The 1,055,520-nt window shown below is 38.4% G+C and overlaps 37 protein-coding genes and 1 long non-coding RNA gene across 63 annotated transcripts; 19 read left to right on the forward strand and 19 right to left on the reverse strand.

Moving 5' to 3' along the window:
• Positions 1-527: 527 nt before the first annotated feature.
• On the reverse strand, positions 528-36,637 carry mosmoa (modulator of smoothened a). The gene is made up of 3 exons (XM_038307772.1): positions 35,678-36,637; positions 17,109-17,321; positions 528-3,044 (listed from the first exon to the last, which is right to left on the reverse strand). The coding sequence occupies exons 1-3, from the start codon at positions 35,781-35,783 to the stop codon at positions 2,860-2,862; spliced, it is 504 nt and encodes a 167-aa protein (XP_038163700.1). The 5' UTR covers positions 35,784-36,637; the 3' UTR covers positions 528-2,859.
• Positions 36,638-38,892: 2,255 nt separating this feature from the next.
• On the reverse strand, positions 38,893-47,188 carry LOC119798362 (cytochrome b-c1 complex subunit 2, mitochondrial). Its single transcript, XM_038307789.1, has 14 exons — positions 47,077-47,188; positions 44,875-44,976; positions 44,628-44,777; positions 44,461-44,525; positions 44,312-44,368; positions 44,091-44,215; positions 43,249-43,346; positions 43,057-43,114; positions 42,824-42,919; positions 41,388-41,587; positions 41,132-41,212; positions 40,969-41,045; positions 40,728-40,881; positions 38,893-39,556 (listed from the first exon to the last, which is right to left on the reverse strand). Exons 1-14 carry the CDS (start codon positions 47,107-47,109, stop codon positions 39,473-39,475), a joined length of 1,380 nt encoding a protein of 459 aa, XP_038163717.1. The 5' UTR covers positions 47,110-47,188; the 3' UTR covers positions 38,893-39,472.
• A 1,270-nt stretch (positions 47,189-48,458) lies between these two features.
• On the reverse strand, positions 48,459-56,771 carry si:ch211-256e16.3 (kelch-like protein diablo). Its single transcript, XM_038307816.1, has 11 exons — positions 56,432-56,771; positions 56,213-56,347; positions 55,949-56,140; positions 54,858-55,001; positions 54,266-54,452; positions 51,403-51,549; positions 50,840-50,968; positions 49,798-49,974; positions 49,574-49,720; positions 49,331-49,496; positions 48,459-49,227 (listed from the first exon to the last, which is right to left on the reverse strand). Exons 1-11 carry the CDS (start codon positions 56,720-56,722, stop codon positions 49,071-49,073), a joined length of 1,872 nt encoding a protein of 623 aa, XP_038163744.1. The 5' UTR covers positions 56,723-56,771; the 3' UTR covers positions 48,459-49,070.
• A 5,125-nt stretch (positions 56,772-61,896) lies between these two features.
• anks4b (ankyrin repeat and sterile alpha motif domain containing 4B) lies at positions 61,897-66,979 on the reverse strand. Its single transcript, XM_038307718.1, has 2 exons — positions 66,611-66,979; positions 61,897-63,621 (listed from the first exon to the last, which is right to left on the reverse strand). Exons 1-2 carry the CDS (start codon positions 66,961-66,963, stop codon positions 62,484-62,486), a joined length of 1,491 nt encoding a protein of 496 aa, XP_038163646.1. The 5' UTR covers positions 66,964-66,979; the 3' UTR covers positions 61,897-62,483.
• A 1,587-nt stretch (positions 66,980-68,566) lies between these two features.
• On the forward strand, positions 68,567-75,535 carry LOC119798364 (peroxisomal membrane protein PMP34). Its single transcript, XM_038307795.1, has 9 exons — positions 68,567-68,854; positions 69,004-69,064; positions 69,632-69,698; positions 69,804-69,958; positions 72,794-72,910; positions 72,996-73,141; positions 73,230-73,325; positions 73,453-73,535; positions 73,616-75,535. Exons 1-9 carry the CDS (start codon positions 68,780-68,782, stop codon positions 73,758-73,760), a joined length of 945 nt encoding a protein of 314 aa, XP_038163723.1. The 5' UTR covers positions 68,567-68,779; the 3' UTR covers positions 73,761-75,535.
• Positions 75,536-76,621: 1,086 nt separating this feature from the next.
• On the reverse strand, positions 76,622-83,845 carry dxo (decapping exoribonuclease). Of its 4 annotated transcripts, none has more exons than XM_038307784.1 (7): positions 83,697-83,845; positions 82,498-82,951; positions 82,194-82,420; positions 78,411-78,630; positions 78,191-78,326; positions 78,002-78,096; positions 76,622-77,338 (listed from the first exon to the last, which is right to left on the reverse strand). In XM_038307784.1, exons 2-7 carry the CDS (start codon positions 82,947-82,949, stop codon positions 77,221-77,223), a joined length of 1,248 nt encoding a protein of 415 aa, XP_038163712.1. In that variant the 5' UTR covers positions 82,950-82,951; positions 83,697-83,845; the 3' UTR covers positions 76,622-77,220. The 4 variants fall into 4 exon arrangements, with proteins under 4 accessions (XP_038163712.1, XP_038163713.1, XP_038163714.1 ...); XM_038307785.1 differs by having other exon boundaries at positions 82,498-82,973; positions 83,697-83,838; XM_038307786.1 differs by having other exon boundaries at positions 83,762-83,837.
• Positions 83,846-84,436: 591 nt separating this feature from the next.
• On the forward strand, positions 84,437-86,884 carry LOC119798361 (serine/threonine-protein kinase 19-like). The gene is made up of 7 exons (XM_038307788.1): positions 84,437-84,584; positions 84,721-84,888; positions 84,979-85,121; positions 85,392-85,627; positions 85,752-85,849; positions 86,327-86,474; positions 86,647-86,884. The coding sequence occupies exons 2-7, from the start codon at positions 84,795-84,797 to the stop codon at positions 86,690-86,692; spliced, it is 765 nt and encodes a 254-aa protein (XP_038163716.1). The 5' UTR covers positions 84,437-84,584; positions 84,721-84,794; the 3' UTR covers positions 86,693-86,884.
• A 4,293-nt stretch (positions 86,885-91,177) lies between these two features.
• LOC119798333 (ras-related C3 botulinum toxin substrate 1) lies at positions 91,178-99,653 on the reverse strand. Its single transcript, XM_038307752.1, has 6 exons — positions 99,338-99,653; positions 96,450-96,521; positions 95,928-96,045; positions 95,676-95,738; positions 91,577-91,736; positions 91,178-91,479 (listed from the first exon to the last, which is right to left on the reverse strand). Exons 1-6 carry the CDS (start codon positions 99,370-99,372, stop codon positions 91,349-91,351), a joined length of 579 nt encoding a protein of 192 aa, XP_038163680.1. The 5' UTR covers positions 99,373-99,653; the 3' UTR covers positions 91,178-91,348.
• A 4,413-nt stretch (positions 99,654-104,066) lies between these two features.
• LOC119798314 (small integral membrane protein 10-like protein 2A) lies at positions 104,067-107,266 on the forward strand. The gene is made up of 2 exons (XM_038307720.1): positions 104,067-104,435; positions 106,185-107,266. The coding sequence occupies exons 1-2, from the start codon at positions 104,256-104,258 to the stop codon at positions 106,203-106,205; spliced, it is 201 nt and encodes a 66-aa protein (XP_038163648.1). The 5' UTR covers positions 104,067-104,255; the 3' UTR covers positions 106,206-107,266.
• Positions 107,267-119,071: 11,805 nt separating this feature from the next.
• Positions 119,072-164,539, forward strand: cyth3b (cytohesin 3b). The gene is made up of 13 exons (XM_038307764.1): positions 119,072-119,460; positions 145,004-145,086; positions 145,370-145,434; positions 147,409-147,475; positions 147,606-147,724; positions 148,162-148,242; positions 149,659-149,771; positions 153,834-153,982; positions 154,646-154,757; positions 158,962-159,038; positions 161,335-161,406; positions 161,499-161,653; positions 163,840-164,539. The coding sequence occupies exons 1-13, from the start codon at positions 119,442-119,444 to the stop codon at positions 163,910-163,912; spliced, it is 1,185 nt and encodes a 394-aa protein (XP_038163692.1). The 5' UTR covers positions 119,072-119,441; the 3' UTR covers positions 163,913-164,539.
• Positions 164,540-170,218: 5,679 nt separating this feature from the next.
• On the reverse strand, positions 170,219-179,736 carry LOC119798345 (voltage-dependent calcium channel gamma-5 subunit-like). Its single transcript, XM_038307765.1, has 6 exons — positions 179,607-179,736; positions 174,683-174,925; positions 173,862-173,948; positions 172,258-172,398; positions 172,009-172,154; positions 170,219-170,929 (listed from the first exon to the last, which is right to left on the reverse strand). The coding sequence occupies exons 2-6, from the start codon at positions 174,876-174,878 to the stop codon at positions 170,669-170,671; spliced, it is 831 nt and encodes a 276-aa protein (XP_038163693.1). The 5' UTR covers positions 174,879-174,925; positions 179,607-179,736; the 3' UTR covers positions 170,219-170,668.
• A 2,352-nt stretch (positions 179,737-182,088) lies between these two features.
• si:ch73-374l24.1 (protein kinase C alpha type) lies at positions 182,089-365,230 on the reverse strand. 2 transcript variants are annotated; one of them, XM_038307773.1, is made up of 18 exons: positions 365,064-365,230; positions 364,913-364,944; positions 312,025-312,107; positions 242,007-242,118; positions 237,885-238,013; positions 216,574-216,730; positions 216,325-216,459; positions 214,972-215,065; positions 211,870-211,899; positions 206,441-206,581; positions 206,162-206,335; positions 205,707-205,798; positions 204,985-205,047; positions 204,370-204,508; positions 193,332-193,412; positions 191,777-191,884; positions 188,102-188,242; positions 182,089-186,285 (listed from the first exon to the last, which is right to left on the reverse strand). In XM_038307773.1, the coding sequence occupies exons 1-18, from the start codon at positions 365,228-365,230 to the stop codon at positions 186,121-186,123; spliced, it is 2,043 nt and encodes a 680-aa protein (XP_038163701.1). In that variant the 3' UTR covers positions 182,089-186,120. The 2 variants fall into 2 exon arrangements, with proteins under 2 accessions (XP_038163701.1, XP_038163702.1); XM_038307774.1 differs by lacking the exon at positions 211,870-211,899 and having other exon boundaries at positions 186,121-186,285.
• LOC119798354 lies at positions 363,327-364,721 on the forward strand. Its single transcript, XM_038307776.1, has 3 exons — positions 363,327-363,486; positions 363,554-363,606; positions 363,677-364,721. The coding sequence occupies exons 1-3, from the start codon at positions 363,464-363,466 to the stop codon at positions 364,714-364,716; spliced, it is 1,116 nt and encodes a 371-aa protein (XP_038163704.1). The 5' UTR covers positions 363,327-363,463; the 3' UTR covers positions 364,717-364,721.
• A 3,410-nt stretch (positions 365,231-368,640) lies between the features above and the next one.
• Positions 368,641-551,187, forward strand: cep112 (centrosomal protein 112). Of its 3 annotated transcripts, XM_038307796.1 has the most exons (28): positions 368,641-368,720; positions 369,056-369,161; positions 370,672-370,862; positions 370,985-371,145; positions 381,304-381,388; positions 383,911-383,988; positions 390,470-390,520; positions 390,619-390,684; positions 405,880-405,966; positions 411,128-411,227; positions 411,563-411,681; positions 413,205-413,348; positions 420,645-420,799; positions 421,259-421,388; positions 421,476-421,568; positions 421,673-421,732; positions 422,754-422,833; positions 438,413-438,548; positions 444,723-444,830; positions 453,337-453,519; positions 459,969-460,199; positions 482,528-482,590; positions 492,131-492,280; positions 513,323-513,412; positions 526,208-526,309; positions 531,483-531,547; positions 533,120-533,175; positions 551,049-551,187. In XM_038307796.1, the coding sequence occupies exons 2-27, from the start codon at positions 369,062-369,064 to the stop codon at positions 533,121-533,123; spliced, it is 2,832 nt and encodes a 943-aa protein (XP_038163724.1). In that variant the 5' UTR covers positions 368,641-368,720; positions 369,056-369,061; the 3' UTR covers positions 533,124-533,175; positions 551,049-551,187. The 3 variants fall into 3 exon arrangements, with proteins under 3 accessions (XP_038163724.1, XP_038163725.1, XP_038163726.1); XM_038307797.1 differs by lacking the exons at positions 390,470-390,520; positions 390,619-390,684; XM_038307798.1 differs by lacking the exons at positions 482,528-482,590; positions 492,131-492,280; positions 513,323-513,412; ... (2 more) ...; positions 533,120-533,175; positions 551,049-551,187 and adding an exon at positions 460,566-461,069.
• Positions 551,148-575,636, forward strand: LOC119798366 (axin-2-like). 2 transcript variants are annotated; one of them, XR_005282709.1, is made up of 11 exons: positions 551,148-551,975; positions 554,581-554,712; positions 556,843-556,945; positions 558,900-559,040; positions 559,128-559,654; positions 559,807-559,983; positions 560,072-560,284; positions 560,717-560,842; positions 561,488-561,646; positions 564,361-565,319; positions 575,557-575,636. XR_005282709.1 is itself a non-coding variant. In XM_038307799.1 (10 exons), the coding sequence occupies exons 1-10, from the start codon at positions 551,182-551,184 to the stop codon at positions 564,485-564,487; spliced, it is 2,499 nt and encodes an 832-aa protein (XP_038163727.1). In that variant the 5' UTR covers positions 551,148-551,181; the 3' UTR covers positions 564,488-565,743. The 2 variants fall into 2 exon arrangements, 1 of the variants encoding a protein (XP_038163727.1); XM_038307799.1 differs by lacking the exon at positions 575,557-575,636 and having other exon boundaries at positions 564,361-565,743.
• A 46,211-nt stretch (positions 575,637-621,847) lies between these two features.
• On the forward strand, positions 621,848-656,303 carry tex2 (testis expressed 2). 4 transcript variants are annotated; one of them, XR_005282707.1, is made up of 14 exons: positions 621,849-622,233; positions 623,666-623,748; positions 636,082-637,798; positions 638,812-639,012; positions 642,163-642,526; positions 643,104-643,393; positions 646,026-646,169; positions 646,318-646,417; positions 649,137-649,257; positions 651,357-651,479; positions 651,735-651,944; positions 652,549-652,669; positions 653,065-653,272; positions 655,833-656,303. XR_005282707.1 is itself a non-coding variant. In XM_038307762.1 (14 exons), the coding sequence occupies exons 3-13, from the start codon at positions 636,104-636,106 to the stop codon at positions 653,209-653,211; spliced, it is 3,516 nt and encodes a 1,171-aa protein (XP_038163690.1). In that variant the 5' UTR covers positions 621,849-622,233; positions 623,666-623,748; positions 636,082-636,103; the 3' UTR covers positions 653,212-653,214; positions 655,833-656,303. The 4 variants fall into 4 exon arrangements, 3 of the variants coding, with proteins under 3 accessions (XP_038163691.1, XP_038163690.1, XP_038163689.1); XM_038307762.1 differs by having other exon boundaries at positions 653,065-653,214; XM_038307763.1 differs by lacking the exon at positions 655,833-656,303 and having other exon boundaries at positions 621,848-622,233; positions 651,363-651,479; positions 653,065-654,401.
• A 1,156-nt stretch (positions 656,304-657,459) lies between these two features.
• Positions 657,460-658,730, reverse strand: LOC119798337. Its single transcript, XR_005282705.1, has 3 exons — positions 658,506-658,730; positions 658,296-658,329; positions 657,460-658,213 (listed from the first exon to the last, which is right to left on the reverse strand). It is a non-coding gene; the product is annotated as an uncharacterized LOC119798337 (long non-coding RNA).
• Positions 658,731-658,788: 58 nt separating this feature from the next.
• On the forward strand, positions 658,789-686,265 carry LOC119798336 (serine/threonine-protein kinase/endoribonuclease IRE1-like). The gene is made up of 22 exons (XM_038307755.1): positions 658,789-659,073; positions 663,876-663,996; positions 665,591-665,624; positions 666,669-666,741; positions 666,942-667,014; positions 671,213-671,335; positions 671,634-671,735; positions 671,820-672,081; positions 673,558-673,636; positions 673,907-674,066; positions 675,319-675,434; positions 675,516-675,698; positions 677,569-677,833; positions 678,831-678,921; positions 679,013-679,202; positions 681,329-681,428; positions 681,520-681,719; positions 681,858-682,005; positions 682,160-682,287; positions 682,632-682,755; positions 684,899-684,966; positions 685,051-686,265. The coding sequence occupies exons 1-22, from the start codon at positions 658,996-658,998 to the stop codon at positions 685,522-685,524; spliced, it is 3,192 nt and encodes a 1,063-aa protein (XP_038163683.1). The 5' UTR covers positions 658,789-658,995; the 3' UTR covers positions 685,525-686,265.
• Positions 686,266-688,949: 2,684 nt separating this feature from the next.
• On the forward strand, positions 688,950-702,314 carry samd9l (sterile alpha motif domain containing 9 like). 4 transcript variants are annotated; one of them, XM_038307791.1, is made up of 3 exons: positions 688,950-689,021; positions 689,125-689,183; positions 697,342-702,314. In XM_038307791.1, exons 2-3 carry the CDS (start codon positions 689,180-689,182, stop codon positions 701,934-701,936), a joined length of 4,599 nt encoding a protein of 1,532 aa, XP_038163719.1. In that variant the 5' UTR covers positions 688,950-689,021; positions 689,125-689,179; the 3' UTR covers positions 701,937-702,314. The 4 variants fall into 4 exon arrangements, with proteins under 4 accessions (XP_038163719.1, XP_038163721.1, XP_038163720.1 ...); XM_038307793.1 differs by having other exon boundaries at positions 697,345-702,314; XM_038307792.1 differs by having other exon boundaries at positions 689,007-689,025.
• Positions 702,315-703,833: 1,519 nt separating this feature from the next.
• Positions 703,834-714,955, forward strand: gaa (alpha glucosidase). Its single transcript, XM_038307723.1, has 19 exons — positions 703,834-704,381; positions 704,643-704,794; positions 704,894-705,059; positions 705,197-705,293; positions 706,846-706,965; positions 707,075-707,193; positions 707,387-707,518; positions 707,753-707,863; positions 707,943-708,056; positions 708,182-708,266; positions 710,130-710,247; positions 710,390-710,523; positions 710,687-710,838; positions 711,999-712,147; positions 712,247-712,388; positions 713,173-713,271; positions 713,559-713,723; positions 714,336-714,488; positions 714,607-714,955. Exons 1-19 carry the CDS (start codon positions 703,860-703,862, stop codon positions 714,670-714,672), a joined length of 2,796 nt encoding a protein of 931 aa, XP_038163651.1. The 5' UTR covers positions 703,834-703,859; the 3' UTR covers positions 714,673-714,955.
• Positions 714,956-716,737: 1,782 nt separating this feature from the next.
• tbc1d16 (TBC1 domain family, member 16) lies at positions 716,738-758,548 on the forward strand. The gene is made up of 13 exons (XM_038307771.1): positions 716,738-716,946; positions 723,317-723,529; positions 726,678-726,840; positions 727,334-727,642; positions 738,304-738,498; positions 738,596-738,743; positions 738,836-739,000; positions 742,809-742,957; positions 751,795-751,929; positions 752,737-752,923; positions 754,522-754,701; positions 756,854-757,000; positions 757,816-758,548. The coding sequence occupies exons 2-13, from the start codon at positions 723,349-723,351 to the stop codon at positions 758,101-758,103; spliced, it is 2,247 nt and encodes a 748-aa protein (XP_038163699.1). The 5' UTR covers positions 716,738-716,946; positions 723,317-723,348; the 3' UTR covers positions 758,104-758,548.
• Positions 758,549-811,017: 52,469 nt separating this feature from the next.
• LOC119798334 lies at positions 811,018-830,382 on the forward strand. Its single transcript, XM_038307753.1, has 13 exons — positions 811,018-811,323; positions 811,433-811,476; positions 812,085-812,150; positions 815,090-815,156; positions 816,820-818,217; positions 823,383-823,413; positions 823,515-823,802; positions 826,079-826,265; positions 826,388-826,460; positions 826,601-826,644; positions 827,061-827,126; positions 827,465-827,531; positions 829,455-830,382. Exons 1-13 carry the CDS (start codon positions 811,255-811,257, stop codon positions 830,229-830,231), a joined length of 3,177 nt encoding a protein of 1,058 aa, XP_038163681.1. The 5' UTR covers positions 811,018-811,254; the 3' UTR covers positions 830,232-830,382.
• Positions 830,383-834,030: 3,648 nt separating this feature from the next.
• On the forward strand, positions 834,031-841,563 carry LOC119798328 (meteorin-like protein). Its single transcript, XM_038307743.1, has 4 exons — positions 834,031-834,229; positions 834,569-834,960; positions 837,631-837,690; positions 839,407-841,563. Exons 1-4 carry the CDS (start codon positions 834,147-834,149, stop codon positions 839,733-839,735), a joined length of 864 nt encoding a protein of 287 aa, XP_038163671.1. The 5' UTR covers positions 834,031-834,146; the 3' UTR covers positions 839,736-841,563.
• Positions 841,564-845,124: 3,561 nt separating this feature from the next.
• arhgap17b (Rho GTPase activating protein 17b) lies at positions 845,125-882,715 on the forward strand. 5 transcript variants are annotated; one of them, XM_038307734.1, is made up of 21 exons: positions 845,125-845,512; positions 852,434-852,473; positions 865,775-865,879; positions 866,341-866,417; positions 868,009-868,120; positions 868,314-868,390; positions 870,773-870,875; positions 871,167-871,235; positions 871,318-871,399; positions 872,318-872,445; positions 873,279-873,390; positions 873,485-873,566; positions 873,666-873,746; positions 874,927-875,040; positions 875,139-875,230; positions 876,431-876,566; positions 877,308-877,601; positions 878,163-878,278; positions 879,365-879,748; positions 880,303-880,354; positions 881,707-881,845. In XM_038307734.1, the coding sequence occupies exons 1-20, from the start codon at positions 845,460-845,462 to the stop codon at positions 880,308-880,310; spliced, it is 2,265 nt and encodes a 754-aa protein (XP_038163662.1). In that variant the 5' UTR covers positions 845,125-845,459; the 3' UTR covers positions 880,311-880,354; positions 881,707-881,845. The 5 variants fall into 5 exon arrangements, with proteins under 5 accessions (XP_038163662.1, XP_038163663.1, XP_038163660.1 ...); XM_038307735.1 differs by having other exon boundaries at positions 881,704-881,842; XM_038307732.1 differs by lacking the exon at positions 880,303-880,354 and having other exon boundaries at positions 881,704-882,715.
• slc5a11 (solute carrier family 5 member 11) lies at positions 880,713-891,444 on the reverse strand. 2 transcript variants are annotated; one of them, XM_038307739.1, is made up of 16 exons: positions 891,304-891,444; positions 890,737-890,886; positions 889,125-889,196; positions 888,828-888,932; positions 888,686-888,745; positions 888,481-888,585; positions 888,272-888,377; positions 888,105-888,185; positions 887,810-888,015; positions 886,302-886,437; positions 886,120-886,227; positions 885,873-886,023; positions 884,729-884,897; positions 884,433-884,648; positions 884,175-884,304; positions 880,715-884,096 (listed from the first exon to the last, which is right to left on the reverse strand). In XM_038307739.1, the coding sequence occupies exons 2-16, from the start codon at positions 890,884-890,886 to the stop codon at positions 883,864-883,866; spliced, it is 2,028 nt and encodes a 675-aa protein (XP_038163667.1). In that variant the 5' UTR covers positions 891,304-891,444; the 3' UTR covers positions 880,715-883,863. The 2 variants fall into 2 exon arrangements, with proteins under 2 accessions (XP_038163666.1, XP_038163667.1); XM_038307738.1 differs by having other exon boundaries at positions 880,713-884,096; positions 885,873-886,227.
• A 376-nt stretch (positions 891,445-891,820) lies between these two features.
• grid2ipa (glutamate receptor, ionotropic, delta 2 (Grid2) interacting protein, a) lies at positions 891,821-928,127 on the reverse strand. 3 transcript variants are annotated; one of them, XM_038307725.1, is made up of 23 exons: positions 927,679-928,127; positions 925,164-925,417; positions 924,746-925,078; positions 924,509-924,663; positions 910,713-910,988; positions 909,766-909,851; positions 909,543-909,612; positions 908,826-909,118; positions 907,972-908,127; positions 907,644-907,808; positions 906,539-906,642; positions 906,295-906,442; positions 905,535-905,863; positions 902,740-905,064; positions 900,450-900,537; positions 896,852-896,941; positions 896,574-896,770; positions 896,313-896,468; positions 895,674-895,760; positions 895,426-895,555; positions 895,223-895,341; positions 894,982-895,146; positions 891,821-894,247 (listed from the first exon to the last, which is right to left on the reverse strand). In XM_038307725.1, the coding sequence occupies exons 1-23, from the start codon at positions 927,758-927,760 to the stop codon at positions 894,167-894,169; spliced, it is 5,889 nt and encodes a 1,962-aa protein (XP_038163653.1). In that variant the 5' UTR covers positions 927,761-928,127; the 3' UTR covers positions 891,821-894,166. The 3 variants fall into 3 exon arrangements, with proteins under 3 accessions (XP_038163653.1, XP_038163654.1, XP_038163655.1); XM_038307726.1 differs by lacking the exon at positions 907,644-907,808; XM_038307727.1 differs by lacking the exons at positions 924,509-924,663; positions 924,746-925,078; positions 925,164-925,417; positions 927,679-928,127 and adding an exon at positions 916,221-916,693.
• A 2,971-nt stretch (positions 928,128-931,098) lies between these two features.
• e4f1 (E4F transcription factor 1) lies at positions 931,099-941,689 on the reverse strand. Of its 2 annotated transcripts, XM_038307756.1 has the most exons (14): positions 941,518-941,689; positions 941,137-941,255; positions 938,135-938,180; positions 936,899-937,080; positions 936,688-936,808; positions 936,449-936,601; positions 935,148-935,335; positions 934,835-935,071; positions 934,645-934,750; positions 932,990-933,207; positions 932,687-932,885; positions 932,433-932,596; positions 931,853-931,912; positions 931,099-931,699 (listed from the first exon to the last, which is right to left on the reverse strand). In XM_038307756.1, the coding sequence occupies exons 1-14, from the start codon at positions 941,672-941,674 to the stop codon at positions 931,334-931,336; spliced, it is 2,316 nt and encodes a 771-aa protein (XP_038163684.1). In that variant the 5' UTR covers positions 941,675-941,689; the 3' UTR covers positions 931,099-931,333. The 2 variants fall into 2 exon arrangements, with proteins under 2 accessions (XP_038163684.1, XP_038163685.1); XM_038307757.1 differs by lacking the exons at positions 938,135-938,180; positions 941,518-941,689.
• A 1,859-nt stretch (positions 941,690-943,548) lies between these two features.
• narfl (nuclear prelamin A recognition factor-like) lies at positions 943,549-948,740 on the forward strand. The gene is made up of 11 exons (XM_038307758.1): positions 943,549-943,668; positions 944,547-944,642; positions 945,092-945,235; positions 945,345-945,474; positions 945,559-945,693; positions 945,907-946,025; positions 946,635-946,764; positions 946,841-946,913; positions 946,996-947,133; positions 947,256-947,413; positions 948,154-948,740. The coding sequence occupies exons 1-11, from the start codon at positions 943,603-943,605 to the stop codon at positions 948,393-948,395; spliced, it is 1,431 nt and encodes a 476-aa protein (XP_038163686.1). The 5' UTR covers positions 943,549-943,602; the 3' UTR covers positions 948,396-948,740.
• Positions 948,741-950,199: 1,459 nt separating this feature from the next.
• Positions 950,200-958,306, reverse strand: LOC119798341 (hydroxyacylglutathione hydrolase-like protein). Of its 2 annotated transcripts, none has more exons than XM_038307760.1 (8): positions 957,930-958,306; positions 957,654-957,718; positions 956,429-956,546; positions 956,240-956,348; positions 955,989-956,092; positions 951,895-951,993; positions 950,663-950,742; positions 950,200-950,571 (listed from the first exon to the last, which is right to left on the reverse strand). In XM_038307760.1, exons 1-8 carry the CDS (start codon positions 958,032-958,034, stop codon positions 950,382-950,384), a joined length of 870 nt encoding a protein of 289 aa, XP_038163688.1. In that variant the 5' UTR covers positions 958,035-958,306; the 3' UTR covers positions 950,200-950,381. The 2 variants fall into 2 exon arrangements, with proteins under 2 accessions (XP_038163688.1, XP_038163687.1); XM_038307759.1 differs by having other exon boundaries at positions 951,895-951,996; positions 957,930-958,305.
• A 678-nt stretch (positions 958,307-958,984) lies between these two features.
• Positions 958,985-966,002, reverse strand: LOC119798370 (hydroxyacylglutathione hydrolase, mitochondrial-like). Of its 3 annotated transcripts, none has more exons than XM_038307807.1 (9): positions 965,838-966,002; positions 965,245-965,429; positions 963,199-963,263; positions 962,967-963,084; positions 962,773-962,881; positions 962,590-962,693; positions 960,791-960,892; positions 960,615-960,694; positions 958,985-960,512 (listed from the first exon to the last, which is right to left on the reverse strand). In XM_038307807.1, the coding sequence occupies exons 1-9, from the start codon at positions 965,902-965,904 to the stop codon at positions 960,413-960,415; spliced, it is 930 nt and encodes a 309-aa protein (XP_038163735.1). In that variant the 5' UTR covers positions 965,905-966,002; the 3' UTR covers positions 958,985-960,412. The 3 variants fall into 3 exon arrangements, with proteins under 3 accessions (XP_038163735.1, XP_038163737.1, XP_038163736.1); XM_038307809.1 differs by having other exon boundaries at positions 965,245-965,386; positions 965,838-965,926; XM_038307808.1 differs by lacking the exon at positions 965,838-966,002 and adding an exon at positions 965,717-965,828.
• Positions 966,003-967,351: 1,349 nt separating this feature from the next.
• Positions 967,352-968,365, forward strand: fahd1 (fumarylacetoacetate hydrolase domain containing 1). The gene has a single exon (XM_038307722.1). It carries the CDS (start codon positions 967,462-967,464, stop codon positions 968,122-968,124), a length of 663 nt encoding a protein of 220 aa, XP_038163650.1. The 5' UTR covers positions 967,352-967,461; the 3' UTR covers positions 968,125-968,365.
• A 14,737-nt stretch (positions 968,366-983,102) lies between these two features.
• Positions 983,103-999,490, reverse strand: LOC119798376 (heparan sulfate glucosamine 3-O-sulfotransferase 6-like). Its single transcript, XM_038307817.1, has 2 exons — positions 998,685-999,490; positions 983,103-984,283 (listed from the first exon to the last, which is right to left on the reverse strand). Exons 1-2 carry the CDS (start codon positions 999,185-999,187, stop codon positions 983,665-983,667), a joined length of 1,122 nt encoding a protein of 373 aa, XP_038163745.1. The 5' UTR covers positions 999,188-999,490; the 3' UTR covers positions 983,103-983,664.
• An 18,765-nt stretch (positions 999,491-1,018,255) lies between these two features.
• On the reverse strand, positions 1,018,256-1,020,775 carry LOC119798349 (methionine-R-sulfoxide reductase B1-A-like). The gene is made up of 4 exons (XM_038307770.1): positions 1,020,645-1,020,775; positions 1,019,102-1,019,244; positions 1,018,884-1,018,998; positions 1,018,256-1,018,711 (listed from the first exon to the last, which is right to left on the reverse strand). The coding sequence occupies exons 1-4, from the start codon at positions 1,020,697-1,020,699 to the stop codon at positions 1,018,692-1,018,694; spliced, it is 333 nt and encodes a 110-aa protein (XP_038163698.1). The 5' UTR covers positions 1,020,700-1,020,775; the 3' UTR covers positions 1,018,256-1,018,691.
• Positions 1,020,776-1,024,520: 3,745 nt separating this feature from the next.
• Positions 1,024,521-1,036,954, forward strand: LOC119798374 (testis-expressed protein 2-like). 2 transcript variants are annotated; one of them, XM_038307815.1, is made up of 12 exons: positions 1,025,434-1,025,574; positions 1,025,666-1,025,790; positions 1,030,476-1,030,676; positions 1,031,018-1,031,297; positions 1,031,403-1,031,578; positions 1,031,690-1,031,890; positions 1,032,410-1,032,509; positions 1,034,811-1,034,940; positions 1,035,045-1,035,182; positions 1,035,273-1,035,482; positions 1,035,569-1,035,689; positions 1,036,543-1,036,954. In XM_038307815.1, exons 2-12 carry the CDS (start codon positions 1,025,740-1,025,742, stop codon positions 1,036,687-1,036,689), a joined length of 1,755 nt encoding a protein of 584 aa, XP_038163743.1. In that variant the 5' UTR covers positions 1,025,434-1,025,574; positions 1,025,666-1,025,739; the 3' UTR covers positions 1,036,690-1,036,954. The 2 variants fall into 2 exon arrangements, with proteins under 2 accessions (XP_038163742.1, XP_038163743.1); XM_038307814.1 differs by having other exon boundaries at positions 1,024,521-1,025,790.
• Positions 1,036,955-1,037,307: 353 nt separating this feature from the next.
• On the reverse strand, positions 1,037,308-1,043,208 carry LOC119798335 (60S ribosomal protein L3-like). The gene is given in 11 exon segments (XM_038307754.1): positions 1,037,308-1,037,332; positions 1,037,334-1,037,368; positions 1,037,497-1,037,616; positions 1,037,745-1,037,840; positions 1,038,971-1,039,072; positions 1,039,201-1,039,361; positions 1,039,451-1,039,637; positions 1,040,080-1,040,215; positions 1,040,303-1,040,471; positions 1,042,366-1,042,558; positions 1,043,052-1,043,208. Coding segments are annotated over 11 exon segments (1,227 nt in total). The 5' UTR covers positions 1,043,055-1,043,208.
• A 2,187-nt stretch (positions 1,043,209-1,045,395) lies between these two features.
• ndufb10 (NADH:ubiquinone oxidoreductase subunit B10) lies at positions 1,045,396-1,048,023 on the forward strand. Its single transcript, XM_038307740.1, has 4 exons — positions 1,045,396-1,045,631; positions 1,045,735-1,045,873; positions 1,047,498-1,047,637; positions 1,047,877-1,048,023. Exons 1-4 carry the CDS (start codon positions 1,045,484-1,045,486, stop codon positions 1,047,963-1,047,965), a joined length of 516 nt encoding a protein of 171 aa, XP_038163668.1. The 5' UTR covers positions 1,045,396-1,045,483; the 3' UTR covers positions 1,047,966-1,048,023.
• Positions 1,048,024-1,049,306: 1,283 nt separating this feature from the next.
• rps2 (ribosomal protein S2) lies at positions 1,049,307-1,051,769 on the reverse strand. The gene is made up of 7 exons (XM_038307768.1): positions 1,051,662-1,051,769; positions 1,051,252-1,051,389; positions 1,051,086-1,051,175; positions 1,050,235-1,050,342; positions 1,049,826-1,050,159; positions 1,049,517-1,049,608; positions 1,049,307-1,049,431 (listed from the first exon to the last, which is right to left on the reverse strand). The coding sequence occupies exons 2-7, from the start codon at positions 1,051,384-1,051,386 to the stop codon at positions 1,049,351-1,049,353; spliced, it is 840 nt and encodes a 279-aa protein (XP_038163696.1). The 5' UTR covers positions 1,051,387-1,051,389; positions 1,051,662-1,051,769; the 3' UTR covers positions 1,049,307-1,049,350.
• A 404-nt stretch (positions 1,051,770-1,052,173) lies between these two features.
• On the reverse strand, positions 1,052,174-1,054,958 carry rnf151 (ring finger protein 151). Its single transcript, XM_038307769.1, has 4 exons — positions 1,054,705-1,054,958; positions 1,053,210-1,053,379; positions 1,053,021-1,053,117; positions 1,052,174-1,052,779 (listed from the first exon to the last, which is right to left on the reverse strand). Exons 1-4 carry the CDS (start codon positions 1,054,705-1,054,707, stop codon positions 1,052,309-1,052,311), a joined length of 741 nt encoding a protein of 246 aa, XP_038163697.1. The 5' UTR covers positions 1,054,708-1,054,958; the 3' UTR covers positions 1,052,174-1,052,308.
• Between the last annotated feature and the right edge of the window lie 562 nt (positions 1,054,959-1,055,520).

Genomic DNA, 1,055,520 nt, shown 5'->3' on the forward strand with positions numbered 1-1,055,520 from the left:
GAGACACTTCCTGTTTATATTCTGAAATCAGAAGACATTTAAAAATGGAACAACAGAAGTTGGTTAGGAGGAAAATACTTGATATGGTTGTTTACCATTAATACTTCATGGACTTTTACATATCATCATTAGTTGGTTTTTAAGAGGATTTAATGTGAAAGACCAAAACAATGTAATCCTTTATAGTAATTTTGAAGGAAAACAACATGGCTTGCTGAACTAAAAAATAAATTCCTTAAAAAGTTTGTAAGCATTTGTATTCAGCCTCGTTTGCTCTTATACAAAATAAAATCCAGAGCAAATAGCTGCCTTCAGAGGTTCCCTTATTAGTACAGAGTAGGACTGTAGCTAACGATTTTGCAAATCGATTACTCTGTGGATTTTTTTTCTCCGATTGATCAATTAATAATCGGATAGTCAAAAGTTCCTTAAAGAAAATTTCTAAAGAAATTAAAACAGGTGAAACTTAAACATTTCCACTTGAGGGGTGGATAGAGCATATTGAAAGACGAATTTTTTTTTTTTTTAATCTTAAATGCAAAATATTTATATATTTTTTTCAATTTTGATATAATTGCTGCTCTAAGTGGATAACTCGGTCAGCTAAAGTCATGTTTTACAGTCTCTATACTCAATTCAATGATTAATCAATAACTGAATTGGTTGAAAATTTTTTTCAATAATCGATTAATCACGATTAATCCGATTAATTGTTTCAGCCCTAGTTCAGAGTGTTTCTGTGTGTAGCTCCAGTGGTTCATCAAGGGCTCCAGATGTTTGCTGGAAAACAGAGAACACACAGCATCCTGAAGACGAATGGACACACTAAAGAAGTCCGAGGTGAAATTTTGAAGAGGGCTGGAGCTGAGTTCAGTCATAAAACTCCTTTACATCACCATTTCTCACAGCATGGTTCAAATCAACATCCAAAAATGTACCTAAATATCTCCATCATATGGGGGGGGGGGACTAGGATAATCTGTGGTAAAGACGGCTATTAATAATGGGGTTTTAACAGGAAGAAACTAATTACTTAAGAAAGAAAAAAAAAGTTTGTGCAGTTTCTTAAAAAGCTGACAAACAGCAAACAGGAGGAACAAGGCGTGCTGCTCAGATAAGAGCAGTTTTTAATTTTTGGCCTGCATGCAAACATTAGCTGCTGGAGAAAACCAACAGCTAAAATCATGTTTTAACACACTTTGCTAAAGAGAAAACATGAGAATGTTTTTCTTCAGCTGGGACATTGAAGTCAAGAAAGGTTAATGGAAAGATGGGAAAACCCAACTTCAAGTACAACAACCTTAACATACAGCCACAGTGGAACATGGCAGAGGCTGTATTGTTCTGTGGGGAGGCTTTAAATCAGCGAGGACAGAGAAGCTGGTCACAGTTTATGGGAGAATCTCCCACTTCACATTACGTCCATGTTTTGGTCACATCACATTAAATCTCCCTAAAACATGTTAAAGTTTGCGATTATAACCTAAAACATGGAAAACTTCTAGAGATACAAAGATTGTTGTACACCACTTTAAAAACTGTCTTTATAGTGTTTTAGTAAACTTTTTTGCAGTCGGATGTGTCCATTAAGTTTGGAACTGGGAGTGTAACAATCAACAGAGACACAGTGTGAATGTTGTGAATGTGTGTTTGTGCGAGCTGCTTTCACAGACGTCTCCAGCACTACTATGAAGCACAGTGCCATGCATGGACCTGACCTGCAGTCCCAGTGCCTTCACTGTTCTACAAAACATGACTAAAAAAAAAAACCTTCCCTGGCTCAATCATTTTCATTACCAAAGATTAAAGGAGAATACCACTGATTTTCAGCCTTTACATGTTTTTTTTTCTCCATAATTTTCTATTGGAAAAGTTCAGTACAGTCCATATTGTAGAAGTCCATCGCACCACTGCAGGAATATTATTTCCATTGTAAATGTAGCCATAAATTACAGAGATGAATTCCTGTTCAAAAAACGTATAGCTAAGGTGGTGGATGAGTATGACAGGTTTAATTAAGAAGTCCTAACGATTACTCTTCTGTAATATTTTTATGCATGGTCTGTGATTGAGTGGCATTCTCCTTTATGTAGGTTCACCTCCTGCTCTGAAACCCTTGGAGGTCCTAATAGGCTGGATAAGATGATGGGGAAGCACGCCTGCATCTATGTCTCACCCACAGCAGGCTGTGTGAAGCAAAACAGCTGCTCTCCTCAGCTGCACACCTGGAGCCGTGCAACACGGCAGGCAAAAAACACATATGTTCCTCTCACCTGATTCTGTTTAAACGATTCAGTTCTGAGAACCTAAACAATCCCAACGCTACTTCAGTGGAGAGGTGGTGGACCTGGAAGAATAAAGTAATAAATTGTACAGAAAAAAAGAAGAAACTGAAAACAGCAAAGAGAAGGTATAAATAGCAACCGATGCGGCCGTGATGAAGCAGATGCGTGTTGATGAGGAGGCTAAAAATCAAATCGAGGAGTGGTTGTAGTGGTCCTTAAGAGATGTGCGCCACCGTCCTTTGCTGCGGCTGCCATGACAGCGGCACATTGAGCACCCTTTCTTACAGAGCAACAACAGAGGGAGAAAGAGAGACGGCTGTATCTGAAATGATCAGCATTCAGCAGGGAACTGCGACAGCATCTCCCCTGTTGCACTCGCATCCCGTTTTAGTGTTCATTTAGTCATCTTTAAGTAGTTCTCCGTGGTGCTGCAGTCCCTTGAAACGTAAGGTCCGCACACTGTTGCTTTGAGGGCAAAAGTTTGTCGTTTTTTGATTTTCAGTCTAGTTTTGGGAATCCCATTATACTTTCAGAGCCTCTTGATTCAGTCCAGAGGCTGACAGTGAAAGAGTCCTCAGCCTGGGAGGCAAACCTTCCCTGCAAACAGCAGTCCCACTATGGTGAAGAAGATTGAAAGGACAAACAGCACGTATGAGGAGCCCACCACCGTGTTGTTGGGCAGCTTATATGGCTGACCTCCCACCTCGTTGATGTAGAAGCCTATGGGGAAGATGAGTGCCGCCATGCAGAACAGGATCACTGCAGGAAGGAGAAAGAGAGACCATTTGAATGAATTACAACTAGCTTGTTTTACAAACACAACACATTCAGACATCAATTGACCTAATTGTAGAATTAAATCTCCAGATCCATGAAAGTACATCATTGATTTGTTAACCATTACCAGAATGATCACAGGAATACAGCCATGATGACATTCAGAAGACGGGCTGTGTTTTTTGGTGCAAAAAGCAAAAACTGTTTAAACTGGTTCTGTACCAACACGGGTGGAAAGACCACTCAGTTAAAGGAATAGTACACCCAAAACATGATTAGCCTTCATTTTCTACTCACCCCCATGCTGAACAACACTCTGGAGTACTTTTTTGATATCTCAAATGCATCTGGAGATCTGGGAGGCTTCTTGCTGTCTGCTGACATTCAAATAATGGAGGTCTATGGTGACCGAGACAGAAAGGTCCATAAAAGTCCACAAAAACGTGTCAATATTCCTCCATACTGCTCGTCCAATGTATTCCAAGTTTCCTGAGTGGGTAGCATCCAGAATTTACTCGAAACGAAGTCATTTAGAATGTTTTTAGAGCATAAACAGTAGTGTATAGGATTTCCTGAAAGCGTGCACATGCGCGTTCACGAGTCTACCGAAGCCGGCAGACCAAACCAGCGCATTCAGCTCGGCAAAGAACTCATGCTCTTCCTCAACACTGAAGTCCTCAGACATTTTTCTTTCGTTGTTTCTTTCTTTGCACAGGTAAATGGCACATTTCTTCTTCTACGCTTGCATTATTGGAAGAGCAGACGCTGAATGCGCACTTCCATCTGGTTTGGTCTGCCGGCTTCCGTAGCGTCGTGAACGCGCCGGCGCGAGCTTTCAGGAAATCCTATACACTACTGTTTATGCTCTAAAAACATTCTAAATGACTTCGTTTCGAGTAAATTCTGGATGCTACCCACTCAGGAAACTTGGAATACATTGGACGAGCAGTATGGAGGAATATTGACACGTTTTTGTGGACTTTTATGGACCTTTCTGTCTCGGGCACAATAGACTTCCATTATTTGAATGTCAGCAGACAGCAAGAAGCCTCCCAGATCTCCAGATGCATTTGAGATATCAAAAAAGTACTCCAGGGTGTTGTTCAGCATGGGGGTAAGTAGAAAATGAAGGCTAATCATGTTTTGGGTGTACTATTCCTTTAAGGCAACATCAAAAACAGATTACAGTTCAAAATGCACTTCTGTGGTTTCCTGAGACTGCAATGACATAGTTTGTGAGTGTTTTTGTTATTGTGAAGGAAAAATAGCATGCAAGCAGGTTGGAGAATCATGTTTCAGTATCTTGAATGAGAGACCGGGCCACTTTACAGAATAATCCGTTTTTCCATTGCCACTCAAAAGCTTAGGGCTTTTGTAAATACGGTTATGAAGCAACCATTAAAGAGAAGGACATAGCTTTGAAATGGATAAACATACAACCAACGTGATTACTAAGTGGCATAAAGACAATAAAGCCAATGATGTACAGCTGATCTCAGCCTTGGAGAAAGTTAGAACAGAAGCTGTAGAGGTGAGTGGGACTAAAGCATCCAAACACATCAAAGATAAAATACCAGAAAACTACTGAAAAAACAGGATGAAACTATACAGTTTGAAATACTAAGGAAATGACTGCAAATATATGAAGTAAAAAAAAAAAAAAGTTACAAAAAGTTCTGAAACTTTATCATTCTGGTATTTTATACAGCCAAGCTTGCTTATCTTAACTTGACATAAACTGCAGAAGTTTAGTCTGATTTAAGGCCAGAAAATGAGAAGTAGTAGTTTCAACAATCCAGTGTAAAAACACATTTGATTTTAACAGCAAATTATTTGGTATCAACATCACCATGATTCTGAAATGTTGCATATGTGGGAAAACAAAATGTTGAAAAGCGAAGACTGACTTTCATTTGTTCATTTTCACAGAAATTTGTATTTATTATTACTTTTGTCAGATTTAACTTATTTCTTTGACATTTGTGGGTTTTTCTTTCATTAAACAAGGGGTGCCAATATTTTTGTACATATGGTGTAATCAATATTTGTTGGCCTATATGCATTTTTTTTTTTACTATGTAAACAAAATATATATACATTTTGAGGTTCGGTTTTACAGAACAGCTTTTTTTAGATATTCTCCGGAAACCTTGAAACTCTGCCCCAGCCTTCAAATGTTTCTCTCTCTGTCTGCTGGCTGGGCAGGAGTGTTTATGGTCACCTGCCTGCAACCACAGTCAGGGTGAGTCAGTGTGAAGCAGAATAGGCGGATGGTCCAGGTTTTCATAGCACTGACACAATATCCTATGCTAGACGATTTTTAATTTTTTTTAATATATATATATATATATATATATATATATATATATATATATATATATATATATATATATATATATATATATATATATATATATGTGAATATGTGTTGAAAACGTAGTTTCTGCAGCCATTGTGCTCTATAGAATTCAGTGCATCGCCCTGATTTCAGCATAATTCGTGTAACCAGATTTTGTTATGAAATGCGCTTGTGAGAACCCAGGGAGAAAGGAGCCTAGATGTCAGTCAAAGTGCAAATTGACTCAAAAAATTAAAGATATCCGCCTTATTTTAGCTTAGCAGTGACAATTTTAATTGTAACAGCCCACTATGTTAAAAAAGCCTAGTTTTAGTAAGAATCCTGAACTAAGACATAAAACAAAAGCCAGTTTCTTTTAGCTACTGGCTGCTAGGCTGGCCATGGACATCCATTTATCTTACCACAAGGCAAAGTGGCATGAGGCCAAATTTAGGTTTTTTATTTTACACTAACCCCACGTGTGTGGATCAAGGTTCCTTAATTTTAATCCTTGAGTTCCGGTCTCCTGCACCTTTTAGATGCGTCTGCGATCACACCTGAATGGAATGGCTGACTCATCTCCTCAGCGTGCGGTCAAGTTCTGAGTGTCTTACTAATGACCTTAATATTTTTCCTCAACAAAAACAGCATGCTGACAGCTATCACAAAGACACCTTTTCCTCCGACTGATTTTCTGATCAACACTCTGTATTGTCCATTTTATTTAGGGTCATTATTTAGTTTCCCTTTGGAATAAATAAAGCATTTTGGAATTAAATATCAATATCTTGAATGTTTGCATATATTCTACCATGACTTTGTCTTTTATGAAACTTTTCTTGTTTTATTTTGAAAGCTTAGACTGCTTCTGATAAGAGGTGCAATTATTGACTCTTTACCACAGATGCCCATGAATGTGCCTCATTATAAATGAATCCAACCTTCGTAAGGTTATTTCTTAGACACTATTGACATTTAAAAATATTTATTATATTGCTACATTTAAAAAAGCTTGTTGATAAGAGTCTTGAATTTGCAGTATAAAATTAGAAGGGATTAAACTGGATTTTATTTAAGTTTAATTCCTAAAAACTGTCTATTCCTTGCCATTATTGCTCATTTCACATTATGCTAAGAGCTTAGAAGAAGCTGCAAACCAGCTGTTATCTGTGGGTGGATTTTTAAAAAGATGAGCTCCTTTTAAATTTGGAGTTCACTGTACTCAGGGTCCTGAATATTAAACCTGCCTTAAAGGACTCCTTAGAGTGAGAGACTTAAAACAGCTCTATGAGGTGAATTTAACTCCCTTGCTAATATTCTACATCTATTTATTGAATAACGTATAACCAAAGCCTCAAGACAGTCAGAAATAAGATTAAAGGGATAGTTCGGGATTTTTGACATGAATCTGTATGGCATCCCCATCACCAGTGTCATGCAATCACACTGACTTACCCCTGGCAGCATCCTGTGAGCAGAGTTCTCGTCCAGCTTTGGTCAAGCCGAAAGTAGTCCGGCAGGTTTGCTAGACCCAGCGAAATAAAACGTTTCTCTTCCCAAAACATTATGTGTTCAAAAGAGCGATATTTTTGCATCCCAAAAACATTGTAGTGGAAAAAGTCACACGTCGTTATCACTTGGTCCTATTTTCTCTCTGTTCGTATCAGTGCGCGCGACACCATGACCTGACAGCTAGGGCCTACTAACCTGACAACAGCCAGATGCATGTCTCGCTCCGCCCAGCTAGGAGCTAGGCGTTTTTGGGATGCAAAAATATCGCTCTTTTGAACACATAATGTTTTGGGAAGAGAAACGTTTTATTTCGCTGGGTCTAGCAAACCTGCCGGACTACTTTCGGCTTGACCAAAACTGGACGAGAACTCTGCTCACAGGACGCTGCCAGGGGTAAGTCAGTGTGATTGCATGACACTGGTGATGGGGATGCCATACAGATTCATGTCAAAAATCCCGAACTATCCCTTTAAAGGCAGAAATAAGAAAACTGTGTCTGTGCTTTCACTGAGCTTTTTCCAATATAAAACGAATTAAGAGAAATTACCCGAGACAATGTTTATAAATTGTTTAAATATATTCATAATAAAAATAACAATAACTATAAAATCTTATAGTTTACAGGTTTATCCTCTTGACCAATACATTTTGTAACTAACAATTGAAACAGATACAGATTCCCAGACGGATTAATCATAATTAATAAATTATTGAAATAATTGTCAAATATTTTAGTGATTGATTAATCGTTAACTGGAGTTTAGAGACTCTAAAATATGTCTTTAGCTGACAGAGCAAACCACTTAAGCAGTAATTATATGAAAAATTGTTAAAAAATCCCTTTAGGATAAAAAAATGTTTTTTCCTCTGTCAGTGTGATCTATCCAGAACTCCTCAAGTGGACATTTTTAGCTTCACCTGGTTTAATTCTGTAAAACATCTTCATTAATTAACCTTTGGCTATCCGATTATCCGATAATCAACAAATTATTCAATTTGCAAAATAATCATTAGTTGCAGCCCTGGTTTATATTGTAAAGGGGATGCATTAAGTGCACTGGACCGGCCAATCTTACCGAAACTGAATTTCTCTTTGGGGATTAATAAAGTATAATTGAATTGAAAGCAAAGGTGAATCTTCAAAACAAAACAAAAACTATTGATCTGTAAGAAAAACAGGGAAAACGCACCTAGCAAGGGTAATCTAATTCATGCTAGACATTTCCATGGACAATAACAGATTTAGAACCAGGGATGCTTTAAGAGTGCTGAACCAACGCTCCATCTCACAGTCGATATACACAGATGGTCTATTAACCCTTTTTGCAGAAACAACCAGCCTTTTCAATGATTATAATGGCTCTTTCTTGTGTGATTGAGTGTTGAAGGGGAAAAAAATCATGAGTACACAAAATGGAATCAAAAAAACTAAATGACACACACACACACACACACACACCCCACTATTCCTTCAGTTAACCAGCAAATCAATGGGTGCCACTGGATATATAATTATACAATAATTATTATGAATCATTACTGATCGTTGCATTATTGAATAAAAAAAACAAAACAAATACTCACATGTATAAACTGGTTAAATATTCTAAGGATACATGATTAGGTGGAAAAATCTAATAAAGCTAAATCAAAACAACATATTAAATCAGATGATCAGAGATTGAATTAATCGCATGTGAATAACTTTTCCTATATAAATGAGCAAAAGAAAAAAAAAAAAACTAAAGATTATTTCCCCTGAGTTGTCCGTTCTTGTGTGCGTTTATAAACATTTCAGGAATGAATCATAGATGTCCAAACAACCAAATTACTAATGTTTGACACATAAAGAAGCACGTGATCTTCAAAATGAAAAATAGATACAATTGAGACCAAAAATTTGCCTAATTTAATTTTACAAATAGGCCACATCATTGGGAATGTCATTCACAGTGGTGTTTTGGGGGGGGATGATGATTAACTTGATTATTGTGTTTATTTTAACATGTTCTGAAGTAAGTGTAATACTATGGCAGGTGGAATCTGTAGCATTTAAAAAAGTCAAAGTAATGATGAAATCACTATAACAGCCATTTCATATGTTGTCTTTGAAAAAAGCATCATCTAAATAGGAACAATAGTTGGGTTTTCCCAAACATTTAGATGTTGATATTTATCCATCTATAATAATGTTGCTGCTAAAACCAACATTAGAAATAAACTTAGTGTCGTGAAACAAAATAAGATAATTATAATGAAGACCTTATGAAATGTAAGGAAGAGAGAGCAGCTGCTTTCTGCACTCAGCCTCTATGGCTGATTGATTATCTTTCACACCATGCAAAGGGTCAAAGTTCAACAAACCTGAACTTTGACAGTTGCAGGCATGCAGTTCTGAAGTTTCTGCACTACTTTGGGTGGGTGGAGCAGGTCAGACTAGACAGCGAAAGGTTGGAGCGCTTCATGACATCTCTACTGCGCTTGGAGCATTTTTAGGATGTGCTTTTTATTTTGTTCCCTCATTGAAAGAGTTGCTTGGTTGTTGAGTAAAAAAAAATACTGTGAGCAGATTTCAGAAAAGCTAGTTGTTCTTAGCTTGTGGTAAAAACGTGGCTCTACGTTCTGTATCAGGTTTTTTATATGTTGAGGTGCAGAAGATTTTATGCTGCATTTATTTTTTTATTATTATTATTCAGATGTAGGGGGTTTCACATTGTTTTGAGGCTGGAAACAGTGTTTTCTACCAGCGCTGCTGCGGTCATATTTAGCCGTCAGACGGAGCTGTGATGCCTCCATGTTCTTCAGGATCACTCTCCTTGTCTAAGCTTAAACTGGCCGATGGTTCGACCACACAAGTTCCAGACTAGATGTCCTGGAACAATCAGTTTTTACATCCATCTTCATTATAGAATGTTGAGCTAGCACCAAAGGTGTTCTCCCTCTGACGTCAGCATGCAGAGATTGATTTTTACTGGCTATAAATCAGAGTGCTGCTACTAAATCTAGGACATTTATGTTAAAAGACAAGCCTGTTTGATTCCTAATCGCACAGAATCACTTGGTATGTCCTGCTGCAGGATTTTAATGCCAAATTAGATTAAATCAAAATCAACAATTTAAAGCTCAACACAACTCCTATTAAATGTTACATAACAGGCAAGGACTTCATATGCAAAGATGCATGCATTAGGTCACATTTATGTGCAAACATGTTGCATCTATGCTTAAGGTAAAAAAAAAAAAAACTCCAATCATAACAGTCGACTAACAGCAAACAACAAGCAGAATCAGCTGGAGATGATTGCTAGGAAGGAATATGAAGAGAAATAAAGAGCAATTTGATTTACCAATCCCTAAATGACCATTTTCACTCAGATTTAAACATTCATGAAAAAAGAACAGCTTTTGATAGCTGGAGTATGAAATTAGAAAAATATGATTTCCTGGAATACATATTACAGAAAAGAAACAGTTATAAACACAGCTCAACAGCCCATTTAGAAACGGATCACCCTGGGATATTTATTTCAGAGATGGTGAATGGATTTATTTGTGAGGATAAAGGGCGTTCTGTAGCAGTTCGAATGTAAACAGCCAGTGCTATCCCAGTATCTGCTCAACATCGATGTCTTAGAGCTCTTGGCATAAATGGCATTGCTCAAAATGCCAAAGGTCGCAAGTTGATGAAACGCAGTAGAGAAAAAAGGAAAAGAAGAAAACAGGTAGGTGTATACACCACTGGCCAAAAGTATACCCCACTTTTCCAGCTTTTCCCCACTTTTATCATTATTTACCGTATTTTCACGACTATAAGGCGCACTTAAACGTCTTTTTTTTCCCTCAAAATGTGCGGTGCGCCCTTTGGTGCGGTGCGCCCTATGTGTGTTGTAACTGCGACTTTTGAGACCACCTCATTGAGGAGATGATGAAAGAGTGGCTGAATGTAAGGAGACCAGGTGTTTTTTTTTTCCAATCATCACCATCGCTGTTAATATGTGACTCCATGCGTGCCCATCTCACAGCTGATGTGAAAACATGGGGAAACAAATTAACGCTGTGCTCGCTGTTCAACCGCTCGACATCGGTGTGAACCGGACCCAGCAGGTGCAGCAGAAGCAGCGAGTTTACATGCAAAGTCAATGGTTGACGCGCGTATAGGTGCAGCAAAAGGTCCCGCAGCCTTTAAGCATCTGACGCGCCGCCAACGCGCTGCTGCTGCTCGAGATGGAAAAATTGAAGTTTTGCTGCTGGACACGCCGCATCAACCAATCAGAGAAGCTGATCTGGGAGCTGACAGCGAGACAGACACATCGCTCTGATGACATATGATATTAACGCAAAGAAAAGGGCTGGATGAATGAGGAGATGATGAAAGCGTGGCTGAGGGAGGTATATGTTAGGAGAACAGGTGTTTTTTTCCACGCATCACCATCGCAGTTAATCTGTGACTCCATGCGTGCCCATCTCACAGCTGATGAGAAAAACATGGTGAATCAAATGGATGCTATGCTCGCCGTTATCCCGGGAGGTCTGACAAAGGAACTTCAACCGCTCGACATCGGTGTGAAGCGCCCGTTCAAAGTAAGGCTGCGAGCGGCGTGGGAGCGATGGATGACCGACAGAGACCACAGTTTCAGGTTAAGTGGAAGGCAGCGCCGGGCAAGTTACGCCACCGTTTGCGGATGGATTGTTGATGCTTGGACTAACGTGTCTGCTGGCTCTGTTGTTCAAGCTTTCGCAAAAGCCGGCATTATTTCTGAGGAGCCGCGCGGCACGGAAAGTGACTCTGACAGCGAAGATGGGAAATTGGCATGTCTGATTTAGCACAGCTGTTTAATTCAGAAACAGAGGATGATGACTTTGATGGGTTTGATTACTACTCTGTAATAAATACATTAATAAAGCACAATCATACTCAGTTTTGCTCCCGCTCTATTTTTCTACCTGAAAACTTAATTCAACAGCAGCCTCTGGGCCGGGTCTCCTCCTCTTCACCGTGGCGGCTGGCAGGTGTTTTTTCATCTAAATAATCTAAATCTTGCAGCTATATTTGCTGTGATCAGTGGGAATAAAGTAGTTTTAATATGTTTTTAAGTGAGAAAGTCCACCTGAAAACTTCATAATTGCAGTCAGTTCATCCAGATTATCTATTTCTGTCGGAGGCGCTCAGACCCCCACATACCAGCGGTGCACCGACAGCAGAAATCCCTTCAACAGCAGCCTTTAGGTAGCCTCCAGATTCACCGCGGTAGCTGGCAGGCGTTTTTCATCTAAATAATTTTAGCTGCAGGCTTATACCGGTAATAAAAGCGAACAAATTCCGTCGGCAGGTTTCAGGATTTTAAGTTAATTTAGGAGTGACCACAGCGCTGTGTCATCTGCAATGTGTCTGTCTCACGGCCAGCACCCATGTTTGATTAATACTTTGTAATAAATACATGAATAAAGCACAGTCATACTCAGTTTTGCCCCCGCTGTATTTTTAAATACGCAGTAGAGGTATTTCCAGGTAGTAGAGGACATACCTGTATATAAAAAACGCGCCCTATAGTCCGGTGCGCCTTATGTGTGTGTTAAATACAGAAATGGGACACATAACTGAGAGTGCACCTTTTAGTACGGTGCGCCTTATGGTCGTGAAAATAAGGTAAGTTGGTATTTATATCCAATGATTACCTAAGACTGAAAAATAATGTAGATTTATAAAAAAATATATATATTTTTTTTTTTCTAGAAATAAAAAATAAAAATAAAAAAGGTTAAATAAGATATTCTGCAGAAATTGAGGTTGGTCAAGGCTTGTAAGCTGGTGCAAATTTCTACAGGATTTAAAACATTTCTTGATTGCTTACAACCCTCTCTTTCTGTCTGATTGCAGTGTTGAAACACTTTATGGTACCATACTTGCTAAGCATCAATTAAACAGCATTATACTGCGGGAAGTTGTGTGTTGTGACAAAAACATTGAGAAAAAGGCAATTATAGGGGAAAGAAAGTCAAGGTGTCAGTAACTATGTTTACATGCCGCACATTTTTCGAATGGTTTGGAAAGTATTCAGACTCAAAAACAAAAATAATCAGAATGTACCATTTAAATGGGCATAAGTAATATGAATAAAATGGATGATCAGACTAAAAATGTGTCATGTAAATTAGGATAGATTTTGTTAGAGCATCTAGCAACTCAAAGCGTTATTTTGCCCTGTTGACATGGGTAATAAGCTGATCCTGATGAGCGTTTACATGCATTCTGATCGGACTGTCCGTCCACATAAACCACCTAATAATCAGATTACAATTTGTCTTTATATGGATAAAAAAGCTATTGTGCTGGGTCAAAGGCTGTTGACGTGTACAAAGTGAGAGTTCTATCTGCTAATATGGCAACAACCAGACGGACAGATATTTGTTCATTTTCATCATTATAAGCCTGAAACTAAATAACATTTATTTACGAGGCAGAAATTGGTTGGTGATGAGAGAAAGAAACAAGCCAAGTCATGAAAATACAGCCTAGCATCCTTCAGCCTCTGCACAGAGTTAATTTAAGTGCATTTTCGTGATCTACTGGACATCTTAAAAGCCTGAGCTGATGACATGTGGTAATTTGCACACTTGCTGCTGGTTAAACTACAGTACAGCTTATCAGCTCCTCTAAGCGACGGAATCCTTCAGGTTTTTATGGACTTCACATAATCAAGGCAAGTTTTCACATCAGGAGACTCTTTACCCCTTTAAAAGTAAAGCCATTTCTGTTCTTTATCAGTAAAGTTAATCTAATCCAAATCAGAGATCATCTGAAGATAAAAAACAATATCTACCTATTACTAAATGCAGTAAACCAATAGCAAACCAAATTACTTCACAAAAAAACAACAACAAAGAAATAAAAAAGTCATAAATCTGGTAATTTTCAAAATACTTTGGAAAGAATGTAAATATAACAGATGCTTTTTTACCATAAAAAAAAAAAAAAAAAAACTTCAAATAATCCCCAAGAGAATACATAGTTTTGATTGACTAATTACACAAATGAGTTAATTGCAAACCAAAACCTATTAAAACTACAGTTCAAAGAGTCATGTCTTTGTGATTCTGTCGGTTCTAGTTTCCTTCATGGCTATCTGAGATCAGGTTCTGAGGTTCAGAGAAAGCAGCTCTACTGATCAACCAGGACTAATCCACCAATAAAAAGCAGGCTTTTGGACAACATAAAAATGTCTAAACAATTATGCAGCAAATTAGTTTACAGGAGTCTGAAGATATCCAGTCAACAGTTCTTCAGTAGAGAACACAGAGCCCCCAGGATGTGCTAAAATAAAAAATGATTTTCCTTTTCGCTTACACAAACAGCTGTGTTAGTTTAAATGCATCCAAAAATGATCAGAGAAAACCTGCTTAACACAGCTGTAGGCAACAGCTGTAAGTGACCGTCAGTTATGAACTTTAACTAAAAGCGGTTAAAGACACTGATGTCTCTTAACAGCAATCATCATTCCGCACAGCTCTGTGTACTATAAATCTGTCAGATGGTAAATAAATGAAAAATATGAAAGAAGAGTCTGATGTGATTTAGAAACCCTTTCGCAACAATAAAGCAGTTTTTTTTTAGTTATTGTGTTCAACTCACATTTTTCCCGCAAAAACACCCAGAGGGGTCCTAATCAGCATGATGGTTTACATGACTTGGTCTGCATTTACAAAACACCACCCTTTTCTAACAAATGATTGTGTAATCTGGTTATAAAGTAAATATCATTTTTAGCTCCAAACATCTGACTTTGCTTTTTATCTGATTTTTTTCAGATGCAATTGGAAGATTTTTTTGCTCAATAAGCTCAGAACCAAGAAAATATGCAGAATTTCACATAAAGCAATTAATTCAACTCATTTAAAGGTATAGTGGAGGATGTTCTTTTTCAGGCTGGATCATCAAAATAAGCGGTCCTCCTTATTATCAATCATTCTGGTGATATGTTTATGTAAGGGGTCCTATGTGCTCGTCACCATTTTCACTTACCGGTGGTGAGTCTGACATAGCGGAAAAGTTGCAAATATTCTATTGGAAAGTAAGCTTGTATGAGCGATGCAAACAGCTACCTTTACACAGAATGTGCACGAGGAAGCATTTGTTTAATAGGCGTTCCCTCTTAGGATCAGGTACATGAATGTCCATGTTTTTTTTTTCTTTTTTTAAAAATTTTGCGTAACTGTTACTATAATTTGTTGCATATTTAACAAAAATAATATGAAAGGGATGCTGCAAAGTAATGCATTTGTATGATGTACCTTACAGTGATTTTAAATTGCAGGGCAATTTAACAACATTATGTTATATCAATGTTTTTAACTTTCGCTGTTTCAGAACTGCTGAAACTTTCCTTTAAACAATCGGGAGAGTATCCTTTCTCAGGTTGAATTCATATTTAAGTTTGCAGTTTGACACAATGATTACCTTAAGGTGGAGAGTAGATTTATCTCAATAAATTGAGCAACTTACAGTGTATATTCCCTTAAAGAAGATCCCAGAAACAACATCTCCATGACCAGAAAATTCTCCGGCTGTCTAGGAGTTCAACAGCCATAGTGACCGGAATCTTATTGCAGACCACTGCCGGTCAGCTGGCTGAAAGAAGGCAATTTTCTTTGGCTTCCAAACAAAAATGTGTCTGTTTGGATACTAAAGCTCCATCAGTCATTCATGTTATGATGACACCGTTTCCTAGCTAAGGGCAGCATGTCTGTAAAGCAGGGTGGCTACCTGAACTGATAGCCTGACTACTTCCTCAGCCAATTGGAGCTTTTTAGGTTTGATTTACAAAGTGCAGAACTGGAAGAGGGACATTTTCTTCTCAATGAGTACATAGGCACAATAGCCTGCATGTATCTATTCTATAGTTTTGCTAAAGTCTAGGAATCTGGTTTGAAAAAACATTACCGCAACAATCATTTTCCTAACTCATCTTTAACAGCAGGAATAATTTTGGCTCTCCTCGTAAATAAAACAGTTTGGCCTCACATCTGACAACAAATTGGTATTAAGCATGCCTTATTTCAGGTACATTAGTTGCTTTATTTTTTCATTCTTGTGTGTTGTTTTGCATAAAGCAATATGACCTACACAATATTATCTTGGTTCGTAAAAGATTTTTTATAAATGCATTTTCTTGGAGAAAAAAAACTTACACATCTAAAAAGAAAAAAAATCAAAAGAACAAAAAACACTAGGGTCTATCTTCTATTCCAATACCTCAACAGATTTTGTCATCTGTGGTAGTCATTGAATTTTCATAGTCTGCCCCTGTAGAGCCTGTCAATAAATAAATAATGAAATCTAAGTTTAAAAGATGGTAGCAAAAAAAAACCCAAAAAACAATAATATAATATGTCAAGAGCCAAATTTGGGTTATGGGTTAGAGGTAATTAAGTAATTTGGATATGGAGTTTATTGGATGAAATTTAAACCTTGAGTAAGTGTTTCTCTCTAGTTATAGCTCCAGCCGCTCAGTCAGATATTATTCTGCTGCATCTGAGCAGAATCAGATGAGATCATCCACCACTTGTTTCTGCCTTTTAAGTTTCTCAGGGGGCATTTTCAGAGCTTAGAGGACATTTAAAAGTGTAAATTTACCACGTAATTAAGGAGTGTTTAGAAAACAAAATGACATAAATCTGCAATAGAGGTGGCAAAGAAAGAATAACTATCTAAGTGTTGATTTTTTTCCAACTTCTCAAACCTCTTTTTCTTTTTGTGTCTGAGCAATTTAAAAGAAAACATGCTTCCAGCCTTTGGACAATAATCGAGCCATTGTGGCTTCACATACCACTGCTCCATCTGTATGAGAGTGCTTGAAGCTTCCCTCAACTGACTGACCAATCAAATTCCACCAACCCACACAGCTTTGTAAAATCAGCCCTGGAACAACGCATGTGATGGATGAGTTATTGTTGAGCACTCCAAGAGCATCTATACAGATACAGAAAAAAAAAAACAAAAAAAACAAAGAAGAAAGCTTTATGGCTGAAGAACTGTGGTCACCGGTATATAGTATACGTATTTAGTCACCAAACAAGCTGCATTCCGACATCAATCTGCTAACAAAATCAAGGCTTTATATACATAATTAAACATTGGTTAGTTTAAAGTGTTAAAAACAATTTAATTCAAGGTGTATTTTACGGTTTTGTTGACTCACTGCCAGTAAAGGCGATCCAGCGGGCATATTTGGTGGCTTCTCGACGCCAATGGGACGCTACAAGCAGTCCACAGGTGACTGTGAGGGATATGATGCCCATGATGATGAAAAAGAGCGTAGTGACCCACTCAGGGGGCAGCCGCGGCGGGATACAGGTCCGCTCTCGTCCGTGTATGGTTTGACACTGCCGGACAAGGCCGACTGTGAGGGCACCTGGAATGAGGGATAAAACATAAAGAAGTTTGCTTTAATTCCCTTATTCAAAGTATGAATAAAAGAATGAATTAATAAAAAGGAAAATAAAAAGGAAAGAAATAAGAGTTAAAGCTGATCTGTCCCAGTGGGTGTCATTTTTATTTTATTTTTCTAAAAGATCAACAAAAACCAAGGTCCTTTTCTTTTTTTTATATTTAATCTAATTTACAGCTGTTAAGGATGTGTTGTTTAAAAGCATTATTTTCATATTTTATCATGTTACAGGTACATACTTCAATGTATTTATTGTGACATCAATTCACACAAAATAACGAAAAAGAAAAAATGAATTAAAGAGAGAAAAAATCTCTTGAACCCCCTTGTACTCGAACAATCCTAAATTATACCAAGAGCTCACCCGTTAGTATAATAGATAAATATAGCTGTTCTGTTTGGGCCTCTAGGGGTTTTTAGATCACATCATAAAAGGCACCTCATAAGACAGGTTTTGGTAAGGTTAAAACCAAGGTTAGGTTATAAAAATATTAATACCCTAAGGGCCGGATCTATCAAAGGTTTGCGTGTATTAAAACGTGAGCTATTTCACTGCGCACGCTAAAAAATGTACAAACTGATCTATCAACAGCGTGCTAAAAGCATTTGGTCTTTAAAACGTGCTAAATAGCGCCTCTGATCCATTTAGTACTTTTTCTGCAATGAATATGCAATATGGGGCGTTTACACGCAAAAGTGCGTCTTGTGGGAGGAGAACATGTAAATATATTAATTTAGCACTCGCAAAGAGATTTATCAAACCTGAAAGCAATTTTGCTAACGCTATCTGACTCTATATTTAACACGTTTCAAAAGAAGGTGCAAATGGTCTGCATGCGTAATTGCGCACACATGGCAGCGGTTATTGTCGCAAGAAGGAGACATGGAAATAAAGCAAGGAGACGCAGAGAACGCATTTTTTCACTCCGTGTGAATATTTTTGCAATGAACGAGGAAACGATCATCAAAACATATCGTTTATCCAGCATCGCCATTTTGGAGCTGTTGGGGGAACTCCGAATGGATTTGGAGCCAGCCACAAGGAGGACCCACGCAATACCAGATATCACAAAACTCCTTGCAACATTGCACTTTTTTGCATCTGGGTCATTCCAGCGTACGGTTGCAGCGTGAGCTGGGATCTCCCAATCTCGTTTTTTCAGAAGTGCTGTCCGACGGGGTCGGGGTTCTCCCCCTGCGCCTGTGGAGCAACGTGCCAAATGCTGCGGGGATCTCATCCACAGTCACAGGCCAATACAAAACACCTGTTTTTTTTTTGTTTTTTTTTTACTGCAGCACATACCACCTTAGGGAATAAAGGTTGCCAATTTATAAATATATATATATATATATATATATATATATATATATATATATATATATATATATATATATATATATATATATATATATATATATATATATATATATATATTTACCCATTTATTTTTTTTGTTGGGGGTCACTGTAAGATTTAAATTTCTTAATGCACTAGTCTGTACAGACTACAAACTACTTTGCCGCAAACCACAAAACGCGCAAAACCATCATTTAAATAGGGCGTCTCCAACAGTTTTGCACCTTCCACCAGTTACGCAATCACTCTTGTTAAATCACCCGCAAACCATGGTTCAGCCCCTCGCGCAAAATTCCAGTTTGCGAGCGCAAATTACTGCACGCAAAATTGGATCTTGATAAATCCGGCCCTAAATGATGAAAATTTCAGAAAAGAGTACTGTACAACTGAAAACGTACAAAGAAATGTCCGCCCACCTAAACCAACCGACCAAGCAAGGGCAGAAGCCGCCAAGAGGCCAATGAGAACTTTGGAGGAGCTGCAAGGATCCACATTTCAGAGGGAAATAATCTGCTGAAAGGAAAACTGCTAATCCGGTACTTCAAAAGTAAATTTGGAAAAGTGGCAAAAATTCAATTTCACAAGTCTTTTAGGGAACACAGTTCACATGGAAAGAGACCAAATAGACCTTTTTGACCTGATGACATTCCGTCTCTAGATATGCAAGGCTGACCAAAAAAAAAGGCCCTAGATGACTTACAGCTGAAGCTGCAGAAAAATGTGGTGGTATGAAGTGCTGAATAAAAAGGCTGAACCCAGGTTCATGCCACACTTCCATGTTTTTATTTACATAAATATACAGAAAGCCTCGTCTCTGTTTCATTCAGCTCCATCGTAGTCTACATAATACATTTAAATCTGAAGTTACACAGCGGAAAAATGCTGGAAATGCTTCAAGGTATATAAATACTTTTGCAAGGCGTGTATCAGAATCTCAATCCCTGCAGGCTAAAAAAGCTAAAATACTTTGTGTACAGTCAGAAAGGACTGTTTCATACCAAAGAAAATGGAGCCAGCACAAATAAGGTGAAGCCAGAATGGGCAAAAAAAAAAGACGATGTTTTCCATCATCATCTTTCAATCATTGTTACCGAGAGCAACATTTTCCACACTTGCAGAAAAGGCGAAGATGAAATCAATCCTGCCAGTTACTGAATGCATCCCACACAGCGGTGTCATTTCCAGTGATACCGGGCAGAACTGCAGCAGCTCTAAAAGGCTCAGTGAATATGAATGTGCAAGCTGTCCAAACTCAGCTAAAACTACCGGATCGAACCATCTACTGTCTGGCTTTATCTTCCCAGAGCTTGGATAAAGTATATGGAAACTGCAAGCACACATCGAAATGCTCCACTGTACTTATCTATCATTAATCAAGACAAGCAGTTAAATGGATGCATGCATCCGAACTGAGTCATGAGACGAGCTGGTGCTAAAAGCAAACCTTTGCTTCTATCGAGGCATCTTATTCAATTAAAAGCACAACCTCAAGGGAATTTTCTACCTGAGTAAGCAGAACAGCTTCACTTTGCTCAGTGTTTACCTCCCTGCTGACCACAGGTCTTGTTAAACAAAAGCTGGACTTTCTAGGATACAGCAAAGGGCATGTAGTACTGGTTGAAAAATAATGAACAAAAACGTATATGTTTCACCACTATGCATTGGAGCTTGAAGTTTTTAGGGCACATAAGCTATAATGTAACTCAATTCTTCACTAACAACCAGATCATTCCTGATCAGTCTGTCCCAGATTCTGAACACTCATTTTAGAAAGTTAATTTTCTTCAATACGATTCTTGGCCTAATAGTTCCTTAAAATTAACGCCATATATCTTTGGAAGATTAACCTTAAAAGTAAAGAAAGACAACCCATTACTAAACACCTGGCTTTTGATAGAGCACACAAAGTAAATGATGCTTCATTATTCTGCCTGCTAACAGAGTGTCTACACAGGCCGTCAAGTCAAAATGATCCATACTTTCCCAGGGTCGGATTTCAGCAGCTGTCAGCTCATTTTAGTCCAATATGATCGCTGAAGTCAAATAAATCTGAATCTTGACTGTAGGTTGGGTGGATGGATGAGTGAGTGAGTGAGTGAGTGAGTGAGTGAGTGAGTGAGTGAGTGAGTGAGTGAGTGAGTGAGTGAGTGAGTGAGTGAGTGAGTGAGTGAGTGAGTGAGTGAGTGAGTGAGTGAGTGAGTGAGTGAGTGAGTGAGTGGTTGGTTGGTTGGTTGGTTGGTTGGTTGGTTGGTTGGTTGGTTGGTTGTTGGTTAGATCTTTGTTTTCTTTATATGTTGGGCAGAAAGCCCAATTTTCCATAATTTTTCCACCTTTGAGTTTGCGTAGAAAAGTTCTCAAGAGCTGAGCATTTTGCTTTGAAATGTGCAAAATGTAATGACCAAAACCAGCTCTGCCGAAAATCAATACTACATTAAAGGCACAGCACGGACTTTGTGACCTAAAGAGTATGTACAACGCTTGAGACTGAGAAACTATGAGAGAACAAGACAAAGACAGACAGGAACCAGCACCAAGAAACACTCTTATACACCACACAACAAAGACTCTTACACTGTTAATACCATTGTAAAGTGCTGCTGAAGATTTTCAGTCATCCAAGTCATTGTCATTCCAAGTGGATTTTTTTTTTTTACTTTTTTTTTTGGAATAACCATTGAAAAGGGTATAAAACACTCAGATCATTATAAAAAACCAAGGGCATCATTTTCTAAAAAGTGCACAGGCAAGTCATGACCTCCCGGCTATATGAAGCTGGAAGACATAATTACAAATGGAGCACCATGAATAGGCATTAAGAAAATGTTATGTAGAGAGTTAGACAATGTTTCTTTATGTTTGGGGACCAAAATGGCTTATTTAATGCTACAAAAACTAAGGAACGTATTAATTTTTGTCTATAAAAACAAACTGAAGCACTTGTATCTGATTAGAAAAAAATAATCAGATAAAGTTGAGTCTTTTGTCACATTTTGTCTTATTTTTTAAAGAAAAGTATTTTAAAAAAATTACTAATCTTTATTTATTTAAATATGTGTAAAGATACTTTTGCTCAGAAAAGATGGCACCCTATGAAATGTGTTAAATTAATGTCACGTGAAATAGAAAACTTTAATTTTTCTGAAAGAAATTTTTTTTTTGTAAGGTAGCAGGGTACACCTTGGTAAAAGGGCATAATAAAAAGCTAACCAAATCTGCTAAAAATGATCAGTTATAATACGACAATACTTGTGCTAACTTAATTTTCACATTGGTACCACGTCTGCTTATCTGGACAGCTTCATAGGACTTTTTTTGCTAAACACGACATTTGTTGTTCAAGGACAAAACTAAGCAGCAGGCCTCTGTAGGCAGCATCATAAAAGTTGAGCAGCCCAGTAGGTGGGAAGAGGTTAGAATAGGACAAATCTGGAGTTTCGAGTTCAGCTTGTTAGTGAGGCTTGCAAATATCTTCACTTTAATTACTAGTTTAGAACTTTCTCTTTGATATATATGGGGCAAAATTCAACTGAATCGAGACCAAAAAATATGTTTTTTTAGATCCCATGTGCTCTCCTCAGCCCTGTGTGTGATGAGGGCTGTACGGACCTTACAGAGGAAATCCTGTCCCCTTTATAACGCCCAGTGAAAACATGCCTCTATAATACAGCAACCAGCTTCCCTGGCTCAGCCAGCTCAGGAAAACAATGTCTGTGGTTTAAAAGAAAAAGCCGTAGATGTATATGTGGCTCTACAGAACTGCAAGAACAGCAAGCTTTTTCATCTACAGGAATAAACCAATATCTGACATTGATATACTTCTTATTTTAGTACAAAAAGGCAACTAAAGTGATGTTTTCTCCCCTGCCCTCTGCTATGCCTCTGCAGATTTCCCTTATGAAATAACTAAAATAAAAAAATAAATAAAAGAACTGGACTAAACTGACACATAAGCCCCTTTGTTACTAAATAAGACTGGAGGTGAAGGAGGCAGAAAGCAGCAGGGACTGATAGACAAATGTTTGATTGCTGCAGGTAATAGAGGGAGTTTTATGACTGTTTTCCCTGGATCCCCTGACCTCCTGCTGTTTTACTGGCACTGTGTGGAATTCCTGCCATACAACAGGCAGGCACGCTATGCTAAACGGACGCAGGTGAGCAATTCAGCCAGCACCAAACAACACAAACTGGTTCTGTCTGAAAATCAGTGATAAACACTAATACTATAAGAATACTATAAAAAGTAGATACAATATGTGCAGCCATGACGCACCAACAATGACGCATTTTGCAGTTTTCTTTTCTCTTTTTCATGTCTGACTGACCCTACAAACAAAAAGGTCAAAATAAGCAAAACATATTCTCATAACAACAGTCTAAGATGCTTTTAACATCTTCCGTTCTATACCAATCTTTAAAGAAAGGGCTAAATAGTGTGAGACATCAAAAACTTCTAAGGCAGCAACTTTCACACCTCTGTGCTGCAACATCCCTGATAGAAGATCCAGTAAGGTGTTTTCTGAAGTGACAAGTGAGAGGGGCCCCTGTGCTCACACTGTAATAACAGGTGTAAACTCACAAAAAGAAAACATTAAACAACCATTTTCTGTAACACCCTGTTTGTTCACTATGATAGAAGGCACAGTCAGTAGTGAACACACACCTGTTTATTCTGGCATCTTTCTAGCCTAGTGTTGCACTGCTTTTTCATTGCATTTTCATATCTTGTAGTGTTAATAAATGTATTTTCTGAACGATAAACAATGGCTGCACATTAACAAGACTTATGAATGTGTGAACAAATTAATATGGGTATAAATTGTTAATTTTGATGAAAAAATGCACAAATAAATCGCCCTGAAACAAAGTCAACTTGAAGAAAAAATATATATACAATCCACTAGCCAGCTTCAAAAAAAAAATGCTCTTGTTTGAATAAATGACAGAAAGAAAAAAATAAAATCTTAGGAATGTGTAATATTTTCTAAATAGATTTCATATTACTCATATTTCCCTTGATGGTGGTTCTGTTCTGTTTGGGGAAGTTGCAATATGACAGTTACTTATCCTTAATCAAACTAAAATAATGTCATTTGCAAACTCTTACTGGAGTCAGAGAGTCACATTTTGTCCTAGCAAACATTAAATTAGACACTAAACAGTAACAGGAGATATAAAAGGCTCCCAGGACAAGTACAGCTGGGTGTCTGATCAACACTCAACAAGCCTCTTTTTGTACCCTTAGTAGGATGTGAAATGCTAAGTGGGTGTGAAATTTTTCAAAGGTTAAAATTTAAGGGAAATGGCCCGCATCTTAATTAAGCTGAAGAAGAAGAACAAAGGACGATATAAGGAAAAGGAAAAGATGAAATCTTTAATCCAACTCAATCAAAAATAGGATAAATTATTAGGCTCTAGGATACCATTATCCTTTATTCTATATTACATAAATTTCAAGATAAAGGCACCTGCAAATTAAGCAAAATGGTGGAATATAATCCTAAAAAAAGCAGAAAAATGCTCCAATACATTGCAAAGTCTCCAAATGGAAAAGAAGCACAACAGAGCGATGAGTAGCAATCCCGCTCATAAAGACTTTTCCTGTAGTCCGAAATCACATGCAACAAAAGTTTAATTTACTTATATAAAACTAATGACAGATGCTGGAAAAAAGACAACAATGAGCTTCATTTCATATGAGTGAAAGGATGTTGAGCTGCCTCCACACTGTAGATTTAATAGCAGCGAATTAAACAGGCTGCAGGAGGTGAAAAAACACCCTGCTAGCCTTCATTTTACTCAGCAATGAAAATGGGTGCAATGCTCCTACTGAAATGTTGGTAAATAACATGCTAATGTGTGCAATGTATCATACATTAAATTTCACCTTAATGAGATGGAAAAAAAGATCAATACTAAAAAGTTGTTTGTTTGTTTTTTAATTCACGAGTGAAAATTTACCAATAAAAGGTCGAACAAATATTCAGAAGTGCAGCATGATTATGGCCTTTGGCTTGAAATAAAATGTACACAATATGTATAGCCTATAAGTTTTCCTGGAACAGCTGTGCTCACTTTTATTTATAGAAAATAATGGTCAAATTTATGATTTTTGAGACCTTGCTCTTTTTCACGCCCCCATCATGCCCTGCTACCCAGCCGTCAGCTCTGCCTTCACTATGATCAAAACACTCCTCTCACCATGTCTTGGCCCAAATGAGAGGAAATAAGCGCCAGGTCCGCTCAACTGAAACATGATGATGCAGTCATTAGAGGAGCACCAGGGGTGCTGCTGTTTGCCGGCTCAGGAGGGATGAGTCAAAATGGCCTCTGAACTGTGGTGGGCGACACGTAGGTAAGGTAGGCAAGACGACTGATTTTTCAGGAGATGGAGCCTTTTAACAGCATCTACTTTTGTATTCAAGGTACTGGAATGAAGATCTAGAGACAAAATCTAGATACAAAATAAATGTAAAAAACAGGTATGATACGTGCCTTCACCATTAAAAAAGACTGGATTGTCTTGCAGTACGGGATTGTGTTTTTCATGCTTTTCAAAGATTAAGGAAATATAAAACATTGGTAGATTTTGCTCATCAGACTTTAGAGCAATATACACTATATTGCCAAAAGTATTTGCTCACCTGCCTTGACTCACATATGAGCTTAAGTGACATCCCGTTCCTAATCCATAGGGTTCAATATGACGTCGGTCCACCCTTTGCAGCTAGAACAGCTTCAACTCTTCTGGGAAGGCTGTCCACAAGGTTTAGGAGTGTGTTTATGGGAATTTTTGACCATTCTTCCAGAAGCGCATTTGTGAGGTTGCACACTGATGTTGGACGAGAAGGCCTGGCTCTCAGTCTCCGCTCTAATTCATCCCAAAGGTGTTCTATCGGGTTGAGGTCAGGACTCTGTGCAGGCCAGTCAAGTTCATCCACACCAGACTCTGTCATCCATGTCTTTATGGACCTTGTTTTGTGCACTGGTGCACAGTCATGTTGGAAGAGGAAGGGGCCAGCTCCAAACTGTTCCCACAAAGTTGGGAGCATGGAATTGTCCAAAATGTCTTGGTATGCTGAAGCATTCAGAGTTCCTTTCACTGGAACTAAGGGGCCAAGCCCAGCTCCTGAAAAACAACCCCACACCATAATCCCCCCTCCACCAAACTTTACACTTGGCACAATGCAGTCAGACAAGTACCGTTCTCCTGGCAACCGCCAAACCCAGACCCGTCCATCAGATTGCCAGATGGAGAAGCGCGATTCGTCACTCCAGAGAACGTGTCTCCACTGCTCTAGAGTCCAGTGGCGGCGTGCTTTACACCACCGCATCCGACGCTTTGCATTGCACTTGGTGATGTATGGCTTGGATGCAGCTGCTCGACCATGGAAACCCATTCCATGAAGCTCTCTGCGCACTGTTCTTGAGCTAATCTGAAGGCCACATGAAGTTTGGAGGTCTGTAGTGATTGACTCTGCAGAAAGTTGGCGACCTCTTCGCACTATGCGCGTCAGCATCCGCTGACCCCGCTCCGTCAGTTTACGTGGCCTACCACTTCGTGGCTGAGTTGCTGTCGTTCCCAAACACTTCCATTTTCTTATAATACAGCTGACAGTTGACTGTGGAATATTTAGGAGCGAGGAAATTTCACGACTGGATTTGTTGCACAGGTGGCATCCTATCACAGTTCCACGCTGGAATTCACTGAGCTCCTGAGAGCGACCCATTCTTTCACAAATGTTTGTAAAAACAGTCTGCATGCCTAGGTGCTTGAATTTATACACCTGTGGCCATGGAAGTGATTGGAACACCTGATTCCAATAATTTGGATGGGTGAGCAAATACTTTTGGCAATATAGTGTATATCGGATATCAGCACCTATGCTCATATTCATCCATAACCTAATTTCTAGCTACAATGCAAAAAGCTGAAATCTAACAAAGTAATTTTTTCTTAAAATACATGCCTTAGTTCTTGAATTGAGGAGGTACAGTAAGAAACTTTGCCAATGGAACAAGACAATTTACATTTAGAATAGGAAAAAAACATTTGCATTGTCTTATTTAAAGTGCATATTATCTAATTATCTTATTTTAAGAGTAAAAATACTAATTCCATTGTCAAATCATCTTATTTATCTACTCAAATTAAGGGGAAATACATTTAATTTGAGAAATTTTTACTTATTTCTAGATCGTTTTTGTAGTGCATAAATCTAAATATGCCATTACCTATCAGCTTAAATATCAGAAACCTTGATAATAATTATACAAACTTAACAACCTACAAATAACAGACACTGGATATTCACAACATGAACAATGAGATTGATGAGCATGGACACTTTAGCACTTTTTTTGAAATGAAGAAAAAATATATCAAATCCAAGCAGCAATCAATCTGTTGAAGAACTGTATGCTAACCATGTGCGGGTATGCCATGTATGAAGGAAAGACGCTCTAGTTTGCATGTCTTTGAAGACTGATGTCCGCCAACTTTCAGATTTCATCTCTGCCTCAAGTCATCGGCAGGGTTGTAGATTTGAGTCCATGATGAGATGATTAAGGTGTATTGTTAGTTGGAGCATATTTTAAAGGTTGCAGGACCCAGAGTTTACACACTGTGGTCCGAAATCCCTGGTGTGAGTTAGCATTAGCATATAGGTTGGATTAATAAAAACTGAGAAGTAGTATGGATCTGCCTCGGTAAAGGGATAAAATCCAAATACAACTGAATATCTATTAATAAAGACACTCAATCAAACGCACAAAAAATACAACTATATACTGGAAAACTTAAAATTATCACCCTAAAAAAACTGTTTTCAAAGAGGCAGATCATCATCATAACGGAAACTGCAAGCCAAACCTATATTTCTTTTTTAGAAAACTCTTGTAACATAGATTATGCATTGCAGAGGTAAGCATATATCATAACATATAAATCATAATAACTTAAGGAAAATAATAAGCATGTAGAGCCAATACTAAAGGTCATGGCATAGCATGAACCCGTGCATGTTTGGCTGTAATGATTGAGCGTTACCCAGAAATAGCACATCTTGCTAACCACTGAGCTTCCGTGAAATATGAGAGGAAAACAGGCTGTTCAACAACAGCAGAAATCCATCAGCATTTTTCACATATAGCATTAATAATGTATGTCTCTATGGAGAGCTTAATTAGTCATGAGCTAATTACCTTCTATAGAATATTAATGTGCACAACACAAACCCTCAAAGAATTTTACTCTGAGGTAACTAATAACCTTTATTAATAAAAAGTCTGATTCCTAATATTTCTACCAATGTAATACATGTTAGTTTAATCATGAAATATTCCTGCAGTCAAAAAAACTCAAGGTCACGAGAAACAAAAGAATAAGTAGCAGTAAGGATGCAACAGAAGATTTTCTTTTTCCACAGACCAAGTGCATCACCTGCAGGCTTATTTTAACATTTCAAAATGATCGTTTCTTCGCCTGAGGCTAATAAACATTTTCATGTCAACGACAGCACAGTGGGTTTCTCTCTTTTTCTGTCAATCTCTCAATTTCGGGTAAACTCCAGGTGAGAACTGCAGGCCTGTAGTCGGATGATAATGGCTGACCTGGTTCAGCTGCTCTGTAATAATGACACGGTGTGCCCTTGTGCTTTGAAAAAGGATGCTTAAAACAAGACAATTTAGTAGTGTCCCGTTTCATCTATTTTAGGTCTTATCAAAGTCAGAATGACTTTAGCAGCAAGTCTTCGGAGTATTTATTTATTTTACCTTCTTAAGGATTTGCTTAACGATTGCTTTATTACACTTAAAATAAGAATAAGATATAACCAAAGTAAATACGGAAAATCTGTCTGCAAAAGATAATATATTATGGGGTAAAAGGAGCATTTATTTTAACAAGGAGCTATGAGGAAAAACATTTAATCGTTTCAAAAGTTCTTTTTGTATTTATTTGACAGCCGGTCGCTAAGCAGGCTAGTATCACAGCTCTATAGCACGTGGCTGACATGACTGTGTCAATTTAGTACCCGATTGGTAAATGGAGCTGAAACAAGAGGAACATGGAGCTGATGAGTAACAGTAACCTGTAGATATTCTCTACATTCTAAGATTTCCTTCAATCCATACTAATACGAATAAAAACAATAATAATGCTGTAAAAGCATCACAGTGAGTTTTAATTTTAAAAAAGGTCTTGAATTACAGTCTAGATGGAGCATATGTGATAGCTGCAGTGATTTATGTTCTGAACCATTAAATCAAACATGAGGATATAAATGTACACCAGGCAGTCGCAGACATCGAGCCGCAGAAAATCGCAGTTTATGTCTGACACTGGTTTAACAATAGATGTGCCTAGAAGCTTTGCAGGAGATTGGCTTTAGCTGGTAATGCCAGAAATGTAAGGCTTTAGTTGAGATTATATTGTGCATCTGAATTCTGTCTTTACTGCAAAAGGTGCTGCAGCAATACCTCCTGTACCAGAGTTTTTAAGTGATCATAATGGCTAGCACAATGGGTATATGATTCAGTGACTATCTGTGCTTCTCTATAGAGCTTTACCATTGGTTAACCTGTGCTTCTAAGATTTAAAAGCTTTTCTTTCTGAATACCGTGGGAACAAAGTCAGTCAAATAAAAGCTTCTCGCACTAAGGTCTTACGACAGACAGATGCAGCGACAAAGTAAATAAGACAGAAGCTAAAAGCCTGAGGTCAGCTGAATAGCATGAACCATTTCTTTAAACCGATCATTAAAATAGTCTAAGATGTAAGATAGAAAACTTCTGGGAAATGATCAAAAGATTTAGTCAGAAATATCTAAACTCTAAACTGTCTTATTTCCATGCATTTAATAAAAGGAAAATAGTCCTGATGGTAAACTTATAGAGGGATAATTTATCCTCCTAGGTACAATCCATGCCACCTACATTCCTGACAAATTAAAATGAATGAAAATTATCCCTTCTATCTAAATATCCTCTACAGAGGATATTTTACTCTATATGTTAAAAGGAGCATTTGCATGACGTCTTGCTTGTTCAAAATAGGTGGTGCAATCCTGCAAAGTCAATGACTCAATACAGTCAGCTGAGTGTCCTTAGAAAACATTTAACCAATCTTGTATGATTTCATTAAATTGTCTTTATTAAATGCCTTGACATGACAAATGTTTTAAATTGGTATAAAATTTAATTGAACTGTTTTACATGTTGGGTCCATCTTGACCAGCTAGGGCCACCAGGTAGCCTAGCTGGAGAGATGAGCTAGTGTCTACCTAGCATGTTTGGAACTCTGAGGGGTCTTCCCTGCTAAATACTGAGCCGGTTTGCTGCAGGGGATAAGGGGGGAACTTTGAGCAATGTGCAAAAAAATTGCAAAAATATACATCAGGTAACAAAAGCTACATTGAAAGTGCTTATATATTAATACTTTTTCTAAAAAAAGAAAAAGAAAAAAAAAAAAGCTGTATCTAGGATACAAGCATGATCCGATCCACTGTCACAATGAGATTTGATGCCATCATCCATGTTAGATCAGGGATCAAAACTGAGGCCACAAATCCAAGGGCCTTTGTCTTATTTTTGACAATTGACGCTAACAGACCAAACAATGATGAACAATAGTTGCATAGTAATCCCAAACTATTATGTAATAAGAGGTTTTTATAAATATAAACAGACATACTTTCATATTTGGCTAGATGTCTACTGTGCAAGCATATGAGCAGAGCCTGCTCCAGAAGCCTGCAGATAGCCTGCAGCAGCAGAATGAGCAACATGCTTCTGTGGTTCTTCTGAGATATTTTTAGGTCTGAGAAGGAGAAATTAAAATACAGATGCTGGTTATGCATTCCTTGCAAACATTATTGAAATAAATGGAAACTACAACAAGGAGCTTTGGTGGCCACATCAGAACACAAAACACTGATTAAATCCAGAGAACAAGGAAGTTACAGTTAGTGATGCTTAAGTGCTAATCTGTAATGAAAAATAAAATCATCTTTTAACCAAGATTAGTTTCATTAAAACAGAAAACCACTTCCCGCTCAGCGAGACTCCTCCGTCTTTTGTCTCTCACATACATATGCGATTACAGATCTGCTAATTAATATTTAATTATCATTAACGGTAGAAAGGTTCATTAAATCAAACCGTTAGTGTTGCAGCTTTTCAGACCATTTACCCACAATAAACACACTGACAGCAAAATGTATTTAAAAATAACATTAAATCATTAATGCTGTTTGCAGCAAGATGTTGTACATCTTCTATGTCTGTTGTGAATAGTGTGATCTCTCTCATCATCATCTGATGGAGTAACAGCATCAGAGCAAATAACTTAAAGAAGCTCAACAAGCTGATAAAAAAGACCCACTCTGTTCTAGGAACTCCTCTAGAACCTCTTGAGATGATTTCAAGGAGAAGAATTCTTCATAAAGTGAAGAATAATATGGACAACAGTGAGGATCGTATTCAGAAGACTGTCAGTCAGAGGCTCCCGAGATCCGGTGGAAGACAGACCTCTACAATAGATATATCCTCCTTAACCTCTTAATATCCACCTCATTTCAGGGAAATTCGCCTATTTTGCATACCCAAATGGAAAAGCAAATAACTGAGGAACTGTAAACTACATGTGCAATACATTATTTGAAAGCAAACACCTTCTAGTTTCTGAATATATACATGAAAAGTGGGTGAGTAAAACATCCAAGCTTCATCAGTTCAAATATGACTCAAAGTTGTTTTTTTTATTCTCGAAAATAATAGGTCTTTTTTTCAACAGCAGTAATAAAGACATCCTTGCTTGTTGTGGCTGCTTTGTCATGCTACATTTCGACATGCTGCTATAATTGTGCTTTTGTGCTCGCTATGTCCATAAAATGAACTAGGTGGTTTAATTGTAGAGAATCTAAGCTTTCCAACGATGTCTAACATGTCTATATGGGTAAACACTTTACCAGTGTAATTTTCATGCATTCTAAGTTATCATTTGTAAACGCTTTTTTTAAAGCCATTAACATCTTAAACAACATCTCTAATTGAACAGTTATATAATCATTTAGCATATGTATTATGAAAATGTTGATTAATAGGATAAGGTACCTTTTAAAAATAACCTTTAAGCTGGGATTAAATAATTTCATTTCAACCATATTCCTGTATCAAGCTTAATTTAATTGGTCTGAATTTCATTCCGATGGTAAATGTTAAGCTTTCATAACCTTTATGAGGAAAATTATGTGATTTGATTAAAAATACAGTAAAACTTAAACAATAAAATAAAGGAACTTTTTAAAATTATTCTTATCTATGGAATGGGTTGGTATGGATGCATATAAACATTGTACAATAATGCATATTCAGATGTTTTAAAAGTCTGTAGCCTGTCTGAAGTGCACATTAACTTTCCACCTCTGGGTTTTTTAAATCTTATCCAGACATCTGCTACATTTGATATCAAACTTAGGAGTTTCCTAATTGAGATTCCCTCTTCTGTAAGCATTACTTTAGATTTTTAGACAAGGTTAGAGTTGGACTAAAGAATACAATTGAGCAAAAGATAGCAATAGTCTGAGGAAAAGGGCTTTCAGAGAGCCTGGAAGCTACTGATAAGACCATTATACAGTGAAAGGATTTGATGTCAAATGTAAAGTGCGTTATAAATAAAATTCATTATTATTATTATTAAAGGATGCTTCTTGGAAGAGGAGCATGAGGAGCAGTTTAGGACTTCTCTTACATCAGACATATATTTTCATATAAATCCAGTTTTGTACAAATTCTAACATTCAGCTTTCAATGCATATATGTAAATATCATAAGGGAAGGCTTTTAAGACAGATAGAGGATAACAATCAATCAAACCACTCTCAAAACAACGGAGAACAAATGATTCCCATTGCATAAAAATGGCACATTTGATACGCATTATTTAAGCCATCAAGGAAGAAAATGAGATGTGAAGAAGATAAATCTCAGTGCTTTCTCTCCCACACATGCGATAAAACAATTGACGACAGGACAAATCACAGAGAAAGACAGCCTCTGTGAGGGGAAGTGAGAGGAGTGACAGCAAGTTGGAAGTGGTTAGCTGGAAAACTTCCACTCCAATAAGAACTCCCACACCAACCCCAACACTGTGGTTTAAAAATAGCAAAGGTTCAATTTTCTGTACAAGTCAATTCAGCATTGGACATTTTGGAGAGCGGGACAATAAGAAGCTGGTTACACAACAAAAATCAAACAAGGTGCGCTGTGACAACAAGCCTATTTCATTACACCTTATTATTGCTTCTGCACAGATTACTTATGACACAAAGCTGAGGTCTGGTGGATGGTGTACCCTCCCTGACCCAGATACTAAGCTGTCATTCTGCAGAGAGAACAAAGAATAGCAGCTGTCCATCAATAGTCTAGACGGGTTTTCAGGAATGACACAAATAAAGCAGCACATCGGCCACCTACTCATATCTACCATCATCTCCAGCAACAAAAAACAACATCTGATTTGGCTGCCTGCATGTTCACAGATTCAAAAGTCAAAACATTGGTACCATACAGAGGAATATGGATAACTCTGAAAAAAGCTTTTTATCTATAAGCTGCTAAAAGATAAACGGTCTTAAATATGGATTGTTCTTCTACTTGTTCAAAATCTCCAACAATAAGCCTGAACACTGACTTGTTCATAGCAGTTCACTCTTCTTTGCAGTTTATCCAATTTGAGGTTCATCACCTTTATTACAATGATATTAGGATGTATTCTTGTTATTTATACATTTTCGATTTTACTTTGTTCACTGTAAATATAACGCTTGTCGCAAAAAGTACTTTAAGGGACAGACACTAAGAAAGTATATTATAGTAAGTAAATAAAAATGATTTATATATATAAGTATATATATAGAGTATTGTCACTTTTTTAAGGACAATATCATGTACAAGAGATGAAAATGAATGTAATCCTCTGCTAGATGTAGAAATGTATAGTACAACAAAGTAATTAAGAGAGTACCACTCTATATCCACCAATACATTAAAGCATATCATTAACTACTGACTCATCAAACTTAATTAAAAGTCATTAAAAGATCATCCAGAATGTTGATGTAGGAAAAGACCAAATTCTGAGGTTAGGAAGGGTTGATCAACTAATGCATCTGAAGTTTCTTCAAAAGAGCATCGACTTTAAAAAGGTCATTTTTATTATTTTATTGCCTGCCAAGTTAAAAGTATTATCAGCTGCTAATGCTTGTACTGGTCTATAGGGATTAGCATAGGAAACAAAAATAGTTAAATTATTGGCTACTGCAAATATACATTACAGCAAAAGGGGTCTTCTACATATAACCCATCCCTTAAAGAGCAGATAGCTTGCATCACCTTGGGAGAAATTTGAAGCTAAAGGTGTTGCTCTGGGATCAAGATTGGTAGTCTGTGGGATTTGAACAGATTAACACAAAATCTACTCTAACCACTAGGCCACAACTTCCCTTGTAAATGTAAGTAAGGTAAACATATTCTGTAAAAGAAGCACTTAAGAACTACAAGGGCAATAAATAAGTCCATTGTAAATGTCTAAATATCTTTCTGCTTTTGATTTAAAGAAAAAGACTCAGCTCTAGAAACAATAGGAAAAAAAAACATATGTAGCCAGGTGTAGCAGAAAAAAAAATCAGTTGATGTGAAGAATTGTGTGGGTATGGCGAGTGGGAGAGAACAGGAGTTGGAAGACGCGCCAGCAGCACTTTATAGGTCTGCTGTATGGGACCACTTTGCATTTAGAGTGACCTACGATGACGGCGGAAAGAAAGTTGTGGATAAAAGTGCAACAGTGTGCAAGCATTGTGCAACACATTTTGTTTATGCTAACAGCAACACGACCAACATGTCATGCTAACCCCGAAATCCCTCATACTCCGTCAGCGCTCCAGACCGCCTGCACAAAGCAAAGCCTACAGCCTCCTCTGAGTTCATTGGAGATCGTAGAGGGCATGCGCGAGATGATTAAATTCAAAGCAGCAAAACATGTGGAAATGATCCAGGGTTTCCGCGGATCATAAAAAATAATTACAATTTATTAATTGTTTTTGTATTTTTCATTAATTTAATTTTTTTTAATGGGATTTTGGGGTACACTGGAAAAAGGATCTAAAAATAAGTAGAAATGTCTTAAATTAAGTGTATTTACGCTTACTTTGAGTAGGTAAATTAGATAGTTTGCAAATGGAATGAGTATTTTTGCCCTTAAAATAAGAAAATTAGATAAAATGCACCTGAAATAAGACAATGCAATTGTGTTTTCTTATTGCAAGTGTAAATTGTCTTGTTCCTTGGCAAAATCTCTCTTTTACCTACTGAATCCAAGAACAAATACACTTATTTTAAGAAAAAAAAAACTTATCTAAATTTCGATTTTTTTTCTAGTGTAACAATGAACATATACCGAACCAAAAACCGTGACCAGGAAACCGTGAACCGAACCGTGGATTTTGTGAACCGTTCCACCCCTTATATATATATATATATATATATATATATATATATATAGACACACATACATACATACATACATACATACATACATACATACATACATACATACATACATACATACATGTATATACAAAGACATACTTTAATAATCCCAGAGGGAAATTACTTTGCTAAATATATAAATATATAGTATCGATTGCATTTAGTGTTGATTGCATTGGTACCAATAAAATAAATGTTATAACAGTGTTGTTACTGTAATATTACCTGAGCTTTGACCCCATGATAAAAGTTTTGAATCTATTCAATTCATTTATGTAGCGCCAATTCACACCACATGCCATCTCGAGGCACTTTACAGAGGTGATTCAATCAGATCCTACAGTCACTTTAAAAAGTGAAACAATTGTACTTTCCTGAACTAAAATTGTGTTATGAAGTTAAAAGGCAGTTGGTTTACCTGTTGATTCACCAGTGTTGATCCAGTCTGGGTTTGCAATGCTGGCTATTGCAAAGATATCTGCAGCCAGGAACAGACAGCCTGAAATGATCGTCAGTTTATCCATGTCGCCTGGAGAAGAAGCGAAGAGTGACCGGGGAGGGGATGAGGAGGGGCGGGTATTTAAAGGTGAACCCCCCGGCCTTTCAGAGACTCGGGGTGGGTTGTTATCTGTCCAACCTCGCCCCCTTCAACAGTCGCCTGATGCTGAGGTTCTGCTGTGCATTTCTGCAGCAACGTTAGCCCCTTCGCGTCAAGCAAGCGTGAGACCCCAGCTACAAAAGGCTCAGACGTGACGCACAAAAGCATCACATCTCAAAAGCCCCGGCTGAAGTCCAGTAATGCGAAACAAAGGCTCAGTCAGCGCTGAGGCCGCGGACAGCTCGTGTTGTGATTCGGAGCAGCCGCTGCAGCAGCATCGGGTACAGCTGCGGCTAGCAGACAGCTAGCTAGCTATTTCCAAGATTCGGGCTCGGTGAGCCGAGCTGCGGCCCAGAAGCTGCTCGATGGCATTTCACACACAATGTCACACCTACTGAGGTCCTGGGGATGCGGACGTTAGTTCCTACACTCCGAAATAGCCACCTTTCCACGCTAGGTTCACAGTTACCCGTCAGGAAAACGGGAACCCATCACCATGTCTTGCTGAATAGAGTCGGTTCTCCTTCTCCGCTGGAATAGCATCTGGTACTTTCAGTCCATTAGCCAGCCAGTTAGCTGCCTTCCTCTCCTCCCGCTCTGGACCTCTGCGAGACGTCTTTCGTTCCGACTGTGAGTTTAAGAGCTCCGGGATTAACGATGAAACGGTGTCGTTATTGTTTTGTTTTCCAGCCGTGTGCCCACCACTACCTCAGCCTCTCTTTCTGCCAAATTACATCAAACGAACCCCCCCCATACGCAGCCTCAAACACACACAGAACAGAGGGGGGCTGCAGCTCTCTTCTCGCGAGACTTTGGAAGAATGGGGGTTGTGTTTTCATGAGTCCCCAGGTTTGAGGCAATTATTCATCATATACAATGGTCCTATAATGAAAAACACAACAGCGTGTCACAAGTTAGAAAAAAAACACAAAATTCAGGCATACTCAGCCAAATGATATGGAAAACACAGGTTTTCATAAAAACCTGGCTTGTTTTTAAACCACACATATTAAACGGCACAATGTATACTGCAACACGTTAAGATTTTTTTCTAAAGTGGAAACAAATATTCTTGTTCATATTAAAGTGAAAAATCCAGTCTCTTCCAAATGTGTGTTTTATTGGGATTCTGAAAGACAAGTAGCCTGCATACAACATGAGGGAATGATACGTGGTAAAAAGCTTTTTTTTCTGCAAAAAGCTAAAACAGATTTGTATGTAGATGTTAGTACATAGATTGTTTATAGATGTTGGAGATCTGCCTGTTTTATAGTGTAGTCCTGTTTCTCTGACTGTGACTGGCTGGATGTGCTCTCTTCATCCTCTGACATGGGAGTTGACTCGGAGCTCTTCTGACTGCCTTTGTGTTTCCTGGGGCTGCCTTTTATAGAGCTTTTTGCATCTCTGCTTCTGTCTCCTTGAACCGCAGTCGGCCTCGGCAGATAGCCGCTCACACTGAGCCTGGTTCTCCTGGAAGTTTCTTCCTGTTAAAAGGGAGTTTTTCCTCTCCACTGTCGCTACAAGCATGCTTAGTGTGAGGGATTGCATTTGAGTCAATGAGTTGATGCAATCAACTTTCCTTAGATAGAAAACTTTCAATCAATTTGACTGCATGATCTGGTGAACTGTAAAATCCCCTGAGATGACATGTATTGTGAATTGGCGCTATATAAATAAACTGAATTGAATTAGTAGAAAACAATATGTGAACGTAAACTGTAAACACTGACCCACTGGTCAAAAGGGCACAAAAGTGCATGTGTTTCCTGTGGAGGATGAGGAGAGCCCACCTGCCCCAAACCATCCTCACCACCTTCTACAGAAGTACCATAGAGAGCGTTCTGACCAGCTGTCTCACTGTGTGGTGTGGAGGCTGCAGTGTCTCAGAGTGGAAGAACGTAATAACACTGGTGAGAACAGCAGAGAAGATCATCTGGGCTCCTCTTCCCTCCATAAGACTTTTCCTCCTAGCTCTGCGTGTCCCGAGCCCGTAACACCATCAATGGCCCCTCAAACCCCCACCATGGACTGTTCTCCCTGCTGCCCTCTGAGAAGAGGCTTTGCTGCATTGATTGCAGTACCAGCAGATTCCAAAACAGCTTCTTCCACACCGTCATCAGACTGCTGAACCATTGAGAAAACTAAATCATGTCACAGACTCTGCATCAAACTGACAACACCAATCCAAAACACTGGATGATTGCACCATATATATTTAATACTCTGAACTTCCATATCAATGCAGGGAGTTTTTTTTTTTTTTTGTACCATGTCTTTTCTCTGACACTGTTTACATTTGATCACTGCTGCACTTTAAGAAATGGAAAGGTCATGAAAGCTGTACAAAACGAAATTTCGGTTTGTACACAATGTGTATTAAAATGACAAAAGTTGTCCAAGTGAACAGAGATTTTTCACAGAAACACTGCCATTCATTCAGATTGAGGTCTAGAGTTGACAGTCTAACCCATAAATATATTATAAGAATCTGCCCCATTCTGGAGTTTTTTTGCAGCTTTTAATATATATATATTTTTTTGATTGTGCTTTATTTTCACTAGTCATTTATTTTGCTTCTTTGTACTTAAAATCAAACATCTTATTTTTCAGTTTCAGGGTGATGTTTTCCCCCATTTGAGCTGCGGGTGGAGACAGCTCCTGCAGTCACCAATTACCCCGTGGAAACTTCTCTAATTAATGCTTTCTTTGGTCAACTTATTTGCTAAGGCTGATGGGGAACTGAGCAAAGCTCTGAATACCTTTCATAACATGACACCGACTTAAACCTGAAATGTTGTTTAAGAAACCTTCCACATTGCTCATGCATTCATGTATATATATACATACAAATATATACACATAAAGTCAGTAGAATAAACCAAGAGTTTGTATCTATGAACTGTGAAAGGACAAATGAGAGGAATTATTTTTTAGGACTTCAGAATTAAAAGACTATATCATATAAACGTATTACGGTCAGAAAAATAACCCAAGACAGTTAATCTAACCATAAAGTTAAAAAACAAAAACAATTATACACTGAATCCAGAATGTTTTTATTTTCTTTATGTACATTTTGAAGATAATGACACTCTGAAGAACTAAAATGTCAAAGACCAAATGGCAGGTGTTAACTCTACTGACCAAAAAACCAAACATGGTGGAGCACGAATTTGGATCAAAAAAATCCCAAATTTGTTCAACACTCATACTTTATCTGTGTGCTTGCTTCTGGGTCCCTCCACTGGCTGAGGAACAAAACAAACCTTATCATGCATGGCAAGTGATTATTGGTAGGACACAAAAAAGCTTTCACCTCTAGTGCTTGCATAGTTTTGATGTCATGTAATACGCTGGTGGAGAATATGTTATTTCAATAATGACAGGGAGTAGATACGGTATCTGATTAGAACTCAATCACATTAGAATAGGGCTGATTTCAGATCAAGTTGCAGAATTTACTGCTAGTACTTTCATTTACATAGATATACAATTATGCTGCCAAAAACCCCCCATAAAAGATGAAATGCATTGTGATTCTGCAGCTCGCTTTCTTTTATTTATGCCGTTGCATCAACGCTGAGGTACAATAAATGATCTCTGTGATTTTATTTTTCATAATTCATCTACAAATGGTGTATTAACAAGGTGTCCACTTGCTGCCATGGTCTTCTTTCCATCAACAAATTTTTTGGCTGCCTACAAAGATAAAAGAGAACAGTTAGGGATATAATTAAAATGATTTATATTAAGTGCAATCATTTCAAAATAGCTATAAAAATCTAAATGCATTTATTGTTATAATCGAACCACAGTAAAGTTTTGCAGAAACTTCCAGCCTTGAGCGCACACATAATTAATAAAATTTAAAAAAGTGCCGCGTTAAAGTCTCCACAAGCCTTGAACTTTTCTACCATCACTATGACAACCAAAAGCAGGTGTGGGCCAGTTTAATTCACGTCTTTGTATTCAGTCCCCTTTAGGCTGATAAAAAAAATGAAATCTAAAATATCAAGAACATCCATGCAGTAAATGAGCCACATCTGGTAGTGCTGAGAGTGAAGCTCAGTGGATAGCAGCAGGTTTACTGTGAGGATTTCTTTTTTTTCTAAGTTTAAACTGAACCTATGTCTTTAAAAATATCTGTCTTTTTCTACACTTCTTTCCAACATTTTTTGTCTCCCTCCACTGCTGATAACCATACCTGGTACCCATATATCAACAGGGAAGGTTATAATTAAACTAAGACTAGAGCCAGATATTTGTCCTGAATGAACTTAAGAAGCTCGGTCCTTGAATCCCTCGAATAATTATAGTCCAGGCGTCAACATAATCTGCTGCAGCACTTAAAACTAAAACCATTTTAGTTATTCAGAATTTATTTGCAGGGTAAATGTTATCCACATCTCTGCAGAAGGCATTTGTTAATAAAAATAAGAGAAACTAGATTTCACTAAATATTGTTTTCAATAAATGTGTTACTTTCTTATAGAAAACAGAGAGAATGCAGGAGGAGAAATTTAAGAGCCCATGTTAAAAAAAAGGCAAGGACATTGGCTACTTGAGCACATTACAGTTCTGTTACCATGATAACACACCTGAGGTCAAATGAAGTAGCGGAGGCGTTGCGAATAAACAAAACATCAGTTATGAAATGTTAGTCCAAACGTTGCTTCTCAATGGTTTAAATTTGTTTTTCTCATCTCCGGTTTATTTATTTGTTTTTTCATCAAACCTCCTGCCTCCAAACACAATTTAGCCATTCACACATTTTTAAAGTGAATAAAATAAGGGTTGTGGGTCATATAAAAACAAAAATGGATAAGAATATTTTAAAACAACAACAAAAAAAAATCTGATGATCTCTTACCTTAACAACATCATTCTTGGTGATGGCATCTATGGCCTGGAGGACGGATTCAGGAGTCTTGTAGGCTGCAGTGCTCAGAGCCTGGGCCCCGACCTCCTCCATCAGGCCCTCAGAGCTCTCTATGGACATCAAATAATCTGCTTTCACCTGGTTCCTATACAAAACATAAAAAAAAAGACAGTTGAAAAAATGAAAATGTGTTTGCGTATGAAAGACAACAAATTTTTATCATTGAGCTCACTTTGCTCTGATGATGTCTGCCTCTGTTACGCTTCCCTCTGAAACACCTCTCACCTGGGCAATGGCAGCTCTTATGACCTGCAGAAACAAATACAGTGAGAATAAACTGCGTGCACATGACATCTGTCTTTTTTTATTTTTTTTTTACAAAATTAGCTTTTTACCTCTCCAGCAGAGTTAGCTTGTGCAATGGTATAGACGCCAAAAAGCCCAGAGTCCGAGTATGAAGCATTGAAAGCAGTGGCCTAAAGATAAAAAAAGAGGATACAGACATAAAGATGGTTGCCTTTAGGAAATATGCAACTTTAAATATCCTAATTTCCATGCACCAATAGACAATAAAAGAATATTCTACTGGAGTAAAAAGATAAAAGCTGCCATAAATCCACTGAATCGGACATCCACTGCTCCTCTGCTTACATCAAATGGCTGGGCTGTAGCTTTGGCAACACCCTGGCTCAGTTTACTGGAGAGGTTGGCGCCCCGCTTCACATGAGGACTAGCTCCCAGGATCCTTTGCAGCACGGTGAAGGCATTAGCTTCAGGGGTGCCCATCACACCACCCTCGCTAACGACCAGCGCATGGACCAGATCATCACCATTCTGCATGCGCAGTTCACCTTCATACAAATGAATAGCATTAATAAAACTTAGCTACAAACTTATGACATACATTATTTTTTTGCCTTAATCTATAAGTTTGCTGTTTGATTAAAAACATTGTTAAAGTGGATTGAGTGATGTATGTTTTCTCCAGTTACATGATCAAAATGAGACGATGTAACAAATGTTACACAATTCTCAATTTAAACAAAATGAGACATTCACTGAAGTATCAAGGTAATTATGGCTTCTCAATGTCCTACTGAATCAGTAAATGCATGCATGTATCAGCCAACACAAAAAAAACAATATCGATCAAGAAAATCAACCGACTGATGTATTGTATCTCTACTCTTAAATTAAATAAAAACATAACTAAAAACAAAAAATCTCGCACCTCCTCCATGCAGTGCCTTGACAAACCCACTAGGGGTTGCTATTTCACAATTAAATACCTCTGCTTTGAGGAACTCAGACCTCAAGACAAATGTTAACGTTTTAGGAGTTCAATGGTCACACTTTGGTGTTTTAAGGTAAAGAGACACGAACACAAATCCAGTCAGAAATTCACACACTCATCGGGATCATGAATTTCACTTTGGGCTTGAATTATCAGGGGTCTTTTTTTGTTTGTATTTTGGTTTCAGGCTGGAATAATGATTCAACAAATGAACAAAAACTGGATGTAGTTCTGGATTATATCTAATGTCCATCGGATTGAAACACACAAGCAAAATATTGAATGAATCCCAAACTTTTTAATAACCTGTGATTTACTGAAAGTAATGACATCTTTGTGGGACCCAGCTACAACTGTGGTTGAGTAAGGGGCTGCATCTCTCTATGACATCAGCCTGTTTTGTCCCTTCAAAAAACCCTTTTGATTCGGATTACTTTTCCTTGAACAGCTTCCTTTTTAGGTTTTAAGCATGATGAAATGCTGGGTCTGTAGAGGTAAGACACTAATTAACATTTTTAATGAAAGTGTGAAAATATTCAAGCAGGAGTTTGATTAAAACCCAGTGTTTTATTCCAACCCGCCTTGGAACATTAAACCAAGTATTTGTGGTTATGTTTTTATACATTTAAATCTGACCCTGTTTGGATTAAAGAAAATTGGCAGTAAATTTCATCTATTGCTGCCATTTATAAATACTAATAATGTTTTCTTATTGTAATATGCAGGTTACATGTTCAGTAAAGAAAACTGCAGTAAATACATCTCCAATGGCTCATTTTTAGCATGCATTTACCTCCACGGTATGCTGCTTTAGCCACAGGTGCTGCAGCTCCACTGTGAGCGCTCAGAAGACTCTCGCCCACCTGCCTCAGGACAGAGTGATTGACACCTGGGTACATGAATGGAACAGAGAGCCAGTTTTAAATTCATTATACTGATCAGTTCTAAGGTAGCAACCCCTTAGGACAAAGCTCAAATATTGTGAAAAAAAAGTAATCAGAGTGGCACAGACAAGATAGCACTTACCTACTCCTACAAGAGCCATTCTGCCAGTGGTAAAATTATCTTTAACAAAGGAGTGAAGCTACAGGGAAGAGAAGAATAAGCAGGAAATATATGTCAGAGTTCCACATAAACTACCAAACAACTTTATCACAGCTGCACAAGCTGCAAACCTTCATAATGATCATTCAGAAAAAAGAAACAAAAGATCCAAACCTGTTCAGAGGAGACACGACCAACCATAAAGTCAGGGCAGTACAGAGAGTTGGACAAGGCGTTCTTATATGCTGCTTCATGCAACTTCTCAATTATACCTTCAACAAAAAAAGGAAAAGAAACAAAAACAAAGACAAGGCTTTTAACAAAAGACAACGCAAAACCCCATTACGTTGAAGCGACAAACTTCAGTGTCAAAGAAAATCGAAGTAGTTTATGACCATGAGGTGGAAGGATTTTTTTTTTTATTAGAGAAATATCAGATACCTTTTGGATGAATTTAAATTTGCTTCACCCTTTGATTAAAGTCCTACATAACAAAACACAACCGCACTTTGAACACCAATCTTCGCATTGCTAAGTTCATCATTGATACCAATGGTTGTCCTTCTAAACCAAAGTTGGGGAAAAGAACAATAATAAATAGGTCCAAGGTAACTTTGAAGGATTTGCATCTGTGGAGTTGTGCTGTTGGTGGGTTTTTTTCTTCTGCAGACAACAACCCTAAACATGCAGCCATGTGGTTCAAACCAATAAAATGATCAAATGTTGTAGTCAAAGTTAAGATCAATGTTCAATTTGGAAACCAACAATTTTGGTAATCGAAAAGGTCTTTTTAATGCATCCAGAAAAATGGGGGGGAAAACCCTTCCCTACATGTATGAAACTGGTAGAATTATGCTCTAAAACATTCATAGCTGTATTAAAGAAGTTTCTGACAAACAGTTTTCCTTCCACTTTACAGTTATAGACTACTGTGGGTTGGTTTGTCATATAAAATCCAAATTAAACACAAGAGAGGTGTAACAAAATGCAAAAATGTTGAACAGTTTGCTACGCACTTATCTGTGGACACTGTTGAGCCAAAGCCTTGTCAACTTTCACCCTGGATGTCAGCTCATCTACCTCCCACGGCCGAAACTCCTGAGCTGTGGTCACGTTGACCAGAAGATCCAACAGTGAATGTCTACACAAGGTCAAACACAAAGAAATAAATCAGGTTTTACATATATATATATATATACACTGTGTGCAGTATATAGAAAGCAGAAGCAAAACATACAGGTCATCTCTCAGGCATTCTGCAGAGTAGATGATATTTTCTCTTGATCCTGTCACACTAGATGTAAAAAAAAGGAGAGCACAGTTGACTCAAAGTGCGACACTTTGATAATAATAAGCGATAAACTGTCATAGTGACTCTTTATTCACCTCAGGCTTCCTCCCAAAGCCTCCACACTGCGACAGATCTTAAAGGCAGATGCTCCTTTTGTGGTCTACAAAAAATAACGAAAGACAATGCATGCATTAGTCAGATGCTGAAACATCTTCTTTAAAGAAAAGAGTCAAATCCTCTCACACACTCTTATATACATTACCAGGTTAGCGGCAAGTCGCAGCACATGAGAAACACCCAAGTTCTCCACATTCTCATGACGACTCCCAGCTTTTACAAACACACCGACACTTGATAACGGGGAGTAGTTTTCCAGTGATGCTATCACCAGACCATTCGGCAGTTTCGACACCTGAAGGAGCAGAGAAAAACAGTGTATAAAATCAACCCATAGAGTTCCACTGCTTTTCCCATCACATTTCAGAAAAATTGAAGTGAGCAGCACCTACTTGGACATTCTGAGGTGGAAGAGGTGCAGCCTGGGCAGGTTTTACACTGGTGAGGGGTTCGATCAAAGATTGGCCGCGCCTGGTAGCAGCGTAGCAGCGTTTCTGTGGGAAACATGGACAGAAGATGAACTGTAAACATTTGCTCCATACTAGGGCTGAAACAATTAATTGGATTATTCTTGATTCATCGACTACAGAATTATGTCATTCAATGGAGTATACTCTAAAACATGCCTTTAATTGACAGAATAACCCACTTAACCCTCTGATGCATGAATTATGAAAGCCTTGATCAAGATTTTTACCTCAAGGTTTTTTCTTATTCTTAGGACATGAAAAAAATGTTTAACTTTTTTTTTTCCAAAAATATTGTTGTTTAATGAAGTTACAGATATGTCCACTGGAGTGGACAATGCGCACATGAGAACTCAATATAAAATATTGTGAATTTATTAAAAAAAAATAATGATCTAGTATTCTGTTGTAAAAAATGCAGACCATTGATTCATTTTATTTTGAAAAATATTTCAACATGTTTTGTTTAATTTTTTACATTATAAAGGCACAATTTTAAGAACCGAATAAGGAAACCAATGACACTCATAGCTTACTGAAGTGACTGAAATTCCTCAGGATTTGCTGCTGCCTTGAATGTCTCCTGAAGTGTACTAAGGAAGGGTCTTACAATGGGGAGCCTATATGTGTTTGCAGGGCGGAAAGGTTTCACTATAGAAACCATAGAATTAAAAAGATATTTACTTCGTAGTAGCTGTCCACTACAGTGACCACTATGCACCAGAGGGTTAAAGCAGTAATTATGTCAAAATTGTAAAAAAAAATAAAAAATAAAATATATGTAAACACTTTGCATTTAAGATAAAAAAAAAAAAAAACATTTTAATCTCTAACATTTTAGTTCCATCTGGTTTAATTTAGTTGGTTAAGTTTGGTTGTTTGATTATTAATCGTTTATTGAAAAAAACAATCCACAGATTAATCGCTTTGCAAAATAATCATTAGTTGCACTACTCCATATTTTCTACTACAAAGTTATGCATAAACAATCCTAAACTTAACATGAAAATATGCTTTTGAAATTCAAACATAAATTAGAGCAAAAAGATGAATATATCCAACAGCCCTCGATTTTACTTAAAAATACACTTCTCAAAAAGTTAAACTATCATTCAGAAATGTATGTATTAGTGCAATGTTTATTAAAAATCTAAGCCCAGATGTAAAACTAATTTAAAATCTGTTGCTATTTGCTAAGCTTGAAAACTTCTGTCCACATATGCTCTCAATTCGATCTGAAAGAGGTTGAGTTGTTTTATAAAGATAGAAAATAATTAGCCTTTAGAGATGGAAAGCTAGTAGAGAGATATCCCAAAGAACTAAACTACAGTGAAAGATGACCATACAAAGTTCTGACAACTTTTTTTTTTACTTGGAATTTTTAACTTAAAAAAAGAAAAACTTGAAAAATATACTTTTCTTGTCATTATCAGGCAATATTTGTTTTGTTCCATATCTTAAAACCCAACAAAACATTGTTATTGCTGAAGCATGACACACTTCAGGGGGCAAAAAAAGACTAAGGCACATAACTCTTTCTTTTTTTTTTTTTCAAATGTTTTTTTGTGTTAATAAAAGTCAAATAAACTGATTTCATACGTTGAAGCAATAGCAGCTCAGTTCCTACACAGTAAAGGTTCTTCACCTAAAATAACCCAACAGGTTCCCCTTATTGACATGTTGACTACATCCTGGGAAGATGATATGGAATAGCTGTTCCAACACATCAGTAGGTTGTAACAATGTTAGAAATATGTGATCTCAGTATTTCCCTCTGACAACCTTACAATTAGAACAACTAAAAAAGAAACGAGCTCAGAGATGACCTTCAGGTTGCAGCTAAGCAAAAGCAACGAAATCAAATTAAACAGCATCTATCCGTTACAGGATTTGTTTTTACTGTAGGGAACAACTACTGTTATCATGTAAAATTACTGGTCTGTTTAACTGATCCAATTACACAGGCTGGTTTTACTGAACATATGGGAAGCTAGTTAGCCATCTTGCTAATAGGTGGAGCTAAATGCTACTTCAACTTCTAACCAGGTTAAGAAAAAGAACTACACGTATTTAAGCCTTTCTTATTAAACTGCTAATAGATTAAAAAAACAACAACACAAAACTAACCGACAAATTGTTCAGAGAGCGGACTCCTTTCATGACTCCCGGTTCTCTCCTTCAGCCGGTAGAGAGACACATATGGCGGAGGACTGACCCACAATGCACAGCGCCTCACGTCACCCGGATTTCAAAATAAAATATTCGAAACAAATCTAATAAAAATTTTAATTTGTGAGTCCATTCCATGCTAGAATCGACACTTAATTTATATAGGTGATTTGGGTAAATGTTTTTTTTTTTTATTATTATTAAGAAAATATATAAGAGGAACATGTAAATGGTTTATATAACAAAATAGACATTTCTAACCATAGAAATAGATTAGAAATAACATGCTGACAAAAGCTTCTGGTTTACATAATCCCAATTCACCTAGACCAGCTTGTTTGAGACATTTTAAGGCTTGTAGATGAAAAAGCACCCTAGAGTGAAAATATATCAGGTGTCTATATGTGGTCATTATAAGTTGGATCTATATTGACTGTCTATGGTTATATCTGCACATTTTATCTATTTCAGACTTGAATGTTATATATATATATATATATATATATATATATATATATATATATATATATATATATATATAGCAGGGGGAGTCTTTTATTCAATTGCCCCTCTTTCGGGGCTTTTACATCTACTTGTTTTTAGTTTTTGATTATTGGTTTCTAAAAAAGAAAAAAACCAAACAACCAAAAGGATGAAGCACATGATAATATCGGTCAATGTAATTAGAGTACTTAGATGAATGTGTTTCATTAATAAAGGCATAAATTTCAATAACATTTGTGAAGAAAACACCAGAAAATAATTATAAATGTTAAAAATATTAAGCTTAAATAACTTAAAAATACTTTTAAAATGGTCTTTCATTTAATTAAACATCTTATGTTGTTACATAATACTGGTTTAATATATCCTGGAGTACTGATATGTTTCTGATACATTTCATCAGCTTTCATATACTGTCCAAAAATATATTAGCTTTTCTCTGTAATTTGAGACTGAATTCAAAAGTATAATACTTTTATTATATTCCACCAAGTAAGAATTTTATATTATACTTTGCTCCAAAAAAAAAAAAAAAAGTGTTCTTGAGGCTCTGTGCTGGAATTTTTGACAGACCAATTAAAGGGTGTTAAATGGCTTAGTGGAAGGATATTGCATTGGATTTCAATATAATGTCGAGCTAAATATAAATCTGGAAACAGTGCCATACTTTTGCATTCAGCCCCATTACTCTGACAGCCTTTCATAAAATCTAGTACATGCCACAGAACTTATACTTTAACAGAGTCCACATCTTTTATTTTGTAGATATAAAATTCTTTGGGATGGGTAAAAAAAATAAAAATAATTTTATAATGTGATATATTCAAACTCCCATGCAAATTTATATTAAAGTTATTTATTTACTGTAAATGAACTCTACATTCACCAACATGAAGGACTCGCAACATTACAAAAATAAATTCTACAGATCACAGGTTGAAAAGACAATCCTTCAGAAAATACAAAGTTTCATTACAAAAGACTGCTCACAGGTCCCCCTCCTTGCCTCGCACACCAATGGCAACATACCAAAAATAAAATAATTCACAATGTAGTGTACCCCACAGAACTTTAACATCTTTAGACAGGTCTTCAAAATACATAATACAGTATGTTGGCCAGAAACTTCTTCAGTTTATGGCACCCAGATGTCAACAAGGAACCGTAAATGGTTTAACACTGAACAGAGCAAAAGTCCATACTGGTGAAGAGACTGTGTGTCAGTAACTTGAGATCATGTAAGAAAACATCCTGGAGTAGCCAAAGTGACTCAGTGTAACTCCATAAGGCATTATATTTTAGAACCAACCGGAAAACCCAAGCTGCTCCTTTTGCGACTTCTCCAGGCTCCTTTGTCAAGCAGCCTCAACAAGCATGTTGTCATACGGTTGTTTGATGGAGCGCAAATTATCTTAAACCACTGAAGTGTTTCCACTCAATGTCAGGCTTCAGTTTTCACTTGGCGTGGCAGGACCACTGCTTATATGGACATTCTTCATCAGCTGCAGAGATGCACAGCTGAGCCAGCTACGACTGGTGGGCATCTCCCCGACAATCTCCCAGGCATCAGTTTCTTCACAGTACCGTTCAATAGTGTCATGATATCTGTACAAAGGATAAGAATAAAAAAAGGCAACAATGAAATTAGAAACTACAGATTAAGTATCTCTAAGAATTAAATCCTCAATTATAGAAAGGACTGACTCACCTGTCCCAACCCTCTTCACCTCCTAAAACATAAATCTTTCCATCCACTACAGCAGCCCCCGGCCGGTAGCGGCGCTCTTTCATGGGAGCGCACATCGTCCACTGATTGGTTTTTGGATTGAAACACTCGACTTTATCAGTGTTTTCAGTTGAGGCATGCCACCCCCCTAAAAAGCAACCATCTAATCAGAAAAGACCCCAACTTTGCAGGAAAAAACTAAAACAAGAGGAACGACAGCGTTACCTATAACGTAGAGCCTTCCTTTCAGCGTACAAGCAGCTGAACCAGACCGTGCAATCTGCATCGGGGCGACCTCTGTCCACACTGCAGTTTTGGGATTATAGACCTGAGCGAGGTCAGTGCCGTCTCCATCCTCAAGAACTGCGCCTCCTACCAGCATCAACAGAAAACTGTTATCATTTATATCCTTATGGTTAAACATTAAGAACCTTATACATGTTCCCTACCAGTGACGTAGAGCAAACCATCCAAGGCAACTACTGCAGGGCTTGTAACGGCCATTTTTACAGATGGTGTAAACTGCCAGGAGTTGGTGCGGGGATTGTAGCACTCCACTGAGCTCAGACGCCCTCGGCCCTCCCAGCCTCCGACGGCGTAAACAAAGCCATCCAGCATGGCCAGACCTGAAACAGACCTGCACTGTTAAAAGGCTTTTATTCAAACTGAACCACTCAGATTCATGCTTCAGAAGTGACCACCACAACACTGAGCAAGCCTTGTGCCAACAGTTTGAAACACATTTCTTTACTACGGTACTTAGACCCACTTTTAGCAGTGATTAGGGATGCGAGTCAAAAAAAAAAAAAATGAATGCTTACTGAAATAAATCAGCCTGCATCTAAAATCCCCAATATAAATGAGTCGATAGTAATAATCCACTTAGATTTAGCTCCTTTTAAAGTTTATGTAACATACTGGTTACTGACAAATGGGCAAGTCTTTCTGGTGCCAATTATTGATGACTTCCACTTGATCAAGACTTTTCTGACATTCCATAACAGAAAATCAGTGATAAACTAGGTATGTTTCATCCTGATATTGTTCAATATTGTATAGGTGAATAATCAGAGCTAAAATATCATATGGGAAAGACGAAGTTGCATTGGATTGTATAAAACAATCTTTAGTGTGTGTAACTCTCGTAGGGTTATCTACCAAAACATAGATGTGTAAAACGCTGACAAAAGGAATTTTAGTCGAAAGGTTTTGTGTTTATAGTTCATAATATTCATGAATTAAAACCTGACAGACTGAGGCAATTTAAGATCATAACAGCTTTCATATATAAGCAAAGCCTCCACAAACAATCAAACCATAATCCCAAGTGATTAGAAACATGTGCATTTAAAAAGGTCCAATGTGCCACCGTCTCTTCATAATCTGTCCTATAAGTTTTAATTTGTTAAGCTGGAATATATATGAATCACACTTTAGCAGAAGGTAAGCCGTTAGTACACAGCAGGAAATACTGTGATGAGGCTTTCCTACCCAACTCAGAGCGAGCTACATTCATAGGAGCCATCTCTATCCAGGAGTCAAAGCAGGGGTCATAGCGCCACATCTCTCTGCTGGCTGAGCCATCTGGGAACTCTCCGCCCGCCAAATATAGCGTCGAGTCTACGTAAGCATGGAAGAGGAACATGAAAAACAAACATTCATGCTGGAGATGATTCAGCTTAGTATTTAGCAAAGGAACAAGAAAGAGCAATTAACGATTATAATGCAAATCGATTGATCTGTCAATTATTTTTCCTTTATAATCGGATAGCCAAGTCTTTTTATGTAATTAAACCAGGTGAAACTAAAACTATTTCACTTTTTTTTATTTTTAAGGTTTTTTTATTATTTCTTTTTTTTTTTTATCTTAAATGAGATCTATATATCTTTTACAATTTTGATAAAATTACTGCTCTAAGCAGGTTTCTCTGTCAGCTAAAGGCAAGTTAAAGAGTCTCTATAATCCAGTTGACAATCAATCGATTACTAAATTAGTTGACTATTATTTAAATGATTGATCAACCCGATTGCTTCAGCTCCAGAGAGAAATTCACCTGAGACGACAAGACCGTGTTTGCTGACTGCGAAGGGCAGACAGGCCAGGTTCTTCCAATGGTTCGTCACGGGATCAAAACTCTCCACGCTGCGCAGCACCACCTTGTCGTCCTCTCCACCAACAGTCACGATCACCTCAACGGTTCCTGTTGACACAGCAACAAGTGGGAGAACATAGCTGAGGCCTTGTGGCTTTAGGATGTGAACAAAACCAAAAATGTCATTCATTCTCTGTGGAAAATACAATTTCACAGTTTATAGTAATTTCCCTTTTAGTGCCGCTGATGAATGAAGAATTGGACAGAAGTATTTTTAATTAAAATGCAAACAGGTAATACCTTATTTTTTTTTGGACCTGTCAAATTGAAAAATGACTTACTTTATTTATTGGATCACCTACACCTTTGCATGGTGATGGAGCTATAGTTCATTAAGTGGTGGTCCCAGAAAGTTGCGTTAAGGAACCAGTTTACTGCTTCTAGTGATATAAAATTGTTTTGCACTCACTCAAAGGAAGAAAAATAATATTAAAAGATAAACACAAAAACGCGAACTCGCAAACACATCTGTGACCCTAACCTGTCCAACAAGAAAGGGTGAGCAACAGCATGAGAAGAAGCCAGTAGGTCCTTTGGTAACTGAGGGAGCTGCAGTTCAGAGAACACGTCAAAAGTACAATTTTTTTTTTAATCTGGCTTATAAAAGCAAAGTATGAATGTAGAATCCCATTAACCATTAATAGGGCAATTTACCATTTTTGATCACTTGCATACCCCTTACAAATGGAGTCCCCCCCCCCCCCCCCCCCCCGTCCCTCAGTGAGTTCTAGAATCACAAGATCTATATCCATCCATTCATCAAAGATGCTGCTGCATGGCTGTACATCTTATTCTGGCATTTGACCAATAAGATGAATGTTTGAATGATATATTACCTACTGGAAATTGAGTTGGGGAAAAAAAAAGTTAGGAAAAAAAAAAAGTAAAAAGCTAATTGAAAAGTTAAAGGTAATGACCCTAGTTAATTATATTTAGATTTATAAACTAAAAGATATACACTCACCGGCCACTTTATTAGGTACACCTGTCCAATTGCTCGTTAACACTTAATTTCTAAGCAGCCAATCACATGGCGGCAACTCAGTGCATTTAGGCATGTAGACGTGGTCAAGACAATCTCCTGCAGTTCAAACCGAGCATCAGTATGGGAAAGAAAGTGGATTTGAGTGACTTTGAACGTGGCATGATTGTTGGTGCCAGAAGGGCTGGTCTGAGTATTTCAGAAACTGCTGATCTACTGGGATTTTCACGCACAACCATCTCTAGGGTTTACAGAGAATGGTCCGAAAAAGAAAAAACATCCAGTGAGCAGCAGTTCTGTGGGCGGAAATGCCTTGTTGATGCCAGAGGTCAGAGGAGAATGGCCAGACTGGTTCGAGCTGATAGAAGGGCAACAGTGACTCAAATAACCACCCGTTACAACCAAGGTGGGCAGAAGAGCATCTCTGAACGCACAGTACGTCGAACTTTGAGGCAGATGGGCTACAGCAGCAGAAGACCACACCGGGTGCCACTCCTTTCAGCTAAGAACAGGAAACTGAGGCTACAATTTGCACAAGCTCATCGAAATTGGACTATAGAAGATTGGAAAAACGTTGCCTGGTCTGATGAGTCTCGATTTCTGCTGCGACATTCGGATGGTAGGGTCAGAATTTGGCGTCTACAACATGAAAGCATGGATCCATCCTGCCTTGTATCAACGGTTCAGGCTGGTGGTGGTGGTGTCATGGTGTGGGGAATATTTTCTTGGCACTCTTTGGGCCCCTTGGTACCAATTGAGCATCGTTGCAACGCCACAGCCTACCTGAGTATTGTTGCTGACCATGTCCATCCCTTTATGACCACAATGTACCCAACTTCTGATGGCTACTTTCAGCAGGATAATGCGCCATGTCATAAAGCTGGAATCATCTCAGACTGGTTTCTTGAACATGACAATGAGTTCACTGTACTCAAATGGCCTCCACAGTCACCAGATCTCAATCCAATAGAGCATCTTTGGGATGTGGTGGAACGGGAGATTCGCATCATGGATGTGCAGCCGACAAATCTGCGGCAACTGTGTGATGCCATCATGTCAATTTAGACCAAACTCCCTGAGGAATGCTTCCAGCACCTTGTTGAATCTATGCCACGAAGAATTGAGGCAGTTCTGAAGGCAAAAGGGGTCCAACCCGTTACTAGCATGGGGTACCTAATAAAGTGGCCGGTGAGTGTAAGTGCCAGTATCAGCATTAATGCATGTAAGGTTATTTTGTACCAAAAAGAAAAAAATGTTTCTTTCACTTCTTATAGAAGCACTTTTGTTATTTTTCTTAATTTATTTGGGCCAGTTTGCGTTTATTACATTGACATTAATTTTTGCCATCAAAATATCGATATTTTTTTAATGTTACAGAGGTAATAAGGTCTTGTCCTGATTCCAATAACACTATTGACTTGAAAAGTTGATTTTTAAAGTATTTCACAGGGTGCCCTATAAAGGGTTAAAAGAAAAATGGCAGATCAAATTTGCAGTTTGCCACAAGCCATATAGGGGATGCAGCACAGAAGTAGGAGAAGCTGTCTGAGAGCACAGGAACCTTTTCTCTTAAAAACATAAAAAGCTTTGTGTGAAAACACCATCCTGATGAGGTGGTAAGTGTTCCTATACATGAACCAAGGATGCTTTTCTTAGCAGATAGTAAATGAGAAAATTGATAGAGTTAAATACCAGCCAACATACATTAGAAATTTTTTTGATAGAGCAGAATCCCCATAGGTGAAATCCAGACACCTTCGTTACAGATGTGACTGTCTGTACCTGTGAATCTACGGGGCCTCGCTCTGGAGCTGTAGAGCTCTCCACGGCGATCCTTTAGCAGCAGGTAATCCTTAGCTTCAGAGATGAGCTTCTGACAGGCCTGGTTCTCCTTCACAACATCTAAAGACTCGATTAAGTCATGGAGGTAGTACGGGCTGATGAGAGGCAGGCGGATGTGCTCGAGCACCTTGGAGGAACAAATTGAAGAGGAGACATCTTTAAGAAAAATAAATGAGGTTTCTACTTCGTAGTTTCATTTTAGCATGTAGCAACACAAAGAGGCAGAAATCCAGGTTAATTTTTATACAGGAAAATATATAATTAAAACAAAGTAGACTTCTTTTTATATATGTGATAAGAAAAAAGCCTCTGGGGAAATCTCAGTGCTTACTAATAATCCCCAACACCTGGATGGATGTCTTTGCAACTTAAAACAGCAAAGAGGAGTTTTCTTTCACATCACAGCTTAATGGAGGTAATTTTTTTGCTCTAAATTCTGTGTTGGTTCATAACTAATACAAAGAAATCAGGTGTGATCACAAAGCAGTGCGAAACAACCTGGAACATCACCATATCTCTAATGAAGCTTTACCTTTTCAAAGCCTTGCTTGCGAGTGGGACATTTATTCAACCACAGCATGACGGCCTCAAACACCATCTCCTCTTTTGGGACGTTCAGAAAGTCGCTCGAGATAATTTCTGTAAGTTTGTCCACACAGAGGGACAGGAACTCTTCCTAAAGAGAGAAGAATATGGAAGGATCAAACATTAGCAGCAGCCAAAAAACAAACTGTTGAATGTCAGTTTGAGACTGATTGAATTAAATAAATTGATTCCTTTCATATGGGATCCATCTGATGACAGTAGGACATCTATTTTTGTTACATTGCTGTTAATAAATACTGACCTAAATAATTATAGCTGTGGAATAACTGTACACACCCTGAAACTGGTTTGAAAAAACACCTATTAGAGGGTCAATTTTGGTCACAGAAAAGGTGCTGGTATGATAATGGTCAATATATGCTGAACGGACATAAAGTGCAATCCATTTGTAAGAGAGAAAAAAATAATGACAGATTGCTCCCAAGTCAGAATTAAGGGCAGATTATCCCTCTGCAACCACACACATCAAATGACGCTTGCGTCTGGTCGCGAACCAGTTTTGCTGGTATGCTTACTCCATTTCAAGTCAGAAATGCATGGAAGATGCTCCCGTTTTAGGGGATATTGCTGATACAATTTTACAAATAATTATTCTTACTCCATTTGGTGCAATAAAATAAACATCTTGAGGATCTTTGAAACTATGGAGATGCATCTATAGAAACTAGAAATGGTGGAAATTAGCCATAGAAAAGGGTTTTTAAAGATCCGTTCCAAATTAAAAACATGTCTAAACTGCTGGTATTTTATTGAAAAGGGCTTTTTGTTAGACTTAATGGGCAAAAGAGATTTCAGGTTTTATTTTGAATTTATCCCAAGTTCCAACTGTCTTTCTAAACCTAAAACAGCAACAACACTATTTTACAATATTTCACAACGATGGAAGTTTTAATGGCTTTTACAAACGGAAATGAAAAAAAAAAAAAAAAAAAAAAAAAAAAAAGGTGTAATTAACCGAAACTTTTCCAACATTGTGTCCATTATTTGGACCGTCCCATCTAAACACAAAACATTCACCTGTTGAGAAACTCTTCCAAAGTTCTCCACAATGTACTCCATGCTGTGCTTCTCCAGCTCCTTGCAGGAATGGGCCTCTGCAAAGCAGTGAATTCCCACACAGTTCGTCTCATCCATCTGACGCTCCATAAAGCGGCAGCAAGCCTCTCGAACAGCCATCACATCCAGCAGATTGGCAGCTGCCAGCAGCGCCTACACAGACGCACACCAGTCCTTAGCAGCAATACTTATTTATTTCTGAATGCACTTTAGTGAATATCTTACTTGCACATTTGCTTTAGTAATGAAGACCTCTGATGTGTATGCATAGGTCACCAGCTTGCCAATCATCTGGGGCTCAACCCCATTAATGGCAACACGTTCCTGCTTTGACTCTAGAAGATCAGCTGAAAACATTGCCTGCAGTTGGTAAAACACAAACACATCAAGCTCAGGATTTTCATAGAAGATAAAGTGTAATCTGTAACATTGTGAGATGTTTACCTGGAAGTAGGAGCTAAAAGATGCAAGTACAATTCTATGGCAGGGGAACTCCTGCCCTCCACAGCACAGGGTCACATCACAGAAGGCTTTGTTGAGCCGCATGCTGTTCAGGCCCCGCAGGACTGTGTTGGGATGCGTGGTTTCCACAAACAGGTAGTCCTCGCCGCTCTGAGGATCCGCAGGAGGCCCTGCGGCAGCGGCGGCGGTTTCTTCGTCCTCCAGAGCCTGGAGCATGGCGTTTCTGATGGACCTAAAAAACAACTGAGAGGCGACGGGCAGGACTTCGGCCATATGCGACTGTGCTAGGCACTCCTAAAGATGAAACACAGGCATGTGTAACTTAAACTTCATCTTAAAGGATCATTTAGGACAACTGTTCAATTATCACAGTTGAATTAAATAGAAAGTAGCTTTAAAATCAAAGGCGTATGGTTCGTTTGACTGAGAAGCTTTGAGACACTCACTAATGAGGCTTAGCTCAGATTCACCCGCGAAAAGGAGACACTTGATCGACCTAAACCTCTCCTAAAGCTTTGGCTCACATATAACATGAATACATATCCAAGGTGAAACCCTTGAGAACAGAAATATTCACAACATACACCAAGACAATCCAGTTCAGCTACGCCTCTTAAGTAAAGCCTCGCCCATATCCACTATAAACTCCAAGACGCACGATGATTGGCTGAGCTACGGTTACGCCTTCTAGCCGTACTAACCAATCACTGAGCTTAACAGAATCCATCCACCAATCGTAGCTCGAGAGATATTCCACTCGTTGAAACAGTTCACTGCTAAGTACTTCCGGTGTAGTTGAGGTCCATAGGTATTGATGTCAGTTTTTGCGGCTTGGCTCCATAGTTTTTGATTTTTCGCCCAATTAATTAAAACAGCATGGGACTAATTTACTGTTACCGAAAATAACAGGCATTGCAAAATGTAACATGGCATTTTTTATATATTACACATTCAGTGTCTAAAGTGTGGACATCATAGAACAAAATTCCAAAGATTTTAACATTATGACAATAGAACAATAGCTGAGAAAAACAGATAAATCTATACGAAAGAACAAATACATATTTTTTAAACATACATGCTAAAGTAACCTACTTGCACTGTGCACATACCTAAACTAATACTTTGTAAATGTTTATGCACTTTTATCATTCATTCACTTCCGCTGTCATATCTGGAGTTGAGATAGGGGACAAAACAGGTTTTAAAAAACATTTTTTTTTTTTATGCAAACTATTTTTCTTGGAATTTAATGTTTATCAAAAGAAATGTCATAGCTATTTAACCATATAAGAGAACAGGTTATAAACAGATTACCTTTAATAAAATAAAAAATTAGATCCAGCACTAAAATGGTGTTATCAGTATCGGCAAGTACCAACAAATAGGACACCGATTCCATTTTGAGAGCCAAAGGTTTATTCGACTATTTTCATCTATTCCAGGTAGGCAATAAAAAGTTCTACTGGATTCACTTTGTATTAGTCTTTTTCCTGCTTCACAAAGGTAGACAGCAGCTTGACAAAGCTATGATGGCAATTATTTTACATCCAAGTAGTATGCAGTTCTTTATATATATACACACACACATCAACTTCAAACAGGTGGTATCAGTATCGGCCAATACTGTACAGCCAGGTATCAGGTATTGGGGCCAAAAAAAGGGCATCGGCGCAACACTAATAAAAATATTTAACTCCAGAAGTCGATACCTGTCAACTCCGTCAGTCGCAATAAAAATAATGTCTTTTCTTTGTTGTTCTGTACCAATATTAACCAAATTCCTACAATGTGATCTAGTAACATTTATCTATCTATTGGCATAATAAATAAAAAAAATAAAACTTCTGTTGGGATTCAATTAACTCTATTCTTAAAACCCAAATCTTCAAAATGCCTTGGTTGTTAGTATTTAATTTTTATTTGAAGAATATAAAAACAACTTACTTGATTCATAAATACACAAAAAAGTTTTTCAGAATCTTTATTAGCTGGACAGCAGAAACTGCACAGACATTTTGTTTATTATTCAAAAATCACTAAACCATTCATCTGATAGTGTTGATGAAAAACTGACTGAGAAACAACAGCCAAAATGAGACTGTTTCAAACTATTCCAAACCTGATGCATTTCCCTTTCTCATTTTCTACATATCATCTTCTACTTTTTTTTTTTTGCCTTCCTCTCCTCCATGTCCTGCATATCAACTTCTTTCAGTCTTTTTCCTCCTTTTGAATTTGGGTTTATGGGTACATCTAATGTATTTCACTGGAAATATTAAAGAAAAGGATCATCCAGATCATATTCATGTAATATTTTATTGATTTAGTCCAAATCTTTTTTTGTTGTTTCAAATTAATATGTTTGTATGTGTAGGTGTGGGATACAATTTAAAAAAATATGGTAAAGGTTTTACTTTTTGCACTTATCCATTAAGCAACAGGCGTTGGGCATGCTCATGTTCAATGAACTCCATCACATCGCTGGCTATGGTTTATATTTCTCTTGCTCTTGACTGGATGTATTTGCCATGATTTTTACTATGATGTCTTGAACTCTGCAGAAACAGATATATTTTCTGGTATTTTTAGGTTTAACCTTTAATACTGGGCAATGGGGAAGAAGAAATTCCACTTTCACATCTCGGTGCTCAGAGTCCACAGAAATGATCTTGGCTAGCCAACAGTGGCCATCATACTCTACAACTAGCTGTTCTCCTTTATTGCTAACAGCAGTTACTCTTAGTACCTTCAGGACCTTTTTGGGGCACATTATCCAACTCTTCCTTCATCCATTCTTCTATCTCCATCTCCTCTTCCATTTCACTTCCAAACTCCTCAAACAACAATGCTTACAAAGTTCTTTTCTTCATTGCCCTTCTTGCATCACTATGTTGTTTCTCTCAACATTGTAAACATATGTTAACAGGACTAAAGCACTGGCAAACCAACATTTTGCTGCAAAAGCAATAAAGTTGTCTGTGGTAAATGCTGTTGTCATGTGTATTTTCCTCATTGAAGGAACTGGCTTTAGAGGTTTTATGAGAAGAGCATCAAATCTTTGCATCTTTTCCTCTTGGATGTTGAACGGCTGAACACCCATCAGACTGTTAGAGACCTTTATAAAATAGGTGTGTTTCCATCTGTCACATCATTTCCTCTCAAAACTAGGTTGCTACCTGTTCTTTTCACTGTTCACCAAATCCCATCTGGGGCACCCTTGCTATGGGAGGTGCTGTTTAGTTACCTTTTTGAGCCTGTTAAAAAGGTAAATTTTATTTCTGTTGAATGTCTTTCTGGTATTCCTTTTTTCCGGTTCATATCTAGAAGCCTTTGTGCTATTTCTATTTTTCTTACTCTGATCTAGCTGATTATCTGGTGGTGGGTCTGCTTGCAGGATTGCACTTTAAATGGACCCTCGCTTACTGGACCTGTTCTGTGCATCTTTCCAAAAATGTCTTTGTTGTCTCCTTGCCCTGTCCCCCATGTCGATTATTTGTATTATTCGTTTGTCTTGAATTCTCTTCTTGGACATTTATCTTTCCTTCTCTTGCATTTCATGTTTGCTCACTGGATCATTATTTATTTTATGCCTTCTTATTTGCTGATATTCTCTATTTCTTCTCCTTCGCTCCTGAACTGATAGTTTTTGTCTAGCTATCCTTTTCTGCAATACAAATTAAAGCAATAAAAAATATTCTAAATTTCAAGTGTAAAATCCAAATGTTAATTAACTGACTTCTGACATTCTTTAATTTACACCGATCAGGACTTCAGAGACGAGGTGGAGCAGCTGGTGGGCCGGTGCAGAGATAACAGCCTGATCCTGAATTCAGAGAAGATGAAGGAGATCATCTTGGACTTCAGGAGGAACTGGCCTAACTACGCTCCACTGCTCATCAACAGCTCAGCTGTAGAGGTGGTCAGCAGCAACAAATTCCTGGGGGTGCACATCACAGACTCACCTGGATTGTAAACACTACCTCACTGGTCAACAGGGCACAGAAGTGCATATACTTCCTGAGGAGGATGAGGAGAGCCCACCTGCCCCCACCCATCCTCACCACCTTCTACAGAAGCACCATAGAGAGCTTTCTGACCAGCTGTCTCACTGTGTGGTGTGGAGGCTGCAGCGCCTCAGACAGGAACAGGGTTAGAAGAGTAGTGAGAACAGCAGAGAAGATCATCAGGGCTCCTCTTCCCTCCATTAAAGACATTTCATCCCAGTGCTGCATGTCCCGAGCCTGTAACACCATCAGCGACCCCTCACAGCCCCACCATGGACTGTTCTCCCTGCTGCCCTCTGGGAAGAGGTTTCGCAACAGTCAATGCAGGAACAACAGAATCTGCAACAGCTTCTTCCCCACTGCCATCAGGCAGCTGAACTGTTGAAAAAAAAAACTCTAAATCAAGTCAAAGACTCTGCATTTAACTGATAACACCAAACCAAAAAAAAAAAAAAGTTTTTCTACTGCATTCTTGCTCATTTGTCTTTGCACTGCTCTGAACTTCCATTTTAATATGTTTTTGCACCATGTTTTGCCCACTGTTTACGTTTGATCACTGCTGCATATGAAATGGAGATGTTAATTTCACTGCTAAGCTGCTGCTCATTTACTGTCTGAAAGCTGTATACAAAAGTTGCAGCATCATTTGATCTGATACCATTTTTTCTATATCATGAAGCCATTGCAATCATACATTGGTCTGGACACTTTTAAGAGCTACTCTGTTTGTATAACTTTGTGCTTGTATAATTTACTGTGAAGCCTGCTAAAGGTTAAAAAGATGCACTTTGTGGCCATAGATGGATTTTATTTCTTTTTATTCATTATTTTATTTGATCCACCTTCAATCAGAAACATATGCTTGGATTGAAAAGGGAGCTGATTTATTAATTACTCTGACCTTCTATTTTACCCCTTTTTGATTTTTTTTTAAATATGTAGTATGATTATAATGAGTTATGGTTCCAGCTTATTCCTAAATTCCCTATTTTATACACTTGTCATCTAAATAAATGTACTGTTACTATAGTTAATAATTTTTCCCCCTAGCTTTTATTGTCTTTACACTGTCAATAGTACAGTGCAATGAAATTAACTCACTGCATTAAAGCCTTCCTCTTGGGGAAGAGTGAGCTGCCTTTGTGCGGCGCCAGGGGAGCAGAGTCAGCTTAGGGGTCTTTGCCCAGAGTGGGACCCAGAATGGACCCAGAGTGGCAGTCTGTGTGGTAGTGGAGCTTGAACTCAGAACCTCTCGATTCCAAGCACAATGCCCTAACCACTAGGCTGCCACTCCCCCTTGAGCTTTTTATATATACCGTATATATAAAAAAAAGTGTGAAACCTTATAAATGTAGACTGTCCTTTTATTTTAATCTGTTTTATCCTAAACTGTGGTTTGGGGCTCAGGTACTTTTTACAGAAGTCACACTAAACATGGAGTCATTTCATGGATGAGGATTAGTTAGTTTATTTCAAATATGATTTTAGAAATAAAAGAGCAAATGAAACAGAAATATAATAACACGCATAATCCATACAGATTTCACACTATTCACAGAAGAACAGCTTTATTACTAACATCCTAACATGCTATATTCATAGTGGTTTAAATCCATGGTAGGCGTAGACACACACAAATGCTGATTATTGATAAGATTATCTAAAATGAAAAAAGGAAATGCGATTTAATGCAACTGGAACATTTAAAGTCAATGTCTAGAAATTAGGATTGATTACATCTTGTCTATGTATTTGTAAGGCCCTGTTAGAAAAGGCATAATGCATTTCCTTCTCAACTTTCAAGGCTTGTTCAAGTTATTACTGATCCAGTTTTTATCTAATGAGAACTTAAATAGATTACATGCTGATAATTATCTATAAATGTTACACCTTGCATTTAAAATTAAAAAAATTTTTATTGGAAGAGTTTGTAAAATCATTATTGTACAAAAAAATCAAGATCTATAAAAGTTACAGACTTAGTTTTATTATAAAGCCACAGGATTTGAAAGTGAGGGGTATGTGGATCACAAGCTGCTGTCCTTTATGGTGCCGGGTTTATCCATTGCCTTTGCTCTGCGAGTGACAGCCTCTAAGATCTTCTTCCTGGGTCCCAGCTGGATGCGAATGCCTTTTAGGTCATCATCAGAGCAAAGAAGGAGGGCCTCCAAGTCCAAATGCTCTCTTTTGAAAGAGGGGGCAAATTCTGGCAAGGAGATGGCGGACAAGAAAACCTCCAAAGGAGATGTTTCCTCATCCTCATCATCATCCAGTCCCAGATCCTCTTGATCCCAAGGAAGGTCACCATCTTCTATCTCCCCAAAGCCTCCAGCATCATCCTCTGCCTCAAGCAAATGGTTCTCAACAAGGTAACCAAGACTTTCGTTATTCACAGAGGGAACAACATCCTCCGCCTCCATGTTCATCTTCTTCATGAAAATCAGGCCTCCAAACCCAGGTCGGTTAAAGATGGACTGTTTGGCATGGCTTGAGTCGTCTCCGGTGTCGTCATCTTCATAACCCCCCATCTCTCCTCTAAGCATCTCATTCTCATCTTGCTCATCAAAGACATCCAAAAACTCTGGTTTACCGGATGATTCATTCTCCTGTCTACGGAAGATGACATCCCCACCTCTTCCTGATCCCTGCAGCGTACCTTTTTCTTTCTTCCCTATCTTCTGGAGAGTGCCTTTAACCCTAGCTGTAAGGGAGCCAGATTTGTTTGCTGAAATAAGCTTGGAATATTGTTCATTGACGCCACCTGTGGTGCTGCCATCTGAGAAGGCTGATCCCATGCTCGCCTCAGAAACGGACCCATTCATGCTGCCACCTCTGTGCATTCTATCCATCTTGCTCTGGTGCCTCTTCTTCACCTTCTCGCAGAGTTTCACGCGTCTCTCTGCCTCTTTCTCGGCCTCTCTCTTCATGTTTGCTACCTTTTTTGGATTTTGGTTGGTTTGCTGTGAGGCGGCATCATCCAGGAAGCGCACACAGTCCATGCGGCCACGAGAAGCAGCAACGTCCATAGGTGTGTGGAAATCATTGTCCAGACTGAAAACGTTTGCTCCAAAGTTAACCAGAAAGCTGATGATGTGCATGTGGCCGTTAGCGGCTGCGAGGTGTAGCGGCGTGTTCCCCCAGATGTCACTTTTGTTGGGATCGCCTCTGTGAGAAAAAGGATGGAAAAAAATCAGCATTGTTGTTTTTACTTTGCTGAAATTGTGTTAACCCTGAGAGAGAGAAACAAGCAATTACCAGCTCATTTTAAAGACCAGAAGCCTCTTATTTATTATAACCCTACTAATTATTGATGCTAATATGCAAACAATTTGTCACACAATCTCTGCTCAAAACAATAAATCCAATATTCTTAGTATCTAAATTATAATATTACAGCCAAGGATGTAATATGTGCAGTAAATACCATGAATAAAATATAATCCATTGAAAAACAATGTGGCAAAGGACAGGCTGCTTAAGAAGATCAGCCTATGTTACATTAGAAAGGTATTTTAACTTTTTGAGGTTATCTATATCATGGTAAAACCGAGAATCAACGAAATCATTGTGTTTGTTTTTTTAAGTTTTTTTCCATTGATTTTTTGTGATTAGACCTACATAAATTAGTGCATAACTATGACTTAACAGGAAAATCAGAAGCATTTAGTCTATACAAGCAGAAACAGCTGCTGTACTCTTGAACAAGCTGTACAATAGGGGTGGGGTAGTGTGATCCCCCCCTCCATTCTGGACCCTGTTCATATATATATATAGATATATAGATATATCTATATATCTATATATATATCTATATATATATATATATATATATATATAGATATATATATATATATTTTTTTTTTTTTTTTTTTATTCCATCCATCTCACAATTAACTGTGTAAACTGATGAAAATGAACCTTACAGCAAACTTCTGCCACCATCCATTTAACAGTGGGTATGATCTGTTTTAATGTGCATTTTGCATGAAAATAAAAAACTGTCCCTCAGTGGCGATCCTACACCAAAAAGGGACCAGGGTGGGGCCGTTTTTTTTTATTTTTTATGGGGGCAGAATCCAAGGTAATAGTTCATCATTTGATATATTTAGTGAGACACAGATTCAAAGAGCCATTTGCAGCTCTGTAGACCCCGGATATAGCAGATGAAAAGTATGGATTTTCTTAATTCTAGGAGATCGTTTATCAGCCAATACTCATATGTAAAATGAATTGTATCCACTGATGTGAATGCTCTAAGCTTTTCATTTTGTTTTAAAGCTCTATCTTGTACAGTTAAAAAGAAGTTTTGGTTGTTTCACAATTTTTTTTTCAGTAAAATGACATTGAAACATTAAGAATGTGCTCTGTTATAAGATCTCAGTATCGGTCAAAATTAGAATGGCCATGTCAGGCATTTAAAAGGTCGGTTGTCGGTGAGAGCTTTTAAATCACTGTTGCAATAAAACTATGAAGGTACAAAAAAATGGATAGATGGATGGCTGGATCTTCACTCCAGGGGCCATAGCAGGGGTCAAGGCAGTTTTGAAGAGACACTGCCCCCTGCTGGCACTTATCTAGAACTGCACACAGTGTCTCCTAAATTACTTTTTGTTATGATGAAAAAAAGCAGAGAGAGCATAAAGTTGTCTTTCAATTTGCCACTCTTACGTTGAGACTATATTTGTGTTGTCAGCAGATTATCAAACCTGAGCTGTGGGTATATCGTCCAGAGTTACCATGGAGACGCCATTTATTGGTAGATTTGCAGTTTTATCCTCTTTCTATTTTCAGATAATGGATCAAGCACTGTATAAGCCTCATGCTGTTGCTGTAACCTTAATCTCTGACATATCTGTTGTGCTCCTTTGTCTTTGTGTTGCTACTTTTTCACTAAAACTCTCAAACAATCAGGTCCTCACACTAAAATTAGAATGCCCTGTACACTAATAAGAGGACTTCTGGATGCATGTAATTGCACTGGATTAATTTTAAATATATCTGTTATAGAAATATTATGTATCTTTATATATATACATATATCTATAGTCCATGGAGCACTGTTCATATATTAACCTGTATCAAAAATAAATTGAAGACACTCTTCCACTTTACCAATTTGCACTACTTTGTGCTGATTTCCACACATGTTCCCCAAATATGCATTTAAGTTACAGCTGAAATTTGACATAAAACTGGAAGAATCAGGTTTGGGTAGGTTTTGGAGCACATCTATATTTTTCAACGGTTAAGAAGATTTTTACATCACATAGTGTGACAAGTTTGGATGTTTCTCTGGAAAAGCTAAGGTGACGAGCAGATTGTACCTTGTTAGCCAATAAAGTTTTATTACAACTACTGGAGTGTAGCTATAAATATGCTGCAGGTTGGATTTTGTTTCCATAAAATGATACATAACCTGGCTGTATCGCTGTTCTGTAAGGCCTTATCACTTTCTGATCCTGCTTTGGTAAGAATGAGAATGACTCTTGTCTGACAGAGAGTACAAATAGTTGCAAAGGGAAATCTTGAAATCATAAGTTATGTGTTTATGAAAAACTCAACTATTCTAAAAAGGGAGTAAAGCTAAAACCAACTGGTTAGCTATTAGGAATTTCAACACACTTCCTTTTTGTCACAATAATCTAAGCCTCATTATTACTTTACTCCTAAATCTTATCATTTCCAGCTCTTGTTGTATGAAGGAAAATAAACAGGATGTTAACCCCATGCTTTACGTTAGCCAGCTTACATCCAACAAACTTTTTTAAACCATTTTCTTTAGGTATCGCACGTTTTATGTTTAAGTTCTGCTGTACTGACAGCGGGAAGCAGTGGGGGGTATGAATAGATGAAGGGCGTTATTGTTTTACTGCAAGAATTTGGATGACTACACTTTTAGGTCAGCTCATTAAAGAGAGGCGTACAATGAGCAAAATTTGTTTTTTTCTTCATGACACTGCAAGGATTTAAAAAAAAAATCCATCAAAAGTTAACATTTCTACTAAATCTACTTTCTTGTAGTCAATATTTGAGCATTAGGAGCCATTTTAAAGCTTCTGTGAAATTGCTAGAAATATACAAATAACTCTAAACTAAACTAAAAATGACTTTATCTACATAATCATTGTGAAATAAAAAGGTTTATCATGCTTACTCTCTGCTGCATATAAGCTGAAGAGCATCGACGTGTCCGTGAAAAGCAGCCAGCAGGGTGGGAGTCATGCCATCGTCATCAGGAGTGTTTAGATGCTTTCTTGTGGCCTCCTTCAGCAGGTCAAGGTTGCCATCAACCGCTGCTTTGTGGTACCGAGACATCTTTAGGTGCTTTTTCTCAAATTCCCTGCCACTTCTCCTCTTTTTGCTCTTCCCTGGTGTCTGATGAGTGACGATGACTGTGGACCCAAGCAAACAAAGTGATCGCTGGGCGTGAAAGCTGCTGAGCAATAAAACAAAAGCAAAGTCCAGCTCCCTGCTGTCAGAGGCCTCCCTTCCTGCTCCACTTATCATCGTGGTTACTCTGAGATCTCATGATCTCAAATAGAATATCAGAGCTTTCTCAGCTCCTTTATGGTCCTTATATAATACATAATTTAACATATATATTTCTTAGAAAGATTAAAAGGAGTTTTATGACTTAAAAACTCAAAAATATTCAAAAGGAATGTGATAAATATTCATATAAAAACAAATACAAAATCTCTACTGTAAAGCAAAATGCAAAGTGTAATCTATCTATCTATTAATAATAATAGAAATTTAATAATTGATTAAAATAATACAAAGAATGAAAGACCCGTTGCGAGACCCATTAAATGATAAATGATTAATAATCACACTTATTTTTAAATAGGCTACAGTTAAACATATACTTTCTACAAGCATGATTAAAATGTTGTAAACTGAGAGGGGAGTGATGGGCTAGTGGGTAGGACATAGAACTTGGAATCCTGAGGTTTGAGTTCTAGCCCCACTCCCACAGAGTGCCACTCTGGGTCCCTGAGGAAGACCTTTAACCCCACACTGCTCCCTGCACAATGGCACCCCACTGCTCCCCCAAGGGGATGGGTTAAATGCAGAGAGTTCATTTCGTTGCTGTGTACTTGTGACAGTGTAATAATGATAAAAGCTGGAAAAAAAGAAGATTTAGTTTATGAGGAATTTAAAAAGGTATTAAACAAATTTCAAATCAGATTGGTATGAAGAAAATCTGCAGAAATCAGCAAGAAAAAGACATTCCAAATAACTGCCAATACTTCCAGGTCAAATCTTCTGAGCAAGTTTACTCCCTAACAAGAGTGCAAGTCTTCAGGATGACAATATATATAGGAAAGACATGAAGCAAGAGAGAGCAAATGGAGAAGTACCAGGACTTCTGGAAAAATATAATTGAACAGGTGAGACTAAAACTGATTTTTTTGGACACCAGTAAATAAGGCATTTTTGCATCTAATCAAATATAGCATTCAAATCCAGAAAAAACACAATAATACTAACTGTGAAGCCAGTGGAGGTGTGATGATTAGGGAGTGTTGCACAGTGCAATCCAACATTCAGTCCATCACACACAAACCACATCCACACTCACTCTCTAACATCTAAGGGCATTTCAGAATCACCAATTAACCCAACGATCATGTTGTGTCTGTGGGAGGAAGCTGGAGTACCTGGAGAGAACCGTCACTTGTATAGGGAGAACATGCATGTATCCGAATTTGTTGGAGGAAAATATGGGGAAAAAAAGCCCTTGAAATAGGCTGAAAAATAAAAAAAAGTTTCAAAGTATAAACTGTTCCACTGTTATTGTACCCCTTTTTATGTTTTATTTTGTTTAACAAGTAGATCAGAGTTAATAAAGTGGCATACAATAAATTACTTTCTTTTTCAGACATTTAGAAAAAGGGGGTAAACGTTTAGCTGATAAAGTCAACAGCTCTTTTTTTTCTTTTTTAAATAAATTTAAAAATACATTTTAGAATAGAAAAAATATAATAATAAAAAAAATTAAAAAGAAATAATATAATGAATAAATAAAAACAGTCAACAGCTCTAAATGGTAATTACCCTCCTGTCCAGCAGGGGGCGTATTTGTGTAACAATGTGATTTACTGAAAAACCGAAGATGAGTTTATCAACTCTTTTATAATTTTCTGTTCCTCCTCCTTATCTTTGGCCTTCAAAACATCATCATGCAGCTCTAGCCGTAAAAAAAAAAAAGGAAAAAAGAAAAGTGTCCTTGTGTCTGAGCCCGGCCCCCACCAAGTTGTTCTGCCCGGGTCTCTTCCTGGTTACTGCCGCTCTTCCAGAGGTTGAAGACCCTGCAGAGATGTCCGACAATGGGGGTTCTGTTGTCGGCCTCCTGTCTTACGAGACACTGGTTCATGCGATTGCAGGAGCAATGGTAAGCTGGAGTTTTAAATCCTCTCCTGACATTTAACCCACGCTGACTTCCCCACGGAGGACAGAAGAAGTGGAAAACAGCGTTTTATGTGGGTGTGCTGCAGTGCTGTTGCTGTGCAGGTGGTGATGTTGTAATATCTTATCTTCCAGGGCAGTGTGACAGCCATGACCGTCTTCTTCCCTTTGGATACAGCAAAAAGCAGATTGCAGGGTGAGTTAGGGCTGTTATTATGCATCAATGTGTAAAGAAACTACACCTTCTCCCCAGTTTAAGTCCTAAACTATAAAGAATTAATGAAAGAAATCAGGTCTGTTTATGTTTTATAATTAATATAATCCAAAGTGTACCATAACAAAAAACAAAACATATATGTGCCCTTATCTATGAAACTAAAATCTATCCAACATCTATAAATAATAAAATGTCTGACATTGCACAGATATCTCAGCACCGCCCTCTGTAACATTACTTTATTGATGTTAAGGTCTGGACTTTGACTGGGCCATTGCAACACCATGATTCTCTACTTCTCAAATAATCTGTTGCTGCTGTGTTCTAGCTGTACACATAAAGTATAAGAAAATAACTTCTTCTCGTAAGGGTCATCTTGGTGGTACAAACTCTTAAACCAATAGCTTGTAGAGCGTCTGTTAAAAATGAGAAATTTTAAGCAAAGGTCATCTGCTGGGAGCAGACAGCTGATGAATTCCTTACAATTTATGATATTGTTGCTTTTCACAGGACTTGAATCCTGATATTCTAATGTTTTCTCCCCAGTGGACGACAAACGGAAATCTCAGTCCACTCCTGTGATTTTGGCTGAAATTACAAAAGAAGAAGGCTTGTAAGTGTTACTTCGTTGTCAAAGCTACAAAGTTTAAGTAGAAACAAGTGCAAAAAAAAAAATGCACAGAACTACATGTCTAAAGTTCTCAACCACTTCTCCCAGTTTGGCTTTGTACAGAGGCTGGTTTCCAGTCATCTCCAGTCTTTGCTGCTCCAACTTTGTCTACTTCTATACCTTCAATGCACTGAAGAAGGTAGCTGCATCTGGATCAGGCACGCCCAGACCTGGTAAAGACCTGCTGATGGGGATGGTAGCAGGTAAACACCATACAATTGCCACTTATTTTATGTGTAATCAACATGCTATAATGTTAAAGGATTTTGCATTTGTTCTATTTGCTTTGTTAGTTTTGGTTGATGTTTCTTGATATTACTCTGCATACTCCTATTGGAGTGAAATCAATGCATTTTTTTTAAACTTACAAAAATCTTGAAACTGACCTTTAAAGGAATAGTACACCCAAAACATGATTAGCCTTCATTTTCTACTCACCCCCATGCTGAACAACACTCTGGAGTACTTTTTTGATATCTCAAATGCATCTGGAGATCTGGGAGGCTTCTTGCTGTCTGCTGACATTCAAATAATGGAGGTCCATGGTGGCCGAGACAGAAAGGTCCATAAAAGTCCACAAAAACGTGTCAATATTCCTCCATACTGCTCGTCCAATGTATTCCAAGTGTCCTGAGTGGGTAGCATCCAGAATTTACTCGAAACGAAGTCATTTAGAATGTTTTTAGAGCATAAACAGTAGTGTATAGGATTTCCTGAAAGCGCGCACATGCGCGCTCACAACGCTACGGAAGCCGGCAGACCAAACCAGCGCATTCAGCTCGGCAAAGAACTCATGCTCTTCCTCAACACTGAAGTCCTCAGACATTTTTCTTTCGTTATTTCTTTCTTTGGGGTAAACAGCACATTTCTTCTTCTACGCTTGCATTATTGGCAGAGCAGACGCTGAATGCGCACTTTCATCTGGTTTGGTCTGCCGGCTTCCGTAGCGTCGTGAACGCGCATGTGCGTGCTTTCAGGAAATCCTATACACTACTGTTTATGCTCTAAAAACATTCTAAATGACTTCGTTTCGAGTAAATTCTGGATGCTACCCACTCAGGACACTTGGAATACATTGGACGAGCAGTATGGAGGAATATTGACACGTTTTTTGTGGACTTTTATGGACCTTTCTGTCTCGGCCACCATGGACCTCCATTATTTGAATGTCAGCAGACAGCAAGAAGCCTCCCAGATCTCCAGATGCATTTGAGATATCAAAAAAGTACTCCAGAATGTTGTTCAGCATGGGGGTGAGTAGAAAATGAAGGCTAATCATGTTTTGGGTGTATTATTCCTTTAAACGCTTCTAAACCAATATTTCACAGCAATTATGGCTACAAGGTTATCTAAGTATGTGTCTACCAGGTTTGCTCTTGAACAGATTGGGAGGTGTTTCTGAGATTAAGAGAAGTCCTATGCTTGTGAAATGGATTGAAAAAATCTTTTTTTTCTATTTGAGAGTTTTTTTGTTTTGTTTTGTAGCTACATGATAAAACTGTGGAGAAACAATAAAACTAGGGGAGTGGCAGCCTAGTGGTTAGGGCAGGGGTGTCAAACTGGTTCCAGAAAGGGCAGAGTGGCTGCAGGTTTTCTTTCCAACCAAGCAATAGCACACCAGACTCCAGTCATTTCATAATGTCATCATGTTCAGATTGGACTCACTTGATGAGATGATAGGAGTCTGGTGTGCTATTGCTTGGTTGGAAAGAAAACCTGCAGCCACTCGGCCCTTTCTGGAACCAGTTTGACACCCCTGGGTTAGGGCATTGGGCTGAGAATCTAGAGGTTCTGAGTTCAAGCCCCACTCCCACAGACTGCCCCTCTGGGTCCCTGAGCAAAGACCCTTAACCCCACACTGCTCCCCTGGCGCCACACAATGGCAGCCCACTGCTCCCTGAGGGGATGGGTTAAATGCAGTTCATTTCGTTGCTCTGTACTTGTGACAATGTAAGGACAAGAAAACACTGGGGACAAAAAACAGACATTTAATTACCCCAAATAAAAAAGGTAAGGGCAGGGGTTTGACTTTACTCAGAATTTCAATAAAATATGAATTTGAACAAAACCTTATTACTTTTGTAACATTTTTAGAAATCTATACATTTTCATGGCAAACATGAAGGTCAATGTAAACACCAGAAATGGTCACTTGGTCTAAAACAAAAACCAAAAACAAACAACAAAACAAACTATTTCTATTAGAAATTCATGAAAAACTTTTAAAAAGGGAAAAAAATATATTTTATTACAAAAAAATCAGAAAATTATGCTGATACAGCCACATATATATATACATGTTTGTATGTTTTTATCTGATTTATTTTTTAAGCTTAATTTACAGTAAGTAACATATTATAGTTTGCTGCATCCAAGGTCTCATCCGATTGGTCAAATGCCAAAATGACCTGTACTGTCGGTTGCTGACTGGTTGGATATAAATCCTGTGACAGCGGTGCACAAGTTACTAAAAACTTTGGTTTAGGGTTGAGATATGTTGCCATGAGAAAGTTTGACGCCTCCAACAGGTTTTCTTTCAAGATTCTGTCTTATTTAGCATAAATTTTTCTAATATGATCAGCTTCCCTACAGCTGTTGACAAAAAGCCACCCCGCAGCATGATGCTGCCACTACTATGGTTCTCTTAAGAGTTGTTGTTTAGGGCAGGCATCCCAATCCTCGGTCCTCGAGGCCCGCTGTCCTGCAGGTTTTAGAGGTTTCCTTGCTCCAGCACAGCTGATTTTAATTGAAAACTGATTAACAGGCTTTTGGTCTACTGCAATAATTATAATCAGCCGTGCTAAAGCAGGGAAACCTCTAAAACCTGGAGGACAGCGGGCCTCAAGGACCGAGGTTGGGGATTCCTGGTTTAGGGGGTTTTCAGGTGTTTCCTTTCTTATAGGCTAAAAGGTTTCACATGCCTGATCTGAGCAGAGCAGCTCAAGCATTTTAGGAAAAGCGTGCCCATAGCATGATACTGCCGCCAACATGTTTTAAAGTAGAGAAATGCGTCATCTGGCCTTTTTGTGTTCATGCAGGTGTGGTGAATGTTCTCCTGACAACTCCCATGTGGGTTGTCAACACCCGACTGAAGCTGCAGGGGGTGAGGTTCAGAAACGAAGACCTCCATCAAACCCAGTACAGAGGGATATTTGGTGTGTAAATAATATCTGTATTTGAATGAAAACACTTTGGATCTGCTTTTTTATTTTGCGTTGTCCAACACTTTCCACCTTCCAGATGCTTTCTCGCAGATTATCAGCAACGAGGGAGTAGGAACCCTGTGGAACGGCACTCTGCCCTCCCTCATTCTGGTCCTCAACCCGGCTGTGCAGTTCATGATCTATGAAGCTATGAAGAGGGAGGCCGGCAAGGGAGGCAGCAAGGTGAGAAGTTGCATTTCTCCTAGATTTTTATTGTATCATAGTCTAGCAATCACTGAGAACACTGTTGCATCTTTATCTCCTGGCCCAGATATCTTCAGCAAAGATCTTTCTCATTGGAGCAATAGCCAAAGCCATTGCTACCACAGTCACATACCCCCTCCAAACCATCCAGGCCATCCTGAGGGTAAATACGTCTTCTTTCCCTCTTCTTTTTCTCTGAATTAGCTACTATTTGTAGCTAAAATTAGGTGATTATGCCTAAAAATTCTAACTAAATGAAGTCCTTTAACTTTATTTTCCCTCCTTATCAGTTTGGTCAGTATAAAGATGACGGCAAAAGAGGCCTGATGGGGAGCCTCTCTAACATTGTTTCTCTCTTCATGGATCGTATCAAGTGAGTGCAGCTATGAATGGGTTCACAAAGCAGTCATGTCATCATGAAAACACGTCTCTGACGGTTTTGTGACGTTGCAGGAAGCACGGCTTTCTTGGTTTGTACAAAGGCTTGGAGGCCAAGCTGCTGCAGACGGTGCTGACGGCCGCCCTCATGTTTGTTATTTACGAGAAGATAACTGCCGCCACCTTCAAGGTCATGGGCCTGAACAAGCTGAAGCGCTGAGAGCTGCTGTGCCTGCTACTGATTCTTATTAACACTTTGAAGTGTTTAATCTTCTTTGGACTTGATGCGATTAAGGACACTGATTTCTGGGCTGCCTAAAATATTTATAATAATAGCTGACGGGTATAAAACTCCCTTCTGACAGCTCCTATCTATGCAAACACATCTTTCTTAAACTTGATTCACTAATTAAAAGCAAATATAAGAGAGATTTTCACTTAATTAAACTAAATCTAATAGTTTACAAACCTGTTTTTATAAAAAGCCATAGAGGCAGAAACTGTCGGTATCCCAGTACATTAGAAAATAAATAAAGGGCCAGTATTTCTGTTTGAAATGCCTAATGATCTATAATGAATCTGTGTGTCATTAGAAGTGTGCTGGACCTTAAGAAGCTAGTAATTATCTGTAGTCTTAATTAAAGGCACTGGACCTTGTCTTAACTGGTGCTTTAATCTCTAAAATACCAAGTTTACATTTTTCTACTTGTAAAATAATAAAATAGCCAGTGTGTAGATGTCGTGGTTATAAATGAGAGGTGATGCCTGTAATGGCTTTAATGAATTAAAAATTTAAATGCACTTTCCAGATCACCAATGATGGAAATCAGTTTTTAACAATACGTGCATGTATTTAAAGTGAATGTTAAGAGACATGAAGGCAGGCTGATGGTCTATGTTTTATTGTTATTAATAAGTGCCTAAAGATGTCATGCACGGGTGGGGGAGGGCTTAATAAGATGTTTTTTTTCTTCGTGTTTGTAACTTTCAGCATTTTGCCTCCATTAGTGAACATTTCTTGGTGCTGCAGTCATTTGTATCAGTTTAGTTTCTCTTACTTTGGTGAATGAAAGTTTCATTTTTCTCTGACTGGAACACTCCCAGATTTAATTTTCTGTATGCTGTTTGTTTGTTTGTAATGTTCTGTGGTTTAATGACTTTTCTTTGTGCTTAAGTGAAGCTTAACATTAACGCACAGAACTCAGACATATTTGCCTTTTACCAGCCAGGACCATAAGTTTCCGTTATTGCCTTATTTAAAACAGTGAAACTATTTGGTTTACTTAAAATGCTTATAAACAGAATTGATTTATTATCTAACTTTTTATTACAATTTTATTTTGCTTTTCAAAATGATTATGACGAGGGATCAATAAAAGTATATAAAAAAAAGAAGCTGATTTGTTTTTAATTTAAAAGTCCTAAAGATGAAAAAAAAAAAAAAAAAAAATCATCCCTGCAAAAATGAGGCTAAAATCCCACTGCAGGCAAATAGTACACAAATGTGATATTTTGGCCCACATGCAACTCATGTCTGTGATTTTCATAGCAATCTGAAAAAACCAAAGTGATCTGAGGCTTTTCTATTTGTGGTACCAAACGGTTAACAAAGGCTCTGCAGTCATGTTTCTCACTACACATTCACAGAGACGTCTGCAGAAGATGCAAAATCACCTACTGCTTTCAAAAAATTCTTGTTACTAGCTGTACTGTTTATTTTTTCTGACCCTGTTAGGTTTATTCAATGATGATTATAAAGTTAATGTGTGTGCATATAAAACATTGACGAAATGACATGCTTCACTCTCTTGTAATTCAATCAGAGCATTCTGTCTTATGACCTGATCAATTGTCCTGTCAGAAGAATACTTTGTTTTGTAACCCGCCCCATGTGTTATGATCTGTTAATAAAAAGGCTCTGCAGGAGGGGGTCCGAGAGAGAGTTGGAAAGTTGGGTTGCGGCTCATTTCTCCTGCAGGAGCTGTTAAAAATCTCTTTCCTGTGTTGACTCGGTTCCTCTTTAACAAACCTACATTTTTGAACCCAACACCATCCTTCTTTGTTAATGATTCATTCATGATAAGAGTTTAATAATCATACTGATACTGACATCCACTATTAGTTTTTTTGTTATGTTTTAAACAAAGCTTTATTGAATATGTTCAGTTCATTCAAGACGTCGGCCTTTTTCTGGGAATGCAGCTCGCAGTGAAGTGAACTGTTCAGACTGTAGTCTGAACGGGAACTAAATATCAAGGCCTGCTGTGTGAATACAGCCTGATAGATGGTTGTTATGAGATGAAAGGGTTATTAAATTAAATTCATGTCACATCAGTATTTTTCATATCAAGAAGTTAAAAACACTAAACAGACCAACTGATACATATTTTCTTAGGTTATTATAATATCAGTCTAATCGATAGCAGATATTTAGGGGCCAAATCAAAATCCCTGATGGCACAGTGTTAAATATCACACATGTATATAGGTATCTGAAATGTAAAAAGTTCTTCAAATTTATCATTTTTGCTACTGAAACTGATTTTTATTGTTGCCTTTTAACACTTATGGTTTGAATTTTGTTTTTATGGTGTTTTAGTTTTTATTACACTGTTTTAACCCCCTATTTTAGCACTTTGTAATTTAATACAGTAAATATTAAACAAAATTAATGGTATTTGGAAACAAAAAAAGCTAATTATACTGACATAAATCTAAAGGTTTGTGATGTTGAAATTAAAAGAGTTTGGGAAACAAAAGTTTTGGGAAGAAGTAATGATAGAAAACTAAGCTGACAAATAGAATATGGAAAAGGAAAAATGTCAAATTCAGAAGCAATTTTAAATAAAAAAAAGACATGCTTAATTTTAAAGGTTTGTATTCAATACATTTCTCCCTGATACACACTTATTTAAAATACCATGTGGAATAAAGGGGAACAAATGACAAAAATACCTTAAAAAATGCTGTGTTGCAACAAAAAAGAACCAGAATTCAAATATGAAAAAATATTTATAAGATATAGAATAATGCAATAAATGTACAAAGCAAAAAAAATAAATCAGTACCAGATTGTATTCATTTTTTTTATTGCAGAGTAAATATAATTTTAGGGATAAATGTAAATTCACTTTACAGAAAGTTAAAAAGGAAATCCAAATGAGACATATTTCATTTGCTGGAGTTAGAATGTGGAACACTGTTATTTTAGAGTTATTTACATCATATCTTAGTTTTAAAAAAAGCTGTGCACAACATTATATTTGAAAACTATGATTGTGAGTGAAGTATTTTTTCTTGTATTATTACTCAGTTTTTTTATTGTTAGTTGAAGCGTAGCTTAATTTTGTTGTATGAAGGCAGGCATTCATAAACTATTGCTTCAGCCACAGTATTATTAGCAACAGATCTTTGATGCGAATGGCAAATGGAAGGAAAGGGCAATACATGCACTAAACACGATCTCAAGGCATGGCTGCTGAATACATGAATAAATCAGCAAATACAAGCTCGTATCGGCCGATACTGATACAAGATAAAACCTGCAATATTAGATAAAGAAAGAAAAGCAACAGCCGGCCAACGTCTATCTCTAGGAAATAATTTAATTCAATAATTTCCCAGAATGCAGGAATCCTGGATGAGGATGACTGTGAGTGCCGTTAGTGCTGATGGTGATACTATGTAGATTCAGTCATTTCCTTAATGTACCAGTCAGGCAGGAAGGAAAACGGAGAGTCCCGGTGGACTGAATAGGTCACATCTTTGTGCGGCTCCCAGGAAAACAGGTACACGATGCTGGAAAAGAGATAGTTCATAATCATCAGACCAAACCAAGTTGTGCTGACTGTAGTCCATCAGTCAGTCAGTCCGTCAGTCCATCCATCTGCTTTATTCAGGGCCGGGTCACGGAGGCAGCAGTCTAAGCAGAGATGCCCAGACTTCCTGATCCACACACACTTCCTCCAGCTGTTCTGGGGGGACCCCGAGGCAACACCAGGCCAGCTCAGAGACATGGTCCCTCCAACGTGTCCCGGGCCTTCCATTAGGCCTCCTCCCAATTGGACATGCCTAGAACACCTCCTGAGGGAGGTGACCAGGAGGTATCTGAAACAGATGCCCGAACCTCCTCAAGGAGTCACCACAGCTGGCTCCTTTCCACATCCCCCCCACTGACTGTAGTGCTCTTCTAAATCAAAATCCAGTGATTTTTTTAATGGGTGGATTAATTATCAGTAACACCTGAAACGATGTAGTGCAGATTACCCACCCCTGCACGCTCTGCATTACACCTACCATCAAGAATTCTTCTGATCGTTTGTGTCTGCAGATCTGCAGCTCTGGAGCAGACTATGTTTGCTACTTTAAGGGCTGATTTTTCTACAGATTTTGCATCATCTTTAATATCTGTCTATTTGGTGAAAAAAAAAAAAAACAGAGTAGCTTTTCATCTTAACTCACCGAGGACTGTCCTCTGTCACTTCCCGCTTTAGAAAAGACAGGAAATCACAGCAGAAGTTCATGCACACTGTTGGCTTCCAGCAGTTATATTCATTCTAAAAAACAAAGATAACACTGTGAGATCTCAAACCAGCTGCTGGATTTAACTCCTCTTATGATGAGGAAAAAGTTTTTTAAAGCTTTTTGTACCTTGATGAGCTGGGAAATCTTGGAGATTTGGAAAGTCTCCACGGAAACTACGATCCCATCCTGATCCCTGAAGCCTGCAACCACCCGTGGGACTCCAGGGAGAAAAGACTGAGCCCACCATTTTAACAGCTTAAACCTGACACACCAACCGGAAAAAATAAAGTGCATGATGAGCAAGTATGTAGACACATCAAGTAAAGACTGGTGATATAATTACAACCTGTGGAAGTTGCTTTGCTGTTTAGGAGTGCAGATCTCTGCAGAGGTCTTCAGCTCCACGTAACAAGCAGGAGCAGCTGGAGCATCAGGATCTCTGACTCGACAATCCACCTCTCCAGAGAACAGAAGTTTGTGATCCGTGAGCCGGGTTTGGACCACGGTGCAGAAGGCTTCATTGGTGTTGACCACTCCGCCCGGGTCAGGCGCACTCTTTGGGTTATCTGCAGGTAAACGATAATCACTTTACTGGCAGTTCACAAGGTCTCCTTGTAAAAATTACAGATGTTTTCTCTCAGCTTTTCATTTTTCTCAGAGATTCAGGTTCTTAAAAACACAAAACAAACAAACATTGTTTATTATATCCAACTTTGTCAATGTTATGAGAACATATACACCACAAAAAATGTATTTAGATATAGGTTCCTTAATCTTAATACACTTGCTTTCCCTATGTTTTATATAATAAATTCATTTTAGCGTATATATACATTTCTTTGTGTTTGATTTAAAATATTTGCATGGTTAGAAACATGATATTTTTGAACTGCCTATTTTTTAACCTATCCTTTGTAATACTAGAGCTCTTAGGTTGTGGGTTTCCTTGTAATTCTTAGTATTATCTTAGTATAGGGAACTGTGCTTCTGCTGCAGCAGCTCCAAAGCAGACTCATCTTCTAGTTAAAGAAATAAGCTGCCATTAAAGAACAAACCTTTTGTATTATATACACAACCAAAATAGCATGTGAATTCCCAAGAGCCAGTTATTACACATTCAGCGTGGACCTAGGAACCTTCAGCAGGCTCTTGTTTCCATTACAACTGGTCCCTAACGGATTATTTTTTTCATTGACCGTTATAAATGTTGTAATATACCTTATCTTTTTACCTACTGTATAATATTGCTTTCCTCCTGCCTATTTAAATAAGTCAAATTTTACTTGTATTCTATCTTTCAAACATACGGTGACATTATCTTGTTAATCTGTCCCCAAATGTTTTATTAGTGAAACTGACATCGGGATATTAGCTGCTTTTTCCTGAGAAATTTTACTGTTGTCGCCATTTTACCATTTTATAATTAAAGCTACAGTGTGTAATAATTACAGGCATATAAAGTCAGAAATTTAATATATTATACATAACTATGTTATTTATCATCACCTATGAGCTCAGCCTTTTAACCATAATATTTGCGTTGCCTTAGAATTCGTTATTTATAATTACATAGGAGCGGGTCTCGCAGCCATGGAGGCTGACATCTTTGCGCTACGGCAGCGCAGAGGCAACAAACTAGCGATTGCGAGATCTCCCATGACGCTCAAAAATAACTACGGCAAGTTGAGAGAGATTAACTGAGACGGTACTGAACAGTAGATGGCAGTATTATGCCTGAGAAGCGTTTAGTCTGCCTGAAACCAAAGAAGAAGAAGAAGCAGGTATACTGCGCCTCAGTAACAAGAAAGGTGAACAAGGCGGCAGGCGTGAGTGACTTTGCAAACTGTTTGGCACTGTGTGGCCAAACATCAGACGAATGGAGGATCATGCCTACTCTGTATCACAACGAAAAGCGGCGGACACCGAACCCCCGTCATCTAAGAAGCGGAAACACGACGAGAATAAACGCAAGCGTGACAAGAAACGGCAAAAAACACGGATCAACATTGGCACGGCATTTACACGATGGAAGTCACTGATGGAGGAAAAAGGTTTTCAAAGTGACGCTCAAGTTGCCAGTTTTCTCTTGGACAGGTAATTAATCCTACACACACAATTGTCTAATATCACTGCAGTTTTTGGAGTACAGGATGCTCAGACCTGTCTAAAACAATAACATGCTGCGTGATGATGCTGTTACTCTCCAGTATACTTATTCAGCAACGTCCCTGACGTTTCACAGGTAATGATTCAGTAATTTTCTGTAAAATAATTTTCTGGATATATACCTCGGTTACTTCTCTCCGGCTCCTTTGGAGATCTTCAAGCCTTTCCTCCTCTGCTCTCACCCCGCTGGCTCCCCTCTCTCGCCTGGCCCTAGCTGCACGGCCTCCCTGCCTTCGCCCTCGTCCTCTCCCTCTCCCTCGCGTTGTAACCCCCGTGCCACCAAAATGACTTGGACTCTGTAAACGGGGGATATATATTCTTCCAGCGAACACAATCTCGCTGTTAAACTAATGACTACAATTACTTCGTCTGTTTATATCACCATGCAAAGCAGCTCACCAAGACGTCACAACGATGTAGAAAAAATAACGGGTATATTTATTATCTTAAGTCTACATGAAATCTATACCCTACACAGACTAATGAAATACTATCTGTAAAATTATCTATGTAAACAAACCTCATCACTTGAGAGGGTAGGTGATGTGGACGTCGTGGAAGACATTTTGTCCCGTAACGCTCGCCGTACTGTTGGGGGGGAGAAGCGGTGGGGGGGAGATGTTCATGTTGCTGCGGTCTGTAGTCTGACCGCTAGATGTCGCTGAAAATTACACACTGTAGCTTTAAGCAAATCCCACCAAATCTAAAAGACTGTAAAAAGCGTTTTTTTAGAATAAGCATGTTATGCCCAATAATATTTTGCACTAGTTGCTGAATCTATCTAATATTTTTTGATCTTTTTTGTATGTCTTTTTTATTATATATGTTTATTAAAGGAGAAGTTCGGTTTTTTACACTTTAAGCCCATTTTCTGTAGTGTCCAGGATGAAATCGAATGAAGGACACCAAAATTTTGACAATTGGTCCTGTCTCTGCTTTTTGGCTCATTTAGAATCAACCCCTGGCTGCTTTAGAATGGCTAGCATAGAGCATGTCCGATAATGTCCTTAAAACAACCTTAAACGTTCTTTTTTTAAAATATGCTACTCACCGGGTCGTCAGCGCTGTTCAATGACGTTCCAAAAAAAGTTTCGTAAAGAAAAAACGTTCCTGTAGTGTTTTATTTAGCATTTTGTAAATCCCATTGAGTTCTGTAGGAATAGTCAATTTTCCGCTGCCACCGGAAACGGAAATGGGGCCTGTTTACACAGTTGTAGTCTTTTCGCTTCACTCTGTGTACTCCGACGTCGAGGTGCTAACGTCTCTGTTAAACACTTTAAAAAACTCTGAAAATGGAATACGAAAGGTGGATTCTTGATTCTCGACGTCGGAGTACACAGAGTGAAGCGAAAAGACTACAACTGTGTAAACAGGCTCCATTTCCGTTTCCGGTGGCAGCGGAAAATTGACTATTCCTACAGAACTCAATGGGATTTACAAAATGCTAAATAAAACACTACAGGAACGTTTTTTCTTTACGAAACTTTTTTTGGAACGTCATTGAACAGCGCTGACGACCCGGTGAGTAGCATATTTTAAAAAAAGAACGTTTAAGGTTGTTTTAAGGACATTATCGGACATGCTCTATGCTAGCCATTCTAAAGCAGCCAGGGGTGGATTCTAAATGAGCCAAAAAGCAGAGACAGGAGCAATTGTCAAAATTTTGGTGTCCTTCATTCGATTTCATCCTGGACACTACAGAAAATGGGCTTAAAGTGTAAAAAACCGAACTTCTCCTTTAAATGGTGTGAATTTATACCATTTGTATATTGGTACATTTGCACATTGAACACAGCACCAATATTTTTCATTTTCTTGCTTGTGGTCTTTTCTGGAAACTGAGAGATTCAGATTTAAAACAGAATAAGAAATCCACATCATCAAAAACAGCAGAGCCTATGTCACTGAGAGGATAAAAACTCTCAATGATCAGTTTGTATTAACAATAAAAAAGCAAACCTACCTGCACACATGTACTGCTCAAACTTGTATCCCCAGTACATCATCTCTTTGTTCCGCTCTGGGCGGTTCAGGCGTTCTCTGCGAGCAGCTTCGGTTTCCACCTCGCTGATGTAGAGCGTGCCGTTAAATCGGGTCACAGCCAGCATCCAGCCCTCTTTCGTCTCGTACGGCGTAGTGAGCAGCTTGGTCAGGTGGCCCCTCCAGGTCACAAAGTCGAAGTCTAAAGGGCTGATTGGAGCAGAGTTGGGTCGTAATGACGTTTAGTATTCTACTTTTATTTTACATATTCTTGACCAAAAACTCACCATGAGGTTTTTTTCAGCTTTGACTTATTGGCTACTATCCACCGCAGGATATGGTCCAGCTTCTCCTTCACATTTTCATCCCTCTTTACATAACGCTCCCTATAACCATCCCTTAGATCAAAATTGGGATTTCTGTCAGGTTCCACATAGTATCTCATCTGCCTGTTGTCATTGAAAAACCTACGCTGAGAGTCCAGGGAGAAACACCCCACTTCCACTGGCTGCTTGTACAATGGAAAGTCTCTCTCATAGTGTTCCTTCTTTGTGCTTAAAGTCTGGGACCGGAGCGGGGTTTGATCTGGAGTTGCGCCCATCTGGTGCCTGTGGTGATTTGTGTGTCTGAAATGTGCATTGTCACGGTGGTTTATTCTTCTGTTATCTCCTTCCCGTCTGTGTGATGGGTAGTGGTGGTGGGAGTTGGTAAGCGGACTACGGGATCTGCGCTGGTCCATTCCTAATGCAGAAAAGAGCTTGATCTATGAGAGATACCAGTCATGCATTCAATTGTTTACATAAAAAAATACTTGGAAATGTGTTTTAGTTTCCAGATGTTTCTCAAAGAAAAGGAAATCCAAGAATTGTGAGCAACAAATTATCTAAAACTACATTGCAATACAAACCATAAATTAAATAAAAACACATTGAATGTCCTAAATGAAGGCCATAAATATTACCCCAATAAGCTGTATAAAATTAACCCTTCAACGTACATAAACAGGTTAAAGAAAGCAAAAAAAAATTAGACATTTAAAATGAAAATAGATTCATACAGTGAGGTATTGCAGAAGAAACTTAATATAATATAGAACAGAAATGTGCACATTTGTGTGAAATTATAGTAGTTAAATTTCAGTTTTGTCTTGATTGCCTTTGCGTTGTTTTATGTGGTTTACAGGTAGAAAGATTGGATTTTTTTAAAACAAACAAAAACACAGAACCGAATCAGCAATAATTAGCGTGATTAAAGAACACACCTTTTAAGGCTATTGCTCATACATTTAAAGCTTCGATCATCGGTCGATATTGTGTTTAAAAATTACCATTTATTAAGCTGCAGACAGTTCAGCAACTTTTAATCTGCCAATACATGTTTTCATCTGCTTGATTAAAATGTTGCGTTAGCTAAAGATTGTCTACACTGTATAATATATACTGGATGTTTTAAACAAGTCAAAATAAGAAAATTAATGGAAACATACCTTTAAATCAAAGTACAAACGAAACACTACTTATCTGTTCTTTATAGAAAGCTACATTAACGTACTTATTTATAAAACACTGGTCCGGAAGCGGTTCTGCTGGCTAGCTTTAAATGCTACAAACAAACGGTACGCAATTTCCGGTTGCTGTTCCACACCAGTCCATTAAGTGGCAGCCGCGACATTTTACCCAAATAGAAACGGCGTACGAGAGGGTTTAAAATGAGAAAAAAGGGCTTTAGAGGGAACAATAACAATTACAATTCCTTTTGAGAAAGGGGAAGGAAAATGGCAAAAGACGTGGAACAAAGATAAGAAAGGAAGATGATTGTATAAGGTACAAAAATCAGTGTCAGAAGGGAAGAAGTAATAATTATCAGATTAAGAGTGGATCAAACCTATTTAAATGAAAATTTATATTTAATAGGGAGGAAAAATAATGATTATTTTGAAAGATGTGAAGAAAAAGAAAATGTAGAAAATATACTGATTAACTGTAAAGCTTAAGAACATTGAAATAGAAAAGGATGGTGGGAAGGACAGGCCAAGAATGGAGCCTTAAAGGAATATTGGGAAATTAAGAAAATATAAAGGATGTTTACAGATTAAGGAAAGCATTATTTTTGTATCTACAGAATACAAAATAAAAAAAAAAATTAAAAAAAGGAATTTGATGTAAAGTAATGTTGCTACAGACTCATGTACAGTAGGTGGCCGTATGCGGCTTAAAGTTGCTTGTGATCCGCCATAATAAAAAAAGAAGAAGAAGAAGAGCGTTTAAAAAAAATCGTTATTTTTTCTTTGAAAGAATGAATTTATAAGGAAGTAAAGGGTTTTTTGATTTATTCGTTTTCAAAAAGAGGGTTAAATCTTTACAGCATTTACAAGGTAACTGTTTTAGGCCTTTGAGGAAAACGTTTGCTCTTATATTAGACGCGCTAACATTGGTAGCTGGGCTAAAAAAAGAAAACCTGCTGCTAATTTGACAGGATTTATGAAAAACATTCTTTCCAAACACATACATCAGGTCTGGTAAAGTAAGGAGCCGCTAAGCAGGGTCTGCGAATGTGATTTGGATGAAAGTTGGCGTATCTGGGAATGAATAGAAAACGCGCTCTGATTTCCGACACTTTCAAAGTGAAGAAAAGGAGAAATGGAACAGAAAAGTTCGGGGCTGTTAATGAAGGAAATGGTGAGTGTCCTTAAAAGCCCTTTGTAAAAACAAAAATGGATAAAACAAACTGCACCTGTATAAATGTTTTTCCCATATTTCACCTAAAAGGACCAGCTGACGTGAAGTCTACGCTGCAGTACCTCATGACATTGTTTCCTAGGAAGCTCTTTAACGATACCCTTCCTCCTATTGTACTGAAGCACCAGCTTTACAGCATCCACAATGACAAGACCCTGGTGGATAAAGAAGTGGTGAGCCAGCTTTTTAATCAGTGCACATTTTGCCAAACTACAGCTAAAAAACTGAAATAAAATGGTGCCTAAATAGAATAGCAGCTTTATTGTCCCACAATGGGAATATTCAGTTGCAAAAAGATTTTAGAAAACAAATTTGGAGCTTAGAAAAGTGTATATGTGTTTAAGAATAACATGATAAAAGCTTCAGAATATTGAAAAGAATTGTTTGATGTGAAATATTTTGCAATGCACATTTCCGATTGAAGCCCTGACCTTGCTGAACAGAATAAACTCCAGGAGAGTGGGGAGCTGCTGATCTTCCAGCTTGGGTTTGACACCGAAGCGTTTGGGCTGGTTTTTGCGTCAGACTACAAGGCCAAAGTGCTGGCTGGCCAAGAGGGGGAAGTAACGCAGACAACCGTTGAGAAGTTCTTGGAGAAAGTGGTTTCCTCCTGCACGGATCTGAGCTTCAGCAAAGACAAGATGATGAGAGAGTTTCTTTTCACAGATTCTGAGATAACGTACGAAGAATACTGGGATATACTGAGTTTTATTTATTTAGATTCTTAAAAAGAAATAAAAAATGAATATTTTTAGTTGTCATTAAATTCTCAGAGATTATTGGATTATTTTCTCACCATAAAGGCAACTGATGAAGTCGGGAGTCCTGACTGTGAGGGATGCTGGCAGCTGGTGGCTTGCTATTCCCAACTCTGGCAAATTCACAAAGTATTTCATTAAAGGTTGGTCCTAATATAATTATTAGACCCCCATTATATATTTATCTGATTTCTGCATCGTCTGCCCTTAGAGTTCCCAAAAAGTAAAAAAAAAACAATCCACTGGACTTTGTTTCCAGGTTTGAAGATGTTTCGCTTCCCATCCAGGAACCTTATACAATTCAGAATGTCAGAAATAGCATAGAGTTCAAGGCTTTATAGAATGGATCAAAAACGAAGCCAAAGCCTTCTAAGCCAAAACAAGGCTTTTTTGTTGGTCCACTCTATAAAGCCTCAAACTCAACGCTATTTAAGGCATTTTGAATTGAAAAAGCTTCCTGTATGGGTAGCAAAACGACTTCAAACTTGGAAACAAAGTCCAGTGGATTTTATTTATTTATTTATTTTTTTACTTTTTTGGAATGACTGTGACCTGAATTTTCACCAGCATATCTGCCCTTAGCGGTTTGCTTTGCATTGTCTGACACCTTTTCCTCTCAGGCCGTAAAGCGGTGCTTGGAATGGTGAAGAAGTCCAAATATAATGAAATGTTACAAGCCGACTTAGAGGAGCGACGCACCACCTCACAAGTGAAATTTCCTATCAAGTACCATGTCCATGACATTGTTGGGGCAGAGTTAGTAGAAAGGTAATATTTAGTCTTTTTTTCTTTCAAACCAATTGACAATAGTTGCGGATTTAGTAAAATGTTTAATACCAAGCTAAAATAACCCATCTGTCCTTTCTCTCTGGAATCTTTTAAGATTGTTCGGAGAAGGTTTAACTGATTTTCTAACTGTTTACGGTTTCTCTCTTTTCAGCATACCTACAACTTCGGGGACTTTGTTGCGATTTGCAGATTCATGAGGTTTTGACCAAGCAGATGGAGAGCTGCTGAAGATTAAAAATGTGAAAAACATCTGAAGACTTTTTCCAAGATGTAAAATTTGAGCCATATGTATTACAAACCCTTTGTAGATTAATGGATTGTACATTTTGTTCACATCACATTGTTACACGCTGGGTTATCTTATAATTAAAATTACTTTTGAGACGTTACCCTTGGATAAACATTTATTTACTAAACAAGAGTTACAATAAGTTGATTTTAGAGCTTATTTCTTTTATCTGATTATCCTTAATGCATACCAATGGAAAGGGGAAAAATAATTATGTGTGAAATAGATAAAAAGCTTCTATTGATGGTCTGTAGATGTTTTATAACTTAAGTATCTGCCAAGAAACAAAATTGGGCACTGATAAGTTAAAACTGAAAAATCCCCAAGAATAAAATACTAGAGCTGCAGTCCAGTCCACAGGAATGTAAAATATAACATTTCAATAAAACTAAACTTTGTATCTTTTTTCCCCCCAACGTTTATCTTTGTTTTTGACAATAAAAGAATCCAGCCCTCTGAGCATCGGCAAGGTACAGAACCAAAACAAAGGGAACACAGCAACCGGTTGTCGTGTTCCAAAAGTCAGACAGTTTTCGAGGCTAATTTATATGTTATCCATCTTTCTTTAAATTGGGCTTTTTTAATCTGAAAATGAAAGTAATTCTTTCCATAGTGAATATTTCCTCCACAATGTTCATCCACTGAGTATGGTTGGGTGGCTCAGGTCTGAGCCATCTTCTTGTTATGGCTTTCCTCCCCGCTGACAGTAATATCTTAACCAAATACTGATCACCTTTATTCACATTAGACTTAAGGCCAAGATACATTTTGGTAACAGTAAATGGAACAGAATACAACAGTACTTTGCACAGAGTGAGGTGGATAGAAGTAGGGATGCACGATATAATCGGCCCCCTATTGGTATCGGCCTTAAAACTGAATATGGGACATCGGCCACCCCACTGATATTTAACCCGATATTTGATCAGCTTCTGAGTTTCTAAAGTCTAAAAAAAATAAATAAATAAATACTACTTCTTCCTCAAAAACTTCTTTTTTACAGACTTAAAAACTTCTAAAGACGAGGGAAAAAATATTGATACATTAAAAATATCACTATATCTTCATATGCTGACATATTGCCATTTAAAAACACCATATCAATCTTTTTTACTAATGAAATATTGCTATATGTCATCGTTATGCTACGAAATCGCCCGAAAATTCACAAAATTTTTATATGTATCAAACTATTTTACTAACAAAATCTCACAAGAATTTGCAAAATATCACGAGAGTTTGTAACAGAACGATGAAATTTCACGAGATTTTGAAAGTAAAATAGATCGATACCGCGTTTTTAAAAATCAATTTGATATCAGCATATGAAAATATATTTGAGTATATTATTTTTTAAAGTGTCAGAAATGGATAACAAAACTGCTATTTTCAATGACTACTTATTTTTGTCCAGCTTTAACATCGGTATCGTTATCGGCTACATGAGTTTCAAAATATCGGATATCGGCCAAAATCCCAATATCATGCATCCCTAGATAGAAGGCCAGAAAGGTTTTATCTCAATGCATTTCCAGAAAACGTGCATGGTTGGCATCAGCAGTGCCACGTTGCCTCCAACACATTTGTTGGGTGGACAAATGTTTACTTTTAATAGATGGCGTGATAAAGAATCAAATAAAAATTTTCCAGTTAAATTCCCTCCATTTTGGTGAATTTATAGAAGTCTGAGACATCTCACAGATTTTATACCATTCTTCATTTGAAATTGTGACCATTGTTTCTTTATCCCACTTTGGTATACAGAGTTGTATTTTTTTTTTTACATTACAGGCTACTGTATAGCTGTGAGATAATCTTTTTGAGTTTTATATTGATATGCACCACACAATGTTTCCAGAACCGCATTAGGATCACTTCCATCTTTGATTTCTTTATTGTGATATTCTCTTAGTTGTAGGTATTGAAAGAATTTTCTATTATCAAGTCCGAATTTGTCTTTAAGATATTGAAAACTCCTCATTTCCCAGTAATTAAATAAATTACAAAAGGCTGTAAGCCAATATTTAAATGTTGGGTCATGCCTTCCTTGCCTGAAGTCTTTGGTTACCCATCTTAATATTTTTCTTCCTTTCTTCAACTTTGTCTTGCTACATTATACCAAATTTCCTTTGTGAATGGAGCAATTGGGTCAAATAACTCTATTAAATCTGTAGGTATAGTGTCCTCTGCCATGAGTGTCTGATTATTGTATCCAGGGAAGCTTGTCTCAGTCTCTTACCATCTGGCAAAATATCCAGGATCACACCAGCAACACAAGTAACGCAGTTGAGCTGCATAGAAATACATTTTCAGATTAAAGAAGGCCATGCCCCCCCTGTTTTTTTGCAATTGCAGTGATGAATACCTAACTGTTGCCCTCCCTCCATCCCAAATAAACCTCGCTAACAGCTTATCCCACTCTGAATTATTTCGGATGTATATTGATTGAGAGGGATTGAAATAAAGCAGACTTGGTAGGATGATCATTTTTACTACATGTATTCTATCAGTTAAGTCCAGTGGGTAAGTAGACCACTTTGTATCTTTTTCTATATCAAAAATAAAGTCAGATTTTTTTTTTTAAGAGTCATTTAAAAGGGTTTCACAGATTTTCCTATTCAAATACAAATTTAGTTTTTGCAGTTTTTTTTTATTTAATTGTTAAAAACATCTTCAGAAATATTAAGATATGATCACTACATCACTATTTAACCCTGATAAGTACACTGTTGAGTTTGAATTTGTGTACGCCTGTGCAAACAGGGTTAGATCAGAGGCATCTGGACTTCTGTGTTTTTCTGAAGATATTTTGACACTAGTTCTAAAACCCTGTGTGAACTGAAACTGGATAGCTGTCAGAAGCCTTGTTTCCTTCATTTTATGGTTGGAATTGCAGAGTTTGTGGCTTTATATACTGACTTTAAAAGCACTGCAAATACATTCTGTGCCAAATTCATACAATATTTTAATTCTGTCCAGTGTTTAAAAATTCTACTGTAGATACCAACAAAATACATGATCAGAATGTAATGCAAACCTTTTAAACCCCACTTTCACTTGCAATACCAACCACTTTGTTAAAACTGCAAAAATCACATATTTCCTTAATAACTATTTAGAATTAAAAGAAAACCAAGACTCCTGTTCTAAATAAAAGCAAGTATAACCAAGTGGTGAATAATGCGACTACAACAGAGGTGTTTTTACAGGAATTTATTGGCTTTTTCAAAAAGTGACAATAGTTCTTAATTCTTAAACTAAAGAGTCACAACATTGGCTTGGATAAAAGCACAGCTTGATTTCTGAATACCGATGAGCAACATGTACTTAACCCCTGATCTAGTAGTTCAAATACATTTTGTAAATAGGCAAAAAAAATATATATAACTGTAGCCATTCTAATCTTAGTTTTCAGTATATGATGCACAGACATGCTATCAGCATTAATTACAAAAAGCTAGGCTTGTAGGGAGATTAAGGTAGCGTTACCTGTGGAGGTAAAAAAAAAAAAAAAGGATATTCATAGTGTTAGTTAAACAATACAGTGAGCGTAACGTCTGAAGAAAGATACAAAATAGTCAAATCACGATTATAACAAAAAGATGATTACACTAATACACCATGACTGACAGTACTGTTACTAGCAGGCATAGATGCTCTTCATTGTGACATAGCTTTGCCAGTAGTGATGCTTGGAGAAAAGAAAATCAAAAGTGTTGCAGGAAAGGTATTCGGTAAATGCCCACAGAGCATTCAATTTGTGCTCTTCTCCCCCCCTCCACCATCACCATCTGAACATTTCTGTTCCAATATGTAATCATGTCAGCCTTCACACATACAGGCAGCCGTTCGGTTCAGAAACATTTGGGGAAAAGCAGAAAAGATAAACAACAAATTCAATTCGACAAAAATGCAGAAAATACTGGATTCTTTAAATTTTTAGGGGTTTTATAGCACTGTTGGTGGCGCATGTTTTCCAAGTCGTCTTAGGAGTCATGAGTCGTCCAAGGATTGACAAACTTGGATTTTTTGAAGCTATAGATTACCCACGATGCTCCCTGTTGACAAGGATGTGATAAAAATTGCCAATTTACAGAGAAGCTGAATGAACAGAAAACCTTTCAGATCGGAATCACCAGATCTAGTCTCTTTTTAGGCTAAAAGAACAGCTATTGTGCAGAATGTATTTGGCAATATTATTTCCCCTTACAACAAACAACCCGACTGTAAACAAATAAAAGGTCGACAACAGGTGGAAGAGGAAATTAAAGACACCCTGCTGCTTATTTTAGAAAACATCCAATTGATTTTAAAAGGCCTCGTAATGTTCATATTGTTACAGTCTAATATATTAAAGAGTTATTAGGACTCTTAGTCGTCAAAACCCTTCGCCTAAATCTGAACCTATGATTTATTTTCATGAAAACTGCTTGAGCTACGAGTAAGGACAGAATCGGAAGTAGATTGAATGTGAGTGTATACTGGTGTTTCTCCTGTGTCTTTAGCCACCCCTCTCCCCGCTAGCGTTCATGTTCCCCTGTATCCGTTTAAGCTGCAGGAGGTCTTAGAGGAGAGAGCACTTCTTGCCCTTCTTCTTGACGGGAGGGGGGCACAGAACGGCCCGGATGGCCTCGTCGAACACCGTTTTAAGGCCACGTTGGGTCAGGGCTGAGCACTCCAGGTACTTGACAGAACCTGTGGACCCAGAAGGAGGAAAGAGACGTTTATTTCTGTCATTTTATTTAGTTATAGAGACGTAACCAGGTCAAAAAGATCTTTAAATAGGTGTTACCAATCTCTTTGGCCATGGCCAAGCCTTGAGGATATGTAATGGGTGAAAGTTTCTTCTCCTTCAGCTTCTCCATGGTGTCCTTATCATCTCTCAGATCCAGTTTGGTGCCCACCAGGATGATGGGAGTGTTGGGACAGTGGTGTCGGACCTCAGGATACCACTACATGACAGAAATCAATAGTATTGTACCTTTTTTTTAAATGGACATATCTTTTTTTCTCAGTTTATTATTATTTTTCCTACCCAACATTTATTTTGATGGAGAAACAATGTTGGTGGTGTGATCATTTTTTGAAAGGTACATCAGTCCTATTTTCCATATCAGTGACTCCCTAATTCTAATCCCTAAATTCTGGATTTCCAAACACTTCCTTGACCACAGGTCCATAAAATCCACCACCTAGCTATGATGACTGCTTCTGTAAACATTTATACTGAGCAGTAAATATTCTCCCTCAACGAGTTGCTCCACTTGTTCCTGTGTAAAAATCAGAGCGGGGTTGGTGGATATCGGCACACATTAAGAGCTTCATGAATAAGCTTCTGTGAGAGCAGCCCGACATTAAAAAGTACTTTGCAAAGCATCCTAAAATGGAAAAAGTTAACTACTGCTGGGATTGGCAGCTGCAAAGAAAACCACATTAACCTGACTGCACTGCATAAAGTGCTATAATTTTGGTCCTAAGAAAAGGAGCAGAATTGTTCAGCACATCAAGACATTTTAGACAATTCCCTGCACCTAACATTAAGGGAACAATTTGGAGATACACCTTCCCACTCAATAAGAACAGTTTGTTTGAAACTGAAGAACTAAACCTTGTGGAAGGTCTTTCACTACCCGACCCTTTCCAGAAGCACTATCCGTCCTGCGCATGCGCGAACAGATATACATCCAGGTGTCCATAAATAATGTAAATACGGTAGTAAAACTACTTATTTCTATCCTTAACTCACCAAAAAAATGCTAATACACATCTTTAAAAAATGTTTTATGACTTCCGTGAGACAATTTTTATGCTTTTACATTTTATCCATCTAACCGCTTCTCTGACGTCATCACGGGACATGCTCAGGGCGGTCCGGCAAAATATGATTAAACCATGTTTATCTGTATTTTAGTTCTTTCCTTCTTTAGATCAGGCATTATATAGCATAAGGTTAAAAGCGAAACGAAAACATAAAACTCAAAAAGACTAGATTTAGATTTAAATCCAAAGCCGAAAAGGTTAGCCACCGGAAGTAGTGTAGGATCCCGTTTCCACTGCAGATCGGGCAGAGACGATGGTTAAACAGAAAGGATTTTAGAACGGCATTTACTTTCTCAGGAAATACATTACTAACGTTTAACACATTATATTTTAGTATGTTTACTATTTTTGGGGAGGGAAAACGTCATTTAGGTATTTTTAAAAGAAAATCGAAGACGACCCGGATGTATATCTGGATGCACATGCGCAGAATGGGCCGCGCTTCTGGGACGGATCGGGTAGTGACAAGGCCTTCTAAGACGATGTTGAATTTTTAGAGCAACAAAAAAAAAAATGGTGGACAGAAACAGATTGGATGTCACTCAAATTCATTCTGCAAAGACATAGTAAATCCAAATAAATATTTTTATAATCCGTGAAAAGAAGTCAATAGCAGAAAAAACAGTAGTAAAGCAGGGAGCCGGAAAACAAAAAAAAAAAAAAAAAATTTGTTTGTTTCCTTCTTAAACAGCTGAGGAGGAACTGCAGAAGCAGATAATAACTTCCTGTGTGTTTATCACCGGGAGAAACTCCCTTTACTTACAAGTAATCATGTGATCCACAACTGTAACCATATGTCCATCCAAAGTACTACAGTAAATGAACTACAGTAAAAACACCAATGACACAATATCTCTGTATGTGAAAGATTTAGAAGAACTAGTTATAAGACATACTAAATGCATCTACAGGTGCTGGTCATAAAATTAGAATATCATGAAAAAGTAGATTGATTTCAGTAATTCCATTTAAAAAGTGAAACTTGTATATTATATTCATACATTACATACAAACTCATATATTTCAGATGTTTATTTTGTTTAATTTTGATGATTACAAATGACAACAAATGAAAATCTCAAATTCATCATATCAGAAAATTAGAATATTGTGAAAAGGTTCAAAATTGATGGCCCCTGGTGCCACACTCTAATCAGCTAATTAACTCAAACCACCTGCAAAAGCCTTTAAATGGTCTTTCAGTCTAGTTCTATAGGCTACACAATCATGGGGAAGACTGCTGACTTGACAGTTGTCCAAAAGACGACCATCGACACCTTGCACAAGGAGGGCAAGACACAAAAGGTCATCGCTAAAGAGGCTGGCTGTTCACAGAGCTCAGTGTCCAAGCACATTAATAGAGAGGCGAAGGGAAGGAAAAGATGTGGTCGAAAAAAGTGTACAAGCAAGAGAGATAACCGCACCCTGGAGAGGATTGTGAAACAAAACCCATTCAAAAATGTGGGGGAGATTCACAAAGAGTGGACTGCAGCTGGAGTGAGTGCTTCAAGAACCACCACACACAGACGTATGAAAGACATGGGTTTCTGCTGTCGCATTCCTTGTGTCAAGCCACTCTTGAACCACAGACAGCGTCAGAAGCGTCTTGCCTGGGCTAAAGAGAAACAGGACTGGACTGCTGGTGAGTGGTCCAAAGTCATGTTCTCTGATGAAAGTAAATTTTGCATTTCCTTTGGAAATCAAGGTCCCAGAGTCTGGAGGAAAAGAAGAGAGGCACTTCATCCACGTTGCTTGAAGTCCAGTGTAAAGTTTCCACAGTCAGTGATGGTTTGGGGTGCCATGTCATCTGCTGGTGTTGGCCCATTGTGTTTTCTGAGGTCCAGGGTCAACGCAGCCACATACCAGGAAGTTTTAGAGCACTTCATGCTTCCTGCAGCTGACCAACTTTTTGGAGATGCAGATTTCATTTTCCAACAGGACTTGGCACCTGCACACAGTGCCAAAGCTACCAGTACCTGGTTGAAGGACCATGGTATCCCTGTTCTTAATTGGCCAGCAAACTCTCCTGACCTTAACCCCATAGAAAATCTATGGGGTATTGTGAAGAAGAAGATGCAATACACCAGACCCAACAATTCAGAAGAGCTAAAAGCCACTATTAGAGCAACCTGGGCTATCATAACACCTGAGCAGTGCCACAGACTGATCGACTCCATGCCACGCCGCATTGCTGCAGTAATACAGGCCAAAGGAGGCCCAACTAAATACTGAGTGCTGTACATGCTCATACTTTTCATGTTCATACTTTTCAGTTGGCCAACATTTCTATAAATCCTTTGTTTTTATTGGTCTTCAGTAATATTCTAATTTTCTGATATGATGAATTTGAGATTTTCATTTGTTGTCATTTGTAATCATCAAAATTAAACAAAATAAACATCTGAAATATATGAGTTTGTATGTAATGTATGAATATAATATACAAGTTTCACTTTTTAAATGGAATTACTGAAATCAATCTACTTTTTCATGATATTCTAATTTTATGACCAGCACCTGTATTGTAGCATTGTAAAGCTAAACACCATGACTCGAATACAAAGGTCTACTTAAACTGTGGTGTATATAAAGGCTCTTTGCTCCCTCGTCTCTAAAGCATAGGCTTACAAACAAGCTGTAACTGCTGCCCTCATTATTAGTTAAAAGTTATTTTTAATAATACAAAGCACATAATTTTTACCCAGAACCTTAAGACTAATTAAGGCTTTGCTAACTTTCTACACCCAATGCAGTAAATAAAGTACATAAGAGCATAAAACTACTTTGTAGTATACAGAATTAAACAATAATGAGCGATTTGGACCTTTGACTTCCCAGAAGTCATAAAGTTAAGTCTTTGTGTCCCAGTACTACATGCATAACCTAAACTGAATCACATAACTATCAGATATTTGCTGGACTTGAAGCAAAAAGCACCACAGCACTCTACTTTAGGTAATTACTGTGTATGTAATCCATAGCTTGTAATAAATGCATTTGAGGTCCTTAATCACATAATAATAGTTAATAAATACTTTTGCAAGGCACGCACACACACAATTACTTCTCACCTTGGCACGGACGTTTTCAAAGGAGGCAGGACTCACGAGAGAAAAGCAGATAAGGAACACATCCTGATAACACAAAGAAAAAAAAGAGCAATGAGTCTGAGATTTTCACCCGATGTTAAAGATTATCCTGATCAAGGTGTTTCTTTTTTTCCAAACTTCCTTGTTCCATTTCTTTAGCCGTTTGTTTCAAGTGGATTATTCACAGGAGTTAATAAGTGAGATATATTGTTAAAATATGTGGCCTTTTCGTACCGTCTGTGGGTAGGAAAGTGGGCGGAGTCTGTCATAGTCCTCTTGTCCTGCTGTATCCCAAAGACCCAGGTTCACTGGTTTACCATCCACCATAACATTGGCAGAGTAATTGTCAAAGCTGAGGAAAATGGTGTTCAAATGAGCAAAATACCATAAATCAGAATATATGGAAATTTTGTATTTCTAGAGAAAATAATGCACCTTTTTCCCAAGTTTTTAGATAAAATATCCTGCATATAAAATACCTATTCAGCTTCTTCTATAAACTAGCGTTAAAATAAACAAAGCACTTACTTCATCTGATAAGAAACGGGTTTTCATAATCACTTCCTGTAATATGTGTTTCCTTGAATCTCAACTATGTTACTTTGATTGTTACGTTAAGCAGACAACCGAACCCTCAGAGGAACACAGAAATGATTCACCGGCTACGTCAGAGACAAATGGTGGGGGAAAATAATCGACAGTAAAGTTGGTCATAAATAAATAAGCAGAAACTGCAGTGCAGTCTCAGACACTCACACTGTGGGGATGTACTCTCCAGGAAAGGCATTGGTGGTGTAACTGATGAGCAGACATGTCTTACCCACAGCACTGGAAAGGAGAAGGCACTTGATCAATGTTTAGGAGCATAACAAAACAATAACAGAAGCAAACCCCTTCCTAAACATACTGGTCAGAGAGGTTTTTACACTAATAATATAAAAGTTTTAGTTACAGTCAAAATAATTTAAAGATCCCCTGATGTTTAGCATTTGAGCAACTCGTACAAATAGCTTTTATTTTCTACTTTTAATATTAGCCTGCATTTAGAAACTTCACACCAAATTTTTAGAAATTCCCAGCACTTCTTATTTTATACTTATTTTTTTTATCCCATTAAATTTTCTTAAATGCATACATGTAAAACAAACTTGATTCTAATGTGCATCATTTACATACCTAAAGAATAACTTAATCTAAAATTTTACGGCTTTCTAGCAGGGCTGCAACTAACGTTATTTTTCCTAATCGATTAATCTGTTGATTATTTTTTCAATTAATCGATTAATTATCAGATAGCCAAAGGTTGCCTAAAGAAGACTCTTACAAAATGAAACCAGGTGAAACTGAACCTATTCCACTTGAGGAGTTCTGGATAGAGAATAATGACAAACGAAAATTATTTTATTTATCTAAAATCCACAATGTATATAATCCTTTTTACAATTTTCGTATAATTACTGCTCTAAGTGGGTTGCTCTGTCAGATAAAGGATGTTTTAGAGTCCCTAAACTCCATTTTACAATGAATTGATTATTAAATTACTTGACAATTATTTCAATAATCAATTAATCACGATTAATCTGATTAGTTGTTTAAGCTCTACTTTCTATTAATTTCTGTTTTCTAAATTGACTATCCTGCTCAACTTGATTTCTATGCCAGTATTACAGAAAACTATTAAGCTGATAGGTTTTAACATTGCTCATTTTTATGTTACACATATCCAGAGACAACAAATATACTGAAGTTAGCTTATAACTGCTTATTGCTGGTAGCAGTAAGAAAAGGACAAGGACAATTTCCCTCTTCTCTTCTTCCATGTATGTCTCCACTTTCTTTGTTTATTTTAAAACATCGATTTCATCAACTTTTAAAAATCTAGAAATAACCCCCCCTTCTATTTTTTAATGTTTCCTCGATAGATGATAGTGTTTCTTAAGTTCCTTATCCTCTACAACTGCTTTAACACTTTTTTATACCTTCCAGATTTTACAGTGCTTTTTTTATCTGACCAACTGTTTTAAACGTGTACAGTACTTCATGTTTCAGTTTTTTTAACCATAGGCCAACTTTCACAATCTGATGACACCTACAAGTCCTATTAAAGGCTCTTTCTTTGGTTCTTAAAACAGGATGCATTCATCATTTCCTTTTCAATACCTAAAGGGCTACAACAGCCAATAAATATGACAAAACTATTTTGATTTTCTTTTTACAAGGAATAAAAAAAACAAACACAAAAAACCCCATGCATCTGTTAATTTAATGAGGCCAGAGGTTTTAAAGCAAACAGAAACTTAAGGTATCACATTAGTTCCATATTTACATCAAATCATAAGTCTATAAATCTTTTGACAATATGCAATTTTATATACCAGAAGTCAGGATTAATACAATCACAATTTATTTGCACCTGGTTTACTAATCATAGAGCAGCTCGATTAAGGGAAATTGGATAGACTTAGATACTTGCTCCTTTCTTGGCAAAGATATTTAGATCCGTGAAATAAATTGTTTAGATATAACATTTTCAAATTAGGGTTTTAAATGGTGAATAAGTACAAACATCTTTCCAGAATTATTTTAAAAATTCTTAGTTTAGTAAAAAAAAAAAAAAAATTAATAATAACATGATTTAGAAGAATCACCAAGATAAAATGTTGCATTAAATTTTCTAGAACTGATTTTTTTTCTACGGAAGGCTGGAGGGACAAAATTCTTAATTATCCACTGAATTAAACCAGATTTGATTACCAACATACACTAACGTAAACCAAATAAAAATAGCAATGTAGAAACATCTCGAGTACCGATTAAAAATAAACAGATATTAAGCAGAAATGAGCCCTGATTACAGCACAGCAGGCCAATAAAAGCAGACAGGGATCGGTTCCTGTGAGACTTTCTCAGCTCCCAGGGGAACAGCTATTTCCCAATCACGAAACTTGAGCTTCCCTTTTAATCCGAATCGAAAAATGGCAATCTAAAATCCCAGAGATGACTGTTGTGTGGTTTTCACCACACCCTGGCCGAGAGGTTACATGATTAACTCCCACATACAGTTAAACATATGACGGAGAGTCCAGGCCAATGAGTTAAATTAATCCTTTCGACTCCAACCTGATTTACCATAAAATGAAAACACGCCCCATATAAACGCAAAGCGAAACAGACAGAAATATTTTCAAACCGAAAACATTCCAACTCCTTGTTTTTTTTTTTGTTTTTTTTTGTCCACTAAGTTTTGAAAAGAACCTAATAAATCCGGGTTAAAGTAAAATACACTAGCTAGGCTGTTATATCTGACTAAAACACCAGAATAGCCGCAGTAAAAGGTTAGCTCACTTCTTTTGGGCGAAAACAATTAAACTATATTATATAAGTATCTATATGTATTGAATGTCGAGAAAGTATGAATTAAAACTAAAAAAGGAAAACTTAAGTGAACTGAAACAGCAATGTGGGACCGATTAACAGGTAGTTAAAGCCTAGAAGCTAACTTTGTCCGTTAGGAAAACTGGGAAGCAAAGTGGTTTATCAACGGCCAGGCGAGTGACAACATCAAAGCTAACATTACAATTTAATCTTTAAACGCGAGTTAGTAGAAAAAAAAGCATGTATTGAGGTTAATTGTGTTAACTTACCCGTCTCCGACAACGACACACTTAATGGCCTGCATCGCCCGAGAGAGCCAGTTAGCTTTAGCTCAGGTTTCTTTTCCTTTGTCCGGAACTGCTCGTTGGAGAAACGTCCAAATAGGATCCCGCTAAACACCACCGTTGTTTGCCGTTGAGCTCCACTGATGTTAAAACCCCGTCAGAGCGACTTAAGCTAACTTAATTTGCACTTTATCTAAACTTTCCTCATAAATCCCCTCGCAACATTCCCATGCTTTCGTGCGTTGGCTATGGGAGCAATGGAGCAAAACAGCGGCCACCACCCCTGAGGTAGAAAAAAAAAAAAATGTAGTTGGCCACCAGCAGATGGAGCATCCGGTACACTGGTGTTGTGCAATAAGATGGTAGCACGACCAGAACTGGTCGGGCGCGTCCACGCGGGAGGAGAAGCTTGCTGAACTCAACCTGTCTGTGTTGTTTCAAGGATCTTTCTCTTGTTTGAAATGAAACAACATTTAACACCGATAAAAAAAAAGGTTATGACCAATATGAAGGGGATTAGGACCACTGAAAAAAATAAACAAAGTTAACAGATTTTTAAATATTATTTCGGTTTAATATGGGGAAAAATGTCAGAATTCTGACTTTAATTTCAGAATTCTGACTTAAATGTCCGAATTCCGACTTTAATGTCCAAATTCTATTTTTTTTTCCCTCAGAATTCTAACTTAAGTCTCAGAATTCTGAATTTAATGTCCAAAATCTAACTTTTTTTCTCAGAATTCTGACTTTTTTCTTAGAAATCTGACTTTTTTCCCCAGAATTCTGTCTTTAATCTCAGAATTCTATTTTAATCTCAGAATTCTGACTTTAATTTCAGAATTCTAACTTTAGTCTCAGAAATCTGACTTTAATGTCCGAATCCTAACTTTTTTCTCATAATTCTGCCTTTAATGTCCGAATTCTGTCTTTAATCTCAGAATTCTGACATTTTTTCTCAGAATTCTGACTTTAATCTAAGAATACTGACTGAATTCTGACAGCTAACAAACACGTTAGAATAAAGTCGTAACCATGTCTATTTTAGAGATTAGCTCTCTTGTTTTAATCACCTTCTGCTCTTCCATTAATGAAATAGCATCACCGGGGACCCCTCGGGCACGTAAAAAGTTGCCTAATTGCATCATTCCCCCCCAATGTGTTACTGGCTCCCAAACAACTCACATCTTTGTCAGTGAAGCTGAGTGCTCCCACATCCCTTCCTTCATGGTGTCCATCTACATTAAGATAAAAAATTCTGAGATTAAAGTCAGAATTCTGAGATTAAAGTCAAAATTCTGAGATTAAAGTCAAAATTCTGACTTATTTCTGTTATTATACTGAAATAAAATTTTAAAATCAGTTAACATTTTTTTGTTTTTCCAGTGGCCCTAATCCTCTTCCATAGACCAAGGTTACAGAAAAGGTGTGTCTTTTTTTCCCTTTGTCAGTTTTACATTTGCTCTCATAAATATCTGCAAATTTACATTCTAAATGGGGCTATGTCACTATGTCAATAAAAATAAACTTTTGTCAAAGTATCTGCACTAGCTCACTAAAATATAGGACCATTCTGGAACTTAACAGTACGGTGAAGGATGCAAATAAAATATTGAAAAGAATTTTTTTTGTACCTTGTTTTTTACAGGAGGTATTGATTATTTATCTTAAAAAAATGAAAGTGCAGATACTGCACAGTGTAGTATGCCAAATTTAAAGGAAATAATATAGTTTATTCACACACTGAATAACTTCCCTTAACTGACAAAATTAGGCCAACCTAACGTGCCAATAAGAGGTTATGGTTTAATATATGAATACTGAAATGTAATTTCTGCCTAAAATTGCTTATATTAGAGATATTAGACTTTATAGATCTTGCTGAATACAGCCTTTCCCATACTAAAAATATAAAAAAGTAGACCAAATATGACTATTTAACCAGCCAAAAAGTTATTATAGGCCCAAATCTTCTTTAGAATTAAATTTGCATTAAAATGACTTTACTTCTGTCTTTTAGATTTTATCCTTCATATTAGAGTGTACTGGCTCCTTTGCATGGTGTTTAATATTCCCCAAATAACCCAAGTTGACAGAACCTTTTCAAAATATACCTGCAGTTTTCTTTTCTTTTTTTTAATGATTTTTTTTTCAATGCTTTTGTCTTTTAACATTTTTCCCCATCTTGTACCATCTAACTTCACGAGCTTTTTAAAGTAAAATGCAATAAGGTTTACACACAACCCCCAAAATAAAATGGAAGTTGTACTAACGTTTTTTTTTTTTTTATTGTATTAAAAAAAGTTAATCGAGAAAGACCTTAATAATATCATTTTTATTGTGGATAATAGTGTTTGATTTTATAAACTAAATCACAGAGAAGGACACCATCTCTGGCTCCCCAAGCTCCTCCCACTCCGTGGGAACGCGCCCGATTAGTTTAGGCAGACATCACTTTAATGCATAACATCGGCCAGAACCGTCCAACTGTAGTCGCTGAAAGCTGATATGAAACAAAAAAACAGAACAAAACAGATATTCATTATATTTTACAAAAACATTTGGCCCATATGGAACACTGGCTTCTCCTCACTTGAAACTAGAACATTTAGACCAAGTATTTGTAAAAAAAAAAAAAAAAAAAAAAAAAAATACACGGACGGTTTAGGGTGTAACACAGAGAGGAAGTGACGCATGCGTCCCCATTGTGGAATTTTTTTTCAGCTGATATTTCCTGAGCTGTGCCTTAAAGGTACTACTTCAACCTCAGAGATCAAATCATTCGGAGATTAAACTGTCAATATAGAAATAAATGTAAATGTATTGGGATTAGGTGGGAAGAATATTTACTAAAAGAAACATATAATATCAGAAGTTTTGATTTCATATTCAGAAAAGTTAATTGGTGTCTCTAAATCATCTTTAGTTGTGAGTGTGTACTGAGAAACCAGGCTAACAGACAGTTCCAGTCAAACTGAAGGCTTTCGTTATTGTATTGTACATGTGACCACAATCATATGAAATCCCAAGGCACTTTACAGAGACAATGAAATCAGATCACACAGTTAGATTGGTAAAACAAAAAAAAGTTTCTGTATAAGGAAAAAAGCAGATTGCATTAAATCATTGATTTGCAGGACATGCTTCCCCTAAATTAATATGTGGTGACAGTATATATTCTCTTGCATTTTGTGCCTGACTCTACAGAAATCCTTCCCATCAAGCATGCATGCAGAGACAATGGAGAAGTAAAAATGCCGTTACACACACACACACACACACACACACACACACACACACACACACACACACACACACACACACACACACACACACACACACACACACAAACTGCAAAAAACTGCATTGCACATAAGAATACCTACATGGTAGTTGTAGCATTATACTCGGGGGTAGTCAAAGTCATCTTTTCTGTTTTCTTTTTTAAATTAGATTTAAAAAAAGAAAACAGAAAAGATGTGAACATAATGTAAATATTTTGGAGATCTTTTGCAAGGCGGAGGGGGGAAAAAAAAGAAGCCAGGTCTTCTTAATCACCATCATCTTCTTATGATTATTGGTGGGTGGCATCAAAGTTAAGATGCAAATAAATAAAATAACAAGTATCTCCATCTCAATTCCTGTTTTATTAAATGTTTTAAAGAAACGTGTTGCAAAAAAAAAAAAAAATTACTAATACAATTAATGGTTGTACATAAACAAAGCCAAATATATAAAGTAAAGATAAAAAACATTGAAATGAAATCAATAACAGGTAGTCTAGCTTAATTTCTTCCTGCGGCAGCTGAAATAAATTCAACCTGCCAAGGACAATGATGGTGCATTTCTACTCCTCCATCACTGAGTCAATCCTCACCTCCTCCATCACCATCTGGTACACTGGTGCCACCGCCAAGGACAAGGGAAGACCACAGCATGTCGTCCGCTCTGCAGAGAAGGTGATTGGCTGCAATCTTCCATCTCTCCAGGATCTGTATTCCTCCAGGACTCTGAGGCATGCAGGGAAGATAGTGGCTGATCCCTCGCACCCCAGCCATAAACTATTTCAATCACTTCCATCTGGCAGAAGGATGTGGTCCATCAGGACCAAAACCTCACGCCACAATAACATTTTCTTCCCATCTGCTACCAGCCTTATCAACAAAGGCCCAGAGACCCCCCATGACACTGCCTCTCTCCCTCCCCCGTTCAGAACCTAGAAGCTACACCAACATAGCATCTCAAGACCTCCTGCGCCACATTAACGCACAGTGTACTGTGCTTATATGTTTATATTACTGTTTTTATTGTTTTAAAGGCTGCACTTAAAAAAAATGAAATTGTCTAGAGAGCTGTTCTTAACAAAAATGTATTTTTGTTTACACTTGTGTATAAAGAAATGACAAAATAAATCTAAGTCTTATAGTACGTAGCTATATACTATATATTGTATATAGTATTGTATTTTCTATATTGTATATAACTATAGATCCTGTATTCTGTATATATATATCTAATTTGTCTGCACTATTTAAACCAATCAAATTCCTCTCAAGTGCAAACCTACTTGGCAAGAAACTTAATTCTGATTCTGATTCTAATTATTCTTTGATTGAATGCTGTTTTCAGTTAATAAAGTCTTACATTACTTATTGGATTTAATTTGTAAATGTAAGGACGTGCCTGCGAGTCCAAACTCAGGGAGTGAAAGCTCACATGCATTTTCACTTCCGTGTTGTGTCGAGTGGAGCAGCTCCGTCTGCCAGCAGCTGGTGTTTAAACATGGAGCTGGGTTTCTGTCAGCGATAAGAAACCATGAAGGGTCGCGCATCACTTGCTGCTTAAATGGCATCTTCTCGCCAGTCCGCCTAACCAGCCAGCCGAGCTCCCCGCAGACCTGGCTTACATGGCGGGTCTGTCTTATCTGGTGCTTCGGTTCTCGGGCTCCGCTGGTCGGACCTACGGAGTGTTTTGTAAAGGCTTGACGAGGACTTTGTTGATATTTTTTGATCTGGCATGGCGACTGAGAATCAGATTCCCCTATATATACTTAGTGGCTTCGATGGTGTTTAATGTCAGACTCCAAGTGAGTATTCCAGTACTTCCTTCTTGTTTACCAAAACTTCTGTTTTTGCAGTCCTGCTCGTCACCATGCCAACAGCTACTTCAAAGGCCTCCGCCAGGATTTATTTTTGTTGTCATTGTGGCTGATGATTAAACGTCAGCAGGGTTTTTAAAGAAGCGTCTGAGGGCAGTTAAACTATTATTTCGTTTATTCTGTGTATAATTAGCTTAATAAATAGATAAATTTTGTCCCAATAAATCCCATTGTAGAGCTGGTATGGGCCCCTGTGCTAAAAACACACTGAAAAATTAAAATATAGATTTTTTTTTTTTTTGAGAAATAAGTGAGGAAACTATGCAGATGCAATAAAATGCTTTAAGTTTGAATTAAGAAAGCATCACCTTCCATTACCTTATTTCAAGGGATATTAATTTAATATCTGATTATCTAATTTTAACAGGTAAAATACTTATTCCTTTGCAGATCATCTTATTTACCTGCTAAAACTGAGTGCAAATGCATCTTTTTTCGAGAAATATATACTTATTTAGATCAGTTTTTGCAATATAATACTAAATCAATTTTGTTATGGTGTTATTCACTGACAAAAGAGACCAAAACCAATTTAACATAAAAAAATTGATGCAAAAAATGGATGGAATGGTTGAAAAAAATGTTAAGAACCACAAGAACTGTAAATATACAGTTATTTGTTTAAATTACTATTTTTTTCTTTTTTTTAATGTTTTTATTATTTTTTTCCAGACTGCACTTTAAAAAAATTAAATTGTCTAGAGCTGTTTTAAATGAAATTTTGTTTTGTATACACTCGTGTATACAAAATGACAAAATAAATCTGTCTAAGTCTAAAGTCTAAGTCATTTAGCCTTTATAATTACCGTACACTTGGCTTTAAGTTTTGTTCATATTAAAATATGATCACAGTTTTCATCTGTTCAATGAGGGGTCTGCAACCCTGACTTTGCAGCTAGCTTCCTTAATATGCTAATCAATGCAGTGTTCTTTTTTCTGTGTGTGTGTGTTTGGTTGTTATTATTTTGCTAAACTTACAAGGCAGGATTATGCCAGACTTCTCCAAACGCTCTGGCCCTAAACTTTCTTTAGAAGTTGGCACTACAAGGCCTGGTTATTTGTTCCAAACAGGAAAACAAGCCCAAGCATCACAAGTGAGTTTTGAAATTAGAATTAATGATTTTTCTGGAAAATGTTCTTCAGCCTTATTGAAAATTAAATGAATATATTTGAAAATGTTTTAAAAAAGCTAGAAATTCTCATAAAATTAGCTATATTATATCCGGCTTATGCCAGATGCTAATTAGCAGCTTCAAAACTGTGCAAAGGGACATTTAACCAAATGTTAGAAGGGTGCCTGTAGACTTCAATTCTTAACTTGTGCAGATCAGAAAATCAAACCTTTAAAATGTGTTAAAAAAATTAATGTGTTGTTTTAAGAAATCCTTTAATTTAGCTGTTTAATAACCACACCCTTTACATTAATGGCTGACAAATAGAAAACAGTAAAAAAGTTATTTATTGAATCTATAGAATTTCTTTTCTTTAAATCTTATTAAATAGAAATGGTTAGTATACATAGCATAATACTACCACCACCATGTTTTACTCAAAGAAAGCGCAGTGTTGTTTTAAGGATTAAATTAAAGACCCATGTTTTTTATGCTGTAACACAGCTTTTTACTATTTCCATATTCTCCCGAATTAAATCTTAACCAAGTCTCTATCTTTTCACAGGTTCATATTGAAATCCACTGAAAACTTGTTTTACATTGGTAAGTGAAAATCCAGGACTACCATGCTTCAACCACTGAAAGACAAATCCAAACTGTTTAGTCCGAGGAGAGGACACCCGATCCTGAAAGCTGGTGTGACAATGCATTACAGTGAGGCGGCCGCTCCTTTTCAGCGGTCGTCATTCGAGCTCGGTGCCTTTGCAGATGAAGGACAGAACGGATGCTTTTACATGTGAGACATGGTGAAGGGATACGCGCCGGGAAAAGAGGCCTTGCAGCTGCAGAACCGGCACTTTCTTTGGGAATAACTCATGATATCAAATCATTGTAGCTGTGAAAATTTGTAGCTTACACTTTTTAGTCTGTCTATATGTCAGTCATGTATGTTTATCAATAGTGTTACATCTCAATACTGTAAACCTGGACACAGTAATTTACAACTGAAACATCTCAGCATGGCACAAACAAGCATGTTTTTCTTTGTCCTCAGCGACACTGAGGTTGGTTTTACCTAAGCAATGGTACACGCTGTCTTTGTGACGTTTACTTCAAATGGAAATCTTTCGAGTGCAGTAATATAGTGAGCGCCTGCTTGTCTTTTACTGGTGGTTGCACTCACAGCTCTTCACAGTCACTGTTTCTGCAAGATATAGAGGTGATCTTAGTTAAAAATGTATGCAAAGCATTTTAACACTACTCGAAGAAGTGATTGTGAGAATGATTCAATTCTGGGAGGAATAAATTAGTAAAACCACAGCTTTATGTCTTTGTGTAGTAAATGTCTGTCTGACTGGGCTAAAACTTTCCTTGTTGACAGAATGTATTTAGATCAATTTCTGTTTTATAAAATCTTTAAAGGGGAAAAGTTGTCTGTATCTAGGAAAAAAACATTAACAAATACAATAACTAGTTTGCTACATAAATAAAGCCAAAGAAAACAATGTTACTTATCTTTTCCCTTTTTAAGCAGGCAGTTGAAAGGTTCTGAGTTAAGAAGCTGACTGCAGGCCACCGGAACAGATGGTCGGGCTAATGGAGCTGCTAATAGCTTCTTGTACTACCTTATAAACTGCAAAAAAAAAACAACAACTTTGTTGTGTTTTATGTTTTGGTATAAATACTTCGACACCATATAGTTTTGTGGTTTCTCAAGGATATAATGATATAATTCGTTCCCATTAATAAACTTTATACTGTTTCAGTTTCAATTAAAATACCTCACCTTATATGCTTTTAAAACACACATACATAAATGTTATATATACATTTTTTTGCATGTTTGTCACTTTAAGGGCTTCAAAACAGTTAAGAAAATTTATTTGAGTAAAGACACTGGTAAACATACATGTTTTCTCTATTAAGGAGGGGAAACAATCCAAACTGACATGCTCCTCCTTTTTTTTTAAAGTGATTGCCCCTGAAAACTTCACCTCATAAGATCTATCTGTGGTGTAACTATTAGTTTCCCTCTACCTTAACTTTTTTTTTGTCTATCACCAGAAGTGAATTTTTTCCTTGTTCAGACCTCATTATGTCAGGGCAGCAAGTGGCCACAAGGGGGAGCCAGCCAATAACAAAAAAGATTTACACTCACCGGCCACTTTATTAGGTACACCTGTCCAACTGCTCGTTAAAACTTAATTTCTAAGCAGCCAATCACATGGCGGCAACTCAGTGCATTTAGGCATGTAGACATGGTCAAGACAATCTCCTGCAGTTCAAACCGAGCATCAGTATGGGGAAGAAAGGTGATTTGAGTGACTTTGAACGTGGCATGATTGTTAGTGCCAGAAGGGCTGGTCTGAGTATTTCAGAAACTGCTGATCTACTGGGATTTTCACGCACAACCATCTCTAGGGTTTACAGAGAATGGTCCGAAAAAGAAAAAACATCCAGTGAGCGGCAGTTCCGTGGGCGGAAATGCCTTGTTGATGCCAGAGGTCAGAGGAGAATGGCCAGACTGGTTCGAGCTGATAGAAGGGCAACAGTGACTAAAATAACCACCCGTTACAACCAAGGTGGGCAGAAGAGCATCTCTGAACGCACAGTACGTCGAACTTTGACGCAAATGGGCTACAGCAGCAGAAGACCACACCGGGTGCCACTCCTTTCAGCTAAGAACAGGAAACTGAGGCTACAATTTGCACAAGCTCATCGAAATTGGACAATAGAAGATTGGAAAAACGTTGCCTGGTCTGATGAGTCTCGATTTCTGCTGCGACATTCGGATGGTAGGGTCAGATTTTGGCGTCTACAACATGAAAGCATGGATCCATCCTGCCTTGTATCAACGGTTCAGGCTGGTGGTTGTGGTGTCATGGTGTGGGGAATATTTTCTTGGCACTCTTTGGGCCCCTTGGTACCAATTGAGCATCGTTGCAACGCCACAGCCTACCTGAGTATTGTTGCTGACCATGTCCATCCCTTTATGACCACAATGTACCCAACTTCTGATGGCTACTTTCAGCAGGATAATGCGCCATGTCATAAAGCTGGAATCATCTCAGACTGGTTTCTTGAACATGACAATGAGTTCAATGTGCTCAAATGGCCTCCACAGTCACCAGATCTCAATCCAATAGAGCATCTTTGGGATGTGGTGGAACGGGAGATTCACATCATGGATGTGCAGCCGACAAATCTGCGGCAACTGTGTGATGCCATCATGTCAATATGGACCAAACTCCCTGAGGAATGCTTCCAGCACCTTGTTGAATCTATGCCACAAAGAATTGAGGCAGTTCTGAAGGCAAAAGGTGGTCCAACCCGTTACTAGCATGGGGTACCTAATAAAGTGGGTGTAATCTGTTCTTAACAGAGTTGAAAGCTTTCTGTTTCAGGTTTAATTTTTTTTTTTTTTTTTAGAGAATGACAGGCATTATAAAAAGCATCATAATAGATTTTCTATTTTAAAATCATAATAAGACAAAGTCCTCTGCTTAACCAAACTGTCTAAAAGCTCATCTACAGAGGTAAAGGTCAAAGTAGAGGCAGTAGAATAAATCCTGTTAGGGCTTTCCCTAGCACCGTCCTTAAAGATGTATTCGTTATAATGTCCATCTGGCTAACTGAGTCATTGCTTTAAAACATAACACACAAGTGGTCAGATGAGGAAACACCTGTTTCAGTCACATTGGAAATGTTTAGACCCTTAGTGATGATCAAGCCCAAAATATGTCTTTGTGAGTTTGCTGTTTAACATGTTCAGTCAAACCAATATTTCCATGAGTTTCACATATTTCTATTGCCCTTCTGTGTTCAGCATATAATGGAAATGGTCAAGTATCCCCCAATAATTAAACATTCATAATCAACACATATTACAGCTATGAGGTATTTAAAAACAATGGGAAAATTGATTTTGGACTTAGGATGCTTGTAAATATTCAAGGACACAATAGTTTGAGCTGGGCTCTTTGAAAGGCCAGTATTTAAGAGTTAAATATCCCCAGAACCCCCCCCCTCTTTCCTTTGCTATCTGCTTTAATAAGGAAAGTTATAGTTGGGTATATTAACTCAATAAGAATGAGCTCCTCGTTAAATTCATAATGTTTAGATTATGGTCAGAAATTGTCATTAATTAAAAAAAATTTACCTGAAAAATATCTGATGCTCAGTAAAGTCAGTTTATATGACTGAGTGGCTGATATAAACTTTTCATCTGTCAATTTATTTCATTCGTTCTTTCTGTCACATGAGATCATGGAATCTTTTACAACCATTTCCCATCAGGGGGGAACATGTTTTTCCTGGGAGAAGTTAATGGTTCTAATTTGAAGGAAAACAATAAGGAGGTGGGGCTCTGTTGCCCTTTGGAAAATGCTTGTCTGGTAGCAGGGCCTGGACTATTGGGGGTTTTGAATGGGGAGGATATTAAGGTCAGGGTAAAGGTTAGAGTAGAAGGGGTATTACAGTTGGGTGTACTTCTACAATGCAATTTGGTAAGGAGTCCTTTTGTGATTATTTCTCTCTTTTAGCCAATTTCCTGGTTATCTCTGCCTCTGCTGGAGCTCTACGTGGCAGCCTTATCATTATTTTTGTTTTTCCATGCTGTTGTGTCTCATTCTCCATTCTCTGTTGAAGGTTGAGGCTACTGGCGGATAAATTACAGAATAGAGCAGATAAGACAGGAAACTCATAGCTCCAGACTTCAGAGATCATCTTTCTTGAAAATGTGTCTTCTCCCCCCAAAATTATTAAAATTGTCGATGAGGCTCTCAGATATTGTCATGCACACTTTTTAACTGTTTATTAATTGTCAAAGGTCAAAAAACAAGATCTCATCGCCACAGAAAATTAGTGCAAATGGTCCATTGACCAAGACCTCCACCCTTATTCAGCAGATGAATGAAATCCTCCTTCAGTACATTATAGTTTTTCTTGGCAACGTCATACATGGCTCAACAAAGTATGGTGAGATCTGGTGCTCTTCTGTGATTGCCAGAATATTTCTGAGATAATAACCCTATGTTACTGATACAAATCATAACTTACAGTATGTTTTTTCTTGTCACAAAATGATTTAATCCAATTCACAGTTGTGTGTCCATTATTAGAGTCTGTGTCGCCGTTTCTCATGCAGCTTAGGAGGAAACTAGTTAGATTAAAGATTACTCTCATTCCATTTCTTGTTCTCAGAAGATGGATAATTTTTTCTTGACAATAAGCAGCAACAAGAGGATCTAACAGGGTGCAAGGAGTCATAATTCCCATAGAAAATCATGGGTTGCAGAGTCGCAGCTTCTGCCATATGTACTTGTGAGGCGATATACAACTGAAACTACTTATATTAGATGGTAAATACTGTACAAAATAGAAAAAACACAAAAAAACACAATCAACCTAGAAAACCAGAACATTTCTCAGAATGTAGGTTAATACAGAGATAAAGACGTTGGACATTTTCTCAATGACAAACCACCAAAAACTGTTTTTACTATGAAAAGTCTCCTGACTTGAAAAATAACTATGTAATTACAGGTCATTTACTAATTGTAAGTCAGTCTATTACTTAAATAACCTGTTTCTGGAATGTAAATATATGCAATGACAAAATCACCAAGTGTCTAGGTATGATGTATATAATTTAAAAAAACACTTTTGTTTATTTGAATTTACATGAGAGATGATACATATTCTATGGGATTTTAGGTGCCATGATGAAGATCAATATGACCTATAAAATTAAATGAAAGGCATGGAGGAGGAGGAGAGAAGGAAGCAATGAAGGGAAAGAAAAATGTAAGAGAGGGAGGTGGGGTGGGGGTTTTATTTGCAGCAGTCAGTTTGCAAGCTTGAAGTAGGTCATACTAGAAGAAGTGATGCAAATACAGGAATATTTTGGTACATGTTAGTCAAATTATGATTGATTCAAATTTAAACTTTCTTGTTTGCATTTATGAATAAATGTTATCCAAATTGTGTGTCTGATTTTGGATTCAAATATGATTTCACATTCATATTGTGAAGCTTTTTAGGATTTTTTTTAGGATCTTTGTTTTCAGGGTAGGATGATGTTGGGATGCTCTCATGATCCACAGCCTTTTGTCATTTTTGTGCTGTTGAGTGTATTTAATAATGATGCTTAATATTTATCCTTTTTGTATTTTTCCCCCACAAATCTGAATATAACATATGTAAAACCAATGAGGCTATAGTTTGTAGTATGTTTTGTAACTGAGGCAGTTTCTAAAAGATTTATTGTTCTTCAGATATAGAAACTCACAGCTTTACGTTCAAGGTCTCGGACAAACACTGCGGCCTTTGTGAGTCCAAATAAAGACTTCACTCATACGTGTCCTTGGATCCAAAAAACTCCCCTGAAAAGTCAGCTCAATATTCCCCTTCAGTCAGATGGTGGCAGGAAAGACGTGTTCAAGGGTTCAGAGCTATACTTTAAATTTTAGAGCAGAGAGGAGGAAATCCTGCTACTCTGAGCGTCCTGTGACCTTTGACACGCACAAATACACTGCACTGCCCTAAAAATCACCCTTCACAGCAGGAAGGAAATGTAAGGAAAGGAAATATCCTTTCAATTGGCTACATGTGTCAAGTGATAAGATTTTTTTCATGACAATAAACCAATAAGTCTCACAAACAAACATTAATAAGAGCCATAATCTTGAAATTAAAGGGATAGTGGAGAATTTTTGCGAATGTTTAAAAAAAACCCCACCCTCTCCACTTTAAAAAAAGCACATGCACAACATGTATCCTCTCCAGAGAGGGAACTCCTATTAAATGTGTGTGAGAGCATGCACAAGTGCATTTCTCCTTGTGCACTCTCTGTTTAAAAGTTGCTGTTTGCATCACTCATACAAGCTTATTTTCCAAAACCAGATTTGAAATTTTTCCACTGTCAGACTTACCACCGGTAAGTAAAAAAATAGGGAAGAGCACATAGGATGGCCTTACATGAACACATCACCAGAATGATTGACAATTAGGAGGAGCATTTATTTTGATGATCCACTCGAAAAAAGAACATCCTCCCCTATACCATTTATCCAAAGGATCAAATCCTAAACCTTTCATTGGATGAATTTGATGAAATATAAGAAACATGAGGAGATTCATTAAGCAACAATACAGAAACACACTCTAACAGCCATCAGAGGATACAATCAAGGACGGTTATCTTACATTCTCATGACTAATGAGTGTTTAAGGTATTACAATATTTTCTAAATAATTTTTTATCAATGTTCATAAGGAATTAATCAGTCTCATTGGAGTTTAAAGGAAAATTTTACCACTTAATTTTGGCATAAATCTCTACTTTAGTGAGTAAATGGAAAGAAAAAGCGAGAAAAAATCTCGGAACCACTTTCTTCCTTCATCACTAGATTCCCAACCAAAGAAAGAATGGAGCCCCTCACTGTGGTTTGGAAAGAGAGCTGTTACCTCAATGATGAAACCAATTGGGCCTCTGGTCATGGAGTTGAACACTGCATGACCATCGCTCAGGTGGGCGGAAAGAGAACTGCGACACAAAAAAAGAGCTTTTTTGTTTCAGAACCAGGTTGGATTCAAACAGAGACCTTATAAAAGAAAGCGAGTAGTGACACCAAAAAGTATATATATTTTTTTTTTGCAATCATTTCTCTAAGCAACAACGGGTCATCTTACTGAAGCAGAACTCAGCAGTTCCCTGCAACATCTAAGTCAGCAAATCAGAGGGAGACTTGCAGGCAATGATAGGGCAGACAGGCAATAAAACTAAATATTCTATTCCAAACCATGGTGTTCCGTAGTAGACAGCCCCGTAACCAGCATTGAGAACACCGAGGTCATGTCCTCTGTATTTTCCCATTTTGTTAAATTTTTTTTTAATTCAGAGAAAAATGTCAAACTATATGATGAAAATTGTTCTGACTTCGATTGGTGTAAAGATCAGCACGTTCTCATTTGTTTAAAAAAAATAATAAAATAAAGTGCACAATATTAACCTCCTTGATGGGCTTGTGATTTAGCTCTCTTTATTCACGTTTCCAAAATATATTTTAAAAAGTCATCATTTTAGGACGTTTTTTTGGTCAAGTAAGATTTATCGCAATATTTGACCTTGGTATTTCAAAAATCCTGGTTAAGGATTACGGCTTCTCTACTCAATATCATCCAAATATCCCATTGAAAAAGACAGCTTTACATTCAATATTCAACATTTTAATATTTACAGAATCTTATGTATCTGTCATTAAGGGTTTCAATGCTACTTGGGCTTTTGAATAAGCAAAATATGATCGTCATCTCTATTGTCAAGCTTATCATAATTTTTGGTATGTTTTATCTTAAGAGAAACTTTTTACATCTTAAAACAGCTTTCATAAAAAAAAAGAACTTTTTTATTTGTCATTTTGGATATTACAATAAAGCACCTGAATAGTATTTTATTTATCCCTAAATCTAATAGTTTAGCAAAGATATTCTTAACTGACCTGCAGAAAAGCAGTTTAAGTAGTTGTGCATTTTCACATTTGGGCTGACTAGATAAAATTGTAGACATTTAGGGAATAAAAAAGACCTCATTTGCTAAGAGACAATTCAGCATCTTTGGAGATACATCTCTTCGGTGTAGGCTGGGAATGTCAGGAGGCTGATTGTATGAGTAATTACTAACATAAGGGGTAATGGGATCAAAATGGAAGAGGTGATCGCCCTCTGGGCATTTCTGTGGTGATTGGAGCATGTGAAGTACTTTGACTGCTCAATCAGGTCACGTGAAATCGGTCAGGAGCAGAGCAGACGTTTTCCATGATGGTTGGCCTAATCTGCCAGACATGCTCCTCCCTGAGGGTACGTCCCCTCTGCAGTTCGAGACACGAACCCACAAATGTTTACTTCAAGCCCCTTGAGCTAAGGTCACATTGGGGCTTCTGTTGGAAACACCCCTACATAGCCACGCTAACTTTAACCAAACTGAAAATTGATTGGATTTAATATTAAATGTAACATTAAATTTAATATGAACATCAATATCCGTTGACATTTCTTCGATATATAAATTAGGTTGCCTTGATTTAATAAGGCCTGTCAATCTAGGCCACACTGAGCTTTTTTTATGAGTCATGAACACATAATAATAATATTAATAATAAGAATAACACAGAAGCATTACATTTTGTTTGAAACAAAGTTGTTAATCTTGAATTGAACAAATAACATTTTCTAAGGATTCTGGCGGTTAAACATTTAACTCTATGGTTCTCTAGTTGTGGAACAAGGGAGCTGATGTCAGGATCAACTTTTAATGTAAAAATAAATCAATTTAAATCTAAGTAGCACAAACAGAAGGATTTTATTTGAAAAACGCAAAGATCTTTGATTCATACAAACAATACACAAAAGAAAAGTGAAAATATTGAGCAAGCCATCAGGTTGAACTTAATTGGATGACACTGAGCCTAACTACCCATGCTTTGTTTGAATATATTTGAAGTCCTAACTTGGGTCTGGGACTGAAACCTGACTGAACCATGTTGCAGAAAGATGGAAGACTGGTAGGACTAACTAATCGGTTAAAAGCAAAGCCAAATACCTCCACAAATCTGAGATGAAGAAGATAATGTTTTTATGCATTCGAATTCAGAAAGAAAGATACTTACATGGGTTATGCAGTACTAGGAATGTACCTCATATGTACCTATTTGACACTCTAAACATAGATTGGAATTTTAACCAATCTGGTTGGTATTTATGTGTCCAACCAATATTTTGGTTAAAACAATGAATATGTTTTTTAACTAGTCTGTAATAGAAAAAGGGGAAACCAATAAAAATTGGTCACTTTGACCAAAATATTGGTTAATTAGTGTAACATATTGAAAGCCTGGACCAGGGCTTAAACCATCAACCTTTTCATTGTTGGGCAAACTCCTCCTTCCAACACCACTGTCTATAATCTTGGTTTACACCAAGATTTGCATGCTGTTCATGTAACATCACTGTGATTGTTCTCTAGGTCCATAGCTATTACACACTACGCCTGACCACACCCAGACAGTCAGATTAGTAGACCATTAGTTACCAGTTTTATTGTTTGTTTGGTTAACCAGTTGAATTAGTTTATCTGAAACAAATGACTTGGTCATTGTCTGACCAATATATTGCTGAATCTAACCAAGATTGGTTTAGCCAACTAGATTGGTTGTATTTCAAACCAATCCATTCTAAGAGTGGAGATACCTCTGAATTCCAACCCAAAATTCTGACTTAGAAAAAAAGTGGAACACAGAAATTTAGTAACTTTATTCTAAACTGATGACAAAAAATCATTAGAAAATGTAATATGATGTATTCAATAGTACTGTAAGTTCTGGTATTCTAATGCAATTAAAGGTATTGTTGGGTGTCATAGTTTGCTTTGCAATCAGATGATTGTTGTAATATGTAGTTTCCAGTTTACCTAAAGTATAAATTATTTAGCACTTCAGGTAATGGTTATTCTTTTCATCCCATTATTTGGTAATCTTCATGTTAACAATAATCACTTTAAGCAAGCGTTTGTGTTAAAAACCTAACCGTGTATTTTAGGTGCTACACATAATAAACCTAGCTGCATTCAATCAATATAGCTGGTTCTGCACTAGGTTAGCAAAATACCTCAACTGGATTGTTCTGAATCTCAGTTTGTGTGTGTTTGAGTGTGTTCTGAAATGTTTCAGAACCACTAATGCAGAAATTTCATATAATACCTCAGGTTTAAGGCATACAACCTAATTACCAGCTATAGCTATAACACCTTGGTGTGCATACTTGCTATTTTCCATCAGTGCTGCTGGTGTGCAATGCATCGTATGCTTAAAAGAGGTGTAGGCAAACTAATTTTTGGCCCCAAATAAAAGTTTTTCTTCTGTAGAGTTTCCCTTAGTATATGTCATATCTTAATTTGTCCCATTTACTTTGAAATGTTTTCTTCCCAGGATGCTTTCTTCCCTATTAATCAGTTTTTTTATCCATGATTTCCTCTTACATAATAGTGTTAGGCTCCGGATGTTAGTCTCTTGTCTTTTTCCTCTTTGAAATAGAGCTGATTTTACTGGACCCCTCCATAATTATTTTGACATGCAAAACACAACAGTTTAAGCACTTGTTAATCCATTTCAGCATACCAAATTCAGCCTGATCAAATTGAAAAGGAGATTTTTTTTCTCATAAGCTGATACAGTAAATCACTCCTGCAGAAGAAATGGTGTCAGATGTACTGATTATATTATGGCTGGATAACATCTTTTATGTTTAGACTAAGGTGGAGACATTACTCTCAAAGTGACACCTATGAATAAACGAATGAATAAATTAAAACATCTGTTCATGCTTGACCGCTGGAGTAATGCACACAGGAAATGAGACCCCCTTCTTGCCTGTGGAAGGAGGAATGCAATAATTGAAGCCACTTGTGTCAAAGAAACAACCTCTGAAAATATCTCCAAGTGTGCATGTCAACCAGGAGGGTTCAAAATCTAAACTGGAAATATTCTTTCATACCGTCAGCTGTGATCTACTTGCGTGTCAGCGTGGCGCATGTTGGCTAGCAGCGATTTGTGCAGCGGAGTAGTCAAATTTTGATATTAAAAATTGAGAGTAAATTTGATAATTCACTTTTGGAGATATTTCCAGGCATCCGTGCTTCAAAGCACCCCAAAAAAAATCTGTCTAGTGTTGCATATTTAAGCACTAAAGCTAGTTTTTGAACCAAAATATTTACTGTAACCCATTTAGTAAAAACTGTAACACAAAGTTGGTGATATCAGATGTCCAGTGCATTTTATCAATTTTAAGAAATGTTATAACTTTTACAGTAATTGATTTATTGTGCAATTAAACTGCTTGATTTACAGGTTGAGATGATTTCATCTTATAAATAAAAAGATATATCTTGTAATTTACCCAGTCATTGTGCTCGTGAATATTTTCGCTGATACTTAATGTTTAACATTTTTATATAGTGTGCTGTTTTCTTATCTTCTTACAAAGCAAAGCCACAAAGTTGTTTTGCATTGGTAATAACTAAAATGATGAGTTTTCTAATTGATGCCAGGTATTTTTTTATTTGTTGGTTTGTTTCTAAATTAGTGAAGGTAACAGAACATCACTGTATGTCCATGTATGTCAGATAGTGACTTGACCATTATTAATCACATTCAAGTTCTTGTTTAAAATAGAGCCATTCATTCTACTTTTTATGATGGTCTGTTACAAGCCAAATTTAATCTTTTTTGGAGCAATATTTAATTTCATTGCTGCAATTTTTAGCTTTATTTAATTCAGAAATTTGAAAAACAAAATTATAAACTTTTCCTAAGATATAGTGAGTTTATAGGATTTAAGGGGGGAATGAGGCTTTGAGTCAAGTGACGGCTGATCGGCTAAGGTCACATTAGGGCTTCTGATTGAAAATTGATTGGATTTAATATTAAATGTAATGTTAAATTCAATATAAATGCCAATATCTGTTGACATTTCTTCAATATATAAATTTAGTTGCCTTGATTTAATAAGGCCTGTCAATCTAGACCACACCGAGCTTTTTTGTGACTCATGAACACATAATAATAACAATAATAACACAGAAGCATTACTTTTTTTTTTTTTTTAGAAAAATAAAATGACATTTGAGGGACAGTTGTTAATCTTCTCTTGAACAAAGAACATTTTCTAAGGAACCACAAAATTGTTTTGCAATGGTAATAACTAAAATGATGAGTTTTCTAATTGATGGAATGTATTTTTTTATTGTCAGTTTGTTTCTAAGTTGAAGGTAACAGAACATGACTGTATGTCAATGTATGTCAGATAGTGGCTTTGATGAAGACAAAAGTTTTGACTTGATCATTATTAATTACATTAAAATTCCTATTTAAATTAAAGGCAGGGCAAATTTATTTGTATAGCACAATTCAGTACAAAGACAACGCAAAGTGCTTTACATGATTAAAATATAGGAAAATAAACCAGAATTAAAGCAAGTAGGAAAAAAAGACAAACAAGAAAAAAAACAAGAAAGAACAATAAAAACAGTTGGACTAAAGAAAAAAAATTAAAGGCATTAATACTACTTTTTATGATGGTCTGTTACAATACAAATGTAGTAATAAAGTAAATGTAGTTTTTTTTTTAGCAATATTTAATTTCAGTTTATATTTAATTTAGAAATTTTGAAAATCCAAACTATAAAATTTCCCTAAGATATAACGAGTTTATAAGATTTAATGGGGAATGAGGCTTTGAGTCACGTGACGGTTGATCGATAATGACGCGCGCTTGGAGCTGTGCGCTGGGATTGGATAAAAACAAGAATCATCTTTAATTGGTTTCCTGCAGGAAACTTCAAAGTAAAAGCCTCTCGTTTAGGAATCTGTGCAGTGAATCCCTCTGCTTTTATTCCAGCGGCAGCTGAATTAAAGCTGGGCTTTGTTTCCGTTCAGAGCGCGGACAGCTTTGCTGCATCGGCCGCTCTCTCCGTACAAGTGGAGCGAAGGCGTAGTTAGAGGATAACCAGCGCGCACTGAGAGCCTAAAGACAACCTACCACCGCTGCAGAGAGCCTTCCCTCAGAGCCGGACGGACACAGCGGGGCCCTGAGGACGGGACCAGGGACTGTGTGTTTGTAGTAAATGGCCACATTTATTTCCTGAGGGGAGACGCTCCTGCCTGTTAGACTATAGACACGCCAAATGCATCCAGGAAAATAGGACGTTGGGTGTAATCCAAACGCATTGGAAGTTTCTTTGAACGATTTAGTTTATCCTGCTGCAGACATGGACGAAGATAATCAAGGTGAAGCCAGTTATTCGTTGCAGTTCTTTACTACTGAATTTTTTATTATTTTAACTATTATTACTGTATTATTCAAAGCATTGTTATTATATTTGATCTTAAATATTGCATACATCACAACAGAAATAGTATGTTTTTCCAAGATGTCATCTTAAATGGAAATCCCTGAAATATGATCATGCTGTGATAATTTCAAGTTCACTAAAACAGTTTCTCTCCGAGATGGGTTTAAGTGAGGTATAAAGGTTAAACTAGACTTGACAGGTGATGATAAAGACTCAGCAAAGCCATTTAGTGTGAATGGATAAGTATGGATGATTGACAAAGCATCACTGTCGTTACTGAAGACTCCCAGTGCTGAAGTGAATGGACTTGTTTTTTTTACCTTTTGCCAGCTGTGCTGCTCATTTGACTTTGGCCCCAACAGGTCTTCATAAGGTCACTGCAGCATATACCTTTGGGACAGGGATCCATTCCCAGATTTTTGTCTGAAAAAAGCTCACAGATAATCAAGGCAAGGCATCCAAAATAGGTCTTTGGAAAATGTCAGACTATATGCAGTTCAGTGTTTGGAAGAGTAGCACACTTTTAAACTAAATGCAGCTGTGCAAGCCTCAGTCCTCTGACTAAACAGTATGCAATGAAACTAGACCCATAAATATTTGTGCTGTAACTCTAAATATCCTACAGTCATGGCCAGTTTTGTATGTACAAATTCCCCATAACCTGATTTTGCACAGGGCATATGAGTTCAGGACTTAAATATTTAATAAAAAATATTTTATTAATATTTTTAAAAGTCTGGCCAAGCTAAAGTATTCAGTACTTTTCTAATTCTTTTTTATTATTATTATTTTTTAAATCACAAACATCATTTGGTTTCAATTGGATATAATGTCCCCTACCAGCTTTATGCGGGGCATAATTGCAAAGTGGAACACCAGTGATAGATGGGTGTCAATTTTTTATTTTTTTTTATAGAATTCTGATAATGTGGCAGCTATTTAGTAGCCTCATGAGACCATCCTGATCTCGCGAGCTTTCAAGGTTTCACTCGCAGATCAGTCTGGCTACTTTCCGTTAAAGAAAATTTGGAGCAGTTCACCAAATGAACGTCCAATCAGCGTTGGCTTTGAGGCGGGTTGAGGTGTGACGCAACGAGAAGCGCGACAGTTCAGTCTAAAGAACATGGCGGCTTCAGCTGATGAGACGAGCGTTAGCGTGGCTATCGAGCAACTTCAGCGGAAGGTTTCCAGATGGATATGCGGAGCAAATCCATCTTGGTCTTTTGCTCTTGTGCTGTCTTTCGGGTGTTGAGAGTGATATTGTCCTGCTCTCTTCTCATCACATGTCCAAAGCGTCTATATCTCCTTTGCATGAAAATTGGTTTCCATGCCGTCTTGATTGTATCAGGCAAGTAGTTAATAGTAGAAATGGTGTCAGGCCAGAGGATTTTCAGGTCCTCTAGGCGAGGGGGTTTGGCACAGACCTAACAATCCTACTCTAATGTTACGGAAACCACAGGCCTTGTAAGGAGGGCATGCATCAGAGATGCAAGGAGGCCCATTGCAACTTGCAGAGATGAGTATTTATTGAAGAGAAAGCCAACGTCCCGTTGGAAGTTTACTTATGGCCATGTCGGGTAGAAACCTCACTATAAACAAAACCATTCCTACGGTGAAACATCATTGATGGCAGGGTTATAATGTGGATCTGTTTTACTTCAGCAGTAATAGGAAAGCTGGTTAGATTCTGTTCGAAGGGGCATAAATCTAAACAAAGGACGTTCATGGAAGAAAACCTGAAGCGTTTACCAACTCAATAGTTCAAACTTCTTCATGAAAAAGTTGCACTTCTAACAGTAACATGCAACTTTGCCGAAAGTGTGCCCATCTTATTCCAGGGTAGATGTATCCCAAACTGCTCCTATTCCCAATTTAGCAAACTTTTTTAAGCTAGGTTATCATCACACACTCATAATCTGCAGGCGAGGCATCCTTACACCAGTGAACTCATCCTCATTCATAAGAGGCTGCTTTGCCCCACATTTTCCCTCTTATTAAAGTTGCAGGATATGACTAATTGCAGGAGTCATGCATATGTTGCACCTGGACATAACACTTAGATTGTGCTGTGTTCAGCCTGCCTGGCTTTAAGTGGGGGTGCTCATTGACGTGGCACCCCCTCAGAGAAACAAATGTTGCTTTGATGATCCACAAGAACTGTCAACAGCCTTGAGCATGTAAACACATTTATACAGAGTTAGTTGTAATAGCAGGATGAAACACACGCATAGTATTTTTTCTGTTTTCTCTCAAGACAGATATATGAATTCATGGATGCTGACCAGAAATGCCAGTGTGATGTTGAATATAAAAATGAACCCAATGCTGCCAAAAAATGCTGCAGAGCTCCAGTTTTTATTTTATTTTGTCTGCATGTTCTTTAATTTTGGTCTTATGATATGAACAAGCTCAAATCAAGCACGCCCACACTACAGACAGTAGCAGAATATGGAGCTGCAGGGAGGGAAAGCACAGAATGGGGAGTCATGCTGGGGACGATTAAAGCATTAAGCCCTTACTGGCTGATGCTGAAGGTAGGTGGCGGCCAGTTTGACAAGGTTCAGTATGAGCCTGTCATCACTCTTAACATTGCTCACAGTTCTTCAGGCTATAGTTTGAGAGTGATGGACGGCTAAATAGGGAGAGACCTAATGAGGCACCTACTGTCTTTGGGAAAACAGAGATAGAGGAGGGTGAAGATGGGGGCACACGTGTGCCACACAGGGTGATTTGTAGTTGTATATGTAGTTGTAACGGGGATGGTGCTATATCTTTTCGGTGAGAAGGAGGGGGCAGGATGAAGAACCTGAATCAATAGGGAAAATTGCCCATGAAGTAAGCAGCAAAAGGCGGTAAAACGCAATGGACAGAAGGTTCTTACTGTACCAATTCTACAGGGTTTCTGTCAGTAGAAATCCCTCTGCTCTGTCATAATTAACTCGGTGAACAGCAGTGACCTTCCATGTCAACCCTTCAAACCAGTTCAGACTTTCAACAGGGATTTGTTACTTTTCAACTTCTCCCTCTATGGTTTCCACCTAAGCCTGAAATAAACAGTTTGAAAAGGATTTGTGAAACAAATATCATGTTCTTTTAGCCAAGCAAGTAAGAGAACTGACACGTCTTAGGTTGTTCCAAATATCTAGAATGGTCTGAAATCAAGCTTTATCGGTTTAACTATTCAGTCCAAGAGACTTTGAAGAAGTTCAAAAAACTAATGGCATTCCTGTTCTTTTTAGCTTTTATGTTTGTTTTTGTTTGTTGAGTCTTTCTTCTATGTTAAAAGTATAGTGGAAAATCTTATTTTGGCTCTTTGTTCTTTATTGATTCTCCTAATTGCCAATTGTTAAATCCTCTTGATGCTCATGTGCACAGCTTGTCTTTAAATATGCTGTGAGCTTCAGTTTCAACCGTTCATTGTAGGTGCTCTGCTCTCACTATATATTTTCAAAATGGTCAAAAGTTGCAAGAAGTAAACAGTTTTCGAACTTTATGACAATAAGAGGAAGGCTTCAGAAGAAATAAATAAAATCGGAATGTATTTGGGAGATTCTGCCACCTGATAACGTTAGTAGTGGAAGAGCAGAAAGGATGGTATTTAGCAGTTATTCGAAAAATAATTTTCTTACCTATATATCTGGAAAAATAATCTACTTTACCTTGAAGAGAAAGTAGACTAGCTCGTCCAGTGGTGAGAAGGTTTATAATTTGGTTTCCACCTTCATCTGTGCAATTCTCCCTGGGATAGTCTTAAAGGTTTGCAAGTTTTCTTTTGTAATGTTCCAACGATACCAAAAAAATATTTTCCCTTTTTTTTGCCAGCCATTATATCAGCTTTGGCCGGGTTGAACCTTTTAAGTTTTGATCATTTTATACATGTCTTTTCACTTGTTACAGTTGTTAACAGCTATAATAGTGAGCAATCCAAGGATTTTATAGACAATTTCTAGTGCCATTCTTAAAAAGCTCTTTCAAGTTAATTTTTGAATTGGAAATAAAAGCAACTTGGTTATAATCTATCCAACCAGCAGGTTATCTGCTATAGAAATCACTCTATCTTCGAGCCTGATGAACTGGGAACTTGTTTTTGCTCGGGAGTAAAAAAATAACAGCTTGATTTCCTTCTTACACATATTGTATCACCTCTGACATCACTGATGCAAAAATGAAAGTACCTGTTAATAGAAATTAAAATGGATTGAAATGGCAATACATGGGTACGAAATAGGGCCTAATTGAAGGATTTTTTTGATAGCTTTAAAATTGATTAAAGTTTATTGATATAATCCCTTAAGTATTTAGTTTGACAACTGGAACTTTACCATCATAATGGCTGCTTTATGAATGAAGTTGTCCTTCAAAACTCCAAAAATAAAAGTCTACAAAGTTTTGTTCTGCCATTCAGAACAGAGCAGACAAAATTTAGCATCTTGCAATGCATTTAGCTTATTGATGAGCAATACAAATACCTATCCCTGCTGCTCTGGTGTCCACTTAAATTACCGGTTGAGCTGTGGATTATTATGCTAAACTCCTATTCTCTTACTGCTTCTGGCTCTAGACCACTCTGTTTTACACCCTGTGAAACCCACCATCTACAGTTTAGAGCTTTAAGTGTGTTTCAGTGTGGTTTGTGGGGCTTAATGGTATATTTTGGGCAAAAGCCGACTGCTGTGAGCTTGGCATTAAGACTTCAGTTATTCATTGCAGGCTGGAGGACTGAGCCAGCACTTCTTGCTTTTTTCAATTTATAAAGAGAGGGATTCGGTGAAACTTTACAAGAAACAAAAAATGATAAATATTACTCTCTAACCTGTTTAATTGTTTTGTCTACTTTGGAACTCTTTAGGAGGGTTTAAGCTGGTTTATCTGTTTCAAAGAGTTTTAGAGATCTGAAACTTTGAGGAAGCTGATAGAGGGCGGCTGAAGACAGAAAGAGTCTGTGTGCTGCCGGTGGAAAAACATGAGAGCCCTGCAGGATATCAGGGAGCAGCAGTGGAGCATGTAGCTCAGATGAGGGTTTCTTTAAAGTCATGCACAACACGAGGGGCCCTGACTGAAACACATTTTCAGGCTCTTTCCCTTACTATGATTTGCTGCAGGTAAAGGCTTTTTCAATTAAACACCTAGGCTGAACTCTGAATGTTGTTCAAACATTTGACTTTTCAACCTAAAGCTTTGGTATTTGTCTCCTCTCTTTAGACAGCATTATAGTGACAAAAAGTAACATTGTGCATGCTTTTAGTATGCAAATCCCTACATGTTGATATAGTGCAAGAAGAAATTATTTGATACTTGTCCTTGGAGTGATATTTTTTTTTGTATTGAAGTAGAAGAAGGCATCTGTATGTATCTATGTGGGTGTCTATGTATGTATGTATGTATGTATTTGACCATACTTTTTCCCTAGGCTTTGCCACTGTGAAATGCTGTGCCCATTTTTTAAAGATTAAATATAATACAACTTCCGATCAGGATTTTTTTTTTTTTTTATGAGCATAGCACAGGTTTCAGGTTTTCAGAGCATGTCTGCAAGTAAGGAGGTAAATGTGTTTTTAAAAAAGAAAATTCTGCGGCTGTTATGCTCATTATACATAGGTCAATGTGTCTGAATAATTTCATTCTTAAAGTTTTAGCATAACTTGTTTAGCATAGAGGGAATTACTATTATTTTTTAAGCTTACTCTCTGCTGTTAGGGCCGTATGAGCCGATGATATTATTAACGCCGCAGGGTTCATGTAAAAATTAGTTTTTAGTCCTGAATCTCCTTTGTCCCAGTGGGTAGTTTTATATTACAGCACAAAACTATGTTGGTATTATTTTGGTTCTTCCTTTTTCCAAGTCTGCTATTCTTCTGCCTGTCCTGGCCAAAAATCTTTCATTGACCTGTGCATTGTGAAACCAACATCTGTTTTAGAGATTCCTGAAAGATGGTTGCATTTTGCACTCCTGGCAATGTGACTCATCTCTGTTAAACAGTTTTTCTCCTCCTGTTTTGACAGTTGTTTATTCTTGCTCATCTCTCAGGCTGGTAGCTGTACACAGGCAATCCCACTCACCACAGCTCGGTCACTGCCTTCATGTTTCAGTGAGATGTTAAAGATGTCTGGCTTGGGTTGGGAGCTCTGTGTATGTGTGTGCATTTTCATCTCCGACCAAAAGGCCCAGTAACACAAAGGCCCCATTGTTGAGCCTCACTTTTAAAAAAGATATCTGATCGCATGTGATAATAACCCATGACGTTGTCTGGATGGCTTAAATGGCACTCTGCAGACTTACAGCACACTGACCCATATAGAAATCAAATGTCTGTGTCTTTTTTGCTTCCATTTATATATTTCAGGTAAACATCAAGTGGCTGTACATTTTGGACCTTGCTTTTACTTGGTAAATATCTTTGGTCGCTTATAATAAATGACTGATGGCTAAGCTTATTATTTATATTAAGAAAATGAAGGAATTAAATAACAGCGAAAGACTCTAAAGAAAGTTTCAGTTTCCTCTCTTCCAGTCAGGGCTGAGCAGTAAAGATCCACAGCTTAACACAGACTCACACTAGATTCTTTGTAACTTTAAGGCTATCGAGGGGCTCATAGACAGGATGGAAACTGGGTAAATTTTCTCCCTCTTAGAAAGAGTAGGCAGTGCTTGCCAAAACTTCTGAAAGTTATGCAGAAATAAAATTTAGACAAGTAGCACCCTGCTGTATTTGATGGACCCTTGTGGACTTCTGGGGTAATGGCCTCCATTAAAGGGTGCGTTATATGTGGATGTGTAAGCGAGGATAGTTCAGGTTTGTTGAAAAAAGAGAGAGAAGCAGAGCAGAGCTGGCAGGAAAAGGAGTTCTGGAACAGTTACATAAGAGCACAAAGATTTTTTAACCTACAGGAAAAAGGTGGATCCCTCAGAGAGTATTTCTGGATGCAAGACCTGCCATACTGCACACGTGACACATCAGTATGTAAATAGTACACCACGACCTTCATTGATGACTGGATTAAGGAAGTCTTAGATACCGGAGGCAACATAATTAAACCTAATGATAAATTGACTAATATTTTCATCTATTCATACAGTTAAAGGGCTGTGCCTTTGTTGATGTGACAGGGATACATTTGAGAACTGCAATTAAGTAAGTTGAACACTAGAGTAGCAGACCTGTGGCCTCTTAGGCTACTTAGTGAGAATTGCCTTGGATTTACCTGCATCTTTCTTCTCATTTCTTGAGATGATCATACCTGTTCCTGCAAAAAGAAAGCATCCAAGAATTACTCTGCCATTTCTATGTTTTATTTTGCATTCGGTTTCCTTCGGAACATGGAATTTGGAATTCCACCCATTTCGGATGTTATCATCCCAATAAATGGCCATTATTACCGGTAGCTGTTATGAGTCCTATAGGAAGGCTTCCAACTGCGCATCCTCTACCTTCTAGTAGGCTTCTAATGGCTGATAATATGCAGGTTATCATTGAAGGTAGCCACTTCAGCCACATCTAAAACCTTAAGGGTTACTTTCTATTTACATACTTTATACTTTTCCTCTACTTAATTTACAGCATACTTTCTCAAAAAATGTGTTTTAAAGCTTTACCTCGAGTCAATACCACATGCTTTATTCACACGGATTTAATGTGGTCTTTAAGAACACCTCAGTTGACAGAATATGAGATTTTTTTGGGAGGGGATTGTTCGATATACAATCAACTTTTTTACAAAAGATGAAGAAGTACTAAAATTATGTTCAGATTACACATAAAAAGAATTACAGTCGGGTTAGGATTAGGATTAATTCAGTGATAACAACTTACTGAGCCTACTGGTAGGTAGAAGCCATTCTATGGGACTGATAACATGTAATAACAGCCATTGAATGGGGTGATAACACCAAAAACGGCTAGGGGTTTAGTTACGGAAACTGAGGCAATGGCATTCCAGTTCCCACTTGTGGAAATTCACATATGGCCACTGCTAGAGCCATGTCAATTACCAAAGGAAAAAAAACAAACAAAAAAAACTGTTCAATGAGATATTCTGGTTATATAAATCGCATTTAAACATGTCTTCATAAATGCTGAATGGTAGTATGTGAATGACTAACTTTCATTTATGATGAAAACGAACAGCTACAATTAGGTAGAAAAGTAACCACTTTGGGTGACCTGATATTATGACTATCCAGGGTGTTCGAGGCGTTTTCGCTGCCAGTTGATTATTTAGAGATCATTTTAATAGGAGTGGATGCAATGAGCACATGATTAAAAGATTTATAGTTGTAAAAGTAAAGATTTTCTTGTACTTTGCACTTCTATGGTTTGTCGTCTATGTTGGTTTTATCACATACACTCACCGGCCACTTTATTAGGTACCCCATGCTAGTAACGGGCTGGACCCCCTTTTGCCTTCAGAACTGCCTCAATTCTTCGTGGCATAGATTCAGCAAGGTGCTGGAAGCATTCCTCAGGGAGTTTGGTCCATATTGACATGATGGCATCACACAGTTGCCGCAGATTTGTCGGCTGCACATCCATGATGCGAATCTCCCGTTCCACCACATCCCAAAGATGCTCTATTGGATTGAGATCTGGTGACTGTGGAGGCCATTTGAGTACAGTGAACTCCTTGTCATGTTCAAGAAACCAGTCTGAGATGATTCCAGCTTTATTTAGTAGCCATCAGAAGTTGGGTACATTGTGGTCATAAAGGGATGGACATGGTCAGCAACAATACTCAGGTAGGCTGTGGCGTTGCAACGATGCTCAATTGGTACCAAGGGGCCCAAAGAGTGGCAAGAAAATATTCCCCACACCATGACACCACCACCACCAGTCTGAACCGTTGATACAAGGCAGGATGGATCCATGCTTTCATGTTGTAGACACCAAATTCTGACCCTACCATCCAAATGTCGCAGCAGAAATCGAGACTCATCAGACCAGGTAATGTTTTTCCAATCTTCTATTGTCCAATTTCGATGAGCTTGTGCAAATTGTAGCCTCAGTTTCCTGTTCTTAGCTGAAAGGAGTGGCACCCGGTGTGGTCTTCTGCTGTAAAGATTCCCATCTGCCTCAATGTTCCACGTACTGTGCGTTCAGAGATGCTCTTCTGCCCACCTTGGTTGTAACGGGTGGTTATTTGAGTCACTGTTGCCCTTCTATCAGCTAGAACCAGTCTGGCCATTCTCCTCTGACCACTGGCATCAACAAGGCATTTCCGCCCACAGAACTGCCGCTCACTGGATGTCTTTTCTTTTTTGGACCATTCTCTGTAAACCCTAGAGATGGTTGTGCGTGAAAATCCCAGTAGATCAGCAGTTTCTGAAATACTCAGACCAGCCCTTCTGGCACAAACAATCATGCCACGTTCAAAGTCACTCAAATCACCTTTCTTCCCCATACTGATGCTCGGTTTGAACTGCAGGAGATTGTCTTGACCATGTCTACATGCCTAAATGCACTGAGTTGCCGCCATGTTGGACAGGTGTACCTAATAAAGTGGCCGACAAGTGTACATGTTAGACCATGTAGAAATATAAAAAAAAAAACAAAAAAAAAAAAACAACACAAGATGTTGGATGTCTAAATTGAGTAGCCATCAGCAGCTACACAGAAAACTTTGCCATTATCACAAGCTGCATACGACTCCATTAGTGTTTATGGGAACCAGCAAACAAGTCCGATTCTGTCCAAAAGTCCAACTGAAACGGTTCAATATGTTGCCTACTGTGTGTTTTCTTTCAGATAAACAGTAGTAGGAGGCCGGCTTCTAGTCTGTCACATCCCACATGCCCTCCCACTTCTAAAGCCTGGTAGACACATCAGCTGGTCTAGCTTTCTAGAGGACATTAGTAACACTCAGTGATTTACTAACACGGTTAATGTAACTGTAAACTATAACAGAACTCCCCCAGTCTGTGCAATGGTCCAGATTTAATATCCTGCCTCTCATGGCTTGTTTGTTGTAAGATCTTAAACTCTTATTGCTTTCATAGTGGGTGTAATTGCATTGGTGCAGTGAAAAGGTTGGATATTGTTTCAGCCTTGTGGTCTCAGTGCTACTGAGAGATACAGGAATTCTGTTTCTAACTGAGGAGGAGTACCACCAGTCAGCGTGTATTCTGTCTTTTTGTCTTTGCAGTTTTGCAGTTGTACCATTAGACGTTTATATATGCCTAGTGGATGGAGATGAAGAAGAGCAGCAGTAGAACAGTTTAAAAGTGCAACCGACAGCTGCAGTCAGATTCTTAAAGTAGGTTAGTGGCACAAGGCTCATCAAGGCTATGCTTGTCCCATTTTTCACTCCTTAATATTTACATAAGCTTTAATGCAAAACTAAGCATATATGCATGGTGTGTGTTATCATGTATTAATTTTGTCTTTCTGAGAGGATTAGTTAAAACAAATGTCAGAGAGCAAGTGGGGACATGGCAGACGGTTGATTATAAGTCAGGGATTGGTGCTCATGTAGGGAATTTTACCTAATATCATACAGATGCATACTAATATGATTTACCGGGTAAAGTTTTTGATGTATAGAGTTTTCCAGCCACCTTTTGTAAATAAGAAAACAATCATTCTATTCCTATACCATTTCACAAGTTGGAGACACAAAGAAAGGGGATTGTTTGTTTTTATATAACCTAGGTCCTGTCTCTACTTTAGCTCAGCTTGATCCTTAAGGACACTTAAGCCAAGCATTGAGTGTGTCAGCAATCGCTATAATAAGTGCTATCCAAATAGTGCTAACTAATTAAATTAGCATAGGGAGCTTCTGACTCTCTTAGCTGCTGCTAAGACCTATATGGTTGTTCACAGTTCTTTATATGACAGGGTGTATAGGCATAGCCCACCTCATGGAGTTGAAAAAAAAAATTTCTTTACTGTACTCCTTTGTAGGTTTTTACATTATTTACAGTATTTTGGGTTTTATAAAGAGCTTTAGCCATTAACAACACTTGTGTAGCTTTTGTTTTTTGTTCTAATTCTGTCCCTGAAGACTGTAGTCCCAATTTAACCAGCGTCATTCTTGTGTGTCCACTGGGTCATGATGTCTGTAAAGCTGAAGGCTGTCCCGATTCAGCACAGCAATTCGAAGCTCCTTTCCTGCCCTGGATAATGTTCTTGCTGTTGACTCCGCAATAGGCGAAGGGTTCCAAGACAGGAAAAAATAAGTATTTGGATCATACTTGCTAAATGTACTGTACTTATATAGCGCTTTTTCAAGAAAGAGGACCTGACCAAAGAGCTTTACAATATATTCAGTCATTCGCCCATTCACGCACACACTGAATGTGGCAAACTACATTGTAGCCACCCCTGCCTTGGGGCTTACTGACAGAAGTGAAGGCTGCCGTACACAGGCGACACCAGGCCCTCTGACCTCCATCAGTGGTCAGAAGGACTTAAGTCTTGAGATTAAGATAGTCAAAGAGAACCTTTTGATTATTGGTCACTTGAGTTATTTCTATTTTGACATCAATATGTTTTAAAGCCAGATAAATTATTTTCCGTTTACGTGAAGAATCCACCAGATTTGTTTTTAAAACGCCCTGGTGTTTTATAAAAAAAAAACCAAGCTATGTGCTTTCCATGGCTCTTTAAAGAGAACCAGGCCCACATCATGCAGAATCCACCTTACCTATTAGCAGGATGCTCTTTTACACATTTTTCCTTTAAGCTACTATGGGAGTTTATTATTGGAAACCTTAATCTTAGTGTCATCTGACCAAGGCACTCAGTTCGAGGTAACTAAAAGTGATTTTAAAGACTCATCCTGAGTTTTTTCTAGCCTTGTTCACCAAATACTTTTTCTGTAATGTTTTTCCATTATTGTGTTGACTGTATAGAAACGTTTAATCCAATAGCTCTTCTTTTTTAGCATTCTATAAAGATTAAAACAAGGCTTTGAAAACTTTTTTCAACTGTGTGTCATGAGTGGTTATGGGAAATAAATCATCACATCTATGAACACAAATGAACATTTTAATGGCATTAAACACTGTTATTAACCCAAAACAAGCTTAGGTTAAATGTTAGAAAGAAGCCCCTGTTGTATTTAGTTTGTGAGAATTGTTTGAGATCCTAAAATGTTTGGCAGTTTTGTGATACATCTCTTCCTAAATTTATTTTCCAAAATATTTTATGGACTTATGTGGATGTTTTGTAAATGTGATTATCAATTGAAACCTACATTTATTCTGGAGGGAGTTTGTTTTTTACTCTTCTTTACCAGGAACTCTGCTCCTGTTGAGATTGCTTTACATGCTCAGAAAAATGCGTGGTTAAAGAAATTTGATTTATATACACTCTGTGTATACCAAATGACAATAAAGTTTTCAAAGTCTTAAGTTTTCCTTTTTTCAGATAATTTATTACATATTGGGTCATCATTTTGCTTATCCCCAACTCTATGCCAATATAATAAACAAAAATGACCATGGGTATTGCTGTAAGGATTGTAAAATATTGAATTATTGGCCTTAGATGTGAGGGGCTTGAGAATCCAAAAGAGTACTGATAAACACTTGTTTTCAGCAAGACAGCTGCAGCTAAACTTATGACCCCTCTTGAGGAACTCTTACCCTCCCCTTGTTCTTTTGGATGCATACATTTTTCTGTGAATCTATATGCTGCGATCCTCGCAGTCGCAGCATATACAATGCTGCATCAGCTCAGAGAGACAAGGATTTGATATGACTGATAATCTGTGGATTGCAGTGGGTCATGACAGCTAAAACATCCCCCCACTCACACATTCATGCACAGGCACCAGCACAGTGCTGCTGAGAGTCAGAGTGATTTACTGTAGCTTCTGGACACAGGTTTCTTCACACATGCATTTAATCACCTTGTTGACCTCTGCCATGTTAGCTTTACATCACCATAACTGACTTGAGTGCTAAAGATATTTAAAACCTTTGCAGTTGTTTTATATGATGCAACTGTTTCTTCACTGATCTCTTGATCTTCTATCCAACATACTAATTAGGGCAGAATCTGTAAGAGGTGCTGAAAACATCAGCGGTGAAATCCTTGGAGATGCAGTTGTTGTCATGCCTGCAAGCTCTCAGGAGGCAGTGCACATGCCTAGTTTCAACAGAAGAAGGGAATAAATGTGCTGTACTTTTGTTTAGATGGGGACAGTAGATTTTAGACAAATATTTCAATATCCTTTCCCCCCTACTGCATTTGAAGAGGAAGTGAATGTTTGCACTTTTGTATTCCAGCCAGCTCCATCCTGTCTGCTCTGTCATCATTTACATGTCTCTGGGACATTAGGTTCCTCTTCTCCCTCTCTGGTAGGATCTGTTTAGACCTGTAGTTTTTTTTTTTTTTGTTTCTTTTAAATGAAATTACAAATGCTGATTTTATTCATATTCTTAACATGCTGAACACTATGGGTTAAATTTTTTTCGGTTTTCTGAGTGTTCATTTTACAAAAAGCTGCCCCATGTAGAAGTTAATTAAATGTATTTTTTATAAATTTAATCACTAGTTAGGTTTCTTTAGTTCTTGCTATTACAGTTTGAGAAGCAGCATAGTTAACTTTTTTTCTAGCGTGTTAAGGCTCAGTTATGCACGTACATTCTTCATGGAAATTAGAGAAATGATCAGCTTTTATCCTTTGTGTGACTTTCCACCCTGTACCTTATATTTTGGCTGACTCCAAATAATATATGGAAGTAGAAAACAGGTTTAAACATTTTTAAAGTCTTTTCTGTGCTAGAAAGACAGTAGTGTCTTTCCAGGAGTTTTTCAAAATATGCTGGTTGTAGTGATATTTATGGTATTTATCATAGAATATAGATTTTTATAATTCCAAACCCTTGGCAGTGAGAGCTTTCACTCATCCACCGTGTTTATCCTAACGGATAAATTATTCTTATTCTATTAGGTGTATGGTGAAACTCAGACTACATGGACGACATGTGGAGGGGCGTATATATATATATATGAACATGATAAGATGTTGCTTTCTCACCAATCTGCTAAATTTTAATTGTTGTCATGCGACCTGATACCTTTCTTAGAATGAAATGAAGAGGTTAACCAAAGTATTTCAAGACATGCAGTATCTGGAAAATTCCTGAACTTGAGACATAGTGATCTGATCCACCCACATATTTTGTCTCATAAAAATCCTGGCTTAGATTTGTGAACCAGTTATGTTTTTCTTTCCTCTCCTTTCTCCTTTTCCTTCTTCCTCCTGTCTATAAAATATGAAATAAACTATTCCTTCTTCTCAGCTAGGGAATTTCTGCATTTCATTTAAAAAAAAAATCCCTGTGTTGGGACATTTTTCATAGCTTAGGCTCGAACCAGTCTCAACAAACTGCACCATCCTTTCCCAGTAATGCTGGCTGGCTGGCTGGCTGGCTGGATGGATGGATGGATGGATGAATGAACTGATGGATGGATGGATGAACTGATGGATGGATGATGGATGGATGGTACATCGATGCATGGATGTATCGATGGATGAATGATGAATGGATGGATAGATGGATGGATGATGGATGGATGAATGGTAGATGCATGGATGGATGTATCGATGGATGAATGATGGATGGATGATGGATGGATGAATGGTAGATGGATGGATGGATGGATGTATCGATGGATGGATGATGGATGGATGGATGAACTAATGGGTGAACTGATGGATGGATGGTTGGATGATGAATGGATGGATGGATGGATGAACTAATGGATGAACTGATGGATGAACTGATGGATGGATGGATGAATGGATGGATGTTGGATGAATGGATGGATGAATGGATGGATGATGGATGGATAGATGGATGGATGGATGGATGGATGGATGGATGGATGGATGGATGGATGGATGGATGGATGAACTAATGAATGAACTGATGGATGGATGATGGATGGAGGATGACTGATGGATGGATGGATGGATGGATATATGGTGTAAATATTGGTAGAAATGAAAGAAAGTTTTGGGTCATCTCTTAGTAGGTGGGAGAAATTAAAAGCATTTTTATAATTGGTGGTGCCGTTTACTCTCTAGGGTTGTCAAAAATCGATACTCTGGGAAATATCAATACTTCAATTGTTATGATAACATTAATTTGCTACAGCATTAATACTAAAAAGAAGTATAGTTTGCATATTTTTGTCATAGTTTTTTTTAGATTTTCTGGATTGTTTGCACTAATAAAATAATAGCTCAGACAACTTTAAAATGTCTTATTGTGTTATATGTGGGCTTTTTATTTTGCATTGATGTGTTTACATATTTAACCAGCTTCTGTGATTATGTTGACAAAGCATGATCCATGTTGAGATTCAAATGGGTGACTTTTGTTAACATTATAAACAAATGTTTCATACCTATATTTGTGTTTTATTTTTTACCCCCATGGTATAAAAAACGGTATTTACTATCAAATATTTCCATCGGTATTGATATATTTCCATTGGTATTGATATATTGATATCAAGTATGAAAATTCTTCTATGAAAAGCCACAGAGATCTAGTGGAGTCAGCCCAAAGAATGTCCAGGTCTGAGGGTCAGACTTTCAGATAACCCCAAGAGGGGCCGTGTTATAAACAGAGCAGCAATAATGGCTTCACCATATTTAAGACCTGTATGTTTCTGTTCCTTATTTGAAGTTCATGTTAAGGGACACTATTTATAATAAAGTTGTTGTGCTGCAAAGAAATGATCTACCCTTTAGCCACTGAAACTAAAAGCACACTACAATCCCAGGTTTTTAATTCCTGGGACTTCCTGTGGAAATGGTTCTTGTAAAAGGTTCAAACAGTAGACTGCTGTTGTATCATCTGAGGTCATACTTTAGGAACAAGCACTGGAAAATAATTTTAAAAATATGATTAGACAAGTGTGATATTGTGTTGGAGGTGATGAGCTCAAATAGTGGACCTTTAATCAAATCTCAACCCACCTAACAGAACACTCTTTAGGGCAAAGTACGGCCCCAGCACAGGCATGCTTTTTGAATCAGGAGTAGGAGTTGTTGGGTAACCGTCAAATCCACGGTCAATTAGGGAAGTTCTTGTCTAGACAGGGTGAAAGATTGCTTGGAGGATTAAGTGCAATAAAAGATGTAGAAAGAAAAGTGAAGCTCAAGAAAAGATCACCTGACAATATCTCTGCTGTTGCCGTTGGTAATTAATGTAGTAAAACAACAGTATAATCCTTGGGTAGGATGACCCAGAAACAAACCAAACACTGGGGGGATTTTCTCATTCAAAGGAGAGAGGAAGCTTTAGAGTGGAGCATGGCATATGCAAGATATGATCATAAATAAGTGACTGAAACTAGTGGGTTCCGTGATTAGACTTTGCTGCTTCAAGGGGATTGTGTTATGGAGTTTCCATGCCTTTGAAGAATCAAAAAGCCTTCATTGTGTTTGATGTGCTCTCTAATTTCCTTTTATAATCTAATTTTTATGAAGGAAATGTTGTTTATCTGTTCTCTAACTGGCTAACTACAAGTGACAATTGAACGGCTAAAGAAATGTATTTATTTCTGTATAGAAGCAATACTTTGACCTGATTTAGAAATAATTAGATTAAAAAAAAACAATAAATTCACTCCCTAGGGTCAGTTACGTAGATTGTCTGTCTAAGATGTCACAAGTCTCTATATCAAAGATGCTTAAACAGCATCAGTTGTAATTTATCTAAAGTTGCAATCCATCTATCAGCATTACATAGTTCTAGTTCCTCCAGATGTGTGGATTTCCTTCCTGATTTAGGGTTTCCTTCCTAATTATTTCTCAGAAATGAGAGAAGCTATATTATTGGTTTGGTATTTGGTTTAATCTGATTTGCAAGAGCTTCTTAATCAAACTTTATTGAAATGGATGACTAGATAGCTTGTGTTTGAGTTTATTAAAATATAATAGCGCATAACCAATCTGTAGACCTGCATTTGATCCTGCAGAATCATATTCCTTCTTTATTCCTATTTCATGCCTAAAAAAAAAAGCTGGAACAATGAATTTGATGTAGTGCTAGGGATGGCATGGTCCCGAAGTCTACCTACACCTGACCACAGTATGTTTCATTTGGTCTATATGTTTCTTCATGTAAAATATGTTTCCTCATAGAAAGATACATTTACCACAGTTGTTGCAAATTAAATGCAAACTGGCATTTCATTTACCCCTGCTACTGACTTGGTTTTGCTAACCAAAAATTTATTTGTTTGGTAAAAAAATTATATATCTTTATTCGTCCTAAAATCCATTAGACTAGAGGTAGACAGTATGAAATAAAAATAACTAGAGCATAATCATTAAGCATTAAGAGAATAAATATAAGGTGAACATAACCAACCGGTTGGACCAGACTGGTTGGCTGTAGCTTCAGAAACGTCAGCTATTTTCACACTTGACTGATGACTGCTGTCATCAGTCAAGAGGCAGGAGTTTGCTAAAAGGCTGCCAGTTTGTGTGTTTGTTCATAAGTGCTTCTATACAAGTGTTTTGAAAGCTGTGAGCTGTTGCAGTTGTGTTAAACAAACTGCTAGGGCTAGTGTAGTTGCAATACAATTGTTTACAGTATAGTTAAAATGGTTAAAACATTGGAAATATTGAAGGACAACAGGAGACATGATCTCCCTTTTTTTCTTCTAAAGGAAACCCATGTCCAGACATGACATTTTTATACAAAGGTTTTTGTCTAGTTTATTCTCAAATCATCATGTGTTATCTTTGGTTGCAATGGAAACTTGTGTAAGTAGTCCATGGATGGACTGGTGTGGGGAAACCCCTCGTTATGCATGCATCCCTTCCATAGAACTATTGAAAGCTGGTCAAAAGTCAGGAAGTGTTTCCTTGGCTTTCTTTACTGTTATTTTAAATCAAAATATTATTTTTCTGTATCCTTTCTGCTGTGAGATACCATTAGTAATTACCTCCTAGTTTGTGTGTTTTTCTGTCTGTGTGAAGGATGACTTGAAAAGTTGTGGATGGACTGAAATTACATTTTTTTTTAGAGGTGTTCCTAATTCCACGGAACAATCGATTAAATTTAGGTAATAATCCAGCTCATAATCTGGAAAACATTGTAAGATAGGGTCATTTGGTGGAACAAGCAGTTCCCTACTAAACCAGAGGGTAGCAGCAGTGACTATTGACAGCATCAGCAGCTGACTCAAAAAGTGCATAGGTATTTTACTCTAGACAAAAAACAGCACTAGGGAATGGCGGCTGAACTTGAATGGCGAACCTGGTCGCAGCACAATGGCAGCCCAGTGCTCACCAAGGGGATGGGTTAAATGCAGAGAGTTCATTTTGTTCCTCTGTACTTGTGAGAGTGTAATGACAATAAAACGTTCGAAAAAAAGGAAGGGTTGTGTACTGCATATAGCTTATAAAGGTTCTTCAATACTTGGCCACCGCTCTCTAGCTCTGAGCTGAATGTTGACCCTTCCACACCCCCAAAAAACATTCTGGCTATGCCCATGGTGCAGAGCTCACCATTGAGGCTGTTTCTGGTTTGAACAAACTACCTGCATGTATTGGCAGGTTTTAACTGAAAATCATTTCCAACAAATTTTAAATGAAAAAGTCAGATTTCCAGGTGAACCTTGAAACTTACCTTGGCCAGTTGGAAATCTGCTGTTTTTGGTCATCAGCCAATTTATCTGGCCATTTTACATTAAATCAACACTAAAACCCCCTGACCTAACTGAATAAACAGGACAGACATTTACAATGAATAATTTCCCTTAGAACTAAAATAGATAAAACTCAAAATCTCTTGATGATCAAAATATAAATGTGTAGCAGAGCATGAAAAGGTTACCTAATCAAAGCCTCCTTTATTCTTGTAAGTAATTAGCATGTGGTCTCTCTTCCTATTTACAACCCCTGTGGATTTACAGCAGGAATGGACAATTTAGAGCAGGATTGGTCATAAGTTCCGGTTAAAATTAAGTCATAAGACATCATTACTGTGACTCCTGATTAATTGATTATATACAAACTGCCACAAGTACTGGGAATGATACGAATCAAACACAGGGCTAACTGTAACCAAGTTACAGCATTTTAGTTTATTTTCCCCAGTTGATTTTGGTATCTGATGAAAGTATCTAAATAACAGTTTTGTTGGTTTACTATGCAGCCACAAAATATATACTACCCTTATTGTTGTTCTTTATGAGGAAACATTAGCTCCTCTTGCTGTTTTTATGCATTTATGCTTGGCCATCAGCAAAAGGAAAAGGAGGCCAAGCTTGTTTGAAACATTATGATGATGTATTGATTGTCCTGGAACAGCAGCTCTCTATGCCCCAATATGAAACGCTGACCAGTGAGGCCTTGAAATTTTATGTAAATGTGCCTGGGCTTAAATTGGAAGTGTTTTTATATGACCTAATATGATTTTTTTTTTTTTTGCTTCTCTGGGTGTAAATCTGAAGACTTATCTAAATACTTTGATATTCTGTGGCTTTCATGAATGATGCATCAAATGTGTATTGTGTGTTGTACAGCATAGTTGCACAACACACACAATAATATCATTGTGTGTCTATTGAGATCATTTTTTCCCATTTTCTGGACCAGCTGAGAGCTTGCAGCCAGAGGAGGAGGGCTGGAGTGTTGTGCGTATTACAGACGTATTTGGCTTGCGGGGTCTCTTTGATCCACAATTATTGCCCTATGAGAAACTTTAGCAGAAGCTGAGAAATAAAAGTTAAAAAGGATGTAAAGATGACCAGCTGGGGGGTATTTGTTCCCATGTCACTCTTTGGTCTTTGCCTTTTTCTCTTGCTAGAGGGATCCTCTGCATCTCCTCTAAAAGGTGGCATTCAGTTTTCTAAACATTTTGACTTTTTCTGAGGACCTCCTTGTTTGGCAGCTGGTATTGGAGCTTTCAATATAAGTTTAAAGCTTTTGTATGTAAGTTTGTCAGCTGCACAGTTGGTTACAGGTTTCGGTAAGCATTAAGCTAGGCTGTTTAAGAAAACCCAAAGATTTACCAAGATATCAATTTAATATATTGTATATTAGATAACTATTATGTAAAATCACACTTCGAAATTAATGAGTAAATTGGGCTCATGTATTATTATAAAAATGATCGATCAATCTGACATAAATCCTTGTCTTTTTCCATTGTATGTGCAAGTATTTATTTTATAAAGACAAGGGGTTAAACTGTATCTTACCACTGTACTTTAATTCTATGAAAAAAAAAATGTCAGCAAAGCCAAATAAAAAAAAAAAAAACACAGAGAAACTATTATATTAATCAAAGTGTAAAGTCTTCATTTTTTAGACTTATCTTTATCATATATTAACTAATGAGCGTGATTGGTAACAAACCAGACAAAAGAAAATGCAACCAATGGAAAAAGAAAAAAAATCTTCTCTTTTTCAAAAATAAATAAAGCTATGTTAAGAACAATAAATGTTTTACAAATTATCATTACTTTTCCCACTATTTGAAGATCCTGGTTAATAAAGATTCCATTTAAGGCTTGTTTTCGCAACAGGATAATAAGCCCGATTTTCTGTCTGGATCTGCCCCTTCCAACATTAAGAGGTTGACCTAATGGTCATAATGCCCCTTTCGATAACCTTGATATATTGCTGCTCTGTGTGGTGTGTAAAGGGTCCTCTGGGTATTGCTCGGTGGAAAGTTGGGACCCACTGTATCACATAACAGGAAAATCAAACATGTTGAATGATCTTTTCCTGATATCTGAGCAAGTGTGATATTTCCCAGTTTACAGAGGGGATAACCTGATTAATGTAATATGTAGCCAATCAGAACATGTTTCCTAATAAAAAAATGCAACAACTCTCTAGTTTAGAGTCCCTGCTCATGCTGTCCACATTCCTTCAATCAATGCCTTTTCTTTCTTATTAGAAAATGTTTTTTCCATTAGTAATTAGTCCACAGTATTCCAAGTATTCCCTCTTTTCTCATCCCTCTCTCTGTTTATTGACTTTGAACTCACATTTGATCTTGTGATGTTTTGTGAGATTTCCTGTCTGCCATCTGGATTTTTCTGAATAAAATGTGTTGGTGTATCCTGGCCATGCGGCTGCACTTCACATTGTAGAACCAAACCTTTTATATGTTGAGGATTGTTTATTATGACATGCACTGTTTCTTTGGTTTTTGAAAATCCTCCGAAATTTTTAAAAACTTCTGTTAGGTAGCAGATATTGTCTTATTTGTGTATCACAATTAAATAAGAATCACTGGGTAGAAGGAAACAGAGTTATGGATACATTTCAGTAGGTTTCCTAAACTTGAATCTCACTGTGGTGAATAAACCTCAACAGTTTAGAATAGTGTAACAGTTCAGAAAACCTCTTTTATTTAATTAGAATGGTACATGAGTCAATAAACAGTGATTAAAAAGGACATCCAGAACCTATTTAATGGCTTTCAAGGAAAAACAAGATTTCCATCAGCAGAGTAAAGCCACTTAAAGGGCTAATTTGTCATCTGTACATGATAAGAGTAAATTATTAGGTCACGTTGCTTATTAGACTTAGTATTCATGAGGCAGTAACACTTAACCCACTTTGCGTTTTGTGAGTTTATAACCTAATGTAATGTAATTTTTTATATAGACTTTAAAATTAGTTGCTGTACTTCTATCTGTATCCTAAATTGTCAGTACTTTGAGCATTTAGTTTTAGTAAGACGGTCCACAGTATCTGAATCCATCTAGGTCGCCTGTTCTCATGACTTTGTGCCTACTTCCGATATCACAATCATGTCCTTCGGATATAATAGCCTAATAGTCTACGCTACTTCTGTCACTTTTTTCTCATGGCGCCAGACAAAGAAGGGGAATTTAGTCAGACAATGTGGAAAAGAAACACAGTAGATAAATACAGAGGGATGGAAATAACTGTCCTTTTTTTCCACCATTATTTACAGTCATGGGGGGGTGTGCCTGGATTGTAAAGCTGCTTAGTGGTATGATTTAGCTAGGGGATTTGAATCTGTGCTCACCCCCACTTCAAGCACCGGAGTGGAGGCGGAAAAGAAAGTGAGATTGAGGGGGAGTGTGTTCATGTGTGATAGTGTGTAATGGCGTTGGAGAAGTGCAATATGCTTTGGCTGTATGTTAAAATGACCTACTTCCTGTTAGCTTGCTCTCAAACCGATTTCTGTTTTCTGATGTGCAGAGGAACGTGGGGGAGGTTCTCCAAGGGGTCTATGTGGGGGTAGAGGTTGACGTGGCATGGCAAAATGAGGGATAAGTAGGTGCCCTTTGGGGCTTTCTATGTGGAGGGAAGTTAATGCAATGTGTGTGAAATGTTAATTCTCCACTCACCCTATATGTTATGTGCATTTAATGTTCTGTGAGCACTCACATTAAAGCAATTGTTGCATGATGGGATGCTCTCTGCAGCTTTAATTACCCCTAAATAGAGGTTGCTGACAGCTGACTATCAGTAAGGCAATATTTGAGGGAGCCAGTCTTGCCAGATGTCAACCAGTTGAGTGTAAATACAGGCTTTTCAAATTTACCTCTGTAGCCCAGCAGGAGAAACAGCCAACATGTAGAGGACAGTTCACTGATCAAATAAGACCTTGTTTGTCTTGTTGGAAAACGATGTGTTATGGTGCAAAACGTACACTGCACAGCAACCTAGACACACTACAGATATTAGAAAACGTGGTGATAGCAGCATCATGGTGTGGGGTTGATTTTCCTTTGCTGAGACATGAATTTGGGAAATTGAACTTAAATACAGAGCATTTCTAAATTCTGCTTTACACTTGCTCTATTCTAAATATTTGCTCAGTTTCAGTTGACTGCCTAACTGTTGAGTCACTTACGTCTCAATTTGTAAATTACCCCCAGCAAATCAACATTTGGTTGATTCTTTTTGGTAATCGTTTACAACAAGTTCAGCTGTCAGATTTACACGGATTTACATTAATTCCTAGTATTGGTCTTTATGACCAAAATGATGTGACCACCCCCACCCATCCCCTGCTGTGTGAGTGATATCATGATGTTTTTAGAAGCTTAAACTTATAAAGAAAAAAAAAACACATTTCATTTTTTGGTTGCTCCATTATAGGATGGTTTGGGAGGCTGGAAAGCACAAACTAAGTTGCTAAGGAAGGCCCCCCACATTTGTAGTTTTTATCAAACATGTATTGAGAAGGTCTGTTCAAATATTTTCCTTTTACCAATGTGAAAGCATTGACAACACTGTACATGGAGATGTTAAAGAAATGCATACTAATTAGTTAATGTGTTCCTATGTAAAAAATATAAATAGCTAAATAAAATGAACCTTGCATAAATCATATCTGTTGTTTTGTTAGATTTATGTGTTTATTTATATAGAAGGAAGGCTTTGGTTAAAATATTTTAATGCCCATTCCTTAATCTTCCTTAATGTAATTTTTCAAAGACATTTTAAAGAGATTCCCTCTTGAAAATTCTGTGAGGCATAAGGTTCTGACATTAGGCCAAACCAGAATTGTAGACCCATTAAGATATAGGAGGTAAACATAGTAAAAAGTATTTAGAGTTTTGTTTTATCTTTCCTCAAGAAGATTAAAAAGGAAATTATTATGGAATTTTATACTGAAACTTTTACAAAAAAACCCCAAAACATTTTGATTATTTACTCTTAAACTAGTTGACTGTATATATAAATAGTGAATTGCTGTTTATGCCGAAGATTTTTTTTTTCCTTGCAAGATATAATTGGTTAAATTGGTTAAAACCAATTGTTATTTTGTTTGTTCGTTTTGTTTTCTATTTAGAGTCACCTTTAACTATTCATATGCTTGCCGTTCATTAGAACCCTTGCAGTTACGGAGCTCATTAATGGACCATGGTTATCAGAAACTACACTGCTGGACACATCACATGCTTTATCAATAAATGAGGCATAGCTTTATAATACTCTAGCTTGTAGTATTTATATAAAAAAATACATTTTGCATAGCAGTTTTTAGAACCAGCTTGATTTGCATCTTTGCCTTTAAGTAAGATTTTACAGTTTTACTGCTGAGTCTTATGGGTTCTAAAGTATTTGTATGTTATTATGCAAATGTGTCCATTTTCTTGTAAACTTGTTTAATGCTGCAATATTTGGCCTCCAATCACCTCAGGGCTGCCCTCTGTGGGTTAATTGTTGGTTCTGATTAGATTACCTTTGCAAAATAATATTTTTGTATGTGAAGAAAATGCATAGTAACTGAAACAGGCAAGAAAAGTAAGAGTAAAAAATTCCCTTGACATCTGAAGAAATTGGATTATACATAGTCATTATTCTGGTTCATAAGAGATGAACTCATATGCCTTAACAAAGTCAGATGGTTAGTGTAAAATATGATTAGTTTCAATTCTTTAAAAAAAAATAAATGTTAAATGTCATATTTTTTCCTCCTATTTACCTAGAAGTCTCACTTTTCTTATCCATCAGTGCAAATTTAAAAATGTCAAGCTACTTTTTGTTTTTATCGAAACTGACCTCAGATAAAAACTTTTCAAATTTTTTATTTGAAAGGTGCATTCAAACATCCAAATAGGAAGACCAAACAAAACCGACAAGATGAAAAGAATCATAAAATACTTGAAAATACATAAAATTAAAAAAAGTGTGTTTTTAGGAAAATTGAGATCCTTTGTAGACAAACACATCCTGATTTAGCTTTTAAAAAGGCGTATTTCATCGATGACTACCCATTCTAACCTGTATTAAGATGTGTAATCCTCCTTTTCACTCTAACTCTACTACTTTATGGATAAAAATTGGTTAAAATTTGATCATAATGTCTAAAAAACACTTCATTATGCAACAGCCTTTAAGTAACCATTTATTAAATCATCAAAACTGTTTTTTGGAAAAGATTGAAAAGGAGAAGATGTTAAGGCTTGTAGAAAACTTTAACTTGGAGTTTAATTTGTACAATCAACCCAGGTGCGAAAGTGCTCTAATTGTAAGAGCAAAACTAAATGGCTAAAAACTAAGAGGGAACATGACTGAACAAACCATCTCTACAGTGGAAGATTGTGATGGCAGCTTTTCTCCAGCGGAGAGAGGAAAAGCTGTTATAAGTTCAAAGGGATATCAATACTTGTGCAAGGCGAGCTCTAAACTTCATATGATGATTCTACGAGCTTGGCGGCTCAAAAGCCAAAATGTGCTCCCCTCATAAGTGCAACCACCTGCTGGGCTACATTAAATTTGCAGGAACAGCATGATGCTGCAGTCTCCTCCTTTCCAATCTGTTCGCTGCATTTAATCCTTAACTTCAAAATCGAATCACACCTCCATTCATTGGCAGATTAATTTAGGTCAAATTTATGTCTTTTATATGAAATCACTGACCAGGTATACATTGCAGAGCTTAATCCCTGTGACTCCGACTGGCTGTTTGGAAGATGAAATAATTTAATCCATCGTCATAACCCAGCCCTTCTCTCTCACTCACATGCAGTTTAATTTTCCCCCCACTCTTTATTTTTTTTCAGTGCCCGAGGACCTGTCTTTGGAGGAGAGAGATGAGCTTTCCAACATACGTCGCAGAAAAAAAGAGCTTCTCGATGACATCGAAGTAAGTCACAAAAATTCAGCTGCAGTTGATAGCTGAGGGTTTTGGTGAACTATATCATTGTAAGACTTGATAGATGGGATAAAAATGTAGAAAAGTTTGATGTCATATAACACGATGATGCATGAAGCTTCTCTCGTATTTGCATGCAAGTAGTGACATCTAACATGTCACTTGTCTCTCAATTGAGTCACATAGCTTTACTTCAGAACACCAACATATTGCCTTATTGTAGATTAAATATATACTGTATGTAAATTAAATTGAGGCCTTTTTCTTATTGCAGCGGCTGAAATTTGAGATTGCCGAAGTAATGAATGAGATTGAACAGCTGACTTGTGTTGGGGAGAGGTGAGTTTGGGTTCACTTTTGTTCTTTATTTTAATTGCGATTATTTTACTTCTGCTCTGTAGAACAAACTATTTCACATGAGTCTGAGAGAAGGGATTATGTTAATTATAATGGAATTAGAATCGAATTGTAATATTTTGGGCGACACTTTCCTTTTTAAAATGGGAGGGTTACTGTATATAGGCCAGTGGTGTTTTTTATCAGAATCCCTAAAGAAAGTTTTGTGATTTTCATTTTGTCTGACAAATTCTGGCACACAAGAGGATGTTCAGCTTAAAATTAGGAGAAAGAGGCAGCTGCATTTATTGGATCTGCTTTGGAGCTTAAGTTTTTTTTTTTTTTTCAAAACTGTCGCTGTTTAGCTCCATGTTTGTTCCATTTTCTTTGGTCTTTTGTCCACTATGGTTAATTATGACAGCAGCATCACACCTGTCCTTATGTGTTTTGTGTCCACAGCTTAATCCTCCATTGTTTGGAGAGTACAGTGAAATAGCCCCTCACCTAAACCTTAATCAAACAGTCTGTATATGGCTGCTTTTCTGTGATTGGCTGGAGTGAGGCCATGTATCAGGCTGTTTGTATCTCAGGTGCAGCTGGTAAAACTGGGCTCAGGGTATTTTGGGTACAGGGAATCACTGAGGGCATAAAGTTGCACATTTTACTGGAGAGTGCCTTCAGTGTGCTTTTTAAAGCATTAAATCATTTAAATGGGACATAATATTCTTTCCAAGCTACAGCAGGAAGAGTTAAGCTGGTGGCATGAAATGTACTGTTGCCTTTATGCAGCAGTAAATTCTTGCAGCTGTCCCATGTAGTTTTTAAACTTTGTGTAAACTCAGTGTTCAATAGAGCCGTAAAACCTAGAGGACAAACAACAGAGGCACAACCAATCAAACTTTGGCAGCTGATTTCTGATCTTTTTTCTTTTCTTTGGTCTCCTTTTAGCAGTTCTCTATGCGAAACAAATTGGACTGGTCAATGAAACTTCTCAATACACAAAATTTTTCATAGATTTCATTATTTCTTCAATGAACTTTGATCCAAAACTAGAAGGCATTCTGGGCATTGGCAGTTGGTGGTTGGCTTAAACTTCAAAATACGGTAGATGTATACAAAAAAACAATCAAATGTATACTAAGTTATCACACCATTATTTATATGAATGCCAACAACAAAAAACTTTAAAAAAATTTCTTAAAAGTGCTTTAAATCATACCTGTCTAAATTCATGCTGGTTCAGATCCTTGTTGCTAAATCATTCTTTATAACAGATGGCTATAATGTCAGCCCTGTGGTGGTGTGCAAATAAAATTGCGCAGGAGAGCTGCACCCCAGGATGGTCCTATCTTTTTCATTGAAGAGGAGCTACTGTACATGTACAACTTTTAACAAGAGTCAATAGGCAGAGTTTTGCACCATAGGGCAGAAATACTTCACCAGTGCGACTATGGACAAAACAACTTTACGTCATTAAAGATTAGATATTTATCTTGCACATAAAAAAGATATATATTAATATATTTAGAAATATTTTAATTTTATATGTCAATTTTCTGATTCTGACCAGTGTGACTTTCATCATGTGTATTTAATATACAGCTTTTCATTCTAAAATCTGCTCACAGTTTGGTTTAACAGTTAAAGCTTGAATTACCTTTCATAAGCTATTCAGTTAATTACTGATTTTAAATCTCACACATTTTGCTTCTCTATCATTGGTCCATACAAAGTCCTCTTTCATCTGTCCTGTGGTCTTTGTTTATACTCTCCTCTTGTTCCTGCCTTCTCTGCTTCTGTGGCCTTACTGTTCGAATCACTGCCATGGCATAAGCTACATAATGCCTATTATGGCTCTTCTTGCTTAGTTGGGTTACAACATTATAATCAAGCTTTTTTCTTATGGATACCTTTTTCAGCTCTGTGAGGATGCACAGAATGTATTTTATAATACTTCTTTTAAATATGTATTCACAGCAAAACCTCACAAAGAAACAAACAGATTGCCATGGGAAGGAAAAAATTCAACATGGATCCTAAAAAGGTAAGACCTTAAACTTTGAATTAGTCTTCAAAAACAAAATAATTTTATTTGTATTATTTATTTGATTTATGGAAATAAAGGCAGCATAGTTTTCAAACCAGTCTGTAAGTAAAACTGGTTGTTTTAACAGGGGATCCAGTTTCTTTTGGAAAATGATCTTCTGCAGAACACCCCAGAGGACATCGCACAGTTCCTCTACAAAGGGGAAGGGCTCAACAAGACAGTCATCGGGGACTACTTAGGGGAACGGTAAACTCTCCAGTTTTCCTCCTGCTGTCTTTTTTACCTCCAGTTTTTTTTCTTCCTGTGTTTTTTGTGAGCTTTGGTTGCCAGTGGTCTGACCTATGCACAAATCTCCTGGAATTCTGTGCCCTGAATGTAGCAGGGCTCAGCCAGGAGATAGTATAAATAACAAAAAAAAGAAGAAAACAAAGGCAAAGAGAACATGTGGTTTTTATCTGAAAGAGGTAGAGCTGTCAAAAAACAACAGCCATAGTTATGAAGTTGAAATAGTTGCTCTAGCATGGCTGGAGGATTTAGCTTTTCTCAAAGATCACCAAATTGCACCCTTCTGCATTTCTGAAATAGAAATGCACTGAAGTGTTTGACTACATTTTGTTCTGCAATTAAATAAATTAAATCAGTTTATAAGATGCATGACATGTGATATGCATTTTTCTTCCTAGTGATGACTTTAACATCAAGGTCCTTCAGGCATTTGTGGAGCTTCATGAATTTGCAGACCTCAACCTTGTTCAAGCCTTAAGGTGAGAAAGTCAAGTACTGCCCTTTACTTCAATTCGTCCATTCAGTATTCTTATTGTTTGTTGGATATATACTTTACAGTTAGAACCCTTAATCAAGTGAACAATTATCTAAAAACAATTAGAGACTCCAGAGGACTCAAAGAAAAAAAAAGTTTAAAATCCTTTTTCATGTTACTCAGGAAATTGGCCAAAATAAGATCAAATCATATTTTTAATGAGGAATGTGACCATATCTCTATACCTTTAATTACCATTTGTATATGTATAAATTTTAAGGTAATAAAGATTTAATGTGGCACACAAATACCAAGTGGTGAATAATTATAAGGTCAAAGGAAAATGAGAAAGCTAACATTTGTTAAGCCTTTGCTTTATTTGCAGCTACAAGTTTGTCTTTACTGTTAGGATAATTGTCATTGATGATGTGTGAGTTTATTACACCTTAATATTAGCTGCCTGTTGTGTGTCAGAACTGATGTTTTCTCCAGTAGCTTATCTAATTAGGCCAGTTGCTTAATGTACAGTTATAATCTTCATTCTGCATGTGGCAAAGACTTGGGAATGGAATGAAAGCAGTGTCCTTGATCTAAGAACAAAGTTTAATATTGTAATATGGTTGAAGTCATGGATGTCTACTTATCTGCAAAGACTGGAGTTGTATAAAATGCTTCTTTAACTGTTTATCGGCCCCGCTTCAAGAGATTTGAGCCCAGTTGGTAAGCAGCTGCCTTCTGTAACTTGAAGCAACTTCTCTGATTTGAGTTAGATTATAAATTTTATCCAAATCTGTTGTCATGTCTCATGATTATGTAATACATGCACATTAAGAAGTGTTAGAGTTTATTCCGAGAGATCTCTTTTCAGTAAAAAAAACCTTACACTCTTTAAGTATTATGATGATGGTTTGATCAGTGTTTGGTTAAATATTCATAGCCTTGTAGATTTTGAAGTCTATGTCACATGTTCACCAGTCTTCATGAGGCTGTTTGTTCACTAATGTTCTCTATAACAAACGTTCTTGGCCTTCACAGACCAGTTACAGTTCTACTAGATTTTATTAACTGTTTTCCAATGGCAAGTGGTTTTTCTTATTTTGGGGTATTCCATTAAAATTGTGTCATTTTCTTTCCACATTAAAAATAAGCAGAACTTTATGTTGGTCTGCTACAGAAGACATTGGCTGCCTTTTTATGAGGCTGTAGTGAGTTCAATAAACGTCTGAGATGCTTTACAAGTCATCATGTTTCCAAATGTGTCCTCTGAAAGCTCATTTTTATATTATGTAAATAAAGGCTTCAGTTTGATTTGTAACTGAACAAAATTCTGCAAAGAAAACAGCCCTTGTTGATTCCGTCTCGTCTTGATATTAGATTTAGATAATAAGATGATAAGATCATGATGTTTCTGCTGTTGCAGGCAGTTTCTGTGGAGCTTCAGACTTCCTGGCGAAGCCCAAAAGATTGATCGCATGATGGAGGCATTTGCCTCCAGGTACTGCCAGTGCAATCCTGGTGTCTTCCAGTCCACAGGTACATACACACCTCAGCTTCCTCATGACTCAGTCTTGATGGATAAGACCTTTGCACAACTAGATCAATTAATTTGAGTGTTTTGTTGAATTTACAGCGGCCATAGTTTATCTTTTAACTTTTCAAAAATACCTCGACATCCACTTTCAGAAAAAATCATTATTCTTATTTCTCCTTTATTACTTCATTAGAGATAAATGAACAATTGTCAGATCTTCAGATTAAGTTAACATGTTGCTCTATAAGTGGCTTTCTCCCTGACCTCTGTGTAATCAGCATCTGTGTCTCCAGCAGTTATAGCGATATTGATTTCTGCTCAGTGGCGGTCATTAGTGCAGTTTTGTCTTGTTGCACCCGTCTACAGCCTCCTGTGTTCAGGTCGCAGCCCAGGTCATTAGTATTGATGCAGCAACACACCCTGGCTAAGTTATTGGTCATTTGGTGAGAACATAGTGGCCAGCATTATAAATCACACCTCAGAGGATGTGGACAGAGGCTGTCTGGATGGATGAGGTAGAGGAAGCTGTGCAGGAGTTATGATCTGTCTCCAATTGTGGTGTATGGGTTCAAATCCCCCTTCTGACACCAAATGTGAGGGATTTGCACAAACCACCTAGAAAACCACTGAAATTTTTTTAAAAGGGTCGTAATCTATTTAAAAAAAAGTGTTCAAAAAAACATAAACTGGGCCAAAAACAGATTTCAATTCAGGTACTAACATAAAGAACTCAAGCACAAACTGACCTATCAAACAAGACATGAGGGAAACTTAAATAGGTGCTGATCAGACCACTGTTGACACACAATGGGGATAACTGACAATCTAACAAACAAATGAACTTAATTACACAGAAAAATACTGGCCAGACACCAAGTACTTTTTAAATTTAACAAATTAACAAAACTACCCAAAACAAAGAATATCTAAACAAGTGGGCTCCGGTTTTTCCGCTCGCACTTCTCCTCTTGCCTATTTATTTTAATTGTAATTATTAATTAATTTATTTATTTACCTATTTATTTGTTATTTTTTTTTTTTTCTCTTCCTCGGTGGGGGGGAGCGGTTGCGGGCGGGTCGGTGTCTGGTGTCCGCTGTCGCATTGTGGGGGCCCCTTTTTTTTTTTTTTTTTTTTTTTTTTCTCTTTTTTTCTTTGGGGGGTTTGGCATGTCTGTTTTCTCGGGGGGCAGGCGGGCCTGCTGGGTGGGGGTCCTGCTGGCGGCGCGCCGCTGGTGTGTGGGGGTCCGGGCGGCTCCGGCGGGGGTAGTGTTGGGGGGCCGGTCTGGGCGGGCTGGCTGCGCTGGCTGGGTATTCGGGTGGGTTTTCCCTCCTGGAGGCATGGCGGGGCTGCTCTGTTCCCACTGATCGCGGCGGGTGGGGCTGCGGGGCGGGTGTGGGCCTGGGGTGGCTATGACCGGCGCGTGGTGGGGGGCCGGGGCGGCGGAGCTGCTCTGGCCGCGTGTCGGGGCCTGGTGCGGGCTGCGGGGGGGGTGGCGGACGTGGCTGGGCTGCTTTGGCATCGTCCGGTGGGGGGGCGGCGCGGTTCGCTCCGCTCTGGCTTTGTGCTGCCCCTCTGGCTGCTGGGGGGGGTGGTTGCGCCGGCTGCGGTCTGCTCCTCTTGCGGTTTTGCGCCGGGCGGCTTTTCTGCTCTCGGGCTGATTCTGTGCGCGGTGTGTTTCGTTGCGCGCTGTTGGCATCGGTCTTGGTGGGGTGGGGCTGCGCTTTTGGCCGGGGGGGCGTTTTGGGGGGGGTCCCGCGGCGCTCGTGGCCGGTTCGCGGCGGATGCGCATGGGCCCCGGCCGGGGGCGGGGCCGTCTTAGTGTTTTCCTGGGTGGTGCGGTCGCGGTGGGTGTTGCGGCCGGTCGCCGGGGCTTGGTGCTGGGGGGCGGGGCGTGTTTCGGTGCTCTGTGGGGCTGGGGCGTTTCGGTCGGCGCCGTGGGGGGGCTGGTGTTCGGCGCCCGGCCCTACTTCGGGGTGGCCGGCTGCCGGCGGGGCCCGCGGACTCGTCCCCGCGGCTCCCCGGGGCGCCGGCATGGCGGTGGCTGGGGGGCTTCCTCGTGGCTGTCTCTCCTCCTGCCTTGGTGGGGTCTGATTTCCGGGGCTGGCCCCGCCTTGGTGCCTTCGCTTCTGGGGTCCCCTTGGGCGCCTGGGGCTTTGAGTCTCCCGGCGCTGGACTCAGTGCTCTGGGGGGTGTGCCTCTCCGGCTCTCCACAACCACTATTGAGCATTTTTTTCTATGGTTAAAACTTTACATGCACAAGTTCACCCTCACAAACAACTACAGGTGCTAGGCTTCAGGTACTTAGAGATTCACTTCCAAACAGAAACCCCACATTCATATCTTCAGGTAACACAGAGTACATGTCAGACTTAATAATATTACTTTAGTGATAGTTTCAAGGTGTTTGCTTTATTGTATATCTCGTACCATGTTTTTTGGTTGTGCTGTTCTTTTTTCTTTTTTTTTTTTTTTTTCTCCATCTCATTACAGGTGTTGAAGCAGACTGAAAATGTTTTGTCATTGTCTCCTTCCTATCTCCTCTTTCTTTCATCTTTTGTCCTGTTTTTTTCTTTTTCTTTTTCCTTCTTCTTCTTCTGTTTTTCTGCTCTACTTACATTGCAGTGTCCATATGAACTGTAAAACTCCCTGCATAATTATAATAAAGCAATTTATATACATGAAACAAGTGGAGCGGTATGGCAATTGCGATACCGCTACACTTGTGAAAGTAAAATCTGTTGGGCTCCTTTTGGCATCAAGACAATTATTCTTATTGCCACCTTGCCAGACAGGACACTGTAAAAAAAAAAAAAAAAAAAAAAAAAAAAAAAAAAAAAAAAAAAAAAAAACAAGTGATAAACAAAATTTCCTTCCTATTACAACAAATATTGTGACCTGCTGACTAGCCTGCTACAGTACAACTAATTATGAAGAAAGCTGGAGCTCATTGCAACCATCAAGCAGTAGATCCAAATTAAAATGGCAACTCAAAGAAACATAAATGAATTGATTGCATTTTAACCAAAATATAACAAACTGACAAAGTTAACTAAATGTCAGGCTAATGAAAATATCTGAAATGTGCAACCCATTTTGAAAATGAAAAATATAAAACTTACCACACAGCTTTAGAGTGTGACAGCAGGCCGTCACATACCTCTTTCCAACTGGTTGAAAAAAAAAATTAATCCTGGGAACAATCGGGTTTCAGAGACAGTGGGAAGATGGGAAGAGCTAACTAACCTGTGTCAACCTTGGCAAAGTTGCTTGTCACTCAGCAAGCAACTTGGGTTAAACTTGCCTTCAATTGGCTCGGCTCTGATCAGCATACAGTGGGAACACCAGACCCGGGTCGATCTGCTAATTTACATGATGCCCTTAAACACAACGTTCCTACGTCCACACAAGCCAGTCGCGTCTGATCTAACAAGCCAAAACTACTCTGCTTACATTCCATAAACATGGCGAAGCACTGGTAAGAGGGATTTGGAGGGACTGAAGAACAAAATAATACAGCACACTTTATATGGGTCGGCTCCCTTTCATGTTGCTGAAACTGTTTGAAGGCGATTTTAACCCGGGTCACTTGCCTAGTCGTTTCACACGGGTCGACACAGGTCAGTGAGCTGATTGATTTTTCGACCATTGGGAAAGAGGTGTAAGAAGCCGTACAAATGTTTAAAGAATAACAATCGAATTAACACAACAGAAACTGAATCTTAATTTCTTGTTGCTGGCCACTGCAGGAGGTTAGAAAAAATGTACATATTTATGAAGATATCTGTTTTTATAAACAATTTATAAAAAAAACTACCTTTGTGGCATAATGCCTTACTGAGGACAAGCTGAGGACAGGCCTAATAGCGATGTTAATAAAAACTGATGAAAGGTGCTCCAGCATTTACTAAATGTATAAGGATTCTGCCATTAACACACTCATTAGAAATTCTATATTCTAATATTTAGTAGAAATAATTTTCATTATAGCAGTGCTTCTTTTTTCATGCGGTAGTCTCTTCCAGAGGCAAGACAAGTCCCTGAAACTGTCCAATTTCCTCCACAGACACTTGCTATGTCCTCTCATTTGCCATTATTATGCTGAACACCAGCCTTCACAATCCTAACGTCAGAGATAAACCCCCAGTGGAGCGCTTCATCTCCATGAACAGAGGGATCAATGAGGGAGGAGATCTCCCAGAGGAGCTACTCAGGGTGAGGATGCTGACTTGGTTGGTATAGCAGGACAGATTTACCCCTTGGTAAAGTGGTGAAGTGTTTACCTTTAGTGTTGATGCTGTTTTTTTTTTTCATTTGTTCATTTTTGTCACTATTTACCAGGCAAATAATTTATCCTAGTCCTTAATTCATTTTTTTAGGTTATGGTAAAAAGAATCCACCCACTTTCAGATGCATTGTTTAAGATTTACCAGGATCTTTTGAAACTGAAATAGTTTTAAAACGTCTTTGTAACTCTTCCCAGATTAATTGGGTGGCAGCAATTGCTTTGCAGATGTTATTGCTGATGTCTTTCCTCTTTGGCTTTGAGTTAAAATACACTTCAGTGCTTCAGAGTGGCAAAATTCTCCTACTTGCTGAAAACATAGAACCTGGTAGAGACAAGGATCCTTAGTGAAGTTCTCTGTTAATCCAGCAAATCTGTGATTATAAGACACATTAAGATAAATTAATCTATAAACTTTTTGCACCAGTGTATATCTGAATCTATTAAAGAAAAAATATTTTCCAACTGCCTGAGTTTTTAATTTAAAGCTCCTTTTCATGATCAGAGTTGTTTTATTGAGGTTTGGGGAATGCTTGCTGGTGCTGTAATTTGGATGTAAACTATATCCCTGCATTTCTCTTTTCCTGTGGTAGAATCTCTACGACAGCATCAAGAGTGAACCCTTTAAGATCCCGGAGGATGACGGAAATGACCTGACACACACGTTCTTCAACCCAGACAGAGAAGGATGGCTGCTTAAATTGGGTTAGTGTGAGTCTCCCTCCATTCAGCTGCAGGGACAGTGTGAGACATCCTGGATGAATTAATTTGTTTACTCTTGCATTTTATTTGCCTTACAGCTGGGGATTTTTTCTTTTTTTCTCCTAACAAAGGCTTAAACTGCAAAGTGTTGTCACGCTAGGCGGAAGTGTTACAGCATGGTGCACAGACCTAATGGCAGCAAAAGCTGTTTAAAAGGAGCTGTAATGATTAGCTTATTATTTTTGATGAAAAGAACTGTAAAGTAGTGATGTGAAAGACTGAAAGTATAATTTTAGATGGTGTGACGTCACATACCATCTCTCTGCATTGTTCTCCAGCCTCATTTTTAAAGGCCGGGCCGGCCCCTCCCTGCCCAGAGAGAGTGGCTTAGTGTACGGACAAAATGGCAGTGAGGGCGTCCAGCAGATTGAAAACATTCACCTGAGGACGACCATTTGCCAAAATGAAGTTCTTTTTCTAACAGCATGATAAAGTTACAGGTTACTCAATCCTTTATTGGACACATTCCTCTGAAAGGTGATATTCTATTTATCCTTTGCAAATATATGCATCCTAGGCGACAGGAGGAAATGGAGCAGGGGTGAAATGGTCTAGCTCAGAGATGTTTCTAGATGAGTGGTCAGAATAACAGTAAACCAAGAAGGAAGGCATCATAGTGACATGGCTCATTGATGTGTGGATGACGAGATGATCACAATACTTAATGAAGGTTTAAAAGGTAGCTTTTAAGATACAATTATACATTTCAGTCCACGATTTTAAATCAGAAAGGAGATTGGGCCCAGTATTTTAGACACTTTACATAGTTTTATGTAAACATCTTAACATATCCATAATCTTAAACTAATACTATTTCTGGCTGGCTTCCATATTTGTAGGCTGTTGCTCTTTGCCAACATGAAACACCAAATTCTGTGCTCTGCTTTGGTAATTCTCATATAATCTGCCCAGGCACCAGAAAGTAAACAGGTTACACACTAAAGTAGTTCTAGACCCTACCTTTTGGGTTTGAAAGAAGAAAAAACTTGATGAAGTTGTTGATGGAGGGGACCGATGGTTTATGAATAGAATAGAATACAATACAATAGAAAAATCCCTTTATTGTCCCACAATGGGGAAATTCTGGATTTTAGAGCAGCAAAAAGATAATACAAAAAATGGTCACACAAATTTGGTATAAGAATAACATACTAATGAAGAGTTAAAAAATAAACAAATGAAAGACTGTTGTAAAGTATTTTAACAATATAAATACTGTGCACCTGCAGAATAAATAACTAATATATAGCTGTGGACACAGTAATGGATATTTCAAAAATAGCAGCAACATCAGAGATGTACAAATTACAGTAGCATGTTATTTAAATGACTAAGGTAAAAACTGGGCAAAATCAGCATGAATGTAAGAACTTATGGAGGTTGTTGGGAGCATTGATGGTTATAGAGTCTTACAGCTGCTGGAAGGAAGGATCTGTGATAACGCTCCCTGATGCATTTAGGGTGCAGCAGTCTGTCACTATAGGAGCTGTCCAGTTCTGCAACAGCTTCACGAATGGGGTGGGAAACATTGTCCAACAGAGATGTTAATTTAGTTAGGATCCTGCAAGTAACATCCCCACAATGGGGAATTTTACTTACAGTACATCTTGGTTGACAGATGAGAAGGATAATAGTTAATTTATAGTAGATTTTTGTACCTTAAAGGAAATGTTTACTGATTTTTTTTTTTTTCAAATGCTGCTTATAAATGATTGATGTTTTATTTAAGCTGTTTTTTCAGTTGGTATTAAAACCAGGGTTTGCTTAGAAGCTGAATTGTTACTTACAAAGTGAATTGTGATAATAAGTCAACATTTTCAATAGAAAAACATCGATATTTTTTCCTGTAGCCCAGCTCTAGTACCACTTGATTATGTTGGAGAAATAAGAATATAAAAAGTTTTTTTCCTCCTACTTTTATAACTGTAAGGTTTTATTTGAGCATTGTAAAGTTAAATGTGTCGGGTTAAATCCATACTTTCCCTAAAACAATGGCAGCTGGAAGATGTAGCAACTACAGTAGTAGAGCATCTTTCAGACTGATAAGCTGTGCAAACAGATGGAAAAAAAAAAGAAAGAAAGATTTTAAAAAGCATGCTAGGACAATTCCCCAAATTATCCTTGGTGAATATGCTCAAACTCAGGAGAAAGCATATTTCTGAATCTGAAACAAAATGTGCTGCTTGCACTTTCTTGTGCTAAATGAAAATTAGTCCCTTCTTCTTTGATTTCCAACTTTTACTTTCGTATAAGCTGCATGTTTCAAAGCGTGGGGGAAAAGTAGCGGCTTATAGTCCATAAAGTAGGGTGATTTTGTTCTAGGTTGGAAACATTTATTTTCCTTTTCTTAAAGAAGTAAGAGGAGATGTTTTCAAAAAGGTTGTGTCATACACAAAATGATAAGAGCTCTTGATCAGGAAAGAACCAGTGCTTGTCTGCTTAAACAACCAACAGGTTGCTTAAATACATCAATGTTACTGCATGTTGGGAGCCTATATTGCATGTATTCAGGGTAGATTCATGACTTTAAGTGATGTCTGAATATTATTCCTAATGCCTCATGGCTTCATGTGTCCTCCCAGTCTGTCGTTGTAATGTTCTTAAATTACATAACTATTTAATCATGTCGGGTATTTTAGACCAAGTTTTATAGCTAAATATAAATAATATTTAGTAGCCAGGGTGCAGTTTTTTCTTGGGTTAAGAGGCAAACTCACTGCAGGTGGTTTGTTTTATTGCCCCATACATGCACCTGGTTTCGACCTGCACATTCCTCTAACTCTGTGTAATGTCTCTGAGGTCTTGTTCTGCTGGTGAGCTCAAATACAAACTGCCCCAGTGTGGTTCACAGACCTAACGTGATTATAATAGGGTACAGCTCCTCCCCGGAGTCATTTCCCAGCACCAGTTTGGACAATGATGCTCCTAATTTAACTCTCTAAAAATAAACCCTGGAGGATGCAGAGGAATAAATGCCTTCTTTTTGGTGGAAATTTCTGTGTAAAGCGGAAATTTGTCCATGCTAATTCAACAGCCAGACTTTATTCATACATAAGGCAGCAGATAACTTTTCAAATTATGTGTGGCCCTGTGGAGGCTCAGGGGATGGAAATGCTGCAGGGAAATCTAGAAAGTTTAGTCAGTGCAAACAATATTACAGGAAGCCCCAGATTTTGATTAGTATTTTTTTTTATATAACAGGTGCACTGATGTATGAAGACATTCATAAGGGCTCTGGTATTAGGGCTTCCGTTTTGTTTTTATTTTATATTTCTGCAGTTTTTTTCTGCTGATGTTGCCTGAGGCTGAAATCAACTTCAACCCGCCATGTTTGACTTTTGTTCTCTCTCTCCCTTTTTTTGTGTGCCAAAAATTAACACATGCAATGACAAACTTGCTGTGGGGTTTTGGTTTCTTTGTCAAAGTGTTTGCTGGTGTGTGCTCCTCTAGGCAGGTTTTTTTTTTTTTTTATACGATGTTGGGTTTATTTAAGCCTCTAGATGTCCACCTCTATCAAAAGAGATTATATCTTTTGTCTCTGAAAAATAAACAAAGAAAAAATAAGCAAAGTCAGTACCAATTTAAGATACTTGAGTCATTGTTTGACTATATTGTAAAGTTTAGAAAGTTTCCACATAAAACTGAATATTAGCTTTTCAAAGCCAGTTGACTACAGTTTTCTCCTTGTTGTTTGGTAAGAAGTCTTTTTCTATGCAGCAGTGATATGGAAACCATTTATCTCCCTAACACTAAACGCCAAAGAGTTCTGAGAAAATTACAATTTTTTTTAAACATTAAATGATTTTGTAACCTTATTAATAACTAACTATGATTTCCCCTCTAGGTGTGTTGTACTCTTTGTAAGGCTGAGCACTAACCTTTACTTTTGTTTCAAGAACAAGCATCCTTTATCTCCTTAATGCATCTAAAGGAAAACAGGCACATCATTTGTGTATGGAATTGAAAGGAAGTTATTCAATTGAAGAAGCAAATCAATTGTAGTATTAATGTAATTGTAGGGAAGAATAGGAGAAAAAATAGGTGGGCCTCATTAGAGCGACATATGCTGCTCTTTGTCCTTAGAGAGACAGCCAGTCTGTTTAGTGCCATTGTCTCACTTCCCGTTTCCTCTGTCTCTTCCTGTCAGGGGGTCGCGTGAAAACCTGGAAGAGAAGGTGGTTCATCCTGACGGACAACTGCCTCTATTACTTCGAATACACAACAGTAAGTCCTCCTCTGAGAGCACAAACTACGTATTGAGTTCAGGAATTGTATTTTGAATTTCATTTAAAAGCTTCCAGCTCACTACACTCACTTCTGTGGTAATGATGTTTGGTCTTTAAAGTAAGTAACTGAAATTTGGCAGGACACTTCTTCACATTTGAACTTTTTAACATTCTGATTAGGTGTGCAAGTTATCAATTTGTGAATTAATCTCAATTTTATATCTTTATATATCTTATAGAATAACTATTAATTGATAGGCTGCCATTTTCTTAAACACCTGAGTTTTCTCTCATATCAAGCAGATCTTTCCTTAGTAAGAAGGGACAATAAAAAAAATAGTACATTATTATATATTAACAATTTATTGTGAGAGCTTTAATAAACTCTGACATACTGCTAAGAGAGACATGCTGTTAGCAGAGCTTTTAAACGGTCGGCTCTGGTTGCTCTCAGAGGAATGTTAAAACTTGTCTCATGAAGTCCATTAGCACTCAAAAGAGTTCCCCATCTACTGTGCTAATTGCTAGCATTTCTTTTTCTATCATGTTAGAAGCATTATGCATGATACCATCCACTCGTCTTTAATCACATCCTCACCTTCCGAACACAGCAAAGAGGGTTACGCTGCTCCACCATGCAGCAAATTTAAATAGGCACTATTTAGGCAATCACTTAAGAAGTTTATCAAGTGTTTATATTTACAAGCAGAAGAGCATAAAGTTGATTCTGCATCCTTCTCACAATTAAACAGTGTAAATTATCCCGGATCAGACTTTTAATGTTTCTTCTTTTATCTCTCTTCTCTGGCATTAAATCACCATAAAATACAAGTAAGGTTCTTAGCAGATGACAGCCACACTACAACACATACCAAAAATCCTTTAAAGAGAAAGTTATCAGTTAACAGGATGAAACAAATTATAACAAACTATCTACCGACTTCTAATATAAAGTGGATTGTTTACATCTCTAATTTTGTCACATTGTAACCCCAAACTTCAACGTGTTTTATGTGACTGACCAACATCACTTAAGTGTATATATATATATATATATATATATATATATATATATATATATATATATATATATATATATATATATATATATATATATATATATATATATATATATATATATATATATATATATATATATATATATAAATAATAAAAAATAGTCAGTCATCTTTGAAAACATATTTTCAAGTCTAGTTACAGATTCTCCATTGTTTTTAAGTCTAAAGTTTAACAGGGCAATCATAGCATGAAATATGCTGTCATCTGAAACATTGCATTATATGTTCAGGGTCAGTCCTTGATTTGAAGGAGAAGCTCCACCCCAGTCTTCTGCCACCCTCAACGGATTTTATAGGATTGCCCTCCATCCATTCCCCCAATCAACTATGACCACCTTTCCTGCCCTTGCTTAAGAAAAGCAGCAATCTACCTTTAGGGTTTGCCATGGAGATCTGTGTTCAGGCTTGCATCACTGGACCTTGCATTTCTTCTTCTCACTGGACAGATATGCGGGGTGCACAAAGAATGGCTTACTTGTGGATCTTTGATACTTATCTAAAAGTACCGTGGGCATCTTACCTGAAAAGTTCAATGTCTGGCTTAAAATGATTGATTTATTACCAGGCTTCTTTAGAACTTAATGACATTTTTCTGAGGTATTCCACCTATATGATAAGGTTTGTTTGAATCAGGGAATTATCTAGTAGTGTGATGACTTCAGATGCCTGGTGTTGGACGCCTCTGTTCCCCCTCCTCCACACTTTTTTAGGAAATATAATTATTTTTTTCCCTTTGCTTTCCACCTTTAGATGAGGAATTATGCCCATATGTAAGGTTTAAATGTTGATAATTCTATTCTCTATGTTGCTATCTGCCTGATGTCAGCCCACTCTTTGTCTGTATGGGAGGATGTTTTATTAGCAGTTGTGTGTACTAACTGCTACATCAGCAGTGTCCCCTACATACCACGGTATTATCCTTCAGGACACTATGATTATATCCTGTCCTCTGTCTGACTGCTGGAAGTTCGCATTATCCACCTCGATATCTGAGCAGGAAGGACACGTGAAGCAGAGAACATGAGGCTGATTTGAGACCCAGATAATCATATCAAACTGGATTTCTTCCCTGTTTTTCATCTTAATGTCATTTTTACATTAAGAAATGACAGTAAGAATCTTTGTTTTTGATCTTTGATTATTAATTTTGATGAAATGTTCTATTCTCTACTCTTGTTTGGTTCACGTCCTCTCTCTTTTATTGACCTTCTATAGGACAAAGAGCCCCGTGGGATCATCCCACTTGAGAACCTTAGCATCAGGGAAGTTGAGGAACCCAGGAAACCTGTGAGTCCTATCTACCTCTTGGATAACAATTGTGGTTTCTGAAAAAAAATCCTTGGCAAAAGCTAATTATCAGCTTTTTTCTGTTGCAACAGAACTGTTTCGAGTTATATAACCCTAATCATAAGGGCCAGGTGATCAAAGCCTGTAAGACTGAGGCAGATGGACGTGTTGTCGAGGGCAACCATGTGGTCTACAGGATATCAGCGCCTACGCCTGAAGAGAAGGAGGAGTGGATAAAATCTATCAAGTGAGTTTCTTTCTGATATTGTTATAATCAACCTCAAAGATAATCATCTTTAAATGTTATTCTAGAAAATGTTGATTACTTCAGGGCAGGGGACTGTGCTTACAGGCTTCTTACACAAAATCTTCAAAGTTATCTGGTAAAAAATTACATTACACAATATAGGAATAAGCTCTATTTCAACATTTCTTTAATTTCACTTACCGGTATGTTAGTCATCTACAAGCTGCTGATAGTTTCAAGGTTGGACATTTTTTTTAGTATCTCCTGCAAATCTCTGATTTTGTTCCTTTTTCAGTTAGGCCGTATTACCCATTAATCCTGACTGATGAAAAAACTAATGAAGCTTATCCTGTTTACTGGATGTTTGATTTAACTCAGAATAGTTTGCCGTCTTTAAAGTGGACACAAACTGCAGGCAAAGAGATGCATGTAAAGTGCACTGAGAAAAGATGCATGGACAGTGCAGCCTTGTATTGCCTTTTTTCATTTTGTCACTCTTCTAACTTCAGTATGTTTTATGGGAAATTTATGTTATAGACTACAGAAACCAAGAGGTATATTTTTGTAAAGTAAAAAGAAAATTAGATCGAATAACCATTCTTTATGGCAAAGTAGCTCAGTTTCAGACAAATGATACATTTTTAAGATTCCCAGAAAATTCCTAATTTTACTGACTACGCCATTCTAACACATTTCTATGCTTTGATCTGAATAATCTGCTGTAACTTTGATTATTTGGTCGTTGTCCTGCTAGAAGGTGAACCCCGACCCCAATCTTAAGTCTTCTGCATCCTCTTAGAGCAGATTGTTTTCCATTTATCTCGCTCTATCTTCACATCTTAACACACAGGGATGATATTCAGTGTTACTTGTCCACAACCCTTAGAGTTTAAAATCAAAGCTAAGTATTAAACCTGACAGAGCACCTTTTTCGGTGTGTTCTTCCCTACATCTTGCATGCTAAACTGCGAAGGTGAGTTTTTATGTCCTTCTTTCATCAGTGGTTTTAGTTTTTGCAACTATTTGATGAAAGCCACCTGAGCAGTGGACTTCTGCAGCTCCTTCCGTGGAGTGAAGTCATACAGGTTGCTTTGTGCTGTAATACTCTGCAGTTCCTCATCCTCTTGTGCACAAACCATTAAAGATAACCTATCTGCATACTATGAAGTGATAGTGACTCTTTATGGCAGAGTGGGGTGGAACCCAGCAAAGCCATTCCAAACTAGGTTTGATGCTTTCGCAACCTCAAAGAGTTACAAGCAGCATCTTCACCAGAGGGGTCCAGAAGACTCTGGTCCTGGGGAGATGAAAGCGTTTTTATGGAAAGCGTTATAAAAAAATATCCGTTCTTAGGAAAAAATTATTGGATAAGAAACAAAGTGTCTGTTTGTTGTGGGTCACGAGTACACAGTTCCAGATTATAGTGAAACATCATTCATTCATTTCCTCAATTTTGATGTTCCATGAGATAAGTTAGCTTGTCAAAGACAGAAACGGGCAGTGGAAATGTCAGTAATCATGCTGCCCTTGCTTGTGCTTGATCACTCCACAGTAGAGTCATTGTTTCATTAGAAATGACAATTGGCTTTATGAAACAAGGGCACAGTCATGGTTTGCAGCATGTTTCTTGATCATGTGGCATTACAAAGGGAATCAGAGATAAGCACAGTGGGGGGTTTAGCCTCTTCTTGCTTTGTGCTGGTGCTAACAGGATTTAGCAGCCGTGAAACTGGGCTTCTCAGCTGAGCCCAACTGGCTTCCTGACTCACTCTCATTTGACGCTGCCTCTCCATCACTGCTCTTTACAGAGAAACAGCCAGTAATCTAGATCATAATTGCTTGCCCTAATTGAGGCCCAAAAACCTGCAGGGGAGCAAGAGGGAATGTGTGGGATTGTATGTTTTACTGCGTTCCTGGCAGAGTTCTGGAAGAGGGAACTAATAAAGAGGTTCTTCCAAATCGGAGTAAAAAAAAAAAAGCAACTCTGGATGGGAAAGGAGCTCATCTTCTGAAACCATGGAAACCTAACTAGGTCACTGCGCAAACTTTTTTTTTTTCTCGTTTTATGATCTGGTTGAGGCAGGGGTCTCCATAAATGTGTCTCATTTCCATATCAAAGATCTTTGAGACCCTCCTCTCATGTGGTGTTGTTTGTTTGATTACTGTCCTTTGATTGGCCTCTCCAGGGCAAGCATTAGCAGAGATCCCTTCTATGATATGCTGGCCACAAGGAAGAGACGCATCGCCAACAAGAAGTGAAGATAGACAATCAAATCAAGGTCCAAGGTGCTCCGTCGCCCTCTCCTTTGGTCTATGAAGAAATAAGTGGCATGCTGCCAAGCTGGTTCGTCTCAGAAACTCTCAGCAACTTGAAGACAAACCTTTGACGCGCTATAAGTCATAAAACGCTACTTGAAAGTGGAAAACTATTGAACCAGCCTGTTTGTGTCCCCTTCATGTCATTCACCCCAAACCTTACCTCCCCATTCATATTAAAATATATTTTTGTTTCTACTTAAAGCACAACTGCCATGTTTCAGGTGCACATGCATGCATGTGGGTTATTATTAATAACTATGTTTCTGTTCTGTATGTGTGTCCAACAGTGTGCATGTTCAGTTTGGTTTCTTACAGTGTGCGCCTCCAATGTGCTTTAAAAATGGTTTTTGGAAGCTAAAAACTAGAATTCAAGTTAGATCAAAAGAATAAACAGGGAAAGGAAACAGATGAACAACTCTAAGGGATGGCGATTGAGTCAGTTCAACGTAACCACAGCTGGACCGAGGGGTCATTTCATTCTGGTGCTTAGCTCTTCTCTCCAGGTGCCCTACTCAGAGTAACCTTAAAAAAAAAAAAAGGTGTCAAACGATCGCAGTCTAGATTCTTCTAGGCGGATTTCGTTCTTTTCTTTGGGAGCAGAGACTTAAAATGTGCACACTTTATATTTAACTAGTAATGGTGCTCTTAGATAAACCCTTAGACCTGAAGTTGTAATCCTTACCAACTACCAACTTCATAAAGAGAAGTTTTTTTTTTCCTTTTTAGCTTATTGCCTTTAAGACATACCATAGGATATTAGCAGCACTAAAAAGAGCTCGCAGGAAAGCAACTTATCTGTTTTTATGGAGATTTCATTTGAAATTGTCTTTGGCATCTCATTTTTCAAGTGTGGTTAGCATTAGCTTAGCATATTGCTAGGGAGGACTTAAACAGGCTTCTCCTTGTGTATTCCTTTGAGAATTTAGGTCCTTACCTTGACTAAGGTTTGCAAAACAGTGTCAACACTTTTGGACAATAGCCTGCTAAGCCAGTGACTAACTGGCCACTGCATACACTATGCTTGTTAGCCTTTCTGGTATCTGCTGAAAGTGTTACTCTCTCTCTCATTTTCTGGTAGGCCTATCCTCTCCAATACTGATAATAGCCACATGTGAGACTTCTTTAGTCAATTACAGTGTTTAAATCTAGAGATACAGCATGATCAGTAAGATTATAATGCATCTGAGGGAGAAAAATAACAAATTTTCCAATTTGGAATATTACAATTCAACTTTTTTTGGTGATATTTAATTAAAAGGTATCCCAAAATGTTTAAAAAGTTTAAAATGAAAAACCCCCTGTTAACTATTCCTGTATTTTACAACCTTTTAATGAGATGAAAAAGTGCCAGAGTTATGAGTTTTCTTTGGCTGCATAGAGCAGATATTTTTACTGTTTTTTTACTGGTACTTTACAGGTGCTGGTCATAAAATTAGAATATCATGAAAAAGTAGATTGATTTCAGTAATTCCATTTAAAAAGTGAAACTTGTATATTATATTCATACATTACATACAAACTCATATATTTCAGATGTTTATTTTGTTTGATTTTGATGATTACAAATGACAACAAATGAAAATCTCAAATTCATCATATCAGAAAATTAGAATATTACTGAAGACCAATAAAAACAAAGGATTTATAGAAATGTTGGCCAACTGAAAAGTATGAACATGAAAAGTATGAGCATGTACAGCACTCAGTATTTAGTTGGGCCTCCTTTGGCCTGTATTACTGCAGCAATGCGGCGTGGCATGGAGTCGATCAGTCTGTGGCACTGCTCAGGTGTTATGATAGCCCAGGTTGCTCTAATAGTGGCTTTTAGCTCTTCTGAATTGTTGGGTCTGGTGTATTGCATCTTCTTCTTCACAATACCCCATAGATTTTCTATGGGGTTAAGGTCAGGAGAGTTTGCTGGCCAATTAAGAACAGGGATACCATGGTCCTTCAACCAGGTACTGGTAGCTTTGGCACTGTGTGCAGGTGCCAAGTCCTGTTGGAAAATGAAATCTGCATCTCCAAAAAGTTGGTCAGCTGCAGGAAGCATGAAGTGCTCTAAAACTTCCTGGTATGTGGCTGCGTTGACCCTGGACCTCAGAAAACACAATGGACCAACACCAGCAGATGACATGGCACCCCAAACCATCACTGACTGTGGAAACTTTACACTGGACTTCAAGCAACGTGGATGAAGTGCCTCTCTTCTTTTCCTCCAGACTCTGGGACCTTGATTTCCAAAGGAAATGCAAAATTTACTTTCATCAGAGAACATGACTTTGGACCACTCACCAGCAGTCCAGTCCTGTTTCTCTTTAGCCCAGGCAAGACGCTTCTGACGCTGTCTGTGGTTCAAGAGTGGCTTGACACAAGGAATGCGACAGCAGAAACCCATGTCTTTCATACGTCTGTGTGTGGTGGTTCTTGAAGCACTCACTCCAGCTGCAGTCCACTCTTTGTGAATCTCCCCCACATTTTTGAATGGGTTTTGTTTCACAATCCTCTCCAGGGTGCGGTTATCTCTCTTGCTTGTACACTTTTTTCGACCACATCTTTTCCTTCCCTTCGCCTCTCTATTAATGTGCTTGGACACTGAGCTCTGTGAACAGCCAGCCTCTTTAGCGATGACCTTTTGTGTCTTGCCCTCCTTGTGCAAGGTGTCGATGGTCGTCTTTTGGACAACTGTCAAGTCAGCAGTCTTCCCCATGATTGTGTAGCCTATAGAACTAGACTGAAAGACCATTTAAAGGCTTTTGCAGGTGGTTTGAGTTAATTAGCTGATTAGAGTGTGGCACCAGGGGCCATCGATTTTGAACCTTTTCACAATATTCTAATTTTCTGATATGATGAATTTGAGATTTTCATTTGTTGTCATTTGTAATCATCAAAATTAAACAAAATAAACATCTGAAATATATGAGTTTGTATGTAATGTATGAATATAATATACAAGTTTCACTTTTTAAATGGAATTACTGAAATCAATCTACTTTTTCATGATATTCTAATTTTATGACCAGCACCTGTATATGATGGCAGTCCCAAATAACTGCCTCAAACTTACTTACCTCATGTTTTGAAGGCAAATGATTCTCAAAAATACCCGTCATAAGCTGATGTTAAGCTGAGATAATGAATGTAAAATATTTTAAAAGATCAGATTATTTTAAAGGGGAGTATCCTAGGGATTATGACTTCAGAGGCATTTTCAGAGCCTTTTCAGTCTAAAACAGGGGTTTTATTTCTTGCTCTGGAACAGCCCAGTTGGTGTCAGTCTGATTAAGCTTTTTCCAGTTTATTTTTATTTCTCTTCTGCATATGTTTGTGAAGTTTGATGTATTATTGTGATATTTTCTGCATTTGATCCTTGCTTGCTTTTCCACATAACCAGCTATATTCCCCCCCCATGTATTTATTTTCATCTTATGGAATTGTTTTATTATTACTCCTTGTAAATCTGATATAATGTATGCCTAAGTTATGTATGTGTATATATATTGTATAGGTTTCGGTGTCTTTGTTGTAGTATGCACACTCTGTGTAACATGTTTGCATCTTGCTAAAGTTTGGGGTCTTCTTTTCAAAAGCCTTAAACAATCTTTTGATAAAAAAAAGACACTTAAAGAAGTGATGAAGAGAATCTAGTTCAATGACTGTGACAAAGCTATTTAAAAGCCATGACTGATGAGAAAAAAAGATGGTTATATTTATGATATTGGGAAAGATTATAGTGAATATTATGCCTCATGTTATGGATGATAATATAACTGATTCAGATGTCAAAAATGCCAATAGTTTTGTATGTGATTGTACAATGAAATGCAGGCCTTGTGTAATAAGGGCATAATTTTATCTTCTGCAGCCATATGTGGAGTTGTGGTTGCATTAATTTTTTATATTCTCTGTAAGAACTGTTGGTCACGTTGTACATTACGTGTATCTACATAAAGTATACATAAAGCTTAAAGCAAACTCATGGGATATTTATTAATGACACTCATCCTGACCTACTTCTTTGCATAAACAAGGAGTTTTTTAATCATGTAATAGAAACCACTTTTCCATGAAAAGTTATTACCTTTCAGTTTTAGAGAAAAGGATGTGTAGCTTTATACAGCTGACAGAAAGCAAACAGGTGAGCAACAGGAAGCAGAGCAGGATGTTTAAAAAAAGGTGTTTCTGCAGAGAGGCTAGGCAGTAAATTAAGCAATGGCGCCCTCTATGGGCGGTTTGCTAAAAGTTAGAGAAGTGATATACAGAATTATTTAATTATACAAAATATAGAATTGCATCTGGATTGATTCACACACGTTTCAGCTTCACTTTTAGTAAAACAAAAAAAGAATTGTCAGTTTAACTACTGTTTGATGAATAACTAATCGAAAAAGAAATATATTTCCAGGTTAAGTTTTATCCATCCATCCATCCATCCATCCATCCATCCATCCATGATAACCCAAATACAAAAATCTAAACTAAATGAGCTTTGCTGCCACAGAGACTAATTTGTAAATAAAAGTTGTAAAAGCAGCAGCTCATAGCATTGAGATCAAATGCCACTGCTTACAGCGTTAATTACACCTGCAGATTTACCAGAATATAAAGACTGGGTTTATACCTGGTTGTTATCAAGGTGATTTACTATAAATATACAGTCATCTTTTAATATTCAACCGAATCTGTAGTTGTTATCTAATGTATTTTGATGCTATCAGGCATTCTCATAAGTTATATAACAAGCATATACAAATCTGTCTTATTGAACAGAATATTTTTCATAGAAACATTTTCTAGACTCCAACAAACAATTAAGATTTTTTTACAACCTATTACCTTACTAGATTCATGTTGTTTTAAATTGCTGATACTTGATAATAGCAATAGCATCACAAAAAATCTCTGATAATATAACAGGTTTGTAGCATCTTTCTGATAGAGAATGTAAAACACCACATTTATTAAAATAAAAAAAATAATGTAAATTACAGAAAAAGGGGTGATCATCTTAACAGAGACATTAGAGACTAGATCACATTTTACATTGTATTTGGACTTTATTGTCTTATGGAGTGATTATGAAGATCGTAAAAATGCATTTATCCCTCCAGGTTTGAAATTATTTTCCTTATGGGGAAAAATTCATACCGCTAATGTATTCTGCATCCTTTGGATACTAAAGCATAGTGATTGTTTTTACACATTTATTAATCCAGCTAATGACCTGAACGATAACATTCAAAAATACATTTTTTTTTTAATTTTTTTTTTTTACATTTTGTAATCCCTAACATCATAAAATCATACAAGTATTGTTAGTGAAAGATCAACAGAAATACATTCAAACAGTATAAATGGGGACTATCCATCCTAATTTCTTTTTAACGCTTTGTCTCTTCTTCATGGCATATCCTTAAAGCACCAGGAATCAGACCAAGTCCAAAGGTGAGGCTTACAGGTCTAATGAGGACAAAGACTGAACCAGGGTCACTAATCCAGGGTTAGTTCTGGGGTACATTCTTGCATATCTTGGCTTTTCTGTTCCAGAGATCTAGGAAGCTTTACTCAGCTCTGCTACTTAGCAGTGTTGTTTCACAGAGTAATTTTTAGCTTTATCTCTGCTTAGGGTAATGGTTTCCTAGTTTTACTCTGGATTGCAACTAACCCTGTTTTGTGAGATGGCACTTGGGGAACACAGCTAATCCAGGCATGTTTCTCTGCTAAATCCATCCTTACATGTAGAGGAATCTTTTCAGTTATTCTTTTTTTGTAGATATGTTACATTAAACTGAAAATAGGGGATGTGTTTTGTCTTTAACTGTGAAAGGCAGGCTTATTTGTATAGCACATTTCACTAACAGAACAATGAAAGTGTTGTACATCAAAAAAACAACAGAAAAATAAAACAGACAGAGGAAAGTGGCATGATGGGGCTGGTAAAGACGAGTTGGGCTTAGAGCCCAGCTAGTTGTTCTATAGACATTTTCACACATTGATATATGCAGCTTTTGCAGTTGCCTTGGCTTTTGGCTGTTTTTCTGAACAATGCCCATTTGTTATTGGTTCAGATTTATGGCATACTGTCCCCTCCATTGGATTTTTAAAATCTGCGATTTTTAGAAAAAGTTTTCTACCCTTGGAGGTCTATGTGGTTACTTCTGAGATTAAATTGTTTGCAATTGGACATGTAGTGATATATATATATATATATATATATATATATATAAGAGGGATTAAAAAAAAGTCACTTCCCAAATCATATTATTGAAATATCTTGAAAACCAGGCATTATTTGTTTAGCAGGTTTTAACCATGCACTGATCTGTGTTGATCTTTCACACCTAATCCTACTGAAATCCACCGAAGAGTGTAGTTCTACGAACATTAATGAGGAATATGATGCATTTTATGAGACCTTTACAAGGCACAGTATGAAGATTGAAAGGTATTTGATGGTCTACATATAGATACAAATTTATAAATAATTTCCAGCATACTATTTTGACCCAAAGTCTAAACGTAGTTCACTTAGTCTTTCAACTGTAAGTAGTTTAACAAAATAGAAAAAGAAAACTAAGAAGTAACTTTAAGAAAAAAAATCTATTTGGTTTGTCTTGTTACCAGAAATTAAACTCTTTGTTGACTCAGCAATTTGACTCTAGGAGATTTTATGGTGGCCTTCAATAGGCCTCTGGAGACTTAGCAGGGCGAGGATGACACCTGCTCATAGTCAGGACATTTGAGGAGAGCAGGGTAGTTGATGCTCATTTGAAATGAAGCATCGCTCGAGATATCTGAGGGGCTCCGTCCACGTGACCAGGACTCAGGGTGGAGGAACTGACCAGAGTGGTCAGAGCAGTTACTGTGCCTGGGTCGGTAGAAATTTGGATGGCGAGCCTGATAGATCTCCTCTGCTGTGTAGCGCTTCATAAACAGGTAGACTGACATGACTCCTGCACTCTGCAGTAGAAAAAAAAACAATTATTAGAAAACACTAGTTTAAAGATCTGTTGTGGGTCAAACTGAAAAATCGATTTACGAAATGTAATTCTATTCAATTCTTGGTTTTAACTTGAAAATGCTTTTACTGACTAAGGTTTATCAGGTCTAATACAGAACTGCAGCTCTTCCTTTTCACAACTAGATGTCAGTAAAGTCACCTCACTGATCACAGCTGATTCTATATATACTTTTTAGTAGAGATGATCTGTAGTGGTGGTAAGATGGAGAAATAATTTCTAGAGGATTGTTGGGTTATCTGTAGGGGGTGCTGCAAGGAATAAATGATGCACATTTAAAAGCAATGCAATGTGATGGGAAATAGAGATTAAAAATCACTTTGATTTAATGATCCAGTTCATATTAATCTGCATTTTGAATAAATAAATGAGCTGCAGCTTCTTTTAACCATTACCAATTAAATTAAATAACTGATGGTCCCAAAACAACAAAAAAATATATTTAAGGAAATCATTCACATTAAATGAACTTGATAGTGAACAAATAACTAAATCCCAATGTCAATATTTCAGTTAGATAACAGTTCAAAACTCCCTTAATCCAATGTGGATATAATTTATTAAATTATGGTTTCAATATGCTTAAAACAAGGTATTCACTTAGTATTTGTCTGCAGGTAAATAGCTTTTAGAGGCATCCATAGGTTATGGTCTATTCAAAAACAGTTTCAGTAGTTTGAGCTAATGGACAGTAGTGGAGAGATATTAAATATTTATTTAGAAATAGAGAAAAAGCTTTGTGACTTTAAAATAAGACCATATGAATTATATGTTTGATTTGTGCATTTACAAGTTTGTTTTTTATTCAAATCTTAATTTAAAATGGAGACATTAAGAATATTAATAGAAAAATATTGAAGATGGAGTGATACAATATTTAATATATACATCACAGTTTTATTTGAGTATTTATACATAGAGTTCAATATTTCTGCAAGTGTGTAAGCACTGAAATGATTTCTATTGAGACTGAAACTAAAATGCCATAAATTCAAAAGATTTTAAGGGTGATTTTTGTACCTCAGTGAGCAGGAAAGAGAGGGCAGCGAAGGCGAAAGACCAGCCATACTTATAGGAGAAAAAGGCCTCACTGCTCTTTGTTCTGTTGAGCATCTCATCGTTTATACTGGAGATGTACAGTACAAGACCCACCACCAGAGCCAGCCCTAAAATAAAGAGAATTTTTTTTTATAAACATGTTCAAAAATTAAGTGAATTATCTCAGAACTTTATAAAAAAAAAAAAAAAAACATCATAAGATCTGTTCACCAGAAAGAATGAAGAAGATTCCTGAGACAAACGCCAGGATGGTGCGGTGAGGACGGACGTGTCCAATGTTGTTTAGAACGAAACCGATGAACATAAAGAGGAGGCTGACTAAAGGAAAAGGAGTCGCTGAGCGGATCATCTCTGAGAAGTGGGAGATATATTTGAAGAAAAAAAGTTGTAGTTATTTTAAAGAATTTTATTTTAAAAGAAAATGAGGATAATGAAAAAGGAACAGCACCTGTCTTTGAATCTTTAAAAACATCCTGGACATTTTTGAAATAAGCTCATATGAAAATACATTTATATTAGGATTTTTGACAAACTAATAAAGATCCCTTCTAATTAACTTTAGGAAAGGCCTATTACACATCTTTTAGTTTAAAGATTTTGTATTCGCAAGCATATAGTCTAAGAGGATTGTGGTTGTATTTTGAGTTATGTCTCAAATTAATATCCTGACAAAAATCAAAAAGCAAGAATATTTTTACTACGAAAGGCAATAAATACACTATCCAGACTTTCTTTCTGTTAAAATGAAGTTTATGGGAGGATGATTTCGTATACAACAACAATTTCAAAATAATTATTTTTATTTGATCCGAGATCCTAAGATATGGGGATATGGGGATGGTTTTAATCACATAGAATGTGTGTATGAATGAATAGATTTTACAGAGATTGTCCAAAGAGGATTGGTCAAAGGTCTGTCTTAGTGCATGCCTCGTCCGTAAGAAATATTAGAGGAGAACACTAAGTAATGCTTTATCAAGTGGGTTGTGGTCAGTATTAACAGCAGACAGAGGAATTGACAAGGGATTTTTTTTTTTCTCTTTTAGAATAAAGACACTCAGGCTGTGTTTTTAGATATTTGTCAGTCTGCTGCAACACAGATGAAATATTTGCAATGGATTTTAATACAACTTTGCAAGTGGTGGGGAAAAAAAATTCAATTTACATTTCTCTAACACCTTTGTGAAATTCTTAAATATACATTCTTTTGTTCCCAGGAGACTGTTTTTAGCTTCTCCAATTCCATTAAGTTGGGATCCACTTGTCTCCCTTCCAAGAAAATACCCATTACTTGACTAAGACTTTTATGATCATTGTCTCAATTAATCCAAAGGGGAGATCTTGAAACCTGCGAGGCATCAAATTGCTCATTAATCTGATTTTAGTCTGCTTGATGACACATCAAACACTATGGAGATATTTTATTCTTTGGTTCAACTAGTTTTACGACTACAATTGTGTCCCGACAGAAAAAAGTCAGAGGATGTTTTTTTCCCTTTTTAACCCATACTGAAAATATCAGCAAAGCTAATGCCATGGCAATGTAAATCTTAAATTTGACCCCAGTTTCACTGAAGGACTTTTGCTGTTGTCTGCATGGAGGTAATAAGTATTCTAGAGAGGAAGCGGCAGAAACACAAGGTTTCTTATGAGTCATCTGTCTGGATGGTTTCAGATGAGGTATATCTGAATGGAGAAGCATTAGAAAACAACAGGCTTTCACCCTAGAATAATACTCCAGCTGGTTACACGAGTGCCCTGAACAGCACCACTGGGATGCATTTGCCCTACGCTTTGATTTCCTTCTTACTCACTGAGCACATTTCCTGTGGACTCTGACGTCAGCTGGAGGCTCGTAGGCATCATGTACTCAATGGTGAAGCAGCGGCCCAACTCCTCACCTGATAGAGAAGATGGAAGAAAAGGCAGAAGATTTAGATTTAATACAGAAAAAAATACGAAATACTGCAGAAAATGATTGGTTATATATATATATATATATATATATATATATATATATATATATATATATATATATATATTCAATGTAGTTTGAAAAAAGTATTTATATTCTATTGATTTTGCCTGGCAGAAAAGAAGCACTGAGGCGATAAAGTTTTACCTAAGTTTGTTTTCTCTAACCTTTTCATTTATCCAAACAGTTTCATAAATGTGCATTAATCCAAAATAATATTTGGCTAAATGTCCATTATAATGTTGCAGAGAAACTGTTTCTTTCTTTAAGTAGAAAAAAAAGGTATGCCAGATCTGGTTTGAAAGGTTTTGGCGGAGTTGATTTATTTTTGAAAATTTTGGTTTGGATCTGGTACCCTGAGAAGAGAACATATGATGTATCTCAGTCAGTGCAATGAAGTCAGCCTCAGGTATCCCTGAAACAGAACTCAGATGACTCCCAGTTATTGTGAATGTTGATTTTAAGACCACCAAAGCTGCAGTGGCTTGTCAACGCATCAGTAACAACAGTTATAACAAGATGAACATCTTTGAAAGCCAGAGTGTGAAATCCATTTTTAGAGACCCTGAATAGGAGATGGCTAATTGTGCAAATTCAATTTTTGATTAAAATAATCACAAATCTGTGCATCCCTCATTGTAGCATACAAATTTTACTAACCAGCCAGAAAGCAAACTCTCCAGAGTCCTGAGTGCAGTGAAGTCTTGATGTCAGCTGTCTGGTTCAGAGGCATGATGACACCCTCCTCCAGGTAGAGCCAGTAATCGGTGCTCACCGCCACCCCCAGCAACCCCAGGCCGCTGATTGCAAAGACACTGCTGAGCAAAGTCAAAGCCTTCCTGCTGCATGCACTCATGACTTCTGGAAGCTTGTCGTTAAAATGGAAAACTGGGTCCTGGAGGACTATGATGGCAGGAGGGAAGAAAAAAAAGCTTTACTGATCAGGTACTAAAGATAGATATATATATATGGAAAATCTTTGATCTTTTTCCATGAATAAAGGTTGGATATCCATCAGGGGAAATCTAAAATTAAAACTAAACCGATTTAATATTGGTCAAATAATCATGATAATAATAAAATGTTTTAAAAGAGCCATACATATAATTTAAGGTTAGTGTAAAAATGAAATCTGAACAAATCAACAGCAATTAAATCAGATAGTAAAATCAAATATGTTGTATGAGGCAATGAAGTTACAGGGATTAAGCTGTCCAGAATAGTTGGGTTGATTTTAACAGGAATAGCTTCTCAGTCCTAATATATATAACTAGTCATGGTAAATTGTGACCTCTAATTTTTCATATTTTTTTAAGTATTTAAAATAAATCAAATAATGAAAATAGCGGATAAAAGCAACATTTTGTCATGATCTTGGCACTGATGACTGGCTAACTCTGCCCGGTTGCTCATTACCTCTCATCTGATCTGCCAGTGGCGAGTGTTTTTAGCTTTCCTTTGTGGTTCTGATTACCTGATCCTGACCTGTTCTGCCTCTCAACTACTAAGCCTGCCTGTTCTTATTCTGATCTCTTTGTCTGACCTGACTTCGGACTCCTGGACCTCTGAGCCTGCCCATTCCTGTTCTCCTTGCCCGACCTTGCTTAGGACTCCTGGATCTCTGAGCATGCTCTTTCTTTCTTTTGTTCTGATTTGTTTGCCTGACCTGGCTTCTGACTCCTGCATGTTCTCAGGGGCTGGAGCATCTGGAGACACTCTGGGCGGTACCTGCTGCATCTCGATGGTGGCCCACCGGCTGGATCCTACCTGGTTCTCTTGCTATGGAATGAACTTATAAACCAGGTTGGGGACTCATTTTCATAATCTTCCTCTGTTAGAATTAAATGGTCACTAACCTGTGTTTTCCTCTCTCCAGAGTTTCCTGCCTCAGACGGCCTAGCAGCTGCTACTGCAGATCTGCAGCCCGTTTATCTTAATAAATGCTTTTTGAGTTATCCCACTGTCTATTTTGCCTCAATACTGGGTCCTTCTGTTCTGAATATTGACACATTTGTTTAAGAGTGTAAGGTGTTTATTTGATCAGGTAGGTAAATTGAACTTCTTTAGTTCTATTACAACTGAAAACTTGATTTTATTAACTTTATCAGAGAGAGACCAGCACAAAGCAACAAAGAGCTGTTCTCTGAAGACTTCAGAGGTCTGTTTAGGACCAATGAAAGAAGCAGGAATCCCAGGGATAAGGTTTAGGGGAAGTTTAAAGCAGGATTCGGTTTAGTACGCTATGTCATCTCACGGAGCTCTAATAAGGAAACAGCATAGCACCAGCAGACACATATCAATACTATATGACACCTAATGTTATAGGCAAGGAAAGCAGAGTTCTAATCAGTGAAGAAGAAGAAAGTAACTCTGCATGAGTTCAAAATATCAATTTCTCAAGCAGGACAGTTTGTCAACACAGCAACTGTGAACTGTGACAGTAAAATCCCTAAAAAAAAAAAAAATAATAAAGAAAACGTTTAAGGTTTTACAGATTTTCTGGAAAAAAAAAAGAAGATCAAAATCAGCAGGCTCTTCATACAGCCACCTCTATGAAGTTGGACTCGCAATCAGGTCTTAGATGTTTTTCTTCTTTGTTCAGCTTTGTGAGCTGAACTGAAGAACAAAAATGAAAAATGTGGGAGGACTGTGGGAGTGACAGATGACAGACGATTGACCTAAAGATGAAAAGCTCTGTGAGCAACAAGTCTTTGTAGTTACCAATCAGACCTTTTACACCATATTTAACTATCAGCTCATTAAAAAGAGGCAAATATATACCAATTACAGTCTTTAGTGTTTTCAGCTCATGTGCAAGAGACAAACCTTTACCATAACTGGTCTGTTTTTAACATTCTTTTCATGTCCTATCTAACTGACGTCTTACATATTAAAATGGAAGCCATATTTGAGGGTCTTGAGCCTTCAAAACAGAAGACGAAATACCGTGAATACAAATGCTTACAATATTTATTATCCAGAACCAGTTTTTGACATTTTCAGTCAGGAGAAAAAGCTAGTTTCACACAGGCATAATCAGTCTGCAGATCTGAATGAGGAATCACATAGAAGGATGTCACCTGAAGGTGAGGATTTAGATCATATATAAACCTGGGACAATTTACTTCAGTAAAGAGTATTGGGGGGAATAAAAATGTCACAGATATTTATTAGTTTGGTAGGATGCAGCACACATATAGATGCAGGATCATAAAACATATTTTTCTATCCTTAAGTGCATCTATTTCAGAGTCTTAAGACATTCATTAATCAGCTCCTATTATTCTTAAGGGTTCATAGGGTATTTTTGTAATGAAGAATACCCTTAGTTAAAAACGTTGAAGATTTAATGATTTAAGCCTGCTTTATAGATCTTAACCAATTATTTATATAATTTGACTTTCCGCCTTACTCTAACATGCAGGTTGTTGATGAGGGATGCAGGTTGACCTGCATCCCTCATCAACAGCCCTAAAACATCTTAGGCTTCCCTTCTGTCAGTACTAAAGTAAAAGAGGTGTATGTAATTATGGTCTTTCGGTATCTAAAGGAGAATAAATCTACAGAAACTAATGGTGTCTCTCCTCTTCACCTGAAAACCTGTGCTGACCAACTCACACTATCTTCACCCATATCTTTGACAGATATGCAAAGCTGTGTGAGTTTCCTTCTTGTTATAAATGCTCCACTATCCTTACAGGGAAACTTGCTGCCACAAGTTTTAGTGACATCTGGTCTATTGCTCAGATGCCTTTGGTTGCTAAATTATTGAAGTATTTGAACTATATCAAAAGTTAATACATTTAATCTATGTTCCTTTAGACTAGCTTGAAATACTTATGTGACAATCCAGAGCACACATCATAAAGCTATATTTGCATTGTATACAAAAGAGGCTACTGTTTTACAGGTCTTAACTAAGTCTTAAATCTTCATCTTCAAGCCTTAGTCAAGTCTCAATAAAGACAAGTAGCTTTCTAGTCAAGTCCCAGGTATCAAACTATAAATTTCAAGTTTTTTGAGTGTTTTTTTTTCTAATAAATGTTGAATTATAAGTTTTATGTTAATAATTAAGGGTATGTTCTTTTTTTAATTTGCATTTATCTCAACAGTTGTACCAATGCAACCCAACAATTGTGTGAAAGGTTTTCTCTATGCAACCTCAAACATCAAACTGGTGAGTTGTTCCACTTGCGTCTACGATTCTTTTTTGCATCTTTTAAATGTTGTTTTAGCTTTTGGTTTGATATATTGTAAATTATGTGTCCAAACGATGCTTATCTTAGGAACATTTCTGTTTTCAATTGATTTTGGTTGGGTGTGTTGCAGCGCATTCACATATAAAGAAAGTAGAAAGATAGAGAAATAGTCTGCGTTTATTAATAAGGGATGACTGAAGTCTTTTCAGGTAAACAAGTTCCAGTCCAATTCCAGTCCCATATCATGGATGTAAAAGTCTTAAAATTAAAGTCTCAGGAACTGTTATTTAGTACTAATTACATGTTTATGTCATTGGAGGAAACTCCTGGAAAAAGTCTTTCCTACCATCACAAACATTAAGATAAGCTACATTGATGTATATGAATTAGTATTGATTTGCTGCGTTCAGATTGGATTCAGATCAAATCATTTTACCACAAGCATTTCATCAGGATCTGTAACAACCAAATAGTGAATGTGTGGAAAAGCTCCTCTTTCCAACAGCTATGCATGGTGGGGGGTGTGTAATGCTGTGGGCCTGTTTCCCTTCCCTATAGGTATGAGTGTTTGAAATGTCAAGAAATCTACATAAAATAAGGGGAACTTTTAGTTTTCCCTAAAAACTTACATTTATTTATATTTTTTATTCCATTTTAAGTGAGGTCCATCCTACATGCCAGAAGTAATCAAACTAAGTTTCTGATCATTTGTCAAGATACAGGGATTATTTACCCTAATGTCCTTAAATTAAAGGCTTAACCTTTTCAGAGTCAGATTATAATAACAGATTGTTTGTGTAATAAGATTTCTTTTAATCTTAAAGGGGTTTTGACATATTTAACGGCAATGTCAGTCACTGTGTAAGGCACAGAATAAAACAGTAACCTTTGCAGATGTATCTGAATGAATTATGCCAGAGATCATAATATTTAATCTGTTCTTTAGAGAATTAAAACCTAGTTTCATGATTTTATGTTGATATCTCCATGATTCAGTGACAACATCATTAATTCATTTGTGTTACATCAACTTAATAGAATAGACATTTAGGTGCATGATATTCAACTTTTTTCCTACTGTATAAATGTATTTCTCTGGATGGAAATTTTTAGCTGTATGTCTAATAGAGTTGCTTGAGATTCATGCTACTGAGAATGTGCTGACCAGCAAGAAAAAATCAGGTACCTTAAGCAAAATATCTCATGGATTCAAGGTGAAAACATTATGATTCTGAATATGGCCAAAAGCATGCCACAAACACTTGTTTTAATGATTATGTCCATCCAGTTTTCTCCTCGCTGTTAGTTATGTGTCCAGCATAAATATCATGTGTCTCAAAGTTCCTAAAAAAAGCCATGGTGAAAGAATAACGAGGTAAACTTACCAGGTATCAATAAAATCCTTTAGAGAAAAGTAAGGAGACAGAGACGATGAATCAGCGTGTCGATGCTACAGTCAAACAGGAGAAGGCGGGCGGCAGAGGGAATGTTGCCTGGTCCTGCTCTGCTGCCTGATGTCTGTTGTTCATTGTTAAAATGCTTACAGAGGGAGAGAGAGAGTAGCAGAGCAGCTGTAGCTTCAAGGGGTTCACAGTTTATGAAAATTGAGAGAGCAGTGGTTACATTTGCTTAAGGTTACAGTGTCTTGATTACAGTTAAATTTAATCAGTAAAATGTCTTAATTATGCAGAAAAGAATAAAAGACTCACGGCAAATCCAGCACCAAGGTCAGCTCCAATGATCCTTTGAACTGATGTCGCACCATAATGATGGACTTTAACCCGACTCATAGAATATCTTGAAATATTGGCCCATATTTTCAAAACAATCATTAGATCAAACAGGGTTTTTATTACTTTTGGACCTGACTTGTAGCTTTTAAAATGGTTATTTCTGACCAACTGTTTGACGCACTTATCAACATTGAAAGAAGTCTTTAGCAAAGAAAAGTAAAATAACATACAATGCATACCAAAATAACTCAATTTTCCTTTAAGTCCTTATGGGCTTTGAATTAATATTATGGAAGGAAACCCATTTATTTAGATTTAAATGTGCAGTGACTGGCACAAATTGACCAATAATGGACACATAAACAAGATACAGTAATAAGTATAAACCAAAAATAACATTAGGAAAATTATGTATTTAAAATCTTTAAATCTGATTTATATTTTCTGTTTTAAAAGTATATTTCTAAATACAAATTTTGATCATACCAATTTAAAATAAAGCATTATTCTGTTTGAAAACACGCTCAGATTGTCAAATCTGCAAACACTGATCATTTCTGGGATGATGAAAAATGTACTTAAACAAACAGAATATCTGTAGGCAAAGAATGGACCTGATCACCCATTTCAAACCACCTTGCCATCTGCCAAAAAGTTATGTTGATATTCCTAAGAAATAAATAATGACCACATTATCGCAAATTTCCTGAACACATTTAAAATTCTCTTGAGAAAAGGGAGAAAGGACTTGGTATCAATTTGAAAAGAAAGTAATTGTGTATCACTTGAACACATTTGAACCAATTACTGTGCGCCACACACAAAAACAAAAAAAAAATTCATAACTGAATTCACATTATTTTATTGCTTAAAGCTCCGCAACATACAGTAAATGCTCCTCAAAAAGCCGCCCACTTCCAAAGCAAAGCAATATTGAGTGGTAAATGTGGAAATCAGGGGATCTCCTGCTGGTCCCTCAATGGACAGGAAGAAGAGCCAAATATGCTTGACTGTTTATGAGCCTATAAATTGTTTTTATAAAGGTTTTTGATTGTGCATCCTATATCTATATCCAATAGCTATGCATATATCTATTCAGCTGTGTGCAGAATATTGGTGGTGGGATCAGTGGGTTGAAGGTTTGGATAGTTATAAAGCCAAAGGATTGTGTTTCCTACCTGTTGCTGTCCGACCAGATTAGAGGAAAAAAATATATAGTATTTAGTATTTCACTAAGTTCTGGAACTGCTGTGGTCTTAGGTAAAATTAAGGTGAATTAAACTGTCTTAATATTCATTTTTATTAATTTAACTTTGATTACCTGTGGCATGTAGGATGGATCTCACATAAAATTGCATAAAAAATATAAATAAATTTAAGTTTTTAGGGAAAAGTTTTTATAAGTGAACCAGTTCTAGCTTGGATTTGTAGAGCCAGTTAATGCATGCAAAAGTTTTGTTTTTTTGCCTGCCTGTTTTTGAGAGGTTTATTGTATTGATTTAAAGCTACAATGTGTAATTTTCAGCGACATCTAACGTCCAGACTGCAGACCGCAGCAACATGAACATCCCCCCCCCCCCCCCACCGCTTCTCCCCCCCAACAGTACGGCGAGCGTTACGGGGCAAAATGTCTTCCACGACGTCCGCATCACCTACCTTCTCAAGTGATGAGGTTTATATACATAGATCATTTTACAGATAGTATTTCATTAGTCTGTGTAGGGTATAGATTTCATGTAGACTTAAGATAATAAATATACTTACTTTCGAGCGTAATGGGCGATCTTGCAATCGCTAGTTTGTTGGCTCTGCGCTGCCGTAGCGCAAAGATGTCTGCCTCCATGGCTGCGAGACCCGCTCCTATGTAATTATTAATAACGAATTCTAAGGCAACGCAAATATTAAGGTTAAGAGGCTGAGCTCGTAGATGATAAATAACATAGTTATGTATAATATATTACATTTCTGACTGTATATCCCTGTAATTATTACACACTGTAGCTTTAAATCGGAGAACAGAAATGTAGTATTTGAAAGGATGTTTCTAAATTAAACCCATGAAATCAATTATACAACACAATGAAAACAACCAACAGAACATTGTGCTATATATATATTTATATATATATAAGTATTTATATATAATTCATACTTTATTTGTACACAGTATCCGCCATACCACAAAAAACAGAGGAACAGGAAGATTCAGTTTACAAAGCAAGAACATTGAGGAAAACGTATAAACTGCTCTGGAACTATAACTGTGTCTTTAGCTTCATAAAAATTATTCAAAAATTACATTTTTTAAATCTTCCATCCAACATACTTTCTCAATATGAGATGTAAACATTCAGATTTGTTTAACAGATATATTTTTGGTCCAGGTATAAACAGTGCATTGAAACAGTATTCATACCCGTTGAACCTCAAACTCCAATTTATTAGGATTAGTTTTCATACTATAGGTCAGGATTTTTCGATTCCAGTCCACAAAGGGATGCAATCCCACAACTGTTAGTTAGGTCCTTGCTCCAACCTAGCAAAAACAATTATTGACCCATTTATTTGCTTCAGATGTGTTAGAGCCAGGGCACATCTGAAAGCAATAAGACAGTCAGGGACTGTAGCTCAATACTACTGACATATACCAACATTTCAAAGTGTATATTGGTGAATTAAAAAAGTAAAAATACAAACATGTTTAATCTTTTCACTAAATAAAACTAAAAAGTTCCAAATGCTTTTTATTCTGATACCCCTTAATAAAATCCATTGTTACTAACTGCCTTAAATATTCATCCAATTAGTTAAGAAAGTGTGTGACTTAAGCTTAGTGTAAATAAAGTACAGTAGCTCTCGGAGGATCCCAGTTAAGGAGAAGTTTATATAGAGGTTAGACAACACTATTTAATCAACCATCCATTGGACTGGAGGACCTGTAGATTTAATAAGGAGTCAATAAAGGAGTGACAAGAAGTAAACTGTTGAAAGAAAGCCTTTGGAAGTCTGATTAAAAATTTACCTCAACATGGCAGTCAGCAGACATGAAGGATCAATATTTAGATAAGACAAACACTGATAAAAGTAAACAGTTAAATACTGGGGTGACGGCATCATAATGAGAGGATGGGTTTCTTTGGCAGAGACTGGAAAGTTCGTCAAAGTTAATGTGAAGATAAATAAAGTTAAAACAAAAAGAAACTAGAAATGAAGCTGTTAGCACCTGCAAAACACTTAAAGGTATAGAGGAGGATTTTCATTAATTTTTGAAAAGACCCACCCTCTCCACTCCACTCCTGAGAGGGAACGTCTATTAGAGAGGGTGCACAAGCCCATTTCTCCTTGTGCACACTCACAATCAAACATTTATAAGAGTCATAATCTTGAGATTAATGGTATAGTGGAGGGTTTTCGCAATTTTTTTAAAAATACCCACCCTCTCCGTTTAAAAAAAAGCACATGCACAACCCTGTATCCTCTCCAGAGAGGGAACCCCTATTAAATGTGTGTGAGAGCGTGCACAAGCCCATTTCTTCTCGTGCACACTCTGTTTAAAGGTTGCTGTTTGCATTGCTCATACAAGCTTACTTTCCAAAGAAAGATTTGTAATTTTTCCACTTGTCAGATTCAACACTGGCTAGTGAAAATGGGGATGAGCATGTATGATGGCCTTACATAAACATATCACCAGAATGATTGACAATTAGGAGGACCACTTATTTTGATGATCCACCCGGAAAAAGAACATCCTCCACTATACCTTTAAGATCGCTGCAAAGTTGACCAATAGGAGAATTTCTAATTTACATATCCCCAGATCTACAATAGTTGAGTTTGAATAGGAACATACACATGTGTTAGTATGGTCTAGCCAAAGTCATGAGTTAAGATGGGTAAAATTAGTACTGAACCATTTTTTTTCAATAGCACCTTCAGAAATATGTTTACTTTAAAAAATGCTGATGTCCTCTATACTAATTTACCTCCTACAAATTCAATGCAAAGTCCTTGGTATGACAGACTAATGAGGGCTAATGTTCACAAATGTGTTTTATCTAGTCTGACTGAGTGGGTAAAGCTGTTACAGGGAATATTTACTACAAGAACAAAAAATATGTATAACATTTGGTCCCTCTCTAAGAGTAAAAATTTATCCTTTGCTGTTTTTAAGATTAAAATGTCCTCAATTAAGAGTTAGATTAATTAGAAGTCGCACATAAGATAAAACTTTCACTCATGCTTTAAGTTATATAATGTTTGGCCTGGAAATTTGCTCCCACTCATACACAGAGTATCACTTTTTCAACTCAAAGTTGATCCAAAACAGCAGTTTTGACAGATAATGCTTATAAACTCTTGACAAATTACCTAACCATTTTTTCTGTGTTGACATACCCCAAAAAGATGTGTCACTACATCAGTTCCCCTCTGCTCTACAAATATGGACCAGTTTGTGTTCCACTGTCACATAAAATACTAAAGAAGACATTTAAATTTGACAAAAAATGTTCAACGGGCATGAATAAAGTCACTGTAACAAAATCAGGAGGCTTTGTTTAATTTCAGTATTTTGTAAGAATCTATAAATTAGCTTTTTGAAAGATTTTCTATTGAAAGATAATTAACATCTCGCTGTAGCAAAAAAGACATAAATGTGTATTTGGCACCAGAGAATACAAATAGCTTAAGGGATTCTCATATCTTATTGATTATATCTGAGCTATTTAGCCAAACAGGTTAGATCACAAGACAGAGAAAGAGGAGAGAAAAAAATCAGAAAGAAAATACACATTGTTGGCTGTTTTTTTCATCCTGCACAACTCCACCATCTCTTTATCATGCAGGGGCCTTTTTTCATGCTGGGATCAGGCCTCGCCTCATGCATGCAAACGATATATATACAGACAACACATTTCAAACACAGGGTGCTTAGGACTCAGTTTGGAATTCGTTTTTTTTCTACAGAGGGAGTCGACCCTGTCAGGACCAAGGCAAGAGGGGCATTGGATAATCGCTCCACCAACAGGTAGTGCTGCATATTCTCTATATGACACTGAGTAGTAGAAAACAAAGGATAAATACTTGCTATACATACATATAAGACAAGGTTTGCTGATACCAAAGCTACCAAAGAATCAGCCAAACTTTAAATAGAGCTCTTTCCAAGACTAATCTAAACATAGAAATGTTCAAACCGTCTAAGGTAGTAAAATCACATTCAGTTTGTTGTATAAAATCAGAAAGTAACTTCTCTTCTTAAAACATATTTACACACAAAACAAAAAACAATATCGGAGTCTAAAGCAAAAGTCAAACACAAAAACCGAAACAAAAAGTTTTCGCAGTAGGAAACCTTTAATCTGATGAACACGAATTTCTTTTATCGGAACACTAAGTTTTACAGTCATACAAGACGTGAGCTGCATCCTAGACTCTACGGCTCACACAGAGTCAAAAAATAAGCATGCGACAGAGATCTGCTTTGTGCATATGAAAAAATAGCATCTTGCCGACTCGATTTTTTTCTGAATAACACTCATCCACTGCAGCTAGGATCTGTTGCGCTAAAAAGGAGCAGGACGGCTTGCAACGATAATACAGTTTGATTCAGTCTGTCCAGATCGAGACAGATATACTCTAGTAATACGTCATACAAAAAAAAACAGATACAAACAGCCTCTTGTTGAGGGGTTTTAGTAAACCGACAGGATAAGGAAAGGCCAAAGGTGGAAAATGAGGAACAAGAACTGCAATAGAAACATATCTCCATCTCTACTTTGGCACTATTGTTACAGTGTACTAACTCTTTCTGAGTGTAGAAATGTAACAAACATGTAGATAACTTTTAGGCAGAACAAGAAAAATGCTCCAGTCTTTTATGCATTGCAGGGATGCGAAGGACAACTGTATTGTACCTTTAACACCAAAAGAGATAGTAACTGATACTGAGACACATTCATTCACATAATTAAAGGCTGTAGGACGGCAGAAAACTACAGCTTGGAGTTTGGGAATACAGAGTTGGGCTGAATAACGCACAACAGGATGAGTCGGAAATTTCAGTGCCATGCCATTCTCCACCTTCCCTTAAATTGCATTATGTTCTGACGCAGAAACTAGAGGATCATTTGAGTCTGTTGACAGTAGGGCGTTGGGTATTTCCTCCTCATACCACGCTGTGCAGAGATGGATGGATGAACTGAGGGTTAATGAAGGAGAAGCCAGCAAACTCGCTCTGGTCGATGTTGGCAATGACCAGCTGGTCGGGAGGGGTCAGCATGGGCTGCGTACGCGTGAAGAACTTGTCAAAGTTCTCAGCTCCCTTTCCACACTAAAAGAAATGAGAGGAATGTTAGTATTTCAAACTTCAGAGAGTATAAATAATTAAAGATGGAAGCTTTTTCATGTTAGAGGGCTTCTCAAGGGGAGGGGATTCTGGGATAAATTTCAATGTTTCTTTAATGTCATTTCTATGAATGAACACCTTCTGACAAGCGTGGGAAGCCGTAACCCTCCCTCTTATATGTAGCCTTATATGGCATTATTGGGGTGATAATTATGCAGATTTTTTACATCTCTCATGAGTGTCCGCTCACTTATTCACAGGTGGACTGCATCAAGTTTATGGGGATCAGTTGTGATCATTCACTAAAGTTGAGAATGTTTGCTGAATCAGATGTCTGGGTTTGGTAAAAGCCCGCGGATGTAGAAAAAATAAGAGAAATATACAACTAGAATACGAAAATGTTGCATGAGGACCAATGTGTGTTCATATGTTTGGTAATAGTGAACAGAGCCTCATGATGATCAAGGATTAAAGCGGACGATTCAGGGAGAAAGAAGATGCAAAACATCATCACTTTGATTCCTCTGCTGTTTACTCAGATGAGACTCGACTTTGTCTCTAATATTCTCATTATTTACACTCTGATTTTTTCAAGACTGCAGAGAGAAGGTGCTGCAGCTGGTTGATTGATGGACCATTAAACAATCTGATCTATGACATGGAGGAAGCCAGAAATCTTAACAGACCTCAACAAAAAAGAAAGCTGAGCCATGCTTTACATTTGTGTTCTCATAATAGAAGGAATGAGAATTTCAGGTTGAAAAACAGCATCTATACTTGATGAGAGGCTGAATACTAATACACTAAAAACTTTTAGTATGTAAAAAAAACATTGCTTTTTCTGTTAGATAAAATTCCTATAATATGAAGTGATGATTTTTGTGTCTATCCTGTATTATTGTTCTATGATAAAAAAAAAATGTAAATACATAAATAAAAGGGGCAGGGCCACTTCTGTAAAGCATGTCAGATCAGAGTACTTAACATGTGATATTGACTTCTGGCACCTCGTTTTTCTAATGCTTCTACTCAGGAGACCTATAAGCATTCCTGATACGCCGCTCCATAATTTTACACTAGTAGAGCCATAAAGGCTCAGACAGATCCCATTTGCACTCCCTTCAGACCAATTTGTCCTGCAGCATTAGAGCTCACAAATGTAATAAGGCACACAGCAGCCCTAATGGATCCACCTGCATATAGAGGTGTTTTCTATTCCTTAGGTGTGAGTGGAGACAGTGACATCGACTGTGAAGGCTTGCATTTATTTTGTGTGGAAATAAAGGGAAACTGTACTATTTTTAACTCTCACTGAGCATTGAGGGGTTGAAAGAGGCGGCGGCCAGAAAACAGAAAAGGAATATTGTCTGTGACAGCAGGTAATACTACCAACTGAATAAACATGCTTAAAAAAGAAATGATTTCAAAGCTTTGTAACTTAACTTTACATGGGATGCTTCAGTTTTGTGTGTCTAAAATTAACGGTTTGGTTTTGATTTATAAAACATTTCTTTATTTGTAAATTCATTTTATCTAAAGTTGAGGCAGACATGAAAGGCTTGAGTATAAGGCTGTTGTAAGCTAAAATTTTGAATAAGTATTTTAAACTGCATAACAGTCGACTCTAAACCTGTTTTAAGAACTTTGATATTTTTGCAGCGATGTGTAAAAAAGAGAGCAAAGGACTGATGTTACCACCAAGGATAACTGCCTGTTATACTTGTTATAAAGTAAGTTAGCTGGAACTAATCATGGATTACCAATTTCAACCTCTGCTCAAACGCACATCCACCATACTCACCACTTTGGGTTTGAAAGGCGGCTGGATCTCTCTGTTAGCCAGGCGTTCCCAGTCGATGCGTCTGAAGAAAGCTTGCTCTCTGATGTCCCGCTCACCTTCCAAGCTGCAGCCGAGGCGCTTTGATGGATGCTTGGTCATCAGCTTAGGACAAAACAAACGAGAAGAGGGTGACGAAAGAAATCTAGCTTGATGCTTCAAAATAATAATGACACAGATGATGAAAAAAGAGAGACAGGATAGGCTGTACATAAATAGAAGACAGATTGTAAATAGGCTTAATCGTTACAGGTAGCACTAATGTTTCACAGATCTAGTGACCTTTAATTCAAACCATGAAAGATTATTTGTAATCTTTCATGGAAATCTATTATGTCGGTCGTTCTCAGACGATGAAACATATCTTATCTGACGCATTGGGATTCAAAATAATAAAGCTTTGTTGTTCTAATTAAAACCTCCATCAGACTGCAGCCAGATGGCAATAGAACCATTAGCTGTTTAGGGATTAACTTTGAAAGCTCAGATGCTAATCAGTAAATTATCATAATAAATAACTCTGTTGACAGCTTCTTTGTGGAACTGCAACAAAAGTACAAAAAAATTAATTTTCAGGTTAACAAGGATCCTTAAATGAAGGGGTAATTACTTTTCCAATGAATTCCTGTAACAGAGCCAGCTTCTTAAGCTACGTTCCCACTGCAGGCCTTGTTGCTCAATGCTGATTTTTTTTTCAGAAATCGGATTTTTTTGCGTTGCTGTTCACATTACCAAATATCTGTGACTTGTATGTGATCTCCTGTGTGAACTGTAGTCATACAACCTAAGGGTCCTGCATGCGCACTACAGGACGCAATGACGTCACAAGCAACCTTGCTCTGTGTTTACAAAAGTAAACATGGTAGTGCTGGAGCGCATCTAGAAATCTTTCCCAACCTTAAAAACACAATCTTTTCAAGATGGTTAAATATAAATACAACTCTCCGCATTATTGTCCACCATGGTTGTTGTTTTTCTTGCCGCTTCTGCATGGCAAGACGCAGAATAGTGACCATTGTCAGGTATTAATGATGCTCAGGTCAGATGAATACCACCTGCCTGTTCAGACACAAGTCGCATTTAAAAAGATGAGATACGTATCGGATTCAGGACCTCATAGCCAAGTGGCCTGGGTTGCATTGGAAAAAATTGGATCTGTGTTGTTCAGACTGCAACAAAAAGATCGGATACAGGTCGCATATGGGGAACAAAACTGATTTGGTCACTTCAGGCTGCAGTGTAAACGTAGCCTAAGCATATGTAAAGCTTTGCTTATCTCAATATAAAGAATATAGTATTATTTTATATATAAAATTTCAATATCTGGATATTGTTTGAATATGGAAATTGCCCAATGGACACACAGAGGAACCAAAACATAAATACAGTGATCTAAATGTTTTCAAATGTTGTTAATTTGACATACAGACAAAAACATTTTCTGTTACCTTTTTAAAGAAGACAAAGACTCATTGTTTTAGTGTTTTACTCTGAGAAATTAAGTTATCTTTCTTCATTTGTAAATTTACAAACTTTGTATGTATTTGAAGTGTAGCTTAATGCAGGCCTTTGACTATGATGAAAATTTTAAGTCTTTTCTAGAATTTTCATTACTTGTTATGAAATTTCCTCTTAGTTCAAATGTAGTTTTTAATATAAAAGAAAAGCAAGATGGGATCAAGGTTAATCATTACTTTGGTTTCATTATTGGTGTCAAGCAGTGAATGTTTACATTTTTATCTAAGATATTTTCATCTAAATAATGTTAAGCTTCCAGAGCAAAACTCAGGAAGCGAATGCGACAGAGAGTAACTTATATTACCCTTCCTGGCAGGATCTGCTTTTCTAGCGTTCACTGTAGGTTAAAGTTCTTACATGCATCTTTGGCGTTTGACCATAATTTAGCCAATAAAATAAAAAGCTGAATTCAAACTGTGCCTATATGCAAGGCTCATAATGCAACCCTGCAGTGTCGCCGCTACAGACTGAGTTCAGTCCTCAGAAGATACAAGCTTCTCTTTAAAATGTTAGATGTTGTCTTGATATAACTTTTACATTTTCTTTCCTTCCTATATACAATGAATAATAGATTTAATGGAAAAGTCTGGTAAAAAAAAAGAAGATAAATCTTCATCCCTGCTTTAAAAGCAACCACACATAATGTGTCCTTGCGAAGCCATTGCTTCGTCACAGTTTCAGATTCCTCTTTGCTTTTTGAAACAGAGGTACCAAGGTTGTAATCAATTTAAATGAAAGCATCTTTATTTGTAGCTCTTAATTTGGCTCATTTTAAGCAGCAAACAGACAGATAAATGCTGGCATGGACCAGACTGAAAAATGATACTAATACGTTTTTACATCTTAAAACATTCAAAACTATTTTTAAAACAGTTTATCTTATAAATAGGACAGGGCGGAGCTTTTTAAGAGTAAATTTGTCTGATTAAAAAAACTATCCTCAGTTAAATATAAATAAAAAGCCAAAAACAGTGTAAAGTGATGTCATTAACTTACTAATAAGGGGGAAAGTTATTCCGTCCAAAGCTGACCAAAGCTCAGTGAAACAGCACCACTAGAGTGAAAATTCATCTACATTGGTCAGCATTAAATGATGTTTAATAAATGTCATAGCTTAATCTCTGTATGATGCTTGATGCTTTTTAAAAACATAGAGACATTTTACATGATCTTATCTACAGTAATATACAAACACTGATGGATAAACTAGTTTTCATCTTTTGGAAATTAACATTTTATGGGTATTTAATTTACTTCCCTCTAAATTAAATAGATGTTCTTCCTCTAAAGAAAATCTTCTATTAGTCTACATATTTTTTTATTAATATTTTTTTCATGAAAAATTTGTTTCTAGAGCTGAGGTATGGACTTTATCTGCTGAGCCAAATGCAACACTGAAAGTAAAAAAAGAAAAAAGAACACAGGATAGATTTGCAATTCTCTCCCACTCTCCAATGTTGCTAAATAGAGTGAGCCGCAAGGACACTACGCTCCAAAGCATTGTCTCATACCTATCTCTACAAAATAAAAATTATGAAGCATGTCTAGCTACTGTTGTGTTTTGTCCAAATGTCATGAAGGGAATGGAAAAAAAAAAGTATGGAGGTGTGAATCTCTGGATGATTGTAAAGCTTCTGTTTTCAGGTTATGAGAGCAGTGTGTTGAAAATTTCCTGTCAAAGTAAAACATCTCATGTCACACTACAAACTCTCTTATGTAGGAAGGTGCTAAATTCAACTTATTATTTTCTCAGTTTCTATTTCTTCCAGATGAAAACCAACAGCTGAGGTCATAGAGATGGTCCTCCTAACTCTTGCATGTCTGAACAGTTTTCAAGCAAACTCCACTCTGCTTCATCATCAGACCCTGCAGCTCTGCAACAGGACCAGGCCTGTTTTATAACTATAACCTGGTGCCACTTTTGGAAGGTGACAGAGTGTTGCAGATCCATAGAAGGAGGATAATTGGATTTCAAATTGCTCTTTGTCATCTGTTTTTCTCCTTATTTTTAGATGTAAGACAACTGCAACATTTAGAAGTATTGTGTATCTTTATAAGGAGGGTTGCTTGGATATAATTTAAAATCTGTTTCTTTTCATTGAATTAATCCGCTCTCCTTACCCCTTTGCAGATGGACACTGCCTCTTTAGACATGGACTTTGGGTAGGACACATTGTGCTCCATGATAGATTGGAAGAGCTCGTCCTCGTCCTCACCATCAAACGGAGGCTAGAAATTAACAGAAGTAGCGTTAGACAGTACCTGCAATGGTGACAATTTACAGCTTGTTATGCTCTTCACTCAGAGGTGAAGTTGAAGGTGACACTGCTGCGGCACCAGAGGTGTCAAAGCATCTAAGGCTCTAAACAAAAGAAATATCTATCTATCTATCTATCTATCTATCTATCTATCTATCTATCTATCTATCTATCTATCTATCTATCTATCTATCTATCTATCTATCTATCTATCTATCTATCTATCTATCTATCTATCTATCTATCTATCTATCTATCTATCTATCTATCTATCTATCTATCTATCTATCTATCTATCTATCTATCTATCTATCTATCTATCTATCTAGTATGGTAAGTTTAAGATAAGTTATTTCTGTAAATAATGACATATATGAAACTGAAACTATAATTAACAGTACTTATTAGAATAACTCAAAGTTCAGTGATTATGCAGTGCTTAGAGTTATTCCTCCATTAATCAAGTCAAACAAAATCTTTAGTATAGAAAAAGAGAATTGTAATTATTTTCTGCAAAATTTATGGCAATTATAAAAATATAGGTTAGAAAGAGATAAATTATAAAAGGACTATAAGAAAACGAATAATTCTCAAGAACCCTTTTGTATATCAGACAACCATCTGCTGTAAAACAGAACATACATTTCCCAATTTTAATCAGTAATGGTCTATTCTCCCTCAATGTATTAAAACTTGAGAACCAATCAAGGTTTTACAGCAGTGAATAGTCATATTTTTCTCATCAGCTAATTTTTCCGCATGGGCAAATCTCTAAAAAATGTTTTTGGACACACTGGGTTCTTCGAAAAACCTCCTGTGTCATTATAACACTAAAAACATAATCTGCATGATGTTCCTTTGATTAAAAATAATAACTTTTACTTTTTTAAAATTATTTGATCTCTATCAAATCTTTTGCTTTCACCAACCATCAACAATGTTTTCAAGACTCTGTTCTTAATATTGAAAAGTTTATTGCAGGTTTCACCACTTTACTGTGAAACTGTGTGTTTACTGTAAAACCATTAAAATAGGATTTTAATCTATATTTACAAACCAAATACCAAAACTAGCATAGTTTAACAGTTGTTTATTTAAGCAGCTATACTGTATTTCTTACAATCTTTAGGTTTTCAAATCTTTACTGATGTGTTTTTAAAAAATACTTTTTTTTCAGATTATATTTACAATAAAATATATTTAAACTCGAAAACAGACATAAAAAGAGTCCAGGAACAATTTCTCAAACATCAACGTCTTGAAACAGGTTCCATATATAAAAAGTCAGACAGAAAACTGTTGAAAATAAGAGGAGTTCAATAAATGAAGGAAAATCCTGGATCATTGTTTTATAAAAAAGATGAAAATTGTGATTGAAAATCTTTGCAATAAAGCAGTGAAGAGTAAAAATGCTTTACCTGCCCGGCCAACATCTCATAGAGGAGAACTCCATAAGCCCACCAGTCCACTGATTTTCCATAAGGCTGGTAAGCTATTATCTAAGAAACAAAAGAGACAAAACCCTCATAAATGTATAAATATATTTGTTACCATCAGACCTCAGACAGAACAGATGTCGATGTTCTGTCAGATGAGCACATCTGGTCAGACCAGCATACCCAGCAAACCCACAGTCAATACCTATTTATCCCTTTAGTATAGCCCCATTTATCCCTGTAGTTTTTTGTATGAAAATTAGACTTAAAACTACCTCAACGGGCATGGATGCCTTTAGTCATGTACAAAAAAACTACTCAATTACTTATTTTTTGGTGATTTTTTGAAGCGTATGGTGATCTGACCTTAAATAGTTTTTTTCTACATGACTAAAGGCATACACGCGAGTTGAGGGAGTTTAAAGTCTATTTTTCATACAAAACTACATGGATAAGCACAAATCTGATGTCTTGCGCATGCCTATGGGTATGCTGGTCCGACAGGCTATGCTGATCTGACAAAACGGCGCCTCCAGAACCCCAGTGATATTCTGGGTACGGCCTGATCTTCTATGGTGTGGTCAGCAGGGGGTATATGGAAGCTCAGAGAGGGACAGGAGGAGACCTTCTAACAGATCAGAAGGGCTCTGTCATCCACTGTCCTTTGGGCTCCACTGAGGAGGTGGGTGAGACAGGGATGTTGTTACGGCCAGTGGCCTTTTCTGTGTTTGTGTTTATTTTATTTTTTTTTCAGAGGCCTGATCAAATTGACTGCACCTGGAAGTGGATGTTTTTCCTGTGACACACCTTGGGGCCTACCGTGATTGGATCACCAATTGCCGGCTCCACCAATCATTGTTGAGGCCTCCATTTAAAACCAAAGGACTTCCTAGGGGAAGGCGCGGCTGATCCTTTGTTCAGACAGCTTGCCATTTTGTGGGGTGTAGGTTTGACTGCTGTAAAACTGGTGTTAGCTTTGATAGCTTAGTCTGCTCTAACAGATTTTGTTCACCTTGATTTCTTGTGTAATTTGCTTTGTCCCGGTGGGGGAACTTTGAAACGCCGTTAGAGACTTGTATTTTAGTTTTGTTTAACTTGTTTTGAGAGATCATTTTTGTTTGGTTAAGTTCTTTGATTTACATCTTTGTTTTGTGGATTTTGTTTTAGTGAATACTCTGTTGTTGAGAGTCCCTACACTTTGATTAATAATTGTTACCCTTATTTGTTTATTTTGAAAAACTCCAAACAATAAATCCCTAAATTGTTAAAACCTTACCACCAGGGTTTCTTTAATGTTACTTCCTTTTTCCCTGGCTGAGCCGGGTCGTAACATTTAAATGGGGGTTTGTCCGGGATATGTTTAATACAATCCTGTGGCTACAGTTTAGGGAAATTTGTTTGGTTTTGCTGCTTGGGGGTTCCGCTGTAAGATCTGTGCTGTTAGTTCAGAAATGGCTCAGTTTAATATTGACCAGTTCTTGGAACAGCCTTCCTTTGAGCAACTTGCATCTTGTCGTAAAGCTGATTTGTTTGAGATTGCAAGTTACTTTTCCATTTCTCATTCCAGACAACTACTGAAGAAGGAACTAAGGGATCTAATTGTAAATAAACCGGTTGAGTTGAATTTGTTATCTTTGCCTTCACAGATCAAAAGCTCATCGGCTCTACCAACTGTTGCTGAGCCTGCTGCAGAGACGGAGTCTGCTGGCCCCTCTAACCTTGCAGAGAGACCTCAGGAGCAAACACCAGAGGGCGACATGAAGGTGGTTGGTGGGATTCAGACTCCTGTCACACTTCCTAGGTTTGATCCCCTCTCGGCTTCCTCTGGATCTGTTGGGTCCAAAGTTGATGCTCGCCTGAAGGTTCGTCTCGCCAGATTGCAAGCTGAGGCTGAGGAGAAGGCACAACTCAGGCAATATCAGCTTGAAATTAAGCGGTTGGAAATTGAGGCTGAAAAAGCTATTAAGCTTCGACAGCTAGAGCTTGAGTATAAGGCCAGATTTCCAATTCAAACAACCAGTGAGAGCCCTAGTATTTCTGGTGGGCCCTCTATTAGACCCTTTGACATTACAAAGTATGTTTCTTTAGTACCTGAGTTTCGAGAGGCAGAGATTGATTCTTACTTCTCTGCTTTTGAGCGCATAGCACAGGCTTTGCAGTGGCCCCCTGATGTTTGGTCTTTGCTGCTTCAGTGCAGAATCCATGGTAAAGCTCAAGAGGTTGTAGCCGCCCTCCCTCTTTCAGACACCCTAAAGTATGATGTGGTTAAAGCTGCCATTTTGAAAGCTTATGAGCTTGTACCTGAGGCTTACCGGCAAAAATTTAGGTCTTTTAAGAAAAGCCCCTCACAGACCTATGTAGAGTTCGCCAGAGAAAAGGGAAGTCTCTTTGACCGTTGGTGTGCTTCAAATAAGGTGACAAATTTTGACACTCTGAGAGAACTTGTTCTGTTGGAAGAGTTCAAAAATTGTCTACCTGAAAGTGTTGTTGTTCATTTGAATGAACAAAAGGTAAACTCACTGTCTTCTGCTGCTGTGTTAGCTGATGAGTATGTGCTTACACATAAGTCTACCTTTCAGTCTGTGCTCAATAGAAGTGTGTCTATAAAATCAGCTGTTGAACCACCCAAGTTAACTCCTCAAAAGAATGACAAGGAGTGTTTCTATTGTCACAAAACAGGTCATCTCATTGCTAATTGTTTAGCCTTGAAACGAAAAGAACAGAACACACAGTCCAAACCAAAAGGTGTGGGGCTAATAAGGAACCAGTCTCCTACCCCACGAAAGGCTGACCTTGGCTGTACTCCTGATCCGTGTTATGAACCTTTTTTGCTAACTGGATATGTTTCATTACCAGGAAAACTTGCAGATCCACATCCAGTTCGTATTTTGCGTGACACGGGTGCCTCCCAATCTATTATGTTAACTGACTCCCTACCGTTTTCTGAGTTGTCATCTTGTGGCTACAGTGTTGTTCTGCAAGGACTGGAAATGGGTTATGTCCCCCGGCCTGTACACTTGGTGCAGTTACAATCAGAACTGATTTCTGGTATTTTCCCCATTGCTGTTTGTTCTGAGCTTCCAGTTAAAGGTATTTCCCTTTTACTTGGTAATGATATTGCAGGTGGTAAAGTAACACCTTCCCTGGAAATATTAGACGTCCCCTGCTCCCGTCCTAAGAACGACGATGCAATACAGACTACTGTCTCTACTTCCTGTGTGCTCACCAGGGCTCAAAAATTGAAGAGAAACTCAGAAGAAAATGTAGACTTGTCTGACAGTGTGCTTATGTCAATCTTTTCAGAGGAGGAAAAAGTACCAGCTACAACACAGTTGCCCGCAGTCCCCCAGCTGAAACCTGATGTGCGACAAGCTGATTTCGGTTCTTCTCCCATCACCCGATCCCAGCTTTGTGCCGCTCAGAAGGTGGATCCAACTCTAAAAAGGTACTTCTCAGGTGTTGTAAGTGCTGACAAAGCTAGAGCTGAACAAGTAGCATTTTATGTAAATGATGGAGTATTGATGAGAAAATGGTGCCCTGTTGTCCTCCCTGATGCTGACTGGATTGTGGTACACCAAATTGTAATTCCATCAAGTTACCGCAAACACATTTTGGCCTTGGCACATGAAGGAAGCTGGGCAGGACATCTGGGGGTAACAAAAACTTATCAGAATGTTCTGAAACATTTTTACTGGCCCGGATTAAAAACAGATGTACGCCAGTATTGTCGCAGCTGTCATACCTGTCAGGTAACTGGTAAACCCAACCAAGTTATCCCTCCTGCTCCTCTCCATCCTATTTCTGTGGTTGGAGAACCTTTTGAGCAAATTATCATGGACTGTGTTGGGCCACTTCCACGCACAAAATCTGGTAATCAGTTCCTGCTCACCTTAATGTGTGCCTCAACTCGTTACCCAGAAGCAATCCCACTGCGTAAGATCACTTCCAGCTCAGTAGTAAAAGCGATGACAAAGTTTTTTTCCACCTTCGGCCTTCCTAGAGTAATTCAAACTGATCAAGGCACAAACTTTCAGTCTAAGCTTTTTACGCAAGTCCTTAAGGAACTGAACATACAGCATACAGTCTCCAGTGCCTATCATCCTGAATCTCAAGGAGCTTTGGAGCGTTGGCATCAGACGTTAAAGTCTATGCTACGAAAATATTGTATAGAAACAGAAAAGGACTGGGATGAAGGGTTACCTTTTGTTTTGTTTGCAGCTCGGGAGGCTATTCAAGAGTCTCTAAGATTCAGCCCAGCTGAGTTGGTGTTTGGCCATACGCTCCGTAGCCCTCTAAAAATCCTTAAAGAGAAAATCTTGGAGATAAATGTTTCTCCCCAGGAGAACATTTTGGACTATGTCTGCAAGTTCAGAGAAAGACTGCATCAGTCTTGTGCTTTTGCAAAAGAAATATTAGGGGAGTCTTAAAGGTCCATGAAGAAGCATTATGACCAGTCTGCCCTGTCTCGTTCTTTTGCCAAGGGGGAAAAAGTCCTGGCTTTACTACCTGTTCCTGGTTCTACTCTTTCTGCCAAGTTTTCAGGACCTTATGTGGTTCAGGAGAAGTTGAGTGAGACAGATTATGTAATCAGCACTCCTGAAAGAAGGAGAAAATCTCGGGTCTGTCACATAAATATGTTAAAGCCGTACTATTCTCGAGACCCAAACGGTAATCCTGACCGTCAAACAGGTCAACCTTTACCTTCAACTTGCTCCTCAGCATTGATTGTAAGGGAGTGTTCTGACTCTGCTGTAGAGGATGGTTTAACATTGCGTTCCATTTCTTACCAAAGCTCACGATTGTCAAACTCTGAAATGTTGAAGGTCCTACCTAACCAGCTTTCACATTTAACAGAGGAACAAAAAAATGATATTATTGTCTTGCTCAATAGTTACCCAGAACTGTTCCGTGATGTGCCAACACAAACTTCAGTGCTTAAACATGACATTGATGTTGCTGGGGCCAAGCCAATAAAGCAACATCCGTACAGAACAAACCCAGTTAAAAGAATCTTGATGAACGGTGAAACAGACTACATGTTACAACATGGGTTTGCTAAGCAAAGTTCCAGCCCATGGAGCTCCCCATGTCTTTTGGAGATGAAACCTGATGGCTCTCCTCGTTTTATAACAGATTTCCGAAAAGTTAATTCAGTTACTGTTATTGATTCATATCCACTTCCCCGTATAGAGGATTGTGTTGATACCATTGGTAATGCCAATTTTGTAAGTAAACCGGACCTATTAAAAGGATACTGGCAGGTACCATTAACTGACCGTGCATCAGAGATCTCTGCATTTGTAACACCAGATCAGTTTTTGCAATATACAGTCATGGCATTTGGCATGTGTAATGCCCCAGCCACCTTTCAGCGGTTGGTTAACACTGTTCTGTCTGGATTACCAAACTGTAATGCATATCTTGACGATCTCATTGTGTACACTTCTACCTGGGAAGAACACATAAAAATCTTAAAAGCTGTGTTCACTCGGCTTGCTGACGCTTCGCTTACTGTAAACTTAGCAAAGTGTGATTTTGGTAAAGCAACTGTCACTTACCTTGGTAGGCAAGTCGGCCGAGGACAAGTATGCCCTTTAGAAGCCAAAATAAAAGCCATCGTTCAGTTTCCTGTCCCTAGCACAAGAAAAGCCCTTCGCCGTTTCCTTGGCATGGCCAGTTATTACCGAAATTTCTGTCGAAATTTTTCAACGGTAGCCCACCCTCTCACTACTCTGCTGAGCCCAAAAGTAGACTTTGTCTGGACTCCTGAGTGTCAACATGCTTTTGAAAGTATAAAATCTCTTTTGTCACATGCACCTGTGCTTTCCTCTCCAGACATGTCAAAGGCTTTCAAACTTGAAGTGGATGCTAGTGCTGTTGGAGCTGGTGCTGTACTGTTACAGGAAGGTGGGGACGGAGCTGATCATCCCGTCTTTTATTTTTCCCGTAAATTTACACCCAGTCAACTCAATTACTCCATCATTGAGAAAGAAACTCTGGCTTTGCTACTTGCACTTCAACACTTTGAGGTTTACCTAGGGTCTAGCCCTGTGCCAATCACAGTATACACCGACCACAACCCCCTTGTTTTCCTTTCTCGAATGTACAACCACAATCAGAGACTCATGCGGTGGGCGTTACTGGTACAGGATTACCATCTTAATATTAAACATAAGAAAGGTGCAGACAACTTCTTAGCAGATGCCTTATCTAGAGTGTAGCTTATAGTTTCCTTCAGTTGGAAATGTTCCTCCCAAACCCTTTTAGGTTAGGATTTTAAGGGGGGAGGTGTTACGGCCAGTGGCCTTTTCTGTGTTTGTGTTTATTTTATTTTTTTTCAGAGGCCTGATCAAATTGACTGCACCTGGAAGTGGATGTTTTTCCTGTGACACACCTTGGGGCCTACCGTGATTGGATCACCAATTGCCGGCTCCACCAATCATTGTTGAGGCCTCCATTTAAAACCAAAGGACTTCCTAGGGGAAGGCGCGGCTGATCCTTTGTTCAGACAGCTTGCCATTTTGTGGGGTGTAGGTTTGACTGCTGTAAAACTGGTGTTAGCTTTGATAGCTTAGTCTGCTCTAACAGATTTTGTTCACCTTGATTTCTTGTGTAATTTGCTTTGTCCCGGTGGGGGAACTTTGAAACGCCGTTAGAGACTTGTATTTTAGTTTTGTTTAACTTGTTTTGAGAGATCATTTTTGTTTGGTTAAGTTCTTTGATTTACATCTTTGTTTTGTGGATTTTGTTTTAGTGAATACTCTGTTGTTGAGAGTCCCTACATTTTGATTAATAATTGTTACCCTTATTTGTTTATTTTGAAAAACTCCAAACATTAAATCCCTAAATTGTTAAAACCTTACCACCAGGGTTTCTTTAATGTTACTTCCTTTTTCCCTGGCTGAGCCGGGTCGTAACAGATGTTAACTAGGGTAACAGTCATCAGTCATGGACAGTGAGTTCACCCCTTGAAGACTGTGGATGCCTGAAGCAGCAGACTGCTTCACCCACAGTGTAGGAAGGAAAGAGGTCATTCACACCTAATGATGTCAGACCGCTATTAATTGTGTTGTGATACTGTTTACTGCCATTCACATGTTGCTTTCTTGCAACTGGGATCAATTATCCTCATACCTAATTCATTTGTAAAGAAAGGTTGAAACAGCATCATAAATCCCATTTCATTTTCCTCTTCAATTGCTTTTTTAGATTTTTCTGCAGAGAAGTAAAGATGAAAACTACAGGGTGAATAGATGAGGTCTTACATAGAAGATACTAAAGAAAAAATGAACAAAAGCCTTTTTTTTTTACCCCAATCTCAACTAATCAAACAGACCACCCATTAAAGCCAGCGAGTTATTTTGAGCTGCAGTGACAAAGGCAATAGCTCCTACCATCCAATTTCCCATCCCTCCACACCTCCCTCCCTCCCACACATGCTCTACACACAGACATAATAACCACACAGTTGCACAAGCATAGCGCTAAATTGCAGCTGCATTTGATTTTAACGCACAAATGTAGCATTTTCTACCGCTTCCAAATGGTTCATAAATTACACCTTGCTTCAAAAGCTTCCTGGATAAAGAAAGAAGCCTGAAATGTGGCTGCATTTTGGGCTATATAAGGAAATGGGGGCAAAATATAGTAAAGTACAGCACTGATGTACAAATCTAAATAACCTTTATTGCAAAAAAAAAAAAAAAAAAAAAGGTAGTCCTGAGGATTTCACAAAAAAGTAAGCTTATAAAAAGTAAAAATGAATCTTTTTTTGTAAAAGAGAAAAGTCTAAGAAGCATTTAAACCTAGCTAGAAATAAATGTGAAGGATCCTTTCGAAACACAAAGCATAATAAAGCAACAGAAGATGCATTAAAAAATACAGGCTGTTAAAAAAGAAGTGTCTGATTATGCTGCTTAACAGGATATAATAATTGCATTCATTCACACTAAAAGGACAGTACAAGGAAAAAACTTCAGCAAATTATGGATGGATTTAATTTTGTCCAGATGGTTAAAGGACCGACACGGATTACAAACACTTGTAGCACTAAAATTGACTTAATCTTTACCAATCATCCTGAACGGATCACAAAATCATACAATATGTTGACTGGTCTCTCAGATCATAACATGGTGCTGATAACAAGAAAGTTAACCAGACAGCGATTCTCAGCCTATTCCGGAAAGAAGGAGTTCATTGGCATTCCAAGGAACAAACAGGAACAATTTCACACTGCAATAAGAAATATGAACTGGGACATTTTACTATTGGATAATGAACTGGAAATAATTAGTCAGAAATTCACTGAATGCTTACAGACAAAAATTAATGAATTTGCAGTGACAATTAAACACAAAAGCAGAAAGTGTTCTCTTCCCTGGCTCAGTGACGACATCAAACAATTAATGAAAGACAGAGATAATGCCCTTAAAAAAGCCAATAAGTCCAAACTATCTTGTGAGAGACAAAAATTTGTTTCATTACGGAATAAAGTGACAAGTCAACTACGAAAAGCAAAGGCAGACTTTTTTATCACAATTATTAAAAACTGTCATGGAAACCCAAAAGCTATTTGGGAACAGATTAATAAATTAACAGGTAAAACTGTTTCCAGTAACAATTTAATACAGTTGAAGAACAATGGCATGCTTTTGCAGGATCAGTCTGATGTGGCACAGACACTAAATTAATATTTTGTTGATTCTGTTGAGACCATAGTCAAAAGTTTTCCTGTGAAATATAACAACATACCTGCCTTTAGTTCAGAATTGTTAATTGAGCCCCCACTAAATCCAACATCTGTATCCATATCCGATGTGGAAAAGGCAATTAAACAGCTTAAGTATTCAAGAGCAAAAGACGTGTATGGGATGGACACACACATGTTAAAACGAATAGGTCAGTCAATTATGGGTCCACTAACACATATCATTAATATGTCACTAGACCAAGGGAAATTTCCTGAGCCATGGAAATTTGCTAGCGTCATTCCCATATTTAAAGGTGGCAACTCTCTTCTGACATCTAATTATCGACCTATCAGCATTTTGCCAACAGTATCTAAAGTTTTTGAAAAACTGGTTGCTAAACAAATCATTAATCATCTTAATTGCAGTTCCTTTCCTTTACACTCAATGCAGTTTGGATTTAGGGTTAATCATTCTACAGAGACAGCAACAAGTTATTTTCTGGAAAAGGTTAAATCCAATATGGACAAAGGAAGGATAGTGGGAGCAATTTTTTTAGACCTTCGTAAAGCTTTTGATACAGTTAATCATTCCATTTTACTGTACAAACTCAGTACATTTAATTTTTCCCCCAAATTCATTAGCCTCATTAGTTCATACCTTTCATCTCGTTCTCAAAGTGTAAGAATTGACCAATACAATTCCACCCCCTTATTATTATCAACTGGTGTTCCACAGGGATCAATTGTAGGACCAATTCTTTTCAGTCTATATATTAATGATTTACCATCTGTGTGCAAGAACTGTGACACTTTGATGTATGCAGACGACACAGCTATCTTGGCTTATGGAAAATCCACAGAGGAAGTTGCCGCAAAACTAACTGAGGCCATGTCACTGATCTCAACCTGGCTTGAGCAATCCTGTCTGCAACTGAACATATCTAAAACAGTTACCATGTTTTTTTCAAAAAACAACCTCATAAATATAGAACCTGAAATTTTAATATCTGGAGAAAGATTACAGGTCGTCACTGAATATAAATATTTAGGTTTACATATAGATTCGCATCTCAATTTCAAAACTCATATCCAAAAGGTTCGTAATAGGATTAAGTTTAGTTTAGCAAACTTCAGATTCATTAGAGATTTTCTTTCAACTGAAGCTGCTAAATCATATTTTTTCTCCATGATTTTATCCCATATAACATATTGTCTAATAAGTTGGTCCAATACTCACTCTACTACAATAAAACCATTAGAAACATTATATAAACAAGCATTAAAAATACTGGATAAAAAACCTTACCACTACCACCACTGTAGTATTCTGAGGAAATATCAGTTACTTACATGGAACAATCTTATCAAATTCAAAAACATCTGTTTAATTTATAAAATCAGACATGGTTTAGCACCACCTCCACTATGTGACTTTGTACAGTTCAGATCCAGTGATGTCAGGGTAACCAGAGGGGCAGTGAGGGAAGACTGCATCATCCCCCGGAGAAAAACAGCCTTTGGTCAGGCTGTTTTCTCCGTAAGAGCATCTCAACAATGGAACACAGTGCCAGAAACCATCAGAGACTCTTTGTCATTCTCTTCATTCAAAAAGAATGCAAAAAAATGGCTTGTAGAGAGCCAAATTTGTGGGCACTAAGGTTTTTAGTGTGTATTTAAATAATTTTACAATATATTTTTAATAATTTTACATACATTGTACTTCTTAACCATAATGTTTTTATGTAATTGGTATTGTAATTTAATCTTGTGATTTTATACTTGTGTTTATTTTTAAGGTTGCCTTTTTAATATCTGGCTGGGGGACTACCGATGAAAATTAGCACTCCTTAGCTAACTCGGGTATATTTACATTGTTTTAATGTTTATTAATGTACACTGTCCCCTTTCAAATAAACAATAAATGAAATAAATGAAAAATGAAAAAAGCTTCAACCTGAATAAAACAAACCTGCTTTAAAAAAAAAATTTGCTCATCATCACAAATAATCCATCCCTTTATGATGTATATGTTTTCTATTATTATGTACTGCTTTAGTAATTTATATACTTTAAACCAAATAATCCAGTGACTCTTAATGTTTATTTTCTTATTTGATAGAAAGTCAGTTCTGTAGCATTTTAACAACACGTGATAGTAGCAGATTTGCAAATCTTATTTGGCTTGCGGTGATTGCAGAGTGACCCGTTGTTCTGGTTTTTATTAAATCTATTTTTTTAAGCACATCAAAGTTTTTACTTGGCAACGGAATACTTAAGTGTGAAAGAGAACGGCAATTTCATCTTTATTTTTCCCCCCGGGCGTCTCACCTCAGGTGCGATGTAGTCAGGGGTGCCGCAGAAGGTACGTGTGGACATTCCTTCATACAAGTTCTCTTTGCACATGCCAAAGTCTGCTATTTTAATGTGGCCCTCACAATCCAGCATCACATTATCCAGCTTCAAATCCCTGCAGCACAAAAAGCTTTATGAGAATTTACATTACTACCTTTTATTACATACTATTGCTGTTTGTTACCTTTAGAAAAAATCATGACATGAGACATGAATTAAACATGAAGTTAAGGCTGCATTGAATTTGACAATGAACTGAATAAAGCTATTAGGCAAACTATTCTATAACCAACGCCTAATGGATTTGGATCAGTTGAAAAAATTCATCTAAGCATGACCTCTTACTACTGACCTCCTTTATCTAAAAAAACAAAACAGATTTAATTCCAAAAATTCTCTGATAAGTTCTAAAACGGTGAAAACAGACCAAATCTAACCAAATCTAAGCATTATTTCTTCCTCTTGTTACCGCTCCTTCAAATTGTTTCCTAATCTTCTACTCTACCTGTTCCCTATGGGCGTGTTAAACAGTCAGTGTTTGACATCATGGTAAACACAAAGTTTTTTTTATCTAAAACTCCAAGAACCCACCTGTAGATTATTCCCTTCCGATGCAAGAAAAACAGACCATCTGCTATTTCAGCTGCATAAAACCTGCAAAACAGTTAAGATTTTTCAAAACAAAGACCTGAATTTTAACAATTATATTGCTTTGCATTCAGTTCCACTTTGATTCCACTTTCCACTTTCCTTTCACTTGTCTAATATCACAATGTATTTATTGTAAAATATAGAGACAAAGCAAAATAACAGATCTATTCTTTGTACAAAATGACCTAATTGGTGAACATATATCTTTCTTTAGATGTTCTATGTCGTTTAAAGAAACAGATCAATGTAGGAGGAATGTTTTTCTGAATGAATAAACCAGGCTTTAAAACATCACTAATAAACCAAGGTTGTGTTCTTTTATAATGATTCAGTAAAGAATCTAATCCAAATTGAGTCTCTTCGTTCTCTTTTACCAACAGCTTCAATAGAGGAAAATAAATTTTTTGATTCTTATAGTAAAAAATTTTTTTCCCACTATTAATATATGATAGAAGCTCAACCATGTCTACGTATGTGCGATAAATGTTTGCATATCTGTAATAAAAAAGTCTAAAAACATTAATATAAAGTATTCAAAACCTTGTTTTTTAAATATGCATGCAACTGCACAACAGAGTTCATCTGGAGGTTGAAGCTGCCTGCAGAATATTATTTGTGATTTGAAATTATGTGAGTGTGCATATTTCAGAGAGATTTCTTACACTGCCTGTGGCTCCTTAAACTTGCCCATACGCTGGATATGATACATAAGATCTCCTCCGTTAATGTACTCCATCACAAAGTAAAGTCGGTCCTATAACAAAACAAATAGCAGATGAACAAATGTGCAGCAGGCGATTTCTTATTGTAAATCATTTCAAAAGCTTAACAAGTACACAGCAGAAAGTAAAGCAAAGAGGGCTATTTTTATATTTCTAGTTTTTATTTAAAAATCCTCAGCCTGTCCCTGCACTTTCAATTTTCCCTGTAGGGATGCCGAGAGAGGAAAGAGTACAGAAATGCTGAGCACAAAATAGAAATGTAATAAGAGTTACACTGCTTCCTTTTAAATAGTTTTTTTTCTGGTCTGTAAGAACACGCTGTCACTGCAGGAGGCAATGTCAGCTATATTAGCTGTGACGACAGCAAGCTCAAGTATTTTGTTTCTTTAACCTACCACAGTTTGAAAGCAGGAGTGGAGCTGTGTGAGAAAGGGCGGCTTGTCTCTCAGTGCCAGGACCCTCTTCTCCACCATTGTACATTCCACGTCGTCGTCCTGGATCACCACATCTTTCTTCAGGATCTTTATGGCATAGAGCTCCTCTGTGGACTTCATCTCTGCCAACATTACCTGCATTTGAAAGGATCGGACCAGAGAGTTTATTAAAAGGCAAAACTTTGGTTGTTTTACTTAAACTTCTGATGATGATCTTATAATATATAAATGAGCTCTCACCTTTCCAAAGCTGCCTTTTCCCAGCAGGGCCAGAAAGTTAAAGTCACTAAGCCGGACCCTGTCCATGTTACCTGAGGGCAGACTGAACCGCCGGTGGTCTGTTGGTGTGATCACCTTTTTACCATGGCCTAGCTTGGCTTTCTGGTACATACAATACACACACACATAGAAAAAAAGGTTACGAACACCATTTAATAAATGTAGGTGTAACTACATTTATTATCCTTTTCTATAAGATAAAAAAAACAAGATTTCCACAAACAGTGAGTGCAGGACACGTGCATCAGCCATTAGAAGGTTAGACAAGCTGTTGATGCCAATCCAAAACGAGGATATATCCAATACATGAAATAAGATTTTGGTTGAAATTGATTAACTTAATAACTTGTCTTTGAGGAGAAGTGAAACCATGAAGTTAAGAAAAATCATTAAAAATAATTTAAATTGCAGCTAAACATTTCAAATTTTACAAAATACTATAAGGAGACTGACCAACCAAGATAAGTGAAAATTGTTAGGTAGGAATTTAAAGAAGAACCAAAGAACTAGAGTTATAACCCACGATCAACTCAGACAAAAACAGCACAGAAGCAGCCAAGAAACCAAGAATGACTCTGCAGGAGCTGCAGAGATTCACAGCCCATGTAGAGTGAGCATTGTCAATGCAATCAAATCTGGCTCTTGCTAAAGATTTTCAAGAAAAGTATCTCTTGCTTGCAGCAGGCCAAATCAGATCAGATATGCCCAAAACCTCTTTGCTCATATGCAAAACATTATGTGTTAAAGCAAGCTAACACATAGCCCTCTGCACAGCATGCTGTTCATCCATCTCTATGATCTCTTATACCAATCCTCCAGCTCCTTCTGGAGGCTCTTTACAGCTTCAGTTGGGATTCAAGATCTTTCTAGAGAATCTTCTAACATGCTCTTCTTCAAATCATGCTTTACAGCTTTTACTTTTGTGACATAAAATCACATAAACTCCCAATAAAATACACAGGTTAGAATTGGAAAGTGACAAAAAGTGAAAATATTCAAGGGTATTGTTTGTCAGCTTTTGAATATAATGCACCTACTACCTTCTGTTTTTTTTCCCCATCTGACTATGTTGTTGTTTTCTTAGACATCCTCAGACTAAGCAGCATCTTACTGTTGATGCCCTTTAGTAAAGGTGTCAGACGGCACTTTTAAGATGCTAGGATAATGATTAATTTTCTAAACACCTTCAAATAGATTGTTAAAATTAGACAGATATGACTCAGAAATGGTGCGCCAATGAGAGCTGTTACCATGATAAACAGGAAATTCAATATCCCACACAATAAATCTAATCAACAGAGGTGACATGGCATGGCAGCTCCTTAACAGTACGGCTTTAATAAACATTGACTATAAGGTCTTGGAAAATAATTCAGTGAAAATGCTTTTAACAACAAATAAGATTGTGTTTTAATGTCCAACAAAAAAGTAGTGCAGAATTGTTAGTTGTAAAATTCTGTAAAAAGTACAATCTGAAAAGAGTTGCATAAATCAAAACCTCCAGTGTCAAAAATGCAAAAATCATCTGCCACATTTAGAGCTGTAGGTATTTTGGCATGTCCCTGGAAAGGAAGACACCTACAATTCAATGTGCTTTGAACCATTAATTCACAGCTCTAGATTTGTGTTTATTAAAAGTTCAACCTTTACCCAAATCTTATGTCTTTTGCTGCTTCTCATCATTTCTCATTTAGTATTACCCTGTAAATAGCTCAAACTAATGTATTTAAATCAACTGCACAGCAGAGTGAAATCCCCCTGACCCTACTAGGATGGGGGACCTGACCTGCTTAAAAATCTATCCCTCAAATAGATTAGAACAGAATAGAATTCAACTTTATTGTCATTAGACTGTCACAAGTACAAAGCAACAAATGTCTATACATCTATCCAGAAGTGCTATACAGGATATAAATATGTATTTACATGTGTACAGAAACTATGTATCTATGGACTATAAATGGTATATTTACAGAGAGTAATTAAAAATTGGATACAAAATAAATAAATAAATATGGAGGCAATTAAGATTATACAGGTAAGTCAGGGTATGGATGATATATATATATATATATATATATATATATATATATATATATATATATATATATATATATATATTAGTGTGGTTATAATACAGGATAAATAATGACAGATAACAGCAGATAAAATATTTACTGATAATATAATAACAGTTATTTAAAAAGGTATTTCAACCACTGAATATATATAATTATAATAGATAAACCAAAACTTCAGCCTGCACCATATAGTTACTATGGGTGCAGGCTGAAGTTAATGTTTTGCCTTTTATGTAGACCACAAAAGTGAATGCAGAACACCGTTCTTCTATATTTATCATTGTCCTTCCACTTCAGTATTATGCACTACTTTGTGTTGCTTTAATATATATTAATTCCAATGAACAGAATACATATTAGTGGTTGCAATATGAAAAGAATGAAAAGGAGTCCGGTGGTTGAAATACCCTTTTAAAGCAACAAATGTTGATTGATGTCCGCTTATTACTTATATCTTTAACTGTTGCATTGGATCCAGATTTCAGCTTCTGTCATTAATGCTCAAGCATCAACCATAATGAGGCACTTCAAGTCTCCCAGTTCTTGACCCTTCAGCTTTCCTTCGCTCTTTCTCATCACTTCTGAAGTATTCTATATAAGACCAAAATATTTGGAATAAAAACAGTTCAGATGGCAGATCTCCGGATGAAAAATCTTTGAAAGTTTGATTATTTCTTAGAATCAACTCAGAGAGTTCACATTACCATATTTTTGTTGCTTACACCAAGCATACGCAATGTCTTTAAATAAAAACAAGAGTGTTCTTTATGATATTCTGTCTTTAAAATCCTCTTAGAGTGCACTTTTTTATTTGAGAGACACCTAGTGGTCATTTCTGAGATATAACTTTAATAGTAAAAAGAAGGGATCTTTCTTAAAAAACTATATAACTTTTAACACAACCCACATCAATAGTTTCACTTCAAACAATTACAGTACTTTGACCATTTCATCAAACCAGATGCAATGCAGCCAAACATGAGTCACACACGTACGGCATACTGCACACACAGCAGTCAAACTCAGAACCTGTGAATATACAATCAGGCAGTTACAATAATCAGTGTTTTTCCATGCTTATGGCCACACAGCCTTCTATAGTCCTCATCAGACTAGTAGAAGGAGGACAGTAATCACCCAGTGGGGAGGGGGATGTGGATCTATGCTGGCCAGTGGCTGTGCAGTCCAAGGTAAGGATGCTCCAAAACCAGAGGCCAGAGAGGACCACAAATTTACTAACAACAATGCTGTTTGGTTTTCATGTGTTTGATAAAAAATCCTTATGTATTAACAGTTGAAGCAGTGTAGCTGTTAGAAACAGCCTGATTAGGATGGTTCCTGTCTGGATATATACATATTTAAGAGCATCATTTGTTTATACTACATCAATAAACTTTTATACTGTCCCTTAAATCTGAACTAAGGGCCAAACATCATCATATTTAGAAGCCAGGAACATCAGAAAATGTAAAATCAGCCTATTTGTTCTTTTGTTTTGTTCTGTGGATAGTCATAGGTTAATGTATTGCATTTGTGGAAAAAAAAGATACTTTAGGGGGTGATGTGTGCTGCTTATTGTTGACACAGATGATGGTTATAGTGAGCTATTCCACAGCAAAGATCATTTGTCTCGGCAACTTGGATTAACTCTGTAGAATAAAGTTGATGAAGATGTTTCCAACTCTGTGATAAACCACAGAAACCAGTGGATCAGTGCATTATTATTGGATCAGTGCTGTGTGTGCAGTATATTATCTATTTTTTTTATCCATCATGTATCCTGTTTTTATAAATATCTTCTAATGTTTAAAGATAAAATTAAATCGGTAATCAAGCACTCTTCCTGCATCTTTTTAGCATGTCAAATAAATACAACCCTGAGTTGTTGTTGTTATTTTTCTCTGTGCCTGAGTCAAATGGGCAACAGCTAAATTAACTGCACCTACTGTCTGGTAATTAGTCTTTTAACTTAGAAAAAATACATATCTTAGACTAACTTTTACATGTTTTCAGAAATCTCAGTGGAGACCAACTTAAATGGGTTGAGTGACACCGTAGAATAATGTTTGGCTGCATCAGTGTAGTGTAATTAATCTCTAACAAGAATAACAGATCTATTATCTGGAGAAAAATTAGACTTACAGAACAACTTCATGTCTAGCCAGTACAAGTTATCAAAGTTATATAATTATCCAAGTTATAGGAGATGGTCACTAGATGGTCACTATTTCCAACGTTTTGATTTTTTTATGTTGTGTAACATATGTCTTAATATTGGACAAAAAAAATATTTTGATAAAAGCTTTAAGCCTCCAAATCGGGGAACATAAAAATAAACAAAAAAGATTACTTGTGCCTTTTAAAGGTATAGAGGACAATCTTTTATTTCCAGGGTGGATCATCTAAATAAGTGGTCCTCCTAATTGTCAATCATTTTGGTGTTATATGATTACGTAAGGCCGCCCTGCTTGCTCACCCAGTTAGCTATCTTTTTTGCGCATGAACACTTGCACACGCTGTCGCTACCCGACAGTGGCAAATAATAACAAAGATGGAGCAGGCACCCCGCGGTGGAGGAGGAATAACGTGTACAATGGAGTGATCATCTGTCCTACCGGCCAGTTAACTGAGTTTACTTTAAAGTCCACTATATAGCCCCCGCTGTATGTGGATACAGTTTGTATGGGCTATGAGAACAGCACATTTTAAACAGGGCGTGTATGAGAAGGAATGGGCCCATGCATTTTTTTTTTAAAGTGGAGAGGGCGGGTCGTTTAAAAAATCCTTTACAATACCTTTAAGCTTTAAGCTGTAGCTCTTCAAAAATGTTAAACCAGTATCATCTCGTTGGAATAGTACAAACTGTATCCTCACCCTTTGCCTGTTGGTTATTCTAAAAATCATCTTTGTCATTGATTGCTGCTGAGAAACTAGGACCTCAAATCTGCTTTGGAAATTCATCAAAGTACTTTTGAACAAATTGTGAGCTTCCTTAAATGTAAACAAATGTGGTACAATAATATCTTATCTTTCATTTTGACTATTGTGAATTTCCTCTCATAACAGAATTCAATTTTATATTCTATCATCATTATCTTACTGAAACAATGCATACATTTGCAATTTGATTAACAAAAACAAATGAGTTGGGTGCAGGTGTATTATTTGCACGATGGCCTTTGTTAGTAAATCAGATTAATTTGTGGAGTCCAAGCAACAATCCACAAACAATCCCAGTACAGCAGGGGAATAAGTGAAAAGCAAGCCGAAAAACACGAGAGAAACAGAAGCAGCAGGCAGGGGAGCTACCTTGAGATAGTGGATATTTAACTGGCAGGCCTAGAAGAGAGAAGAGACTCACTCATTAGTGGGCTAAACAATTAACCTAAGTGTGCAAGTCTGAATGACACACACCAGCAAAAACATGAAGTTATTACTCTGACGACTAGAAAATATTAAACCATAAAAAAAAAATCACATCTTTTGCATCCCAACCCTAGTTTCCATGGCAACCAGCGGTTGTGTGAAGATGTCAGCGACAAAGAAAGCCAAGGTTGGTCGGTTCGTACAGTATGAAGAAAAGAAGCAAATTAATACTCAGTTCCTGAGGGAGTGCTGTGAGAAGAAGGCATTTACATTTAGTATTAAACCCTGTACCTCTCAGACACAACCATTTCACCAACACACCAACCTTAAGAGTTGGAGTTTCATGAAATAACCTTCTGTCTCTCACAATTCTTGGGCTTCTTGCATAAGTCCCAACAAGTTCTGAACTCCTCGCTATAGTACCCCAGTAAATAAACTCAGGTATATGGAGAGGATGTGAGTTTTAATTAAGATTGGATTCTGTACAAGCAACCTCACTGATCTGCAGTTATCAAAGCAACCACTAGAGAGCAATAACAGGCTACAGTGTGTCCTTTAGATGTAATCGGAAGGATCTGCAGTTTATTTTTCTAGTGATTAAAAAAACATGAGAAGCAGGTGAAAATTTCACTTAACAACAGATATCAATTCAATAGACTATAGACTCTCTCAGTTTTTATTTTTGTTGAGAAGTAATAAAGAGAGAGACTGCAGGAAAGCAGAAATGAGTCTCCATATGTTGTGGGAAATGTTTTGAAAAAAGGCATGTGAATGGGTTAAACCTCTAAAATCAATCAAAGTGACCAGTCTTGAATCCAGATAGGAGGCCCCCTTAAACTTAGGTGCAACATTTCCAGTCTTTCAGATCTACAGTATGTAAGCTCTGTTAAGCATCCAGTGCCATTTAAAGTCATACCTGGTAGAGATTTAAACCCATAAAATAAATCCATCTTTATTGCAGCTGCATCATTTTGCACGGAAACCTGTTCTAATTTTTCCATCTATTTTTTTACTTGTTCAGTGGAAATACAATCAAAGTAGCCATTTACTGGCCCACCTTCAATAAAACTCCCTTTTGGAAAAACAACCAAAAAAAAGAAAAAAAGTACCTAGCTTTTCCATGACATGACAAGTTATAGTATACCGATAAAATTATTTTTGGCAGCTGTTATATGAGCAAACTCTACATATGATCATTTATCTTTTCCTGCAGGATTATGGTCTATGGATTTAGCAAAAGTTGATTTTTCTATGCTAGTGAACAATTTCTCTGTTGACTTGGTTATAAAATGAGAAGTCATTCTCCCTTTATTAATAGTTAAATAGTGCCTTTCCTGGCTTACAATTGAGAATAAACTGCTTTTTTATACACTTATGCTGTTTAAGTCAGTTTTTAGTAGTAATATTCCAGCTTTTATCCTTTCAAAAATTGTTTTTAGTATTTCTGTTCATGATCAACAATAGAGTTTCCCGTAAAGGGCAGCTTGTTTTACCAGGTCCAAAAACCAATGCTTTATTCCTTTTATTTATATACTGTAGATCATTACGTCTTTGGAATAATCTACCTCAATACATCTGCTGCAGTTGTAGCAAATAATCTTTTAAAAAAATTCTGAGACTCCATTTGATGCCCTGAAGTGTTTTTGTTTTATTGGGTGTTTTAATTTACTTTTTTTGTGCATTCTCTGATCATTTCTAAACTATTTGTTAAGAAATGAAATTTTTGGAAATGTAATATTTTGTGACTGTGCTTTGTATTGAATGCCTTTAATTTGGACCCCAGTAGACTAGCTGTTTGTCCTGGCAAAAGCTAATGGTGCTCCTTAATGAAATTACCCCAAAAAAGAAACAAAAAAAAAAAAAACAATTACAAGAAACCATAGACTTTAAAAGAGAGAGCCCATAGTACCATACATACACCTCTGTACTTTAAAGTGAGCTTAAGTTGCCTTTTCATCCATTTATTTGTGGTTTGATATGAAAAAAACTATTGTTTACTGTTAAAATCTCAGTTTTCATCTGACCAAAGTATACAGTCCTAACATGGTTTCAAAATGTTAAAGCAGAGTTAAACCAAATCAGAGCTTTAATGGCCACTAATGTTTTTATAGAACCTTGGTTAGGGGTATTACTGAGGTTTGAACCTTCCTATCAATGCTGCTTACAGTTCATTAATGGTCACAAGATCAATTTTAGTCCTCAAACCACCTAGTAGCCAGTGACTATAAGAAATAGGCAAATTTGTCACGTCATAATTGTCTTTATTTCAACAAATTTTTTTACTCAAACTTATATCCCCTAGATTGAGCACAGCTACATAATACAGGGAACCCACTTACACGATCCATTATATAACTGGGATTAATAGCATTTTTGGTTTATTTTGTCACTATAATATTGAGTATAAATGTGTAGTAGGAAAGGAATCTATGGTACAGCCTTGTGACAAAACAAATGAAGCTCTTAAAGTTCAATCAATGACGTCAGCCTGCAGTGATAAATAGGCTCATCTTAGAAAAGGTCAGAGTTATATCCAATAATCTATTATCATCATTATCTTATAAGGATAATATGTATGATAACTTGTTGAGAAGATATGTTTCAGTGAGTGACCTCAATATTTTTGCATCTATCTAGGTTATCAGTAGTGACAACCCTAAATGTCAAGATGGCTGCAACTTGTTACATGCAAGTTTAATGAAACTTTAATGGTGTGTCTATGATTGAGAGTAGATGCCTTTTTGCTTAAGACATTTTATACCGGGTTCCCACATTAATCTACAACAGGACTGACTCACACTTGCAAAAAAAAAAATAAAATAACAGATAATCTAAAGAACAGCTTCCATTCTAAGTATTTTACTTCATTTTTGTCACCATCTCTGTAGCACTTGATAAAAGAAAATAAGGGTATAGGATGATGTTTCCATAGCGACAAGAAAGAGAAGGACCTTATTTGTTAAAGCCCATATGAGCAGCTGAAAAAGACATTTGAAAATAATTTTTTTCCTTTCTCTTTAAAAAAAAAAAAACTAAAATGCCCACCTCAAACTTTTGTCGAAGCTCCAGATTGACGTCGTCTACCTCAGGAATGGGAACATTGTAATATTCTCCTTCCTCCTGGTTTAGGAGCTTGTACCTGACAGAGCAGAAAGGGGCGAGATAATCTTATTTCTTTAGCAATATTCTTTCATACCTGAACATACAGACTAATGTATTCCAATTAATCTTTGAATTCTCCCATCTGTCCTCCCACTCACACTTAAGTCTTTATGCTTCTGCTCTCTTTAATTACAAGTACTTGATTTCTATTTTCTGTATGTTTGCAGGGCTCTACTCTTTTGCTACATTGAGCTTGCTTCTAATTAAGGTCTAATGAAGTGTCATTTATAGGAAAGACTGCAGCTAAACACCCAAACAATAGTATTTTTTAAGCTGTCTGCCAACATTTGACACTTGTATTTCCTCAGTTTCCTTTTGAGCAGAAGCTATTTAAGCTAAAGCAGGAATGCTAATCTTGCTTCAAAGTGAGAAACAGCAGATCTACAGAGAGAAGCAATTGTCTCCAACAGGTTGTTTCTTAGATATTCTTTTATCTTCATACCAAACATGGGGTTTAAAATGATTAAAGAATGGTTGTGTTAATTAAAAACAGACAAAATTGGTGTTCTTCTGTTTCCATTATGTTGTAAATTACCTGAAAAAGTAACAAATGTCAAATCAAACTGGAACTTTGTGCCAAGTTTGTCTTTTATGGACTGAAACTGGTCTAAAAAAGGAGGAGAAGAAAGGCCTCAGAAGAGACAGATATGTCCCAGAATGCTTTGCGCGGAGAGCTCTCCTCGCAAAGCATTATGGGATTTACCGTCAGAGTGGCCCACTGTTATCACAGGCTTTCACTACCGACAGTGGCGACTAAAAACAAAGATGGCGCAGGTACCACACAGTGGAGGAGGAGTTACGTGACCTACGGGGACCAAAAAACAGTGATCATCTGTTCAAACGGTCAGTTAACTGAGTTTGCTATAAATTCCACTATGAGAGCAGCAACTTTTAAACAGAGCATGCGTGAGGAAAACAATGGGCTTGTGCAAGCTCTTGCACGACTTTAAAAGGCGTTCTTACTCGAGAACTGGTACAGGGACATGCATGTGCTTTTTTTTGTTTTTTTTTTAAGTGAAGAGGGTTGGTCTTTTAAAAAAATTGGGAAAATCCCCCACAATACATTTAAAGGATAAACTATTATTTTGAAATAAATCTTTTATTGAAAGATATGGAAGGGTTGGAGCAAAATTATTTCTTTTTAGCGTGGAGGTAAATGCTACAAAAATATGAATTTAAAGCAGCATGCAATTGAACAATATATAAAAAAAATTTTATGCTATCGGGGAAACTAACCATCCACAATGAGAAGCCTTGATGAGCTCAGAAACCCCAAATGACATAGAGCCCATGAAGTCGTTCCTGGTGGTTCTGTCCCAGTCCCATACTTCAATTGACAGACGTCGATCTTTATCTGATGCTTTCAGCTTACTGTACAGACATACACACACACACACAATCAAAAATGTATTCATAGTTAAATCTTTGCATTTTGATTTTACAGGAAGCTTTTAAATGATTTTCTAAAAGATCAAACTGACTCACAAGGTGAAGGACTCGTTCCAGCAGGGATTGAGCGAGGAACGGATGGTCCTGGTCTTCTGTTTGGTCTCGTTCTTTGGGTCTGGAATGAGCTTGAGTTTGACATAGGGGTCTGATAAACCATTTGGATCCATGGGAATCAGATTCCTGGCTTCACCCACTGGAAGGAAAATATAGACAGATTGGTGAATTTTACAGACATTAATCTTAGCAGCAAAGGAAAGCATCGTAAGTAGTTTTAGTTATTGAACTCATCTACATGATCAATAGCCAAAAGTGTATCTATTGAATGTGTTATGGAATCTGAATCCAATCGTGCACATAAATAATATATTTGTGTGTACAATTATAGTTCAATTCATGAGTAAAAATGAATTAGAATTTATATATTGACTGAGAAAGACAGAGGGAAAGGAGGATGACTTGGTAAAAGGCACTCTACTGTACTAGAACAGAAATCTAAACTTCATGATATCCCAGATGATATCCACTCCACCAGAGGATGTGGTGGAGTGGATCATTTACAATGATCAGCACCCTCTCCATCAGGCAGTGGTCAGAGAGCAGAGCACCTTCTCTCAAAGGCTGCTCCAGCTCTGCTGGCGAAGGGAAAGATACAGGAAATCCTTCCTGCCATATGTCATTTGATTGTACAATAAAAATAAACTCTTGTCTCAGCATGCAGTAACCGGCGCTACACTGTTCTCCATATAATAGATGAATTATAATCTGTTCACTGTACCATATACTTAATTCATTTTACTTATATTTTAACCAATACTGTTTATGTATACATTTTTATACTGCATTTAAATTGTAAATACTTCTAGATGTTATTTTATTTTTTACCTCATTCTGTTGTGACTGTCACTATGAGTAATGCTGCTGCTATGCTGCAATTTCCCAGCTTGGGATAAATAAAGGTCGTCCTTCCTACTATCTATCTGTATGTCTGTCTGTCTGTTTTCTGTCTGTTAGCCGTATACTGTAGTCGCACTAATTATGAACATTAATGTAGGCATGGGTTGATTTTTTGAGCTGCTTCATTGTTAAATTTTTTAAAATAAGTTTCAGATGCCTGAGAATGAGAATTAACCCAGGTGTGTTGAAAGTCATATCTTTTATTATTGTTGATAAATTTGAATAATTTTCACCTCTTTGATCAAGTGGCATTAAAAGCTCCTTCGATTAGTGTTTTTTATAACAGTTATAAAACTTTTAGCCGTTCTGTACAATGGAGTATTATGGTTATACGTAGTAAGAATCTTAAAACTACGAGACTAAAGTTGTAACATTATGAGAATGAAACCACAATATTGGTCGTAATAATGTTAAAGTCGTAACATTATTAGACGAAAAGACTTGTAAGAGTTTACATTGACATAGGCTACATCTTTAATCTCAAAATAATTAGACTTTATTTTCAAAATATTAGAACTTTTTTCTCTTTGTGTTATAACTTGATTCTAATAATTATTAATTTAATCTCTTAAAGATGCAGCTTTCAGACTGTTGGTATGGTCCTGATACCCCATCGTACATTTTTAACTCAGCAGCATTGTTTTCAGAAGATAAATTCATTAGGATTTATATCGGTTTGGTTTTTCAACATCACTTTCTACTACCGTACTCAAAGATCATTGTTCTTCTCTTATCAAGTGTTTCTGCTTTTTTCACCTCAGCTTTGTGAGGCTCTTTCATGTCCCTTGTCATGTTCAGTTCCCCCCATAATCAAAGGCTTCCTATCATCATCATCATCGTCATCATCATCGTCAATGTCAGAGAAGATGGAGGGAACTTTCTTCTCCGCTGTCACATCATCCGTCCTCAGAATGAGGGACTACTCTAAAGTCAGCGACATAATGCAAGTAACTGCCCCACTGTCACTTCACTACATACTTACCAAAGACAGGTAATTGCTGTAAGTCAGTGTCTTAATGCAATCTGCTGGGTTTTTGTTAGAATACTTTGGAATAAAAAGCTGAAACTGACTAAACTGTTTGACCATCAGGAAACATTAGAATATTTGTACTTAATTTGGAATATGCTTTTATGATGCCATTAAATTGACCTTTTATTTACGTGTTGTAAATTGGAGCATTATAAAGACACTTTGAATCAATAGTTGTTTCATTTCTATTTATTTTGTAGTAAACATCCAAGCATTTAGCAGTTCTCTTTGTGACAGGCACTCGTTATCACTTCCACGGGCTTCATTCTCACTTGAGTTGATGGACAGTTGTTCCACTATCATGCAAGATTTTTACTACAATACATCTGAACTGATCAAAATATTAAAACCTTATCTGATAAAACATTAAAATGTGATAATACATGTTTTCCTCCTCTAAAAATCCTTGAAGTCATTTTTACTGGCAAAAAAATGTGTTGCAGATTTTGTACAGTTTTGAGCAACAGTGTGAATTGCTGTTGAATTGTAGCAAGAAATGCATGATGCCCAAATTAGAGAACAGGTGATCATTCTTCCAATATAAAGTTTATATTTGAAAAATCAGTCAATCAATTTATTTATTGTCAACTACATTTTGCATTGTAATCGAGATTTAAGTTTCAGTTCCATATATCAGTAATATTGCTCTCCACTTGTTACTAGATTCCACTTTATTTGCCACTGCTGTAGAAGGATTGACAAGATATACCTGAAGCAGGTTTAACAAATTCAGATTCAACTCTCTGCAACTCTAAATTGATCTAGCCAAAAGTCAGGCACTGAGTGTTCGGTTTCACAACAGTTGCTACCAATTAGTTTAATCAATTTTAACTAGGTCCACCCAGAGTTATGCGCGTGCACAACAAGTATGAAAAGCCACTATCAGTGGAGTAGCGATCAGACGAGTCATCATGAAAAAAAAGAAACGGGAAGTGCTTGTTTCACCCCACTGGAACTAGAGATTTAAATGCAGAAATGCAAAACAATAACAAAGGAGCATGTGTTTCAAAGACAGAGAAACAGCGCTACAGCTACAAAGGAGAGGAAGGTGGCAAAGGAGAAGATTTTTGCTCGAGTATGCATGCCTAAGTTTATGAAGTGGTCTATGGCAGGCCGTTTTTAAATTTATCAAAAGCACACCTCTCTGTTGTTCCGTTTGATAAGATTCTTCCTGATCAAAATCAAACGCCTAGACCCAACTTTGATAATATATTTTCTAAATTACATTTTAGCAGCAGAAACAGAATTTTAGAAAGTAAAAAACAAAACAAAATTTTATTAGTAAGAATTAAGCTTTATACATCTAGAAATGATGGTCGTAATGAATGGTAGTAGATCAATGTATCTATTTAGGTTCTATTTATCTTCTGGCAGCAGGTGAAAAGGAAGCCTAAAGATGTTCTAATCTATAGAACCTGCGGATCATCTCATGGGTCTCTCCTCATTTTGATTCAGTCTTATTTTACACAGTAAAGTGGCTGTTTGCAGCCGTGCTTAGGACTTTATCATTCCAATAAATGGTTTTTATTAGCTGTTATCAGTACCACAGAATGCATTCAGATTGTGAAAGTAGGCTCATTAGGTTGTTATCATCGAGTGAATCTTAATCCTAACCCCAAAGTAATTGCTTTTCCCTCATGGAATTAATTAATCTATTTACATATAATCTGAAAATAATTTCAGTAGTTCTTCATGTACTGTAAATATTAAAAAAATAAAATAAAAAAAACGCATCTCGCTCATATTAAACAAACCAAAAAGAAGCAATCTCATGCCCTGTTAACTGAGTTGTAGAATCCTCTCCCTATAAATATTTAATTCTTTTGAAAAAGTGCCGATCATTCTTTAATAAGATCCTCGTCATCGGACATGCAATGTTTGTTTGTAAACCTACTGTGTCTAATGGACCGAGTGAATGATATATATATATATATTATGCACAAAACTAGGACAGAAATCTGACTAAATCAAGAAACAAAATGGCGTGATTGGCTGTAAGGAAAGCGGGGACAGAGGACACTTAGAGTTTATTGAAGAAAACCAGCTACCGACCAGGTTAGGTCTGGGGAGAATGTTACTATGGTGACTGAAACAGAGGTTGGGGAAATGCTCTTTCTGAACTGAAAAAGTCAGAGTTTCCTTGTTTTCAGGTTTAGACAACTTAGAGTTTTCAGTAAACCTGCTGTCTTATTGTCTGTTGACTACCGGTATCTTGGATTTGAGAAATGTTGTTGCACTTGCAGAGGATGGCCAATAGTTGGCAGTGTATTGCATACTGTACTGCAGTTTGTTGTAGTTTACACAGTTATAACATAAAAAAAAAAACACAAATAGAAGAAAATGGATTTCAAATAACTTTCTACTTCAGGGACTATTACATAAAGGACCAGTATGGCATCCACAGTGAGAGAATTGTCGTACCACAAAAGGATTTTTTGTACTTTCGTCTTTATACTGCTAAATTGTAAGTTTGCAAGCAGGGTACAAAATATTTTCTATGTTGCTGAATTAAATGTATTTCCGTGCATAGATTCCATTAGAAGAGGCACATATGCTTATAAGAGAAGCTGTGAAGCAATGCATACGGTTATAATTCCCTTAAGCTGAAGTGCGAAACAACACCATCAGGAGTGCAATACTAGTGGGTGTAAGGGCACAGGCACACAGAAGAAAGAAAACAGAGGCCAAAAATGATCTACAAGTGCGCCTCACTTACCCTGCCATGACAGGTGAAGACAATTATACTCTAGTCAGCAAAAACAGTGAATGAGGGTATTAGTTGTGAAGAGATGGTAAATGGTAGCTTGACATTTTTCTGTTACAAATACTGTAAGAGGAAAACCAACAAGGATCCAAAAACAGTTAAACAATGAGGGAAAGAGTGAAGGCCAATGTTTTTAACCACTTTCCACTTTTATAACACAGACAAATGTCACACTAGAAAAGTAATAAAAAGCAATAATAAAAAAATCCCTCAATATTCTTCCCCTAGAAAAGGAAGAAATGAAAAGCTCCACCAAAGCCGGGAGCTTAAAGGAATAGTACACCCAAAACATGATTAGCCTTCATTTTCTACTCACCCCCATACTGAACAACACTCTGGAGTACTTTTTTGATATCTCAAATGCATCTGGAGATCTGGGAGGCTTCTTGCTGTCTGCTGACATTCAAATAATGGAGGTCTATTGTGCCCGAGACAGAAAGGTCCATAAAAGTCCACAAAAACGTGTCAATATTCCTCCATACTGCTCGTCCAATGTATTCCAAGTGTCCTGAGTGGGTAGCATCCAGAATTTACTCGAAACGAAGTCATTTAGAATGTTTTTAGAGCATAAACAGTAGTGTATAGGATATCCTGAAAGCGCGCACATGCGCGTTCACGACGCTACGGAAGCTGGCAGACCAAACCAACGCATTCAGCTCGGCAAAGAACTCATGCTCTTCCTCAACACTGAAGTCCTCAGACATTTTTCTTTCGTTGTTTCTTTCTTTGCACAGGTAAACAGCACATTTCTTCTTCTACGCTTGCATTATTGGCAGAGCAGACGCTGAATGCGCACTTTCATCTGGTTTGGTCTGCCGGCTTCCGTAGCGTCGTGAACGCGCATGTGCGCGCTTTCAGGAAATCCTATACACTACTGTTTATGCTCTAAAAACATTCTAAATGACTTTGTTTCGAGTAAATTCTGGATGCTACCCACTCAGGACACTTGGAATACATTGGACGAGCAGTATGGAGGAATATTGACACGTTTTTTGTGGACTTTTATGGACCTTTCTGACTCGGGCACCATAGACCTCCATTATTTGAATGTCAGCAGACAGCAAGAAGCCTCCCAGATCTCCAGATGCATTTGAGATATTTAAAAAAGTACTCCAGAGTGTTGTTCAGCATGGGGGTGAGTAGAAAATGAAGGCTAATCATGTTTTGGGTGTACTATTCCTTTAAGGTGAACCTCAATGATTTTTACCTTCAATTTTTTTGTCATATTCAAGGGAAATGAAATCCAACATCAACAAAATTTGGTCAGCTTTTTAATTCCTACAATAAAAAAAAAAAAAAAGATACTGTTTGAGACTCTATGGAGAACAGGATGCGGGTCATGCACATGTCTTCTGGCAGTGTTGCAATTTTTTCCAATTTTGTGAAGATGTTGGAAAAAAAAAAAAAAAAGAAATTAGGATGCAGAATCCCACGAACCATACCGGCATTATGTTTTAGTTATGTAATGGGAGCAGAGATTCAGAAGAAATATTTTTATTTATTCAAAATTCTGTTGAAAGCAGAAAAAAGAACCCCTTACAGGGTAAAACTGGACGGACATTGTAGAATAAATTCACAGAATGGAAAGACTCACTTTTATAATACAGCTGCAACAAGACAAATTTGAAGATCTTTAAAAAAAAAAGTCAGTAATCCTTAATATACACTCCATTTTTTCTAAAGTTGTTATTATTTGTACCTTTTATTCCACTAATTGCTCACTGTTTAATTCATTTGAAATTTGAAACAGTCAGATGTATATCATCCAGAAAAACTAATAAGCAGGGCAAAAGTCATATCAGATAATCAGCCAGAAAAATGTCCAACCACAGTGCAACTGGAAGAATCTATCAATATTTCCAGTGGTGTGATTTAGGCGAGGCACAGCAAGTTTATTTGTATAGCACAATTCACTACATGGACAATTCAAAGTGCCTTACATGATTTAGATAATAAAATAGAAGAAAAATGCATAAAAACGCAGAATAAAAGAAAACAAAGATAACAAAAAAAAAAAAAAAATGAGTAAAACAAATAAACCGTATGGAACAATGTGCTCTGGTTAAATTATGTTAATATTGAACTTTTTTGGCTAATGTGTCAAAAAAAAAAGTATGCATTGTTTATTACGTTGAACATCACCATGTTAAGGCATGGTGGTGGAATTTTCTTCAGCAGGAACATGGAAGCTGGTCAGATTTGGTGGGAAGGACCCCGTTAAAACCAGCAAAAGACCTCAAGTGGAAGTTTAGCTTCCAGGAGGACAATGAGTCAAAACAAACAATAAGAGTTACAAGAAAATGGTTTGGATCAGCAGGTGCAAGTAAAAAAAAAAAGAATACTTAGTCACTTTTTCACAAACATTCACCATCCAGTGTGAATAGTTTGAGCTATTTTCCAAGACATCCATCTGAACAAAGGAGGTAGAGACATACCTCACAAGACTGTGCAGCTGTAACTGCAGTAAAAGGAAGTCCTAACAAGTACTGACTCATGCAAGCTGAATGCAAAGGAAATTATTTTTTTCATAACTAATTTTTTCCTTCGGTATCACAATTATAAGCCAATTTTAGGAGGCTGCAAAATCAATGACTCAATTTAATCGACAAGGCTATCTTAGTAAGCTTCTTAAGCAGTGGCATATAAACTACTTTGACTCCATCATATCATATATAATAATTTCATGCTGTATGTGTGTCTGATTGGATTAATCTAATCATGCATTTTTTTACAGTGGTGTTTTCTCATTGAATAGTGGGAAGGCTTAACCTTTCCTATCAATTTTATGAATTTATTGGTAAAATAGAGATTGTTAAATTTCATAAATGTTGTCATGAGCCTGCATTAAATATGAACTAAAAGGCACTTGATTTCATGCGTTTCATGCGTTCATTAATCAGCTGGTTATTTGGCTATTGGACACAATCTCTCTGCCGCTCTGGAGCAGCAGGACACTGCCTGTCAGCCCCAATGAGAGATATACCTGTTGAGGTTCTAGCCTTGGCCAGCAGTGAGATGGTAGAGCCCTGATCGGATAACACTCAAAAATATGTCCCTTCCAGTGAGGCTAAATGTGTTAGAGGGTGTACTGAGCATGGGCGGGTCCTGGATGTTGATTGGCTGACATACTTATTGATTTTTGGCCGACAGTGGTCAGACAGCGAGGGGGTTTTCAACCATTGGAGTTTTGTGTTTTTCAATATTTTTTAATCCAATACGTGACGTTTTGATTTAATTAACACCCCTTAACCTCCCCTGTTTAAGGGAGCAGCAGCCACCACAGATTAGCTGTCTTATTCAGTCACTTGGATGGAATCTGTTGTGTATTAGAGCCAAATAATTTTATTCCATTTTTTTTTTAAATTACATAAAATCTTTATACGATACTATTTAAATTTGAACTGTAATATAAAACAAAGTGAAAAGTTTAACAGGTATGAATACTTGTGCATTCACTTTAAATGTGCATCAAATTTAGTCTCAATCAATTTCCTCTCTACAGAAAGCCTAAAATGAAGATCTCTTCCTTCTGCAATCCTTCACGGAGACAGAAGAAAGCCTGCAGATGGATTACATCCTCACACGAGAGAGGCTTTGGAGAATCAGACTGTGAGGTATAAATAAACAAAGATGTTTATCATGTGCTCTAAGCAGTCTTTAAAAAACACCAAATGATTTTCAGACTTATCTCTGTTTGTAAACTGTTGCTGTGCCTTTAAGCAGTTTTTTTTTTATTTCTGCCTCATCTCCCTTAGATCAGCAACATGTAAAATACTTCTGCTTCAGTTTGTCTATTGATAAATGAAAAGCTGCCCTTCATTGTTTGAAGCTTGTCAAAGCAGCTTTTTGTCAGGGGGAAAACACAACTCCTAAAATTTTACTCTATACTTTGTGGATTTCTAATTCCTCCAACTTGCAAATGCAAATTTGTGAAATATTGAAAAGGAGAGTGACAGTCAACCTAGAAAATAAAATAAGTTAACCTCTTGCATGATAAAGAATAAAATATTTTTTTAAACTAGACTGAATCAGCATGTGGCTAAATTATTATAAGGATCAATAAAAAAAGGAATTTTATTTTGCATTTTGTGAAAAAAAAAATCATAAATAAAAACATTTGTAATCATTCATCAAAGGGTTGTTTTTTAGACACTTTAATGCTTCTTCAAGCTCTTGGTTCATGCAGCAGAGGGCAGTGTAGGTCATCCTGTAATAGTGAGATGTTTTTCCCAGAATTTATGAATGTGATGTTTTGATCCTACAATTGGATCCCTGTTTAAAGCCAATTCTAAACTCATCACATTTTTCAAGTTTCTTTCATTTCTCTTAGCGTCTCTCACTCTCCTGAAAGCCCACACTCAGCAAGGTTTTTTAAATAATAAAAACAAACAGGACATATTCCCTAAGTGCGTCGAGCAGAAGGAAAATCTCCACATCCCACGTTCTCCGAAGCCTTTCCTTCTGCTAGCTGTGGCGCCGTTAGCAGGCATCATTCACTTCCATGGCAACGCTGGCATCAGAAGAAATCAAAGAAACTTCTCCAAACACAAAAAAGCAAGTACACACTGACAGAAATGAGAACAAACACACACACAGAGGAGAATCAATGCTACAATTGCTGTTTTCAACCTGTGTTTGTCAAAGTAAAATTCCTCCTCCTTCATTCTGTCACTGCCATTCTATCTCACACATACAAACACAGGCGTACATACACAATGAAAGATCATCATCAAGGACCGTCTCTGGTGTCGGTTGTTGCTTAGATACAAAAAGAGCTGCTTGCTGTCTGTGTCCTGTGTTCTCCTTATGAGGTAGCTGCTAATACAATTACCATGTTTGTGTGGAATTTTAGTTTGTATTACTTGCTTTGGGCTGAGGCAGTCATGGTGTGCACACACCAGATGCATTTTTTTTTAAATCAATGTGCCACGAATCAAAGATTTGAGCAAAAGCATAAAATTATAATTGCTGTTGAACCTGCTAAAATATTAATTGCAGAAAAAAAAATCTGTAAATTTTCAATGCTCAGTTTCATCCTATTTTCTCTGATGCACCACAACTTTTCAATTAATCATCCCAAGAGTTCCACAGTAATCATTTCTATTGGTATATAAAACACATTTCCAGTATCAGATATTAGACATATTATGAAAAACCCCGACATTTGGCTAAAATGGAAGGGGGGCAAAAATAGGGCTGCAGTGGGCTGTCTGTATAATCTGAAGAAAAAGCAGGCTTTGCGTTTTAAATGTGTTGTTGCATAACAATGCCATGTGCAGCCAATGAGTGCCTGATAATCTTAGAGGGGGGAAAGCTGTACAGCCAAATGGGAACTGGATGAATCCCTGCTGAGCTGTGTCAGGGATCCAAACAGCTTCGTCATGCACTCAGAGGAGGCAGAGGGAGGAATCAGATTGAATTTACAACTCCTTTTTCTGTGGCATCAAATGTTGTGGAAGTATGATTGGTCTAACTTAGATGAAGAAGAAGACCCTTAGCAAGATTTACTTGAACTGAAAGAAAACACATGGCCAGCAAAAAGAAAATAAAGTGGGTATACCTAATATATCTAATTAATTTTTTTTTTTACAATGTTGATTTAAGTTTCTGCTTTTCGGTCACGACAATAATACATTAGACTACATTTTAGTAACAGACATAGATAACCTGAGAACATGCAAATGATGCAAATATTATTTCATTTGATAAGAGACAAACAGCTATCCTAACCAAGCTGCTCGTGTGAAAAAGTGATTTTCTTCTGTTGAAAACTTAGGAAGAAAGTATTATTTAACCCTTTATTCAGTTCAATATCATTAGGTACATAACAGTCTGGTTACTCTCTGAACTATAGAAATAAGTAAACATGACATAATTAGAAACTGTCTGGAAACATGAAGTAGCAACACATAATAGAGAAATGCAAGAAACGAATTTGATATCAGTCTGGAAAAGGGCTTTGGACTCCAGTGAACAATGGTGAGAACCAATATTCATTATGTTCCCTCTAATGGAGAAAACATGGAACAGTGGGGAAATTTACTCAAAAGGAACAGTGAAGGGGGAAAAAAGGAAAAAAAGGGGGGGAAAAAACAGAGAAAAAGCAATGCTGTCCTCATTTTCCTTAATAAAGGTTTGTGAAATTCATTCATTTTTCAATTTGATTCAGAAATAAGAAAGACTAAACAAGAAATATGTGCGACTAAGTGTCAAACTAAAAGCAGAAATTCAGAACAAACAAAGACCATGTTATACTGTCAGTATAACATGGTCTTGGTTGTCAAATATTTTGAGGTTGCTTTGCTTCTTCAGGACCTGAACAACTTTTAATTGACTAAACTGTGAATTTTGCTCTCTATCAGGACCTTTAGGTTATGTAAACAATATTGCCAAAAGTATTTGTTCACCCATCAAAATTATTGGGTCAATGTCAGCAGCTCAGTGAATTCCAGTGTGAGGTGTGATGGGATGCCACTTGTGCAACAACTCTAGTCATAATATATATCCCTTTGCAGAGAGTGGCAGCCTAGTAGTTAGGGTATAGAGAAAATATCGGTAACTTTCTGTAGAGTCAAACACAACATACTTCAAAACTTCATGTATTCTGAAGATTAGCTCAAGAACAGAGAGCAGATCGCTTCATGGAAGAAGTTTTTCCATCGTTGAGCAGCTGCATTCAAGACATAAATCACCAAGTGCAATGCAAAGCATGGGATGCAGTGGTGTAAAGCAGCCCGCCTCTGGATTCCAGAGCAGTGGAGATACGTTCTCTGGAGTGACAAATCTTCTGGAAATCCATCTGGAAATCTGTTGGATCAGTCTACGTTGGCGATTGTCAGGAGAACACTACAGTACTTGTCTGACTGCATGGTGCCAAGTTTAAAGTTTGGTGAAGGGGGTATAGTATAGGGTTGTTTTTTAAAGAGCTAGGGTTGGTTGCTTAATTCCAGTGAAAGGAACCATTAATGCTTCAGCACATCAAGACATCAAGACAAATTGCAATGGTTCAGTGCAAATAGGCATTTGAGCAAAAATGCGTTATTTCCTTCGGTTGAGAATGGAAATGAGATGAACTGAAAAAGCTAAAAGTTAAAGGTTCAGCAGCATTTGATACCCGATAATTTGCAATACTGTAGGTGCAGAGTTCGGTTTGTGGATCAAAGGTTCAACAGTCTGATGGCAGTGGGGAAGAAGCTGTTGCAGAACCTGGTGGATCTGCAGCGGATGCTGCGGAACCTCTTTCCAGAGGGCAGCAGGGACAACAGTCCATGGTGGGGGTGTGAGGCAGGTGTTCCAAAATCAGTGTGTTACCTCACAAAGCTGCTTCTGAAAGAATGCTCAAAAATTCTCCAAAACATACTCCTAAACCTTGTGGACAGCCTTCCCAGAAGAGATGAAACTGTTCTAGCTTCAAAGAGTGGGCCGATATCATATTAAGGCCCTATAGATTAGGAATGTGATTTCACTAAAGCTTATCTGAGTTATTGTAGGTAAACAAACACTTTTAGCAATAAAATGTTGTAACAGAGAACCAGTTGATAACTTTTTCTCCTTTTGTTTTTCTTCTGATGAAAACTAACCCAGCTCTTCTTTTACCTCTTCGTTTTTTTTAGCAAAATAAAATCCCTTTGAGCAAACTCAGTCTCAAGAAAACAAAAAAAATAACTCATGCCAACTCCTTTTCTGCCTTACATGTGCAGCATGAGTAACTACAATTAGCAGAACTTAACACTCATATTAATACAGTCATAGCCAAAAGTACCCAAAATCTCTATGTTTTGTAACCTGAGCCATTAGACTTCACCTTTGCTTTATGGCAAGGTGCTCCATCATGCTGGAAAAGGCATTGTTCATCACCAAACTGCTCTTGGATGGTTAGGAGAAGTTGCTCTCGGAGGACATTCTGGTACCATTCTTTATTCATGGCTGTGTTTTTAGGTAAGACTGTAAGAGAGCCGACTCCCTTGGCTGAGAAGCAACCCCACACATGAATGGTTTCAGGAAGCTTTACAGTTGGCATGAGACAAGACTGGTGGTAGCGCTAACCTCGTCTTCTCCGAACAAGTTGTTTTCCAGATGTCCCAAACAATCGGAAAGGGGATTCATCAGAGAAAATGGCTTTAGCCCAGTCCTCAGCAGTCCACCCTATACCTTTTGCAGAATATAAGTCTGTCCCTGATGTTTTTCCTGGAGAGAAGTAGCTTCTTTGCTGCCCTCCTTGAGACCAGGCCTTGCTACAAGAGTCTCCGCCTCACAGTGCGTGCGGATGCACTCACACCTGCCTGCTGTCATTCCTGAGCAAGCTCTGCACTGCTGGTAGCCCGTTCCCCCAACTGAAACACTTTTAAGAGACGATCCTGGTGCTTGCTGGTCTTTCTTGGGCGCCCTGAAGCCTTTTTGGCAACAATGGAACCTCTCTCCTTGAAGTTCTTGATGATGCAATAGGTTGTTGACTGAGGTGCAATCTTTCTAGCTGTGATTCTCTTTCCTGTTAGGCCATTTTTGTGCAGTGGAATGATGACTGCACGTGTTTTTTTTTTTAGAGATAACCATGGTTCACAGAGGAGAAACAATGATGCCAAGCACCAGCCTCTTTTTAAAGTGTCCAGTGGTGTCATTCTTACTTAATCATGACAGATTGATCTCCAGCCCTGTCCTCATCACCACCCACACCTGTGTTAATGGAGCAATTACTGAAACAATGTTAGCTGGTCCTTTTAAGGCAGGGCTGCAATGATGTGAAAATGTGTTTTTTGGGGATAAAGTTAATTTTCTAGGCAAATATTGTCTTTGCAATCAATTGCTGTTACGCTGATCACTCTTTATAACATTCTGGAGCATATGCAAATTGCCTTTATAAAAACTGAAGCAGTAGACTTTGTAAATATTAACTTTTGAATCATTCTCAAAACTTTTGGCGATGAATCTACATTTGATAAGGTAAATGAGATTCACATTATTTGCTAACAGCAATACATTAGTAATCATAACTTAACTATAAAATGCAACATAAAATATTGATAGCTGAAATTTTGTGGCAAGTGGTATACAATGTGGAAAGCCAACGCCGTCTCAACTTTCTACATTACATACAGCAACATGACTCAGTCTGAAAAATCAAGGTGAACTGAACACACAATAGGGAACTGGCAAGCGAATGGCCCCTCCATCTATTTGATGATCCAGTGAAGCAATGGGGCAATATTTAGCTACACTGTGCACAAATGACCAACATAAAAAATGTCACTTTATAGTTTTGGTATGAATATACCATTAGAAATCTTATACCTTTCTTGTATTTCATATCTGTCTATGTTTGTTTGTGAGTGCACATCTGACCTAATACTGTATTTCCTTGAATCTATTTAACTATATTAATGTTAAATCAATGCAACAATTGCTTCCATAGTGAGGAAACTAGTTAGTAATATGATATGCTATTATTTTTACCAAATAAGGCTTTAGTTCTATGAAACGTCGCATTGGGCAGAACAAATGTATTTCAGTTCAATGTGTTCTTTAAACCTGAGGCCTGCCTGTCGTCAGTGTGAAATCTCATCCTGGGTTAACTGCTGTGTAAACCTTCATCCTCAGGTGCTCTGTGTGTGTGTGGGCAGGTCATCCTGAGACATTACTTTCTAACACTATCATCGGAACGCCAGGAGAAATGTCAGCGGAAGCCTGTCGGCTTGTTCTGAAGAGAAATAGAAATTGAGAATAAGGTGGTGATAAGAAGGAGAGAAGAAGGGATTAAATAGGTGAACGGGAGAGGAAGACACTAAAACATGAAGAGATGAATCAAAAAAGACATTGTGGTGAAGTATAAAAGAATCCAAGACTGAAAAAAAGTTTTGGTACTAAAAAAGAATACATTTCCACATGGAAAAGGCAAGGAAAGCAAAAATAAAATTCAAACAAAAACAGCTAAGTGGTTATCAGGGGAAAAATGAGTGAAGAGACTGATGAGTGGTTCTGAAGGAGTCAAAGGAAAAGATGGACCAGAAAGCATGGAAAGTGGAGAAAGAAAAGTTGAAAGGCATAGACGGTAGGAATAACATAAGGAAAAAGAAGTGGAGGAGGTGTTTAGAGGTAGCAAGCCTGAGGAGATGAGTCTGTGTTCTTGGCCGGAAAGATTTAATCAAGTTCATGTTGGTGCGATGAACCGCAAAGGCCCGCCACTTGCATGCAGGAGCCAGAGGGGAGTTAGAAAACAAGCTGTGTCTCACTGTTCATATCACTGCCATTATTGAGGAAGAAAAAAATAAAAGAAAACAGTCAGGAACATATGTCTTTGGTGCATTTGTTCCCAAAAGCCTTATGTAAGATTTGTTTTTCCCTCTTCCCTATTGTAAACGGCCAATTATGTCCCATACATTACTGCAACATATCAGTATTATTAGTTTTTTTTTTTTTAGCTTGGGCTTTGGGAATCAATAGTATGCTTTTATATCAAGAGATTTACTGATGTCAAAAAAGAAAAGGTTTAACAGCACACTTTGGTGTTTTATAATCAGATTATAAAGAGACAGACAGGTTTTAGACTTTGTTCTCTGTGGGGCACATTCAATTAAAAATTTAGCTCATATTTTAAATATTAAAAAAATTGAAATATTTCTTTGTTCTTGCATCGCATCTTTTGAATGGATCCTTTTTAAATAGTCAAACTATTGTTGTTGTTTTTACTTCCTTTTATAAAACAGATTTGAGGATTTTGGGATCCTACTCTGCACCAGGTTATAAAGATGGGATCACAGCTGTCACAATGTTAAAAACTAAGGGAACCTTCAATATACTTCTGAACTTGCCACCTTGTCATGGGCTATGTTCACACTGCAGCCTGAAGTGACCCAAATCCGATTTATTTGCCCATATGCGACCTGGATCGTATCTTTTTATAGCTGTCTGAACAACACAGATCCGATTTTTTCCAATCCAACCCAGGCCACTTGGCTATGTGGTCCTGAATCCGATACAAATCAGATTTTTTCAAATGCGACCTGCGTCTGAACGGCCAGAATTCATCTGACCTGGCCGTCATTAATACAAAGATCACTATTCTGGGTCTTGCTACGCAGAAGCGGCAAGAAAAACAACAACCATGGCAGATGATGATGCGGAGAACAGCTTCTGACACACCTAAGTAAGTGCACGGTTTCTAGAGACTTTATAAATTAAAAAGAAAAGCTAATTTGGTACAATATCAAGTTCAGTCACATCTATGAGGTCCTCTGTACTATTATTGCAAAATGCATAAAGCCTCTAGAATTTTGTTTTTTTTTCTACATGTTGCAAATCCGTTTTTGCTACTTTTTAAAATTCTTAATGTTTTTTTTAAATACTGTATTGAAAATGTAATGCTCCAAGAGTAGTCCCAAGTAGTCAGGGAGTTATTATTAGCCCAGTCTTTTGAAAAAAACTGTCCAATTCCCCTTCCTTGTAAGGTAGGACAATGACATAGGATGCTGAGGTGAGTGTTTATCAATATTTCATGTGTGAAGAGTAACAAGATAGATGCTAATGACCATCTTTGGATAATTATTATGATATTAGATATAAATTAAATGCTAATTCTCTTTAACTTCAACCAGCTTCCAAGTAAAAACATAAATCCAGGCTTCCTGGTCTAGATTATTCAGAGTTGTGTTGAATTATTAGATTTCTATTGTGTCACACATGGCTTTGTGCATTTGGACCAAAAAGTTTACAAGTTTACTGTATCAGTGATATGATTTGTTGAAACATACAATTAGGAGCTCGCAAAGCTTCCTTTCAACTACGGCTCCTGCTTTCCAAACCTCCATAAAACCCAAGTTTGAGATCTGGACAACCAGCAATTGTCAGGTTGTGTCGAGGTTTTGAGGACCCAAATGCAGCCAGGAGTTGGCATGGATGAGTTTGGATGATTTAATAAAAGTTCAAGGGGAACAGAGGCAAAAATACAAAAACACTGAAAACCAAATAACCAATAACATCAGGGAAAATACTTGAGAGAAGCTAAATACTAGAAGGCAACAAAACAAACTTTTAGAACACACAAGAAACCAGCACTGAATGAAGGCTCTGATGTTCTTTTAAGCCAAGCACTATGATTGGAAAGATTATTTTCACCTGTGTAGGCTACCCAGGTTCTCCACAAAGATCCTCTATGGTAGAGATGCACAACTTGCACTAACCCACACGCAAGAACCCTGACAGCAATCATCTTATCCACACTCATTGGTGGATGCTATACATCAGGACATTTCTGAATGCAATAGGCAGCATGATAGTAAAGTGGCTAAATATCAAAGCATGCTTCTCTCAGAAGCATAGGATTATTTCACCGATTGATCACTATATCATTATCTAACTCTGCAATAGTCTTTTAAATAAATGTCCATTGAAAATACAATGAGGTTGTTTTTGCAACATTGTAAACATAAAAGAGTTTTTTCTATGAATTCCATTATTTAGTCTTTACATTTAAGCAAAAGTAAAGGATAATTGATGGAAGAATTATTTTATTATTTGGGAGTCCAGACTTGCTTTCTGACTTTTATCTAAATAAAAAATTTAGGTTTCTACAGATTTTTATCTGGTCTTAGACCAATAATTTAGTTTATTAGAATGCTATTTATTCCTTTGGATTTGTCATTGGTTGGTTTCAAAATGTTCACAATTTGTGGAGCTCACTTTTTTCTGTATTTTTAAATCCTTGTTAAAAAAATGCTCTATGATTCCAGCTGTGCACTGCAAAAAAACTGAAATGTAAATAAGTCATTGTTTCTTAAAATAAGTACATTTTTTCTAGAGTTGAGGATTAAAGTTAGACACTTTTCCAATGGAACAAGACAATCTCATTCAAAATAAGAAAAAAACAAATGCATTGACTTATTTCACATGCATAATATCTAATTATCTTATTTAAATATTAGTAAAATACTCATTCAGTTAACAAATCATTTCATTTACATACTCAAATTAAGGCGAAAATACACTTAATTTAAGACATTTTTACTTATTTCTAGATCCTTTTTGCAATATGTAAAGTCTTCATATTAAACCCATCATCTGTTCAATTACACAAACTTTAACCATCAATTTATTTTCGAATTTAAAATCGGTAGAAGGTGCCGCTACACACAGCGGCTGGCTTTGAGTTGAAATATAACAAATAAACAAGATATTAATTCAACGTGGCAGCTCAAAAAAAAAAAAAAAAAAAAAGATGAATTACAGTACTACAACAATGTATCTCCCTTTGGGATAAATATAGAATTTTTGAATTGAAATTGATCTTGGTTTTGAACACTCAAACGCAAACTGGAAGCCAGCCTAGTTTTATTTTGGACCAGTTCCACCAAATATTACTGAGGAAACCACGTCGACAACATCACCGCGGTCGCCATCCCAGTTAACACACTGCTGTGTTTGCTCCTTGTCCTTGTCACACCGCAGGATGATTGGCACACGGATGCAAACAAGACAACTGATGAGCAGTAAAATGAGTTAACATAGCAGCAGTTAAAAAAATAAAACTGCTTCAGCTCGGTCACATTTCAACAATAAGCAGATTTTTATAAAACCAATAGATTTAAATGCCAATCCCATTTGTCACTCTCCTCCCGCACAAACTAGTTTTTCCTCTCTTGTGCTTTTTGTGGAGGTAGAAATTATTTGTTTCTGATATAAATTCCCTCGACCCCCAGTTTTCCTTCATGCTGTTGTGTGTAAATGTGAGTTTGTAAGTGTGATGGCAAAGATGTGGTTGAAGTGACCCAGCAGTCATTTTTCTCTATACCTAAAGGAGTTTTTAACACAGGAGGGTTCTGCAGTGCAGGAGCTGCACTTGACTGACAGGTTAATTTAGAGGTGTGAAAAAAAACACAAGATTGCATTTATGATGCAAAAGATGGAAAAAGGCCACCCTGGCTTATCTTTTAGCCTGACCACAATGCATATTTTTTAAGCTGTTAAGCTTAAAAAATATGAAACAAATAAATAAGAAACAGGTGGGTTAGTTGGGTTAGGTTGCATCACAAGAAAAACAAAGAAATAAGAAACAGCTTTAAACCGTTTCTTAAAGCAGTAAAGTTGCTAATAAGCTGATAAAAATGGAATTGAGTTTAGAAACCAGTAACAAGGTTATTTTCAGGAATTTATTACAGAAAAAAATTTAACACGTGTCATAGGAATAAAAAGTATGATTAAGTACTGTAGTTCTGTTGATTCAAATTCATCTTACATATGAAGAGTTATCTATTTTAGTCAAACAAATAAAATGGAATTAATCAGCATCAAAGCAAAGGTTTTATTTTGCAAAGAAGGTGCTGGACTCAGGGTTGGAAGAGTAGAACATCCTCCTTTTTCTTTACAGTTGCAAAGACACAACAGTTTTACTGTTTTATGAGCCAAATCCTTTTCTGTTTTGTTTTTATTTGTGTTTTATTTATACCGTAATGTTTTAATGAGCACATTGGAACCAGTTGCTGGGTTACTACTGTCCACATTTTCACCTGTGTTGGCTTTAAATGCATGCCCCTTTAATCTTACAAAGTGTCTTTGACTCATACACCTGGAACAAAGCCGCCCATCTTTCCTATTATGGTTGCCTCTAACTCTTTTCAAGCACATTCTAGGCTTTATTGGCTCATTATGAACACTAATTCAATCTGGCCTGATGAGGTATTGAAGGTGGGTGCACATTGAACTATGGAACAGCAATATCATATCTAAGTAGAAGTTCAGATTTCTAGTCTCTTATTTGTCCGAACTGGACTGTTGATTAGTTACAGTTCTCTTAATGGCAGCTTTTGTTGAGACTGCTATTTTGGACTTATTTTGTCTGTTAAAATGAGAGGTGGCACATGGTTGCTTTTTGCCGTTCCATAATAGCTTAACTACATTTATTTTTGAGAAAAAATACTTATTTTGCACATCAATTTATGTTTCATTGGATTGTTTTGTATTCAGTTGAAAAATAACATTCATTGTACCACATTTTTAGTATACCCTTTTGTAAAGTTAGATCTTAATATTTATAGAACCCAATGAAGCAAACTATAACTGACTGGATATATACATTTAGGCACTTGCATGACGAGCATGCTTGGAAAGGCCCTCTCTCTGTTACAGCCCTTCAACTGATGATCATTACAGGAAATGATCTGAGAATCTAAAAGGCAGTATGGTTTCCCTCAAAATCCAGTTTCATAGCCCAGTTTCATTGCTATAACAGCAAGCAGTGGCGCCTTCCCAGTGACTGTAAAAAAATAACAGAAAACTTGACCAGGATGCAACTATCAATTAGTTATATTTCCTATTTAATGCCTGAAAAAGAGTTAATGGAAAGTCGTCAGTATAAGCTAGATGATTCTATAAAAGTGTATTTAGACATAGGCCAAAGACACGACATAAGCTTTTTAATAAGCTACAGTCAGTAGTCGAGTGGAAGGGTGGGATGAGGGGGAATGGATTCCTCCTGAAATAAAAACAATCAAAATCATCCCCCCTGTAAAAATGCTAACCCTCCATCATCTTAATTTTTTGAGCAGGGTAAATAATAAAATCTGAGGGCACAACTGTGCACGGAAACATGCAATGACACCACATGCTTGTTTATTTCAATTTGTCAGTGCAAGATTCCATAGGGAGCGGCATAAAATGCAGCGAGAGACCAAACCAGACGAAAGTGCGCATTCAGCGTCTGCTCTGCCGATAATGCAAGCGTAGAAGAAGAAATGTGCTGTTTACCTGTGCAAAGAAAGAAACAACAAAAGAAAAATGTCTGAGGACTTCAGTGTTGAGGAAGAGCATGAGTTCTTTGCCGAAACTGAATGCGCACTTTCGTCTGGTTTGGTCTGCCGCGGTTTCCGTAGACTCGTGAACGCGCTTTTAGGAAATCCTATACACTACTGTTTATGCTCTAAAAACATTCTAAATGACTTCGTTTCGAGTAAATTATGGACGCTACCCACTCAGGACACTTGGAATACATTGGACGAGCAGTATGGAGGAATATTGACACGTTTTTTTGTGGACTTTTATGGACCTTTCTGCCTCGGGCACCATACATGTAGACCTCCATTATTTGAATGTCAGCAGACAGCAAGAAGCCTCCCAGATCTCCAGATGCATTTGAGATATCAAAAAAGTACTCCAGAGTGTTGTTCAGCATAGTGGTGAGTAGAAAATGAAGGCTAATCATGTTTTGGGTGTACTATTCCTTTAATGGCAATCAAAAAGAATTATTAACTTTCAACAACATTAATTTGGAAACACATTAATTACAAGGTAATGTGTGTGAAAAGATAACATATTGGCCCTTTGTTGTTTATACACATAAAATGAGTACTTTGTCCATATGAAGTAAAATTTGATTTGAATACCTTAATTTGTACTTTTGCAAAATACTTATTCTTATGCAACTTCTTTTAAGTTCAGTTCATGTGATATTTGAATTGTACATAAATACAATTCAATATCCAAGGCAATATTAACAACCAACAAAGAGATTCCTTTTTATATTTTCAAATACTATATCTGAGACCTGCCGGCTAACGTCTCTAAGAGTCTGATATTCTTTAAAAGACTTGTTGACAGAAATAGATTAAAACCCACCTGTGACATGTAGCCTATCCCCGCTGACGTCGATCTTGAGGAAAAGGCGGCCGCGACGCTCAGTGTGATCCGTCCCACACAGGCTGGGCACATTGACTACACACTGCTTGTGCACGTTCATGTCACAGGCTACAAGGATACGAAGGACAAAGGGAAAAAACAGATGACTGAGTTTTAACTGAACAGAAGAGTTTGATAATGAGATAACAAGTGCAATGTTCAAATTTTATTTCTCATGTTAATAGATGGAGTCATCTTCTAAAAAAAAAAAATAAGAGTTGAGCATATAAAGATATAGATTAGTTATTTTACAATGTCTGGTTTTAATATTGTTGATACAATTTGCAAGATGCAGCAAGGAAAGCTCTGCCTATTAGCAGGAAGTACAAAAATAGCTTCAGGGTTTTCTTTTATGAAAGAAAAATGAAGTAGGATGCTTCACTAAAGGGGTTTAGGAAACATCAAAAACCATTTTAGCTTTAATAGATCATAAATCTGTGGCCTGATGAACATGAAACTTTGTTTTACAGCCTGGTCTTTACAGTATGAATATAGACCATTAGACCCATACAGCACTGCATCATTAACCTAATTAAAATAATGCTTATGTAACTGAATCAGAGGCTAATTCCACACGTTGACAGGAAAATGCTTGTTTATTTAAAAGTAGTTGGGTTTTTTTTGCAATATTTTGTCTTTGAAGTAAAGTTAAAGTATCGTGGAGCGAACTTAGAAAATCAGCTGGGCATCAGATTTCTTGTTTTCTCTCACTGTTCACAGCTGTAAAAGTTTATCGACTAAAAATATCCCCCAGACTCGTTAATGTTTTATCCTTCCTCGTGCTACAGATGGAAGTTATTCCCACACGTTCTGCATTATGAGATACTGTGATGGAATCATCTCACTGTGAGCTCACTGCTGCACTCTTCTGCAAGATCAAATGCGCTGACTGCTGGGAAATAGTTGGTTGTTATTCTCAACATTTGCCAATATTTGTACCCTAAAGAACCCAAAGGGAGGTTTTATAGCACAGAGCTTTGACACAGAAGACTCTGTAAGGCCACAATTCAAGAAAATTTTCTTTCACATTTAAAGCACATCTCTTTGCTACAACAGAGCTTTAGGGCCAGGCTAGAGATTTTTTTTTTTTCCAAGAATAAAGTTGCAACATTCTGAGAATAAAGTCGTAACATTCTGAGAATAAAGTCGTAACATTCTGAGAATATAGTCGTAACATTCCCGAGAATAAAGTCGTAATAATACGAGAATAAGGTCGTAACATTACGAGAATAAAGTTATAATATTACAAGAATAAAGTCAAAACATTACGGAAATAAAGTAGTAATATTATTAGAATAGAGTTGAAAAATACTGAGAATGAAGTCACAACCCATTTCAGAAAGAAAGCTTCAAGCTGCGATCTGCCGGAAACAAACAACATCCGGAGTCCACTTTGACATACTGCCCAATTTGATGCCGTGTGCTAAAAGATTTCCTTATTTGTCAATCCGATGCCAAAGTATAATTTTACATGATGCTCGACTTTCCTAATTTTAGGGAAAAAAGTGCTTCTTGCTTCAAGTTGTCATTAAAAAGAACTTTATTTTCTTAATAACATGACTTTATTCTCATAATGTAACATAACAAGAATAAAGTCGTAATGTTACTAATGTTATGAATCTATTCTCATAATGACTTTATTCTTGTAATTTTACAATATTATTCTGGCGAATTTATAATTTTATCCTTGTAATTTTATGACTATTCTCGTTGCGACTTTATTCTTTTAATTTTATGACTTTATTTTCATAATATTACGACTTTATTTTCAAAATAAAATATAAAAATATCTCTAGCCTGGCCCTAGTATGCCGTCGTACTTTCATTTTATGGGGATCTCTTTCCTACTTGTTTATTTTTGAAGCTGTGATAAAGAAAAGGGGAGATAGAAGATGTTGAGAAGCTCATAATAGCCATGGTCACCTCAGATTAATTTGTTCCAGAGTGGTCTAATCACCATATTGGATTAGGGAACCTCCAGAGACCACCAGATGGATGTACAGGGTATAATGAAGAGAAGGGCAGAGTGATGGATGAGGAGAAAGCTGCAACAGATGAGAGGACAGGGCACAAGAGTACAGTATGATGAGGGACAGAAAGGGGAGGAAAACATGAACAAAACTCCAGATTCTTCAAGATTGAACTTTCCAGAGCCTCAGTGATTTAACTCAATTTTTAAATGCAATGCAGAGAAGCAGCATGAAGGGTAAAGCTGATATATATGTTGTACTTAGCAAATGATAAAATAAATTAGTATAAGTATGGAAACAGAGAGTATGAAAAAATTGAATGATATAAACATAAGCAGCATGCTTTATATATATATATATATATATATATTTTTTTTTTTTTAACACATTAAGAATAATTGTCTTGATGCCAAAAAGAGCCCATCAGATTTTACTTTCACAAGTGGAGCAGTACGGCTATCGCAATAGTGTTCCGCTTGATTTATGCATATAAATACCTTTATTATAATTAATGCAGGGAGTATTACAGATTTTAGTATAGAACAGAAAAAGTAGAACAGGAAAGGCAAAACAGAAAAAAAGATTAAAGAAAGAGACATAAGGGGAGATAAAAGGGAGATAACGATAAAACAAAAAAATATATATATATATACTTTATGTTTTTTTTCTTTTAAGTAATTTAGTTGCTGTGGTTGAGATAATGTGGCATAACTAAAGTGCATTTATATCTATTAGATAAAGACTGGACATCGTTCCTTAGGGCGTTCTGGTAGACAGTAGGAATCACGTTCCATTAAATATGGCATATTGTTTATGATCTAAAGAAGCAAAGTAGCGGGAGAACATCTAACTGTAATCTCCATGTGGTTTATGATGTTCTTGAAGTCCCTGAAATTTTTGTCTCTTTTTCTATAAAATATTATCCCATAAACTCTGGGGATTATTAGGATATTTTTCATTAATGTGAAAAAGACGTCTGTGTTGTTTTTAGTCAGAAGGGGTTTTGTCATTGAAACTCTCCCAATGCCAACGACAATGTCACTGATGTCAATGTTTTGTTATTTTGGAATTAAGAATAATTACCTGATATAAAAACAACAAAAAATCGTTGTCATGGGTTGTTTTGGTAGGCTGGTCAGTCCTGGAATTGTTACCACTATGATGTTTCTATTTTTGGATATTAACCTAATGTTCAAACCCAGATCCTCAGGAAGCCCTGCTCTGCATGTTTTAGATGTGTCTTTGCTCCAGCTGATTCAATGGTCAATCCTCATCTGCATTATATCCAATGCTGCAGAAGTCAAAAATGTGTGGTAGCAAGGACACTTAAAACATGAGGAGTGGCGTTGAATATCATTTAAAAAATCATTACATTTCATCACATTTCTTTTTTAATGGTGTGTTGCCTTTTGAGATATTTTAACCTACTCTGTGTTGTTGGGTCGGTTATATTATAAAATCTAAAATAGTTTTTTTAATTATTCTATTATTTTGTTTATTGTCAAACAGGGCCAGTCTGATTTGAATGGTTTAAAAAAACCTAAAAACAAACAAATTTAAAGTGATATAAAATTTTCATGAATTTGTTTTTCCCTGATAGGAAAATGTGTTATAAGATCAGACACATTTAATTGTTATAAAACAACAAAAACAGGATATCTGTGATAATACCTTTTTTACAGCACTGTACAGATGGGACTTTGTTGATATAAAGTGTAAATGTCAATAGTCCAGCAAAAGAGCCTTGTGGAACACCAACCAACAGCTTTATGGGAGATGATCCAGGATTTTTTATCAGACTAATATGGATGGCAAAGGTCAAAAAAGGAAAGTAAATGGGAGAAACTATAATTTCAGTTCAGGAATTGAGGGCAGCAGCACAGACACCCAAAGAAAAGGGGAGAAAAGTGGAAAGTATGCAGAATGAATGTGATCACAGAGAGGTCTCAGTGGGGCAGAGCGATGAATTCTGTCTGGGCTGCAGCACCAGCTTATTCCCATCTGTTCTCATTTGGACCAGCTGAAGGAAAAAACCAGCACAGGATGTTCAACACAGGTGCAGCCACACACACCCACAAGGAGTAATACTCACTGTCACATTTCATCCCCTGGTGAATAAGCCCATACAGCAGCGATCCACAGTGGTCACAGAACGTGGGGCTGCCGTATGTGTGGATCTTGAACTTGTGCTTGCTTCTGGGGTCCTGGAATTACAGGAGACATGAGTAGAAAATAAAAATAACAGTTAGAGGACTCGCTGAGAGAGAGTTGTTTGCAACCCTTAAACCACATTGTGGGTAAAATGAAGATTCCCCGAAGCATAACAGGGAAAGTTAAAACTGGACTGAGGGACTTTTACATATAAATGAGCTTCACTTACATTCTGCTTCTCAACAAACATGGCTGAGTGAGCCTTTCAGCGTCAGCTTGCCAGAATTTTAAATCTGTTTCTGTGATGACATTCCCAGAGTGTTGCACCAGCAGCAATGCATTTCATATTTACCACATATGACAGTTTTGCCTCAGATGGAGAGGGGAGCAGCTTAATGAGGGGGGCAGCATATGATGCAGAAACTATGGCTTTAGATTTAAAAACCAGTATATATTTTGAAGCAAAATTTAAATCTACATGAAACCCACACCCCTGTCAGAACTTGTTCTGGCCCACAAAAAAAATAAATAAATAAAACAGCAAGTCTCAAGTCTACAAATACTAAAAAATGTTTTGAAATCATCTCAAAAAATACAAATTCAGTGTATTCAGGCTTTTCATTTATGAACCGCATTATACTCTTTTATTGATGTGTGATCTTAATCTTAAACAGGACAAACAACAATTAACTTACACCTAAGGAGAATTTTAGAGATCAATTAACATGACAGTCATGTTTTGGACTGTGGGAGGCAGCCAGAGTACCCAGAGAGAACCCACACATGCACAGGCAGAATATGCAAACTACATGCAGAAAGACCCCAGGCCAGGATTCGAACCCAGAACCTCCTTGCTGCAGCCCAATAAGCACAAATTGAAAAAATAATAAAGTTTATCTTTGGTAGGACAATCTGTAAAGGGAACTAAACTTTAAATTTAACAGGGAGAATATGGAACATATAAAAATATGTTTTATACTTTTATCTTTTATCAAAAAGATAACAGTATAAAAAAATATATACAAAAATAAATATATCCCTTTTAACCAGTTGCAACAGAACAGACCTGCTTTTGACGCATTATAGTAAATATATAGTAAAATTCAATCCCTAAACTAAAAAAAAAGTATTCAAATAACTAAATAAAAAATCTACATAGACCTTGACTGACTTAATGACCCTAACTCTAACAGCCAATAAGTAGAAAACCTTCACTTTTCATAAATATCTACTTAACACACAATTGAAAAGCCAGTTGGAAATCTATTTTCAGGTTTTAATCTATTTTAGAACCTGTTACCTTCTGGTCCAAATCATTAAAACTGGAAGCAAAAAACAAACAAACATACAAGTCATATTAAACATAAATAAGTTGCTTTGTCTTCTTTAAGAAAGAATTGTTTGTAGACGTTTCAACATTTACCATAAGTTAATTTTGTTTCCTCTCAAGAATACTTGTAGACCTAGCAAACATTTCAAATAAAAATTTTTTTGATAAACAATTTCAAATGTGTTCTATAATCTGTGTGGAAATATATAAGATGGATTGTGCAAAATTACACTTTGTCTGTGCATGTGGAAACAGTCTTAGAAATAAAGCACCGCTCCCTAATACAAAATGTATTCGCATTCAGATCTTTAGCACAACAGTGACAGTGAACTTAAACATAAGCGTTGCAAAAAGCATTGCATTTATAAAATTTATTTATGAAACTTCATGAAAAAAAACAAAAAACGGTATGCGTCATCTGTAGCTGAATGACTTTTCTGACACAATAGAAATGTGGCAATATTTAAAAAATTCTCTATTCATCCATTCATTTATTATTTCTCAGTTTTATAATAGAAACAAAAAAAAATTCCTTCATACCTCAATAACTTCTTTCAATCTTTGCGTATTCTGTGCATTATTGTAGGGCACATCATCAAACACAATGCCAATAGACCAGCCGCAGCTCCTACTGTACATCATGGGTCTTTGCATCTTTTACTCCAGGATCCCACATTAATGGAAAAATTAAGCAAGGACACTTTTTCTACGTTTGGCACAGTTCTTAACAGCTGGTTAAGGTGCGGTGATGTAAACTGTAATTAATGGTTCATGCTCCCCCACTTTAAAGAGCTCTGCCCAACAACACTTTAATACAACTGCAAAGAGCAGTTACATCACTGTCACCAGGTTTGCAATTAGGAACCTGGTCTGAAACATTTACTTCTTCCTTCTTTATTAAAATGTTTTTGAAAGTCTTCTAACATAACATTTCCAGTTATGCGTACAACAATTTGATGACAGGACAATTTTACTACTGTCTGCTGCCTAGCAACAGGAGGAGCATAAACTGGCAAACGGCTTGAGGTGTGCAGCTGGGAGAATTGTGCTCATTGGACGGTTCTATCAGAGGGCATCAGGTGAGATTAAATTAATGCAAACATTTTATTGAATATAAAGTTCTTCAAAATCAAATCCTTTGAGTCCAAGTAACTAGAAGTTGCACGTCCTTAGTGTGATGTTCTAATTTGAGTTCTTTTGTGATTTTACACAAAACAAGACGCAGGGTCGAAAGCTATTAAAATGGTAACTTGTGTGTGACTCAATATCGAGTAATGACTTGAGTACACACAATGGCAAATAAATAAAGACATCAAAAACAAACAGAAAACAACGAATTTACCAAAAATCAGCAATCAAAAAAAAAAAAAAAAAAAGTGACAAAGATTAAAACCAATAAATGAAATAACACAGACGAAGTTACCGAAAAAAACTGCAGAAAACAAAATAATAAATAAATAACTTCAAAATAAATACACTTCAGTCAGATACGCAAAAGTGGATTATAGCAGACTACATAAACTGGAATAAATCTGGGAGAGAGAAGGCATTTTGCCCCTCATACACACACATCTACAGTCTTGGAGACTTTACAATGAGATTGGCTGATCAGCGTGGCTAAGTCTCATTCAACATATACCGATTCATACATTTTTCTGTCTGCACTGTGTTAGCTGAGGTTAGCTAATTTCTGCAATCATTGCAAAACAAACATGGCTCTAATTAAAGCCCTGCAAATGAAGGTGGATAAACCCCCATCAGCAACGCCTCCATCATGATTAACTGTGTCAGAATGGCTGCATGTGTAATTATGCAGACCACCGACTGAGTTAGAAGGCGTACGTCGCTGAAGAGGGCCTTTTTTCCACAAGCCGACTGAATTAGGTAAACAACACGATGTCAGAGAGTGGGATAGAGAGGTGGTGTGGGGGGTGATGTCAGTCTTTTAACAAGGAAGGAGGTTTTGAGTACTACGATTCGACAGACAAGGGAATGATGAGTCAGAAGTGTAAAGCTCTCAGAAAAGTCTAATAGTAAAGGCCTATTTTCTGCACTGTTCCCTCAGTATTTGTTTATTGCTTTTCATTGTAATCATGCTCCTTTGACCGCTGTCATTCCTAATGAGCCTGTATTAAGAAAGTATTTAATTTTTCATTAGCAAGAAGTTTAAATCATGCTTGATTGAGTTAATTACAGCCAATATGGGATTAGATAGCAACAGAGGTCAAAAAGAGTTTTTGTTATTGTCCAGAAACTTTAAACATTACAATGTTTATATTTATTTCTATTCATATAAAGTAACTGTTTCTTTTCATCCTGGGTAAAATGACTTGCACCACTTGGATTAGTTGTGAGGATTTGACTGGAGAAAAATGCATTGGGAGATACAATCTTTGCAGCGCCTCAGGCTTCAGCATGTGTTAGAGCCTGCATGCCAACTTGCATTTCCTTCAGAATTTGTGCTGGAGCTCTTATGTTTGGAAAGACATTTAGAAAACAACAAACATACTGTAGTAGATTATATTTTAGTGTGAAAAAAGCAAATACTTTGAAAAAATAGCCATTACAAAGAAAGCAAAACCTCCCTTTTTTATGGCTTTTAGAATGCAAATTTCACTAGAACCCCAGTTCTAGACATTGCCTGCTGTAGAAATGTATAAAATAAGAGAACAAACCTGTTAATGGATGTATTATCTAAATAAGCACGGTGCTTATGACACACTCCATTACACACTGGTAGTTGTGTAATCTGACCATAATGTTAGTTGCATGCTCATAAAAAAAAAACTAATCTAGTTTTACACAAATGGAAAAGCTTCTTTTGTGCAATGCATGCTAAAAAAGGTTGTGTTGAAAACAAACCAAACAGGGATCAGGTCTGGGCATTTTTATCAGACTATCAAAGGGATCATTAAAGGCAGTTAGCCATTTCCTCTCCTATTTATGTAAATGCTTAGTGAGTATATAGATCTTTTTATCACTCTCCTCTAAAACTTACGATGTTTACAAATCACTTTTTCAAAGTCTAAATCACACCTAAAATAACTGAGTTGAATGCATCATCATTTATGGCATATTCTTTTTTTTCTTTAAGATGTTATAAAATGAACATTCAAAATGTTTTTTAAGCCTTTCTGCTTTTAAGGCATATCAGCTATTTATACAAGGAGTTTTTGAAGTCCCTTTGCTATGGAGGAAGTCTTTAAGAATAAGGTATTACTACATCATTTTAAAACAATGTTTAACTTCAGTTGACACTGTATTTTATTGCACTCTGCAGTGGCTGTTGAAAATGATCATGTCTGTTGCTAGCTAGATATTGTCTGAAGGAACATTTGTTGTCAAGAATCGTTACAAATCTGTAGATTGCGTGTTGGCCTAGTGGGTTAGACCAGTGCACTTCTGCTCTGAGAAGGTTGCAAGTACCCGGATCGATCCCCACTGTCTCCACTGTGGGTTCCTGAGTGAAAACCCTTAACTGCCGATTGCTCCCTGGGCGCCACACAATGGCATCCCACTGCTCCCCAAGGGGATGGGTTAAATTCAAAGGTAAATTTCTCCAATGTAAAGTTAAAGTTTACTTGCAGAGCCCTTTAAAACAGTTAAGAGCTGGAAAAAAATTGCTGACTATATCTAAAAAAACAATATGTATATAAAATACACCATAAAGATATACTGTAAACTAAGGCAATAATACGAATTTGTTTAAACGAAATGATCAAGGTTACAACAACTTAGTCCTGCTGTTAAAAGTAGGTCATGAGCCGTGTTTTAAAATTTGTCAGTGAACGAGCATCCCTAATTTGCGGAGCAGCAGTTGACAGAACTCTACACACATAAAATTGATGAATAATTTTTCCAAAGCTGAAATATTTTTTCCCCCAACTCTAGGTGGACAGAATGATATTTTGATTTAGAGTGGAAGCAGGTTTGCAGAACATAGAGATAGAGAGCGTGACATGTATGGTTGACTACTCACTTCACATTAAGAGACCACTGGCTGCATCTTTACTGGTCGGTTCAGATTAGTATATGTCAGCTGTCTTTATTTGTACCCAACAGTAAAAATAATAGCACTGCAAGATAAAATGACTGATAAAATGATGAAAAGTGGCTCAGCAACGTTCATTCTGAAAGGAACTTTAAAAAAAAAAAAATCTGATTTTGATTCTATGAAAAAACATATCATAATTTAGTTTAGTACAGTCCATAGACATTTCTTAACTTGTTTAAAACAACCCATGATATGTCCCCTTTAAAGCACATTGTCATTATATGTCAGTGATTATATTTTACTGTGTTATGGTTAGGGAGGGCATTTTAATAACACATTTAAAAACTTTCATTAAATTATATTAGATTCTCTGTTTAACTAGTATCAAAATGCATCTTTATTTGTGGTGCTTTACTGAATGTTACAAGTTTTATTGTTCCTTCAAAGTTATTGAACCCTATGATTTGCTAACTGAAGCTCAGAACAGGATTTCACACAGAGTTTGCTTCTAGAGGCGTCTTGTACCCCTTAGCCTGATGTTAAAGTTCAGTCATACATCAATAAGAAGATGCTCTGGGGCCTGAAACAAGACTGGAAGAAATTCGCTTCCACTGGGATGTGCTAACATGCATGTAGTGTCACCTTTCATACATTATTAGTATTAATTGTTTATCTGCAACAGCTCTTGAGTGTTTATACCATCTAATCATGAGTGTGTTTATGCAGAGACATGCAGGCAAAATGTTGCACAATCCTGATCCTAAACAGCTTCACTTTCATTCTTTCCTTGCTACTCAAACACAGGACATCATGCTGTGCTGGTTTGATGCTAGCAGACAAACCTGTGACTGTTTGCACTGAGGCGAGATGATGAGCCCTCAGAGTGAAACCAGGGCCACATCATGCAGAAGAACAAGGAGGAAGTCAAGCACAGTGACTCGAACATTATTCAGGCTAATTTTACCGAGGCATCTACAGATGTATTATTAACAGCAAAGTGCCATTTTCTATCAATGCCAAATGACTTGCATTATAAGCATAACGAGACAAGTTAAAGATTTGCATGATTCATTTCTTAATGAGGAGACATTACCTAAAATGACTCAACATACAGTACATACCACTAATGAGAGGGAATGTGATTCAACTGGTTCATTTTTTTTGTCATCATTGGTTTTTGATATCAGCAGAGTTAAGCTGTAGCTGATGGGGATCCATAATCCACCAAACAGTCTATGTGAGCTGTTAATATGATGCAACTGTTAACCGCCTTTATTTTTCTATAATGTGATACGGTCTGTTTCTTCATCAAAAATGTAATTCATTTTACCATAATATGTACATGATAATGATGTCAATTTCATCCAAAAACCCCTTTTACCAACTTGTAATCAATGTACACTATTTATTTTCAACTCCATCCATCCATCCATCCATCCATCCATCCATCCATCCATCCATCCATCCATCCATCCATCCATCTTATGCCTCTTATCCAAAGGGGTCCTGCGAGTAGCTGGTACCTATCTCTAGCAATCTACAGGTGAAAGGCAGCTTGTCTACGTTTACCCTGTACAACTCTCCTTAAACTAATAAATAACAAAATTCCTTAGAAAAAGAACTGGTAATTTCTTTTATACTTTTGAACATTTTCACCTTTTTCCATCCGCATGGCACATTCACATCTATATGTCCTCCTACAACACTAAGGGCACATTTGCTACATTTAAATGCGAAAGTTTTGGATCTTATCTAAATATTGGTTGAGCAAAAGTTCAAAATCTGTGTTCACATGGACACTAACTAAAATGATCCAATCATGACGTGTGAATACATGTACCAAATGTTTGATCTGATGAAATAATTTGGGCATGTGAAGAACTGTCATGTTTTTAATAAAGGTAGTAGAAGAAGAAGCTGCCTGTTTTGTAAATAAACCTGTCCACTTATACTCAACTTTACCTACAGTTTTTTTTCCTGTCCCACACATTTCCTTTTCTTTCTTCTTCAGTTGTGTCTGTTGATGTATTTTTTTTCCCAATATGGACCTTTGTCGCTTTGTACTTTTGTTTTTGGTGGTCATTTTAGGTAAAGGTATAATGAAGGATTTTCACAAAATTTTGAAAAGACCCCCTCTCCACTTAAAAAATGCAAAACCTTGTACCTGCTCCCAAGAGGGAACACCTAACGTGTGCAAGAGCATGCACGAGCCCAATACTCCTTGTGCACACAGTTTAAAAGGTGCCGCTTGCATCGCTTGTGGAAGCATACTTTCCAAAAGAAGATTTGCAATTTTTCCCGAATGTCAGTCTTACCACCGGTAAGTGAAAGTGGGGACGAGCACATAGGACGGCCTTACGTAAAAATATGACCAGAATGATAGAAAATTAGAAGGACTACTTATTTTGATGATCCAGCTGGGAAAAGATACTCCTCCCCTATACATTTAACGGCTCAGTAGTACCTTATGCTAGCTGACTATAAGCTCCATTTTGCATCATAGCCATATTAAAGGCTATGATGCAAAATTTATAGAATGTGGTGGTGGACAGACAACAAACTGTAGTGTGTGTCCTTTCAGCTGTTCCATATTCCATAATCAGGGTCACCACAGCAAGTCGTCATGCCTTGCTCACACACTAGGCAAAGTTTTCATGGTAACTTAACAAGCATAATTCGAATTGGGGTCCTTTACATTAAATTAGCAGAATTCCTGACTTTATAAAATTATTGTTTATTCTTTTAAGGTTTCTTTCACCATTAGACACTGTATCTATTTTTTTCCCTTCCATTAATAAATGTAAGGAATTTCTGACAACAAGAGTCTATATCTACTATGAGACATTTGAACAGCTGAGTTCAAAAAGTGCCCTAGCAAAATAAATAACATAATAAAAAATCCCTAATCAAAGATGTCCCAGTGGAAACAAAATAGACTGCATGCGAAGACTGCAGTGCTTAATGTTTTTCTTTCTCTCAGGAGAATTTAAAACAAAAAGATGTGGCTGCAATGAGCAAATAGTCTACCGTATTTTCACGACTATAAGGCGCACTTAAACGTCTTTTTTTCCCCTCAAAATGTGCGGTGCGCCCTTTGGTGCGGTGCGCCCTATGTGTGTTGTAACTGCGACTTTTGAGACCACCTCATTGAGGAGATGATGAAAGAGTGGCTGAATGTAAGGAGACCAGGTGTTTTTTTCCCACTCATCACCATTAATCTGTGACTCCATGCGTGCCCATCTCACAGCTGATGTGAAAAACATGGGGAAACAAATTAACGCTGTGCTCGCTGTTCAACCGCTCAACATCGGTGTGAACCGGACCCAGCAGGTGCAGCAGAAGCAGCGAGTTTACATGCAAAGTCAATGGTTGACGCGCGTATAGGTGCAGCAAAAGGTCCTGCAGCGCGTTTTGAGCCGCAGGTGCAGCACGTCGGGATCGTTTAAGTATCTGACGCACCGCCAACGCGCTGCTGCTGCTCGAGATGGAAAAATTGAAGTTTTGCTGCTGGACGCGCCGCATCAACCAATCAGAGAAGCTGATCTGGGAGCTGACAGCGAGACAGACACAGCGCTCTGATGACATATGATATTAAATGAAAAAGGCTGGATAGATGAGGAGATGATGAAAGCGTGGCTGAGGCAGGTGTATGTGAGGAGACCAGGTGTTTTTTTCCACGCATCACCATCGCTGCGTGCCCATCTCACAGCCGATGTGAAAAAAAAGGTGAATCAATGAACGCTGTGCTCGCCGTTATCCCGGGGGATCTGACAAAGGAACTTCAACCGCCCAACATCGGTGTGAAGCGGCCGTTCAAAGTAAGGCTGCGAGCGGCGTGGGAGCGATGGATGACAGACTGAGACCACAGTTTCACGATAAGTGGAAGGCAGCGCCGGGCAAGTTACGCCACAGTTTGCGGATGGATTGTAGATGCTTAGACTAACGTGTCTGCTGGCTCTATTGTTCAAGCTTTTGCAAAAGGAGGAGCTGCGCTGCACGGAAAGTGACTGACAGCGAAGAAGGGGAAACTGGCATGTCTGATTTAGCGCAGCTGTTTAATTCAGAAACAGAGGATGATGACTTTGATGGGTTTGATTAATACTTTGCAAAAAATACATGAATAAAGCACAAACATACTCAGTTTTGCTCTCGCTCTATTTTTCTACCTGAAAACTTAATTCAACAGCAGCCTCTGGGCGGGTCTCCTCCTCTTCACCGCGGCGGCTGGCAGGTGTTTTTTCATCTAAATAATCTTAATCTTGCAGCTATATTTGCTGTGATCAGTGGGAATAAAGTAGTTTTAATATGTTTTTAAGTGAGAAAGTCCACCTGAAAACTTCATAATTGCAGTCAGTTCATCCAGATTATCTATTTCTGTCGGAGGCGCTCAGACCCCCACATACCAGCGGTGCACCGACAGTAGAAATCCTTTCGTTCACCGCGGCTGCTGGCAGGTGTTTTTCATCTAAATAATTTAAACTGCAAGCACCAGGATGCCGGTAATAAAAGCGAACATATTCTGTCGGCAGGTTTCAGGATTTTAAGTTAATTTAGGAGTGACCACAGCGCTGTGTCATCTGCGATGTGTCTGTCTCACGGCCAGCTGCCAGGTTTGATTAATACTTTGTAATAAATACATGAATAAAGCACAGTCATACTCAGTTTTGCCCCCGCTGTATTTTTAAACACGCAGTAGAGGTATTTAAAGGTAGTAGAGGACATGTACCTGTCTATAAAAAACGCGCCCTATAGTCCGGTGCGCCTTATGTGTGTGTTAAATACAGAAATGGGACACATAACTGAGAGTGCGCCTTTTAGTACGGTGCGCCTTATGGTCGTGAAAATACGGTAATCTGACAGCGATGACTGATGTTTTGAGAATACCTTTAAACCGCACCGGCTCTGGTTCTGCAGTTTGTTTGTTCTTTAGGAGATTTTTAACTGAATCATTACAAAGGATTGCCAGTTTCAGCTTAATAAACATCTGTGATAGAGTTTAATAAGCAGAGAACACCCTTGCCTGCTCCTCCCTGCACATCATTATAGCACAAGTAATTTGAAATGAATGACCTACATGGTTCCTTTCTCATTCTTTTACTTTCCAATTGAGAATGAATCCTCATTTTGATTCAGTTAAGTAAGATTATAAAATTACAAATTAATACAGTTAGAAAAGAGTATTTATTTTGGTTTTCATTGTACCTTATTGGATAGTTTGAATTATGTTCTATCTTTGATAAGTAAATGAGCATTGGCAAAATAACCAAAAACCCTTTGTTCAGCATTTCTGATTATTAGTTATCTTTGTCATATAGATCTGTTTTTATATGTTCTACAACAATGAAGGGTATGACTCATCCATCGATTTATTGTCTTTATCTTAAACTCTTTTAAAATAGCTTCCCATGGGTACAATTCAGTGGTATTTTGATTATTTAATTTTGGTGATAGGTCTTTGAGGTTGAAAGGCCTCCTCTTATCTACCTTTCTTTTAGAAGTCGAATCCAGACTCAGCCGAGATGCTACAAAATGTATTACTCACATTTAAAAGAATGTTGTCGATAAAATTAATATCCCTCAAAACTTAAATCTGAAAACCAAATGAGTTATTTTGGGGCTTAACAAAATTAAGAGGCACTCGAATAAGATGTATAAACCTCATCTGACCACTTTTGTATCAAAAGTGGTCAGACGAGGATAAGCTCCTCCTCCATCTGTTGTGTGTGCTTTTACAGCTCTCTGACATTTTTTTAACCCATAATCCCTTTAGGTTTAGGACTAATAATGAAGCTTCATCTGCCCTTTTAAACAATGTTTTTGATGACTGCATCATATATCTATTTGGTTTAGCAAGTTATATTTTTTATCCTTGTAATGTTTTTGAATAGTCCCATCAAATCATCAAATGTTTGTTGAGACTTCAAATTAAATGTTATCACGAGCTGTCTACACATTGAACTGAGCATAAGTTATCTAGCACAGAAAAGATGGTTCTACATAGAACTGAATCAAGCAGACTAAATAGTGGTGGAAAGATTTTTTCACAACATAATTTGCCTTCTGCTTAACAAATATCCTGTTAACTTTATTGATGTATTGTTCAAAATCTAAATGGGATGCTTAGTGTTCCATTCTTTAGCAAAAAAAAAAAAATTCATGGTGTGCTTTGGTGTCGCAGTGCTTAGCACGCACAACCTGGACCTTAGGTCTCGACATGGCTGACCTGGGTTCGAATCTGACCTGCTCCCCCCCTATCTCGTACCACCACTGGCTTGAGAATAATCTAGCACTGATGACTGGTTTGAGGGCTGGTTAAATAGAAGTTGGGCAGGCTATTTTTTTCTTAAATAGAAGGTGGAGGAGGTGGATCAGATGAACAGCAATGAGAAACTGGGTGGAGTGTAGCAGGTGAATGAAATGAGTAATCAAGCCAGTCATCAGCGCCAACTTCATGATGTCAGACATAACTTTATACTCTGTGGTCTGTGAGGAACCGGAAGAAAGAAAGAAAGATCGGAAGATTGAAATTAAAATTATAGACAAGTATGTTAAAGGTAAAGGCTATAAGATCATCTCCAAGCAGGTTGATCTTCCTGTGACTATTTTGGCACATATTATTCAGACATTTCAGATCCATGGGACTGTAGCCAACCTCTTGACGAGGCCACAGGAGAAAAAATGACAAATCAAAGAAACAAATAATATGAATGGTTACAAAATAGCCAGAAAAACTTCTAAAGAGATTAAAGGTGACCTTAAAGCTCAAGAACTATCAGTGTCAGTCGGCAACATCTGTTGTTATTTGAGCCAAAGTGAACTTAAAGGGAGACAACCAACGAGGACATCATTGCTGAAAACAATTCATAAAAAAAAAACAGACTGCCAAACTACATGTTAACAAGCAACAAAGTTTCTGGGAGAATGTCCCATGGAGAGATCTGAATAAAATGGAACATTTTGCTAAGACACATCAGCTCTATGTTCACAGACAGAAAAATGAAGCATATCGAGAAAAGAACACAATCTCTACTGTAAAACATGGAGTAGCCTGCTGGTGGAGACTGTCAGTAATCCAGGTCGTAGCCATTCCAAAAAAGTTAGAAAAACAAGCCACTGGACTTTATTTCCAAGTTTGAAGAGATTTCTCTTCCCTTCCAGGAAGCTTTTTCAAATCAAAATGTCAGAAATAGCGCTGAGTTTGAGGCTTTATAGAGTGGACCAAAAACATGGAGTAGGACCCGGAACAAAAAACTGCAAAACAGCCCCAGAACATAAAGATGTTCTGGGGCTGTTTTGCAGTTTTTTGTTCCGGGCCTAATTAATGAGTTTATTTTTTTAAATAATTCGGTTGATGCATGATTGAAAAGCAATGTCGGACTTTCATTTGTTTATTCTTATATCTTATTTATTATTACTTTTGCCAGATTCAAGTTATTTCTATGATCCTTGTTGGTTTTTCTTTCATTAAACGAGAGATACTAACAATTTTGTTTACAAAGTTTCATATTTGAGAGTTATATGTAAACATTATGTAGGATGTTGAATTGCATTTCTTTGTATGTATTACAGTCCAGAGACACTATTTTATAGAATGTAACCCTTCTATTGTATTTACAAAGCAAGATCTCCTCATTTGCGTATTTGAATTCTTGCATCCACCCATTCTGTTTAGGTGTGTATATTGCAACTCACTTGTTCCACCATACATGCCAAAACTTAGGAGATAAGTATTCAGTATTTTTAAATACAAAGTATTTTAATTAATGAATTCAGTCATTAATTAATACCAAACATTTCATTACTTTGACTAGTAACCAAATTTAACCGTGCACTAACAGATATAACTTTGTTACTTTTTTGGAGAAGTAACTCTTACTATAACAAAATGTAAGTAACTTTTCAAACACAGGTTGAACATCAGTGAAAAAAAAAAAGTCTGATCAGGTTAAGTGTCATATTTGTTTTGTTGGCTAACAACAACTCTTAGCCTAGTTAGAACTCGTGCTGAAGATGATCTCAGACAGCTGTAAAAGCGAACTCTGGATTACATTACCCATTTAGTGACGAAGCAGCCCCTAAAGTTACATAGCAGAGAATCTGATTTGCATGGAGCATTGATAGCTGACAAGTGCTATATTTTAACCCATTTTTATGAGATATGTATCTGAAATTACTACTTGCATCTTAAGCGTTGCGTAAGAGACAAATTAATAATACATTAAATGTTTGCTAAAAATCATTCAGATATCTTATATTAGGAAAAAATGAAAAGAACAATAAAACACATAAAACTGATAATAAATCAAAAGATGAGGTTCATGCAGTGACTCTTTCTAAATGTATCAGGAAAAAAAGCATTTTGAGCAACAAAGTGAACAGCTGACCAGTTGCTATGGAGATAATAGGCTGGAGAAAATGTAGCAATAGATTGAGAGTCGATGGAGAAAAAAGATAAAGAAAAATCACTGAGCGGCTTAATAGCACCAAATCTACAGTCCTGTGGACATAAGACAACAAAAGAATCTAATTCATAAGCATATTGACAGAAGGAAGGTAAAAATAGAAACCAGATTGAGAGCTAGATTCATGTGATGAAATGTTCCCTGCATCGATCAAGACTTCTCTGAGAGCTTGTTTGGTAGAGCAGGAGTTCTCTATCAGATTAACTTGAGAGTCAGACAAATTAAACCGAGGCGTGCTTGAGAGACATTGGGCAACAGGGACCAACTACCTTAATACCTTTACTCCCAATTCACATCAGTAATGACCACTTATTGGCTAAATGAATGGACAAAGTACTGATTCTTAATTTAAAAAAAGTTTCACCAATCTCCCACCCTCTGTTTCACTGAAACTTTTCCATAGCACACACTAGACTGCACTCTACAGAAATGGTACAAGGCAGTCAGCTGTTTCATGCTGACCAGTGTGGATCTGTCTGAGAAAATGTTTTTACATGAATTAAAGTCTGTGAAATATCACAGTATTACAGAAGACGTGATAGTCTCTAGTCACTTTTTTTTATTAAACATTTTGTTATTTCAAAGAATCATAAAATAAACAAGTATCAGTTACTACATCTATGGGCATGAGGACAACTTATATACAGCATCTCATCATATAGTTACATATACATTTTATCCATTTTGTGTTCATGACCCTTCAATCTTACAACTTCAGATATCAGAGCTTTCCAGATCTGAGTAGAAGGGGCATCCCTACTGACGCATTTGGTCAATATATCCTTCAGAGCCAACATCAGGAGAAACTGAACATTCTCACTATGAGCTCTCAGGGGGTTACGTATAAGTCCCAGCAGACACATGAGTGGGCTAATTGGTGTTGCCTGTCCTATCACCCAACTGATTTCACCACATACTGCCTGCCAGAATACCCTTATGTTCTCGCAATCCCAAAGAATGTAATATCTAGTGCCTTTATTTAAGCTACATTTAGGATGATTTGGAGAAGCACCTGCTGTATACTGTATACAGTATAAAGGCATAGGTAAACATTGTGTAGGATGTTGCATCACATTTCTTTGTATCTATTAAGGTCTGGAGTCACTTTTTATAGAATGTAACCCTTCTACTGTATTTACCAAGCAAGATCTCCTCATTTGTTTTAGCAAATTCTTACATCCACCAAAAAGCTTTAACTTAAAAAGCTGAAAAAAAGCTCTTGTTGTTTCAATAGCTTTCAAAGATGCATATGCTGTTGTCACCATGGCATAAGGACTTTCTGATCAATCTAGAAATTAGAGATTTCTAAGCCGGTAGTCCAGATGATCAGGAAGAAGACAGGGTGTTACAGACCTGCTTTTTACTGCAGATTAGCATGTTTTTAAAGCTTCAGCTGCTGACTTTGATAGACTTCCTGCAATGCCACCTCTCATATCAGTTTTTGCTAGGACATATACAAGTCATACCTCCTTTAACTAACACCAGACACATATGGGCTAAGAACACCAGGGCTATTAAGATAATCTAAAAACCAGCTTCACATCTAAGGACCCAGCTGCAGCTTTTAATGCTTTAAAAACATAATCAACTACAAGTGACCTCAGATTTAAAAAGCAGCTATTTACGTCTCACTCTGCTGGCCTTTCTCCCCGACATCTGTGGTAATGAATTTATGAAGTGAAATGCATAAAAAAAATTTTTTTTGAGTGACTTGTTTTGAAGTAGCTGAAGGCATCTGGGTCCCTGCTGGAATTTCCTCTACTTCAAATATGTCTTTCCCTTTAGTAAAACAATGTATAAACCCAGGGTACAGACCACGAAGCAAAGTAGTTTAACACACCTCTCTGCAGCTTCTCCTCTGTTACCCACTCATTACTCTATCCAGACATTATCTTGCCCATGACGAAAATAAAATGAATTAGAAAAGAATCCTTAAGGAGTAAAGAATGACGATCTAAATAAAATATAAATAACTCTAATTTGAGAAAAAGTCAAAACTATGGTGGTTTATTTAGCATAAGATATCTTTCTTCAAGAAGTATGTTAATTATTAACTTGATTTGTGATAAACACATTGATTTATGTTGCTTTACAAAACTTGGCTGCAGCAAGAGGATTATGTGAGCATAAACGAGGCAACTCCCTCCAGATTAAAATTTTCACCTACCCAGAAATTCTGGGTGAGGAGGAGGGGTAGCAAAAATCTTTCAGTCTGACTTACTGATTACTCCAAAGGCAGTTCATAATCACAACTCTGTTGGACATTAAGCCCTTATTTTCCCTCATCCAAATTGCAAAGCAATAAAAACCTCTACTTTCTGTAACTTTGTATTGTCCACCAGGTCCTTGCTCAGAAATTTTAGATGAGTTTTCAGAGTTTCTATCTGATTTGGTGTAGAATACTGTCAGGATCATCATAGTGGGCGATTTTAACATTTCTCCTGACAGCATAATAGCTTAAATGCAGGCTTTAACACTATCTTAGACTTGATTAGTTTTGTTCAAAATGTAAATAGTCCTACATGTTCTCAACATCATACTCTGGACCTTGCGCTGACAGGTGGCATTAAATGTGAAGAAATAACAGCATTTCCTCACAACCCTGTCCTGTTTGACCACTTTTTATCAATCTTCAGGATTACTTTAACAGAGTTCTGCTCCCCAAAAGACGGTTTAACTTTAGCAGGCCATTATCAGATAATGCAGTTATAAATTTTAAAGAATTTGTTTTCATTTTTTTTCCTCTCCCCTGTGTGGCTAAGCAGTGCTACAGGGGGCAAAAGTTTAGTTTATTGCCCTTAACAGGTTGGTGATTTTGCTGATGGGGTTGCTAGTTCTCTACGTACTGCCCTAGACAACATGCCCCCTTTGAAATAGAAAAACGTACAAATAGAGAGCTGGTTCCCTGGTTTAATGCAGAGCTTTGCACTTTGAAGCAAAATGTCAGGAAAGGGAGAGAAAATGGCACTCTACATGCCTACGGGAATCCTAACTAGTCTGGAGAAAAAGTTTATAAAATTTGATTTTATGGGATTCTTTACAAATAAGATTGATTCTATTAAACATAAGATCATTAGCACCTCTCTACATATGATATAATTGTTTATCTGTAGAAGGTGAGGCAGCATCTGAGGTAGCCATAGAATCTCAACAGGGTTTAGACTGCTTTGATCCAGTTGAACTTTCAGAGTGAGCAAACCAATTATCTTTATCTGAGCCTTCATCTTGTATAGATGTTTTACATGTTAGATCCAGTTCCCACCAGGTTATTTAGGAAGAATTCCCTCTGACTTCCTTCTCCATTTTAGATGTGATTAATATATCCCTGTTAGAGGAATATGTACCTTAGGCTTTAAGGCATCTGTAATTAAACCTTTACTTAAGAAACCGTCTCTTGACCCAGATGACATGGTCAATTATAGACATACATCCAATCTTCCTTTCTTATCAAAAATTATTGAGTAAATAGTTGTTCTAAAGTCTGACTTTAGAGCTCATCATAGCACTGAAACAGCACTGGTGAAAGTCACAAATTATATTCTTATAGCCTCAGATAATGGACTTGTATCTGTACTTGTCCTGTTAGATCTCAGTGCTGAGTTTGATACATTTGCTCATAAAATTCTTTTAGAAAGACTTGAATATTTTATACTAATTAAAGGAACAGCACTAGACTGGTTTAAATCTTATCTGACAGATTTCAGTTTGTTCACATTATGATACATCTTCCTCATGCTCCATGCTTATATGTGGAGTACCACAGGGATCACTGCTAGGACCAATTCTGTTTAATATATATATGCTCCAAATTGGTATAATTAATGGACAGCATGGGATTAATTACCACTGTAATTTGGATGATACTCAACTATTTCTGTCTATGAATCCAGATTAAGATAATCCATTACATAGACTACAGGTATGTTTTGAAGACATAAAAACCTGGATGACTCTCTGCTTCTGAATGCAAACAAAACAGAAGTTATGGTCTTTGGACCAGAGTCTTTGAAAAAGAAGCCGATTAGTCAGTCAATTTATTTGGATAGGATTAAATTTATCTCAGCACCTGTCATTTAAATCACATATCAAAGAGTTTTCTAGAATTTCCGTCTTTCATCTGCGGAATATTGCAAAAATTAGAACTATTCTGTCCAGGTATGTTGCTGAGAAAGTAGTCCACATATTTGTTACTGCAAGGCTGGACTGATGTAATTCTTTACTATCAGGGAGTCCACAAATTGTAGTTAAAAGCCTTTAGCTGATCCATAATACTGCAGCCAGAGATCTTATGAAAATTAAAGACATCATATCTCTCCTCTTTTAATCCCAGATAGAATTTAAAAATGTCCTTCTCATATATAAAGCCTTAAATGGCCAAGCTTCATCTTATATCAAATATATGATTGTTCCTACTGTTCCTAACAGAGCACTTCACTCTCAATCTGTATGTTTACTGGTGGTTCTTAGAATTTCTTAAAGTAGAACGGGAGGCAGATTTTGAAGTTTCACTATAGGGCCCCCAAAATTCCACCAACACACAGCAATGTAAAGCAAAAAAAAAAAAGATTTATTTAAGCTCCAGCACAAAAGAAGAAAAAAAATCACGACTGGGTGTGGCTGAGTGAGCTAAGCTTGGTGGTGCATAGATGTGGGGGAAGTTCTTCATGTCTTTCAGTCCATTTCCACAGGCAATCCACCTCCTAAGGGTTAGCTTAGATCAGTCCAAAAAACAGGCAGAGGTTGAGGTCCAGCAATCCAGGGCAATCCAAAGGACAGGCAGAGGTAGAGGTCCAGAACAAACAGGTCAGGCAGCAGTCAAAAATGAGCAAGGCATGGGAGAATCAGGGAAACAGGGATAATAGCGAGGTCAAAACCAAAAGCACTAGAGTAAGAGGGTTCCCAGAAAACTACTGACAATGAATGTGTTCCATAATCTGGCACCAAAACTCCAAATGAGTGGGGTATATAATGGGGTTTACAGTAGGCAGGTGAGCTGAAAGATCAGGACAGGGCACAGGTAAATGGTATAAAGGGTAATTAGTGACATTAGCCAGTAAGGGACAACAGGACATGGCAAGGTGAATATTACAACAGACATATTAGTTATCAGGCTCCTCTCCTTTGGAACCAACTACCAGTTTTAGCCCTTAGAGTGGCTCAGGTTATCTTGAGCTATCTCTATAGTTTTGCTGCTATAGGCTTAAAATGCTGGAGGACATAGGGACCCCTTTTCATCATTCTGCTCCATTCTATCTCTATTCTCCCATGCTGCAGCATTTGTTAGTTATCCTCTCTCTGCTTTTTCTCATCATAGTAGCTTCATCTGGTATGTTACTGTTTGGCTGTGACATCATCTTGTGGAGCAATTTCAGCTATGCTGCTGCAGTCAACACCCTTGTTTATATATGTTGTAGCTTGAAATGTTTTTCAGTGTAGTTTCCCTTACTGTGACTAACTGTATGTGCTCTCTTTCATCCTCTTACATGGGAGTTGTCTCAGAGGTCATCTGCCTGGCTGTGTGTTTCCTAGATGGGGCTGCCTGTGGAGCTGATTAGCAGTTGCATTGATACAGTGGTATCTCTGCTTCTTTCTGTATGTCTGCTTCTGTCTCCCTAAAACCAAGTCAGCCTCAGCAGATAGCCAATCACACTGAGTCTAGTTCTGCCGGAGGTTTCTCCCTGTTAAAAGGGAGACTTCCTCTCCACTGTCGCAGCAAGTATGCTTGGTCGGAGGGATTGCTTTCAAGTCAATAAGTCGATGTAATCAGCTGGTTTTTTCCTTGGATAGAAAACTGTGCTTTGAGATGACATGTGCTGTGAATTCACACTATATTAATAAACTGAATTGTATGGAATATATAGACATTGTTATCTAATAGGTTTCAAAAGTCTTTATTGCGAGCAAAGTAGAACAAAAGACTAATATCATGTTTGTGTTTTCAAACTTATCAAATAAAGCTAATTGGGATTTCCTCCAGGCTAAAGGGTGGCAGTTTGGTTGAATGAAAAAAAAAACACCAACGGTTGTTTTTAGCTTAGAGGATCATCTATTTTCTGCTGGTAACATTGACCCAAAACAACCAATGCAGTCAGGCTCACCCCTCAGCCTGCTCTGAGTCGCCAAAACTCTGATGTTGAAGGGCAGATACTGCCTAATGCACTCAGTGAGTAGATTCAAAGCAGTTTGCCTTGATGTTCATATTTATACCAACTTTCCTTAGAGTAAGAAAAAAAGAGACTCAGAGTGGTGGAAGATGGATGTCAGAGATGAGGCTGTATTATACGTGCATATGACTATGTGGGTGGCTAAGTATAGATGACATTAACTGAATAAGCCCCCCATACAGGCACAGAGTCCCTGAGCAAGGCCATAGAGCTTCACTTGTCAGACCTCCAGTGATATCAGTTCTAATTAAAAATGATTAAAGGGACCATTTAAGAAGCTATTATTGAAGCTTAGGTTGCTGTTGGTTCAAGGGCCCAGTGGCACCAATGTATGGCAGCCTCGCCTCTGTCAGTCTGCTTCAGGCCAGCTGTGGCTGCAATGCAGCTTACCAGAAATACAGAAAGAAAGAGCGCCAGAAAAAAAGAAAGAAAGAATAAGAAAGAAAGAAAGCTTTCATATTGTATATTTAATGCATTGTCTACCCTATATGGCAAGTAATTTACAACATTTCACCTTCAAGTGTTTAACATAAAATAAAGATCACACAGCCACAACTCACTATAGCACATCTGTCATCGTTTTCTCACACATCCAGCAGTTGACTCAAAACTAGATTACTGTACACAGCCACCAGAGGCCAGGGTGGGAGTTTTGCTTCTCACCCGTCATTTGATTTGCTGCAAATCTGTCGCCTGATGCTGATGAACACTATGATGAAGCTGCGAGCCAACAACAGGTGGTGGAAAAAGTGACATTAAAGACCCTGAATGAGCAGTACATGAAGAAAAATAAGCATTGAAAGCTAAAGCAGAAATTATGAAACTACAAGGCTGCTAGATAAAAAGCAGCACAGCCAGCTGCTTTTAATTTGGCAGCCTGGCTTATGTTCTGTACATTAAAAGGGACTTTAAACGTGACTAATGTGACTGTTTACTGTCAGTAGGTTCACCTGAGTTCTCAAACAATGGCTGTTTTGACACTTAAACAGACAATCCATCAATTTCTTATCAAGCATCTCCTGCTCTGTCCCTTTCCACCTGCAGCCTCATACAGTATCATCCCTCTGAAGTCGTTCTGTTAAAGAAAATTCTGAAAAATTGAGATGAACTCTGTGAGTTTGCTTCGTGCACAGAGAACTTCTCTGTTTTAATATCGTGCTGTTTCTAACCTCGCTGATGTTATGTGAAGTGATGTTATGTTTATGTGTTTCAGCCCATGGCCTGCATGTCCTCCTGGCACTAAATCCTTGCCTCTTTCGTCTGTCATTCTTTGAATGCCCTTTCTGATTCTATGCCTTTCCAGTCTCGTTAGTGGATTAAACATCAAAATGCATTACAATGTCAAAAACAGCACGAACCTAAATGCAAATGTGTCTCCTATTGCATGCAAGCAGACCAAACCAGCATAAAACTAAGTTCACACACAAGAAACAGTATAGAAATCATTGTTACCTTTAAAAAATATTTTCTGATGTTATTAGTAAAATTATTAGAAAAATTACTTGGATGTTCTACTTGGCAACAAATTCTTTTTTTAAGTAAAATTGATTAAAGCGTATTCATTGAAGATATTACAATAGCTGTTGGTTAAATTAATTTTTTTAGTTATTCAGGGTAAAAATATTCATTCTAAAAATAAATATCTGCAGGATATTGTGATGGCCGGAAGCATAAATGCAAATTTTCTTCCTTTCTTGACATTTCCCTTACTGTGGTGTCCACAGCAAGTCATCCAAAACTATCTTGCTATGTGCAGAGAAAAAAATAAATCCATCTTCAAAAAGTAAAATACTTGCATAGTTTTTCATAATTTTTTTCAAATAGTCATTTGATTTTGAACCAGTGGTCTCAAAAATGAAATCTTTGAAGGCTACAGTAGTGTCCTCCAACGTTTATAGGCAAATGGCAAAACTATCTCACAAGAATTGACTCAAGCTATGGAGTGCTCTGCTGAGGAACTCATATTGGAATCAGAGTGCTGATGCTGAGATGTATTTAAAATTAGCAAGACTGCAGTCCTTGAGAATTGGAGTTTGAGACCACTGTTTTAAGGAGCTTGAAATAAATAAATAAATATCGTTAGGACTAATCCTGTTTAGGCTTCTTTTTTTAACCTGGTTTATCCGCCTCTGGCATGGTGCCTGCACTTGATTGAAGCATTTTGTTTTTGCAGTGTTATCATTTGTATGTTTTTGCATGTTTCCGTGTCAGTTAAATGTCTTTGATAATATACATTTTTGAATTTTTTAATTATTGCACATTTACTAGCTTTACTGATTTTACCAACAACTTTCTGCTAATGTAATAATTATCACGTAGGGATGATCTACAATCCTATTGTGAATCTCATAGAGAATCTAAAAAAGGAGCTTAAAAGTTATACTTAATGTTCTCAAGTGGTGCTACAATCTCAAAACACTTGGAGCTCATCACCAAGATGAATAATCAAAACACTAAACTGAACACACAAGTTGGCCAGCAATTATAAAACAGGTTGGTAGACGTCTATGAATATGTAGTTTTCAATTGAGATTGGTGTAAATAATTGTTACATTTATTTAATAAAATATAAAGTCCGATTTAAAAAAAAGATTCTTTGATATTATTTTATTATCGTTTAAGGGATGCCTGAATTGGTTTCTGATTGATTCATTCATGTGGATCGCAGTGGGGCCTATCTCCAGCGGTACCTCACAGGGAAACACAGAGATACACCATCATGCACACACACCCACAAACATACTTGTTCTGCTATATGTAGTGAGGACCATGTGTTGACTCCCATTGACTTCCATTGATTTTCAGTCATTTTCAACCCTTTCTATGACCTAACCCTAAACCTAACCATTACCAATGCATACCTCACCCTAACAAACCCACTTGACACCTTAGCCCTAAACCAAACCATGAGCAAAATAGCATGTGAGGACCAGTAAAATGTCCTAAGTTTGCAACAACTTGTCCTCATTTTGATGGTGAAATTGGAAAAATGTTCCTCACTCTGAGGGCTAGACAGGTACACACACACACACACACACACACACACACACACACACACACACACACACACACACACACACACACACACACACACACACACACACACTCACCCCTCTGGTCAATGTTACCTAAGGGTTACAGTAGCAGCCATTCAAAATGGCCCTTCTCAGCCGATTGGCTGCCAAATGGCAGCCCACTTCCCTCCAACCCCTATTGGAGGCATTTTTTTAAAAACTGATGTAAAGAGGATGGAAATTAACAAAAGGAAAGGTAAGTAAACCTGTTTATGGGGTTTCTTTGTAGTTTTTTTTTTTTAAACTAGACAGTGAACCGACCATCTGAAAGGCATCAGAAGACTTACAGATAATATTAGCACATCAAACACGTCTGATCTCTGACACTTTCCTGAAAAAAGCTGCTATTTAAAGAACATGCTCTTTATGGTTGACATTAAGAGATATTATCTATTTTATCCCAGTTTTGATGTTGCTAGTCAACATACCACTGTATACAATGCAGTTTCCTGCCTGCAAGAATGCTATCTTTGCATTTTTGAACTAAGTCAATGGAAAGTAAAATATTACATAATATTGTTTGAGTTTCATAAGGTTTTTTCAGCGGCTCATTAAAAAGCAGGAAATGCAGGAGCAGCTTAGAGTAACCCTCCAGCTTGTCCTACTGTTGTTGATAATAGTTGTCAGTCAGCTCTGTATCATCACAGAAGGACGTAATATGTCCTCGCCTACTGGAATCCCACATGCTCATCTACCTCTTTACACCCAATCTTTTTCTCATTAACAGCAGACCAATCTCACACTTATTGCGCTCATGATAATAGATGATGCTCATCACTCCCTCGGCCCACACTTCATGTTACCGCCATCTGTTTGAAGATGAAGGACGTGAAAGAGGAGGAGAGGCCAGATTAGGAGGAACCAGAAGCCTTAAGCAAAAAGAGGCTAACGTGCCATAAAATTGTAGTTAAGTGAACAGTTCTAAAATATATAAATAGAACTCAAACTGAGCAGACGCAGGTGTTGGGCTGTTAATCCTCTTCCCTTCGTGCTCTTATTAAGAGTCGAGGAGAGATCCAGTGATGGGATGCATTCAGACTACACCTCTGAACACACCCTTTCATCACATCTGCGCTTTCATCATCAAACACAGCCTTTAATTAGCCTGACTGAGATATAAGGCCTGATTTTTAATGCAAGTGCTTGAATGTCTGGTGGCCTTTGTCTGATTTATTAATACAAAGGCCGAGAGGGGTCCCTAACCTCTGAGAATTGGATCACTTCCTCTTCTACTCTTCCTACGTCATGCTGAAAGTTGGAACCCGATGATGCCTGGTGTTCTGTTAAGAGAGAGGTTTGAATCTATCAGTAGTAGAGAAAAGGACCCTTAAACAATGTGGCTTTTCTTTGCCTGAATATAATATAAAAAGAATGATGGGAGAAATTTGGGAATCAATACATATATTTAATCTAAAATGTACTTCGTAAGATAAACTTCTAAAAGCAACAGGAAAATAACCCTTCTTCAAAGTTCTTATCAATGTTTTATTTCTCATGCAGAGAAGGGATTAATTTATTTGACTGTTAATAGGAGTTTAAAGATACGTCTTGTTTTATAGAGCTTGTTTAATCAAACAGCGAGTATTTCTCCAACAATTTCTCCATTGTTCTTAGAATATATTAAGAGCCCTTATAGCTGATTACAAAGCTGTACAGCTTCAGGTCATGGTGTGAAAGCACAATACGATTTTAATTTTTTCCCCCCTCAATTAAGAAAAGTGTGCTTGAAAACTGCTTTATGTATGTTTTTTTTTTAGGTTATCTTTGGTACTGAAGTTTATTTGAAAATCTGAAAACATTTTGTTACAAAAAAATAAATCTTCAAAAGGGCAAACAATTTTTCACAACACTATAAGACATAAAAATGTGGTGTATTTTTACTTTTTCTTTAAAGCAGCACTAAGTAACTTTTCAGCCTTCATAAAATATTTTCCTATCATTTGTGATTATATGTTGACTTATGGTTGAATGAAACATCTGTCACGACCCGAACAGCTCTGTATTGCTTTTATTGGCAGTAAGGAACTTTGAGGGGGGTGGCAGGAAAAAACATTTGAGCAGAATCCATTTTTGGAGCTCCTAAAAGAACATTTCTGTGTGGATGTAAGAACAAAACAAGACTAAAAACCCATATTCACAAACTCTGTATTTAAGCGGATGGCAGCTACCAAATATATCAGCTAAACTGAGTTGAAGAGATAGAAGATAATATTCTAAGCTGAACTTAATTAATGTTGGTTTATATAATCCCAGCTCACGTTTAAACAGGTCGATTCTAGTCCAATGACACTACATTTCACACCATTATCAAGCAGATCAACATATTCTATTTAAATAAAAACCAAACATATAAAAAGATTTAAATCAAACTACAAGAATCTGATTCAATACAACTTTTACTTAGAGGTCACCAGCAGTGACGTCATCAGAGTTCCGTCCTAGCCTTCCAGAAAGATTTTCTGGTAACATGAAAGATTGCAAGGGATTTTTATTTCAATGTCGTTTGATTTTTCAGAACTCCCCCGGCAGCTTTTCCACGGATTACAAGAAAATAACCTTCATCCTTTCTCAGTTAACAGGAAGAGCCTTGGAATGGGCTCAGGCAAGATTTGCCGCTGACGATAGCTTAAACTGCTATTATTCTGATTTCATCTCTGAATTTACCCAGGTATTCAACCAAGAAACTGACCAAGCAATTGATTCTAGAGCTCTTTTCAATCTAAAACAGGGAAACTCTTCGGTGGCTGAATTCTCCATCAACTTCCGGGTTAAAGCGGCAGCTTCCGGATGGAACCAAAGCGCTCTGATGGGAGCCTTTTTCATGGCATTAAATGAGCACATTAAGGATGAGCTTGCAACCCTCGACGAACCAGCTACCCTCGAAGATCTAATTCGTCTCTCCATTAGATTGGACAATAGAATTCGTGCCAGAAACAGTTCAAGGAAGCAGGGGACTCTTTCTTCTGCCTCACATAACTTGACTTTTTGTTCTTCTTCTACAGAGCAGCCGTCCATTCGGAGACCTAAGTCCCAGTCTCTTCCGTTGCCCATTCAGGCCTCTCATTCGGGCGAAAGAGATGTCGAACCCATGCAGGTGGGACACACTAGGCTCACCCCAGAGGAAAGGCAAAGGCGTTTTCTAAGCAAATTATGCATTTACTGTGGTGAGAGTGGACACTTCATCGCTTCTTGTCCGGCTAAATCAAAAGCCTGGGCCCGCCAGAGGATCTGAGGAGTCTGGCGGGTCAAATTAACACTAAGAAATCTCCTCGACTGTTACTTCCTGCCACGTTGTTTTGTGCTAACCAAAGCCTCTCTTTTTCTGCATTCATCGACTCAGGCTGTGAACGGAACTTAATCGATTCTAACCTCGTCCAACAACTCCAAATAGAAACCATTCCTCTGACTCAGCCTCTCAGTGTATCCGCTATTGACGGAAAGAGACTCCATCAAGTTACCCATCAAACTCAGCCCCTCGAGCTACTTCTGTCAGGTAACCACCGAGAGACAATAACATTTTTTGTTTTTCCCTCTGCATGTTCCCCGCTGGTGCTTGGTTTCGAATGGTTGGAGAAGCATAATCCTCACATAAATTGGACTGAACGTCACCTGGAATCGTGGTCCATCTCATGCCATGAAACATGCCTTCATTCAGCTGCCCCCTTGGTGGGGTCTCCTAGAGGTGGGGGGGAGATGGAATCTCCTGACCTTTCTTCAGTTCCTTCTGAGTACCATGACCTAGCCCCTGTCTTCAGTAAGGTCAGTGCGACGTCCCTACCTCCACACAGACCATATGAATGCGCCATAGAACTTTTACCTGGTGCTCCACTACCTAGCAGCAGGTTGTACAATATTTCCAAGCCTGAAAGAGAGACCATGGAAAAATACATTAACAAATCATTAGCTGCAGGAATAATCCGCCCATCTTCCTCTCCTTTGGGCGCCGGGTTTTTCTTCGTGGGGAAGAAGGATGGTTCCCTGAGACCATGTATTGATTACCGAGGTTTGAATCAGATCACAATTAAGAACAAATACCCACTCCCTCTCCTCGCCTCTGCATTCGAACCCGTACAGCGAGCCACAGTGTTTTCGAAACTGGATTTAAGGAACGCTTATCATCTCCTTAGGATCCGAGAAGGAGATGAATGGAAAACAGCTTTCAAGACACCATTGGGCCAATTTGAATATTTGGTAATGCCTTTTGGTCTAACTAACGCTCCAGCCTGCTTCCAGGCCCTCGTGAATGATGTTCTCAGAGACTTTCTAAATGTATTTGTTTTCGTGTACATTGACGACATACTCATTTACTCCAAGAACCTCGATGAACACAAGAAACATGTCCGCCTTGTTTTGCAGAGACTGCTGGAGAACAAGCTGTTCGTGAAAGCCGAGAAGTGCGAATTTCACCAGTCTTCAGTCTCCTTTTTGGGGTTTGTGCTCGAGGGCGGCCAGGTAAAACCATCTGAGGACAAGATAAAGGCAGTTTTAGACTGGCCAGTTCCAGAGAACCGCAAACAGCTACAAGAATTTCAAGGTTTTGCAAACTTTTATCGTCGTTTCATCAGAAACTACAGCCAGACCGCCCTTCCATTAACTTCTCTGACCTCTGTCAAACGCACCTTTCAGTGGATGCCTGAGGCTCAGGCTGCGTTTGATAAATTAAAGTCTTTGTTTTCCAGAGCACCAGTGCTTATGCAACCTGACCCAGCGAAGCAGTTTATTCTCGAGGTGGATGCTCCAGATTCTGGAGTTGGAGCAGTCCTGTCCCAGAGACTAGACTCGGATCAAAAGATCCACCCTTGTGCATTCTTCTCCCGTAGACTTTCTTCGGCAGAGCAGAATTACGATGTGGGAGACCGAGAGCTTTTGGCCATCAAACTAGCGTTGGAGGAATGGAGACATTGGCTGGAGGGAGCTGAGCATCCGGTTCTTGTGTGGACCGACCACAAGAACCTGGCTTACATCCAGTCAACCAAGCAAGCAAATCCTCGCCAATCCAGATGGTCAATTTTCCTCTCTCGGTTTAACCTCATCATCTCCTACAGACCCGGATCCAAGAATGTCAAACCCGATTCTCTCTCTCGTCTTTATTCTTTTGATCATCCCGAGACGCCTGAACCAGTTCTTCCGGCTTCCTGCACAGTAGGGGGTGGTCAACTGGGAAATTACTGACCTCATCAACTCCGCCCTGGCCACTGAACCCGATCCAGGTAACGGTCCCACTAACCGAACCTATGTTCCATCTTCCGTCAGGTCCCGTCTCATCCAATGGATGCATGCCGCCAAGTTCTCTGCTCATCCAGGAGTCAGCAGAACAATAGCCCTGATCTCAAGACGCTTCTGGTGGCCCACCCTCCATAGAGACGTCAAGGAGTATGTGTTGGCCTGCTCCACATGTGCCCGTAATAAAGCCTCACACCAACCTCCTTCTGGCCTGCTTCAGCCGCTTCCTGTTCCCTCGCGTCCTTGGTCCCATATCGCCATTGATTTCGTCACCGGCCTCCCCGTTTCTCGAGGTATGTCCACCATTTTCACCATTGTTGACCGTTTCTCGAAGGCCTGCCATCTCATTCCCCTTAGGAAACTCCCCACGGCCTTTCAGACAGCCCAGCTCCTCATCAAACACGTCTTTCGTTTACACGGCATTCCCCAAGAGATCCTCTCTGACCGGGGTCCTCAGTTCATTTCCCAGGTCTGGAAGGCTTTCTGTTCAGCTCTCGGCTGCAAACCCTCTCTTACCTCTGGCTACCACCCCCAATCTAATGGTCAGACTGAGAGGATGAACCAGCAGTTGGAATCAACCCTTCGTTGCCTCACATCTAACAATCCCGTGGACTGGAGCCAATTTCTCCCCTGGATCGAATATGCGCACAACTCCCTCAGATCTGCATCCACTGGTCAATCCCCTTTTCAGGTTAGTCTCGGCTATCAACCTCCACTTTTCCCCGCAGACGAGAGAGAGATTTCGGTCCAGTCCGTTAATCAACACATCCGCCGCTGCCAGAGAATCTGGAGGGAGACCATCGCCACCCTCAACCAATCATCTGAGTCCATCAAATGCTTCGCCGACGCCAGGAGACGTCCCGCCCCCGAGTACACTGAGGGCCAGGAGGTATGGCTGTCTACTCGAGACATTCCCCTCAAGGGGATGTCTCGAAAGCTCTCTCCTAGGTTTATTGGCCCCTACAAGATCACCCGAGTCATCAATCCCTCAGCCGTCCGTCTCCAACTACCTCAGTCCCTCCGAATCCACCCTACCTTCCACGTGTCCCAGATCAAGCCTGTCTCCTCGAGCCCTCTGTGCCCACCGTCCGACTCCCCGCCACCCGCCCTGGAGGTCGATGGTCATCCGGCCTTCACTGTTCGTCGCATCGTGGACTCCCGTCGATGAGGTCGCGGATGGCAGTACCTCGTCGACTGGGAGGGCTACGGACCGGAGGATCGCCAGTGGGTTCCGGGCTCGTACATCCTCGATCCTGCCCTTATCGTGGAGTACGAGCGTTCCTGCCCTTCGACCTCTTCCGGACCGCCAAGGGGCGGTCGTTGAGGGGGGGTACTGTTGGGAGCTGGAGAAGTTCCACCTTTCTCCAGCAGAGTCCGCCGTGGATCCTCTGAGGGAGCCTCCTGCACAGCGGCAGTTCATCAAGATCATCAGAGGATCCACTACTTAAGCTGTCTTCAGACCTTGCCTCAACGCCGCAGTGTTGTTCCAGTTGGTCAGCGCTTAAGCCTAGATCCTCAGTGAAACTTATGACTTTGAATCCAGCCTGGATTCTAACCATTGTCTCTGTCTTCCAGGAAACCAGTGTCTCCTCTGAGAAGCTCAGGAAGAGCGAACCTGCCGAGCCGACCCTTTGAGCCAAACCTGAAGAATCCTAGAGAACCTCCAAGCAGCTCAGGGCTAAGAGCTGGAAAACCTAAAGCCAAGGTCTGTGCATTACTAGAAGTGAGACGCTGAAGCAGCTAGCGGACTCTGCTGATGAACCCCTCTCCAGATCCAACAGGGACTCTCCCAAAGCTAAACCTCAAGAACCCTCAAGGTACAATCAGTAGGCTTCAGGAAATCAAACCTCTGTTGGCAACGCTAACTGAACTGTCTCTCACGCAGACTCCGGTGAACCAGTATCCAGGCCCCGAACCCGAACCAGTACATTCTGTGTGCTTGAGCAAAATAAACTTGTTAAACTTTCATCCCTGTGTCCGTCAGTGGTGTTCTGCATACTTGGGTCGCTTTTAGTGAACCCATCATGACACATACAGTAAGATTCAGCTCATTAAAACATCAACTGGCATCTCTGGAAAAAAAGGCAATCTCATGGAGTGAATTACAATGCAGCAATTCTTTCAGCTTAACAAAATAGTGTCGATGTTTGAAAAGAGTCTGGCTGCAGACCTGCACAGTCAGGACCCAGACCTACACTGTCAGGACCCTTCGTTGCAGACCTGCAAAATAGGGTCACCTACACAGTCAGGACTGGAAGTTTATTGCAGAGGTTGTATTAAAATCCTTCAGGAATAGCGCCAGCACGTGTTTGCTGCCAGATTAAAGTTTATGACAGTGTTAAACTGAGCATAGGAGTAGTTTAAATTATACAGTAAGCAAAAATCCACATAGGAAAGCCAACCTCCATTGTCTAGAAAATGTCTTATAGACCAAATGCCCTTTTCCATCCAGGGATCCAAATAAAGAGACTTATTTCTATGTAGCACAGATCTATTAATCTAGATAGGAGCTTGGTAGGGTGTAAAATTGTGCGTGTACATAAGCATCCAGCATAACAACAATTGTTTGCGAAAGAAAGGTAGCTTCACTGGAAGCTAATCGATGGTAGCTTTTCCTTTAAAAAGGTTTCAAATCAACTCTGCTTTTACTTTGAAAGTCTTTGAATAAACTTCCAGTTCTAACAGCACAGGAGACTTTTTTGTTTTTTATAAACTTTATTCAAATAATGTAAGCACAAACAAGTAAGACCATTATAACAGTGCAACTCTGTAGGGGGTATAGTGGGGTAGATTTCGAAATGGAAATAGAAAGTAATATTGAAAAATAGAAAAAATTTATAAATATAATAATACAGGAGACCTGCCAGTGCAGCTCTGCAACTCTGGGTCCAGACAGTGCAGGTCTGCAGTTAGACCCATCTAAAATATTTAAGTGTTTTCCAAGTGTTAAAAATTAAACAATTACATTTAGATGTCCTAAACTTAGAATCTGCTCATTGACTAAAAATAAAGAAATATTGATAAAGGAAAAGCTCTGTGTTTACATTGTGAAGCTTTCTGTCTCTGGTTCTGTTTCCTGAAAAGAGAACACTTAGGACAAAATCTTTAAATAACACTTAATTATGTATATATATTAAATAACCATGAGACATGACAACAGATTTTGATAGAAATTGTAATCTTTCTCAGATTACATAAGTTGCTTAGAGTTACAGAAGGCAGCACTTACCAACTGGGCTCACATCTCGTGAAGTGGGCCCCGATAAACAGTTAGAGAAGCATTTTACACATCTCCAGTCTGCCACATCATTACATCAAACACGTTTGCAGATGAGGCTCCAGCCTTATCAAAATATTACACTTTGTTCTTAGCTGAAGGAAACTGCTCTCATTCCATTCTCAAATCTTTGCCACGTGCAGAATGAAGATTATAACTGTATATCCGGACAAAGGAACTGTCCTAATTAGACAAACTACTGGGAAAATCATCAGTTCTGACATGAGTCAGGCAGCTAATATTAGGGTGTAATAAACTCATACATCATCAATGATAATTATCCTAACAATTAAAAATATTTTCTACTTTTTGAAAAAAAAAACATCTTCACTGTTAGAACCCTTTATTAACAGTGTCTCTCCTGCTGTGTCTCTGTCATTTAGAAAATAATGAAATGATAAATTACAAAAACATCCTTACAGATAATTAACTAATTGAAACATCATAGCATCATGAAGGGCAAAGACCAAACCTAGGCAGTACTTAGTGGGCAGGTGGAGCTGAAAATAATGAGCCTAAAGCACACATGCAGAGAATAATTGCTGGCTAAGAATATCCATGAAATACTTGCTGCCGTTAAGTCCATGTCAGTCCAGCACTGAATATTTAAACACACTGTTTTACTGGAATTACTGAGTCTCCATTTCACAAGAACAGAAGCCAGCCAACTGAGAAATGCATGCTGTCATAAAAGTTTGAGAAAAAGGAGAGGGAAAGCAAACTTTTTAGTCTCATCTATCACCTGTTTTCCTCTGCAGCTCCTATTTTACCCCAGTGCCGTTATTAAGCTTTTCTCTTCCAAGAGAAGAGAACAAGTGGCTGTTGATATACCTGCACGTTAATCATGGGGAAATGGGAACAGTAACCAATGAGGACAAGTCCCAGGAGGACCTCTCAGGTGGAAACTATGCTCTAACGCTGCAGAGTATAAACCCTGAAAACAAAGATGTGAACATTCATAATTGCTGTAGCAAGAGCGAAAACAGGAAGAGGCATACAAACCATGCAATAATGGCATCTTAAAAAGCTAAACATAAATGATGGAAATGCTGAGTGTTAGGGCACCATTCTTTAAAAACCATGAGAAAAAAATGGAGGTTCTATATTTAACAAATTTATTGCTAAATTTGAGTCTTTTTTTCCCCTCATTCTCATTAATCCTGAACTGTTCATCAATACCATGTGCACAAACACAATGCAGTTCTCATATTCCCCTTGTTGTGGGAAAAATCTATTCAACTATTGCTTCCAGTTAAATATACGGAGATCGATGGATTTCACTCAGTCTGCATTTTATTACATCTTTGCAAAGAGAGAACAAGACATCATACCGTCCTTATTGCATATTAATCAGCCCTGCTCTGATCTGCCTGGCGTTTGTCTTACTTACTTATAATAATGGAAACAGTCAGGGTCAAAACAAATTACAGACACTTTGGTTAAACAATAACAGGTTATTATTAAGCCTTTAGCTCTGGCTTGTTATGGGAATAAGTATTTTTTTCAATGCAAACAATCCTGACTCAGACATTGTGTGCCTCACAGGTGAAACAGACTGAGTAAAAACATTTTTTGTGGATAAATAGAATAAATCAATATATGAAATAAGAGAAATCTACATTTTCTGACCACACCCATTAGGTAGAGATTCATGGTATCAAGAAAATATATTAGTTTAATGCAATTCCCAAAATTAGCAATGATCCCTTGAAGGTGTTGTGGAGGATCTTCTTTTTCCAGTTGGATCATTAAAATAAGTGGTCCTCCTAATTATCAATCAATCTGGTGATGTGTTTACTGTAACTAAGTGCTCGACCCCAGTTAGCTATCTTTTTCTGGGCATTCGCACTTTCAGGCGTATTTTTATGGTGAGCTGCGCTTTCATCCAGTCTTTGAAGCCCGCCTTTTTAACCGTGGTTCTTTGAAAATACCTGAGAGTCGTAAGAGGAAAAAGTGTCCACAAAGTGTATAAAAAGAAGAGAAAGAAGACCAGAGTGTTTTTGTGAGATTCTTTCACACTGAAATCACAGGTCGGGGTTCCCACTGATAACTCGGTTGTGAAGATTCTGCTCAACAGGTTTGGCATGCTATTTCAGGGATCCATTTAACATCACTACTAGTAAGTTATCTACTTTTATATTGTAACTTTCCAGGAAAGATAAGATTATTTATTTTGTACTTTGCTTCGTTCATGATTTTTTAAAATGGTCTGGTAGTCTTATTTGTGGGTAAACTTTATATATATAAAAATGGGTGAGATGAGATCCATCCGAGCGACCGTCTTACCATTGCGTACCCACACCTCCTAGAGGAGAAATGGGTTTGTGCATGCTGTCTCACACGATTAATGGGTGTTCCCTCTCGGGAGTGGGTAAAGGGTTGTGCATGTGCATTTTTTTTAAGTGGAGAGGGTGGATCTTTTCATATATTCATGAAAATCAACAACTATACCTTTAAGTCATGATTACTTACCTCTTTTGTCTCTTTTCTTGGTTTATTATCACATTGCGTGTCATAACGTTTCAACAGTTATAAATATACAGTTCATCAAATGAGGGCATGTAGGGAAGTTAGAGTCCAATAAAATGTTTAAATATATTATGAATATGTAGATTGTAAAGGTATGAAGCTTGGGGGAGGAATTTAGAACTGCCTTCCGGCAGTTATGGATGCCCTTTTTTTTAAAGATGTAATTAAGCCTCCTTGTATTGTCACAGTGGTGCTGGAGGTTTGACAGGACCCAAATGCCGACACAAATGCTTGAGGTGGTTATTTGAAGGTTTAATAACCAAAAGTTCAACAAAAGCAAAAATCCAAAACATAAATCCACAAAAATCAGAAAATACTGAAGGCCAGGAACACTAAAAACAAGGGGGCAACAAAATGACGACAAACCAGCAAAGAGTGACTGAACAGGAGGAGATTATATGGAAGAGAGGAACAAAGACCAGGCTAATTAGCAGATTGGGAGCAGGTGTGACTGAGGCAAGGAGGGAGTTGGGGAAAAGGAGACCGACACAAGAGGGCAAACAGGAAATATCTAAGAATTCTAATACAATCAAAAATACCAAAAATAATCTAAATAAGACCAATGAAAACTCAAAATAATACTTGGACAAAACCAAAACCATGACAGATATTTGGATGATGCTGGAAATTCAGTGTATTTGCAGTTCTACTGCGCTAAATCACCACAAACTCCAGTCTGTTTCATTTACCTTCTTAGAAAAGCAAGCTATGTTTTGTCTGTTCTTCTTTTCGTTATCACATTTGAGAAAGCGTTGACTTCAGAAGTGCACATGCACATGTGGTAATTCTACAGTTCCCACTTTTGTCATAACAGCCTTTTAAGAAAGAGATGTGACATCTGAGCATACTTCTAAAGAGCACAAGTTGTTGAAGCTGCAGTCACCTTTCCAATACAAGCAGTCTGAACTGATAGTTCTTTCTATGTCCTCTAAAATGTCCTATGTTAACAGTGATATTGCAGATTTTGATGTGTGTGGACAAGAGCATTTGTCTCTTTCTGACAGCTGAAGGTTTTTTGGAATTGGTAAAAATCATCCAGGACAGTGACCTCTAGTTTATGTATGCAGATGTGTTTCTTTGAATCAGTAAAGTATTCTTAATGTTCCAGGCATATCTAAGCTGCTGTATTGTGTAAGGATTTGATATAGAGGGTACTTGTAGATCAGACTTTTATTTGTACAAAACTGTCTAAGCCTAATTTAATGCAATTGTGCTTAATCAAATATTGTCCAGCAATATTTCAGGCCCTTCTCATGATATTTGCTGTTGCTTAATAGTTCTTACCAATATCATAGACAGTTAAGTGACTGAACCCCTAACTTAAAGATAAACACAAATAAGATGGGGCTTCTATAGCTCGTAATTCTCAACACTTGCTTCATGTCACGGTCAAAGTCTCCTAGGATCTGCTAATCATCAATTCTCTCACACATTCTTTATCTGCTGAAGTGATGATTGTGAGATGCACAGCTTTACACAAACTCTTATGCCAACAAACAAACCGCAGAAAAAGAAGCCCCAGATAATTACATACAAGAGCATAAGGTTTTCTCTGCACAAACGTCAATATCACTTCAGTTGAAATGAAACCTTCAAATACATTCTAATTCCTGTATTATAAAATGACCTTTTTCTGTAATAGGCCAAGAAGAGTTTGCCAACATTGCATTTATTTTCACTGTTTTAATTTTGGAATTTGTATAAAAGAAATGGATGGATACTGTCAAAAATATGGTAGATTTTTTTCTAAGTCTGTTAAACTCATAAATGCACACATTTCACTCAAAAGACTGGAATATTTAACACATGCAGATAACTATGAGACAAAAAAAAAAGACAAGTCAAATCAAATGGTCTCATATGAAACGTTTTCTTATGTGAAAGGAGATCCCTTCCCTGACCAAGACATGCTTGTTACATAAACAGATGCTCTGACGTTTTTCATCCCACCATGTCTCTCTGTGTTTGGTGTAATGTCATGTGTCCTAAAACCCTCTGACATTCAGAGTGTTGGTGTGATTGTGCTGATCCTACACGCATCAACATGAGTGGCTGTGGATTATATTAGATGCTCTGTGGTTGGCATAGACCCCACTTCAGCCTATGATGTTTCTGCTCAGTGTAAAAAAAATACAAGATTACAGTTGCTCCATTCCATCCTTTCATTACAAGTGGACATGAAGCTGGTCTAATATTATTTATGTTACAGATAATGTCTCTTTCTTTATTTTAAATCAATATGTCATGAAACTCTGCTTAAATCTACTTTCTATAGTTCTTGCTGATTGACTACTTTCACATTATCTGAGAAATGAGCGGCATTCAAATGGGGGCAAAAGTTCAACAGCTGGTCTGTCAGCTGGCTGCTAATCCAGCTGTTGAACTTTGAACTAGAAAAAGTAAAGTTCACATAAAGTAAATAAATTAAATACACTGAATTACCTATAAAACACAAAGTTATGATAAAATATGAAAAAATTAATAAAGAAACTAAATGTCATATATATATATATATATATATATATATATATATATATATATATATGTATATATATATATGTATATATATATATGTATATATATATATATGTATATATATATGTATATATGTATATGTATATATATATGTATATATGTATATATATATATATTAGGCTTGTCCCGATCCGATCCACGTATCGGATCGGGATGCCGATATTGGCAAAAAAATGCGTATCGGCAAAGCATGTAGACTTCCGATCCAGTTTAAAAAAAAAAATCCGGTCCGTATTTTCCAGTTTCGCCGATTGAAACGATCCATTCTACTATTTTGCGCCAGTGTTTCCCTGTTTTGCATTTTTATTAAAACTTACAGTAATACTTGCACCTATAACTGTTTACGGTTTTACTGTTCACTGTGCAATTTCAGATTGCTATTCATAATTTTGTCCAGTTTGTGTTTATCTCTTAATAAACAGGTAAGTTTGTTGTTACCAAGCATTGTGTTTTATTCAATCTCACCTAATTTAGCTGGCTAGATGTTATCAAGAGTACTAAAACCCTTTTCAACATGAGTCTTACAACTAAGGCTAAATACTTTAACTTAAACTTAAATGCATGCTTGAATAGGCTGGTATCGGCCAGTATCGGTATCGGATCGGAAGTCCAAAAACAATATCGGTATCGGATCGGAAGTGCAAAAACCTGGATCGGGACATCTCTAATATATATACACATACATATATATATATACATACATATATATATATACAAATATATATATATATATATATATATATATATATATATATATATATAAATATATATATATATATATACATATATATATATATATTAAAAGCAATTAATATTTAATTATTATTATTATATTATATTAAATTCAAATTCTATTATTAATCTATTTTGGGGATATTGTTAATTTCAAAGATTGCTGACTAATGACCCAATGGCCTGGATAAGGACAAAGCATTCACTGACTGCTTAACCAAAACACAAAGCTTCTATGCTTACAGATGCCACCTAAATGAAGAAACTAAAGGTATAATGGAGGATTTTCAAATTTTTTTGAAAAAAATTGCCCTCTCCACTGAAACAAAAATGCACATGCACAACCCTGTACCATCTGCCTAGAGGCAATGAAACACGTGCAAGACTGTGCTGTGCACAAGCCCATTTCTCCTCGTGCACACTCTGTTTAAAAGTTGCTATTTGCACTGCTAATCAAGCTTACTTTCCAAAAGAAGATTTGCTATTTTAGCCACTATGTCAGACTCACCACTGGTAAGTGAAAATGGGGATGAGGTACGACAGCCATATGTAAACATATCACCAGAATGATAAAAATTAGGAGCACCCCTTATTTTGATGATCCACCAGGAAAAAGAACATCCTCCACTATACTGTACCTTTCAGGATGAACAGAGTAAAATGAGCAGAGATGGTGGTATTGCTATAAATCCGGGGAAAGAAGATAGGCAAAGAGAAGTGAAAAAAACAAAGCACAGAAAAGGTCTGGGGAAAGATAAATTAGAAAGTATGGTCCATGTAGTTAAAATAGATTTATGTCATAAGGTTTCCCACTAATATCTAACCACTCCTGAAATGCAAGAGGATTCAATGTGTTCGGCTGAAGAGCATTCCCAAAAGACTCAAAGCCTTAATTATCAAAAAGTGAAAACTCAAGATAAGAATTGTTTTATTTTCTGTTTGCCTCCTTTTTCTTATCCTCCTCTGCTCTCTGTGTTGGTGTTAGAGGAGTCACCCCCAGTAATTGTTCAGAAGGGCCATCACTTCTGTCACTGCTGCTGAACATAGAATACTATTGGGGAAAAGTCTGCATCAGCATGTTTGCAAACAGCCTTGCAGGCCATTAAAAGAGGGAAAAGAAATGGAAGCAAAAAAACATCAACTTATTCTTTACTACATTTGTTATTTTCAAGAATTGCCTTTGATTTCAGGTAACGCACACTGGAGTACGGTGATGTATAAATAAACCCGCCTTGCTAAAGGGGTATAAGTGAAAACCTGAAGAAAAGAAAGGGAGGGAGAGTTAAAGGTAACATCTAAAATAAAATATCGCACTAGTTACAGAATTATAAGAAGAACGGGGGATTAAAGTAGAGAGATCTGCCTGAGCCTGTTATACTGTCGGGGGATATATCCCTATCCGTTCACACATTTTGTGGCAGAGCTGAAATCTAATCTTCTGGAGAAGCCCAGAAACCTAAGGAGATCAGACTAGGATGCAATGGGTGCAACTCACTAAGCCTTCAAATAGATGTGTCACTGTGCTCAACCTGGGACTTTAAAATAGCACCATGACTGTGCCTGTTTCCCTAGGACATAGATAAAAATGTCCAAATATCCCCTGATGGTGTTCTTTAGGTGCACGTGGGACTAAATTACACTCCATCCAGAACCCCACCTCGTATGCTCTCAATAATAAGATAAAAGCTTCCATTTGTACTTTGTTCAACTGCAGACTCACTTCAAGTGTTTGATAAACTATGTGAGGACAACAGGAAAAAACAGTGATGAGGGAAGATGAGAGAGGAGTAAGGACCACTAAGGTGACATGGCCAGCCAAGCAGCACAAACCGCTGAGGCTTCGTAGGGGAGATAGAGGCAGACAGAGTTCTCAGCATGGCTTCTCACCCCTGGCGCCTCACGGAGAAAATTGATTGCTCCTTTTAGCTTTACAGTGACCCAAGACATTTGCTTCACTAGGGCTTATAAATGTATAAAATAAAGCTCTCTTCTCGTTGTTCAGATGATAAATTTTGCCTCTAAGGAGCGATGGCAGAAAGGGAATGATACTAGGTGCTGATAGCATGTGAGGATCTCAGGGGACGAAGATAGGAAAACAGGAGCTCAGAGCTGGCATCTGGTTTCCTTTAGAAACACAAACCTCTGCTTCTGAAACATTAAAAGTTACTTTTATTAAAATCCCTGAAAATTCAGATTTTAATTTCAAGTACAAGGTACTAAAGTTAAGTGAAGAGAAAATTCAATCAAATAATCTTTCACTACTGTGTAAGTATTTGTGTTGGCTTTTACTTTGAAGTTTGTGGTTGAAGCTACAAGGGCTGTCAATAAATTGCGACTGTCTCGGTTCGATTTGCATGTGTTGTGTTTGGTTCATGCGCTGCTCCTTTTTCTCATAGGCGAAGCGTGTACACTCCAGAGCAGAAGGTGGCGGTACTGCGACCAAAGCCAACCACCAGTAGTAAACAAGAAGAAGAAGAAGCGAAGCAGCGTAGCAGGAAAAATGTGGAGAATTGTGTGGGTATGGCGAGTGGGAAAGAACAGGAGTTGGAAGACGCGCCAGCAGCACTTTATAGGTCTGCTGTATGGGACCACTTTGCATTTAGAGTGACCTACGATGACGATGGAAAGAAAGTTGTGAATAAAAGTGCAACAGTGTGTAAGCATTGTGCAACACGTTTTGTTTATGCTAACAGCAACATGACCAACATGTCAGGCTAACAATTAACATATACCGAACCGAACTGAACTGTGGATTTTGTGAACCGTTCCACCCCTACTGTTCACATTACTGTCCCAAATGGTGGCCTTGAAGTGATCCGCATGCGCAGAAGAACGATAACAAGACATGTCAGAAGTCAGTGTCTATGAATGGATTTAAAGCTGTTAGACAATGGAAGATACAGCAGACAAAGTGGAAAAGGGGACACAGGAGAAAGAGAGCTAAACTATTAATTACAGCTTTTGGAGGAGTCCAGGGAGCAGTCTGGGGTTAAGAGTCTTGCTCAGGTACACAGAGTGGTAGTCTGTGAAAGTGTGCGGGACTTGAACTCAGCACCTCCGGAACCCAAGCACAATGCTCTAACCAGTAGGCCACCACTCCCAAGTATAGAATAACATTATCTTCATAGTAATTCGAATCAGACAAGAGTCTGATTTCAAAAGATCTGAATCGTACTGTATTTAAAACCACATTCAAATAAGGCCCAGATCAGATCTGAACATGTCAGATTCCACGTGACTTGGCCTGATCACACAGGCACGAAAGAATCTCACCTGAGTCACTTCAGGGCCTGTATGAGCCAGATTTGTCTACAGCAGTGGTTCCCAAAGATTTTCTTCCTGGGCCCCCCTTTGGATAATAATAAAATGTCCACGCCCCCCCCCAAAAAAAAAATAAATAAATAAATAAACTGGGCACACACATCGTTCAACCAGATATAATAAACCTATACACATATTTTGTTTTCAAACTCCACTGAAGTTTATTTCACACTTCAGGTTGCAACAAAACAAACTACACACCATCTTTACAGTGGAACACTTTTGTGTAACTGTATTTTTTTCATAGTTCTATACTGTAGATTAGAAGAGGATTCTTTGTTGTCTGTGTTATTTTAAACATATTTCTTTTTTTTATGTGTAACAATATTTAACTTTGCTATCATCAATACATTAAAAAAAGTCTCTGTGCAAAATGGAGAGAAAACATTGAACAGCTCCCTGAGAGTTTTTTCTTTGTATTTTAATCCTCCCATCTTTTCAGTGGTTGTAGTGAGCCTGCTTGTTGCTGCAGATCTTCTCAAATCTGGGTTGCAGTTTTACAACTGTCCATTATGCTCAGTCAAGCAAGCAATGGTTTTTTTTTTTTTTCTTCATTCATCCATACCGCTTCCCGCGCCCCCCCTGCAATGGCATTGCGCCCCCCCTAGGGGGTGTGCCCCACACTTTGGGAACCACTGGTCTACAGTATGAAAGTAGCCTTAGAGTTTTAAAACTGCACATCAGAAGGTACCAATTTTTTTCGTTCTAAAGGTGACCTCTTACCAGTTGTTTTTTGTTAAGTAAAGATGGTTTAGCAATCAATTATGAACTTTCTTATACTTTAAACCTCTGACTGCATTCTTATATAATAAGTACTCTAAGTGGGTTACTCTATCAGATGCATTTTAAAGTCTCTAAACTCCAGTTAACGATTAACAGGATTATTCTGATCCAAATTGCAAGTGACAATAAATCTGAATGGACATGTGATTAGTGATAAGAGTAAGCTTCAAGGCGTTATGGAAGAAGGTTGTAGAATGTGTGAACAGCAGGAATACTGAAGACTCCTAAGCTGCAAAAGATATTCATTGATTTTTCCCATATGCCCACCTTCAGTCTACAAACAGTAACATGATTTAAGATCATCTATCTATCTATCTATCTATCTATCTATCTATCTATCTATCTATCTATCTATCTATCTATCTATCTATCTATCTATCTATCTATCTATCTATCTATCTATCTATCTATCTATCTATACCTTTGGAAACTGGTAAAGAAAGAGTAGAAAGCTAGAAAGAGTAAGTCTAGGTGAAAAAAAGTCATTAGAACAAACAAGTCAACAGTCAGATTGTGAGTCACTTTGACGCCAGAAACATGGTAGGTGATTGTATCTCTGCCAGATCGAATATCATCACACACGCCACAGAGGAACATGCGTATTTGAGCTGAGATTGGACAAAATCCTGTAATCCCACCCTTCTCCAGCCACCCCCTTCAGCAACTTCCCATCTCTTCTGTGGTCCCACCCTGCTGGTGACATTAAACACCGGGCTGCCTCCGCCTCCGCACCAAAGAATAGGTCAGCTCCCTGGCTGCTGCCTCCCAGCAAATTCACACACTTTACAAATGAACAAACTTACACAAAAACACACACGCATAATGGGAGTAAGCCTTTCTCACACACTCGTGTAAGCATGCATATATCTTGTACACTGTAGGTGTATGAATTATTTGTTTAATAAAAAAAAAAGTATCTTTATGAGCTAAATTACAAAATGCACCACTGAAGAATTGTTTAATAAAGTAAATCGTATAGGTGGTGTTGTGAAGCTAGAGACCAAAGGTTCAGTTGTGTTATATGTAGTTTCGTTAATGCCAATATCTTATGAGGTAATTTTCATAATATCAGAAATAGAAAAGCATTAGATTTCATCTCTTCCCAGGTAGTTTGTTTTTACTCTGACCAACTGAAAGCAAGATGAACAATAAATTAAATACAAAAAGATAAACCCCTAATTTGCAAAGGCTTGTGCAATATGGTTCTGAGGCATAAAGTCATCTTTGTAGGTAAGGTCATCAGCATTTTACTACAGTTTCAGCAGGCATCAGCAATAGCCCTTTTAATGACAGTTGTAGGCTGGCTTCAAAGAGACATCCTGGCATGGTCTGCCTTGATGGCTCACCTTAATTAACCATGCCTTTCACCTGCTTTACTCTGTCAAGCTCCTAATTGTCACTTATCTTATTCACCTGCCAGTTTCCCTTATATTGGGCTCAGTTCCAGCTATTGTGGCCAGATCATTGTTTGTTCCCTGTTTGCCTTCTGTTAGTGTCCTGTCTTTCACTTTTAGTTACTTCCAAGGTTCATGTCCCCATTTCCAGTAGGAGATAATTTTTTAGGCCATGTCTTCAGGCCAATTTAATCCTTAATCAGTGGTGAGAGTGTTTCAGCGTTTCCCGAGTGATTCTGTTTTGCTGATTCCGATCCCTCTCATGCACTGGTCCTGTCTGTCCCTGCCTGATCTTTTCACCTGAACCACGTTTGGACTCCTTCTGGATTCTGCCTCTGAGGTGCGTTTCTGTCTGAGCTGGATGCTCGACGCACGGGACTCTGAACCTGCCTTCACACTCTGATGGATTCCTAAAACCCGGATCTGTCTGTTCCTGAGTGGATCGGAACCCCTGACCGGACTGCAGACTCTTGGATTGCAGTACTGCTCCAATCCGATCTGAATCCCTGTCCAGGATCAGTTGCTGCATCGGGGACACTCTACATGGCACAGGACCGCTTCTCGTTGGCAGTGCATCGGCTCATCCTGCCTAAGGTTGAGAGGATGGACTGAACTGTTAAACCAGGTAAGTGACTAACTCTAATAATTAGCTTCTGTTCAGATGATCATGGTCCCTTACCTGTGTTTCTCCCTAAACCAGAGTGTTAGTGATTGGGCAGTGCCCCGCCCCCTCCTGCAGTCGCTACAGGTCTGCAGATCCTCAGCAGCCTGCTTCAGTTCTGTTTCAGTCTGTTTTTACTTTAATAAACATTTTGAACTTTCCTACTGACTATCTAACCTTGAATACTGTGTCCATCTGTCTTTTTTTTATGACACATCCAGTTTTCAATGAAATTGCTCTTATCATGTATGAATTTTTCTTTCTGATTTGCTGTTGCCTTTTTTACTGGATTTGTCAGTAAATTCTCCATATCCTATCACTCTTTTAGCCATCTGCTGAGTAAAAGAACAAAAGATCACAATCTCACACACATCGGTTAGTGAGATTTAGATAAACCTTTAATGATTGGAGTAAGGAAGCTTGTTTGTTTTTTACATGTGAACTCCATGTAAACAAACAAGACCCCTCTTAGGGTTTAAACTCTTCAGCTTCGTGTTGGAAGGCAACAGTGCAGCTAACCACACCAGTGTAGCCTAAGTGCACACAGTAACTTGAATTAAGACTTATATACACCTATAGACAATATTAGCTGTGCTGCCATCAACACCTTTGTTTAGAGATGTCTGAGCTTGGCCTGTTTTTCAGTGTAGTCCTGTTTCTGACTGACTGTGCTCTCTTTCATCCTTTGACATGGGAGCTGGCTGTGTGTTTGTTGGACGGGGCCGCCTGTGAAGCTGATTGAGAGTTGCTTTTTTTTTATCTCTGCTATCTCCTTGAACCCCAGTTGGCCTTCACTCACACTGAGCCTGGTTCTGCTGGAGGTTTCTTCCAATTAAAAGGGATTTTTTCCTCTTCACTGTCGCTATAAGCATGCTTAGTGTGAGGGATTGCATTCAAGTCAATGAGTCGATGCAATCAACTGGTTTTCCTTAGATAGAAAACTTTGAATCAATTTGACTGTACGATCTGGTTTAATTGTCTCTGCAAAGTGCCTTGAGATGACGTGTTGTGAATTGGCGCTATATAAATAAACTAAATTGAATTGACTTCTGGTTTAGTAAAAAAAACTGGTGCTAAAATAACTGCAAACACTGGCAATAAAGGAATCTAAGAGCAGGTATTCTCAATGCATTCAAAATAAATAACTGTGGCATTAAACCAGCGCAGGAACTGTTGGACATTATAAACATCACAGGACACTGCAGACCATACAGTCATAAGGTGGCAGCACATCTTTCTTTATTCTCAGTTTAAGTGTGAACAAAATGCCATGAAATAATATTGTAACTGAAAAACAGTCAGTTGTATAAAAGCCTCTCTGCAGATGTATTCATTGAGTGCTTGATTTAACTTAACAGTCCCTAAATGTTTAAAACATTCAAAAGTCTCAGGCTTCCTAAAACCCTGCAGATCCATAGTGCAAACATACACTAAAGGCACTGGGGTGTTTGCATCGAATTTCAATTTTACTGTACAGACACCTCACCCTAGAGGGAAAAGGCTGTTTCAAAGCATATCCAACAGCTTGAAGAACCAACTTAACAGCAATACCTTGATGTTCTAATGGTCTTTCAGTTTCTCTAAGACTGATCTATAGAAACCAGGGTTTCTACAAGTTTTTTTTTTTGTCAGTGTCTTTCTTTTCTTGGCATTGTTTTAACACAGACCAATGAAAGTAGTAAGGATAAAAAGAGATCAGATTACTACCACTAGTGTAGAGAATGAAGCCTGCTTCCACTACACCAGACCAAAGGAATCACCAGGAAAGAACTAAAAAGTGGTTGATTTGTTGAAGAATTATCTGATATTATTGTGACAGTGAATGTTTTCATCTTTAGTGGCCCTGCTAAAACTATTTTCAGTTTTTGATGTAATAATTTTTGCCAAAAATTTAGCTTAGTAGTTATGACCTTGAAAATACCTATTTCAATTAACATCATCAGGAACATGAGCCTACAGTAAAACCAAAGCTTATTTCATAATTATTAAATATGAACTGATATTCTCCAGCTGGTAGTTTAAAATAAACTCAGTCTGCTGAATAAACAGACATGTTTGCTACTGCTGACAAGATACTTTTCCAGCACAGCGTAGGTTAGAGCCAGAGAGAAATTACAACACCTCATACTATGAATGCATACCTCTAAAGCTGTGTGTCGACAGCTGAATTTCTCACAGCAAAGCAAGTGTTATTTCTCTAGTTCATCTTAATGGTGTCAATGTAAAAGGTAGACAGCTGCAGCAATGAAGGAGTGAAGAAAGGTCACCAGGGAGAGAAAGTAATCATGTGGAGTTTAATAAAATGGATATGCATTGGGATTTTATAGGAAAACATATGACAGGATTAACTTTCCTCTATTAGAAGCAAATCAGCTATAGATTAAAGTAACAGAGTTCAGAACTCAACTTTCAAAGACTCATCACATTAATTAGACGCTTAATATTAAAATGGGATGTATAAAAGTGTTGTTATACACAGCTATTATATTAATTCAGTTTGGACTCTGAGGTGCACATCTTTTGTTGGTAACATCTCTAACAGCCTCCTCACTGCTGAGAATGCAGGTTTTCATGATAATCCATCTTCCAAAGTTCTCCTCAGCAGGTAGCAGGACCTGGCAGCATCATTATTCTGTCTCTGCTAAAAAAGCTCCAATTTATTCTGCACTTGTCTCTATTTACAGTAAGTGTTTGTGTGTTTGGAATAATTACAGCTGAAATGAGTGCCGTAGACATTAAAAAGAAGATAAAAGGCTCCACTATGAAGATCGCAAAATTCCTCATGTTTCACTCAAGTTTTCTTTTTTTGACAAGGATGTAGCAAAGACTGTCGACTGTCAAGAATCTGCATTCATAAGACTTCATTACGAAAGCCTAACATGGTATCAGCTAGTTTACATAAGATGAAGGAGTTTTAAGGAAAAGTGGATGTTCTGCTAAAAGAGATCAAATTGGGTCAGTGTGAAGAGAACAGTGGGTTGCAGCAGTAACCTTAGAGACGTAAACATGTCAGACAGCCTAAACTCCTTGACAGTCTACCTTTCTGTGCAACTCCTTTTTCAGGAGCGACAAAGCAACAAGCAAGCTCAGACTGACATATCTGGGGCAGCTGGGTTGGTGTGAGTATGTGTGTGTGGGGGTGTGTGTGTGCTGGTGCATGAGTGTGTTTGTCCCTGACAGTGAGATGGACCACCTCTAGATGAAAATGCACTGGTCGAAGTTTAAAACTAGTTAACTTTAGAAATATTCAAATCAACCAAACTAATACTCAGCAGTATGCATTTATAACAGATCATCCTTCTAAATGTTGATTATTTGGATGTATTACCATCAAGAAAACTTGCATTCACTACATCATTGATTCCTCCCAGAGCAGCTGTGGCCAATGATCTTTCCATCATGTTTAGGGCCTGCATCAGGATCCTCAACCTTACTGGGAGTTCCTGGGACAGGAACCCCTTAGTTATCCAAATCCCCATATTCAGCTGACATAATGGAAATTGGGCTCATCCGCGATTTAAAAACTTACTTGACTCCACTGCGATGATGTGCAAAACTAGCTAATGAATTCTGCTCCGTCAGCACAACTCCAATTTAACAGAATTTTATAAGCTCAGACCTAAACCTGAGTTAAGTTCAAATAGGTAAGAAATAGTCAAATTATGCATATAAACCTATGTATTCAAATGAACTCTATTTTTCCCTTTTTCATAATCTGGCTATGCACCTCTGGCATGATCAGAGAGCAAAGTCAGAAGTGACCAAATGCAGAAATCTGAAGCACCTTTTTCTGTTCACCTCTGTCACATGAATTTGCACAGCTGGAGGCTTTCCCTACCTGCAGTAGAATCTGTCCAGCAGCAAGAGAACCAGGGTGCAGGTACAAGACAGCATAGTTGGTTATGGCTACAGCAGAATCTTTCAGTTTGTATTGTCAGAAATAAAACAACAGGGGAGAAAATGGCAAAACAATCTGAATTACATTACATAGCAAAGAGCCAAGCTGCAGAAACATCTGCACTCTTTTGTACATAAAAGGCTTAAATTTTCCCCAAAAAACTATATCCTTAATTAGCTAATCTAAGACGTGTAGATCACTTCTTTCTGGCAGGAGTCTGCGATCCATCAGAAATAAAGCCATAGAGCACAGGAACAGTGTCCTTTAAGCTGCAGCTAGACGGCAAACTGCATCCAAACCTCTGTACACAACTTCATTTTAGATCATTTGCACCGTTTTGAAGTCTGTGCATGCACAGTTAAAAGCATCTTTTCTCACTTGTTTATCAAGTTGGATGGAGTTGTTGGCATCGACATAAAACCCAGAAAAAAATCATTTGAAGCTACAACACTTGGCAATTAACTTAAAATTTGATTTGAAATTCCCCCAAAATGTTAATGCTGAACTCTAAGCTATGACTTCCATTAAGTTTGCATACAGTGACACCACACATTAGAGTAGGTACCTCATAATAAAAAAAACCACAGAGGAATAATCTGGTTACAGTAATTAAATTTTCACGATGAAGCGTTCTCTTTGGATCCTGCACCACAAGCAGAAAAGAAGAGAAATAAATGCTGAAATAAGGGGGCAGATATTCATGTACTATGAGTACCAGTGAAGATGCAGATGTCAAACAGAAGGACTGGACACCGACACTGACTTTTGGGCACACACATGCTCCAACAGGTGGAACGCACAATCACTGGTAGCAATGCAAGGCAGTCACACGTGCATGCCTCATCATGGACTGAAACAAAACACATCTTTGATCCAACAGTTCTCTAGAATGAGCTCTGTGCAATGAATGGCTTTTTTTTTTTCCCCCATCCCAACCTGGACTCCTTAAGGGGTCTGTATTTTGCTGAAGGTATTTCCCCTGGACAGCTCTCTTATTAAGCCTTTTTTCTTCCTCTTCTTCAAACTATTCACCTCCATCTCACTCCAGGCTGAAACCACCTCAACCCCCACTCCAAATATTTCCTATTATTCTATTGGCATAGGAGATGACACACAGAAGCTTTTCTCCCTTTCCTTTACCTCTAGCCCACATTATTCATCGCTCCTACTGGAATGTTCTGTTTCGTCTGGACATCCCTCATTATCCTCTTCTGCAACTCTCCCTGCCTCCTTAAAGGAATAGTACACCCAAAACATGATTAGCCTTCATTTTCTACTCACCCCCATGCTGAACAACACTCTGGAGTACTTTTTTGATATCTCAAATGCATCTGGAGATCTGGGAGGCTTCTTGCTGTCTGCTGACATTCAAATAATGGAGGTCTATGGTGCCCGAGGCAGAAAGGTCCATAAAAGTCCACAAAAAACGTGTCAATATTCCTCCATACTGCTCGTCCAATGTATTCCAAGTGTCCTGAGTGGGTAGCGTCCAGAATTTACTCGAAACGAAGTCATTTAGAATTTTTTTAGAGCATAAACAGTAGTGTATAGTACTTCCTGAAAGCGCGCGCCAGCGCGTTCAGGACGCTACGGAAGCCGGCAGACCAAACCAGATGAAAGTGCGCATTCAGCGTCTGCTCTGCTGATAATGCAAGCGTAGAAGAAGAAATGTGCTGTTTACCTGTGCAAAGAAAGAAACAACGAAAGCAAAATGTCTGAGGACTTCAGTGTTGAGGAAGAGCAGGAGTTCTTTGCCGAGCTGAATGCGCACTTTCGTCTGGTTTGGTCTGCCGCGGTTTCCGTAGACTCGTGAACGCGCTTTTAGGAAATACTATACACTACTGTTTATGCTCTAAAAACATTCTAAATTACTTCGTTTCGAGTAAATTCTGGATGCTACCCACTCAGGACACTTGGAATACATTGGACGAGCAGCATGGAGCAATATTGACACGTTTTTTGTGGACTTTTATGGACCTTTCTGTCTCGGGCACAATAGACCTCCATTATTTGAATGTCAGCAGACAGCAAGAAGCCTCCCAGATCTCCAGATGCATTTGAGATATCAAAAAAGTACTCCAGAGTGTTGTTCAGCATGGGGGTGAGTAGAAAATGAAGGCTAATCATGTTTTGGGTGTACTATTCCTTTAAAAAGGAACATGAAGGCCATCAGCTGTAGCATGCTCTCTCTGCTGTAGGACTCCCAAAGTTCCTCCTAATCTAATAAAACATTGACAGGATCTTGCTAACCTGCTATTTCTTTTCTGATGTCTTCCTTTTCTCTTATTATGCTTGTACTTTAAGGTCTTCCCTCTTTTTCAATCTTCTCTACAGCTTCTTTTGAACCACTCAATTAATTCTAAATGTCAGAAGCAGAACTTTGAAAAGTGCTCTCTCCAGTTATTAAAAATCAGGGCTAACATCTTAACTACAACGTACCTGCTTCCCATTACATTAAATAATTGGAACAAAGCAGGAACACTGCTAAGATGAAAATCCCTATTCCTCCAGAGTACCTTGACTTCTTTTAGTGGTTTTTAAAATCTATTTTTGGCTAATTTTACTATGTAACAATTTTGTTTTACTTCTTATAAGAGGTGTGTTTCAGGTGGATTTAGTTATCTTAGAATCAATCATATGCTTCAAAACAAAAAACAGGAATCTGTACCTTTGGATTTTTTCAGTCAAAATAACCATTTGTATTTTTCTGAAGCAATTTGCTCATTAATTTAATGGAGTGGAAGATTTCAGATAGTTGAATGTATTGCAAGTTTCTTTTTTTTCTAAGAATGTTTCAGATCAATCGAAGCACAATAATTATTCTTTTCCTCTCTTCTCCACAGCCGCTTGCTTTATGTGAGGAAAATATTTGAAAGTTTAATTATTAACTCTAATGCTGTATTCCAGTATTTTAACGACTTAAACTTGCAGACTACAGCAGTTTAGGTTGTATAGTTTCAGACCATTAAACAACACCAGACAGAGATATGACCAGAAAGCAACATTCTAGAACTGCGATCCTTAACCCTTTAAAGCCCGATCCCAGAATAAAACAAAACAGAAAATTACTTTTTTTCAGTTTGAATTCCTTATTTGGCCTTTTAACAAAATATGTAAAAAGAAAAAAACAGAAATACATTTTTGATATTAATAATTTATTACTATGCGATAAGTCAAGATTATTTTTTTTAGTCTTCTGCCCTCTGTAATCAGGTATATCTGATTGTGTACAATAGGATTGTGAGCAAAGTTTTTACCATTAAATTGTGTAAAAGGTTTCAGACGCAAAACATTTCAGAAACCGTATCTATCAAATATGATAAATTTGGCATTACAGGGTTAAGGAGGCTGCACGCCAGAGTAGCTCTGCTAGCATAACTCTGTTATTCTTTTTTTTTTTTTTATGACAACTTTAGTTTCTCTGATTGTGGATCAGAGTTTCTTTTTTTCTGATTTCTTTTGCTTCTGATCTTGAATGCTGTGAAATCAGAAGGATTATTACTGATATCTTTTCAGTTTGGATACTTGTCACGGTGCCTAACCACAGCAACAATAGCATGGTGATTTTTTTTAACACCCAGACACAGCTAGTTAACATCTCTAAAGCTCAAATAATACTTTAACTCCAAGTACCAGTTGAGTTAAAAAAGGAGGTGCCAAGGATTCAGAGCATGAGTAAGGAGATGAAGGAAGAACAAGAAATTTAAGCCGCCTCTTCCATCATGGAGAATGTGAAATCTTTAACAAACAAGTTAGAAGAACTTCGAGCCTTAGCAAGAACCCAGCCAGAATATCAGCAATGCAGCATTATGTGTTTTACTGAAACGCGGCTGTTGGATCTCATGTCAGACTCCTGCATCAGAGATTTAAAGAAAACTAGGAAGGTGTTTGGGTTGGCAGTGCTGAACAACAGATTGTGTGATCCAGGACATGTTACTGTGAAGATTTTTCACTGCAGCCCAGATATTGAACTGCTGGCAGTTGATTTTCAGCCATATTATTTGCCCAGAGAGTTTACCAGTGTTCAGTTAGTAACCGTTTATGTTCCATCGTCTGCTGTTGCCGACACTGCACGGGATGTAATTAGCTCCATCGTTGCAGACACAATAGCCAAAGGCATTTGTGGCATTAACTGTTGATTTCAATTACACCTTATTCCCTGCTACACTACCAACATTCCAGTTTGTTAGCTACTCTACCAGCGAAACCAAAACTTTGGACTTGTTTTTTGCAAATGTCAAGGACTCCTACATTTCTGAAGTAAGACCTCCTCGTGGGAAATCAGATCACAACTTGTTTTTCTTAGCTCAGATTATAATCCACTTCATAATAGACAACCTGCATCAAAAACAACTGTAAGGGGAGGATCACAGTACACTATTCAGCTTGGTTTACTTTGTAAGAAACATCAGCCGACTCAGGTGGATGTGCTAGTTTTTACACTGGTACTGGTCTGATCCGCTATTCAGCACACCTGTTTCACTCCTCCCTCACTGCAATTAACTGTTACTGGTTCCACCTGTTTTCTCCTGCTCATAACCCCGTGCAGATCAGCTGCCAGTGCCAGATTGTCTCAAGCCACCTGCATGAGCATTCCAGCATTCTTTATTCTGCTAATCTGTCCCCTTACGTGTTTCTGCTTTCTGTTACCGAGCCTGCCAGTTTCTGATTAAGCCTGTCTGCCTGGAGACCTGACTCAATCTGTCCTTGGACCTGCCTAGTGTTGCCTCCCCGGTTATCTGACCCTGCATGCCCGTAAGTACTGGATACGCCCCTGGAAAAACCCCAAATGGAGTATTCAGCCCCTCAGCAGTCTGGCCCGGAACCCTCTAGAAAACGCCCCTGGAGAAACCCCTAATGGAGTATCTGCCTGCCTATCGGCTGCCCAACGGTTTCCTCCCCAAGGCCCAGCCAAAAACAATATCCCACCACTGGACCTGTTATGTCCAGGCACATAAGACCCACAGTAAGGTTAGTGATCCAGCTTCTTACAACCAAGCCGTTACCATCAGCTGATCACAAACTTTTTGTTTCTGCCACAGGAGGTTTCTTGTCTAGGTGCGAGCAGCGTGCTCCTTCTCCCCTCGCTAGTTTTAATTCTCAATAAAGCTTGTTTTTAACATCACTGACCTGCGCTGGTTTGAATTCTGGGTCCAGTTCCGGTATGTTAAAGTGAGGCATCAACAATCACCTAGATCAAAGACCACCTGACAAACAGTAGTCTAATCCAGTAGTCAGCAGCACAGGAGCATAACATGGTACAGCACTTTCTCCATTCCTTTTTACCCTGCACACCTTTGACTTCCAGTATCATCTGCAGAAATATTAAGATGACTCTGCGGTCATTGGACGCATTAAAGGTGAACAAGAAGGTGAGTACAGAGAGCCGGTGAACCTGTTTGTGGCATGGTGCATGGTGATCCTGAATGTCAACAAAACAAGGTGATTGTAGATTTCAGAAGAAACAGGAACAAGTTCAAGCCTATTAACACCATGGGAGGAGTAGTGGAGGTGGTGGAGGAGTATAAACACATTTGTAATCATCTGGACAATAAACTAGACTGGAGATGCAACTGTGAAGCTGTCTAACAAAAAGGGACAGAGCAGGCTGTACTTCCTAAGGAAGCTTGGTCCTTTGCATTTGCAAAAAGATGCTACATATCTTATTTACATATCTCTGTTGTGGAGAGTGTGATATCTTCCTCTATCATCTGCTGGAGGAAAAAAAGCTCAACAGGCTCATATAGAAGGCCAGCTCTCTTCTACGAACTCCTCTGGAACCTCTGGAGATTGTTTCACAAAGAAAAAAGTGAAAAGTAAGATCATGAACAACAATGAACATCCTCTTCAGAAGATTTTTAAGCAACAACAACGTCTCTTCAGTAAGAGGCTTTTACAGATCCGATGCAAGACAGACTGGTACAGAAGATCCTTGCTGCCTACAGCTATCACCACCTACAATAACTGGAAGAAGAAAAAAACTACGGGTTACTGTAACATTTAATTTTCCTTATGGATAAACAAAGTATCTTGAATTTAATTTAACTGAATGAAAGTAAACCAAAAATACATAAAGATACAAAAGGCTTAGGTTTTCTTTAGTTTTCAGTAGATGAGTATCTTGTCTTTCCTAAATCTGTTAATTTGCTCAGATGTAATGGGTAAAAAGGAACAAACTAGTAACAAACGTTTACAAAATAAAAGTACCAAACTTAATGAAAGTTAAAAGAAAGTACAATACAAGTCTTGTACAGGACACTATTAATAATGTTGCTCAAAAATCAATTTCTGACACATCAATCACATAGGTACATTTTTCTTCTTAGAAATAATGGTTCTGTTTGAAAGAGAAACAGTTTTTTTTTCCAACTTTTGTTTTTTAATTTGTTATGGAAACACTTTTTGCAAATTGTAGTTGTAGTGTTTGGAAAAACTTAAGAGACCCCTAGTAATTACTTTTGTGCAAGAATTAGTAAATAAAGGAGTAATTGAATAATCAATATCAATGACAGATTGTTATAATAATAAAAAAATCCATTAGTAGTGTACCAACCTGCAAGCATTATAAGCCAGCTCATAAAACAAAATGCATGCTGCAAGAAGCAAATTGCTGCTTTATTGGCCCACTAACAGGCCTGTTAAAATTGCTCTCCACCCACCGCTCTGCACAGCCCCATGCTGCTGTAACACAGGCAGGCACTTGCAAAAGTCAGCTGGTAGCTGCTCGACAGGGCAGGCATCCCATTGGGTCTGTTCCGGTAAAGAGGAAATTTTTTTAGAGATGTAAGCAGGATGGTGGACAACATTAACTCAGAGGCCCGAGGTGAAGAGAAGCAGACTGCATGCATCATCAAGTCACTACTGTGTAAAACAGCATTTTAAAGATTTATATCTGTTGTTTAGGGGGCTGTGGGAGGACTGGATTTGCACATCCTTAATAATTAGACTCATATAAGGCTTGTGTGTGCTCTCATATATCTACTAATAATCCCCTTTTGTTTAGCCTTAGCGTCTCTACCTTTGGACAGCTGATGTAAAACAGAGGAGTTTCCCTTATCTAATCAACACATATGGAACCCATAAATAAAGAATGTCATTTTTATCTACTATTAAATCAACCATAAATAAAGCTGCACGCATTTTCCAGCAGTTAAAGCATGTAAATCCAATTACTTTAAAATTCCAAGCTAGAGTGTTCATTAAAAATATGCTCCATTTGTAACATATTAAGAAACAGAAATAAGTAAACTGCTTATTTTCTTTAAATGTATAACATTGTTTTGCATTCAAAATTATTGTACCCTTCATCTTATCCTAGAAATCAGCTGGATTCTTCCTGGGCATGAGTAGCGCTCACAGATGTAAGTGTTTACAGTGTTTCAGAGATCCTAAACACAATGTTATTTTTAGACAATTTTAAAAGAAGGGAGCATTCTGGGTTGTTCTGTATGGTATTCAGTCAAAATAGTTTCACAAAAGCTGTCCAATTTGTGAACATAAGTATTTTGTGTGTAATAAGGGGTTTGATGTAGGTAGGGAATAGGCTGTCAAGGTAGGGTGGAGGTTGGTTGAGGACCCAAATGCAGAGATGAGGAGGCAGACATGAGTTTAGCTGATTTAATGAACGTGGCAAAAAAACAAAAAACAGGAGACGCCAGGAAAAAACACAAATAAGGGCCAAAGTGACAACGAGAAACCAGCGATGAGGAACTGCAGAGCAGGTGTATATATGGGGGCAGCAAAAAGGATGGGCTAATGAGCTGATATGGAGCAGGTGTGGATATAAGTAATTAGAAGGAAGCTAGGGGAAATGAGACTGGCACAAGTAGGCAACAGAGAGTAACTAAAAAAAAAACAGATTATTTAAATATAACACAAAATGGAAATGTCCAATAAAACGGAATGATGTAAATAACTGAAAACTCAAAAAGAAGTCCAAAAGGGAGAGCCATGATATAGGCGAATAAAATTAGAAGGAAAAAAATGAAGAAAAATAGACATAAAAGATGATTATAGTATCATCACAGTTCTATTGTGTACATTATAATGTTTAACAGCAAAATTATGCTTGTAAGGTATAAAACTTTTTCTAATAATATTTCTACATTTTTTGGGAATAGAGGAATCAGAGGCAGCTAACAAGCACTGTTTTTAGATTGTCCTAAATTACATACGGTAGTCTAATGTTTGGCAACTGTTGTTACCTAAACATTAGGGATACCGTGTGTGAAATTTTTAGAGAGAAGCATTAAATAAAAAAGGACATTCTATGTTACCAGGTAAAGAATATGGTATGATGTGTTAACTACAGTATGTAGTACAGGGGAACATTAAAATGCAGGGTGCAAAACCTGACAGCACAAATTAGGGCTGAAAAAATTAATCGGATTAAACGTGATTAATCGATTATTGAAACAAATGTCAACTAATTTAGTAATCGATTAAATGTTAACTGGAGTGTAGAGATTATAAAACATGCTTTTAGCTGAGAAAGCAATCAAGTAAGAGCAGTAATTATATAAAAATTGTAAAAAAAAAATATGTAAACCTTTTGCATTTTAGATTTTTAAAAAAATATTTCATCTGTCGATATGCTCTATCCAAAACTCCTCAAGTGAAAAGTTTTTGCTCCACCTGGTTTAATCTCATAAAAAATCTTCTTTAAGGAACCTTTTGCTATCCGATTATTAATCGATTAATCAAAAAATAATCGCAATTTAATCAATTTTAGAAATAATCATTAGTTGCAGCTCTAATAAAAATATACAAAAGAAGAAAAGTATTAAAGCACAGGGCCTGCGATGGACCGCTACCTCCATACCTCCACTAATTTGGGCTGAATCCAATGTACAAGCAGCAGCCCATTTCCAGTTTCAATGGGCGGAACTTACGTGCTTTCACCAAATCACAAGGTGTTAGGAATCCAGTTTTGTGTGGCCTGTTTGTGTGTCTCCTTTTTCCACCACCAGGAGGTGCCCTGTCTTCGCTGTCCCTCCCTGCACACCTGCGGCTCGTTGGATCATTATCTGGAGGAGTATTTGAGCAGTGGACTGTCACTACCTCGACTCAAGAGTGTTAATGGATACCTACACCTTCTCTCCCCTGGAAGGATTAACCGAGTTACACAGAGCAGGGGAGGACCTCCACATGTTCCGTTCAAGTTCCTATCGGAAATCCAAGTGACAGTACACTCCATTGCTCCTCCGGGTCCTACGCTGGTCAAACCTATCCGCCCTCCAACGTGTGCATCTAACTCTGGATTCTCCACTCAGTCTGGATTCAAGGACTAACAAGGCCCCCCCTCAAACGTCAGTTCCAAATCACACTTGATATCAGAGCTTCCAAGATTCCCACAGAACCTGAACTGACCATTGAACTTCCCTTCTCACTTCCAGTTCCGGTTCACCAGCTCACTGAGTTCCAGATCCACTCCTGTAACTCCTTCAATAAAACTGTTAAAATTTTTCCGTGCTCTCTGAGTGGTTTCTCTGCATGTGGGTCAGATTTGTTAAACCGATCATTACACAAGGTTTATTTGTTAAACAAGGATCCATGAGAAACACATACAATTCTGAAGAGATATGCTGAGATGAAAAAATACTACAGTAACATACTGTAGAAAACTTTAAAATTGTAACATGTCTTGCTAGATTCCCACAATATTTTTCACTCGTATTTTCATGGCTAAGTAAATGTGTGCAATATCTCAATAAAAAAGAACTGTTGGTTGTTCAATTCTCACCTCAATAACAGTGTGTACAATATGCTAATTATCCCACCAACATTTTAACCAACCAACCCTTTAGCTATTAATGCAGTCAAGGCACTAACTACCCAGTTTAACTTCTTCATTTTTTTTAGTTAGCTTATTAACATAAAGTTTTAAGAAAGAACAACTTTCTCAATGACAGTGATCTATGTGGAATTACCACTGTTACGTTGTATGGGACATCTGGTCAGCCTAAAGTTATGCTGCTTACTACTTAACATAAAGACAAATTGGGATTTCTGACTAAAGAGTGGCCTCATGCCCACAGTCTCTCTGTGTTGTGGTCTTGCATAATCATACCGTCTGCAATCTAAAGAGCCGATCTGTTCCTCTGGATTATCTTCACGCAGGCAGACGTCCATCTTTAATTGACCTGCCTCGTGTACAGATTGCTGCTTTGTGTCGGGTTAATACTTATCAGCATCTTTTGCTTGCAGAGCTTCTGTTGATGTGCTGTAAAAGGGCCCGACTCTCAAAGCTGTAATACGCTCTCTGCACACTTCAGCATTAAAACTGGGAGGAATTTAGCATTGTGTAATACCCACTCAGTATACGCATTTAGCTCACATCACAGTTGCAACAGGTCACAGCTCTATGACCATAAAATATAAAGGCTTGAAGATGAAAAGCAAATGGTCCAAGACACTGCTAAGAAATAGGCTACTGCATTCCTGGACGGGCAAGCCTAAGGCTACCAAGGCCCTTTTATAAACCCTTCATGTGTGAGCAACGACAAACATACCTGAAATCACTTGGAAATGAAGGGTGGATTAAAATTTGCAATCAAGCATAAAACAGTCAATCAGCCCCCCAAAAAATGTTTAAATGTCAGAAAGAAGGGGATTACTTCCACAGTAAATGTATTTGGACATAAACTGCAACCTTACAGAGTATAAGACAACAAGGAGCAGCCAGCTGTCACAGCTGCCAGCAGGCAGAAGAAGAAGAAGAAGAAGGATGACACAAGGGATTTACCATGTTTAAGCTCAACAACTGTCAGTGTGTGGAAGTCAGGCAGCACACTGGAGAAACTTAATATTTTCCCACTGGGTTACAATGATGCTCTGTCTCTTATTCACCACATCTTTCATTCCATGCAACAGGACAGCCAACACTTGCTAATCACCATAAAGCAATTTGATCCATCTTGTTTTTACACATCATTAACCTGAACATTAACATGTATAATAAAACTTACATGCGACACCAACCACTCATGTCTGTTTGGATCAATTCTTTTGGTTCAGGTACATGTTATAAAATATGAGGTGGCACTGCTACCCAAAAGCATTGCTTTGAAAGCCAGTAAATATCAACTTTGAAAGTGCAAAGTCATAGAGGACAGAAACATATCAATTAGAATTCATGAAGGCAACTACAGAACGTTACAAAGGTAAGCCAAATACAAATCATGCACTATTGATTGTGAATCAAAGCTCTATTTGAATATCACATAACATTTTGTTTAAAGTATTTCATTTTGATCTTGCATATTTTTGTTCATGGAGGAACAGCAGTACATACGGCAAATCTCTCAGTGCCTCTTTGTTCATCTGTACAAAAAGAGCTAGTTCACTGCTCCATCTGTGTCTTGTTGCAAATCCCAGATTAATACATTTCCAACCCTGTAACCTGGTTTGTATTATACAGAATAATAATACTGTGTCTTCTTGGTGGTCACAGTATAAAGACTGATTATGTCCACAGAAAGCCTTTATTATTTTATCAGCCTTTATTATTAATGTTGCAATATCACTGTAAGCTAATACTAGTTGACTGTATACTCTCTTGACTGATTCTTATTTGATGTGCACAGTCACATGGATTATGTAATTGATTGTCCTCGAGTTAATTTACAGTCTGAAACATATGAAAATTTGGTACATGGTGTGCTTGGGTTACGAATGTGTGCTGTGAAGGTGGAGACTCAAATGGAGGTGGGTGTGCACACCACATAAGTATGTGTATAGGTGCACACTCACCTGTCTCTGATGAAAGAGTAAGGATGGGGCTGCCGTAATTTTGTTTGAACACTTCAATTCACTACGCTTCGTTTCATTTTGTTTTTCAGTATTCATTTGTTTCCTATATTAATTAACTGATCTGGCGTTGTTTGCTACAATCATCCCTGCTGCGCTGTCATAACTCGTGCTGGTGCTAAAAAACCAAACAAAAGCATCCTGGATGTCAGCGTTTCTGTAACAATAAACTAATAAGCGCGTCACAAATGGGGCGGTTTGGAAGCCGCAATAGTCAGGCTTTACTCAAACTTGCTACATTTGCAAAAAAACAGCTGTCCATTCAGCAGAACCTAACTGTAATGTCAGAGTTGCTAATAGATGAGTAAACTCTGAAAATCCGTTTGCAGAGAACGTTAATGGTGAACAGGATCAAGTCATCGAGAAGCTTTTTTGGTTTTTTATGTTTTTTATAATCAAACTCAAATACCTGCCAATAAAGCCTACTATAAATCGCAGTTCTCAGTGGAGTTAAGATCTTTTCTGGTCTTTGAGACACTTTATTAATGTAACTGCAATATGGTGCTCCATAGTAGTGAAAAAAATACAAATCCTCATCAAAGGCTACATTCACAAAGCAGCCTGCAGGTGAGACCCAAATAAATTTTTTTTTTGCCCATATACGACCTGTATCTGATCTTTTAATGACAGTCTGAAGAACACATATCCAATTTTTTCCAATGCGACCAAGATCACTTGGCTATGTTTTCCTGAATCCGATAAGAATATTTTCAAATTTGACTTGTGTCTGAACAGCCACAGACTCGTCCCCCATTTTCACTTACCAGTGGTGATTCTGACACCACCAGTATTGGAATAAATGCAAATCTTCTTTTGGAAAGAAAGCTTGTATGAGCGATGCAAACAACAACTCTTAAATAGAGCCTGCACAAAGAGAAATGGGCTTGCACATTTTCTCGCACGGATTTAATAAATTGCTAGCTTTCCCTCTCAGGAGTAGGTAAAGGGTTGTGCATGTGCATTTTTTTTTAAGTGGAGAGGGCAGATATTTTCATATATTCATGAAAATCAACAACTATACCTTTAAGTTATGATTACTTACCTATTCTGTCTCTTTTATTGGTTCATTATCACATTGCATGAAATCACTTTTCAGCAATTATAAATATACAGTACATCAAGTGAGGGCATGTAGGGCAGTTAAAGTCAAATAAAATGTTTAAATATATTATGAATATGTAGATTGTAAAGATATGGAGGTTGGTGCAGCCATAACTATCATTCTGGCAGTTATTGCTGTACTATTTCTTTTTATGGCTGCCCTATTTTTTTTTTGAATTTTTGTAATTAAGCCTCCTGATATTGGGATAATGATGGAAATTCAGTGGATTGCGCAGTTCTAGTGCTCTAAAACACCACAAACACTAGTCTGTTTCATTTACCTTCTTAGGAGAGTTTTTCAGAATGACAAAACCTGATAGCAAGCTATGTTTTGTCTGTTCTTCTTTTTGTTATCACATTTGAGAAAGTGTTGACTTCAGAAGTGCACATGCACATGTGGTAATTCTACAGTTCAGACTTTTGTAATAACAGCCTTATCAGAAATAGATGTGACATCTGAGTCTACTTCTAAAGAACATAAGTTGTTGAAGCTGCAGTCACCTTTCCAATGGAAGAAATCTGAACATAGTTCTTTCTATGCCATCTAAAATGTTCTATGTTAACAGTGAGATTGCACATTTTGATGTGTGTGGACAAGAGCATTTGTTTCTTTCTGACAGCTGAAGGTTTTTTGGAATTGGTACCTTTAAGGTATTTATGTCATGCAACCTAAAAAAAAAGAACTAGTATTAGTGTCCCTCTCATTCTCTCACTAATACTCTCTTTCCACAGTAGCTAAAAGCTAAAGTTGCATCTTACTGCTGATGACAGTGGCTGAGCAGAGTGTGTAGGTTTCAGCAAAGTCCGAGAGTCAATAGGCCCGAGAATGATGACTGCTGTAATGAGGAACAGAGGGCAGAGTGTAGCCACACCAGTTTATGCACACACCTGGTTAATGAGGCGTTTAGACGCCTCAAATGCACAAGTGTGTCAATGTGCTTCTCAGTTATATCATGGCAGGGCAAAATTAATGGAAAAGGGAGCAACATACATTACAAAAGAGAAGATAAATGACTCACTGCTCTTCTGACTGAACTGTATACAGCATTTGTGATTAAATAGTACAGAGTGAATGGCAGCTTAATAACGTTGTTGCAGTTATCTTTGGATAAACTGTTATTATCTGACCTGCAGGTACAGAGAACTGATGGAGTGCATACTTAGCATACTTTTAGAAGTATTATATTAGTGGTAAAGATAAAAGGGTCTTTATCACTAAAAAGAAAAACAACAAATCTAGATTTAAAGATATTTAAATCACAGATAAAGATTGACTAAAGTTATAGATCTTGTTAGGGACAATACTTTTATCTAAAATACAAAGATAACAAGAAGCTCATATTTCTGTGATTTTTATTTGTGTTTTCTTCTTGTTAGATTTTTGAAAAGTGATAATGATTATATACTGAATTTGTAAGCAAATAATAACAGATTTGGTTTCATGGAGGCACAATTGCAGGTCCCTTTTAAGCAAAACCATACATAATTTCTTTAGATTTTGTCTGACATTACAAAAGGGAGCAGTCTGTAGAAAGATTTCAGGTGGAAAATTATATATCTGGTCAATCTTTGGGTACAAACTCCAGAGACATAATCTGGCACAGTAATCTGTTCCAAAAAATATATTTCAGAATTGTGTCCAAAACCAAGGATCTACCAAAGATCACTTTGAACAAGAACAATAACAACAGATCTTGTCAATATGCTGAGTAAAGCAGCTAAAATATTTTTAGCTGTTTTAGGATCATTATCCACAGAAAAACAACAGCTGCATCAGCATGGGCTGACAGGCCATTAAGACAGGAAGAGGCCATTACTTTAAAAGCAAAATAAAACAGCCAGGATATGTTTTAGAAAAACAAACAAAAAAAAGATCTTAATTTCTTGAGTTTTTCTGTGGCCTGAAATTATGAAAAAGAAAAATGAAGCCACGATGACAACACAAAGGGGAGGCCTGCACACATGGGATCAGGTATAGTGGTGGCAGTAACATGTTGCCTCCTATGTTTTGCAGCAAGAGGAACGGATGCATTTCAGAAAATAGATAATGAAACATCATCAAGTGAAAATATCTCAAAGTAGAAAAGCACTAACACAGCGCAGACCTCTGCCAAGCAGTAAATTTTGTCCCATATTGTGACTTAAATCTATGGCTAAAACTCGTACATGTCTGGATGATTACCAAGTTTTAATGAATTTTTCCTTGGCATGAGGTGCACCTTTGATAACTATTTCCATAAAATCCTTTCATAAGTTTATAAATAAGGCATTGCATGTGTCTGCAGCCTCTGGTATTTGTTCTGCTCTCACCTTCATTCACTCTGCACTCTGCTTTCTGGTTTGATCAGCAGATTTAGACTTTGAGCGAGGTATGGCTGACCTTTCCTGACTTTTTGTCTTCAGTATAATACTTCTGGACTTGTTTGAGTCCGATGCTGAAGTTGGTAATAGTCAATGCTGCCACTCTCTGCTTTAGGGGGGAACTGCTTGTTCTGCCAAATAATGTTAAAGAATCCTTTAAAGAATTCCTGCATCCGCATTATGATGCTTATCATCGTGAAAATATAATGGGTTGTTCCTTGGACTGAGATGCTCCTTTGCTACAAATTTAGCGCTTTGGCGCTTGCAAGACGTGTTGCCACCCTCTTGGGGCTGTCAGCCACTCAGTGCAATTCTATATGGCGGGATCAATGAAGTAAGTGCCTTTATTCAATCATGACTGGCTAAATACCAGATATTTCACACATTTATTATATGTGAAAAATCGTTGGTACATCATTGTTTTGCTCTTCAGTCAATGCAGGGTATATTTATACACATGTCATGGTCCGGACCATTGATTCAGAGAACTGAGCAGGATGGACCATGCTTTACTATGCAAGTAACCCTGAAAATACGTATGATCTTTGGATACTTAATAACAAAATGAGCAGCAGGCACTTTTACTTTGGTTGCAGCTTGTGTGACCTCCTTTGTGGCTTTTATGCTTCAGTTGTGACTTTTTGTTTTGTTTTGTCGCTTTCTTGTCTGTAAGTTTTTAAAAATCCCTTTTTGTCATATTGGCTAAAACTGTCCCTATGCCCAGACAGCAGTACATGTGATATGTAACCTGTGAAAAAAACTGCTTCAATTGGTCCCGCATACTGCCTGTATTTCAATCTGGAAAGAATAATTCGGGACGAGTCAAAACAACCAATCACAGCCAGAGGAGCGTCTGATGGAGTGTCAATCACAGCACCCCCCCCCCCCCCCCCCCCCCCCCCCACCGCTTAACCTGCCGCAGCGCCCGGCTGCCGCAGTCAGGAGGACGCGCGTGGAAGTCATGGCAGAGCGACAGCCACCAGAGAAAGAGAAACTGCCCTTACTGCCCCTGCCGACAACTGCTTACATGGCAAACTTCGGTATAACCAGCATCTTATATCTAGCTGCTTGGAGGTGAGTGTTATCACTCTTACCGGTTCACACTCCATGCCGCGTACGCTGCTTGGACTCTTGTGGTCGCATGCGGTAGCCGCGCAGGTGCTGTGAGAGGGGTGGAGCTTGGAGGTGGGGCATGAGTGAAGCAGAGAGGGTGGGGGAGTGGCGTGAAACCTGTTTTTCTTCAAATTTTCAGTCGAAGTCTGCTCTCTTCTCAATGTAACAGACTGCAGCTTTAAAACAGGTGATATGTTAGCTTGTAAGGGATATTTAAATTACTGGTAACTAAAGAAGATGTGAGCTGGTTATGAATGTTATTTTCTTCTATTCACAAGTTCCAGAGAGATCCTTGACTCATAATACAGCTCTGTCTACCACCAACGCTTCAACATGTTGAATGAAAATTACAAAAGATGGAGGCAGAATGAAGAGAAAGGGGGAGGTGGCACTTGTCCTCCTGATGGTGATGCGAACATCTCTCCGTCTTCTCCATGTCACTGTGCTAGCAGATCAAAGCGTCTGTCGGACAGATGACGCCATTCACAGATCGAGGCTGACACAAGGGTCACTCTCCTCCCACAGTGCAAAGGGGCACTGTGTGTGCATGAGTAGAAGAGAAAGTGGCAACGTGTGTTAGTGTATTTCCAAGCCCAAAGCCAGATTCAGAGTCATGACACCACACACACTGATTCAGAAAGCTTTGGGGCAGAAAAGTAGGATGAAAAGAAGGAGGGATTTGTAGGCTTCACTGAATCATCATCTCACTATGAAGACAGAGACAAGTCCCAGTTCTACATGGAGATGCATATCATCAATCATATCAATGCACACTTATCTCCCAACCAAGAGTGCATATAATTAAGGGAATGAACGTGGCAGGTGATAAGGACTAGGACAGATTGGAATATTTCACATTATTAGACACTACTTAAAAATATATATATATATGAATAGGAGGAAAAAGCTATCAGAACCAACATATGAAAAAGGAATTTCACCCTAAACCTGTTCACGGTTTTGGGGGGTACAAGAGCTACCATCAAAGGTTTTTTGATAACTGACAGAATCATATCCATTAGCTTAATTGCTCATTTCATTTACCTGTCTAACTCTGCCCGGTTTATTATTACTGCTCATCTGATCCACCTGCTCCTGCCTCTATTTAAGTTTGGTCCCAGCCATCAATAACAGATTATTCTTGAGCCTTTGGTGTGAGAAATTTCTAGCGTTTCTTATAGTTTTCTGACTGCCTTATCCTGACCCGTTTCTTTATTCGGACCTATGACCCCGCCTGCCCGTCTGATCTGTTTGCCTGACCTGTCTTCGGGTTATGTTGGACTCCTCTTGTGGACTGAACCTGGATCTGCCTTCTGATTTTAATCTGGATTATCCTGCCTTCCTTTGTCTGCTTGAAACTGACCTCCTGCCAGTTCTGCAGCCTTCAAGGTTTCAGTGTCTGAAAATTTATGGCAGCACCCGCTGCGTCTTGTCAGCGGACCGGCTGGATCCTACCTCATTCTGTGGGCATTCTGTAAAACTAGGTTAGTAAGTCACACGTTCATAATCATCCTCCGTCAGATTATTGTGGTCACTAACCTGTCTATCTCTCCTGTAGAGGTTCCTGCCTTAGCCACTGCTGCTGCAGATCCACAAAGTATGAATCGTTGGTTTAATAAATGCTTTATATGTTATTATCCCACTGTCTATCTTGATTTGAATAATGGGTCCCTCTGCTGTCATTAGAAAAGCAAGTCATGTACGTAGATCCTGATGCAGCAGAGCATCCCCCGACTTTTAGAGTTGTTGTTGTGTATATTGTATATATACACACAGTATAGCTGTATGCATATATATATATATATATATATATATATATATATATATATATATATATATATATATAAACAGATATATGTATATATACACTTATAGACATATATATATATACACATTATATACACACACACACACACACACACACACACACAGTTGGATTATCACTAGTAGAGATTGGGTGTGTGGGCAAGTATATTGTTGTTAAGTTTTGATCTCAGCTGATCTTTTTATTTTTATATATATATATATATATATATATATATATATAGCTCAGTGGTGATAATTTAATCCAAATGTTGCATATTGCATTAACATTTTTTGAAACACATTAACATTACTAAAACAGGTGACAATAGCTGTTGTTAAGGCATTGGAAATAATAAACTCCAGTAATTGTGGCAAAAGTTCACCACAACACGTCTGTTCTGACTGAATGAATACCTTTCTCTCTTGACTCATGAGGAAAACCTCCTCGCCGTCTGCCCACTAACTATCCCTACTGTAAATTTGTTTGCCAATCAGCATTGAGAAGCCAGCTTCATGATCCGGCCCTGCTCAATAGATCCCCTAAGATGCTGAGCCTAAGTGGAAGTAAAGTATTTTGGCTATTTATCCAATCAGGGCTCTACTCTATGGCTCCCTAACTCAATAGATCAAGGCTCAGAAACGTGGTTATTGTGCTGGACCTGACAAAGAATGATTTGAATGCTTGAATTTTTTTTGCACTCTGTGTAAAGCATCAAATCCTGAGAAACCTTAATTTAGTTCAATTGTTAAGTATCTTTGCTGATAAATCCCATATCTTAATTAACCATTCAAAGCATTTCGTCCCTCAAAGACCTCCCCATAGATTCGGAGCTGCAGCAGTTTGAAAAATAATGGGCATAATAACGGGCATGCTAAGATTCACAATGGGAAGTCTAAAACACGGATCTAGGTGCGTTTGCAACAGAGATGGAGATGAAAGAGAAGGGAGAAATAGCTTTGCAGGCTGAAATACAGATGAGCTAATGAAAGCCAAGATTTGGACATAAAATACAGAAATAGGGGCAAGAGAGAAGCAAAAGAAAAGGCAAGATAGTTCATAAACAAAAGCTGCTTTAATTACACACCAAGAGTTGCCTTAGATGTAACAGTTTTAATTAAGTGTTTCCACTTCTGACCTTTTATCCTCTTTTGGGTTTATATAATGAGAGAAAGTCTAAAGAAAAATCTATGCAAAGACGATAAACATTTCATAAGTACTGCAGTTAATCAAGTATTTAAAGTAATGTCCTCATTATGAAAACTGTTTTTGGTTTTTGTCTGAAATTAACTCTTATTGTAAATATACATCTTTAGTGGCTTAGTCATAAAAACATGGATCAACATCACTTTTAGTCCAATGAATCGGAAGAAGCTGAAGCCTAACTGACCTTTGTTTTTTGGCACCATGGATCAGAGATGAGCAAAACTATAAGACATTACAGCAAATTGTTTACAGTAAGTGAAAGGAGCACTGTATTTCTATTGATAATGTCCTGTTAATCGCGGATTAAGGTAAAATAATGTTCTGAAGGATCTCTATAGCAGTATGAGCATAGCAAAACTTTGGTTTATTTGTTAAACCTGGCTTTATTATAATTTACCTTCAGGTTCCTGATCCTTTCTTAATCATCCTTTTGGATTGTCATTATTGGAGGTCGCACATCCACACTGGAAGGTTTTATAAAAATCTACAATATTGTGAGGCTCCTGTGCCTCTAACATCGGTTTCAGCATTGCTTTAAAGTCAGAAAAACCATCAAGTTTCCTATGATCTGATCAGTGTCATAAGAGGCTATGTCTGATTATCTGTACAAAACCCTTTGCACAATTAAGGATGACATTTGTAAAATCATTATGAAACATTTCTGAAAACCATTTTTTATAGCAGTTGCTCTCTCAGTCACTACTTTGAATGCTTTTTTAAAGGATTCAATTAAGGACTGATTGAATATCCTAGATGAGGAAGTATTTCAGAAGCTGGTACTTTATCTTCTTGTGATGGAGGTCCTAAAAAAACTCGAAAAATCCAGTAAGTCAAAGGTTTATTTGAAAAGAAGACATGAAATCAGCTACAAAATTCTATCCTCTATATGTATCTGTTAGACGTCATATGGAAAAAAAAGATGCATTAATGTTTCCCTTCTCCAGTGTCCTTATTACCAAATACTAGGCAAAGGTGCAAGTAAACACTTAAATGTATGCCTCCTTTTTTTTTATTTGATGTCATGTGGATCAGATGTTAAAATATTTCACTATAAAGAGGAGCCCGTATGTGTTAGCTGCAGACATTGAGACACAGTGCAACTTCATTACGCTGGTTAGCAGAGGTCTGCATGGTAGCCAATGTAACACATTAGAATAAAAAGAAACAGAAGCCAGCCTACCTACATTGCTACATACCCATCCATCCAAATATACATACAGAAATGCATGATTTACTAATCAATAAGTATCTACCACTATTTGACTTTTCTAGTAAAGAAAATAAACCTAAAACATGTATATTTTACAGTTTATCACAAAACATGGATTTATTTTATAAAACAGTTAATCAAGTAATATTGAAGATATGTTAACAAAAAATTAAGAGAAAAAGCATACAGACTATTTGAAAAATGAATGAAGAGCTTCTAAAAAAAAAACAGATTCCCAACTCTAATTGCCTGGTGTCTTCAAGCATTTGCATATATATATTCCTGCTATGGTTGAACAGCAGCAGTAGAAGAAAATTAAATCAGAAATTCTAATCAGTGCCAGTTACACGGTGGTGATGGTTTATGCAACAGGTGGCAAGCACTAAAAAAACAAGAATGTTTTTGCCTTTACTGCTGATTGCAATATCTTCTTTGTTTCAATCACTGCTAGAAACTTCAATGATGAAGGGCACAGGGTAATGTATCATTGTGAAGTGGGAGAAGATGCAAATTTTTGCTGCAGTTAAGGCTATATAAATGTATCACACATAGAGTGCCTTTAAAGACACAAGGTCACATAGTGATATACAATTTCAATCAAATGTATATTACACATATAATTTAAAAAATAAGAATATACACAATACAATCATGACTCTAAACCCCAGTAGTCCAAAAAGGTTATTAATAGTTTCTTATTCCCATAGGGTCAGTAGGCGGAGTTGTAGGAGCAACTTTAGGAGCCACAGATTGGAACACCCTTTACCTTTAGCTCTAAAGCTTTGTACAATCAGGAAATTCTTGGATTGAGTTGGAGGGCTATAAACTGCTCTGGGCTGGGTAAAAGCCAACACAGAAAACCAGGAAGGCTTTAAAACACATTCTGATATCTACAGAGGGCTTGTGTACAGAGTATAAAACCAATGTGACATGAGTGTGCTGACAGGATTAGAAGAGAAGTCAGGATTCCGTGTTCTGAATGGGCTGATTCATACAGACCGGTGAACAGAACATTGCAGTAGCCTGATTAAATAAATGCATGTGTCATTGGCTATGAACATTTGTTGCGTGTAAAATAGATCAATCTCAGTCAGATTAGATAGAAGTGTCAGTGGACATCGATTTTAAGCATAGCCACAAATTCTCGATTGGACTTCAATCAGGGCTTTGATTTGACCGTACTGGCAAATTTATGTACTCAGATTTAACCCTTTCATTGCAACTCTGGCTGCATGTTTTGGGTCGTTTCTGGTTGGAGTATGAACTCTTTTACACCCTTTAACAAGGCTCTCACTGTGAATTTGCTTCCACCTATATGCCAACACTTGCGTCCTCTCAAAGGTCTAATTAAGCAAACTTTATTCATCTTCAGTCTGATGTTAAACCTTACCTCTGAAGATCTGAACAGTAGGCCTTTTGGTGAACTTCTGAGACCCCTCCTGCAAATACGGTCCAGTATGACGTTGATATAAGCAAACTACTGTGCTGCATTCAGACCGCAACTTTCCAATAGTTGCTTTCTAAATGTATAAACAGGAGCAGCTTTTTTACAGAACTCAAACTTTTGCTACTGTTTACTAACTTTCCCAATTTGTTGGCGTGTCAGCAGACATCTGGTCTTTGGGTATCTCAGGCTTCTCTTGGGTGCTTCTCTGATTAAGCTTATTTAGACAAGTCTGCCATGTCTGTTGGTTTTTGCTAAGTCTGGTCTGGCGTTCGTTCCTCTGGTGGCAATGTATTTTATTTAGAGGTATCAGAGAAAAGGGGGTGGGATAAAGTTGTATTTTATATGTAATGCTACTTATCAAATTACAAAAATCACAGTAAAAAAATGTCAAAATATAATTTGCAAAGTGACTAAATGTAAAACCTATCATGCACTGCTGGGCAATTTATTATATTTTTTGACACACATTTCATCATAAATAATTTCTCTCATTGAATATAACTGAATATACGAACCCCAACATTGAACTTACATCTGTGTCAGGACCCTTATCGGCACCAGGACAGGAGAAGCCGACAAACTCATGGCACCGTTTGTGGACCACGAAACAACAAACTGAGGAAGAAAAGAAGGAGAAGGGAAAAATTATTTTAGTTTACTGATTTTCTCTAGATGATCTGCAGACCTTAATCTGAACAGGGGATTTCTAAGAACATAGTGTTTTAATCTTTTTCTATTTCATGTTCTTTTTACAGCAGAGTTTAGTCAAAAGAGAAAAATGCTTAAATGATCAGTATGCCAATTACCTTGTGAGTAAATGATTATCAATTAACATTAAACTGGGTTACAAAGAGAAACAATGAAGCAAATGGATGGAGACAAACAAATGCATGTCTACACCCACACTCAGTCCCGCAAGAACAAAACATGGAACATAATATTCTGTGTTCTTTAAATATTGTCTTCTTCTACTCTGTTGGGCTTGGTAGAAATTGTGTTCTTGTCTTCCACTGAACTGGGATCTATCCATCCAACATGTCACTCAGTGTGACATGACTAACACGGCACCTGACAGGTCTCAATGACATCAATAGTGACATTTACATTTGGACCTTGTTGCAGATCCAGAGGGAAGAGCAAAAACTCATGGACATCTGTGACAGCTTGCACACAAGCTGACTGTATTTTTCTCCATCATTATCTAAAATTTGCTATTCTTCTCTTCTTTTTTTTTTCTTCTTTAAATTATTTTCACAGGATCTGTCTGCTGCGCTCTCTGTCAAGCTGCCTGCCTGTTCATGTGTGCTTTTGTGATGTCTCACCACAGAATACGTGTGGTTTTTGTGTTTCCCAGTGCCAGCTTAGTCGCTGTTGCCAGACAATCTGACGGGTGCAGATGAAATAACAGAAAGTGGTTTACAAAGAAGTCCAAGAAACAGTGGGGGATTTCTCAGTCTGTGCAAAACAATGGACGGACAAATGGATGGATAAATGTACAAATGAATACATGGGTAGATGGATGACAGTACGGCTGCAGAATAAATCAAACATTGAACATTATCATTAATTTATGACATTTAATATCAATATCATGAAAACAGCTTAGAGTGAGACAAAGATCAGTTAACTCTATCCATTCAACCTTTCAGTAAAACTAATTCCAGTTTCAGAGTTCCAGTAGATTGTTTGATTATTCACTATCTAAAAATAGAAAAACAAGGGAACAATTAAATAACACATCCTAGATCTAAAGGAATAAAATATTCTCATTGAAAACCTTGTTTTATACAAAGTTGAATGTGCTGCAGCACAACCACACAGGAAAAAATCAATGGAAATCAAATGTATTAACCGATGGAAGCCTGGATTTGGAGTAAGACAAAATAAAGTGGAGGAACACACTACAGGCTGATATAACTTTGATGTCATGTCCTTAAACAGGTCAAAATGAGGCTCAGTATTGTGTGTGGCCTCCACCTGCTTGTATGACCCCCCTACAATGGCTGGGCATACTCCTGATGAGGGGACTAAAGCCCTGGACTAAAGCACTTGCCAACTCCTGGACAGTCTGTGATGCAATGTGATGTTGGTGGATGGATGGAGACATGATTTTCCTGATTAAGACAGGGGAATGGGCGAAGAATGCCTTCCACTTGCAGGAACTGCTGACACACTCCAGCCACATGAGGTCTAGAATTGTCCTCCATTAGGAGGAACCCAAGGCCATCCACACCAGCATATGGTCTCACAAAGGGTCTGAGGATTTCATCTTGGAACTTAATGGAGGTCATGATACCTCTGACGAACACATGGAGCACTGTGCGGAACTCAAAACAAATGCCACCCCACACCATTACTGACCCACTGCTAAACCGGTCATGTTGAAGGACTTTGCTGCCAGCAGATCGCCCACCACTGGCATTTTTTGGCCAATGCATAGCATCCTGCATGGTGAGAGGCTGTGAGCACAGCCACCATCTCTGGACGTCGGGCCCCCATACCATACTTATAAAGTCGGTTTCTAAATGTTTGTGCAGACACATGCACATTTGTGGACTGCCGGAAGTCATTTTGCAGGGCTTGTCCTGCAAACCTTTGTGCCACAGCTCGCATTGATGTCCCATCCTGGATAAGCTGCACTACCAGAGCCACTTGTGTAGGTTGTAGAGTCCTTTCATACTACAAATTGAATAGAGACCAAAACATCAGCCAGAAAGCATAGGTACAGTGAAGTGGTCCTTACTTGCAGAACCACTCCTTTATTGAGTGTATCTTGCTAATTGCCAATATTTTCCACCTGTTGTCTATTCCATTTGCACAACAGCATGTGAAATATATGCCACACACACACACACACACACACACACACACACACACACACACACACACACACACACAAACACACACATATATATATATATATATACACTATATTGCCAAAAGTATTTGCTCACCCATCCAAATTATTGGAATCAGGTGTTCCAATCACTTCCATGGCCACAGGTGTATAAATTCAAGCACCTAGGCATGCAGACTGTTTTTACAAACATTTGTGAAAGAATGGGTCGCTCTCAGGAGCTCAGTGAATTCCAGCGTGGAACTGTGATAGGATGCCACCTGTGCAACAAATCCAGTCGTGAAATTTCCTCGCTCCTAAATATTCCACAGTCAACTGTCAGCTGTATTATAAGAAAATGGAAGTGTTTGGGAACGACAGCAACTCAGCCACGAAGTGGTAGGCCACGTAAACTGACGGAGCGGGGTCAGCGGATGCTGACGCGCATAGTGCGAAGAGGTCGCCAACTTTCTGCAGAGTCAATCACAACAGACCTCCAAACTTAATGTGGCCTTCAGATTAGCTCAAGAACAGTGCGCAGAGAGCTTCATGGAATGGGTTTCCATGGTCGAGCAGCTGCATCCAAGCCATACATCACCAAGTGCAATGCAAAGCGTCGGATGCGGTGGTGTAAAGCACGCCGCCACTGGACTCTAGAGCAGTGGAGACGCGTTCTCTGGAGTGACGAATCGCGCTTCTCCATCTGGCAATCTGATGGACGGGTCTGGGTTTGGCGGTTGCCAGGAGAACGGTACTTGTCTGACTGCATTGTGCCAAGTGTAAAGTTTGGTGGAGGGGGGATTATGGTGTGGGGTTGTTTTTCAGGAGCTGGGCTTGGCCCCTTAGTTCCAGTGAAAGGAACTCTGAATGCTTCAGCATACCAAGACATTTTGGACAATTCCATGCTCCCAACTTTGTGGGAACAGTTTGGAGCTGGCCCCTTCCTCTTCCAACATGACTGTGCACCAGTGCACAAAGCAAGGTCCATAAAGACATGGATGACAGAGTCTGGTGTGGATGAACTTGACTGGCCTGCACAGAGTCCTGACCTCAACCCGATAGAACACCTTTGGGATGAATTAGAGCGGAGACTGAGAGCCAGGCCTTCTCGTCCAACATCAGTGTGCAACCTCACAAATGCGCTTCTGGAAGAATGGTCAAAAAATTCCCATAAACACACTCCTAAACCTTGTGGACAGCCTTCCCAGAAGAGTTGAAGCTGTTCTAGCTGCAAAGGGTGGACCGATGTCATATTGAACCCTATGGATTAGGAACGGGATGTCACTTAAGCTCATATGTGAGTCAAGGCAGGTGAGCAAATACTTTTGGCAATATAGTGTATATATATATATATATATATATATATATATATATATATATATATATATATATATATATATATATATACGTATATATATATATATATATATATATATATACACATATACATACATATACAAATATATACGATACTGCACTAAAATGGTGGTATCGGCAAGTATTGACAAATAGGGCACGAATACCAAATAGGGCACCAATACCTGTTTGAGAGCCAAAACTTTATTCAACTATTGTCACCTATTCCCGGTAGGCAATCAAATGTTGTACTGGATTCACTTTCTATTAGGCTACTCCTGCTTCACAAAGGTAGGCAGAAGTTTGACGAAGCCATGATGGCAATTATTTTACATCCGAGTAGTATGCAGTTCTCTATATACACACACACACACATCAATTTCAAACACATGGTATCGGTATCGGCCAATACTGCACAGCCAGCTTTCGGGTATCGGTATTGGGGCCAAAAAAATAAAATAGCATTTAAACTATATAATTAGGCATTTTGCCTACAATCTTTTGCCTTATAAATGTCCATAATACACCAAGTCCTTTTTCAGCTGCTGCTATTCTCTTGCAATGATTTACACAGACAAAAACCAGAGGTTGTTCAGAGCAACATTACTGTGTGTTTAAACTCAAACCAGCAGCAGAGGATCAACAGTGTGACAGCTGCATTGTTGGCATGAACAGCATGCCATGCACACACTTAACCCATACTCTGCACTGCCGGCTCAGAGGTAAGTCAGCCGTAGAGGAACTTCAAACCTTGACTCTGCCTCTGTATTTCCGCACAAGACTTCAAAGCAGAAATAGGTGCATAAGATCCAGATGGACAAAGCTTTAAAAAGCCTGAGCTTATACACAGCTTTAGGGTCCATAATATAATTTTTTACTACAGTACCAGGTACCTTAAACTTAGTTTACTGAACAACCCTGGTCTGTCAGCTAAAATCACAGATTCCAGGAGTTCTTGTGACACCGTTTGTTCTCTAATATTCTTTAACAAGCCTCTAAGGCCTTCTGAGAACAGTTATATCTATACTAGGAAATAAAAGGCACACAGGTGGACACTATTTGCACATGAGTGGATTTATACAGGGAATCAATTGTAGGCCATTAGATCTAGGGGAATTACTATAAATGGGGCACTCAAAAATGTTAGAAAAAGAAAGCATATGCAAGATTCATTACTTTTTCTACAGGATTATATATCAAATATATTGAAGCTCAATTTTTTGATATGACAAAATACAATAAACATTTAAAATGGTATGAATACCTTTTTCAAGGCTGAGTAAAAACACAAACATCCCAACTAAAATATTTCATTATATGTTTAACTTTGATTAATTTAAACTATTCTTTGTAAAAAGATAATGAAAACTTCCTAAAATTTCTTTCACCTTTTAAACCTAATGCTCTTTATTCATAAAGTTCGCTAGAAGCTAGCGATTTTAGTCCGATATCCTGCATAGCCATCCCACATCTGACCTAAATCTTTGCCTTCGAAGTTCAGAAGGGAAACTCCACCATCTAGAATAAACATTTTTTTAAACCGAATGTCATTTTATTGCGGGATAGCATGCAACCATCCGGTTGTCTTAGTGCAGCCTACGTACAGTACATCTATCATGGGTATTAATGCATCTTCAGAAGACTGCATCTTAGTTCTTTGCCATTGCTCACACCATGAGCCATACAGCCTACACCCCCATCCCCGCCTCTGTTGTTGACCCGTCTGAATGTCTCCTGATGAGTTAAGTGAAGTGACTCTACACTGATCTCAGTTCAGAGGTATCGGAGGGCCAGTAAGCGGCATGTAGAGGAAAGGATAAATCTAGCTTTGAGCAGTCTGTGTGCATCACTGTGCAAGAGTCGGTGTGCATGTTAGTGAAGCTTATCCAAGACAGAGACAGTATCTCTCTGTGGCTATAATCCCTGGCGCTGGCTTTTGGCTGCATGAACACACAATGAATCGTACAGAAATCTAAGCAGTCTTGAAAGCATGAAAGCCAATGTGGTGGAATGACTGACACCTAGATGCTCACTGCAAACTCATGAATGATGACAGTCACAGTTTCCCCCCTAGAAGAATTGAAAAACAACAAAAACAAGCAATGCTTTTCTTTCGCCTACTGGGATTTGAGTAGTGAATATCTATGAAATATTTTAACTTTTTTTTTTTTGTTATTTGGATTCAGGATTGTAGATCAAAATAGTTGTATTCATTTCCATGTCCTAGTTAAGAAAGAAAGGAAGGCAGATTCAGCTAAGAGTACAGCCAAAAGTTGCTGCAGATAAAGTAGACATTATGTTTGGTATGCTGAACTCTGGCTTCATCACATAACAACGGCCAACCAAGAAGACGGTAGCCAAGTCTCCAGCTCAAGTGTGAACTAATAAGGCAAAGATTATCTACTCAACAGAACATAGTTGTGATAAATTAGAGCCCAAATTCTCCCTTTACCCCAAATATGAAGTGATTGCTTTATAACTAATTGTGAAACAACAGTAAAGTAAATATAACACTACCATAACTACAATTCTTTCCAAAGAAAGTAAAGTTATTTTGACTTAATAAAAATTTTTATGATTTTTGGTCCTCAAAAGTCACTTCAAACCAAAACATTTAAACACTTTAAAAATGTTTTTCTCTATTATTCTTCATGCACTAGTGGTAAAGTCAGGAGATTTAAAAAAGATGAAAAACAAAGCTACACCAACATACTTTCTTAACTGATAACACATTATGCTAACAAATAATTTTAAGGTTTTATGGTCTGGCTGCTGACTCCGTTATGTCTGTGAATAGTGACAGCTGCTGCTCTCTTAACCTGGGGAGACTCAGTGTTGTTAATTAAATCCAAACGTCACGTATTGCATTAACAAATGTAGAAACAAATAAATCACATCAGTAAAAGGGGTGAAAATAGCTGTTGTGAAGCTCTAAAATAATGAATTACAGAAACCAGGGCAAGAGTTCAGCACAGGATGACTTTTCTGACTGAAGGATCACTTTTCCTTCTTGACTCATGAGTAAAATCTCTTCGCTGCCTGGTCACTGTCAGTCAAAAATTCTTTAGTATGTTGGCCAATCAGCATTGAGCCACCAGCTTAACAATCCGCCCCTGCTCCATAGACCCTTTGAGACGTTTAGCATCACTGAAAGTGATGTATTTTGCCGTGTAATCCAATCAGGGCTCTGCTTTCTCGTTTCTTACCTCAATAGACCGAGATTCCAACCTCAACAGGGACATTTCCCATAGAGGCTGACAGGCAGTGTCGTGCTGCTCCAGAGTGGAGGAGAGATTGCGTCCGAGAGCGGCTAAACAGCTGATTAATGCACAACATACTCATGAAATCAGGCGCATTTTAGCACATGTTTAATGCAGATTAATGACAACATTTATGAAGTTTTACAATGTATATTTAATAAATACTTTTAAGACATTTACAGGAAAGGTTTAGCCTCCCTGGTATTCATTGAGAAATTGCAACTAACTGTAATCTGCCATCTTTAAAATCCAAGATAGTCTGCCCCCTCGTATTGTCTATGTCTTGTTGGTGAAAAGTCCAAACATATTCATTTGATTTATTAAGTTAGAGATTTGCTTTCACTCATTGAGTGATGGGGCTTTTTTTTTTTGTTTTTTTTGTTTTTTTTTGTGAGGGAAAAGTGAGTTACAAAGTAACTTATAAGATTCAATAAACAACAAAAAGGCTAATTGTAATCTAATTTTTCCCCCCTCTATGATGACATATGAACGACCAGAACTGAACCTAAATAGTAAATAATTTTTTTTTTCAAAAACAGCCCCTATATGCGCCAAATAATGGATAATGTCTACAGTGACACAGATTTTAGAACCATGTTGTCAATTAAAATCTATGAAAGATTAAAACACACAAATGGAAGTTAGATAACGGTCCCAATCTTTCACATATCAAAAATTGAGAAGCTGCTTAGTTGGTGGCATTTTTTTTTCTTGTTTCATTTTGGATGCTGAGTGGTATAGCAGTCTCTCCAGAGGCTCCAATTGTGCTGAGCAGCAAAGTTTTGAAAATTCAGTGACAAAAAGACACATTCAGGGATATAATGATTAATTACTGAATTCTTTGTTGCGTGTGCTTAATTACACAACCCCACAGATAAGGGGCTTTTACATTATAAAGCAGCTTACACCACATAAATACACTGTTGTGTGGTAAGCCATGCTAAGAACTCAGAATGTCTTGCAGGATATGGTCATGACACTTACTATAGTTTTTAGATAGTTTTATGTTTTGAACAGCTGAGTCTTTATTAAGAAAAATAATGTTTAGTTGTAAGAATCCCAGAAACAATTCCAGTCTACCTCAATTCCCTAGAGCGCATCTAAACATGAGGAGAGGATGGCTTTGATTTGGGATCCAGGGGAAGAAAATGGAACAAAGGAAATAAAACCTTAGATTTTCTTAGGAAGGGCTGTCTTATAATGAATGTTCAAAAAGTGTCCAAAATTATTTTGTCTGCTAAAAAAAAAAAAGAGGCACTCTCTCCTCGTTTAAAGTGTTTAGTTGGGGAGAAGTTGGGTGACAGGTTTTTACCACCACTGTCTGTGTGCTCTTTTGGATTTACATTCAAAAAGACAGAAAAGCTTCCTCCCCATAAGCAGGCCAGTGATTGTGTAAAATGTTCTACCCCCTGCCAGCAGCCACCCTTTTGGTCCTTTTGATGCAGGTTTTCTATCATTTAAAGCAAAGAAAAATGACAGGGGAGTAGAGAAGAAGGGGAGGGGAGCGCTGAGAGAGGTGCATTGTCCTCTCCTGGTTATTTTTAGGTTTGATTCTGGGCAGGGCTAGAACAGAGTGTACTGAACCCCGGCATTGAGGAGAAGTGAGGGGAGACATTTCCTCTCCACACCTTGCCAGTGGACGCTAAAAATACATGGCCGGCATACGCTATACACACAAACAACATGTCTGAAGCCAGCATGCAGGGGAGTGAGAGATAGATGATGAATGAATAAAAACCCATTTCGGCAATAAGCCTGTATCCATTCGGAAAAGCACTAATGGAAAAAGTGTAAGGTAACCAGAGGTAGAACAATGCTTTTATTCAGGTGCAGGCTCCTGTCTGGTTGAAGATCTCATCACGTTTTGACAGTTTGAAGGTTTTAAAGTAGCTACATCCATCTCTGGTATACCATCCTACTCTTTTCCACATGCCTTCTGCTCCCACATACTTGATTCATTCTCTAAGAGCCATCCTGTTGTCTTTTATGGTATTGCACTTCTTTAACTCCATACTGGGAAAAAGTGCATAAAGGAGTATCTTCTTGGTGCAATAAACAATGTACATTCTACCTTTTATAAAGGTCACCAATCCTGAAATGTTAAACTTTTATCTTCATGTTTCAACACAATAAAGAGTGAGCTTTTAACGTCACATATCCCAAAATATGTAAAAATACATTATGTATTTTAAAAGTACTGGAGTGCAACCTTCCAGATTTTTTTTTTTTTTTTATTTGTCCAAACCAACTTCACCCATTTATAAAACATAACTACACCATAAATTAACTATAATGATTCACATTTTTTGGGCTACATTTTTAGACACCTAGACCTGTAGGATCAACAAATCACTTAAATAAAAACATGAAGTAGGCTAAAAGTTATCAAAAGCAACAAATAAAGTATCAATCCAAAGTGTTTTTGGTACCCACTGTATTAGTCTGAAATTAGAATACCAAACCACAGATAAATGTTAACAATGAAAATGGGTTGAGCAGCTGACCAATACTCCAAGAGCAAATCACCAGTTATTAAAATGGGCATTAAAAGTGTCAACATTTAACAATAAGAAAGAGACTGTGTGAAAATGGCATCTTAGTCCTGATCTCATGCTGCCTTCATGTGGTCTCTTAAACATGATCCTTACCACTTGTACAGTGGAAATCATGTTCAAATGCTTTTGTTGTGGTAGCGAAGAGAGACATGTTGAATCCATATATTATCCTGACCTTCTACTTGGGCAAGACGGTTGGACTTCCTATTTTATCGGCTACAGGAAGAAGAGGATGCATCAAATGTATTCACTGGCTGCTAGAGAACATCTGATAAAAATCAAATAATACTGGTGATTTCAAAAATGACAAAAGTTTGAATGGTGATACATTTTTTTAAATGTTTCTGTGAGAGCATTGTATAGGTCACAAACACTATAGGAGCGAAAGCTTAAGAATGCAGCATTCACTATACAGGATTGTTTCTCTGCTCTCTGCCATGTTGAAAGGTCAAAGTTTACCTCATCTGGGCAACTTGGGTATCATAGAAATTTCCAAGCTTCCCAGTGGAAATTATAACATGAGTGTGTGTTCATGTGCAGTTTTCATGTTGGCTTTTTGTAAATACCTTAATGCCATGTGAAAGCAGCATTAGACTTCTCTAAGGGGAGCTAAATACCACCCATAATAAGCGGGTGTGTTGTGAGCTACAAACTCCAGTGCGCAAATGCTGAGATGTGCAAACAAAATTAAAAAAGGCAGACTACTTAGTGTAAAAGTTCCTCTAAAAAAGATGAGGTTCTAAGCCATATCTTTTAAGGTAATAATGACAGTAAGTGTTAAAATAATACAAATGATAACACTACAGTCAGCAACAGACTGGTAACCTGTCTATGGTGTACCCCTCCTCTCACTCTTAGACTGCCAGAAATAGACAGAATAAGCAGGATAAGATAAATGGATAGACAAAGCATCATACAATAATAATCTCTCCCCTGGTTTTCACATATCGGTAATTATGTGAAACCCAAGGGAGGGAAAGTGGCACTGGAATGTATAGGTATGCGTTTGAACTTGGATGTACCAAAGTTACTAGAAAATATGAGAGTTATTTAGTGTGTTTTTGCAGAGTAAAAGACAGAAACTAAATATTGGGTGATTCAGAAATACTTCTATTAAAGTTGATCGTACTCCACTGTTTACAACACTCAGCACATTAAGCACCCCTTCAGTAGAGTAGTCATCTCAGCTCAGCAGATAATGATAGAAAGTCAAGTAGTATTTTTACAGGTTCTTTTATTGCTCATGTGCACTTTTTCCCTATTTAGTCTCGAAGTGTAGTTTAAAAAAACATGTAAAAGTACATAAAAGAATTGCACAAAAGTCCATATACTTGAAAGCAGAACATACTCAAGCCTAGGAAAATACGTTTTCTTACAATACATCCTAAATTCCGTATTGATTGATCATTAGAATAGTTTTTCTCATAAATATAGTCAAAGGAGAAAATAATTAAACCCATGCTGCTTCTGCAGGATTTAGGTAGGAAACTAGCAACCACATGCTGTTAGCAAAACTATGGTCCTCAGTAGTGGGAAGAATATTTTATGTTTTGGTGGTTTGATTTTCCATTTACAGTACAATGCATAAAATATATACAATGTGTTTCACTTTTTCTGCGTCATAAATGAATGAGAAACTGAACAAAGTTTCCTTTTATATTTTGACTCAAACAAATAAAACTACTTTAAACCAGAAGAAAAAAAATAATATTCAGTTTTGTTTCTATTTTTTTAAGATGTCACATGTTGTCATTTATTTAACAAGAGCACAAACTTGCAAAGTGCAAAGTCAGTAGGAGGGAAAGAAGATGTTCTGCAAGAAAAATGAAGAGATTTTGCAATCTCATTGCTCATGAGGTAGGAGTTAATTCTGAAACCGGTGGTTTGAAATACAGACCATTTAATCCATTTTTCTTGCTAAATCTCCTCATGTTTGTTGCGGAACATCCTCTTGCTTCCACATTTGTAACATCTGTGCAGAAACTTTGGTGAATGATAAGCCTTGTTTTACCACGTCTAAAACCGTAACTGAGTTAGGTTCCGAAGAGATTTTATTCTGGGCTTATGCAACTATGGCCACTTCAGTTTTGGTGCTGTTACCAAATAACAACATCCAGTCTCAGAGAATGAACAGTACTGATTTTTTTTTTTCAGTTTCTCTTTTAAGGCAATTTAATTTGATTGTTAACAGAAAAAAAATTCTTCTGTAAGTTTTGCTCATCCCTTTATGACAGAAAAAATTAAAAGCTTTTTGTATTGGAATTTCAATTTGTGTAATTTTGAAACAAAATTTAAATAGCCACTTACTTTTTGATAAAAACTATTGCTAGTTTTTGCACAAAAGGACATCAGTACTGACTTTGTTAGTCAGCCTGGATCCTGAAGTCCTTCTCAAACAGTTTTGTACAATTTGCAGTGAAATATGAAGCCCAAAAGGCTTAGCAATGAAAACAAGTTTCAGAATCCAATATTGATCTAACATCTTTGAAAATCCACCCAAGCCAGAACGTGAAATGTTCAGACACCCACAGGATTTCTGAGTCTAACGGCCTGCATCAGCGTGCCCCAAGGCAGCTGTGGCTACAATGCAGCTAGCGACCATCAGTGTGGGAATGTGTGTCTGCATTGATGAATGACTGAATGTGATGTAAAGCACTTTGCAGTCCCCTGACTTAAAAAAGCTCTATATAAGTACACACTGTTTTACCATACTGTATCTTGAAGTTCATACCTGTAAATTTTGAGAAATACAAGATCAGCTCTTTTTTTTTTTTTAAAGGCTGCCAAGAAAAGGTCTTATCTCTTAAAAAAACATAAGGATGCAAAGATTAACCTGAAGACTTCAGGTTAATATTTGTCCTATTAGGACAGATGAGTCAAAGTTGACCCCACCCAGCCTATTAACAAACACTCCATACCAGCTGTGCAGCATAGTGGTGGAGCGTCCATAATTTTTTATGTACACTTCTAGATTCCAAGTACACAACAAAATGCTTCTACAGGCTGAAACAGCAGATATTGAATGGAATCTCTCAGAATATCAGAAGTCAAGACCATAACCGAAGCTTGGCTAAATGGAAATCTTTACAGCAGTGTAATTACGCTGTAAAGATGAATAAACAAATTAATGACACACACATACTGTTAGGGATCCAATTGTGTGGTCTGTTTGTGTGTCTCTGTTTTCCACCACCAGGAGGTGCCCTATCTTGTCCCTGCCTGCACACCTGTGGCTTCGTTGGATCATTATCTGGAGGAGTATTTGAGCAGTGGACTGTCAATTAGGGGTGTGCAAAATAATCGTCATGATGATGCATCGTGATTCTAATTTCCGTGATCTACTGCATCGATTCTTGACGCCAAGTATCGATTATTAATTTAAAAAAATTAATAAACAAAATTGCATGAATGGTTGGCGAACATCAGCCAAAAACAAGTGGAATACAACTTCCAGTCCAGCAGATGTCACTGCGGATGTGTTGACGCCCGCTGCCTTGTGTCACAAGCATTTTTCCGGCCGCGGGATACTGCGCCGAGTCATTCAAAAACAAAACATGGAGGAGAAAATATTGCAATGCATCGCAATAATTCAAGTATCGTGATGCATCGTGATAGAATCGCATCGTGGCCTGTGAATCGTGATTCGAATCGAATCGTGACTTCTTTGGCAATACCCACCCCTACTGTCAATACCTCGACGAGTGTTTGCCAGTTTTGGGTACTCTAGCCAAGCTCAGTTTAGCAGAGTCTAACCTAGCTTTGTTTTTCTGAGTCTAACGAGTTTTTGTCTTTGCTCTTCTGCAGGAAGCTTTCCTGTGTTACTGGAATCCTGGACCTTCTCTGCCCTGGAAGGAAAATACTTAGTTACACTGAGCAGGGGTAAACTGCTCCACATGCTCCGTTCAAGTACCCATCGGATATCCGAGTGACAGTCCGCTCCATTATTCCACCGGGTCCAACGCTTGTCTAACCTGTTCACGCTCCAACGTGTGTACCCTTCTCTGGATTTACCACACAGTCTGGATTCAAAGACTAACAAAGCCCCCCACAAACGTCAGTTCACTACCTTGCATAATCTCAGAGCTTCCAAGATTCCCACGGAACCTGAACTAACCACTGAACTTCCCTTCTCACTTCCAGTTCCGGGTCATCAGCTCTCTGAGTACCAGATCCTACTCCCTTACTCCTTCAATAAACCTGTTAAACTTTTCCCTTGTTCTCTCAGTGGTTATCTCTGCATGTGGGTCAGATTCGTAAAAAAATCATGACACATACAGAAATATACAACTTCAGGTTTTGGCTTCTGCAGCCAGAAACAATGGGTGTACTGTAGGTTTTCATACAGGATTTTTGCAGTTTTGGCCTAATGTTTAATACATAATGTATTATACATGAGTGTCTCTATTGTGGGATTTTGTAAACTTATGGTTATGGTCAGATTTTAGATGTATGATGTTGAGACACAGACAAATATTTTGACATCATATTCTTTTTGTGACAAACTTCTTTGAAATCCTTTTTAATTTTGAGAAATGTTTGACTTCTTTGTTTCAACCCCAGGTTGGTTGAGGGTTTTAAAAAAAGGTCTTTAAATTAATTTTTTTTAATGAATCGTGGAAAGCTATAACATAGCTTTGACATAGCTTAGTACCCATTGGGTTTCTGTCCTCTTTCTATCATTGCTGTAAGTTACATGTAAGACGACTACATGCTGTATTTGAAAGCAATAGGGAGGAAATGAATGGAGTTTAAGCTACAACAAAGGGGGCTGGAAATTCATTTTTGACACATACATTTAATTATCCATGTTGTGGGCATATAAAGGTGAGAAATTGGGCTTTAAGAACACAAAAACTTGATACAATGGATATGCAACCTTGAAAGCAACAGAGCGGCTGCTCTCAAAGCCCAACGATGCAAGCTGGGAATAAAGAGAACAGTGATTAAAAGCGAAACTCTAAAGCAAAAACACAGTGAGATTTGATGATAAGGAAACAATAGAGATAATTTCTTTCTCTTGTGTTGACACATAATAAGGAAAATGTCCTAACAATCTCATTTGTTCAGCACAGAGAAACAAAACAACCAACCTCTCTTAACTGGTGCAACCAACGAGTTTATGTTCATTTTCTGTGGCAGGATTCATATCTCAGTGGGAATGAATATAGTTTAAATGGAGTCCAAGGTGAGTTTGGCCTTGTGTTGTTTGATGTCAGTGCCAGGTGGACCCAGCTCATCCCTATTCACACAGCTCTGCAGGATGACAGGTGATGGCAGATATCCCTTTGGCTAGAAGCCTTCTCAGATCTCTGTTTGATTACTCACGTCTGAACGGCTGGGTGCAGCAAACACAGTGGTGATGGTATCCCCAGGGGGAAAACTTCCTCTCTGTTTCCCATATTATTACTTACATCTCTCACTTTCACAACAAACACTTTAAAGCAGTAAAAATTCAAAATGTGCTGTGTGCCACTTATAAGCTCGTAAGTGATGATTATCTCCCCCTGAATTGTTCCCTAGTGGTTAAAGACAGCCTGCAAAATCTAAGCTGGCCTAAACTGTGAAGATATTCCAATAAGATGTGTGAAGGAGGCTTATTTCTAGTGTTTGAATCCACATTTACTGTAGAGGGTTTTTTCTTTGAAAACATTCCAAGACAAAAAAAAAACACTTTCACATTTTTGGTAAATAAATGTGGCTTTTAAAGCATGGTTTGGATTGAATATAGAATAATGCATAAGGTTCACTGTGATTGGTGTTTAAAGTGGCTTGCAGAGCTGCCTTGAATTTTTGCATGAATTAAATTGCCTTTTGTCATCCAGCTTTTTTGCCCTTAACATCCTCCGACTTAGGTTAAAGATTTGAAGTTAGCTTTCTGTGCTCTAATCCTCTTTAATATAAAAATCTTTAATATAAAAATCAGCACCCAGGTATTTAATTAGCATACAGGATGTGAATCTGGCATATCACAAAGACAAATAAAATGTAAGGGTTGGTGAATGTTGTTGTGGACCCAAATGCAGAGTAGAGGAGGCAGAGATCGTTTTAACAGTTTTAATGGTGGTAGAGAAATAACAGGCTGGGAACACAAAAGCCAAAAAATATAGATGCTGGTGAGAAAAATTCTTGAAGAAATTAACAGAATTCAGCACTGAGGAACTGCAGAGGAGGATAATATATGGTAGACAGAACAAAGAGTGGAGTAATGAGTTAATTGGGAGCAGGTGTGGACAGAAGGAGCTAGAATGGAACCAAGGGGAAAGGAAAGGGGCACCAGGGGCCAACAAAGAGTACCGAGGAAAAACAGGGTATAACTGTAACACAAAAAATGTGGGGGAGGAGTGGCCTAGCGGTTAGGGAATAGGGCTTGGAATCTAAAGATTCTGAGTTCAAGCCCCACTCCCACGGACTGCAATTCTTGCTCCCTGATCAAGACCTTTAACTGCTCCCCGGATGCCACACAATGGCAGCCCACTGCTCCCCGAAGGGATGGGTCATATGCAGAGGTGAATTTCTCCAGTGTGAGATTAATTAAGTCCAATTATTATTAGAAATAACTTAAATAAGGCTAAAAGGGAACAAGACCAATGACTACAATATAAGGAATAACCATAGCCAAGGAAAGCCTAACCTAAAGATAAGAGAATGAATAACGAATAACTAACTAAAACTAGACCAAACTGGTAGTAATAATGCTTAAAGATATAACAAGGTACAGTAAAACTAAGAATTCAAAAATGATATAAATCTTGACACTACAGAATAATAAAATAAAGCAAAACTGAGAGCCCAAAATGAAAGCGTACACAGAACATAGGGTCCAGAATGGCAGATCACAGAGACTAAGAAACAAGCCAGATGGGTCAGTAATAAGGTTATTCAAACTTCTCTTGGAGCCACTAATCAATCTTAACCTTGACTGTAAAGAGAAGCATTTAATAATGAAGCAGCCACAGTGCCATGGTGCCTCTGAAGGAGATGCAAAGTTCAATTGAGAGAATCTGTGAAAATGACAACTATTGTTTAGGCACTCAACAAATGTGACTTGAGTGAAAACCTAAAAAGCAACAATAAATGCAGATTAAAGTTAGCTAAAAAATCATGTAAGCAATATAGCAAACATTGTTAAGAAGATGCTTCTGTTGCATGAAACTTTATTGGAACTTGTTTTGACCTACAGGCCACCTCTTCTGAGAATATTCCTCATGCTGTGGGAATGCTTCTTTTCAGCAGGGAAGGTGGAAGTGGGTGGTAGTCAATGCGAGGATGAATGGAGAAAATGAAGGCAGAACCTGGAAGAAAGCCTGCTAGTTTGTAAAAGAATCAGGTCTGGAATAGAGTTTTATCTTCAATCAGGATAACAATCCTTAACACACACCTACTAATGTTAGAGGGGCCTAGTTAAAGAAAAGACCCAAACCCAACAGAGAGCCTGTGAAATCATTTGCATGAAGATTAACACTGTTCCTGGTGTTCACAGCTAGCAAAGAGTCACCCATGACATCCTCTCGCTATAGGGCGCTTCCACATGGGAAAGAACTGGACGGCCGACATACAAATCCCAGGAAAAAGGTTTGAGATTTCTTTTTCTTAAAATTTAAACACAATGTTTCAGTTTCCCTCCACTTAACAATAATCACATGTTGTATCAGTCTTGCACATAAAATCCAAATAAAATATAGTAAAGCTTGTGGTTATAAAAAAACATTTATTTTTCATTTTAAATACGTTAACAGTCCAATTAGACTTTTTCATGTCGTTATGCAAAATTAATACTATTATTTTCTAATACCTGCAGAAGAATTCAATATTGTATAAATATGCTGCCGTCCGTACAAGTACACACAATTTGACTTACAGTGGGGTTTAATAGAAGACAGATCATTTGTACTCACAAAAGGCATGCCCCCTGTAGCATTGATGGTATTTATAATAGGAAATGGCCACAGGTGGGACTGGATCAATTATTCCAAAATACAGGTGGGAGGTTTTGGCTGCCAGACATATCTGACTCACACAGGGGTATAGTGATGCTCCTTCATGAATTAAATATGACTCCTAGCACACACAGATCCCATAGGTTTGTTTATGCACACACATAAACACATATGTGAACCCACTTTGTGGTGCATTAGATGCTTGCACGCTAACATATGCACAGAAATACACACAGATGCCAAAGCTTGTTCCTGTTTGTTTTTTTTCTACAGACCTGCAAAAGCACTCACGTAAATACACTCAGTGCTACTCTAGCCCTCCTGTTTTATCTCTGTCAGATGATGCCCAGAACCAGCTGGTGAAACACACCAACTTTGCCTGGGTTTCTCATCTTCTCAGTCACACACACAGACAGACGTTGTGCGAAACATATAAACACACACCCAGCCAGTGATGAATCACCTGTAATGGTCTGCCTCAGATGTCACTCCCATCCATGCATCAAGTGTCAGAGTTGTAGTAATGTAATGAGTCGGTGCAGTCCGTGTAAAAGTTAAGGCACAGTTCCGCACACTGACAGGACAAACCTAGACTTTACAACAGACTGACTGTGAGTGTGAGGTGTGAACAGGTCGCACTGGGCACAAACACACACTCTCACACTGTCCACTGCCAGAGGTCAGAGATTTGGTTCCAATGACTCCTTATGCACAGCCTACACACAGACAGGGCGATCAGGCAAAAGGCAAAGGTCACGGCTAAGCCCAAGTCTGCTGCCTGGGGAAGAGCAGAAACTGCAGATCAGCATCAGAACATTCTCTGTTCCTGCAGCCATGTGCGTGGTAGACTCATTTGTCTGGAACCACTACAAATAAAGGTTACATTTTCCTCTTATATCAAATGTTCATTTCATTTTAGAATGTTCACGTATCAAAATAGTTAAATGTTTTGAATTGTGATTGCAAATGCATATAGGACTAAAAGAATGTTAGACCATTGCAGACCATAAGCCCCATTTAATACCCTTTAATACCGTGTCGAGATCGGTCCAAGCATAGAAAGTGAGATAATTGTTGAGAGTAAATGGCACGCAAAACTGAACTGGACCATGCCAGATACAACAAAACCACGCTGAACTAGTACTAGTTCATCAGTACGGCTCGGTACAGTTCAGTTCAGGATGAGCAGACCGTGTCATCCTTGCAGTCAGCCTCCGTAATCATGAAATTTCAGACATTCATAAAAATACTTGCTTTCCTACCATCCCACACGATTTCCAGTGATGATTCTGCTTAGCAGTGTGATGAGCCTCAATGTCTGTCATTGTTTCCTGCATCTTTAAGCCCTAATTAGACTATCTTTTGTCGTACTGACTTCCCAAAAGGCGACTCTGTCAAGTAAATTCAGCAAAGGCTGCCTTCTTCGCCTGATTCTCCGCAAACAACGAAATATCACAATAATAACCAAACTTCCTGAATGTAGATCGTCACTCGGAGGCTAGGAACATGAAGTGTAAACAGTCGTGTGGGGCACACTAGGTAAAAGGCTTACTGAAGCTACACATAATGTGGGACAAGAAAGCAACGACTAATGATTATACTCACTGGAAAAGGCTTGTTTGTCTGGAACTTTTAATTATTTCTTACTATTTATGAACTGAATTTCAAATTTTACTTCATGCTTTCTTGAAATTTTATTTAAACAAAATCTGTATAATACCTCTAATGCCGAGAATTCACAGTGCTCTAGAAATATTGGTTACAACAGCATCTTTCTCTGAAATTTAATCGATCCACGCAAATTAGTACATAAATGTGAGGTAAATTAGGAAAATAAATGTTTTTATTTACATTTAAAGGTTAGATATAATGTCAGCTACGTTCATTTAAAATTTAAAGCGACACATGGAGTTAAAGCATCCGGGCTATTTTGGGAAATATCTGCTACTGAATGAGGAACATAAGACACACAGTAACTTTTCATATAGATCTTTTCAGCAGAACCTGAAGGTACCTGCATGTTTATGAAGTTCTGTGTTATTTGGCTAAATAAAGGCTTCACTGCACATAAAATATACATTGACTGAATATAGTATTTTCCATTTGTTTCTATATATTATGATCACACATTTAAGGGGAGAGAAAAGTGAGGTTCTATTGTGAAGGATTGTAGCTTAAATTACCAAATGAACTTAAACTAGTTAATTTTTTATGTTTGTGAACAGAGTTTATTTTTGAAAATTTGAACTATGAACTTGAGCTAGTTAATTTTCAGCTTTATTGCTTTATAACGTAACTCTGCTTCTAAATTCTCCACAGGTTTCTTACGGAGATCTCTACTGTCTTCTTAGGGCATCATGATGCAGTTTGTTCTCTAACAAACGTCTGAGAGCTTCACAGACCAGCCAATAACAAATCGCTAGATGCAAATCTATTAACAATAATTATGTGACTTCTGACAGTAATTGGGTGCATAAGATTTTATTTGGGGACATCAGAAGAAAGGAGAATAATTACAAAAGAATGCTGGATTTTAAAGTTGGTTTTTGGAGTTTACAAAATGTAAAAGTTTGAGAAGAATAATTAAAAACAAATGTGCACAGTAATGCACAAGTGCCAAGTTTTTCCTTTAAAAAAGTAGAAACTGATTAATCATATTTTTTTTAAAAGGCATAAGAGGAAGAAGTCTTTATTTCAATTAAAACTTGTTTTAAAGCTCTATCTTTTTAATGTTTATTGCAGAGCTACTTCCCTTTACTTTATATTCTTCCAGCACATGGATTTTATAGCCAGTTTTTTTTTTTTTTCCTATAAAAAACATCAAAGATTTCTTGCTGTTCAGGGACTGTCCAATTGGCATCAGTGATAAATGCATGACGGCATAGCAACTGACTGAAAATATGTTTTGCAGGTAGCAAAATGGCAGAAGACTTTAGCTTTAACACCACCTTCCAGTCAGTGCTATTCCACAGAGCCTTGGTTAAGAAGCATTAATCATGGTGAGGTTAAATATGCATAAATTATTTCTCTCCCCACTGTGATGGGAGAGTCAGAGAAAATTAAGCTCAGGGTTTCTGGGCCTCAGTGACTATTAAACAGCAGGTTGCAGAAAGCTTTGAATACAAATTCATTTGACTGCATGTTCAACTGATGTATGCAGTGGCAAAAGAAACAGATTCAGTTAAAACAAAACTCTGACGGTCAAGGAATTTGTCACTTAGATTTAAAAGTTTAATTAGGATGAAAAGCAAAAGGAAAATGCAGAGCAGAGGGAAAAAACAAGATAAGGAAGATAACATCAAAGCCAGTGAAGCACAGAATATTAGAGGCTTCCTTTTCTGTCTCATTCTGCTGAGCTGATGAGGTGATCTTGGGTCAGCTGAGCTTAGTTTAAACTCTAACAGCAAAGAAGGCAAGAACAGTGGTGAGTCTGCTGTCACTCACATACTTAGAGGAGCATAGACGTACGCATACATACCATCAACACAAAAAAAATCTGCACAGACCTACAGAGATATGGAGATCAACAATGGACGTTCACGCATGAACAAACTCACAGAAAAAAATACAGTTTTTACAGACCTACAAACGCGCTTTTTGTCCCACAAGTGTTTAAGTTCAAACTAATTTGGATATAAGATGAAGGTACCCCTAGTAAATACAAGCAGTGGTTTTACTATTTAATTTATGAATGTATGAGAACCTTCTAAACCAATCTGGAAAATAAAATGTCAACTAAGCTTAATACCAGTTGTGGCATCCGTGCAGAAGCGGGTTACTATACCCAGAGGAAAATTTTATTGCTCAAAGCTCTTCTGTAGCTCATGAGACATGTTTTAGTTTCTCATTTTAGTTTCTATTTTGTCCCAAATATTTCTCATGTGTTTCTCCTAAAATTCACCATGAGAGGTGAGACGTTAACATCACAGTACAGGAGTCATCGTTGAGATTTAAAGGAGGCACCTTGCAAAACTTGAATTTACACACCTGTTCACACACACATGCTTGCCCCACACACCATCATACTAAGCCACACTGTAGATGCAGATACCCTGGAGCTGTTATCTTCACATACAGTTTAAGTCACTTGTCACACAATGACATTGAATGCTGCAGCCAGGGTTTGAACCCACAACTCTCTGGTTGCAGCATCCGACGCTACTGTCGCCCAACCAAGCGATAGCCAAAGAAAAGGCTAGATATGTAAATCGAGAGAGTGCCTCAACTTTGGTCATCAAAATTCATCCAAAAATGTGCATGTCTCTTTGTAGTCCTTACTTTTATTTATGCATTTTTGTTTTCTTTCAGTATGTGCAATAAGAGGCCGTGTTGCAGTTGATCTACAAAAATTGTTGTACAATGTGCATTCGTTAAGACGTGCAACCTGATTCGGATAATTGCTTTTCATAATGTCAATGTTTATGTTTGCATATAATCCCCCATGAATTTGTCCAGTTTGGTTATTAGAATATGATATAAATTTAAATGAAGGTACATGCAAAGAAGGTTTGCACACCCTGTCCACTGAAATGCAAACAAATAAATTTGCGCCTTCTTTGCAAATCTGCTCTGAATGTGCAAACATGTTCCCCCTTTTTTAAAACATTCAAACCTTTTGAATATCAGAACCTTAGTGTGTTATATTGTCATTGCACTGTTTATTGTTTACCACACATTTTACAGCTTGAATTTCATTACCCTTTAATTTAAGGTCACCTCCCAGAGGAGATGATTGAATATATCAGACTTAGTAGGAAAAATTGGAGATTCCATTTTTAAGACATCACCCAGCAATATTCATCTGTAACCTTCTTTGACCTCCTTGATGAGTAATCAATGATCTCCTGAACTTTTGAACGGCCGGCCAGTTCTGGTAAAGTCCACCACCATTACACATTTGCCAATTTTTTGTAAAATACCCATCTATGTGGTTCACCAGCATTCCTTTCATTTACGTGTTGTACAAACAATTAACTTTGAACACAAACAAAAAACACAGAAAAACAAGATTTCTGAAGGTGAAATCCTTGTCCATTGCATTTGCACAACCCCCCAGCCTAAGTTAAGCTGCTAGGAAGCGTATTTCAAACACAAAGAAGCTGCAGAAGCTCAGAGAAACACACTCATGCGTTATTGAAGTCAAGGGGTCTGAGTCAGAAATCCTGTCCAATGAAGCAGTCTGTAAACTGTAGTGTTGCTTCAGCCCCCTTAATGCTGATTAATGGTACTAGGCTGAGGGAGGGCATGACTCTTGTCATTACTGGGCATTTCAGCGTTTGACTAATTGGCCCAGTTAATCCACGCGCCTGGATCTATCCCCAGATAGAGCGATTACTCAGCCTTATGAGCGCATAGCTCAGATAGAATTTGGAGCTGAATAAGGAAAAGAAAACCGAAAGGCGGCAGCTGTGGAGGAAAAGCATTCTGGGCTATTTGCAGGACGCTTTCAATTAGCGCCTGGTGCCTCCAGCTAATTGCCAAAATGTTAATGATTTATAGTGTCTCTTCACTATTTTATTCAGTTTCAACAGAAGCAACTGCAGGCCAATAAGGTCATTCTGATAACATAAAACACATCAGTAGGAGTTCTTCTTAAGTAAGTCTCCAACAAAGACAATATTATTCAGCTCAATTATATGTGCAAAAGGGAAGATGACAAAAGCTTAAGCAAATGGCACAACCTTTACCTTTTTTTTATCCAATTCTGCTAAGTTCTTTACCACTCTGTCAACGAATACCTCATGACCTTTACTGCACAGATAGAAGAAGATGTCAAAAGGCTGGAAAAGCATGAAGCTGCCCTTTAAACTAGAATAAAATCACAGTATGCTCGATCCAAGCAAGTTAACGTCTCAGCCCTATACCTATTTTTACCAAAAAAAGGTTCACAGCTAGATCATTCTGGATTATACTCTGACCTTAACTATTAGCATCTAAATTGCTTTTTTTCTGAATAGTGGTTATTTTGTCACCAATAGTCATGTTAACATTTAACACAATACAGGAAGTAGAACAGAAGCTCTATTTAGAATATATTGGGACAACTTTATACAAAATCTTTGGGAATTTCTGGAGGACAGTGACTAAATGTGACCCAGCTGCCAGTCAGAACAATAAAATTGCTTGTTGAGACTGTAATCGGATACTTCTTTTTTTCTTTGAGCATATCCTGGCAAATTACTTGGCCAGGATATGTTTTTTCTCATTTTTTCTGCTCTTGCAGAAATATCAGTGTTTATTCCTAATTTCAGTTCCAGAAAATGTACACATACACTCACCGGCCACTTTATTAGGTACACCTGTCTCCAACTGCTTGTTAACACTTAATTTCTAAGCAGCCAATCACATGGCGGCAACTCAGAGCATTTAGGCATGTAGACATGGTCAAGACAATCTCCTGCAGTTCAAACCGAGCATCAGTATGGGGAAGAAAGGTGATTTGAGTGACTTTGAACGTGGCATGATTGTTGGTGCCAGAAGGGCTGGTCTGAGTATTTCAGAAACTGCTGATCTACTGGGATTTTCACGGACAACCATCTCTAGGGTTTACGGAGAATGGTCCGAAAAAGAAAAAACATCCAGTGAGCGGCAGTTCCGTGGGCGAAAATGCATTGTTGATGCCAGAGGTCAGAGGAGAATGGCCAGACTGGTTCGAGCTGATAGAAGGGCAACAGTGACTCAAATAACCACCCGTTACAACCAAGGTGGGCAGAAGAGCATCTCTGAACGCACAGTACGTCAAACTTTGAGGCAGATGGGCTACAGCAGCAGAAGACCACACCGGGTGCCACTCCTTTCAGCTAAGAACAGGAAACTGAGGCTACAATTTGCACAAGCTCATCGAAATTGGACAATAGAAAATTGGAAAAACGTTGCCTGGTCTGATGAGTCTCGATTTCTGCTGTGACATTCGGATGGTAGGGTCAGAATTTGGCGTCTACAACATGAAAGCATGGATCCATCCCGCCTTGTATCAACGGTTCAGGCTGGTGGTGGTGGTGTCATGGTGTGGGGAATATTTTCTTGGCACTCTTTGGGCCCCTTGCTACCAATTGAGCATTGTTGCAACGTCACAGCCTACCTGAGTATTGTTGCTGACCATGTCCATCCCTTTATGACCACAATGTACCCAACTTCTGATGGCTACTTTCAACAGGATAATGCGCCATGTCATTAAGCTGGAATCATCTCAGACTGGTTTCTTGAACATGACAATGAGTTCACTGTACTTAAATGGCCTCCACAGTCACCAGATCTCAATCCAATAGAGCATCTTTGGGATGTGGTGGAACGGGAGATTCGCATCATGGATGTGCAGCCGACAAATCTGCGGCAACTGTGTGATGCCATCATGTCAATATGGACCAAACTCCCTGAGGAATGCTTCCAGCACCTTGTTGAATCTATGCCACGAAGAATTGAGGCAGTTCTGAAGGAAAAAGGGGGTCCAACCCCGTTACTAGCATGGGGTCCCTAATAAAGTGGCCGGTGAGTGTATGTAGTGATGCATATTCATTAGGTGTTTCTAATAAAGTTATTGGTGGTGCAGACCTAACAGCATTTATTTCAGCAGAATTAGTGATTCTTATTTATGATTTTCCCTTTCCATTTGTTGTAATATAAACCACTTTAAGATATTTCAATCTGAAAAACTCACACAGAAAGAAAAGATAATTAGAAGAATTTTATTGATATGATAGTATAGTCTTTGGCGCTCAGACCTCGGCAGGAACATTAATGCTAAATTATGCTTTAACATGCATAAGTAGATGAATGAGAATAGGGATGTTCCCCCTTGGCCTGAAACTGGTGGTGGTTTAGTTCAAGCTGGTTAACAAGGTGATCTGCTTGAGCTGTATTGTGGGACCAGAAGACTGTGGGAGCTGACACCAGGACTTCACTCAGAGACTCAGGATATAGAGGTCCTGCTTGGTGATGCAGGTACCATGAACTGTCCATGATGAGCAAGCATGAAGCGACAGTGGAGAGGAAAAACTCCCCTTTGGGAAGAAACCTCTGGCATAACCGGGCTCAACATGGTGGTCTTCTGCCGGACCAATTGCAATGAGACGAGGGATGGTGACGACTGGGATTAATACTCTCTGATGAGGTTGAGGTAGAAGTCATGTCATGGAAGATGACTCAGCTACGATGGTGGAGAAGGGGATGGAGGTGGGTGAATTGGCCGTCTGAATCAAAATCTGACATCATGGGATGCTGATTGCGCTTGCTGGATAGCAGGCTGAGACAGGGATTTGAAGGTGCTTTTAAGGTGGATGCAGGATACTGATTGGGCTTCGTGGTGGAGTAGTTTGAAGCTTATTGGCTTGCATCAGAGGCGGATCAGCTTCTGATTGGATGGAGGTAAGCCAGAGTTTCTTCAATTGAACTTCCGCTAGAGCTTCATAAGATAAAAAAAAAATCATATAAAAAAAAAAAATAAATCACCACATCAACAGGGGTGGAGCTATAAGAGGGGCCAGGGATGGCCGTGTCCAACCTTTAGCCACCCCTATGAGGTTAATTAATGGTCCCATGTTTACATAATTAGCCACCTCCTGAACAAGCAGTTTGCCTCTTAACCAGACGGTGGCAGAAGTTATACTCTCAAGCTGAATCTCCTAACTGATTTTATTCATTGGGAAGTATGTTATCCATAAACCGAAAACAGAAACAGATTGCTAAGTTATTCATATTAATTTACTAACATTTACAAAATGTAGAATTCATTTATCAGTTTATGGATGGGAGTGCAAAGGTATGCGTCTCTGCAAGTCATCTAGAAGGTCGGATTCAAACCAGAGTTGGCCATGTCGAGGACTAAGGCCTCCGTACATGGGTCATGCTTGCTAACCACTGTGCCACCAAAGGAAGCCCACAGCTAAAACTATTTTATGTATGTTTTAATGTATATAAAGTCACTTGTATAATAGTTGTGCAAAAGGGCACGCACTGGTGGGAATCTCACAGAAATTGGCACGTGGGACAAACAATAGATAAAATGTTCAAAAAGAACTTAAATCCCAAAAAAACATTGCTCATAATCTTAAACTCAAACAGCATGGATGTGTAGAAATATGCATAAACTTACTAGCAAGGATTTTAGAAAAGAATGGTATGTCTTCAGTGACTTATGAGGTAAATATGGTAAATATGGTGTATTTATTTATTTTCCTAAGTTTTACAAATTGTGTTGATCATTTTGAGTTATAAAGCAGTTTATTATCTCTGGAAACATCACCTGATATTCCTCTAAGAGAGGAAACAGTAAATCCAATTCACCGAACCTTTGAAGGTCCCCAAGGTTTTTGGCTTACAGATTGCATTTGATTATTAATGCAAAAGGTTATAGATTTCACTCAGAACACAAGGCTGCATGCAAATCTGTATTTTCAGCAGTTTTTTTCTTTTTGTTTTTTACATGTCATAGCAAGGTTATCTAAAAACTCAAACTGAATCATGGAAGCTTGGGTAACAAGTGGCTTTTATCCCTGCAGAAAAGTAATTTAGCCAATCTCACCAATATATATGGTATTGACCTCACTTTCAGACACAATTACACCCACCTTCCCTTCTCTCTCTTTAGCCACTGTGTTCCTTGCTCTCCCTCCCTGTCTCTCCATTGAGGTGAAGAGCTGCTCTTATGGTTGAAGGTCTAATTTTGTCTCTACAGCTTCCACCTTCACTCTGTTTCAGCGGGATCTGCACTGTCCGTGCAGCCGGTGAGGATCAAAGAGTTGTTGACACACATTGAACTGACTTGTCAAAGCTGCCGTGTCTGCCTGACACTCAGTTTGTACTACAGAGCCTGCAAAGTGTGGCGCACTAAAGATCTCCTTTAGTAACATCTGCTGGATGGAAAAGGACTACGCTGGGAGTAACAGAGCGCACAGTGGCACTCCTCTACACGATATAGATGTGTGTGTACAGTAAGTGAGTAGGTGTGAGCTGTCCTGCAGATTGGTGCCATGTGCGGTTGGGATGATGTATGGCTTACTATTTCTGCTTTACAGAGAGAAATGAGAGCAGTTTGTGCAGAACCAGTAAAATGCATGTGGATAAATTAGCAATACTGATTTTTTTTTTTTTTTTTATGCTCCAGATACAGAGCATTCATACAGCAGTTAAACATTGTACAGTACAATTCTCTATTTGTTTTATTTTCCTATCTGTTATTTTTATACACTTTTTCTATGGTACACACTGTGTGACCAGTTCTACTTTAACCTTTTGGTGCTGTAACACCACAATTACCCCATTTTGGGACAATAAAGTCATTTTTATTTCTATTCCAACACAATCACGTAATAACAATTTTAAAACTTTGCTATTTAGCCACTCTTAAAAAAAACCTGCTAAAACTAGTTTTATGTTCCCTTTCTAAAAATAAAGACCTAAATCTACAGCTGAGACCAAAAATGACTCCTGCCAGGCAACCTCCAAGAGATAAAAGGAAAAAAAAAAAAGGGGGTTATTGTGGATAAAAATATCTTCCTGCTTTTATCTAGATGGAAAAGCAGAATGCTGTGTCTAAAAGTATGTATACCCTTCTCAATAATCAGTGGATTAGCCTTTATTGGCTACTGCAGTAACCTTTAAAATTGATGACAAGTGTTTTGCATGTTTCCACTGATATAATTTGCTATCAGCTTTAACCATTTTATGTTGGAATGTCTCCCTGCTATAACCCTTAACCTAGACTATAAATACATTTTTATTTTCTGAAATGGGTGAATTAAATCTAAATGTTCATGATATAATTTTTTTTTATTTGCTTTTGTTCTGCTTCTTTGTGGTCTAATTGATTTATTTGTTTAACAAATATTTTTGCTTTTATTCTGATTTTATTTTTATTCTCTTTTATCTATCATATAAAGCACTTTCAATTGTCCATGTATAGAAATGTGCTATACAAACAAAATTGCCTTGCCTAATTTCGGAGACTGTTTGGAGATATATTGAGCCTCATCCTTTCTAAATAGGAAAGACATGTTTTTCATTTAAAACATTATTCAAAATCAAAATATAAAATGGTGATAATGTATGCTATAACTCTATTTTTTTATTAATGAGACATCTCTGAGAAATCTGAGATGCTAGAAAATCCTATTCAGGCATACACATACAACTTTTAGAAAGTAGCAAATCTAAGCCATAATTCGCCATTGTATCTATTCCATATGCGAGAGTTTCCAAAGCTGCAGATCAAAGGACAAAATCCTTTCCCATCTAGGAAGCGCTCAGCCTGAAAAAACATGGTTGCATGAGGTTGAATCTCCCCTGTGGTGCCTGTTGCTATATTTGCCTCAAGAAGAGCAGTGAGGCTGGGAAAGAAGATGAGAAGATGCCACTGTGACCCCCCTCATTTAGACGTCTGAGCTTACAGTATGCCTTCTCCCTCACGTCCGTCGCCGCAAGAGCATGAGGTGAGGATAAGTCTACTGGGTTTCCATGTTTGTAAGACAGGGAATATTATAGAAGGAATGGATAAAAGCACAACTTTTTAAAAATTTTGTTAATGTTTTGTTTTCCAATGTAATATACAGTATGATATATATGATGTTATCTGCTTAAAAAACAATTTAGGAACTTTTTCCCCCTTATTGCCAAAATCTATATGCTTTTTAAAGGTGACGCAGAAATTTAACTATCAGGAGAATCATGTAATGCCATAAATTGGTAAAACTAATCCAAAGGCTTTAACTGAAGCAAAATATTACAGCAAAAGTTAATCTGCCTGCATTGTTGATTATGTTTTGTTTTTGTCCTCCTAATAAATTACTATAAAGGGAGTCTTTCCTGCTTTCTCAGCTTAGTCATTACTCTCCACCGTCACCCAAGGCTTGTCCAGGCCGAGTTACTATTGGTTCAGGCTATGAATAATGTTTTTTTTTCTATATTTTTTTTAAATGTATGTAAAGAAATACAGCTTTGGCTGTAAGTTGCAATATGAGGCAAAATGTGCTGCTTGGCGGAGGTCTGTACTCTCTAAATGCTTTTCTAGATCTTTTATTTAATTAACTGTTAAATCCATATTTTCTTGTTTCAAGAAAAAGTTACTCAATATTAAATTGTAAGCATGACCTCATTCTAAGATTGATTGATTAAGAGTTAAAGATCTGCTTTTTATGATTTTTTTTTATTTAATGAGTTAAACAGATTTCTTCTTCAAGGTCCAACATACCTTCTCGGATTTTAGTGCAAACACTATAAATACATGTGAACTTGTTTTTTTTAAACTTTGCGTTCTAAACTTCATATCAATCCAATATTTGCATGTATCATATATATCACCTATAATATCTTGTGTGTTCTGTGATAGAAATAGAAGCTTTGCTCCACTTAAGCAACAAAGCACAAATCTATAACTTTTAGCCAATTGGTCGAAAGCTTAAAAAAATGCATCCAAAAAAGCAACTGCTAATTAATTTTTTTATTTTTTTTTTTTTGCAGTATGAAAAAAAATGGGTATTTCAGATATATTCACTGACTAAAGCACAATTTAATAGCATTTGGTCTGTCCTAATCACACACTGCAAAAACAATCTAAAATGAGTAAAAATGTGTCAAAATAAGTGTATTTACCCTTAATTTGAGTAGGAAATAAGGATGATCTGCTTATGCAGTGAGTATTTTTACCCTTACAATAACATAATTAAATAATATACACTTGAAAAGAGACTGCAGTTGTTTCTTTTCTTATTTTAAATGTAAATTCTCTTATCCATTGGAAAAAGTGTCTCACTTAACTGCTCAATTTAAGAAAAAAAAATGCACTTATTGTAAGAAAAATTGACTGAGATTTAAAAAAATTTCAGTGCAAAAACAAATCAGAGAGAAGCTGGCTAAAAAGAAGTGTCCACCTGGTCCTTTTGGAAACCTGCTGGACATAAAGTAACCTTTGGAGTCAACTACAGAAATAAACTAATATAAAACTAAGTGAAATAACAATAGATCAGTTTAAAAATTCCAGATCAAACCCAGTTAAACTAATTTTATAAACAGGAGTTGTCTGTATTGTGACACAAGGTAAGGGTCACCTCTCCACATAACAATTTCAAAGTATAGTTTTAATAATACCTCCTCATAAGCTTTGGTTTAGGACATACAGTAAGACTGCAAAAATAATAGGATAATGAGAAAAAATATTAGTACTACAATTTAGTCTAAGTAGTGTTTTTAACTGCAGCCCCACAAATAAATAAAGACTTTAATTTGTTTACAGCTAATAATCTGTTTCCCGGGGTTAAATATGTTGACAGATGGGGCGTCAGGTAAAAAAAGACTGAGGTGAAAGGATGACTAAGAGCTGTGCTGCAGCCTCATACCAGGTGACCCTCAAACTGAGCTCCACACGCACAAATACAGAGATACACACAAACCGTCACACAGCGGGAGCAGGAAGGAGGCACACACAGTGCAGAAAACTGGAACACACATTCCCTCACCCTCAGCCTCTCCCTCACTCCTCCCTGCTGCTCTGTCTCCCTGCATCTTTGTCCTTGCACAAAAATAGCAAAAAAGATGGGAAAGTCCCATGTGTCCACCTTAGATGTACTGCCTTTTCTTTCTGTTATAGTGCATTTAATATGCACCTTAGTCAGTCCGCCTTTCCTCGAATAAACTTCTATACTAAACCCTATTTCACAAAATTTAATTGAAAGCTACTTGTGTCTTATAAATCCAAATATTTCTCAAAAAAATGACTGACCATTAGAAGTGCAGTTATGAATCAAAATCCTATCTACACCAAATAAGGTGCCGGATTTTTATAGAGCAAAAAAATCAATGAGAACATGATTAGGGCTGCACAATATATTAAATCCCCATGCTCCTTCCATTTCAGAACATGGGTGATCACGAAGGGCTGTAAGAAAGCAATATTTGGAAGACTATAATAGTTAAAGCACCAGAGTGGGTGAACTTTATTTAAGTTTAATCAGATTCCCTGGACTCGGTAGCAGGTGTTACAGTAACTCAATAACACTGAACGCTGAAACTAAATCAGAAGAATGCCGGAGCTTACTTGGAGCTAAAGCCTGAGCTTAAAACTGTGCTTTCAATAAACCGGGTCGGTTTTAGATACAAGGAGCCAGCTAAGAGCAAACTCATAGCCCCGTCACTGCAGAAAGTTATTCAAACAGATGACTTCCCCTACCCGATTTGTCCCAGAATCACTATTCGTACAATCAGCTCATTTACACATGCACAATTAAATATACATCCAGGTTTCCAAAAATACTGTAATTATGAAACTAAAACTACTTATTTCTATCCTGAATATCTTGAAAAAAAAATGTATGACTTTTCTGAAACAATCTTTACTTGTTTCATCGTTTAGATTATGCACTATATACCATATTGTTAACACAAAGGAAAAAAATAAAACAAAAAAAGACAAGATTTAAGCTTAAATCCAAAGCCGAAAAAGTTAGCGTAGGATCCCATTTCCGCTACAGATCAGGCATAGACGAGTGACAAAAATAGAATGGATTTTATATATATATATATATATATATATATATATATATATATATATTTTTTTTTTTTTTTTTTTTTTTTTTTTTTTGGGGGGGAGGTCTTTTTTACAAAATAAAATGAATTGATTGTGCATTTACAAATGTGATGCTACGGATCGTGCTTCTGGGACAGAAGACAACGACTGCGAGACAAAGAAACCTAGATGGAGGAAGTTCTAGCAGCAGAGATGCGAAACATTGCTGTACAAGAATTTATGATTATACAGCGACAAGAGTTATCAGTTACAACTGTTCAGCATATGGCGATATCATTACACACACTTGCGGAGTGTGTGTGATGATAGTAGGCTTATGTGCATGCAAGGTAAACTCTTGTTTGATCCAACAAAAAGGTGGTGCTATTGTAGCACAACCTTCTGGCTCCATGATGACGAGCTATCAAAACCGAAAAATTCTGAGTTTTGTTAGAAATGTTGTCCCATGATAGTGCCAGTCCAGTGGAAGAGGCCCCTTATTCATCAGAGAACAATAGTACAGGTGCTGGTCATAAAATTAGAATATCATGAAAAAGTAGATTGATTTCAGTAATTCCACTTAAAAAGTGAAACTTGTATATTATATTCATACATTACATACAAACTCATATATTTCAGATGTTTATTTTGTTTAATTTTGATGATTACAAATGACAACAAATGAAAATCTCAAATTCATCATATCAGAAAATTAGAATATTGTGAAAAGGTTCAAAATTGATGGCCCCTGGTGCCACACTCTAATCAGCTAATTAACTCAAACCACCTGCAAAAGCCTTTAAATGGTCTTTCAGTCTAGTTCTATAGGCTACACAATCATGGGGAAGACTGCTGACTTGACAGTTGTCCAAAAGACGACCATCGACACCTTGCACAAGGAGGGCAAGACACAAAAGGTCATCGCTAAAGAGGCTGGCTGTTCACAGAGCTCAGTGTCCAAGCACATTAATAGAGAGGCGAAGGGAAGGAAAAGATGTGGTCGAAAAAAGTGTACAAGCAAGAGAGATAACCGCACCCTGGAGAGGATTGTGAAACAAAACCCATTCAAAAATGTGGGGGAGATTCACAAAGAGTGGACTGCAGCTGGAGTGAGTGCTTCAAGAACCACCACACACAGACGTATGAAAGACATGGGTTTCTGCTGTCGCATTCCTTGTGTCAAGCCACTCTTGAACCACAGACAGCGTCAGAAGCGTCTTGCCTGGGCTAAAGAGAAACAGGACTGGACTGCTGGTGAGTGGTCCAAAGTCATGTTCTCTGATGAAAGTAAATTTTGCATTTCCTTTGGAAATCAAGGTCCCAGAGTCTGGAGGAAAAGAAGAGAGGCACTTCATCCACGTTGCTTGAAGTCCAGTGTAAAGTTCCACAGTCAGTGATGGTTTGGGGTGCCATGTCATCTGCTGGTGTTGGTCCATTGTGTTTTCTGAGGTCCAGGGTCAACGCAGCCACATTCCAGGAAGTTTTAGAGCACTTCATGCTTCCTGCAGCTGACCAACTTTTTGGAGATGCAGATTTCATTTTCCAACAGGACTTGGCACCTGCACACAGTGCCAAAGCTACCAGTACCTGGTTGAAGGACCATGGTATCCCTGTTCTTAATTGGCCAGCAAACTCTCCTGACCTTAACCCCATAGAAAATCTATGGGGTATTGTGAAGAAGAAGATGCAATACACCAGACCCAACAATTCAGAAGAGCTAAAAGCCACTATTAGAGCAACCTGGGCTATCATAACACCTGAGCAGTGCCACAGACTGATCGACTCCATGCCACGCCGCATTGCTGCAGTATTACAGGCCAAAGGAGGCCCAACTAAATACTGAGTGCTGTACATGCTCATACTTTTCATGTTCATACTTTTCAGTTCGCCAACATTTCTATAAATCCTTTGTTTTTATTGGTCTTCAGTAATATTCTAATTTTCTGATATGATGAATTTGAGATTTTCATTTGTTGTCATTTGTAATCATCAAAATTAAACAAAATAAACATCTGAAATATATGAGTTTGTATGTAATGTATGAATATAATATACAAGTTTCACTTTTTAAATGGAATTACTGAAATCAATCTACTTTTTCATGATATTCTAATTTTATGACCAGCACCTGTAGTTTAAGTTAAGGTAAGAGATAGGAACTATAAGCTCTAACAATTGGACAGAGCAATGCAGTACGGGTGGATAAATTCAAATAACCAATAAACCAATAGATTCATTTCTATGTTTTTCTATGCAGCCAGCCAGCTGTTTCACACAGGGCATGTTAATACATTGCATTGAAGATTGTCTTTATATTGTACAACATGTGAAAACAGGTAATGAGTATTTTTACAAGCTACAGAATTTGTTATCCTTAAAAATAATCACATATTTGCCAAATTGAACATTTAACAATGAAACTTACATAACAGTAAAGAGCTTAACATTAAAAGGTCAGTGACATTTTTTAAAATGTATTTTAGTCTAGGACATATGAAGTGTTCCTCCTGAAATTAATGCAGTAGAAAGACTATCAGATTCAGTTCCGGCGAGAAGGAAAGCCTTCTGCAAGCGCATCAGGCTCACCTTATGTGGGTCAAGATTGATGTTTCTGACTTAAACCCTTCCCAAAATAGCTGTGGGTGTAATCACCAACGAATTCATTAAGCACAGCTGGAGCGGCTCGAGGAGTTGAGGTGAGCACGTCTGTGCATAATTCCCCTGGGATGAGTCTTTGTGTCTAGTAAAAAAAGGTGGCTGAAAGCTGCACGATGCTCTAAAACAAACAATAGATTTATTGATCAGCTCACTTAAAGTCTGAAACTAAATGACACCGTTATAGATTGAGCTACTGAATACGGCAAAAATATGGGTCATCAGTTATGTTCTAATTATGTCCTTCGTATAAATTATTGAGTCAGTCTAATATGGATGAAGAAGGGTTCGGCATGCTGTCCTGTCCAGCACAGCGGATTTTCAGTGCATGCTCAGATTAAGCCAGACAGTACATGTGGTAGATTTATATATAAAATCCTGCTCTTTTTTGCATTTCTTCTCATATTTAATGAGTTTAGATTTTCAAGCAAATTTTAATATAATTAAAAGATCAAAAAATTCAAATAATCATTTCATTAATTTAGGTAAAAATCCAAAGTCAACAAGGCTTTATGTGAAAAGGTTTTTAAATCATGAAAAAAGTCGCAGGGAAATCATATTTAAATGGCAAATCATTCAGGCTTAAACATGTATATAAATGTACTCTTTATCAGAAGATATTGTCCCAAAATTTAGAAAATTTCTATAAAAAAAGAAATCCTGTTCATTATCTTATGCAGTTTGTTGCATGTTAGTTATACGTCAGCTTGTACACCTAAATTCGGCTAATCGTATATCAATGGTCATCTGTCATTCAAATTTTTTTAGACATAGCATCTTGATCTATATGTTGCAGCTAATATATGCAACGGTTAAAATAAGACATAAGAATCATTTACTTTACAATTGAGTTCCACCCCAATGTTCACAGGGATGGATGTCTTTGTCTTCAGCAGGCGTAGAGCTAATGGAACTCTCAGCGTTGCGAGGCAAAGGCTCAAACATGTATGGCTGTAAGCCTTCTACACCAAACTAAGCTTCTGCCGCCGTGGCGTCCTCTTCCACATCTTTGTCCCAACTTTCCTCCTCTAAATAAAAAATGTATGAGGAGGAGACTCATCCACAACCTCTGACACATTACTCTGCTCCTCTTGCATGTTTCCTCTGTCCATAGCGTTCCTTGACAGTGTTGTTTCTGAGTCACCAATTCAGTGCTACTTGGTCCGAATTTAATTTCCCATTGCAAACCTACTAGCACTAAGTTGCTAAATGGTTAGCAAGATGCTTCCGACAAACCGGCCACAAACTAACTTGCTTGCGAACCTTCCACCACAATAATCCCGCCCTCTTGATAAACAACCAATCACATTCACTTTATTCACTCATGCAAAGTCATGCACCACTCAGGAGACTTCCGAAATGCAACGGTTGGAAAGTAACCATATTTTATTATCACAATAAATTAATTCAAGCCCTTTTCTACTGCAAGACCAGCAGCATCAGAATCACTAAATCACGAAACAGTGATTTACGTTTCCAGGAGCTGCAAACCTACCAAACTACCGTACTAACTGCAAGAGCCCCCTGACAACTAATCCCAGTGGTCACAAAGGAACCCTGGAAAACATCTAAACTTTGGCTCCACTTTGCTATGGATTCAATTCGACAGTGACTTGACAATAAAGGCATCCATGGAGAAGTTTTGAAGCTAAAATAACTGCTGATCAAAAAGATCACAAAGGTCCATCTTATATCTCATCAAATCCTCTTGGTGGTAAGTATATGTCCTGCTGTGTCAGGTTTAAAACTGGCACAGCATTTTAGAAAAATAGAAAACATAACAACAATCAGACGGTCAGACAGCGTGCACAAGGAGAAATGGCTTTATGCATGCTCTTGCACGCGTTTAATAGACATTCCCTCTCAGGAGCGGGTACAGGGTTGTGCATGTTCTATTTTTTAAAAGTGGAGAGTGCTGGTCTTTTCCTTCCACAATACCTTTGAGCAAACAATATGAACCCATAACAACATCATCAATTTATAAAAATCGATAAGTAATATGGTGTGCAGGAGGTCAATGAAAAATTATGTTTTCCAATGCTGTACACATTTGTGTAATAAATAAATTTAAACAATAATTTGCGTTATAGGCATAAAAATCAGTGGTCATAACTTGCAACCAGCGTGGCGCGGTGCCAGGCAAACAAAGCTGCAGGTGTGTCTCGGATCATGGATCCCAAAGGGAAAAAAAGGAAGATAGATAATGAGAGAAGAGGATTCAAAGAATGGACTGAATCATTTGCTTTCATTATTAAAGTGGAAGGATTGCCTGCATTTTTGCTCTGTAATGAGAGGTTGTCAAAAAATAAAAATTTGGAAAGGCATTTCCAGGGAAGGCAAGCTAAATATGCAGCCGACCTCCAAGCCGGGAGTGAGACAAGCAGTGCGATTGCAGAACTTCTGGATAAATTAGAGCAAAGATAGATTTTAGAAGTGGATTGCATCTCCAACTCCACTACGGCTGCTAGTTTTGTTGAGGGGATGGAAAACCATCCACAGATCTATCAGGTAGCTCTCTGATGCAGAGATGTGAACTTTCTTCCATTTTCCCCCCAAATCTTAAAAAAAAAAATCACACCAAGGAACGATGGTGACGGAGGATGTGGGATTTTAGGGTTAGAGAGCACTGCTCTGATGGACTTCAGTTCCTACTTGGTTCCTCATGACTCTAAACTCCTCCAAACAGAAACATGTCCAACATAGAAAGATTCCTTTATCATGTTTCTATAATTTCATCAATTCAACAAAACCTAAACCGCTCAGTGAAGGGCGGTGAAGCTGCGCGCAGTGAGAGCGTTCACGGCTCCTCCCTCACCTCATGCTGCTATGTGACATTTGCTCCAGGATAAACGTTCAATCATGAATGCTTATTCTATATGTAAGCCCACACAGTCCTTTTCCATAGTGTGATAATACACTTGTTGACATACGAGGCATATATAAGACTTTTACATTTTTGCGGCTCCAGACAGATTTATTTTTATTTTTATTTTTTTTGGTCCAATATGGCTCTTTGATCAGTTTGGGTTTCCGACCCCTGAGTTAGGGTAAATGGTCGAAAGCACTAAAGACCTCTGAGTTAGGGCAAAGCACTAAAGAACTGGACTGCAGGATGTTTAATGTAATGAAATTAAGATTTTTTAAAGTGGCTTTGCAAAAGTCTGGACTTAAATCTGGTTGACCTGAAACTCTCCAATGTGTCTGAATTAGAACAATTCTCCAAGATTGGTTAGATACTGTGAAGCCAAGCTGGTCTGGATAGAATTCTTTCACTTAATAAATAAAATCATAATCTATAAATGTTTTTTTGTAGAAAAATAAAAAAAAGTAAATTGTTTAATGATCAAAAAATGTCAGTGTGAACAAAAGCAAGAATCTGTATGGAAGGAAATATGAGAGCAATTTAAAGATCTAAAAAGCCAACCTTCTGGAGAGGGGTCAGCTCTCTCAGAGACAAAGAGACATGCGGTCACGTCTCTACTACGTCTAGCCTCTTTGAGCAGAGATGAAATCACAGTGCAGTGCTTTTCCTTGCACTCAGATATTATTATATACATTTATTTCTTTGTTTTTTTCGGCAGAATACCTCCAAACGCGCTCTCTGCCTCCTGTGAGACTGCTCTCCCTAAGGCCTCCACAACTGCTCTTTGCCTTTGTGTTTTTAAAACACAGATTACGAGGGAACCAAATGTGTCATCACATTACACGGCATTGTGTCTCAGCAAAAACACACAGGCAGCTCCCTGACAATTAACTACCCACTCTCGACTGAGTAATGCCGCCGAGCCTCCAAAGAGACCCCTTTTTAATGTCACCAGATGACACCATGTTACACAAGCGCAACGCTGTGGCTCGGTCTGCTGAGGCAGCCTGCTGAAAGGAAAATATTGCACTTTGTACGGTCAGTGCAGCAACGACTTGGGATGAACTAGTGTGAAAGACAGCTAGAACTGCTTCCCCTGAGGGTTGTTTAGTGTGATCTGCAAGCCTGCCTCATTTAAAGCTTGACTGTCATCTTAAGTGATCACAGTCCACCTATATATGCTATTAGCAGCATTGTTGCAGGTATAGCAAAATATTTTATTTAAATAAATGGAACCTGAGGTGATGCTACACTATAATATTTGATCATCATTATGGGATTATTAAGAGGAAGTGGTTCTTAAAGGAGGACTATTCGCCTGGGGCTACTGCTGGCAAATATTTGGCAAGTGAGGGCGGGGAGCTGTCACCATGGCAACGATGGCACACCGTAGTGGAAATGTGGCAAAAGGATAGTTAACAGTTGCACTGATATGGGACAATAAAAAAGTTTGTCGAATAGATGACTATTGAAATTTCTTGTGGGGAGAGACAAAGAATTAAGAGTAAAGTACATCAGAAACTAAGCAGCAAGATAGCAAGCAGGAGCTTTTTAGCATTATATTCAAAAAGTATGAATCAATCGGGTCAAACATTATGTTTGTCAACAGGTGATGGATGTGATTGTGGACCCAAACGCAGAGTACAAGGAGGCAGAGATGAGTTTGTGCTTATTTAATGAAGATGCAAAGGCAAGAGAAGAAAAGTCCAAAAACAAAATAGAGAAACCCAAAAACCAGGAGATGTCAGGGAAAACACACATGTGGAGCAAAGATACAAGAAACCAGCAATGAGGAACTGCACAGGAGGTGTATATATGGGGGACAGAACAAAGAATGGGCCAATCAGCTGATATGGAGCAGGTGTGGATAGAAATATCTAGAAGAGAGCTAGGGGAAAGGAGACCGGCACAAAGTGGCAACAGAGTAACTCAAAAAATGCTTAAATATGACACAAAATGGAAACGAAACCAATGACCAACAAAACAGAATGACATAAATAACTGAAAACCCAAAAAGAAACTCAAAAAGAAGTTCAAAGGGGGAGAAACATAACATTATTACATTTTTGAGTGCATTTAAGGACACATGTTCAGTCACTCTGCATTGAACTGGAACTCTGGACAGCAGCATAACCTGCAGTTCAACTAAACTGACAGCCCCTAGTTGTTCTAGGACTTATCTAATGGCATAGAAGCTTTTGGAGAGTTGCAAGAGTTGTGTTTAAAAGTTTCAAACCCTCCCCCCAATTTAATGATGCTGTCCTCTAGTGTATTTCTTTCATAACTTGCAATAATACTACTACTTAATGCTTTTTGTAAACCTTTTAACTTCTCTTTATTTTTATTTTGGGCCTTTTTAACTTATTTTCCTGTTTTTTAAATGGATATGACAGCTTATCAGGCTAACGTTCGAGGAACGCTCAGACCTTAGAAGATGTTAATCGATGAATCGATGAAACATGAAATGCAATCATTGAAGATCCCACAGAGGACCTGAAGCACATTATTCTATTCTACTGTATGGAAGGTTTTCAGCCAATAGCTCTTTTGGTATCAAGCTTTTAGAGTTAAAGTATAATTTTATAAATTAAGATTGTCATGCAGTTTGTTTGCTGATAACATATTCTAAATATCTCATTTTAAGTTGTCCTTTGCCTAAATAGGGAGGCTGTAGCTTTCTTACACTCATATATTTATTAAACAAAGAGTAATTATTTACCAGTATCCATGTCTGTTATTCTAATGAATCTATCTTACGGCTAATGAAAACTCCAAATTCAGTTTCTTATGAAATTAGGGTGTTGCACACAATGGCTTTTTCAAATACACACATCTGTGGTGAGTGCAAAATTAATCAACTACTTTGTTGAAGAACCTTTTGATTCAATTCCAGCTCATTTTTCTTGATTTCACACTTAACATTAATTATAGTTCTCATTAGCATTAATTATAGAGAATCAGCTGAATCTGGAATAAAGTTCAACCATTCTAATAGAAATTTTCCTGCCAAAGTGGTATTTAGCAGAATGCTGTCTAAAGATTAAAATTATCCTGAAGAAAAAGTAAAGCCTGAAAAATGTGTATTGCACTGCAAACAATATGTAGAGTGAAGCGTTCATTCATGGCTAGAAAACTAAAGACGAGGAGGATTTTATTCATCAGCATCAGGGATTTTCATTAGCATCAAGGTCAGAGTAGACATAAAAATAAACAAAAGAATTACTTGATAGGAGAAAAAAAAAATAAATCAACGTTTTGGAATTGCCAAGCCTGAATTGGGAACTGATTACGACAGAAAATCTTCCTATTTGCTGTAAAAAAGCTGGAGAAAGGTAAAGGTGGCAGATATTACCAAGTAATGATGCATAATGTTGGTAGCTTCCTACCAAGAATGAAAAATAAATCTTTTTGTATTGGTGTAAGAACTGAAGATACATACTTAGATTTTGCAGCTATGAAGTATTTTCTTATTTTTTTCCTCAAAACATATAGACTTGTCTCAAAAATAAACCGTGCAGAAAAAGGTCATATGGTTTAAAACCCCAGTAGAGTAACTGGCTGATTTCCTCCAAGTAACGTATGCAAATGTTAACTTGTTTAAGAATTAAATGTCTAATAGGCTAAAATTTTAAAGAATGTTTTCCTATTTTCATTAGTGTCCCATAAAGAAAAGTTTAACACATATTCCACAGTGTATATTCCACCTAGAAAAAAGAAGGTTTTAGCTTTTAAAATAAAAAGTTATAAATGAAAAACTTTGAAAAAATATTGTAAACAGTTTGATACACTGTTTGGAACTCAAATTTAAAACATAATCAATCACACAATCTTTCATATTCTGTATCTGCAGGCAACTTGGAGTTTAAGTTATCTAAAACCCCCATGACACATGGTGCAGTGAAAACTCGAACCATGTTTAAAAAACATTGAATTCAAAAATACTTTATTAATCTAAAAGGGAAATTAAATGTTGCAGTAACTCATACATTATTTTTTTTAAACAGGTGTTGTAGGTGTTGATAGCTGTAGGCAGAAAGGATCTTGTGTATCGGCCTGTTTTGCACCAGATCTGGAGAAGCCTTTCACTGAAGACACTCTGTTGTTCTTTAAACATCTACTGAAGAGGATGCTCACTGTTGTCCATAATTTTCTTCATTTTATGAAGCATTCTTCTGAGTGAAATAATCTCCAGAGGTTCCAGGGGACTTCCTAGAACAGAACTGTCCTTGTTGAGCTTTTTTAAAGTCATTAGCTCTAATACTGTTACCCCGGCAGAGGATGGAAAAAGAGATCAGACTCTCCACAACAGACTTATAGAAGATATGTAGCATCTTTCTGCAAACACTGAAGGACCTAAGCTTCCTTAGGAAGAACATTCTGCTCTGTCGCCTCTTGTAGACGGCTTCACAGATGTGTCTCCAGTCTATTTTTTTGTCAAGGTGTTGAATGAATGTGTTTCTCCACTAAGCCACAACTGGCTAATAAGTCTGTTACTGGGAGAGTAAAACAGCAGTTAGGTTTGGAAGCATTGGCTTCAGAAATATCTGAATATATAACCTATCACCAACCACTGGCTTTCTGGTTTGTGGGTGGGAAACGTGAGAACCCATCTATGCACAAGGAAAACATGAAAACCACACACAGAAAAGCCCTGACTTAAATGGATTTAAAGCTTGAACGGCTCTTTGGCTCTATGCAGCCTGATTAGCAACAATAAAATGATTAGGAACGAAGAAAAAAAGTCAAATGAAAAAAAAGCATACAGAAATATTGATCAAGGTTAATAGGTTAAAAAAAAAAAAAAGGACGGCTTCATCTAAGAAAAGTATTAGAAAATAAAGTAAACAAATCATCTGTTAAAATAAACAGATGTTTTCCACAGCATCTTTCTGAAAATCTCCCAATATATAAATCTTTTAATAACGGCCATTAAAATATGAGTTTCTTAGAAGATCTAATGGTAGAAATGTTCAGGATTGTAGCCATCTTCAATCATGATTGATCAAAAGCTTCTTTCATGTTTCAAGCAACAACAAAAAAATCGACTCCACTGCAGTCTTGTTGATTAGCCAGCAAGGCTCATTTAGCATCATTCATCATTTATAGCAGATCAGGCCGATTTGATTTGTCTGCATTGTTATATGACCTGTTTTGTTTTATCTTAAGTTATGCAGAAAAGAGCAAAATGTAATTCATTAATCAATCAAATGACATTGTTGCACAAAAAAAGATACTTTTATACTTTACTTAACTTTTAACCTTAAAAAAGGGGTATTAATAAGTGACAATAATTCATGAGCAAATGTCTAAAAAAACAGATAAAAATGCAGTTTTAAGTTATACTTTTGGTCATATTTCCTTGTACGTCTTCCAAACAAACTGACACAGATATTTCTCCTCTCTGTCTCTGTTGCAGAGTTTTAATGAGGGTGTTTTGTCTGAAGCCCAAACTGTGGCAGTCTCTCTAAGGTGACATAAGGAAGTCTTGTGTCACTCTGTATGTAGGGGCGTTTTCTGGCACATCTACTAGAAGCCTGTTGGGCACACATTATGGAAGATCTGACAGGCCACCAGTTCAGCTTAGGGTGATTTTTTTCCTATCTGTGATTAAATAATTGAAAAGATTATTTTTAGGGGTTGATAAAACTGTTTGGAAGAACTGGAAGAATATATAATGTAGAGAAAGATCAAGACCAATACAGGTTAACACAAGTGGAAGGGTGACATGTGATAACATAAAACTCAGTCTGACACAGCCCAGATAAACTGTTGCCATGATAACAAAATGGAAATGTCCCACTTTGCTGCTACAGTAGCCAAACAGTGAGCAGAAGGGAAGTAAAGGCTGAGGGACTGAAGCGAGGTAATAAAACAGTTATTATTTTTATGTACTTTTAGTTTATTTGTATCAATCCCATCCTTAACTCTAAGACTGCTGGACCAAATAATTTAAGGAAAATTGAAAGGACCAATAAAGGGCCCTTTTTCTCAGTAAACATTTCAAGTGTCTGATCTAAAAGGCTTGTCCTTTTGCATGGATGCATATCATTAAACGTATATATGTTTGGTTTGTTGAAAAGGTTTCAATTGCTCTTTAAGTTTTCTGTGACGGATATCAGCGAGATTACATCTTTCAAAAAAAATATGTTTTAACTCTTGAGTTTCTTTGTTAGATAAAACTTACATTAATAAACACACAGACTAAATCAAGACTATAATGTTGGATTAAAGATTTTGCAAGTTTACAAGTTTCTTATAACCTGGATGCTGCTTTGTCTCTTAAGAATGTACTTAGTGACTCGAGTGCTGAATAATTCATGCATTTGTGAGTTAATTTAAGGAAACAAAAATTACTAAGACTATCAAAACTCATTGTTTTATATTTCTCAAGCGTGGTACAGTGATGCCATATTGGCTTGTCCATAAGTTTTATGGCTCAGTCATGTAGTGAGCCTATGCATTTAGTTGCAGTGGGAGCAGTTTGTGCACAAGTTTTCATGCAATATATTTGAGAGAACACCAGCGCATGCATGTAACGCAGGGAATGCAATACTTTGTATTGTTTTTAACTTTTCTCAATATACTTATAAGTTGAGGATCTCAAACTAATCCAAGGTACAGTATTTAAATTCTGTAACTGGAGGAAATTCTTAATTTTTTAATTCAATTAGGCGGACTGAAACAATTAATCATAATTAATAGATTATAAGAATAAACATCAACTAATTTATTAATAGATTGTAAACTGGGGTGTATACTCTAAAAAGTGCCTTTAGCTGACAGAGCGACCTACTTTGAGCAGCAATTATTCAAAATTGTAAAAAAAAAAAATGTGTAAACATTTTGCATTTAAGGTATAACTCGTTTTCGTCTGTCAATATGCTCTATCCAGAACTCCTCAAGTGAAAAGGTTTTAGTTTCACCTGGTTTAATTTCACAAAAAAATTTCTTTATTGAACCTTTGGCTATCCGATTATTAATTAATAAATCGATTTGCAAAATAATCGTTACTTGCAGCACTAAATTCAAAAATGAATATTTTTTGAAAAAAATAAATATTTTTTTAAGTTCTGTTATCTTTCTGTATTTATTTGGTTTATCAGCCAGAGTATTTTAATACTTTCAAAGTAAATCATTGTTACCTTTAGCACTGTATATAAAATTTGTTTAATATATGTCTTTTGCTTTTTACAGCTAATATACAAATTTGTTTCTTAAACCTTTCTAAGTCAGAAAATCAGTATCAAGTTGGCTAAAGCTATTTTTTTTCACGAGTTTTTATATTTCAATGAAAGTTGGAAGCAATTTTCACTTTGAAAATGAAATAAAGAAAATTATTAAATCACAGATTAAAATATTGGAAAAATTATGCTAAAATGATTATTATTTTAATTTATTTTAAAATCATGGATATATTCAGTATGCCCAACAAATCTATTATTGCTGGGTGTGTTCTCCAAACATCACAACAGCTTTCTTAATTGGGTCAATCTTATACAGTATGTAGAAATAAGATATGATTAAAAAAACTAACTATATGAAAAAAAAGACAAAGCTAAAGCTTGAATTTAGCTTAGCTTTGTAGCTAAACCAGGTGGATTACAACTTAAAATCTTGTTCCAATGCAGAACCTGTCTCAACCAACAGTTATGTTAGTTAATAACTTTAGTAACTTGATATACTGACTCATTAAATAACTCAGAACAACACATGTATGTAGTTCTCTCCCACACATGACAGATGAGTACAGCTAAAGGTTAAATGAACCAACGTCTTCAGTTATATTGAAGCTATAATCAAGTTAAAGTTTAACAACCACTTCAAAACAAACCCAGGCAGTTTCTAATCATTGTATCAGAAGTCCACAAACCATAATTCAGTATCAGAAATGAGAGCTGTGGTGTGGATTCAATTATATCTGATATCAATGGAAAACAGTCCAACTCATTAAGACATTCAGACTTTCTTTACGTTTGTATTAATTCACAGCAGGAGGCCCCTTCAAATTATTACAAAAGCCCTTCTGATGTAATATGATGTTTATTAGGACTCCCTTTTAAGAGTTGCTTAGTTCTCAGCCTCCTGTTCCAACACTTTTGCTCTTTGATTGGTTAATGAGGTGCACAGCTCCTTTCTGAGTGATTGGCTCCACACCTACTCTGTCATTAGGCCCTGGTGACAGTTTCTCATCGCAGATACGTCATGCACGCTAATGTCGCCCACGGTGCTGACAAATGCCCCCGGGGAAGGTGGAGCTACCTACACCTCACGCACTCATCTGTGCAAGTAATAAATACACAATAATTACCAGCTAATGAGAAACAGAATACCAGAGTAGGTATGTGAATTAGTTTTATAGGAGGCATCAAAAATGGGGCTGATTGTAGCTAAAGATGCGTCTCCATGGAAGCACAGAGCTGCATGGATACGGAAAACAGTGGAGGGAAGTAAAAGGACTGGTCTCCAGTCAGACAGTTATCTCTGTGTTTGCAATGCCACTCATTAATAAGAAATCTGTTACATTTGCCATTTAAAAATGTTAATGCAAGTCTCAAAGATAATGTCTCAATGGCACAGTTCCCTGTAGATATATTCAAATGAATCTTCTCATATTTTTCCACATTATAACCCTAATCTCCAGTGCAGTTTAATTTAATATTGTTGCAATAAACACACAACTACAGTATGAATTAGAATGAAAATGATACATGGCTTTCTAATTAGTTAAGCTCTTCTTAATTTAATATCTCAGAATAAAATCCAGGTACATCATTTCACAATGGTGTTCTCCCTGTGCAGTTTAATTTCCATACAGGGATTTTCTATTGTGAGTGTGAGATGTAAGTCGCATCAGTCAAAGTCGACTAGTCAAGGATTCCAATTTTTGGCAAATGTCTTAGAATGTAGTAATTCTTTAAATGGCATTGGAGGTTTGTGTATCTTCAACACAGAAACACAGCCAACAGACCAGATATAGTTGCTGAAAAAGGTTAAAGCTGATTTAGGCTATAAAACAACACTACGGTTGTTAAATCCCATGCAGCAATATTCAATCCATCATCCATGACTGGTAAAACACAGTTACCTATGAAGACATGGCAGTCTACCTGAACTGAGGCAATCGGAGCAAGGAGAGCATAAATCAGAGGCAGCCAAGAGACCCGTGGTTACTCTGAAAGCTGAGGGGATCCCCATTAAAGGTAGTAAAATGGGTTGATAAGACAAATCTTAGGCAGTCAGTTTAAGACACAATATCTAAAGTGTATTAAAGTGGTAGGAAGGAGAATCATACTGTGGGACACTTCAGCAGGTACAGGAAATCTGCTCAACCTGTAAAGCCCTTCAGCCTAGATGAGAGGTAAACTTTTCAAGAGGACTATCTACAGCAACTGCTACAGCGTAATGCCTTAGATAATTTACTAAATTAATGTATAAGGACACCCTGGGGTAAATTAAATACATAAATAAAAAAATAATCGGCTAGAAGATTTGGAGAGTTGCTTGGGCAAAGACATATTTTTGATCATATGAAGGTGAGCATGTCAGGCCTTTTCCCCTCCTGTTGCAAGTTAGAATCTCTACCAAAGCACTGCCTGATTCTATATTACCAGATTTTAATTGTACTGAAGTCGCATTCAGCAGCCACAATATAAACCACAGTTTCATCCTGCTCTCCTTCCTCTGCTCTGGGTGTTTTGCCTCTTCTCTTTCAAATCTTAGCAGAAGAAGCCAAAATGATTAAAAGCCAACTTTTGACTTCATAATCTCTGCACCCTCACACTTTCATCTATGAAAACTGCTTAATCCTTGTGTATTTATTTAGTCTGGCACCTATGCCTTCAACTCTTCCTGCTCCTTTGCTTCTTTCGACACTTTCAGCATTGTTACGCCTTCAACGCTTTGTTCTCCAACTGCCTCTCTCACAAACATCTTGCATCTTTTGTCCAATCGGAGGACTCTCCTCCCAGCCATGGGTTCTCAACTCTCCAGATGGCGCGGCCCTTTTCCACAGAAGCTCAGCTTCAAAGGCTGCAAAGGAGCAGGAGGAAGAGGCAATGGAAAAGAACATGAAGTACTTCACCTGACATGAAGTAAAAAGAGGAGGAACATAATTTTTAAAGGCTGATATATCCTAATAGTTTTGGTACAACATTTTTTAAAAAGTCAAATTTTAGTCTCAATAAGTCAAAACTTGTTACATTTATTTTCCATCCATCCATTTTCGAACACGCTTAATCCCAAGTGGGGTCGCTGGTGCCTTTTTCCAGCTGTCAATGGGCAAGAGGCAGGGTACACTCTGGACAGGTTGCCAGTCCATCGCAGGGCAACACTCAAAAGAATCATATATAGTGTTGTTTTCGGTTCAGCCATTTTCCCCACATAATGTTCTCTAAATAGCTCCATACATTTCTGTGCTTCATTTAACATCATTTCAACGCACCACAGAAATACTGAAACAAGTTTTTCTCAGTGAGTACCCCTTTGCCATAGAGAGATTTGCTGTTGTGCCAGTGTAGCAATTAGTCCTGGAAATAGCAGGAGGGTCCAATTGTTGTGTTTCTGACCAGGCGGTCAGTAGTTGGGTCTGAACAAGCTTTAAAATGCTGATTTATTAGTGCATCCCCAGTATTTATTGAGGAGGAGTAAGGAAAACCTTACTGCAAATACCCCCTAACAAGTCCTTATTGTCTTCAATGTAATTAGTTAAGTCTCTGCTACAGTAACATTAAAACTTAATTTACGACCAATTTAAATTAAAGAAATTTAAGTAAATGGACCATGGATCCAATTAGGTTTGTTTAATCACACAGAAAAAAATGTTACCTTCATTTTTCAGCGACAAATGTTTCTTTTTTCCAACACAATAACTGCATGAGTCACAAAATAACAAATAAGAATGAAAAACACAAGAGGACTGAGAATGGAAATAAAAAACAAGCACGTGGGCAGAGCAAAAAAGAGGAGTGCTGACGTCTAAATAATATTAGTGTGTAGTATAAAACTCAGCATGCCCATATGACAGGCTGTGTCACTGATGCTGATTCTCCACAGCAGATGATGCTACAGCCAAAAATGACTGCATACCAAAGTACTATACAGCATGCATAAATGACGCCACCTTCACATTCTTTCTAAAAAAAAATACTTTTTAAGTTCTATTTTATCCTAAAAATTAACAAAAGATGCATTTAAGAAGGTGAAAAGTTAACCAGCCCCTGCCACGGGGGCTGCATCAGCTCTGCCTACCACCCACACAATTCCCTTCAGTAATAAAAAAAAAAATCCTTTGACGTGGTCCTACTCCAACAGCAGTCTGCAACTCACAACTAAGCTGTAGAAGGGGGTAAACACATGAGAATTAAAAGAAAAAAACACACCCAAGCATGTCAATGCACAGCAAGAAACCAGAGAAAAAACATCATCTGTTAAAAACTCTTAGTCTACATTAGAGTCAAGTCTAATACACTGTTATCCTTATCGATATGGTCCTAAGGATCGGGATAAGAACCAGTGTTCATTAGGAATAGCAACTTAAGATAACATCTCTGCAGCAAATAATGTATTCTGCCAGCTGATGACCAAGAAAGTTAGGTTGCTGGGGCGCCAATAGTACCGCCCACTTTTGGCTATTATTCCACATAATACACAATCATCAGGGTTCCCACGGGTCCTTAAAAAGCCTTAAAAGTAATTGAATTCTTCAAGATAAAACTAAGGCCTTAATTGGTATCAAAATGTCTTAAATCAGTCTTTTGTCGGTCTTAATTTGTAAAACATCATAAATAGGATTATTTTTATCACGATTTATTTTTGTAATCTAAATAAAACGTTAAAATTGACAATTTGTTTTGTTTTGTTTTTAAATAACGACTCGCCATTATTGGTTCCGTCCCGATAGCGGAATCAATAAAAGCGTTGTTGCGGCCGGGACATTTGGGAGATGCACCATTAACTTTTTGTCTGGAAAATATGAGCAAGTGTAAATGTAACCAAAATTGTCTCCAGCCAAGAGTTTTCTCCATGGCTAAAACCAGGGAACATACATGAGGCAACGTGTATTTTGTGCAAGAAGTAATTCAAGCTCGGAACGATGGGAATTAAGGCAGTGGAGTCGCACATGCGAAGCACGAAACACAAAACGTCAAAATCGAGTTACCGAGAAACAGCCGGTATTTCTCAGTTTTGTTTCACCCTTGTCTCTGCAACGCCTCCACTTATCACCAAATCAAACATACTAAGAAAACGATACAAAGAAAAATAGCTGCAAAAAAGACTTAGCACTGGCTATGTTGTGGCTTTAAAACTGATTTGTTTTGTTCCCTGCTAAAACAAACTTGGGAATTCAGTTAAATAATTGTTAAAATATATCTGTCATTTGTGCGTTTTTAGCTTTCTTCCTGTATGGGAAGTTTTTCAAAATTTGAAACATTACTGCAGTGGTTTATGTTAAAATAAACCTTTGGGTTAAGTTGTCGCAAGCAGGTTTTTCTTGTGTTTCTTGTGAATTTGGTCTTAAATTTTTATTTCAAGTGGCATTAAAAAGTCTTAAAAAGTCTTGAATTTAACTTGCCTTAATCTGTAGGAACCCTGATCATTATGATAAGCATACTGATTGAGAAGTTGCACTTTATATCATAATTCTGTTCTTAGCTATGTGAAATATTTCTTTTTTTTTTTAGAGCATTTTTCTATCTTATTCAATGCCTCATATGTAAAGTTTATAGATGTTAACATTTGTTTTCAAGACAAGTAGGTCTAGACCATAGTATATCCAATGCATGGCTGCCATGCTATACTAATGGAAATGCTTGCGTAAGCCACTAATTTCCCTTGAACTATTTAAGCTTTGTGTGTCGCCGTTGCTCTTTGAAATGTTGCCACTAGTCATTAATGGAGTTGTCAGAACACTCTTACCTATATGGCTCTGGTTTTAGTGTTCACTCCATTAAAAAAAGCAAGATCTCATGTTATATCCAGAACACAATAAAAAAAAAAAACTCAGAGCAAAAGAGGCTGCTTAAGCTTGCGTGCACATATTAATAGACAAATTAAGTGGAAAGAAAAAATGTGGTTTAATATAATTTGAGTTTAGCATATGCCACAGATGAATCACACACAGTATATATTAAGTGTCTCATCCGAGCCAACGAGAAGGACTCAAACTCCTCTTTACAGATAAAAGTAGAATGTGGAAATCAGAGTCCTGGGGTTTTGATGAAGGCAAGAGAGACACAGATTTCAGGTTTCACCAAGTTCCAGTGGTGATTTAATAAGTCCTGTCATTGGCTTGTGTTGATTCACTGTGTGTTATCAAGTCTAAAGGTCTGGCAGTGACCTGTCACTCTGCATTGATTCTACAGTAATTCACCCTAAATGAACCCAAAACAAGTACTGAGAGCGTATAATGTGCAATAAATGGGCTTACTTTTCAGTAAGCCAACATTTTATCTTTAAAAACCTCTTTGTATTAACAGATATCAATAACTTAAATAGAAAACTCTGTTGGTAATGTCTATTTGTACACTACACTTTAGTATGACAACTGAAAAGAATATTTCTTTAATGATTCATGTAGACCTACAAAAAATACTTCTAATAATATTCTAGTACTCCATAAAAATATTGCAACATGCCTCTTAATCCATCTGTGGACTTTGCTAACAAGCAAATATAAGGCCATCAGGATCATGTTACATAAGAACAAATTAATCAGTTAGGTGCAAAGTCTTTCTGGCAATTAAAATGTCAATTATTTGTAACTTTAGTTTATATCAGTATGAGTCTAGGTGCAGTTTCTACCTGGAAGGATGCATCTCATTGATTCAAAGGCTGTTACTCTGCTGCCACACCTCTGAACAATAAACACTAATTGCTCAATGAGTTGCACCTGGAAGTGGCCATTGTTGACAGCAAGCTGCAAGAGTATAAAAAATGGAGATGGAACATTCTAAGCTACAGGACAGAGAGTTTTCTCAGGTCTGTATCCAATCTTGTCTTTAGCAACTGCTGAAGCCATGGGGCCAAGACTCTTTCTGAGGTATGGTTCATTGCATGTTGTTTTTAAGTGCTTGCCTTAATGATTCTAAAGGAAGTCTTATTTGCAGCGTTGCCTGGATTTCTTTGTTGTTGGCTTGGACCCTCTTCAAAGAGGCAGAAGGTAAGCTTTAACTTCAACCTACTGAAATGTTGTGGGTAATTTTTATTTTAAAATATTTTGTCCTTGTTAGCACTCGCTGTGGGTCGGAAAACTGGTGCCAAGCTGAACCTTGGAGAAACTTCGGATGACTTTGAAGGCGGTCTGTCTTTTGATGAGGGAGAGCAGAAGCCATCTAAAGTGATAAACAAGGAATACAAGAAGGCTCCACCAGCACAGCCACTGAAGCTGTTCTCAGGTGACCAAAATCTGATCACTAAGCCGCATTCTAACGTGGAGAGAATTGTTGGTGGTGCTTCTAGACAATGGGAGTCCAATGTGTTGGAGCCAATCACTTTTCCTCTGAAATCAGTGGACCAAGCTCAACCCAAGCCACTTTATGAGTCCCAGTCCTCCCCTTTGGTTTATGGAAGCAAAAAGCCTGTCCCACCAAGATATGGCAAGATTACAACTGGAATCCAAAAGGTGAAGCCCAAGCCTGTCCTTCCCTCCAATTTTGCTTTCTTCCCCCCTAGCTTTGAGTCTGTGGTTCCTAGCAGTGGAGTTGGTAATAATGTTGCTGGTTCCACTTTCCAGCAGGGAAACCTTGATTCAACACAGGGTGTTTATTCAACTAATGCTATCAGTCCTGGATCTCCAACCCCAGAAGAGGAGGATGATGATCAGATCTCCAATCAAGAGTCTAACCTGATAGAATCAGCTGGCAAAGCCCCCATTCAAAAGCAAATTTCTTGGATTTCACCAGCAGTTTCTATTCCTCTTCAAAGTGAATCCAGGCGCACACCAGAGTGGTTTGGACAGAGTAATGAAATTGACGATTCAGCTAATTTTGCTCAACCAACTTTGGCCAGATGGCTATGGGCCTTCCCGCCGTCCTATTTCTCTGGTTTCTACTGGCCTAATATAATGGGTCCTCTGGGTAGATCTCTTCCAGCAAAAGCCACAGACCCACTGAATGTGCTGTTGCCCCCAAAAGGCTTCGTCATGCATTCAAAGAATCGGTACCAGCGACGAAGGATTCAGAAATCTAAACTGACCTACACACCTCACTACCAGATGTTAAAGGGGAAACCTGGCAAGGGAGGGCAGAACTCTCACCCCTCCAACGTCTGAAAAATGCAGAGGTTAGTTCCTTTCAGATCCACTCTATATCTTAATAGAATAACTGTCCTAATGGTTTGTTTTCGTTTTTCTTCTGCAGAATGACTTTCCTCTAAGAATTTGAGAACAATAAACTTTTAAAATTGCTTCATTCTCATGTCATCTTTATACCTATTTTGCACCAGACTAACTTGTAGAAGTGTCTTACCTTGGCATTGAAATCCTTGTTTCCCAAATCCCCTGCAACAAAGCAAAATGGGCTTTCTGATTAAAGCAGACTATTTGATCTTTATATGCATATTGTTTTCATTCTGCAATGTAGAGAAACTTTAAATCCCATTTTAAAAAAAAAGGCTCACCATATGAAATCTGTACAGTGACTACAGAACGTCGGTTGCTTGAAGAACCTTGCAGTAAACTTGTGGTTCTTCACTTCGTGCACATTCTTCTGTCTCAAAGCTCCTTTTCGGGCGAATCTATTTCCAACCCCCGCAGAATCGTTGTAATGTAGAAGATGCTCAGCCATTGCGGAGGAGGAAAGTTAAAAAAGCCACAACTTCTCCAGTCCCGAGCGGCTGCCGGTGATGCGCTCCTCTGACTGAGCTTCGGACTGAGCGCTCCTTTCATTCAAAGTGACGCTGCAGAGGAGCCTGCTTTTACGTAGCTTACGTGGGAAAATTCACGCGAAATCACAGAAACCGGCCATGTACTACGCTTCTACTGAAACGTAAGAGCCGAATGAGAGGAGCCTGTTATGAAGCTTTTCCTGTAAAGTGAAACATCCTGCCTGCATATATTAAATCTATATGCAGTTTTCTGCAAATTACACTTTTTGCAGTTTTCTTATATTTGGTCTGTTTAGGCTCAAGTTGTATGAGGGGAGCTGACATTCACTTTCATGCATTAGAAGAAATTGGGAAAAGGTTTGCATTATAGGTGAGCGTTAAAATGTATGTTTATATGGTCTTAAAGGCAACGCCTCCCCATTTCAGAAGCGCTTCCATTTTAAACTGTAGTTACTGTGCGCCCTCGTGTGGTCATGTCAAACTTCACGTTTCAAATTGTTTATTTCAGGGTGGGGTTGGAATATTTAAGGCTTCTAAATTCTGTTTAATTAGTAACTTCAAAATTAACTATTGGCGTTTTTTGGAAAATTTTTGGGTGTGTGTTTTTTTTTTTTTTTTTTTTTTTTTTTTTTTTTGTGTGTAGTTGTGAAGCCTAATACAAAATGGTTTCCAAATTTGTAGGATTTTCCTGTGGAATTTTATAGCCAGTTATCTAATTTCAAAACCATATTTTGTTCTGCGTATTTTTGGTCCCAATGATGCCTTCAGTCACTTGTATTTGATTTACTGGCAAAACTTATTAGATGGAAATGAAAATTCACAATGAATTTAGGAACTTCATGTTAAAGTGATTCAAATAGGACAAACATGCAATTATGACAGCCTCTGCTAATTCAATGTAAAGGTTTGCCACTGGATTTATGTGTGTGTGTGTATATATATATATATAGCTTTTTTTTTCATGCATGTTTTCCTTTTGAAATGCTTCAAGAGCCACTACAAAATTAACATGGACCTTTTTATTTTGGACTACCAGGTTAATTGAGAGAACTTTATTGTCTCTTAATTTTGGACTGTAATCTTGCACTTAAAAAAATGTGATTTAAATTAACTTATCCCAATGCCTTAGAAATGTTAACTATTTGTTCAATGTATTATATTAAGTATTTAGTTCTGTTAATTTCAAAGATCTTTGTTTATACCTTACAAAAATCCAAAATTTTAATCCCCCCCCCCCCCCCCCCCCCCCCCACCCAGAATATTGATTTATTAAATGACAAAATGTTATGGTCATATCATGGATGACATAAACAAAAAGAAAGGCACTACTTAAGCTGTCTTTCTACATTTATTAGAAAGGGAAGTGGAAGGAAAAATTAAAGCCAAACACAACTGGTGTGACAAAACCTCTCACCTGATGTGAAAGGCTTATGTTGTAAAGACACGATAACTGGTCAAATGTTGGCTCTCATCAGATAAAAGATTCCAAGAAATTCCTCCCCCATACAAGGAAGGTAAAGTTATGTATTTTTTTTTTCTTTTTGCGAAATCAAGGTATGTCAAACTTGATTTGAAATGCTTGCAGGGTAGTGGATTTATCATAAAGACACTATAATTACAATCAGATGCTGGTATCTGCTTTTGTTTTACCTGCATGCAGGAAGGACCTGTAAATGACACATAAAACTCAAATTCAAAATATTTTTTTTAGTTACCTTTATTATACTTAGTTTCCACTTTTCTCATATGCATGTGTAGCATCTTTGAAATGACCAGGCAAGAGTTCCATATTGGTGCCTGAACTTTTGAAGGGTAAAACCTTTGACCTGTATACTTTAAATTCATGGTGTTAAACTTTTGACACACATAAGAATTTAGACACAGACTAGTTCATAACTTAAATCTCAAGAATTTTTATTCTAAATTTGGGTTTGAAGTCTAGCAGTTTTCTGTGTTTTCTTTACAAAATAGTTGGACTAGGTTTTTTGGTATAGGTGATGGACAAAAAAAAAATTAACAATCAATAGTCCTCTAAAGCCTATTTGCTAATATTTCAGCAAAGAAGCACGGTAAACTTCTGACTGCTGGTAAAGAATCCAAAGGCAGATGGAATTTTCCAGTTAACCTAAGGGAAATATTTTGACTAGGGAGAAAAATCATCTATGTGGAGAATGTAAAAACTACCAAAAATATTCTTAAGCAAATTATAGTGCAAACAAATGTGCAACTGTCTCATTTTCGCTTGGTATAGATGGACTATGTTTAACTAAATTTTTTGGAGCTATTTATTCTTTATTTCGTTATGGCAACCCTGGAGAAGGATTATGAGGACCTTGGGGCTGATGGCTTAGGAGAAGAAGAGAGGAATATTAATAACTTTATGTTCTAATAAAGACTTTTGACTGCACCAAAAATTAATAATGATAATAAAACAAAAGATAAATAGAATCAACATTATTAATCTGCAAATAAACTCTGTAAATGACACAAAAAATTTAAAAATAAACTAGCAAAATTCAAATGGGTAAAGAAATAAAGAACAAATAGCTCCAACAGTCTGGCGCTTAATTGTGAAAACTGCCACAATTACAAAAAAAAAAGGAAAAGAGGCTATTCCATCAAACACATCCTCAATTCCTGAGGGTGATGCTTCCAATAGCAAAAGAGGTTTGGTCAGGAGTCTTTCCAAACGGCTGGTCTTTGCTTTTAATTGCACAGTCTGCACCATCCTGGTTTACACTCAAGACTTTTTTTAGCTTTGGGATTGATGGGCAGTGTTTAACTACATATACTATATATAAACTATATAAATATAACTTTTAATGTTCCTAATAACGACTTTTTGCTGCATCAAAAATAAATAAAAAATATTAAACAAAAGATAAAAAGAATCAACAAATATAAACCTGCAAATAAACAATGTAAATAATAAAAAAATATATATAAATTAAAGAATAAACTAACCAAATCTAAATTGATACAAAAAATGAAAGAATCAATAGCTCCAACATTTAACGTTTTAGACCTCCATATAATTATAACACTATATTTCGTCTTTTTCTGACGACGATATATTTAATTGAAACGTTGCAAGGAGCTCTTCTACTTTCTATTCATTTTAGTATTAATTCATATCTTCTACTTTACAACAAAAAAATCTGAACACAGAACTTTAATTAACCCATCACGGATTCAACACTTAACGTGTAAATTAGTTCTTTCTCGCTTTAATAAAGAAAACATTATATAAATGGTCTGCAATTTTAAATTCTGAATAAAACGTTGAATAAAATGTAATAAAGGGAAATATATTGGAGCGATATCTATTACACATCTGCAAGCAGTTGAAGGGGGGGGGGGGGGGGGGGCTGTCTCCACGGAAACGGATGTGTCGTAAACTGATGGACGCTTAAAGTTTGAAGCAGTTTGAGCGGCTAAATCTGTGCTCAGGTAATCCCCCTTTCACGTAGCAGGTTATGTTCTTGCACGTTTTAGAAACAGCCCATTAGTTTACTAAAGAAAACGAGATACAAATGATACAAGAGGAGGCGACAAACAGCCAAACAGCTCGGCTTTAGCTTGGCTAACTTTAAAGCTAATCGCTGTCAGCACTTAGCACCGCTGTATGCTAAAACGAGTTGTCATGGCAACAGGACGTGTGTCTAGGTCTTATCGTTTGATCTACAGTGGATGTTTATTGTGGAGACAGGTTTCAAACAAGGACGTAAATCTATCTAGCGTTCTTTGATCTTATTTTTTATTTTATTTTCCTTAATCCCTGTCAGGTCACCATGAGCAAACATGAAGACTTGTGGGAGAGGCTTGACACGGAGTTTGATCATTTGCTCCTAGACATGAAACCGTTTGTTCTCAAGCATCCCAGCAAAACAGGTGAGATTTCATCCCAGCTGCACTAACAGCAAAACACTGCAGAAAATAGCACCTCTGTTGTCTTTTGCAAAATGCGTGGTTTTCAACATACAGAAAAGGCTTAAGCATTTCACTGCAACCAATTTTACTGCCTTAAATCATATTGATATAATAAAAAAAATATGCCAAACTTAAAATATCTCACAGATCTGTCGTTTGTATATTGGAAAGAGCATTTCACAATTGCGAACTAAGAGCATCCTTGTAAACTTACAGACTGTGTAATGGGATAGTTTATGAGAGGATGTAGAGAGAAAAAAATATATATGACAAGGTGCTTTCAGCCAGATGAGACCATAATGTAAGGCTAACATTACTTTGAAAAGTGATAGAGATGCTTTTCATCAGGAGAACCAGTGGAACTGGTCAGAAAACTGCACCTCCATGGAGCAATATTCTTGGAAAACTAGTAAATACACCTGCTAGAGGCTGCAAAAGCCTTGAGAATGTGAGGAGGGGGTGGAGTCATCTGATTTTTCATTTGGAGAATCACCCTAACCATACAGACAGAACTACACTGAAATCATCTGGATCAAAATGTTAAAATCTGATTAATATGTTGGAATTGTCTAGTCCAGTGGTCTGAAGCTTGTTTAATTTGAAAGGCCACATTTCCCACCAAGGCTACAAAATATGTTATTTGTTTCCCCCAAGAGCCATAATAAACATTTACCTTAAACTAAGATTTTCTATTGTTCTTATTTCAAAACTAAAAAGATAATGTATCCTTTTCATAAACAAAACACTTCAAGCTGAAAGTGCTATCATAAATATGAAAAATGAAGAACAATAGTTTGTTCATCTAAGAATATATATATATATATATATATATATATATATATATATATATATATATATAAAAAGAAGGACTAAAATACTTTTTAAAGCTTTGTGCGATGCTGTTGTAGATTTGCTGTACAGATTTTGTGCGAAAGCAAGCAGAAGAGCTTTTGATTACTGCTGTTTTCATTAGAGCGATGGTGAAAGGGCCAAAGAGCCATGTTTGGCTCTGGAGCTGCAGGTTTCAGCCTCCTCATCTGGTCCAAATCCAGACCAGATTTCAATTGAGAATTTGTAATGAGACTGGAAAATGACTCTTCAAAGACACCATTCATTTCAAATATGATTATTGTTCTTTAACTTAATGAAACGTAAAAAAAAGAAGAAAAAAAATATCCAAGGTGTATCATTACCTTAGGAAGTCCCTATAAAAGCTTGGTGATTATACCTCTGATCAATGAGATGCATGTTATTTCTATCCAGCTAAGATTACTTTTTTTACCTTAATAAAATAGGCACAACATGACCTACACCCAGACTAAAGGGTTGTAGTATGTATATGTTATAGAAGGTATCAGGACGTTAATGCTACAGTAGATGTATTCTAACGCAGAGAACTGAGACGCACTCTTGTCCTATTATACTATCTCAGTTATAAATGTTGATTTCCTCTATTCTCGACTCATGCCAGAACGCCAGTGTTGTGCCATTTGGATAAAGAAGCTGTGTGACCCTACGATATGTGGTTCAGTTCTGATGGATCGAAAGAACCGCAACATGTATGCCCGGTTGATGCTTTGTATGCTCAAAAGAGGCAATCTGGAGGCCCCTTTTACCACCAAGCCAGAACCTGGGAAGCTCAAGACACTCCCTGCTTACATGGTATGAAACAAATCCAGCACTTAATTCATGTATTTTTTTTTAAAGATTTAAGAGTCTGTAACCATTAGATTAAACACATAACTTTTCCTATTAATCTGATTATGTTTAATCTGTTCCTGTAGTCCATCTACTTTGACGAACCTGTGAGCAGTCGACGTATGGAGCAGAGCAACAGAGGACTTCCTCACTGGGTGACAGGAGAGCTCAGTAGTTTGACTGAAGAAAGTTTAACCATGGATCTTAAGAACCAACCCAGTTCGACTCCCATCGCTGCTCATCACAGGTGGGTTACTGCTGGATTCCAACTTTTCATTGACCAACCTTCTGTCAAAATGTAAATATAACAATACAAATGTAAATGTAACCACTAACATCTAATTAGGAGTTGCTCTTTTTGAATTTTACTATGAAGAAGTAAAAGTTAAAGCAGACTTTACTGTGGCTGCCTGTCAGTTTACTTCAAATTTTTGGGAAAATGCAGATCAGTAATTAACATTTTGGGGGAAATACAGTAAAACTTTGAAAAACTTTTTGATTTTAATGAGGGATGTTTCAATCATAAAACTGCCAGCTGCATGTAAGGAAACTAAAACTATTTTTCATAACAAAGCCCTCTTGATACATGCCCTAATGTTCAAAGAGTTAAATTGTATCCTAATAAAGTTATTATTCTATAAAGTTAGCAGAAGTATTGGACATTAGTTATATAAATGCAATATGCTTTGTGTTTCCAAAATGAGATGTTGACTCACACTTGAAAAAGTAGAACGTGTGATGACAGTTTTTTGGCTGATGCCCGAGCAAGAAAGCTTTTTATTTATTTCTTCAATTGCAAATGTCTCTTTAAATTCTCTTGGAGTCAGATTCTCACTGTCCCATTGTTTTATATCACTGTTTAGCATTTGTAGAAGGGAATTGCATCAAAGTTGAAATGTTAATCTTAATGGAGTTTTATTTCACTGGGCAACAACTGACATGTTTTAAGTTAGAAGCGGCATATATGTTGCTGAAGGTTATAAATAAATGAGCTTTGGTGAAGCATCAGGTTCAGTTAAAATAAAAAATAAATGGAACAGTGATGAGATAATTGCAGTCGGACCAACAAATTCTTTAATATGCTCTTAATTTTCAAATTATACTGAAAACGTGTTTATTCATTTGTGTCAAACAGTAGATAGCTTCTCCTTAACGTAATGCCTTTTAACCTTATCTGTGCTCTGCAAGAGTTGGAAAACATACATTATGCAATATCATTGCTAAACACTGCAATAGAGGTTGTGCAATAAACAAAAGGCTCATTTTCTCTTATCTCTTCCTTCTGCATCAAGAGTGTTTCTCTCTCTCAGACAGTGAACAAGATTGGGTATGGGTGGAAAATGAGTCCATCTGATTGGATAAATACCTGATTTCTCTGCAGATTGTAAATGCATGGCACTCCAAAAATACCTTTAAATTACCACTGGCTCTAATCCAATAGTTCATATGTGAATAAACTATGGCTCATCTTGATATTACAGTGATTCTTGTTTGTTTTAAATGTAATGCAGCCCCCAAAAGCTGTAATCTATACACAAATACAATCCTCATCATTTGCAGTGGTTTTTAAACTGATAATCATCGAAATAACCTGTCGATATTTAAATCCAATGCAACCATGAGGGCAGAGTGTAGTTCCTCAGGAGATAAGAGTCGCAGATGTCAAATAACAAATAACAAACATCCTGCATTTTAGTTTTTTTTTTTGTTGTCTTTTCTAAAGTCTAAACAGAACCTAACTTTAGCAACTGATTTCTTGAATACATTACTTTGGCTTCAATAGGAAAACAAAGCTTCGTTTTCTATCGAGAAGTATAATGTCTTTAAGACCAATTTGAAGCTTCTCATCAAGACTGAAGTAAAGTCCTGGTGCAATTAGATGTGTGGCTAATTGGATATTAAGCTTATGGCTAAAGGTTTTGCATGGAAATCTGCTTTGTCTGTTAAGGAGATGTTTGCCTTTATTAATCAAGCATCTGATAGAACTTTTTTGCTGAAAAGTTCTGCTACCCGACTAAAAACATTGAACTGCAGACACAGATAGTTTTTCTGACTGATTACCTGTCTTATTTGCTCGCTAGCGCTATCTGTAAAGTCAAAGAATTGGCAAGGGCTTGCATCAGTCTGCTTGAGCTGTCCATTCTGAGTTTCAAAGAAAAAAACACTTCAAAACCAGCATGAGAGGATAAAGAACTTCTCATCTGCTCTTTCAATCATTCTGGTGCTTCCCTTCACTTGGTGAACTGGAGTTGTAACTCCACTGTGCAGAAAGGGCAAAGAATATAGCTTAATACATCAGTCTTTTCTGCAATCTATCATAACGTGGAAAACATTCAGAATTTATACTTGTTTTTAGCTTTAAACTTAGTAATTTAGTTAAATTAACTTGGTTTTTATAACTAAAACCAAACGTGTCGGATGTGACAGCAGCTTACTTCACTGTCATCAGTCATCCTAACATGCTGGGGGATGTTTCCTCTGACTACAGGCAGTGCAAGAGGCTCCACAAAGCGATTTTAGCAGTTGCTAACAGGTTTCTTAAATTTAATTAGCAAGGAGAGGCAAATGGGAGCCCAGTGGCTTCATACTCTCATTAACATGATAAAACAGGAGCAGTGTAATAGGCAGAGATGAATATACACCAGGGCGCTGCATAAGAGAGAGTACAAGTCCACCGCTGTCATTTTAATCCATAGTTTTCTGTTGGGGCTGTGGAATTATGTCGTTACGATTAGGAGCAGCGACACATACAGCTGTCACCTCTTAGAAAGAGGGGTATAAACATTAAAGAGGCCTGCTGGGGCCTCGCTGTGTGGCATTTCAACTCGCAGTCTAAAGGCGTGTAAGAGTTAACTGACAGCCCTCTCATTGAACAGTATCCTGGTTGCTGTTTATGCTTCCTGGATTCCCAGTCAGCCTTGTAATATGATGCACCAAATAAAATGGTGAATTTCTCATTAGACGGACTGAAACCTTGTCTGTAGTAAAGTGGAAACTGCTCTGCTTTTTCTTGGTCAAGAAAAAGCTCAGCCAAAGACAAACTTTTGCTCCGTGTTCTGGATCTGACCTGTAAAAGAGAGTTAGATTAGAATAAAATCGAAAAGAAAATCATTTTATTGTCCCACAAAAGGAGAGTTCTGGTTATGGATAGAAATGGAAAGAGCAGAGCTACAGATGATGCCAATGGCTGACTTTATCTCTCAGGAAATAAACACATGAAAGGCTTTAAATAAATTATAACTAGGGCTGGGTATTTTGGCCAAAGTCCTGAATCGATTAATTTCGATTCGATCTGTTTTTAAGATAATGAAAGTGGTTCAACTGTTTATTTTTTCCTGTCATATTAAACACCAAGTGCAAACTTTTAAATCAGACAGTTTAAACTTGAGATGTGTACAAAACTGTCTCAAAAGTGCAAATTTGTTTGTGAAAAGTGAAGTGAAGCCTCACTCGAGCAAGCAGATGTGACACAGCATACATGCATGAGCTACATTATCTCCACTGCAGAAACCATATTTGCAGCGTTGTCTGCAACAACTACAGGGTGTTTGCTGGTCAGCCCCCATTTGTTAATGTATTCAGTCAAACCATTGGCTATATTTCCAGCTGTCTGGTTTGAAGTCATCTTGGTGGTCTGTAGCACAAGATGCGAGGTGCCAATCATTATCAATGTAGTGGGAAGTCACCTTAATGTCACATATCCAGCACATTATCTTTAGTTGTTTTAAATCCAAAATGGTTCCAGACATCAGACTTCAGTTGGGACAGCTTGCTGAGTGGTGTGTTACTTGGGTCAGCATTTGAAAGTGAACGTCTCGCGCGTCACTATAAAACTAATCGATCTCATTCCCTACACATCGATTTTGCAAAAATGTAAAGGAATCGGTTCAAAATCGATTAAATCGATTTTTTTAGCCAGCCCTAATTATAACATTTTACATTATTATACCAAATATACCAATAACTGGATTTATATGTGGCTGCTCAGTGAAGCAGTGGGTAGCACTGCTTGCCTTGCAGCAAGAGGGTTCTGGGTTCGATTCCCGGCCCAGGGTCTTTCTGCATGTTCTCCCTGAGCATGCGTGGGTTCTCTCCGGGTACTCCGGCTTCCTCCCACTGTCCAAAAACATGACTGTTACACCCTGCGATGGACTGGTGACCTGCCCAGGGTGTACCCCGCCTCTCGCTCATTTACTGCTGGAGATAGGCACTAGCGTGTCAGATGATGGATGGATTTATATGGTCTTGCTTTGATGGTTTTTTTTATAAGTGAAGCTCGATATTTTGTCATTTACACCGCTATCTGTTCAAGTCATTGTTTGGTCATGTGATGGGGATCGTGATGCAGTGCAGAAGTGTGGATATTTCTTTACATTTGATAAGATAGATAAACAGGTCACATCATCTTTAGGTTTTGAGAAATTATGACCCAGCATCATTCTAGAACTGTTTTTTTTTTTTTTTTTTTGGCATATGGACTAACCTACATTTCCACTATTTCAAAGTCTAATATCGTGGACTATTGGCCCAAACTAGCCCCGGTTTAGAAACCACCGACCTGGTTCAAACTAATTGTTAAGATTTTAGGAGAATAATGAAGTGGTAAAATATCCTCTTATTATTACAATTTTTCTGTAACTTGCATTCAGTAAATGAGTAACAATTTGTTTGCATCCTGAGTTCAGGCAGCGGCAGACTGAGAGAGAACGGGAATTTGAGCAGACTTCAAAGTTCAACATAGTGTACCATAGTCTGTGTTCTTTATAGTAGCGAACTTTAAACCTCTGTCTGTTGTCGACATGCTCAACTTGGCGGCTGTTGGAGAAACTGAGTTGATATTAAAATCATTATTTTCTGAGTAGAACCTAACATTTAAACATTTAGAATTTCTTTTAAAAGATGAATACATTGTTTGACAGCAAATAGATCACATAACGGGACATTCCCTCTATCCCTATGATAGATACGTGCGGTAATGATCACCGACAGTCAGACGGACAGAATTTTTTTTTTCCTCTTATATCTTTTCATAAAATGATTGAGAGCTAAAAAAAAATGTCATGTATGTTACACATTAGCAAAAACCAGAAACATTAGGTAATTCTTTTACTTTAAAGCTCAGGTGTTCATATCAAAAGGGATTTGAAAAGTTTTTTGCCTAAAGATAAACTACGTGTTAGACATGGAGGTTTCTTCTTCATGTGATTGTGGTGCAGCAGTTTAAATCCCACACTGCTCTGAGAGAAGAGCATTGAAGACAAAGATCCTGATAGACAAAATGAGCCGCATCAAGTCTTTTTAATCTGCTCGTCTTATTTAGATGATTCATCTAAATGGACTGGTTGGACAGAGTGTGCCCCTCTGATGTGACAGTGTTTGATCTCCTCAGCTGGCGAGTGTGATGAAGACCTATTTTTTCCTGAGGTTTAAAGATGTCATAAAAAAATTGATATATGTACTGTATGTCTCTTTGTATATGTTGTTTCAAATCTGACCACCAGATGGGGCTATTCTAATTTTAATATCACTTTTTTTTATCCATAGGAATCTGTAAGACAATCAAACAGATTATGAATCCAAAATACTTTGAAGCTGTTTTTATCTCCAACTGCTTGTTGTTGTTGATGCTGTGTCATATAAACTCTTCTCTTAGTTTGACCTTCTTTCTCTTTTCACGTTTTAGAAGAGAGTAGTACGTAGTTAAAATGAGTTGCAGCCTCTGTTTTGGAGGCTCCTTGCATGTTTTATTTCCTTGTTTTCCTCTTCTCTCTCCTTCACGTCTGTCTTCCATCTGTGTGCTTTCCATCCACATGTGAAAGCTCTTAGCCAGCTCTACACTTTTTTTTCTCTTTTTTTTCCCCCTGGGGAAGTGTGACAGCAACATTGTATTTGCAGTTGTGTGAGTTACTTGTTTATTTTGGTATAAGTGTCTCTGAATTCCTCGCTCACGAGTTTTTTTCCCTCTGATCTTTCCTGGTTTCGGTTTTTGGTGGAGGTTGTGCAGGGACGTGGGGATTTTTGTAACCCAAGGTCAAACATTTTCTAGGGGTGCTTGAGGCTAAGACCTAGGCCCGCTGGCTCTGCACCTGGAGGTCAGGCTGGAGCTTGGATGTGAGGCGGCTTTAATCAGCCGAGCTGCAGCTTCTGAGCCTTTACGTTATGGGTGCTCTTTTTGTGTGTGTGTGTTGCTCTGGCTTGGCTTGCCACTGCTTTGATCTGTGGGCCTTTGACTTCAGACACATCTGATTCAATTATCTTCATCCACCTGTTGACTTAGAGGCCCAAAAAATTGTGAGGCTTGGCCCCTCCATCAGAATTGCATAGCTCCACATGTGAGTGTGAATGTGAGCACACAATACCTTACTGCTTTTATTCAAACTTTTTATTGAACCATATTTAATTTTCATGCACATAATCCAAATAATAAACTACAATATATGTTGTTAACCAGCCTAGACACATGTGATGTGTTGAAATTTAACAGCTAAATAGGGATGTTTGCAGAGTTGATGTATAGTTTGTAATGATGACTTTGATAACTTGTAGTCGGCCTGAAACAGACCAGGTTAAGTTTTGCTTTAGGTTACTTAAATTAAAAATATCATTCTGATGGATGTTATAAGAACTTACACAAAACCACACTTCAGTTTTTATTTACACAAGACAACAACTCTAAAGTCCATGATTCAATGTTTGAAACCACTATGTTAGCAGAAACTTGAAGTGTTTTAAACTGTATGTTTTTTTTCAGTCTCTCACATCATTAGCAATGAATTGAAATGAATGTTTTTTCATGCTTCTCTTAAGTTCCCACCACAGCATTATAACCGGCTACAGGTTTGAACCTTTACTGATGGCACACCCGCTTCTTTCTCTTTTGGCATCATTATACCCAGTTTGGTCCACGTTTCAGCTGTTGGCTGAAGATCCTTCCATTTAGCTCTATAATACTTTGGTGTTTCCACAAGTTGATGGGAAACACAAAAGGTAAAAGAGTACATGTCTAGTTGTTCAAATCATTACCCGCCCACCACCATGCTGAAAGGTTAAAGTGAGCCTTTTTTTTTTTTTTTCTAATTTAGTTTCTATTGGAACTAACTTAACTCTAAATCTAATTAGCATTCAATCTAAGCTATCTGCAAATCATACCTAGCTAGACTTTGGATTACAAACAACAATAAAGCAAGTAATATTATATAAAGTTTCAAACAAATTTAAACTACCGTAGATTAAAAACACTACACTAATCTAGACCCAGTAGAGCATAGAAGAAAACATCGAGTCGTTAGCATCGATTTAGAACGAAAATGAATGGGGGGTGTTCATTCATGATCACATGACTGATCCTCCCTATAAATTTATGTAAGTTTTAATCTAAAGGATTCCAGTTGGTAGTTGGGTAAGTCCAACAGCATTAACAAGTTAGTTCTCAAATCTCATGTATATTGCACACATGCTACATAGCAGCAAAGACCAAACACCACTGTTGAATCTTCTCATGTCGTTTGCAGATGCTTCCCTCACCTCAGGATAATAAATGATTGAAACATTGATTCAGATAGTATTTAATTGACGGCCTTATTTAAGGTTCATACTTTACTATAAAAAAGCACAACAGAGATGTCACTGCAAAGGTCTTTTAAGAGTGAGTTTCTATTAAAATTGCAAACAGTTTTCAAACATGGGATGGAAGTTGATATTCCACCATATCTACTTCAGCCAGTTGCTTTCGAAACACCAGCATGCCAACGAGATGGGAAACGTTATGACAGCAGCTTCACCTTTAACACGCCAATGATGTCTTGTAGAGTCTATCAAGAGGTTACTGTGATTTTTTTTTTAAGTTACTTTGAGTATTGCATAGGTTGACTTTGAAGGGAATTTGCTCCAGACTGGATCAAGTCCTGATTTTGTTTGTTTATTCATGCTTGCACACGATCAGTTAGTTGAATAGAATGTATCAGAAGTAAAAGGCCATAAAGTTGTGCTTAAATTTTCACCCGCTGCTTCTCAAGCCGGGCTTTAACTTTGTTAGATTAAAGATATAATCATGGTTTCTGTTTTTAATAGTAAACCCGGTGGAAACTAAAAAGTTTGATCATGTCCTGATTAGGGATGGAACGGTTTATGAAAACCGTCCGAACCGTTTGGTTCGACTGTCTCGGTTCGCGTGTGTTTCGTTCAGTTCATGCGCTGCTCCATTTTCTCATAGGCGAAGCGTTTACACTCCAGAACAGAAGGTGGCGATACTGCGACCAAAGCCAACTACCAGCAGTAAACAAGAAGAAGAAGAAGCAAAGCAGCATAGCCGGGTGTAGCAGAAGAAAATCAGTTTTTGTGGAGAATTGTGTGCGTATGGCGAGTGGGAAAGAACAGGCGTTTGAAGACTTGCCAGCAGCACTTTATAGGTCTGCTGTATGGGAGCGCTTTGCATTTAGAGTGACCTACGATGACGGCGGAAAGAAAGTTGTGGATAAAAGTGCAACAGGGTGCAAGCATTGTGCAACACGTGTTGTACTATACAAGACATAATAGATTCTCCTAACAATCAACATATACCTAACCAAACCGAAAACCGTGACCACGAAACCGTGAACCGAACCGTGGATTTTGTGAACCGTTCCACCCCTAGTCCTGATGTGTAAAAATGCTGAACTAAAAACTGATTTGATTTTTAAATTAACAGATGGTTTTCCAAAAAGTTAAAACAATGATGAGAAATTGCCATTAAGTTATTCTACAGCATTTGATTATTTTCGCCTACAAAAACATGGGAAAATGTTTCTCATGAAGGTGTCTTCAATCTGGCACATTTAAGGAAATTAATTTCAAGAAACACAACTTGTATCTACAGTTTCTTATAAGAGTAGTTTGAACGACTACAGAGAACAAATTAGACTCATTACTTATCATGATGTTGGCTCCTCTTAACCAAACTGCTAATTTCTTAGCGGTTAAATTGTTGAAATAGAGAATAAAAATTTAAACATACTTTGCTTTATTTTATTAGTTGCTTTGACAAGATGCAGAAGAGCAAACAATTAGGTCACACCCAGCAGCTCTGATAGAACTATATCTTCTAATAAAAAAATCAACATCCCTGTCGATACATATACATTAGCTTACAGAAAGAAAAGAAAAAACGCACATCCCCAAACAGCAATCTATTGTTTTGTGATTTTATATGATAGACAAACACAAAGTACTTAATAATCTTCGAATGCCATAGAAAGAAGAAAAAGAAAATGTTTATTTGTTTTCCTCGGGCTATCACTTTCAGACTGCAGTTGATTGCAATTTCAACAGGATTTCCTTTTTTCTTTTGTCAACAGATTCAACTTTTACCCGTATCTCTCTGCCCTCATTCCTCATCTGTGTGCTGCATTCAGTGGTTCAAATTATGCCGTTTATCCACTAATAATGTGCTTTACTAGTCCTTAAAAATTCTTCACAGAATCACAATGTTTTCTCTGCTTAATTGCATGTTTATCTGGGTTTTGTTTTAGAGTGTCAGATTTAATGGGACTAAATTCGTAAGCAATAAAATGGTTGTTGAAGTGCACATCCTTTGCAAGATGCTTTTAGAATTACTAGCTTTTAATTAAAGTGGCGTATTTGAAACAGTACATCACTTCACCCAGAGGTAAACTTCCCAGAAACCATTAATTAAAACATTTGTTTAGAGTTTTCAGGGACAAGATGAATTAAAAGGCTTATTAAGATCTTCTAATATTTAGTTTTTTGTGTGTGAGTCTGACTTTTTTGATAATTGAGATTCAATTTAAATTGTACACAAACAAAGAAGGAAAATCCCATGTATTTTTCATAGTGCCACAGCCGCCCTTTCAGAAAGCCAAGTGATGTCTTTATAAGATGTTTTAAAATCTTATTTTCTTTTACTGTGGCTCCACATCCGCTTGGCATTCCAGCATTTATTCACTCAATTAGTGTTAGTGGGCTAATAACATCCTGTGTGCCGGCGCCTAATGAGATTGTTAGCTCAGTGATAGTGTGCAAGGGTATAAGGGTCTGCATATTTTAAAGGAGTGTGTGTGTCAGGATAGCTGCTACTTTTTTTACACCATGACAGACATGGTGAGAGACAGTCACTGACGTGTCTGATTGAAAGGGAATGGTTAGAGTCTTAGCCAGGCTTCCCATATGTTGCACATGGAAACCGAATGAAGAATGGCGTGGACATTTATTGTTCAGATGGGATGGATTGCAGACCGCAAACCATGCAACCAGTGCCAGATGTTGATGTGCTCATATGTAGGAGGGAGGGGGGCTGCCGATGCAAGCACATTCAGATACATGCAGGGAGGCACGAACAGACCGCAGGACTACACACCTAGATATTTTAGGTTCCATTCTTATGACATGAGTTCCTCTGTTTCTCTTTCAGGAGGATGCTGTTTGAGGAGAAGGTAGTTCCTAAACCAACGTCCTCCAGTCCACAAAAGCAGGGTTCCACAAAAGATGGAAGAAGGGTTGGTTTTTTTTTTTTATCTCCCAGCTGCAAAATATCTTACAGAAATGGTATAAATGAATGCCTTTCTGAAAAAATGCTCTGAATAGACATTTAATTATTAATGAAAAACATACTGGAGCGGTACTATAAAACCCTATTTTTGACCATACTAGGATGGTGAAAAACACTTTAACCCTGTCAGCTATTTATTTACACAAATGTTTTTTATTCATGGGAGATTTAAATGTGTTTGGTATGAGGTTTTTGGATTGCATGTTTGTCTTTTTCTCACACCTTATCACTGTTTAGGGTCTGACTCTACAACCCTCCCATCATCTTCTCGTTTTCCTCTTTTAGAATAATCAGACCCCATGTGATAAGACAAGTAATTAACCAAAACCCTGAAGAAGAGACTCTACCCAGCACTTTAACTAATGATCATTTGGTACAGCGTTTGTAGGGGAACACATGGTAGACATGGTGCTTGAAAGCTGGGGTGGTTTGTGTCCTACACCTCATAAAAAGACTGGCTTAGTTGGCATGAAAGTCAAAAAACAGCTAATTCATAACCTTATCTTTACTCCCAAAAATGTTAATGGCATGGTAAACTTGAAAATTCATCTTCCTTTAATGGTATGAAAAATTATCAAAGTCAGAATATGAGCTGCGTGAGTCCCTGTCCTTGTTTACTGTGACCCTTACAGATGGCCGTTGTTGGATGTGCTTTTTGGACACTCAGTTTAGGGGAATGTCCTTTGGCCAGTTGTACACTTACTAGTTTTTATTTTGTTTTTGTTTTTACACTAACTGATCAACTGTTGTGGCACATGACCTTCTTTACAACCATCTATTGCAAGATGTGTGATAGACGTTTATAATTGGCTATATGGTAACACTTAATAACCCTAACTATGTAGGTAGAGTAATTTGCGTAGGGAACTTATTTCCTTTATTTGCTTTCCTTATTCTGTCAGGTGTTAGCTGTCTACTGGTGCCCCTGATGTTCTCATCTCTCATTCAAGCTTACTTTCCAAAAGAAGATTTGCAATTTTCCCGCTATGTCAGACTCACCACCAGTTAGTGAAAATGGGGACGAGCACATAGGTCGGGCTTACGTAAACATATATCCAGAATGATTGACAATTAGGTGGACCACTTACTTTGATGATCCACCTGGAAAAAAAAACATCCTCCTATATACTTATGTACTTCCTATGTGTATATATATATATATATATATATATATATATATATATATATATATATATATATATGCAAACTTAAAATTCGTTAAAGGTCTTAAAGGGCATGTTTTCCAAAACTATAAAAGTGTAGGTTTTGCTAAATCAACCTTTCGAATGGCTTTAGGCACACATTGTGCCACCTGGCTTTTATTTGGTTTGGGATAACTGGGATAAACAGTAGCTATGCCTTGATCTCCTTTCAGTTGCTGTCTATTCTTATAATGGTTTTTTTAAATGAATGTTTCTTTTTGTTTAAATGAAGACTTGTGTAACATTTGTTATCATTGTGTCTATTTAACATGTAAATGGAGGAAGCCAAGTTGACATATTTTCAACTTTAGGCCTTCTTGCATGGCCATGAAAAAGGCTTAACTAATTAAAGATGATCTACCAGAACTATTTTTTTTCCTATTTCTTTTTCGTTGCTCTTCCTAAAACAGCTAGCACATTTATAAATAAAGCAGTAGGGCGATCATCTGCTAATATTTGCAGCCAGAAATAATTAGGAACATCTCTAAACTGTGCTTTAAATTTTGCTTGCCCTTCAAAGCCCATGATATGCTGATTTAAGCAGTCAGTGTAGTGCATTCCCAGCATTCCCATACGCTGAAATGAAACATTTATCCTGTTTGTCTGAGGTTGGAGCTTTGAGGTCGCATTACTATTCTAATCAGAGGAGGCATATAATCCTTAGCTATTCTATTCATCCATTTCCCTGTGCCAGCGCCATCCTGCTGAGGTCCTCCCAAGGTCCGCACTCCATTAGATTCTTATCACATTCAACAACGTCTCCGTTTCCTATTGCTCCTTCACCTTTATTAGATATTTCCCGTACTCGTGCTTCTGCTGCACAAAGTTGACTTGGGTAAGCAGATCTAGTATCAACAAAACCCCTGGAACCATTTGAATTATCGTGCATAATATGAATGTGAGGCCCAGCTGTAACAAAAGACTGAAACAATTTCCAATGGAGCGGAGTCTAGCTGCACATATACTTTAGGAATTTACTGTTGGACAGATATTATGTTCAGCTGCTTCACATCTGGAGAACTAAATGATTGAATGAACAGAATGGGAATATGTTATTGGATGTGGAATAAAGTGTTGTTGGTATTTAAGGAAGAAAGACTAGATTCATTTTTATAAAGGTGTTAGAATAAGTGAAAAGGCAGTAAGCCATCAGCAGCTGATCTTTGTGTTGTAAAACAATAAATAAAACATTTTTAGTATTTTTATTTTATTTTGTTTCACTATTTCTCTTGATGCAATTTTTTTTACACCAACTCTTTCTTCTCAGGTGGATGGGCTGCTCAAAGCAAACGCGTCTTGCGATGACAGTGACCTGGAGGCTTGCCTTAACAGCTGGAACCTTGGGGTGAGTTAAGGGGGATGCCGTTAGGATCCTGGGTACTGAGGGGGATCCAGCCAGTACCCCCACTTTAGTTCTCTGCAGTAAATGCAGTTAGTGCCAAACATCTGAAAAGTCTGAGAAGATGTCAGCTTTTGTTAGAAACAACAAAAAAAGAAGCTTTTTGTGCTTTGTGTCCTACCAGAATTACTTATTTTATTTCTAACCATAAATAGAGCAGCGTCAATTCATCATTTGGTTATGCATTCCTTTTTTAAATTCATATTAAACCCCAGATCTTGCCGTTAAAGAGATTAATATAAAGTGGCTTTATTCTAACAAAAATGTATATTTAAAAGGCAAGCTTGGAAAATACACAAAGCTTGGACAAGTCTGTTAAATGTATAATAAAAGTTGTACAAAAAATGGATTTAATAATGGTTAGAAACACGGAGCTGCACAACAAGTTCAAAGCTTTCATCCAGTTAAAAACAAAACATTAATTCTACACAGCATTATTCAGATTAAAATGGCGGGGCAGTTGAATAGTTTACCACAGGGTTCCTGCGGGTCCTTAAAAAGTCTTAAAAGGCATTGAATTCTTCAAAATAAAACTAAGGCCTTAATTGGTATTTAAATGTCTTAAATCAGTCTTTCATAGGTCTTAATTTTTAAAACATCATAAATAGGATTATATTATTAAGATTTATTTTTGTAATCTAAATAAAACATTAAAATTGACATTTTTTTTTATTATTTAAAAAAAATAACGGCTCGCCATTATTGCTTCCATCCCAATAGCGGAACCAATAAAGCGTTGCTGTGGCCGGGACATTTGGGAGATGCACCATTAACTTTTTGTCTGGAAAATATGGGCAAGTGTAAATGTTAGAAAAATTGGCTATCCAGCCAAGAGTTTTCTCCATGGCTAAAACCAGTACCAGGGGACATACGTGAGGCACAGTGTATTTTGTGTAAGAACTTATTCAAGCTCGGAACGATGGAAATTAAGGCAGGGGAGTCGCACATGCGAAGCACAAAACACAAAGCGTCAAACTTGAGTTACTGAGAAACAGCCGGTATTTCTCAGTTTTGTTCCACCCTTGTCTCTGCAACACCTCCACTTATCACCATATCAAACAGAAAACAATACAAAGAAAAAATGGCAGAATTGCAACAGGTGGAGGACGAACTGAAGAATGCATGCAGTACCATGCTATAGCTGCAAAAAATACTTAGCACTGGTTATGTTGTGGCTTTAAAATTGATTTGTTTTGTTCCCTGCTAAAAGTTTGTGAATTCAGTTAAATATATCTGTCATTTGTGTGTTTTTAGCTTTCTTCCTGTATGGGAAGTGTTTGTGTTTCTTGTGAATTTGGTCTTAAATTTTTATTCCAAGTTGCAATAAAAAGTCTTAAAAAAGTCTTGAATTTAACTTGCCTTATGCTGTAGGAACCCTGTACTAGCTATCTGAGGTCATATTTCACATTGGATTAGCTTTTTGGTAAATACTTTTTTAGTAAATCATTAGAACTTGTCAGAATTCTCCTTAATGTGATCAGAGGAGAAGCAGACAAACTATGACAAACTTTCTCCTGTTGTTTTTGTTGCCCTGGAGGGATGTTGGTATCCATCATCAATATTACCGGTACTGCCCCTTCTGAAAACATACAACCAGCAGCAAAATGGAGATAAACTTACACTTTGCAGTGTTTGTTTCTATTTGCTGTTTGGTGGATGAAATACGTTGGGCAACACTTTTATTATAAAGTATATCTCAGCAGATCGCTTCCATAGGAAGCGGAGGCCATCACTTAGAGCCTGTAATTACTATTGACTGAATGCTTTCAGCAGTTATCAGCCTCCAAAGTACTGTCTGAGTGAGGTACTCTGAACCGCAGCAGTATGGAGATACTGAGCTACCCGGACACCTTTGAGCAAATAATGAAAAGAGCCTTTTTCTTTAGTCCTCCTTTAGTCCTCCTCCTCCTTTTGGCATTTCACTGCTCTTTTAGGTAGTGAGGGTTGTGTAAACTGTACAGAGGGAGATGTGTGCACCTGTTTTATCTCCTCTGTCTAGAGAGCTCCGGGTCAGGGCGTGATAAGCAATCTGCCCTCATATCTTTTATTTCCCTTCTCCTCACCTGCATGACTCTCACTCCCTCATTCTCTCATTTTGTGTCTCCCTTTTGCCTTTCAGCTTGCTCCTACGTTGCCTACACAGGGATATTTTCGCTGAACCCCCAGAGCGACGCCTTGCGTATTCCTAGGTTGTTTTCTGTTCTGTCTCGTGTTTCTTCCCTTCCGTCTGTCCGTACATCTTCAGCCCCCTCAACCCGTCTTAGGGTAATCTGAGGAATCTATCTGCAGACGTGAAGCTGCGCACTGCACCGCTCTGCTCTCCTCTGTGTTGAAACACTGATAAGAAGCATTGCTTGGCAACGCTCCCCCAAGCCTGCATCTTTCAAATCAACAGATGTTCCTTCACACACACACACACACACACACACACACACACACACACACACACACACACACACACACACACACACACACACACACACACACTCTGCTCAAGTTTTATGGATGCAGAGCTTCAAAGTGCCCAGCTCCTACGAAATTTTAGCAGAGCCAAGAATGACTCTATCTGGAACATCTTTGGCTTTCATTTCAATGTTCTGAGGCAGCCTATATTAGTTTGTCATTAATTTCTACTTTAATGGGATGTAGTCAGCATACTCTATCACAGTGACCACAGCCAAAAGCTTTAGGAGTGTGACGTTACATACAAGGCATAAACTCTGGCCTTGATCTAAAACGGCCACCCAAGAAGAAAACAGGAATGCTCTCAGACTTGTAAGTGTAAGCAAGTAAGGCAGAGATTTGTGTTATTGGAATGAGGGCATCAAAAAGTAACGCTCTTTGAATGGATGTTTGGACACCTAATAGAGCCACAGAGCCCTCCTGTGATCTCCTGCAGTAGTAAACTTCTACTTGCAACCAAAATTAACCGAAATGTCAGGCAGACTTCAACCCAACAAACACAAGACTAGTGATAACCTCTAAGGTGTTTTCTTGTTTAGGCAGTTTTGGGAGAACATAAAATATATATTTTTTAAAGAAGGTCTAAAAGTAGACGTTGGTTTCATATTTCTGTGTGTAGATGTGAGCCACGTCTTTTCTTATTCTTTGATACGGAGCTCCGTCTCTCCGTAATCTGCATGCGTCATGTTCCTGTGTTGCTGGGTTTGCCTTGTGAGAGATGCCTGAGCATGGCCCGTGTTATAGTTCACAGTGTTAGTGGGATTCTGTAGCAGAGGGCTCACCAACATGGCACCAAGGGGCCCTCAGGGGCCTCATGGGGAGCCCACAGCCACTTCTGAAAACAGCACAGCTCATCAGTGGGCTAAGATTGAATTTTTTATTTTATTTTGTTACCCTTCTTTTTTAATCATTTATAGAACATTTCATCATTTTACACACTATTTTAAGTATTTATAGATTTAAAAATGACAATATTAAAGAAAATTGGGAGTTAAAAGAAACAAAAAAAATATGTTTATTATGTATCAAGTTAAGGTGAACACTGATCCCTCCCACCATCCTTCCTTCCATCCCTCCTTCCTCTATTCCTTCAAATCCTTCCTCCCTCGTTCCATCCTATCCCTCCTACTTTCATTTTTTCCCTCCCAATTAAAATGTTTATTATGTATGAAGTTAAGGCGAACGCTGATCCCTCCCACCATCCTTCCTTCCATCCTTCCATCTCTCCTTCCTCTATTCCTTCAAATCCTCCCTCTCTTCCTTCCTTCCTTCCTTCCTCTTTCCATCCTATCCCTCCTTTTTTCATTTCTTCCCTCCCAATAAAAATATGTTTATTATGTATGAAGTTAAGGTGAACATTGATCCCTTCTGACCATTGGGCAGTATTGGTAACTCTTCCTTTACCTCAGTACCCATGAAGTTGCCCTCGGCCTAAAAAAGGTTGGTGACCCCTGCTGTAGCAGTATGACTGCGCCACCTATGGGTCTGGCATGCTTATGACAGCAGTTTCAGTAGGGCTGCGTGCGCTCTTGCTCACCGCACTGACTCTAAACTATTTATGAGAAGAGATACCATGTCTGTCTTTATGTTGACAAAGTAACCAGGTGGATCTTTACTTCTAGTCTTACTAGCATTGTTTCTATGATGATGTGCTGCGCTTACAGCTGAACTTCGGCTGCCGTGCGCAGTGAGGAATATTTGTTCGACCAGCAGGCTCTTGGCCTTCCAGCAGGGAAGAAAAATGAAGGAAAAGCTGTGTGTTTCTGAATTCCCCTAACTCTATAAGCCATGTTTGTCATCGTGGTCCCTGTGAAAACGGAGCTGTTTCACAAGCCGGAACTCTTCAATCTGCTCTCTGGACCTGAGGGTTTCTTGCACCCACAGTTTGTTGCTGTTACAGCAAACAAGTCACTTGCAAAGTGCAAATGCTCTGAACCAAGTAGCATGCACAGCACAGATCTCGTCCTGTCTAAGCGGGCGATCAATCGCTGCCAGTCTGTGCGGACATATTGGCCTCAAAGCTTTATACTCGCAAACAAAACCCACAGTCTCTTTGATGTTATGGGTGCTGGTATCTCCAGTATTACATATTTTAGTCCAGGGTGGAGCAATATGGATGAAATATGTATCACAATATAAGCTTTTCTTGTCAGTTAATATGAATGACTCTGTTTTGCTTATTAGAATTAAGGACCAGCTGAAAAAAAAGTTGAAAATCTATTTAAACATAACGTTTAAAAGAGATCTTATATTACTCATATATAGGCAATGTAAATATCCTCACTATATACTTTTTTTATAATAAGAGGCCACACATCCTGCTGACATATTACTTTTGACAAAGGCCTGTTTTGTAAACCCAAAAAACTGTTTAAAACAGCTGGTAGTCATTCTTTGTAGTTTTAGATGACATGTCATCAGCTATTCCACTTCGGTTTGGCTCCAAATCCTCTTATTATGTCAGGGAATTGGACTTAAAAAAGTATTTTCTGCTTTAAAGAGAAAATCATGGAAAGCAGATTGTGATTTATGCATTACATACATTTTAAGCTATTAAGTTGATCTAGCTCCAAAATAATTATTAATTAAAATGTTTTATTTTAGTTTCTTTGTTGGAGCATCGCTTTATGTTAAACAGTAGCTAAATCACTGTTCTCTCTAAAATAGAAAACAAAAATGACATATTTTTCCCTTTGCTGCTTTTTTAGTTTTAGTGGGTGAATTAGCATGCTATCAGCAGATGTGTTTCATTGCTGAGTCCTTGTGATTATACCTTTTTCTATTTCCTTACAAACATCCACTGGGTTATGTATGCAGGAAGTCCAAGTTTAGCGTGACGCTGTGCCAAGACAACACCGCAGGATTTAGTCTGCATGTCCTACTTGCTCTGTGGGCCCGTGCTCAATCAGATCTGATTACCGGGTGTTTCTGGCTATTGGTTTGAGATTTCATCCTGGGCTCCACTTTATGAAAATATGTCCTTTTATTCACAATGCCTGTTGAAGCTTTAGTCTAATGGACACAGAGTGGGTTCTTTTTTCTGATCCTATGCTTGTATTGTGATAATCAGAGTAACCATTCTTTACCTCTTTAAGGTTGACTATGTCTCTCACCCTGAAGCAGCAGATTGTGACGTTATCCAGCCATTGTAGCTGCTGATTTTTTACTCCAAAGTCCTTAAATTCTCCCAGGTCCTGTTCCCTCATCCTCTTTTTATTTTGGATTAGCTTTGAGTGGGTAGCACCATCTTAAAGCATTGATTCTCTTTTTTTTTTAATAACACAAAATAGAATCCCATTTTCTCCTGTTCCCACTCTTTCTGTTTGTTTTGGAGATTAACGTTGGAAGTCGTTGCCGTCATTCTGAGATTTAGGTTCTTACTTTAAAAGGCTGTGATGTGGATGTTAGATGTGAGCCCCCACAGATGGCTCTAAAGCATCAGAGAGAAGCGCTGTATGATGATATTTTTGCAGCTTGTGTCACAGTTAGCGAGCCTTATTGATGTAAAGCCACCAAAGTCACATGGACCGTGACCCGCTTACTTTCAGGTGGTTAACCTGCTTACACTTTTCAGTCCAATGCGTCCCATATTGTAAGCAAAGAGCATGCCGAGTCAGTGTTTGGCAGGGTTGTATACGCTTTGGTCTCCATGTGATGGTAAACAGAGTGGGGATAGCTTACAGATTAGCGGTCTTCAGTGTTGACAAAAGGGACAGCAGAGGGGGAGCCGAGAGCGGAAACAGAGCCGGCCACACACACAAAGCCTTGAAGTTGCGCGACGGTTCTGTCTCTCTAAACAGACAGGAGTTGACGGAAGAGGCTTCAGCCACAAAACTAGACTTTGATGTGCTGTCCACATTGTTTATGGCATACTCACTGCTTGGGATGGATTCTGGTAGTTTTGGGGCTTTGTTAGGAGAGGCAGAGAAGAGAGAGGTCTGAATGTTTTTCTCTCTGCTTTCAGATTGAAAACCCCAGGTATTTGACGGAGAAGCCCATTCCCTTACTGTCACCAGTAAGTTGTGTCAGGTGTCTTTTTTTGTTTACTCTTTTATCGTCTTTGAGCTCTTCAATCATTTCATAACCTGTTTTTTTTCCTTCTTATCTCTGTAGATTTTGAAGTCAAGCTTTGAGCGGAATAGTGCCTTTAACTATGAACACGGCCTACAAAGCAAAGAGGTATGCAGCTCAGCTTGAAAAAGGCCCAACCAAATGTAAAGCTGACTGCTTTGATCAGATCAGATCAGATGCCGTATATAAGTAAAAAAAAACAATGAATGGTTTTCAAAAACGTCCAAACAGAGATCTGAAAAGTATGGCATGCATTGGTTATCTTCCATCTTTCCTTTGGCTCCCTGAATAGAAATACTTATGTCATAACGCCTCCTCAGTATGAACTTAACAAAAATTTAAAGCAGGTTGAAATATCAGACATTCGATGAACGTTTGTAGATTTTATTGAGTAATCAGAATATGATACCAGTGAAAAGCCAGCTAAGTTACTTAGCTAAGAGGAACAGCTAAGTAATTTTGGAGGAGCTCAGACATCTGCTGCTCATGATAGACACCATAAATATTAGGGGTGTAAATTACATCCATCATGGTGACTGATTCAGTATCGATTTCATGACCCAACGATTCGATTATTTTCAATACCCACGATATGATTCGATTCAATTAGTTGGTTCTTTTTTTTTTTTTACACACCTTACAGGCTAGACAATGTTTCAAATTTAAAATAAATAAATGTAAGCTGTAATATCAGTATGCATTTTTTTGTAGAAACAACAGCAAATAACAGAAGTAGAAAAGTTGCACTCCACCTAGGCCTATTAAAACCTCATTCACTGAAAAATAATAATGCCCCTGCGTTATAGACGCTAAAAGGCTTTGCATCAAAAAATACTGAACAAAATCAGTGCAATGGTGGAATGCAATACCTCGGCTCCAGACGTCCCCACCCCCTCCAAAGACGCTTCCCTGCACCTCTTCCAAATTGTAGGTGAGCGCAAACAGTGCCGCAGACAGGAGGCCGGCTTTTTTTGCTTTTATGTCCGAAATTGCGGAAAACAAACCAGGAAGTTTGACCCGCTAGAAGAGCGAGCTGCGTGAGAACGCTGGGACCCTTTTTCCACCTGCTGCTAGAGTATAACCAGGAAGCGCGGTAGGAGGGCAAAATAGGTTTAGTGCCACCACAGCACGGGAGGTAGAATTACACCCATGAGCAAGTAGATAAAAATAGACCGGAGGGGGAAAAAAACATGAATCAATACTCTTGCGGACGTATCGATGCATCGGATCTTTGGCTGTTGGATAGATGCATCGATACAAAACGATTATTATTTACATCCCTACTAAATATACCAACTTAGTAGTGCTTTTCAATAATTTGGCCTTTTAATGATGAGCAGCAATGAGAAACCTGTAGATAGGAGCTGAATTTATTTCTCGTTTTGATTAATTAATGACACATATAAATTAATTGTTTCATAAGATATTTATTTATTGTATTGCGACACTCATCATCCTCTAAATTATAGAGCTAAAAACTGAGAACTTCTTAAAAGGTCTGGAAAGACTGAAGAGTGGAGTAAAGGGTAACCTTCCAGCAGGACACCCACCCTAAACATAGAGCCAGATATGTAATAAAGTGTTGTCAAATTAAAGAATATCCCTGTGCTATAATGGCCTAATCAAAAACCAGACTGACAAACATGTACATTTAAGGCAAAGACACCTGATTTAGAAAGAGCTTTTTGATTAAAATGGGACCCTATGTTTAGGTTCAAAGGGTACAAATGCTTTAGAAAGGCAGAATACATTCCCATCCTTTAGCTTTTTCTATGTAGCCTACTTTTATATGACAGCAAGAGTATTAAATGGACAAGTCAAATCCCCGTCTGCTTTAAGGTGTTGGATACACCAAAGTCATTTCTAAACACCCATATACATGGCTTATATTGTTGGAATGGCCAAGCCCTCTGAGAAGACAGAAATATTCCCTACCTCCTCCGATGACTCTCTTTCTTTCCTTATGTGGATTTAAGCAGAAAATCCTATTCTGAAAGCATGCTTTGAAGTCCCGTCTGACCCTCCCCAACACTTCCAAACCTCCAGTCATTTCTTCCACCAAGCACCTTAAACGCAGCGTTAAATATAAAACTGAGCATGACTCGTCTGTAATCGTCATGGCTTTTTTGCGGCTGCTGCAGTCACTTTGACGGCTTTGCTGTGAGGAGGATGCAGTGTGGAAAGGGCTTCTTGGGGATAAAGGGAGACAAAAAGACACTTAGGACATAGAGGGGAGATGTTCTTTACGTCCCATAACACTGTTTGCTGATTGTTCTTTAACCTAAAATGACATGGCAGCGATATCTGTAACCTGATGTAACTCAGCTACTGAAAAAAGAAACATTAGAGAAACATCTTTGGCTTTTTGATCCTGCCCTTGACTGGCTGAACGGCTTAGTATGGATGAACGTCATGGGAATTTATTCTCTGCACTGAAAGCTTAAAACACCTGTGATCTGATGCTACAGAATATAATGTTACGAGTGATTTTACTTTCTTTTTTCAGAGGTTTTTTGTTGCAACTGTATGAAGTTTAGCCAAGCTTATGTATAAACATTTTCCAAGTCGAAAGCAGTTGGGATGCAATCCAAATATTTGCTAGATGATGAATTAACCATGCCAGATTTTATTTAAACTAACAAAATGCTCAGATGTTTTTGAAAGTTAATCTGTGCATACTGTAGTTTCAAAACACAAAAAAAGTTCATGCAGAAGAGCTAAGCATTTTCTTTATTTTATTTTTTAAAGATATTTCAGTTTCTATCAAATCCCTTCCTATTAATTAGTCGACAGGAGCATCCAAGTCTGCTTTTGGGTACAAGCTGCCAGCATCTTGTGGTTCTATTTACTACAAAGGATGAGCCTAGAAACCTGGTTAGAAATGGGAAGTAACATTTGGTGTCACATTGTGACATGGAACATTTTATGAGTTAAAGATTTGTTCTGTAAAAATCTCACCCTAAGTGCGTCAAACATCTGTGCCAACTGACCAAGTTTGCTCCCTTCATGGATTGGGATCAGGAGCCGCACGAGATCATTGATTTGACTGCAAATGGCCCCCAGGCTACATTCCTTTACCAATAGTGTGAGAAGGCCCCCACTACGAGCAGACCTTTTTTTTAAGCAAAAACTGTTGAGTTATTTCTACTGGTGCAAAATACAAGGCAGAGAGAAGAACCCAGATGGACACATTAGAAACAGGAGGTTTTGTGGCAGAAGTAAGGCATAGTTTTTTCTTTTGATGTCTAGATTGGGGAAGTGTAAGCTGAAGAGACCGTCTTTGTCTTTTATTGTTTTTGCCTTGTTCAGAGATGAGGTTTACTAAATAAAATGAGAGGCACCCTACTCCACTATCATAGCAGGGCCCCACATTTTTTATGATCAGTGCCAAAAGTCCACACCTGAAGTTAATTAAGAGGGATTTTTAAATCTTTAATTAAAATAAATTTTGTAATACTTCATTAATCCCATAGGTAGGGATGGGAATCGAAAACCGGTTCCTGTTCAGAACCGGTTCCGTATTTTCCGATTCCATGGCATCGTTTGGCAGCTCGCTGAATGATTATTTTTTCGATTCCCGCAGCACCAGAGCCGAGAGCGCCGGCTCTGGGGAGCACGACTTACGTCACGTTTTTTACGTAAGTTACGCAACTTACGCAAGTTACGCAAGTTGGAAGAACTATTCGAGGAGGAAGACAACGCGCTGCGGTCACTTTGTGAATCAAAGCCCCGTCTTTCCTTAGCCCAGAGGGTAGATCAGGAAATCCAGCTCTATAAAAGCTTGCCCTCCATACCCTGCAGGGATAGCGCCACACTGTGGTGGAACAAGCAAGATACGCTGCCCTTGCTATCTGGACTGGCTGAAAACTACCTCTGTGTGCAGGCTTCCTCCACCCCACCTGAGAGGGTGTTCTCCACGGCTGGAGACACCTTAAGCCCTGAAAGGTCCTGTGTCCTTCCAGAAAAAGCAGATATGCTCATCTTTCTGCAAAAGAACTGTTAATTTTCCCTACTACTGTTTTATAATTAGTATTTTTTGTTATTTAAAATAGGTTATTATCCCATCATTTGTTATTAGACATTGTTGGTTATTAAGTTTGTTCTTGTATTCATTTTTCATTTAAACACAGATGTTACTCCATTTTCACATTTCCTGTGGACATCTTGATCTTTTTGAGTTTGTAAGATTAGGCAAAAGTTAAGTAAACAAAGTTGATTCTGATAATCAAACTGTTTGTTCTCCTTTTTCCCCCAAATTGGAATCGAAAAAAGAATCGATTAAGAATCGAATCGTTTCATAGAATCGAAAAGGGAATCGGAATCGTGAAAATCTTTTCAATTCCCAACCCTACCCATAGGGAAATTCGGTAAGTTTCTTGCTTAATCTCAAATTAAACACAATTCAGAGTTTTTTTTGTACTTCAATTTCAACATCTTTCCATAAATATCTTGTTATGCAATGCACAAAAAATAGAGAAATAGAAAAATAGGGAACACCAAACAATACATAGAATGAATAAAATATTCTTATTAAATACTTTGTTCTGTGCAAAGTTAAATGTCCCAACAACATAATCATACAAAAGTCATCAATGGCAATCCAATTTTTTAACCAATGAGGCCTGGATGTGGAGTCACACACAAATTTTTTGCTAACAAACATTTCATTTAATAGTAGTGAGTTTCAGACAATCATTGAAGTTCGCAGAGAAAAAGTGTCTAAGAAGTGTATGAGAAGAAAAGAAATGCCTGAGAAGAGGCAGATATATCCCAGAATGCTTTGCGCAGAGAGCGCTCCTCGCAAAGCATTATGGGATTTGCTGTCAGAGCAGCCTGCTATTGACATAGGCTGTCACTACCGAACAGTGGCGACAAAGATGCCGCAAGCAACACACGGTGGAGGAACAGTTACGTGAACAACAATGACCAAAAAGTAGTGATCGTCTGTCGTAATGGTGAGTTAATTGAGTTTACTATAAAGTCCACTATATAGTCTCCACTCTATATAGTGATTGAGGGATTTAGGCGTTAGGGCGGACGTTCGGACACAGTAAGATTGAATGAGCTATGAGAACAGCATCTTTTAAACAGAGCGTGCACGAGGACAAATGGGCTCCCGTACAGTATGTTCTTGCATAGGTTTAATATATAAATAGGTCTCTTAATTGCGAAAATCCTCCACAATACCTTCAGTGTGAACCTGCTTTCATTTGTGAAGATCACAGGACACCAGTGACAAATTTGCCAATCCTGGTGTTATCTGACAAATGCCAAGCGACCTGCACAGTGGAAATTGGTATGGTCATCCTATGCTCATGGGATCGGTTTCTAACTGCTAGTGCAGACACATGCACATTTGTGGCCTGGTGGAGGTCTTTTCTCTTCAGGCAGAGGTAGCGGTCCTGCTGCTGGGTTGTTGCCCTCCTACGGCCTCCTCAATGTCTCCTGGTAGCGCCTCCACCCTCTGGACCCTGCACTGACAGACACAGCAAACCCTTTTTGCCATAGCTCACATTGATGTGCCATCATGGATGAGCTGCACTACCTGAGCCACTTGTGTGGGTTATAGAGTCCATCTCATGCTTTTGTATTGTGTTGTTTACGTGTCTCCTTTATTTTTTGGAGCAGTGTATATAGACACCCCTGAATGCTCTTTGCAAGGATGTGTTGTATACTGTTCTTTGATTACTTGATTGGCTATATTTTTGTTAATAAACTCCTGAAACACACATAAAAAGTTTACACTAGAATTTTTGGAGAGAGACATAAAGAAACCTAAAATTAAGGTCAGTAGATTTATACCTAAACTAAATATATAATACCTTTGTTTTTTCCCATATCCTGAGGGCTTTCCCTAATCCTAACGTTGGCGGATGACAAACCTAAACCTAATGTCAGTGGATTTAGGAAACCTTAATTAAATTCCAGTTGGGACCGATTTCAGACATCTGGGACCAACTTCCAGCAATTTCTTTTGGCCCTTTGTTATACTTCTGGCATTGTCCGCAAAAATGGCAGCCTACTTCCCTCACAGTGGAGTACTCTTGAATCATTTTGAATTGTGGAGATACAGTAAATATTAAATTGTTTGATGTTATAGTCTAATTTCCATTGATTTTGTTTATAAAATGGATTAGGACCTCGATATCAATTCAAAACAAATATGAGATACTTCATGCTTGTAACCCACACCAACATTTCTAAACAGCAGACTAGGTTTGCTCAATTATGGAGAAATGTACAGTCTTGTTTATTTTTACTTTTAAAAACAATAAAAATGTTTGGAGAAACAATGTCTTGATTAATTTTGAAAAAGAGTAAATGTCTTCTTTTTTAATATATTCTTTTAAATTAGCCGGTAAATACATATATTCAAATTTATGATCATAAATATTAGTGGTGTTCCCATGGATCAGCACCCCTCAAAATTGTCCCAATTTTGATGATTGTAGATCACCAATCAGCACCATCTTTTGATACCAATCACCGAAACCAATCATATGTATCTCTTACTTGGCAGCCTGTAGTGGCTGTGCCTGCAGCGTCTGTCCCTATTTTCCCTCACTCTGCAATGCAACAGTAAATCCTAAAACATTGACATGTCACACTTTTGTACTTTGTAAATAACCTGAAATTTGCATTTAGTAATGGCAAAAATTCGTCTGAGGTTAAGCACATCAAAATGTATCAATACACCGATTGCAACGTGACATTTTAAAAAAGCAAAGTATGACAAGTTATGCAGGGGCACTACAGAAGAAAAGACTGCGAACGAAGCAGCGCACAATTATACCTCCTCCATGAGGTTTTTGCATGGTTTGTCTAAATTAAGGGGATTTTTTTTATTCAGATTTGCAAGATCACCGTTGTAACATTTCTGCTTAAATCAAAAAATGAAGAGCCAATCGGTGTGATCGGCCCTCTAGGATATCAGTATTGGGATCGGCAGCAAAAGTTCTGATTTAGCATCCCTAATAATTATGTATACAGTTTATTTATATAGCAGAAAATTCAAAGAACGTGCCACCTTAAAGAGACATTACAGAATTGTATGATGATACTGCCACCTGTGACCAAAACACAGAACTGCAGCACCCTTCTGCTCGTCTTGTAACTCTTTACTTTTATCACCTTACCTGGTCGCTTCTGAGTATTCACAAAAATCATCTTAAAGATAACGCTTCAGTTGTTGGTTAGGTTGGATCCATTTAACATGGACATGCTTGACGTCACATCTGCGGAACAGTGCCGGACCTTCTGACCCAAAGTTAATTGAGGAAAATAGGCTACAGCCTTATGGATGCATCGGGACTGAACTACTGAGATTTAAACCATGTTTTAGTCATAAAAGGGTAAAAAATAAAAGACAGTTTTAAAGGTATTTTTCTGTAAAGACATACAAAATCTCTCTCTTAAGGTGCTTTAGAAAGACATTTCAGAAAGATCTGTTACATTTTTACCTTCCGCAATCCAGCTGATTGCACAGACATGGGCAATGTGGAGTCAACAAGTAATCTCCATGTCATGTATTTAATCTACCCAGATTTTAATTCACGGTGAAGATTGGACTCACCTGCTTCAGTGGCTGGGTAGAGCAAATACATGACATGGAGATGACTTGTTAACTCCACATTGCCCATGTCTGTGATTGCATCAAGTTATTTACCCTTCTCCCAGATGTGCATATTGTGACAGTAGATATTCGCTTATTGTGTCATTGATTCTACAGCAATCCGATCATGCAGCCTTCTGCTGAGGCCCCGGAAGGCTGACTGGAGGTTCAAAGAGACAGAAGCAGACATGCAAAATCAACATGGAAACAATGATTCATAAATACTTCCTAGGTTAGAAAAGGTATCGGTAAATTAGCTCAACAGGTGGCTCAGTTTTGGGGGAGTGGCGGTCTAGAGGTTAGGGCATAGATCTTGGAATCCTGAGGTCCTGAGTTCGAGCCCCACTCCCACAGACTGCCACTCTGGGTCTCTAAGCAAAACCCTTAACCTCACACTGCTCCCTGGGTGCCCCACAATGGCAGCCCACTGCTCACCAAGGGGATGAGTTAAATGCTGGGAGTTCATTACTTTGCTTTGTACTTGTGACAATTAAAAAAAGCTAAAGAAAAAAAAGTTAATATAGAAACATTTAAGCAGATGAACTCTGAGCCAGTTTTCTTGTCCATAAGGATGAAAGGGAACACATACAGTACAGGTGGTCACAGTAAGAGCTATATCTAGTAGAGAAACAGGACTAAGCACTGAACAACAGGCCCAACTTTATCATCTACAATTGCAGCTGTTGAGATGCACCACCCTTCGTTCCCAGCTGACATTTCCATTTCTTTAAAATAGCTTTCAGTTATGACCTGAGGTTGGTAGTAATTAGTTACATTTACTTGAGTAACTTTGAAAAAAAATGTACTCTTAAGAGTAGGTTTACTGTGCCGTGCTTCCTACTTTTACTTAAGTAATATTCTTGTATTGTATCACTACTCCTACTTGAGTAAAATCTCTGACTACTCTGTCCTCTGTGAGTAATTTAAATTATTACAAAATCGGGTAAAAAGTAGACTTTAAGAGCGGAAGTTACTTACCCTGCCCTAACATGGTAAGAGAGTATTTCTTTTGCACAAATTTGTTCTTTTAAAGTATGAAATTTATTTGTATTCTTTAGATATTTGAGTCTTTAAAAGGCCAGAACTTGCACATTAAGTCTGTTTGCCAGCTTCATTTATAAACATTAAATCTGTTTTTATTATCTATCATTTATTCAGTACTTTTTTACTTAAGTAATTTCTTTGATGACAACTTTTTACTTTTACTAGAGTTAAAAAAATGGTAGAGTAATTCTACTACTTGACCTACCTCTGAGTAAGACTATTTTATTTTTTTTTTTTTCAGTTTTAAAATAAAAGCTTATTTTTTGATAGTGGTGCTAATTTATTGAAATACTATTACTGCGAAGTTGACAATGGCATAATCTCAGCAGTGAAAAACAAGCTGAAATGCATGCAGGATATGTTCAGGACCTACAGCATGAAGGGCAGCCGTAGCCCCCGTATCTACAGACAGCTCAAATCCATCAAATAAGAGCATAAAAAACACCTTTAGTGTTGACACAGCTTGACTATTGTTTATGCCCTTCACTGGGAGTCTATGTGTGCAGGGCATGCCTTGAGGTGGAGCATTTCCCCATAAGCTTTACTTACACATATGTGACAGCTTATAGGTGAGTTGTGGAGGATGTCTTGCAGGAGCACCAAAGTCCCACTAATCCTAGAGCATACTCTGAAAGTGCTTAGTGTTAAGAGGGCCGGGCCTTTATTTGGAAATTCAATTAAACTGTGACTGATGAGTCAGTTTTAGCTCAGTGCAGGCCTAAGGCTAGAGATTACAGAAGATACTGACAAAATGATTAAATCACACAGCCTTTCTTTTAGACTTTGTGTGTACATGCCATCTTGAAGCTTTTCCCTCAGTGCCTGACCTCAGGAAAAGTTGGCAGCAGGCTGGTAGATGTGTGTCAAGCAGTTGTTGTGTAATGGTCGCAAGCCCCTGACTGGGGATCTGACCCCTTTGCTTTCTTATGCCATAATGAGGCAGTCTCTCTAATCTGCGACTCCTCTGGGATGGCGCTTGGGTTCTGAGCCTGTGATTTAGAGGGCCATGGCCTGTCTTATCTGATCGCTTTTCAAAGCTAAAAAAGAGTAACCTTGTGAGTCTCAGTAGTTTTTACGGGGACTAGATCTGCAGCTGGCTTTCAAGATTGTGCTTGAGGTAGGAAGCCATTGGGGATTTAGTGTGTTTCATAATAATAAAGTTGCTATTTCAAACACATCTCCTCTGTTCTTGTTACCTTTGTGCTTTATGGATTTATATCAGAGAAATTGATTGATATTCTCTCAGTCTCATACTCACTCACTCTCTTGTCTGTTTATAAAGCTCCTTGTCAAAATAAAGTGAGATAGAATTGTAGCCAGAAGGTTTGTCCAGCCTTATTATCTAGAAAGAGAGATATAAAGTAAGATGCTGCTAAGTTTAGGAAATGTTCTGTAAGTGTTCTTCAGCAGATACAACACAGCAGCTGAATGGGATTCCTCCACCTTTTTATCTAATGATTCCACAATTTTCATAAACCACTAAAGTTGAGTTGTTTTTTCTTTTTTTGGTGCCTTTTGAAATGGAATCTACAGGGATGGAAAGATGGACTGTTATAGAGATAGATGAAATGAAAGAAAAAAAATAGGGAATATATGTTATGGCCAGGGCTCGATGTTAACCATTGCCCGATCGCCCAAGGCAAGTAGTTTTTATTGTCGGGAGAGTACAAATTTCATTGCATTTGCCCGCCGGGCAAGTGCAATGATCGCAAAAAAAATTATCACTCAAAATTACTTTAAAATCACTGACATTCGCCGGCGCCATTTTTGTTGATTTATAAACATTCTCGCATCATTTGAAAAAGCCGTGTAATTTCAAAAAGCCACGTGATTTTACGCCAGATGGCATGAATTTTGTCCGGGGATTTTTGTCCGGCGCGAATCAGACACATTTTTTTCGACTTGGCAGGCTAAGAAAACAACAACAAGGCTATTTTACCTTTGACCCATTTCACCCACCACCCAGAAATTATGTAAGACTGTGGAAACCCTGTATAAAATAACTACGTATAATGATTCTCTAGAAAAGTCACATTATATTAATAGTATTATCTTGTATAAACATACCGTGACTCTAAAATAAGTCATTCATTTGTGACATTGACTTCTGTCTTGTGATTTATCTTAGGTTTTTAACCTGCCAAGTTTTTTTTAGATTTTTAACATTATAATTTATATTTTTCCAAGCATACAGTTTAGTTTGAAAAGAATGCGCAGGAAGGATTGAAAAGCATGTTAACACTGTAATGTAGGCTTGAGTTCATTATCGCATGCATATACACACCAGGAACCTGTAAACTTAAAAAATACTGAATTACAAAAAACATTTAAAAAACAAATATGTTTCATTGATATATATACAAAAATGAATATTAGGAACTATATTTATCAAACATTATACTGGGCAAGTAAAAATTGTTTCTGGGCAAATGAAATGTAAAAGTCACTTGCCCTTTGGGCAAGTAAAAATCCTTAACGTCAACCCCTGGTTATGGGTAAAACAGACAAGTCATAAAATATGTTTTGTGGTTAAATATGAAAAGTATAGAAACAAATATTTTTCAATATTTGTTTTTTTTTTATCATATCAATACTTGAATCAATGTCTACACTTTGTAGGTCTACCCCCTCATCCACCCCCACACACACACAGACACACACTCACTTAACCCCCTCCCCCCGTGGCATTCTTACAGTGAACAGAAAAAGAAACCGTTTCTGCCGCGCACCCCCCCATCCAGCCCTCCTCCTTCCTTCCCCAGCTCTCATCCTCTCAAAACCAAAGTGTCAGAAAACATGGCATCTTACAGCGCTCGCTTCCACTCAGAGGAAGAGGAAAGGGAAGGAGCTGTACCACCCAGTCGGGACTGATTGAAGACATCTCACAAGCCTTAGGTGTACGACATTCCTCCTCCTCCTTTCACTGGCGCTTTTATAAACAAGTTTCAAACACCACTGATCTAGTTTGACAAACTTTCTCCAAAGAGCATTTGAAGACAGGATAAGAAAGTGACACCCCCACATGAGCTTTTTTTTTTGTTTAAGGCACCGTTAGAATCAGGTCCCTACATTTTTGCTTTTCAGTCAACGCCTTCTCTCTCTCACTCTCCTCTGTCTTTCTCTCACTTCACTTCCTTTTGACTTTTTCCTTTCTACTCTGACAAGTCTCCTGTGGTCCTCTCAATTGCACAAGAAATAGCGTTAAATCAAGAAAAAAAAAAGAGGGAGAAGAAAGAACTGAATGCTTAAACGAGCTCTGTCAAAGATGCAGCTTGAATGTAGCTCAAGTGCTATAATGAGGAGCGTCATCCGGAAGGCAATTTCTGCATTATAGTTGGACTTTTTATTTTTAAAGGGGCTCTAAACGGGAAGGGAATTGCTGACTTCAGAGCAGAACTTGAGCTCTTAAATTTGAATCCACTGTTTCAGTCCCAGAGCGGGGCTGCATGTAGTTGTGGGTAGCTGATGTCTACATCATGTTCTGTCAATATTTACGCACGTAAACAATATTGTCCTTAAATCATGATGTTTTCTTTAATATTTATCTCAGAGATGAGGTCTAATGAGCTTTCCCTCTGCCAACTAACATTTTGGGTTTTTTTTTTTTTTTTTTTTTTTTTTTAGCTTAATGGTTTTGATGACAAGAACAAACAAACAAGCCTCGGGATGTTTTTAACCACTGACTCGCTCACACATATACTCACACACACTCTCAAGCAATTTTTCAAAGGAGTAACGTTGTCACCCTGCTGCAGGTTTGATTAACGCTCCAGAAGATACACAGACTTTACATGAGTGGTGGCATCAAAGCAAACAGCCAGACAGTTATTCTGTCAAAGGTTTCCTTTGTGCCTTAGTGAGCTGTGTGTTTGTTAAAGGAAAGATCCTCTAATTAAAGACAGCGGAAAAAAAAAAAAAAGGCAAAACGGTATATAAGCTAAGGAAGGTGAAAGAGTGTATTATTGAAAGATTAATTTGTAAAAATTGTTGGGGCTTGAATAAGATGGTAGAAAAAGATGTTGATCATTTCAGTGTAAACAAAGCATATTTTTAAAGCTATTTTTGTTGTATATAAAAGGTCTTAGTTATGCTGCATTTCATTTGTTCGTTTGGTATTATTTGCCTTTATCCCCACCAGGCTGTAAGTAGGGTATAGAAACAAGGGGAATACTTCTTGCTTATGGGCTGAGAGGAGCATTCAAATGTTTTTCGCCATTACCAATTTAAAATAGCAGCAGGAAACAAGATTTTAAAGAGGAACATGTGCTTTTGAAAATCTTGACAAGATGCCAAAAGTACTTTTAAATTCTCAATAATTTTTTGCGTCAGTAATAGTGTAAATGCTCTCAATCCTGACGCATATCTGCTCATTTATCACTCAGTTGATAGTTTTATTTTCCTTCTGTGTAGAGAAAGATAATGGAGCATGGACAAATATTGTCTAAACCTAATTGCTATTTGTTTTTCTAATATTCATACATTCACACATCAGTATCAGGTGGATTTATCACCCGTAGGGAGACCCTAGAGATGTCACAATCTGATATCGGGCTGATATTGGGCAAAGAACTAGTATCGGATTATATCAGTGTCTACGTAAAATCTACGATATTGTCATGCTGATAAAAGCACCGTGCTTCTGTCTAAAGAATATGTAACCTGTTTGCTGATAGTAAATGGGTCAGTTGTTGTTATAGAAATTGTTCTCTGAGCAATACGTGATCAAACCCCTTCTAATGTTCCACACTACTAAATGAGTATTAGAAGTATGGATGAGCTGTATTGATATCATATGTGGTAAATACCGGTATTGGTTAGTTCTCAAAGGTGCTAAATCTGTATCGTATTGTAAATGAAAATGTTATATTGGGACATCCCTATTGGGAATGTTTAACCTTCACTAGAGACGGAAAACCAGCAGCTTTGCTTTTTGTCTCCATTATCCCGATTTATAACAATTACCAACACTGGAACATGTTCACGTCTATATTTATAGCACTGTGAGTATTGTTCCCTCTAAGCTTTGCTCCTGTGCGATCACGCACTGCTCGCTCAATCCCAGCAGACAAGAAAACCTAATTGGTGTAATAAAATCACGAACACAAACTGCAAATCAATTTGACCAATAACATTTTTTTTTCTGTATCCATGTATCATTCGCTTTTCAACTTAAAATCATCAATGAAAGTACAAGAGACAATCCCCCCCCCCAAAAAAAAATGTCATTACATAATAAAGAGAAATAAAAAATGTATAAGAACAAATGAATAGAAAATACATTCAACGTATTTTATTCGGCTTTCGTCTCTCATAGTATCTCGTTTTATTGAGCACTATTAGAAATTACCTCCGTCTGCTGGATACTGGATGGGCCAGCCGTCTGGTGCACAATCTACTCTTCAAAATATCACCATTAAATCAGTTTTAGAATTTGAATACATAATCAAAGCGTTATTCTTTACTATTTTCTTTTATTACAATTTTTCTGCGTTCTAATAATGAAGATATCCTTCTATCCAGAGGTAGAAAGGACAAATAGTTTAATACATATTGTAAGATCTATTGGTGTTACAGTTCAAGGAAATAGAAGAGTATCCACTTTATACTATCTGCCGTTTACCAAGACAATTAAACTGCTTCTAAGTCAGCAGGGTTTATCTAAACTTCCCTGCTGTGTTTCCATACTCTCGAGTGTACACAACCCTAAGTTGTCCCATTTTTTTTGTGTGTAATAGCCACAAACTCGATCCATTTCTCACTTTGTCTTGGTCTATCACACAAAACCCCAATGACTTACATGGATGTTTGTGGCTTTACGACCCTCACTTGCTCCCTTGGCCTCAGAAAGTTTACATGACAAGGTTTTGAAAAGTTCATAGAATTTTCATGTTAGACTTTCCCAAATTAGATCCATGTAGTGTAGTGCAGAGGCTGAGGACTTACCTTAGCTAGATATGAATCATTAAACTCTGTTTACTTCCTCTGATATAATTGGTATGAAAAATGCTTTCAGTTGGAGTGATTCATGATTGGATTTCTCTGGTTTAAATGGACTGAAACCAAGAAGCCTCTTTTGTTGGAGATCTTTTCTGAAATTGTCCATGAAAGCATTGAAACCGGTCCTTTCAAAAATGGCGTATTTGACTAAGAACACTAAACTTTTTAGACTGCCTGTTAAACAAGTAGTACATTCATTTTGTCCATCATTCACTGTGTAAAGTTTTGGCCACACCTTTATTTCTATTCTGGGCTAGAAATGATTCACTTTGCAAATTCAAGTTTTATGTGAATGTTTTTTTCTTTTTTTGTTGGAGTTGCTGTTATTGGTCCTGCATCCATTCCAGTAGATTTAATATGGCTTTTTTCCGCCCCTTTATTTTTAAAACACACAAATAGACAAAAACTTTACTTCCATTCACTTTAGAGAATAGTGGGGAGGGTAAAGGTGTCTACATAAAAGCCTTCTGAATGATTTTCACAAATCTTATTATAATTTCTTCATATTTGGATGACTTTTACACAAATCAGTGCCAAAAAAACTGTATATGTTTGTAGATGTTTTCTCATCCATTTTTGGCAGCAACTCAATTACAGAGCAGCAGATGCGGTGGAAGACCATCATGACACGATGTTTCCTGTGTTCTCAGACAGAGATGAAGATCAAAGTGTTGGAGGCCAAGCACCAGGAGGAGAAACTGAAGATGCAGCAGAGACATGATGCAGATGTTGAAAAGGTAAGAGTGAGCAACATGAGGACATGGCAAACTGAGTTTGCCACCATCTTAATCACCAGTTTAATTCTAATTATTTTACCTGTGTTAGCTTTTTTTTAAGCATTAAGGGTTTTCTTTAAATAAGAAATGATTAAAGCATATCCAAGTATTTGATTAACTAAAGTTAGACTGGCCCCCCACAGAAAAATATGAAAAAGATAACCCCCCCACCCCCCCCAAAAAAAAAAAAAAAAACAGTTTCTATTAATAACTGTAACTATGGATGGAAAAATCTTCTATGCAGCCATTTAATCTGCATGCGATGAAACAATCCTGTTTTCAAGGCTTCTTGTCAGATGCTGAACGCAGCACTAAAGCTGTTTTATTTCACAGGAAGAGCTGTCATTTAGGCTGCAGTTCAATCACTTAAATGTTGTTTCATCCTCATATGATTATCCTTTGCTGCCACCGAAGCTTTTAACAAAGCAGAAAAAAGCTGGTCAGTTCACTCTTAACTTAAGATGCTGCAATTGTTTACATTTAGCAGAATGGCACTTCAATCTCTGTTCGTTCTGTCTTCTATTAATGTTGACTGCGAGTTATTTTCAATTTATTTTCAACTATAAGGCTTTAAAGATGATTAAGATGCGTCTTTATGTTGAACAGTTGCTGAAGAATGCAAATTATTTATAATAGAAGCCAGGGCACACCAAACTACCGATGCTGATCACTGGGCCTTATTGTCCTATACTGATGTGATACTACTGGGGAATCAATGAACCGTTTACTTGCCATGTGAGTGCAGGCATCTGACCCGATATAAACATTGTTTAAAAAAAGGTATCAAATGAAAACAGATATAATCAACTTAATATAATTTATTGACAAATAACGTTCCCATTATCAGCAAGAAGTAACACCAAATGCCAAAAAAAAAACAACTGGATAAGAATGCCTCATTGGAGTAGTTCATCCAATAACCGTTCTTCTGGTTAAGAGGTGTAGTTTGAATGTTAATTTTTTTGTTTTAAAAAAATATATAATATAAATATAATATAATAATATAATATAATATAAATATAATATAAAAAAAAGTGATCAAGCTTCTTATGAGATGAATCCCTTTCAGTGAGGAACGGATACATAACAGCTTTACATCATAATTCAATATCACTACACATCACAATATAATTTCATTTCACAACAGTGACTTTTAAACATTTCCTGTATTTGGGTATACATTACAGTCTTTGGTTACAGTGTTTGGCACCGACTGACGTTCAGGATGCAGCTGACTCACGCCAAACAAAGAAACCCAACACACTGGCTAAGTGAGAAATGACATTCACCACAGACACAGAGCTGGTGGCTGCAGCTGTAGGCTGGGTTCAGCGGTGGGCTAAGCTCCAACACTGTAACTTTTAGCTACGAAATGTGCAACCATAATAAGGTGACTAAATATCCCCATTTTCAATTACCTGTACCCAGCAAACGCCATCCCCTCCCTCTTATGTCTTTGATAAATGACGAAGAAGATAGAAAAGGCAAAGCTCAGCTTACAGTTACAGGCCGTGGGAAAAAATGAATAAGGACTGAAAGAGCTTTATATGAAAGAGAACATGCAGTAAAAAGCTGCAACAGATAAGGTTTTTTGTTAAAGTCCTTGGCTGTGCTTGTATATATCATCAAGAGAATAATTGTATGCAAATGTATATATCTCCCATGCAGGGCATATGAATGTTGGGAGGTCCCTATTCTAAATACACTGTTGGTAGGAAGCATTTTGCTTCCTCTTCTGACCTCTTCCTTACTGTCAGCACTATTCAGACAGCACTTAACATGGAGACCGCTGACACACATGTGGCCTTACTGATTTGCACTACTCAGAGGCCTAATACTAATTACGGACGTTATAGAAACTACTAAAGAAATTCTTTTGCATTGCTTTTTACAGCTAGGGAAGCAGCTGACAGACATCAGGGGAAGGTCTACAGTAAATGAAGATTTCTTTAAAAATGTTGCTGGCCCATTTGACATTGACGCTGCTGTTGGAACATTTAGCATGGATCATGGAACATCACTACAAACCTCTTCTTGAACACACCAATGAGTGCCTTACCCTGTGATGTAACGCTTTATTGACACTATCTTAGTAAATTAGTGAGCCTGATACTTAGTGTTGACCCAGTAATTCAGTTCTAGCTTTATTCACACATAACACAGATCATTTACTGGGTAAGGTTGTGAATGTGAAAGGGCTTTCACTGATTACTAGTCCTTGTTTACTGTATAAAAATATGACCAATGCATACAGAATTAAGTGAAACCCTGATTTGTTAGATTATCAGAATAATGGGTGCTGCCTAACATACAATCTTTGGCCTCCTTAACTGCTCCTGGACTCACTGTCTGTGATTTTACATGGAAATACAAATGTTACTCTAAAAGATAATCTACACTGATGTTGGTTGCAGATGTCAGTATAAACACAGGCTTTTCTAGCTAAATTGCAGATTTTAATCAATATTGTTGCTCTGAAAGAGGAGTCACTTTACCTGCCAATGAGTGTAATGTTTTTATAGACTATTGTGCTTTATTTGGTAAATTTAAACCATTTTTCCTTCCTTGGCTGTAATCTCTCCTCTCTACTTTATGCTCTGGATGTTCTCTCCATTAGGATGTCCTCTAAAGGCCTCAAAAAGAGATCATAAAAGCTCCCATTTCCCACCATGCGGTGCACCCTGTCTCACCCTGACACTCTACCACTGCCTTCTGTTCTCTACACCCTGAAAAGAAAAAAAAAAAAAAAAAAACTCTTTGGGGTGATGAAATGGGAAAAAAAAAGGTATCCCTAAATGTTTGTTGAACTTTGCTCCAGGCGCCCAATCGTCCTTTCATCTCCTCCATCTCATTCACACTGGGATGATGACAGGCTTAGCTAATAAGGAACGTCACCGGCTTCTAGAGTAGGATAAAAAAAAAAACATCTCTTATTTCCAATGAGAGAAACATGTTGGGATAAAGTTCATCTGTTAAAAAAAGATATTTTATTCATTTGTCGTTACCAAAAGTTTGAGTTTTAGGGTCAAAGTGTTGCATATTTGGAGCAAAGGTTTTTATTTTAGGGAAAGCCTTTGCTTCCATCACATTCCCATGCACATACAACACGGCTGTGCATAAGTGCTCCGAGTTCTCTCCTGTATTTCTGTTCCTGGAGCTGCTGCTCTTCGTCACCTAATTGAACTAATTGGACCCAGATGGCAGCAGCCAGCAGATGCACTTACCTCATCACCTCAGCACAGGTGGTTCACTCAGCTGCTATTTTACTCCGTTTTTATCTGGTCTCTGAAGTAACAGAAATACATAAATAATTTTTCTGGGGTATATAAAGTGAATGTGTAAAATGTCTCTTCAAAGTTAAAAAATCTTAGATAATAATACATGTTTAATGATCAATTACCATGAGTACAAGCAGTTTGTATTCCTGTATTTTTCTATGCTAACTCACTGATGAAAGTAAACAATAGTGACATTTGTTGGATTGGGTCATGGTAACATTTTAGGATGCATTAGGTTAAATTGTCATGTGCACTTATCCTGTTCCAATTTAAGTCAATAATAAATCGGTCATTAACTTTTAACTATTATATCTGTAACAGTAAATCTTAATTTTCCCCACTTTTTCCAGATTACTCTCCTTGTACATGCCTTTGATCACTAAAAACTTGGTCATGTGTGAGCATTTTTTAAGATGGACGTCCATCTAACTCGTCAACAGTCAGAATTAATGCATGGTGGGGGAAATATTTCATGAAGCCGATTGGTGCTTCTGCAGTTTTGCCATTTTAAATACGAAGTTTATGACTCATCTATTTGAATCTGAACGTTCAATTCTCAGAACGAATGTAAAAGGAAGAGCTGTCCAGTTTTTTAGATGGTGTCTCTCTTTAGTAATGCAGTTTGTCCCTTATTTGAAATAGGAATTATTTATGTATTTAGAGAATGTTGGTCTGTAGAAGATGGATAATAATCTGGGGTGAAGGATTTTTAATCATATGACTTTATTTGATAAATGGCATAAATGGCAAAAAAAAAAAAAAAAAAATGTTGTTTTTTTTAAACAGTCAGATGTTTTTTTGCTTAAGTTAAAAGGAGACACAGTTATCGTTGTGGTTGCTCCTTGTTCTGATCTTTCTTTGGAGTGCATTTATTTCTGCTCCCTCTATTTGCTATCCATAGTATTTGTTTTGATTTGTTAATACATGTTTAATTTTGTTTAAATTGAAACTTGTGTAACATCTGTTATCCATATGTCATTTTTATCTTGTAAATGGAAGAAGAGAACACAATGTCAGGCTGAAAAAATGGTCACAAAAAAACATCATATATCTTGGATCACCTAGTCTAAATAATCGATATTAGCTTTAAAAATAACTGTTGCTCAATCTCTAAAGCATACATTCATGTTTGTGCATTTCATTGGTCCTTAATGAAATGACCACCTGTCCACGGTTTGGCTGATGGGCTCCAGTCTATTCTGCAATGTATATGTAGATATACTCTGTCCCTTTAAATACTGATGCCCTGCTGTTGGTGGCTAATGAGAGGATCAGTACATCCCGATTCTGCAATAAATGTAAGCTGCTTACGTCTGCTCCTGGCTGTAACAGAGACTGCATCTTTGATGCAGCTTGTTTTGTTAATCTGTTGCAGAACTAAATTCTATATCAAATACAAAACAGTTGCAATCAATGCACAGCTTTCAAAACTGCTTTGTAAATGTATAAAAGAAATCCCACAACTATTTTAAACTGTTTTTACGTTCATGCTTACTTTGCCACTAACATTTTTTTTTTTACATTTTCCATATTTAAAAGGACGTGTCTGATTGTGTGCGTTGTTCTTCATCAAAGTAGTTTTATATAGCAGTTTGCAAGAATAAGCTAATAATTAGAAACAAAACTTTTGGATGATGACATAACATGAACAGTTGATGTAAGGATTATTAAATGCAGTTCCTTCTTATCACCCAATCAATGGTAAACATGACCATTGATTAGAAATCTTTGAAGCTATGAGCCATGATAAAGAATAAAGAAAAACACAAAGCCCAGTTATAATCAATTGAGGCTAGTTAGTTTCTCTGCGGTGCTGAAGGTTATTTTTTCCCCTCTCTGTTCAGATTCTGGACCGCAAAAACCACGAGATAGAAGAGATAAAAAGTGTGTATCGGGCTAAGCAGAAGGAATCCGAGGAGATGATCCGCTCACTCGAGAAGAAAGGTGAGAGGTGATGTGATTGCGGGATAACTGGAAGGATGTTTACAGTAGTGTCTCTGAACACTCAGAGTAAAAAGCCTAGAAAGGTACAACCCACACTAGACCATGCTGGTGCAGAGTGATGTTCTCCAGCTGTGCTGCTCCGTCTGCAGTTTAAACTCATAGTTTGGCCTTGTTTCTTTGTTCTACTTTAGATTCCTGGATGTTTTCAGTTAAAAGCATTAAGTTCAAATTATAAACTTAATTTTTTTCTAACACTTTCAATGCATACAAACAGGCAGGCATTGAAAGGAAAGGTCTAACTTCCCTTGTCTGTTTGTTTTCAAACTCTCCCACAGTTCAAAGTGTTCTGCGGGAATCCCAGCTCATCTGTGAAAGTAAAGAGAAGCGGATAGCGGAGCTGAAGAAGATCTCAGATCAGAGTGCCGAGTCTATAAAAAACGAGTGGGAGAAGAAGGTGGGATACTCTGCAGCCCTGCGCTCTGTAAGCCGACTCAAGCCAGAGGGAAAGTGTTGGTTCACGGGAGATCTCTCTGCACAGAGCCAGGCTGCATTGCTGAGAAAACAGATTCAACTTTTTTCTGATCATCCTTCCTTTGGGCTCTCACTGAATGTTCATAGGTTTATTCACTAATATCTTCAGGGTTGCTGACTGTCTTTAAATATAGAAGATGTTAAGAAGTGATGGAAATCTTCAATAGTCTTCTGAATTGTTGCTCATTCTCCAGCACTATTATACAAATTGCTTAGAATGCCACGCCCTTTCTCTTTTGTTCTATTTAGTGTCTTAAACCTTTTCCCATTTTGTCAGATTACTATCACATACTCCTAATGTTTTTAAAGTGGTTTAATATTAAAAACCAAGTGCTGCACAGTAGAAAAGATGCTTCAGGTGTAGATGTATCCAGCCCACCTGGGTGAGTTATTCAAGTGCCCTCTAATGGTGCAGTCACAGCTGCCGGCCTTTTAGAACATGTTTTATTAAACACTGAAATTCTCTATTCTTGTTCATGACAGAAAAGTAACTCAGTCTATTTGAAGGAGAGATTGAACAGTAGTTGTTAAATTATGCCACAGATCTATTAGTTCTAGGTCTGCACATTTTCTACACCAGTCTAAGGCTAAGACCTTTTGATATCTAAATGGGTGTTTTTCTCTAACCTGGAAATCATTCCGTCTAAATTCCAATCTGACCAACTTCTTTCTTGCTGGTAAAGAAAAACACCTCAGCATGATGCAGCCACCGCCAGGATTTACTGTGAGGATTGTGGGTTTAGCTTTTTAGTTTCTACCTCACAAACAGTTTCAGTATGTCTGCCAAAAAGTTCAGTCCAATCACCATGTCGCTCCCCCGTAATTATTAAGGGTGTCTTTGCTGCTCATCTCTCTAAAGCTGTCTGTTGAGATAAACAGCCATGTATTGGTTGAACAGAGGTCCAACAGATGTTTAAATGTTGTTTTGCATTCAAATACCTGAACTTCCTCCCTGTTCCTGGGTTTTCATGGGACTGTTTTATCACTGATGCTCTGTAACAAACCTCCAAGGCCTCCTGAGTACAGCCTTAAATATGAATAAGGGTCTGAATGTAAATCCGTTCTATACTTTTAAGGTTTTTATTTGGAAAAAATGAAACCCAAAACATTATCCTTCTGATTCCCAATGATGTTTTGCTCTGTATTGTTATTTTACACAAATAAGGTTGAATTCATGGAAGTTTCAAAACTTTTTTATTAATTTTATTTTAGTCGTCTGAAATTTAAAATGCTAAAACAAATTCTTATACGATGGGAAATGTAATAGTATTTATTGTTGATCAGGAAAAGAGTGATTTTGGGGGAAACGTTCATAGATAATTTACTCATTCACCATTGTCTCCTCAGTAGGAGTTTATATCTCCAGGAGTTTGTTAGAAAGCAGGTGATCCAAACTTGGTGCCAATTGATCAGTGTCTAATATTGAGCTTTTCTCTGCCTTTTCAGTTCCATGCGGCTGTGGCAGAGATGGAGCAGGAAAAGTTTGAAATGCAGAAGAAGCACACTGAAAGCATCCAGGAGCTGCTGGACGACACCAACCGCAGGCTGGCTAAGATGGAGTCTGAGCACAAGGCTCGTTCTCAGGCCACTGTAAGTACTGGGAGAGAGATGTGAAAGGAGTTCAATCAGGATTTAAATGTAGAAAACTTGGAACAGTAGTTTGGACGTTATTTGCCTTGTTCCAAAATGTTTCTATCTTAAATGTATAGATGGCTATCTTTTATTTCCGGGTGGATCATCTAAATAAGTGGTCTTCCTAATTGTCAGTCATTCTGGTGATATGTTTACGTAAGGCCGACCTATGTACTCGTCCCCAGTTAGCTATATTTTTCTGCGCATTTTCAGCCGTATATGTGTGGTGAGCTCCGGTTTCAGAGAGTCACTGAAGCTCGCCTTTTTCACTGCGGTTCTTTGAAAATTGGCCGAGGGTCATAAGAGAAAAAGTGTCCACGGACTGGAGTGTATGAGAAGAAAAGAAAGGCCTTAGAAGAGGCAGATATATCGGAGAGCAAATAGCTCTTCTTGCAAAGCATTATGGGATTTGGTGTCACAGTGGCCCACTGTCGCAACCTGATAGCGTCAAAGTAATAACAAAGATGGCGCAGGCACCATGCAGTACAGGAGGTGTTGCGTGACCAACAGAGAGCAAAAAGCAGTGATCATCTGTCCGAGTTGACTGAGTTTGCAACTTTATAGTCCCCTCTGTAAATAGTGATTAAGGGGTTGAGAGGACGTTCGGACGCAGTAAGCTTGTATGAGCTATGAGAACAGCAATTTTTAAACAGAGAGTGCACGAGGAAATATGGACTTGCATGCTCTCACACGCGTATATATATACATATGACTGTTTGGGTCATTAAAAGAAAATGTACATAATAAAGATGACCCGATGAAAAAGAAAATACAAATAAGTATCTAAAACAGAGTGGAAACAAACTTTGCATAAGTCTGTTTTCACATATGTAATTAGTATCATGGTTGTATGTCAGGAATCTGAATGCTGCAGTATGACATCAGCAGGTCAGTAGAAAGGTTTTTATCATGGAGCACAGGAGTTTTCTTGAACATGTTTAGATGAGCTTCGGAGACCTCCAAGAAGTGATGTCCCACTACTGGAGCTCATGTCTGCTGCATCCTGATTATCTTAGCATTGTTTTATTAAGTTTTTTTCTTTTTATGTTTCGCTTATAAAGTTGTGTGTAAAACAGGTGGCAATGAAAGTCATTATATTTTAACTGAGAGGCTATGAAGTTGACTGGAATGATCCAGTGGCATCACCATCTGCGATAAAAACCATAATATGTTATTGTTTGTATTTCGATTTGACTTAACAAATATGCTACAGCTTTTCTCTAAATTGCTTTAGCTTCTACTGGACCAGATTTAGGGAAGTTTAGATCTATATTTGCTCTTAAATCCCCTGCCTTGTTTAGCTTTACATTCGTACGTCAATCCCGATCTAATAATAAAACATTCAGTCTCTTCATTCCAAGCCTTGAATGAAAGGAGGCATCCTTTAACATCTGGGAGGGAGTGACTGTAATATTGTATGTCTGTCATCTCTTTAAACGTCTTTGATCTTAGTCCATATTAAATCTTACTCAGTGCTAAGATGTACACACTCATTCACACACACACCTTGCAAGGCTGCAGGGTCTTTGATGTTGTTAAAAAAAGACGGGGGTGTCAAATGGGATTGTGCACATTTTATTAGCAGAAATCATCAACACCTAAAGATTGTTAATTGAGCAGCTCCTTAAAAAATGTGTTTTAGAGATTTTAGATATGTGATATAGATTTGATTTGTATTAGCGGGATTTCTATACATATCCCTCTTGCTCGCGTGTTACTTCTGGCCTTAATCTATCAACAGGCTGACATTTCAGAGGCATCAAACACCGGATGGTGCAGAGCCCATGGTTAGGGACTTTTTTTTAATAATTAAGGATAGACAAGATCCAAGAGAATAAAAAGAGCCCTTTGTCACAGAAAATTAGTTGCCTTCCTGCCATGTGATTGGCTTGATCTTTAGATGTAGTCAGTATAGCATGATTAAAGTGGGCTTTGAGTTGCTGCAACCCCTCCAAGGGGCGGATTTAGCGTCCGGGACTATTAGGGCGCCTGGTGGTCATTTAGACGCCTTTGAGGCTAAACAATTTTGTGGTTTGAATTTTCCACAACAATCTACAGATGGATGCATCTACTAATGATGACCATATCAGTCAATATCAAAGCAAGTGTGAGATTTTTTTTAAACAGAACACCTTGCAAGACAACACCTCCCCTCTGAAATATTTCATATTTGGTCACATTGCACCCACAAGCTTCCAAAAATATTTGATGAGACTCGGAGAGATTCTTTGAGGAGGTCAAGGAAAATAAAGCATAAAAAAAAAAAGTATTTAAAAAGTGATTAACATTCTCATTGAACTTCTATAAGGCAGTCCTTTGCACCTGTTGCAATAGATCTTATTTTCTTTTGCATGTTATGCAAGTTTTCTTATGCATGTTCTTTTCTGGTGTGTGCAGCGGGCTTTCCATCCTGCACTTTGAATGTAGGATAAGTTAGTTTTATTTTCCTCCTTGTGTTTGTTGTGTCCTAACATGGCTTTTTGCAGTCCAAAACAGAGGTTTTTACGGTTTTCTGTCATTGGTGGCTTGCTTCTTAAATCTTATGATGAGATTTATACAGTGCATGCTAACAGCTTTCCTTTAAAACACAACCTCCCATCTGAGCTCTGGCTCTACAGCTCCTTCAGAGTAACCATGGGGCTCATGGCTTCTTTGATTAATGCTCTTCTTAAATTGTTTGAGTATTCTAGCAAATATTTAAAGCTTCTTTTTAGATGACTGTTGTGTAGCTTTACTGCTTTCATTTCCAATCTAACAAATCTAATGTAAAAAAAGTTTAAAGAAAGATATAAATTTTATAAGAACTTTTTGTTACATAATAAAAATGACAGAATGTGAAATTTCTTTTAAATGATTCATTCTCTTTTGAATAAATGCACTAGATCTGAATTTTACCCCCAAAAAATCTCACCATGGTTCTACAGTATTTCCAATATGGAACATGGAGGAGAAGTAAGTATTTGTAAGCATCAAATCCAATCTACCAAGGGAATAAAAGGGCTAATGTTGAAATGAAAGTCACGTGTGGCGATATATTTTGCTTTAGAGCTTAACATATTTAGATTTCTGCCAACGATTCAGAGGTCAGCAGAGAACAAGCAAAGACAGTGGAAGAGCTGTAGAAATATACAGCTCAGGTTGGAGAACTGTTGACAGAGCAGATATTAGTTGTGCAGTTCACCAACTTGTCATGTTTGAAATGTGGCAAACATGTAAATTGTTTATAGGGAGACAGAAGACCTGCAGAAGACTTTGAGCCATGTAGGGAACATGGCAAAGTTTAAAAGAGGTGCTCTGATTAATTAAAACTCAAATATTTGATATTTTTCAATGTGGCAAAGAGTAAAGAGTCCAGTTCTAACCATGTTCTTTCATATTTATTAGTCTGAAAAAGGATATTTATTTCTTCTGCTGTCTAGATGTTTGCCCACAACTTTCTTTAAGAAAGCTGTGTCTGTTATTATTTATGATTCCAATTAACTAAAATAATAAACGCGTCTATTTTTTGTCAAGTGTTTTACCCGCAGGCACTAAAAACAGCAATTTTCAAACCAGTGTTGAAACAGAGGAATTTGGACAAGCAGCTACTGTAGAACAACATCACAAACCACCTCAAACCTTACCTTCATTAATGAAGTTATTAAAATATCTGTGTTTTGACAGTGTGGGGACTGTTGGCCTAGTGGTTAGAGCAGTGTGCTTGTGCTCTGAGAAGGTTGCAAAAAAACGGTTTGATCCCCATAGCTGGCACTCTTGGTCCCTGAGCAAGACCCTTAAGCCCCCACTTGTCCTCGGGCGCTGCACAAAGGCAGCTCACTGCTCCCAAAAGGGGATTTGTTAAATGCAGAGATTTCTCCATTGTGAGGTCAATAAAGTTCAATTTCAATTATAAATGACCAATCACTTTGATATCTTCTATATAGCTTTCATGCTTACCACACTACAGAGACTATCCATGTCAAGGTATTCAGTTGCATTTCTACAGTGTATAAATGCAGACTGGAAGAAGTACACTGCTCGTGTTATTAGACCTTGATGCAGCTAGTGAAACAGTTGATCACTCAATTTTAACAAAGTGCCTGGAAAACTGGCTTGGCCTCCCTGTTACATCACTGAACTGGTTTGAAACCTACTTAGAAAAGAGGGGAGTTTCAGTGTCAAGAGGTAACTTTATATCAGAGACCTGAAAAATCACATGTGGTGTTCCTTAAGGGTCTGTCTCAGGGCCCCTTCTGTTCAATATCTGTTGAATGTTTCCCCTAACCTTAGATCTAAATAAACAACAACACAAATTACTGTAATTTTGCAGAAGACACACAGCTGTACATGACAATGTCACCAAGTGATTCTGAACCCATTCAAGCTTTTGGTAAATACATACAGTAGGAGAAGTGCATGGCTGTGCCAAAATGTTCTTAGAATAAATCAGAACAAACTGGAAGTAATATTTTTTGGACCAAAGGGATAAAATGTAAAGGTTTGCACATGACTTAAGTCAATACAGCTAGAACCCATCAATCAGGCACAAAATGGTGATGGACTCAGACCTGGCAAATTCAGCCTTTTCTCAATGTGCAATCATTTCCAGGTTTAAATGACTCATGGCTTAGTAGGATTTTGAAAAACCTGTCTTTAGTAGAATTGATTACTACAACTGTGTCTTCACAGGTCTTCCTAAAAAGATGTTTGCATTTTATCTAGAATGTTGCTGCCTGTGTCCTTACTAAAACTGTCAAAGTGGAGCATAACACCCCGGTTTCTAAAGTTGTAACCCTGGTTCCTCATATCTCAGAGAATAGGATTTAAAATACTCCTGTAAGTCTATAAATCACAGAATAGCTTAGCACCAAAATACACTACACACTTGATATTAGATTAGATCTGGAGGTCATAGTATACTACTGAGGACTGAAAAGGCTGCTCTCTGGATACATGCAGAGGTGGTGGAGCGTGGGGACTGCATAATGTTCCTAGAACTCTATTTCCTCTGACCTCTCCTCCACTGAGTACTCCTCCCACCGGGTGAAGAATACTCAACAACAACCCCTCTTTCAAGGAAGCTGAAATGGTCTAGACTTTCTGCTAATTTTCTCACAACAATTGAAAGCATCTTGTTTCTCAGTAAGGCAGTGTGGTATGACTGTCAGGAAAAATCTATCATAAGGAAGCATGGGAAGTGAGACAGCATAGAGGATTGTAGGACGTCTTCCAGGTCTAGACTAGATTTTTTGCTAAAGTTCCCATTCCGCATTATCTGACTTACTTCCTGCAGAAAAACTATTCAGAATCAGTACATACAAAACAAATTAACTTAGGAACAGCTTTATTGCAAAATCTCTGAAGGTAAGTTGTCTTCTTCCAGGCAAATACTAAACATCCCTGCTGGAAATAAAAAAATAAAAAACATCCCATTTTTTAGAGCTTTTCCAGCACAAGCCACACTTTTATAAAGACTACACGGCACATTCCATCCATATTGGCTTATAAAAGTATTCCAACCCCATTTCCACATTTTGTTACATTACAACCAAAAACATAAAAAGATAAACATAAAGTTTTTATTAGAATATTATGTGAAAGACTAACATAGAGTAGTATACCATTGTGAAGTTGAAAGAAAATTATACCCCAACCGGCCTCATTTCATTATGTAAAAAGCGGCAGATGACCGCTCACACTGAGTCTGGTCCTGCTGGAGGTTTCTTCCTGTTATAAGGGAGTTTTTCCTCTCCACTGTCGCTACAAGCATGCTTAGTGTGAAGGATTGCCTACGAGTCAATGAGTTGATGCTACAACTGGTATTCTTTAGGTAGAAAACTTTGTGTCAATTTGACTGTATGATGTGGTTGAATTGTAAAGTGCTTAGAGATGACGTGTTGTGAATTCGTGCTATATAAATAAACTGAAAGGGAATTTAATTATACAAGATTAAAAAATTTTTTTTTATTTACAAATAAAAAAAGTATTCAGCACCCTATTCTCTGAATAAAACCAATTGCCCCTAAACTCAGACAGCTGCTGTCTGGCATCCTTAGAGGTTGATTAAGATAATATTGAGAAGCCTCAGAGGCTTTTTGCTACATTTAAGAAGTATGAAAACCTTTAAAGGACATCTTGCTATAAAATATACAGACGACACTGGAAGATTCTGACTGTATGAAGAACTCATTCTCCTTTTCATTAAAGGTTTTCTCATCTGTTTAAGCAGAATTCATGCTGTCTTTTGGAGTTAATGGCTAGTAGAACACACTGTAGGTGTACACTGATCAGAGATCATCTCACATCAGTGGTTTCTCTCCTGGTCTTGTTCAGTTTGTTTCTCCTACTCAAACACTGGAGTTTGATCCACATTATACATTCATGCACGCAGCCTGATAAGCCTCTGGAGATGCCTGTTGATGCAGGCAGCCTTCCAGTAGCTGGCCTTACTTCTGATACCAAAACTGTGAGTGAACGTCCATCACTACAGTATAAATGGCTTTTCTGCTAAAACTTCTAATGCGGCATAGCTATATCTCTAAAAGGCAGTGGTGCAATTGATGTAGCTTTACATGGCCTGCACTTCGCACCAAGTAATTCTCCTTCTAAAACACCTAATTACTGGACTTAATTTACTCTCAGCCAGTGCGTCCAGGTGTGCCCAGTGAAGCCTCAGTGCGCAGACATGCCTCCTCTCATCCGCTGCCAAGGAGCTAAGTGTCAGCACGCGGCCAAAGCACAACACAGGCCTCTTGTTTCTTTACTTAACACCCTTCAGCACTGACATAAAGAAAAGAACCTCTGTCACCAAGGGGCACCGCCGTTCCCTCCGCCTGTCATCGCCAGCCCCCTGTCAACGTGGAGCTCAGCTAGCACGCTCCATCTCTTATCAGCGCTTTTATCAGCTGGGCTCATGCTGCATTCCATGCTGTTCTATACCTGCGTACAGAGACACGTGCAAGCTGAAGGACAGTAGCCCCTTTTATAGGAAACAGCTACATGAGTCTGTTGGCTGGACTTTGATCAATGTCTTTATTGAAATACTGATCAAGATAGAAAAAAATCAATGTACCACAGAAATTCTTGATTTATAACTCAATTACTTTTTGGGGGTTCAGATCAGGAATAATCCATATTTAGAAGAAAGAGCCTAGATTTCTGTGTCTGCATTGGAGAGCATGCTAATTCCCTTTACATTACCTCATATTTCCACCCTTGTTGGTTGAAGTTTTTTATTTACTTTGTTCTTCTCTTAATGTGGGTTTTTGGGGACAGGAGCAAAGGGTGCAGGAGATGGAGCTGCGGGTAAAGCAACAGTCTGTGGAGATGGAGAAAGGCAACGAGCTACGGCAGACAGTGACTCAGGAGAAGGCCCGGTTGGAGCTCCACGTCGCCTCCCTCAGTGCTGAATTACAGGAAGCCAACAAGCGGTATGCAGGATGAGGGGGAAGTTCTGATTTTAGGATAGGACCTGTCTTGAGAAAGCTTTGGCACCCCTTCAGGTTGACATCAAGATTCAGTGAGTTTGTTTGGGATTTTAGATAGCATTATGGTTTTAAATGAGGGGAAATTAATGTTGTTTTTTTTTGTTTTTAACTAATAAAAATCTATAGTAACTGTTTTCATCAAGTCAAAACTGGTAAGTCTGAATCCCTGGCTTTACACATCTGGAATTTTTTCCTCCTTTCTATTTTGCATCAGGCAAATTGGTTATAAGAATTGGGTCTGTTTATTTGAATTCTTTCATATTTGTCATGAAGAATCCAATTCCTGTAGAAACTCAATGACTTATTCCACTGTTTCATTTTTTACTGTTTGAAGAAGATTACATTGATGTTTAAAAGATAACCTGCCCGCATTGTCTAATCTGAGCTTATAATCATGTAAAGGATTGTGATGCTGCAGAAGGAGAAAGAACAGCAGAGCGAGCAACACGAGGAGAACGTGATGAGGCTCCAAGCCAAACACGAGACAGACATCAGCCACCTACATCAGGAACATGCTCTGTCTGCTGCTAAGGTTTATGTTACCTCAGCATGTTCTCTGTCCCTAAATGTGGAGCTCAATGATTATTGACAACAACAACAAAAAAAACATCTCTTGCAGGCTTCTGAAATTATAGAGGATTTGGAGAAGAATGTGGCTCAGTTCAAGCAGCAGCTTCAAGAAAGCGAGTATAGAAGACACCAACAAGTCAGGGTTAGGTTTACCAACACATCAGAGGGTTGATAGAAACTTAAATCATCACAGATGTTCTTTTATCTCTGCAGAACCTCACCTTTTAAACTTGGCTTTGTTTTTAGGATCAGGAGATGAAGTTCCAGCAAGAGAAGGACGAACTGCAGGCTAGCTGTGACAAAAAGGTAGCAAGAACATCCTCCATTGACGACTTCTTCACGCTACTGTACTGATTTGTGTCATCACTTAAAAATAATACTTAAATAGTCTAGAGGGTGTTTAATGCAGGCCTGGCCACACTTATTGGCACCCCTGGTTTAGATGTGAAACAAGCCTTGAAATGAATACTGCAGCAGCAGAAGTATATTTATATATAGCACAAACCAGGCAGAGTTAGGAATGGGAAGTGAATTCTGAGTACTGTAAAAGATGGCATGCTGTTATTTCTGAGGCATGTAACGTCCCTTAAGTGTACCCAGGCATGCACCTAATTGCCCATGCATTCTACTCTTGAAGCCCACTTTAAAGTCAGAGTGCAGCCATAAAGCACCAAGTCGGTGGGTCATTGATAATTAATCCGAGCAGGACCAGCATAGGCCAGACCGCTCTGGTAAAGATCAGGTTTAAAATCTGTGCTGCACCTGGGTCATCTTCAAAGTGCCATTCCTCCATGATGTGTATTGGTGGCAGACCAGCTTATTTGGGGCCCTTTGACTGATACACCTGTAAAAACTTAGCAGGCCTTTGTACTCTGCATTCAGGGTCAGGGATATATTTAATTAGGCTTCTCAGAACTCCAGTTTTTGATGTCTGCTTCTTATTTTCTTCCTTTAATTAGATGCCGTTTCTTCTGCTTTTCCTTTAACTTGTCCAAGGTTTCAGGATTTATACGGGGAAGCGTTTGCCGAATAGTTTATTTTCCTTTTTTGTTTCATCTAGAAGGTTTCTTATTTAGAGGTCTTTGGAGTGCTGTGTGAGCTGCCATGATTCAGTATCTGGCTCTTAGAACAGCCCATATGGCGGCCATAGCTCCAAAGTGTTAGACCGATGGGACGTTTGATGGGGTGATGGGGAGAAAAGACGACGGCGTATGCAAAGTGTCACACAGACAGCAGAGCTTTTTCCAGAGTGATGTTTGATGGTGTCTGCTTTTGCACTCACTTAAACCTCTATATCTGTCCCACTTTTACTTTCTGTGTCTTTCAGGTGTTGGCAGTTCACAGTGAGGCTGAGAGGGAGAAAATGGAGGCCAAGAGGAAGATAGCCAAACTAGAAGATGAACTAAGGTACAGCCAAAAAAAAAAAAGGTTTATTTATTGCTTTTATTTAAAAAAATGTTTGGAAGTATCACAGTGTCAGTGATGAACTTCAACGAAATATGAGTTCATCATAATAAATAGGTTTATTAGAGGGGGGATCATTAATCACAGCTGATTAAAACAGTACATTTACTTTCTCCGACTGATAAAAAGGCTCATAAAACCCGGTTACACAGAAATATAAACTTAATGTATGTCCGTAAATGGCTCAGTATAAACACTCATTACTTGTTCAAGCTATTGCTGCAGCATTATATATTAGCAAATCAGTATTTCTGTTTGGTTTAAATGAAATCCTATTGTTTTTAACTCTTTAAGCTTGTGTGCTTCTGCTTGGTCTGTTACATTCAGATCTTGTTCTTCCACACTTTCCCTCCACTCAACTTTTTGCAGCTTTCTGTAGACAACCATAATCATCAATAACTTGTTTAAATATATCACTGTATGATTTATTGGGACGTAAATGTAATTAAAAACAAACAAAAAAAAATGTTTCACTGGACGTTTTATGAGCTAAGAGGTCTTCCTCACACCTAAATGTTTGCCATGTTGTGGGAGTCAAAGCTCCAACATCTGGGTTGATCCTGGCAGATTTGTCTTTACTTCTGCAAATTCCTAGAAGTTAAACATTAAGAAGTAAAACCAATGAGGGAAACCTTTCAAAGAAACTTTAGTTCAGGGACAGATGGTGAGTTAAAGCCACATCTTAGGTTCTGGAAGAAGCATAGAGTCTGAGAAGTACGCAGTTTGTTTCAGAGTTACATCACACTCTTTAGCCTTAACTTTCTGAGTTCTGCCTTTATTAGCGAGTTGTTTATATCTCTCGACTTCAGTCTTTGATCATAAGAACAGTGGGTATGAATTTTGATTTAAGGTGGAGTTTGGCTTTAACAAGCCTATTCTTTGATCTTTAAAGTAAGTGAGAGTTGAACTGCCACATCTGAGGGCTTTGAAAGTGTTTTCCATCAGACCTTTACTTGAGAGTGTTTGCTATGTTTATGTTATTAATCCTACTTATTTAATTCTGGCATCTTAGATTGCGAATAAAAAAAAAAGGATTGACAGTCATATACTTTTATTCATTTATAATTTTTGGATTTTATTTTCAAATTTTTGAAAAAGAAAAAAAATGGAAGTCCCCATCAATTTTCCCCTTAACCTGTTAGGTTAGCTGGCTTCTCTAAATTGCTTTGTTTTTAGGTCTGTTTGGGAGCAAAAACAAACTTCAGCACTAAAGGCTCAGATACAGTATCTGTATATCTGTCAATAAAATGTATTATGTTTAAATCTATATACTGTATGATCAGATTTGTTTTGTAAGAAACTTGCATTTTACAAATGATCTCCTTTATGAGTATTAAGCCCCTTTTTTCTATAGTTGCATTTAGTTTCCTAGAATACGTTTCTAAGCCTTAGACCCTCTGTTACTTAAAGACAGCTTTTTCCCCATGACTAGAAAACAACTACAGGAACACAAGCCGCTCTCTACTAGTCCATTAATCGGACATTACACCGTCATTGCACTATTTACGCAATGTACTGTTTATTAAACAACATTCCTGTCACTACATCTAACTGAGCTTAATGCTGCTTAAAACACATGATGCCCATGCACATGTTTTTGTATCTTTTACGATGACAAGAAAGTTTTTCCTTCTTTGTCACATTTTGTGATTTTTAAAAACTGAGAGTTCTTTATATTTGATTAGGCAACAGTTTCTAGAAGGTCTTTTTTTTGTAGATAGATTTTTTTTTGGCATTTGGGGACTACGGTACAATATTTGGCCATTACTTGCAATAGGATTGTTTGTTAACTAATAATCTTCAACAAACCTTTTAGGTCATCCAAAACCAGCTGGACTCAGAGGATTTTTATTTTATTTGGCGGAATTTTGAAAGCAATTTGCCCATCTTAATTGTACTTAAAATGAACAACTGGGCTTCAGACGTATTGTTGTATTTTTAACTTTTTTTCACCTATTGCAACACATCAATGATAAAAAAATCTTTCACTGGAGCAAAGTGGAACTAAATTTATATTCCCTTTTTGTTTGCACAAAATTAGTGAAGAAAGCAGGTTCTGCTGATGATTTGTGTTTATACATATACACATATACACTCACCGGCCACTTTATTAGGTACCCCATGCTAGTAACGGGTTGGACCCCCTTTTGCCTTCAGAACTGCCTCAATTCTTCGTGGCATAGATTCAACAAGGTGCTGGAAGCATTCCTCAGGGAGTTTGGTCCATTTTGACATGATGGCATCACACATTTGCCGCAGATTTGTCGGCTGCACATCCATGATGCGAATCTCCCGTTCCACCACATCCCAAAGATGCTCTATTGGATTGAGATCTGGTGACTGTGGAGGCCATTTGAGTACAGTGAACTCATTGTCATGTTCAAGAAATCAGTCTGAGATGATTCCAGCTTTATGACATGGCGCATTATCCTGCTGAAAGTAGCCATCAGAAGTTGGGTACATTGTGGTCATAAAGGGATGGACATGGTAAGCAACAATACTCAGGTAGGCTGTGGCGTTGCAACGATGCTCAATTGGTACCAAGGGGCCCAAAGAGTGCCAAGAAAATATTCCCCACACCATGACACCACCAGCCTGAACCGTTGATACAAGGCAGGATGGATCCATGCTTTCATGTTGTAGACACCAAATTCTGACCCTACCATCCGAATGTCGCAGCAGAAATCGAGACTCATCAGACCAGGCAACGTTTTTCCAATCTTCTATTGTCCAATTTCGATGAGCTTGTGCAAATTTTAGCCTCAGTTTCCTGTTGTTAGCTGAAAGGAGTGGCACCCGGTGTGGTCTTCTGCTGCTGTAGCCCATCTGCCTCAAAGTTCGACGTACTGTGCTTTCAGAGATGCTCTTCTGCCCACCTTGGTTGTAACGGGTGGTTATTTGAGTCGCTGTTGCCCTTTCATCAGCTCGAACCAGTCTGGCCATTCTCCTCTGACCTCTGGCATCAACAAGGCATTTCCGCCCACAGAACTGCCGCTCACTGGATGTTTTTTCTTTTTCGGACCATTCTCTGTAAACCCTAGAGATGGTTGTGCGTGAAAATCCCAGTAGATCAGCAGTTTCTGAAATACTCAGACCAGCTCTTCTGGCACCAACAATCATGCGTGGTTCAAAGTCACTCAAATCACCTTTCTTCCCCATACTGATGCTCGGTTTGAACTGCAGGAGATTGTCTTGTGTCTACATGCCTAAATGCACTGAGTTGCCGCCATGTGATTGGCTGCTTAGAAATTAAGTGTTAACGAGCAGTTGGACAGGTGTACCTAATAAAGTGGCCGGAGAGTGTATATATATATATATATATATATATAGATAGATATATAGATATATAGATATAGATAGATAGACCTTTATTAGATTCCCAAATTGCTCTTTGTTAAAAAACTTCACCTGACACCAACCAATCAGTAGATCATCCTAACCCCTGCAGCGTGATGTACCTTTGTCTCCAGCAGATTAAAGTTACCCTGCCAAACTTAAAATAAGTTCTGCACAAGTCACCCCAGCAACAGCTCAACCCACGGAGCAGCCTCCACTCCGCTGTCAGGGAAGTCAGGAAGTTTTAGTTGCAATGTTTCATGAAACAGAACATTCTTCCTTGTGTTTCCGATGACTTTAGCTGAAGCTGTGAGGCAGAGTTAATTTCATAGTTTCTTTATTCTTTAATCAGTGTTTAACAAGTCATTTTCAGTCTGCTGTCCTGTTTAGAATACAGTGCAACCATAACAAGACATTAGTTGCTATGCCTGCCTATTGTTTGCATGTCAGTGTCACACCGACACGGCAGATAAAGAAAAGCTTTAACACAGCAGGCAGATCTGCTGCTGCATAAATTCTTATTGTTAGTATCAGTAACGAGGCAGTCATTCACTCCTTTAGAGTTAAACACAGAAACTGGAACGCAGGGCTTCTGCTAATTAAGTACTTGGCCCCACCACACACACACGGACACACACTCACAGACTAAGCAGTCTGATGTCTTCTACCTGTCTGCTGCCCTGGCAACACTAAAGGCCTTTAAAGGCGATCCAGAAGAACTTCAAAGTCAAAGCAAGACCGCACGCAGGTGTGTGTGTGTATGAGTATGAGGGGATGGATGGTGAAATTAAACAAGTTGAGCTGCTTAAGATGCCTCCTATGTGCCAGACGCTGCCTGGTATGTGTTTTTCTCGGATTTATACTGCTGTTAAATTCATGAAAACACAACCTGTTTGCTGTTTTTATAGGTATATATGTTGTTATTATGAAAGAACAGCACCTTGTCTCACAGTGCAAACAGACACGGCTGCATCAAATTTATGCCAAGTCTTTGTTACTATGGCAACAACAACAACAAAGAAGTTTCTTTCCCATACCTGACTTCTGTGCACCTTAGATCATTACAGGGCATTAGCATAGAGATGGAGAGGTGCACCGCAGAGGGAGGGAAGGTTGTGCATAAAGAGGGGGAAGCTCACCTGCTTTTGCTACAATGACCTGAAAAAAACCCTGTTTTAAAACAACTAAAAGACACCTGTCAGGTAAAAGTAGGGGGGAAAAAACTGCATTCATTTTAGTTTAATTCTGCTTCTCTCTCTTTTTTTTGTACCGTAGTCTTTGTGTTTTCCTTTTTGGCACTTGTTACCAGGTTGGCCTTATCAAAACGATGCATCTACCTATCAGGTTTTCTGTGGAGTCCCTCTGAAATCTAACAGTTAAAAAGACTTCACTACTTTATCTATGGAAAAATAATAAGGTTATTTCTTAAATTTGTTTTTTTTTAATGTTCCCTCTTTTACTTAAATCCACTTTGTGCTTAAAAAAAAAAAAAGAGTTTTTCTTATTTTATCCCCATAAGTTTATAAAAAGTGCTTTGTTTTAAAAACAGGGTTTCCCCTAGTGTGCTAAAACCTGCTGGAACAGATAATCAGATTAATCAAGATGAATCGATTATTGAAATAATCTTAAGTAATTGATTAATGATTGGCTTGATTATAGAGACTCTAAAACATGCCTTTAGCTGAAAGAGCGACCTGCTCAACACAGATGAGCTCTATACAAAACTCTTCAAAAGGCAAAGTTTTAGCTTGGAAGTTGTGTGTATAATCTTCTTAAAGGAACCTTCTGCCATTTGAGTATTAATTAGAAAAGAGAATCAGATAGAATAGAAATAGAATAGAAAATCCCTTTATTGTCCCACGATGCAGAAATTCTTGTCAATAGATTAGCAAAATAATCGTTATTTCAGTGCTATGCAGTGATTTGCCAGTTTTTGCATTATAATGATATGATTAGATTTTTTTTTAAGATGTGCCTGTAACATAAGAAGTTGTTGAAGTTCGGTTAACTGGGTGCAAAACGTCTGGATTCAGCTGCCGAAGTAATAAAGCACCAGCTTAACTGGTAAACCGGTATTATTCCCATCCTTCTCTCCTTCCTTGTCTCAATCTTAATTTTCTCCCTTTTCCATCATGTTCCCTCCCTTCATCCCTTTTCTTTCCAACTGCTACGCATCCATAGAAATTTAGTATTTTTGTGTTTTAAAATTGTCAAATTTAAGTGATCATTTTTTTTATTTGACCCTTATATAGAAAATGTGCAGTGAAAATGTTTTGAAGCTGTATTGTATTTTTTCTCCAGTTGAAAACTTAGTGAAACATGCATATGTGTGTGTATGTGTGTGTCTCATTGTTCTCAGCATGCCAACAAGTATCAAGCAAAGCTCTCTGGTCCAGCAAGGGATCACAAGTATCTAAGCAACCCCAGTTAATGTTCAGGTGCAGGAGCAGGTGGAGGTATGGATCCTGAATAATAAAAAGGTTAACCAGAGCTCAATAGTTTTTCCCCTTGGCAACTGCATAAAAAGAGGTTTGGGGGATGGGTTAAACATCAGTTCAATACCAAGAGCTGCAAAAGGTAAACTCTGAGTTCCCTAACTGGGCTGGATGGTGGGAAAAGCATTTTGTTTGAGGGATAGTTTTCAGAGAAAAAAACGCCTTCATCAGCATCCATACCTATGTTCATGACGAATGAATTTAAAGCTTAAATTTAAAGCATTTTATGTTAAAGTCTTTCCTCCTCTCTTATTTTAGAAATCTTGAATTTTGAATTCCTATTTTTTTTTTTCCTCCAGCGTTTTCATTGTTGCTCCTTATTTTAGCCTACAGGTTTACATCCAACCAGATATCTGGGTTCCAGCTCACATATATGGCAAAAACTTTTGCTCAGCATTTAGTTTTTTCCGTTAAGAAAAAAAGCAAAGAATTACATTTTAAATTTCTATGCATAAGTATCTTGTTCAGATTGCAATAGTTGATGATTAAAATTTCTAAACATTGTGTCTTTTTTCAAAGGTTAAAGTTTGATTTTTGGAACAAAAAAGAAAAAAAACATAATTTTTTGTAGCTTTAGTTTATTTCTTATTACAATAGTTTATTATAGGCTCAACTATGCGTGTATTTGTTTTTTTTCTTTACAATAAAACTGGAACGCTAACCTGGCTCATCTGGACATTTTATAGTTTTAGCTGTTTTCTTTCCCATATTTTTCATATTTCCCTTTTTATTTTTGGTTGTGTTCTGACCCACAGACTCAAGCATATTAGCCAAAACAAAGAGGATTGCAAAATACAAATACTATATCAAATTTGTTGGCTATTAATGTTACAAAAGTCACAAATTCCCAGATGGGATGCCAGTAATGTGTTCAGCCTGGTACTGATGGCAATGCCCAGGCTGCTAAAGGTCAGCAATTGAAGCATTAGATTCATAGAGTGATGGATGAGTGTGTGTTTTTTTATGTTTGTTTATGCATTTAGCATACACATTTATCCAAAGCGACTTACAATGTAGGCATTAGCTTGAAGGACGCACACTGGAAGCTCATCCCCCTGCTTCATTCTGTGGTGATTGATGCTCATGTGCCTGGACTATGTATAAATACATGTATTAAATGCACCAAAACACATTTTTATAGCCTTTCTGTGCTAAAAAACATGTCTTTTCCTATTTTTTTTCTGAGAAACTGAATTTTTATGTAATGTAAGCAAGGGTGTAACTTTGTTATTAAAGCTGGTTGGGACGACCGGGCGGTGGCTGATGGACCTACAGTTACGCTTTCAGGTTTTTGTATTTTCCAAAAATGAGCACAAAAATATATTTATTGAATGCTTTCCTATTTGATATTGATATTTATATCTATTTATAGTTATTGATATTTATATCTATTGATAGTTAGAAAGATGCCTTTTAGTGTATTATATATATAGGGCCCAAAAACATGAATGTATATAAAAAAAAGACAAAAAAACAAATAACAGCCGATTCCAATGCCAAAATCGATATATCATGCATCCCTAGAAGTACATTTTTAATTCCATTCATCCAGAAAAATATGGATATGCTGCATTTTAAATATAGCATGGCATATTTTTTTTTCTGGTAACCTTTGTGGTAAACTTGGAGATATAGTTCATTGCGTGTTGGATATCCCAGTAAATCTGTTTCACCTTTAAATCTGCAGCTCTCCCTACTTCTCTCTGTGCTCTGTTTAAAAAGATTTAGGAACCTCTTTATTAATATAATGATGCCAGAAGCAACATTTTAAGATATGTAGAAGCTCTGGATATCTTAAAAAAAAAGAAAGTTTTCTCAAGCTTCTTGCATTATAGTACTAACTTGCATAAACTCACAATTTTTTTGCCATTTGTATCTGAAAAAGCTCTGTATGTCAAACTAACAAACTCCTCTCCTAAGTTTCTCTTAATTATCCAAGTATCTGCTGGTTAATATTCACTTGGTGCTGCTGTGTTTCTCGCCTTCAACCACATAGCTTCTTTGTACACAATCTAATGTGGCGGCAAATCAGATGTCTCAAAGCGACAGATCCGATGATGTTACACCGAGAGCCGGGACACTGGAGCAGCACACGAGAGAGGGGAAAAACAAACACGGACTCAAAACGCTTTGTAGCTGTACCCAACCTCTGTTACCTTTGGCTAAAATAAATAAGCCGAAAGGGGGAAAAAAAGCGGAAATTATTGCCGGTGAATGTCCCCACCAGTCCTTTAGCAAGTTACGCCTCTGAATGTAAGCCATAATCACCAAAACTGACAAATATATCACTGTGCATAAAGGACCTCTATGCTCTATGATGTCGAAACAAACGAAGAGGAAGGAAAACTGTTTTACTCTCATGAAACCAAATTTTCTGTCTTTCTGTCCCAATACCGTCTGCTAGATGAGAGGATATATCAAGTGCATAGTTTTTTTTTTCCCTGAAAAAAATCTTTCTTTAAAAATGACCCAAAAAAAAGAATGAAAAGGGGTTTGAATTGACTTTTTGAAAGGAGGTTACACGCACCATGTAAAACACTGGTGTCATTTCCAGCTTGGATGGCAGAGTGCCGGATCCCAAGGAAACACTTTCCAGAGATGAATTGAAATGTCATCTGTCACATCCGCCCGTGTTTGAGTAAAGCCCCTTCTCTCTCTTAAGCTCCCCCGCTTTTACAACATGTACTATTTTTGACCTGCATTGAAATACAGTCTTGAATAAGGTCTGAAATATTTCTGCGTTGGTACCAGAGAAAAGTTTGAATTGCTAAAGTCCAAGTGCACAGAAGTTAAACGTAATAGTTTTCTGTAACAAAAGACAGAGAGCAATAGAAAAATAAAACTTAAATATGCCATTAAAGGCTTTAATCGGTTAAAGAACCTGGCACCAGTACCAAACTGTTCCATCCAAGCACCCAGATGAGCGTAATATAAGAGATGCATCCTTCTTACACACTGTGACCATTTTATTCCACTAGTTTAGAGGTGCAATGCTTTCAACAAACAGGCCACATGTGTAGGCAGCATTAAAACCATCCAGCTCTCCATTCTGCTCTCTCAACTCGTTCTGTTTTTAGTATTTTCTCACCCTTGTATCGCCTCTCTTTTGTGTTCGCTTATTTGTGGTCTGTCTCTCATTCTCTGCTTGTTTCAGTCTTCTTTTTTTCCTCCTCTCCCTCTTTCTCTGGGTTTCTCTGGGGATGTGGATGAAAACCAAGCCTGTTTTATTCTTTCTTCAGAGGGTGCTGAATATTTCAGTTTTGCATTTTCTCTCTTTTTATGTGCTCCCTCTTTTTATAATTTTTTTTTTTCCGGAGGCCCCTTTGATGTGTCCATGGATTCGTTATCATTCCGTTTGGATGACCTAACAAACGCAGATGCGGGACGCTCTGCGTGCACTTCCATACAGACACACACACACACACACATAGAAATTGCATGCACACACTCTGGCTCTTTTTATGCTGCAGACCAGAGGCATCCATATGCAGGCTTCCATTCAGGTCTGCTTGCCAGTTGTTTCCATGTTCTGCTCCACCCACATGGCTCCATACCATTCTTAAATGCTCTGTTTACATTGGGAAATAAAAGGACCTTTGCAGAAGCATTCAGGTTTATTGTTGTGTTCTTATGTTTCCTTTAAGCTAAGGTATGAAATGTTTCTTCTAGGTCTGGATAGGCATGGAAAAATAATGCAGACTATTTGAGTGCATAAACTTTTATTTGCTAAATAAAATGTTCTCCTTTCCTCTTCCTTTTGTCTTTCCATCCATCATTCCTTCCTCATCTCTTTCTTTTAATTCTTCCATTTTGCTTTGTCATTCCTTCAATGTGTCCTGTTTATGTCCTGCCATGATGCTTCCATCCTCCTGTCCTTCCTTCCTTATTTCCATTGTCTGACAGCCCTTTTTTATTTTCCTCATTGTCTCCATCCACCCTTCTTTGACTCCTTTCATTTTGTGTTCTTTCTACCTTTTGTGTTCTACCATCATCCTTCATTTTGTGTCCTCCCTCCATTCACTTATGCTGTTCTTACATCCTTTTGTTTCCTCTCCTTTCTAACTTTTTTCTCCTCCTTTTCCCCTTGACCATGTTCTTTGTTGCATTATTTCTTTGTTGTCTCTCATTCCTTATTTCCTTCCTTTCTAATTGCCTTCCTCTGATTTTCTCCTTATTCCATCAATTGGCCATGCCCTTCTCAGTCCTTGTCTCTACTCTCATAGTTCCCTCATCTCTTATCCCCTTCTTCCACTTCTTTTCTCTCCATCCTTATTTTCTTCCATTTGTCCTTTATTCCAGCATTGCCCATGTTCTTCCTTTCTTTCTTGTGTCCTTCTTTTCTTTCTTATTATTTATCCTTTTCTTTCTTGGTCCTTTTTAGTGGCTTGTGTCCTTCCTTCACTTTATTCTTTTATCGTTTCCTTCTCTTTCTACTTCAGTCTGTCCTTCATTGTTGTGTCCATCATGTCCTCTATTGCCTTGCTTCTTTATTCACTTTATTTTATCCTTCTGTCCCCTTTCTTTTATCTCTCCATCCTCACTTCTCCTTGTTTCTTTTGTGCCCCTGCTGCCTGTTTAACAGTTTTTACAGTATTTAGATCCTACATGCCAAACCAAACAAATGGACATGGCGCAATAGGAACTGGCATAATTTTCTATTAGTATTATTTTGTTACATATTAGATGGCATACACTAACAAAGATAGCTGAATCGCAAAGGCTCCTTCACCTAAATCAGCTACAATCCCTGCCCCCTCCTTTAAAACAGCTGCTGAGGAATGAGAGGACTTCCTCTTTAGAGAAGGCACGTCTTTAATTTAAGCTTCCTCTCCTTCCACTTTCCTGACCAGATATCCATTTAAAGCCGACCAGGCCGCCCTGGCGCTGCCACCCCTCTGCTCCTCTGTCCCTCTCCACTACTTCTTGCCAGCCCACCCTGATTCCCTTTTTTCCTTTTCCTCATCGCTCTGCTCTGTCATTGATGGTGACACGCTGTCTGCCACTTCGGTGACCACACACATTCTCACAGTCATTTCTTTACATCCTCGTACTGTAAGTTTCATTTTAAAGTTAGCTGCGGTGGATTCTTTTCCTCCTTTTTCCCTCTGTAGCTGAGGAGCTGTAAGCCTAGCAGCTAGTTCCAACATAGCTGTAGAGCTTTCTTTGAGTTGAGTTGTGAATCTCAGAGAGAGTTTGAGACTGTGCCTTATGAACAAAGATCCATGCACCCTTGCATGCACACACCCATAGACACGCATGAATTCTCTCTCCTCTCTCAAGTGAAGCACACACACAAATTCTCGTCTTTTTTTATTTGCATTTCTTTGGATGTTAGCTATTTCTGTGACATCCTCTCTGTTTCCTGTTCTCCTTTCTCTTTCCTTCTTAGCCTCTCGCCACAAATACTTTTGTGTCTGACTGAGTCCGAGAGGCAGTCATGCAGCGAGTTTGATTAATAATTACAGAGTACACAAAAACGGGAAAGGAAAAAAACGGCCTCTTTGTTGTTTGATGTCCAACATGAGAGAAACCAAAATTACTAAGAGACAGAACGCTTTAAAGAAGAGAGAAAGCCTGCACATTCCTTTCTGAATCCGGCGCTTTTGTTCTTGGTCTGTGTTGTTAGTTTCATTCTGTTACTGTTTATGCTTTACCATTGCTTTTATATTTGTAAAACATTCATTTCTTTAAAAACTTTGTTTTCTACATAGGAGCACATTGGATTTTTTCCTGCATACTTTTAATGTCACAGTACCTTGTAAAGGTATTCCACCCATTTTGTCACATTACTACCGCATTGTTCCACTTCTTTATATTTCGTTATTGGCTATACAAATTAAAATCATAAAATTGCAGCTTGCATCTGTATTAAGCTTCCTTAAGGCAACACTGTGTAAGTTGTAGGCACTAGAGACAATAGACCTAATAGCAGACCCATATGGACCAGCAGATTGAGAAGTGATGGACTTGCCTGTTAAAAAAGGACACACTCACCTGTCTAGATTAAATCCTACACCAAAGAACCAACAAATATAATTAAGAGATATATTATTAAAGAGAAAATGACTGCCCTATGTGGCCAAAACCTAAAACTACAGCACTTCTCTGCTCATTCACCTAGTTTGCCGAATTTTTTTTTCTACTTTTTTCCACCTTACGTGGAGGTACCATTAGGGTCTGAGTTGAGCTGGATGCAGTTGCTTCTGAGTATTCGTCTTGAATATAAGGCTTCGATTGTTTGATAGGTCAGACTCATTTAACATCAATGACGAACTTCTGACCCAAAGTCAATTCAGTGAAAATAGGCTGCAGGCTGATAGATGCATTTGCACTGAAATACTGAGGTGTCATTCTGCTCATCAAACCATGTTTTAGTAAAAGATTGTCAAATAAAAGAGGTTTTTTAAAGATATGTTTTAGTAAAAACTTATATAATGTCTCTTTAAGGCCCCGTCCACATGAAGTCAAAACGAACACGAAACGCTAATATTTTCCAGAACGTTTGTCGTAAAGACGGAGACTTAAAATAAATGTGATCGACCACATGAATGCATGAAAACGCTTCAAAATGTATGCCAGGCCTGTAAGTGGCGCTGTGGTGCCAAAGCAAAAATAGGCGAAAATGGGCAACGAAATGTTGGGCATGCGCAGTAATATTTATACAACAACCTAACCGTAAAATGGCCCTGCGGGTCCCTTTTCGTGGTTCAGTCAAATTCAGGTGCTGAACTATGTCGTCTATATTGCTCTGTTCTTCCTGGAGATATTCCAGAAGAAGAAGATTCTGTTGTAAGCCCGACAGCAGGGTGAGTAGCATGAGCAGCAACCATTCAACACAGTACGGCGCCATTGTTGTTGGGATACTGTGTCGCGCATGCGTGTTTAGAGGCGACGCTATGACGCATGCGTGTAAGAAAAAAAATGTGGTTAGAGCTTAAAGATGGAAACGCGAAAACTGTGTTTCAAAATCTTCCCACTCTGAAGGCTTAATAAAAAAAAGATCGTTTACAGACCCCCGAAACGCCGGCTTCGTATGGATGAGAGGCTGGTTTGGTGAAAAATTTGTGAATTTAGGCCAAGATTTGACTTCGTGTGGAAGGGGCCTAATTCTTGGGTCAAAAGTTCCACTTTGTTACCTTCTTTGTATCTTAAGAGGCAAAACCTCCAGCAGCAAATCCAACTATTCTTTTGGGATGTGTTTGGAAATAGCTAGCCATTACTGGAGTGCAGCTTTCAGGGTGAATTTGTAAATCTTGCAAATTCTCAATTGTTTTTAGGTCTGTGCACGTTATTAAACTTTGATGTAGCAATTAGTTGCTCTGCGTTTATGTTTAGGACTGTTGTAAAGGAAAGGGAGCGGGAATGTTTTTGAAGCAGAGCGACTTTGCACAGTTGAACTCAGATTCTGTCATCTTGTGATCATATGTTTGGGTGTGTTTAGGCTAGAAATAAAACAATAAACCAATAAAGGGGTTAAGAGGCTAGTACTAACTGTGACTTTTGTCCAGCTTATATCTAATCAGATTACCTTGTTTTCTCTTGTTCCATCACAGGAAAGTGAGTTTATATTTAGAATATTTAGTTTTCAGGTAGTTTTTGAAAAAAAAAAAATCATATTTATTATGGCTGTTGATTGACTGTATAAACAAGAGCTTGTTATGATGTCCAGAAAATGGGACAAAAATACAAAAACCGCGTGTTTTGGTGAAGCGGCGAAGGCCGGGCACATCTAGCAGCGATCAGCTGCGAAGGCACAGTGCTCTCTCACCAGTTCCACATCCAGTGGAACAAGGGGGTTAGTTCTCCACCCTATACAGCTTTTGCAAGGAGATCAAAGTGTTCGGTTCTGGTCACATGTGTTCCCTACATGGCTAGCAGCACATTACAAACTTAACCCTTATAAAACTTAAAGAGTTTTTTTTTTTTTGTCTGTATAATTTCCTCCTAAAAGTGAAAAGTAAACGATATTAAGAACGTTCTAACCATGTGACACAATGGATAATTAACACCCTGTCTTCAGTATAAGCTGAATGGCTTAAATTATCTCCCAACTAGCATTGATTTAAATTGGACTCCAAACTTTCCAGCTGGAGGAAAAATGAGCAGTGAAACATGAGCAGTATATTTTCAACCCCCTTTTTTTTGTTTTCAAATTACGCAAAATAAAAAAAAATTTATCTGAGTGTGAGAGCAATGAGCAGGCTTGGAATACATCTCCCACTTTATTTTATCTTTTTTTTTCTTTTTGCTTGGTTAGATAGGCTTACCTGAGGGTTTGTCTTGGAGTGGTGTAATAGTATTTGTAGTAGATATCACAATGACAATATTGCATTTTACCAGCTGTAATTCTTTCAAAAATGGGACCTAATAGATGCAGCTTTCACCCTCCAAACCTGACCGACTGTACAAGTTCACCCTGCATTTTATTTATTTTTTACGCTCCTGATCTTAATGTACACTGTGTCTCATTACAGGTTTGTAAAAATGTTTCACTAACTTTAATTTGATGCCTTTGCATTTTATTTAGCATACATTTTGCAAGGAGCCCTACTTCTGGTCCGCAGCAGAAAGGTTCAATATTTCTGCAGAAATGTGGGTTAATTGAAGGGTTGGAATTGACTATAGGTCTAGTTGCGAGTATTTCAGCTCTGTGACTGACTGATCAGTCAAGGGTGCATCCTGTCGATTGCTCCGATGTCAGCCGGGGTAAAGTTAACCCCCCCCTCCCACTCTTTTACAATCCATGGAGGAGGGGTGGGATGTTGGAATAGATGACTGGATACAAAAATAAATCACCTTCCATTCCAACCTTCACATCTACCTCTGTCATCCATCCATCTATCCATCCACCTCATCTCCCCCTGTGTTATTGAGCTTGACAGCTGCTCACTTGCTCCTGTATGTGATTTGGAGGCTGGGCATCCTGGCTGCACTCTGACAGGTCTCAGTACGATGCTGTCCCCCTCAGTCTGCCTGTCAATACTTTCCTTCTCACAACTCTGTGCCATGACATTTGGCAGCAGTAACACACCAACCAGCTTGGAAGGCACACATGTTTATGAAACAAGTGAAAGATAATGCAGTACGCATTTATTACAGAATACATTTTACACAATTTACATAAAACTTTAAATGTAGCAAATCTGTTATGAAGAAGACGAAGGACATTTATTAAAAGCCCTAACAGGATTGATTCTCCTGCCATAACAGTTGGTTTGTGCCAGTAATTATATTTGCATGGCTGATAACTAATATTTTGTTTTAATTTAGTGAGGCTTAATCAGAATTTTGTAAAGCAGGTAAGGATCTCATGATAAATAACCTATACAGGGTATTTATGGTTAGGGCTATAGATCAAATCCTCTTTGTCTTAGATCCAGTAAATATTATGACAGTTTTTTTCTAAATCTTTCTGGCCAAATTTTGGAAAGTTAGTTTTCCAACGAAATCTAATAGTAAACTGCTCTTTGTTATCTTTCATTTTAATGGCAGAATTAGGATTTATGTCTTTTTCTTGCTATCTCGATAATCCTTTCTGCAAACCAACAACCTTTTGCATCACAATTTATACCCAGATATGGAGTCAGTCTATACTTTAGTTTTGTACATTTTTCCCTCCTCTTTTCTGCAGCTGAAAGTCTTTGCTCGAGTGAAGTGTATTCATTCCTTTGTTCTTATGCTTGCTTTGAAGGGAGATGGAGAGCCAGCTGGACAGGGCAAGACAGAGCCAAAGACAGCAGATCCAGCAGGCCGATTTGGCACTGGAGCAGTTCAAGAAACAGGTGGAGCTCAGCTCTGAGAAGGCCTATGCTGACATGAAACTCCAGGTCTGAATAAAACTATTAAATCAAAAACTATACATCTTTGCACATGTAGAAAATCAGCAATGCTTATTGAAGGGCAGAATTGATTGGCCTCCTTGATGAAAACGTGGGAGAAAAGCAGCCTAAATGGATTTACATTTCTCTATACTTTACATTTTTAAGTTATGAGAGATTTTAGGAACCTTCATCATATACAGACTGCTGATTGGTTTGGTATGTTAAGAAGACCCAAAGGAGGGATCACCAAGTCTCCATATCAACCTTTATTGGATAGTTTTGTCAAATGGTTATTTTGATGTTTACTTATTTACTGTGACTTTACCCAGAACTGTTCCATTGGTCAAATCTAACACAAATTTGGGTTTGCATTGCAACAAAGAATAAATACATGGAAAAGGACACAGTCCCTGCATAAGTGTTTTGTTGAATCTATGGTGTTACAGGTTTCTTTCTTTTCTAAAGGCCCAGGGGACCTGTTTGATTTGACAAGATTTTTTTTAAGGTGACTGTGAAATTTAATAAAATACATGACATGACAGTTCACCAGTTAAAAAAGACAGAATTAGTCAAAGGCATTTTTTAATCTGTAGTCTCCTGACCATGATGTAAAAAAAACCCATTAAAATACAAAAATATAAATGCAGCAGGATCACACAGTAAGGATAAGATTAAACTAGACAGATCCTGACAACAAAACATTGCTGCTAAGAAAACAGAGGCAATATAGTACACAACATACATTATAGACATACAGATGCAGCACAATGTAGTTTTAGTGTTGACAATTTTATATATATCTACATTTTTTTTTTGAATGTTTTAAATGCACTGTTAGAGTGCAAGTATCACAAATAGTTAGCATGTTGACTTGGTATGGAAATATCACTAAATCAGTAGAGACGTGTCTTTACACAGAAAATGTATATTTTTGTTGCCATATCAACCTCCAAGTAACATTCTTGAGGAAATCAGGTAGGTGAGCTATAAAAAAGACAGAATTAGACAAAAAGCAGCACTTTGGAAGATCTACAAAGCTCTGGTCATCTCTCTGTAGAAGATTGGGCATTGGACTGTGGGCCAAACTGAAGCACTGACAGAAAGGAACAATGTTTGTGGAACCTTTATTTTTGTTAATAGATATATGTCTATTTTTTTTGTTATACTTATTTTTTTCCTTCATCTATGCAGGAAAATGACGGGTTGGCTGTTTTCAAATGTTCCCATGTTAACTTAATGTTGCAGCAGTAAAAAGATGAATATTGCTGAACAGAGTTTTTACACATCTTCACCAGCTGCGCCAATAAATGTGGCCAGTTGTGGAAGTCTTATTACAGCTTGGCTTAATTATTTCATTCTGTGCATTTATACAAACACACATCTCTGCAGTAAAATTGTTAAATTCTCCTCACCTTTTAACAGCTTTACACAAGAACAAAAATCTATATGGAAGTGCCAAGAACATAATCACCCTTGGGCCCTTTGCCTGAATAAGTGAAATGAAATAAAATCCTGCTCATTCATCTTTAATTTCTCCCCTAACGCTTAATAACCTCACAGGTTGTAAGTGGGCAGGACACCGGGCGCCCCGGTTCCAGCGGAGAACGGGCCGCCGCTATAAGCAGATAGACTAATTACTCTGGCAGCGGAGCCTCACCATCAGCAGCTGGCGCTGCGTGGGCTGCAGCTTATTGGAAAAGTTTCCTAATCAATATGCACTCTGTGTACAACTTGTGATGCAGTCTATAGCTATAGGCGTTTTCTTTTTGTTGAACAAGTCTAGCTGTGCTGTGTGTGGTCCTAAATGTTTCAAAGTGCTCCATGTTAAAGAGATTTGCAAGTTTTAAGTTGCTGATTGGTGAAGTTTTAAACTCAGTCGGTGCGTTCGGGGGCACACAGGGTGTAGGAATATGAGAGATTGTGTGGGTGTCGAGTTTATGCACGAATCTGGGCTCAAGAAACAGCCTTTGTTTCCTAAGACTTAATTTAAAGAAATTAATTATGCCATCATTTCTTTCCCTCTCGTTTTGTAAAGTAAAGTAGCACTGGATGAATTCATATGAAAGGATTTTTTTTTTTTTTTTTTTCTTAAGGATTGCTTCAACATGAGTATTTTTAAATACATGCACTGGAAGACTTGTTATTTTTTCCTCTCCTCTTAAATGCAGCACTTTCCCTTCTCCTTCTGCTGCTCTCATCCTTCCATCCTCTTGCTCATTCCTTCTTTTCCCATTGTGCCCCTGGCATCCCGATCTTCAATCTGACTTTATCCTCAGCCCACATCAAAGCCGTGGGAGCACTGAGCAGTCTCCTCTGCATCCCTGTCATCTTCTCTCCCTCGTTCGCTCTTTCCTCCTCTTCCTCCTCCCCACACCGCTTGTGCATCCTTCTGCTAAGGCTTTAATGTTGTGGAAAGTACTTCAAACGAATTTTTTTTTTTTACTCTTTTCTCATCCTCTTGTCATTTCTTTCATCGTCTTTGCTGTCTCTTTTTGCAGATGGTGTGATATCTAAATAGATTATCTGTGTCACTCCTTTCTCTGTTTTAGAAAGGAAATCAGCCGTTTGCATTTAGACTGCAGTTAAAGGGAAGATTCTGTCCTAATTTGGGGGGAGAAGAAGCATCTTTGGATGGAATCAAAACTATGCTGAGATTAGAGTTCAAAGACATTTTAAAATCCTTAACAGATTAATAAAAAACACTTTAAGGAGGATTTTGCAGGTCTTACATACAGCATAACTGAGATATTTCAATATTTCTAATAGAGATTTTTATAAATACTTACAGATTCGTCATTTTGTGAACTCTCTCAGGAGGACAGGAAAACTACGTACAAAATTGTCTGAGTTAGAGAATACAATTGTTTTGACCAAATCTTCTAAGGGACTTATATCTAAGATATATAGTTTGTTATCTGGCTCTGACTCCTCAGGTTATGATGCCATGAAGCTGGTGTGGGAGTATGATCTGGGGTTGACGTTCAATCCAACAGATTGGGAGGAAATCTGTGATGGGGTTTTCCCTAATTGCACTTCGCTTTCTATACACGAGCAGAATTTTAAACTCTTCTATCGAACATATTACACACCTGTTTGCCTTCGGAAAATGTTTCCTGATGCTTCAGATCTCTGTCATAAATGCAGAATACATAAGGGCACATTTATTCATTTATTTTGGTCTTGTGACTATATTCAAGTCTTCTGGAAGGCAGTTCATCTGGTGATACAAGAGATTATTGGTAAACAGTTCTCACTAACTTCCTCCTTCTGTCTTTTTAATCACACTTCAGGGATTTTCTTTAATGCAGATACCAAACATCTGGTTGCAATTCTCTTATTTCTGGCTAAGAAATGTATACTACTGAGGTGGTCAGCATCACTAGCCCCTACAGTCGATATGTGGTTATCACAAATGTCTGCTATTGTCGCAGTTGAAAAACTGACTTGTGACCTTCATCAAGAGTCGGACAAATTCCGAAGGATATGGGACCCGGTACAATCTTTTTTACAGAAACTGTAAATTCATTTTTTTTTTTTTTTTTTTTTTCTTTTTTTTTGATTTTTTCTCTCTATTTTTCTTTCTTTTTTTTTTTTTTTTTTTTTTCTTTTTTTTTTTTTTATTCAATATACCATACATTTGGTTGTCCGACAGTGTGGACCACTTTGAACCATGTCTGTTTGTATTTTGTGTATGTGGGCTGTATGTATGTATGATTCTTTTTTTCTCTTTTTTTTTTTTTCTTTTATGTGAACACCGCAGTGCTCCTTGTTGATTTGGGGTGGGTTGTTTTTGTTTGTTTGTTTATTTATTTGTTTGTTTGTTTTTGTTGATGTTTATATAAAGCTGTGAAAACTTAAAAAAGATAATAAAAAAAAAAAAAAAAAAAAACTGAGATATTTCTGTACATTTCATCTTCTGTTGTTACTTTTCATCACCTGAACAAAAGTATGAAATCTCCCGGCTGTGAGGAAGGTAAAATAAAAGGACAGTCTTAGATTCATTCCACACAGTTTAATGTTGAACCTGGTTACCGTTCATAAATCAAGGTCTCATTACTTCGTCAATAAAATGCAAACTTTCTGTCGAGAAATCTCTATTACATAATAAAAGAAGCATCAGAAGGCCTCTGTCAAATTCTTGGGATGTAGAGAAAGTTTTTCTTTTAAATTATTGAACAGTTAAAGAAAGAATCATCAATTGCATTAATAATAATACGCTCTGCTTATTATTATTTACTACAATCTTGACATTGCAGATGGACTAAAACAGAATAAAATATGCATTAGAGTAACAATATTCATGAATAGGGACATTGATATTACAAAATAAAAATATGAACAAAACATAAAACTGATAAACTTGTTAAAAATGTTTTTTTTTTTTTTTTTTACTAACTTGGTTATTAGTTGCTGACAGGAAAGGTTTTAAGGCAAATTCTGGTTGTAGAATAGAGTGTTACTTAAAGGATATGTTTATAACAAGAAAAAAGATTATATGTTTATTATTATCTATACAAATCAAACCTGGGGAGCTTATCAGGAGCCTGCAAATGATGGGAGAGATTCTGGGGCATAATTCCAGTTCTCATATCCAACTTTTAAGCTGAAGGATAAATCTAGAGAAGACAGTGATTTAAGGCCTGTATGACCAAAGTAACCAATGACATAGACTGCTTTCAAAAATTAGCTTATATCACAGTAATCCCCTTTAAGAGGTGAACTTAATTTAAACAGCAATGGAACTTAAGCTGTAAAAAATGCTGTAAAATAATCATTTCACAAAAAACAATGAAAATAGAACAAACTTAAGGTTGCAGGTAGATTATCAGTGATAATAATATTATAATAATCAAACTTTATTGATGTCACATTAAAGAAGTTTACCTCTGCATTAAATCCATCCCTTTGGGGCGCAGTGGGCTGAAATTGTTGGGCGCCTGGGGAACAATCAGGGTTTAAGGATCTTTCACATAGAGCCAGAGTGGCAGTCTATGGTAGTGGGTTTCAAACTCACAACCTCAGGATTCCAAGCCCTATGCTGTAACCACTAGGCCGCCACTCCCCTATGAGTAAACATCTAAGAACAAAAAGTGATGGAGCTATGGAAGCCCAAGGAGTGGATTAGAGAATACAGTCCAGATTATCTAAAAATGCAATCTTCATAAACCTCAAATTAGGTGAATTGATCAATTGTCTAGCCCCAATTACCTGGTCTGAATGGTGCTGTATATTACTCATAATGCTCCTGACAGGCCTGTCCTTGTTGATCTGTTTACATATGAGTCTTTTAGATTTTCAGTTTTCTTTTTTTAATAAAAACCTGCATTGCACAAAGACTGCACAGGTTTTTTTATTTAGAAAGTCTAAAGTCTTCAAAAGTAAGAAAGGTATAACTATAAAAGTTGTTTTAAATGGAGGATCTTACCTTTATAGGAAAAAGAGAGCAAACTGTGTATCATTCATTCCAGTTCCCTCCTTGTTAAAAGCTTCCTCTCTAATCTTGTCTTATTTCGTTGCTCATCAGATTTCAGTTTGGTGTTTATGGTTGAACTAGAAAGCTTTTATTTTCTTACTCTTGTGTGGAGACTGTGATGGGGTTGAAGTTGTACTTGTTGCTGGTCTGTTGTGATCAATATTCACAAACCGTCGCCCCTGTTCTCAGCGGCGGAGAGTGAACAGCGTAGGCAGGTAAACAGGAGGGCATGATTCGTAGCACCCAGAGAGTTCGGCCACAATCAGTCTCTCATGAACTGGCTGATGGAGCAAATAGGGAAAACTGTTCTAATAACATGTTCTAATAACATGTTACATCTTGTTTTATTATTAATGTATTGATATGGTGTTCATACTGCTTCTGCTTTTATTAGGTTGAGTAAACAATCAAGTTTTATTCTGTATCATGTTGGTAATTAAAGCTTTTTTAATTAAACATTAATTCAATTTTAAATCCAGGAGAAAAATCGATTTTATAAATGCTTCTTTTGCATATGATAAAAATTGGATCATCAAATTAAATTTTTTGGGAGTTATAAAGTTGAGAACTTAATGAATCTGCTTCCTATTAGTTGCAGTAAATTCACAATGTCAGAATTTACATTAGAATTTTGATGGAATTTTATGATTTACTGTGAAAAGATTTAGACTTTTCTCTTTTATTGTTGCAATCTTGTTTCCCCCCAGATGGAGAAGGTAGAAGAGGACCTGATCCGCTCCAAAACCCTAAGAGAGAAACAGGCCAAGGAGTTCTCTCAGCAGCTTGATGCACTGAGACAGAAATACGAGCAGCAGGTTTGTATAAAGCTGGGACTCACTGTTCCTGTTGCTTTTATTCCACATCGTAACATTCTCTATGTTATGAGTGAAAGTTTTGCCTGTCTAAGCTGACTTCTATTTAAAATACTCTCTTCCCTCGTTCCCATCTGTGCTACTTGTTATCTTGTGTCAAACACTTTACATTAAGACTCAGTTTCTGCTCAGCAGGCATTTTAACTTTGGCCTTTTGAACACTAATGCAGGCAGCATGGGCGACGCATGCTTTCTCATTATATGTTTATGGTTCTTTCTCAGTTTAGGGACAAGGAATCATTATGAAAACACTCTGGCTGAAGTTGTGATGCTAGATTAAGTTAATCTACAGGGCTGGATACTTTTCAGGAAGCGGATTCAATTATGTAAGGGAAGAAAAACACTTGAGATTAATTTAACATGCTTCACATACATGTTTGAATAACAAGCCTAAGCAGAGTTGTATAGTTACAGACCATAACAGCATTGACTAAATTTACTGTAAAACTTGATTAGGATCTATAACGTTTTATTGCGGTTTATGCTAGGACTGGACAATTAATTGCATTTTCAATTCAATTTAAATGGGAAATTATTTTTCTAAATTGCAGAGGTAGTTTGGCCTTATTACTCTTTATAAGAGTAAGACACAACCTCCATCCAGTCCTTTAGGTGGTCTTGATGCGCTCAAAGTAGGATTGCAGCAGAAGGGAGGAAAGAGTTGCAGGTAGTGCTCAGATCCATGCATGCGACTTCGAAGTAAGCATTTTTTCTATGTAACAGAAAAATCTGCAACAATGGAGCAATCAAGACCATAAAAACAATGGAAGCCTGGAGCAACCATTGGCCTCAGCATAACAGCAGAGAATAGTCTCAGTTTTAGTTTAGAAAATATCTCAATTTTTATTTTTTTGGAAAAAATCGCCCAGCAGTATTTCACGCACTTAAAAAAGGAACCAATAGTATGTGTGCAGTTATTTACTGTAGGAAAGTTAATGTGTGTTTTATACTTTTTTTGTATTATTATTAGCAATCCCTAAAACTATATGTATAGGTATTAATCAAATCTCATTTTACTTGAGAGTGCTAAGAAATATTTAGGGTTTGATTCATAGAATTCAAATAAATTTTATGAATTAATGCCCTAGTTTATAAAAACATGTCTCACAAAAGTTATGAAAATAACAGATCTAGTTCAACACATCATTTGGTTAAAATAGCAGACAGACAAGCTGACAAAATTTACAATAAAGGAATGGTTTTAGACATACAAGATTTACATTCAAAAGCAAATACTTCCTGATCTACTATGAAATGTGCTTTACACAGAGATCAATAAAATCCTCATTACTCCAAAAAAGCTAAAAACAAAAACATCTTTCTATTTTGGCAAGTTTGCCTTTATTTCTCAGAATGTGCCCCTTGGTTACTGCTGCTCAGGGTAGATTACAATTCATAGGGGTCTGATATAAACAATTACACCTCACCTACATAATTGCTTTATAATGCCTTGACAATCCGGACCTAAAATTCAAGAGTATGTTAAATAAAATATTGAAATATTCAAAGGAAACATATAAAATGTTTTAATGACAATACAAGGAAACATTTACATCATATTTAAATAGATAGAAACAAGAGCTGTGAGGGAGAAATATTCAAAGATCTATGTACCTTTTCATCTGGGTCTTTATCCAAAAATAAACGGTATGCAATGAAATATTTGCAGAATGTGCACCACTGCACAACAGATTATAGCTAATTTATGTATTTTAAACATCTGACAGACCACCCCCTAACATTTTCAACCAGTCTCATCCCGTCAACGAAAACACACCCATGAGTCGTCATGCTTTCGTCAACAAAGATCCATGTTTAGCCCATCAGTTCTCATTATTGTCATGAATGAAAGGAGCATCAACAGAATCATTTCGTCATTGTTGATAAAACAACACTGTTGGTCTGAAATCACATGCTTCTTAGGTCTTAAATACACTATATTGCCAAAAGTATTTGCTCACCTGCCTTGACTCACATATGAGCTTAAGTGACATCCCGTTCCTAATCCATAGGGTTCAATATGACGTCGGTCCACCCTTTGCAGCTAGAACAGCTTCAACTCTTCTGGGAAGGCTGTCCACAAGGTTTAGGAGTGTGTTTATGGGAATTTTTGACCATTCTTCCAGAAGCGCATTTGTGAGGTCGCACACTGATGTTGGACGAGAAGGCCTGGCTCTCAGTCTTCGCTCTAATTCATCCCAAAGGTGTTCTATCGGGTTGAGGTCAGGACTCTGTGCAGGCCAGTCAAGTTCATCCACACCAGACTCTGTCATCCATGTCTTTATGGACCTTGCTTTGTGCACTGGTGCACAGTCATGTTGGAAGAGGAAGGGGCCAGCTCCAAACTGTTCCCACAAAGTTGGGAGCATGGAATTGTCCAAAATGTCTTGGTATGCTGAAGCATTCAGAGTTCCTTTCACTGGAACTAAGGGGCCAAGCCCAGCTCCTGAAAAACAACCCCACACCATAATCCCCCCTCCACCAAACTTTACACTTGGCACAATGCAGTCAGACAAGTACCGTTCTCCTGGCAACCGCCAAACCCAGACCCGTCCATCAGATTGCCAGATGGAGAAGCGCGATTCGTCACTCCAGAGAACGCGTCTCCACTGCTCTAGAGTCCAGTGGCGGCGTGCTTTACACCACCGCATCCGACGCTTTGCATTGCACTTGGTGATGTATGGCTTGGATGCAGCTGCTCGCCCATGGAAACCCATTCCATGAAGCTCTCTGCGCACTGTTCTTGAGCTACATGAAGTTTGGAGGTCTGTAGTGATTGACTCTGCAGAAAGTTGGCGACCTCTTCGCACTATGCGCGTCAGCATCCGCTGACCCCGCTCCGTCAGTTTACGTGGCCTACCACTTCGTGGCTGAGTTGCTGTCGTTCCCAAACACTTCCATTTTCTTATAATACAGCTGACAGTTGACTGTGGAATATTTAGGAGCGAGGAAATTTCACGACTGGATTTGTTGCACAGGTGGCATCCTATCACAGTTCCACGCTGGAATTCACTGAGCTCCTGAGAGCGACCCATTCTTTCACAAATGTTTGTAAAAACAGTCTGCATGCCTAGGTGCTTGAATTTATACACCTGTGGCCATGGAAGTGATTGGAACACCTGATTCCAATAATTTGGATGGGTGAGCAAATACTTTTGGCAATATAGTGTATGTGCACAAGGGTAGTGATGACTCAGTACAACTTTCTTTTATTTATTTCCGATACGATATCAATATTAAAACTTTGAATATTGAAAAATACTGGTATTAATATCAGCACAGTTCATCTGTACTTTTATTTCTTTGTATTGTTTGGATGTTAGAAATGCTGAATGTGTGACATTACATAAACAAATAAATAGTCATCAACAAAAGTTATGAGAACAACTGACCAATGTGTTGTTAATCAATGGGTTACAGAAAATTTTAACAGAAGAAAATAAAGCCGCAGTGTTTATATCCACTTGCTGATATCGGATATTTAAGATGTAGACCGATACATTCCTAGAGTCGCATTTGGGCTCATATCAGTAATGGATTGTGCCATCCCTAAAAAAAAAAAAAAAAGACCAGTTTCTCTTAGCCACTCTTGTCATATAACCAAAGCAGCTGGTGTTGAGGCTTACTAAATCAAACTGCTTCAAGCTAGAGCTGGGTGTTATAGACCAAAAATAATACCGTACTTTCTGGACGATAAACCGCTACTTTTTTCCCGATGCTCCAATGGGACTTGTACAAAAGTTTGGCTTTCCTGTGGATTCTTCCCAACCTCCAGGGGCGGAAGTCAAAGTTGGAAACCAAAGAAGGAGCTCATTTTCATTTAGCACTAAGATATGCTAACAGCAGGCACAACAGTGAACAAATGTCCTGAATTCACACATTTAGACATCTATTTGCCTCAATAAAGCTGCTGACCCAATGAAGAGCTGACAAAGCCACATCTTTCATTAGAAGCTCTTATTGCAGTGAGCCAACAAGCTTGCATTCTTCTTCAAGCTATAGCAATATAGTTGAGAGCAGCAATACAACATTTAGAATAATTATAAAAAGGCACCTCTGAATCAAAGCTTTGTTTTTGGTTGGTCTTTATGGACCCAAATGCAGAGGCAGAGAGGCAGAGGTGAGTTCTTGTAGATTTAATCAGAGAAAATAGTTTAACAAAGGCAAGAATCCAAAATTCAGCTTAATATGTAACACAGGCCGGAACCATGGAGACATCAGGGGGAAATAATCACGAGGAGCCAGGGAGAGACGAGGTAGGAAGAAAACAGCATTGAGAAACCAGCAACGACAAGGAACCAACAAGGAGTGACAGCAGAGGGAGAGCATAAATAGCTGACTGAGACAAAGGCAGGGCTAACGAGCAGATAAGAAGCAGGTGTGAGTGGAGACAACGAGGAAGCCAAGGGGAAAGGAACACACACACACACAAGAGGGCAACAAAGGACAACAGAAAAACCTTAGAACTAACATAAATCTAGAAACTACAATAAAACAGGAATTAAACCAATAAAACTAGGAAACTAGGAAACATGGAGCAAAGGAAAGCACAACAGAACCAAAACCATGACACTTTGTCCCAAATGTCACACAGCACCCACAGTTTTTACCAAACAACTGTAAATAACCACAAGAAATATCTGAAAACTAGCTTACTAATTTGCACAAAAAATAAGAATTTTTAAATAGACATCCTGATATAAAGAAGTTTCATTATTTCCTTTCTTCTCAATATTCGTAAAATATCAACTTCTTGCCCTACTTAAAGCAGTTAGCATGTCCTGTAACATCTAACATTTGTCTTTCCTCAGCAGACTAAGACTGAGCTTTTTTTAAAGCAAATATATGTAGTTGATTTGGTGTAAAACAAAGAACTAAAAGTATGGTTATCTGTGATGCTAGATCTGCTAGAACACTGATGATGGGTCCTCACTTGGACTATTAAATTTGACGTTTTCTTTTTCGCATACTAAATACATTTGTAGCGTTAAAATAAAAGGCTGAAATAAAGGTTTGATTTTTAGATGTAAGATTAAACAATTGTAAACAACAGTGCAAGAATTCTTAAGGGTTCTACATATGCCAGTTCTGGTAACACAATTATTGTCAAATTATTTATCAAAGACATTTTAAAGAGACAGTTATAAAAAAGTTTGCCACTGCATGCTAACATCTAGTAGTGTGACCATGTGACACACCATAAGTACTAACTACTGTAAAATCTCTATTTTCCCTTATGTTTCCACAGCTTGATTGCTCCCCAAGTACTAAACCAGCACCAAACCTGTGCCTTAACAAGCATAGTAACTCATTTTCTGGCCAGATGGAGTTTAGGCTGCGTGTAATTTGCGGTAGATTGATGTGAATGAAAGGATATGAGGCCAGTGTTATTTCCAAGTAGAGAGGAAAGCAGTCACTTATTTTTGCACATGGCTGAACTGTTGTTTTGAAATGCAATAACCATTTCTCAAGAAAAGGAATGTTTCATTGCTAAAGACTGATAGAAAAACACATTGTTAATATAATCAAACAATACAGGTTAAGTCATCAAAAAGACATTTTAGCTTGTTTTTATAACCCATTAAATGGGTTTTTACAGCAAACTAAAATGGATTGTTTTTTCTACAGCGTTTTTTTTTCTTCTTGTGCATATAAAAAAAGCAGTTTAGCAAAATAACGTTTTTTTAGCTGTTAAATGGCGGATGAGGGAGACCACACACTAATGAGGAAGGCATTTGTCTTTGAGATAACAGAGACGATTGATCTGTCTGGCTGATGTGATATTCTGACAGCAGTTTTTCGTAATGCGTATTTAAATAGAAAGGAAGATGTTTTATTATTTATAAAAGCTATTTCATCTTGGTTGCTTTTTCACTGAAGCTTTTTAGCTCTTTATCTGTGTGTGTCTCAGGCCTGCATGTCTGTGTTGTTTCCCGCTCCAGAGAGATCAGTGTCACAAGACTGAAGAGGTCACGGTAATGTCATCGGTCAAAAAAGGAAATTCCCTCTAAGGCGGCTTTAAGTGGGTGAAATAGATCAGAGGGGAGTTGTTGGCCAGCTGACCCTCCATGATCTTGGGCCTGGTTTCTGGATCAGAGAGGTCTTATAGCTGGTTTGGAGACAGGAGCTTAAATACTGAGAGGAAACGCTCCACAGCTTTACCCTTCAGCCGTCATACTAGAGCTTTAAATGATAAAGAAATCCAGTTTACAGAGTTGAAAGCGTTAGTATCCTTTTATCCACACTCTGTTTATCAAACCCTGGAGAGGAGATGTTCATCTTTTTCACACCTGAAGCCATTCTTTCTTTTCGCGGGATGTTGTTCTTCCTCTTCAGAGCAAATATTCCCTTTTACCTCACTGCCCAGTCTCATTCATAATGTCTCTCAGCACACTTTGCTGGGCCATGTTGTCCTCCATTAATCTCTAGTGAGATGCATCCTGCTTTGTTTACCTTATCAGCCCATCGGGTGTAACTTGCTTAAATCTAATGACTCTTCTGGGGCACTATGCTCTGTCTGCATTTGCAGCTGCTGAGTGTTTTTAGTGAGAAGCCGCTTGACGTATTAGCTGTTGGGTTTCCCCCCGTATCAGTATTTCTAGTAGCAGCATGGAGGATGATCTCTATATTTTAACTTTGATATTAACCATTATTAAACATGATTATGTTTTAAAAGACAAAATGAAGTAGCGATCTGCCTGAGCCACGCTGTTGGAAAAACCTTTTCTATCTTTGTCTCTGGGTGTTTGGCAAATATTAGCTCATCATGGCAGAGTCATTATGCTGTCAGACAAAGTTGGGAATGTGATTTCACTAATTTGCATGTTTGTCTAACAATGGAAGTATATTTTCATGTTCAGCTTTATTCTCTATTGCATTGTCTAAATGTTGAGCATTTGTGTTTCCCCTTTCTTTCCTCCATCCTTGTACCTCCACAGCCCCCCTTTATTCCCTCTCTCTCTTTCTTTTCCATTACTCCCTGTTCTTCCATTGTTCATAACTTCCTGACGTGTTCCTTTGTTCTGTCCCTGCATCCTTTTTCGATCCCTTTCTTTGTTTTCTACCTCCCTTTTATCTGCCATTATTTCATTTCTTGTCCCAGTTTCATTCCTTTCCTTTGTCCTTATTGATCTCCTCTCTTTCATTGGGTTGTAGTATTGCAGTGGTGTGTTTGGGATCATATTTCAGTTCAATTAACCAATTTCATGTATATCAAAATCCATAGACCTAATCTTTGGATGCCAAAATGAATGTCTTTAAGACCTTCCCTACATTCTGAGGTTGACGTACAGCTTCTTGTTGGTGTTTCCTCATTCATGAACCACTCTGAACAGCTGAGTGTTCACAGCCAATGCCATGGACAGAGCAGGCATCGGGCACAGAGGTTGTCCATCTACGCTCCTCTGGATGGCCAGGTAGGGTGCCGTCATGCACAATGGGTGAGGATTAGCTTCAAAGCAGGGAGGCAAATGGGCCCTGGGCCCCTTCTGTCCTTTCAGGACTCAGGCTGGGTTTGAGTGGTGAGATGTGTGGGGGTCTCTTGTCCCCCACTCCACCGCAGGGGAGTGGGAACAGAACAGAGTCTGGGAAAGGCTTGGGAGCTTCACCGGCCAGCCTCACATCCCAGCAGGTGATTCCTCTTACAGCTCAGCTAGAAAAACAGACTTGCTAAGCTGACGGGATGATAAAACCGTAAAAAAGTAGATGGGTTTTGTTTTACCGCTAGAAGGGATTTCTTTTCTATTTTGGTTTGAGGATATTTTGTAAATCAAGTCTTCAGTATGTTTGTTAAAACCAAACTTTCCATTTATAACATTCGCCCCTCAACAGGGGACATCTCACTTTAGGAGCACAAACCTTAAATATCTACCAATCGCCACTTAGATATTATCTTCCAAGTATTCCCAGGAATTGTTAAGCCTCTTGCCCTCCAACTTTCTTACTTTTTCGGATTATAAGAATCATATTCTTCCCCTAAGCCGATTTTCACATGCTGTCAAGCGCATAGCATGGGGTGGTTACTGCAGCCAGATGGCTAACCCCTACCAGCTTTTTTCCATCCCAGGAATATACGGCTCATTCATATGCCGATCTCAGAATGGGACGAGAGAGACCGGTCTGAAGCGAGACACTTGGACATTAACGGCCAGTCCGTGCAATTAGTAGTGGGAGCCTTGAGGGTTTGAGGGAGCAGGATAGACGTTAACTCGTCACATTATGTCTCCACGTCTAATGATGTGAGGATGCAGAAAAGTTTCTGCTTTTTTTCTCCACACCCTCGCTAATCATGCCTAATTAGTACAGCGATCTGGTTGGATGAAAGTGGTGGAAGGAAACGGAACCAAGAAGGAAAAGGATGAAAGTGTAGATGGACGGGTTGTCATGACGACAGGGTTCTGAGCGTGTGTGTTGGCTGATGAAGTCTCTTTTTGTCGGCTTGTCCAATCAGATGGCTGAGCAGCGCGTGCAGCACGAGCAGGAGAGGATGCGGCTACAGCAGCAGCACAGCGCGGAAAAGGAGAACCTGGTCCAGGAGCACCAGCGGGAGGCGGGCAGCCTGGAGAGGCAGGCCAGGGCCACCCTGCAACAACACCAGCAACACGCTGAGGAGTGGAGGAAGCGCGATGCCCAGGTAGGGGGTCTCGACAGATCCACCTTCACAGGCGCAGACACACACTGACCCGTCGCTCTCCCGCGGATAACCATTTCGTATTTAGCCCATTGACGTTGTCCTGGGGTTTCTAAAGCACAGCAGGTTGGTACACTTTTAAACTTGAAGGGAGACATGTCTGACTTTCTGAATGCCAATTATTTAAGAAAAGGATGTTTACATAGAAAATCAAACACAAACTTAACTAAACTAAAGTACTTACAATAAATCTAACTTTTTGAGATTAGTTTTGCTTTATTAAATACCAAAGCAAATTTCTGGATGTGAAATGGTGATGTTGTCTGTTGTGTCTAATTCCATGCTATATTTTGTTTTGATTTTTAAATCCACACTTTTAGACGCCCTAGGAAGCTTCCCAAACCCCAGGCGAACTGTTGTTCCTTCACGGGGCTTTGTCCTCTCCCCGCGGGTAGCCTTCTCCTTCCAGAAAGCGCATTTTCATACTGTTATTACAGCATTTTCATTCACAATGACTGTATGGATTCTAGATCTGAATCAATGGATGTGTCAGACATTGAGGGGGGGCTGCTATTTTGTTCAGATTTACCCAAAAACAGCAGGTCTTCAGCCTAAACCCCTCCGCGGGGTCTTGGGCGCTCTCCAGCCCGGGTGTTAGATTGGTGCTCTGTGGGAAGCTATTTGATAAACCAGCCCCCAACTGGGATTGTGTTTGGCTTGTCAGGCTTCGTGGAGAAATAAAATTTGTCAGCATGCAAAATGTTTATTTATTGGACCTTGGCTGGAGAGGAATACTTGGGAAAGTACATACTAGGTGTAACATTTTTGGTTTATTTTGGAGAAAAAGCTCTAAATGAGTTACTCAAACCATTTTTTTTTTTTTTTACAAAAAAAAAAAAATATTTTTCTTTTCTATTTTCTTTATTTTTTCAACTTAACATTACTTTTTGTTTAAAAAAAATAAACCATTAAGTTGTAAAATATTTTGCCATTGTTTAAATGTTCTATTTTACTACAACTTATTCCAAAACCTAGGCAGGTTTAGCAGCATTCACAGCTAAAAGCCCTCCAGAAGCATCAAAGTCATGTATTTCTATAAATTTTCCTAAATGTCTTTAAAACCATTTTGTTCCTGTCATATGTTAGGGATTTTTGACCTGATATTCAGGGGGAGTTTTGTTTTTTCCAACATGTAAATGTAGGATCCATTTGTGAGGGTGTGATATCTGGAGATGCCGCCGAGTCGCTCGTGTCAAAGTGACATACGGTTTGACGAATCCCCGGCATCTGGGAGGGGGGTTCTGGATTGAAAACAAACTTCCCGCTGTCCTCATTCCGTATTCTCAGATCCCGCTGTTAGCCTAAGCGATCTGACACCTTCTTATTGTCAGGGCTTCCAAATGTCATTTCAGGCCATGAAAAGAAGGAAAACACAGTGACAAGTTCTCAGTCACTGATAACTGCAGGTTGACTGAAGTCCCTTCTAACTATAAAGTTTGCATGAAGTGCCTTTTCCAGCCCCTGAGAGCCCAGGCACATAAACTGTTCAGATAGATCCTGCTTGTCCTCATCCCTAAGAGGTCCAGAGCTACCAGTGAAAGAGTACAGCCAGCTCCAGTGGCTCTTTCCCCAGGATGAGTAATACCTGCTCATCCCCTTGTTCTGGGGTGAAACTAATAAACAGCGTTACTGACTCGTGTTTAAGCAGATCTGTCAAAGCAGCAGATTTACAGGAGAGCTGGATAAGTTAAAGAGTAACACAACTTCATCCCACAATTCTGCATCACTTAGGATTTGTGTAGTGGCTCTATGAAAGCTTTTATCAGATGCGAAAGAGAGATTTTGGTCATTTGTGTATAGTGATGAAATGTGTGGCTGCCCGCAGACAGCTCTATGTGTTTCTATTAGCTAATCAATGCCCTCCACTATGGAAGCAAATCGTTACCATATTTAAAATGAAAAAGCATTTTCAGAAATGCTTTTTCATTTTAAGAATGTGGCTGCATTGATTGACTCATAAATGAAATTAGTAATCAATCATCCTATTTTCATTTTCTTCTTCAACACTGCTCATCCTTTTACTTAATTAAAATGAAAAAGAAAAAGACATTTGAGATTTATTTTTCAAAATGTACCCCAGCAAATACATACCAAACTTCAATTTGAAATGTAAAATTTGAAAATGAAAAAGCATCTGTCTCTGTTTCATTTCTGTTTTTGTAACATTCCAGGAGATAATTTATTCATTTTATACAATAACCAGACTAACTTCTAAATATTAAGAAGTAAAAAGTTAAACATTATTTCTAATAGATTTGTAGTTATCATTCCAAATATCAGTGTGTTTATTAGTTGGGTCGTCGTAATGCGGTTTCAGAGATTTCTAATTCTAAAGCATATGTAATCAGTACTATTCTTAGTTTGTAGTTTCTTAATTTACTTGCTCTGTTTACTGTTTTTTCTTTCTATTTTTGGAATTTGCTGTTCATCTGCAGCTTTCACTCTCCCCCGTCGTCCGGTTGTCATTTAGTCCTGAGACCTTTCAAAGTGTGTTTAGCGATTAAAAACCTAAACGTAATTTTGAAGGTATTCGCCAAAAGCTAAGTCAGTACTGAACATCTTCTAAAACGAGGCAAGTTTATAGTCATCGCTATAAGTTGCCAAATTGATCATTTTTTAATACAAGACAATCGACAGCTTCCCCCTAAGCGTGCTCATCGGCTCCCGTCCTGTCTGCCCTCTGGTGGAAGTCCGTTATATCTGCACACGCTGATCAATAAGCAGAGTTTTCATGAAAATCCTTTATTGAAATAGAAAATAAAATGTTAAAAAAAAAAGTTTCTAAAGTGAGCCACTCATGTTATCAATAATAAATAAAAACTTTTAAAGTTTTTTATGAAAAACTGGTGCAATTATAAAAATTGTAAAGCGATATGTGTCATCAGATGTAATTAAGCTGCTTTCTGCATCTGATGGCATATGGTTGATATAATTGTAGCTGCAAAATAGGATGAAAGCTTGACCATAACTCACACTATTTGGACAAAACAAAGTGTTCTTCAGCACTTTTTTCCTCTCCGTATATCTACTTCATAGTGTTATATAGTGCACTGCAGAAATCATTATTCGTTTACAAACTAATGGCCGTAGAAAGTTTTATATTTTAAATACATCTGACTTAAACTTGCAGAAACTGTGTTTGTTTATCTGATCTAAAGCACCTCATTCATATTTCCCACCTGTTCCTCCTCAAGCTCATCTAACAGGTCATTATTTCTCTCCTAACGGACTGTATACACCATCTGCATTTTAACAGCAGTGAAAAAAGTGTATTTTTTTAGGTCTTTTGCCTCGGTTGTGGTGAACTAAATTGAATATTTTTTGTTTTTGTTGTTGCTCTTCTTTTTCTTTTTTTCTTTTTTTGGTTTCAGAGGTTTTCAATCCGGAGACACGATTAAACCGCATCAGATGAAAAGGATGATGACAGACTGTGTCAAAGCAGAGATAAAAAGGACAGCCTAGACTGAGATGGGCTCTGATGTGCCATCATTCTTGCATAAAAATGTTTTGTTACTTGCTAATATTCTGTTACAAACTAATATCCAACATTCGCCGAAGGTCCGTAATGTTCTGACTGCATGGCATATTAAAAGTTCCCCGGTCTCCTTGAGCTTCTTGCGTTCGGCGTTTTCAGTTTGCTTACCCAATGTTGGAATCCTGTCTGTGCTACTTATCAAACTCTCTCTTTAAAAGAGTTCACCCCACCCCCATGGGCCCGGTTCTGATCACAGCTGAAGTCATCAGTGAGCTCTGATGCTCTCTGATGTGTTACAACATGCTTCCTTATAAACCATCAAGTCATTTTTTATGTGCATACATCACACCCAAGATGTCAGCCAGATACATATTTTAACCGACTGACAGAAGTGAGTAACTCGCTGCCATGCTCAGCTGTGTCTGATAACCGCAGACTGTTATTTAGTTTCAAACATGATGAGAAAATGATGTTATGTGACAGAATCACCAGCAATACGTTCATAAAGAACACAAACAGGAAGCAGGATTCAGATGTTGCAAAAGATTTTATGATGGTCACAAGTTTCTTTAGAAGTGAAATCTGAAAAATGTGGCCTGTACTTCTGTTTACTCCTCCTTACCCTCAGAACCAAATAACAGTTTTGGCCTTTAGAACTCATTAATAACTACAGGGTGATTTATTCTCAGCAAAGATCCAGCTTCAGTATTTAAATCATGTTAGATAGCGCAGTTAAATCGCCAGCATCAGTTGATTGGATGATTTAGTAAAATAAAATAAAATCCTATTAAAACAGCAGTTAGAGGGAGAGGTTTCTTTTCCAGCAGAACATCCTAAAACTAAGGAATGTTTTAGATCGAAGCGTTTCTATATGGCCTAGTCAAAGTCTAGGTGCTAATTTGAAAGTGAAAATGTGTAGCGTAACTTTTAAAGACCTGCTTCATCCAATCGGACTGATCCTCAGCTATTTTACAAAGATTTAGCAACAATTTCTCAAAGTTTATCAGTGTGCAAAGCCGATTAAGACAAAAAATTGCAGCAAAGGATATTACTATATATTACTTCCACAGATCATAGTTTGTATTTGTTCACATCACACAACTTTATCTGCAGAGATCATAAGTATTGGGCACTTTTAAAAACATGCAGCTGAGGATTTGAAAGCAAAGGGACAAGGCTCACGGAGCATTCACCTATGTGAGACCGTGCTGAGCTCTGTGTTGATCCTGCACTCTGTCCAAACGTAAGCAAAGCTGCTCTTTATCGTTTCAGCTTTTTATTTAGTCCTATGTTGCATTAGCAGTTCTTATGGTTTTCACACCCTGATCCCCTCCTGATAAGATTCAAGGGCCTGATAATGATGGATTGAAATTAACCTCCACTCCTTTGTGAGGAGTGTTAAACACATGGAGATCAGTGGACAGAAGGACTATCTGTGGTGGATCATCTAATTAGGAGCTGAATAAAGAACAATAACTATACTTTACAGATATATTGTACTCTTTTTTTGCCCTACAATGCAGACTTTTGAGCTGGTTTATAACCTCACATCTACATAAAACACCTTAAAGTGTGTAGCTGTAGCATCATGGAATGTAAATAGTTTCCAAGGATCTTCCTGTGATGTTTTCACATGTTTCTCATGTGTTTTTGTGTGATTGTAGGAGTTGCTGCTCTGGAAAATCCTGCACCTAATTATTAAAATACTTTGTATAAAAAATAAAACAAAATCAGCTTTAGTCAAACTGAGAATTACGTATTAAAAAGTCTCCAGGGTTCTCATCGTATTGCCTCTTGCCCCTGATTGCAAAAGCAGAGGCGAGAAAATTGGAAAAGATCAGACAGAATTTAGGGGACATGATTTTTTGTTTGTTTTCTTTGAATGTGCTGCTTGTTATTCTGAGTGTGTGAGACAACTAGATATTGCGTCTTTGTACACACGCCTGTGTGCACGAGGAGATGTGTCTTGTGAACCAGCGCAGACAGTGAGGGTAACTGGTAGCCACAGCTTCTGCTAGTTTTTGTAACACTCCTTTCAAGTCCCTTTTGCTTCTCCTTAGTGCCCCCTAAACAAAAGCACTTCAGACATTGGCTGTCTGATGGCCTTAACGCAGTGTTGTCCGGGGACGCTTGCGCCTTTCGGGGGGCTGGGGACCAAGCAGGAGGCAGAACACATGCTGCTCACCAAAGCAACACAAAGGACAGTAATGAGGATGTGCAATAAGTAGGGAGTCGGTGCAATACAGGTGTGATAGGGTGAAACAATGCTCTTCATCCTAGACCTGGCAACACTTTAACATCATAGTTATGCTTCTAGTTGGTAGAGTCTTCCTAGAAGCTGGAGGTGTTCATGTTTATTCAGTCTAATTACTTTTGAGTGTCTGAGGGCATCTTATTTAGCTCAATGATAAGAGTTCATGCTTCTAAAAAGAACTAATATTTTCTCTTTTGATGTTTAAAAGCTTCAGAAAATCCAGTTTTTTTCTTTAAAAACTGTCTCAATCATCCCTTTTTTATGACTTTTATTTAATTTGTCTTTCTTCTAATTCATTATGTTAACTCCAGAGTTCTAGTTTTGTCAGACTGGTTTATTTTCATAGATTTTAGGGACGACTCGTTTCTACTGGATACCATTTCTGATCTGTTATTTGAACTCTCACTGATAAGGTTATTAAATGTGTTCTGAGAAAAGTCAAAGCTGAGAGATTTTAAAGGAGTTGGTTCAAAGGCCACCACCCACTTCCATACAGAGGTTAGAGAGTAGCAGAAATAGAGTTAATCCACACCATATCTCATTATCCCCTCTTCATCAGCCCACCTCTTTCCTCAAACTCTACTGTTTCTTTTAAAGCAATAATTATCAGAATGTTCAGAAAGACTATCTTTGGACTAAGGCTTTTTTTCTGTTATCCTGCAGACAATTTCTGATTTGGAGTCCCAGGTATCCAGTTTACATGAGGAGCTCCAGAAGGTCCACGCCCTGCACAAGCAAAAGCTGGCAGAGATGGCGTTACTTCAGGAGGAGGAGAGGCAGACAGCAGCCCTCAATAAGGAGGCATCGATGCAGCAGCTGCGCTCCGACATGGAGCGGATTGCCAAAGACCTGAAGAGGAGCCACCAGCAGGAGATGGATGCCACTCTGAAGAAGGTAAATAAAGGAGCTGAGAGTAAGGGAAAAAAAACATTGAAATCCTCTATAGTCTCTGCATAAAAACAAACCAAAATAATGTGATCAGTATATTTTATTTATTAGATGTCCAAAACACAAGGTGGTAAAACTAACGAAGCTGGAGGGAAATGATAGGTGGTTTATCACATTCTCTTTTTCTTGACAAACTAAGCAGTGTAGTCAGTTTCCAGTCACAGTATAAACAAACCGTTCATGTTTACAGTATTTAAAACTTGCTTATATTCAGATAGGAATTCAAATATCTCCCTTTAATATGCAGACTATCGGGGTGACCCGGTGTCATGTTGCTCTGATTCAGCTGCAGGATGCATTTTATCTCGACAGACCAGCAGTTTGGGAATCCTTCCCAACCTCGACACTCCAACCCTTCCTTCACAGGTTGCTCTCTGTCTGCTGTTACAGTAGAGGTGCATGTGTTCATCTACCTGTTAAAACTAGGGGTCAGTCAGACTTGATGAGAGTCTAGAGGGTGCATAGTCCACGTTTTACATATATGTGCAAATGAGGAGGTAAATGGGTTTAAAAATGCTTTCCATGGCATGAAAAGCGCTGAGCAGAACCTCAGGTAGGGAGCCCAGATGCCAGTCAAAGAGCGCATACACTCATGATAAATGAATGTATAGAAGGTATTTCAGTGTAGCGGCCTGCTACTCTGAAATATGTCAGGAATTAAAATACATCAGCTGTTAGCAGTGACCATTTGAAGCAAGGGCAAAAAGAAACCTTTTACTGAAAGGTTCACCATACCGCAGGATGACGGCTTTGAATATACAACTGGAGCTACTCTGGAACAGTTTTAATCAGGGTGAGCTGAATCCAGTCCTGCAGCGCTTCTTTTTTTGCAACTTTTAGATGCACCTTTTCTTAGTGTATAGATTTTATTCCCAACCCTGGCCTTAACATCTGGCCGTAATATCAGGTAGGACAGTGAGGTTTGGGTCTGGCTTTAAGATTTTACTTTTCTTTCAAGTGACATAAGTCTATTAACTTGTGGTACTAGTAATGTTGTTGTTTACTCTTTTTTTAAACAAGAGAGAAAGTTTGGCACAGCAGTTAAGTCAACATAAGCAGGGTGTGAACATGGCCCCTCTATGTGTTTGGATCAATTCTGAACAATCAGTCAGGATGAAGCCACACTGGAAAGAAATCGAAATAAGTAATTTTTTCTTAAAATAAGTGTATTTGATCTTGGATTGAGGAGGTAAAAGACACTTTTTGCAAATGGACCAAGATTATTTCCACTTAAAATAAGAAAACACAATTGCCTTATCTTATTTCAAGTGCATTTTATCTAATTATCTTATTTTAAGAGTAAAAATACTGATTCCATTTGCAAACTATCTCATTTACCTACTGAAATTAATGGTAAATACACTTAATCTAAGAAAATTTTACCTATTTATAGATCATTTTTCCAGTGCATGAGATGAGCTCATTCTACAGCTGAAGGTGTGGCGACAGAAAGCCCATCTGAACCTGCTGTGCTACACCTTCTGCACCACCACACAACACCCTGAGCCTTGGGCCTGTACTGACAGAGTGCAGTTTAACCTAACATTCCTTACCTATGCAGTCAAGGCGGTGGTTTGCACCACAGGGACTGGCTGCCTTCATTAGCACTAGTAAAATATTTAAATAGAATATCTATTTGATGTCTGATTTTCCTCTGGCAATTCAAGTGTGTTGGCCAGCCTCTTGCAACATGGATCTGGTCATTTAAGGACTGCAAAAAACACATAGGTTGGTAATGGTCAAATTTGAATTTGGCACTATAGTGGTGTAGGATGTAGAAGTTCATCCTGCAGATGAAGGTTTGCAGGTTTGAATCCCAACTCCATTTCACCTGCATTCCCTGCTGATGGGGGTCACGGGGCCTGATGGTACGGCAGCCTTGCTTCTTGCCCTGCGCCCCAGGGCAGCTATGACTATTAGTTACTATAGTTACTATTAGTGTGTAAATGGCTAAATGTAGTGTAAACCCCTCTGCAGCCTTGAAAAGGAATTATTTAAGTTATAGGTCAATATGGACAGTCTAGCCTTGACCAGGCGTCCCCACTCAGCTTATCTGTAGTCGCCCAACAACTGGATAGACCTGTAAAGCCATCAGATCCCCAGCTGTTTTCTTTTTTCATATCCCTTATAATGATTAAAACACACATTGAAGTACCAGCATTTTTATGTTTTGGGTGATTTACAAAAGGCTGAAGAGATAGGATATTCTTTGGGAAAATATATAAGCTTAGAGGCAATATTTAAAGATTACCGTCTGTTTAGAAAGTATTTGACAAGAAAAATTCCGGTTTATTGTCTTAAAGTTCAACTTTGAATTAACTATACTGAGGAAATGTTTACCATTATTGTCTGGATCCTGACTTTTGTTCTTGTTTCTTTACTCCTTGAGAAACTCCAGCAGCTGTACCATTTGGAGGCGTGTATTAAAGATGATCTAATTAATCATCTGCTAATATATACCCACCTTATATCCTGTTCTGAAGTCCTAAGTTTAATTTCAGGATTTTCAGAGTACCAAATAAACCACTTCAATAAGCCAAGCATTAACATTTCCATATTATCTGACTGAATTATATGTTTAACTTCAACCCAGTGGTTAAATCCAGCGGTGGATTCAATACATTAATCAGGCCGATTCTATGGGAGACGAGGGAGGAAAGACCACCCGGTAAGCTGCTGTGATGGCTGAGAGCAGAGCAAGCTCAAAAAGCACTGGATAAACCTCGATATCTCGATAAACCATGACTTTTTTACACAGCTGCATTCTTACCCACACACAGCTTTTGGGTCACAGGATGTGAATTATATACATTTTTTTATCACAATCAAGTCGACCCCCTCTCCACCCATTGACGAATGCATACACAGGACACATCCATTTTATACACTTATTTTGAGCCCGATAAATTTCTAAAAACTAAAATAAGTTGGTTTGAAAACAAAGTTGAAAGTAAAATGATGATAATTTAGAAAAAGATAAACAAATCCCCCTTTTCTCTCATAAGTAACATCAGACATGGCTCACAGAACAAGTGTAATACAATGGTCCCAACTTCATGGTAAGATGGGATTTAAAGGCCTTTAATGTGAGGAAAATGGTTTTATTTTGTTGCCTGTAATACTGCAGATATGATCAGTTCTACCAGATCTAATTTTTCAATTCAGAATCTATCATCTCATGCTAGGTTCCAATCTCCTGCTCCATCATATAAACACTCATGCATAACATGCTTACATTAAAATCTGAGGCAATGATTTGATGAGAGGCGAAGTTAGGTTCTGCTATGCTACACGATCTAGCTTTGTTCCCTGCCGAGCTTCCTTTCTGCTGCCCTCTCTGGTTTATGTAGTATTGACACCCCTCTAAATAACTGCACTGAGGAGAGGCTTTCTTCGGCCCACTCTTCCATAAAGCCCCGAGTGGTGGAGAACTTTAGTGATAGTTGACTTTGTGGAACTTCCTCCCATCTCCTTACTGCATCTCTGGAGCTCAGTCACAGTGATCTTTGGGTTCTTCTTTACCTCTCTCAGCAAGGCTCTTCTCCGTCGATTGCTCAGTCCGGCTGGACGGGCAGGTCTAGGAAGAGTTCTGGTCGTCCCAAACTTCTTCCGTTTAAGGATTATGGAGGCCACTGTGCTCTTAGGAACCTTGAGTGCTGCAGAAATTATTTTGTAACCTTGACCATAATTCTGTCTCTGAGCTCCTCGGGCTGCTCCTTCGACCTCATGACTCTCGTTTATTCTGACATGCACTGTGAGCAATAGGGCTGGGTATTTTGGCCAAAATCCTGAATCCATCCAATTCCGATTCATACAAATTAATCAATCGAAATTGATTAATTTCGATTTATTTTTACAGTAATGTAAGCGGTTTAACTGTTGTAAAATACTCATGTATTTTTTTTCTGACATATCAAACACAAAGTGCAAACTTGTAAATTAGACAGTCTAAAGCTGAGATGTAAACAAAACTGTCTCAAAAGTGCAACTTAGTGAAATGTGAATTAAAAGTGAAGCCTCATGCGAACAAGCAGACATGACATGATTTTTAAACCTGTGTGTGACGCTAAATTCAATGTGTGGGAAAAGCAGCCGACATGCATGAGCTGCATTATCTCCACTGCACAAACCATATCTGCAGCGTTTTCTGTAGCAACTACAGGGTGTTTGCTGGTCAGCCCCCATTTGTTTATGCCTTCCATCAACCTATTGGCTATATTTGCAGCTGCGTGGCTCGAAGTGTCATTGGGATAACCTTCTCAGTCAGATGTAGGGATGGGGATCGAAACCCGGTTCTATCAAGGACCCGGTTCCACTTTTTTCAAAACCCAAAAATCCACAACCTTTGGGCTTATCGATACCACTATCGAGTCTGGTCGTTTTTTTTTTTTTTTCTCCCGGAGGTCCTAATACATAACAGGGACACACAACATAATTGTGTGTCCCTCGAGTCGCGTCACAGCATTTAAATCTAATCAATCCAATCACTGCAGCATGTCCACCAATGTTTTGGAATTAAATTGTAAGCAAACAGATATTAAAAGTAAAACAAGTTAAGTCTGGCAGTTAACTTCGCTCGCGACTCGAGGATGAATGAACGGACGAAAAGGTCTAAAGTTTGGCTTCATTTTACCAAGCTCAAAGATAAAGAAGAAGCGAAATGCAACTTATGTTGCAAAATCATCTCTTGTAAAGGGGGGAACACAACCTCAATGGCCAAGCACATTAGTATTGTGCATCAAATAAAGGCCAAATGCAGTACCTTCGACTGTCTCCAGGTTGAAAAGACTCCTCTGCTCTCCTCCTGCTGCTGCTGCCACACCACAGTCGGGCCCGTCTTCATCATCCACTCAGAGTACCACTGGTGAGCGCGCACACAGACTTTGTAGCTTGTCCGGTCAGTTAAAAATAGTAATGGTGAAATCTGTGTTGTAATCGGTAGCATACAAGCTAGTTAGCTTGAAAAGTAAATAAAGTGTCAGACGTGCTGCGTGATGATGTGTTCAGATTGGCTCAGTAAAACGACAATTAGGTTATCATGATGCGTTCAAGTGTAACGTAAAGAAAAGGGAAATTGAGATTTTGGCGAGAAACACGAGTAATACAGTTGTATATTGCTCTAATTATTTTAGAATGTATAATTAAACTACTGATGCCAACATTTATAAAAAATTACATTTACTTTAAAATACAATTATTTATTTGCTAAATATTTTCCTAATCACTAAAAACATGATGAAAAGTGACAGTAGACAATACATTAACCAACAATTGTGAAAATTTATATATTTTTTTAAACCAAAAGAAGACATTTCTTCAAATAAATTTTTTTCCGCCTTCCTTTCTGTCTGTTAAAAACATATTGTCGCATCGTCTTTCCACCAAATAACAGAAAAGTATTGATAGTGGTATCGATAAAGACTCGGATCAATAAGGAGTATCGATAAAGGTATCGATATCAATAAATATTAACGATCCCCATCCCTAGTCAGATGTACATGATCAAGCTGTTTGAAGCCTTCATTTTCCACTAGAAAGTAGGGGCGTATATCTTTGCACACAAAAGTTAGAAATGGCCTCTATTATCTTAATTCCCTGTTGAGAATCTGCTGGTAATGCTATCCAGTCCCTCAATTTTTTTTGTTTAGCTCCGGAAGGTCTATTGTAGTGTTTCTACAATAACTGACCTCGGCTTGACAGATCTTGCAAACCACTTTTGTTTTATCCAGCACTTTATCTTTAGTTGTTTTAAATCCAAAAGGGTTCCACACATCAGACTTCAGTTTGGACGGCTTGCTGAGCTGTGTGTTACTTGTGTCGGCATTTGCCATGCCTGCTCATTTGAACTTGAACATCACGCACGTCACTTTTGAACTAATCGATCTCGTTCCCTACACATTGATTTAGCAAAAATTCAAAGGAATAAATCCAAAATCGATTTAATTGAATTTTTTACCCATCCCTAGTGAGTTGTAAGGTCTTATATAGGCAGGTGTGTGCCTTTCCCAATCAAGTCCTATCAGTTTAAATAAACACAGATGGACACCCATGAAGGGTGAACAAGAACAAGAACAATCTCAAGGAGAATCAGAAGAAATGGACAGCATGTGAGTTAGATATGAGTGTCACAGCAAAGGGTCTGATTACTTATTATCATTTGAGATTTTGGTTTTCCTTTTTTAATGAGTTTGCAAAAGATTCAACGTTTCTGTTTCTTCTGTCAAGATTGGTTGCTGAGTGTCATGAGAAATAAAATTAATTTTTTATTTTAGCAAATGGGAAAATGGGGTCTGAATTATTTCTTTACCCTCTGTAACTAAGCTAAAAGTTGTTGCTACCTTACCTGATCTGACATAGTTTTGGTTCTCTGATGTAGGATTTAGTCTAGAGGGGTGAATGTGGTCTTTTCTGTGACTCCATGACTTCTCAATCTCCTAAGTGGTCTGCTGTCAGGTTCTCAAACTTTAATTTTGAAGTGCTGCCAGTTGCTTCCACGGCTCTCATCCTAGAGGTTATAGGTCTAGTGTCCCTAGTGGCTACAGTTTGCCTAGTGATGCTTAAAGATTAGTCTCAGGTTTTTTTTCTCTCCTCTTTTTCAACCTTCAGAAGTCCTCTCCACCTCCAGCCATTTTTAACACCTACACATGATCTTACACATTGAACCTCTTTAGCCGTGGGTTTAGAGTTTAGCTTATGGAGCTTTATATTTTGTATCTTTTATAAAAGAGACTATTAAAAATATTCACACCCTTTGAATTTTTTTCCACATCCTGTCAGTCACCACTTATTTGATCAGGATTTTTATGTAACAAGCTAACAAAGACTACATTGTGATGCAGTTTTTTGCTGTTGTTGTTGTTTATACAATTTAAAATCTAAAGTAGTGTGATTGGTCATGTGCCTTCATCCCCCATGAGTCATCACTTATTCCAAACAACTTTTACAGAGCTCCTGTTCCCACTTCCTGAAATGATCATTTTCTTCTTTTCTTTCTGTTGTCACCTCTTCTTTAATTAAATGATGCCTGTTTGGCTCCACATTTCCATCTACCATGCACCTACCCTTTCCCGCTTAAGGAATGCATCCCCCACAGCATGATGCATTCACCACCATGTTTTCATGATGGGGATAATTTTTTAACCAATAAATTGTTTTTTGATTTCAGGCCCAAAGGTTCATCGTCTGTTTTATCAGAGCACAGCACTTATGAAACCACTTCCACATGTTTGCTGTATTCTTGGCATTTATGTTAAACTACAATAGAGACTTCTTACTGTATGGCTTTTTCTTGCAACTCCTACTGCCACACACTTTCCTTTCTCAGTTTCCATTAAACCATCGGAGGTTTCATCCCAAACCTGATTTTAAGTATATTTTCTTTATCAATAAAACTGGGTTTTTTTTTGTTTTTTTGTTAAACCAAGCCTTCAGAAAGTGCTACTAATAAGAATAAGATTAAACACAGAGTAATCCTGTTAGCAGTCCAGTTAGCAGTTCATTGCACTTGATTTTATTTTGGATTGTTGTTATAACCCACTTTTTTCCTTAGGATTTTATCTCTTAAAGGGATATTTTTTAACAATTTCTGTTTGACTGCCTGAATTCAATGACTGCATTTACAACCTGTGTTATTTGTGTATTGTTCCACTAATAATCAGATACATTTTTAATAAAAATGCGTTTCCCCGTCTTGGTAGTGGTGAAGATAATTTTTAGACACTAAACCAAACGGAAAGTTTTGCGCTATTGCAGCACAATACATTACCATGCATATGATGGTTTCACCATCCCCAAGAAAGTAAACCTTAAAGACAATGGAACCTGAGACATTAAAAAAAAGGATAAACATCAGACAAGCCTTCTCTAGGTGGAAAGAGCTAACACAGGAGAAAGATTTTAAATGAGAAATGGAAATTGCCACGTTTCTCCTAGTAAGTGAACTCTACTGCCTAAATTAGCCTAAAGCTAACTTTTTCGACAGTGTTGCTGGTCACTATAGAAATGATAAAAGTAGATCCTGCAAACATATACCAATCTTGTTGGTACAGAACTGTATGTTTGCAATGGTTTAGTAGCTTTCAAAGCCATGGTAGATCTAATTAAATCCCAGCTTGTAGAGATTTCACTTCCTTTTCAGATGTCATAGTTACATCTACGCTGCTGAGGCTGTTTGACACATGGCAGCTACCATTGCCGTAATATGTGTTTGAGGCACAACGTGCTAGACAATAGTAATTCTTACACAATATTCATTTCAAACATGAAAACAATCATTCTCTTTTTGTTTGAAAAAATATGCACTACTTTGTGCCAAAGACCAATTAAAGGACTCAACTCTGTGGTTATTATAAGACAAATTCTGAAACGGAACCAAATGTGTGGATACTTCAACCAGCTGCTATCTTCAGGACTGAATCCTATGTCAATTTTTTTCTTGCTTTATCTCTGTCTCATTTAGTCTGTCCACATTCGTAACTGAACCCACTTTGCAAAATCTCTCATAATCTTTGCTAGTCCAACAGGATGTTGACCTAAGGTGGTGCTGATCAGAACCTAATCCCGCCACAGGATCCACCAACGAGAGCGTTTTTCATTAGACACCATCCACATCAGCTGTACAGCATTAACTCCGGAATGCTCCGACCTCCAAAACACGGAGGCGCCATTTTGGCTCCATATGGCACACAGAATAAAAATCCTGAAAAGGGGTTTCACCTTTTTTTCCTTCTTTAGGTATGTGAAAGCTGCAGTGTTACTAGCAGTTCATCTCCCCCGCCATGCATCTTTTTGTGTATGCAGGGAAAACCAAGCCCCAGTTGTTAGGCCATCTGGAGAGAATTCAAAGCAGTGCAGTGTTGAACTCTTCCTGATAACGCTACCCACTGTGTGCAACTTTCACTTTTCGTACAAAAGATTAATGAGTTTTCTCTCCTTTTTTTGGCAGCAAAAGGAAGTTGCTTTTAAAAACAGCCTCAGCAAAGGTTGAGCATCAAAACTCCCCTTCCCTCCTTTTTTTTTTTTTTTTGTATTTTCTAATCTTTCTCCCGGTTTGGCATCAGATGAGGAAAGGAAAAGTTTTACTTTGTCATTGCACCCATGAGACTGAATTCAGTCAGCCTCAGATCCATATTGACTGGAATGCCCTGTTTGTAAGCTAAACATTTCTCCGTCTTTTGATGCCAACAGAAATGCTGTCCTATGCAGTCCACTTTGCTCTTGATAGTAGAAGCAGGGCTGTTTTTTTATTTTTTTTTCGCTCAACACATCTTCCAGATTTTGATGGAAAAAAGGGTGGAAGAAATCCATTAAATCCATGAAAGGATTCTCATCAAAAACGCAAGTTTAAGGGATCGGCAGAGGAGAGAAAAGAGATTGCTGGATGTTGTGGTGGATGTTATTGGGAGTATGCTGTCAAAGCTTTTGCAATGAAATAATGAGAAACAGAAGAATCAGAGGAAATAAGACCAGACTGTGAGATAGTCCCTCACATTTGATCTGCTCCAGAAACAAAGCAGGGAGAGAAAACTGATGGAGGCAGGCTGAGGGAAAGTTGTGACGCTATTGAAGTTTTATCTGTGGCTTTTTGTGTGTGAGTGTGTGTGCAGCTATGTTCTGGGGTGAGAATGAGTACACATAACCTCAGACCTCTTAATCACCCATGCTGCAATGAGGGGGACTGTGAGACAGCCTCTGTGCCTGATAAAACACCTCATCTCCAGGCTACAGTGAGCAGGAATCCTACCTCTCACCCACACCGCCTCCTTATCTAACTTTCTTTCTCTGCACACTTCCAACCTTCATCTTTATGTTTCCCTCTATATCCTCACCTCTCTCTTATGGTGTTATGGCAAAGCTCAGAACATCAGGTGTCTGTAAGAAGCTAAGTCTTGACCAGGAATCTGAGCTTCCCGGTTTGGAAACACTTCCTATCCTGTATAAATGTATGAATTCACATTGCATTCTTTTTCAAGTGTATGAAAGAGAGTTGATGATTGCAGTGTCTAACAGGGCTCAAATTCTTGTTTGGGGAGTTCAACTTCTTTATGCAATACAACAGTACAATTGGTATCAGAAGTAGAGAACTGAGCTAATGTGAGACAAAAGATCAAGGGGCTTCAGGTCTGAGGAAATGAATAACGTCTGGAACCTTGTATTCATATTAGCTCAAGCCTGGAGAGGAGGGCTCTTTGAACTGCCAGAGAAGATTAGATCCTAAAAAAGAAATCTACAGTTGTTTGTGTACGACTCTGTGTGTGCTTGTCAATACATGCCTTCGTACTTGGGCGTATTAGTGGAATGCATTTGTTGCAGTTATACTACAATTACCTAAAAAGAACTTCAATGTAAATGATGTTGACTCGTGGATGTATATGTCATCTTTTAAGCAAATCTTCTCTTCCTTTTCACAGCTTATTTGGCCAGTTCCAGGTATCCTGGGTATGAACCCTAAATGTTTAAAAGCTTTTAGTAAAACATTACGGTTTCACATTAATCTAAGATTTTTGTTTACATATCAGAGGGTCCAATGAATTTTATTTAAAACAGAGAAGTAACTATTCTTACTGTCTCTGAAGTGCATAGGGCCAGATCTTCAAAACAATTGGATGTATTAAAACAGGCAAACTTGTTAGCAGGCACAATGCTGATCTACAAAGCAGGTGCAAACTGAGATGTGTTCGTGAAACAACTGGAACAACAGACACAAACTGTTTTTCATTTAGCAGCTCCTTAAGTGAAAGACTTTTACACCATTCGTAAAAAGGAGCGCTATCCCAGGTCATTCATCCCTGCTGCAACAATACTCTACGATGCGACACTACAACGGAAATAACTTGAGCAATGTATAATTTGCAATTACTATTTGATGCCCTGTGCAATAATCTGTATCTCTATATTTGAGACCCAGTGCAATTACTATATATATAAATATAAATATCCATCCATATTAATACCCATGTAAACACCCTGTGCAATAACCCTGTATAAGAATGCTACTGAAACAAAAAGAGAAACTTTCATATGTGGACGCACTATATACTGTATATATCCCATGCACCTTTTCTTCGTCTGTCACCTTCTTGTTCTCCTTTGACTATTTGAGCTGATGTAACAAGTACGTTTCTCCACTCTGAGTTCAATAAAGTCAATAAATTAATCAATCAATCAGATATGAGAGTAGCTACCTCTCTGTTGGGTTACTGAGAAGGGGTGGCGGGGTCAGGTTTGAAGTTTTGTGATGTGTGTGTGATATATATATATATATCTATTAGGGATGGGACGATTTATGAAAACCGTCCGAACCGTTTGGTTCGACTGTCACGGTTCGATTCGCGTGTGTTTTGTTCGGTTCATGCATTGCTCCTTTTCTCATAGGCGAAGCGTTTACACTCCAGAGCAGAAGGTGGCGGTACTGCGACCAAAGCCAACCACCAGTAGTAAACAAGAAGAAGAAGCGAAGCAGCTTAGCCGGGTGTAGCAGGGGAAAAAATCAGTTGTTGTGGAGAATTGTGTCGGAATGGCGAGTGGGAAAGAACTGGAGTTGGAAGACGCGCCAGCAGCACTTTATAGGTCTGCTGTATGGGACCGCTTTGCATTTAGTGACCTACGATGACGGCAGAAAGAAAGTTGTGGATAAAAGTGCAACACGTTTTGTTTATGCTAACAGCAACATGTCATGCTAACTCTGAAATCACTCATACTCCGTCAGCAACCCCCGCTACGCTCCAGACCGGCTGTTCAAAGCAAAGCCTACAGCCCCCACTCTGGCTCCCGTCCGCTCCCCTCTGAGTCCCTTGGAGATGGTAGAGGGCATGCGCGAGATGATTAAATTCAAAGCAGCAAAACGTACGGAAATGATCCAGGGTTTCCGTGGATCATTTAAAATAATTACAATCCATTATTTTTGGGGGGATTTTTTCATTAATTTCATAAATTTTTATGGGATTTCGGTGTAACAATCAACATATACCGAATCGAACCGAACCGAAAACCGTGACCATGAAACCGTGAATCGAACCGCACCGTGGATTTTGTTAACTAATTTAAATGCAACTTTTGATGTTTTCACCTTTTTTGTTTTTATATTACATTTGTGGCATTTTGCGTTACTTATTTCACTTCCACATTAAATAATATTTATTATTATAATTATCCTTTTAATAATAATTATTAGAGATGCACATGATTTTTGGCTGATATCTGAAATGCCTATATTAAAACGCTCAACTGGTATAACTCATTCCAATACTTGATAAAATGGGTCACCAAAGCCATTTTACCTGCTGCCACTGCAGGCACCATCCTCACTGGTTTGTCCTAAAACAGCACCTTTTATATCGGTGAGTTATATCGATGAAGTGGGCGATGCACAGTATTCATTTTTAAAGACGATTTTGGCTGATTCCAATAGCATGATGATAGTATCATGCATCGCTAGTAATCACTATTACCTCCAACTCCATGGAAGAACTTCTTTCTTTTAAGACCCCTTCCAATCTACCAGTAACACATGCAGTTTGCTTATTGAAATTAGGGGGACTGTTTGCAGATTTACCCATTTTGGATGCAGACTTTGGAAATCAACCACAATCCATTTATTAACCCTGCAATTCTTCTTTTTTTCCCATAAAATTTATCAGTCCTGATTTAGATATTTGGCCAGTAGACTTTATTACTGTAGAATGAACTTGCTGAATCTAGTTGGCCTGGACAGCCATACTAATATGACTTATACACGCTATATTAGTCTGGTAAAGAGCAGGTACAGCGGGACTAACATCATCTTAGAGCCAATCTGTTACTCTAAGCAACATGCTCTGTTTTTGTAATTCTGTGGTTCATGAAACATTTTAAGACATAAAAAACTCTCCAGTGAACAATTTCTGCAGGTTTTGATTAGAGACTGAGGATATAAGGGGTTATTTGTTATGTGTTATGCTCTTTACTTTCATTACAAGATTGCTCTGTTCAGGGTTTCTGCGGGTCATTAAAAATCATTAAACGTCATGAAAATATTTTTTTAATTAAGGCCTAATTGGCATTAAAATTCATTAAATTTGATTATTGTGGCATTTAAAATGCTTTATTTAAAAAAATAAGTAAATAAATAAAAACAATTTCGTCAGATATATTATATCATGATATATTTGTGCGGAACTGTTTCCGGTTGATCGTAAAGCTGTATGTTCGGAAAAGAAGCTCAAGGCAGAGAAAAAGCTAGAGAATGGGAAAATTCTCATTTAAACAAAAGTGGCTCGAAAACGAGGAATTTGGGACATGGCTGCAGCCTGTCGACAGAAAAGATGATGAAGGATTTTGCCGTGTATATATGGTCATGGGTACTTGTTGATGGCATTAAAATAATTTCTGAGAGCATTAAATAAGAGCTACTCATTCCTGTAAAAACCCTGCCTGTTAGTCACCAGCCTGTTGTTATGCTAGCAGAAAAATGCTGCTGCATTATGGGTAATGCTGGTGCTGATAATTATGCATCATAATAACTGGGGCCTCCTACGCTGTGATTGATCCGGCGAGATCTGTCCGGAGTAAACGGGGCTTTATCAGACTGAATATTCAGTTCGGTTGGCCAGGGTAGTTATTTTAGAGCAGTTAATTCTTGGTTTTGTCATTCTGCGTTTTAGATTCTAGCGGTCAGACTGCAGACTGCAGCAACATGAACATCTCCCCCCCAACAGTACGGCGAGCGTTACAGGACAAAATGTCTTCCACGACGTCCGCATCACCTACCTTCTCAAGTGATGAGGTTTGTTTACATAGATAATTTTACAGATAGTATTTCATTAGTCTGTGTAGGGTATAGATTTCATGTAGACTTAAGATAATAAATATACCCGTTATTTTTTCTACGTCGTTGTGACGTTTTGGCGATCTCGCAATCGCTACTTTGTTGGCTCTGCGCTGCCGTAGCGCAAAGATGTCTGCCTCCATGGCTGCGAGACCCGCTCCTATGTAATTATAAATAACAAATTCTAAGGCAACGCAAATATTAAGGTTAAGAGGCTGAGCTTGTAGATGATAATAAATAACATAGTTATGTATAATATATTACATTTCTGACTGTATATCCCTGTAATTATTACACACTGTAGCTTTAACTAAATGAGCTTCGCTGGTTATTTTGTAAAGGTATCTGCTCAGGTAGAGCCTGCAGTCAACAGATAAACTAATATATCAGCAATACTTTTAAAACAATATATCCAGCTTATAACCAGCAGCCTGGCATTGTGCAGCAATAACGTTCCTTATGCTCCAAATGGCTGGATTAATCTCAGGTCTTATTTGCTTTAAATCCTGCATCTTATCAAAGAACTTTACAAGATGACCTCTTGAAAAAGGTGCAGTTTTGAATCCATGCTTTTATAAAGTCATGATATACTCTGACCTCTATTGTCTGTGTTTACCAGGCTCCATTTAGCTAGACTACAAGAGAGGTTTGGGACATGAAAATACTCATTATGGCATGGCATATACCAGTTTCCCCTAAATAAGAAAGGTTTAAAAGCTTCACCCTTGCAGTATGTCTGTTTACTCCCACACAAGTGATTAAGTCCTAAATGTGTAACCAAGGCTCTGAGCTCCAGGGCTTTTAAGAAGTTAGACACACTTTCTCCACCAAGAGTGTCTGACTTCGACCACCGAAATGAAATGTTCACACTTATTTATTTTTTTTATCCAACATGGTTTAATGTTTGATGAGTAACACTAATTAATTTCATATTGTTGTTGAGTTGTTTTAATGCTGTGTGTACAAAGGGTAGGTAAAAAAGAATTTGTGGATTTTTACAATACATAAACATGTTTCTATTTTGAGCTTGAAAAGCTAGATGAGAGGATTGCAGCAAACTCTTGGTTCATTTTCTGGATAGAGCTTTTAAAACATCCTGTGAGTTGTTTGCATCAGGAAAACTATTTGTTTATTACTCTTGTTTTTAGTGACCCCAGATTCTCGGCTTTCATGCAATTTTCCATGCGTGACTGCAGGATTCCCTGACACTTTAGCGAGGTTTGACAGATTATTTTTTAATGTGCTCTGAACATTTTGTATTGCTGTGTTTATTTGGAACTGCACACGTTTGATCAGACCACCCAAGGTAGTTTTATTGGTAGTTTTCAGATCAGAATGTGCAGCTCTGTTAAAAAGCCAAAACCTGTGACTTTGTCTTCTTAATTAGATAAATAATGGCCCTATTAATCAATCACTGCCTCTCTTCTCAAGATTTTCCCTTTTCACTGGGAATGTAGTGCTGCAGTCATTAGAAAACTTATCAACAAAAACGTAATGTAGCAGGACGTTGGCATCACTTTAAGTTGATTCTTGGTGGCTGAAGCATAGTTTAACAGCTTCTTCTAAAAGTACCAACTTTTATGTTACAGCTACAAACTTGACAAGATTGTTTTAAGCTAAATTAGTTTTTATTAGACTGCGCAAACTTAGGCTCCACCATGAAGTAGAAAGCAATAACAAAACTAAATGCAACCGAAAATAACCAATAATCATCATGGATGATGTGTGTGAGAATGTACTATTCTTATTATTTGTTTTGTATCAGTTATTGTTATTTATTTCTTATATTATGTGTAAATGGTGGTGACAGTGATTTTGTTTTTTTGTTTGTAAGCATATGCACTGATCGGTGGCACTTTTTTAAAGATTTCGTTGTTCTTGTGACAGTGACAATAAAGTTAAATTGAAAAACATACAGTTTTTACTTTTTTGTTCTGAGCCTCCAAGAGAAAACTTTATTGAACTACCTTTTGCTGTAATTAAGGTTTTGAAGTATTAAAATATCTAATTAGAATAATGGCTCTAGAAAATTTTCCTGGTTGCTGAGAAAGGATCCTGACATAGAAACCTCTAAGCTCTGTAGACCTCCATCTCTGGGCTTTCTTATAAAGTCTCTAAAACTGTGCCTACCTCATTTACAGTACCTGTCTTACCCTGTTTGTTGTCCCAAATGCTTCAATATCTTTGTTGTTACAAGTCAGGATTTAGAGGCTTAAACTAAAGTGATGTTTATGTCATTAACATCCAAATTAATCCATTCAGCTTTGATCCTGACCCCCCCTAAGAAGTTCACTCTTCAGCCTGAAGGTGGTGGTACGTGGTTGTTGTCATTGTTGTCGTCATTGGTAGGTCTGTGCTACAGCTGACTAAATTGTCTGGTCCGCTGCCATTTGGAGATGCACCAAATCATATTATTCAGTCGGTCATGGATTAGGGGAAGAGGAGAAAAAAACATTGGCTGGGGGATGATCAAAGAAGGCCCACATTCAGCTTACTCTGACAGACTTACAGCGAGACAATAAAACGGGTGGCAGAGTGAGGAATCTGATTTTAGGACCTAAACTTTACTCTGTTTGTTAAAGGGCATCTATTTTTTTTATTTTTTTTTTTAGATCTGTTTGCCTGAATGTATGATCTGTGAGTATTTTCACAAGTACGCATGCTCAGACCTATGTGAGCCTGTTTGTCTGTTTTGTACACCAATTGGGCCCAACGGCAGAGCAAAAGAGAGGGAGGAGAGTGTGAGTCAGCCTGCAGATGAAAGAGTCAAAGTAAAGACTCTGCCGTCCCCCTAAAAAAAAAATAGAAAACTACAGCCCCCTTGCTCACTTTTTGAAGTCATCCAAGAGGAGGGAGGGAAGCGACACACTTTCCCAATCGCATTAGGACATGGCGTCAGGCTTGTTGCATGCTACAGATTACACTTTGGTTTGAAGTGGAGTTTTAAGTGGGACATGCTGGGTGAGTTCAAAATTCCTCTCAAATCCAGCCTGCATCTCAACATCAGTACTGTTACCAATCAAAGCAGGCATAGGGATATGAAGTGGTAAAAATCAAGGTCAACCTGCACTGAAAACCAGATACCCAGAATGCCATCATGGTCTACTCAGCGTTCATTGGCTGTTTGAATCAAAATGCTGGAGCAGAAACCATGACTACAACATATTCCTAAATGTCAGACCACCTGCTTGAGTTACAGTTTCAAATTCAGCAGAGTTTAAAGCCTCTAGCTGAATTTCATGACCTTATGATGTGGGTCAGATTTCATGTCCTTTCACACTGATGGGAATGAGTATAATTGGTTTTTGTGAAATCAAGAAGCAGCTGTGTATGATCACTGAGCATTTGATGTATGTTTATCCGCATACGCCCGCATTATTTCTGTACTCTGCGCGACGAAGACTGACACTGAGCAGCGTGCATGAAGCAAATCACTACTGACAGGCATTGATGGCAAACTGTGAAATGCAAAATAAAGCCTCTTGTCATTACAGCACCAACTCCCCTCTCTTGCACTGACTCTCAAAGATGTGCGGGGAAAGACTAGGATGATTGCAGACAAACGAGCAAATAACATCTCCCAGCTCTCCCTCGCAAGCAGATTGAACTCAAATCATTACGAGAGACATGTGCGACAAACAGAGTCATTCTCAGTGCTTCCAAACACAGCTGCCATTGGAGAGGCTTGATGGAAGACAAAAAAGTGATCTTTTTAAATCTGTATTTTTTGTTGTTTTTTGGTGTTTTCCACAGAAAACCACCATAAATTACATCCCTAGTGTGTAATATACAGCTTTTTGTAAACAGGGGAAACAACAGATTATAGAGAAACATTTAACCCTAGCCTTTTCGACTTTATGGTAAAGCCTCCCATCAAGCAGAGTTGGTGAATAAAGCTGAATACAACCTGAGGATACTTGGGAGGAAAAACTCGAGCTATCAAGACATTTTTGAGGCAAAAAGTTAGTGAGGAGATTGTGTGAAAAACTGCAAACATTTTTCATCATAGGCTTTCAGTTATTACAACCATCTCTAGATAGTGTTTTTTGTGCAGTGAAACAACAAAAGTACAGGTGTGAGTACAACACCATTATTAATATGACAAGGTTTTTAAAGCCAGAATGGATTTTGATTAGTTATTGTGAAATAACTGTCACTGTCATATTAAAATCTGCTGATCTGTAACTGTAATGAACACCTGTAATATTTTGTATATTGTATTCTTTTTAAGGAAGCATATTATCTTTAACAAGGCAAAGCTTGATGTATTGGTTGCGATAACAACTTGTCAGTGAGTAACAGTGAACCTGGTTTGCTTGTTCACTACTCCAGAATGCTGTGTACTGTAGCTTCACATCGGTTAATGTGCAGAGGAGGAGCTCTGCTAAAAGTGTCAGTCTCTCAGTACAAAAGGTTGAACACATGTTCCTCTCTGGGTTAATGATTTTGTTTAAATACCGGTAGTATACTTTGCCATGTTTCATTTTAATTCAGTTTATTTATAACAGACGTCGTCTAAAGGCAGATCATACAGTCAAATTTATTCAAAGTTTTCTGTCTAAGGAAATCCAGTTGATTACATTGACTCAAAGACAATACTTCACACCTAGCATGGTTGTAGTGACAGTGGAGGGGAAAAACTCCCTTTTAACAGGAAGAAGCCTCCATTAGAACCAGGCTCAGTGTGAGCGGCCATCTGCTGAGGTCAACTGGGGTTCAAGGAGACAGAAGCAGAGATACAAAAAGCAACTGTAAAGTGCGGACCCGTCCAGGAAAAACACAGCCAGGCAGACGATCCCTGAGCCAGGTCCCATGTCAGAGGATGAAACAGAGGGCGTACATTTAGTCAAAGTCAGAGAAACAGGACTACACTGAAAAACAGTGGGTACTTTTTTATTTTTTTAAATGTATTTTACAGCATAATTTGTTCTCTTTTTGCATCTCACCATGATACCCATCAAACATATATCAATACATTGCTTTTTTTAAATGAAAATCAAACTACAAGTTCAGGAAGATTTTTTTTCTCTAAATTGAGTTATTTCTGCTGCAACATAAGGTAACTTCCATTAAACTTTTGTATAGTTACAGAGGATTACCATAAAAATATAAAATTAAATAAATAGATATTATTTTCTTTATTTGTAAATGCCTCTCTTAGCTGACTCATGCAGCTTATGTCTGGCTTCTACTATCTTAGGATTTTTTACAGACTAATTTGTTGGTCTGCCAGGCTAATGCTATCATTTTTACTGTTTGTTTTGATATGACAAACATCTTTTGATGTGGCCGCCATAGATTGTCCTCTGTTTTTTTAACTTAACCCTTGGCTTTAAATGTCATTCAAATTTTCAACTACTACTTCTGCACTGTAGGGAGATCAGTTCAGGGATATACAGTATAGTATCTCTCAGAGCAGATGACATGACAGTTTTGTTACCTGGGCATGTAACAAGTGTATTTAGGTTACATCACATACATTTTGTGTGTCGTTTTTTAGAGTTTATCCTTCAGAAAAAGTAGAAATAAATCTACTAGATTTTTTTTTCAAAGCTCTATGAAAAGAGATCGGTTTATTTTCGCTCCCACAAACTCCAGAAGTTAACATGTGTTGGCACACGGCTCTACAGAGAAATTCTTACCTGCCTGTAGCAGCAATTCAATAAAGCGTTCCTGGAATGCACACCTTGAGTGGACCTTTTCTAAACGGCTGTGGATCAAACTCAGACCCTCTGTTTGTCCATTAGGTGTTTGAGCAACTGTGACTTAAGACTTAAGTCTTTGCATGTTGGAGAAAGTTGTCCCTCTGCCACTCCTGTCAGTCTTTGTGTAGCGCGTCCTTTTGTCTGTCTGTGTATGTGTGCGTTTGGCCTGACTCCCACTGCAGATTATTAATTAAGTTCTCATAAGTGGTGCATGCCTTGCCTTCAGATCTACTTCCACTCTCTTTAACGCACACACACACATCCACAAGGTATCTGTACACACACATACTTCAAAGCAGCTGCACTCCACACCGCCAGGATTAAGAGGCGATTGAAGAGCCTGATACAGCCTCAAAGTGCCTTCAGCACAAAAATGCCTTTGGCAGGGCACAGGTAGTCTCTTTGAAAATTCTTCCAGACTCACACACATATGGCTGGGCTTTTAATTTAGCTCTGTTTTTCACAGTCCAGCGGGGCCATTTTTTTTGTTGTTGTTCTCTTCACATGTTCCATCCACATCTCGGTCTACTCCCAGCCATTTCTTAATGTGTATTTAGATGCTTGGTTTCTATAATGCTTGATGTTGCACAGTGCTGTCTGCCGCCTTCCCTTGGGTGACTGTAAGTAAAGGGAATAGGCTAGTAGCTGCCTCTTTATGTTTTTATGAAACATCTGAGCCCGTTTGCTTGTCAGTATGGCAGTGTGTCTCTGTGAATGTGTTTAGATGTGAGGCCAAGTCATTTACAGTACAGCAAGCGCCTCATTAATTCACAACCAATTGAAATGAAGTATATTTTTTTGCTGCTCAGCCGCATTTATGTCTTATCTTTTTGCTTTCATTTAGACTGCAAAACTAGTGCCTCTGAAAGAAACGGTTAAGAAATCTCACCTCCTGCCAAATTTGTCTTATAAACTGACAACCAGAGTTTTATTCAGCAAAGCTGCAGCGCTGCCACAGTCAAAAGGAGCAAACAAATACATCAAATGTAAAGAATAAGAGCCCTATTTGAAACCTCCCCTCTCCCACATACACATTTCTTTTTCTGCTTTTTTTTTTTTTTTTTTTCCTCCACCCTTCTTTGTCCTCCCGGCTCTCATCAGGTGCAGCAGGGCCCCTAGGGACAAGCGGGGCCGCCACTCAAAGAATCCTGGCACAGGAAGACAGGTCTGTGTCCTTGGTGACGGCTCTTTGTAGCCATGGTGACAGGTGTGTCCGTTCAGAGCGGACGTCGGTGTTTGTCAGGAAGTGTTTGGATTGGGGGCAGAGGCTGAATGCAGCTTAGGTGTTGATGGCTGTAAGGGGTGTGTTCAATGGAGCAGTGTTTGCTCCAGAGTTATCTGTCTGTTAGGACTTCAGTGTTATGACCATGAAGTGTCCTGGTGTAATTATTCTGTTTCTACCAAAAGAAGCCATAGATTACTACTGATTTAAAGAAATTAAAAAATATATTTTCAAATGGTTCATCTTATATTTGAGAGCGACAAGCCGTAAAAATGTAAACATGTTTGGCAGAAAAATTTAAAATAAATCTTTGTATCATTAATTACAGATCATGTCGTGAATTTCAACACAAAATCTCCTTGAATTAAACTGTTTCCTGATCAAAAAAGAGCCTTTGGTGTCCAGCTTCTATACTTCCTACTACCTGTTGCTGGTAAAATCTGATTGTTTGCTTTACAACAGTTACCTTCTCCAACACCAATAAATCAACTTAATGTATGGCTGTTTTTATTTTTATTTTTAAGACAAATCTTGCCTATTTGTGTAACCTTTATTTTTGCAAACTTTGCTTTAAAGTATGCCCCAATTCAAGACAGGTATTGTCAAACATTGATGTTTGTGAGCACAAAGTTTCTAAATTATGAAAATGTGCTTTACTTTTTTTGTCCCCTATCAATACAAAACATCTGCTGAAGTTCATGATCACGTTATTAAACCAACGTTATACCTGCCTACTAAATTTTTTTTTTTTTTTTATTATATGAGCCAAATAAGCAATATTTTGGCTCCCTTTCAACCACACGTATTATAAACCGTAAATTGAATTATATTTGGTTTTCTTCACATAAAGGCATCCCTTTTCTGTTTGTTTGAGCTGCTGTCTCTGTAGTTGTGTTTGTTTCTTTCCTGTTGTTTTACATTGATTCTAGACTTTGAAATTGATACAACTATGAACTAAAAGCCCAAACATCAATTTTTTAAGGACATGTGGAAATACTTAAGTCTGCATTTAATATGCATTATCTAGAGCATTGTATTCAACTTTTAGATGTTAAAACAAATAAAAAAAAATAAAAGAAATAAGATCAGAACTGATCTAACAAACTGTTACAACAGTCCTGAAGCTTACTCCATCATCACATTCTTTTTTTTTTTTTCCTCTGGGGCTAATTGGCAGCAACATTTTAATTCACCCCTCCAACACCTCCTTTCTTGTTAAGTGATGGACTGTTGGTTGGAGATGAAAAGAGACCAGTACCCTCTGGGCAGCGTGGCCGTCACTACCTTCTGGCACACACAGGCGTTAAGGTTGGAGCGGTGCCAGGGGGCCACAGGGACACATTGCCAACAGATAGAGGTCAACATTGGTGTGTGTTTGTGTGTGGGAGAGAGAGCGGATCAGTTTGGGGAGGGCAATGTGTCTCTGTGCACTTCCTAACTAAAGATTGAATTTCACCTCTCAGTCATGTCTCTTTGTGTCCCTCCATCCACCTGCCTGCATATCTCTTTCTCACACCCGCCCCTCTCCTCTTTCTTGTTGCAGACAAACAGCAGGTTGAAGCAGATTGAGAAGGAGCACAGTCAGAAGCTTGCCAAGTCTGCCCAGGTAATCAGTTTCCTTTCTCCTGCCTTCTTCTGACCTTCCCTTCGTTTAATATTTTTCTTTTCCACCCAACTTTGTCACAGAACACACAGATGAGGGGGAGTCAAGGAATTTTTACCTGCAGCCTTTTCTCCACAGCCCCTGGAATAACATAAAGTTTGAATCAGTTTGAAAAATAAATCCACATATGCACAACAGAAGCTTATATTACCAAACCTAAGATATATATTTTTTTGGGAGAAAATTTAGACAATTTTTATATAAATGCAATGAATAGTCTGTTATACGCTCATTAGGAAGACAAGTATTTTTTTTTTTCAGTTTTTCAGTTTGGTTATCTGCTTCCTAGTAGACAATATATCAGGAAACCGCATAATATTGACATTAATGGTAAATATTGCAATTGTCACATAAACCAGATTTTTTTCTGTCATTTCTTTCTCCACAGTCAATTATGATACTTCAGTCTCCCTTTGTGACTTCAAACATCTTAAACACAGCTATATGTGCTATATTGGCATGTAACTACAAAATATTACACTGCATAATATTATTAGTGCATAAATCCACACAGCGGTGATAAATGGGGTTACTTCCAATTTTGATTGGTTGGTGTTTCTAAAATGACAATGTCCACAGCGCGTTGCCATACAGTGTTTTAGGATATTGTTAAGTTTTGTTCACAAAGGAATTGTATCCCTAGAAGATTAATACTCGCATACTGATAGCTAAGGCTATGGGGTTTGTGTGGTATAACTTAATAACAGAGAGCCTTTTATTCTACATGGCCCAGCAAGTGGTGCTCAATTTCTGATCCTGCTTGTAGATTACAGTATTTATCCTTCAAAGATGCTCTGATTCAATTTAATTTAATTTCAATATGTTTATTCTGCGACAGTCACCAGCAATGCTACCTTCTGACCACAAGAAGGCACTCTCACAGAATCCAGATTTAGACTAAACCTTTCAACCTCTCAGTATATACTGCTTATATATATAGATATACTGTTGATTTTCTTTCTTTTTTTTTTTTTTTTTACTGGGTATTTACCATCTGGACTTAGCACTTTTAGTTTTAATTAGCAATTAACTTTGTTAGCTGTAATAACTTTGTTTTTGTAAATATTCATTTCCTTAGAGTCCTGGCCACCAACCTTTCCAGATGCTTCATATTCCAATGCAGATAGACTAAAAAAGAACAATATCAAATAATAGACGCTATGTAATCCTGCCAGCCTTCCTGTTGCTGTTAAAGCTCTTTTGTTTCTCCTCTTTGTTTTTACTTCTGATGCACCATTTTTTTAGAAACATTTTTTTAAACCGCATAAAATTTAATGAAGGTTCGAACAAATCTTATTTGAAACATAAAAACGCCACAGCTATAACTACAGCTAGCGTTATCTAGTTAAATTGCTTCTTTCTCTTGCAGCCTGAACAAAAATCAAACGGGCTTCCATAGATTTGAATTTGGCACTTTAGAGCTTTTACATCTCATATTTAAAAGAAATGGCTCATGTATGTGTGTATAGATTAATCATTTCTTGTGAATTTACTTTTGGCTGGATGGCCCAAGGCAGGCAAGGTTGATATTTGATATCATAAAAATATTTACTTATATACTTAAACCCGCTGAACAGTAACATCTACAGCATAGAATCCACGACTTCTAGTCTCCAGCTGATCGCTGTAAATTATTCTGGGTACAGAAAGGTTTAGATATTATAAGTCTTTTTTATGCAGTTTTTCATGACTTAAACAAATCAAAGTAGAGGAAAATATTGTTTCAAGAACACAGCACAACCTGATCAGTTCAAGCCTTTACTTCCTTCAAACTGGCTTTTATCAAAACCACATTGGAGGGGGGAAAAAAAAGAGCAGCCTACTTCGTTAGAGCCCAGGGCTATTGTGGCTCAGGTTGCCATAGCTGCCTTATTCCTGCTGTGTACTGTAGTGCTTTGGTCTGCAGAGCAAGAGCAGATATTCGCGTAAAACATCTGTTTTCTCAGTTTCTTATATTTTCTTATAATCTCCCCTCTCCTGTGATCCCCAGTCACTACATCTTGTCCTCTTTGATTTTCCTCCCAGTTTGTTTTTTAGGCCCATGTGTTTAACATCAGAAGATGTCACCTCAGCCCATTTAAATCAAGGCTAATTCATCTCTCCAAACAGAGTTATAGCTTCCTTTAAAACTTTGTCATTCAGCAAAAATGTTTTTGGAAGTTCAAGCACTTTTCCCTTCGCAAGCTTAAAGATCCAAAACACAGTTAAGTGGTGTTTACACAACAGAATAAAAAGCTTTTCTTCTCGATTGTGTTACACGCTGAAATATTACAATCATTTGACCATAATTGCACCTTGTTCCTCAAAGGGAGGATTCAAAAGGAGAGTTTGCTGTTTTTCTTTCTTCCCATCTGTAAATCCCGACCACACACATCCCAACACACACACACACACACACACACACACACACACACACACACAGACTTTAGGTTGGTTGGCAAAGGCACAGAGTTGAAAGCCAGGTTGACAAGCAGATGTTTTGAGAAAACGGTAGCTTATTAGGTTACACAATGCTTAACTTCAAAAGGAGTCGGGTGCTGTGTGAAAGTTCAGTCATGTTTGGCCGCTTTGGTGACGAAGTGTGCCACCGCAGACGAGCAATAAGTGATTAATCCTCTGTTTTGGGAGCAGAGAGCTGGCACCTTTAACCAACACAGTCTGATTTTAAAGAGCAGTCTTTGTGGGGAAGAGTTAAAGCATTATTTAACCAGGTATAAAGAGATTAATGCTAAAGATGAAGGGATTTTGTAATAATACTGTTTGTTAGGGCTTTATCAGCATTGTTTTAAAATGTAAAGGTGGAGCTATAGGTTTAATTTTTTTATAGTTGTCCCCTTGGGGAAACTCAGTCAAATATAAACTAGAGGTCTTTGACCCTCAAAAGATAACCTCGCTTGTAACCCCTTAGTGACTGACAGGGGGCATCGCTCATGAGCTCAGCTGCATGGCTAATAGCCCAATTAATGGCATACCTTATCATACATTATCCTGGGGGGGGTGCAGAAGATATAGGAATATATGTTACTTGGATGAATGCACACATCCGTCTCTCTTGCATATTTTGTTCTTTTTCTTTTGTTTCCCTTTATTCACTCCCACGTACACACTCGCCTAATTAACGCCTCTCAGATTCAGCTGTGTGCGATAAGCAGCTCACTGAGATTTGTCGTCCTGGGTGACCTGTGAACCAAACAGGGCTGCGTTCTCTCCTTGTTTAATTATGAGGTTATGGTGGGTGGTATTAGATGCGTCGGTGAAATGGGATCATTACTTTATCCCTGACCATTCACTGTGGGAGAGGAGGTGAAGGGAGGCCCAGTAGAGGGGAGCTGGAAGTTCATATGTAAATATACACTGTTTAAAAAAAATAAAGGGAACACATACACAATACAATATAACTTCAATAAATCAAACATCAGTGAAGTCAAACTTAGAAAGCAGCACTGATTGACAATCAATTTCACGTGCTGTTTCCCAAATGTAATAGACAACAGGTGGAAATGATTGGCAATTAGCAAGACACACTCAATAAAGGAGGCGGGACCACAGACCAATTCTAAGTACCTATGCTTTATGGCTTATATTAAGTCACTTTTAAACGTTGCTGGTGCTTTAACTGTCGTGGTAGCATCAGACGGACTCTAAAACCCACACAAGTAGATCAGGTAGTGCAGTAAAATTACTTAATGTGGGCCACAAACATATATGTGTCTGCAAAAATGCTAAGAAACCAACTCCATGTGGATGGTACCAGGGCCCGATGTCCACAGCCCAACTCTCTGCATTACATTTAGCATTTGCCAGAGAACAAAAGGATTGGCAAATTCACCACTGGTGGCGCCCTGTGCTCTTCAGATGAAAGCAGGTTCATATTGAGTACATGTGACAGACGTGAAGGAGTCTGATGACACCATGGTGAGCGATCTGCTGCATGCAAAATCCTTCAGCCTGACTGGTTTGGCAGTGGGTCAGGTGTTTGTTTTTTTCTGGAGGGCCGCACAGCCCTCCATGTGCTCATATGGAGGTAGCATGACTGTTGTTTGATTCAGAGATCAGATCCTCAGACCCCTTGTAAGTCCATATGCTGGTGTGGATGGCCTTGGGTTCCTCATAATGCAGGACAATGGTAGACCTCATGTGGATGGTGTGTGTCAGCAGTTCCTGCAAGAGGAAGATAGTGAAACTATGGACCGGCCCGTCTATTCCCCAGACTTTTCATGGTCTTGGTGCCGAAGGCTGGCTTAATTGTTCATTCCATTCACCTGTCTAATCTGTCCGGTTGCTCATTACCGTTCATCTAATCCACCTGTTTCCAGCTGCTATTTATGCTGCCCGTTTCCCTGCCATCGGTCCCAGATTATTCAAGCATTGTTTGAGAGTTTTCTAGTATTCTGTGAGTTTCTCATTTCCTGATGCTGACTAGTTTCTGTCCCCGGGTATCTAAGTTTTGGTTGCCCCTGTTCTGCTCTGTTGTCTGATCTGTTTTTGTACTTTTACCTGGATTCTGCCGGCAAACTACCTTGGACCTGTCTATTGACTCCGGCTTGGATCATCCCCTTGGTACCTCTGCATCTTTCTGAACCTCTGGTCTGAAAACCAGGCTTCTTTATCTGCTCTGGATTCTGTCTCTGGACTCTCCTGCATGTATTATAATAATAATTGTATTAGAATATATATTTATAAAATTAGATCAAAGATGTGAATGTAGTGAAAGCTAATTTAAGCAAAAAAAAATGTACATTATGTTCATGGTACTAAGGGACTATATTGCAGTATTCACTTTTTGGTCATCCTCAGTGTGCAAATTGACAACATCCAACTATTGTGCCCAATATCTTGCCAATTTCAGGAGTCCACTACAGTCACTTTAATGTCTTTGTTGGCCAATTTTTCCTTAGAAAAAGAGGCTGCCTAATAATTATGCCCACCTTGATATAGGGTGTTTATCGTCTTAGCTCCCTCGCTCCTTCTGTACACAGATACACACTGGCTGATTTGCTTATTCCAATTAGCATTCATGTTTTTACAGCTAGGAGTTGGAAAATATGCATAAAATGGATGGTATGGCAAAAAATGCAACTTGCCTAATAATTGTGCACACAGTGTGTGTGTACATAAATGAAGGAATGAAGGATGGAGGTCTCAAAGCCAGTCTTGGTCTCTCCTGGTTTTTTCCTGGTCTTGGATGGTTATGCCTTAGTCTTGGTCTCATTTTGTCCAGCCTTTACTTATCATATCAAGGATTGTTCAAAAATTTGTAGTTAAAAAAATAAATTATATATACAGTGTATATATATATATATATATATATATATATATATATATATATATATATATATATATATATATTAGTGCTGTCAATCGATTAAATTTTTTTAATCGCGATTAATCGCATCAATGCCTAAGTTAACTCGCGATTAATCGCATTTTAATCACACATTTTTTTTCTGATTGAAAATCATTTAAATACTCTCGATGACATACAAAAAATACATACAGGCTAGGTTTGTGCCAATGTCACAGGTCACAGACACTGATTTATGCCATAGAAACATATGGCAAGAAGATGGGGAGGCATGTAGCAAAAAATAACAAATATGTAGCCAAAAAAAAGGCCCTGAAAACAGGCTGATGTAAAAGACAGTCTTTATAGTTAATACAGTCTTTTGAACAAAGACAAGCATTTTACCCTACTGCTATAAAATGTAGTACAGTTAACATTAGATGTTAATTAACCAAGATAATAATGAACAATTTTCAATCAATACATCAAAATCAATAGACCGACATCACTAGATGGAGGTAGTCTATGCTCTAGAAAGTTACTTTTCAGCCTCTTAACAAAAATGAGAACACACACACACCCACCCACACACACACACACACACACACGATACTGACCTGTGGCGTACACAGACAGCAAGAGTGCCGACAGCAAGAGTGCCGTAGCAGATTCCATTTCACCTCAGTAATCTGTTTTCTCAGCGTATCGGTCTCCGCCAGTCACGTGACATTTGTTGCTAAGACGCCATTTTTGGTGGAAAAGGCGTAGTGTAAACAACCGCAGCATAGCTAAACGAAGGACTAAAGGATTGAGTTTGTTTCTCTGACTATATGGAAAAAAGTAAGCAGAATGCGAAATTACTGTACCGGTGTCGTGCCAAGGTAGTTATCCCTGCGAAAATTTGTATCCCCTCGTCGGGAGCACGCACGGAGTAGGAAGAACAACCCGAGTTAACTCCGCCTAAATTCCAACGTGCAGAACTTGAAATTTGAAAGGTTTTACGTGTATGAAAGTTGAGCTTTACTGTTTTATTCTTTACTTCACGTGTTGTAGCAGAATATCGCCAGTGATATTGATTTAAAACTGATTATAAAACAGAAACGTTTGCTTGAAAGCTGGTCGCTGACAGCAGTGTCTACTCCTCCCTCTGAAAGCAAACAGATCCTTGTTCTTTTCCACACGTTCATTAAAAAAATCTCTCATTGTTTCACAGTGTCCAAATGTTCTCATCCCATTGAAAACTGTTGTAAACCATATACTTGTAATAAAAATGAAATAGAAAATGGAGTGCACGTGTAATCATTAAAGACTATATGCAGAAGGAAATAATTTTTTCCTGGTTGAAATTTAGTACTTAAATCTATATTTGTGTTTATAGTAATGTACAATTTATCTATGTTAATACATAGATAAAAATGAAGCCAAAAATGAAAAAGATGGGGCCTTTTTTTTGCCTGATTTAGACAGGGGGAACAGATTATTTCATCCCATATTGCCAGTTCTGGCAATATGGGATGAAATAAAACGGCTGATGTTAGAAGACAAACTGTTTATTAAGGATATTACAACATAGATAAATTGTACGTTACTATAAACACAGATATAGATTTAAGTACTAAATTTCAACCAGGAAACAATTATTTTCCTTCTGCATATAGTCTTTAATGATTACGCGTGCACTCCATTTTCTTTTTCATTTTATTACAAGTATATTGTTTACAACAGTTTTCAATGGGATGAGAACATTTGGACACTGTGAAACAATGAGAGATTTTTTTTAATGAACGTATGGAAAAGAACAAGGATCTGTTTGCTTTCAGAGGGAGGAGTAGACACTGCTGTCAGCGACCAGCTTTCAAGCAAACGTTTGTGTTTATTATTAGTTTTAGATCAATATCACTGGCGATATTCTGCTATAACATGTCAAGTAAAGAATAAAACAGTAAAGCTCAACTTTCATACACGTAAAACCTCTCAAATTTCAAGTTCTGCACGTTGGAATTGAAGCGGAGTTAAGTCGGGTTGTTCTTCCTACTCCGTGCGCGCTCCCGACGAGGGGATACAAATTTTCGCAGGGATAACTACCTTGGCACGACACCTGTACGGTAATTTCGCATTCTGCTTACTTTTTTCCATATAGTCAGAGAAATAATTGTGCCGAAAGAACAGCCGCGTGTGGGTTATCTCGACTTTCCACCTATTATGGTGGTTTTCCCACGATGCACCACGCCCGAGGTAAACATTGACGTCACCTGGCGCAGACCGATTTCAGGTTGCTACTAGTTACCAGATACTCAACTTGTTTGTTAGTGGTGGGGCTTAAAGAAAAGGCACTAGCGCCACCCAGTGTATGAGCGTCTTTTTTCCTTGAGGAGCTCCGCTCTCGAAGCCTATGGAAAATGCATAGACTGGGGGAAAATAGCCCCGCCTTCCCGCAGGCTGCAGCGGGATGTACTTGGAAAATTGTACCATAAAACCAATTTATCGGCATTAAAATGGCCTCGCGTTAACGCGATAATAACGCGATAATTTTGACAGCACTAATATATATATATATATATATATATATATATATATATATATATATATAAGACTTTTTACAAAAGACATTTTGATGTTCACCTGTAGACAAACATTGCAGTGCATGAAAGAGAGGGAAAAAAGAGGGAAATAAAAAAAATACAGGGAAAGGTGTGAATTCTGTCCACCTCCAGTATTAAGAGGGACGACCTCTTGCTTTACTATACATTTACAGCGAACATGCAAGGAATTAAATTGTCTAAATTACTTAACCTTCAAGCAGATGTGACAACATACTGTAGGGCAGGGGTCACCAACCTTTTTAAGGCCACTTCACGGGTACTGAGTCATAGGAATGGCTACTAATACGAACCCGTCACCTTATCCTTGTACATATAAACATATTTTTATTGAATCTTTTCATTTCTAAATCTATTTTTGACATTTCATTTTGAGATATTCTATGAATTAAAAAAGGAAGGGCAAAAGAATAAAATTTAAGACTTAGCCCACTGGCGAGTTTTTCTATTTTCAGAAGACTCTGTGGGCACCCCATGTGGTCCCTGTGGCCACGCGGGGTGCCCTCAAGGACCACATGGAATTCGGCACATTCACCAACCAAACAATCAAAACACATCCACAACAGCCAATTTCAACACTAAGCAGCTAAATGAAAAAATGAAAGCTGAAAACACGTACAACAACACTAGTGCAAAACTTATCCATTGATTAAAGTATTAAAGACTGCTGGGCAGAATAGCTCATATAGAAAATGTGCTGAGTTGTTTACATTGTAAGACAAACATTGAAGGAAAAACAAGTTGAGCTTATTACTAGTTTAGAGTGCCACCACTGCCTGGCATTGGGGGAGTCCACTTAATATTGTTGCTGCTATAATATCCTGCCATTTGTTGCTTTCATGTGGCTCCATACAATAAGTCTAATCTCTAACCGTCACTTCAACCTCAATGCCTCCTTCTATCCGTGTCCGAATTGCATCGCTAACTGCAATACTCCCACACAGCAAGAAGATTCCAGCGGGGCTGGTCATCCAATGTGTTAACACGGTAAACAATTATCAGTCTAGCCCAGAGCTAGCTGCACAACCCCCCCCCACCCCCCCACCCTGTCTTTCACCCACTCTCATCTTTCCTCATCTTCTCTCTAAACGCAGCTTAAGTAGAATGTTAATTTGGGTGGGAGATTTTCAAAGACGAGCCACTTCCTTTTCATCTCAGTGTGCACCGCAAGTTGACCAGCTCAAAGTCGACGAGCTCAAATAAAAAGGAAGTTGTTGTTTTTTTCAATTCTGTAAATTTTTTTAACTCTTTTCTCTCTCAGTTCTGTGTGTCTTCTGTCTTGTCATACTGGTTAAAAAAAAGAAGAAAAGATGTATTTCAAGGTGACTGCTTGCCATCCAGATCTTCTTTTAAAAGTAAAATCTATTTTCCATCTAACCTCCATTTTCTGAGATGATGGAAATTACTTGGATATGAAAAACTGTTTGTTTACCAATTGCTTCTGGTACAGCTTTTTTTTCTCTTTATCGAGTTAAATATGCCAGAAAAAAGGGTGTTTGTTATAACAGTCATCCGCGTGGTTGAATATAAACTCATCCATTCAGGTTAGTCAGATTCCAAAGAAAATCATCTCAGTTTTTATGTTTTCCCACCTCTCAGCTGATTGCAGAGCTGCAGACATCTGTATGTGACTCTAAAGAGGAGGCTGTGCGCCTGCAGCAGGCCATGGAGAAGCAGCTGAAGGAGGTCAACGCTCGGTGGGATGAAGAGAGACAGACGATTACCCAGAATGCCGAGCAGGCCAACAAGGTTTGTTCTTGTCATTTCTTCACATTAGTGTATCAGATATAAGGAGGTCATTGTGACCTGTCTAAAGGCATGCCCTGTGTCTACCTTGTTTCCTTATTCAACTGCCCTGTTTTCTTCATTATTATCCCTTGCTTCCATCCCACCTGCCTTTTATTTCCTTTTCCAAATTTTTTTTTTTACCTCGTTCTTGTCAGTCTTTCAGTCGCATTGATGTTTTAAATCATCAAAGCTTGTTGATTGACCTATTTTGATTGCATTCCAATTAATGTGTGTAGAAAAAAGTTGCTTTTCTTCTTTAGCTGCTTTCATCACCAAACACAACCATAATGACTCAGATTGACAAGACGCTACAGCTACCAGTAGGTCATCTGTTTCACCAGGGCTACTATCACACTGCAGAAAATAATGTTCAGGTCCAATTTTTTTGGTGTGAAATCCGATAGATTTCCAAATGTATGCAACTTCTATGTGATGTCCTGTGTGAACTACATTCACACTATTTCACACTAAGTGTCACGTATGCGCATGAGAGGACGCAATGATGTCACAAACAAGTGTGCTCTGGGTTTATGGAAATAAGCATGGATGGTAATGCTGGAGCACATCTTGCAATCTTTCATTTCTTTCCCCACCTCGGCTAGTAATTTAACCACACAATCTTTTTAAGAAGGTTCATTATCGTCCGCCACGGTTGTTGTTTTTCTTCCAGCTTCTGCATAGCCACACACAGAACAGTGATCATTGTTGGGTATTAATGTACTCTGTGCTACAGAACTGTAGCCATTAAATGCGACCTAGCTGTTCATGCACAGGTTTGAAAAGGTCAGATACGTATCGGATTCAGGACCACATAGCCTAGTGGCTTGGTTCGCATTGGAAAAATTCGGATCTGTGTTGTTCAGACTACCATGAAAAGATCAGATACAGGTTGCCTATGGGCAAAAAAAATCGGATTTAGGTCACTTCAGGCTGCTGAGTAAACGTAGCCCAAGAGTGTTGAAAATATATAACCTAAATGTTTATAACACCCTTATTTATTAACCATTGTGCCATCTTAACATTCTGTTTACTCTTGTCCTATGGGACAGAGATGACCCGCCGTACAAAAGCACCAAAATAATGCACAGTGTGTTTTTCTTACATTTGCAGCACACACCTTATATCTTACAGTCCTTCTTCCAGGGGCAGAACAAACACCTTTTTCTCCTGACTGACCCAGCTGCAGCCTCAGGTGGATCAGGACAGTTTTCATTTTCTTGAACAGCTTCTATGTTGACTGCAGAGGCTTCTGTGCAGCTCCAGCACTCATTTTTCTCATTGCAATCTCCAACTGCTTAAGGAACATCCTTCTCTTGATTTTCCTTCCTGACATCCAGGTCGATTTGATCTCACGGAAACTTGTATTTTCCAGGAAGATTTATTTTCCATTGGCTGGTGTGATGAACAGGAGAAAGGTGGATGAAATGTTCTGGACATGGGAAGCCGAATACCTTATTGGCCCTGGAGTCTTCCTTGTCATATTTGGTGCTGCTGCTCTTCCATGGTTTCTGACTGATTTCAATGAGGATGGCGCAATTATGCAGTTCCTTGACAAACACGTTTCTCTGTCAGCTTGAGGGGTTTCCTCTTCTTCATCAGATGATGCCTCTTTCTGTTGGTTGCATTGTTTCCTTCAAATCTTCCCCTTAAGATACATCTTCATCCTCTTGCTCCTCCTTAGCTTCTGAAATATCTCATCCAGGAACTGATGACATGTCTTCTCGAGGCCTCAGCAAGGAACCAACTAAGGGTACTTTGATTCAGTACACCTTTATTTATTATGTCAGATTTTGTTTTGTTTTGGAGCTTGTGCAATGTGAAGGGTTCGCTGCAGACACTGTGCAGCCTCTGAACTCTTTTCAAATGCTTTCATATTCCGCAGGTCAAAAATGAACAATATGCCAACATTTGTACCCTGGTGGTGTAAATCCCATTTGAAAACACCAATAAAGAAAAAAATAACTTTTTCTAATGATGGGGTATTTTCAGTAGGTCGTAAAGATTCAAGTGGGAAAAAGATTAAGATTAAGGTATTTTTTCCTACTGCTAAACATATATGAACACAACATAAATGTCCTTAATTTTTAAAATTATATTTGATCATTTCTGGAACATTTTTACAGTATTATAAGCCAGCTTGCTGAAAGCTTAGTTAAGATGAGGACATTAGCCCACTAAGTATTACATCTCGTGATTACAGTATATGAACTTTTTGTCATTTATTGACAAATGGGTCAAGTAAACAGTTGTCTGCAAACTTCATGCTTAACAAAAGCTCTGTCTGGCTTTGACTTTAATGGAGCAGAAACGGGCGCTGGTCTATTGTTAAAGCCTACTCTCTGTTTGCATGTGCTTTGTCATTTTTATGGCTAGTTGCAAACTCCATAGTGTATTTAAGTGACACGCATGCTCTCTGTCTGAGTGAGCTTATATATGCGTCTACTGCACCCCATGCCTTTATCATCGCTGTCATTCTGTTATAACTCCACACTCAGACTTAAAGCTTGTAACTGTTTATGTCCCTAAAATACAAGCTAATTCCCTTCAGCCCTATTTAAAATGTATAGAAACAGCAACATCCAGATGTGTGTGGATGACTTTTTTTAGTCATACGGTCCTTTATTGTGCTTGAAGCAGACTGGAAGACAGTTTCCCTTGGCAGTTGATTGGGTGTGGCTCCCTAAATAAAGAGTTGTTGTGTCTGGGATTGGTGCATGTTTCCAAACACAACTTAGTCTGTTTGTGGCTGCAGCTGCCTCGCTTAGAAAGAAGGCAGGTTTGTGAGATGGATCTCAGATCTTTCCTGATTTTATGCACAAGTCTGTATTCTAACAGGAAGTAACAACAACAGGAAGTGATGACCATATCCCACAGATAGGAAATAATATCTTCTGTTGTAAGCTATTCTGTATAAAAGCAAATTATTAATGAGGAAAGCATTGTTCTCTGACACCCAGCCTCAGTATAAAATCAGTTTTATTATGTTATATTAACGATATCTTCAGGTACAAATAATTGAACTCATGGAATTTCTTTAAGGCCTGTCTTACACTGTACAACATTTTCAGTCTTTGTACTCAGCTACAGCTCTAACTATACTACGAAACCCCAGGGTTTAAAAGTTCACAGCTCACAATGTATGTTTTTCACTGTACCTGTACACAGCCCCTCGTTACTCCCTGTATACCACATGACGCAGGAGGCACGACTGGAGAATCGGCCCAAAAAGGGCAAAAGCTGCTATAGTTTATGCCCACACTAAATGAACCAGATTCAGTCAGTTATTTTTATGTTCTGACCTGTAGTTCTGATCTAATGTTTACTTAAACTCATTCTGAACATAAATGGTTATTTTAAGTATTTAACTGTTATTCAAACCAAGTTCTATTTTTTCATAGAGCCATTGGTTCCCCGGGATGTCTGGTCATTTTGAACAATATTCCGGGTTAATGCTAATTCCAGGAACTAGTTAAATTTTTTGTTGCTATCTGAAACACAAAATAAAGACCTTTGCTCATATACCACTATATGAAGTCCAAGGAACCCATAACACTTTACATTCAATCATTCACCCAATCATTTACACACTTGCACACTTTTGCTGTTATGCTACGTACACACTGCAAGGAGCAAGAGCAGCAAAAACGCGTGTTGTGCTTAATTCTTTTGCTTGTACAAGTGTAGTTCTGATGCACGGCTGAAGCAGCTTTGCTGCTCTGGCTGCGCGGTGGAAAGTGGGTCTGATGCGCGTTGGGCGGAGCAACCCTATCCTCCCTTTGCCTGTAAAAATGGCAGCTATATATGCTGTGATCAGTGGGTAAAACGTAGTTTTAATGTGTTTTTCAGTGAGAAAAGCCACCTGAAAACTTAATCTGTGCAGTCAATTCATCCAGATTACCATCCTACCTGCAAATATTAATTCGCTGTTGGAGCCGCTTAGACCCCCCACATAACGGCGGTGCTCTGTCAGTAGGAATCCCATTCAACAACAGCAGCCTTTGGCCCAGTCGCCTCTTCTCAGTTTGCCGTGGCGGCTTGAAGGCAGTTTTCATGCTCAGAAGCTTACGATGCACTGCTTCAGCTGCTCCTGCTGCTCAAAACACAGTGCGGGACCTTTTCTTGCGCCTTGATGTGTGTCAACCATTGACTTTGCATGTAAACTAGCTGTTCCTGCATTAAAGCCAATTTATACTTCTGACGCATAGCCCCTGCAACCGTCAAATCTGTCTGTTGCAAATCTGTCTGCAACCATCGTCGCACACCTCAAAAAAATCCTGACTACACAACGGACGGTCACAAACCCGCACATACCTCAAGCGGAAGTGTGCAGACAAAAAGCAGCTCTGATTGGTTCTTGATATGCCTTTCCGGCTGTCTGTGTGGTCGTCCTTCTCGATTCGGTGCCAGGGCGCGCCATTTTTAAAAACCGAGGCGTTATAACAACAATGGATAACCACGATGAAAGGTTGATCGAGAAGGTTCGGAAGTACAACCACTACTACAATGCCTCAGACATGTTGTTTTGGAAAATAAACACTCCTGCCGGCACTGCCGAAGAAGTTCTTGTGACCATCCGCCGAAGTTCTCGCAAGTTCTCGAATAGGCTCCCCCTAGTGCTTTGGCGGCAAACTGCTGTGCGTCACTAGAAATTCCAGACCGATGTTGCAGAAGCATACCAGCAAACCTGGTTTGCGACCAGAAGCACGCGACATTTGATGTGTGCGGTTGCAGAAGTATAATCTGCCCTTCAAGCTCATACCACCATCAATTTTTAATGTGTGCAGACCACCATGGGGCATACTAAAGGACGCAAAGCTGCAATTGAGGTCCTTTAGCTACAACACCACAATTGTTGGCTGTTCCAGTTCATTAGTATACCATCTGCTGGTCATTTTCAGCTTATTTTGAGAGCTTTTGCAGTCTACTTCACTAAATTCTGCTGCAATATACTGGATTCACTACTGTCTACTGCAAATGCTCAGCCCAAGCAGGGGTTTGAATCATTACACTTACTATGTGCAATGTAGCAGTACTGCTGGCTGCAAAACCCTTGACATGATTCTACCACCACCATACATGGTGCTTTCAGCAGGTGTTTGTGTCATACGTGTACAAATGCACTTGATGAGAGGCTCCACAATTTGCAACTGAATGCATCAAAGCGTAGATCCGACAGATGAGGCCGACACATGAAGGCTATAATCCATAAATTACAGACAAATTATAATAATAATAATTGAATTTTATTGATCTCGCATTGGAGAAATTTACTTCTGTATTTAACCCATCCCCTTGGGCAGCAGTGGGCTGCCATTGTGCGGCGCCTGGGGAGCAGTGTGGGGTTAAGGGTCTTTCTCAGGGACCCAGAGTGCAGGCTGGGGGGATCCAACCGGGTACTTGCAATCTTCTCAGAACACAAGCACACTGTTACAGCCTACTAGGCCATCACTCCCCTAAATGCTAGGATAAGAAAAGAGGAGGAATAATCATTAGTCAGCTTGCTTATGTTGTCTTTGTCTTCTGACAATATTTCCTGTGTTCCTACCTCTCCTTTATTTGGCTGCTATAACGTGCGTTTTCAGTCCCCATTATATGTCTGATAGACTGCTTACTAAGGTCAGATCTGTTCCCCTTCGACTATTGCACTGATGCATTCCTACCACTCACATGCTTAGAGATTTTTGTGCCTCTGTGGAAGAATAACTGCTCCTTCTTTGTGACTGTTGCAGACTGTACTGAACTGGAAATCACTTGGAAACACTGCCGAAATAGTCTTTTATCTTCCTGTTTAAAGATGGGATCCAATGTTTAATTGAAAGTGCCATCCCGACATTTATTACTGTCAATACCAGAGCCTTGAAATATTCAAGTACTGATTATTAGTGATGTCGCTCTTCCGAACCTGGAAGTGTGACATCACTCGGAAAGATTGATTAGCAAACATGGCGGACATAAACACTAAAATGGATAGCGATGAAAAAACTTCTGAAATCGAGTGAGCGTATTTCAACAGATCACGAACAGCTCCTACAAGTCTTGCCCCAGATGTTTGAGCCTGATGCCTCATCAGGCGAGGAACTATTTTAGGCCAATCAAAAAGCCCCTCTACTTTTTTTAAACCAAAGCATTGATAAATATCGCTGGTCATTGCAGAGAACAGCAAAATTTGTCAATCAAAACCAAAACAAGGTCTTGTTAGTTCCTGTCATACAAGAGCCTAACCCCCGGTGTGATGACACTGGTTTTGTAGCCACAGCTGAAGCACTCTGTTGCTAAGGTGTTTGCTACGGAGCGTTCAAGGATTTGGCTAAACAATATGAAACAATTGTTTTTACTGTTCTTTAACAATAATTGAAAAGCAAAGAGAGGGGTCAAATATTCAAAATAAAAAATGCCAGATGTTTAGAGAAACTATGGTTAAGATACCCGAAACCTATTTGAGCTTGTTTCTATTATTTTGATCTTGTGTGGAAAAAAGAAAATGGCAAAACGGTGCCATTGAATGAAAAACCAAAGTGAATGGCATCAGGTATTAGTTAATGTAAAATGTTTATATTATAAACTAGAAAAGCACCTAGAGGGAAGACCTTCACCAAGCAGGAAATTTCACATTTAACTACAGTTAAATAAAGAAGTCGGAATTAATGGTGGTTTCAAGGACAAGTCAATCTTTGCTAATATGAATAGATCTTTAGAAATAAATATGAGGATTGATAAAAAACTGAAATTGTATTTTTATTTTAAGTTTTAATGATACTTCTCTGCGGATCATGTACTTTTAGTTCCGGTAATGTACTCTGATAAAACGCACACACTTACTGTCATGAGCAGTTCCGTTTGGCCTGGCATCTGTGTCTTCATTACAACGATCCTCCTGTGTTAAACACAAGCTAATGAGACTCTAATTAATGCCTGAATAGTTTAGTGAATGCCAGACATTTATGTCTGTGTTGGGGGGGGGGTGTTGTTGGCCTAACAGGAAAAAATAAGGACGTTACAGGGAGATTCAGCATCAAAAGCAAGAGAAAAGAAGTGAAATGACAAATGGTGTTTGGGACTAAAGGCAGGAGAAGAGAGCAATGAAAGGATAAAGGAAGTGTAGAAGTTGAGACAAAAGGTGGGGAAAGAAAAGGGTGGCGGAGAACTGTCAGTGGGCCAATGGAGTTGGTGTGTCGCCTGCTGACATTGTTTCCGCGCTGCTCACTTCAAAGGACTCGGATTATGAAGAGAGCGAGGGGCTTCAGACAATGGGAGAGGAAGAAAATAACATCAAAGTTAGCCGCACGTCTGAATTGGGATAATCCTGAAACAGTTGCTGTGAATGCATGCAGCACCAGATCAGATGTCCCCTTTTTTCCACCCTCTCTCTACCAGCCCCATTCTGTCGTTTCTAGCCTGAATTTAGCTCCCTCTGTGGCTCTGCTGCTCCTGGACCTCTTATATGTGGGTGTTAGCTGCTCAGACCTTTGTGTATCATTAAAGCCCGTTTTAGAACATTGGTGGCACAGTTAAGTATGCTCATTATCTAAGTTTTTTATGTGTAATGTTAAGTGAAGGAACACGTTTTTGTGACAACTCTTGAAAAATGTTTGGTTTTTGTCTAATCAGGATATTTGTGTCTTTATTCCTATTTTTTATTGTTAATTAATTATCAAAACGTGGAACAATATGTAATTTTCAGGAACCCAAGGGAATTTACACACAATGAGAAAAGTGGAGGTATTAGTTTTTTTATCATCACCTTGAACCACAAAGTTGTGGGGTATTATGTTGCCAAAATACCCTCTTCTTTCCTTGTCTTTTAGTTAAAATCAGAAATAACCCTTCAGGCATATTTTCAAGATGACTAAATAGTTTTCTATAATCACTATTTATGTAAATAATAAAGCTTGGAAACCTTATTTGGCTGGAACTCTTCTCCTAGGTTGTTTGTTGCACCCATATCCATAGCAATACAGAACCATGCTGTTTTCTTCATGCCTTTTTTATGCCAAGAAGCATCAATAAATAAAAACAAAGGTTGCACTACAACCACTAAAAGTTCCCTATATTCTGTTTATCCTTTAGATACACAGCTGCAATTATTGTTGCTAATTCATAAACACATTAAAGTGAGACATACTTTAACAGAATGCATTGAAATCAGGTCAAGCTCCAAACTAAAGCGTCAGTTAAAATACTTCCTACTAGATGAATATTGGTACCTTTGATTAAATAGAAATGAAATGCAACTGTCACAACATCAGGAACCACAGTCTGTGTTTTAGGTGTTAAGCAAATCAACAACTAGATTTTGACTGACTGCATTTACTCCATGGCTTATAAAGTCATTAATTTCATGGGACAATGTAATTTTATAAAGTTTTAGATTACTTTTACTGTGTTTCCTCCCTTACCTGCATTTAGCATAAGAGAGAGAAATGGGATTACTAACTTCCAAAAAGTTTCACCCCATTTGGTTCCACATTTCAGAAAAAATAGCACACACACACACAGAATCTGTGTGTCCTGTTCGTTTCAGATCTAGAACCCCATCAGGATTGCTTTTATTTGTGTCTAAGGACACAATCTCTGTAAAATATTCAAACATAAACAGTTTGAAACTCCTAAATTGTTTTTACTTTGGCAAAGGTATGTATTACCTATGTCTTCTGGATATCAGGACATATGTAGCAGGTTTATGATCTATTACAGTAAAAGTTACCTAAGAGAATCAACTGTGAATAAGTTAAAGATTAAAAGGCAGATTATTGTCCTGCTAAAAAGAGAAAATAATCAATCAAAAATGCTGCGCAGGAATGGCTGCCCTGGATCCATAAAAAACAAAGTTCTGCCCCTTACTGGGGCTGTTACATACATAGGAGACACTTCTACCCTCATAATGTAATTAAGGCCAAATAAAAGTAGTAGGAACAGAGGAGAGGTGAGTCATTGGTCTTAGAAAACTACCCTGCTCCCTGGAACAGGTGCCTGCCGTATATATTGATTTGTGATTATTTATCTTTTATGCTTTGCTATCACTTTATTGGTGCCTTAATTGCAAAGTCTACCCCACCAGACACATCCTGTTTGCTTTATACTTTTGTTTCTCAAAGTTATCTCACATTTCCTCTTGATCTTTTTATGTAGTATATGGTGTCTTGAAGTTATTCTGTCCATCTGATAAGAACTTGTTTATACGGTTATTTGATACGATGTTTTAAGTTTTAATGATTAGTTTCTTTCTACTTTTCCATGCATATTGTCTATGAGTGTGAATGTGCATTATCTGACTGAACTGAAACCCACATTAGCCTGCCAAGAGAAAGCTGCACACACACAAAAATAACTTGTGTCTTTTCTCTGGCACACCCTGTCTTTCCAACTCTGTATCTTCCAATTCTTTCTGTCTCAAACTCTGTTTTTGCACTCATATTCACAAGCACACATGCTCACCTCACTCTGCCAAAAGGGAGAGGTGGCTGGTGAATAAACAATGGCACTCCGCCCATAGTGTCACCCGCCTGGGCTTTGATCAGCACCGCTGTTCCTGTTCCCCACAGCCGCGCTTCCTGTCTTTCTACCTGCCGAATCTTTTCCATGGCGGCACGCAAACACATGCGCACGCTCCCACCTATAGCCTAGTGTTTGTGGGTCTAGTTGCAGCCTCTCCGGTTTTCACCTTGCTCAGGTTCCTGAGTCTTTATCTGAATAGGTCTCTCACACAACAGGGCTTTGAGTTAGTGCCCTTTTCTGGGCAGTGTTGCGTCCTTGAACATACACCTTCACACACTCTGTGTCACTCACATAGATAGGAACACGCGGCTTTGATCCCGGCACAACCAGCAGCAACTTCTGCAACGAGTCAAAGAGAAGGTCCGGGTCCTCCGGGTGAAATGACAGTAGGCATGTTACATAATGCAACAGTGACCATTGTCTTCCCATGTTTGAGGATGAGAGGGAATATATGAGGTGTGGTGTTGCACTACACAGCATAGTCCTTGTCAAACTCACAGTTGATGTAGTCTTTGTGAACTAGTTGCTTGGCTTTTGTGCATAGGTAATATTAAAAAGGGGTCGTGTGCACACATGCCAAGCCACACAAACATGCGCACTTTCACAGCGGCTAGTTGTAGCAGCTGCACTTCTTCTGTAGTTGTGTAGTTATGTATGCATTAGTTTCTGAGGGGGTTGAAAGGATGACTTTGCCTGTGGGAAGGAATGGCAGCCCTGGATCAAGAACAGGTGTGCTGGATCCTCCCTGCTGCAGAGGCAAAGAGCTGCTTCAAACATTTTGTGTACGCAAGCATGGATTTGTCCCCCTGCGTTCCAGCATGCGTTCTTCAAAACAACCGAGAGATCTTTGCGTCAACCTTGAGCCCAGCATTTGTTTACTAAAGCTTCTCATCCATCTGTGTTTCTGCAACTTTGTTCTTCTTCTTCTTTTTGGTGAAACAAAATAAATCTTACAGTTGGAGTTTATATTTACGGGTGTGAAGTGATTTTTACCACATCCTTGTGGCTTTGCATGGTTGTGTATCTCTGTGTGTCCTTTGTTTTATGTAGGCTGTGGCAAAACTTGCTGAAGTTAGTTTGGCCTTGCAAACTATAACAACAAAACTGTACTTTGAGTATTTTAGATGCTATGTTAATGGGCATGGTGGAGCTCATTTTGATGATTTAAGAGCATTTAACTTATATTTTTAACACCTTTGTAAATCCCTTTTGCACATGTGATAAGCTAATGACATAACAGTTCCTATTTTTCTAATATCAACAAAAAGGGAACGGATTCTGAACTACTTTATTCGTTTTCTGCTATCTAATGAGTTTTGTTTACTTTCAGCTGGGTGTTGCATTTGTTGATGAAATAGATTATGATTATGCTTTGGCACATTAAACTCCCATATGCAGAAATGTTGAGGCAATTAAACTGCAACAAAACTTTAATCTCATGTTATCCAACTTAGGAGTGTATCCAAGTCTTTAACAGTTAAGTCTCCATGACGTTCAGCATAGTCGTGGGAATAACGGCATCCAACCCATGATCAAAAGGCTTGAATAAAAGAAACCTCTTTCTTTATGGTCTTTATCATGGATCTTTGTCATGGGCGGATTTAGTCCCACTCTTATCTGCAAGGTTGTTCAGCTCTTAGAGCGTTACTGACGTTTGTTTTTGTAAAGTTTCGTAAGTTCCCCTCCACAGCATATCAATCAAGTTCTGAACTTTGACTGGACCATTAGAAGAAATAGATTCTTTTGTTTTTGCTTTATATTATCTACTATTTGATGTATGTTTTTGTTGATGATGTGGTTTGGACCAAGCTTTAGCTGTCAGGTAACCTTAGCTTACTGAGGAAGGCATCGACACAGATTCCAGATTCTTAATTCAATGACTGCCAGATGCCAAATATCACACTATTTGGAGGCTATTCTCCTTCTCACAGTGTTTCAAAGCAGAAAGGATGTATTTATTTTACAAAACAATTTTATAGTTATGGGAACCTTCTATTTCCCATGACTGCATTCACTGAGCATTTACATTACAGTTAGAAGATGTCTAACTTTTAACTCCCCAGGCAGTATTGCATAAGAAACACTTGATCTTCAAAGAGTCCAACTAAGAAGAGCTACATTGTGTGGGCAAAAAACAAAAATTAAAGAAATTACATGTTCAATGAGTGGGCGTGTTGCTGATAATTTCCAGAAATTACATGCAAACCGGTTCAGTTCTGCCCTATTTGAATGAGTAAATTGTGTGCCCTACTGGCAGTTTGGGAGTGGCTGTGAAATAGAAATGAACTTCTAAGCAATGGAGTTAGAAGCAATAACAATTATAAAACATTTTTTGAAAAAAATAGTGATAATAATGCTCAAGATTATTAATAGTGCACTTCACATAAAATAATACCAAACTGCTACTAACAAGGAGGACAAAAATTTCAGCAGGATTACACTTTAAAGAGCTGCATTTACCTCCACCAGCTCCTCACATGCTTCAAGCAACATATTGCTAAACAATTTAAGCTCAGAATAATTCAACAATACAAAACTGTTACAGAGTCCAATTATTTAGAGGAGAAAAGTACCTCTATTAAAAAGCAGAAATGCTTACTTAAGACATGTGTATTTATTAGATTGTGTTTGTCTGGTGGTGGTTCTAAATGTTTAATTTAGTTTGTTAATAAACATAGATAATCTCTCTAAATGCATAATTTGTTCCCCAATAACCGCAGACATTTTTACTTGTGAGTTTGAACTTAACATTAAACCTTGCTTAATACAGACGACTAAACCTTACCCTCTGTCAGTGTCAGGTTTGATAAATCTTATTGCAGGTGGATATTATTCACATTTGCATGGTTTGATAGGTATATTTATAAAGGCACAATGCAAAAAATGCACGGACCTTTCCACTCATTTTACACACGTATATCGATTTCAGCTGGCATGTAGATCAGCTTTGTGCGTGCTAACAAGTTTGCACATGTTTAAAGATGATTTCCGTTATGTTACTTTACTTTAATTGTTAAAACTACTTGACCCATGGTACTTTGGAAAGCACTTGACACGCCGCTTACCGTTTAACCCAGAACTGTAACTTGAAGATGTTCAGAAACTTTAGGAAGATATTTTTGCTTGCTAGGAGAAACCCATCATTAGGTTATATGTGATAAAGTTAAGAAAGTGGTATGAAAGTATAGTCTAGTTACACTATCAGTGTGCGCTCAAATGTAAAAATGTGTGAATGTAATGTAAAAAGCTTGGGGATCTCCTCACATGCAGTAAGGCCTGCCTGCAGTAAAAATTCCTTAAAAATGTGATTTGTATCTTGAAAAATGGGAATCAGGCAACCTTAGATATGGTTGTCAGTGTTCTTACCAGCTTTAAATTAGTAAATCTAGCAACTTATTACATTTGGTACCTCCAAAGGTGAAAACAAATTTAACGAAAGGAAAATATGAAACTAATGGAGTGGATTTAAAACTCCCCTCTGACTCCACAGCAGTACAACATCAACTCACTTGAGTCAACGTGCATGTGGCAGCAGTGAAATGGAAAGAAAAAATGGAAGAAGCCTCCAACAAACCTGGGATCTAGAGGAGACATAAAGACATTGATCCATCAGTGTTTGCTACAGATAATGAAACAGTTAATGCTGCATTATCTCCATCAGTGGCTTCAGTTAGCATAGAAACAAAGCTAAACAGATTAGCTCAGAGCTAGCAGTCAAGGTAAACACAGTAATATTGGGTAAGTTATGTCATCTATTAACATTGCTCTTACTTAGATTCTAAAGGACAAAGAACTTAAAGCCCTTTTAGACGCACACAGAGATGAAGATTAAACTCTCTTTGCTGAGCTCAACTCAGTCATTCAACAACAAGATTTTTTTATTTTTCTCTTCATACAAATATGAAACACTACGATTATTTTGTACCTGAAACTCAACACGTGTGCATTGTCGGCTGATTGATTACTTTTCCAGCTGTGGACAGTGTTTGATCTTCATATCAGAGGAGGAGGAAATAAGGGAGGGATTACATTCCAGGATGCTACAACAGAGCGTGGGAAGTGGAACAGCTCATATAGACCTTGATCTACTGGCAGACAACAAACAAGAATGACTCACTAACTTGGAGTTTCTAAACATGTGGGGAACTTGAGTTGAACTTAACAATTATTTAGCGATAAACCATTTGATAAACAGAATATATTTATAAGTGCCGACAGACAAGTAAGCAGAAAAACAGAACAGGCATATGGCACAACACTTTGGAGTTGTTTCCTATTCTCATTCTACCATCGCTTCCAGCAGCTGAAAGTTAGAGAACAGCGTGTTCCCCCTGTGGGCATAACTCATTTGCAGCGTGTCTTCATTAGCGCCGAAATTGTCTCACGACTTTCATCAGCAGTCCCAAACACGCCTCCATAGCTGTGCAGGCGTGTGCTCAGGTTCTGAGGTACGGGAAGGTTCCCGGGCCGCTGCCGTCGCACTGTTCTTTCTCACTTGCCTCTTGAGCAGGAAAACTGCTGCGAAAGCATCAAAGAGCTGCAAAGCAGGTCAGTTCACACCTATATCAGAGTTACATTTCACAGGGCTGTCCTGGTTGACTGGCTTAACCACATGTTTTTATTACTACACGCAGGCAGACAAGATAGCAAAGCAAAAGTTTCTCTTCTCCAACACCTCAGGAGGGAGACCTTCCCCTCCTCCACCACCTCCTCCTACAGCTTCTTTCTTCTTTACCTTTCACTGCAATCCTTTGATAAAAGTGCAGATAAAATAGAAGTTTCACTCATCTCTCTGACCATCCATCTCTCCTTGAGGTTAGCACCTCTTTTATTATTTACTATCAGATCAGTAGCCATACGTACAAACAAAGCCTTGTTCTGTTGGGGCTGCTGTCTGTGTGGGCAATACATCTTTGTATATGTATGTCTGTGTGTATCTTCCTCGTCTCTTACTTTTTTCCCTGTTGGTGTGTGTGTATGTGTGTGTCCTTGGCTGGAGGCGGTGCAATGTGAGGTTTTTTGCTGCTGTCTGATGTCGTCCAGCCTCAGTGTCATTAGAGGATCTCTTTAATCCAGACTCTGGGAGAAACTTCTGACAGCACGCTGCAAATAGAAGGGCCCCGCCGCACATGAAGAGCAGCTCGGCTCCTAACAAAACACCAAGTTTAAAGAGGCCCCTGGCCTTTTTTCCTCCTCCCACCGTTCCCTCCCTTCTTTCTTCTTTTGCCTTTTTCTCCTGCCCTCCGTTGCTTTTGCTTCCCCCCGGGGAAACGCGCTCGCCTTATCTGCGCAGGAGGACCACCCAGGAAAGAATGACTCGGGCCTTGCTGCGTTTATGTGTGCACGTTTTATGTGCGCCGCACAATCACTGCGCGCTGATTTGACCGAGCACACATTTTTAGAACTTGCTGTTAATATTGATGCATGCCTATACCTGCATGGATCCCTCTGAGGAGTGTGTGTCAGTGCTTGCGCGCACCCGTGCCCCACTGCTCCTTTGAGGTGAAAGTTTGCAGTGAGATAGAGGCTGAGGCCCGATTGTTGATGGAGAGGCAGGAGGGAGAGACCTTCACACCTCACTACTGTTAAAACCCCAAGGCAGGAGTATGCTGATGACCGGGCCTTTGTAACCCAGACACCAGCTTTGACTTACCTCAGATTCTTGCCCTTTTTTTATTTCTAACTTTCTGAAAGTTTTATTTCCCATCGGATTTGGTCGAATGTCTTCACCTTCACCTCCAACTTTCTGCGCCAGGCTTTGTTCTGTTTTTCATTCCTGTCACACCCCTTCATCAAGAAATCCATTATGTCGTTTTTCCTGCTTGCTTATATTCACGCTGCTCTCTATGGCAAATGAACTGCAGCTCATCAGTGTCCTACAACCTTTGAACCTACCACTACACCGTCAGTTACAGAAAGCAACTTTTTGTCCTCCTTTAATAACTCATTCATGACTAATTTTAAAAATGACCCATGTACCTTGCGTGTCATCGGTTCCTGTTGTCATTATTGACATGTTTTAAAGAAAACATTTAACTTTTTTTCGGTATTTGCTCATAAAATGAAAAAATTATTTGGTGCACAGATTTGAGTTTTTTTGGGATGTATGTTTTACTAAACTCCCAAAAAAACTCAAACCGTCATGGTGGCACTAAACCAACCCTTTTTATACTCACAATAATACATGGATAAATGGCTAAGTGAGGGAACTACAGGTTTTTTGTAGGCATGGCAAAATTCTGCGTGGATGTTTGACTTCTCCTCTTATCATGCAGTTTATAAAAAGTACAGAGAAGCCTGGAATCTGTTCCAAGGTTTTTCCAGGTTTGGAAGAATAAACAGAAAGCAAAGCTCTTTCTGAACCTTATTTCCCAAAGATCTGTCTATCTATCAGTCCATGCTCTGTTTTTTTAAACAGGTTTTCAGTGTTTTCTTCTTTCCTTTTGTTAAATCATTCCTTCCTTTTATTTGTTCCTACCTTGCTCCCTACTTTCCTTTTATAATTTGGTTGTTGTTGCCTTCGTACTGTCCTTTGGTATTTCATTTCTTCCTCTGTCACTCCAACCTGTGTTCTCTACATCCTTTAGTTGTCTAAGCTTTCTTCTTTCTTTCCTTTTTGATGTCCTTTCTTTATTTTTCCTTCCATTATTTTCTTGCTCCTCTTTTGCTCACTTTTCTATTCTTCCATTTCTGAATTTCATCTTTGTGTTGTTTGTTTCTTCTTTCCACCTTTGTTTTTCATTCACTCTTTCCTTCTGTCCATGGTTAATTTCCAGGGATATTTCCAGCTTGATTTACAGCAATATTCAAGTCTTGTTTTATCCTTTCCAATACCAGTTTTGATGTACCTCAGAGATCATTATCTTGTGGAAAAACACCAATATTTTCCCGGCCTTTATTCATGTAACATTTGATTTGTAAAATGTAAAACTTTATATCAAAGATCTTGCACCATGAGCAGAAAAACAGTCCCACAACATGATGCTGCCTCCACTATGGCTATCAGGGACAAGGTGTCCAAGGTTATGAAGGAAAGCCATAAATCCACACATTCACTGTTATGGCTAAATATCTCAAGATTGTCTCATCTGAACTTAAAGACATTTCCTAGACTTATGCTTAGACGACTTTATCTAAGTTCGTTTTGTACACCTCTCATGACATTTCTATTTCTTAAAGTGTAGCAGTGATCAAATGTAAACATTGGTAGGAAAAAACATAGTGCAAAAAAAAAAAACGCATTGATACAGTCAGTTTGTTGCAGAGACTGTGACATGATTTATAGTTTCTTTCAACATTTAGCTTCTTTTTTCAATTTTTATTAACAGTTCAACTGTCATATTGCAGTAGGGAAGAAGCTGTTTCAGAATCTGCTGGACCTGCCTCAAATGCTGCGAAGCCTCTTCCCAGAGGGCAGCAGGGAGAACAGTCCATGGTGGGGGTGTGAGGGGTCATTGATAATGTTATGGGCACAGGACACGCAGCCCTGGGATAACATGTCTTTTATGGAGGGAAGAGGAGCCCCGATGATCCTTTACTACTCTCCTACCTTTCTTCCTTTTGCAGCGCTGCAGCCTCCACTCCACACAGTGAGACAGCTGGTCAGAACGCTCTCTATGGTGCTTCTCTAGAAGGTGGTGAGGATGGGTGGGGGCAGGTGGGCTCTCCTCATCCTCCGCAGGAAGTAAATGTCTTTTGTGCCCATTTGACCTGTGAGGAGGTCCAGGTGAAGGCGTTAGAAGGTGTTTGTTGATGACTAAATGCTTACTTACTTAGATATATTAGAAGCATGCGTGCGTATTCGATGCTTGATAATATTCTGAACCAAAATAAATCCAAACAAAATAAATGTCATCCAAGTGTTGCGTAATCAAACCATTGTGAAAAGAAACCTCCTGCATGCATCCAATGGATAAGCTTATAAATCTTTGTACAATTCTTAACACTCAAAGGCTGTGCAAAGTAAATTTCACCATTTTTACCCATCTGCAAGGGTCAATAAGGTGGTTATGAGTAAAACTATATTTATTTTGCTTTGAGGAAATACCAGGTGAGAAGTTTTAGTGTAATCACGCTATCTCTCCATCTATATTTGTTTAACTTGGTTTCTTTTAACTAAAAAAACAAGTATGTTTTCAGCCTTTAATAGACATGAGCTAAACTTAAATCCATGAATTTACACTCATCCAGGAATTAATTCATAAATTCATCATCATATTGTCATAGATGTGTTGCAGAGTAATTCCCCTGGATTAAATTCAAACTAAGGGCAGGTGTTTGTAACTTCAGCAACATGTTTTCCCGTCAGTATTGTCTCTTACTATTAGACTGGTGGAGCTATTTGTTGTCAGCTGCGAGTAATTTAATCTCCATCCTGTCTGACACTAGTAATGACTAAATAAGCCTTTTTTCCTGACTCACAAAGCATCGCTGTTCCTTAGCAGAATCGTCCCATAAGATTCTGCTAATGATGTGACAAATGTTGAACTTGTGAACTCTGACGTGTTCTGAGCACGTCAAATGCAGATGCCACAAGAAAAACATGTGTCACACGTGAAGCCCTGTATTTAGCTGTCCTTCCCAGAAGAAGTGGACCAGATATGCTGATATACAGTGCGGGAAGTCGGGCATGGGTTCAGAAAGGGATGATTTGTCAGACTTTTCTCATCTTCCTCATCCCTGCTCCGGCGAGCTTTACCATTTTAAATGTATGAAAGATAAAGGGAATGAATAATGGAAGGAGTCTTATAGTTGTTTAATTATTACCTATGTGTGAAAAAAAATCCTTCAAAAAAAAATACAATTATTTTAAGAAATTACCACATTTTTAAAATGATAAAAGACACAATGTGATGGAAGGGGTTAAATAATCGGTACCTTTCTCAAACATGTCATCCAAATACAAGTGACAAAGAGTGTTAGCAAGTGGGAATGCTTATGCATTCCCACTTATTGTTGTTCACTTCAAATTTTTCTGACTCTAACTAGTCCCGCAGTTTTCAACCGATTTCAACAATTTTGGTATCAAAACGTTCAGCTTGTTCAGGAGAATTCTGCTATGTCTTTTGGTAAAGATATTTTTTTTAGTTTTCGCGATATTCTGCTTTTTCTGCGTTTTTTTTTGTCCCATTGAAATGCATGTAGAATTCTTAGATTTCAGCAAAATTCAGATAAAACTGATAAGTTTATAAAAATACTGATAAAACGGGGTTGAGAAACCATGACTTTTTCATTCCAGCGTATACTGGGAAACCGGTAACTAATTTTTTTTAACGTTCCAAATGACCCCCACCTTTCTTCCTTCTATCCTTACCTCCTTCCTTTCTACCTTTTCCTTCATATGTGGTTTCTTAATCCCTTTCTTTTCTCTTCTTTTTTATTTCTTTTTTTATCTCTATTTTTTTAATTATTGCTTAATTTGCTTTCTTTATTGCTTCTTATCTTTCCTTTCTTCCTTCATGTATCTCCTAGCCTAATTTCCCCATTGTTTTTCCATCTATTCTTCCTCTCTGATCTTTCTTTGCTCCCTACATTCCTTACTTCATTTTCTTACAGTTTGTTTTTTTAAAGCTGCCCTGCTGTAAAATATATACAATGATCACAGTGAACTGCAGTATTTTATATTTTGTAATAAACTTTAAGAACTGTCGACTTTTTTTCGGGGATTTTTATTAATAATTTGGATGATCACAAGAAGGTTTTTTTTTTCTCACCCAAAATGGACACGTATTGAGGCAATATGCCTCCACAACTTACCGAAAGTGCAGAATGGGAAAGGGACAAAATGTCTGGCAATTGTCTGGGTTTAAATGCCCAAGATTCATAGACTGCATTGAAATATGTTTATTAAAAAAATAATAATAATGCACAATTTAGATGGGCTTGCAATTAATTTAATCCGACCATACTAGCATACTAGCACCAGGCTTTGTTCAGATTGGAAAGCACTCTGACACAATGCAGCACAGTGGCTCTTGAAGGCCCTGGATTATTCTATCATTATCAGCTGATCACATAAATCTGCTGGAGAAAGAAAAGTGTAAAGCTGGTTCATCTAAGCCCAACCTGAAATGATCACATCAGCCATAACATTCTAACCATTGATAAATGAATGAATAACATTGACAAACTTTTTATCTGATAATGAAAGGGATTAATCAGGGAGCAGCTTAGGAGCATCTACTATGCTGACTCCACAAACCTGATGTAAATACCCTGAAACCAAATGAACATTGCTAGCACTGTTTTAGCATGAGCTTAATAGAGATTATGTATAGATCTGGACCCACTCATCCTAACCTATCTTATCCAACACTTTACAGACATTTAACTCATATCACCTCCAGTAGAGACAATGTTTCTGACTCAACATTGGCTTTGAATTACAACAATCTTAAAACATGCTTTTCCCAGGTCAGCATCACAACCTGAAAGGTAAGGGATCATGAATCTATATTATAATTTTATTGTCATATAAAAGATCATTAGATAATTCTTAATCCAGACTACAAAACTCTTCAAATAACCTTTATTTTCAATGGGAACATAGTATAACAGTAGACTTTAAGCTTGATTAGAGTATCATTCATTTTGTTTTCCATGTCCCTATAATTTAGCTCCGGACTCTTTGCTTTTATAAGGTTTTTAGACGGTAGAGTTTATAAAAGGCTTGATGATGATTCAAGCTATTATCATTAGTATGGGTTAAATGTTTGGGCTATATCCATATGGAGCTCCTTCAATCTGAAAGGTATTGATAGAATAGACCAAAAATCAGGAGAATTTTTCCACCAGATTCAGCTCCTGTTTGTCGGACTGGATTTAATAACACGGCTGACTCAAGTTTCAGCTGTTTACCTCTCAGAGAGGTGCAGCTCAGAGGTTCCTTCTTGCCCTGAAGCTTTGTAGTCTGTGTGATTTATGTCAGTTGAGTGGGCTGCAGATCAGGTGGCCACGTCTATCACCTGGACTGTGTTTCCTTCTGCTCAGAGAGTCATCCCACCAACACCTGGCCCTCTCACTCTGCTCCAGTGGGGGCGATTCCGCCGATATTGATTGTTACCAGAGCCTCACACACTTCATGCACGTGCGTGTGTTTCTGCAGTGATCGCCTGCACGAATGCACACCTGCATTTGAGCACATATCCTTCTCTCTGTTTTCCATACCGACTAATCAGAGATGAGGTCTGTGCTGAAAACATCTGGATCTGGGTTATACTCAGGAACTCCACCTTTCTATTACTTACAGGCTAAGAGAAGAGGAACAGACCTTTTCAGAAACACTCAGACTCTTATTTTTCTCCTGCATCTCTTTTTTGTGGTTGTAAATGAATTCCTCATGATTGGAAAAAAAAAATATGGCTCTTCTGGTTCTCTTTTGGTTTTATGTCCCATCTGAACGTTAAGCTGCTTGTGTCTATCAGCTTGTGTCACATGTTAACCCATGATGAACCGTTGGGTTTTTTTTTTTTTTGGTTCAACCAACTGAGCGGCATTTTGTTTTCCCAGGCTCTGCTAGAAAAGGTGGAAAACCTGCAGAGACAGCTGCACTGTGCGGAGAAGAAGCTGCTCAGCAAAGAGCTGGAGTCAGAAGAGAGGGTAAGGAACCTGTTTGTCATTTTCCTTCAGTCTCTTCTTTTCCAATCTTTTCAGCAGGCATTTGTTGCTTGCTGTCATCATTGCATCACTCTTTTTTTTTTACTTTGCCTTCAGCCTTTTGCATCACAGCCTTCAAATTCTTCTTGATCATGCAGCCTTTTCTGTTGCTCTTAAAACCCGCCCTTTAACACCTTTTTTTTTCTTGCTTTATCACTTCATGTTGCAATCCCCTCTCTTCTGATTTACTATTCAGAGTTGGTCCTCCAGGGGGCCACAAAATAAAAACAACATATGTTCTTAGCCTTTTTCCTCCCCTGCCCTCTCCCACCTACCACCTCTTCTCTACTGTTCAGTCAGCGATATGCCCCCTTGCACATTTTCCAAATTCCTTGAGATCTGGCCTCAAGAGCCAGCGCCTAGAGCCAAGAATGCCACCACTGCCTGTGTTCAAAAGGGACGCTCTGGTTCACACACACACACCCCGTGGCTGTGGAGATTGCCCTGTAATCAGGCTATGTTTTGACCTTGACACACACAGAGAAGAAAGAACTAATGACTGTGCTCAGGCAGGAGGTTGGTCTTTGTACTGCGGTATGTACACCAAAGGCATCGGTTCCCCCCTGTTCCCTCTGATCCACCCTCTGACCCTTGCACACACTTCACACAGTCCTTGCACGTCTCCCTGTCTGGCCGCCATAAATTGAGCTGATGGCGCTCACTTGTCCTCCAGAGCCACTGCTCCACACCTTGTTGTGCTACAGGGTATCCTTCATGTTTATTGCAAGGTTATCTAATCTTTCTTTCCTTAAATTGTTTCATATGACGCCTTGCCAAAGTACTCATACCTCTAATAGAACTGAGATGAATTCCACCACAAGGTGCAATTTAAAAAAAATCTAGTAAATGTGGCCCCTTTACTTTGATACCTCTAAATAAAAACCAGTGAAACAACTGGCCGTTAAAAGACCCCAGATTGATGGAGTATAGCGGTGTGACCCACGTACGGTCAGCAGAATGTTTTTCTTTATCTTAGACAGATTGACTTAGACGGCCAGAAGAAACCTTTTCCTTTCTGTTTTTCCTGGTGCCAAAATCCGCTCCATCATGATTTCATCATGTCGAAGCAAAGTCTGAGTAAACAACTCAACGAACGTGACCAAGCCTTTGGTTCCACTTTTAGGTTGTGAACAGCTCATGATTCACTGCTTTGAACACGATTTCATTAATCTGCTGCATATTTTCTTTCTCTCACATTCGCTGCAGAGACATGAAGAGAGAAAAGACTATGAACAAAAAAAAAAATGTCTGAATCACTGGTTGGTGTGTATTTACAGCAAATCTCTCTTGCAGTGTGTGTTTTAGTTGGTAGTTAAGCCTTCATCAGTCCATGTACATTAATAGTTGAGGGCACTCTGATTTGCCTTTTCTTCCTCACTCACATATTGCTCTTGTTTATCTGCCAAATGTATCTTTTGTAATCTGATCTCTGGTTTGCTAATGCAGCTTTCCTGCCCAGACTTCACACAGATGTTGCTCGCCGTGCTCTAACTGGGGCCCTCGCCTCTAGAACGCCATCTCCTCAGCCTGCTGCATGGTTGATCTCTCCTTGAAGATGGTGGCCTAGAGAGGGCAGGTCTTTGTGTGAATAACTGAAGACAGGGCTGGCAGTTAAAACTAAAAGTTTCAGAGATCCCTCTCCCAGCAACAGATGTGTTTGCTTTTCCTTATATATATATATATATATATATATATATATATATATATATATATATATATATATATATATATATATATATATATATATATATATATAATTACTGCAGTTTTCTGTCCACAAATGTTTTCTGTATACAGATTATTCATTCTTTTGTTGTTTTCATTCAAGAACATCACATCAGCTGGCAGCAGTCGGCCCTTTATTCCTCTATACAGTCTGGAAAAGTCTGGATTTTGATTGATAGTTTTTACATGTCTGGATAAGCATGAAAATATTAGTATATAGTATAATATTAGTATATTAACACAACAGACGTTATTTTTTTTGTCATCTAACTCTTATCCCTTTCCTTTCTTTCATGCATTTGTCTTTGCTTCCTTGTATCCTTGCTGCGCTCATTACTCTACAGTGTTTTTCATTCCTTCCTTCTTTTGCTCTTCCCTTCCTTCCTTGATTGTTAAATCTATAGACTCCTTTTTACTTTGCTCTCCTTCCTGCCTTTTTTCCTTCCTGCCTTTTTTCCTTCCTTCCTTCCTTCCTTCCTTCCTTCCTTCCTTCCTTCCTTCCTTCCTTCCTTCCTTCCTTCCTTCCTTCCTTCCTTCCTTCCTTCCTTCCTTCCTTCCGTCCGTCCGTTTGTTGTTTCTTAACCCCCTTTTCTTTCCCGTCTACTTTCTTCCATCCTTTCTTGCTTGTCTCCTTCATTTTTTAATCCTTGACAACTTTGCATTTTCATCTCATTTCTTTCCTTCCCTCCATTTACTCCATTTGATCTTTGTTCTCCTTTCTTGTCTTGCTTTCCTCCTCTTTATGTTCGTTTTCTCCAGTTCTTCAATCCTTCTATTCTTTCTGTATTTCCTCCATCTCTCCTACTATCTTTCATCAGTTTCCTTTCTTCCTTTTTAATATCTCTCCTTCCTTCGTTCTTGTGTCCTCTACTCCCACTCTCACCTTGTCGCCATATTTACAGCCTCCTCAATGTATAATGTATATCAGCCATAAAACGATACTGAATTTTATGCACAATATTTTAAAACGAATATAAGTCAATGGGAATTCTGGGAAGTAGAGTCAGTAATAGTCTGAAATTTGTATTTCTATAACGTATGGGATCCCTATATTACTGTATTGAGATGTGTGGCTCATTCTAGGCAGCATTCATTTTCATCTCACAGCTAAACGTTTTTTAATCCTGATCACTCTTCTAAACGCTCTGAGTTCCAACTCTGGTTGCCAAGGTGCAAACTTGCCGAACGCTGGCGTTTTAGATGTACCCTCTTGTTTCTGACAAGGTTTTCGTCACCTGGGAACAATACATGTAATAATGACTGCCTCCCCTCCCCTCACAATTTGTTTCATCCACACATACCAGCCTCATTAGCATGCATCAAGCCTCTCCAGCGATGTGACAAACTTCATTTGAACGTTAAAGGTGTTTAGGGCTTGTTCCGTTCTGCTGGCAGCTGTCACAAACCATTCCGCGTGACGCCGCTAAACATGAGAAAAAGTCAAAACCGCAATCTTGAGGACTATATATAGATGAAAAGTTGTCATTTTAAGATGACTGGGAGGGGAAAACGACTGTTGCTTACAGTTTTCAAAATGGGACTTCATCAGGAACAAACAAAATCACATTTTTTTTATAGTCTGCATGGATCAAACTTGATTTGTCTTTAGAAAGAGAAAATAGTGGCACAGTTTTTTTTGTTTTAAGTGTGTCCCCTCTCCTCTTTTCTCCTTTCTCTCCTTTCTGCTCACATCTGGAGTCTGTCAGTGACCAAGCCCTCGTGACGGGTTTGATCAGCAACGTTGTTCAAAGACATTTCACTTTTTCTGCAATCGCTGAGGAGCATCCCCCCCCCCCCACCCCCCCAGATGTCATCACACGTCTCTTTCTGCCTGTCGGGAAAACAAACATGCCTTTGCTGTAAAAAAGATGTTGAAAGAAAAAAAGTGTGCTTGCATGAAAGAAGAAGAGAGATGCAGAGGGAGGACCCATGGAAGAGAATGCAAAGCTGCAGGAGCGTTGTCTTTGAAAAGAAACAAGTCAGCCGTCTTTTGGGAAGTCAGATGCTTCTGTTTTGCATGTTTAACTCCTTGGAGAGTGTTAGCCAAGCATAGGTTCAAACAACAGAGATATTGTTATGACAGACTGCTGCTTCCCCCCACATGCTCTGAGTTAGATGGTCAATAACAAAACTATGAGTGTCTGCGAGGAGGGCCGCAAAACTATTTCCTGTTCTGCAGTTTTTCACTATTTTTTCTTCAGATGTCATTTGATTGATCACCATTCTGATTAAGTTGGAAGGACAAGGAGGAACGGCTTTTCTATTTTTTATCGAATAGATACAAAATACAAAAAACGTATGTGTTGGGAGCTGGAGAAATACACCTTTTCTCCAGCAGAGTCCGCCCTGGATCCTCCCTGCTGAGCTGCTCTGCACACCTGCAGCTGATGATCTCATCTGGAGGACCTGGACTACTTAAGCTGCTTTCAGACCTTGCCTCGACGCCGCAGTGTCTTAATCAGTTGGTTAGCACTTAAGCCATAGATCCCTAGTGAACCAAGTCTCCTTTGAGTCCAACCTGGATTCTAACCCTTTTGTCTCTGCTTCCAGGTTTCCTGTTCTTTCTCCTGTGAAGCTCTGGAAGAGCTTAACCTGCCGAGCCAGCCCTCCGAGCCAAACCTGAAGACTCACTCTCTGGATTTCCTAGCAGCTCTGGATACCGAGCTGGAAACACAAGCCAAGGTCAAAACAGCCTTTAGAAGTAAGACGCTGAAACAGCTTAAGGACTCTGCCAACCCAAGCTTTCTCCGGACCCAACAGTTCCGCTCCCAAAGCCTCCTGTACGTTTCATCAAGGTACAAACCTGAACACAATCAGTGAAGTCTCAACCAAGCCTTCGCTAACCAAACTGTCTTTCTCACAGACGCCAGTGAACCGGTCCCAGCCCAGAACCATTGCATCAGTCTTTATTATATGTGTGAATTTGCCAATAAACTCTGTTAAACTTTCCATCCGTGTCGTCAGTGTGCTGCATATTGGGCCTCCCTGATACCCATCCTGACAGAACACTGCGGCCAAACACAAGGCCCAGCAGATGATCTCCTCCGCCGATTGCAAGAACAAGATGTCCAAATACAAGGACAAACTCAGACCCTCCGTGAGTTGTACCGTCTGGTTGATATGCATAATGATATGCTTCAAAACTACGCTAATTACGTGGGTAATGCTAATCCCGCTCCAGTAACCCAACCATTTCCGGGTCCAGTTCCTCCGCCGAGGTCACCGGCTGTGACGTCATCCGAGTTCCGCCCAAGTCTCCCAGAGAAGTTTTCTGGTAACGTAACTGATTGTAAGGGATTTTTATTTCAATGTCGTCTCATTTTTCAGAACTCTCATGCCAGTTTTCCCACGGACCACAAGAAAATAACGTTTATCCTTTCCCAGTTAACAGGAAGAGCTCTGGCTTGGGCTCAAGCCAGATTTGCCTCAGATGAAAGCTTAAGCTGTCACTATTCAGATTTCGTTTCTGAATTTTCCCAGGTATTCAACCAAGACACTGACCAAACCCTTGATTCTCGAGCTCTGCTTCATTTAAAACAGGGAAATTCTTCTATGGCCGAATTTTCTATAAATTTCCGGGTTAAAGCAGCTTCTTCCGGATGGAACCAGAGTGCATTAAAGAGTGCTTATTTCGAGGCATTAAACGAAAATATTAAGGATGAATTGGCTACCCGCGATGAACCGGCTACACTCGAAGAACTAATCCAATTATCTATAAAACTGGACAACCGGATTCGGGCCAGAAACAGCCGCAAACATGAGAGTTTGGCGTTATTTTCCTCTGCGCCCGCCTCTAATAACGTGACTGTTGTTTCTGCCCCCACAGAACAGTTATCCAGACCAAAGCCAAAGAGCCAGCCTCTCCCTTTGCCTGTTCAGGCTACTCATCCTGGAGAAACTGAAATGGAGCCGATGCAGGTTGGACACACAAGGTTGTCTCCTGAGGAAAGGCAAAGGAGATTTTTGGGCAGACTTTGCATTTATTGTGGTGAGAGTGGACACTTCATTGCTTCCTGTCCAGAAAGATCAAAAGCCGGGGCCCGTCAGAGGTTTTGAGGAGTCTGACGGGCCATGAAGAAAATGAAAAACCTCCTCGTCTTTTGCTTCCTGCCACGTTGTTTTTCCTCGACCAGAGCCTCTCTCTTTCAGCCTTCATTGATTCTGGATGTGAACGTAATTTAATAGACTCTGATCTCGTCCAACAGCTCCAAATTGCTACGGTTCCTTTAACCCAGCCTCTCAGAGTCTCTGCGATTGATGGGAAAAAACTTCATCAAGTCACCCACCAAACTCAACCCCTTGAACTTCTAATCTCAGGTAACCATCGAGAGTCCATAACCTTCTTTGTTTTTTCATCCGCATGTTCCCCACTGGTACTGGGTTATGAATGGCTGGAGAAGCATAATCCCCATATTAATTGGGTCGATCGTCATGTGGAGTCCTGGTCCACATTGTGTCACGAGACCTGCCTCCGTTCTGCAGCTCCCGCTGTGGGGTCCCCTAGAGGTGGGGGGGAGATGGACGTCCCTGACCTTACTCCGGTACCCCCTGATTACCATGATTTGGCTCCTGTTTTCAGTAAGGTCAGTGCTTCGTCCCTTCCACCACACAGACCATACGACTGTGCCATCGAGTTATTACCCGGTGCTCCGTTACCCAGCAGTAGACTTTATAACATTTCCAAACCAGAACGTGAAACAATGGAAAAATACATTAACGAGTCGCTAGCTGCAGGAATTATTCGCCCTTCTTCATCCCCGTTGGGCGCAGGATTTTTCTTTGTTGGAAAAAAGGATGGTTCTTTGAGGGCGAGGGACCCTGTATAGATTATAGAGGCCTGAACCAAATCACTATCAAAAACAAATATCCTCTTCCTCTTCTCGCCTCAGCCTTTGAGCCTGTACAAGGAGATACCGTTTTCACAAAGCTCGATTTAAGAAATGCCTATCATCTCCTTAGGATACGTGAAGGAGATGAATGGAAAACGGCATTTAAGACTCCTTTGGGCCAGTTCGAGTATTTGGTCATGCCTTTCGGCTTAACAAATGCCCCCGCATGTTTTCAGGCCCTAGTGAACGACGTCCTCAGGGACTTTCTCAATGTATTTGTATTCGTATACATTGATGATATCCTGATCTACTCCAAGAATCTATCTGAACATAAGAGACATGTCCGCCTGGTTCTTCAGAGACTTCTAGAGAATAAACTTTTTGTAAAGGCTGAAAAATGTGAGTTTCACCAATCTTCAGTTACCTTTTTGGGGTTTGAGCTCGAGGGCGGGCAGGTTAAGCCTTCTGAAGAGAAGATAAAAGCTGTTTTAGAATGGCCCGTTCCTGAAAGCCGTAAGCAGCTAAAAAAGATTTTTGGGCTTCGCTAATTTCTACCGGAGGTTCATCAGAAATTATAGCCAAACCGCCCTCCCATTAACTGCATTAACTTCTTCCAAGAGAGTTTTTCGATGGTCCCCCGAGGCACAAGCAGCTTTTGACAAACTCAAAACCTTGTTTTCCAGAGCTCCAGTCCTAATCCAACCAGATCCATCTAAGCAATTTATCCTAGAGGTGGATGCTTCTGACTCCGGTGCAGGGGCAGTTTTGTCTCAGAAACTCGACTCTGATCAACGAATCCATCCCTGTCCCTTCTTTTCCCGTAAACTCTCTCCCGCAAAACACAACTACGACGTTGGGGACCGAGAACTTTTGGCCATTAAGTTGGCTTTGGAAGAGTGGAGACACTGGCTCGAAGGAGCAGAGCATCCAGTCCTGGTGTGGACTGACCACAAGAATCTCGCCTACATCCAGTCCGCTAAACAAGCTACTCCTCGACAGTCAAGGTGGTCTCTCTTCTTTTCACGTTTTAATCTCATTATCTCCTACAGACCTGGATCTAAGAACACCAAGCCCGATTCTCTCTCTCGTCTCTACGCTGTGGATCAACCTGAGTCACCCCAACCTGTCCTCCCTGCCTCATGTACCGTTGGAATGGTCACTTGGGAGATAACAGATTTAATCAACGCTGCCCTGGCCACAGAACCTGACCCAGGTAATGGACCACCTAACCGTACCTATGTCCCCTCGTCTGTTAGGTCTCGTCTCATTCATTGGATGCACTCGGCAAGATTCTCTGCTCATCCGGGAGTGAGCCGAACAGTTTCACTGATCTCAAGACGGTTTTGGTGGCCCACTTTGCATCGAGATGTAAAGAAATATGTGTCTGCCTGCTCCACCTGTGCACGGAACAAAGCCTCTCATCAGCCACCCTCCGGTTTGCTGCAACCGCTCCCTGTGCCCTCACGTCCTTGGTCCCATATTGCCATCGATTTCGTCACTGGTCTCCCAGAGTCTCGAGGTATGTCAACTATTTTAACCATCGTAGATCGTTTCTCCAAATCTTGTCATCTGATCCCTCTCAGAAAGCTTCCTACGGCCTATCAAACCGCCCAGTTGCTGATCAAGCACGTCTTTCGCCTCCATGGTATTCCCCAGGACATCCTCTCAGATCCTGGTCCCCAATTTGTCTCACAGGTTTGGAAGGCTTTCTGTTCTGCTCTAAATTGTAAAGTGTCACTAACTTCTGGCTATCATCCCCAGTCAAATGGTCAAACTGAGAGGATGAACCAACACCTCGAATCCACCCTCCGCTGTCTCACCTCCAATAATCCCACCGATTGGAGTCAATATCTCACCTGGATAGAATACGCCCATAACTCACTCAAGTCTGCATCTACCGGTCAGTCTCCCTTCCAAGTTAGCCTCGGCTACCAACCACCTCTCTTCCCTGCTGACGAGAGAGAGATATCGGTGAAGACTGTCAATCACCACATCCGTCGTTGCCAGCGTGTTTGGAGAGAGACCATCCAAGCACTCAACCGTTCCTCTGAGTCCTCTAAGAGGTTCACTGACCCCAAGAGACGTTCAGCCCCCGAGTACAAGGTCGGCCAGGAGGTCTGGCTGAGACAGGACCAATTGTCAAAATTTTGGTGTTGATCATTCGATTTCATCCTGGACACTACAGAAAATGGGCTAAAAGTGTTAAAAACCGGAATTCTCCTTTAAAGGAATAGTACACCCAAAACATGATTAGCCTTCATTTTCTACTCACCCCCATGCTGAACAACACTCTGGAGTACTTTTTTGATATCTCAAATGCATCTGGAGATCTGGGAGGCTTCTTGCTGTCTCCTGACATTCAAATAATGGAGGTCTACGGTGCCCGAGGCAGAAAGGTCCATAAAAGTCCACAAAAAACGTGTCAATATCCCTCCATACTGCTCGTCCAATGTATTCCAAGTGTCCTGAGTGGGTAGCATCCAGAATTTCCTCGAAACGAAGTCATTTAGAATGTTTTTAGAGCATAAACAGTAGTGTATAGGATTTCCTGAAAGCGCGCGCCAGCGCGTTCACGATGCTACGGAAGCCGGCAGACCAAACCAGATGAAAGTGCGCATTCAGCGTCTGCTCTGCCGATAATGCAAGCGTAGAAGAAGAAATGTGCTGTTTACCTGTGCAAAGAAAGAAACAACGAAAGAAAAATGTCTGAGTTCTTTGCCGAGCTGAATGCGCACTTTCATCCGGTTTGGTCTGCCGGCTTCCGTAGCATCGTGAACGCGCTGGCGCGCGCTTTCAGGAAATCCTATACACTACTGTTTATGCTCTAAAAACATTCTAAATGACTTCGTTTCGAGGAAATTCTGGATGCTACCCACTCAGGACACTTGGAATACATTGGACGAGCAGTATGGAGGGATATTGACACGTTTTTTGTGGACTTTTATGGACCTTTCTGCCTCGGGCACCGTAGACCTCCATTATTTGAATGTCAGCAGACAGCAAGAAGCCTCCCAGATCTCCAGATGCATTTGAGATATCAAAAAGGTACTCCAGAGTGTTGTTCAGCATGGGGGTGAGTAGAAAATGAAGGCTAATCATGTTTTGAGTGTACTATTCCTTTAAGGAGTGTACAGAAGACTTAACAGTTATATTTTTTTGTCTGTTTTTTATTTAAAATGCATCCTTATGTTTCCACAGATCTGCACTAACAAAGTGCAGTATCATCTGTTTTTATAAGTGAGAAACAGAAAAAAATTGTCAGTGTCTCTATATATACTTAACAGGACAACGTACAGTATGTGATCCGCTTCCCTCTGCAGCTTTGTGAATATACTGTTGTAGCCTCCCTCATTCCAATGTATGTATGGGGCAGAAGATGGACACAGCATTGCCACAAGAGAGCTTATAATTTAGCCCAAGCGGACCTCTCATTGCTGCGGTGGCGGCACCATACACGGATCAAGAATGCAAAACTAAGGAGCCGGGCTTTTGAAGAATCTGAGACTTGTATTCAGAGCGGTTGGACGTGTTTATTCAACCATTGTTTATTGCTTCGGTCTGAGGCAGTGAAGTATGTTTTGTCTTGGCCTTCCATTCTGTTATGACTACAGAAGCTGCTATAGATAGAGATAGACGTCTTAAGGACGTTAAAATTAAAGCTTCTACAACCTGTTTTTTTTTTTTTTTTTTTTTTTTGTTTAAAAAGGTTGCCTTTTAAACCGTTCCCGACCTCATTCTCACACAACAGGAGAAAAATAACATATTTTCTTAACTGATGGATTCCTAACCCACTGTAATTGCTCCAACACTTTAAAATGAATAGGTTTGAAAGGAGGCTGGAGAAATTGGCAAAGTTGTGCCAGACTAATCTGCTGCACACTGTGCCGAGACAAAGTGAGCTGCCTCATGTAGGGATCATTTATACCAAGGGTTGCTTTGAAGTGCTTCCCCAATCCCTTTCATTGTGCCCAGGAAGATTAATTAGCCAAAGCCAGAACAATCAGTTAAATCCACAACAGGAAGATTATTTTAGGGGAGCAGATCTATTTTATTTTTTTAAACCCTCCCCCCATCACTTTATTCATGCTCTCCTCACTTGAAAGAGCAGATTGGGCTTCGGCTGGACTCTGGCTTTGCCACACACAGACTCTCTCCCTGGTTGCACCTTAAAATATGTAGATGAAAACTGTCCCCCCCCTTACTTTTAATGCTTTGAGCTGTGTTAAAGCGCTCATCGAGCTCTGAATTAATTGATTCAGCCACTCTTTAGAATGCTATAAACTCCTTTTACAGTACCGTAAAAAGCTCAGTTTGTGCATGCATGTCTGCAGCGTGTATACCAGCGCTTCCATTCATGTGTGTTTGTGGGTAAGAAGTGGGGGTTGCACTAACCAAACCCTTTTCAACTTCTATAATCAGACTCTGGTTTGGCAGAGTGTAATTTAGCCCCAGACAGACTTCCTCCAGTCCTCCCCAGTGGAGATAGCTCTCTGGCTATGAGCTGCCGCTGCTTTTCATGTCATCCGTCCTCTTCCAAACCCTCGTCAATGCTTTGTACGTCAGATTCAGTGGCCAACAACCACTGGGAGGGGGGGGTTCGCGTATAGAGCTGGGTATGCCAACCCTGCTGGACCCCCTGTAGGGATGTGAAGGAGCTGTGAAAAGCAAGAAAACTAAGAATAAAGAGGGGAAACCCTCAGTGCGTGTGCGTGAGCCTCCACCAAGTCAGCTGCTGCTTGGCTTGCAGCACCTTGGAGTCAAAGGCAGGCAGAAACACTTACTCAGCAGGAACACTGTCAGATTAATGATTTACAGGTCCTAAAGACATAGAATATCATCAAAGGTTCATCTGATGCAGGGTCTCAGTTCAAAGACTGGGACTCATATACTCATACATGTAATTGGTTTATTTTTTGTTTAATTTAATTCATAATGGCTTACAGTAAAGAGAGTCTGCATAACTAATTTTCTAAACTTTCTAATAATCTTTAAAAATACAGTCTATTTTAACCCTATAATGCCAAATGTATCGTATTTGATACATACGGTTTCTGAAATGTTTTGCATCTGACACCTTTTGCATAATTCAATGGTAAAAACATTGCTCAAAATCCTATTGTACACAATCAGATATACCTGATCGCATAGTAATAAATTATTAATATCAAAAATGTATTTCTGTTTTTTCTTTTTACATATTTTGTTAAAAAGGCAAATAAGGAATTCAAACAAAAAAAAGTAATATTCTATTTTGTTTTTTGTTTTTTTGATCGGGCTTTAAAGGGTTAAAAACAGCAATGTTAGGCAGACATGTTGGTCTCCAAAGTCACATAAAATATATTCTTCTGCAGACAGTTCATAGAATGGTAAAGGAGCTGTTTGTTCAGAGTGGTTTTACCCGCATATTAAGGGAAAGTTTAGTGGAAGGAAACACTTAAAATAAATGCAGAAGAATTTTGAAGCAACATATGTGCAGCTTTACCCTTAGCTTAAAGAGCTAAATCACACACAGACACAACATTACACGATTTACACCAGTTCAGCTTCTGCTAATTGTTGTCCAGAGAAAGTGTCAGACATCTCTGTTAGGACCTAAGGAGAATATTGTCTGAGATGTTGCTCAAGGGTAAAATATTCATTTTTTGTTTGTTGAAAGTAGATTTTTACAATGTATTTGTGAAATAAGAGTGGAAAGGCACACATTCATAATAATGTGGGCTCCTCAACACATTCCATGCATCTAACGGGTCTGATGCAGTGGTTCATGCAGAAGGAGCTGCGAATAACTTTGGAGTATGTTTATTGAATTGTAATAGGACATACTTTTAAAATAGGCTGACAGGTTAAATAAAATCTCCCCTTCTTATTGATTTTTAAATTCAATTCTGATTTTCAGAGGAAGAAGTTTTAGTGAGCTCTGAGCCCTAATTATTAAAAAGCTGTTGCTGAAGTGGTTGTTTGTTCACAGATTGACTTTAAAATGCTTTAAATATATCACTCTGCTTGTAAGAGTTAAATAAGCTCAAATTTTAAAGTTGATTTAGTGAAATCAATTTCATTTTTTAGGGATCCTCTGATTTTGATCGTTGCACCTTTCTCTAATTTACATTAGCATATTTTTTTGTTTGCTATTCTGGAATGTTTCTGCACATTTTTATTAAAAAGGGTTTTTTTTCCTTCCCAGGTGACGAAGGTGCATCAGGAGTATGAGGAGAAGATCAAAGGTCTGATGCCAGCAGATCTCAGGCAGGAGCTGGAAGACACCATCACCTACCTGAAAGCTCAGGTGAGAAATTATTTGATGAAAATAAATAAAATTCTGCATAATTCTGCTGAATCTTATGTCAGTATTTTCATGCATTGCATCATAGCTTCTGGCAACAATCCTTTGGCGGTGGTCCATTGCTGTACATTTGAAAGGGTTTTTTTTTTCTGTTTATTCTGTTTTTTTATAGAAGCTCAGCCTCTAAATGCCTCAGGGCTGTTTTTTTAGAAGCCTTTTTCCCTAAATATTATCACTGGTTGACAAGTCTGGATTTCTCTTTTTATACGTGACCACAGAATCACTGGCTGTACAGAACATGTTAATATTGATACAGCGCCTTGCAAAAGTATTTGTTCTTCTTGAACTTTTTGACCTTTTGCAACGTTTAGGCTTCAAACATAAAGATATAAAATTCTACTTTTTGTGAAGAATCAACAACAAATGAGACGCAATCATAGGTGAAACATTTATTGGAAATTTTAAATACTTTTTAAAAAATATATAAAAACTGAAGCCCAGGGTGTGCAAAATGAATTGCCCCCTTTACTTTCAGTGCAGCAAACTCTCTCCAAAAGTTCAGTGAGGATGATAAATGGAATCCAACTGTGTGTAATCAAGTAAATGCACACCAGGCAGGTCTCAGCTGCTGTTGTAGAGATGTTTAAACCTGGATTTGGATCCAAAAAGATTTGCCAAGCTTTAAACATCCCAATGAGCACCGTGCAAATGATAGTATTGAAATGGAAGGAGTATCAGACCACAGCGAATCTAGGAAGACCCGACCGTCCCTCTTAAAGTTCAGCTGAAACAAGGAGAAGACTTTTTTTTATTGTGTTGAAACTGTTTCTATTGCACTTATGGAAACCACTTTGGTTCAGCAGATGCTGTTGTAAAGCACTATATAAATAAAGGTTGATTGATTGATTGATTGATTGATTGATTGATTGATTGATTGATTGATTGATTGATTGATTGATTGATTGATTGATTGATTGATTGATTGATTGATTGATTGATTGATTGATTGATTGATTGATCAGATATGCAGCCAAGAGGTCCATGATCACTCTGGGTGAACTGCAGAGATCTACAGCTGGTGTGGGAGACTCTGTACATAGGACAACAATCAGTCGTTTACTGCACAGACCTGACCTTTATGGGAGAAAGCCGTTTCTGAAAGATATCCATTAAAAGTCTTATTTAAAGTTTGCTACAAGCCACCTGGGAAACACAGCAAACATGTGAGAGACGGTTATGTTTTGTGTAAAAGCAACACAGCTCATCACCCTGAACACACATCCCTACTGTCAAACATGGTGGTGGCAGCATCATGGTTCGGGCCTGTTTTTCTTCAGCAGGGACAGGGAAGATGGTTAAAATTAATGGGAAGATGGATGGAGACAAATACGGGAGCATTCTGGAAGAAAAGAGTCTGCAAAAGACCTGAGACTGAGACAGAGATTTATCTTTCAACAAAACAGTGATCCTAAACATGAAGCAAGATCTACAATGGAATGGTTCACAAATAAACATATCCAGGTGTTAGAATGGCCAAGTCAAAGTCCAGACCTGACCAGAATCTGTGGAAAGAACTGAAAACTGCTCTTCACAAACGCTCTCCATCCAACCTTACTGAGCTAAAAACTTTCTGTCTCTTGTTGTGCTCAACTAATAGACATACCCCAAGCGGCCTGCAGCTTTAATTGCAGCAAAAGCTTCTCTACAAAGTAATAACTGAAGGAGGGTGAATCATTTTGCACAATGATTTTTCTTTTTTTTTTTTTTTGTTAAAAAAGTTGGAAATTATCCAATAAATTGAATTCCACTTCATGATTGTGTCCCAGTTGTTGAAGCCTGAAATGTGGCAAAAGGTCAAAGTTCAAAGGGGATGGACACTTTTGCAAGGCATTGTAAAGCAGCGTTTCGGAAAGCAGACAAAATCTAAAAAACATCAAGAATAAAACCGCATTAACTTGTTGAAAATTCCGCCTGCATGAGAAAGTTATCTAATTACATATGACTTAACAGCACATGCAGCTGCACTGCATGCAACCATTTTCTTCTGATTGTCTTCTAAAAATGTGAGCAATCGTGATCAAATCTGAATCATCTGATAAACAAAATTCGATCTTTAATTCCAAAGACTATTTTTCATTCATTTTGTACCTAATGATCAGTTAAAACAACCTAAAGCTTGTTTTTTATATTTAAAAATCAGGCTATTTTAAATATGTTAACAAATAAAGTCTTCTGTAAACTAAGAATGACTGTCAAAGTCTCTAGATTATTACACATCAAAATATGGTTTTCTGAATTTATAACAGTCTATAAAGTAATTGGACCATATGACATCAACCAAAGTGATCTTACTAACCTATTATCAGATTTCCAAGGTGTTCAGTTCTGAAATGTAGTGAAATCAGCCCATCTTACTGCAGGTAGCCGTTCACTGTGCCTCCTCTGTCCGTCGTCCCCTCACCACCATCACTTACTGCTGATTGAAGTTCTGTCCTGTCAAAGGTCTGCTCCTGATGTTTGAAATATATTAAGATAATCTGTTTTTACATTGGAGCCAAAATTGATCATTGTTATTCAAAGAACCCGGGGAGGCCATTAGCAAATGCACTGAACATAATAATCTACCTCGCTCATAGTTGTTAAATCTCTGCTTCAGTAGAGGACAGCTTCGGTCTGAGATCATTTATTCTGCTTCTGTATGTGCAGTTAATCAGAGCGAGGGATCAGATCCTTTCACACATTTATCTTGTAAACAGTTTTGTTTTTGACAGCCATCTTAGATGTAGTCTTAGTCTTCAGGACGAAAACTATCACTAGTTTTAATTGCATTTTCGTCATTACGATATGTGATAGTTTTAGTAGGTTTTGTGTTGCAAAAACAACCAGATTCTTTACCAGACTGACAGCTCTAGCATAGATAGTACCATAGCTGGGTATAGAATGCTGCCGTGCAGTTCATCAATGCTGTTGGGCAGAAAACTTTGATTTATAGAATTCAAATAAACTTTTTATGAATTAATGCTCTACTTTATACATAAGTGTCTCACAAAACTGTGAAAATAGCAGCTCTAGTTCAACACATCATATTGGTTAATATAGCAGACAGACAAGCTAATAAAATGTACAATAAAGGAATGGTTTTAGACATAAAAGGTTTCCATCCCAAAGCAAACACTTCCTGATTTACTATGAATTATTCATTACACATAGGTCAATAAAATCTTCGTTGCTCCAAGAAACAAAGAACAAAAACACTCTTCTTTCTACTTTGGCAATTTTGGCTTTATTTCTTCAATTTACCCCTTGGTTACCAAGAGATTTATATTCGTAGGGTTTTGATATAATAAAAAAAAAGTGCAGAAAGAACCTACATAATTGCCTTGTAATTCTATGGCAATCCAGACCTAAATTGAATGAATATGTTAACTAATATGTTGACATATTTAAAGGAAACAGAGAAAATGTTTTAATGACAATACAAGGAAACATTTACATCATATTTAAATAGATAGAAACGAGAACAATGAGAGAGAAATATTCAAAGATCTATGTACCTTTTTACCTGACTCTTTATCCAAAAATGAACAGAATGCAATTAAATATTATTTTTGGATATAATTTAGGGATTCCTTTTGGTAGAAATTAAGGAATGTTTAGCATCATCTCTTGTGAGCTGGAAGAAATAAAATCTTGGTAGTTGGTCAGAAAGATTTTTTACACTTGGCAGAGGATGATCAGCCACATATAGGTAGTTTATTAAGTAGGAAGAGCAGGAATTTCTGCACAAGCACAGCTGGAAGAACAGTTTGTCAGAGTTCAGCGCGCAGTACAGATCTTCTGTCAGAAACCTGGAACATTCTGGATTATTTCAGATCCATGATCCATCTGTGGTCAGGCAGAATTTGCACGTCGCAGCAGATTACATTACAATGATGCATTTTAATTGTCTCATGACTACCCGCTATTTTTATTTTACTCTCGTCTGGTTGACTAAAACTCACACCCATAACTCTCAAGTTTTTCCTCAACAAAGGTCCATGTTTAGCTCGTCAGTTTTCATTATCGTCATGAAAAAAAGGAGTCTCAACAAAATAATTTTATCATCCTCATCGTTGATGAAAACAGCACTGGTTCCAACTTAATCTAAATGAGTCTGTTTTTAATCATTTTGATGTAAATCTGTTTATTTGAAGCATTATTTTTTCCAGTTTTGACGAGGCTTTAGTAGACTAAAAACATGGAGCTGTGACTCTATAGTTATCTTGTTTGATCAGGGCTCTGACACGTTTTACATGGATAGTTAAACCTAAGGACCTCTTCTCAGTGTTTACACTGTGAATAATTTAGCTAATAAGAGCTTCCAGGCTAAAAAGGTTTCATGTTATACCCGCTCCTTGTTTTAATCTATTTCGAAGATCCCTTTTCAGCACAAAAACGAAAGTGCTGTGATCAGAAATGTTTATTAAGTGTAATCCATGACCAGAGCTGCCTCTCATATCATACACAGCATTTTGAGTTAATACACACTAATGTGTTGTTTTGGAGTAGAGAAGGGGGGAAAAAAGCAGGTATTTAGAGTTTCTGTGTCTCAGGAGGATTGCAACCACATCTTGGGAGAGTTTTGCATATATTTAAAATGAAACACTAGAATTCAAGCTGAGGTCTCCCCCACTAAAGGAATGCACCCTCGCCTCCAGTACGCACGTCCCAGAACAATACGGATTCTTCTGGAGCTGTGATTATTCTGCCAGGCGCTGGATGCCAAGTAAATGTAGATGGGGGTTTATTTTCACTTCAGACTAAAGCTGCACTTCATAAATAAACTTACAATTTGTAGCCAAACAAAAGAGCAGTGCTGCCTCCTCTCACAGTGGCCAAACTCTCAGCTAACCCAGGCCCATAATGTGCCCTGTGGTCCCAGTGTGCTTTAACCCTGCTGCCCTGATCTCCTGACCCCTCGGCCCCTGCTGTCTTGACCCCTGGACTTAACAAGCAGCCTTTTCTTCCACTCTCCCTATTCAGCTACCCAACACCAGTAAAAAGCACATCTAGCTTGACCAATCCAGACTTCTCTGCCTCAAACCAGTCTCCTGCTTCCTTCTCTCTGTATACACCAGCAGCCCATCTTCAGGTGGGCTGCACCATGTTTTACATCTTGCGTCTGTCTTTGCTGTAGGTCGGCTTCCTCCAGAAGACGGCCTCTTTGCTACAAGAAGACCTGGATGCCTGTCGCAACAGGAGGTACAGAATGCAGAATCCTGTTTATTTACTCTGGAGATGCAGCTTTCCATAAAGATTTGTAGCTATTTTAAACTTTTCTGATATTTGCTGCCAATGAATGTGATAAAAAGGTAATAAGACCTAAATATAAAAAGAGATACCAGGATTTCTCTACAGTTATTATTTTTGATCAGCCATTAACTACAGCAGCTGTATTGACCAATCGAATACAGCTGCTGTATCTGACATCAGTTAAACTGATCCCTGATATGGTCTGCCAATTGTTTGGGACCGATTCTTTAAACCAATATCTCACGGTATGTTGCTGTAATATGACTCAATTTACATGTCAAAATGAAACAATTAACATCTTTTGTTATTGTTGTTGCTCAATTAGAAGTATCAGATTAGAAAAGTTTATAGTTCGAATCAAGTTACTAAATTTCGTTTTTTTTTTTACTTTTTCAAAAAAGTTGAAATGCACTAAATGCATTTTTTTTAAGGAGTTATGATGTTGTGAATGTTTTCCCCACTCGACTGATTAGCTGTTTCCGCCGCCTCTGACATCCGAAATGCTGCATTAGAATCACATTTCTTTCTTAGCATCTCCAGGTGGCATAAACCATCGCTAAGACTTGCTACCATGATAAAATAAATACGAATTACCCAATTGCAAAACAATTATTAAAAGCTCTGTGTTCTGCGCTACAATGATGACATTATGCTTTGCTTGGCCTTGTTTATTCGCTCAAATGGGTGGAAACGTTCTTTTTTTTTATAATACATTGTATTTAACAGCGCCTTTCTGGACAATCAAGGTCACTTTACAAAAAATAAAAATACAAAAATACAAATACAGGAACATAAAAACAGTTATTGATGGGGACAAGAGCAGTGTATTCACAAATAAGCAAATTGGAACAGATGGGTTTTGAGTCTGGCTTTTACTACTTTTAAAAAGTTTGCTCAATATTTGGATCATATTTGGATGGAAACATGGCTAACCATAAAGTATCGAACACTATTCTCAATTTAACCAAAAACAGCAGTTATTAATAAATCAAAGAAAACATTAACAATGGATATCAAATGCAGGGGGAAACATTGCATCGACACATGATCGGCTGATTCTGTTACAAAAAAACACAAACGCTTTTATCGGCCTAAAAGTATCGGCTGGCTGATGTATCAGAGTATGTTGTAAAGTGACTCTTTAGATTAGACTCAGAAGAATTACCGCACCCCCACATCACAATCCTACCACCAATGTGCTCAGGTCAATGTAGAAACTATCCTTTTGGTCTAAGTGGTAGCAAACTGCAAATGTGCCTTTTTAGTCAGCAGTATCACTGTAAAAGAAGCTTATAACCAATTCCTACTTTCTGAATTTATTTTCCTGCTCTTTTGTCTGAGCCTGTGCCATAAATAATAAATAAATTCTATTGATGTTTGTGGTTCTAATGAGGTAAATTGAGGATTACTGTGTATTTCTGTTTAGTTGGGTATTTTAAAGCAATGCACTTGTAAAGGTAAACATCTGTCTGCATCTGTTTGCGAATAATTATATATTCTTTTTTGATGTTCTTTTCACAGGTAATGGTATAAATGAAGACATTCTGGGAGAAGAAGGATGATATTTTCCAGCAGAAGTGAGCATTGTAGTTCCCTCTCATTAACACTCCACTGGGCCAGTCATCTTTACGTTTATTGCCCTGCTTTACCCTCATGGCATATAAAATATTTATTCTAGTTGTTTTTATTCTTGTTTCAGTGTAACATTTTTATTGTCCAGCTAAAGTGTTCGTTTATTCGTTTTTTTTTGTGAACTGCTGGATGTTGTTTTATTTTTTTTATAAAATCATTTGTAATAAAAACACTTTGCATCATTTATGGTCATACTTTTTTTTCCCCCTCCTCATTCTTCGCTTGTTTTTTCATCATCTTTAATCGATTTCTTTAATCTGAGGAAGTCGTGCTGTTCCCTCTGACCACAGAGTGTGTGTTAACCAAGATTAGGCTGTAACAAGAGTCAAAGACCTTGAATTCCCATCGCCCCCCATAATTATTTTACATCGGGTCTGTGTCCAGACCCTCGTTTGGAGTGCAGAGAGCAGCCAGGGGTTTGCGGTCGGCTCGGATAACGCGTGCTGCGACTAGATTGCTTAGACCTCAGGTTGAGGGTGAAGCCACAGGCCTTGATGTTTCCGTTTCAGCCAACATTTCGTGTTTTATCCTCTGTCCCACTTAAGGATTCACATATCAAACCAAAGTCCTCCCAATTTTTTTATTATAAGTCAGAAAATACGATAGAGGATTATGATGATCTCCTGTCAGTTTGTGTATTCGATAGATGCTGCAGCTTGAATGCTGATCATTTTCAAAGCCTTCTGGTATTTTTTTTCCCTCCCTTGAATAAAATTTAAAGCTGTTATTACATTCCTGAATCAGTTTTGATTTCAGAGGCCTCCACACTTATTTGCATTGGAATTGCTTTCTTTTTGCGCCCACACTTCACGTGTATCCATTGTCCGTGACCTGCTTTGCCGTCTCCAAAGCAAACATGTTTCCCCTCTCCGTGTTTATTTGATGTGCTGATTTTTGCTGCCAATGCAGAGAGGAGAAGAAGAACAGAGAGAGGTCTGTCGGACCAACATCTGAGAAGCTGGAGTTTAGTCATTCAGGACCAAAGCCTTTGTTGACGCTGTTGTTCCGGCAGAAGGTGCAGAGGAGTCATTACTATTGCAATGTTACATCTAAGCTGCTTGCTCATTTATAAACATCTAAAGAAATGCATGCGATGTTTTTTATAAATATGTACCGGCTCCGTGGCTTTGCTGTGCTGCACATAAAGGCCTCTGTCTCAATAGAACCTGTTTTTGTTTTTTTTAACAAGTTGTAAGATCAGAGCAGGTTCTGCTGTCGACTTTATCTGTAGAAGCTTGGAGGTGCAACATCTCTACTCCTTTCTTTGCAATATTATCCAAACCTTCTTTCTTCTTGTGCTTCAACCATCTTTGTCTTTTGAGGTTTGTTTTTACTATTAACTAGAGACTGAAACTTTAAACATCCACTATATTCTATCTACCCTGGCCAGCTTTCCTGTTCCGGTGGAAGAAAAGCATCCCCTGGCATTATGCTTCCACCACCATGTTTCACCACAGGGATTATGTATTCATGAACATCCAGGCTAAACTCTAAACAGGTTGTCTTCAAGGGTTCTCCTGTGCTTAGCTCATCCATCCTCCCATGGTCTGAGAAGCTTCCCTGTCTCTTACTTAAGGAAAGTGTTCCCACTGCATGATGCTGGGTGTTGTTCTCCAAATCTAAAGGCATGATGCTGAAATATGCCTTTTTCAAGGCGAGTCATCATTTATGAGGTTATTCTGCGCAGTCTTGGTACTGTGCTTCCATTTATTCACTAGATTAGCATTATTTATCCTTTAATAACAGGGGCTTCAAGATCTCCTAGAATAATTTTTAAAAATATTTGAAGCTTTTGTTGAACTGACAGTTAAGATATTTTCTAAAAGGCATCAAGAAATAAATAAATTCAGGTCATCATTTAGGATCATGTGTGCTAGAAGTTCCACATCTCAATTCTAAAATTTCCCCAAATTATGTTTTCCTTGCTCAGTGAATTATTTAATTCAATTAAATGTGAAAAATAAATAATTAAACCAAAAGAGAAACTATATATTTATTTTTTTAAAATTTCAAAATAAAAAGTTTTGCATTTAAAAAAATCTATGCAGGTAATATATTTAGGAAATAACTTTAATCTGGTAAATTCGTTCATACAGCAACATAAACATGGCAATACAGGGTTTGAATTTTGAGAAATGTAAATTAATGATAACCTGTAGATAAATCTGGGATTTATATCATGGGAATGATTATTAGAAATTCATTTTTTTCTGTGTTTTAAAGGTATATTAAATGAAGAATAAACAAGGTTGGTTTATTCATTAATTTCCATTTCTGTGGGACAAGTTTTGTCAAAATCATTAAAAAAGATTACATTATAAGCAGAAATATTAATTGTCTTTATACAGAATTTAGCTTTTTTTTTTTTTTTTTTTTTGAGTGCAGCCCCTGAAAATGAGCTTACTGTCATGAGGTCCAGTTCAACATGATTGGGTACAGAACTTTTAAGGTAATTGGGAGAAAGAAAAGCCATACAGAAATGGGATGACAGGGAAAAGATGCCTAAAATAGACAATGCATTCATAAAATCTTTTACCTTATTAAGATAGCTGCAGTCTGACGATCCATGACTAATGGAAGATTGATCAGAAGCACATTTAGGAAAAAAACACCTTTTCTCCTGGGGAAAAATAAATGTTGTTACAGGCTTCATGGTTGCTGTATTAGTGTTTATGTTTGCATGTTCACCCTCAAAGTTGGTTAGATCGTTCCATGCTTCCATAGTAATCCCACTGTCCAGAGGCGAGCAGGTTGGAGTAACGGATCTCTGCATTGCCCTTGCTGTGTCTCTGGTTTCCCCTTTTATGCTCTGTATACTGTCCAGAGGTCTTTTTGATGAAACCAAGATAAGGGATTAAGTCAGCATTTTTTACATATCGTGGCCTAATTAAAGGAATAGTGGAGGATGTTCTTTTTCTGGGTGGTTCATCAAAATAAGTGGTCCTCTTAACTGTCAATCGTTCTGGTGATATGTTTACGTAAGGCCGTCCTACGTGCTCCTCCCCATTTTCACTTACCGGTGGTGAATCTACCATAGTGGGAAAATTCCAAATCTTTTTTGGAAAGTTAAGCCGGGCGTACACTATAGAATATTTTTAATCATTGCATGCAGCTATTTGAATCAATTGACTGTATGATCTGGGTGAACTGTAAAGTGCCTTGAGATGACTTGTGTTGTGAATTTGGCGCTATATAAAAAAACTGAATTTAATTTAATTGATCGCCCCTCGTTACCCCATGTATACTACAAGACGCACGATGAGGCTGAAACTCTGCCCCGTCAAATTCTCGCACAACTGGAGAATTGTTCCAAAAAGGTGAAAAAAATCATGCAGTGTATGTCCGGCTTAATCTTGTATGAGCGATGCAAACAGAAACTTTTGAACAGCGTGCACAAGGAGAAATGGGCTCATGCACGCTCTCGCACACATTTAATAGGCATCCCCTCTGGGGAGTGGTTACAGGGTTGTGCATTTGCATTTTTTTTATGGAGAGGGCAGGTCTTTTCAAAAATACTCGAAAATCCTCCACTTTACCTTTAAGTCTCAACTTTTCACAAAATCAGTAACACATCGGTTACCATGGTGATTTATTCTGTACAGCTAGCGAACTCCAATTGGTCACTGATTCTGTTTTCTTCTCTGAGTCTTTTAATAGTTTCATATACCTAATTAAAACAAACACAGTCAAGTGCTTCAGTTGTTTTAACATTATTATGGTAGTTTATACCCTTTTTAACTCCATAATATTCTATGTGGACATTGTTACTGTTTGCTTTGGTAGGTTTGACAGAAAGGCCTTTAATAGGCTACTACTAAAGGAATTCAAAGAATTAGAGAAATACTCATATTGGCATTTTTCCCAGCAGTTACCTGCATGAGCGTTACCACTTTTCTGAGGAAGACATCCTCTACCTGTACAGGCTGCTGGATCCAAAAATTCTGCGCCACACGATCAGCAATCGATGATCGGTGCTGGGCTAAGATTTTCTTCTAATGTTTTTTTTGCTGTATGCAGTAGGAGAAATTGACAATCTTAGCAAAGAGACTATTTACCACGCTTTAGGAAGTGTGTATTTGGCACCAAACCTTATACCCACAAGATGCTGATTGCATCATCTTTGATATCAAGTCTGCTTAGTCTCCAAAACTGTCCTTTTCTAGATCCCTTCTCAAACAGGCCTCTCTTAGTTTAAATTAAGGGCTAACTTTTCTGCTGCAGTGAACTCTGGGGAGGGTGGGCCACACCCTGTGCCAGACAAATGAGCACAGAAAATAAGAGGATCAAATATTTGTGCAGACACTTTCATTGGTAAAGTTATGTGTAAATTGTGGTCATTATTTTATCCAGATATTTCCAGTCTGCAAAATCTATTGATTCTGTATTAATATTGACAGGATGTGTAACAAAAGAAAAAACATTGATAAGTTTTATCTGCATCTAGACAAAGTCTTTAGCGCCATATGCCATTCATGGTGCCATTTTGTTCCCAGGACGCCCTGTTCCTGTCAAAGATTTACACCACAGGGACTAATGGGAAGGCAAAAGAGTCACATAAATATATCACCTGTTTTTAATGTTGAATTTTAGGTTTATAGTTCATTTCAAAATATTCCACATCAATTCTAAAATTGTAGCTTGGCCTTTGGATGGATAGGATGGACTGATCATGTTAGGTTGGGTGGCTTCATTTCTATCAGCTTTTTGTCTTTGGTTGTTTCTCACCAAAATGTCTTTATTTAACATGCTGTTATAGTGGCTAATAAAAGTATTCACACCTGCTGGACTATTTAACAGTTTTTTATATTACAATCAAAGAAATATTTTATTTGATTTGTGGAACTACATTTTGCTGAAATAACAGATGCAGTCTTTTACGGTATTTAACGCTCCATACTTCTTTGCAAAACATCTAAAACTCAGATTAGATGGAAAGCATTTGTGAACGACTGTCTTTTTAAAGCTTAAACCTCCTTTAATCTTCTCCATACCTTTATCCCTGACCTGTGTGTTGTTTCCCTTGGACTTCTTGATGCTGTTTGCTTGCTAACAACTAAGTATTGTGACTTGACTTAACTTGCCTCTGATGCCATCACAGAGCAGCTGTATTTGTACTGAGATTAGATAATCCAGGGGGGAACTTAGTCCTTAACAATCATCAGGTAACTTCTGAAGGCACTCAGAGAAAAGGGGGCGGAATACTTTTCCACATCAATGTAATTTCACATATTTCACATATTTATGAAAGATGTGTTTCTTACATGGCAGATGGAGTTTGAAACCCTTTTTTTAATGTAAAACAAAGAAAAACAGTTGAATCCGATTTGCCCCTTGCGGGACCTGCAAGTGAAAGCAGCTCCAGGAGAGAAACATTCCCTGAAAGAAAAAGAAAGGCCCCGATTCACCAGAAAATACTGTAGCTCTGCCTTTGATACCAAAAGCTTTTGGAGTTCTGACATCAGGAACGTACAGTCCGCTATCAAAAATAGAGGTCGCTGCTTTATATATTCACAAGTGATTTTAGAAAAATGTATTCCCTGATTGAAATCACTGCTTTGGGTCAAAAAGTTTAGAGTTAAGACAAAAACACCGGCACTTTGTAAACATGCAGAGTCATTAGGGTTTACAGCTGCTGATACTGGAGATCTAAAACTGTTTTCTTTGGCTTATTAAGCAGACTCCTGTTTTGCACATTGACACCCAAAAAGGGTTTAGTCATAACCTCTCCTTTAATCTGTGACATAGTTTCACTCTAATTGATTGTCTACCGCCAGAATTGCCTCCATAATTGTGCTTGTGTAAATACAAGGCTTGAATGTCATTTCCACAGAGCTAACATGGCCCCATTAGGGATCAAAGCCCTCGCTTCCTCTCACTTATCTCTACATCAGACAGTGGACTGCTGTGTGACAACAGTAAAAAAAAAAAAGGCCTTCAACCAGATTCCAAAGGTTCCACTCATCCACCAATGTCTCACTTTTCATGGTGCTAAGATATTCAGCTCCTTGCAAACCTTTTTTCAGCTTTTGACACTTTGCAGCGATGCCCGTATTGTGTTTTAATTGAATTTTACCTGATAGAAAAACAAAAAAAATTATTCTCCAGGTATGTTTCTACCAGCTTAACACATCTGAAATATCTGTCCAGTCCTTGAGAAGCAGCTCAGGCTGCCTGTATACAGAAGTCTTTAAGTCCTTCTGCACATTCTCAGTTTGGATTTAGGCCTGAACATTCTAACAAAAGCAAATGCTTAAGTATAGAAAACTTTTTTTGCAGCTCTGGTTGTTTGTTTGAGGTATTTTGCAGCCTCTTACATGTTTTCCTTTAGCATTGGCATGCATTTAGCTCCTTCATCTTTACATCAGCTTCCCTGTCATTTCTAAAGAAAAGCATACATGTCCTTAATTCTTATGTTTGCCAAAAAATTAATTTTTTAAGGCATTTCTTAAAACATTCATATAGAGATTACCTCCAGATGTAGAGCAAGGTGATTTCCTTTTCCTTAAAGCAATCTCTGCCCTTCCTCACTGCCTCTATTATGTTTAAACATTTGACATGGGGAAGTGTGCACCTCAGTCTCGTGATGGGCTCCTGGGATTGACTGTACATCAGCATATGATTGACAAAGTCATCGTTTGCTCCAGCGTGCGTCCCGCTGGATCTTTTTATAGAGCTTGTGTTCTGAGTCAGACCCCAGGAAACTGATGCTCGGCTGCAGCAACACTGCTTGCATAAATAAAACCTGTTTATCGCCAACACTTCACACAGAGCAACACATTCCTGCGTTTGTATCGTCTTCCTTCACGCTTTCTCCGTTTCTGTCTTGTCTCTCTTTGTTCACATGGTATTTATGAGGGGGTTTTTTTCTCTCTTTTCCAGTCCTGTCACTCAAACACACCAGGAATATGAAACGGAGATGCCTCTGAGTGATCTGAGAACAAGTGGGTTAGAGGCTATACAGACTCTAAAGGGGGCGCAGCATGTTGTGTTCTTTTTTGTGATTGTGGCAGAGATCTGCCATCTGATAATGTGGGCTGAGCAGAAGGACAGAAGCGTCCAAGACGGTGTGGGAGGTTTGTCTGCATCCCTGGCCCTGCGTTTCTGTCTTTTTTTTAATCATCTTGTTTGGTCTCTGCTTCTAATGTGGCAGACAGCTTGGACACCCATCCTACCTAATGAAAGCATAAAATGTTTGTCCACAGACAGACCTTTAAAGATGATGCTGTTAACCTCGGCCTCTCTGAAAGCTCAGTTTGATTTTTGCTTGCTGAGCCTCAAACATCCCTTAAAATGTTTGCATTGCTGATGCTGTGGATTCCCACGTACTTTTTCTCCACTGTGTTTAGATTTAATAAGGTTAAGAGAAGTTTGTTTTCAGTTGAAGAGAAAAAAAACAACAGAACTTTGGTAAAAGAGTGAAAAACAGATTTTAGTAACATAATGAAGAAAGTTAGGAAAGGTGTCGGCACAGCGCCCTGCAAAAGGCAGTATTAGTGAGCTTTTCCACACTTTGTCACAATTCTAACACAAACTGTAATTAATTTCACTGATGATTTATGTTGTATGCCAAAACATTATAGTGCAGGATTGTGTAGAAGATGGAAAAAGAGACAGCAGTGCTGCCCAAGCTTTTTGCCATAGGAGCCCAAATCACCAGCTCCTCACCATTATTATCACACCTGGCTTAGGATTTTTTGAGCAGAATTCCCCTAAATGGCATCCAGCTTCTTCATATGGTTTGCATAAAATGTAAGGGCTGGGCATTTTGAAATAAATATTCACTGTCTTAAGTATATTTAGACTATGTTTGGAAGAATAGATGATAGGAATTCTATTGGGTAGGGCTGCATCTGAAAGAATATACAAACCTTTGATTTTTTTTTTTTTTAAAGGCTGACATTTGTAGATAATGATTCTTCAAAATATTTCTAGTTCTAGAATCAAAAAGCGAATCTCAGAAAAGCATGAAATGTTTTCCCTTTTAGTGGTCTAAGAATAGCTTTTAGTCTAACAAATCAACAAATGGACACTGTTGACTTTGGAGAAGCACTTTTTTTGTTTAGCAAAGTGTAATTAATAGGTGTGCCTTATTTTATTATTTGGGAAAAGACGCTGGATGTTTGTGCTCCTTTAAAGCCTTAATCTATTCTGCGGACGTGCAAATAGATATATATCTGGGTGTCCATAAATAATGTAATTATGGTAGAAAATATACTTATTTCTATCCTTTACTCACTAAAGAATACTAATACACATCTGTAAAAAATGTTTTATGACTTTTGTGAGACAATGTTTGTACTTTTTACATTTACTTGGTTAAACTGCTTCTCTGACATCATCATCAGACATGCTCAGAGCAGTCCGGCAAAATATGATTAAACAATGTTTACCTGCATTTTAGTGGTTTCTTTCTTTAGAATACGCACTATATAGCATAAGGTTAAAACGAAAACATAAAACTTAAAAAGATTAGATTTATGTTAAAATCCAAAGCCGAAAAAGTTAGCCTCCGGAAGTAGCGTAGGATCCCATTTCCGGTGCAGGTCGGGAAGAGACGAGTGATAAAACAGAACGGATTGTAAGGCATCTTTTTTTTGTCAGGAAAAACATTATTGCCTATAACACGTTATGCCTTAATAAATGTACTATTTTTTTGGGGAGGGAAAACGTAATTTAGGTATTTTTAACAATATAAGACCGAGGAGGACCCGGATGTATAACTGGACGCGCATGCGCAGAACGGATCGTGCTTCTGGGACGGATCGGATAGTGACAAGCAGTAAGAACTTCTATGGAAAGATGAAACTTTGCTCTTTATTTCAGCTCTGCAGAAGTTGAGCCCAGTCTCTTCAATTGTTCGGCAGCTTTAATGCGGCAAATGAATGTCAAAATGTGTGAATTTGGTATATTTCTTTTCAGCTATTCAGATATTCCTGAAAATTAGCCCCTTATTCTTTCATTTCCAATTTGACTTCCCCCTGTGGCGGATGGGAAAAAATCATCAGAAAAGCTGCACCTTCTTATAAGCCACAATGTTCAAAGCGTGGGGAAATAGTGGCTTATAGTTTGGTAAATACGGTACTTTGTGTTATACATAATGTTTCATGTTGTTAGGAAGATCTTATTTTTTCATAAATCTCAGCATCAACCAGCTGTAAAAGTGAGACAGGAATAAATTCATTGTTTGGGGTCAGGAAAATTATTTTGAAGGCGATACTTGGTCCCCCAAGGGCGAATCATTCCCCCTTCTGTGATAATACTTTTAAACAGACTTTCTTTAAGAGTTACCCTGTCTTTGGCTTCCCTTACAGCATGATGCCAACCTAATTTGGGTTTCCCTGAACCAGAGTACCCTCCTCAACGTTTCTTATGTGTCATTTATTGTAGCAAATCTTGTCTCTCTTCCACATGGACTAGATTTTTTGAAGTGCATCAAGCAACAGGAAGCTTCAAAAAGATAAAAATCTGCCCTCTGATGAGTTGGCAAGGGACTTGACAGCCTTTCCAGTTGGGGAGAGGGGGGGTCAGGAAGAAAGCTGATGGGGTTACGGTGATAGATTAAGCATGAGTGAGGGAGTCCAGGTTAAGTCTGATTCCGAGACAAATTGCTGTCCTGTCAAGCATGGCAGACCTGGGGTGTCTGGCCTGTGAAGTGTCTGTATGGTGCTCGACTGCAAGCGGCGGAGGAAATAAAAGTCATTACTGTCGTTGAGGAGTGAGCTTCATGGCCCAAACGGGATTAGACAGTGCATCCAACATTGTTTCTATACATTGGTAGACTTAAAAGTCAAGCGCAAAATGGGATTAAAACGAGGGGAAAAAACCAATAAATAACCTTCAACATCCCTCCCCCCTCTTTTGCTATCTTGTATTTCTTCTCCACCTTATTTCCCTACCAATTCCCTACTTGTTTCATGTCTCATTCAAAACATCTTCTCTTTCACCTGTCTCCCTTCCAATTCCACTCTCTTTGACACGTTTATCTTTGTGTCCCCTTCTATCTTTCACACTCTCATCCCACATTATCAGTATTCACAGGTGAGGCGCCAGATTCCTTTTGCTCTCACCAATTTCTGTTTGCCCGAAAAGAAAAAACAGAGGAAACATCCTTCTAGGGCTAAATTAAACTTTTTCCCCTTAAATTGAACCCTTTCAAAAACAAACCCCCCACCCACCACTAGCTTTTCATCCCCTGCTTCGTCCTATTTCAAAACCGCCCCCATAACATACTTGCGAATTGTTGCCCCTGCTTAACTTTTAAGGCTATTATGCACCATGTCTGACTTCAAAGCCTGTCTTAACTCCACACTTTAATTGTATCTTTCCCAGTCCACTGCATCCTGTTTGATTCTGCTGACAACAGTCCTTCTCCATCCCTTCTCTCTCCATATCCCTCACACCAACTTTTGGTCCATGCTTAAGTTGACCTCATGCACCACCACCATCACGGCTCCTCTCAACAGCTTCTTGCTCCCTTTAGAGCCTTTTGTCCCTCCTGTTGTCGCTCACTTTGAAGAAGTACCCTTCCATTTCCTCTCTCTCAGCAGTCGATTGTCGCCCCAGGTGTGTACACACCAAACAAACTTGAAACAGTAACCCCCTGTCCTGCACTGGCAGACTCCTTCTCTTTCTTTATCTTCTCTATGTGCAAGCTGACTTCCTCCTCATGGCTCTGGTTGATAATTGCCATAAGCTTCCCTCTTGGTTTCATTTTCCATTGTCCTCCCCCAAATTCTTGGCTCTGGCTCGAGATAAAGGGATGAGTACTTCAAAGGAGTCGCTGCGAAGAGTTTAACCCCCAAGCCGAAAAGGAACAGCACACTATACTGTAATTGAGAGCAAGTTACTGATCACAGAGCTGCAGCACAGAGAGTGTTTATGAGGTGGCCGGTAGCAATAACAGCAGGTCAGAGGCTACTTAGTCGTAAAAGCTTCCAGCAGTCGCAAGTTATCTGACTAAAGATTTTCAGTTGGATATGTCTTTCTATGATGCACACCCATTCAAAGAAATGCGAAGGAATTAGGTCTGCTTTTAAATTGACATTGTATATTTTGTATGATAGATTAAAACACAATATTGTATACCTGAAAATTGGAAGGAATTGAATATGTTGTCCTTTTTATTAGTCTGTTTACATTCAGTCCACTTTATTCTGATACCCCTAAAAAACAGAACAAAAAGGTCAAGAGCAGCAAACTTCCCCCTTAAGTCTGACTGAAACAGCTGTTGAGTAAAGGCCTTCTACCATGCCTACCATGAAACACAGTGGTGGCAGCATCATCATCGTGTGGAGGGATGCAGCTGTATGAAGGCTCTTTGACAAAAAGGTTGGACCTCAAAGGTTTGATGGAGAACATTGGAACATGAACAACTGGCATCAGGAACACCAAAGCACACTGCTGACAGGTCAGGAATATTGAGCTACCGAAGTTTAATGCAGAGTTAGGTTATAAAACAACTTGCAAAACATTTTACAAACCTGTGTTTAGAAAAAAAATAACACTAAAACAAAGCAAATATGTGTGCTAGAATAGCCAAGTAGAAATTGCTACATGTAGTTCATTTTGAATTGTGCAGAGTATCCATCTGGCACCTGAGGAAAGTCTTCCCAGTACCATTATTTAAGCTGAATGGGTAAATCACCAACTGGAAGGCCTCTTTTTAGCCAATCGCAGTAGCATTGCTGACATACCACATTCTTTATCATACACATCTCTGCGTTTGTTGGTCCTAAATATTTCTTTGTCGAGGCCAAAGCATCTGTTGGCAGGATGTATTTTCAGGAGTTTGTGAATTCAATATTTCATCTTGCTTGCAAGGTAAGGGATCTGTGACCCTTCATCCAATCTGGTTTGTCTGGATTGCATAAATGGTGTAGATATACCGACAAGACTGACACTGGAAATGACTAGAAGGTCATATATACGGACTGCCTGTTGCTATATCAGTATTATAGTAATCCGTTGAGTCTGTAATGTGACAAAACGTAAAAGAGTTGAGTGAGTATGAATGTTTTGACAAGACACTCTTTGATGCATACCCATAGAAACAAGAACTGGAGCCACTTGTGATTTATATGCCCCTTCTGTCACTGTTTGTAGGCGGTCTGAGTTTGACCTGTCCCTGTAATAATATCTCCCTATAAACAGAGGAACATCCCATAACTTCTCCCCTTGAAGCCCTCTTTTCAAAAGTCTCTTTATAGGGCAAGAAACCAAGGATAACACTGGTCCACGGCTGGGCACAGACCTGAGGTCAACTCCTGAGGGGCGGCAGGGAAGGCCTGACCCGTGGGGACCTCCCATGAACCATGCAGGAGCTGACAAGGCAGGACATGAGGGCCCAACTGGCCCCAGGTACTGGCAGGGGGCCCATACCATCACCATGGAGATGGTTTTCACCCTGGTGTGTTTACTGTCAGAGGTCAACCTAGTCCGTTCAAAGTTAACAAAGGCTGTCTTTGTTTGGGCAAGTCTCAGAATATTAGCTGGATGTGCAGATAGCTTTTATGGGATAATAAATATATTCTATGTAGACTGGTTTCTGTCACCTGCAGTTTTGCTTTCAATAACCGTCCTGGTCATACAGCTCCTTTTTAACTCCAAACTTAACTGATGTTTTGTATTTTCTGATTAGAACAGCTACTTCATAAACTTTAAATGCACTTCCTATAGTTGGCGGAGGTGCCTGATGACACGCTGATCTCTAGCTCAGGACAGGGAGTTTGATGTTTGGCATGTTTTTTTTGTTCAGAGAGATTGGGTGCGAGTTCGAATTAGTAATCCCAGTGTCACCATGCCCTCTTCAAGAGAAATTTCCCTTTTATTAACCTTGACAGGAAGAGAGGCATCAAGGGGAAAAGTTTTACAGCACCTTTAACAAACGGCTGATCAAAGTGTTTGCAGTCTTTGTACTGTACTGTTCGGATCTGTATCCGCTGAGACTAAAAGGACCAGAAGTACCTGCAGACTCACTTTTAAGAATCTTTCCATTCATGGAACAAAGGCTCCCCTGTGGTGGCCCTTTCAAAGCTGCAAAGATCCATCCAAAACACTGTTGGTGCTGGTCAATAAACACCATTAACACTGACTACATGAGTTAAGGAACATTCTAAAATACCTGCTCCTCCATGCATCCACACTATCAAAGGATGTGTATTGGATCTCTGGGACAGTTTAGAGATTCTGCTCTCTCAGTTTTATCAGCAGTTAAGAATATCGAACAATGCAGAGCTGTAAAACTAGCAAATATTGTGCTTCTGAGATAAAAATACCAATTTGTAGTTATAATTCCTGCACATACTGAGGTACAGAAACATCTGAGGACATTAGTAGAGCATTTATTCTGTACCTAGTATGTATAGGAATTTCACTTACAAGATGGTTATAGATTTAGTTGATAAAGTTAGAAGATTCTTTGTGGTCTTGAGCCTTTAAAAAGTCTGGATTATTTAAAGCTTAGAATGAGAAAGTTTTTGATTTTCTCAGACTTTTCACTTATTCCAGCGTCTTGCAGAAAAGAAAACATGCATTTGAAATTAAATTAGCTTGCTTTTTACATTTAACACAAACCCTCTTGTTGCTTCCGTCCCTCTTGCTCCCGTCCATGTTGTTCATCATTGTTTACTTCCCTGATTTATTTTGCACTGGTGACATCATCAACGCTAACCCAGCGTGATGGTGTCAGCAGACACGCAGTCGTAGGGGGGGGGAGGGCAAGCAGCTTTCCTGCTATGGGTTAGACCCAGCTTTTTTTGCTAATGGGAAGGCAGCCAAATGCAGATTGTTTTGAAAAACATGTGTTAACTCTGTATTTTCAGTGGGAAAGAGGCTTTAGGGTCTTAAAGGTTTTGAAATAGGCTGATCTCTGCTTTTTCCTATGCCAGAAAGATTTGAAATGGTATTTTAGGACACCACCCCCATCAGAAGTTCAGATATATTTTATTTCACGACTTGTCGAACTGTACAAATAAAACAGGATATGATAACAGAATTTAAAACATTTGCCACATTTTATTTTTTTTTTTACGAAAATATGAAATTCAAGTTCTTTTGTCTTTCATATGATAGAAATTCCAGATTCACTCACCGGCTCTGCACTTGCTCCCTACAACACACAACTGGTTGACGTTTTGACACACAGGTATGACTGGACGAGTATTTTACATTGGCATGTTTGAGGGCCGCAAGTTCCGCTTTTCTTAATTTGATGTCTAAATCATTTTATTAGAGGGTTTTTTTGTATTTAGTCATAAATTCACTTGTGCTTAAAATATATTTCTGTTAAATTCAGTTTATTTATATGTCCCCGATTCACAAGGCTTTATCTCAAGGCAATTGAAAGAGTCAAAACAATCAAATCACACAAACTGGTCAAAAATACTAAAAGGAAACCCAGCTTATTATTCCAAGTTATGGGGTTTTTACAGTCGCTTGCATAATGTGGTTGACTTTACAGCAATCCTAAGCATATAGCTGTATACCTTGTGAGAAGGATAATTTTACACAAGTCCATTCAGGTGGAGGACTGGTATTGCTTGTAAAGGACTGTTAAAAAAAGTATTTGCCCACTAAGATTTGCTTTAACATAGCGCTTATATATTTCAAATATTTAAATAAATATTTCCCACCATGGAAATAACCTAAGTAAACAAAAGGGCAGTTTGTATGAATTATTTCAATGATCAATAAAATTAAAAAGCTTTCTTACCCATCCTGGTTGTATGAGGAAAATACTAATTGCTGCATGAATCTAATGACTAGTTGTGGGTCTGGATGAATAACTAGATTTTCCTAAAACCTTGGCATTCTACATTAGTCATTCAGAGGTGAATTTGTTGGTGTGCTTTGGATCATTGTCCTACTGCGTGACCTAAATGTATTTAAGCAGGTCACAAACTGATGGCCGGAATTTCTCCATTAGGATTTTCTAGTGAAGAGCAGAATTCAGGGTTCCACTAATTGTTGCAAGTCTTCCAGATGCTAAAGCAGCAAAGCATCACTTTTCACTCCCCCCATGTTTGACTGCTGGCATGATGTTATTTTTATGTGAGTCTGTTTTAAAATAGAATCATAGAAAATGAATTTCACATTTATTTTTCACTGCAACAGAATTTGCACTCTGCATTTAACCCATCCCTTAGGGAGCAGTGAGCAACTACTAATATCCTGCTTTTTTTTTATTTGCCAATAAGAAAGGAGCCAAATGCCCATTGTTAGCATGTTAACCAAACCCGGGTTAACCCACAAATTTCAGTGGAAAATGTTTAGAAGTGTATCTGACAATCTTAGGTTTGATCTGGGGTCTTGCAGCATCTTTTATCTGCAAATTCCCTGTGTTTAAATCTAGGCTACTGCTCGCCTGTTCTCCCAAATGTAACACAATGGCTATGCTTTGAAAGTTTCTCTTTTATCTAATCAGTCCACAGAAAAAGTCCCCAATTATTATGAAGTGTTTTGACAAATGTATAGGAGGAATCTATATGTTCTTTATATTTAGAATATTTTGGGTTTTTTTTTTACCTTGTAACTCTTTTATGGGCGCTTTATTGGCCCAGACTCATTATTGTTGTTGAATTATCAACCTTAACAAAAACACTGCAGGCATTGTGAGGCCTGCAGTGTATTAGATGTTGTTCTGGGTAACTTGTGACCTCCTGGATGAATCAATGATGCATTTTGGGGGGAATTTTGGGGAGAAGGTCAGGGAAGGAGCCGTGATGGTGGTGGTGATGGTGCATGGGGTCAACTTAAGCATGGACCAAAGATAGTTCCCCCAGTGTTTGCTCATGCTAGGAAAAAATGTTTAAGCAGCGTCCAGCTTGCAGAGAATGAAATAAATATTCAAAGAGCTTGCCATAGACTTTGCAATTCCTTTCCTCTGCTGAGCAGATGTTTTATTCTGCTGTTCTTGCATACCGCCACTGGTGGGAGCTGTGGAGTAACAAGAACTCTTGCTGTTATGGTTATCAGCATGTTACTCAATAACCTGGTTAATGAAAGAGATGTAAAGGGAATCTGTCATTTCTTATCATTATAACGTTTCCAGCTTGATAATAGACAAATGATAAGTAAACCCTCTATCCCATTGCAATGATACTACTGTGGTTCTGATTTGTCATTGGAGAGTCAGGAGCTTATCAATGTGTAAGTATTTTACTTTAATTATTTGAGGGATAAAAAAAAAGAAAAATTAAAAGGAAAACAGCAATTATAGATAAATAGACAAAATAATATAAACAATTAAGACATATGACTACCTTCCACGTTACAGCCCTATGAACCAACTCTTCAAGGGTTTATTCATAAAATTCTTTTTGTGCTTCAGAGGAAACAGCCCCAACGTCTTTAAAGTATATGTGGCAATAGACGGATTGTAACGACAATGCTATTGAGGCGGCAGATCAGTTACTTTTGACGCTCCAAACCCTCAGGGAGTTGGCTCAAGATTGCTTGACTTTGATAAGGTCCTGTGCTGTTGCTATAACTTCGCGATCTGCAGTGATACGTGAAAAAAACGCTTACACAGTAGGAAATAACCGAACCATCTTCAAAGTGCACCTCATACCAGATGAGTGAGGTATATCTAAATGTTTGTGGTATGAGATTTTTTATATATATATTCCGGAGAAAGAAGGCAGTGATTGTTTTTTTATGCAGCTGCCAGGACCAGGCAGTCGGTTCCTGACTTTGAAGTGCGCTGCTCCAGCCTCTCGGTTCAGTTGGTGTTGGAGTCGCCTACAGGAGAGACCTGCGGTGCGGCATGGCAGTTTAAGAGCACCAGGGAGGAGGGGAAAAAAAGAGAGAAACATTATTTTTATTACTTTTTTCTTTTCCATTCCATTTTCATCGTGTTTGGACGCCATTAATGTGGATTATACGCGCTTTTTGTGGAGTTTTAATTCGCGGGGAAACGAACTCGTGGATCGATGGTAAGTTGGAGGACTGCCTCCTCAAACTCGCCCCCATTGGAATTCCCTTTGATCTGCCTTTGAAGTAACGTTCGGAAGGAAACTGTCCACTTTTCTCGAGTTTACATCCTAAAAAATAACCACAACGTCGCTGTTTGCCACTAGCTTTCTCGTATTTCTAAAAAGGTTTGGTTTAAGACTTTAATAATCGTGAGAAATCCTTTAGAAGTAGCCAACCCGACTCTTGTTGAGCAATTCCTCCCCCACAAGATCAGAGACTTTGATGTTCTTGGGACTTTGGCTGTAATTTTCTCCATTAGAGAAACCGAATGGATTTTTTTTTTCTCCAGATGTTCGGATTAAAGTAACCCAGATGATTTATAGCTGCATGGTGAGGAATCTCAGGTGAAAGTAATATGTTTGCTCCGCGCCCTGATCACCCCCAAGGAGTTAGACTTCCAGCTCACTATTTTGGTCACGTTTTTCCATCTTTTTGGGTTGATCGATGTCCTACAGGTACTGGAGAGGAGGGGAGGCTTAATTTTAGTGAGGTTGAGAGTCCTGGGAATGAGAAACTAGAAAAGTGACAGGGAGGGCAAGTAGACATGTCTGTGCGTAAAGCTTGTTCTGGCTCTATTTGAAATGGTGCGGGTGCATTCTTTTGAAATCACTTGATTTATTGTTTCTTTGCGCTTTTAAGTGGAAATCCCATTCCTTTTTTAGTTTGATGAGAGAAATGCTTTATGTAATGCTGCTGCAGCGATTTTTGCTTCAGTTTTGCACTGTACTGCTCTTTGATTTTTTTTCTTTCTTCCTGTAAAATCCAGCAAAGGCTTTGACTGCGTTCCTGGGTGTCTTTGAAATCGGGGCCGATCTGGTTGTGATTAGATCAATATTTTGTGTTTCAGAGAGAAGACGGGCAGCCTGAGAGAAGCCCCCCCGCTGACATAAGAGAGTGAGGAGATTACAGTAGGAGCTCAGAGGAGGCGATCAGTGCACAGTCTCTCTCTCTTGCTCCCATCTCCTGCTGCTTTCAGAGACATGAGCCGCCCGCTTATGGACCATATCGCCAATAGTTTCCGCGAAGATGCCCCTCGACCCCCTGTGCCAGGGGAGGAGGGCGATGCGCCCCGTTACCCCAGCAAATCCGCAGTGATGAAACCCCCCAAACCCGCTCCGATCGGCTCTCCGGGCTCCTCGGCGCGGAGGAACGAGGATGGTCTCGGGGAGCCGGAGGGAAGCGCCTCCCCGGACTCCCCTCTCTCCCGCTGGACAAAGTCCCTTCACTCCCTGTTGGGAGATCAGGACGGCGCCCTTCTGTTCAGGACCTTCCTGGAGCGGGAGAAAAGCGCAGACGCCTTGGACTTCTGGTTCGCCTGCAACGGCTTCAGACAAATGGACTTGAAGGATACCAAAACGCATCGGGTCGCCAAAGCGATCTACAAGCGCTACATCGAGAACAACAGCGTGGTGGCCAAGCAGCTGAAGCCGGCCACCAAAACCTTCATCCGGGACAACATCAAGAAGCAGCACATCGACTCTGCCATGTTTGACCAGGCGCAGACGGAGATCCAGACCAACATGGAGGAGAACGCCTACCAGGTGTTCCTGACCTCTGACATTTACCTTGAATATGTTCGGACCGGTGGAGAGAACCCGAGTCTCATCAGCCCGGGGTCTTTGGGCAGCCTGAAAGTTGTTTGTGGATACCTGCCTACTCTGAATGAGGAGGAGGAGTGGAACTGTGACTTTAAAGCCAAAGCTCTGGCTGGACTGAAGGGGCAGAGGGTCCCCATTACGCAGAGGGCCATGGAGATGGTGGAGAAGGGATACAGGTAGGTGTCCAATACCTTTTTTTTTTATTATTATTATTATGCACACTCTAGAACCACATTATCCTTGGCTTTTAGTCTCCCAGTGTACACCCCCCTCCTCCTTCTCCTAAGTTTGCAGAGATCTCCCCACCCCTCTTTCTCCCAAAGTCTCCAGCAGCAGCCCTCTGCTGGCGCTCGCCTGGATTTCCGGAGCTTTGAAATGGTTCCGCAGAGTGACTGATCGTCTTCCAGAGGAAAAGTTCACAGAGCAGAGGCTGGCTCTGGCCCCAGCCAGCAAATAATAGATGATGACATTGCTGTGCTATGTCTCCTCTTGTTCAACCACTGTCAAAAGCCTTTAGGCAGAGATAGAAATCTACCAGTGGCTCTTTAGATGTCACTTTGAAGTGAGGGTTGTTTCATTGAGGTGTTTTCATAGCTCTTCCTCTGTTTGTTTAAGTCAAAGAGAGAGAAAAAAATGAAAGACACTACAGAGTGCTTAAAAGTATTTACAACCTCCTGGTTTATGTGTGTTGGTAGAGGACAGTTTAAGTTGTTTCATGGTGTGAAAACAATGACACAAACTCCATTTAATTAGTTTTATTTTAAATGAAGAGGTGAAAATTGTTTGTTTTTCTGTTTAAGTATTGGAACATATTTGCAAACCAACAAAGTTTTACTATTTTTGAATTATAAATTTCATGTTATTTGATTATGTTGGGTGTCACCAAAGTTAAACCTATAAATCTCATTATTTCAGTCAGTCCTCAGAATATCTCTAGCATTGATTGTTATGATTAACACTATTTTATATAAAGCACATAATGTCCCCATCACTCCCTTTTAGCTTTAGCATCTCAGCTCCAATAGATATACAGCTGATGTGGTTATATAAGGAGGTTGGAATCCATTCATCTGGTGAAATATGTCTCAGATCTACGGAGCAGGAATGCAGCTAGCCTGCAGTCTGCTGCTTTACAGACATTCCACTCATAGCTTTTCATCTACAACAGCATTCATTCATTCAATGAGAAGGACAGTTGACACTTTCTAAGTGTCCACATGGTAAATGTTCTTTTTTTTTGTGACTGGAATAATTCCTAAATGGAAGAGTTTATTTTTTCTAGAGAGAAAGTGAAGGTGTTGAGCTTGGTATATGTTTGATGTGTCCACAAGGTTACATCATTTTGGGCTTCCATACCCCTCAGTATGAACTCTGCATGGAGCACCTGGGAAAATTTCTATGAGGGAAAACCGCACAGACTGTAAAAGCTGCTGACGCTGTGAGAAGAGGCTCATTTTCCAGGCTAAATATCCGTGCATCAAGCGTAATTAGCCTTTAACAGTTTCTGTCAACCACTTATGAACAGCTGGGATAGTTTGGAACTAAGCAGTTTAAGCTGGATATTGTCTTCATAATGAGAACTGCCTGAATCTATGAATTATTTCAGATTATTGCTCAGTTTGATATGCCTGCTACCCCAGATGTCGCAGGCAGAGGCTGCAGTCAGCTGTTTTGCTTTGTGCTTGTAGCTTATTACGTTTCCTTTCAAAGACGGGGTCAATTAGCGATGAAAGGTTTGAGCCAGATGATCAACAGATGATCATTTGTCGTGGCACCATGTTCCACCTTCATCCAGTCACTTGTCTCTGGCTTAAACCCTCAACATGTGCTGTCCCTTTCCTCCTCATCTCTTCTGACTCAAGTTCTCTTAAAAGGCAAAACAAACCCTTAATGGCAGCAGCTACAGTACAGAATCAAAACCTCCTCCTCCCCTCACTCTTTCCTCCCCTTGTTGTTTGTGAGTTCTCCTCAGATTCCCTCCATTGCTGCACCCCCCTCCCCATCCCCGGCCTTCTTTACTTTTATCTTTTCTTCCTTTTGAAAACTGAGGGACGGGGACTACGAGGCGTGCTTTCAGAGTGGCAAGGAAGCGCAGAGAGAGAGAGAGGGAGGGAGGGAGGACGGTTGCAGCTCTTGAAAGGGAGGGAGGAGAAAGGATAAATGAGGGGGTGAAAGAGAGGCAGGGAGCGAAGAATGCTGGGCCAGCTGTGTTAAATACCTGACTCTTTGCAAGCCCCCTCTGAAGGTCAGTCTGGAGCTGGGGGGCCTGCAGCTTTAGTCATGCTGGGTCTCTTTCCCTCCTTACCAAGACCCTCCCCTTCTTCCCTTTTCTCCCCTTTCTTTCCCTCTCTGACAGACTCCCATGCTTCCACCCTAAACTTTTTGTAAGGGGGGGTTACTCCCCACCCCCTCCCCCTCACTGCTTTCCTTCTCCTGTACCATGGCAAGAATGCAAACACAGCGGGGCATGCATGCTGGGGGGGAGAGAGGGAGTGAGGGTGGAAGAGAAGAGTGGAAAGAGAAACTGTGGGACATTTAAGAAGTTTTTCCCACAAAGTTTGCCAGCACCCCCCACCCTCCCCACACCAGCCTGTCACATCTGTTCGTCATGTTTGCCGTTCTTAGCAGCCAAGGTTATAGCCACACATTTCTTTTATCCCCCCCCCCCCCCCCCCCCCCCCCTTCTTAAACATCAGGAAGAAAAAAACAGACAACCTGGCTTGATTTAGGACCCTCAGCTTTTAGGGTTAGTTGTATTAATATGACTCTGTTGTTTCTCAGATCCTATAAGAGAGGAGAGCAGATCAAACCCTACCATGCGGGCTCCTTCGCCCCTGTCAGCAGCACCAACGACAGCGAGGTTTCCAGCGACGCCTTGACAGATGACGCCATGTCTGTGACTGACGGCAGTGTGTAAGTCAATGTTAATCAAACATATGAAGTGTTTGTGGGGAGAAGCAACAATTAGGCCCCTCAGCCGACCCAGTTCTCCTGCAGAAAACCAAACTGCATGGATATTTATTTGTAGGTAGGGTCAATAATAATTATTGGTTTATCTGGATCCCATTCTGTGGCCTTTATACTGAAGGATCTCGGACAGAGCTGGTTTTCAGTCTTAAAAAAAAACAGTAAAAGATGTAATGATTGATTTGCAGTGTTTCTTTTTTTTTTTTTTTTTTTTTTTTTTTTTTAAACCAACCTGTAAGGTTAACCTTAGACAGATTTTGATCACAAGATTATTTCCATTCAAAGATCTGGACCCTGCTCCTGTTGAGTTTCATTTTAGTTGTTTATATGAAATGGAAAAACCTCCTGCTTAATCTTGACTTAATAATCCTGATCTGATATGATCAAAGGGGGGATTTTACTTTCTGTTTGACATAAAAGAAGTTTCCTAACTTGTTAATGATCAGCCTTCTTTGAGTTTGCTGATTGAAGAGCCGACTGGCTCTCATGAATCAGGCCGTCCACGTGGACCACAGGCTTTTCATGTACGTGCCCTGGGCCTCGTTCTCCTACAGCAGAGTCACGTGTCCTTTACCTGACAAGGTGCTGTCTCTGCCTTATATAGAGACTTTCTACTTGGCCAGAAAGTAGAAGAATCTATGTCCAAAGTTCCTCCTTGGTTCATATCTGTTAGATCAACCATGACCAGGTAAAAGATACCAGCGCAAAGCATTGATATCCAGCACAAACCATTGGCTTGCACTTAACAGGGGCTTTTTTTTTTTTTTTTTTTTAAACAGCAGTTAAAGACGTACATACGGTCCGACTCTGCTGTACTTTGCCCAGAACAGTTTGAAAGCCTGAGCCACAGGGACACCAACTTTCCCACCTCATTTCCTGCCCACTTTGGCCTTGATCACAATATCTGCGTCTCAGTAGGTCACAGCTATAAAGACCCATAAACATTTGAATAACATTTGCAGATAAAGTCGGGGGGGGGTAGAAAAATGAGGAAAATGGTTACGGGGGAGGAGGCGCTCAGTTGGGAAGAGAAAGAATGTTGTGATAGAGAGAAGGAGGGGGGGGATTTTTGCTTATATCTTATTTATGGATTTGCTTGGACGCTGGGGAATGCAGCTGCGCAGACTTCAAACGTTACCTTATCTTACAAACCAGCCTTTTGATGTGCCGAGATCAGAGGCTGGCTGCGGCAGAGCTTGCCAAATGAAGATTGGGAGTGTTTTGTGTGTGTGTGTGTGTGTGTGTGTGTGTGTGTGTGTTGTGGGGGGTGGGGGGGCTTTGCTCATGCGCCTTACAGTGGCGTTCCAAAGCAAAACTAGAAATGTGCTCCTCGGATTGGTTTGGAAGCTTCTGCTGAACACGGACGTAGAGATTCAGAGCTGAGGTCATCTTTGCGTGAGGGAGATGGTCGGATTTAACTAGCGTCGCGTCTTTGATAAATTCCCTCCATTAGGTTCTTAAAGGGGTGTGCGGAGCGGCTCAGTCCAGCTGTGGGTAAAGGAATGCTGTCACTACACAGGGTCCCTTTGCAGTATTGATTACTCTGAAAAAAACATTGAATTGAGTGTTATTTCAGACTCTATTCATTAGATGCTCCATTTGTTCATCTGTCCTTTGCTCCAAACGCTTATTTCCGTCCTGTTTCCTCCTCACAGGGGTCATATTTGAAGCTTAATGGCTGTAGAAATAACTGCTGTAAATATGCAGTGAACAGTTGTTTCAATCTAATGAAGCCAAAGATTGACAGAGAACTCAGCTAATTTGAGGTTAGTTATTAAATCCCCCCCTAACTAGAACACTGCTTGGTGTGGATGTTGGGAGGTGGAGATGAGTGTCATTTCTGGGGCAAATAAAACCTCCCTCGATCTGCCTCGTGTTGAAGTGGATAGTCCAGTCTACTCAGACTTGGTTAACCTCCGGTCCTCAGATTAAGGCTGAAAGAGGAATTAATAAATTAGATTTCCTTTTCCTTGAAGTGCCTTTTGATCTGTCCTCTTGGTTAGCGAGCGGGCTTTAATGATGTATCTGATTGGGTAATTGACCTTTTGTGATCTCTCCCTGTAACCCCCCCAATAGAGATGGCATTCCTCCGTATAAAATGGGCTCCAAGAAGCAGCTACAGAGAGAGATGCAGCGAAACATGAGGATGAACAGCCAAGTCTCTTTGCCTGCCTTCCCTGTGAGTACACAGACGCATGCACACACTCTCTCAATCTGGAGTCTTTTGAGCCTGGGTCCCACAGTGTCATTTCCATACCACCCTCCGTTCCGGGTCTCTCTCAGTTCTATGAATAGTGCTGTGCAAACTGTATTTGGCATTCTCGATTCAACAACACCAGCAAAGATCTGAAGAAGTAGCGTCAAAGACCCTGCCTCCCACTCGCACACGAATCCAAACGAAAGCCCCCCACCTACCTTTGGTGTCACCTACACCCCCCTCCCTCCATTAGGGTTCCTTGAAGTCTGTAGGGGGAAGGGGGAGGTCCCTAAGCTGTTTATCGCCCCAGCGCTTCTTTCCTTCTTCCCCGCCGATGCTGTAAATATGGAGAATAAGGAAGAGATGAGGAAGATCTCTGCCGCCTTATCCCAGGGGCCCTGAAATCAGCCCCGCTCCTCAACAGAAACACAAAGATGCTCGCAGTGACGCGCACGAACACGGCGCTTTGATCTACAGATGAATGGAGCAAACGCACGGGGGAAAGTGACAACTTCCAACTGAGATGGCCCCCTTTTTCTTCCCCTATCCCCATCCTCGCACACACAGACCCTAACCCCTCCCCTCCATCTCTCCCACATAAAAGTGAAGGATCTGAGGGAAGAGTCTGAGCATGTCATGTGAGCTCTCAGCAGGTCAGACGGGAGTTGGTAGCTTAAGGTTTTTGGGAAGAGAGAAGAATATGAGAAGGGTACTGAGGCAGGGGGGACAAGTTTAGCAGAGCTATAGGCAAATTCAACACTTTGCAGAAGTTCTCTAACTCACCTTCAACTCTTCCATATTTTCTTACCTTCCAACGCCAAAGTGCAATCTGTCCCACTTTGCATTTTAGTTGCTATATCATCTTTTGTTATTATTCCACTGTGGCTTTGTCTGCATGAGGAGCAAGATTAATGGAGTTCAGAGTCTCCCACCTGAGCTGTGGATCTCTGCTGCTCATCCAGAGTTACCATTAACCTGTTGGCTACCTCTCAATAATGCTCTGTCATAGTTTGGGTAGATGGATATAGATCCTGAAAATGCCTCAAATATGTAATTGTAAAAGTGGAATTGTGGGGAAAAATGCTTCCTGGGTGTGAATACATTTGCAAAGTACTTTAAACTTAACTATAAACTTTTATTCTAGACCAACTCAGGAAGTTTGAGGGATTAAACAAAGCTCCACAGATCAGATCTGGCTGCCATTCCCACAATGCAGCAGCTCTCCTCTCTTTCAGTCAGATGTTTTTTTTTCTGTCTTACTTCTTTATTCTGACTACAAAGATATGGAAATAGCAGGAAAAATGGAGAAACGATAAAGAAAGCCTCTGTACCGAAAAGGCAAATATTTTAAGATGTGTTCAGACGTTCGCTGTCACAACATGGTAGCTTAAAGGTGCCCAGTGTGTGATGGGGTAGGGGAATACATTTCCTCCACCTTTCTGATCCCCCAGCCCAGTTTTAAGTACCTTTATCTCTTCCTCATTTTTATTTTATCCTAAAAGAGCACATCTCTGCACCCCAACTTCTGCCATTACTTCTTTTTTTTCATCCCTCATCCTATCCTCCCTGGAGTCCTTTCACCCCCTGTTGATCTATGGCTTTTATTCCTAGATGTAAAGCCACTGCTTCCCATCAATCTATCCCTCCTTCCACAACCCTATCCTCCCCTACTGAGTGTTTGATATTTGACGAGGAAGTCTTTGAAGTGAGCTGACTTTGGAGGCTAGCTGATGATGACAGAGGGAACCAGCTGAGGCCCAACCCAGCGTGACTGAACGTCAGGCCCGCCGCCCCCTGAAACAAGCCTTAGGTGCCAGTTATTAGGCTGTGGTTATTACTGCCGGCAGTTGGAATGACTTTGGAAGCTGCGCAGGGTGTTGCCTTGATTTTTGGAATCATCCACATGCTAATTCATCCATTTCCTTCCTCCTCGAAGCGCACAAACCGTCCTCCGAAGGAGATGGTCCCTCTGGAGCCGGCTCAGTTTGCCGCCCAGCTGATCTCCCGCCTGGAGAGCTTGAAGAGGAAACAGGACACCTTCAACTGTTTGGAGGAGAGGCTGCAGCAGATTCAGGAGGTTGGTGTGATGCGGCTTGTAACTGGTCTGCCTAATTTCCTGCCATGATACTGGGGTTTCATGGTTATGTTTGTTTTTTTTTGGCAGGAGGAGGAAAGGGAAGATTCAGAGATCTCGGTTGCAGCTCCGCAGCTCTCCCCACATCCTTTAGCCATCGTCTCTGGCTCCTCTGAGGAGGATCCTCAGGCCATCCTGGATGAGCACCTTTCCCGGGTCCTAAAGACCCCCGGCTGCCAGTCGCCCACCGTCATCCAGCACTCTCCTCGCTCCAGCTCCCCAGAGAACCGGTCCTACGCCTGTGCAGGCTTTGGAGGCAAAGCCCATGTGAGAGCTGGACCCACCAGTTCTTCAGCAACTCCAGACCAAGGCACCTTTGCTCTAGCCTTAGGCTCCAACCGGACCCTAGTAAGCAGGCAGAGCACCAAACACATTCACCACCACTACATCCACCACCATGCCAGTCCAAAGTCTAAGGAGCAGATTGAAAGAGAGGCGGCCCTCAGAGTGCAAGGTGTCTGCTCCAGCGGCAGGTGTCAGTCCTGCCAGGCTTACCCACGCAGCCGCAGTCTGGGCAGAGAGATGTGTGGCGCCGTCTCAACAGAGAGCAGCACAGGGTGAGTTCCAACATTTCAAAAGGATTAAACGAAGCAGCTGTTTCTGTACTCCGTTCAGCCTTCCTGTTATCTAGTCTTCCTCTTTTTCACTCCATACACTTTAGCTATGAAAAAAGATGTTATTTTTACCTGAATCCCTTCTGTTCCTCCAGGCGCTCCAGCTCCCTATCGAGACGCATCTGTCTCTCAGGTTCTGAGGACGGGGTCGCTGACGGATGCACAGAGGACTGTGGCATCCTACAGCTGCCCACAGACACGACAGACCCTACCCAGAACGTGCTTCAGTGGATCCTGGAGAGTAAACGCCAAAGCAGGCACAAGTCTCACAGGTTAGTGGATGTTCGATTGTTTAAAATGTCCCCATTTTTATCTCCTACACATTTCTTTCGGCTAATAAAAATTTCCTCTGTCCTGCAGTAACCAGAGTGCCAAAAAGTTCGGAGGCTCTTCGACACAGACGCACACGTGGGGCGGCGGAGGAAGCTGTGGCCACCTACGTAACCACCAACCAGCTCAGCCCTTCATCCAAGACCCCGCTATGCCCCCTCTGCCTCCTCCCAACACTTTATCCCAGCTAGAAGAGGCCTGCCGCAGACTGGAGGAGGTGTCCTTCAAGCCCCCCAAACAAAGGTACAGACGCGTCCGGCCCTTTAAAAAACTTTAGGGCTGTGTCTGAATTTGCACCCCAAGCCCATCAATCACTATATAGAGCGGGGACTGTACAGTTAACTGAGCATTTGGACAGATAATCACTACTTTTCACTCTCTTTTGGTTAAGTGAGTTTGCCTCCCTGCATGGAGCCTCTGCCATCTTTATTTGTCGCTGCTGTGACAAAAAGTCCTATATTGCTTTCTGAGGAGAGCTGTCCTCAGAAAGCAATCCACGATTTATCACTCATCCACTAGACAGTCATCTAAAATGGCATAACACCTAGAAAGTGCCTAATATAGTGGTTAGGGTGGACTTTCAGGCACATCCTTGTTCTCTTAAACTCTGTTTTTCATATAGGGCCGTCTCATCAAGTAGACTAACATCTGTTCTATGTTTCTGCTAATTTTCAGGCATTCGTTGCCCAGCGTTCAGCGAGAGAAGACCCACCAAGTTACAGTCCACGCTGGGGGTTCTGCCCTCACCAGTCCCGGCCCCTCTGGCCTGATAACCACCAGCCCTGGTCTCCAATCAGAAGAGTACGATGCCTCTAGCGTCCTGCCCTCCTTCTCCTCTTCTCCTCTCTGCTCCTCCTCCTCCTCCTGCTCTGAGCTATAACGTCCAACTTCCAGTGTACTTAGACCCTTTTAACTCTTCCTCTTTGACACCTGCACTGCTAAATGTGCGTGCTCAGAGAACGACACACACATATAATCTTACACCAACCCGAAAAGGGAGGCAGGCTATTTTGAGCTTTGCATACAGACCTCCTCTGTGTTTGCACCAGTGTCATGTTGGTGCTGCGACTGTGGAGGATGTTGTCACTGCACCACCTGACTGCCGCTTCCTTTTCATGCTGATATATATTTGTATCATTAATATTGGCTGTCCTTCAGTGAGCTGGCAGCTCGCTGCAGCGAGCAGAGCTTAGTTCAGAGGGAGCTCCTCTGAAGTCGGCCTACAAAGCCTTGGACCCAGCTGAAGGAGAATTGATAACGCTGTGCTTCTTCTCTGACTCCCACATTCACTGACAGCCGTCCTATTTCTAGGCTTGCATAGTCAGCTGCTACATGATTACACGCCTTTTGCTGGATTTCCTGCTCCTCTTTTCATCACTGTATTATGCTCCACCTGTGTCCATGTCTCCTCTCACTAAGTTTCTTTTGGTCTTTGTGTCCTGACAGGTGTAAGAAGGGCTTGGGAGGCCACGCAGGGAGCAGCGGAGAGACGGTGGTGACTTATTTCTTCTGTGGCGAGGAGATCCCTTACCGGAGAACCATGAAGAGTCACAGCCTCACCTTGGGTCACTTTAAGGAGCAGCTCCGTAAAAAAGGCAACTATAGGTGCGTTGAAGGATTATAATTGTTTTGGATCTAAAAGGATGATGCAGGAGAACTATTGGCTGCCATTTACCTCTTGAGAGTTTTAAGATTATCCTCACATTTAAACCACAAACTTTGTTTTATTGCACTTTTTTAAGGCTTAGCTTATTTCTGATTTAAAAGCTTTAGCGAGCTTTTTGACTAGGCCTTTGACTAGGCCAGTCTTAAACATTCCTAACTTTCTAATCAATGCTAGTTTTGGATGATTTTTTTCATTAGATGAACAGTATTCCCACAGCATAATACTGTCACCTCTTTGTCTACATGTGAGGATGTTGTGCTCAGAGCAATAGGCCATCTTAGTTACCACCATATCGAGCTTTTTGGTTTTATTCCATCAAATCCTCAAATACTGTATGGTTTTGGCTCCAGATTGAAATGAGTTTAGGGGCGTTTAGGCTATTCCAGGATACTGCAGTCCATTCAAGACGGCAAAACTCTAAATCTCTGAATGCCTTACGATGTTGAGACCTGTTTGTTTCTGTTCGGTTGGTGTCAGGCTGGCTTTTGTGCATGTGCAACAAAAAAAAAGGAAAAAGACAAGAGGGAGGGCGGCGCAGGGGTTAGTGGGAGAGTTTGAACTGCAGCGATTTGGGTCCCATCTGGTATTGATTTCCATGCTAAGGCACACTTAATACACATGGCTTTGAAGCCTCGGCCTCTTTCATTTCAACCAACAAAGACTCGCACAAATGGCCAGTGTGCAAATTCTTCACTGATGCTATCAGGGCCTCTCTTTCTTTTTCCTTTTCTCCCCCCCCCCCTTCCTCCCGCTGCTCTTCTGTGAGCGTGGGGATGTGTGTTGGCTTGAATGCGCACAGTGTTTACACATGTTGTAATCATTTTATGGATATTTTGGAGAGACGGATAGTTAAATGCCAGATCTGTTCGCTTAAAGAAAGAGAGGGAGAAGTAACTTTGATAGCTTTTATCCAGTGGGCGTTAAAGGAAAAAGATCAAACACTTATTGTTTATACTGTTACGATGTTTAGAATGGGCACGGCTCGAGCGTCATGTTAATAATTACAGGCGTGAAACTGAGAGGGAGGGAAGAACCGTCTTCCTGTCCAGATGTGAACTTTTTTTTTTTTTTTTATGGATTAACAGATGTGACAAACGCTTACCTCTTGGATCATCTTCCTTTCCGCTTCGGCTCATCGTCTCAGTTCCTGTGTCATACCTTCTGCCTTTTTTCTTCTTCGTTTTTGGGAAGCGAGCTGCATGGTGCTTTAATAGCAGCCAGAGAATGTGTGGAGTTGGGTCATTTCAACATGGCAGCGGTTCAACAAAGAACAGTACTGCTTGGCCCTGCCAGACGATATTGGTGCCAGATGTCAGTGCAAACTAGAGAGAAGGTGGAGCGGTGTGTGTGTGTGTGTGTTATGGGGGGGTTGAAGATCTAGCCACATAAAACATGTTCCAGTGGAAATTCGGTCTCTTAGTAAAAAAAAAACCCCAAGAAAACATCATAGCTCTTTGAAGTCCTTTTTTTTCTCATTCAGAGTGGGAGGGATCAACGTTTGCTCTTTTTTGTACCCTCTAAACGGTTGTCACAGTTTTCTCGGCTCTTTCCTCCCATTTTGCATCTCGTTCACTTGGTTTCCTCCAGGCCCCATTTATTTAAAGTCTTCCTGGGCTTCTCTTTATTAGCGGCCACCCTCGTGCTAATTGCACCATCTGGGCTCATGCTCTCCTGTACGCATGGCATGTTCGTAAAAAAAAGAACTTCATACATTCCAGAGACCCCACATATGGGGCAAATTGGGTCCGTTTTTTCCATTACATAGTTAATGAGTGAATTCCCAGACCCCACCAACCAACTCACCCCTGCTGTTTTCTCTTCCTCTTAAATGAGCAGTTAGGAGGTGTGTGTGCGTTGCATCATTACATCCCGGTGAAGTCATGGCCTTATTTTTGTTTTTTCTTTATCTTGCACTCATAAAGTTGTTTGTCAGCTGCCAGTGAGAGGCATCGATACGTCGTCCTCGTTTGATTTTAACGTCCTCGTTTGATTTTAAAATCTCTAAATCACTATAGGAATAAACCAGGCAGCAACCTCTCTAACTTGTTCTCATTTTGAGTTTTCGATGGTTTTCTTTGAGTAGAGCTACAGAGGCAGGTCGTAAATGAAGCTGTCATCTAGGACTGCATGTATTTAACTGTCTCATTAGTATCCACTTTTCTGCTAGATAAAATCAACCCCCCCACAGCATGATTCTGCCATCATCGTGTTTATCCATGGGGGGTTGTTTTCAGGAGGATGTGCCTTATTTTTTTTAACCCAGCAAAATGTCCTTTTTAAGCACCTTTCCAGCCAGTGCATCTTCTTCCTGGTTTGCTTTAAATGCCTGATTTGGTGGATTTTTCTACAGATTTCCCCGTTATAGTGGAGATTAGCCATATTTCTCCCTCCCTGACCTGTCTGCTGGGTTCCTTATTCTTCACAATGCATTTTCTTCACTAATATTCTGAACGTTTAAAGCCTTCTTAGAGCAGCTGGGTTTATAATGACAGACTCCTGTGGGGCATTAGTTAGACTTTATCTTATTTAGGGCTTTTAGAGTAAAGGTATTGAAGTGAAAATGGCCCCTCTGACCTAATGTCTAAACATTTACACTGGGAAAATTGGAATTATTGTTCCTTTCTTAAAGTTTTTTTTTTTTTTTTTGCTGCAGGTACTACTTTAAAAAAGCCAGTGACGAGTTTGAGTGCGGCGCCGTGTTCGAGGAGGTGTCAGACGATGGCTCCCTGCTGCCCACGTATGAGGGCAAAATCCTGGGGAAGGTGGAGCGGATGGAGTGACTCCTTGCTGCCGTCAGCAACATGGAATTATACTCCTACGGGTTCCTCCTGCCTCTGTGGATAATATCCTCTCATTAAGATAAGACTGAAGGACTGAGGAGAAGGAGCACCGAGGGTTCGCCCATATGGATATAACCGGACTATCAGAGGAACTCGGCTGGGATGGATGAGCAACATGGAGCGTGCCATGCTGGACTGAAGTGTTTCTGAAGTTTCTAGAGACTAGGTGAATGACCACTCAGCAATGCAGGGCGGTGGGTTTAATGTGAGACTGAGAACCCAGCTGAATCCCGCCTGTGCAGATCACAAGCACTCGCCAGCACATTACTAATATGTATATGCAGATATACATGTATATTGTATAGATATAGATATCTATTACTATTTATTGGAAATATCCCAGAGACATGTTGCTCGGATTGATGAGACGTCCAGTTTTCCAAGATTTCTCCCTTCAGAGCAAAAGGAAAGCCTTTTTTTGAACGCCTCATGTTTAAAACGCCCTCCTGTGTTCTGGACAGCGAGTTGCTGGAGCTTTGATCATGTATTTACTGCTGCAGATCTATCAGTGGATGAGTTCTCCGTCTGCTCTGAAGGGCTCCTTAATGACAAAGCTAGCGTAAATGCTATTAATGTTTAATTCCCTGCTTTGGGACTCTGTCCGGTTAGCCTTGATCAGTCACGTCTTAGTGCCTTTTGTTGCCGTGGCAAAGGCATCGCACAAAAAGCCTGCTTGTGTAGAGGAAACTACTCCGATCGGCTCCTCAAGCCCCCTCCCAACATGTTTACACCAATGCTTCCCAACAGAAAGCTCTAAAATAGGCTCCTTGGTGTGTGTGTGTGTGTGTGTGTGTGTTCTGCACTGTGAGTTGCAGATGAAGATGACGGCGGCGGTTATTTACACTATGTTCATGCTGTTTTCATCGAGTGTACAGTAACTGTGCGTACATGGGTTGTTGCCATGTTTCACCCGGTTTTCAGGGTTGGTTTACTCCCTTGGTTTTTACAAGGGGCCTTTTATGTTTAGAGAAAAAGAGATTTTTTTTTTTTAAACACCTTTTTAGTATCCGTTTCATCACATCTATGTTTTCCGATATTCTTCATGGCTTCTTCAGCTCCACGTGTAAAATGTAAAAAAAAAAAAAAAGAAAAATACGCGTTTCCATAGAGCTCCATTTAAAAGATGCCTCGGTACTTTAATTATTGTAATTATAAAGAGATGTAGCCTTTATTAAAATGCTCTATTTTTCAAATTAGCAAGCTGCCTCCTGTGATTGTTGTTTTTTTGTGTGTGTTTGTGTGTGCGCGCCCGCTGTGCAGGGTGCAACTCGTCTGGTCCTGTGAGAAATTTCCGATAGATTTGCATCCATTATCAGCTCTTAATTCGCTCCCTGCTGGAAATTAAAACATGCAGCATTAATTTGGCCACTAGAGCCTCTGTGTGTTTTATGATGAGAAGGAGGGAGAGTTAAGTGTGTGTTAATGAGACATTTGGTAATTATACAGTTTGTCATGAGTACATCTCACTCGACTATTTATATGGTTAAACTTTGGGCCTCCTGCGGCTCTTTAAATACCACGAAGGAATGAGATTTAATTCCGTTTTTTTTTTTCCCAGACCCTTGTTGGATAAATGGGTAATAAAACCAGTCTGCTGTTTGATGAGCTTAACACTTAAAAATCATGAACTTTTTTCTTGCCTATTTTGTTCTGGTAAAAATTTGGTTTTAAAAAACTAAATCCAAAAGAAGAGAAAATGCATCGCCTCTTTATTCCATTACGGTACATAAATAGTTCTGTCCCATAAAAAGTGGGACAGATTTGCATTTTGGGGGGGGGGGCAAGATAAAGACATCTGACAGTCAGTGTAGTGAGAGAAAATATCCAACAGAGACAATATTGCTCAATAAAATGCGGCATATTCAGCTGTTTGGGTAAAAAGCTTAAATAGTTAGGAAGGTTATGATTGGATGGTCCATATTTAAAACATTGTGCTGCTCTCATGTTTCCTTTCATGGTCCTTTTGTTGCTCTAAGTCAGATAGGCAATGTGGAGTCAACAAGTCATCTCCATGTCCTGTATTTGATCTACCCACCCACTGAAGCAGGTGAGTCCAATCTTCACCGTGGATCAACCTGTGCAGATTAGACTCACCTGGTTAATTAGCTGGGTAGATTAAATACATGACATGGAGATGATTTGTTGACTCCACATTTCCCGTCTCTGCTCTAAGATGTTCTCTGCAAACTGGATTAAACTAGTTAAATGAATTAATTTGAACAATGAGAAGCACATAAAGGTATGTTAAATTGCCTTAATCTCAACCAAGTCACGGTATGAATGATTAAAAACTTAAAGAAGGAATCTACCTGTTTAATCAGCCAGTCACACCCTCTGGGTGTGATTCCATGATTCCACCCACAGCAGTATTGATAATAGAGAGAGGACAGTGACATGGCAGATTGGTCCTACTCCTTGATTCTTTTACAACTATGCAACTTAAGATTTAAAGTTAAAATCACAACAAAGTAGTCCTTAATTTTGAATTAGATTTTTTTTTTTTTTTTTTTTTTATAAAGATCTGAAAACTTTGGATTGTATTAAACACATATTTTTGTGCTCCTAAATAAAATCCAAACCACCAATTAAATGACTTGAAGAAAACCAAGTCCACCTCAGTCTCTAAAATGTTTTTTGAAAGCCTGAATGGTCAGTGGGAACGTTGGACTGATTCAGACATATTTATGTGCTAGAATGGCTGAACCATGAATCCAATTAAGAATCGATGGCTAAATATTTAAATCGGTGCTCTGCAATGCTCTCCATCCATTCTTACGAAGATGGAACTTTTCTACAAAGCAGGTCAACATCTTCATCTCTTAAATGTGAGACTTTGGTTGGGTGACTTGGAGCTCTTAACTGTCTAAAAACGTGCTTTTATAAATGAAAACGTTTTAGATTTTTTGTTTCAAATCATGATTTTAAATGTGACAAATGTTTATGCTGTATTAGCAGCCTAAAACAAAAATTGTTATCCTTCCTAATGGATAGATTAAAAATTGCCGGATTGTGTTTTTAATTGTGAAATATATATGCTTATATATAGTATATAAATAAGGGCTTTAAAGACTTTGATGGGTCTGAAAAATTCTGATTACTAAAGGAATAGTAAATTAGTTTCACATGAGTTGCCTCTTCTGAACAGGTGGGTTGAATGGTTGCTAATGCTAACTGAAGGTTAATCTTGGAATTTGCTGATTTGGCAACAGTTATGAAGCTAGAGTGGCAGAACTCAAGTGCACCACTAAATGATAAGATGAGTAATTGGCTAAAGTATCAATTGGTGAGGATAAATGGAACAAAAAAAAAAGATTAAAACCTTTTTAATCTATTGCATTAGAAAGAATACAAATCACAGTTTTCCTGTCCCTGGTTATAGAAACATCAGTTTGTCCAATATCAAATTATCCACTCATGACTAAAGCAAAAGTAGAATCCTATGAAAAAACTTTACATGAAGTCATTTATAGGCTTGGCTTTATAGGTTCACTCACCTGCTGACTCTTATCTTCACACACCTCTTGCAAACCTCGTTCCTCTGCCGCCGGGGTGTCCTTTCAACTTCCATTGGTTGAGAGAGTTGCTTATGCTGCCTTTCATATTGAAAGGGCATCATGATATTGTTAAAATAGCATTTTTGGACTCCTTTCATCAGGAAAGGTCAGTGCATACACTTGAAGGCCATCCTTTATCATCTTTAGAAGCTCTCATTCAGTGGCGCTGCGCAGTCAGGGGGGGCCCTCTCAACCCATCTTTGTGCAAAGAGCTATTTCAGATGAGGGTAATCTTTTTGAAGAATGCCCACGGATAGGTAAACTTTACACCTCTATTTACACATGTAGAGGTTTTTATACTTGCAGCGGTATGGAGATTTAAGAGCATTTAAAGGTTTGATCATGAACTTCAACAGATTATTTGTGTAAGCTGAGTGACGAATGAATATCAGAGCTGGAGACACTTCAGTGTTTGCACAGTGGAAAGACTCATGCCCAAATGTTCCCAGATGTCTTAGACTTCCAGGACCTGTAAATCACAACTGATTTGATCCAAAAACTCCTGTGTTCCCAACCCAAATAAATCCAGTTAAAAGTATAATCGAAAAGGCTCCTGTAGCTGCAAATCCACCTGGTTCATATCTACATGCGCTCCCCCCGAAAGCTCTTGAGTTTTTAAACAAATGTTATAAAACCGTCTGCATCTTATAGCAAGAACAAAAAACTGAAAGAAGTGCAGAATAAGTCAAAGAACAGCTGAGTATAGAGACCCTGGGAAAACGCTGCTCACTGTGTGCCACCACAAACCTCAGGTTCATTTAAAGCCACTTCAGCCATCCCACCAGAGATGGATAGAAGAAAACGAGACCCCCAATTTTGGGTCCCGCAGCCCTTCATTTAGAACCTGGACCGACAGTCCAAGTTGTTCCACACGAGGCACCGACCCAGACAGCCGCAGGACTGTGGTCAACCAGGGGGCCTCGACTGGATCCTGGTCAGGCGCCGCTGACGAAGCTGATCCCGACAGCGCCATGTGACCGGGTCACATGATTTTACGCAGCTCGACACCGCACTCTAATCAACGGCAAACTCCAAGGCTGAACATTTTTAGATTAACCAGAACAAATTCTTTCTTTAAATCTGACGTACATTAGAGCTGAATGCTTTCACAGACTGATAGAGAGCATCTACAGTGCCCTGCAAAAATCCAATTTATAACAGCCTCACATTTTCATCACATTAAATCAAAACCAAACATCAGTGTTTTTAAACATGAAAATAAAAATGAAAATCTGAAAAACAGTACCTTTAACTAAAATACAGCATCAGAAGTTATCTCATTAGTAATCCTGGAATGTGTCAATAAAATATAAAGTCAGAACATGTTAGTAAATAGCAAACATGCACCACATCCAGAAGTTGTTTTAAAGGTATAGTGGAGGATGTGCTTTTTCCAGGTGGATCATCAAAATAAGTGGTACTCCTAATTGTCAATCATTCTAGTGATATGTTTACGTGATGCCGTCCCACGTACTCGTCCCCATTTTGGAAAGTAAGCTTGTACGAGCGATGCAAACAGCAGCTTTTAAACAGAGCTTGCACGAGAAGAAATGGGCTCGTGCACGCTCTTGAATGCATTTAATAAGCGTTCCCTCTCGGGCGCGGACATGGGGTTGGTACCATCATGACATGGGCATGCTGTGACAGAGGAGCTGCTTTGAGATGATTGGTGGAGTTAAATGCAGGACAAACACAGAAGAAAAGCTGCAAGGGGCTGCAGCCAGCGATACAATGGCTCAGTCAAAGTCAGAACCTTCATCAAATTGTGGCGGCCTTAAGTTGTTTTGCCAAGATGAATAGGCTACAAGTTAATAGGTGTGCGATGCTGGCAGAGAAACATGGTTCCAAAATTTGTATCTTTTAAAATGCAGGTTATTATCTTTAAAAATTGGATAGATTTTTTTCGTTCCAATTCACATTATTAAATAATCTTGTTTTGGCATATACAGAAAAATTTATTGTAGGTTGTGATTGCAAGCTAACCCAATGGGAAAAATTTTACCTTGTATAAGGGCCATGCAAAATGCCTTGGACATGTATTAATTAAATATGTGCCTAAAACAATAATAAAAAAAAAAACTTCAGATTTTGGTTTTTCCACTGTAAAATACTAATATCTTTAGTTGCCAATCACTGCCTTCGGTGGACATCATAGCTTTATGAAGTGCATCCAATAAAAGCTTGAAGGTCAGAAATCCAATCCTCCCTTTGAGGCTTTAAATAATTTTAAATTAAAGAAATATTTCTGAGTTTTTCTCCTCATGTAAAAATCAGATAACTACTTAGATACAATAGTTTTTGTTCTGTCTTGTTTTCTTCCTGTTTGTTAGAGGAAGTGGAGGCAGGGTATCCAAGATGGCTGCTGTAGCTGCTGGCAGCTGAACTCTTGAGCTCGAATTGGAGGGAGAGCAGGTGAGTTTTGTGGTGACAGTCGGAGAAGAACCTTAATGAGAAAGTTGTGGAGGCAGAAAAGGCAGCTGGGTATTGAGCTTCTGCCTCCGACGCTTCAAGAATTGTCAAGTTTTTGCACACAAGGGACTTTGGATCACTTTTCTCTCAATGAATACAGTTGAAATAAAAGTTTCTGAAATAAAGTTTTTCTTTTTTTTTGTAATGAGACTTGAGCTGAGGATCAGGTTAGCAAGTCAAAACCCAAGAAAACCATCTTGTAAAGAAACGTTTCATCCAGGTCCTTATACAAGGTGAATTGAATAGTTGTAAAACCTTTCTACGGTACTTCAACTGCTTTTTTCCTCACTTAAGGGTCATCCAATCACCTCTTTTCACTGTTTTTTAAAACATCATGTTTCAAAGTTGTTAATTTAAGCACAAAATGATCAAATACAAATAATAAAGAATAAGGGCATCCAGAGGCAATAAACTCAAATGCAAATGCCATGGAGATTACATCACTCAGACATCCCAGTTTTTAATTCCTAGGTTAACAAAACACAGCATGTCAATTAGTTACGTTTTCTCTTTTAGCCCAAGACAGGACAGCATTACAGTTGTAGCATAACTGCAACAGAAAAAATGAAATATTAGTTGAGCAAAGGCTACTTTATAAACTGTGCAAAGATTCTCATGTACCAATGGATGCTTATTTACGCAGAATCTATTGGTTATTTACATTTATTTATGGAGGAATGAGCCGGTGCGCCAGCTATGATCCTTCTGTGTGAAACTCATACTGAGAACAGAGCAGTTTAGACACCACAATATAAATAAATACAAACAAATAAGATATTCTTTTGACTTCAGTTTTCTTTCAGGTAGTTATTCTGAATCGAAACACTACATGTTTTTTACTTCCTCTAACCTAAAAAAGAAAAGTTTTGCTGCACCTAACTCGCTCTCTGCCTTTAAAGGCAGGGGAAAGATTGAAGCTGTAAAAGTTAGTCAGGCCTGCCCGGGGAATTCTGCATGAATCCTGCACACAACTGAAGGAAGAGCATCTTTTGTAAAAAAGAGGGTGTGCTATTGTCCTGCTTTGTTGTTTATTCTTTACTTAGATTTCACCTGGTGCACGGGGCAGCCCCACTAAGCCGCAGGGTAGGCATTGTTCTTGGAGCCTGCAGTCACCTTCTTTCTAACTGAGCCTTTCAGAGACCCCCCATGATCTTTGTTTTTACTTCTGGCCTCAGACGGCTTAGATTGCTGCCTGATGTTCCTTCCTCTTTTCCCATTGTTTCAGTGTGTCCTCTTAAGTAGGACTTCTACTTGTAGGTCGATGTTTGTGTGTTCTCCGTTTGGAGCAGATACGGGATGGGGAGGGGGGTCGGGTTGGTGGGGTACACAGAGTGCATGTGAAGTTTTATTGTTAACCACATGTGTTTTTCAGTCTCTGTGCTTCCATGTTTTTTTTCCCAGGGTGAAGGGGTTGTGTGGGTAATATAGCATGAGGCTATCTAGAGAGAGGGGAAAAAGCCCAAATGGGGGGACATGTGGTTCTTGTTTGGGGGCTCAGCGTGCAGCGACGGTGGGTCTGGTTTCTCTTTGGTCTGACTTGCATTTGCAACCTAAACATCCCAATGATTATTAAACAGTATGGATGCCCTTAATGCTTCCTTGATATGAAACAGGAACAGATAAACAATGTTGGATCGAGACACGTTACGTGCACACTCCTGTGCCACGATCGAAAAGTCAGAAGTGGAGTCTTTTCTTTAAGGGAAAATATGCAAGGAAATATAATATCATGGAATAAACCCCCCTTTCTAGTTTTGCTTTTGTTTAATTGTATATCCTAGATCATGTTTCATGATGGCCTGAGCTGTGTGAGAGCATATAAACATGATGCCTAAAAACAACCAAACAACTTCTACAAAAGCTCTAAAATAAAAACAATGGCAATCTCGAACACCCAATGATTCAAAGCATTAAAGAAAATTGTTAAATGATTGTTATTGTTCTGAGAGTATCCACGCCACGACGCAAGAGGGACAATCACGAACAAACTGAGGCCAAAAAAGAGCGGAGATCCAGGTGGAAAAAGGGTCCCAGCATTCTCGCGCACCTCGCTCTTCTAGCTGGTCCGTCTTCCTGAGTCGTTTTCCACAATGACGGTCATAGAAAAAAAAAAGCCGGTAAGGTACCAAACAGGAAATACGCATAGTGTAGAGCAAATGTAGATTTGACCAGTCAGATGCCTTCTGTCTGCGGACACCTACAATTTTGGAGAGGTGCACGAGAGTGTCTGCGGAAGGGGCGGGGGCGTATCTGCGTTCACTGCTACAAACACACAGACGACCTGGTTTCTGAGTGTAAATCAGCCTTTACTATTTCATGTCCATTGTAGCTTCCATTCTCTGCTATGGAACAAGTTGGATTAAGGCCCCGTCCACACGAAGTCAAACCCTGGCCTAAATTCACAAATTTTTCACCAAACCAGCCTCTCATCCATACGAAGCCGGCGTTTCGGGGGTCTGTAAACAATCTTTTTTTTATTAAGCCTTCAGAGTGGGAAGATTTTGAAACGCCGTTTTCGCATTCCCATCTTTAAGCTCTAACTGCATTTTTTTTTTACACGTATGCGTCATAGCGCCGCCTCTAAACACGCATGCACGACACAGTATCACAACAACAATGGCGCCGTACTGTGTTGAATGGTTGCTGCTAATGCTACTCACCCTGCTGTCGGGCTTACAACAGAATCTTCTTCTTCTGGAATATCTCCAGGAAGAACAGAGCAATATAGTAGACATAGTTCATCACCTCAATTTGACTGAACCACGAAAATGGACCCGCAGGGCCGTTTTCCGGTTTGGTTGTTGTATAAATATTACTGCGCATGCCCAACATTTCGTTGCCTGTTTTCGCCTATTTTTGCTTTGGCACCACAGCGCCACTTACAGGCCTGGCATACATTTTGCAGCGTTTTCATGCATTCATGTGGTCGATCACATTTATTTTACGTCTCCGTTATTTTACGTAGCGTTTCGTGTTCGTTTTGACTTTGTGTGGACCGGGCCTAAGGCCTTCTCGAAATCTTGAATGCCAACTGGGGGGGCATGTGGTTTTCAGAAGCGGAGCCAAGTGGGGGGCGAGGGGCGGCCATGGCCACCCTTACCCAATCATTGGCCACGCCTACCATTTTTTCCCTCTAATACAGATGGTGGAAGCAGTAATACTCTCAGGTGGAATGTTCTAACTTATTTAAAATTTTATTTTTCATATGTATACAGTTACTTGACAACAAAAATACTGTGATTAATTATGTACATCAATATATTAACATTAAAGATGTTAGATACCGAATTCATGCTCTTTTCAGAACTAGATTTTGTCTTATGGGGTAAAGAGAAAATTATGTCTCTCATTTCACTGAAGATTCATAGATGACAGAGATAAATATCTACTTTAATAAAAAATAATTAATTTACTGTAAATATTAGTACATGTAAATATACATTTTATACAAAACGATTATTGATAAAAGTTGGTAAGACAATGAATCAGATGTTTGACCGAGAACTCAAGCCTAGACTTTTAATGTAGACAGGATGAATACTAAAATATATGTGTCTATTTGTTAGCAAATGCTGTAGTAAAGTATAGTTATAGTTAGTCTTCAATCTACACTGTTCCTGAAGTGACTCAGAGGTTCTGGCGCCTATCTGTTTTGGCCACCCCTCAGTGTACATTGGTTATTGTCTGGCCACCCTTATTAAAAATTTCTGGCTATGCCCCTGGTGGTTCTTTAAGCTAATCTGAAGGAGCCATCAGTTTAGCCCCGCCCCCTGATGCAAAAACAGTGCTAGTTTGCAGATACATCGTAGCTGACGGAACTCTGCAGTGACACTGAAATCATCTCTCATTGAAAAGTGCTGCAGCTAAAAAATGGAATAATAATCTTTTTGAGGGAGGGAATTTTTTTTTATTTTTGCGTTTGCATTTCTAATGTTTGAATTTTCAATGCCTAATCTTAAATGTCAATCCAAGCTGTCACTGATTTAGCTCAATAGCTTGATAAATCAGACCACTTCCCTGCTTTGATCTGCGCCAATATGGCCCAGTTAAAAAAAAGTTAAAAAGCCTGTATCCACCCACACCAGTAGAGCCCAAAACCTGACCTGTTTTACCCACAATTATCTCCATTTGAAACTCCACCTGAACCTGAGACCCCATGTTCACAATGTATAAACAACCCCACTCATTTTCTTAAAGTCACAAAGCTTTTATTTTTGTAGCTTCAGCAGAATACTGTCTGAACAACAGATGGGCAAGAACACTGATGCTAACGTGGGCATTGCTTTCACAGATGCAAATAGAAACCTACATCGACATACAAACGATGCATCGATCAAAACACGCCTCGTTTGAAACAACAGTTCGATTTTACAGTGCATTAAACAAAAAGAGGATAAGAATAAAATTCACATAAAATCAAAGTCACTGGTTATGTTATGCTTCATTTCCCTTTCCTTAGTTAACTGTCAGAATCATCATCATAGGAGCCGACCTCGTCTGCATCACTTCATGGGTAAATTTACATTTATTTATTTGATGATTTCAGTTTTCGGAAAGAAAAAAAATAGAAAACAGAAAAAGTAGGAGAAAAGCCACATAAAATAAAAGCTGTTTACACCTCATAAGGCTGCGAACCACAGTTCGGTTGTACTGATGTGCAGATTTTTCTTCAAAGTAATTGGAGAGGTCATAAACATGTTTGGAAAAAGAGGATTTGATGGAATGAGGTGCAACTTATGAGAACTGCGTTGGAAAGAAGTCAGCAGGAGTGCAAAGTGAGCAGATGCAGAAGATAAGACATTAGAGGAATTAATTCAAAGACCACTAAGAAAATATTTGGATAAAAGTTGTCCGAGGAAAAGAGGCCAAGAGAAGTGACCTAAAGTCAGAATGATTAAGTGGGGAGAGAGGAGAAATCTGTGATCCAGATGAAACGTCAAAACAAACCCTCTAAATGTGGAAAAAGTGCTGCAGTGTTTGTGCGAGGGTGTGTGTGTGTGTGTGTGTGTGTGTGTGTGTGTGTGTGTGTGTGTGTGTGTGTGTGTGTGTGTGTGTGTCCGTGGCTGGGTGTGGATCAGAGCTGCAGTAAACAGACCCACAGCTTAGCACCGTGTTTGATCTGCTCAACTATGAAACACTGAGTGGAGTAAACAGAAAAAAAGGCTGGGTCAGCTTCAGAGGGTTTGACAAATTTCAGAAAGTTTCTCGCCTCATATTATTATGTGTTTTTTTTAGCAAGACAGACTCTAACAGAACCTTAAGTCCAACATAGTTTATGAATTTATAGATGTCTGCAGCTGTAATGTCAGCTTTTCTTAAATATGGCCGCTCCATCCATCCATCCATCCATCCATCCATCCATCCATCCGTCCGTCCATTCATCCATCCCTCCGTCCATTCATCCAGCCGTCCATCCGTCCGTCCATTCATCCAGCCGTCCATCCGTCCATTCATCGGTCCGTCCATCCATTCATCCATCCATTCATCCATCCATCCGTCCAGCCATCCATCCGTCCATTCATCCATCCATCCATCCATTCATTCATCCATCCATCCATCCATCCATCCATCCATTCATCCATCCATCCATCCGTCCAGCCATCCATCCGTCCATTCATCCATCCATCCATTCATTCATCCATCCATTCATTCATCCATCCATCCATCCGTCCAGCCATCCATCCGTCCATTCATCCATCCATCCATCCATCCATCCATCCATCCATCCATCCATTCATCCAGCCGTCCATCCGTCAATTCATTCATCCATCCGTCCGTCCATCCATCCATCCATCCATCCATCCATCCATCCATCCATCCATCCATCCGTCCATTCATCCATCCGTCTGTCCGTCCATTCGTCTGTCTGTCCGTCCATCCATCCATCCATCCATCCATCCATCCATCATCCATCCGTCCATTCATCCATCCGTCTGTCCGTCCATTCGTCTGTCTGTCCGTCCATCCATCCATCCATCCATCCATCCATCTTTTTGAACCTTGAAGTGACTCTTAAGTCCAACATAGTTTATGAATTTATAGTTGTCTGCAGCTTTAAACCCAGCTTTTCTTAAATATGGCCACTCCATCCATCCATCCATCCATCCATCCATCCATCCATCCATCCATCCATCCATCCATCCATCCATCCATCCATCCATCCATCCATCTTTTTGAATCTTAAAGTGACTGTAGCACTCTGGAAAATAACTGATATTTGGTCATCACTCATTCAAAGGTAAGTCAGGGTCCTCTGTGCCAGTAATAGGAAGACAAGGAGAAAAGCTGCATGGTCAACAAATAAAATAGATAAATGCAAATTAATGAAATAAACTAAAGAAGAGATAAACTAAGAGATTTAAGATACAGTTTTTTACAGGATCCAAATTTAATTTGCAAGGAAATGATGTTGCCGCAGAATGAAATCTGTTGCATTTAATCCGTTTCAGCGTTGACAGGAATTTTAATGCTTCTATTACTAGCCGAATATACATTTTGATTATTTACTTTCTTTATGTTTCAACTAGTCACGGACTAAATGAGCAAATCAAGGTGGACCTCAGTCATTTTCCTACAATTCAGACTTCAAAATAAGCTGCAGATCAAAGCAGAGGAACACGACACTCCATTTATCAGCCCCCCCTGACACCCAGCATCAGACACATGGCGTTACTTTGGTGAACCTTGACTACCTCTGATTGCTCGTTACTCATCTGAAAAAAAGATGAATCTCAACAGTGCGTCTCTGCCTGTTTTCCAGCCTTGAAGAAGTTAAAATTAGTCTTTTAAAAGACAGAATTCAAAGCTGGCAGCATGAAAAGGAGAGCAGAATGAAATGTCGGCACTGCGGTGTTAAAAGGGAGATGGGAGATGAGAGATCCTAGTGTCTGACTTTGGTGTGACTTCAAAAGACTGTGTTTAAAGCGGCAGGCCTTAATGCTGGCCTGATAGCAGAACTGTCACGTCTGTGTGACCTCCCACAGCTGGCCAGCCGGGGACACGGGGCTCAAGCTGCGCCTCTGTGTGTGTTTATGTGTGTGTGTGGTTGTTTCTTGATGTCTGCATATGAGCTTGTTTGCTTTTTGAATGTTTGTTTGTCGGCACTCTTGTGGCTCTTCTCACTATGTGTCTTGATGTGATTGTCTATGTGCCCTTTAATGTCCGTGTTTTTGATGTCAGTGAATGTGAATTTATGTGTGTTTGTGTGTGCAGAGGTTGAAGATCTAAGCCTGGCTCTGCCCTCTCTCCCTATGCACAGGGGTCTTTTTTTCCCCTTCTTGTTAAGATTAAAACACTGATAGGCTTTGAACTGCAGCTGTGGACTCTGCAGTTATTTCACCACTTTAGCTTAAATAGTTAAAGTTCCCATCATGCTCCCTTTTATCACTGCTGCCATTAGAAACCATCAGCTGTATTAGCTGCAAACCAGGGATTGGAGCCATGTGCCTTTAAAGCAGGGATTTGCCTTTCAGGGGCTAATAAGACCAGTGAAATATGATCCCATTTATCTGCATATTATTAATGATATAGAATAAACAGCTGTATGTCCAATCACCATAACTGGGTGTGGTTGAGAAGTAAAAATATGTTTTTAGCAAATGTAGAGCTCTAGAAATAGAACAGTGTAGAACGTGATAAAGTTAAAATTGATAGGCATAGTTATTCATCCATCCATCCATTATCTGACACGCTTGTCCCAATTGGGGTCATGAGGTGTGCTGGTGCCTATGTCCAGCTGTCTACGGGCGAGAGACAGGATACACCCTGGACAGGTCGCCAGTCCATCGCAGGGCAACACAGAGACAAACAGGACAAACAACCATTCACACACACCTAAGGAGATCTAGAGAAGCCAATAAACCTAACAGTCATGTTTTTGGACTGTAGGAGGAAGCCAGAGTACCCAGAGAGAACCCACTCATGCTCAGGGAGAACATGCAAACTCCATGCATGTTCAGGAATCAAACCCAGAACCTTCTTGCTGCAAGGTAGCAGTGCTACCCACTGCGTCACTGAGCAGCCACAGGCATAATTATCTTATTGGGCAAATGTTTATTTGATTAATTATTGAGTTAGTAAAATGTATTTGGTTTTTGAGAAAATATGTGCTCAAACTATTTTTTTTATTTGTATTTCATACATTTCTGTCATGATAATACCCCTTAAGAGGACACGATGCATGATAGGAAAAAAAAAGTTCATCATCTGTGCATATGTTAAAAAAAGAAAAAAAAAACTATATATGCTGTATGCTTGAACCGTGGATTTAGTTTAATAAAGTTGCACAAAAGCGAAAATCTATTTGTTTTTTTTAGTTCTTTTTAAAGGCGCAACACATACATACTGTCATTCTTTCTGTTGATCAAGACTGACGGATAAGCTTGAAGGAATTGCTTCATAGCTCTTTGGTTGTAAAGGCAAATCAGAATCGATCTATCATAGTTTTATGTGTAAAAAATGTTTTACTTTCCTATTTATCATCACACCTTTTTTATTTAAAGCATATTTTTTTATTGGACTGTATAATGGGTAGGACAATTGTGTCTTTATGAGCCTCAACTATATTTTTACATTTAAATAATTTTTTTCTTTGATTGAAGCTTTTTTTTTCATTGAGTGAAGATGTTTTTAATGGAAAATAGATAGTTTCATTGAAGCAACCTTTTGTTTTTAATTGAATAATAAGACACAAATCTACCTAAAAACAGTGCCTGTAACTAAAAACAGTGCCTGTAACTAAAAACAGTGCCTGTCTTTATGAAAAATGGGGGGACCAACTCTCTGTTTACTGTTATACCTCAACTTTATGGGTCTACTGAGCAATGATGAAGCATTTCTGCCTTTACAGGTGAAGGAATCTAACTCTGGGTTTATTTGCTCCTCTTTCTGACCTTAAAGGAGCACATTATTTTATGAAATAAAAGAACTTTAAAATAGTTTTGTAAAGAACTAAAGGTATATTTTCAGATGAACTATGGTTAGACGTCACACACTGTTCTCTCAGTCTTGTTTACAAAGCCGGGGCGATGCGCAAGTTTATATGTTTAGTGCAGAATAGGAGCAAAATGGAAGCCTGCAGCAGACCAAAACGTTCACCTGAAGACAATCAGGACTCATTAGTGCCACAGAAAAATAAGTAGTCAGATAAGGAAAGGAACAAAATGGCCTCGCATTTCCAAGGTGGAAAGCACTCTGAGAGCAGAAGCAGTATCAGTCTGACTCAGTAATAACTCTCCTTCTGGAATAACAACTCAAAGTCTAATGTTCGTTTTTGTTGGTTTAAAAGTCTTCTTAGACTTGTGTTGCTATGCTGATTCAATTCAATGTAACACTACAATTGTGGTATGTGGGTAAATTATTGAAGTTTGACCAGCAATGGAGCCAGTGTCACTGAGCCCTGCTTACATAGTTCCTGTTTAATGCAGCCCAGTGGGCAGCATGATCCTCGCATACATCCAGGCCATAAATTATCTAAAGTTGAAATGGATAATTGGTGCCTTGATTTTCAGACTTTTTATTCCAGCCTGGTAGTTGTCTTTACTTTGTGTATTCTGTGTTGCTATGCTGAGTCTTTACACAGAAGGCAACTTCAGTGTCTTGTCTCTTTTATTGTCAATCAGAATGACAAGATGAGGGAAACAATATATTACACATTGTGCATCAAAATAATGTACAACATACACTACCGTTCAAAAGTTTGGGGTCACATTGAAATGTTCTTATTTTTTTAAGGAATAGCACTGTACTTTTCAATAAAGATAATTTTAAACTAGTCTTAACTTTAAAGAAATACACTCTATTCTTACTAATGTGGTAAATGACTATTCTAGCTGCAAATGTCTGGTTTTTGGTGCAATATCTACATAGGTGTATAGAGGCCCATTTCCAGCTGCTATCACTCCAGTGTTCTAATGGTACAATGTGTTTGCTCATTGGCTCAGAAGGCTAATTGATGATTAGAAAACTCTTGTGCAATCATGTTCACACATCTGAAAACAGTTTAGCTCCTTACAGAAGCTACAAAGCTGACCTTCATTTGAGCAGATTGAGTTTCTGGAGCATCACATTTGTGGGGACAATTAAACGCTCAAAATGGCCAGAAAAAGAGAATTTTCATCTGAAACTCGACAGTCTATTGTTGTTCTTAGAAATGATGCTATTCAATGTGAGAAATTGCTAAGAAACTGAAGATTTCCTACAACGGTGTGAACTACTCCTTTCAGAGGACAGCACAAACAGGCCCTAACCAGAGTAGAAAAAGAAGTGGGAGGCTGCGTTGCACAACTGAGCAAGAAGATAAGTACATTAGAGTCTACAAATCACTATTTCTAACCTTGTCAATGTCTTGACTCTATTTTCTATTCATTTCACAACTTATGGTGATGTATAAGTATGACTTTTCAGGAAAACACAAAATTGTTTGGGTGACCCCAAACTTTTGAACGGTAGTGTATATTGATGCAATAAAGAGAGCATTGGGTTCGTTTACAAGCAACATTATGTCCTCTCAGTCTGAATATCATGGAAGGAAACAATCATATTGTTATTATTATATTGATGATTAGTATAACAGAATAACATCTTGTTTCATGTTACTAAGCTTAATAGAAAGCTGAATTGAAATGTAGTGTTTAACTGGGCAGACAGTGTTCAACACTTTTACCTAATGGTAAAAAATAGCTTTTAATCTTTTGAAGTAGGATGCGTTCACAAATGCTATTATTTCTTCTTTTAATTATCTTTTGCTTTAGCTGCGAAATTCAAGTTCCTCATAATGCAGTCTTAGAGGAAATACCAGCTATGGTTAAACTGTATTTCTAAGTTGTAGAACAATTTGTGACTGGAAATCACATAAATTGCATGAAAAACTTTGCAGGGTATGATGATATCCAGGTAGACACTAGAAGAGCATTTGCTCGTAGATCACAGAGAATCAGAGCAGGCTGCTGTGACCTCATCAGACCACAGCAATGACAGTTCTTCTATAATTTATTAGTTTTAATGGTAATTTTTTTGGAAATACTCAACCAATTTAAATAAACATAAACCTAATGAACTGAATCCCAATAAAATAACATATGCAAAGACATGCCTTGACCAAGAACACTCTGATACATTCCAAGTCCTCTTGTTTTCCTACCCTTCTAAAATCAAATCTAAATATTCAGAACATATTACATTACATTTACTACATACACGGAAAGTCTACAACAATAAATTTCAGACACAGTATTTTTGTGTCTTTTTGATACGATTTTTAATGCCATAAATTGAAGAGGAGTCTAAAATCTTCTTTAAACAGTTTTTTAAATGAATTTATAAATGAATGCTTCCTTATAAAAAGAAGAAAAATAAAATATATATATAAAATGTTGCAAGAAAATTTAAAAAGACATGTCTAAATAATTATTTAAAAATGTGCTTTTTAAAAAAAAAATTTCTCTTGCTTTTTGCTCTGGTTACACTTATTCCTCCGACATGTTTCTGTATATTTGGACTATTTTGGTATATTCCAATGTATATTTTTCAATCCCCCCCTTACACAAAAAATGTCCTGTGCACTGTTAGATTTCATTTGAACTGAACTGCTGTTTATTTGTAAATGAGGTAAACCCAAATAAAAGAAAAGCAGCTAGAGTGCCTGTGCTCAAACATGCGCATTATAATCCTTTATAATGCACATATTTGATTACGTGTACTGTCTCTATTCTCCCATCGTTTGCATGCTTATATCCTGTGCACTCAAAGCCTTGCATGTTCTCTGACCAATTACACATTTCACAGTAGAGGGTAGTGAGAACATAAGGACCTGGCCTAAGTCCACGGTTTCTGCAGAACTTCCGACTGCAGCTTTAATCCTTATTTACAAATGTGCAGATCATGTGTTGATGTTGTGCTAACAACCAAAAGAAATGAAACTCATCTACATGAGGACTTTGTTTAGGCAGAAGTTAAAGTCTGGTTTAAACTTGTACAGTCCATTTTAACTTCGTTTAGACCAAGGAAAACGTCCTGGTCTAAAGATGGCCTAGGTTTACATCTGAAATGAAACATTAAGTATATACACAAAAAGAATGACTTCTAAAAGATGGCTCTCTACGTCACTTAGAAATAACAGGTATCTGTCTTTTGTGTATGGCTCAAGTTCTTATCAAGGGGATTACATGTATTTTCATTGGTTGTTTGCTTGCAGGAGGCTTGGCTTTTCTAGGGCTCACATTATGTCAGAGATGTCCACTGAGTATCGACTTCTCCTGAGTTCACTTCATGTCCTCTTAAAAGAGGATGTACTGATGTGCATGTTATTAAAGAAGGCCATCACATATAAAACCATCTGACACATTTATGTCACATTGCATGAGCAACTTGGCGGATTAGCCCCATCTCTCTGGTTCTTGCTGTTTTGTTTCCTGTATGTCCCCCAACAGGTGGTGGAGTAAAAGGTTTCCAGCTGTCCACTCTTGGCTCTGGACAGCACTTCTGCTCCTTTACAGCAGGGAGCACAGGATACATTGGAGGATGCTCCTTTTGCACTCCGATCTCTGCTTTGATGGGTCAAATCAAAACCAGTTCACATCAACCTGTGTATGGGTGAGACACAGATTTACAGAGAGCAAAGACGAGAAAAGCCAGGTCAGAGAGATCAACATAAACAGCGTCCTTGTTCTTCTGCACTCAGCTGTTGATGAAGTTCGGAGGTGCCGGATGTAATAAGTATTCATACTGTAGAGGTCTGGGTGTTCTGAAAAGATCCAACCTGTCCAGGTTAGGTTTTATAGTCTTACATGTTCAGCCTGCTATAGGGAAACCCAATTGGAGAAGAGTTAGCATGCTTTTTATTGTAGAACTTGCAGAGTTTACAGAAGCTTAGAGGATGTAGCTTTTTAGTCAGAGTAAGCAGGCTAACTACTGAGGCTAACTACTATTGCATCATTTTTATTAAAAGGTCAGTTATTACATGTGGTTAAATGATAAATCCATAAGCTATACATTGCTAGCAGTTCAAATGTTGTCAGCTGCTCTGCTGACTTGAAATCTTTGTTCACAATAATTATGATCATGAGAGAGTTGCAGGCTCTATATCAGGGGTGCTCAAGAGCTACCATCCTGTAACTTTTAGATGAATCTCTTTTCTAACACACCTGAATCGAACGGCTCAATCCCCTCATTTAGCTCAGCAGAGGCGTGGTAACAAGAGATTCATTTGATTCAGGTGTGTTAAAAATGGGGCGCATCCAAAAGTTGCAGGATAGTAGCTCTTAAGGACTGGACTTGAGCGCCCCTGCTCTATATCTATTCACCCGTGCTTCTTATTACTTCCTGCCCTTTGTTGACTTTTTGAGTTTTCATTTACATTTTAATTTATGTCATTCTGTTTACTTGGCTATTGTTTTGTTTTTATTCTGTGTCATTATAGTGGTTTTTAAGCAGTGTTGTGATTTTTGTGTTACTCTCTGTTGCCCCGTTGTGTCAGTTTCCTTCCCCCTTGGCTCCCTTCTAGTTACTTTTATCCACACCTGCTCCATATCAGCTCATTAGGCCATTTTTTGTTCTGTCCCCCATATATATACCTCTTGTGCAGTTCCTTATTGCTGGTTTCTTGTTGCGTTATTGCTTGCTCCCTATGTGTTCTTTCTCCTTGGTGTCTCCTGTTTTTTTTGTTTCTCATATTGTTCCTGGATTTTTGCCTCGGTTACCTCTGGAACTCATCTCTGCATTTGGGTCCTAAAACCCCCACACTACCTGACATCCCTGCATTTTCAACCTCCTTATAAACACAATATTCTAAAGTGTGTTGATTGTTATGACCATAAATGAAAATGATTTTGTGTCACATAGTTGAAGCTGATATATGAATTGATGTGATTCTGTTTTTGCGGCATGAATGCTTGTCTTCCTACCTGATCTGATTTGAAATTAGTGCAGAATAAAAAAAACATTTTGAGAAACTTTTTCAGCTCTTCTGCTGTTTAGGAGGCCACACAGAAGTAGATGTCTAAAGTTGAGGGATGTCATCCTTTGTGGGTTCAGATGAGTTATGCAGTTTATTGTTCATTTTAAACCAAAATGACTAAACTGACCAGTTTTTTGTAACCCAAAAGTGTTTTGATTCTTGGTTTGGTTTAGGTGGTTTTGTGGGGTTTTTCCATGTTTTTTATATTGCTTAAGACCACATGGTTTCTGAGCGGGATAGTTTGATTAATGATCAGAGAAATTACCCCAAATCTAGCAGAGCTGTTGAAGTTTTCCCTTCTGGCTTTCAAAGTTACACCTAAGAGGAATGCATCAGTTTTTCCTCTGTATCTTTGGAAACAATTTGAAGCTTCTGTTGACATATAGATATACCTCGTCATAGAACACCAGTTGGTCACTGAACTTCCATTTTTCCATTTTGAGCATAAACGAAATGTTGTTTTACCTGCATTGTTCAGTGAAGGTCCATGGGTTTGTCTGAAGAAAGTGTTTTTTTTACGTTTTTGTGTGTGAAATGTTTTGCCTTTATTTTCATATTATTTAATTAAATTCAAACCATTGTTGCCTATTACTTTTTGCTGTACCCATCAGTCTGAAAAGGCTGATAACAGTTTGAATTAAATAAGCATGTCTGCTAAAAGATTTTTTTAAGGCACTATTTTTTTTGTTCAATGTGTCTGTGGCTTTTGCACAACTCCGTCAGTGCCTCCCTTCCATTCTCAATTGTTGTCCAAATGAAAGCGATCTGACTTGCTGTGCCAGCACAGGGAGCGGCCTGCTCATTAAAAATGTTAATGTCTCCCGTTGGGGCTTTGATGCACGACCCAAGCGCACAAAAAAAGCCGTCCGAGGTTACAGAAGGTCTATGTAATCCTTTGTCCGTGTCCTGACACGGGGAGACACCCAGCTGAGGGCCCTGACAGTCACAATTAATCATGTCAGGGACGCCTCACTCAGGTCCATCATGTCCTGTTTTAATTAGTCAACACTGCAGACACACACAAAGGTCCACTGCATGCACAAACACACAACAAGGAGGCCAAAACACATATCCCCTTTCTTCTAAAAAGACTCATTTTCGGGGACCTTCTGTCTGCATTGCAGTTCTTGTCTAAGACATTGATGCTAGTAAGAAAAAGAGCTGATTCTGTGTCTTTTTGTCATGTAAAACAAATCATGCTGCAGGGAAAAGTTTAAGTTTGCCTTCAACATTTTAATTTAGGACTATTGGCTCATGAGTCTGTATAAACAAAAGCAGATGGTAATGCTACATTTAATGTTTTTTGGTAACTTGCTAATGCAAAACGTGTTGGAGCAAAGTCTGGGAAACCGAAATTGGTTTTATTATATATCGGTTTAAATGTAAGTACACCTGTTGTAACCCCCCGACTGACAGAGGTGTGGGGATATTGTGGGGTGTGTGGTCAGGATAAGGAACAGAAGTTACACAAATAGTCTGATTGAAGGCCTAATTGGATCAAAAATGATTCACAGAAACATGTCAGACTGAAGTCCGACTTGAAAGACGTTCGGATCTTTGGAGTAAAATTTCTGTTGCACATGTGTGCAACATCAGTGTGATGTTTTTACATGGTGGAGGATTTAGCACTAAATCTGTGCGGATGAACATGCTATGCTGCCCTCTACCCTTATAGCGAAGGAGCGTTAGTATAATGTGCTGCTGAGTCCTTAACCTAACTAAAATGTCCACCAAAAACAGCAGCATGGATACAAAGATGTGATGAAGGTCCATAACAGAAATCAACAAACATGACTGATGAATCGCAGAAAAAGAAATATAAGGGGCTGGAAAAAAGAAGTAGCAAAAGTTGAGGATGAGCCGATAAGAATGAGTTAGTTTACAAAACAGGCAGCTTTGTCCTTTACTGCTAAAGCATTTCTGGAAAACTAGATAGTTCTTCACATGTTCAAATTATTTGATCAGATCCAGTGCTTGGTAAATGTTTACACACATCTTGATTGGATCATTTCATTTGCTTTCCGTTTAAACAGAGATGTTGAATTTCCAATCAATCAAGGTTTATTGGGGTTTGGGGAACCATGTAGACGTACGTAATGACATTAATTTTGATGCAACTAAATGAATAGTGTATCTAAACAAAAATGCTGTGTTGGGAAATGGGTAATAAAATGCTCACCTGAGAAATTTGGTCGATGCTCGCAATTCCAACTCCTGACTGGTCTGAGTGAGCTGATTTGATGGTGTATTGAAGCTGGAATACTGCATAGACATTGTTATTTTTGCGGTTGCAACAGTCACCGTATGGGCTGGGCAGGAGAGGATAGAGTACAGGAGCATCCACAAGTGGGAAACTGGAAAACTGTCACCTTCAGGTCAGAGTTTTGAGGGAAGACAGATTTTCAATTCATCATCTGAAAATGGAAAGCATTGGTATTACTAAAGATCTACCAATATAGGGGTATTCCCCTAAACTGAAAGGTAGAGTATTCATTTCTGAGTTCTTCTACAATAGACCATCCAAGTGTCCCTCCAATGATTACTCTTTCATTATACCTTTTCCTTGCCATGCGGTTTCACTGAGATTTGTCTCGAACCGCCTGAGCCTTAGGTCATTTTCCCCCACATTGTGTGACGGTGTGCATGGGAAACAGCACTGAATATGGAAACATAATAGCAGCTTTCATCTAATAGAGGCTGCCTGCCTGCTGACACGACCTAACGGTATCAGTTTGGAATAAAAAAAGGAAGAACTGCCATCCTCTAAAAACATTTGGAGCACGAGCAAGAAAGTAGGGGAAACATTTGACTTTCAACAGTGTAGCATCTGGTCTCTACAGTTTTCTAACAGTGTGTGTTGGAAAAAAAAACAAAAAGAAAGAAAATGATGCAACTCAGTTGTAAACATCCCTGCGTTCCTGTATTTTTCATTTCAAATGTGCTACTAGTAACTATTAAAAATGACCAAATGCTTTCAAAAGGCCGTAGCATATGTTGTAGTGTTTTTAACATTTTAACGTAGAGTTAAACTGAATCACAAATCACAACACACTTCCCTTTTTATAGACATTCATTTGCACGTCATCTGTGCACCAAATGGTGGCTGGGTTATATTTGCAGTTTTCAAAGATCTACATGCTTTAAGTGACTGAAACTGTTATTCAGTTCATGCTGGCTGACGTAAAGCTTCCCCCAGGAGCTCTGTTTAAACTTTTGAATCTGTTGCACACACCAGAAGGCTTTACTCACAACAATACCTGAGCACTGTGTCACTTTTGGCTTTACTTTGTATATTTTTAGCTTCTCCAACCCTGAACACTTGACTGAAAGGTACTGTGAAGCCTTGTCGCCATACAGTGTACTGAGGAGCTGTTCTCTTCTCTGAAGCGGGTGTTCTTTTCTCTCAGTCCTGACAGCAGAACTGTGTCTGGGTGGGAGACAGATATCTCAGACTAAAATTCAGCTTTACTATGCCTAACAAAAATATTCCCATCTCTAACCTGATTATATATCATCAATATTTTTTTTTGATAAACCAAAACAGATTTATTTGAGGGAGGAAAACTATAAGCAGCTTTAAAAATTTTGAGCAAATTAAAAAACGTAACAAATGGTGCACATTTTGATTTGACCTTCTATACTATATTTCCAAAAGAAATCCAGTGCAACATCTTGGAGCAACTGCAAAACTTCAAAGATGGGAGAGTTCACCTGAACTGAAGAAGAAAGCAATAGGCTCTATGCACAGCTCCACTACTTCCTGAATTTAATGCAGCTCCTTTGTTTCCTGTCTTTCATGATTGGATGCACTGATTAATCCAGGTGTGTATGACCTAAGTAACTGGCCAGACACACCTGGATTAATCAGTTCGTCCAGTAATGAAAGACAGGAAACAAAGGAGCTGCATTAAATTCAGGAAGTAGTGGAGCTGTGCATAGAGCCCATTGGAGAAGCAGCCAAGTAGTCGTCTCTGGAGGAACCCCTAAGATCCTCAGCTCAGGTGGGAGAAGAAGTCCAAAGCAAAATGTCACACCTTCTTTTAGACATTAAACAAACTAATTCAGTTTGGAGAGCTGATCTTTAGTAACTCTGAAACTGGAGTAAAAATGTCTGGAACACAGAAACATCTGCAAGAACCTTAAATGACTAAATGGGATAAAGGGAAAGTTTTGGATTACATGCAAAACGCTTTATATGAAAAGAAAGATTACAATGGATAGCCCTCTCTACCAAGTGGAACATGGTAGCAGCTGTATCATCATGTGGGGTTGGGTTTTTCTTCCTGCAGCAACCAAGAAGCTATAATCGGAGTTGATTGATGAAGCGTAATGTAAGGGATCCATGAGTAAAGTTTCCATCTTGCATCAGGATAATGGTTGTAAACTTACAGTCAGAGCTGTAAGGTGGGGTTGCGTGTGTCAAGGGAAGGATATTTTAATCAAATAATAAGTTAGAACGTCATACACTAAAAACTTTACTGAAATAGATGCATAGATGCAGCACCTCTCTTTGTGTTTCTCAACCATATGAAATTTGCAATAGCAGACAGTGAAGTTTGTGGGTGTGGCATTACAAAATGTTAATAAGTTAAAGGGCTATGGATTCTGTTTATGGCAGCAGGTACCCGGCTGTATGAATGGGATTAGTTACTGGAAAGAAACACCAAGGTATTCTGTCTGGACAGGGCAATCCGTCACTTCTCTTCTTCCTTTCGTCTCCTTCCGCACCTTCTCTGGAGCCACATGTCAAGGGGAGGCAGGAATGCAGGGGAATGGAAACAACAACAGAGAATGTCCTTTTCCCTGGAGGTATTTGGAAGGGAAGGCTTATATTACTAAATGAACAGACACACACACACACACACACAACTCTTTGTAGTGAATCTACCTCTTGTCTCACCTTTGCCAGTTCTTGCTAACTGAAATGTGAGAGCACACCAGCTCCAGGGCTGTCCCTGTCTGGAGCTTTGCACAATTTCCATTTTTCTTTAATCTAACAATCCTTAGAGGAAATGCTACACTTTAAACATTGAAGATGGACGTTGGAGGTCAAATGGATATTTGTAGAAGACAAGCCCGTATCAGAATAACATGTAGACTAAAAACGAGAATTGTTGAGACCATTGTATTCATTTGTCTCTGAGATACCAAGGAAAGCTTTTTAGTCTGTCATTAAACACTCTGAAAAGCTGCACTATCATGTCCCCTTATCTGTGCATCTGCATGGTGCTAGACCTGTTTGACCAGGTAGGATAACTATCTCAAATTAGTCCCCATCTTTTCCTTCCACCATCTCCTATTATGAGCCAGCCCTTACTGAGTTTCAGCAATCCTCATTTCAACACTATTTTTTGTAGTTTATTTGATCCTTGTATTTGTTCTGAAGTTGTAAATATATCCTTTTTAAACATTTCTTTAAATCCTTTTGCTTTCCTGCAGACTATTTTCGAAACCCAGAGGGGCATGCTTAATCTATAAAAAAAGTTTTCTTTTAATCTTATTTTGACACTTAATATTGTTATATTTCCGTATACACCAGCGAAAGCTGGCTTACTACACCTAAATACATCCTAATCATATGTTGTGAGAACCCAACATGAAAATCTTGCAAAAGGTCTAATAATAAATGAAGTTTCTGCGCTTTTGAACTAAAGAAGAAAAATGCATCCATCCATGCATTTTCTGCTGCTAGACATAGGTGGCTTGTGCCTATCTCTAGCAGTCTATGGGAGAAAGGCGGGTAAGTCCTGGGCAAGTCAATGGACCACTGGCCAGACGCTAAGCTGAGAATCAAGCCTAGGAGCTTCTTGCTGCAAGGAAACAGTGGTATACACTGTGAAACCGTGCATCTTAGAAAAATACATATAAGTAATAACAAGTTTTGGAAGATAGTTTATGTCCTATGAGATCTTTTGGTTTTTTGAAAGTCTAAATTATGTTTCAGGATTAAATCAAGACTATGACGGACCAACCAAATTTAGTCAAAAAACCAACGTCTACATGAAGTCTGGTGTTTGGGGGAGAAAGATTTTTGCAAACATATTCTCTGAGTTACAAACACAGAAGTCTGGTTTTGCTTGTGGTTTCTTCTTATTAAGGCGGGCATTCACTGTGCAACAATTTTTTTCAATCGTTGCATTCAGCTACAGCTCACACTGTATGATGAAACCAAAGGGTTTCGTTGTACAGTGTGAGTTCAGAGCTCACGTGTATGTTCTCACACTGTGTGACCCGACGCTCTGATGCGATCTACCTGCACACACTGAACGTCTTAAAACCACGTCAGACTAAGCTCCGCAGTGAGATAGCGCTACTTGGACTGGTCTATCCGGAAGACAAACGAGTAGAAGAGCAATATGAAGCTCACTAGAGTAAAACACGTTGCCTTGGAAATTTATGCAATTTTTTTTGCTGAAAGCCCTAAAAAGAAAAGGCGACAATATATTTGGACAAAGACATGGCTAAGTAATCTTGGCTACTATGGTCTGTCAATTTTACAGAAAGAACTCCATTTTACCTACACCCCCATCATGCTTCTGTGTTTTCATCTGAGAGGAAGAAGAAGAAGAATTCTTGTTTGCCCATGCCCACTGAGCGATTTGCCCATGACAGCCGACTGAATTTCAAACATGTTTGATTTTCTCCCAACCTCACGATTCCTGATTGGGCGGTGTTCATGAGAGGCTAATCGCCCCTTGTACCCCTGTACACTGCACAATGCACGGTCAGGCTGAAAATTGGCCCCATCGAAAAATTCTTGCACAACTTGATAGTTGGCCCAGAAAGGGCAAAAAATCGTATAGTGTAAGCCCGGTTTTAGATGGAAGTTTTTCAACCCTGCTATTGCTGCATGCACGCTTGGTATAAGGAATTGCTGCATAATCAAAACCATAATGCAGGCGAAAGTCTCCTCTGACTTCATGCTCACCCAGAAGCAAATCCTGCAAAGTCGACGACTCAATGCAATCAGCCAAGTTTCCTACTATAGAAAACTTGTATTATTTTCTGGTTGATTTAAATGAGCTGTCTGTAAATTGCCTTGAGATGGCATGATTTGTAAATTGCTGCTATATGGAAAAACTGAATTGATTGGAATAGCAGTGGAACATTTCAGGACTTTAACAAAATTCTGTTCTCTGGAAAAAGATTCTGACGGAGGGTGTTCAGCCATTAATTTGGCACCTTAAACTCAGCCTCATGAAACTAAGTGACAACCTCTATGCCATCATCTGCCATATGATCTATTGTAACTATCTGGATAATTAAAACACAAAATCCCAAGAAATACAATAGATCTTAACAGCAGGGAAAGTATTCTGTCCAGTCTTGCCCAAATAACTTCATATTGCCTACATTCCTCATTCCTTATTAAATCCTATTCATCTTTGCATATCAGTAAACCTATTTCTCTATCTCTCCATTATCTTCACCTGCTTCCTGAATACTTGTTTTCAGTCAGCCTACCTGTGGTTCTGACCCCTGCCCTGCAAATGCTGACTTAAGGTGTTCATTTACCCTCCTCGCTTTGCTCCTTGTCTCCCTGCCAGGCACCCCTGATACGCACAAACACACACCTGCAGGAAACAATGGAGGCTTTATTCAGGGTGGGCACACCACTGATACGGCCGACTCTTTATCGGGGGCTGGGATCTGGACCTGGGCGGCTACCGTGCGTGCTCCACATTGCTCTAGAGATTTACCTAAAAGTGCTCCAGTCAGGGCAGCACATGCTACTTCACTTTTATCTTTTGGATTAGCAATGACCTCATCAAGTCATTTAGGGTATTATCCCCAAAATATTATAGGTTTGTCTTTATGTCTGTACTTTCCTAGAAAGAAATCTGAGGTGGAAAGTTTAGAGTCCTATTTGGTTTTATTTAGTATCTTGAAGCAGATGTTTAATTGATTTTTTTCCAGAGCACTGCTCTGCCTCAGATTAAACACTGCAGGAGCAACATCTCTGCTTGAATAAGCTGTTTGTTGGGAATATCCTCAGCTGCATGGATGAAATGGGCCAAAAGGAGGAGTGGAAAAAAAGCCAGCAAATGTATCTTTGAATTAAACCATTTCCTCTGAAGCCAAACCTGTAGTAATGGGATGAAGGACAACAGCCACCAATGTGAGGTCAAACAATGTTTAACTATACAAGCATCTGTTGTAATGGAAGAAGAAGCTAAAAAAAAAAAAGCAGGAAAACGTTCAGGTTTTAAATAAATAAACATCTAAACAAAGGAACGAGAGCCCTCTGGTTCATTAGGGTCATTCTGCATTAAAAAAATTCAAGGGAAGCTTTTCCATATTTGAGGTAAGAGGGAAATATAAAAAGAACACAAAGACGGCGGAAAGGGAAACATGCAAGTGGAAATGTTAAGATTCCATATATACATGTTTGGATGTTTTGGAGTGTTTTGTAACTATGGAACATGGTTGAAGTTGTGCATTATGAATTTGTTTGCAAAATGACCGCCTCAGACATCTGTTTCTTCCTGAAAGACAGCATATGTTCCATTTTATGCCTTGTATTCAACAGTTTGGAGAAAAATACACAGAAAAAAACAAAGTTCTGGACATTCTGTGGTATTTAGCTGCATACAGAGTTTTGCTAGTTTTTCTATCAAAGGTGTCGCTGAACGAGTTTAAATCTCTCTTTCCCTCTCATGTGCGTTTGTGTGTGTGTGTAAGCTTTGTTAAAAAAAATTATTATTATTTTTAAATTATAATAATCTGGAAGAATTGTTCTTTACTGATTGCATATTCTTTAAAACAGCATGTAGGCTTATAAAATCTAAATATTGTGCCTTCGAGTCAATATTCTAAAAAATTTCAGGTGCAAACTCTGTCTGCATGTGATTTGGAGATTAACTGTAAATACATATATGTTACTTTAACAAAACACCAGTGCTAGTGGAATCTCAACTCCCCATACCTGTTGTCGGTGTGTTACATATGATTTAATGTGTGTATTGCTTGAAAAGCTCTATAACATCAATAACTCGTAAAGCACTCAGAGAACGCCGACCTCCACCATGTAGCTAATCTCTAACATTATCTAAAACTCGAACATGATCTGGATTATTACCAAATTTTAATGAATTGTTCCTTGGCATGGGGTGCACCTTTGGTTACTATTTCCTTAAAATCCTTTTATAGTATAAATTAGGCACAGTGTGTGTCTGCAGCCTCTGGTGTTTGCTCTGCTCTCAACTTCTTCATTTACTCTATGCCCTGCTTTCTTGTGTCATCAGCAGATTGAGGTTTGATGCTGAAGCTGTCACTGCTGCCACTCGCTGGTTTAGGAAGGAACTGCTTGTTCCAGCAAATAATGTTAAAGAATCCTTTAAAATATTCCTGCATCTGGATTATAATGTGTATCATCACCAAAATGTAATGGATTGTTCCTTAGACTGAGATGCACATTTGGTACAGAATTCATAAAAAATCTGCTCATAATTTTCTAAGTAAGCCTGCACACAGACAGACAGAAGGAAAAAACAATGCACAAACTTGACTAAAAACCTATCCTTCTTGGCAGAGGTAATGATGTTTAAAGAAAAAAAAAGACTAGGCTGGCCGAGCACTTTCTCGTCTGTGTCAGTTGAGCTGCTGTGTCTTCCCCTGACATCAGATTATGTCAGGGGAAGCGTCAAACAGAGCAGCCGAAGCACTGGTCAAAGCAAAAAACATCTTCTGAGGCATCTTTTCTTTAATTTTTTTCTGTGCATGATTCATTTAAAACACAATAAACTTGTTTTACACAATTAATTATTAATGAGTCCTATCACATGGCAAAAATGATCCAAAATTGAGCAAAACCATTTTTTTTTACAAGTGTATTGCTGCTTAATCTGAGTAGGTAAATGAAATGATCTGCCAACGGGTCAAGTGTTTTTACCCCTGAAATAAGATAATTAGATATTTTACACTTGAAATAAGACTGCAGCATGTTTTTTTTTTTTTTTTTTACCCCTGCAAAGCGCTTCACCTGCTCATTTCAAGAAAAAATTCACTTATTTTAAGAAAAAATGTCTTGCTTAGATTTCAGTTTCTTTGCAGTGACTATGCTAGCACTAGCTTTTTAATAGAACATTCTCAGCTGGAGATGTAGTGTGTTATTTCATTAATCTAAACAAACTGATGAATCCAATATTTTTATATAGTGTCAGATTAGAATCACTAAATCAAAAGAGACTCGAATGAGAATCTAAGGGAAAGAAATACCGAATTTGAAACTCAGCCTTGTTCTCTTAATAAAACATTTCATTGTTATGTTGGTGTAATTAAAAAAAAAGATCAACAAAGAAGTACTTAAAGGATTTTGTCTATGTGTAGGATTTAGTACGTTTTCTTGAACTGAGAGATAGCAAGCTAAAGAGCACATATTGGCATCACACAATAGCTGTAAAAATCCAAAGTAAGCCAAACAAACTTCATTGCCCCCCTACTGCCCTGTTCTCCCCTCTGATCTAGCTGCTCTTTCATCCTCCTCTTGTAAGACAGCCTCTTCTTCTCTCTCCATCTTCCCAGTTCTCAGTCCTTTTCATCTCTTGGCAACGAGGCATCAGTGGTCCAAGCGCAGAGGGAGACATACGGAGAGACCAGCAGACAGAGAGAGATAGTGAGCTGCTCTTGAAACTTTTGAGTCAACTATGCAAAGAATGCAGGTGCCTGCTGAGAGGACAACAAAGTGTGGACCTCCATAGAAGAGCAGTGTGGGCAAACAGCACGTCGGTGTGAGGAAACTAAATCCTCTGTTTTATCTCTTTTCAACTGCTTCTCATGTGGGCAAGTTCTTCTAGAGTTATGAAAGATTGCTTTCCTTCTGAGGTTGCAAGATGATATGATAAAACGTCTCAAGTTGCAAAAAACAACAACAGCGCATTCATTACAGTCGGAGCTGAAAATAAACACAGTGTTTGAAAGATACAGAGGCAAATGTGCTACAGGTAAACAAATAAATAGTTCGCCAAATAAATATCATTAAATATGCAAAGATTATGTGACCCCAATCCTAATATTTAGATGCTTGGTTCTGTTGAGGGATGTTAAATTAGAAATAGCTTTAAAGTTCAGGTGAAAAGTTGTCTATATCATTGTTACTGATTGCAGCTACACTAAAGTGTTTCTTTTTATTTTAGAAGCAGCTGGAGAGAGCCCAAGCATGCACAGGGAGAACATGCAAACTTGCAAACTTCATGCAGAAAGATCCCAGGTTGAGAATAGAACCCATAACCTTCTTGCTGTAAGCCAGCTGAGCTACCCACTGCTCCACTGAGCAGCCTGGGCAACGGTTGATCATGTAGGGGTTTGTCCTGTAACTGGAGGTTTGCCAGTTCAAGCCTCTGTCCGTCTCAGTCATTGTGTCCTAAGACAAGACATTCCCTCTGCCTTTCTTGCTGTTGGTGGTCAGAGGACCCAATGGCGACTTACTTCTGTCAGTTGTAGTTCTAGTCCATCAGCTTCTGACTGAATGAAAGGCAAAGCACTTTAGAGTCCCTTGGCTTGTAAAAGCCCTATTTAAGTACAGTCCATTTACCATTTACTTCCTCGGCGCTTATCCATTCCAAAGACAGCTACTGAAAAGATTACTGAAAAATGTATTTTTGAATTTACTTAATTTAATAGATGACATTATTTGCACAACAGTTATTTACTTTGGCAGAGACAAATCAGTCAATTTACTTCAACACAACTTAGTTACTTGTCCTCCAACACTGTTCCAACTAAAACAGAAGAGAGAGGTTTTAGCAAATAAGTACATTAGGTGCAGAATGTATTCAGACCCCTTTAAAATTTTCACTCTTTAATTGCAGCCATTTGCTAAGATTAATAAACATAATTTTATTTCTCATTAATTTACACTAAGCACCCCATCTGGACAGAAAAAACAAAAATGTAGAACATTTTGCAAATTTATTAAAAAAGAGAACCTGAAATATCTCAAGTTGTTATAAGTATTCAGTAGCCTGACGTAGTCCGACTCAATTCTAATCAGAATATGAGTCTGATGCTGCTCCATAGAGCTGTGATTATGGGGCGTGTTTCGAACGAACCAGGAAAAAAAATGCCTCTGCACTCAATTGGATAGACCTACAACCAATAAGAGCAACAGAGTGCGTGACGTATGTTAAGCGACGCATAGTTGTTGTCAACAAAAATCAAAGCGTGCAGTTGCACGCCTAGAATAAGAAGATGAGCCTTGATCGCGTTTCTCTGTTCCTCTTTTAAAATTAATTTGCTGTCGATATCTTCTAGAACAGACCTTAAAGCAGAATCTACACACCTCAACTCTCCAGCGGCAGCCATTGTTGTTGTCACCCAAGCGCGCGTGGTTGATTACGTTACTGTTGATCATCTGTCCATCATCGTATAAAGCCCGCCCTGACAATTTGATTGGCCCTCCAGATATTGTGCGACCATACCCGCGCTACTATTGAGCAATGCCAGACCGAACTTCCCGACCTCAAACGTTGTGGGCGGGACTAAGTTCGGAATGGCACCCAGGCTAAGTATTCAGACCCCTTTCTCAGTATTGAGTAGAAGCACCCTTTTGAGCTAGTACAGCCATAAGTTTTCTTCGGAATGATGCAACAAGTTTTTTTACAACTGGAATTGGGGATCCTCTGCCATTCTTCCCTGCAGATCCTCTCCAGTTCTGTCCGGACTGCCATTTTCAGGTCTCTCAAGAGATACTCAATTGGGTTCATCTCATGATAAATAAAATTAAGTTTTTTGATTTTAGCAAATGGCTTTTCCTTCAGTCGCATTCACTGTGTTTTGCAAAATCCAAAAATTACATCAAATAACTAAAAACTTTTTAGCGAGTTTGAGGAATTGTTTTTAGTTTTTTCAAAGCTTTTCAGATGCGAGATTTCAAAATGTGCTCTAGAAAAGGTGATGGAAACGGATCTTGTGAGCAGTATGCCTAGGGGGTTTGTGGCATACTTTTTTAAAGAAAACTTTTTAGATTTTTTAAAAGTGAATGTGTTTGGAATTTTGAAACTAATCTCTAAGTTTTATCATTTATGCAGTATATATTTTCAATGGTCTCATACCTCATTTCCTGCAGGTCGGAGTTTTACATGAACGTTTTCAAATAACCACCAGAGAAAAGCTAACAAAAAACAAGGACTTTAGTTCAATTGTTGAGCTGTACAACAAAGAAAAGGTTAGAAGAATGAAGAGTAAATAATCCCTGCTGTGACCTTCACCATTTTTGAGTTTAGTTTTTGGTTAGCTTAATCATAGGAACACAAATAATGCTTGACCATTTAGAATGTGTTTTACAAGATAACACTGTAATGTTGTGTGGAAATTTCATGACACTAATTTGGATTTTCTGCAGAATATATAGAAAGTTAATTTGTATTTATGATTAAATCTCAAATGTGAGACCTTTAATATTAAGGGATAGAAATTGAAATTTTAACTCCTTGATCATATTTAAATGTTCATCTCATTCAGCGATCGCCTTCTTAGCATTTAAATTTCTTTCATCCCCATTATTCCCTCTATCCTTTTAAGCACCAAGAAAGAAGACACCCGATCAGAGAAGAAAATGCTCAAAGAGAAGAGTTAAAACTGAGCTACGGACTGTGACTGATTTAGGCTGAGTAAAAGAGACAAAAATACCAGAGAACACTTGAACACATAAAAGAATATTGTTCAGTGGTGTTTTAAGTCGCTGTATGGTCAGAGACGGAGTATCAGATAAGTGCATGTGTGTCTGCAGAAGCCCATCTGCCTGCTGGAGTCATGGGACCCTCCGGGCCTCATAGCCAACGGCTGATGTGATTTAGTGATCCAGGTCAGAGGTCAAGAGCCTCCAGTCTCCATCTGTGTCTAAAGAAAAGGCCATCAGGAAGGGATTAGGTCGGAGTCAATTATCCTGAGTACAAATAAATGCACAAGTTTACTGGTTTTTACCAGCCTACAGATGTACAAAAACACCATGAGTATCAACATTTTGTGCTACTTGGTATACGAGCTGATGAAAGTAAGAGGTCTCCCTTTAAATTTGTAGTATATTAAACAAATTATGAACTTTAAAGACAGAATAATGTTTCCGCTTCAAACTAGTTTACCTAGTTTTGCATGCTATTGCTATGTCCAGAGATTAGGCCTTCTATATTTGGTGACACAATGATAAGCTTATAAAAGGTAATGTCTTCTGACTCTTGACTTGCCTGAAGGGTTATTTTTTGCCTTCTTAAAAATGAAGTCCCTCAAATCACGTTGTCTTTGCCGCTTGGCCGTTCAGAATGGCGCAGGTGGCGCCACTGAGGTCAAAAATGAAATTGAATGTGCCCTCTGGGCCACCGTAATTTTGTTAGGCTACTCGTATGCACACAGCCTGCCAAATGTTGAAAGGGCAATATTATTGCCATTATTGTTGTAATAGCAGAAATTTACACATTCAGTAATAAAATGTCACAGGGGATGGTCATTTAAGAAGGGGGATGATTTTTAGGATTTTCAACTCGTGTATTGGCTGCAGCAGGTACCTAGGTTTTATTTATAAGGAGCAGTTTGGCAGAGAATCAGGCTGCAACTGGTAGAGATAAGCGTGTTTGATGAAACATGGCAGGAGCCAATCCCAGACAGCCCTCTGAGAGAACCTCCAGAGGGAGCAGGGTAATAGGGAAAAAGTTCCCTTAAGTGACTCAAAGGAAATACAGACTTTTTCACTGGAGAAGGAGGAGAACAACTAGACGAACGGGTAAAAATGTTTATGTATTAGAGTTGAAAAACTTCTTCGCTGTGAAGAAATCCACATGTAGAGGTTTGTTCGTCTGCCTGAAGGATCTGATGCATGTCTTCTTATTCTTTGGTGTTGTGATGGAGTGACGAAGTCGAGCTCATCTCAACCTACAAAGAGTTTGTAGCTGAATATGCATACAAGTCATATATGTGCATTTTTTTTTATGTTAATTCATCATTTGGGTAAAGTGTGACATCTCAAAGTTTCAGAAGCCTTTAAGTTTGTGAGGAGAGCATAAAAAGTGACTCCGACTGAAGCTTCCTATAGACTAACTCATTTCTGGACCGTCTAAGTGCCTTTCATGGAAATAGGCCGTCCTGAGATTGCAACACAACTTTAATCTTCAAACGCAGCCTTATCCGGCTCTACCAAGCTTTTCTCAGCTCTCTTATCTTCTTACGTGCTTTGTTGTTGAAGTGGATTTCTATATATTCTCGCTTTCTTTGTCAGCATATATAAACAAACCCGAAGCCTGCACAGAAAAAGACCGTCCTCTTCCTCTGAAAGTCCGATAAAGACCCATTTCTTTCCTCTCCCACATTTTAGAAAGAAGTTTGCCGGCTCCTTTCAGTTAAGTATCATAAAATCTAGGAGTAAAACTACGCTGAGCACAGCAACAGAACAGTATAAAAGGGTTACTAATTCAAATGTAGCTTAAACACAGAAGGAAGCTACAAAGACTTCTTAACGAGCAGATCACTGGGGTTTCAAGCTATGTGGGAATACTATTGTTAGGAAAAAAGGTAGAAAAAGGGAGCAGCTGTAGTTTTTCCTATTGGGATCTCTGAAATAGTCAGTGCCCTAGTTTATTTTTACATTGCTGTTCAATTTTTAAATAGAATGACATTTATAATAAAGGCATCATCCTTCATATCAGGTGGTTCCTAGACAATAGATCAATAAGAGTAGAACAGGGGCTATATAGAGTTAAGTATTAAAGTGTAAAGGTTGGTGGAGCCAGGTGAGAATGATTAACTTGATGTAGCTGTCTGGTGTACGCTGTGCGATTTTTTTCAATCGTTGCACGCATCTGCTACTTGCACAGTATGACTAAACGCAGGGTTTAATCATACAGTGTGAGCAGCAGCTCACGATTTATGTTCAGCCCGACACTCTGATGCGATCTACCTGCTCACACTGTGCGACTAAAAACTGCGTTGGACTCAGCTCTGCAGTGAGATGGAGCTGCTCTGTAGCTCCCTATCCTGAAGCCAAACAAATAGAAGAGGGATAATAAGCTCACTATAGTGAACCGTGCTGCCTTGGCAATTTGTGCAATTTTGTGCTGAGGGTCCTAGAGAGAAAGGGCGGCAACATATTTGGAAAAAGAACGTGGCTGAGCAGGCGTGGCTGCTGGGGTCCGTCAATTTTGCAGACGGAGCTGCATTTCACTCATTGCTTCCCCGCCATGCTGCTGTGTTTACATCTGAGAGGAAGAGTAAAACGAAGAATCCGTGTTTGAGCATGCACCCTGAGCGATTTGCCCACTACGGTCGGGAGAAAATCGTTGAATGAGAGCATCAGGCCGAACCTAAGTCGTGAGCTGAAAATCAACAGTGTACGCCGGGCTTTTGATATTCTCCCGACCTCACGGTTCTTGATCAAGAGGTGTTCGTGAGAGGCTGATTGCCGCTCATAAACCCCTATACACTACACGACTCACGACGCACGATCAGGCTGAAAGTCGGGCAGAGCGAAAGATTCTCCCATGACTGGAAATTCGCCCCGAAAATCGCACAGTGTGCGCCTGGCTTTCGGGGGTATGACTGCAGCGGCTAAGGGAAAACTAGAAGACACAGGGAACAGAAAAAAGTAACCATACATGGGTAGAACTGGTTTTCACTTATACTGCATAATAAAGGTTCCTAAAACCCTAAATCATCTTACATTTTACTCTTTTCAGTGTAGGCTCAAAACAGATTGGATTTGATTAGCACCAGCCTTCAAAATGTTGAATTTCAGATGATCAAATTATTTCTGGACTTCTTTTAAGAAAAATTTTAAAAAACAAACCCATATTGTGCTTGTATTATACTCAAATTGTCAGTATCCGCTAATCTTATACAACGCTTGTCATCTGGGTTTTATTGCTGCTGTTTTTTGCTGTCCTTTTGGTCTTTATTTTTGGTGTTGGTTACATTCTCTCAGGTTTATTCAGATTTCACCCTTTTTGGTTGTAGATCCTTTTAACTCCCCCATCTTCCTCTGTTTTAATACCACATTGCCTTTTTAATCTTTTTTATTTGCTGCGATATATAACCTTTCATTTACTCATTGTTTTTTTTGTTTTTTTTACCTGATCCTTTGCCTCATGCCTAACTTTCCTTTGATTTTCTGCCTGCTTTCTGTCTCGTCCCCTCAAGTGTTTTGTTTTCTATGTTTCGCATCTTATCATTTCCTTTGATGCTTCCACTGCTCTATCTGCCCTGCGATTCTTCACACAACCTTGAAACCATGACATATTGCATTTAACACAAAGTAAATCAAAAAGTGCAGAGGCAGTATGATGCTGAGGGGAGGCTTTTCTTCAGCAGGAATAAATAAACCTGCCAGAATAATTGGAAAGGAGTTAAATATAGATCAAGCCACCTGTTACAGAGTGTAAAATGTAGAAGTGTTTGTAAGAAAAGTAGACTCAAAAGGATTCAGGTACGTTGAACAAAGCTCAGGTTACTCTTTTATTTATTTTTTCTCCCTCTCCCGTTCACCTCCACTCTTCTTCTTCTTCCCACCCAAACTCTCTATTGCACTTAAGGCCCCACTCATGGACAACATGTGCTATTGCACTAGATATCTCTACATTAAACCCTTTAAACTGGAGCGGAGAGTCACCTTCAGCAGTATGTAGATTTAAAACATGCAGCATCCAACTTTGATGAGTGAGTAAAGATTACAGTTCATTCATGTTTTAGGATGGTCCAGTCAGTGTAGCTTTGAAAACAGAGAAACATTCATTAAGAATGAGCTTAAGTCATTTAGGAAACAATGGCTGATGTTACATGAAAGACTTGCAGTTGTTGTTGGAAGGTTGTTCTACTAAATATTGACTAAAAGGAATACAAATGCTCTCCTACATTTTAATAGGTATCAGCAACCATCTAATCTTTTCTTTCATTATACAATCAAATGCTCCTTTGTGTTGATCTATCACTTAAAAATTCAATTTAATTTGGGATTAGTCATAACATGACAAAATGTAGACAAGTTGAAGGGGTATTAACACTATTGCAATGCACTGTACTCCGCAACATAAAAAATTGAGATGGAAATGGGTGGAAAATAAAAAATAAAAAGGCGCTGACTGTGAGAGTGTTGCTTCAAAAATAAAACAGGGATGAAAATAAAAGGAGGGAAGCAGTGAAAAGATGAAAAAAAGGCTGAAGCAGAAAAGGAAATGTTGAAAGAGAGCAAAGCAAATGATAAACAAACACGGGGAGGGAGAGGGAGACGAAAGTGTTGTTCCTCCATCTCAGCAGAGCAGCGGGAGTCTAGTGGAGCTTTGAACTTGGCCCCCATTAGAGGCCTGATGACGGTTTGAAGTGAACGGTTGAAACGAGTCGGAGCATTTTAGATGTTAATTTGTTTTTGTTGCGTGAGGGCGTGTGGGTTGTGTGCGGGCGTGCGCCGGCGTGGGTGTGTTCTCTCATCCTTCTCACGGCTTCGTTCACAGTCACACCCAATTTAACACAGCAGGATAAAAATGCTTTTCTTTGGCTTTGTTGTTTTTCTTCCGTTTCTCCTTCATCTTGTTTCCTCTTTCTTTTCTGCATCTCAGGAAGGAAGATGGCAATTTATGGCTGTTACGGCAAAAACCTGTGTTGGATTTATATGTTTTATTCACCACAAAAGGGATTCTGCTGAGATGCTATCATCATGTGTCACAGTCTTGATCTGACATTTCTTTAATCCCATCTTCCTGTTGTCTCATTTATCACTTTAATCTGCTCTGATGTAGACTCATCTGTCATGTAAAAAAGTGTTAGTCAGCACTCAAGACATGACGTTTGGCTTTTCTTTCTGCCCCTTAATCATAACTTAATGATACTCTCTTATGTTCAAAGACTTCAGAAGCATTTGTTTAAACGTTGGTGTGATAATACAATTTATGATAAAATGATTTAACCTTTTTAAAAGTAAAACACTGCTAATTTTAAGAAACAAAGCAAAGACCTTATAAATATTTACATACAGACTTAGTTTCAAATTTCAGAGGAAACATGCAAATGTGTCATGTGGTTAGCGGATTGTTGAATGAAAGAGATTTTTTTTTTCTATCAAAAGTGTCACTCATGTTCAATCCCTTTTCAGATTGAAAGGTGTAGGAGCTATTTCTCCATTTTTAGTTACATCTTAGAATTTGGATTATTTAGTTTGATTTGTTATTTAGAATAAGATTTGTTTAGTGATTCAGTGAATTACTTAATTATTTTTAGCTTAGGATGTGGGTGTTTCACAGTATAAAGAGGGAGGTCTTAGGTAGCTCATTATGCACATGGTTGGTCATATGTTGTTTTTTTTTTTTACCAGTTCTCAGTTTCCAGTTCTCAATTCTTTTCAGTCACAGTGTCAGTCAATTAAAGAACAGGTGCAGGAATTAGAGTGAGAGCAATAGAAGAAACCTGTGAAGCCTGTAATCTGTTTGTCTGAGCGGAGAAACAAAGCAAGCAAAGAACTGGATTTTGACCCTTTTTGATCTTTTTGGACTGCATAAGCATGGTGCAGCAGGGGGCTATTTGAGTTGAATTCACCTTTTGCTTTGATCACATCTTAAGGTTTTTGAATTTTGAATTTTATGGTTTTGTACAAATAGTCACTTCAAATGGTATTGATTGAATAAAAAAAGTTTAATCTGGATCTACCAGGGGTAAGTTTGGGCTTAACTGTTAGCAAATAGACTGAAAACTGGTCCTATATTGGATTATAAGCAATGTGAATAATAGCCCAGAATAATGACCTCTACTGGTATGACAAACGGAAACTCAGACCAATATGAACGACAAGCTGATTTTATTGATTTCTCTTTTTTTTATTTATAGTAAATCCATTTTAAGCTGACTGGGTACCAAGTCTAAAGGCCATATGGTCTAATTTTGGAGTGACAAAAGAACAGGCCTGATCTCTGAGCTTCAGTCTAGTTTTACCTATGATCAACAGAAACTGCTCAGATGACCTAAGAGCCCTTGGAGAAACATTAGATGGAAGTATATCAGAAGACAGGTTCAAGCCCACCAAGACATTTAAAAGAGAGAATGATTAAAATAATTAAAAAAAAGAAGACCTGGCTGATCACAGCATAATGTGAGTAACCAATGTGACGGAATGGACCTTAAACCTGAATGGGTGGGTGCCAAGATCTTTAATCTGTCACCTGGAAATCTGACTTTTATATGGTAAATGGCCTGAACTTATATAGCGCTTTGGTCAAGTCAGGAGACTTTTATCTCCTGATAAAAGTCAGGAGACTTGACCAAAGCGCTTTACACTACATTCAGTCATTCACGCACACACTCACACACTGATGGTGGCAAGCTATATTGTGGCCACAGCCACCCTGGGGCTCACTGACAGAAGCGAGGCTGCCGTACACTGGCGCCACCGGGCCCTCTGACCACTATCAGTAGACAATGCAGGTGTAGTGTCTTGAGGACACAACGACACTGAAAGTCGGAGCCGGGGGTTGAACCGTCAATCCTTTGATTTCAGGGCAAACTCCTACATCCATCGCCACTGTATGTTTAATTGTTTGTTTTAATTTTGGGCCAAAGAAGGTGCACTGTCCACAAAGCGTGGTTTTGGTCCTGGTCGTTGACGAGCGTCATTTATTCATGGTGCTAACATTAGCCAAGACTTGGTATCCCTACACTCTTCTCCGTTCTACCAAATGGGATGATTCCAACGACCAGGACTCGGTTGCAGTCAGTCGGTAATTTGTTGCTGCCAGTGTAACTGGTTACCTATTATGCAAGAGAGAAACAATGGTAAAAAACCATGGAAATACTAATGTTGGAACGCTACATCCATGTTAAGGTGCATATACCCAAGTTGAATTCTCATGTATGAGGTATAAAAAGGGGTCCAAAAAAAGATCCATTATTTTTTTCTTGTAAAACCTACTAAACAGGAATTTTAAGATAATTCAGAAGGATTTTATATGTAATATAACAAGTTATTACCCCTTTAACATATGGATCTAGATCGCTAAGGTTTAAGGTGTAATGAATTACTGTTTCTGATGTCAAACATGCAGAACAAAAGGTCTCAGAGCTTTATTTGCCTCAGCCTGCTAACACATTTTAAACATTTTCAGAATTAAATGTTTCCTGTCAAATCAGGGTATTGGAAAACTGCAGCATGCTTTTATTTTAAATCTATTGGATTATTCCAGCAGTTCTTTTACAGCTCTTTAACAGATAAAAGACAGAAAAAAATCAGACAGTCCAGACCAACAGCACAAGTATTTATCACACGACACCAGCTCTTAAATCTTGTTAATGGTCTAGAAGGTACTGAGTGGTCTACATTTCAGAGCTGTTTGTCAGGTTTGTACCATGTAGACTATATAGGTCACCAGAGACCAGTTTATGTGAGAATAAACAAGCTAGTTTCTGTATATATTTTAGTTTACTGCAGCTTACCAATAAAGTGTTTTTTACTTTACTGTTGGGGTGTTTTTGTTGAACTCACAACAGATTTAATCAAATGTGTTTGGCCAAGACAGACAGCAAATAAGACAAGGTCAGCTGACTTTTCTTTCCACCCTCTTCGACCTTTGCCCCCTGGTCGTATCTCACACCAGCTCAGTGGCAGACGGTCGGTTCAAAGAGCCAGTCTGGCTCCACAACCTCCGGGTCTGACTCCAAGCTTTCTTGTCCCCAAGCCTCCCCCAGCAAGGATGACAGAATCTGAGGGGGATGAAGCTCAAGTGTGAGCTGGGGTTAAAGTCTGGATGGGTCTGGTTGTGTTAACACCAAGCATCTGTGATCCAGAGACACATGAAAGGGGAAATGACTGTGGCGCTGCTGGTCCATTAATGGTATGCTGTTGAATCCCCCCCCCCTCAGTCCACACACACTCAGTGACGCCAGATTTATGTATTTATGCATTGCTGCGGCAGAGCTCAAAGGCTTGGTCTGCAGATGGTGAGTGATGGGTCGCTGAGGGGCAAGGAGACATGCTAAAGGTGTCAGCAGAGACTGAAAGACAGGAGAAAGAATTAGGCTGGAGACATCTGGTAAGCGAAGATGCTGATTCATAAGCTAGTGCTTCAAGGTTGTCACCGCTATAAATGGTTTTAGTTTTTTTTTTTTTCTGAGTTGTTAATGAGCGACTGAAATTTATACACACTGCAAACCGATTACTTTTACGTATTTGTCATTTATTCTACACTTATAATGCTAATTGATTCCTCTTAGGAATCTTTTTTGTTTAGAAATTTAAACAAATTAATGCTACAATATGCTACCGAAACATTTCCAACAATAGTTTTTGTCATGATCTGCTGTGGTAGCTGGTCTTAATTACTCATGCCTTTCACCTGCTTAACTCTTTCCAACTCCTAATTATCATTCATCTCATCCACCTACCAGTTGCCCTTATATTGGGCTCAGTTCTAGCTATCATGGCCAGATCATTAGATGTTGTTTTGTGTTTGTCTGTCTGTTCAGTTTATGCCACGGTTCATGTCCTGGATCCTGGCGGCCAGTGTAAAGTAGGTTTAGTGTCTGTCTCCTCTCCTAACCGTCCACTCAAGGTTTTTGGCTCTATATGTGGGGAGGTTCAGTTTTTATCCCAGTAAGCCTGGCTCCAAGGAGGAGACCAGTTTAAAGGTCCTGCTGAAGTTCTGGTTACACGTCCTGTCTCTGCTACCCGCTTCCACTGAGCCTGCCGTCTGCACCTGATCCTGTCTGCTCCTGTGTGTGTCCGCCTGGTCACGCTTCCAGACTCTGAACCTGCCTGGGAGCTCAAGGATGCCTGGAAGCCTGGATCCTGCCTGTTCTGTCTGTCCCTGCCTGTTCTGAATCGCTGTCCAGGATCGGCTTCCTGCAAGTTCTCTGGGACTGCTGCACTCGGGACCAGTGATGGGACTAACGTTGAAAGTAATGGAGTTACTAACGCCGTTACCTTGTTTTAGTAACGAGTAATCTAACTAATTATTTTGACTGTAACTATAACGCAGTTACCATTGCAGACACCCCGTTACTGCACGTTACTCAGGTCGCACATACAACCTTTTTTCATGATAGGACTCATGTGCGCCTTGTCGTGAGAGAGGGGAGAGTGAGATTGCCTGATGTATAGTGAGATTCCGTCTGTCAGTTGGGAAGGTGGGTGTTTCCGCTGGCGGGTGTTAACGTACAGCACACACAGAGAGATGGAGAGTGAGGATGACTCCAGCAGCAAAACAGCGTTTTCCAGATGGAAATACCGGTGTTACGTCGGACTGCGTTTCCCCATCACATACGGTTTCCCCTGCATCTCCGCACAGCGCAGGCGGCACGAGTCACCGTGCAAGCGACAGGAAACGCGCATGCTTGCTAAAGGTGCGCAACAGTCGCCCTGTGCTCGCACCACAGGACAACTATGGAGAGCGTGAACGATCAAATGATAGCCTATATGGATGGATGGATGGATGGATGGATGGATGGATGGATGGATGGATGGATGGATGGATGGATACTCTGCCTTTTCAACCTACTGTATTTTTTATTTTAAACATTATTTGATGGCCTTTGTGGCAGGGATGGAGATCCATATTTTATGTCACACACAGAGTATACATCTAGATAGATAGATGGATAGATAGATAGATAGATAGATAGATAGATAGATAGATAGATAGATAGATAGATAGATAGATAGATAGATAGATAGATAGATAGATAGATAGATAGATAGATAGATAGATAGATAGATAGATAGATAGATAGATAGATAGATAGATAGATGTTGCAGTATCTATAACAACCCAAAGACACAGGATTTCAGAATTAGACATCCCCAGTTATTAATTTCATATACTCACCAGATCTGAACGCCCTGTTAAAAGACTTCACATGGCGTTCCCCCCTGATGTAATTTACGTTGAGTTGCAATAAATGCAAAACTCTCTGCAGGTTCTTGTCTTTGTCGTCCGCTCTATTCAGCTGGCTTTGGAAACACACGGCGAGAAGGTGGGGGCTGGGTGGTGAGGGTTACGGGGGCGAGAAACGCAAAAGTAACGCAATAGTTACTTTTACTAGTAACTAGTTACTTTTATTGTGGAGTAACTCAGTTAGTAACTCAGTTACTTTTTGGGAGAAGTAACTAGTAACTATAACTAATTACTTTTTCAAAGTAACGTGCCCAACACTGCTCGGGATCCTCAGTGACGCATGCCGCGTCTGTCTTCAGTCCGGTGGCTGGATTGCACCCCTTTCCAGGGAGATGGACTGGACTCTTGAACCAGGTAAGTGACCCACTGAACTTATCATCTTCTGTCAGATGATTGTGGTCACTTACCTGTGTGCCCCCCACCTCCCCCCCGCAGCATCCGCGAGCCACAGATCCTAGCAGCTCCACTTTAGTTTTTTTTCCTTTAATAAACACTGTGAACTTTCCTACTGAGTGTCTTACCTTGAATACTGGGTCCATCTGTCCCTGTTTTATGACAGTTTCAACTCTTTAAAAATCGGGATCATCATCTTAAACTTTTTGATCTCTACAAATGTATCGCAACATACTGTCATGGTTTTGGTTCTCTTTAAGTTTTCTTTTTGAGTTTTAATTGTTGTGGTGTTCTATTTGTTTTTGGTTGTATTTGAGTTCTTATGTATTTCTTGTTTACCCTCTGTTGCCCACTTGTGTCTCCTTCTCCTAGCTCCCTTCTAGATTCCTCTGTCTACACCTGCTCCCAATCTGCTGATTTGCCCAGCCTTTGTTCAGTCTCCCATTTATACCCCTTCTCCTCACTTACTGTTTGCCAGTTTCTCATCATTTCCTTGCCCCTCATGTGTGTTTTTTCTGATGTCTCCTGGATTTTGGTTCTCTATATTTTTTTGTGGACTTTATCTTAATTAAAAACACATTCTCTGGCAATATTTTAAACAAGACTTGGATTTAAAAATTGACAAACGGCTAATTTATTTTCATTAATTGGATAAAAACAACAACAAAAAAAACATTTTTATTGGCTTTTTATTCAAAAGTATTGATTTGTCCATGGTTTTGGTAAGATTATCAGGAGTAACTGTGAAGAGAGTCACACATGTCTTTGGAGCTGCAGTTTTCAGAGCCTTGCTTTAGAAAAAACTGAAACTGTGAAAATAATTCAGGATACCTAGAAAAGAAAAAACTGCATAAAATATTTGCATCTTAATTTATCATTACAAACTTAGAAAAGCCTTTCTCTTAAACAAAAAAAAATGTGGTGTTTGAGTGCTACTAGGGCAGTAAACTATGGACAGATATACCAAAGATTGAACATTTCAGCCAAAAAGGACTGGTGGATTGGTCCACCGTGATCAAAGCTTAGCATGGTGGAGGACCTGTGATGCTGTGGGCATCTTTCTAAAGTCCCTGGGAATCTATGAGAGACCATGGTGTCATGAGCTCTTTGAACCTGGAAATCTGATGGACATTGCCCGTTAACTCTTCATCCTGGGGATTAACTGCAAGGTATCGATTCAAAATATTTGGAATAAACTCAGACACATTTGAAGCAGCAGAACATGGCATCTAATCAACTGTGTCAAAGGGGCCACCAGGTGATCATTTCACATTGCTTTAAAATAAACAAGTGTCAACAGAGCCAGATAGCTTTAAAAAATGATTTTTTTTTTTTTGAATGTTTCTGAATATTTAGCTGTTTTTTTACTGCTAAAGGGTAAAACTTTGGTTTAGACTTTAGGAAAGATCTGCTATAATGCTTCTGTTGAACTCATACATTTCCCATCTAATGAAAATCACCTTGTGTTGATCAATATCAATTTACCTTTTACACTACAATGAATGACATTGTCAGTGCATACCAACTGTCACAAAGAATAGGCTTCTTTATGAATGACACTTTGAAAAGACTTTCAGTCCAAAGCACTAAGTTCACCCCATCTAAACAAACACGCCCACTGACACTAACTTTGACCCAAACTAGATTCACACTTGCTGGTGAAGATTCTCAGTCATCCAGGTCATAGTTATTTTAAAAAGGTAAATTTGTTTCCAAGTTTGAAGAACATTTGCTTCCCATCCAGGAAGCTTTATCAAATGACATTTGAACCTTACTAATAAAGAAAAAAGTGAAAGCCGCAAAATGTTGTGACTTTGGTACAAACGGTCCTCAATTATATAGTGAAAAAGCTTCTCATTTTGATGTTAAGACAAAGGTATGCACACACCTATCTGCATTTTACAGTTTATATATATATATATATATATATATATATATATATATATATATATATATATATATATATATATATATATATATATATATATATATATATATATATAAAATAAGATGAAAGAATATTTCCGATATGCATTTATAAAAATACTCTTTCAATGTTAAGGGGGTAACTAAACCAAATTAGAGTTGCAGAAAAAGGAAACAAAGGGAAAGGTAAATAAAAAAAGACGCCACAAACAAAGAACAAGTGGAAACACAAGAGAGCTGAAGAAGACAAAAAGAAAGTGGAAACAATGTCTGAGAAAAAAGGCAACAAGGAACAAGTAAAACATTCATTCTAAAAGTAAGAAAGGGAAAGTACGAGAAAATGATAAACTATATAACAAATATTTTATTTTGAATCAGACAGGTGTCAAAACGTCAGTTGATGGACTGTGGATTCAGAACCCTACTTATTGGGGATCTTTAAATTATTCTGAAAATAAGTGAGGACCAAAACAACCTTACTTCATGTCAAAGTGTTCACTTTACTGAACTACAAAAGATCTGTTCTCAATCAGCTGCAAGTATAAAACCCAAACACACATACCAGCAAACACACAAAATGATAAATGGAGAAAAAAATAAAACTGATTTTGAGGATGGGGAATTTTAAAAAATAGAAGAAGGGGTCAACTTAGAAACCCAAAGATATAAAAGTATTTGCACAATCGCTTTTCTTATTTCAAAACAGTTGCAAAGAAGTCTGAAAAATCCCTTAAAGGCATGTAGGCAATAAGCTGTGCCTGAGTCTATTAAACCAAGCTTTAAAGGATCTACAACAGCCTGGGACCTGGATAAGTGCTGTCATTGATGATGGCAGAGGACGCCCTGTGATCGTCTTTGCTTTGTGTTTTACTTTCTACAGAGGAGGAACCAAACACAGGTGACACAACACCAGAAGCTGTTTGTTTAGCCCATGTCTCTTTAGTAAGAAGTAGACATTCTATCAAACAATTTTTGGAAGGATTTCAGAGATAAGTAACACCGTTAAAAGGTTTGTATATGTGTTCACCTTTAACAAAGTTTGACGTACTGTCGGTACTGTCCTTTCTAAAATCAATGGCAATGCTTTTTTTTTTTTTTTTGTCTGTGGAGATTGCATGAAAGTTGAAAATTTTCGCTTAACATCACTTTACTGTAACTACTGTTATGTCACCAGCAAACAGTGAGCACACAGGCTGGAGCTGCCTCGTTTTTAACCCTCTAAGTATATCTCTTAACTATAGAGGAAAGGGCTGACTCTTTGTCCAGGGATGTTCCTCAGGGATCCGCTTTGCTCCTTCTGCCAGTTTTTTATTTTTATTCTCTACATTAATTGCAACCATGTCAATGAGCAACATGATCGATCAAAATCTGAAGATGAGAGGTGGAGTTGCTCCGATTCCTGTTTGTATCCCCAGATATGAAGTCTCTCTTTGGAACAAGTTAATATAATATCCCTCTAATAATCTGTACAGATTTTATTTTATTTTTTACAGGAGATACTTTGACTTCATAATATCAACAAAATGGTTTGGAACCAGTTGTAGTGCAGTGGTTCCCCGCTCTGGTCCTCAGGGAATACCGTCCTGTATGCCTTGGATGAGGTAACATCCCTGTTACCGCACATCTGATTTAAAGGAATTGATGTATTTATTTGGATCTGGACAGATCTAAATTTATAAGCTTGATCATTTTATTATTATTCATATAAGTTTTGGACATTGTTATTTTTCTCCCCTTTGATGTGGATTAACAGACAGGTATTTAGATGTAGAAGATTTGGGTACGTTTTTTTTTACTCTCTTTACTATTATCTGGAAAATCTACATGATCTATTTTGATCAAAAAATTATACAAGTGAGTAAACTTAGAACAATCTTTTAACTCTTCTTTCGCCTCACCAACAACTTAGGTTAGAAAGAAAGAGTGAAGGGGCAGAAAAAAAAGGAGTAAAATCAAAGGGGGGTGTCTGGGGAACCTCAATAGCCTCTCTGTGTCCATCTAATATGGAGCGCTAGCATGCTGGGAGTTGGCCCTCTCCTTTCAGACAGACCCCAAACTCATAAAGACGTCCTCTATGGCCCCCAAGCTGAAACCCACCCATCGAACCCCCTCACTGGTCCAGGCCTATTCCATGGGAACTCGCAATCTGCAACGTAATCCTAGTTTGGCCCCTGGAGAAGCCTTTCCAAACAAACCATGTGAGTCCTAATACCCAGGGCTTCACAAGTGGCTCCTGGCTAGGCCTGAGCTCCACCACCACCAACAAGTCAGCCCTCCTTCTTCTTTTTTAACTATTCTTTCGCTTTCTATCTTTCCATGGATAGACAACAAAGGAAAGGATCCCCTTCTAATTGCTTCCAAGATTGAAAAGCCTAGCGGGTAGGTGGGCGGCTGTGGAGGGAAATGAAATAGGGGCTCAGAAGGCAGCGGGAGACCGTCAGTCTGGCTTTGCCTGCCCTGGTTGTGAGGTAACTGGGATAAAGGAGCTGGAGTGGCGGCCTCGTCCACTGCAGAGCTGAGATGAGTGGATCAGAGCGGAGGCAAGCAACTCCCATGGCCTGGCTTTACAACTCTGGCCAAACAGGGCACTACAAGAACGTTGAAGAGTAGCAGCAGCTCTGCTGGAGGTCTTCTGCACACATGGGAAAGGATGTCTGGTCTTTACAACTAGGATTCAGAAACTGAAAGACTACAGTGAGCCAAGCCAAGTATGGATCTGACAGAGAGAAGGCACAAAGTTGACTTTTAATAGCCAGTTAAACATTTGGCCCCTTTTGAACAGTTGAGCTAGTTTTGATCAGGGTGGTACAGATGATGAAAAATCTGAACACAGCTGGGTGGTCCATGAACTTTGGATCTGTTGCCACGACATGCTGAGTCGCTAATAAAATTCACTCTCACACTCAGACAAACACTATGATCTCTACAGAAAGAGTTAGCATGAATTCTAGCCTCTTTGACTAACTTCTCCATCACTCAGGGGCAGCTGCACTGAGCTCTAGCAGAAGAGTTCCTGACACAGAAACAGAAACACAGAAAATGGCTTTTTAAATGCCCAGAACTGACTTACTCCTAGTAGGTTAAGAAAATTAAAATTTAGGGAAAAGGGTTTGATAAGTTATAGGAACAGAGCACAGGGCGTTGCAAAAGTATTCATGTTTATATTGTATTTTACAACCACAAACTTCACAGTAAGGTAAAACTTAGTGAAGCACCTTAGTTACAGTATTTTCAATCACATGAATATGCTTAAATCTGACTCCTTTCTTTGTAGGTCCACGGTACATCTAAGGTATTTGACCTTTGTCTAAGTCTCAAGTGTTTTGCAGGATACCCTGCATCTAACTCAATCAGTATTTCTATAAACCCTGTGCAGTTACCATGCCGCTGTTTAAGAAAAAACTCACCGTAACATTAGTCTAATCCTGCTGTGTTACACAGTAGTAATGGCCTATTGATTTGCAGTGAGGGTTTTTGCCTAAGGTTGCAGTTTGCATGACAGCCAACAGCTTTGTTTATATCTTGTCTGAAAAGCACATGTTTGCTTTACCCCACAAAGGTATTTGAAATCTGAAAACGTCATTTTGTTTAGGCTTTTAATTAAAAATGTTTTCTTTTGACATTCAATCATAATTGGTTCACAATCATGTATTATTTGTCCTAATGTACTATAGTAAATTGGAGTAAGTACAATGAGGACAGTGTTTTTATTATTGCAAAGTATGATAAAGTTGAAGGAGCATTAATACAAGTGAATGCATCTTCCTGATAAAACTGAAGTTCAAAGGTTGAATATAAACGTGCCCTCTCCTCTGCATGTGTAGTGACACAAGATCCAAAGGATTTTGGGCTTTCTAGCTCCCAGAAGTTCCCTCATTCTCCCGTTCCTGACCTTCTTTCATCCCTTCATCCCTCCTCCTTTCTTCCTTTTTTACACAAATCAGCCACTCAATGTTGTGCACATGTTTTACTGCTATTTGAACCCTGGCAGCAAACTTCAAACAGCCTTTAAAGTGAGCTGCTTTTTTTTTTTTTCTTTTTTTTTTTTGCACTCCTGCCCTGCTCCCTATGGCCGCCTCTTTTAGAGAAAACACAGCCGTGCGTCCAAGTACACCTGATCAGAAGGTCGAGAGATGAGGGATTATGATATTCAAATGAGGCTTTGTTATCGTGGCTGACATTCGTTATAAAGCCAAACAGGAGGAGCGCTAACATGAAAAGGTGGCAGCTTGCCCCCTACTCGCTCTCTTTTAGCATAACCTCCTCTCTGAAACTCATTGGCCTACCTAAGCCCCTTTTTTCCATTTAGATCAAAAGGTTACACACAACAAAAGGGGGTCTGTGCGGGGACGAGAAAGCACATCTCAAACACTAATATGTACTTTGACACTGCCAAGAGTACTGACTGATCAGCCAGCCTCAAATATATAAGGAAGAGTTTATGCAAAAAGTGACATCTTGAAGTGCTCTGATGAGGAAAGTTTGAGCAAAATGCAGTTTCCAGTCAACTCAGAAGGTTATAAAGCATCTTCTTTTCTGCCTCTGAATGAAATACAAATGTATTTTATTTCAAATACACACACAACCCTTTTTTCAGCGTGGATACAGTTCTGCTCAAAGATTTGAAGCAAGGTGGAGGTCTGCGTCGCTTTTCCATCTGTTAGCCCAGCCCACTATCATGCTATGAGCTGCTGGAGGAGTGGGTTTTATGAACTTCATAAAAGGATGGTTATTAGAGCAGCTGAGAGGAGATTGGCCATGTGGCCTTTGAGCTAAACAGCAGGGGGTCCCGAGTGCTTTGATGTGTAACAAACTGTTAAATAATCTCTGAGAGTTAGAAACAGCTCCTGGAACTTTACCAAAGGCCAAGCACCTGTTATATAAGTGATACTTCATTTCTTAAACCCTCTACTGCTGGGATGCAGCACTAATTATTATTATATATTTGGACTGTATTTGTTAAAGTGGCTCTAAACATAACTTAATTTAAGGTCCACCTGCAGGAAAGCCCACAAAGGCAGTTCTTATTGTTTATTTTGTGCAAACGTGATCTTTTGGGGTTCTTGTTTATTATATCCTTTATTTATGTGTTACTATTCATGGCTAATATTTCAAAAAAAGCTTACCTGAATTTTTGAGAACTAAATACTTAGGCTGAGTAGTTGCACCTCTTTTTTTTATTCCTGCCAACTCAAATATGGTGAGTTACATATCTTAGTTTTTTAGTACATTTAATTCAAGCACCTTGAATTAATCTGAATTATTTTGAGTATTAATTAAGCATAAACTTTAACAGCTTAAAAAAAGAACACCTTGGCTGTAATAAGGGAGTACATGTTCATATGTCGACAGTAAGACCCCATTGGCTTACTAGTCTGTAATGGCTGTGGCCAACTTTGTGAGAGAAGTTGTGTTTGGACTTAAATGGATAATTCAAAGTTGAAAGGTAGCATTTCCTTAAATTTCAATCTATTCAATCTATCAACTATGTAGGGTTGCATAATTATATAGTATTATAAGTACTATGCTATATTAATTTGATATTATTAAAATTATATAATTGACTATTTTTGCTTGTAAGTAATGGTTTGATGTATCTGGCTAACAGTTCAATGTAATGACTACTGACTGTGTAATAATATTTTTTAAATTGTTGTAATTCAAAATAATAAATAATTAAAAATTTCTTAGCTATGCAATGAACTATTTTAATTAAACTGGGAAGTGCACATTTATATATATATATATATATATATATATATATATATATATATATATATATATATATATATATATATATATATATATATATATATAAATGTAAGAAGTAATTAAAATAAGCAAGACTCTTAACCCCACAGTGCTCTACGGGCACCCAACTGCTCCCCAAGGGGGTGGGTGTTGATGAGTGTTAATTTCATTTCTCTGATGGATGGATGGATGGATGGATGGATGGATGGATGGATGGATGGATGCTTGCTTGCTTGCTTAATAGCAGGTGTGGGCCACCCCAGAATCATCGTAGGCGGTTAAATCAATTTCCATATTTTCCATACTTCATGATTGTAATGGAACCTTGATTTACTTTTTTAACTTCCATCCATCCATCCATTTTCCAACACGCTTATCCCAAGTGGGGTCACGAGGGGTGCTGGTGTCTATCTCCAGCTGTCTACGGGTGAGAGGCGGGATACACCCTGGACAGGTCGCCAGTCCATCGCAGACTTCAACATTGTTGTGTTTTCCAATGCAAGTAGCAGGCCATAAACAGTTTAAAGTGTGCTTATACCATAGGATAGTACTGTGGCTCATGAAGGAATCTGCCTGGCAAATGTCTGCAAATCTTAAGCCAAATCAGGTTAGAAAAATAAATAAATCAGCCGGTTGAAATTTCAGCTTGGACTTATTTAGGTAGTGGACTAATGCACTCCAACAAGAAGTACTTACAGTTTTGCCAAAAGCAGTTGAAAAAGTTTGCCCACCGGTGAGTGGGCTAACTTCATAATTTCTTTGTAATATCGGTAGATATAAAATGTTTAAGATCTGTCTTTTCCTTAAAGGAGGCTATAAAGAAGGTACTAATAAGAGACAGATGTTAAAAAAAAAAAAAAAAAAAACACAAAACCCTGTTAGAAACACTTTGATCGAACAGCAATAACAGTAACTTTGCTGTTTATTAGCCAGGGGCTGAGATAGTTGGGGGGCCAGGGGTGGCCATGGCCACCCTCAGCCAATCATTGGCCACCACTACCATTTTTCCCCTCTCATACAGGTGGTGGCAACAGTAATACTCTCAAGTGGAATATTCAAAACATTTTATTTTTTTGTGGTTAATTATACACATCAATATACTAACATCAATGATGATGAGTACAGAATTCCTACTCTTTTCAGAACTAGATTTTGTGTTTTATGGGGTAAAGAGAAAATGATGTGTCTCTGCAAGTCATCTAGGAATCTTCAGTGAAATAAAAGATAAATAAAAATTTTGATAAAAAACTTCAAAACTTCGACATCAATCAAAAAATGTAATAATCAATTTATGTAGATATTGGTGCTTCTAAATATTCGTTTTATGCAGAATGTTTATTGATTCAAGTAGGTAAGAAATGACAATGATGATTGATTTACGCCCCAGAACTCAAAACTGAGGTTTATCCACTATACCTTTTATCCAGAAATTATGGATTTTAAATATATTTGTTAGCAAAGGCTGTAGGAAAGTATATTTAGTCTTTATTTAGAAAATATTTATGTTATGCTTGTTAATGTTCCTGGCATAAACCAGTTTCCAACTGGGATAAATACGTTTCCAACTGGCATTTACCATTTTTCAAAACTGGCATGCCAGAAACCACTTTGGACTCTCGCTGTAACTCCATACGGGGCATTAAATTACATATCACGTAAATGTTGGAGTAAAAAGTATATGTCTAATAAAATACTAATTTAATGAGTACTTAATGGTATAATGTTATAAAGTATCTAGCTAAATTGTATTTTTTACATTTCAATCTGATCCTGTCAGACCTTGGAGCCATACATTTTTCTGACAGACCAATACTACCACCTGCTGATGGCAGATTGTCACCTTTCAAACCCAACTAGTAGAACAACTTTTGTCTTAGTCTTTTAAAGAAAATAGGATTTTAATCAGTTTTTTTTATGTAAATTAAAGTCCAATTTAAAGGAAAATCTATATATTAATCTAGTTAAACTAAACTTAAGAATCTTATCCTTTTGTTGTTTTTAGAGGTTATTTATCTTTAGACTACATAATATATGGCTAAAATCATTCTCATTGGATTTGTGAGTTTAAGTGTGGTTTATACTGCACTGCATCTACTTACATTGACACGGTATTTGAATAAAATAAGAGTGCTTTTAAAAAGGGATGACTTTAACTGTAAACTGGTTTAAGATCTCCACTGTGAGCTCCAGTTTTTGGAAATCATTTGTGGAGTAAACCAGCGCAGTATCTAAAAAATCTAATTAGATATTTTAAATATCTAATTAAGAAATGTATGTACATCCCAGTCCAGTTCCCCTTCACATTCACCTTTACATTCATTTGTGCTTTAATATCACAAGTCGTGATATTAAAGGGTTGTGTTTTATTAGCATATCTTCTAAAGATTTGTCAGTAATTTAGAAAGACCTATAAGATATATATTATATTTAAGATTTTGATTTAAAAGTCGCATTTAGATTTAGGATTTAAATGTAACTATTCAATAGAAATTTGTATTTACTAATTTATTTGAATTAGGACAATGCACGTTTATCAACATGGCAGCTTAAAGCATCAATATAAATATGCCAGAACTGGCATATTCATAACAGCTAATTTGCTTCTGCTGTCCTAAAGCAGTAACAGTAAACAGACAGATAAGATGCCAATAACATAAAACCACAGTAAAATAAGGTAAACAGGCCCAAAGAAATTCACCTGTGAACACATGTCTGGTTAGATTTCAATCAATGTTTCAAGGAGATTTAAAACTTGTGTAGATTCCACAGCCCCTAACAAGAGCTGGCAGTTCAGGTTTAAGATATATATTTTGTTTTTCTGTAAGATATATTTTAGGTCCTGGTTTAAGATTAGATTTAAAACATATTTAAATCTAGACTTAAGCTTTTAAACAAGTGTTCATTTGTAAGACTTAGATTTAAGATATGTCTTGCTTTAAGATTTATATTTATATTTTGAATTAGAAATTTGACTAAGATTTACATCTATGTAGATTGAAGATTTTAGAATGATATTTAGAATCGAGATGTAGATTTAAGATATATATTTAGACTTTTTTGTTTTCATTTGTCAAGCTCATTTGGAGCAATGGAATACGAAAAATACAACACAAGATAAAGTTATGTGAGGTAGATCTAAATTACATCAATCAAAGGAGCTTATGTTGACAAACACATATGCACATATCTCTTTAATTGTTTATAATGGAGCCTAGTTGGAAGTTCAACTGAATAAAGTGATTATTCACCTTCATTCGCCTACGACAGCCAATCAGCTCTGATCCACGCCTCCATGAAAGCCAATAAGCATTCAAAGTTCATCTTAAAAGGCCTCCGATACGCAGCTGTCCGCTCCTGTGCCCAGGCGATGGATGCGCTGTGACTTAATTCAGATGACCCCCTTTCAACCCACCTCCTTCCCCTCCTCCACCATCGTAGCTAAAGCTTCATCAGAGCGTCATTCCTCCTGAACTCTTACTGTGTTCCACATCTCATTTCAACCAGTCCGACAGAAGGCCGCCATGTTGAGCCTGGTTCTGCCAGAGGTTTCTTCCCAATGAGGAGTTTTTTCTCTCCACTGTCGCTTCATGCTTGCTCATCATGGACAGGTTCTCTCAGCCTGTGTTACCCAAACTGGAATTTCATCTTCCAGGTCCCTGCTCTAGCATCAGCTCACCCAGTCCACTGGATCTCCCCATAAAGCTCAGCATACCGTCTCGCTAACCAGCCATCTACAGACTGACCAACTTCATCTATCTCCACTCCACCACCAGTTTCAGGCCTGGGGGGGAAACAGCCCTGTGTTTTTCTCCTGTTCATGCATGTCTATCAAAATTCAGCGCTATGTTTCCTGCCGAGGTCTGAGCGCCAAAGACAAAGTAATTTTATCAATACATTTCTTCTAACTGTCTTTTCTCTCTGTGTTTTTCAGATTGAAATAGCAAATACAGAACTACACACACATGTCGAGTTGGAGAGGCGCGAGCCTCCAACAACAGGTCCAGCTCTTGCCAAGTGTCTAGTTCTCTGCATTGTTTTTAGATTTTAAGCACATATTATGATTTGAGATTAGATTTTAATTTAAATAATTTGAGAGACCCCAGAACTAAAGGGTTTTGATTTTATTTTAAAAGTTCACCCTTTTATTAGATGGGAAAAATTAGTTGGATTGTTTTTAAAAGGAAAACCCGGAGTACCCTGAGATAACCCAAAATGAGAGATCCTAGATATAAAAGTGTTGGTTTAATTTTAAAAATTCACCTATTTATCACAGGGAAACTTTTACAAAAAGATTTTTGTTTGCTTGATGTTGCTGAAGCGCCAAAGATAACAGAAATTGTGCATCTGTGATCTAGGGGCAGGTAGTAGACCCTCATGAATTTATTTAAACTGGTTCCCAAAGGGTTTGGTAAAAGCTGAAAATTGCTGAAAATCCAATTTTCATAAAAAAACTTCAAAACTTCAACTTCAATTAAAAAAATAAAATGATAAATTTATGTAGATATTAGTGCTTCTAAATATCAATTTTATGCAGAATGTTTATTGATACAAGTAGGTAAGTAATGACAATGATGATTGATTTACGCCCCAGAACTCAAAACTGAGTTTTATCCACTATACCTTTTAATCTAGAAATTACGGATGTTTAAATATATCCGTCTATTTGTTAGCAAAGGCTGTAGGAAAATATAGTTTGTCTTTATTCAGAAAATATGAATGCTTTGCTTTCCTGTTGGAACAGTGAACTGCGAGGTTCTGGTGCTGATCCGCTTTCGGCCACCCCTCAGTGTACATTGTTTATTGCCTGGCCACCCTTTTAAAAAACTTCTGGCTACGCCTCTGTTATAGCTACACTATAACGCTAAAATAATTAGATCAAGTGTCTTTATTTTTAAGAAATTGGAGCAGTTCTGAAACCTGACCACTAGGTGTCATCCTACACCTTATCTGCATAACTGAACTCCTCGCATGTTGATGCTAAAAATAAAACACGCTGTTGAATCGTTTAGGATTAAACCACGTTCAAATAGTCAATAAAGTCGTTTATTTCTGCAATATAATGTATAAAAGATAAAAGTGTGGCAGCATATGGCAGCATAAGAGAAATCAGGGCTAACGTCCTTTCTTTCAGGTCAAATTTAGGCCGTCGTTTCTCCTCGTTCCCAGCAGGTGGCGCCAGTTGCATGCAAATCTAATCAGATTAAATGGCTCCAAACGAGGAAACAGATCAACTCCTGTCTGTCAACCAGTAAATCTATCAGCTGATCAGAGAAAAGACTGTTTTCCGTCTTGTGGTTTTTAACAGAGCAAAGCCACAGTATTTTATTTTTTTTTTTTTAAGTTATGCTCTTTTAAAATTTGACTGCTTTTTGAAAAGAGTTCAGAGCAAGTTTTTTTTTTTTTTTTTTTGCAGAGGGAAATCCGCGTCTGACTGGCACGCTGCAAAGCCGTGACGCAATCCACGCTCCGCTGCTGCAACATAATAAAATATGAATCGCCGGTGCGTCGATGGTCGGAGCGCTCCGTGGGAAGGAAGGGGGTGTGGCGCCAACTAACCTAGTCGTTCACCAAAACAATGCACGCCCGTGATCTGTGCCAGTGGGGCGTTTAGTAAAGCCCGGAACCAGGAGCCAGGTGTGACCAGGCAGCCCTCAGCAGTCTCCTCTCCTCTGCAGGCTGCAGGGGCAGAAGGCGCTCCAAGCGGGGAATCTCAGCGCATTACGCAGATTCTCAACCTTGATGCAGAAGAACCGAGCGGTCTGAGGAGGAAGGGGGTCCGATAAGAGTAAGGTAAGCCAGGAACAGGGCGGATGGAGCAGGACCTTTAAATAATAGAGACAGTCAACAGGGATGTTCCCCACCTTTTTCCTCCAGCCTTTATGTATCTGGATGCTACAGTGCTGTCCAGCATCACATCTCTGTTTTCACAGCGTACTCGAGCGTTCTAATTTGGGATTAAATTATTCACAGCTGACATAAAGCAGGGGTTTACTCTTGGAAGTGGCACCGATCAACCCAGAGAGCTTCTCATTATTCACGCAGCCCACTGTGAGCTGCACAGGTCATAGGGATGCTGATGCTGATGCTCAGCCTCCTCTCCTCCTCTGGGTCCCCCTCAGCAGGCCACAGAATCCAGAAGGGGCCCTAAAAATGACAAAGGGCCGTTGCTAGACATACATGCTTACTGAAGGGCATGATCTGAATATAAATAAAGGTAGTCTACATATTATCTATCTATCTATCTATCTATCTATCTATCTATCTATCTATCTATCTATCTATCTATCTATCTATCTATCTATCTATCTATCTATCTATCTATCTATCTATCTATCTATCTATCTATCTATCTATCTATCTATTATTTTTACATCATTATTTAAGCATCCCATCTTTATGGTGCTGATTCCAACTGTGGGGAAGTGTCTAGGTAACATAGTTTTTTGTTTTTTTTTATGTCACACCAAGTATTTGACATGAGTGTCTCTTGCAGAGTTATTTCCTCTTGCCACTTCCTGTTGGAGTTGAAATTAATTCCTCAAATCCATTGGAACTAGAAAAAAAAGATGGTTTCATATGACAGTTTCAAAATAAGGTGAACTGGTGATATTGTATTTGAGAAAATGGGTCATGGTCTCTCATCCCTACATGTTTCTGGGTGGTGCTTGTCTTGACTGTTGCTCAATGTTCACTTTATTGGAAAATTAGTAACCAATCAGTAGCAAGTATTATTGAAAGGTAAAAAAAAAAAAAAAAAGCCCTAAGAGGTACTGTATCATTTAATTTCCCTTTAGGATAAATAAAGTATTTCTGAATTGAGACTTAAATGTATATTTTGGCTCCCTTAGTAGTTTTTCATAGTTTGTTTTTAAAGCATGTAACTTAAGGTATAATTGCTCACTCTTTCCTCAGTGTTTTTTAGTAAAAGATTTTTTTAAAATCTTTTAAAGTGGATCTTATCGACTTTGAACGGTTTATATCCCAGAGCAAAAGTCCCAGTAAAGTATTTATGTTGACACCTCTCCTGAGACATAACTCATTGTTTTAGATCCAAACATCTTTTTAATTCCCTTCAAATGCAAATGTGGATTGAGAGTAATTACATTAATCTCAGGCAGTTAAATACCAGCGCCATTAATACATTTTATTTTTTTAATTTTCTGCCCTGGAGCAGAATTGAACAGATTGTCTGTTTTTTTTTTTTTTTGTTGTGTATATGCAGGCTCATTCCCACCCAGATCCATGGACAAGCTTTCAGTGCAGATTCCCTCTCATAAGGAGAGTGAATGCCTCTAAGACATAAAGGTAAGAAGAGCTTCCTTGTGTTTTTTTTTCCTACTCGACCTTGTGTGTGCATGTTTTTTGGGTGGTGGTGTTGAAACAGATCCACAGCCTCAAACGGCTGCTTCCAGTTCCCGCCTTACCTTTTCTCACTTTAATCTCCCTTGCCTGAACTTCTCCTTCCTCAGTCCGTGTTTCGATCCTGCCATTGTGTTTTTGCATAAAGAGTAAGTCAACAGGGAAAAGCGTTTCCTTTATTTGAAGAGATAAACCGCTGTAAGGGTAGAAACAAACAGTGGCAGCTGGTCCAGCTGAATAAGCCATTGTTGTTGGTTGAAACAGGCCTCCAATGATGGCAGATTCTGGGAATTATGTCCAGTTAACTGGATCTCCTGGATGACCGAATCTTCACCAGCATGTCCAGTAAACCCATGAAAAAAAGAAAACAGGCTAGGCCGTGCAGTTTTTTTTTTTTTTTTAAGTATGTCCATGTTTACATACTTGTGTGAAGCTGGCGTTGAGCCTTTCATCTTTAACTGCAGCTCATATGCTGTTAAATTCATCCTCAGGGTGTTTGGCAAGCTGTCTCTTAGTCAGCAGTCAACCCTATGCTTCATCCGCCTCATCGTTAAAGCCACGTGTCGGGCCTGGAACATTTCATATTCGCTGCCGTGTTGTTTAATTTAATATTACAAAGGATAAAGAAGGAAAGGAAGGTCGAGGGAGGGACGGTTTAGGTTACAGGAGACATCTCAGATTATGAAATATCTATTCATTCTCTTTGAATAGTTCTACTGCTGTAGTGTTATATCTCCAGTGTAAGTAGAGCACTTTTGTGCACAAAGACAATTGATTAATTGGATGGCACTGTGGTAAACAGCACACTGATAACTGAAACTTTCACTGCATTTTCCTTAATTATCTATTGGTTATTAAAAGATGAAGTTCTTTGAAAGTCTATCCATACTCCTCAGGCATCTGCCTGCAACAAGCTTCAGTTTGTTAGACGCATATGCATTTTTAATTTTGCGGCAGGTTTGTGGATGGATTTAGGTTTGAACTTTGACTAGACCATTTGGACACATTAATGTGACCTGAATTCCATTCCCTTTATGTCCTACAGTGAAGATGGTGTGGTTACGACTAGGGCTGCCACTAATGATTATTTGGCAAATCTATTAATCTGTCGATTATATTTTCAGTTAATCGATTAATTATCAGATAGCCAAAGGTTCATTAAACAAAAATGTTTCCACTTGAGTTCTCAATGTTTTTCAATCCTGGTCCTCAAGGCCCACTGCTCTGCATGTTTTGGATGTTTCTGAGCTTCAGCACACCTGATTCAGATGATTGCAGTTCAGCAAAGCCTGGTAATCTGCTATCTATTGATAACAGGTGTGTGAAAGCTGGGAAACATCTAAAACATGCAGGGCAGTGTGCCTTGAGGACCAGGATTGAAAAACACTAGGATAGATCATATTGACAAATGAAAACTTTTTTTTAACTTTAAATGCTTAATATATGTATATATGTATATATATATATATATATATATATATATATATATATATATATATATATATATATATATTTACAATTTTGATAAAATTATTGCTCTAAGTGGTTTGCTCTGTCAGCTAAAGGCATGTTTACAGTCTCTATATTCTAGTTAATGATGACTGTAATCGATTGCTAAATTAGTTGATGATTATTTAAATAATTGATAAATCGCAATTAATCCAATTAATTGTTCCAGTACCATTTAAGACTATTCTTGTGCACTATTTCTTGAGATCAGATTGATTCTGGCTAAGGTGTAGAAATACAAAATTGCAATTGAAATATGTCTTGTTTCTCCAGCAGCAGCTATCTTTAAAAGAAACAAAAGTGAAATGCGGTTTAATCTTCTAGTGTTTTTTTGAAATTTTAATAGATGTGTAATGTTCTCAATATCTCACTGAGTTCCAGTCCTCTGACTGCATGGCGTTGAGGTCTCTTGACTGCTCCTCTGAATAATAACGTCCTTAGATGGCGGGTCAGATCAGACTGTTGACCTTGTCTTTGTAGGTGTGGAGTCGTTCCATTGATACTCAGGTCTTTCATAAAACAGATGCACTACATTTTATTTGAGGATGTCAGAGTAAATTTGGCAGGAAGGGACTCAACCTAAGCTTAGTTTAACGCCCCCCCCATTGACATAACACTGAGATCAACCCTTTACAGCAGCTTTTAGAAACATCCAGACCTTCATGCAACCTGTCAGAATGCAGCTACATTTGGGCTTGAGTTCTGCAGCTGCTAAATATCCGATATCCCTCCTGTCAGACACATATCTGTGCTCACAGCAGACAGTCTGGTTTCCTTTCCTCATCTGCAGGGGGAAAAATGGTGTCATGCAATAGTGTTTTGCCACGGATGAATGCATGAGCGTGTACATACACAGAGCATGCGGCTTATAGCACTTTCGCTGTCAAAATTAAACGGCTTCTGGGGTATTCGTCAGTGCTGTCACAGAGACAAGCAGCCACAAGTGCCACAGCTCTAATGATGCCACTACAGCTGCTGGTTTAGTTTTAGTACACATAAAAAACAGAGAAGTGCTCTTTATCAGGATATGAACTGAGTAGAACTGAACCATAACCCGTATCTAATCCACCCCTATTTCCAGAGCATCTGTAGCAGCTGGAAAGCAAAGCTTTTATCTTCCAATTACTGTTGATGAGAAATAAAAGGGAAGCATTTGGTCCTGGAGCTTCTCTCCTATTGCAACGATCACAGCAAACAGGAAGTTCCAGCATTACAGAGAAATGCGGAAGTTAGCTTGATTGCACACAGACGTTTGACCTACAATCAATTTGCACATTAGGATGATAATACTAGAGCTGACTGGAGGGTAGCAGTTTTTTTCTTCAGTTATGTTAAAATGTCCTTATTAAAAACTGATCAGATCCGGGAAGTGGGAAAGTCATGACAAAGATAAAGGTATATCTAAGTTGTGTCATCTTCTTTTTATCAATTCTGTTGACATCTGTAACTGGGGCAAGAAACCACAATTTTACTATGAACTGTTTCACCATTCGCATGGAAAGTTGTAGCTCAATGGGTTGTTATGCACTTTTTTTTTTATTATTCTTGATCAATCTTACATGTTTACCTTATGAAGCCTTAATATGAAGCTGTTCTTTTTGTAAGAGTTTCCAAATTTTTTACTCTCTTAAGAATTTCTGACAATCTTTTTAACTTGACCTTTTACATGCAGAGAAGATCTGCTAGGGTCATTTTTAAGTGTTTTGAAAAACTTCTGCATTCTGCACTTCTGCTCATTTCTGGTTTGGGTTGGAATCTGCTGTGAAATACTCTGAGTGTAGAGATCACTCTGCTTATGTTGATGATGGAGTTCTGTTAGTCATGTTAATGGTTGACCTTTAGTCAATAGATTCTGGGATTCCAATTACAAAGCAAAACACATTATATAGATTACTTTAACACATACAGAGGTTGTTAAGACCTTAAATGTTTACAGATGATCTGCTTGCAGCTAATTTAAAAACAAAACTGAACATTTAATTTTTAAAAGAGAAAAGTGGGCATAATTAAATCATATTTTAACAACTACCATACTTTTAATCAGACAAATTGGTCAGAATGTATATTGCGATTGTTTATGACTTTATGGGAGACAAAATACGCTGTATATGAAGTATATGTGAAGGGAGATTGGTTTATGTTGCTAAGAAGTCTGACTAGTTACTTCAAGATGTGAAAAAATATATAATAAAACCTCAAAGGTTAAACATTAAATACTACTATTGGAATTCCAGGCACTGGTATGCTATTTGACTAATATATAACTGAGTTAACCAAAGAAATTTTTATTGATAAACCTTTTTTGTTGCCACACTTAGAGATACTCCTGATTCTAAGAGCTTCAAAGCCTCATTTTAAGTATCAGCAATACTTGTTTGTGAACTAAAGAGAAAAGAGTATTTAACTATTAATATGTTTCAGTAAATCGACTCATATTTGATGTTTGTTTCTGTTTTCTTTCCCCCTCTTCTTCCTCTGTGTGTTTTGTAATTGAATGGATTTTAACTCCCACCAAAACCCCGAAGCTGTTTGAGTTTCATCAGCGGCAGTTACAGATTATTAACTTCAGATTATGAATTACTTAATGCCTTCGAATGTTTGTGTGCATTGATCTCTAAACTGTCAAATTGGGTTACATGGCACAAAGCGTCGATATCTAATGCAAATCTACTTGGCGTGAAATATGCTTGGTGCCTCTTGAGCACATAAGCTCCTCCTAATGATGAAAATCGTTTTATCTCAGTGTTTACGGGAAAGATCTTAGTGAAGAGCGGAAGTCGTCTGGGGAAAGTGTCCCAAATTCTCTGAAATGATGTAACAGCCCTCTCTTTCTACCATCCATCTTATCTGAGATTAATGATTCTCTTTGCTGTCCAAATGTATTTAGAAACATTCACAGCAGGTCTTCTGACCAGAACAGAAGGAGGACAGAGGGATGAGTGCAGACGCGGATGAAAAGCTTCACTGTTATCATGGCAACCACCAAATCATTTCTATTGTGATGTTTGGAATGATGATGATGGTAGATCTAGGTTTGAGAGGAAGGAAAACCAGTTTGATCCAGCAGAGCACTGACAGAGCTCTTCATTTCTGCCAGTTTGATTGTCTTTTTTTCCTGTAACGTCATGACTCAGTGCGTGGATACTCACTGTCCAAAAGCACCTCTGAGCCCTGCAGGAGCTCATCTTGCAAAAATAAACAGATTCAGGACTGTGTCAGCTTTCTGTTTCCCTTCATGTGGGAAGACTTCACAGCATACAGCCTTTTGAAGGTTCAAAAAAATATTCAGGCAACTATTTGCTTTCCTGAGTTAGCTTATCAGTTAACAAACGGATATATGTAGGCCAGGTGGCCTAGTGGTTGGGGCATTGAGCTTGGATCCCAGAGGTTTTGAGTTCAAGCCCCACTCCCACAGACTGCCACTCTGGGTCCATTAGCAAGACCCTTATACTTCTGCATTCGCACACATCAAATGTCACTTGGGTCTGGTCACAAACTAGTTTTGCTGGTATGCTTCTGCACCGTCGGTCTGGAATTTCTAGGGACGCACAGCAGTTACCTGCCAAAGCTCAATAGGGAGCCTATTTGCGAACTTGCGAGAACTTTGGCGGATGACCACACAGACAGCTGGAAAGGGATACCAAGGACCAATCACAGCACTTCTGCTTGAGGTCTGTGTGGGTTTGCAACCATCCGACGTGTAGTCAGGATTTTTTTGAAGTGAGCAGCAATGGTTGCAGAACCTCTGCAGGGGGGCGTGGTCGCACACAGAGACAGATTTGACAGTTGCAAAGGCTATGCATCAGAAGCATAAATTGGCCTTTGACCCACACTGCTTCTGGGGCGCCACACAATGGCAACCCACTGCTCCTCAAGGGGATGCGTTAAATGCCGAATCAATTTCATTGCTTTGTATTTGTGATTTGTGAGTTGAAATCTAATTCTTCTCATTTTTTCCCCCTTTTAATTAACAAAGAGCATCATGCATATGAAGGATTACAGTAGACATGTAAAGCAAATTGAAACAGGGTGTATGGAGAAGTGGCAAGAAGAAAACCAAATTGACAGGAAACCATAATACATCCTATTTGATCTTTCTCACAACTAATGTAGAGGGCACAATGAAATGCAAACATGTGGAAGAAGGTGCTCTTATCAGGTGAAGCAAAAACTCAACTCTTTAGCCCATATGCTATGTCTAAACATGAAGGTAGCAGCCTTATGCTATTCATCATGCACGGTCTTGATGGCTGCATATCTTAAACTCCTCCTGGATATTCCATAAACATGAGTCTATGCTCCCTCTCCCCCCTCCCTTCCCTGTGAACCTCCGCTGAATGTGCAACTTGTTGATTATCATTCATCACATTGTAATATAAGTGTAATATATATAATGTAAAAACCTGTTTAAACATACATACAAAAAGCACTACACAACTAGGTATGGAGTCTCCAGGTCAATATCCCTAGATTTAGAGCTATAATTGAATGGTTTACCTCAAAGGACAATCAGGTGTTACAATGGCTTAGTGAAATTACAGACCCCTTATTTCAACTGTGTGACACTTACCCTAGAAGTGTTATATATGTTACAGCAGCAAAAGGTGGTTCTGTTAAGTGTTGACTAAAGGGGGTTGAATAAAAATGCATATAACACTTAATCTGATTAATTTTTGTAGAAAATATAAAAGATAACTCTCAACTTATTGATTATAACTCTGCTACCTTGTTTTGGTCTTCAGCATCCAATCTAAAATAAGTTATTTGAGAATTTGGTTGTAATGAAACCAAATTTGGGCTTTCAAAGCATTTAATGTGTTGCTGCTACCCAAATAAACCAGCTTAACTGTAATAGTGACGTATCACTCCTTAGTAGGGAGTCTGAGCCCGTTGGTGTTGTTTATTGTAAAAATAATTCTAATTTATTTCAGAGAAACAATTATTGTGTGGGGTTATCTTAACAATGCGAGTTTTTTGTGTTGTGTGAGTGCAGCTGCTTTGTGATATTTGATAAAAGTCATTTCACAAAATATTTACAGGATAAATCATTTTGTCACCTTTTTTGTGGTTTTTATGTTAAGCCATTTGTTGGTATTGATTATAATCTAAGAGTGGATTTGCTTTCTGAATGATGATGTGGGAGCATCACTCAGCAATAAAAAGCCTTTTGTACAGTGCATACCTGCCGTCTCCTCCAGTGAGTCAACAGTGGTGTCAGGAGTTCAGCACCTTCACAGCCCCTCTGAGCTATTTTTAAACCCTGCAGGGTAGTGCAGATGGACAGCATTATGAAAAGTGCTGGCTGGCTTCATCTTTTTCATTTCCTGTGGTGGCCATGTAGGCTTTTTATTCTTTTGATTTTTTTTTTTGGCTTTTGTCTTGTTGCCCTTTTAGTATTCTCTGATATTCTTATTTCCCTTTTTTTCAGCCAGTCAGTTTTCTGCTTTGTTCTATGGTGAGCATTTATAAGGATATTTGGGATGTATTTTTTATGCTTATTTTTGGCGAAACGTCTTCAAATCTTGAAAACCAAGTCCAGTGGATATTTTTTGAATTTTTACGGAATGACTATGACCTGGATGACTGAGAACCTTCATCAGCATGTCTGTATTTTTACTCAGAATTATCATGATACTTGTTCCTGAGTGATAGATGAACAGGGCAAATGAATACTCTTTCATCATTTTAATAAGATGTGTTTTTGTAGAAGGAAGTCTAAACTTTATATTTATAATTGAGGAGCAGAATTTCACTTTCTTGTTGTATACTAATCTAAGTTTTTGTTAAGCAAAGTATAATTGCGCCACACAATCAATATAATTACTGTTGGATATGAAGGTGCATTTTATTTTAAGTCAAACAGGGGAAGTCTGAATTCAAATTCATTCAATGTACCTGAATATATCGGACCACAGAACTGTGGTCTGAAGGATGTCTGTGTCCTTTCAGCTGCTTCCTTTATTTAGGGGTCACCGCAGCAAGTCATTACAGCTTGCACACTGACAATGCAGAGTTTTCCCTCCTTTTTTCCTTTACTGATGCAACTGACACAGTGCTACACAGCAGAGGGGCCCTCTGAGAACTGAAAGACGGTTTTGAAAATTTCAGGTTTTCACTAATTTAAACCCTTAAAATCTAACAGATGCATATCCCATAGTTTGAGGCTCCTACAAAACAACTTTGATTCAAAGTATAAATGGAAAGAAGATTAGGGAACTGCTGTCAACCAGACACAACATAGCTAATCCATTCCACAGACAAATATATCGTTGTTTGATTTTAGGGTGACCTATTTTCTTTTCATGATAAAAACAAATTTTCTAACAACTGAAATAGTCAACATCTCCAAAAACTGCAGTTCTTAAAGAAAGCTTAAACGAAAGGCAAAACATACACACCAATTTAAAAAACCCACACTGATATCCATACATTTTTTCTTGAACGTTTGATGAGATGCTTAATTGGTTTATCCGACAAAGCCTCTGATTGGTCAGCTGATGTGATATATTGAAAAAGTGGGAATAGCAATAAAATTAGATTTAAATTCAAAAATACTATATTAATCTTAAAGGGAATTTAAATGTTGCAATAACTCAAAAGTCCCCCAAAGTCCCTCAAAGTCACCACTATGGAATTCTTGATGAAATTAGTGAAAAGAGGGGAAAAAAAGAGCTCAAATAAAATAAAAATATCTCAGTGTCTTTAGGCCTCTTTAAACATTAAAAGTATGTTGTTATGTTTTATACCTATAGATAAATAAGTGATCAAGCTTGAGTTCATTGCAAGGGTTACCAGAGAAATAACTTCTTTTTTTCTTCTAGAAAGACTGAACGATTTAGGGTTAGAGAAGTGCATTTAAATGAAAAAGTATGCCTTCTAAAGCAATGTTTTGTTGTATTTGGACAACTGAGACCAAGTAGAGATTATTAGAAATATATCACAGCCCCCTGGCCTCAGTTCTGTCAAACATGGTGGACAAGGACATTTCAGATTTTTGGGTTTGCTACCATTGAACCTTGGCACCTCACATTCAGTCTTAGTGTTCACAATAAACTTGTACTATACTCTATATACCACATTACTTTGGAGTCAAATATAAATAGACAGAGATCAGCATTTAAAAGCAGTATTGTTGCTGCTAATCTGAGGTTTGATGTATTGGATTAGTTGGTTTAGCAGTAAAAGATCATCTTGGCTCTGTGGGTTCAATCAGTTGGCAGCCCTTTATAACTGACTAAACTCATCACTTTTTGGTGCACAACATGCTGAAGCCTCAGCAAATTGTTGGGCATAAATTTCAATTTCTGCCTCAGTAAGCTTCTCTTCCCTTAGTGGGGAATTGGTAAAGGTTTGTTAACTGTAATAAGTTGAGTGTATTTTCTGATGTGTTGTGGGAGATAGTTGTGAATATGCAAACCTTTTCTGTATTATTTTTTTCAAGTTGCCATTATTAAACGCTTGATTCTTTTGTTGCATGTGCACGTCTTATAAACCCACCTTCCTTTTACATAGTCTTTAGGTCTCATATATAATTCTCCTACCTTGCTGCTTTTAACCTCCTTCCTTTCTCTCTCGTCTCCCGTCTTCAGGCTTTAGCTGATTAGAGTGGCCCAGCTTGCTTTGATTAATTGGATGAGCCTTGTCTCAATGCCAGTCTCCTCTCCGCTGCTCTCCTCTTGTCTCCACGCCTATTCTTGTCCACAGGCAGCTTAAACAAACACAAAGCTTTTAGATGAAAGTAGCACTTTGAAGACAGGGACCAACTAAAGCTGCGGGTGAGCCCTCCAACATAAAGAGATCTGCTTCTAATGATGAATTCAGCAAGAGCCGTGGAAGGTTTTTTTCAGCCTGTGTGTAGTACTTCATTTAAAGGCGCTGTAGAAATGAGATGTTGGTTAGCTTAAAGAATTAGTTTATTTGGGGAAAAAAATTTGCAAAGAATATTGAAGTACGTGCTAAATTCTATTTATCTACCCTTGTAATTGAGGCATGTTGTTTTTTCTACCAGAACTCCTTATTTGCGTGATTGAGAGTGCAAAGCTGTATCTCATTTGTCTTTTCGCTGCATCCTGCTAAACTGACTCCATGAAATCATCGGGCCATCAGTCTGCCAACCCTGTCAACCTTCTCCATGTTTTTAAATTGTCCTTCAGGCTTTGGGCACAACAACAGCCACCTCCATCACCGTGGCCCCTTCTTCTAGCCCATTTGTCTCCTGTGTCTTATCTCTTCTCCTTTATTTGCACACATCCCTGCCTCTATTACCATTTCTCTCTCTGCAATTTCCATTCCCCTCTTTTTTTTAAAGGACTTCTTGTCAGAGGTTTGTCCATGAAAGGTCTTCTGACGGCTCCTCAAACCTGGCACCCCCCACCCCCGTCGTTTCTTTCCTTGTTTTCATTCTGCCTGATCTGCCCCTAGCAAAGCCAAGAATAAACCCACACACAAACACATGCAGAAAACCCTATTGTGCCACAATCAAGTTGAAAGGTTGACTGGGAAAGTCAAATGCTCTGTTATTTCATCCAGGCTAAATACAATCTTTGGAGATGTGGTGCCAACCAGAGAGCCCCCAGGGGCTCTGAGACTTTCTCTGAAATGTAGGCAATCACACTCACGAATGCTATGTTGTTTCCCTCCATCCCTCCTCCGTCTTCCATTACGGGCCATTTCTATGTGCACTCCAGAAGCCTGAAAGCCACTGGCTGTTTGCAGAGTTTCTGTCTCTGTGCACATTTGTGTAACATTAACCAGGGATGATGTTTCTGTACAACAGAAAAGGGTAAACAAGCACAAACATCTTAATAAGAGAGTATTTCATGCTGCAAATCCATGGCACCATGAATAAGTTTGTTTCTGCTGTTTTTGGAATTTGGTTAAAACTTTATTTCTCTTTTCTTAGAGCTCAGTATCCACTCTGTTTTAACATTTTGTGTTATATTTTACAATGCTTGCTTGGTTTTTGGATCATTGAAAGAGCAATGTCATGAAGCTCTGTATGGTTCAATTATTTTGGCGGTCTCTCCTTTCATGGAGATCAAACCATCAAATGCATTCCAATTATCATTAGCATTTTTCAATGTGTTCGCCCACTTTATAATCCTATCTGATAGTGTTTTGTCTCTTATCTAGACACCTTTGCTTCTGATTTGGTTGATTTGGTTTGCCTCGCAGTGTCTGGCATATTTATTCTACAATCACTGGAGAATGTCTTATTTTCCTATTAAAGGTCGACTTAAATAAATGGTCTGCCTGTTTGATTTAGCTCCACCGCTAATACTACGCTGAGACCGAACGCACTAGAGGCAGCTGAAGCAGCTAGTTTACAGGCAAAGTCAATGGTATTTCAAGTCAATCGCATAAAGGTGCCGCAAAACGTCCTGCAGCATCTGATTAGCTGAAGCAGCGCCTCATGAGGTTCAGAGCATCTAACGCAGCAGATGCTGCAAAAGCAGCAACTGCTGGAGATGAAAAAGTGAACTGTTGCTGCTTAATGTGCCACATCAACCAATCGGAGAAGCTGATCTGAGAGCTGGCAGGGAGACAGACACAGCACTGCTGATGCAGATCGCTATGATCACTCCTCTGAAACAGTTTATTATTGCCTAAATTGACTTCCGGGTAAATGTCGAAACCTGCTGGCAAAATATCTTATATTTTATTATTCTGGTGCCTGCAGTTTGGATTACGTACATGGAAAAACGACTTTCAGTCGCCGGGAACAGTAGCGGAAAACCCAGAAGGGGCGACCTGGTTAGAGGCTGCCATTGGAGGGGATTTACAACTGCGATAATAACATTTGAAGGCAGGGTGGTAATTATGAACTGACTGCACAGACGATATTTTCAGGTGGATTTTCTCACTCAAAAGCATATTAAAACTTCTTTTTACCCACTTATAACAGTAAATATAGCAAAAAGCTCTCTGCCATTGAACACAGGAGCAGCAGAAGCATCAGATGCATCTGGACACACTTTACTGGATGCGCTTCAGGAGCATCAAAGATGCACTTGAGGCGCATCTGACATCAATGTGCACAAGCATCAAAAATGAAGCAGCAGAAGCCTTTCTTGCTGCTTCCAGCGCTTGCAGTCTGAACATAGCACAAGCCTTGGAGTAGCCCCCAACGTAGTGGACATAAACAAGAAACTCCAAATTTTCACAAAGATTCAAGTTTGTTTTGCTTACTTTTGCCTCAAAAGTATCTCAGCTTTACTTGACAGGATGTGTTCAACAAACAGGTGTTCTAATAAATCAAGGCCTCATCTCCTGATGTAACTCAGTCAGGTATGCCAAATGATATTGCCCAATCATCTCTAAGGATAGCCAAACCTGTAATCAAAACATTCTCTATAGACATGGTAGCAGTCTTTTTCCCACTTTCATCATATCTTCATCTTCATAAGACACCTTTTTGGGGTTGGGGTGAACTACAGCTCACCTGTTGATGAACAATCTCCTTAAACTGATGTGTTCTGCAGAAACCCATTAATCTTTTTGCCATACTGTGGTGAGTAATTGAGTTTTTCTACAGACAAGTGTGAGAGAGAGCGTGCTGACCCAGCATGCCAGCTTCATCTATACATAATGAGGGCTAATGGGTCAGAGAACACGGACATACTTCTCCAGTCCCTTTACATTAGTACTGTTCTCTAGAGATTTTATCCCATCCACCATAACTTCCTGATGCTCCTTGCGTTCATTTAAAGTATGTGATGAACTGTGTTTTGATAACTGCTCCATCCTCTTGCCTCCCTCTGTCTCCTCCAGGCTGTGAGCCCTGTGAAGGGGGATGATGAGCAGTCAGGGCAGCAGCAGAAAGGGAAGTGGCCAGCATGCTGACACTCCTCTTCGTCAGGCACCAGGACCCAAACTGCAGGTGCAGCGTTCCCACTCTCGCGACACTATCACCATTCACTTTTCTGCTCTGGGAAAGGAGGAGGAAGATGAGGAAGAGGAGCTCTATAGTTTATCTGTTGGATGTGAAGCAGGAGCTCAAAGCCAACCCACCAGGACTGATGAGCAATGTGCGGCAAAAGGCTTTGAGGCAAAGGTGGAGAAAGGGTTTGAAACTGTGGAGGAGGAGATCTCAGCAGCTCATGTACCTGCTGCCTCTGCTCTCCTGCCTGAGCAGCCTTTGGATTCACATCCACAAACATCTTCTTTTGCAATTACTGCTAATCCAGTTTCAGCCCACTCCCACCTGAGCTCCCCTCCTCCTGCCAGCTCCTCCGGGCCATCAGATCACCCAACCCAACCACCCCTGATTAGTTCCGCTTCTTCTTCTCCTTGTAAGTCTGCAGCCCTCTCCTCCTCCAAGCCTTTTCTCAGCCTTGTTAGATCTTTGTCAAATGATGTCGAATCTCGAGAAACTGCTCCTGTAATCGTACCCCCACATGCCCGACACAGACACTTAATGAAATCGTTTGTTAAGTCTCTCTCGATGGACACTTCAAAGGGTGAACATCAGGAAGGGCCTCTTCAACACCCTCCTCAGCACCAGCAGATACAGCCAACCCACCGCGCTCCGCCTCGTAACATGCAGCTTTTCAAGCAGTTCTCTCAGCCTCGCTTGTCCTCCTGCCCCGTTGCAGTCACTCAAGCAGGTGGAGACTCCAAAACAGCCCCCTCTTCTCCTATTATGTCTCCAGATGGGAGATCTTTCTTCAAGGTCCAGGAGGTGGAGGCCAGGATAGAGGATACCAAGAGGCGGTTATCGGAGGTGATGTCGGACCCTTTGCAGCTTTTTAGTAAAATTATGGGGGATGAGTCTGGTGTGGGAGCTGCTGGGAGTGCAGCCCATCGGGCTAAATCCCTCTCATCCAGTGCATCAGAGCTCAGTGGAGTAACTGCCGTAAACGGGCACACAGAAGCTAACAACAACTATAGCATCAAAGAAGAGGGCGCCGAAGGGGAAGAAGAAGAGGAGACTCCTACGGAAAAGGGCCCCGACTCGTCCTTTTTCTCTTTCCCATCACTTTCACTCGCACCAGCTCTTACCCAGGCTTCTTCATCCACCCTCCACAGGTCTCCTTCTCTCACTCTGGGACGCTGTTCCATGTCAGCCCTCGTGGCTCGACAGGAAGACGAGGACTTCTGTGAACTCTACAGCGAGGACTTTGAGTTGTGTACAGATACCGAGACACCAGAAGGTGAACAATCCATGTTGCAGCAGCCCCATACTGGAAGCACTGGCTTGGGCAGGGAACTGGACGTAGAGGATGGGAGACCTGAGGAAGAAATGGAAAATGTGCCTGTGGTTGGCCTCGTCTTCTTAACACAGTTGTTGTATTGTTACTTCGTCCTTCCAGTGCCTCCATGTGTTTGTTCTGTGCTGCATGGGATAGCTGTTGGGTTTATTCTTGCTCTGCTGGTTCTTTGGCTCTCTGCTCCTCGGTGCTCCTCCTTAGTGACCAGAACAGGGAGATGGAGGAAAGACCAGCGGAATATTTCCCAGCTGGATGTAAAAGAACCAGGAATATTCAAGGTAAGGTTCAAGCAAAGCATTGCACTGATACCCACCAAAGCTATTCAAAGGGCTGCTGGATGAAAACTATGAGACATTATTGCTTAGTGCTGGGAGCATTTAGATACATATTGTTGCTCATTTGAAGATACAGTAGGTTAGTATAGGGATAGAGCTGTACTGGAAGGAAATCTGTTTTTTATTTTTTATTTTTTTATTAATAGCTTAAATATGTCTCAGTGAAAAATCACTTTGAGGCTATTCTATTGTACTTCCTACTAGGAAGTCTATGAAGTAATATTTCCTCTTTACTAGCTTTCACTGTTTTGAAAAAGAAATGGCAGAAAAGAGTTGAAGAACGTTGTCAGAGCAGCAAAACTAGAAAAAATTATGTTTAGATCATTTCCAAGGCTTATTTCAAACATAGCATGTTCAGCTGTTTTCCTGAGAGGCTCACATTTTGGATTTTGCTTCACACTTTCTTCCCTCTCTCATTGTAACATAAGGTTTTTTTTTGGAGGACCCACAGTTTCCCTCTTATGACCTAAATAAATAAGCGTTTTTCTTTGCCTTTTGTTTGGGTACTTGGGTGTAATATGAGAATGAAATTGTATCAGACATCATAAAGGGAGTAATAAACATTTGATCAAAGCATCACCACATATATTTAATCATCTCATACATAAAACATACTTAAATAAAGTCTGCAGAGAACTAGAGGAGAAATGCTTAGTTCTTAGACTGAGTTATGTAAGCTAGTAGGTGCCAAACATGTTGAACAGAGACCCTGATAGCTAAAGGGCATAGCTGTTCCAAAACTGGAGCTCTTTCGGTATGTTGAACGTGATACTTTATAAGAGAATCAGCAAGAGGGATTCACTTTTTTATTTATTTTTCACCTGAACAACTATTATAACAATGATTTTATATCATTCTGTATAAAAATCTGCTCTGGTTTTCATGTACATACAGGAACACATCTATCTGTCTGTCTTTTATTAACTAACCATTTTTTTGATTCTCAATTCCCTCAGGGTTGGATGAATGAGATCCACAGCTATGACCCAGAGATGTACCATGCCACCCTGACCCACTCCATTTATGTCCGCTTAGAGGGCTCCGTCCTGCGTCTGTCCAAGCCCAACAGGAACATCTCCCGCCGTGCCGCACACAACGAGCCAAAACCCGACGTCACTTACATCAGCCAGAAGATCTACGACCTGACGGACAGCAGGGTGAGCTTTTCCTTTTTCTAACCACTGGAACTGTGAGTCTGTGTGTCAAGAAGACGTGAAACACGCATTTACTTCCCATTGGGCTTTTGTGTTTGATGATAATCATAACAGATGATGTCATAGAACAGATGCCATCTCTAATAGGCTTGACTGTATTTACTAACTGGCCACAGTCATTGATAAATCTACAAATCTTTTATGTCTAAGTTTGAAATTACATACAACATATCACTAAACACAATTAGGTTACAGTATATTACCGGTAGCTTACATTAGTTTAGACAACAAATGCAGAACTTAAGATATAAACATTACAAGCTGAGTCAGGGCAGTTTCTTTTAACAAAACTAAAGAATTGGGCAGAATTGTGTGAAAACAAGGGAATACTAAGCAAACAAATAACTAATGCAGCACAGATCTTGCTTAAAAGTTAAGTGCAATTAGGATTTTATCCATAGTCTTAAGCACCGAGGGTTCATCTGGACCCAGGGAGTTGATGAAAAGCCCTGATTCTCATTCCAGATCTGCAAACAAGGAGTTCTGAGATAAAGGGAGAAAAACTACAGTCTCTGTTTTAATAAGAAAAGCTTAGGTCATTTTAGGCTACTAATGCGATTGGTCCTGCCAATGTACATCACATTTCCTCTGCCTCAGCTTTTTCACTCGGTTCCTTGAAAATATTTCAGTAGAACTAGATATCAGTAGTCAGTAAACAAAAAAGAAAGAAAAACTTAATTTAAATTCTAACTCTTTTAATTTGATTTGTGTCTTTTTTTTAAAATGCAAATAGATCTAAGTTATGGGCGCTTAGATTCTTGTTGCCCAAATAAAATATCTATAGAAAAGTGGAATTATACAGGATGTAAGCATAGGTCATGTAAAAAAAAGCAGAAATGCTAATTTATAAGTACTAAGATAGTTTTTTTTTTTTTTTTTCAAGGCATTGCATACGGTAGCATGATGGGTAAAAGCTAAAAGGAAAGAATCACAAGGAAGTATTTCCGTTGGCAGACATACTATTGGCAATGATTACTTCTGCATTTGTAAACCTCTGAATGTTCTGATCAGCACCAGTGGAGACATAATCCAAGAGTGGAAAGAACATTGTTGGACTTAAAACCAGCCCAAGGCGGATGGACCTCCTAAGCTTCCTAAGAGAGAAGGGACATTTATAAAAGATGTCAAAGAAAATCTGCTTTGAATTTAATGTCAAACGAAATATTATAGATATTTTTTTACCAGGGAAAAACCTTTAAATGTGCACTACTTAATTAACTCTGTTAACCTGGGTTTGATTCCCAGCCCAGGAGTCTTTCTGCATGGAGCTTGCATGTTCTCCCTGTGCATGCATTGGTTCTCTCCGGGTACTCTGGCTTCCTCCCGCAGTCCAAAAACATGACTGTTAGGTTAATTAGCTTCTCTAAATTCTCCTTAGGTGTTAGTGTGTGCGTGAATGGTTGGTTGCCCTGCAATAGACTGGTCACCTGTCCAGGATGAACCCCGCCTCTTGCCCATTGACAGCTGGAGATAGGCATCAGCACCCCTCGCGACCCCAGCAGGGATAAACAGGACGGAAAATGGGATGGATGGATGTTCAATTTAGATTTTGCATGTCTGAACGGACCTCATAAATGTGTTTTTTGTAATATTCGAGCTCTACAATAGTATCTAGAGGGTTTAGACTGTGTGAGGCAGAGACAACTCAAAAGAAAGTTCTCTAAAAGCCAGTTGCATAAAAGGAGAAAGTAGCAGCAGGGGAAAAGCTCCTTTTGATGCTTCTAAGTTCTGTACTATCACTTACAAACAGAACACCAGGATAAATAAACATGTAAAACTGAGGCAGAGACCAACTTACTTGGAGTCATTGGATCTCTCTACGACTATGGCTGGAAAGCTTTGAAGCTTTTGTTTTTCGGATAGTGGACTGAATAGCTCTTCAAAGCATTTTTGGCATTCTGTTCCCCCTGTTCCTGGGCCTCATCTGCAATTATGTTGACTTTGGTTCAGTCGGTTGTGGCGTCAAATGTCTCTTGATTTATGTTCCTTGTAATTTATGATCCGCATCTTTAGAGTATGTTTAAAACAAAGATTGTATTTGGACTCAGCCAAAGAGAATGAGAAATAGAGGATTATTTTGAATCAAAAATTTGGAGGTTTCCATGGTATGTCGCAAAAAAGTTAGTACTTGGATGAGACAATTACCCATGTAACCCTGCAGAAGCCTTAAAGGAATAGTACACCGAAAACATGATTAGCCTTCATTTTCTACTCACCCCCATGCTGAACAACACTCTGGAGTACTTTTTTGATATCTCAAATGCATCTGGAGATCTGGGAGGCTTCTTGCTGTCTGCTGACATTCAAATAATGGAGGTCTGTGCCGCCCGAGGCAGAAAGGTCCATAAAAGTCCACAAAAAACGTGTCAATATTCCTCCATACTGCTCGTCCAATGTATTCCAAGTGTCCTGAGTGGGTAGCGTCCATAATTTACTCGAAACAAAGTCATTTAGAATGTTTTTAGAGCATAAACAGTAGTGTATAGGATTGCGCATTCAGCGTCTGCTCTGCCGATAATGCAAGAGTAGAAGAAGAAATGTGCTGTTTACCTGTGCAAAGAAAGAAACAACGAAAGAAAAATGTCTGAGGACTTCAGTGTTGAGGAAGAGCATGAGTTCTTTGCCGAGCTGAATGCGCACTTTCGTCTGGTTTGGTCTGCCGCGGTTTCCGTAGACTCGTGAACGCGCTTTTAGGAAATCCTATACACTACTGTTTATGCTCTAAAAACATTCTAAATGACTTCGTTTCAAGTAAATTATGGACGCTACCCACTCAGGACACTTGGAATACATTGGACGAGCAGTATGGAGGAATATTGACACGTTTTTTTGTGGACTTTTATGGACCTTTCTGCCTCGGGCACCATAGACCTCCATTATTTGAATGTCAGCAGACAGCAAGAAGCCTCCCAGATCTCCAGATGCATTTGAGATATCAAAAAAGTACTCCAGGATGTTGTTCAGCATGGGGGTGAGTAGAAAATGAAGGCTAATCATGTTTTGGGTGTACTATTCCTTTAAGCTAGAATAGATGTCAGACTAAAGCATAAAAGAAACACGTCATTTCTTAATTATTTCTCCTCAACCCAACAGATCTACCTGATGCCCCAGAGTTTGGCGAGGAAGAGGGTTTGGAACAAGAAGTACCCTATTTGCATTGAGCTGGCCAAGCAGGAGGACTTCATGTCTAAGGTGGAGGGAGAGCGATCTGAAGCTGGGGAGGAGAGGACTACTGGGGTGGGTGAGATGCTTGAACGAACTGATAAAGCTGAAAGACCTGAAGGTCTCTCATCAGCGGAGGAGCAGAGAAGACCGACCGCCGGAGGAGGGGATCTGACAATCTACTTGTTCGGGAGGACCGGTCGAGAAAAGGAGGAATGGTTTCGGAGGTTTCTCCAGGCATCCCAGATGAAGTCAGAGGGAAGAGGCAGCAGTCTGTCCAGCATTTGCAAGAGTGGTGAGAAGATTTTAACTGTCACACTGCTCCAACACAATCTGTGCGGGATTCTACAAGATGTAGCTTCCTCCAAAACGCAACCAATAATGAGAATCCCCATTATTTGGAGCCTGTAATTGAACTGTAATTAGATATGTGTGTAAGCCTCAGTTTAGGCACTAGCAATCCCCTGAACTGAGCAAACAGCAGAGTGTGAATGGGTCAGCAGGATTACAAGTGCAGCGGAGTAGCATATTATAACAGTGGTTCCCTCAGTGGGATATAAGCCGGTAAGGATAAGAAGAATCTCTAGCAGTGTGGGTGGGGGGAGTTGGGGTCGGGCAATATAGGCAGTACAGGTTGGGCTAAATGACAGTAGAGGATGATAAATATGATCTATTTCTGCTTTAATAGAAATTGATCATGCTAATTTGGTGCTGTAGTGTAATGTGAATAAGGAATACAAAAAAGACGCTAATTATCTCCAATCGTTAAGTTGTTAAATATGAATGAATGAATAAATCTAGCTCATGCAACATTTGTTTCATAATTCCTCGCTCCATGTTTTCTATTCCACTATTCCCACTTCCTCCTGCAGCCTTCCTGTCCACTCAGAGCCGCAGTGGCAGCATCCAGTCGGGTGGAGCCCCGGAGGCTGACAGCAGGGGCAGCAGCAGGGGAAGCCAGGAGGAGTTGTCTCAGCCTCGGCACAGAGAGACCCCTGCCTCTCTCTATGGGGGCTCAGCCGGAGGGATGAAGCAGAAGATGCTGTTGGACTATAATGTGTACATGGCCAAATACGTTAACCCTCAGGCTCCTCCTGGAAGCCCGAGTGCCGCCGACAGCCCCGTGCAGAGTCCTGAGAGCAGCCCTAAAACCACCAAAAAGGTATGAGGCTGATGGAGTCATTTGAAAATAAGAACAGCTTTAATCCCAATAAAGCCTTAATCCCATTAAAGAACTCTTATATAAATAAACATCTATTTCCTTACATTTAGAAGTGTAAATGTGTCTGATCTATTTCGATCAAGCTCAGTCAGCTGAAGGATGGACAGCATGGATAAAATACTCTAAACTGATCACTGACTTTAAAAACATCATTTGGGGGGAAACACTTAGAAATGTGTTTAAAATGCAAGGCCCGTGCTTCAGAGGGATGTACAGTGTTTGCACATCTGATACGTCTAATGCAGCAAAGAGGCAGTGACATTCCTTTCCTGATGAAAGAATCTGATCTTCAGACTGCAGTTTATTACAGGCAACCCACTGATAGGTGCAACTTCTGTAAAGTATGATGAAAACACCCTGCAGTTTTCATCCTTCCTGCCTGAAAAAGAGTCTTCTTCACAGCAGGCAACCAAGTATTTGAAGAATCTGCAGCATTGACAAAGCTTATTACGAAAAAATAAAAAATATATAGAGATAGAGGGAGAGTATGATGACCTGGTATTGAGGAAATCTTATTATAAATTGAAGTATTTAGGAATAAAACATTAGCCCCAAACATGCCTTTCATGGTGACTCAAACAGAGCATCAGATTTTCTCTGCTTTATCTAATCAAAAGATGTGTCATCACACATTGGCGCATCTTGATCAAAGATCTGACCAATGGCCACAGCTTCTTCTTCTTTATATTTTAGAGGAGATCTGTCTGTTAGGGCCGACCGTTGAACCGCACCCTAACAACTCAGTTACCTCAGGGTACTTTCTCTTGCTGTAGTTGTGCTCAGCGAAGTGCTATGATGAAACATCATTTTCACAATTCTGCTCCACCATTGTTTGCCCTTTCATTTAAAATCCCAATAAAATGCATTGAAGTTTGTGGTGTTATGTTTCTAAATGTGGAGAAAAAAACACCTTCATTAAAGCTTTTGGTTTCTTGTTTACTCACTTTGTTTCTTTTGGGTTAACTTTTTCCATAACAGGTCACTTTAGCGCCTTGCTCAAGCATGCTGTAAACAGACGCTGGCAGGGTAATCAGAGGTTGGCCGGGTCACCTCACTGCATGAAGGACTGCCTGTGGCTGCTTAATGCTGCATTTCATTTGTTATGCCATATTTTATATATATATATAATTTATTGAAAATCAGCAGCATTACCTTATTTGGGATGTACCTGTCCTTTCATGTGCAAACACAGAGTGCCTGAGGCAGGAGAATCGGCAGCAAAGAAGCAATGCTAAACAAAGATGCGATCAGTTTGATGAGGTAGAGTTGGGTTTGCAGAGGTAGCCAGAGAGCTGAGATGGGAATTGTCTTCAAAGAGGAGAAATTATGATGTGTGACAGCACAGGCGTAACTTTCTGAAGGACTGGTGTGGACATGTCCCCACCAATAATCAAGTGAGAATGCATTAATGCATTGTTTCTCCTGTGTCGTTTTTCTGTCTCTTAAGCAGTGCTGCATACTTCTGCAGATTTTAACAATTCTGGTACCAAAACCTTCAGCTTCTTCTGGAGGGTTATGTTATGTCTCTTGGTCATTTCAATTATTATAATTTTTTTAATATTAAGCATTTTCTGGCCCTGAGAAATTAATGGAAAACTTCAAAATTTCAGCTATTTTGCCCTTTTTTGTTTCCAAGTTTAGCTTATTTCTGTAAAAACGTAATGTCCATATTTTACATGACTTCAATTTTTCAACACTTTAATCAAGTTTCTTATGTAGCACTAAGCTGCTCATTCAATACCGCATTCCTCAACATTTTAACCAAACCTTTATTTCTTCAACCAGATAAGATTCAAGTTTTTCTTGCAATTTTCTTTTCTGATTCTGCTGATTGAATAAATTTTAGCCTATATTTTCAAAACTGGCTTAATTCTGCAATTTTTCTGGACAAGCATTAAGCTTTTCTGTTTGCTGCTAATTCATAACATGTCCGACGTGTTTCTGCTGTCGGCTTCAGCTTGCTTCTGCTTTTTTTCCAATAAAGAAATCAAGCATTTATCTTTTCTTCTATTTCATGTCATTTCAGTGGTTTCTGCCATTTTGAGCAGCATTTTCACAGCTGTTTGGAGCAGCTATTTTTCTAGTTTCAATAGACTTTGGCTCTCAGCAATATGTGGGACAAATTTCTAAATTTGATTTTGCTGCTTTTGAAGGAGGATAATCACATATGTAGCTGAAAGGAAAAACATCCAATCAATTAATCCACATTTTTTCTGGATGGATTGATGAATTAAACTGAAATTGTGTGCATACTAGGGAGGCATGATATATTGCTGTTGGCATTATTCATCCTTTTCTTTTAATATAAATTAATGTCTAACTACCCATAAATATAAATATCAGTGTATTTTGGTTCTATTGTGTTCTCAACAATATAAAAGCATTCAATAAATGTATGTTTGAGCTGAATTTAGGAAAATACAAACCCTACTGAAAGCGTTTGTGTCGCATAACTGTAGGTCGATCAGCTTCCACCCTTAGATTGTCCCCACCAACCTTCATTGCAAAATTACACCCTTGTGTGACAGATTTAAAAAAACAAGACAAAAGCTGATGTGTGCATGTCCTTCAGCTACCCAAGAGTACGGAGGAGGCTGCAGAGCCCGAAGCCTGGGTCAATGCCTTTCTGGGAAGGATATTCTGGGACTTCTTGCGAGAGAAGTACTGGGCCGACGTCGTCTCCAAAAAGATCCAAATGAAGCTCAGCAAAATCCGGGTGAGCAGTGCTACGCAAATAAGTTGAACAAGCTGAAGCAATTCATATGATAAACACAACAATCTGTTTGTATTCATTAATAAGCCGTCAACTGTGTTAATGTGTGTTTTTCATCTCTTGATCTCCTAAACTGATGCCTGTGCCTCAGCTTCCATATGTGATGAATGAACTGACTCTAACAGAGCTGGATATGGGGTTCTCAGTTCCTAAGATCCTCCGTGCCTCCAAACCCTCAGTGGACCACCAAGGTACGCCAGAGAATAGAACAGATGTGGAGCTTTGTTAAAGTATTCCTGCCCTTGAACATTGCTTTACTTGTAGCCTCCTCACAATCACAAGATCTGTTATATTTGATAAATGTGACAGACACTAAGCAGTGCACAACTATTAAGGGAAATAATGTATCCTTGTAAAACATTCTCACTTAGAAACTTAAATTGTTGTTTTTTTTATTTGCTACCGGTAAGTTAATTTTCCTCATAGGCGTTAAGTATTTTGAAGCCTCTAACAGTTCTTCACTTCCAATAATCCCCAATATTTACTAGTTATCCTGTCAACAGATCTTCTGACCTAATATTTTCAGCTTAACAGACTTACCATGCTGCTATGACTGATGCTCTCTTTGTTCTGTTAGTGTAGGTGGACAGAAATTACTAAATAGCTTTGCACTTCTGTTATAATCCTTTCATTTTCAGTTGATAGATTGAGCAGAGCTCTGAGAGATGTTCAAAGCCTGGGATGTAGTGTTAGAACCTAACTGGGAATCACTGATCTAGAGGATAAAGTTCAAATAAAACATGGAAATTTGCAGTTGAATGGTGACAAAATTAGGGAAAATCTGAGTAATCCCAAAACTTTAACAAATGGAGCTAAATACTGTGTGTTGCGTTTTTCTAAACTTTAGGATTGTCCTTTTTTTTCACTCCTCATCCCAGTAGATTAAGACATCCTGCCTCCTCTGCAGTCCTGTCTGTTTGTTTGCTGAGCAATTTAAAACCACAGTAATTAAACTCCACATCCTGGATCCCCCTGTTCCCTTACTGAAACACTGACTCCTCCTCCCACACTTAACCACAGTTTTAGAGTTTTAACTATCATCACACAAAGATTTGTCCCAAAGTTTAAAAAATTTAAAGCTACAGTGTGTAATAATTACAGGCATATAAATTCAGAAATTTAATATATTATACATAACTATGTTATTTATCATCACCTATGAGCTCAGCCTTTTAACCATAATATTTGCGTTGCCTTAGAATTCGTTATTTATAATTACATAGGAGCGGGTCTCGCAGCCATGGAGGCTGACATCTTTGCGCTACGGCAGCGCAGAGGCAACAAACTAGCGATTGCGAGATCTCCCATGACGCTCGAAAATAACTACGGCAAGTTGAGAGAGATGAACTGAGACGGTACTGAACAGTAGATGGCAGTATTATGCCTGAGAAGCGTTTAGTCTGCCTGAAACCAAAGAAGAAGAAGAAGCAGGTATACTGCGCCTCGGTAACAAGAAAGGTGAACAAGGCGGCAGGCGTGAGTGACTTTGCAAACTGTTTGGCACTGTGTGGCCAAACATCAGACGAATGGAGGATCATGCCTACTCTGTATCACAACGAAAAGCGGCGGACACCGAACCCCCGTCATCTAAGAAGCGGAAACACGACGAGAATAAACGCAAGAGTGACAAGAAACGACAAAAAACACGGATCAACATTGGCACGGCATTTACACGATGGAAGTCACTGATGGAGGAAAAAGGTTTTCAAAGTGACGCTCAAGTTGCCAGTTTTCTCTTGGACAGGTAATTAATCCTACACACACAATTGTCTAATATCACTGCAGTTTTTGGAGTACAGGATGCTCAGACCTGTCTAAAACAATAACATGCTGCGTGATGATGCTGTTACTCTCCAGTATACTTATTCAGCAACGTCCCTGACGTTTCACAGGTAATGATTCAGTAATTTTCTGTAAAATAATTTTCTGGATATATACCTCGGTTACTTCTCTCCGGCTCCTTTGGAGATCTTCAAGCCTTTCCTCCTCTGCTCTCACCCCGCTGGCTCCCCTCTCTCGCCTGGCCCCAGCTGCACGCTCACCCCGGCCTCTCTGCCCTCTTCCTTTCCCTCTTCCTTGCCTTGTAACCCCCGTGCCACAAACAAGACTTGGACTCTGTAAACGGGGAATATATATTCTTCCAGCGAACACAATCTCGCTGTTAAACTAATGACTACAATTCCTTCGTCTGTTTATATCACCATGCAAAGCAGCTCACCAAAACGTCACAACGACGTAGAAAAAATAACGGGTATATTTATTATCTTAAGTCTACATGAAATCTATACCCTACACAGACTAATGAAATACTATCTGTAAAATTATCTATGTAAACAAACCTCATCACTTGAGAAGGTAGGTGATGCGGACGTCGTGGAAGACATTTTGTCCCGTAACGCTCGCCGTACTGTTGGGGGGGAGAAGCGGTGGGGGGGGAGACGTTCATGTTGCTGCAGTCTGCAGTCTGACCGCTAGATGTCGCTGAAAATTACACACTGTAGCTTTAAGTTCTGTTGATCTCAGTTAAAGAGATGCAACATAAGTTGTCGATTTGCTTTCCCTTTGGCTTCATTTTTGTTCTATCAACAAAGCTGATTGCAGGAAGGATCTAAGGAAAATGCTATTTAACCCTGCGTGTAAAACCTTCCCTTTTTTGGGTCATTTTTATTGTCTTTTTTGGATCTATTTTTTCCAAAAGGAGAAAAAGAGAAGGTGAACTAAAGCAAATTAATTGAGCAAGCAGCAGGGGTATTAAAACGAGCATCGTTATCCCTCCACTTAATGATAGGTGTGAGGCCACAATGCCATGGAGCTGGCCTTTTTTTACTGTTTCTAACTTGCTATCATGAAGTTTTCTGCATCTGACAAAGCCTTGATAGTTTTCTGTATCGTCCCTTATTCTCTGTCCAGGTCTCTGGTTTGATCTAGACATTTCCTACGCAGGCTCCTTTCTCATGACCCTAGAAACCAAATTAAACCTGGCTCGCCTTGGAAAAGAAGGCGAAGGGCTCGGGGAGCATGGAAAAGAATGGTGAGGATTTTACTTATGTTTAGTTCATTTAATCCTTATTTTTGACCTTCTGGTTCTCAAACCCATCTGGCTTGGAATTTGAACACATCTTGACAGGTTTCAACCACAAACATCAGTGTGTTTTACTGGTATTCTATGTGATGGAATAAGATCAAAATTGGAAAACCAAACAAAATATGTAACATGCTTTATTATATCTTTTAATATAAAGCAAATCTGAACAATATAGTGTTTACTCTAAATACCCTAAATCATTTTTCACAGCTAAATGTCTTTAGAACTCTGCAAGTTAGTAAGGTAATGCATGAGATCTGCAGCTCATGTTCAGTAACTTGTACAGGACACCCTTTAGTCCACAAATATGCCCTTTATGGAAGATTTAAAGCAAGGAGGCTATAGATTGAACAAAACCATAAGAAGTCCAATTTGATCTTATAAAACAGCCGCATAGAGACGGTAAAAACCTTGGATGGAGATTCAGCTTCCAGCTGGACAACAACCCTACTGATCCAGGCACATTCAGGTGTTGGAATGGACCAATCAAAGTATCGACCCACTTTCAGGCAGGACCCTATGGCAGGGGGTCTGCACCCTTTCAGATCCAAAGAGCCATAAAACTGCAAGCTTAGCTGAATAAAATTCATTTCAAGTCAAAAATATTACATATTACCATTAAACCTTTGTTATAGGAAATCTTATGCCATTTTTATAATTTGCTGATAAAAGTTTCATAAAGAGGAAGCCTTGGTTTTTGGATTTTCTTTAATAGGATACTTTTTTTATATATAAAATGTAAACATGTTGTTTCTAAGATAATGACAAGAAATAAAGATCTAAAAGTATATTACCTATATGATCCCATTCTGTGATGAAAATTGAATTCAAATGTTCTTTAATAAACCTGCTAAAGCTTTTAAGAATGGTATTTGTTAAAGGTACAGTGGAGGATGTTATTTTTCCAGGTGGATCATCAAAATGATTGGTCCTCCTAATTGTTAATCATTCTTGTGATATGTTTACGTAAGGCCGTCATTTTCACGTACCGGTGGTGAGTCTGACAAAGTGGAAAAATTGCAAATCTTCTTTTTTAAATTACGCTTGTATGAGCGATGCAAACAGCAACATTTTTAAATAGAGCATGCACGAGGAGAAATGGGCTCATACATGCTCTAAAATGCATTTAATAGGCATTCCCTCTTTGGAGCAGGTAAAGGTTTGTGCATGTGAATTTTTTTCAAATGAGGGAGAGGGTGGGTCTTTTGAAAAATTTACAAAAATCCTCCATTATACCTATAATAAACTATAATAAAAACCATGAATTATCCCTTTATTGTATATCTACTATTAAGAGCCAGTTGTGGCCTCATAATAAGAACCCTGCTCTATGGTAGCAGTTGAAAACTTCTATTTAGCTGGCTGAGATACTATGCAAACCAGCCTACAAGTCAAATCCCTATTAGTTCAAGGCTGGTAAAGACATACCTCTATAATGGTTGTGCAGAATATTGCCTCAGAGGGCTGAATGGAGACAGACGCCAAACCTTTTAAATCCATATGTTCTTGTTCTTCAACTTTACAATTTTCCATTAATTTGAGCTGAAAAATGTGAGTGTGGAGTGGGAAAACAGGTAAAGCAAAGTAATGATGTTTTCTTTAGAGTTTTCGTGTTTTAGTTTCACTGTCACATAAATCATTTAAACTGTTTGAACTGGGTTCTAGCTCCATAGATCTTCACCTAGGGACATATTAGCTGCTGTGTATTTTATTTTACCAGTCCTACCCTTTTTGTGTTGACTCTTCCTCCTCCTCCTCCTCTCTGTACACTAATCCCCTCTTTGGACGCCTACACTGATGGATTTGTCCAATGAATGGTGAGTTTGGGAATGGATGCCTACAACTGCTTGTTAATGAATGAATAAATTATTTTGCTTTTTTTTTTGTTCTTCTTTGCACTTTGGTTTTTATTTTGGATCAGTGGAGGTTTACCTCCTTGGATTTATTTAGTTGCAGTTCATTGAACAGAATTGGGTCATGTCCATACCCGTGATATCATGGCCTGACCTTCAAACAGTCACTGTATGTTTGTGTTTCTGCAACAGGCCAAGGCCACGGACCTACTGTCTGGCCGACAGTGATGAGGAGTCATCCAGTGCTGGCTCATCAGATGAGGAGGATCCCCCTGAACTGCTCAGTGACAAACCGAATCTGCCTGCATCAGAGGGGTGAGTGACGTGCACACAAACCGAACTGGAACCGCTCAGATGAACGTCGACGTTTTAAAAACCCTCCAGGTTCATCCACCTACTCAGCCTCCCGGGTTTGAAGGCTTACTGCTGATTTAATGTATCACCTCCTCCCCTCCCCATCACCACCGTGGGTGCTGAGTAGCAAGAGATGCTGTTATGAATAAATGATGAACCTGACTCACTCCTTTTCTCCCCCTCCTTCTCTTCTATCTCCATCCTCTGCTCTTGTAGCTATGTAGGAGGCTACAGGCCCAGCAAGATCATGCGCTTTGTTGACAAGATTGCCAAGTCCAAGTACTTCCAGAAGGCGACCGAGACTGAGTTCATCAAGAAGAAGATGGAGGAGGTGTCTAACACACCCATCCTGCTCACTGTGGAGGTGCAGGAGTGCAGGGGGACGCTGGCTGTCAACATCCCTCCTCCCCCTACGGACAGGATATGGTATGTTCAGGAGCACAGGAAAAAACTGGGTTTATTTTGAGCATTAAATAGACAGGAGGGCTGGCATAAGAACGTAACATTGCACCCTCTGCTGGACACCTGTAGGAATGCAGACATATATTTACAAAAAAACTTGGAACATTCAAAAATGTTGCTAAGAAATTGAGCTTAAAAAAAAACATTCTTTATGTGTGCTCCTTATGCTCTTTCTTTCATAAATTGTACTTCTATAAATATGTAGCAAAAACTAAATAAAGAAAAAAACTGCATTTATATGAATTTTTTTGATTACCAAACATAGGCCTTTTATTCCACTTCATTGAGGAATAAATGTATTTTTATTTCACACAATTTTCTGTTGATTTAGCTGATAAATTCTAAATGAGTTCTATAGTTTTAATGTGAAACAGGTCAATGCATTTAAATAATTTTAGCGACCACTGAGACTCATTTGGCTTCTAAAACTCAAACAGGAGAGACCTTGATAGGGAACTCAGATTTGTTTAAAACTACAGCTTTGTTAGCGCCTACCTGTTCAGCCTGCATGTTAAACAGGTTGTTAACGGCCACTGGCAAATAAAAAATATATCCTTTCGATGTTCAGGTACGGTTTTCGAAGTCCTCCACACCTGGAGCTGAAAGCACGACCCAAACTGGGCGAGAGGGAGGTCACTCTGGTTCACGTAACGGAGTGGATCGAGAAGAAGTTAGATCAGGAGTTCCAGGTAATCGAAACTCATGAGCCTGAGAGGCTAGATGTTGAGTTCAAACAGACGTGCGTGTCTGACTCTACCAGTAAGCAGAGGATTACTGATATTGCTCGGACACGAATGCAAACTGCTAAGGGTCCCCCTGATGTCTACATTTATCTCTGCCTGACTGCTTCAGGGCTGTTGTTATAAACCATCCCCCTTCAATCAGGGCTCTAGTAAAGTACAGCACCGTTCTCAGCTGCAGATCAGGGTATTTACCATGTCGGTTTGTTAACAAAAGCATATTTTTAGTGAACGTGTTTTAGAAGCAACAAAAAAGTGTTGGAAGCTGAAAGATTTTCTTGTTCTCTTTGATCATTTTTGTGTGTAAATATATTTTAAAACAAATTATCTTTCTTTTTCTGCAGAAAATATTTGTAATGCCAAACATGGATGACATATGGTTACCTATAATGCATTCTGCCATGGATTTGCGCTCCAATGCCAACTTGACTGTGACAACCGATGCCTTGAAAGATCCAGAGCCGGAGGAGTCTGAGGTCTCCGATACGTGAGAGGTGCTCTTCTAAAAGCATCAGTCAGTGACTAAAGATTCAGCCACAGCCATGCTCTACGGTCATTTTCTCTCTCTTTCAGTGTCATTGTTTTGATAGACTGTTAGCAGTCAAAACAATGCCCCCCAAAATAGCTGGAAAACACAAGCAATTTGGTCAGCTCTCTCTTACTTTTTAAATCAATCAAAGCAAGAGGATGAAAGACAAATGTGACTCATCTGATTTCACTCTTTATTTTAGTTATCTGGCATTTGATATTGGTTCAGTCTGATCAAACACAGTTCATGGGTTGAGATGGACTACAGCATCCTCCGCTGATTCTTGCACCTAAACGAAGCAAAAAGCCTTAGGATAAATGTATTGGTTAGTGCAGTTCTATGATCTTACAGTAAAAACATTCAGAAAATGCAAAAGTTAATTTGAGTTAATTTGTTTAGAGGAGTTAAAACAATCTTGCAGAATCATTGGTGCCTTTTTATTTATGATTTATTTATGATTTATTTAAGCCAATTAATGTTCAGACAGCGATTACATAGAGGCGTATGGTTATTGCTTTATATGAAAATATGACTCAAAACAGGTCTGTGTATTATACGTTTTTTCAAGATGAGAAAAAACAGGAAAACATACCATTCTTAAAATAGATGATTAGTCGATATCTACAATCAGAGCTAAATCTAAGAACAGCAGGAACTGTAACAGGGAAGGATGGATGAGGATCTTTATTTTCTTTTCAGCGCACATATGGAGAAAGATTGTAAGGGAAGTAAAAAAAACTAGAAAACGGATTAAAAGCTGCAAGAAATAGAGGCATCTTAAAGTGGTCAAACATTTGTTCCGGAAAAGTCATACATGGTGACAAAATGATGGCTTGTAGTATTGACAGAGAAACAATAAATAGTTGTTGTCCTCTTTTTTTTGTGATTTAGCATTACTGCAATAAAAGATTAAATAATTTGATGTTTTTCATCAGTCCCAGTAATAGTTGAGGGTGCTGTAACTCAGCAAAAAGCCATTCTGATTCCTGCGTCAGCTAGAGGAACCATAATACCTGTGATGTGTAGCTGTACCTAACATGATAGCTGGACAGTGTTTACTATTTCTGTGAAGTTGATCATGAGTGTCTCATTGTTGCTGTTATGAGGATTAGCTAAAGCTGAGGCCACTGTTGAAAGAAGACTGTAAAAAAAAAAGAAGATAAATCCCAATAGGTAATTAGTTTGCTTAAAGCCTATCACCTATCAAATATACGATGCGTATTAAAAGTGTACAGAAGATTAAAAAGGATTTTGTGATGTGAAATATATCTAATATTTTATGCAACCTTTATCATGTTTAACTCAAATGTGGAGCAATCAAATCTCCTGAAAGGTGAAAGAAAAAAGGGCAACAGCCTGGTTTTAAGAGTGTAACCCTTAAAAGTTTACTTTTAATAATTTCAGTATTTTGTCTTAATCTCAAAAATTGGAAATTTGTCTAAAACAGTAAAGCTTACTTTCTGCATCGTAGCCTACTGGTTTAGTCTTTCATTTGGACTATAGTGTTGGAGCAAATTAAAGCATTTTCTTCTAAGGAAAATAAAATCTGAATAATTGTAAAAATACTCAGTGTTCTGGCAGCATTATGCTATGGGATTGCCTTTACTGTGGATGAAATTGCCTTTGTCGTGAGGATGGATGAAACCATCTTCAGTTTCACACATCAGGAGGTTTTGACCCCAGACTCCAAATCTCTTAAAAGCTTGAGATTAGGCGGGATTAAATTTTTCATCATCACAGTGAGTCAAAATAAAAGGCTACACCCAAAACAAAAGAATAATCACACCATATGAAATTAAAGTTTTGAAGAAGCTTCAGTCTAATTCTAACATGACTTCTGTGGAATTGTTTGAAGATAGTTGTGGACTTGACATGCCCTTTTGCAAGGAGAGTAAATATTACCAACTAAGGATGTTCTGTGTTGAAAGACTCCCATTGCTGCTGAGCGCTATAATTTTATCGAAAGCTTTGTTTATGTAGTATTAGTTTGGGGATGTACAAATTTATGCAACCAGTTTATTGAGCTTTTTATATTCATCCCTTTTTTCCCCCTTGGAGATATTCATTTGCGTTTCAGTAGAGTTGCTCATGAAATAGGTAGATTAAAGGTGGAAAAATTTTGTTAATTTATCATGTTTTTATCTGTTTTATCTTGTTTTTATAGATCTAAAAAAAAAAGAAAGCGTCACCTTTTATCAGCCAATCAAATCGCTGCCTGCCCCATATATGATAAGTAATGAGCAGTTTCTATTGTAGACACCAGGTCCATTAGAAATCCATCATGCTGTCATACAGCATGTTTTTTTGTTGTTTTTTTTTAATGATTACGGTTGAAACGGATTGGTGGTATGAAATGAAGGGATCTGTGAAACAAAGTGGCTCAGTTTCTCTCAGCACCCTGAATGTATAAATAAGACCTCCTCTACTCTCACAAGAGAGCATCATTCACTAAACACATGTTTCTGAGCAACATGTTTAAAAACTACGCCCAGAGTTGGTTAAAAGTAATAATTTTCTATATGTATTGCCAAAGGGTAGATGATAACATGAAGCAAATCTGTTGTCTGCTTTCTGCTCATGCAGCATCAGCAGCTGAATTAAGAGGAATCCCAGAGAGACTCTGACTGTGCAGCAGGACACTGAAAAACCTCAAATGCAGCAACATAGAGATCTGGAATTTAAAGGTGTAATGAATCTAGTTTTTATTTAAATTAAAAAAACATTCTGGATATTAGCCATATTATTTAATGTTGTGCAGTCATTCAGCTAAAGAAGAGAATTATTTATGTGTTGTTCTGTTGTGTTAAAGAGCAGCGCCGTCAATGGAAGCTTTTCCTGTCTGCTTCAGAGGTGAATTAATGTGGTTTTTTTTATGTTCATACAGGTGTACGTTGGCTTGCATATGAGGCAGAAAGTGCCTTTGAGATAATCAAAACATTCCTTCATAATGAGCCACCACGTTTTTTGTTCTCGCATCGGTTATTGAACTGTTCTTGTGCCATCGATGACATCAAGACATGCCTGTAGTTTTCAGCCTTCCTTTGCTGTTTATTTGCATTGTTTTGCTCATTGTGGATCAATAAAAATAAATTTACTTGGAAATAAAACAGTGTTCAGCTTCTTGGAAAAAAATAATATTGAGAAATTGCACCCATGTTTAGGTAGAAAGATGTGTCACATGATTCAAGTGAAAACAAGTAGGGGATTGAAAGGATGTGTAGATTTTTAAATTAATTATCTTATTAAGTTCTGCATAGCATTTGATGTTTGGTTAGGTCAAAGTATTTCAGCCAGAAACGTTTCAGAACAGCTGAGCAACTTTTAGTAAAATATCAGCGGATATATTGTGATTTTTTGAATTTTTAACTAAAATTAGGTATATTATAGTTTTGAGGCCAAAATCTGTTTGTATATTAAATTGTCAATTTGAATAAAAAAATTATTTTCTGTAAAGAATTGCTAACATTTTACTCTCAACGTGTCATTTTAACTTGGGGATTTAAATCATTTGAACCAAATTAAGTCTTGATTGCACGTTTGGATACAATTATAAAATATTGGTAATTTTACCTCGTTAATGGTTTTCAAATACTCTTTTCGTAGCCATCACTAAACCTTTGGCTGGAAGATTCCCTCCAATATTATAAGGCACTGTTTTTGCACACAATTCAAGGTAATTTCAGGTGCTAGATATAAGCCCTTTTAATCCATTTCAATCTATTTTATATGCGTTTTTGGCTTAATTTCTTTCTTAAGGTAATCCCAATCATGTGTGATTATCACCCTTCAGATGAAAGGAAACTGAAGAAGCTATTCAAGAACCTGGGAACCACAAAGGCTGCTAGAACATCAATGGTACTATCCAGTGAGAAAAACTAGACTGACATCAGTGCAGCAGAAAAACTGTTTGCACTAAGAAAGAAGTCTTGATTCATGAAGCATATTGCTGTTAATATGAATGGATAATTTGATCAAAAGCACAACCATTTAGAGGGTAAAAGTGAAACATCCATACCCCAAATCCAAGTATGTTGGTGGCAGCGTCATACTGTGGGCCTGTTTTAGTGTCAGATTAGGTTTGTGAGTTTGAAAAATTTGAATAACAGACTTTTACAAAAATCTAAGTTTAAACACAGTGACCGTTAGATTTCCCAAATATAAATGAGAACTGGCTGTAATATGGACATGACAGGCTAACAGGCTCATGGAATGATCTTCACAAGGCTGTTTAATATCTGGCTCTAGGACAGAAAACCAAGTATGCAACATTTCCAGAGCAGTATTCCAATATCTAAGAATATGGAAGACTGCTAGTACAACTGACTATGTGGAATAGACAAAATCCACAACAAATTAAAACTGAGCAAACTTTTAGAAGCTATTGGGAGTTATTGGCTGCAACACGATACTGTCAAATAATTTATAAAAGCACAAAAGTAAATACTAAGCCTGATATTAAATGTAACCGCCATAGCCTGAAAAACCACCACACAACCATTTGTAGGCTTATAACCTGGTCTTGTTTCAAGACCCACAAAAAAGGCTCAGATCAAGTTATTCAACTTAAAATTTGTAAAGTTTGAATATCTAATTGGAATTTACCATCAAATGGGATTGAAAAGATTTTTAGGCCTTCAAAAAATAAAAATGTATCATGACATTTACTTAAAAATGATAAAACCAATCTAAACTATTTTGTCAGTACACACTGCAGCCATTTGTGTCATGCTTTAAAAGAGCATCTTGGTAGAAAAATGCCAAGAAACTCCAGTTATGACAGGACTTTATTTAATCTAGCACTCATTTTGACCTGCGGAAATGGCAAAGAAACAGACCATTCCAGATCATTTAGTGCAAAGGTTGAAAAGAAAAACAATCAGACCAAGGTATGGATATAAATGTTTATTATATAGATACAATATTTAAATTCATAACCAGTCGCCTTCCTTTTGATAAGCCATCACCTGCAACAAGAAAAATGAAAAATTAAAATACAGATAAAAAAAATAATCAGACTTATAAAATGCACATGCATGCATTACTCACCATGTTATCTCTGAAATTCACGTGGGTCCAGATCCTGCAAGAATAAGGCCAACTTTTAGTGTTGTGTTGAGACGTGAATAAAGGCTTCTATTATTAGCCCAATATCAGAAATTTAAGTTGACTTCATTAATATTTCAGAAGTCTAACACGCGTAAAATCTCATCACGCAAGATCCCAACGAGATATATAGTTAAAGGCAAAAAATCTTACCAAGGCCTACCCACGCTGCTGCCACGTGAGCCGCTTGTCCATCTTCAAAGTGAGCACATTTTATTTATTAAACCTTTCAACAAGGTTATGTCATTTCTTTGCTATCAGATATGATTACAAACTGTCTATATGATACATTTAATCTAGTTTTTTTTATATACTTAGCGCTTTAGTTGAGAGCGCGTGCTCTCCCTGGCTAAAATGTCTCCGGATGAAAATGGTGCTTTTATTTATACCACATCCGGTTTGCGGAGGCGTGTTCTGATTGGCTGAGAGCCCGCCGCGCGTCCCTCCCCCCCTTCCTTCACTCTTGAGGATACGAATCCAAAAGTCCAACCTCCGCAGTGTTAATTTCAGGAAGAAGCATCTTCACGGCTGATGTCGCCGCTGTCTTTATGAACCCATCCGTCTGTAGAAGTCAGAACCGAGTTTTTTTATGTAGCGACTAACCGCTCCGGACCAGCCAGCTAGCCTGAGAGCCGATGCTAACATGGACTGGCCAGGGAGCAGAAAGGCTCTACTGTGCTGCATTACAGCCTTGCTTTTCTACGCTGCTCCCCAGCAGAAGGTAAAACAGCTATCAATATAAACGAGCACAGATGGCTTGTAATTATCGGCTTATAGTTGATAGTTATTATTTTTAGACATTTAGACAATAGTTGTCTGGAAATGAAGCTGGAATTCTGTCCATATGCTGCGTGTTGACATTACAGCCGTTAGCTAAACACGAACGTTAGCTAGCATAGCAAAGTAGATCAAATAGGCTAAAATCAACTTTTCTGACACGTTGAAACGTGTGAGGATAAATTTTACTGTTATCAGTTTTCGGGAAATGATAGGAAACTATATGCTCTTGTATTTCAAACTTTTAGATCTCTAGTACATGAAGCTGTTGAAGTTTAAGACTCTCTTGACGTTTACTTTGATTGAATTGTTTTGTTTATTTTAGCTGTTCCAAAGGCTGTGAGAAGATGTAATTAGTTGTGATTTGATTGTGACCTGCTTGGAGTTTTGTTACCATCTCAGACTTTTTTTTTTTTTCTCATCAGCAGAAATGTCCCTTGTAATGTCAAAAAGTGTTTGAATTTGACAGCTAAAATGTCAAATAATAATAAAACAATACAGTCTGGGTCATTACTTTTGATAGTTTTTTTTGTTTTTGTTAACAAATACAGGGTTTGTATTTGCAGATTTTGTACAGTGTTTTCAATATAATTTAATGCATGGCCCTGAACCAATATAATCAGTGGCTATCGGTTTACTCAAACAAATAAATACAGCTAAGCCATTTGGCTGTTTAGGATTGATAATTTCCTGGGGTAAAGTTTCTTGTAAATCTAATTCATTATACAACATTATTCATGTTTCCTATGTGATGTTTCAAATGCTTAAATAGTTTTCAAAGTAATTCGATTCATGTGTGCACAAATCACATACAGGATCCCTCAGAAATGTTTCACTATTAGTTTAGATGAAGCTATTATAGAGGTGTAATCAAAGTTTGTACAACAGTGGATGTTTTTTTTTTTTTTTTTTTTTTTTTTTTTTTTTTTTTTTTTTTTTTTTTTTACATGGTACACTACTTTGGGGGGAAAAAAAACAAACCACACATCTAAAGGTCATAAATAGAAAGGCCTAATCAGTGCATATCTAGATACAGATATTAAATATTCATTTGCTAATTTTAAAGCTTCTGATTATTTCGGGGTATTAAAGCACAGGATGTTTTTTTTTTGGAAGCACACACTACCGTTTTTAAACACTTTCTTATCAGGTACACAATTTAACACATGCATTTATTTTCGACTGTTTGATTAATAATAACTTTGTGTAATCTTCACTGGTAGATGTGTACACTTACGTTAGGCTTTAATCCTTTAGGACTTGTTACCGGGTATGCCAGTTGTATTTTTCCTTTTTACAAGGTCTGTGTCCATAACTTCAAACAGACTTGTGTCAGTTTTAAAGGCATCTGTAAATCCAGTCATATAAAACTACTATAGTACTGGTTATATACTGTGTGAGGAACATGAATCCCTTAGTGTTGGATGATAGGACTAAAGCAGTAATAATGCTCTATTTTGGATTGAGTCTTTATCAAAAGCAATAAAGGTCTCCACATGGAGACAAAGCCTAGAGACGCAGATCCCTCCATGCCACACTAGCAACTCACCTCAGCTAAAAAGCAGATTAGAGTGGCTTTATAATCCCTAGTCATGTCTCAGGTTCCTCTCTTATCCTATCAAAATAAGTTTGCAGATGTAGGTGGGTTGATGAATATTAGGCCAACAGGTTCTGATAAACATAAGAATGATTTTACTTAAATAAAAAGGCTTTTTAGGTTTATATTTTCTCTCCCCTTCGTCGTTGACACATTTCTAAGGGCGACAGATTTCCTTTGAGAGCATCAGACATCTGTGACTAAAAGGATGCAGTCGTCGGTGTATCATGTTGAAGTTTACGCTTCCTTTTACAGACTTCCTTTGGAGGTTGAGAGTTATTTAAAAACTCCGGACATTTCTGCCCCCAGTTGAAACTATTCAGTGGTCATTTTTTAATAGAATCTTATCGATGTCAAGTTTATAGAATAAGAAAGTGGGTGTTATCACAAGTGGGAACAACTGCTAGTTCTATTTTTGAAGACACAATCCTGCAAAGTTTTATTCATAAAGTTTCAATTATCACTTAAATTTTTTTTCCAATAAGAAATACTGGTTATTTGTTTGTGGAGCCCTAAATAGAAATTACTAAAAATATCTTTAATTTAGTTTCAGACTCTGCTCTTCAGCACTGGTTATAGAGTTCCTTATCTTAAAAAAAGATCTATTTTAGGTATAAAGTAGCTTTATTTTTTGTAGTGCTCTAAACTGATGTTGCAATGCATTTCCTATAACATCTAAACAGATTAGTGATAAAAAAAAATTTTTCTTGGTTCCTGTGTTGGTTTCTGCACCCAGGCAAGCTGCAACATTTGCTGCTGGAAGCAAACAAGATGATTGGTTCTAGAAAGGATATGCATTTTACTCTGGTGTTTTCTGTCAGGTCTACGCCAAACTTTGCACACATGGCTTTTTTTCCTATTTTTTTGTGCCACACGTGTCGTTTTTAAGTGTTTGTTTAAACTTGAAAAGAAAGCCGCCAGATCTAAGAGGCTCTGCGTTCGGCCCAGTTTGCCAAGTGGCAGCCTGCGTGGCGAGGTGACCGTCTACTGACCGCTGCCCATGATAACACCAGCGGCAGAGTCCCTTTTAAGCTGACCTCAATGCAATAAGGGTAAAACAGTAGATTCAGAAGCAAGGGTTAACAGTTATGTTGCACCAATTTCTGCATTCTTTAAGGCCCTTATTGTGCAATACTATTTCTGTGTAATACGCAGAATGAGGAAATGGAAGGGTGTGCATTATTTTATCCACTGCGTTACTAAGCATCGGTAAATCACTTCCATTCTGAGCGGAGAAACTGGGAAACAGATGTCTCTGAAAGGCTTTAACATATGCATCAGCTGTTGATTGTTGGTCTCCATGCAAAACTAGAGGGCCAGCAGATGTTTTGGAAGTCGTTTGTTTGCGAAACCAAGAGAGCTGTTGGGGGTAAAAAGGGACAAAAACAGATTGGTTATGACTTTTTTTCCCCCAACATGCTTGTACAGTGGTTGTGAGTCTAAAGCTCGGTGGGAACAGCCGCAGGTGCATATTATTGACACACGCCTTTGAAAAGATGTGTAAGACCACAAGGAGCGATCTTCACTGTTGTGGAAGGGATATAGTTTCTCTCTTCAGAGGATGGGAAACTCCCAGCTGTTGTTTCGCCATGGTTTCTGTTCATCTTGCATGCAGAAAGTTTTAGAGCAGTGAGATGAATAACTAAACTAAAATAAACTGCAGATTGTGAAAGGGTTATAGGCTGTCTGCCAGTGGTCACAGATACTGTTTACAGAGGACTGCGGCGCCAGTTCCACGTGTTCTTCATCCTACGGACACAAAAGACTGATGTGGCTGAATCCAGATTTTGATTTTATTCTCTTAAGGAAGGTCTTTGAATATCTGAGGGATTAGTTGTTTCCTCAGAAATCATATTTCTCAAACCAAACCCTTGGCTAGAGTAGCCTGGAGCTTATTTCTTATACTGAGGAGTTTAAAAAGTTGTACTTTCAAAACCACTTGCATTTTCAGCATGTTTTTTTTTTTTTATGCATTTAAAAAAAAACAACCCAAAAGTATTGAAGTGACTATAGTTTTTTTTTTCTTTTTTCTCCAACCTAGTGGTAATGCTGTGCTGCCTCTGTCTCAAATATTGCTGCACACCTTTAATCAGCTGGCTGAAAGATCTTTTCCTTTTTCCAGCATATTTCCATAAAAGAAAAACTCAGCTCCATTCAAATGTTCCCAGTCATGAGGAAAATAAACAGTAATGGTGTTAGGGAACCTGTTACTTCAGCCGATCGCTTGACAGGGTAATATCTGCCTGTCTGTTACTATGTCAGTCAGTAAACATTCAGAATATTCTGTTGAATATTAGACAATCTGATATTTTCTACAACTGTCAGTGGCTGGTCTACCTGCTCACATTATGGATACATCCGATCAGTTCCTGCCCCATGGTGCCATTTCAGATCCTCTGTCCCTTTTATCTGAGTAGGCGGTTAGGGGTTTGAATTGAGGAGTGCCCATATGGGCTGCCAGCCCACTATTCAGCTGTCTGTGCTAAATTTGAAGAGCTCCTTTCACTTAGTACTTGGTTGGTTATTAAAGGCAGAACCAACTTTACAAGACCTACAAGATGACAGGAATGTAGCTCCTACCCTGCAAGTAATTATCAGGCACCTGTATCCTACTAGCATGTTTAAACATCAGATTTGCAGACGCAGGGTGCTGTAGATAGAGATTACTGTTAATCTGTCATTATTTCCTTTTTCTGTAAAATGCAGGATTCTGGTGTCCTGCCTGCATCTGCCCAGTTTCTCTGCGTAGTATTTTGTAAGTTTGCATCCTTTATACGTGGAAGCAATTTGCAGTTCTCCAGAGTCTTTTAGAGGTAATGCTCTATGCCTCTGATCAATACTGTGGTTTAACAGGAACATGAGCACAGCTTCCGCTGCTTAGATTTCCATGTGGCAGAAATGTTATTCTGTTCAAAAACATGACTCAGTTTTAGATAGATGGGTGGATTTAAATTCAGAATCTCATTAAACCTGGGGATTTTAAACCCAGCCATGGCTCCACTTCTAGGCTGCACAGCATGCTAATAGAGATGAAACAGCCTGTTATGTTTTCCTCTTCTGTTAAACATTCTGCTGCAGTTCGTGTTCGAGACCATCTTTAATCCATCTTGAGATTAGGTTAACGTTTATTTGTTGGTTTGTTTTTGTAGGGGTGTTGCAGTGCCAGCACGGTTGCCCTTCCTGAAAGCTTGCTCTTTGTGTCCACCTTGGATGGAAACCTGCATGCAGTGAGCAAGAAATCTGGTTCGATCAAATGGACTCTGAAAGAAGGTAAGAGGAGATGACTGCCGTCAAATTAAATTCAGAGGCTCTCCACCTTGTTATTCAAACCACATATAAAATACAAAACAGCAGGTTCCTCTTTTTTTTTTGTCAGCATGAAGGCTTCATTACAATAAAGGCAATCGGCCAAAAAAAAAAAAGAAAAGGTTATTCTCTATGTAAAGATAATTTTTTTTCTGTTGCTGTTTGTAGACCAGAATAGAAAAGGTTTCCTCATTCAAGTTCTCTTTTCCATAACGGAGTAATAATTAACCAAGAGATGGGGGGGGGTTTCTGCCTTAATCAAGGTCTGATTGGGCCTGGATCAGCAGCTTTCCTCTAGTGTCAGCTGCAGCCATGGCCTGCTCCATGGTTACTGCTGTCTGCTCTGGAATGGCTTTAGATAAGCAGGATGGAAAACCAGTTGGTGAACTTTCCTCGATTTTAGGGCTGTTTTCTGAATTATTTAAAAGAATCTTTTCCCCCTTTTTAAACTTGCAATTTAAATTTTACATTCTCTGATATTTGAGGATTTTATTTTCACTTTATTTCCTGGTAAGATGAGACTTTGCGGTGAAAAAACATTAATTATTTTCCTTGTTAACCCTGTTCGGGTCCATTCAATAATCAAATCTGTGATTGTGAAGCAGAGGCTGCTTCCTCCGTATCATCTGTTTTCCTGGAACAGCTACTGAATATACATTTATGCCAGGCTTTGCGTACACCTGTCGCAATTCAGTCGGGCAAAATGAGAGGGAAGCAGAAATCTTCCAGTTTGGCCTGTACTGAACTTTACAGTTTAATATCAAACCTGTCATCACTGTTTGCTTTTTTTCACCCTGTTGGTTTTGCAAACACGTGTTTATAGCCCAGGTTTTCTGACGTTCAACCCCCCATAGATGTAATAAAACCCTTTTTTTGTCACCTCCTATTCAATTACGTTTGCTGAAGACTAATGTTTACTGAATAAAATGGTTGTTTACAGTCTTTGGATTATCCCACACCTAACCCATGCCATTGTCGACACCTTGCAGCTCCACCTGGTTCACACCCAGTTTGTTCACACTGGTGGGAGTTGTATGTTTGTCTTTTTGCAACAGACACTTTAGGCTTTGGGTTTGACCGGTTTTGGTAATCTGATTGAAAGATGTACATTTATTATAAGATTTGTTACGACAACACATTGGATAAAACATGGTTTGATCCTTTCTTTTTTTTTTTTTTTTTGGTTTGTTTTTCTTGTTTTAAGCCACTTTAGCAAAAAATTTCACCCAATGCATCTGTACTGGAATAACACGCCACATCCGCAACATGTCTGTTAGATGGATGTCAGATATTGTGATCACATCAAATGATGGTCATTTCGTTGCCAGTGCTGATGTGTCATGCCTGATTTACTCACAGAAAGCTGCTCGCTGACTTATCTGTTTGTCCTTCATGTTTGCCACTGGGGCAAGCATGTTCATTTGGACTTTGTGTCCTCTGCACTCCAATGTCTCCAGCGCCCATATCGCTCTCTTACTCAACTGCCACTGGCCATGTTCTTCCTCTGCTAGATGATATTCCTGTCAGTCCTGACCATCCTCTTTTTGTCTCCTCACAGATCCAGTTCTTCAGGTCCCCACACATGTGGCAGAGTACGTATCCGAGTTACCTTTTCTCTAGTCGCACATGTACAGTGCTTTGCAAAGTTGTTCACACCCCTTTTTAATGTTCCTCAGATTGCTAGCATTTATTTTGCTAGCTGATTTTGCTCAATAAAATCCAGTATAACCATTTTCTAATTGCGCAGCATAAATCGTGTTGTTCTGTAAGAATCAGCCTCAAAGGTTTGTTAGAGAAAAGTGGTGAAACATGGTGGTAGAATCATGATTGTGCCACCAAACCTTCAAATAAATAGTTTTTTTTGTTGTTGTTTTTTTAAACAGTGTCCTGTCTGGCAATGTGGCAATAAGAATAATTGTCTTGATGCCAATAAAAACCCAACAGATTTTACTTTCACATAGTGCCATAGTGTTCCACTTGCTCATGCATATAAATTGCTTTATTATAATTATGCAGGGAGTTTTACAGATTATATGGAAACTGCAATGTAAATAGAATAGAAGAGGAAAATCAGAAAAAAGGAGAAAAGATGAAAGAAAGGGGGGATAGAAAGGAGATAATGATAAAACATTTTCAGTCTGCTTCATCACCTGCAACGAGATGTAAAAAATACCATACAAGCAACAGACATGGAACGAGACGTACAATAAAGTAAAACATTGAAACTCTCTCTGAAGTAGTATTATTTAATCTGACATGTACTCTATGTTACCTGAAGATAAGAATGTGGGCTTTCTTCAAATAAGTTGTTTTTAATCAACGTCCTTATCAAGTAGAACTAGATCTGGCACAATTATTATTTTTGTTGTTGATATAAGTGATTCAACGGAGAAAATTAGGTGATATCTTTTTATTTACATGTTATTTTTGGTTTTGGTTTGTTAGAAGAAAAAAAAATCCCAATAAAAACCCTTGGACTGTATGGTTGTTAATTGGCAAAATGTGGTAAAGTTTACATTTTTTCACTACTTTTGCAAGTCACTGTATAGTGAGTTTATGCAAATGACGGCTGCAGCATGATGAGTCTGACTTGCACATGGAGAACGACCCCGTCACTTTTTCATTCTTCCCACCAGACCGGCGTTTCTGCCAGACCCCAACGACGGCAGCCTGTACTCTCTGGGTGGGAAGAATAACGAAGGCCTCACGGTAAACAGAAAAATATTACTACATATTTGTTTTATCCTCCATCTTTGGGTTGAAACACCTCTTAGTTCCCTGTTCTGTAGAAAAGTAGTAATGCCTTTTCATGGTGAATTTGCAGCAGTGGTTGTTTTTAGTATGTGTTTCTATTTTTTTTTCATCTCTTGAAACAATGACTTTAATCTGAGGGTTTCTACTTTTAACAGAAATTACCGTTCACCATCCCTGAGTTGGTCCAAGCTTCACCGTGTCGCAGCTCAGATGGAATCCTCTACATGGGTACAGCTCATTCATAAATGCCTCCCCCCCCCTTTTTTTTTGCATACACATTTGTAGATCCTGCCTGTGTTCATTACCTTCATAAAGGTGTGGGTGTTATCTAGGTTTCAGCAGGAACCAACACATTGTCTTCTAGTCCCACTAAAGCTGCTTTGGTAACCTTTTCTTGAATTTAGACACAAATGTCACATTCCCCTGCTTACTAATCATCAGTTTTATTTTACTTTATTCAGGCTTTCTGCTATTCAGATGCAAACTGTAGATGGTACAGCAAATACTTGAACATAAAACGGTTGGCCATGTGTATCAGACTCCACATTGAGCGTAGGATTAGATATCAATGCAAACATGTCAAGGTTCTTGTTTTACTGTGAAGATAGGACTCATTCATTTCAGGGTTAAACGGTTGTCAGTTATTTTGCATAACCAGGCTTGTAAAAAGTGCCTCCTTTAGTCGGTTTAACGGTTTTCTTAACATGCAGGCTGTTAAGTGGATCTTTGGCGAGATAGTTGCACAAGTTGAACCATTTTAGGTTTTGTCACATTAGAACCACAAACCTCATTTTGTTAGGATTTGATGCCACAGTATTTCCAAACTTGAGTCAATAGTTTAAAACACCTTTTGCTGCAATAGCAGGGGAGTCGTCGAGTCACTCATCATGTGGAGATGGACATTTTCGCCCGTTCTTGTTTGCAAATTAGATCAAGCTTGCGCAAAATGGATGGAGGCTTTTGTTAGCTTTTGAACTGTTCCTTGTATCACTGGTTATGCAGGTACAGGTGCTGGTCATAAAATTAGAATATCATGAAAAAGTAGATTGATTTCAGTAATTCCATTTAAAAAGTGAAACTTGTATATTATATTCATACATTACATACAAACTCATATATTTCAGATGTTTATTTTGTTTAATTTTGATGATTACAAATGACAACAAATGAAAATCTCAAATTCATCATATCAGAAAATTAGAATATTGTGAAAAGGTTCAAAATTGATGGCCCCTGGTGCCACACTCTAATCAGCTAATTAACTCAAACCACCTGCAAAAGCCTTTAAATGGTCTTTCAGTCTAGTTCTATAGGCTACACAATCATGGGGAAGACTGCTGACTTGACAGTTGTCCAAAAGACGACCATCGACACCTTGCACAAGGAGGGCAAGACACAAAAGGTCATCGCTAAAGAGGCTGGCTGTTCACAGAGCTCAGTCTCCAAGCACATTAATAGAGAGGTGAAGGGAAGGAAAAGATGTGGTCGAAAAAAGTGTACAAGCAAGAGAGATAACCGCACCCTGGAGAGGATTGTGAAACAAAACCCATTCAAAAATGTGGGGGAGATTCACAAAGAGTGGACTGCAGCTGGAGTGAGTGCTTCAAGAACCACCACACACAGACGTATGAAAGACATGGGTTTCTGCTGTCGCATTCCTTGTGTCAAGCCACTCTTGAACCACAGACAGCGTCAGAAGCGTCTTGCCTGGGCTAAAGAGAAACAGGACTGGACTGCTGGTGAGTGGTCCAAAGTCATGTTCTCTGATGAAAGTAAATTTTGCATTTCCTTTGGAATTCAAGGTCCCAGAGTCTGGAGGAAAAGAAGAGAGGCACTTCATCCACGTTGCTTGAAGTCCAGTGTAAAGTTTCCACAGTCAGTGATGGTTTGGGGTGCCATGTCATCTGCTGGTGTTGGTCCATTGTGTTTTCTGAGGTCCAGGGTCAACGCAGCCACATACCAGGAAGTTTTAGAGCACTTCATGCTTCCTGCAGCTGACCAACTTTTTGGAGATGCAGATTTCATTTTCCAACAGGACTTGGCACCTGCACACAGTGCCAAAGCTACCAGTACCTGGTTGAAGGACCATGGTATCCCTGTTCTTAATTGGCCAGCAAACTCTCCTGACCTTAACCCCATAGAAAATCTATGGGGTATTGTGAAGAAGAAGATGCAATACACCAGACCCAACAATTCAGAAGAGCTAAAAGCCACTATTAGAGCAACCTGGGCTATCATAACACCTGAGCAGTGCCACAGACTGATCGACTCCATGCCACGCCGCATTGCTGCAGTAATACAGGCCAAAGGAGGCCCAACTAAATACTGAGTGCTGTACATGCTCATACTTTTCATGTTCATACTTTTCAGTTGGCCAACATTTCTATAAATCCTTTGATTTTATTGGTCTTCAGTAATATTCTAATTTTCTGATATGATGAATTTGAGATTTTCATTTGTTGTCATTTGTAATCATCAAAATTAAACAAAATAAACATCTGAAATATATGAGTTTGTATGTAATGTATGAATATAATATACAAGTTTCACTTTTTAAATGGAATTACTGAAATCAATCTATTTTTTCATGATATTCTAATTTTATGACCAGCACCTGTATATCTCAGTCATTTGCTGTATGGGTTCTAATGAGGTTGGCTTGGTAGATTTAAATGTATCTCTTGGTAAAGACCTTTAAACAGGTTTTAATAATATTAGGACTGAAACAACTAATCAGATTAATTGATGATTTAATTAATCAACTCATTTAATCATTAACTGGAATAAAGAGAGTCTAAAACATGCCTTTAGCAGACAGAGAAACCCACCAGACCTAAATTTTATTATTAAAGATGTTTTTATTGGTCTGGTGGAATATTCTTATTTTAAATATATCTTGCGTTCCTTAACTGTAAGGGGATAACTACTTATTATTGGATATAAAGGCTTTAAAACATTAGATAAGATTTATCTGATATGTTTTGATAAAATAAATGAGTTTTTTTTATATTATATTCTAATATATATTCAGATGCACCTGTTAGTTAGGGTTATTGTCCTACTAAAAGGGAAACTTCTTTTGCAGAAAAGATTTTTTTTCTCTGTGTACCCCCTTTTTTATTGTCAACTTTTCATGATCAAAATCCTCCCACTTCCCTTCCCCTTGATTTAACATTTTGTATGCAGGCCAAAAGGCACCTTCCTTTTCATCTTTGCTGTTTCTTCTACATGTCTTTTAGCATACCAGGGACAAGACATCTTATAGCTTTCTCTAACCTTTACCCTTTTCCTGCAACTCATTCCATAAGTATTCAATGCTTTGGAAATTATTTTATAATTTAAACTTGTTTCAGGGTTGGGAAAATAATAGTTTTTGCAAAATAATTCAAGTTTTGCAAAATGCAATTTTCAAATTGCAGAGGCTATCAGTTTTAATCACATTCCATTACTTTCTCACTTCAGCTCTTTAGCTGGCACTAATACATTTAAAGTGGGTTTTCCCAGATAGTTGCTGCTAGCATGCAGATCCAAGTGAGCTAGAAGTGGGCTCTTTTCCTCACATCAGTAACAGTCCCGCAACAGTGGACTAGCGCACTAAAAATCTCTTGGAAAAAAAAGTAAGCATGCTTAGTGTGAGGGATTGCCTTCCAGTCAATAAATCCAGTGTTTTTCAACCCTGGTCCCCTAGGCACACTGCCCTGCATGTTTTGGATGTTTCTGAAGTTCAGCACACCTGATTCAGATGATTGCAGTTCAGCAAAGCCTGATAATCTGTTATCAATTGATAACAGGTGTGTGAAAGCTGGGAAACATCTAAAACATGCAGGGCAGTGTGCCTTGAGGACCAGGATTGAAAAACACTGAATTAATAGATGCAATCAACCGGTTTTCCTTAGATAGAAAAATTTTGAATCAATCTGACTTAATGATCTGGTTGAGTTGTAAAGTTCCTTGAGATGCCATGTGTTGTGAATTGGCGCTATAAAAATAAACTGAATTGAACTGATTGCTTTAATCTGAACAGCTAATTAAGATGATTTGCCAATTGAATTACGGTAGTATAGTTGCAATTTAGATTTTTGGTAAAAATAGTTCAGGCCTAATTAGTACTTTCTCCATGGCCTGTCCACTGTTGTCTTCACACTCCATGCTACTGTTTTTCCTCTAACAAACCTTCCCTTTTACCTTGAGATGAAACCGGTGGTTTTTATCTACTACTTAGGTTATATCTGAAGGCAATCCGCCGCCCTTGGTTTTATTTTGATGTATCAAAATGAATAGAGCTGAATCCAACTTCTGAAAACTGTGGTCTAACACATGAAGTCTCAATGCATCTGTTTGTAGCACAATGACATGTTTTGCAAGACGCTGGATGATCTATAGTAATCTGTTTCCTGTGTGTGTTTGACGATGTGCTCTGCTGCAGGTAAAAAGCAGGACTTGTGGTATGTGGTGGATTTGCTTACAGGAGAAAAACAGCAGACTCTGACATCATCCTTCGCTGAGATGCTCTGTCCGTCTTCATCCCTTCTCTATCTGGGACGCACCGGTAAAAAAACAAGCTCATCTGGTTTTCTAACCAACATAGTTGACTAAACATTTTAATCTACTTCACCAAAATGTTTGTTTATTCAATGCTCGTTGCTACGGACTATTCATTTAATTTTCAAACAGGACCTGCTTCTTTAGAGTTTAAAGAGCTTTTGCAACCTGAGTGTTTTTGTCCTGAATGCTCACAACGAAGTGTTTTTAAAGGAAATGTAACACTATTTAACTTTGTGCTTATATAATAAAGCTGACACTGTGTGTGCAGCTTATGTAACCATGCACATTTCTATCCCTGCTAGAGTACACTATCACCATGTACGACACAAAGAATAGAGAGCTGCGCTGGAATGCCACCTATTCCGACTATGCCTCAACCCTTCCTGACGATGACATCAAATACAGTACGATTGCTACTAAAGCATGCTGTTTATTGTTACTTTCTAATACACCAGCATGTTAATTACTTCCCTTTGTTCAATCCAAAGAAATGGCTCATTTTGTGTCCAACGGCGATGGCCTGGTGGTGACTGTGGACAGCGAGACAGGAGACATTCAGTGGGTGCAGAACTACAATTCACCGGTGGTGGCCATGTACATTTGGCAGCGGGAGGGTCTTCGTAAAGTTCCCCACACTAACGTGGCCGTGGAAACGCTGCGCTACCTCACCTTCATGTCCGGAGAGGTTGGACGGATAACTCAGTGGAAGTATCCGTTTCCAAAAGAGAAGAAGCCCAAAAATAAATTCATGTAAGTCATCCTGCATATTTTTCATCCAGTCTCAGATTTCTTCAACTTTATTTTTTCAAGTAGCGTGGAGCATCAAACATAGATGTTTTTCTTCTTTTCCTATAACTATTTTGAAGCTCCCGGGCAGCAGGGTGGGGTTAAGGGTTTTGCTTAGGGACCCAGACTGCAGGCTGTAGGGATTGAACCGGGTACTTGAAACCTTCTCAGAGCAAAAGCGCACTGCTCTAACCACTAGGAAAACACTCCCACTCTCAAACAGCCCTAAACCAAACTTAACACTCGCCCCAGTACAGCCAGACCGTTACTGTTCTCTTGGCAGCCACCAAACCTAATCTAGAGCATCTGATTGCCAGTGGGAGAGGTGGAATAATGCCCTCCAGAGAACACAGCTCCAATGCACTAGAGTCCAGCCTGCTTTTCTCCGCTGCATCTGGTGGTTTGCATTGCTCTTTGTAATGCATGGCTCGGATGCAGCTGCTCAGCCATGGAGACACATCCATTGAATCTCTCTGCACACGGTTCTTAATCTAATCTGAAGGCCACGTTAGATTTGGCATGTCTGCATCAACTGATTACAAATACCTCAGATTGTAGCCCTTAGCTATTATTCCTTCACCTTTTAGCAGGAATAACACTATCCAGGATAGTAAAGGACTCTTTTTAGCGTTTAGCGTTCTGGGTGTTATTTAATCGACCAAAAGGCACGTTGACGATGCTCATCAGATTTGGGACTACAGCCGTCTAAAAAAGAATTACAAAAAAACTAAAGTTACACAAATTTAGCACATAGCTGAAGCTCATCATTAAAAAAACACAATAAATGAATGTGTGTAGATCAGCGTGTGTTACAGTTCGTGTGAGGAAATACATCTATAATTATTAAGAAATATTAAGCAATACATAAAGTTTGACACAGGTCACTGCTTTCATGAGCTACTTTTCAGACTAAAATCAATGTTTATTATTTTGGAATCGAAGGAAAGATGCAGGGCCACAGAGTCTAGGTTAGTGGGGATGATCAGGGTTCATTTTCATACCATACAGTAGACGGACCTGCTTACTTTTTTACAATAACAACATTTATCTCCGTTTAGCTGTGAGCCATAATTATCAAACTGAACTAAATAAAAGCTTCCATTATATCAGTCTGTGTAGTTCATCTGTATAGAAATGTATCCATTTAGTGAGTTACTAATTTAAATACACCTAACATTTGTCTTTGAATCCCATCCAGAATAGTAAAGCACTTTAGTTCAGATTGGATAATGATGGATATAAAGTAAATGGAGGTAACTAAGACCACCATGTTTAGCTCCACACCTGCTTCTTCTGCAGCGGAAAACAAAATGACTACTCAGTCTTCTTAGCCTGAAGAGATCTTTGTCACATCTTAGCTTAGCCCAAAGCCCGTCGAAGTGGTTTTATCCAAGAAGTAAGGAGGTTAATTGACTGCTACTGTATTTCTGTTCTTTTCAGGGCCACTTTATACGTGGGTAAATACTCTACAAGTCTGTACGCATCACCCTCTTTGGTACACGATGGAGTGACAGTGGTGGTGAGTACAATCTGTAACATTATTCATGCATTCATCACAGCCATGACGCAGATTTATTTGGTAGCTAAAAATTTATTTTCTCTCTTTCAAGGTTTTTTTTTTTTTTTTTTTTAATCAGGGTTAATGTGTTTTGGTCGAGTTTTTTCAGGGTTTCTCTATTGTGTCTCAGTTAATAAACCTTGATAAGTGGAATGTTTTGAACAGGAGGCTGTTTTCCCTTTATATAAGCTGCTGAGGGGTCTGATAACAGAAGTGTTTGTTTGCCTTTAGCCTCGTGGAAGCACCTTCCCCCTGCTGGAAGGCCCTGATAGCCAGGAGACAGAGGAGGATAGGGAGTGTTTCATCACACCCAGCACAAGCGTGAAATTCAACGCTGGCCTTCGAGAGCGAAACCGGATCAACTTTATGAGGAACTATCTGCTTCTCATTGGTAGTACACAAGAAATCAGTCATATACTCTATTTTACTCTACTCTGAAAAAAAGAACAATGGTTTGATGTCATTTTATTGTTTTTAAAATTCTGTTTCCTGAAAAAGTCTAAATATGCCTAACTGGAGACAGCACACTTAATAGCTTAGCCTCCAGGTGAATGTGGCCTGCCATCTACTGGGTGACTGGTGGAATTACAGTTATCTACCTGAAAACAAGCTGAAGGTTTCCGTGCTTTCTGGTGCTCTATTCATTTTTAGAATATTAAGTACGAAGCCTATTCTCCAGCTTCTTGTTTCTAATATCTACATAGCTTAGCCTCTGCAATAAGTAAACCCTTTTTTATTATTTAGTTCTTTATTAAATTAAAAAAGCAAAGTAATCCGTAGGGTTGAAGCTTAAAAGTGGAGGAATCAACATGAAATTAATACTTTGCTTTGAGCTAAAACTCTCGCCTTCTAACACTACAATGGTACAAAATGTTACTTAACTGAAACTTATACCAAAATCACCTTTTTTATGTTTAACAGAAAGGCAGCTTTTTATTTCAATTGTTTTTATGCTAAATAAGTAAAAAACATCTATATTAATGTTATATTATTAATATTTATGTCCTATGTTTTGATATGTAGAGTTGATCTAAGTGTTTCTCTAGAGCTAATGTTCAGGTTATCATAAATCACTTTATTAAGAGCAAAAGGCCAATAGGAGCATAACGAGCTAATTGAGCATAAGCTGCTCAATTAGCTAGCCTGTTTGCTCTCTTGGATTCTGCATTCTGTTGATTCACAGACATGAAGGTAACTGCAGCTTTTAAATGGTGATGGATTTTTTTTTCCTGATGAAAAGCATCCTGAATAGATTAATTAAGCTACCTTGTGAGAGGTGTCCATGCCGCTGCCTTTTATCAAACCTTAACTTTATTCAAGGTCATGTCTGACATCTGGATTACTTTTGCTGTTTATGATTTTACTGCAGCGTAGAAAACAAGCCGCCACTTCTATGTATGCATTCCTATATAACTATGTTGTTCTAATATTGCATGCCTGACTGAGGCGTAGTCCTAAATCTGCTGAAGTTGAAAAGCGTCATTATGTTTGAAAAGGAGCAGTTTCATTGTCTCCCTGCAGTATTTTTACGGCGCCACTAAAAAAAAAAAAAAAAAAAAGTTGAAATTCCCCCTTACTATATTACTGTTGGTGTTTTGGATACTTTTGTCTGAATGTTTTTTTTTTTGTCTGTTGTGTTTAAGGTCATCATGAAACACCTCCTGAGGCTCACACCAAGATCCTGGAAACATTCCCTGAAAACTTCCCTCGTAACCAAGGCAACGTCATCCCACCTACTACGGACAAGAAAGGAGAAGAGGTCTGTCTAGTCCTGTGTGTGGCAGAAATAAACATTTTCTTTGTTCCTCTGATTTATTTTTATTTTTTATTATTATTGTAGAAGGTCAATGATAGTGGCATGGATGAAGGCCAACCGTCTACCTCCATCCAGGAACCAGGGGCCAGCAGCCGCACAGTGCGCTCAGAGGCCCCAGTAGACTCCATGCTCAAAGACATCGCCACCATCATCTTCTCCACTTTCCTTTTGGCTGGCTGGTTGGCTTTTGTCATCATCTACCCTAAGGTAGAAAACATTCTGACCTATTTCAGTGTATCGAATTTACTCACAGAATATCATTAGCTAATAACTGCAAAACCTGCCCTAAACACTGAATAAATGTACTCAAATTGGTTGTTAGATGTACCATTTCAGAGTGAGATTGTACTTCTTCATAAAAGTAAAAAAAATTGAAATTTTTTTTTTTTATACAGCTTCCCAAAAAAAGATTTGTTAAGCTCTCAACTCAGAGACAGTAATTGCTTTTGATCAATTCGCTCAATCAAATTGAACCCCTTAAAATGAACCTTAAGTTAGTCAATTTTAAGGAAAGGGGAAGAACAAAGTGTTGAAGCAATGTAATATCTCAGCATTAACTGTGTTTAAACCCAGGGGGTTAAAGTTACAGGGAACTCTGAATTAGCAGCTACATTTTTATTAGCTGTATTAAATAACGGACCTTAACCCCTTAGCTCCCACCACAAACGAATGGCAAATGCCATTGGCCAGAAAAATAATATTAAAAACGCCAGATGCTTGTAATGCCTCTCATTTGAAAGCTACGATCTTATAGTTTCTAGAGATATGCGTACAAACTCTGTAGGTTTTAGACAACTTGAGTTATTTAACTTCAAACGTATCCAAAATAAATTTGCTCTCACATAAAAAAAATAATAATATTCTGTATCTTGAATTTAATTCATAGTTGACCTCTTCAACTCACTGCACTTGCTGGACATGTTGTGGGCAACAGCTGTGTAAAATGTCAGACCTCTAGTCATAGGCATTGTGAAACTGTGACCTTTCTTTAATGCAAAAAACCCATTCAGCACCATTGATCCAAATAAGAACCAAAAGGCCAAAGTTGATTATTTGAATTTTATGATTAATTTATACATGTAGCTTTTACACAAATTTCCAGTCAAAGGCTTTCTTGTATATTATTTACAATTTTCAGCATTCAGAGATTTGACTACCACTTTCTGTGCGTATCCAGTTCTTCTCTCGCTCCTTACGCACATAGATAATCACTGGCTGTGTCCGAATGTCCTCCCTAATGACTATAGAGGGGCACTATATAGTGGTTATGCCATTTTAAATGAGTGTCTGAACGTCGGGTGGATAAAAAGGTTGTGGACTCGAAATTTCCCACAATGCACCTTGAATAGAAGTGATCATCCATGGTAACTAGACAAGCAGATATATCCCAGAATGCTTTGTGAGGCTAGCTATCCTCGCAAAGCATTATGGGATTTGTTGTTACAGCTGCCTGCTGTCAGCGATTAATAACAAATATCGATCATCAGCGATTATTTGTCCAAACAATCAGTTAACTGAGTTCATTATAAAGTGCACTATACAGTCCCCGCTTTAAGTAGTTCTTGACAGATTTAGGGGTTAGGGCGGACAATTGGACACAGCCACTATCTTTTCAGCCCGCTCCTACACCCATACTTCTTTGCAAAACTTTGCTTATTAGCTAACAAAATATGTCAATCAAAGTGTTGTGGATGACGCATGCGCCTGGGGACGGCGATTCTTGCGTTCGAGACATTTCTGATGTATTAGAAATACTCAGAAAGGAAGTTATGCTTGATTTTGGGAGCAAACACATGAATAAGCCCACGTAACGTAGATCATCTAAAATGGCAGACAAAGTTCACTAGATTAAAATCAGCTTTTTTCTGATGGACATTTTATTTAGGATCTCCCGATTCTAAAGGCGTATAGGATGTTAGGTTTTGTTTACAAACAAGCTTGCTGTTCCCAACAAAATTTCTGAACAAAATGTTTGACAGGGAGGTGCGGTGAGAACTAAGGGGTTTAACGACATGCTAAACCAGACATTTTGTCATCCTTGCATCCTTCATGTGTTTTTGTTTCTTTCTCATTGCAGAACGTCCACAGGCAGCAGCAGCTACAGCACCAGGAGTTCCAGAGGCAGATGGAGGAGCGGTTGGAGCTCCTCCAGAGGCAGCAACCCTTCCCACCTGTAGACGTGGGATTAGGTTTGGCTTCAGACGGCGACTTCTTAGATGTTGCTCGCACTCGCTCTGACTGCTCAGACCACAGCAGCCCCAATATCACCCCCCGTGCCTCCAACCACTCCAACCTGTCTGTGTCTGAGGTGGGGAGCTCCACTAATGAGCAAGAAGATGGAGGTAAGGCAGCAGATTCTTCCCTTGGTTGATCAGTATATTCGTTGGAGCTTAAAGGAATAGTACACCCAAAACATGATTAGCCTTCATTTTCTACTCACCCCCATGCTGAACAACACTCTGGAGTACTTTTTTGATATCTCAAATGCATCTGGAGATCTGGGAGGCTTCTTGCTGTCTGCTGACATTCAAATAATGGAGGTCTATGGTGACCGAGACAGAAAGGTCCATAAAAGTCCACAAAAAACGTGTCAATATTCCTCCATACTGCTCGTCCAATGTATTCCAAGTGTCCTGAGTGGGTAGCATCCAGAATTTACTCGAAACGAAGTCATTTAGAATGTTTTAAGAGCATAAACAGTGGTGTATAGGATTTCCTGAAAGCGCGCACACGCGCGCTCACGACGCTACGGAAGCCGGCAGACCAAACCAGCGCATTCAGCTCGGCAAAGAACTCATGCTCTTCCTCAACACTGAAGTCCTGAGATATTTTTCTTTCGTTGTTTCTTTCTTTGCACAGGTAAACAGCACATTTCTTCTTCTACGCTTGCATTATTGGAAGAGCAGACGCTGAATGCGCACTTTCATCTGGTTTGGTCTGCCGGCTTCCGTAGCGTCGTGAGCGCGCGTGTGCGCGCTTTCAGGAAATCCTATACACCACTGTTTATGCTCTAAAAACATTCTAAATGACTTCGTTTCGAGTAAATTCTGGATGCTACCCACTCAGGACAATTGGAATACATTGGACGAGCAGTATGGAGGAATATTGACACGTTTTTTGTGGACTTTTATGGACCTTTCTGTCTCGGTCACCATAGACCTCCATTATTTGAATGTCAGCAGACAGCAAGAAGCCTCCCAGATCTCCAGATGCATTTGAGATATCAAAAAAGTACTCCAGAGTGTTGTTCAGCATGGGGGTGAGTAGAAAATGAAGGCTAATCATGTTTTGGGTGTACTATTCCTTTAACATTCACTGCTTGAAACTTGTTTTTATCAGAAGACGACTTTACTACCGTCAGAGTCGGCAACATCACCTTCCATCCTAAACAGATGCTGGGCCATGGTGCCGAGGGGACTATTGTATACAAGTAAGTAAATCAGTGCTGGTAGCCTCTGCTTTGAATGAAAAAAAAAAGGTTCTGACATTACAGCTTTATGTTTGTACGTTTTCCCCTAAAGGGGGAAGTTTGACAACCGTCCAGTGGCGGTAAAGAGAATCCTGCCAGAATGCTTCAGCTTTGCAGACAGAGAGGTTCAGCTGCTCAGAGAGTCTGATGAGCATCCTAATGTGATCCGGTACTTCTGCACCGAGAGGGACCGTCAGTTCCAGTACATCGCAATAGAGCTGTGTGTTGCCACTCTTCAGGAGGTAATTCATAAATTGTTAATACGCTTAGTATTTCAAATGCCGTTATTCTTCAGAAAATGACTTTAGAGTTACTAGTATGAGAGAGGAAAAAGAAAAAAAAGAACCTCCAAAGAAGGTCATAGGTAGTCGGAGAACCTCAATAGTCTCTACAAATACTCGTGGGGGGGAGTGGTTCTGCTGCTGCTGCTCTGAACAAGAACCGAATATTGAAGTGGAATCATAATCTTGATTACGGAACAGATTACATATTGAGAAGGACTTTCTTGCTTCAAAAAAGTGTTGAAAGTACCTTTTTTCCAACACTCATAATACATTCGGTCTGAACGCAGCATCATCACTTTCCAATCTGAACCTCACTATATTAATCTAATCCTTTTGTAACTCTAATCAATAAGAACCTATTAATGTCAGAAAAAAGGCTAATATAAGCTATCAAATTAAAGCATATCCAGATGATGTATTGTTTCTCAAACTTAAAACCCCAACTATCCTACATAGTCAGAAGAACATTGCGTACCTGAGCAGCAATATTTCTGACAGCCTGAATGAGCTAACTCAGTTATACACGAAAAGATTTTCTTTAACATTTTCCAACAAAAATATGATTCCTACAGAAAAATTTGATCCTGATTTGACAAATGTTAGACCTAAAACTTATCGCAGCATCACCTACACATCTAAATGCATAAAATAATCATATCAGCATCCGTACCATCCTCATTTTCCATGATCCTGTTACTAGCATCTGCTCAATAAATCTTCAAAGCTGCAACATTGGCGTTAACCTATTCCTTCTGACAGAGGAAGATTCAAATGATGAGCGATTCTGCCATCAGCGCACCTTAAACGCACACATCTCTTACAAGTGGCCCATCGAGCCGGATGGTAACTCCAGCTCTGTTGTTGCTGGTCTCACAGCACTGAGCCACACCGAAGCACAAATAACTGGCTAACTTACGTGTGATTAGAACTACAAAATAAACTGGTGCATCATGGGTACCGTAGTGCTAAATGAGGGCAAAGACTTTTGACAAATAATTTTCCTATTGGACAATTTGAACTTGATTTGACAAACGGTTAGATTTAAAACTCATCGCAGCATCATTTGTAGAATATACTGACAAACTAGGTCATTTTTATGCTTAATTGTTGATAAATAATTTTCAATTTTAGCTCAGAACATTCTGCAACATTAGAATGGAAAATGTCTCCAGACTCTAAATAAAATACTCTATTTTCCAGACTATAGAGAGCAACTCACTATAAGCAGCAACAACAAATTTTTTTTTGTTGAAAAAAACTGGAAACACACATGCATAAGCCGCTGATGTCTACTGAACTGTCTCCCACCAAACCTGTAGAGGGAGCTCTCCATATAGCCACTGGTGTAGGGATGAAGAAGAATGCTAGCTACCATTAGCTTGTTGGCTTGCAGCAGGAAGGGCTTTTCCTGGAAGATGGGGCTCAGCTCTGCAGTAGTTGAGCCCCATCTCTGAATGCTAGCATGTTCTTGTGCTAAATGAAAAGAAGCCCCTTATTCTTTCATTTCCAACTTTGACTTCCCCCTGTGACGGTTAGAAAAAAAATCCACAGAAAAGCTGCACCTTGTAATGAGCCTCATGGTCCAAAAAGTAGCGGCTTATAGTCCGTAAAATATGGTAGTCGCACCAAATATTGCCGCCCTTAAGTTGATCCGAACCTCTGAGCCGGACTTTGAACACATACTGACCGTTGTTCTTTCTTGGTTGGTTGCTGTTCTCCATCTTTTGGGGATGTTGCGCGTGCTTCACTGTGGGCAGTTCTAAAATGTCCCAATAGGCTCACACCTCGGTTGATCCTGGGGGCTTCTGAACGTTCTAACAAATTTGTCTTTAAACAAGGTTCATGGTTTGGGTCAGAGTGTTGAAGCCGTTTAGAACTAAGCAATTATCCTGAAAAATATAAACATTTATTCAGTTATAGATAAAGTTGGCTACTGTTAAGTTTCTGTAATGGCCCTGACGTCAGCCCAGTCCACACCAGCAAATCAAAACAACCAAAAGAATTTTGTCCGCAAATATCTTTCAACTTTCCTTCATGTGTGCTGTATTAAATGTTTTCAACACCATCACCTTTCCTCTTGCTAGTATGTGGAGAAAAAAGATTTCAACCGTCATGGGCTTGAGCCAGTCATGCTTCTGCAGCAGACCATGTCAGGATTGGCCCATCTGCATTCTCTCAAAATAGGTACATGTCAGTGAAATATGAAAAGATTTTACAGCCTTCTTTTCTTTGGTTCTTGTTTATTATTGGAATCTAATTTTCTGCTTCCCTTTAGTTCACAGAGACCTGAAGCCTCACAACATTCTGGTGTCGATGCCGAACGCACACGGCCGAGTCCGAGCGATGATCTCAGACTTCGGTTTGTGCAAGAAGCTGGCGGTGGGTCGTCACAGTTTCAGCAGGAGGTCCGGGGTTCCAGGGACCGAGGGCTGGATCGCTCCTGAGGTTCTCAGTGAGGACTTCAAAGACAACCCTGTGAGTCCGGTTGGACTAGCTTTTTATTTCACCGTTGACATGAGCGCTACTTAAATGTATAAGAACAGCACGCCTGCTTGAATGTTTCTTTTGAAAGTGGTCTCAAAGTATGCTTTGTTGCTCTTGTTTTCCTTCCAGACCTATGCTGTGGATATCTTCTCTGCTGGCTGTGTCTTCTACTACGTGGTCTCTCAGGGAAGCCACCCCTTTGGCAAGTCTCTGCAGAGGCAAGCGAACATCCTGATGGGTACATACAGCCTCGACTATCTGCAAAGTGACAAACATGGTGAGAAATAAACCTACAGGGAGTAAAGGAACATGTTTTTATTTGGGTTTTTGTTGGTTCTTCTCAAATCAGTAGTAAGAAATTAGCAGGCATTTTTTTCCTCTGCTCTACTCAAGGAGTATTTAAATTATGTCTGGGTTTGCTCTCTTCTCAGGGGACATTGTTGCAAGAGATCTCATAGAGCAGATGTTGAGCATAGATCCACAGAGAAGACCTTCAGCTGAAAGTGTCCTCAAACATCCTTTCTTTTGGAGTTTGGAGAAGGAGTTGCAGTTCTTCCAGGTTTGGGCTGTTTCCACATACTGGACAACTTTACTTCTTTATGCCTACAAAATCTTTACAGTGGCAGTACAATGTTCTTTTTTTAATCAAATATTAACTTATTGAACTGTTTAAGATTTACTTTAAATGCAAGTTTATTTAAATTTATTTAAACAAATTAAGAAGTTGGTTTCTTAAATGATTAGCCATGTTTCTTACTAAATACTGATCAAATTTGTGTATCCTTTCTGTATAATCTACTGCTTTTGATGCCTGGGTGTGTAAATACTGTATGTGACTGAGACAATTTCAAAGCCTTTTTTTCAGTAGATTAAAATCAAGTAACATTTATTTATTTATGGTAGGATGTGAGTGACAGAATAGAAAAGGAACCGCTGGACGGACCAATTGTGAGGCAGCTGGAGAGAGGAGGGAGAGCCGTCGTCAAGAGCGACTGGAGAGAGCACATAACGGTGCCGCTGCAGACAGGTATGATGAGGCTGGGATCAAAGGTGTGAGCTATGCCACAATTTAGCATCTTCTGAACAATTTGGCTTCCTTGTTGTGGTATTTTGCGGCATCTCCCTTTCTTAACGGCGTCACTGTTTTAGCTTAGAGGTTGCACACCATAGAAGCTGGGTGATACCATCACCGAGTCGTAGAATGTCTTTGTAGTCCTTTGATTTGCTTTTGTAGACGATCTGAATGTTTCCTGTCACATGAAAGTAAAAGAAAACAAAGCGTGGGTGGGTATGCTTCCTGTCTGCATGGCACACAGTGAGGATCGCAGCCTAGAGCATTGGTTATCATGTTTCACGTTAAACTGGGGGTGTGCAATATGGCTGAAAAAGGTTTCACACTCTAAGCCTGTCCTATCAGTCGATAGAGATACGGCTGAAACAATTAATCAGAGTAATCGTGATTATCAAAATAATCATCAACTTATTTATTAATTATTGTAAAACTTACCTTTATCTGACACACTGAGCAGCAAATATACCAAAATTCAAAAGAAAAAAAATGTAAAAGTGTGTCAACATGCTCTATCCAGAAATCATTAGGTGGAAAGCTATTAGTTTCACAGGTTTAATTTTGTAAAATGTCTTCTTTAAGGAACCTTTTGCTATCCGATTATTAATTGACGAATAAAAAAAAAAAAAAAAACACTAACAAAAAAAAAACACTAACTGATGCACTATATTTAAAATCAGGACCAGGAAGAAAAAAAGGATAAAGCTAAATTGCAAACCTAAACCTAAAATAGGACAGCTCTACTGCCAATAATGGTTAGTTTGGCTAATTCCTTTCCTCTGCTTACATCTTGGATGTGGTTGGTTTCTGGATCAGAGCTCAGTGGAATTATACGGTAGAATGTTTTATTGGACATATTTTCCATAAATATTGATCAGGTGTTTATCTGATGTATATTTTATATTAGTGAACCCTGACATGGAAAATAAAAATCCAAACTGGGATGTTTTTTTTTTGTTTTTTTAATCATCTACTCCTTTTTTGTTTTGGTTTTCCCGAAGGAAATAATCTACTTTATTGCAACACTTTTGTGATTTTTAAAATAAGTCTTTTTTTTTAATCATTACAAGCTTTTCTCCACCTCTAATGTACTGTAGATCCTGCCCACTCCATATACCAAACACATTTTTTGTTGTTTCTGAAGTATTTTAGTTGGCAACCTCTTTTTCCCAGTAAGGACTTGGGTTGTGTCTCTGCTGGTGACTCCGTATTATTTGATTCAGATCTAGACTCCTGCTAGTATATCACACAGCATCATTTACTTGAATTGAAGTCATACCTCTCTGGGTGACTGGGGTCATTTTTTTGTGCAGAAACTGACACTGCTGCCATCATCTTCATCTATCATGGTCTTGCTTTGATGATGCGCTGTGGTGGTGTTGTGCCGAATATTACATTTAATTTTATTGGAGAAAAAAAACTCTTATTGTAGTTTCTTTGAACCAAACACATTTCCACCTGGTTCTGGGTAATTTTAGCCTAACCTGTGTGTTTTATTTAAAGAAAAGGTTTCAGTTTTATACAGATTCTGCACACTTCATATCGTTAGGAAGAAATGCATGCAGACATATTATTGCTGAATCTTGCAAAAGCTTGGATTCTTTTTATAATCTCTGTGTTATGCAGTTCTAATGAGTCCAAAACAAAAACTCAAAAACCTAAAGATGAACAGTTTATTTTTCATAAATGTTTGGGAAGCATCTAACTTTTTCCATTTGATGACAGTTTACAGTGCATCAGATTATATGATCCTCATGTTATAGAACCCTGATTGATGCCCTTTCTCCAAACTTTGGCTTTAGTTAGTGTAACTGATGAGAAAAATCCAGAACAGTCGTAGGGTAGCAGAACTTCATCTAAATAAAAAGAAAACTGTAGTACTATAATTGATGGCGGGTGTGAACTCAATAAATTCCTTGTTGAAAGTAAATCAAAAGGAGTTTTAATTATCTTGTGTGCACACTTTTATTTTTTATGTCCTAATAGGTTTGTTTAAGGTTACATATTCAGTGTCATATGAAAGTGGAGGTAAAGAAAAGATTAGGTTTTATTTATTTTTATTTTACTCTCTTTAAAAGGTTTTATTTTCCCCCTTTATTAGATCTGCGGAGGTTTCGCTCCTATAAGGGTGGGTCGGTCCGCGACCTTCTGCGTGCAATGAGAAACAAGGTGAGAGTTTGATTCAAAATAAAGGTTATGACTAAAACCAAACATCTCCCAGATGTAGATTCATAATTGATCTTGTCTTAACAGAAACATCATTACCGGGAACTGCCAGCTGAGGTGCAGGAGACTCTGGGCTCCATCCCCGATGACTTTGTCTCATACTTCACATCCCGCTTTCCTCACCTCCTTATGCACACCTACCTCGCCATGAGGATCTGTGCGCCCGAGAGGCCTTTCCTGCCTTACTACCCCGCTGCACAGCAGCAGCAAAAAACACAGACGCAGGGTTTGCAAAGACTCGCTGATCAATGCACTCAATCCCTGAAAAGTTCCACATCACTACCTACGTTACAAACGCGAGAAGAGTTTCATTTATCACAGTCTGTGCAGTCATCCAGAGAACATTCAGTATCTTCAGACTCTTCTGTTCAAACATGTCACCCTGAAATTCTCGAACACACCACAGCGTCTGACCTGTGTGAAAATGTCTCAAAATGGCCTACAGATCCTCTTAGGCCTGATATATTCACTACCCTGGACAACACAAGAAGTGCAGACTGAGCCAATGCTAAAGTGGACCCAGGTGGGGCGTGGGAGCTTTGCCTTAAACAGTGGAGAACATTCAGGGGTTGGCTGCTGTGCCACGGTGAGAAGCAGGCCTGCAGTGCCTGCAATCACCTGCAGGCACAGAAGCCGGACCGCAAACAAAAGTGCCTTCTGCTGGTCTGGATTCAGGTGTGTCCGTCTATCTTCTCCGCGCAGACGCCCAACTGCCGACAAGGTGTCGTTGGTTCAATTCTTGTAGCTTGACTGAGAAAAGAAATGGCTTTTAAATGTTATTTTTATGACACTGTGCAAAAAAGAAATGCTCAATGTTGTGGAAAATGTCTGCAAATGTTAAACAATTGGGTAGTTTTATTGTGCAATGTGTGCTTGTCAGTAAGAGCATTTGCTACAGATGCTGTTTGTGTGATTTTTGTACTGAAAGATTGAAATTCTGGGTCATAAATCGCTTAACATGGCCCATGTGCCTTTTTTTTTATATATCTATATATGAAAACCCATCACTGTACTGCATGGGTACTGATCTTTAAAAAGCCTGTGCTTTATATGCTTGATTCCACTTGATGCTGCTAGAATCTGTGTCTATCTGTGTTGCTGACTCAGATGTTCCAAAGTATCAGGATCAAGGAAATGATTGAATCCTCATCTTGATGTTGAGAATGAGTTGAAAAGTGGAGCCGGAAAATGTTAATTTTTTTTTTTTAAGTGTCATAGTGATGATAATGACTTGCACATATTAAATTCTATGGTTTGCTATTTTCCTTGTTTGGTTATCTTGTATCTCAAAGAGTTTTCTGCAGGATTTAAACATTTTAATTAAATTTTTAAAATTTTGTCTGAAAGGTTGTAGTTGGGACTACATCTAACATTTATTTTGCAAATAGATTAATCTGTTATTTTTTGAACGAATTGATTAATAATTGGATAGCAAAAGGTTTCTTAAAGAAGATTTTTTTACTAAATTAAACCAGGTGAAACTAAAACATTTCCACTTGAGAAGTTCTGGATTGAACATATTGACAGATGAAAAAGTTCTGTATTTTAAATTATATATATATATATATATATATATATATATATATATTATAATATAATATTATTTTATTTTTTTACAATTTTTGTATAATTACTGCTCTAAGTGGGTTGCTCTGTCAGCTAAAGGCATGTTTTAGAGTCTATACTCCAGTTAATGATTAAATTAGTTTACGATTATTTCAATCAACTCATCAAGATTAATCTGACTAACTTTCTCAGCCCTAGATATATTTTAATATGAGAAATTACAAGGCTTGGACATTTACCCTTTCCTGCCAACTCTTAAGAGTGCTGCTCCTCGCTAACACTTTTAGAGTTCTTTTTGGGAATTAAACTCATATTCACTCTCTTATCTATGGTTACATACTGAGTCTTAAATATAAATAACAGAGATTTTAGATTGAAGGCATCTGGGGAAAGGGAAGTCTGCATCCCTGCGGACAAGTATTGGGTTTCAGGCAGGTTTAAAAGGGTTTTGGAATTTGCTGACTGAAACCATTAGAGACCCTGATCTCATGACATATATTCAATTACTTATTTTTCATAAATCGCATTTCATACAGTTTATTATTTTTTTTCTGCTGCCACTTTAAAAAAAAATATAACAGCCTGTCTCCAGACAAAACTACAGTAATACATGAAACCCTTGAAAGGATTAGAGACTGTGGCCCAGGTTCCCCTTCCAGTAGGATAATGACCACAGAACTATAACAGAATGATCAAAGAACACCAATGAGCTAAACTTGAATTAAGTTTGGATTCTGTGGTGAAATTAAATATGCTATTTCACAGATAATATCCAAAGATTTTGACTTATTTTGCTAAGGGTGGACTCTAGGGTTCCTGTGTAGGCCCTGTTTGTGCTTTTTAGTTGGTTAAACTGCTCATTTTGATCGCAAACCTTAAGCTGCATGAACCCTATACAGTAGTTATTATGGGGCTACCATCTGAACTATGGACAAACCCCTATGACACATAATGGGAATGGCTTGGAGAGTGTAAAATGTACACCACACTTTTCAGATTTCTGTTGGTATAAAAACATTTCAAATGTGAAACAGAGTTATTAATCTATTTACCATGCTTTGCATATTTTCAACATTGAAAATGTGCACCTCTTGAATTAAAATCACCAGTTTGTTTTCAGATGATGCATTTTAATCCAATTGTCCCTCAGAGTGAATCCACTATAAAAGGACCACTGCTTTACTGATGGAGCTACTTTAGGAAGTTCACAGATTTGACTTCTGTTCAACAGATGTTATATTTACCAACCATCTATGGGGGTGTTAGAAAGGGGAAAGTGGGAGGAATGTGGCAGCACTCCAAAGGGGAAACTGACTCATGGTTCGTTCCTCCCTAAAGCTTTCTTCTGGTGTTTATTCGCACCAGAACCGTACTGGCCCCGTTATTTTGTGTCCCCTTGTGGGATAGCTGTATCACCGCCCTGCCTTATTTAATAGTTTCAGGAGAAGCGAAAGTTAACAGAGCGGTTTTCTGAGCGTGCGCAGCGCGCGCTGCTGACGCACAATCTGAAGGAATGAATCTGTAGTCTGCTGCTGCTGCCTCAGTCAGGAGAGGAAACTAAACACGTTTCCAATGTATGAAACGCGTTAGTTTATTCCTTTATAATTAACTCTCAGTCCCTTAATAAAACCAGTGTCGCCCATGCAGCCTTAAACCATCCTCCTCAAACGAAGCACGATTCTTCAGATCCACTGGTGAGTTTTTATTTTATATAAATGTCTGCAGTTTAACCTTTTTTTGCAATGATGTTCTTGGATTGGGAACATTTCGGCGCTTTTGACTTGTTTTGTTTTCATTGTTCATTTTCCTACGGTGGCCACCGAGGTTTCCTCCAAACCATCGATTGTTTTCAGAATCAGAAACTTAACTCTGTCTGCACAAACAATGAATGGGGCTTCTGTTCCCCATCGCCCACATCGTTAACTGAACCCAGGGAATATTCTGTGTGTAGAAAAACGAGTTAAAACAAGGATAAAATACATTATTCAGAGATGGGTCGGATTAGTCTGCTATCATTTTGATTGAATTCCAGTTAAGTTTAACAAAATAATGGATATAAGCATAAACTGCAGAGGATCATCTACCTCTAAGGCCAGCCTGAGCACTGATCTTAGTTCTTCTCATCTATATTTCTCACATCTAAGCCTTTAAGGACTGCTATCTAGTCAGTTGCACAGAATCAGTACTACAGTTTCACTGAAGCAGCCCTGTAAGCTTTTACATTAAAAAACACAAGACATGAGCAGCCCTATATAGTGAGCGGTAACAATATGTATTTAACCTTCCAATAAGTCCATCCATTGTGTCAAATTATTAAATAAATGAGTGATGAAAGGTTATAAGCATGTTTGTTTCTTGCAGAGTAGCTGGTTACCTTGGCTGTGAAGTGTGATTCATCAGAGACACACCCTGGGGGAAAAGATTTTCTCTGTGTCGGTATTTGCTATCAGTACTTAAAACACTGTTTGCCAACTTAAATTAATATACAGGTAGCTAATAATGTAACTGTTTTAAAATGGTGTTTCTCTCTTGCAGAATGAAGGCAATGAGAATGGAATCACAAAACTGAGGAAGTCAAATAAAAGGAACCATGGGTGAGTTTTATCTATATATCTGATATACAGTCAAAGCAGATATTAACAAAGGCTGACAAAGACAGATAACCATTTGATTTTATGTTAAACAAAATATGATCTGTTTTAGATCAGAGACTATTAACCAAACTTATCTCTTTGTGCAAACTCACCCCCCCCCCCTTTCTCATGACAGAACTAGTGTTTATCAGCTGTTTACTTTACCTTTTTAGTTTTGCTCATAAAGATTTTTTTGGACTGTGATTAGGGCTTTTTAATGGCCACACCCAAACTTGGACTTTGTTCTTTGAAACACACTTTGAAACTCGTTCTGAAGGATGCTTACCTTCATTTGCAAAACCTATCTGTGCCAAAGCTGTTACTCCCTGACCTACCATGAGATTAAGAACACTAAATCCTGTTCCCTTTATGCTGGTGAAGATTCTCAGTCATATAGGTCATAGTTACTCTAAAAAAGTTTAAAAAAAACAAACCACTGGACTTTGTTTAAAATGTCTGGATTAGCGTTGAGTTCCAAGCTTTATAGAGTAGCCCAACAAAATGTTTGGTTATCTAACATAACCCCAGTTCTTAGAATAATATGAGCGAGGTGTCTCGCTATGGGATGCAGCCTCCTGCAGCCCTGATAGAAGCATCTATCTCAATCTGCCAATCCTGATTGGCCGGTGGAAGTGCCCGTCATACGCCACGCCCCGTAGCTCCGACTACTAAAGCGTGTGCGGATCACGGCACTCCAATTCAACAAGCAAACCTCTTCCCGCCGCAGACGGGGAGGAGCCTGCGGGCGCCCTTCATAAACCAACAAACCAAAGGGTGTTGGCTCGCCGTTTTGTCTCCAAATCCTATATGGCATGCTGCTATAGCTGCCAGATAAACCTTAACCGTGGAAAAAGCTTTTCCTTTATCAATCAGTTCCTGTAAAAACAACAGAATCGCTGGTACAGAACACTGAAAGGGAACGTAGTCCCGTTCAAGACACCACCGCTCAAACAGTCTCCACTTGGAGCCATATAGGCTCCTAGTGGAGGGAGCCCTGGCGTTTTGGATAGTAGTAATTACACTCTGAGGGAGTCCCGTAGTGGTTAAATTAAGCCACTCACGGGCCAGGCCCACAGCTGCAGTCGCTCCGGGTGTGGGTGGAACACTGTCCCCGCACCCTGCGAGAGCAGGTCCCTGCGCAGTGGCAGCTCCCAAGGCTGGGCGCACAGCATCTGGAATATCTCCGCCAGCCAGTGTTGTGCTGGCCAGTGCGGAGCTATCAGGATCAGTTTGTGATTGAATGCCCTCACTCTGGCGAGAGAGGGGGGTATCAGGGCCAGCGGTGGAAACGCGTATAGCAGCTCGTGCGCCCAGGCGTGCGCTAGTGCGTCTACGCCCAGAGGGGCATTCAGAGTGCTCAGAGAGAAAAACAGCTCGCATCGAGCGTTTTCCCTGGACGCGAACAGATCTATCTGAGCGCGCCCGTAGTGCGCCCATATCTGCTCCACGACCTGTGGGTGCAGCGTCCATTCCCCGTACACTGGCGCTCCTCTGGACAGCAGGTCCGCACCCGTGTTCAAGTCTCCCGGGACGTGCGTCGCCCTCAGGGAGAGAAAGTGGGCACTGCTCCAGAGAATCAGGTCGCGCGCCAGATTGTGCAACATACGGGAGCGCAGGCCCCCTTGGCGGTTGATATACGCCACTGTTGTCGTGTTGTCCGTCCTCACCAGGACATGGTGACCCGAGAGGAATGGGAGGAAGTGTCTCAGAGAAAGAAACACCGCCGAAAGTTCGAGAAAGTTTATGTGAAGGCGCTGGAGGGCCTGGCTCCTGCGACCCCTCACAGACCTGCCCTCGTGAATGCCGCCCCAGCCTGATAGGCTGGCATCCGTGGTTACCACTTTCCTGGACGAGACGGTGCCCATAGGCACCCCTTGGGTCAGGAAGGACGGGGCTCGCCAACAGCGCAGAGCTGTTATACAGTCCGCTGTGACCGTTATCCGCCGTGCGCCATGATGCACGGGGTCCATTCGGAGCGAAGCGACCCAGCGCTGAAAGTCCCGCATGTGAAGGCGGCCGAGGCGAATCACGAGGATGGCTGAGGCCATCAGACCCAGCAACCGAAGGCACAGTCTGAACTGGACAGACCTGTGCAGACGGAATTGTGCAAGGCACGCTCTGAAAGTCGTCACTCTTTCCTCTGACAGGCGGGCTGTGAACGGAACAGAGCGCAGGGATAATCCCAGAAAGCATATCTCCTGCGTTGGAGATAGGTGGCTTTTCTCCATATTTATCACAAAACCCAAATCCATCAGGTGTGTTGTGACAATGTGTGTGTGAACCCTGGCTTCCTGTTCTGACTGCGCTAACAGGAGCCAGTCGTCTAAATACGTGGCCAGACGTATCCCCCGGCGTCTGAGCGGAGCTACCGCGGCCTCTGTGCACCGTATGAAAACCCTCGGGCTGAGAGACAGACCGAATGGTAGAACACGGTATTCGTAACACACCCCTTGAAAGGCAAATCGGAGATATTGTCTGTGAGGGGGATAAATGGGAATGTGGAAATACGCGTCTTTCAGATCCACGGACGAAAACCAGTCGTTCGGTCTTACTAGACGCAACAGTGCTGCATGTGTCAGCATCCTGAACTTGTATTTCCGCAGGAATTTGTTCAGGGCTCTTAAGTCCAGAATAGGGCGGATTAATCTCCCCCCCCGTTTGGGGACGAGGAAGTATCTGGAATAAAACCCTGACAGACTCTGTTCGGGAGATACGACAGAAACCGCTCGTTTGTCTATCAGAGAGAGAATTTCCTCCCGTAAAACTCGAGCTGATTCTCCCTGTGCATGTGAGTGTATTACACCGGAGAAGCGGGGAGGGACAGTGGCGAATTGAAGCCTGTATCCCCGGGAAATTGTGCGCAACACCCACGGTGGAGCTGCTGCTGCTCTCCAGCTTTCCCATCTGAGAGAAAGCGGGGGAACATATTGCGGCTCCTGCCCTGCGCCCCATCTGTGGTGGAACCGAGAAATGATTCTCGGGCACCACCGGAGGCACGGTGGGGCGCTCTGCTCTGCTCCGCGGGGACGGCGGTGCCCGTCCTGGGAGCAGAGCTGCAGGGGGCTGAGCGGCCACCCTGCTTATGGAAAGAGCATTGAGCATTGTCACCCTCGGCTCGTGGCCTGGCTGTGACAGATTTATTATTTTTATTTTGACACCATTTTTTCTTTGAACAAGGGTGTGTGACTGTGCTTGTGGACATTCCGCTCGGGGCGCAACCGCGCAGACCTCCGGGGCGATGTCCTTCTCCTTGCGGACCGGCTCTGGGATGGGCAACGGTGGCGTGGGGTGCGCACAAACAAGCCAAAACTGGGAACGGCAGGCTGCACCAACTGAGGAACTGGCGGCTGTCAGGCCGCCCTCTTTTTCTTCCTCGCCTGTAGGACCAAGGTCGCGGCGGCGGCTGTGGGCGGCGGCGGCGCAGCGGTCGTGGAGGCAGGTTTCCCCTGCCAGCCGGCTCCGCGCTCCTTCCTCATCGGAGGGGGCGGACCTGGCGGTGGTGGCCGTCTTGGTATCTTAAAACGCGGCGGCTGGGAGGCTGCTTGCGCAAAGGTTTTGCGCTGCACTGGAGGTGAAGGCGCAGGGGCTTTCCGAGGGAGAAAAAGTTTGAGGGCCTCGTTGTCCTTTTTCTTTGCCTCACATCTTTGCTGCATTGTGGCCAATGCAGAGCCGAAGATGCCTTCAGGGACGATCGGCATATCCAGGATGTCATCCCGCTCCCTGTCGGTCAGGTTAGCGAGACTGAGCCATCGCGCTCGCTCCTGGACGACGAGGGTTGCCATCACCTTCCCTGTGGCCTGGACCGAGACACGTTGGATACGGAGAGACAGATCCGCGATGACCGCCATCTCCTCCCACGCGTCCGGGTCTTGCTCCTCAGCAGACGCGCCAAACAACTCCGCTTGGTAGGCAGTGAGGATGGAGAGGGCGCTGAGGGCTCTGGCCGAGAGGGCTGCTGCTTTGTATGCCCTTTCGGTCAGCGCAGACTGAAACCGTTCGGGTTTAGCTGGCAGCGTCGGGCGCCTGGGGGAAGCTGCAGACAGCTGGCTCACGCTGCCTGGGCAGAGGTGCGCAGCTACCGGGACTTCCACCGGAGGCATGGAGAGGAGGCCGTGGGCGTCCATCGCCTCGCAGTCGAGGGATGCTGCGCCCGAAATAGGGCTCCTGTTGCTGTATGGGCAGCTAGTCCATGTTTTGGAGAGCTCAGTCAGCAACTCGGGGAAGACAGGGAGAAGCTGCTTCACCGCATTTCGTGCCAGGGGAAGCCGTTTGCCTTCGTAGCGGGACCGGGTGGGCTCCGCTATTGCGACCGGCCAGGGGATCTCCAGCTTCTCTGCCGCGCGTTTGCACACGTCGAGCAGGTCCACATGGAGGGAGGGAGCTGGTGAGCTCGCTCCCCTGTCTTCCTTGGCGGAAGGGCACGGCGGTTTAGGCTTCTCAGGCTGTGTTGGGGCCGTGAAGGTGTCATCCTCTTCCTCGTCCTCTGATATGAGGAACGAGGTGTCGTCATCCTCCTCCATGGGGCTGACTTCCAGCACGTCTTCCTCGGGAAACGGGGGGGCATGGAGCTGCTCGCACTGGGCACCCCAGTCGTAGTCAGTCTCCGGAGCTTCCCCAGCTGTGTCCACGTCCTCCTCCGCTGCTGCACCTTGTGCGGCGGTGGGGAGGAATGGATCACAGTCCGAGATGCTAACCTGGCGGGCTAGCCTGCGTCTGAGGCTCTTAACTGTGAACACTTTGCAGTGTCCACAGGAGCCGGGAATCTTGAGGGCCAACCTGGCGTGGTCGACTCCCAGACAGGTACTGCACACCGGGTGGGTGTCCATCCCTGAAATTTTATTCCCGCAGCCACAAAGACGGTAGTCTCCCCTGGCGTGGGGGTTTTTGACGGTCGCCATTTTCCGACGAGCTGGAGTGCTGGTAGGGAAAGGAACCGTAGCTAGCTGGCGTGCTAGCGTGGCGGGGTCGAGGAAGTAGCTGGTGTGCTTAATGCTCGTCCGACTCGAGCGTCCGTGGAGGGGAGCCGAGAGGGATTCCGCCGTGAAGAGAAACAAAAAGGATACCGGTCCGGTCTGGAGTGAGCGGACAGGGCAGAAGCCAGAGCACAGTGCTAGCGTCCGGCGACGGAAACTAGCAAGGTCCGTCTGTGGGCAGTTAAGCTAGCAGAAGGCTCCGACGTGAGATAAGCTCTCAGGTGAGAAGAGGTTTTGAATTGGAGTGCCGTGATCCGCACACGCTTTAGTAGTCAGAGCTACGGGGCGTGGCGTATGACGGGCACTTCCACCGGCCAATCAGGATTGGCAGATTGAGATAGATGCTTCTATCAGGGCTGCAGGAGGCTGCATCCCATAGCGAGACACCGAGTGAATATTATGAAAAAGAACCTTGTTTTGGCTTAGAAAACATGCAACATGAACCGAAAGAACAGGTCCACCCCCTTGTAATGGAAAGTAGTTGAGGTCGTTGTTGGCTTGCAAGACCCGATACTGGCCTATGCCTCTGAAAAGGGAATCATTCTGGTCCTCAAACGAATGTCCCTGTCCATCTACACATAAGGACAAAGGACATTCGTTTGAGGACCAGAATGTTCACATTTTGGACAGAGAAGACAGGTGGTTTTAAAGGGGTGTGAAGGAAGCCATTTATGTTAAGGAAGAAAAAAAACCGACAACCTTTAACAGAGGGGGTGGTCTCAGGTTCCAGCTCTCAAAAACCTAAAAAGCAGCGATAATGTTGATTTCTTACCACTATCATATCAATCTCCATTGCTATGCAGGGGACTAAAACATCTCGCCTGTTCAGCCAGGCCAACAATGACCCTAACGACCAGTCTTGGGCACGTTCCCCCTGCTTAAAATGGGGGGAACGCTATCTGATGGGCTTCCATACCCCGTCACATAGCGTCCCACCTCCTGTGTGTTTGGGTTGTTATAAATACTGCAACATCTATCTATCCATCCATCCCTTTCTCCATATAGGCTAACATTTTATCCTTCACGCTCTCCGTAGTTCCCCTGTGGCATGAGCACAGAGCAGCTGTTACGTGCCTTTAGCGAGCATGCGCGTTTCCTGTCGCTTGCGCGGTGAATTGTGCCGCCTGCGCTGTGCGGACGGAGATGCTAGGGAAACGCAGCTCGACATAACACCTGTATTTCCATCTGGAAAACACTGTTTTGCTGCTAGACTCCTCTTCACTCTCCATCTCTCTGTGTGTGTGTACGTTAACACCCGCATGTGAAAACACCCACCTACCCAACTGACAGACGGAATCTCACTATACAACAGCCAATCTCATCCTCCCCTCTCTCATGACAAGGCACGCACAAGTCCTATAATGAAAAAAGGTTAATTGTGCAACCTGAGTAACGTGCAGTAACGGGGTGTCAGCAATGTGTTATAGTTACAGTCAAAGTAATTAGTTAGATTACTCGTTACTAACACTGTTACTTTCAATGCTGTTACTCCCATCACTGCTAACGACTCCCTTTTCAGAGGCATAGGCAAGTATCAAGGCTTGCAGGCCAACAACGACCTCAACGACTCCCTATTACTAATGGTTGGACCTGTTCCTTCGGTTAAATGTGCATGTTTTCTTAGCCATTACAAAGCTTTGTTAGGCCACTCTATAAATCTTGTAACTCAATGCTAATTCAGACATTTTGAATTGAAAAAGCTTCCTAGTTGGAAAGCGAAACATCTTCAAACTTGGAAAACAAAATCCAGTGGATTGTTTTTTTTTTTTTTACTTTTTGGAATGCGTCCCTCATGTTCCTATGTATTTCATGAGGTGCCCCAGTCTCTCTTATAACAACAGATCCATACAACATGGAGCTACCTGCAATTTCACTAATGATATGTTGTTCTCATTCCTAGACCTTTTCATCAAAATGCAACAATGATCATTGTGCCGAAAAACATAAAAACAATCTTAAAACAGTTCATTAGTTTCACCTGACCACAGGACATGTCTCAGCAAATTGAAATCCATGGAACTGATTGCATTGGCAAATTAATCAGGCTTTTTACTTGTTTTGGGGGTAACATATTTTCCCCCATAAATAGTCCTTCTGCCTCTACCAGTCAAGGACTCTTTCCCCCTGAACATTTTAATAATCTTTTTAACTTTACCCAGCATGTTATGCTAAGCATTTTGATATTGTTCTTGAGTTGATGGTCACACTTTTGCAGCAAAAAAATTTCATCATTTAGGCCTGTATTGCTTTGACAAAGTGGCATTGTACCTTGTCTTCCCCATATCTTGTCTGATTTATTCCAAGATTTCTCCCTTAGTGAGGTCACATCCCCAGGTAAGCCTAGAGCAGAAATCCGATGCAGTAACCCATTTCAACCTGACGAGGGCACCAAGCAGACTGTTTTAGGCCCCGTCCACACGAAGTCAAAACGAACACGAAACGCTAATATTTTCCAGAACGTTTGTCGTAAAGACGGAGACGTAAAATAAATGTGATCGTCCACACGAATGCATGAAAACGCTGCAAAATGTATGCCAGGCCTGTAAGTGGCGCTGTGGTGCCAAAGCAAAAATAGGCGACGAAATGTTGGGCATAGGCACTAATATTTATACATGGTTGCCCTGTGGGTCCATTTTCGTTGTTCAGTCAAATTCAGGTGCTGAACTATGTCGTCGATATTGCTCTGTTCTTCCTGGAGATATTCCAGAAGAAGAAGATTCTGTTGTAAGCCCGAGTAGCATGAGCAGCAACCATTCAACACAGTACGGCGCCATTGTTGTTGTGATACTGTGTCGCGCATGCGTGTTTACAGGCGACGCTATGACGCATGCGTGTAAAAAAAAAAATGTGGTTAGAGCTTAAAGATGGAAACGCGAAAACGGCGTTTCAAAATCTTCCCACTCTGAAGGCTGAATAAAAAAAAGATCGTTTACAGACCCCCGAAACGCCGGCTTCATATGGATGAGAGGCTGGTTTGGTGAAAAATTTGTGCGTTTAGGCCAGGGTTCGGCTTCTTGTGGACGGGGCCTTAGACATAAAAGCAGAACTCAACAAATTTGCATAGAATATTTTCCTAAAGTAATACACTTTTTTCTGATTTCATCAACAAAATACAACTATATTTATTTCTGACCTTTTGTTTTCAGCAGAACACCTTGAGAAGCCACCTATAAACTGGACTGAATTTGATGTGAGTGTCTGGCTAAGCTCGATCGGAGTGAAGGAGCAGTATATTAAAAAGCTCCATGAAGAAGAAGTAGATGGGAAAACCCTCCTGGCTCTGACTGAAGACTTTTTAAAAACTGAGATTTCCATGAAATCTGGGCCTGCTCATTTAATTATTCAAAAAAGAGACTTACTTCTTCACTCCCAGAGCAACAAACAGCTGGCTACTAGCAGAAGCTCTGAATTGGAGCAAAGGAAACCAGTTCAAACTTCACGTGCAGTGGAAGGTTCTGAAGTTCCTCTGAGAGACAAAGACGTTTCCAAAGAGAGTCAAACTGTTATAAAAGACTGTGTCTTATCTGCAAAAAAAGACTGCAAACCAAGACCGTTTGATGAAGAAGGGATTGATTTTAGCTATGTAAAGCACACAGTTCTCCAGCCTGAATCAGGGGCTTTCAATTTGACATCTCCTTGTCATGAATACAAGTCTTTTGCCTTAGCTGCTACACTGGACCGCACAAGACTTCAAGCAAAGTTTGCCAGAGAGGTTTTTAAATTCGCAACTGGTTGCATGAATATCAGATCGAATGGCACTATACACTTTGGTGTGATGGACAGCAAGGAAAATGAAGGATATGTGCACGGTGAGATAATTGGAATCCCTGTTAAAGAAAAGGACATTTATATAGATGCTTTGGACCTTAGTGAGAGAAGTTTCCGCAAGGAGGACAAGGAGCAGGTACTCCAGTGTGTGCGGCCGCCAAGGTTCATTGAGGTTATGGATAGAGAAAGTACAGAAAAGAGGTATGTGGTGGAAGTAGACATTGTGCCTTTATTGAGCATTGTGAAGAAAAAGGTGTATAATGTGCGTCTTCCAAATTTCAAGGAGGCAACGAACAAATTGGAGTTTGAGAAAGATGTGATTTATCGAAGAGTTGGCTCAAAGACTGAACCAGTGAGTGACTTGAGTCATTTCTACCAAGGAGTTGAGGCCCGTGATGCCTTAAGAGATGAAGCTGAGAAAAAGCAGTTCCTTGTTGCTCCAGAGATCTGCCAAGATCTTGGACGAAAACTCACAATGCTCCTGACCAGTGGAAAAAAATTCATTGCAAAAGATAAATGGTTCATACTAGTCACAAACAAATTCAAATCCGATGATCTCAGTAATATTGACTGGCTGCTAAACATGAATGTTTTCTGTGTCTTCGACTTTGACCCAGATTCAAAGGTATCAGGCCTGTGCTGTAGGTACCTTGAACACCATGCTGCAAACATGCATTTTCTGCAGAGCTACAGGATACCTGCTGGTATGAGCATCAAGGAATTCACAAACCACTTGCATCTGTTTGAGCAGACCAGCTGGATCTTTTGCAATGGTCGCTCTGATTTCAAAGGTAATGAAATGCCGTGCGATGAAATGACCTGGATCAAGACAAAGATGACTTTCCTTCGGGAATCTGTATCTTTGATCTGCAAACAAATCCTCCCAAAAGGGACGTTTCAAGTCATTTTTCTGCTAACATCCCCTGTAGAGAAGCCACTCCTCCACACATTTTATGAGTTTTTTACAGACATGGAGGGTCATGAGGACATAATCTGCATCTGTGAATCTGAGAAAAACTATCACAAGTGGCAAAGCTTTGCAGAGGGTTCCTGTGGAAAAGAAGCTGTAAACAATGCAAGCATTGTTGGGATGAAGATGAGTCACATTAATGCAACTCTGCAGCATGTACAACCCGTCAAAGCACATGTCAGGAAACACCTTCCTGTCTTTGTAAAAGGGACTTGTATTCTTGAAACACAGATAGAAGAACAAATGTACTCTCTGGAAATTCTTGCTGTCAACCACTGTGACGACAGCACCAAAGAATTCATCAAGGAGGAGAAGGAGAACATTGAAGGCCAGTTTTACCGAGGTGGGAGAGTCACCTGGCTCAATTTCTGGCTTGCTGAACACAACTATGTTGATGAGTTAATAGAAAGAGATGCATACTATGAGACGTCCAAACTTCTTAACGATGCATTGAGATTTAACATTGATCAGACTCCGGTGAACTGCATAAACATTTACCATCACCCAGGAAGTGGTGGAAGCACTGTGGCAAAACAGGTGTTGTGGCATAACAGGAAGGATCTGAGATGTGCAGTTGTAAAGCCTCACCCTACCTCTGTTGTTGCTCAGCATGCTGTAGAGCTCAGAGAATATGAAGAAAAAGATCCTCAGAAGTGCCTCCCTGTGCTGCTCCTTCTTGAAGACACAGACAAGGAATATCTTGATGATCTGAGGAATGAACTGGAGGTTGCAGTAAACATCAAACAAATCCAGTATGGGACCCTTTGTTTCATTCTGTTAAGCTGCAGACGTTCCCACGATCCAGAGAAGAGATGCAAAGAGTCTCCTCTACAGAACGTGTCTGTAACCCACAAACTGTCCATTCAAGAGAAGAAAAAGTTTGCAGGAAAGCGGAAAGCTCTCGAGGAACGCTTTGCTCCTCAGTTTATTTTAACATTTGTTTTGATGAGTGAAGGATTCTCCCAAGATTACATTCAAGACTTTGTTAAACATTTACTCCAGGGTATTGACCAAAAATCAGTCGTGACTCGCCTCATTCATTACGTTGCTTTGCTGAACACATATGTTCAAAACTCATTCATCTCTCAGTCTCATTGTGAAGCGTTGCTCTCACTGACTGTCCACTTGGAGAGGTTCCGCCAGCATGTGTTTGAGACTTTACTCAGTGATCAGGCTAAGTTGGTCTTCTTACACCTGAGAGACGAAAAGACACACATTGAATCAATCAGAATCATACACCCTCTTGTTGCAAAAGAGATTCTGCAACAACTTCTGCAAGGCAAACAGACCCAGAGCAAATTGGCAATGAATTTACTCTCTGAGAATGTGCTTTTTGAGCACCGATTTGGAAGAGAGGAGTATTTGACATTTTTGAGACAACTCTTCCTGAGGCGGTCCAGAATAAGCAAAGGTGATGAATATGATAGTTTCTTCTCGCCTCTTATTGAACATGTGTGTGACAATGAGAAAAACCCTAATGAAGCAATTGAGTTGCTAACGGAAGCATTTGAGCGTTTCCATCAAGATCCATTCTTTGCACAACAACTTGCTCGTCTACACTACACCTACGAGAAGTTTGAAGAGGCAAAACACTGGGCAGAGACAGCAGCTAAGCAGCATCCCAATAACTCATACATACTAGACACAAAAGGGCAGGTGTACAGAAAATGGTTCCAGGCAAAGTGCAAAGCTATAGAAAATGAGAGCAAACCAAAGACAGCCCAAAATACAATGGATGCCGTGGAGACCGCTTTAAAAGCCCTTGAGTGCTTTCAAGAATGTGAGAGGGCAGCTGATGCAGAAATGGAAGATGTTAACAGTTCTGGCTTTTTTTCTGAGGTGGAGGTCGGATGCAGCCTTCTGAGACTGATCTCCTCACTTCAAGTGTTTGCAAACCAAACCAATGGCCATGCTGAATGCATGAAGTATCTGCTAACAGATTACATCCCAGAGGAACTTGATCGTGCCTGGGAACCTTTTCATGGCCGTTTGAAGAAACTTCACAAGACGATGCAGGATGCTCTGGAATGGATTTCAGAGGACCTCAGCTACTTCCAGACAGATATTGGATATGAAGAGGAGACCCCTGAGAGTCCTGAGGAAAAAATCAGCCATCCACTCATATGGCTGGCAAAGAAATCGGCTGAGTATGGCAAGTACTTCAGTGAAGCGGATTCGGCTTTGCTTCTGCAAGGCCAGAAGATCGAAAGCAAACTAACTCCTTTTCAAAAACGCATGATTATCTATCACCTTGGTGGAGGCAACATAATATCTGTCCTATCAAAACTAGCAGACCAAAAGGATGCAGTACGTCGCTTGGAGCACATCCTTACTCTCTACCCAAGCAACCCATTAAAGGCAAAATTTACTCAAACAGATATTGTAAATTACATAGCAGCGCACATTTCCCTAAACTGCTTGTCTCCTCAACCACAGAAGGCAGACTCTCTGAAAGAGCTCCAGGCTCTTTGTCGGCAGTTTCCATCAGATAAAAGAAAATGTCTGCCAAGTGCATTGTTCTTGCTCACCATATTGTTCTGGCCTGAGGATCATGATACAAACCAAGAAAGAGAAAGCAAATATGAAATTGTGCAGTCGGCAGTTGAGCACCTTGAAAAGGGCTACTGGGCTAAGATGAAAGACATTCCCCAGCGAAAGAGGAGGATCTACACCCATTTTTTCCTGGGGAATGGGAATGGGCTTGATAAATTTGTTCACAAGAGAAAGTTTGACAAAATCACAAAGGGGTTCTCAGTCTCTGAGAAACGCCTGAAGTGGTTCAGTGGTGAGGCATGGAAAAGTCCTGAGATTGCCACCATGCTGAAACGGGTTTCTGGATGGACAGAGGATAGGGTGGTGTACCTTGAGGGACCCCAGAAAAGGAAGTTTAATATCCTGCCCCTTTTTGTTCCTTCAGTGCCTCATGGTAATGAAAACATCACCTTCTACCTGGGATTTACCTTTAGAGGTCCAGTTGCATGCAACATTCTTGTCAAAAAATAGCTGCTTAGAAAAAAATATTCTAATCTCACAGAATTAGCTGATGCACATGTTACCATGTTATTAATCAATGACTGCATTGCAAATATTTACTAAAGATGTTGATCAGTAATATCTACTATTTTGTCACTTTGATATACCAATTGTGTATTCGTAAGCCGAAGAACAATGCTCTATGGCTGATCAGAAGAGTCAGTTAAGTTTCCAATGTACCGTGCTTCACACAAGCTTAGAAAGACCTCATTTTTGCTCAAGCTAATCTGGAAGCTAGTTTGTGAGTGTTGGTCTCATTTCAACCTAAATTGTGTTGTTTTCATTGTTTTAATTTCATTGAAAAATGTGTATCTGTAATTTATATTTGTAATAAAAGCAAGATTTTTACATTGATGTTTGTCATTTTGAATCCATCAAATTATCAAATTCACAAAAGGGAAGAAACATGTGGCCAGAAGACACCAGACTTACAGACTAGATTAAATAGTATGCTAAGTAAAACAATTATATGCAATTATTTACAGGTAAGGTGTATTTCAGTATAAATGCTATGTTAAATAGAATGGCTTTGCTGAAAAAGAAATATGTGATGTTGCATATACTGCAGATTGATTGATTGATTGACTGAAGAACTGTGTTCTTTTAAAGTTTTTTAAAAAGTTCCTCCTGAACTTTTTTTTTTGTCTAGCCAACATTTCTGTCCTGCATTGCCTTTTGGCATGTTGTGAAAAAAAAAAGTCTTGCCCAGATGCTTGTCAATATGCCCTTATATTCCCCTAAATTCCCAGAAGTTAATGGCATCTCATCTCAATCTAGACTAAAAAGTAACTTTATTCTGTTATTATCTTACAGAAAGTTTGGAGGTGTGTTCATAATAATGTGATAAAACTAGAAATGCATCCCCAAGCTCTAATATATGACAATTATGCTCTATTGGGCTGAGGTAACTCCAAACTTATTAAACACATAACCAAGATGTTACTGAAAAATGTATTGATCTGACAAATTTTTGTTTGATTTTGATTATGGTTGTTACACAAGTTGATTTGCTTTAGAAACAAATGCACCTTATTAAGGGTAAATTATATATATATATATATATATATATATATATATATATATATATTTATTTATTTATTTATTTACTTAGGTTTGTTTTACCCAAGTATAAGGGAGTAGACATCCAAGAAATTATTAAAGAGTAAAAAGCATTTGGTAAAAAGGCTATTCAATCAATGAGCAACTCATAACATCTCATTTACCATCTAAAAATATGCAAAACGGACCCAAAGTTATTTATATATTCCACATTAAATGATTCAAAAATATGTATATGTAATTGAAAAATTACAATTCCATGCCGGAGAAGCACTTTTCCAAACCTATTTTAGTAATTTTAACATAAAACTAATTAATTTAGGTTACTCATTCTGGATGGAGTAGCCAAGCATTTTACTCAAATAAGAGTGACAATATTTAATTAAATCAACTAAAAGTAAAAAGTATAGTACAGAAACCCTAACTCTACTTCTAAAACTACATTTTCATCAAAAAATACCCAAGAAAATGTAACTGAATTAATGTAACAAGTTAGTACCCACCTCTATATAAATTTGTGGGTATGTTTATTTATGTGTATGTTTAGGAAGGGTTCTTATTTTATAACGATAGCATTAACGTTTGCTTTTTAGCTTGTTTGTCCCTTTGCGCTTGCCTTACTCTTTTTACCCACAGTTGCTAACTTATTAGCAACAAACTCCGTTCATGTGTATTAGTTTGAGTGAATTATATGGTTATTATTCACTTTTACGCATTCCACCGTGCTATAGGTCTTTAAAAAAAAACTCCTCTTAATCTTTTTTTGTTGTTGTTCGAAAATAACATATTTGACGTAGAAGAGTTTGCTAAAGAGTTTTATTTTGTTTTTATGGGATGGGTATTTTGTCTGGTATAACTGTCGCCGTGCTCCTCCTTTCTCTATCATTGCTAGCTTGTTTAAACAGGGGCTTTTTGTTCAGTATTGAAAGCAGCCTCATTAGGTCGGTTTATTACGGTTATAATGAGGATACAGCACATAAAAAATCTGGTTATTATCACCTGGAGGTACCAAATAGTGATTTCCACCCACAAAGCATCCAACGGTCCAGCAGTTCCAGGGATAAACGATGCGCCATGGCTCTAGAGAGTCGGTTTGACTGTGGCAGAGACAGGCTGCTGAGTCAGGAGGAGTGTGAGGCGAGGGGCTGCTGGTATGCTCCTCTGCCTGGACTCCCAGGACCACCTTGGTGCTTCTACCCGGCTCTGTACCCGGGCTATAACATGGGACCCCTTAGCCCAAGTGAGAGAGGTCAGACTGCCTTCCTGAACCGGAACAGCCCCTCCTATCTCACCAAAGATGTGTCAAGTCTGAGCCTGGAGGTCATAGAGGAGACCCCAAGCTGCTTTCACATTGTTGTGAGTGTCTCCAATCAAAACACTAAATGCATCTTATAAATGAAAGGTGTATTGAAATGTTGCACCAAACCTGATTTCTCTGTTATTTGCTTTTTTTCCCCCCCAGATGTTTGTTTATTTCACCAGTAAAGAAATACAATTCACATGACATCTTTTTCATTTTATAGTCCATAACATAGGGCTTAAAATATTTAGTTTTTGCTAAGTATCCAACATTTCAATCCTTAACAAAAATGTTTGAGTGAAGCGTTTTCTCTGCAGTTAAAGGACCCATCCTCTCCTCGGTATGAAGTCCCCCTCCCAGCGGTCAGTCCTCAGACAGAAGCGTACCCCCAGGATGTCCTCTACACCACTGAATACCAACACGAACCCTTCGGTTTTGTAGTGAGACGCAAGTCCAATGGAAGGGTCCTGTATGTATCGCTGTTTGTCAAGCTCTTCTCGTCTGCTGTTAATTTTGGTACAAACTCATTAAAAAAGTTGGGTGTTTTTTGTTTTCCGTCTGAGATTAGCATGAACACTACAGTGGCTCCATTGCTGTTTGCTGACCAGTACCTGCAGCTCTCCACCACACTGGCCTCCTCCCTGGTCTCTGGCCTTGGAGAGCATTACACTTCTCTCATCCTGGACCTCAACTGGACCTCACTGACTCTCTGGAACAGAGACATGGCCCCACATGTGAGTCTGTTGCTGTGTCCGCAGCAACCTGACAAGTAGGTTGCTAAATATCAACAGTATCAGAAACATTGAGATCCTTTATGGATTCTCTGTATGCATTTGCTGATGTGTATTTAAGTGTCTGTTTTTCATTGCAGGCTGGAGCTAACCTCTATGGCTCCCATCCATTTTACATTGTGCAGGAAGAGGATGGCTTAGCACATGGAGTTTTCCTTCTCAACAGCAATGCTATGAGTACTACTGTTTTCCTCTTATCTCTACCTCCATCACTAATTTGTCCCATGAACTATTTTCCAGAAATATGTTCTGCAACTCATTAAAAAATATATACTTTTTTGTTTGAATCACTAATGCAAATCTTAAAAGTGAGGCAGGATTTGTATTCCTCTGCATTCCTCAGTCAATACCGGGGCTGTTGTGGCACACACGAAGAATACCAGTAATTATTTTGCTGTTGGAAAATAGTTTTGTTGAACTCCAACTTCCCCCCTTGATACAAGTCGATGCGATCTTGGTTTAGCGCTATTCAGAGTCCCCCAACCGTTTGCATATCGGCCCTGTGTGCGTTGAGGAGAACTATAAAAATTCAGGTCTTTTACCACGTAGAACAGCTGCAAATTTTGGGGGTTACCATCTCTCCCACCTTTATATATGTAGCATTAGAGAGTGTTTTGTCATTTCTCTTTTTTCAAAATAACCAAAGCTCATTTTTATTTAAATCATTTCAACACATGTATATGCTTTAAGACTCAAACAATCGATTATTAAAATATTCTTCAACTAATTGAGTAATCAATTAATCGTTAATTGGAGTGTAGAGACTGTAAAACATGCTTTTAGCTGACAGATTACTTAGAGCAGTAAAAATTGTAAAAATTATATAAACATTTTGCATTTAAGATCAAAATTTTACTTCCACCTTTTTTTCTTTTGTAAAAAAATTTTCTTTAAAAAACCTTTGGCTATCCGATTATTAATTATTTAATAATCATTTAAATTATCTGCAGTTCAATTTTTAATATAGTCATTAGTTGCAGTCCTTATATGCTTATGTAAGCATCTTTCTTTGGGTTCTTGTCCTGTTAAAATTTGAACATTTGTCTTTTTCCTAAAAATCTTTCACAATATTTAACCAGTTTTCTTCTGTGATTATGACCATCTTCCCCTTAGCATGATGCTGCCATCTCCTTATGTCACTATAAAAAATGTGTTTGCAGTTATTTTATTTTCATTTTTTTTGTTTTGCTTTTTGTTGACTGTGAATTCATTGGACCAAAGGAATGAATTCAAACAGCAACCAAACTTTTCAGATTTTCTTTTTACTTCAGTTCAACTAAAATACCTTCTTAATCCTAAAGACAAAAATAAATAACATCAAATAATATAATCATAAAAAAAATTCAAACCAGGAATCTATTTTCTTCCACATCTTTTCTATGCACTACTGAATTTCTCTATCAGATTCAATATATGCCAAACTGTCTGGCTGTAATAGAAGAAAAAGTTGAAGGGGTATGAATATTTCTGCTATTTTTTTCTGGAGCATGTGTGCGAAGACAAAATTAACATCAAAATCGACAGTCAGATAATGTTATTTCAAATGCAAATTGAGAAACTCAACAAAACTAATTCAAAGTTCATAAAAAGCCATCATCATTGTTTAAAGGAGACAGATCAGACAAAAGATTTTATGTGAGATTGGTTCAGCTGTTTTCAAAATGTCCGTTTCATATTGCAGATGATGACGATCCATTTCATTCATAACTCTTGTGAAATGTATCTGTAGAAGTGGTGCTGCAGCCAACACCAGCTCTCACCTGGGTATCCACTGGGGGAGTCCTGGATCTGTACATTTTTTTGGGCCCTGACCCTCAGAATGTGATACGACAGTACCTGCAGATCATTGGTAAGTCTTAAGCTGTGTTATTGAGCTTTCAGTAACACAGATCCAAATAGAAGGAGGCATAGAAATGTCAATGAGATCTTCTGAGTGGATAATTTTTATTTTTTCCCAGGGTATCCCATGATGCCTCCTTATTGGTCACTTGGTTTTCATCTCTGTCGCTGGGGTTATGTGACTACTAATGCAACCCGCATGGTTGCAGAACGCATGCACAGTGCAAACCTACCTATGGTGAATTAAACTAACAACAAGTTCACTGCTTAAAGGAAATATGCTTTGCCTTTTGCACATTTAGATTCTTGTTTGATTCTAAACTGATAAATGTCATCATGTCTGAGTTTAGTGATCATTTTTTCCTTTATTACATCACCTACGTTATTAGCTGTAGTTGGAATAAAGAGTATCTCATGTTATTCACCACCAGGATGTGCAGTGGAATGACCTGGACTATGCAGACAAGCGAAGGGTGTTTACCTTTGACCCTGTGCGATTTGGAGATCTTCCAGAGATGGTGCAGGAGATTCATGAGAAAGGCATGAAGTACATCCTCATTCTGGTAGGAAATCTTTCAAATATGACATTTACAGTTATCAGAGTTTTTTTTGTCTTTTTATTAGAAGTATCTCTAATTAGAAATTAAAAAATTAAACCTAGAAAAGCAAGATTTTATTTTTTCTACTCACCTTCAGTTAAATATGAGTAAAAGTGATCATTAACCGACTATTCCAGTAGATGGCAGCAGAAACCTCTTCCAGGGTGACTTCATTGGTTCTTGTGATTTGTTCCTCAGGACCCAGGCATCAGCAGCTCCAGCCCTCCTGGAACATACCCTCCTTTTGAAGATGGTGTGAAACGAGACGTGTTTATCAAAAATGCAACTGAACAGATTTTGATCGGGAAGGTTAGATGCTGTTCTTAGGCCTTCATATATCAAATTCTCATTTATCTTCATAAAAGCTGCGTTTGTCCCATGTACACAGGTTTGGCCTGGCTCTACAGCATTTCCTGACTTCACAAACCCGGAGACAAATCAGTGGTGGGAGGACTGCATCCGAGGGTTTTATTCTGAAGTTTCTGTAGATGGTCTGTGGATTGTGAGTAAACAAAAAATAGAAGTGTACAAAACAAATTACCTTTTTTTCACATCTTAAGGATAATCAGATTCTGTACCTGTAGGCTAAAAGCTCTAAAGGGATTATTTGTGCTGTTGCTTCCTAAGGATATGAACGAACCATCTAATTTTGTCCAGGGGTCAGTACAGGGCTGCCCTGACACAGAGCTTGAGAAACCACCATACACACCCAGTAAGTGCATTATAAATACAGCGGTGTGCAACTTTCCAACCAGTGTCCTAATAATGTATTTACACTCTTAAACTTAAACATATTCAGTTTTGTTTTCCTTTGAAATGTTTTATTGGGATTTTGAAAAAGATAACTCGCAATGCTTCGTAGAGCCACCTTCTACTGCAACCTTTACAGCTGCAGGTCTTCTGGGCTCGTTTCCGACGGACCTTTATCTTTTGCAAAATGTTGAAAGAACACAATATAACTGCTCTTCCCTTGTCCAGCTCATTACTGAGGGGTGCCACCGAATTACAAGCAAGCCTAGATAAAAAAACAACAACAAAATACTGAATGTCCTTGCATGAAACAGGAGAAAAAAACTAAACAGGGCTAAGAGTTAAAGGAATAGTACACCCAAAACATGATTAGCCTTCATTTTCTACTCACCCCCATGCTGAACAACACTCTGGAGTACTTTTTTGATATCTCAAATGCATCTGGAGATCTGGGAGGCTTCTTGCTGTCTGCTGACATTCAAATAATGGAGGTCTATGGTGCCCGAGACAGAAAGGTCCATAAAAGTCCACAAAAAACGTGTCAATATTCCTCCATACTGCTCGTCCAATGTATTCCAAGTGTCCTGAGTGGGTAGCATCCAGAATTTACTCAAAATGAAGTCATTTAGAATGTTTTTAGAGCATAAACAGTAGTGTATAGGATTTCCTGAAAGCGCGCGCCTGCGAGTTCACGACGCTACGGAAACCGCGGCAGACCAAACCAGATGAAAGTGCGCATAAGCGCAATCATGTTTTGGGTGTACTATTCCTTTAAAGGTAAACACAAAGGCCTAACTTTGAAATGATTGCCATGTGGCGTAATCCTCATCAAAACAGTGTGGGTCATACCATCACATCCAAGCGTCACCGTTACGTATGGACTTAGGTAGTACTCAGTAACTTTCAATATATGTGCGCTATCAAACGATATGGATTGCAGGCAAATGTTGCGAGAGATAATGTTTTAGACTCAATGGAATTTGTTTCCTGCAGCAAAGCCACAGTCTTGTCTGTTTGCTCTCATTTACTTCAGCTGTTTCTCCTCCCTCCACTCTTGTATGCTGTCTTTTCTCAGAATATGGTGAAATACTCCATTCATACATGTAACAAATTAAAACACACAAAACCATGCTAGTATTAGCTTGTCTGTCCTTTAAATCAGAGGCCATAGTGACTGGCATGCTTCCTAAAAAAAAAAACCCTGCTGATATGCATTCCCACAGCTATGGTCCTTCTGGAGGCTGAAAATTAGCCTTAAGCAGGGTTTTTGTCTTTTATTAATTTTTTTTCCATATGGTGTCATTACCAACACCATGTGGATTGTGTGTTCTAAGTTTTCAGTCTATCAGAAATAATCATTCATATAAAAATAAATTTCATCCTTATGGTTGGTCTTCCCGCTGAATAGTTTGTGGCAAACAGATGGACCTTTTTTTTAAACAAAGGATAAAAAAAACACCCCACATCATGATTCCACCACTACCATGTTTCACAGCTGTATTGGTAAAGATAAAACTACACACAAGACGACTCTGTTTCCTATTTATCTGGACAATTATATTGCATTTGACCTTCTAATTTTTACTGTAGTATTGTTAAAAACCACTGCATCTTTTTCTATCTACGTATGATGCGCTACTTTGTCTCATAGAATCCATATAAAGAATGTTGAAGTTTGGGATAAACGACATATGGAAAAGCTCAAGGGTTAGCGAAGCCATTGCAAAGCACTTTATAGTTAGACATGAAACACTAACATATATAAATACATTAGGATGCAGTTGGTTATATTTAAGTCTGTTTTCTCTAAATATCACACAAACAGGGATGGTTGGAGGCCAGTTAAACTCAGGAACCATATGCATGTCTGCGCAGCAGAAGGTGTCCAGTCATTACAACCTGCATAATCTGTACGGATTGACAGAAGCTCATGCAACACACAGGTTAGACCACATTAATAACCTAATAAAACCCCAAATGCAGGAATAAAGTGAAACAACCTGCCTTAAAACTTCCTCTTCATATGCAGATGTAGTTATTCTTTTAGCTGTATATTTATAGCATTTACAATGTTTTCATCCTCAGTGCTTTGATGAAGATTCGAGGGAAAAAGCCTTTTGTTTTGTCTCGCTCCTCTTTTCCTGGCATCGGGCATTTTTCTGGTGTGTGGACAGGAGATGTAAGGAGTGACTGGGAGCAGCTTCGGTTCTCCATCCCTGGTGAATAAATACCTAATATCAAAGGCCTGAGTGACCCATTTCTGCGGAAATTTTGAATACAAAAAAAATGTCTTAATTAGTTTAGGCATCCAAACTTTGGTTTGAAGCTGAAAAAGCAAATGTTTAAATATTTACAGTGAACTTTGGTACTATTTTCACACAGCTGTGCTGCACTTCAGCCTGTTCGGCGTGCCCCTGGTCGGAGCAGACATCTGCGGCTTTGAAGGCAACACCACTGAGGAGTTGTGTGTGCGATGGATGCAGCTTGGTGCCTTTTATCCATTCATGAGGAACCACAATGACAAGCCCAATGCTGTAAGACTCAGATACTATTTACGCCATTCCTTTCGTAGCGTCTGTCATGGGGATTTGAGATCTATGTTTCAAAATTGTTTGCATTTATGTCACTTAATATTCAATCAAATTGTTTCTTCCTGTGAAAGATTGATTTGAGCAACCATGGTCAAACGTTTAAATCTGCTCACATATGGAAAAAAAAACTTGCAACATCCAATCAAAATCTAAGAACTTATAAAAAAAAAATAATTTAAATCTAAATTAAACATATTTAATTCAAAAAGTCAACTAAGCTAGTGAAACTCAGCTAAATCCAATTGCTACTATGTGCATATAGAAGGAAAAAAGACTAAAATTAAAATGTACTAAAAAATGCTTCCTATTGAAGCAAGTCAGCAACTGGTTAAAAAATGCTAGCATGCTATAGCTGCTAGCTAAGCTGTTAGACTTTCAGTTTGGCTTTAAAACACAGTAAAAATACCTCAAGCATACAGGAAAAAAGACCAACCCCAACTTGTTAAGCTTTCACTGTCAGACCTAGTACCTCTTTTATGTCTGTTCTTAGGAAGATGAGGGGTTTCTAGACTTCAGGAAGGTTTAGGGACGTCTGTGGTTGGGATTATGGCTGAGCAGCTTCTATGCAGTATTCTTCCAGGGAAACCCCACTAACTATAGTGGGTTCTAGTTGTTTTTTGTGACCATGGCAGAAGGTGAAACCTGGTCTTATTCAGTTCCTGTTGGGTCTCTGGTTTCAGCCTGTCCTGCAAAACTCAGAAGTGTGCAGATAGCCTGAGCTGTACTATCTCTGTGGTCGTTGACTGCAGGCCGTACTTAACATTTGATCAAAGTTTGAAGAATGTTGACCCTTTCCAGCAGGGACATGTGTCTCCCCAATCTGCTTTGATATACAGATCAAAAAGAGGCCTTTGCATAAGGGAAAAGGGCTTTTATACGGAGAATGTCATAAGAGCTTTGCCCTGTGGGATGTCCTGGAAGAATATCAACCTCCGAGTCTGAGTCACGGGGTTTTTTCAGACCAACTTCTTTGCACAGTCAATGTTTATGTTTCAGTACATGTTGATATTTATCTCATGTCTGTGAGGCATTACAGGTATCTGTAGTATCTGTCGCGTACTATGAGAAGATGTCACACTGTTTTCACTTGTCTCATCCCTCAGCCTCAAGAGCCATATGTATTTGGGCAGAAAGCCCAGGGAGCCATGCGGAGTGCATTGAACCTTCGCTACTCGCTTCTCCCGTTCCTCTACACCCTCTTCCATCATGCACACACATCTGCTGACACTGTGGCTAGGCCCCTCTTCATGGAGTACGTACTTTCTTCTTCTTCTAAACTTTTTAATCTAACATGAAGCTGAAGTATCTAGACTTTCTTTGTTCTTCTCTCTTTTGGTTTTATAATTCTCAGGTTTCCCACTGATCCTAATTGTTGGACCAAAGACCAACAGTTCCTGTGGGGGAGTTCACTTCTCATAAGTCCAGTTTTAGAGCAAGGGGCTGTAGAACTGAGTGCATACCTACCAGCTGGCACTTGGTACCACCTGCAAAATGTAAGGGCTACCACACAGGTTCATTCAGTCTTTAACTTTTTCTTCTACAAAACACAAAACTTTAAGTTTTCACTCCCTCTGAATGTCTGCATAATTCAGACTAAACCAACTTTAATTTATATTTGAGTTGTTTTTATTTGTTCAGTAAATGCCTTAGAGGCTTGTTAAAGATCATGAGCAGATGAACTGCATCATGAAGACAAATGAACAGAGCAAACCATTCAGGGATAAATTGGTAGACATTTAAATCAGCTTATAAAGTAGAAGTACAGCTATCAGAACATGGCTGTCCACTTAAAGTAGAAATGGTTAACCAAATTAACTTAATTCACCAGATTGAGTCTTACTATTATCAATAATTATTTTACAAATGTGAAAAATAATATAATAAAAATATACAAAGGAAGAAGAAAACCTGCAAAAATATTATAACATGCACATAAATAAATACTTAAACTAAGTAATCAATAAATAAAGTTGAAGATTATAAACAGACAATAAATAAATACGGTAATTATTACAAAGGCGAATAAATAAGCTAATTAAAAGGGATATATACATTTATGTCTCACTGAATAATTTAATTTCTACCTACATTTATTTATTTGTTGTATTTTGGGGGCATTTAATTTTATGCTTATTTATTTATTGAGCATTTATTTATTTTTAAATATGGTAGAGCTGGTCCTCCATAACAATGAATTTATGTTTGTGACATAATATGCAAAGTTTAAGGAGTATAGGAAGCAAATAGTTTCACTAAAATCTGGTTTGTTAATTCCAGGGTCAGCCTTTCCACAGTAATGGTCAGTTATTTCAGCTACCAGCCCCTCTGGAAACAATAAACATCCATGTGAGGGAGGGGCACATCATTCCCCAGCAGGTGGGTCTCGACTCCACATAATCTACAAGAATGAGCTTTTTATTTTAGTTTTTGTCTAAGTGTGACAATTCTGTCCGGATTTGTTATCTAAGATGCATTTATTTTGCTGTAGTCTAACTGCTGCTTTACAGCATTTGCCCAACACGTCTCCTGGTGGGCGACTGTTTATGCTTTGTTTAATAGTTTCGTCAAATTATGGTGGATTAATGTCCTGTATAATCCTTGTGACATTCTAGTGAAAAAAACTTCTGTTTTGAAATGTCTTATAACTTTTTTTTTCTGTGAAGGAACCTGCTTTGACCACCACAGCTTCACGCAGAAACCCTTTCTTCCTGACGGTGGCGCTGTCCGCGGATGGCCGGGCATGGGGGGATTTGTTCTGGGATGATGGAGACAGTCTTAGTACTTATGAAACAAACCAGTATTGTTATGTGAACTTCACTGCTGGACAGGTACGTTAATCTTTTAGAAACATTATCATAACATTTTAATTTCTCCACATTTTGTCACATCCAAACCACTGCCCTCAGTGTAAAACCGGGGGATTTAATGCAGTAAACCTACACTGAGTGGTGATTTCTTTGAATCTTCCAATTAATTCTGACCAACTTCCCTGTTGGTGTTGAAGTAAAAAATGCCCTCAGCATGAGGCTGCCGCAACCGTGTCTTAACACAGGGGTCTGCCTCTCATGGTTTTGCAAACAGGGCCAAAGTTCAGTCTCATCTTTTCAGATGGTTGTTGTGTACCCCTCATGTCTTATAGAAAACTAGAACAAGTTATGGATTTCTTTTCAGATGTAAAGAGAACTCAAAAACAATCATGTATTGTTTTCCTTTCAGTTTACTGTCATGTCCTAATTTGTGCTTGCCATCACTTCAATCCCCAGTAAAACACATTGAGGTCTGTGGCCTAACGCGATCAAATGTTAATCATCTCAAGCCTTTGATCTGTTTTTAAGGCACTGTAAGAGAAGGGTAGCCATATCCTTGATGTTGATGTAAAGTTGATCAGGTTTATGTTTGTATTCTGACTAACAGGGGTGTTAATTATCCCTTTGTTTTAGGCCCAGATTACGAGTAACCTTCTGAACCTCAATGAGGCTTTGGCTAACCTTCTGCTGGGAGGCCTCCGGGTCTTTGGAGTGCCTTCATCACCTTTTTCTGTCCTGGCAAATGGAGAGAAAGTCAGTGACTTTACATATCAGGCCGACATGAAGGTCAGTTCTGGGCTAGTCACCAATTATTGCTTTGACATTTTTCAATTACAGAAACAAAACCTTTCTTTACATCATGTTGCAACCATCCAGAATAATGTTTTTTCTCCTGTCTTTATAGGTTCTGACAGTAACTGGTCTGGCCTTACCCATGTCAAAGACATTTACGGTCCGATGGGTTCTATGATGCTCTGAATTGATGTTATATTCCTTGCCTTTCGCAGCGCTGTCAAAATGATCTGCTGCATTATTTTTCCAGTGACAACAGATTTTCTTTAAGCATTTGAATGTAAACTTAAGGTCATCATGCAATTAAAATGTCATTTTACAAGCTCACCTTGAAAAAAACAACTTTATGACATTTGAACCTTGTAGATTTGTATATAGTTTGTTTTTAAAATGCTAAATCAGCATTTGGCAGTATATATAAATAGTCTTGTAAATATTGTACACATTGTTTCTTTAAAAAAGTAAAAAAAAGGAAACATTTTTGTCATCTTTTATTATATTTTTAGTCTTTGATAAGATTTTATATTGCCTATATTATGGATTTGAAATAGCTGATAATACATTATTATTCTAAAAATGTAATCGTTTTGAAAAACCCCCCTTTTTGCCAGCAGGACAACACTAACCCTTATCCTGTGATGATTTATAAGGTTGATTTCAGCATACAGTGAGGGGGATAATTTTTCAACTTACAGCCTTCTCTAGATCCTCTACAGTTCACAGCTTTCCTGTTGGATTTATGAGTGACGACTAAGATTTATGACCACTGAAGAACACTGAACACAAAAAATTGTCAATTTAAATAATTTAGAGGAGTTCATTAACCTATGAACAGACTGAGTGCAACACAGGTCCTTGTTATATTTATTCTATGGCGGTTCATGCAGAGCAATATAAATCAAAAATTATTAACATGAAAAAGTCCTGCATTTTTTTGTCTGCTATGAATAACTGTTCAGACGATTTAAAGACAAAAGTCCATGTGATTAACTAATGATGCATACTTTCTTCGTACATCCTCTCCACATAGGATGAAGCTACCGCAACTTAAAATGCAGAATTTCCCCATTGTGGGACAATAAAGAGATTTCAATTCTATTGTATTAAAAGGAATTAGGTGTGAATATGAAATAGAAGGTCAAAGTAGATAATAATAAAAAAAAAAAAATTTTGTGGTAGCTCTGGACCAAATTTACCCGGGGGTCAGGGTGGGGTCAGCGAGTTTTAATTGATGCACAGAAAAGCATGCAACAAAAAACAGGGCAATAGTTCATCATTTGAAATATATTAATGGGTCCGTTAATAGCCCCTTGTTGTCCAATTGAAAACATGTGTTTTTGGTATGAAATTTTTTTATTTATATATAGTGGTTTTTATATGAAAAAAATATGTATATATATATATATATATATATCCCTAACTATGGAAAACAAAACAACTAAAGTAATTATTTGCCAAATGTATATCTACTAAGCTATTCCTTGGTATTCTAGGTCAATGTACATTGATATTGCAGGAATATTGCATATATTTGAAAATGAAAATAGACAGTTTTAATCAAATCAGAATCAGTACTTAAGGGAAACTAAAACAGATTTTATTGGTAACAAATAAGAGTATTCTATTTTATTAAGTTCAAAATTACATTTAGCAGATGAAAATCATAATTAAAACTGAATTTTATGGAGAAAAAGATTAAATCAGTCAATATACTATGTATGTTTGAGCACATAATTGGCCCCTGTTGAGAACCTCCCGTGGATTTGTAATCTGAAAGCAGTGTATCCCTGCCTTCCCACTTTATACCTTCATGCCACTTTGTGTTGACCTATAGATTCAAGCCTATAAAATTAAACTATTTTAAAATAATAAAAAACATGAAAAGGTTTTTAAAGGTATAAATATATTTTGCAAAGTGCCATCAGTACAGCAGATAATGCTTCATCTCTGTGCTGATGTTGGACCAGTTGCAGTCCATCTTTTTTTTCTAAGACCTTTTAAGACATTAATATCACATTTCCAATTTGTGTGACAGAAATACTATGTGCCGGAAGTGGCTATATAAGGGGGTGATCGGGCGGGGGCTGTGTCGTAAAATCAAGACTTTAAAGAGGCAAAGATATACCAGGAAGTAAAGTGCAATGAATCCAACATTAAAGCGTGAAACATGTTTTAAGGTTAAAGACACTTTACTTTTTAAAGGGTGGTTTTATTTTGAAAGTCTGCAGCGGAAGTGCTTGTATCTGCAACTGAAACAGCAGCAGCGGTCCTACTGGTGGCCGTGCCTGAAACAGTGATAAACCACTGCGATAAAGACACAGCTGGTATTAAACCGAGCAGAAAGAGTGGGAGAAAATCCCAAACCAAGGCCCGGTTCATGGAGCTCGGCTTCTGTGGTGTCGCTGACATGTTTGTCCGGACTGGGCTGTAGATCCCTGCGGCGGGGCTGAAGGTGAGAGCGCTCCATGCTGCTGTTTATCCCTGCTGCTGGGGGCAGGTGTGTGCCGACGCTCATTTTATGTGCGCCTCTGAATTGTGTTTTTTTTTTTAAGCGACCTAAAGCGTCTGAGAGCTGAGTTAAATAATGCACGTCAGGGTGAGCTGACAGAGGGTCGGACATGTAGAGCAGAGGGGCCACTGTGGAAGGCCTGGGGTAAATATGCATCATCTGCTGCTGTCAGGCGGCTTATCCCCGGACCCCCATCACGGATAGGACAGGGAGAGACCCACCCCCCCTAACCCAGCAGAACCACTGCACTACAGCAGTAACTAAAAAGGATGGCATCTGTTCAGATACATCAACATTAGAGTCCTATTTGATCTATTTGAGTCAAATTTCATTTCATTTTATTCAATGCATTATTTTGCTGACTGGAGTTTCTAATCATAAAATCAGTAATAAAGGGCTAATTGAATAGGTTGTATTCTGTTTTACTTAAGAGGAAGGACATATTCCAATAAACAATTTCTATTAAAAACAAACAGAAATTTAATTTCAATTAATTTTTTAGTATGTGCCTTCCAGCAAGAAGGTCGCAGGTTGGATTCCCGGCTCGGGGTCTTTCTGCATGGAGTTTGCATGTTCTCCCTGAGCATGCGTGGGTTCTCTCCGGGTACTCCGGCTTCCTTCCACAGTCCAAAAACATGACTGTTAGGTTAATTGGCTTCACTAAATTCTCCCTAGGTGTGCGCCTGAATGGTTGTTTGTCCTGTGTGTCTCTGTGTTGCTCTGCAATGAACTGGTGACCTGTCCTGGAGATAGGCCAGCACCCCTCGCGACCCCACTTGGGATTAAATGTGTCAGGAGATGGATTGATGGATAAATAATTTCTACTAAAAACAAACAGAAATTAAATTTCAATTTATTTGTTAGTATGTGCCTTCCAGCAAGAAGGTCCTGGGTTTGATTCCCAGCCTGGGGTCTTTTTAGTACACTTTTTAGGTATCTATACTTTACTCCATTACTTACTTTTCTTCCTACTTCTGACTTCTACTCATTACATTTTCACACAAGTATGTGTACTTTCTATTCCTTACATTTTTAAAACTAACGTTACGCGTTACTCTTGGCTTCGGTTTAATGTTTACAAATATTTATTTCACGTCATGTGCGCCATCCAGTGCAGATCATTGGCTCCATCCACATCTAGCGAAAACTAGTGTAGTTGGATGAGTCATATAACGCAAACACTTATTGGTTAGCTAAAGGAAATCATTACAAGCAATCAGGTGTTCTTCAAATTGCAAATTAATTGTCTATGCCATGCTACAATGTAGGATTCATAAAAAGATGTTGAAATGTCTGAAAGGTCGGACACAGGCGAGAGCGTATCGGGAGATGGAGACCAACAAGACCTCCCTCATCCATGGCCCTATCTCAAAGAATTTTTCAAAATAGTCGAAAAATTGAGCTTTTAGTTCATAGTGGCATCTGGCTGTTTATTTTTCAAGGTTACTTTATACTTTTATACTTTCCACTTATAATTTCCACTCAAGGAAAAACAACAGAAAAATTTTTAATTGTTGCTTATTTTATGTTTTCTAAAAAAAAAAAAACCCCAGCATATTCTGGTTATTGAATTTTCTGATCACAAAAGAAACATTGATGCAAGCTTTAAAATTGCTATAAAGATGCATCAAAGAGTATCCTTTGCATTATCAATTTCATATATATCGTAAAGTTAAAAAGTTAGACACCACAATTTCACCATTTTGGGACAATAAAGGGATTTTCTATTCTAAATATAACTTTAAAATTTACATAAAAAATTATCCTCTTAAAATAATAACAGCTTATTTAGAACAAAAAACCTAGAGGTATATATGTGCATATGAAAAGAAAATAAGTTTTGGATTTTGAAAATATATTCCCATTAGGTTTAAATCTTTAAACAAAGGACAGATTAGTTTTAAGCTGGCCGTGAGAAATTGATTTCCATTCATGTATACATGTAATTACAATATTTTTGGTGTAGCTGTTTCAGTCTGCTCATGAGATTGATCAAGATTTAAAGATGCCTTTTAATGGCTATAGTTCAATCTGAATTATTAGAGGGGGGGTAGTTGGTCAATATATATTCATGCTTTGTTTTGCTGTTTAATGATGAAAGATCAGGGAGAACACAAATAATTTATTTTGCTGTGGGATTTTTCTTTTGATATTTGAAATATCCAGTCGGTCATATCTTTTGTTCTTCTTTTAGGGCCCCCTCAGTCTAGGGCCCTTAGAATCTTCCTAACTTTCCCCCCGTATGGCGCCCCTGGTGAAATATATTATAAAAATACAGTTTTTTTTCCTAGTTATATATAAATAGACCTTTTTTGTCTTACACCTCTATTCTAATGTAAATCATTTTTCTTTCCTAAAAACTCTGCAGTTTTACAATCAGGAAAAGGTGTCATTGTCCAGAAATAAAAGAAAATATTTTAAGGTAGATGAATAATATAATTAGAATCAGTGTTTCTAAACAGGAGATAAGCCCCAGGCGTCTTTTTTTGCAGCATAGTATATAGTTGTTGTTATTCTCTGTAGTTTCAACTTTTACTTTTCTATAACCCAACATAAGCTTTTCTTTAGCCTTTCTACTTGCATTTGAGTCCCCTGGGTTTATTTGGATTAAATTGCTTGCACTCCACCCATTCAACGAACTAAACCTTTAGGGCTTGCTTTATGGTGGTTTGACGTCAGTGTCGAGATACTATTCCTCCTGAATCAGGAAGCAGGTTCTTGAAGCACCCGAAGGAGCTTCCTCATAGCATAGTCTGTAAGGATGTTGTTTTTCAGGTTTTTTTTTTTTAAGCTGGTAACCTTTCAACCTCCACACCCCAGTATTACAGTTGAATTATTCCTCGCCCACAGGTGAGAAGCTGTTTGCGGTTGCTGCTCTTGCTGTTTAAATGTAGTAGTGTAGTTTTTATTCTCTTATTTAAAGTTCAAATATGTGAAAGGGTATGTTTAAGAAAAAGAGTAGTGGAAAATGTTCCATGAAAAGATGAAGGGAAGTGAATCTAGAAAGGTTTTCCCCTCCTTTGCTGCCTGATGGAACTCTGGGAGGTCGGAGAGGAGAAGCAGCCTGTGAGCTCACTGGGTTAGGGATGAAGTGAGAGCAGGAGGCTACTTCTGCTTATCAGCCTGTGTGAACCTGACACTGACCCTCGGCTCCCTGCATCATGCACATAAAAAATAACCTCTGCATAGAAGCCAAGCAGGGAATGCCTCTTTTATCGAAATGAAACAGCAGTAAGCTGTAATGTTCAAAGATCTGAGTCCCTCATTATAAGCAGTTCATGAGAGGTCAAAAAAGTTTTTCTGCCTGGACATGCAGGGCCGCTGCTGCTCTTTCTCTTTGAAACAGTTTTGTTTGGTGAAATCTGAGGATGGAAATTACTAATGCTTAGTTGTAGTTTAATAAAGTGGCTTGCTGGTAATACTTTGCAGGTCCCATACATATCTACTTATATAGATTAAATGAAGTCCCAATTGACTTCATTATAAAAAGCATTTCTAGCTTAGCACCTCTGTGTGTATTAGTGTACCTTTTCTGGACAAAACCAGTTGATCAATTTGTTGCTGCCCTTTGCTATCTGTCCTATGTTTTGTTTTCCTAAAGAAAGTACCCCTGGCTCAGTGCTCCTTTGTGTTTTTTTTGAAGGTTGTTTTTTTGTTGTTGTAGGTTGAAGCCATTGAACGAGCTATTATTTATTCTTCTTGCTTTTAAACCATAGAAAGTACCACTGTCTCAGTACTTATTTTATGAGCTGGTATTTCTTTCATAGGGGAACATATTGAGATAACAATTCTCTCTGGGTGTAATTTGTTTATTTTGTTTTACTGAAAGAACTTCAGAATCAGTTCTTCTGTTAAGGTGTGTCTTTTTTATTTTTATTTTTTCAAAATAAAGCCATCTGCCACTGCATACTAAACCCTTGTTTTGTTTTGTTTTTTTCTCATAGAAAGTTCTCCTCTTTATTTGTATTGTTCCTTCCTGTTCTTGGACATAGTCAATTAACTATCGCTGACAGTTAACGATGTATACTGTTGATTTGTGTCCCTCAGAAGGGACCCCTAGTTTAGTGTTTCCCTTTGTAGCTTTGTCCCTTTTCTATGGAGAGTCATTGACAAAACTGTTCATGCCTTGTTTTGCTTTTCATAAGAAAGTATCTCTGGCTATGTTCTTCTTTTAATTCCTTCCTTTTTCTGGATACAGCCTCTTATTGAACTGTTCCTGACATGAACGGTCTGTACTCTCTTTTTCTTCCTAAAAGAAAAGACTTGAACCTCAGTGCCCCTGTGTTAAAGTGTTTTTGCCATGGATACATATATTGTCTAAGTATAGCATTCAGCAAAGCTGTTGCTGCCAGTCATATCATTTTTTTTGTGCTATTTTTGCTTATTTATTTAGTGAGCTTTTTCCTTAATGCCATTTATTTCTATGTACTCTGTTATTTCATCTTAGTGCAGAAGGGAATCCTTGTATAGTTTTTCTGATCTACTTCCTGTTCTTAGTGTTTAGCCAGTCTCTGCTGGGGGCCTCTTCATGATGAAAAGGTCTTGAAAGTTCTCAGCTGGGATTTTAACAGTTTAAATTGGCGTAATCTGTATTTAATTTAAGCTGAGAAACAGCAAAAAACTCTTCAATAATTAGTTTTAAATGTTATTTGCAGTCCAGGCTCTCCCGCAGACAGAAGACACTTTTTGAAAAGAGAAGTTTTGTGCCAATAGCAAATCTCTGACCTAGAAAAACCGTCATGCTTCTACTTTTTCAGATGGAAGTGAAATGTTCGACTACCACATGGCTTCCCTTTGAGGTAGTGCCCAGATTTTGTGATGACAAACTTCCTGTGTGAGGTTTGGCACCAGGAAGTAGGGTGCCTGCTTAATCAAGTGGTGGTAAACATCCCCCCCCCCCCCCCCCTGTTGGCTCCTGATAACAGCTTGGGATTTCAACCAGATGCACGCCGAGCGTGTTTGCTTACTGTCCATCGGCGCGTAGCTTCTGGTGTTTGCAGAAGGTGGGAAACATTTCGGCACACACAGCTATGAGACGCACACGGAAGCCCAAGCTGTCCAGTAGATGCAGGTGTGCGGCTCGGAGAAATGCTGAACAAGTCAGGGGAGGTGAGGGGATTGGAGGGAGGAGCCCTGCAGTAAGGACACTGCAGTAAATATTGGCACACGTGTAAACGAGGAGGCGAAGTTTGGATGAGAATGTCTGCAGCCTTAGAACAAGGCTGGGGTACGTTTGTCCTTAAACTTTTTGCCTCCATATTAAATTGGTCCTCATAAATTATAGCTCGTACAGAGCCGGCTGTATCCACTGGACAGCATTTTTAAGGACTTAAAATGACTTAAATAAGCACCACCACAGATTTAATACAAGTACGTTTAAAAAAATGATTGTTTTTAAAACACCAGAGTTAATTAGAATATCAAAGAAAACCGTAATCCATCTCCCCCTGTAGAGTTACTGTACATAGAGCTGAATATATTTGGATTCAATGTTAGACAAACGTCTAATTTCATTTTCAGGGACCTGGGTTTTTTATGGTTTTTGTTTGTTATTTAGCGTTTATTTTTATAGGTCAAAGGTCACATTGGCTGACTACGATCCAGATCACCAGGATCCTGGAGGGATTCTACGTCCACCTGTGTTTATTCTTTATCACACTCACAGTAGGCCATTTTAAGGGGCCTCGGCTATTTCTGCCTTTATGAAGGCTTTATGAAGGCTGCTTCACTGCAGCTTTTCTTAGGGTGATACAGCTCGCTTTAAAATGGTACTTACTAAGACAGAAAAGGGACATTTTAACCCAAAACCTAAGGATTTTTCTTATTTTTTTATTTATGACGTAACCCAAAGATATTTTTGTATCAGTGCTCTTTAGTGGCATCTGGTGGTTAAAAGTTGGAATAGCAGCTTTAAGTATAATATTTGAAATGAACTGCTTTATTACTTCTTGGCCTTTCAGACTTGAGTTGACAGCTGGTGTGTATTTGTTGGGATTGAAATGCAACTAGAAAGCGTATAAACACTGTTGTTCTATGGAAGACAAACAACAACCTCTGGGCTAGACGGTGATGTAAAATAACTGATCTGATTCACACATAACTTGTTTTCTAGATATTAAATCAACTCATCTTGAACTAGATCTCATTGAAAGATGCGGCAGGGATATAAGAAAAAACAAAAACAGGATTCTTGACAATTTAGTGAGATGGTAAAAAGTAAAATGGAGAAAAGATCTTTCTCAATTCACCACCCTTGAGAAATGTCATTCCAATCTCTAACGTTGTTTTCATCTTCTCTCTCATTCCCTGTCAGAGGATGGGCTTAGTGTCCCTGAGCCTAAGGAGATGTCTCTGGGTCGGCTCCTTCGGCGTGCCTCCTCCAAGGCGTCCGACCTCCTGACCTTGAACCCTGGGGCGGGAGGCTCATCGTTGCGCTCTGGGCTGGATGGCGAGATCATCTTCTCCAAGAATAATGTTTGCGTGCATCCTATGGAGCCCCTCCCTGGCCTGGCCGAGCACCACCCAGGTTTGGCTGCTCAGATACATTTTCTAAGACTCTGTGCAAATTCTTAGTCATTTAGATCTTGGCAAATGCAAAGGCCGTTCAGTGCCAGAACTACCAGCTTGTTTATCATTGAGACTGCTGCTGAGGTTGGAGATTATTTGGCCTGTTTGCACTGTCTGTCTAGTACAATGACATTGGAAGTATATAGCTTATTACTTCCGCAGGTGTGAGTGTGTGGATAGAATTACACATCATCTAAATTGTCATACTAATTTTGGACTTCCTGGGTGTAGGGATGCACAATTGTTCAATATTAAGAATATTAATATAATATATATATATATAATAATGATTGATATCAATATAGCACAATGAGTTTTTTTAATTTTTTTATCTCAGTCTATGATTACAGCATTTATCACTGACATACATTCTGGGTGCAGCTGATTTAAACTGATCCATATGAAAAGAGTCCAATTTATTAGTTAAATTGTGTTATTGTGGTGTATTAGTGTCATACACCACAGACACAGAGGCAATACCCAAATTTTAGCCACAGTGCCTTGCGAAACTATTTGGCCTCCTTGAACTTTTTGACCTTATGCCAAATTTCAGGCTTCAATCATAAAGATAAAATGATTTAATTTTTTTTGTTGAAGAATCAACAACAGGTAGGGCACAATCATGAAGTGAAACAAGATTTATTGTAAATGTTAAACTTATTTAACAAAAAAAAAAAAAAAAAAAATCCCTTTAATTTAGTTCAGCAAACTCTCTCCAGAAGTTCAGTGAGAATCTGAATGATCCAATGTTGGATCTAAATGGCTGATTGTGATAAGTGGAAACCACCTGTGTCTAATCAAGTCTCCCTATAAATGCACCTCCTCTATGAACGTCTGGATTTGATTTGGATACAAAAAGAATTTTCCAAGCTTTAAACATACCAAGGAGCACTTTGAAAGCGATAATATTGAAATAGGAGTTTCAGACCACAGCAAATCTATGAAGACCGGGACGTCCCTCTAAACTTTCAGATCAAATAAGGAGAAGATTGATCAGAGAAGTAGCCAAGAGGCCCTTGATCACTCTGGATGAACTGCATAGATCTACAGCTGAGAAATATAAGAAGGGAGAAATAATCAGCTGGTTATATGTGCCTTCAATCAGTTGAGCTTGTAGCTCTTAGTAAAATTAGAATTTTTCAAAAATAATTTCTTTAATTTTATAATGAAAGTGTTCCACTTAAATGGCAAAATAATTTTCGGAAGTTTGCATAGGTGTCTGTAGGGGAGCTTTCTCTGCAACTTTTTTTTTTTTTAAGGGTTTCATATTGTTTGTCAAAAGCCCATACCTTAATGCCTAACACAAGTGGAAAAGGCAGAAGTTAAATTGTTACCCTAACACTATTTAAACTTAACTTCCATCTTTTAAAAAGAGGTCAGCCCTACCAACCATGCTTGGTAAGGCTAAATCATTTCCTCTGTCTACTTCCCCCAGAATGTGGTGTGGTTCTAGACCAGAGTTCAGTGATATAAAACAGTAGAAAATGTAGCTGGATATATATTCTCTCGATATTGATCATGTCTAAAGATGACTTATGATGAATTATTTATTAAAGGTTTATTAGATTAAAATTTCTTGCATCCGATTAATTGATAATGTCCCCCGCTTTTAAGGGATTCCAGTGTTGTAGTGTTACCACAGTTCACTAGAGGGCGCTCGGGGTCATTTTTGAACACAGGCTCTCTGGTATTTGCAAGAGAAATGATGCCATAGCAGAAGCATTATAAAGAATTGACTGAGAGTCTATTCTGGATTCTGTTGATGATCTTTTTAAGTTATCACCCAAATCGCGCCCATTTATCCATGTGGCCTGGAGGAGCCATGAAACTTCTCTGCTTTGCTTAAAAGCATGTGATGATAAAAATAAAGTTTAGAGGAGGTTATCCCCAAGGATGTAACGGATGCAATACTCAGTATTTTTCCAGTTGGGCTGCAAGGACGAGCCAAATCATATCTCTTAAATGTTCTTGCAGCGGCCCTGAAATGCATCACAATTAAGTGGAAGCAACCAGAGCAGCCTTCCTACAACTTATGGGTCCTAATTGTAATGGAATTATACCAAATGGAAAAGATAAAGTACGCGTTAAGACTTCAAAAAGATATCTTCAGCCAACGCTGGGGTTCTGTGGAAGATTTACTCAAGTAAACGAGTCTTAACAACTCAATTTTTATTTTTTTTCTAGATTATGTTACATAGACCTGCCATTTGAGGTGAATTCTTGTGCTAGGTTTGTATGGTGAAGCTGAGACCACAATTATGATGCTGAAACTGTAAAATGTCATGCTGGGACGGTTAATCTATGGTAAAATTTCACACTGTAAAAAACTGTTAATTGTCATTGTATGTTGTGTATTTGCTCTCTTTTAAAATCAATAAAATGTAAGTTTAAAAAAAAGGGGAAAAAAGAAAGTTAAGGGCATTATGCAAAACCTTTTTTTTTTAACATGATAGAAAAAGACATGATGGTAATGAGGAAGGCAGGCTTTTGTGGGTTAATGCATGTCCAAGAGTTACCCTATAAAATTCTTCTGAAAGCAACTAGAACCCCAGTGTTCTGACCCAGCTAATAGCACAGCCTCTCACAGCACTGATTGGTGGATTACATGTTAGTCGATAGTTTTTCCACATATTTTATTAATGTTTTCCTTATACAGTGACCTAATAGGTTCCTGTTTTTTCATATTTTGTTGAGTTTAATAATGTGTAATAAAAAAGAAAACAACCCGAAACATTTTGATTATTTAGTCTGTGTTTAATACAAAAACTAAAAAAAAATGTATAATGATGTGCTATTTTACTTTAATTCTTTATATTGTAAAAGTATATTTTACCCTTCACATTATAGGAAGATCCATGGGAAGAAAATTGCAGCTTATTGAATAATCATTGATAATGCAAAGTAATGACAGTAATCCTTTATTTAGTGAAGTGTTTTACTTTTATTTCCTTAGTTTTCTTAATTTCCTTTTGTTTTCATTGGTTGCTTCTGCCTGTTTGGGGATCAAGTTAATTTTTCATCTTAGATTGTTTTATTTTTCTAAAACCTTTGCTCCAGACGTCTCGGTGATTTCTCTTAACGCCAACATGTTTTTGTCGGCTCTGCAGGCTACCTGTGCGTTCATGTGGAGAAAGATGAGTGCCTGGGCTCCACACTGATCCTGACCTGGGTGCCAAATTCCCGCATCCAGAGGCACGATGAGGAGGCGCTGAGATACATCACTCCAGAGAGCTCCCCTGTGCGTAGGAACGCCCGCCGCAGAGGGAGACGGTAAGAGCCTGGGCAGCCCATATTTATACTGTACATATTTCGTATAGAAAAAGAAAATAACATACCCAGACAGGGTCATTAAAAATCTTTAAAAGTCATTAAATTATTATTTTTTAAATTTAGGTCATGATTAGCATTAAAATTAATTAAATATGATAAAAAAAATAAAAAAAAGTTTATACAAACAATTTCGTCAGATATATCAGCGTGTTTGGATGTTACTGCTTCCGGTTGATCGTTAAGCCGTATGTTTGGAAAAAAAAGCTTGAGGCGGAGAAAAAGCTGGACTTTCAACAAAAGTGGCTGAAAAAACAAGGAATTCAGGACATCTGTTGACGGTAAAGATGACCAAGGATTCTGAGAGCCATGGTTACTTTTTGATGGCATTAAAATTATTTCTAAGAGCATTAAGTTAGAGTTACTCATTCCTGTATAAACCCTGCAAGAGTGTTACTGTATGTTTGTGATGTATTGAACCAACTATCCTCCATAGGCCACGCTCACGTCCTCCAGCAGCAGCCCCAGAGGAAGAGGAGGACGAGGAGAGGAACTTTACCAGCAGCACCTCCACCCAGAGCCTGGTGGGTGAGAGTGGCTCAGACCCGTCCTCTAACCATCAGCAGCAGCTGCTTTTAGCTGGGGAGGAGGGCAACGAGGGCTCCTATGAGCTGTCGGACGAAGTGAGCAGGGACAGCACCATGGGCTCAGACTCGGACACCTTCTCCTCTCCATTCTGCCTTTCTCCTGTTAGTGAGGCTCTGTACGAGAGCAGCAGCTCCGTCTTCCTGGACACTGAAAGCAGGTCAGTGGGACAGATGGATGCGTGGTGTTTTTCTGTCTTGTTTTTGACACTTCTTGTGATGCCTTTGTGTTTCTCATCAAAATTAAAGGGAAAAATCTAGATTTCCTAAAACACCAGAAAACTAGAAAAACAATGCCAAATGAGTTAGAATTTTATGTAAAAAAAAAAGAAACAGAATAAAAAAAATAATAATAAAAAAAGAAAGTCCTGACATTCTGTATGGAACATGGTAAATGGTGCTGAGGTCAAGCGGAAAAAAAAAACTTTTTTCATTTACCCAAAATTGGGCTCCTGGACCAGCTGTTGTCTCATAATTTTATTCATTTAGACTTTGGTTATCAGCACATCTATTAATCTCTGTTTCTAGGAATGGAGGGTGTGGTTCTGGCTCTAAATGATAAACCATCCACTGCATAAATAGCTAAACACCACGGGTTGAAACACTGGTACCTTTATTAGCTAATAATCACAAATTATTATTGTATCTAATACCAACACTATTGAAAATAAGCTCAAATAAAACAAAAAGCTAATAAAAAGGGGAAAAAGAGGGCTAAAGAGTCTCTGAGGTATGATCAAGTTTTAAGGCTTGATGCATTTAAAGTTCCTTTAAAATAACGGATGTAGAGACATTAAATGCAAGCAAAACAGGAAAGCCTCACTTGGTTTAACAGTGAAAAATGAACAATGAATAAGAAATGTGTAAAATAATTAATATGTAGCGGCACTGGTCAAAATGCGTTCGCTCTGATGACCCCAGAAGACCTGTTCCTGATCTCAGCTAGAACAGTAGCTCATAAATTCACAAATGGCTGCTAGCGTGTGGCCGAAGATGACGTAGTTTGGAGCTAACGATGCTAGCCAGTCCAATTGTAATAGCCTAACTCTTCCAAGAAAATAGACAAATGCGAATTAAGCAGACAGTAACAGACGGCATATATCGTCAGGCTCAGTGAGCATTGGCGTTCAGTTCATAACCCTAACTTAAAAACCATCAGCAGTTGAATCAGAAAGCTTATTTATTAAACATCATATGAAAAGAAGGGAAAACGGGTCTACTGTGTTGTCGCAGTAGAATGGAGGGGGGCTTTTCAGTTTGGTTATGTTCAGTCCAATTCGGAAATGAGGGGACAAAAATTGTCTCGATTTGGCTCAGAAACACAGTCAACACGCAGCTCTAGGAGGGACTGAGGCAGATCTGCAGGGCTTCATTTGATCGCTTACAGCAGCTTGAGAAAGGTGCGTCCTTAAAGCGGTGGTGGGTAGCTCCATGGCTGCGGCTCAGGCAGGCAGAAGCACAGCTCTCAACAACGGCGGGAATAAGGGGACCATGTTTTAGTGGCTTTGTAGCGGATCCTTGGAAAAACGTCCATTTGTGCCCGGGCTGTTCCGTGGGCAGCAAACATGGGTCGACCAGACAAACTGGGTGCTTCTCTCATGCTTTAGCAAGAGGATTGGCAGTGAAAACACTGAGTTCAACTTGGTTTGAAGAACAGGAAGCAAAGACGCTAAGTTTAGTCTACGTTCAGTCATTTAGTGCTAGAGCATGCTTCTATACTTATCCCTGCATGTAAAACACTGTATAGATGATGCTATATATATATATAGCCAGGAGAGGCGAGTGCGTCAGGAGGCAGTAGTAGCAGCTCAACAACAACTGATGGGGTGAAGCCCAGGCAACGGACTCCTAATGCTCCAGCATCAGATCCTCTTCCACCAGGATAAAAATCCCATTTGGATGCTAAGATCCAGATCCGTCTGACATCACTGCTGCCAAGCAAACATGAACGATGCAGATTCAATAACTAGTTATAGTGACTTAATATCACAACGTTGTTGTTTTTTTTTATCACTGCTGCTTACCTTATCAAGGCTGCGCTTTAAAAATGAAATGGTCTGGAAAGCTGTTCTAAATTAAATTTCTTTTTGTTTACACTTGTGTATACGAAATGACAAAATAAATCTTAGTTTAAGTATACTAAATGAACATTTTAGAAACATTTATCCTAATAGCTTTATCCTTTAAAGATGCTCTATTAAAAGGATTCACTTATTTCCAATAACTGGATGTAGAAGATGATATTCATCTTCCACTGTTTTTTGTTACACTTTCAACATTTCAGACAATTTAAAAAAATCTTGTGTCAAACTAGAGGCAGAAATCACATCCAATCCAAATATTTTTGGGAAGTTGCCTGGAAAATAGTATAATTCCTGAAGTGGCAGCTTCTTGCCCCTTTTTCCTCTTTACAAGTTTCCTAGTCTGGTTGAGCCCTCAGCATGATAAATACTGTGATTTAAAGTGATAACTCTGCATACATCTTTGCTTCCTACTTCCATATTTTACTTGCATGCATTTTTTCCTTTGTTCAACCAACAATGGCAATGGGTGGAGGGTGCAGAGCTATACTTTTGCTATAACGTCAGTCAGAACTAATGTTCATTATACTTTAATTTCCACTGCAGTCCATCAAAGCTGCACAAAAAAATGATGCTCAAAGTGAATTCTTAAAGCCATAAAAGCTTAAAAAAATAATGAAACATCAAAGTGCTCTTGAGAAATACACAATCATCAGCATGCATTCAATAACGTATGACAGCTATGCCACAAAATGTGGTAACCAACAAATGTAAAACCTATACTTTAAAATTCTAGATTATAACTGTTGGCTTATAAATTAGATTTGTTTTAATCATCCCTCTGTTTTCTTACTGTATGTTATCATATCTGAGTCTGTAAAAACCAAAGTAGTGTCAACCTCTAAAATATTCCCACCTCACAGAAGGAAAGGTAGAAAGGTTTCTAAATGTCAATAAAACATGCATTAGGCTTATATTTCACATTAACATCTTAATAGATAAAAAAAAAATCTGTCCACCTTATTTCCTATCCTCTTTTCCAGCACGTCTTTCAATGTGATTTCTCTCTTTCTAACAAAAAATGTATTTTAAACGAAAAACATGTTTTGTTTGTAAGTTGCTGCACATTATGGAGGCTCCTTCCTTCCAATGTTTAAAACATGGCTCCTACTTTTTAACATTGGCAGGTGACCATGTTTATTTAACTTAAACAAATTCTTAGTATTGCCTTATTTTATACCTTTATGCTGTATTTTTTTCTTTTGTTGTATTTTATTATTTTTAGCTATGATCAGCTTTTTGTTTTCAGCTGTTAGCTGTTTTTAAAGTTAGTGCTTTTTCACATTTGCTTGCATCAATCTTAAAACCTACTTCCTCTGGATATTTCTACTCTTAGCAAGCAGAAATGAAAGACTTATAAAGCGAATAAAGCTTTTATTTCCAGGCTATCCTGTCTGTCCTTCAGTTGCTCTGAGCGTCCAGCAGGTGGAGCCAGAAAGAAAAGAATTGGAGCATGTAGAGCTGTTGTTTTCTGAAGCCACATGGTGGCTCTGCAGCCCAGGGCCCCAGAGGGAGTGAGGGCAGGTACATAGGATCTGCAGGGTGCATGAGAAATAGGTTCACAGAAGGATCACTGATTATTTCCCCACAACTTTGGATGTAAATACAGGCAGTTAAAAAAAAAAAGCCTCATTCTCTACACTTTGCTCTCTAATCAGGACGATGATTGTGTTGCTTTTCAGGCCTCAGAGCCATTTAATTTTATGATTCCCTTCGTGGTTGTTTCCTCACGCAGCTATTTGGCCTGACATGCAGCCCAGAATGTGTGTTTTGAAGCATTTTTAACCCCAGTTGCCAATAAGTGCAGTCAGTGTGTGACTTGGCAGTGTTCTCCACCTCACAGCTTCTAACCTCTCCCCTGTCCCTCTCCTCTTTGCTATTAGTGTCTCTCTTCAGCTCTCTGGCACTCGAATTGCCATATTTTTCCTCCTTTGTCACTTTCTGCCACTTTCTATTTTGCATCTTTTCCTCTTGTTTAGCATGAACATTTACCCACATCTAAGACAACCCCCACGCACACACAAACTCCTTCACCTTTTTCCCCTTCTCTTCCTAAAGTCTGTGTGAAGCGCTTTGATTCCCAGTGCTCCCAGGGTTGTTGTGCTGGGCTGAATGTCAGCTCTCCGGATTAGAGCGCTGAAGAGAGCAGAGTGGCAGCCAAAACCCTGGAACCCACTCAATCTCTCTTTCTCTCTCCCTCGCTTGCTTTAATTGACACTGTTAAGGGGCCAGGAACTGGAAACATGTCACTTGGAATCATTCAAAAAGAAAGAACCACGTATGGGAGAGTGAGAGCGGATGAAGGGGGGGGAGGAAAAGAGGAGACGGGAGGGAGAGGGCAGGAAAAGAAATCCTCAGTAATGTCTGTCAAGATTCTTAACAAGTTTCTTTAAAGTTGGACTATAGCTTATGGAGCTGTCAGTGTGTTCTGCCTTCCCAAGGCTTTACTTAAGGAATGGGAACATGTGATTAAAGCTCAGCACATTGGTTTGCAATGGTGTTGACTTCTGTCTTTATAAAAAAGAGGCGGGTTGTGCTCGCAAACTTTTATCAGTGCAGTTCGCTTTTAGAACAATGAAGAAAAGTCTAAAGCCATCTGATGTTTTTATCTTAACCTGCTTCCAGGAAGCCAGACAGTCAATCTTCATCAATATTTGTTCAGAATTGTGCAGCCTATTTTCCTTTGGACACTTTTAGCTGTGACCTTTTTTCTTTAACCACTCTTGCCTCAGTGGAGTCACAGCTTAAATATGGTGAGATTTAAAATGTTTTAGCACCAGGAAAAGTATTATTATACTTTGCTGTGCAGCTGGATTGAGCCCTTTTTTCTGACAGCTCAACAAGTTGAGCAACCCTCAACTGTGTTTTTATAGAAAGGTGGCAATAAAACAAAAGCTTGTTAAAAGTAAGCGATAAGAAATCCTGCTAAGTCAGGGTCATGGAAAACATGCAGTAGAAGCTGCCCTGGTTAGATGATAACTTTAACTTCAAAGTATATGTGAGGTCACCTGGAATCTATCATCTCCATGGGAATGGACGGTGGTGGCTGTATCATGCTGGGGGGATAGATTTTTGCATCAGCCGGGACAGGGAAGCTGGTTAGTGTAGATGGGAAGATGGACAGAGCTAAGGGCACCCATGTAGAGCGCCACAGGAAATCATTCCTACCTGTGGTCATTAATCTCTAAGTGATTCAGATACCCCCCCTCTGTAATTGACATTTATGCACTATTTTTGCACGTCGCATATCACTTTACTTGGATTTATCACTTTACTTGGATCTATCACTTTACTTGGATCTATCACTTTACCTGGATTTAGTTTTACATATGCATATATATACAGAAGAGCTATATGTGTATATATTTTTATCTTTATTATCTTTTGTGGTTGGTTGTGTGTATATATGTATGTATACACTCACCGGTCACTTTATTAGGTACACCTGTCCAACTGCTAGTTAACACTTAATTTCTAAGCAGCCAATCGCATGGTGGCAACTCAGTGCATTTAGGCATGTAGACATGGTCAAGACAATCTCCTGCAGTTCAAACCGAGCATCAGTATGGGGAAGAAAGGTGATTTGAGTGACTTTGAACGTGGCATGATTGTTGGTGCCAGAAGGGCTGGTCTGAGTATTTCAGAAACTGCTGATCTACTGGGATTTTCACGCACAACCATCTCTAGGGTTTACAGAGAATGGTCCGAAAAAGAAAAAACATCCAGTGAGCGGCAGTTCTGTGGGCGGAAATGCCTTGTTGATGCCAGAGGTCAGAGGAGAATGGCCAGACTGGTTCGAGCTGACAGAAGGGCAACAGTGACTCAAATAACCACCCGTTACAACCAAGGTGGGCAGAAGAGCATCTCTGAACGCACAGTACGTCGAACTTTGAGGCAGATGGGCTACAGCAGCAGAAGACCACACCAGGTGCCACTCCTTTCAGCTAAGAACAGGAAACTGAGGCTACAATTTGCACAAGCTCATCGAAATTGGACAATAGAAGATTGGAAAAACGTTGCCTGGTCTGATGAGTCTCGATTTCTGCTGCAACATTTGAATGGTAGGGTCAGAATTTGGCGTCTACAACATGAAAGCATGGATCCATCCTGCCTTGTATCAACGGTTCAGGCTGGTGGTGGTGGTGTCATGGTGTGGGGAATATTTTCTTGGCACTCTTTGGGCCCCTTGGTACCAATTGAGCATCGTTGCAACGCCACAGCCTACCTGAGTATTGTTGCTGACCATGTCCATCCCTTTATGACCACAATGTACCCAACTTCTGATGGCTACTTTCAGCAGGATAATGCGCCATGTCATAAAGCTGCAATCATCTCAGACTGGTTTCTTGAACATGACAATGAGTTCACTGTACTCAAATGGCCTCCACAGTCACCAGATCTCAATCCAATAGAGCATCTTTGGGATGTGGTGGAACGGGAGATTCGCATCATGGATGTGCAGCCGACAATTCTGCGGCAACTGTGTGATGCCATCATGTCAATATGGACCAAACTCCCTGAGGAATGCTTCCAGCACCTTGTTGAATCTATGCCAGGTAGAATTGAGGCAGTTCTGCAGGCAAAAGGGGGTCCAACTCGTTACTTGCATGGGGTACCTAATAAAGTGACCGGTGAGTGTATATATATATATATATATATATATATATATATATATATATATATATATATATATAACTGGAGCGTGTAACAAAAGTAATTTCCCTCTGGGATTATTAAAGTATTTCTGATTCTGAAATTTATTGGGGATGGGATGGAACACAGCTTAGAGCAACATAGATGCTTCCCATCCTGTCTGAGTACGCTGGAGCTAATTTTTAGAAAGATTTTCTGTTTATAGAATGAGAAAGCTGATAAATAATTCATCGGGACAGAGTTTGAATGCATGCAGGATTTTAATTTGAGAAAAAGATAAAAAATGTTTGTCTGCTTTTGACATCCCCATGAAACACTGTGTTTGTTTGTCAGATAAAAATACCCCTAAAAATGGGTTTCTTGCTGTTAAGTGGAAGTATGTCAAAAGTTCCTGCAGTCTAAATACTTCTGCAAAGTGTTGCAGTGATCTCTGCATGTTAAGGTATCCTGCAGCACGATTTGATTCACCACGACGGTGAAGTTTGCAGCTTTTACTTGCACTGGTTCGGATCTCTTTGAAGATCACGAGTCATCGCAAGCCGCGCTGACCGTTTCCCAGCATGTGGCTGCACCATGCTCCACCATCTCTCCTCTGACACGACGTTCCTTTTAGGGATAAGATGAGGAGTGATACCCTTGGGGCGGGTTGTGGTTCTCAGGGTGACCTGGCAGCCGTTTTCTCTAGAGAGGAAAAGTGTTGTGATGAAAGGCCCGGGGGCTGTTTCGTCTTCCTCTGGCCTGATGGGACGTGCCAGCTAGAGCGTCTCCACTACATCAAAACAGCTTGTTTACAGTTAACACAGCCTGCTCCAACAAATGCCCAGAGTGGGCTCGTTAATTCTGACATTAGCTTGTAGTTTTCAGCTTGATCTGCGTATTTCTACCCATTCCCTTGCTTTTGCACTTCTGTTTGCTCAAACAATGAAGGACAGATGGAGTTAACAGGACTTGAAGGCCCTTGTAAACACTCCTAACTTGACAGTCACTGGGGTTATGGAGACAGGACTCCTGCCATATTTTATGTTGCTTAACTCCCTTAACAGACCTCACCGCATCTCCATTCCCCCCCTCCACCCTGAAAGTCTTCTCCACAGCCTGCTTTGCACCGTGATACACGAGACGGAGCGCCACTAAATCAGCAGATGACATAAGGAAGCTGTGCAGCCTGCATTGATCAGGCTTGTTATTTTCCCATCTGCTAACAAGGAAATGATTAGCCACACATGACAGAAAAAAAAAAATGCAACCTCTTGTCTGAGCACCACAGTGCCACGTGTGTTTGCACCTTTTTGGTAAATGAATAAAGAGGAAATATTTTTATTTTCCAAGCCTCTGATATTTGAAATCACATGTTTAGATTGAGGGAATATACATTTTCTGTTAGTGTATTTCAGTGCAGTAGTGCTAAAAAATCTTTATTCAGATGTCTGATTCTCAAATGTCAGCTGGTTTACCATAGCTCTCCCTCTCTCTCTGCTGTACCGTGTGTAGAAACGTGTTTGAGAGTGCATTATGGTCATTAGCTATGGTTCATTCACTTATGTGTGGGTGTGAGTGAAAAGGAGCCTCAACAGAAGTGGTTTAATGCTTCTCATGGTGTAGTTTGCTTTTGTGCACTGGGCATGTCTTAGCTAACAGGTTTTAAAGTATTTCCCCTATTTTTTTGCTGCATGCTGTCTTATGTTTTCATTTCTTTTTTTGGTTTTTGTTGTTTTTTTTTTTTTTAAAGCCTGTGTATTTTTGATTGCATTTCTCCCCCTGCAAGCTGGGACTCTCAGCTCAGGTTTCAGTGACGGGAACAACACGCTTGCTATGAGGGGAATGACAAGGGAAATTGGACGGTGGACAGTGTGATTTGTGTCTGTGCAGATTTTATTATGTGTGTGTGTGTGTGTGTGTGTTTGGTAGCCTTCATGCATTCCTCCTATTCGCAGGCTCTTATAGGAATGTAATAGAGACACTAACACAGATGGAGCCCTAAGCTGCAGATTTCCCTGCACTGTTTTCTCCGTCATTAGTCTGACTCTACGTGTTATTTATGCAAAAGGATTAGGGCTGTTGATTATTTTAGTTAGCCCCTTATCAAGCGATTATTTTCTTGATTAATCGGTTATTTTAAAAAGAGAAACTCAGTAAATTTACACATTTCAATAAAAAAGCATTTGAGCTTTTAAAAAATGGCTGATAAATTAAAAAACAAACTAAAAGACTTATTCAATGCTCAGAAATAACACTTGGGATATTCTTAAAGCATATTTACAGACGGGTACTTCATCCTAGATGCAAAATGTATTGTATAGTTTTGTTGTAATTACTGCTCCAAGTGGATTGTTTTTCTAGCAAATTGCTTGTTTTAGATTCTTTTTGCTCCAGTAAAGATTATTCGATTACTAATTAGCTGACAGTTATTTTTCTTTATTGCAAAACTATGAACGGAATTTGCTGGTTTTATTTTAATGTGTCGATTTTATTGTATTGTTTTCCTCATTTTTATCGCAGTTACTTAGGTTAACCTTTATTTTATTAGATCTCTCACTGATTCTGGTAAAGAATTAACATTTCTGTTTGCTGAAGAGCATCCAGGCTTGTATAAAAAACACACAAAAAAAATGATGTGTAACAGAAAAGGACAATAAACCAAATTAGATTATGAGATATTTTTTATGCATGCGTTTCATTTACCTTGTACAAACTGCCTTTGCTCCAGGTACAGTGGATGTTCTATTACTATTATCATCTACAGATCTTTGCAATATAGCTGAACATTTTTTTAAGTATGTCATAGATTGATTAGGCTGCCCTCATAAATGCAGCTGTGGCTGTAGGTTCGAGGTTGCTGTCTCAAGGCTTTCAGTCTTTTGCTTCTTCAGGATTTCTTCTTTTCTTTTTATAGCGCCCCTGACTTTGGCTGCCGAAAATCTTTGTCACAGCATGATGCCGCCACCACGAAGTCTCACGGTGGAGACACCATGTTAATGTTGACGCCTCCGCTATGTGTTCTGTGCATAGACCAGAAAGATCATCTCCTTCCACATGCTGGATTTTTTCCCCTGCATGACTCGTGACTTTCTAAAGTCAGGCAGTGTTCACTTTGAGCTTAGATAATATGCCTCCTTTTTTTTTTTTTTTTTTTTTTTACTAATTAGGTGACTTCTGAAGAACATTTAATGAATTAGATTAAATAAGTTAATGTATTAGAGCCAAGTTTAAAGGTCTAACACCTTGTATTTTTCATAGAGTGATGTGTTTAATAGGTTCTTTTAACAAAACAAGGTGTTATTTTATTGAAGCAGTTTTGTTTTTCTTTTTGTTGCTATTTTTTAGGATAAATCTTGATACGATGGACTTTTTTGTGATCAAATATGCTATTGATGTCACATTTGTCGCATTGCACACAAATATCTTTAATTTTGAAAGTTTATGGCTATATTGCACATCTTTTTCTGTGGATTTAGACCTTTTTAGAACGTGTTAAAGTTGTTTAGCAACAGAGCGATCATTTGGCCAGCTGTTATTTTTGGCTGATATTGTTTTTTTTATGTATCTGTATCGGCCGACACTTCCATGTTCAGCAGCCATGCATCAAGATCATGTATAGAGCATAATAATAAATATTTCCTTTTTTTGTTTAAACTGATACTTGTGTAATATTTTTTTAACATTGTATCCTTTTTATTATATATTGGAGGGGGAGAAAAAGCTATATCTGCTCTAAGAATCAACTCAAAAATCTCAGGAGCACAACTGGTATCAGTTAGACTCATGACACAAGTATTTGCATTGGCTTTAAAAAAAAAACCCTGAATTGGTCAATCTCTGTTTAAGAAAATATTTACTCTTACTGCAGGTAGTGCACCTTTTTTTTTCTTTTCACAGAAGATTGAATCAAAATAATATATTTAGTTTACTTTTGGGTGTTAGAATGAAGAGAGCTGAGGAAAAACGCACACCAAACCTCTGTGATTAGAACTGTTACTTATAAAAAAAAAAAAAACTTAAGAGATATGCTTATCTTAATGTTGGTGTATCATAGAAAAGTCTCTGTTTTAACATTTAGTTTTATAACAAATTCTGTCATGTTTTTGCAGAGAGCTGTGTGAGGAGTCCATGAACCACTCTGTGAGCTCCACATCCAGTCTGGATAGCCACGCCCCCTCTGAGGGCGGCTGTCAGTCGCAGGCCATGCGCTGGGAGGAGCAACAGAAGCTGCTGGCGCTGGAGCAGCTGTGTGGAGTCTTCAGGGTGGACCTGGGTCACATGAGGTCACTGAGGCTCTTCTTCAGGTCAGCAGAGAGTAAATTGAGGTCCTCTGGGATTCCTTCTGGGTGATGTTGAACCTTTTTATACCTCGTCTTTGCATCATTTATTGTTGTGTTGCAGTGATGATGCATGCACCAGTGGCCAGCTTGTGATAGCTAGCAGAGAGAGCCAGTATAAGATCCTTCACTTCCATCATGCTGGTCTAGACAAGCTAGCAGAGGTCTTCCAGCAGTGGAAGTGCTGCAGGGAAACCCAACCTAAGGACCAGGTTAGATTTAGATAAAGTTCAGTCTTTCTTCAGGTTTTTTATCCATAAGTTTCCACTCAGCTTTTTATTCCTCCTCCTCACTCACCCTGAAGGTGTCAAACGAAAAGTCATGCATGCAGTTTTCCATCCAGAGGCCCACCCTGCCATCAGCTGAGACCCACCCAGAGGAGAGGCTTTACCGGCGGGTAGACGTCAGCACCTGGCTACGTCACCTCAACCAAAGCGGGCAGGTGGAGGAGGAGTACAAGCTCCGGAAGGTACATCCAGGGTTTCTACAGTCTTATACACTCTAGAGTTACATTTCAATGGCTTCCAGGTCTGAGAAATGTTGGATAAAATAAAATAAGAGTCCTGACTCATACTTGTATGTTTAGACTAATAATTAAGCAATTATTCAAATGATAAATCAACTTATTTGGTTATCTAACAGAATCATGACCTTGAAGATAGAGATGGGGGTTTCTGTTAGAAGCATAAGACAATAAGCATTCTGATGAGATTTTAACAAAACGATTTTAATGAAAAAATATATATTATGGGTGCATTCATTTCTGGCCGATCACCGATTTCCTTTAAAAAGCCTGAAATGCCGATTCCATTTTTGACCAACAGATTTCTTTTTACATTTCTGAAACAATCAGCTGTTTTAAGATCACATGTAACAATATATTTTAATCTTACTGAAAAAAACATTGATTGCCCGTGAAACAATGAAAACTTCTGAAGTAACTGCTCTCAAATATAAATTCAAATTTAGGGCATTGACAGTGGTTGGTTTTTAGACCTTTATAGAGGTCGATCAGATTGGTGGAAAAGATCGGGTTTTCGCTTATAAGTATTGCCCGATCACCAATTGCCTAAAATTACAAAAATTAAGTCTCATCTTTCGACCGGCTGATAAATCGGTGCACTCCTAAAAATGTAATTAGTATGTGTTAATAAGTATGTATTAAACACACGGGTATGGGAAGCTGAGTTGCCAAATGGTAACTTCTATTCATGGGGATGTGTTGTTGGTCTACTCAAGCACCTGTAAGATCCGTGTGACCATGTGTAGCCTCCAATTTACTTCAGTGTTTTTCTTTTTGTTTTCTTTATTTTTGTCCATAATCAATCCTTACTATGGGTTAAATGTAGAGAGGATAATCTTTTATTTCCAGGCAGATCATCTAAATAAGTGGTCCTCCTAATTGTCTATCATTCTGGTGATATGTTTACGTAAGGCCGTCCTACATCGTCCCATTAGCCTTTTTTTTTTCTGTGCATGCGCACTTTTAGCCGTATGTGTGGTGAGCAACGGTTTCAGACAGTCAGTGAAACTAACCTTTTTCACCACGGTTCTTGAGGGTCTTAAGAGAAAAAGTGTCTACAAGTGAATGAGAAGAAAAGAAAGGCCTCAGAAGAGGCAGATATATCCCAGAATGCTTTGCGCGGAGAGCTCTTCTCTTTAACCCTGATTTAAAAACCCTGCACCTAACCATTACCAGTGCATACCTCCACCTAATATTCCAAAAAAGTTAAAAAAAAAAATAACTATCTACTAGACTTTGTTACCAAGTCTGAATACATTTTGCTTCAACAAGTCCAGGGGATTTTTTTTTTTTTTTTTTTTACGTTTTTTTTTTTTTTTTTTTTTTTACGTTTTTGGAATGACTATGACCTGGATGACTGAGAATCTTCACCAGCATACCTCCACCTAACCTTGACCTAAACTTAATTCAGACCTTAGTCCTAAACTGTTGGCAAAAAATGAAGCTAGGAAAAGCAAATTTTCCTCATTTGGGTACAAACTGTCCTCAGTTTGATGGTTAAACCAGAAAAAAGCTCCTTGTACTGATGCCAAAACAGGATCACACACAAACTTGTCTCACTATCTTTGTGGGGCCTTTCCATTAACTTCCATTAATTTCTACAGCCTAATCGTGACCCTAACCCTAACCATTACGAGTTGATATCTAATCCTAGCACCAACCTAAACTGGGTTCACACCTTAGTCCTAAACAGGACCCCTGACCAAAAAACAGCAATTCCCTGTGTGGGGTCCAGGCATCAGGCCCCACAAGGAGCAGTTGGCCCCCATTATGTATTAACAAGAGCACACACACTCATTTTTATGTCTTTGCCATTTGAAATGGGAATGGTGAGTCATATGTGGCGACCCCAGAAAGGGAAAAGCTGGAAGAAGATGTAATTTGACACGGGCAATAAAAGTTTAAGTTCAAAATGTTTTTAAATTGAGGAAAGTTAATTTATTTAAGTAAATTAAAATGTAAATTAAAATGTACTGCACATTTCAGCTGCAAGGCAATTCAAAGTGGTTTACATCATAATAGCAAGTAAATGTGCAGTAAAAACAATAAAACCATAAATCAGAAATGCATGAAGAAGGTCAATATGTAAAAAGACATGTTGTGTAGAGCAGCTTTCCACATGGATTTGTTTGCATGCTCCTAATCAAAGGCAGCTCTACACAGGTGGGTCTTCATCCTTGATTTAAAGAAATTTAGTGTTTCAGCTGTTTTCCAGTTTCTGCGTGTTTATTCCAGATGTTTGGTGCAACCACAGGACCTGATTGAACTGTACTGCAACTACTTGTTGCTTAACCGTTCAGCAATTTCTAAACTAATAGAAGTATTTAAAATTGTATTCTGAGCTCAATTCCCGTTTACAGAATTCCTGTTTACAGATCGGGAATTATGGCTCTATTTTTTGTTGTCTAAGCAAGAGCAGCATTTTGGATCAACTGCAGCTGCCTTATTTTAATTATTTCTTTTTTTTTTTGCAGAACTCTTGCAGTAATCGACTAGTTTCACTAAATATTATTGTGACCTTAGTTCTCTTGAAATTATCTTCAGGTGGTACGAAGCCAACTTTGTAAAATAAAAGCTTTTTTTTACATGAATTGGATTGGTTGAAAAAGAATACTGTTAATTTTAAAATAATCCATTGCAGCTGCTGGATTTCTTATGTTGCTGATGAAGGTTCTTCGTCATCCAGGTCATAGTCATAGATTTGAAGACATTTCGCCACCTCTCCAGGAAGCTTTCTCAATTCAAACGAATTGAGAAAGCTTCCTGGAGAGGTGGCGAAATGTTTTCAAATCTTGGAAACCAAGTCCAGTGGATATTTTTTTAATTTTTACGGATTTCTTATGTTCATACTTTCCCTCACCTGTCTTTACTTCCTTCCTTGTGTCCCTTGTGTCACTGCCTTACTTAGGTAGAGTTCCTTCCTTCCTTCCTTCCTTCCTTCCTTCCTTCCTTCCTTCCTTCCTTCCTTCCTTCCTTCCTTCCTTCCTTCCTTCCTTCCTTCCTTCCTTCCTTCCTTCCTTCCTTCCTTCCTTCCTTCCTTCCTTCCTTCCTTCCTTCCTTCCTTCCTTCCTTCCTTCCACACCATCTATCCTTCCACACTGTGAACTTTTCCACTATAGGTTAGTTGCCATGATAGTAACTGACTGTTGGGATCAAACTGTTTTTACACTGAAGCTTAAGAATTGTGAACTCAAATAAGATTATAAAATCTGTATTTTTCACATGAAAGATTTTTTTGGGATTTCTTTTTTTTTCTTTTACAGCATGTGGATGATTTTTTATCATCCTTGGTAATCAAATCTAAAGATGCTTTCATCTGTCGGCCATTTTCACACCTTTAGCTTCTATATTTTGTACTCGAGTCACATTGAAAGTCAGCCTGCAAGCTTCTCTGTTTCAGTTTCAGTCAGCATCTCGGTCTGTAAATAATCAGCCGGTATGTCCAGACCAGTGTGCCCCATCTGAGTCATTCGGGTTCTCTGGAGTTGACTCTGTGTTTGGTTTACTAGTCTACTGTAATGACTCAGTGGCAGTTAGACCGTGACCAAGACTTTTCTCAGCATAAGCTTAATTAAAGAAACAGAAGGCCCCTGTTTTCGCTAGGCATACTAAATAAACACTCATTGTTTTCTCTTTTTTTGCAGCATTATGCAGAAAGTTACATTTCAGTAGGTCGTGTGTGCATGCCCCGGCAGAACAACATGTTCCTTTCTTCCTATTGGTTGTATAAACTCACCTACCCCTTCTTTGACAGGCCATCTTCTTTGGCGGCATCGACCCGTCCATCCGAGGCGAGGTGTGGCCCTTTCTGCTGCAGTACTACAGCTACGACTCCAGCTCTCAGGAAAGAGAGGCCTGGAGGCTGCAGAAACGAGCTCACTATCATGACATCCAGCAGAAAAGGTGGGCCTCAAAAACAAAATCATTGCAAAGCTACTTTACCAATTCGGTTCATAAAGTGCAACCCAAATATTATACTGAGTGAGGTATCTCAAACATTTATCTATGTTTAATTTTCATTCAGTCAAACCCATAATTCAGTTTGCCCAAAAACTGGAATTTTACATAAAACTCTTTTATACAGAAAGGTCGTCCTAATGGAAAGTCTGATCATGTACAGCTGAACACCTTAATACTCGGCCTGTGCTTTTTTGCACGCTATACAGCAGGATGGAGGTAAAATCAGTTTTTGACTCTGCTGAGTTGATCAACAAGCTGGCCGAACCAAAACTGAAAACCAACCATTTATTTGATAAATCTCTACAAACCAACTTTCCATGATTTGGATACATCAGTAGTATGCAATGGAGTTCTGCAGTATTGCATGTAACCTGGATCAGGCTACAGATCACAAAAGAAACTTTTGGGCAGATAGACTAGTTTATATTTTTTTGATCCAGGATTCCCTAATAATAATATCAGCTGGACTGCCTCTCGGGAGTATGAAGGTCATTTTGTGAACAGAAAATGTGGACGTTCAGATAAAAGTAGGTTAGGCCTACTGTCAAATACATACATTTACTACCTGAATTACATAATCTAAACATCTAACTGCCTTCTAACCTGTTTCTTTCTTCTAAAATAGCTCTTCCTTTATTAAAGTTATTAAGGGCAAGTTTTTCTACTGGTGTGAATAAGAGAATGTTTTAATAAAAGAGGGGACATAATGTCTCCATCCATCTAGCAGTGGTGTCAAAAGTACACTCGTATGTTACTTAAGTAGAAGTATAGATACGGCAGTTTAAAAGCACTCTGGTAAAAGTTGAAGTATCAACTTGGCCTCTTAACTCAAGTAAAAGTGAAAAACTATGTGCTCCAAAAACTACTGAAAAGTATAAAGTAACCCTTTAAAATATACAGCCAGCTACCACTATATGAATTGAAAGCTCAATTTTTCGACTATTTCGAAAAATTCTTGAGATAGGGTCAAGGATGAGGGAGTTCTGGTTGGTCTCCGTCTCCATCTCTGGATACTCTCTCGCCTGTGTCCGACCTCTCAGACATTTTAACATCTTTTTCTGATTCCGACCTTGTAGCATGGCATAGACAATTCACGTTTGCAGTTTGAAGAACACCTGCTTGCTTCTGATGATTTCCTTTAACTAACCAATGAGTGTTTGCGTTATATGACTCATCCAATCACACTACGTAGTTTTCACTAGATGTGGATGGAGCCAAAGATCTGCATTGGATGGCACACATGACGTTAAATTAATATTTATAAACATTAAACCGAAGCCAAGAGTAACGAGTAACGTTAGTTTTTAAAACATAAGGAATAGAAAGTACAGATACTTGTGTGAAAATGTAATGAGTAGAAGTCAGAAGTAGGGAGAAACATAAGTAGTGGAGTAAAGTATAGATACCTAAAAAGTTTACATAAGTACAGTAACAAAGTATTTGTACTTCGTTACTTGACACCTCTGCCATCTACCAACATCACATTGCACCATAGACTGGCCAGGTTGGTGGATGCTTTAGTCTAGGTCTGGGAGCATATCCCTCATTAGAACCTCCATCATCTCATCAGGAGCATGCCTAGGCATTGTAGGGAGGTCATACAGGCACATCGAGCCACACACAATACTGAGCCTCATTTTGACTTGTTTTAAGGACATTGCATCAAAGTTGGATCAGGTTGTAGTGTGCTTTAACTTTAATTTTGTGTGTGGCTCAAAATCCAGGCCTCCATCGGTTAATAAATTTGATTTCCATTCAGTATTAGTATTAAGTATTCAGTATTAGCAGTGTACAGGTGCTGGTCATAAAATTAGAATATCATGAAAAAGTAGATTGATTTCAGTAATTCCATTTAAAAAGTGAAACTTGTATATTATATTCATACATTACATACAAACTCATATATTTCAGATGTTTATTTTGTTTAATTTTGATGATTACAAATGACAACAAATGAAAATCTCAAATTCATCATATCAGAAAATTAGAATATTACTGAAGACCAATAAAAACAAAGGATTTATAGAAATGTTGGCCAACTGAAAAGTATGAACATGAAAAGTATGAGCATGTACAGCACTCAGTATTTAGTTGGGCCTCCTTTGGCCTGTATTACTGCAGCAATGCGGCGTGGCATGGAGTCGATCAGTCTGTGGCACTGCTCAGGTGTTATGATAGCCCAGGTTGCTCTAATAGTGGCTTTTAGCTCTTCTGAATTGTTGGGTCTGGTGTATTGCATCTTCTTCTTCACAATACCCCATAGATTTTCTATGGGGTTAAGGTCAGGAGAGTTTGCTGGCCAATTAAGAACAGGGATACCATGGTCCTTCAACCAGGTACTGGTAGCTTTGGCACTGTGTGCAGGTGCCAAGTCCTGTTGGAAAATGAAATCTGCATCTCCAAAAAGTTGGTCAGCTGCAGGAAGCATGAAGTGCTCTAAAACTTCCTGGTATGTGGCTGCGTTGACCCTGGACCAACACCAGCAGATGACATGGCACCCCAAACCATCACTGACTGTGGAAACTTTACACTGGACTTCAAGCAACGTGGATGAAGTGCCTCTCTTCTTTTCCTCCAGACTCTGGGACCTTGATTTCCAAAGGAAATGCAAAATTTACTTTCATCAGAGAACATGACTTTGGACCACTCACCAGCAGTCCAGTCCTGTTTCTCTTTAGCCCAGGCAAGACGCTTCTGACGCTGTCTGTGGTTCAAGAGTGGCTTGACACAAGGAATGCGACAGCAGAAACCCATGTCTTTCATACGTCTGTGTGTGGTGGTTCTTGAAGCACTCACTCCAGCTGCAGTCCACTCTTTGTGAATCTCCCCCACATTTTTGAAGGGGTTTTGTTTCACAATCCTCTCCAGGGTGCGGTTATCTCTCTTGCTTGTACACTTTTTTCGACCACATCTTTTCCTTCCCTTCGCCTCTCTATTAATGTGCTTGGACACTGAGCTCTGTGAACAGCCAGCCTCTTTAGCGATGACCTTTTGTGTCTTGCCCTCCTTGTGCAAGGTGTCGATGGTCGTCTTTTGGACAACTGTCAAGTCAGCAGTCTTCCCCATGATTGTGTAGCCTATAGAACTAGACTGAAAGACCATTTAAAGGCTTTTGCAGGTGGTTTGAGTTAATTAGCTGATTAGAGTGTGGCACCAGGGGCCATCAATTTTGAACCTTTTCACAATATTCTAATTTTCTGATATGATGAATTTGAGATTTTCATTTGTTATTTGTAATCATCAAAATTAAAAAAAATAAACATCTGAAATATATGAGTCTGTATGTAATGTATGAATATAATATAATATAAAAGTTTCACTTTTTAAATGGAATTACTGAAATCAATCTACTTTTTCATGATATTCTAATTTTATGACCAGCACCTGTATATCCTTGCCTGTGTAGATTCTCAGTTATCCTGCCATGGCCATCACAAAAGCAGGTTAAATCTGAGGCAAAGGGGACTTCTACTGATATCTTCTGTGTGATAAAGGTTTTAATAGGTGAATTTCATGATGTACCCAAGATTTGATCCCTAGTCTCCCTCAGACATCTACAAACTGCAAGATCTGTTTCTTCCATATTAGCTTCCTCTGCTTATTTTTAGTAATATTTGTCCATTTGAGAAAAAATTACCAATATTTTCTTAAATTTTGAAGGCATAAGTTAAGTGAAGTGGTTAGGGGGATGCATATTTTATGCTGTTAAGGAATTTAGTTGATCTGTTGTTGTTTGCTAAGTCAATCAATCTATGATTGACCTCATTGTCTCTTTAAAAAAAACTGCAGACGTGCAATTAGCTGGATTACTTACACCTGGCTAGACGTAGCCACACCTGTGGAGCCTGGTTTGGCCTTTGTGAAACAGATAAACCCAGGGTGCTTTCCTCAAGCTAGACCAGATCTGGCTTTATCTCTTATTCTGGAATTTCTGAATTCTGCTTTTGTTAAATAGGTCTCTGGATTTATACTCTGACAACTGCAGGAATCTACTGAACAATATGATGAGAGCACTGATACCTTTCTGCATGAGTTCACATAAAAGTACAGAAGAGAGTCATAAAGAAAAACAGGCGACTGAAATGCAGAGATTTTACTTTCAGTGTCCAACTTGGTATTTAAGATTATCCCCAGCTACCAATTTTGTTAATCAGGCACCCCTAAAAGGATGATCTAAAGCACCTTATTCATGCTGTTTCTGGTTCAGAACCGTTTTAACACCATAAATCCAAGAGGTTTAGCCTATTTCCTGCACTTGTTTCTGTTTTGTGCCTCTTAGAAAAAGATAACCGGACCAGCATTTGAGGCTTTGCCAATCTACGCTTACATTCTTGAAGGGGCATTTCTACATAATGCTTTTAATAGTGTTGCCTTTACATATTCAGCTACCACAGCTTTTCATTGCAATTGACTTTCAAATAAGATGCATGAATTCAGTACACAGTGAACTCCCCGCTTCCTCTGTGGCTTACTCTCTAGTGTGGAGGTTAATGACCGTCTGTCTGCTGGACAGTTATCAGCTCTTCCTCATCATCACGTTTCTGTTTTTTAAAATCTATTTTTTTTATCTTGTGTCTTATTCTAGGATTTCAGGAAGCAGATTTTTTTTTTTAAGTAATCCATAATCATTAAGATGAATAAAAATGAGCACTCAGACCATAGATCTAATGTTTTCATTTATTAAGACGCAGCCAAAAGTCTTTGATTTACTTGAAGACGTCCTGCTGGTAACATCTGTACCTCCGTTCCATAACAGGAAAATCGCTTTGGAGACACTGGGCTGCGGCGCTGGCTGCCAAATGCTCACTCAGTCAAACATTAAACCATATGAGAGTCTGTTGTGGCTTCCCATCGCAGGCGCTGAGCAATCAATAGGCACAATCAGAGAAGTGTTAAAGGGAGGTGCCGGGTGTGATATAAAAGGTCTCTGGAGAGAAAACATGTCAGCGCTTATCAGATCAGATCATGCTCACATGTCGGAGGGTGGAGGGGGACAACTTTGGAATGCGCGGACACAGCTAGGCACACATGAGCAGATCCCAGAGCCGTAATTTATCTGCACAACTCCATCTCAAGGTTAAGCGTTCATACATCTTCGCAGGTTCTGCAGCACAGCGATGGTAATTGGACATATTTCATTTGTACAGGCTATTATCTCTCTGAGTGCACCAAAAGTCAGCTAATTAGCCTCCTTATTCTGACGCCGATGTTGATTCCTTTAAAGAGCCTTCAGCAGCCCTCCAGGTCCACTGGTTGATCATTAGGAGCCAGGATACTAGCCTGTACTTTTGCTTCCCCCCCCCTAACCTTGTGTCCTAACAATAATAACTAAGCTGCTGCAAATCAGAGTGCAGCCTCCATCGAACAAAAGCTGAATATTTAAACACTACAATCTGTGTTTGGAGCTTTGCAGATATTTTGGCAAAATTAACAATATCCCCATTTGTTTTTTATTGTTTTTTTTTTTGTTTGTTTTTTTTGCTTTTTACCTCCTAAAGTAAAATAAGATGAATACAGCGATAGCATTTGGGACTGAAAGAGTCTGTAATTCAACAGAAATCTATTTTTAGTCCATTTCGTTACAGAGAAGAGGAAGTTTGTTTCTGTCAGTGATATTTAGCTCTTAAAAAAACACTTCAGAAACATCCAGCTCAATTTTGCCCTTCCAACATCTTCATTTTATTGTTTTGTTTAAATAACTAAGGCTTTATAGTGTTCCTCATTAATTGTATGAATATAAAACTGCATTGATTGATGCTGCAGATTCATATAAATATAATTCAGTATAATCTTTAACAATAGATAATCTGTAGATATTTTAGGTTACGTCCTGTTGGTTTTAAAAAAGCAAGCAAAGTTTTATTGAAACACTTTTTTAGCTGAAAACTAATTTCAGAGTTTATGAGCTTTAAGTGAAACCCTGCAGAGAACAGAGAAACTGTTTAGCCTCAGTTACTGCCTTAAACATATCTAATGTTGCTAATGGTGGTTTTATTTGTGTCCATATTCTTGATGAACTCATTTATCTGGTGTACAGGTGCTGGTCATAAAATTAGAATATCATGAAAAAGTAGATTGATTTCAGTAATTCCATTTAAAAAGTGAAACTTGTATATTATATTCATACATTACATACAAACTCATATATTTCAGATGTTTATTTTGTTTAATTTTGATGATTACAAATGACAACAAATGAAAATCTCAAATTCATCATATCAGAAAATTAGAATATTACTGAAGACCAATAAAAACAAAGGATTTATAGAAATGTTGGCCAACTGAAAAGTATGAACATGAAAAGTATGAGCATGTACAGCACTCAGTATTTAGTTGGGCCTCCTTTGGCCTGTATTACTGCAGCAATGCGGCGTGGCATGGAGTCGATCAGTCTGTGGCACTGCTCAGGTGTTATGATAGCCCAGGTTGCTCTAATAGTGGCTTTTAGCTCTTCTGAATTGTTGGGTCTGGTGTATTGCATCTTCTTCTTCACAATACCCCATAGATTTTCTATGGGGTTAAGGTCAGGAGAGTTTGCTGGCCAATTAAGAACAGGGATACCATGGTCCTTCAACCAGGTACTGGTAGCTTTGGCACTGTGTGCAGGTGCCAAGTCCTGTTGGAAAATGAAATCTGCATCTCCAAAAAGTTGGTCAGCTGCAGGAAGCATGAAGTGCTCTAAAACTTCCTGGTATGTGGCTGCGTTGACCCTGGACCTCAGAAAACACAATGGACCAACACCAGCAGATGACATGGCACCCCAAACCATCACTGACTGTGGAAACTTTACACTGGACTTCAAGCAACGTGGATGAAGTGCCTCTCTTCTTTTCCTCCAGACTCTGGGACCTTGATTTCCAAAGGAAATGCAAAATTTACTTTCATCAGAGAACATGACTTTGGACCACTCACCAGCAGTCCAGTCCTGTTTCTCTTTAGCCCAGGCAAGACGCTTCTGACGCTGTCTGTGGTTCAAGAGTGGCTTGACACAAGGAATGCGACAGCAGAAACCCATGTCTTTCATACGTCTGTGTGTGGTGGTTCTTGAAGCACTCACTCCAGCTGCAGTCCACTCTTTGTGAATCTCCCCCACATTTTTGAATGGGTTTTGTTTCACAATCCTCTCCAGGGTGCGGTTATCTCTCTTGCTTGTACACTTTTTTCGACCACATCTTTTCCTTCCCTTCGCCTCTCTATTAATGTGCTTGGACACTGAGCTCTGTGAACAGCCAGCCTCTTTAGCGATGACCTTTTGTGTCTTGCCCTCCTTGTGCAAGGTGTCGATGGTCGTCTTTTGGACAACTGTCAAGTCAGCAGTCTTCCCCATGATTGTGTAGCCTATAGAACTAGACTGAAAGACCATTTAAAGGCTTTTGCAGGTGGTTTGAGTTAATTAGCTGATTAGAGTGTGGCACCAGGGGCCATCAATTTTGAACCTTTTCACAATATTCTAATTTTCTGATATGATGAATTTGAGATTTTCATTTGTTGTCATTTGTAATCATCAAAATTAAACAAAATAAACATCTGAAATATATGAGTTTGTATGTAATGTATGAATATAATATACAAGTTTCACTTTTTAAATGGAATTACTGAAATCAATCTACTTTTTCATGATATTCTAATTTTATGACCAGCACCTGTATGTTAAAGGATTTTCCTTCAGGAAACCATTGTCCGTTTCCAATGGATTTAAAAAATGTTTTTTAGTAATAGTCTATTCAGGACTTTCTTTAGATTTCTTCAAAGTTCTTACTTATTGTCACATTACAGTAACTTTAATCTCTGTAAATGTACTGGCTCTTATAAGAAACATCAACATACAGTTCTATAGTAAAGACTATCTTTGAACTTTGAACTCAAAGAGCGCTTTTCCATCTTCTGAAAGTGGGGAGCTTACGTCACAGCTGCTAATGAGAGATTGAGATCTGGACTTTTTCTTTTTAACTGCACATCTAACTTCTCACTGCTCCTAACCACTCGGCCGGTAGTGGCGGCCTAATGGTTGGGTCATTGCACTTGGAATCCTGAGGTTCTGAGTTCAAGCCCCACTCCCACAGACTGCATCTCTGGGTGTCTGTGTAAGACCCTTAACCTCACACTACTCCCTGGGCGCTGCACAATGGCAGCCCACTGCTCCCCGAGGGAAAGGGTTAAATGCAGAAAGTTAATTTCGTTGCTATGCACTTGTGACAGTTTAATGACAATAAAGGAAATAAAACTAAGCTAGTTAACTTTAGATATTTTGCCAAAGATTTTGATCTCACACATGTGCAAAACTGTTAAAAAAAAAAGCTGTTTGGCTAACTGTTTAAGAAGCATGTCCTTTACTGAACAGCTGACCCATAAAACCACTGAAGTGACCCAAACACGCAGTACGACAGTGGCTGGGGAGGGTCCAGCGGCACAAACGCACAGAACTCAAACTAAACAGTTGCACGGCGTTGCATCAGGTGCGCATCAGGGCTTTATTCCTGGTGGAGCAGCATGGAAAACAAACAGTGTTAATTAAATCCCCTCTGCTTGTTGGGGCCTGAGTACATTAGTGCAGACAGAACACTGTTAATGTGCTGCCCAGCATCTAAGAAGGGATAGATGGCTGTGGTGGTATCCTCAGAGGAGCACTTGGCTCTGCTGCTTACATTCTAGGGGAGCTTTTCCAGCTTATTAGGGCTAGAGTTACAGCTTACTAAATATTATATATTTAAGATGATAAACGTGCATAAAAAACACAATAAGCATCCCTTGTTTCTGCCTGTATTTGTTTGATTTCTCAGATTATCCATGAGCCCCGAGGAGCACAGCGAATTCTGGAGAAAGGTCCAGTTCACGGTGGATAAAGACGTGGTCCGAACGGATCGCAGCAACCACTTCTTCAGAGGAGAGAATAACCCAAACGTGGAGATCATGAGGTCTCACATCACTGATTTCTCCTCCCTCCATCCCTCTCTCCTCATCATTGCCACTCACCCACTCCAAGCACAGCCATACCTACACTGTTAATTTCATATTCTGAACCTTGGAGGAGAAGCAAATGAGTTTCATGCTTTATTGACTCCAACTAAGCCGTCTGAGCACTTTCCATTCATACTTGGGGCTAATGGCTTTCTAAATGAGGAGCAGGAGGGTTTGAGTAGCATATTAGGTATTTTGTGACTCTCCTGGAGGCTCCTGGTGTTTGTCTTGGAGTTATTCTGCATCTAAAGCCAGCCTGTGGTTATCTGTTACTGATAAGTCACACCCATGTTTTTCTGGTTCATTCGGTTTCAAACCGCTGCTGAGGTGCATGTCCTGTGTCCTCGTTTAGATTTCTCCTAAAAAAACAAAAGAAGGAAAAACTCATCAAATTTTCACTCTAATGTTGCAGCAGAACAAAGTAATGCCCTCTGGGTTTTTTGGCTTTGTTTGTGCTTTTGTTACTAATGCATGAAGACGACCAGGGAAGTTTTCTTTAAAATAGAACAGGTCCAAAAAAAGGAGAGGAAGAAAGAGATGTCGGTAATTAGCTCCCTGGTTGCTAGAAGAGAGGAAAACGTGTGTGCATGTGTGAAGGGGTGGTGGGGGATTGTTGTTTCTTTTTCTAATAAAAGACATTCAGGGTGTTCAGAGGGAAGAGAAGTTTTCATGGGTTTCCTCTGCTGCCCCCCCCCCCTACATTATAAGCTCTGTCAGCAGATGTTACGTCAGAACTCAGATGTGTGTCTCTGCTCTCCCCCCAGGCGGATTCTGCTCAACTATGCAGTGTTTAATCCCGACATGGGTTACTGTCAGGGCATGTCCGACCTGGTGGCCCCCCTGCTCACTGAGATCCAGGACGAAAGCGACACGTTCTGGTGCTTCGTGGGCCTCATGGAGAAAACCATCTTCATCAGCTCCCCGCGAGACGAAGATATGGAGCGGCAGCTGGTAGAAAGATCCCTCATTTCCTACCCTATGAAGCCTTTCTGTTGGCTGCCAATAGCAATTTCTGCACATCAAAGACATCCAAACAGCACCATTTAAACCATTGAAGCTTTTCAATGCTTTTTTAAGGCATTAGGCCAATGAGTGCATGATTGTAAAATTAAATGATGTGAGGTTTTCTACATTTTAATAGCAGAAAATGTGCATTAAAGCGCCTAGTCTTAGAATAAAAGTTCAAAATCAGTTATTTGATTCACGTTCTTTTACTGATGCTAAAAGGTGAAGCTCTGCAGCCACTAACACAAATGTCCTGCAACCTGTATGTGTCTCTGTTCCTACACACTTAAAATAAACGACTCAACAATCCCTTCAGCATGAAACAAATGTACTTCTAAAGGAGGAAGGACATGACTGGGTTTCTTTCTTGGTAACTCTGTATTTCATCCTATCTGTCCTGCCATCAACTCAGTCCCTGCTAAAGAAAAGCAGCCACACAATATGATTAAACCTTCACCACATCTCTCCACATTTGCAAAAATATAAAACTTCTTCCCTATGTGTTTAGAGAAACTTTTAGTTTTATTTATGTTCTAAATAAAACGTGGCAACAAGGATCTCCTGTTAACAGAAAATTCCACCTGAGCCGTGATTCTTTGCAGCTCCTCTAAAGTTACCAAGGCCTTTCTTACAGCTTTTTAAATTCAACTTGATTTTAGGGAGAACAAAGTGAAAGAGGGCTGAATGGATCTGCCTTTCACACTATTCAGTATTTCCATCAAAAAAAAAAAGGAGAACTTCACAATTATGCTCTTATTTTAAGTCAGTCTATCACATTAAACATGATGAAGTGTTTTTGAATGAAAAAGCCAAACAGACCCCCCAGCATGTCTCCTTTCCATGACGAACTTTGCACTTTAACCTTTAAATGTGTGTTTTGTTAAATACCCCCCATTATGGTAAATGGTAAATGATTCACATATTTATAGTAGCCCTTTATCCTTATCTAAAGTCTACAATCTGCTTTTTAAATGTTTTTCTTTCAGCCAATGATATAAGGCTCCTCACTAACTTTAGCAGCCTGGCTACAAATGTTGGGCTTGTGAAACACTCTGGGGAGCTGAGATGATGTTAAAAAATAAAGATGAATGGTTTAGAAAAAGAACTGATTTATTTGCTGTAATAGAAATATAATAAAAACGTAAAGTTCTCTTTATTTAGTTTTGTAGACATATTTTTGATATTGGTCGATTTCAGCTTATTTATTTTCAAATAAAACTGGAAGCAGATACTAATCAAGGTGGTACTTTAAGCGTCAGTGTGACGCTTTTATTTTTAGGTCAACAGAAAAAATTCGTTTGAACATGTCTTTTTGGGATTGCACTGGTATTCAAATCTATTTATATCTCATTTATTCATTAAAACATTGCATGAGGGGACCTTAAAAGCCTGTTTAAACCCGCACATAAATAATAGATTTTTGCACATTGAGGTCAGGAAATAAAACACAGCGACACATATGGCGACATGAGTGTCCAACAGGCTGGTGTTCCAGCTGTTCCCCCGCAGCACTGATGTGAAATAAATAACATGTCAATTTGCAGATGTACCTGCGGGAGCTGCTGCGCGTCATGCTGCCCCGCTTCCACCAGCACCTGACCCGCCTGGGAGAGGACGGCCTGCAGCTGCTTTTCTGCCACCGCTGGATCCTGCTCTGCTTCAAGAGAGAGTTCCCCGACACAGAGGCGCTTCGCATGTGGGAGGCCTGCTGGGCACACTACCAGGTCAGGACCAAGTCCAACTGCTCCTTTACTTATACGGGTTAGAAAGAAGTTTGCATACGCTGGAAAGCAATACAGAGGAATATAGTGCTATTATTTTTTTCTTATTTTTCCCAGGAAGTCTACACCACCAAATAGCAATCCTTATTGTTTTAAAGCCTGACACCCCAGGCTCTTGTAATCCTTTTATAAGAGATGAAAAATTTTTTGTTTAGACTTGATGGCATTTAATCACTTCATTAAATACTGCATGGATTTGAAGATTAGCATATTTCACATCTCTGCAGCTTTCTGCACAACCATGTTTATTGTTTAAACATAGATTGAAAAAGAAGCTTGCAGACTTAAACTGCATCTTTTGGATTGCAGGAACCTCGTAGCAACGATGCATTCCTTGTGTTAAACCCACCCTCTCTTGAAGGCTGATCTCAGGCACCTCTTGCTGTCTGTTCATACCCTCTGCGAGATGTTCAGATCTGCAGCTACAGGTGGAGATAGAGGAGATAAAGCGTCTTTGTGTGAAACCTCGGGTTAGGCAGTTAAAAGTCATCCACCTGATAAGCTTTAAGCTAGAATTTCTGATTGATATCAGATTTTTCTGTGAAGAGGATGTTTCATGCCATAGTGGGTGGCAAATGATTGTTCTCTGCTGGGTTTTGTGTGAAATGGAGTATGTAGAGTAACTGCTCATTGGTTTTAAATGACACTATTGGAACTGAAATGTTTTCATCTATTGAAATTAGTGAAGTATCATAGTCGCACAATAAAAACAGATAAATCCAATATTTTATTTGCATTAGTCCTTAATTAAACAGTTGTCATTTTGAGGTAAATGAACATGACAGATTTTCTAGTCTAGGTCTAAGATAAGATTTTGTTCAGTCTTTATGCTTATATAGTACTTCTCCCATTGGTTTTGTTTCTATTTATTTGGCTAACTGCTGTTGTATGTTCTTTTTGCTAAAGATAGACTGATCATCAATTTTTTTTGCTGTATTTTTTCTTGCATCAGTAACCGATATGTGCATGTCTTAGCCGATTCTTTAGTGCTTTCAGCAGCCATGTCTTTAGATCACATACTGCCACTTTTTTTCTTCAATAAATTTTCTTGAATTTGTTAAAAGGTATTGTGTAACATCTGTTATCATTGTGTCATTGTTATTGTGGAAATAGAGGAAGAGAAAGCAGTACCGGCCCAGAGATGGCAGAACATATCGGGAATCAGTTAGACTTAGGTTAGGTATCAGCCTGAAAAAACTATTGGTTGATGCAATCAGTGTTTTCAACAAATATTGTGATTTTTATTGTGATTTTTCCTTTGCACTAAGGACAAGCATTTATACGTTTCACTCCAGGGTTTCAGTTTTTTCATGACCTTGAAAGCTTGCTTGTCCAGAGTCCATTTTTGCAGGACTTTACTGCAACCTTTGCATAAATTCCTACCTCTACTATTATGCATGGATCTGAATGCTAGCTGCAACTCTCTTTCCCCTTCTGTGTGGCTGCAAACCCACACTAAGTACATTATCACCACCTAAAGGGCTGGAGTTGGACATGTAATGTTTTACTCTTGTTAAATATGTTTTAAGTTTGTCAGCAATTAGAAAATAGTGTTTTTCTAAATTGCGATTATATTGAATATGCAGTTAATTTCCCAAACCTCAGGCAGGATTCTGTTCCTAAAAACTGATGCTGAATTCGGGTTTTTATTTTCTGTGAGACATAAACATCATTGATGGAAGACATATTTGACTCTGTGTAATGAATCTATTCTAGTTTCCCCTGATTAAATAAGCACCTTTTAATTGTAGCTTGTTTTGTTATAAAATTTGTTTCATTAGTTTTTTCTTTTCCAATTTCTAACCTGAGGTGCGAATCAGTTACAATCGGCACAAAAAATGTAATTAAATCATTAGTTGTAAATGTTGTAATAATTTTTCTTTAAAAGAAATATTGTCTAGATTAAACTAACGATCAATGACATATTATGGTGATAAAGTCTATTCGTTTTGTTAGCGTCTAGATTTCTTTTTTTAAAAGCACCTTTTCCTTTTGGATTCTGTCACACAGATTGGATCCAGTTCATTTAGTTACTAAGTGAGCACATCCTGCCACATTCATCTTCTGTCTTTGACCCGACTCTGTGTCCTTGTAGACGGACTACTTCCACCTCTTCCTGTGCGTGGCCATCATTGTGCTGTACGGGGAGGACGTGACGGAGCAGCAGCTCGCCACCGACCAAATGCTGCTGCACTTCAGTAATCTCTCCATGCATATGAATGGAGAGCTGGTGCTGCGCAAGGTAACCCTGCAGCTTTCATGCCAGGATGTCACATCTCTTCCATGTTGTCAGGAAAATTAGAAAATTTTATTTTAAATGCAGACTTCTTGATCCATTTTCTAAAAGTTGCATGTTTCCATTTGTGGTCTTTGTTCATCTATCTGTCTGTCTTTGGTAAAACAGCTGCCTTTTTTTGTTTTTTTAAGTGGTGGAAACAATCTTGTTTGTATATCCTGCCCACAGTTTTGGATCCTAATTTATTTATAAAGTCTTAATTTTGAACATTTCCAAACAAATATTTCAAATAACTTCAAAATGTTATTTCGACCTTTCTTCACTACAAGGTTGGTTTGATCCAAATCCCTTTTTTAAAAAGTGATTTATCAGTCTGGAGACATGCTCCAGTATTTCTTGATGTGATTTGAAACTCACTGTTGTCTGCTATGAGGGCTCCTGCGCTGCAGCAGAGTGAGAATAGGCCGCTGTCATGGCTAGCAGAGAATTAATGGTGTGTGTACGCCTGCTACAATAGCTGCGCCTGCTGCCTCATCTTTATGGATGCTGCTTGTTTCTGTTTGGATGCATCTGGTGTTACACATTTTGTTGATGCCTGGGAGTTTTGCATGTGATAACCTAACACCAGGCATGCAGACATTGAAGATATAGCCAAAAAAAAACAGACTCCACATGAGACTGACCTTGACATTCTTTTCTTATCTTGTAGCGAAGAGATAACACAGGAATTGATTTATTTCATGCATCTGCAATGTTTGCCCTCTTCGTCAGACCAATTTTTGCATCATCTTATTTTTTTCACGGTCGCTCCTCTCTTCCAGGCCCGCAGCCTCCTCTACCAGTTCCGCCTTCTTCCCAGGGTGCCCTGCAGCCTGCACGACCTTTGCAAGCTGTGCGGCCCAGGGATGTGGGACAGCCGCTACATCCCCACCGTAGAGTGTTCAGGAGAACACCCGGACTCACAGAGCTGCCCCTATGGAGGCACCTCCACCCCTCAGCCCTCCTCACCCTCCCCGTCGTCCTCTCCAAACAACACCCCCACCCCCCCGCTGAACGGCAAGAGAGGCTCCAAGAAACGGGACATTTTCACCTTCCGGAAGCAATCCTGAGGGGGTTATTACTTTAATTTCACCCTTTAAAACGGGATTTTTTTTTTAATGTTTTGTACTCAAACATTCATTTGGTGCAATGTTGAACACTGCCTTACCGGGGTGTTGCTGGTAAATTTCAGCATCGCATAAATCTGCAATGAGGGCAGCTTGAGGCCAGATAGATCGAAGGTCAAGAAGATGCTTTCTCCAAGGAGCAGAGCAGACAATCATCAGGCGCTGTGGCGGTCTGGAGCTACTTCAGGTTTAAGTCTGCTGCTGGTTTGGCATTCTTCCACAGGATTTGTGGGCAGCAGGAGGGTCACAGCAGGGTCTCAGACAGCTGGGCTCTCAGACCATCAAGGGTCAAGAAGCCAACCGGGGAGTCTTTTCGCTGAACTTGAGCTTGGACGCTTAAAAATGTTCTTAGGTTCCCACAATGGCACAATTGTGTGAATTTAAAAAACATATGTGAATATTTAAAGTCTGAGACTCTTTTTGACATGAAATCCAAACTCTGGTAAAGAGGCAGTATGAAGAAAATGTCTTGGTTTTATTTTCCAAAAACAAGAAACGTTTTTGTTCTGAATATTTAGCAATATTATCTTTGCATGAGCAGTTCTCAACATATAGAGGTCACAGCATAGATGTTGTGGGGACGGGGATATATCAGAGGCCAGAGTGTTTATGTAACAAACACTAGCATCATGACAGGGCTCCTCTTCCCATCCAGTAAATTCTCTTTTTTTGGGGCTGAAGGAGGCATTTGCACATAAGTACCATTAATTGTGTCTGTAAGTAAAATTATGAGATTATTTCGTAGCAGTTCCACCAAAGAAATAGCGTTTTACAGAAATGCAAACAAGAAATTTAAATTTGTTTATTATGTTTTCTATGTCATATTAAAACAAAGAGGTGCATAATTTTTTTTTTAGAATAAAAGATGGTTTTAGTTTTATTAGAGCCACCTTAGCTGCAGTTAAAGCTACAAGCCTTTTTTGGAATGTTGTTACTTGGTTTCCACATCAGAGACAGACATTTCCTTTTTTTCAAATCTTGCCCCTGGTTCTCTGTTGGATTTGGGTCTGGGCCATTCCAGCCCATGACTGCTTTAATGGAAACCATTCAGTTGTTGTTCGGGTTGTACATCAAGAGATCTTTGCTATTTTGCAGCTTCCAACAGATTTTATTTCATGCTTCCTTCCATCCAGACCATCGTCCCTGTTCCTGCACCATAATGTTCCCATAATGCTGTTTTACCATAAGAACACTGTGTTCAAGGTGGTGGGCCACTGAGCCTAATTAGATCTTTTTCCTGTTCATTGTGTCCCCTATAGACTCTACCTGCATTCTACTTATTGTCCCAACAAACTGCAAACAGAACTCAGGTTGAGGATAAACTGAGCTCAGTGAGATTTTCAATAATCGGGATCTAGTTTTATTACCTCACCCTCCTCTAAACGTCTCTCTGACTTTCTCCCTGACCTTTATGCTGACTGCAACCGGTTGAACTGGGTAAAGGGACTAAATGTATATGCACACTTCTCGAGATTTCTTTCATTTATCATTTTCTTGCCACTCTACAAAGGCTAAGTAAATCCATTAAGATTTGTGAATGAATTGCGACCTGATGTCTAAAAGCTGAATATTTTTTGTTGATCGTATTATTTTCAGATCACATTTTCTATTCTGCTTGAAATGTCGTTGGGGTTAAACCCGTTTTCAGCCATTTTCTGTAGCTTTCTCTACGCTTCCAGGCTAAATGAATGAAAATGCAATCAGCTCTAACAAGTCCACATGAATGTAGCTTTTCACATCAACACATTGGAACTCTGGTGTGCGATTGTAAGCTGGGTCGCTCGCTTCCAGGCTGCTCTCCGTAAGTATTGTAATTTTCTGAAGATGCATCAAGCAAAGTGGAGCAGGGAGCCTATCGTTTAGACTTCATCCAGGGAGAAAGTATAAATTAATGTTGCCTCAGGTGTGAAGATGATTTCCCCTCGAGGAGTTTTTGACTGACACCCCCAGGATCATAACATCTGCTAAACGCTGCTACAGTGTACCACAGATTCCTTTAATGAGCCTTTCCAGCAGCATAGCAGATGAATAATACCGGCTTCTTCCTGTTGGTTATCATAAAGAGCTTTAAACAATGTGAAGATAAAAAAAAAAAAAAAGATGATTGAAAGCGTTAAGGCTGTGTGATCTCACGGATTATTTACATTTAAATCACATTGTTTACACAAAACCCACCAACCACAGTCGTTATTGCTGAATCGCTCCTTTGGAAAGGGGTTATTATGAGTTGTACTGTAATGAATGTAAAATATTGCTGTTTTCTATAATATGTGGATGTATTGCTGCACACTTCACAGGAGAGTAAAAGCCTATTCTTATTACTGGTGTTAATAAAAATAACATCAATAAACTCCCGTTGTGCTTTTATCACATACCGTGGGATTATTTCTCAGGCTTTACAATAAGATTATGTATGAATAGCATCCTGTACATACATTTCCTCCTTTATTGCTGTGCTTCATTAAATTTATTTTCTCGCTTTTTTTAAAAGTATCGCTTTAGCAATGAATAATTTTAAAGTTGACAACTTGCTATAAGTTCAGGTGCCATTAAAAATCCTTATATACACATTTTGAGTATTTACTTTTATATTTGCACTTAATCAGAGTGCTGATCATATCTATATGAATTTCTGAATTCATTTTCCTTTGGGGATTATTATGGTAAAACATTTCTATTTATAACCCTGCAAAATTAAAATGAGAACAATCCACTCAGCTAAGTTCTTTTTTTTTTTTTTGCATAAATTGTGATGTGGCTTCATCAAAAAGGCTACCTAAAACGGCTACAAAGTTGCGCATATTCAGAGTCAAATTAATATTTAAAAGGGGGGGGGGGGGGGGTGCAGTATTAACAGCATAAATTATACTACTGCTAACTTTAAACATTACATCACAACATTGAAGGATTTTCCACATTTATCATAATTTAATCAAAGCATGAGATGAAACAGCGAGCAGATTTCTAGTGTAAGTTTTTGCTGTTTATGAATAATAGCATATTATGCTTTGATTATCTTATCAATATTCCTTTCACAGTTCCACCAGTGGGTAAAGTTCTTTAGAAATATGGTTTTGCAAACTCTCAGCCATGAATATTCAAAGGAAAAGTCCAACAATGAATTAAAATATGCCCTATCCATGTTTTTGTGCTTCTTTCTTTTCATTGAATAAAAATCATTTTATTTCACTTAAATAAAAGGTTATATTTCACAAGGACAAGAGCTGTTTGAGTGCATCAGAAACACAATCAGAAATAAAGAATTAAGGAACTCGCAGACAGAATGAAATCCTGGAATGCTTTAGTAATGGTACAAAAGCCCACTACGGGAGTAAAAGATGGTTTGTTGAAAACTGACTAGTGAGGAATTTAGTCTGCAGTGAAAGCGTTTTAAGTTGGGGAAATATGTCCCCGCCTAGAGGGCTTTTTTGCTAGACCTTGACCACAAATGAATCAGAGTGGCAGCTATTTGAAGCAGCAGAAAGCTTCTTGATTTAAAAAAGAAAAAAAATTGTCCTATTTATGATGTGAAGGATTCGTTTGCTGTATTTGAGTATTCGAATATGCAGTTCCTCCTTTACACATCTGTTTATTATTTGACAAATATAAATGTCTATTCTGCAAAGAAAAAACTGAAACTATTTTTTGTTGCAATCATTTATTGATGTTCTAAAGCATTTTCTTGATCCAAAGTATTATTTCATGAAAAGTCACATTCTTATTTGTTTTCAGGTCGTAATTACTAGTTTACTATTTTGCAAACAATCCAGATTTTAAAGCATTGCTATAAACTCATATACATTACATTGGAATATTATTTAAAAAATTAATTAGATTCAGAAACTCAGCTCACCAGTTTGAAGATCTAATTACAATGGCTGAAGTTTTCAGGCCTTTACTCTGACAAATTATGATTATTATTGTTTTCTGCTAATGGCTAAATAAAATCAGACATTTGGAATAACAATATTAAATCACAACCATAAGAAAATTCAGGTTTAATGGAAGGTGTATTAACTATCTGCTTTGTAAATAGTAACTCTAATTTCGCACAATTGACTGTATGCAGAGATTTACAATACTTACCAAAAGAAATCCCTCTAAAAGAACCCGAATAATTTAAGCATTTAAATCTTTTCCCAAACCTGCTGCATCACTAAAAGAACTTTACAATAAAACAGAAAACAAACAAAAAAACAAACATAAACCGACAACACCAGCTGTTGAGTTTATGCTTTAAGGTTTAAGGATCGGTTGGTTTGAGTAAAAAAAAGGATATCCTCGATTGAGAGAAGAGACAAGAGGAAGTCGTGTCATTCTTCACAGGCGGCCATTTTTGCCTTTGCTGAAACTCTACCTTTGATGAAGCAAGAAAAAGTTGGATGGATTAATTATACTGAATAATCATTTTAGCATCAGTGGGTTTATTTTAATGACTATTTCAAATTAAACTCACAAGGTTCTTCACTTAAAACAACATTTGTTTTTACTTGCTCAGTAGTGAGCAAAAGCTGGTTGTAGCCTAGACATTTAACTTTGACCAAATGAATTCATTTTAAAGTTAACATAGCTTTCAATTCTAACTGAAATTATTTTCATGTTTTATTGTTTATAAATAAGATTCCTATTAGATAGCATGAGAATGTTCTGATATTCTAATATTATTAAGGAATAAATACTCTTATTATTGCTATTAGAACCACCATATTACAGATCCGGAAAGTGTTCACACAGTGTTGCTGTTTGCTTTTTTTAATCTTTGTTTATGTATGAGCCCAATGCAAAATGGTGTTAAATTCTACACACAGGAAGCCCCATTATGATGAAGTACAACATGTTTCTTGTTCAGATTGTTGAAAATGTGCTAAACAAATAGAAAACTAGTAAACCAAATCTAATTCAGCAATCTTACCCTTTGCTTAATACTTACAGTAGTTTATCAATCCTTGGGAACAATCGTATCTTAAGTCTTTCAGGCATTTTCACCCATTCTTCCTCTGACTACATCTCAAGCTCCATCAGGCTGAATTGGAGACATCTGTTCACAGGCATCTCAAGATCTCTCTATAGATGTTCCATCTAATTCATGTCTGAACTCCAATATGGCAACTCCAGGACATTCAGAGTGAGTTACAATCGTTTACTTTAAGATCTTGGTCTTTTGCTTTGGTTTGTCTCCCTAGTCTGAGGTCAAGAGCAAACTGGAGCAAGATGCAATCCAGCATACCTCTCTACATGCCAGATCCAGCAGCTGAATAAACATCCCCATAGCATGATGTTGCCACCACCTTACTTCACTGTAGGTCTAGTATTAGCTTAGTGATGAGCTGTGCCTGGTGTCTTTTAAACATAACGCCTGTCATTTACACCAAAGGATTTAATCTTTGTCTCATTAGACCAAAAAACCTCATTAGACCAAAAGACCAAAAAGCTCCTATGTGCTTTTCTTAACAAGCTGGTTCCACTGGTTGGCTCACCCTTAAAATATTGGCTAAGCCTCTCACTATTAGATTTCAGCATTCAATCTTGTTTGGTTTAGAGTTTGTCAGCTTATGACATCTTGATTTAGCTATATTTACCTGCTCTGTCTTGCACGAATTTTCAAAACCAATCCGATTGTGAAGACATCTTTACTTCACAGCCCTTTCAGACGTCTGCACAGAAGTTTAGTAAATTTTGGAAACGGTTTTTGCCAAAGACATTCCAAAACATGCATCTTCCTGTCATGAATTCATTCTTGATTCTGTAGATATGGCTGCTATTACGGACGCACAGTAATGCAGGAAAAAATAAAACCCTCTTCTTCAGCTCTTTAGGATGCAGTAATTCATCTTGTCTCTGTCGTTGTGTCCTTAGGCAAGACACTTCCCCTCTGATGGTGCTCAGAGAGCCCGTTTGCCAATGCAGCCGTGGCTACAATATAACTGAATGTAGTGTGAAGCATTTATCATTACTTTAGCCTTCTACCATATACCAGACTGTTTTCTAACTAGCATTTAAAAATTCACAAATCTGTCTCTCTTGACAAAAATAATTTCCTGAATATCTTTTTTAAAAGGTTAGTAATCCCTAAATGAAAAAAACCCCTCTAAAAACATATAAGTGAACAAAGTGACCAAACAAGCATATGTCTGCAGTTTATGTAGTTATGTCTGAAGTTTCGAACATATTAAATTTTTTCAGTTATGTATGCATTGTTTCGTTAATAAATGTAAATATATTTATACAGCATTTCTTTCTGTTAGATTTCCAAAAGGGCTTTCTATAAAATTAAAATGTTTAATTAGTCTAAGCCCTTGCCATACCTGCTCACCAAAATAATCCAATTTATGTTATTTTTGGCCCAAATATAAGTAGTTTTGAAAGTTAAAGAAAGAATGTTTTTTTTTTTTTTTTCTCTGAAGATGTTACCTACTTTTGATTTAACTTACACCCATTACTACTTTGACTAAACATTGTGTCCTTATGAATCCTTACTGTTTTCTTTCCCCTTATTTTGTTAGTTAACCGGTTTTACCTGATTGAAAAACAAAAGCCACAAGTAGTGGTTTTAGAACCAGATGTTACTTTGCCTCAAAGTGCCTAAAGCAAAGGAGGAACATAACAGATTTACCTAACATGTACAAATGCACAAATGTAATTGGTTAGAGGGCTGCTGCCATCAAACAACAGACATGTTTTTTAGTAAACATATAATGGTTTGAATTAATCTTAAAAATTTAATTCTGCACCTCTCCAAAATGGCTCTTACAGTCGCTTTCAAACAAAATGTTAAGCTTTCTGTCCTTAATCTTTGGAAGACAGAAAAGCCGTGAACTCTGCCTCACATGGGATTTGCATTCCAGTTACATGACAGGCGATTAGGAGTGAGGAAACAAAAGGCAGTAGCAGGAGTCAGCCGGTATATTTCTCAGAGTTTAACCCCTCCGTCTTATCAGCCGTGCCGTTTGTTGTGGCTCTGTGACAGTATGTGTATAATGGCTCAGGTACACGACCACAACCAACCGCCTGTCACTGACAGCTGTGGAGATGCTATCAGGCATTATTATCAACTGACTGGAGTCTCAGAAATGTGAGGAAGTATTTAGGCTGGCATGTGTGGGAAGAGCCTCTGCTGGTGCTTGTTTAGTCACTTTGTTTGTTTGTTTTTTTTTCATTTAAGGAATAACAACCTTTTAAAAAAGAGATTCCGGAAACTTATTTTTCCAATTACAAAACAGAATGAATTCTCATAATTTCCCTCGTCATGTTTTTATTTTTATTTTTATTTTTTTATTATTATAAATTAGAGGGGTGTTTTTTTTTGTTGTTGTTTTTTTTTTTTTTTCAACAAATGAGCTGTAATAACCTGTTTCTTTAGGGTAACACCTGTTATGATTATGCTGCCTTTATATGTTGGTACACTGGGATGTCTGCAATTATTACCAATTAGCACCATAACTATTGCTACTCAATGGGCTAACGTTTTTAGAATCTGCAACTGATTATACATATTTAGAAGAACAGTTTCATTTTGTTTTATTTTTAAATTAATTAAAAAATAATTCATGGTATTTGAGACTGATATAGGGTGTATTAAACATAAAATGCAAGTGATTTCAAGGGGCAATTATTTGGTGGAATACAGTTTTTGAGTTTACTGTAAACAGACAGGAAATGGACTGGAAAAGAAGAGAGGGGGAGAGGCAGCAAAGATACAAAGATTATTAATCTTTGTATCTTTAATCCAATAATTATTAATCCAACCAATCTGTTGTGGACTAATAGGCTCTGGATATGTTGCAACCGCTTCATCACCAGGTCATAAAGTAGCCTGGAGCATCCATTGAACTAATGTGTAGACTTTAACTAAGCCAACCAATGTAACATGTGCTTTGATCTAAACCACTGGTGCCAACAGCTGATAAATTGCAACTTTTGGATATAAACTCTCCAGGACAGGACAAGCCTAAATCCTAGGATCCTAATTAAAGGTGATAAAGTTTTGTGTGAGTGGTTCGTTTTTAGGTTGTCTTAAGAGTGTTGGAGAGTCTGTTTGTCGGCCCGGTTGAAGCGGCTTCAAATATTTCCATGCAGCGTTAGATTAGAGAATTTTTTTATTGCAACATTTTAATTGATAACATCTGTGGTTTAACGACAAAATTTCTAGTAACATGCCCAACCAGTTGTACTCAGTGTGTCGCAGCCTTTCACTATCACACTTACATACTATCAGGGACTTAGGCAAAGCACATGCAGAAACTCTTTCTCCTGGACTGCTACTCAAACAGTCCGTCTCTTTTTGCGTACACATCATGCTAAAACCCTCTGCTTTGCAGCAACCACTTCTTTATTTCAGCCATTAGATACTCTCATTGTGAAATGACTGACCCCTCCTCCTCAATTTTCCAGTTTACAGACCCTCCTCTGACTGGGTGATGGTGGTGTGGCCTGGCCGGTCCCCTGTCACAGGGACACCACTGAATGTTGGGTTATTGCCCCCTAATTATCAATTACTGCACTGTGCTCCCACACCTGGAGCAGGCTTGGCTGGGAATGAGCTTAGCTCCATTAGGATGGACCTCCGGCTGGGCTGTTAATGGAGGGGGGCTGGGCTCTAACCCTCTGGAGGTGTTAATGGGTCTTTCAGGGGTCCTGTCAGCAGGCGGGTCCACCAGGGTGTCTAACAGCAGAGGAAGTGGATGCAGCTTGAAATGCTTCCACAGAAAAAATAAAAATCTGACTCTAAGCAGTTTTAAACGGTCCTTTATTCAAAGACCTTACATGAATAATGTAATAACATATAATGTCATCCTTTTTTTATTCTTATTTTACACTGTTTATATGGAAAGGATGTAATTTTACTGTGTGGGTTGTAATTTTACTTATTGTATTCTGTCTTATTATTCTATATTTTATTTTCCTCTATTGTACCGCTGTAAGCGGTTGCTATGCAAGAAAATAAAACTAATATAAAGTAATTCTGATTGTAAATGTTCTTGGAAAGAAAGAAAAAAGAAAATAAAAAAAACATAGCTGCATGATATGAATGAAAATCTCCTAATTATACTACAGATAACATTGAAAGAACCTATAGATAGATGGATAGATGGATAGATAGATAGATGGATGGATGGATAGATAGATAGATAGATAGATAGATAGATAGATAGATAGATGGATGGATGGATGGATGGATGGATGGATGGATGGATGGATGGATGGATGGATGGATGGATGGATAGATAGATAGATAGATAGATGATTATTTTGCATTTGTTTGAACAAGTTCCTGTCACTGATAATCGTGAGAATGAAGGTTTCTCATTTCACCGCAACATTTGAATACTTAGTAGAAAGCAACAGCATACTAAGAGATGAGTATTGGGCGATGTAAAATTCAACAAGACAATAAAATGACTTTCAAAATGTATAATGCTTTCTGATTGAGGTTTGAAACAGGATTCCAGCTCTTATCCTTAATTTTAAGAACTCACCACTTCATGTTTCCTGGGAAGCACTTTGTTTTTAAACCCCACGCTTCTGGAATCAGCTCTTGGTTTCCACTAAAACAGCAGATTCTTCATCTGTATGAACAGATAGTTGTTGTTAATATTTGTGGTCGTTAGGAAGCTTGGTTTTGGGGATGACTCTTTCTCACAATATGTCTTTTTATTCCTGATGTTAATGTCTTTGGTATTTTGGTATTTATAGTGAGTTACATCTCTGTTAACCTGTTTCTCCTTTCTGCTGTATAATGCTGACATGAAGGAAGATATGTGGGTGCAAAGCTTTTAATATTTATTTTTATTGCTTAATTTATATAATTCCACCTTAACTCTTCCAGGAGTCATAAGTTACCTCCAGTCTTCACCGTGCATTTTATCAGGTCTGTTTTTGTTTCCATTGCCAAAAAAGGAAATAGTGTGGTAGAAAAAAAGTGTGCTAGAAACATGGATAACCTCAGCCTCAAGGTGATTGTGAAACAAAGTCCATTAAAGAGGGTGTTAAAAAGTCATAAACATAACCCAAACAAAGCTAAAACAGAACAGCAACTAAAAAAAATCCTGTTGACGGTTAACATAGAAGGTTAACAACTTCTAATAAATGATTTACTACTAATAAAAAAGTTATTGGTTTAACCTGTTTAGGTTTGATACAATTCTTTTGCTAGAAACAATCCATGCATGTAAATTCCTGCACAGACACTTAGGCTAAAGCAGAGCTGTCTTTTAAACCGACCTTCACTAGGATAAGTCATGGATATTTAGAGCCGGGCAAAGAGGAAAGAAGACGGCAGCCATGTTACACAGGTTACAGTCTGAAAACTGATAAAGCAGCTCAAAACAACTCTACTTTCTTATTCTTTTAAAGGCCTGCACATTTTTATTACACAGTTATTGACAGCCTGTCTCAATATTTTCATATATGAAACACCTACTGCTTTAAGGATACCGGTCATAAGAGGCTCTGGACTAAGGCCAACAGGGGCCAGTGTGCCTGTAGTGCCCCTGTGGTGATGAGATAATACTAAAATATTTTTAGATTATGACTTGTACTGGCACAGAAGCTATAACTGATTGGTCTTTTGAACCGATTTCCCTTTTCACCTTTAGAGTTTTACTTAATAATTTTTAAGTTAAGGTTTTAAACTTTTAGTTTTAGCATAATTTAGATGGGTTCTCATCTGCTTGATCATGGGGCTGCCTTACGCAGCTCCAGAGCAGCAAGTCGCTCTTTGAGTACATTTTTTTTTATTTTTTTCCACTGACTGAAGACAAATTCTGATACCATCTGAGCCCCCGCAGTAAATATGATCTAGAGCAACTACTGATACCTGTCAAAGTATTATTATCAATCAACTGAAATGGGTATCAGCTCCAGTTTTAAGTAATAGCTGCTGATAAAGTCTTAACTGAACACCACGTAAAATAGTTAGAAAACAAAGTCGTTTTCTGAAGGCACACATTATTTAAATCAAGTAATAGAGGTCTTATCTTCCACCTGTCCAATACCAATACAGCAGTGAGGAGCCTCCTGTCATACTGATAAAGAGTTGATTCTTTCCTTACTGACAAGATTATAATGTGTTTTTGTTGCTTTGGTAGATAAACATGCACTGAACATGTCTTAGGCTTTGAGTCTTACCCCATCATTTCTTTCTTTCTTTATTATTATTTCCTTTCACAAAGAGGATATTACTAGCCTTTATCCGTTGAGCCTGTTTTACATTCCTTTCCTCTCTTGCAGCCTCCCAACCCAGCCTGTTAATGCAGGTGGATGCCTTAAAACACACAAATGAGCCAGGCTGTGTGACTAGAACTGATACGAATGCAGACAATGTAAAAAATGGTGGTAGTTATGCAGAATAAGAATGCTACAGTTTCATATTCAAGCCTTTTAAAAGAATGTCAGATAACAACCATGTCCTGCTGTTAGGGGACTGTATGCAGTAAACCACCTCAGCCAACTGCATAATAGTGACCTTGGATGAGCATTCACAATTGTTTTAAAAACTTTTAAAATCTTGCATGGATTTTTTTATTTAGAACATTTACAAATAATGCTACAGGATTAATAGCTACCGTCTGTCTGAGGGGTCCTCCACTGTGGAAACATGGCGGTAGCGTCATCATGCTGAGGGATGCTTGTCGTTGGCAGGATGTGAGTCACTGGGAGGATGGCGCTAAATGCAGGGTAACCCTAGAGGAAAGACTGCCAGAGGCTGTAAAAGATTAGGCATCTTTTTCCTGTTTCTGTTCTTCAGCATAACTGTTGTCAAATGCAAATTCAAGATGAGAGATGAACAACTGATATCATGTAGACTTTGTGTAGTTGGAATCAGGTGGGTTGAGGTTTACAGGTGGATGATCTTAAACTGATTTAGACTATATCTATTAAATTTATAGTTGATTTCATTACAGTTAGACAGATTGAGAGAAATTCTTTTTTTTATAAACCTACTGTGCTGTGTTGCTATTATGCTCACTCTGATTTAATGCCTTCTTGATAGTTCTGCATAATTACAGACAAAAGCAGTCAACAGAAAGAAGACGGCTGCTTCTGTGTTTCCCTCTGTCAGAATTCTACTCCTCATGTAGCATGTCATGTGCTTAAAGCTCCTTATTTCTCTTTTGGGGTAATACTCATCAAGCGTGACAGAAGACATGGACCGATCAATGCTATGGTTATCCCCCATTCTCTTCTCTCTGTTCAAAGCACGAGGATGCAAAAAAATAGATTCACCTTCCCCCCTCGCCTCCTGTTGAATTCAAATAGATTGACTTGGCCTCTTATGACTACAATAGGCGCTTTTTCCAGGCTGTCGTGTCTGCACCGCATTCGACTGTTACTGTCATTTAGGTGAAGGAGTCAGATTATGGCAGCTGTGCAGCACATCATACAGATGATTGAAATGAAAATGAGCCATTTCTCAAAATAGCTATGTTGTGGAGGGGGTGCCAGTCGTCAGAGGATTGAGGGTGACGGGGGCGAAGATGTGTGCGACGACTTGCTTATTTCAGAGCTCATTCATTGTTAGGCTTCTTGAACGCCTCGCGAATGTGTCACGGGGGTTATGATGGATCGTGAGGTGTCGTGTGACGCATTAACTTCGTGACCAGTTTACACACGGTGCGAGCGTGACATAGAGAGGGGAGAGAGGTGTGTCTGGTTGTGAGCACACACACAGATTATTTTGTTCATATCTCACATCCCCTCCCTCACCAAGTGTCTCTTGTGTGTTTTCATATTTGAATAGGGACACAACAAGAGAGAAAATGAATGACTAATATGGAGCTTATTTAAAATAGATCAGGAAATAATGGGGATATAAAGAAGGATATTTTCTGGTCTTTTTAATTAAGTTAAATGAAGGTGAGTTTAAATGTATTTTGATTTCATGTTATAAATCAATACAAAGGGGGAGGAAAAAGGAATACGGTAATAAAAAAAATCTTATGAACAAAAAAAAAAAAAAAACCTCCAAGGTTTTGTGTACACTGCAAACAAATGTTTTTAGACGTTACCTTGGCAATAAAGTTTCTAATTCTAAGCAAGTTTGTGTAACAGAATTTAGTTACAAATTGCTTTACAGGAAATTAGGTGGAAGAGAGTGGAAGGAAAAAAAATATTTTAATTTCAGCTTCACATAAAAAAAGAAAAATTTGGGAGTTATTACTCATTTAATTTTGTGACCGGAAAATGGAAAGATTAGTTTTATTGTAAATAATATTCATATTTAATATTATATATTAGTCAAGCTGTTCTCAGAATGGCTAAAACTGTTAAAACAGGGTGGTTGATGTATAATGCTTTGGGATTTTTTGATTTTCAGAACAGACACAGAAGTTGATGGGAAAGAGATAGGCGCAGAGCAAATTGTGCATATGAGAAAATTGAACCAGTGCGACCATCATCAAAGCTTTATTCTGATATTTATGGTATGGATTGTCAAGGAGGGGCCTGTTGTTGGAATGTTCTACTTAAATCTTTCTGCTAGGACACAGCAAAAATGTGAATGATGGCGACAAATGTGAACTTTTTGACAAACATAAAAACACACTTTGCGTGTCCAAAAACTAGAACTCCAAATTCCTCTGTGTCCAGCCATGCATGATAGAACCAAGTAGCATGGGCATCATGTTATAGGGACACTGTCTTTTAAAAGGGAATTGGAAAACTCATTAGTTATTGTAACCTGGGAGGAGATTTACCCTTCGGCAGGATAACAGCCCTGATTCCACTGTAGCTCTAAACATGATCTACAGAGTAGTGGGTTAGATTATCTTTTAAACTTTAGTTCTAAGGCACATTTGATTGAATCACCTCCTCAGCATGCAATCAAGTACTCCAAAATTCACTTCATGCCTTTATCTACGTCAGGTTTGTGACAGCAGGGAAGAATCTAAAGCATCCAAATTAATGGGCTCTAAGGACAAGGATTAAGACCTGACTCTCATAAACGCTCATGGTGTGATAAATACTTCAATTTAGTAGTTTTAGAATGACTAAACATGGAATCATAACATAAATCCAAAAATAAATTGGTGATGCAAAATATTTATATATATTTTCTAACAGTATGTTGGATCATTTTCCTGTTAACTGATTTCTGCTTTTAGATATATCTGTCATCAGGGTCATTTCACACTAATGTTTCAGTTTGGGTTAAATATTCAGAGGGGATATCAGGGTTTTTCTTATCTTTAGCAACAGCAGAGAGAGAAAATCATTCTTCTTTTAGCAGGATGAATCATTACATTTAAACGGTGATCAAATTCAGAGTTTGCAGCCGTGACTCATCCTGACAACCATTAGCACGTTGCCATGATGTGTCCACATGCAGATGCATTAGGGCTCCCAGCAGAGCCAGAGTTGTGGCTCACCAGGGAAGTGGGATTTGAGCGCTGACGCAAGTGGCCCTTTCCCATGGGCAGCCGTGCAGGTAAATAAACTGGTTATTGTGTGCAGAGAACAGACGTCACAGAGGAGATGAAAGAGCCTGCTGATTACTGTTTGGGTCACGAAATCTCTGTGACTCACCTCTTAACTTTGCATTTTAGTTTGGTTGAAATTTTAAGTTTACTTTTGTCCACCAAAATGAACATATCCTTTCTGGGGTTGACTTTTTACGACTTTGTGATGCTTTCCCCGTTAATTTCAATCTGGAATTTTTGACTCGTCGTTCCTTAATGAGTAATACCTAATGTGCATTTGACATAACAGGTTTTTAATTACCTCTCTGTCCAGTTTTCTACATTTTTGTGGCTTTCTGACAGACAGGGTGGTGCCTTCTCTCAAATGTGACACGTCTGCATAAACAGATCTGTTCTTTTCTGTCATTAGCGTTGTCTTAGCCACACATGTGTAGCTGTGATAACACTTCTTTTCTGTTTAGATTATATATACAATAGAACAAACACACACAGACACATGTGTGATGATTCTCACTAAGACAATAGCTGCCAAATTCAACAATGTATGAATTAGAGTGTATCTTGTGTGAAAGCCTAGCTTTGTTTAGAGCGATATCCCCTCCCCAGTCTTGAATCCACACCTTTGTCACCTCAAAAGAAAAGCACTTGTAACATCACAAGGCCTTTCCATGGTTATCCCTCTTAACCATTATTCTTATCCAATAAGCAGTGCAGCTCCCCTCAGGGTGACAAGGAGACGTTTGCAGCAATTCAGGCCTAATCAGTCAATGTTTGCCTGCTCTTTTTGGATTGGCTGTTTTGTCCTCTCATGGGCGCCTCAGGCACAGCTGATTGTGACACGGGTGGTGGGGGCTCATGAGGGACCCCATAGCCTGCTCCGCAGGGGTTGAGTTCCTAATCCGGGATTACTCTTCCAGACCCGCAGCCAGCTGGATTAGGGGTTAGTCGGTGGAAAAGGGCACAGTCAGCACTCTTTCCTCCTGCAGCTCAGTGGATTAGACTCATTGCAGACGCTGAGCTGCCCTGAGAGGTGCAGCCAAGCTCGCCGGTCCCCTCGCAGCTACTCTGCACCACCATACATGGAAGAAGGGGGATGGTTGAGTGCACGCTTAAACAAAATATAGAGTTGATTTTTCCATTCTTGATTTGGTCTGATCAAATATAGTGCAGGGAGACCAGGATGGGTTACATGAAACAAAAGTAGAGTAGATACAAACAGGTTTTACAAAGAAAGAATGTTTCTGGGTGCAAAAAAAAAAAAATGAAATGGACACAATTTTTTAAAATGATTTTGAAAGGGCATACAGTGCTTTGCAAAACGTTTGGAGATTTAATGTCCTTGTACTTTCATAAAAAGCAAAAGGAAGATTTCTTCCTCATCAGTAGTTCTGAGGCTAAACCTTAGCTGTTTTTCAAATGTTTCTTTTGTCCTGTGCCTGACCGTTTTTTTGGTATATTTAAATTTATTGACCTGCTTTATGTGAGCAGTTAAGAATTTGGTGTGTATTTAGGGAGCCACAATCCATACAGGGGGATAAATAAGACTTAACAGGAGGAGCCCTGGTAACAAAATCATAAAACTGATTTTTAGCCAGGAGAAAAAATGCCGTCTTGTGTAAAAATGATTTAGCATATCTAGCTAAAATATGGCAGAGGTAATATCATGGTGTGGGACTCCCTTAGAATCTACTCAGAGTTGCTGCTAAAATACTAAACCACTGTTAACTCTTTGGTGATTCAGAAAATAACTTATCAAGTGCAGTGTTTCCCTTTGCAATACTCGTCATTTGGATCCTTTTGGTCTGCAACTACTTTTACAGTTATTTAGCTACTGCAGATGTTAAGATATCAGAGCGTTTGATTCTTTTTTGACATAATTTCTTCCATGTGTAATCTATGAAGACTTGAAAATACTTTTAAAAAGTTTCCTTTTTACATACAAACTATTTCCACTTTCAGCAAGATACACAAACCTGATCTGCTGCTCTTGATTCTGGTTTAATGCCATATCATTCTTCAGTTTATTAACATTTCCATATTTTGGAGAAAAGAAGTTGGCTATGGCTGCAAAAGAAAGCCCTTGGATACATTTACTTCTCACACACAAACCTTTAAAACTTTTGACTTATTCTAACAATTAATACACCAAACTTTATACATTTTGTAAATTTTTGACAGATAAGTCTGCCTGGAATGGTAATTTCCTATTGAAAGGTTACCGTTATTCTCCCACCATTTCCTTTGGTTTTGTACCATTTTCTTGGAAAGAACTTAGCTTATTATTTGTGTCATACATAAATCATAACAAATATGCCTTTGAGTTTAAAGTCCCAAACTGAACATTATCTCTGTCAGGATTTTTGGTAGAGGACAGTAGTCATGGCTCCATCTTGTATGGCAATTAAAACAGGTCCTGAAGTTTCTAATCAACTGTTCGAAGTTTTTTTTTCCGAAAAGGCCATGCTGTCATGACTTTGTTCTCTGCTATTTTTACATTTATTTAGATAAGAGCAATATATGATGCATTCTGTGATCTTTAAGCCTTCTTCTTGCAGTCAAGCAGTATCCATTTATGTCAAAAAAGATTTAGTTCCCCAGAAATGGGGTTAATCACAGTCAATTCATGATTTAAAAGAGGTAATGATTACTTAACTACACAACACCAGCTGGTTTACATATTTCTTCCCTTAAATAATTAAAAAATATTTGTTTTATCTACTCAGGTTATGGTGGTGATTCCCCAAAACCTGACAACAGCAATAAGAATCTGGTGTTTATTGGATCTTACATTTGTTGAAATCTGAGTGCTGATTGCAGCAGCAGAGCAGACACCACCGCCAGTTCCTGCAGCCAGTAATCAGTGAGTATTGATTGTGGAGGAGTCAATGAGAGTAAAGTCTCAATGTGCCCTCAAAGCTGCTGCTGCTGCTGCTGACAGATCGATTAGGGCCTGCTGCTGCTGAGACTTTGTGTGACTGGGAATACGAGAAAGTGCAACGTTTGCTATTCTCGATAAGATAAAAAGAGCATTTATTTTCCATTTTCATCCAAATTTAGCAAGACAAGTATATTTTTTATCTCCACTGCAACCAAAGAAAAAAATGCATCCCTGAGTCCTAGATATGTGCAGCCATGGGCGTAGGTTTGCATAGGGACCATAGGGACATGTCCCTACCAAAGTTTTGAACCGTCCTAATTGTCCCGACCAATAATTGGATGTGAGCAACATGTTTATAATTTACAGCAGTGGCTCTTTTCCTCTCGCCGCTCCTCTGCCTGCTCTCTCCTGTCCCTTTCACCTAGCAGCGCATTGAACTGTGCTGCGCTGTTTAACTCCACTCTCATTGGCTGTTCTGCCTTAGGTCCCGCCTTCTCTCTTTCTGATTGGCTGTTTTCTAGTCCGCTGTGCTTGGAGCACAACATTGAAAATTTATTCACACTAGAATGCAGCGGTTACTACAATTAATATTAGACTATGAAACTAGTCCCAATAAAAAAAATGAATATCATGTACACTAAAAAACAAAAACCTTTTTTTTTCTTTTATAAAACGAAATATTCTGAGTCAGCCAGGAGTTCTGAAGACACAAAATGGGCAAATAAAGGCTGTAAGCCATCAACATTTCTGATTCTTAGCCACAGCCACCTAAAAAAGAAAATGTGACGGTTTCCTTTTTACCAATATTTAGTTGCTGTTACTGGTTTCATTTTTTGATGACTCTGAGGAAGTTCAGGTATAATTATTAGCAGGTGTTGTTTCTCTTATAGAGGAAAACAACAAGAAATGGCGGCTAAACATCTGCTGTATATCGTTTAAAAAGCATAATTAGGGTTCCAAATAATAATAATAATTTAATTGACTATTTATACTTCTAGAAATAGGATAAAGAGAAGAACAAACAGATGAAGAATATTAACATTGATTTTATCTTACATAGATTTCCACACAGTCTATAAGTAAATTAGTACAAACATTAATGTCTGGTAAAAATGCTGGAATCTGACTGTTTATTTTGGATATTATTAAATTACAGATAAGATAGTGTTATATTGTCTTTTATAATTGTTAAAAGTGATTTTATATTTTAATAAACTTAGGCTCATTCTCAGTGTTGTGTTTGTAGATGATGCCACTAAAAAGAAAATATACATAAGGAGCTATTTATACAGTCAGACAGTAGCAATATAGGACAATGATAAAAGGTTGTGTTACATTTAATCCTTTACTATTAAAAATGCACTTATACATTATATGATTATAGGAAACACAGATATCCAGTAATAATGATGCAGGGCAGCTTGTAGGTGAAGCAGCTGCCATTCAGTGCTTCAGGTGATGTCTAAATAAACCAGGTGAAACTAAAATATTTCCACATGAGGAGTTCTGGATGGAGAATTTTGATTATATATATGTATTGTAGTTTTACAAGTTTGGTATAATTACTGATCTAAGTGGGTTGCTCTGTTGGAAAAAGACACATTTTACATTTATATTATGTTTTAGAGTCTTTATACTCCAGTTAATGATGAATCAATTATTAAATTAGTTGACGATTATTGAAATAATCAATTAATGCTTCAAACATTGATAAACAGCATCTAATGAGTGTAGTGTTTCTTTTATTTAATTTTTATTAATGTAGCAAAATTATGCTTTTCTCTTTTAACATTGAATTCCTCTTATCAGTACGGATGCTCACATCGAGCATAAAAAAGGGCGTGCATATTGCATAGCACCAATGACACCCGACCAATCGTGTCCCTACCAAAGTTAAAATCAAACCTACGCCCTTGTGTGCAGCTACATTAACTCCCCATCAAAACCACATCCCATCTACTTAATGCAGATAAAGAGGCCATATTGAAATTACCAGGTACCTAATTTGGTCTTTGTCACACATAATTGAAATCACTCATCCCTGCCCCCCCACCCCCACCCCCTACCATGAAGAAGAGGGAAAACGACAGGGGAGGGAAGAGACAGACAGAGAAAAATAGTGAGAGAGATAATTGCCTTATAAGGCAGTCGGCTGTTATGATTGTGACGTCTCATTCCCAGCAGCGCCCTGGCAGATGATACGGTAAAGCCCGAGTCTCAGATCCATCTGAAGAAAGCTGGCTCCCTCTCTGGCTCTGCTGTGACGGCTCCAGCTGTCTCAGTTTTGGACTGCATGTGTGCACACATATGCATGTGTAAATGTATGCACTGCCGAGGGCGGGGGATGGTGTGTGTGTGTGTGTGTGTGTTGGAGGTGAGCAGAGTGCAATGCTCACCACATTATTGACCACTGAGTTAGCTCTCTGAGGGGGGTTTCTGTTGAAATGTTTGTGGTGTGTATTTATGCGTGTGGTGGGGAGATAACAAGAATGAGGAACAGGAAATTTGTGGTGAGTGTTTGCATTAGAGCAGAGTGCTGTGCTGAGTCAGGTAGGCAGGTGGGATCTAACAGCAGATATGTTTTTTTTTACTTATTTAATCATCTTTAACTATTTGTTGGTCTTTTTCTGAAAGCCTCCTTATTCCCTTGCTTGTTGTTGCGTCCATTCTCATCTGCTGTTCTCTTCTCCATCACTATCTGTCTCCATCTTCCAGCATCACAGTGTTCCCTTCCCCCAACTTGAGAGTCAGGCTCGTGTGTGTGTGTGTGACTGTGTGTGTGTGTGTTCTCCCAGCTGGGGGCAGTAGGGAGGGACGCTCTTCTATGAAATGGAGGACGATATGCAGCCTGCTCTGCTTTGGAAAGCATCAGTTCTTCTCTTGCACTCTTGCACTTGCATCCTTTGTCAGTTTAAATTTCATTTTCTCAAACCCACCGTCAGTTTGTCCACTAAATAGGCTTTTAAAAAAATCCTGTCCTCTATCCTCTTTTATGTTTCTATTTTCCTCAGTTGACCTGTTTTGCCATTCACCTGTTCAGTGATTTCTCCTATATTGGTGACAGTGCTCTCTGCTCAGGGGGGCATGTCCTAATAGGCAGCACAAAACAATTCATATAAAACTTAGTAAAAAAAAAAAAATGTCCCTCATTTATATCCTAAATGAGCAAGTGATGTAAAATATTTTGTTCTTTTTTTTTACGTAAAACTCTGTGAAATTATCATCTCTGATAATTCAGCAAAGCAGTGGATTTTTTTTTCTGATGAGTTTGATTTAACTAAGAAGAATAAAGAATCACTGTCATAATGAGAGTAGAGATAATCCAGGCTTTTAGAATCCAGTCCGATACGGATACCTGTGCTAAGCATATTGGCCGATATTTGATACTAGTCCGATTCAACTGATGATTGAATGAACCATACACCATGTGAGAGAAGGATTTAGCTTTGGCGTAAACATTGTTGAAAAAAATGAAACAAAAATAACATAGATATGAATTTACTTAATATTATTTATTGATAAATAAGCAGCAAAGAGAAATAACAGATGTTACTGGACTGGATCTCAGATATTCGGTAGCTATTGAACGATATCTGATCCAGCTAATTAGTCAATATTCAAACCGGTATCTGATTCCCATATCGAATCAGTGCATCTATAAATTAGACTAGAATGACATTTTAAGGTATCCAGCTTAAATTAAAGCAAATAGAATTAAAATCTAAAACTAATGACCTAAACTAGATAAACCTTTCCTAAGAGAAGAAATAAATAAAGAAGCCCTAGAAACATTTGTATAAGATGCAGATGTTAACAGTAATCCACTAAAAATAAGCACATCAGCTCTGACTCTCTAGTTCACACTAGATCCACCAAAATTGGAGGATTTTTAGACAGAGGTGCAGCAGCATCAAATATGTCATATTTCTTTTTTTTCCCCCTTTTTTTTGCTTAGGCTAATGGTGGTTTGTTAATTATCCAGATGGACTCACAATCTGCAGAATCCTCCAATCAACAGTGAAGTCTAATAATGCAGCTTGAGTCTTCTTTCCTAGTTAGCTTCTACAACTTTTAGGCGTGCTAAATTTTCCAACAGTGACGTTTTTACTGCAGATAAGGTAACTATTATTCATAACCCTAAATTTCTGTACATATATGTTTTTTTTAGGGTTTTCTAACGTGTGGTGTATCGGGGAGGTGGTGTGTGTTTACTGGGTGTGAAGCAGAAGGAGGAGGGGCTCACTACTGTTCCTGCTGTTCTCTCAGCATCTCCCTCTCCTTCCCGCAGAGTAAGGTTTCTCCCATCTCCTCCCTTTAAGATCTTGCCTCGCTACCACCAGCCTCTTCTTCATTTATCTCACCTCCTCTTCTTTTTTAAAGAAGAGCCACAAGCTCCCTTTCAATTATCCTCCTCGTCCTCTCAGCGGTCGCCTGGAGACAGCTTCTCCGTGCAAATATTTGCTTTTCATGAAAACGCAGTCATTAAGCGCCTCGCATAGGTGTGGGCATGGCACTGACAAAATGTTAATTGTGCCTTGGTGAGGCCCTCTCATGCATTCTTCCCCTTGTAGGAATCTGGCAGGAGCTCAGACGAGTAACAGACGTCTGGGTCAGGGCAGGCTCAAGCAGGGAGAAATAGGAAGCGAGAAGAAAAAAGGGGAAGGAAGGGAAAAAGAGAGAGATGTAAGCCCTTTTAGAGTGGGCTTCCATTCTTATCTTTCAAGTCTTAGGTAAGTCATTAACTTCTGGACATTTTATGCCTACATCACATTTCTGAAACCACCTAAAGGGACCACGGTTCTCACAGTATTCAAAGCGTATTACAGTCTAACTCCTACTCATCAGCAATTTCTTTGTTCCCCATGTTTTCAATCAGAACACATCATAGTCCTCTTCTCCTCTCCATGAGATTTGCATCTAATGAAACATGTGTTTTCTATAAAAGGCATTATTGCTCGTTTTATTAAAGGCAGGAAAAACATTTCAAGTGCACATGCCCCCGGGGGTGTTCAGTTGTCAATTCTTCTACAACTGGATGAGGACCAAGAGGCCAGCTTGAAAGGAGGGATTAGGAGTCCGTTTCACCACGGAGATGGTATCTGTTGCAAGATTGCCTTAATATTGTGAACAGCAACCGCTTTGTTTTAGGTGAGGAATGTAGCCGGTCCAGCTAAATGAAAGGGTGGCCATTTCCGTTGGCATGGGTTCTTAACCAGATTGGCAGAAGTTCTCTTGGAGGGGGAGGGGGAGCGGGTGCAGTTTGACCACCATGAGATATGGAGTAAAGCAGCTCAAATCCCCGCAGAGAGAGAACAAAACTCCTCTACAGAATCAACACATTTCTACTAACACTTAAAGAAGGCAAGCAATCGATAGGATGCCCTTTTAATGTACTTAAACCGGCCAATTTTCTTTTACATTAGTCATATGAAGTCAAGATTCCAAGTCATAGAACAGAACCTCTGAAGGTTTTATTGTGTCATCCCATTAAAGCCAGTTTTGTCAATTGTACTGTAAATGGTTCTCCTATTAATTCTTAGTTATTCTTTCCCCTGTGTTGCATGTTTTGGATTCCTCTAGATCTACAGCTGACCTCTTCTCTGATTAATGCTCTCCTTGCCTCATCCATAGATTGCCATGTATTTGAAGGTTTTCATTTTCTATGAGAACGCACAAGACGTTTAAAGCTTAGTAGAGTATTTCATAACTAAATGCTACAACTCAACCTCAGCCTTTTTTTTCTTTTATTTTGTTTTTATTCATTAATGTTGTTTAACCAACATTTCTAGCTATTTAAAACCAGATTACTGGGACATTTTGTTATATTTTAGTGAGATGTGCAGTTTGTTTCCATTTTGTTTCTTCAGAGTCACGATGTTTGGCTGTACATTTATTGTAAGGATAAAGCAGGGATGGTTATACGTACATCACTTTAAGTAAAATTTGTCTGTTAACCAAACTCTTTCGCTTTGGAGCAAAAAGTCTTACTCCAAAAAATCGCTTCCCATGTTTTGCCTAATCATTGGGTTTAAATCTGCAGGATCAGCAGAGGACTTGACCTACTGTGCCTCTCCTGTACTTAATTGAACTTGAACTTTATTGATCTCACATTGGAGATATTTACCTCTGCATTTAACCCATCCCCTTGGGGAGCAGTGGGCTGCCATTGTGGGGCACCCAGGGAGCAGTGTGGGGTTAAGGGTCTTGCTCAGAAACCCAAAGTGGCAGTCTGTGGGAGTGGGGCTCGAACACAGAACCTCAGAATTCCAAGCTCTATGTCCTAACCTCTAGGCTGCCAACCCCCCTATACCATTTCTCCTCTTTAAAAGTTACTGTTCGATTATCTCAAACAAATGAATACTTTCTAAAGCCAGGCTTACACTGTGGGATTTTTTGCCCTTTTCGGGGGGCGACTTTGCAGTCGTGCGAGAATTTTCCAATCGGCCTAAATTTCAGCGTGATCGTGAGTCGTGTAGTGTACAGGGGGTAACGAGGGGAAATCAGCCTCTCACGACCACCTCCTGATCAGGAATCGTGAGGTCGGGAGAAAATCAAACATGTTTGATTTTCAGTCAACTGTCATGGGCAAATCGCTCAGTGAGCAAACAAGGATTCTTCTTCCTCGGGGTACGAGTGAAACGGAGTTCTTTCTGTGGAATTGACAGACCGTAGTAGCCACGTTTGCTCAGCCATGTCCTTGTCCAAATACATTGTTCTCTTTTCTTTTTAGGGCTTTTAGCACATAAAATCACCAAGGCAGCGTGTTTCACTCTAGTGAGCTTCATATTCCTCTTTTACTGGTTTGACTTCCAGATAGACAAGTCCAAGTAGCGCCATCTTACTGCAGAGCTCAGTCTGACGTGGCTTTTAGATGTAAAGTGTGAGCAGGTAAATCGCATCAGAGCGTTGGGCTGCACAGTTTGAGAACATACACTGTGAGCTGTGGGTTTCGTCGTACAGTGTGAGCTGCAGTTGTGTGCAACGATTGAAAAATCGTACAGTCTATGCCCGGCTTTAAAGAAGATTTTCAATATTTCCACCACTCAGACGTACCACGGTAAGTGAAAATGGGGACGGGCACATAGGACGGCCTTATGTAAGCATATCACCAGAATGATTGACAACTAGGAGGACCACTCATTTTGATGTTCCGCCTGGAAAAAGATCAACCACTATTCCTTTAAATCCTTTTTATTAGCCTCTGTACATATGATGAGAACAAAATAATGGCCTGGAGGAGCAACGACAGCTTGGGCTGAAGATGCAACACAAACTAATAAATAATGTAGATATATTCACAAACTGCAGCCTATTTTTTAGCAAGTTCAAATACTAATGTCTAAAAAATGCTCTTTAAGGATTGTTTAATTGCTTGTTTTTTTGCCTGATCTGTTCTTATATTCCTTTTATTCATTCAATCCTAGATTTTTTAACATTGTGTTACTAGGATCCATTTGTTTCTTTGGGGATTCTCTTTGCCTCCTTTTCATTGCTTTGTTCACACCTCGCTTCAAATCACTCCAACCTTTTGATGGAAATCCCTTCTTTCCTCATCACTGTCAGGTGTGTGGGCGAAAAAATGTCTGCTCTTTTCCCATATCCCCAATCCTCCCTCAGCTTCTTCCTCTTCTTTTTTTGTTTTGCTGTAACCTAAAAAAATTACTTCTTTCATCTCCTTCTTTTTTACCTTGGTTCCTTTTCTTTTTTCTACAGGTGATTTTTTATTTTTTCCTGCAGCCTCCCTCTTTGTCTCTGCTCTGTCACCTCCCCCCCTCTTTCTGCCTGCTGCTTTCCCAGAGAAGTCGAACTGCTATTGGCATGGTCTATGAATAGAACAGGGCTGGAGCTGCGACCTGCTCACCTCCTCGGTGTTGCTCATGTCTTATGTATTGCTCCTGCCTGCCAGAATCACTTCACTGCTGTCCTCACTGCTCTGCCTTGACTCATTTTTTTTCCTAAAATAAAAATGCAGCAACAAAATTCGTGTAAGATTGGCAAACCTTGTAAACTGGTTATCATTATACTGTTTTAATAATAAAATACCTCTTGAGATAGGAATATGAATTACAGGTATTTACTGTTTTCTTCTGCTGCTCATAATGAGCAAAAAATAAAAAAAAACATGTTGAATAATTCCGCCTGTAATCCTCCTTTCTTTCCAGAAAAACCCAGCCAGGTATTCATCTCCAGTTTCACACTCAGAAGGCGAGGCGGCACACATACCCCAGATGCAAACAGATCCTCTGCCATTGATGCCGTCGTTTCTCCTGCGTTGCTCTTAGAAACACACACGTCGCAGGATGCGTGTTTTTCCAAACACTAAAACCTGTTTACAATGCAGTGAGCGTTGGCATCCCTCCTGCCAGTGTTTCTGCAGCTCCAGTAATACACCTGAGAACATGGGGCTTAGCTGTGACAGCCCCCAAAATCCTTCTTTCACTGCACCTTTTTTGAATTAAGCAACAGAGATTTACACGCCTTACCAAACTTCAGTTTGTTACAGTAAATACCACATATTTAGCCTTTGGAGAGGTTCTATATTGACTCTAAAGCACCATTTTATCACATTAAAAGCACAAACTAAATTAAAATATGTTTTATTTGGATTTTAGAGGACACATAAAAAACAAGTGCTGTGAACAGATGGGATGAAAACTGGACTTTTTAGCTTAGATGAAAAATTCAATGAGGTAATAACTGGGGAGGAGGTTTACCTTCCGTCAGATCAGGGGCGCTAAAAGTCCAGCCACAGCTGCAATGGCACAGTTCAGAAGTAACCATGCGCATATGGTGGTATGACCATACTTAAACTTTAAATTTCAAAATCCATCCAATCTGACTGAGTTTGAGCTATTATGCAATTAATAGGCTTGAATTTCAGTCTGCTGAGGTTCAAAGCTGGTAGATTCACAGCTGCGGGTTACTGTTAAACCTGTTTTTAAGGATAACTGACACTGTGGTGCTTGCTACAAATGTACCACACTTTAGATTATTGTTAGCTGTTAAAATTATATAGTTTTCCATTTAACTCTCAAGCATGCACTAGATTTTGTCTGTCAAATAGAATTCCAAGAAATCTGATGAAATTTTTGGGTGCAACATGACTAAAAGCAAAAAAATCTGGGCTACCAACATTTTTGTAAGCCACTTTGATAAAGGGAACATCTAAGGAGGCTGTTTTCATTTATTTAAGTCACAGAAAATGTTTCCTGAGGGCAGGGTGGACTCTTTGTTTGGCTCTAAATGCCAGCGAGGCCTAACGTATGAACTCTTGTTCTCTCATTACTCTGACAGATCTGAACTCCGCTGAAAGCTTGGGAATATTTTCATTCCATCGCGATAAAACTGACTCCCTGTTTTATTTATTTCTCCTCCTCCACCTCTGGACACTGCTTGTTCCCTCACCCCTTACAAGTGTCCTGCCCTTCAGAACTTAGCCTAAGTCCTTTGTAAGGTTTTCCTGTCATTCCATTCGCTGTAACATTGTTTTGGCTTTCCAGGTTCCGCATTCTTCTGAAGCAGCATACCAACCTGCCTGTCGGACCGCCGGAAGAATTTCTGGCCTGTGATTATCTGCTCATATTTCATGAACACACACATACACACTTGAACACAGAGGGAGAAGCAATAAATTCACAGAACCAGGTTTACTCTTTCATTACCTCTGCAGAAAGGTTTATTGTTTCTTGTTGCAGGCGGTTCAATAATTCACTGATATGTTTCAAGCTGCCTAAATTACACTGCTTTGTTTTTCTAGTGATCACTGGGGAGAAATTTAGGTTTGTTCTATCAAATGTTGGTTCATTTTAAGTGTTTTTGTTCTTATTTTGTTTAAAATCGTAAACGGATTTAGTCGGTTTACCTTAACTGTAAGTGGGAAATCAACCCCTTAAGTCCAACTAATTAGTTGGAATGAAAAACAAGGAGTTATTCAAATGTGAAATGTAAAATGAACTTAAAAAGAAATCCCTACAATAATCCTCCACACATTTGTACGTTTGTGATTATTGCACAATTAAGAGTTCTCTCTTTCTTCGGCTCCCTGGTATGAATAAAGTAGTTACAGTCCTCTATGTAGAGCCGACAGATTAATGCATACTCTCTCTGATGCATGCACACGTTCACTAGCGGCTGGCAGTGGGTGTTAATTGTGCTGGGCCTCGGGGCAAAAATAACATTGCACCAAAGACAGAAAGACAGTGAGGGCTCTGTTTTTTTTCCTTTTTCAAGCAATAAGCCCCTTCTCTGTTGATACAAAACAACACGATCGTCCTAAAACACGTGGGATAAAATGCAGCTTCAATATAGCCACACAAATAAGTATTACAATTTAGCTATTTACCTTCTGTCCACACGTTCATATTTACATGCTCAAATCCCTTGGTGTTTCCCAGTAGAGTGTTTTTAGGACTATATGACTGTTAATTGCTAATTAGGCTGGTGTAGCAACAGACCCCTGTGTGAGGTGATGGCACTGTGTCGCTGTACAAAGAATAATTACAATAAAAGGTGTTGCAGGAGCGTGTCAACATCTGTTCTCTGCATGCCAGACACAGAAAAAGGTTTCTACGTGGGGCTCGAAAAAACATGGCGAGGTTGTGTTCATGCTGGTGGGGTGAGAAGAACTGTGCAGAATACTTGATGGTTTAAACCTGATAAAATAACTATTGAGGCCCATTACATGTGCAATGAATATTTTTTACTATTCAACGAGGGAAAAATGTTAGAGTGGAAATTCAATCGTTTAGTTGAGAACGTGGTCTGTCGTTGTAGGACATACTTAAATAACCAATACATTTTTCCACAGTGCAAAGATTGGTGAAAAACAGCAAAGGAGTCAGACATCATTTAATGAAACTGTTGTAAAAATTTATATATATTTTATTTGGTTAGATAATTATGGATGGATGGATGGATGGATGGATGGATGGATGGATGGATGGATGGATGGATGGATGGATGGATGGATGGATGGATGGATGGATGGATCTGAGGATTTCTGCATGTGACATTTCAAGATCTTTGCAAAAGTGTTATGATTTAAAATGCAGACTTATCAAGTTACAATAATTAATAATTTATTTTATTGCTTATATTTTAATTTCTCTATAGCTCAATCAATATAAAATGCATTGACTTAAGTCATTTTAAGCTCTTGTATGTAACTGTGAACTCTCATCTACAAACTTTGTCCACAAACCTTGTTAAATATTAATGGTTGGTGAAAGATTAAGGTGTTTTTTAATAATTAAAGAAACTAAACTTAACGAGGCTTAGGGGGGTTATCTTTTAATGCAAAGACTAAAAGTAAAACTTTGAATTTATGCAGATAGATATTTTGCTGCCATGAATTAGGAGGTTTCATTAAAAGCTATTTTTTCCATTTAATGTAACCTCAAATCTTCAGCCAGAGTTGAAATGTATCAAAAATATAATTAGGAGAATAGAAAAAGGAGTAAACAAACACATTTGTTAATATGCAACCAAACTAAAGTTAATTTTACATGGTGACTGGGACGATGTGATTGTATTGCTGCCCCCCCTCCAAATAATGGAGGGGTCTCTCACTGGAAAAGGTTGAAGACACCTGATTAGTTCTATACATATAGGACGATGCTGTCTGCTTTTTACTGACAGACAATGTGACTCTGTGATGATCACTGCAGCCCATCTTTTAAAGCACCTCTTAAATAACTTGTTAAATATTCAGATTTAGCTTCTGTCAAATGTGGGATAATATTTCAGTTTGCGTGTCACCAGGACAGTGTGTAGCAGAGCTACAGTCCAGCATAAATAAGGTCACCCTATTCGGGAGCCTGAAGCTTCTGGGTAGGTAGTCATTATGAGAGAAGGATTATCAAATCAGAGGTTGACTTTGGAAAAACATGCATTGACGTCTTATTAAATAACAGTTCAGTTTCTTTTTTTAAACCACTTCCTTCAATAGAATATGGAGAGAAAGGCAAAGTCAACACATTAGCTCTGCAGGCTAAAGCTGATTTCACATTCAACCTTTAATATATTCACCAATACTTTTGGTTACACTCTTTTTGTGTTTAACAGTATTCTGAAGAGGATGCTCACTGTTGTTGATATTGTTCTTCACTTTATAAAGAATTATTCTCTGTTAAATCAGCTTTTCAAGAGGTATCAGCTTATCAGCGTGTTCAGCTTCTTTTTGTCATTTGCTCTGATGCTGTTACTCCAGCAGAGGATGGCAGAAGAGATCACACCCTTCACAACAGACTAACAGAAGATATGCAAGATCTTGCTGTAAATACCTAATGGACCTAATGGACCAAAGCTTCTTTAAAAAGTACTGTCCGCTCTGTCCCTTCTTGTAGAATGTTTCACAGTTACATCAGTTAAGCTGTTGTGGATCTTTATGATATTAGATGTCAAAACGAGAAGAAACACATTGCAGTCAATTGTATTGTTAATAAACATCAAAAAAAAGGGAAAAGAACAAACTTTTTATGAACCTTAAATGTTATTTCATTGGTTTTGTGTTAACCCGGTGTGGACATTACTTGTGTGAAATGAAGCCATTCAAAATAACAAAGCATATGTGTGTTCATCTGTGTTTGACAGGAAGCTAATGTGTAAAGGTCATGATGAAATACACTTTGCATCACCACAAAAATAGCAGTTAGAAAATACTATTTATGCAGCCTGCATCATTAAATAATCACAGGGCCCTTTTAGTGTTACTCCCATGCCCAGAATTCAAAAATATCTCTCGAGTGTAGCCCTGAGTCTGCTTTTGTTTGAGGTCTGGGACTGCAGCACGCTTTAGAGGCTTGTCTGCGGGCTGAACTACTCTTCAAAACATATGTTTTTCTAATAGATTTAATATGGTTGTGAATTACAGCCGTGCTGCAGCATCAGCACCACTTGCATGGAAACTAGGACCGATTGGATTCCTTTTTCTTCTTTTTTGGCAAAGTTTACTTACTCCATCTTTATTTCCCCAGATGTGTTTGTTATTTTTTTCAACTTCTATTTTAAAAGGATACAATTATTTCAGGCCAGCTTCCAACAACTAAAGCAATAGCATCTACTTGTTGTTATTCTATGATTAATTTATTGCTTCATTTGAATGAATTAATTATTCAGGCAACTGATCAACCAAAACAGATGTAAATTTCAACGAAGGTGGGCCTACTTTTGTCTTGGTCTCTTATTTCAGCCTAGATCATTAACTATTCATCCTTATTCTTGGATTTCTGCTTCACGTGTTTTTAAAATGCAAATACATTGACCGGTAGTGTAAAAATACTAGACAATATGCGACTATTGCGAAGGTGAGCGTAGGTGAAAGAAAGATAGTGTATGTTGGGGTTTATTTAAACTGTTGATTGTGTGTTGATGTGGGTGTGTGTGTGGGGGGCACATGCAGGCTCATTTTAACCTGTGCCTCTGCCTCATTAGGCCTGCCTTCGTTGCCATGGTTGTCTATTAGAGTAGTGGAGATTAAAGACTCATTTACATGTGAAAGAGAAGAGCGGTAAGGGTGAGTGAGAGGGAGTACAAACTAGTGCTCTCGACTCACTTGAGTGTGCTGCAGAGAAGAGGGTCACGTAGCCCCCTCAGGCGAATGTTTGCAGAGGCTTTAGCCAACATTTCGGCCTTTTGCGTTTATCTGTGTGTGTGGTTTGGCTTCCAAAATATTGCGCTGACCCTTGTGTCAGTTTACGCAATCACCATGGCTTTCTGCATTAGCTTTATCGCAGTTGAATACATTGAACCAACTTCTAACTATTTCAAGTGAGCGCCTGTGTGGCTTGTGGTTTGAGACGCTCATCCTGTAATTTGCTGCATGTGAACTACTCTGCTGCTCCTCATGTTTCCTGTCTGTCTGTAGTGTTAAATGGGAGCAAAATGCCTCATAAACACAAGGCTTTTGCTTACACATGTTGAACAAAACACTGCAAAAAAGTATTTATATGCTTACAAATCATTTCCTTTTGCTATTAGTTTGTTACACTTAAATGTTTAAGACAGCAAACAAACAAGACCAAACATCCCAAAGATGGTTAAAGTAAAAACATACAGTTTTACTCTGTGATAAAGTAATTGGCCCAATTTCTTATAACCAGATGCCATCATTGGAAAAAATACTAGCCAGCTGTGTTTTTGAAAGCTCTACTTTATCTATCCAGTTGTCTTTGTTCATTTGTTATGTTTTTGCCCAACTGGAGGGTTTTTCAAGCTGAGGACAAATCAAAGCAGCTAAATTGGATTTAACATGAGAATTCGTCTGAGTTTCTCCAAACCCTCCCTTTTTTTTGTGTGGAACTTTCAGAGATGAGTTTGCTGGTGTGATTTGCATCATTATCCTCACCTAAAACCAAGCCCTCTTGTGCTTTTAGTCACAAACTGATGACCAGATATCTGCTTCAGGATGTTGTGGTAATAAGCGAAGTTCATGGTTTCACTGGTCAAGGTAAATTTCCGGTATCTGATGCAACATTTTAGCAGCCACCATGACATGCCCTCCACCTTGTTGGAAGGTTTTTTTCCTTTTCTGAAACGCTCTGTTAGTTTTAGACTAGATGTAATGGGGTGTGAACTTAAAAAAAAATATCCAAACCTTTTCTCTGTCCATCCACGAAATATCTTCCCCTTATTCCCATATTAAAGATGATCAAGTTCAAGAAGCTGATTCAACCCATCATGAATTTGATCACTTTTATTTAACATATTTGTAGTTCATATGCATGTAAATAAAACAAAAACGTAAAAAGAGACTTATATACCAGTGTTTCCTAAAAGACGACCGGTAATGTAGAAGAATGTGACAACAGTACAATAAAACTATTCTGGGACCTCCACAGATCACAAATAAACTTAAATATCAAATTTCTCACAAATGCCTGAGAAGTCCTGACATGCTCATCACATCACAAAATATCGTAATTTTTCTACTGAATCTGGGATTTTTAAGCAGGATTGTAAAAAAGACAATGGAGATGATTGTAGATTTCAAGAGAAACAGAAAGTGTATAACTACAAACATCATGGGAGATAAAGAGGTGGTGGAGGAGGAAAATAAACTTTTACCTTTACAACAGACTCAACTGCAGACTTCTTTTAAAGGGATGGCGGCATCGCAGCAAATGATCTAAACATGCTGATGAAAAAGACAGACTTTAGAAGTTATTTTACAGATCAGAATTGTTTATAAAATGAAGAACATTATGGAAAAGGCTGAGCATCCTATTCATCAGACGGTCAACAACAGATCGGCACTGGAGATCCTTTCTAACAACAGGGATCAGCATCTACACAGAAACGTTGAAGTAAGCTACTATGAGAATTAAAAGTACATTTAATGTCCCTTTGGGATTAATACATTATTTTCAAATTAAATTTAAGTTTTACTTTAGAACGTGTGAGAAAACACTTTCTGTTCTTTTTTTGTCAGTCGTGGTTTATTAGCTTGCAACTACATTAATATTATTTCTGTCCTGTCTCTTTCTCTATGTTTAATCTTGAACACTGACCTTAGCTGTGGCGAATTAGCCTTGCAGCGTTTTAGATGTGTTCCTGTGTTTTTGTTTGACCTCCTGGGTGAGTCAATTTGCTGTGGTAGTTTTTTTTTTCCCGAAGGCCAGACACTTTAGGGAAGGTTCAGCAATGTTCCACATTGTCTCCATTTGCGAACAATGGCGCTCACTGTAGTTCTCTGGAGACCTAGACTGTATAAAGGGTTTTGTAAAACTGTCTGCGCTGAGAATGTCACAGGGTTTGTTTTCCGCCTGGTCCTTCCTAACTTTAGATTGGTGTCTTCTTTTTACTTTTTAAAAACGTCTGTAAGGGTACATTATTTTCTCTGTGTCAGAGGTTCTGTTTTAACGATTATTTTACTCTACAGGTAGTAATGACACCTCGGTTCTGATGGAAAAACTGAACCATGGAAACACAGATTGGTTTGTATTTTGTCTTTGATAAATCTTTGATAAAAATAGAATTTTGTATTTATTTAGGATATTCTAATATTATAATTTGTAAGATAATGTTGAACATTAACATATGACAAATGTGTATGCGAAGATGCAAAGCAATTATTATTATTAAGTTTGCCCAAAGCGTGTGCAAATGATATAGAGAGTGAGGAGCACTTGCTACATTTAGACATTTTGAACAGTTTCCTTGCAGAATATTTACCTCTTGTCATTCTGTTCGTTGTACAGTAACACAACTTAAACAGTCTGTTTATAACCTCTATTTAGTCAGGATGTCTGCTTGGGTGGCCAGCAGAAACTATTTTAAACCTTGATACCTTTTGAGATTAAATCTTAACATGACCATATCACTATTCTTGTGAAATGCCACAGGGTTTGTTAACCTAGCCTAATATTAACCTAATTTTAACCTTTGATATCTTTTGAGATGAAGTCTTAACACGACCATCTCACTATTAGTTCTTATCAAATCATGATATTCCATAAAATAGAAAATATTTGCATTTTTGCAGACATAATCTTTTTTTTAAAAAAGTCCTCTTAATATGATACTTGTAATCAGCTTACTGCCTTGGTAAAAGATAAACTGAATGCAAGTAACGTAAGCTTATTTTCAGCACATTAAAAAGGATGTAAACACAAAGATAAGCATTGAATGGTTCAGAGTTTATTCTAGACCCATTTAGAAAATGTAGGAGTTATAATCAAATCAACACTGGACATCTTACTGTAGAATTTGTAAAATGATCCACCTCAAATGCTAAGACATGACATAACTTTTAAAAAACTAAACAATAAAACGAAACGTAAACACTTTTTCATTTAAAACATGTTCTGCACATTTCATGCTTTTAGGGAGATTGGTGCAGAGTTGAGGAACTCAGAAATCAAATGCTGTCTCATCTCATAAAGTTAAGGGTTCTAGTAACACTCAATGAGCTGGTCTTCATATCTAACAAAGAACCTCTAAAAGGATTCAGAAAAAACTATTAACCAAATGTAAAACTTGAAGACTATCTGGTGCAATCAATAAAGGGCCGGTTTAAGATATTTTTCTTGTTTTAGCCTGCTGCAATTATAAGGACACCCATGCTAATCTAACCCCCTGATAACACAGTTTACCCAGTTTTTTGTGTTATTTGGTGCATGAATACTTTCTCATTCTGAAATATTTACAGGAAGGCTGCCTTGCTCATTTCAATGGCTTTAACTTCAGTAAGGTGATCTCCAACCTTGTGATTTTAGGAGAAAATGCTATGATTTCTGAAATTTTCTACTTAAAATAATTCCTAACTTGGATGCTATTTAGAAAAAGAAATCAAACATTCATCAGCAAATAGCTTGGGATACTGCAATATGTGCGGTGGAAACTGGGAGTTTGAAAACGAAAATATGTACAGAATGTTTAATTTATGCATCATCTCCCATCCAACCTCTATTTAAGGTCATCAGTAAGGTCAACAAAATTTGATTTTGATTAAATAGAGACACTACATTACAACGAAGAATAAAAATGCTTTACTGTCTTTGTATTCACTGTGTAAACTGAGAACTATTAAGTGTCATTGGAGTTTACATGGGAACCTGGGTGCAGCACGGTGTGGGCCGACAGCTGGAAGCTTTGCATATTGCATGTGGAGGAACATCTGGCATCTGTCACAGCTGATCCGCCAAGACAGAATCTGAAAGAGGACATGAAGGGAAGAAGAATAGAGGTAAAACCTGAGACTGTAGCAATATTAAGATTTGAGGTTTTATGTTTCCATCTGCAGCATCTTCTGCAAGGTGCACTGGAGAACTTACGCATGCAATCAGGGAGGCTGTTCATGGGCGACATGAGTCACGTCCTGCTCTGCGTTGCTTTAATGTTCATCTAGAACCAAAGCAGGAAAGACAAACTGGAGCATTCTGTTTCACAATGACTCCCTCCACCATGGTGGTTTTGACCAAAACAAGCCACAAGATCGAACCATTGGCCTGTAAACCCGCACTGCAGCAGTGAACCGTGAAGGTGCTCATCTGAGATCAAAACCGACAGCAGCAAAAAAAGAAAAAAAAAGAAAGAAAGAAAAACAAGACTCTTGACATTTTTTCTGAAAACAACAAGACACACACCATGGCAGTTTCAGCCACTACCCCAACAGAACGGTGGATTATTACCACCCCCTCACATGAATAGTTCACACAGCTTTTCCCAGCAGAGATTCAGCCATATTTTAGATTCCAAATAAGTCTGTGGGCCACAGGCAGCAGCAGACAGCGAGGAGAGAATCTTCTCTATGAATATTAATATGTGGTGTGGGGGGAGGTTGACGGAGGGGGAACCAAAACCTCCTCCAAATCCTTGGCAGATAAACTGGTAGAGGAAGAGAGACGATTACATGCATGGTTTTTCACAGGGCTCCCTCAAATCTCATTTTCTGTAGTGCATTTTAATGGGATCCCCGTGCACACCTCGGCCACCTAAGTCTCTGCAGGCTGTCATTAAAGCCTGCTTATATATAGATTCCAAAAAACATCCATCCCCTGGTGAATTGTTTATGCCGGCCTAGCCGCAGCGTGGTCCTGTCACGGGTTTTATGCCAGCAGAAAAAAACAGGCTGGGCCGGCCTTTTGTCTTTGTAATGCGCTGTATGTATCACTGTCATTTAAACGTGGCCTCGGACAAAGGAGAGATGTGAGAGATGGATGATATCAGGCGCTGAAATAGGGATCAAAGTCCTTCTTTGCTGCAGATGATGGAGGAGGTCAATGCAAAGGCCTTGGGTGGGGGGGTGGTGTGTGTGTGTGTGTGTGTGTAGGGGGGGTATTGGACATATGTGTGACATTAAAAAACATGACAGAAAATTAGCTCAAATAAAGAAGCATCACCTACGTTGGCCCACGTTGTTTAGCATTTTCTGTTTTTTTTTTTTTCTTCATCTCTTGATTCGGTTCATAAATTGAGGGGAAAAAAACAACAGAATGATCTTTTAATCTGTTTGAGTTAGTTTGACATGATTTCCAGTTTGGAAATCTGACACTCTTGTATTGATCCTCGCCCTCGCTCTGTCCACCTCCTGTTTATTGCTGATGGCCATCGGGGTGACCCCAGCACACTCAGGGGACTATTTAATTACAAGCATTCTCCTTGTGGCCATCAATAATCCACGTCATGCAATCATTCATGCAGCCATTTTTATCAATACTTTCACTAGTGCTGCAGTCCAACTCCACTCCAGAGAGGTTTCGTCATTACTCATTTTATTTTATAATTTTGAAGTTCACAAACAGCTGTCAGTTGGGTGAATAAATGGGCCTGTTTCACCATCGTTTTGAGCTTTCAGGATGTTGGGTCATAATATAAAAAAAACAGGTCTGGATTTAGTTACAAAAAGCTGAACAACTTTAAATCTTTTAGCTTAACGAAAAGAATGAATGGTAATTAGATTTAGCATATGTGTAAAAATAAATATGACTCAATTTGTGCACTTAAGAACAAGATTATTGGAATTTTCCTTTAGAAGGTGTTTTTTTTTATGAAGTGATTAGAAGTAATGTGTTGCAACAATTTTCCGTCTCTTTATTATCAGAGTTTATTTTTTCCTTTCTGTAACAGACAAAGCAAATGCAAAGGGTGTGAACACCCACTTTAAAATGGAACTTTTTTTGTTGCATTTTTTAAATTGGGCTTTTATTAATTTTACACATTTCCTATCCTTTTAATGTGAAATATATTCAGAAATGGTATAACCAACTGTTTGGAGGGAGGACTAAAAAAAGTGCAGTCACCTGGTTGCATAAGGGTGCTCTCTTCTGTATTACTTTGATGAAGAACCTTTTGATTTATTTTCGGCATCAAGTACTTTTCACTTCCCATCAGTTAGACAAAGTCTGATAAATCTGAAACAGTGTTGAGCTTTCCTGTTGCTGAAAGCTAGTGTCCAGAAAAGTTTAAAGATATTTGTGAATTGTAGCAAAACACAATGTTTAGCTAAATGTATTTCTCTAAAATTGATGAAAATAATGGATGTAAAAATATTCTTCAATATTCGTCCCTCCAACTAAAACATTTCAGCTTCTCACAAGATTCAGTTCAAACAAGTTTGTGGAAACAAATTGCTTGATGTAACCTCTCTTTATATCTTTTTTTTTTTAGGAACAGGGGCAGCACCATGTATCTCTCAGATGGTCTGTACCAAAGAGGGTTTAATCTAAATAGAGGTGATTTACAACATTATGTTTGACCTATTTCCATCCTAAAGAAAACTGTCTTGGTTTAAATGTGAGCCCAGGTTAGCTCAGCTCTTTTCATTATTCATAGATGATTTACAAATGTCACATTAAAATTGGAAAAAGTTTTGCATTTTTTTATGGAATTTTTCTATACACCAGAAGGTTTGCAGAGGCGTGTACCCTGCTAAAGTGTTTTATGCAGTGAAGTGTTTAATGAATATGTTAATGTCTAAAGCTCGGATTGTGAGAGATAAAGGTAGTCCCCCTGAGTTTGAGGGCACCTCATGCATTAGGCGTAGTTTAGTAGCTCGGTTTGTTGTGTGAGAAGCTCATCTATCCTCATGCAGGATGTGCTAAACCTGTGGTCTGAGACCATAAAGGTTGTCTTTTTATACTTTCACAATAGCATGCTATCCAATCCAGCCAGCATACTGTACACGCTCTGATAGATACTTTCTAATGTGATAATTAAAAATCTCTGGCATTACAAAAATAAAACCCACCTTTCTATGCCTTCAAGGCATTACAGGTGACAAAAGAGGCTAATAACAGCGCAGTGTGCACATCTTTCTTTTGCATGCTTGTGCCCCTGCATGTGATGAGGTGTATTCTGCAGGGAGATGGATAAGTGTGAGCTCAGCTACCATGCTCCAGTTCAAGCTTAGAAAGTGTTAATATCAAACATCTCAAGCACCCCTCCTGGCTCCGTCACCCAAGGCAGTGAAACGTCTGTGCATGTGTTAGAGCGCCAGTGAGCATTACAGAAAAAACTATCATCTCTTTCATAATTTCATTTTACCTTAGCAGTTTGTGTAGGTGTGCTAGTGCATATCAAATCCCTCACAATTTGACATTGCCTGCACATAGAAGCACAGTTCATGTGGGTAGTCTTTGCAGAGGTGTGAAGATCTGTGGCAAGATAGACTACAGCTGTATTTTTAAAATTACACTTCAGCTCTTCATCAGCCAGTATAATGGCTTCTGTGTTCGCAGTGATGGAAAGTGTTTGTATAAATACCAATAAAGCCCATTGTCCATAGCTCATAATATAAAATGTTTTGATGAAGTATTTTAATCCAAATTACACAAAGTAGTTTCAGAGTTGTTCAGGGGGAGACGTCAGACCAATGAAACCTTGTGAAGCTTTGGTTTTACATCAAGTAATCAAACTGAAAACAGGTCAGTCCACCAAAATATTTGAAATTATGCTTGTTAGAGGTATAACTCAAACCATTGCCTTTTTAAAGCATGAGTCATAAATAGACCAAGCTACAGTGAACAGCGAGATCTTCTCACCGAGAAGGCAAAATGACTTCATAACCCTTGTTTCAGTTCAACCATGTTCTTGCATGTGCTTGGAAATTGCCTCTCAATAGGTACTAAAGCAACCTAACATTAGTATAAGTATTTAATCTATTTATTTACATATAAGCAAGGAAAAATAAATGGTGCATTAAAACGTATTTCTACCCTCTTTTAAAAAGTCAGTACATCTTGCATATAATTGCTGACTGACGTTTTGCATGTTCCTATTTTGATTATTTATTCTTGGAGATGAGATCCACATCTTTGAGGTTAGAAGGCATTTTGATCATTACCCTCATCTTTATCACTATAAAGAGATTATCTGTGAAATTCAAAGTAGTACTCTGGCTGGTCAAAATTACTTCCAATCAGAAAAAGCATGTTTGTAAAATAAAAAGTTTACTTTAAATCTGTTTAAGTGTTTTACGCTTATCTGTAGTCAGTATTTAAGTGTATAGAAAACACTTTGAGGACATTTTTAATCTGCCATTTGTAGATAATTCATGTTTTTTTAACTTACCTTTGTGGTGTTTTTACATCAAATAATAATGAACCTCTTGACCTTTACTGCATTTCTTTCCCTTTCCCTGTCTGCCTAATTTCAAAAATAAAAAGGCCAAAAGAGTCTAAAAAGGTGTATTTTATTGATAGGCAAGTTGGTTGGCATGAAGTCAAAAGGATGCCAGATTTGATAAAGATGAACTCCTGACAAAAGTTTGAAAAGTTTGGGGGTCCTTTAGGACTAAAACGCTTCTCTGCTGCAAAAGACTTGGAATGTAATTAATAAATAAGCATGTCCAGCTTATTTAAGTTGAACTGCATCAAATTTTCGATGGGAAGGAAGAGCACATATGCGAGAGCACCAACTTTGTTATTTGCTCTCTAGTTTAGTGGATTTATTTTTCCAATACAGAATTATCTTTTTGCCAAATCCTGTTCACATTAAAGGTTTACTGCTCTTTATGTCCAAACTTACGAGTACATTCATATGGAACAGAACTTGATATTTCTCTTATTAAAGAGTAACGGTATAGCTGACAGTTCTATACAATATGTATTCTTTATTTTCTATTTCACCTTAAATACAGCCTTTCTTATGATTGTTTATTTTTATTTATTTTTTTTACTAAATCTTAAAGTGTTCTGTTGTTTATTGGCGGTAATCTGGTGAAATAAAAAAAAAGTATACTGTATAATTTGGCTAATCTAAGTTAGCTGAACTATAATGTAGCAAACTAACCCAGATTATTTAAACCAATAGGTTCTAATTTCAGTTTTATTCCTAAATTGAAACATTGTGCTGTTTTTAACAGTGCAGGTTTGTTCTGGTCATGTGATCGCTGCAAAGCAAGGGCTTGCATTGAAGGCTCGTTAGTCACTGGGTCTTCTCAGGACCAACGAACATAAAAGAGTCTCTTTAAAACAAGCCGCAGCCGTGACCCCTAGACTTTGGTGAGAGCGTCCACTGTGACAAGAGCTCTTCAACTTGGAGCACAAGGGAGACAACCGGGGCTTTGTCAGTGTGGGAGAAGGTGGGCAAATCTGAGCAGCTTCCAAACTGTTTCCTCAGCTGTCATCATATCTGGAAATGCAGCGATACACCCTTTTACATGTTCCTATCCTCTCTATGCACAGCCTTCATTCATACCCAAAGGCTATCAGCTGCTGGCGGGAATGATTAAGTGGGATTTGTCGTCTTTCCCTCCTCCTCTTCTTCCTTCTCCTTGTGCAAAGCCAGGTTTGCTGCACTTCAGAGTGCGGTGAGTCATTGAGGGATGTGGAGCAGTGTCACAGATAAAGACAGTGGAGGGGGCAGAGGGGAAAGTGTAAACACAGAGGACCTCCAGGTGTCTTGTCTATTTGACAGCTTCCTCTTTTCTCACCGTGTAGTCGTCATTGTTGGTGCTTTTGCTGGAATTTTTTTCCCTTTTCTCTTTCTTGTCATCCTCTGAAAAAAAAAAAACCTCTCTGCTCTAAACAAACAGCTGCATTCCTCTGGGCAGTGTTCTCCCCCCTTGTAGGAATTTGGTGTCCAATCCATAAGTCATGATAACAACCGTCTTCCTCCTTCCTCTCTTAAACACACACACTTTTACCCCGGCTGTGGAAAACCTCCTACTTGTTGACTGGAATAAATGGGACTGGAACAAATTGGACAAGTGTGTGGAGATGCACTTCATTTAAACATTGTAAAGAAATATGACATAAACAGCGAAATATTTCTTATCCAGCACCACAAATCTTAAAAAACTTTTTTTCTTTAATCCTTGTTTGAAAATCCATTTCTTTTTACACGGATCCCTCAGTTTAGCAGCCTATCCTTTAGGCTGCTCTGTGAAATGCCCACTCTCCTTGTATGGTATTGATTTGCCATTATGTTGCGTGGGGGAGAAAAATCCATGGGCCTCCCTTTAAATAACCATCACATGAAGACAAGAGAGATACATCACGGAGGAACCATATCGAATGGGAAGACTCAAGACGCCCTCCTTTTGCCGTATTATCTGAGGCTTTTCTGAATCTGGATATTCTGCAGACTCTGTGTGGAGATTTGAGGGTGATTTTTCTTTACAAAGAGGCACCACTGAGAAATCTTTGTACTATCATCTACCCCGCAAAGCATGGTGTGGAGAGTACAACACACTACAGAACAGTGAGCATAACTCCTTTAAGACACTTTGTACTGGAGCACATGTTGTGTTAATAAAATTGCTCGATTCTTTAGATGCTTCTTTCAAACTTTCAAAGAGTATATTCATAAAATACAACTAGGCTAAGAAGTTTGCACATTTACTGAGTCATAATAGGTACAACAACTAATATTAGGCTAAGATCACATTGCAAGATTACAACTTCGACTGCGGCCGATTTCTTTTGCAACCATTAACAAGCTTCCAATGAAATCCTCACTATTCTGGTAGAATGTTTTCAGGCACAGAATCAACGTTTGAGCATTCCTTGATCTTTTTTCCAATTAGTCAAGCTCTCAGCTGGTGAATGAGATGAGTCCTCTTTCATTTTCCTTCCATCCACTGATACCTCCGTAAGTGGTGGCAGCATGATGCTGCCACTACCATGGTTGCTAGTTGGGACTGCTTTGATTAATAATTAAATCAAAACATAAAGAATTAATTCCTATTTGTCTTGTACAGGGAATTATTTTCTCTAGATTAGATTAATATAAAGGTGCCTTATCCATCACAAAATGTTCCTATTAGATTCCTGACTGACATTAGAACATTTGACAGCATCACTCCAGTCCTTAGTTTGCTGCACTGGCTCCTCATTCAAAGGATAGATGTTACAGTCTGTTATCAGACAGAGTATTCATAGACATAACCAAAAAAACTAGTTGCGGGATTGTATTTTTAGGTTTTACAACTCTGGAACAAACTTTCTAAAAACCCAAAATGTGCAGAAACTGTTGGCTGAAGTTTTTTTTATTAAGGTTAAAGCCTATTTTCCTTTTTTGGTTTCTTGTATGTCTTGGCTTTTCAGATGTTTAACCTCATATTTCTTGTTTTATTTCAATTTCTGTGGCATTTATTCTTTGTAATATGTCTTATGTTTCCTTTTCTCTATTTTTCTGTAAGGCAGAGTTAATTTGTGTGTGAATGGTACTTTACAACTAAACTTGGTTGGCCTAAGTCAATCCAAAGTATGCAATGTGCAGTTGCTTTAGACCAAAAAGCCCCACGGGAGGATGATGCCACCAGTGCCTTTGAAAATTAGAGCAGCTTCCTTGAGTTTGAAAAAAAAGGCCTTGATTCTCTCACTCATATCACTGAGGCTAAATAGCTCAATCTTTGTCTCTTCTAATATTCCCGCAGGATTAACTTAGTTTGTCTGTGTGGGTAGCTGCAAATTTCTATGAGTGTTACCATGGCATTTTCTGATGTCTAACCCATTCATGGTCATTTTTTTTCTCTCTTTGATCTTTAGAGATCAAATTGTTAAAACTTGGACACAATCGCGTGTCTCATCATGACTACCAGACATTCGCTATCAGTGGTTTTGGATTGAATAAACTGGGCTGACATTAAGCTGTTGGAGTTACCTAAACTTCAGTAATATTCAAAGTGTGCAGGCTATGATTAAATGCTGGGTAGCAAGGAAGTCTACCTATTCTGATAAGAGGGGAGAGGAAATAGCAAAGGTGTGTTGTTGGGTTGCAACATGCTGTTGAACATTTACCCATAATTAGTGTGGGTGTATTTAGATGCATGAGTCTGCAACTCTAAATTTAATTAGTATAGATTATAAAACCTGTACGCCCATTATTTCTTTCTATAAATATATATAGACAGGTACTGTCAATCTATATGAATATGGATTATTGATTTACAGCTGTAAAACCCTAGGAAAGATGGCTGCTATAGATCTTAATACTAAAGATTTTTCTCTATGATGCAAAAAGATTACCGCTAACTGTAAGTTACCCTGTCTTCTTTAATATAGTCAGCTTCTAATGCAATTTTTACATTTTAGTTGGGAGATGTTTATGGCCCTCATTCTGCTAAAAAAAGCTGTGTGAGGTTCAGCCAAATCTGATATAAAACTCAACTTTTGGACTTGGTTAAAAGGTTTGGAGAATAATAGAATTACATATTTAAAAGAGAGTTTAGTTTTGAAACAGTGAAATTATCTAAAGATGCTTTTTCCATGCCTGATTTCTCATGAATTCTCTCTAATCAGGACTAGCTTTATGATTTCCTGCTTGATGGAATCACATCACCTGAGTGTATTTGTGAGCAAACACTAAGAGAATGTTGTTTTGTACTCAGAAGGTTTTACTGAAATGGGTTGAGCCTCAGTTTAAAAAAACAAAAACAAACATTGTCTCCTCACTTTTGAGAACTGGTTTGGTAACATCACTTTCATAGTTGCTTATATTCTTAGTTACAGTTAAAGCGAAGCAGAGAAGGATTTTTTTTTTTTTTCTGATTTCCTGGAGCAGCAAACGCATTTTTCTCTGATCAGATGTTTTTGTTTACACCCAAACATTAGATCCCTTTTTCTTAAACAGGGTTAAATCCTTTAAATAAGTGGAAGAAATTGTGCACTGCTTGGATGGAAATGAGAAAATGCAGCCGCCCCCCTTTCCCCATGTTGTCTCAATGGGCTAATTAGAGCTGAACAGAGAGAAATATCATAAAAGTAAATAAATAAATAATTCAGCTGTTCTGGAAACAGGGGTGGGAGGTTCCTTATGCATATGTGTCGCCACTCAGCGTTGGTGTCAACTAAGCGATTGTGGATGTATCAGCTCAGAACAAGCTAAATTAGAACAGGATTAATCATTAACATAATAGATCTACTTCTACTACAGGGATATACATTACCATGTTCCATATAGCTGCTATGAAATCTGATTTCCTGTAAGATCCTCAAAATTAACATTGCAACCTATGCTGTTGATTATAAGTTGGACCACCATGTCTTTTCAGCTGTGCCACACTTTTAACACTTTTAGTTGATGCCTTGAACATAGCTCTGTGAGATGTTTGAAGGATATGATGCCATTTTAAACTTCTCTAAATCTCCTCCCTGGCTTGTTTGTTGTGTTCATTGGTCTTCAGGATTATGTTTGCAGAATAATGTTCTCTTACAAACACTGAATTTTTATCCAGATTAAGATATATACAGATAAGATATTGGGTTACTTTGAAAACAAGCTGGTTGGGTAAAGAGTGACGCAACATAAAATCCTGATAAACAAAACCAAAATCGGGGTTTGAAATTTGACAATCTGTAGAAACGTCAAGGAATGTTAATATTTTTACTGTCAGGCTACTGTCAAATCTTTCTGGATCTACCTCACAAATTAACTTTTTTTTGGTCTTGAAATAATCCAAAATAAGAAACTGGGATCTGTGCAGAGGAAAAATTTTTCCAACAAGTTCATTCAAAGTTTGTGCAAATACAGCTCAACTCTGAACAAACATGCCATCATTAGACACAGCGTCCTGCAGTGCTGATGTATTTGTCGTGCAAGTGTCACGCGGTTCAGTGACAGCTGGATCTCGTGGACAGTGAAGAACTGGTGATAGTGGTGGGGGACACTACAGGACATGCAGCAGACAAAGACCTGTCTGTGCTGCTGTGCTCGGGAGGAAGAGGCCTTTCTCGCTCTGATGTGGCGAGCTGCAGTACCTGTGACACACACCGAGTTCCTGTGTTGAGTGTGTGATGTCTGGTGCATGCACTCTAGAGTGGCGGGCTGCTGACTGACAGGAACACACTCTGGCAGCCCTGCTTTCATGAGTCCTGACAGGCTAGCCTTGGGGCTATCAGTGTAGGGGTGAGAGGTGATTATATACAGCAGTGACCCTCTCCTGCCTATTGTCTGATAAGTTTCCAATCCTGTGGAGGAGTTTTATGTGGATCTGAAAGGAAAGAGGATGAGTTATAGAGGCAACAATGTTAATTTGCTGACATATGAAAATGGGACCAAAAAAGAAGGAGAACAAAGCTTGAAAAGAAAAGATAATATGAAGCAAGTGTCTTTGTTTATGTTGAGATTTAAAAGTGCTGTGGAAGGCAGTTTGCCACCTTTTCTGCATAAAAAAAGGCGCAGACGCTTCGTGGTGGGCTGATTATCTCCCTAAATTGAATACAAATCTGAAACCCCAGTTGTGCTCTCCGCTCAGGCAAAGAAAGCTTGCTTTATCTCCCCTCTCCTCTTTTTCTTGTTGCTCTCCACGCAGCCAATCAAACCCTAAAATGAATTTTGAAAAAAGGGAAGGAGAAGCAGCTGGGGGTGAACGCCTGAATTTCCATATAGATAGTGGAGCACATTTAACTTGCCTGTCTGCCAGCTCTTTGTCCACTCTTCCTCTTATTACATTTTGATAGAGAGATGGCTCTTCATCTACATCATCCCATTACTCCCTTTATGTTCCTATCTGACCCAGACACTTGATTGTTCCTGAACCGCTGTTGACCCGTACCCATTTCACGATGCAGGGGTATTTCTTCTGTGCCCCCCAGATATGTTTCCCATTAGATTTCAGTAAAACTTTGTCAACATTTCGCACCAAAGTGGCTAAAGATCAGCTTTTTCTTTCTTTAGTTTTTTTTTTTTTTTGCTGTTTTATCATGCCTAGATGTATCAGATTATCAAAACTTATTTCAAGATGAGACAAAATACACTGTAAAAATAAAACATTTGTTTTAAACGGGTGATGCGTTTAATTATCAGGGAAAAAAGGTTTGACCATTTATAAAATCTGACTGTCAACCTTTTTGATTCATTACCAATGCTTGATTAATGCCTTATCTGCAGAATCATGAGATCATTTGAATAAAATGTGTCTAAAAATGTGAGGCAGGCAAAGGATCTCAAACAGTAAAAAGTAAAAGTTTCAATCTAGAGAAAATTCAAGAACAGATGAGAAACAAAGTCTTTGACCTCTGCGAGGATACAAAGGGTTGAAAATTCACATGAAACAATCTTTCCAGGAGTGGAAAGCACAAATTACTCCAAAAGCAAACGAGCAGGGCACAGAGGGAACACCACCTTGATCTCTGCAGGGCTCACGTTCCTCCGGTAGTGTTCATGATTCAGACTTCCATGGCCAAAATACTTGTTGTAAAAAAAGAAAACAAAGAGCCATCATGAAATAGCTAAAAAAAAAAAAAAAACATGTGATGATCCCCAAATATTTGATGGACTAATGGGACACGAGCTTAACTTTCTAGTAGCTATGTAATTTTATTCATATAGCACTCAATTATGTATTTATTTATTTATTTTAAGAATAGCGCTGTCAGTGAAACTCTATCGTAGTTGTGTGATAGTCTGGAGCTCTGTTTCTACTTCAAGACCTAGATCATTTGCAAAAATAGACAGGACCCTTTATAATCTTAACAAGAAAATTCTGAAATGGAAAGTGAGAACAGAAATATGTCGGCAAATACTTTGTTATTGGATAAAAAAAATTGATAAATTGAAAATTTTGGGTGGACTAGTCAAAGTCTGGACTTTAATCTAGTTGAGATGCTGTGACATGACCCTAAAATGGCATTTCATGCTATAAAACCCTTTGATAGGGCTAAATTAAAAGAATTTAAAGTGGGCCAAAATTCCCCCACAATGATAAAAAAGGATTAATTAACAGAGCAAATGTTGGTGTAAAACACTATGCAAAAGCTTATCTAGTGTCCCAGCACTATTCTATCACTAGTCATTTCCCTGGTTGACCCCTGAAAAAAGGAACATGCGACTGTTTTTTGGGTTGTTTTTGCTTAAGCGTCCATTTGCAGTCTGCAGGTTCATATTGCTTCATTTAGTCATTCTTCCTCTTGCAAAAGCTGCCGTTTGTGATTCCTCCACCACGAGAGAGGAGAAAAAAAAGGAAAAGAGGAAGGAGCAGGTTGATTCATGTATAAAATCTGCTGCTTCCAGGCTTACATGTAAATTAAAACGCAATTAAAAAAGGGGGAAATAAGCCTTTCTCATGAGATGAGGGGAGAGAGGAAGGAGGAGAGGAGCAGAGGAGCTCTCAGGATAAGGGCCTGTGTCACTCATCATTAGCATGGCATTAGACTGAAGGGAGCTAAATCTGAACGCTAGGTCACAGACACATTTAGACGAGCTGTGCATGCCACACAGATGGGAAATAACCAGCCCATCCTGAGGAAATCATTTTTTTGCTTCAAATGCAAACAATTATTCAGTGGATTATTCAGCTATTGTTCTCTGAAGCGTGCTATTGTGGGCTTCGTGAACAGGCTTGCCATTGTGTCTTTTCAGCACAAAGCTGCTGAGTACAGCCAATCTATCACTGATGGCAGTAAGTAAATATTTCCAAGCATGTAGCAGCACAGCGTCATGCACCACGCTGAACGCATAGAAAAGAAACCTACAGCTTTGCTGGGCTGTAGCCTGATACAGTACTGCTCACCCACAGCTCCCAGAATTCCAATGCATCACCTCCTTCCTCTTAGTTCGGTCTTGGCCCTCACCCCTATCCTCACCCTCGGAAAGTCTGGTGCTCTCAGTAAACCCCCTCCTCCTCTCTTTTTACTCTCTCCCAGGCTCCCTGCACCCCAAACCTCCTGCCCAGGAGCCAGAGTAGGAGGTGGTGGCGGTGGGTTGGTGGGGGGATCAATGAGAGGAGCGTATGGTGGCGAAGGTGGGGGGGTGAACCCCACACGTCGGCTCAGAAAGGAGAAGAGGAGGGGGCCCCCTGGCAGAGGAGCACCCTTCTTCTCTGCAGACCTGTCGCCTCGGTGCAACAATGGCCGTGACAATGACACTGGAGGAGGAATTTCCACCCACCCCCCCACCTCCTTCACCACCACCAGCAGCACACACATGCATCCCCTCCCAATCTTTGCGGCGCATTAAAATCAGCAGAGGCAAGATGAATGACTCCCTAATAGCTTTCATTTGTTACAATTATCATAATTAAACATATGTCAGGGGCAGACAAAGGAACAGGAATATTTCTGTGTTAACACCTCAGGCGGTGGGAGATGCAGCCACCTGAAAGGGATCTTTTTGGTGATGTTATAATTAGTCCGGATAGACTTGGAGCATATTTACAGTAATTAAAGCCCCTCTGATTCAGTAATTCTGAGTTTCAATAATCTGTTTGCAGCAACATAGTGGACCCTATTTATTTTATATCCTTCTGTCATCCTCATGTCCCTGCTGCCTCTTTGAAGAGCACCTGCTGCTTTAAATGTTTCAACACACTTGGAACACTTTTGTTGCACTCTTTTATGCTGTAAATTCGCCAACAGATTTTCTTATTCCTTTTAGAATCACATAGATACGCAGCAGTGCAACATTTAGAGGAAATTTTCGCTCTCTTTCATTTACCTCTATCATGTCCTCATCTGCTGAGCTGGAGTTTCTGCAGCTCTTCTATAGGCTGGTACTGGGACTCCTAAGACTCCTAATTTATCTCTTTTATTAATTCTTCTGTGCATTACATGTACGTGTTGGTGGCATTATAATGATACAGAGATTTTTTCCTTCACAGTTTCAGTAAAGGTGGTTAACTTGATCTGAAGGAACTAAATCATTACCTATTGTCACTCCTGCAATACTCTTCTCTCTCACTGTGCAATAACACATGCAAACTACTGTGTAGCCTGTGTAATATTTTACTTATTTTATAAAGTCAGTACATCTCTGCAGCACAAGTGCATGAATCCAATTCAACTACAGTGTAGTCTTTCCTTAGTCCTTTACTGAGCAGATATTTTTTTTTATATCTAAAGGGAACATATTCCAGGACAGTTCAACTTTTGTATGTTCTTTTGTGCTATATACACTCTTTTTTATATTTTCTGTTGTATTTTTATCTTTAATGACATCTTGCTTTAACTTTTTGTACTCTATATAAGCTACTGGAACCAGAATGCCCCTGAAGGAATAATCCCAGTGAATAAATAAAGTTGAGTCTAAGTCTAATAGGCCAAGAGGGTGTAACAGACATCAGACTAAATTCTACATTTGACCTAATGTCCAGCAATCATTCTCTTGGTTGTTCATTTAAAAGTGTCCTTAATGAGCCAATAAGTCCTTTTTATTCTGGGTTTGAGAACTCTATTTTGTGTTTAATCATTCTAAAAGAAAGTATGAGAAAGGCTCCGTTTTTGCATTTTTATAGAGATAATAAATGTTTTATAAAGTACATGTTATAGAATGTTGGTTACTCTGGTGTACTTAAGAATTAGACTTAAAATAATTAAATTGAGTCAAGATTTCACGGAGAAATGGGGAAATTGTAGCTATAATTAGTATGAATTGGTGCCATCTTTTAATACACTGTGCACAGCATGGCTGATTGGAAATGAAAACACGCAGCTGTAGAGGAATTTATGGATTACCGTTTTCTGAGTGTACCCCAAAGGCTATGAGGCCCTGGGTGGTGAGCCCTATCCCCTCTGTAAAAGAAAAAAGGAATAAAATAAGTTGGTGAGGGTTGGCTGAAATGAGAAAGAGTGAGAATGATCAAAAACATTGGTGTTGAAACAGGAAAAAAAAAAGAAGTTTTTTCAGAGCTTCCTGTAGTGACTAAACCAAAGACCGTGGCTTAACCCTTAATTGTCCTCCAACATGAGCACATACATGAAATATCTTTTATTTAATATTTTTCACATACAGCCCAGCAATCTTGACAAGACAAGCTCCTTAAATGAAAAATAAATCAACACAGCACATTTCTTCAGAAAAATATACCCATTTCATTGACATACAGGGTTTTTTTTCTCTCTCTCTCTCTTCAAACATTTTTAAACGGTGTGACCCTGAGATCAGCCTCACGTTTTAGATAACAGCTCATTTAACCTTGACAGCCGCATGTGAGACAAAATAAACTGCAGAGGTTTGCGCAAACGCGACCAAGTATAGTTCTTTTTTTGGAAGAACAAAAAGGAGCGCAAATTTAAGAGATTTCTGAACGCAGACCATCATTATTTGGAGTTTCTTATGAAAAAAAAGACAACACACAGAAGTGAACCTTCTCTGTTTCAAAGCACATTTTTTCAAGTTTTTAATCAAGTATTTTTTATCTGACTGAATATAGAGCTCTGTAGAGATTATTAAGATTTTCCTAATCCTTCAGTGGAACTTCCTCTGTTTTTTTCACCATCTTGAGTGCAGAAGTTACAGGTGGATTAAATAAAGAATGAGCTCAGTCGGTACAAAATAAATAAATTAAATACAAAATGCGCAGTTGTGCAGTCATACTGAAAAGCAGACGTGGTCAAGGTGAGAAGACTTTATTTTAGTCTTCGGCGGGATGTGATAACTTCTCAAGGTTATCTGCATCTCAGCAGAGAAGAAAACACTCAGGGTTTCCACGATTTAGGAAAACACGCGTGATTTCAATAAATGATTGATTTCTAATCGTCCAGATGTTTTCCAAACTCTGATTATGACGATGTTTCAGTATTGAGTGCTTAAGCAGTGTGACAGATCTGTGAGGGTTATATGAGAGAGGCTGCGCTCTGTCTGAGTCAGAGGATTTCTCTTCCTAATGATCACCTTTGTCTTGACGCAGACTACAGGCGTCCTTCTCCTTTAGCGCAAACACGGAATGATACATAATTTGTATTTTGGGTACCTGCTGAATAAACAGAGCTGACAGTGAAGAACTGCGGCTCTAAACAAAAACTGGCGTTTGAACGCGCGTTTCGTTTAAACAGTGAACCTCCTTTGGGCACATTTATATTTGCGCACTTTTACGAAGCGCTTCTTTTTAGTGTCGCAAACTTCATTTTTATTTCTCTCCGCGCTCCTCTCTGCGCCTTTCTTTCCCCTCTTTTTTTCGTGCTGTTGCTAGGGAAGCAGGGCGTATTCGCTCCCTGGCCGCGGATAAAAAAACAGACATAATGCGTAAATTAGAGGCTTTCATGAAGCTCTTCTGCAACAATCACGATTTTAAACCCTCATTGCACCTAACTTATGACTCAAATCCGGGAATTATTGAGCGCTTAACGCCACATTTCGGCGCTTTTTCTCCATTACCTTATATGGCATGGCAGATATAAATCGTGCCTGTATTTAATAGGCTGGCCGCTGCCGCTCTGCTCCACAGCTTCACTTTTAACCCTTGTGGTGCTGAATTATTTTTTAGAGCAAGGGGGAAAAAAGGTCGGTTTGATTTAGCTTTTCACGCCCTTTTTGTGACAAAAAACGTAACGAAATAACCAATTTGGCACCAGCTTTAAAAGGAGGGCACAGTTCAGGAACAGTAAATGTGATGATTTGCTCCATTTTGCTCGTTTTGCGCTCATGTTTCCAATAAACTCTCCCACAAATCAGTCGAGTCGGTGACATTTACAGCGCAGAAGACAAGCTCCCCGATGCTGCGGTCTAAGCTGCAGGATTTAGATTGTCCTGATGTAGATTAAATGGCAATATTTCAACCAATAACAAGCGGTGGAGGTGGTTTTCAGATGGCAAATGAACTGAGCGCCGTGGCAACGGATTAGTGAAGTTGCCACAGGTAAAATGAGGGCTGCACAGCGACTCTGCAGCGTGACTCTAGTCGGTTTTGACTATCAGACTGTGTCTGACCTATATTTGCAAAGAGGCTCTTGTGCGTAATCGAACCGAACATTTACAAAAAAAGGGAACTTCAGCATCAGTTAAGCTTGGGTTACACTGTTACTTTCACACATCAGCAACCATCTGTGTTCATGTCTTGTTGTACCAAAAATGTTTAATTGTTAAGACAGAAACGTCAAACTCGTGGTATCGAATTTAGAGATTGCAGGCTGGACTCTCTTGTTTGACTTCTATGTTGCAGCAAATGTGGCGAGATTTTCTCTCCAATCCCACAGGATGATGCTGCCGCCACTGTGGTCTTTGCTAGATGAAACCGTTAAGTCAAAGTCTGGCTGTGAAGCAAACACATTAAACGTTGTTTTGAACTTGGCAAAATTATGCAAGGGAACTAAACTTTTAAGAGAATAATAAGGAGACATTTTCTGTGAATGAGTTATGGTTTGAATTGGTTTTAAGTCTCCTTCAGCTGGATCTAATTGTGGACCTACTTTCAGACATTCTTAAGGCAACTTTAATGTTCTGAAATGTTTTAGTCTTTTTGTATGTTTTATGTAGCAGGAGGCTACATATTTTTTGTCATTCCATTATATCTCACTGTGAGTTGTAAAGGCGGGTCTTGTTATCAAATGTCTTTCTTGACTTTTCTTAAAACATGCATCTGCCTTTATATGTCTACTGTTGCATTTAGGTTTATATAGTCTATTAATTTTGTCCAAGGTCTTGTAGGGCTGGCTTCAATTTTGCTCCAATTCAACTTTTTGTCTCATCTCCAGAAGATGACTCTTCCAAGTTCACCAGTGAGGAATATGTATTCAGACTTTATGTGTCAGAGAATTACATATATTGTCTCCTGGTTTATTTAACACCTAATGGCAAGTGGCAGCTTGAAATGTGCTTAGAGCCACATGTAGAAGTAATTGTGGATTTGTGCGCCCTTCTCATCTGATCAGGTGATACATTTGAATTTCAAATCATGCTCCTCGACGAAGTCCAGCTTTTGGATAAAAACCACAACCTCTCTGTAAGGTCTCCCCTCCCCGTTCTGACGTCACCGGAGAGCTGCTCAGAGCGGATCCACTGTGAATATCTCTACGCTCATTGCCAGGACCGAGGAGTGTGCAGAGAGAGGAGGAGAGAAGGTGGAGGGAATACGTTCGAATTTTGGATCCTATTGGAAAACTACGGTGTGCGCACGGCACGCACCGACAGGAGACGTTTCTGCATTTTCACCGTGCGCCCCCCCCCAACCCCTTCCCCATTGAGATCGGATCGGAGCCGAGAATGGAGCTCCCTGCCGCCGGCGAGCACGTCTTCGCGGTAGAGGGCATCGAGAAGAAGCGCATTCGGAAGGTAACAGCGGGAAGGCGACGTCTGCAAAGACGTCGAAATGTTGCATGTTTTTTTTTTTTGCATCCGAGACTAATCCAGTTATTTTCCCCCTCCTTCCCTAACGTCTCAGGGCAAGATCGAGTACCTGGTCAAGTGGCGCGGCTGGTCTCCAAAGTAAGTCTGAAACCTGCTCATCAATAATATCAGGGCGGTTATTAAACCAAAACAAAAACATGAACCAATCCAAGTAGGCTATTGCAGCTATTAATGAAGGGCGTTGCGCGCACAAATCCGTAGGCGTTTATGTGTGAGAGCGTGGATCCACGGATGCCTTCACTAATTTATGCTGGAGGGGGGGTGGGGGGTAGGAACAGCCATGTAATCCCGTTTTAATTATTTCTGCTCTGCCAGCGAATTTACGAGACATAGTGCTGCTAAAATGGCCGACTTGATGTTGGAGCTAAAGGAGCGTTTGGATAACACAAACACACACATACAGACCCACACACACACACACTTAATTTCTGTTATGATTGTTTTTGGCTCTGCGGTCGGACACATTCTTTTGTTTATAATCCTTTAAAAAAAAGATACAATAACTCTAGGTATTTCTTCTATCTTCCAATATTCCTGTTTTGGGTTGAAACCCGCAGCCTTTACCTATCCAGGACGTTTTGACGCGTGGGGAATGTGTCCGCGGGAGACATGTGCGTGTCAGTTTGAAAAAGGAAGTTTGCACGTGACAGCTCCCTGACAGCTGTCTGCTTCTCTCCTCTCTGCAGGTATAACACATGGGAGCCGGAGGAGAACATCCTGGACCCGCGCCTCCTGGTTGCGTTTCAACACAGGTGAGCGACTCTGCGCGCGGCGGCGGACTTCGGACCAGGCCGCGCAGCCTCTACTTCAGCCACTACCATATAAGGGCATGGGAGGAGGGGCGCTGCTTCTAGTCAGCCCCTCCCCACCCCCTTCTGATCCCCCACTCCTTGCTTGAGTGGGAAGGGGGAGGTAGGGGGGTATTCTGGACGTGGTGGTTTGAATTCCTAAATTATGCTCATGGAAAGAAGGACTGGATCTGAGGAACCTAAAGGGGATATTTGATCAAATCAAACCCAAATCAGAAGTTGATCAACACCCAGAATGAAAATTTGATCTAGAAACTGAAGTAGGAGGGTGTTTTTTTTTTTTTTTACTAAAACCTGCTTAATTCCCAATTTGAACAAACTACATGCCTTCATTTTTTTTGCTTCCTATCTGGAATTTGGATGACATTGATGCCAGCCACTGAGGAGGTTGACTAAACAGGCTCATTGTTAAAAAAAAAAATTCAGAAATGTGGTGAAGCAACCATTTTGAACAAACTTTTTAATAGGTCGGTGTGTAAATGTGTGCGAGAATCAGTAAAAGATTCAATGTGGTGTTCAGTGCATTGGAGTTCTCTGACTGGCACTACATACATCACATTTACCATGTTTATTTCTTTATTGACTCTACTTTTTTCTCATTTGTGCTCTTGATGGTTGTGTCACTGATCTGATAATGTGAGGAAAACGTGTGATATTCCTGAGCAGATCTGCACCTGACACCATAAGGAAACCAGACCCGCTGTCCTGTTTGCCTAAACTGCTGTGACAATACACAACCAAACAAACAAAACACAAATTCGGTCATGGCTCTGTGTTTTGGTTTGTCGTGTCTACTGGTTTCCATCTTGCAATGGGTGGCTTCCAAATTATCTAAACTAATTTAAGAGTTGTTGGCTAGAACTTGATTTATTTGGAATAAATCAGTCCAGCCTTCGTATCGTTTAAGCCCATCATTGACTTTGGTTACATATTTGTTCAGTTTTTTCCTTCCTCTCCAGAGTTAGTTAGCATAGTTTCAAATGTCTCATGCTCACCTATTGCTCCAGTTCTTCTCTTTTCCATCTTTTCATCATAACATAATTCTGACATTCTCTATGTCCTTGTCCAACCCCTTAGACATATTGGCCACCTTTAATAAGATTGAACTTCGTAACTGGATGGGTTTAGAGAGAGGTCAAAGCCTCAACACTTGCCTGAAAAACAATCTGAATCTCTCAAATGTCGGTTTTAGAGGGCAACATGTTAATTAAATCAAATGCCACTGTCACCTAATCCTGCACAACTGCATCTCGTGCAGACCCACGAGGCCTCTGACATATGCTCTCTCTGTAGGCCAGCAGCCTGCTCAGGGGGCCGAGTGAAGGCGTGATGGCTGGGGAAAGGAATTCGCTTTTCTGAAAAGGCTAATTGACACACACAGAGCTTCTCAACGCTTCTAGTGTACGGCTCTCATATTCCCCCCACTGCCTGCCTGCCTCCCCTGCCTGGGTATAGAGCTGTGTGCTGGGATGTTCACGGAGAGCTGCCTCTGTGCTCTCTCTTTCTCTGTGTGTGCGTGTGAGCGGATTCCTCCCTGCTCCCATTGGATGGGGGAGGGGGAGCCGACGAGGGAGTCTGTAATTGCCAAATCTTGTGTGAATAGGGGTCACCCTGTTAGATGGCGTTTTCCAAATTGCGCACATTACAGCGGTGGAGACTGTTTATTGTGACGATGTTCTGGCAGCTCTGATCGTTTGAACATCTGCAGCACGAGGCCGACATTGAGGGTGGGTGTTGGAGCATGCCTGGGGAAGCATATTTACAGCTGGCCTTCGCCCGCCGCTGGTTATTTATGAGACGATGCTGAGTCAAAGCTCCTATCGGGCCTGGGGGGATTTTTCACACATGGTGTTGTCCTTGATCTGACCAGCTCTGTAATAATAACACAAATCTCAGTCCCTTTTCATTAGAAATAGTTTCAGGAGACGTTTTCTTGACTGCCTACCCTTTATATTGCCATGTTTACAGTAATGATCGTATGCCTTATATTTTTTCACATTTGCCATGCTAAAACTACAAACTTCCATGTTTTTCTTTTTTTTTTTTCAGTAAGACCAACACGGTAGTTAAAATGGTGAAATAGAAAGGAACAGATGAAATCAGATACACATGGTCCTGTTGACCTTTTTTTTTGTGTTTATCCCCATTTTTGCACTTTCCTATTTTAAAGATATCTCCAGCTCTTTCATATTGAATGGACAGTTTCTTTGGCAATCCTTAAGTCCTTCCTCAGATCCCCGGTTGGATTTTGGCTGGACTTTGACTAGGCCATTCTAACACAGGACATGCTCTTGTCTTTTGAAGCCCCCTAACAAACTGTTCTTTCAGTTTTTTAAGCCCAATTCATCTTCTCATTAACTTCTTTCTCCTCTTCCTTCCATCCATACCATTACACTGGTGGTGTTGTGGGATTCAGACTAATAGAGTAACCCTGCTTTAAACTTCTTTATAATTTTATTCCTGAGCTGTCTAAATTACATTGTGTTGATTTATATCATGTAAATCACCATATAAAACAATAAAGAGCGTGGGTGTAATGTAACAAACTGTGGAAAATTTACTTGGCTGGCCATCTGAGGAGGAAGGGTGGTCAGTTTAAAGGCGAGGACTTGAGGAGTGCTTGTTCCATCTGTAGCTCCTAATCAAATTTCTCCGCAATAATGAGAATATGGAATTGATTGATCACCATGAAGAGCTATGCAGATGAGGATCAAAAAGATTTGCACTGACTCATGGGTGGGCATTAAATAGTGCTCTGAATCATTGCTCCGATTTTGAACATGAGTAGGTGAAAGAAAACGATTAAAAACCTGTAACTTTCAACATGATTTGATGTAGTTTTACTGCCTTTGGAATGCTGACATAATCTTTTCTTTTGGCAGAGAGAGGCAGGAGCAGATGATGGGATACCGAAAGCGGGGACCAAAACCAAAACATCTTCTGCTTCAGGTACTTCAGAAGAAATATCCTGACTCATTGAAACACTTGAGCAGGTTTCACTTTCTAAGGTATCCTAGAAGAAGGAGCACAGTCAGGTGTGCCACACCTGCTGTCAGTATGCTTCTCGAAACCGTGTGTGGGAGGGAGGGCTCCCACAGGTTTATCTCTGCACTCAAACTGAAACGTATGTTGTATTAGGTTCAAAATGTACTGATGGAGTGGACTCTTTTATCTGCCAGCTTACTATCTTACCATGCAAAATAGGCATGCAAAACCTTTATTACACTTCAAGTCACTATGTTTAGTGAGCAAACATCCTGCTTTTTGCACAAACTTGTGAGAGTAGGATGTTTCTTTTTTCCTCTTTTATTGTCGTTTTGGGAATGGATGCGTGCTCTCTTAAGAGAAGCATTTACAGACGCTCTTTCAGAGCCAAGTGTGATTATATATTTCAAGTTTGTCCTGATTGCTGTGCAGCATCGCTACTGAAGATGCTCGCCACGTGGCCTGCAATCGGGGGCAGAGCGTGACACGTCTGGTGGCACTTGAGTGACCCGGAGGTCGCAGCCAAAAGCGCCTTGATTACCGTATTCTGCGTTTCCCCTCTTACGGGTCACCCAATGGTGCTTTGAACTGAGACCTTATTCCATATGGATACTTTAGCAGCTTTACTTTTAAACCTGACTGTATTGCAGTTAAACCATGAAAAGATGCATGTCCTTTGTGTTTTGAGGAGGATGATAATGTTAATTCACCATCTCTTCATTTTAAAGTAACTGGTACACAATAAGATGAGATTCCCTGGTTTTAGATTTTATTGTACTAAAATAATTAGGATGCATCGTAACACAAGGGAAATAGCTAATGTGCATGTTCACAATAATAGTGCAGGAGATCAGTAGGTCGAGGCAGAAAGCTGTGTAGCAGTTGGATCTGGGTTTGATGTTGAGCTATTTGCCTGGTGGCAGCAGATCAAAGTTCTCTGCAGAGCATGCTTTTTATTGTTTCCCTGGGGTTATTCCACAGTTTAAGGCAAATGGAAGATTCAAAAGAAATGACAAATAAAAAACTTATATGTAGCAATTCCTGGACACTCTTTCAGCAAGCCACACTACTTTGCAGGACGGTCTTCATTTGATGTTATTCAACAGGATTGGGCAATTCCAACATAAAAAAATGTAGACTTAACCTACAGAACAGATCATTGAGCCTCCAAAAAACCTTTTACATTCCCTCAATGTTATTTGCAGAGTCATCTTCACAGTGTTTTTAATGGATAGATCAACAGATTGGTCATATTAGTAATTGATAAGATCTGAAAATACAAACATATGGAAAATAGTAAGTTTCTGACAGATTCTTGACTTTTCAATGACTTTTAGCTCCCCTTACTATCCTTTGCAGGACACTGCTTACTGCCGTATTTCAGACATCAACAGGTGTTGAAGAATAAATTGTTTTGCTTTAGTTTCTTAAGAAATGGGAGTCCTGTTGTGATTGTAGAACAAAAATACAAGCCAGGTTGTCATATCAGCTCCCTTTTAAATTGTTTTTATTGAATACTTTTGTTACTTAAAAAAATGTTATTTATTTCCAACTTTTTTGGAAGTTTTGACAATTATAGGTCAGAATGTGGGAAGAAAGGTTAACAAATGTCTTTTCTTTGCTTAAGGTGCCATCATTTGCCCGGAGATCAACCATCCCAGCTGGATTCCAGGAAACAGCCAATGAAGCAGATGGTACCCTAAAGTCGGACTCTACACAGGTCCAACGCTCCCAGCCCCAGCAGTACCAGCTGAACAGCAAAAAGCACCATCAGTACCAACCCAGCAGCCAGGAGGTCCCTACTGATGCGCTGAGCAACAGCAAAAAGAAGTTCATCTACCAGCTCAACAGCAAGAAGCACCACCACTATGAGCCCGACCCACACATGTACGACGCTCAGGTTTCGAGGCTCAAGGAGGTGGTCAAAGTTCAGGAACCGGCCAGCAATCTGGCAAATCCTGGGTGGACCTTGCCCCTGGCCCTGCAGCAGAAATGGATCCACAACAAAGACACTGGTTGTTTGAGCAAAGTCAAAGAGCTTGCAGTGGAGGTGAGGAAACCGGTTAAAGAGGCGCAGAGTGAGAATGCTCTGAAGCCCAACCCTAAGGAGGCCAGTCTGCCTACTGCTGTCAGCAGCAAAATGAAGATAATCAAAAATAAAAACAAGAACGGACGCATTGTTATTGTCATGAGCAAATACATGGACGGTAACAAGGTTCACGGAGCAAAGGACAAACACAGGGAATCTTCAAGGGATGAGAAAACGCACGGCATCAAAACATCCGAAAACAATCCGGCACCCATAACCAAAATTGATGAACACCCCGAGAACGGGATTCCCAAAGAGATCTGTAAGGGCAGCTCCCTCTCTGTTGCAGAGCATCCTTTGAAATGCTCCCCCAAAGACAGACAATTTTCCAAACCTTCTCCGAGCACCGCCGAGGAATATAACACCGAAGTGGCCCGCGGTCAGGCTGATTTACCGGAGGGTTTATCTTTGCAGCTGACAGCCAGTTCCCCCCCAACATCTTGGACTGCCGACACTGCCATTCCAACCCCTACTGCCATTGACCAGATCCGGATCCCCTCTTTCCCCTGCAACCGGAAGCGTAAGCTTTCAGATCCCATTGAGGACAGGAACGTTGGTCAAATCTACCTGGCATCGAGGAGTTTGAGCATGCCCGCTGCTACGATGGCGCCCCCTCAGGACAAACCCATGGACCTTCACTGCAGCGTGGCACGTCACAGCGGTATGTGTACGACGTATGAAGAGGTTGGAAGCCAGGAGGAGCCGATGGACCTCAGCTGCCCTAAAAATAAGCGGCCGGTCGAAGCGGAAGCCCAGCCGCCTGCAAAGCCCGAGCCAGCCATTGAAGACACTTCTTCTGCGGTGAATAACACGCAGAAATCTTTGGATAAATCTCCAGAGGAACCTGCAAAACAAATTTCCCCCTTCATGGGAAACATCATCATCACTGATATTACCACAAACAGTCTCACCGTCACCTTTAAGGAGTATGTTTCTTTCTAAACTATGGGACCCACAGCTCTGATTGGCTGAACCTGTGAATATGTGCATATGTAAAACAAAACAGAAATTTGTACATATATTGATGAAATGTATCATTTATACATCAAATCCAGTATGTTTCCTATGACATTTTATACAGTAAGTACTTTGTGATGTTGTAGCCAAGAAAGTGCCCTCGACTATTTGAGCGAATGCATCACTTGGGTGGAGAATCTTCACCCAAAACAAAAAAATCTTTGTCTCCTGGAGTTTAAGAAGGGAACTATCGCTGTTTTTCATACTTGTACCAAACTTATAACCTTAGCTATATGAAGGTTTATACATGTTTCTTATTACTAATATCATGTTGGTGTGAGAGAAGGTTATTGATTGGACTGTTTGCAGAGCAGATTTAAAGCACTTAATGCATTTTCATACGTTTCATAAGTGTCATTGCTGTCGAAGAAACAGTCAGAGATTTTCTCTTTATTTTCTTGGTGTAATAGACAAACCCAGCCTTGTTGATTGGCATCTTTAGCTTTGCTCTTGGATTTTTTTTTTTTAAGTGTTCAGCCATGACATGCAAATTCAAAAATGGCAGGTGTGTCATAGGGCAGTGCTGCTGGCGCAGAGGTAGGTATCTGCTCCTTCACTGCAATCTGACTCAAACTGAAATGCATCCGTTTTAAAAGTCAAATCTTTTCTGCTTGTTTGAACTTGGAAAAACAAGTTTTTGTTACGTTGGAAAGAAAAGAAAGAATAAATCCTAGGACCTGTAGGAGTTTACTTGTTGCGTACAAAATTGCAAACAAACTTGACTTGTTTGTATGCAATTTCTGCATTAGTGGATGTAAAATATGAGCTATGAGCTTATTTTCCTCAGCTGAGAAACACCCATGTTGCTAAGCAATTTCAATCTGCCTGAGTGGCTACAACTAGTCATTTTTGACTAAGAAAGGGCAATATGAGCAGATATTTGGTGGTTAGAGAATATATAGCCAGTGAGTCTGATACAGGTTGGCCCTCAGTTTAAATTCTGCTAAAGGGCTTTAAAGACTCTTTGACCGGCTCTAGATCAGAAGCATATCTTAACTTTTAAGACTTTTGCTTTAACCATAACAATATCAGACCAAATATGATCTACACACTGCCTTTGAATGCCACATTTATTTTTTATTTCTACTCCAGTCTTTTTGAAACAGCCAATCCCACCAGCTTGTTTCTTTCCTATCCACCAGGTGTGCAGCAAACTTTTAGAAATGATCTGTTCAAACTCGACATCAGCTGGTGAGGTAGAGTGTAACTTAGGTGTATTAATGCCGACACTGTTGCTACGATAACATAGAGCAACATTTTCAATTTGTTTTGAACTGTTTAAATTTCCAGCAATGGTGGTCCTGTCTGCCGAGACATTAGCCTTTAACTTCACTTTTTACCACACCTACTAAAATATGACGTTTTTCCATAAGCTGTGAGGAAAACACTTCTAGAGTTCAGTACAAAGAAGTTTGTCACTCATAAAAAGTGAATCTCCGTTACTTTATTTTCACTGTAGCAAAGTTATTTTTCCTTATGTAAATCTGGAGCTAATCTCATCACTTTATTTGTCAAAGCTCACTGTAGTGTTCTGAAAGTTGCCAAGGTTGTAAATCATAGAGACTGAATGGGACTTTCCACTCAGATCTTGTGACTCTGAGTCTTTTTTTGATTATTCATGCTGCTGATGATTGAAAAGCTGTTGGATGTAAGCTACAGCAACGTTCATGTCCGAATAGCCTTCTCCGCACATTTAACCCCAATCCAGTCAGAATGCTAATACAACAGGCTGCGATGATGAAAGTTAGGAGTGCGTATTTATTGATGTTAAAGCTTTGGTTCAAAGAGCCGGATTTGCTTATTGTGCTTCATTTTCCTTAAAAGGTTTCATTGCGAGATACTTTTTTGTTTTTAGTCTTTTTGTTTTTTTTTTCCTTTGCTCTGTCTTTGCACTCTGTTTAAAGTGGAAATGATTGTTATAAAGTATGCTATATCTCCTGACCTGTATGCTCGGCGCCCTGGATGGTATGTCTCACAATAAAAACAGAGATTTGAACTCTGACATGTGTGTTATTGTTAATATTTATTTTTTTTATTCTGTAGACACCAGAAATTCCCGATTTCCAGAAAAAAATAAATGCTCGCATGAAGAAGACAAAAATATTCAAATATGAGTAAAATAAAATAAAAACAACTGCTGTTTATAAGGCTAATCTTGTAAAAACAGATTGTGTTGCATAATCACAGAGTATCCTGCACAAAGGGCTTTCTGTGTTGCATAACTGCACTGGTCACTTGTGGTTATTAAAACCTCAGCCTTGCATTATTTTTCCTACTTTGGCTCAGACCCCAGCAGGAATGTAAACATCCAACACGATCAAAGAGAGAAGGAGGCTAGGAGAAGTGATTGTGTATTTTTAAGGGCCTTATCGTGGAGAAAAGCTTTATGGAAGGTGAGGAATCAGATATGTGGAATGTAAGTGTGCTTTGCAGGAAACGGTCTCAGGATGACTTCTAATTATAATGTGGCTGCTATCTTCCCAGAACACCAGCTAAGTTGTTGTAAAAGACTGTGTTTAGGTGGCCTTTGTCACGGTGACACAGCAGTTTCATTGTCAGATATCTTCACTTAGCTTTAGAGTCACTGGCACAAGCTGCAGTCAGAGCTTTTCTGAATGAACTGTAAACAGGAGGCTCCAAATGTTACATGGCCTCCTCAAAAAGGGGTTACTGAAGGCCTGGAGCCTGAAGTCTGCTCTCAGTGCAAAGACAGAAATAGTTGCCTTGTTTTTTTCCTGTGCTGAACTGAGGGAGGCTAAAAGATTAACTGTTGAATGCCTCTTAGAGAGAAAGGACCTGGAATGTGTGCAAGGTGTCTAATTTAGGAGGCATCAATTGGAGAATGTTGACTTTGAAAACTCAGAGAGCTTTAATTGTCATTCAGGGACAAGAAGGGCAAAAATTATGCAAAAGAATTTGAAAACTTAACTTTTTCATGGAGCTGTAGTGGATGATTAATCTCTTCAAATAGTCTGCAGGCTTTGTTTTATTACAAACGTTGAACATTGTCACTTGAAAAGGTACATTGAGCTTAAAAATGCTTGAAAACAATCTAAGCTCCTTCAGGCAGACGTCTTGGAATAGATGGAAATCAAGCAAGCAGCTGGTTTGAGCCCAAAAAAAGAACTTGGTTTCACACGAGGAGGGTTTATAGACTTACCAGCTTTACACATACTGTACAACGGAAATGTTGAAATGGTAGATTAATTATTTGTCATAATGTAAAACTGTAGTTGCCCTCACAAACAGCTGTGATAGAACGAATAACCCTTACTGATCAGCCTGTACAGTCTACAGGCATTTGAAATGAAAACATCAAAGTTATTCAACATATACAGAGTTTATTCAAAGAAGAAAGAGGAAATGATCCCATTTAAAACTTGGCTCTATGTACCAGGACCTGCTATATAGAGCCAAGTTTACTGTTAAACGTCATTGAGGCTGGTGGACAATAGGTTTGACTAACTGAGCGCCACAAATACAGTTTGGGTTTGGGGCTGGTAAAAGGCTGAGCCAAACATTTAATTTAACCTGTGGTAACTCAGCAAATCACCTTTATTTTTCTTCTTCTTCTGTGCTCCTGGGGTTTTATGCTGCATGTCTTCCCAGGGGCCTTTGGTAAACAGAACCACATTTATTTGTCTCTTTTAAAATACAAATTGAAACTTATGATCATCTCTGTATTTAGTTTAATTCATTCTACTATCACATCTGATCTGGCCCCCACAGCATGATGCTGCCATCACCAAGCATATGGTGTTTCTATATGAGAACACTTTAAATACAAAGTTTCTCTGCACCAGTATGACTTTGTTTATAATGTGTTCAAACACATAAAAATACACATCTTTCTTATAGACTGGAATGGGACAAGAATATGAAAAAGTTTAAGGAAATTAAATAAATAAATACAAAAACTGTTTGATGGAAATCATTGTTTATGAGTCTCTATTTTTACACCTTCTTATGAAACCATATTTCAAATTGTGCATTTTAGCTACCTTATATTTGAACCTAGTCAGAAATGTTCAAAACTTTTAAAGTTTTTTTTTTTTTTTTTTCTTTTGGGTTCCCCCTCATATTTTCAAGATTATCACAACGTCTGACAGACATTTGATCAGGAATTTTACTGGGAACACTCAATGTATTTCCTGGTGCAGGAAGTGAAATGACTATCACTGAAAAAAAATTATGCATGTGCTTTTGGCATTCACTTAATCATATTTAGTTACTTTAACACAATAGTTTTATGTTCTACCCGTGTTAAAGTAACTACATATAAAATAAGTAAATGCCAAAAACGGTTGCATTATTTTTTTCAGTGTGCAAAAAAACATCAAATCATCCTCATACCGTGCCTGTAGTTTTTTTTTCCCTGCTAGAGGTTAACTTTAACAATTAAAAGCATTGATGCATCTAGGATACACTTGCACAAGAGAAAACAACAAAAAACAAACAAAATTTCACAATAATGTCCCATAATTTCCATATTGTGTGACATTAAAGGGGTTTTCTATTCCAAATGTTTTTTTAAAACGACCGCATGGTTGAACTCTAAGGATTTGCGGGATTAGAAGGTGTGAAACCGGTGGAAGGAGCGCTCTTGGTTCGCGTGTCACTTTAAACAATATGCAAGTCAGCCCGCCATGCATCAGCGGGTATAGAGGAAACTGAAACATCTCTGAGCTGGCTAACATATTTATAGACCAAGTGAGATGTTTCACATTCCTCCTTTATCATCATACTAACTGCGGTGGCAGCCTGCACAGAGGTGCTTTCATTTTAATGCTTATGTGTGACCCGCTGCAGGCCTGTGATGGCCTTAGGAGGGCAGACATTCATTTGATTATTATATAGAAATGGAAGCTTGATTATGCTTTGTTTGCATTTGTTATATCGATGGAAATTGAACTTTAAGCAGCCTGTTTTAGGAATGCAATCATATTAAGTCATAATTAGTCAAACCTAAAAAAAAGAGGCGTAGTGGATTCTCTGTATGACGATTTCCAGCCCAAACTTCACACTGAAAGCAGGTCCCGGTGACGCGGCTTTGCTACTTTCTGTCGTGTGGTTTTATATCTCAGGCACCTTTCAGTACAAAATGCCGCTCCGAGAGTAAGTAGGACAGCGAGCAGAGTGCAGCATGTTGCCATGAAACCAGAGAGCCAATAATGTTCTCACTCACAGAGCCCGCTCTGTGCGTTCATGTGCGGCAGTCGCCATTGCGGCTCCGTCCAAATATGGAGAAACGCTGCAGCTGCAGAAGCGGCGACGCGCCGTTTGTGCGCCGCTCGCCAGCCTGAGCTCAAACCGTGCAGGCTTCAGCCATTCCAGCACCGACAGGAAATGTCGGTCTGCGCGCAGAGAGTATCAAAATGGTGGTTCATATTTCGACGGAGGCAGCCTTAACGCATCTTTGGTCAGCCCAGCGCAGAGCCGCGCCGCGTCTTTGTTTGCGCCGCTGCGGGGAGAAATTCATGAAACAAGATTAAAGCAGCGGGATTGTCAGCTTGGCATAAACGATCGGTGATGAAAAAGAAAAAACTGAAATGTTGCCTGCAGCTTTAAAAGGTGCGGAACGACTGCCTTCCAGCTCAGTCAGTTTAAACCAATTTGATTCTAAATCTGGTTTAAAAACCGATCCAAAACCTTTATCAAGGCCATCTTCCGCTGGGTTTACACCTTTATTAAAATACAGAGAGCAAAGAAAGAGGAAAGAAAAAAAGAATCCAATCAATAATTAATCTTCTTTATGTATTTTACTAATGATATAAACAAGAAGATGTGTCTCGGAAATTTTTTTAAAGTAATGTCGCCTTTCGGTTAACTGCTTCAGTTCTTTCCATCCAGAAAATGTCTCTCCAAATGTTTCCAATTCACCTCATCAAAAAGAGAAAGACGCAGAAATCATTTCAAAACGTCCAGTGTTTAATTAGTTAACCAGGGGCCAGGAAATATATTGATTAACCCAATAAACTCACACAGGCCTGCACCAGCCCAGTCTATATTTAAATGTCATCACTGACTTAAGGAGAAGCATACAGATATCGAAGAGTCATTGTGCAATCTTATTCCCTCAATGTTTTCCACAGTTTAAATCATTTTTTATCAGAATAAATAGATTGTCCGCTTCCTGACTTTTCGTTGAGTTTGTGTGGGTCAGTTCGCATTAGACTGGTGACCGTATTTCTTGGCAAAATGAAAGACTTGCAGGCCTGTTCACCATTTAAAAAAAATCTATAACCAATATAATATTTATTGTATTTAAATATTACAAGAAAGAGTGGCCGATACAATAAATACACATGTACTAAAAAATCTCTCCCGAGCTTTTGATATTTGGTAAAAAAAAAAAAAAAAAAAAAAAAAAAAAATCACGGGGCTTGCCACAGTTTCATTGGGCATCTGAAATAAACATGAAATTATGAATGGAAAAAATGTGATTAAATAAAAAAACAAACTCTAATGAATTAAGATAAATAAACAAGAGACGAATTAAGTGAAAAATAAAGCATCCAATGTGATTATAGAAGAAACGAGGTTTCATTAAATACATAAAAATCCCTGCACTGTATTTCAGCTGTCTTTGGCTACATTTAAATCAGCTTTGGCGTTCAGGAATACAACTACTACTGATGATAATTATAATAATGATAATACCAAAAAATACTAAAAATAGGGATAAAACTAAATTATTAAGTCTTAAAAAAATGTATGAATAAAATGTGTTTGAAATATTTGTTAAATATCTACAACTTCTGAAATAATACTTAAAAAAACAAAGTAGCCTACAGTAAAGTTATATAAAAATATAAACTATATAAAACCAAAAAAAATCCAATGTGAAATGAATACAAAACATATAACATGAAAAAAAAGAGGGTTCATGTTCATTTTCACAACAGAGAAGACCATGAAGGTTAAACGCTACATTACTGCATTGACATATCATTTTTTTTCCTCAATTTTTTTTAAATGTCGGGATCTTTCTCCCGTCATTCAGCTTTACAAGGATATTGAATAATTTAAAGATTTAATACAGTGTCTGTCTGGCGATTTTTTCCACCCAACATGCGGTGTATGACTTTTCTGACTTTTCACACATTGTCACAGATTTTAGAGATTTTGGAAAGAAAATAAATAAATGAAACAATTTATATATATATATATATATATATATATATATATATATATATATATATATATATATATATATATATATATATATATATATATATATATATATATATAAAGGAAGTCTGACTTGAATGTGTACAATTTTTGTTTCAAAAACAAATTTAATTCCATGTTATATTTTCATCAGAGCTCTGCTTATTGGTTTGTGTCTTTTTAAGTGACTTCGTGACGTTTTTTAAAGAGATGCGGCGCAAATTTCACTTTTGATTTTTAAGCTACACGATCGCATCCCAATGATAACAAAAACGTCATGGATATATGACACATTGCAAGAGAAACTGCAAAAAAAAAAAAAAAAAAAAAATGTCAATGAACTACCTCTGTCTCGAAATATTTAAAAGATCTATCCTAAATAATTATTTGTGAAGCTCAGGGGCAATTATAAGCCACTGTATAGGGGTTTATTATTTCTGGCTGAGCTGCTGATTTGTTTCTTCATTTATTTCTTTCCATGTGTTTTTTTTATTATGGATCTGGGTCCTTATTCAAACACATTCTCACATCTCTTTTAATTAGATCAATTAGCAGGTGAAGAAATGCAAGATCCAGTTGTGAGCTGACCCCCTGAGGGATCGGGGGTCAGCGGACCCCACCTCCCCGGGACTCCAGTCAGCTTGGTTCTCGGCGTGTGCCAGACATTCCTGTACAGCAGCCAGAGCACCGAGCTCCTCCCCTCCGCTCAGAGACCCGGAGCACGTAGCAACAACTGAACCAATGTACTCCACCAGCGCTCTGTCCTACCCCGACCGCGGTGCCTGGCAACAAGAGACGTGATGACGTCCACTCAGATTGCGTATTATGGGATGTGCGGAATTAAACAGCCTCGGAGAGAACGAAAAGAGGGAAGCGAGAAATAATAACAGCGGCTAAAAATCGGCGTGTTTGCATGGTGAATCATGGAGCTGTCGGCTGTCGGCGAGAGCGTCTTCGCAGCCGAGTCCATCATCAAACGGCGGATCAGACGGGTATTCGCTGCGTTTCTCTCTCCCACCCACACCGCAGCGACAGCATCTGTTACGCAAAAGCATGTGTCCGTGAGGGCTATTCGGGCCCGCTCAGATAACCTGATCGCTCTTCTGAATCTACTCCTTTTTATTTTTTGCAGGGTCGCTGGGAATATCTGGTGAAATGGAAGGGCTGGTCTCAGAAGTGAGTATAAAAAAACATCAGAGCCAAGCGAAGGACAGCGCTCCATCCTGGCCGATCGCACAACTGCAGCGCCTCGCTTTCTGTTTTTTGCATGCGTGATGCGTTTTATCCATTTTATGCGCTCTGCATGTTCCGTGACGCATCTTGCGCCAGTCGGGTGTTGGTAAAATCGACGGATTGTGTCGCTTGTTTGCGTCTGCTTGCTTTGGCAGAGGCTGGGAGTCAGCATGCGCCCAGTGACGCATGCTGACTCCCTTCCCTTCATGCTTCATGCAGCTTTCACATGTGAAAAAAAAAGGAAAAAAAATGTATAACAGAAACAAAAACCCAACATACGCAGCATGAGACAAATTGCGGAAGAGACGACACATTTACTGATCCATATAAATGGGAGTGTTCTGGTTTCTGTGGTACAGATACAGCACTTGGGAGCCGGAGGAAAACATTCTGGACGAGCGGCTGTTCGCCGCCTTCGAGGAGAGGTGAGATGGTTGATCAGGCCTCTCTGCGGGGAGATGGCACCATGCGATATGCTTCATAAATCATGCACAGATTCTAGATTCCCTTCTTCTATATACTTGTCTTTATCTGAAATATCCCTTAAAGGAAATTAGGGGAAATATTGTATCTTGTTTTGCGCAGCCAATATTATCTGCTTACTGAATTTTCTCTTCAAAATCCACAAACAGTACTTTAAACTTTATGTATGGATACATTTTTGTCGTTTTTATTAACATTTTTAACTTTTCCAATGAATTATAGTGTAACTGAAATTGTTTATGTAGTTTTTATTCATTTATGATTTATTCTTATCATGCAGAGAGCGTGAAAGGGAGCTGTTCGGGCCTAAAAAGAGGGGACCCAAACCAGAGACTTTTCTCCTGAAGGTGGGGGAAACTTTTCTCAAACTTTTAATGAATCAACTCATTGCATCTCTGATTTATGGTAAAGTATCAGACAGGAACAAAAGTGAAAGCATTACTGTTAGGGAAAGATTGGGATAAACTTTGGAACATGGGGTTGCTTTTTTCTTAGGTTATAAATATAGAGCCGCACAAGAGTTTGATCATGTCTGCCAGAAATGTTGTTTATGATAAATTATTTCCCTTGGTTTGTAAGACATAAATCACGGAAATCTATGCGGCCATGTGTTCCCTATTTTACCCTCATTATTTTAAGTTTGTGTCAACTAAGTTGCATAAACTTTAATTTTTTTTATGCCCCACATTTACATATATTTCATCAATTGGTTTTATTCAAGTGCCCGCCCTATTCCACCCACCCCCCAAAACTCTTTTTTCTCTCTGATTTTTTAAAAGTTTTTACATTTATATTTCGTTTTAAAATTAATTATAACCACTCTGCAACAATGAGTGTTTGTTATAACTGTTGTTTTTTTATATATAGAGCAGAGACTGGATAACGCAAATGCAAAATTATATCTTGCAAACCTTTTATTCTGTTCTTTTTTCTTTTTTTTAACAAATAACTGACTCCCAAATTTAGCTTATACAAAGATGATAATAGTCCATCTTGGATGGACATTTCCAAAAATCTTAACTTAACAAAGTGAAACTCGTGTGCACATCCTTTTCACAGAGTGGTACTTTATAATTTATTTCATCATTACTGATTTTCATCTCATGAAAACACTAGTTTTTCTTATAAAAAGACTATCCCAAAAGAAATCCCTAAACAACACAAACTGGTTATTCGCAAAGAACCCTTCAACTAATAAAAATGATGTTAATGTAGGTAATGCATTTTATTGTAAATAAAAGCTCAACTGAGATTAAGTTGGGATTCCATTTACTGTTCTGCAGAGGTGTAATGGATGTCCAGGTTGTCATAGTAACCTCCATGGCCTTGTGCAATGTTAGGCCTGTTCTTGATCACAATACAATACTTCATTACTTTAGGTATTTAGGTCAAACCAGATAATAGATCACTATAATACAATAAAGCAAATATTGGTGCTTTGAGCATTATGGATGGGTGTAAGGTCCAATTAAAAATAAATCTTATCAGGTTTGTCAGCAGAGGGAAGCATCAATTGCTGTAAAATGTCTATGATATTTGACTGGGTTAAACACAGCAGGCAAACACCATCTGATCTCCAAATCCTAACAGAAAACTCTTCACATGGAACCTTAAGAAGCTAGACTCTGCCCCTCTTCTCCCTTCCTCTTAATGATTTCCAAATAAAATATATATTTTACTTTCTTCTGAAAAGGTGACCTCTGAACCAGTTCCCCCCTCTGCTTAGGCATGATCTGATCTTCGCCTGAAACTCAGCCATCTGCAGGCTACCCCTTTCTGAATTGACCTTTAACTTTAAAATTAGATTTTTCTTAGGAATCTTTCCCATGTACCTATTTTTAATATTTCTTTTCCTCGCACCTAATTTTTCCATGAAAGCTTTTGCATACAGTACTCAATGAAGCATCAAGCGCTTCTTTAATGATTTTCCTTTTAGACCTTTTTTACGTTTCTACTTTCTGCTGAATATATATCAAGTAAGTAGTTTTAACTGTGATTGTGTAGCCTGTAACAACACCTATCTATTTCATATATTTGTGTTCATATAATTGTGTTCTAATTTTTGCATATCTGTATTCGTAAACATCGATCAAATTAGCAGAAACAAATGGTAGAAACACTCATTGTGTAAAGTAGCCTGTGAGTTTGAGTGTTTGAATTGAGTCAAACATTTCCAACGATGATGTAATTCATTTAACGATCCCTTAGTTGACCCTCTTTTCTCTTATTTCGGAAACATTGCCATACTTTCTTTTCATCTATCTCTGCAGGCCAAAGCAAAAGCTAAAGAGAAGACGTATGATTTCAGAAGAGAAACTCCAAGAAGTATCCAGGTTTCCTATCCCATCCCGGAGCCAGTCATAACTCCACGAGCCCGTGAGGGATTACGAGCCGTGGTTCCAACCATCTTCCCTCCGAGTGCGATCAACAGAGGAGAAAGCGTCCCGATCCGACCCCCAGAGCCGGAGAGGAGGCCTAGACCTGCTATGACGGAAGCTCTCTTTGACCAGGAGTCCGGTCGGTTTCCCAGAAAGCGAGGGCGCAAGCCAAAGTTTCATCCACATTATGATCCACATGATCCCAGCATCTCAGCGGAGCCGGTCTCCAAGCGGAGCAGGTCACTGGATGAGCAGTCCATCACATCTCGACGCCTGCATTATCATGGGGAGACATCAGAACACAGCCTCTTACAGCTGACCAAGAGGTTTCAGGAGGAGACTACGATCACGCCAAAACCCAGCAGTGAGCAGAGATATGCAGGGATGTCGTACACATGCGCCTTGAGTCCAGGCATGCGTAAAAGTGATCAGGAAGGACACAGAACTTACAGTTTGAACAGGATGCATTTTCCCAAACACAGCGAGCTGAAGCGCTCTGCAGAGGAGCTGCCCTCACAGCCTGACCCGTCCGCGCCCTCAGCTCCAACCTGGACCCCTTGTTTCACCAACTGGGACACTGTGACAGTGACGGATGTCACTATGAACCTGTTGACTGTGACCATTAGAGAGAGCAGCACTGCTAAAGGCTTTTTCAAAGATAAAAGATGAGTATTTTCCTGTTGTAGTTCCCAGTGGAATATTAACGCGCAACTAACACAGGCCTACTGCCAGACTATATCTTTTCTATGTAACTTTCAGAACGTGTACATACAGATATTTAATATGCTGCTGGAGAAAATAAAACAAAATAGGCAATGAAGATGTGTTGTTCTTTTCAAGTTTTTGTCCTAAATGATGTTTTTATTAAATAAGTAAAAAACACGCAAACAGAAACAAAAAGTTAAATCACAAAACTTTTTGGATCTGTTTTCACAACAGCATTGGAATTTAAAAATGTACATCTATGCCCTTTAGCTTCCAGTTGTACATAGTCTTTAATGATTTATCGGGACTCTGTTCGATTGAAAACGCAAAATTTTCATTACGGATAAAAAAAATCGACTTCAAGATAAACTCCTTTAAGCCGACTTTTTAAAGCATCTGTTCTAGAGGGCGTTCATCATTGTTGCAATTCAAAGTTAAATCCATATGAGTGGTAAACCTGCTAACCATGAATTCTGATGCTCCAATCACTTTCATTGCTGCTAGTAAAGTTCAACATCTCAACATTATGGAACACCTTTGGGTTTAACTCTGGCTTCCTCATCTATTGACACTGTTGCTATTGTAAGAAGGATCAACAAATTAGATCCAATAGATTATGAACATGTTGCATGTTGTATAAAGTAGACAGACAACAACTTTTGGACATGTATATTTAAGGCAAAGGTATTTCTCTGTCTATAGATATAAATATTTTCTCCCAGCTTTAGTCCCTAATTAAATCTCATACAGAAAATGTGCAGATGCTGAAAAGGACTCCTGCAAGTGGGAACATGAGATCGCTGACAAAGGTTAGATTGTTGTATTGCCTGAAGTAATGATTATTGGGATTATTGCAGGAATATCAACAAAAATTAGCATTTCATTTACCTTTAAAATGTTCCTGTTACATTGAAGAGGGGTGCTGTATGAATAGTTTAAGTTTAAGATATAGATAGATAGATAGATAGATAGATAGATAGATAGATAGATAGATAGATAGATAGATAGATAGATAGATAGATAGATAGATAGATAGATAGATAGATAGATAGATAGGCGTGGGATAGGATGAGAAGCACCACTGGGTCTTTGTTTTGAGGCCTAATCTGATCTGAGGTAAAGTCAGAAATATGGAAGATTTTTTTAAACAGAGAAACTTATCTCTTTAGAAAAATATTTCCATTTCCAGGGCAGATGGGCTCTCCTTGCTGAGAGCTTCCCCAGTGCACACTGTCTTATTCTGTCACCGATCTGACTTCTACTTGCCCCACTTTTGTCGCACTAGAGAAAACTTAGTTTCTTACTCCTATGTGGAGTCTGTGATGAGGTCAGAGGTGCTCTGTTGTCACCCATCTTCACCAACCCCTGTTCTCTCGATACGACGGAGACTGAAGGAAGGAAGAACAAGCGCGCACAACGCATCACACCTTTTGGCGCACGCCCAAAGTCTGGCCCTCAGTCTGTCGTGTAGCCATTGAGGCAGCCACAGTAAATAGAGGAAAGTCGATTATAAGGGTGTGTAAGTATTATTAAATAATAATGATTATAATTTAAACATGCAGAACGCATCTTTAAAATAATCAGTTTCTTCTCTTATTCAGCCTTCAGTCTGTTGGAAATGCCATCATTTGCAGAAACAGACCTTTCTCTACCTAATTATGTCCGATGCAACAATCTATATACGAGTTTTTTTATACTGTTAAAATTTATAGAGATTTTAAAATATACTATCAGACTAGATGTGCAAACAGCTATTGTCTTTAATTTAATTTATATTTCAAAATAATCGGATTTTCTCCTGACATTTTAGTGTCGATCCTTAGGAGCCCTTTTATTTAAGGACATTTGAAGTTTGAGCGGCAATTTTACTGGTGAAATTGTATGAAAATATGTATGGCAAACGGTCACGGGAACAAAATTAGGTGCATAGATGATAAATTCGTTGCTGATTTCATAAGCAGATCCCTCTACTGCTCATGTTTCTCTGAAGGGTCGGAATGTGGCTGCAAACATAACAGCAGCAGTTTTTTTTCTATTGTTCAACAAAATAGACCGGATTACATAATACCTAATATTTTAAAATTCCAGTGAATCAGGATACACTGTGCGTCTGCAAGGGTATTCACAATTTTTTATTTATTTATTTTTTATTTTAACTAGGTCAGATTATCTTTGAAGCAAAGCTTCTAGATGAGATTTTATAGAAAGGAGGGGGTTTCCAAAAATCTCATGCATCAACTTGATCCAGCTTCCTGCTGGTAGCCAGTTTCTGTCACTGGGTATAGGCTACAAAGCGGCCATTCATTTGACTTTGCTTTGTCTGGGAAATATTTGAAAATCACTCCAATCAGTTTCTTTTCAGCAGCACGTTTTGCATTTTCTTTTTTAATGTAATATCAATAAACCAATAAAAAGTTAATCATATTTTTTTACATGTCAAACATCCATCCATCCATCTGCTCCCGTTTATTCCATCAGGGTCTCATTGGGGCTGGTGTCTATCCCCAGCAGTCTATGGGTGAGAGGCGGGGTACACCCTGGACAGGTCTCCAGTCTGTCGCAGGGCAACATAGAGACACACATCCATGCGCACACACACACTCACACTTAAGGACAATTTAGATATGCCATTTAACCTAAATATTCTCTGTATCCTCCTCATATGTCAGGTGTATCCAATTATATAAACATTCAAACTCTAAAATCTGCAACAACTTTCCTAAAACTGTAAAAGAAGTCTTAATACAGCGCTTCAACTTCACGCATCACCGAGTTTAACCTCCACAAGATGTCGCCACGCACCATAAGACCTTGAAATATGGCCAAGTGTTTGTGTGTGGAAAAGGCAGCGGGTTAAAATGAAGCGGAACTGCTCGTCTTGCCTGGATTAATCATTGATGAAAGCTGGTAACTAATTCCACACGGCTCTGCGCTCGAAAATTGCAGCCCGATGAGTTACAGCCCTCCTCCTCTTCCTCCTCCCCAGGCTACTGCAGGAGTGGGCTTTCCAGATGTGAGGGCAAATGGATGTCTGTGCGTCTGCCTGCCACTAGGTGGGGTGCGTGTGCAAATACGCACCAGGCGTGGTCAACAAAAATAAATAAATAAACAAAATAAAACAGAAACATTTATTTCAGACTGTCATTAACTTTAATCTTCAATACGATGATGCCAAGATTATCCTCAGGGGAAACGTTTGCAAGCAGCTCTCTTAAGGGGCACTGGGATAAGATACTTTATTGCTTTTAATCAATATGACTTTTATAAATGTGTTATTATGAGTCCTACATCTATGAGTCTTTTCATAAAGCTTTGATTGATTAATTCATTTATTTATGCATTGATTGATTCATGCAATTATTTATGCATACATTTATTTGTGTTTTCTTTATTCAATCTAATCCGAACTAACCTGCAGATTATGCGCAGATTATATCAATCCAAAACTCCAAAGCAATAAAGTTTTGGATTCTCACCTATAATTAACACGCTCTGTAACCCCATTAGGTCTCAACTCGTGGAATAGATTTTTATAAGTAAAACTTAAACCAAGTTGAAAGAACGTCATCAGGAATAATGTAAAAGATTATGAACCATAGTGAGTTAAGACGCCGCAAAAAGTAGCGCGCTCTCAGCAGATGGCTGCATCCTTTTCTTTATAGTAACAAAGATAAAAAGCTGCAGAGGCCAGCAGTCCCAGAATACTGGATCAGTACTAATTGGACCCTGAGTGAGAGAGAGGACGGGGGAGAGAGAGGAGGAGGGAGAGAGGAGAAACTCTCCAACCAGAAGGCTCTCCCCTTCCGTTTGGTCTGTATATTTCTCTCACCAGCTTTAAACCATGCACATCTGTCAGCCTCTTGGTATATTTCTGCAGAGATGTTGCCAAGCCTGATCATCTGCGCCTGCCTGCCTGTTCTGGGCCTCCACTGTGCAGCTGACATGTGTAACTGGTCTGGAAGGTGAGCCTCTTCTCTGGTTTGAGCAGGAATATTTACACAACTTTATTTAGTTGATGCAAAAAAGATAGAAAAAGTTGTTTTGGGGGAGTTTTGTAAAAAAATAAATAAATAAATAAATAAATAAAAAAAGGGTTAAATCCAAACATATTTCCAAACTGTTAAGTGCTGCAAAAGATAGAAACAATGATATGATTATAGGAGTTTGATGTGTTTTATTTTGTTGAACGTCAGATGGGATAAGCTGTTTACTAAAGGAGCTTTTTCTCCATTTATCATGCATGTTTAATGAATCAGTGCTCTCAGAAGAGCATCTAACATCACTGCTCCGGTTCTTTGCAGCGGTCTTGCAGCTGGAGCGGATCCCAGAATCGTCTTGCAGGTGCGGCTCCGCTGCACAGAGGGCTACATCAGGTGGGTCTATCCGGGTCAGGGTCTCCGGGTGGCGCTCGAGCCCAATCTGTCTTCTATCCGGTACAATACGGTCTGCATCCAGCCTTCTCCGTCCCTAAACGGAACCAGCGTCTTCATTGAGCGGGCCGGACACCTGAAGCTGCTGCTGATGGGAGAGGGCGGGCGCTCGGGAAGGCAGGTGTTCTGTTTCCGGGCGGATTGGCCGCAGAGGCCGGTCATTTACCTGCAGACCGCTCCACACAGTCCTGGAGCATGGAGCAGGCGCGTGGGCTTCAGGTACGAGCTGCTGCGCAACAAGAGCGCCAACGGTGGGCTGCAGGGTGAGTCTGGAGCTTTTTGTGTGTGTGTGTGTGTGTGTGTGTGTGTGTGTTTTTTTATTAATTAGAGGTGAAGTTAATTACACATTATTTGAAATATATATCAGATTTTATAAGAAAGAAAGAAAGAAACAAAGAAAAAGACGTTTAAAGATTTGAAATAACTGTGAATGAGGTGCAGAAGTTTTTTCAATCATCAATTATTTTGTGCTCTTAAGTTTTTTTGACACATAAAATAAAATGTAACTAATTGGACCAGCATAGTTTATTAATGCAGTGTTCTTTGTCAGAACAGATGAGCAGATACAAACAGGCTACATTAAAAAACTTGCTAAACGATTTTTAGGTCTTACACAGATAAAAAAAAAGTACATCTTTTGCGTCTACTTTAGCATATTTAGTTATTTCAACACAATTATTTAATATCCTACCCTGCTAACATTAAACAATTGCGTTAAAGCAACACAATATGCTTATGAAGTAAAAAAAAAAATGCGTGAATTATTTGTTTTAATAAAAAAATATTGATAAATTAATGTTACTTTCTTAGATTCCTTGTTTTAATATATCACCTCATCTGTCTTTGTCATTAACAAATTACATAAATCCAACTCTACTGTTTCTTAACTATAGTAGTCTGAGAAATGCATTTTAGTTGTAGGCAAATTTGATTTTAAGCGTATTCAAACAGCAATCACAGCAAAGTGTAAAGCCATTAAATCAGTTCTATTACAGTATAAAACAGAATAAAATATATCAAGTATTAAAATAAATTATTTCTGTTCAAGACACATGTCAAGTTAACTTAGCTTGGATTTTTAAAAAGAAACTTTTTACATTTTCAAAACTGCATTTTTGATTAGTTTTAAAGGTCAAAGATGTTATAGGTCCCACAAGGATGGAACTAGACTGCATTTTTCATATTTTTTATATATTTTATAATGTTGAATTGCAAAATATCAAACCACTACACTCTAAATTGACAAAAACTAAACTGACAGACAACCAAGACAAAAAAACAAACAGGCAATAATTTTACCAGCTAAAGTAATTTTTTATTTGGGTTGTGACATACAATTGAAAGCTTAGCTACAACAAATTTTTTTTATCGAATAGTAGTAACTAAATTAAAGTTATTAATTTTTACTAAATATCTTTTAGCTCAGTCATGGCTGGATGAGACACAAAGCTCTGACAACAGACATTGATAATTCTGACATGTATCTAGATGGACCAAGATGATTTAGATGGAAAAGGATCTAAAATGTATCTCTACTTTGTGAGGTTTTAAATCAAATTTTCACTTTAAACAGGAGAATGTTTAGAAAAATCCACAGAAAATGACAATACCAAGGAACTCCACAGGTGAGAAATTGGGTGTCCCATGCAACATGTGTATGCCATTACATTCCAGTGTGAAAGAACTAAAACCAAACACTTTCCTGGATCTATGATCTCTAAAGTAAACTGGAACATCCAAGTCTGATCTCAAAAAGGACAGGATGGACTTTTTAAAGTCATTTTTACTCATGTTTGAAATAATTGAAAGCAGGTTAAATTCTCCCCGAGTTTTGGGAGAGTCTCGTAGTGCCTCCTTCCAAAGGGGGTTATCCAAACAGCATTTCCCTGATCAGATACTCAGCTGACTCCTTCAACTTTTACTTCAAGCCTCCTTGGGATTCTGAGTTCCTCCTTGGATGTCTTGCCTGACTACATCAACCCTAAGGAAAATCATTTGAGCTGCTTGAGTCCAGGATCTCATTCTTTCTGTCAGGATCCATATGACACTAGGTAATTCTCAGAACCTTGATGAACCACTCAATCAAGAGCTTTAGTTTTCAGTCTCAGCTCTTTCTACAGCACAACAGACAAGGTCTGAATCCCTGCCGGCAGTAAAGCACATCAGCCAAAAGAGAAAATGAAACGGACCCAAAAGTAATCAAAAACAGGATTTTATATCAAAACCAGGCATACAACAATGCAAATTTAAAAGAGATGTTTCTAGCTGAGGGGAACATGCAGCTGCTGGTCAGTCTGTTTTTTGTCTTGTTGTCTGGTTTCCATCAGGACACAAAGCAGAGGGGACACAGCAGATCACTGGGCGACCAGAGGCCACCAGGCCAACAGGCCTGCATTCAGAAGGCAAATACTTTGCAGATTCCACAAATGCCTCATCATTGTTCCTGTCTGATTATTAGCATTTATCCATGTGTGCGGGCCATTCCCAGCATTCTGATGTCATCCCAGCCTCTTAATAGACAGCTGCCTGTTTATCTTTTCTGTATTAGCAGACAGGAGAAGCATTTGACTCCTGAAGTCCTCTGCATTGGAATCGAGGTCATTCAATTAGGTGCGCTCAGAAGAAGCCAAACATGGGGTCAAGACTAGTATTGTGTTTGGATATGGAGGTGATGCTGTGGGCAGAGCACAAACGCATGAGCGACATTCCTTCAAGTCAACCATGGAGCCACAGTCTGTGATGTGAGCTCAGAGATTAATGGAGATGGCATTCAGGTCAGGGAAGCCCTAGGGAGGACTGGTAGCTTAATTTTGATCACAGTCAGGCATATTTGGTTTGAATTTCTAAAGGCATCTATTGATTGAAAGTAAAAAAAAAAATAGTCAAAAAATCAGCTTATATTAACAAAATGTTCTCATTCTCTCCACCCACAGCTTCATGCCGACCCTGCAATGACACAGAATTGCTCATGGCCGTGTGCAGCAGTGACTTTGGTGAGTATATATATAGAAAGCGTAAGCAACTCAGAACCATGATCAATTAAAATGCTTTCAGTTTGTTTACAACGAAGTTACCAGGATGCATTAGCATGATGACAAATACATTTTCTGGGCTTCAATGTTTAATTTAAAACTCAGACCCCAAGAGACAGATTTAGAAAAGGTGTTAAAACTAAAATACGTCTACTCTTTAAAAAAAAAAAAAAAGTGTTGCAACAGCTTATATCTACGCTGCATCATGTTTTATTGCAATACACCAAGCAAGGAAACCGTAAAAACTCAGTTGTTTAGGGAACTGAAACCATCAACTTTTGAATCCTAAAAAGTGTTCCCCTTTTGCTGTCATATACTGATGACTGCAGGCTATTACAGTAATCATTTCTATGCTCCCCCCACATTCACGCTCTCACTGGGTGAGTTTGTGAAAAAACAATAATGATGATAGTAAGTAAAAAAAAAACTTTCATTGCAGTAGCATTATCTCATCATTTCAGAACGATCCAGTCTTAAACTTGAGGACATTTATTAAATGTGTAAAATATTTCCCATTTTAAAAGATTATTTACAGAATTGCTATCAGTTATTGTTGTATTGACAAAACCTTAAGAATCAAATTGAGTTAATAATCTGTGACTTTTTGGTGTGTAAAATAAAAAAAATATTTATTTTGACCTTAAGGATTGGTTGTTTGGGATTTATAGCCTAAAACAAGCCACTTTGATGAAGTTAAACATGGGCTTCCATTCCCTCTATGGGGACTTTAGGAGCTACACTTGGAGCAGTAGCAACCTCAGGCTTTTGGAGGCCTTTGTACTCTCAGACACACACACAACTCAAATAAATGGGTACCAGGCCTTTGACTGCTGGTGAGGGGAATTAATCATTTGACTAAGGGCTATTGGAGCTGGGATGCCTCTCAAGGTTGCAGGATATTAGCTTTTGAGGACTGGATTTGGGCACCCCTAACCTGGAGCAGTCTACTAGAGCTAACCAGCTGATACAAAAACGGTAGACAGGATGCAGGACAGCAGTTCACAAAGTAAATTACCGGCCTGTTGTCTTGTTTTTGAAGCAAATATAAAACAGCTGTAACCACAGACTATAAACTATAAAGGTTATGAATAAACGGTGAAGGGGACTGCAACTTCATTTTTAAACTGGCCCACTTTTTATTTAAGTTTGACAGCTATGACCCCGGGAGACTGTGGGAAGAGGCACGGGGTCTCTCTCTGTATAATGCAACCGTGACGTGATATAGGAGACTCTAAGCCTTGCAACCTGAGTGGTGGGCTAGTGGTTAGGGCATTGATGTTGGAACCCTGAAGTTGTGAGTTCGTAATCCACTCCCAAAGACTGCCACTCTGGGTCCCTGAGCAACAGACCCTTAACCCCACACTGCTCCCCGGGCGCCGCACAATGGCCGCCCACTGCTCCCCAAAGGGATGGGTTAAATCGAGAGTGAATTTCATTGCGCTGTACTTGTGACAGTGAAATGACAATTAAAAAATGCTAGAGAAAAGAAAAAAGGTATTAGTGGTATAGATACACTGCCTTAAATGTGTGGTGGTTTGAGTTGTGTTTCCCTGCTAATGGTCTTCCTTGTGTCACATGCTGTGCTACCTGAAAAGGGGGAATGAAAAGAGTAGAATTTTTGTGACTTTAAGAACTATATGTTGTTAAAGGATTATTTTTTCTATGCATCTTTTCCAGTTGTTCGAGGCTACATTAAAGATGTCTTCCATGACGCTCGACAGCAGATTTCGCTGATGGAAGTGTTGACGACCAGGGTTTACTGGCAACGTAGTAGAGTGTTTGAGAAACCAGGGCATCCATATGTGCCGTCTCAGTCCCGGCATGGACACATCCGGGTGCTCTTCCAATGCAAAGTCAAGCTTGGGGATGGACAGTTTCTCTTCACTGGATCAGAGCACTTTGGGGAAGCTTGGTTAGGATGTGCGCCACGCTACAAAGACTTCCTGTCCATCTATCACAAGGCCAGGATAGGACGTAAGAATTCCTGCGACTTCCCTCTGGACTGAAGAAATGTGTTGTTTAAGTAGCCGAAGAGACCCTGTATCGGCACCGTGGGGACCTTGTAAAGCTGTCATATGCCAACAAGATGGCATCAAGGTTCAGTAGCAGGGAGAAGCTGCTGAAATGATGTCTAAAAAAACACATGTAATGGGGGAGAACAGCAGGGCCTCCTGAACTGAGGCTCAGAGAGGGCTGGCCTTTGTCCTCTAGCATCGCTGCCTTTAGTCCTGGGAGACTGAGGAGGGGTTGGGTTGCTGCACTCTCTTTAAACAGTCCTCGCATTAGCTGTTGTTCTCTTTGCAGTCTGTGAGACCATTGCTCTATGATACTAGATGGGAGAGAAAAGGAAGGTCTTCTATTTGACATCATAGGCTTTGTGAGGTTAAGCTTAGGCATATGCATGCCTGTAGGAGTTTGCTTTACCCAGTTTATATTACGCCTCTTTAATTCAAGTTTTTGCACTTGTATTTACAGGCTAAAGATGATTAAAATATGATGGGTAAATATCTGAAACAGGACAGTAATATTCTCTGCATGTGTGTGTCTGTAGTGGTGTAATGATGTTTGATGGGTGGAACGATGCAGCATCGAAGCAAAAGTCACACTGGTTGCTTTTAAAAATGTAAAAAAAGGTTTATACTGTGTCCTGCAAAGGAAATTTCATGTTAAACTGTTTTTAATAGACCGACATAATGTAATAATTGAGATGGATAAAGTCAAATAAGTAAATTTGTTTACTTTGTATAAATACTGTCTTCTGCAACTCCTTTATTTCTGCATCTCTAGAGAAGGACATTCAGATGGGATGAACAGCAGTTTTTCAGACACGTGTTCATCATAGGATTTAGATCTGGACTTTGACTGGCCCATCCTAATACAAGGACTGGTTTTGATGTAAATTATTCTATCATAGCTCTGACTGTAGGTTTAGGGTGATTGTCCAGGTGGAAGGTCAATCTCTACTCTTTCTATTTCTATTTCAGCCTATAAAAAGTTACTCCTCGTTATTGGCCCAACATTGGCATCTTTAAGAAAACTACACATATGCCTTTAAAATCTATATATGTGATGTTTGTAACTGTTTTGTAATTATTAAAACTGATATCTTAAAGGAAAATTATTCATTCCCTGAAAAAAAAAACCTCCAAATCCATCAGATCATATACTAAACTCTAACTCCTCTTCTTTTTTCCATAAGGGTTTTCTTCTCTTATTCTTATCTAATTGTTTTGGAGAATTGGATTCCTGTAGAAGTGTTCAACATGTATCCTTTACTTCATGATAACACTAATGATAATAGTGTTAAATAAAATGGGTAGATCACGACTAGATGGGGTCGGAAACAGAACTTTCATTTTGAATTTATGCCCCTCTGTTTCTTGGTTCAGGAAGACAACAGATGTGGGGGCCCCTCAAATCCCAGATATCCTCCCCCGTGGCCCCTCCCATTCATGAGAAGAATCAATTGACTTTTAAAGCTGCTGCTTACTGAGCTCTTCCACACATCCCTCAATGGCTACGGCAAGCTCACAAATTTGCGAACTAAACTTTTTATTAGCACTAAATAGCTGCCAGTGAAAGTGTACATGACTGAGTAGTGAACAGCGAGCACACAATGGCCCCATGGTGACAAGGTCTCTATCAGGCATAATAACCATTGCTTTAGCTGTGGTCATAGATAAAGGCTGCCTGGGCAATGGATTTTAAGAAAGACGGAGGATAAAATGTGTTTAACTCACGTAACAATATAATGTCTTGTTTTTTTTTCATCTTTAAGCTTTTATTAAACCTTTTTAGGGCAAACAGAACCCATACACAGACAAATACCATGCTGAACATGTATCTTGCACTGCAAGAGAAATAAAGTAATTTAATATTTTGTGTATTTAAAAGACATATCGCATTATGTTAAGCCTGCTCTGATAAGATCTGATTGGATGAACACCTCCTGGCAACTCCTCTAGTAGTTCTGCCTTCTGGAACAACTAAATTTACAGACTTAGACATATGAGAAATGAACCCTAATCTTCAACAATATTTGCCCATCATAGCCTGAGACAGGACCAACCCCTCTGCTAGATTAGGGTGCATTAAGTGTTTTTGCTTCTTATGCCACAGAATGTTTGTCTAATTTGGAGTAAAATTTATCCAAGACAATATTTGTAAGAACCACCAATATATCTAAAAGGACTGAGGCAGAACTTAAGTGCTTTTATAGAATTAGACTCATTAAGCTGATATAAGGGGATCTATTTTCAGCATTTCCAGCATAGAAAACTTTGGAAAATTTGGTTTTGGAACGCTAAATCTCTTTTCCCCTTGAAAAATGTACCCTCAATACAACATTTACCGGTAAATGCATTTACAATCCATATAAAATGCCTTTTATTAATTCCAAAGAAACCAAAACCTCCTGGATAAGACGTATTAACTCTGATTGTTTAGCTTCAGATTCATAAAACTTCCCTGTTATCAGAAGCCATTTTAAGAGTAGATTTAATTTATTGTCTTTGCTCATTTTTGTTTGTTTTTACGTAATTTAATCAGCAGAAAATAGATGTGGTTATGAAAACGACTAAAGAAATTCTTGATTAGACTGATTATATCATCATTGCTAATTAAAGGGGATCCATCATTGATTAACCCATAAAAACCTCACCTCTTTATATTTTCAATGAGAAGAAAGATAACAAAGCCTTAGATTATAGAGCTGATAATAAAAGAAGAACATTTATATTATCATAGCTTATCATCACTATGTAAGGATAGCCCCCCTTAAAAAAATCCCAGTATGATATTGCCTCCCCCAGGTCTTTCCCAGGAGGCCACCATGTCAATTTTTCAAGCAAAATATAGTCTCTCTCCAGGCTTTTGAGACCACACAATTCCCATCTCTGGGAATTCCAGCTGGCTCTCAAGGGGATCAAGCCGAGGAGGGCTCGGGGCCCGGAGCCCCGGCATGGTGCAGCCGCAGGAGATCGCTCTGACTTGGGGGGTAATTGGTTTATCCCACCGCCTGGCCTGCTTTCCCATGTGGGCCACTGCTGCGGGGAGGCCCAGGGGTACAATATGAAAACAGCATGACACCCTCCAGAGCCGCGCCAGCATTGACCGCTGCAGCTATAGAGAGCAGGGACAGAGTAGCAGGAGCACAAAGCTGGAGAGGACATGTCTCTTGACTTTGAAAAGGTTTTTTTGGTCTCTTTTTTTAGAGAAAAAGTGGGAAACATTTGTGGTTGAAAGCAAGAAGTAATCAAATTTCGACTGAAACACTTTTAGGCTGAAAGAGGTTTGAGTCTGAGGCACCTTTCAGGGGTCAGTCTGTAATTTATCATTCATGGATATATTTATATTGTCATTTTGGTTTAGATGATAGAGAACAGGCAAATACAATTTATTTCTCTTTGTTTGGCTAACTTTTTTTTTTTTTTTTTTTTTATAATAACCTGTTTATAATCCTACATATCACCTCTGTATAATCCATGTTTCTGGCATATAGTGCCTTACAATTGCAAACCATTAACTTTCATAAATCTACAAAGTTTGAAACCAAAAAAACAGTTTTGTCAACACATAAACTATTCTTCATGTAAACAGTGGCAAGAAGAAGGTCACAATAACCCCTGTGTACAAATTACAGCATACCATGAGGGAGACACAGTAAGCAATTATAAGAATATACTCAGGTCAGACAAGAATAAGAATGAATATTTTGCCCTACATGCAGCATGCCATGTGTGCAAAAACAAAACATAAAAAAAAAAACCCATCATATTTATCTAATTAAACCTTATCCACAGTAAAACATGGTGGTAGCTGTATTATGCTGGGGGGATATTCTTACATAACATAAAAAGCTGAGATGGAACTCATTGTATTTTCAAGACTAACAATACTCATAAACATACGATCAAAGCTATAAAGAAACGCTCTATGTTAAAGTGGAAGATAATGTGTCTAAAAATGGTCAATTTAGATTTAAAGTGAAACACAATTGCAAAGTATTAACAAATGAAAAATTTAAATTAAAAATGTAATTCTCAAAAAATTTCCATCTAATCTTGTGGGTCATTTTTGATTATGAATTTTATCAGAACTCGTTTCATCTACTATAGAATAACTGGAGCTGGCGATTGGAAGCTGTCATTACCAGTCCTATCCACACGGTGGCAGCAACTCACTCTAAAATAAAAACACCCAAAACAAACTGCGGTTGATCTAAAACATTTTTGCAAGTGTTATTTTCTAATGTTTATTATAATTATAAAATGATTATTCTGTGAATACAGAAAAATACCCAGATATGAAATATGTCAGAGGACCTTGTGTTCACAAACGCTGTTAAAAAAGCTGTGATATCTTCTCAAATGTGTGTATTTAATAACAAGTAGGTGTAAAACTATACAAATTAATGTGAAAACTTAATCATATAAGAACCAAAGGAGTCAACAAAGAAATCTGATAAGCAAAAAGTTTGTTAACAACATGGGGGGCGCCGTATGGGGTGGGAAGTATGGAAGATTTCAAGGGCCCTTGACTGAGAGGGCCCCAAAAGAAAAAGAAAACAAATGTTCCACTAAATATTTTAAATCTAAAAAAACAAAATCCTGCAGTAAAATAAATTATCTTTTGTGTTCTTGCTGATCTTTCAGCATTAAACAGCGAGACAAAGCATGAATATATTGACCAACCCATTAAAAGGCATTTATTAAACTTGATCATTCTCATGAGCAGCCTGAAACAGATACACCAACAATACTTTTATTTTATTGTCTTTACATGTATATATGTATAAAAAAAAAAATCAGCGCCAGCATAAGAAATAACCTTTCCTTTATTTAAATTAATAGTGAAACAAAATTGGAATATATTTTAAAAATACAAAACCTATTTTCTTTTCATGTTTACATAGAAACAACTAATTTTTTTTTCTAAATAAGCTCTTATTATTTTGAGAGGATGAGTTTTAATGTAAAGTTTGAGGTAAGTGTATATTTAACTTTTTCATGTGATGAGAATTTTAATTTGTCAAAATTGTACAGTAAAAATGACATTGATTATGTAAATAATGCTCATGGTCCATCTTCATATCAGTTTTAAAGCTTGTGTCATTTTTTTTTTTTTTTTTGTGGGGGGGGGGGGGGGGGGGGGGGGGGGGGGGGGGGGGCAGTATCAATGTCTTTCTTTGGGCCCCAAATTCCTCGCGGCGCCCCTGGCGGTATGTATTAGAATTCAAAACTTCAGGACCAATTAATTTAATAAACTTTTTGAAATTGTTTTCTTCTATTTATTTTCAAACTGTGACACAGATTTCTTTCTTCTTCTTCTTCTTTTTTTTTTTTTTTAAGTCTAATTCTCAAAAGGTGTCACATGTCACCAGGGGCCCATGCGCCTTGCTTACAGTCGGGAAGTAGAGGCACTTCCTCCTTCATACCTCTCCTGGTTGTGAAACCATATCATTTCATTTTAATGGGGATCCAGGGGCCTGTCACAGCTCCAAACACTGAATCCTTCTAGATCAGGAGGTTGGACCCAAAGCTGCGGCGGATGTCGGCCGCTTCGGTCCTGGAAGTCTCTTTATTTTTAGTGCGTAAAAAGCGGCTGGAGTGAAAATAATGGCTGCGACGTAGCGCAACTTTTGGATCCAAGGGGTGGATGATCGAGAGTCGGACTCAGTGCTGCTGGTGACTTTTACGGACTAGAGGGAGACTTGGAAGAGGACTTTCAGCATGAAGAAACAGTTCAATCGGATGAAGCAGCTGGCCAACCAGACTGTTGGAAGGTTGGTGCTGGATCCTGTGACATTTAAACCTTTAAATGCTTGGCTCCTCTATTGTCAGCAGTCTGCTTGTTGTGGGCGGTGTCTCAAGGACTGGGACGTGATTTTAAGAAAGGGAAAACTTAAATGTTAATTAGTTTTTTTTTAAACTACTCTATTTTCCATTTGTTTTGCCACAATAGGTTTAAAATCGTTAAATAACAAAGTATTACTTTAACTCAAAAAGAAAAAAAAAAGAGATTTATATTAAGTCTACGCTTACTAAAGGTTAGATTTCCCTATTTTTATTTGTTACTTGCATAATCCCAATAGCACCAACTCAAATAATTAAATGCAACCAATATAACTGTTCATATACAGAACAGGGGCGTCTCCAAAACTTCTAAAAAGAGGGGCCAAAAATAATCTCCAGGCCACCAAACGCATTTAGGCCCCGTCCACACGAAGCCAAACCCTGGCCTAAACGCACAAACTTTTCACCAAACCAGCCTCTCATCCATACGAAGCGGGCGTTTCGGGGGTCTGTAAACGATCTTTTTTTTATTCAGCCTTCAGAGTGGGAAGATTTTGAAACGCCGTTTTCGCGTTTCCATCTTTAAGCTCTAACCGCATTTTTTTTTTACACACATGCGTCATAGCGTTGCCTCTAAACACGCATGCGGGACACAGTATCACAACAACAATGGCGCCATACGGTGTTGAATGGTTGCTGCTCATGCTACTCACCCTGCTGTCGGGCTTACAACAGAATCTTCTTCTTCTGGAATATCTCCAGGAAGAACAGAGCAATATCGACGACATAGTTCAGCACCTGAATTTGACTGAACCACGAAAATGGACCCGCAGGGCAACCATGTATAAATATTAGTGCGCATGCCCAACATTTCGTTGGTTATTTTTGCTTTGGCACCACAGCGCCACTTACAGGCCTGGCATACATTTTGCAGCGTTTTCATGCATTCGTGTGGACGCTCACATTTATTTTACGTCTCCGTCTTTACGACAAACGTTCTGGAAAATATTAGCGTTTCGTGTTCGTTTTGACTTCGTGTGGACGGGGCCTTATTGTGTTGTTTATTGTGTTGTAGATATGGTGGAACTTAAAACTTTGGTCCCATTTCAAAATAAACAGATAATATCCTGATCCAAATAGTCTAAAGCATGCAAATAATTTGTCCATTGTTTAAATTTATAGTGAAAGGAAATAGGAATATATTTTCAAATTCAAAATCTATTTTCTTTTCATTTGTAGATAGACACATCAATTTTTTTTCTAAATAAGCTTTTATTATTTTGAGAGGATTAACTTTAATGTAAAGCTTAAGGTAAATGTGTATTTAACTTTTTCAGATGAGGATCATTTTCCTTTGTCGAAATTGTACTGTAAAAATTACATCAAAAATGTTACTTGCATAATCACAATAGCACCAACTCAAATAATTAAATGCAACCAATATACAGAGCAGGGGCGTCTCCAAAACTTCTAAAAAGAGGGGCCAAAAATAATCTCCAGGCCACCAAACGCATTTATTGTGTTGTTTATTGTGTTGTATATATGGTGGAACTTAAAACTTTGGTCCCATTTCAAAATAAACTGATAATATCCTGATCCAGATAGTCTAAAGCATAAAAATAATCTGTCCTATGTTTAAATTTATAGTGAAACAAAATAGGAATATATTTTCAAAATACAAAATCTATTTTCTTTTCATGTGTACATAGACACATCAAAAAATCTTTTCTAAATAAGCTTTTATTATTTTGAGAGGATATGTTTTAATGTAAAGTTTAAGGTAAATGTATATGTAACTAACCCTAACTTGGAATTGTACAGTAAAAACTACATCGAAAATGTTACTTGCATAATCCCAATAGCACCAACTCAAATGATTAAATGCAACCAATATAACTGTTCTTCCACAGAGCAGGGGCGTCTTCAAAAAGTCTTCGAAGAGCTTGCTAAACGGAGCCAATGATAATCTCCAGGCCATTAAGTTCCACCATATGTACTATAGATATGGTGGAACTTAATACTTCGGTCTCATTTCCAAATAAACAGATCATATAGTGTGTAAATGCATATGATGGCTACCTGTATACAAAGTATATATTAATATGTTAGATTTCTTTGCTAGTAGATGATTTTAAAACACCACAGTTGTCAAATCTTGGTCTAAAATGTCCAACAGGGAGTTGACACCTAGGGACATTACATAGAACTCACAAAATTAAAATGCATAGAAACATTTTAATGTTTGCAAATCATTTATGTTTTATTCTCTCACAAATAATGCACAGAGAAATATAATGCATATACAAATTGTGCATGCATTAAGCAGTTTGTATAGACTATATACAGGGTACAGGATGGGCTGACTTTAACTCCGACCTATCACTCAAAAATAAAAAAAGCTGCCATTTTAATTTAATTTCCTGCTTTTATTAATCATTTTTGTTTTATTTCATCAGTTTTATTTATTTTATTGTTTTATATTAATATATATATATATATTTTTTTATTGAATGCATTAATTGGAGACTTATTTAGTTTGTTTTTCTTTTAACCCCCCCCTGCATAATAATAGCTCTTAGATTCACTATTAAATGCACTCGGTGTTAATCTCTTTCATTTACAGCGATCAGTTCTGTGAACTAACTATGCAGCGTTTATGTTAATGTCCCAAATTTAGATGTCATGCTCTCATTGACAGGAATTTCTTCAGATGTAGTTCAGGGCTCATTTCCTGATGGCACAGCCGATTAGACCACCCCTCTGAGCCCCTGCTTCCACCTATTACTGGACACCACCCAGTACATCTGTGGTTCCTCTCCTCTTAATGCCTTGCCCATCACCCTGAGGAGTTCTGTTTCCTCCCAGTCATTGCTCCACATGTTGTGCAACAGCAGTAAAAGTCCACTAAGCATGTTCAGCATTTGCTTAACTGAGAAACAAAACCGTTTGCAAGCATACACTTCCCCTGGATCATATCTAGATGGGGTTACCAAAGTATTTGACATGCTCAAAAGTGCAAGTTAGAAAAGAGAGCTTCTTATTAGTCTTTATTAGCCACACCCAGCTGGATCAGGTCTAATGACCTGAATTAATCGTTTTTGATTAAGTCTTTTATTTTGATGTGTAAAAAAAAAAAAACATGAACCACAGTCATAAGAGTCTGAATAAGACATGACAGTGACAACACACAAACAACAACACAGCTGGTGTTAACAGATAGTGTGTGGTCAGACGGCGAAGCAGGTTGGGGCGGATTGTTATGGCAGCAGACTGAGGGCATTTTGTGGAGTAAGCATTTTTCAGCAGTGAGGACAAGCGACGCTGGCTAGAACAAAGAAAGTCTCTTTCTTTTTATAAAGTTCGAAACCAGCTAGATTTGCATTTGACTAACAGGAGGAGGAAGTATGAATCACGCCCAGCTCAAACAGCTTTGTTTACAAATTGTTCTCACCAAGTTATTTTAATAAGACTATAAATTGAGTCATCAATATAGTCAGATTTTTTTTTCACCAGCTGTACTTTGGCCTTGATAAACATTATATTGCACATGAATAGTGCACACTGTACATGATTTCTCTGTCTGAAAGAGGCTTCTCATAGAACAGTAGCTGCTGCCTGTCTCCAAGCAGGATCAATGTTAATTCAGTAATGATAAAAATCATTGGGGTTACTTATTCATTTAGTGGGTAGCCCCTGCAGCCTGATACTTAACCTAATCATATAAGTTCTATCCTAAAACGTCAGTTTATTTAATCAGGGTTAAATGTGACTGAAAACTAAAAGGAAACAGAATATTTTCTTACAAAATATAAATCTGCCAATAAAAAGTGTGACATGCATTTAAATTCAGCCCTTTGTACTCTTCCTAAGTAAGATCAGGTAAAAACTGTCGGATGTTCTGTGGAGGACTTTGATGTTTATCAGATAACATTAGTGAGATAACTGTAGCATGAAGACAGTAAAGACAGTAGGCGGGATAAGGAGAGAGTTGGGTGGAAGTTTAAGTGTTGGATTTGTCTGGGATGTCTAAGCCAGGGATGACATCACAGCAGCAATTAGGCACTAACTACTATTAGAAGAGCAAGTGGACAGTAAAAATGGGTGATATGCATGGATGAAATTTAAGATGTGGGGGTGGCGCAAGTGTTTTTTAAATATAACTAACTTCAGTGTGTTTGACCATCCAATCACGGACCCATTTCAGTGGCGCATCAGACGTTTGTAAAGTGAGCTTCTCAGGACTGACAGCGGTGACAGCAAATCCAGCGAGAAAAGACGGAGGGTCAATCAGGAGCTTGTGGGCGGTCTAAACTCAGGGAAGAGGGTTCAGCTTGAGATTCCGGTTTTCCGCTTGGTCCTAGTGCTTGATGATTGTCTGTGTACTGTAGCGTAACATTGTTTTTGGACAGTAAAAAGTGCAGGGGACCAAAATTGACGTCTGAAAAAGTGCACTGGACATGTCTCCCCTGTCCTCCCCAAAAATTACATCCATGGTGATGTGACCTAGAACATTGTTCACCATATTAGTAGTATTTAATGCGATAATGATTATATTGATGATAAAAAAACAACATAAACTGATTCCATGATTTTGGCTATAAATCTATCAGTTTCTAACCAAAACGTCACAAACCAAAACACTTCTCTAGAAGTAAAACCCATTCATGAATACATCAGACTTTTCTGACTTATAGTTTATAAGTACAACATCTTCGTTTGTCATTGTTATGATCAATCAACATTTCATCACAATATATTTTTACCCTACTATCAGTAAATGATACAATATCTCCAATTAACAGGTTATAACATAAACATATGTATTCAAAACGTAATTAGGGGCAATTCTCTAAAGTTGATATCAGTAACTTAATACAACTTGCTATCTGAATAGAGCAAAATGTAGAGCTCTGTGGTGAGCTTTGGTTCTACCAGCTGGTTTTCTCATTTCAAGAGGAGTTCTTGTTGCCCTCTGTGAAAAATGCAGAATCTGGCTCCTGAGTAGCACTGAACATCCCAAACAGTACTTTTGCTCAATAAAGCTATGGAACGACTGCAGTATGCATCAAAAACTAACCCTAAAATCCCATCACCATGACATCACACCAGCAGACAGCATAGGCACTATTTTACTGTCAGGATGGGGCTTTTCCAGCAGGGTCAAGATAACTGGTGAATGCACAAGAATAGATATAAACGTTTATGAAGAGCAATCGTGGACGGGAAACTGTTAGGGGCTGAAAGCAAATGCACGCCACACTTTTCAGATCATAAAGACATTTGAAAACAATTTTTTTGTCTTTGCTTATTGCATACAATTCTCAATAATTCTTTGAGGTTTAAGGCTGTAATGTGAAAAACTAATGTGAAATACTTCAAGGCTGATAAATACTTTTGCAAGCGAAAAGCAGATTTGGAAAGGACAAATCAACTTAGAATCTGTTCATTTCTAGCTTTTAATCATTAGTTTACCTTAAAGTGTATCTTAGTCTTTTACAAATTAGATGTAGGACAACTCTGATTGTTGCCGGATGTGGCGTTATCATTATTTAATCATCATTATTATTTTATATATCAGTAAGCCTTTATGATACGCAGAGGGTGAATCCTGAGGATCATATTTTAAGAAGATCATAATAGGATGGCGTAATACCTCATGTCTGAGTAGGAGATATTTAATTGATCCCTGCATGGTTTAGATTCACAGCGTGGGCTCAGGCTGCTGGAGAGACAAGCGAGATCTACAGGGAGTTACATATGGAGACAGAGCTCACTGTGCATTTCTTTGATATAGATTGGAAACATTCCAGTTTGAAAGGTTTTTAAAATTTTTGCTCCCCAAACCAAAGCTTAAATAAAGCTTTTGAGCAATGTCGCCATTTACACCCAGCTTGTGTCAGAAATGTGCACCATGTTTCTGACATCAACAAGCCTCACGGCAACTCTCACGCTCACGCATACACGCATTCTCACATCTGCCCCTGTTGCCACAACAAACATGGTGCAGATGAGTCAGGATGGGTGCTTTTCAGACGGGGTGGAGGAATCTGACAGGTTTAGTTTGGCCCCTGGTGAATACTGGTACAAACCATACAAATGGTGCTCAGTGGATAAAAGCTCACTGACAGGACTTTATACAAACTTTATCACTGGGTTGCAGTTTTCTGCAGATCTCCATAGCAACCTGCATACAAGATAGGCTGGGTTTGTTGGCATGCTCTAGTAAACCAGAGCAAATGTGTTTAAAATAGTATTGGCTTATTATTAAAAACAGCAATAAATGTTATGGTCACATATTCAAACACATGCAAATTCTCTGGTCAACAATATGTGCTACTAAAACTCTTCAGATACATAAAAATATAAAGCAAAATGATTGTAGGTTAACAGATTCTTCCTGATAAAGAGCTGTAATTCTTTATGTGGACAAGGCATAAATAAATAATGTATTGTGTTTAGGGCTGAAACAATTAATCAGATTAATCAAGATTAATCAGTTATTGAAATAATCATCAACTAATTTAGTAATCGTAATCCTTAACTGGAGTAAAGAGACTGTAAGGTATGCTTTTAGCTGTCAGAGAAACCCACTTAGAGATATTATATCAAAATTGTAAAAAAAAAAAAAAAAAGAAAGAAAACATTTTGCATTTAAGATTACTTTTTTTTTTTACCTGTCATGCTCTATCCTGAACCCTTCAAGTGGAAAACTTTTAATTTCATCTGGTTTAATTTATCAAAAAACCTTCTTTAAGGAACCTTTGGCTCTCTAATTATTGCTTTATTAATCGAAAAAATAATTAACAGATTAATCGATTTACAAAATAATCATTAGTGTCAGCCCTAATTCTGTTTCATAAACTTAGTTTTCATTGCTTTCAGATGTGTAATTCTCTGTTTTTTTCCCTCAGAGCTGAAAAAACTGAGGTCCTGAGTGATGATCTCCTTCAGGTAAGCATCAATCCTCCATTTGTCCTGGAAGAAGGGAAAGTTGTATAATTGCTATATATTCTTTTTAAGTTAAGTAACTTTATAAGTTAGTTTCTGTTGGTTCAATATGTGTTATTATTTTATCTTAATTTATTATAAATGATTTTATTATGCTGAATATTTCTTATCTTTGATGAATTACCTAATACATTTTTGTTTTATTTTTTATTTAATGATTTTTCCCGTTTTTTAAAATAATGATCATATTATAATTATTATTATTACTAGTTGTGCTTAATATATATGTTCATATTAATTAAATATATAAAAAATCTTCTTAAGTTAAATATCTGCAAATGTAATCTTTGTTGCAGCCGTATCAGTAGAAGCTAAACCTGTACGAGACGTTTTTCTTTTTAAAATGTAACTATAGTTTAACATCTGTCTCTAATGAAAGTGATGTGGTGTGAGCTCTGTGTTACATCAGCTTTAGTTAAAATGATCTACATGTATAAACAGCATTTTTATGGCTGGGCGGACCACATTTTCTGGAGGAGAAAAAAAAAAACTGCGGAAGTTTCAAGTTTAGTGTTCCCCTCTAAGACTGTTAAAGCCATCATGCCTTTGCAGCTTGTTGAGGCCAAGTCTTTCTTAGGGCTTGAAGTACAGCTGCTTGGCTACTTAACAGCAAATTATTTTATTCAGTAAGGCTTTACCAACACAAGGTGATTCTCCCATGAGAAATAGGCTATTAGCTTATTTGTTTCATTTCTTTATTTTTGCTTAAAGTGAATTAAATCAAATCAATGTGGAGGGACTCTGCAGAGTGTGCATGTTGTTGTTGGGGGATGGGAACACTTTGGCTAGTAAAGCAGTGAGATCATGGTTAGAAAAAAATGTGGGAACAAATATGGTGGGAAATGAAGAAAAGCAGCACAGGAAAGGTGATTCGGTGCACCTTCAAACATCCTCAGTCAGCCTGAGGGTGGAAGTTTTATGACATGAACTCTGATCCTGGCGTGGCTCATGGTTCACACCCAGTTACTCCCAACACAAACTACTGCAAAGCATAAATATTTCTACATAAATATGTGTGTGTCTTTTTTTGTTAAAAGAAGAGAACAGACATAGCCGTCCCTCTTAATGAACTTTACTGTCTTTGGAAGTTGACAACAGTTGGGTTGTGTTGTGTTAGACATTCCTTAAGCTCCAGCATTTGGTGAGGAATGTGATTGTCAGGAGAACGCCATTGTTAAAGTACTTTGGATGTCTCTTGGTAGCTTAAGCTTCTGTTGGATTTTCTTTTTAAATGGCCAAAACACATCATAAACAGCTTTGTGTTTTTGGTAATTAGAAGCTAAAGGGGAGATACTTTGCTTCCAAAGTGTAGAAAAGTGTATGCAAAAGTGTGTGTGTGTGTATTAGGGGTGGAACAGTTCACAAAATCCACGGTTCGGTTCAGGGTTTCGTGGTCACGGTTTTCGGTTCGGTTCGGTATATGTTTATTGTTACACCGAAAAATAAAAAAAATAATAAAAATTCTATAAATTAATGACATTTTTTTAATGAAAAAATAAAAAAAATTAATGAATTGTAATTATTTTTAATGATTCGCGGAAACCATGGATCATTTCCGCATTTTTTGCTGCTTTGAATTGAATCCGCTCGTGCATGCCCTCTACGATCTCCAAGGAACTCAGAGCGGAGCGGATGGGAGCCACATTGGAGGCTGTATGCTTTGCTTTGTGCAGGCGGTCTGGAGCGCAGCGGGGCGGAGCGCTGATGGAGTATGTGGGATTTCAGGGTTAGCATGACATGTTGGCCATGTTGCTGTTAGCATAAACAAAACGTGTTGCACAATGCTTGCACACTGTTGCACTTTTATCCACAACTTTCTTTCCGCCGTCATCGTAGGTCACTCTAAATGCAAAGTTGGCCCATACAGCAGACCTATAAAGTGCTGCTGGCGTGTCTTCCAACTCCTGTTCTTTCCCACTCGCCATTCCGACACAATTCTCAACAACAACTGATTTTTTTCTGCTACACTGCTATGCTGCTTCGCTTCTTCTTCTTCTTGTACTACTGGTGGTTGGCTTTGGTCGCAGTACCGCCACCTTCTGCTCTGGAGTGTAAACGCTTCGCCTATGAGAAAATGGAGCAGCGCATGAACCGAACGCAACACACGCGAACCGAACTGAGACAGTCGAACCGAACGGTTTTCATAAACCGTTCCATCCCTAGTGTGTGTATATATATATATATATATATATATATATATATATATATATATATATATATATATATATATACATACATACATACATACACTCACACTTTTTATACTCTAACCAGAGTAGAAAAAGAAGTGGGAGGCTGCGTTGCACAACTGAGCAAGAACATAAGTACATTAGAGTCTCTAGTTTGAGAAACGGATGCCTCACATGTCCCCAACTGGCATCTTCATTAAATAGTACCCGCAGTAGCCTGTTTGTGCTGTCCTCCGAAGGGAGTAGCACACACCGTTGTAGGAAATCTTCAATTTCTTAGCAATTTCTCGCATGGAATAGCCTTCATTTCTAAGAACAAGAATAGACTGTCGAATGTGATGCTCCAGAAACTCCAGAAACTCAATCTGCTCAAAAGAAGGTCAGTTTTGTAGCTTCTGTAACAAGCTAAACTGTTTTCAGATGTGTGAACATGATTGCACAAGGGTTTTCTAATAATCAATTAGCCTTCTGAGCCAATGAGCAAACACATTGTACCATTAGAACACTGGAGTGATAGTTGCTGGAAATGGGCCTCTATACACCTATGTAGATATTGCACCAAAAACCAGACATTTGCAGCTAGAATAGTCATTTACCACATTAGCAATGAATAGAGTGTATTTCTTTAAAGTTAAGACTAGTTTAAAGTTATCTTCCTTAAAAAGTACAGGGCTTTTCCTTCATAAATTAGGACATTTCAATGTGACCCCCAAACTTTTGAACGGTAGTGAAAAAAAAAATGTCGTTATTATTCTGTGCAATGGTAGAAACATGACCCATCATAACTAACCATGGCACTGGTTGAATTAGCTTCTGCAATATTAATACTATTTATTTCTATCCAGAGGTACATGGATGTTAATATCAAGATCTTTTTGAATTGATTTAGAGGTGGACTGCAGGACAAATTTTGATTTAGCACATCCAAAATATTCACAAAACAGCTAAGCTCGGCACTCTGGTGGCAAATCCATGTGTGAAAATGTCTCATGCTCCTAAACCACACCTGCACAAAGTGAGCCTTGTCACTATTCGATCAGTTCTGCGCATATGCAAACAGATATACATCCGGATGTCCATGAATAATGTAATTATGGTACTAAAATTACTTATTTCTGTCATTAACTCACTAAAAATGCTAATACACATCTTTAAAAAATTTGTTATGACTTTTCTGAGACAATTTTGATACTTTTTACATTTTCTTCTTCAAAATGCTTCTCTGAGGTCATCATCGGATATGCTCAGAGTAACCCGGCAAAATATGATTAAACCATGTTTAACTGTATGTTAGTTGTTCCTTTCTTCAGATTATGTACTATATACCATAATGTTAACACGAAAAGAAAACCTAAACCTAAAAAAAGCCTGGATTTATGTTTAAATCCAAAGCTAAAAAAGTTAGCTCCTGGAAGTAGCATAGTATTCCATTTCCGGTGCAGATCAGGCACAGACGACTGATAAAACAGGCAGGATTTTAATGCATTTATTTTTGCAGGAAATGCATCATTAATCTTCAACACTTTATATTTTAGTACGCTTCCTAAATTAAATGTAATTTAGGTATTTTTTACAAAATAAATCGTGGGCGACCCGGATGTATATCTGGATGCGCAGATGAGCTGATGGTACGGATTGTGCTTCTGGGACGGATCGGTTAGTGACAAGTCTAAGAATGCAGACATTTTGTTCTAGGAAATATGCCTAAGCTGTTAGATTGACAAAGTTCACCGATGGGATGACCTGGTGGTCCTGCATACTCAGGAAATATTCTAACCCAGGCGTCACCAGCGTGATGCCAATGGTGACCCCATGCCAAGTTTGAAATTTTAGTCCATCCTGTTGCTCTTCTTTTTCAATAATTTAGAGAGCACTTCATCAAAGAGATTTCAAAATGGCAGTATCATAAGAAATGATAAAAATATGTTTTTATTATGTATGTAGTTTAGGTGAATACTGACCCCTCTAGTTTATTGGTCAGTACTGAGGCCCTCAGCCTAAGAAAGGTTGGTGACTCTTCTCTAACCACAATCTTTGGGTTGTTGTTGTTAGTAAACCAAGGTTGCTCTAAAAGTATCAGCCCCCACACTTTGTATTGTCTACACTAAGCATGAGAGGATCACTTCATGCATCTCTCTTCTTGCCCTCATGAACCCATCAATCTAAACAGGTTAAATGTTGACTCATCAGACCACATGACCTTCCACTATTACTCCAGAATCAAATGACCTTCCACCATTACTCCAGAATCAAATCTTCATGTTCCCTTGAAAAGTAAAGCCTTTTTTTCCTGATTAGCCCTTATTGGTTAGTGGTTTTCAACCACACAGCTGTTTAGTCCAAATCCCTTGAGTTTCTTTGGCACTGTGTGTGGAAACACTCTTACTCTATCTGTTGAACATACTCTTTGCAGTTTCCTCGGATATTCTCTTTCCTTTTAGCATGCCAATAATTTGAGGCCTCTGAAACTGAATATGTTTTCCACGAGCACAAGATGAGTCTTCTATAAGACTCTACTGGCTGCATCTGTTAGGGTAACATTTTTTTATATATTACTGTCTGAAACCAAACATCTATGGAGTAGCTATTCAGTGAGAGTTTCTTAACTATTTGCTTTGTCAAATCCATTAACAGGTAGTGTAACTTACTGAAGTAGCTAAAGAAACATAATTGGTAATACTTTTGGTTGTAATGTCAGGATAATCAACTTGAATGATTAAACTAAATCAAAAGTTGTTTTAAGAAAACATTAGTTTAGCCCCATGTTGTTTGTTGTATGTTTTGTCTTTATATTTCTTTGTATTAAAGGGAGAGAACCTTTGAAACAATTCAGTATATATATATAGTTTTCTATATATATAAAGTTTTTTTAAGTGTGGACTTTGTAGATCCATTGAGTGCTCAGTTGAATGTTGCTAAGAGTCAGTCCTTATATCTGCTGTAATCTGAGAAAAGTGTGCAGTTTACTGAAACATGCAGCGATAAATTAGTATCAGCGCTATGATGTAATCAAAGTGCCTGGAAATGTTTTCTTTCATCTTCCAAGCGTGAGGCCAGAAGGGATAATTTTTCCTAACCCACTTCCCACAGGCTCCTACACCCCCCCATGCAGAAACGGTCCAATGTGAAACTTTACTCTTTATTATTTCCATGCTGTCATAGTACTCTCCTCGCTTTCATTTTTCCATAGTGGTTTGCATTTAGTAAGGCATTTATCTTGTTTGGACTTGTCCTGCTTCGGTGGGAAAGTCTGGAAGGCTGTCAGACTGGATTATACTCTTACTTGCCTGATCTTAAAATGAAGGGCTTCAGGTTAGAACTGGTTCCATAACTTAGAATTTGAATGCAACTAAAGACAAGATGTCCTCGGTAGGTTTTTAAACAGGGCTTACTTTGCAAAGCTCACATCTGATGGTTATTCGGTAAGCTGGTTATTCATTGAACCAAGTGGTGAGAGAAACAAAAAAGTGTTTTTTTTTTTATGTGTTAGGCTTCACATTTCTGACAGCTACATCAAGGGCTACAACTAACGACCATTTTGCTAACCGATTAATCTGTCAATAATTTTTTTGAATCTGATTGTGAAAGGTTCCTTAAAGATTTTATTTTTATTTTTATGGAATTTAAACCAAGTGAAACTAAAGCCTTTCCATTTAAGGTTTTCTGGATATAGCATACGGATGCATGTTTTTATTATCTTAAATAAAAGCTGTTATTTTTATTTTGGTATAATTAGTGCTCTAAGTGGTTTGCTCTGTAACCTAAAGACATGTTTTAGAGTTTCTATACTCCAGTTAACGATTAATCGTTTTCTAAATTAGTTGACAATTATTTCAACAATTGAATAATCACGATTAATTTGATTAATTGTTTTAGCCCTAGCTACATCATAAATGCCAAAGTTATAACTTATGAATTCACCTCACAAAAATCTATGTAGCAGCCCAGTCCAGTTCTTCTTCAGTTCTTCTCCACATCACATCAGTGAACAGCTGATCCATCATTTGTCATAATTAAATGAACTTCATTGATACCACAATGGAGAAATTTACCTCTGCATTTAACTCATCCCCTTGGGGATTAGTGGGCTGCCATTGTTTGGAGTCAGGGGAGCAGTGTGGGGTTAAGGATCTTGTTCAGGGACCCAGAGTGCAGGGGATCTAACCGGGTACTTACAACCTCTCATAGCACAAACAACTGCTCTAACCTTTAGGCCAACACTTCACCTCATGTCATGCAACATTATATCGCACTAAATAAAACAGGGAGAGAAACAAACACTTAATTTTCTCAAATTCAGATATAATCATGAGTTATCTTATGCACTGTGACTTGGTAGCTTGTTGAACCACCCTTGGGTCAACTAACTTGAAGTAGTTTTTGTTTCTATGACCTTATCTGTTGCTCTACCTGTTCTGGAGGAAATTCAGCCCAGTGTTCATTTGGCTATGAAGATCATTGTCTATGTGTCTCCATTAAAGCAGCACAGTCTAACTTTTGACTCAAGTGTTATCTTAATTTGATATATATTAAAATAATTTTTCAGGTGAGTATACAGTACCTGGTGTGTATTGATGCTCTCTGCAGGCTACACTTTTTGAAAAACTCACTTATGTTACTTTAGAGATTCGCTCCCCATTGCTGAGTGAGTCATGACCCATCGGCGTCGCCAGACCCCATTTACTGGGGCACGTGCCCCAGTATAAATGAGCTGTGCCCCAGTATAAATCTCATGAATATTTGCAACAGTATTACATTTTTTTAATGCATCAAATTAGATAATTCCAACGGAAGGAGACGTATATTTCTACTCAAATGCGCAGCAAGTGTGCTGTTAACTCCAAACTGAGGATGTAATAGCGCCCCCACGTCAGCGCATGTCACTGCATGAACTGCAGGTAAACTAACACGCTGCTCTCAACTGAGTTGGATGGGACACTGTGCGGCCGCGACGCATTTTTAGTTCTGGTAATGTTTCTTACCTGTCAATTTTATTATTTTCCCAGTGAAACCACATGATTTATAGGCTACTAACTGAAAATGACTGCATTGGTTTGTAGATGGATATCAGGAAATTCCTCACACGAAGCAGAGACAGGGAAGCAGTAAAACAAGATTAGAGAGGGAGGTAAGGTCCCGTAATGAATTAGTGATTTAAGCTAAGCAGTTACATTAGGGACGTTATAAGCAATATGATAGATATTTACATAATTATAAATTTACGTTTTTTTAATGTTTGCTGTAGAGAATGAGAATGAAGGTGCTGGAGTAGGAAAGGGAGGAGGAGGCCAAACTGACAGACAAGGGACAGGTGAAAGACAGGAGAGAGACAGGAGAGAGACAGGAGAGACAGGACCATGAAGGTGATGAGGGAGCAACAACCAGCTTCCACAAACAAGAAGGGGACATTAGTGACTTAGGGGGAAAGCATGATGGTCCTAAACAAGTGAAGTTGTCCCACCATCCCCAGCACAAATTTGGAGTAAAAAAAACTTTAATTTAATTCAAAATGGTTTGAAAGCTTTTTATGGTTGAAAAAGAAAGCCTTGTCATCAAGGATATGCAGTGTGTTTTCAACTTGCTTGATAACACCATGTTCCCCACACTAACGCAGGTCATCCAGATCTCCCTCACCATCCCAGTCTACAGCTGGAGTTGTGAAAGGTCATTCAGTGTGTTGAGAAGGATCCACACTTGGCTGAGGTGCCCAATGGGACAAGACAGGCTCCATCATCTTGCTATTTTATCAGTTGAAAAGGAAGAACTTTCTAAGCTGAGTCACAGTCTAGTGATTGACCGCTTTGCAAAAAGGAAAAATAGGAGGTACACTTTAATGCTCAAAAAATAAAAGAAAAACTTAGTTCAGGTTGAGTTAAAATTTCCCCTGAACTAAAACTCTGAAACCTAGGAATTAATGATTACTTCAGAATGTGTATAAGGAAACTTTTTATTTTTAAAGTTGGTAATGTCTTATTTTTTATAGTTGCAATGTTGAAATTGTTCATGTTTGTTAAAACAAATATGCTCTTACACTCATTAATATCTCAACTGGTAATTTTGGTAGGAATTTATCAGGGTGGGGCAGTGTGCTTGTCTGAATTTGTGTATGGCAGGAGGGGCATATGCGGTAGGGGGCCAGTGCCCCAGTAAAGCTTTGTGCCTAGCAACGCCCCTGTCATGACCTGTAGCGCCTCTTTTTGGCAGTCTGAGCTACCCTTAAACACAGGTGCAAACTAAGTTAAAAGGGGTGTTAGTTAACCAAGCTGATATGTCGCTTCCCTGGTCAGATGGTTTTTTTTTTTTAGTTCTCAAATGTAGGATTTAATCTAGGGGGGTGAAAGAGACCTTGGCTGTGTGAAAACGTCCGCCCTAACCCCTAAATCCCTCAATCACTATGTAGAGCGGGGTCTATATAGTGGACTTTGTAGAGAACTCAGTTAACTGACTGTTCGGACAAATGATCACTACTTTTCACTCCCCGTTGGTCACATAACTCCGCCTCCCTGCATAGTGCCAGTGCCATCTTTATTTGTCGCCATTGTCGAGTACTGACAGCAGGCCGCTGTGACAACAGATCCCATGATGCTTTGCGAGGAGAGCTCTCCTCGTAAGGCATTCCGGGATATATCTGCTCTTCTAGTGACCATGGATTATCACTACTTTTCAAGGTGCATTGTGGGGAATTTTGAGTCCACTACTTTTTTATTCACTAGACATTCGGACACTCATCTAAAATGGGGTGCTATATAGGGCCCTATATATAGTGCCCTATATAGTGGTTAGGGCGGACCTTCAGACACAGCCCTTGACTTTACAAGTAACTCCATGAATTCTCAATCAGCTGGTTCAAAGTTTTCTGCTATCAAATTCTAAAACAGAGGAAGGCGCCCATAGTGGCTCAAAGCTACAGTGTTGCCTTAGATTCCCACTTCTTCCTTTGAATCAGAAAAGTCTTTTGATATTTGACTGGACCAATACAAGATCTTAGTTCATTGTTAAAATTGCTGCTGTACTTGGGGTCATTGTCGTTTTAAGGATCAAATCTGTAAAAATACACTGGTCGAATTGATGACGCATCATCCCACCACCACAAGGCTTCCTTTTTAGTATGTTAGAGTTTTCAGCGAGCATCACACTGTATAAATGGCCCTATTTCATTGTGTTTTGTGGAAGTCTTGTAGTTCTTTATTCTAAACATGTTCAAACTGTATTTGAACATGAAGGATTTTTGCAAGTTTTTAAAAAGAACCGCCCTCTCCTATAAACAAAAGAAAAAAAAATGGACATGCATAACCCTGAACCCGCTATTAAACGCGTGCGAGAGTATGCACAAGCCCATTTCTCCTCGTGCACACTCTGTTTAAAGGTTGCTGTTTGCATCGCTAATACAAGCTCACTTTCCAAAATAAGATTTGCTATTTTTCCTCTATGTCAGACTTTCAGGCTTTCTGTTATAGAGGTGTCGTACTTATTGGTAAATCAGGTATATTCATTTAGTAACAGTCTGCTGTATTTCACATCAGTTCATTGTTCAAACTTCCTCTATGGTTATAGAAAGTAAAAAAATTTTTATAGTGATACGTGACTTTCACTTTATATTGTTAAGTCTCTATTCTAAATTTAAAACCACTTGATAGCTTTAATTTACCTTACAAGACCTGACTGTTATCACCATTGTTTATGTTATTAGAAGCTTTTATAATGGCATAAAAATAGTCTTTTTAAAGTTGCAGTTTGTTTTCATGCCAAACAATGATCATATAAGGAGGACTGGGGAATTTTTCTTCCTAAATATTGGTTCATGCAGGTTTATCTTAAGTGCAGAAATCCTTATTTGAGCAGATCCTGCTACAGTACTTTGCACTCACACTCAAAAATAAAAAACAGAATGTTGCTTGGTTACAAATGCACTTTAAAGCAAAGATAATTCAATCCTGTTTGAGTCTCAGACTTGTCCCTTGTGTTTTTTGTCTGCTGACATCTGCCAATAGATAGACAGAGTGATTTTTGACATCTGTCTTTTTGTATTTCTCAAAAGAGGTTAGTTTCAATACAAAATCATAAGCATACGACGGGAGTCACTGTTGGAGGTTCTGCCATCCAATCAATGTGTCTCCATTGCACATCCTTTAAATGGTTTTCTTTGTGTGTCTCACTTTGAGGTAAGCTAAAAACTCACAGATGGGGACTGTAGTCTGGAAAACAAGTCAGGAATGGTTTGTTTGACCTCCCACCCTGGTGATCTAATCTTAGATGAGCAGAAAATGTTGGGTTGATGGTTGAAATAAAATTCAGAACACTGCTGACTAATGGAGATATAACTTTTTCTGTTAAATATTTAGCCTTGTCTACTACATGGACAATGCTATCATACTTGCAATAGTTAAACATCTGTTTAAATTTAATCTTTTTTACTTCCCAAAACTGAAAAAAGTGTTTATTTGTTTGTTGTGTTTTGGCATTCTAATGTTCAGGATCACATGAAAACATGAGGACATTTGGTTTAATTAAATTTAGACTTTAAAGGACGACTGGCTACTGCATTATTTTCAAACTCCTCCCTACTTCAAATTAAAGCAGCTTCTGTCTCCGACTCTTTGAGCTGTTTTTGGATAGAAAAAAATCCTGTTTCTGAGTCATAATCTAATGGTTAGCTCCTTTGCCAAGCAGGTCAGCTAGTCATTTTCCAGATAGTTTAGTGATGCAGCTTTTCAGTCGACTGAAGCAAACCAGAGCCTGAAAAACTCCCATGATCCACACGGCACTCTATAAGCATTCCATATTTTCTGCAGTTGTAGGTCAAAGGTCAGCAGCTCCCTCTGCTTAGTTTTCACTGCTGCTTGGAAGAAAGAAAACATAAAAAGTGCCATTAAGTATGACCCATGGGATGGTGCAGTAACAGCAGCGTGGAAAAAGTTTTTTAGTGTGTGTTGGCTTGTCTGTGACTATTATCGAGAGAATTTTTTTTCTTCTCCAACTAACCACAGTTAATCAAGGTGTTCCTTGTTTGGCATTTCAGCGTGTGCTTGTGTTTTGAGAATGTTTTATTAAGCAACAGTAGAGGTAGGCAGTTTAAAACATAATGATACTAAAAGAAATCTAATCCTCATATTTTCTGAAAACATTCCAAACTTCCCTCTAGACTTGAAGTTGTTCATACTTTTCCCTCTTCCCTCTAATCCTTTATGATACCCTTGGAAATCGTTTATTCTAAAGAAACACTGCATCCTCTCAAACCTTTTTGTTGATTTTCTTAGAGTTAGTCAACTCATGTTGGACTGAAACTGTTGGATCCTTGTTAGGCAGTAAAATCTAACAGTGGTTTGGCTGAAAAAAAAAAGGAGAAGGAAAAGAAATGGGAGGAGTAGTGTCTATCTTTCACTCCAAGAGGAGCACTGAATTACACAGGATAAAAGTGAAGGAAGAGGATAATAGCAGATCTGATAGCAAATAGACTCAGATCTTGGGCCGCAGCTTTATGTTTACACCAAGAAAGGAAAGGGATGATGATACTGAACAGGCACGCAGCCATTTATGGCTTCAATCAAAAGTCAGAATGTGAAGACCTCAAGAGAAAGAAATGTGAGAACTATTTTACAAACATAGTACACTGCTTTATGCACACTGCTGTTGTCAGATTCTTCATCTCACAATTTAACTTTTTACACATCTGTTGCTGACTATTTTCCAAAGGACCTTAATTGGTATTTATCATGAGATACTAGATATCAAAAAACTTGTTTTAATTTCAACATGTAGAAAAAGATGTAAAAATGGGTCGCACCTTGCTTTGAGCACTGGAGTGTAGTGCCTGTCTGCCTAGTTTCCCTCACAATGTGCCTACTTGTGTTTTATCTCCATAGAGTTTTCCTATAGGCAATCCCAATTAGGGCTGAAACAATTAATCAGATTAATCGTGATTAATCGATTATTGAACAAACTTATTTTGTAACTGATTAATGGTTTACTGGAGTATAGAGACTGTAAAGTATGCTTTTAGCTGCCAGAGCAACCCACTTAGAGGGTAATTATATCAAAATTGTAAAAAAAAAAAATATATATATAGAAACATTTTGCATTTATGAGGATAAACAATTGGTTTTTGCCTGTCAATATGCTCCATCCAGAACCAATCCAGAAGTGGAACATTTTTAGTTTAACTTGGTTAATTTCATAAAAAGTCTTCTTTAAGGAACCTTTGGCTATCCGATTATTGATCGATTAATTGGAAAAATTATTGACAGATTAATTGATTTGCAAAATAATTGTTAGTTGCAGCCCTAATCCAAACGCTTTCTGCACCAGATGTCAACCCATTTAAACAATGCATTTAATTTAAAACAGTTATTAAAAGGCAAAACAAAAGAATAAAACAATTGGAAGTACTCAAAAGAGCTCTGATCATTTGTGTCACGCCTTATATTACTGTGCACCTGGAGATGTGTTATTGGGAGGGTAGAAATTTTTTTTAATGAAAACCCGAATATGACTTTCATTTGCATAGGTAGTCTGTTGTCAAACAGAGATTTCACTGTTAAAAGATGGCCTTTGCAATGTTTATAGTTGCAGTGTTAAGGCATGTAAAACAGCAGGTAATATTTGTATAATACCTGTTCAAGATGGATAACCTGTTATGCAGCTATGCAGTGGATATGATTCATGTATTCTTCTCTATTGTTTCTCATACTGTTATGTCAGAAAGCTTCCCCTTCCCTAAGTAACTAGCACACTATATTCCCACTTGATGCATCCTTCTGTCTTTTTGCGACAGCTGCCTTTTTTTCTGCTCCAGGACACAGTCAGACCCTCCATGACGTCCCTCATAACAAGGACAGGATGGAAACCTTTGCAAATAAATGTGTGCTTATTCAGCCTGTGTGTTTTGATTTGTTGGCCTCACCTGGGTCGTATCAGTTGAACAGGAAGATGGAAGGTTTATGTTTCCTTCACCCTGGTTCGGATCAGTGCACCAATCCTTTCCTAATGTTTGCTTTGTTCTCATTTTAAATTGTTGTTTGTCTGATTTTTTTTCCTTTGGTCTGTGTGTGCATGCAGATCGAGAGGCGGATGGAGCTGGTGCGGCTGGCCTCGCACAACATGCACAAAAGGCTGGTGTCCTGTCTGCAGGGTCAACTTGGTCCTGACACGGACAAAAGATTTGTAAGACGAATCAGCTGTTATTATAGCCTTTACTCTTTTATTTGAGTTGAATATTTAGCTGAACTCAACTTTACCATCAGATCAGATTGTAAACATTTCTTTTTTCCCACTGGGAAATGTTACTGGTACTTCTGCGCCTCATGGATGGCAGATGCAGAAATTATAACGCTGACACACCTTTTAGGTTTACAGGTGCAGAGAACACACAGCCTCTCATTTTATGTAACACACAGATATGAAACATGGCTTCCTGCAAACTAAATTCCTCCTGTGACTCAGTGCCATTAACAAAACTGAAAGATTAAAATGGTGCAGAAATCCATTATCTTGTTTCTCTGCCATACTTTCTTTAATTGTTATCAATGAACTTCTCAAAACAAGATATTGTCAGACTTGTTCTGCACTAAACGTACTCATTTTCCTCTGAAAGCGCTTAATTTTGTTATCATGTCTTGCTGCAGAAAAAGCTGCCGCTAGCAGGACTGTCCCAGACCATGCTAGAAGGTGCTACTCAGCTGGGAGACGAGAGCCTGATTGGGTGAGAAATCACTAATTTGGAGATTTAAGGTGCCTTGAAAATGTTTTCTGTGGAGATTTTATGCATCAATCTTAGATGTTTGTTATAGAAAATTCATGAAAAAAACAGTCTTTTATGAGAACAAACAAACATAGCAGACAAGTCAGGATGGATTTAGCAATGAAACAGAATTGAAAAACTATTAATGTCTCACCGATCTCTGTTTAGTCCATCATTTGAAAGTAAAGTGCAGGGCTGTCAACTCTCACCTATTGGGAGTGAGACTCACCCATCCCAGTGTCTTTACACACACTCACTCAATATTCCCAATTTCTCACAATAACAACGACAGACATTAAAACTCAACTTCATTCCACTTATTTATGTGTAAAAATACCATGATGATAAAAAAAAAAACAGTCCGCGTTTTTAATGCAACCTTAGTGCTAACACACAAGGACTAGCCAGGTTCATATCCAGTCCGTATTCCCACCTATTCACCGTGCTAGATACTGAACAAAGATAGTTCTTACGAGGTATGTCATTTTAGATTGTTATCTTATCTCATCTGCACTAGGATAATTCTCTTTGTAAATTATTGAAGATTTGCCGCTCAAACTTTATAGGAGCTCCGCAAAAAGAAAAAGAACAATTGCATTTTATTTATCAAAGATCAGCCACCAAAGAAAAGACATCCAGAGAGGATGTGCAGAACAGCTCAGTTATCCAGGATTCATAAAGGGAGAACCACAGGGATGTTCTCATTTTATTATCACTTATCTTATTAATTTATCCTTATTTTTGGTCCATTAAATATGTTAACGTAATTTCCATCACATTTTCCAAATGAAAAAACCCTTAGAAGATCTGAATTGTTTAGCTGTTTTGTCAATTGTAAGAAAAACTAATAACATAATGAATGAAACTTTTTAATCTTTAGCCTATTAGCAAATACTCAGTGTAGTTTACATTGCACTGGTTCCTGTATTACTGCCAGTAATCCGGTGACGACTTATTAGTTTCCCATTGTTTGTTTTACCTAAACTGCAGAGAATACTTAATCGACAAAGTTGTGAAATTCTTAGTTTACAGTATGTTTAAGATGCAAGTATTTCAGTAGGGCCCGTCTTCTTTACTTCAATTCTATTAAAAATCACCAGAATATTGAAATAATATATATTGTGAGAAAAATGTTCCACATAACTACAGACCACTTATTGTTACTCAGTAACATGTACTGTGCTATAAAAATCCCACATACTGACATGTTGTTTAAGTTAAATCCTCTGAAAACCTCCAACCTGTAGTTGCCTCTATCCTCATAGCTTTTTGATTGAATCCTGACAATGGTTGAACCATGTATTCTTTTCTTTTCAAAAACATCTATGCACTATTATTATGTTACTTCATCACATAAAATATTACTGGAATCCTCTGGAATTGACCTGACAAAAAAATCCACAGGCTATGAATACGTTCTCCAGGCTTTATAACAGTAGCATTGAATAATACTTTTTGAATGTCTGGGGAAAAAAAGCTTTAGTTGTTTCTGCTGGAGACTTTGTGAAATATTGTGAAAGTGGTCAAATAAGCATATCTTTCTGTGTTGCAGCAAGATGCTGGATGTGTGTGGGGATACAGAAAGCCGCTTAGCCAACGAACTTTTGCAGCATGAATTTCAGATCGAAAGAGAGATTCTGGATCCTCTCAACCAGCTGGCAGAGGTAAAGAAAACAGACACTAATGCTTAGTTTATACCCTGAAAATGACTCAGGATCTGGAATGCAGCAGCTCTGTAACAGCTGTTCTGTTAACTTTAGCATTAAATTGGGTGTGTAATTTGAAGACTCACAGGAAAGTAGATTTCAGGGCTATGATGCATCATAGGTCTTGTTGTTTTCATATTTTTTTCCACAGGTGGAGATTCCTAACATACTGAAACAGAGGAAGCAACTCGCCAAGCTAGTTCTGGACTATGACTCTGCAAAAGCAAGGTGCACTTCAATTCTTGAAGACTCTAGTTTTTAATGTCCAACTTGACATGTTGTTCATTTTGGTTGAAACCTTGCTGAAAGAGTCAAAACTAAAGAAAAGAGCCTCTTTGTCATTAAATCGGGTAAAAAGAAAAAGTTGTTCACTAGAAATCAACTTGTGGATCTGCTGAGAAAGATTTAATGGGATGGTGTTTTGTCCTTGATATGTATATATAAATGTAACCTTTAACAGATTTTGTTGAGATTACAAATCTCTTTCTTAAGAGAGAACTGGCCATCTATAGTTTGGTGGCATGCTTATGGCCATTTTCCATGTAAAAGACCCAGTCTTGTACTCAAGCATTAAAGTTGTGAACGATATCTTTAAATATTGCTGAAATATTTCTACACATTTTTTTTGCTCTATGAAGACATCAGTTCCTCCCCATCATTCTTAATTTATCATACTTGTTGTCTTCTCTGGTTTCTCTTTAAATTTGGGCAATTATGACAAAAATGTTTTTTAGTTTCCTTTTTTTTTAAATGATGGTGCAGAACTTGTTGATTCCTGTGGAGGATGACCCTTTCACCACTTTCAGCCAAAATCTTTTTGTGATTTTTGTTCTGGGCTAGATATGTTTATATTCAGAGACTTTCTCCTTCCAGAATAGAGCTTATCAACCAATATTGAAATCTGTATCTGTTCCAACATGAAAGAAAATTCAAGATGGGATATTAGTGAAAATGAGCCAGGTCCGTAGGGCTAGATTTTTTTCAGTCTGTTTCCACTGAGAAATTAAGTTTCTCAAAAAGCTGTAAAGTTTAACCCTTTATAGTCATCTGTCTTTAGTTAAATAGCATAGTCTAGTTGAACCCTTACAGCTCCATATTTTTCTCAGAATGGAATGTATCCTGTCAGCACATTTCACTGTTTTTATTACTTCCTTTTCTGACCTCATACTAATCTCAAGTTGCCTTTTGGGATATAAATCTGCACGTTCATACATTATATACTTGCTAGTTGAGAGGAACTTATTACGGCCTCTGAGAAAATCAAAGTTAACTGTTGAACCATTAAAGCAAACAGAGCTCTCATATCAGAAAAGTATTGGGATCTACAAATATCCAAATTCAATAAATGGAATCTGACTATAAGTGAGAAAAATGTGGACCGGAACATCCCTGTTCCAGAACAAACATTTTACATTTGCATATCATTAGAACAGATGGGGCCTTCAGGCTTGAGTGTGTTATAATGCCTCATGGACAAGCAATAGCTTGGCATGATTAAAGACCACCTGAAATGAATTAAATAAACCAATCCACAGCAACTACGTTTTAGCGAATCCTCCCCAGGGCCTCTTATCAGAACATCAAGGGAAAAATGCCATTCCTACCATTCACAAATAGGGACACAGCATCAAAGGAAGAAATAAGTCATTGGCTAAAACCTTTTTTTATTGGAATGGATGTAATTAAAACAAATCTTTTAAAAACAACCTCATAATCTGATATTAAACTACACAAAACTTTTCAAGTCTTAGATAAAATTGAATTATTGAAAATCTTTCTATTTGCTAAATACAAAAACAAGAAATTAGTGCATTTTTTTGTTTTAACTTTCTACCAATTCCGACGTTAACAAACATTATGATCAGCTTTAAAGGGGCATAGCCAAGAAATATGACGTTTCACATACGTTATTCTAAACGATTACAGCAGCCTGCTGACATTATTTCTTAATTTAGTTTTTTACACTTTGACGGTGCTCTATTTTTTAGCAACTAAAGTCCTTCTCTGTATATTTACAATAACATTAAACTATCCATATCAATGTGTTTTTTTTGCACCATGTGTTTTTCTCCCCAATTGTTTACATTTGATCATTGCTGCACTTTAACAAATGGAAATGTATTGAGAACTGTGCAAAACGAAAATTTGTTTTTTTGTAGCAAAATGACAGTAAAAGAAGTCTAACAACCAAGGTTAGTAACCAAGGTTTGTAATGGGACGAAGCCAGTTAGCATATTTTCATAACTCCCAGAGTTGTGAAAATGCAGACACGACAAATCCAGTGTGAAAAAGCTAAAAAAATTAGATGTCGGTGTCAATGTTGGTGCTTACTGCAGAGGCACTAGTAGTGCAAATCTCTCTAAAGTCAAAGTATGAACATACATGATTATTATAAATAAATACGTAGAATGATTGATATGAACAGAGCACTGGGGGCAGTTTTCGTTCCCAGCTGTTGGAATCCATATGGCTACTTAAGATCAGATTTAATTCAGGCTCACCAAGAACACACTTACATGGAAAATAGCATTTTAATGTGTTTTACACAGTAAATATGAATATTTCTGTTACCTTTTTATTGTATGGTGATACTTTGTTTGTTTCCCTCAGGTGGGTCCAGGCGATTAAGTCCAGCAACCAGGCAATGGCAGCTAAAGTAGACTCACTCAAGGACGAGATGGACGAGGCTATCAACAAAGTAGAAATATGCAAGGTAACGATCAGTAACAGTGGGGTAATCTGCTGTATCTGGACTTTAATGGAGGCTTGTTAGAGCTAATAGGTGCACATTCCTCAGTTTAATGAAGTGGCTGAACAAAGGAGGTCTTATGAAAGGAGCGGCTCAGGACAGGCGTTCAAGGCACATTATTAATGGAAGGTCAAAGTTCTGTCAGCTGGGGTTTACCAGTGCTGTAATGAGGAGTTTATTGTTAATGCACAAAAAAGGGTAAGAACACTGTCAAATATTCTGTGTGTGAATAATAAATGTTGGTTCATCTTCCAGGACCAGCTTTCTGCAGACATGTACAGCTTTGCTTCAAAAGAGGGAGATTACGCTCGCTATTATGTCATGGTGAGTACATCAGAGTTTAACAGTTCACTATGGGATCCAAATGAATGATTCATGAAAGGTTTATTATCTGTGTTTGCTGCAGTTGTTAGAGGCTCAGGCAGAGTATCACAGGAGGTCCCTGGCAGCTCTAGAAGCAGCTATTCCCACAATCCAACTGCAGCAAGGTGAGGACCTCTGCATGACTACTACATAAAAAGAATCCAAATCCATAAAAGTTAGCTTTATTGGGCAGTAGCATCATACTGAACTTGGGACTGTGATCTCAGCCATCTCAGTGAGAACACGTTAGAGAGATAGATTGCTGGTGAATGACAAATCGGCGATAAGTGGCTCTCTGTGTGGACCAATAAGGCAGTTAAGTTAGGGAAAATGAAACCATTAAAACATTTATTAAACCCTGTTTCTTTAAAAAGGTTGGAAGGCAAATTTTCCTCTTTTTTTCTATTCTTTTATCTTTCCAAGGTCAATAGAGCACAGTTAATCATAATTGATTGCTGTGTTCCCTTCCTCTATCACAATGAACGCTAGTATTCTTGTCAATATGCTAAAATGTGCCATAATGTTCAGACCCAATGCCACTTAAGACACTTCATTACTTGTTTCTAAATTTAACTCAAACCACAAACGTCTGAGTCACACTTGGCCTATCAGCAGCTTTACACTTCATTAACTCAACACACCTCGATAAACTCTCTTCTGCTGCTGGCACTGTTGTCATCACAGCTAATGCGCCTAAGCAAATGCTGGCAATTGGACTCCTGTATAATTTGTCTCATTGAATGGTTTGCAGTGATTTTAAGGGGTTGTGTGCAAATGATGGCTTTCATATATGTGTTTTAGCTGATTAATGCACTGTTCTCCCAGGACGCTGGAATTATCTGAACACCTTGGAAGTCATTTAGCAGAAACAGTGAGGAAGCAACAACTGAATTTCACTTAAATAGTGAGGGGAAAAACTTGTGTAAAAATACAAGCCCTCTGTTCATTGTGTAGTTCTGTAGTATGGATAGATACAAAATGTTTTAGTTCAGCAAATATTATTCACTGATCATTCAGTTTAATTGCTCCTCTACTTTATTTAGATTCCTGGATGGAGAAGCCCGCATTCGGCACGGCGCTGGAGGAGCACCTGAAGAAGAGCCACCGAGAAATTGCTCTGCCTTTAGAGGCCTGCGTCATGATGCTGCTGGAGACCGGCATGAAGGAAGAGGTAAGATGGAGTAAAGTTGATGGTCGTTAAAAGCACACCGTGTAACCACTAGGAGCGGTAGTGCTGCAGCGCTGTCGCAGATGTAAAATCGCCCAATCTCCCGTATCGTTATAGGTTTTCCCTGCTCTCGCACAGCTGACTTTAACTGATTGCTGATTAACAGGGTTTTGCTGAACTGCAATTATCAGAATTAGTAGGTAAAAATCTAAAACCTGCCGGACAGTAGCTCTCGAGGGCCGACTATGGGCATAACTGCTAGCTCTACACATGTAAAAACAGCTCCTCTGCCAATGATTTGCGTCAACTCTTTAGGTCAAAAAGTCTGCGGTGTGCCTTTAACTGTAATTTGGGCTTAGATTTGTGTCCATCAAATAATAAATGCTTCTGTTCATTTGATCTAGGAGATGATGAGGCTTCAGAAATGGTGAAATCTGCAGTTTGCAAACATCTTTTGCCAAGTTTTGGTTAGCTAGTCTTAGTGTTGCAGGGATAAAACCTGTCTATGTGTGGACATCTGTTTGGCATTATCCTCTCTGATGTTGCACTCCTAAAATGTAGCAGTACTGCTGGGCTCCCAGTAGAGAGTGATTTCAGCATTTTTATGAAGTGAAACCAAACCATTGTGATTTGACTGTCTGGGGTTCCGTCAAACAGAGAAAACAGTTCTGTCAGTAATGGAACGGTTCCTCTCTTGTTTCTGATAGATATCTGCTTCTCCTTTCCTGTTCCCAGCGCTGCTTTAGCTTCTTGGTTTTTAAAGTGTTTACCAGAGCTGTGTGTGCAGATACTGTGCTGATTTTTTATTTTTTTCCTCCTCCTCATGATCCTCCCAGGGACTCTTCCGGATTGCTGCTGGAGCTTCAAAGCTTAAAAAGCTGAAAGCAGCCTTAGACTGCTCCACCTCGCAACTCGAGGAGTTCTACTCAGATCCACATGCAGTCGCTGGTACATCCTCCGCTGCAGTTTGATGAAAGTAAAACCATTCGATTTTTATGTTACTTTATTTTTTTATTTCATAGTATATCTGTGCCATTTGCAGGAGCCCTCAAGTCCTACCTAAGGGAATTACCTGAGCCTTTAATGACGTTTAGCCTTTATGATGAGTGGATAAACGCCTCCAAGTAATAAAGCATACACACACAAACACAGCTCTGACTTTTATTATCCTGTAAAAGATAAGTTTCCTGGTACTAATTCAATTGTTTAATCTGCATTTTCAGTATATCTGACTCTGACAAGAGACTTCAGGCCCTTTGGGTGGCATGTGACCATTTGCCAAAGGCTCACAAAGCTAACTTCAGGTAGGAGCATCAATCAGCCACGTTTCAGATAGACAAGAAGTGCTGTAAAAAAAGATAAATGAAATATTAAATTTAAAGAACAACAAATATAAAGCCTGTCTGTAAAGAAAAAAAAAACCTTGTTGAAAATATGTTGCAGAAATCTAATAATTAAAAAATATTTATTCATCGTGCACAGACATCTTAGCAATCAGCAGTGGCTGTAGCCGCAGTTTGGAGATGGATAAATGTAAAACACACATTACTTCTCCCTAAAACACGCCAGTCAGTTTAGCATCTCCTAACATATGCTAAATAGCTTAAAAAATGTCTCCAGTATTGGTTTCTCTTCTCTTTAAATTCCTGTCAATTTCATTAATATTTCATAGCTTTTTTTTGGTTTAGAATGCTACAGACAACTAATTTCTGTCAGATGTAACAAAATTCAAAAATATAATCTGATCAACCATTTTTTTCATAAGGCAATAGTTTACACAACTTTAATCTTAATCTGATCCTGTTGTTTGACTTTGCCTTAAAAGCTTTTGGTTCTCTTGCGTCATTTTTAAATACTGTTTCAATACGCTTTTTAACAGCTCTGATTGTAAATCTAAGCATTTCAGATGATTAAGACTTTACCAGGACTAAAATAAAATTAATTTAAATCAGAAAAGTTACAGCAGTTAAAGTGATCTGAGGTTTTGGTCAAACTGTGTTTTTTTCTATGGAATTTAATGACGTCAAGTGTTAAAACTATAGATATCAGCAAATTAAAACATTTTGCGTTCTCTTTTTAGCCGAGTTGGAGGTGTCTGAGTAGCCTAGTGTTGGTTTTCTATTATGGCTGTGATATAAAATATTTATTTGCACTTTTGATGGTTTGTATGTCATTAAACTAGAAGCACACAGGAAAACACTCAATGTTATAAACTAAGTTCTGATTTCCAACTAGTACAAGCTTATGTGGGAAGTGATTCCCTTTCCAGACCCAGCACATTAAGAATGAGCAATGTTATTACGATGTAGATTTATTATGTATATTTAGACAGACTTGTAGCTTCTAATCAATTGTAGATAGGATAGTGGAATTTAAAGGCAGTTCTATTAAAGGTTTGATTCAATTACAAATAGAACAACAAAAATAATGTCGAACAATCAAAGTTTCTTTGAGTTAAGTGAGTTTTGGTTGTTTCCTCTGTAGGTACCTGGTGAAGTTCCTGGCTAAACTGGCTCAGGAAAGTGAGTTCAATAAAATGACTCCTAGCAACATTGCCATCGTCCTGGGGCCCAACCTGCTCTGGGCCAAAACAGAGGGGTAAAATACGTTCTCATTGTTTTTTGTTTTCTTGACAATAAAGTATGTACACTAAAAGCTCTGTCCTTTTATTATTGTGCTGCTTTGGTAACATTTAGGACGCTGGCAGAGATGGCTGCAGCTACGTCTGTCCATGTTGGGGCCATCATAGAACCCATCATCCAACATGCTGACTGGTTCTTCCCTGACGGTAAAACATTTGCTACAATTACAGAATTATTTCCATCTTCCTCGAAAGTTTGGTTCAAGAACAGAAAAGAAAACAGATTCCTGTCTGCATGCAGCAGAAGCAGAGTATTTTGTCGTTACTTTATGGTAGCGCAGTCCAGCCTCATCCTTTTGTTCCATAAAGAGATGCTTGAAGATGCAAATTCACTTTGAAAACAAAAAAATATGTTAAAATTATTGTTGTTTTTTTAAATGATATTTCTTTTTTTCAAAGCTCTGACTTAACACATTAATTTGGGTTAATTAATTAAAGAAATAGCATGATTGAGTGTAAATATACTTAAGCAGTATTCTTGTTTTGCAGTGTGAGGAATAGGAATGTAAGAGTAACTATGAGCGGTATATCAAAATAGAAACTACATGAAGGAAACACTGTTCCCTGAAATAAACACATATTGCATGAGTACATGAAGCTGCTAATAAGACATTTTAAAAGTAACTACATCTTGACCTGGCTGTTTGGAAATAATAAAAGCATGAACACAAAGCCAAAACATTCCAGCTTCCATCAATAACAATTATTTTGAATGGAAAAACCTTACTTAATTTGTCAGCTATTGCTTATTCAAAAAAAAATGCAAATAATTTCTTTAGCTCCAATTTATTTGATTATTGTTTTCATTTTCCCTACTTGTAGATTTGACAGATGGGCACAAAGTATCAAATAATGTTGAATTGGGATACTTGATAAAAATGTAAATGGCATTATGTGCAATTCTATGCTGCTTCCCTGAGACTGAGACATGGCAGATCCACATTTTCACTGTAATAAAAGCTGCAAATGTTTTAGGCTTTGTCTTTAGCGGCTTTGCATATCTAGAGTCTGAAAATTGGTGCTCACTCTTCTTATCAAGCCCCAGCTCAGTCAGTCATTGGATGGAGAGTGTAGGTGCTTCAACAATCAAGATTCCTCCCCAGGATGATACCGCCATCACCATATTTTACTGCAGGGATGATATGGGCAGTGTTAGCTTCACACGTAGTCTTATAGATGCAGACTTGAACAGAACACATTCCTCTACATTTTAGCTGTGGCATGCGTTTGTATGTCAGTTAAGTACATTGAATTCTGTAATGTGTAATGTGATAAACATTTATATTTGTCTGCTCTTTTTCTGGCGTTAAACCATTTAAACTCTGCCAACTGCCTTCTCTTTTTCAGAGGTGGACTTCAATGTTTCGGGCATGTTTTCCATGCCAAGCCACCCGCCGACCCCCGACCTAGATCCCGTGCTGGAGAGGAAGCGCCCCGGCAGCACTGGGCATGAAGGGGATGCTCACACGCCCCGTAAAGACAGGTACACGTCTCGTCCCAACCTCAGCCTCAGCCTGCCTCTCGCCCTGCCATCCCGCCCAAAGACACCGAGCAGGCAGGAGTCGCGGGGCCCGGCGGTGTCGGCCCTTTACGTAGTGGCTGACGAGTCCATCACGGTCACCGAGACGCCCACTGAAGATCTGCCTAGCCCAGACTTCAAAGCTGTGCCATAGCAGGATGTAGCTCTAATGCATTCAGTTACTGAGCAGTAAACGAAGGGAGGATGTTCTTTGTTATCCGTGCACGTATTGTCTGATATGCTAATGAGATTTCACATACAGTTTCATAGTTATGGTAACAAAACCTTTTTGCTTTTTTAGACATTTTAACTTTCATTTTTGGGCCATGATTCTGTCTATATCTCTTTGTATTGCTGTTCTGTACTCTTGTCATCTTTTTTTGTTTTCTGATTAAAGCTTAGGTCTCTCTGTAGGTTTATACTTTGTGTGGGCTTCCTGTGTTGCTTCTTGTTTCTGTGCTGTTGCCTCTGTATCTTTTATTCTAGCAGCGGAGTGCAGCTCAGTATTACCGTATTTGAAAGGTGACTGTCATGTGGTTTTATGTCCTCTTTTGGTTCTTCCTCCTGGGCTGGTTTCACTGCACTCAGGAAGTATCATCTCTCTCTGTATGTCAAGACATGTCTCTTACTCTCCTCACTGTCTCTCTTGGTCTCCTGCATATGGTTGGCGTGCTGTTTCACCCTCTCTTTCCCCCTCCTTCTTAGCCCTGTTAACAAACATCCGGAGCCCGCTCCACGCAGAACCGGCACTGTAAATAGAAAGCAGCCACCACTAACCTCACCCACCTTCCAATCTACACTGCCCCCTCTGGAGACCCTGGGTTCCACCCAGCATGTGCCGCAGTCCCCTCCGGTTCAGTCTCCAGGTCCAGAGGCTCAGCAGCTGGGTCTGAGCGCTGCCGCCGCCACTGCTGCTGGCGTTGAAGCTCAGGGGGGTGGGGTCCAGGCAGCCGCAGTGCAGCTTCAGGTTTTAACGCAGCTCAGCACAGAGGACAGCAGGTAAGGAGTGAGCTGAGGTGTCAACGTAACTCCGTCTGCTCGCAGCCAATCAACCAATCCGGAGCCCCGCCCACCCTTTGTGTATGCCATGTGTTTGATTGGTAACTGTAAGAACCATTCTGGATCTTAGAACAATCATCTCTACTTCATGCACAACGTTTAACACAGCTTCAGAAATGAATAATTCAGTGCAATGATAATCAAGTTCTGCTTTGATCATGCGCTTGTTTCTCTTCTGCGTTCTGCTTGAGATGATGATGAACCTATTTTTAAAGATATCTTAATGGCCAATCCTGTGCTTAACTGCTTTTTGGCCTTCTTTGTTTTGCATGCAGCACATTGATGGCACACTTTTGTTTTCTTTTTTGCTTGTTACCTTGATTGCTCTTTTCTTGAGTCACTCCTCTTGTTTTGACCTCTGTCAAGTGTTTGGATGGAAAAAGTGTTTGTCATTGTGTGTTTGCATGGTTGTTTTGATTTTGCACCTGCAGTCGGCCTTGTTTTGTAGCAGTTAGGTACTGATGACTGGGTTTAATATTTTGTTCTGTTGTATTTCTACAGCCAAGCCCGAGAGGCCACCCCTCCTCCGCAGAGGAAAGGTTCACCTCATCTTTCAGCCGGAACTTCGCACTCACCGGGTGGGTCGACAGGGCCGAGTCCACGTATGGTCCGCAGAGGTGAGAACGGTTTCCACCCTGATATTCCCTTTACAACGCTCAACAGGAGTTTTATGTTACAAACACAAACTCTTCTTTATTTCAAATAGATTTTATGTGATTAGGCAGCATGAAGTTACACAACTATAAATTAAAAAGAAGAACATTTCTGTTTTTTAACATGTTAAGAAATTTTTTTAAGGTGCTTGGATATATTTGCTGTACCAATTAGCCCAAAATGAACCTTAATAGTCAGTAAGTTGTGATCAGAAGTGAGAAAACAAACACAAAAATAGACATTCACCAAAATGGTCAGTCTACCACCAAAAAGGGTTTGCCACAGACCTTATAGAAGGCATAGGAAAGTGCAACACAAGGTGTTGTGGTTAGATTTGATTTTAATTGCAAACGTGCAAAACAGTTTGGTTAAGAATTAACAAAAATCCCCTTATTCTGCATGCATTTCTCCGGTAAACAGGGCAGTGGCAGCAGTCACTTGTTGTGAGGATGTTACTCCTTAGGTGGGAAGCAGGTCTAAGCTAATGTGAAGGGTGGAGCCATGCATTGGCCAGATTTGGAGGTAAACCAGTAGGAGAAAACAGATGTTTACCTTCCATTAGGACAGTGGCCTTTAACACAGTTATACAAAAGGCTATTCATATGTTAGAATGTTAGAATGGCTCACAGTGCAAACTTGAATCTTATTGTTACTTGAATCACTGTAAATAGAAGCACTTTGTTCAGTGACTTGCCGCCCTTTATCTTACATAGTTGATAAAATGAGTTCTCTAAATGTGCAAAGGTGGTAGAGACACACCCCAAAAGTCTTACAGCTGCACTATATATGCTGTTTGTAGTATCATACTGCTGGTTTGCTTTTCTTAATTAAGGGAAACGTTTTAATTTTGGCAAGATTAAAAACAAGTCCTCAATACCAATATTTCAGAATGTTATTTGGAAAAAAATAATAAATGCAGTTTCAATTATGTGCTACTGTGTTGATTTGTATGTAAATTGTCACTAAAATGCACTGAAGGTCTTTTGAGGTTGTAACCTATAATAGTTTAAGGGGGGTTATTTCAATCTTTCTGATCTTCTGCTTTTAAGGCACCAAAAAGCAGGCCCCAGCTCCACCCAAAGTGGCCAGCCCATATGCTTCTCAGTCCAGCAGCCCTCAGCCACCCGGCTCTCCTGGTCACCCCCCCCTCGCCACTCGTCGTCACTCCAGCAAAGATTTCATCCATGCCCCGAGCCACCCACCACCACAACCTCCTCAAACCCAGCACCCCCCTCAGGGAGACACAGAGCCCTCTCCCCCAAGAACTCCCACACCTCCTGATACTCCGCCACCATACGCCACCGGATCTCTGCCTCGCCCCGCCAGGCCTGCCCCGAAGCCGAGGATTCGACCCAACATGCCGCCGCCACCACAGCCCACAGCTAACGACAGTGGTAATGGCCTCATGAACTCTGCGTCCAAAATTATAACAGGTAAAAAAAAAAAAAAAGATTCCAGGGGTTCAGAAGCAGAATATAAAATCCTAAAAAACAACCAACAATATAAATAAAAAAAGGTAGCAAAGGAAAGTTCACTTAATTTATCAGACAGACATTATTTACATCAAACAGATTAATTGCAGGTTTGTCTATTTACAATCAGAATATCAGAAACTTTTTAAGCCAAATGTGTTTAGTTTGTCGGATTGTTAACATTATTCCAGATGCATGTTAATAAGGATATTTGGCTCATTAAATTTCATTCAAGTTTATTCAGCTCTAGGAATTGTAATGCAATCCATTTTCTTTTTGGTTCATGTTGAACAGAAGAAAACAACATCTCCAGCCTTGTTTTTATTTTTTGTTTCAGTGACCTTTTCCCTTCCCCCTCCTCTTGTCCGCTGATAACCATCTGTAGCTTCCTCTTAGGGCGCTGCTGTTTTTAGACCTCTGGCTTCTTCTTCTGGTTTCACTGTCTCGATTTGTGTCACACTAAATGGAACTGTGGTGATCTAAAGCATGACAGGAAATGTGTGTAAACATTGCAGATGTCTGAGCTGCCGGCCTGCCTGTAAGATGAGCTTTGCCGGGCAGGTGATGGTAAGGTTCCCGTTGGCTGGGTGTATTGGCCAGTTTTGCTGCTTTTTGTTTGTGTGTCTTTATGGGGAAACCAACTCAAGCTCTGTTGTATGTTTAATAAATGTTACATAGATAAAGTGCATTTCACTAAATTAGGTTATCATTGGAAGTTTACTTTGATTCAGTAATTCGATTTGAAAAGCGAAGCTCATATTTATTTATTTAGGTGGTAAGTAGGCAACTTAAAATGATTTAGTCTTATTTTAGTGAAATTTGGCTTATAATTTTTGAATACATAAAAAAGTTTCTCATAAAATCAAAATATCATATTAAAGACATAAAACAAAACTCTGTCTACAATTTGACTGGAGTATCCATGTTTGATATGCAGCTTTTATACTAATAGTTTTTTTTATCCTTTTCACTAAACTTTCTATGGAAATGTTTTGACATGTCACCCTGAACAAGCATCTTTAACATGAAGCTTATACCCATTGCTGCCAAGTCAGCAGCCTTCCTCATCATTGTGTGGGCTTAACTATTTATTTACCATAACTATTTATTAGAAATCAACATAAGAAAACAATTGTGCAACAAAGTAAAATCATGTAATCTTTCTCAATGAAAATTTTAATGATGTGAAAATATGTGAAAACATAACTGTTTCCCTGTAAGCAAAACAGGGATCGTGGCAGAAATCTAACTGTGCATCACTTTGATTATCGTATGCACAGGGAAGCATGGTGGTGGCAGCATCATGCTGCGGGAGGCCGTATAGCAGGGACTGCAAGCTCCTCATAGTTGATGGGATATATATAGCTGATGTAAAATATTGAGCAATTCCAAAAAATTAAAAATAAAATATCTTTTCAGCTGCAAAAGACTTTTGTTTTTTTGCAAGGAAGAAAAAACTTCCACAGTTTTAAGGCAGCAAAGAGATAAACTTTGTAATGATAATCAAATTTAATGAAATGCACCTGTATGTTTATGTCTGATGGCATGTTTTTAATGCATTTGTCTGCACCTAACATGCTTGCATTTAGGTTTAGCTTGGACGGATGTGTCTGCTAACAGTTTGCTGTGTTAACTAACGTGCTTCTAAACAGGTTTTTTTTGTGGCTCTTGCACAGATATGTGCAAAATGGTTTGTTGCATTTACAGATTAACACACCAAGGAAACTTTAAAAGAAACATCAAGATTGATTATTTAGCAGTATTGATTACTTTTACATCGCAGAGGAGTCCTTGGTGTCTTAAAGAGTGTGGAGTTTGCAGTGATATGTGTGTGTGTGTGCAGCTGTTTTCTCTATGTCATGATGCGTTTGCTAATTTTTCCCTATGGGGTGTTTTTATTATTTTTTTTATTTTAGTAGAAGGAGGCCTGCTTATTAAGGGGATTGGAAAAGCTTTTATCCCCAAGGTGATCGAGGAGCAACAAGTGGAGGACTCTGCTGGTCAAGAGCCCATCTCCACCCCAGAACCAAACCTTCACATCGAGACAGAGAACACTCCCCTGTAGAAGATGCTCCAGCTTCAGTCATTAACCGAAGACAGGGTTAAACCTTCACGATGCTTTTTTTTTTTGTCTGCTGTACGGAGTTGAACCAGAAGCCTTGTTGTACAGCGGTGGCTTAAACCACAACAATGTTGTGCTGCCATCGCTTCCAACATTGAACTTTTTTAGCTGCGTGTTCTTCCGAGTGTTCAGAGATTGGGTTTCAGAGCCACGGCCTAAAGAACCTCAATTTTATTGCAGCTTAACTAAGGAAAGAAAAAGGGTGCTGGAAAAATCTCACTTTTTTTTATACCTCTCTTCTTTTTACGCCAAAGTGTCAAAGCTAGAAATTATTTTGCAGACAAAAATATGAGTGCGGTTTTAGCTGTGTTTTATAATTTTTTTTTTTTGTTGATGAGGAGATTAGAATTCAATCTGCCACCTATTTATAATAAAACTAAACTGCATTTTCACTTTCCCATTTCTGCAGATTCATCACACCTAATGTGATGTTCACACCATGCAGGAAGGTATCGAGAAATGCCTAAAGGACCCAAAGATAGCTTTGACTTTAGCGCATATTTAGAGTTGCAGTGACCAAATACTTTGGGAAGGGTGCAATAAGAGATGCAGTTGTCTTCCACTGATGCCGTGTTCAGAGTATATTGCTGCATGTTGCGAGTAACACAGGTTAAAGTTGATTGTTTAATTTTTAATCAGGATTTTATTTGATGTCTGCTAAACTGATTTTTAAATGGAAAGGTCCTATTTGATGCTTTAAGTTTTATGGTTGAAAGGGACAATCTTCATCTTTGTGTAACTAATCACTCCTGAGATCAAAGCTCAATACAGGAGAAAAAAAAATTAAAATCCTTTTTTGTGAATTATTTTTTTTCTCTAGTTTTCTTGTCTTTTTCTCTGATTCTTCAACCTACAAACCATCGTTACTCTTTATAATTATTACTGTATACACTTATTTTTAAATTAAAGGAGCTTTTATAAATTACTTTCATTTTACTTTTATTTTTGCAAACATGTATAATATTCCTGTAAAATTAGAAAAAAAACTGAGCAAGCCAACAATAGATGTAAATTTATGAGATTGTTTGTATAGGTTTGCTTATAACAAAATGAAGGGAGTTTTAGAGATAATCATTTCACCATCTTAGCTAACCTGCTATAAAATCAATGACATCTGCACATAATTCAATCTATTTTATGGAGATTGTAGAGCCTTTAGATTTAGGGGCAGTTGTGGCTAAATGGAAAGAGTTGGTGTTTTGAAGTCAAGCCAATGTTGTTGGTTTGATTCCAGCTTTTTTTTATCTGCATCTCAGCCCCAGGCTGAGAACCCAATCATATGCTGGTGAATGAATAAGTGTGTTTGACTGACTAAGTGTGGTTCCGATTAAGTATGTCTGGAAAAGGGATCTATGATTTAAGTCAATTTATCATCCCAGCACAAACTAAACTATGATTATGAAGTTGGAAGAAAATAATGTAGCTTATTTTTATTTTTTTTATATTTTTTATATAAATTAACATCTGACACAGTTTGTATCTCATCCAACTAGACAGAATTTGTCCAATATCATGTTAAATAGAATTTTCTTGCATTATCTTCTTTCATATCTCTGTAGATTCCCTGTATTTAATGGAAGAAAGGATTGAAGCTACCTAGTTAGGCACTGTTAGCTACCTTCTAACTTGGCTCCCACAACTTTTTAGGCCAAACCTGCTTGCCTTGTCTTCATACTGCTGATGTTCTCAAATGTTATCTAACACATTTCTGAGGCCTTCGCAGTACAACTAGATTTGTACTGAGATTAAATTATACCCTGGTAGTTTCTGCTTACTGTTTAATTGGTTTATATTGGATTCAATTTTGGCTTTTCAGAGCAAGAAGTGGGAAAACATGTTCCACTTTAAAACCATCCCATAAAGCTAACATAAAATGCATGGAAGTCTGAGTTACACCCTGAAAAAGTCTGTTGGGCAGGAACATTTTGGAAGTCATTGTATGGTTCTTCTTTGGTCAAGCCCAGTAGCCGATGATGAAGACGGTTACAGAGAGGCAGAAGATGAGGTTTGTATTGACGAGGTGTCTGTAGCTCGGCTTTTCATCCAGAGTGCAGATGATCTGCTCGGTTGCAGAGGGAGCTGGAATGTTGCTGTCTGCCTCCTTTCGCCTCTCCATCCCACACAACCAGTAGATGGCAGACATGAACCTGGACTGACTGGGAGTGCTGGACTCAGATGAAGCAGAATCTGTAGAGGTTTAGTGATAAATGCTGTTAACAGGGCAGACTGAAAGGAGAGGGATCAAGCTGCGTGGAAAAGGAATACCTCTCCTTTGAGGGCATGCTTGTCCGTTTCTGCTCTCTGCCTCTCTTCCTGGATGTCTCTGCTCCACTGAGATCACTTCTTCTTTTGGCATCACTGGATCAAACCTTGTGAACCAAGTGAGACGACTTATCTGTTTGAAAAGTAGACCAGTTAGGCTCTGCATCACTTATTGTCACCTAGTGGCGCTACAGGCAAATATTTTGTTTTTACATGGATGTAAACAGAGACAACCAGCAGAGAAAAAAGCTGCTGCTTCACCTGCTCAGGACTGGGCTCCTCAGTGGCCAGGCTAACTGCAACCACCACAACCAGGGTGATGAAGGACAACAGCATGGAGAAGTAGAGGTAATGGACGTATTTCAACACACTGGGCCTGTCGTCCTTCTCAAAGCACATTGGTGCAGGGTAGATGAAATCCAACAACATGCGTATGCAGCCGACTGTCAGACCAATGGCGAGACCCCAGAATGCACCCTGCATGACAGAGGACTCTGTGAAAACATCAGATCAGGAGGGCTCATATGTAAATGCACCCCAAAGATGAAGCTTCTTACTTTCTCATTAGCCCTCTTCCAGAAGCAACCCATGAGGAAGACTATGCTGACAGGGGGCTGCAGGTAGGTGCTGATGGACTGGATGTAGATAAAGAGCTGGCCTCCCTGACTGGCCTGGACAACAGGAATCCAGAGCACTGACACCACCACCAGGACGAGCACAAACAGCCTGCAATGTGCAGATTTGGTTTATGTTACATAATCTAAGTATCACAGTATTGTTAAACTGCACATTTGTAAAGTTGCTTTAGAAGTACAATCTATGTAGAGGTATTCATACCATTTGAACCTTATTACATTACCACAAATATATGTGTGTATTTTATTGGGAGTTTAGACAAAATAGAGCATAGTTTTACATTGAAAGAAAAACTTTTGTTTTTGTTTTAAGTGCCACTGAATCAATACTTTGTGGAACCACATTTTACTCCAATTACAGCTGCAAGTATTTTTCATTAATTATTATTTGCAAAGCAGCTTAAACTGTGTTTGAATGTAATATGGCTGATAGTGTAAATTTTCAAATATTACCCCAGATTCTGAAGGCTTTAACGAGGCCATTCTAACAAATTAATATTTTATAATCAAATAAATTTTGTTGTTTATATCGCTGTATTTCTAAGGCTGTTGTGTTGCTACTATGTGAATCTCTTCCCCAGTTTCAAATCCTCTAAAGCGAAAATGCTTGCCCTCTATTTAGCCACGATAAATCGTCTCATCACCTGTGACTATCTTCTTAGTACCTGCTACTGAAAAGTATGCACACTGCATGATGCTACTACCATCATGTTTTTATAGTAGAGGTAATCTGTTTATAACGATATGCAGTTTTACTGCAAATCCACATTTTATTTAATAGCGTGGGAGTAAAAGGGGCCTCAGTTTTTAAATTTTCTTTAGTAAAAGAAACTTAAAAACTTTGAATTACTCCATGACTGGGACTTTCATGGGAAAAATTAAACCAGTAAGGTTTAATATTCTGCAGAACCTCTTATGTCCAAGCTATCATATCTTTAAAATAGATATGGGGACAAATGTTAAAAATAGATATACAGAGATCCAAAAATTGCTTTTCAATCTTTTCTGAAAATGATGTAGAATATGTTAATACTTTGAGGCTCTGTCCTTGATGTAGGCATCATACCTCCCTACTATCATGAGCTCCCATTCCGAAGCATGAGATCTAAAGCTCTTCCATAAGTCCATAGTAAAAATGGTACTGGAGCTGTTGAAGATGGAGGTCAGAGAGGACATAAGAGCAGCAATCATCACAGCCATCATGAGACCTCGGAGTCCTGAAAAGGAAGATATGCAAGAAGGAGACATGTCTCCAGTGTTTACAGAAAAGTAAAACATACCGTCATAAAAGGGAAACCGAGTCAGGGTCTCACCTGCAGGGAGAAGCTCCATAACCAGTTTGGCATAAGCAATGTCTGAACAGCCCACTGAGTTCTCACAAATCTGTTCGCACAGGTCAGGGTCTGCGCAAGCCACCTCATCTATATACAGTATCATACAGTAAAAAAAAAAAAAAAGAAATATTCAGACTGATCCTATAAATCCCAATCGGTACCTGTGTAGAGGATCCTGCTGATCATCCCAGGGAGCATGATTGCAAAGAAAGGAAGAACCTTCAAGTATGCTGCCAGGAGAGAGCCCCCCTTAGCATGGGTCAGAGTCTTAGCAGCCAGAGAGCGCTGCACAATCACCTGCAGAGAACCAAGGGACCTCTCATTTTCCAGGTTTTGGTGAATGAGTAACTAAGATCTTTATTGAGACAGTCTATTTAGTCCGAATCTGAATGGGAACTGTAATCCTGTAACTCAGTGTTGTCTCTTAACTGATAAGACGGTAAATGATCAGTTAAACTACATGTGCATCCTTCTCTTAGGTTACTGCTTCTGTGAAGTGGAAAATTTTTGAACGGCAAAATATGCAAACAAATCATTGTGGTAGAATTTTTTCTGAATAATACTGAAAATTCAGGAGAAACGTACAGTATGACGCATAAATAAATTAAAAAAAATCTTCATTTACTATTTTAAAAATAAAAAAAAGCCTAATTTTTTCCGAGTCAAAAAGTTACATGATTTTCAAAGATGATTTTTATGTTCCAGGCACTTGGTCTTATTTATTTGCTCAAAACAAAAACAAACAAAAAACAAAGAAAAAATCTATTTAAATGCTGCAAATATATTTTACTTTGTCTTTTACATACTTTACCATCTGACTTGACTGTATTTATCCTCCCTTCATGCATTATACCTCTGCAGTACATAAAAATGGGTTTGGACTTTGTGATGCTGTAATTTCTTCTGACAACAAATAAAAGATATCCTGGCATCATAAGAAAAGACTTAAAGCTGCAAGTTTTACTTTGTCCCAACATTACTGAAAATATTTCAAGCTGTACAGTAAGGGGTCACTGTATTCATGCGGAAAACATCTCTTTTTTTTTTACTGAAGAAAAAATCCTTAAACTACATGTAGATTACTTTACTATAAAGAAATGTAAATATTTTTCAAAAATGCCATCACAATAACAATGTGTGCAATACTGCGATTTAACATTGTTCATTGCTTGGAGGAAATATTTAGTGGCATTGCATGTTAAAATTATGTTTGGCTTGCAAGTGACTCTTTTAATGACCCCAATTCATGGCTTTGATGCTAAAGCTAACAGACTAGGGTGCAGAAATCATTATAAAGGAGAAGGAAAGAGAAAAGGTTGCTTGTAACCAATATTTTGAAAAAGTAGGTTAATAATGTGACCCTGTTGATTTAAGCTATTTTTTAACTTACTTTTTTTTTACTCTAAAGACCTGCATTTATTACTGAAGCGACATAGAGGATTCACTTAAAGCCCAGTTACACACAAGATTCCTTAGATTTTAATTGTATGTTACTTTTATCCCTGTCAAATTATGTTTTTTTTATTGGTTTATAATATATTTTTATAATATATTACAAGTAAAAGACAAGTTTCTAACATTGCCTTATTCTTAAAAAATGTGAAAAAGGTTTTTGTAAATAACTGTATGCTTGAATGATTCCAGAATACATCAGTATTTGTTGCAGTACCTGATCAGAGCACCAATACCACATGGAGGGGATGGACATGCCGATGATAACACCAGGCCAGGGCAGGTCTGAGTTCACCGGGTCTCTGAATATGTGAAAGGCATCATCTCGAGGGATGCCACAGGTGGAGTTAGGCACAAGGACTGAGGGAATGGCAGTGAAATATCCTTCCATCAGAGCGTCCCAACCTCCAACCTCAGCAAAACCTCAGAGTGGAGAAAAAAAAAAACAGTCTGTAAAACATAAAAAAAACTAAGAGGTTAGAAAATGATATGATCTGTGAAATCACACTTACTGAAACCCATAAGGGTGAGAGCTCCTCCGAGCATGATTGCTGTTTGAGCTGCATCAGTGTAAATAACTGCAGCAAGGCCACCTAGAACACAAAATAAAGCACTTTATGCAGCTGGTAAGGAGCAGAAGAATGCATTTTACAGAATGTGATGGAGGAAAAAGGTTCACCTGCTATTGTGTAGAGAGCAGTCACTGCTAGCAGCACCACTACAGCCAGATAGATATTCCATTGTAAAGCAAGCTTAATGAATACAGCTCCAGCATACATATCTACCTGAATGCAGCACAACAACAGATTCAACAATATCAATTTATACGTTCAGATTTTTACAATTTATCGGCAAAACACATCAAATCCTTTTGGATTCATGACATACAGATATTTTTGTAAAGATGTAAACAAACAGGTACAAGATTGCTATAAATAGCTGGGTTCTTCTTCCCCCGAAGCGCTTCTGCAAATATTCAGGCATGGTTGTCACCTGCAGAAGACAGATGTTAAGAATTATTTTCACAATGAAAGATGGAAAAACCTTTAAAATTTGTTGTTTTTTTTTGTGTGTGTGTGTGTGAAAAATTCACCCCAGAGGAGATATAAATGGGCAGGAAGAGCCATCCAAGCAGCAACACCATAAACATTCCCTGTTTGTTTTTAACAAATATTGAGACGTTAAAATGGATAGTAGCTCAGATTTTCTTTTTTGCATTAAATAAAATCTCTTACGTTCCATTCATAGGCTATTGCTCCAATTCCTGCAGCAGCTCCTGACCCGGCCAGACCAATGAAATGTCCGCTGCCAATGTTGCTGGCAAACAGTGAAGCCCCAACCTAAATTTAGAGGAGGAAAGGGGGATCTAGATCAACTTGACCTGCTCCTTTTAGAAGAAAACAGTTCTTCTCTGTTGGGGACTAAAGAAAACTGTGGTATAAAAGTGATTTTACATTATTTACCTCATAGTTTAATTAGAAAATCAGTCTTAGATCTTTTTATCCAAAAAGACTTTATGGTGTTATACTTACTGGCCACCAGGTCATACTCTTGCCAGCTAAGAAGTATCCATCCACCGTACTTCGCTTTGTCCTCCACATTGACTAATAAAAAGAAAATAGGTTAGACTAAGTCAAGAGGAAATCATTTTGTGTTTGGTACCCTTACTGAATAAAAAAATGGTTTTATTCACCTTAATGAGAATAAATACAGACTCAACATATACTATTCACATTTTGTCACTTTGTGACTTTTTTAGGGTGACGGTGGCCAAGGATATGGAGTTTCTCATGTAATTGGATGGTTGTCGGGTCAAGCCCGCATTCCGCTTGTCTCTATTTTTAGGCAAGGCACTTTACCCACATTGTTTGATCAGAGGGCCCAGAGGCGCTGGTTTTGTGTTAGCCTTATTTCTGTCAGTCTGCAGATGTACCTTACCATCATCAGTGTGTGAATAAGTGAATGGAGTGTAAAGAGTTTTGAAATCCTTGTTCTTGATAAAGAGCTATAGAATTACAGACCATTGGCCAGTTTACCGTACCTTATAAACTATTAACTTTGTCCATCCTGAAAAACTTAGATCCTGTATAGATGTAAGATGTGGCTTAAACCAATATATTAATATCTCTGGCTGCTTTCTTCTAAATTAGGCACTTATTCTTTTAGGAAAAAAAAATGTATACTGTACAACTTATAAGAAAAAATTAAGCTTATCTTTTTCTTCAAAGGCGAGGAAACTAGCTTGTAAAAAGCTGAAATGTATTTGATTTTAATCATATTTAATTCAATAGTAGAGCCAGTTTATGTCCAAAGATGGTTTGTTTAAAGACTGTTTTCCCATTGGTTTATTTCAAGTTTAAATTGGTAATTTCACATGCACAATTTGTGCTATTTAATTATAAAAAAAACATTTATTCAGTAACACATTAATTCTAATATGTATTAATTTCACATTTTTAATAAACCTTGACAGATTTGGGTTAAAACAAGTTTTCAACTTTTGTTAATGCATACATTTTATGCACAGACAAATATTACACCACATGAACAAGATATGGTTGTTATTATAAACTCTTTAATCATGTGGAAAAAGGCTATTAGCAAGATAAAATTTCCTGTTTCACACCTGATTTGTCTATTTTTAGACTTTTATCAGTTAGAATGGACAGGCAACACAGACTGTTACTCATACTTTAAAGCTAGATAAACTTAAGAATGGTTGCAAATGGATAGGCTGAAAAAGAGAGATAAACACTACTGATAAAAACCAGTATGGTTCAGTATGTTAACAAATAAAGGTTGTATATTGAACCTTTGGATATCACTTATAGCAGAAAGCCAGTTAGTTATTATATACACTGGAGAAAATCTAAATCTAAATAAGTATTTTTATCTTAAAATAGTGCATTTGTTCTTGAATTGAGGAGGTAAGTGAGAACAAGATCATTTACATTTAAGAAAAAACAATTGCATTGTCTTATTTCAAGTGCATATTATCTAATTATCTTATTTTAAGTACAAATACTCATTTCATTGGTAAATCATCTTATTTACCTACTAAAATTATGGGTAAATACACTTAATTTAAAAAATGTTATTTTTAGATCGTTATTGCAGTATACGAGTTATTTTTCTGCTTCTTACCCAGAAACCAACAGCCAGCACCAGTAGAAAGTAGACAACCAGGACTACAATATCCACAGTAACCAGTGTCTTGCCCCCCAAAGGAGGTTTCTGAGTTGGAGTCATGTTGGTCGTTGGTGTTCCTTCAGCAGCTCTTTGCATGTAAATCATCTGGAAAGCATAAAATGCGACAAAGTTTGCTTCATGTTGAAAACAGAGAACAACATTTGCTTTTGAACAAAAAAAAAACCAATGGATTTCCTTATATTTAAACGTCATCCCATATGTTACGGTATTCAGCATCTTTAGATGTACGTATATGAAGGTGCTTTGTCTTATTTGCTTCTTTTTACTTCCTGTAAGCACGATCTGACATTCAAATATTTAAAGCCATCAGACATTTTAACATTTTTCTCACTGCAGAAATCATAGTCTGTAAAATGGGGTGCCCTTTTGCAAATCTATGCCATAAAAGCAAACATTAACTTCAATCTTAGGTGTGAGAGTGATAACAGCGGCTGTTCCACAAGTTACATTACCATCTTTATCTTTCGGTGTTTTAGATGTTTTAATGTTAAATAAACTCACCTTTCAGTAATTTGTCCAGCAGTCTCATACCACCTGGTCCGTACTCTGTCCAAACAATATACCATGTCACCAATAACCTGAAAACATTCCCAGTAACATGACTCTTGTCTTGAATCCTCCTCAACACATCATCAGGTTCAAACTCCACTTTCTCCACATGCACAACAAGGTTTAGTTAAAATGTAAGAGATTTATTACACCTCACAAGGAGGCGTGTGAAAGAGCTTCCACATGTCAGTAAACAGCTGAATGATTGCTGTAAAATGTTCAAATTCATCCAAATTAGTCAATGAGAGGAAGTCAAAGCAAGATAAGTGGAATAGCCATCCAAGCTCAAATCAGTAGTGATGAAAAAGGGGACCAAAAATCCTGTTAATGTGAGGTTCTGCAGACAGACCACTTGCCAGTGTAAAGAAACAAACAGAAAAGTTAAAACGCTGCTAACGCACACGTGTCCATTCTCTTCGGTGTAACACTACTACAGAAAAATCAAAACAAAGCAGCCTTTATTCAACGCTTTATCATTGTTTGCATTTATTTATCACAATAAAAAATACAGTTGTAATTTTTTAAAGAGTTTCAATAGAGAGCAGGGCTTTAAATACAACATTCTGTCACCAAGCAAAAACAGCATATATTACTTTATCACTTAAAAATAGCATTAACGGCTTTTAAAACATTTCCTTCCACAGTTGCATTCAAACAGTTAAAACTAAGGTAGGCAGTTATATACAGGTCCTTGCAAAAATCTAGACCCCTTGAATTTTTCCACATTTTGTCATGTTAAAACAAACCAAAAATATCATTTGACAAACACAAACACATGAACATGATTTATTTTTTTGTCTTTTACATTTTTGTAAATAAACATATAAAATAGGCCTTCTTTATCATCATATAACTGTTAAACATCTGCTGTGTGCCATAAATTAATAGTGCATCAAAGATCAGATGAGAAAAGAATTTATCTTTTTTAACCCATACCCGGAGTTATTATGGAAATGTTAAAAACATTTAAAGTTGGAAGGGTCTAGTCAAACTGGGACCAAAATCCAGTTAGATTTGATGTTTAGCAAGTGCTGCCCATCCAAAATGAGGGAGGCTGAGCTATTTGGCAAAGAACAAAAATGCAAAACTGACTAACAGTGGCAGCAAATAAATTTGTGCCACACTTTTTTATGTGAAAATACAAAATACTTTCTACTTCTCAGTTATGCACTACCTTGTTTTAGTATGTTTTATAAGGTCCCAAAAATATCAATTAAAGGTATAGTGCAGGATGTTCTTTTTCTGGGTGGATCATTTAAATAAGGGGTCCTTCTAATTGTCAATCATTCTGGTGATATGTTTAGGTTTTCACTTACCGGTGATGAGTCTGACATAGTGGAAAGTAAGCTTGTATGAGCGATGCAAACAGCAACTTTTAAACAGAACACGCATGAGGAGAAATGGGCTTGTGCATGCTCTCCCACGCGTCTAATAGGGTTAAGCGGGTTAAGGGTTGTGCAGGGGCTTTTTTTTTAGGGTTGGTTGTCAAAATTCACAAAAATCCTCCACTATACATTTAACATTTGTGATTGTATTTTGACAAAATGTGAAAAAGCTCAAGGGGTATGAATAAGTTCGCTATTGTAGTTATGTGTAATATCAAGGTAAATCTGTTTTATTTTAAACTAAAAAAACATCACTGAATTATTGCTACAGTCTGCCTAGAAACACATTAAAATCCAGTTAGATAAAACAGAATTAAGGAAATGTAGGAATAATGAAAAAAAAAAAGCAATAGGGTGCTCCAAGGAGTAGCATTTACATCATTTACACCGTCTCCGTCTTTTTAGTCACCACATCATACATCTCTGTAAAAATGTAATGACTGCAGTAGCTAACAGAGGAGCTCTGACATTCACACATTGCATCGGCCCACTTTAGGACTGAAATTATCCCAATTCTGGAATCCTCCCTGTATACAGATTGCATTATTTTCTATAAAACAAACAGCTAGCTGCAGCCCACATTAACACTGTATTCTATAAGAAGGATGCAATAATTACAAGCATCATCCATAAGCATACGTTAAGAAAGTGTGCACATAGTGAGGCTTAACCAGACAACAAATAAAACGACATTTCATCCAGCAGCGTCAAACTCCAGTCATTGTGTGTCGGCTTTTGTTTTAACACACAGAAAATAATAATCAGCTCACTGAGGAGGATATTCAGCCATTTGATTGAGATTTGACCAGGGATATATCTAAAAGTTGCAGGACGCCTGCTCTGAGTTTTTACACTCCCGTTTTGTTCTTAGGAGAAACTACTTTGGAAGGAACATTTGTTAAAGAGCCTATGTTACATTCAGAGTGGTGGGCGTCTGATGAAAGTAGAGAACAAGTCTACTATTTCAACAGCTTCTGTGATTTCCACAGAATCATATATTGCAGTGAGTTTTAATCAAAGCTCATACCTTATTCAAGATTTAATAAATATAATTGTCTTATTCAAAGATATGCAACAAATATTTTACCTATATTGTCATTGTACCGGAATACACGGGTGCTTAGAGAAATACAGCTTAAACTGCGGCATATTAGCGACTATCTATCGTTCAGACAGTAAAGATATGCTTAAAAACTGGATAAAGTTTGAAATCAGAACCTTTTCATTGTTTTCTATGCATGAGGGAACATGAACACTACTGATGTTCAGGGGTTCAGCGTAGGAAAAAATGTCCAATCTTCCATTTTCCTTCTTTTATTGATGCTGTGTCCACAGGTTTGTGTATGTTCAGCATACATTGGGTTTGAATCTGTATGTAAAAGGTTTCAGCTGCTGTAAGGTTCAGTCTCAGTTACACCTGTGAATGCATGTTACCAGGCCTGCGGGGAGGCCATTCGAGGGCTTCTGGGGCTCTTTGGGATTTCTGTCGTTTGTTGATCGCTCAGAGCTCTCTGCAGTGAAAAACAACAACAAAAAGTAAAATTCTGTTATGTTTATATTTATGCATTTAGGAGACACTTTTATCCAAATCGACTTATTTACTTAGTTATATCAAGTTATTGTATGTACAGAGTGTTGTAAAGATTGAATTTTTTATGGTTTTATTGGGATTCTAAGTTAAAGAAGACAATGAGTAGTGCATGAAAATAACTCATACTGGTCCGATTATTTGGAAAGAAAAATATGTTAAGTGTAGTGTGCATTTTTTGTTAAGAGGCTTAAGTCAGGTCTTTGCAGAACCAACATTTGCTGCAGTTTAGGCAGCATTTTTATTTTTTTGTTTGTTTGGTTTTTGCAGCTTTGCACATCTAGGGACTGGGCTTTATGCTCATTCAAAAGCACTCATTGATTTAAAACATTGTATTGCAGCTCATACTGTATTTTAAGCCTTTTTTACTAATTGTCCTTTTGTCCTTTACATGCAATTCAAACTAAATAAAAGTTATAAAAGGTGAAAATGTTCAAGAGGTTTTTATGCAAATATTGTATGCATTTACACATTTTTTTTTTCTGTTTTGCAATTCATGTTTCAAATTTAGCTTTTTGATATTTTTCCCATTCATGGGTTTAGAAAGCTACAGGTTTTAGATTCCTTATTTAGCAAAGCAAAAAACAAAAAATGAGAGAAATGACACCTTCAAGTTCAGATTTGATAAACAGAAGTGACTAAAGCTACATTTCTTACCTCAAACTTGTTCATAAACTCAGCAAATATACCAAAGAAAGCCTCTGTTGTTGTAGCTTTGCTATCTTCACCAAAGTATGAGGCTGTCTTGCTGAACTCTTCCATGGCTCTCTGTTGGAGCGATTCCAGGGACTGAATTGCTGGATGACTATTTTCCAAGAAGTTCTGCACACATTAATGTCAAAGAAGCAATGCATCTCATTTTACCAAGAAGATAATTATCATTCTTTTTGAAGGATACACTCATGACAACAGCAAAGCGATCCTCTGCAGTCGCAGGCATCTTCTGACAAGCTGAGCGGATATCCTGGATGGTCGCGTTTATGTCATTCACATCTGAAGTCACGGTCCTTTGGTTCACTGACAAGGTTTTTGGTGTAAAAATGTTACTTAGATCTTGTTTATTCCTTTTACAAAATTACAATATCTGATGTGGTGTTTTACCTTTTGCTGCAAGAGGGACCATTGTAAGATCTTTGGAAAAATCCAATACTTCCGGAAAGTGTTGACACAAAGACTTAACCAGGATGTGCAGAAACGTCGACTTCCCATCAACAGTTTTAGTTGTGCTCAACTGAAAGTAAAATGAGAAGAATGTTTAATGGATAAGCGAAATTAGAAAAGATATAAGAAGATCCAGGAAGAACCAGGTCTATAACAAACAAAAATGTATTGTTTTAGAATTACAGTACCTCTGTCAGAAAGTTGATCTTGAAGCCTGTGGTCTTGTTTGTTTTTGGTTGGCTGTTATTCAAATAATTTCCCATTGCCAGCACAAACTAAATGAAAGATTGATGCCATTAGGGAAAATTGATAAAGAAAATACCCTCTCAGCTACTCATAATAACTGAATATCCAAACTGTGCTTTACTGTTTTGATACTCTCCTTGAACTTTTTTTGCATTTAGCCACATTACAACCACAAAGCTCAAAGTATTGTATTGGGATTCCATAGCACAACTCAAAGTAGGACAGGATTGTAAAATGAAAGAGTTTTAAATCTAAAGATCAGAAAAATCTGATTAGGATTTCCATTCAGCTCCAGTTTTACTCCATAAAGTCATAAGATGCAGTGAAGCCATCTGAGCAAGTAAACAGCTAATTAGTCAAACAATGAGGTCTGAAGTTGTAACATGAAAAACTTGGAAAATGTTTAAGAAAACATGTGAAACCCTTTGCAAGGCAATGTAAATTATTTCTTCCCTGTTCAGTATTTCTTCAGCTGACTTAATTATGAGAGTTTTGCTTATGCAAAATGTGTTTTACCAAAAGTTTTACACCTATTTCCACATGTTTTCAGTTTTGATTAATTCACCGGAAAAAAGGGGTACCTCTAGTATCTTAGCCAGTTTCTTGCTGGTCTTCAGCTCCATAGAGGCATTGATGATACAATCAAAGGCTCCCCTCAGCTCCTCTGTCTTCTCCTGAAGTGAACACTTAAAGAGGAGACTCTGCAGACGGGTGTTATACTCTGGTACAGACAACATCTGACAGACATCAACAATAACCCCCTGATCATCCACATGATGATGATTCTCTGCTCATTTACACCAGTACAACTGCAATAACAAAACAACGTGCCAGGACTGTACCTGGAGCATGAACTGGTCCGGCTCGCTGAGTTTGCTGGGGTCCTCTCTGTAATCTTTATATTTTTTCACCTCCTCTGCATCAGGAGCGTACAGCAGAAGCTGTTTGATGTGGGCGGCTTCCAGTCTGTCTGCAGCCATGTTCATCAGTACCTGGCGGAGGTCCCCAGGAGAGAGCTTCAGGTGGGCTATCAGGATAGCTGTAAGATGACAAACAGAAAGCAAATCTAAAGTGAGAAGACTGTAAACGCTGATCCATAAAACACAACAACTAAACTTACAGGCATTGTAAGCCTTCTTATGGGACAGAATCTCTATAACATCTTTCTTCTTGAAGGTTTCCAGGTGCTGAGGAGGCTCTGGAGCAGACACTAGAAATTTTAAAGAGAAAAACATGTTGATTGATATTAAATAATTAGCATCTTGTGTCAGATTAAGATCCAGGAGTAAAAGTAAAGTCATTTCAAAGAAAATGTTTTAAAATGGTTAAGCTGGATACATTTTATTCACTTTCACACAACTATAGTGTTATATCAGGCAGTTAGTCTGCTGGGAAAGACTTTGCATGTTCCATTCTTAGGGGGTGTTTTCTCTAAGGAAGATTAATGGTGGTGCATCGCCTCATTACTGAGTTTCATCTTTATATAATCATTGAGATATATACAAATAGCCAACCACTGAAAATGTGGTGATAGTCTAAACTTAGTGGCTAATAAGGAAATGTTTGCATTAACAACAACATAAACGGTGAAGAAATCTGATTTGGATTTGAGCACTCTCAGACTTCCAATAAGCTTTAAACTTCAATCTAGATTTTTATTAAGTAGTAGATATTTAACTACAAAGAAAAGAGTCAGAGCTATATATTAATATACCATAAACTAGGATAAAAGTTGAAGTAGATTATTTAAGAAAGATACAAAAACAACTAAACACTTTAGAGATTTTGTGAAGGTTCTTTAAATACAAACTGTGGGGATATCAGCTGAACTAGGACTTGATCGATTGAGTTTATTGACTGACTTTATTGAGCTCACTGTGGAGAAATTTACTTGTTACATCAGCTCAATTGTCAGAAAGATGAAGAAGGTGCCAAAAGGAGGAAAATGTGCATGTGGAATATACAGTATAGAATACTGGGAGAAGTCTGTAATTTTCATCATAGGTGTACACTTATTTACAACTAGGACAGACAAAATGAGAATCCAGGAAATCACATTGTAGGAGTTTTAAAGAATTTATTTGTAAATTATGGTGGAAAATAAGTATTCGGTCAGCCACAAACCAGCTAGATTTCTGGCTCTCACAGACCTGTAGCTTATTCTTTAAGAAGCTCTTCTGTCCTCCACTCATTATTTGTATTATTAGCACCTGTTTGAACCCGTTATCTGTATAAAAGATACCTGTCCATAGCCTCAAATAGTCACACTTTAAACTCAACCATGGGCAAGACCAAAGGGCTGTCGAAGGACACAGGAAGAAAATTGTAGACATGCACCAGGCTGGGAAGAGTGATTCTACAATAGGCAAGCAGCTTCGTGTGAAAAAAAAAATCAACCGTTGGCGCAATTGTAAGAAAAAGGAAGTGTAATGAAGAGGTCTTCATTCTTAGGACTATTTTCTATGTAAATAACATGTATGTAAATGACTTGTAGCACGGGACCTTTGCACTTTATTAAAAAGCAGCTTGGTTAGCACTAGGACACTATTTAGCACTGCACTTTAAGCATAGATTTGCACATAAAGAACAATTTGCACACAAGGTTTTTAAAATATTTATTTAATATTTTTAGGTTTATTCTTTTATTCATGTATATTACTTATGTTAGCCAGATTAGATTGGGTGGATGGCCTTCCTTCACATGGTGTATTTAACTCCTCCTCATGGCATTTTCCAGATGCCATCGTGTGCTGACGACTTCAGCCCACAGCTGTTCCGACTAAAAGCAATTTATCTGTCGTGTCACTGGAATAAACTTTACATTTTTACTCCTCTTTTTAGTAATTGTCAAATAGTTTTACCAAGTTTTGAGTTAAGAGTAATTAAACGAAGTAGCTTGCTCCTAGGAAAATAACCTGAAGGGAAGTTCTAAGGTGTAATCGCCTTCAGGGGGACATGACTTTCTTTTTTAACAATATTTGTATTTTAATGGTTGGCATATAGCAGTTTGTTCCAGGCTCTGCACAGCTGCTCTCCATTAACAATTGAGGTGGTTTTCTGTTGCAAAAGAGAATTGATGTTTAGAGCAAGCAAGGGTTACTGTTTAGAAACTTTAGCAAATGTTGGTGTAAAATCTGTGGTGAGCGCAGACGAAGTGGCGTGGTGCTAGGAAAGTGACTTGCCTGTCTTTTCTGTGTTGTTTTGTCTAGGTTGTTTTGACAAATGCTTCCCCAGGGTCCAGACACCATTAATAGGTTCCAGGAGAGACCATGCAAAATGTATGGCGAGCTGTGCACATAGTGTGTGGGATTTCTATGGAGTTTGGGTGTAAGTTTAAAACAGAAAATTTTCATTAAAAAAAGGTGAATGTGTGTGTTTTTTAGATGGAAGTGAGGAGTTAAATTTCATGGTAAAACCATTTCATGGTTTCATTGTAATGGTTTAGTGACTAAACTTTAGTCCATCAGCTGTGTCTATTTAAGGCAGAGATTGGATGTTTGATAGAAAGCTGAATGCGGTGAAGCTGAATAAACCTGCTGATGCTCTCACTTCAATTTGCCAGATAGTTTCATTTTCTCACTGGAAATCCAGCCGAGAGGTCGTCTGGTGACAGAAAGACATACAAGACCACTGATAATCTCCCTCGATCTGGGGCAAAAGGCAAGATCTCATCCGGTGAGCAAAAATCCCAGAACTACACGGAGGGACCTGATGAATGGAGGAAGAAGAATGCAGAGTTGCATCCCAAGAACACCATACCTACTGTGAAGCATGGGGAAGGAAACATCATGCTTTGGGTCTGTTTGCGCAAAGGGGAGAGGAAAACTGATCTGTGAGGGAAGAATGAACAGAGCCATGTATTGTGAGATTTTAAGCCAAAACCTCCTTCCATCACTCAGATCCTTGAAGATGAAACATGGCTGGATCTTCCAGCTTGGGAATGATCCCAAACTCACCGCCCGGGCAATGAAGGAGTGGCTGTAAAAAGCATTTCAAGGTCCTGGAGTAGCCTTGCCAGTCTCCAGACCTCAAACCAAAAGAACATTTGTGGAGGGAGTTGAAAGTCGGTGTTGCCCAGCAACTGCCCCGAAACATTGTTGCTCTAGAAGAGTTATGCATGGCGGAATGGGCCAAAATACCAGCTACAGTGTGTCCAAACCTGGTGAAGACTTGCAGGAAATGTTTGACCTCAGTCATTGCCAAAAAAGGTTATGTTACAAAGTATTGAGTTGAACTTTACTTATTGACCAAATACTTATTTTTCACTAAAATTAAGAAATACTACCATGTGGTTTCCTGGATTTTTTATTTTTCTATTTTTTTTTTTTCATCTCATAGTTAAAGTTTATCTATGATAAAAATCACAAATCACTGATCAGTGATTGTGAAAGTACTTCTACTTTCACAATCACTGGTTGACTAAATACTTTTTGGCACCAGTGTGCATATATATATATATATATATATATATATATATATATATATATATATATATATATATATATATATATGACAGGTGAAGTCTCTTATTTAGCAGGATTATTGTACAGGGTATTAAAATGGGTATTTATACAGAAGGGTATATATGTATAGCTATTGGACTGGGTATCAAATATAAACAGGTTATTACACAGGGTAATAGTAATTGCACAATACATGTACATAATGTACCCACACTTACACATTAAGCACAATAAGATCATATTGCATGGACTCACATGAGCTCTTCTGTGTACCAAAGTGCAGCTCCAGGTCCAGATATTTCACCATGTCATGCAACTTTTCATAATCAGAAGTTTCTCCCAACTTCAAAGAGAAGATAAAGAAAAGAAATCCCTGAATCCTTTAGTTTAATCCCCACACAAAAAAAATGGACTTGGAAACCGGATTGAGAAAAGGCCTGATATTTTATCCATTCTTAGTGCATTTTAAAAGGGTTCATACATCTTTGACTCCTATTTTGGCATGTGTGTGCAAACTAGTATAAGTGAGAGAAAGCCATCCCTGCAAATCATCTGAGCAGAGGCTTTGAAATGGTTAAGGGTATGGTGGAGGATTTTTGTGAATTTTTGAAGAGACCCCCCCTCTCAACTTAAAAAAAAACAAAAAACGCACATGTACAACCCTGTACCTGCTCTCGAGATGAAACGTCTATTAAACGTGTGCACAAGCCCATTTCTCCTTGTGCACGCTGTGTTAAAAAGTTACTGTTTGCATCTTTCATACAAGCTTACTTTCCAAAAGAAATTTTTTCCACTATGTCAGACTCACCACCAGTAAGATAGCAACCTGGGGACGAGCACGTATAACGGCCTTACGTAAATCACCTCAGTATCACCTGAATGAATGACAATTAGGAAGTCCACTTATTTTGATGATCCACCGGCAAAAGAACGTCCTCCACTATACCTTTATGAACTGGCATGGACGTTTCTCTAAGATTAATTAAGTCTTATCTCTAAGCTGGGAAAAGGGTTGCAATTGATAACAGATCAATCTCCATCCAATGTGCATAAGCTTCAAGGGATATTGTGTAACCACTTCTCTTTTTTACTGCCTGAAGTCAATGACTGCATTTACATACTATATGTGTTATTGTGATATTACTGGTGTATTATTACCTCCACTAATAATCAGATCCATTTTCATAAGCGAGGAACTTCGTATAACACAAAAGGCTGGTCACCAGTTAGGGAAGCACCATAACAGTCTGCCATCTTGAAAGTAAAGAGCCTGGTGAGGGACAAAATAGTACTAACACGAATTAACAGCGCGTTTCCCTTTTCTGGCAGATCAGTGTTATTGAGAAGCAGCGGGGAAGATCATTTTGAGATGCTAACACAACAACTGAAAGTCTGCACTACTACAGCACAATGTAGGACCATGTGTATGCAGCAGCAGCACAAGAAACGGTTTCACCATCCCCAAGAAAATGAACTTAAAAGAGTACAGAACCCAAGACATTAAAAAAGACAATACAAATTTCTCCTGGTGGAAAGACTAATGAAGGAGAAAGATTTTAATGGTATGCTACAGTTTACATGTTTCTCCCTGAGCAAAGCTAAGTCTTTCCTTTCGGTTTAATTGGAAATTGTTACTTGTTACCATAGAAAGTATAACAGTAGATCCTGTAAACAAAAACTTATCTTATTGGTACAGAATTTTAGGTTTACATGGGTAGCTTTAGCCATGGTAAACACTGACTTTTTGCCACAGTAAATGCCAGAATGTAAGCATTCACTTCACTGACATGTCTGTGTTGTTGATTTTTGTCCTTTTCCTTTGCTTTACTCAAACTTTAATTGGATGATATGGTTACATTTGCAACACGCTTTGACACATGGCAGGTACAGTCGCTGCAATACATGTTTAAGACAGTGACATGCAAGGGCAGAGGTTGGCAATTCTAGTACCTGAGGTCCGTTATCCAAAACTTTTAGATCCATCCTTGGTCCAACACATCTTAATTAAATGGCTGAGCCACCTCCTCAGTATGCAGCCAGTTCTTCCAGAGTCCTCTCAAGCATCTAATTACTTGATTCAGGTGTGTTGAACCAAAGGCACATCTAAAAGTGCAGGATACCACCCTCAGGAACTGGAATTGCCCACCCCTGTGCTAGGGTAAAGTGTTCATCTGAGTAAAATACCTCCATTATCCCACAATATCGCTTTAAGGTATTTTCTAAAAAATCAAACCTTCTACTGTGTAGATTAGTAAAACTAGTAACATAAAGCAGTAAAATATGTCTCCACAAAGCATTAACTATGGGAGGCAGATCTGTATTTTAGGAACAAAAACTGAAAACCCTTTTCCTTTACAATTGGGCAGAACGTTATGGGCCATGATACAGGGCCATGATACATATAAGATCCCAATAAAATACTTTGAAATCAGTGCTTCTGATGTTACAAAATGTGGCCACGTTTAAGGGAAATAAAAACTTTTGCAAGCCTTTGAACAACTTGTTTGAACTTTTCTTTTTTTTTTAGAAACGTTTCTTAACTCACCTGTCCCCATATGGTTCCCTCTGAATTCTCAACCTGCTCCCAGCGCAGCCTCTTCACACTCATGTGGTGTGAGTCCATCCGAGACAGACTGGGTCTTGGCAGCGGTGGAGGGGAGCATGGGGGTGGAAGAGGTGGTGGAGGAGGTGGTCCCATATGCTCTGTGGGATCAGATAGGGAGTGAGGGAGGGACTGGGGCTGACTCTGGGATTGCTTGTGGTGAGTTTGGGCTTGATGCTGCTGTTGGGACTGCAGGAGGTGATGCGAGGGCTGAGACTGTGGACGGCCGGTTTGGGTGGCGGACTGGACATTATGCTGTGACTGATGGAGCTGGGGTAGGGGCTGGAAGGTGGAGTGGGTGGGTTGGTGAAGTTGGAGAGGTTGAAAAGTTGAGAGCAGTGGCTGTGGTCTATGTGGCTGCTGAGGAGGATGAATGACCTGAATGTGGTGTTGGTAGCTCTGGGGAGGAGGGGGCTGAGGGGTCATGTGGTGGATGTGGTGGATCTGAGGTGTACTGGAATGGTGGTGAGTCTGCTGGATGGAATGGGGTCTTTGAGGAGAAGGTTTAGTGGGCTGGGGTTGATGGATTTGTTGGATCTGCTGGTCTTTGTGTCTTCCTTGTAAGGACACATCTGTCTGATGATGGCCTTTGATACTCCTGCGACTCTGATGGGACTGGCTTTCACGTGTAAACTGGACTGGGAGGGAGGCAGGTTCCTGCTGAATTTCATTCAAAATTTCCGTGGAGGAGTGATGCGCCTTTGGTTGGAGCACTTGACCGGCTTGATGGAGGAGTTCTGTAGATGAGTGATGGGGCTTGTGTTCATAGACCTGATGGAGAAGCTCACTTGATGAATGATGGGCTTGGCCTCTGTGCATCTGGTGAGCCTGATGGAGAAGTTCGGTTGAGGAGTGGTGAGGCATCATTTGCTGCATTTGTTGAGATTGGTGTAATAGCTCAGCCGAGGAGTGATGGGCCTTGCCTTTGTGCATTTGGTGAAGCATTTCTGATGACGAGTAGTGAGCATGGGCCTGTTGCATTTGCTGAAGCATCTCAGTTGAGGAGTGGTGTGCCTGGGATTGGTGCAACTGATGGAGCATATCATTGGAGGAATGATGTGCTATACCTTGGTGGAGTATCTCTGTTGACGAATGATGAGGTTGGGGTCTCATGCCTTGATGACTTTGGTAAATTCCCTCTGCATACTGACCTTGCTGGCTAGGGCGGGCGGATTGGTGAGGGGAGGGCTGATGTGGTGGAGGCGCTGAACGAGACAACCGTCTGTGGTGGTGACTCTGGTGGGCCAGTTGCTGCTGCTGTACTTGTCGCATCATGTAAAGGGCATGGTTGGCATGTTGATGGGGGGTCTCTTGAGAGGGGAGCGGAGGCAATGACTGATGTAGTTGTTGGAGAGGAAGAGGTGAATGGGCTTTTTGTTGTGTTGGCTGAGCAGGCATAGACTGGTGACTTTGGTATATCTGCTGCATTTCTTCAAATGCTTGCCGCTCCTCATAAACTCGGCGCTCCTCAAAGGCCTTTTGCTCCTGGTAGGCTTGTAGCTCCTGTAGTGCCTTCTGTTCTTTGTAAGCTTGATGTTGTTCATGTACTTTTTGTTCCTGGTAAGACTGGTGCTGTTCATATGCTTGTCTGTCTTGGTAGGCTTTCTGCTCCTCATACATTTGCTGCTCCTCAAAAGCTTTTTGCTCCTCGTAAGCCTTCTGCTCATAAGCTTGTCTCTCTTTTAAAATTTTCTCCTTAAAGGCCTGTTGTTCCTGATAAAGCTGTTGTTCCTCATAAGCCTTTTGCTCCTCATATGCTTGCCTCTCCTCGTAAGCTTGCTGTCTCTCCTGGTATGCTTTTAGCTCTTGTAAGGTGGCTCGGACCTGTAGATCTTCTCTTGTAGGGAGGACTTTATGCAAAGAGTGGCGTTTTGGTGGCAAATTACTACGTGGAGGTGGTGGTGGAGGGGGGCCAGATTTCCGTCGGATTGGCACATATGCCCTTGGCATGTGCTCAGGAGTGTAGGTAGTAGATTCCTGCTCTGGCTTGTGTTGAGGCTGACTTTGTGGAGGTGCTGGAGGAGGAGGGGGTGGGTCATTGAACTGAACAGGCGGAGGTGGAGGTGGTGTCATAGGGGGAGGAGGAATGTGATCAGAAGAAGAGGAATATGTGAGAGAGGATGCGTTCTCTTCACCGCTGCTGCTTTGGACGTCACTCGGACTGCTCAGCTCTGGAGCCACAAAGCCTCCATTTTCTTCCTCATCCACACCGAGCTCATCTTCATTATCTTCATCGTCTTCATCTGGGAATCCCATCTGCACAACATCCTGACATTAACACCAAGTACATACCATTAGACCTTTAAATTCAGAGTGAAACCTGTGGAAAACTTGAAACAAAAACAGAACTGGCAACTTTCTCTCACTATGTCTTAACATTGAATATAGTACATTTCTGATTAAGTAATGTAGTTTATAGTTCCAATGGATGTTCTCTAAAGTTACTAAAGATTTGTACATATCAATTGAAGCATCTCCAGTAATCCGTGTAATTGTGCCCTCTATAATTATTCAAACTCCCTGAGAATCACTTTTAAGTACGTATTTAAAGATTTATCTACAGATTTTAATCTTGTTACCTTTTATAAAGGTAAAGGCGGTATGCCCCAATTTTCATTTGGAGACTAATTAGACACGAGTTGAAACATATTACTGGTTAGTTAAGTATCTCATTTCATTTATCTACTATTAATTCATCACTGAAAAAGATGCCATTTTCTGTTTCTTGTGTTGACTACCTCTTCGTAGTCATTGTCAGGGTTCAGGAAGTCATCAACAATCGCAACCCTCTGTCCCAGCTGCTCGCTCAGAGCGTCCAGAAAGCGATCTGTGTCTTCTGAACGGGGAGGTTTGGAGAAGGTGTACCGCCGTTTGTTGCTGCGGTGAACAGGTGGGCTGGACGGGAAGTCTGTTTCCAGAGGTGAAGTAGGAGGGCTGTCCAGGCTTATGTAGGGATTAGACTCTCCACTGTTCTGGCTCGTCAAGCCTGGTTGGTAAAACTGGGATGAAGGTGGACTGGGAAGAGGATCTGGCCATGAAGAATGAGGGGAGGAGCCTTTTCGTCCCCCTGAGATAAATAATAATTATTGATATAGACACTGAGAGCTTATCATTAAAGGTATAGTGGAGGATTTTCACAAATATTTGAAAAGACCCGCCCTTTTTCCTCATGCATGCTCTGTTTGAAAGTTGCTGTTTGCATCACTCAAACAAGCTTACTTTCCACATGAAGATTTTCAATTCTTCCACTATGTCAGACTCACCACTGGTAAGTGAAAATGGGGATAAGCGCGTAGGACGGCCTTACGTAAACATATCCCCAGAATGATCGACAATTAAGAGGATCACTTAATTTGATGATCAACCCGTAAAAAGAACATCCTCCACCATACCATAACTACATTGGCTTTATTGGATTCAAAAATTAGTTACTTTATTCATGTATGTAATTTACGCTATCTTCTCTTGGACCAAATTACAAATATACATTTTATTTACCTGTGTTAGCAATCGACATAGGAGACCCTGTGCGCGATAAAGGTTCCAGGTCCAGCAAACTCTCAGTAGCAGGAGGAGGGCGACCTTTTAAAGACTTGGACCTCTTGGCTGAGTACATATTTTCCAATTCAGCATACACAGCTGACAGCTTTTAACAAGAAAAATACACACAAACCGTTATAAGACCGTTTCAACAAATATTAAACAGTGTATATTCTTAATAAAATTTGGCAGTGCTGCATACATTTGTGAGATTGTTGGGAGTCTCAGGAAGAGATGTTCCATCTCCTGACTGCCTTTCTCCTGGAGCCAACCTCATAGTCTCCAGTCCTTGCTCTGTACGGACACCTATGTGCATACAATAACTTTATACATACCATGGTTTTGATATACTTTGGTAGATGTTGAACCATTTCAGCAAAACATCGTAGATGATAGAGTCTCTAATTGTTTGCCAAAACATTTATTAAACCATAAAAAATTCAAATATAACTGAAATCCATTGTAACTATGGAGCCAAATAAGCCACCACGATCATGTAAAAGATCAACATTAGATAATAAAACTCAGCATGCAGTCTTCTTAAGTCCACATTTGCCATCAGATTTGGTAATTTTGTTTGCCCTAAAATGTAGTTTGGCTGCCATAATAGGAATGTCCTGCTTAGCTGCATACATTTCACCATCTTAATGTGGTGTGGAGCTTCAATACCTCAATGATCTTTTTAAATGTCTTTGCCCCCCGGTAGAGCATAACTATTATTGCGTTGCCAGAAAGTTTGCTTATGCTGTGGCTGCAGAGGTGTCCTGAATGTCAGAAGAACTTGGATAAACCATGGAGATGTGGTTTTTAGCCAGAGTATCCCAAGCTGTAGGCCCACTCTGAGGGCATTTCTGCCAAAACTCATTTTAATAATATCTTTAATCTCCTCTCCATTTCCTTCCAAGAGGAGGGAAATTATTTTAGACAGTAGAGTCAGTAGTTATGCTATATCAAAACTGACATCCAGATTGACTCCCTTCTAAGAAGACTGAATGCTTTAAATAAATTAAAAAGGTGTTTCAACAAAATATGGTTTTAAGGGTGTGTACACCAACCAGGTCATTGTGCAATTCAAGTGTTTGTATCTGCTGCCCTTAAGAATTTAGCTTTGAAGTTAAAGTGTAGATTACATGAATCACATTAATGGTGATACAAGTTTTGAAACGACTTCTCATAATATCTTTGATGTCGCACATACCTGACATTTTGCACATTTTACATTTAAAGATTATGAGAGTGAGTCTGACACTGCTTGTGGTCTCAAGTGTTAGTTTTGCTCCTGATGCAGAGATATCAAATTTCAGTACCCATTCCCAAGTGTGTGCCAATGACCAGGTCATCAGAGCTACGTCCCCTAACACTACTCCTGTATGTGGTCCCTGTCACCCTCATGGAACTGCTACGGCGGTGGGGCTCAGGGGCAGCAGACTCAGGCTCCGGAGGAGGAGGGGGAGGAGGAGGTGGTGGTGGAACTGAAAAACACATACAGGTCATGCAGAGGAAGAGGAAACAAAGTTTGCAGGATCACAGCAGTTCAGCATATCATTGATTTACCTCCAGATAACCAAGAGACTCTGAAAAAAGAGTCTATTTGAGCCAATATCCAGTGAAATATTACAATAAATGTGAACAAACCTGGTGCTTTATATCCAAGAAATCGAGAAATTTTGTTCTGGCAGTGTTCCTGTTCTTCATAGGTCAGCAGCTGGTAAACAAACTGCCAGATCACCTGTTTGGCTGGAGTATCAAGCACTGGGAACACATCCACAATTAGCGTGTCGACGTTCCTGTAACCAAGGAAGCACAGGCAGGGTGACAGAGGTGACCTGGCTGTCAAGCCATAGGTCACACTGATTTGGAAAAAAAGTGTAGGTTAAACTCAGGGACTACCCTGCAGACATGTGATCTAAACCATACAGAACAAACATGAGTGGTATAAGATTTTTTTTAATTTCTGCTTTAATCTGATTTAATCAATACATCCTAACTTTTGATTTGTGTAAAAATGTTAATAAAGTATGACAATACTTACCTGTCGCATAAAATTTTAAATAATAAGGGATCTAAGAAGTTTAATTTAAGTGCAATCTTTAAAAAAAGTCAGATAACAAACAACTTTAAAGTTGAAGTAAAAATCTATTTTACTATATTTTACAACAAAATAAGAAGAAACTAGAACAATAAAATATATTTCAAGATCTCTGGACCAAGTCTAAAAAGCCTTAATTTCCTTAATATGATGATTGTATAAATATCATCAAACAGAAATATAAAATCAAATAAAAACAAAAGTATTTATCAAATATATAATACAATAATATATAAAAAATATGAAAAATATAAATTATAAATAATATGAAAGGAAATACGAAAAAGATTTGTTTTAATAAATATTTTTGCCCAACAAATGTTTGTGTTTTTTTATTTCTGTTTCTGTCTTTTTACTTATTTGTACCACAAGTTGCAGTGTTCTACACTCTGGGTCCACAGCTGAAAGAAGTTCTCCAAAGCCTTGCAGATGGTATACCTCTCCTGGATGGTAAGCAGATGTTCCAGCTGTTGTCCAAAGGTGCGCCCCTGAACCCTGATGCTGGGTGGCAGGATGTCAGCCACCCACTGCAGAGAGACGAGCACCGGAGAGCGTGCCCGGTCTGTGGAAACGCCGCCCCCGGCAAGGTCCTGCTCGGCCAGGGGAAAAGTAGGCGGGCCTTCCTCCACTACCAGGGTTGGCATGGCTCCACTTCCTTGGAGCATGGACACAACTTTTTCATGAGAAGAAGTCCTGCAATTCGAACAAAATGTACACAAAACAAAGTGCAATGCAGAAACATAAAAAAAACTGCTTTTGACTTGGATATGGAGAGAAAACAGAAAAAGAACACACTATTCACTGAAAAAGCAGCAGATCCTTTTATGCTTTATTCTTGAAATAGCTACTGAGTTGTGACATGCTCTGTACTCACAGAAGACAAACACTTCTACATTCTTTTATCCATGTCCTTTTCATCCCTTGTCTTTAAAGTTAAGCTATTTTTAGACAAAAATGGAAATATGCAGTGTGGTAGCTGTTGGACCCACAAACAGACACTCTAACAGCCAGACATGTTAAGATGTTTAACATAGTTTATCTTATGTGGCATAATTAGCTCAGTTTGAAGGAAAATATGTAAAAATATATATACGATCAACTTAATCAGGAAGCTAACCTCATGTCCAGTCCATTCAAGAAAAGGATCCGATCTCCTGGTTTTAAACCTGCCTTGTCTGCAGGGCTCCCTGCAGAGCAGCAAGAATAGAGCAGGGATAACATTTCACAATCACTGCTTAACAGATGTGTAGCGTCATAAATATGTAACGAATTTCTGTTTACTGGTGTGCAGTTAAAAAGAAAACCCAAAACAAACACAAAAAAAACATACAAAAACTTACCAGGGATGATTGAGTCAATCCACACTGGAGCATGGCCTCTGAGGGTGAAGCCAAAACTCATGTTGCCCTTACAGACTCTCACTGTCCTGCAGAGACAGATTTCAGGTTATATTAAAAAAACAGTGACTTCAAATGCAAAGACTGAAAAAGAAATGAATGAATAACAATATAATGATGATGTTTGGAATATGTCATTATAGACATAAAAAAGATGTTTCAATGGGTTGAGATTTTAATCAATGCACCTATTTGTATCCGCCTTTGGTAACAGTTAGCATTCTGACTCTCAGGGGAAATGCGAGGGGTTTAGAGTCAGCTGCTGCTTGGTGAAACTTAGGCCCAATATTGTTTATCTACAACCATAGCTCTACCTACAGCAGAACAAGGTATCTATTTAGGTTTGCTCGGCTTCATTGGGTTTGTTTGTTGCACTCCATATATTAATTATCCTTTCATACACAACTGATTAACTGATACTTGCATCTTATATTTCTAATTAGTTTTGGTATATATTTGGCTATAGTCTGTATTTTTGCCATTTTAACATTGGCAGATTTTCACCAGAGTTTTTGTCACTCTTACTGTTCAAGATTATTTAATCAATTTTCATTTTGGACAAATATATCGCTGAGTTGGGGAGGATGTACTTCCCCTGGTGGAGAAGTTTAAATATCTTGGGGTCTGTTCTCTGTTCTCCCACCAGGAGGAGGCCCAGGGGCAGAAGAGGATGGATGGATGGATGGATGGATGGATGGATGGATGGATGGATGGATGGATGGATGGATGGATGGATGGATGGATGGATGGATGGACAAGTATAGCTTGAGTTAGCTGGTCTGGCCTTGATTACAGCCTGATTAACTGTTGTAACTTTATTCCAGCTGAGTGTGCAAACATTCCTCCCTCACCGATTTCCCATAAGAACCAAATTATTACTTGATACAGACCTGCAGTTGGTGGTGGTGCCACCAGAGTGGCCAGCTATGAGGGAGGTGGTCTTGCGCATGCCTCTGGCAGGTGGCACCACGCCTTCCTCTGCGTGGGTGCGTGGCACTGAGCTGGCCCTGGTGGAGACGAGGAGACGCTCGGGGTGGTCCTCGCTCCTGCTGCGGCGGAGGTGGCTACGGCTGGGGTCGCTGAAGCTGCGGCCCTTCAGTCTGCTCATCAAGCTCTGAGAGACAACCTCGTCGAAACGCTCCCGGTGCTTTTTGGGAATGAAGATCCTGGCCAACATTGCAGAAACACGTAATAAAAAAAAAAATCAAACTGAGAACAAAAGCTTAAAATGATAACATGTCAACATTTCAACACAAATCCCCTCTAAAGTTTGAGTTATTGCTTCCAAATTTCTTCAGGTCTCCACCGGAAAACTAATAGTCCATTTGCTTTATAGAAGGACAGAAACAAGTTGAAGAAACTAGTCCAACATTTAAATAAGAGTTCTCATGCTTGCGTGCGATGAGCACAGCAGCTGTAGGTAAAGTGTTCAGAATCAGTACAGCTCACTGCTACTAATCCAGAAGAGGAGGGAGCTGAGTGTAAGAACACCTCTGGGAGAAAGCACTCCACTCCCCAACGGATGGTATTTTTTTCTACTCTTATAATTCAACATATTGCTCCTTTTAAAGCAAAGAAAGCTAATAACTGAAGCAATAACAGTGCATTTTAGCCTGTGATAATTGGTGTGTTGAGCAAACCTTCTGTAAACTGGCTCATAGTGCATTTTCTGTGCAGCAGAAGTTAATTTATTCAAATAAAAAAAGTAGTCTAAAATGGAAAAAGACAAGAGGGGTTTGCATCTGATTACTCCAATGCAGAACAAAATAGATATGCTTTTCAAATCCCTTTTATGACATTTTACTTCCTGCAGGAGAATTCCTCATCTCTCATCAGTTAGGATAAAGAAAAGTTCCTTGCATAGAGAATGTGTTTTTTCCCTTATCTTCAAGAGCATTAACAGCATATAAAAAAAGTAAAAGGCACAATTTTAATGAGTGGTCAAAAATCCTTAATTTCCATCTCAACTGCGTAATGGTGCTAGCTCACTCATCAATATATCTCTTGTTTTTGTGTCTTAGGAGTTTCTGCTGTGCAGAGGAGGGAGAGAAAGCCTTTGGTTTCACGGAGTGCATTATTTCCGAGATGCCACCATCATACATAGGACGACTTATCATTCAGGTTGAGCAGTGAAGTGAATTAAGTGAATTAAATATCTTCTCTGTACAGATTATGCCAATTCTAAGCCTGATCAGCTCTGACAAGTAACTATCATAACTGTCTAAATGTAAAAAATCTGGGGCCTCATTTATAAAGCATTGCATGGAATCCATATTGATTTTTAAAAACATGTGCATGCATAAAATTTAAGCAATTTGTACCACAGAGTTTGCATCCAAGGCGCCACCTCATGTTCGGCCCCCTGGACGCCCACATTCAACCATAATTGCTTTATGCAAAGCACCACTGATCAATATTATTTAATGATTACCAATGGCAATCAGACAGAGCAAAAAAAGAACAGTTTAACCGAGGCATTGGTAAGTAAAGTGGAACATTAGATAAAGATATTTGGTAGTCACCGTAACAGGAAGTGACACCGACAGAGTCTGATTTATGGACTGGACATTATGGATAAATTCAGAGAATAATTTTGTTCCTCAAAGAGTGTTCAGACAAATAACCCCCTAACTCTACCCTAGTCAATATTTGCTGATTATGTTGGAAACTTGTAAGGAAATCTGCACTGGTAAAAGCTGTAATTAAAAAAATATGGGAAAGCAGTACCAATCTACATCACTGTGATAAGCAAAAACTGGTTGAAAAGACATTTAAAAGAGAAAATGATTTACATAGAAACAATGTCTACTTTTGGTTAAAAAGTGAAAGGTGAAAAGCAGTAGTTTTCAGATCATTGAAAAGACTTTGAAAACTGGGTTTGAATGGTCTTTTCAGTGTCTTTTATTGGACTTAAGTGGGAAAAAATCAGACTGACCAGATACAGCACAATTTTCAACAACTATTTCTGGACAAAATCAATATTACAATGGACCGACCAAAAGTGGCCTAAACACCACCATCTAAATGACGTCTGGTGTTTGCGGGGAAATTCACCTAAAAAGACTTTATTGGAGGAAAATAACAGAGGCAGATGAGTCAAAATTTGAAAGTAAATCCTTCCCAATTACAAACATTTAGGGATTTTTTTTACAAGACTGAGTCCTGGTCAAAATATGCTATCATGTTACATACTAAGTAAAGAAAAATGAATGCTGATTTTAAATCAAACAGTGCTTCAACAGTCTTAGCTAAAGGCTATGAACACATAAACCACAAATTCATCATTTTCATCTGTCATATTATATATCGAAATTATACATTGTCAAACCTTTCACACCACTCAAAACTGAGAGCCACTATGTATTTGAATCCAGTAAATTTCAGTGCTAAATATAACTTCCGACACAATGCTATTATTTTTTTCCAACCATAGACCATTCAAACTCAACTTGCACATCACATACACTTTCTAAAAGCACATACTCCTTTTCAAGTATTGCAACATATCCATAGAAAATACATAGTTTGGCAGCAATGCTAAAGTGTTTTTCTCTTTTCCAATCTGAGGACCCATTGCAACAAATGCAATCTTTAAAGGGAATCCTTAAATAACTGCTGAATCACAAGGGGGTATTTTGCTGGCTGACTGACACCTACCTTCTCCCTATAGCCTCACTCAACAGCAGAAATGCTTAAAATAATAACATAAAGAAAACAGTTTGTAGGATGTACTCTACAGTATTTGCTGTTTTATAATCACAAGACTGTGTTCTCTGTTGCATTCAAGCAAAACCATGTAGATTGCAAACTACTGGGAGATTGCGTATAAGTAGGTGACAGTGATTAAATGCTTTGTGCATTCTTTCAGGAAACACAATCAACATTTTCCTAACGGGATAGTCATCAGCCACACCATGCTGCAAAGTTATCTTCATGCCCTGTTTTTATGTAATATCAGGATGACGTCTTAATCTCAGTGACAGACGCAGATAACCACAGGCTGCAGAATCTAAAGGAGGCATGAGGACAGAAAGAGAGAGGGCACAGAACTAGAGCTCTTTCTAGGACGGGGTCATGTAGCTATTTGAAATGAATCTGTGCCGTCTGTAGTTTACAGTTTATGTAGGCCATATAACTTCCCTGAAAAACACTCACATCCCCGATGATTTTTTACTGGCCAGGGCTGGAAAGTGAAGGAGCCCACTGAACATTGTTCTATATTTTGTGCATCAAAATGGTAAGGGATGATGTTGGATGGCTGGTTGGTAGCACCTAGGCTTTCTTAGGTTCTATGTTAAATCATTATCACATCTTATAAACTCTGGACTCATATTTCCCTATCAATACATTTCTATTATCTTTTTCAAGAAGCATAAAACTACATCCCAGAACATCTACAGTGCATACAGAGAGTGCACTTCTTCCACAGTTAGTCATGTTACAATTCAATTCCTGATGGTATTAAATTAACACACAATATGCTGTCATGTCAATGTCAAAAAGGATTTGGATGTTGTTGCTAATTTATTAAGAAAATAAATGTAACAACCTTTGTTAATACATTGTTTATCCAACTCTGGTAGGAATTCCAGCCTTAGGTCTTCTTGTATAATATGCTAAAAGGTAGCTCACCTATCTGTGGATAGTTTTACCCATTCTTCTTTGCAGTAAATCTCAAGCTCCTTCAAGTTGAGTAGGAGATATGCATGCAACAGCCATTTTCAGTTATTTACAGATGTTTAAAAAAATCAGGTCTAAATGGCTTGGTATCTCCAGGACATTCAGTGGTTTTAAAACAACTTCTTTAAGATCAATTGCTCTGGAGCAAGTTTTCATCCAGGGTATCTTTGTTCTTTGCTGCATTCATCTTTCCCTTTTACCCAGAGGTGCAAAACTCATCTTTGTATCTGGTCATGTCAGCATGAACATTCCTTAAAATTTGGTAAATTTCAGTTGTATAAATGAAACTTTTTAAATCATTGTTCTATTTATAAAAGCATTCTGCTCTGTTATGATAACATTACCCTCACTTTTTTAACAGTTTTAGCCATCATAGGTTTTATGACATTATTATCTTTTTTTTCTTTTGAGCGCTAAATAATTCAGGCTAGATTCAACCCACGGGCCTTAAGTTAGAGACATATGCTCTAGCATGACTATTCTGCTGGTTCCTGCTACTAAAAAACATCCCCATAACATGATGCCCCCACTACCATGCTTCACTGTAGGGATAGTGATGGCTTGGTGATAAACTGGTTGCCTTCAAACATGAGAGTTCCATCAGGTGTCTTTTTGCAAAACAGGAGATAAGCTCTCCCTTGTGCTTTCATGAAGGAGTGGCTTTCATCTGGCTGCTCTTTCACATAGGCCTGATTGGTGGATTGCTGCAGAGATAGTTAGGATAAGTTATCCTCTGACCACAGAAGAAAGCTCTGACAGAGTTACAATGGGGTTCTTTGTCACCTCCCTCACTAAGGTTCTTCTTCCCTGATGGCTCAGTTTAAATGGCCGGCTCGATCAAGGAATTGTCCTGCTAGTTCCAAGCTACCTCCGTTTACCAATTATGGAGGCCACTAGGCTTATTGGAACCTTTAAAGCACTAGAAATGTTTCTGTATCCCTCTGCAGATCTGTGCTTCAGGCTAATCCTGTGTCTGAGGTCCACAGACCATTTCTTTGACTCCATGCTTAGATATAGGTAAAGGAGTGATGGTCTAGGATAGACCATCTATTTGCTTCCATGTTGTCTATACTCCAACATTACGAAATGTTAAATGATAAGATAAAATACTGTTGTACTGTCAAAAAGGGTGTGCAGGATATTTTAGAAGTAGAGGTGCTAAGAATCTGATTATACCAAATTGTAGAATTTTACTTACAGGAGTTGATTTGCTCTAAAAAAGATCAATTTAAACTTTTGTGCTTTCTTTCACTAAAGTTGGATGTAGGCCTCAGGATGCCCTAAATTATAAGGAGGCCGAGAGGAGTCTATAATTGGGTCTGAGGGAGGGGTGGATCAAGGACAATGCACAGAGGGATGAATGACAAATGCAATCAGCTGGGAAACTCATTGCAAAAATAATTATTAGCAGACCCACTTCTGATCAGCCAGTTTGACAGATGAGCCAAGCATGAGTTTGCAAACCCAAGGCACATTATAAGCCACAGAGCAGTAAATTCTAAGCCGGATGATAATAGGACTGTCAAAACCATTTCACAACAGAGTTTTCTTCTAGAATGGCATTGTTTTTTGTTTTTTGCAGATTTAGAAATATTAAATATTATCAGATATGAGCGATACTTCAAATTTAGCATCACATTATGCCTTAATAAATGCAGTTGCATGTCAGCAAACCATAAAAAGCACAACATGCTTAAATTAAAGTAAAACCATCGTACCTAAAGTGTCTAGAAAGGCTCCTATCTCTTCCCATGGCTCCTTGGGGGCTCCTTTGAGGAAGTGCCTTAGTTTAGTTGAGCAATTCAAATGCCTCTTCTTTATCCCACTGATTCTCCATGCGGTTGGTACAACTCTCCCAGACAAAGGAGGAGGAGGAAGTTGTTCTGGATCTAAGAGCATTCACTGCAGATTTGGAAACCAGCCCAATGAAGAAAGAGAGAAGATGTGACTCAGGGAGGGAGAAAACCTGAAGAGTGGCTGTAGTTTACATCCTTCCACACTATTGAAAATTCTTCATGTGGCATCTTCAACTGTTGTCCACCTTCACGTTTGGGGCGGTGCTCTTTAGGTTGTCCCATTTCTAAGTGCCCTTATGGAAAGGTAAGAGCTGGAACCAACACAGGCCGATTCTCTCACCGACAGCTGAAAGATAATCCTCCTCATTAGGTTGTTCATCATTTCTGCTGTCAGAGGTAGTAAGTGACAAATCTTCCAGCCCCTCAGAGGAGGAAGGAAAGAGTGAGTTGAACAGAAGTGGGGAGGGAGAGACGGAAGAAGTGGAAAAGAGGAAGGAGTCCCTGTGGAATTTCATAGGCAGGTCAGCACAATGACTGGATCCATGCAGGAAACAGAAACACTCATAAGCAGACATACCGCAGCTTTGACAGCTTTCTCTCCTTCTGCAAATTTCTTGGTCTCATTTTCTACTGTGTGCATCCATTTCTTGAAATATATTCTCAGAAGAGGCAAGCAAACATTTGCTGTAGCTGTATACTTAATCCAAGGGCACAAAAAAGGAAGGTTTAATCCTTCACATGCAAAATGTTTACAAATTAAAATTAAATTAAAATCTATTTTCCCATGATTGGACGATAAGCTCTTAATATGTCTCCTTATCTGAAATCTCCCACTATCTAAAGCTGAGCTGAGTTCTGACTTTTAAAAAAAAGAGCTACACAGAACCAGTAAATCCATCATGCTTTTCCTGACCATGTAAAATCTAGGTCTAAACTCTCTTTCTAGTGATTCAGTTTTATAAAACAATTAACCTTTTTTTGCACTAGATATGTTTCTGCTTTGTCTAATTTTGTGTCTTGAGCATTTGCTTTATCACCTTCCATGTATCGACACTCTACCAGCTGTCCCTACATGACTTTCTAGTTTAAAAACAAAGTTGGATAAAGAGAATGTCAGGCAAATTATATATAATTTTTTAAATGGCCACACCGAAATCACAAAAGACTAATTTGAAAGCATCAATTAACCCATTAGAGGGTCAGGCCTGCCATACATAATATTAGTAATTACAGGTTACAGTAAATATGGAGGCACCACATAAGTTCTACCAACGTTCCACAGGTTAGTTTTCCTCTACAACGGACTCATTTCAAATTAAAGAAACACCAATAATCTCTCCTGTAATAATGTTATTTTTGTAAGTCTAGGCTTTTTATCAATTCTCAGCTTGAGGAAGTGTGATGTTGTGCTGCGATCTTAAATACTAAATACTACTAAAGCTAATAAAGCTTGAGCTTAAAGCTAATTCCTTTATTTACTTTAGTCTTCCAGCACTGGAAACATCAGTGTGAAAACTAAAACCTGCTATTTTAGCAGATGTTTTAGATTAAAGTCAATATTTTTAATAAAGACCTTGATTTTTTTTTTTCTTTAAAAATCTTTAACTAGAAAATATATTTTTAAAGCATTTTTAAGTGGACATGAAACACCTGTTCCTTATTTTAGACAAAGTGGCTCTAATAACGTTAAAATGTTTGGAATGAAAGTAGTTAGATGATGCAAAACAGGTCCAGAATTCAAATGTGTAGTGAGTTACCATTATCCTGAATGTGTTTTCTCCCTTTAAAGATTTATATTTAGATGGTTGATCTTTATTTTCTTATTCATAAACTGTCACTTTTAGCTGTAGCACAAGTCTGTAGAGCAGTAAATGCTTGTATCCTGGTTTGATAGATAATATAAACAAATGATTTGTAAATACTGATAGAATAAACAATATCGACACTACATCACCATGACAGACTAATTTACTTCAATTAAATTCATCACAGCATACTAAAGCTAGTTTAAAAACAGCCTATGGTATTTCTGACTTGCCTCTATTGCCACTGAACATAATGGAGACGTATGAGTCCGAGGACCTTTGAGCTCAGCCAAAATGTAAGAATTGACAACCATGAGTGACTCAAAAATCTAAAAGAGAATTTATCAAATAAGTAGGCTGCTTAAAAATAGAAAACATCCTGCGGCAGATTGAGCACAGCATGGCCCAGCTGATCAGGCCTTCATGACACGAGATAATAAAAAGTAAAACTTTATAAAAGCCTTTAAAAAACACCTCATGTATTTCAATAAGAGACCTCCTGCAGGGTTGGGTTGAAGAGCTTTTACAGCTGTGTGCAGAGCGTGCCACTAAAGACTGTCACAGGAAGTGAGTGTTATTAAGGGGAAGATGGTGACACACTGGGATGCACAAATACGAGATGGAGACAGCATGAAAATGAGAGCGGTTTGGTCACAGAAACAGACAAATAAATGAATAAAGGTGAGCCCTAGTTGGTGATAAGGTTCCCCAATCATCATTCTATGCTGAAGTTGGCTCGTTTGATCGATAATTGAAGGTTTTGTATCTGTAGATTTAATCAAACATGACAATTGAGTCAAGCAATCTAGCTGGTGTGTAAAGCTGTTTTTATATACAGGAGAGCCATAACAAAGTTTAGTATTACTTTTATTTTTAAAGTAACAGAACAGTAAGAGTAGTTTAGGATATTAGCAGTGGCATTTTTAAGAGATTTTCATCAAAATAGCTATTTAATAAAAATCTGAAAGATGAGTCTGTGTACACTGTAATTTTTCCATTTACTACCATCCTGGCTCAAAGCAAATGTGTTGTGTTTTTTTCCCTAAACAAACTTTTGTAACACAGTTATTGCTTCCATTGACTAAGCATCCTTTTTTGTAATCACTGATAGTACTCTAATTTCAATTAATTTCTGTATTTAATCTGTCTTTTTGCTGAACAAATTCATTATAAAAGCTATTGCTACCTTTAGCTATAACACTATTGTTGCTCTTCACCAGCAGCATTTTGTTTCACACATTAGTCAAGTCGTTGCAGTGAGATAGCAAATCATATATGCTTTTATAATATGCAACAACATTTCCACATGCAATCTGCACAAAACCATGTATCTGGCTCTGTATTGCAGTCCTCATGTAGTGTTTTAAGGAAAAGAGAGGATTTGTGCAATCCTTAACTATATTATCTGCATTAGATTTTGTTGATCTGTATTTCCCAGATTAGAGGATTACTAATTGTTTTTGCTCTCTCTGCCCCCATAGACTGGCCTGCTGTGGCTGCTGTCTTTGCTGTGTATCGAATCACCTCCTCATTGTCATTGCCACTGAAGGGCTTTGGGTTTTTTTGTTGTCTACTGATTTCAACTGATGGGTGCTAATCAGTAGCGTTTGCTCATTGAAAACTGGGGAGGCTAAAGCTCCCCTGCAAATTTTGTAAAAATTTAGTAAAATTTGCATTGTGCTAAAATACACTTAATTTCATGAGTATATTGTAATAAGCTGTTGTGGATGCTCTCGAATATGATCTCCCCTCTGCTCTAGAGCAGCAGGATGCAGCCTGTCAGTCTCTATGCACAATCTGTAAATTCCCATCCATGCATTGAAGCTAGCAGTGAGAAAGTAGGGCACGGATTGGATAACGCAAAAAAAAACCATCCAGTGAGGCTAAGCTTCATATTGTGTATATGAAGCAGGGGTGGGTCGTGAAGCTGGCTGGTAGATGCTGATTGGCAGAACACGCTAAAAGATTATTGACCGACAGCAGCCAGAAAAAGGAAAGGTTTTCCTCATGAGACGAGAGAGCACAATGCGATCATTCAGTAAGAACAGAACTATTTGATTGATTGATTGATTGATTGATTGATTGATTGATTGATTGATTGATTGATTGATTGATTGATTGATTGATTGATTGATTGATTGAATGAATGATTGATTGACTTAAATGATCTCACAGTGGTGAAATGTACTCGTTACATTAGCTCAAATAGTCAAAAGGAGAAGAATGTGCCAAAGGAAGAAAAAGGTGCAGGAGATTTATACAGTATATACAGCGTGTCCACATATGACAGCTTTTTTTTTTCCCCCTGTTGTAATACATTTTTAGTCACTTCCTGTGACAAAAAATGTAAATAAGTGTTATTGCCCTGTTTTCATCTTGTTAATGTTTTATCCATTTGTTTCTTTACCATTATAGGGAAGCAACTTGTGAGGTAGCTTGTTGTTAGGTCAGCCATGATGGTAGTTACAGAACATGTTACGTATGGATATAATTAACACCACTGAGGCTTCCCTGAGTACAGTGCTAATACTAAGCATGGTTACTTTGGGTTCTTCGCTATGAGTAACAAGTTGTTCCTCTCTACTGTCACCTTATTTTTGTACAGGATGAAATATCATTGGATGGAAGAAAATGAATGGACTGAAATACTAGAAGATGGGACTAATCACCATTTTAGGGGATTCCTCTCTATCAGGCTATGTGCAAAGTTCCTCTATTTACTTTTATAAAAGTGAATAGTGTTAGTATAATAAAATAAAAACACCATCCCAAGAGCCGACCTAAAGCAGCAGTTTGTTTTTATTTTAAAAAGCATACCTGGAATATCCCTTTAAATCTGTAATTAGTCCTACAAAACAGATTTTTTTTATGGTCAGAATTTCCCTGGAGTGCCTTTAAGTAGTATAAGATGCAGAGGAAACCATTTACACCAAAACAACACCCCAAGGCTGGGCTTGTGGGCAACCTGGAAGCTCAATTCCCTGCAATACGGCAGATTACAGTAAGATTATCCTTAATTTATAACAGATAAGTTTTACCATGTGGAGCAGTTAGTGAAATCCTAAAAACCTGCATACCATGTTAGGAATTGGGACAACTGGCACAAACAAATGGATCACAAAGGGAGAACAGATGAGAAGATTGCTCATTATGGCCTGCACATCTTCACAAAACAAACAACACACAATTTTAGCAGAGCTAAGGTATCTGAATATAGCAATAAATTCTCTACAAAGGGACTGGGGCTCTTATTGGGATGAGTTTCTATATTTTCTGCCTTCATGGCTGAAAGAAAATAGCACCACTTATGCATAATTAAATCCTGTGCAAAACAAAGAAAGCAAAGCATATTCACAGCCAGCTTTACGAGGAAAAGGGCGGTCAGTAAACATACATCAGAAACTGATATAGATCAGCTATGATGTCCTTTAGGTCAAGATAGAACAGATTAAAAGCCGTAAAAGCAGGAAATACATTTTATTTTTATTAACAAGCAATAAACCACTACATGACATGAAAAGCCTTGACAGCAAACTTCACGACAGCTTACATTTCACTGGTTGAAAAACTGAAACCAAGCCAAGCTGTTTTCCAGCACTCACCTGAGGCAGCAGTTCATAATTCCTCCCAGCAGCAAACTTCAAAGCTACAATGTCTGCATGTGTGTGAGAAGCATCTGCATGATTCACTGCGTTCATACGTTTGCACATCTCAAGCACCAGCAGCAAACTGGCTGCAGCAGCTATGAGTTGTGTGCTGAAGAGGGAATTTGATCATCCAGTGATGAGATCCTTACGGCACAAAAATAAAAAAATAATAATAATAATAACAGACTGAGCTTTTCACAGAGAGAGAATCTCAGCTGACAGGGAGGAAGAGGAAACAAAGAAATCAACTGAGAGAAAGTCAAAGTGAGAGCAAATGAGACAGTCAGGCGAAGTGACACACATAAAACTGCAAACATGAGCAGCGGTGTTGTGCTTAGGGACTTGCTTTTCCAATCACTGCTGAGCAAGAAGAAATGCAAGCAGAAGGTTTATAATCAGGATGTACAGTTCCTGAAAGGTGAGAACAGATGGGTGACATTTAGGCACATGGGGATAAAGCTGAGTGGTGGATATGTGGGAAAACTCATTCATTGGAGAGCCTGACACTGCAGTCAAATCATGAAGGAGTGGGGTGGGTCTAAATTATTTATTTCATTGTGGATTTAAGCAATTTTTGCTCCCTCACTGAGCTCCACTGTCATGTAAGGCTATACTACTATGGAAAGCACTCTGCTTCAAAGTCCAGGCATATAAAACACGTAACAATCCCTCAGTTAGATTTGTTGAAAATGTTTGGCTCATCTTTTCCCCTTCGGAACCAGTTGATCATGTATTTAGGAAAAAAAAAACGATGTATTGGAAGGAAAGGAATTTGCTGTTATGGAAACCTGGAAGTTATGCTCCATTATTTATAAGCAAAAGGTTTGGCTGAAAACCTTATATACATTTATTTATACACACAGATATATATATGTATATATATATATATATATATATATATATATATATATATATATATATATATATATATATATATATATATATATATATATATATATATATATATATATATATATATATATATATATATATATATATATATATATACATATATATATATATATATATATATATATATATATATATATATATATACATATATATATATATATATATATATATATATATATATATATATATACATATATATATATATATATATATATATATATATATATATATATATATATATATATATATATATATATATATATATATATATATATATATACATATATATATCTGTGTGTATAAATAAATGTATATAAGGTTTTCAGCCAAACCTTTTGCTTATAAATAATGGAGCATAACTATATATATATATAGAGAGAGAGAGAGAGAGAGAGAGAGAGAGAGAGTTGTTTCTTCTACTCCAAACATACAATCTCACACACACCTACTGCCTCAATCCCAGAGGCGTAGCCAGAAAATTTTTATAAGGGTGGCCAGGCAATAACCAACGTACACTGAGGGGTGGCTGTACGTGGGTAGGCCACAGAAACTTAGGGTCAAGCCAAAGGTAAGACAAACTATACTTTCCTACAGTCTTTGCTAACGAATAGAATAAAATCCTTTCAGGTTTGAGTTCTGGAGCAAATGTCTTTTCCATTGTCATTATTTACCTACTTTTATCGATAATCATTCTGCATAAAATTGGTATTTATAAGTCATAATACCTACATAAATTGATTATTTAATACATTCTTATTAAAATAGTTATTTATGTTTGATTTCACTGAAGACTCCTAGATGACTTGCAAAGACACATCGTTTTACCTTTAGCCCATATAACACAAAATCTAGTTCTGAAAACAGCATGAATTCTGTACTTATCATCTGTAATGTTAGTATATAGATGTGTATAATTAACCACAGTGTTTTTGTTGTCAAGAAATTATGAATACATGAAAAAATAGTGAGTCATATATGAAAAATTTTAATGAATATTTCACTTGAGAGTATTACGGCTGCCACCATCTGTATTAGAGGTGGCTAAAAATGGTAGCGGTGGCCAATGATTGGCTAAGGGTGGCCAGGGCCACCCCTGGGTCCCCAGCTAGCTCTGCCCCTGCTGAATCCAGCCAATTCTGCCTATTCTATAAATACAAAGATACACAGAGGGGATTAGAAGCTTATATTAATTCATCTTGTGATTTCATAATGTGAAACCTTCTTTAACTCTAACCAGATTGAGATTATATATATAGATATGTATTTATTAGCGGTTTATTCACTTAAACCATTTTTTTACTTTTATCATAGACAGTTCCATATAAACCACATCCTTCAAGTAGCCATCAGATGAATCAAAAATTCTGGCTGGATTGTTGACTCTTGTGTTCAATATTCTAGCAGCAGTAATAATGGCAGTGAAACAAACCCTTAGCATGATGCTACCCCTAATGTGCTTGATAGTTGGCGGAGTGCTCATAGGTTCGAAGCCTCACCTTTGCACCTCCATACATCCCCCTTTACTGTGCCTAAGAAACACAATATTGGTTCTCTTTTCAAGTCAGATACCAACCTGAGTGTCATGAAAGTGCTGAGATGTAATGAAAGAATCACCCATTAAAATCCTTTCAAAGATGTATTGATTTCACTTCTCTCTTTCAGCAGAATAGGTCATATTTATGATTAGCTTGGTTTTGTTGGGTGTGTGAGCTAAGAATTTACAAACCAGGAATTGAATGAGAAACGTGAAACTTAGAATAGCGCCTCTAACCAGATAATTCTGCTTTTGGGAATGCATTGTGGTGCCCCTTTTAAAAATCCGCCACAGTTGGCAGTAAAGTGTTACCTGACACTGTCGATCAGCTGCTGATGGTTCTCTGTAATTAAAATGTCGGGCAAGGCTTCAGCCAGACTCTCCACATCCCTGTCTGCAGCATACTGCTTCAGCACCTCAAACAGGTGCTCCTTCACATCGGGCTCCTCTCCAAGAACCTCCTCCACCTGATTTGATAAAGAAGATGTCAAAATGATACATGATCTGAAAACAGGGTAATTTGAACAAAAGAAGTAGCTTCACATTCACCTTCTTATTGAACTCCATGGCCTTGTGAGCACGACTCTCCCTGATGCTGTCTCCGCTCTGGGACAGAACCCTCATGCTGCTGCTTAGTCGTTTGGGTCGGCGGGCCATGCTGAGTACGCCCAGTCGGAGTGGTCGGCCTTGCGCTGCCTTGATCATGGCTGCTGCTGTTTCGTGATGCTTCACCGGGATTCCATTTACCTCCATGACATAGTCGTTTACTTTGAGGCCACTGCGTGCAGCAGGACCTCCAGGCATGGATTCCTCCACCATCAGAGGGCTATCCCCCACAATGGTGAAGCCAAAACGGCCATCTGCGCCTGGGGTGATGTCAATCTTAAAAACAGTCATAAATAATTGCTCATTTATTCGAGATTCCACAAAGTAGAAAAAAAAAGGAAATATTTCAGTGTCAGCTGACCTGTTCGATCCGAGACACGACTCCAATACTGGGTGGTACAGTCTTCAGGGTCTGAGCCAAAGCAACCAGGGCTGGTGTGCTGAGGTTGGTGACGTCCTGACCTTCAATGTCCACCACCTGGTCGCCTGGCTGCAAGCCGGCAAGGTAGGCACTGCTGCCTTCCACGACAGACAGGATGTAACTGGGTCCAGTGCCTCCAAGCCTGAAGCCAAAAGCCTCTGGCCAGTTCTGGTTGGTGGCAGGGAGACCGAGATCTAACAGACAGAAAAGTTGGAGAGACTCAAACCTATACCCTTCCTTTTTTTATTATTACAAATTACATTTTTATTTCTTAGCTCTATCTTTTTATAAAATTTCAACCTTTTACTTACCTTTTTAAGTTTTTTAATTAACTTTGTTTTGTCCAATTTAATAGATAAAATGTCACACAAAAGGCAACATTAGATTACTAGTGGTAATCTATGAAGCACCCACACTCAACCTTGGGACAGAGGTGGACTTTGTGGACCTTATGATTTTGCATTGTTTGCTGCAAAGTGGTGTTTTAATACAAGTTACCAAAATTTATAACATTGACAATAAAGTCTTAAAGCAGGGTTTGGTTATAAAGAGGAATCACAAGCTTAAATCCTCTCACCGAGAACTGGCCCCTACAGTCTGAGTATTTTATAGAGAAGCAGCCAACAAACATCCTAACTCTGTAGGAGTTATGAAAGGAAAACAGCAGCTGTACGGTTTGTACAACAACTCGCATTGCATGTCTCACTGAATGCAGAACTTCCACTTTAAAACACAGTGGTGGCAGCATTATGAGGAGATGAGTTCTCTCAGAAAAGTGGTCTTAGGGATTTGGATTTGAAGATGTCAAAAATAAGGGGGAAAAAAATACATTTTTGAGGGCTTCAAAAAATTTGAAACTCAGCAGGAGGTCCACCTTTGAGTGGAATAACCTACAGGTCTGGCTGTATGTTTAGGGCATTATTAAAATTTCAAACCAAAATTTAATTTAGAATCAGTGTCAAGAAAAGAAGAAATGCTATTAAAAAATCTTCTACAGCCGATCTGAATGGGTTTGAGGTAAATTACACAAAAGATCATCACAGTCAAGGTATCCAGATTTGGAAAGCTGATAGAGCCATACTCCACAAGATTTGCAACTGTAATAACAGCATAATGAAGTTCTATTGAATACTAAGAGTCTCATTATGGGGGAGTAGTTGGGGTATGTGTTGTGGTGCACTTTTATTTATAAATGAAAATCAAAAACCAATAAACATTTTTCTTCCACTTTTGAAACGTTTCAGGTTCTATTACATGCATACCAACAGAGTACCCATACATTAGTGGTTATGGCTTAATGAAAGGGGTAGAAAATACTTAAGCATGGCTCTGCTGTCCAAGACACAATATGATAACAAAGGGGAAGTATCAGATTCCATAGGTAGTGTTGCAATACAATAGCAAAAAAGCCCTGCTAAATAAAGTCAAAGAGAGCCAAGAGGGTGCAGAGCAGGTAGACAGGTCTGTGTACTGGAGCAACACAAAAAATGTTAAAATTTAAAAAAAAAGCCCTGCTAAATAAAGTCAAAGAGAGCCAAGAGGGTGCAGAGCAGGTAGACAGGTCTGTTTACTGGAGCAACACAAAAAATGTTTAATTTTTTTAAGTCCAACAAATCACAGCAAGAGGAAAAGTTTAAAAGAGAAGCAGGTTATCTGTGAGTGTTATCTGGACCACATGTTGAACCGCTGGCCTTCCTCTGGTCGCTGGCCTCATTCTGGTGCTGCATAGAGTGTCCCAGTAGACACACTTGACTTCATCTGTACCTGAAATTAATCTCCATACATTAAATATATTTGGTGTACCACAGAGAGAGGTCAGTGGTAAAGGACTAGATCTAGCACAAAAAGTATAAAACAACCTCTTGTTCCAACATGTCTGGTCTTTTGTTCTATTGTGGTGGATGCGTTTTCATTAATCTTTCCAAATGTGCTTGAATGCTTAAGTAGAAGATGTTAGACAACTTGAACGCATACCAAGACAGTGGTATTGAATAAGTGAAAACTGCACTTAGTTGTTTTATTCCTTATCAAAGTTTTAGTGAGCCAGACATGAAATTTGTCGCAAAAGAGAGGATTTAGTTTTTGAAAGTCAAGTAAAATGACTTTGAAATGATGTCATATCTGCTGAAGGGTAAACCAGATCTCAGTGGTACTTCGGGCTTCAGACGGCCTATATCAATCATAAATCAAAGAATTAGTGAAGAAGCTGCTGTCAGCTCATTGAAAAGAATCAAAAAAGAAATATTGATCTAAAATAGATAAAGATATGGTTGGATCATCTGTTTGTCTTCCCGGAACACTGAGCAGTGCTGTCAGACTTGTCTGTTTTCTCATCCCTGCGTCCCAGATAGTGTGCTCCACTGAAGCTTTTCTTTATCTTTCCTCATGCAAACCAAGCCCCTCAAGAACATCATCATATGGAAAGAAAAGATCAATTCAGAGAAATAGGACTTACAGAAATCTTTGGCGGCACTCCGGGTCCCAGACTTGCTCTGGCGCAGGGAGAAGCGGCCCTTTCTGCTGAGGAAGCGCCTCATCCTCGCCCGGCTTGCGGCAGGGCACGTTCCAGCCAGCCTTTCCTCACCCCCAGACAGGGGGTCGCTGCAGCCAAAGAGTGCCCCTTGGACACCCTCTTGCTGCTCCTCCACCAGACCTAACTCACCTCTTCCCTGACCCTCTACCTACCTACACCTATACCAGCCCCCAGAAGGTCACATTTGTGAATTTTTAGGGCCAGTTCTTCCCTGTGCTGTCAATCAGAAAAGCAGCTGTAAGAAGCTGAAGAGCAAAGAGCCTCTGAGTGTCAGCCTCACCATCCTTGGTGAAGCTGTCCAACCTCAGCCTCGGTCCAAACCCTCTAGCTGAGCAGCAAACATGAAACTGGGACACAGTAACTTGGTCCTGAAATGGTTCATTGCAAGGAAAGGTACTGCGAAGCCCCATTTTTCTATAAATACCTTCCCCTCTCGTTCTCTCTCTCCCACCCTCTCTCACTGTCTCCCTCTGTTGCTCATGTGGATGAAGCCCTCTCAGGGGCTGAGGAGTGACCCAGAAACTGAGCCGCGTACCAGCCAGCCAGGGATGCTTCTGATTATAGCGTCTGTGTTAACCTCAGTACTGGAGCCCCAGTTAGAGATGTCGCCAGAAAGATGGGCTCAAGGTTACATGCAGCAACTAGAGCAATGTTTTCCCTGCTAGGCCAATCCACTGTGATGCATTCAGAGCATAAATGCAAAGCTAAATTTGACTCCGGTAGTGAGAAATAGGTGCAGCAGTATGCTAAGTTGGCAGATAGGGTTCAATCTACAGACATATGAATAAGCACAACTAATAAAAGATTTGAGCGCAGCAACAAAATATTTATACTCCTTAAATTTGTTAGTTGGTGACATTAAAACCAAAAAGTCCAATATATTTAACTCCATTCTTTTTTGACGAGCAAAAAGAAATTCATAATTTTATTTATCAGTACATATGTATAGAGGGGCATTTGTAAGCTCACCCCTTGAGTCAAAACAGAACCCAGGATTTATTTATTTTTTCAGGGTTATGTATTTACCATCTATTCATATCAAGAAAACGCTTAAACTCAGTTCAGTTAAATTTTTGGTTCATGAAAAATGCAATTTCCAAACACTGACACTGATTCTTACTGTATTTACATTTGAACTTGGATTAGACTATTCTAACATCTATTTGCTTTGATCCAAACCTGTGGTCTTCAACTCTAATCATAAATCCTGCATAGAAGCCTGCAGCTCTTGATATGCTAGATAGGTAACTAAGCTAGTTTACACAGGTTGACTGACATCTCAAAGCTGCAGGATAGTGTCTGTTATGGAGTTGAAGATCACTGATCCAAACTAGTGGACTGCTCAGTGGAGCAGTGGGTATCACTGCTGCCTTGCGGGAAGAAGGTTCCGGGTTTGATTCCCGACCTGGGGTCTTTCTGCATGTTCTCCCTGTACATGCGTGGGTTCTCTCCGGGTACCCCTGGCTTCCTCCCTTATTTATTATAGCTTTTATTGCATTTTATCTGTTTTTACTTGTGTTGTTTTTATGTTATCATGTGAAGCACTTTGTGACTTTGTCTGTGAAAAGTGCTAAACAAATAAAGTTTACTTTACTTACTTTACTCCCGCAGTCGAAAAACATGACCTGTTGGGTTAATTGACTTCTCTAAATTCTCCTTTGGTGTGAGTGTGTGTGTGAGTATGGTTGTCTGTCTGTATTGCCCTGTGATGGATTAGCGACCTGTCCAGCAGGGTCTATCCTGCCTCTCACCTGTAGACAGCTGGAGATAGGCACCAGTACCTTGCGACCCCAGCTGGGATAAAGCATGACGGAAAATGGATGGATGGATGATTCAAACTTTGATTCAAAAGTTGCAGCAGGGGTTTTACCATATTTAGCATGGGTACTTTAAGTTTAAGTAAGACCACCATGATATAAGAAATTTATTCATTTAAAATACAAAGCTTCTCCTATTTCATTTAGTCTATGTTTCAAACATTAAAATAACTTTGTGAGCTTAAATGTATGTTTTTAAAATCTAGCATGCAAGTTAGGTTTGTAGATGTGATACTACTTAAGAAACCAGAGTTTAATCATTAATTAGTTCATTAACAGGACTCTGTAGAATTTGATATGTGGCATTCAGCAAAGGGCACATCAAAAAGTTGCAGGAATTGCAGCTGAAGTGGAGATGGAGACAGTGACACCCAGTTTTATGCAGAGGTTAGAGGGCATCAGCACTATATGGAATAGAGTAACCTTAATAACACTTATGGAACAAAGAATTGATCTACTTGCCAGGGTAAACCAAGCAGTATCTATTATCTGACCTGCATTTTAATCCTTCAAAAGGGCATTTTAATGTCAATAGTCTCTGAAGTACTTGAAGTATCTTCTTCCTTTTGGAATGGGGGCTAAATTTATATCAACAAAGCTTGTTGCTCCTCTGCATTATTTTACTTTAGAGCTTTGTTACAGTAAAATAGCACCTGAGGAACTTTACAAGTAGCTAAAGCCTATAATAAAACTCATTTCCATTCATTTCTAAGACGTCGCAGAAACCCTTGAACACAATCCTCCCCATCTGCTGTGTTTCCCCATCTGCTCCGATCATTCTCTTCATCTCTCTCTGCTGGAGAAAAGCATCCCTACATCATTATTTTGCTGTCACCGTGGAAATGTAATGCAAATTCTCCAGTGGACATTGGTGGGCATTTTGCAGTTTAGAACTTGTTTAAAGCAACCACAGCATATCCAAGGGATCTGAATATTTGTGTTATATTTACAAAAAATAAAAATAAAATAAAAAACTTAGAAAGCAAAGATTTAAGAAAATAGCATTTATTTCACATGAACTGTGCTTCAATTTGAGCATCTGTACGAAATGCTGAAGAACACTCCCCTAAAATTTGTAACAATATAATGGGAAGCCCTGGACAAGGAGCAGCACACAACCTTTAAAGAGCAACGTCTCCAAATCAGAGCTCAAAACGTGATGGTGGTTGAGTCGTGAAGCTGGGAACAGAACTGGAAAAGAAAATACAATATCCAAAGCAGCAAAGTTCCTATCATTTATCCTGCTCGCATGTTTAATTACAAAACATTTATTCTGATTTAAATGAATCCTTTTTTCTAATACGGGAAAGAATGACATCACAAAGAGATGGGGTCAGTCATTGAGACTCGTTAAAACCACAAACTACTGGGAGATTATTTAAAAGAACAATGCAAAGGGAAACATGGGCACCGACTTTTAAAGCAATGTGGCATCTAAACAAATTTAGCTTCATTTTGGTTTCATTTCCCCATTTTAAGCTTGTTCAAACTCTGCAGGAACCCTGCAGGTCGTACAAAAACTGAACATTCAGTTTGGATGCAACACCTATAATAAACACTGTTTATTTGATTTAACACAAAAGTCACATCAAATGCATTGATAGGAGGAGTTACTTAATAAACCATTTCCCCCTAAATGTATTCTATTACAGTTCTGTCCCTGTGAGCATTGTAAAACTTTGGCCTGAAATGCATCACTTACTCATCCACATACATAAAGATCAAAGCAGGCAGCAGCTAAAGCCAAAAGAGTTATTTGATCATAAAACAACTGTCTGAATCTCTACCTCCTCTGGGGAGGTGATGACATACTCCTCTTGCTGCTGCACCATCTGTATTCCCTGCTCAACTGCTTCCTCTGTTGTAACCATAGTAACAGTCCCCTCAATGTCCTCAGCAGCACGTGACGTGGCCAGCAACGTCCCATCGCTGATGGCAGAGGCCAGTGTCATGGCCACCTGTTCAGTCAGGCTCTCCGGCGTGGCGATGGTGATGGTGTCCCCGCAGTCAGAGATGGAGGCCCCTTCTTCGTCTGCTCCAACGTTTCGCACTATGATCTGATGGCTGCCCGCGCCCTGGGACTGGCTGACCATTTGCTGCACCACTTTCATGATCTGGTTTCCCATCTGACAAGAAAGAAACATTTAAGACTTGTGAGACCAGCTCAGCAACAACTTTTGTTTATGCATTAATGTAATTCCTTATATGTCGCAGTCAGCAACCCTTAATATAGAATATGCATATGTTCTCTTTGGTGCTCCCCAGACGTGCACACTGACCTCATTTTGGCTGTCCTGAATGAGCGTAACTTCTTCCTGAATTCCCTCTCCGGTTTCAGTCTAAATGATGTAAAAGAATAAAGAGGCAAAAGAAAAAATCTATGTTATATTTTTCATGTAAAGCTTTGAGGAGTGAAAGGCTTCCTGCATAAAGCTCAGTGTATCCCAGCTCTCGTTTTCAGTTTTGATGCAGAATTCAAGACCAAAGGAGAAGATATGAACATAGACCGAGCCTTAATTAGAGAGCTTCACCTTTTCATTCAGACTTTATTTTTATCATAACAGACCAGTGCACCGTCTGCTTTGCAGTAGCAGATCCGTCCATTCTCCCCTTACTCGACCCAAGATGCTTGAACTCCTATACTTTAAGAGTTCGAGCATCTTGAGAGAAGCGATTGATGATTCATCAGAAACTACTACTAGATGTATTTTAATTAGTGGTGGGACCATTAAACGGTCAGCTCTTCAGACCTTTTTATTTATAGGGTCTGTAATTAATTCACATTAAATGAAAACCATATAATTGATCAAATAAAAGATTATTTGATTCAAAAACCATTTTTGTTTTTCTTTCTCTCACCTTTATAATATAATCCTGTGTGTGTGCCACCACTGAGGAGAACTCCACCAGGACAGTGTGAGGATCTTCCACGTTGACTTCTTCTGCGCTGAGGCTGTCTGCAGACACCTGCTCCTCTACCGCAGAGCCCTGCTGCTCCTTGGAGTTCTCTTTATTGCAGCCCCCTGGTGTAAAAACAAACCAGTATAAGGCCAGCCTGTATAAGAGCACAAAACACTCGAGTCCTTTACATATATTCTGCCATTCACTCTCACCTTTAGCCCGCATGTGTCGGTTGAGAGTCCCATGCTCAGCGAAGCCCCGCCCACACTTAGGGCACTTAAATGGCCTCTCTCCGGTGTGGTGCCGAATGTGTCGCACCAGGGAGCCTTTTTCTCTAAAGCCTCGGAAGCAGAACTCACAAACATAGGGTTTCTCATCACCGTGGGTCCGTTGGTGAACTTGTAGTGCATTCTGAAAGAAATGTTAATACAAATGTTAATTGTTTTCTTTTTCAAATCAGCATTAAACTGCCACCAATCTTTTTTTGCTGCATATGTGCATCTACTATAAACCACCTTGGTTTTATATCCCTTGTTGCATCGGTGACAGTGGTAGGGTCTTTCATCTGAATGGGCCCTCATGTGTTCCCGTACATGTCCGATAGTTTTGTACAGCTTGCCGCATTCACCGCATTTATACCTCCTCTCGCTGACGTGGACCTCCATGTGTTTCTTTAACAGGTAGCCGGTTAGAAACTCCTTCTGACATATTGTGCACTTAAAAGGTTTATAACCTGCACAACAAGAACAAACGAACTGATCAGATAAGCCAACAATCATCTACATTAAAAAGATTTGCAAGCACCTTCCCCCACTTGGAAATCATGGAGGGATCTGAAATCGTCATTGTAGGTACATGTCCACCGTAAGAGACAATTAAAAAAAAAATAATAATAATTAACCGCATTTGTTTGAGGTCGTTAGCTGCATAAAGACACGTGTTCCCCCATATTTCAGTAAGAACTCTGATTCCTTTAAAATTGTACACCTCCACAAGGCTGGAAAGGGCTACAGGGAAATTGCCAAGCAGCTTGGTGAAAAAAAAAAGGTCCGCTATTGGAGCAATCATTAGAAAATGAAAGAAGCTAAACATGACAGTCAATCTCCTTCAGACTGGGGCTCCATGCAAGATCTCACTGCGTTGGGTCTCAAAGATCCTAAGCAACGTGAGAAATCAGCCCAGAACTACAGGGGAGGAGCTGGTCAATGACCTAAAAAGAGCTGGGACCACAGTTTCCAAGGTTACTGTTAGTAGTACACTAAGACGTCATGGTTTGAAATCATACATGGCACAGAAGGTTCCCCTGCTTAAACCAGCACATGTCAAGGCCCGTCCTAAGTTTGTAATTCACCATTTGGATGATCCAGAGGAGTCATGGGAGAAAGTCATGTGGTCAGATGAGAGGAAGAATATTGATGAGTACCATCCCAAAAACACCATCCCTACTGTGAAGCATGGAGGTGGTAGAATCATGCTTTGGTTTTTCTGCACATGGGACAGGATGACTGCACTGCATTAAGGAGAGGATGACCGGAGCCATGTATTGTGAGATTTTTGGGGAACAACCTCCTTCCTCAGTTAGAGCTTTGAAGATGGGTCAAGGCTATGTCTTCCAACATCACAATAACCTGAAGCAAACAGCCAGGATAACCAAGGAGTGGCTCTGGAAGAAGCATATCAAGGTTCTGGTGTGGCCTAGCCAGTCTCCAGAACTAAACCAAACAGAGAAGCTTTGGTGGGAGCTCAAACTCCATGTTTCTCAGTGACAGCCCAAAAACCTGACTGATCTAGAGAAGATCTGTGTGGAGGAGTGGGCCAAAATCCCTCCTGCAGTGAGTGCAAACCTGGTGAAAAACTACAGAAAAAGGTTTGACCTCTGTAATTTCAAACAAAGACTCCTGTACCAATTATTAACATTGATTTTATCAGGCGTTCAAATACTTATTTGCAGCTACATCACATAAATAATAAAAAAATTATTGTGATTTCTGGACTTTTCTTTTTAGATAATGTCTCTCACAGCAGACATGCACCTGCAATGACAATTTCAGACCCCTCCATGATTTCTAAGTGGGAGAACTTGCAAATGACCAGGGTGTTCAAATGCCTTTTTCCTCACTGTATACTCTCAAAAATACTACATTTTGGAAATAGCTCGATGTAGACTTACCTGAATGACCTTTGACATGAAAACGGAAATAATTTGCGCCTTTAAATGACCGGTTACAGTGTGGACAAGTATATAGTTTAGAGGATCCTCGGTCGCCAGCTGTTTCCTATCCATGGAAGAAGAAAATGGTTTTAATTCATGGAAATTCCTCCAAGGTGGCCCTTTTCAGAACAAAACATATGCTACATACTTCCTCCATCTCTTCAAACTCTTCTTTAACCTGAATCTCGATCACACTCTGATCCTCATTAACCGTGTCAGAGATGTCCTTCTCCACCTCCTGTGTGTTCTGAGAAGCTTCCTCCTCCACCACCGTTTCCTCCGTGCCCAGTGCGATGCCGGAGTTGATGATGGCCTGGCAGATGAGGCTTTCACCTGCAGCGGCGGCCACAGCCAGAGCATCAGCCTGAGACTGGTCGACCACCACCTGGTCCGAACAAAACATTAATACCAGCTTATGCTAGAAACCAAAGAGAAACAGACCTATCAGAATGCTCACTCACCTGCTGCTCCTGTGTTGTTCCATCCACCTCCATTGTAAAGTGAACCTCACGGAGGATCTCTTGGGAATCGGCCCCCACCACGCTGACCACAGCAGTCTGAGCCTCAACTGTCTCCTGCTCCTCTGCTTGCTGCTCCACAACAACCACCTCTTGTTGGGACACTGCTGGGGTTCGATCAGCTTCAACACCTGAAACAATCATACCTGTTTAGAAGCTTTGCTTTCTCTTAACTGTCATTACAACCTATTGCCTCTTTAACATCCCATGGTAGGCAATGGACGGTTAACATGGTTAGGCATAGCCCACCTTCCAAACTGAAGGTACTGGAAGGATTTAGAAAATTAAAACTAAATTAGGGCTGAAACAATTAATTGGATTAATAGATTATTGTAATCAACTAATTTGGTAATCGATTAATCGTTAACTCGAGTACAGAGACTCTAAAACATGCTTTTAGCTGACAGACCAACCCACTTAGAGCAGTAATTATACCAAAATTGTAAAAAAAATATATATATACAAACATTTTACATTTAAGATTAACAAAAAATAAAAAATAAAATTTCCGTCTGTCAATATGTTCTATTCAGAACTCTCAAGAGGAAAGGTTTTAGTTTCACCTGGTTTGATTTCATTTAAGTTTTCTTTACGGAACCTTGGGCTCTCCTATTTTTAACAACAAAATAATCGACAGATAATGGATTTGGAAAGTGATCTTTTGTTGCAGCCCAAAACTAAATTAACTTTCAAATTGCTTGTTATACTGCTGGTTGGAATCTTTATTAAATATGCTGCCAAACTGACCCGAGCACGTTTTAGTTCGCCCATATTCTAAAACTACAACAAACAAAATAAATGGTAGAGGATGTCAGCCAGATACCTGTAATAATCAATATTATATTTAAGGTTCTCAAGCATTTTCCAATTTAAAATGTGAGACTTTTTCATAATCAAACCTCAAAGTTTGCCATTAACATTTAATTTCAGGATTTAAATGAGAAACCTTAAAACACTTCTGCAATGTTAGAAAGGAAGGACTAGATGAAGGGAGTTTGGTCGCACAGAAAGCTGGGAAAAGGAAAAAATGAAACGTTATATGCAAAGATTGCATGCACAGATTAGTGGATAACTTTTGGAGCGATTTATGAATAGACTGATAGAGGAATGCAACTGTTCTTTTGACTACAAAAGAAAGAAGAAAAGCATGCTGGTTTGTTTGGAAAACACATAATCAGGATAGAGAATTAAGACCGGAGTTGAGCTACCAAACTAAAGTCCTTTTCCTCAAAAATCAGTCTGACCTTTCTGCACCCCATCCTTGCTGACGAGGATTTCCTTATACTGGAAGAAGCGGATCTTCTCTGTGCAGGGAGTCAGAGATTTAAGGTGCCTGGTGAGAGCCCCCGACTCTCTGAAGGATTGTCCGCAGAGGGTACACCGATATGGCCGCTCATCTGTTAAAAAAGGACACCCAGAACAATGGAACAATTTGGGTTTCTGACAGAGTTTATTTTAATAGTGCCAAGCTTATTTTCCACACCTGTGTGCCGGCGGTTGTGACGAATCAGCGAGCCTTTGGTACGAAATAAAGTCCCACACAGTTCACATGAGAAATTCTTTTGGTCACTGTGAGTTTTCATATGAGTCCTCAAGATGTTGGTCTAAAAAGGGAAACAATCATATAAAGGGAAGAAATTAGAAACAACCACTAAGCTTTTTACATTCTGCGTTTCATCAAACGTTTGACTCACAGTTTTAAATGTTTTTTCACAAAGGTGGCAAACATAACGCCCCTCTTGATTAACTCTGAAAGTCTGCCGTTCGCCGTCAGCGTTTTCAGACACAAACTCTGTGCTTTTGTCAGGCTGATCGGCAACTTTAACAGATGCAGTTTTCTTCCTGTGACCTCGACCCATGAGACCAGCAGATTCATCTGTGCAACAAACAAGGAAGACAGATATTTAGAACAACAGATCAAAAAAATGTATAAATAAATATACAGAATGAATACAAGTTACAATGGTCGTCAAAAAATAAAAGGAAACAGTTTTTTTTTTTACATTGGGCCCTTGATTTTACGTTATTACATCATGTTCTACTCGCCCATATGAGTTTAGTGTCATTTGGAGCTGTTCTGAAGATATTCTGTTTTGTTATATCTAAGTAACGTCTTCCTATGGGCAACGAGTTAAAGACACAAACTAAACTGTTCATAATTTATCATTTATGGTTCGCCAGCATTCATAACGGAGGCGAATCACTGTCACCCAGACATCTGCGGTTATATTTTATATATATATATATATATATATATATATATATATATATATATATATATATATATATATCTTTTAAAAATGAAGCGGTGCATGTATGACGTCATCAGCGCACGCTAGCTACCATTCATTCTTCCTGTCTGCTGAATTGCTCCTAGTATTACTTACATGCCTGGAAGATGTCTAGTGCTACTACCACAGATGATCTCGCTCTCCAAATGGAATTGAACGATTCAGATTCGCTTGCCGAATTAATATAACGGTTAGAGCGTAGCAACCTGTAGCCCGGGCTGCCTGTCACTACTCCAGTCCGGCGTGCGGATGATGTCATACACACTCCTCTTTGTTTTTAAAAGATATAAATATAAGAAATATAACCGCGGATGTCTGGGGGACAGTGATTCACCTACATGTTATGAATGCTGGCGAACCATAAATGATAAATTATGAACAGTTTAGTTTGTGCCTTCAACTTGTTGCCCATAGGAAGACATTACTTGGATATAACCTAACGGAATATCTTCAGAACAGCTCCAAATGACACAAAACTCATATGGGTGAGTAGAACATGATGTAATAACGTAAAATCAAGGGCCCAATGTAAAAAAAACAGCGTTTCCCTTTAAATAATAATCTTTTAAGTTTCAAACTGAATAAGTTAAAGGTTTTCTAGGATTAAACAAAGCAGTACAAAGTGGTCAGCAGATACACCTTGAGCTTTTATCTTGGCAGTAGAGCTTCCAGTGTGTGAAGAGACCTAGAAAAGAAAACATACAAGCCATTGTAACCATATACGCAACTTACACTAATCATATAAACATATTAAGGATGAACTTGTTGAGTCTTTACAAATCAGTGACTTAAATATAAGAATTATTAAGGTAACGTCAGCCCATCATGCCTTGAGGCTTCTGAAGAGCTGACCATTATCTCTCAGAAGCCTCGCCAAAATGCACAGTTAGAGACTGCATAACCTCCGCTGGAGAGAAAAACAACACGACTAGTTTATATGCAAAGAACCACAGCAAGATCATGTGCAGTTTCTTTATAACAATGACTGCTCAGTTAACCCAAAGCCATGTTGGTTGCATGCATCTTTTACATTAATGTTCTATTTGTTATACTTTTCTATTGAAAAACAGCAGTGGAAGAAGAAAGTAAATCTACTTTCCATTCAGCCAGAAAAGATATTTTACTTTACTTTATGGTAAAGTTGTAACAAATAAACAAAAGCAGTGGAAGCAGCTATTTTAAATACTGTTAAAATATTTATTGTGCTTTGTGCACTTAGACTTAAATGTTTAATTACCTAAAATAATAAAACAAAGGCTAACCTCCTATTGATTTAATTTATAGCGTTAGTTGAACGTAAAACCAAATGTGAATTAATTGCAATTAATTTTTTTAATTACGTTTGTTTATCCGCAAATTTATCAGCCTGGTTACATGTTCGGCTAAAGAGTTCCAATGTTTTTCGAGTGACTGAATCGTAATACATCAATTCGTTCTAAAAGAAGAAAAATCGTCTATTAATCAGGATAAATTATATAACATAAATATCTTGGGTCCAAACGCACCTTATGACTCGAATGGTGCATTTAATGTAGTAAACAAGGTATAAAAATAGGTGAGTTACTGTTTTATTATTTACAAGCAGTGGTCTAGTTAAAGGACGTCGAGGTGCTAACGTCTCTGTTAAACACTTTAAAAAAACTCTGAAAATGGAATACGAAAGGTGGATTCTTGATTCTCGACGTCGGAGTACACAGAGTGAAGCGAAAAGACTACAACTGTGTAAACAGGCTCCATTTCCGTTTCCGGTGGCAGCGGAATATTGACTATTCCAACAGAACTCAATGGGATTTACAAAATGCTAAATAAAACACTACAGGAACGTTTTTTCTTCACGAAACTTTTTTTGGAACGTCATTGAACAGCGCTGACGACACGGTGAGTAGCATATTTTAAAAAAAGAACGTTTAAGGTTGTTTTAAGGACATTATCGGACATGCTCTATGCTAGCCATTCTAAAGCAGCCAGGGGTTGATTCTAAATGAGCCAAAAAGCAGAGACAGGAGCAATTGTCAAACTTTTGGTGTCGATCATTCGATTTCATCCTGGACACTACAGAAAATGGGCTTAAAGTGTAAAAAACCGAACTTCTCCTTTAAAAATAAAGAAGGTGGGTGGTAGATTATTATTTGTTTTTTTAAGGGAAAAAATAGCCTAATTAATATGGACTAGTAACCTAAAAAGATATGCATGGTATGGTTTTAACATGTCAGGTACGCCGGTCATTGACCTTGACCAACCTTACAGTAGATCTGCAGTCAGTCCCTGGACAGGCATGGCGATCACTGCCCCTACATATTCAGGGAATAATATTCCCCCTGGGATCAGCTTCATAGTCATGGTGATTGATTTTATTTATTTTGCTCAGGCTACTCTTAAGACTGCAGTCCGCCAAATGTTGAAAAGAAGATATTATCGCCATTACTGTGAATATATAGTAGAAATTTTACACATTCAGTAATAAAATGTCACAGGGGTTGGATGGTATGGGAGGATGGTCATTTAAGAATGGGGAGGATTTTCAAGATATTTTTAAGAAGGGGGATCCCATCCCCCCAAAACTCGATAACTGCTTGCAAGGGAAATTTATTAGAATTTATTTATGTTTTACTTTAATATTGAAAAGACTTCCATGTCTGTTGAACTGAACACTTTTTCTGCAAAAAATGTAAAATCCATCCATTTCCCGTCACGCTTATTCCCAGAGGGATCATGAGGTGCCTATCTCCAGCAGTCCATGGGCGAGAGGCGGGATACACCCAGAACAGCTCGCCAGTCCATCGCAGGGCAGGGGTCAGCAACCCAAACTGCTCAAAGAGCCATATTAGACCAAAAAAAACAAATAAATAAACCCGTCTGCAGCCAAAAAAATGTAAAAGTCTTATATATGCCTCGTATGTCAACATGGGCTCTAAGTGTATTATCCACTATAAAAAAGGACCATGTGGGCTTAAATATATATTAAGATATGGAATAAATGTTTATCCTGGAGCAAATGTTACATAGCAGCATGAGGTGATGGATGAGCAGTGAACGCTCTCACTGCGCGCCGTTTCACCACACGGTTTAAGTTTTGTTGCATTGATGAAATTATAGACACACTATAAAGGAATCTTTCTATGGTGGACATGTTTCTGTTTGGAGGAGTTTATGGAGTCATGAGGAACCAAGCAGTAACTGACATCCATCAGAGCAGAGCTCTCTAACCCTGAAATACCACATCCTCCGCCACCATCATTCCTTGGTGTGATTTATATTTTTAGGATTTGGGAGAAAAAAAATGGAAGAAAGTTTACATCCCTGCATCAGAGCACTCCCTGTTTGATCCGTGGACGGTTTACCATCCTTGGAGATGCAATCCACTTCTTAAATCTATCTTTGCTCTCCTCTAATTCATCCAGTCGTGTTTTCAGTCTTGTTGAGCAAACCCAATAGTAATTTAGTATACATCTAATAATCTGGGTTTAACAGTCATGTTTTTGGACTGTGGACGGAAGCCTGAGTACCCGGAGAGAACCCACGCATGCACAGGGAGAACATGTAAACTCCATGCAGAAAGACTCAAGTCTTTTTGAGCAAATCCATCGTAATTTAGCGTACCTGTAATTATAATCTGAGTTTAACAGTTTCTGGTGACGTACCTGCTGTTCGGCCTCCTGGGTCTCCAGCCGTTTGCAGCTCTGCTGCAGTTTGTGCTGGATGAACGCATCCAGGCTGGAGAACTCGCTCTGACACCGCCCGCACTTGTGGACATCATCGTCTAAAATAACGCAAATCAATACATATAAGTGTTTATATATGAGGTTTTTATTCTGATTCTTCTTCATTCCATCCTGACCGCTGCAACGCGATCCATGTTTGATTCAAACTTTTCAAAATAGCATCAACCTCTGAGTCTCTACAACGATGTAGCATGTTAGTTAGCTGCTGCTAGCTCAGTTTCATATTGGGGGAAGTTAGCAAGGCCCACACCTGAAACTTGTGTATAAATTAAACCGGTTTTATTCAGTCAGGAGTCTTACCTTCGTCTCCCAGAGTAGTCTGGATGGTGATGGTGTCGATGCCGTTCGTCGTTTGCTCCGTCTCTGTTTCTGCCGTATGATTATTTTCTGCATTCATGTCGTTTGACTTCTCCGTCTCTGTCGCAACGCAGCGCAGCGGCGGGGCGGGAGCAAACATGGCGGATTTACGACCGCGTCGTCATAACAACTCAAAAGCCCGTGCACCTAGAAATTATAAAATTTAGTTCATAAACTGCCAAACGAATTAACATATACTCTAATGAAGCATTTTTGTTTAAAACTACGTCACACAGTTGGAAAGTGGTGTATTTGAAACCAGAAAACCAGGAACATAAATTTCTGTTTTGCTCTACAAGACATTAATCTAAATGAATAATAATAAAATAACAGCTCTTGAGGAATAGAGAAGCCAGCTATGTATAATCCATGCTTATTTGATTTAGCAGACATATTGAATTAATTTATGTAGGTTCAGTTGATGATAATTTAGCAAAGCTTCATCATTAAAATTTTTTTGTTAAAAGTACTCATCCATTCCAAAAGTAAAAAAAAAAAAAAAAAAAAAAAAAAAAAGCTAACAAAACCATCCCAGGGATAATTTTATTAAAATTCTTGGAGTCTTAAATAGACAGCTTATTTTATTCTATACAAATAGCAACTGAAAAGAGGTTAGATAGTTTTTTTTAATCGTTATTATCTTTTCCTCATCCTGGGGTGTTTTTGTATCATCTACCTGCATTTACAGAAAGGAGTCATGCAGGGAAAAGGAGGGGTCAGCAGTCACTGCCTCTGCAATCTTGTGCGGTGGAAGCTGAGCAGTTTGTGTGCAAGAGCTCTAAAGTTTCCATAAAGATACCATTAAAAAAGTCATTTTGAATGCTGTAACTGATCCACAGAGAATCTTCATGAAATGTTGACCCCAGGTTCTCTGAATATTTCAAAACGCCTTTCTAAAGGTTGTGTATGACCTTAATGATCCCTTATATACCCACGCTAAGTTTCCTTGCAGATCACATTACACTTTGCAACAAATGTTTGCATACAGAAAGAAATATGGGTTAGAGAAAGCTGTGTTTTTTATTATGTGTTGTTTTCCAAAAGTAAGCACCATGCAGAGACCACTGTGAATATTTAAGATCACAGCAAACATAAAAACATTAAATGTTTTTGAAATATACGGTAACATTTCGCTGTTGGATCTTATCTCATATGCAAGTGGCCAGGCAAAACAATCATATCATCACAAGATTCAAAATGTTTAAGACAGTTAGACTGAGAAAGTGTACTAAACCAAAATGCACCATGGAGCCCCTGACTGTTTTATTTTTTGTAAGTTTTATTTTTTTTATCAGTGTTTTTTAATACAGCACTAATAAAAAATATGTGCAATAGTAATAGGTGGGCCATGCCTTCGGCATGTGGCCCCCCTAATAAATAAAATAAGTTGTATAGGCTACAGTTCTTTCCAACAGAACAAGTAACATATCAATAGAAAACTATAAGCAAAAAAAAAAAAAAAAAGACAATTGTATTGTATTGTAAAATGTTATTAAGAACCCTATTTAGCGAAAATTAATTTGAGAAAGTATGCTGGCTTATTGTTTTTAGAAGAAGTGTCCAACATTTTAGCTATAAGTTCAAAAAACATTAGCAGACTAATGTAATGCTTTTTCCTATAACGATTGCGTGTTTTTTTTATATCTCCTTTAATATTTATCTTAGATGACATTTAATAAAGGTATCTTAAACATCTGTTGCAACTTTCATAATATAAGGCACAGTTTACACAATTTATAATTTGACTGAAGTTTTTTTTTTTTTTTCTGCGCAGTGTGCACCGTTGTGAATGAAGTTGAGTAAGACTTCATGGCACATAAGAATGTAGTTTTTTGTTTTCATTTTCCCCCTAAGAAATTATATATATACGTTTATTAAGTAGATAATCCATCACGAGCCACGCTCCATACCAGTAAGTGGCGGTAATGCTACTAACTGTTTGTTGCCAACCGCCAATAAATCCAACAAGAAGAAGAAAAAGAAGACTTCACGACACAAATGTAAACAAACAACTTTGCGGCAGTAAATATGGCGTCTCACTTCAGCGGTGTCCTGCAGCTAACAGATCTTGACGATTTTATCACCCCGTCCCAGGTCGATTGCTTCAACTAATATAACAAAACGTTGTTCGAGATTGATTAAGAAAGAAGTAGATAAACATAATTGTTTCGTCTTCATTTATATCACATTCTAATGGCGAAAAAACGCGGTCGAAGTAGCTAGCAGTTGGTCGAGCTGTTGTTGTTGCTTTGCAATATTTTATCACTGACAAACATACAGCGTAAAACATTCAACGGTTAGTTTCTAAAGATCTTCATAAACCAATGTTTACTGTTTGGCTGAGCTATTATTGCTGACACAATGCTAAATAAAGCCGTAAAAACACAATAAGTTACCTTGCTAATGATAGGGATGTGACGTAAGAGTGCTGATATCAGTCCACTCAGTTCTCTGATAGTTCTAGAATACTTAGATTTATGAAATAAAATCCTTTTTATGCTTCCACACTTATATATATATATATATATATATATATATATATATATATATATATATATATATATATATATATAAGAAACTAAACGTAAATCAGCAAAAATTTTGGTTATTTATTTGTCATCAAAGAAAGTCAAATGATAAACCTAGTATGTATTTTAAAGATTTTAAAATTCAGCATTCAGCAATTCCTCTTACTATTAATTATCATTATTGGGGATCCTAGAGAAACACTTCCCCAACTATACTGGCTCAGATAATGAGAAGGTCACTGGAAGAACAGAGTTCTATTGATTTGAAGATATATTGTTAAAAGTTGACATAGTTTCAAATGTAATAGCATGAACATTCAACCAACTGTGAGGCCAGAGTCCAGGTTTATGCTTTCCTTTTCCTGTCTTGTCTGTTACTTAGACAACTTTTAGTGTTTTGGCTTAAGAAATTAACAAAGAATTGTTGTAATTTTTATTACATAGGAATGTGTCAAACCAGTCAAAGTTGAGAAGAAACAAGGTAAATCTGTGACGAAGATACAGATTGAGGATGATGGAAGTTATGTACAAGTCAATCAGGTGGGTGTCATAGTCTATGTTCCCTCTAACACCAGACTAATACTGCACAGTGACATTAATGGCTCATTAAGGCACTGTAGCACTACAAGTAATTCAGCCTAGGATTTGTGGTCCATAGCTGATATGCTTATGATTACCTGCTTTTCTCTTTTGATTATAAAAAGGGTCTCTAGTCTTGATAAAGGGCAGTTATTGATTTATTTTAAAAATATATCAAAAAGTATTTGCTGGAAGCTTAAGACTGCAGATCCACTGTGACTCTATTGTGATTGGTTTGTTTTGAAAGCACCAACTTATAACATGTGGGTCTATTTCTAAAACAATCACATTTTTGAATAAAGTTTGTCAAATTTCATGAAATGTTTGAAGATAATTTTCTATGAAACTGTTTGGGGACTTGCTAAAGTCTTAACTGGTCCCTTTAAAACGTATCATATCTGTTGTTAAAGGATGGAGGGAAACAAAAGCTGGAGAGAGCAAAGATTACCCTGAATGACTGTTTGGCCTGTAGTGGCTGCATCACTTCAGCCGAGAGCGTCCTCATCACGCAGCAGAGCCACGAGGAGCTTTTAAAAGTGCTACAGAACAATAAGGTACAGCTGAATTGTGTTGCTAGTAATAGTTTTACAGTTTTAGTTACATTTTTTTTTTAGCTTCATGTGTTATTGTTTCCTATCTGCATCCTTTCATCTTCCCTCACAGACCAAAGAGACAGAGCAGAAGGTTGTAGTAGTTTCAGTATCACCACAGTCAAGAGCCTCCCTCGCAGCACACTACAAACTCAGCAGCAGTGAGGCTGGCAGGAGGCTCACATCTTTCCTCAAAGGCCTTGGTTTGTTCTCTTTATCTTGAGTAAAATCTTACATAATTCAGACAGATGGATTTTTTTTTCTCTCTAAAATCTCTTGTTTTCCAGGTGTTCATCATGTGTTTGACACCAGCTTTAGTCGGACCTTCAGTCTGCTGGAAAGTCAGAGAGAGTTTCTGGAGCGTTTCAGTCGGAAAGAACAGGACAGCAAAGCCCTGCCTATGCTGACATCCGCCTGTCCAGGTACCCCAGATTTAATCAAAGCAGAAAAATAAAGTCAATTCTTTTAATCTGTTCATACTATGAAAGTTACAGAAATATAAAAGTATACTCAAACCAGGAAGTGAAGCACATTTTGGATTTATATATTCTGTTTTTGAAAATCTGATGAATCTGAGCCATATGACCACCATTTTTTTTCACTGATCAGCTGCTTTTCCTGCACGTTTTGTTTAGGTTGGATCTGTTATGCAGAGAAGACACACGGCGAGTACATTCTTCCGTACATCAGCACCACTCGCTCTCCGCAGCAGATGATGGGCTCTCTGGTGAAAGGCTACTTTGCAGAACAGCAGGTATTCTTTGAACGGATACTGATGGATACAGATGGGGAAGTTCGGTGCCAAGCAGAAAGTTTCCCACCTCATTCAAAATGTGTCTTTCTGTTTCTATGATAGAGATCCAAAAGAATCAGGTGATAGGACAACTCTTAGTTATGCAGACCAAAAATTTCACCTTATGGAAATGGAAAAAGATAAAGCGATTGATGAAAAAATAGGGCCAAAGTAGTTTTGTCTGGAATTTGTCACAAGGCATCTGGGGGACACATGAAATGTGAAGTTTATCTGGTCAGACAAAACTAAAATTGAGCTTTGGTTTTATTGAAATAACACTCTCGATATTGTGAAACATGATGATGGCAGCATAATATATCAGCAATGCTCCCCATGATTAATCCTAATAGGAAAAAGGTTTAAACGGAATATGTGGCAAGCCCAAAAAAGCAGCAAAAATTTGAGACAGAATTAGAGGACATGAATCCCTGCACAAAGATCCAGAGCGACAACAAGAGTGGCCTGGATCAAAAGCATATTCATGGGTTAACATGGCCTAATCAAAGCCACGAGTTAATTGAATTGTAACTCTATGTCTAGTGGCTAAGCTGTCTGTTGTTTGTTTTTTAGGGACTTAGTCCACAACAGATCTACCACGTGGCAGTGATGCCCTGCTTTGACAAGAAGCTTGAGGCGTCACGTTCTGACTTCTACTTGGAGGAAGCTGAGACCCGAGAGGTGGATTGTGTCATCACCTCAGGTACGTCAGCTGCTCCTTATTCCTGTGGACAGAAAAACACAGACCTTGCTCTTATGCATTTTCTCCTCTACTGCAGGAGAGGTTCAAAAAATGATGGAGGAGCAGAATGTGTCTCTCTCTGACGTTGAGCCTGCAGCCTTGGATACAATGCAAGTTTCATTCTGTCTTGATTTTTCTTGCCCTCTATGTCTCTCACTCAACATTTTATTAAATGCCGTATGTTTCACACAGGTTCAGCAGTGTGTGTGAGGATGAGTTCCTGAGTCATTCAGGGAGTGGTTCAGGGGGTTACCTCCATCATGTCTTCATAAATGCTGCCAAGCAGCTGTTTGGAGAAGAGGTGAAGGAGCTGACCTATAAGACACTCAGGTGAGGGAGGCCTTCAACAACATAAAAGATTCAACTGATCAGCTTAATTTGTCTTTATTAAATTACAGAAGAATAATGTCACGTGTCCTGATCGCAATATTTATTTCTACTCCATTGTGCAGGAATAAAGACTTTCAGGAGGTGAGACTGGAGAAAGATGGTGCCGTCCTGCTGTGCTTCGCCTCAACATATGGATTCCGCAACATTCAAAACCTTGTTCAGAAACTGAAGAGAGGAAAGTCGCCCTACCACTTTGTGGAAGTCATGGCCTGTCCATCAGGTAAAGGGGAACATCTCTGACTTGGAGTGCAGTGATAATACCAGAATGGACCACAGCTGGCCTTCTTGTTCCAAAGCTTCCAAACAGATTATTGATCCAAAAATAAATAGACAATTTAAACCCCTCTAGGTGGCCCAATCTGGCCTTTAAAATAAACCAAGCTATCCAGATCAGAGGCCCTGAGCTTTACCCAGCATGTTCTAAGACAGCTGTTGGGATGGACTGGCGACCTGTCCAGGGTGCAAGGCAAGGCAAATTTATTTGTATAGTACAATTCAGTACAAAGACAATGCAAAGGGCTTTACATGATTAAAATATAGGAAAATAAGACAGAATCGAACCAAGTTGGAAAAAATAAATGAAAATATGTACCCCTCCACTCGCCTGTAGACAGCTGGAGATAGGTACCAACACCCCTGGCGACCCCGCTTGGGAAAAGCGTGACGGAAAATGGATGGGTGTGACTAATCGTGGAAAAAAATGCCTGAGCCATAAACTAAACAAAATCAAAACCTTTTACCAAAATTATACTGATTTACTATAAAAGATAAAAAATGCTTTGCATTCAACATTATTTTTTTTTAAAATAGCCCCTTTGTTTTAGTTTGTCCTTTTTTTAATATATTGTTGAGACAGGTTTTTCATTCAGATCCAAGAATGCAAAATGTAATTTTTGATGAAGGTTAACATAATCGTTTTTGTTTAGTCTCATCCAATATTTATCGTTTTTTGTCTTTCAGGCTGTCTAAATGGTGGTGGGCAGATTAAACCTTCATCCAATCAAAACCAAAAGGATTTTCTCCACCAGGTGGAGGAGCTCTACAAGGCAGAGCGCCCCCTATTGCCAGAAAATGACACTAAGGTGGCTGAGTTGTATAAAACCTGGCTGCACACCCTGGGAGAAGAGCGAGCCAAAGAGCTGTTACACACAAAGTACCACACTGTGGAGAAAATGACCAATGGGCTCACTATAAAGTGGTGATCCACGTGCTTCTCTAGCCAAGGGGATGTATGCAGACTTTTGTTTTGCCCTCACCTTTGGTGCTGACAGAGGTGCATAGAACATGTGTTACTTTGGAAAGTAGAATTTATGCAGAATTTATTATTTTTTGTTTAGTTTTGTTTTTCCTGGAGGCCTGATAGGCTGGAATATCATCATATTAACCAAGGCCTCTGTACTGCCAATTAGTAATTTACTCATTGTCCTCATATGATGCATTTTGTTACCCTTTGAACATGCCATTTAAAATCAAATATTAGCTAATTATCATTCTTTACTAAATACGTGTTTATTTATACAGTTTGAAATAAATCATTGTTCAATGATTCCAGCGTTATTTAATCAAATAAGCAAAGGAAGTTGGCTCTTATGTTCATTATGCATTTGAGGCTCCGGCTGGAAGCTTTTTAACAGTTAAGAGTTGGACTTTAGGTCTTAAAGCCAATTTTTTCCCATCTAGTCTGTTTGTCTTTACACCTCTAGATCCAAATTGATTTGAAAATATTTACCTAACATTATCAATTATCTCCAAGCATTTTTATGTTAAAATTACCGGTACATAATTTTAAACTTAATCTGCAGCCAAAGAAAAATATATCAAATGTTAAACTACTGAAGTCTGAACAACAGATTAAAATTTGAATGATAATATTCTAGAAAGCTTAGAGTCCTAGGAAGGCTGCCAGGAAAACCCATCTACGGTATTTAAGAAATCCTGAAGAGGGGTTCATGTTTGCATTGAAATCGTTCAAAATCAGAATTAAATTTTTTTTTTTTTTACAAAAAATGGTATTAGAAGCTGGTTCAAAAGATTATGTAATAAATAGGGGTGTAGGAAAATAATATCAATTTGCCGATATATCTATATTTAAAATAGACATTATTTTTACCTAAAACAATGAAGGAAAATGGGCTACTTCTGCATCCCTACTCTGGCAGATAGTGCTCTGTAGCTGAGCCAGTCACAGTAGGAGGACTCAAACCCCAAACAGCATAGATACCAAAATAACTAAATTATCAATATCTTCTCATGAACATATACAGCACTTTCTTTTTTATAGAAAAAGAAGGAAAATATTGCAATATATAGTTATTTAGCAATATCTTGATAAAATTGTATCGTGACACATATTGCAACACCCATGCCAATGCTAACCTCTAGTAATGAATATGGACATACCAGCATTAACATGATAGACTTGGCTGTTATGAGAAGGTAAACTAGATGCTAGAGAGAGTTCCAGAATGACCAAAGATTTTTTAGGCTCTCTGGAAGATTCTTCAGCTTTGCCCCAAGCCCACTTATTACTGAGCACTGCAGGTTAGGTGGCTGAAAGAAGGCTCTCACTTTTTTTTTTTTTTTTTGTTGCTTACTAGAGAAATTCAGCTATGAAGGTTTTCAGGTCATGGAAATTTGTTGCATTCACAGCACCCGAAAATATTGTTACGGACGTAATGAAGTAGCTACTAGTAGATTGTGTTGAAATCGAAAGCATGATAATAGGGGAAATTAACAATTTATCTGGGAAAACCACCAGTTTTACATGATGGAGTTAAAATATTTCATATTTTCCATTATGCCTTAAGGAAAAAGAGTCATGGTTCGGTCCCCATCTTGTAGCATTTTGCCTAAACCCAAACAAAAGAAACATACATTTCTATTAAACAGACATTTGGTAACCGCGCAGACGCATCAGCAAAAATGTACACTATATTATTAAAATAAGAATAATATAATGGCTACTAATGAAACCTGCCCCCAGAAATGTTTAAAAAAACACCATCCTCTTCTTTAAAGCATTTATTCCCGCCCCCCACACTTTATTTACACAAATGAATGTGTCCACAGAGAAAGGTTAAATATAGCACTATTTAGTCTCTCAGCCTGGTTTAAATTGTGCAAAAATGCTTGTTCATAACATTAACAAATGCTACTAATGGGTCACAGTCTTTAGTACAATACAAGTTTCAGTCACTTTCTTTGATTGCTGAACCCATATGATCTTTAGAGCTCATAAGTAAACCCCACTGCAAAGCCAACATTGCCTGAGGGGGAAGGCTGTCCTTTGGCTTCTTGAATTTATCCTTCTCCTTTCTTAGTGCCCGCATCACCTCTACAGGTTCCGTCTTCCCAGTGAACTTCTGCACAGCTTTCTCCCTGAGATAACAAAAGGACAAATAGGAGAAAACAAAAATAAATAAATATAATTACTATGGTTCCTGTATGTAAACTGAATATCGAAACTCACGAGAGACGGAAGAAAGGGTTATAATCAAACTCCTCCTGTAATGTGGATGGCACCGTAGGTTTATCATCGTCATCTCTCGCCTAGTGGGCCGAAGAGGAGCGTAAAGATTCCATGAGAATAATGATAAAAAAGACAGAAATACACATAATTCATGCAGGACGCCTGAAATATTCCTGTACCATACACTATTAACAATTAATAAATTCAATCATTGTAATATTTAAGCTTCTATGAAGATAACCGCAACAACTTGTGCAATAACGAATGTGCAATCACTATTTAATAGCCTGTGCAATTACTATATATATATATATATATATATATATATATATATGGAAGCACTGTATATACTGTATATACCCCATGCACCTTTTCCTCCTTTTGGGACCTTCTTTTTAGCTATCAAGTGAATTTTTCCTGTGAGATCAATAAAATCTATCTTATCATATCTTATGCATTATGGATTATGAAGAATTTAAAAAAAATCTAATTTATATTCATCAGTTTGTTCAGAAATCCAAACGATTGAGTCAATCTGCCAATCATGCAATTAAAGGACAAATTCTCTTAATTCTTAGCATGTCAGTCATGAAGCAAAAAGTTCAATTTGAGCTGTCATACACTAATAGTTTATATCCAAAATATATTTACTATTCCTGATAGTTCAATCAGAATTAAATGATCGGCCTTTTAACAATAAAAACCCTTTTCAGCAGCACATGCCTTTTAAAGCTTCTTTTTTTTTTCTACAAAGTACTGTAAACATAAGGGAGAAAAGTCTTTCCCACCAACCAGAGGTTGGCTAGAAATGTTGATATCTTCTGTTGTCAGATTATTGACATTGCTAAATTTCCCCCATTTCTGCAAAACATTATGTTTATTCTGTGCTTATAACAAGAGAATAACTTTATTTTGTACTTTTCCCACTAAAGCCCCAAACTCCAACTTAAATAATTTTGTTTTAAAATATATGTCAAAATTTACATTTCTATGATAATCTAAAATGTCGGTTTGGCAAAAATTCACAGGTAGAAAAAATAAAAAAGCCAATACTTTACCCCCAGAAGCAGAAACGGCTTTTCATTTGATTTAACTAATGCCCGCAAAAAATTACAATATTTACTCTTGACAGATCTCTTAAGTAGCTTAAAGGGTTTTTTATCTGGCTTCACCTAAAGTGCAGAAATGTTAGAAAGCAATGTTCTTTTATTGTTTTTGTGCATCATACTTGCCTTGGCCCAGCTCAGCATCTCTTTAACCTTTTCATTTTCTGGTTCCACCAACATGGCAAACTTCAGGTTCTTGATGGTGTTCTCATGTCCACAGAACACCTTCTGCGGATAATAAGAAACTTATTCAAAACAGATCCTGTCACAGTTATCACAGTTGTAAAGGATCCCAATTTTCTAAAATAATATATGATCTCCATGTGAACTAATAAAAAGCCATGGTCAGAGTTTCTTTTTGTTTGCTTTTTTAGCTTTTACGGCACAAGTGGCTCACTTTTCTGACAGTAGGCTGACAGGAAAGGGGATATGAGAGAGGGCAAGAGACATGCGGCAAAGGACCACAGATCAGATTCGAACCCGGGTCAGCCGCGTTGAGCACTAAGGCCTCCATACATGGGTCATGCACGCTAACCACTGCACCAACTGCACACACTCCTAAAAATTGTGCATAAGCTGGTTGACCAAAAGAAGATGAGAATATTTTTCCAACACCAGTTGAAATGCAGAGTATATCTTTCTTGCTCCTACCAAAAAAAAAGTGCTGGTATCATGTTTATCAATAAGGAAGAAGAATAGAGACAAAGAGACAAATAACTGGTGCTTATATTGATATAATTCAATTAAACTATAGCTGTAATAGAACTCGTAAAAAAAATCTTTTTTTTAACAACATTCTGCTGAGGTGATTGAGGAACAGACATCTCATAGATTACATCTTGAGCCTTCAAATATTATTTTGATTTAAACTTAGGTTGACTTGTAGGGCCTAGTGGTCAGGGCATTGAGCTTGGAATCCAGAGGTTCTGAGTTCAAGGCCCACTCCCACAGACTGACACTCTGGATGCCCAAGAAAGATCCTTAACCCTTAACTCTTAGGTTTTGCAGACCCTACACTGCTTCCTAGGTGCCAACAATGGGCAGGGGCGTGCACACATAGACACTAGGTGGTGCTAAAGCACTAGGAAGTTTGCCTAACCTGACAACAGCCAGATGCATGTCTCGCTCCGCCCAGCTCCACTCACATACATCTGGGAACCCGCTCATTGAAAGTGATTTCCCCAACCGAATTTATGGTCTGTCCAATCAGGACGCAGGGTGGGTGTGTCCTGGAGTGGAGAAGCGACCGTCAGAAACCAACAACAATGGCGGCTCGCATTGAGGAAGAAAGCGTTAGCATTGATGCTGCTATTTCTTCTGTGTTGTCCAATCTATCTGATATTGTTTCATTAAAAGAACATCAGAGAACGGCTTTGAAGGCTTTTGTTGGTGGAAACGATGTTTTCGCCCTTCTCCCGACCGGATTTGGCAAGAGCTTGATCTACCAAATGGCTCCTCCTCTCACAGCGTCACGGGTTAGCTTCGGTGTGAGTGGTTGAAATAGCACGTCAATAAAGATGACAGACAAGTGGCTTATCCAATCATATGCAAGGAGTTTTGATAAGGCCCAGCCTTCAGTAAAGGCAATTCCTATGGCGGGTTCCCAGATGTATGTGAGCGGAGCTAGGCGGAGTGAAACATGCATCTGGCTGTTGTCAGGTTAAAGTTTGCCCTCTATCAAAGAAAATGCCCTTTTGAAACTCGTTTTTTTTTTTTTTATTATTATTAATATTATTAAGATTTTACTGAGGTCGGTTTTGAAATGATCTTTTGAAAACCTGAGCCATTAAAAACGACTGAAACAATGCCCCGAAATGACCGACCTACTTGCGCACACCCGACCAGCCTCTCTCTCTGACCAGCCTCTCTCTCTTCCTTTGTCACGTGAACTCGCTCGGTCGCCCGCAGGGCATGCCAGATGCGCAGCATCATAGCAGTTTTCAGATAGCAGGAACGGTCACTGACAGGCTGCTTCTCCCGTGCCCCATTAGCCAGGTAATATATAGATCAAGCAAAATCATTTTGTTGTGCATTAAAATGTCTCATTCAGCAGCACCAAACAAGCATTTTGCCGACTGGTCACCAGATAAACTAGTTGTCTCCTTGTAAGATGATATTTTACTTTTTATATTTTGTATCCATATTTTTTATCTTAAGTGTATACATTAGTCTATTTTATTGCATGACGTATACCCACAGTTTTTAGATATTTTTATAATTTTATTTACCTATTCCATATTATATGTTTCATGTTGCACGATTGTACCATAAAAAATTCCTAGTTTGTGAACTCCTTCACTAACAATGACAATAAACCTGATTCTGATTCTGAAAGTTTTACACTGTAGCCCAAGTCAATGACAGATAACGTGAGGACGACCACATAGGCTACAAATAATTTTGGTAGAGTTTGCAATTGCAAATACGGAAGCGGATTAGGGCCACTGAAAAAAAAAAAAAAAAGTTAACTGATTTTTAAATTTTATTTCAGTTTAGTATGGGAAAAAAGTCAGAATGCTGACTTTAATCTCATAATTCTAACTTTTTTCTCATAATTCTGACTTTTTGCTGAGAATTCTGACTTTTTGCTCAGTATTCTAACTTTAATCTCAGAATTCTGACAATAAAAAAGTCAGAATTCTGACTTTTTTCCCATGTTAAACTGAAATAAAATTTAAAAATCAGTTAACTTTTTTTTTTTCAGTGGCCCTAATCCTCTTCTGTACAAATCTATGTGTTAAGACAAACGTTTTCTGTTGTATAGGTTTTGTTAGGCAACATAAATTAACACATTTTGGTCTCTTTATTGTCTTAATTGTATATTGATTTAGTAATTGCAGCACAATGCCAAGAAAGGAGGGTTAATCGTATTGAAAAATCTTAAAAGCTGTTCACATTTTATTTTTAAGTGGTTTGTGCAGCAGGTATTAAAATAGCTATTATTTTGTAGGCTACCATAAGTCATATCCACGTGACAAGACTTCCAGTCATGATGCCCTAATAGCCCATTATTTAAACTAATGTGGCATATTTGTTAAAGCTATTATTATTATTATTATTATCATTATTATTGTTATGATGGTTATTATTAATATATTGTAGCCAGTCACAGCAGGGAAGCTCTATACCATCAACATCTACCAGGACAGGAGATGAGGAAGAGTTCAGGGAAGACACAGAGACAGAAAAAGACCAGGATGAGGGAGAACAGATGGATGAGGGAGAACAGATGGATGAGGGAAAACAGGGAGATGAGCCAGATGAAAGAAGTATGCTTTAGTCTGTTCTGTTGGTGATGTGACTTTTTTCCTTGAAAACTCACGTTTAGAGAATGTTACAAATAAAAGTCAAATTTCATTCAACATGCGTTTATTTTTTTTTATAATTAAGTGATACACATGCGCTAAAAAGTGCCCTCCCCCCCCTCCTGAGCACCTGCCCCCCAAAATGTCTGTGCACGCCTCTGACAATGGGATGGGATGGGTTAAATGCAGGAGTTCATATCGTTGCTCTGTACTTGTGACAGTGTAAAGTATAAAGTATAAAAAAAGCTGGAAAAAAAATAAATGTTGTCCACCACCATTACGTGATTAAAATGGGGCGTGGGATGAAGGGATTTGCCCTACAACCAGAGAGTTTTTGGGTTAAGCACTGGCTTCGGCTTTCAGTGTTGTCACCCCCTTGGGCAAGACAAAAAACACACTACTATGGAAGTTGAGAGCATTAACATATATGGTGCAAATATGCAGTATAAAAACAATTGAAGATGTTTCTAAAAAAATGAAATAAAAAAAAGACTTCAATCTGCCGCTTCTTGGTGTATACCTTACAGGAAACTTAAATAGTAGTTTAATCCACCAGGCATGGGTCTACAGACCTCACCATGGATAGTAGCACTTACAGAAACCGATGATGGAGTTGCATAAACCTCCCATATATATATATATTGTATATAGAGGGATTATGTAGATTGTGAGGACACGTTAGTACAATTAGTCAAACTGCACTTAAACGATGATTTTGTGAGTATTGAGAGCAAAAGAAAAGATGCAATCAACTTTGCCCTGGAATTAGCTTTGCCTCAATTCAGCTATGCCTGAACAATCATGTAGCTTCATTGTGCTAGTCCTAATTTGAAGTCAAAATTTACATGAAGTTGGGAAAAAATGGCTAGAAGGGTTGATGGAGAGTAAATATGTTATTTCTTTCAGATCACTCACCGTTTCTGGAGGTAGTGAAGCAAGCACTTTGGTTAGGTTGTGGTGCATTTGTTCTGCTGTACCCTCAAAAAACCTTCCACATCCACCAATAAACAGTGTGTCTCCTATTAGCCAAAAAACAGAACAAGATTTCACAGAGAACTGCAAATAACAAGCCTGTACAGCAAAATGAAAAAGCTAGAAGGTTAAATTCTCAGAGGAAAACCTGTATGTAACTGCTTCTCCAACTCTCAGGATTTGCAGACACAGACCTGTGAACACAGCAGGAGCATCTGTGCAATCATCCTCCCAGACGTAGTAGCACGTATCCCCAGAGGTGTGGCAAGGAGTGAACAGGCACTTCACATTGATGGAGTTAAACTGGAAATGGTAAAAATACCGCAACAATTTGGAACCGCAACTGGTGAGAGTTATTAGCTTCATAGTTAAACTCTGCTTACCTTCAGTTCCTGAGAGTCAATGACTTTATCTGTGAGTCCTTCGATTCGATCATCTGCCCCATAAACCCTGAGGCCAGGGATCTCTTTCACTAGAGCCTTATTCCCACGAGCGTGATCCCTGAAAAAACAAAAAATAAAAACAAACCCGTTGCATTAAGACCTGAATGGGCTCCATGTTTCAGTTTATGAGGTAAACTCTTAAGGTAAAATAGGTTAGACATGTTAGAGCAGAATAAAGGTAAAATATTCTAAAAGTAAGCGCTTTAAAAAATACAGCAAGATTTAGCAGGTGTTCGCTCGATATTTATGTTAAATCTATGAAACCAAATCAAGCTTATAAAACACAGAAGTTTGTCTTCACTATAGCGGAAACAGAGGCAGAGCCAGAACATTTTTATTAGGATGGCCCGGCAATAACCAATGTATACTGAGAGGAGGCCAATAGTGGATAGGCGCCAGAACCTCAGGATCAATCTACACTGTTCCAACAGGAACAAGCACAACGTCCATATTTCTAAATAAAGACAAACTATAGTTTCCTACAGACTTTGCTACCAAATAGATGCATATATTTAAACATCCGTCTAGATAAAAGGTATATTGGATAAAATTCTTTGAGGTTTGAGTTCTGGAGCGAACATCTTTTCCATCGTCATTACTTACCTACTTTTATCAATATCATTCTACACTAAATTGATATTTACAAGCACTAATATTTACATAAATTGATCATTTAATAGTTTTTTTTTTAAATAGGTATTTACAGTATCTAGAATTTCACTGAAGACTCTTAGATGACTTGCAGAGACACAAACACAAAATCTAGTTCTGAAAGAGCATGAATTCTGTACTAATCATTTTTAATGTTCATATATTGATGATGTGTATAATTAAGCACAGTGTTTTTGTTGTCAAGTAATTGTTAATATATATAAAATTAAAATGTTTCGAATATTCTACTGGAGAGAAAAAAAAAATGGTAGGGGTGGCCATGTTCCCCCATCTAGCTCCACCCCTGAGTGGAAAATGTCCCTTGACTTAGGACAAAGCACATTAAAAAAAAGTGAAAACAAAAGCTAACAAATATCAAGTCAAATTCACAGAAAATGATACAGATATCCACATAAAACTGGTAAGAACTTCCATTATAAGACTTTGCAATTCTAGATATTTAAAAATGAAAATCGTGGCCTTTGGTTTGTTTGGCCCCTGACACTGATCTTACCAGTGATAATGTGTTGTGAGAACACCAATGAGAGATAAGCCTTCTCTTTTGACTATTTCCAGAAGCTGTGGAAAAAACAGATGATCAATTAACCCTTGTGAGTAATTAATGCAGTCTATTATTTTATTTTTCTTTGTTACATTTTTTTTCTTCTTTTTTTTTATTATTTATTATGTCTTATTGGAATGAGTTTCTACATATAAATGCTTTCAATTTAAAATCAATTCAAACTTTAGTGAATCAGTGACAGTTGTTGGTGTGAATCTCTGGTCTCACCCGGTGGGGGACAGCGGGGTCCACAGCCAGGGCCTGCTTGCTCTGCTCCTCTATCACCAGGTACATGTAGTTGTCTTCCAGGATGGAGATGACCTTCACCTTCATGTCTCCCACGTTCACATGCACGCGCCTTTCCAAGTGACGCCTCCGGAAGACCGCAGCAGCCCTTCTGCAGTAATGGAGCTAATCGGTAAAAGATCAGAAGGCCGCTATAATGATTTACACATCTATTGGAGTTTAACACTATCTGGAGCTAGAATGACAACAATATAATCAACGCTCATCATATTACAAAGAAAGTTGTTGAAGCTGTTTTGCATTCAGACCAGGAAGTTATCCTGACCTAATCAGGTGTCATCTCAGACATTTTAATCGAGTCAGATAAATTCAACCTGTACGGGAAACAAAATTACACACACACGCATATATATATATACATAGGGTTGCCAATTGTCCTGTATTATTATAAGAAACAAAATTAGGTGTCTAATTGAAATCAGTTGAAGTCAATTCAAACACAAATAAGACAACAATCAATTCATAAGGTTGGTAGGACGGAAGACATTGCCTGATTGTCCCTTATTTGATTTTCAAGAAATTGGCAACACTGTAAAATCAGTCAACTTTTCAAAAAAATACATAAATCAGAATGAAAGAGAGCAATGACTAAAAAAGTACATGTTATCCATATATATAAGTTACAGCTTTCAAATTATTTTTCTTATTTTACTGTTTTGTAAAAACAGTAAAATATTTGTTTGTATATATATCTATATAGATGTATATACATACATACACACACACACACACATATATATACACACATATATACATATATATGTATATATATATATTTATACACACATATGTATATATATATATATATATATATATATATACATATACACACATATATATGTACATATACACATATATATATACACACACACATATATATCTGCTACAGTTTTCAACTGATTTTCTTGTAAGTTTACCATTTTGTTTGGCAAGAAAGCTACAAAAGGTGCTTCACACACAAAAAAGGGATTTTAATATTTCAAATAACAGTTGACTTTCTTTCAACTGATGTTTTATTGCTTATTCTAAAGAACATCATGCAGTGCTCTTTAATAAATCGTGCTTTACAGACATTCGGTAAATGTGTCATGTTTTAGTTACACACTCACCAGTCATGATAAAACTAGAACTTAATCTGTTCTGTTGAATTTCTAGTTTTAAAGCAAATGAAGAACTGACATGAGACAATCACACTAAAACTGATTTAAAACATACTTTTCATATGAAATCCTTCCACAGAAATGATTCATTGTTCCTTACAGAGCTCCCATTTATTATGAAATGGGCAGAAAAAAAAGTTAGAACTTGAATATATTAACATTTTTAAGCATTTACAAATAAAAATAAAAGCATCTCTCTGGGTTGCCAATTGTCCCATATTATTATTATAAGAAACAAAATCAGGTGTCTAATTTAATTAGATAGGCTCAATATAAATGTTTACAAAGTCAATTCAAACACAAATAAGACAACAATCAATTCATAATGTTGGTAGGATGGAAGACATTGCCTGATTGTCCCTTATTTGATTTTCAAAAAGTTGGCAACACTGTAAAATCGGTCAACTTTTTAAAAAAGATACATAAATCAGAATGAAAGAGAGCAATGACTGAAAAAGTACATGTTATCCATATATATAAGTTATAGCTTATAAATTATTTTTCTTATTTTACTGTTTTGTTTAGCAAGAAAGCTAAAAAAGGTGCTTCACTACACGAACTGTATGACGGGTATAGTGTTCACACAAAAAAACAAGGATTTTAATATTTCAAATAACATTTGACTTTCTTTAAACAGATGTTTTTTATTGCTTATTCTGAAGAACATCATGCAGTGCTCTTTTATAAATTGTGCTTTAAAGACATTCAGTAAATGTATCATGTTTTAGTGACACACTCATCAGTCATGATGAAACTAGAACTTAATCTGTTCTGTTGAATTCTAATTTTAAAGCAAATGAAGAACTGACACAATGAGACAATCACACTAAAACTGATTTTAAACAAAACTACTATTTCATATTAATCCTTCCACAGAAATGATTGATTTTTCCTTACAGAGCTCCCATTCATTATGAAAATTACACACTGAATGAAAGTGTTAGAACTTCAATATATTATTAACATTTTTAAGCATTTACAAATTAAAATAAATGCATCTCTTAAAGCCATATATTCTTTAAAACAGTCGCATCAACATTCCCCAAACTATCCAAATAGAACTCCATGAAGAAAACGTACAGTTTTGATGCATCTCATCTTTAGTGCTAACAGTGGATACATTCAGCAAGGGATGAATGTAGTGGATCTATTCTAAATGGCTTTGAGGTCTAGCTGTATTTATTTGTTAGTTTGATGGAAAAGTGGCAGTCCTTTAAGGAGATAAAAGCAAGAAACCACTGGACTTTACTCCTTAGGAACCCGGAAGCTGTCTTTTTCTTTTCGGAGGCTTCTCATGGTTTCAATTGGATCTGTCTGCTTCACGTGGTCCTGGACAGACTTCTCTCTGAAACAGACATCACAATAAATGAGAGTAAGGAAGGCACATTTTATGCTCTGAAATAAACTACAATCCTCTAACTGAACTGTTCCATCAAGCTGCACATACTTTACTCTCATAAAGGGATTAAATGTAAATTCATCAGCCAAAGTAGAAGGGATGGTTGGCTCTCCATCGTTGCACTTCTCCTGCAGAAAAACAAACACAGTAAACAGGAAGCTGTTCATCTTTATAGAGACCTGGATCCTTTTCAGACATCAGACTCCAGTGACAAAGTCCAATACCTTTGCCCATGCGAGCTTCTTCTGAATGACTTCATTGTGCGGTTCAACATGGCGTGCAAATTTCAGATTGCTGACTGTATACTCATGGCCACAGTAAACACGCTTTAAAAAGGAAAAAATAAAGAATTAAAAAATAGAAGTTAGCAACCTCCTGATATCTGTTTAAGTATCAATTTGTGTCTAAACTCCACTCCACAAGCTGACGGCGTGATTATTACCATGCTGGCTCTACAGAGACATAAACAGTTCCAGCAGCAATGTTTCAAGCTACGATTCAGTGTTATTGTTGTGTACTGATTAGCAGTATAGTTTTGAATAGTGTTGTTAAGTAGCATTTTCAATAGATATTCTATCAACAGATGAGCATTTATTTTTAAAATCATGGCATCCTGCTGGCTTATTATTTTTTATCTTTGTGTTGTGCACAGTTTTCAGCTCTTATTTATATTTACAATAACAGCACTGCATGTGTGCAATGGGGTAAAAAGGGATCAGATAATACAAGATTTATCTTCCCTCTGTTCCTTTTTGTTCATGTATTGAAAAAAAAGAAGACTGTGAAATTACATGAATAAATAAATAAAGTAATAGGACTAAGCCAGTTAGCACCAACTGATGAAATTTTGAAAATAATAACAGAAAGTCTAATATCCAGTAAAAAAAAATAAAAATCCAAGAGCATTGAGACACTAATAGCTTGGTCTACAGTATGAATATTGTTGTTGACTGAAGTTGAAGCTGAAGCTCAATAGGCATTCAAACATCCCGGTAGAGTTGATTGATGCAAGACTAAACAAACTGCCTTATTAATACTTATGACAGTAATATTCTTAGTCTCCACAGTCTAATGCAAAAAATCAGAGGGAAGAACAATACAGCTTTGGACTGCAACTAACAATTAATTTGCAAACTGATTAATCTGTTGATTATTTCTTTCGATTAACTGATTAATAATCAGATAGCCAAAGGTTCCTTTAAGATTTTTTTTTTTTTACGAAATTAAAGCGGGTGAAACTTAAAACTTTTCCACCTGAGGAGTTCTGGATGGAGAATATTGACAGACAAAATGTTTTTTTTTTTTTTTTTAATCTTAAATACTAAATGTTTATATAGTTTTCTTACAATTTTGATTAAATTACTGCTCTAAATGGGTTGCTCGGTCGGCTAAAGGCGTATTTTACAGTCTCTATACTCCTCCGGTTAACGATTCATCGATTACTGTACTAGTTGGTGATTATTTAAATAATTAATTAACCAATTAATTGTTTCAGCCCTAGGTGACTGAAAATCTACACCAACATGTTGTGTTGTACGTTCAACCTACTCCATCCCTATGGATATAAGAACACGCTTCACTCTGAGGATGATGTGCTCAAGCTGCAGTTTGTCAGCCCACAGCATTTTATTATATAGTCCAAATAGTAGTTTTGGTCTCATCTGTCCTGTCTGTGTTCTTGGCCTTCACATTTTATTTTGTCCTAAACAAACATCTGGGGCCTTTGGAGAACAGCTGCATTCAGAATGACACTTAAAATACACATAGATAGGCTTTTGTTTTAACCAGTTGCATCAAATCAGCTGATTAAACTTGAAGGTATCAGGAAAATGATGGTAAATATATCATGGAAAACTTCTCAGTTTTCCATAAATGTTGAAAAGTTCTTTGTTTTCTTTTTTTGTAGTAATCCAATACTTTTGTGTGATTTCACTACATAAAGTCCCAACAAAATACCCATAGTTATGTGGCTCTAATGGGAGAAAATATAAAAACTTTAAAGAAATACGAATCCTTTATTTACCGTTTCCGGAGGAAGTCGTCCCAGAATCTCTATCAAGGCTTTGTACATCTGCTCTGCCGTACCCTCAAAGAATTTACCACAGCCAGCCACAAATAAAGTGTCACCTGCATGCAGACGAACGCAACATGTAAGTCATTTTAGAGCACAGAGAGGAACGTGAAGAAGGTAAGGATATTAGCAAACCGGTGAAAACAGCAGGTGGCTCTGAGCTGTTTTCTTTAGTCACGTAGTAGCAGATGTGACCGGTTGTGTGACAAGGCGTGAACAGGCATTTCACGTTGAGTGATCCAAGCTTAACCGAAAAAAAGAAATGTGTGCAAATTATTGAGCTTACTAAAGTGTTATAGCACAAAAAAAGAGCCATGCTACAGCCTTACCTTGAAGCTGTTGGAGTGGGAAACTTTTTTTGTAATGGCATCGACTCTGTCGTCTCCTCCATAGACCTTTAGCCCTGGCATAAGCTTCACCATCTTCTCATTTCCGCCTGCATGATCCCTAAAACAGAAGAGGAGGAGTTATGTGCAGCTATAAAACATGCCTCGATGGGTAAAGCCTGAATTCTGCGAGTCGAGTTTGCAACTGGGTTAAATGTGTTAATAGGAAGCATACCAGTGGTGATGGGTGGTCAGAACGGTTGTGAGTTTAACGCCGTGTTTTCGGACAGCTTCAACAACCTGTTAAAGGCAAAAAAAAAAAAAAAAGGAAAGAACTGAAGGTAAGCTATGTTAGTAGAGCAGGAATAAATAGAGTCAATATAAAAGAGGAATCATTTAGGCTGTGAATCAAGTCAGAAAACAATGTCAGGTTGAGTTTTCTAAAGGGGAGAAAATTTTAAGGAAAATGGAATTTAGGAGGATAAATATCTAAACTGTAACCCAAAAAATAATAAAGATATAATTTAATAGACTGCCTAGATTGAGGGGGTTAAACCTTCATTCCTCAGGAGCCAGCATCCTGCCTGTCCAAGATGTCACCCTAATCTAACACATCTAAACAAAAAGGTAAAAAAGAAGGGTAAATCTATAGGCAAAGCAAGTTTATTTGTACAGCACAATGCAGTACGTGGACAATTCAAAGAGCTTTACAGGAATTAGATAATAAAATAAAGTAGAAAAGCAAATAAAGATAAAAAAAACAGAAAAACAAAACAATTGAGCTACACCTTTAAACTAATAATTCCTCAGTTAGTAGTTTATCTTCAACAGTTAAATGATACCAATTGAATAATTCATGATCAGGGCTGTGTAAAAACGGTCACTGAGTCATCAATAAAGCAAGTTAAGCAAGAACACATTAAAAAAAAGAGGAAGCAGGAAAACCAGCTCTTATGGACAGCAGTTTCCATATTAAGAATGGATATTTTTTATTTTTTATCTTCACATTTGTCAACTAGCAAAAGGTATGCTTAAAAAAAAACAAATAAAGAAAACATCCTAAATAATCTGTTATAATGTGAAACTATAATATGTTCTTCAGCTGGTTAATCCAGGCAGAGGGTCTGTTCTGACTGGACTGCCTTGGGGTTAGAGATTGGACAAGCTGGCAGGTCAAACGCTGAGACACAAAGCAAACAACCGTGCATGCTCAGTGACTCCTAAAGTTAAATTAAAACCAGATCATAGCTCAACATGCTTGTTCTACCCTACAGCTGGACAGACTGTTGTCTTTATCTTGATTAATGGTTTTCCAAGTTTTTTGAAGCCATTTCAAACTTTCTCTTTGGACTCAGGAGGCTATATAGATATTCTTTATAAAACAGATCATATTGATAGATTGTTGGTAACCAGAGGTGTATAAAGCACTAAAAAAAATACCTTAACAAGAAAAAACTCCATTAAAAGTGAAAATCACTGATAAATAATTAAGTTAAAGTCCGAAAATTGTTCACAATAGGGAAAATGAAAACAAAAGTAATAAATATTTTGTACATAATTAGAAGCAGAACATATTTTTTCTATTGGTCCCTTCATTTGGATAAAAAATTCTGGAAGATTTGTTGAAAACCCATTTTGAACTCTTAAAAATATTCTAACAGCATTGTCCAAACAAACTCACAATAGCCCAAAACCCATGAAGAATGACATGCATCCACAAGTGCACTGTGTTAAAAGTGCTCTATGTGAGAATAAATGAAATGTCTCTACTCTGTCTTGGAGAAAAACAAAAGAAAACTAAAATGCATTGTCTCATAATGACTTAAAAGCAAAACAAAATAATATTCTCTGCATTTTTAAGTCTTTTTTTTCATTAAGTTAAAAAAAAAAACAATTTAGAACTTCCTTTGACTATTTAAATTAAACTTAACTGAGGCATCATTACTTTACATTTGTGGTCCAACTGTTTTATTTGCTTTACTACCTGCTTTTATCTTTACCTATCCAGTAAGCTTTGTATGGACCAGCAGTTCTGCTGAGCCTCCATTTAAAGAAAATACAGATCCTTAAAAAAGTACTAAAGTACTATAACATAATAAATCTTAGTTACTTCCCACCTCTGTTAACAATTCAAGCTATGCTCAATACAAATAGAGCAGTGACACAACTTACAGCTGAATTATTTATCTGACTAAACCTGTTTGACTTAACTGGACAGGCTTTAAGCAATTAGTTGATTAAACAGTATTTACAGATTTTAAATAGCATAATTAATATAGACCTTAATTGGCTCCACAGGATCAACAATGGCAGCTTCCTTAGAGTCTTCATCGATCAGCAGGTACATGTAGTTGTCACTGAGCGCCGGTAGAAGTTCAACCCTCATGTTGGTTTGTTGGATTAGATGGGATTTCCTCACAGTGCTGTGAAGGAGAGCAGCTGCCTGGGACTTCGCTTCCACAGAGGCTACATAGGAAGAGACAAAACCATGTTTTCTGTTTAACTTTGATTTATACCTTAAAATGGTCACGATCTGATCATTAAAGATCCATTTTACGTTATAAATACGGAGAAAAAAGGACGACGTGTTGACTGTTTACATCATCAAATAAAAGTTAGCTTAACCTTTCTCTTTTAAAATACACTTATGACGTGCCATTTATTCCCCCTATTAATATTTTAACATGAGTCTGAAAGTTTCTTTTGTCATATGTTTAGTCATAATTACTGTAATTAGAATAATTCAGACGGACCAGCCCAGAATCCTCACAGGAGACATAAACATAAACACATCAACAGCTCCGTGACATCGATCCTAAACAAGCTAGCATGCTAAATGTTAGCAAACTGCGGCATAAAGCAGGACGAACATACCAAACTTAAAGGCTGTAGCTGCTCCTATCAGAGTGCAGGCACTCCCCACCAGTGACTTGAATAACATTACAGTAACTACAGTCTTATCGCGGCTGTGCAAACCAGAAAAGTTTGGTTTTTGGTTCAATTCCGCCTCCGCCTCCTTTTCAGCGCTATCCTTCCAGGCATAACTAATCAAATTTGATAGTGTTTTCCTAAAATAATGATTATCATCTAGTAGATGTGGACGTGATTAACAAGTGCACTTTATTAAACACATAGGAAAAACTAAACGAACAGATCGACTGCTAAATGTTACAGTTTTGACTTTGAGTTTTAGTTATGCAAACTTGTCCTCTGGCTTACCGTAGGTTATAAATATCAGATGTTGCATGAGCTCCGTATGATACCGCCATATTGTGAGTGTCAGGGTGTACATACTAATACTACTACTATACTACTACTACTACAACTAACACTACTACCACTACTACCACCACTACTACTACTACCACTACTACCACTATTACTAGCACTAGCACTACCGCTACTACTACTACTACTACTACTACCACTATTACTACTACTACCACCACTACTACTACTACTATACTACCACTACCACTACTACTACCACTATTACCACTACTACTAGCACTGCTACTACTACTAGCACTAGCACTACTACCACTACTACTACTACCACTACTATTACTACCACTACTACTACTGCTACTTCCGCTACTACTACCACTACTACTACTACTAATAATAATAATAATTATAATAACGGGTGGGGTGTAACTAGTTAACTAAAGTAACATTTTAGAAAAAAATACTTTAACGTTTAGTTTTACTGTACAGTATTTATGTAATTTTACTTGAGTAAAAAACTAGTAAGTAGAGCAAAAGAAGACTGGTTTTATACATTTTATGTAAAATGTTTTGAGAAAAAATTTTCTTATGTGGGAATTTGTTATTTTATGTGTATATCATTTTTTTTTTTTTTTTGCAAGTTCTATTTTGCACATAATATCCTTCAACTGCATGATTTCTAAACATTAAATCAAATGTGTGCCAGTAGCCTTTTTACTCTAATATTCATACTTTTCACTTTTATTTGGGTAAAAAAATGTTAAGCTAGTGTTAATTCAAGTACAGTTTTTGTTTTTGAATGTGTTGTTCAAATTAATACTGCATTTAAGAGCAGTTATAGATGATAAAATATTAATGAACAGACAAATAATGGACGGAGTAATAAATAGGTTGGTGTAGATATGACAGACTAGATTGGTGAAGAAATGGAAGGAGAAAATCTAGAATAATCAATTTTTTATTTTTAGATGTAATTGTTTGTGTTACTGGTCTCCGATAGTAATCCAACATGTGCATATATATGTTTTAATTTATTACCACCGCTCTTAACGCAAACTCTTCTGCTTTCCAGCTATCCTCATAAGGGAAATTTGCCACTCGTAAAATGGCGGACTTAATGACGCATCGGTTCAAGGTATAGAAACAACCCAGCGCGGCTTCTAACTCTTCTACGTCTATGCTTCAGTTTCCGGTCGGTCGGTCAAAGTATGCAGTGCTGACCTGCTTCTAAAGTCAAACATCTGAACAAACAGCTGGAGTTTTTCCCACAATGACAGCGCGGAATATAGCCCGATTTTGGGAATGGGGACGAAAGATCATTTGCGTCGGAAGAAACTACGCGGACCACGCAAAAGAGCTGAAAAATGCCATCCCTACGGAGCCTGTCGTGTTCCTGAAGCCTCCAAGTGCATATCTGAGAGAGGGCTCCCCGATCCTGGTGCCTCTGTACAGCAACGACCTGCACCACGAGGTGGAGTTAGGGGTGGTGATCGGAAAAGGTGGCACAGCCATCCCGCAGTCCACCGCCATGGAGCATGTAGCTGGCTACGCCTTATGCTTGGACATGACAGCCCGGGACATTCAGGAAGAATGCAAGTCCAAAGGTCTTCCCTGGACCATGGCCAAGGGCTTCAACACCTCCTGTCCTGTCAGCGACTTCATCCCCAAAGAGCGCATCCCTGACCCGGGGAACGTCCAGCTCTGGCTGAAGGTGAACGGCAAGGTGCGGCAGAGCGGCAGCACCTCGCAGATGATCTTCTCCGTCCCTTATCTCATCAGCTACATCAGCGACTTCATCAGTCTAGAGGAGGGGGACCTCATTCTGACCGGGACTCCTAAAGGGGTCTCTGCCGTGCAGGAGCACGATGAGCTGCAGGCTGGCATCCAGGACATACTTACTATGAACTTCAAAGTGGAGAGACCAGACCATTAGGAGAAGAAACGGCAGGGAAACAATCCCCAGCAGGTGGCAGCACTGAGCCACCAACTGTGTAGTTTAATCATTTCTATTAATCTAGATTTGATTAATTTATATTGTCCTTAAACCAAATCAGAATCAAATTCATAAACACCTGTCTCAGTTGACAGTTGTTAAAGTGCTCTCTATATATTTAAAAATTAATTATATACACAATTAATAATACTTTTCACTCATTTTTATGTCTTTTGTTCTTTTAAGATATTTTTTTCCCCCTTTTTTATGAAGAATTGTTGAGTTTGTGACATTTTAATAAATGTTATTGTATTTTAGATTCTTAAAGTTTGTTAAAGACTGTTCTGTCTTATTAATTACAGTAATACATTTTTAAATGAATATAAAACATAAAGAAAAGGTACAAATGTCGTTACAGTTAAATTCTGTGTACGATTTAGAATATTCTACTAAGTGTATGGATCAGACGGAAACAAAGAGCCACTTGAAAGTATTCTTTCTGTAATGCAAGAAGTGAAATGTCCACATATAGTTATATTCAGATGTTATGTTCCAGTCTAAAGTTGCCATTTCTGTTTTGAAAATGTATGTAACCTTACCAAAAATTTAAAATGGCTTATTTTCTAATATTTTTTAATAATCGCTTTCATTTGTCATTGTGACTTTATACATTACAATGAAATCTGTCTTCTTCATTCAACCCATCCCTCAGGGAGCAATTTAATAAGTGAAATATTAGAATATGGTGGAAGGTTTTTTTAAATAGCAGGCTGCGTTTTCACATCAAGGAAACACTGGGCGGCTAAAGGGGAACAAGACAGGTTGACTGTCTCCAGATCTCATTCCTACATTTAACATGTGGGAAAGGTTGAGGTCTTTGGGTGCCAAGAAGCTCCTTGAAGGGCTCATAGTATCAGAATATTAGAAAAAAACTGTGTCGCTCTTAGTTATGTCAGTTAAATTTGCAACACTTTTATGCTTTTTTTAGTTTTGATTCTCAGTATAATCAAGATACTGAAAAGAAAAAGAAAAACTGTTTTAAGATACATTCTGTAAGTGATATTAGTGTAATGTAAAAAAAGAAAAATCAAACCACCTCTGCATTTTCAGAAGTTATGTTTTGTCTTTCAGTTTAGTAAACGGATTAATTTGCTTAGCTCAGCTCTGAATTTGAGAACAATGTCGTATGCAATTTGTCATGCAAACACTACTCGTGGTTAAATTGTATTGATTTTTAGGGTGTGTAGCTTCAACATTGTTGGGGGCTTATTTTAAACATCTTTTCAAGGTTTGAGCACCATTCTCCCACAGGCTTCTCTCTTTTCAACATCAAACAAAGTTTCTATCAACCTGTCTCAGGCTCATCTGTTGTAACCTGAGTCAGGCTACATCATCGTGCTCACCTGCAGGGCATGTTAACTATAGGACTAACCCTCCCTGGTCCTCAGAGAACCAATGTACCCATCATTTAAACATTTATCACCAATTTAATAAGAGCTGGGAGTGCATTTACAGAGCAGTTTTCCTAACCGCAGAGTCCGAGAGGAGCTTTGTATAACTTATGTTCCCAGCAGATGTCGTCCTTTATGAGATATGAATCATTCAAGTCAACTTCTTTTGTGTGACTGGAGGTATTATCTTCTCCCGGCTATTAACAAAGACATCAAAGCCCAACCTCAGCTCTGATTTAACACTCACAACATTAAGCTGCAATGTTGTCACCAAGCCGCAGCCTGAAAAGGTATATTTGACTCTTCTGAGGGGAGCGTGGATTACACAGAGATCGCAAGTTTCCCATCCTACACAAACCAACGGTAATGTCAGCTGGGATGTGAAATGTAGCCAGGTGGAAACAGGTGAAGTTTTATGAGGGGAATGTTTGTGTGAGCTGAGGAGATCATAATACACTTTCACACAGCTGTCAGCATTATGTACAGTACCATGTCATCGTCTGAGTGATTGTCAAAGAGGAAACTATCCAACGGCAATATATGATGACTGAAAACTACCTGACAGCTTTTCTTCCATTTAAACTAAAAGATAAAAACAAAAACAACTAAATAATGATTTATTAAATGGATAATACATAAATAAATAGTAATATAAGGAAAACAACTTTTAAGAAAGTAAAAAAGTATGAATATGAAAAAGAAATGTTTATATAAAATATAAATACAAAGAATAATCAAAAATAATTTACTAAATAAATGTTGATATAAGGCAAATACATATTCCTGGAAATAAACAAAAAGTTAGTTAAACAAAAAAAGTAGAATTTAAGCAACAGGTTTAAAATAATTTATGGCAAGATTAATAATAACATTGCAGCAACCATAAATGTCATTCTTAATGGATTTAACTTATTTTAAATAAATTACCTTTAGAATATTTTACTATTTCTTGCATGTAAACATTCTATAGCTTCTTTTTACCAGCTCACCACAGCAGATAAAACAAAGCCACTATCTCCATTGCATCTGTCATTGTACACGATACTTTCTTGAAGGTTTAACAAAAAGAGCCCTTTAAATTATAAAAAATTCGATCTCATTTGTTGAAATCTGGCAAGTATTGGCAGAGTTATGGCTGTTAATAAATCAAGATAATCAGAATTATAGACAGTAGAAAATGAATTGGAAATAACTGAAAATTATTTACAAATTAAAGAACACATTTAAAAGAATATTAAAAGGATGATAACTTTTTTATATTGAAATATATATCAAAATGAAACTTTGAATGCATTTAGGTGGATAATAGACGATAAAAATTCCAGTCTCACAAATACAATACAGTTTGACCTTAACTTTTTTGTGAAGATCAAGTGAAAGCCATTTTCTTTTCAAAATGATTACGTCAAAAACAACCGTAGATTACAATAAACCTGAACAATTTCATGCAAAAATAAGCACATTCTCTAACATATCAAATTATATGTTGTGATCTCACAAAAACACAATACAAACAACCAATGCATAGCTCAAAACAGACAATAATAAAACATGCTAAAGAAAAATAAGATCGTCAAAACCAAAATTGGATATAACTTGTCAACCTCGATTCTTTCCATCTTCCTCATCTAATTCTTCTTCACCCTCTTCCCAGTATGTAATGGTGTAGTAGGCCCCTGATTTTAAAGTTTCCTACCATGTTAAAGGACTGTTTCCCCATCTTTGCACCAGTACTGGTCAATATAGGAATTTAGAAGGCTGCTTCTGTCTTCCAGCAGTTTTTAGTTTTCTTGACTTCTGCTGAGTCATGCCAAATTCTGTCATTCTCTCTTCCTCATACCTGTTGTTTCTTATTATTTCTTTCGGGATCTTCTCTAGTTTTCTTTTCAGAGCTTCATGTTGTTTTTGTTTTTTCATATACTGTCTTCTTAGATGAATCTTCTCTCTGAGTTCCTCCCTTTTTTTTCTGAAAGAGTTGATAAGATTTTCCTGCTCCTCCAATGCTTTTCCCTTTAACCAACTCAGGGTTCTGTATTGAGCACCCTTAACCTTTGCATCAATGAAGCCAAATGTTGCATTTGGAGCACATCTGGCCTGGGAATCTGTCATTCCCGGTATCCTTTTACTAAACATGTTGTCTACTGGAGCTGATCTGGTCCTTTCCAGCATCTCAAAGGTAGGTGTTGACAAGTCACCAGTCAGATGTCCTGACAGCTGGTGTTCCAGGATGTGACAGCACCAGAAAAGACCTTTCCAGTTACTTCTTCAAATTCATGATGGAGCTGGGGATCCACAGAATGGCAGAGACTTATAAAAGGTTTCATACTCTCTGGTGGTTACAGTTCCAAACATGTCAGTTTCACTTTTGAGAATTTCCACTGGATTATCACAGATGTTTTTCTTATTTTTTGACTGCATCTTTGATTTCTGAAATCACTTCAAGGTTTGTTTTATTCGTTATGCTCCCATAAAAGCGAGTCATCCAGGGTCCTGTAACGAGTTTGCCCATCAGCCCAAGAACCTTGGGGTGAAGGAGGATAGAGGGATTGCGCAAATCTTTTAAAACTGCTGCCTTCGAGTTGGTTTTTGTATTGCAGAATTCTTGCACAATTAATTTTTCTTTCAGTGTGAAAAAGACTCCTGCCAAATGAAAGAGAACGTGAAGCAGAGTGCCTATGTAAAGCATAATTATTTTGGTTTCAGTTCCTTGTTTTTTCAGAAACAATTTGAAGCCTTCTGGACCACCAGTACCTTGTTTGACTCTCTGTTTAGACAATGAACAGATCGAATTATAAGCATTGTATGTTTTTCCGTAACATTCTCCGTTGTTTCTTTCTGTATTTATCTTATTTAGGGCTTTTCTAGCTGCTACAGCGATTCCATCTATAGGATGAACATTGCAGTTGAGTCATAGCAGATCTATCTCAAGGAACTCCTCCAACTTTTGCCTTACACAGGAGCACTTACTCTGGAACACGATCAGAAACTCTATTTTTGATTTTTGAAATTACAGTTTTTCTCACTTCCAGATGGTCCTTCTTGTGGAACGATGCATATGAACCTGGCGGAGAGCTTCTGTTATATGACCCAACATATTCCTCCGTCATTCCAGCAGGCAGAGGATTAATTTGGAGTTCTAACCCCTTTGGTCGTTTACTGGGACTCTCAGGAAACATTATGTGGACTTCATTCATATATTCAGCTGCCAATGAAGTTGCATCCCATCCAAGGGTGAGGTTTTCTTCATTCACAACTGCTTCACCAATTTGAATATCATTTAGAACTCCAATTTCATAGGCAAATTGAGCAACAGTTGTCGCATTTGCCTTTGACCCCACCTACATTCCAGTGATTTCTTTGACTACCTCCTCAATCATAGATGCTGGTTCTTCTTCTGGAACCTGGCGGAAAAGACAAGAATATGCTGCTTTTCTGTCGCAACTGTTGTAGGATCTTCTGTCTTTTTTTTTTACAGAAATGTCAATGACAGATTGCTTCCCTTCTTCCAAAAGAGTGGCCTTCCTGGTTTCATTTTCACATTCCTGTTTCTTCTATTTTCTTTTTAGTTTAGTTAATTCTTTCTGAACAATTCACAATTTTGCAAAATGTTTGCAATTGCATTTTTTGGTTTTTGGATTTCCCTGAATAAAGTTGTGAACACCTTTCAAATTCTGGCTTTCCTTGTCTTTTTAAAATAGCATTTGACATAGTCGTTTTTTCGCTCACAGTGCAGATTATTTAACATTTGGCCTCTTTTAAAATGACAATATTTGAATGGTCCTAACCTCTGAAGCAGAGGCATAAACCTCATCATACTTTCTCTTCCGTTTTTGACAAAGGCTGCCTTAATGCAGCTCGTTTATGTGCATATTTTTAACAGTCAGTTTTAAGTTTCTTTCGGAGAAGCCAAACAGAGTGTCTTGGTATTCCTACAGTTCGCACTTGCATCTGTATCTCCAGGAGGACGGAACTGCTCATCACACTTAAAACATTCCCAGTTTGTAAATAATAGAAGATTAAATTCTTCAAAGAGAAAAGAAATAAGTGTACCCACATCACTTTGATGTGGGTACACTTATTTCCGTTTTGAAAAGATGACATTAAAGGGGTCATAGAATGATTATATTTGTCATGATGGGTCTTAAGTTCTTAGCCCACATGCAGAACACAACGGAGGCTGGTTAAAAGTTTAACAGAGTTTATTAGTTGCACAAAAACACAAGATCATGAACTGGATCTGGAACTGGTCAGGGCGGGTTCACTGGAGTCTGCAGAGATGATAGTTTGATTAGGAAACAGACTGATGAGTTATGAGTCTTTAGATTATTCAGGAGAATACCTTGAAGGAGTCCGGGCTTCTCTTTGAGAGAGAGGGAACTGTTGGGTCCAGAGACTGTTTGTTCAGCAGAGTCCAAGAGCAGCTGCAGCATCTTGCTTCTGACTATAAGGCAGACCTTGATCTGAGTTTCCAGCTCTTAGCCAAGAGCAGCAGGGGAATCCACATAGGAATCTTCAGGTTTGGCTCACGAGGGCAATCTCGGCAGGTTAAGCTCATCCCGAGCCTCAGGTAGAGACAGGTTTCCTGTGAGGCAAAAACAAGGGAGAATTAGAATCAGATCTCTCTTAAGAGACAGCAAAGATTCTTAGGTTCTAGGCTCAGGTCGCTAAGCAAACTAGGTCAACACTGCGGCGTCGAAGCAAGGTCTGGCAGCTGGTTATATAGGGCAGGTCTCTTGATGAGAGGATGCGCCTCAGGTGTGCCGGAAGACTCCAGCTCTTGGAGACTCACGGCGCACTCTGCTGGAGGAAGGTGGTACAGCTCCAGATCCCAACAATATTGGGTATTTGGTGCTGGTCCTTTAGGTCTTTCATTAGGGTTTTTAACACTGGTTGGGCTGAAAATGGCATTTTTTAGATTGACAGCAAATGTCTAGCTGGACTACGCTGGTGAAGATTCTCAGTCATCTAGGTCATAGTCATTCCAAAAAGAAAATTTAAAACAATCCTCTGGACTTTGTTACCAAGTTTGAAGATGTTTCGCTCCCCATCCAGGAAGTTTTTTAAATCGAAAATGTCAGGAAAAGCGTTGAGTTCGAGGTTTTATACAGTAACCCAACAAAGCCTAGTTTTTGTTTTGAAAACATGCAAATTGAAACAGACAAACGGGGTCCTAATTTCCTATTTTAATTTTGATGATATGTATTTATTTTTATCTATGAGCTGGAAATGTCCACAGATCGGATTTCAGAAATCTGGCCACCTTACGGTTCACCAGTCGTGTACCTCAAAGTTACTCCTGTAAACTCAGAGAGAAAAATTTGCAGATGTTTTAGACTGTATAGTGCTTGGATCAGCCAACACGATACTGAACATGTGAATCCTAGGGAGTGTGATTCCTTGGCCATATTGTCTCTGGCCCCAGCCTGTGGGAATCACATGGCGCCTAGGACGTGTCTCCCAGAGTATTTTGCAGAGAGACTTCTGAAGCTTAGGGTTGCATAAAAATCCAGCATAGTCACTTTTCAAAGTCCACAATTAATATGGCTTATGACAAAACACAACTTAAAAACACACCATAAAAACGTTATATGCTTAAATGGTCAAAAGACATTTTCCCCTGTCTCCTATGTATAGGCTCTTTTGCTCCTGGAAGACAGAGGTTCCTCCATGGGAAATTGTTTTGCAGACAGGCAGTCTACATCTTCTCTGTCTGCATTTCCAGAAAAATGGCAGTGCGTGATGCCTGCTTCGCGTGATGCATTGAAAAGCCACCAGACAGGCCTGTGGTATAGCTATTCTAAGGAAACAACCACCAACACTCAGAAACTTTGGAGGCTCTGAGTCAGAGGATGCAGAACACATGAAATATCACAGAGAAAAAAGCTCACAAGGTTAGTAAATTGAGCTAATTTGATATTTTTGGACACGCAGTAGGGCTATCCTGCATGTCAGAACTGTAAGTACATTATTCTTGCACATTAACCATGCTCAATGTGACCTTTCTTCTAATATATTCTAAAATGTTGACTTACGCAATTTCACAGTTCCTTGCAAAAATACCTAAATAACGTTTTCATATTGTATCATGCTACAAACAGCTAATTTAAAAACACTATCAGGAATAAGAACCAAATTTAACTGTTTAAGCCAAAGATCTGTTGATTTATGTCTCAGGATCTAAAAACTAACATTTTTAATTTATTTTATTTTAGTCATTAGTGACTACTGCAGGTGGATCATATAGGCGAGTAATAAAAACTGGGCGGAGTTAAGCAGGTGTATGAAATAAGTGATCAGATCAGGCATCAGTGCTGAGATCATGACAGCTTTCAGAAACCAAATTCTGCTACAAAAATTTTTCAAACATTAGAGACTGACTCATTCTTTTTTACCTTACCTTTATCTTTACCTGAATGGAAAGGTTCTGTAAAGATTGATCTTAACAAATTGGTTTTTAATTGGATTTAGGAAGACGGCTTTATGGTATTTTACCCTGGCTTATATCTCCAACTCTTACTTTCGTCCTTTGTTCTGCTGAAGAAACAGAAAGCATTTTCATATCATGATGCTGCCAACACAATGTTATGGCATGAATGTGGGTTTTGAATGATAGCCAAAAACAGAAATTTTTGTTTCATCTGGTGCAAGGATGATTTTGCACATATTTTTGTGTCCTCTTCATAGCTTGTGTCAAACAGCAAACTCTCTACCTTTATCCTAATGTTGATGTTATAATATCCTCTCATAGAAATCTGAGGCAAAACATGCATTTTGTTAGACCAATGTCAACATAAGCTGTTCTACTAATTAGGTGACTGCCAAAGATAATTATTTGGAAGCAGGAGATTAGGGAGACAGGAGATGGTATGAATGTCTGCATGCATGCCATGATTTTTACTCCACTGGATAAAAACCAAATAAAGTAATTTTACGATTGAAGCTGTCATGTGGCAAAACTTTTAAAAGTGCAAGGAACATGAATAGCTTTTCAATGTCATTATTTCCCCAGTCATTCAAGACTGTGACATTGTTATCACTGAAGACACATAGATGGGAGCTTTGACAAAATAAGAAAGTGATGCACAAAACACTGATAATTTAGTTAGCAGATTAGCAGGTAAGTTAATTCAGGTTTTATTGGCCACATAAGAAGTTCTTTATTTTGTATATGGCACCAGCCAAATGCAAATGAATGGCTTTCCAAAAGCATTTCCACAGAATTGTATTTTTAGTGTGAAAGTTTTCCTTCTATTTGGCAGCAGAGTCTCCATTCATACCTCGTAAACTTACTGCAGGCATGTCTGTGAATTTTCATCCTCCATCTATTCCAATCAAGGCCCTATAAGCAGACAGTACTTGGCATTTTAAAAGCCACAAAAAAAACTTACCATGGAAGCCTTTGCAGAAACTTGTGTGTCCAGAAAAACAATTTCATAAAAACCTGCTGTAAAATTCTCCAAGCTCATATCCGTGAAAAAAATGTGCTTTCTCTTAACTACTGTGACCAAACTCTTTTCAGCTTAAGTGACTTTATCATCAGTTAAAGATGGAGTCACAATTCTGCAAGGTTTAACAAGATAATATAAAGACATGACCACAATGAATACAGCAGAATAGAGTAATACTTTATTGTTCCACAGTAGGGAAATTCATGCAGTAGCAAGTAAAGGAAAAGATTAACAAGTAAATATACTCTACAGTTATAGACATGACTTAATCTGATTAAATGAAATGTGTAACTAAGCTTAGACAAAATCCATAGTTTTTACCAAATCAAAGGAGATTGTGGATGATATCTATTTCTCTTTTTGAACAGGCACAGCTATTCTCTAGCAAAATGCTATACTAAGATGTAAACTTTGTTTCTTTCTGTGGTTTAAGTTTTAATGCATTTCTTCCTTTTCTATCCCATTGTAGCCGTGTGAACTCCAGAGAGTTTTAGTTCTTAAAAAAAAAGAAATCAAGGTCTATGAGAAAATTTAGGAGAATCACCTTGATGTTGCTTAACAGCTCAACAACAAAATCTTTGTGTGCAAAGTGCACTAATGTGTACTAAAGTGAGAACAAAATAAAACCCTGAATATTGAAAAATTATGTAATCTGCATACAGTTACTTTGGTTTTGTAGATGAAGAGGCTGAGATCAAGTACATACTTTTCAGAGATAAGACCAAATAATATTTTCCCAAGTTATAAAAAAGTGTCAAGGTTAAATAGTCAAGTCTAAGTTCTATGTGTTGGGCTTCACAGTCATGAGATGAATATGGACATGGATGAATATTGAACATTTGTTGCAGTGGGATTCTTACAGACTGTAAGCTGAAACTTCTCTGCCACTTCACCACCACAGGAGAACCTTCAAAGGACATCCTGGTTTCCCTTATCACAAAGGGGAAAAAACCTCTCCCTTGCTGGCAAAGTGACGCATTATTCCACTTTGACTGAAAGCCAAGTTATCCCTACTATTTTGCTTACATATGACAATACACATCCCAAACCTGGCTGTCTGCACCTTTCTCTCTCTCTCACAACAGCAGATTCTCTTAGGCTATGGCGATGCAGCCACTCTAAAGCCTCTTTCCCAATGAAAATAATCTGTTAACCTGGGTTCTGTAAACATGGGTTCACCCACTAACAATATGCATTTGGCTCCCTTCTCTGTGGCAAAAAAGCAGGCTCTAACCCCCAACTGGCAAGCTGTGTGGCCTCTGTACCCCCTGCCGCTGTGTGTCTGGTGACACCATCACACAGGGTTTGCGTTGATGGTGTCATCAGTGTGACAGAAATCAGGAAAGTAAACCATGGAGAGCAACATGGAAGGAAGCTAGAGCGTAGTAAATGTGCTTTATTGTTTCAATCTTTTATCCGTCTGAATTCCTCGTACAAGTGGTGCACCATGTTTATCAAAAGTAAACTGAGTTTTTTCAGGTTGTTAGATCAGAAGCGACTGGCGTGGTATGTAGAAGTCTGTATGTTACGCTCAATGGTGTCACGTAAGTTAGTGGGTCAATCCGGTTCTGGTTCCCACAGCATGCCGATCGGAGCTGAGGGTCACTTGCCCATTTGACTACACAGGTCATTGAGCTGTTTCCACTGCCATTAAAAGCCATTTGTTACCAGGTTTAAATGGGTTTTTCAACTGGTAGGAAAGCGGTATAAGCATCCCACAGCTTGCACATGCTATGCTTTTCTTGACTACTGGAAAATGCCTCAGCTTTCTCAAAATGGAGATTAAGTGCTTCCAACTAAAAAGTTGCTTTTTGATTATTTCATTAGGTTTGATGTGTTTTATGGTGTTTCAAAAGTTGAACAGTATAAGCTACTGGCAACCGCATCAATGTCATAGTGAAGACCACCTAACCATAGACCAAGTCAAGACCAAGATCAGAGTGTATCAAGCCGGAGACAAGACCAAGACTTTTATGGGCCGAGACCAAGGCCAATTCGAGACTAGTGCCCTTAGGACTGCATTACATTACATGTTACAATAAAATATGAAAGTTTATTGGAGCGCAAGTGAAGGGACAATGTTGTTGAAATTTGAAATATTACATTTTACATAAAAAGTTCAAGGATAACAGATACCATCCATGCATTTTCTCCCGCTTAGTCCTTGTCAGGGTCACGGTTGGGCCGGTGCCTATTTCCGGCTGTCCATGAGCGAGAGGTGGCCAGTCTGTTGCAGGGTACAACAGATACACACAAAGACACACTCACTCCTAAGGACAATTTAGGGAAGCCAATTAACCTAATAGTCACGTTTTTGGACTGTGGAAGGAAGCCGGAGTACCCGGAGAGAACCCATGCATGCACAGGGAGAATGTGCAAACTCCATGCAGAAAGACGGGGAATCGAACCCAGAACCTTCTTTGTGCAAGGCAGAAGTGCTACCTTGCTTCAGTGCTAAAATTGAAAAAATACATAGAAAGTTCAGTGTATGCCAGTGTTTTAGGAGATTTTGGGACATCAGGCATACACTGGCTAAATCGGCAAGGTGTGACAGGGCCCCATGTCACTAACCTGAGTTTCTATTTCTACAGAGTATCCTGTGTATTTGACCCAGCTGACAGGCAGCCGCATGCTTATAATCAAATAACTGCCTGTTTGAAATTACCTTGATCTGTCTGCTTGAATATTGGGTCCTAAGTTCCAAGCATCTGACAATGGCATCATTAATTAAATATGCTAAAATTAATGGAACTATGTTATTACAATGTTCATACTGCAAAAAAACACAGATGTGTTTTTTTTTTAGATCTTTTAGCTGCTCACTGACAGAAAGGCGCTCTGAGCCATATTCCCATGGTAAAACAGGCCACTGCTTGCCAGTCCTTCTTAAGCTCAGTTTAATTTCTCACATAATTACAAGTGTTTAGTGAAAGCTGTAGATTATCTTAAGTGCCATAAAGTTATGCTGATTTAGGGAAAGTTTACTTCTGGGATTGCCCTCTAAGGACACTAATATCTTTCCCAGATGGCAGAATAAATATATCTGTTAATGCCTGCTGCGAGGCAGGCAGAAAGCAGTTCTACTAGCAGACCCAGTATTAATGCAAGCAGTAAAATATTTCAAGGATGAAGTAAGTCTTTGATATTTAAAATTTTAGTGTCTTAAAATTCAATGCCAGGGATAACAACAAACAGAAGTCCTAACTGGAATTATTGGGTGCAGGAGTTGCAGAGTGTTAAAGGAACTGTGTGTGTTTTATGAAACTCATAAATATATACATCAAACCACAGATATTTCCACAAACAAAGCTCAAACAAAGCAGTTTGGTTTATTTTCTTGTTTTGTTAAATCAAATCTCCACTTATTATGGAACGAAGGGTACATTTAATTTCTCCAGTGGGTTCCTATCCTGGGCTGTTTCCCCATGGAAGATGCTGGTTCTTTTTTTACTCTTACAGGCCAGAGTATCATGAAAGAAGGGAGCTCTGTTGTTAATTCTGAACCCACAACGAAAGAAGAGGGGGTGAGCTCACATCTTGTGTAATTAAAGGCCGCAACACACGCAGGCCTTAAACTGTACATGTGGCCTCCATTGTGGAGGCAGTAAAGAGTATCGTGGGATTTCTCTTTAATGATCCCTCAATGAGTAGTTAAAAAGTAAAGAAATCAACACAAGAAAGAGCAAGATTTTAGATTATGAATTAAAAAGTTGGAAGACAGCTAGATAAAAAAACATAAATAGTTGTTTCAAGTCCTGATCTCAACACATGCAACCCTGGATAATTTGATGAGCAACTTTGACCTTTGAATATAACTCTGACAAAGATTTTCACAAAATTTTGCTAAAATTTAATAAATGTATAGAACTGCTCCAGAGAGAATGTAGGATCATGTTATAAAGCTCAGAGAAGAGGAAAAAATTGAAATAAAACCCACAAAAACAAAGTTAAAGCTTGTTCGATTGTAGTGAGATAAAACTACAACATTAAGAAAGAATGTAACCATCAACAAAGCAAATCAGCTTAGAGATCAGTGATGCTAACTCTGGCATTGTCTTTATTTAGTTTAAGTTCTGCTGTATCCTTTAGCTTATCAGCACAGGCACAAAGTTCAAGCATTGATCTATTAATTCCTAAAAATATATTTTTGAGATTCCTTTTCACATTCTGCTTTTTGTTATTGGTTGAACTGTAGTTAAATTCTTCGTTTACTCAAAGGACAAACAAACGAGTAACGTGGGTGTGCATCTGAATAAAACAAAGAAGATGAAAATAAATTATACCGGTACTGTTTTTGGCATTTACTTATTCATATTTAGTTACTTTAACACAATTGTTTCATGTCATACCCTGCTAACATTAAACAATGGTGTTAAACTAACTAAATATGATTAAGTAAATGCCAAAAACAGTTGCATTATTTTTTTAAGTGAAGGAACAATTCACAAAACTGATTTGCATTGGTCTTTTGAGCAGTGATGACCTCAATCAGTTATAAATGGCTCAGAGTGAGCCTGTTTTCCCTGGAAAACAGTACGGATTATCCACAGTAACATCAGAGTCTGTACACCAGTAAAATAAGAGATCTATTTCTCTCACCTCTACTCTACCAGCGGTACATTCAGATGACAGTTTTCTGTGCCATGGTGCATTTCTGAGACAAATTCAAAGTAGTGATGTCAGAGGTGGGGACAACTTTACATTAACATGAGAACAGGCACTACTGGGATTTCATTGATTTCTCATGTAACTCCCTTCGCTGCTGTAGAAGAGACATTTGATGTCATTTCATTCTGTTTTCAGTATTAAAAACATACTTGTTTCTCTTTACACGTCAATCCTGCATGGAAAAGAATCTTGTAGAGCACATATGTCAAAGTCAAGGCCCTTGGTTGTTTATCCATGGCCCCCTGGATGATATTTATTTACGATTAGAACCGGCCCACAGGCTGCGGTGACTTCGCAGGCTACCACCATGTAGTGTTGGTGAGGTTGTGTTGCATTGCCATGGGAAAACATTGTGTTTTTCTTTTCTTTAAATTTTTTTCTTTTGCTTTTCATGTTTGGATTGTTTTGGTTTTTTCTTTTCCCCGTTTAACAATCCAAGCTGGGCTGAAGTCGGTTGTCTAAGGAGGCGGAGTGCACTAATTGTGCTCCGCAACTGCTACGCTCAGGTGTCAGCAGAGGCTGATTGAAGCCAAAATAAAAGGAGCCTGGATGGAGGGAGGGGTTGAGCTGAGCGAGGAGCAGGTGGGGACTATAAGCATTATAGCACACACAATGTTTCTATGAACGTACAAACAAGGACTGATCCTAATGCTTAACTTCTTAGATGTTCTTATTCCATCTTTTGGACTACATGTTGGCTACAGATATTTACTTTTCATGTTGTTTCTCTTAATGTTGTACTACGGGTTGAAAAGTGACAAACTTTCTAACAGGAAACGGGACTAATAGGATGATCAGAATTCCGAAAAGACAAAAAAAAAGGATATGTCACTTTCCAGGAATGAAATCCTACAGCAGCTCAGGCTGAATACTGAAAACCCTCTAAAATAATCATTTAAAACTATAAGCCGTTTTTAATTAGGTTTTAATTTGTCAAGAGAAAAATGTTATACAAAACAACCCGGGCTTATGTGAAAAAGTAATTACACTCTAGACCTAATGACTGGTTGGGCCACCCTTGGCAGCATGAGTTGCAATCAAGTTTTTATAATAACCAGCAGCAAGTCTTTTGCAGGGGACTTTTTGCACTCTCCTCTTTGCAGAATTGTCCTAATCCTGCCAGGCTGAAAAGGTATTCCACAAGTACCCAATCTCAATCATAAAGTCCAGACTTTGGGATTTTAGTTGTTATAGCTATTTAGAGGTAGACTTGTCAGGATCATTGTTCTATATAATTTCTCCACATGCAGAGCAGTCGTAGAGTCACTTTATGTACATAAATTGCAAAGAATTAAAAGTTTAAATCCAAATCAAGCACCTGAGGTCAGAATTGATTTCTTCTATCCAGATTAAATGGGGTTACATCTTCAAACAGCTAAAAATGTCTTTAAAAATCCACAATAACCACCTATACAATGTTTATATGTGTTCTTTTAATTGAATATTTACATTTGAGGTATAAATGTACATCAGTTGCAAACAATATATATCTTTTCAATATCAAACAATTGATCTGATTGTCTTTGTTCATGAAAAAGAAAACAAAACAAACGTATAAATGCGTCAAAGCGTTGTGTGGTATGACATCGCCCCCAATGTCCTGTCAGTTAATAAGCCTATTTTATATATTTCATCTGCCATGTAATAAAAAGCACATGGTAATAAATTAACTTTTTTTAATATAGCTGATAATTTTAATGAAGGATTTATATCGACATAAGCTATAAATATAACTTCATCTTATAAACAAAATACAGGATCAAAGAAAGGAAAATGAAACCTTAAAAGAGAGTGCTTTAAAGTCCTCAAGGTGTATTGAACCATATTAGCAGCACTGCGGTAAGTGTCAGCCCAACATCTGCTGCTTGTCATGTTGCATCCACAGCCTTTACTCCTCCCTGAGAATCTTAGATTTGTGAAAACTGTAAAGAAACATACAGATGCTTTTTATAAGGCAGACGTGTCCCTTTTTATTAGTCCCAGCCAAAATCTTGTCCACTCATCTGATAGAAACGTTGGTTAAAAGGTCTGTAAAAGTCCCTGAGTGTCTGTAGAACCTCAGATGGGATCTGGGGATGAGGTCTACCTTTCGACTTTCCCAGGCAGCGAGGTCTGCTACTCCCCTCTGGTTTCTTCAAGCAGGGAAAACCTTTAGTTTGGTTGAAGTAGAAATGTTTATCTGAAATAACCCTTTTCAAACCCAGGAAGTCCTGAACCCGTCCCATCTCCCCGGCGGGGTCAGACACAAGTCGCTCACCACTGACAAACAGAAAGTGAGACAGGGGGAAATACTGCAGCCAGTTCTCCAGATGTTTGGCATAGAGGCCAATGCGCACGGCACTCCAAGTGGTGTCGATTATTCCTGCGGAGGAGTTCTTCAATGCAAGACTCTGAAAGGATGGAAGACCCGGGTTCTTGGTGAGAGTCTGGGTGTAGTCGGACACGGCACGCGTTACTGGGTCTCTCACCACAACTATTAGCTTGGTTTGGCAGTTCATTGTGCACACACGGCTTGGAGCCTCCTTGGTTACAAAGTAGCTGGGTGTCTTCTCCATGGTGATCTGCCCGTCCAGAGTTCGAGGCATCAGGTTTCTGGGTGGAAATAAAACATTTCCAGTTAGTTATTTAGATACAACCCTTAAAGTATGTTTCAATAATCAACTCCACAGCTGTGATTAATAACCCTTTCTCTTATTAGGTTCACATTACGGTTCACATCAATCTTAAGGCATGCCACAGAGTCTCAGTTGGTTTTACATGTGGACTTTTACTAGACCATTCAAATAAAATATTTTCTTTGCATTGTGGTTCTGGCTGTATGTTTAGAAGCATTCTTGAGGTTAAACCTCCATGCAAATCTCAGATTTGGCTGGCTTTTACAGGTTTTAATCAGTTCCCCTTTCCCTAGCTGTATCCATCATCACATAGGCTCTCACCAGCTTTCTGAAGAAGAGAATTCCCAGAGCAGCCCACTGCCACCACCTTGTTTTGCATTTCAGGTAGAGTTTTCATGTTTTTTATCTTGTGACAAGCATAAAATGTTCATCTAAGAACATTTTTTAAACATATATATTTGGTCTAAACTGATTTCATACGTATATTGTGTGGTTTTTGACCTAATATTTTCTTTTTGACAATCTTTCACTATGGTCAGATTTGTAGTGCGTAAAGATCTTAGTTTTGGTTCTAAAAGATTCTTTTATGTTGACTGGGGATGACCATGTCATTGATGGTTTGCAGTCTCGCTGTCATTTTTTTCATTTCTAGATCACAGTTTGTGCAGCACTGCTGGGTTTTTTTCTGGGGATGATTCAAAAGCAAACCAAACCTTTTCTGATTTATATATTTATTGAAATATTTTGAAAGCTACATGTCCTTTTCCTTGTTGTTAACAATAATTAACGATTTTGTGCTGGTTTATCATATAAAGTCACACGTCCGTGATTGTAATGTGAAAAATATTGAACAAGTTAATGAGGTAGGAGTTCAACACCTACATACATGAGGGGCAAAGCTACAGTCATACTTAACAGTTCACCAACATTTAGTAACTCTAGCTCCTCTTTCATTAAATCACCTCAAATCATCTATGATTAAAGGTTCTGATCCAAGACGGTGTTATTGTTTGCAGCCCCTTCGGGCCTCACTACTAAGGTCTGCAGACCAGGACCATCCACTCATTTTAGCTCTGATGAGTCTAAAACCACAAAACCTCAAAAACCACTTAACAGCAATTTCCTACAGATTTCAACCCCCTCTTCTTCCTGCAGGAGCAGAGCGCCCACCCCGGTTCCTGTGTGTATTTAAAGAGTCCAATATGTCTGCAGGAAGTGTGACCAGGCTGTCCAGCTGCTGAGCTCAGCTAGTGTGTTAAACATATGGCTGTAAGAGTGAAAAGCACTTTGCACAGTAGACCAGTATACATACTGTATTTGTTAGAATATGAAATATGCTCTTATTTCTTTGAAATAATCTGTGAAGAAGAATAAACTGATTCCTCTATTTATTCTTTTTTTTCATGGGTATATTACCAACAACATATGTGTGGTATTCTTTAAGCGCATTGCTTGGTATGATTTCTAGCCCATCTATCCATCAGTCAAGCAGGGATTGTGGGCACCATTCGGGTTTCAGAGTGCTCATGACTGACAGCAAAGCTGCGTGAGCCAGACTTGTGGCAGACTAGGATTTCAGAAGCAAATCGGTTGCCTGACAAACGGACAAAGAGCTATGATTAAAACAGAGGATGAACTGTCTGATCCCCTTTTTGGCTCCATAGATCTCATTGTGTTACTGGAAAAGGAGAGCATTCATGTGGTTTTCCATAAAATAAACAAGTAACAGAGCTTTTGGGATTTATTTGTTTCACACTGGAAGCCTCAATTGAGTCCAAATGGCCATAAGAAGAGGTCATTCAGGAATTCGGATGAGCTTCGAGGTGAATTTATTTTCTTAGTGAAACTTTTTATGATCAAAGACTGATTTGATGTTTAGTGAAACGCAAACCAAAATCTGTACTGCATTAATGTTGCAGCAGATTCTCACAAGTTTGCACAAGAATGATTAATAAAGTAAGAATCCTTTTTTTTTAGTTGAGCTCATAAAGAAGAAAAAAAAATACCTATTTCGCTTTAAGACTTAGAGAGATGATTTAAACGTATTAATTATGGTTTTAAATTGCGGTTGTAAGTGGACCAAAACATCAGTCAAGATCATTTAGTCAGAAGCAGCATTAGTCAGTATGAATAATGAGTATATGAGTACAACTTAATGAATGTGAAAAGCAAACATCTTGAAGGTTTTAGAAGAGAGGTGGATAAAGCAAATCCTCAAACAAATATATTCTGGGTGACTTTCAATTATGGGAGCGAATTCATTAGGATTTATCCCCTTCAAAATATGCCATAAAATAAGCTTATCATTACTTAGACTTGATTTAGCAAAGGCATTTAATGACCGCTACATACTAACCAAGATGTTTTTTTAAATAGACCTTTTCAGTTATGTTGGCACCTCTAATCCAGAGGAAATCAGTTTTTTGAGTGGTGCTTAACATCTTTAAGCTCTGTTTTATTGTAGCCTTACATAAACAAACAAAAAACTTAAATTTATACCCTATTATTAAAGGTTATTATGATTTTTTTTTTTTTTTTGCAGATCCCATACCATCCAGCAGACACTATCACATCAAGTTGCAATTTGGAAGTTATGTGATTTCTCTCCCACTGCCATAAATGTTAATATGCTGAAGGAAATAAACTTAACCACAACTTTAATAGAAACGGTGTGCTTCATTTAGAAGACACTAGTACTGTGACTTTAACCAACAGAAACCGCGGGTTGGTTTGAAGTAAATTAAGGGATGAATATGTTGAAAATAATCGAATTCCTACAGCTATGTACGGTCGAAGATTTGTTATGCTGTGGGCCTGCTTCACTTCTAATGGCCCTGTTACATGCATGCTTTAATATATCAGGAAATTCAAAATGAAAACATAAATACATTCTAAAAATAAACTTAAAATAGGGCTATATTTGGTCTATGTAATCCAAAATATGTCATGATCTGGCCTGTTTGCTCTCCCTTAATTAGTAATTCCTCTCACCTGCCCTCTTCCTTCCCAGCCTCAATTATAATTTATTCCCCTCACCTGTTTCCTCTGGTTTATATTCAGTTCAGCCTGAGCATTCATGGCCAGATCATTACTTGTCTTTCTGTTAGTCTGTCTGTTTGGTTTTTTTTTTGTCATTGTTCCTGTCCTGGATCCTAGCAGCCAGTGGAAAGAGGGTTTTGGTGTTTGTCTCGTCTCCTGATCGTCCACTGTTCCTCCCTCGCGGAGTCCTCTGGGTTTTTGGCTCATTATGGGGGGAGGTTCAGTTTTTATCAAAGTAAGCCTGGCTCCAGGGAGGAGACCAGTTCAAGTCCAGCTTCAAGTTCCGGTTCCTACGTCCTGTCTCGGCTACCCTCTTCCACTGAGCCTGCCTGTCTTCACCTGATCCTGTCTGCTCCTGTGCGTGACCACCTGGTCATGCTTCTGGTTCCAGTCTGACTCTGAACCCTCCTGGAAGCCTGTGGATGCATGGAAGTCTGGATCCTGCCACCTGTCTCTGTTCCTGTCTGATCTGGATCCTGCCAGTTCCTGTCTGTTCCTGTCTGTTCTGGATCCCTCACCAGGATCAGCTTCCAGCATGACCTCTGGGACTGCAGCACTGGGGACACTCGTGGTCTGGACTGTTAAACCAGGTAAGTGACCAACCCAGATAATCATATATCAGTTTATCATGGTCACTTACCTGTGTTTCCTCCCCTAGAGTGTCTATGATTGGGCGGTGCCCCCCCCTGCAGTGTCCTTGAGCCACAGCTCCGCTTTTGTTTTGTTTTTATTTTAATAAACCTTTTGAACTTTCCTACTGACTGTCTCTCCTGAATACTGGGTCCATCTGTCCGCGATTCATGACAAAATATATGGCAAAATGAACATGGAAGTAGTCAACCAGACATAAAATCAGCTTTCTGCAATGGCCATTTAAGTAACCCTGCAAAAAGTGTATGAGGTAAATTAAACATTAAGATAATATGTAGCACTGTGGATGATCTACTGTAGATAAAGGTACAAGTAGGAACATCGCAAGCCTTGTTTCCTAGATCCAGATAAATATGAAAAAATAAGACAGCTTGACTAGAAATGTCCAAAGCAGAACCAGTAATTGTAGAGCTACTGATTTTTTTTTTTTTTTTTTCTTCAGAACAGCTCTTTTTAAACGGTGGATTTTTTCATAGCTGAATAAATGTTGCTTTTAAAACATCTTTAATATTGGTGCTACAATGCTCGCTGCACTCCAAATTCACAGTAGCGTAAGAGATACAGTATCTTTATTTTCTTCAGCTCTATCCTTTCTAGAAAATAAGTTGGGCAATTTTTTTTTTATTAACTCCAACCAGAGCAGTTTTAAAACAAAAACATAAATAAAACTTTATGTGGATTAAAGTCATATGCATACAAAGATGATCCTGTGGTAGGTGCTGATTGCTGACTTTGAAAAAAGTTTAATGCCTCCTTTGTTAACTTCAAGGTGAGCCGTTTTCACCATTCCTAATAACTGATCCCATAATAAAAGACCATTAATTGATTACTATCCAATTGCAAGAGTTGTGAGCAGCCCATCAGCTGCCTCCTCATTCTCAGTTTATCTGAGCCTGATCAATATGTCTGCCCCTTGGCTACAAACTGAGCTTAGATCTTATGTTTCCAGGCATGAGTGCAGTTTTCATTATGCACACACAGGAGCACGTAGGTAACAGTGTTTATTGGTAAGTGAATAAGCATCCATCCTTCCCTCTGCTGTCTGATATGTCATTAAAGGCTTGAATTTGTACTTCTCTCCTTCAGATGAATGACACTTTAGATAATTTCCATACTCTTGCATAGTTAATGATTTGTGGCTTTTACCCCTCTCCCTCCAAGAGCCAAACCCCTATTGATTAATCTCATTAACAGAGAATCAATAAGCTGCAATTTCTGTGATAAATCTGTCTGCGTATGGCGACAAGGACTATAAGCCTATCAAGGATGATTAATTTAAAACACAGCATGAGCAATTTGAAACTGCTGTTCAACTAAAGAAAATTTGTTAAGTCCTGTTTTTGTTCTGAAAACATGAGCTCAGGATGAAAATATGTTTTCTATTTAGCCCATCATAAAAATCCTTGCTGAAAAACCATATGAGTCTGGAACTCCCTGCTGTTAGAAGGATGTAACGCTTTTCCTCCCTGAAGTGCCACAGAGGCGATTATACCACCGATATCTTGGAGGCAGTCTGAATCGCACGATTAAAATAAAAAAGCTTGGCTGCAAGGATGTGGCTAACAGACTTCCTGCCTCTCAGATTATTGCAGCCAAACCCCTGCAGCATCTTCACAATAGCACAACAAGTGTGTCTGGTTAGGAAACAAGATCATTAAAAATTAAAATTCTGCATGTCTCTCAATTAATAACAGGTCTGTAACTTATATTAAAATCATTTACTAGATCATAAACCATGAAAGTTCTTTTCTTTCTTTGCTTTTATTGTTTGTTTGTTGTACTTTTTTCAGTAGAGGAGATTTTTGCTGAAATAGGCATCTTTTGATCCAAAATATTGTTCTTAGCAGGCACCCAATTAAAAAAGCTTGTGGAAAATCAGAGCAATTAAAGTGTGAGGCCAAAAACAAACCACCAAAAAAAAACACTGTGAAGGAAAACATTTCCCAGCAGAATGTTGTCCTAAAAGGGTGATAGAGGAAGCCTTAAGGAAACAGACTACCTAACATGATGAGTCGGGACTTTCGTTCCTAAATAAAATATTGCTTTGAATCAGCTCTAAAAGAGGTACAATAATACAGAAACTTTAGTTAAGTGACAGTTTGCTTAACAAAGGAATAGATAAAAATCTTTGAAAAATGACTTGTTTGCTTTCCTAATGGGACCTTTGATTGTCTTCCATCCTTTTTGGTTACAGTTAACCAACCATTAGCTTATGTCAGCATTTATTTTTTCATAATTTACAGAAAGATGTAGAAATAGCCTGTCTGTTCCTGTTAAAATAAAAACGGGCAACTATTTAAGTGGCTTATATTCATAGTATTCATAAATATTCATAGTTCTTCACTGTTCCTGTTTTTCTTTGGAGCTTACTGTATATGATAGCCCTTCTCAAAGTAACAAATAATTGTAAAGTAGAAGAAAAAGGATACATGTTTTTTTTTTTTTTTTACACAATTAAATTCTGAAAAGACATGACAGGCATTCATATTAAGCCACCTTTAGATTCCCCTAAATGAAACCCCAGTGCCTTCAAGAGACATCTAATTAGTAAATAGACTAAGTTGTGTGTAATTTAATCTAAGTATAAAACCCAGCTGTTCTGTGAAGGACTCATTAATAAACAATCATCCCCACAAAAGTTGTGGAGAAACTCGAAGAAGGGTCAGGTTTTAGAGAACGGCATACACTTTGAAGCTCAGGAATACTGCAAATCGACCAACCAGGTAATGAGAAATACCCTTTTGATTTTAACTTGTGAATCATAGTCATATATCCAGTGTGGAAAGCCAATCACACTGGTGTTACTGGGTCCACCAGATCCTCCACAGACCCTCCTGGTTTAGCGTGTACCGCCACCTGCTCCAGATGCTGCGGTTGGATGACGGTCGATTTCAGAGATACCTTTATCCAATGTTTGATTTTTGTTATGATGTTGCACATTTTTATTACTTTAGTTTTTAAAGACATGATTATATTTGAAAAAAAAAATGCAAACCTTGGATTGTTCATGGGAGCCCTGCCCTGGAGCCCTAAGTAGTCATTTCATTCGCTTAAATTTTGGGCTGGTCCTCGCCCATAAAATGCTGATATCTATGGTCCTCTGCGGTTTTACCCTAATCATACTGGTAATCGTTTCAGCATTCAATTGAAGAGAGAAAAGTTTAATGTGAGTACTATGCAATGCTCACAAATGTACAACAAAGATTTACATCATCTTTAGGAGAAGAAATATAATAAACTGAAATAAATGGATGTAACTTTGGGGATCAAGGAATATTTTCTTTAATGTTATCATTTAGTCCAAATTTAAATACTTCCACACTTTATTCTCCTTTCAGCTAATTTTGACTTGTTTGTAACGCAAAATGGCAAATATTAGGATGCTTAATCAAGTGCTGACGGTAAATGATGGTAGGTTTTTAGCCTCATTCAGAAACATATATGCTATTTTCACCATTTAAATTAGAATAGAATAGGAAACCCATTTATTGTCCCACAATGTAATTGTTGTGTTATAGCAGCAAAAGGTTATAGCAAAAGAAGTCACACAATGTGGACCTTAAAAAAGTGTATAAAAGATAACAGAATGAGTTAAGAAAATGAACAAATAAAACAATGTACTGTACAGAGTTTTTACAATAGAAATACTCTGTATCTAAGGAATGAATAATTAATATACAGCTGTGGACATTTTTACAGTAGTGGAAATGTAAAAATAGAAGCAACACCAAAGACGTGCTAAAATGATAACAGCATATCTGTGAAGATTCTCAGTCAAGCTTGAAGAAGTTCAGTCTAGGCAACTGGACGTGAAGTTTTCTAGAAGATGTTTCACCTCCCATCCAAGAAGCTTCTTCAGCAACATGTTATTTGCGTGATTAAGACAGAAACTGTGCAAAATCAGCATGAATGTGACAATTTATTGAGGTTGTTGGGAACAGTGATAGTCATAAATTCTTACAGCTGCTGGGAGGAAGGATCTGTGATAACGCTCCCTGGTGCATTAATGAGACAGCAGTCTGTCACTGAAAGAGCTCTCCAATTTAGCAAATTAAAGCATTTTGAGCCAGTTTTTACTCTTAAATTCTGATGGAAACACAACATGGACACACAGATCCATGTAAATGTGTTTCAGTTGGACCTTCTGCTCTTAAAATATCTCTAAAATGTATGCTTATATATATATATATATATATATATATATATATATATATATATATATATATATATATATATATATATATATATATATATATATATATATATATAAAAAGAAATCTCTTAATGCTTGTGGCAATCGTGTTGGGGTTGCGTCATGGAGGCTGGTATCAAAATCACTACTGCTTGCAATGGGAAACGCTGTGTTTTAGTGGGAGTGAGTTTATCTCAAAAGTAAAGGTCTCTATGTATATTTCATGGCACCCAGCTCTTGCTGTTTTTAATAACTGAACACAACTTTTGACAGATGTTGCCATTAAATCCAAGGAAATTTAAATGCATTTAATTTTCTAGAGATTAAGACTTCCATGTTTAATCTATAGTTTGAGTCTGGTGACTCCCGGCCCTTGAATTGCGTTTTGGATGGAGAAGCTCACGCAAACAGTGACTGTGTAAAACACTGTGCTTAACTGAATCTTTATTTCCCTTTTATTATATTTCTATTTGTTTAATCTCATTTGTCTCCTTGCATATTTACCATAACCATGTGTGAAAAGTTAGATGATTTTCCAGCTTTTTGGTACAGCAATGCTAAGCAGTTTTAATACTCATGGCTTTAAACATTTCCTGTAAAAACTCACATTGCTAAAAGAATAAATTGATTTAAAAGGACGAACATATTTCAAAGCAGGTCATCAGCTGCTTTATGGTTTATGTGATATCATATAGGCACCTGGAAGCTGTGAAGTACATTACTTTGTGTTGCCTTTTTTCACTTGGCTCTGAAATAAGTCTAATAAAAATGATTATGATTAAACTCTTGGAAGACTTCCAACCATGCCAGCCTCAGCTGAGAAAAAAATATCTTTAGTTTGTTTTTGTTCTATTAGCTCATGCCAGTCTTTTCTGGAAATTGCAGTGCAGCCGACCATGACTACCAAGCATTTGAGGCATCCGCTGGAACAGATCCATCATTTCTTTGACTGTTTTTTTTCTCACAGACCTAAAACGGCTCAAATGAAACTTTTCCAAAATTTTTACAAGCACCCCGAAATGAACCACAATCTGCCCTAAATTATTATAATTCTCACCATATGGGGTTTGAGTGTGGGCTTTTCCCAAATCTTATAACACCACCTCAACCCAGCTAAAGCTAAAACACACCATCATTAAAACATTACAGCTCTACACTGTGGAAGCCACTTCCTGGTCTGCCTCGCCAATCAGGGGCACCGAGCCTCCATCACTAATGGCCTTAGGGCTTAATGTAGAAAGAGGCATTGGGAAAATTGCCCTCACTTGGGAAATGTTGTCCCACATATACTGTAAGTCCACCTCTGAAACCTCAGTTGTCAAAAGTCAAAACTAGCTGGTTAAGTAGTTGGACATGACCTCCTTTAATGTAGACTCTTTTTGAAGGTTATTTGTATCTAGATAGATTGATTAAAAACGTATAATAGAAATGTTGTCCTAACAACATGTCCTAAACAAGACGCTCATAGGAAGATGATCGACACTTGAATAAAGCCTTTGAGATGCTTCAGAAATTCTATCAGAACTAGTTGTAATTTAGACAAATCAAATTAGCTGATTGTTGTATTCACAGAGCAGGGTAATTACTGTCAGTAATAGCGATGTCATAAAAGCTCGGGGGGGGGGGGGGTCCCTCTTTAAATAACTAATTTAATAAATGACTCCTACATGATTTAATCTAACTTTAACAGAATTACAGTGTACACTTTGCAGCACTGGTCTCATGTTGGTGTCCAAAGAATGGAGATGATCAACATTTCCAGTGGGTTTTTATACCTCAGTGATATCAGTGAACCATGTGTCACAAAAAAGCTGCCCCTCCTTGTTCCTGATTGATCCTAATACCACAATTATATATCTGTTTTTGCCTTTGATAAAATAGCTATTATTATTATTATTATTATTATTATTATTATTATTATTATTATTATTATTATTATTATTATTATTATTATTATTATTATTATCCATATAGGTTCGCCCCATTCTTTTCTCCTAACATTGTTGCTTTTGATTGTTGCTTATTATTTATCCTGACTCCTGAGGGAGATGAAATACAACATTAGAAATGAAATATTTTACTATCTATAATTAATGTATACATGTCTATTATATTCAACAACCTGAGTATTTTAGGGTTTAAGAAGTATTTTTATAGATAGATAAAGACTTTTCCTAACAGCAAAAAATGCTTCTTCATTCTTTCATTGACATGTGCCGCATTTAAACTCTAATCCTACAGAAAACATTTAAGAAGCAGTTAAGTGCTTAGGTCTAAGGTGTAGATGCAACCTGAAGCAGGAAAGCAGTCCTTAAAAGGTCAAATCCACTGAAAATCGTTTCACAGATGCTGTCCATCCCAACCAACTGAGATTATGTTGATTTGTATCAGCAATGGAAAAAACTCTTGTTTTATAGTCTGATCAAAACTTTAAGCCTGAAGATATGTTAAACTTACAGGTGGGATTAATACAAAATAACATATTAAATACTGTTATTGGAGCATGAAAAAATCTGGGAATATTTAAACGGAGGAAAAAAAAAAAATGCTGAGAACAAATTTCTCAAAAAGCGACTCAAGGAACAGATTAAAACACTAAGTATCTACAAACAAAATAATGTCCTCTTTAAAGCTAAATTAAGTTTTACATATAAATCACTGATGTAAACACATATTGTCTTGTAGTGGAAATAAAAAGAATTGTATTTCAAACTCTTCTCATTGGATTTTATAAGTACTAGTGGTGTTGACCTTTATTTAGATCTTTAAACAGGTGAGGCCCAACATGTGGATCTCTGTAATAATACTAAATCTGAACAAACAAGGACATTTTACTTGTTTGACCCTTAAAATACAGAACAAAAAGGTAAACACATCGTCATGCTATAGAATACATTTCACTAATACAATACAGCAAAAGATTCATATTTGAGGGATTTTACAACTCCTGGGTTTTCTTGATACGTATGCATCTAAAAAACAGATAATGCAAAGTTAGTCCTTGCTTTAATAAACCCTGTTTCTGTGTTTTTTTTCTCCAGATTTCACCGGCTTACACTGTTTGAAGAAAATATCATAACTAAGATGTTTTACAACCCTATTTTATTTGTTCTGTTTTACAGATTTCACTGTATAACCAATTTACCAATTATCAATTTTACAGCCCCTGCTGGTGTTGTTGCAAAATTAGCAGAAAACCAAAAAAAAAAAAAAAAACACCTTTAAAGGACACCCAGAAACATGTATAAAACATGCCCCCCTGGAAGAACCAGATCTGTCACAGGTATTCCAACATAAGAACTTAGTCTATACGAAGTGAAGCGAAATGTGAAAAGAAAGGGGAGCCTCAGAAGGTGGGGTGGGGGGGTGTAGGGAGTAAAATAAGCGAAAAGAATGTGTGAAAGCTGGGGTACAAATGTGGTAATGAGAACCAGGAGAAAATCTAAGTGTAAATGAGTAGGATATAGGGGAGAAAAGTGCAAAAATTCATATGGTGAGTAAAGTGTAAAAAAAAAAAAAAAAAAAAAAGCATGTTAAAATTATCAGTGGTGAAACTGCTTCCATGTGGCCAAATGTTTTTCCCTTAAAGCAGAGAGTAAAGGTTAGAACGAATGGCAAGTCAGGGTGAAATTACATCTGTGAAGTCTCTGAAGTCTGTGTTTATCAATACTCATCTGGCCATAGCCTCTGTCTCTCCTTATGGCACCTTTTGAGCTCAGAAGTCTCAAAATACTATTGTCCTGTCAGCCTGATGGGAGCTCATTTGGGACCGGGCTCAGAAGTTTGCAGAACATCTGGCGATGATCAAGACCTGCTTCATCCTGAGCTAAAGCCAGCTCCAGAAGCTGGACCTTTATGAAGTTATAGACATGGACATGCAGGTCAATCCACTGCAACAGCAGCTAATTAGGATGCCAAAAACGATGCCACAAAATCAAACACATCACATCTACATGAGCTGACAATGACAGCCAAGTGTTTCCTTTTACACAAGTCTGACTCATTTTGAGCAAAGTGGTCAAAGATGGCTTCCTTTGCAGAGCACAGCCAGAGCAAACATAGGATGACAGGTGGAAGTGTGGGTTGTAAATGGTTTATAAATGGGTGTCAAGATGATGAACAGCTCCTCTGGGACCTCAGGGACCCTTTGATCTACAGTGCAGTAAGCAGGGAGAAGTACACTGTGTGAAGCTGATCATCAGTCTTTTTGTGTTCTGGTTCATTTATCGACGGTATATACATCAGGCCATCTGCATGAGGGGCTCAACTTCAGCAGGGATGAAGATCACCGTTTAAGGATTGGAATGAAGGTTTGCAATCACTTTAAATCCTCAACCTCGTTGCTGCCACTTTGTAACGTGTGTAGGCTCCAATTCACCATCTACCACAGTAGTTTAGTAAAAGGCCTCAAACCAGTTGCCCAGCTTTAAAAATTATACTTTAAAGTTATCTTAGTCCTCACACTTTCAAAAAAAATTATTCCTTTTACAACTTAACTACTGTGCTGATTTAACGTTTGCTATGTACCAGCCACAAATATCATATCCAGAACTATCTGGATCTTAAAACTACTAACCAAGAATTTAGATACAGTTCTCATATATAGAATAGTGTGTTTTCTTTAGAGTTCCAGCTTTTTTCATACATGTTATTGTAAATCATTAATTAATGCCAAAGACAAATCTTCCTGATGTCTCTAGTGGCATCATGTGTAATATACCCAAATTATTTTTAGTATTTTCCATGTTACTGTCTATTATGTATTTTTGAGCCATAATTAAAAGCACTGCATTAATTTCAAAGACTTAGAAATGGGGATATCTGTGGACTGCAACAAGCTGTCCCCACCTTACAGAGCAGTTTATCTCCTTAATATTATTAAGGAAGAAAGAAATGATAAGTCCAATGCCAGAGTTCTACTCGAGATGATACAAGCAGAGCACACCAGTTAGTAACTCAACGACTTGTGCATGTGCACACAAACAATCCGATAGCAAAAGCCAAACAGCAACTAACACAAATTGTTAAAAATTATTGTAATTTGAGAAAGTATAGTCAAACTACATCTCAAATGCATGGGTTCCTTCAACTCGTATGGCTCTGAATCAGTGATAAAGTCTTGTAAAAATCACTTGTCTGTCATCATTTTAAGTGAAATTTCTCTGTGTCTGTGAGTCCTGTGATGTCATCAATCTAAATGCACACATAGGAGGATAAGCAGTTTTATTTTCTCCAATAAGCTTTTAAATATTGTTAAATCCAAACATGAAAAATTCATTGTCCCCCAGTAAACAGCTGGTCTCAGAAGATGAGTTCAAACAAATGTTGAATAGCTTAGATTAGGAAACCTCTGCTTTGCTCAATGTCTAATCTGTCGACAAATAGCGTGTGGACAGATTCAAATATTTTCAGTTTCATTATGACCCAAGGTGGGTACAGTAGTAGTTGATTACTTTATTGCTGTTCTATTAGTATGTGTGAATTTTCTTTTTAGAACAGTTTCACTGCACTATAATTTGATCTCCTTTTTAAATGCCATTTACAGTGAAGATTTGTATCAGTTTTTGTTGGTCTGGTTACTGGTTATAATAAGGAAAGCTTAACTAAAGAAAATGTGTCTTTTTTACCAAATACAGGTTCATGTTTTTGAACGACAACGTTTGAAATAGTGATTTCATTTAGTATTAGGTAATTCCATCCACCTGAAGCTTTCAGAAGAAATTTTATATCCTAACACATCTTATCAGCTACTTTTGAAAAAAAAAAAAACAAATATATATATATTTGTTTTATTATTCTTAACCCTTTAAAGTGCACTCAGTGAAATTCTTTGAAAAACCCAAATTTCAAGCCAATAGTGTTATTAGAATCCAGGACAAGGCGTTATTACCTTTTTAACATTCAAAAAATATGGATATTTTGATGGCAAAAATTTATGTTAATGTCTATCAATCCATCCATCCATCCACTTTGCCCGAATATATTAAGAAAAATAACAAAAGTGCTTCTATAAGAAAGTCAAGAAAAACACTCTGAAGCGAAAAAAGACATTTTGGGGTACAACATAACCTTAGAAGCATTAATACTGATACTTGCACTTAATTTTTTTAGTTTATAAACCATAATGTAATTGTTAACCAGGCATATAAACTTTTTAACTTTCCAATTAGCTTTTTAACATTTTTTTCTTGACTTGTTAACTCTCTTATCAAATTAATTTCTAGTAGGTAATATTTCATTCAAGGGCTCATCTAATTGTTTAAATGCCAAAGTAAGATTTACAGTCATGTAGCAGGATCTTTGCTGAATGGCTGGATATAGATCTTGTGCTTCTAGACCTCACTGAGAGACGGGGGGCTAAACAATTTAAAGCAAGTTTAACATTTTAGACACTTTAAATTATTTAGGACATTTTATAGTTTTATACATAATAAGTCCTAAATGTTCCTTTAAAACGCATCTGTAATCATATAAACCAGTTGTTAAAGCAGCCTACCTGTACCACTCCAGCCCTCGGTCATAAAACCTGTCGAAGAAGTGGGGCTCTGCGCCAAACGCCCTCACGTCTGGATGGATGCGCAGAAACTCCAGCAGGGCGCGGGTTCCTCCTTTCTTTACGCCAATTATTATCGCCTTTGGAAGCCTTTTGGTCCCATAGTTGTTGGCAACAGGGATGCTGTTTGGTTCCCTCTCGCTGCCTTGCTCGTACTGCTGAAGCTGCTTCTCTGCGTCCACCTGCGGCGCGTCTGGAGAGGCTGTCTTGTTGTGGAGCTGCGCAAGAACAGCTGGCCGCATATTTACCAACACCTGGCTGCGATCTTCCAGGTCGTCATAGTCTCCGTCAGTTTCTTTGCTAAATAAAGTCCTCGGAGCCGAATCGCATAATCCAGTTAGACAGTAGAAAAAATAAGTAAATATTAGGACCATGGTGAAGAACACGGAGACTTTGGAGAGCACTTTCCCCAAGTTAAACCTGACTCTGCAGCCACCACATCCCATGAGTTGATCTCCTTCTGAACCGCAAAGGAGGGAAATCTAGACAACATGCTTCTTCCACCTACATGGATCGGAGTAAAATCTGTGAGGCAGAACCTGTTGCGCAAATAGTGAGAACTTCCCTCAGCGCTCCATTTGACAGGGAGGATGTTTCTAAATACAAGTTAACAACGCTTGTCAGCTAAAAAAATGAATGTCCGCACAAAATCATATTCAACCGGTGATCATTTTTGTTGAAAGAGGCTTGTTTTTATGCTGATACCTCCCAGCCTCTGGTGCGCTCTGAGGTGTCCACTCCTTCTCCCCTGCGCTCTTCATTCGTCCCTAAAGTCGACACGCCTTCCTAGTCTCCACCCTTCACTCCTGATGGCCGATGACAGGTTTTAAAAATGGTGATGCTTTCTAGCGTAAAACACACTTTAGTTTTTTTCCCCCTTTACATTACATTCTGTAGACTCACAGTTGTCAAGTGGATCCTGGACTTCTTCATATGTTTAGGTCTCCACAAACCTATCTGCTTTTTTCAGGAGTTATAAATATCTGCAAAGGAACAGGGACATTTTACACATTTCAAAATGTTTCTAAAAATAAAAACAAATCTGAAAAGTGTGGTGGACATTTGGAATTAGCCTTATTTGTTCTGATAACCCTAAATAAACAAGGCACTAGGATGAAAACAAAGGAAGACTTTCAAAAGATGTAAAAAAAATGTATGCAGTCCTACAAATTGATATATTTTACCCTTTACTTTAATTACAGCTGCTGGTCTTCTGAATTGGTTTTTTTCCTTCTTATGCATTCATCCATCTATCCATTTTCTAGCACGCTTATCCCGAGTGGGGTTGCGAGGGGTGCTGGTGCCTATCTCCAGCAGTCAATGGGTGAGAGGCGGGGTACACCCTGATGTTGTACCCACAAACAACCATTCACGCACACACTCAAACCTAAAGGGACTGTAGAGAAGCCAATTAACCTAACAGTCATGTATTTGGACTGTGGGAGGAAGCCGGAGTACCCAGAGAGAATCCACGCATGCTTGAGAAACAACTGTCTTGGAAATTTCACTTGCATGTGCATATATAAAAAAAAAAAAAAAAAAACTAATATTTTGAAATGTTTCCACTGTGAGTTCTGGTTTCAAAAACACATTTTTTTTCCCCCAAAAATGTAGAGGAGACACTCTGGACACAACATCTAAACGACATAATATCTATGCAGATTCACCTACGCTCAGCTCCATTTGGGAAGGATCCTACAAACATCAATATTTTTATGAGGCTGGACTATTCTGGACCATTTTCACACTTTTTATACATGGATCTAAACATTTCCACTGTAGCTCTGCATGGCTAAATGTTTCGGTTGATTGTCAAATTGAAAGATAAATAATCACCCCACACTTGAGTCATTGGAAGTCTTTTCTTCCAGGATTTGCATGTATTTACCTCCATTCAGTCAACTCTGACCATCTTATCTGTAAATTCTAAAAAAGAAAAAAAAAATCCCTATAATGCTACCAGGATCACACAGATGAACTCTATCAAATAATTTCTGCGGAGAGGACAGGATTTTATTTAAAGGTTTCATTGTGGAATAAGTCCAAATCCTGAAAACAATTTTCCTATTGCTACTTGATAAAACTGATATAATGCTTTATCTTATAAATTCCATGAAAAATCTTTGAAGCTTGTGTTTATAATTGGGAACCAATATGAAAACGTTCCACATGCAGGGTGATTTTCAATGCACTTTTGGATAAACTGTCCGGATCTTGATTAAAACTACTTTCCAAATAACAGCCTGATAGCATCTACCATTTTTTGTATTCTGACTGCACACACAGACACAAAATTAAACCAAAACACAGACATCAACTCTCCTGAAACACAGCTTTAAACCGAAGCAAAGGAGAACAGCTCACTGCCCGCTACAGTATGACAGGATGACAGTGTCACCTTCAGGGTATATTGGATGTTTCTCTGACTTTGTAAAGCCAGAGCAGGTATAAGGTTTCTTCTGACAGTCAAATGAAGTTCAGACTTTGAACAGACTGTGGGGAATCTGTTTTGAAGGATAAGAGGATAAAAAAGAGGGTGGAGTGGTAAAGGCTGGATAATCTATCTAAGGAAAAGGTGAGCAACTAAGCCCTGAAGCAAAGTATCCTGGGAGAGAGATCATGAACGCACTCCAGTATCAATGTAAATTTCAAGCACTGCATGTTTATAAGTCTTATTCTGCAGCAATAGCTCAGATGTTTTTGAGGTTTGATGGTTTTAGCAAAAAGACATGGATTTTGCCCCGGTAACTTTTCTTATTTGTGCTATTGCTGTTAGAGTCATGACTAAGTACACCCTCTCCCAAATGTATTGATTATGTGCAATTTACAAAACAAATCCTGCCTGAAATGAACAAACCGAGAAGATTTCACATTTTAATGAAAAACTTCTTCCAAGACGTCGACTTTGACTTAAAAAAATTGAGAAAAACAAAATTTCCCCCCAAGATTGATGAATGTTAAAATATGAGAAATCAGAAAATGTTGTTTGTGTGAGGTGATTAGTGCATTAAGGACCTATCGTTTATTCCCACATGACATACAAATGTAATTGGTAATCAAATCATAAAATCTACAAAGTAGACATAAAGGGGATTGAAACACTAGAACACTGCAAAGGAAAATCGTTAATAGCAAATGAAGCCTAGGCATATTTGTGATATTTCTAGGCCTTACCTGCCCATCCAGACTGCCACGTCACTCAGATCTACCCCTACCAGTCTTCTTCTGCTCCCAATCCTTCTTAGCAGCCAAAAGGATCCAAGACGCTCCTTTACAAGCTGCCTCATTACAGTGAAGTGTGTCTGCCTTTCCAACCAGCTGTAACCTATCTCCACCTCAGTGTTTAAGGCCAAGAGGGAAAAGTCTTCATTTCTATAGATCTCTGCAGGCATCTGATCACCAAAAACCTTCATATTAATTCATGTCAACAAACTCATTAAATGCCTCATTGTGAGATTCAGTTAAAGTTTCTTTATATAAACTGTTCAATATGTCTGTTTAAAAATAATGAAATTAGTGTTATGACAAAAAATAAATAAATACATGAATAATCTATACTTTAGCCAAGATTCTTATTGAACATTGATCTTTGTGAAGGACTGATGATAAAAAGTTTATAAAAAAAAATGCACAAACCTGTACCCCCTTCCGAGAAGGAACACCTATTAAGCCTATTTCTTTTCGTGCAAGCTCTGTTTAAAAGTTGCTGTTTGCATCGCTCATACAAGCTTACTTTCCAAAAGAATATTTGCAATTGATCCACTATGACTCACGACCGGTAAGAGAAAATGGGGACGAGCACATAGCCTTACATAAACATATCACCAGAATGATTGACAATTAGGAGGACCACTTATCTTGATGATCCACTCGGAAAAAGAACCTCCTCCACTATACCTTTAATCAAACATTTCCGAAAAGAGATGGAATCTGTAGATTTTTTTTTCTTTTTTATTTGAAGATTTTCCTGAGTTAAATACAGCAGAACAGGCCCAAACATGAAACTACTTTGATGTCTATTTGTATATTTGTGTTATTCGCTGCTATTAAAGGTTTTATCTTTTTCCATTTATTCATTATTCTAGTAATTTAAAGACATAATAGTGAACTTCACAGGAATAAATTAATTTGATCCAACATATTTGGAATGCACTCTTTTCTGTAAATCTGTAAAGTTCTGTGAAGTCGAACTTTGGAGCCATTTCAAAACACGTAACGACTGCATGACATGTTAGTATTGCAAGCATTGTTTTATATTTGAAATGCTATAATAAATCATAATGAAACTAACTAAATAATAAAACTGTCTTGAAGACTATATTTGAATTTCAAGTGAAAGTATTGTTTTCAATTCAGGCTCTGTAAAAACTAAACAAACAAGGCATGAGAATGTTAATTAGAGAGCTTTAGAGATCCTGGTAGGTGTATTATGTTACCAGTGGACAGAGCCAGTCTTGCTTTTCCTCAGTCTTCTGGCGGAACTTCAGAAAGGTAGCAAGCTCTTTATTGAAATCTTCCGGCGATAAATCAAAATTTATCACAGAAATGTTAAGTGTGGTTAATTGAAAAACGAAAATGTTTTTAAGTTAAATATGAAAAACCATTGATTGTTGATTCCTAATCAAAAAAAGCGCTATATGAAGGAAAACAATATGTTTAAATGTTTTTACAGCTTTTCCAAAGCAGCACAGACAATGGGAAAAGGTTCATGGTATCGGCATTGCTTTCATTAGAAGCATTAATTTCTTTCCCCCTACGATAATTGCTTCATTCAGGGCTGCACTGACAGGTTTGGACCTTGGAGTGTAAACACAGAGATTAAAGACAGGGCTGTGGAAAACAAACATGCAAGCTGTGAGCTGTGCCTGGTTGTATGCAGGACTAAACCTGGATCCCACATTGGTGAGCTCACACTCATGTGCAGGCGTTTATGCATGCATATCTGTAATTCAGGCGATGTTTCCAGCCGTCCTGCCCGCAGGTTTCGTTCTGGTGCTGCTTCCCTGCTGTGTGTGCCAGGAGATAGAGATTTCCATGGCCAGAGGCCTGCTGATGGAGCATACATGTGTCAGCCATTACCGCAAATTAGAAATCCTTTGCAGCCACGGTTGGATGTTCCACCCCAATTTTGTAAACTCAAGGATGAAGAAGAAGCTGTCACCTATTTGCCATTCCCTGCAGAATCCTTGGAGCCACTGAAGCAGCTCTTTAAAATCATTGCTCAGAAGAAAGCATTTAGCCCAACCTTGGCAAAAATTTCCTATACTATTACAATTCATTACACGTCTGGTGTTAAAAACAAGGAGATTCCAACTGAATTACTTCATATATGAACACTAATTAAATTAAAGTGTTATGCAAAAGTCCTTGTATCCTGCCATTACTTTTTTAATGGTCTTTGTATAGCAAGCAAAAAGTCGTGCAACATTTATGAGGTGGAAGAAAAGGGATAGTTGTAAAATGTTATTAACAAATAAAAACCTAGAAAAGGCTTTGCAAACCACATTATTTGGGAGAACAGAACCAGGTCGTTGGTGTATGTATCACATCTGATTTTGCTCTTTCTTTTAAGCCAATTTGCCCTTAACACTTAAAGTTACTCATTTAAAGGTATAGTGGAGGATGTGCTTTTTCTGAGTGGATCATCAAGATAAGTGGTCCTCCTAATTGTCGATCATTCTGGTGATATGTTAATGTAAGGCCGCCCTACGTGGTCATCCCCATTTTCTTTCTTTTTTTTTTTTCCCCATTTCGTCCCCATTTTCACTTACCAGTGGCGAGTCTGACAAAGTGGGAAAATTGCAAATCTTCTTTAGACAGGTCATAGCTAATATAAGTAAGCTTGTATAGGCTATGAGAACAGCAACATTTAAACAGAACGTGCACGAGGACAAATGGGCTTGTGGATACTCTGTACGTATTTAATAAGCGTTCCCTCTCGGGTACAGGGTTATGTATGTATATTTGTGTTTTTAAAGTGGAGTGTCTATTCAAAAAATTGCGAAAATTCTACACTATACCTTTAAGGTCCAGATTTTGACTGGTTTACTCTAACACATCCTGGAGTTTGATTTAAACTATAGGCTCTGCAACATACATGTACTTTGCCCTTTAGTCTCCACCCAGAGCAGCTTTCTGTGTATTTTGCTTTTTAACCACTGCGTTGGAAACTTTGATTTTTAATTGATGTTTCCTTTCTACTTTTATAGAAGCTTGATGTTATTTGTCAGTATAACACCTGTAAATAGTAAGTAAACAAGTCCAAAGGGAATACGTGCTTCTACAAAGAACTGTAACTGTTTGTGGCTTTCCTCGTCTTCAGCAGGTGATCTAAAAGAGGTTAAACACACAAAGAAACGTCTCAATCCTCATATTGTTGTGTCTCAGCTTTGACTCTTTGAAGAGGGAGCAGATGCCACGCTCTCTCGCTCGCAGACATGAAAGATGTTTAACAGCCAGGCCCTCAGGTAGGGAGGATCTCAGAGCACAAAGGCTCTCAACAAAGCAGCTGCAAAGCCTCACCTCCCCAACTTTTCTCAACAAACTTGGATATAAAGACGGAAAGATGAAGGGTTGAAAAATGTCCCTCAGATCTCCATCCCTGCATACAAAAGCCTCTTCCTGTTCTCCACCCACCCTCTTTGCTTGGGCCACATAACCTTCGCACAGGTGCATTAAAGGTGTGATCTCCAGCTTGACTTGCTCACTCACACATTTGCCCTGTAGCTTTATGGAGACGTCACTGCATGGATCAGTTGAGCTGAGACCAGAGAGTGGACCTGTTTGGAGTTTGCACAACAGCATTGAAAGCAGACCGCCATCTTGAGTGCAACATGGAAGTAATTTATATCTCCTGAGGAAGTTGCTGGCTTTAATTTCCACTGTTTGGATTATTTGGGGTTTCATTAAAACAAAGTATTTATTTTATATAAACAAATAAAATAAAAACTCCTTCTACAGCAGCAAATAACCAGCTGCTGAAAGCAGTTTTCGATATGTCTTTCATCTTGACAATAAAAACCTGAATACCTTTCCAGACAGCATGTCTATACAGGCGCTTTGGAGTTTTTTCAAAAGTGTTATTTACTGTTTCTCTGAGCTGTATCATAGTAGGAGAAGAGGGCAAGATGGAATCCAAAGGGAATTAAAGTGAATGACAATCATGTCATCGCATAAGCCGCAGACCGTTCGGGAAATGCCTTCCTTTCTAATCCGCAGCTCTGTGGTGAAAAGTGTAGGATCTGGTGGTTGGCTCCAAAGTGGCGTTGGGTGTGTTAGGAAGGGTGGAGGAGAGGGGGCAGGGGTGTTGTGGGGGGAACGGAGGGCGACTCGAATGTGTTTGTGCCTGTGCGATGAGTGGGAGAGACAGAGGAGCAAAGTTGAAGAGGAGATGTTCAAGTGGAAGCTCTTGTTATTAGCAAAGTATACAATTTCATGCCTCCGAGCTCAGTTTGGGAGAGTTTTAATCATGTAGATGTAGGTCTGACAAAAGGTGCAAAGGTGGAGCAGGCATTTCAAAACTAAAGCATGAGTCTGATTGACATCCATATCTGCGGGATCTTGCTGTGCCTTGCCGGAGGATTTAAACACTTTGAACTTTTCCACATTACATCCACAAATTTTAACTTGTTTTATCGGGAGTTTATATGATAGACCAACACAAATTAGTGGATAATCATGGCATAGAGGGAGCTGTGTTTAGTCTATTCTAACTAACCAATATACAAACAGTACAAGCCATTACTTTCAAAAGTAACCTTATTGGTACATAGAACCGAATCTCAGTATAATTTCAACCATTCTTAATCTGATCAGATAGCATTTATAGAACAATAACATTATAAAACAAAAAGCAAGCTGATGGACATGTCAGTGAAGAACCTGTGAAGAACTTTAAAGCAGGTTTATGTTATAAAACACGGTAGGTTTTAAGCATCTTGGAGAAAACTTTTCAGTCCAATATCTTAAAATGAAAATCATACACAATCATAAAGCAGCCAAAGTTATTCACCTTAATGTAGAAGACTATAAAATTGAGACATAGCACAAGGTTAACAGTAATTCTCAATTAGCTAAAGACGTGCACTACTCAGGTAGAAGAATATGTCGACATTACTACTAATCATTACTTTTAAATATCTGAACTTTCTGGAAAATAGGCAAGAATGAAGCCCCTGTTAAATAAAAGGCATAACAAGCACAATTTGCAGATTGCTCGAAACATCTTTGGGCACAGGACAAAATTTTCAAAGCAGAAAAAATGTATAAAAGAAAACTTACACTGCATTTCACCCTAAGCACATATTTTCTTCCATCATGCCATTGAGATGCCAGCGAGTACAGAGAAGCTGGTCAGATTTCATGTGAAGATGAATGCATTAAAAATACAGGGAAACCATGAAGGAAAACCTGTCAGCAATGGGAAAAGAATTGAGACTGGAGCTGTTTTTTTAATCAACTTTTAAAGACAACAACAACTCCAAATATACAATCCAAGCTGTGATGGTATAATTTAAATCAAAGCATATCAGTACGTAAGAATGTCCTAGTCAAAGTCCAGGCCTAAATCTATATGAGTTCTCCTCATACAATCTTACTGAGCAAAAAATGCAAAAGCAAAAAATGGTAAACATGTCCATCACTAGATGCAGAATGCTGGTAAAAAAAACATACCTTTAAGGATTTGCTGTTTTTTGGGCAATTATTGGTTCAGCACATTCAGATATGCATAACTAAAAAAAAAAAAAAAAAAAAATATATATATATATATATATATAAATATATATATATATGTGGACACAATAGTTCCTTGAAACAGCAGTCTTTTTTCGTGTATGACTGAGAAAACGTCAATTTTGTGTTGGGCCTTTGTTTGGGCAAAAACCAAACAAAGGTAAGTGCTGAGAACATAAATAATTAGTTAAAATGTAGAGAAGAATGTTGATTGACCTTCAGAAAAGGCTGATGAACCAGTCATTAAGACGCAGAAAACTGGGCTCTTTGAAAAGAGAATATGAAGAAGCTAGGAATGATTTATAGCCTTTGCACAGTTCTGTACATTTAAGCATGTGGTTACGGAGGCCTATTGTTCCATCCTGCAACTATCTGTGGAACCCAATCCTATTTATGGTTTTTCAGTGAAATGCCTGTGGGTTGCTCCGTGTGGCTTCCTTTCATTGAAACTCCTCGTCGCCTTAAATGTTGATTGCCGTGACGTCAGCTTAAAACCTCAATCCTGCCTTTTATGTGTCGCTGTCACCCTCTATTTCCGCCCAGCGAGCGAAAAACAACTCTTTCCATTGCTGTGAATCCCCAATGCGAACCTTTAGATTGAACACTGAGCTTCTGTAACTGGAGTGAGAGTTTCCACCCGAAAAGAGTGCTTGATAGTTTTCACACCCGCTCTGCATGAGCAAAACAGTTAAAATGAGATCTGTGAGTACACAGTTGGCAGAGTGCCGCGTGATTTCACTGGGTCCTACATGTTCATTAATGTAAACAAGTCCAGCCTGGTTTCTGTAAATAAAAACACAAACAGCCATCAGATGGGTGTTAACAGAGCGTAATTACTGGTGTAAAACCACAGCAGTTTGTCTTCTTTCTGGAGTTTCCCATGTTTTTTTCAAATTCCAATCTGTCAAAGTAACTGTGAGAAGAAAAAAAGGAGCTGTCATCTTAAAAAGAGAGAGAAAAAAGAGGGAAAACATTTCTGCTGTCCAAGGGCCCTCAGTTGAATCAGTTCTGCTAAAATCGGATCACCTGTCCTGTTAGATCCTGCAGGCCAGAGGGAGGGTGCAGCAGAAACAGGAGATAGGCCTCTACCCTGTGGGATCTTTCACAGGAATGTGAATTTGTGTGAGACCTAAAAACGGGCAGCTCCGGTGCTAAAGGTTGTTTTTGCCAAAAGGGACGGGAGTGTACCAAAAATGTGACCTAGCAGAAGGAATAACAGTGTTGCTATGAGATAAATGAGGCATCAAAGTGGGAATATTTCACTTTATGGATTGACATGTTGATTAGTTTGTGCAAGATGAATAAAAAGTGACAGACAGTTTAATTGCTTTGACACTCTCAAGTCGACATAAAATTTAACACAAGTTTTCTCTCTCGAAGAGGTGTCAATATCAGGCGTTTTTTTGTTTTCTACTTTCAACACACACGTTATAAGGAAAAAAAAAATAGAGTTGCATAAAAGCAACACATTTTAACACATTAAAAAATGCTGCTTTGAAATAAAAATAATCTGATAGCATGAAGTAGGCTAAAAGGTCTCAAAAAGAAATCCATCATGTCTGATTGGGAAGAAATACTAGAACATATCACGACAGAGTAATTTATATTTATGAAAGGAATCTAGACAAACATCAAAGACACTGAATGCGTAATGGGCCTCAGTTCAGGTCGACGCGCCATAATTCAACAATATACACAAAAAAACGATGCCGGACAAACAAAATGAAGATTTGGCAAAAAATATCTTGATGCTTCCAACTTTTGGAAAAACATTGCATAGACAAAATAGAAAAAGGTGAGACTTTTTTTTGAAGGTGTGTGTTTAATAACATCGGAACACACATAGAGTCAAACATGGTATTGGGAGTGTGATGGTTTGGTTCTTTAATCATATTTGCCCCTAGATTAAACAACAGGACAATAATCCCAAACTCTCTTAGAGGCGTGGATGAAAGTTTGATTTCAGAAGTGTGGGGGGACCCAAGTATTTTATGTAATATTGTCATGATTTTATCTAAAGCTCGGACCCACATGCAGATAAACCAATTCAGAGAGACACCAGGGGAAAGGTTTAACAGGTTTATTGAAGAGATAAGGCAGAGTTGCTCTGAACTCAGCTCGACCGGAACTGGAAGGTGAAGGGAAGACAAACGATTAGTTCAGGCTCAGTGGGAAATTTCATTAGTGGATTTGGAGAAGAGGATCTGGTTGTTGACTCACATTTCCAGAGAAGTTGTAGAATCTTTCACTCCAATCTGTGTGCTGTTTTCCAGTGTGATTCTGATTCGGTGGAGGGCGGAACAGGGTTTACCCAGAACTCAGATGGTTGTTGGTGAACGGAGAAACTGACTGCCACTCAGATTTCCTGCTGTACTTGAACGGGTCGTAGTGGAGATGATTCCCTTGCTCAGAAAGTAAACTCAACGTCCTCTTAAGGAAACAGGATCCAAAACTCCCATTTTAATCCCCAGCTCGGTTTGAGGCTCAGTTGATTCCTCCAGGGAGAGAAGGTCCCAAAGATCCAGTTTGCAGGATAACTTCCTGCTGAGAGGCAAAGACAAAAACGAAGTTAAACTCAGATAGACAAGAACTCAGTCTTACTCAGCAAAAACTCAGCTTGGCTAGAGTACCCAAAAACTGGCAAAAACTCTGGCATCGAGGTAGTAGCAATCGGCAGCTTAAGAGCACTCCGTTAACAAGGTAACCATCATCAGGTATGTGAGGAGGCGGACCAGAACCAGGCGCCTCCTGCTGGTGGAAGGGAGAACAACACAAAAAAACAAACACACAGACTGGAGTCCTGACAAATATAACTAACTTCAAAGTTTTTGACCATCTAATCACAAATCTAATTCAGTGGGGCATCAGATGTTTGTAAAGCGAGCTTCTCAGGAGTAAAAGCGATGACAGCCAATTATATAGGAAAAGATGGCGGTCTAAATTCAGGGAAGCGGGCTTCAGCTTGAGCTGCGGTTTTCCGCTTAGTCCTAGTGCTCGACGAATGTCTGTGTACTGTAGCATAACATTGTTTTTAGACAGTAAAACATGCAGGGGTCCAAAACGGACATTTGAAAAAGAGCAGGGGACATGTCCCCCCATCCCCCCACCAAAATTACGTCCATGCACAGAGGTCAACTTCTAGAAAATGCAGATAAATAAAGCAAAACAGATATAACATTTTTGCTGCTGCCTACACCTTAAATAGTCGGTTCATTTACAACATTGTTGCTAAAAATAAAATAATAATGCAAACAGAAGTCAGATGAGATTCCTAAACAATGATGTAAAAGATATATCCACAAGCATTACCTGAACTGCGCCGCATTTGACAAAATTGCTGCGTCTTTGTGCCAACTTGGATCCAAATGTAATTTCACAAGTCAGAGCAGGTTCATCGCTTCTTTAGTTGTGGTAATATAAAAATCACATATCCATCCTCCATCTTAAAAGCGTGACCACAAACTCATTTTCTTGTTGGCCTGATAATCATAAGAGGATGTCAGAGAGTTTCATTCCTGTGGGAACATATTCTGAGTCGTCTTCTTTTTCAACCTCCACGCCAGGAGAAGCGCAGCACTCAAAAACACATAACTGGTCCTTGCCGAAGCGCTCATCTGGACTCACTTTAGGGTTTTGAGGTCTGTGATTTTTGGGGACTCGATGAGCCGCAGGTCCACATGAGAGCGGGGAAGCTTTTCTGAAGGCGAGCCCAAAACAGATTAGAAGTTAATAAGTATTCACTTCCTGTAGTAATTGTTGCAGATAGGCACTGAAAAGCAGGGACTTTAATGTGTTTGATGTTGGAAGTGTTCTCTGTCTGACAAGCAAATAAAGAGACTTCAGAGTTTCTCGACAATGAGTGACAGGGAAAGATTGTGGGATATTTGTTTTTTTGGAAAGGAAGGATAAAGAAACGGTGATGATGATTATTTCTGATATGGAGGGAGATGAATGATTTAGTGCTGCTGAGTTTCTGCAGAAAGCAAATGCATGTTTCTCACTTGCACAACGTAAGCGCTGAAGGCTATAAAACTCAAAAAGGTATGTGGAATTCCCCCGATTTTACAATATCCCCATACATCACACGAACACGACAAATGTTTTATCACATCTCAATTTGCCATTTAAGAAAATGAATGTTAAGTTGGAGATTAATCTATTTCTATTGATTTGAGTTTGAAACACTTTCTCTCTATTTAAACTTTGCCATCATGCAGGGTGAAGCATAGAGTCAGAACACCTCCTTAACTCTCTTTAAACACCAGGAGTTATGTAGATTATAAGGCAGCGATTGACTTGTAATCACTGAGCAGTTTAAAGAGCTCAAGCACCTCCAGAAAATGTTCTGCACAGGAGTTAGCAATCAGTGTAAACCAAAGGAGCAATTTCTACTATCAAGACCACCCATCAGGGGGTCTCTGTGGGGATTTGGAGGGGTCATGAGGTCTGCACAGCTCTGTGTTTAAGCGCCAGTTGCAAAGTTGCGCAGGCACTAAGAGAAAAGGGCTTTTGGTGACTTCTGTAGATACAACGTCTTGCTTAAGAATGCACACTGTTCTCAACATCAAGGGAGTAAAATTAATTATTATACTTAAAAACAGCTAAAGCTCAATCAAACTGTATGGATACTTTATGCATATAGAATCTAATATCATGTAGTTGTGGCCCTGGTGGTATGTTACACTGGCTCTCCTGCTTGAAGAACAGGTGTATCCAACAAACATCAGTTTATGATAGCCCTCTGCTATCTCTATTCTCTCACTCTGCAGAATTTATTATTTCAATCTTAAACATTATCCTCTCTCTGCTTTTTCTCATAGTAGCTTTATCTGGTCTGTTCCCGTTTGGCTGTGACACCATCCTGGAGAGAAATATCAGCTGTGCTGCTGCCATCAACACCTTCGTTTATAGATATTGGAGCTTAGTCTGTTTTCAGTGTAGTCCTGTTTCTCTGACTGTGACTGGCTAAATGTGCTCTCTTCATCCTCTGACATGGGAGCTGGCTTGGAGCTTATCTGCCTGGCTGTGTGTTTGCTGGACGGGGCAGCCTGTGGAGCTGGTGAACAGTTACTTCTTGTCGGCCTCGGCAGATGGCCGCTCACACTGAGTCTGGTTCTGCTGGAGCTTTTTCCTGTTTAAAAGGAATTTTCCTCTCCACCATCACTACAAGCATGCTTAGTGTGAGGGATTGCCTTCGAGCCAATGAGTCGATGCAATTGGTTTTCCTTAGATACAAAAATCAATTTTGAATCAATTTGACTGTATGATTTAATTGAATTGCCTCTGTAAAGTGCCTTGAAATTACATGTGTTGTGAATTGGTCCTGTATAAATAAACTGAATTTAATTGAATTGAATTGAAGGTGAACCTCTTCTCTGAAGACAACTCTTCTGCAGCCATTAACAGAGTTCCCTCTAGCATGCTGTATCCAAATCTAATCTTCATACCAAATCTGACCAAGCTGTCAGTTCTGAACTAAGAATAAAGACCCCAGAGCATGATACTATCACCACCATGCTTGTCTTCAGTTTTTGGATCAAATATGGAGCCACGTCAAGATTGAATAAACAGCCAGAAATTGCCTTAATCTCGGGTGAGCTTAGGTTGTTTGAGGCAGTTTGCAGCGCTGCAACACATTCAGTCTCAGACTAACAAAAAGGGATGGAAAACTTTTATATGAGATTTCTAAACACTTCTGCAGATGTGCTGAAATGAAGCCTGCATTTCCAACAGAATGTCTGGAGAAAGTTTGATTGGTATCGTATCTGATTCAGAGGTACCATTTGATTGAAGTTCACCTTTGAGGTCATTCTAAACCCCAGATGGTCTCATACTAAAACTGAAAGACAATCAGTCACCTTATTTTTTTATCTTTTAACTCCCGTCTCCAGGATCCAAGCAAAAAATGGACCCCCTCTCTCAGGTGATGGTAGGGAACAATAACAGTGCCACACACCTCAAGCACTCCTTTGAAGCTTTGAGACAAAACTGTGCCCCTGTCTTCAGGGGTCCATCTCCCTGAAACTGATCAGAGTGCTGATAGTAAATAATGTTTGCAAACTGATGTATGTCTAAATGCAGCCTGTGTTATTGAAGCTGCCAGCACTCAGAGGCAGGAAGGTGATTGTATGATAAAGCTGACAATACAGAGGCAGAACTCATTGAATTTTACATTTTGTTTATTTTCTCACTGGCAGCCCTCATGCTTTTAGAGAGAACTTTTATGTGAAGGCCTGAGTTTGCACTCTACACAGTCTAACCCTTCATTAAAATAGTGACACCGCAATATAATTGTATATTTGAAGGGAATTTATTTTAATAATGTCTCTATCAGCATAAGGGGTTTTCTGGTTGGCTGTTAATTTACTTATTTGTCATTTTGCACTTTAACAGTTTTGGTTGTTTATCAGCCAACTTTTTCAAACGCTACAATCAGTGTCTTCCATGCTGCATTTCCAAGTGACTGTAGGCTTTAATGTGCTGGCTATCAAGGATGATATGAAATATATATTGAATTATCTGCTTATCTTTTCATATTTATGTGTTGTCTTAAGTTGGCTCTTTGCCGAGTTCCTTCATAGCTCCTTAACCTAATCCGTCTGACATCATTGTAATCTCTTAAGGTGGATCTTAAGGCATTTTTTTGTTTAGCTTTCTTGATTGCAATGTCTTCCTGAAATCTGATCTTGACTTTTGCCAAGTGTAGACCTACAGATATGTCGATGTGACAACACTATATTTTGTTTTCTTTTGTGTATTTCCTGAATCTGCTGCCATTTTGAAACATTGTTTTTTTAACCTTTTTTCAGAGATTTTATTTTGTTTCCACCATTCAATCAACTAAATGTGTTTTTGTGATGAACTTTTTGTCCTTTAGTTCATATGTATCTGTTTTCTGAAACTGATGAATTTATCACAACTTTTCTTTTTCTTTTGTGATCAAACTACCCTATTGGAGAAAGGATTAGCAAATTTATTTCTGTCTTGACAAAAGAAAAACAATATGTTTTGAACTTGCAGAAAGTTTCTTTGAAGTATTTCCACTATCATTTATAAAAGATTATTTACTCCTCAAATCTTCAGAGAGAGGACAGACGTTTGGCCAGCACATGTAACGCAACAGGAACATGTGGAGAGCAGCCTCCTCTGTGTATGTATGGAGACACCCTGCACAGCCTACATATTAGTCTCTGATGAAAGTGGCTCTCTTTTTTTCTGTTACAATTTTGCATCAAGAAGCTTTATTCTTCTAACAAAGTAATCACAGCCTTGGTGGAAGGCTCTCACCACTGCTGGACAGATGTTTCTTGGATGAACCTGGAAATGATGACATAGCGTGTGGACGCTCGATGACATGATTTTCTGTGGCTGCAAAAACAGAAGCAGGTGCAGTTCCTGTAAACATCTAAAATGAACCAAAAAGCTCATATATGTTTCAATTAAAACAAGATGTGCTGCCGATGAGTCAGTGTGTTTAGTCAGGCCTCCAGGCTGTCAGCCTATGGGAGCAGGAGGAGACTTTGGAGGAGCAGCGGTTTTGATGTAATTAAAGATCCCATTCGGTTAAAAGCAGGATGAGCCCCAGAGGTCAGGGGAAGAGCGATGCTATCAGAGGATTACCACTTCCTCCTTCCAGTCTGCTTCCTCTCAGCCAAGCAGCTGTGCTCCGGTGCCATCCAGAAACAGCAAAAGGTAGTTACAACCCTGCATCCTCTTCCTCCCTCCTTATCCCCAAATTCTCATACGGTTCATCTTTTTCCTCCTACAGTCAATGTTTGTGAGGATGTAACTCTTTCCTTTTTTAAACTTTCCACTCCCAAACAGACCTCAGAAGATGTAGCATTTGTTCCAGCTGGCCTCGTTTACTGAAGACACAACAAAGATGCTTAATCAGTCACAGGGAAGTTATTGGTTTATTAATGGCTTGAGGTGAGGTCAGAGGCAGCATCAGGAGTTAAACTGGTAGTTTTGTGGCATTTGGCTCAGAGAGGAATGCACTTCAAGTAAAGCATTATGCATTTTCCAAAAGTGCAGTCTTTAAAGTCAGCTGAACTGTTTTGACTGCACACCTTACGGACAAAATCACCCAACATCAAATGAACAGGCTGTGCTTTAAACAGAGAAGCATTGCTGCTTATGAATGTTTGCACTTCCTGTCCTAATCCTCTGGATGACACCCACACTTTCATCTCCAGCTCTGATCTTCTGGCCCAAACAAGCAGCTCCACACCTGCTCATCCCAGACACCTTTAAAAACTGCACGAAAGCCGCCAAGCGTGCCCCCACAGCCCTGGTTTTGTTTAAAATTCCTCCACCCTGTCGACAAAAGAGGCTCTCTGTAGGAAAGAGTTCCTTCATGTCTTTGACATGGACTCGTATGATCTGAACTTGAGGGTGTTTTCCAGAAATGCTACTTCTACAGCTCATCTTCAAACAGGACAATGCAGAGAAACAGCACCGTGCAGTGGAGAAAATTAGATTTCAATTTAACTTTAACTGTTTCTAACACACAGAAACATTACCAAGAAAGGGTTAGTCTGAATAACTATGGTTTGTTAAAGCAAGATGATTAAAAAAAGAGAATTTATATATATATATATATATATATATATATATATATATATATATATATATATATATATATATATATATATATATATATATATATATATATATATATATATATATATATATATATATATTTCTATAGATTTTTAGAGAATTCTGCTTTCCAGAAAACATTAAAATTACTAACTGTCTGGAAATAATGGCGGAAGGTTTTCAAATTATATTGTACAGCACCCTGCAAAAATACAAACCTTTTTACTGTTTGACACTTTAAAAAGTTTAGCCGGTATTTCTGTTTATCCCTGTTTACTTTATTAACCATAGACAACATTTTATGCATCAGACAGCCAGCAGAAATCACCTTACTAATAAGCACATAGTATCTGTGTGTGATTTTATCTCAACCATTAGTGAGCACCCTTCTGGATGTCTAGAGACACTGCCCTTATGGATCGTCTCTGAGAAGGAAGGCAATGAAGCAGGATGCTGGAATTTTGAAGTGCTGAAAAATAAGTCATTGCCACATATTCACAGCTACATAAATACCTGAAGAAACAGAAACCCATGGGGACAGTTTTGTTAACAGTCAGTTCTCTGATTTATGCCTTAAATTAGCCATATTTTCTTTTAAATGTGTTCTAAATCTTTTGCTTTTGTACTAATTTCATCGGCTGTGCAGGTGGATCTCCATACATTTGATAACCTTTAAACATTTCCTTTAGTTCATTGATTTGATTTATTGATTCTTGGCAAACAGAGTGATATTTAATAAGTTTTCATGTGTGGTAATTCAAACAATTACAGTGTAGACTAATGAAAACCCAAAGTCAGATTCTTCGAAAAGTTTTGTAACTAATGAGACCAATGAAAGATTTCAAACACAAAAACCTGGTGTTATGACCATGTTATGCCCAGACAGTCATGGAGGAGACAGTAACAGACACGCTGCAAAAGGACAGTAAGACAGAAAGCATAAAGGCAGTGCTGTTTCTATAGGAAAACGTAGCATGGAAAAAGTTTAATAGAGGAATATGGAAATATGGCATGGCTTGCAGTTGAAGTCAGGGCATGAACACTAAAGTGTCGCTAAACACAGAAGGGTAAAAAATATGTAATTCATTTCTTAAAGCCACTCTAAAAGCAGAGAGACTTAGAAGTGTATAATCTGGACTAGGAAGAAAAAACGTCATGCCTCATTTCTCCACTGTCTTCTTTTCAGATAAAAGTACATTTTGCATTAAACTTGCAAATCAAGGTCCCAGAAGTCTGGAGGAAAAGTGTAAAGGAACATAACCCATGTTGTTTGAAGTTTAGTGTAAAGTTTCCACAATCTGTGATCATTTGGGGAACAATGTTACCATTGTGCTTTGGTGTGACTTATTACACAAAGCAATAAGAGCAAAGTTATCTAACCAGTACCCTTACTACACAGCAACCAGTAATAATGCTTACTTTAATGATTAAAGTCACAGTGCTTGATGAGGCGGTTAAGTTTCTCTACACAGAGTTTAATAAAATAAAAAGATGAAGAAATTCCAAATCTGAAACATGTTGTCTTCACAAAACTAGTAAGAAAAAAAATCAACCTTGTATTGAACCTTCTGTTACCTTCTGACCTAAATAGACCATTTATTATCCATATTATTTATTTCAAACTTAAACTGAGTTCTTGTCATTTACCATTACCCGTTTAGAAGCATTGCAGTGTCTTTTAACGTGAATACCATTTAAATGTGTATACAGTAGATGATCAGCTGAAGAATGATCACTTTCTTTGGTCTTGTTTAATGGCTTTTTTCATAAAGCCATGACTTTTTGGCATTTTTTCCATAATGATTTGGAGTTTTAAGGCCTCGTTATTATACTTCAATTAAAACCTTTTTCTAAAACAAAAGGTGGGCATAAGATAAAAAAACTAAGTCAAAGTTCCCTTGGCAGACTTAACTATAACTCAGGTATACTTTAGAGAATAGGGTGGTCCTATAAGTTTCAAGGGTTTGCACAGGAGATTATTTCTATAAACCTCCCCTACAGAAAAAGAGCAACTCCTCCTTTGGAGAGGATAAACCAGTTAAGCTTGCATGTCCAGACCAAGTAACAGCAGCTTTCACACTCTTGTGCATTACCTACTCTTAATAGCACTACCTCCTCCTAGAGGTAGTATTTTGCAACTACAGCTGTTTTACAGTCAGGAATTACAACAAACACACTAGTTTGGTTTGAACTATTTTATTATTTTATTTCAAACAATCGGAAGCAATGTCCACAGTCTGCATAAAATAACTATTTCATAGGATAAGCTAATTATCATTACATCTTATACGATAAAAAAAATATCATGATGACCGCTAAAAAAGATTTCTCTCATTTCTTTCTCACAGGTTGGAAGAGAAAACACCAACTTGTTATTAAAAGTCTGTGTTTGCATTACGGTGTGATTTTGTACGGTAGGTCTATTAGCTTGATCTGTGTTAAGTGCATAATTGAAGGGTTTCCATCCACCGCCCTCGTCCTTGCTCTCTGGTGAGGCCATTATTCATCAGAGTCCTGGGGTTTCCTATAGGACTTTGTCCCAGAACATGTCATTCATTGGCTGAACCTCGAGCAGAACAGAGAAGCTTCTAATCCTTCAGCTCTTCAGAGCTCACCTTATTGTCCATCAACCTTATCTGTTCAAGAGAATAGATAAAGACAAAAGGTTTACATTCAAGAAATGACTTAGAAATATAGTTTAAGAAGAACTAGAAAACATTTGCAGGACAATTAATTGCTACGCTAAGGTTGCTTGGTTTGGTTATTGTATGTAACTGATGGATTAATCTAAGCTAACAGAGATACTACCTTTAGGGACAAACTTCAGTGAGCTGCTGAATATTCAGAAGCGGGAAACCCCCTTGGCCGGACCGTCATTCACAAATTCATGCCCCAGTCCGTTTCCACAGCTACCGCACTTGACCTGGAATGGCATGACACACCATAATTAGAAAACGACAAATAAATCCTGTCTGTTTTAGAGAAATGATTTATTTTCTCAATATAAAGTCTAATGAAGCTAATACCTTATAGGCACCAGGCCTCTCCTCATATTTGGATACACTGTTTTTATGGATGGTTTCTGTGAAGGCCGGCCAGGGAGAGGAGTGCTCATACTTGGAGCGACTGGAGAACAGCTCATGGTCACACTTGGAGCAAACATAAATCCCTGAGAAGAAAAAAGGAAAAAAATGATCACATGGGGAAAGAAACTTTGCAAAGCATTCCCACTCCATCATCTTTTTCATGTTATTACATACTGTATTTATTACCATGCCACATATGAGGAAAGCATTATTTAAGGTTTGCAAACATGTGGAGGGATGCTCTGGTTGCATCTAAGATGAAACGTTTTAGCCTCCTAGAAACACATAACCTCAACCTCCTCGATTCACCGCATCACTCCAAGAGTTCTACCGGCTCTCAGTTCAGTTCCGCATTCAGTGCAAAACCCTCCTGCTAACGTTTAAGTCCATCCACAACCTCGCTCCCCCATACCTGTCTCACTCTATCCATGTTCCCACTCCCTCCTGCTCCCTCAGACACTCTTCCTCCATGTAACCGTCTGTCCCCTCTGCCCGTCTTAGTACCAGTGGGAGCAGAGCATTCAACTGCTCTCTGGAATTCATTACCATCCCAACTCAGAAACATTGACTCAACACTCAACTCTAAACACATCTGTTTAATACTACCTTTTCAATCTGAGGTCTATTTATATTGCCACAGTCTATTTTGTGGGATTTTATAGCTGTTTCTTCTATTTTGTGTATCTTTGTATGATGTTCTTGAGTGCAGAGAAAGGCGCCTTAAAATAAAATGCATTATTATTATTATTATTATTATTATTATTATAAAACAGGACGTGTCCTAGACATCCAGACCTGCATCTTGAATGCAGTATCTACGCTGTTAAAGGTGGTAGTGGCAGCATGATGCTGTGGGGAAACTTTACTGTCAGCAGGAAAAGGGACAATGGTTGAAGTTGACTAGAAGATAGATGGAACTGGTGATACTGGCAGAACAGACTAGAGATTTGGGCAAAGGTTTGACTTTCTGTGGAATAACAATCTTTAAAAAAAAACAAAAAACAAAAAAAACTGCCAGAGCTGGAGCTCAATTATTTGGATCCAGGAAAAGCCTTATGAATGAGAATGGCCAAGTCAAAGCCCTTTAAATGGAATTTAGCTATCAAAGGGATCTTTTTATTACAAGAGTAGCGACCTTACAGGTTATGTTATATAATTTCTAAGAAAAAAATGTGTTTGTTTTGGCTGGACTGAGGTGTCTAATAATTATCTAGTTTTGTAAGAGTTCTGATGTAACGGGTTACAAAACCACAGCCGCTAAAATGGCCTGTGTCTACAATTAGTCTAATACGTTTCTAAAAGATATATCTCTTTTTACAATTTTATTCAGGAAATAAGAGTTTGTTTCTCATATTTTGCACTTTAAAAGTTACATAGCGCATGACGCAAGCAGTGACATAACTACCGGCAGACGATCAGCAAACCAAACTGTGCGGAAAATGTAAAAATTAGTTGAAAGAATCAGATGTAATGAAGAACATACCTGGTTTGAAGTGGTCTTTAAAGACTTCTCCGCCGAAAAAAGAGCAAAACGACATCGCTGCGGGTGAAGTTGTTCTGTGCCGCACTGAAACAAAACGCGAGAAACGTCACTTCCGGTCTGGGATGAATTTCAAAATAAACTATTTGTACAAAGTTTCAGTGTGGATCATTTGATCATAGCTTCCTAATAAAAAAAATACTAATAACCTTTCTGATGTCATATTTACAAAAATATGAGTCAAAAACTTTATTAATGTATTTAAAAAATAATAATAATAATGACAACATGCAAAAATTAAGCAGTTATGACAATGATGTTGAGGTAATAAAATTGATTTTATAATTTTACTGCGACAGGTATCTTTTTTTTTCACCTTTAATTGAATTCAGAATTAGTTTAATGATCGCAGTGGAGAATAAAATGTCATATCTGAGATCAATAAGCAAACAAAACAAATATAAACCTTCCAAAACGTTTATTTTTCTTGTTAAATTTGGCTGTGTTTTTTGTTTCAATCAGGATAAAACTAAACTAAAAATAACCTGCCAGCGTTACGAATAATTTTGTTTTTTACCATGCAAAAAAACTAAAGTTTTCATTAACTAATGGAAGATTTAAGATCAACATGGCTGCAAGCTTTATAGAATGCAAAGAAATGCAAGTTTAGGCTTACAGTGCTGAAATGGATTAAAATGAAACAATTATCCTTTTTATGCAATCCTGAATATAGAAACGTCACAGCCGTTTGAGCTCCTTGATTTTCATTTAAGAGCTTATTAATTATGATAAATGTCTAAATGAGGTGTGTTTGCGTTTGCAACTATTTTTGCCATGCCTGAATTCTCCAGGTCATGCACTTACATAAGTCTGCGTACAGGACTGCAGTGTCGCTGGAATGAACTCCGTGTTTTGACGCTGAAGCAGCAGAAAGGAGGAGGAGGAGCAGCCAATCGCATAATCTGGATTAAAGAGTCAGGATTCCCCCTAATGGATCTATGAACTGACCTGGATTGATGCTTATGCAGCCATGCATGTAAAGCAAAGGGTTTAATGTTTTGTCGTTAAGTTTACCTGCATTTTAATGAGGAGAAGGGGCTGCAGGGGTGGTAAAGTTGTGCCTCAGAAATGGATGGATTGCAGTGCGCAGCAGCAGCTCAGTGCGCCCTGCAGCAGCAGGCGGACTGGACACTGCGCATCCCACGCTTCATGCACGCTCCTGCATCTAATGAGAGAGGATTGTTACCGAGTAAACAAGAAAATCTACATAAACATGCCACACATCAGGTGAGTTTGTCCCATTTAGTACTGGAAATGCATTTTTGATTTTAAGGCATCAGCAGCATCATAGCTGCTTGTTTCTTTGTTTGTTTTATTTATTTAAAGACGCATATATATTTTTTTGTTGTTGTTGTTTTTACGTAAAGTCAGAAAAATCTCACACCTAATTGATTATTTATTGTTTTGCAATTCAAAATTCCTTTGAGGATAGAGTCATACCATGCTGAAATTAAATCAGCTTACCAAGTTACTTTATGACTGCACATAAAATATTGTTACTGACAACATGGAGCCTAGAGGTCTTGGAATGATTGTTCCACTTATTCGAGGTCTGCAGACATCATGCCATTTCAGATGCAAATGTGATAATTTCTACCACACAAGAACTGATATTTTATTTTATGATCCTTACATATTTTCATTTATGCAGTTACATGACTCATAACCTTTGAGGCATATTGGTAAAAGAAGAACAATTAATTTAAAATGATGGGTTCTCCAGGACTTTTTAGTTGGTTTTATTAACATCTTTACTCATCCATCTTTGGTGTTATTTAACAATCAAAACTCGATCACTGACTGTTTAAAGTGAGCCACTTTGGTTTTTAACAATCACATTTCCTAATAAATATCATGTTGTCCAAACAAATAGAAAACCAGGTTGTTACATACATCAACAGAATCTTTCTAAACTACCATATATCTTTTATACTTTATGCAGTTTTCACTCATCCTACTGTGCTTACATAATCACTGCATGTAGCTGAAACTTGATGTCTACATGCTGTTAAGGAAAACATCTGGTTTTCGATGGGGCAAGGCAAATTTATTGATATAGCACTTTACAGTAGCAAGGTGACTTAAATTGCTGTACATGAAAAAATACATATTGGCAAAAAGACACAGTCATCTTAGTTAATGTAGAGCTCTATATTTAAAGAAAGTTCTCTATTCTTGTATTTAGAAAATCGAAATATTTTGCTCATTCTAATTGATCTAAAACAGAAAAAGCATAATCAAATGATTTTTTTTAAATAAAATTGAAATACATTTTGTGATTTATGGTAAGGTTTGACATTTTCCATCTTTCCTCTTACCTTAGCAGAAAATATTTCCCAGTTGTTACTGGAAAGCTGCCAGGCCTCTGCTGACTCCACTCAGCAGCAGTAATTTTTAAAGTCTTGTTTCTAATGTCAGCACAAACTTCTATCAAATTGACTCCTGAGTCTAAATTGATTAGGCTCATGGCAGTCAGTCTGCAGCAGCACCTTAACAGTCATCAGAGCAGCACTTTTAGTTAATTAGATTGAATAGAAAACAAGCCCAGTCGGTTTGTGCTTCAATTAACATCCTGCTGATTGTATATTGGGGACATGTTTTTAGAACCTCCAGTAAGCTATCAAAATTGTTAAGGAATTCCCACTATTATTTACTAAAATAATGCTTCTTTTGCATAAGATGCAAGACTGCTTGGTTCTTTACAGTGTGATAGGAATCACTGAGTTTATCCACTGTTGCATATTAGAATTTGCACTTTTGTATTTTTACTTTTTTTGAAACAGGAATAAGTGAATGTATGTGATAAAAATGATCTAACAGCCTCAGTTAAGTCCATTTGTTGAAAAGTGTTGATAAATAGCCTAAAACATGACCTCCAGTTTATGAAACTGTTCATCCAATCTGACATAATGAATATGTGTGGTTGTTCAGTGGAAACACACTTTTAAAATGCTTTCTATAGATCAGTGTGCTCTCAAGGGCTTTCTCTTATCGCTGAGCTCTCAGAGCTATAATAGGCCACATTTGCTGTGAGCCTTTTTTCACATTGGTTACAAAGTGAGGTTTTGACCACACTTAAATATAAGTGGTCATTTAAACAAGGACCTGATGGAAATACAGGTCAATCTCATGATAATACAATATCAAAAACATGTATTTTTGTAGTAATTACAGTAAATTCAAACACAAGGGAATTCATATAAAGTAACATATTTCAGATTTATTCATTTAATTATGTAGGCTTACAGCCATTACAAACTTCCTTAGAAAATGTGTTTTAATCGCAGTAGACAAATTGAAAACATAATTTTGTAATAAACAAGTGCTGAGCAGTTGAAACAGTATATATATTCTGACTCTTGTTCAGGAGTGACCCTTTCGAGAAAAGAGACAGATGGGATATAATCTTTGAGTCATAGAACCGCATGTGATTTAAGCACAGTACTATTATAATAAATCAGATCCAAAAGTCATTTGACTGAGGACAAGATTATGTTTTGTACTTGAAGTCAGGCATGAAATGATCCTAACTAAAAGATACAAAATAACATACCTGCAAAGAAAACAGTTAATGCAGTGTTTGATAAAACACATCCAGACACAGTTGGATCAATTTATTGACGTTCTCAAGGGGAACTCGAATGCTGTGCTTCCCTGAGAAATAGTTTAAAAGGAGAAAAAAAAGGGAGCCAAGAATCAAGGGCAGTCAGGATAAATGTAAAGTTCCTTTAAAGTCAATAAATGTTCTGTAGTTGTATTAGCCACATATACCACAGATTAATATGTCTTTTTTTTTTTTTTTTACTTCATTTGCAGGGTGTCTAAATAAACTGATTATGAGCAGCTAAACCAACAGCTTTGAATTAGCTTCTGGTTTACATTCATCATGGAGGAGAGCAAGCTTTTTTTCAGCCTGGACCACCTTGATGAAGGTCCCTCTGTTGTCTTTTCCAAAGACAAACCACAAACCCTGGAGTGTCAGCATGATGTCAGTGTAAGGATGACTCTAGACCTGAACCAAAGCCCCCGCTCTCAACCCCTCTACCTGCCTCACTCTCCTTCATCTCCAGGCTCTTTATCTGATTTGACAGCATCATCAGCAGACCTCCTCATCTCCACCGGGTTGGTAAAATCCTCCTCCACAGACTTGAAACCAAAGGAGAGCAGTACTCTGAGAGGTAAGCCTCTCCTCAGCCTGGTCAAGTCCTTCAGTACAGAGATCTCGCGCCGGGGTGAGCCTGAGAACAATCTCTCAAAGTCTGATTCAAAGCTGCATTTGCATCCCTGGAAGCAGGTTACTCATCCAAAGATCCCGGAATATGGACCTGTAGCAGGGACGCTGAGCAAAACTGAGGACTTCGTATGTCCTCTGTCCACCTGCAGCATCTCTCCATCAGAGCCACGAGGCAGCTCCCTGATTGCTGAGCTGGAGGACACCAGGAGGAAGTTTTCAGAGGCCATGCAGGATCCATTGAGCATGCTGAGTAGGATCATGGGGGACGAGAGCTCTGGGAGCCCCAAACATGGTAGAGGGTTTGGTACAGGAGAGACTCCAGCCTTCCAGTGTAGCAGTGAAAGAGACGGCAGCAGTGATGATCCAGATCTGAGGTGTAGAAAAAGAACAGACAATGAGAACCGAGCCGTGTGTGATGCTCCACTCAAAAAACTCCAAAAAGATATACTGATGCAATCTTCAGTCTTCTCAAAACAAAACGCCCAAAACGGTGACAAGCATCTTGAAATCTGTACCTATGGGGATGTAATCCAAGTGGGGGAGCCTCAGAATAGATCCACAGGGAAACTTCCTAGGACTTACCCCACATCTCCAGCGTCTTTCACAGGATCATCAATGCCTTTTTATTGGCTCATCCCAGTAAGTCTGCTGGCTTACGGGTTCTTTGTTCTCCCTCTGTCTCCATATTTAACTGGTCTGTCCATGGGGATTGCATGTGGCTTTATATTAGGCTTGTTGGTGGTCTTCTGGTTTTCTCCTGGACATACCCGCAGCAAACAGGGGGCTCAAAGGAGGTCCAAAACCATGAAAGTGGATCCATCGGATGAAAAGCGCATGGATACAGAGATCATTGAGGTAATACCTAAGAGGCAATTTGATTAAGGTTTACTTTATTTTATTTATTTCTACAAGTTAGACTCGTTGAACTGATTTATGTTTACCTAAAGTAATGAAAAGAAAACAACAAATGTCTATCATCTTTAGAAGCTGTATCAATTTTAGAGTCATTGGTTTGGACAGTTTCATTTCTTGAAGAGAGGATTTCTTTTTTTTTTTTTTTACATTTAACTTTTTATTGAAATTTTTACATTTATTTACATAAACAGTGAACTTGAACACAACACATCCACCTCTACCCAAAATAAAAAGGAACCAAAACTGTTGCTCGGGGGCTTGTACTCATTATTACCTTATTGTCTCTCATTTTCAAAGGCCTTTATCCACTTTTGTCGCTCTCTGTTGTCCTGAATACAGTCCATTTTGTCCATTTTTTTTCCATTTGTGCTTGTTGCAGTCTCAATCTGTGTGTCAGTTTTTCCATAATATAAATTTCTTCCACAATTTCAGTCCAATGTTCTTGGCATGGGGGGTCCTCTTTCCCCCACTTCCTCGTGATCGCTTTCTTACCCGCTATTAACAGAATCTTAGTCAGGTATCTATCTTTTACCGTAATCTTGGTGTTATTAAAATTACATAGATAGAATACCATGCTACTCATAGGGATATCATACCCCAGTATCCTCTTCACAGATACATAAACATTTTTCCAGAATGCAACAATTTTTGGACAGTTCCAAAATATGTGCGAGTGATCAGCATTCATCAATCCGCATTTTCTCCAACACTCTGCGCTTGTATTACTATATTTATTCTTGATTTTAGGCGTGATGAAAAAACGTATAAGGTTCTTCCATGCAAACTCCCTCCATATCCGCGAATTAGTAGATGTCTGTTGTGTTTTCCACATATCTATCCAGTCTTTATCCGTAATTGTCATATTAAACTCTGATTCCCATTTCTCTTTAATATACTTTGTAGAATGCCTATTCATTAGTTTTTGATATAGTGTAGAGATGGTTTTCATTTTAGTTCCATTAATAGATTTAAGTACCACTCCAATCACACTATTCCTTTCCATCTTAGTGTCCCATTTGATGTCTGTCCTGTAGTAGTCTCTCATTTGCAAATACCTATAGAACTCTTGTTTATCTAGATTATACTTGTCCTTCATTTGTTGAAAGCTCAACAGCTCATTATTTTCCTGGAGGGCATACCATCCCGTAATCCCTTTCCCTATCCATTGCTTGAATCCTTTATCATATTTTAATGGTTTAAAATCTGTGTCGTATGCTATCCACCTAAGTATTTTCATTTCTTTCTTTATTTTGTGTTTTTTCAATGTTTTGAACCATGTTTCCAATGTAAAATTAGCGATCGGATCTTTATAATTCTTGATCTTTTCATATCTATCTTCATCTCCAATAACACTCTGAATTGGACATCCTCCAAACTCTTTCTCCATGTCTTTCCACCTTGCTGAGTAGTCCGGCGAGCACCAGCACACCACATGCCTGAGCTGTGCTGCCCAGAAGTACTCTCTCAGTCTTGGTAGGCCCAAACCCCCTTCGTCTTTCGGTAGCTGTAACGTTTTATATTTAACTCTTGGTTTTTTGCCCCCCCAGATGAATCTTGATATTATCTTGTCCCAGATATCAAATTGAGTTTGACTCACCTCTATCGGTAATGCCTGGAACAGATATAGAAGTTTCGCTTGCACATTCATTTTGATAATTTCGACTCTCGAGTTCAAATCCAATGGTAAAGTATTCCATCTATCTATATCTTTTTGTATTTCTTGGGTTATTTTACTATAATTCGCTTTAAACAATGTAGATATTTTTTTAGTAATATTGACTCCTAGATATTTTATTTCTTTCGTGTTCCATTTAATGGGAAATGCTTCCTGTATTTCTTTTGATGGGTTATAGTTGAGTGTTAGTGTCTGTGTTTTGCTTACATTAATTTTGTATCCTGAAAGATATTCATACTTTCCAAACAAGTCCATCAAAACTGGCAACGATCTATTTGGCTGTTCAAGGAAGGTTATTATATCGTCTGCAAAAAGTCCTATTTTGTGTTCTTCACCATTTACTGTAACGCCTTTGATTCTTTCATCTTGACGTACTGCCTGTGCCAAAGGTTCCACAAAGAGTGCAAATAAGGTAGGTGATAGGCAGCACCCTTGTCTGGTTGATCTTTGTATGTTAAATTTTTCTGTCAGACTTCCATTTATTTTTATTCTCGCTGTAGGTTGATGGTATAATGCTTTTATACTCAATATTGATTTATTGTTGAATCCAAATCGTTCTAGCACCCTATATAGAAATGTCCAATTCACCAAATCGAATGCTTTTTCTGCATCGACACTTACTAATATGGTGCTTTGTTTTTCCTGTTGCGCTTGATCCACTATATGCAATACTCTTCTAATATTATCGTGAGTTTGTCGTCCTTTCACAAATCCTGTTTGATCCTCCTCTATCAATTCTGTTACCCATTTATTTAATCTAGCAGAGATAATGGATGTATAAATCTTATAGTCCACATTCAGTAGTGAGATTGGTCTATAACTACTACATTGTTCATTGTCTTTCCCTTGTTTTGGTATGACCGTAATTATAGCTTCTCTCCATGAAGGAGGTATTTTATTATTATTAAGTGTCCAATTGAATGATGCTGTGAGTATTGAGACCAATTCTTCTTTAAAAATCTTATACCACTCTGCCGGGTATCCATCACTGCCTGGTGATTTATTGTTTTTAAGTGAGTTTATCGCCTCCTTTACCTCTTCTATTGTAATTGTTGCTGTCAGTGACTCATTTTGTATTTTGCCAATTGTTGGTAAATCTAATGTGTTTAAAAAGGTTCTCATTTCCCCCTCTTGAGCACCTGCAGGTTGTGTGTATAACTTCTCATAATATCCTCGGAAAATGCCTTCTATTTCTTCTGGATTATTAGTTAATTCTCCTGTGTTGGGATTCCTGATTTTGTTTATTGTATTAATTGTTTGCTGTTTTCGAATACGTTTTGCTAGCAGTTTAGTTGCCCTTGACCCTGCCTCATAATAGTTCTGTTTCAGGTATATATTCTTTTTTTCTATTTCTCCCAATAGTATATCATTTATTTCGGCCCTGACCATCTTGATTTCTTGGTATATCTTTGGGTCTTCTGTTATCTGATATTTCTTTTCTAGTTCTCTAAGTCTCTCATTGTTTGACCTGTATTTTTGTAATTTGGTTCTTTTTTCATGCGCCGTTATAGCTATTAACTTTCCTCTAATGACTGCCTTCATGGCATCCCACACTATTGTTGGGTCAACTGTTCCATTATTATTTTCCTCAATATATTGTTTTATCTCTGCTTTGATCTTTTCTTTTTGTTGTTCATTGTTTAATATTCCCACATTTAATCTCCATACAGTATTTCTTTTCCTACTACCTAGGCACATCTTTACATAAACCGGATTGTGATCCGACACATCTGCCGCTCCTATCTTGCACTCCTTTACCCTGTGATTATCTTCTTCCTTGACTAAAAAATAATCTATTCTGGAGTGTACCCCATAGACAGCCGAGTAATGTGTAAAATCTCTCCCTGATGGGTGCATTTTTCTCCATACATCTATCATTCCCATCTCCTCTAGTGATACGTTTATAAAGGAGGAATTTCATTAAAAGGAAAATCTTTTTACTACAACCACAAAAGTCATTTGCCAAACACAATTGAGGCTTTGACTTAAGTGGTGTGCTTAAGTCCAATTAGACCAAAACTAGGTCGGTCTAACAAAAGACAAAATGATACGTGGAAAAGCGACTCATGCCAACTCATGATAAGTAAAGTCGAGCAAATATGATGTTGTTGACCTGTTCGTCTTTTCAAGGCGTTGGAACCTTGTTATGATTTCAAAAACTCTATGCATGGACTGATGAAAAACCTAAAATCTTGTTCAAACTAAGAACAAGCCAAAGAATAAGAGCTAATCAGCTTAAAATTTGTTCATTAGACAAAATCAAATATTTCTTTATGGCCACCTCAGTCCCCAGACCTAAATCTTACAGAAAATAATTCAGAAAAGAGGACTTGGGATGATCTAGAGGAGTGCTATAATTGTGAATAAATATTCTGTATTACTCCTGGATTTATTCAATCTTAATCTTATCTGGTCATTACTGTTTGCTGCATTTACTCATTTAAAATGAAACATGGGGAGTCAAAATATAATTAGTTTTGCAAACATAAGTGATAAGTAGAATTGCTTCAGCTAACCTACTGACTCACAATGTCTAAGAAAACATAACCATGGCTGTATCTTTTGTTACCTCTGTGCATCTTCTTGTCTATTTGGCAACATAAAAACCAGCCTGCAACTATATTTTTGATCTTTGCTTGACTGATAGTTTCCCCAACAGGAGGTGTGTGAGATGCTGTAGGTCAGAGCAGGCCTTCATAGATAGTTTTGGAGATTATTTCTGTCTGAAAAATGTCCTGAGCATGAATAGGGTCATAATGAATGCAGTGCAGAGTTATCCAGATAAACAAAGTAACATTTCACTGAATTCTTCTGGGTCTCATGTTTCCCCTCCTGCTGAGCTGTACTGTTACACTTTACACCATCGCTGAGACATTAGCACCAGCTCACAGCTTGATTATCTCTTGTCATGTATCTTTTTATAATTGAAATCCTGTTTGTTTATTTTCAGAGCTGGATGAATGAGGCCCACAGCTACGACCCTGATACCTTCCACCCTTCCATGATGCACTCAGTCTATGTGACGCTGGATGGCAAGCAGCTGCACCTTGCACACCCCCATGCTAACATCCCCCGGTGGGCAGCTTTTGATGAGCCGAATCACGAGGTCATGTTTTCGATCACCTGTACTTACCAGCTGGCTAACAGTAAGGTGAATACTTTACCAAAAACATCTAACCTGTTTAATATAGAGGAACAGGGCACAGACCACAGCGAGGAGTAGAGGTCACCTCTGAACTGAACTTTTCACACTGGCCTGTCTGCACATACTTTGTCATCTAACACTGGGGAGAAAGAGCTGCAGGACCCAGTGCTGATGCATGGACTAAACTTGACCTCACTACTCTGCAGAGGCTGCAAAATCTTTCAGCTTAATAACTGAATAAGCATGCATGCATCTATTTACCATACACAATGGAGGTTTAGTAAAACGAAAAAAATTTAATTCATAACTCATATTTGTTAGAGCCTGATACAAATGTGCTTCCCCAGGTGTCTCTGGTCCCTCCCGGTTTAGCTCGTAAGAGAATTTGGAACAAGAAGTACCCCATCTGTATCACTCTGGCTGAAGGAGAGCTGGGAGAGGAGAGCCTACCGGAAGGGCAAAAGGAGGATGAAACAGTAGAAAACTCCACCATTCCCAGCCAGCAGTCTCCTGCCACTCTGTATCTGTTTGGCCGCACAGGAAGAGAGAAAGAGGAGTGGTTTCAACACCTTCTCTCGGCCTCGAAGGCTGCAGCCCAAAACCAACCAGATGCAGAGGAAAATGCAGGTAAAAAGTACATGTATAGCCGGTAAACACTATCTTCTTTTGATGAAGGCTCTTGCACAACATCAGAGTTCATTAACCAGCTGTCATCTTCTGTTTGTTACTTAGAAGCTCAGAGTGGAGGAGAAGCTGTTAAGGAAGACACAGAAGAGATGCCCGACTCGTCACTTAAAACAAGAACACTGTTGGACTACAGCAGCTACATGATGCAGCTGATTGACTCAGATCGATCCAGTCCCACCACCGTCAGTGCTGACAAAGGAAGCCCCTCAGCTGGCAAAAAGGTTCAATAGCTAATTAGCTTTGGCTCCAAAATTACACATTTAGTGCCTAAAAAAATAGTAATTCTGCAGCTAATTATTTCATCCAGTATAGGAATAACTCTCTTTGTGCAGAGCTCTGCTGAAGATCATGTTTCTGGGGGTGAAGCTGGAAGTGATTGCAGAGGAGTAACCGAGTCGGGCGGGTGCTCCACAGATGGCCAGCCCGCATGGATAAATTCCTTGGTGGGGAGGATTTTCTGGGACTTCCTCAGAGAGAAGTACTGGACCGATCAGGTGGCTCACAAAATCCAGAAGAAACTCAGCAAGATTAAGGTGAAGCTTGCTGATTTGATGTTGATGACAGATGTTTTTTTGGGGGGGTTTAAAATTACATCACCCATTAACCAATCAGTGTACACCAAATGCTCCCAGATTCCCCAGTAGATCCATAATCCACAGATAACTAGAGCAGTCAAAAAAATTTTGATTCTTAAATATCGTATAATCATACTAGCTGAAAATGCATTCAAAGTTTAACATTGTGATAATGAATTGTAGGGGATTTAAAAAAAAAATCATCTGGAAACAAAACTGTTTACATGACAGAGAAAGTTTTTGCTCATGATTAACTCTTTCTGAAATCTAAGGCAGGTGGGATAACACAGAAGATCAAGGATTACTCTGCTTCACCTATTGCTTTTTTCCTGCTCAAACAATCCTTTTTAGTCTTCCACATGCACATATATTCATCCACTCTACAGCGTTCCTACTCAGCGGATACCAGCCTCTTTTAGTTTTTCCTCTTAATACCCCAACCTTATATTAAGAGATGATATTCTCCTCCTTATACAGCTGCCTTATTTCATGAATGAGCTGACCCTGGCTGATCTGGACATGGGGAGCTGCCTTCCTCAGGTTTTAAGCAAATCAAAACCTACATTGGACCGTAGAGGTAAAGAATGCTTTATACAACACAAGAAACTTTCACATTTTTCATTCCTAATTCGACATGTTTCCAATAAGTAACTCGTTACTACATACATTAGGTAAGTTAAGGGGCCTTATTTCATGCAAACTCAACTTTTTAAACCTTCTGCCCAAACAAATAGTTGAATCTATGTTCGGGACTCGTGTAATACACACAGACAAACTGCAGTTTTGCACAGATGAGGTTAAAAGTGCATGAGGGGATTTGAAATTCATTTCAAGCTTCCATAAGCCTCCCAGATTTGTGAGTGCATGGCTTATTTATAAACTGGGTCATTTAAATTCTCTAAAGACTAAAATTATGTGCTAGTAGCACTTTTTAGCAATATTTTTCTATGTGAATAACTGCCACTGAGGGCTTAACCGCTCTTTGCTCTCAATATGCCAGCATAGCCTAGGAGAAGCTAACTTAGATTGCTTTTGCAGGAGAGACACGTGTAATGCTGTCGAAGTGTAACTAAACAGTCTGCTCACTGTATTAGCCATGAACATACATTGTTTAATACTTAAGGTTAAACTATTCTGTTTTCCTTATTTATATATATTTATTCATTCCTTTGAGCCTAAATTTTAAAATAACAGAAGTTATGCATCAAACTTTTTTAAGGGTTTACAAGGCATGTTTTACATAAACAAGTACTAAAATTTATACACAAGCTTACAGATCTAGTATTACTTATGCAGATATATTGAATATACTTTTTGTCCAATAGAAGAAGAATGGCTCTAGTTTTTCTCGTTGGCGTTCAATTCTGAACTAAGCCTAACCACTTATAAGGAAAAATATGAAGTTATGAACAAAATAAATATTTCAATTTACCAGTGCAATCATAGCAATATAATTAACAAGCCACATTTAAGGCATGGTATTTTGAGTATGCTGATTCCATGTAACCCTTTGCAATTACAACTTTGCACACTGACATTTCAGCGACAAATTTTGTTTCAACATGCAGTGCAGGTCTAGTTAAAAACCAGAAAAAATCAAAACTGTAAATGTTCATGCAACACTTAACACGGAGCACGACTGCAGGGAACCTGGCTTATGGTTACAATGCGAGGTTTAAAAGCAGTGAAATATTAACCTATGCTCATTTCCTGATGATTTCACCATATTATATAACGCAAGGCCAAACTGTGCGGCAACATTTAATATGTTTGTAGTGGGACAGAGGCTTGTTATGTGGGTTAGATAGGAAAACACAACATTAATATTCTATTGTACTCAATCCAGTTTCAGAAATAATGAGGTATTGAATAAATGTGCACAAAATATATTGTAATAGGTTGGTTCTTCTACAGCAGCCTTTTAATTCATCACCGTCCAGCTTTTTGTCGTAGTGGGAAATATATCTTCCCCAACATTGCTTTATATTGATTTAGCTGCTTTAAACTTTAATTGTATATATGGGCAATTTAAGGTCAGCAGATGTTGTCTTCCTACAGAAAACACTCACTTAAAAGGCTTGTTCTCTTGTCTTCCCACCTGGGGGCTTGTTTTTATTTGTGAAACTCTGAACAAAATGTAGGCCATGGCTACTTGAGTCAAAACACATTGTTATTGGAAACTTAAAGTACAGAACAGACAGAAAAAACAAACATAACATCTCCTTGTTTGTTAGACTAATTCCAAACTTGAATAACATGACAGGCAATCTGGAAGACCAGAAATACGGATATTTAAATATGCCTGAGGATATTTGCCTAAGTGAGGCAAAACAAAAAAGTAGGAGGAGAAATAGATATTAGAGAGAAGGAACAGCCATAACAGAGAGATTTAGAAAACAATAAAAGGGAATAGATAATAGATTTAGGGTTTTTTAGTGAGGGAATGCCTTATTATAATGTTTTAGGAGTTAAGCCACAACTAGTTAAATGGTTTATAGTGTGATACCAGAACACGGAAGCCATATTCTTGATTAATGGAGAACAAAACCAAACATTTTGATAGTTATTTAAAAAAAGGTATTCTATTTCTTTTTTTAGAAAGTAAAACTAGTTCACTTGGTTGGAACAGTCATGATCTGTTGTGTAACAAATAGAAACGCAGATTTTCATGATCTCATTTAGTAAAGTGATTAGCAACCTTCTTAATCGAGCTTTACCAACCATGACATCACATCACGTCACTGGTCTAGCAGTTGCAGCCAGTTCAGATCCAGAGGAGCTTTTGGTTCATGCTCCAAAACAAGCTTAGATTAAAGTCCATTAAAAACCCTGCGGATCAGCATTGTCGCTGCTCTTCATTCTCCTTTTTTTTCTCCAGGTTTGTGGCTGGACCTGGAGCTGGTGTACACAGGCTGCCTTCAGATGACCCTGGAGACTAAGATGAACCTGGATAAGCTGGGAAAAGAGGGAGAGGAAGAAGCTCACATTTCTGAAAACCTGCAAATGGGGTGAGCCTCTGTGGAAAAGGTCCCATGAAACACGTTTGGGCTTAGAAAATAAAATAAATCAGAGCTCAAAGGTCTTCAGCAACCCCTACAACTTTTTCTTTCAGCTCTAAGCCTAAGCTGTGTATATTGGTAGACAGCGATGAAGAGTCCTCCAGTGCTGCGTCTTCTGATGAAGAGGAAACACCCCTATCTGATCCACAGAGTTCACTGGTTGATAAGAATGCTCCTATAGGAGCTGATGGGTAAATCTCAGCTATGAACATTGTTGAATTATGGATGAATAGCAGATCAGTTGTCCTTAAGCACACCTGTGTGGTTTTTAACCATTACAGGCATGCAGGTGGTCGTAGAGGCAGGAAAATCCTGAGATTTGTGGACAAGATAACAAAATCCAAATACTTCCAAAAGGCCACAGAAAATGAGTACATCAAGAAGAAAATAGCTGAGGTCTCCAACATGCCCCTAATACTCAGTGTGGAAGTCCTGGAGCTTTCTGGATCACTGACCATCAACATACCCCCTCCTCCTACTGATAGGATATGGTACTCAACCTTTATATTCATAGATGCTTTTCTTGTGCATATGGGACAGCTTCTCTGTCATGTTCCTAACATTTTTCTGGTTTCAGGTACAGTTTCCGAGTGCCTCCAAGGTTAGACCTCTATGTACGCCCCATGCTGGGTGAGAGGGAAGTTACCTTCACTCATGTGACAGAGTGGATTGAGAAAAAACTGCAGTGTGAGTTCCAGGTCAGTCCTTCAATCACCGTCTATCACTGCTTTTTCATTATAAATTTGTGCAAAACTATGTTGTATTCTGGTAATGTAGTAAAAAAAAATGTAGAGTTAAAATTTTGCTTTTCTTTTAAATCCATCCATTCATTTTTCATCACGCTTATCCCAAGGGGTGCTGGTGCCTATCTCCAGCTGTCTATGGGCGAGAGGTTGGGTACACCCTGGACAGGTCGCCAGTTTATCGCAGGGCAACACAGAGACAAACAACCATTCACGCACACACTCACACCTAAGGAGAATTTAAAGCCAATTAACCTGCATGCATGTTTTTGCACTGTGGGAGAAAGCCAGAGTACCAAGAGAGAACCCACACATGCTCAGGGAGAACATGCAAACTCCATGCAGAAAGACCCCAGGCTGGGAATTGAACCCAGAACCTTCTTGCTGCAAGGCAGCAGTGCTACCTACTGCGCCCTTTTCTTTCAAATAAGAAATGCAATTAAAATCAGTACTAAATCATTTTTTCATGCAATATATCATCATCCTCCTACTACTTCCTGTTTTCTTCTTTTTTTTTACAGTAACAACATCTGGTTTTGTGATTCGGACAAAAACAATTGATTGTGAAAAACAACTATTTTGATTTAAACAAACAAAAAATAAACTAAGAAAAAAAATAATTGTAGTGCAAACATTTTTTTTTTCAAACTTTGATTTTTTTAAAGTTTGCACGTCTTGAAGAAGCACTTTTATTTTCATAATTACAGTTTGCTCAATATGATGGTCAGGGAAAACATATAGAAATACATGGAGAACGTTGATCTTCTCTCTAATCACTAAAATGTTTTCACTTTCTATTTCTGAGCAGAAAATATTCGTCATGCCCAACATGGATGATTTATATCTGCCCCTGATGACATCAGGCCTGGAAAACCCACCTGCATCCCATCGGTCCTCTGTGATTTCCTCTTCCCACCAGTCTTCCATGGAGTCACAGGAATATGTGTCAGAATAGCGCCCCCTGTGGCTGCAGAGCTTGTTTTTTGTTGAACAAAGCAAGATGTCTTGGATCCGTTGTGATGAAACTATGACAAACTATTCGCGTGCTGCAGCTTTAGCCAACTTTAATGACCATGTGATTACGAAGGACAGATTCCTTCTGAAACCACAATGAACTCAAACTGTGAGCTTGGGAACGTCGGAAATGTAGGGGCCTGTGAATGAGGGGCCCCTACAGGGAATTTAATCACTGATATTAAATTGACGACTTGCTACATTGATGCCACCTTTTTTGTAAGTGATGCAAAACTTGAAATAAGTACTTACTGCATGAGATAAAAAGGCATCCATCCATCTATCCATCCATCCATCCATCCATCCATCCACTTTACATGAACTTTATAAAATTTTTCTTGAAACATACTTGAAGTTTCAAACTGTGTTCCTTCTTTGTGTATCAATGCACGTGTTGGATTTGCTAAAATAAAAAATCATGTTTTTATTCCAGTTAATATTCTAGAAAATATCAACTTAAAAAGACCACTGTAAGAATGTAAGAATGAGTAAAATACACATTGTTAATAGAAATTGAGTAAAATGCATTTATTATTCAGCAAGAACATTTGCTCTTCTCTCAGACGTCCTCTGGAAGCGGGTGGCGGCATCGTCTTCAGTGAATGTTTTTTCAGTGGCCCCTAAAAATAAAGCCAAGGTTATGCTTTAAATATTATTTCAAAATCCTAAACAGTAGATATATTGAGCTGTATTTGGTTCTTGCTTTGTGATTGCTGGAATTAAGTATGAATACAAGTTATTCCCTCACCATAAAGGCTCTTTTCTCTTGGGCTGTTTGGAAGCGCCCATGGCCAAATTTAGATGTAGTGTCGATAAACTTGAGATCAATGGCCTCCTTGGCCCTGCGTGATGTTTGTGTGAGCAAAGACTGCAGGGAAAATGCACAAACTTAAATTAGTTCAAATTCTTCTTTAATGTCAGTCTTTGTTAAATATGTCAAATCAGAAAGCTTTTTCAGCAAATCTACAGGTTTTGTGTTAAGATAAGTCTCCCTACCTTTCTGAGTGTGAGGACACGTTTCTTAACACCTACAACACAACCTTTCACCATGACAAAATCATTATTCACTTCACCATAGTGGGGGAAACCTTCCTAAAGAGAAAAAAGAAGACATTTTTATGAAGAAATTAATCCGATTTTTCGCAGGAGAGATTTTTTTAACATCTCAGGTTCCTTTATTAACTAACAAAAACTATATTCTGATTCTTTTTTTCTGTTGAATTATTAAGTAGCCATCAGATTTGTTTAACAAAGACAAATAAATTTTTTCATCACAGTAATTGTATGAATAATATGCTTCAACATCAAAAGCTATCTGAGATTAATTAACTTATACTCTAATGCCCACAAATTAAAACAAATGTATCTTTTATTGTAGTAGCAGCATCACAGACAGAAAACACTGAAGGAATTATGTTTTATTAAAAAAATGTACGTATTAAGTCAAGAAAAAAAATCCCTCGTGGGATCTCCAATACATAAATAATTGCCGGAGAGCTTTTTAATTTCTGCTGTATGATACAAGATATAAATATGGCACCTTTGATTTTGCACTTTTACCATTTTACATTTTGTCATGTTAAAACTAAAGATATTTTAGTATTTTATTGTGCATTTGTATTGAGATTTAATGGGAAAGAATGCGGCCTTTTTGTAAAGTTTGCTATAATTTTTTGAAAAACACAAACAGTTATGCATTTGTATTCAGCAGCAAAGTCAAAACTTTGAAGATCTACCTTTTACTGCAGTTTCAATTGAAAGACTGTTATGGTATGTATCTAACTTTCTAATAATGGAATTTTCTTACATTAGAGGTTTTTGATCTAAACCCTAGCCTTGCAGCTTTGTTTAAGTGTGGGTTTTGTTGGATGGTGAACATCAACCCCAGATTTTCCACCTGGATTGATCTTTTTTTCTTTTCTGCTCATCCATCCTACCATAAATAGAGGAAAGCATCCCCACACCATAACTCTGCCACTATTTAGGTAGATGTGCAGCAATGGTTTCACCACTTAGGTGAATCTTAAAGGCTTATTGAGGCGTTTTCGAGAGCTAAGAATACAAATGCATGACACACTTTCCAAATTTTTTATTTCTGAATAAAAGCCTTGTATTGTTTTTCAGAGAGGATGTATTCATCCTTACCAAGGATGGCAATAGATAAAATGAGTTTTAAATAGTATGAGTTTGATCATCAGTGGTGGTTTAAAAGCAGAGAGTACCATTGGAGTGATGGTCTTCTCACTGAGGTCGTAGGTCGTGGAGACGTTGTTTCGCACCACCTTCCCGTCCTGAATGTGAACCCCTCTGCCAATACGGAATATCTGAGGACATAACATAGAGCCTTGGAGGTGAAGACAGTTCTCATCATATTAAACTTTGTCCTGTTGGGTTTTACATTTACATATTTAAGGAAAAGCAAATTTATAACTGTGGTTAGGTTTCAGGTTACCTTCTTGTTGATCTCAGTACGGTGCTGATAGCCTTTCTGACCGGCTCGAGCCACGGTGTAGGCCACGCGTGCAGGATGCCAGGCGCCAATGCAGGCCACCTTTCTCAGCCCCTTGTGGGTCTTTCTGGGGAGCTTCTTTGTGTGCCAGCGACTGGTCACTCCTAACAGCAGGAATCACAAATGCAGTCCATCTTTTCCTGTATATCATGGACAGTCTTGTTACTGCAAGAACCTACAGCAATACTCCCACCTTTGAAACCATGGCCTTTGGTGACTCCGATGACATCAATCATCTCATCCTGGCTAAAGACAGCGAAAATGGGTACAGCTTTCTCCAGGTGCTCCTTGGCCCAGTCCACTTTGTCTGAGACCGTGCCCCCGTTTAGCTGCACCTCCATAATGTGAGCCTTCTTCTGCTTTATGGGCAGCAGTCGCATCTGGAATCACACAAAGGAACAACACGCCCTGAAGTTGCTGTTGCTGGGGTTTAAAGATATCATCCTTTCAACCCACTATAATTAGGATTATTACTCAACAAGCTGATGGAAGTCAGGAATAAAAACATGCCATGATCTTATCAACTCTACCTAAAAAATAGGATCCATAAAGTTATTTTACAATCTGCAAATCTTTCCAGTCTTCAAATAATCTGGGTGAGCTGCCAGGATTGACACCGAGAAATATTTTTAAACTGATATTTGAAACACTACTCCACAGTCACCTTCTTCTGGCTCTTTCTGTGGCCCGAGCCAACATGCTAAACATTTAAAAGCTTTTCTGCCTGTCTGCTTGTGGTCTGACTGCTTTTTTTAAGTGGAGGAGAAATAAATGTGATGAAAAGATGTTTTGACATACTGAAAACAGCTGGATTAGGCCTACCTGAGAGTGAACAATAACCCTGATGACTGAACAGTACTTCCTCATCAGATTAAAATCCTTTTCCAGCTGTTTCTTTCCAGTCTCGTCCTGCCACTTCTTGCTGTATTTGGTGAACGCCTTTTTCTTGCTCTTCGCCCTGGAAAAAAATCCCTCAGTCTAAGGATAAGAAAGGAACTTTTTCAACTGATTTTTTCTCAGTTAAACATTTGTGTGCTGCACACACCAGTTCCTATAAAATCTACGCCTGCACTCGTCACTGAGATGCTCAGCAAAGATGGTTTTCAGAGCACGCAAACCCCGGACCGTCCGAATATAACCCACAATCCCCACCACAATGACGGGAGGGGTCTCAATGATGGTTACAGCCTCCACTTCCTCTCGCTTGGACACCTCTGCAATACAGACAAAAATGGGACAACAGTTCACTCATCCAAACCAAAATGTCATAAAATCAGAGTTTTAATAACAATTGAACTGTTTAACAACATTTTTTTTTTTTTATTGTGGGATAACAACTTATGAATGCCAAACATTTAAAAACCCAATATGTGGGCACAAAGGTTCAAATTAATTGCAGATTTTTTATAATGAAAAAGTTGTAAAACATTTCCTATAGACTCAGACGGTTAAACATGATCCTAATAAAGTTTCGATAAATGTAACTTAAGTTATACTCAAACTATCTGCTTTTTTTGCCCGTTAACATTCTTATTGGGTTTTTATGACTTAGCTTTGGACCCTGGCTTTAGCTTAGCATAGTCAACAATTCCTTTACAGGGTTGAGTTTGAGCCCAGTCCAAAGCCTTTATTTATTCCTACATCTGCTTTTGACATCGCTGCTTATTTTATAAAACTAAAAATATTTCCAAGTTTCAACTGCTTGTGGATTTTAAGTAAAATGTTTTTTTAATAATTGTCATATGTTTGTTTTTTCTGAAATGCTCTAGTATTTGTGGCAGAAAAGCAGCCTGTGGTCAAGGTGGAGCTTCTCAAGGGCCATTTGTGAATATATATTCCTCCCTGCAGATTTAGATTTCATGGATTTTATTTAAACCAAGGGGTTTGTTTCTTATGCAATAATACAGGAATTTCTCAAAAAATAATAAAGCAAACTTATGGGATAATATCTTATAAGTTTGAATTACATTTTATTTACAAATAATAACTACAACCTTTATGTCCAATAGAAATGTTTCTATATTGGCATGACTCTATAAAACCGTTCACATAATTGCTGAGCAGCTTTTTGCGTGTTTACTCTGGTATTCTTGCAATTTGTCTGTGAGGATGAGCAGCAGGTCTTTGACTTTGGAAGGCCTCCCTGCTATCACCCTTTGTCAACGGATTCTGTGGCAGATTCTAATCCAGACTAGCTGGACAACTCTAAAAAGTTACTGTCATTAACAATCAGAAAACTTCCTTAAAACTTTATCAGCGAAGTACAACTGTGGGCTTTATATTTTTAACCTCGCATTAATAATTATGACTCAGTTTAGAGAAAATTTCACAGTTTCCACTCCTTAAAATTCATCAAAGTTTTGGATTAAAGTATACCCCCACCTGGAGGAGGAAAACTGTAAAAAGTCCATCATTAATCTTTCTTTTTTTTTTTTTATTCCAGTTTATGTTAAATGATCTTTATCAAGGCAGGGGATTTATTCACACACTAGCATTAGGTAAACTTTTGACCCAAACTATAATATTTAGTAGGAATGAAATATCATTTAAAAAGAGATGAAAACCATTGCCATGCATTTAACAGAAATTAGCACATAGAAACTGCTTTTTATGATAGTAGTTCACACAAGTCTTAAAGCTGAATAGCTTGACTTTTACTTTTTTATTACTAATCACTGACACGTCTATGTGCAAATATCTAGGGCTGAAACAATTCATTGTATTTATCATGATTAATCGATTATTGAAATAATCATCAACTAAATTCATTAACTGGAGTATAGAGACTGTAAAACATGCCTTTAACTGATGGAGCAAACCACTTTGAGCGGCAATTATATCAAAATTGTAAAAAAATATATTAAACATTTTGTATTTAAGATTTAAAAAATGTTTTCGACTGTCAATATGCTCTATCCAGATCTTCTCAAGTGGAAAAGTTTTATTTCGTTTAATTTCGTAAAAAAATCCTCTTTAAGGAAACTTTGGTTATCCAATTATTAATTGATTAATCAATAAAAATAATCTACAGGTTAATCGACTTAAAAAATTATCTTTATTTGCAGCCCTACAAATATCCACATGGTAGTTTGATTAAGTTGTACATACTAAGGCCAGGGCGGTGAACCTCCCTCACAGTGTGTGTCATCCCAGCCTTATATCCCAGGAAGGCAGTGAGGTGGACAGGGTGGCTGGGGTCGTCTTTTGGCCACGTGCGGACCCTACCTCTGTGCCTCTTGCTGCGCCTTCGGGGCAGGAACCCCATGTGCCCGTGACGTGGGGCATGGAACTTACGGTGAGACTTAAAAAAAAACATAAACAATTCTGAAGTAAATAACAATGTAAAAATATCTATATAATAAGATGGATAACATTCTCACAAAAAGTTAAACATAACCTTTGAATTCAATATACACAATTATTTGAATTAATATAAAAACATTTCCTCACATACTGACAGTTTTTTTGATTAAAATTTTGCCGAGCTTTGATTTAAAATGAAACTGGACTCTAATGGTTATTTTTGCAAAGGTTCAGAGACCCCATGTAAATTCTGTGCCTCATTAACAACTAGAAACTCACACAGGATAAAAATAAGAGACAAGAAAACTCTCTACATGACCATGGTCTCCTCAGTGGCAACATATATACAAAGTTTGAATAGTTTACCTCCACATCCAGCTGCCAAACACACATGCAATTATATGCAGGACAAGCAGATGTTAGGAAACAGAGATAAAACATCAACAAAAGGAGAAAAAAGAAAGAAAGCAATGTTGCAATTCAAAACTGACCATGCCACCAACCAGGCGAAGGGTAGAGGGAAGAAGGAACTGGTACTACTGCAAGTGTCATACATAAGATGATACACAGACGAAGCACTCTAATTTGGTGTTTGGCCCCATCCAAGAGGCGTATTCTCTTTCAAACTTTGCAGACTTTGCCAAGTCATGACGGAGAAGACAGCTACAAGGAAAAGGGTAGAGTCAAAGGTCTGAGGTGAGTCGGGAAGCCCAGTAGACTGGAACCGTTCAACCAATAAAGGAAAGAGGGAGGACAGAGATGCCTTCATTATAATGAAACTATGGTCTGTCTGGACTTGGAAAGTTATTTATCTCAACAAAGGGTATAAAGATTTAACCTCACCTCTGGATATCTCTACTGTAATGAAAAAGGACATTTGGATAAGGGTATCAACTACTTGCTGTAAGACTAGGTAAATTCATGGGTCTATATGAGTGTTTACTTACTAAAAATAGACCTACTCAAAGATGGAATATGATACAATAATATCTGAGTCATTCAAGAGAAGAATGAAATTGGATACCATCAAACAGGTATCTTATTTATCTCCAAACACGGCTCATTCACGCACACAATTTTTAAATCTACCTATTAATATATTCATCAGACTGTCTGGAAACATTTTATTAGGGTATTAAGCCAAAGATGAAGAGGGCCTGTTACTGGAGTAGAAATGAATTTTTTTTTTTTTTATCTCTGCAGCCTTCTTGCACAGTGAGCAGGAGGATAAGAAAATTTAAAAAATGATATTTTTTTCTTTAGGTAATCCACAATGGAAGGTTTTCTGAGTCAGCATGTTAATCTGCAGCTTGCTAAACAAGGAACACAAAATAAGCTACCAAAAAAAGAAACCCGTGCCTATTTTATTTCCCCTGTTCTTCACCAACTCCATTGGCTCCCAGTTCAATTCAGAATTCAATTTAAAATCCTTCTCTATACTTTCAAAGCCATCCATAACCTTGCTCCTCCTTATCTGTCAGACCTCCTTCACATTGCCACCTCCTCCCGCTCCCTTAGAGCCTCCTCCTCCATCCACCTCACTGTACCCCCAGCTCGACTTGTCACCATGGGGAGCAGAGCCTTCAGCCACTCTGCACCCCAGCTCTGGAACTCACTTCCTCCCGACCTCCGCAGTATTGACTCTCTCCCCTTATTCAAAGCCAGACTCAAAACCCATCTGTTCCAGCTCGCTTATCTGTGAATATACTGCTCTTTTCCCTATCCATGATTGTTTTTTGTCTGTTTTTTTTATGTTCCTGTAACTGTATATTGTATTTTCATCTCTTTTTATTTATTTTTTGTATTATTTGTAAAGTGACCTTGAGTGTCAAGAAAGGCGCTGTTAAATAAAATGTATTATTATTATTATTATTAAGTACAGTGAAGGATCTATGATGCTGTGGGCCTGTTTCAAAAGGCTTTTGTTAAAAAGCATTTAAGCCTGAACTCTTTGATACCTGGAAACCTTTTCAATAAGATTCTGTTGGACTCTACCAGAAAAGTGAAAGGGTCATCGAGTGTCCTTCAGTACATTAAGCTAAAGACATGAGACCATAAGAGAGGGCAAAATGACAAAATATTATGAAGTAGTATTAGTGAGCACTAAGCACTGTCTGCTGGCTCTATTTATTAAACTGACACAAATAAAATGTTTGACTATTTTATTTCCAAGACCAAAATGCAGGAATCCAACACAAATGCATCAGTCAAAGAATAGAAATATGTGTAACGATTTAAATAAAAGTGTAATAAATAAATGATTAAATAATGTCGTATTTAGATTATTTTATTATAATATTAAGATAATATTTTATTTAAACAGAATTCTATAACTAATCATAAATTAAAACTTAATTTATTAATTTTAAAACCATTCTTAGTTATTTAATACTCCTTGCCCTTATGTTCATATTCACTGCATTTCAAATGCATATCAATTTCTCTGAAGTCTCAATAAACTTTAATTTGTTAGGCTGACAGATCAAAGTATTGCAAAATAGGAGTATGAGATACTTATATCAATTATAAATAATCGTAAATACTTGTGAGATAATATACTAATTAAACGTATATATTTTTTGTATTTTCAATTAGCTTTTCACTTTTGACCTTCGTTAGCTCTCTGGTGCCATCTAGTGGAATTTAAAAAGTATAACATTTCAACCTCCGACCTTACTATCTGAAGTAAACTTTAGGAAAATAGTCTTTCAAATGTACTATAGTATTTTTTTATTTAAATAAATGTCCAATATACATTCAAATAAATATGCAGCTAATAAGTAGAATTATAACCGTTTATTTTGTTGAGTTGACCTCTAAATTCGCCATTGTGCTGTCTCTCCACTGCGCATGCGCACCTCAAGGAGTTCTGTCGAGGTCGAATTGTTGACTCTGTTTGATTTTAGGCAAAACAAGCCACAAAATGCCCCGAGACTATGATAAAGAAGCATACCCGGAGCCTCCCCGGCAGACTCCAGTGGTCGACAAGCAGACGGCGCTGCCTAACCCGGCTCTATTCCTGTCTAAAGTCTTCTATTACACCGTGGACCTGCCTGTCACCACATTCAGAGGTATGCTAAGCTAACGGGGCTAACAACAGCAGGACAAGCTAGTAGCATTTTCATTGTAGTTAGCCTGTGTTCAGCATAAAGCTTCCGTTATTATTTCCCACAGATACTGTTGACAGCATTCGGTCCAAAAACAAGCTGGTTTATTATCACCAGAAGTTCCGCCGCGTCCCCGACCTGACAGAATGCCAGGAGGGAGATTATCCCTGCTACTATGAGGCGGAGATGCAGTGGAGGAGAGACTAGTAAGTCAATCAAAGCATATAATAAAGTAGAATTTAAACCTCTGCAACTAAAGTATCAAATTGTTTTATAAAAGTAAAAATTTCAGTTATCAATGACGAGGAATCTTTAGGATCTAAATCTAGAAAACATAAATATGAAGCTTTTAAACCTGTTTTATAAATCTACTTTTGTCAGCATTATTCATTCAGACAGGTTAGCCCCTAAATATCTGAGATCTGCTTATTTTGGAGCCACAGCCCATCCCCAGTGGATCTAATTAGCTTCATTCTAATTTAATATAGAATGTAAGCTATGTTTTAAAATGGAAAAAAATGCTTAAAAACTAATATAGGCATGCTTTCTATGCAGTTTAATTTGGTTTATAATTCAAATTCCACAACAGAAAGCCCATATTCTGATCTTCAGCTACCACAGTATACATGTCAGATTAAATAAGGCATCTCAAACTGGTTCCAGAAAGGGCCTTGTGGCTGCAGATTTTCTTTCCAACCCAGCAGTTGTACACTAGACTCCATTCATCTCATAAAGTAAGTCCTTTCTTAACATGATGAATTGATGAGATGACTGTAGTCTGGTATGCCATTGCTTGGTTGGAAAGAAAACCTGCAGCCACACAGCACTTCCTGGAACCACTTTGAGACCCCTGGATTAAGTAATACTACTGATACTTCAGCGATATTATTAAGGCATTACTTTATTGTATCTCTTATACTATATCTGTTGGTTGTGCTGTTCTTTTTATATCTCTTTGCAGGTTATGAAGCAGAGTGAAGATGTTTTATCATTATCTCCCTTTTATCTCCTTTCTTTCATCTTTTCCTTACCTGTTCTACTTACATTGCAGTGTCCATATAATCTGTGATACTCACTGCATGAATTATAATAAAGCTATTTATATGCATAAATCAACCGGAACACTATGGCGATAGCTGTACTGCTCCACTTGTGAAAGCAAAATCTGTTGGGCCCTTTTTGGCATCAAGACCATTATTCTTACTACCACATCGCCAGAAAGGACCGTGTTCAGAAAAAAAAATCCACAACAGAATGACACTGAATTTGCATTGTTTTTATCCAAGTTAATTTATGATATGTGATGTTAAAGAAAATGTGTTCAGCGATTACTCCAAAAAAAAAAAAAAAAAATCTAAATGTAGAAAAAAAGGGTAATGGTTATGCAGCTGTAATACACAAACTGGTATTGCAAATATATGAGTTATTTTTTTTTTTTGAAGGATAAACTGTGTTGTGGCTCTAAAAGCAGCTCCATCAGGATGCTGAGCTCCGTTTCACAAAGATAAATGATTGAAGAAAAAATCTTTACATCTTATGAGAATGGCAGGTCTGACTAAAAACAACCACAGACAGTGATCTCTTTAAAGCAGCAAAAAGACCTAAGATTCAATATTTATTGATGTTTCACAGAAATACTTGTATTAACCTCTCAAGGTTGTTTTTAAGAAGTAAAGTGTGCAGCTTCTCATTAGCTTTTATGCTTCCAAAGTGTTTGGATTTTCTCCACTGGTGTGCAGGATCAAATGTTCGAAAAATTAACTGTACATCAGCATTTCTGTGGAAGGGGAACTTGGTAATGACTGTGGTGCTTTGTTTTTGCCACCCCAGTAAGGTGGATCAGGAGATAGTGAAGGTGATCCAGGAACGCCTGAGGGCCTGTCAGCAGAGAGAAGGGCACAGCTACCAGCAGAACTGCGCTAAAGAAATCCAGCAGTTCAATGAGGTGACCAAGAACTACCAGTCACGCTGTAAGTAGCTTTTTTTTTTTTTAAATTAGCAGTCACTGGTTTTAATTATCATTAGAGCATGATTTTTTTTTTTTTTATGCAAAGTTGCATTATCTGGTACATCTTTGGCCCCAAAATGTCAGAATATGCTGCTTTATTATTGCTTAAAAAAGTTACATTGAGTTCAAGTGAATGTTTGGATTATTTCTAATAGGCTTTTATTCACCAAGCGGTCCTCAAATTTCCCAATTCTTTTCCAGATGGTGACCTGGGAGCATATGCTAGTGCAAGGAAGTGTCTAATGAAGCAAAAAGAGCGAATGATGGCAGCTCAGGCCCAAAGTGCTTAAACAGTCCCATCTCTGCCAAGTGTATTATTGTAAAATAAAGTTTATGTGATTAAAAACATGTTTTTGTTCTTAAATGGTTCTTATTATATGCTTAAGTTTAATGTTTTTAACATTAGCTGCTAATTTGAACTTTGCAACATTGTGAAACTTAGTGATTTCCTAAAGTAGTATTTCAACTTATCCAGGAATCCATTAACTGGTACAGATACTAAACAGCTGTACTGAAACATGTTCTATATTTTTCCATTTCAAAATGTACTGGACAGTTTGTATTTAAAAATTGTTCAACAGTTTGATAATCAATACATCTTGGTTTTATTCGTAACTTCCAAAAATAAGCAATGCTGGAGTTGGCATCTGTAACTAGTGAATGGCTATTTAACATTTTAATACTTAAACTGTAGGTTAGCTCTGGTTTTAAACCCAAATATCTTTCAGTTCCTCAAAATATTTAATCTAGTTATTTTAATGCAAGCAGCTCAACTAGCAGGACATACTGTGTGGATGATCAAAACTAGTGCATCTTATTGTAAAGATGCCCTTTATCTCAGTGATGTCAAGAACAGCATAATAAAAGTCTGCAACTTTTGTTCTACACAGCTCCATGAAAAGAAAAAGCACATCTACCTTCAGGTCACATTGTATTCAAATTAACCTAAAAGGAATCAAACGTGATTTAGCTCACCTGAAGGCTTATTAAGAGTGAAGTTCAGGCAAACACAGGATAGACCATTTATGTCATCTCCCTTACCAGCTATTCACTGTTCATCTAATACCAAGTAGAGGCCTCAAGAAGTCAAAACAATTGATATTTTTGGCTCAGACCATGAGCCAAACACTTGTTTTAACATGTGCCTTCTGAGATGTTTGGCAGTTTTGGTTCCAAGGACAATTTAGGAGTGATCAGTAAAATGAGCTTAACTTTACACCATTCTTGCAAAAATATATACAATTTTGAAGATTCTAAAGTGAGAATTCTAGCTTTACATTTTAAATTTTCATCCATTCAGCATCAAGTCCCAGAAGAGTAGATGTTTAATGTATACAAGAATTGCTCAGAAAGTAAATTTTTCCCACTACACCCTTTTGATCTGAAGTTTGCTTGACAATATTCATTAGATCGGTCACGTTTTTATAACAGCTTTTATGGATCATAACTCCACTTCTGTACACATTTCCTCTAGACAGATTTGATCTTTTACTGTAGACTGTAGTCAATGCTTCAGCTGTTACCTCTAGTTTAAAAATGTCATTTAAATTGTCTACTTCCTAAATATATATATATATATATATATATATATATATATTTTATAATCAAAGACAAACACTCCTCACAACACATGGTAGCTCAGAGCGTTTATTTAACGATCTTCTATACAAAACATTTAGGAGGTGGGAGGTGGCACAGGCTGGCCTCTCTGCACAGACACCCTGGTGTGAGTCTTAGCGAGATGGTCGGTGAACTCCTGAAACAGAAATTATTTCATCAACATAAGCATTTTGTTAATTTTTTTTTCTATTAACCACTGTTCAGAATTTTGGTTCACCCACCTGGTATGGAGACTTTGTGAAGACTGTCTCCTTCCACAGATCAGGGGTCAGGTAGCTGTAGGTCTTTGAGATGGCATCAAAGGTGGCCTTAGCTATGGACGATAAAAACGGTAGATTATTCACAGCAACACAATGTTTAGTTGTGAAAAATAATGTTGAATAAAACAATCTGGGAACAGAGAAGACGATTGAAGCATCTTCCTGCCGTGCAATATTCATTATTTTCTCTCCTGATAACGTCAACTAGACCACTGCAAAGGTTTAGTTGGGCAGAGCAAGGAGAAACTAAAACACCTGGACGAGGCTTACCGAAGTTGCCCAGTGTGGCGGTGCAGCCCCTGGCAGATGTGTAGCAGTCATCGATACCAGCCATCATGAGCAGCTTTTTGGGCACAGGAGCGGACACAATTCCAGTACCACGGGGAGCCGGGATGAGACGCACCAGCACAGAGCCGCAGCGGCCCGTCACCTTGCAGGGCACGGTGTGGGGTTTACCGATCTTGTTACCCCAGTACCCTCTCCTGACTGGAACGATTGACAGCTTGGCCAGGATGATGGCTCCACGGATGGCTGTGGCTACCTCCTTGGAGCACTTCACTCCCAGACCAACATGCCCATTGTAGTCACCAATGGCAACAAAGGCCTACAGAAAAAAACGCAACAAGATTAGAGGGTAACAATTTGACAAAGTTACTCAAACATAAGATCAGACATTTACCTTGAACCTTGTGCGCTGACCAGCCCTGGTCTGCTTCTGGACAGGCATGATCTTCAGGACCTCATCCTTCAGCCCAGAACCCAGGAAGAAATCAATGATCTCCGACTCCTACAAAGGAAAAACAACCAGACATCTTGTTTCATTATCAGGGGGTTGTACACGTTTATATTTTCAAAAATCAGGCCTTTTTACAGTCTCAAGAATTTTAATTACAGGTTGAAATATGGCAAAAGCACAGAATACCAGGGGGGTGAGTAGGACTGCTACTTGATTGGATTTTCCTGTTCAGACTCTAAGTCTTTTCATTTAAGATCTTTTTTATGCATCTCCACTGTCCTTACAGCCACTATTGACTACCATTACTGTATTACTTTGCTGTTGAAAGATAATATAATAGTTGAGTTGTTTCATACAAGTTGCATAGTGCAAGTGGTGAATTAAAATGTTTAATATCAGAAATTCAATTTGGGAATCAGATCAGATTGGAAAAAAGGATGTCAGATTACAAATATAAGGTAATTAAATTGTTAATTTAGAGGACGATGGACAAACTTCTTGAAAGAGGTAATGAACAAAGGGTAAAACTGATGACAGGCTGAAACTGGAGGGCATATTTACAAATTGTAAGAATTCATTCTTTATATATATAAAAACAAAAGTTTGAAGCCACTCAAAGCCTTTATAAATGTGAACACTTAAACAATGCTGCCATGTAGATGGTGTGAGAATCATCTTCATTTAACCTTTTCCAAACAAAAGCCTATTCAATTTTATAACACAACCAAAACCTAGGTACTATAGAAGCAACTTCTAACCATTTATTATTAAATAAGTGTTTTTAAAGCTCTAACCTTGATAGGAAGAGAGTACAAATAGATTTCCTCCAGGGTCTTGATCTTCATGTCCTTAACAAGGCGGCCCAGCTTAGTGACTGGCACCCACTAAGAGCAGGAAAAAACAAATAGTTAATACACATTATATCCACCCGGATTACCTTTAGACAAAAATCAAACCCACCTCCTTGTCTTCGGACTTTCCACCCCGGGCACCGCGGCCCCTTCCACGGCCCCTGCCGCGTCCACGGCCCCGACCCCGGCCGCCTGCGCCGAAACCTCCGCGAAAACCTCCTCTACCACCGGCGTCGTCCGCCATTTGCTGTAAGAGATAATCAGAAACATCAAGTTATTTGCTGGGTTAGAAAACGGGAATGGGTTTAATCATCAGCAGCCGCGAGCTGCCCGCCATGTTTAGAGGATTCGTGTTTCCTTTCAAAATAGATATTACTCCCAATTACATTAAAATATTAGCAGATAAATGAGAGATTTTACGTATTTGTTCAATTAGATATTGATCTATTGTGTTTCATTTAACGATGTACGAGATAATTCTGGATTGCAATAGAAGCGCAGAAACAAACACACACTTACGTGATCAGTATAACAGGAAGAAGGCCGACAGGAAGTTCCGCTAGAAATTATATGAAACGTATTATCGCGATATTTTCCGTTGATGCGAGAATGTGCTCTCTGCTGCCTCTATTGGTAGCTTCTCCAAATAAGATATCACATCTGTTAAAATAGTCAATGTAGGTCTTAACTTCTTCTTTTATAGAGGTGTGCAGTTATAATAATAATAATTATTATTATTTAATACTAACAACTTTATTATTTTTTTTTATAATAACTGACACAGGGGGAAAGTCGTTGCTTTGTTAGAACTTGTCCTGTCCTTAGCTGGGACACTCAGCTTAGAATGCACCTGTAAATAATTAAGAAAAATAGCACTTTTAAAAGAAATTAGCGTCCTTAAAAATTTAATTGAAATACAGTTACCCCTGTATTGCTTGGCCACTCAAATAATTTAGGTATTTCAAAGTTTAAAAAAATAATAAAAATCGTGGGTTTTTTTTTTATGGTCCTAATGCAAGAGATACAGACAATTTATGTTGGATAATTTATTCAGAAAATAAATAAAAAATACAGTAGAAAATGGTTAAAGCATCACTCATCATAAGCAAGTCACCTGCAGGAAACAAACACAAAAAGGGCTAAAAACACAGGAGCAATATGCAGATTTAAGAGTTGCTGTTTGCGCTTGAAGTCCCACTAGAGCTGCTGCTGCTCTCTCCAAGGTCCACCCCTTCCTCCACCTCATGCAGATCATCCATTACCTCCAGGCTTTCACAGATTAACCCTATCTGTCTCTTCATGTGGGCCATGGTGCTTTGCATCCTCCTCATCTTCCTCTGTAAGGCCATAGCAATGGCCCTGTGGTTCCTCTGCTTGGTCTCATACTCCTGTCTCAGCTCTTTGTAGCAGTTGTGCTGAGCCTGGGTGCTCTGGGTGAGTACCGTCCCACAACCCATGTGGCAGGGCTGGCGCCAGTGCTCACAGTTGGGTGCGTGAGCGTCCAGGTCCCTGCGGAGAAGCTGCACCTTGCAGCCCTGGTACGGGCAGGGGATGAGCTCGTACAGACAGCTTAAACTGTGGGAGTACTGCTCTGAGAGTGGAAAGGTGTCTGCACAGCCACGGATCTCATTTTTACACTGTGACAGAGATATATAGATAAACATTAATTTTTATTAATTCAAACAAAATTTAAAAGGCAATTCATTCCAAGCAAATGTGGAATTTAATATCACATTTTGAATGAAATGTTAATTAATATGTAATCTGAAATGTAAATCAACCCGTCATAAATACTGCTTATCCAATTAGACATTGTAGTGGAATGTACTCTATACAAAAGGACATGACAGTTCACAAATAACTATTTAAATTTCTTACCTTTATTTTCAGGCGCCCAATCGATTTGGTCAGCTTGAACATGACAAAGATCAAGCTTGGGTTTACAGGCTTCCTGCAGCATGGGCAGGTCTCCTGTCTAAACGAGTTAAAGACCTTACAGTCATTATTTCCCAATTTAAAGAGACAGCGTTTATTCAAAACACTGATCAGATGTTCACTATTCCTCACCTTCTTAGCCACTGCAAGATACATTTTTTGCAGAATATGTGGTGGCAAGCACTTCTCACGGGACATCTGAGAACCCCTTGACAAATGGTGCAGATCAAATCGTAGTCTGGAGGGTTTACAAACAGCTCCACATCGTAGCCCCCGCTCTGTGTTGAAACGTCTGCTTCAGCCTGGACACATGCAATTGGTTAACAAAAGTTTTGCTTGTGAGACGGAAGAACTAAAAGCTGAACTGAGATGGGGATCGGTGGCCTAGTGGTTAGGGCATAGAGCTTGGAATCCAGAAGTTCTGAGTTCAAGCCCCACTCCTGCAGACTGCCACTCTTGGTCCCTGAGCAAAGACCCTTAATCCCCACACTGCTTCCTGGGCACCACACAATGGCAGCCCCATGCTCCTGGGGAAGATATATGTATATAAATATATATAAAATATTGTGTTTTCCTTGTTCTATAACAAAAACTCCCCCACAGCTCCCTGCCTGAAGAGGGATAACAAAACAGAATTGTTCTGGAAAATCATATGAAGAATCACATGATTACAAAAATAAATAGTGTCACAAACCTAGATTTTCTTTTGTCATTTTTTATACAAGAGTGTAAACGAAAAGAAATTTAGTTTAAAAAAGCTCTAGACAATTTCATTTTTTAAAGTGCAGCCTTGTAAACAGTAATAATTAAATGGGCGGTTCTAGACTGGGGCCAATTGGGGCCAGTACCCCTGTAGACCATGTCCTGGCCCCTGTACTGAAGACAAGCACCGGAACAGACATAGTCACTGATAGGTTTACAAATTCTTTTTTACAACAAGGTGATAGCTTAAGTGGTATTGAGATTGGATCCTAGTTTTCATCTGCTATTTTTTTTTTAAAAACAAATGGAGAAAAAAAAACTAATTTTTACAGCTGAATTTATCAGTTTTTCTTGAGCTCTAATTCAGATTTTATAGAAAACAGTAATTTAACTAACACTAAGTCAAGAATATGTAAAATTCCTAAATTATGAATGTATATTCGGTACATATCCAGCTGTAAATTTAGTTCATAACACTAGTGACCTATATATTATATTCATTATTTATAATGGTATTCATCCCTATACTAGAAATAGAATTTTAATTAAACCTATTTGAATAGAAATTTCACTTCATGCAGCTCTCTTAATATATTTGAATCCCTTGCCCTGTTTTCTGTTTCCCCATGAAAACACACTGGCCCCCTCCTGGCCCCCTGGTAAATTTGTTCTAGAACTGCTACTGAATAAAGACATAAAAATAAACAGATGTTCTTACCCTTTAACTAAAGTAACAATACAAAAATCCCTTCTATTTCCATATCATGGCTAAATTACTTTTTAATTCAGTCATATATACATATATATAGCATCAAACAGCTCACCTTAAACAGCAAAGATATTTCAAATAACGTGTTTATTTTTTTATTTGTTGTCCATATTAAAAATCCCACATAGAACAAATAGTAAACAGCTGTTTACTCACCATGACAACTCTTCCTCCCTTATGGTGTTTCCATCCTCTGTTCTGCTTTACTCCATATTATCAATATCTCACATGTCAGTCACAGACACACACCCTTGTTATCAATACAACACACACATGAACATTCCTGACAAAACATGAAGGAGTGAGTGAGAGCGGACAAATGGAGACCGTGGTTTTTACAGTGGGCTGCGTCCTTTCCCTGCTGTTCTAGCATCAAACTCGCTCCCCGTGTCTAGCGGGGAGTTTTTAAAACCCCTGTATGCCTTTTGTTTCGACTTATCCCAGTGAAAACATATTTTAAATCATTCTAGTTTCATCTTGGAAAGCCACTATACTTAATGGAAAATACATTTCAAGCTTAGAACTGGGATAATGTTTGGCTAAATATGTTTTTAGCGTTGCTAGCTAACAGATAGGCACGATGAAGAAACCGCCATATTGGAGAGGGTAACCGCTGATCACATAAATACTAGTCAACAATTCCATCTGGATAGAAGTATCAAATTTTTTTCAGATACCTTTTTTCAAGCGTTATTTTTTCATTGTAAATGTATGTATATATTGAACTCATGTAGGCTACTGTATTCTGACTTGAATATCATAAATTAGTTGTTTTCAATACATCTATAAAACTGTTATTTTATGTGCTCTACCATAAATATTCTTTATCTTAGAAATATAATTCTATAAACAGATTTTCTAGTGATCTGTTAGTGGGGGAAAAAACTACAATTAGGTGGACTATAATTGATATTATTGCAAAAATATTCTGCTTGTGCAGATAAAATAAAGTGAAAATTTGCGAGTATTATT

The sequence above is a fragment of the Cyprinodon tularosa genome, unplaced genomic scaffold, assembly GCF_016077235.1.
Source record: "Cyprinodon tularosa strain WSP-4 unplaced genomic scaffold, ASM1607723v1 ctg62, whole genome shotgun sequence".
Taxonomy (NCBI): domain Eukaryota; kingdom Metazoa; phylum Chordata; class Actinopteri; order Cyprinodontiformes; family Cyprinodontidae; genus Cyprinodon; species Cyprinodon tularosa.

Coding starts and splice junctions, on each gene's coding strand:
- mosmoa (XM_038307772.1), bottom strand. CDS start 35,783: ATGGATAAACTGACGATCATTTCAGGCTGTCTGTTCCTGGCTGCAGAT. Junction 17,322..35,677: donor CAACACTGGTGAATCAACAG/GTAAACCAACTG, acceptor CCCTCATTCCAG/GTGCCCTCACAGTCGGCCTT. Junction 3,045..17,108: donor CTGGATCGCCTTTACTGGCA/GTGAGTCAACAA, acceptor TCCTTCCTGCAG/TGATCCTGTTCTGCATGGCG.
- LOC119798362 (XM_038307789.1), bottom strand. CDS start 47,109: ATGAAAGGAGTCCGCTCTCTGAACAATTTGTCG. Junction 41,588..42,823: donor TAAAGCAGCATACCGTGGAG/GTAAATGCATGC, acceptor ATTTGTATGAAG/GTGAACTGCGCATGCAGAAT. Junction 39,557..40,727: donor CCAAGAATGATGTTGTTAAG/GTAAGAGATCAT, acceptor TTATCTTTGTAG/GCAGCCAAAAAATTTGTTGA.
- si:ch211-256e16.3 (XM_038307816.1), bottom strand. CDS start 56,722: ATGGCCGAAGTCCTGCCCGTCGCCTCTCAGTTGTTTTTTAGGTCCATC. Junction 56,141..56,212: donor TTACTAAAGCAAATGTGCAA/GTAAGATATTCA, acceptor GCGTCTGTGTAG/GCGCTGCTGGCAGCTGCCAA. Junction 54,453..54,857: donor GCAAGCAAGGCTTTGAAAAG/GTAAAGCTTCAT, acceptor TGTTCCTCCAAG/GTGCTCGAGCACATCCGCCT.
- anks4b (XM_038307718.1), bottom strand. CDS start 66,963: ATGATAAGTGGAGCAGGAAGGGAGGCCTCTGACAGCAGGGAGCTGGAC. Junction 63,622..66,610: donor CAGCTTATATGCAGCAGAGA/GTAAGCATGATA, acceptor TTTTTCTCACAG/AGGCGATCCCAACAAAAGTG.
- LOC119798364 (XM_038307795.1), top strand. CDS start 68,780: ATGTCCGACAATGGGGGTTCTGTTGTCGGCCTCCTGTCTTACGAGACA. Junction 69,699..69,803: donor ATTACAAAAGAAGAAGGCTT/GTAAGTGTTACT, acceptor CACTTCTCCCAG/TTTGGCTTTGTACAGAGGCT. Junction 69,959..72,793: donor GCTGATGGGGATGGTAGCAG/GTAAACACCATA, acceptor GTGTTCATGCAG/GTGTGGTGAATGTTCTCCTG.
- dxo (XM_038307784.1), bottom strand. CDS start 82,949: ATGGACCAGCGCAGATCCCGTAGTCCGCTTACCAACTCCCACCACCAC. Junction 78,097..78,190: donor AGATTTCCCAGCTCATCAAG/GTACAAAAAGCT, acceptor TTTGTTTTTTAG/AATGAATATAACTGCTGGAA. Junction 77,339..78,001: donor GTGACAGAGGACAGTCCTCG/GTGAGTTAAGAT, acceptor TCTCTTTTCCAG/CATCGTGTACCTGTTTTCCT.
- LOC119798361 (XM_038307788.1), top strand. CDS start 84,795: ATGAATAGAAAACGCGCTCTGATTTCCGACACTTTCAAAGTGAAGAAA. Junction 84,889..84,978: donor GGCTGTTAATGAAGGAAATG/GTGAGTGTCCTT, acceptor TTCACCTAAAAG/GACCAGCTGACGTGAAGTCT. Junction 86,475..86,646: donor GGGGCAGAGTTAGTAGAAAG/GTAATATTTAGT, acceptor CTCTCTTTTCAG/CATACCTACAACTTCGGGGA.
- LOC119798333 (XM_038307752.1), bottom strand. CDS start 99,372: ATGCAGGCCATTAAGTGTGTCGTTGTCGGAGACGG. Junction 95,739..95,927: donor CACTTTCCTACCCACAGACG/GTACGAAAAGGC, acceptor TTGTGTTATCAG/GATGTGTTCCTTATCTGCTT. Junction 91,737..95,675: donor TTGAAAACGTCCGTGCCAAG/GTGAGAAGTAAT, acceptor TCTGTCATGTAG/TGGTATCCTGAGGTCCGACA.
- LOC119798314 (XM_038307720.1), top strand. CDS start 104,256: ATGGCGGGTCTGTCTTATCTGGTGCTTCGGTTCTCGGGCTCCGCTGGT. Junction 104,436..106,184: donor TGTTTAATGTCAGACTCCAA/GTGAGTATTCCA, acceptor ATCTTTTCACAG/GTTCATATTGAAATCCACTG.
- cyth3b (XM_038307764.1), top strand. Junction 161,407..161,498: donor TTGAGGAACCCAGGAAACCT/GTGAGTCCTATC, acceptor CTGTTGCAACAG/AACTGTTTCGAGTTATATAA. Junction 161,654..163,839: donor GAGTGGATAAAATCTATCAA/GTGAGTTTCTTT, acceptor TGGCCTCTCCAG/GGCAAGCATTAGCAGAGATC.
- LOC119798345 (XM_038307765.1), bottom strand. CDS start 174,878: ATGAGTGCATGCAGCAGGAAGGCTTTGACTTTGCTCAGCAGTGTCTTT. Junction 172,399..173,861: donor GTCCACAGGAAATGTGCTCA/GTGAGTAAGAAG, acceptor CCCACTTCTCAG/AGATGATCCGCTCAGCGACT. Junction 170,930..172,008: donor TCTCTTTCCTGCTCACTGAG/GTACAAAAATCA, acceptor TTTCTACTGCAG/AGTGCAGGAGTCATGTCAGT.
- LOC119798354 (XM_038307776.1), top strand. CDS start 363,464: ATGGGGCCAAGACTCTTTCTGAG. Junction 363,487..363,553: donor GGGCCAAGACTCTTTCTGAG/GTATGGTTCATT, acceptor TCTTATTTGCAG/CGTTGCCTGGATTTCTTTGT. Junction 363,607..363,676: donor CCTCTTCAAAGAGGCAGAAG/GTAAGCTTTAAC, acceptor TGTCCTTGTTAG/CACTCGCTGTGGGTCGGAAA.
- si:ch73-374l24.1 (XM_038307773.1), bottom strand. CDS start 365,230: ATGGCTGAGCATCTTCTACATTACAACGATTCTGCGGGGGTTGGAAAT. Junction 216,731..237,884: donor GGATAGGCTACATGTCACAG/GTGGGTTTTAAT, acceptor TTTTCCTTCCAG/TGGGTGAAGCCAGGAATCTG. Junction 193,413..204,369: donor CTGACTACATCGCACCTGAG/GTGAGACGCCCG, acceptor TTTGTTTCTTAG/ATAATAGCTTACCAGCCTTA.
- cep112 (XM_038307796.1), top strand. CDS start 369,062: ATGAGCAAACATGAAGACTTGTGGGAGAGGCTTGACACGGAGTTTGAT. Junction 421,733..422,753: donor AGGCTAGCTGTGACAAAAAG/GTAGCAAGAACA, acceptor TGTGTCTTTCAG/GTGTTGGCAGTTCACAGTGA. Junction 513,413..526,207: donor AGCTGGAGTCAGAAGAGAGG/GTAAGGAACCTG, acceptor TTTCCTTCCCAG/GTGACGAAGGTGCATCAGGA.
- LOC119798366 (XM_038307799.1), top strand. CDS start 551,182: ATGAGCCGCCCGCTTATGGACCATATCGCCAATAGTTTCCGCGAAGAT. Junction 559,041..559,127: donor GGCTGCAGCAGATTCAGGAG/GTTGGTGTGATG, acceptor TTTTTTTGGCAG/GAGGAGGAAAGGGAAGATTC. Junction 559,655..559,806: donor TCAACAGAGAGCAGCACAGG/GTGAGTTCCAAC, acceptor CTGTTCCTCCAG/GCGCTCCAGCTCCCTATCGA.
- tex2 (XM_038307762.1), top strand. CDS start 636,104: ATGATGAGCAGTCAGGGCAGCAGCAGAAAGGGAAGTGGCCAGCATGCT. Junction 646,418..649,136: donor ACCCTCAGTGGACCACCAAG/GTACGCCAGAGA, acceptor TTCTCTGTCCAG/GTCTCTGGTTTGATCTAGAC. Junction 649,258..651,356: donor GGGGAGCATGGAAAAGAATG/GTGAGGATTTTA, acceptor TTTCTGCAACAG/GCCAAGGCCACGGACCTACT.
- LOC119798336 (XM_038307755.1), top strand. CDS start 658,996: ATGGACTGGCCAGGGAGCAGAAAGGCTCTACTGTGCTGCATTACAGCC. Junction 667,015..671,212: donor AGATGGAATCCTCTACATGG/GTACAGCTCATT, acceptor GCTCTGCTGCAG/GTAAAAAGCAGGACTTGTGG. Junction 671,336..671,633: donor TCTCTATCTGGGACGCACCG/GTAAAAAAACAA, acceptor TATCCCTGCTAG/AGTACACTATCACCATGTAC.
- gaa (XM_038307723.1), top strand. CDS start 703,860: ATGGGTATTTTGTCTGGTATAACTGTCGCCGTGCTCCTCCTTTCTCTA. Junction 713,724..714,335: donor TGAACTTCACTGCTGGACAG/GTACGTTAATCT, acceptor CCTTTGTTTTAG/GCCCAGATTACGAGTAACCT. Junction 714,489..714,606: donor CATATCAGGCCGACATGAAG/GTCAGTTCTGGG, acceptor CTGTCTTTATAG/GTTCTGACAGTAACTGGTCT.
- tbc1d16 (XM_038307771.1), top strand. CDS start 723,349: ATGTCTCTGGGTCGGCTCCTTCGGCGTGCCTCCTCCAAGGCGTCCGAC. Junction 739,001..742,808: donor AGGAGTACAAGCTCCGGAAG/GTACATCCAGGG, acceptor CTTCTTTGACAG/GCCATCTTCTTTGGCGGCAT. Junction 742,958..751,794: donor CATGACATCCAGCAGAAAAG/GTGGGCCTCAAA, acceptor TTGATTTCTCAG/ATTATCCATGAGCCCCGAGG.
- LOC119798334 (XM_038307753.1), top strand. CDS start 811,255: ATGGAGCTCCCTGCCGCCGGCGAGCACGTCTTCGCGGTAGAGGGCATC. Junction 823,414..823,514: donor TACAAAATGCCGCTCCGAGA/GTAAGTAGGACA, acceptor CATGTGCGGCAG/TCGCCATTGCGGCTCCGTCC. Junction 826,461..826,600: donor TCAAACGGCGGATCAGACGG/GTATTCGCTGCG, acceptor TATTTTTTGCAG/GGTCGCTGGGAATATCTGGT.
- LOC119798328 (XM_038307743.1), top strand. CDS start 834,147: ATGTTGCCAAGCCTGATCATCTGCGCCTGCCTGCCTGTTCTGGGCCTC. Junction 834,230..834,568: donor ATGTGTAACTGGTCTGGAAG/GTGAGCCTCTTC, acceptor GGTTCTTTGCAG/CGGTCTTGCAGCTGGAGCGG. Junction 837,691..839,406: donor CGTGTGCAGCAGTGACTTTG/GTGAGTATATAT, acceptor CATCTTTTCCAG/TTGTTCGAGGCTACATTAAA.
- arhgap17b (XM_038307732.1), top strand. CDS start 845,460: ATGAAGAAACAGTTCAATCGGATGAAGCAGCTGGCCAACCAGACTGTT. Junction 845,513..852,433: donor GCCAACCAGACTGTTGGAAG/GTTGGTGCTGGA, acceptor TTTTTCCCTCAG/AGCTGAAAAAACTGAGGTCC. Junction 871,236..871,317: donor ACGCTCGCTATTATGTCATG/GTGAGTACATCA, acceptor TGTTTGCTGCAG/TTGTTAGAGGCTCAGGCAGA.
- slc5a11 (XM_038307738.1), bottom strand. CDS start 890,886: ATGATTTACATGCAAAGAGCTGCTGAAGGAACACCAACGACCAACATG. Junction 888,933..889,124: donor AGAGTATGACCTGGTGGCCA/GTAAGTATAACA, acceptor CTCTAAATTTAG/GTTGGGGCTTCACTGTTTGC. Junction 888,586..888,685: donor CCATTTATATCTCCTCTGGG/GTGAATTTTTCA, acceptor TGTCTTCTGCAG/GTGACAACCATGCCTGAATA.
- grid2ipa (XM_038307725.1), bottom strand. CDS start 927,760: ATGAGGCGCTTCCTCAGCAGAAAGGGCCGCTTCTCCCTGCGCCAGAGC. Junction 907,809..907,971: donor TCTTGGATATAAAGCACCAG/GTTTGTTCACAT, acceptor TGTGTTTTTCAG/TTCCACCACCACCTCCTCCT. Junction 896,942..900,449: donor TGGTACACAGAAGAGCTCAT/GTGAGTCCATGC, acceptor TAAAATTTCTAG/TGTCTGCTCCAGAGCCTCCT.
- e4f1 (XM_038307756.1), bottom strand. CDS start 941,674: ATGTTTGCTCCCGCCCCGCCGCTGCGCTGCGTTGCGACAGAGACGGAG. Junction 937,081..938,134: donor TGCCAAGATAAAAGCTCAAG/GTGTATCTGCTG, acceptor TTTGTTGCACAG/ATGAATCTGCTGGTCTCATG. Junction 935,072..935,147: donor GAACAACACAGGAGCAGCAG/GTGAGTGAGCAT, acceptor TGTTCGGACCAG/GTGGTGGTCGACCAGTCTCA.
- narfl (XM_038307758.1), top strand. CDS start 943,603: ATGGCGTCTCACTTCAGCGGTGTCCTGCAGCTAACAGATCTTGACGAT. Junction 945,475..945,558: donor ATCTTTCCTCAAAGGCCTTG/GTTTGTTCTCTT, acceptor CTTGTTTTCCAG/GTGTTCATCATGTGTTTGAC. Junction 947,414..948,153: donor AGTCATGGCCTGTCCATCAG/GTAAAGGGGAAC, acceptor TTTGTCTTTCAG/GCTGTCTAAATGGTGGTGGG.
- LOC119798341 (XM_038307759.1), bottom strand. CDS start 958,034: ATGAAGGTGAAGGTCATCTCCATCCTGGAAGACAACTACATGTACCTG. Junction 956,093..956,239: donor TGCTCCTGCTGTGTTCACAG/GTCTGTGTCTGC, acceptor TTTGGCTAATAG/GAGACACACTGTTTATTGGT. Junction 950,743..951,894: donor AGATGCTGAGCTGGGCCAAG/GCAAGTATGATG, acceptor TCGGCCCACTAG/GCGAGAGATGACGATGATAA.
- LOC119798370 (XM_038307807.1), bottom strand. CDS start 965,904: ATGTTATTCAAGTCACTGGTGGGGAGTGCCTGCACTCTGATAGGAGCA. Junction 963,264..965,244: donor ATCCTGTGGAGCCAATTAAG/GTCTATATTAAT, acceptor TGCCTTTAACAG/GTTGTTGAAGCTGTCCGAAA. Junction 960,893..962,589: donor GACGACTTCCTCCGGAAACG/GTAAATAAAGGA, acceptor TCCTTTTTAAAG/CGTGTTTACTGTGGCCATGA.
- fahd1 (XM_038307722.1), top strand. CDS start 967,462: ATGACAGCGCGGAATATAGCCCGATTTTGGGAATGGGGACGAAAGATC.
- LOC119798376 (XM_038307817.1), bottom strand. CDS start 999,187: ATGGGATGTGGTGGCTGCAGAGTCAGGTTTAACTTGGGGAAAGTGCTC. Junction 984,284..998,684: donor CGAGGGCTGGAGTGGTACAG/GTAGGCTGCTTT, acceptor ATTTCCACCCAG/AAACCTGATGCCTCGAACTC.
- LOC119798374 (XM_038307814.1), top strand. CDS start 1,024,588: ATGGAGGAGAGCAAGCTTTTTTTCAGCCTGGACCACCTTGATGAAGGT. Junction 1,035,183..1,035,272: donor GCTCCTATAGGAGCTGATGG/GTAAATCTCAGC, acceptor TAACCATTACAG/GCATGCAGGTGGTCGTAGAG. Junction 1,035,483..1,035,568: donor CCTCCTACTGATAGGATATG/GTACTCAACCTT, acceptor TTCTGGTTTCAG/GTACAGTTTCCGAGTGCCTC.
- ndufb10 (XM_038307740.1), top strand. CDS start 1,045,484: ATGCCCCGAGACTATGATAAAGAAGCATACCCGGAGCCTCCCCGGCAG. Junction 1,045,632..1,045,734: donor GCCTGTCACCACATTCAGAG/GTATGCTAAGCT, acceptor TATTTCCCACAG/ATACTGTTGACAGCATTCGG. Junction 1,047,638..1,047,876: donor CAAGAACTACCAGTCACGCT/GTAAGTAGCTTT, acceptor ATTCTTTTCCAG/ATGGTGACCTGGGAGCATAT.
- rps2 (XM_038307768.1), bottom strand. CDS start 1,051,386: ATGGCGGACGACGCCGGTGGTAGAGGAGGTTTTCGCGGAGGTTTCGGC. Junction 1,050,160..1,050,234: donor GTCAGCGCACAAGGTTCAAG/GTAAATGTCTGA, acceptor TTTTTTCTGTAG/GCCTTTGTTGCCATTGGTGA. Junction 1,049,432..1,049,516: donor TCACAAAGTCTCCATACCAG/GTGGGTGAACCA, acceptor TTTCTGTTTCAG/GAGTTCACCGACCATCTCGC.
- rnf151 (XM_038307769.1), bottom strand. Junction 1,053,118..1,053,209: donor ATCTTGCAGTGGCTAAGAAG/GTGAGGAATAGT, acceptor TAACTCGTTTAG/ACAGGAGACCTGCCCATGCT. Junction 1,052,780..1,053,020: donor TTGGGCGCCTGAAAATAAAG/GTAAGAAATTTA, acceptor TCTCTGTCACAG/TGTAAAAATGAGATCCGTGG.